The sequence below is a fragment of the Schistocerca gregaria genome, chromosome 3 (genome assembly GCF_023897955.1).
Source record: "Schistocerca gregaria isolate iqSchGreg1 chromosome 3, iqSchGreg1.2, whole genome shotgun sequence".
NCBI classification, from domain to species: domain Eukaryota; kingdom Metazoa; phylum Arthropoda; class Insecta; order Orthoptera; family Acrididae; genus Schistocerca; species Schistocerca gregaria.
The window spans coordinates 434046792-435200224 of record NC_064922.1 but is presented as its reverse complement, the minus strand read 5'-3'; the positions used below and the strand labels follow the sequence as shown (position 1 = coordinate 435200224).

General features: G+C 42.3%; 2 protein-coding genes and 2 non-coding genes across 5 annotated transcripts; 2 read left to right on the top strand and 2 right to left on the bottom strand.

Annotated features, from left to right (window-relative positions):
- Positions 1 to 256753: 256753 nt before the first annotated feature.
- Positions 256754 to 930177, bottom strand: LOC126356006 (diuretic hormone receptor-like). Of its 2 annotated transcripts, XM_050006649.1 has the most exons (13): positions 930025 to 930156; positions 732205 to 732258; positions 722749 to 722856; positions 473244 to 473479; positions 454404 to 454593; positions 435226 to 435319; positions 415818 to 415911; positions 401525 to 401605; positions 352122 to 352192; positions 341161 to 341289; positions 311758 to 311943; positions 308915 to 309093; positions 256760 to 260341 (listed from the first exon to the last, which is right to left on the bottom strand). In XM_050006649.1, the coding sequence occupies exons 4-13, from the start codon at positions 473452 to 473454 to the stop codon at positions 260284 to 260286; spliced, it is 1293 nt and encodes a 430-aa protein (XP_049862606.1). In that variant the 5' UTR covers positions 473455 to 473479; positions 722749 to 722856; positions 732205 to 732258; positions 930025 to 930156; the 3' UTR covers positions 256760 to 260283. The 2 variants fall into 2 exon arrangements, with proteins under 2 accessions (XP_049862605.1, XP_049862606.1); XM_050006648.1 differs by lacking the exon at positions 722749 to 722856 and having other exon boundaries at positions 256754 to 260341; positions 930025 to 930177.
- On the top strand, positions 514082 to 514156 carry Trnal-caa (transfer RNA leucine (anticodon CAA)). Its single transcript has one exon. It is a non-coding gene; the product is annotated as a tRNA-Leu (tRNA).
- A 70196-nt stretch (positions 930178 to 1000373) lies between the features above and the next one.
- On the bottom strand, positions 1000374 to 1000479 carry LOC126357181 (U6 spliceosomal RNA). Its single transcript, XR_007566153.1, has one exon. It is a non-coding gene; the product is annotated as a U6 spliceosomal RNA (small nuclear RNA).
- Positions 1000480 to 1050480: 50001 nt separating this feature from the next.
- LOC126354979 (uncharacterized) lies at positions 1050481 to 1062215 on the top strand. Its single transcript, XM_050005063.1, has 2 exons — positions 1050481 to 1050516; positions 1061514 to 1062215. The coding sequence occupies exons 1-2, from the start codon at positions 1050496 to 1050498 to the stop codon at positions 1061928 to 1061930; spliced, it is 438 nt and encodes a 145-aa protein (XP_049861020.1). The 5' UTR covers positions 1050481 to 1050495; the 3' UTR covers positions 1061931 to 1062215.
- The last annotated feature ends 91218 nt before the right edge of the window (positions 1062216 to 1153433 follow it).

Here is a 1153433-nt window from a genome sequence, read left to right as displayed (position 1 = left end):
AGGCACAAGTGAGTAGTAGTTCCCGAATACAGAGACCGAATTATCCTAACTCTTTAGCCTCAGAGGAAGAAGATGAATTATTTCGTCAATTCTGAATACCTGCTGTATCTAATGAACACACTTCACCACCACATATTCCAGTTAGTAACCGAAACCAAGAATTTGACTCAGTAGTAAAAATGATGAAGGAAGAAAGCATGATAAAGCATCGAGTTTTTCAAACCTTTAACCCGGAAAAACGAAATATCCACCCAATTATTTTTCTTCGTGGATTCTCTGGCATTTTTCCAAATTCGCGGACTGATAGACAGCGTATCCAATTTGTTACCGGATATATAGGTGGCGAATCGGAAATATGGGGAACCGAAATGGTTGATAAGTGTCGAACGTATGAGGAATTGAGCACTGTTCCCTCAGCAAATTTTGGATCGAAGGTGTTCAGAAGCGCCTTCGTAAAGAAGTCTATAATGCAGAACAATTTGACCCCAGGAATAGTAGCCTGAGAAAGTACTTCGAAAAATATCTTGGCAAAACCAGGTATTGGGACAACCCTATCAATAGTAAAGATGTAATTATGATTCTCAAGTCTAAATTACTCATTTCGATTCGTGAAAAGCTGATAGCCAAACCAGATCATGATCCAGATACTTTTCTGTCCATATTAGATTCCCTAGACCTGATCTATGAGGACATGATAGCTAACAAACCGCGGAATACCCCGCACAATTCTTGGCCACAACATTACGAGAGTAACGGCTATGAAAAGCCAGGAAACGGTTACAAAAGTAGTACCAATTGGAAAAAAGGGAATAAAGGCAATGGGTATCCGCACAAAAGGAATAGACATAATCAATACAACCGATTCAATCCCATGTATAACACGACTGGTAACTAGTACGGCAATCAACCGTACAAGCAGAAGTTTGAAAATGGTTTCAGTCAAAAAGGTTGGCAATAGCAGAGCGGATCGCAATGGAATGCACCGTACTCGCGCAGCCAAATAGCAGAGCGGATCGCAATGGAATGCACCGTACTCGCGCAGCCAACACTCAAATTACGGGCAGCAACAAACAGCTGATTACGCCCACTCATACCAACACAACTCCGCGCCTAGTAAAAATCAAGCGCAGGGACTGCACAGAAACACACAGTTTAACGGCAAACTACAGTGTGAACGTGGATTTCACAGTAACAATTCCGGAAATCATAAAAGTAATAAAAATCATCAGACCCCGCGAAGGCAGTACAATCGTCCTGTATTTCTCGCAAACGCGGAAGACAGTAACACGTATTGGACACCAGAACAAAGGCAGCAACATTTTGACACAAGGTTTGTGCATAACAGTAATTTTTTTCCTCAGTGTTCTCATAATGTCAGATTGGTCGAACTTTCTAATGATGAAGGCCAATCAAAACCACACAAGCAGGAAAACTAAGTTCAGCATCTGAAAGCTCCCTAAGTGATGCTGTGAGACAGAATGGGGGCGACCACTTCGACGGAGAGGCTAACCATGACGTACTTGTACTGAGATACAATGACGGGATTGACATGAGACAAAAATTATTACAAGAGGAAGAGACGACTGACGGTGATGAACCGATAGATGACCAAGTGCAAGCTATGACAAAAGTTCCTATAGCTGGAATTTTGACGACTGTAATCATAGATACAGGTGCAAATATTAATGCTATGTTCTTATGTTTCTATAAGCAAATAAGTACATAAATTAAAATTTCAGCATTACCCGTCCTAGGATGTTCAATAACAGGAGCCATCGGCTCCCAGACACAAAAGGTCAGTATACAAGCTTGGGTACCACTGGAGATTCAATCAATACCCATAAAATGTATTTTCCTCGTTGTCAAGAATTTGGCAGTGCCATGTCTTTTGGGAATGCATTTTCTATGACGATATAGAGCCCCAATGGATGTTTATACAGGCATTTGCACACTGATAGTTGCTAAAAACACACTTTAAACCATCGTTGCTCTTAAGCAAAAATCGAAAATGGCAAAGTCTTTTTGAGGGACCTTACGAGATCCTTCGTATACCGCACACAGGTTATTATCTGATTTCTGATCCCGCAAATGGAAAAATAAAAGGGTTATACCATCACTCTGATCATAAAAAATATCATGCTACATAATAAGTCAAAAGCAAAGCTTTATAATGGCAAGAGATGGTTAGCCGCTAGTGAATAAGCGACAACTGATCTGACTCCATAAAAAAAAATTGCTTAGAATAAATTACACGACAGTGAGTCTATCTTGCTATACAGCAGAGAATTTAAAATATGTTATCTTGAGCCATAATTTAAGTACAGACAATCTGATAAAAAATTTAAAAAATTCTTGTTTAACAAAGAAAGTGCTCAACTTCAAGAACTCTAGCTTTAAGATTTAGTTTTAAGGAGATAATATTTAAGACCCCCCCATGAACCATGGACCTTGCCGTTGGTGGGGAGGCTTGCGTGCCTCAGCGATACAGATGGCCGTACCGTAGGTGCAACCACAACGGAGGGGTATCTGTTGAGAGGCCAGACAAACGTGTGGTTCCTGAAGAGGGGCAGCAGCCTTTTCAGTAGTTGCAGGGGCAACAGTCTGGATGATTGACTGATCTGGCCTTGCAACATTAACCAAAACGGCCTTGCTGTGCTGGTACTGCGAACGGCTGAAAGCAAGGGGAAACTACAGCCGTAATTTTTCCCGAGGACATGCAGCTTTACTGTATGATTAAATGATTGGGTAAAATATTCCAGAGGTAAAATAGTCCCCCTTTCGGATCTCCGGGTGGGGACTACTCAGGAGGATGTCGTTATCAGGAGAAAGAAAACTGGCGTTCTACGGATCGGAGCGTGGAATGTCAGATCCCTTAATCGGGCAGGTAGGTTAGAAAATTTAAAAAGGGAAATGGATAGGTTAAAGTTAGATATAGTGGGAATTAGTGAAGTTCGGTGGCAGGAGGAACAAGACTTCTGGTCAGGTGACTACAGGGTTATAAACACAAAATCAAATAGGGGTAATGCAGGAGTAGGTTTAATAATGAATAGGAAAATAGCAATGCGGGTAAGCTACTACAAACAGCATAGTGAACGCATTATTGTGGCCAAGATAGATACGAAGCCCACACCTACTACAGTAGTACAAGTTTATATGCCAACTAGCTCTGCAGATGATGAAGAAATTGAAGAAATGTACGATGAAATAAAAGAAATTATTCAGATAGTGAAGGGAGACGAAAATTTAATAGTAATGGGTGACTGGAATTCGAGTGTAGGAAAAGGGAGAGAAGGAAACATAGTAGGTGAATATGGATTGGGACTAAGAAATGAAAGAGGAAGCCGCCTACTAGAATTTTGCACAGAGCACAACTTAATCATAGCTAACACTTGGTTTAAGAATCATGAAAGAAGGTTGTATACGTGGAAGAACCCTGGAGATACTAAAAGGTATCAGATAGATTATATAATGGTAAGACAGAGATTTAGGAACCAGGTTTAAAATTGTTGTAAGACATTTCCAGGGGCAGATGTGGACTCTGACCACAATCTATTGGTTATGACCTGTAGATTAAAACTGAAGAAACTGCAAAAATGTGGGAAATTAAGGAGATGGGACCTGGATAAACTGAAAGAACCAGAGGTTGTACAGAGTTTCAGAGAGAGCATAAGGGAACAATTGACAGGAATAGGGGAAAGAAATACAGTAGAAGAAGAATGGGTAGCTCTGAGGGATGTAGTAGTGAAGGCAGCAGAGGATAAAGTAGGTACAAAGACGAGGGCTGCTAGAAATCCTTGGGTAACAGAAGAAATATTGAATTTAATTGATGAAAGGAGAAAATATAAAAATGCAGTAAATGAAGCAGGCAAAAAGGAATACAAACGTCTCAAAAATGAGATCGACAGGAAGTGCAAAATGGCTAAACAGGGATGGCTAGAGGACAAATGTAAGGATGTAGAGGCTTATCTCACTAGGGGTAAGATAGATACTGCCTACAGGAAAATTAAAGAGACCTTTGGAGAGAAGAGAACCACGTGTATGAATATCAAGAGCTCAGATGGCAGCCCAGTTCTAAGCAAAGAAGGGAAGGCAGAAAGTTGGAAGGAGTATATAGAAGGTTTATACAAGGGCGATGTACTTGAGGACAATATTATGGAAATAGAAGAGGATGTAGATGAAGACGAAATAGGAGATACGATACTGCGTGAAGAGTTTGACTGAGCACTGAAAGACCTGAGTCGAAACAAGGCCCCCGGAGTAGACAACATTCCATTAGAACTACTGACGGCCTTGGGAGAGCCAGTCATGACAAAACTCTACCAGCTGGTGAGCAAGATGTATGAGACAGGCGAAATACCCTCAGACTTCAAGAAGAATATAATGATTCCAATCCCAAAGAAAGCAGGTGCTGACAGATATGAAAATTACCGAACTATCAGTTTAATAAGCCACGGCTGCAAAATACTAACGCGAATTCTTTACAGACGAATGGAAAAACCGGTAGATGCAGACCTCGGGGAGGATCAGTTTGGATTCCGTCGAAATGTTGGAACACGTGAGGCAATACTGACCTTACGACTTATCTTAGAAGAAAGATTAAGAAAAGGCAGACCTACGTTTCTAGCATTTGTAGACTTAGAGAAAGCTTTTGACAATGTTGACTGGAATACTCTTTTTCAAATTCTAAAGGTGGCAGGGGTAAAATACAGGGAGCGAAAGGCTATTTATAATTTGTACAGAAACCAGATGGCAGTAATAAGAGTCGAGGGGCATGAAAGGGAAGCAGTGGTTGGGAAAGGAGTGAGACAGGGTTGTAGCCTCCCCCCGATGTTATTCAATCTGTATATTGAGCAAGCAGTAAAGGAAACAAAAGAAAAATTTGGAGTAGGTATTAAAATTCATGGAGAAGAAGTAAAAACTTTGAGGTTCGCCGATGACATTGTAATTCTGTCAGAGACGGCAAAGGACTTGGAAGAGCAGTTGAACGGAATGGACAGTGTCTTGAAAGGAGGATATAAGATGAACATTAACAAAAGCAAAACGAGGATAATGGAATGTAGTCAAATTAAATCGGGTGATGCTGAGGGAATTAGATTAGGAAATGAGACACTTAAAGTAGTAAAGGAGTTTTGCTATTTAGGAAGTAAAATAACTGATGATGGTCGAAGTAGAGAGGATATAAAATGTAGACTGGCAATGGCAAGGAAAGCGTTTCTGAAGAAGAGAAATTTGTTAACATCGAATATAGATTTATGTATCAGGAAGTCGTTTCTGAAAGTATTTGTTTGGAGTGTAGCCATGTATGGAAGTGAAACATGGACGATAACTAGTTTGGACAAGAAGAGAATAGAAGCTTTCGAAATGTGGTGCTACAGAAGAATACTGAAGATAAGGTGGATAGATCACGTAACTAATGAGGAGGTATTGAATAGGATTGGGGAGAAGAGAAGTTTGTGGCACAACTTGACTAGAAGAAGGGATCGGTTGGTAGGACATGTTTTGAGGCACCAAGGGATCACAAATTTAGCATTGGAGGGCAGCGTGGAGGGTAAAAATCGTAGAGGGAGACCGAGAGATGAGTACACTAAGCAGATTCAGAAGGATGTAGGTTGCAGTAGGTACTGGGAGATGAAGCAGCTTGCACAGGATAGAGTAGCATGGAGAGCTGCATCAAACCAGTCTCAGGACTGAAGACAACAACAACAGCAACAATATTTAAGAGATGGAAATGAAATATAAAGCGAAGGATGTGTCTAACACGCCGGCTTCTGCGATATGAAATGCTAAAGAAGTGAAAATAAAACATAGAATGTAAGAAATTTTTTTTAAGTTCAAGGAGCAATGATCGAGAAATGAAATTTATTTTCGTCAAGGACAAGGGTCGCTTGACAATTATTGGTTCCTGATTCCACTAAAAAGAAAACAAGTAACTAGTTCCTAAGTCAGCTATGTCTAGATTAAGTTCTAATGTACATAGAAATCTCTGCATTAAAATAACGTAATGTTTACGAAGCATGTGAGTTACTTGTAAGTACCAACATGAACACGAAAGCGCTATCCTTCAGCTAGATAAACAAAGTAGCATTAATTGTAATTGCAATACGCAGGTCAGATACATTGAAAGCCATAAGTGAAATAAATACCAAGTATAAGATGATGACTTAAGGTCATATATAGAGGTCAATGCAGTCTAGCGCAAGCAGGCGTCAGGGCGAGAATAATATGACAATGAAACAGCCGGCAAAACAACGCAACTAGTTATTAATTGGAGAGCGTACGCAGACGTACGGCGCAAAGGAAAATTAATTTCTAAGTCATAAGGAACAAGGAGTTGTTTGCTATATTTCTTCTTCTATGTACTATTATATCTATGTCTTTCTTCGGAATTTGTGTAAATATCCTAACCCGCCTAAACCCGTCCCGTACGCTTGACGTCACAGATTGAGAAATGCGGTTGACGTGGAAGGCTGGTTTGGCATACGATTTTCAAAAGGAAACGTGTGAACGAAATCGGGAAAAGCTAGTTTTGAAATGTCTTTATTTTTCATTTTAAAGTCAATCCGAGACGCAAACAGAGATCGCGATAAGGAATTTGAATATTTTCCTGAATGGTGTTCTGTTCTCATGTGAGAGGACTATCAGATGTGACTGATTGATCCTCACATCTAGTAAAAAGAGAATTTTTGTTGAAATGACAGTGATAACTTTAATGAATCTAATGAATAGAAAGAACGATTCAAATGAATTAAAATAATAATAATAATAATAATTGCTAACAGATCGGAGAAACTAATGTATTGTGACTGTGAACTAAAAGCATAATTAGTCTTCGAGAAAGATGATGAACAATGTAAATCGAAATGTTAAGATAGTTACCAACAAAGCAACAGAAATTGAAATGGAAATGACAATCAGAGCTCTGAATTAGCAAACTTCAAAGTGAGACTAACTATTTGATTATAAACTATAAATAAAAAATTGTGTACATAGTAGTGTATAAGTGAAGGCTTAAAATGCTGTGGACGTCTGCCACAGACACGAAGCAATGCGTCGTTGTTATAAGTAAGTGGTAATTTCATTCACGATGAAGATAAAAAGTGTTAAACGTGCAAATAGGCCGACGGACAGTGATAGTCCGGTGGTGTAACCGATGGCGGTGATGTGATTACCTGCAGTGCATCGCAAACCAAGTGTGTTAGCTGTGCAAAGTGCGAGCGCTAGCCTACCTTAAAATCTTCAAAATCGGCTGGAAAATGTGGAAGCTGGGGTGGTTTCAATGGAGTCTCTGTCCCTGATAATCCTCGTCCTTCCGCACCAGCTCAGCAAACCACAAAATACCACAACACCATCGACGCAACGTGTTCACTGAGCCGTGCGCGGAAAAGCTGAAATACCGCGTGGAGGCTAGTGAGCGCCTCGAGTTGCGATTCAATTCTAACAATCAGCCTGTGCCAACGTCCATCGACACAACAAACGCGTTAAATTTAAAGTGATGTACTAGCACAGCACTAGCGCAGCAGTTCGACGAAACGGACTTTCCATGAAAGCCGCTCCCAAAATAAACGACTCTTATATGAGTTCAAAACATATCACACACTATGCTAATATTATATCCCGTGAATGAAATGCGAACAGCCAAACCACAAGCGAATAGTGACAAAGCCATATTCCTACGAATCCCAAGTCCTAAAATTAGATTTAAGCTTAGTTCTTAGACTAATGGATATCTACATTTTTTGTTACATGTAACGTGTGTACGTAACGTGCGAGTGAGACTCGCCCGCCAGAGCTGATGAAAAGTTTTCTACTCGGAGAACGCAAAGTAGCGATCCAACTTCTCAAGGGATAAGCTTCACCTGGAGAAGAATCAAATTTTAACTTACCTGTCAAATAAACAAACAATGAAAGCGTAAAAATCATAGCAACTAGTGAGCAATGCAAAATGGACACGTATGAGAAATTCAATGTGTGAGAATTATGTGTGTATAAAAAGATGAATCCTATGTGTTTTGTTTCAGGAGCAAAGAGCCTATGAGCTCTGGACAATAACTTGAGGCCACAAAGATGGTCGTTATGAACTCTGCAAAAAAAAAGGATTGTAATTAGTATAATGTATAATCTCCATTGTAAATTTCGTAGATTTACTGTCTTAGTTTTTAAATTTTTTGAGTATCTTTACCTTAAGAACTGTCTTTGTCTATGAATGAGAGATCACCATATTTGTGTAATCCTAATAATCAAATGGCAGGAAAACTGTGTTTTATCAATGGAAATTTGTAAAGTACTTAATCCCATAATGTTAACGGCGACATGTGAATCTTGGTAATCACCTTGATTTCCAAGATTCCAATGGAAGGCAATGTAACATTATGTGATTGCCTTATCATTTTAAATCGTTCACTAATCGAGCAGTCGCGAGAATGTTAAAAGGTGAAAGACCTGTGACGTAACTTGTTTATTGTCGAAGCGCCGTCACAGATGCAGTGAGTTATTGATTTTGAAAACCGCGGCGCGAAAACCGGACAGAAGAAGAACACTTTTACACATTCTTTTGAAGTACGAGATATTTTAGAGGAACAGTTACTCAATACTTCTCTTGTCTCTTGTAACTTGTGTCGGATGCGCATGTCTTGCCGCCGTATTATTATCGTTAAAAATACTATTATTTTAGCGTAAAGTAAAAGTGCAATACTAAAAGTTTAAAACTGCATAGCAGGAAATTTATTGTGCGACGTGTATGTGAAAACGTCAAAGGAATTTATTTTTATTATGGGAAGAGAAGTACCAGTCAAAACGGCATCCATGTTAAAATTCTTCATTGTAACGTAAGTTCATCTACTAATTGCCATAAATTCAGATTTAAATGGAATTGGTGTATGGACTATTTATTTAGTGTAGAATCTATGTCTTACTCCTTCAAGAAGTTATTTAATTTTCGGTATGTTTCTGCCAAATAGAGAGTTCACAGTCACGAATTCTTCCGTGGAAATCGGACGGGAGTTGTATGCGGCGAAATATTTTCTCCGTGACACATTCTACTGGCAAGTGCATGATAAACTACGGTCCCTTAGGAAATTCATGTTGAGCTATCCAAAAATAATTATATTTTGAATAGGCATTTACTATCCTCTGCAATGCAACTTCCGACTGATCAGACGATCCAACAAGAAACAGCCGCACACGGTCGGTGTTCGCAAATATACTTCCAACGCTGATCATAGCTATATGTTACAGCACAAAAGTAAACATATTGTTATAATTAGCGACTACGAACGGGGACATTTATAACTGTATGTTTATGTATACACATAACGTAAACATATCGTTATAAAATACAAATGAAATTGATACGATTTCATTGGCTCCCCTGTTACATTCCACCTTATTTCACATACACATTGTTGCATCACCAGTCTCATGCATGTGTACACCGAAATCTTTACATGAGGGTTGTCTCGAGTAGAACATATATGAATGTGTAAGGATAGGTACGAACTTAAACTGTTGGAGATCTATGGCAAACGTGTAATTATCACTGTTTGATAACGTTGCAAAAAAATGGTTGAAATGGCTCTGAGCACTATGGGACTTAACATCGATGGTCATCAGTCCCCTGGAACGTAGAACTACTTAAACCTAAATAACCTAAGGACATCACGCAACACCCAGTCATCACGAGGCAGAAAAAAATCCCAGACCCCGCCGGGAATCGAACCCGGGACCCTGTGATTCAGAGGCAGCAATGCTATACACTAGACCGTCACAGTATAATTTTGCAATATTTTATTATTTGTTTTCAATCATAAGAACCTCATGCAGTTACTCTTATCATGGAGCATTAACGTTTGGTACGCTGATCCCATACCTGGGTATTTGGCTGTTGCTTGGAAGGTATTTCTTTTCTTTCCCTGTCTTGTATGATAAACCAGGCACTCTTCTTTTTTTCTCCGCCACTCTCTTCCACTTTCACAATGTCTCTTCATTGCTTTTGGCTTATCACAGTATTCAGGCTCCTCACAACGCGTCATAACTTACTTCATCTTTATTAATAAATGCAAACTGATGAACAGCAGAGCGATAGCGGTAGTACGCGGACTTACCGCATATCGCCATTCCTCATGGATTGAACACCATCTACGAGGGACATGGAAAACTAAGGGGAGCACGCAAGGATATAGCACTTCTCCACAGGTACTCGCCTTGTCCCGTACCTCCTATCGAGAGAAAAATTTAGTTTTTCACAAAAATTGTGCTTAGCGCCTTTTCAGTTTCTAGTTTTCAGTTATTTTCTATACTATTTGGTGGTAATTTATAGAACTATACAGTACAGAGTATACACAAACAAACCACATACACTGCTGCCTTCATTGGCAAGTACGCTACGTAATGCAAACTTCTGTAGCGATTATTTTCATGTGTATTAAATGCAGTGAATTTAGGTACTTATGGTGAGTAATATCTCACAGACCATTGTGTGAGTCATTATATCGAACGCAACGGTAATAATTAATTAAATCTAGTTAATGTGGATTAATTATTTGTTTACCAGTAGCGTAACCTATTTTGCGAATTGTAGTGACGTATCTCATGACAAGGCAGTTAACACTATTCCGGTATTACACGATGAGACTTAATAGCGATCCTGCTGTGGCATTATATATAAATTTCTCTGATTACAAATAATGTAGTTTTTGTGTATTACTATATTTAAAATTTCCATACAATGTGCTTATTTATTTTCACTTTTAGCGTACATTTTACTTCCTTGAATTGTAATGCATATTAAAACCACACATTTTGACAAGTGAGTATTAGTACAGAGAGTCCAAAGAAACAAGCGGCCACAGAGGTGTCTAAGAGACGACATGAAATTGCTCTGATTTGCATTAATTGTCAGACGAATATAGGGAAATATCAATTGCAGCAGGAAGTATAATGATGCGAGTGGTGCTCTTTATGAATAGAAAAGTAGGGCAGAGAGTGAGCTATCATGAACAGCTCTGTATTAGGGTTATTCTGGTCAGATTCGACAGCAAAATAACACCGACGACGATAGTTCAGGTTTATATGCCCAAGTCGCAAGTAGAAGATGAAGGGATAAAGTATGGGAGCATATTGAACGGGGTCATTTAGTACGTAACGGAAGATGAAAATCTAATAACCGTGGAGGATTGGATCGCGGCTGTAGGGCTAGGAATAGAAGAAGTGATTACGGGAGAATATGGACTTAGCAGAAGGACTGAGAATGTAGGTAACGAATACACTGTTCAAGAAAAACAAGAGGAAGAGGTATACTTGGAAAAGACATGGAGACATGCGAAGGCTGCAGCAGTAATACACCCTGGTCAGACAGAGATTCCAAGATAAAAATTGGATTGTAAGGCGTATCCAGGAGCAAATATAGACTCAGATCAAAATTTAGTAATGATGAAGACCAGATAGGAGTTTCATACAATCGTTCAGAAGAATCAGTATGAAAGGCAGTGGTATATTGAAGCAATGAGGATGTGAACAGTGGAATAAGGAATAGGTCAGTAGGCAGTTCAGCTGAAGAGAAGTGGACATCTCTGAAAATGGCAATTACAGATGCACAGATGCTGGAGAGACGAATGTAGACACGAGGAACGTAACTGCGAGGGAAATATGGATTTAAAGAAAATCAAATACTTCAACCAGTCAACAAAAGAAGTACAAAAATATACGGGAGCAGACAGGATTTTTTTCTTGTGTCATCAGCTTTCTGACTTGTCTGGTGTGACCCACCACTAATACCGCTCCTGTGCCAACATTTTCATCTCAGAGTAGCTATTTCAGCCTACGTCCTCAATAAATTGCTGGATGTATCCCAATCTCTGTCTTATTCTGCAGTATTCCCTTCTACAGCTCTGTCTGCTACGTAGTAGTTATTCTATGATGTCTAACACAAGTCTTATGATTATGTCCCTTCTTCGTGTCAGTGTTTTACATAAATCTGCGAAGAACCTGCTCATTCCTTGCCTTATCAGTTCACCTAATTTCCAACATTTTTCTGTAGCACGACATCTCAAATGTTTCAACTATCTTCTTTTCCGTGTAACCTGCAGTCCATGTTTCACTACTATAAAATGCTGAACTCTGAAATTTCTTCTTCAAATTCAGTCCTTTGATATTAGTAGACCTCTCTTTCCCAGAAATGCCTTTTCTTCCTAGTGTCAGTCTGCTTGTTATGCCCTCTTTGCTCCGTCCATCGATGATTATTTTGATGCCTAGGTTGAAGAACTACTTAACTTCGTCCAATCCATTATCCCCGATTCCGTTGTCAAGATACTCTCTGTTCTCATTTCTGATACTTCTCATTGCTTACGTCTTTCTTCTATTTACTCTCAGTCCAAACCCTGCACTCATTAGACTGTTCATTCCATGCAATAGATCCTATAATTCTTATTCACTATCACTGAGGATAGCAGTGCCACCATTGAATTTCGTCATTGATATCCCTTCAGCCTGAATTTTATTCTCACTCTTGGAACTTTGATTTACTTCCATCATTGCTTCTTCGTCGTGTAGATTGAACATTAGGGATGAGAAAATACATGTCTGTCTTATACCCTTTCACAGAAACCCAGCAATATAAATCACGTAGGACTGAGATAAATAAAATTGAATGGCAGCCAAAGTGTTCTGACTGCGGAAAATAAGAAATAATTGATAAAAGAATGTTCTTCAGTCGGACTACCTCAGCCCATAGGAAAGTAAAACCAGCCTCCAGTGAAATAAAAGCAAAAGTGGGAACATAAGAGTGCAGTGGGAATTCTACTGCTAATCGCAGAGGAAAAAGAAAACGGATAAATAGAAAGGGTACGTCGAAGGCCTCTATGAGAGGCGAGATTTGTCTGAAGACTTAATAGTAGAAGAAATTGGAGTCCATAAGAAAGACTTAGGTAATCCAGACCTGGAGTTAATTTTAAAAGATCTCAGGAAGACTTAGGATCAAATAAGGCAGATAGGGTAGATAACATTCCATCGGAATTTCTAAAACCAATGACGGCAATGGCAACCATACAACCATTCACGTTCGTGTATAAAATGCATGAGTCCGAAGACGTACTACCAGTCAGAAAAATACTATCCACAAAATTCCAAAATTAGCAAGGGCAGATAAATCCGAATACTATCGCTCGGTCAGGTTAACAGCTCGTGCAGCCAGGCTGCTGACAATTATTATATGCAGAATATTGGAAAAGAAAATTGAAGGTGTGATAGGTGAGGATGAGATTGGCTTTAGGAGTGGTAAAGGCACAAGTGAGATAGTTCTTACGTTGTGGTTGATAATTCACTCATGACTGAAGAAAACTCAAGACAGGCTCATAGGATTCGTCGATCTAAAAGAAGCATTTGACAATGAAAGACAGTGCAAGATATTAGATATTTGATATAAACTGCACTACATTCCAGAGAATGACGGGTGATATACAATATTTACAAGAAAGAAAAAGGAACATTAAGTTTGAGAGACCAAGAACGAACTACTTCTATAAAATGAGTGTAGGACAAGAATGCGGACTTGCGCTAGTTCAGTCTATACGTCGAAGAAGCAATGACAGATTTAAAAAAAAAGGGGTCAAGAGTGGAATCAAATTTTAGTTTTGAAGGGTGACAATGATAAGATTTGCTTACGACATTGCTATCGTTAGTAAAGGTGAAGAGGAATTACAGGATCTATTGAGTGGAATGAAGAGTCTAATGAGTACGGAGTATGTATTGAGATTAAAAAGGAAAAAGATGAAAGTAATGAGAATGAGTAGAAATGAGAATAGTAGAAAACTAAACACAAAAATTGGTGGTTACGAAAGACGAAGAGACCCTGCTACTATGGAAGCAAAATTACTCATGATGGACGAAGCAAAGAGGACATACCTGTAAGACGCGGCATAGCACCAGCGACGACGGCACTTCTGGCCAAGAGAAGGCTACTAGCATCAAACATAGGTTTTAATTCTTGGAAGAAGTTTCTGGTAATGTACTTTTGGTGCGCAGCATTGTATAGTAATAAGTCATGGACAATGGGAAAACCGGAACAGAAGAGAATGGATGAGTTTGTTATGTGATGCTACAGAAGAATGTTGAATATCAGATGGACTGACAAAGAATGAGTAGGTTCTCCGTCGAATCGGGAAAAAAGGAACTTATGGAAAGACTGACAAGAAGAAGGGATAGGTTGGTAGGACATGTATTAGACTTTTAGACGCGTAGCATCTACCCACATTTAAACATGAATGGTGATAAGCATTTAATGAAGTACACCATCCATGGCCTTGCGCCAACGGTTTTTAGAAATAAAGTTATAAGCTAGCATACACTTAATACGTCTATGTCGCTCGGCGTTTTATGGCAAAGGGGTACTCATTTACCATAATTTTTCCTCTTTGCATTGATATTACTTGGGAGTAAAGGCTGAGGTGCGAATTTTCGCGTCCTAACACACATAACAATAACAATAACGTGAGAAAGTTCACATTGTAATTTGAAGAAGAGTTTTAAAACATTGGCAAAACGTTTTCATATCGATTATTCGTTCTAGTTTTTAATTCAAGATTGGGTGCCAAGTTGACTTTCTCTGACCGAAGCATCGCTCCAGTAAGGGCGTAAATTTCCTGTAGTTGAGACCGCAGCAGGAAATTCCAGAACCAGTTTGATCTAAGGATGCTCTTAATAACAAGTAGGGGGGATCGTTGTACTTTCGGACGCTTTCCTGAAGTTCACCTCCTATTATCCCTGTAATAGAAGTGTAACACATTTTCTTATTTCAGTTTTAAATGAGGTCAGTTACGTTCTTTGTGCTGCTACCTTTTTCAGTAATTCCAAAAGATAAACCAAAAATTTAGGTTTACCAAATGCAACAACAAGTTAAAAGATACAATATCGTCATTTACCTGGGAACAAATGTTACATTTAAATTGAAATACATTATAACAGAAAAAATGTTTCAGTACTGTATTAAGTCGTCTCTCTGTACCATTATTACTCTGCTTCAAACCAATAATCATGAATTGAAATCAAATTAAGCAGAAGTATAATCAAAAGCCGGTTACAAGTTAAATATATTCGGATACCGAAGCTTTCGGATACTAACACAAATTTGTGTTTGCAGGACATTGACGAAACTCATTTATTTTGCAAATACTCCATGTTCCATGATATAAGACCTCCTTCTGTTACATTGTACAAGATGGTGCACGACCGTTCAAGTATGGCTTTATCGTCCACACGTTTCGTAGCTAGTTTTAAAAATATGTAACTGTAGACATAAATAATATTCCCAATACCACTAAAGTGAGAAGAACTCGAACTACTTGCAAATACTGCACAAAAAGCAACTTCATGTCAAACTCTAGGAAGTGGCGAGACTATTTATGGCGTTCTCTAGCGGACATTACTTGGTGTGATTATAAAGCTAGTCGGTAGAGTAAAGTCTCCCCCATTCCTAATGAAAGGGAGAACTTCTACAGTCTAAGTGCACGTACCCTGTTCTTATGCCTCGTAAGGTACTCGCGATACAGTTTATACTTAAATGGTTGGAAGGTACCCCATGACGACAGAGTAAGTATACTGATCGTTACCGCGAACTAGAGTAACAAATTGTCCTGCCAGGGTATTAATTTCACAGAAAATTTTGCAGTTAGTGTAAAAGGCTACAGAAACCATGAAAATTACGAAGACTACAGCCAAAATCAACCAACTCTACAGTCACAACAATGCTGCTTGCTGTTCAACTGTTTTGACGCTGCTTTCGCGAGACTGCGGAATCATTCGTGAATTCACATGCAGATCCCGTGGACACACGTCTTGGCTTATCGGATTCCGAACGGACGCGGATTTACTAAGCAACTCTATGTAAGAAAGACGAGTACTGTATTTGGCAGCGACCTTGTCTAGAGTTACCAGTTTTCTGGAAGACATGACTGTCAAATGGACGGACTCTGAGGTAATAGTTCAAGGGGAAATTAAAGTTCTTATGTGACTTGCGTAACTCTCTAATTAGTATTCCAAGATTTTTTCATTAGACTTCCAAGGTGTTCCATTTAAACAGTAAAGAATTTGATGGCGTATCCTTTGTGATCTGATAGTCATATCTTGGATACTATCTGATTGTAATTTTGTGGTTACAGGTCCCTAATTATTCGTGTGAAGAATAAGAGTATTTTAACTTACCTCGCAGATGAAAACAGTACTGACGAGACTAATTCACAAGTGCGGAAATGATGAAAGCTGTCACGCGTGAATCGGTTCTTTAGTGAGTGTTTGTCGCACGTTTGTGGGTTAAGAAAAATGATGATTACAGGTTTTTAGAGGAATCTTTCATCTTTGGCATATTTCAAGTTTATGCATCGTATGTATTGCTTACTAAATAAATAAAATTACGTTCTTGATCTTTTCTTTTTTCATTATGTATTTCACATCTCTAGCAGAGTGTTGTGTACAGATTTTCCAGTTCTTTGCATACCTGTCTATAAAATTCTGTTACAATGCATGATCCAGAACACAACCAAGAAATTTTCAGGCCTGGTAGTATAGATCACAGCAAGAAATAAGTGTAGTAAACACAGACTCTAAAATGCGTTTCTTAAGAGTAATGAGCACTTAATCGTCTTAGTTACTGTGAAACATCTCTTCTACTGCACGGTCTTTGCACTACATATTTTGGGAGGTTGTACGTAGACCAAAACAAGAAAAACTCATTCTTTGAGACCTGTGACCACTCATTTAGTAGAAACGTTTTACAATAACTAAACTGAACAAATGCTTATAACTCTTAAGGTGTTAGTTCAGCTCCAATGTTTGCTGTATATGTTTTGCTGCTTTGTTCCATACTTCTACTTCTCGGAATGTCGAATGCAAATAATTTTTAGCTAATGAGATGTGTCTAACAGTAGCGAAGATGAACAAGGTCTCTAGTGCTGCTACCAATTTATGGACACAACAGTGGGAATTGGTGATGGAGTACTGCAGCAGCTGCTGGTTGCTGACGAGTGCAGTGTTTTGTTATTTTGCTTATAGCAACAGAGGAGTTGAATTATTGCAATACAGGCGAGGCTCACTTGGTGAAACCCACCACTGCAGTGATAATGCACGGTACAGGATAGGGGATTTCTCCACCATTGGGTTCCAGTGGTGTTGTCGAGAACGTGACTAGAAGTGGCACCTTACCTCAACAGGTCCGCTGCTGTCTTGTATAAACAGCAAGCAGACAACATGGCCCCACCAGCAGTCCGTCAGCAAGCCGGTCTCCTACCCAGGATGGTGTGGGCCGTATCTCGCACTCAGCAGCCATCCTCTGCCATCACAGTGGGCGCGTCTCTGTGCCACACGCCAATGGCCGCTGGTACGCAGCCATCCATCACAGAGCTGGCTGCTTCAGAAAGATCACTGGCCGTCCTCGTGTGCCCTATGTTATGTAACTCACACAACAGATATTCTGGTTCGCCACATACAATGCGCAAATAAAAGATTTTCTTTCACATCTTGCGACAACTTTACACTGATGGAAATGAAAACTGTTATATCATGAACAGCTTGACCTAAGGCCACCAAACTGGTAGTCTGGTATTTACATGTCTCTGAGATGTTTCGATAAAAATTTCATACTTAGAAAAGATCATTTTCGGTACAGATGTAGAATGGTGTGAGTACGTGACGGCTGTTACGTGTGACAAACCTTACTGAAAACTTCAGCTTGAGATTGCAATACCGCCAGCCTGGAGGACGTACACTTACAGCTTATTGCTATCTTTCGGACTTTGATGGAGATCGAATAATTGACATGAAGAAGATTGGAGAACCATACATATTGTTGGCTTCAGTGTAATCATTGCAGACTGAGTGGTGACAAGATGGACTCAGAACAACATTGTGGCCAGAACATTAGTACCACATTAAAAGATGATCACGTAACTGTTTGATGGACTCTGACGAGCAAAAGAAAGACTTCTAGCATTAGCAGGATGAATACCACCACAAAGCGTCGGGAACAGATGACTGTATATTGGGTTGATATCTCTAGTCGCCATTCGTCCTTCACTGCTTACATCTACCATAGACAATAGATCCTTGCATGGTGCCAGTGAATTTCATTCTGTGATGCTCAGCGATGAGTTTAGATTCTGTTTGAGGTGGTCAGTTCCATCCCTACGTGCCTTCAGACGACTTAGTGAAAGGTCACAGGTAGCAGCGTTTCTTGCTGGGATCATCGTGTAGGGAGGTACTGGATATGGTAACAGTACTAATTTGATAAGTGTTGAACGGAGGTTGCATTCTCGCCAAGATGTGACAAGAATGGTAAACCCTGCTGACGTATCCTTCATGACCAGGAAATCAAACGGCATATTCCAGCAAGGACACATGCAACATTTGGCACAAAAGCCTTCAGGAATGTATGGATTCCTCTCTGACCAGGCCGATCATTTGGTGTATCACTCACAGAAAATGTGTGGGATGCAATGAGACGCCATATTCTTTTATAACAGCCTTCAGGCAGCAAACTTCTTTAGTTCACAAAACATGTGCACTTGTGACCACAGGGGTAGTATCTCATACCGATGAGCTATGTATGTTCTACAGTATAGAATCTTTATGTGCTTCATATTTTTAACCTAGCAATGTCCGACATGTAATTTAATCGTTTTCTTGGTATTTAGTCAGGTAAGATACCCAGAATAAAGATATCTGGAAAGGTAGTAACATTAAGGCATCACAGTAAGCAATGCCCGCGGGAAGTGTCACTTTTCGTTGTTGCACTGGTGTTCTGTTGCGAGATGGAATTTTGCCTGTTGGAGCTAATGCTAATCTAAGAGTGGTCTCGTTTATAGGCAAAATTTGGTCCTGTGCGCTATAGCTCATTACCTGCATATCATCGTAAACAAGGGCTGTATTGCAAACATTTATTTCATCATTTGTTGAATACTGTAGCCAAGTGTAAGGCCGCGATTGAAACCCAGCTGTCAATTCTATCTCTTTCGAGAAACAGACAAACCAGGAGTAGGACTTGGGAACAAATTCAGAGAAAGATCACCAGTTTGGTTTAGGCTTATTGGGGTTTGTTCTTTTTTCTTCATTTAGATCATATGACGATAATTAAGGATCTAAAGTGATGGAACAATGACAATTTGTTTGATATCGCTGACTGGAATTAAATAAACAAATTCTGTACTTCGTGGAACACTGTCTTCCTTAGCGACGTTGTCACAGCTTATAGAGCCGTAGAACCTCTTAGCGAATAATCTCAGTCACACCCTATCGCACCCATAACAGCATTCCCGTTACTGTACTTCATTGTGTATTTTTTGGTAACGACAGAATATTCTATTTTCAAGCAAAACTAGGGAGAAAAAGAAAATGGTACACCTGCCTAATATCGTGTTGGTCACCTGCCAGCACACAGAAGTGCCACAACACTACGTGGCGTGAGCTCGACTGAAGTCTGAAGTAGTGCTGGAAGGAACTGACACCATGAATTCTGCAGGGCTGTCCGTAAATCCGTGGAGGTCTCTTCTGAACATAACGTGCATCCCAGATATTCTCAATAATGTTAGTGTCCGGGGAATTTGGTGACGAGCGGAAGTGTTTAAACTCAGAAGAATGTTCCTGGAGCCACTCTGTAGCAATTAAAGAAGTGTGAAGTGTCGCATTGTCCTGCTGGAATTGCCTCAAGTCCGTGCAAATACACAATGGATATGAATGGACGCAGGTTCTCAGAAAGGATGCTTACATACGTGTCACCTGTCAAAGTCGTGTCTAGACGTATGAGGAGCTTCCAACTGCATACACTCCACACCATTACAGAGCGTCCACCAACTTCAACAGTTCCCTGCTGACGTCTAGGTCCGGCCGTTGTGGCAGAGCGATTCTAGGCGCTATAGTCAGTCCGGTGGCAGGTTCGAATCCTGCCTAGGGACGTGGATGTGTGTGATGTTCTAGGGTTAGTTAGGTTTAAGTACTTCTAAGTCTAGAGGACTGATGACCTCAGATGTTAAGTCCCATAGTGCTTAGAGACATCTGAACCATTTTTGACATGTAGGGTTCATGGCTTCAAATGGTTCAAATGGCTCTCAGTACTATGGGACTTAACTGCTGAGGTCATCAGTCCCCTAGAACTTAGAACTACTTAACTCTAAATAACCTAAGTACATCACACACATCCATGCCCGAGGCAGGATTCGAACCTGCGACCGTAGCGGTCGCGCGGTTCCAGACTGTAGCGCCTAGAACCCCTCGGCCACTAAGGCCGGCTAGGGTTCATGGATTCATGAGGTAGTCTCCATATTCGTACACGCCTATCTGCTCGATACAATTTCAAACGAGACTCATCCGACGAGGCAACATGTTTCCAGTCATCAACCGTTCTATGTAGGCGCTGGCGAGCCCATGCGAGGCGTAAAGCTTTGTATTGTGCAGTCATCACGGGTACACAAGTGGGCCTTCGGCTCCGAAAGCCCATATCGATGATGTTTCGTTGAATAGATCACACGCTAACACTTGTTGATGTTCCAGCAGCAATTTCCGGAAAGGTTGATCTCCTGTCACGTTGAATGATTCTCTTTAGTAGTCTTTGGTCCCGTTCTTGCAGCATTCTTTTCGGCCGAAGCGATGTCGGAGTTTTTACGTTTTACCGACCTTCCGATATTCACGGTACGCTCGTGGAAGGGTCGTATGGGGAAATCCCCCGTTCATCGGTACTGCGGAGATTCTGTGTCCCATCTCTCATGCGCTAACTATAACGCCACGTTCAAACTCAATTAAATCTTGATAACCTGCCATTGTAGCAGCAGTAACTAATCTAACAATTCCGCCAAACATATGTCTTATATAGGCGTTGCCGACCGCAGCGCCGTATTCTGCCTGTTTACATATCTCTGTGTTTGAAAACGGCTCTTAGGCGAGGAAGTGACGTGTGTCAAATAGCGAACGTGGTCACATATATTGGACTGAAGCTTCCATTTCTTATTTAAAACTGAATTTTCCAGTTTAGCCAATTTCCTCGAAGGTGAATTGCCTCAGTGTATACTGTTTTTATGCCAGCACCTTCCACTGTCGTTGTCTAAGGAGCACAACAATGTCTATGGCTCTTTCCACGTTTTACTGATATTCGTAAGAATTTGCTAAACGATTCTCATACGATATTGCAAATTGATACTCCCAAAATCGTTTTCTGACTTCCCACAAATATTCTTTGCAGACTATGCGATGCCAGCCTCTCTATAAACAGGTAGTGAAGGGTAAACATCATGTGACAAATAAACGATGCAGCACTTATTATACGAACCATATACGTACAATATTACATCCCCTTGGTAAGTCATTTAGCACAACAGTGACGTCGTAGAGTCAGAGTGGAATAGAGAACGATTGGTGTCAGACTTTATTGGCACGTAATATCTTGTTTTGTCTCAGAAGATGTAGACGATGAAGAGCAATTTTTAACGCACTGTCCCATCAACATTGCCCTTGAAATAGGAGCTGGGGTTTTACAAGGTTGTGAACGGAATTCAGTGCATTCATTTTCGAAGACCCACGTCGGTATTGGTCCTCGTGAAGTTAAGAAACGACAGAAAAACCGAAACATGAATGGCAAGACGGAGATTTCAGTCCCACTGCTACCAAATTTGATTCCAGTGTCGTAACCGATGTGCTACATTCCACGGTAAAAATACAAAATGCTTATAACGCTCCTGCGTTTGGAAATTCAAGAAAATCTAAATAAAATATCCTCCAGTTCATAATTTGGTAACATCTCACAACCTAATAATGGAAAGTGATGTCATATGAAAGGAACGACGCTCAAAGTTCAGAAAATGTACTACACGCAGGACAGTCGTATTCTAAAACAGCTTATCGGTATATCCACTGCAAAAAGTATTATAATAACGTAATAACATCATGGAAGTCAGGAGAAAATGCTTGGACGCCTGTTTCGTCCAGAGTTTTAAATGTTCCCTCAGTTCTACCATTTCACAATTCTTATGTTGCCATTATTCAAAAATGGCTCTGACCACTATGGGACTTGACTTCTTAGGTAATCAATCCCCTAGAACTTAGAACTACTTAAACCTAACTAACCTAAGGACATCATACACATCAGGATTCGAACCTGCGACCGAAGCGGTCGCGCGGTTCCAGACTGTAGTGCCTAGAGCCGCTCAGCCACCCCCGTCGGCTGTTGCCATTATTATTCAGCTCCATATCACAGTATAGAACCCTTCTAAAATCTTTAGTATATTTATATCGCTCATTTAGTAACACATAAAACTAATCATCCACTTATATTGCTGTAGCAATCTTGTAGTTCCATTATGATCATCTATAAAAGTGGCGGTCGACAGCGTTCCACACGGAGAATAATACTGTGTACCTTCCTTCGTAAAGAACTTTACACAAGGCCGAAAGTGCTAGTATGGATTGACGTTTAGGAAACAGACGAGAGATATCGGAAGGTGTTAGAAATGGTTCAAATGGCTCTGAGCACTACGGGACTCAACTGCTGTGGTCATTAGTCCCCTAGAACTAAGAACTACTTAAACCTAACTAACCTAAGGACATCACACACATCCATGCCCGAGGCAGGATTCGAACCTGCGACCGTACCAGTCGCACGGTTCCGGACTGCGCGCCTAGAACCGCGAGACCACCGCGGTCGGCGAAGGTGTTAGACAGGGGTGTTTGCTACCACGACTGCTATTTAGTATAATTGCTTAGAAACATACAAAGCATCACAGAAAACAGGACAGAAAATCCGAAATATTGATGGCCAGACGAAGATTTAAGTCACACTACTGCCAAATGTGATTACAATGTCGTAACTGATGTGCTACATTCCCCGGTAAAAGTACAAAATGCCGATAACGCTCCTGCGTTTGGATTTTCAAGAAAAGCAAAATAAAATGACCTCCATTTCAAAATTTGGTAATAGTTTCACATCTAACTGTCTAATAATAGAAAGTGATGTCATATGAAAGGAACGGCGCTCAAAGGTCTGTTGCATTCTAAAACAGCGACTGCAAAAGTATTATAAGAACGTATCAGATAATGGATGTCCAGAGGAAACACTTGCACGTCTGTACGTAGAAGATCAAGCAGTGTTGGCTCAGTCAAAGGAAGGGCAATAATTTGGAAAAGTGTGTGGAATGATGGTACACACCGAGAACACTAAAGTGATGAGAATCAGCAAGCAGCAAGATTCCGTCAAATATCACTGAAATGGATGGATTTAGCACAGGTGAAATATTGTAGATACTACTTAAGTCTACTTACCGGAAAATGAAAACATAAGTTAAATCTATCGTCAAATAAAATCCAGTTCATGGCACCCCAAGGCTCAGAACCTTTAACATATAAATTCATATTAGAAAACACAGTAATTGAACTAATTAACATCTTAACATTCCTGGATTGTGACGTATCATATTTCGGAGAGGTACATAGTGAAAATAAGGATTTAAATATTCAGTATGATGCTACATCTGTGAATATTTGTTGTTCAATCGTTCACAGTTGGATGTAATATTATGTTGTTATTTAATGCTTTAGATCCCTATATCACAGCTAACCATATGATTTTGTCTTATATTATTAGCCAGACATCTTCAGTGGCAGTTTTTGTAGATACTGGTCTACATGTTTTCTTTCTCCCGATTTAGTGATGTTGAAATTTCGTTTCATGGAACTAGGAGAAAAATATTTGTTTACTTGAAATTATATTATGGACGGTGTTTCCAACTGAAATGGCTAGCAAATAATATAGGCAAAGCGCGTACGACCAGAAAAATTATTTTTAATCAGTTGTGACGGATACATCTCACGTAATAATTATCAACGTCAATGCGATTTGTAGTACTATCAGAAGAACGGTCAGGGGAAAAGTGCGAAAGGACACAGAGCCAAGATTTAAAAAAGTCATGGCATTTCCCAGTGGGCTATATTGAAGTAAAATTGGCTTACCGTCTCTAGAAAACGTAGTAAATTCCAAGTAACCGAGATTAGATTTTTAAGAACCATGTAGAGAGTAAGAAGAAGAGTCAAATTAAAAGATAAAACCATCCAGAGAACTGGAGATATTTACAATTTAAATGAATAAATTAAAGATTACAGAAAAAATGAGAAGAACAATTAGATAGTATGGCCGATTAACGTATTTCAAAACAACTGCTGCATTACATTTCAAAAGTGAAGAAGGAACATTGGTGGACCAGAAGAAGATAGATGTATCTAGAAAACACTAACGAAGAACTGGTCTAACACTTCAGGGAGGAGAAGAAGAAAATGGAAACATTATGCAGGAAATAAGAAGATATTGTGGGTAGAATAGCTTTTGGCAAGATTAAAGTTTTGTTGGTGTGAAAATGAATTGATTGAATTAAGAAAGAGTCGTGGGGTGTTTTACCTGGAGTGTAATACTGTATGCTAGCGAACCATGATGAGTAAAAAAGGGAGATCTAAAGAACACTTCAGTAATTTTGGTACGAGGCTGTGGAGAAAAGTTAAATGGGCTGACTGATGAATAAATTAATATTTCAGAGAATAAGAGAGGAGTGAAATGTAATGGAATTGACAGAATGAGGGAAACGTCTTGTCTGAGACGTACATTGTGAAGATATTGCAAGCAGCGAAGAGTTGTAGAAAAAAATATTGTAAAGAAAACAGGAAGACGAAGCTGAACACTTGGAACGCTGGAGGACATTAAAAAAGCTCGCAGTTCTGCAACAGGCTTAGGAGGATCAAGGACGATGGAGAGCGTATGGTCGAAAACTGTCGTAAGCCAGATAAACCAAAGAGGATGAGGAAGAAGAACTGATTTCAAACGCCATCTGTAGTTTCTTTCATGCAAACGAAGCGGTGCTGGCTGTTTGGACTGATGCATGATACGTATTGCAGTGCAGGCGGTAACTGCTGGCAGCGATACCGTGATGATGCACGCGCCTGGCCCCTGCAGACGCCCAGGCAGCCGATAAAATGAATACTGGCCACGGAGTGCTTGACCCAGAAGGCGGCCAGGCCGCCCCGGGGCTCGGCGTGAGTTATCGCCGCATCTTCCTCCGCCGCCGAGCTGCACACGGTATCTCTCGTCTGCATAGGGCGACCAACATTCTGTCGTGGTTTTCATGGACATGGCCAACATATGACCTGATGATGAGGGAGACGTAAGGGACATTCTGTCGCAATAGATTTCAGCTGCACAGATTCATAGAATTTTCTCGCAATGGATAACAATGGAGATAGAAATACAAGAAGAACTATTGTACTCTGCGTACATTTGCTACGTTATACCGTACGAGAGGAAGAAAGTAGTGGACTAAAAGCATAGTAAACGTTTGGGGCTGTGGTGGGTTTTAACCAAGAATAACGTCTTATTCGTCCCACTACATAAAAAATAATTTTTTTAAAAAAACGGATCATTTCTATCTGACTGTCCGTTTTGTACTGCTGTCGACTTAAGAAGTCTATCAGTATTGGCTCTTGCGAAGCGTTACGAAATATTCTTGTGTTACGTGAGTAAGCTGAAAAATAACGAGCGTGTGTAAACGATTCTTTGCTACGTGTAATTTATACCATAACTGTTGATCGGCACGAGGCGAGTTCAGCGGTGGTTTGCCAGTACTGACCGACAAACAAGAAGACATTTCCCCTATTAAGGTCCCTCTAGACGCGTAGGCTACGCACTCTTTCTCCATTGCTTCAATTCCCTTGAGCCAAGCTGTTATTTCCGCAGAAACACGGAACAGAAAAGAAGGCTATGTGTCGACAGTAAATCTGATTTTTCCATAGGTTTATTTAACCTTATAAACTGAAACTAGAATAAAACGAACTACTAGTCTTCATGCTTGCGTATCCATGTTGTTGTCCTGAGTACTACAAGTATTGTACTAGCGGAAACGTTCTCTGATAAAAGAGTCGTCAAAACTGAAACTGTACAACTGTATTTTTAAGTAACAAAGTAATTTTAAAACCATAATTATAAACTAAATAAGCCATCCTTTGAAACTGCATACTGTGCAGGAGTGACCAGTGCTAAACTACGCGACGTCACAGTACGTTACTTGTAGTTACAATATACAGAGCTTACGGAATGAAAAAGCTGTATAAAATTAAAATCGACTGTCGAAAGAATAACGTAATGTAAAATCTCTTTATATTCCATAAGTTATTCTGATACAATTCTACCCTTGAATGAAGTTTACTAATATTCTATCTTCATACTCGCAGAATCCCTGCACAAAGTAGTTTCATACAATAGCTATGCCATGAGCGCATAATTATTCTATGTAGTACTCTCCCTGGTGGTTGTTAAAAAAATGATAATAAAAGCCTCCGAGATTATCTTCGTGCCGTTTAGCCTGAGCTTTTATTTGTACAGATTAGCAGACTGCCGCAAAGCACGAGCCTGCAGCGAAAAAGAATCATCGCCTGATTTCACTGTAACAAGTAAAATTTCCAATCATTTTGAGTGACTGAGCTATGATTGTGTTTCCTATTATGAATGATTGATTGCTCGAACGAATTGAGAACTACATAATTACATTATTACCTAGATAGGAGGAAAAATTACAGTGGAGCCAGTGTGACAGGACTCTCTTGGATTGTTATATAATATATGTATCTTTGGTTCATGAAAACCAAGGTGCCCATAGTAAATGATTGCTGATACCAAGGAACGATTTCAACTTTTGGACAAGACCTATACTACACAACAAGGCCAGATAGTTACAATAGTTTAAAATTAATTTAGAAAGAACTTTTTTCCAGATAGTAGTTAGATTGTAGGACTTTATATTGTGTGATTTTCGTATCTGGACATTGAACTTTATATCATCTGTGAAGTAATTTGAAAGTTAAGTGTGTTTACGACGGTAAATTTGAAACTGTATTTAGAGATTAGAACCTGATATTGACAGTTATTTAATGGTATGGACTACAGCAGCATTTAAAATGTCATTGAATCAGCAACGAGACGTGCAACAGCCTTCAGCTGTTTGCTGAGAAGCAGAGGCCACGTGTAGCAATTCTGAGACTGTTGTGGTTAGCGGTAGCAATATAAATAATCCCGCTGGTTCAGAAAACATTCATACAACAGCTGATCAGAGTGTTGTTGACACATTAGTTGTTATTATGCAACAGTTGTCTCTATTAGCAGAAGGCCAAGCGGAGGTAAAACGAGACTTATCCGTTATACAATCTGACGTAAAGCGAGAATTATCAGCCAGACAAAATAAACTTCAAAATCAGTTAGCCGAAAATCAAACAGAATTACAAAATCAATTAAGAGCAACCTTTACCGAATTAGATCAGAGATTTAATACCCAGACACAGGAATTAAAAGAACAGGCAGAAAGGACCGAACAGAATCTTATTGCTCAAATTGAGCAGGTCCGCCAACAATTCCAAGAAAACTATAGTAAATTAAAAGCGGAACTACCCGAAAATGTATCCCACAAAATTGACACGATACAAAAACAAGCAGAACTCTTTCCTCAAGTAATACAAGCTCAAGAGGACATACACTGTTCCGTAGCCATGACACCAGAAATTATAGAATCCCAAGATAATCTAAAGAATCAATTTGACGAACTGAAGGAAAAACAGACGACAGTGGAACATAGAATGAATGTACTTGCGGGAAAGTTTTCAGAAATGACATTAGAGCGGCAAAATTTTCCTTCGGGAACGATAGAAGAAACTGTGAAAGTAGCTTTACAGACAATTTCAGAGAGTTCCGAAGAGAATGTTTTCAACAAAGGGTTAAAGGAACTTCGTGAACAACTTGCGTTGGAAAGAAAATATCGAAAGATCACTAAATCTCTCGCAGGAGGATTTAGAAACAGCGAGAAGTAGGAAATAAAATTCTCAATTTGCGCGTGATATGCCGTCCACGTCAAGATCCGATGTAGACAGAAATGGAACGTCAAAAGTTAGATTCGATATAATGGATAGCCACAGGGAAAAGAACGAACAGGATGATTTTTGGAATCGTAGTACCGTTGAGGAAAAGATGATTAAAGAGAGACAATTTCAAATCTTTAGCCCTGACAAAAAGAATGTTCATCCTGTAGTCTTTATTCGAAGTTTCAGAGGTCTATTTACACAATCTTGGACAGAATGGCAAAAGATTAGTTTTATATCTGCATATATACACTCCTGGAAATGGAAAAAAGAACACATTGACACCGGTGTGTCAGACGCACCATACCTGCTCCGGAAACTGCGAGAGGGCTGTACAAGCAATGATCACACGCACGGCACAGCGGACACACCAGGAACCGCGGTGTTGGCCGTCGAATGGCGCTAGCTGCGCAGCATTTGTGCACCGCCGCCGTCAGTGTCAGCCAGTTTGCCGTGGCATACGGAGCTCCATCGCAGTCTTTAACACTGGTAGCATGCCGCGACAGGGTGGACGTGAACCCTATGTGCAGTTGACGGACTTTGAGCGAGGGCGTATAGTGGGCATACGGGAGGCCGGGTGGACGTACCGCCGAATTGCTCAACACGTGGGGCGTGAGTTCTCCACAGTACATCGATGTTGTCGCCAGTGGTCGGCGGAAGGTGCACGTGCCCGTCGACCTGGGACCGGACCGCAGCGACACACGGATGCACGCCAAGACCGTAGGATCCTACGCAGTGCCGTAGGGGACCGCACCGCCACTTCCCAGCAAATTAGGGACACTGTTGCTCCTGGGGTATCGGCGAGGACCATTCGCAACCGTCTCCGTGAAGCTGGGCTACGGTCCCGCACACCGTTAGGGCGTCTTCTGCTCACGCCCCAACATCGTGCAGCCCGCCTCCAGTGGTGTCACGACAGGCGTGAATGGAGGGACGAATGGAGACGTGTCGTCTTCAGCGATGAGAGTCGCTTCTGCCTTGGTGCCAATGATGGTCGTATGCGTGTTTGGCACCGTGCATGTGAGCGCCACAATCAGGAGTGCATACGACCGAGGCACACAGGGCCAACACCCGGCATCATGGTGTGGGGAGCGATCTCCTACACTGGCCATACAGGTGATCGTTGAGGGGACACTGAATAGTGCACGGTACATCCAAACCGTCATCGAACCCATCGCTCTACCATTCCTAGACCGGAAAGGGAACTTGCTGTTCCAACAGGACAATGCATGTCCGCATGTATCCCGTGCCATCCAACGTGCTCTAGAAGGTGTAAGTCAACTACCCTGGCCAGCAAGATCTCCGGATCTGTCCCCCATTGAGCATATTTGGGACTGGATGAAGCGTCGTCTCACGCGGTCTGCACGTCCAGCACGAACGCTGGTCCAACTGAGGCGCCAGGTGGAAATGGCATGGCAAGCCGTTCCACAGGACTACATCCAGCATCTCTACGATCGTCTCCATAGGAGAATAGCAGCCTGCATTGCTGCGAAAGGGGGATATACACTGTACTAGTACCGAAATTGTGCATGCTCTGTTGCCTGTGTCTATGTGCCTGTGGTTCTGTCAGTGTGATCATGTGATGTATCTGACCCCAGGAATGTGTCAATAAAGTTTCCCCTTCCTGGGACAATGAATTTACGGTGTTCTTATTTCCATTTCCAGGAGTGTACAAGGATCAGGAGCATTGTGGGCATCCGAACAAACATCTTCTTGTAAATGTTATAATGGATTTGAGCAGGCTTTTCTAGCAAAATATTGGTCTGCTGGAATACAAGAAAGACTTAGGAAGGAAGTATTATATCCTGAGCCTTTCTCATTTTCTAGAGGATCTGTAAAGATATATTTCGAGAAATACACGAATAAATCTTTGTATATGGATGTACCGATTCCTTTGCTGGATATACTTAGGATACTCAAGTCCAGACTACCCATCAGTATAAGGAATCAGCTGTTATATATAAATGATAAGGATATAGATTCATTTATGACTACGCTTGATCATCTTGATATAATTGAGGAGGACAATAAAAGGGCAAGATAAATGTCGTATCAAAGAAGAGCAACAGAAGCGAATCCGAGCTGCAACTCGAATGGCAGTAATGGTAGCAGTAACAATAATCATAACCAACTACAATCTCCGAGGATACTTAGAAAAGAACAAAATGCCAACAATAATTATTACCATAATGGATATGTTAGTAATGGTGCAGCGAGGGGCTATTTTAGGAACAATAGGAATTTTAATCGATATAATCCAATGTATGGCAACACAAGACAGTTCTAACAACACCAGCAGAACAACAACAATAATTACAGGAATCAAGCAAGACAATATAGACCGAATTCACCATAACAACCGATAATCACTGAAGTAGCTGAAGAGACAAATACCAATCGGACCGACAATCAGTCAAACGAAACATGACCGCATCGTGCCCCGGAGGAGCGGTCAGGGGATCTGTTAGGGGCGAAACAGTAAAGTTACAATTGTTAAGATATAATGATGGTTAGCTGTTGACTGAAGAGTTAACAAAGAATTTAACAACGTGTCATAATGACGGATCGAGTGTTCCGGTATCGGAAGTATTTGTTTAAATAGAGGAAGTTCCAACGAATGTCATATTAGACACCGCCAGTTCCACCAATCTCATCTCAGGCGCTCTTTTTAGGAGAATTATTAAGAAGAAGAAGGTACCAATTTTGCCGGTACAGAACTGCAAAATCATCGGAGCCGTTGGAGCACGCTCTCCCAATGTCAAAATACAAACACAATTAGAGATGAAAATGAGAAATGTAGCAATAAAATGCACGTTCCTTGTAGTGAAGAAGTTATTAGTGGACTGTATTCTTGGTATTGGGAGTATAGAGGAGTACGATTGTCAGATTGATTTTTTTGGAAGGAATAGTTAAATTTAGATTAAATGGAGAAGAGATAGCACTGGATTTAAGTAGAAAGGAAACGGTGCATGAGAAATATTGTCGAGGTGCCATAATTCAATTAATTGACACTACAAATGGTCAGAAGGAGCTTTCAAAGGATTTGATACAACAGGAGGACTTTAACCAAACAACGATAAAAGCTAGTGAATCAAATCAGCTTACCGGAGAACAAAGGCAGCAGCTTCATTATTTGTTAGAGGCATATAAAGAAATTTTTGTTGAGATACCAAGAATTATTAAAGGGTATATTTGTCACCTACAAGTGAAGCCACATCAGACTTACTGTTACACGCACTATCCGCTCCTCTGGCGTTTAAAGCAATCTGTTCAAAGGGAGATAAATAGAATGTTAGAATGGAACTTGATTGAGCCATCAACTAGTCCACATTATTCTCCGCTCTTAGTCGTTCCAAAACTTGGAGGCAACGTTAGGTTAGTTCTGGATGCGAGGGAGATTAATAAAATAATAGTACCTGCAAGAACTCATCCGGAAAATAAAGATGAATTAATTCAAAATATCCAGATGTTGCGTACTTGGCTGGTGTTGATTTGAGAGGTTCGTACTGGTAGGTACAAATGGATGAAGAATCTAGGAAATATACCTCATTTATCTATGCTGGGAGAAGTTATCAATTTCGAATTGCCCCGTTCGGACTTAATGTTAGTGCCGGAATATTTATTGTAGCGTTGGATTATGTTCTTGGACGAGAACTGCGTAGTCGTATAACTGTGTTTGTTGACGAGTTATTAATAGCCACGAAAACATGGGAAGAGCATTTGCATATTTTGGAAAGGATTTTTGCTGTTTTCAAGAAAAGCGGAATTACAGTAAACCTACAGAAGTCTCATTTTGCTTTTCCACCAATTAAGTTCTTAGGACATATGATAGATGCGGAAGGTATCCTGCCTACCGAGAAGAAGATAAGAGCAATTCTAAATTTTCAGTCACCAAGGAATGAAAGACAGCTGAAGGGATTTATAGGTATGGCATCGTCCTTCCGTCGTTTCATAAAGAATCAAGCCATGAATTCTGAGGCATTAAACCGGATTCTACGGAAGGATGTGCCATGGCAATGGACTGAAGAATGTGAACTAGCTTTTAGAGACATTTAAGACCAACTCGTTAACGCATCCTTATTATATCACCCTGATATGAATTGTGAGTTCTATCTGTCCACGGATTCATTAGATCTCGGATTAGGTGCTTGTCTGTTCCAAATAAGGAAAATGAAAGGGGTACCAACATCCTGCCCGATAGCACTTGCTAGTCGAATGTTATCGCCCTGTGAAAAAGCCTATACGACCACAAAACTTGAAGCACTTGCAGTTATCTGGGCATTCAAGTAGTTTAACTATTATTTATATGGTTCGAAAACGATTGTGTATTGTGACCATCAATCACTAACCTTTTTGCGAACATGTAAATTATTACATATCAGACTCTCACGTTGGAAAATGACACTACAGCAGTACCAATTCAATGTTATTCATGTGTCTGGCAAGGAAAATATTATTGCTGATGCACTGTCAAGATCCCCAGAAGGTTTAACGCCGGAAATAGAATCAGTAAATACTTCGTATTTTCCAGTATTACTGTTGCAGGACAATATCTACAAAACTTATTATGTACATCTTTTTAGAGATATGGGAAATTTACAACGAAAAGACCCTCCATGGAAGAAGATAATTCAGCTAAATGAACAACAAAATTCAAGGGCTAGTTTAGATCATTATAAATTAGTAAATGGAGTATTATTCTTCAGATGTGGAAAGGACAACAATCCATAGTGGTGTGTATGTATACCTAAGGAATATGAGGAAAGATTGATTTGGTTTACCCATTTATCATGGGGACATTTTAGTGTGATCAAATGTGCCAATAAAACAGGAGCATACTATTATTTTCCGAATATTCGGAGAAAAGTGCACCAAACAATACAAAACTGTTTACTCTGTCAAAAGGCAAAACCGGATAATAGAGGTAGTAAGCATGTTCTGCATTCAATTATTCCACGAGAGCCAAGGGTATTAATTTCGTGTGATATCTGCGGCTCTCTCCCACGATCAAGAGGAGGAGTCAAATACATTGTAGGATTTTTGACGTATTTACTAAATATGTGAAACTATATCCATTAAAGTGTGATATTGCCAGAGCTGTTCTAGTGAGATTGGTGCATGACTATCTACCGCATGTAGGTTTACCGAAATCCATAATTACAGATAATGCCAGATTTTTTACCGGATTTAAATGGAAGCAGTCATTAACACAGCTTGGTATTCGACAAATTCTGACATCATGTTATCATCCACAAGGTAATCCAATAGACGGGTTTTCCAAGAATTAAACTGATTCATATGTACATACTGTCACAGAAAACAAACGTCATAGGCTGATTATTTGTCAGAATTTGAACAAATATTTAATAATCTGACACATGCCTCAACTAACGTTTCTCCAACAGAGCTTATGTTTAGTCAGATTGAAAAGAACTTCTGGATAAACCATCTGCCAAAGTATGAAGACCAGAATTTAAAATGGGAGGAAAAGATTCGACTCGCACTTGTCAATTTAACTAGAAAGGCGATACAACGGAAATTGACATATGATAAACGCATTCACCGGATTCAGACGTTTCATCTTGGAGAAAAGGTTTTATTGAGGCGACACATCATTCCTAGAAACTGAAGAAGAACATAAAGAAATGGAATCTTATTTATACTGAACCATATGTTATTGTAAATATACCAAATCCTGGGTCATACATGTTGGCATATCCCGAATCGAAAGGAATAAAGGGATTATTCCCACATAGTGATATTAAGAAATTTTTTGAAGGATTGTAGATCTGTGATATCAAATATGGAGAAGAATATCAAGATGTTTATGTTGTTTATAGGTTAAGAGACAGTGAGATTACTCCTGTGATAATTTAGCACAAAATTTTAAGATAGGTAGAAGAATTTGTTAATTACTAGTGTTTGTAAGTGTGGACTATGAGCAGAATCCACAGTGATATAGATTGAAAGTGCATCTAAATTTCCTGCAATACACGGCACTTATGTGAGAATTGCTTGTGAAACTTGAACAGTGCGGGATATGTAGGTAAATATGCTGTGTGTATGATGTGCGCTGTTAGCGCGAGAAAACATATGAACTGTGAAATGGGGCAACAGTCGATAATGTCACTGCTGCAAACAATTGAAGAGACTTTCTGGTTGCGTGAGAGAAAATTATTATAATTTTTAGATTTTTTATTATGCCTTCTCTACCAGGAGAATTAATTTAAGAATATTAACTAACATTTTAAGAATAGCAGTTTGTGTGTTTCATATTATGGACATCATTGTTGAAATATATTTCCATAAATGTTCATGAGAGAATGAAGAAGATTCTGCGAGTGGCTGATTTGTCAAGTGAACATACGTCATCATCAATGATATTTATTTGCAGGTGTATATATAAATCAATTAATTATAAGAATAATGAAAATGCCTATGTCTAAAATTTTTCATCGGGTGTAAACTTAAATTTTATCCATAATTTCGTAATTAAGAGCAAACCTTGGACAGATTCAATGCTCTACTTCCACCTGCACTATAACAAAACAAAGATTAGAAAAAAAATTTGAGATGAATACATTCGATATGAGCTACAACAAAATTTAAATGTCCACAGTCTATTTGGCAAGGTTTTGGACAGTCAGCAGTTGTAATGAAAACAGCTTTGGTATTGAGGACTACAAAAAAATAATCGTGATTGTCAGGACCGATGGATGTTCGAGTCTAGTACAGATGGAATAATATATGAATCCACTCCGATTTTGAGTTCACAGATAAAATATGTACTTCGATGCCTCAGTACACTCTCTTCCAGAGATTTATTCAGTCAGAACCTTTTCTTATTCCACTTTATAGCTGTTCCATGTTCACGTCCCTGACCATCTGTTCCTGATATCATCTTGCTGTTTGTACGGCACATTACCAGCTTCTGTCCTGTACCATAGGCCATCGCAGTGCCTCCATACCACGTCCACCAAACGCTGTACGTCGCCTACCCGCTGTCTGTACCCAGTGTTCCTGTTCCATCGACTTCACAACGAGATCGCCGGCTACATCGTCGAAAGAAAAATTTTGAAAATTTTTTTTGACCACTAATGTAAATTTTTTTTGGCTATGAGGCACTTTTCCTTCGATCTAATCTATGGAGCTTCTATATATTTCAAAATTACTGGATTTAGGCTTACCTGAGATTGGGTCTATTCTTCCGCGTTTTCCAGGGTTTCCCTGTGAAGACCAGTTCCCAAATGGGTAGACCTTTTTCGTAATTACAAAAATCTACATCTTCCCTGGTTATGTACTCGTGATGCGGGTATACCCCAGTACATGTAAAAATTACAGCTTATGTGTTCTCTTAACTTACTGTCTTAACATGTTACCCATACTCTCTATGGTAAAATTCTATTAATTCAAAATATTCCTCTTTTTAATAAACAACCCAACAATTTTTTTCTGTTAGCTCGCAAAGTGTATTATCATTAACTTTGCTCGCTGCGAGGGGCAATTGTAATATCTCTTTATATTCGAGGAATTATTCTGATACAATTCTAGGTCTATGCCATGAGCGCATAGTTATTCTTTGTAATACACTCTCTGGTGGTTGTTATAAAAAATTAAAAAAAAAGCTTCCGAGATTATCTTCGTGCTGATTAGCCTGAGCTTTGTTTGAAGAATTGTAATCTGAATATTGCGATTTATGACAAAAGATAACTGATACGAAATTTTACGATTAAAAGGGGACGAATATATATATTTCTCTTTCATTCAAAAGGTGTGTATTTGGCATTTGAGAATTAATTATATTCATCGATATATTGAGTAGTTGTTAATCAGAAGGGAACTTCTGGAAGACTGGATACGAACCTGCATTTAATAATCCAAGAGCTCCATTACTTGTTCGGAAGGTTAAACTTCATCAAAGCCAAATATCCGATTGATCTTAGGTTTCCCGACTGATTATACAACGCTCCCAACAATACGAGGCATTTTATTTGTACAGATTAGCAGACTGCTACAAGGCACAAGACTGCAGAGAAGAACAATCATCGCTTTATTTCATTCTAACAAGTAAAATTTCTGAATCATTTTGAGTGACTGAGCTATGACTGTCTTTCCTATTATAAATGATAGATTGCTCAAACGAATTGAGAACTACATAATTACATAGATAGGAGGAAAAACTACAGTAGACAAATGTTGACACAAAAATGCCCTGTACATTTAGGCATTCAGTTCGCTTAAACGAAATTCCAAACACAGAATAACGCACACGCAAATGTAACACTGAACTGCGAAAATAACTGTCTAGATATGAAATGAAATCTGCAATAAACTTTGCCCAAACTAATCTAACAATGAATTCTGACGCTAAAGTGACGGGCCTTATCCATGGCCTGAGGATGGTGGAGTTCTGGGCTGTTACGACCTTGCCTCCTGTTCCTTGCTGGGTGTGTGATGGTGTTTCCTCTGTTGATGGTTTGTGCTGGCGCGGTTTGTCGGTGTCTCCTGGCTGCTGGCATGCGAACATGCTAGCGGTAGATTTCGTTCTTTTGGGTCTTCTTCCCCTCGCACGTGACTTGCTGGATTGCTGCTTCGAGGTCCGCTGTCAGCTGCCTCTCGCCGTCGCGTACCTCCTTCCTCAGTCGTACGACTGCGTCTTCCAGGATGTAGTCCCAGTCGCACGGCGTGAATACGGGGTTCGCGTTGATGACGTTGAGATCCTTTCTCGTGGCGAACTCAAGCATTATTGCTCGATGTCCGCCACGGAAGTCTACCGGCCTGTGTGGTAGCGAGGGCTTCTGTGCTCCTTCTACCTGGGCGAAGAGGTATGGGTTTTTCTGCGCACTGAAGCGCCCATCCCGCAGCTTGGTGGCGATCTTCCTCAGTATCACCGGCATGTTGCTGCTGTCGGGGAAGGGTATGACATCTGTGCGCAGCTTGCCACCCTCTTCTTCGTGTTTCCCCTTTTGTTTGGGGAAGGGAAGGGAAGGACGGTGACACGTCCATGGGCGTCTCCCCGGTCTCCTGTATTGCTACAGGTTCCGGGGCGACGTCCGTTTGTTTTGCTGCGTCCGTCCGCGGGGGAACACCCCTCTGGGTCGCCGCGTCCACCCCTGCTTGTCGAATCACCGTTGGGGTGGCATCGGGGAGGAGTGCCTTCTTCGTCGCCATCCTTAGTTCCTCCCGCAGTAGTTGGAGCTGCCGGTGAACGGCGACGAGCTCCTTCTGAGTGGCTGCCCTCACTGCCTCCATTGCGACTTTGAGAGCAGCCACTGCGTGTTCGGTGGCGGTGCTGGGCGGGACTCCCGCCTCGCCGACATCTTGTTGGCGGGGTCCTTGTGGGGCCACAATCTCTTCCTTATTTGCAGCTTTTCTTGCGGCGGCCTGTGTCTCTTCTTTAGGTACGCGCAGCTACGCGAGTTTGCAGCATGTGCGCCACCACAATTGGTGCACGTGGGCGCCACGTGTTGTGTGGTTTGTCGCAGTCGCGCGTGTCATGCTCCTTAGCGCACTTCAGGCACGCGACTTCCTCCTTGCACGTTCTGGCGACATGCCCGACCTTCTGGCAGCGGTAACACTGCCTTTTGTGCTGCGGTCTTCTTCGCCTCTTCCTCTTGCTGCCCCGGCTATCCCCCGCCAGCGTGAGCAGGAGCTTGGCAACGGCAGCCAGCTTGCCTCCCTTACCGCATCTCGACATGGCGTTGGGCTAGTGGCGTTAGCGTGCTTGAGCGACGGTAACGAAGTGAGCCACAGCAAGTCGAGCAGCGGAGTGCGTGGGTGTGCGTGTCAACGAATTCTGAAAATCAAAGCTAACTGAGTGACCTAACTTGACCTACGTGTTCTGTAAAACTGACCCAAAAAAATTTTCTTGGCTTACTTGTGGTGACAGAAACTTGTTAATGCTAGACGTGATGAACATTAAATATGTATCGCTGCAGCAAGCAGACTAAACACGAAAGAGAAAGGCTTGTGGCGTGCAATGCCAGGACATGCAACTGTTATAATCCGTTCATGCTTCAATCTTACTGTGTTTCGCAGAGTGCAATGCGGCGACACATACAATAAGAAAATAAATTTCTTTTGTGTGGAAATGGTGCTGGAATTAGAAGTTGTTGAATGGTTGAAGGAAAACTGACCTTTTAAAAACTGTACTGCAGAAACAAATTCGTTTGTTGACAATAAAAATCATCTTTACAAAATTTGTTCCTTATAACAAACTTTACTGTACCTAAATTATTTACTGTAATGATAAAGGGGTGGTAAATCTATAACCACTGGGTGATACCCACCCATATAAAATAAAAAACTTCACTCATTCCTTATTCAATGAAACCTGTTACCGCAAACCGATAAAAAGAGGTTTCACGAAGCCTTCCATTAAAGACACATATCAACAAAGGAATCACACAGACAACAGGTTGCAAACAAGTGTTTGGTACATTGACCTAGGTGTCGACACCTCTAACGATGTCTTCACTAGAAAAAAATTTTGAGAATATGTGATTCAGGTATTGTACACTGTCAAATGTGTTTAAAATAACGACATGTAATATGTAAATTTCTGAACATACCATAGCATTATCCTTTAATGAAGAAGATATAAAAAAACTACAAAAACACAAATGCCACGAAGCAGCTCTTTATAAATAATGAGAAACCTCCAACCTACAAATTTCTCATGTCTGGAGTATATAAAATAAAATATAACAATTGTCCGAGTTTTTATGTAGGACAGTCAGGGAGGACATTTAAGACCTGCTTCCCTGAGCATTTTCTGAACACAGATGGCCAGCATTCACATAAGACAACTTTTGCAGAACACCTCAAAACAGAGAAACACATTTCCTCTCCCATCCTTGCTTAACATCGAAATTTTCGTATAATTGACGAGGGCTACAAAATGAACCTTTTAGAAGAATCTGAAATGAATGAACATTCTCACCTAAATTCAAAATAGTTGTTGAATGATGTGAAAACCAGCTCATCCGTTTTATATATTAGAATTATGTGCCACATTTTTCAAATGTATTATATATAACTTCTTTATCTACCTTGGTTGTATTTCTTATACATGCTTTTATGTATGTTCCTTGATTCTAGCACAACAGTTATACTTGATTTGGGAACTGCAAATTGTCAAACAGTGTTTAAAATACTTACATGCTTTATGTAATTTTCTGCACATACCATGAAATTATACTTCTATGAAGATTACATCGACTGTCTGCTAAACTAACTGCATTAAATGTTGTAAATATAGGGAATGTAATTCATATACGAAATAAGTAGCTTACAAAACGTTCAATGGGTTTCTTAGAAGTATTGACCAGTACGGGACCCTTATCCTGTAGGATAAGTGGAAAAGGTAGAGAGCAGTGGCCGAGCTGTTCTAGGCACTTCAGTCCGGAACCGCGCTGCTGCTACCGTGCCAGATTCGAATCCTGCTTCGGGCATAGATGTGTGTGATGTCCTTAGGTTAGTTAGGTTTAAGTAGTTCTAAGTCTAGGGGACTGATGACCTCAGATGTTAAGTCCCATAGTGCTTGGAGCCATTTGAATATCCAACGAAGGGCAACATGTTTCGGCAAGAGGTCGCTTACTCGGTCGGAGACTGTAATGGATACACTCAACACCAGTGACACCCTCCGCCACACACCGTGGGGTGGATAGTCGGGTACCGATGTAGACGTAGACATAGCCTGTTACCTCGTATATACTGCACTCGTATATATTGTGTGTCATGTCTCTGCTAGTAGCTTACTCTTATTTCTTCTCAGAATTTCGAGAGAACGCTTCTTATAGGTCGTCAAAACCTATGAATGTGCCTTAATTTTCTTTAACCCTTTTAATATCGAGTATTTTTTGTTACACTGAGTACCATTGGGGTCTTTAGTGACCCCAACGGAATTTATTTTTTATTAAGGATAGTTTTAATAATGGTAGAATAAAATCACGTTCCTTATTTTTTCCACAACCTAAAACATTATGTCAGTGACATTACATTAAATTAAAATGCATACTTCTTTAAATTATTTATTTCTGTAAAATTTACAAACAGTTCTCATGAAACTACAATCATTTTTGATTAAATTCCGAATTGACATTTATGACACATTACACTTACAGCAATAAATAGCAGAGTGGTTTCGACAAACAGAACTTCCACATTTTGAACATATATCGGTAAATTTTCTATTCTCAGACCTTTTACAAAACGGACACCTTCCTCTTTTCTTTTGTCTGTACTGTTGATGGAAGTACAGGGGAATTAATTTTGTGTGGCTTTCTTCTGACGAGCTGTTTTCCTAATTCTATGAGAAATACCTGTCTCTTGTAGTTGGTCCTTTCTGCTCAGTCTGGTGTAAGATTTAGCCTTATGATAAATGCATTCAGTGCACTGATATCGATCATGTTGTAAAATAATACCATTGGCCACCTTCTGCTCATCCTCTTTGTAGCGTATGTTCTAATCAGCTTCTCCATGGTATCTACTCCTGATTCTGTTTTATTATAATCCAGAATGATTAGTGGCTTGCATTCTTCACGATCTTCCACTTCCGTCCTTGAATGCAGTGTACTGAGCAAAGTTACAACTTGGAATCCAAAAACAGATGAATATTTGACTCTACCTTTGCTCTGAGTGAAAGCTTGTGGTAGTTCTTCATTTTTTCTAATTGTTCCTAAGAGTGTGAGATTGATTTTCAGAAGTTCTCTTGCCAAACTAATGCTAGTGAAAAAATTGTCAGTTTCTGCCACTGTTTTCTAAGCCTTTCACACATCTAAAGCAACTCTCTTGCCTTGAACAACTTCACTATATTAATTATCTTGTTGACCAGTGTAAACTTGGAGACTGAGAACGTATGACGTTGCACTATCACATACAGCCCATAATTGCAACCTGTATTTTCCTGGTTTTGAAGGAATATATTGCCGAAATGGACATCTACCACGAAATGCCACAAGTTGTTCATCAATTGTTACGTTGCTGTGAGGATCATATGCTTCTTGAAATGTGGTTAGCCACATTTAAAATATTTCTCTAACGCTAGCCAGCTTGTCAGGAGCACGGTTGTGATGTCTCACACCTACGTCATCAAATCGGATGCACCCTGAAATTTGCGTAAAGTGATTTCTAGCCATTGCTGCACTAAAATGGGTCTACCATCCTCTTTCTTCCACAGATGTGTAACTGCTTCATTATGGGCTTTGTAAGCACCAGCTGGGATCAAGACACCGACACAGCACTTCAGTTCAATGGCAGGCCGGCCAGAGTGGCCGTGCGGTTCTAGGGGCTACAGTCTGGAGCAGCGTGGCCGCTACGGTCGCTGGTTCGAAACCTGCCTTGGGCATGGTTGTGTGTGATGTCCTTAGGTTAGTTAGGTTTAAGAATTTCTATGTTCTAGGGGACTGATGACCACAGCAGTTAAGTCCCGTAGTGCTCAGAGCCATTTGAACCATTTAGCCACTTCAATGGCATCTATTGATTTCCATGTACTACCGTGAACAAGACTACCCTCTTTGTTATTCAACTTTAGAATTAGATCAACAACTGAAAAGCTGATTCTATGGAGTCTACATTTTTCACTGCGAATTTTGTTGGACCTGGCTTTACTCGCATTATGTTCCATCTCTCTTCTCTTCCACAAGCTCTTCTCAACTCGTGTTTGTGCCACAATTCTTATTTGTTTTTTGACCTACACAAAATAAAATAAATAAAAAATACAAAGGGTATATCTTGGTGCGAGACCCTAACGCACGTATACAAAAATACAATGTGTACTTACATATAACAGTCAGAAATATGTGTTACTTCCTGTTCAGGCTGGACATCAGCGCTGTCCAAATCTTGTTCTGAACTTCTGTCTGATTGAGGAATATTCTCTTCTTAGACGTCAATTTCCCCCCTCTCCGCATGAGACATCAGAAACTATATCGCGGATATCACTATTTCATTCTCCAGATAGAGGATTATCCTGCAGTAATATTTCAAGCACTTCGTCTTCGGAAAGGTGACGAGACATTTTCCATTAAATGCAACACACACAATAGTAGTCTCCACTTATATGGAACAAATAACTGGCGGCTTATAAAGTTTTGGCAACAAATACACATTACAACAATATTAACAAGAATAAAACAAAGGAAATACAGCAACAGCTACTGATTCAATGCAGCATAATTGGGTAATAATACCACAGGAGAGAAATGGGGTCGCATTTAACCCCAATGGTATTTAGTCGTTCTCTCTTGATATTCTGTAAAACTAAATATTTTCAAAAAGTTATATTAATATATTTCCAACACACAACTTAATTCAGGAAAACTTCGAATTTTTCGTAATTTTTAGGACTAGGAAATAAGGTATATTTTACAGCACATTAAGGCCTGGGGTCGTTATAGACCCCACGGTATTAGGAGGGTTCTTACTTACTTCTATTATCAAACACAACCTAAGAGTAGCTTTCGGCGTCCTTACCGTTCCGAATGCGAAACTGATCCTACCTGAAGGCGCCTCGATTTTTGTTTCGATTGGCTTACACATTATTCTTGACAGTAAATTGGTTAGAGCCAGTAAGCTAACCGATGACAGTTATCGTATTTATCAGCCTTTACAAACTTCGAGATTCAGTGGCTAACACCTTTCGGAAAAATATCTGACGGCAAGTCTCATAGATTTCACACACCAACTCGAAAGGTGGTTCGGTGGCGATATCTACAATGATTTTAGAAATTCCGGTGGGACGTCGTTTATCCCTTCTGCCTTATCTGATCATAACTCTGTCTTAGATCTGTTGAACTATGACCCTAACACGTCATCCATCTCGACTCCCATGTCATCATCCATCACATCGACATACAGTTCCTGTATCTCATAGGTGTCTTCAATGCACTCTTTACACGATTTTGGTCTCTCCACCGCGTCCATAAGTGAGATTACCATCCCACTCTTAAAGCTGACGGTCTTGCCATTGATTTCACTGAAGGTGCTTTTGGCCATCTCATACGCTGCATAAATCCGTCTGACTACCATTTTTTTCCAGTTTTAAAATTCGAATGAGTACCTGTCACTGATATTCAAGGCGATAGGTAGGTGTAAGTGTAAATATCTCGCACTTTAGTTGACGTCGATCAGCTGAAAGCCCGAAATTCCTCTGAAGGACCACTTCTTTTTCTAGATCATCACAGTTTTCCTCCAGCCATTTCTCCTTGGCTCCCAAGCACTTTCCATTTATTTATTTCTGAGGTAATGAAGTGTATTTCTTTCATCCCATGAACATTTTTGTATGTCCTTGTTTCTTCGATTAACCGCCGAATTTCTTCTGCATTTCTTAGCAGTTTCCTTCCTTGCATCTACTGTATGTCTGTCAGTCCAACTTGTATGACTGCCCTTTCAGAGATGTCCTTTCCCCTTTCGTCTTCATCTCAAATGCCTACTGTTGTATTCATTATCACCGTATCTATAGCCTTAAAGACCTTCAAACTCGACCCATCGTTCCTTAATACTTCAACATTTCACATGTTACGACAGCAATTTCTCCGAACGGTATCTCATAAACTACAGTCAGTTCTTCATAACAACTGAATCGTAATTCAAGTCTAAGGCTCTCTGCTCCTATTCGTCTTATAGTACAGCTGCTTATTTCGGAAACTCTCTGACTATGATGTAATCCAAGTGGAATCTTCCCTTTACTCCTGTCTTTTTACAAATATATCTCCATATTTCGTGATTTCTGAACAGCGAAATCATATTTAAATGTCGCTAATGTCTATGACCTGAAATCTTTGTGAATTTGATCTTCTTTGCTTAATATGCTGTTAGGAGTTTTTTTCATAAAGTGAGGAAGAAGTGAACTGTCTTACAGTGGTGCTAGTTCCTGTAGTGCCTATTACGTGACCCCTATGTAACCATATTTATCAGCGACAAATCGCAAACATTGACGAAACGTTCTCTTCCAGCAATTTGAGATACAGCGTTAAACGTTGTTATTTGATGTCAAATATTATTCATTTGATATTAAACGTCGTTACTTTAGAGTTTTTGACAGTAAAAATTAGATTCATTGATCCCTATCGTCAAACCACAAAACAGACTTCTTGTTAACTATTTGATATGGGGCTCCAATAGATCACTAGGATGACTCTCTTTTGCCCGTTGCTGTTTGCACTTTCCAGCTGTAGTGGCAGCTTTTCATACTGCTGATTTCACTGCCTTCGATTTCTTTTGTTTCCCGTCCTATGAGCACATGGTCGTCTCATTTCACGCTAAGAACGTAACAGACTATTATCGGTACAATGCGGCCCACCGCAACGAATTACTTTCCATTGCCAACCGCTTCATGTCAGCGTAGCACTTGCAATCTACACACATCAAAAAACGTTTTGCATCAACCTGGTTCCCAGGACTCTTCAAGATAGATGTTGACTGTTGATAATGGATCACAAAAATGGTTCAAATGGCTCTGAGCACTATGGGACTTAACATCTGTGGTCATCAGTCCCCTAGAACTTAGAACTACTTAAACCTAACTAACCTAAGGACATCACACACATCCTTAAGCGAGGCAGGATTCGAGCCTTTGACTGTTCAGAGATGTCATTAAACCCGCCCAAAGGTGTAAATAACAATGCATGAGTAACGCCTTTTAGACGGAGGGGGTCCGGTAGCGGATCAGTTCCAGCCAATCCACCAGGAAGAAGTTACACGCCTTGTGTTTGTAGTTCAACCAAGTCTAGACCGTCAATAAAACGGCTCGATCGCGCCTGCATTGTTACTTTGTACCAGGAAGGGCTCTCAACAATGGAAGTCTCCAGGCGTCTCGGAGTGAACTAAAACGATGTCGTTTGGACATGAAGTAGATACAGACAGACAGGAACCGTCGATGACGTGGCTCGCTCAGGTAGCCCAAGGGACACTACTAGAGTCGATGACCTATTCCTACGGATTAAGGCTCGGAGGAACCCTGAATGCAACGCAATCATGTTGAATAATGCTTTTTGTGGAGTCACAGGACGTCGTTATGACTCAAACTGGGCGCAATAGGCTGTATGATGCGCAACTTTACTCCCGACGTCTATGGCGAGGTCCACCTTTGCAACCACGACACAATGCAGTGCGGTACAGTTGGGTCCAACAACACGCCGAAAGGACCGCTCAGGATTGGCATCGCGTTCTCTTCACCGATGAGTGTCGCATATGCCTTCAACCAGACAATCGTCATAGACGAGTTTGGAGGAAACCCGGTCAGGCTGAACGCCTTAGACAAACTGTCCAGCTAGTGCAGCAAGGTGGAGGTTCCCTGTTGTTTTGGAGTGGCATTATGTGGGGCCGACGTTCGCCGCTCGTGGTCATGGAAGGCGCCGTAACGGCTGTAAGATACGTGAATACCATTCTCAGACCGTTAGTGCAACTACATCGACAGGACATTGGCGAGGCATTCGTCTTCAAGGACGAGAATTCGCACCCCCATCGTACACATCTTGTGAAGGACTTCTTTCAGGGTACACGACATCGCTCGACCCTATAGAACATGCCTGGGATAGCCTGAAAATTGTTGTTTATGGACGACGTGGACACTCTGGACCAACAGTGCCATGATGAACCTGTGTTCAGTATGTTACAACGAATACAGGCACGCATCAATGCAAGAGGACGTGCTACTGGGTATTAGAGGTATCTGTGTGTACAGAAATTAACCCTTCTAATCTTCAGCAGTCTTCTGTAACACCACATTTTGAAAGCTTCTATTCTCTTCCTGTCCAAACTATTTGTCGTCCATGTTTTACTTCCATACATGACTACACTCCATACAAATACTTTCAGAAACGACTTCCTGATACTTAAATCCATACTCTATGTTAACAACTTTCTCTTGTTCAGAAACGCTTTCCTTGCCATTGCTAGTCTACATTTTATACCCTCTCTACTTTGGAGCACCACCTCTCAAGGTCTCTCTGTATGCTGGTACAACATGAAATGTGTGGTTTTCATGAGCAATATAAACGGCGGAAGTGATGTTTACGTTGATCTCTATTCCATTTTTCTGTACAGGTTCTGGAACTCTTGGAACCGCGGTGACGCAAAACTTTTTTTTCATGTTTGTATGTCTTAAATTATGTACTCGTATTCGAGTCTCTGTCTCCCTCCGTGGGGTCTTAACAGACATCCTACCATCCTCTCCCTTCTTCTTGCCGGTTTTTTTTCCATACGTTCCTTTCCTAGCCAGATCTCCATAAGACTTCCTCTCTCCTTACTCAACAGTCCACCTAATTTTCAACATTCTTCTGCAGCAGCATATCACAGTTGCTTCGCTTCTCTTCTGTTCTGATTTTCCCATAGTCCACGTTTCAGTACCATAGAGTGCTGTACTCCAAACAAACATTCTCAGAAATTTCTTCATCAGATTAAAGCCTATGATAGTAGTGGACTTCTCCTGGCCAGGAATGCCCTTTTTCCACTGCTAGTCTGCATTTTCCACCCTCCTTGCTCCATACATTATGGTTTATTTCTCTGTCTATGTATTAGAAATTCTTAATTTTGTCTAGTTCTTTATTACCAATCCTTATGCTGAGTTTGTCGCTCTTCTCATTTTTGCTACTTCTTATTACCTTCGTCTTTCTTGTACTTACTTTCAAACCATATTTTGTACTCATTAGATTGTTCATTCTATTCAGCAGAACTTGTACTTCTTCACTTCCACCGAGGTTATCACTATCTTCAGAGAAACTTATCATTAATATCATTTCACCTTGAATTGTAATTCTATTTTAGATTCTTCCTTTTAATTCGGTTATTGCTTCTCACATGTGTAGATGGAATGGTAGGGGCGAAAGGTGACGTCCCTATCTTACACACATTTTAATTCGAGCACTTTTTTCTTGGTCTTCCACTATCCGTATTCCATCTTGGCTCTTGCACATATTGTATATTATTTGTGTTTTCTTATAGTTTAGCCCTATTTTTCTCAGTGATCGGTCCGGACTAAGAGTACTCGTAGTCCACAACATGGCCCCTGGTAGCTTCGGATTCGACAGCCTCCTGTAGTGTTCGTAGAGGTGGTGAAGTCACCCCTCCTTGGTGAAATAACCCCAGAGTAAAATTAAACAGCTGCTGCCTTGCAGTTAGATCATAGTCTTACCAAAGGTTACAGGAAGTAAATCTTGATCAAAAATTACTGGCAAGGCATCAGCCTAAAAGTTGGCAGCCCCACCACATGTCCAGTCCGGCTACAGAGGGGTATCTCATACGAGGGACTTTAAATTTATTCATGATCTTCAAAGAAACCAGACAGATGAATTAAACAGGAAACGACCCAAGAAAGAAATGGATAAATGATTTGGAATAGTGGAAAAGATAGGTATTACCAATTGTAGTGTGAGAAACCAGCACATAATAGAAACGAAGCTATGTAAACAACTGAAACGAAGAACCATTAACATTGAAACAGTTAAAGAAACGAAGAAAAACAGCAAGAAACTACAGATTTAGGTGAATACATAATGAAATACAATGCTTTAGTTACTGACGAAATAGCTTATATTGGATTTACTATATCAGTGGATAATAAGTAGAAATCTAAAATCGACGCGACAATGATACTCATGTAAATGGACAGAATTATAACATTTAACAATGATTAGGGTGTACACTCCTTGAGATGAAAAAAAAGAAGAGACTAAGGCTCTTTATGAAACCCTAAAATGAGAAGTAGATACATACAACAAAACGGAACACCTATAAACTGCGGAGAATTGAACGTCAGGATAGGAAATAATCCAGTGAGAACTTTTGGAGAACGACACTTAAATGATAATGAACATTCTCTTAAACATTATGCCTCAAGAATGGACAGAAAATCACCAACTATTCTATTAAGAAGAAAGACATATATAAATATATTTGGAACGCAATGTGACAGAGATCAATAATAGATTATGTGATCGCCAAGAGTAAAATATGCAAAAAAGTTGTGTGCTCCTGGTTTCAACGGTAGTGACACGTATTCGGATCAATACCTAGTAGTTGCAAAAAGAGCTATGCTCGCTTGATATCAGAAGACGAAAAGGACTGAGACAAGAGAGGAAAAAGGTATAAAGGCCTACCTGTTTCCGAATGAGAGCATAAAACATCTATACCAAAACCGATTGAATCTTTGCCTAAACCAGACAAACAAAAGTGTTATTTTATAAGCCTAATGGCGAAATACAAAGTAATATATTGAACAGGCAGTAAATGAGTCAGAAACATAGATATCACAAAAGCAGTTAAGGAAAAAGTAAAGGACCATATCAGATATATTTACAGGCGAAAATAAAATCTGCAAAACAAGAATATAAACAGGAAAGGAAAATAGTGGGAAAACCACGGTCCGAAAAACCAATGAAGAATCGTGGAGTAACTTTTTGAGCAAAATTCAACATGACAGCCATGAAAGACAGTCCATAGCTAAAAATTTGACAAATAATTTAAATAAAACTAAGAAAGTGATAATAAACCTAAACCTAATACCAAAATATAAATGGATTTCTCATTACAAACAACTCTGGTGTAATAAAAACCAGGCTTTAGAGGAGGACCCACCTGAAATGTATTAACCATTTGACGGCGATCTCATAACGATTGAAGAACTAAACGAGGTCCTGAATAAAAGTAAAATCCGTAAAGCAACAATCCACGACGGCATAAAGACTGATTTAATAAAATACAGGGGATTGTTTTTAAAATTTAATCTTCTACATTTTTACAATAGACTCCAAATCCCAAAACCACGAATAGTTCCAGATGTCATCGCAATCTTTAAAAAGGTAAACAAAACGTAATAATTATCGAGGTAAAACATTGAAAGACACAGCGTATAAGATTTAAGACAAGATAATAAATTAAAGTCTACAGTTTACCGTCGAAAATCCTCTGCCTGAAGAACAAATTGGTTTCAGAAAAGTAAGATCCGATACTGATAATGTTTTCACATTTAAATTATAGAAAAACAAAGGAAGTTCAACAGGGAAACACACATCGCATTTATATACTTAGAAAAAGCCTTCGACCAAGTAGATAGGAAAATCTAATGGAACATTTGCACAGAATAGGATATCCTCAGCAAATACGAAAGGTTATAGAAAGCGTATGTAAAGGTACAAAAACTAGAATAAAGACTAACCATGTGATATAGAAAGACATGCCGATAAACCAATGGATTGGACAAGAGCCTAGCTTATCTCCCACACTTTTCAATACATATATTGACGATATGACTGGAACATAGGAACAACAAATTGATCCCAGCTTGAGATTATCACATAACATATTTTGAATATGATACTTTTCACAGATGGCCTTCAAATTTTACAAGATAGTGAGACCTCGCTGCAAAGATTCATCTACAAACTGAACAAAATTTCTAAGGAATACAAAATAAAAATATTCATTCCAAACGCAGAAGTGATGGCTTTCAAAATGACAAAGCGGAGAACTAAGATCTTAATAGGAAACCAAAACCAATGAGCAAGTTAGTTCCTCCAGTTACCCTGCAAATATAAGTCACAAGCTAGCAGAGTAATCTCGACACTGACTGCAAACTGCAGAAATATCGAACTATATGTGGAATAATCAATAGAAAATTGCGAAATAAAGTGAAAAAAGACACAAAAATTAGGTTTTATAAGATAATGGGAACACCACAGTCCTATTTGGAAGGGAAACCTACAAAACTACTAAAAAGCAAGAACGTAGAATCCAAGTGGCAGGAATGAAATTTCTAAGAGGAATTAACGCTGTACAAGATTAGACAGGCTACGAAGCGAAGACATACAAGCAGAGCTTGGAATATATGCTGTAAATGAGAAGATCAAGTCTAACCGACAAAGATGAGTAGAAGGAATGCCAGATACATGTCCACAAAAGCCAGGCTTAAACTAAAAACCTTTAGCTAAAGGAATCGTAGGAAGGCAAAGAAAACGATGACTGGATACCTAGAATAGGTAACAGGTCTATTGCCTAGTCCATGAGGAAAGAGGAAGATGAATTTCTAACACATTTCACCATTTCACATTGTCGAACGCTTTTTCCAGGTTGGCAAATCCTATGATCCTATGAACCATCTTGATTATTCTTTAGTTTTGCTTCCATGACAAAAAAAAAGTCAGACCTGCTTTTCGGAAACCTTTACCTTTCCTAAAGCCAAACTGCTCGTCACCTGACACATTCTCAATTTTCTTTTCCATTCCTGTGTATATTATTCTTGTCAGCAACCAGGGATCATCAGAAATTACGCTGATAGCGCAATAATTTTCACACTTATCAGCTCTAATAGCTTTCGGAATTGTGTGGACGATATCTTTCCGAAAGTCAGATGGTATATCGCCAGACTCACACATTCTACACACCATCTCTCCTCGTATGTCTTCGGCTCGTAGTCTATCTAATCATGTACAGTCATTGATTCCTCTTGGAAATTTCATTTCTGACACTTGGGTTCTACTTTCTTCCTTTTGAGTAGTTGTCTAGGATTATAGTTTTGTTGCTACTTCCCCCAGTGATTCTAGAAATTCTAATGGAATGTTACCTATCACTTCTGCCTTATTTGATCTTTAGTCTTCTTAAGCCCTTTTAAATTCTGATTCTAGTACTTGATTCCCTGTCTCTTCTACATCGGCTTCTTTTTCTTCTCGTGTCTTGTGATCAGACAAGGCTTTCCTCTCCTAGAGATCTTGAGCGTACTCTTTCCATCCATCTGCCCTCTTCTCTGCATTTAACAGTGTAATTATCATTCAATTCTTTATTTTACCATCCCTGCTGTTAATTTTATCCTAGGCCTTATGATGTTTCTATATCCTGAGTCAGTTCTTCCTAGAATCACTTCTTCTTCGATATCTTCACATTTTTCATGCAGATGTTTTGTCTTAGCTTCCCTACTCTTCGTATTTATTTTATTCGTAAGGGGCTTGTAATTCTCTATGTCCCTGAACATTTTTCCCCACGGTTTCCTCGCAGTTACGTTCTTTGTAACTAGGTTTTTCTTTCCACTTCTGAGACTGATCTTTTTAGAGATGTCCATTCACCTTCACCTTAACTGCCTACTCACGTATTCATTACCGCAGTATCTACAGCGTCACAGAATTTCAAATGTATCTCTTCATCCTTAGTACTTCCGTATCATGCTTCTTTGCGCATTGATTCTTCCTAACTACTCTCGAAAACTTGAACCTACTTTTCATCACCACTAAGTTATGATCTAAGTCTATATCTGTAGCTGGAATTTATTGCAGAATCCTATTAGTCTTTCTGCTCTCCCTTTCCTAGTACGAAGTCCATATTCTGCCGCAACCTTTTCTTCTACCTCTTCTTGTACAGTCGCCCCTATGACTAAAATATGTTTATATCCCTTTACGTACTGATCTTGACGTACTAAATTATCCGTTAAGTATTCTCATATACTTTCTCTATGTTTTCATCTTCGGCTTGCAACGTCGGCTTGTGCACTTGAACTGTCACTGTCGGTGTTGATTTGTTCTTGATTCTGATAAGAGTATCCCAATCACTGAACCTTTCACAGTAATTCACTCTGTGTTCTGCCTTCGTACTGAAACGAATCCTACTCCCGTTTTACCGTTTTCTGATGCTGCTGATATTACATTATACTCATCTGACCAGAAGTTCTTGTCTTCTTTCCATTTCACTTCATTGTTTGACAATATATGTAGACTGAGCCTTAGCAGTTCCCTTTTCTAATTTTCTGGCTTCTTTAGCACGTTCCGACTTCTAACATTCCACGCCCGGCTCATAGAACATTATCCTTTCGTCGGTTATTCAGTCTTTTTACTCGTGGGCCCCTCATTCTTGGCAGCCCCCTCAAGGAGAGCTGAATAAGGTACTACTCCGGAACATTTTGCCGAGAGAGATATCATCATCACACTTTTTCAATTACATTGTGTGTCTTTAAAGCCTTCAGCTTCCTCTTACCGTTGATCATTGCTGATTATTCCTCCATTTAGGGGCAACTTCCCACCCCAAGCGCAAGATAGTGCTCTGAACCTCTTTCCATTCCTCCGCCCTCTTTGACAAGGCCGTTGGCAGAACGAGGCTCACTTCTTACATCGAAAGTCTTCGGCTGCCACTGCTATTGACTTTTATTTAAAGTTTAAGCGGTGGCGTGGTTCGAATACGATACCGAGGACGTTCTTCTTACTAGTCAAAGACACTACCCATAAACCAGGGGAAATCCCCTTTCGTAAAATTTCAGATGACCGTGTGTGAATTCAAGTGTTTCCCTCTTGTACGTGGTGACGACACACAAGAGAGATTGTGACGTAACGGTTGTTTTTCTGTCACTCCATACTCGAATGGAACGTGAAAGATAATTGCTACTATACCGTACGAAATGCCATGTGCTATAAACTGTACGAGTGTACTGTCTTGTGGAGAATTTACATACATGTAGACAGAGCTGATTTGCTCCATATTACGCTGCTCAGTTACATTAATGTGAGCACCACCTTTATTCGACGTCAACATTCGATAACGATACGCAAACGGAAGGTGGCGGCGTGACTAGTGGAGAGTATATAACGCATATCGGACGCTGAAAACAGTTCAAACGTTGTAATGTACAAACGGAGCAATTTGTCTGACGTCTAAACGGGCGCGATTACTAATATTCGGGAGAGATACGGCTGAGTTTGTAAAATGTTTACGTACTGTCGTGCTTAGAGTACACCATGCATGGCAAAATGTTTGTATCCAGAGCTGGTGACGAGGCCACTGTTGTGCACTAAAGAGCCACAGATGACGGATGAACGACGCTCGCGGAGATGTGTACGGGCGAATAGATGTGCAACGGTTCAGCAAACGACCGTGCAGATGATCTATGGGATGAACAACAGTGTCTCCTCAACGACTATTCAGCGGTTGTTGCTGCGTATGGTCTCTCCAGTGGAAGCCTGATTCATGGAACCGTGTTGACTTCTGTTCACTGATTACGAAAGCTGCAATTTTCACATCAGTGCCAGAACTAGACGTCCACGTCCACTGAGTGGTGACAGATAGTTTTTCATATGAACCACGCTTTATTGTCGATCTAGGTAGCAAGACTTGAAACGTCCGCAAGCAGAAAGCGAGGGAGGTCCATGGTGAGGGGAATGTTGGCGTAGCATTACCTGGGCGGTGTCCTCAGTCTGGATGGGACATTGGATCAGTACAACTACGGATCAATCATTCGGACCATGTACACCCCCAGAAGCATCCTGTTCTTCGTCGGCAAGATACGTCTACCAGCAGGACAATGCAACGTGACACACAGATTGAAGTGTACGTGCGTGGTCCGAAAGGCACCGGAATGAGTTGGTCACCAGACTTAACGCATTTAAACCCAATCGAGAATCTGTGGGACCACTTCGCTCGGGCTGTTTGCGCCATGGAATGGCTTCACATACGTGTCGGTACCATTCAGAACCTCACTGTCCTCTTTTTGCCAGCGATCCGTCGTGCGAAAGGTACTTATTCAGGCTTTTGATAGGTGGTCACATTATTGTGGTTGGGCAGTGAATCTTCCACTGATATATACTGCAATCTTTGCAACAAAAGGTTCTACCACCTTAGTGTGCGACGCAATAGCGTTTCCTTTACCACAAAAGGGATCTGTCCTACCGCAGCTACTCGAAACACGGTACACATGTGCTTGACCCTCTTTTCGTGCTGTGCATGATGGAAATTGGTCGAGTAGCAGCAATCAAGTGCCGACATTTCTCGTTGCAGCAATGGCTATAGAAGCTAACGTTACAATTAGTTCGAACGAAGAGAACTATGGTGAAACAGCCGCAGACGGAATTTACGCCACAGACTGGTTATATAGCTCAAGCCGCACTGCAAAACGCGGTGCCCGCCCCTACACAGAGCGCTCTGAAGCGGGCGTTCATCCTCGGTTCCACCCTCTTCCCTCACCGCCATCTTTCTTCATTCGTCTTATCTCCCGGACACACCCTGCTTCTTGTTAGCGTTTTTCTTCCGTCCGGAGGCTCCTCTTCTTTCTGTCCTCCGCTTTCGCTTGCTTCCTAGTACAGTACTAAAATCGGCGCCAGCTGTGCGGGGATGAGGGACTGTGGGATTAAATTGAAGATAAGGCGACGAATAGCGCCACCATCGCTCTTGCTGGATGGAGCGGGCTCCCATTTTCTGGACGCTGCTGCAGTCAGGGGGTGGGGATGGACGGCCGGCGCTGTGTGTGGATCCGCCTCGGTCTGCTTGCTGACTGTTTTCGGGCCGCCGGCGTCTCGCGAGCGCCGCTGCCGGCGCTCGTAAACTCTCGTGAGGGTCTTGTTTGTTTTCCAGCGAGTAAGGATGTAGCGAAAACATGGCCCCAGGAAAAGTGCATCTGCTGTACGAGGTACACAGAGTGGCTTCGGTCCGCAGCGGAACCACCTTTCGATGCTCTCAGCCGTAATATCGGAATACAGGGGTTGCATTTGCGGATTATATGTAGTTAGAAGCAACCACCTCTCTCTTTTTATGAGAACTTCTTATTATCTCTCGCAATATAAAGGAGGGCGGGGGTAATTTATGTCCACCGTTTGAAAATGTTGTTACCTGTTCTTCAAAATGATGAAAAAATATTTATTGCTCTTAATGACTGCTTCCAGTAGATTCCATAATGGTTTTAAAACTTAACTAAAAAATTTAAATAATTAATTGTGGATGCAATTTTTGGCAACAAATGTCATATTCGGATTTGGAAGTTCAGGAACCTTCTATATGCATTAAAAAGAATGTTTCGAATAAAAGTCAACGGCAACTAACGACATCCACATCTTCGTAAATTTTTTTGCTGTGATCGTAAAGTACCGGTCAACTTCCTGTACACGTTACGGGAAATGCGTTGGTATTTCTAATATTGTACTTCAAAGGTAGTTGGAATTTTTGGAATGTGCGATGTTCTGGAACAACGATTCGATGTACAATTCTGTGTGAAACTGAAGAAAATTTTTTATAAACGCTAACTGAGACGATGTTCAGAGACGTGCGCAATGTCTTAAATGATTTTCACGATTTGAAAGTGGTCGTCAGTCAATTGAAGGTGATCCTCGACCACGACGACTTTCCACTTCAGAAACTCGACGATATGGTGCGTCCTATAGCTCATCCCGTAAAACAAAGACCGACAGACGAATGAGCTAAACTGTTTCTAAATTATTTAAGAACTGAGAAAATTGCTGATTCTACAGAAACTGAAATGTTCGGAAGTTGGGGCGAGTCACAGTGTCCACGGCAGGATTTGAATATGAAAAAACATAACTTAGAATATTAATATTAATAACTTCTTCTACGAATAGTATGATATAATTTATTGGGCTGACAGCTTTTCTGGTTGTTCGGTTTCGTTGTTTCGGAGTAGGTAAGTTTTCATGACAGATCGTGTTTGTGTTAAACACAATTCAACACATAATTTTCATTACATTGAATAATATGCATCGGAATTCGTACAATAAATTTAGACTGCAAAGGTTCTACTTTTTCGTAGTATGCAAGTCTTCACGCAATGGCGCATGTATTTGCCGCGTGGTGTACCCGTTCGGTCTGAGGTGCTTTGTCACGGTCCGCGCGTCTCCCCCCTCTCCCCTTCCCCCGTCGGAGGTTAGAGTCCTCCTTCTCGCATGGGTGTGTGTGTTGTTCTTAGCGCACGTTAGTTTAAGTTAGATTAAGTAATGGGTAAGCGTAGGGACCGATGAGCTCAGCAGTTTGTACCCATAAGACCTTATCACAAAATTCCAAACAATGGCTCGTTTTTGGCAAAGGAATCGACATGTACCAAATTGATCTCCTTCTAATTTCATTTACTCTGAAATACAGCAATTTTTTCATATCAAAAGTAAAAAAAAAGGTAACAACAGTGATCTACAAATGAAACATGGACAGGATTAGTAATTACTATTATCATTACCGAACCTCTTAGGTGTAATTACAAGCACGCTTACATTATTAGTTGCTGCAAGACAGGGAACCAGAAAAGAAGTGGCAAAAATAGAAGGCGAACCCTGCCTCTCTGGTTTACATAGGAATGTCGTAATTCTCATCAGCGGCTTCGGTAGGAACGTAATAGTAATTTCTTAGAATCACTCTGACATCGAAATATTTACTTACAACGCAGACAGCTGATTGACTACTAGAGCAATTTGCAGAAGAACTTAACATCTTTACTAAGTTATGTCATAAATTTTTTACGGAAGAACTGAACATGCGTCGAGTTGGAGCCAACGAAAAAACAAATTTAGTGGGCGTTTCTCGACAACTCCTTCAGCAAGTCAGTACGGTGAAACATTAGTGCGAAGCACCATAAGAGAAGATGGGATTCACGGCTACGACATCGAGACAGACGTCCAGTCATAACAATGTTTGGCCGAAGAATCTCCGCTCACGAAGAGAGCTCGTCAGTGTCGAACCAATGTCAAAGAGATTGTCACCTTTATGGGCCTGAACATTTTGAATTCTTGCCTCGAGGTGAAACAATGAACAGTGAGTGTTATATAGGCGTTTTACAACGGTTATATACTAAAACACCCAAGAAGAGACCAGAGTAGTGACACCCATGCACTCAGTTTTGTCAATTCGTCAATTTTTTGCTAAAAACCAGATTACTGTCCATCCGCAGTCTCCTTACTCGCAAGACCCAACAGTGCTGAAACGACAACATTTTCAGAGTACTGACCACATATTAGCGTACTCGCCACAGACATTACATGCCGACTCAAGGAAGCTATCGGAGAGTGCTTCACGAAATGGAAAAATTGCTGGAAAAGTGTGTGAATAACGGAGGATGCACTTTGCAGGAGACAGTGATCAATTATCTGCAATTTTTTTAAGAATAAAGTTTGGTTGATTTCTGAACAGATCTCTAATCTTGAAACCCCATGATCTACGTCAAAAAATCAGAAGAAAAACGGTGTACCTGTACCCTTTGTATAGAAGGTGAACCCGAACTTCACCGTCGAAACTTGCGAGGTTGTTCAGGGGTATTTTCTGAGTTTTTTGATAAAATGGGCCGCTGGTCTCAGTCGGCTCGATACAGAGCATTAGTATTTAGTTCCAGTTCTTTTTTCATTGTACCTGGATTGTACTGAAAATATGTGTACAACAGAGTAAATGTCAACGGTACGCACTCTGCGTGTTCTTTGGGAACAAACTTGTTTCGTTTACCCATGTTATTTGCTGTTGACCGCAGCAGCGCGCAGTTTACTATCCTCAGTGTTTGTTGTACGATGCTGGTGATACACATCTGTATGAACAGTTTTAGTGATGAAGAATTAGTGGATGTACATCGTTTTTATCAGCTTATTCACACAATTGGAGAGCGGTATCACGGCACGATAATGAGCTGCTTCTGCAACAACGGCAACCACGTCACGTACTATTGGATCTCCCTGAAGCTTCTTGCTGTGCTCCGTGTTCTGTGTATTGCACGTTTCGATGATCGATGATTGCACGCTCCGTGCTTTTTCACTAATGTGGAGGCTATTTCATTGAAACATGGGTAATTGAGGTAACACACCGAATAAAACACAATTACACAATTATTCTGTATAGGTTCACAGGAAACCACAGGCTGCTAATAGCTGGAACTAAATATCGCTCAAATACAGTCGAAAATTTGTCTCAGTGCATTCAGCGCTTCTTTGTGGCAACATTATCGACCAAGCATAGTTGTTAACACTGAAACATCGTGACTGCGTTGATACTATCTGCTCATCTTCGTAAATGGTTGTTTGGAAATATACACTCCTGGAAATTGAAATAAGAACACCGTGAATTCATTGTCCCAGGAAGGGAAAACTTTATTGACACATTCCTGGGGTCAGAAACATCACATGATCACACTGACAGAGCCACAGGCACATAGACAGAGGCAACAGAGCATGCACAATGTCGGCACTAGTACAGTGTATATCCACCTTTCGCAGCAATGCAGGCTGCTATTCTCCCTTGGAGACGATCGTAGAGATGCTGGATGTAGGCCTGTGGAACGGCTTGCCATGCCATTTCCACCTGGCGCGTCAGTTGGACCAGCGTTCGTGCTGGACGTGCAGACCGCGTGAGACGACGCTTCATCCAGTCCCAAACATGCTCAATGGGGGACAGATCCGGAGATCTTGCTGGCCAGGGTAGTTGACTTACACCTTCTAGAGCACGTTGGGTGGCACGGGATACATGCGGACGTGCATTGTCCTGTTGGAACATCAAGTTCCCTTTCCGGTCTAGGAATGGTAGAACGATGGGTTCGATGACGGTTTGGATTACCGTGCACTATTCAGTGTCCCCTCGACGATCACCAGAGGTGTACGGCCAGTGTAGGAGATCGCTCCCCACACCATGATGCCGGGTGTTGGCCCTGTGTGCCTCGGTCGTATGCAGTCCTGATTGTGGCGCTCACCTGCACGGCGCCAAACACGCATACGACCATCATTGGCATCAAGGCAGAAGCGACTCTCATCGCTGAAGACGACACGTCTCCATTCGTCCCTCCATTCACGCCTGTCGCGACACCACTGGAGGCGGGCTGCACGATGTTGGGGCGTGAGCGGAAGACGGCCTAACGGCGTGCGGGACCGTAGCCCAGCTTCATGGAGACGGTTGCGAATGGTCCTCGCCGATACCCCAGGAGCAACAGTGTCCCTAATTTGCTGGAAGTGGCGGTGCGGTCCCCTACGGCACTGCGTAGGATCCTACGGTCTTGGCGTGCATCCGTGCGTCGCTGCGGTCCGGTGCCAGGTCGACGGGCACGTGCACCTTCCGCCGACCACTAGCGACAACATCGATGTACTGTGGAGACCTCACGCCCCACGTGTTGAGCAATTCGGCGGTACGTCCACCAGGCCTCCCGCATGCCCACTATACGCCCTCGCTCAAAGTCCGTCAACTGCACATACGGTTCACGTCCACGATGTCGCGGCATGCTACGTGTTAAAGACTGCGATGGAGCTCCGTATGCCACGGCAAACTGGCTGACACTGACGGCGGCGGTGCACAAATGCTGCGCAACTAGCGCCATTCGACGACCAACACCGCGGTTCCTGGTGTGTCCGCTGTGCCGTGCGTGTGATCATTGCTTGTACAGCCCTCTCGCAGTGTCCGGATCAAGTATGGTGGGTCTGACACACCGGTGTCAATGTGTTCTTTTTTCCATTTCCAGGAGTGTACATTCTTTTACTAAACAGAACAATCAAGATCAGTTTATTTTAAGGGACATTTGCGTAGTAAGACCTCTTATAAAAGTAATGAATATAAAGAGATTCTCGGTTCTATTAGTCACGGGTCCTTTATTTATTACTTTCGCATAGATATTGCTCTTATTTTGAAAGTATTTGTTTATCGTCTTGAGCTAAGAGAGGTAATATTAATATGATTGTAATGCCTCTATCAGCATGAACGTCGGCAGAAATTTTTCCGGAGAGAGGGGGGAAAATGGTCTAAAATTGTCATTTTTTAATCTAAATATATTTTATATAAATGTGCTGGTCAGTTTCGAGACGTAACATGTTATAGGGAACAAAAAAAACTATCGTTTCTCTTGCACTTGCCGCCCCCCCCCCCCCCTACCTGTATTATGGACACCTACGTAGATCACTTGGTTTGGTACAACAGCATAAAGCTTGAACAGCTAGCCTACTCAACCCTACCACGTAACTAATGTTTCACTCTTCAAAATTCTTCTATTAACTGTTTTGTGGCTCTTCTCCCCAGGGCAATATACGAAGAGCATTCAATAAATAATGCAACACATTTTGGATCGCCCTATTTTCGTAGACAAATTCTGAATTTTTGTGGACAACCTGGAATATTTCAGCTTCAATCCCTACAGTTTCATGAAGTTAAGGTGGGCTGCTGCACTACAAGTAGTATTCAGAATGGTGTCCGTAAAGGAGTTGGATTCCAAGCAGAGAGCTGTCACTGAGTTTCCTTTGACGGAAAACAAGAGCAACGGCGATATTCATAGGCGCTTGCAGAATGTCTGCGTAGAACCGTCAGTGAATACAAAGACGGTCAGTCGTTAGCGAGGCGTCTGTCGTCAGCACAGCAAGGTCGCGTAAACTTGTTACATCGCCCGCGTGCCAGCCCGTCGCGAAAAGCTGTTACCCCTGGAATCTTGAAACGTGCGGACACTCTCATTCGAGGTGATCGACGGATCACAATGAAGCACCTCGCTGCTCAACTGGACGTGTCTGTTGGTAGTGCCGTTAGGAGTACTCAAATGTGTGTGCCTGGTAGGTTCCTTCACAGCCAACTGAAGACCATAAAGGCCAAAGGCGGACAATATGTGCGGAATTTCTTGCACGTTACGAGGCTGATCGTGATACATTTTGATCTATCATGGTCACAGGAGACGAAACATTGGTTCATCACATGAAACAGGAGTCAAAATGGCCAACCACGGAGTAGGGCCACATTCCTCTCATCCAAAAAAACGTTCAATGTCACACACTGACGTTGCCGCAAAGTTGCAAACAAACTTAACTGTATCTATGTGAAAGTGAAGCCTCTCACAACACTAGAGGAGAGCTCGCGAAACTTCATTGGACTGTTGTTCCTCATTCACCTCGCAGCCCAGATGTGGCATCTTCCGGCTTATACCTGTTGAACCCAATGAGGCATGCACTCCGCGGAAGCAGTAGGGGGATGTTGGGTAGGTTATCGATGCAGCAAGACTCTGACCCCGACGTCGACCACTACAATGGTGCCATTCAGGCCCTCCCAGAACGTAGTGGAATGCCGTCACATTGAACGGAATTTATGTATAAAAAAATGGGTGAGGAGTGAATTAGTGTACTGGAATCCTGAATAAAACCTACTTGCTTTTAGAAAAAGAAAGTGTTGCATTACTTACTGAACGCCCCATGTATGTCAGTTTTACTTACATAACCGAAACATATTAGGAAATTACATCTACGACTATCGTGATTAGTATTTTTGTGTGTGATTATGGCAAAATGATGTAACTCTGAACGTTAATACTGCCATATTCAATTATTTACCCGAAGAAATTATCGAGATAAATACAATAGAGCTGGTTACGCTACAATTAAAAATGCAGACATAAAAATATCCCCTGAGCCATAAATGTTTCCAAACCAGATTAATCTCGTCAAAGATTTGACGCTTCACGTGAAATTCTGCACTTCGTATTTTGATGGTAGGGTCATATTGATAGCAACAACTCTCGGCACCCACGATGATTTTTTTTAGGAAAGTATCGTCCGCCTTTCTCATTCCACTCAGGTGGCGGCACACATTGCATATACTATTCTCAAAAATATTCCGCAGAACCGGCCGTTGTGACCGAGCGGTTCTAGGCGCTTCAGTCCCGAACTGTGCTGCTCCTACGGTCGCAGGTTCGAATCCTGCCTTGGGCATGGGTGTGTGTAATGTCCTTAGGTTAGTTAGGCTTAAGTAGTTCTATGTCTGGGGGACTGATGACCGCATATGTTAAGTCCCATAGTGCTTAGAGCCACTTGAACCGTTTGAACCATGCCGGAGAATGCCTTCAACATTTGATTTAGAGATGTGGAGTTCGTTGCTCCATTGCGATTTGTGATAACAACGTTGACACATTACGACAGCACGTTCACTACTTAACACCGCCTGCTGACAACTGACTAGTCGAATGTAAATCTGTTGTTTGCAGCTGCTAGTTTAAGCTCCCACCGTACTTACGGTGCTAACATCGCTTTCACACCACGGATAAAATCTGTCTCGGAACTTTTAGGATGGAAAGCGGAGCACAGAGTTGTGCACTACAAAGGGTGAAGAAAATGTCGTAGCACCATTTTGAAATTTAAAATGACTTTATGACACTAATCGAAAGTTTTCCATGAATTGCAGTGTTTTAACCTTTACCTACAACTGCGCATTGGAGACCCATCCGTCATGAGTAAATTCTTTTCTATTAGGGATTATACTTTTCATTTTAATCAAATTTTAAGACTCTTCATAAATAGTGAAGCTATTCGTAGTATTGGAAAATAATTACAAAAATTGTCCTACGGCTTTGTGTTAAAGTGCTGGTACACGGTCCTTCCCTTAGGGACGTCGCAGGCCCGTGCGGTCAGAAGCAAATTTTCAACAACCAGATATCTGTCTGTGAAACGTCTGTTACGTTATTGTCGTATATCCAGTTGAATTATGCAATAGCCATTCCGGAATTGCTCTTCAACAGTGGGAAGCAAGAAGGTGCTTAAAACATCAATGTAGGCTTGTGCTGTCACAGCGTCACGCAAATCAGCAAGGCGTACAAGCCCCCTCCATGAAAATCACGACCACACCATAACACCACCGCCTCCGAATTTTACTGTTGGCACTACACACACTGGCAGAGGACATTCACTCGGCAGCCATCTGATCTACTCATCATGTACGTGGTTCGTTACTCAGCAAAACGTTCCTACACTGTTCAATCGTCCAATGTTTATGCTCCTTACACCAATCGAGCCGTCGTTTGGCATTTACCGAGGTGAAGTGTGGCTTATGAGCAGCCGCTCGACCATGAAATCCAAGTTTTACCACCTCCCGCCTAACTGTCATAGTACTTGCAGTGGATCGTAATGCAGTTTCGAATTCATGTGTGATGGTCGCGATAGATGTCTGCCTATTACACATTACGACCCTCTTCAATTGTTGGCGGTATCTTGTCAGTCAATAGACGAGGTCGTCCTGCACATTTTTGTGCTTTACATGTCCCTTCTCGTTTCCATTTCACTATCACATCGGAAACAATGGAGCTAAGGACTTCCCGGAGTGTGCAAATCTCGGTACTGAAGTATGACACAAGTGACACCCAATCACCTGACAACATTCGAAGTCCTTCAGTTCCGCGGAGCGCCCCATTCTGCTCTCTCACGATGTCTAATGACTATTGAGGTCGCTGATACGGAGTACCTGGCAGTAGGTGGCAGCACAATGCACCTAATATGAAAAATGTATGTTTTTGGGGGTGTCCGGATATTTTGATCAGATAGTGTAGATACCCATGAAACGAAAAAAATTGTTGTTGTTTTGGTCCTGATGGGAGTTTATACTTCAATAAATGAAGATATAAGTTAGCTTTGGAGTGTTGAGAATGGCCGACCACTGTTCGACGAAATAATGTCTACTAACCGCGTCAATGATATTCTGAGGGTGTTGCACTTCGACAGTGCAGCAGCTCGACGTGAACACCGATCGTGTGACTAACTGGAACCATTCGCAGATGTCTTTTAGACGTGGGAAATCACCTTTAGGGATGCCTTCATTCGAGGTTGGTTCATGAAATTGAATTAACAGTTAATCACATCTCTAGGTCGCTGTCCATTGCGACAGTACATTCCATCAAAACCTTGTAGATACGGAATAAAGTTCGGGCAGTATGTCACAGTGCAACTAGCTACCGCATAAAGACGAAAATGTGTTTGGGGAAGAAACCACAGCCGTGCGACTTGGAGAGAATGTTGTGAAAACGCTGGTCATTGAACTTAAAAACTATGGACTTAAAATCTCTTGTAATTTTATTTTTTATTGTATTTTATTTATTTATTTACTTTTGAGTCATCAGTCATCTGACGGGTTTTCAGTGGCCCGCTCTGAATCCCTCTCCTGTGCCAAAATCTTCATCTCAGAGTAGCACTAGCAACCTACATTCTCAGTTATTCGCTGGATAGATCCTAATCTCTCTCTTCCTCTACAAATTTTACCCTATGTGGTTTCCTCTAGCAACATGGGAGTTATTTCCTCATGTCTTAACAAATGTCCTATCATCCTGTCCCTTCTTTTTGTCAGTGTTTTCCACAGATTCCTTTCCTCTCCTATTCTGCACAGATCCTCCTCAATCCGTATCTTATCAGTGCATCTAATTTTCAACATTCGTCTGTAACACCACTTATGATAGTTTACGATTCTCTTCTGTTCCGGTACCCCAGCCCATGTTTCACTACCATACAATGCTATGCTCCAAACATACATACTTGGAAATTTCTCCCTCAAACATATGTCCTAGGTTTGATATCAGTAGACTTTACTTGGCAAGGAATGCCCTTTTTTTTCAGTCTTAGTCTGCATTTTTGTCCTCCTTACTCATTCAGTCATTGGTTAGTTTTCTGCCTGGGTTGTAGAATTCCTTAATTTCATCAACTTCGTGACCATCAGTCCTGATGTTAAGTTTCTTGCTGTTCTCATTCCTGCTACCTCTTATTTCGTCTTTCTTCGATTTACTCCAAATCCATTTTCGGTACTCATTGGAATGTACATTCCATACAGCAGGTCACGTAATTCCTCTTCACTTTCGTTTAGAATAGCCATGTCGTTAGCGAATAATATCATTGCTATCCTTTCACTTTGAATGTTATTTCCGCTCCAGACTCTTTATTTTAAATCATTGCTTCTTCTGATAGTATGTCCGAAAGATCATATCCCTGTGTTACAGCCTTTTTAATCTGAGCATTTCGTTCTTGGTCTTCCAATCCTATTATACCCTCATGGCTCTTGTACATGTTGTATATTACATGTCTCTCTCTACAACTTACCCCTGTTTTCCTCAGGATTACGAATATGTAGCACCATTTTGCATTGCCGAATGCCTGTTCTTTATCAACAAATTCTATTAACGTGTCTTCGCTTTTCTTTACTCTTGTTTCCATGAAGAACAGCCAAGTCAGAATTGCCTCTGTTTCCTTTACCATTCCCAAAACCAATCTGATAGTCATCTAACAGATCAAAAATTTTATTTTCCATTCTTCTCTATATTATTCTTGTCAGCTCTTACAGTCTTCAGAATTGTGTGGATGATATTTTTTTGAAATTCTGCACCAACGTGGATAGTCGTTTCGTTATAAAATTCCTCAATGATATTTAAATTCTGATGAAGTGTTACCTATCTCTTCTCCTTATTTGATCTTACGTCTGCCAAAGTTCTTTTAAGTTAAGATTCTAATATTGGATACTCTGTCTCTTCTAAATCGACTCGTGTTTCGGCCTCACATCACACATATTTTCCATTTCATAGGGTCCTTCATTGTACTCTTTCTACCTACCCGCTCTTTCCTCTGCATTTAACAGTGGAATTACTACTGCACTGTTAATGTTACCTCTCTTGCTCTAATTTCACCGAAGGTTGTTTTGAGATTTTTATACGCTCAGTGAGTCATTTCGAGAATCTTTTGCTTTTCGATTTCTTCACATTTTTTATGCTAGCAATTCGTATTACTTTCTATTTGCTTCATTTCGCTGCGACTTTCATGTATGTGTTCCTGAATTCTCCTGAACATTTTTGTACTTTCCTTTTTCATCGATCAACTGAAGTATTTCGTCTGTTAGGTATCTTTTCTTCGCAACTATACATTATTTGTACCTACCTTTATCTTTCTAACTTCTGTGAGTGTCCTTCTTAAAGATGTCCAGTACTCTTCAACTGTACTGCCTACTGAGCTATTCTTTATCGGCGTATCTATAGACTCAGAGAATTTCAAGAGTATCTCTTCCATTCCTTAGTACTTCCGTATCTCACTTCTTTGCGTAATGATTCCTGCTGGCTAATATCTTGCCACACTGAGTGGCGGCGCAGTTTGAGACGTCCTGTCACGGACTGCGCGGCCCCTCCCGCCGGAGGTTCGAGTCCTCCCTCGGGCATGGTTGTGTGTGTTGTTCTCAGCGTATGTTACTTTAAGTAGTGTGTAAGGATAGGGACCGATGACGTTAGCAATTTGCTCCATTAGGAATTCACACATATATCAACATTTTCTCTTAAACATCAGCCTACTCTTAATCACTAGTGCCTTGTTAACTGTATCTATAACTGATCCTGGGTAAGCCTTAAAATCCAGTATTTTCTTTCAAAATCTACCTAACCAGGATGTTATTTAACTGATATCTCCCTTTACCTCCCGGTCTTTTCCAAGTATAGCTCCTCCTCTTGTGATTCTTGAACAGAGTATCCCCTATCAGTAGCTGATATTTGTTGTAGAACTCAATTAGTCTGTCTCGTCTCTCATTCCAACTACCAAGCACAAAATGTCGCGTAACTCTTTATCCTATTCCTTCCCTGCAACGGCGTTCTAGTTACTTATGACTACAAGATCTCCCTTTGCGTACTGCATTACGCGTTCAATATCCTCATATACTTTCTCTATCTCTTCATCTTCACCTTGAGACGTCGGCATGTATACCTGAACTATCGCTGTTGGTGCTGGTTTGCTGTCGATTGTCATGAGAACAACCTTGTCCTGAACTGTTCACATTAACACACTGTCTGTCGTACCTTCCTATTCATAATGAATCCTACTTCTGTTATATCGTTTTCTGCTGCTGTCGATGTTACCCTATACTCATCTGACCAGATATCCCCCACTTTATCCAGATTGAGCATTCGCATTTCCCTTTTTAGATTTTCTAGTACGCCTATCATGTTAAAACTTCGGTCACCCCACGCCCCGACTCATAGAGCGTTATTCTTTTCAGAATGAGATTTTCACTCTGCAGCGGAGTGTGCGCTGATATGAAACTTCCTGGCAGATTAAAACTGTGTGCCCGACCGAGACTCGAACTCGGGACCTTTGCCTTTCGCGGGCAAGTGCTCTACCATCTGAGCTACCGAAGCACGACTCACGCCCGGTACTCACAGCTTTACTTCTGCCAGTATCCGTCTCCTACCTTCCAAACTTTACAGAAGCTCTCCTGCGAAACTTGCAGAACTAGCACTCCTGAAAGAAAGGATATTGCGGAGACATGGCTTAGCCACAGCCTGGGGGATGTTTCCAGAATGAGATTTTCACTCTGCAGCGGAGTGTGCGCTGATATGAAACTTGCCCGCGAAAGGCAAAGGTCCCGAGTTCGAGTCTCGGTCGGGCACACAGTTTTAATCTGCCAGGAAGTTTCATATCAGCGCACACTCCGCTGCAGAGTGAAAATCTCATTCTGGAAACATCCCCCAGGCTGTGGCTAAGCCATGTCTCCGCAATATCCTTTCTTTCAGGAGTGCTAGTTCTGCAAGTTTCGCAGGAGAGCTTCTGTAAAGTTTGGAAGGTAGGAGACGGATACTGGCAGAAGTAAAGCTGTGAGTACCGGGCGTGAGTCGTGCTTCGGTAGCTCAGATGGTAGAGCACTTGCCCGCGAAAGGCAAAGGTCCCGAGTTCGAGTCTCGGTCGGGCACACAGTTTTAATCTGCCAGGAAGTTTCATATCAGCGCACACTCCGCTGCAGAGTGAAAATCTCATTCTGGAAACATCCCCCAGGCTGTGGCTAAGCCATGTCTCCGCAATATCCTTTCTTTCAGGAGTGCTAGTTCTGCAAGTTTCGCAGGAGAGCTTCTGTAAAGTTTGGAAGGTAGGAGACGGATACTGGCAGAAGTAAAGCTGTGAGTACCGGGCGTGAGTCGTGCTTCGGTAGCTCAGATGGTAGAGCACTTGCCCGCGAAAGGCAAAGGTCCCGAGTTCGAGTCTCGGTCGGGCACACAGTTTTAATCTGCCAGGAAGTTTCATATCAGCGCACACTCCGCTGCAGAGTGAAAATCTCATTCTGGAAACATCCCCCAGGCTGTGGCTAAGCCATGTCTCCGCAATATCCTTTCTTTCAGGAGTGCTAGTTCTGCAAGTTTCGCAGGAGAGCTTCTGTAAAGTTTGGAAGGTAGGAGACGGATACTGGCAGAAGTAAAGCTGTGAGTAGCGGGCGTGAGTCGTGCTTCGGTAGCTCAGATGGTAGAGCACTTGCCCGCGAAAGGCAAAGGTCCCGAGTTCGAGTCTCGGTCGGGCACACAGTTTTAATCTGCCAGGAAGTTTCGTTATTCTTCTCTTGGTAGTCCCCTTCCGGGGATCCGAATGGGGAACTATTCCCGTATCGTTTGCCAGTTGATAGATCATGATGACACTTCTCCAATTATACACCACATTTTCTGTGGACATATGTTACGTGTCTTTAATGCAGTGGTTTCTATTGCCTTTTGCACCCTTGTGTCGTTGATCATTGCCGATTCTTCCGCTTTTGGGGGCAGTTTCCCACGCCAAGGGCAAGATAGTGCCCTGAACCTATATCTGCTCGTCCGCTCCTTCTGACAACTTCGGGTTTAACACATTATTTGCTGTAGGTACTATCCGAAACATCAAAGGTGAACTGCCTGCCACTTTTATTACACGTAATGGAGGTGAATTACACTCTACATTATTTGGTTTTCAACCATATGTGTTAACAGTCTCTTACGTTTCTAAGATAATCAAAGTTGTTGCCGTGAAGTTGTAATGACATAAAATGCCACAAAGGGTGGCGTTGACACCAATGGACCAGAAGGCGCAATGCTACGGTGAGCAGAGGAGAACAAGCCGCTGGGCAGAGGTGGTTTCCTTCAACATAATCGATGTAAATGTAATAAATGCCAACATAATTTGAAAGATGTTGGCTACCAATAAAGAAATGAGACGTACAACTTTCGTCATCAATTTTGGAAAGCAAGTAGCGTTGGAAAGAAATTAGTGGATTGATTAGTAGCACCTGGAACAGAAACCGCAATGGAACGACCATCTACGAAAAGGAGATGGATATATTGTGTAGAGAAGAAAGACAGAAAAAGTCGTATTACATGATATAAGTTCATCAAACCAGTATGCTCGGAACAATCTGCTGCTGCAAATTTGCACTAAGGATAAAAGCCAACAGAAAATGTATAAAATTGTGCTTTTTAAAATGTAAGCTTTAAATAAATAAAATTACTTTAAAAGTATTTTAACTTAAAAGTAACTCACGTCGTAAGTAGCCAGAACAGGGTTAATTTATGTCAATTCAAACGACACGAGGCCTAAGAGGCCCGACTGGTAGAGAACACTATGCAGATATTCTGGCAAACAGAGGGCAAAGACTTAGAGTTCCGCTTGCAGTCCTCAGTACTTGAGTCGGTATTTCAGACTGAAGGTGTTCCATTTAGCTTCATTTTCACCGTCTATCAGTAGAACTTTGTATCTACACAAAATTGTGGAATATCGCAGTTTTCACCATGCACAAGATATTACTCTAGTTAGCGTTATGGCCGTCCACAAACCTGGAAAAGATTCATGAAGACTGGGGGGGGGGGGGGGGGGGGTTGTAGTTCTACACTACCCTTTACTTTATGAACCTATACATCCGTAATCACCGCGCAGAATTAGAGCGGTCTAAGGCGCTGCAGTCATGGACTGTGCGGCTGATCCCGGCGGAGGTTCGAATCTTCCCCCGGGCGTGGGTGTGTGTGTTTGTCCTTGGGATAATATAGGTTAAGTAGTGTGTAAGCTTAGAGACTGATGACCTTAGCAGTTAAGTCCCATAACATTTCACACACACACACACACACACACACACACACACACACACACACACACACACACACACGCACACATCCTTAATCATTGATAAAGTAATACCACTGGCGGTTACTTTAAAGTAACCTTCTTACTATAAACGTTCTGTCAACGTCGTGTTTCACTACAACAGTTATAAAGTTTGGGCATGGAAGAAGCTTACACGTAGAGTGATAAGAAAGCATCGGGCAATGGCGTAATACTGTCTGTTTTGCTGTTGTGGTCTTCAGTTCAAAGACTGATTTGATGCAGCTCTCCATGCTGTCGTGTGCAATCCTCTTCATGTCCGAATAACTACTGCGACCTACATCCTTCTGAATCTGCTTAGTATATTCATCTCTTGATGTCCCTCAACGATTATTACCCTCCACACTTCCATGCAGAACTAAACTGGTGATCCCTTGATGCCTCAGAACGTGTCCTGTAAACCGAACCCTTCTTCTAGTCAAGTTGCGTCACAAATTACTCGTCTCCCCAATTCTCTTCAGTACCTAGTTACTAGTTACGTGATCTACCCATCTAATCTTCAGTATTCATCTTTAGCACCACATTTCGAAAGCTTCTATTCTCTTCTTGTCTAAACAGTTTATCGTCCATGTTTCACATCCATACATGGCTACACTCCACACACATATTTTCAAAAAAGACTTCCAGATACTTAAATCTGTGCTCGATGTTAACAAATTTGTTTCTTCAGAGATGCTTACCTTGTGATCGCCAGTATACATTTTATATCCTCTTTACTTCGAGTGATCTCAGTTATTTTGCTTCCCAAAATAGTACAAGTCATCTACTCATTTAAGTGCCTCATTTCCTAATTCAATACCCTCAGCATCACCTGATTTAATTCGACTACATTCTATTACCCTCGTTTGGCTTTTGTTAATGCTCATCTTATATCTTCCTTTCAAGAAATTATCCATTCCGTTCAGTTGTTCTTCCAAGGCCTTTGTAGTCTCTGACAGAATTACAATATCATCGGCAAACCTCAAGGTTTTTATTTCTTCTCCCTGGAGTTTAATTCCTGGTCCAAAGTTTTATGTGCTTTCCTTTGCCGTTGTTCAATATAGAGATCGAATAACACCGTAGATAGGCTAAAACCTCGTCTCAGACGCTTCTCAGCCGTTGCTTCCCTTTCGTGCCCCTCGACTCCTTAACTGCCATTTTGTTTCTATACATGTTGTAAATAGTCTTTCGCTCCCTATATTTTACCTCTAAGCTTCAGAATTTGAGAAAGAGTATTCTAGTCAAGTGTCTAGAGCTTTCTCTAAGTCAACAAATTCTATAAATGTAGATTTGCTTTTCCTTAACCTAGTCTCTAACATAAGTCGTAGAGTCAGTATTGACTCGCGTGTTCCTGCATTTCTACGGAATCCAAACTGATCTTCCTCGAGATCGGCTTCTACCAGTTTTTCGATTCGTCTCTAAAGAACTCGTGGTAGTATTTGGCCACCGTGACTAACTGAACTGGAAGTTCGGTAATTCTCACACATGTCATCACTTGCTTAATTTGTAGTTGGAATTGTTATACAGTATTCTTCTTGATGTCTGAGTGGATTTCGCCTCTCTGATTCATCTTGCGCACCAAATGGAAGAGCTTGGTCATGGCTGGCTCTCCCAACGCTATCAGTAGTTCTAATGGAATGTTGTCTACTCCCGGGGCCTTGTTCCTAAATAGGTCTTTCAGTGCTCTGTCAAATTCTTCACGCAGTATCACATCTCGTATCTCATCTTCATCTATGTCCTCTTCCATTGCCCTCAAGTACATCACCCTTGTACAGACCCCATATATACTCCTTTCATTTTTCGGCCCTCCCTTCTTAGCTTAGGCGCGGTACCTTCTGAGCTCTTGTTACTGGTTTAGGTGGTTCTCTTTTCTCCAAAGGACTCTTTAATTTTTCTGTAGGCGGCATCTATCTTACCGCGAGTCATTATGTTTTACATCTTTATATTTGTCCTCCAACCATTCCGGCTTAGCCGTTTGGCACTTCCTGTCGATTTCATGTTTGAGACGTTAGTGTTTCTTTTCATCTGCTCCATTTACTCCGTTTTTATATTTACTTCTTTCATCATTTGTGTAACCCAAGGGTTTCTACCAGCCCTAATCTTTTTACCTACTTGATACTCTGCTGCCTTCACTGTATCATCTCGTCAAGCTACCCATTCCTGTTCTAATGTATTCCTTTCCCCAGTTCCTGTCAACCGTTCCCTAATGCTCCCTCTGAAACTCTCTAAAACCTGTAGTTCTTTCAGTTTATTCAGGTCCCATCTCCTTAAATTGTCATCTTTCTTAAGTTTCTTCGTTTTCTACCTATAGTTCATAACCAATGAAATGTGGACAGAGTCCACATCCGCCATTGGGTATGTCTTTCAATTTAAAATCTGGCTCCTAAATCTCTGTCTTATCATTATACTACAGTATATTCAATCTGAACCCTTCCGGTGTCTACAGGTCTCTTCCACGTACACATCCTTCTTTCGTGAATCTTAATCCAAGTGTTAATATGATTTAGCTCTGTGCAAAATTCTCCAGGTGGCTTCCTCTTTCATTTCTTACCCCCAGTCCATGTTCACCCATTACTTTTCCTTCTCTGCCTTTTCCTAATATCGAATTCTAGTTCCCCATGACTTAATGATTTGGGTAATTTCTTTTATGTCACGGTACATTTCTTCCGTTTCTTCATCATATGCGGAGCTATTTGGCATATAAGCTTGACCTACGGTGGTAGGCGTGGGCTTAGTGTCTATCTTGCCTTCAATAATGCGTTCACTATGCTGTTCATAGTCGCTTACCTGCATTCCTATTTGTTTTATTTATTATTAAACCTACTCCTGCATTGCCCCTATTTTATTTTGTATTTATAACTCTGTATTTACCTGACCAGAAGTGCTTTCCTCTTGTCACCGAACTTCACAAATTCTCACTATATCTTACTTTAATCGATCCCTACCTGCCCTATTACGGGATCTGACATTCCACGCTCCTAACCGTAGAATTTTAGTTTTGTTTTTCCTGATAACGACGTCCTCCTGAGAAGTCCCCGCTCGGAGATCCGAGTAAGGCACTAATTTTATCTCTGGAATGTTTTACCCAAGATGACGCCATCATCATTTAACCATACAGTAAAACTGCATGCTCTCGGGAAAAATTACAGCTGCAGACTCCCCTTGTTTTCAGCTGTTTGCAGTACCAGCATAGCAATGTTGTTCTGGTTGATGTCATAAGACCAGTTCAGTTAATCATGCATACTGTTGCCCCTGCGACTACTGAAAAGGCTGCTGCCCCTCTTCAGGAACCACACGTTTGTCTGCCCTCTCAACAGATAGCTTACCCCTCTGTTGTGATTGCACCTACGGTACGGCTATCCACATCTCGGAGGCACGCAAGTACCTTCACCTATACTGGTTAACGCTTTCAACTGCAGGCTGCTATCCAGCAGTAGAGGATATGCAACGAAACAAATGCACAGGTTGTCCTTTTCAGGACCAACGAGACACAGCACGATCGTGATTAACACATTAATATCGATGATGTTTTACTACACTCTTACTTAAACGTTGAACCAATCTCATCACCAAAGAGGGAATACCGCTCATGACTGATGCTGAAGAATATTGTAAATCTAATAGAAATTCAGATGCACAATATTAAGGATAATGAAGACCTGCCTGTGCAGGATAAGAAAGCTATATGACTATGCTATTGCTGACGTAATTAACCCATGTAGTACCAGGGAGGGCGTACTTTATGACCACCTATGAAAATATTGTAATGTAGATGGTAATTTAGTGTTTGAAATTTGGAAAACATATTCATTGTCTTCTATCAGTTCCTTAACCAGATTTCATTAATGTTTCACATTTTTCATTGAAATGTAAGACAAAAATGTATGCCACTTTCCCCAATGAGTGTCATATTCAACAATATCAAATTGAGGACCTTAGTTTCACATCAGTATCTGTTTAAAAAGTATGTTGTGCTTAAAAGCCAACAGCAATGAACGAAATCGTAGGTAGGACATGTTACTGAAAGTGTGTTGATATTGCTAAGTGTGTGCTGAAAGATATTTTCATGTTCTGAATCCTACGAACTCATCGTTATTTCTTTAAAAGATATGTTCTTATTATAAATTAAAACTATTAACGATTTTTTTTCTCGGAGGACGTTAAGTACGTGCCACTCCCCTCCCCCTATTGGTAATGGGTGATATAGAATATTCGTTGCTATTGCTAGGGTTTATGATGGTCAGTATGGGAAAACCACATTTGTCAAGTCACAACATAAACAGATTTCGAGATAATTCATGACCACAAATCAGAAAATATTCAGGGTGTTCGGAAATTCCAGCCACAAACTTCCAGCAATTTTAGTGGGGAGTGGGGAGATAATATTTTGAATTGGCACCCACTTCCGGACGTCTATCGTTTCCGTGCTACAACTACTTGAAAACATGTTGGTAACGTGACCAGTTTTACAGGTAGTTGTTTTACAATTCCACTCATTATTAGCCAAAGATACTGCTCGTGCACTCGATAACACGTTCCCTTCAACGTGATGCAGTACGGCGTCTTCGAGTTCGGGTGTGCGGAGTCTCCATGGAGCACCAAACTCACTGTTGCTGATGGTAAAGGTGCCCTTTCTCGAAGACATTGCGTAAAGGACTCGAAAAGGGTATGTAATGGAGTCGGACGTAACGGATAATGATCTCGTTAAGGACGACGAACAGCTCTTTCATAGCGTGAGTTTCGCCATTCAGAAGAATCACGTCGGTCTATTCTGCAAATGCATATTCGACCATATAACTCTAACACTCACAGACACATGAATGAGGCACGAACCATTTCAGAGAGGTAGGATAGATGTTAATTGACATCAGCTGATCTGATGTAACCATCTCACACCATGACCACCCCATTACATACCTACCTAGCAAACCTATTTTCAAACGGCTGTAGCACGGAAACGGCATGTTTCGAAACATGGGTTCCTATTCAAAATATTATTACTCACTTCCCCATAAGTTCTCGAAGTTTGTCACGGGACCACCTCTTACTACGATGCTACCGCCAATCTTCAGACTTCGTACCTCTCGGTCGGTCTAGCGAACCCAGTATATACACTCCTGGAAATTGAAATAAGAACACCGTGAATTCATTGTCCCACGAAGGGGAAACTTTATTGACACATTCCTGGGGTCCGATACATCACATGATCACACTGACAGAATCACAGGCACATAGACACAGGCTACAGAGCATGCACAATGTCGACACTAGTACAGTGTATATCCACCTATCGCAGCAATGCAGGCTGCTATTCTCCCATGGAGACGATCGTAGAGATGCTGGATGTAGTCCTGTGGAACGGCTTGCCATGCCATTTCCACCTGGCGCCTCAGTTGGACCAGCGTTCGTGCTGGACGTGCAGACCGCGTGAGACGACGCTTCATCCAGTCCCAAACATGCTCAATGGGGGACAGATCCGGAGATCTTGCTGGCCAGGGTAGTTGACTTACACCTTGTAGAGCACATTGGGTGGCACGGGGTACATGCGGACGTGCATTGTCCTGTTGGAACAGCAAGTTCCCTTGCCGGTCTAGGAATGTTAGAACGATGGGTTCGATGACGGTTTGGATGTACCGTGCACTATTCAGTGTCCCCTCGACGATCACCAAGGGTGTACGGCCAGTGTAGGAGATCGCTCCCCACAACATGATGCCGGGTGTTGGTCCTGTGTGCCTCGGTCGTATGCAGTCCTGATTGTGGCGCTCACCTGCACGGCGCCAAACACGCATACGACCATCATTGGCACCAACGCAGAAGCGACTCTCATCGCTGAAGACGACACGTCTCCATTCGTCCCTCCATTTACGCCTGTCGCGACACCACTGGAGGCGGGCTGCACGATGTTGGGGCGTGAGCGGAAGACGGCCTAACGGTGTGCGGGACCGTAGCCCAGCTTCATGGAGACGGTTTCGAATGTTCCTAGCCGATACCCCAGGAGCAACAGTGTCCCTAATTTGCTGGGAAGTGGCGGTGCGGTCCCCTACGGCACTGCGTAGGATCCTACGGTCTTGGCGTGCATCCGTGCGTCGCTGCGGTCCGTTCCCAGGTCGACGGGCACGTGCACCTTCCGCCGACCACTGGCGACAACATCGATGTACTGTGGAGACCTCACGCCCCACGTGTTGAGCAATTCGGCGGTACATTCAACCGGCCTCCTTCATGCCCACTATACGCCCTCGCTCAAAGTCCGTCTACTGCACATACGGTTCACGTCCACGCTGTCGCGGCATGCTACCAGTGTTAAAGACTGCGATGGAGCTCCGTATGCCACGGCAAACTGGCTGACACTGACGGCAGAGGTGCACAAATGCTGCGCAGCTAGCGCCATTCGACGGCCAACACCGCGGTTCCTGGTGTGTCCGCTGTGCCGTGCGTGTGATCATTGCTTGTACAGCCCTCTCGCAGTGTCCGGAGCAAGTATGGTGGGTCTGATACACCGGTGTCAATGTGTTCTTTTTTCCATTTCCAGGAGTGTATATCGGCAAGTAAAGACCTTCTAAGGGCACCACTTACAGATACCAACTCTTCCTCACAGATATTAACAATGGGGCCGCAAGTGGGATAGTCGATACTGCACCTGAGCCAGTGGTGCCAGACAGAACAGTCAATTACTGAATGGCGCCGCAGCTCAACCTCCCCCTCTCAAACCTGAACAAGCCTCCCCCGGGCTATGAACCCTTCGCCTTTCCCGTGTCGAAAGAAACATATCGCTGACGTCAGGCAGTTAGCTTGGACCTTGGTCAGTATAACTTCGTTCAAACACTAGTCGATTAAAGTCTGCATCATAAATTTGTTCTTGATTGAAAATGTCAGTTTACGAGCCTAATTCTCGTCATTTGGGGGGAGGTGTTACTGTTTCGTTTGAATATGAAGAAAAAAAAAGGCTAAGTGTCATCGAATGCTCTCAGGTATGTGTGGTATGGACGCTATTAGTGAAAGAAGGTGTCGTGAGTGGTTTCAACGCTTCAAGACCGATGATTTTAACGTCGTAGACCGGCGTAGTGATGGAAGAGAGAATGTTTTCGCAGATGCAGAATTGGATACATTGCTGAGTGAAGACTCGCGTCAAACTCTAGAAGAATTGGCACGATTAGTGGAAGTGACGCAGCAAGCCATTTCAAAGCGTCTCAAGGCTATGGGCATGATTCAGAAATAAGGACCATGGTCCCGTGTGAGCTGAAACCAAGAGACGTTGAACGGTGTTTGTGTGTTTGTGAACAGTTGCTTCAGAGGCAAAAACTGAAGGAATTTCTGCATCGTATTGTGACTGGGAATGAAAAATGGGTTCATTACGATAACCATAAACGCAAAAAATCATGCGGATATTCCGGCCATGCTTCCACGTCGACGCCAAACCGAATATTCACGACTCCAATTTTGCAAATTCAAACTGCAGCTTTGGAATTAGAGAGTGGGGCTGACACAAATAATATAGAATGCGTTTCTGGCAATCCAATAGCCGAATGCGGATCCATTGCTCGAGATCCAAGTGATCGGTTCTAGAAGTTTAAGATCCTTTAGTGTATTGCCCAGGTGGACTAACTGCGCATGAATACGCTTCAACTGCCTCAAGGTTAGTTGATTATTTTGGAGAAAGAAGAAATTTTCTTGTAAGTGATTCAATGCTACCATAAATTCTGTCAATTCTGGCCCACCTCGCCAACCGTGCTGACAGAAACGGAGAGTGGTGTCGACAACGCTGTCCGTAGCCTGGCTGCCAGCTCCCCCACCGTACCGTGAACATTTTGTTGCCTAATGCTCAGATCATACTCGAGGTGAGGTTTCAGGTACAGGACACCGGGGCACTGACGTGGACTCATTCTGCAGCTGTGGGCAAAAGAGAATAATTAGACAATGTCCCAAAAGGATAAAAAACAAATTTTAAACTGAAGCAGGTTGCGTGAAATGAAACTCGTGACAATCCCCCGCTAACGAGTCGAAAACCACGCTGTGCTACCAATGACACGTGGTACTTACTGGAATTAAGGAAAACAAGGGAGGGGCCACCAATAGGACTTCCTTTTCACACAACCTGTTTATTTAACAACATATAATCATAAAATTTTCTTCAACAAAATTAACAAATTTGCAAAATTATTTTGACCTTAAACCTTAAGTTGAATAAGCTTTTACAAAAGAAATCAGAACAGCAAACAATATGACAATGATTACAAGACGGCCGGACCTGCAGCCCGCCCGTTATCTGGTGAAACAGTGGTGTTTACCACCACGCTGGACACAGTCTGTTTTATTAAATGCCCTTCTGCAGCACATGAATACTATATAAGCACCATTGATGACAAGAGTGATTCAATTACTCAAAACAGATGACGTAAGTTTTAATTTGAATGCTATATGTCAAAGGCTTAGGGTTTAGATGCGTACCTGTGCTTAAAGGTTAAACAGATTAGTCTCTTGTCGCTACGCTACCGACAATCGCCAGACTTCGTGCCTCTCTCTCGGACAAGCGAACCCCGTATATAAATCGGCAAGCAAAGATTTTCTAAGGGTACTGCCCACAGAGACCAGCTCTTCCTCATAGGCTTTGGTAATAGGGCCGCAATAGAGATAGTCGATACTACACCTGAGCCAGTGGCGCCTTACAGAGCACTCTAGTAACGCAATGGCACCACGGCTCACGCAAGCCTAAAGCAGTTTCTTTGGCGCTTCATTGTGTTTTTTGCGGGTTTGTAGTGATCCAGGGTTAAAGGAATGGCTGTAGGTGAATTACTCTCTTAGGTGTGTTCTATTTTCAGATATGACGAGCTTTTTCATTTAACCGTGTAAAATTGGTCAAATTTACTATCACTGTAGTGAAACCTTCGTTTGGCATACCTAACAATAGCTTTCTCCAATTACGGTTTTTAGGAACTGCGGAAGTCGGTTACACAGGTTAGCTCCATATTTCGGAGTATATGTGTCCGAACCAGTCTATGATGTTCAGAAGCTGCAAGGTCGAATGACCCAGTTTTGTCACCCACACTTTATAATAATGAACTGCATGTTATTTCAGGCAACTGTTTTCTATACTTGTTGATAACAAACTAAATTTTAAGTTCCTGGGTATTAGGTACCTCTGTATTGCATAGTTTTATTCGGCTCTCTGCACACAGTTTAAAGTTTTCTTTGTTTCATGTTGGGTAAATCATTGGAAAACATGAAAGATGTCCGTAATTTGACGCAGAACCGATCGGTTGAGTTACGAAAGCATGAACTAGTACTATTTTTTGGACACAATCAACTGTCAAATTTCAGTATCGTCTTTATCAAAGTCTTTGTCAGAGTTGAAATTGAGAAAGAGTGTCAAACCGTTAATTTGTTATTTTTTGCAACTGTCACCTGCTGCATTTGAACTTACTAGACTGGGGAGGCTAGTAAACATCTCTCCGTGGATTATTAATTCACGAAAATTTAGCTGATTACCCGAGAGCTTCGAAAGTACTGCTCGTTACACAACGACACTAGTAAACTTTGTGGTCTCTAGGGCACGACTCACATAGGTGACACTACCGACGTGAGGGGAAAGTCTTATGTTGTGTGTTTCTTTCTTCCTTTTTTGTGACGCAAATTGAGTGCCATAATCAATTACTCAGTTTCGCAGCTTTCTGTAATAGTGAAAAGTGGGTAAAGGTAACTTTAGTAATCTGAGTACTCCGTGTTTGCCTAAAAAACGTAATCTTACTCGTGAAGTGGAAGAAAATACATAGTAAATATATAGCACCAAAAATGCGCTTAAATTGTTGATACTACAGTAGAAAAGACAAAACGATTACACAAATATAAAAATCAACTGGAAATCGAACATGCTGCGTGATTAAATAATGATCCACGAAACCAATGTAGTGAAAAATGCAAATTACGTGGAGTTGCATTTTCAGTTTCTTCGTCTGAAACATGACGGGCGAGGGCAAATATCTTTTGATCTTTTGTGCAGGCAGGCCTTGTGTGTATGTGTGTGCATGTTTTGATATGATTGTGATGGTTCGCTGGATTGTTGATTCGTGGAGAGTGAAGTGAACGGTTTTTAATGTTATTTTCAGATTAAGAACCACCTTGAAACAAAATACCATAAATTTAAATCAGAAATGAAAAAAATGTCTGGAGTGCTGGAGAAATTTCTGGACTCTGCTTGTGCTTCCACATCTCAAAGTTTATTCAGCAGTGATCAAGAAAACATTGTTGCATCGGAACTAGACACATCACACAGTGAATCATATCTTGCCTACAACATTATAAAATTTATTCTAAAACTGAATAAAATTATTTCTGTTAATTGAAGTACAGCTTCAGACTAGGCTAGAACCAAAATGTAAGTTCTGGTTAGTGAGGTGTTGGGGCTGTACACTGTTCAAAATGCAATAGATGATCTAAATGCAAACAATTTATTTTACTGCTTAGAAACTGATACTCCTAATAAGAAAAAAATGAAGCGTTTTCTATTATTGGTACAATATTTTACGCTGGAAATGGCATTCTAAACAAGTTTACTGATTTTTACGAAAATCCTGATGAGTCTGCTGATGGCTTGTTCTGTGCAGTATAAAACTCTGTGGGAAAACACAAATTACTTCTTCGTAGTGTATCTCCGCTATCTGAACAACACAAATGCTGATTTTGGAGTTAACGATTCTTCATTCAGAAATACTGAGGGATTTGGTATCACTTTTGACTAATGAAGAAACTCACGAACGAATAGTGCATAATTTGATGACACATGCCATGAGGTTTCTACCATATGATTCTAATTTTGAAAATTTGTGCTCCTTTCCCTACTCTGCTGTAAAAAAGCAGAATTGAAGAAAACTATAGAATCAGTGGATGGAGACTTTCTTGTAGTGAAACGCTATGTGGAACAAGGTTGCTTTGTCTTTTATTTTTCAGGAATAGATTATTGATAAATTCAGAAAAAAACGGAATTGACCTGTTGCCGTCACACGATGCCACATCTCGATTGCAATTTGAAAAGCTGTACGAACAGAGGTGCAGGTACACCAGCTCTACAGTTTGAGGGCGCTGCCCGCAGGAGCTCCTCTATGCCAACGTCATCTGATGCACAACTTGTGAAGCCGCCTGTGATGGAAGAACAGAACGCTGGATACCGCAGAGAAGAAAGTTTGGCACCAGATGGCAGAGTGTTGAGGAGCGGTCACATAGGAAGAACTGGAAGACGGACTTGTGTAGCCGTTCCCTGGAGGGCAGTTAGCAATATGAGCGTGGTGTTTGATGGATCCTAATACCGAACGTCTAATGTGGTTCCACTAAGGAGTCTGTTTTGCCCACTTAATGGACTGTGCGAACTGTTAATCTTTGAGTTATTTGAGTACGTGTTTCGTATGCCCCTCTCTGCTGGATGTGATGTATGTTGCAAGTCCACCATTTGTACCGCCAGTATTGTATTTATAGGAAGAAGCGGAATGTGTTGTGTTGTGTGTCTACACAATCGACCTGTGTGAGGGGGATTTTTTTAATTTGCTCTACTGTCGAACAGCTTTATGACCGACCGTCCACACCTGATTTTCAGTTCAAGGTTTAAAGAGAAACGCCAATACACGTAATGATTCCCAGTGAATAAAATCGTTTGTCTTGGTAATATCTATGCATCTGTGTAAGTACTGTTAGGCATTTATTAGGCAATACGGTAATTCTAATTCCTCAGCAATATGTAATGGAGCAGAGCCATGGGCGCCATTAACTAAAGATGAAGTTCCTGTGTATTAGGTACCTCTCTATAGTGTAGTTTTACTCGGCTCCCTGTTTTTATTTGCATTGAGTGTCACTATGTATGTTTATGCTTGTATATTTTTGGTTACTACTGCTCTTATTCTTTGGGATCTGCTCAACTACTGTGCGCTTAGGTATCTGCTAGTGGCTCTTGCATTTGGTTTTTAATGAAGAAGATTTATGTTGTTAATAAATCGTTCTTGTTATTTCAACTCAACGCTGCCTCTCACACTCCGAGCAGTACAGATTTTGTAAGCTCAGAAGAAAACTCTCCACTGATTTTGCAAGACGTAGTGATGGTTAAAATTGACAATGACTTGACTGATATAAACTTGCATGTTTGTAGTCATCTTTTAAATTTGTTTAATGATACTAAAGCATCTGGAGCGCAATCGTAAAACTGTTGAACGTGTGTTTAATATCATGGATAGGCTTACAAATAGGCTAAAACAAGGTCTATTTGTTTGATATGAAACAGGCAAAAAAAAAAATTAAATGTTGTCTACAACTGAATTATATAGTAAAATTTATTTTTATTATTTGTTGATAAAGCTTTATAGTACATAAATAAATAGTTTGATTCTAATGATACAAACAACACAGATTTGAAAGGCAGTGCTGGAGTTGAAAATTTTGTTAACGTAGCTGAAAATGTGAACCTCCAAAAACTCAATGTAAACATGACCCTTATGGAGAAATCGACTTATTAAACAACTGACATGATCAAATATATATTTCTGAAGCTTACCGCATTTCACAAGTATGGCAACAAGTGTTTAATAAGACAAATGATTTTACAGATGTGTATAAATAATTTTTTTCTGTTTGCCTTGGCCTACACTTCAACGACACAGAGTGTTTTCTCTAAGATGAATATTAAGTGCTTCAAAAAAGAAATAAAGTAGATCTCAATTTGGTTGAAAACGAATTATCAGTTTATCTTAATTTAAATTTATATTGTAAAAATGCTGAGAAACAGTTTATCAGTGACAAGTATTTGTTAAATAATGGTAAAAGCAATAAAAATATCTTTAAAGAAAGTAATTGAGCGAAGTAAGTAATACATTGTTTTGAAGCAGTATCCTTTTTTCCCTACCTTTATTATTATCTTCTATTTTTTACAACCGATATACTTCATTTTCTTGAAAACAGTGTGGCAGCTGTACGCAGAACATAGATTTAGGGTGAGCAGTACACGTCCTCAACCTCATCAGGTTCGCTGAGCTGTCCTCTAAAGACACTGGCGAACAATCCTTATCTTTCCCGTTGCAAGGCTCAAAAATGGAACATTTGAAACTGGACTATCTATGAAAGGAACGAAGCATGGAAACACAGGTGGCCCTCGTTGCTGTCAGGTAACTGAGACACTCATTTGCAAGTTATTATCATTTCAAGGTAACACATCCAAGTCATTATTGTCTCGATCATTATCAGTCCCTAGTCAACAACCAATGTGCCTTATAGATCAGTGCATGGACAGTTAAGCCATATCCTGGCGGCAATATTAAAGTAAGTGCAAACAGACTTTTGCGGCTAATGAAACATTATGCACAAGGTGACGTGGAAACTGGGAGGGTGACTTTTATTTCTGAGGTGGATTTCTCACCATGGTTATACCTTTTAATGGGACCTTCTACAGGTCTGGAAATTTTGTGACTCATTTGACTAGCAGTCTCATTCGATTTGTTACAGCATATTAGTCACACTCGGGGTTTGTTGATGTATAGTCTTTCTTTCTGAATGAGCTACCCATAATTCTTCTATATTTTGGCTATAAAAATGTAAATTATAGTCTTGAATTTTTCAACATATAGGTACCGTTCTGTACTTTACTTAGATTTTTATATTGAACGTCCATCTAGATTAAATCACCTCATTCTTTCAATATTAACAAAAACGAACACAGTACGTGCCTCTAAGAAAACGCATTAATGTTACTCAATAGTCGAAAATAATTCGAAGGTAGATTTGCGTTTTATTATTGTTGCTTCACTTGCTGATGTTAAATTTTCTTTATTACAAATCCTAAGCCAATATAACAACAAAAATTTTGTTCACGACTAGCTTCGGCTCATTAACGAACTATCTTCATATCTAAAATACATAAAATTGCATATACGAGGTGGACAACCACGAGCTATATTTAATAACTGAACTTCAATTATATGATATATACAATATAAAATTATCATTTTGTTTAGCTTGTATCAGCAACCGCGCATTACACATCTTTATAATCTGTTCAGCTGAACTGCTCTAATCAAATTGAAGGATTGTATAGACAAATATAAACTGAAAATATATTCTATTATGACAAAAATAAAGGCAATCAAATGTATATTTCGTAAGTGGTATCAAACCACTATCTTACCTAAAGTAAAAGATTGTTATTTTTATGACGATGACTATTTATCAGGTGGAGATACAGTATTAATACCGCCACTTTTGTGTGTTAATGAAATGTGATTGACAGTGGTAACTGTTACATAGTCTATATGTGGACGTAAACAAGGTATATCACTCGCAGCGCTACAGGAAGAGGCCGTAAGAAACATGTACTATAACTGTCAGACAATGGACGATATGTAGCGTCAGTCTTATACGATAGCTAATGGCCAGGTGCCGCTAACAGCCACCTAATTTTATAAGGTCTTAATTCTATAGAAAAATGAGTAATGACTACATAGCAAAACTACATTTTATAAGACGCAAAAAATTTTATTCGATTTCACTAAATCTATAAGCATACACTGAATGTCACCACTTCGCTACGTAACACAGAACCAGGAAACAGTGAATGAGAAGGAAAATAGTGCCAAGTCACAATTGACCAATATAGCATTTTAGATAGAGAAATGTAAGAATAGTAGAAATGATCAAAAAGGATATATCTATAATACTCCATATTAAGCCGAAGTAGTACTGTAATCCCTGTTCTAGTAGCCGAACACAACAAGTGTTACGTGCGGCTATGATTACTGTAACCTCCCCACAAAATGAAATAATGTAACTACCCAACAGTGAAAATATAATACAATGTGACAAACCTATAACCTTTCATTAATTGACAGTCAAGTTAACCTGGTAAATTTTGGATGTCAGCAATGCTGCGTCATGGCCCTGATACATCATTCTGAATAAGCTGAAAAATCTTACCTTAATTAGGTCGCCAGATAACGCGTATATATCTGCTCCTATAAGAGATTTTTCCTGGCGCAGCTAAGTGCAATGCTGGTCGATAGATTTGTCTTATATAAAAGGGAAGAACTGATTTTTCTTTTCAATAATCGGGATGGCCAAGGATTGGAGAAATTATTGAATTCTGTAAATTGAGATAAATGTCAAAAGTTACTTTTTATGAGAAAGATTATTATTAACAGATTTTTCTTTTAAACATTTACATGGGACTTGATTAACAATACTATATATGCGCGAGGCTACTTTTACCTTATCCTACAACGCTCAGGCTCCGCCATCGCTGCACACGACCGGCCCAGCCAACACGATACACCAGACACGACTGCTCGCTAGCAACAACATACTGCTACTGCTACACAGTTCCTACTGCAGTCAATACTACTCTTTGGTCTCAGATTCTCCTCTAGCTTACATATCGCAGGCAGCGAGTGAGCAATACATCGAAATTACATCAGCTCGAGTGCGCTAGCAACCAGTTCTCTAATTATGGACCTCTTACATTACAAACTAGTAAATAAGTCGATAGAAGCTAGAGTAGGTTGCACTGAGCCAATAATTGTTAATTAAAGTAAGTTAAAAAAATTCAAAACTCATGAATATAGTCATAGTACCTAACTCAAAATGAAATTTTCCCTCTGCAGCGGAGTGTGCGCAGATATGAAACTTCCTAGCTGATTAAAAACGTATGCCGGGCCGAGATTCATAATTCGGGACCTCTGCCATCCTCAGACAAGCGCTCTACCATCTGATCTACCCAAGCACGACCCACGACCCATCCCGGGTCCAAGTCGTGGTACGGCACACAGTTTTAATCTGCCATGAGGTTTCATGTCAGCGCACACTCCTGTGCAGAGTGAAAATTTCATTCTGGAGACAATGCCCAGACTGTGCCAAAGCCATGTCTGCGCAATATCCTTTCTTCCAGGAGTGCTAGTCTTGCAAGTTTGGCAGAAGAGCTTCTGAGATATCTGATAGACAGGACACGAGGTACTGGTGGAAGTAGTGGCGGAACTAAAACTTTGAGGATGGCTCGTGAGTCGTGCTTGGATAGCTCAGATTGTAGACCACTTACCCGCAAAAGGCGGAAGTCCCGAGTTAGAGTCTTAGTCTGGCACACAGTTTTAATCTGTCAGGAAGTTTATAGAACCTAGTGCATACGTATTTGTCATGGAATATAGCATACAAACTGATAACGCATACATGGCAAGATAGAAGTTAACTGATTATCAATAACCTGTTCGTGAAGTCTGTCATATTCTAAGACGAACTTCCGGAAGACGCAGAAATATACATAATCCAAATGTAGATTGAGGTATAAGTGTTACATACATAAGGACATACTGATAACGGTAATTCAAAGTTGCAGTGTTTCATATAAGAACTGGAACCATTACGTGTTAACTGAAACCACAAGGAGCCTTATGTATTCGAAACTGAATAATGTATCAAATATCCTTAGTGTAAAGACACAAATAGATTGATACAACCTCCTGAAGTCAAATTTATTCTACTACGAAGTCTGGAAAGACCTAAAGAAAACATAGAAAAACGCAATACGAGGTCTAGGTGCTATACAAGCAATGAAGCATCGAGTAAGATAGCTCACAGTTTAAGTGCTTCACATAAGGGAAACACTTATTAAGTGTTACTGTTATTAACTAGTGACAGGTATGCGTACTGAAAGAAAAAAGAACTAAAAAACAAAGAACAAACGCAATACAAGATATAAGTGCTATGTACATGATGAAGCATCGAGTGAGATAGCGCACAATGTGCTTCATGTAAGAGAAATAACTATTAAGGGTTATATTGTTAACTTGTACCAGGTATGCGTACTGAAAGAAAATATCGACATTTTGTTTCGATATGATACCAATCACATCCATTTGTGAAATAACGATATTTTTGAGTCCATTTTTAGATTTATTTTTGAAACTAGAAGCAAGTATCTATATACACGCGCCTCTTGTTACAGAAAATATTGAAAGATTTTCCTGCTACAAGCACGTGTAGTCCTAAAACAGAAATTCCCTCACTTTCAAGAACCTGTGCATGCTATCGTACACTGAAACAGCTCTACGATGGATGCAGCAGAATTTTTGCACATTTCAGAGAATAAGATTTCTTAATGAAAACCATAGATATTTTACGTTAATTACCCTTATTGCAATTTGTTCGAACCTCCTATTAAACTTGTCATTACTCTAGTTCGTTTTATAATTGATTTTACATATGTTTCACATAATTTTTTCATAATTTTATCGATACTTTCAGGTTAATTTTAGTAATAATTTTCCTGGTAGTTTAGGTTAACTAATCTGGGCCATGCGGTGACATGTCCTTTTTCAAAAGAGTAAGCCAAACAAATTGTCAGTGGGGGCAATTTTCCCCCTCCCTCTCCCTCAGCCACGCTTTCGTTCAGCGTCCGTCACTGCGCCACTACACGCTACTGTTGACCTAAAATTGTAGTCACTATCCTTATGGGAGCTATCCGTCGGGGAGTGTTGTATATTCCTAGAGTCATCATTTAAAGCCAGTACTTGAATGTAAGTAGGCTCTTTCGGAATGGCTTACATATATCTTCAAGTACCTGCCAGTTTAGTCCCTTCAGCCTCTCTGTCATCTTTGTAACATTCCTCCATGGGTCAAACAAACTTGTGACCTTTCGTGCTGTCCTCTTCTGTATACGTTGAATATCCTCTGCAGCCTTATTTGGTACAGGTTCCATACAACAGTGCAGAACTGTAGGATGACTGACACGAGTTATTTGTAAACAGTCTCTTTTGTAGACTGAATACATTTCCCTCGTATTTTATCAATAAAACGGATTCTACCACCTGCTTTACAGAAGATAGAGGTTATGTGATCATATCATTTGATATCGCTACAAAGTGCAACGACAAGGTACTTGTATCAGGTTTCTTATTCTTTGTTTCGTTGGTACTGTAATCATAGGAATTTAATCATAGGATACTACGTTTTATTCTGCTTGGGAAGCGCACAATGTTAGATTTTTTAACATTTAGAGCAAGTTGTCAAATTTTGCACCACTTTGAAACCTTATCAGATGTGACCCATTAACTTTGCAGTTTATGGACAGTACTTCATTAGAGATGCCCGCATCATCTACGAAAATTCTGAGGTAACTATTAATATTGTCCGCAAGATCATTAATTTACAACATGAACGTTAATGTACACTTTCCTGGCGCACACCCGATATTACTCTAGATCGGTCTATGACCCTCCATTCAATATAACATGCTGCATCGTGCCTATCAAAAAATCCTCTATCCATTCATAAAAATTAATTTGGAAACGTCCCATTGGAAAAGTTATAAATGACTGTGCTTAAACTGACACACAATATTTTTTATCGCAACGCTATCTGACTTTCAAAAATCCCTACAAGGGCCCTGGCTAACAATAACCTATACCTTTCACAAATCACTTACCTCACAAAAATCTTCGTTACTCGAACTACTGCAATACAGCGAGCGCCACTACTGCCAGCTAAATAAAAGATTCAAACTACTGAAGGCACTGACTACTGATAGGCATAGTTAGCAAATGAAAGATTTTGATAGAGAATAAACAAGTGTTCAAAAGTCATGATATATATAGCAGTTCATGACATCCAGTCTTACAAATGTACTGTCTCTGATGAACACACATCCAATCATCCGCTCTCAAAACTCCGCCATTTCTCTCCCTACATCCACCACTGCTGGCGGCTCACCTCCAAATGCACAACGCTACGCGCTGTAACATCCAGCTGCCCAACACTACAATAGCCACCAACAATGCAAATCAGCCACAGACCGCACACAGCACAGCCAGTGATTTTCATACAGAGCGCTACGTGACGTTACCAATAAAAAAACCTAAACAGCCTACTTACAATTGCTATGGCCGGCCGGTGTGGCCGAGCGCTTCTAGGAGCTTCAGTCTGCAACCACGCGACCGCTACGGTCGCAGGTTCGAATCCTGCCTCGGGTACGGATGTATGTGAAGTCCTTAGGTTGGTTAGGTTTAAGTAGTTCTAAGTTCAAGGGGACTGATGACCTCAGATGTTCAGTCCCATAGTGCTCAGAGTCATTTGAACCATTTTTCCGATTGCTAGGAAATACGTTCGTACCTTCGATAATAAGTGGAGGCGTGATACGCAGCTGAGTGATCGACTCTCCAGGCTGCCGTGTAGAACACACGGTTTGATTCATGTGCTGGTATGGATCTTTCTTAGGTGTGAGGACTGTAACGTGCTGAACTCAGCCTCGTGACGCCAATTGTTGGGCTACTTGACCGAGTAGTAGCGGATCCACGTCAAGAGAACTGACAACAGGCTGTGGGGCGGTGTGCAGACCCCAGGACTCTCCATACCTCCTCCAGTGCCGACACAGCAAGAGGACGGCGAGGCGTTAAATGGTTGCCAATGGCACCGTCAGAGCCAGTGGACGGAGTCTACGTAGATGTGGTACTGTGACAGCGATTTTCCAGAAATCGAGATATACCGCATAAAATTTAATTTCCTGATCCGTTGTTTTCCGCTTGGTACGTGAGAGATAAGTGCGAAATGCGTTTTACATGATCGATTTTTTTCCAAACTCATACCTGCTGACAAGCAGGTACTTCAATACGTTTCAGCTCATTCTATGTCATTGGATTCTACATCAAGTGGATGTCACGGGTACTGAACAGTTGTTTCTTAGATCGTTTGCTACCAATCTCCTAGATGAGCAGGACTTTCCTTTCTTTCAAGTTATAGGCACGGTTTTTTGTTCTAAAGAGCTACTGTATTTCATAATCAAAAGAGGGCTAACTCATATGTACAGTTGGTAAAGAATCTGTCATGGATTCCATCCTGCCTTGGAGGTTTGTTCAGTTTTAGCGAATTCAGCTGTTTCCCAACATCACTGACATTAATATTGATGTCACTCACCTTTTCAATGGCGAGAGAATTAAATTGGGGTAATATTTCTGGATTTTCATTTGTAAAGGTACATTTGGAACCCAAGGCGTGCATTTCTTCTTTTACTTTGCTCTACCCTCAATCTGAGTCCCTGCCTCCCCATGAGTGCTTGATAACTAACTGCAGTACCATTAACAGGCTTTACGCGTACGTTCAACATCACCATACGGTGTTTTTTGTGTTTTAACTGTTACGTAGTAGTCACCGTTATTGTATACCATGGAGGGACCCTTACACCTGAACTGTTCCATTAGGTGTATATTTATCAAGTGCAAGGCAACTATTCTTCTAAACCCGAGTCACAAATCTTGCACGTTTTCCTATCCAGCGCTAAATGTTTCGAGTTCTTTACTCTGAAATCACACTGCCGTCTATTTAAATCGCTGAAAATATAATTTTTTCTACATGGTTTAATTGGTTTGTACTTTTGCCGTCATTGTAGTTTCAGCTGCTTCACGGTCACAAACACCAGTTTCTATGTACACAAATTGAACTGCCTCGTCATCACCGAGACGTATTACAATGTGGACAAACTTAAAGAAGTCATATCTAGTAGTTCCCACTTGATCCAGTGTATTTCCAGCGTAAGTCAGCTTTCGCGCAATAGGCCCTAGATAATTCTCCGGTAAAATATTAGTAATGTTTTCTAGTACATATGGTCATACCCATTCCCTAGTTTATTGTTGGATGATTAATATCTCCTTCAATGATTACACTACGATTGGGGAACTCAAATAACACAGAACTTAGATTTTCTCTAAAGTTTTCGGTTACATCTGGAGGTAATTCTGCAGGTCGATAGAAGGTTCTGATCGCAAGTTTATTTCCACCCTTGATACTGAGTCTTACCGAGACAATCTCGCATACATTTTCACTTTTTGTCTCAGTAGATTTACGTTTCTTGTCTACTGCGACAAATACACCTTTTACCGTTAGGCTATCATTATGATATATGCTTAAGTTTCCCACAGTCATCGAATTACTGCCAAATAACGTTAGCTTCTCAGATATTTAGGAGTGCTTTAAACTTTGGCACTTGCTGCGAAATCTTTGGCAATTAATTACATAGGTTCTTAAACTGACACGTTAGAGTCCCCTAGAGGTATCATTACCTTGACTGTATGGAGAGATTTTCAAGTAAAAAAATGAATAACGCTGTGGCCACTCCACACATACCCAGGTACCTGGGTAACAGCCTCTGAAGTGTAGCGCACATTGACTAATTCAGGAGACCCTACAATTCTCAACTCTCTGTCGCAAGTAAAGGAAGTCAAAGAGCCTCAATGTGTCTAGTTCACCAGAGCCAGCTATCTAGGAGCAGTTATGGAGACAATAACGGATATTAAAAGATTCGTGGAAGCCCGTTTAGTAAGACTAGACTGTCTTCTCAATGTTCACTGCCTGCGTTGGAATGTTCCAATTATGACCCTCGAGCCCAGATGACTAGCACCTTTCGTTCAAATTCTGCTGTTGGCTGCACGCTGTTCCCTCAATGGCTTCCAGAAAAGCTCTTCAACATGCCTAATACGATCCCCACATATGCCCACTTAATGCGCCTCGTGTTCCTTCCCTTCCTTTCATTTCACTTTCCTAAGAGGTAATTTCATTCACCGAAGATTCTAACATACACCACGATACACACGAGTATTGAAGCATCAACGAAAGGTATTGCAAAAGCGAAGTGAACATGAAATATTAGAATCTTGAATTCTGAAATGGCACACTATCTGACGCACGTGGTCTCACGCAAACTAAAATCCGGAAGTCGCCTTGTATCTAAATAGACGTTGAAATTACACGTAGATTTTTACTTAGCTGTATGTGTAACACCTCTTACGCTGACGTAGCAAAGATTAACACTGCAGCGTCACTTTATCACAGTCCAAATAGCGAAAATCGTGGAGCACCTACAAGCGACGTCCTCCGCTTGGGGCGGCTAACAATGTGGAGTTACGGCACGCTAGTTGTGATTTGTGTGTTCAGCTGCTGAATATTGTGTTCCTGGTGGCAAACAGCGCACATAACAACTGAGAGAGATAAATGTCAGAATGAGGCCATGAAGGTTATTACTGGCACTCTAATATCTACTCCCGTTCAGTGGTTGCCTGTTCCAACCAATGTTGCTTTTCCGGTCTTCAGAAAGAAAGCTGCGAAAGTGCAGATTTCTAAGAAGTCCTATAACAGTTTTAAATACCATTTTCGGAGACACCATCAGCTATAAGTCATACAACCCACCTTCGTTAGATCCTCAGGTCACAGACGTTTTCGATGTCACTGAAAAGTGGAAGGAAACCTGGAATGAACGGCCCCTTAAATCAAAACCCAAAGCAAATGTTGCAAAGAGAAACCTTTCCCGTCGTGACTGCCCGACACTCAACTGTGTCCGAACGGGACAAACGACGGGCGACCACATCTTGAAGAAATATGGTTAGTGAAACAGTGCTGCATGCGACTGTGGTGCGGAGGTGCAGTAGAACATATTGAACAAGAGAGCCCACTCGACGCTTTCAAGGAAAGTGTGAAAGACCTACATGAAGTGACACACAGTACTGCGATGTTGCCGCCCACTTTTAAACTTAACTTTTAATTTAACCGTTAAGTCGTAATAAAAGCTGGGTGGAGACTTCTTAAACAAACATTAGATCTACTGGTTTCTTCTTTACATTGATATATCATTTTCAGTCTGACACAACGAAACGGTGTCCAGATAATAAATAGCTTGTTTCTTCAGCTCTGAAGACTTCTATACAGCGAGGACAGGGTATGCATGGCCACCCTGTTCGAGCTATGGTCGTCGATTTTACAAGGGCTCCGCCCGTGGGACATTTTGCCTCGCTCTGACGGAGAGAGAGTGACATTTGGAATTCCCCAGGGGCCGCAAGGCTGCCGCCTCGGCATTGATTGCGAGATGGGTAATCCCGACCCTCTGGCTCGCAGCGGCTTGCCGTAATTCAATCTGCTTTCCTCGGGACATATTTCGAATTAGCTCCAGAAGGCACAGCCCTCTCATTCCGCACAAGTGGCTTTCTTTTTATTCCGGAATCCTGCTCGCCGGCTGGAGGAGATCGAGATCTCAAGACATGACGTTCTAAAACTGATTCATAACCTAGGAATGTCGCTGGTAATATTTCACGCGATAATATTGTGACCAAATCCGCAGTCCAAGATTTTCTGAAAAAGGTAAGTTTAATTTTTGGTACGCGTCATTTGTTTAATTTGAAAGGGTAAGAACTGAGGGTTTTGCGTTTTTGCTGTCAAAATTTATTGTAAGATTATAACAGTGTTTGACGTGCAGAATTATTCCATGAATCTTGCCTTTTCCAAGCGACTGTCTCGCAGGAATCGCTTGTTTACTGTTTTTACTGACATAGTCAAGATGAAGATGTTGATAGTGTAAATTATTTCTTGTAATGAATCCATTAATCTCATGATATGTAATAAGACGCAATTAAATAAGGGGAGCATAGTATAATTGTATGATTTTTAAGCGTGACACACTAAGAAAATATATTACGTACTTTTTTGACCATAATGGGGAATTTTTGCCGTGACAGCTTCTCGATTTCTCAATAAATTAGCTCAAAATTACTTTATTTTAGTAGATTTCCTGTGTGTTTGTTGGAGTTGTTTGGTGGAAGATTAGTGACTAGACTGTATGAACAATTACTCACAATTGTCCACTGTGCCACAGACTTTACGCTATGTATGTTATATTTTTTTAAGTTTGGGTTAACCACAAGTTTATTTAAAGAGTTAACTGATTCCATCCGGGCTAACTTACGCTGCTAATATTGGTTATGCTACAGTTATTACTGTTTATTAAGTCTGAGCTCTGTTGATAATTTATGAATGTTATTTGTGATGGTTTTGTGTAATTAATTTCATACTTGAGATTAGTGAAAGTCTCATTTTCCTACCTGCTTTACTTTAAGCCATATAGGTCTTGTTGTATAAATAATATTTATACATTCCTTTACGGAATTGGGCTGAATCACACAGAACTAAAAAAGAAGCTACTCACACGTGCACATTTTCTCTTGGCCGAGGTTTGCTTCATACATAATTCAATGTTTGTATAACCGTTCTTAGTTTTACAGTTGCTTATTTCCTGATGAGATTTTGCGTGTTCACAGGTGTTAACTGAAGTGTATACTAAATGTTTATTGATGCTTGATGTTTTATTCAGGATACTAAATGTTTATTGATGCTTGATGTTTTATTCAGGAGCTTTCGCCAGTTAAAATGGTTAACTGTCTGTTCAATAGAACCCGAATTCGATCGTTCCTTTATTGAATTACATTTGAGACAGAACCACCTGAGTGGGGAGAACCTCTACATAATGTCATGATTTCAAACTTCAACTATAAACTGTTCATATTTAAAATAGTAAACATTTATTGGTGATTTTCTTCCATTCATTTGGGTTGTCAGATCTGATGTGTTATAAGAAATACACAAATATTGGTTGCTTAAATTAATTTACCTTTTCTTGATGAAGTGTAGTTTTTGTGGCCTTCGCGCACAAATTTATTTCACTACCTGTATGAGATGACAAAATGTTAACAAGATGGACATATATCGCAGCAAATAAGACGAGAATAGAATTAAGTTCACCCTAATGCGACACTTTACAAAGTTCTGCTGCCCAATGTTTATTCCACCTATGCACTGTTCTCATATCCTAAACTACACAGAAGTTCTCTTATATGAGTCTGAGGATAGATACCCCATGATAAATGAATATTGAAATCTGCTTTGAAGATTACTATGCTAGTATCTTCCTTAGCAGCTGCGGCTATTAAGTGAATTGCTGAGTGCTACAACACTGAATTTGTCTTTGGGATAGCAGAGGATTTCTTGGTTCACTCTATATTTAATGTTGGGATAGTTTCAAAAACGACATGTCAAATTTAAAGGTTTAATCTATGTAGAAGAAAAAATCCACATGCTGATGGTTACAAGATTGTATCAAACAGAACGGTTTGCAACAAGAAAAGAAACAACTGAAATTTGGTGCATGGGCTATTCATCAACGAAACAGTATTTTAGTCCATATCGGTAGTATGACTCTTAACTCTTTATCCACTCTCCAATACGAGGGATATAGTCACTTTGGAATGCAAGGAATGCCATGACGTGACATCACTATCTAATATGGAAGCAGCTGCACTGCCATATCATGGGACAGGTCATACCCTTCCTTATCAATGATGTGATGAACACACCCCTTCCCATATCCTACCCCTCTCCTCCCCCTCCCCTTCCACTCTCAAACCAATCAAAGCCTAGTATTAAAATTACATCTGCTACTGATACTGAAGAGCAAATGTTAATAGTCTTAAAAGGGAACAGCCAATCAAACTTCAATATGGTGGAACCAACACAATTGTTATATGGCGAAATTTTTAAAAATGTCAAAGCTTGTAGGCCTATATAAGTTGTGATTTCTACCCCATTTTACCACTCTGTCTACAATCAGTCACACATTAATATTAAAATGATGTATAAAAATTGCACCAAAGTCAATGATATGCACATTTTCCATGAAAGTCATACATTTGTATTTCATCAAAATAACATAATTATGGTATATCACTTAGTTCAAATGTATGTGTCATTTACTTGAAGGTCAAATATATTTTTCAACATGTATATATCTCTGTATTTAGTTGGTGTAATAATAAATCGATGTTTGCAAATGATGCCAAGTTACATAATTCAGTTATCTTCACTTGAAAGTCAAAGTCTAAAATAAACTGCCCCAAAAGTGTGTGAAAGTGCCCCTAAACGGCACTACCTTGACTCTAATTTTTCACAAACTTGCCACAAAATTGAAGCCTCCTTGTTATAGTGAAGTTATAAAAAACTGTCCCAAAATTGGAAAAAATTCTCCTCCATGTAACAGTGAAATTGTAACAAATTGTTCACGTTGCCGCGATACAGTAACAAAATTCTGTCACCCTTATTGTACTTTTGTTGACTCTCATCTTACGACCTGTCTGTGCCCTGCTGAGGGGTCAGTGTAGATGGATTTCAAGAGAGGTCTGAGAATCGATTCCTGGTACTACCAACGATTTTTCCTTGATAGGAGAACTAGATTGGATTTCCTTCAGTCTCATGATGCCAACAGAGGCGAAACGTGATTAGGAAGTAGTAGCTGCTAAGCCTGCAAAGTTGACAATGGTTAGAACAAACGATGTAGACAGAAAGGAACATATGATTTTTTTTTTTTACCTTTCTTTACACCCGACCTTCCTGAAAGACACGGAAGATGGATTCCTTAAAATTTTTATTTTGTGGGTGAATTTCTGCCGAATCAGAGACTGCACACTACACTCTAATCTCAGTTGCAGTACCAATAATCCACCAAGTAACAACAGGCTGAGAAAATGTGTTACTATATGCATGAAGTTCTCTAAGGGTATAGGCATTGCGTTAATGGATATATCAGTAGGCACTCACAGAAGGTAGAAAGAAAAACATAGGGGCAATAAAGGTAATTGCGAAAAAACCATGGGTAACAAGAGAACTGTGGTTAACAACAGAAATACTTCAGTTCGTCGATGAAAGAATGAAGTACAAAGATGTTCAGGGAAATTCGGAAATACAGAAATAAGTCACATATGCATAAAATACATCGATACTACAGGGAAGCTAAGGCGAAATGGCTGAATGAAAAATGTGAGGTAATCGAGAAATAAATGACAAGGAAGAGTGACTCAGGATACAGAAAAGTCAAAACAACTTTCAGTGAAATTAAAAGCAGGGGCGGTAAGATTAATAGTGCAATGGCAATTCCACTGTTAAATGTGGAGGGGAGTGCAGATAGGTGGAAAGAGTACATTGAAGGCCTCTATGAGGAGAAGACTTGTCTGATGAAGTGGCAGCAGAAGAAACCAGTGTTGGTGTAGAAAAGATAGGGGACTCAGTATTACAATCATAATTTGAAAGGGATATGGGAGACTTAAAATCAAATAAGGCAGCATCGGAAGATAACATCCCATCGGAATTTTAAAATAATTGAGGGCAACATCATGGAAACAATTCGAAGGTTGCAAAAGACAACAAATTAGAGATTTATCGTACAACCAGCTTAATATTTCATGCGTCCAAGTTACCGGCGAGAATAATACATAGAAGATTGGAAAAGAAAATTAAGGCTATGTTAGATAACGATCAGTTTAGCTTTAGGAAATGTAGAGTCACCAGAGAAGCAGTTCTGCCGTTGCAGTTCATAATGGAAACAATACTAAAAAAATTAATACACGTTCCTAGTATTTGTCGATTTAAGAAGAAGTTCTACAGTGTAAAATGGTGCAAGATGTTCGAAACTCTAAGGAAAATAGGGTTAATCTATGGGGAAAGGTGGGTAGTATGTACGAGAGCCAAGAGGGAACAATAAGAGGTGAAGATCAAGAACGAAGACTTCGGATTAAAAAGGGTGTAAGACAGGGGTGTAGTCTTTCACCCCTGTTGTTGAATCTATACATTGAAGAAGCAATGTCGGAATTAAAAGAAAGGTTGAAGACTGCAATTAAAACTCATGGTGGAAAGATGTCAACGATACGATTCGCTGATGACTTCGGTATTCTCAGTGAAATCGAAGAATAATTACAGGACATGTTGAATGAAATGAACAGTCCAATGATTACATGATATAGATCGAGAGTAGATTGTAGAAGGATGAAAATAATGAGAAGTAGCAGAATTCAGAACGGCGAGAAACATCCGGCCGGGAGACCACGAAACAGATGATGTCATGGAATTCAGCTGCCGAAGTAGCAATATAACTGAAGATGGACGAAGCAACGAGGACATAAAAAGCCATTAGCACTGGAAAAAAAAGGCATTCCTGGCCAAGAGAAGTGTACTAACATGAAACAAAGTACTTACTTAGAGGAAGAAATTCCTGAGAATGTATCATTGGAGCACACGGTTGTCGGGTAGTGAGTGTGGACTATGAGAAAACCGGAACAGAGAAAACCGAAAGATTTGAGGTGTGGTGCTACAGAGGAATTTGTAAAATCATGTGGACTGATGAAGTTATTATACACAGAATCGGCCACGAGAATAATACATGGGAAGCACAGACAAGAAGAAGACGCAGGATGATAGAAATTCTGTTAAAATATCAGAGGGTACCAGGGGGACCTGTAGAGGGAGAAAGAGATTAGAAAACATCCAGCAAATAATTTAGTTGCTACGACAGGTAATGAAAACAAAAAGAGGTAATATTTCTGCAGACATTTCACCAGGGTTTTCACAACAATGCCTTGTTCCCTGTTGATATATACATCATACAGCACTTCCGCGTTTTAACGTACACATAATCCTTCCGCCTCTCTGCTGGCGTGTTCGACTTTCAACATTTCAAGCAACAGGAAACAGTCGAATCTTGCTCCCCTCACAGTTACACTGGCACGCAATAATTATAACCTGGCAATGAAATAAACTGTTCAAGGCACCATGTGAGAACACACTGTAGTAAGCACCTCAGTCGAGCTCTGATGAGTGTCCTGTAGATCGCTGGGTGTGTAAGTGGGCCACGATCACAACTGCCAGCTGGCCACCACCTGCTAGAGGAGACCTCATTGTTGTTTGGCTTCTCCCCTAACTCTAGTGACCTTTTATGCCTACTACTTTATGAATTGTTTTCCAGGCCGAACTATATAATCGAGTTCTAGTTTCTCACATCATTTCAGCCCCCTTCCTCCCCCCCCCCCCTCACATGGATGGGAGTCAAAATAAATGTACGTTTCATTAAAATCGTCAAGACACCCTGCATTACACAAAGCACCAGCTCCTATAGGATATCTTGAGTAATCTAACATTAAAGGCCATCATTTCTTAGCTTGAGAATATAATGTGCTACAAGTAACCCTGGATAATACCACACGTCATCTCTATTTTCAATGGATGTATCCTCACCAATATTAGTGATATGCATCTTGTGTAGAATTCTAGAGCACTTTAGTTCCAAAATTGTGGAGAAAACACCACAAATACATTTTTCACATTTGATGCATGGTGAATAACAAATTCAATGTGAAATGTATGTTACGTCCTCCTACGTTTATGAAAGCCATACAAATTTATTAGAGATTCAAGAGACTGTGTCTACATATTATAGGTGCTGCCTACAGGACGATCACACGGAAATACAAAAAGACTTTGAGTTGATGTAAGAAGTGGAACAGTGAAATATTGTAGCCGATAAAATCAGCTTATGATGTTGGAGGGAAGTATACAGATGATATTCAATTAGTAATACGTTTTGTAACTTGTTCTACAGAGGGGCCGAGCGGATGACGCCTCTGCTCGATATCAGGAATCGTCTAGAAGTGCTCGAGGTGCCGAGAAAACACGATTATTCAGTGGATCGTTTATTCTGACAACTTTTACAAAGAGTAGTGCAGTGTTGGCCGTCGTTGCCTCCTGCCCTGGTCACAGACAGACTGTCTGTGTCGGATGCTCCGCCAGTCCTTCCGTCTGCGTCCAAGCGAGACGTCGTTCCTCTTGCTAAGCTCAGCCTGGTACAGCATGGATAGCTGCTACCGGCTGAGGGAGTGTACTCGATCCCACTCCGTACCTCTTCTTCCCTGGACCACCCCATCCACTGTGTGGTGAAGGCGTCAAGCGTTGAACCCAGTGCTGCCAGCGAGGTAGGCCCCGCACCCAGATGCGCTTAGGCGTACCGGACGGTGGTCTGCCAAGAACCCTGGTCGTCGTCTGCCGTCCCACACTGAGAGAGTTCAACACCGGCTACTAAGCTGCTGCTGGTAGTTCATCAGCTCTCCCAGCAGTAGTGGTTGGTGTGACACAGTATGAAGTTCGTCAGTGGAGTTCAGTTCTGCGGCACTCCACGGCTGGCTGGTATTGCACTGGTTGATATGAGACAAGACTTACTATAAAAACGTGGTCATGGAACGGAATGTCGTCAACAGCGACTCTATCGTTCCCATTGACCTGAACCGTTCTCCCCAGTATGGAGCTGGGGCTATGGTATTTAAAGAGTCCTCCGTAGTTCTGTGGCGTGCAGTTTGCCAGCGATCACCACATGCCGCCTCGTTAATCTGCTACTCTTGCTTCAATTCTCTGTTAGCAGCTAGTCGAATTGGCGTATGAGTGTTAACCCTAGCCGTGCCTATTGCTTCTTGCCGCATCCCGTAGCACGTTCGAGCATGCGTGATGGCTGAGTGGAGTGACCGTGACGTTTGAGGCACCATTTCACGATTTGCGGGGCACCTCCTGCCGGAGGTTCGAGTCCTCCCTAGGGCATGGGAGTGTGTGTTGTTCTTAGCATAATAGTTTAAGTGGCGTGTAAGTCAATGGACCGATGACCTCGGCAGTTTGTCCCCTTAGGAATTCACACACATTTTCGTGAATATAATTTTCCGTAGTCGCTGTCCTTTTCTTTTTTGCCACTGGGTGTGCTCTCTCTCACTGAGCTACTTCAGAGTTACAGGCTGTGCTTCCCGTGTGTCTTGCATCACCGTGCTTCCTGGTCAGCATCTAATCCTGTCGTAACCAGTCTGTTTTACGACAAGGTGGTTGAACCCTGCTTTACAAATTTTATAACTTGGAACCCGTATTACTCTTCGCCGTAACAATACTTATACAGTGATGACTTTACTAGATGGTAAATGACAAGTGTTTTATCAATTTCTTTTTAACTCGTTTACCATTTGCCACTGCCTGTTACCTGTTTAGCGTTTTACCTATTTACTATTTACCGTCTACCCATGAATGGAGTTATATATGTGACGTTTGCTTATGATCGATTCAGTTGTTGACTCATCACTGCGGTTGTCAACGTGCCTTTAATGCCAGTGGATGGAAGAGCAGTCTTAAGAGCTGGATGTGAGAATCTCGACAAAATATCCACAGGAAGTTGGCGTTTCTACAAAAAAGGCAAGTTGACTCGGAGGGGTAAACATGTTTTAACCTATTTATGAACAGCAAGACAGACTGCGACAGCTATTCCAAGAGAAAAAAGAACAAGACCAACTGTATAAAACTCAAAACAACAATGTTATTTATTTGTGAAAGCTGAAGAAAAAGAAGATGTGCAAGATTGTGGTGATGATGATGGAATGTCACAGAGGAAATTTAAGGTAGAGACGAGGGTAGGCTGGCAGCATCATTTTTTGTTTAATCGACAGACAAAACGTACGACACTGTATACAGGTAATTCAAAATCAGTGCATTATCAAAATTACAGTAATACAGCGGTAAATGTCAATGAGATGATTCAATAATTCATGACGTAAGATACGACATTATTACGTAACCTATGGTTTAAAACTAAACGTCATGAAAAGAATTACACAACAACAGTCTTCAGCATTATGGTGAAACTCTCATGGCAAGCGATGCTCATAAGCAAAGCTATTTCGCCTACATGTAATAAAATTCCAACATAGGCTATAAATGTATCCTTATTGTAAGGTTTCTAGTTTCTTTTTGGTATTCAGTGAAAGCGATATGAGCTTTTCATTGGATGTGTCATATTTCGTATTTCTACCCGAAATATTTTTCAAACGTAGTTTTAGAAAGTTGATATGTTAAGCCAGAGAGGTTCTGCACACAAGCACTGTGGTCTTGGCTTGCCATTGGTACTATCATTGCAGTAGATACTCTAAGAGAAGCTAGCGAGACAGTCAAATACTTTCTATGATACCGAGCAAGAAATTTCTGAGAATGTACGTTTGGAGCACAGCACTGTATGGTAGTGAAACATGGACTCTGGACAAACCGGAACAGAAGAGAGTCGAAGCGTTTGAGATGTGGTGCTACTGACGAATGTTGAAAATCAGGTCGACTGACAAGATAAGAAATGAGGAGATTCTGCGCAGATTCGGAGAGGAAAGGAATACGTGGAAAACACTGACCAGGAGAAGGAACAGGATGATTTGATATCTGTTATTAGATCAGGGAATGAATTTCATGATACTAGAGGTAGCTGTAGAGGGCAAAAACTCAAAAACTGAGACTGTAATACATCCAAAAAATAAGTGAGGATGTTAATTGGTTACTGTAGTGCTTGTTTGTGCGTAGTTAGGATGATTTTGATTCATGGAGACTTTTAATGGAATTTTTTTTATTATTTTGCGTTAGTTGGTTCACCGTTCAGATGTGAGTAGAGATAGTTAGAAATTCACATGGATTACACTCAGAGGTTATAGTCTTACCACTCCTATACCATTTTCAGTAATTAATTTCATAGCAAAGAAATTTTTATTATAAAGGATAATGTTGTAAAGACCATTGTGACTGTTGAAGAATGAATAGAGATTTCGTAACAGAGTTTTTTAAAAGGTAACTTAAATCATTTAGGAAGTTCAGACTCCACAACCGTGTCCTCAAAAACGCATTTTCATATTTTGCGGTTAACTGTGCCACCGCACTGCACAGAGCAGAAACGTTTCGTGAAAGGTGCATTATCTGTTTAGAACTGCGCTGTGCTGGGCTTTTTATTTCCTTTTATCTTGTTTCCTGTTGTGCCGCGTGTTTTATGTTCATCACTTCGACAGTACTAGGTTTGCATTGCCACATGAGAGCCATATGGAATTCTTCTGGACCAGTTTTACAGTACAGTCAGGTTACAGTTAGATCATTCACAGCCAGCTTTGTTTTTCAAAATTCATTGTCAGATTCAGTTTACGTAAAGATTATTTCAGATTTTATTTCCTACGCAGACAGTATTATTCTCGTACTGCAGTGTTACATTTGAGTGTGCACCATTAAGTGGTTGAAACTTGTTTAATCAGGTTGAGTGTATGAATTACACAGGGGATTTTTGTAGAAATAGTCTGGTGATTTATTCTTTCAAAATTCGTTTGGAAAATTTATGTAGGATTCTATCCTGTTAGCTTGTGGGTTGGAATTAAAAATAACGTATCGTGACGTAACACATAGTAGTATTGCATGAAACAACACAAAATTCTGCAGGATCGCTTATTTACTTAACAGATTTGCCTTTCTAATTAATTTGTTGAAGTTAATTAAGATAATGTTACACAGTTTGAGTTTTGGAGGCTCATTTTATCAGACAACGTTCTCGTAATCACACCACTTGATTCAAGCAGATTTCTTTCTCAGATACTGATTAAACAAAAAAAGTTAATCCAAAAGGGGCAGACCATGAAAAAGATGCTAAAAGACATATATGTGAAACCAGAATGACTCGCATTTTGAAGGACGACGGTTCAAACCCTCGTCCGGCCATCCTGATTTAGGTTTTCCGTGATTTCCCTAAATCGCTCCAGCCAAATGCCGGGATGGTTCCTTTGAAAGGGGACGTCCGACTTCCTTCCCCGTCCTTCCCTAATCCAATGAGACCGATGACCTCGCTGTCTGGTCTCCTCTCCCAAAAACAACCCCACCCCCCTCAAATCAGAATGTGGAGAAGGAGAGGAAGAAGAATATACTTATGATGTCATTCTTGTTTGGAAGAAAGTCTTCAACAAATTATCCGCAGATATTGACTTGAATAAATTAGTAGAGCGATTAATATTGTTGACAACTCTTGCTCTTGAGTGTTCTGTTGGTCTGGTACCAATCCAAACACAGCACATGATTTACCACGTGGGAGAGAGTCCGTCATACTCCTAATCTCTCTTATCTAGAGAAAGACGATTTTAGACTAGGGAGGCGTCGTTCTCACGGTAAGCAAGGCCATGTTTTGAGAAAAAAATCTACCTAGATGGGGCCACACTCCCTCATTTTTGCAGAGATCTAATCTTTCTAGGCTAAATATTTAAATTTCTGAAACGAGTGTGTTAAGTTTCGCAAGTAGTCCTACCTGTGAAACATATGTTTTTGTCGCTCGCTGAAAGAACCAGGCGACTTCCTGCCGTCAGGGGACTTACAATCTGGCCTCCAGTAAACACGTATACTAGCCGCTGTGTCCGTATCGTCACAGCTTATAAAACGATAATGCAAAGTCTTATCACCTTCCTACTGTTTGCAGAATAACTCAGTTTACAGCAGTCTCTCTTAAATGGCTTCCTCCACTCACTTTCCACCATCCAGCCACCATTGCGAGACAATTGTTCCTGGGCCAGGTAAAAGATTTTGCATATGGGCGCCCTTCTGTTCGATCCCATGTGTAAGGAGGAGAGCCTATCGGCGAAAAGACTCTCTGCATGTGAGATCCATTGAGCGCTGCTTCTCAGAACCACTGGCACGGCCAGGTCGCTGCATTCAGCATTTATGGCCCCCGGTTTATCTGTCTTCCTGTTCTTCGTCGCCTCCACTACTGCCTCTCGTGTACAAGTTCTCCACAGGCTGCACTTGCAACTATAAGAACATTCTGCTCACAATTTTCCCATGTAAGAAAGTCATACATCACACATATCAAATGAAGTATCGGGGAACATCTATATCATGACGTAAAATTTTTCAATGTGGCTTGTAAGCTCTCACAACCTCACCGTTTCCCAATAATTTCTGCGTGGGAAGTGTCACAGTTCAACAAAAACGTTAGTGCGACAAAGGTCAGAAGAAAGCATGACACTTTAAATGGCTCTCTGAGAATGCCACGCCAGGCCATAACAGCTTCGAAGATAAAAATCAAAAAATACCACATCCTGCCTTGTCCCCATTCAACCAGGGGTCATACAGATACTGACTGCTGCGTTCTTGCTAAATATTTTTGATTTGCTTGGTAACTGTAGTGTCCCTGTGGATCCTCCGGCCTTTAACATATACCCCTGACTTTAAATAGAACGACTGAACTCTTGTAAGGTCATGCAGACGTTTAACCAACCCATTCACACCGAAGACAATGTCAGAGATGTTCGGTTTTCCTAACCACAACACAATATCGTTGACCATTGAGCTTTCTCAGCCTTAGCGATTTTGTTACTCTGCACAAGCATTCACAGTATTTCAATCTCCTGTAGAGATAAATAACATGATAAATTCTATTCACGCATTCAGCAAATCTACGCAAGTCAGGTGTTCTTGTGACATGTGTCCGTCTGTTAACTACATTTCATAGTAAGGTACCTTTCAGTTCTCTTCGTACAACGTCGTAAATGTTGTTATCACAAAATAAACAACAATTAAAAGGTATGTGAAACATAGTTAGACTTTACACAACAGACGAAGACAAAATGAAAACACGAATCAGTTTCAATAAGTTATTCCAATGTTTCAGTATTTATTGAGTGCGACCTTTTGGTAATCTTGGACTTAAGATGATAGGTACCTAGTACCCCACTACAGATCTGAAAATGGCGCTGTCCTTCATGACAAAAATAGTAGGAGAATAAAGTCAAAAGTTACATATAACCTAATAAAATAAATACAGCAATGCACACAAAAATAAGAAGTAAAACACACACACACACACACACACACACACACACACAAACACACACAAACACATACACTAAACCATATTTTAAGTCTCCTACTGCTTCCTTCTCAATGGTCTTTAGGGAGTTATATGAATAAACACAGTACTACACTGTGTAACAGGTTGGACATGACAGACCAGAGATGAGACAGTAATTGACAAACTGTAGCTGTTGTTGAAGACAGACCTCCACAAGCAGTTGCCAGTGTTGCAACCAGTGTCCAGAGACAAACAGCGCTCCCTAGCCCCTCCTTTCAGGTCGTTACGGCGTTACATTGAGTTCCAGTCCCTTGAGGCTCTTGCTTCAAACATTGGTGGTCCCAGGTGGTCGCGCGATATCAGAGGCGGGCCTCCGTTACCTGCTGGTGACAGGCGAGGCACCACTACTGATACTTTCAGTCGCAGCACCTGAAATTCCCCTCACTCTGTTGGCACGAAGGATTAGTGGAACTCTGCGAGTACCTCTGTTAGCCTTGAGCTATACCTGTGGCATCAATCAAGTCAGTTGGCTGCCTGCCCTGTTGCCTCAGGGGCTGGAATGAGGTGGAGGCGGGAGGGGGGAGGTGGGGGTTGTGGCTGTAGCTGACAGCTGCCGCTGTGATCATGCAGTGAGATCGCGTCAGACGGTCGCTCATCTGGGGTGGTCGCCCTGCTGTGACGTCACACCGGCAGCTGCGCCTGAGGACGCAATACGTTGCACCAGCCCCGCCTACAGCGTGGCGATATATGCTTTCTACCTCGCACCCAGCGACGAGCTCCTTCTCGTTCACCTCCAAGAACGCCATAGTCCTCTGCATAATCCCTGGAGCATATTTTACTGCCGTGTTTTTACTACGAATGTTTAAGAGCAGATACATAGAAAACAGCAACAAAAATATGGACTGTTTCAAGTATAAACTTTACAATATGATTAATGCAAAAAAGTGACATATTGCTTTCTTTCATTTAAACACTCTTGTTACTAAGGCTCATTTGAAAAAAAAAAAAAAAACTACAGTAACATCGACAATTAATCGCTTATTTAAAATATATAAAGCAATCATTTTACAGTGGTGAAGTCGTATTGCTGTAGTGTTATGTCAGTGTTTCGTTAGTTTCGCAAGACCACTCATCCTTCCCAATGCAGTAATCCGGCAGAGGCTGCAAATTCATGCTTCAAGCGCTCTCACATCAAGCAAGACCTACTTCTGATTTCTGTACCCATTACCAAACCTATTTACCTCTAACCCTTTTCACCTTACCCCAATCTGGGCTTTGATACTTCTCCTGAGTCAGTTTATTGGATGGTGACGCTGATGATGATATCTGGCAAAGAATCTGGGTCGAATACCGCTCGCAGCTGTCTGTACAATTCTTAATTGTGCTTTGAGGATGGATCAGACATCGGCGCGATTTCATCTTTCCCTCTGAAACTGACCAATAACTGTCAACAATTGACGTACAGATATCAAACAACAGCTGCTGCAAAGTTATAAAATAACAGTTTCGTTTTATAATTTGTAGTGCTTAAGGATTTGGGGTTAATTTCCTTTTTTTGTCTGGTCCCATTCGCCATTTCCTTCCTTCTCTGAAACTGACCAATAACTGTCAACAATTGACGTACAGATATCAAACAACAGCTGCTGCAAAGTTATAAAATAACAGTTTCGTTTTATAATTTGTAGTGCTTAAAGATTTGGGGTTAATTTCCTTTTTTTGTCTGGTCCCATTCGCCATTTCCTTCCTTCTCTGAAACTGACCAATAACTGTCAACAATTGACGTACAGATATCAAACAACAGATGCTGCAAAGTTATAAAATAACAGTTTCGTTTCGTAATTTGTAGTGCTTACGGATTTGGGGTTAATTTCCTTTTTTTTGTCTTGTCCCATTCGCCATTTGCTTCCTACTCATCTACTAAAAACGTAGTAACGTGACTCGCACTCCACATGCTCATGGCATACAAAACTTCGCCAATGAAGCGCTTCTCTCGTTGGCGTTCCATAGCCGAAATATCACAAGGCAAGCATCATCGAACTATTGGTGATAATTCGTTAGCGATAACCACAGTCGCAAAAGTACCACCAGCGAGAAAATAGCGCGCAATAGACGATTATCCATAAGCGTAACCACACTCGAAAAATAACGAGAACACATAGCTCAACTGGCGATAACCCTAATCGACCAAAGCGAGAAAAAATACCGTACTTGACCATCTACACACCTCTGGAGTGGACAGTTCTTGTCCACTTCACCAGATAACGCCTTCGGTACAAATGGCTTGATCCAAAGCACGCTACAGCCCACTATCGGATCGCAAATCCACTTCTTGGCACCACTGTCGCCTTCTTGCTCCGAATGCTGGAACAGACTGCGCATACGCCCCACCGCCAACGCACACAATATCAACGGAAGAAGTCAAACCATTACTACATTCCAAGATGAATTCTGCGAATAATTGTTTCTCCAAATCTTGTCTAACTATTTCTGAACAAAAAATGCAAGCTTCACGTTGTTCTAACACACACCTTTGCTGTGGCACGACGAGCTACAAATATGACAAAGCTCCATTATTAAACCCCTCACTTTTATCATATGCCCAAGAGGTTTCCACCGAGAAATCGGCATATTCCTATCCACGTAATTAATTTCTATCTGAAAAATATGTGCAGGTACCAGTACGTCTCAAATTTGTGGTAAATTATCAAAGTTCAATTGCTGTACAGAAAAACTACAAAAAAACGACCTTATCCCCTAATTATATTAATAAATCATCCAAAAAGTGTAAGTGCAAACAAGTGAAGAACAATACTCTAAATGACTAAATGAATTAATCGGAAACAAATGATTCTCAACTCTAAGTTAATGCTATAATTATTGAGGTCTTATTCTATGAAGGGTTTCACATGGAAGATGTGATGAATCTCCAAGGACTTTGATTTCGATGTTTCGAGTTGTACCATGTTTCGATGAGCTATCCTCAGTTATGTCCGATACCGATTAAATAAAATTTGTAGCACGGATGTTTATACTTATTAGATACTCCGAAGCTTTTCACGGGGACTTTTTGTCCAATCTAAAACTCTCGTTTTAGAGCTTTCCTGCCGCATCCATCCTTTCTCTCTGCACCTGCCAGCCGCAAACGTCTGTGAGCCGGTTTTAAAACATTTTAAAGTTGTTTCCGGATTTCTCGGTGGAAAGTCACCTACTCCACGAATCACGTCTTTGGGCTGCGATTTTTAGCACGGTCACTGGCGTCATTCTGATGACTCCATATGGCAGCTCATTCAGTACGTCCTGGAAATCACATAAGAAGGATACCAAGTGGCTTGCATTTCCGCGCAGTAGATGCAGCAGAGATTCCCGAGGCTCTTCATTATTCTCTCCGCCGGCGGCGATTGGAGATATTTTATAGTTCCATAGATTGATCTTATCCTGTGCCGTCTCAACATGGCCTTCCATTTGTTTGAGCTAAACTGCGGTCGATTGGGGGAGATGACTCTATGGTTCAAATGGCTCTGAGCACAATGGGACTCAACTTCTGAGGTCATTAGTCCCCTAGAACTTAGAATTAGTTAGTCCTAACTAACCTAAGGACATCACAAACATCCATGCCCGGGGCAGGATTCGAACCTGCGACCGTAGCGGTCTCGTGGCTCCAGATTGCAGCGCCTAGAACTACACGGCCACTTCGGCCGGCGATGACTATGACCTACTTGTGACAGAAAATCTTTGCAAAACACATAGCGCGGTAGCCTTCTTCAGGAGTGTCAGAGAGACGTATTCAGACGTTAGCTCCACGACAACTAGTATGTAGCAGTACCCCCTAGTCATGCGTGGGAGAGGTCCCATCGTATCTGTGGCGACCATATGCTTTAATTTCGTCGGAATGATAGGGTACTGTGGCGCCTGCGTCGTGCTGTTGTGTGTTTCTATTTCTGGCATGCCTTACATACCGCCAGTATTCTCCTTTTCCTACTTTTCATATCTTTAAAACAGCACTGTGTAGGTAGCTTCAAATGACACTTTCTGGCACCGAAGTGCGTACAACTCAAGTTTGTGTGCTATATAACCTTATTTTCGAGTTCATTATGGATGCAAACGCTTCACAATGCATCCTCCCTTTCGTCACGGTAAGAAAGCACCACTTTACGTAACAAATAAAACTGCCTAATCTTTGTTTCTGCGAAGTCCTTGAGTGTCCCCATCAAGACTGACAGAACTGGGTATTTCTCATTTTCACTCAAGCTCGCAGTCATATAAATTTAAAATTGTACAGTTTTGTATAGTTTAGTATAGACTGAAGTGCTCCTCCAGCAATGGGTTCACACTATTCCTCTCCAACCTTACAAGTGATCGTGACAACGCATCAGCGATGATATTCTCTTTACCAGATATGTGCGTGATTGTAAACTCATATTCTTATAATGCGAGAACCCATGTTGCCAGTGTTTTATTGCGGAGTTTTGCTGTGAGAAGAAACTCTAACGCTAGTGGTCGGTGTATACTCTCGTTTTTTGAGCACACAAGAATAATCTGAATTTCACGAAGTCCCACACGACCGCCAGTGTTTGCGACTCCTTGACTGTTAATTTTTTTCGCATTTTCTCAGGAAACGGCTTATGATTTTGTGTACCATATCACCACCTGGTATGTTATCTGTCCTCTCCTCCTACGTCTCTAACAAGGCCGTTGGCAGAGAGAGGGTGACTTTTGATGCAGGAAGTCTTCGGCTGCAAGTGCTGATTATTATAAACGGTACATAATTGACAACACATGATCTACGGATCGCAGGAAAAGTGTATGTATTAGCGGCTGTTGCGTCGAGCTCAGGAGGTGAGACTGGTAGGGCGGTAGTCAATCATACGAAGGGTCTCGGGTACGAGCCGTAATTTTTCCAGTTTTTGTACCGTAGTATGTGTAAAGCTGTTGTATGGGACAATATGGTCCCGACATGAAAAAGGACTATTCGGATTTTATAGAACTGTTCTACTCGGAGTCCACTTTCGCTTCGTTTATTTGAAAGAGGCAAACCTTTAAGGTACGTCTATTGTTTAGCAGAATAAACAGAAACTCTGTGATTAGAAGAATAAAGAAACAATTGCATCACTCATGCGGAAGTGTTAATAGTAACAATAATAATAGCAATAAGAATAACACATGACTACTAGATGGCAGCACCGTCGCACATCTCTAAACTCCTTATAGTAATTTTACATGTCATGAGGTTCTTGTCCATATAACAGTTTCACACGAACTGCAGTACAAAAACTGACATAATCAACGGCTACTGCCTGAGCCCGTTGATACTGCGAACTAACGTTTTACTGACTTGCCCACGGTAGCTCCACACAACAGTTGCTTACAGTTACTCCTTTCCCGTGAGCCGTATTCATGTCGCATGTCTTACTTACCATCTACGCGCTTTCTCTTGGAAGACAGCGCGTAGCATAAATTGTAGCGTTGGTTTGGTTAACAATATATCGATATACAACGTTTGGTACCCAACTGACTGTATGACATGTGGAGATATGGATGTTAGAAGTAGATATCTTCGGAGTAGAAAAGTAGCTTAAGGTCGCGTGGTCCATACTTTATACCAGTAAGATTCCTTCCAAAATATGGTGATATAATAGCACCGTATTTAATAACATATACAACCCCTCGATCGATGAAATATCCATACCTATCCTAAGCTGCACAGGTCACACAAGTACTCAAGAAACGAAGTAGGATCGGCACGGTAGCTCAGCGTGTTCGATCAGAGAGCTGGTTGGCCTCTGTAATAAAAAAAACTGAGTGGAAGGATAAACAAAACGAACTTTAACGGATGTTGTATGACATCCGCAACGACCAAACACAACGATCAACAAAAACAACAAAAAGTAGGAGTAATACGATGAATTACAGACACATATCACTGGCTTCGATTTTCAGTAGGATTTTGCAACATATACTGTGTTAAAATAGTATGAATTACCGCGAGAAATACTATCTGTTAACACACGGTCAGTACGGATTCAGAAAATCTCATTCTTGTGAAACACACTACCTCTTCATTCTCACGAAGCAAAGAGGGCTCTCGTCTGGGGATCTCAAATTGATTGCATATTTTTAGATTTTCAAAAAGATTTTGATACTGCTCCTCACAAGCGGCTCATAATCCAGTTTGCCGACTATGGAGTGTTGTTTCAACTGTGCGACTGGATCTGTGATTTCCTTTCGGAAAGGTCACAGTTCGTATTAACTGACGCAGAACTGATATCCGGCGTTCCGCACGGAAGTAAACTCGGCCGTCTTCTGTTCCTAGTCTAGGTAAACGGTTTAGGAGAAAATTTGAGACGGCATCTTAGATTGTTTGCAGACGACACTGTCATTTGACATCCAGTACAGTGATAAAAAGATCAAAACCAATTCATAAATGTTATAGAGAAGATATATGTAGTGGTAATTGACCCTAAATGAAGAAAAGTGTAATGTCACTCACATTAGTACCAAAAGGAACCCGTTAAATTTCGGTTACTTGATAAATCACTCAAATTTAAAGTCTGTCAATTCAACGAAACATCTATGAATTAAAAATACGAACAACTTAAACTGGAACAATGTTGTGTGAAAGGCAAAGCAAAGGTGGCGTTTTGTTGGCAGGACGCTTAGAAGACGCAAAAGATCTGATAGAGTATTTATGAGCAGTATGTGATGCATAGCAGATCGGATTGACGAGAGACATCCAAAAAGTACCAAGTAGGGTAGCACGTCTTCTATTATCGTGAAACAGAGGAGCGTCATGGATATCATAAGCAACTTGGGATGGCACTCATTAAAACAAAGGTGTTTTCTGTTGCGGTAAGATTTCCAACATTGTCCAGCGAATAGGAATATATTTTTTTACACCCAGCCACATCGGGAGAAACGAACGTTGTAACAAAGTAAGAGAGATCAGGGGGCGCACAAAATAGTACGTGTTTGTTTTTCCCACACGCTGTTAGACAGAGGAAGCGTAAACAAATACGAGGCGGGTTCAATAAGTAATGCAACACTTTTTCTCTTAAAGCAAGTTGCTTTTATTTAGGATTCCAATGCACGATATTATTTCTCGCTCATCTGGATACAAAAGCTCTATTTTTTCGACATAATCTCCGTTCAACGTGACGGCTCTACGCCACCTCACTTTGTAGGGCCTGTATTCCCGGCTGGTACCACTCTGCTGGTAGACGTCGGAGCCTAGGTCTTGCTGCATCAATAACCTCCCTATCATCCACGTATTGCTTCTCGTGGCGTGTATTCTTCATTGGGCCAAGTAAATGGAAGTCGGGTGGTGCTACTATGAAAAAAGAAGACCAATGAGGTTTTGTGAGATTTTTTGGCGTGCAGACTTGTGTAAGGCCTTGCGTTGTCATGTAGAAAGAGAAAATCGTTTGCATTTTAGTGGCGTCGAATACGCTGAAGTCGTTTCTTTAGTCTCCTGATGGTATCACGATACACTTAAGAGTTGGCTGTTGCACAATGAGGGATGACATAAAACATAATAATCATCTCAGAGTCTCATAACAAGGTCACCGTGACTTTGCGAGCTGAGGGTCTGGCTTTGGTTTCTTTCTTCTGAGGAGGTGTGGTTTGCTGTTTTGTTTCCAGATCGAAGTAATGAACCTATGTATCACAGCAGGTGACGGTGTTCTAGAAATAATTGTCACCATCAGCCACGTGATGTAAGCAATTTCCCACCGATGGCTCTTAGTCACTCTTCATGGTGTTCTTTTAGGCAGCGAGGCACACCATTGAGTACCCCAGCTGGTGAACGAATGCTTCAGCACTACCAACAGTTTTGAAACGACCTGTTTGATTGTGGTCCATCGATCATTTCGAACGAGAGTGTCCACACGTTCTATCATTAAAGGATTCACAGCAGTGCGTGGCAGGAGATCGGACAGGTTTGTGCGACCGTTAAGTGACTACGACAGACCCTACGACTCACCATGCTTTTGTTCACTAAAATGTCTCCGAAGACATTCTGCAAGCGCCTAACAATATGTACGATGCTCTGGTTTTCTGCCAAAGGAAACTCAATGACAGCTCTCTGATTGGAACGCACCTCCATTACAGACGCCATTTTGAATGATACGTACAGCGCAGTCACCTATCGGAACTTCATTAAGCTGTTCGAGCTCAAGCGACGTTCCACAAAAGTTACGCATTTCTTGAATAGAAACTGGCCGACCGAAAAAAATATAATGTATCGTATTACTTATCGAACGCTGCACTTATTTTGAAGGTGGTTCGATGAAGCCTCTGCCAGGCACTTAAGAGTGAAATGCAGACTATTCATACACAGGCAGATCTACATGTAGAGCCGGAGGGTACAACGTACTTTCGGTGACGATGGCCACTGTCTTGAGGTGAGCCTATTGCTGATGCATGAGCCGGCCAGCCTCCGGGCGCCGTCTCCTTCTTTTGCTCCTGCCTTCCTCCTCTTCCAGGCGCCACCCCTTCTCGCCGGCCAGCGCGGTGACTGCCCCCCGGGGAACAATCTGCCGGCCCGGTTCGCCGCGCGCCCACTAGATTGGAGCGGCGCAGACACCCACGACGGCCGCTGCCGCCCCCGCCGCCACGCGCGTACGGCGGAGTACGGCACGGCACAGATTGCCACCGCCGCCCTCCGCTGCGGCTTCTCACGCCGACACATCCGGAAGCGAGGCGGCGGCCGCCATCACGGGCGGCGCGATCTCGTCTACGGGAAGGAGCAGACACACGATTACCCGAGGAAATGAGCCCGCAGAGCGCTCTGCTCCAGTACCACGATCGAGAACACCGCACTCGGCCTAAATATCGTACTAAAGAGGTCCATGACATTAAAGTTTTTCACCTCGTGAACTCTAAGAGTAAAGGACTTTTTTCTTTTTTTAACATATTTCAAGTTTTCTTTGTATGGAGAACAGCGTATATCTATGGTTTCTTGGGTATTATTCTGGGTCTTTGGGATCCAGCTGAAGCGGGAGGGGGGTATTCAGGAGAGCGAGGCTGTGAAGCAAAGATGTGCCAATCATTGCTGCTATGGCTGTTGTGTGACACAGGCGTGTGACGAGGGCCCCCCGTCAGGTAGACCGCTCGCACTGGTACAAGTTTTCGATTTGACGCCACTTTGGCGACCTGTGCTTCGATGGGGATGAAATGATGATGATGAGGACAACACAACACCCAGTGCCTGAGCGGAGAGAATCTCCGACCTAGCCGGGAATCGAACCCGGGCCCTTAGGATTGACAGTCTGTCGAGCTGACCACTCAGCTACCGGCGGCGGACGCTGTTGTGTTAAACTGTGCCGACGTGTACTGCCGGCGACAGCCGATACTGGACGGTACCGAGTGGAGGAACACATAGTTCGTGAATATTGACAGACCCTGAGCAAATCCGGGCTGCTTACTACTGCCCTTGTAGAATTGCAGCCGTCTGAAAAGTGTGCTCATTTGGAAATAAGTATGTGTCAGGCCAGTGGCTTTCGTTTGGCTTCCTGTTCACTACGAGTGTCATAGTAGTGAGTACTGCCTAGTCTGATGTCTGTTTAATTTCTATCTCTGTTGATCCGTCATGGACAAGGGGACATCAGCTGGTTAAGTAATTGTCAATACCAAGTCATGCAGCGCCTTATATCTCCGGATTCTCGTGAATTCTAACAGATTCATAAGCGCTTCATTCGAAGAGTTACTACCAACTGTTTGAATTGATGAAATCCAGGGATATATGGTATGTATGGCATTCTCGTCTACCTTGAGAGAAGCATAAGGGGCCTGAATATGGCACAGTGGAATGCTGAATTTGGCTGTCGTGAAAATAAAATAACATCTTAGTTAGACGACTTGTAGCGTTGCTCTTGGGGGGACGAAAAGAAAAAGAATTGTTATTATTATTTTTTTTAAATGTCTAAAAAGTGATTATTTTGGTGTGCCACTTGGCAACAGAATCAGGGATTGATTACACTATTATAATAACATACGCTGAGCATTAAATACCCGCATAAGAGCAGCTTATATATATATATATATATAAATATATATTTGAGATTGTTCGGAAGAAACATTATCATTTCTGTGCATTTTTATAGTCGCGATGTAGTCATACCCGGATCAATACTAAGGGTCCAGAAGATTTATAGACTTCAAAAGAAATGCAACACTACACAAAAAAGTTGGTTCTGAAATAATAGTAGAACGATAAAGTTCCTTCTGCCTCATGCTGCGTTCGGCCAATCAGCGTGATCGTAATTTCTGGTGATGAAGTAACATAAAATAATTATCATTCAGGTAAATAAGGAGATGGAATCATCAAGGTTAATTTACTAAAATAAGCACACTTATCTTTAACACACGTTTTTTAATGCTACGTACCTTTTCATATTAAATTACAATAAATGACCATTGTGGTTAAATACTTTATACATAACAGTCAAAATGTCCTCTTGACGCTGTCTGTTCGAAATCAGTTACAAGAAACTACATGTTTTCTGATTGAAAAAAAAAATAACAATTAGCATATTCACTCAATATTTTCACATAAAATATAAAATATAGTTGTGGAACGCAGCAAGTCCGAGTCCGCCTTTCATAGAATACAAACAGTAAAAGGTGAGGCGCCAAAAGCCTCATTTGTCTTGAAACAACAGAATTCTATTTTATACCGTTAATCGATACATGTACATAGAGATTTACAGGCACCGCCCAAGAACGGCAAAGATAAAGAATAATAGATTCTGTCGCTGCTATGCGATGGTTCATTTCTTTTACTTTACAATTGTTCGATAACTTTAGGCCAACAGGCGTTTACTATTGAGCGTATATTAATGTTTGTGAGGCGAAAATTACTAATATTACAAACTGTTGGAGAATTTCATTAATACTGACAATTTCTTTAATTTGGTCTGAAAGAGCATGAGTCGCTGATGTGTACTAGATTGATGGATCTGTTATTCGCACGAAATTTTTATTAAAGTTCACTCGCACTTGCCGTGGCTGTATTAACAAAGAACTGTGTCCACTGATCTCAATACTTCGAGCTAAGTGATGGTATTCTTCTTTGTATTTTAGTTAATTACTGTAATTGGCTGTGTACTTCCGTTCGGGTGCAAACGCACAGTTGTAAGTTAACAATGTAGCATTCTCATATGTTTTCTGTTATTGTAAATAATTCACATTTACTGTACTGGGACAAAGACGATGAGCACATTGCATGCGTAACGAATAAGGTCCTTGAATCAGTGTTTCGTTTTATCTGTAATTGACTTGCTAGTCAGTCATTCTTGTTTGAGACATTGTAGCGAACAGTAGACTATTTAGTGAAGGATATTTGATACATGCGTATCTGAAAGAAATTATCTGGAATATTAACGAGACAGAAACTTGTTTGTGAACATACTTGATTATTATTTTGAGTAATTTTTGAGGTAACCAGTGGAAGTGCAAGAATGAAATGTTTATTTGTCAGAACTATTAATTGAAGGAAATCTTTCTCCACCAGATAACTAATAACTTCCATGATTACTGTTAATTTGGTCTAACTTTTTTTCATTATGTCACAAATAACTTAATTGACTGTAACGCTTGTAGTTTTTTGTAATGAGAGAACTTTGTGTGTTTTTCAGTTCTTATTGTCTTATTCAGTGTTTTATTTCTCAAAACAAATTTTTTTTACGTGAATCCCATCTCCTTGAATAACAATAAAGTTTTGAATAATTTTTCTTGTATGCACTGCACAATGCACCACATGTGTCTGAGAAGCAAATAGAAAGCTGCTACATCTGCTGATTCGTTCAAAATGGTTCAAATGGCTCTGAGCACTATGGGACTTAAGTTTGGAGGCCATCAGTCTCCTAGAACGTAGAACTATTTAAACCTAACTAACCTAAGGACATCACACGCTTCCATGTCCGAGGCAGGACTCGAACCTGCGATGGTAGCGGTCGTGCGGTTCCAGACTGTAGCATCTAGATTCGCTCGGCCACCCCGACAGGCTGCTGATTCGTATTTGCTTTCATGAAAGTCAGTACACCAGACGCAAAAAAGCATGCTGAGCAAGAGGTAAGTCACTTTTATTTCAGGACAGATTTCATCTTTCAAGCTTGTGAGCATACGGTATGTAGTCGAAATTATCAGTTGTTGTGCCTGCAAACAGATTAATCTACAATGTTCAGTGTAGGTAATGTCAAACAGTTGTTTTCTTCGTGTTGAGAAATAATTTATTTTTGTCGATATTCAAAGTCGGACATTGCACTTCATATCACGGAAAGTTCATAATGTACTTCGGCACTGTATTTCAGGTGTCTAATTCTCGCTTAGCAAACAGTTAGATTTTGTGTATTTAAAATTATGCGTTTGATGAGGTTTAAAGGTTTTTTAACGGCACTGTTCATATGCGCATCACAGGACCAACCAACAGTTAAGCTTTCCTCAGTCATTAAGTTTCATATCTTAAGTGGACATTAAATGAGGAAAAGGTTTTTAAATCAATATATTCAGTTTTCTCAGATACAGACAATTTTAATAGAAAGTGTACAACAAGTGCTAGTTGGGGGCAGACGAGTGTTGTCGTTAGCTCCGTTCAAATTTGTGTATCGTTTGCGCTATTCTGCCTTGCAGTGTGACGTGTTCGCATGTCTCTCATACTAATAACCGGAATTAAGGTGCTTGTGTATAGGCTTGTTGAGGCTCCGGTTCATATTCCTTGATTAGCATTGTCTTGAGGTTTGAACGTCTGGTCTTAAGGCTAACTAGTATCTTTTCAGCAGACGGCATTGTACCATCTCAGTTAAAATTTACGCTTTAATCAAAACCCGTTATGATTTATTATTTCGCCACTGAAGTAACTGGCATTAACCCTTTACTGTGGAATAGTGATGACTCCAAAATTTTGACAGATTGTCTTAATGTTCAACCTTTATTTGACATTTGGCGTTGCATTCTCAAAGATAGCCTTGGCCATAAACGTGTATTGTGTCCTATGAAGGAACGGACGGTGTTATATTAATTTCCGTGCTTGGCAAGGAGAAAAATCGTTCAAATAAGAATAAGGAGTGAGGATTTACCCCCTTTAATAGTGCCGCACGTCACGGACAGTTAATGAACAATTTGATATCATATTAATTAAAGGCGCTGTGCCTTTTTGAACCCTGAGGTGACTTAATTATCGTCTAAGCCTTGTTATACCTTTTAATTCTACACTCCTGGAAATTGAAATAAGAACACCGTGAATTCATTGTCCCAGGAAGGGGAAACTTTATTGACACATTCCTGGGGTCAGATACATCACATGATCACACTGACAGAACCACAGGCACATAGACACAGGCAACATAGCATGCACAATGTCGGCACTAGTACAGTGTATATCCACCTTTCGCAGCAATGCAGGCTGCTATTCTCCCATGGAGACGATCGTAGAGATGCTGGATGTAGTCCTGTGGAACGGCTTGCCATGCCATTTCCACCTGGCGCCTCAGTTGGACCAGCGTTCGTGCTGGACGTGCAGACCGCGTGAGACGACGCTTCATCCAGTCCCAAACATGCTCAATGGGGGACAGATCCGGAGATCTTGCTGGCCAGGGTAGTTGACTTACACCTTCTAGAGCATGTTGGGTGGCACGGGATACATGCGGATGTGCATTGTCCTGTTGAAACAGCAAGTTCCCTTTCCGGTCTAGGAATGGTAGAACGATGGGTTCGATGACGGTTTGGATGTACTATTCAGTGTCGCCTCGACGATCACCAGAGGTGTACGGCCAGTGTAGGAGATCGCTCCCCACACCATGATGCCTGGTGTTGGCCCTGTGTGCCTCGGTCGTATGTAGTCCTGATTGTGGCGCTCACCTGCACGGCGCCAAACACGCATACGACCATCATTGGCACCAAGGCAGAAGCGACTCTCATCGCTGAAGACGACACGTCTCCATTCGTCCCTCCATTCACGCCTGTCGCGACACCACTGCAGGCGGGCTGCACGATGTTGGGGCGTGAGCGGAAGACGGCCTAACGGTGTGCGGGACCGTAGCCCAGCTTCATGGAGACGGTTGCGAATGGTCCTCACCGATACCCCAGGAGCAACAGTGTCCCTAATTTGCTGGGAAGTGGCGGTGCGGTCCCCTACGGCACTGCGTAGGATCCTACGGTCTTGGCGTGCATCCGTGCGTCGCTGCGGTCCGGTCCCAGGTCGACGGGCACGTGCACCTTCCGCCGACCACTAGCGACAACATCGATGTTCTGTGGAGACCTCACGCCCCACGTGTTGAGCAATTCGGCGGTACGTCCACCCGGCCTCCCGCATGCCCACTATACGCCCTCGCTCAAAGTCCGTCAACTGCACATACGGTTCACGTCCACGTTGTCGCGGCATGCTACCAGTGTTAAAGACTGCAATGGAGCTCCGTATGCCACGGCAAACTGGCTGACACTGACGGCGGCGGTGCACAAATGCTGCGCAGCTAGCGCCATTCGACGGCCAACACCGCGGTTCCTGGTGTGTCCGCTGTGCCGTGCGTGTGATCATTGCTCGCAGTGTCCGGAGCAAGTATGGTGGGTCTGACACACCGGTGTCAATGTGTTCTTTTTTCCATTTCCAGGAGTGTATTTAAGTAAACTTATATTTTCTTAAAAGTGACATGCATATGCATCGCGCTTAATCAGGCTGTTTCTGTTTGTTCTGTTCAAGCATTTCTTGTGTCTTAAGAGTTACACGTATCTTGTGTGGCTATTTGGTATCTTTAATTCAGTTTACCGAAGATCTTGTCTTTCTACAACAAGAGCTATATAAAGTTTTGATAACTTATGCTTTATGCTATTAAAGGAAACGCAAATTTTGTTTAAGGCTTTTGATACAGTTAGACTAAATGTTCATTTTTCTTAAGAGAAACTCGTGCCCGTCTCTGCTTTGGAATGTTGGTATAATAATCTTTGGTAGATTTAGACAAATCGTATCCGCTAGCATGATTAATTTTTGAATAAAGAGATCTTTTAATGGTTTTTCAAAAACTTTTAGTACCAAAGAAAAAAATTGTACCAAAGCTAATTTTTTAGAAGATTTTCGAAGTCATTCAAATAAAATTTTTATTATTATGTTGTTAATTGTTTCCTTGCAGCAGCACGTACCCACTCCTTCACCGGCTGCCCTGCCATTTCACCTAGCTTAGTTTATATCTTTGCTCATTACGAAATGAATTATATCTTAGCTTAGTCGATACAGTTTGCATCGCAAATCAAAATATCAAATGTAAAGTACCTGTGCAAATCCCCAACTGGTATGACATATATTATGCAATTTTGGTGTATCATAGTGATTTATGTACAATATGTTTAGCAGCTTGTGGTCTTGTGGCAAGCGTTGCAAACTTTTGACAACTGGGCCCTGGGTTCCGTTCCCGACCCGATCGAGGATTTTCTCTTCTCTGAACTGAGCATGTGTGTTATCGTCACTATCATTTCAACATTATCAACGACGAGAAAGTCACCAACCAGGAGTCAGGTAAAGATACTTACACCAGCCGGCCGAATTCCCCAGAAGGGGACTTCATATGAACACTACATGTACAGTATATGTGTTGTGCTGCAACTGCTTATACAGGGTGGCGCAGGGAACGAGAAATTTTGAACGTTACAGTTGGCAGCACTGTAGCGCCGGCAGATGTTCGAATCTTTGCACAATTGATGTGAACGCATTGCCATTTAGTAGTCATGGAGAATTGGACTGATGCGGAACGTGCAGTAGCTGTGAGAGCGTTTTACATAAATGGTGATAGTGCGATTGCCGCCCAGAAAACATTTGACAGCATTACTAACTTGGACGTCAAGGACGTGTCCCATCTGCACATGCGATTACAACGTGGGTGCGTAATTTTGAAGAAACAGAATCTGCCTTGAAAACGAAACCTCCAGGTGGCACTCCAACGATACGTACCCCAGAGAACATAGCTGCTGCTAGAGCTGCAATCGAGAGAAGTCCTCGCCGCTCCATTCGACAGCATCCATCTTCGCTAGGGATTAAGGGACGAAGCTTACAAAGAATACTGCACGAATTAGACTTCCATCCTTATAAGGAGCAGATTGTGCAACACTTACATGAACGAGATCCAGCGTCACGTATGGAGTTTAGTAGCCAGATATTAGCTAAAATCAACGAGGACGCGAATTTCCTTCGTAACTTATGGATATTAGACGAAGCCCATTTCCACGTGAACGGATTCGTGAACAAACAGAATTTTCGTTATTGGGCACACAATCCTTGTGAGTTTCACCAGTGACCACTACATAGCGCCAAGGTCACAATATGGTGTGCTGTATCATGTCACGGTGTTATCAGCCCTTATTTTTTTAACGTGCGATGGTAGTGCAGTGGCAGTAACATGCGCTCGATATGTTGAAATGTTTCAAACTTTCTTTACACAGAGACTGTACGAGCGTAATCTGAACGTCCAAAAACATGTAGTTTCAGCAGGACGGAGCCACGTCACACACTGCTCGACAATCGATGGCAGCAATTCGTCAATTGCTTGAAAGACGCATTATTTCACGTAACGGTTACATTGCATGGCCTGCGAGATCCCCTGATCTTAGTGTGTGTGACTTCTTCCTGTGGGGATATCTTAAAGGCAAGGTGTACCGCACACGTCCTGCAACAATCCGTGAACTGAAGGAGAACATTGTAAACGAAATCACTGCCATTCCCCAAGATTTGCTACACCGCGCATTCCGGAGTTTTCATAACAGGCTGTTAGAGTGTAAACGCCGAATGGGAGCACAGCTTTCCGATGTCATCTTTAAAAAGTAAAGAGACACTTTTGGACATTTTGATTGTAAAGACCTACCGAATAATGGTATACTGAATACATTCGATTTCGTTAATAAATTACTTGTTTTATGAATTTACTCATGGAAGTGACGTTATTTCGAAATTTCCCGTTTCCCTGCGCCACCCTGCATTAGGTTGGTGCATAAGTTCGTAGCATTTTTGTTTCGCATGGTCGTATTGCAGTTTCTGAGGGTATATTTATCGCTGGACATATTTTATTTGTAGTTCACTGCTGTTAGATTTTTCTTATTGTCGTTTTGTCATTTTGAGAGGCTAGGAAAAGGAGTGTGAAGTGTAGAAATCAGAACATATCGGATATATTATTCTGAGTGAGTTCAGTAGGCGCGTGACAGCAGCCACGAACATTTGCGCCCTGTATGGGGATAAATCCATTGCACGTTACACGGAAGAAAATGGTTTTCTCATTTTAAGGAATTTCGTTTCGACATTAGTCACTCTCCACCTACAGGAAGACCTGTGGGATTTGATAAAGATTACTTAATCGCATTAACCCACGTCAGTGTACACAAGACTGGCAAATGTGTTTACCTGAGATCGTTCAACCATCGTGCGCCATTTGCATGTAATGGGAAGGTTAAAATTTCTGGTCTACAGATACCGCATACTATAAGTCAAAATCAGAAAAATCAGAGGGTGGCCATATGTGCATCTCTGTTGACTCGAGAATAACACCGAGCACTCCTATCTGCGCCATTACTGGTGAAAAGATGTTGCGCTTTTATGCTCACATAAGCTAGAGGAAGGAATGGATGGGCCCAAGCAAAGCAGCAACTACCTAGGTGCATCTACCAGATGCTGTAAAGGCAACTTCCAACAGAGAATGTAACAGCAACACAAAATGTGGTGGGAAGAGGTAGAAGGCACCGTATTAAGACTTGTCGAAGCTTACCAAGTGATTTATTGTTTGCAGCTAGTGCCACCATTCCTCTCGGTCTGCGTCACCAATTCCTGCAATGCTGAGGACACCACTTTGCTTTTTGCAAAATGGCTTGGTGCAGAATGGCTGCCGCAGCGACCCATGCAACGCCCTGTGGTGTGTCGGCCTTGTACAGCCGGAGAGTTGTGGCGACGTCAGATTGCATTGGCAGCTGAATCAGCAGCCTCCATCTCCAATTGCCTCAGCGCCGCTCGCCGGGAAGCCGCAATGTGGCCCAGCGGCTTGCTTCCTCACCGGCGTGACTAAGATCATGGCGACAACAAGCGGCTGTGATCCGGAGTCCGAATCCGTGCCCCTCACCTCGGGATGCCTCCAGTGTGTGCTGGGAGCCAACATGATTGCCTGCAGCAGTGAGCCATGGCGTAGCCCGCCGCTGGCTGGCTGCGGACCCTGCGGTCACCTCAGGGGATCGAACCAGCGACCTGCCGTGGACTGGAACGCTGGTGCCCCATCAGTTGTGTGACACGCCCCACCGTCCAGGAGAACTGTCACACTTGAATGCCTTGTTAGTGAACCGGCACCTATTTATATGCGGCTGTGCGCCTGTGTTTTGCTAAACGCGCTGCTCCGTGTCACATACTCATAATACTTACTTTGGCCAGTGGGCACCTTCTGCCTGTGACTTGCGCCATGAAAACCGATGCGTGTACTTTTTCTGGCGGTTCTACGCCTCTGTAGCCTCTATTTTACTTCGCAACTGCTGGTAAGCGTAACTCACAGTAAACAGGCCCACGTCTAGCTATAGCTAGCGTGCTCAGAAATATAGCACCAAAACTGGTATTTCCCATTCCAAACGGTAGTGCCTCTACAATATAATTATATGCGTCTGGTGGAACGACGACGATTTAGCGTACTGTGAATTGCTTCCCATAGGTGTAATCATGGTCTCATTTAGGCTCAACAACACTGATGTCTTGCAGGCGCAGTCTTAGAACAAATAGCAGGAAGAGCAAAGCGACACTACTCTATGACGACATCTGTCCGCATTCTGCTGCACTGACAAACTGTATAGCAGTTAGTTTGGAAGGGGCGTTAACTGTTCAAATATTGTTCTACAGTGGGAGAGCGGCCGAAAAGCTGATGATGAGATCATTAACGTAATCGTAAACGTTAGCGAAGATGGACACGCTAGATCAAACCCTTTGTGGCACTAAAATAATGCATTTTAAATGTATTTTGTGCAGACTACATTATTCACCGACCACAAAATTTTATTTGATAAAAATGAGTAGTTTTAGTAGTTCTAATGATACAAAATGGTTATCTCACAGTGCCTCTTCGTTTTTATGTGCTTGTTTCATCACTAAGTAATCAGAATTCAGCAGATCTCAAATCAGAGGTATGAAGTATAATCATATAAATCTCTATTATCAAAACTGCCCATCCGCAGAAGAACAATAGAAACTAGTACACTTGCCTAATATCGTGTAGGGCCACCGCAAGCACATAGAAGTCCCGCAACACGACGTGGCAGGGACTCGACTAAGGTCTGAAGTAGAGCTGGAGGGAACTCATACCATGAATCCTGCAGGGCTGACCATAAATCCGTAAGAGTACAAGCGGGTGAACATCTCTTCTGAACAGCACGTTGCAGGTCATCACAGATCTGCCCAATAATTTCCATGTCTGTGGTGTTTGGTGGACAGCGGAACTGTTTAAACTCCGAAGAGTGTTTCTGCGGCCACTCTGTAGCTTTCTGGATGTCTGGGGAGTCACATTGTTCTCCTGGAATTGCCCAATGCACAGCGTATACGTGTGTATCGCCTGTAAGAGTTATATCTAGACGTATCAGGGGTACCATATTGGTCCAACTGCACACGCCCCACAACATTAGAGTGCCTCTACCAGCTTGAACTCTCATGCATTCATGACGTCCATCGGCTCGATACAATTTGAAACGAGACTCGCCCAACAGTCAACATGTTTCCATCTACCAACTGTCCAATGTCGGTGTTGACGGGCCTGGGCGGGGTGTAGAACTTTGTGTTGTGCTGTCATTAAGGGTACACGAGCGGGCCTTCGGCACCGAAAGCCAAAATCGATTATATTTCGTTAAACGGTTCGCATGCTGATACTTGATGGCCCAACATTTAAATGTGCAGCAATTTGCGGGAGGGTTGCACTTCTGTCACGTTGAACGATTCGCCTCAGTTGTTGTTGGTCCCAATCTTGTATGATGTTTTTCCGGCAGTGGCAGTGTCGGAGATTTGGGTTTAAACCACCTCCTGATATTCACGGTACGGTCGTGGAATGGACGTATGGTAAAATGGCCACTTCATCGCTGTCTGAAAGGTGCTGTGACCCGTCGCTCGTGCGCCGACTATAACAGCAAATTCAAACTCACTCAAATCTTGGTAACCCGCCACTGTAGCAGCAGTAACCGATCTAACAACTGCGTCTTACATAGGTGTTGCCGACTGTACCGGCGTATTCTGTCCGTTTACATCTCTCTGTATTTGAATACGCCTGTGTAAATCAGTTTCTTTGGCGCTTCTGTGTGTATGTCAGTAAAGAAGGTTTTAACTATTGTGGCCGCGCGGGGTAGCCGAGCAGTCTAGGGCGTCTTTTCACGGTCCGCGCCGCTCCCCCCCGTCGGGGTTCGTGTCTTCCCTTGGGCATGGGCGTGTTTGTTTGTTGTCCTTAGCGTAAATAAGTGTAAGTTAGATTAAGAAGTGCACAAGCTTAGGGGTCGATGACCTCAGCAGTTTGATTCCATAAGATCTTACCACAAATTTCCAATTTCAGGTACCGTGAAAACCACACATACTTGTCAGTAGAATCCCATCCACGATCTTTATTTCTATGAAGCTTGTTTTCGATGGCAATGTGTTTCCGGTTTCGGACTGCATCGATCTTAGTCAGATCGTTCAACATCTATATATCATATAAACACTCCGCAAAGCACCCTACGGTGCGTAGTTGACAGAACCTTATTTTACTGTTATTCCCTTACTAATTGAACCCTTGATTCTTCGCAGTTCTCACGCGTGATATAATTTATGTTTTTTTGGAAAAAAAATCGTGCAGTCTACCGCAAATGCCAGTTCTCGATGCATACTACTTTCTACGTCTTGCCTCCAGGGACCTCCATTTCAGTTCACAAGACATCTACGTAACTGGAATGTTGGTCGATCCTACCGGTAACACATATAGCACCACGCCTCTGAATTCTTTCGATGTGTTCTCTTAATCCGACCTGTCTGGTACACGAAACACTCGAGCATTACTGAAGAATGAGTCGCACAATCTTTCTGTATGCGGTCACTTTTATAGATGAGGTACACTTTCGTCGAATTGTCACCTTAAATTCGAAGCTGACTAGTCGCTTTCCCCATAACCGACGTCATGCTCGTTCCATTTCATTTCGCTTTGCGCTAGGCTTAAATGTTTAATCGATGTCAGTATGCACACAAATGCTGTATACAATAAATTCGTGAGTGTTTTTCGTACTAATCTGCATTAACTCACATTTCCCGCATTTAGAGCAAGCTGCCATAGATGTTCCATAAAATCGTGCCCTCCTACAATCACTGAAAAACGACACTTACCGTACACTAAAGCGTCATCAGCAAACAGTCACAGACTTTTGTTCACCCTATGCCTCACATCGTTTATCTGTAAAGAGAACAAGACTGACCCTACCACACTTCACACTCCTGACGACAGCTTTGCCTCAGATCAATACTTGTCGCAGTTACAGAGCAACCACTCTTAACGGAATGACGGTATTGCAATGAAGTTGTATTTCCGTTAAGACTGAGTACGCTGTAAGCGAAGAGTGATACTGCCCGACACCGCTAATTTTGAGGTAATAAAACCGAGCGACAGCTTGAAAATAAATTCATTTTACCTGACTGCTGTTGCATTACGAGAGCAGCACAACCTTCATGTCCCGAGAAGATGCGAGGGGTCGACATATGAGAGGCAATGAAATGAAAACCGAACACCTGCCACAGCGGGTCTATAGAACGGCTCCATTCAGAAGTAATCACCACACGCGTTGAGTCATGGATCCCACTGGGAGGCGAGAGGATCAGATGCTGTTTCGTGCTACGCGTTCGTAGCTGACGGATCAACAACCGCAGCCAGTGTTCCATTCCTTCGCCCGCCTGCATCCGAATTCCACGCATGTCTTTCTTCAGAGCATCAAGGGCGTCAAAATTACACAGTGAATAATTTGGGCTGCCCGGAGGGTGTCTCTGTGTTTCTTAAGCAGATCGATGAAGCACAGCGTTTTTCTGATTGTGCTTCCACGCCTGAGGAAACTGCTTCCTTGTGATCGCCGGAGTCCATGTAGGGGGCGGGCAAGAGATGGAGGCCATGTCTGCTACACGGTTGTCTGAAGGGTAGTCGAAACTTAGGCGCTAGCCTTAAGATACTATGACAGTTGGACGACAACGCTATACCAGTTCGCTAACAGACAATGCCATAACCCAATAGCTGCGTGCAGCTGTGATGTGCCAATACGCCGGTCTCTTACCACAGCGGTAGCAGTATTGAAACGTAACAAGAATGGGGCCGCCTATCACACGGACTGTTTGTTACTGCGACTGTTAGGTTTTCATGTGCTGCCCTTTGCAGAGTTGGAGATCCTGACATCAACCCTCTTTTGAACGACGGGATACGCGCTGCCTGAAAGAGAAAGGAATCATGTGTGAAGTGGACCGCTACGTTTCGATCATCGAAGCCATGGTGGTAGCGAGCGGTGTTAACATCAGGGGCATGGGGAGACAATACTGCGATCCCCTACGTCAGCTGTGTGGAAACCGTAAGATGGTCTTCTATGGCCAGAAGTTGCTTGTGTTTTTATTGCACCAGAGTGTTTCATCAATACGGAAGGTAAAGCACTGGCATACAGCAGTTCAAGTTACGGTTTATAAAATAATTTTACATCGCTCCTTCCACTCACTTTACTACAGTTCTGGACCGACCGGTTCAATGGTCTCCTTCAATAAGCATAATGCTCTTTTAACTTATATCATGTATTTTGTATTTAATTTTTTTGATTTTCTCTTCATTTTAAATGTAAACCACTAAATTCAAACGAATTGTGCACGGCTGGGCTAGTGGCCCCGTATTTCCTCTCCGTCAATACATGGCAGCACTTTTGCCACTCTGGTTTACCAGTTTGCCTCCTCGTTCGCATCCGCTACTTCCTGTCCTGCGCTCATAGGGAGCACACCGCGCCTGGTACACGCGGCGCTCGGGGACGACAGCACAGCGTACGTGTCGTGATATCATTTGTATATATTCCCTACCCAGGCACTCGTCCGTAGTACTGTCTGGTGCCTCGTGTGCGTTGACATAGGTTTCATAGCACCTAACCCGGCCGGCGGTTTCGAAATGATTTTCAAAAGTTTTAAAACTTTTAGAAGAAATTTGTTTTTTGTTTTTTATGTGTGTTGTGGCGTGTGAAAATTATCTCCCGTCTTTTGCTATTTCCAGTAAGACACCTCAGGATGGGCTTATAACAGCCCGAAAGCGGTCGTGCGAAAACAAGGTAAATTACAACTAAAGCGGTATTTTCAACCTCTGTCATAGTGCTCGGTTGCGGATGTTCTGCCAACAGGATTGTAAACTGGACAAATCGTTACCGAGATGACTGATCTCCATGGAAGAGGTAAGTATTTAGTGTTACGAGATTGAAACCAATTAAATTGGCCTAAGCTTAGTAAATAGCAACACTTTTGTGTGAATAGTACCACGCGTTACATAGTCAGCCCAGCTAGACACTAGAGTATGAAAGTTACTTGTCGTCGTTTCTTATTTGTATATTCACAGCTTTAACCGCTGGCGTCCAACCGTGCACGTCGCCGCTAGGAATGCTAGATTTAGACTGTCACATAACCGTAGTGTATGTGTGCAGATACGCGGTACTTTCGTAATTGTAGTTTCAGATCAGTGGATAATTGTATGTTAGGATAAAATTAATGTCGCTCAGTAGTGGAGAGAATAGTCAAAACATAATATAAAGGTCATTGGTCATAAAATATGCAACTCGGGACTCATGGTAGTTCTATAAGCTCATACTGTTCCATAGGCAGCAAAACACACACTGCACACTATACCCTAATTTCATAGTTGTGACCCATCATGCATGTACTTCAGGTAGTAGATAAGCTAGTGTAGGCTTCATTTTGTTACTAATGCCACGGAAGTCAATTTTTGAATTCACATTTTCAGTGTGTTGCTTACATTCTGAAATTGTGGCTATAAATGGATTGACAATGGTCGATGACTAAAGGCATGTATGGGATGTGTGTGGATTTGAACTTGGGGTGTGGTGGGGCATATATGCGATGCACAGTGTCAGCGCGGTGGGACTGTGGAGGCGTCTGAGCAACCGAGTATCGGGGCCTGCACAAGACCCAGCTGGTGTGTACACACCTGACTGACATCCTGAGTGGCACTTCAGAAAGCGGGGATTCCGAGGCACGTGGCCTCGCCTAATTGGGTGGACGCAGTGAGGGATATCAAAGGTAGCAGCCGGCGTCCCAGGAGGATGGGCTATAAAGCAACCACGTACTGAGAACTGATCGAAGGCACTTTAAAAGAATATTTGTTCATTAACGAATCCAAAACTCATTTACAAAGTCCTTGGATGAATATCGATAACAATAAATACAACGTAAATGTTCCTCCTATGATGTTATCTGTGATGTGCCTGCAAGACAAACCCTAGAGTCGTGATAGGAAGCAGCGTGAAGAATTTGGACGTTAGTGGGCCAGTGCTACTGGCGTGTGATGATTGGCGTACTGCTGGTGAAGACCAGGATGAAACTGAGCCCGTGCAGCTGTCGTGGAGTACTGAGACGAAATTGCTGGTACTATCAATCTGCAGTGCTCGGAATGAGCTGCTGATGTGACCAGAGGGAACTGCTGGCACCACCGACATTAGGCTTAGGGTGTAACTGACTTCAAATGCTTCACCGATGGCCAAAGCGGTCTGTACGGATGGATACATGCGTGCCACTGTGATCACACGTGACCGGACGTAGTAAAATAGTGCCCTGCTGAAAGCGGTTACTGCTGCAACAGGCACGCTGCCTTACTGCAAGGTTGGCGCCCCCAAACGCTGTGGAGGCAACGTGTAACTCCATGGTAAACAGCTCAACCCAGGGAAGAAAATATCTCGATGTTGATACACTACTAGCCATTAAAATTGCTACACCACGAAGATGACGTGCTACAGACGCGAAATTTAACAGACAGGAAGAAGATGCTGTGATATGCAAATTATTAGCTTTTCAGAGCATTCACACAAAGTTGGCGCCGGAAGCGACACCTACAACGTGTTGACATGAGGACTGTTTCCAACCGATTTCTCATACACAAACAGCAGTTGACCGGCGTCTCCTGGTGAAACGTTGTTGTGATGCCTCGTGTAAGGGGGAGAAATGCGTACCATCACGTTTACGACTTTGATAAAGGTCGGATTGTAGCCTGTCGCGATGCGGTTTATCACATCGTGACCTTGCTGCTCGCGTTGGTCGAGATCCAATGACTGTTAGCAGAATATGGAATCGGTGGGTTCAGGAGGGTAATACGGAACGCCTTGCTGGATCCCAACGGCCTCGTATGACTAGCAGGCGACATGACAGGCATCTTATGCGCATGGCTGTAACGGTCGTGCAGCTACGTCTCGATCAGTTGGGAACGTTTGCAAGACAACAACCATCTGCACGAACAGTTCGACGACGTTTGCAGCGGCATGGATTATCAGCTCGGAGACCAAGGCTGCGGGTACCCTTGACGCTGGATCACAGACGGGAGCGCCTGATATGGTGTACTCAACAACGAACCTGGGTGCACGAATGGCAGATCGTCATTTTTTCCGATGAATCCACATTCTGTTTACAGCATCATGATGGTCCCATCCCTGGCTGGCAACATCGCGGTGAACGCACATTTGGAGCATGTACTCGTCATTGCCATACTGGCGTATCACCCGGCGTGTTGGTATCGGGTGCCATTGGTTACACGTCTCGGTCACCTCTTGTTCCCATTGACGGCACTTTGAACAGTGGACGTTACATTTCAGATATGTTACGACCCGTGGCTCTATCCTTTATTCGATCTCTGCGATACCCTACATTTCAGCAGGATAATGCACGACCGCATGTTTCAGGTCCTATACGGGCCTTTATGGCTACAGATAATGCTCGACTGCTGCCCTGGCCAGCACATTCTCCAGATCTCACACCAATTCGTCTGGTCAATGGTGGTCGAGCAACTGGCTCGTCACAATACGCCAGTCACTACTCTTGATGAACTGTGGCATCGTGTTGAAACTGCATGGGCAGCTGTACCTGTACACGCTATCCAAGCTCTATTTGACTAAATGTCCAGGCGGGAAGGCCGTTATTACGGCCAGAGGTGGTTGTTCTGGGTACCTATTTTTCAAGATCTCTGCACCCAATTTACGTGAAAATGTAATCACATAGTTATAGTATAATATATTTGTTCACTGAATACCCGTTAATCATCTGCATTTCTTCTTGGTGTAGCAATTTTAATGGCCAGTAGTGTAAAAGCAGTTTTTCTACGTTCTCCTGGATGGCCAGCTGCCCTCGCGACACGCTTGGTGTGCAGAGGAAATGACTACCAGACGAAAGCAACAAGTATGGTATTGACAAACTAAAAAGGTAGCAGAGAGCATTGCGCTGGAGGACAGTGTAGCGACAAAGTACTTTACCGGTGCGAAACCACGCCTGTATAAGTCCTGAAAAGCTGAACACCTCCTTGGCAGCATATAATCCCATCACATGTCAGCAACATTCTACATGGCCTGCCCTGTCAGTAAGAGACATATATCGATATCAGTTGGGATCCCTGATAATGTTGTGTGTTGATTGATGATTCATCTGTCTTCTTGATTGACGGTTGACTGACATGAAATATATCGTTTAAAGCTCAAATTTTTGCTTGTACATACGCCAGTATCCTCTTTTAAGTGTAACCAGTATTTTGCAAAAATTTATTGCGAGTTTAGGGTTTGAAAGAGGGCAGGTCTTTTCGACTAGCCTTTTCTCTACTTTATTTACACAGTCGAAACGATAATTACATGCTCTATGGACAATGAGACTATTAGAGAATGTTGTAATGCTGAATTCAATAGTAGGTAGATGAATGTAGTTATCTGAGGTGGAGAGAAAGAGCGGACAACCACGGCTGTGGCGGTTAGGATTAATGGTGCCATTTCACAGAATACGTCGCAGTTTATACAGGGTGAAACACAACATTCACTGCCCGGGAGGAGATTTCGTCCTACCCAACGCCGATGCCCATTGAGCACTGCGTCTCGAGTTTTCATGTGCGTGGTTTGCATTTAGCAGCACCAGTAATAGAAATGTATACTGTGAATTTCTCTTACTTTACTGCACACCCACTGCAGAAGCACTTGTCCGATTCAAGGGCATTGCGGTAGTTTCTTTCATGGTTCAGCTCACAATCACTGCCATTCATGTTGATCGCAGTGAAGTTGCGTTATCCATTTTTTAAAGTCACAATTAAATCCAAGTCGCCACCCTAGGTTCCACTTCGTCAGCTGTCTGCTTTACGATCACGAGATATAATCCATGTCATATGTTGACCTATGTTTCACTTTACTCGTATTCCTTTATGAATGACTCAGTGGTGATGCTCAATTCTATTTATTATTCAAGTAGGCATGATCCCTTGATCACCCTTAGTAGTTTAACTTACATATGTGGGGAATAACAAGAATAGTCTCGGAGGAAAAGTTTCACTTCACAGGGCCACATTTACAGTCATTTGCATAGATTTTTGACAGCAGTGTCACTGAAGCAGTGGTTCTGTGTTTTAGAGATATTTAGAGGCAGAAGTTCATTGCAGGTACCTAAATTTCTGCAAGAATAGTCTTGGAGGAAAAGTTTTTCTTCACAGGGCCACATTTACAGTCATTTGCATACATTTTTGACAGCAGTGTCACTGAAGCAGTGGTTCTGCGTTTTAGAGATATTTAGAGGCAGAAGTTCATTGCAGGTACCTAAATTTCTGCCAATCAGAGAGAGGTGTTGTACAGTTAAGAGATTATATATATATATATCACACTTTCCACAAAATAATGCACTTCAAAAGTGGCTGATCATACGTATGTATGAATAAACAATTTGTACATGATCAATACTAATAGTACTTGTTAGTCATTCACTTTCTATGTAAAGTTTACTAGCCAGAGATATACTCTAAACAATGTTAGGGAACTGGAAACGATTTTGAAACTGTTTGTTGCTGAATATAGATTACTTCGTTAAACACTGGCTGGAAAATGGTGTGGATAGTCTTTATTTCTTGAACAATATGTTGAAGAATAGATCCTGCTTAATTCAGGTATCGCTACAGAACGTTATGACTGTGGTTTGAAGAACACACTGAGGTGTGAAGAGTCATGGGGCAGTGACATTGACATACCCAGATGGAGGTAGTATCGTGTACACAACATACAGAAGAGTAATGTACTAGCGAAGCTGTCATTTGTACTCAGGTGATTCGGGTGAAAAGGTTTCCGGTATTATTACGGCCATACGGTCAGAATTAACAGACTTTGAACGCAGAATGGTCTTTGGAGCTAGACGCAAAGGACATTCAGCTTCTAAAATAGTTGGGAAATTCAGTATTCCGAGATCCACAGTGTCAAGTTGTGGCGAGAACACCAAATTGCAGGCATTACCCCTCACCACGGACAACGCAGTGGCTGACGGCCTTCATTTAACGATCGAGGGCAGCAGCGCTTGTGTAGAGTGGTCAGCGCTAAGAGCCAAGCGACACTCCTTGAAATAACCGCAGAACTCAGTGTGCGACAGTAGAGCGACATTTGGCGTTAATGGGCTATAGCAGCACATTGTCGAAGCGAGTGCCTTTGCTAACAGCATTACATCACCAGCAGCGCCTCTCCTGGACTCGTGACGATATCGATTGGGCATGATAATATCGGTGTTGTGGGCTCTGTTTACATAGAATCAAATGGGTCCTCTGGTTCTGTCAGTTCTGTGTAAACTTTGGGTCCTCTGGTACACCTGAAAATGGTATTGTTCGGCGGCTAGGAGACTATTTTAAGCCATTTATATTTCATCTTGCCAAGCATCTCTTAAGGCCACAATCATTCGCTATCGGTTCGATGAACATTCTGGACAATTCGAGTGGGCACCCATATTACCGACGTCAATCCCATCGAACATTTGTAGAACATAATCGAGAGGTCAGTTCGTCCCAAAATTACTGCACTGGTAACACTTTCGCAATTACAGAAGACTATAGAGGCAGCATGTCTTAATATTTTTGCAGAGATCTTCCAACGACGTTCGAGTCCATGCCACGTCGATTTGGTGCACCACGCCAGGCAAAAGGAGGTCCGACACTATATTAGGGGGTGTCCCATGACTTTTGTCTCATTTGTGTGTACATAGTAAGGAAGGATACGATATCTAGTCCTGCTTCAACTCGAAAAAGGTATTGCTCATACTACGTTTCTATTACTTATAGCTTGTAACAAAAAGGTAATGCCAAAGTATCATGAAACATTCTTCACACATAGAGTAAGAAAGTATGGCCCATTAAATCTTTAATGTGTTATGTACCCCTGGAGAGTTGCGTATTATTTCAAAGACGTCAAAAGTAAAAGCACGAAGACTCTGTCCATCTTGTTCCGGACACTAGAGCTTTCACATGCCCCCACAAATAAAATTGTAGTCTTTTTAGGACCGAAAAGCGTAGAAAACGAGGAACTGGTCCACCTACAGCGATCCATGTGTCACGGAGTCTGTTACTTGGTAGCCTCAAATTCTGAAATGAGGAGCTCCGTGGTGCATGAAGTACATGTGTTTTTTTTTGCATTCGTAAAGGCACGTGTCCAATCAGAACAAGTAGAATATTTTGTAAGAAAGCAAGTTCCGCCAAGGAGTGTGGCTGGAGGATCATGAGGTCCCAACAAACATTCACCGTCGAAGTCGACCCAAAAATTGACAGGAAATCTTTGCTGATAACGTAATCGTACAATCATCTACATCCCGAATGTGCTGGTTGTGAAAATTTACATTCTGATCACGTGGAAACGAAGTCTCTTTCGTGAATAGCACATATGCACTAAAGTGAGGACTCACATATTATTAATTGAACCATACACATCAATGTACCCATGAGGGAAAATCAGCTGCTGATGGAGTCTGTATACGCTCTACATGGTACGTAAACACATGAGTCCCTTTCAGCATTCTCCAGAAAGTCATGTGATCAGCGCTACTTGGTGCAGCTGTCTTACTCTGACGTAGATCTACCCAGTCGCGAGTAGTAGGCTTGAAGATCTCATGCTCCCAAAAACGACGAACAACTGATTCCAACATACTCCTGTCGCAGCATTGTCGTTCTGGAGGTTTCCCCAGATACTAATATTGAGCTTAACAGTAATTTCCATCTGCTAATTTGAACGGAAACGATCATCTGGCATCACTGCAATTGAGTAAACTTTCATTGCGCTGTACCGGAAACCAAGTCCACAATGAACACTACACAGATGATGCTACGTACTTGCACAGTCTGTGATTAATACTAAACAGTTGATGCTACGCACTTGATGCTAATAAGGCAATTAAATTACTCGCTTGGGAACTTAAACAATGACTTGAGGCTCATATTAATGTTGCCTTCCTTGTGTTGTAACGCAAAACAAACTCAGCTAACCTAAGAATTACAACGCACTGTGTAAGTAGGCTGTTTAGGTTTTTATGTTAGTAAAGCCACGTAGCGCTCGATATGAAAATCACTGGATGTGCTGTGTGTGGTCTGTGGATGGTTGGACTCATTGTTGAAATATTCGCTTGTGTAGTGTAGAGCAGTTGGATGTGAAAAGTGCATAGCGTTGCGCAGTTGGAGGTGAGGATCCGGCAGTGGTGGATGTGGGAAGAGAGATGGCAGAGTGTTGAAAGCGGACGATCTGGACGTGTGTCCATCAGAAAAAGGAATTTGTAAGACTGGATGTCATGAATTGATAGGTATATATATGATGACTTTTGAACACTATTAAGGTAAATACATTTTTTGTTCTCTATCAAAATCTTTCATTTGCTATCTATACCTATCAGTAGTTAGTGCATTCCGTAGTTAGACTCTTTCATTTATCTGACTGTATTGCAGTAGTTCGAGTAACGAAGATTTTTGTGAGATAAGTGGTTCATGAAAGGTATAGGTTATTGTTGGTCAGGGCCATTTTTGTAGGCATTACTGAAAGTCAGACTGCGTTGTGTCAGTTTAGTGATGATCAGAATCAGTAAACAGAGAAATGTCTGAGTATATTCAGTTTTACTTAGCTGCTTGAAAAGCAAATAATAAGAGATTTATCAGCACAGTCATTTCATAATTTTTCTAAGGGGACATTACAACTGCACATTCCAAACGAACGTAACCAAGAGAGTATTTGGAACGCAATGATTCCGTGTGTTTTCCATGATTGTTGTGATTATGAAGAGAAGTGGAAAAAGACCTCGAACATAGAAATCAAGTGTTTACGATCCTATGTCCATATAGCACAATTTATTCCTGTGTGTGTGAGTAATGCTTTCTGGAAGTTTCGCCGCAACTTCTTGTCACATCCTTTATTATCCTGTGGTAGTCATCTATACACACCTATTGTTATTTAGCTCATACAGTCATTTAAATTATGTCTGATAGCTGTTATTATATCGTTTAACTACTTCTTCCTCTTGAAATAGAATGCTCCCCTGTGCTCCAATATCAACCTACCCATCTCTTACGTGGTCTTAGAGGATTCGTTTATCCTTGTCGTTTGTGTTTGAATATTTCTGTTGTTATTCTACCTTAACGCATCCTATCGATATATTCTACTTTTGTACACTCTCTGGTTTCCTTAAATCGTTAATCAAATAAATTCTAGCTCATCTCTGATGTCTTCATTCGTATCTGATGCTTGAGACTATACTTTCAAGACTGTCATTAGTTCATGTCTTTTTATATTTTACTTTATGTTTCTTTTTTATCGTAGATTATCACGCTTGTGTTGTGCGCGTTTTCTTTCATAATGAATAAAATATTTCGTCAAGAACTTACAGAACATTCCGTTAATGGAATCTTGTCAGTTTGCTTCAGTGGCTTTTATAATCGTTTTCTGTTCCGTTCTCATTGTTCATTATGCACTGTAGGGTGAAATTATTTGATCGCCAGCGAACATGTACTTGTCCAGTCAACTGACCTTTGTTTTTCATTGTATAACAATATCGTCAGTATACAGGCTGAACATTAATAAAACCAATAAACTGCAGGGACGGATTTAGGAAAAAAAAAAACTCCTATTGACATGTGCCCGGTAATGCACAGTTGCCACGGTAGATGGGGCTGACGAATGAAAATTCCTCTGACCACGTGCTGTCTGTTTCTTAAGTGTTGCAGACTGTGCAATTGACGTTACGTATTGTGAACCGCAGAATGATCCGGAACTTAGGTTGGGAACAAGACAAGATGGTGTTTGTGTACCGCCTTACAGATGGAAACAGTCAAGAAAAAGCATAACTATACAAAAGCAAGTACCCTCATAGACACCAACCAGATCACACAACATTTCGAACCTTGTTTAGGCTTTTGTGTGTCATATCCTCTCAGACAGACGATCGTGCAGGGAGACGGCGGACTATGCATACACCACATTTGGAGGACTGTGTTTTACAGGATACTGAGACGAACCCTAGTAGAAGCTCCAGGCAAATGGACCAGCAAAATAGTGTAACCCTAAGTACGATTATGTGTATCCCTTATGGCAGCCGTTACTATCCTTATCACCTGCAATGCCACCAGAGATTATCAGCAGCGGATTTCCCTTTAAGGGAAGGCTTTGTCGAAAGTTTTTCCATCACAGTTCATGGGATTTCTGTCATTAGTCTTCTTTAGAGACAAAGCAACCCTTATCAGAACTGGCATCATCAGTCCGCATAATCGGCATCTTTGGTCTACAGACTATCCTCGGGGAATGGTTGAGACGTCTCACCAGCATTGGTTCAGAATCAGTATGTGGGCAAGGTTTCTTGGCGGCCGCTTACATGCACCACTTATTGTTCCACAACGCCTCGGTTGTACCTGGGTTTCATGCAGAATACTCTGCCTGGGCTGCTTGAGAATGTACCTTTGGCAATACGATAGGTTATGTGGTTTCTGCGTAACGGTGCACCACCCCACTCCCCTATTATAGTACGCCGACACCTCAACAATAACTTCCCCGGATGTTTCACAGGATGCAGAGGTCCTTTGGCATAGTCTGCTGGATCTACATCTACATCTCCATCTACATGATTACTCGGCTACTCACAATAAAGCACCTGGCAGAGGGTTAAATGAACCACCTTCGAGCTGTCTCGCTACCGTTCCACTCTCGGACGACACGCTGGAAAAACGAGCACTTAAATTTTTCTGTGTGAGCCCTGATTTCTCTTATTTTATCGTGATGATCATTTCTCCCTATGTAGGTGGGTGCCAACAGAATGTTTTCGCAATCGGAGAAGAACGAAAAACGCCTTTGTTTTAATGATTGCCACTCCAATTCTCGTATCACACTGTGACACTATTTCCCCTATTTCGCAATAATACAAAACGTTCTGCTCTTCTTTGTACTTTTTAGATGTCATCCGACTGTCCCACCTGATGCGGATCCCACACCGCACAGCAATACATCAGAATAGACCTGTTGCACCTTCTAAGTGTTCCGCCAATGAATCGCAGTCTTGGGTTTGCTCTACCTACAGTATTATCTATGTGATCGTTCCAGTTTAGGTCGGCCGGTGTGGTCGTGCGGTTCTAGGCGCTTCAGTCTGGAACCGCGTGACCGCTACGGTCGCAGGTTCGAATCCTGCCTCGGGCATGGATGTGTGTTATGTCCTTAGGTTAGTTAGGTTTAAGTAGTTCTAAGTTCTAGGGGACTGATGACCACAGATGTTAAGTCCCATAGTGCTCAGAGCCATTTGAACCATTTTTTTGTTCGAATTTAGGTTATTTGTAATTGTAATCCCTAAGTATTTAGTTGAATTTACAGCCTTCAGATTTGTGTGACTTATCGAGTATTCGAAATTTAGCTGATTTCATTTAGTACCCATGTCAATTGCCACTTTTCGCACCATACAGGTATCTTATCTGAATCATTTTCCAAGTAGTTTTGATTATCTCATAAATTTACAAGACGGTAAATGACAGCATCATCTGCAAATAATCTAAGACGGCTAGTCAGGTTGTCTCCTAAGTCGCTAATATAGATAAGGAACAATAGAGGGCCTATAACACTTCTTTGGGGAACGTCGGATATTAGTTCTCTGTTGGTTTTTTTTACTCGAGGACTCTCCATCTATTACTACGAACTGTGATCTTTCTGATAGTAAATCACGAATCCAGTCGCACAACTGAGGCGATACCCTGTAGGCATGAAATTTGGGTAGAAGACGCGTGTGAGGAACGGTGTCGGAAGCTTTCTGGAAATCTAAAAAATATGCAATCAATTTTACATCCCCTGTCGATAGCACTTATTACTTCATGAGTATAAAGAGCTAGTTTTGTTTCACAAGAACGATATTTTCTGAAACCGTGCTATGTGTCAATAAATCGTTTTCTTGGAGGTACTTCATAATGTTCGAATACAGTATATGTTCCAAAACCCTACTGAATATCGATGTTAGTGATATAGGCCTGTAATTCAGCGGATTAGTCCTACTTCCCTTTTGGGTTTTGGTGTGACTTGAGCAATTTTCCAGTCTTTAGGTACGGATCTTTCTGTAAGCGAGTGGTTGTATATCATATGGAGCTATTTTATCAGCATACTCTGAGAGGAACCTGACTGGTATACAATGTGGACCGGAGGCCTTGCCTTTAGTAAGTGATTTAAGCTGCTTCGTTACTCCGAAGATATCTACTTGTATGTTTCTCATCTTGGCAGTTGTTCTTGATTGGAATTCAGGAATATTTACTTCGTCTTCTTTGGTGAAGGAATTTCAGAAAACTGTGTTTAATAACTTTTCTTTAGTGGCACTGTCATCGGTGACTTCACCGTTGTTATCGCGCAGTGACGGTATTGATTGCGTCTTGCCACTGGTGTGCTTTATGTATGACCTGAATGTCTTTGGGTTTCCTGCCAGAAAATTATTAAAAGCATGTAGCAATGAAGTATCTGCCATATTTCGAACTTCTGTGAAACTTTGCCGATCTTGGGGATTTTTCATTCTTTTAAATTCGGCATGCCTTTTTCGTTGCTTCTGTAACAACGATCTGACCCGTTTTGTGTACCATGGGGGATCAGTACCATCACTTATTAATTTACGTGGTACATATCTCTCAATTGCTTTCGATACTATCTCTTTCAAAACATTCCACAACTTTTCTACACTTACATGATCAAATCGGACGGAGTTAAGACTGTCACTTAAAAAGGCGTTAGGAGCATTTTTATCAGCTTTTAAAAAAATATATATACTTTGAGTTTCTTTTTGATGGTCGTAGGTGTTATTGTATTCAGCCTAGCAGCAACTGACTTATGGTAGCCAATCTCTGTATTCGTCACAATACTCACCATTTGCCAGGATTATTTGTAGCTGAAAGGTCAAGTATTCTTTCGGTGCCATTTACGCTTCGAGTGGGCTCATGAACTAATTGTTCAAAATAATTTTCTGAGAAAGCATTCAGTACAATTTCGGATGACGTCTCATGCCTGCCGCCGGCTTTCAACGTATAATTTTTCAAGCATATCGAGGGTAGATTAAAGTCACCACCGACTATAATTGTTTGAGTAGGGTACTTATTTGAAGTGAGACTCAAGTTTCTTTTGAACTGTTCAGCAACTGTATCTTCTGAGTCGGGGGGTAGGTAAAACGATCCGAATAATAGTTTAATCCTATTGTCAGGTATAACCTCATTCCATACTATTTCACACGAACTATCTACTTCAATTTCGCTACAAGGCAAATTACCTCTGGCAGCAGTAAATGCTCCACCATTAACTGTATTTAATCTATCCTTTCTGAACACTGTTAGATCCTTTGAAAAAATTTCGGCTCAATTTGTTTCCGGCTTTACCCAGCTCTCTGTACCTACAACTATTTGAACTTCAGTGCTTTCTATTAGGGCTTGAAGCTCTGGTTCTTTCCCAACACAGCTCCGACAATTTACAACTACAATACCAATCGTTTCTACAACTACCTTACTGTGTTTTACCTGCCCACTTTCAGACGGAGGACACTTCTGTGGTTCCCTGAGACCCTCTAAGCTAAAAACAACAGCCCAGTTCCCTCCACACAGCCTCCACTACACTTGTAGCCGCCTCCTGTGTGTAATGGACTCCTGATCTATTAAGCGGAACCTGGAAAATCACCACCCGGTGGCGCACGTCAAGGAATCTGCAGCCTACACGGTCACAGAACCACCTGAGCTTCTGATTCAGATCCTGCACTCGGCTCTGCACCAAAGGTCACCAGACTTAAAACCTCTGGAATACCTTTGGCGCATCTGAAAATGTTGTGTGTGCTGAAAAAAGTTCCCCATTTGCAGACTCTTAAACCTCAGGTTCACGACGCCTGTGACGCTATTCGGAGAGAGACCGTAACGTGTGAAAGAGTGTGGCAGTTTATGATGTGACATATGAAAACTTGCATTGGATCCAACGAAATTCAATTAAAAATCAGTTGTGATGTGGATGCGATGCAGCTCTGTACTGTGATCTGGGACGATTTGTTGTCATTGAAAGCACACCGTAAATAACCGAATATATGTTCATAAGGCCATTCCTCCTCCGTTTATGTCAGGAATTCGTCCTTGCAATTTGACGGTTTTATTGATATTGAGAGATTGCAGGACACTCTCACTTCTGATTCAGTGTTACACTGCTTCAAGTTCTTAGGGAAGATGATCTTTATCACGATTGAACTTCATACATCATGATGAAATGTTGGGTAGTAGTTAATGCTGTTGCTTGCATTCTCTAGGGTAGGAATAACTGTACGGTTTACCTGCATTCAAAGGAACAGGGTGCCGATTTAAACAAGTGGAGTAAAAGCACAGCGACTGTGGGCCAAGGAATCCTTGATTTTTCTGTGGAACCTGGGTGGAAACGTTTCCGAATGGCGAAGTTCTGCGATCTCATTGTGCAGACACGTTTGTTGGCGCCGGTCGGTATGTATTCACATTCAGGTGGAGTGGCTAGAGCCGAGAAGTCGCCGCTGCAATGGCCAGCGCATTGAAGACCAGCAATAAAGTAGAGGATGGGCCCTTTTTAGGCAGGAAGCCGACGAGACAACTGTGAGCGCTCTGTGAATTTCTGGCGCCCAGACGTCCAGACTCTGTTACAAAATGTATTTGTAAATGCCGGAGGCTTTTAGCGAGTTCGACTACAATTGTCTGCATTTCACTTTATGTTGTCGTATTGTCTCCTAGCTCATGCGGTCACTACCGTGGCACTCTAGAATAGAGTCAGAACTGTTTAGTTTTATACTTTTTATGAGATCATCGACTTTATTCTACTTTTTTTCTATTTACCCATTACATTGAGCTGCCCTACGATAATTACTCAGTCACATTCCTTTCTACTTTACTGTTGGAGATGCTAGGTATTGCGAATTCCATTAGGCCGTAGAAAAAAGTACCACATCAATGAAAACTCTATAACGGAACTAAACCACGCAATCAAAGACAAAGAGTCAATAAACCGTACAGTGAATGCAAGAAAAAAAGATTTTATGGTGCGACCGTAAAGAGGGAACAGTTACACTCAGATTCCCTTTTTGCCTGCGCTATTCCGTCGTGGCCGTTGCTGCCTGGAATCGCAATTTTCGTTCCCGTCGGACAGAAACCTCTGGCGCAACAAGCGGTCGACGAAATTGCCGTCCGCCCACAAAGAGGGACTGCTGTGGTAGAGGAGGTTGGCCGAGGGGTGGGGGCGGCGAGGTGAGTCGTGGGGCAGTCCGCCTCCACCTTTGCGCGTGCCCCTGGAAATACGTTCACAGCCCCCGCTGCCAACTTACATTAACGTTCTCCTTTGTGCTCTCCTCAGGTGAGTGAATAACGTCAAATCCACGTAGCACCGTTCAGCGTTGCTGGAAGAGAGTACTTGTCTTTTTATAAGAGCTTTCGCACTGTTTCTGAAATGTTCCTCGTGGCGATCCTTATGATCTCTCATTTTCAGTTTTTTTCGTATGAAATGACGTAGTGGATACTGTAATTGTTGAGATAAAGTCAGTTATGAATTAACGTGTTACATTTTCGCAGTGCAATAAGCCAACAAACTAGCTTTTGTAGCAGTTTAAACCTACCTATATCGGTTCTGTTACGCGCAGCTAGAGGTGTAGAAAAGGACCTAGCTGTTGATCCTCAAGGAACCTGTAGCGCATTCACACATGTTCCTTACTTCTTGTCTACAAGACTATCTTCCACAGGAAACAGTTCTCAAGAATGAAAGCAATGCTCAGTGTGCTTATCAATTTATTTTTAACCGAAAATTTTTGTGGCGTTTTCCTCGAAAGAGTTATTAGTCATTTGTCAACAGGCTGTGGGTAATACGCTGCAATATATTCCTGTATTGTTTTGGTGACGACAGGCGACGATAGTCGAATATTATATGTATAGCCGTTTGTTTCAACCTTGGATTTTTCACTCATTTTCAGGTATGTTCGTGAGGAATACTAAAATGGTTGGGAACCCTCCCCTTTCGTAAGTACAGTGTATCAATCAGTTTCTACATCGTGTTGATGAATCTGAATATGGAAGGAATATCTATGGATGGATGGATTTAGGATTGTTGAGGGCTAAACAGCGTGGTCATCATCGCCGTTTTTTATGATTGTATTGCTAGTATATGAGTAGTTACTCTTACTAAAACGAAACTCGCTGCTAAGCGGGGCGTTCCCAAATGGTAGTGGTCCCCAAACTTACAAAGCTAATGAGATGCCGCATATTATGTTTTTAAAAATTCGGGTGTGAGCTATCGAAGAAAATAGGACAAAATAATAACCTTAAAAATATTGCCTCAGAATTTCTAGTAAAAATGATATGAATTTTAAGTAAACTGTTCGTAAGAAAAAGAAATGGAAGTTGAATTTTACACATACAGGAAATGAAGTGCAGTTAGCAATAAATTGCAAATGTAAGAACACATTTTTATCAAGCTTGTAAACTTTGATGAGAAAGACGGCACGGATTTTTGTCATCAGGAACCTGGAACACAAAATTCTCCATGACAAAAGAGCACAATTAATCTGCATCAATCTGTATAAAGGTAGGTTTAAGAAATTGTGCTGAAATTATCTTGAAGCAGTGCTTTTGGGTTATTTAACTTTTCAGCTGATGAAAGTCCATTACCCTTGTGGACGTGAGACAGCAGCCCACAGTATGGGCAATGGAGGTGGAAGTAATTATTTTCCAGATTACTAGTTTCAACGCTGTATTTGCGTCATTTTCAGGTTCTACTATAAACGCAATTAGTACTTCCACTCATTGGCTCACGGATCATAGGGCCTATATAATAGTTAGGTGCCGTGGACATGTGTCAAGAGTGTGTATTCCGAACTTGTAGTCACCACTGTGACGATATATGGACATCATGTGATACGAAGGAAACCCGGTAGCCGAAAGTGGATCTTCTAGCTCACACAAGGAATCGCCTTGTTCTTTCAAAAATCGTAATATGGCAGGAAGTAAGTCTTTAAGACGTTGTAGTACCGTCGCACTTCCATATGAAACAGTAGATAACCGTACTAGTAATATAGTTCATCATTTGCCGCTCTGAACGAACTTGTGTCTTAACTTATGATTGTGTTTACTACATTTTTCATACTTACAAACTTTTCAAACAGTGACCATAGGTGTATTACACAACGCTTAGAAAAAATTTGCGGCAACAGATTATGAATCCCTTCTCTCCGCCTACCATCCGTTGAACCCCACCAGTTGGTAAGTTCATCAACTTCTTTACAGGAATATTTCCAGAGCTGATAACGGTCCTGTTGAGCGTCCTGCTAGTGGTATAATATTTCCTATCTCCTCCCATTCTTGCAACAATTGGCAAACTATAAATAGTTGCACCGATCAATCAGTTATACGTTGTGACGTAACGTCAGAACTCATAATCACAATGTCCATCATTATTACAAGATTCTTCATCTCCCAGAACCCACTGCAACTCACATCCTTGTGAATCTGCTTAGTGTAGTCATCTCTTGGTCTCCCTCTACGATTTTTACCCTCTACGCTGCCCTCCAATATTAAATTGGTGATCCCTTGATGCCTCAGAACATGTCCTACCAACCGATCCCTTCTTCTGGTCAAGTTGTGCCACAAACGTCTCCCCAATCCTATTCAATACTTCCTCATTAGTTATGTGATCAACCCATCTAATCTTTAGCATTCTTCTGTAGCACCACATTTCAAAAGCTTCTATTCTCTTCTTGTTCAAACTATTTATCGTCCATGTTTCACTTCCATACATGGCTACACTCCATACAAATACTTTCAGAAACGACTTACTGACACTTAAATCTATATTCGATGTTATCAAATTTCTCTTCTTTAGAAACGCTTTCCTTGCCATTGCCAGTCTACATTTTATATCCTCTCTACTTCGACCATAATCGGTTATTTTGCTCCCCAAATAGCAAAACTCCTTTACTACTTTAAGTGTCTCATTTCCTAATCTAATTCCCTCAGCATCACCAGACTTAATTCGACTACATTCCATTATCCTCGTTTTGCTTTTGTTGATGTTAATCTTACATCCTCCTTTCAAGACACTATCCGTTCCGTTCAACTGCTCTTCCAAGTCCTTTGCTGTCTCTGACAGAATTACGATGTCATCTGCGAACCTCAAAGTTTTTATTTCTTCTCCATGGATTTTATTACCTACTCCAAATTTTTCTTTTGTTTCCTTTACTGCTTGCTCAATATACAGATTGAATAACATCGGGGAGAGACTACAACCCTGTCTCACTCCCTTTCCAACCACTGCTTCCCTTTCATGTCCCTCGACTCTTATAACTGCCATCTGGTTTCTGTACAAATTTTAAATAGCCTGTGTTTTACCCCTGCCACCTTCAGAATTTGAAAGAAAGTATTCCAATCAACATTGTCAAAAATTTTCTCTAAGTCTACAATGCTAGAAACGTAGGTTTGCCCTTCCTTAATCTACCTTCTAAGATAAGTCGTAGAGTCAGTATTGCCTCACGTGTACCAACATTTCTATGGAATCCAAACTGATCTTCCCCGAGGTCGGCTTCTACTAGTTTTTCCATTCGTCTGTAAAGAATTCGCGTAAGTAATTTGCAGCTGTGACTTATTAAACTGATAGTTCGGTAATTTTCACATCTGTCAACACCTGATATCTTTGGGATTGGAATTATTATATTCTTCTTGAAGTCTGAGGGTATTTTGCCTGTCTCATACATCTTGCTCACCAGATGGTAGAGTTTTGTCAGGACTGGCTCTCCCAAGGCCGTCAGTAGTTCCAATTGAATGTTGTCTACTCCGTGGGCCCTGTTTCGACTCAGGTCTTTCAGTGCTCTGTCAAACTCTACACGCAGTATTATATCTCCCATTTCGTCTTCATCTACATCCTCCTCCATTTCCATAATATTGTCCTCAAGTACATCGCCCTTGTATAGACCCTCTATATACTCCCTCCACCTTTCTGCTTTCCCTTCTTTGCTTAGAACTGGGTTTCCTCCTGAGCCCTTGATGTTCATACAAGTGGTTCTCTTATCTCCAAAGGTCTCTCTAATTTTCCTGTAGGCAGTATCTACCTTACCCCTAGTGAGACAAGCCTCTACATCCTTACATTTGTCCTCTAGCCATCCCTGCTTAGCCATTTTGCACATCCTGTCGATCTCATTTTCTAGACGTCTGTATTCCATTTTGCTTGCTTCATTTACTGCATGGGGCCTCGCGAACGACCCTCAGTGCGAATGTGGACTCAATCAATCAATGGCCCACTTGATCGAGTGTACTGTGCATGGTTTTAATGGTGAACTGGAGGATATACATAATCTCACGGACAATGCCATTTAATGGCTAAAAAAAATGTCATATAGTATAAAATTTTGTATTTTGTATTATGTAATTAGGTAAAGCTGAATGTCTCATTTTTAATGCTGTAAAGTTCAAATTTAATATTTCGCCTTGTAAATGCCGATCGAGTAAATAATAAAAATTCACTGCATTTTTATATTTTCTCCTTTCATCAATTAAATTCAATATTTCTTCTGTTACCCAAGGGTTTCTACTAGCCCTCGTCTTTTTACCTACTTGATCCTCTGCTGCCTTCAATACTTCATCCGTCAAAGCTACCCTTTCTTCTTCTACTGTATTTCTTTAGCCCATTCTTGTCAATTGCTCCCTTATGCTCTCCCTGGAACTCTGTACAACCTCTGGTTCTTTTAGTTTATCCATGTCCCATGTCCTTAAATTCCCACCTTTTTGCAGTTTCTTCAGTTTTAATCTACAGGTCATAACCAATAGATTGTGGTCAGAATCCACATCTGCCCCAGGAAATGTCTTACAATTAAAAACCTGGTTCCTAAATCTCTGTCTTACCATTATATAATCTATCTGATACCTTTTAGTATCTCCAGGGTTCTTCCATGTATACAGCCTTCTTTTATGATTCTTGAACCAAGTGTTACCTATGATTAAGTTGTGCTCTATGCAAAATTCTACCAAGCGGCTTCCTCTTTCATTTCTTTGCCCCAGTCCATAATCACCTACTACGTTTCCTTCTCTCCCTTTTCCTACTACCGAATTCTAGTCACCCATGACTATTAAATTTTCATCTCCCTTCACTATCTGAATAATTTCTTTTATTTGATCATACATTTCTTCAATTTCTTCGTCATCTGCAGAGCTAGTTGGCATATAAACTTGTACTACTGTAGCATATGTGGGCTTCTATCTATCTTGGCCACAATAATTCGTTCACTATGCTGTTTGTAGTAGCTTACCCGCATTCCTATTTTCCTATTCATTATTAAACCTACTCCTGCATTACCCCTATTTGATTTTGTGTTTGTAACCGTGCAGACACCTGACCAGAAGTCTTGTTCCTCCTGCCACCGAGCTTCACTAATTGCCACTATATCTAACTTTAACCTATCCATTTCACTTTTTAAATTTTCTAACCTACCTGCCCGATTAAGGGATCTGACATTCCACGCTCCGATCCGTAGAACGCCAGTTTTCTTTCTCCTGATAACGACATCCTCTTGAGTAGTCCCCGCCCGGAGATCCGAATGGGGGACTATTTTACCTCCGCGATATTTTACCCAAGAGGATGCCATCATCATTTAATCATACAGTAAAGCTGCATGCCCTCGGGAAAAATTACGGCCGTAGTTTCTCCTTGCTTTGAGCCGTTCGCAGTACCAGCACAGCAAGGCCGTTTCGGTTAATGTTACAAGGCCAGATCAGTCAATCATCCAGACTGTTGCCCCTGCAACTACTGAAAAGGCTGCTGCCCCTCTTCTGGAACCACACGTTTGTCTGGCCTCTCAACAGATACCCCTCCGTTGTGGTTGCACCTACGGTACGGCTATCTGTATCGCTGAGGCACGCAAGCCTCCCCACCAACGGAAGGTCCATGGTTCATAGGGCATCTCATTATACACTGTAAATTTCATCAATAATTTATACTGCATCATTATATATTTTGGAAATTGCCTTGCCACGTATGAAAAATTATTGTTATCACGTTGTTGAATTTATCTCTAGAATTTTGTGGTGTTCCTTTAAATCAGGTATATGAAACTGTCACATAAACGGCGAGAAAACATGCCTTTTTTGTTGCTAATAGAATAATGTGACAACCGAGAACACAGATGGGTTTGATTTGGAATGGTTAGGAAAACGTGACTAATATGAGACACCTAGATTGTTTTTGACGTTAAAGAACATGTTTTCTATAAACTGAAAGTGTTCTTCTTGAGTTAATAATGACGAACAGTAAATACCGAAAGCACATCAAAAAATAAACACATCAAAGTAAGTTTTCCATCACTTCGGTTCCAAGAGTTCCGGAAACTGTACAGAAAATTGGAATAGAGAGCAACGTAAACGCCATTTCCGCACATTATATCACTCATGAAAACCACTCATTGCTTGTTGTACCATCATATAGCGAGGACCACAGAAGTGGTGCTCCAGATTGCTGAACACACCGGCACCTCTAATACCCAGTAGCACGTCCTCTTACATTGATGCATGCCTGTATTCGTCGTGACATACTATCCACAAGTTCGTCAAGGCACTGTTGGTCCAGATTGTCCCACTCCTCATCGGTGATTCGGCGTAGATCCTTCAGAGTGGTTGGTGGGTCACGTCGTCCATAAACAGCCCTTTCGATAGGGTTCATGTCTGGAGAGCATGCTTGTTATTCTAGTCGAGCGATGTCTTTATACTGAAGGAAGTCATTCACAACCTGCGTGCGTTGGGGGCGCTAATTGTCGTCCATGAAGATGAATTCCTCTGCAATATGCTGCCGATATGGCTGCACTATCAGTCGTAGGTTGGCATTCACGTGTCGTAGAGCCGTTACGATGCCTTCTATGACTAGCAGCGGCGTACGTCGGTCCCACATAATGCCACCCCAAAACATCAGGGAACTTCCACCTTGCTGCACTCACTGGACAGTGTGTCTAAGGCATTCAGCTTGACCGGCTTGTCTCCAAATACGTCTCCGATGATTGTGTAGTTGAAGGCGTATACGACTCATTTGCGAAGAGATCGCGATGCCAGTTCTGAGCGGTCCATTCGGCATGTTGTTGGACCTACCTATACTGCTCTTCTTGGTGTCTTGGCAGCAAAAATAGGCCTCGCCATGGACGTCGAGAGTGAAGTTATGAATCAAGCAGCCTGCTGAGCACAGCTTGAGTCATAACACGTCGTCCTGTGGCTGCACGAAAAGCATTATTCAACATGGCGGTGGTGCTGTCAGGGTTCCTCTGAGTCATAATCCGTAGGTAGCGATCATGCACTGCAGTGGAACGTGAGCGCCCTGAGCGAGGCATCTTATCGACTGTTCATATCTCTCTTATCTCATTCATGTCCGAACAGCATCACTTCGTTTCACTTCGAGACACCTGGACATTTCCCGTGTTGAGAGCCCTTGTTGGCACAAAGTAACAATGTGAACGCGAACGAACCGCGGTATTGACGGTCTAGGCATAGTTGAACTGCAGACAACACGAACCGTGTACCTCATTCCTGGTGGAATGACTAAAACTGATCATCTGCCTGATCCCCTCCTTCTGATAGGCGCTGCTCATGCATGACATTTTACGTTTTTGGGCGGGGTTAGTGACATCTCTGAACAGTGAAAAGGGCTGTGTCTGTGATACAATATCCACAGTCTACGCCTATCTTCAGGAGTTCTGGGAACTGGGGTGATACAAAACTTTTTTTGATGTGTGTCACGTCACATTTAAAGAAAGTAGCTACAAACGACTTGTAGGTAGAAACGATTGAATGGGCATATGATGAATATGTGCTGCACACACGTCGCTAGTTACAACATTTCTCTAAATTCGACTTAAGACCTGTGTGTAGGAACAACTAGAGGCAAATAATTAGTAAAAAATGTGACGTAAAAATGCTTAAAATGGCTTTTAGAACATTTGACGACTGGAAACACTTCGAGGTTCGATTTAACCTAGAAAAATAAGCGATCTTACTCAGAATTTATTTGTTACTTTCTAAATAAAACTTGAATTTCACACTGTGGCATTCTGTTTAATGTTGATAACCGTGAAAACCACAATCAGTTTCTGAATAACCTATTAAATTTTTCTAGGGTTAATTTCTGTTCCTGAATAATTTTAAGATATGTCTTATTAGATTGATAGTTCTTGTTTTCTGATCTGAATAGAATTTACTGTATGGAAGAAGTCAGCATTAAACAAACACAATTCAACGTTTCTGCTGTCATATGTATTGCACAAAGGGGAATTCAGTAGAAGAAACTGATGTAACATTTTTAGCGCTTAGCTAGATCCATCTGGTTTAGGAACACCTGGTCCAGTCACTACTAAAATATTTAAATAACCTTTAAGACTACCAGCTCTGTTAAATTAGGATTAAAAAATTTGTAACATTTAAAAAGCAGATTCAATAACACGATTACATGAACACATATGATTAAACTGTCGTTACAGTGGTCGTCGCCAAAATAGGTATCTAAAGGCCATACGAGCTGCTTGATGTAGCCAGACACGAAACACTGTGATTTGTCTGCTTCACATATTTGTTGCCACATACAGGGCTCAGCAGGGATGGAGGTCAGCGGTAGGCATATTGTCGTTTTTCCCGCCTGATGTCGTATGTTTAAGTGGGGTTTCAGTCTTGCGTTGACAGGTGCATTGACTTGTGTTTTGTAATGAGCGTAATGGAGTACCAAGGGCTTCATCTAGTCAGTGTAGTTATATGGCAATAAGACATTCAAAAACAGAAAGTGTCGTATAGAAAGCATGGTAGGTTATATATATTTCGAAACAGTGGATCAGCCAGGAACAGGAATAATACAAATTTTGCGCATATTCATAAACTAATAGCAAACCGTTGTATTTCCAAATCGACTCCATTCCGTATTAATACTGCAGAAAATCAGGAGAATAGCCTCATACAAGCAATAGTTTCTGTTCTCCAAGAAAGGGTCGTAAAGGAAAACGGAGATCTACGGAATTAGAAGAGTTTTAACAAACATTTAGTGCAGAGAATTCTACTTGGGTACTATGAGAAAGGAGAGTATCCAAAGCCTTGAAAAATACGGTGTTATCTCCAAAAAAGATAATAATTAGTTATTGTGGCTCAGAGACCTCCTTTCTTCGTCTTCTCCGATCAGCTGGTTTTCGGTTCAGAGGATGTAGTGATGGACGAAGCTTCGGAATGGAATGCAGAGACGTTGCAGCAGCGAAAGCGAAGTAGTTGTGTACAATGCACTTACTGCTTACTGAGAACAATAGTCTTGTGGTATTCTTCTATAAAACTTGGGTTCCACAAAGCTATACGAACAAAGTGAAAATGTGGCCCGAAAGTACCTACATTTACTTTTATATGGCGTATATCAGCGTTTAGTATGTTGTGTGTAATGATGAACGGTCGGCAACTTGCTAATAATATATATCGGGAGAAATCCTGTATTCTCAATCCTATTAAGGCGAGCCGACGATACGGAAAATATTGAAGGTGTACCACGAAGGAGCTATGAAAAAGGTCACAAATCGATAATCATACATGTATCGACTGAAAACTCACAACTGCAAACTTTGCCGTTCGATGGATGAATGGGTGATGCTACATCGCAATATTGCCTCGCGCCTGGAAGGATAGTAAATAGGCGACATGTCGATACCAGGACATAAAGTCTTTGCGAATTTCATTCCATGTACTCAGCTGGATAGTAATCATGCCTCGAAGATAGGCGCATTACTAAAACCCGCAAATGTCACTATTTGACAGAAGACGTGCAGCTGGGTTCCAAAAATCCGGTATGAGTAATCGGCGAATGGCTCGACATTTGAACAGAGGCGATCCCACTGTTCCACGATGTTCGCAGAAATGGGTGATCCATAGCCAGGCACAGCGTCAAGAAGAAATCGGCGACATAGAGAGACGACAGAATGTGAGGACCGAGCTGTCGTAAGAGAGGCACTTAGGTACCCTGATTCATCAAAATCATCGATCTGAAGGGCAACTGGTGCTTCAGTGACCACAGTGATCATTAATAGCCGTCTCACAGAAAGAAGGCTGAGCTGATGGCACCCCCTGCACGTTATATATCTTATATCATTGACCTCTACACACCAACAAGCCTGTTTGCAGTGTCGTTGAGCATTTTCGGCCTGGAACCTCATTGACAGGAGTGGAATTGTCTTCATTGATGAGTACCGCTTCGAACTGAGGTCCGACGATCAGCGAAGACTTATCTGGCGACACCACAGAGAGTAGTGGGATACTAGCCTGACTGTCGCCCACCATACGACCCAACAACCAGTACAGATGGTTACGTGAGGCATTTCATTTCACAGTAGGACCCCTTTGGTTGCAGATGCAGCGCCCTTACAGCACATCAGTACGTCGACGACACTCTATATCATGTTTAGTTGCCCTTCACGGCAAGATCCTGGGTTTACATTTCAGCATGATAATGTCTGCTCGCGCATCGCGAGAATTTCCACTGCTTGCACCGCTTGCCTTCACGTTTGCCAAACGCTACCTTGACCAGCAAGGTTGCCGGATTTCTCCTCAAGTGAGAAATTTTGGAGCATTATGGGAAGGCTCCTCAAACTAGCTCGTGAATTTGACGATCTAAAGCGCCGATTGGGCAGAATTTGACACTATGTCCCTGAGGACATCCAACAACACCATCAATCAGTGCCAAGCCAAATAACAGCTTGCCTAAGGACCAGAGGTGGACCAACAAGTTACTGATTAGCTGAGTCTGTGAAGCTCATTCTTCTGAATAAATCGACTATTTTTTCTGAAACTGTAATAATTTGTTTGCCTGTACAAGTTCATCAAGTCTACCGATTTCCATGTCATAAATGGTTCAAATGGCTCTGAGCACTATGGGACTTAACTTTGGAGGTCATCAGTCCCCTAGAACTTAGAACTACTGGAGGTTATCAGTTCCCTAGGACTTAGAACTACTTAAACCGAACCAACCTAAGGACACCACACATATCCATGCCCGAGGCAGGATTCGAACCTGCGACCGTAGCATTCGCGCTGTTCTGGACGGATGCGCTTAGAACCGCATGGCCATGGCGGCCGGCGATTTCCGTGTCATTCGGATGCTTCCTTCTTGGTGCGTTGTCTTTTATCTTTCTTAGAGTGTAAATTGCGCAGATGTCGCCAGAATGAATTTTATAGTTTTCTTAACAACTTTCTCATTAAAAGTTTCAGCAAGGTGCAACAAAACGCCATTTTTCACCACGGGGGTTAAGCAGTTGCACACCTATTTCGCTATTTTAGTTTTTATCTCTGGCTACTTTTTATCCTTTTGTGATAAAATATGCATCATACGCATCTAAAAACTTTGAGAATGATCATGTATTTCTTTAAGTCCACATGATTTCTTCTAGAAAATTTCCTGTAACGTTAGCTTTTACTTCTCTTTAACTAATGGAAGTATTTTCTTCTTGGCAAATACCCCATCTCTTTCTAGACTAGAATTACAGATGCGTAAAATGTTCTTCATAATTTTTACTAGTATCTTAAATTACCATTAACTGGAAATACTCTCAGGGCTCAATGTGCTGTTTGATCAACCTTTCCTACAGATTAGCACTTGAGATAGGAAATGTGTCGTACTGAATATTTTTGTATTGGTATAAAAACCACTGCTTCCCGCCATCTCGGAGGTTATCCCATAAAACACCTTCTTTTAACGCTATCGTCGGGTGACGTCGTAAGCTCACGGGACCAAGCATTTGGCACTCCTCTTAAGGAAGCATGTTGATCACTTTGGAGCGCTGCACGTGGGGTGGCACTGGTTCCAGACGGTAAAGTTACCCTCCACCACTGACGTAGGTCATGGTAGCTAAGCGGTGTTTACGTTCCAGTCGGTTCTGTGGCATCAGTGCAGTGAGATGAGTCGACGTGGAGATTTACAGAATGTCAGGAAAGAGTTATCGTGTTCTGACATGCCCATAACCACATTGTGGATGAAGTTCCCTAAGCTGTTGGTGGACCTAGGCGAAATGTAAAATGTGTAACGTAACACGAAGTAGAAACTTAACTTATCAAAATAACATAATGGAGAATGGATTCGTCTGTCATTCCTTGTCACTGACACTTGGTTTTGAAACCGATAGGAATTGCTGCTGTCAGCGAATGTATGAGCATCTCAGTAAGTCTCCGAGCAGACACAGCGGAGGGAACTGCGTGCAGTGAACATTCGGAAGCCGTTACCTCATAGCGACAAACACGGTTGACGGCTGCACAGCTTGTTCGGACCTTTTCTAATGATACAAGGTATCAAGTGAACTGAGGTGCTTAAACCGTAGTATGAGGTAGATGCAGTTCCGACTGAGGGTGTTTCTGTGATCTTTACAGGTTTTATCCGTATCGTGACTTGGGAAAATTCATTCAGGCTACTGGGTGAACATGAGCCACGATGCATGTTCCAACATTGTCGGTGACCCAATCCCGTCCTTTCTTCTATACATTCCTGTATACGTGGTTGCTCTCTGTGTTGAAATATGGTTCTCCAGTTGGAATGCAGAACACTTTATTAACTTCAAAAATTCACAATGACTTGTCTCAAAAACCAAGAAGGAAAGATCTTTCTTGATCCCTTGAAACAATAAACATAAATCTTACTGGCGTGAAAACAGGGCCATGGGAAGCATCATCCCGTATGGCTGCAGGGCGGCGTCCGTTGAGGGACTGTAGTGCGCTGAAACTGCAACTCAAGCTGGAACTCGAGCTAGAACTGGCCCCCTCGAGACAGTGCCTGGCGTTGTGTACACAGCAAGCGGAAGTACGTTTCCGCCCACGTGATGTGCAAACGGTGTTTGCTGTTCGCTAGCAGTGTCGTCGGTTTCCCCTACGCTAGGGTCCCGCAAGCGTAGCTCGTGCCCTCTGGTGAAGCCTGGAACAAACGGCATATAAACATGCTGCTCGTATGCAGCACGATCTCGTGGCACATGACGCACGTCGTGTATCAGTCGACCACAATATTACTGCACCTGGTAGTGACGGTGATTCGGTCTGTTCGTCTGTTTACCTGTTCACTCCAAGCCAATCAGAATACGATCTGCTGTTTTAAAGACTCGAAAACTTGCTCCTGCAGCCATTCGGACTTTCACAGCGTATACGACAATCGAAAAATTTGATGCGGTTTTCGATTACTCCAATGTCACCGGGAGTTTTAGATAGCAGCCACAGGAGGCCTACTGCTGTAATATCCTGGTGGGTCAGTACTACCCCACCACGATAATACTGCACTTGAAACACATGGTGACTTAACAATAGACATTACTGTGGTGACTGAGGAAAACGCATCGCACTGTGAATGATTTCAAGACAGTTCTGTATATACTATCAAGTGCTCCGCCATGTGCGCATGAAATATCTCGATGGCCAACTGAAGCGAATGCAAATCCCCGGAGGAGAGGCTCTAGCTGGCGAAGGGTACGCATCTGCGCAAGGTATAAACGTTGGGCTGGCAGCGAACTCATGCGGCCTACTACCGATAAACTACACTTTCTCTATACGTTCATGATAAGCAGGCTGTGAACACTATCATCATCCTAGATACCAATATCCCTGCTTTTGGCGCTGCACGTAGATGTTTCCGGCTAGACAAACACTGAGGCACTATCGACTGGCCGGCCACTGTGGCCGAGCGGTACAGCCGACACGGTAGCTCAGTGTGCTCGGTCAGAGGGTTAGCTGCCCTCTGTAATAAAAAAAAAAACTGAGTTCATCGATCAACAACGAACATAAACGGGTGTCTCGCGACGTTCGCACCGAGCAAATACAACGAACGAAAACGATATAAATGATATTTTTTAAAAAAAGCGGTTCTAGGCGCTTGAGTGCGGAATCGCGCTGCTGCTACGGTTACAGTTTCGAATCCTTCCTCGGGCATGGATTTGTGTGATCTCCTTAGGTTAGTTAGGTTTAAGTAGTTCCAAGTCTTGGGGACTGATGACCTCAGATGTTAAGTCCCATAGTGCTGCTAGCCATTTTGAACTATCGAATGTCCCGCTAAATCGTACGACATTAATCCCAAAGGAAACATCTAGAACTATTGGAAACGGCAGAAGAAAAGTAGAGATTTTCGAAATTTTGTATGATTGAAGTATTACGTGGAGGACGAAATAGTATTCCTATTTCAGTACGACTTACTTGCAACCATTAAAAAGTGCCTGGATGCCCGGACACAGGAATCAATGAATAGTCGGGAATATATTTGAAGGGGTTATTCGAGTAGACAGAACAGTACTGATTCCATGTGTAACGTTAGGCGATTTGAAAAAAAAGGCTCAAATAATAATATAATGATAATATATTCAACACCGCATTATTGACGTATTTCCAAAAATTCTTAGCCTCCAGTTCCTTGAGAAATAAATATTTATAGATACTAATGACATCTGAAAAAGACATTTGCATTTCCTTCCATAGAATGTACTGATTATTGCCACAGATATTACTACAACGCCGCACCAAGATAGGGTTGGGAGCCCGTCGTCTGCGGAGCACAGCGCCCTCTAGCGGGCTGTGCAGCTCGGCGGAACTGGAGTGTGCCTCGTTCACTTCTTGTCTACATTTCAACCTAGGCAGACGCACTTTCATAGTCGGTCTCAGCCAGTTCTGTTTGCATTGATTCTCTGAAGAGGGCCCATCAGACTTAGTCCCTGAGAATATGTTGTGTTACTTCATTGTATTATGTGTTTCTTGAATAATAATCCTTCTCTCTAACAGTGTGTCGTAGCGCATATCATTGCAACCAGGACTCTTTCAGCTCCTATCAACCCGGCCTCCTACTTATTTGCATTTAGAAACGAGCTGAAAACACCCACGCGTTTTGTGCCTCTAAACAGTGAGATACAATAGATTAGTGGAGCATGTTTGCAGGAAAGTGAAAATATTGTTTCTTCCAAAGAGCTCGGAAAATTTTTGACGTTATGCGCAAAACATTTTATTGGAGAAAATTAATTATCTCAAATACAACTGTACATCATGTTTATTTATTTTCTCGATTTTACTATTGATTATAGATATCGTTTACCTTATCTTGCCGGCTTGACGCCGCATATATGCAAATGGTTCAAATGGTTCAAATGGCTCTGAGCACTATGGGACTTAACATCTATGGTCATCAGTCCCCTAGAACTTAGAACTACTTAAACCTAACTAACCTAAAGACATCACACAACACCCAGCCTTCACGAGGCAGAGAAAATCCCTGACCCCGCCGGGAATCGAACCTGGGGACCCGGGCGTGGGAAGCGAGAACGCTACCGCACGACCACGAGATGCAGGCGCAAATGTATATGGCATACATTGCGATGCTGATAGGACTGAAGATACTTAGATCGCTGAAATAGTAAAAATACTAGGTATTAGTGTATTCCCCAGAGAATGTTTTGCAAGTCATTCCACGCAGTAGTTGACTTTAAACAATTGTTTGAAGAGGTCGCATTGTGAGAATGCTAAGAAATTGAGAAAATTAAGATTAATCCAGTGACAATTTCTCTCTCAAAAGAAAAAAAAAGTTTTACAACCGAAATTAGTTGGACGTTCAGAAATTTGTATGGTGCTTTGAAGTAATGAAAGGACATGAAACTGTCCGATATGATTCATGTGAAGGACGACAGAAACAAGCTACCACAACAGCAGTCATTGGAAAAGCACACGGTGTGATCTTGTATGATCAGCGCACAAAGGTACGTGAAGTTACCATGACTGTAGTGTAATATATCGGCTATACTAGAGCCTCAGCCTGCCTTTGACATGAAGGAGCCGCCCGGCGCAGAGGCCGGCTAACACGTGTACAGTTTGCAACCAGAGGCTGAAGGGCAATCAATGGAAGCTGCTAACCCAGTCACTAGCGTATGTCTGAACAGGTATCGGACAGGTCGTTGACTTAACCGATGTTGTCAGACTGAACTTGAAAAACACATAGGATGACAGACACGAGATGCTGACACTTAGCGAATGAGACACAATTGTAAAGTGAGGGAATTTGTAGTAGGAGAACTTCCTTCGTGGATGTGCGTGGGAATCGCGTGCCACACTGCCAGGTTGTAAAATAATATGACTTGCCAGAAAATAAGCATGAGCTGGCCAATCGGGTATACGGCCACGCCCAGGGACAGATCTCTGAAGAAAGATGGGAGACAAATTGCTCTATATGGGGACTTGAAGACAAAGAAAGAGGCAATTCCCAGAGAGTTTCGGTAGTAGAGACAACGTTCGAAAACGCCAGAGTAGGGCCTTGCAACATGACCGTGACTGCACTTAGTTTAACAGTGTCACTGCCGGTAACACCTAATATCTAACTCTGGTCGCAGCTGAAGGACACACGCCGCTCACTACATCCATGACGCCAGTGGAAGATGCAGCCAGTCGACTTACACTAGAGCACTCCAGTCCAATTCCTGCTGTCACTTCCATTTCTTATGAAGTACATTTTAAACCCTTGATAACGATTCTCAGTTTTCTTGTTTATGTTGTTGTTGTCGTCTTCAGTCCAGAGACTGGTTTGATGCAGATCTCCATGCTTCTCTATCCTGTGCAAGATTCTTCATCTCCCAGTACCTACTGCAACATACATCCTACTGAATCTGTTTAGTGTATTCATCTCTTAGTCTCACTCTACGACCTTTAACCTCCCTGCCGGCCTCCAACACGAAATTGGTGATCCCTTTATGCCTCAGAATATGTCCTACCAACCGATCCTTTCTTCTAGTCAAGTTGTGCCACAAATTTTTCCTCTGCCCAATTATATTCAGTACCTCCTCATTATTTAAATGACCTACCCATCTAATCTTCATCATCCTTATGTAGCACCACATTTCGAAAGCTTCTATTCTGTTTTTGTCTAAACTATTTATCGTCCACGTTTCACTTCCGTACATGAATACAGTCCATAAAAATACTATCAGGAAAGGTTTCCTGACTCTTAAATCTATACGCGATGTTAACAAATTTCTCTTCTTCAGAAACGCTTTCGTTCCCATTGACAGTCTACATTTGAGATACTCTCTACTTCGACCATTATCAGTTATTTTTCTCCCCAAATAACCAAACTCGCTTGTTTCTTTCACTGCCTGCTCAATATACAGATTGAACGTCATCTGGGAAAGGCTACAACCCTGTCTCTCTCCATTCACAACCACTGCTTCCCTTTCATGCTCCTCGACTCTTATGACTGCCATCTCTACAAATTGTAAATAGCCTTTTGATCCTTGTATTTTACCACTGCCACCTTCAGAATTTGAAAGAGACTATTCCAGTCAACATTGTCAAAAGCTTTCTCTAAGTCTACTAATGCTAGGAACATAGGTTTGCCTTTCCCAATCTATTTTCTAAGATAATTCATATGGTCATTATTGCCTCATATTTTCCAACATTTCTACGGAATCCAAACTGATCTTCCCCGAGGTCTGATTCTACCAGTTTTTCCATTCGTCTGTAAAGAATTCGCGTTAGTATTTTGCAGCCGTGGCTTATTAAACTGATAGTTCGGTAATTTTCACATCTGTCAACACCCGCTTTCTTTGGGATTGGAATTATTATATTCTCCTTGAAGTCTGAGGGTATTTCGCCTATCTCATACATCTTGCTCACCAGGTGGTAGAGTTTTGTCAGGGCAGGTTCTCCCAAGGCTATCAGTAGTTCTAACGGAATGTTGTGTACACTCTGGGCCTTGTTTCGAATCACGTCTTTCAGTGTTCTGGCAAACTGTTCACGCAGTATCATACCTCCCATTTCATCTTCATCTACGTCCTCTTCCATTTCTTCAAGAACATGGCCCTTGTATAGACCCTCTATATACTCCTTCCACCTTTCTGCTTTCCCTTCTTTGCTTAGAAGTGGGCTTCCATCTGAGCTCCTTATATTCATGCAAGTGGTTCTCTTTTCTCCAAAGGTCTGTTTAATTTTCCTGTAGGCAGTATCTATCTTACCCCTAGTGATATACGCCTCTGCATTCCTACATTTGTCCTCTAGCCCTCCCTCCTTAGTCATTTTGCCCTTCCTGTCGATCTCATTTTTGAGATGTTTGTATTCCTTTTTGCTTGCTTCATTTATTGAATTTTTGTATTTTCTCCTTTCATCAATTCAGTATCTCTTCAGTTACCCAAGGATCTCTATTAGCTCTCGTCCTTTTACCTACTTGATCCTCTGCCGCCTTCACTATTTCATCTCTCAAAGCTACCCATTCTTTTTCTACTCTACTCCTTTCCCTCATTCTTGTCAATCGTTCCCTAATGCTCTCTCTGAAACTCTCTACAACCTCTGGTTCTGCCAGTTTATCCAGGTCCAAACTCCTTAAATTCCCACCTTTTTTGCAGTTTCTTTAATCTACAGTTCATAACCAATAGATTGTGGTCAGAGTACACATCTGCCTCTGGAAATGTCTTACAATTTAAAACCTGGTTCCTACATCTCTGCCTTACCATTACATAATCTATCTGAAACCTGCCAGTATCTCCAGGCTTCTTCCATGTATACAACTGATGGTTTATATCGGCACATTATTATTATTATTATTATTATTATTATTATTATTGTTATTATTATTTTTGCCGTTGTGGAAAGAGGTTCAATATTTTGTGACTGTGATTTGGGAAGTACTTATAGCAGTGGTTCAAAAGACTTTTGTTTGCCAAAATAAAAGTTTGTGACCGTTTACTTATATTCTAACGACTAGCGCTCCCAATCTCTCAATTTGTCACGTAAATTCAGGAGCAAATTAAAATAAAGTGACAAGTGTCAACTTAGAATTGAAGCAACTAGAGAAATGATTAAAAGAAAGGTTTCGGCTTCATTATGTATGAGTATTTGCACATGGGAACCTCTGATCAAGTTGTGTGCCACCCAGTCTCAAGGCGAATGAGAAACGAATTCACATGACAATTTCCCACCAGCGGCTAGTGCGTTTTCGAAAATGTAAAAACAATTTTCTTGGACAGTACTTGAAAACGGATGAAAAATCACTACACTCGTGATACAAACAACAACTGAAACAGAAGACAGAAACTGGTTCTTTAGTTCCAGAAATAATGAGGAAATGTCATGGCTTCGGTGCTTTGGGGTGTGAAACAAATTCTCTAGAATATCTTCAAGAAGGTACAAAATAAATGTTGGATATTATTCCAACTTTGTAACGGAGCTGAGTGAAAAATTTCGAGTAAAACAACAGGTTTGCAAAAAAAAAAAAAAATCCATGTTCCATCACAATCTTCCTCCAAAACGTTTATTGGCAGTTGAAAAAGTTACGAATCTGCGATATAGAGTATTTTAACATTCGGCACGCCACCCATATATTGTTCCCTCACGTTCTCATCCCTTCAGAAAATGCAGTGGGCCAGTGTTTATCATCCATTCAGGAAGGGAACCCAGATATAAACGAGTATTTTGGAACATTTCCAGAGGAACTCAGCTGAGATGGAGTGATGGTGCTGAAACACCTCTGTGCGAAATGTGTTAACGTTAGAAGGCCGCGCGGAGCGGCAACGTGGTTCGAGACGCAATGTCACGGATAGCGCGGTGCCTCCCGCCGGAGGTTCAAGTCCTCCCTCAGGCATGAGTGTGTGTGCTGTTCTTAGCATAAGTTAGTTTACGTTTGTGTAAGTAGTGTGTAAATCTAGACCTCAGCAGTTTGGTCCCTTAGGAATTCACATACCTTTGAATATTTTTTGAAGGTAAAGGAAAATGATAAGTAATAAAGGGTACAATAATCAGTGTCAAATTGTTTATCCAAATTTCGGTCACTGTATGGCCATCTTCTGGGCAGTAAATGTAAGTTGAAACATTAAAATTACATCCATGCACGTAGTTCCATCTGGACTCTTCATGTCAGAGTCATACCATTGACATGAATAGTCCAGTTGGGACTATGTCCTTACATGAAGCATTGAAAATGGCGACACAGCAGCCGACTGGATATGCGATAAATATTATTTGCGACTGATTGCTCTCTCATTTACTATTTGAAATAAGTGTAGTCGCCAGGTGCATCTAGTTCCCAATAGAATGAAAGTTGATAAAGAAAAATTAAAATTTTATTTGCCACTATCAGTCTGAGTTTTCAGGCAGCCCTCATTTAACATGAAGTTAAAAAAGGGAACGGAAACATCTGGAGATAAAGTAATAGTAGCTCCATAAATAATTTTTATTCCCCAAAATAAGCGAAACGAAGTTTCGTTTTTGATGTGAATTGTTATTAATACTTGATTCTATGATACCGTGGAGGGTGGGAGATCATAAAGTAGTAAAATGGTGTTTCATATGTATCAGTAGCAATATAATATGTGGTGACAGTGTAACAAATGATATTCTAGGGATGATATACGGCTCCTCCCAACGCCCGCTACATCACCTACCGTTTACGACACGCCCACGACTATCAGACTAGCTGGAGCACGTGTCACTCGGCTGATGCGAAGGAGCTTCCGGACCGGCGGGCAGCCCTTAAAGCCGTCGCGTAGGGCCGGCGCCGTCCTTGAGGGCGGGCGAGCGGGTCGTACAGCGGCCCATAACTCAGCTCCGCACGACCGACCAATAACGCCGCTTAATAAAAATATGGCGCCATTTTGTAACCGGCCGCGCGTGTCAACCCCATTTTGCTGCGGCAACAGCGGCTTTGGAGACCTCGAGAATACTATGTCTGCTGCCTGCCTGCACAGCACCACGTCACAGCACCACGGACCCGATACTTAAGACGCTGTCTAAACTTATTCGACTACATGTTTTGTATCCTTATCGTATGATCAAAATAAATATGCTATTCGCAGAACATATGTCAGTTAGTAAGTTTCACCTTTATGAGATTCTATAGTGGGGCATTGGCTACTAACTGTAAATGTTCAAAATATCTCGGAGTGAAAATTTGCAGGAATGTGATGGAGTGATCACAGAGTCTCCACCGTAGGATAGCTGCTGGCAGAGTTCAATTCATTGATAAGATACTGGGAAAATGCGATTCCTCGAGGACCCATCTCATTTATCAGGGAGGAACAACAAGTAATATTGAAATTGTACAAAGAAGAACAATGCAAACTGTAGGACGTTTGTTTGACCCACAAAAGAACATCACCGAAAAGTAAAAACATGAACTTCCAGACGATTGCTGATTGACGTCAGCCACCTTGCCAATGTTTATCTAAGAAACAGAAATCCAATTTCAAGTGGGAATCAAGGAATTTACTACAGCACCACACTTAAGGCTCCTGTAAGTGAAGATACTATCACCCTTCTTTCAGTACGCATTGAAGCATTTAGACAATCATTATTCCGCACTCCACAAGCACAGTGAACGATTCAAATGGCTCTGAGCATTATGGGACTTAACATCTTAGGGCATCAAACCCCTAGACTTCAGAACTACTTAAACCTAACTAACCTAAGGACATCACACACATCCATGCCCGAGGCAGGGTTCGAACCTGCGACCGTAGCAGTCCCGAGGTTCCGGACTGAAGCTCCTAGAACCGCACGGCCACCGCGGCCGGCACACTGAACGGGAGTAAACCTCAACACATATTCAGATGGAAAGTACCCTTCACTATGCACATCACATTGGTTTATATAGCAACATATTAGACTTTTACGTAGATGTAGCTGGTTCAACATTTCTTAAATGTTCGGATACTAAGTTAGCGCCTCTTTATCTAAGAATAGATGATGAATGCAGGTAGCCGCTATCTTTGTGTAATGGCTTGTCTGTATAGACGTGTATCTGTTGCCTTTAAGATCCCTTCACCTTCACACATAAATCTATACAGTAAAGTAAGGGCCTCCCATTTCTTGGCTGATCCGTGATAAGACAGCCGAAAAATTAGACTAATGGAAGATTATTAGTATTATCTCTATTTTCATTCGCTCTCTCTTTCTCTCCTTTATCTATGTACAGTTTTTAATATAATATCTCATTACGTGAAACCAGCCAAATATAATCTTTGATGGAGTTCTTCGTCTTGGTAATCAGCGGCTGGTTTGCTGTAAGAGATCATTACATTTATTATTACTGTTAAACAGTGCATTCAGTCGGGAGAATCAATCGTTTGGACAATTTGTTCCTTTTACGAAAGATTGCGAATTCCAGATGTGTACGAAGCCTTTTTGGACGATTTAAAACAGACTCAGTGATTGCAGGCTCTCTTCGACACAGATGAAACTTCCGCACTAATTACAGGGCCAACGCGATCATCAAATGATTCAGAAAAACCTCATTCGTTGATTCACTCCAGAACAAAAAAGTCACAAACCTTATTTATGGAGGAAATCGTGTATTAAATCCATTTCCATTACATGTCCTGATCTCCGGTGATTCCACGCCTTAATTATTTTCTTTTTACAGTCTCTTTCTCTTCAAACAAACCGCTAGCGTCACAAATGTTAATTGGCTCGCTTTAGCCAGAAGAAAAGCAGAATATGTATCTCTCAGAAACACGTCAATCCCTCAACAGATACTCCAGAAGCTGTCCTAGTTACCACTCAAACAACCATGGAGAATGCATTTATGAATCTCTGTTATTGCAAAGAATAAACTCACTAGAAAATACTTTGGCGTCGACGAACTGTCGCCGCATATATTAGAGAAAATCAGATCAGATAACTTTTCCAAAGTGAATGAATGTGGATGGTTTGATTGAAAATGATTAATTGTTGCGTTGTAGAGGGTATTTTCTGTGGGAACATTACACTGGGTAGGAGGAAAAACAGCGTTCGAACACAGTATTTACATTAGAGCTAACTATAGGGAGAGGTAGTTGTATAGAATGAGAATGGAACTTAATCAATGGAAGTATGCGGATTAGAGAAGGTGTAAAACAGAGGTACCATTTACCCCCGCCCCCACCCCCATCTCCCCGCCCTGCTGTTCAATCTACAAATCGAAAACCAAGAGAGAAATAAAGTAAATGTTCACGAGTTGAATTAGAACAGATTGTGGGAGGATATCAACGATACGTTGCAGTTCTCGGTGAAAAAGAAGAAGAATTACAGGATCTTCTGACTGGAATGCTCTAATGAGTGTAGAATATCAGTTGAGAGTAAACCAAGGAAAGACGAAAGGAATGAGGAGTAACAGAAATGCGATTAGCGATAATCCTTACATCAAAATAGATGACTCAAAAGTAGGTAAAGCGAAGGTGTTCCGATACCTTAGAGGCAAATTAATACCTGGCAGACGAACCAAGAAGTTGTAATTGAAGGAGTCGCAGTCACAGCCAAGTATTGAATTTTAAGGCTTTATTTTTCTGGGGTTCACAGTTCCAACAGGTTTTGAGAATGAAATCATGGTCCAAGTAGGCTGTATTCTTTTTAATGTGTGTTCGATCGGACCTTGACTCATTTTTACGCATGTTTCTTAAGCTTTCATCTTCAGTTTACATTTCCTGTCCACTTGTACGAGCGATGTATTGCAATGTGAAATGAAGCTGGCAGCTTTAGATATGTGCATGAAAATGACCCAAGGTTGAAACTGCCCGATCGCATAGATAACAAAAAGAATGGAGCCTTCTGGGACCACGTTTTCATTCTCAAGTACTGAATCTACGACATTCGCAAGTGGTTGCATTCTCTGACCTGCTAACACAGCACGTAACAGAGAAAAAGCACTTCCACCGATCCACTCACCATGGCAAAGCAACAGCCAAGAGTAGGTCACTGGCTCGTATTAGAGACACTTCTAGATAGCACAGAAACACATGTATTTGTTCTACTTCCATACGCTTTGCCGAATCGTTAGAACTATTGTTACGTTCAGATCAACATGGACGGTGGCGACTGTAGTCACCCTGCTCCACAAACTTCGCACTGTCAGCGACACAGTGTTGCAATGGATACTGAAGCACTTCATGTGAAGTGATTAACGTTATAATCAACGCGTTCCACTAGGAAGAGACATTACAACCCGATACATCTGTCAATTCAACGAGAGCAAGAGACGTGCATCTCTCACAGGAATGCTAACGAGACCAAATGCCAAGGAGACGCCGACGACGAACGAGACGAAATGGAGAAAGTGCTACGCGTAGACATCCTCCAGGAAGATACCGTCATCCACCACCCTATAAGATGCACTGCTAATTTCAAAGTAACTAAAACAGAGACTGCCAATGACTCGGTTCAACGCACTTCCTTAGACAAAGCAAAATAGGAGGCCTACATTCCGATGTTCTTCAATACCAAAAAAGGCGTCTTCAGTAATTTCTAAAATGTGCTAAGGTCATCAGTCCCAAAGCTTACACACGACGTAACCTAACTACATAACCTAAAGACAAACACACGCACCCATGCCCGAGGGAGGACTCGAACCTCCGCCGCGACTAGCTGCACAGTCCGTGACTGGAGCGCCTAAGGCCCATCGGCTAAACCCGAGCGGTGTCTTCAGTAATGTTCGAAGTTCCACTACGTAGGATGAATTACTAAGGGAAATGACGTTTTGCTCCGACGTTACTGCCGTCAGGTGATTTAATAAATTTGGATATGCGATCGGGAAAAAGGCTTTCTTCAGTTTGTCTTGTGACATTTAGATCGAAGCGGCTCCCACAGTTTGTGTATACTCACGGGTTTTGCTGTCCAGTGGACGTTTATGTATCCTCCTCCTCAAAATGCTGTAATTGTTTACGATGTGGACATGGAAATACCGTGTGGTGACGGCCTCCAGTGGCGAAGACTTACATGTTTAGGTTTCTTCATTGGTAACGCCACGTAGCGTTCTATATGGAAAATCACTGACTGTGCTGTGTGCAGTCTGAGGCTGGTCGGCATTATTGCAATAGTCGCTGTTGTAGTGTTGGGCAGTTGGCTGTTAACAGTGCGTAGCGTTGCGCAGTTGGAGGTCAGGCGCCAGCAGTGGTGGACGTGGGGAAGTGAGATGGCGGATTTTTGAGAGCGGATGATCTGGACGTGTGTCCACCAGAGACAGTACATTTGTAAGACTGGATGTCATGAACTGATATATATATATATATATATATATATATATATTATGACTATTAAGGTAAATACATTGTTCGTTCTCTATTAAAATCTTTCATTTTCTAACTGTGCCTATCAGTAGTTAGTGACTTCCTTAGTTCGAATCTTTTATTTAGCTGGCAGTAGTGGTGCTCGCTGTATTGCAGTAGTTCGAGTAACGAAATTTTTGTGAGGTAAGTGATTTGTGAAAGGTATAGGTTAATGTTAGTCAGGGCCATTCTTTTGCAGGGATTATTGAAAGTCAGATTGCGTTGCGCTAAAAATATTGTGTGTCAGTTTAAGCACAGTCACGTAACATTTTTCAAAGGGTACGTTTCATATGTCGACCCTTAGCTGAGGATACTTCACTGGAATCTTCTGATTTTTTCTTGTAGTTTGTGTAATTAGTGTAGCTTTTGTTTATTGCTAGTGCGTAATTGTAGAGAGAATTTCTACAATTGAAATGTGACATCTTCGGTGACATATTCGGTGAAATATGGCCCACATTGACTGGGGGCAGCAGTGAAGTGGGCGCTAGTACATCGGCCAACGCACCCGAGATATTGCGAAATTGACCGCGCCACTGTCGTAAAATCGTACTGGCGAATAACGCCCGTGTCTTTTCATATACGTTCACTAGACCAAGTCCACCCTCTCCAGGTGGTAGCGTAAGCGTTGTGTATTGGACCTTAAACAGGTGTTCCACACTCACGTAGGCTCCGAAAGTTGCTTGTATCTGTGATGCCATTGTGGTACGTGAGTGAGTCTCGGTGCTAGGTACACGTTAACATAGGTCACCCTCTGAATCATATCCAACGCTCTTAATTTCTGTAACAGCACAATTGTCCGCATCAGCTTCAACATGCGTCGGTATTTATCCGCTGCTGTCCGCTGCTCATCAGTGTGGAACGGAACACCTAGACATTTTATGGACTTAACTAACATGAACGGGCCTTCCTCCCCCGGTTGTAATCCTCGACCGACATTCATGCAGCGCGATGTCTGTAGATTGAGCACGCTTCCTGCCGCCATCCCGTATTGCTGTATCCATGCCAATGCCATACGTACTTCGTCGCCTGTCCGTGTCTCCAGCATCACATCGTCAGCATAAGCGCGGCAATGAAAGGTCAGTTGTGGCAACGGCACTCCCTCCAGTCTCCTTCGGATACCATATAGACAGGGTTTCAAAGCCATTGCATACAAAAATATGGAAAGGGGGCAACATTGACGTTGACCTTAAAATCACAAGGTAGTCAGTGCCCCGCCTATTCACCGAGACCTTTGATCGCACGCCGTGTAACAGTCGCATGATCACTAGGATGAAGGCCTGTGGGATTACCAATCTGCCCATCACTGCGTGCAAAAAAGCTATGATCCACTTTGTCGAACGCATGATCGAAGTCAATATCGACTAGTGACCCAAGCACTCGGCATGCCGCTGCTAATGCGATGACATCTCGGTAGTCACCGAGCGCCGTATGTACGTTACTATTACCGCCGAGGCATGTTTGATATATGAGGAGTCTATCAGAAATTGAAGACCGTAGGCGTGCCCCAAGGATGCGCGCGAAACTCTTGTAGTCGCAGTTCAAGAGAGTGAGTGGTCTATAATCTTCTGGCCTTCTGCCACCGCGTGGTTTAGGTATTGGGATGATGATACCCTCCGTGAATTCGTCAGGTATCTCAGTCTGCGGTAACAGGAGTTCGCTGTACATATGAATCCAGGTCCGTCCCATGAGGTATGCAAAGGCGCGTTGAAATTCAATTGGGAAGCCGTCCTGTCCTGGGGATTTGTTCGGAGCCCCCCTGGGAATTACATCTGTCAGCTCGTCCTCCGTTATCGCTTTGATGAAAGTCTCTCCATCCAGTGGTGATTCTCTATCTGGCATTTCCGAGATGACATAATGTAGTGTCTCCTTCAGTAAACACATGCGCAATATCACGCTGGTTCACAACTTGCTGGCCAGTTTCAGAGATTAGTTCCCTGATCAATGTCTTTCGTCGTCGTTGGAGTTCACGTACTATGTGGTGCATGGAGGGGGCTTCGGCAGCAACTGTATCCACCAATCTCGCCCGGACCATTATCCCTTCCATTCTTAGTCTCGTCAGCTGTAATAACTTGGCATTTATCCTGCGCTTGGCAGTGTGCCCTTCCTTGGGACATCAGCTCCCTCAGGGCTCTAAAATAAAAGTCCGCCTTCGTGCGGTTCCACCGCGATTTGTCATGCCCGTATCATATCAACGTTCTGCGTAACGTTGATTTTCCGCATTTGATCCACCACTGGAGAACCGAGGTGTATGCTCTTCGGCGGCGAAGGCAGGTCTCCCAGACCGCCTCTATCGACCGGCGACGTGCAGCGTCACGTAAAAGTGCACTATTCATTTTCCAGTGACCCTTACTCCGCCATATCTTCTGACGCCTTAGTGAAATCGTACAGACGTACGCCATATGATCCGTAAAAGCCGCTGGCCAGATTTCGCCGTCTAGTATCGCCGTCCGTAGAGCTCGTGTCACATACATGCTATCAAGTCTACTCGCTAAGTGTCCCGTTACAAACGTATAACCTGGTCTGTCGCCATGCTGCAGTTCCCAGGTATCCAGAAGCGCCATTTCAGTAATCAAAGCACGCAGTTCCATGCATGGCACATAATGAGGTACTTGGTCCTTTTGGTCGACGACACAATTAAAGTCGCCGTCCACTACATAGTCATCATAGCGTCCAGAGAACAACGGTGCTATCTCTTCGGTGTAAAAAGGCGCCCTTTCTCTTCGTTTTGTGCAGCCAGAGGGCGCGTATAAATTGATGAAACGAACGCCGTCGACAGTGATCGCTACGCCACATGCCGAAGGGAGAGACATGACTTCCTCCAATCCTATTCCTTCCCTGGTGAGGATCGTCACACTGCATCCACTCTCATCGTGCACTGAATAATATGCATCGTAGCTGTAGAACTCCGGCGGCGATGTGAAACGCACTTCTTGGAGGAGTACAATATCCACGTCCGCAGCGTGTAACATATCTTTCAGCATTTGAATTTTAAGCGGTGTCCGAATGCCATTAATGTTTATCGTTGCAATGCGGTACGCCTGGCATGTGTTCATCAGTTGTAGGGGGGGGGGGGGTGTCATCAAGCGATTTTGTTGAAAACCGGACTGCTGTCGTCTATCTGCACCCCCGGCGCTCCTCACCACACTAAGTTGTTCAACATTCCCCGACCCTTCCCGGCGTCTGGCCAGGACTATCCTCAATCGTCGCGTTCGTATCTTCATTCTGTTCCTGTTGGTCCATTTCTTGGGCCCAGTCCCCCAGCATATTTCTGGAACTTGCCGAAGGATGGTAGGCAACGTTGTCACCGTTCTGATGTTGGACAATTGTCATCTCCACTTCTGCCTTCCGGTCACCAGAAGGAGAATTCAAATTATTGTCGCTGTGCAATTCCTGCACCGTCATATCGGTATCTGTTGAATACACTGGTCTCAGGTCGATACTGTTGTCGTCGTCCACTGTCCCCTCGGGATTATGGCTGTCGTCAGCAGAAGTCAGTCGACGCTTCTTTCTTCTCTTCGGCGAACGCTGTTTCCGTTGCCTTGCTTCCGCATCTGTTGTTTGGGATGCACATCCTCCGTCTTGGGCCTGCCCTATCACGCTCTCGGTGGAAGCACTGGCAGCCACCACAAATGAGCCTGGAGCGGCCGTCAGCTGCACCTCTTGTGTGGTGTCCTGTGCCTGCAGTGGTGGAACCGGTGGTCGGAGTTCCAGTCCGTTGTTGTCCATGTTCTCTATAGGGCACAGCTGCTGGTGCCCATCGGAAATCTCCCTCACGTCCCCTCTCAGGGCTTCCACAAAGGTCAGTGGTAATACAGTCATCTGTTGTGGCGCCTGAACGTCATCCCGTGGGGTTTGCACTAAACGTCGCTGGAGGCATTCCGAGCAGACGTGACCTCCTTTCCCGCACACCGAGCAAGTGCGAGGTTGTCCATCATAGATTATAATCGCTCGACAACCTCCCGTATACAAATAAGAGTGGACGTGCTTTCGCAGTTCTATCCGTATTTGTCCCACCCCATTTAAGGCGGGGTATGTGGTAAAACACTTCCATTTTTCGGCCACATGGGACAGAAAGGCGTTGGTCACAAGTTCAGACGGGACCTCAAACGGAAGTTCGAAGACCCATATAGTGCGGATCCCCATTCCCGCGTGATCGACCGTAACCGCACCAGCATGACACCCGTTCGGTGATCGTTGTAGAAGTCTTTCGCAAGCAGCCTCGTCAATAAGCTTGACATAGACGACGCTTGAAACGATCGATAAATGGATTCCCACGATTTTCTGTGGATCGATTTTGACCTCGTCTCTTAAAAAACGTTCAATCTCGTGTGCCTTTGGTCGTGTACAGTCGTCGCAAAACTGAACTTCAAAGTCGTTTTTCTGTACGAGTGCGAGATCTCGTTCTAGACTCACAACACCGCAAAAGCGAAGCTGCTCCTGCGTCAACACACAGCGTGGCCGGCAGGCAACACTGCCCGCACTGTGTCACTGCCGAAGGCAGATGTTGAAAGAACTGAACTGACAGACACTTGAAGGTAGATGCAAATTATCCCATAAAAATCTACCTATAAATTTTGAGAACTAACTTTAAGTCATGAATTTATGCATCGTTACAGCCTCCTGCACATCGCTCCACAGAGATCGCTGAATGTGAACGGAATGGAAAAAAAACTCCTAATAACTGGTACAGTGTGACGCATCCTCCGCCAGCTACTTCTCAGTAGCTAACGATTAGGTGCAGCAGGTGTCGATTTACAGTTCCTAACTAAGAAATTATTGCCAGACTCCATATCTGCCCCAGGAAATACCTTACAGTTTAAAAACTGGTTTCGAAATTTCTATCTTACTGTTATATTACCTATGTGCAACCTCCCAGACTCTTCAAGTCTTTCTTACGTATGCATCCCTTCTGTCATGATTCTTCCGCCAAGAAACAGCAATGAATATGTTATGCTCTGTACAAAATGCTATCAGGCAGCTTTCTTTTTCATTCCTGCTCCAAAGTCGTTATTCCTCAACAACATTTACCTTCTTTTCGTTTTCCTACTACCGAATTCCAGTCAATATCACAATAAAATTTATGTCTCCCTAAACCATCTGAATAATTTTCTTTCTCTAATCTTCTTTCGTTCAATCTTTATATGATCTGTGCCAATAGTTGGCATACAAACTACATTGTGATAGGTGTTGGCTTCATGTCTATTGTGCCTACGAAAATGTTTTCTTATACTGCCTATAATTTCTTATGCGCATTCATATTTTCTTATTCGTTATTAGTTTTACTCCTGCATTACTCATCTTTCATTTTGCGTTGATAATCCTACAATGGTGCGACCAGAAGTTCTTTTTGCATCCAAACTTCACTGATTCCCACTATATCCAACTTAAAATATCTATTTCACTTTTTAAATTCTTTAGGCTACCTACCCTGTTAAACTACCTGGTCTCCCTGATTCATAGAACACCAGTACTGTTTCTCCTGATGACGGCCGCGTACGGAGATATGACTGATGGCCTGTTTTAGCACGCGTATTTCACCCAGGGTAATACCAACATCATTTAGCCGTACTGCATGCTCTTGAGAGATATTAACGGCTGTAGTTTTCTCCTTGCTTTCAACTGTGGGTATCAGCATAGCAAGGCTAATGTTACGTGGCTGAATCTATCATCTACACTGCTGCACCTGCTACTACTGAAAACACAGGTGCCCCCTTTTGCAACCATGGCTTGCACTGGCCTCTCCACAGACACCCTTCCATCGTGCTTGCACCTACGGTATGGCTATCTGTATGGTAGGGGCATACAAGACACCCCACCTCCCCGAAGTCTAAAATTCAGGGGGAGGAAGGTCTTCAAGATTTTATTATGGAAATGGAAAATGAAGAGACTGGAGGTATGATACCACCAGGAGAATTTTACGGGGAATGAAAGGCTTAAGCCGAAAAAGGGTGCCCTTCGTAATCGATACTCCCTCAGCATTAACGAGATCCGTTGTAGAACAAATCTTAGCGAAACTAGTTCAGTTAGTATGCAAGATATGTGGCACATGCGACATACCTTCACACTTCAAAATAAATGTAATAATCCCAGTTCCAAGGCAAGTGCTAACATTTATAAGTATTACAGAACAACCTGCTCTATAAGAAATTATTACAAAATACTAACAAGAGTTACTCATAGAAGTTTGTAATAACTCTTAGAAGTAGACCTTGGAGAAGAATAGCAACCCAACGACTCGACTTAGAAGGCAGACCAAAGAAAGGCAAACTCATATGTATCGTATCTGCAGATTTTGAGAAATCTTTTAAGAATGTCGACTGGAAGTTGTTCCAGATGTAAGCTGGAAGTTGCAATGATGAAGGTGATTATGATGAAATACAGGGAGCGAGGGTCTGCTAGGATATTGTGGTACGCGAGTTTCACTATGTACCAGGGCTGCAGCGATGTATATGATAACAAGAGAATATTCAGGAAGAATCAATGCTCAGAGAAACGAAACACGGAAATACTAAGGAATGAAGAGATACCCTTGATGCTCTCTGAGGCTATAGATATTACGGTAATGAACAGCTCAGTAGGTAGTTCAGTTGGAGAGGAATGGATATCTCTGAAAAGAACGATCAGAGAAGAAAAACATAAGTACAAGGAACGTAACCGCGAGGAAATGGGTACAATAGAAGAAGATCGGCTACACAAGGAAGTATAAAAATGTGGCGGGAATTTCAGGAATACCGAAATACAAGTCAATTAGGAACGAAATAAATAGTAAGTGCAGGGAAACTAAGGCAAAATGATTGAATGAAAAATGTCAGGAGGACGGACTCAGCATATAGAAAAGTCGAATCAAGAGGAACGGCCATAACATTCAGAATGAGATTTTCACTCTGCAGCGGAGTGTGCGCTGATATGAAACTTCCTGGCAGATTAAAACTGTGTGCCCGATCGAGACTCGAACTCGGGACCTTTGCCTTTCGCGGGCAAGTGCTCTATAACATTAATAGCCAAACGGGAGTTCCACTGTTAAAGCCAGATGAGATAGCGGATGGGCGAAAAGAGTATTTTGATGGCCTCTATAAAGGGAGGATCTGTCTCTTGATGTGAAAAATGTGTAAATTGTATGAGGATTTCAGCAAAATATTATACACAGAATATCGGAAATTGCAAGAAGCCGACAACTGAGAGGATTATCTCACAATCACCTTAACCTCTCATGTATCCGAGTCGGTGAGAAGAGTAATATGCTTGAGAATGGAAAAGAAGTTTGACGCTCTGTTAGACGACGATCAATTTGGTTTCAGGTACGGTAAAGGCACCCTAGTATGTAGACGAACCAAAAGGGAACAATAAGATTGGACGACCAAGAAAGACGTGCCTGGGTTAAATAATCAGTCGAGATATTGAACAAGCAATTATGAAAATAAAAGAAAGGGTGAAACGTGGTATTAAAATTCAAGGATAATTTATATCAACGGTAAGATTCTCTGATGAGGCTGATATCCTCAGTGGAACTGAAGAAGAAATACAGCATATTGAATAGGATTAACAGTCTAATGAGCAGAGAAAACGGACTGTGAGTAAATACAACACTGTGCTTAATTAACTTCGAAAAAGGAACTACTCATGATAGAAATAGAAAACACACAATTTATAAAATGAACTTAACTTATTTGTCTTTTTATCACCTATGAAGCAAGTATTCTAGACAATAATATTTACTCAATCTTGCACTGTAATCCTAGAAAACTATATTTTGCAACAAACTAAGGATAATTTAGCAAAAACTTATCCAACTTCACTTTTGTGGTTTTAACTTTTACTTTTACTACTCCTCTTATATTAGACAAAAACTCACTTTTAAACACTTGAATTCAAGAAGTGTTCATTTAAATCAAGATATTCTGTTTTATTAGCCCTTATACATATACATCTACATACAAACTCCGCAATCCACCATACGGTGCATGGCGGAGGGTACCTCGTGGGTGAGAACACTGCATAGATTCGTGACCAGGATAGAAAATATGGTTCCGGACACGGATTTATAATGTAGTGATTATTATTAAAACAACGCACAAATTAACTGATCCTTGCCCATATACATAACTGAATGCATGAAATTAGTGAAGCAGTGGCGAAGATTAGTGGCAAACGACATGGCGGCTAGCTGTACTCGCGGCTCTTGATGTTCGAATGCTCTGTAAATTCTCTTCTTGGCGTCGGATTTACAACATATTAGAGCCATTCCTTTACGCCGAGAATACCAAATAGTAGCCAGATTCACATCCGAGGCAAATCTTTTGTAAAGCAGCTTCCAATTGCCTCTATTAACACCGTCGAAGTGTACCGTGCTACAACAATCCACATACTGCGTATCGTTCACACCAAGGATCCGCTCAGTTCGACCGCCAAAATCACTTTTTACATCGTTTCATTCCACTTCCGTTACGGGGGAACATCCCTACAGCTTTTCCATGTCACAAATAAAACTGCCCCAAAAGTGAACCAGCTTTCAATAAACATCTTGTTTTGTGAACATACATATTATTATAATAATTTATCATTTTAAAATATCTTTTTGCTTTTTCTATACATAAATAAGAAAACTAATTTTATTGTGACATACCGTAGAGTTTAAATTAATCAGAATACACACTCCGTAATTGCAGATACACAGATAATATAAACCTACTTTTAATCGATGTAAGTGTTACAAGCTCTCCTATTTAGTCCACTTTATCCACACTGCTGTTGAAGCACAAAGTCCGCTATGAACACTATTATGTTCCCTATGTGCTGCCTGCCTGATTCTAAGCCGCGCGTGCTAGCCTCATGGTGTGAGGCGCCTTGTCACGGTCCGCAAACACAAAGATTATTAATGTTCCAGCATTTCACATTCGCAAAGTTCTATCTCATGTTTAAAGTAACATGCGATCGTACAACGTTGATCTCTAGTATATATTACCTAGAAAAATGTACTCCCGGGATTTCATTACTCCACATTCATTATTGCTTGGTGTAAAAATTTTTTCCCGTGAGTGTATATACACCCACGTCATAGTGAGAAGTATTTATGGTTCATTTTTCCTCCAGCGTGTTATTACCCAAAATACACGACGGAGCGGCTTGGAGAAGTGATTAGCACGCTTTATTCACATTGGGAAGGTTCAAATGGCTCTTAGCACTATAGGACTTAACATCTAATGTCATTAGTCCCGTAGACCTAGAGCTACTTAAACCTAACTAACCTAAGGACTTCACACACATCCATGCCCGAGGCAGGATTCGAACCAGCGACCGCAGAAGCAGTGCCATTGGGAAGGAAACGGTTCAGATCTACATCCGGTCATCCAGACTGAAGTTTCCCGTAATTTCCCCTAACAACTCCAGGCAAATGCCGGGATGGCTCATTTGAAATGGCACGGCCGATTACCTTCCCCATTCTTAAAGCAATCTGAGCTTGCGTTCGATCTCTAAGGAACTCATTGCCGTGGGACATTACACTGTATTCTTCCTTTTGCCAAAGCACATTAAATAAAAAAATATATGTATATACTTTCTTAGAACACAACGTAACGTATCAGTGAGCACCACTGTGGTGTATTTTTCACGATCACCTCTTTGCGACACATTTTGGCAGTTTCTCTCACAGACATGATGTCAAGTTATCTTCACAGTACCGCAGCAAAATGTTCAAATGTATGTGAAATCTTACGGGACTTAACTGCTAAGGTCATCAGTCCCTAAGCTTACACACTACTTAACCTAAATTATCGTAAGGACAAACACAAACACCCATGCCCGAAGGAGGACTCGAACCTCCGCCGGGACCTGCCGTACCACAGCAAGAGGGAGAGTTACTTGAAATATTTGGTGTAGATTTCGATCACTATGTGTGTGGTTACATGACTATCCATTTGGCTTTAGGAATCTTGAAGGCGCCAGACAGGCAGTTCTGGCGTTGCTGTTGATAATGGAGGCCAGACTGAAGGAAAATCAAGATACGTTCAGAGGATTTGTCGGCCTGGAAAAAGCGTTCGAGGTGGTCGAAATTCTGCGAAACAGAAGGGTAAGCTACAGGGAAAATGGGCTGATACACAATATGGCCGGCCGTTGTGGCGGAGCGGTTTTAGGCGCTTCAGTCTCGAACCACTACGGTGGCAGGTTCGAATCCTGCCTCGGGCATGGATGTTTGTGATGACCTGAGGCTAGATTTAAGTAGTTCTCAGTTCTAGGAGACTGATGACCTCAGCTGCTAGGTCCCATAGTGATTAGAGCCATTTGAACCATTTGAAACAATATGAACGAGAACCAAGAGGGTACGATAAGAGTAGAAGACCACGAACGAAGAGCTCGGATTAAATAGGGTGCAAGACAGAGATGTAGTATTTTGCCCGTATTGTTAAGTCTATACATCGACGAAGCAATGACAGAAAGAAAATAAAGTTTCAAGGTTGATATTAATGTTGAACGTGAAAGGATATCAAATATATCATTAGCTATGACATTGCTATCCTCAGTGAAAGTGAACAACGATTGCAGGATATGTTGAGTAGACAATACTGACTGAGGGCAATCGAAGAAAGACGAAAGCAACGAAAAGTAGCAAAAATGAGAACCCAGAGAAAATGAATATCAAATTTGATGAACACCGAGTGGATCAAATTAAGGGCATCAAATAAATCAAATGTTCAAATGTGTGTGAATTCTTAAGGGACCAAACACGTAAGGCCATGGTTCCTAGACTTACGCGCTACTTAAACTAACTCATGCTAAGAACAACACACACACCCATGCCCGATGTAGGACACGAACCTCCGGCCTGAGGGGTCGCGCAGTCTGTGACACGGCGCCTCAAACCGCGCGGCCACTCAGCGCGGCAGAAAATAAATCCATGATGGACGGAGAAAGGGGGCTATAAAAAGCAGTCTAGTTCAGGCAAAGATGGCATATCCGGACAAGAGAATTCTATTATTGTCCTATTAAAATTAGTTTATACTTGACAACCTCATGCGTTGCAGAATCCTGCAGTCAAAGCGCTCAACGCCACTCTCGAACTGTTTGCCATTGCCGAATTGCCACAACACTCAGTTCCTTGTGGAGCTTCCTTAATTGATGAGTTAGGATTCTGAATGAATATAATCATTACACACGATAAACACACACGTAACGATGCTAAAGAAACACACATATTTCACAGCACCAACCAAACACTACTGGATTCTTTTGCACGAGACGCGTTTCAGTGTCACGTATAAAATTATTATATCAGAGAACGGCTTATATTAGATAAGCTTCGCACGATATTGCATGAAGCCGAATTATTGGAGGGTGGAGTTAATCGTTGCTACTGCATAAGAATAACTGTTAATACGATAATATTAGGCAATGTAATGGCATAGCGTGGTGGTTAGCATGTAAGACGAACGTGAGGAAAGTCGTAGTTTCAAATCTTGGCGAAGGCAACCAAATTCTTTATTTTTCAAAATCTAATCAAAATACTATAATTAGTAATTAATATGTTTAAATGTACTTTTCCTATTTTGCCACATCATTATTATTGCACTGACTTTTTCGTTCGCTCTTATTTTTCTTCTTTTGGGATCTGTTTGTATTGCCTATAATCTGCAACCAAGTGTGAACGAGAAATGATCAGATGGTAATGCGACAGCCAGTATAGTTAGACAGTGGGATACTTACTAGTAAACAATGACAGCCAGAAATTGTAGTTTGTTTTTACCGCTGATATTTTTCTGTCTTGAATCTGCTCGTAGATGTTAGCCTTATCAAATAGTAACCAAATGAATGTTCAAACCTTTGAGTGGAATCTCTGCTCTGGAGACATACCATCTGAGTTTTCTGATTTTCTTAAGTTTGTCGTCCATGCAGTACGAAAGGTAGCAAGGAGAGATCACTGCAGAAAGACCCAACAGAAAACTAAGGATCAGTTAGACGACCAGCTTAATTTTAAGAAAGATTAAATTTTGACGTTGCGGTTGATAACGGACGGAAGATTTAAGAAGAATCGAAACACTTGGCTTACCATTTATCGACACAGTAAAAGCCTCCGACAGAAAACGTGGTGCAAAATGTTTGAGATCCTCAGAAACACATGCAAGTTTAAGGTAATCAGGCAGTCTCTCCCCTCTGCTGTTCGACCTGTGCATCAATCAAGCAGTTAAGGATTTAAAGAAAAGTTTCATCAGTATAGCCAAAATTCTGCTGATATTGCTACCAGTGACATTGAGGACCTCTAGAATGGAATGAACATAGAATATTGATTACGAGTAAACCAAAGAAAGTCGGATGTATTGAGGAGTAGCATAAACGAGATTAGAAAGAACTAAACATGAACATTGAAGTCCACATAGTAGATCAAGTGACGAAGTTCAGTTCAGTTAGAGGAAATAACTTTAGTCGGATGAAGCAAGGACGATACAAAAAGCAGACTGGCACAGATAAAGAGAACAGTCTTCACCAAAAGGAGCCGACAAGTATTACACATGGGTCAATTTCAGGAAGAAATTTCTGGGAGTTAACATATCGAGAACGTCACTGTATGGAATTGTGGCTCTGGTGTTACGCTGTTCCAGAAGGATTCAGATAACTGATGATAAAAAAGAGGTTTGGCCCAAAATTGGAGAGAATAAGAATAGATGGAAAACACTGACCATAAGGAGACGGTAAGAGAACATGTGGTTAGGCGTGAGAAGGTAAATTCCATGGAGTTAGAAGAAGTGATAGAGCTCAAACGCTGTAAGGTTAGATAGATTTTGGAGAATATCCGACAAGCACTTAACCGCGTTGGATGCCAGTGCTAATATGATCTCAAGAATTTGGCACAGGAGAATAGTTACGTTGAGGTCAAAATATGAAGGACTGAGAGCTGTTTTCTGGTCTATTCAGGTAGCAAAATGTTGTTGAGTCTTTTGTGTTAGCTTCTGTATCGGGATATTCGGCCGACATTTGTTTAATGATTTTTCTGACGTTTCGCCAACACGAGTGGCTGGCATTTCACCTTTCACTGCAACAGCAATGGATGATGAAATTTTGAGTAGCAACTCGGCTGGTGAAGTATCAGACTAGTCGTTAAACAAATGTCGTCTGAAGTTCACAAATCGAAAGCTAACAGTCAGTAGGTATGCAGATAGTGCAGCTGGTAATGGAGTCAAAACTTATCAAAGATCATGCAGAATTATGTAATAACAAGGCGAGAGACTACACAGCTGTCAGTTACCACTTGAAAATGTGGGAGAAGTACTCACTGTCAGCCAAATGCTCGTGAGAATTTAACCGCTTGACGATAATATTTCATTAACGGATAAAATTGTCCAGTGCTTTCATCAGTGTCCAGTGATTTAAGATGCACGAGCTTTCGGGCGAGTACTTCTCGGCTATTGTCAAGTGGTGTGTGTCTTTTGGTAGCTGCTACTGTCCTTATATGGCTGCGCTGCTTCTGTGTCGTCATTGGTGCTCGCTACAGCGCCATATAAGTTGACGTTTCCGTCGCTCGCCCGCCGCGCCCGCTTCAGCTTGCCGAGTCCTGAGCAGTGCTTAGTTGCGGCCGCATCTCTTTATTGAGAGTGTTGTCTCCAAGTTTTATCTCGAGCGGTTCTTTTATTACACCCTTTCAAACTTTTATTTCGTTGTAACAACAGATGTCTCGAAGAATTAAATACTAAATCCTTTACTAGAGCATGCTCTGCCACGACAGATTTTTCAGGGTACCGACGGGAAAAATACCTCTCGTGTTCGAATGAGCCACTTATGAACAGTATTCAAAGAAAACGGCTACAACAACCGCCGGATTCCCCAAGCCATATTTCGCATAAAATCTATTCTGTCTTCAGAGCTCCAGCAAAAGTGTGACAACTCATGAGGCCTGTGAAAGACGATGCAGGCCTCCAACGCCAGAAGTATATAAAATACCGCTTGCATGTGGACAGGATTAATTCTGGCACATCGTGAGTACTATTGAACATCGGTGTGTAGAATATGAGAGATGCTTTCACTTTCGATACCGTGAGAAATCAACAGTTGTGGAACGTGCTGTAGAAAACGTGCATCGTATTCTTTCGAGAAGACATCTGCTATTAGGTAAACTTTCTGTAAAAGTGTAATATAAAGCTACCGAGACAAGACCTTCTGATAACACTCTAAACAATGATGGCGGCCTGCAAGCGAAGCACTGGTTCAAAGCCGGCCCTTGAAATTTGAAGCTAGCACGGTGGGCGCGTACCGAAAACATTAACTTATACGGCGCTGGAGCGAGGACCAGTGATGTTACTAGAGGCACCGCAGCTATATAAGGACGGTACCAGCAACCAAAAGACAGTAGCGACTTGGCAATAGCCAAGCGATCCTTGGCCGAAAGCTTGTGGATTTTAAACCACTTACTGAATCTGGAAGTTCGAGAGAATTTTTTTAGTACATAGAGAAGCAAAACTTGTATTCGTAAACTGTGTAACGCATTTTATAATACAGTGTCCACCTCCGTAGTGCAGCGGTAGCGTTACCGCCTACTGCCCAAGGGATCCCGGGTTCGATTCCCGGCAGGGGACTGGGTGTTGTGAGTGATTCATCATCATTTCATCATCATTGACATGCAAGTCGCCGAAGTGGCGTCAACTATAAAGACTCGCAATGCGGTGGCCGAACCCCGAAGGGGATATCCCGCCTAATAAATGTTATACCATTATTTCCTTTTTGTAATACAGCAGCAGTTCTCTGAGAAAAAGGCTTCATTTTGTCCAACACTTTGTCTATAATTTGATCAGTGTTAAAACATACACAGGAGGAATGGTCGATATTCGGGCGTATGACGGGACCCATCATTTGAAGGAAAAAGTCTAATAAACATGAGCTCAAAAATGTGCAGCTTAAGAGTTATTAGCATCTAATCTTCGACACTGTGCAACAAAACTCTTCTGTTGCAAGCTCATTTTTCCCCACGAAAGGAGATGGTATGGACCACAACAGTAAAACATTGTGTGAGAAACATGGGATCTAAAATGCATACTTTAAGTGCTATGAAAGATTGTTAAGGTCCGCATATTTGAGCCCATGTTTACTACCCATTTTGCTTAGAATGATCGTTCCCTTCATATCACTGAAAATTGTCATATCCCGTTGATATTGATCGTTCCTCCAGGAACACCCTCTACACGATGTTGAAAAAGTACTTCATTTCTATAACTAATTTTCTTTTTGCCATTCTTCCCTCAGGAATGTATCTCGAAATGGAGCAAATATGAATTCTGTGTCTCAAAGAATGAAGGCATTCAATTAACATGCATATCATGGAAGCTAGCAGGCATGTGGACACAAATACAAGTACTTTCGTAGAAACAATAGATGCTGTCTCCGAGGAAATGCTTTCTCAGTGGACGTTTTGATGTGTGTTATCCTTGCTGCGTGAGGAAACTTCCAGGTTCTGTGATAAAACGTGAACAGACACAGGCTGCGCTGGTAGTTCCGGCGGTTGCCGCTCGTGGCAGCTGTGTTCAACAAGTAGGGCACACCTGTTGCTGGCAAATAATTGCTCGCGAACCGGGCTGCCCTCTGAGGACGTGCTAAATGCTTAGAGCACACCACACGCGAGCGCGTGTGTTCTGTCACCTAGAATATACAGGTCATCTGTTTAGCTGATGCGTCGCCGACGAGCGGCTTTATTGTATACATGAGAGAGCTTGCACTCTGTTGTATACTCGCCAGGACCGACACATTCCCTTGCTCTCCAGAGTACCTACGTGTAACATTATGTTTTCCACCGACAAACAAGTCTAGTCAATGACTAGTGCTAATCTAACAGTGATAGTATACCCAACCGATTGTTTCCACTCTATCGATTTCCCTACTCGCCTTCATTTATTTGCAAAAAGTAAGGCAAAATGAAATACACATTGTCAAAGGCACATTTTAACACGTTCCTACGACTGAAAGTCCAGAGGCCGACCACTATCCAGCTTTTCGGTTCCAAATATGCATAGTCACTTCCACTGTCTTCCATAATAATTGGAAGGAAATTAATGTAATCCATTAATAAATTAATACAATCAGCAAACAAAGTTATGCTAAACTGCTTCGCTTGTGCTAGCAACTCATCACTTTGTGAAAAGATCTGTGTGTCGGAGGGAACAAATCTAGCATAAACACGTGAAAGCTACAACTAATGTCTTGTCAGATTAGCTTTAAAAAAAAAGCATAAATATCATAAGATTAAATCTGTACGAAATTAAATTAAACTTATCACTATCAGGGAAAGAGCTAAAATGTTATTCAGTATTAATTCTTTATCATCATCTTAATTCGCAGGAATACATGGCTTTGAGGGCATGTGACGTTTCTCTGTATTATACACAGCTGTGTATAACTAATGTGGTTTCTACGAGACACAATCCTGAAGAAGTGAAATACTTGGCAATGATATCCAACAAGTTAACTGTTAGTGTATCTTAACACGCTGCATTAGTTTCCTAGACCAAAACTTGAAGCAGAATTCGATACAATGCTTGCGTCTTATTATTATTATTATTATTATTATTATTATTATTATTATTGATGTACCGTGTTGCCTGATACCGCGATCTTATCCTGTTTTACGTTGAAAAATTCGACCTATACAACAAATTACATAAGTAACTTTGTCTGAACACGTTAAGGCGTCTTTCAGTTTGTGTAGCATACCAGTGGTCATCAGCAAGTAGTATTTTAAATAAAAGTTGAGATTAAGCTACCAGAAAAATATAGAAATATTTATTAATGGGTTACATTGGCACAAATTCAAAATTCCGTTCTCTGAACCTGTCTGAATTTCTTTAAATATGTGTGAATTGTTTTTATTCGCTATCAGAAGACTCTGAATGTCCTTGAATGAGAATTATCTATCGAAATGGCTCTCGTTAGCTGGATTAAAATATGTTTTGTTGGTCGCTGGCTTGCCATCGACGAAGAGGCTTCTTTTTCATAGATCAGCACACTCTTGTGATAGCTAAACCACCACATTACACAACGTATAAGTTCAAATGGCTCAGAGCACTATGGGACTCAACTGCTGTGGTCATCAGTCCCCTAGAACTTAGAACTACTTAAACCTAACTAACCTAAGGACATCACACACATGCCCGAGGCAGGATTCGAACCTGCGACCGTAGCGGTCGTGCGGTTCCGGACTGCGCGCCTAGACCCGCGAGACCACCGCGGCTGGCACGTATAAGTAGGTGAACTTTTATATTGTAACCTAAATATGCTTGAAGTGCTGTACTATACTCACGCGAAAGTAAGAACACGCTCGAAATTGTATTAGTGATGAATTCAACATAATAGGATATTTCTACCGAATTAACGGCAGCCAGAATAACGTAGAAAATTAGCTTCGACTGTGTACCCCACACAACTAAGTAACTGAGTAGTAGCCTGAAAGTGTGGTGTTGAATTCCTATGGGACCAAACTGCATCGGTCCATAGGCTTACACACAACTTAATCTAACTTAAACTAACTTACGCTAAGGACAACACACACACCCATGCCCGAGGGAGGACTCGAACCTGCGACGGGGGAGCCGCGCGAACCGTGGCAAGGCGTCTGAGACTGCGCCGCTACCCCTCGAGGCAGCCTGAAAGCGTATTCAGTTCTCTGTTTTTAAGTTTTACGAGGGGACTAATAAAAGTAAGTTACACTTTATCATGGTAGGCCAAAAACATTTTCTAAGAGTTTTCGGGACTGCAACCTGCCGTCGTAATCTTCACTCCACGATACTTCGAATGGACACTTACCAGTCGAAATGTCGTGGAGTGAAGTTTACGACGTCCGACTGCAACCCTGAAATCTCTTCGGATATTTAATTCGCGGGAAAATTTTAAATTTCACTTGTAACATTTATCGAATGCTGCACTACCCAGACATATGACAACATTTTTCAACATAGGCCCCTAGTCCCTGTAACCAACAGTGGGAACGTCCTACCAATGGTTCACTCTGTCGACGACAGTACTCAGCTCCATGGTCACGGAGCCATTCGAAGACTGCCTTGTGATTGTCCTCGTATTTGGAAAATGTCTCGCTCCCCAGAAGTTCTTGTAGCTTATTGCTCAACTTGCGGAAAACGTGGAGCTCTCATGGTGAAAGATCTCTACTGTATGGCGAGTGCCTCCAAACTTTCCATTGAAAACGATGAAGCCCAGATTTTGGTGAGACCCATATTTAATGCGTCATCGCCTTACAGGAGAACAATGTATTTGCTTTTTTCGTTCTTTATGGAGTTGCGCAGCGATGTCATTGTAGTGAAATGCGAATCGGCATTAATGGTTGTGCCACTTGCCATACACTGTTTAATCAACTCCTTCACACTGAGGCAAAGCGGTGGTTGTGGCCTTCCCTGCTTATGGCGCTACCTTATTTGTATTCCTTGACCACTATATAGACGCTCTCCCTGTTGCAGTGTGTAATGATGGACCCATGTTTCATGAGCCGTAATGATCTGGTTCGGGAAAATACTGCCTTCCACGGAGTAACTCTCAAGAAACTGCAGAGGCGTCGTAAACCATGAGCCTTTGTTGGCAGGTGACAGTGATCGCGTATCCCATTGACAGTACTTTCCGTAGAACTGAAGACGATCTCGGACGATGGAATGGACGCTACCTGCTGAGATGCACATCTGCTGGGCAATGTCCCGATACGCACTCCGTGACAGCTCCAAATTAGTTCCTCGATTTCTTGCGATTTCATGACAGTCGTCTGAGCTCGATGTCAGTGAACTTCCTTCCCTATCAGCATCACACACCTCACACTACCTTGGTCAAAACAATGGCTCTGACCTTCTTTGCTAATGGCAAACTGTTTGTACTGTTTCATTACGGCTGGACGCGACAGTGAATTTGGTCCATGGCTGGACGCGACAGTGAATTTGGTCCATACACCGCCAGAACTTAACTTTCAATCTGTGTGCGGTTTAGACGTTTCGTCCACAAGAATTGTACTCTCTCACCTATTGCAGCTTTGGAAAGCGTTTATAAGGGCCATGCCATTTCACTCGCAACTCTCGTTGCTGGCGCAACTTTCGTTGCGCAACGGCCTCAGCTTGCGATGACATGTATAACTTATTTTCTGAAGATTCTACATTGATTTTACTTGCTGTCGTGGAAGTCGCATTCTGGCAAGCGGCTGTCACTCTGGTTTAAGCAGTGGCGATTTCGGAACCTGCCGTGGGTAAATACCACACCGATGTTACTTCCACTTACGATTTATATGGTGGGTTGTCGATGTTCTACTCAACCAGTCCTAAAAGAATGTTTTGTAGGACTGACGCGTAAAACTGCTGTTTCTATTTACTTAACGCTTTTTAGTTTTCATTTTTAATATTGTTGTGCTGTGTGTAAGGCAACTTGGTGCTGAAGGGCTTCCCCATTTGCGGCAGACGTCCTTGCCAACCTGTAATCTACATCACAGTAGTAGAGTCGAATGAACTTTCACACAGGCCAAATATTTGCTTGAGATGTTTAGCAAATTCTGTATTCTGAAATTATATAGCTATCATACATACATTAAACGTTTACCACAAGTTCACTCGACTGGAGTACACTTCTTGGATCTGATACAGTATCAGTATAGTTTCTTCCGCCAGTGCCATGGGGGAGGCAAAGGATTTTACCATACAAGTTCGAAATCCTCCAAGTGTCTCGTTGTAACACAGTTATATACACAGCCCTGAACATCTTCTGATTCTTATTCTGAATCAACTGATACAAATACGTAGCCTACCGCTTCCGACCAATATTATCCAAAATTCTGATGTTGAAGTTACGGCACCCATAATGAATACTGCACCTTGGCAGGGTGGGACGGCTCATGTACCACTGTGGAAGGTATCGCTGGAGAGGTCAGGTAACCCGTGGTACCTGATTAGGGGCAGCAGCCTTTTCCTATATTACATTCTGAATGACTGACTGATCTGGCCAGCATGACCTTGATGCTATGGTACTCCGAACGGCTGGAAGCAAGGGGAAACTACATCTGTGATTTTTGTCTTCGACGGCATGCAGCTCTACTATATGGTTAAATGATGGTGGCATCCCCTTTAATAAAATATTCCCGAAGTAAAATAGTCCCTCATTTGGCTCTCCAGTCCGGTACTACTCGGGAAGCTATTAGCAAAATCAGTTAATTCTACGGGTCGCAACATAGAAAGATCCAGTGCCGTTTATTCAATGGGCGCAAGGTAAGCATTCCTTGGCCAGCATAAAGTGGACTCGTGGCTACCTGCGATCCGCAGCCACCAGCTGACCAACCAGTTTGCAGGCCATGGTGTGAGGTTAGGAAGACTAAATACTGTAATTTCTGTTTAAGTTCTACCGAATAATTACTCGTGTTAAAGGCTAACTATTAATTGCACATGTCATACATAGTTCTTGTGGTAAAACTATGTATGACATTTGCACCACAAAGCCTTAAGTAGGTGTAACAATTTATAACAACAAATGTATAGGCATAAAGTTTTTGGCGGGAAGCTGAGCAACCACGCTCGTTGCATATCGTGCCGCTGAGCTGCGAAATCATGCGAATCCAAGCATAACAGAGCTGGTGTGAATGTGGGTCTCTGCGGCACAACTTTTCTGCCTGCAGTTCCCAAGAAAGACGATCGTAATGCAACTGAGTAGACCTACAACTTAATCACAGATCATAACTAAAGATCTTGCATATGATGTCCCAGTACGCATCTGTACACTAGCAACAACTTGCTGTCGGGATGCGCTAATATGCAAAAGTTGAACAAACGTAGTTTTGTTGTATTATTTGAAAACAGTCTTGTGTGAAATTTTAGTTTTATTTATTTATCAACTACGCGTTTCACCTTATTTAGGTATCTTCAGATTGATCTACATAGAAAACAGAGAACAAATCTATTTAAGGATGCATTATGGTAACTGCCGAAGCCCCATATTATTCTATTATTTGCTCCTGAGAACGTGTACGCGTTATGCTGGAGTCACTCACGTTCATCTAGAAAGGTAATGCTTCGGGAATATGATTGCATGCTGAGTGTCCGATCATTGGCCAATTCTCATATCCGTTGTTACTATTTTAGCTTTCTAGTATTTATTGAGGTTAACGAAGGCGATGTTGGCGTGATGTACTCGACGACGCCATTTAGCTACACTTTCTAAAGGATCGTCCTAAGAAATACCAAATTAGGTATTTGATCTTTTAGGATTTGATCTGTTAATACATGATTTTAGGTTCTCCAAGTCTGCACAACGCGATCGCTATCCTTAAATAGATGTATTTGTTCTCTGTTTTCTATGCAGATCAGCCTGAAGATGCCTAAATAAGGTGAAACGCGTAGTTTATAAATAAAAAAACTAAAATGGTAACCGAGACTGCTTTCAATTAGTACTATTAACACTGGTTTGCTGATTCATGCCACAGATTGACTGAAAGAATTTCTATAGTTTTGTTGTACTTGTACATCTCGCTGTATACTACGAACAGAGGAAGCGTCATTTAGAACATTGCTCCAAGTTAGCAATAGACTAAAATCTAATGTAGAAATGCTTCTATTTTAAACACGCTCATCAATTAAGCAAGATTAGAGATAAGTGAATCTAATTTTGTATCAGTCATTCTGAATGAAGTAACTGATGTATGCATTTTCTCGTAGGTTTCCTCAGTTTTTGCTATGTCACAGCTGCTGTTCAATTCGTTGGTGTTATAGCACTTCATCTGAAGGGATTGCAAGCAGGTGTGGTACTGCGATGATACTGCAATGTTACTAAACCTTTTCATTTGTTATCCCAAGTCCTATCTAAAACAAAAAGTTCATATTTGCTGCTAGACTTTGAATGGTGTTGTTATTTTTTTTCCAAATCAACAAAATACTCTAGATGAAGAAGTAAATAAATGACTTCCTAAAATGGGAAGAATAGTTCTTGGGAAACATATAAATCAATAACTAAAAGTCCTAGGCATGATGTTATGGTCAATTTGCAAACAAGCGTTGTTACAATGTACTGCATTATCTGAGAAATAATGATTGGGCCGTTATAAGATAGACTGAGTATGCTGATCTCGGTTATACTTGGAACATTCAGATGTGTATAATTTTCTTTCAGATGTATGTGATTTTTTTCAACATAACCCCTGTTACCCTGAACATTCAGAGTTTCACTAATAGATTTCTGTGTATCCTTTTTTTGTTACGTTCTATATTTTTGGAGAAATGTGTCACAAAAATATTGCTGATTGACTACTAAATGGACTTTAGAACAAATTGTAAAACTCTTTGAACTTATGGCGATAATCACTGCATCCAATGCGTGAGTTGCGAGAATTTGAGCCTTAAAAAAGAAAAAAAAGCTATGAATGTAGTTCACAAACTCAGTAGCTCTGACAGACTTTATTATCATCTGAAGAGGGTCTCGTGTTGCAGCTGAGACCTCTTTCTCAATGCCCATGTTTCTTGTCTTTGGCCACTCTTTTCCAGCCTAGTGATGCAGTACGTTTCCTCTCTGCTCTCGTGAAGGTAAATAAACGAACGATATTTTGTGTGGTCACTTTGCTGTACAAGGAGAGAATTTACCGTTTCAAGTTCACAGAAATCATTTCTGTGAGACCAATGCTGTGGTGTCATGTTCTTTTTCCATTTTCATTGAATGAGCAGTTAGTTCAAATGGCTCTGAGCACTATGGAACTTAACATCGGAGTCATCAGTCCCCTAGAACTTAGAACTACTTAAACCTAACTAACCAATGGACATCACATACATCCATGCCCGAGGCAGGATTCGAACCTGGAACCATAGCAGTCACGCGGTTCCGGACTGCAGCGCCTAGAGCCGCGTGGCCACCTCGGTGGGCAATGAGCAGTTAGTATTGGACCGTATTTGATACCACTGTTCGAAGGAACACGTTCATAGTTTTTCTTTGTATTGTCTGCAGATAGGCACCAATTATGTGGTAATTATTGAGGAATACACTTTTTTCCCAGAATTCCTCAAATTTCGTGGCAGAATACAAGCATTTTTCCTTGACAGGAGTAGTATAGCAGATCCATTTCTCCTTTACGATGAAAACTTTTCCCTCTTCCAGTACACGCCTGTCTTTCAACCTGGACGCAAGTATTCGACAGCTTAAGATCTCGGGTGAGGTAGTTTAACTCATCGGGTTGAAGTGTATAGCAACTAATCACATCCCCTCACAATCACTGTGAACTGTACAGTACCAGAGGAGACTGGCTGAGGATAACCCCCCCTGCAGCAGATGTGTTTTTCATTAATTTCAGTTACATTTACTAGGCAGAAATAACAACCAAGCGGTTTGAGGGTCTACTCCAAAACGTCGGAACGCCAAATTAAATTCTTTTCCAAGTAGTTCACTGTCGTAAAAGTGAGAGGTGCTCAGGCTTTATCTTCATCACCACGTCTAACAAGCTAACCAAGATAAGCCGTCTTTACAATGCCAGTTTTTATCTGTTTTCTTTCAACGTGCATTCTCTACATTAACAGTAAAACACATAGGGATGATTTATACAACTTTTTCTACTTGAACACATTTTATTTCTATTCAGCAAAACAAATAAAACAATTTGAAACATTGTACGTTTTTGATCAGATTTATAACATCACTTAACTAAACACAAATGCCACGAGACGCCAACTTTGTTCTGCCCTGTACGGTGAGAACTCAAACACTAACCTCAGCTTAAGCTCACCGAAGATATCAGATGCTTACTCCATCTGGTGGAGTTTCATGGAAATAAATGGACGGTAGTCTAACAATAGAGCAAATATACACGAATCAGATCTTGTATACGTGCTTCAGAACTGCTCAAAATGAAATAGTAAATGTACATTCATGAAGAATTCCAATTTAAAAATCTGATTTAAAATAGCTGAGGAAAAATAGAACCCCTTTTTGCATACTTGGACTCACAGCCTCAAATAAAGCTAAGATCAGCTCGAGAATCCTAGGCATCAAAGAAAGACTCGTTTCTTGTAGGCCTCCGTAATGTATTACAAACGAATTGCGGTTTAAACCTGAATATATTGCAAAAAGCAAGGAATTTAAAGACGTGGGTAGTGGATAAAGTGTTGGTAGTCGAGGCTGTTGAGCAGTATAGAGGGACCATTAGCAACGTTCGATGAAACAGGGGACAGGAATATATTAGACGTCGAATGGGCACGAATATGTAGCTTAGATGAAATAGGGAAGGAAGAAGGTCACATAGTTGAAAATACAGGGCCCAACACAAATACGTGGATAATACAAGAGATATTTAATTAAACTGGCGAAAGGAGGAAGTATAAAAATACGGTGAAATAAGAAGGCGGAATACTGACGTCTAAAGTGTCGCCTATAAAAAAAGGAATCAGCTGTACGCATATCAATACCAAACATAGCATGGCAGTGACTTGATTAGGAAATGTGAAAATATAAGCAGGAACTGAAGATTGCTGTTTAAACAACAAAATTATGATGACGACCGCTGTAGGTAGGATGTAAAATTCAGACTGTCATTATTAGACCGGAAAACATTTCTGAAAATAGATTATATTTTTCCCGTTCGTATTTGTGTGGAGTGTAGCACTGCAGGAAAGTGAAACGTGAATGATGAGCAGTTCATACAAGAAGAGAACCAAAACTTTTGGCCGGTGGTGCTATAGAGGAATGCTCAAGGTTAGGTACATAGTGCGAACAACCTTAGAGTAGGTACTGAACCGAACTGGGAAAGAATGAAACTTATCGCACAACTTAAGTAAAATAAATCTGTAGTTCAGAGAATAAGTGGAGAGCTGCATCAAATCAGTCTTCAGACCAATGTGAAAAAGAAAAAAGAAAATACAATTAATTAATAACATTCTTGACAGTAATGCTTTGGTGTCAAGTACTGCTAAGACGATCACAATGTACCCACAGACTATTTATTCGGTTACACTAATGATGTATAGTATTATAAAGTTAATGTGTCTTCACTAAATTTCTTATTTAGAAATGAATAGCCGAATTAAGCCGGGTGATGCTGAGGGAATTAGATTAGGAAATGAGACACTTAAAGTAGTAAAGGAGTTTTGCTATCCGGGGAGCAAAATAACTGATGATCGTCGAAGCAGAGAGGATATAAAATGTAGACTGCCAATCGCAAGGAAAGCGTTTCTGAAGAAGAGAAATTTGTTAACATCGAGTTTAGATTTAAGTGTCAGGAAGTCATTTCTGAAAGTATTTGTATGGAGTGTAGCCATGTATGGAAGTGAAACACGGACGATAAATAGTTTGGACAAGAAGAGAAGAATGCTGAAGATTAGATGGGTAGATCACATAACTAATGAGGAAGTATTGAGTAGGATTGGGGAAAAGAGATGTTTGTGGCACAAGTTGAACAGAAGAAGGGATCGGTTGGTAGGACATGTTCTGAGGCATGAAGCGGTCACCAATTTAGCATTGGAGGGTAGCGTGGAGGGTAAAAATAATAGAGGGAGACCAAGAGATGAATACACTAAACAGATTCAGAAGGATGTGTGTTGCAGTGGGTTCTGGGAGATGAAGAAGCTTGCACAGGATAGAGTAGCATGGAGAGCTGCATCAAACCAGTCTCAGAGACCTCAACAACAACAACAACAACAACGTTTTCTTCGGTTTGTGAGGCTGTAGTGATCTAGTAATGAGCTGAAAACGGTTGGTAATGAATAAGTGCTGCTGGAGCAAAGCTAAATTTGTTTTGTTTTCAACTTCAAAATAGTCTGATACAACTTGCGGACTGCTTTGCGAATACAGTAAAATAAGAGTTTGGTAGTCCTAAATAGGTATCTACGCACTTTTTCAGCTGTCGTCGAGAAGGCAGCACAAGCAAATTGTAACGAGACACAAAACGTACACAAACCAATGTGAAGATCATACTGAATTATGAGGCCAATAAAGCTGAATGGCGTTTGTCACGAAGACTGTGGGGATGATACACAGTAAAGGCAACCTCATAACTATGGCGGCGGCTACAGTCGATGTCTGCGGCAGAAAGTGAAGATGATCAAGATGATGATCACTCGGGCCAGGCCATGGCGACGGCGCAGGACCCCTCCCGCGCTATGAATGAATACCTGACTGTAGCTCAGACGCTTACTTTCCCAATGGAAAGAGGAGTTTCAAACTTATTGGCGGGCCGAATCAAACAAATCAGAAGCCTGCCAAATCCAAGAGGTGTATTTTTGTAAGTTATTATGTTTGTTACCAACGTGATATCAATCACAAACCGAATAAGTAGCAGGCCCTACATGGTACAATCCAGAGGACAGTATCTAAGAAACAAGATCGAAACTTTATAAACTGATGGCCGCGCTGGTTTTGCTATACCACTCAGAGACTGGGCGACGAATAGTAACAAGAATTAAAAATGAGATATCTGAGATCCCGGCAGTCTGCAACAGACAGGACAGATTTAAAAATGGTGATGTACCAGGAGAACTGACTTCTTTAAAAGTAGAAGATGCAATCAAAGAAAGAAAGTAAAGAATCACGCCCAGAAGAACACAAGAAGGAAATATACCAAACACACTTTTATCGCGTCGGAAGACGAAGCGAAAATGGCATCAACTCTCACTGCTAGTCCAACTGGAAAGTCGGTTGCTCTTTGAAAGACGAAGAAGAGGATTACGCATGCAGATGCATTGAAAGTGAAATTAACTGCGAAACTAGCCATTAGTGCAAAATATTCATTGTAAGCAAACAGCCTCTTAGTAACGGCTTATGTGATGTATATTGTTATTGTGACTTAGTTCATACATTTGTCTACCAGACCGATGAATCCATTTATGATAAATTTTGACAAGATATAATTTAAAATTGCTGTATGTATCAAAAACATAGGTTCTGTCATATAATTATAATTTATAATTCCAAGCATGCTGTCAAAGCTGATCGCTTTTATTCTACAGCAGTCCTATTTCGCCTGAGCTGTCATCAACGGGTTACCTGTAAGTATATGGTACATACTTTCTATACATTATTTCTAATTTTAAAGGTAATTATTAAATGGATTTAATTGTTATACATTTTAGAGTGATTCTGGAAAACCTGCCAACAAGCAGACAAAAAAACACCCCCATGGAAATGGCTCAAATGGCTCTGAGCACTATCGGACTTAACATCTATGGTTATCAGTCCCCTAGAACTTAGAACTACTTAAACCTAACTAACTTAAGGACATCACGCACATCCATGCCCGAGGCAGGATTCGAACCTGCGACAGTAGCAGTCACGCGGTTCCGGACTGAGCGCCTAGAACCACGAGACCACCGCGGCCCCCATGGAAATCAAAAAGAACTTACAGCCCATAAATAACAAGAAAGAAATGTTTAATTCCCTTTATAATTGAATACAAACGCAAATACTGAGCTAGACACAGGCCATACCGATATCTTTATACAAAAATAACTACAATTACAGCATCCAGCGATGCGATATGGACAATCTAAGATCAATACTTACACAACAGCAACGATAAACAGTTCTGCCTGTAAGAATGCAATATCGCTTGATTTGCAGCATAGTCGACAGGACCGACTGCGTACCTCTGGTACAAAGCCGAGTGGAGGGTCTGAATCAGAGGCTCAGACAGTTCTGCGACCGTGTGGGCTGCAGATTCCTCGACTTGTGCCGTGGGGTGGTTGGGTTTCGGTTTCCGATAAACAGGCGAGGAGTCCACTACACGCAGGAGGTGGTACACGCAGCAGGGGCGTGTAGCGTGGTCTTGGCGGTTTTTTAGGTTAGAGAGCCTCGGCGAAACACAGAAAGTGTTTCAGTCTCAAGGGGTGCAGGTCGAAGAGGAGAAGAACATAGATCCAGGAACCATCGGTGTAACAGCTGTAAACTGTCATAGCTGTGGAGGGAAAGGGTCAGAGCGCAAGGAGTTAATAGAAAACGCTGTTGCTCAAATCGTTAAGGCGATGAAATCTGGATAAAGCTGGCAGATATGTTCAGTCGAAATTATTTCGAAGGACGTAACCGTGTTCAGAAAGGATAAGCTAAACACAGCTCGCGGTGGCGTATTTGTTGCTGACTGGAATAGTTTATCTTGAAACGAAATTGAAGTAGGTAGTTATTGTGAGTTAGTATGGGTAGAGGTCATTATTGGCAACCGGAATAATTTAATCATTGTATCGTTTCACCAACCTCCCAACTCACACGATACAGTTGATGAAAGATTAAAAGAAAACGTGAGTCTAATTTCAGACCTGTACCCGGAAAATTATTTCGAGCAGTTAGTTCATGGCCCCTCGTGAATAGTAAACGGTTGTGAAAACACGCTTGATCTCTTAGCAACACATAATCCTGAGCTAATAACGAGCATCAAAAGGTATACGGGATTAGTTGACACAGGGTTGTCGCAGCGAGAGTGAGTACTGTAACCCACAAAATCCTCCAGAAATAAACGAATAATATATATATTCAAAAAATCTGTTAAATGTTCACTCGACGTCTTCCTGAGAAACACTTCCCAAAGTAACATTGTAAGTGTAGACCATATGTGGCTGAATTCAAAGAAACAGTATCGACAGCAATTGAAAGATTTATACCAAAAAATCAAACGACGGAGCTAGTCCTATCGGTACATAACACGGATCAGAACACTATTGCAGAAACATTCCAAATTCAAACGAACTCAAAATCTCCAAGATTAGCCATCACTTACAGATGCTCGAAATTTGGCACGGACATCAATGCGAGATGTACTTTGAAGGAGAGACAGCATTGGTCGATTTTGCGGTTAATAAAACAACAAAATACGACCAATGCTGTCTCTCCTTCCAAGTATATCCATTATCTGGTCGTGGTGCACAGGACACTCCATGGAGTTGCCAATCAATCAATGCAAGAGGCTTATAATAGTTTCCACAGCGAAATTTTGTCTCTAAACCTGGCAGAAAATCGAAAGAGATCCTGGTCGGTGTAAAATATGATAGTGGCAAGACATAGTTGCAAGTCTTCCCTGCGCGATGGCAATGGAAATACCATCGATGACAGTGCTGCCAAAAGCAGAGTTACTAAACACAGCATTCCGAAATTCAATCGCAAAAGAAGACGAAGTATTCTAGGATATCACAGGACAGCTGCCAACATGAGTAAAAGCAGATATGGCCTGAGAAGTGAAGCAACTTAAATAACTTATTAAAAGCAAATCTTCCGCTCCAAACTGTATATCAATTAGGTTTCTTTCAGAGTATGCTGATGCAACAGCGCCATACTTAACGATCATATACAACTACTCGCTTGACGAAAGATCGGTACCCAACGACTGGAGAGTTGCACAGTTCACACCAATATTCAAGAAAGGCTGTAAGAGTAATACACTAAATTACAGGCCCTTATCATTATCATCGATATGCAGCACTATTTTAGAACACATATTGTGATGGAACATTATGAATTACCTCGATCTATTGACACACAGTTAACACGGATTTAGAAAATATCGTTCTCCGAAAACACAACTAGCTCTTTACTCAGACGAAGAATGCTGATGAAAAGGGATTTCAAATTGCTTCATTATTTCTAGACTCCCTGAGTGTTATTGACACTGTACCTCACAAGCGGCTTGTAGACAAATTGCTTTTTTATGAACTATCGTCTCAGTTAAGTGACTGGATTCGTGATTTCCTTTCCTTTCAGAGAGGTCACAATTCGTAGTAGTTGAAGGAAAGTCATCGAGTAAAACAGAAGTGATTTCTGGCGTTCTACAATGTAGTGTTATAGGTCTTCTACTGTTTCTTATCTACATAAACGATTGAAGAGACAATCTGGCAGCCGCGTTAGTTTGTTTGCAGATACTGCTGTCGTTTATCGTCCAGTAGAGTCATCAGAAGACGAAAACAAATTGCAGTAATAGAGAATTGTTTTGCAGGTGGTTCGATGAAGCCTCTTACAGGCACTTATGTGTGGTTTGCAGAGTATCCAAGTAGATTTAGATGTATATGTGAAATAAACTGTCACTAAAATACCGAGACCAAGAATATAATCTGACAACTACATAAATTAATAAGGTAGAAAACGTAGTAGCCAGGCATTATCACCCCAATAACACCAACGGAACGTAACTAACAAACAAATAAGTAGTGATAAAACCACCGACATCGCCTAAATGCCAAAGCCATCAGACATATGTAAAAACGTATTATAACGAACTTCATTTATTCATTATCTTAACATTAGCAAAAGAGTGCCAAAATTATGCACCGCTTACTTACAGATTCCCCCCATGAACCATGGACCTTGCCGTTGGTGGGGAGGCTTGCGTGCCTCAGCGATACAGATGGCCGTACCGTAGGTGCAACCACAACGGAGGGGTATCTGTTGAGAGGCCAGACAAACGTGTGGTTCCTGAAGAGGGGCAGCAGCCTTTTCAGTAGTTGCAGGGGCAACAGTCTGGATGATTGACTGATCTGGCCTTGCAACATTAACCAAAACGGCGTTGCTGTGCTGGTACTGCGAACGGCTGAAAGCAAGGGGAAACTACAGCCGTAATTTTTCCCGAGGACATGCAGCTTTACTGTATGATTAAATGATGATGGCATCCTCTTGGGTAAAATATTCCGGAGGTAAAATAGTCCCCCATTCGGATCTCCGGGCGGGGACTACTCAGGAGGATGTCGTTATCAGGAGAAAGAAAACTGGCGTTCTACGGATCGGAGCGTGGAATGTCAGATCCCTTAATCGGGCAGGTAGGTTAGAAAATTTAAAAAGGGAAATGGATAGGTTAAAGTTAGATATAGTGGGAATTAGTGAAGTTCGGTGGCAGGAGGAACAAGACTTCTGGTCAGGTGATTACAGGGTTATAAACACAAAATCAAATAGGGGTAATGCAGGAGTAGGTTTAATAATGAATAGGAAAATAGGAATGCGGGTAAGCTACTACAAACAGCATAGTGAACGCATTATTGTGGCCAAGATAGATACGAAGCCCACACCTACTACAGTAGTACAAGTTTATATGCCAACTAGCTCTGCAGATGACGAAGAAATTGAAGAAATGTACGATGAAATAAAAGAAATTATTCAGATAGTGAAGGGAGACGAAAATTTAATAGTAATGGGTGACTGGAATTCGAGTGTAGGAAAAGGGAGAGAAGGAAACATAGTAGGTGAATATGGATTGGGGCTAAGAAATGAAAGAGGAAGCCGCCTAGTAGAATTTTGTACAAAGCACAACTTAGTCATAGGTAACACTTGGTTTAAGAATCATGAAAGAAGGTTGTATACGTGGAAGAACCCTGGAGATACTAAAAGGTATCAGATAGATTATATAATGGTAAGACAGAGATTTAGGAACCAGGTTTTAAGTTGTAAGACATTTCCAGGGGCAGATGTGGACTCTGACCACAATCTATTGGTTATGACCTGTAGATTAAAACTGAAGAAACTGCAAAAATGTGGGAAATTAAGGAGATGGGACCTGGATAAACTGAAAGAACTAGAGGTTGTACAGAGTTTCAGGGAGAGCATAAGGGAACAATTGACAGGAATGGGGGAAAGAAATACAGTAGAAGAAGAATGGGTAGCTCTGAGGGATGAAGTAGTGAAGGCAGCAGAGGATAAAGTAGGTAAAAAGACGAGGGCTGCTAGAAATCCTTGGGTAACAGAAGAAATATTGAATTTAATTGATGAAAGGAGAAAATATAAAAATGCAGTAAATGAAGCAGGCAAAAAGGAATACAAACGTCTCAAAAATGAGATCGACAGGAAGTGCAAAATGGCTAAACAGGGATGGCTAGAGGACAAATGTAAGGATGTAGAGGCTTATCTCACTAGGGGTAAGATAGATACTGCCTACAGGAAAATTAAAGAGACCTTTGGAGAGAAGAGAACCACGTGTATGAATATCAAGAGCTCAGATGGCAACCCAGTTCTAAGCAAAGAAGGGAAGGCAGAAAGGTGGAAGGAGTATATAGAAGGTTTATACAAGGGTGATGTACTTGAGGACAATATTATGGAAATGGAAGAGGATGTAGATGAAGACGAAATGGGTGATACGATACTGCGTGAAGAGTTTGACAGAGCACTGAAAGACCTGAGTCGAAACAAGGCCCCCGGAGTAGACAACATTCCATTAGAACTACTGACGGCCTTGGGAGAGCCAGTCATGACAAAACTCTACCAGCTGGTGAGCAAGATGTATGAGACAGGCGAAATACCCTCAGACTTCAAGAAGAATATAATAATTCCAATCCCAAAGAAAGCAGGTGCTGACAGATGTGAAAATTACCGAACAATAAGTTTAATAAGTCACAGCTGCAAAATACTAACGCGAATTCTTTACAGACGAATGGAAAAACTGGTTGATGCGGACCTCGGGGAGGATCAGTTTGGATTCCGTCGAAATGTTGGAACACGTGAGGCAATACTGACCTTACGACTTATCTTAGAAGAAAGATTAAGAAAAGGGAAACCTACGTTTCTAGCATTTGTAGACTTAGAGAAAGCTTTTGACAATGTTGACTGGAATACTCTTTTTCAAATTCTAAAGGTGGCAGGGGTAAAACACAGGGAGCGAAAGGCTATTTACAATTTGTACAGAAACCAGATGGCAGTCATAAGAGTCGAGGGGCATGAAAGGGAAGCAGTGGTTGGGAAAGGAGTGAGACAGGGTTGTAGCCTCTCCCCGATGTTATTCAATCTGTATATTGAGCAAGCAGTAAAGGAAACAAAAGAAAAATTTGGAGTAGGTATTAAAATTCATGGAGACGAAGTAAAAACTTTGAGGTTCGCCGATGACATTGTAATTCTGTCAGAGACGGCAAAGGACTTGGAAGAGCAGTTGAACGGAATGGACAGTGTCTTGAAAGGAGGATATAAGATGAACATCAACAAAAGCAAAACGAGGATAATGGAATGTAGTCCAATTAAATCGGGTGATGCTGAGGGAATTAGATTAGGAAATGAGACACTTAAAGTAGTAAAGGAGTTTTGCTATTTAGGAAGTAAAATAACTGATGATGGTCGAAGTAGAGAGGATATAAAATGTAGACTGGCAATGGCAAGGAAAGCGTTTCTGAAGAAGAGAAATTTGTTAACATCGAATATAGATTTAAGTGTCAGGAAGTCATTTCTGAAAATATTTGTTTGGAGTGTAGCCATGTATGGAAGTGAAACATGGACGATAACTAGTTTGGACAAGAAGAGAATAGAAGCTTTCGAAATGTGGTGCTACAGAAGAATACTGAAGATAAGGTGGATAGATCACGTAACTAATGAGGAGGTATTGAATAGGATTGGGGAGAAGAGAAGTTTGTGGCACAACTTGACCAGAAGAAGGGATCGGTTGGTAGGACATGTTTTGAGGCATCAAGGGATCACAAATTTAGCATTGGAGGGCAGTGTGGAGTGTAAAAATCGTAGAGGGAGACCGAGAGATGAGTACACTAAGCAGATTCAGAAGGATGTAGGTTGCAGTAGGTACTGGGAGATGAAGAAGCTTGCACAGGATAGAGTAGCATGGAGAGCTGCATCAAACCAGTCTCAGGACTGAAGACCACAACAACAACAACAACTTACAGATTAGCTTATGATAATACGTCAGCTGAAATAGGCCTATTGTAAAATAAAAGCAATCAAATTTTGTAGAGTACTTGGAATTATAAATCACAAGATACAATGTCCTGGAAACATATCCACTGTGCAGTGGGTTCTGAAGTATACAATGTGTTTCTAATTGTTCGCTTGACAGAAATATAAAGTGAACGTGAATAAAAATTGCAGTGACATGTAATTTAGGACCTGCACCTTGCGACACACTGGTTTAGAAGATACCAGGACAATGTGGGCATCTGGCGGATACCTGCAAGTCCACAGGGTATGGATGCTCGCGTTTGGGCGAGAGTTGAAGGACTGGTGTTTTCCCAATCCTCATAAAGACTGGTGTCAGAGTTTCCCAATGCCAGCTGAATGTTACGGTCAGTGTCTGAGAGACTCGTTTAGCCTTAAAGATATGCTTATGACGTCATGTATTATCCGAGCAAAATTTAATGGAAAATAACAGGGCCAGAATGCAATACTTACTATAGGCAGTTTCTTTACGGGATAAGTAATAAGATCACATGCGTTCAAATGCCAATTGCTATGCAGCTCTATGCTGATTGCGTGAAAGTTACACTGTTTAAATAATGCTGTTATTTGCTAGATGCTTTCAAAATCTGGGAGTTAGTCGGGCAGACATCAGTGGTGTAGGACGTCCATCATCATATGCGTTACACCCTAGGACAGTTTAGGGTAGTATCCCCGGCGTACTTTTAAAATTAGCCCAAGCTCTACCTTGGCACCTTCCGGAAGCCGAATCGCATGTGTCTGTAACCACTAGACAGCCAACTAGGAGAAAATGCTTAGCGAATTACGTCAGACAAGGAAGGTGCTGTAGCACAGAGGAACGACCGAGTGACCAAGTCTGCAAGGGAAGCATAATGACATCATGGAAGCCTAGAGATACCGGCATACTAGTGACAAGCAGAGAGTCGTAAGAGGAGCTACGTACAACGCAATAATTATTCTGGGGCCGAACCAGCAGAAAAGAGCCTCTGAAAGGTGAAACTGCGAAAGTCTGGGGTCACTACGAGAGCTAACAGCGAGGGAAAACCACGGCACATGATGTCATTGCCGGCCCCAACATTGCAGAGTGCACGGGAAACACTAACAAAGATACCCCACATGTCTCATTGCTGAGTGGTGATTGACCATTACCCTGTGTCAGTTCCATTATCCATTAAGGGGAGGACTAACTCTCTTCGATCGTGTATGGAACCACGAGTCAGCTGGAAGGAAGTTGCTGCTGTCAGATGCGTTGTCAATTCCTGGGGCAACGCTATTGAGGCGCGGATGCCTGCAGGCCAGCTGGAAGCTTCAGCTGCGTGACCTGGAAAGCGAAGGCCATCGCTTCACTCCATTCCTGAAGCCGACACCGTGCTACCAAAACCTGTCTCCTAAACGGGGGCTGGTAGCCGACCCCTTACAAAACTGGAAATTTGTGGTAATGTCTGATGGGACAAAACTGCTGAGGTCATCGGTCCCTAAGCTTACACACTATTTAATCTAACTTAGACTAACTTACGGTAAGGATGACAAACACACGCCCATGCCCGAGTGAGAACTCGAACCTTCCAAGTGGGGAGCCACGCTGACCGTGACAAGACGCCTCAGATCCCACGGCTACCTCGCAAGGTACCTCTTAAAAGTGTGATGAAATGTCGTACGGTACAAGGCAGCAAGCAAGGTGAGTGTTAGTGGTAAATATAAATTTTTAAGTTTTGAACTAAAAATGAAAATTGTTGATAACATCCAAGCTAGATCCTCCGTGTACAGTGGTACGGCAGATTTTAGCCTTAAAGGAATAGAAGATGCGGATTTAAATCTCGTATTTGGGCCTGCAACTGTGGAGGATATTTTAGAATGAGTGGATAAAGATGAAGCGGATTTCGTAACCACATCCTGACAGAGGGTAAAAGAATAAAACTTCTACAGTACATGTAGCATATTAATTCCAACACTGCACCGACTTTCATTACCGAATACATATAATATATATGAACTCTAGCGCATATATAAAGTTTGTCTTACGTAACAATTGAATGCGCGTTGCAAAGTTAATGTGTTTCAGCCTACTGTTCATTGCTGTGATATCACTACATTACCTGCTTTTAAATTAAATATACTTACAGTATCTCACATAATATTGTAGGTCATCTAATTTTTATATAACCACTGCATTGTGAGTTAACGAGCATTTCACTCTCATTTCAGTATATGGCGGAAAGAGGCAGCGTTCAGGAATTGTGAAACAAACCCTGTCGTCCAGGACCGGATGCCGCAAAGGACGCAGATTCATCACGAGATGGAGAAATTCACAGGCGTCAATTGTCTATTGACGCCTAAGCGCTGTAGTGTGCGAGTGAGACAGATGAGAACTTACGCCATGGATAAACCCAGTAGAAAGATTGTGACAAAGGAGACATAGCAGTGTTAAATATGGCGGACCTAACGTTGCCCATGAAGGGAAACGTCCATGAAAACTATTTAATTCTGTAATAGCGCAGGGCATCAGGCCACAGTAATTTTAATCTGCTGTCCTCCATAAATATTCATGATCCCAATAAAACTTGAATACTGATGATATCTATAACAGTTTAGGATTTACTGTTAAAGTGAAATTCACAAGTTTTGTAACAAAGACCGGAATACTAAAATCTGAACGCTTTGGTCGATCTTAACGATCGACATTTCATATAAAAGGGCATCATTAAAATGACAAACTTCGTAAATATCAACTCTGTAACTTTATTTGTTTAAAAGATGTAGCAAATTTTAATTATCAGTATTTTCAGTTAAGCGTCAGATCATTATATCCTCCACACAAAACACTTTGAACGATGACAGCATGACACATTATTGAATCATTAGATAATAGAATATTGTTGTAAAGTTTAGTGCTTAATAGTTACGTTTGTTCTTTATCTATTTTTCAGAAAGCACATTGGTGTAAGGTTAGTGGGCATGACATTAAAAGTTAAGAAGGAAACTGTCTGGTTTTATGCAAAAGAATTTAACGTTTACTACGTAATGGGTATTATTGTTACTTTATTTAGAATCTGAAAGTAGTCGAGCTTTGTACAGTTTTGGTAAACATTTTTGGAAACAGTGATCAATAGCGTATTATGTTTTAATTAAAGTTCAGTCTTAATCACAACACTTATGTCTCAATTACATAGGTGACCGGTTTTGGTTATATTTATATAACCATCTTCAGACCTATGGCTTCCTTGGAGGATGGTAGGCGGAGCTCTCCTCAGCTGCTACGAAGTCAACATCCAGTCGTTAATTAATTGCTATAGTAGTTGTACAGAGCTGTCATTCACACAGTGTTGTTATATTTGATTTTGATCTTTTCTTGTATCATCTAGGTGCTATGTTCTCTTAGATTTCTTTCTTGAGCTAATTACATTTATCGCCACCACATATTTTGATAATATTAAACATTGACTGACTTTATTGAAGCCGGTCTATTCCAGGGCAGCTCTTTCTCTTTCTTTCTTCCTTCCTTTTTTTTTTTTTTTAGCGAAGGCAGTTTTTAATTGCTTCTTTTTGTACAATGTGGTCAGAAGCACTCTTTAAGGCTTGTGAGGGTATCGCAGAGTATACTGAGCTGAGACACAATTAAGAAAAAAGTTCTATAGGTGCGTTGAGCGAACGAACTCAAGCGGCATGCCAGACACAAATAGTGCCAGTTGTTCTTACAGCGCAGATGAGAGCTCCCGAGAGAGTTGACCCTTTGGCTGGGGTTAAGTTTTCACTACCGTCTCAGGTCCTATTTTTGTGTCGCTCTCACATTCAGTTTTAGGAAGCGGAACGAAGAACTTTTTAGCAACATCATAGTTAGCTGGTCGTTGCAATGTGCACACTCAACAGCCGGATTGGCTAACTTCAGTGCTTATTAACTAGGAAACGGTGCAACGTATCCGATTTTTTGCTTAACAACTATTTCTCAGCACAATATATCCTGCAACACCCTTGCATGGCTTTCAAACTGTTTCTGACCACCTTATATACGCAAAAGTTTCAACTAAGCAAACACTGTTTTTTGATTGTTTCACAAATTTTATTATTGTCACTGCACAACCTTGGCTTCGGGTTATCAGCCTATATTAAAATATGTTGCTGATGCTCAAAGACGATGATGCAAAGATAAACATGATGATAAGGCAAAGATAAGAAGTTGAGATGACTATGTATCGATCCGTGGCTTAAAGTAAGGCAAAGGAGTTCCCTGTGTTTTTCTATTCCTTGAGACCTTTTAAATGCAAAACACAATCATCCAGCCATCACAAAAAGTAGTATTTATAAAACCCCATGGCTTGATTGTCAGTCTTGCTACTATAGACGGACGAGGAGGTCAATCCGCACCAGGCTTAAAGAACATCATAGAAGCTGGAGATTGAAGAAGCCTGATTCAGCCTTTGCGGAACATTGCCTTAAGAATAACCACAGATACATAATAGATGTGCAAGTCTTACACAGAGAGGAAAAGGGGACTAAACTGAATCAGTGAGAAAATTTAGAAATTAAAGAAACATATGTGCACATCCCCACACCTATTATTAAACGAAAAAGCCCAATTGAATTATTCACCTCTTTTATATCGTGCCACAACTTCAGGACAGAAGTAAAACTTTGGGCCTCAGTCCATCACTAGGTAAAAACTTCTTGGCTGATGAGTAACTTTATTCCTAGTCACGTACGTGTAGTTACTGAATTCTGTAATTCCATATGTAATTTGTTAGAAAATTGTCAATAAAGTACTTTTACATAAAGGCATAGATCGATATATTAAGAAGTTGAGATGATCTTTGCCTTATCATCATGATAATCTTTGAATTTTCATAATTGGGACTGTATTTGGAAGTGGGCTTATAAACGAAAACATAGGATGTGCAGTAATAATAATAAAATGTGTGAAACAAGACCAAAAAGAATATTTGTTTAGTTCATTTACAATCTTTCACGAAGAGCCCACAGTTGATTCAGTTAGAATAATATAAATGTTTAATTTCAAATGATTGCAATTTTGACAGCGTTACTTGCAAGTATTTTCTTGTAAATAAAGTTGACAATAGATTCACTAAATGCTCTTGAACACAATCAAACCCAGCATTTCATGCCCCTTCGTCACTAATTGCCCTGTTGAATATGGTAAATTTTTAGGGTGGCTTTATATGCCTGTATCTAAGTTACTTTCGACGCAACATTTGAAGGTCCCCCGCGTAGCTACGTTTATTAAAAATAAAATTACTGCAGTTGAGTGTAATAATCCCAGTTAACAACAAATAAACCGATTCGGTATACAAGCTGTGTGATCATACCTAAGTTTGTTGCAGCTTTTCAATTACACATTACATTACCCAGCATGTTAATTTCTTTATTGGCTAATAGATTTCTGGGTTACCAATCACATCTTTAGGTGCATATTGTAATGTAAACACTGCCCAGTCACATTAATGTCAAAAGCCTGTACAGCCAAGTCCTGCAGCAGGGACCGCTGTGAGGTGTGCAAAAAGGGAGTCAGTCAGGTTCTGGAAGATACGGACAATGCTACGGAACCGTCCTGACTCCAGTGTGTGGCCATTTGCATAAGGTTTCTCGGTTGAGGACCCATGGCACGAACAGCTTTATCCAGATTCCCGTCTCGATTTAAATCCGGGGCGTTTTGTGGGCAGGGCAGCAAAGAAAACTCATCAGGATCCGAACCAAGCACGTTGACTGCAAGCTGTCTGACACGTTGCAATGGCCTGCTATAGATGTATCCGTACCGAGGAAAAATAAACTGCATGCAAGGGTGCACATTGCCAAAAATTCAAATGGCTCTGAGCACTATGGGATTTAACATCTGTGTTTATCAGTCCTCTAGAACTTAGAACCACTTAAACCTAACTAACCTAAGGACATCACACACATCCATGCCCGAGGCAGGATTCGAACCTGCGACAGTAGCAGTCGCGTGGTTCCGGACTGCGCGCCTAGAACCGCTAGACCACCGCGGCCGGCGTGCCTTCCTGAACGATCAGCTCAGCCAGGGAAGTCCACGAAAACATTCCCCACACCATAAAGCTCCCTTCTGCAGCCTGGATCCTTTGTTTTCAGGCGTATCACGCCGTACATGCCAATGGCCATTGTCCATTGCAGCATAGAACGTGGTTCATTTGTGAAGGTTACCTGGCGTCAGTCAGTGGACAGCCAGCTGCGGTACTGGCACGCAGATTCCAGTCTTTCTCGCCGATGAACAGCAGTCAGCTTGAGTGCATAAACCTGGTGCCTGCTGCGGAGGCACACACGCAGAGACGTTCCCTGACGGTCGTTGTGGAGACACATTGGTAGTTTTCGGTTCATCTGAGCGATCAGTTGCTCAACTGTTGCATATATATTCTCCTGTGCACATGGCCGCAACCGTAGTTCACCCCTGTCCTCTGTGGCACGTCGTGAACCACAGTTGCGTCGGCGCCGATTTTCGACAGCGCCATTTTGCTGCGCTCGACATACTTTAACTACAGCGGAACGCGAACAGTTCACAAATTTAACAGTGTCCGAAATGCTTGCTCTGGTATCACCGCCAGACACCACACTTGCTAGGTGGTAGCCTTTAAATTGGACGCGGTCCGTTAAGTATACGTCGGACCCGCGTGTCGCCACCATCAGTAATTGGAGATCGAGCGCCGCCACACGGCAGGTCCAGTCTAGAGACACTTCCTAGCACTCACCCCAGTTGTACAGCCGACTTTGCTAGCGATGGTTCACTGACTACAGACGCTATCATTTGCAGAGGCGACAGTTTAGCATAGCCTTCAGCTACGTCATTTGCTACGACCTAGCAAGGTGCCATATTCCGTTACTATTGATATTGATATTGTGAATCATGTACCGTCAAGAGCGACGTTCATCATTAATGGATTAAAGTTAAGTATCAAAGTACTTACGTCCGCTTTCTGAATTCTAATTCCTTGTCATGTTCCAGACCTCACGTCAGTATAGTTCCTCCCTCCTCATGCCAGCCTGCGTGAGCTAAAACGCGTGCATTTCGGCCTCCTCTAGTAACACAGTGTTGGCTCTTCTGCCAACACAACACTTCCACCCATGCTCCGAAAGCAAATTATCGAGTCCTTTGGAACTTGAGATAAATCGCTCCGTTTCCTCATGACGACAACGACTGCATTGTTTTGTGCGTCCCCGCGAAACGCTTTATATGCGTTCCTCTGCTAGTGCTGCCACCTGGCGTCTGTGAGTCGTTATTGCTTGCTGACGTTGAACGTAGGTGGTTTCCACATTAATGTGACTCGACCGTGTATATCTAATCGATGGTAGTGTACTCACAGGTTAGCAAACGTCCACTGTGAAAACATGAAAATCAGTAACACTTTTAGGGTCCGCTACCCACCTGTTATGTGTCACTTTCTGCGTGATGTTGCGAACACGAGTTTTACACGTATTACTGATCGATGGTAACAGCCAGCGCAGATACCGGAATTAAAGAAATAATACCTAAAATCGATTGTGTGTGTATTGCAAGGTGCGTCTGAAGATAAAGCTGGTAGTGCCGAAATTGATTAAGTGATACAGAAATTCAGAAACAATTTAGCATCGGGAGGCTAATTTGTTTGTAACTGCAAATAATCACATGGCTGAGTTCTTACTGTACGATGGAAAACCAAAATATATTCATTAGGGTTGTTCTAATTCCACAAAAATACAGCTGTATTTTGATATCGAATACTAGCTTCCGTATACAAAATCACAATTTCGACACAATCGATATGTATTTAATATTCACTACGATCAAAATGGAAACCTTCATATGCCTACAGACTTATCGATTACGTCAACGTTGCTTGTCCAAGGCTTTAGTCTATACTCTCAGACAGTAGAACACTGGTAGGCGAACTTTCAGTGCAATGCTTCGTTGCACGTTATTGTTATGTGCTGAACAAGGAGCTCTATGCAGCTGCTGTTCACCGTACAGAAAACGTCCACTCGCCTTTCAGTCCTTTCTTCTTCTGCAGTCTAGTCAACACGCCTTCCCTGGTAGAAACGAGTGAATGTTGCTAGATTGGACAAGACGTACATCTACTAGATACTTAACAAGCCACTGCTAGTCATTTCGTTCCCTGTTCCGCTAGCAAACAGAGCGACGCAAAAACGACTATATATACATCTACGTATGAGCCCTAATTTCTCGTATCTTCTCTTCGTGGCAGTAGTAGAATTGTTCTGCATTCTGCTTCTAACGCTGGTTCTCTAAATTTTCTCAGTAGGCTACCTCGAAAATAACGTTGCTCTCCCTCCAGAGATTCCCATTTCAGTTCCCGAAGCGTCTCCGATACACTTGCGTGTTATTCGAACCCATCGATAACGAATCTAGAAGCACTCGTCTGAACTGCTTCAATGTCATCCTTTAATCTGATTTAATACGGATCCTAAACAATCGAGCAGTACTCAACAGCACGTCGCACTGTTATCATATACTGGGTCTCCTTTACAGGTGAAGCTCACTGTCCTAAAGGTTTTCGAACAGACCATTCTCCTTCCTTACCACAGCCCTCACTTGCACAATCCACTTCACATCGGTTTATTTAACCGACGTGGCTGTGCCAAGTAGGTCGTTAGTAATGCTGTACCCGAACATTACGGCCTTGTCTTTCCAACCCATCCACATTGAATTACATTTTTCTACATTTGGAGCTAGCTGCCGTTCATTGCACCAACCAGAAATTTTGTCTAAGTCATTTTATATCCTCCTACAGTCACTCAGCTTCGACACGTTACCGTACACCAGAGAATTATCAGCAAACAACCGCAGATTGCTGCCCGCCCTGTCCACCAAATCAATATCACACATTTAAAGCCGACCTCGGAACTGCACTTAGAGTTCACAAAACAATCCTTAGATCCCAAACTAAAATAAATAAATGTCGTGTGAATAGGGCCTCCCGTAGGGTAGACCGTTCGCAGGCTGCAAGTCTTTCGATTTGACGCCACTTCGGCTACTTGCGCGTCGATGGGGATGAAATGATGATTATTAGGACAACACAACACCCAGTCGCTAAGCAGAGAAAATCTCCGACTCAGCCGGGAATCGAACCCGGGCCCTTTGGATTGACATTCTGTCGCAGTGACTACTTTTTTTAAAAAAAACATTTATTAAAAAAAACAATGTTACACATTCCAAATACATACTAAGTTATACATACATGTAGTTATTTAAACAAAACGGTTTAATCATTTCAGTTACACTGACGTTAAGGAAAGACAACAGAAGATTGTGTTACTGAATAAATTACCAGAAAGAATTAAGTTAAACATGAAGAAAATTTTTTTAAAGACATTTAAACTTCAGCCTGAAGAAGTAAAGTCAGCACTTTGAATTACATGAGCTGCAATCTTTACAGAAGTATAATTAGTTCTTTATGATGGATATCAGCAAGTTGGTGGAATGATTTTAAATATAAAACAATTTAATAATCATATTAGACAATGTCTGAAATACTTGAGAATGGCGGAAAGGAAATAAATAATGAAGTTGACTAGCCTTAAATCTACACTTTCTGGACATTAATTGAATCTTAAGTATCTGAAGTGATCAGATCTATATAATCAGTCTTTCATGCGAAGCTGACCTACACACCACAGTGCAAAAATGAACAGGGCAATGTGCCAGCCATTGAATATTACATTTATCAGATAGAATCTTATAGTTTTAACCAATCGGTAAGGACATTTCTATAAAAACTGTCTATTTTCAAATTTCTAGTATAAGCCAATAATGCACCTTTAATGTCTTGTGTTTTGTCACTATTAGACACACAAACTCAATGTCACATAAGTTCTGTACATTAGCTTATAAATTTCAAAAAAACTACTCTCTGAACTAGAAAAAGCACACATCATAAATATATCTTAAATATATCTTAAATAGTATCCTTAAGGTAACTACAATACATCACTGTCAATACAGTCTTCTTATTTATATTAACCAATATCCATTCTTTCAGATACAATTTTTATCATATTACCGAACTTTTTCTTGTGATTCGAATAGCTTCTAATTTTGTGGAACTCACACAGCGTGTGTACCTTGAACTCTAAGATGCTATCGGATCCTAATTTGTTAAGGACGTAGTTAACAAAATTTCCCGGCAACCAGTACACAGCGTTATTTTTTGCTTCTGGGAAATAGCGTGCTTCAGGCCTGTGTATCAATGACAGCGATATATGCTCAGGGGATATTCTTGTAATCAGAGCTTTTTTCCCCCGGATCCACTTCCAACTATTCATGTGACCACTGCAAGGATATCTATGAATTACTATGTCAACTAGATGGCATTGTTGACATAAATTTGTTTCACAGAGTCCGACTGCGTGCAGTCTTTCATTGGTGCTAACTATGTTGTTAACTGCCTTGTGCCATGACGTTTTTATATTAGACGTGAGCACATTATAACCAATGTTTTTTCCAAATCTCAGTCCACTCAATGTTTGGAAACTGTCGTTCTATATTGTTTCTTCCTTCGCCTTTTTTTCGTTCCCGCATTATGGCTCTCGATGTTAAGTGGCGGGACTGCCTGAGCTCGACACTGACATATCTAAACTCAACATAGAAAATCCTCATGTGCTGTAAGCGACTGTTGATATTCTGCACGTCAATCGGGGGAAGCAGGCTTGGAGGTTTAATGATCTAGAAAAGTTGGCTGGTTATGCTTCCTCGCGAGTCTCTTATTAAATTAACTTGCCTTTTGACAAAAAGAGCAGAGGCTTTATCCGTTATATCAGTTAATCTTAGTCCACCATTTTTAGGATCTAAAGTGGCTACTTTAGCAGGTACTGTGAACACTTCACCTCTCCACAAAAAGTTTGTGATTTTGGACATTATTCTCCTCGCTATCATTCTCGGTATTGGGAACAGATGGGCAGTATAATAAGCCTTAGCAAGGATGCATGAGTTGATATACTGTGTTCTTTGAACTTGGTTCATATATCGAGCTAAATTCTCTACAATGGCTCCTTGCACTTTATCAGCTGCAACTTTCCAATTAAAAGCCGTCATTTTCATAGGGCATGCTGTCAGGGTGATCCCAAGTCTTTTATGTTGTCGGACTAATTTTGCCCACTCGACGTTTATATTATGAAAACCTCTCAGAATTAACATCTTACTTTTTTTTCCGTTTGCATTGGCTCCAGATGTTCTACAGTACGAATCAATCACTGTTGCTAGCGTGTTACCTCGTCATTATTCCTTATAATGACCCCTATATTGTCAGCATAGGCTCTTATAACTGTTTTATTTCCTGATAATGTTAAGCCTTTTAATGTAGCATGGACATGTCGGAGGAAAGGCTCCAGCGTAATGGTGAAGAGCGACATGGACAGAGGACTTCCTTGAGGAACACCTCGTTGTATTTGCATCGCCCTGGATTGTTGACAATTTACCGCTATTTTAGCATTTATTCCAGTTGCTATCTTCTTAATCAACTGTATGAGCCTATCGTTGAAAGCTATTTTCTTCAATGACTGTAGAAGATATTCATGATTTACTACATCGAACGCTTTGTAAAAATCTAAAAACAATAAATTATACTTTATGTTTGTTATAGAAGTAGATTTTGAAAAATGGTTCTGCCTTGCGCACAGTTCTGATGTTGACTAATAATTTTATCTGTAAGGCATGAAATTCCCTTGTTTATTATTCTAGATATTAATTTACGATCAGAATTCAGCAGTGAAATTGGACGAAAATTATTTAAATCTTTGTTTCCATTATTTTTTGGCACCAGAACAATTTTACTCTCCTTAAACTCAGCCGGAATCATTTTACCCTGAATAACCTCATTTACAATGTCCGTGATTTTCGCACCTACTATTCGCCAGTAACGGAAGACCATTCGGTCCTGGGGATTTTTTTGGTGGTGAGGCGCACAGAGTCTCATACACGTCTTCTTCACTGACAACTTCGAGAAAATTTTCGTTGTCATCTTCTGTCAGCTGTGGGCTAGCATGTCAAGGAATTCTTCCATGGAAACATCACTACTTTGGTGTACAGAATATAGCTCGCAACAATAGCGATAAATCTCGTCCATGATATCCTGCTGGTTTCTGAGAATCGTACCGTGTTTTGTTCGAATTTCATCAATAAAAGTCCTCCCGTTTTTCGTATGCTTCACTAAATTATATAGGGAAGTAGTTTCATCTTCTGACACCGAATTTGCCTTCGGTTTTATTTTCAACCCTTCCATTTGACTTCTCTTGATATTGAGTAACTTGGCTTTGACTTTTTTGATGTCTGCTATCCGAAGTGAGGAACCTGCTGAGACTTGATCATATGGATCTCTCAAAACGGAATAGTAATACTCTACAGCGCATTTCATTTCCCTTGCGCTCTGGGCACTGTATTGAATAAGAACTTTCCTCAACTTTGGCTTCGCCATTTTAACCCACCAGTCAATAGCAGTGGCATATCTACTACGGGCTCGCAGGCGTATTGCCCATGTTTCTTTAATCAGATCTTATAAATCATGATTTAGTAACAAGGAAGTGTTCAAATTTCACTGATGCTTGAATCGACGAACCGGCTGTCTTGTTAGATTTATGCAAGTTAAGACACTTGAATTGTCTGAAGAGTACGTAGGAATGGTTTCTACTTTTGTCATGGAAGTTTCAATATTTTTAGAAATATATGGTCTACCAATCCTGCTACGAGATGTTGCCTGATTTAAGTGAACTCAACAGTGGAGGGGTATTTGATTTCCCATATATCCTTTAATTCTAAACCAGTAATTAATTGTTTTAGTTCACTTGAGAAATTAAAATTACTAACTGATCTTTTCGATTTAAAACACAGTTGAAATCAGCTCCAAGTAATAACTGTCTTGGCGATAGCCTTAACAAGTATATCAGGTCATCTTTGAAAGAAACGTGCCCTGTCAGCTCGATGAGAACTTCCTGAAGGGGCTTACAAGTTGATGATGGTCACATCATAGATATTTAGTCCTATTCCCCTTCCGGATTCCAGTCGTTCCACCTCGCTTACTGTAATCCCTTCCCTCACAAAATAGCTGTTCCAACACTTGTTTCGGGAGAGACATTTATGTAACTGACAAAACCGGGAATTACCAAATCCGAAATTAGAACTTCTTGTGACAGGGCAATATCAGTCGCGGATTCGTACACAAATTCCTTAAGGGTCGATAATTTCAAATAGGTCATGATTTTATTTATGTGTGTAGTGGTCACAGAATAAGATTGCGTCATTGTGCTGTCACTATGTAGTTGTTTTGATGGACTAATTTAGTTTCCTGTGGTTCAGGGTTCAGTTAATCTGTAACAGTTTTCTCGGAAGGCTGAACATGGAATAATACCTCAATCAGTTTATTAGTTACTGTCCCGTTTTTTTCTACTTCTGATGTTTTCTCTTGTACCGCAAGCAGACTGATTTCCCGGTAAACTTTCTTATTTTTACGCCAGTGATTCGTGTACGGCCGTTTTGGGAATGAACATTCTTTGGACTTGGGTCGCCACTACCGGATTCTCCCTTCCCTTGGTTACGAGCTACATTCTCATTTGGTTGCGTCGGTATTTTACTTCGCGGCTTATCTGGAGCAACAACAGACGCTTTAGCAATTTCGGTTGCCGGCGCCTGCCCTGAGGTGTTGAACATGATTTCAGTTTGGCCACCACTTCCTCGTTCTTTATTAATTTCACTCACTTTCTGATCGAGGGAAACAAATGGAGACTGCAGTTTTGCAACTTCTCCCTGAATTTGTTTATTAACAGATAGATTCCGATCTTTGCAATCGGCACCTGTTGTTTCTTGCAAATTATTGCTGCTTACACTCCCTTCATTTTTTGGTACCGTATGTGTATTATCTTTCTGTTCATTAGTTGCCATTCGCATTTTGCCTTTAGGTTCGTCTGCCTCCTCATCGCACTGTTTTTGCTTGCGAAGTGAGGGAGTGGGACAAGACAGCTCGTCCTCTGAACAACTATCAGTTATCTCCAGAGGTCGTTTTTTCGGTTGCGTTTCAGTTTCACGAGTAGTAGCAACAGGGTTTCCTTTTGTTGTTAACGGGGCAAATTGACTGTTATCGTGAAGGGAGACATCAGCTTGCCCCGCTGCTTTAACAACCTCAACCAGTAGTTCCGGGCTATTCTTTGGTAACAGGTCATTTAAGGTAAGCTTCTGACGCTGTATCAAATTACTTTCAACAACAACAGTTCGCCGCGGACATTCCTGTCTGAAGTGGCCGGTTTCGTTACATATATGACATGTAGCTTCCTGACCTGTATAAAAAATTTGTGCCTCATACCCACAAACAGTTATGTGAGACGGAATATTCGTCTTCACGTCCATCTCTACACAGCGGACCCCATTAAAACACTGCAGTTTAAAGCGAGGCGACCATCATTCATTTGCAATTGATTTAACTGTTGTGGTTGGCAGGAGAGCCAACCGCATGGTTAAAGCAGGCCGAAATGCACGCATCTCAGCTCACGCAGGCTGGCGTGAGGTCTGGAACATGACAAGGGAATTAGAATTGAGATAAACGGACGTAGCTGGTGGAATACTTAACTTAAATCCATTAATGACGAACGTCGCTCTTTATGGTACATGATTCACAATATCAATAGTACGGATACTGGCGTCTTGCTAGGTCGTAGCAAGTAACGTACCTGAAGGCTATGCTAACTATCGTCGCGGCAAATGAGAACGTAGAAGTCAGTGAACCATCGCTAGCAAAGTCGGCTGTACAACTGGGGCAAGTGCTAGGAAGTCTCTCTAGACCTGCCGTGTGGCGGCGTTCGGTCTGCAAATCACTGATAGTGGCGACACGCGGGTCCGACGTATACTACCGGACCGCGGCCGATTTAAAGGCTACTACCTAGCATGTGTGGTGTCTGGCGGTGACACCACAGTCCTCCCCCGCAAATCGGCGACCGCATGTTGACGTATGCGACAAGGTGGGGAGCCTAACAACAGGCGAGGCTGTGCCACCCGCATCCTGCCATTCGGACCGCGGGGAGCTAGGAAACGCCTGAAAACCTGCTCCAGGGTGCACGCCAACTTGCGGTGTATGGGCACGTAGAGAGACAGGAGGGGCCGAAGGGTCGACCTCCATCGGGTCGGGGCACCCGACGGGCGAAGACGACATATGGTCCGGAGAGGGCAAGAGTTCCATGTCGGAGGACAGCTGGTCACGGGAAGCGATTGGCGGCGCGTGACCCAGGGAGGCGCCCGGCGGTTGCAGGGAGGCGTCCACTGCGGGCGTCGCCGGCGGGAGAACAGGCGTCGGCGGCGGCGGTGGCGGCGCGTCGCCATGGGTCAAAATGGAAGGCAGCGTCGGTAACACCTGGGGCTGAGGCGAGCCAGTAGATGGGTCCCCAGGGCGCTGACCGGACGGCACCATCGCTGAAAGCAGACGGCGAGCGGCAGATCCCGTGCGACGACAGAGGCGCAGCTGATTGAGATGCCGACGCACCTCACCAGAGGCCCCCCAAAACCAGATACATAGCGCATCCGAGGCAGCGAAGAATGCGCCCTTCGAGCCAAAGCCGTGAATCTCGGTAGTGGCGATAGTAGACAACGTCCCCTGGAGCAAAAGCAGGTGTCTGCCTCTGCACAGGAACCTGATGCGGCGGATGTCGCAAAGACATCAACGTTCGATGAGGGCGACCGTGGAGCAACTCAGCCGGCGAGCGACCATCGTTGGGCTGAGAGCGATACGAGGACGAAAAGAGCAATAGCTTGTCCTCCCGAGAATGCGACTCTTTCAACTTCAACATCTGTGACTTGAAAGTCCTGACCAATCGTTCAGCGGCACCGTTGGACCGCGGTGAAAACGGCGCGGACGTCAGATGTTGAATACCATTGGCCTCGCAGAATGACTGAAATTCTGCGGACATGAATTGTGGGCCATTGTCGAAAACAATAGTCTGTGGAAGACCTTAAATGCAAAAGATAGCGGATAACGCTTGGATGGTGGCAGATGACGTCGTGGAAGGCATCCGGACAACAAAAGGAAAATTACCGAATGAATCTATCACAACCAACCATCGAGCATTTCAGAATGGACCAGCAAAATCGATGTGTAAGCGTTGCCAAGGGGAAGTGGCTTTTGGCCATTTAAAGAACTTCCGCGGTGGTGCTGACTGTTGTTCGGCACACACCATGCAAGAAGAGCACATATTCGTAATCGCGGCATCGATTCCGAACCTAGTACAGTGCTGACGAGCAAGTTGTTTCGTTCTCACTATACCCCAATGTCTATGGTGGAGAAGCTGTAAGACAGAGGACTGTAACGAACGTGATACCACGACCCTGGACTGATCATTATCAGAACTCAACAGCAAAACACCACGTCGTACAAAAAGTCTCTCCTTGTGAGCAAAAAATCGGCGAACCAACGGGACCCCGATCCGTGACTTTGACAAGGGCCATTGCGTAGCAACAAAACGCAGAACGGGAGCAAGGACAGGGTCGGCAGCAGTGGCTGTAGCTACATGGCGAAAATCAATCGGAAACGATTCGACCACGTCATCGGTTTCCGCATCAATGAACATGCAAGCAATTTCGGAGGAATCGAATGCCCTATCCTCAGCAACAGGCAAGCGGGACAACGCATCGGCGTTTCCGTGTTCAGCAGCGAACCGAACAAGATATCGTAGCGGTACTGCGAGAGGAAAATAGACCAGCGAATGAATTTCTGCGCTGTACGTGGTGGTACAGGCTTGGTCGGATGAAAAAGCGATGTCAAAGGTTTGTGGTCTGTGATTATGGTAAAGTGACGACCATACAAGAAATCATGAAACTTTGTAACACCAAATACGAGAGCCAATGCTTCTTTCCGATCTGTGAATAAGCTCTTTTCGCAGACGAGAGCAATTTGGACGCAAAGGCAATAGGGCGATCGTGCGATCCATCTTTGTGAGCAAGCACAGCACCGATCCCGAAATCAGATGCATCCACCATCAACAAAAGGGGCTTCTGGGGATCGAATGGCGTAAGGCAAGTATTGGAAAGCAACGCCGATTTCAACTGGCGAAAGGCGCCTTCGCATTCCGTCGTCCAGACGAACGGAACACCCTTACGGCGTAAGCGATGAAGCGGAGCTGAAATGGAAGAGGCGTGTGGTATATAACGTTGATAATAATTAATTTTTCCCAGCACACTCTGTAGCTGCTTCAAATTCTGCGGCGAAGGCAAGTCTTGAATGGCACGAAGGCGCGTGGAACTGGGATGTATGCCTTGGGAATAGATTACATGTCCCAGGTATGGTAAGTCCCGAGCAAAAAACACACATTTGTCCTTTCGCAAGCGAAGACCATTTTGTCGCAAGACCTGAAATAATCTGAGATTGGCCAAATGTTCTTCTTGCGTCTATCCAGAGATCACAATATCGTCCAGATAATTTGCTGCAGTAGGGACCGACGCACAAACAGTTTGTAGATATTGCTGAAACAATGCGGGAGCGGATGCACACCCGAATGGCAGTCGTTTGAACCGATACAAACGAAGATGCGTGTTAACCACCAAATCGCGCTGGGATTCTTCGTCCACCGGTATTTGAAAGTACGCATCTGCGAGGTCCAACTTCGAAAAATATTTACCCGGGCGGGGTAAAGGAAAAGTTGGAATCACTAGTTGTGGATTCACTGTTGCCTTGAAGTCCACACAAAGTCTCAACTTTCCGGAAGGTTTTGGCAAAATTACTAAGGGTGATGCCCAGAGAGAAGCCTGCACTCGTTCAATTAGTTCAATTACACCTTATGATTCCAAATCGTGTAATATTTTTGCCACCTCATCACGCAATGCGTGGGGAACATTGCGCGATCTGAAAAATTTCGGTTGCGGGTTTACTTTCAGTTCCAAATGTGCTTTATAGCTCTTAGCGCAACCGAGGCCCGGTGCAAAAATGTCTGCAAATTCTTCACATAGACGAGAAACACTGTCTGAAGGCACAGTCTGGTTCACTGATAGGACCCGATTTACTATAGACAAGTTAAACAACTGAAATAAATCTAAACCAAACAAGTTCACTGCAGAAGAAGAACGAAGGACGTAAAATGACACAAGTTTTGTTTGTCCTTTGTATGTTGCAAGAAGGCTACACTGTCCTAACACAGGGATGTTTTGACCGGAATAGCTACGTAGCTTAACATTTGCGGCACGCAACGGAGGTGTGCCCAGCAGTTTGTAAGTGTCGTGATTGATCAGTGAAACTGCAGCTCCGGTATCGAGCTGGAATGGTATCACTTTGCCGTTAATGTCCAAGTCTACAAAAAGTTTATTGTCCTGCTGGCGACAAGAGCGACTGTCTCGTGCAGCGTGAACTGACACTGGTACAGAATCACTTGCGACTTGACGGGAGTTCCGGCGATGTCGACGCACACTATTTTTGGGACGAACACAGTCACTGTTAGAGAGAGTGGCACTGGGCGGAGTGGAATGAACTACATGAATTTCCATGGGCGAAGTTTCGCGAGCCTGAGTATCCATGGTTCGATTTCGATTCCGGCGCGAAACAAAGGGCCTGGAACGGTTTTGAGCTTCCAATCTGAGCTGTTTCTGGCACGCACTCTGAACATGTCCTTTTTTATTGCAATAAAAGCAAATAGCTTGGCGTGATGGGCAATTCTCACGCGAATGTTTAGTAGCACACCGCGGGCATGATTTGATCACTGCATTAGCTTGCCGACAAGGTACACGTGGCCTAGAGCCTGACAGCAGCTGCGCGGCCGGGCGCGAGGACTGTTTACTACTCCGTGCAGCTCGCCCGGCGGGCCGGTTAACCTGACACACTGCTGGCGAAGTTTCAAATGATTCCAGAGCAAAGTCAAGTGTGTCCTGCCGATCCAATATGTCCATCACTTGTTGAAGGGAGGGATTTACTAGTTTCCAAATCTGTTCCCTTATACGAACATCAGAAACGTTCTGTGCAATTGCATCACGTACCATAGTATCTGAATAAGGGAGTCCACATTGACACTCAAAAGCACAATCCCTAGTAAGGCCTTGCAAGGTTGCAACCCACTCCCGATTAGTCTGACCTGCCGTACCTTTTGTACGAAAGAAGGTATACCTTTTCGCAACTACATGACTGATTCTTTGAAATATACATCTAATGCAGACAAAATTTCTTCGTAGGACAGAGTTGCTACGTCGCGTCGGGGAAATAATTTGACTATCACACGGTACTTTTGTACCCCGACGGAGGAAGGGAGAAAAGGCTGCCGCTCGTTACCTTTAATTCTGTAGGTGGCGAGATGGAATCAAAATTGGCGTGACCACTCCGTCCTGCTTTCCAGTGCAGCATCAAAAGGTCGAAAAGTGGGTGCAACAGCGTGTTGTGGCTGCGTTAGCGGTGAAGCGGCTGCTGCCGCATCGTTTTGCATCGCACGTTGACCCTGGATGAGCTGTCCAAGGGCATCCAGTAAGGCCTGCGTCTGCTGATTCTGTAAGCGATAAAATTCGGACAGTATATCTGGAGATTGTAGAGAAGCCATTACAAAAATAAATCAGGGCAATTTAGAAAAGAACGCGGTATTGCCTCGTCGCCAATGTTGTGGTTGGCAGGAGAGCCAACCGTATGGTTAAAGGAGGTCGAAATGCACGCGTCTCAGCTCACGCAGGATGGCGTGAGGTCTGGAACATGACAAGGGAATTAGAATTGAGATAAACGGACGTAGCTGGTGGAATACTTAACTTTAATCCATTAATGACGAACGTCGCTCTTTATGGTACATGATTCACAATATCAATATTACGGATACTGGCGCCTTGCTAGGTCGTAGCAAATAACGTAGCTGAAGGCTATGCTAACTATCGTCTCGGCAAATGAGAGCGTAGAAGTCAGTGAGCCATCGCTAGCAAAGTCGGCTGTACAACTGGGGCGAGTGCTAGGAAGTCTCTCTAGACCTGCCGTGTGGCGGCGCTCGGTCTGCAAATCACTGATAGTGGCGACACGCGGGTCCGACGTATATTACCGGACCGTGGCCGATTTAAAGGCTACCACCTGGCAAGTGTGGTGTCTGGCGGTGACACCACATTAACGTCTCCGTATTTTGAAAGAGCTTCCTTAATCTTATCATTTTCAATTTCAATGGGAAGGTTTAAGACATGAACGGTTTTGTAAAGAATGTCCGCTCTATAGATGGAAACCTTACTTTTATAACCATTTCTATGCTCAAAATCTACTTCATAGCCCCACTTTCGTAGCACTTTATCGACAGTCGAAGCACTGATTAACTTGACGAAAACACAGTATTTTTCCTGATCCAGTTGCCAGGTATGAACGGTTTCAGAATTTAGACCAATTACCTGTGTGATCCAGTCATGTATTTCCAGGGATGTCCGCTGAACAGGACGGGATTGCTTGTCAAAAGCAAATACCAGAGTATTCTTCCTGAGGTTTGCAGCCATGGTTAATCCAGCGAAGCAATTTCGGCTAAACAACCGAAATTCCAAGTAGCAGCAGCAAGACCAGTAAGAGCGATCAGATCACAAGGAACAGGAACGAACGCGGAGATTAACGGACGGACGGCACTCGGCGAAGCACAAGTACAGCGATGTATACACCGAAGTGCAGTGCAACAGTTAACAGCGGCCACTCTGCGGGCGCGGCTGAAACGGAACTGACCACTCAGCTACCGGGGGCGGACAGATCCTTAACTACTCATGAAAGTACTGTGCTTCGGCTGCAGAGCAACATTGCCAATCCGCTATCGGAACTGTCAGCTTATAAAACCCACAAATACGGAAATTACACCTTGCTCAAATAACTGACTCATCGTAAAGTGTTTCCCAGTACCATATACAGGTGAAATACACTTTACAAATTTCTCTCGGATTATGATCCACTCTCTAGTTACTCGTACAGTTACCACGCTACCATTTATTCGGTTAACAGACTTAACAATATTCATGTATTATATTACTTTTCACTCACATCAATATTCACGCTAATAATTAAAATACTAAATCTATAATAATTAATAGAAGACGTAATATTCACATAGTCTAAGATACAGTTTGGTTTCCAAAATATACTGTTTTCACTGCGTATGATTTAAATCTGCTAGATGCTGACACCTCTAAGCTGCAGCCGTAACTATTGGGAGGAACTGCTACACCGTAAGCGCACATCCGTTGTGATAGGACTGTGAGTATCGTATGCTGTTGCCTGCTCTCTGCCATCTGACTTCCACAGGCGCAACACAAGGTGCTACAACCCAACTGGTGATGACAACTCTTCTTGGGGATGCACGCTCAGTACTACAGTGTAACACATACTTACGTGTGAAACAACCAGTGGTGGCTGTCGTTCGTCTATCGTTGCAGCACGGTGTAGGACTGGATCTTCGATGTTAGCAGCAATGACCCACACGGCAAGTCATGCGCGATCTCTCCGCAATACTTTACTCGAGCCTAGTAGTGAAATCTCTGCACTGTTCCACTCTAGATTATCTGCCCTATTGTTATGAATAAATTACTGTAGTCGTTTCCCTTCAGACGGCTCAAAGTTCGACTAATAAATTATTTGGTAAATGTAAACCATTTCTGTAAAACACCCACTTTCCTCGCGATAAGAGGAATAACTTTGCCAGGAAGTTCCCGAGTTCTTACACTCAATTTTCCCAATATCAGCATGCTCCATGTCCTGTCGAGCTACATAGTGGTCGGGTTCGCTAGAAGAATGTGTTTTGACAGCGAACTAGAACATGCACATACATCATCTACGAACGAAAGGAAAATGCAGCTACAACTGATACTGTGCCCTTTGACCATTACAGTCAATAATTGCTTCGCCTCTCCGAGGCATGCTTGAAATCAAGTTTCCCGCTTGTTTACATGGAAGACACCTCCAAATGCATCGAATATGCGTTTACAGCCGTTTCAGGATGATGACCCATTGCCCTTGCAAATTCGTTTTGATGATAGACCATTCATTTTCAATTGGAATAGTGCCAGGCAACTGCGAAGGCCAATCCAGTACCTGCACACCATTCTCATTTATCCAGTCGCTGCAAAGCCTGCTGCGGTGCTTCGGACCATTGTCCACCTGCAGCATCTGGTATTAAATTTTGTCGGTGAACCAAAGTTTGTCAGGTAGCGTCAAACACCTTTGATAAATGTAAAGCGTAACGGTATCTTAGTCAAGAATTCAAAGAAAGCTAATGCCTTACGGACACTGCAGGAAGGATAAATTATCCCTCTGTTTAGATGCGAAAGAAATAGGACGGTACCTTTTACCAACTGTGTGTAACGCAGACCACGGTCTTACTTAACAGCTGGCCGGAGTGGCTAAACGGTTCTAGGCGCTACAGTCTGGAACCGCGCGACAGCTAAGGTCGCAGGTTCGAATCCTGTCTCAGGCATGGATAAGTGTGATGTCTTTAGGTTAGTTAGGTTTAAGTGGTTCTAAGTTCTAGGGGATTGATGACCTCAGCAGTTAAGTCCCATAGTGCTCAGAGCCTTCTGAACCATCTTACATAACAGAATGTATTTATTATCGAGCTATGAGTATTTCTGTTACCAACTAACGCCTTTATTGTGCAAATATGTCTTCAGCCATACCGTATAATTGTCGCGCATATGGCCTGTCTCGACTCTGTAGTAAAGCTTGGTGCCCATCGTACGGCTTCTTTGTTTACCTTGTAACCTCCCCACAAAATAAAATAATATGAATAATACTCTCATTTAGCGTAACTACCCAACAGTGAAAATATAATACAATGTGGGAAACCTATAACCTTTCAATAATTGACAGTCAATTTACCCTGGTAAATTTTGGATGTCAGCAATGCTGCGTCATGGCCCTGATACATCATTCTGAATAAACTGAAAAATCTTACCTTAATTAGATCGCCGGATAACGCGTATATATCTGCTCCTATAAGACATTTTCCTGGCGCAGCTAAGTGCAATGCTGGCCGATAGATTTGTCTTATAAAAAAGGAAAGAACTGACTTTTCTTTTCAATAATCGGGATTGCCAAGGATTGGAGAAATTAGTGAATTCTTTAAATTGAGATAAATGTCAAAAGTTAGTTTTTATGAGAAAGATTATTATTAACAGATTTTTTTAAAAACATTTACATGGGACTTGATGTAACAATACTATATATGCGCGAGGCTGCTTTTACCTTATCCTACAACGCACAGGCTGCGCCATCGCTGCACACGACCGGCCCAGCCAACACGATACACCAGACACGACTGCTCGCTAGCAACAACTTACTCCTAAGGCCACACAGTTCCTACTGCAGTCAATACTGCTCTTTGGTCTCAGATTCTCTTCTAGCTTACATATCGCACGCAGCGCGTGAGCAATACATCGAAATTACATCAGCTCGATTGCGCTAGCAACAAATTCGTTAATTATGGACCTCTTACAACCTATTCGTCTTTATGTCCATACAAAAATGAAACTCATCCTGACACACGTTACGTTGTAGTCACAAACAATATACTGTGTAAAGAATCTTTAGCCTTACAGTTAGTGGTATGACTTTGCATGTATTTTCACTTTTTCCTAGTGCAGCAGAGGAGGTCAATGTCATTTATACACGCCCTGCAGACTATCGCGGAAAGGTGAAAACCTTTCGGTTTGGTAGCTGAAAAGAAAAGACAGTTTAACAGCTAAAAGTGAAATCTCTTTCGATCTTGTCAACACTTAGGCTAATGTATTTCTTGGAAAGCAGACTCCATCTTCAGCAATTAGATTCTATCGTTAACATGTGATTTTGGTTTTTCTGTAAATTACCATTACAGTGTCACAACTGGTACCAAAACGATTTACACTCATGCGTTTCTCTCCAAGTGTTGGAGAAAATGGGCGTTAGAGTGTGCTAAACCTAGTTTAATATGTGGATTTTCCAGTAATTAGTGCTTGCAGCGTATCAGCCTTTAATTGGGAAAGCACCGTTCAGGGCAGCTGTGTAATTATGATGGATAATGACTAGTTTGTTTTGGTTTTTGTGTTGTCTCATTCGCTTATTTAGTAATTTCTGAAGGCTTACGCTGTACCCGACGTTTACAGTGCACGATATAGCCTATTATAGTTCACCCATTTGAACGATACACACAAGGGCGTAACATGATTTGAATGCTTCAGTAAAATAAGTGGTTGATATCGGTTTCTGCCGATGTCTAAGCTGCTCATTCTGCCATATAGAACAGCTGCGATCCACCACTCAACAACTGCTATTATTCGAGGCTGCGACTCGACTCGATTATTATCTGCTTGTTCGCATGCTCTCTACAAAGTAACACGTGCAACCTTGGAAACCAAAGACGGTATATCGCTCACGTACTTAGCATTTAAAGATGTTTAAGGTGGCAACATTCGAATAAACAGATAACTTCCATCGTATTTGCATTCAAAGTTGCACCAAGTGGTAACATACTAAACAAACTACGATGTATTACCATTTCGCTTAAGGCACGAAGGGCGTTCAGTAAGTAATGCCACAAATTTTTATCCGGTCAATTTACATTGGGAATATGGTGAATATTATGTGAGATTTCGTAGAATGTTTCCGTATCATACCGTATCATTGAACGGAGTTGATGTTACAAAATATTATTTAATAGCCAAAGGCGGGCGAGTAATATAAGGTATTGGAATTCTGAATGAAACAAACCGGTTTTCAGGAAGAAAGTGTCACATTACTTATTGAACTCCCTTCCTACAAATCTTTCGATCCATAACGTGGTGCCGGCCGCTGTGGCCGAGCGGTTCTATGTGCTTCAGTGTGGAACCGCGCGACCACTAGGGTCGCAGGTTCGAATCCTGTTTTAGGTATGGATGTCTGTGATGTCCTTAGGCTAGTCAGGTTTAAGTAGTTCGAAGTTCTAGGAGACTGATGACCTCTGATGTCAAGTCCCATAGTGCTCAGAGCCATTTGAACCATAATGTGGTCATGGTTCACTTTTCTTCAAAATCCCAGCTGCTCGACTATAGGAGTCTAAGTTGTTCTGACAGACACAGCAAGTAGACAGATATCATCGTGACCATAATTTTTAATGCTAACGATGTGCTAAAGAATATGTGGAATCTGTATTATCTGCAATAAAAGAATAATAAGTAATTATGTTTTCCTCTAAAGTCAGAGTATGAGTGTTATTTAGTAACAGGTGCCCGCGTGACGTAAACAGAGAATAATTTCACCAGCACCATGTTCATGCCGGATCGAAATATTTTCGCCTTTGCTCTGTGTTAATCTGCGGAAGAAAGATTCGAGGTTGTAAATAGCGCGTAGGTACCTTACGACTGCGCGATTTCCGTCTCCTGGAAGTCACATAAAGTGCTGTAGTGCTGACGCAGGTGTGGGGCCGTAACGTTCTAGCTCAGAGTCGAGATGGCGAGGCCGGGCAAGCCCTAAACGGGTGAACGGCGTCCACTGCGACGATAGCGAGGCGGTGGACGTCGCGAGCAGGCAGCGAGGTTACTGCCGGCCAGCATAAACCTGGTGGCCAGACCGTACTTAAAGCCCGCCGGACTTCCTGCGTCGTTTATACGTCTCTCAGGTGGCAAGTCGTGGCGACACTGCTTAACGTGAGCTCCGCCCTGCTCCGAAACCGACGTTCGGTTTGTCGAAGCCAAAAGACGAACGAAACTAGGCTGTAATACCAGTTTAATTGATGTTATCCATTAAAATTATAAAAACGAATGTGCGAATGTATGTATGGATATATGCTCCACAACTCCTCCGAAGCCACTGGACCGACTTCAACCAAACTTGATTCAGGTGTCGTTTACTGTGAGGAAAACATTTCTTTTGGGGTAAGAACCAGCCAGCTATCAGAGGGGTGGCGGTGGAGGTGAAAAAGCAGCGTACCCGAAAACGCGAGAATACCCACACTTTAGACATCCAGCATTTGTGAATGAGAGAACTAAGGTACTTGCAACGAGCTTTACACATATTTTCAAACCTTTAAGAAACTTTGTATCGCTGAAAATCACCACAAAACAAGGAGAGGAAAAAAAAAAATTATCGCTTGCTACATTTTCGCTGTCCATGAAGTAAAACTGTTGCTTGAAGCATGACGTTTTAATTTATTACTTCTTTACCACTAACTCTCTTCACCACAAATTTCGCATACAATAGCCAAATACACCATTGGATGTCCATGGAAAATTATATCATTATAAGACCCATAGTTCAGGAGATAGGACGTCAAAAACATTGAGCTGCACGAAAATGAAACTGCAGGGCGAATTTCGCTCAAAATACAAGTGAACTATGTGTACAAATACGTGTTAAATATGTTAAATATATGTGAAATATATTTGGTAAGTGCTTAAGCGGGCAAAACAAAGCGTAGAAAGCTCATACTTAATCTAGAAATCGATTTCAACCAAATTTGGTACACACTCGTATATTAGTGACAATATGGAAAGAAATGATTTTAGGCTAAGAATCACCAGCACTCTGTTGGTGTGAGCGTGAAAACGTGGAGGAGGTGGACAGACGGGAGAGGGGAGGAGGAGATGGAAAGAGAGAGAGGGGGGATGAACAGAGAAACAGGGAGAGGGGAAGATTGACAGAGAAAGGTAGGAGGCAGAGATGAATGGGTAGAGGGGTTGGAGGAGATACACACAGAGAGGTTTGAGAACATCTACATCTACATGACTACTCTGCAATTCACATTTAAGTGCTTGGCAGAGGGTTCATCGAACCACAATCATACTATCTATCTACTATTCCATTCCCGAACAGCGAGCGGGAAAAACGAACACCTAAACCTTTCTGTTCGAGCTCTGATTTCTCTTATTTTATTTTGATGATCATTCCTACCTATGTAGGTTGGGCTCAACAAAATATTTTCGCATTCGGAAGAGAAAGTTGGTGACTGAAATTTCGTAAAAAGTTCTCGCCGCGACGAAAAACGTCTATGCTGTAATGACTTCCATCCCAACTCGTGTATCATATCTGCCACACTCTCTCCCCTATAAGGCGATAATACAAAACGAGCTGCCCTTCTTTGCACCCTCTCGATGTCCTCCGTCAATCCCACCTGGTAAGGATCCCACACCGCGCAGCAATATTCTAACAGAGGACGAACGAGTGTAGTGTAAGCTGTCTCTTTAGTGGACTTTTTGCATCCTCTAAGTGTCCTGCCAATGAAACGCAACCTTTGGCTCGCCTTCCCGACAATATTATCTATGTGGTCCTTCCAACTGAAGTTGTTTGTAATTTTAACACCCAGGTACTTAGTTGAATTGACAGCCTTGAGAATTGTACTATTTATCGAGTAATCGAATTCCAACGGATTTCTTTTGGAACTCATGTGGATCATCTCACACTTTTCGTTATTTAGCGTCAACTGCCACCTGACACACCATACAGCAATCTTTTCTAAATCGCTTTGCAGCTGATACTGGTCTTCGGATGACCTTACTAGACGGTAAATTACAGCATCATCTGCGAACAACCTAAGAGAACTGCTCAGATTGTCACCCAGGTCATTTATATAGATCAGGAACAGTAGAGGTCCCAGGACGCTTCCCTGGGGAACACCTGATATCACTTCAGTTTTACTCGATGATTTGCCGTCTATTACTACGAACTGCGACCTTCCTGACAGGAAATCACGAATCCAGTCGCACAACTGAGACGATACCCCATAGCTCCGCAGCTTGATTAGAAGTCGCCTGTGAGGAACGGTGTCAAAAGCTTTCCGGAAATCTAGAAATACGGAATCAACTTGAGATCCCCTGTCGATAGCGGCCATTACTTCGAGCGAATAAAGAGCTAGCTGCGTTGCACAAGAGCGATGTTTTCTGAAGCCATGCTGATTACGTGTCAATAGATCGTTCCCTTCGAGGTGATTCATAATGTTTGAATACAGTATATGCTCCAAAACCCTACTGCAAACCGACGTCAATGATATAGGTCTGTAGTTAAATGGATTACTCCTACTACCCTTCTTGAACACTGGTGCGACCTGCGCAATTTTCCAATCTGTAGGTACAGATCTATCGGTGAGCGAGCGGTTGTATGTGAGTGCTAAGTAGGAAGCTATAGCATCAGCGTAATCTGAAAGGAACCTAATCGGTATACAATCTGGACCTGAAGACTTGCCCGTATCAAGCGATTTAAGTTGCTTCGCAACCCCTAAGGTATCTACTTCTAAGAAACTCATGCTAGCAGATGTTCGTGTTTCAAATTCTGGAATATTCCATTCGTCTTCCCTGGTGAAGGGGTTTCGGAAAACTGCGTTCAATAACTCCGCTTTAGCGGCGCAGTCGTCGATAACAGTACCATCGGCACTGCGCAGCGAAGGTATTGACTGCGTCTTGCCGCTTGTGTACTTTACATACGACCAGAATTTCTTTGGATTTTCTACCAAATTTCGAGACAATGTTTCGTTGTGGAACCTATTAAAGGCATCTCGCATCGAAGTACGTGCCAAATTCCGCGCGTCTGTAAATTTTAGCCCATCTTCAGGATTTCGCGTTCTTCTGAACTTCGCATGCTTTTTCCGTTGCCTCTGCAACAGCGTTCGGACCTTTTTTGTGTACCACGGGGGATCCGTTCCATCTCTTACCAATTTATGAGGTATGAATATCTCAATTGCTGTTGCTACTATATCTTTGAATTTGAGCCACATGTCGTCTGCATTCGCATAGTCAGTTCGGAAGGAATGGAAATTGTCTTTTAGGAAGGCTTCTAGTGGCACTTTATCCGGTTTTTTTAAATAAAATTATTTTGCGTTTGTTTCTGATGGATTTGTAAGAAATGGTATTCAGCCTAGCTACAATGACCTTGTGATCACTAATCCCTGTATCAGTCATGATGCTCTCTATCAGCTCTGGATTGTTTGTGGCCAAGAGGTCAAGTGTGTTTTCACAACCATTTACAATTCGCGTGGGTTCGTGGACTAACTGCTCTAAATAATTTTCGGAGAATGCATTTAGGACAATCTCGGAAGACGTTTTGTGCCTACCACCGGTTTTGAACAAGTATTTTTGCCAACATACCGAGGGTAGGTTGAAGTCCCCACCAACTATAACCGTATGAGTGGGGTATTTATTTGTTACGAGACTCAAACTTTCTCTGAACTGTTCCGCAACTGTATCATCGGAGTCTGGGGGTCGGTAGAAGGAGCCAATTATTAACTTAATTCGGCTGTTAAGTATAACCTCCACCCACACCAATTCGCACAGAGTATCTACTTCGACTTCACTACAAGATACAGACACCAACACTCCACCACCAATTCTGCCTAATCTATCTTTCCTGAACACCGTCTGAGACTTCGTAAAAATTTCTGCAGAACTTATTTCAGGCTTTAGCCAGCTTTCTGTACCTATAACGATATCAGCTTCTGTGCTTTCTATTAGCGCTTGAAGCTCAGGGACTTTTCCAGCGCAACTACAACAGTTTACAACTATAATTCCGACTGTTCCTTGATCCAAGCACGTCCTGTAATTGCCAAGCACCCTTTGACATTGCAGCCCATCCCGCACTTTCCCGAGGCCTTCTAACCTAAAAAACCGCCCAGTCCACGCCACACAGCCTCCGCTACCGTGTAGCCGCCAGCTGAGTGTAGTGAACTCCTGACCTATTCAGCGGAACCCGAAACCCCACCACCCTATGGCGCAAGTCAAGGAATCTGCAGCCAATACGGTCGCAAAACCGTCTGAGCCTCTGATTCAGACCCTCCACCCGGCTCTGCACCAAAGGTCCGCAGTCGGTTCTGTCAACGATGCTGCAGATGGTGAGCTCTGCCTTAATCTCGTAAGCAAGACCGGCAGCCTTCACCAAATCAGATAGCCGCTGGAATCCAGAGAGAATTTCCTCAGATCCAAAGCGACACACGTCATTAGTGCCGACATGTGCCACCACCTGCAGCTGGCTGCACCCTGTGCTCTTCATGGCATCCGAAAGGACCCTTTCCACATCAGGAATGACTCCTCCCGGAATGCACACGGAGTGCACACTGGATTTCTTCCCCTCCTTAGCCGCCATATCCCTAAGGGGCCCCATTACGCGCCTAACATTGGAGCTCCCAACTACCAGTAAGCCCAACCTCTGCGATTGCCCGGACCTTGAAGGCTGAGAATGATCCTCTGAAACAGGGCAGGCAGCTGCATCTGGCTCAGCCAGAGACAGTGCCTGAAACCGGTTTGTCAGACGCACCGGGGAGGCTTTCTGATCAGCTTCCGGGGACGCCTTACGCTGCCTGCCACGCCTTGGAACGACCTCCCAATCAACCACAGGCGAGGGCTCAGCCCCACTGCGGGCAGCAACCGGGGCAACCACAGCGGCAGACCGATCTGGGGACAGACGGGATGAGGTTGACATCCCCGTGAGGGAGAAGATGGAGAAGGCGATGGGCAGAGAAATGATGAAGAAGAAGATGGACATAAGGGGCACGTAGCTCATGGTCAGTGGGGGGGGGGGGGGAGAACAGATTAACAGAGAGAGGGAAAAAGGAACTGGACAAAGAGAAGAGCAAGAGCAGATGGATTGAGAATGGAGATGGACAAGGTCGACTGAGGCAAAGGAGATGAACATTGAGGGGTTGAAGGGCGACATGGACAGAGAGAGGGGGAACGAATAAAAGGACTAGCAGAAGAGTGGAAAAAATATACGTACCGTGGGAACGCTGATCTTCAGCTAGAAATATTTACAAATCCCCAAGAGCTTGCTCATTAGGAATGCCGTTTGTATTACATTTCAGGAATACAGCAGGTTTATGCTAGCTATTCCACATTCGTGTGTGTATTGGAAATCAACCACAATTTTGCACTTAGTCTGAGTAACAGATCATAGTTTATGGTAGCTGACCTGTCTCGTCAGTCACATGTCTCGCGGCTGAACGCAGTTCTAAGCACACTCTCGACGCTAGTGGCGCAACTTCTGATTTAAGAATAATTCCCTCCATTGGGCTTATGCAAGATGCTTTGGATTATTTAGTCTGACTTGTGTCTTACAGCCGTTTTTTAACACAGGATTATGATTCCGTCTTTCGTTGTTCCGATAAAGTGGCAAAACTTTTTTTTCATATTTCAATACCTAGCAACAAAGTTCATAATTGCTAATATTTCGAGTTTTCCTGGCTTGTAATGATTTCTTTTCCATCACATGTGAGTAATCTTCCACAAAGAGCAGGGTTCTTCATGTGCTCTTCGTTTGCTTAATCCAGTACACTCCATACATCTGGTCGATAAAATGTACTCTCTAATTTATTTTCATTTTTGTGAATTCGCATTTCCAATAAGTTAGTTTCTCTGTAGTGATTTGTAGTCCACCATCAGTACATTTCATCTGTAGGTGGGCTATGCTGGTGCTATTCTCACGCTCCATGGAAATTCATACCCTTAGTTTACGCATGAAGTAAAGTGTGACACTGTGTTCGCTGTGAAAAATAATGTCGACTCTGGCAGTATACATGCGCTTAGTGTGCAAGCAAGTGCTAGTTGTTCGCTGAATACCACGCGAATATTAGCTTACAGTGTATCTTAATATCCAATCCCATTTAATGAAGGACTTTGTATATATCCTTTCCAGCAATTTCATGGAATTATCTGATTTGGTTCGTACGTGTATTATTGATTGGATTTTATACCTTTTTTAAGTTTATCGACATGTGGACTGATTATTGAGGCCACAAGCCATTAGGCAGGATAGGGATATCCTTAAGATCCGTTGCTTTGATAAAGTCCTGAGACTGGTTTGATGCAGCTCTCCATGCTACTCTAACCCGCGCAAGCTTCTTCATGTCCCAGTACCTACTGCAACCTACATCCTTCTGAATCTGCTTAGTGTATTCATCTCTTGGTCTCCCTCTACGATTTTTACCCTCCACACTGCTCTCCAATGCTAAATTGGTGATCCCTTGATGCCTCAGAACATGTCCTACCAACCGATCCCTTCTTCTGGTCAAGTTGTGCCACAAACTTCTCTTCTCCCCAATCCTATTCAATACTCCCTCATTATTTATGTGATCTACCGATCTAATCTTCAGCATTCTTCTGTAGCACCACATTTCGAAAGCTTCTATTCTCTTCTTGTCCAAACTATTTATCGTCCATGTTTCACTTCCATACATGGCTACACTCCATACAAATACTTTCAGAAATAACTTCCTGACACTTAAATCTATACTCGATGTTAACAAATTTCTCTTCTTCAGAAACGCTTTCCTTGCCATTGCCAGTCTACATTTTATATCCTCTCTACTTCGACCATCATCAGTTATTTTGCTCCCCAAATAACAAAACTCCTTTACTACTTTCAGTGTCTCATTTCCTAATCTAATGCCCTCAGCATCACCCGACTTAATTCGACTACATTCCATTATCCTCGTTTTGCTTTTGTTGATGTTCATCTTATATCCTCCTTTCAAGACACTGTCCATTCCATTCAACTGCTCTTCCAAGTCCTTTGCTGTCTCTGACAGAATTACAATGTGATCGGCGAACCTCAAAGTTTTTATTTCTTCTCCATGGTTTTTAATACCTACTCCGAAATTTTCTTTTGTTTCCTTTACTGCCTGCTCAATATACAGATTGAATAACATCGGGGAGAGGCTACAACCCTATCTTACTCCCTTCCCAACCACTGCTTCCCTTTCATGTCCCTCGAGTCTTATAACTGCCATCTGGTTTCTGTACAAATTGTAAATAGCCTTACTCTCCCTGTATTTTACCCCTGCCACCTTTAGAATTTGATAGAGAGTATTCCAGCCAAAATCGTCAAAAACTTCTCTAAGTCTACAAATGCTAGAACCGTAGGTTTGCCTTTCCTTAATTTTTCTTCTAAGATAAGTCGTAAGGTCAGTATTGCCTCATGTGTTCCAGTGTTTCTACGGAATCCAAACTGATCTTCCCCGAGGTCGGCTTCTACTAGTTTTTCCATTCGTCTGTAAAGAAGTCGTGTTAGTATTTTGCAGCTGTGGCTTATTAAATTGATTGTTCGGTAATTTTCACATCTGTCACTTGCCGGCCGCGGTGGTCTCGCGGTTCTAGGCGCGCAGTCCGGAACTGTGCGACTGCTACGGTCGCAGCTTCGAATCCTGCCTCGGGCATCGATGTGTGTGATGTCCTTAGGTTCGTTAGGTTTAAGTAGTTCTAAGTTCTAGGGGACTGATGACCACAGCAGTTGCGTCCCATAGTGCTCAGAGCCAGAGCCACATCTGTCAACACCTGCTTTCTTTGGGATTGGAATTATTATATTCTTCTTGAAGTCTGAGGGTATTTCGCCTGTTTCATACATCTTGGTCACCAGGTGGTAGAGTTTTGTCAGGAATGGCTATCCCAAGGCCGTCAGTAGTTCCAATGGAATGTTGTCTACTCCGGGGGCCTTGTTTCGACCCAGGTCTTTCAGTGCTAAAAACTCCTTCTAGGTTATGAATATAGGGAATTTTTCTCTTATTTTTTATGTCACACTGTGTAGTCGCCATATTTGAATGTTGCCTCCTCTGAATGTGCCTGACCATGAGCAAGTGTTCACTCCCGCATTCCCTTAGGTAGCCTCTAAACTATTTAATATGCTTCTTGTATGCAATTACGGTCATATGAGACGAATTCTCATGAAAAGATGGCAGGTTCCTGTAAAGACCACGAGAGAACAACCAAGCTCCATCGTATAATTCACCGCCGGCCGCTGTGGTCGAGCGGATCTAGGCGCTTCAGTCCGGAACCGCGCTCCTGCTACGGTCGCACGTTCGAATCCTGTTTTGTGTATGGATGTCTGTGATGTCCTTAGGTTAGTTAAGGGTTCAGTAGTTATAAGTCTAGGCGACTGATGACCTCAGATGATAAGCCCCATAGTGCTCAGAGAGATTTGTATCATCCACTTCAATGACTGTTAATTGTATTCCTGTCAGCTTGTCCTATCACTAAGGGTGAACAGGATAATATACTTTCATTACAGATGATTCAGTCTATGATCGTTATCCTCAGTTCCTCACCAAATCTTGGTCCTGTACGTTTCATATTTAAATATCCTCAAGGGAAAATTAATTCCATTCCGGAATCTGGTATGGATTAGCGACGTTTTGGCGGTGCTGGTCTCAATATGATTCTTTCTTACCTATTGTTGTGCAATAGTTTTCTGTTGCGCGGTGGTTAGGCAAACTTCCTGGCGATATTTTGGTACAGCCTACCTTTGTCTCACGGCAGTCAGCAGGCTTCCATTTAACAATTCATTTTGTGTTAAAGGCAAAGAGTTCGGCTATGAACCATGTTTTTGTTGTTGTTGTGGACTTCAGTGCACAGACTGGTCTGATGCAACTCTCCATGCTACTCTATCCTGTGCAGGCTTCTCCCTCTTCAAGTACCTAATGCAGCCTACATCCGTCTGAATCTGTTTAGTGTATTGTTGGCCTCCCTATACGATTTTTACCCTCCACGCTGCCTATCAATACTAAATTAGTGATCCCTTGATGCCCCAGAAATGTCCTACCAACCGATCCCTTCTTCCGGTCAAGTTGTGCCACAAATTTCTCTTCTCCCCAATTCTATTCAATACCTCCTCATTAGTCACGTAATCTACCCATATAATCTTCAGCATTCTTCTGTAGCACCACATTTTTAAAGCTTCTGTTCTCTTCTTGTCTAAGCTATTTATCGTCCATGTTTCACTTCCTTACGTGACTACACTCCACACAAATACTTTCAGAAACGACATACTGACGGTTATATGTATTCCCGATATTAGCAAATTTCTTCAGAAACATGTTCCCTGCCATAGCCAGCCTACGTCATATATACTCTACACATCGACCACCATCAGTTATTTTTCGCCCCAAACAGCAAAACACATCTACTACGTTAAGCCTCTCATGTCCTAATGTAAGTCCTTCAGCATCACCCGATTTAATTCGACTACTTTCCATTGTCCTCGTTTTGCTTTTGTTGATGTTCATCTTATATCCTTTCAAGACACTCTCCATTCCGTTCAACTGCTCTTCTAGGTCCTTTGCTGTCTCTAACAGAATTACAATGTCATTGGCAAACCTTAAATTTTTTATATCTTCTCCATGGATATTAATTACTACTCCGAATTTTTCTTTCGTTTCCTTCACTGCTTGGTCAATATACAGATTGAATAACATCGGGGATAGACTACAACCCTGTCTCACTCCCTTCCCAACCACTGCTTCCCTTTCATACCCCTCGACTATTATAACTGCCAACTGGTTTCTGTACAAATTTTAAATAGCCTGTCTCTCCCTGTATTGGACCCCTGCCACCTCCGAAATTGGAAAGAGAGTATTCCAGTCAACATTGTCAAAAGCTTTCTCTAAGTCTACAAATGCTAGAAACGTAAGTTTACCTTTCCATAATCTATCTTCTAAGATAAGTCGTACGGTCGTATTGCCTCGCGTGTTCCAGCATTTCTACGGAATCAAAACTGATTCTTCTCCAGTTCGGCTTCTACGTGTTTTTCTATTCGTCTATAAAGAATTCGTATTAGTATTTTGCAGCCATAACTTAATAAACTGACAGTTCAGTTATTATCACACCTGTCAACACCTGCTTTTTTGGGATTTGGATCATTATATTCTTCTTGATGACTGAGGGTATTTCATACCTCTCTCTCACCACATGGTAGAGTTTTGTCAGGGCTGGCTCTCCCACGGTTATCACTAGTTCTACCTGAATGTTATCTACTTCCGGGGCCTTGTTTCGACTTACGTCCTTTAGTGCTCTGTCAAACTCATCACGCAGTATCGTATCTCCCATTTCATCCTCATCTACGTCCTCTTCCATTTCCATAATATTACCCTCAAGTACTTCGCCATTGTACAGACCTTCTAATATACTTCTTCCACCTTTCTGCTGTGCCTTCTTTGCTTAGAACTGGGTTTCCATCTGAGCTCTTGATATTCATTCAAGTTATTCTCTTTTCTACGAAGGTGCCTTTAATTTTCCTGTAGGCAGTATCTATCTTACCCACAGAGAATTATGCCTCTACATCCTTACATTTACCATCTATCCATAGCATCTTAGACATTTTGCACTTACTGTCAATCTCATTTTGAGGTTTGTATTCCTTTTCGCCTGCTTCATTTACTGCATTTTTTTATTTTCTCCTTTCATCAATTAAATTCAATTTTCTTCTGTTACTCAAGGATTTCTACTGACCCTCATCTTTTTACCTACTTGTTGCTCTGCTGCCTTTACTGTTTCATCTCTCAAAGCTACCCGTTCTTCTTCTACTGTATTTCTTTGCTCCATTCTTGTCAATATTCCCTAAAACTCTCTTTGAAATTCTCTACAACCACTGGTTGTTTCAGTTTATCCTGGTCCCATCTCCTTAAATTCCCATCTTTTTGCAGTTTCTTCAGTTTTAATCTTTAGTTCATAACCAAAGAATTGTGGTCAGAGTCCACATCTTCCACTGGATATATCTTACAATTTAAAACCTGGTTCCTAAATCTCTGTCTGACCATTATATATTCTATCTGATACCTTTTAGTATCTCCAGGGTTCTTCCATGTATACAACCTTCTTTCACGATTCTTAAACCAAGTGTTAGCTATGATTAAGTTATGCTGTGTGCAAAATTTACCAGGCAGATTCCTCTTTCATTCGTTACTCCCATTCCATATTACCCTACTACTTCTCCTTGTCTTACTTTTCCTAGAGTCGATTTCCAGTCTCCAGTGACTATTAAACTCTCGTCTCCCTTCACTATCTGAATAATTTATTTTATATCAAACACCATTTCATCAATGTCTTCGTCGTCTGCGGAGCTAGTTTGTATATAAAATTGTACTACTGTAGTTGGCGTGGGCTTCTTGTCTATCTTGCCTACAATAGTGCGTTCACTATGCTGTTCGTGGTAGCTTACCCACTCTCTTATCTTTTTATTTATTACTAAACTTACGCCTCTATTACCCCTGTTTGGTATTCTGTTTATAACCCCGTATTCACATGACCAGAAGTCTTGTTCCTCCTGCCGCCGAACTAATTCCCACTGTATCGAAATTTAACCAGTGCATTTCCCTTTCTGAATTTTCTAACCTACCTGTCTGATTAAGGGATCTGACAAATTACGCTCGGATCCGTAGAACGCCACTTTTCTTTCTCCTGATACCGACGTCCTCCTGAGTATCGCCCGCCCGGAGATATGAACCATATGTTGAAGAATAACTGGCTGACAGACCTCTCAGACTGTCGGAGAGTGAAATTCAAGGTTAAGTAGTATGGCACAGAAATAAATAATGATTAAGCAGCCTCGCTTGAGTACCACTATTACCACTCTCTTAATGTTTATGTGATGCACATTATGAGTGCAACTCTTACTAGAGGCAGTGCACATCAGGTTATAGTTACGAAGCACATTCAGCAATCTGATGTTACGTTGAACTCTGCACTCGGGCGTTTATGTAGATCTTATGTTAACACACAACCTGGAAGATTCTATTTGTGTCGAAAAGCCATGATAAAAAGAGTGATGAGAAGACGTATTTGGTTGTTCGTAAGTCATACTTACTGCTCGAAAATACATAGTAGCGAAGTTATCTTATTAGGGTGATATTACACGATAAAATTTTATTCACAAACTTACCTGAATGACTCTTGCAACACGAGTGGTATTTGAAGTCTGCAACCAATGACTGTACATCAGATTCTGCATATCGTAAGCAGAATGGAATTAAAATTACACTTATTGTCAACAGCTCCAAACAACTATCCGTAAGGTGCCAAAACAATTTTTTTCGTTAGTTCTGAAAACTCTAGAAACAGTTTAGTTAAACGTTTGTTTAATATAATCGCTTATTTTGTTATTTTAAAAGTTACTAGAAGTTAAGTAATCCAAAGCCGATTAATCGGTTTCAGTTTATATCGAACTGCTGTCCATGTATGCTATGATCGTGACTTCTGAACATTCATCTTTACTGGCATACCTTGGATAACTATCCAATAACTCACACACTACGTTGGGATCTTAACACGAAGGCAGATATTCAGAGATGTGAAATTAGTCAAAATATTTGGACACATGAAAAATTACTTAGGAATAACAACAAGAAGATACGATCTTACCGAAAGAGAAAAAGTTCTCAATACATAATATGTTGGAGAGTCATTCACATTTTAATAAAAGCCAAACTAAACCCTGTACAGAGTATTATGTTACCTATGACATTATTTCATGGGCAACACTCATAGTGAGGGGATCAATCTCACAAGTAATGTCCTGTGAACACAAGTATTGTGGTTCAAATGGTTCAAATGCCTCTGAGCACTGTGGGACTCACTACTGTGGTCATCAGTCCCCTAGAACTTACAACTACTTAAACCTAACTAACCTAAGGACATCACACACACCCATGCCCGAGGCAGGATTCGAACCTGCGACTGTAGCAGCAGCGCGGCTCCGGTCTGGAGCGCCTAGAACCGCACGACCACCGCGGTGATACTGGCACAGTGAAGGTTAGCTGCAAGACCACATGAGATCATTAGCAATGGCTGACGAAAATTTCCTCCACAAGTAGCCACCATCATTCTGCCAAGGGTCTTGCCAGGGAAGGAGAAAGAGTGGAAAGAGATTCAGGACAATTTCTTGCCACTGGCGCAAGGAACTGCCCCTAAAAGCAAAAATGAGCATTTATCAGCGGCACAGGGAATCAGAAGGCAACAGAAACCACAGAAATTAAGAAATCGTTTATCCACTGGACACATGAACTATAAGGGAATAAAGTGTCATGATGATCTCTCCATTAGCAAATTATTCCGAATGGGTTCACCTTTCGGATCTCGGGGAAGGTAATCACGAGGAAAAGATTAAACAGCCCAAGAATGGGTAATTAACATTCCGCGAGCCGGAGAGTGAAATGTCAGATATCTAAATTAGGTAGATGACTGAAAAGGGAAATGCGAAGGTTCAATCTAAATGTAGTAGGGGCCAGTAAAGTGAAACTGAAAGAAGATAAGGCTTTTGATCAGACGAATATATTTCAATACGAACAGCTGCAGCAAATAGTTCTCGGTTGTAGCACTCATTGTGAATGGGTTGATAGGTGATAAGACTGTTCACATGCGAATCAACAGGAAACCAAGGCCAACAACATCCAAAGAAGGGCAATCATTACATGAAGATGAAGAGATACGCTAGAAATGACATACAAGTGGCGTTCAATAAGTAATGCAATTTATTTTTTTCTGAAAGCAGTTTGGCTTTAGTCAGCGTTCCAATACACCTTATTACTTCCTACAAAATACTATTGTTCGAAGTAGTCTCTGTTCATTGCGACATTACTGGTACGGTCTGTATGCCTGCAAGTTACCACTCTGCTTACCGACGTAGGAGCCTATGCCTTGCTGCAACAACAGCTTCCCCCAGATCCACGTACTGCTTAGCGCTGAGTGCCTCTTTCATTGAGGCAAGCAGGTAAAAGTCGGGAGGTGCGAGTTGCACACTGTAGGCTGGATGAGGAGAAACAGCCCATGAAGTTCTGTGGCATCCTCTCGACCGCGCAGCCTTGTGTGTGGCCTTTCGTTGTCATGAAGAAGGAGAAATTATTTTGCCTTTTTTGGCGACGAACACGCTTAAGTCGTTTCTTCAATGTCGTGAGGGTAGCACAATATGCCAGAGTTGATGGTTGCACCTTGAGGGAGGACATGAGGCACAATAACCCATTCAGATACCCAGAAGACCGTCGCCTTGACTTTTCCGCTTGAGGCTGCCACTTTGAACTTTTTCTTCGGAGAGGTGATGTGCAGCCACTCCATTGACTGTGGTTTTGTTTGTGGCGCGAAGTGATGAACTTATGTTCCACCGTCTCTGACAATGTTAGACAGTAAATGTTCACGATCAGCCTCGTAACGAGCAGGTAATGCCGCACATATGATCCTTCGTTGGTCCTAATGGTCTTCTGGTAGGCGGCGAGGACGTCAGCGGGCATACATCTTTGAGCACCCCGTCTGGTGGACGAGTGTCTCAGTATTCCCAGCAGAGACGTCTAGTTGTGCAGGGATGTGTTTGACTGTGATTTGTCGATGAAGTTGAATCAGAGTGTCCGCACGTTCCAACATAGCAGGAGTCACAGCTGCGTGCGGCCAGCTGATACAGGGGAGATCGGACAGGTTTGGGCGGCCTTGCTGTAATAATGACAGACACCTCGCCCAACGGTTCATCGTGCCTTTGTTCACTGCCAGGACTCCGCACACACACTGCAAGTGCCTATGAATGTCTGTGATGTTCTGGTTTTCCGCAAAAAGAAACTTATCAGTGACAGCTCTCTGCCTGGAACACACGCCCATTACGAGTGCGACTTTGAAGACGACATGTAGCGCTAGTACCTATGAGAACTTCATGAAACTAAAGGGGTGAAGCTGGAATATTCCAAGATGTCCCACAACAAAATCCGCATTTTGAACAGTAATCGCTGAGAAAATTAATGAAACGCAGTTGTATGCAAAGGAACTGAGAATAGTCTAACGGAAGATTATACCTTTTCTTTGAGGTATCAGTCTCCTGAAGGGGTTTGGTGCGCCCCACCAACACGAATTCCTCTCTTATGCCAATTACCTCGGTGTAGTACTTACAACCTACGTCCTCAAAGTTTTAGCTGAGTGTGCTCCAATCTCTGTCTTCATCTACACTTCTACTTTCTACAGCTCAATCTAGTACCACGGAAGTTATTCACTGATGTGTTAACAGAAGTCCTATCGTCGTGTGGCTTCTTATTATCAGTGTTTCCCACATATTCCTTTTCTCCCCGATTCTATGCAGAACCTCCTCATTCGTTATCATATCATTCCACCTAATTTTTAACATTCGTCTGTAGCACCACATCGCAAATGCTTCGATTATCTTCTACACCGGTTGTATCACAGTTCACGATTCACTACCATACAGTGATGCGCTCGAAACGTACATTCTTAGAAATTTCTTCCTAAAGTTACGGGCCTACGTTTGATGCTAGCAGACCTTTGTTGGCCAGGAATGTCCCTTTTGGTAGCGATAGTCTGCTTTTGAATTTCTCCTTGCTACGTCCTTCATTGGTTATTTTGCTGCCTAGATAGTAGAATTCCTTAATTTCGTCTACTTCAAGACCATCAACCTTGATGTTAATTTTCTCCCTGTTATCACTTCTGTTACTTCTCACTGCTTTCGTATTTCTTCGATTTACTCCCAATCTATATTCTGTAGTCATCAGCTTGTTCATTCCCTTCAGCAGACCATGTAATTATTTCAATGAAGACAGCAATTTAATCAGCTAAACTTATCAGTGATATCCTTTCACCTACAATTTTAACCCCACGTTGGAGCCTTTCTTCTGTTTCTGTCACTGCTTTACCGATATATAGACTGAACAGTAGGGATGAAAGACTACATTCTTTTCTTACACCCTTTCTAATCCGAGTACTTCGTTCTAGGTCGTCCACTCTTATTATTTCCTGTTGGCTCTTGTACATGGTGTATATTATCCGACTCTTCCTACACTTACCTATAGTTTCGAACATCTTGAACACTTCGATATAGTCGAATGCTCTTTTTAGATCGACAGATTTTATGAATATGTCTTGGTTTTTTCTTTAAACTTGCTTCCATTATCAACAACAACGTCTGAATTGCCTCTCTCGTGCCTTTATCTTTCCTACGGCCCAAATGATCGTCATCTAACACTTCTTAAATTTTCTTTTCCGTTCTTCTGTGTGATTCTAGTCAACATCTTGGATGCATGAGCTGTTAGACTGATTGTTCGATAATACTCGCAGTGGTCAGCTAGTGCAGTCTTCGGAATTTTATGGATGATATTTTACCTTAAGGCAGATGGTATAGCCGAACGCTGTGGCCGAGCGGTTCTAGGCTCTTCAGTCCGGAACCGCGCTGCTGCTACGGTCGCCGGTTCGAATTCTGCCTCGGGCATGGATGTGTGTAATGCCCTTGGGTTAGTTTCTTTAAAGTAGTTCTAAGTCTAGGGGACTGATGACCTCAGATTTTAAGTCCAATATAGCTTAGAGCCATTTGAATCATTTCAGCAGGTAGTATATATAGTTCTAAGTCTAGGGGACTGATGACCTCAGATTTTAAGTCCCATATAGCTTAGAGCCATTTGAATCATTTCAGCAGGTAGTATATAGGTGGACTCATAATTCTAAAATCAGCGTGAATAGTCGTTTTGTCGCCATTTCCCACAATGACTTTAGAAACTCTGATGGAATGTTATCGATTCCTTCTGTCCCATTTGATCTTAGGTCTTCTAAAGCTCTTTTAAAATCTGATTCCAATATTGGATCCCATGTCTCTTCAAAATCGACTATTGCTCCTTCACCTATCACATCACACAAATCTTGAAACCAACACATCGAAAATTAATTTTAAAATTTTACTACATGCTGGAAATTCATACAAGATTTTTAGTAATTCTGATATTAGTTAATAATTTCTAGTCACCAACTTTTACAAATTACACTAGTAGAAGTTCTTATACGTAATACACACATCAAGAAAAAGTTCTGTGTCACCCCAGTGTCCAGAAGATACCCGTGGACTGTGGATATTGTATCACAGACATAGTCCCTTTGAGTGTTCAGAGATGTCACTAAACCCATTCAAAGATGTAAACAACTATGGGCTGCACGTATTAGACGAAGAGGGTCCGAGAGCCGATTATTTCCAGTCATTCCACCTGGAAGGAGGTACACGGCTCGTGTTGTCTGTAGTTCAACCGTGCCTAGACGGTCAATACCGCGGTTCGATCGCGTCCACATTGTTATTATTTTCCCACAAGGGCTCTTAACAAGGGAAGTGTCCAGGCGTCTCGGACTGAACCAAAGTGTGTTGTTCGGACACGGAGGAGATACAGAGAGACAGAGAGACATGGAGGAGATACAGAGAGACAGGAACTGTCGATGACATGCCTCGCTCAGGCCGCCCAAGGGCTACTACTGCAGTGGGTGACCGCTACCTACAGATTATGGCTCGGAGGAATCCAGACAGCAACGCCACCATGTTGAATAATACTTTTCGTGCAGCCACAGATCGTCGTGTTACGACTCAATCTGTGGGCAATAGCCTGCATGATGCGCAACTTTACTCCCGACGTCCATTTCGAGGCCCATCTTTGCAACCACGACACCATGCAACGCGATACAGATGGGCCCAACAATATGTCAAATAGACCGCTCAGGATTGGCGTCACGTTCTCTTCACGTATGAGCGTCGCACATGACTTCAACTCGTCAGAGACGTAGTTGGAGGCAGCCCGGTCAGGATGAACGCCTGAGACATACTGTCCGACGAGTGCAGCAAAGTGGAGGTAACCTGCTGTTTCGGGGTGCCATTATGTGAGGCCGACGTACGCCGCTGGTGGTCATGGAAAGCGCCGTAACGGCTGTACGATACGTAAATGCCATCCTCCGACCGATAGTGCAATCATATCGACAGCACATTGGCGAGGCATTCGTCGTCATGGACGACAATTCGCGCCCCATCGAGCACCTCTTGTGAGTGACTTCTTTCAGATTAACGACACCGCTCGACTAGAGTGGTCAGCACGTTCTCCAGACATGAACCCTATCGGACATGCCTGGGATAGATTAAAAAGGGCTGTTTATGGACGACATGAACCACCAACCACTCTGAGGGATGTACGCCTAATCGCCGTTGAGGAGTGGGGCAATCTGGACCAACAGTGCCGCGACGAACTTGTGGATAGTATGCCACGACGAATACAGGCATGCATCAATGCAAGAGGATGTGGTACTGCGTATTAGACGTACCGGTGTGTACAGCGATCTGGACCGCCACCTGTGAAGGACTCACTGTATGGTGGTATAACATGCAAAGTGAGGGTTTCATGAACAATAAAAAGGGCGGGTATGTTGTCCATATTGACCTCTTTTCCAGTTTTCTGTACAGGTTCCAGATCTCTCGGAACCGTGGTGATTCAAAACTGTTTTTCGGTGAGTGTAGAAAGAGTTGTCGAGAAGAACCTTTTTCAGTTGGTTTTTTAATTTTGTCTTGTTATCTATAAAACATTTAATTCCAACTGGGTGAGCTATCAAAATTTTTAATTTGTGCACTGCACACCACTTTTTGTGCTAATAACAACCTTATTTTGGAGTCATGAGAGTAAGCAAATGGAGTTATTCGAATAAATACGTACGCTGATCGACGACAGGAGGAAGTACAATAAAATATTCAGGTAAAGCTTGGAATGCAGCTTTATTCGTCCCTTAGTGAGAAAATAAATATTAAGTACTGGTGAACTAAAGCAAATGGCTCCAGGATAACTGTAAAGATATCGAAAAAGGAATGGATGTCAGAAGGACAGATTCAGCACACACAAAAGTAAACATTACCTTCGATAAAATGTTGAAGCAGAGTGGTCAACATTAAGAATTCAGCAGGAGTTCTTCTCTTCAGTGCAGAAGAGTGCATACAAATGAACAGAATACATCGAAGTACTCTTAGAGGGGTATATTGTCTGAGGATATCCTAGAAGAATTGAAGGTCTGTTTGGAAGACATACGGGATAGAATATTGCAATCGGAGCTCTGGAAGACTTGCAGTGAAGTAAGACGGAAGGTATAGATAACACTCCTTCGACGGTTCTAAAACCATTTGGTGGAATGGCAACGAAACGACGATTCAGGTAGAATCTATAAACCGTCTTCGGAACGGTGTGGATGATGTTTTGCCGAAATTCTGATACTTTGACTTTCGGAATAACATCATCCACAGAGTTTCGAAGATCGCAACTGCAGTAAGCTGCAAGAATTATCACACTGTCAACTTAACAGCACAAGGCGAAAGTTCCCTGTCAGGTTGATCTTTCATTTCCAACAGAATTTCTTTATAAAATCGCGAACTTATCTTGAACATATGCAGCGAAGACGTCCTATGGTCAGTTGCAGTCTGATGAGTCAAACTCTTTGCACTGTCTCTCTGCAACACCATTGAAGCGTGTGTGCATCTTTGTCGAGATTTCGCTCCCGTAGCCAATGAGGAGCACGTCCAATTCAAATATACCATTTGACAGTAGGAATTCTAATAAGGATTAGAATGCATTGTTGTTTGTTTGCGAATCCATCTTGAGGTCAGCTGAGTGTGACAAATGAAAGTTTGTGGCGGACAGGGATTCGAATCCGGATTTCCCTCTTAACGCGAGCGGTCGCCTTCACCACTTCGGGTATCCGCGCACACCTCCAGGATCGAGCCAATCTTCTATACGCCAGGGAGTCCATAACGCTTATGCGTGTTTCCCGCACAGGGAGAGACTAATAATTTATCCTCATTTTAGCCCTTTGAGCCTTGAAGAGACCGCTGGTGGTTAACATGCATGTATTTATACAATGTCTATGTCTGGACGTTACAATGTCCTTCAGACATGCATCCACCAATTAGTTTTAAGCTGTTGATAATGGGACAACGTAGTGTTGACACATTTGTTGGTGGAAACACCACACGTTTGACGACTTGTGCATAACATTCTCAGTACCGATCCACGAGACAGCTGTACGATGGCTCAGATAAATTTAAGGGTTTGTTTTATGGGGACCACAAAGACGGATGAAAGATGTGTCTATATACCTTGAAGTATAGGTTCAGCTAGAAACGCATACGTACTGAGCCGGTCTAAAGCAGCCTGAAAACCTGATACCAAGCCTGCTTCAACCGCACTCCTATGTATTCTAACAGCAGAATGTTTAGTAGGACACGTCAATCTTTTTATTAACAATGATCAAAGTGTTTGAATTTCTTTACGAATTTGTTCATAACGTGCTACCATTATTTTTGAAATTCTTTGCTGAAGTCTTTTGTAGAATTAATCTTCACCTCGATACAAATGTGGCCTAGAACTTCTTTTAAACAAATAACGTAATTTTAGAATGTGTCAAAATGATGCTGGTACTATTACTGTCTCTTAATTTCATCCATTGTGGGACTTGTTAAAGTATCACTAGATCTTCTACTGTATCGGTGAAAGGGGAGCTTAAGTTCAGTGCAGTACGTACCAGGCTGTCTATACGTAATTTATAAGAAGGTAGTTCAGGTAAACATTTTAAGGTTCAATCGTAATCATCAAACATTCGATCATAGTATAACGTGCTTTCTTCTTCTCGTCATCATTTTATAATGATGATACATTAGTAACTGAGTATAAAAAGAAAAGGAAAGAATTGTACAGCTTCCCATGAAAGCCCCAGAAGCTGTAAATCAAATGTTTGTTTCAACATTTATTTTTATCTACCACTTATATAAATCTGAGGCATTTCTATTTAAATGCCTTTGCCACCTATAAAAGAGCCATAGTGGTTAACGATTTAAATGAAGCACTATCTTAACTACGGAAATACTACAGTATTGTTGACATGTTTACCAGAACATTTCAAAATACCTATACACTCTCTGCTTGGATACATCTCACGTCAGTAAACGATCACATTAGTAATTCCAGTCTGGAAACGAAGCACATCAGTTGTTAAGAGAAACACAGAAATAAATGATGTACTTCATCGAAAGCAAACGCGATTATGTTGAATAGACTCAGTATGAAAGTAGAGTTTCAAAACGACGTTGAACATCACAAATCGTAATGTATGTCACTATTCTCGTATTGTATTTACAGATTTACGGTCAACGATTGAAAAATGACGTCTACTGTGCCCACGTTATGTTGGGCCATGCTCCGCCTTTCCTTCGCAGCTACATGTCTGTTTCCTCGAGAATCAAGGTTTATGTCACTTTTATTCCAGCCGTAAAAGGAACGCGAAATAAAAATTTATGGTACACTACCCAGTTGTCTTCATGAATTATTAAGAAGTATCATCACAGCATTTATGTAATAACCTATTTCTGAAACAGTGGCAACTCCTCAGAGCCAGAAAACCAACAAAGGAGGAATTATGTATGTAGATATTTCTGTATTACTCTTACTTGATACCACCGTGAAGTTTACGCAATATGGAGTGAAAGTCCATCGTAACTGTGTGATTAATTTTATCTTTTTTGCAGAGCACAAGATTTTCTACGTCATAGCATTCTGGTTTCTGTAACGTAACTGATGATGAAGTTTGTCAGATCACATCTGTCGTGCCGGCCGCGGTGGTCTCGCGGTTAACGCGCTCAGTCCGGAACCGCGTGACTGCTACGGTCGCAGGTTAGAATCCTGCCTCGGGCATGGATGTGTCTGATGTCCTTAGGTTAGTTAGGTTTAAGTAGTTCTAAGTTCCTGGGGACTGATGACCACAGATGTTAAGTCCCATAGTGCTCAGAGCCATTTGAACCATTTTTGAACATCTGTCGTACAGCATGAAGATTCGCTTTCAGTGTCATATAAAAAGAGAGAGGAAAAAGGCTACGGTGAAGTTTGACAGATAATGAAAGTAACTTTTCTGTGGAATAGGCAGATAAGCATCTACTTGAAAATCTGCTTCTAGTCTGTCTCATGATAACTATTAGTTACCGTATTTGACAGTCTTTATAACATCTCACCGAACCCCGTGAGGATGTTCGTCAAAATCCTGCAGATTAATTTTTGTATTACATTTTCGGCGCTTTTAGGGTTCCTGCTCCAACCGGTAAAAACGGAAAGCTTATACGAGAGCTTTGTTGTCAGTCTATCGGTCTGCCTGCCTGTTTAAAACATTTTTTCAGAAACCAGTAGACGTATCAACTTAAAATCTGTGTCACTTACTGAAGTCTATGTTCCCTTAGCCGTGTAAAAATTGAAAACTTTTAACTCAATGCCGTCGATAGATACGACCATTAATGTCACTTATTTTAACACCTGCAAACTCACTCATCATAAACTATTGGATACTTACCGTTGGCATACGGTAATGAAATCTGGTAAAAATAAACTTTCATATTACAAGTAAAGACTAGTCTGTGAATGTCTGTTCCACTTATAATTAGAAATGCCATATCTGCGTACAGTACTCGCTCCTGGTATCTAATGAAAATGAATAAATTCCGAAACGAGTCATACACTCCTGGAAATTGAAATAAGAACACCGTGAATTCATTGTCCCAGGAAGGGGAAACTTTATTGACACATTCCTGGGGTCAGATACATCACATGATCACACTGACAGAACCACAGGCACATAGACACAGGCAACAGAGCATGCACAATGTCGGCACTAGTACAGTGTATATCCACCTTTCGCAGCAATGCAGGCTGCTAGTCTCCCATGGAGACGATCGTAGAGAAGATGGATGTAGTCCTGTGGAACGGCTTGCCATGCCATTTCCACCTGGCGCCTCAGTTGGACCAGCGTTCGTGCTGGACATGCAGACCGCGTGAGACGACGCTTCATCCAGTCCAAGACATGCTCAATGGGGGACAGATCCGGAGATCTTGCTGGCCAGGGTAGTAGTTGACTTACACCTTCTAGAGCACGTTGAGTGGCACGGGATACATGCGGACGTGCATTGTCCTGTTGGAACAGCAAGTTCACTTGCCGGTCTAGGAATGGTAGAACGATGGGTTCGATGACGGTTTGGATGTACCGTGCACTATTCAATGTCCCCTCGACGATCACCAGAGGTGTACGGCCAGTGTAGGAGATCGCTCCCCACACCATGATGCCGGGTGTTGGCCCTGTGTGCCTCGGTCGTATGCAGTCCTGATTGTGGCGCTCACCTGCATGGCGCCAAACACGCATACGACCATCATTGGCACCAAGGCAGAAGCGACTCTCATCGCTGAAGACGATACGTCTCCATTCGTGCCTCCATTCACGCCTGTCGCGACACCACTGGAGGCGGGCTCCACGATGTTGGGGCGTGAGCGGAAGACGGCCTAACGGTGTGCAGGACGGTAGCCCAGCTTCATGGAGACGGTTGCGAATGGTCCTCGCCGATACCCCAGGAGCAACAGTATCCCTAATTTGCTGGTAAGTGGCGGTGCGGTCCCCTACGGCACTGCGTAGGATCCTACGGTCTTGGCGTGCATCCGTGCGTCGCTGCGGTCCGGTCCCAGGTCGACGGGCACGTGCACCTTCCGCCGACCACTGGCGACAACATCGATGTACTGTGGAGACCTCATGCCCCACGTGTTGAGCAATTCGGCGGTACGTCCACCCGGCCTCCCGCATGCCCACTATACGCCCTCGCTCAAAGTCCGTCAACTGCACATACGGTTCACGTCCACGCTGTCGCGGCATGCTACCAGTGTTAAAGACTGCGATGGAGCTCCGTATGCCACGGCAAACTGGCTGACACTGACGGCGGTGGTGCACAAATGCTGCGCAGCTAGCGCCATTCGACGGCCAACACCGCGGTTCCTGGTGTGTCCGCTGTGCCGTGCGTGTGATCATTGCTTGTACAGCCCTCTCGCAGTGTCCGGAGCAAGTATGGTAGGTCTGACACACCGGTGTCAATGTGTTCTTTTTTCCATTTCCAGGAGTGTATGAGCAATAAAGCCATTTGTTTCCTGATGCCCGACTTTTACCATTGCTACCCAATCGGCCTGAATGGAGAAGTATAGAAATTTATCACATTTATTTTCTTGAGATTAAAACATTCTAGAAAATCTTGCAAAACGTCGGACCGAGATCTTGCTAGTAGCAGTGTCAATAACAGGCTACTATGGTCGAGATTCCTGATTCTCGGAGTGGATCAAATGTTTATAGATATGATTAAATTTGTACGGAACTTTTCGTGCGCGAGTTCTACTTGAATCTGGTCAATTTTTCTTTTCTTCTGTGCATTTTACACGCAGACTTAATGTATTTTTATTAATAAAGCTTTCACGTTAATACGGATTCGCGGTGGACAAGGTACTCTGATAAAATATGCCACTGAGTCGTTTACATAAGTTCAAGTATCTTATCGAAACAATTTTCTGTTTGTTATATTCTGATACAATCATTAATAAATTAGTTCTGGACAGTAATTACAGTCTAGCATAAATATCTGTGCAGCGTTTCAGAAATGTTACTGGAAAATAAATATAGAACTGGAATTTATCGCCTTTAGCCAGTTACAATATAAATCCAGTATATGCAAAACTACAGTCACTATAAGTTTAGTTAACATTGTCCATAGCAGAACAGTGATGCGGTGCTTTAATTTGGTTAAAGTAATAGTCCAGATCTACATTTAAAGTACAATCTAGATCTAGATTTAGACTGTTATTTTAACGAAATTAAGGCATCATAACCTGTGTGCAGTATTATCTAAATTTACGAACAATTTGCCGAGGTAGTTACTAGAAGGTCTAAAAACTTTCAGGGAAATCAGACTGCGACCTAGACCTGTTTTAACCAAAATATAGCACCACATCGTTGTTTTCCAATGGACACTGTTGTCCCAGTTTCTGAACATTTTAGCGACTCAGCCACCAGGAGATCAAAGGACTTTCAAGAAGATCGTATGGTGGTCTAGACTGTTACTTTAACAGTGTGGACAGTGTTGTGTAAAATTATGAACATGTTACCGAGACAGTACAAGGAGCTCTAAAGACTTTCGGGCGGACTCAGATCTCGACTGTTATTTTACCCACTACAGTCCTGGTTGAGGTCCTTAGTTAGAAGAATGGTTTGATGCAGCTACCGACGCTGGAATACCTTGTAAAAGCCTCTTTATCTCTACCGAGCGAGGTGGCGCAGTGGTTAGCACACTGGACTCGCATTCGGGAGGACGACGGTTCAATCCCGTCTCCGGCCATCCTGATTTAGGTTTTCCGTGATTTCACTAAAGCGCTTCAGGCAAATGCCGGGATGGTTCACTTTGAAAGGGCACGGCCGATTTCCTTCCCAATCCTTCCCTAACCCGGGCTTGCGCTTCGTCTCTAATGACCTCTTTGTCGACGGGGCGTTAAACACTAACCACCACCACCACTTTATCTCTGATAACTACTAAAAACCTACATTTATTTAATCAAAATATCCACGGGTGTACTGACGGTCTGTAGTGTCCAACGGGCACAATATTTCGGCGATCAAACATGTCGCCATCATCAGGTGAACTGACGGACTGAGCTCCTGTGAACGCGCCGGCACGGAGATCCGTACGCTATGGCTGCTCAGGGGGAACTGGGTTCGGTCGCGGCGGCGGCCGATTTAAATACCCTCCGCCCGCGGCGCGCTCCCTCCGCCATCCGCGCCCCGCGCCACGGTAGCGCGGTGGAACAGATTGCGACGGCGTCTGAGATGACGTCGGTGTGATGGCTCTGTCCGCCGTGGTCGTCACAACTATGCGTTTGCTCGATTTACTCTTGATTAACCCAATCGCTGGTTCCCAAGCCTTGCTAAGTTCCCCCTGAGCAGCCATAGCCTACGGATCTCCGTGCCGGCGCGTTCACAGGAGCTCAGTCCCTCAGTTCGCCTGATGATGGCGACATGTTTGATCGCCGAAATATTGTGCCCGTTGGACACTACAGACCGGCAGTACACCCGTGGATATTTTGATTATCAAATACGCCGGGAGAAACTCAAGAATCACATCATACACCTTTACGGGGAGGAGATGTATCGCAGCATGGAGAAATTTGAAAAGTTGCGCCACCGTAGATGTCGTTTGCTAAGTACTCTTGCCTTTCTAAAGAGATGTCGTTCCGGGAATATTGTTCCAAATTTTGCTAAGGTTATGCATCACATCGATTCTGCAGCAGCTAAGAGAATCAAGAAACGAGCCAGCCTCGCATTGGTACGTGAAAGAGTGCAATTCACCCGCCGGAGCCTTGAGTTTATCTCACAGGAATTACTCAAATTACATTTGCAACTGGCTACTACGTTCACTTCTTTTTCCTGGGATTGGATTGATGGTGTCACCTGGGTGTCAGCTGATTCCTGATTGGTACGTGAAAGAGTGCAATTCATCCGCCGGAGCCTTGAGTTTATCTCACAGGAATTACTCAAATTACATTTGCAACTGGCTACTACGTTCACTTCTTTTTCCTGGGATTGGATTGATGGTGTCACCTGGGTGTCAGCTGATTCCGCCCATAAGAAGGCTGTGGGACGTCAAACAGCTAAGTTCTCACGTCTCCTTTACAAACCATCTCTGCAGGTTCCGTGCAAGACTGTCATCAATTTGAGTGGCATGGTGTTGAGTGATGATGCGGTCTCGGTTTTGCAGAAAGGCCTCAACTTCGCTCCCACCCCCAAGTTCACTCCGGTCGCAGAAATTGTTAGTGCTATTGAACAGGTTGCAGCTCGACTTCCGCCAGAATCAGCCGAGGAAATACGTCGTGAAAGTTGTCGTGCGTTGACGAAATCCAAGCCGATGAAGTCAAATATCAGCAGTAAAGAGAGGGCGGCCATTCGTGATCTGAGGGAACGCTCTGAAATTGTTGTCTTACCGGCTGACAAAGGCAATGCTACAGTTGTTGTCTCCCATAAGGACTACACTGATAAGATGCAGAGCCTGCTAAATGATGATTCCTACCGGAAGATCAGCGTTGACCCTACAAAGAAGGTGGAGAACAATACGAGGGTTCTTCTCAAGGACGCAGATTTACCGGAGGGTGACGCTAAGAAATTGTTACTCCATGGTCCGGTGCCGCCTAGACTATATGGACTCCCGAAGGTTCACAAAGAGGGGGTACCATTACGCCCCATTGTCAGCAACATCAGGGCACCTACATATTTGTTGGCCAAATACCTGACGAGAATATTAAGTCCTTATGTGGGTAAATGCCCTCATCATATCCGTAATTCCGTGGATTTTGTTAAACGCCTTGATAGCTTCAGGTTGGATGAGTCAGATATCATGGTGAGTTTTGACGTCGTTTCCTTGTTTACGAGGGTACCCCTGCGAGAGTCGCTGGAGTTGATTGGTCAGAGGTTTGACGAGAATACCACTGAACTTTTTAGGCATGTCTTGACTTCCACGTATTTTCTTTTTAATGGAGAATACTACGAACAAACGGAAGGAGTCGCCATGGGTAGCCCACTCTCACCGGTGGTAGCGAATTTGTACATGGAGAACTTCGAGGAGGAAGCCCTGTCATCATCCGAATGGAAACCTACTTGCATTTTCCGTGACGTGGATGACACGTTCGTCGTCTGGTCACATGGTATGGATAAACTCCTTGACTTCCTTACACATCTAAACTCCATACACCCCAACATCAAATTCACTATGGAGACTGAAACGGAGGGTAAATTACCTTTCCTTGACGTCTTGGTCAGGAGAAGGGCTGACGGCACCCTAGGTCATGGGGTGTACAGAAAGACAACACACACTGATCTGTATTTGCACTCAGACAGCTGCCACCACCCTTCACAGAGGAATGGGGTACTTAAAACTCTAGTACATAGGGCGCGCACTATCTCTGACACAGAGAGTCTACCGCAGGAATTGGAACATCTGAGAACTGTATTTCGAAAAAATGGGTACTCAGAGTGGCAGATCCAACGTGCTCTCCGCCCAACCACTGCATCACAACCTGTTGAGATGGATGAAGTTCGAGGGAGGAGGTACGCACTGCATTTATCCCATACACAGGCGCACTCTCGGGGAAAATCGCCCGCATTCTGAAGAGACACCGGGTCGGAACTGTGTTTTCTCCTCCGAATAAAACTCGTGCACTGGTGGGGAGCGCCAAAGATGACCTCGGTTTGAGGATGGCCGGCGTGTACCAGATTCCGTGTCAATGTGGCAAGTCGTATATTGGTCAGACGATGCGTACCGTCGAGAATCGATGCCGTGAACACCAGAGGCACACTCGACTGATGTATCCAAGCAAGTCGGCGGTCGCTGAACATTGTTTGTCGGAAAATCACGCTATGGAGTATGACCGCACGAGGATTCTGGTACAGACGTCGAGATGCTGGGACAGCGTTGTTAGAGAGGCCATCGAAATTCGCACCAATGACGACCTCATAAACCGTGACTGTGGCTATAGACTTAGCAAGGCTTGGGAACCAGCGATTGGGTTAATCAAGAGTAAATCGAGCAAACGCATAGTTGTGACGACCACGGCGGACAGAGCCATCACACCGACGTCATCTCAGACGCCGTCGCAATCTGTTCCACCGCGCTACCGTGGCGCGGGGCGCGGACGGCGGAGGGAGCGCGCCGCGGGCGGAGGGTATTTAAATCGGCCGCCGCCGCGACCGAACCCAGTTCCCCCTGAGCAGCCATAGCGTACGGATCTCCGTGCCGGCGCGTTCACAGGAGCTCAGTCCGTCAGTTCGCCTGATGATGGCGATATTGTGCCCGTTGGACACTACAGACCGGCAGTACACCCGTGGATATTTTGATTATCAAATACGCCGGGAGAAACTCAAGATTCACTACACTTATTTGTTTGCTGTAGATAACCCTTTCTCTCCCTCTACGAATTTACTCACCCCCCCCATCTCCTCACCTCCTCTTACGCACACACACTTCATGCCATTACTCAATCGACGGCTCCCTAGTGCCTAAGGAAGTGTATCATTCACCGAAGTCTTCTTTTATTTGTGGCTAAAATTTCTCTTCTCCCAAATTCAACTTAGGACATCCTTATTAATTACACGATCTCTACAAACAGTCGCAATCATTCTTCTGTAGCAACAGGTTCCAAAACTTTAAACATTCTCGTTCCATAAACCGGTTGTCGTCGACGTCTCAGTTCGATACGTGGATTCACTCTAGACAAGCAACTTCACAAATTACTTCCCAAAACATAAATTTGTGTTCGATATTAGTAGAGAAACACTTTCTACTATTAGTAATCTAATTTATCTGCCCTTTCTACATCGAACGTCATCATTTATTACGCTGCCCAAATTGAAACACTTGCCTATCGCTTTTAGTGTATCGTTTCCTACTGTAATTCCCTCATCATCACTTGCTTTAATTTGATAACATTCTATTTCTTTTGATGTATTCTAGTTGACATTGACCCTATAACCTTTTTTAAAGATACTATACATTCCATTTAACTTATCACCCAGGACCTTTGCCATATCTAACAGAACTTACTACAGACTGAAAAACTTTGGATACAACCCTGTATCGTTCCCCCCTCGACAACTGCTTCCCTTTCATAGCCTTCATTTTTCTATTTCTGCAGTCTGTTTTCGGTACACATCGCAAATTACCTCTCAATTCCTGTGTTTTATCAATGTTATCTTCGGTTTCCTACAGCGCTTTGTAGTCAACACTGCGAACGGATTTTCTAGATCTACAAATGCTTTAAACGTAGATTAATCTTTCTTTAGTATATATGCGTCTTAACGTCAGTATTGCCACATTTTTCCAAAATCAAGATTTTTTTCGGGGTCAGCTTCTGCCTCTTAGAAAGAATTAGTTCAAATACTTATATTATACAGTTACGTACATCGAATGCTAATTACATAATTTCCTGCTGGTATACCTAATTTACTACTGAAAATATCGGGGAATATTACATGTCATTTACGGAAAAAAGAACTTACAGAGAAGAAGTTTTCGACAAAGATCAGATGTGTTACTAAGCATTTCATATGTTACTCAGAGAAAAATTAAAATGTGTTCTCAGTTCTTGTACTCTGATCGTGTATTTACCATTAATAGCAGTTGCAGCATGTCAAAGCAGTTCACGAAGGATCCACACCCTGTTGTGAAATCTTCGTTGCGCTTTGTGCAGATCAAGTTCAAATCCATTTGCAACCATATTTGTGCTACCTTCGAGCAACGGAAAAAGAGACCACTCTTTGTTGGTTACTAAGGAAACGGCTTTTATCTTTGAAATATAAGCACAACATGACACATTAATCCTAAAATACTGTGACACTATATCGTTTGTGAAAAGTGAAAAGCAACAAAAGCGGTAAGGAAAAGTTCTAAAATTGACTGCACTTTTGATGTTGGATAACACGTACGCTTGCTTGGACTTACAAGGCAGTATAACTTGACAATGAAGTACGATTCACAGATAGATTGCTAATAGACATATATACAATGGGAAGTGGACGTGCTTTCGACTTGTACTCCATTGTTTCACTTCTTGTGGTAAACATGTGCGTCGTACTTCCTCGGTAGTGGTTCTAAGAATTTCTCTCAACCTAATCATTTTAATGTAGTAACAGGGAATAATTTCAATATCCTCTATAGAACGGCACATATACATTATTTAAATTTTGTAATGCAGTTTTAAATAGATGGTAACACCATCGATAACAAATTTATTCCGTAAGAAGCTTCCAATAATTGATTATTCACCTGACTGGCCAATGGCCCCATTCCAATGTCGGATGATCCGCCCAAAACGTCTCCATTACTGAAATGTAGAAGTTCTGCAATTGAAAATTACATTGTATCGTCTTCAGTTAGGAAATGTTACTTGAAATAAGTCATTTATTAAAGGTTAATTGAGTTACAGTTATTTATCTTAGAACAGTATTAAACATAACATTTATTTTCATATTTGGAATATGTGGCACTTGATAAATTACAACGTGTATGACAGCGAATTACTTTCTTTATAACTTAAGTTTTACTCCTGACGTGCTTCATAGAGAGGTTCACCAATATTTTATGAGGGATTAGTCTAATGTCTCATTGTAACTGCTTTACTTTCTCTGGTCCCATTTTCTGATAGGTATGCAAACAACAATTTTGTTACCATTTCGATGCCAAAATCAAAATGTTCATTAATTCGTAACATTGAATTCACAGAGTTTTTGCGATGCACAACATATTTAAGCATTTTTTCCCCATTTACACCTTCTAATAGATATTAAATGGACATGTGATTTGTTCTCGTTTTAAGGCTGTCACGCTTCTCTCATAAAAACCACAAAAATTTAACTATTAACGTAATCTTACTTCATACTCAACCAGTCGTATTTTACAGCTACTACCCCATCGTTGCATGCCCTTTTACGGCCCTGTTACGGCCATTGATATTCACTAAACGATGTTACTGATTAACCAGATTTACTAAGCCATCACTTGCAGCCTGATTCATTTTTGTTTTACCTTAACGTCTAACTTTCGGTTATGTGTCAATATCACATACGAAACATTTGAGATTGAGATTCAGTCTCGACACACATCATACGAACAAAAATATTATAACAGCGGCTGTGGAAAGATCAAAGACCATTCACTGTCAGACCGAATAATTTTCGCTGTTGCTCTTCAGAATCAAAGTTAGGATTAACCAAATCTTGAATTCGTAAAATTGTTCCCCAGCTGTATTTCGTGTACGTAAATATCATATCGAGTTCTTCTAGTTAATACTTTCTTCGACAATACAAAATAACGCTGCCGCACGATGACGTCATTTAGCGAAGCCTTCTGGTGGAAAACATAAATTATGCAGTACACTGTTGTATATTATGGATGAAAACGGATCAGACTTTAGTAGTGAAGCATACTTCACGCTTAACATTATGGGGCAATGAAGCAGTAAATGGTGACAACATTAACCAGCAATGAGTGAATTTTATTAATAATCTTCATCAATATTTGTAGTCAAAAAATTTTGTGTGTAGCTCTTCCTTGGTTCTTTAGTATTTCGGGTTCTCAAGATGATTGTCGTAGCTCTCTTTTTATTGATAATTTTCGTATCACTTGTGGTACTGAAATATTTAACAAGTAGTATCTGTATGTATAGCATTCGACAAATAAATGACATTTCAGTAAGTTTTCCAACTGAGATCTTCCTGCCAGCCCATCTTTTTCATGAGGTGTTAATACGAAATAATACACACCTTAGCATACTGTAATAAGTAATGTTACAGTAATAGAGGAAACAGTAAAACAATACAGTCGTAACATCACATTTATGGCCAACAAAAGAGAGGAAGGTTAATATCGGTAAAAGAGGTGTAGAAAGGCATTAAAAATCGTCCCTAGTTATTACGCTGTATAAAATATCCATTCTGCTGTAAATAAGTCTCATATTTTAGTAGAATTAAGAAAAAATACTATAATGCGTCAGTACTAGTTGCTATATTACACTAACTTTGCTTTCTTCCTGAATGATTGTCATTCAACGAAGAGAAATTAGAATTTTAAAACGAAGCTTACATCCGCTTTGGTTATGCTCCCATAATGCGAATGTTCATCATTCGGCGAGAGGATTAATATTTCCCTATCATATGTTTGGCTACATTTCTGTGCAGTGTTTTAGAAACTTTTAATGCCATATTGACCTGTCTTCATCATACATAACTACTACATAATGCATCTAACTCGCAAATTACTTCTTCAGCTGATATAACAATATTCGTTATAAGAATATACACTGTGACAAATAATTGTCATAAAATTGTGCCATCCGGGGGCTGGCGTGCACCACATCGCCAATTGAAACTGAGTTCCTGAGAATTACTTGGATAGCTCATGTCTCCAGAGTAAGAAATGAAATGTAGCAAGTTGAAGCTTTGTGTCAGGACGTGAGGCGTGATCATCTACGGCCCACAGTAAGTCCGGTATTCGCATTGTAATCGCAGTGTGACACATCGTCTTCACGTTTCACGGTTCTCTAATCATTTGCTTTATAACGAGTAATTTTCGGTGACTTTTACCCTCCACCAATTTTAGTGGTAGCTAAACAGCAGTTGGCCCAATCAGTTATCACTGATGGGAGCCTTGTCCGAAAAACAGAAGTTTCAGAAGACAAAGATAAACGGTTCAATGGCATACAACGTTAGCATTTACTAATTGTATTACTCTAAAGTGATCCTAAGCTGAGGCAAATTTTCTTACCCATGACCTGCCAGTGACATTCGAGAAATGAGTTTGATTGATGAACATGTCAATATAAAATTAACCAAAAGAAAAATATTAAAAAATTCGTTTGAATTGACTAATGTTCTAGGTAGCTAATTGGTCGTTTTAATGAAAGTGAACAGCAACTGTTGCGTCGTGCCGACCAAACAGAAATTCCTCTTGAGATATGAAATACACTCGGTTGTTTATTAAATACCTGACACTAAGAAGAGATGACTGTGTTACATGCGGAATTCATCTTGTGTAGCATAGGAGAATGTGAAATTTATCGGTGCTGTTCTTAATCCCTGTTAAGAGTAGATTGTTTAATTTATTCTCTAAACAGTTCACTAGGGTATGCAATACAACCGGTACACATTTATCGCCTTTGCTTTGTCAGACGTATTCAGATAACAGTCCATAAGTGCTTTCGATACACTTCGGTTAAATAATAAACAAGAAGTTTTATTAGTAATTTGTTAATTACTTGCAGAAAGACAATCTTAATGGTCTTGGCCTTCGCAATATGAAAGAAGAAGGCATCAGTGTTTTACGACGAACGTTTCTCAGACACTGTAGCTATTCATTATCTTCATGGATTTCATCACATTCCTGTGCTGTCACAAATGTAAAATTGTAATGGTTTAACTTCCTTATTATTCTTGAAATTTTCCCAACAGAAAGTGTCACTAAAACACACACACTTTGAATCCATAGCTTATACAGATCTTATTTTACTTACCTGTACTTGTTGTACAACGGAAATATTAAAGTAAATCGAAACGATATTGATATCTATTCAAAAAAGGGCACAATGACGGAATGACTTATTTGTTCTCTACTGAGATTGTCAAGTGGTTGTTCGCTAACGAGACTGTCATAGACACTTGGGAAACTGTTCGTTACTGTTGAACTGTATTCAGAATCAGTGGATTAGACTACTTTCTAAGAGTTCTCCTCATGAAGTCTTCGGGGAGCATGTATCACAATGAGCCAAGTATAGTCTTAGAGTTTGTTATGTATGTGCGGTGGGTAGCAGGTGTGGTCACACGCTGATGGCATGGCGGCGGTCCCCTTGGCCTGCGCTCCACTACGCGTGTCCCGCTCGCTGGTTGTGGAGGGCTGGCGCCTGCAGTGCCGGCTGCCTCAGAGCTGACTGTCCGACACCTCCCGGGGGCCTCCAGCCGGCATCACGTCGCCTACCCTGCAACACAGCACGCATACAGTCGTCACAGCGTCAGGAACGCAAACTGCCAGAGCAGGTACGGGTCCATTGTTTCATAAATGTGTTGGTCGCTATGCAAACCAAAGACAACGTAGGTTTAGAACTGACAGAAAATATGAGTTTTGATGTGAAAAAGTCTTAAACCCTTTAACTGCTAGAGCTATCATTTGAGCGACAAACTGGAATCTTCACCCACGACAATGCGCATCTACGAAGGATCTATGGAACCGTGCACCAACTGCAAGGCGTATTATACCAAAAATAAATAAAACTGTGTTCTGGTTCAAGCCCCTCCACATGACATACTTATGAAAGTACACTCCTGCTGCAAGGCTCATCATATGAAGGACTAATGAAAGCTTGCGCTTACTCCGAGCATCGTCACACGAGGCACCAATGAAACTAAGGCCTAACTACAAGGCTCAACATAAGATAAACTAAGTGAAACCTAGCCCTCATACTGAGGTCCATCACATGACACACCAACGAAATTGATTCCTAACTATGAGGCCCATCGTATGACAAAGCAAAGCAATCTGAGTCCTCATTATGGGGTCTATGACATGATACACCAATGGAAATTACCCCTGGTTATGAGGTGCCTCGTATGAGAAACCACTGAAACTGAGTCTTTACTATGAGATCTATCGCATAATGTATCAATGAAAATAACATGTTACTATGAAGTGTATCAGGTGAAAGACCAGGAAACCGAATGCCTACTATGGGTTCCATCACACAATGTATCAATGAAACTAACCCTAAGTTCAAAAATGGTTCAAAGGGCTCTGAGCATTATGCAACTTAACTTCTAAGGTCATCAGTCGCCTGACTAACCTAAGGACATCACATACATCCATGCCCAAGGCAGGATTCGAACCTGCGACCGTAGCGGCCGCTCGGTTCCAGACTGTAGCGCTTAGAAACGCACAGCCACTTGGGCCGGCTAACCCTAACTACAAGGCCTGTCATATGGCAATATATCAATGAAAGTATACCTTCCCTAGAAGACCCAACACATGTCAGAGCAAAGAAAATGTGCTCTGCTTACTGACTGGTCATATGACAGACCAATGAGAGTGTGCCCACACAAGCCACTCAATACTGCATCCCATAATATGGAACAGTATTTTTCAATGTTGAGAAAAGCTGGTTGTTCTATTTCAGTAGTAAGATGTTGCATTTATACAAAAAGAAAAAAAATAGTGATATATTACTTGTGAAATTTAATAACATGATATAATTCATAAGATATAGGACAATAATCGACAGACATATGCACAGCTTAGCCAGTGCATATCAAAAATCAAATTCAAAGAGAAATGTGGGAAATGTGTAATTGATTTTGTGTATCTAGCATCGTGTCGTGCATTCGTTCTCAGACACACTATTTTCGTGAACAAATATGCTGAGTCGCGCGAACGATTCGGTACCACGTATGGCAACATCGCGCTCTTATCTCAGTTCTTAAAGGGTTCGATATAATTCGATGTTGGTTCTACGAAGGCAGTCGCGACCAGGTGAAAGACAATTTCTATTAAAGTAATGTAAACAGTCGGTAATTCACCCACGTATAGCGTGCTTGTAGAATTTCGATCTCGTTTGAAGAGAAAGGACATTCACTACCGAGCTACCCCTTCATAGGACACTTACCAGATAAGCAAAAACGAAACCGACATTGTTAACAGGCATGGTGGTACATATAGAGATTCCACGTCACCCTTTCTTTTTCAGCTAGGAGCTAACGAGAAAATAAATCTTTAGTGTTGATAAAGTAAGAACGGTTCTGATGAATATCAATAATGGGAGAAGTTTTTATTAAATTAATAGGCTTCTCAAAGTGAGAGTCTCATCAGCCTCACGACGACATTGTGCATTTATTAATAAAAAGTGAGAAAGCAATTGTTCTAGGAAATTTAGACTGTACAGTGCTTTAAAATTTATGGATTACGTATCTCTTAAAGTAGCAGCTACCTACAAAAATAGGTCAGTTTCTAAATGTATTGCCATTTCATTCATATCTGTAAAATTGAACTTCCCATATTTACGAATTTTTATTGTGTATTATACATGTATACAGAATATATCCGCTATGTGTTTTCAGGAGCATTTTTTCCGTCGTTTCGGCAAATACTTTCAGTTTGGTTTTTGCAGTGTGTTGATGGAATCGGCTCATGCCACCCTGGCCCGTACTGTGAGCTATCGCCAAGCAAGAGCGCTAGTCGATCTCTGCTGGAGTACTGGTTATTCTCCGTGTTTCACTATTCGTGTTAGTTCAAAAATGGTTCAAATGGTTCTGAGCACTATGGGACTTAACTGCTGTGGTCATCAGTCCCCTAGAACTTATAACTACTTAATCCTAACTAACCTAACGACATCACACACACCCATGCCCGAGGCAGAATTCGAACCTACGACCGTAGCAGTCGCGCGGTTCCGGACGATTCGTGTTAGTAACTACTGTTAAAACAGGTGTCGCCCAAGACTAATGTGGGACGTCCCTATCCAGTGGGCACATAGAATCCCGCTTTAATAATCATCTTGTTTGTAACAAGAACAAACCGAGGTCTTCTGTTGACAGCGAGCTTCGCATGAAATGTATGATGAAGTGTATTTGTATGGGCCATTCCATCTACACAATACAAAAGCGAAATAGCAAGTATCTGCTGAAATACAAGGGAAAAAGTGCGTGACGACTCTTAGGAGAGACATTTAGTTACATTTCATAGTTATAACATGACATAAAGCATTCGAATACGAATAACTGGAACTTATCCTATGTTTTTGATCCAATTTTGGGGACGCAGAGTGGTATCGGCCCCTTCGGACGATGTTTAAATGACACTGATGGCGAAACAGAAAACTTTCCACGTCCTGGCCAGTTTCATTCATGTTAGATCTCAGTTACTTCCATCAAATGAATCTTAACACTGTCAAACACTGTCCTGTGCATTGTCCCTGCAGGAGCTATCAGAACTTTTTTTTTATTGCAGAGTACTTCATAACAAGAGCTTCCTCTTCAATTCTCGACATACTAAAGAGTTAACTGCGATAAACGTTCAGTAAAATAACTGCTCAATTTTGATGTCGTCGTTTTTATATCTCGAGCAGCTCGCGTAATACTAAGGCCATTGACGTTACGTAGGGCACCACATACCGTGTGCAATTCTCGTAATTAAACACGAATTAGAGGAATGTAGCAACATGTTTGACAGTTCCCAAAAAACAGAACACTGGAACACCAGGTCAGTTGGAGACCAAATGGAAAAATGGGTAACTTTTATCTTGGGTATTAATAAACCACTTCAGCTGTATTTAATCCATTATTTTTAGATCACTACCGGTTTCTTGGTACTTTCATATCTTCAGGCGAACATACACCTAAAACACTAGAGCTAAAAAGCTCGGAACTTTCTACTCAATATTTGTTGTCCACCAGTGGTGACGCAGTTGAAGCGTTTATTAATGCCCAAGGTGATTACCCGTAGCTACGGTTGTCTTATCTGCAAGGATGTCTGGCGAGAAGCTTTTAGATTTAGGAAAGAGTAGTTCAGAGACAGATGTAACACGTTAATTAGTGTGTTTCAGACAAGAACTTTTTTCCCTTTTTTAAAAATAATCAAGCTGAAACGCTTTAGTAATCATTCAGGACCTTTTATTGGAAGAAATTATTACAATTATTAATCCTGTGTGCAGCAAGGACAATTCCCAAGCTCGGGTGATTTAGTGGTGCTGTCCAGGAGGGACACAGTAAGCCCTTTGACACCCATGCGTATTCGCTCCCTCCCACTGGGCTGCGGTTGCCCACCCAGTGCTGTGACATTTCCGTTAGTACGCTAATGACCATATCACCCCTCCCGCCACCCCCCCCCCCCTCCCCCCACCACCTATCCACCCTAGACTGATGCACGCTGGCATTCCCGATGACCCCATCACCGTCCTTTGATATTAGCTCCGTTCACAGCCGCAACAGTTATTTAGTATTCCTCTTGGAAAAGGAAACGCGTTCAACCAGCAAGCGGTTAGGTGATGACACTTCTGTAGAAGGAAATAGATTGTTCTCACACACGATATCTTGCAAATAGCACACGCAGGAGAACCGTAAAATTTTTATTCTTTCAAATTACATAACCCGATCCCAAGGAAACACATTGCCGACTAATAAAAAGTTACGAGCGTACATAGTATTGCAGCAGATACTTGGAAGTGGTCGTGGAATCATTCGCTGACAGAACCCAACGTTCAATATTATACGGCGATTATTCAGCAGCAACGAAAGTAACTTAGTGAGAGTAAAAGCATAGCAACATTCTGAAGTAGCGTTTAGTGATGGAAGCAATACTTAAGAAAAACCAACATCATATTATACTAAATTAGATGCACTTTTCGTTTCGTAGACCCTTTGGGAGAAGGTTCTCCAGGCGCAAAACATGTCAGAAAACACGAATACACAATCAATATTTACAGAGAAAGAGAAGGCGTTCCATTGTAACTCCCACATATCGCAAGTGAAATTTCGTCATGCATGCGAAATTAGTCAAAAAAATCAAAACAATATTTTTCTTTAAAGGTAATACCAAATTTATCACAAGAAATTTAAATGTTTAGGACATTAACGTACATATGAGGATTTTTGAGATATTGCAGCCATGCGTGATAATATAGAAAAATCGTCCTACAACGTTTGTTTAGATTGATCTCATGACTCCTCTGAAGTTGTACGGACGTACTACTCACATTGTTTGATATTATTAATAATATAAACGCATCAGTCAGTTTAGTTAAGAAATTCTGAAGTGGAGTAAGAGTTGGCTACCAGTAAATCCTTTAAGCTCCTGTTTAACTGAACTTAATTAGTAGTTAAACTAGTTATGGCTGCTCGTAAGTTACTGTTCCTTAATTGGTCTCCAGCCAAAGTTCTTGAGTTCATACCAAAAGTAATTCTTCTTAAAACTTTGTGGATCCAGAAAACCTTTTGATTTTCTTGATGGATACCCCAAGTAAACGATCTTGAATGAAAGGAAGCAAAGCTTTGTTCTTTTCATATGGCCTACATCTGCCAGTATCCGCGTTTCAAACAGAGATATGTTGAGGCGTTTCACCAGTTCTGTGTTACGCTCCTCACTGTCGAAGTTATCATCAAGCTGTAATCCTAGGAATTTAACACTTCATTAGGAATATACTTGGAGGAAAACCACTTCTGACTTTTAAACTGCATATAGAATGCCTTTTCAAAGTTTAGTGTCAAAGATCCATCTAGGTACCAATTATTCGTATTAATGTTCATGAGCATTTCATTAGCCGATTTTTCTAAAACTATATTTGATTTGCTACCTTTTCCAATGTTTGTATCACCTGCAAACAAAACAAACTTGACATCTGGTAATGTTACCGATGAAAGGAAACTGATACCCACAGTAAAAAGTAGAGGTCTAAGCTGTAACCTCGTCGGAGATGAGTTATAATTAATTCACAGTAGGAATGTATCAGATAGTTTCATACAGGTCTTTTTCGTAATGACACTGTTTCCTGTCACACAGATACGATAGCTAATGATATGGTGTCTAAATTGTAAAAGAAGATACTGTAATTTACACAGTACCTTTCATCTGTAACAACCAGCAAGTTAATTGTCTACTGAATTAAGTACGTTCTAGATGTATGTGTAGATAGTCTCCTCAGTGCTGGAACCTTCTACTAGTCCCAACAGCATCTTTGACTACATATTATTTAAGATGGTTAAGAAGATGATTCGCATAGACTGTTCTACTATTTTTGACAGTTCCAGTAAAAGTCAAATTGGATGGAAATTTGATAGAATTCATTTTGCTTTTTTCTTACTCAAATGGTTAACTTCAGCATGTTCCTACCCTTCAGGAAATATTCCACTGAGAAATGACTAGTTACACAAATAACTTTATACGTTACTCAATTTAGAAGCATTCTCACAAAGTAGATTACTTGGCATTTTATTATGGCTAATAGCATTTTGTGATTTAAAAAAAATATAGTGGTCATTACACCTGTTGGTATAGTTAGCGTCGTATTCACACTGCTGAAGTTGTTTGTAACGACTGGTTTGAGTTACTTCATAGCAGCATCTACTGAGACTGACAACCCCTCACTTAATAAAACATTTTACAAGGCTGCACACATCTGTAAATCAATATATAATTTACTATTGTTGCTATCTTCTCCTACTCATATGTGGTTCTTTCACTCTCTTCCTTCATTTTTATCCCATATTTTCTACATCTTTTTATATGATGTGACTATATTCTTCTCGTAATGCGTTTGCTTTCATGTCTATATTACTATCTTCAATATTTTGTGGTATGCGTTTTGTTATGACTTGTAGTGTCAGCCAACACTGAGAAAATTACGCACTAAGTTAGTGTAATGTAAATGTTTAATTTGCTAGCAACATTTTTCGGACGCCACTGTCAGGTTCTTGTATTAACTGAGAGAGTGTGGTTCCGCCGGCCGTTGTGGCCGAGCGGTTCTAGGCGCTTCATTCTGGAACCGCGCGACCGCTACGGTCGTAGATTCGAATCCTGCCTCGGGCATGGATGTGTGTGATGTACTTAGGTTAGTTAGGTTTAAGTAGTTCTCAGTTCTAGGGGACTGATGACCTCAGCACCCATAGTGCTCAGAGCCATTTGAACCATAGTGTGGTTCCGAAACATGTTGTGATAAGTAATTGAATATATTTGACAGTTGGTGCGTAACTTTCTCGGTGATTTTTGCTGATACAGTTGTACTATTGTTGCACTGCTGATCACCTGTAACATTAAATACAGAACTGTTTATGACTCATAAACAGTTACCTTTTTGTCTTACAAGTCACTTTTATTCCATAAGTGAAATTAAATTGGTTTAATTTGGATTAGTTTAGCAGGGAAACAGTTTTAAAATATGGTAAAGTGTTGCATGTTTCATCTACCCACTTAAACCGAAATTTAACAAAAGGAACTGCATGTCATGGTCTGAGCGGCTGTTGACTGTTGGTTCTGTAACATAATTTTCTCGCATTCGGCAGGTTGACGGTTCAATCCCGTCTCCAACCATCCTGATTTAGGTTTTCCGTGATTTCCATAAATCGTTTCAGGCAAATGCCGGGACGGTTCCTTTGAAAGGGCACGGCCGATTTCCTTCCCCATCCTTCCCTAACCCGACTTGCACTCCGTGTCTAATGACCTCGTTGTCGACGGGACATTAAACACCACTAACCTAACCTAACCTAATATAATTTTCTTCATAAAACCTATCTGTAAACATGTTTTCTGCAGCTAATAGCCTTAGATGGAAAATTTACAGTAGTAATTGAGTGACAAGGTATCCGTCTGTATCTATTCTTGTTGGAAGAGTTTTTAAGAAAATGAAAATTAAAATCTCCAGCGACCTCTATTTCTGTGTTTTTTGCTCTTAAATAGGTCAATACAGATTCAAAATGCAGACATTAAAAATACCTGCAGCGGCTCGATGTACATCTGCTACCATGAGGGATCTGTTGCGAAAGCCTAGTTCTACCACATTTGATTCCATTTGCTGCTCTAAACAAAATTCATGAAAATCTATGTTCTGAAAATCATAACACTTTCTACTTTCTGTGTTTCTGTTCTACACAAATTAGGTTCTAAACTAAGCCTTGTAACTCTTAACATACCTATAGTACAGGTCATATGCTGTCCAGATATAATGTAAATGATTCATTCATTAATTTTACATCTTAGTACTCTAATAAAGTTAGCTAGCTGCATTTCACTCTGACCGAGATAAAATTTCTTCTGATTGCTGATGGTAGTTTGTACTGAAGCAGTGAGCCAGGATTATATTATCGAGCTACTTTCTCACACTGGAGGTATCTGTCAATCTAAATGTCTCTTAAAACTTTATTTCTTTCTGTCTTCGCTGTCTTAAAAAAGGTACCACTCTGACACCTATAAGCACTGGCACTGTACCAATCATGACAGTGATTCCTCCCACCGATTTTCTTTTACTGAAAACACATTCATATGATTTATCGGCCTAGAAAACGCGTTACAAAATTTTAAATTCACTGGTAAATAGGCATAAGTTATAGGTAAGACTGATAACACAAAAGAACTAAGAGGGAGAAAATAAGAATGGGACATAAAGAACGAAGTACTCGCAATAAAAAGAGCATAGGATAGGGATGTAGTCTTCCGCCGTTTCCGTTCACTCCACACATCGAAGAAGAAATGATGGATATAACAAAACAGTTAAAGAGTGAGTTTAAAATTAACGGCGGTGACGTTGATATCCTCAGTTGAAGTGGTAAAGAACTACAAAGCTTTTTGGAACTCGTCTTATTCTGCTTTTAAGAGTGGCGAATGGTGTTAACTGTATTTGTACGCCTTTCTTGATACTCTAAGGGGCAAGATGCATTTTGCACTCCAAGGAAAAATAATACACCCGTTAGAGTTCTCACTAAACACAAAAGATTTCTCGTGCATATTGGGAGCTGGACCCAGGTTGTTCACTAAGATTCTGTTGTCTGCAGTGGGGTATCAATATTGGAAATTCTGCAGCATTTACACAGAATCACTGCTAATTGCAGTCAAAGACCGGTTCCTTTGAAGGTGGAGAAATTCAAGATAATGCCCTTAGCAATGAGTATGAACCCGCTAATACCAGGCTGCGAGATGTAGTGAAGTGTAAGATGTTTTGTTGTGGTCTTCAGTCCAGAGACTGGTTTGATGCAGCTCTCCATGCTACTCTGCCCTGTGCAAGCCTCTTCATCTCAGAATAACTACTGCAACGTACATCCTTCTGAATCAGCTTAGGGTATTCACTTCTTGATCTCCTAGTGAGTTAACGAGCTTTGTGCTCTCATTTAAATATATGGTCGAAAGAGTCAGCCTACAGGAATTGTGAAACGAACTCTGTTGTCCGGCACTACGTACCACAAAGGGCGCAGATTCAGCACAAGGTGGGGAAACTTACAGAAATCTATTGTCTATTGAGGTGTAAGTGCTGTAGTGTGCAAGTAAGACAGACAAGAACCTGCTTCATTGGGAAACCCAATAGCAGACCTTTGTGGCCGAAGAGATGTAGCAGTGCTAGATATGTCGAACATAAAATCGGCTATAAAGGGAAACATTGTTGGAAAATATTGAATTCTGTAGTGACGCAGGGAAAGAAGCCACAGTAATTTTAACCTTCCATCCTCCATAAATTGTCTTGGTGATCCCAATAAAACTTGAATACCGATCGTATCTACAATACTTTAGGATTTACTGTTAAAGTGAAATTAACAAGTTTTGTAACAAAGACCTGAGTGATAAATTCTGAACGCTTTGGTCGATCTTAATGATAGACATTTCATATAGAAACGGAAAATTAAAATGGCCTACTTTGAAAATATCAACTCTGTAACTTTATTTGTTTAAAAGGTATAGTAAATTTCAATTCTCAGTATTTTCAGTTAAGTATCAAATTATCATTTGCTCCATACAAAACACATTGAACGATGACAGCATGACACCTTACTGAATCATTTGGTAACAGAATATTTGTTGTAAAGTTTAGTGCATATTAGTTACTTTTGTTCTTTATTATTTATCAGAAAGCTCATTGGTGCAAGGTTACTGGCCGTGACAATCAAAGTTAAGAAGGAAATTGTATTGTTTTTATGTAAAAGAATTTAACGTTTGTTACGGCATGGGTATAATCGTTACTTTATCTAGAACGTGAAAGTGGTCAAGATTAGATTATTTAAATTTGTTATCATTTGAATTAATGTCGAATAAGCCGCATCCAATCAGATGTACAGCTCCAGGAAAGGGAAGTACACTAGTCAGTTGAGTGAAGATGTTCGGCGCGCGGTTAACGCTGCCAGAGACGGGCAGAGGGACAGTTCCTGTCTAGACACCAAAGGGGACAGTTCGGGTGGAGACGCGAAAGTGGACGGTCGGTCCTTAGGTAGCTAGGAAGTGAAACGGCATACAAAGTTTCGCGTTGTGTGGTATCACGGGACTTAGTCTCAGAGCGTTGAGCAGCCGCGCGCCTGTTGTGAACTCTAACTGTTCGTGTACTTAAGGAGGCGGGGTGTTGGACTTGTGTTTCACGATGAGATTGTAAATGATCGAACTGTATCAAATAGATATGCGCTCGAGTGTAACAGTAACTCTAAATGCGACCGCTTTCGCTATTATTTTGCTTTCTGAATAAACATGTTCCTAACCAAATCGCAACGGTGTGGTCTACATCATTTATGGGTCGTTATTTAGTTCCCGATACTATTATTACTGTTACTAAATGTTACATTATCTCCGCATTTCGCAAACTTGGCATCTGGCAGACATTTAACCAAAGGGTCACAAGCGTCTAATTTAGGGTGTGTAGTGCGACACGTGCGGTTCACCCCCTAGACGAGTTTTTACCAAGATATTTCAACGAAGAGGAAATGAATTTGAGCCCGAACATCTTTGGGAATGTTTGCTCCCATCCCTCTGTGATTTTTACAATCCACGATTCCCTTCAGTACTAAACCGATGATCCCTTGATGTCTCAGAACGTGTTCTACCAACCGATTCCTTCGTTTAGTCAAGCTGTACCACAAATTCCTCCACTCCCCAATTCTTTTCAGTACCTCCTCTTTAGGTATGTGCTCTAGCCATGTAATACTCAGCATTCTGCTGTAGCACCACATTTCGAAAGCTTCTATTCTCTTCTTGTGTCAACTGTTTATCGCCCATGTTTCACTTCCATACATGGTTGCACTAAATACAAATACTTTTAGGAAAAACATCCCCACATTAAATCTATACTCGATGTTAAAAAATTTCTCTTCTTCAGAAACCCTTTCCTTGCCATAGCCAGTCTACATTTTATATCCTCTCTACTTCGACCATCATCAGTTACATTGCTACCCAAACAGCTAACTCGTTTACAACTTTAAGTCTCTTATTTCCTAATCTAATACCCTCAGCATCACCTGACTTAATTCGACTACATTCCATTATTCTCATTTTGCTTTTGTCGTTGTTCATCTTATATCCTCCTTTCAAGACACTGTCCATTCAGTTCAACTGCTCTTCCAAGTTCTTTGCTGTCTCTGACAGAGTTACAATGTCGTCGGAAAACCTCAAAGTTTTTATTTCTTCTCCATGGATTTTAATTGCTACTCGAAATTTTTCTGTTGTTTCCTTTACTGCTTGGTCGATATACTGATTGAATAACATCGGGGATAAGCTAGAACCATGTCTCACTCGCTTCTCAACCACTCCTTCCCTTTCATGCACCTCGACTCTTATAACTGCCATATGTTTTCTGTATTTTACCCGTGTCTCCAACAGAATTTTAAAAATGATTATTTGAGTCAACACTATCAAAAGCTTTTTCTAGGTCTGCAAATGCTGGAAACGTATGTTTGCCTTTTCTTAATCTATCACCTAAGATAAGTCGTGGGGTCGGTATTGCCTCGCGCGTTCCAACCTTCCTACGGAATCTAAACTGACCTTCACAGAGGTTAGCTTCTACCAGTTTTTCCATTTCTCTGTAAAGAATTCGTTTTAGGATTTTACAACAGTGACTTATTAAAATGATAGTTCGGTAATTTTACACCTATCGGCACTGTTTTCTTCGGGACTGAAATTATTATGTTCTTCTTGGGGTCCGACGGTGTTCCACCTGTCTCATACATCATGCTCAACAGATGCAAGAGTTTCGTCATGGCTGACTCTCCCAATACTACCAGTGGTTTTAATGGAATGTAGCTTTCTCCCGGGGCCTTGTTTAGACTTAGGTCTCTTAGTGCTATGTCAAATTCTTCACGCAGTATCATATCTCCCATTTCATCTTCATCAACGTCCTTATCAATTTCCATAATATTGTGCTCAAGTAAACCACGGTTGTATAGACCCTCTATATACCCATTCAACCTTTCTGCTTTCCCTTCTTTGCTTAGGACGGGCTTTCCGTCTGAGCTCTTGATATTCATACAAGTGGTTCTCTTTTCTCCAAAGGTCTCTTTAATTTTCCTGTAGGCAATATCTATCTTACTCCTAGTGATACATGCTTGCACATCCATACATTTGTCATCTAGCCATCGCTGCTTATTAATTTTGTACTTCCTGTCGATCTCATTTTTGAGACGTTTGTATTCCTTTTCATCTGCTTCATTTACTGAATTTTTATGTTTTCTCCTTTTATCAGTTAAATTCAAGATCTCTTCTGTTACTCAAAGATTTCTGCTAGCCCTCGTCTTCCTATCTACTTGGTCCTCCTGCTGCCTTCACTATTTCATCTCACAAGGCTACCAATTCTTGTTCTGCTATAATTCTTTCCTCTGTTCTTGTCAATTGTTCCCGAAGGCTCTCTCTATAACTCTCTACAACTTCTGATTGTTTCAGTTTATCCAGGTCCCATCTCCTTAAGTTCCTATCTTTTTGCATTTTTTTTCAGTTTTAATCTACAGTTCATAACCAATAAATTGTGTCCAGATTCCGCATCCGCCCCTGGAAATGTCTTACAATTTAAAATCTGATTCCTAAATCTCTGTCTTAACATTATATAATCTACGTGAAACAATCCCGCGTCTCCAGGTCTCTTCCAAGTATACAGCCTTCTGTCATGATTCTTAAACCATGTGTTAGCTATGATTAAGTTATGCTCTGTGCAAAATTCTACCACGCGGCTTCCCCTTTCCTTTCTTACCCCCAGTCCGTATTCACCTACTACTTTTCATTTTCTTCCTTTTCCTACAGTCGATTTCCAGTCTCCCATTACTATTAATTTTTCGTCTCTCTTCACTATCTGAGTAATTTTCTTTCATCGTATCGTACTTGCTCAATCTATTCGTCATCTGCGGAGCTAGTGGGCATATAAACCTCTACTACTGTGGTAGGCGTGGACTTCGTGTATATCTTAAAAAGTTCAGTAGCAAAGTATTGAGTTTAAGTTAGTAAGAAAACTGAGAAATCAATTCTTGGTAGCGTGACGTGTGACGTGTTAGATGTAGCCACCGAAGCGCCGGACAGGGAAGGGACGACCGACACGCCACAATAAGAGGAGAGAATGTGATTGGCATCTATCCCCTATACACGGGTACGAGGGAACTGAGAGAACTTATGATAGCATGAAACAGTATTGTACTACGTCTGGAATGAAGACGGATACAGAGAAATTTATAAAATCATGCGAGAGTTCGCAGAAAAACGAAATAACACTGGCGAAGAGAAAGCAATTATTAGAAATAACTCCACCCCGGAATTCTTATTTGAAAGATACGATATTGATATCCTAGATCCATTACCACTAGCTAAATCCTGGAACAGATGTATCCTGACGTTTCAGGACTCACTCACAAAGTTTGTCTTGGCCCAGCCAATTAACCGACAGAACGCCGACATGGTTGGGGGTAAGTTAGTGGAAAATGTGATTCTGAAATTTTGAGTCCCTACGTCATGGGTAGTAATTTTATAAGTGATAGTATAAACCAGGCTTGTAAGCGATCCGTAACAGAGAAATTGCAGACAGCTACTTACCATCGTCTATCACACGGCGCCCTAGAAGGTATACATCGTACACTAATCGAATTTCTACGGCACTATGTTAGCCGAAGGCAAGACGATTAGGACTAATGGGTGCCTTCACGAGATTCGTGTACAGCACGACCCATCACAGTACCACAGTGTACACTCCAGTCGAATTGTTTTTCTGGAGAAAGAGCAACTTATCCGGATGGCCTCAGACAAACCCTGCGAACGTAGAGTATAGCTACCAGGATTACGTGACCGAGATCCGACAACGAATGTAGATGCTACATCAGGATGCCTACCTAGTGACACAGGCAAGCAAGAAGAGAAGTAAGGTCAATTACGACAAAACTCAAAACCCAAAGAAATATAGGACGCATGACCGCGTCTTATTGTATGAGGAGTGGGTGCGCGGAGTACGCAGTAAGAAGCTGGGTAGCGAATGACGAGTATTGTTCACTGTGGTTGATGTACAGGGACCAAATGTAATAATTAGAATTAAAGGACAGAAGTGTGTGAAAGTGCGTGAAAATCACTTGAGTTTTCTTGAGTCCTGGGGACAGTTACAAAAGTATACGGACGACAGTCACATATGGGTAGGCAGTAAAAATTGTAATGCATGGCCGGGTGAATTAGTGTCCAGGAAACAGGGTTTGCGAGAATGGAACTGGGAGGTTGAGGACATCTTTTTGTTAAAGGTGCCAGAAGTGAAGCCACTGTGGGTGACAATCATTATGGGGAGTACCTTGCCGGCCTGCCTCGCGGAAGGAGACACGCCGCCGCAGGACGTACGTGCAACAATTTAAATCGGCACTGGGGATGTATTACGACGTCCATGGTATAATTAGTCTGTGTAGTACGACTTCGAGAACTGTGAGTTATTTTAATCTACGAGTACTGCACGAAAAATTTGCGCAGACGCAAGTGTTGGCCAATTGAGCAGTAGCGCACTGTGTGAACAAGTTGCTTCAGGGAAGAGTGAACACTGGAGAATGTGAGAATGTTCAGAAAATGGTAAAATGGCATGAGGGTAAAAGAGCGAAAGGTTTAATTGAGCAGTTGGCTAGGCAAGAGCCCACGAGGCCTAAACGAGGAATACTAAACTTTTTTGGTGAGACGAGCAAGGTACTGTTCGGTACATTAGATGAAGACGATGCAGCATTCTTTCAAAATAAAATACATGTTTTAGAGGAGCAACAGAGGGAGCTGATGGGGTTATCCAAAGAGAAAGTGACGATAACAAGGGCGTCATTGACGGGGGTAAATCAAACGCTGAACACAGTAACCAAGATTGCTCAAATTATCGTTGATAGGATCAGAAAGTTAAGAAAGAATGTGGAAGATTACAAAAACAGTACTAGCAAGAAGGTACAACAGACCCTAATTCTAATAACCATCGAGGAATAGTTAGTGCAAATCATGGCCATTTGTAATAAATTGGAACGAGAATACGAATCATTGGTTTCTGTCTCTCTTAGGACCACACTTAATAATTGGTGTGCAGGTAGTTAAGTATCTGGAACTAATAAAAGGAGGATTAAGAGACACAAAGTTCCCAGTTGAACTCAAGGGTGTCTGTTACTTCGTCTGATATATTTAGACGTATTTTTAACTGGAAATACGTTAATGTATGCATTAAATACACATCTAGTTCACAGTAATGTATATGCACTATGTAAGGTATGGCCGCTACAAATTTAGTACGGTAAGACAAAGGAATTGTTCGTTTATATAGCACCAGAGCCAATGGCCTTGCCGGAGTGGTAACACCGGTTACCGTCAGATCATCGGGCTAGCAGCTGGATGGGTGACCGTCGGGTCTGCCGAACGCTGTTAAAAAGCGGGGTGCATTCAGCCCTTGAGAGGCAAACTGAGGAGATACTTGATTGAGAAGTAGCGGCTCCGGTCTCGTAAACTGACATGCGGCCGGGAGATCGGTGTGCTGACCACGTGCCCCTCGATAGCCGTATCCAGTGACGTTTGTGGGCTGAGGATGACACGGTGGCGGGTCGGTACCGTTGGGCTTCAAAGGCCTGTTCGGGCGGAGACGTAGCACCAGAAAGGGAATTCCTAATTACAGACGAAGCGAAACGACAACTGGCCAGTGACCAGCCACGCTGTAAAACGGTCATTTTGAGAAATCAGATCTGAAATAACATTTCGTCCCAACGTCCAATTACTATCGCGGCCGAAATGAGGCTCGTACGTTACAACCAGTAAGAGAAATTCCCAAAGATTGCAATCTTAAATACATTGCATTAAATGAAAGTATCTGGACGCAGATGCGAGGCAGCGAATGTTTGTACTTTGCCCACCCAATTGACGAAGCCTTAATAATATTATGTAATGATTCGCCACCCACCGACTTTGTTGTGCAGGGCACTGGTAACCTAAGTTTCGTCAGTAAATGTAAGGGATATGCTACACAGATTATGTTTCAGGCCGACTATAACGTTCGTAAAAATGTCGGTAAGATGTTAACCACAGTAAGAGACTGTTGTATAATAAACGACGAAAAACAAAACGTGAATCAAATCCCCGTACTCTTACCATTAGCGCATATAGTTAGGCATTTAGATGATATAAAAGTAGCAGGTCGTAAAACAGAAGACTTACTAGATGAAATAGACTACTAACAACGGACGACCTTCAGGGGATGGTCGAGGAGTGTGTATTCCATGTGGGGATACGCGGGTTCGGTACTGATCTGTCTGGTAACTGTAACTGGGTATTTGTGTGTTTATTGTGTCGTAAAAGGTGTGGAAAACGGCTTTGTGAAGTCGGAGGGAACCGTCGTACCAGAGTGTGTGTGACGAATACAGTAGTACCAAATAGTAACCCTAAAGGTAGTGTGGGGTACATTCACTAGCACAGTGCGGAGACGAGGAAGATATAGCAGAGTACGAATTGAGGTCCGTACAACGCACCTCTCCCTCAGACTGTGTGTAGTGGAAGGAACGTAGACGCCACCACTCACCACAAAGATGGAGGCAAATAATCATATGTTGGAGTCGCCAGTGCTAGGGTCTGACAAGAAATAAATTACCACTAACCCCTTAGCTATAAGTGCAATGTGCAATTCTCTAGGTCATTAGGTAACTATATTTGTGCCAGTCGATGTGTAAATATGTAATGCCTTGAATACTCATGTGGTGAAGTGAAAAGAATGACCTACAGCCGACCTAAGGTGAAATGTGAGGAGTGTACTCACCCAAAGCAAGGAAACGAGGTCAGAGACCTCGAATAGCAGAGTTTTGTTGCATTGTACCATATACTACAACCAATACGTAATCCTGTTTATAAACTGGGTACTCTCATAAGAATTGGTGTGAAGTAAAGAACCTATAAACTTTGAAATTATTGTTGTTGTTGTGGTCGTCAGTCCTGAGACTGGTTTGATGCAGCTCTCCATGCTACTCTGTCCTGTGCAAGCTTCTTCATCCCCCAGTACCTACCGCAACCTACACCCTTTTGAATCTGCTTAGTGTATTCAATTCTTGGTCTCCCTCTACGATTTTTACCCTCCACACTGCCCTCCAATACTAATTTGGAGATACCTTGATGCCTCAGGACATGTCCTACCAACCGATCCCTTCTTCTAGTCAAGTTGTGCCACAAACTTCTCTTCTCCAAAATCCTATTCAATACCTCCTCATTAGTTATGGGATCTACCCATCTAATTTTCAGCAATCTTCTGTAGCACCACATTTCAAAAGCTTCTATTCTCTTCTTGTCCGAACTATTTATCGTCCATGTTTCACTTCCATACATGGCCACACTCCATACAAATACTTTCAGAAATGACTTCCTGACACTTAAATCTTTATTCGATGTTAACAAATTTCTCTTCTTCAGAAACGCTTTCCTTGCCATTGCCAGTCTACATTTTATATCCTCTCTACTTCAAACGTCGTCAGTTATTTTCCTCCCAAGATAGCAAAACTCCTTTACTACTTTAAGTGTCGTATTTCCTAATCTAATTCTCTCAGCATCACCTGACTTAATTCGACTACATTCCCTTATCCTCGATTTGCTTCTGTTGATGTTCATCTTATATCCTCCTTTCAAGACACTATCCATTCCGTTCAACTGCTCTTCCAAGTCCTTTGCTGTCTCTGACAGAATTACAATGTCATCGGAAAACCTCAAAGTTATTATTACTTCTCCATGGATTTTAATACCTACACCGATATTTTCTTTTGTTTATTTCACTGCTTGCTCAATATAAAGATTAAATAACATCGAGGAGAGGCTACAACCATGTCTCACTCCCTTCCCCACCACTGCTTTCCTTTCATGTCCCTCAACTCTTATAACTGCCATCTGGTGTCTGTACAAATTGTAAATAGCCTTTCGCTCCCTGTATTTTAGCCTTGCCACCTTTCGAATTTGAAAGAGAGTATTCCAGTCAACATTGTCAAAAGCTTTCTCTAAGTCTACAAATGCTAGAAACGTAGGTTTGTCTTTTCTTAATCTTTCTTCTAATATAAGTCGTAGGGTCAGTATTGCCTCACATGTTCCAATATTTCCACGGAATCCAAACTGATCTTCCCCGAGGACGGCTTCTACTATTTTTTCCATTCGTCTGTAAAGAATTCGCGTCAGTATTTTGCAGCTGTGGCTTATTAAACTGATTGTTCGGTAATTTTTACATCTGTCAACACGTGTCTTCTTTGGGATTGGAATTATTATATTCTCCTTGAAGTCTGAAGGTATTTCACCTGTCTCATATATCTTGCTCACCAGATGGTAGAGTTTTGTCAGGACTAGCTCTCCCAAGGCCGTCAGTAGTTCTAATGGAATGTTGTCTACTCCCGGGGCCTTGTTTCGACTCAGGTTTTTCAATGCTCTGTCAAACTCTTCACGCAGTATCTTATCTCCCATTTCGTCTTCATCTACATCCTCTTCTATTTCCATAATATTGTCTTCAAGTACATCGCCCTTGTATAAACCCTCTACATACTCCTTCCACCTTTCGGCCTTCCCTTCTTTGCTTAGAACTGGGTTTCCATCTGAGCTCTTGATATTCATAAAAGTGGTTCTCTTTTCTCCAAAGGTCTCTTTAACTTTTCTGTAGGTAGTATCTATCTTACCCCTAGTGAGATAAGCCTCTACATCCTTACATTTGTCCTCTAGCCATCCTTGCTTTGCACTTCCTGTCAATCTCATTTTTGAGATGTTTGTATTCCTTTTTGCCTGCTTCATTTACTGCATTTTTATATTTCCTCCTTTCATAAATTAAATTCAATATTTCTTCTGTTACCCAAGCATTTCTACTTGCCCTTGTCTTTTTACCTACTTGATCCTCTGCTGCCTTCACTACTTCATCCCTCAAAGCTACCCATTCCTCTTCTACTCTATTTCTTTCCCCCATTCCTGTCAATTGTTCCCTTATGCTTTACCTGAAACACTGTACAACCTCTGGTTCTTTCAGTTTATCCAGGTCCCATCTCCTTAAATTCCCACCTTTTTGTAGTTTCTTCAGTTTTAATCTACAGTTCATAACCAATAGACTGTGGTCAGAGTCCACATCTGCCCCTGGAAACGTCTTACAATTTAAAACCTGGTTCCTAAATCTCTGTCTTACCATTATACAATCTATCTGAAACCTGTCAGTATCTCCAGGGTTCTTCCATGTATACAATCTTCTTTCATGATTCTTGAACCAAGTGTTAGCTATGATTAAGTTGTGCTCTGTGCAACATTCTACCAGACGGCTTCCTTTTTCATTTCTTAGCCCCAATCCATATTCACTTACTACGTTTCTTTCTCTCCCTTTTCCTACTACCGAATTCCAGTCACCCATCACTATTAAATTTTGGTAACACTTCACTATCTGAATAATTTCTTTGATTTCATCATACATTTCTTCAATTTGTTCGTCATCTGCAGAGCTAGTTGGCATATAAACGTGTACTACTGTAGTAGACTTGGGCTTCGTGTCTATCTTGGCCACAATAATGCGTTCAGTATGCTGTTTGTTGTAGCTTACCCGCACTCCTATTTTCCATTCATTATTAAAGCTACTCCTGCATTACATCTATTTGATTTTGTATTTATGATCCTGTATTCGCCTGACCAGAAGTCTTGTTCCTCCTGCCACCGAACTTCACTAATTCCCACTATGTCTAACTTTAACCTATCCATTTCCCTTTTTTAATTTTCTAACCTACCTGCCCGACTAAGGGATCTGACATCCCACGCTCCGATCCGTAGAACGCCAGTTTTCTCTCTCCTGATAACGACGTCCTCTTGAGTAGTCCCCGCCCGGAGATCCGAATGGGGGACCATTTTACCGCCGTGATATTTTACCCAAGAGGACGCCATCATCATTTAACCATACAGTAAAGCTGCATGCCCTCGGGAAAAATTACGGCTGTAGTTTCCCCTTGCTTTCAGCCGTTCACAGTACCAGCACAGCAAGGCCGTTTGGTTAGTGTTACAAGGCCAGATCAGTCAATCATCAGACTGTTGCCCCTGCAACTACTGAAAAGACTGCTGCCCCTCTTCGGGAAACACGCGTTTGTCTGGCCTCTTAACAGATACCCCTCCGTTGTGGTTGCACCTACAGTACGGCTATATATTTCGCTGAGGCACTCAAGCCTCTCCACCCACGGCAAGGTCCGTGGTTTACGGGGGGAAGAAAGTTTGGAATGTGGAACGTAATTATGATAATAAAAGATGGGAAAGTCCACTGGCATACGGTAGTAGATGACGAAAATTTTATAACGTTCGAGGTACGAGCTTACAAAATTTTCCCATACGGAAGTTAGGTCTCCCGAAGAGTAAGATATTCAGGTACCAATCTTTAGTTAGTAAGAAATTTAGGAAATCGTTTCTTGGTGACAGGAAGTGAAATAGTTGTCTGACGAGTTAGATGCCGTTAAAGATTCCGGAAAAATCTCCCATTCGGATCTCCGGGAAGGGACTGCCAAGGGGTAGGTGACCATGAGAAAAAGAGTCAATAAGCTGTAAAAGGAAATGCAAAGGCTCAATCTAGATACAGTCGGGGGTCAGTGAAGTGAAATGGAAAGAAGACAAGGATTTGTGTCAGATGGGTGAAGGTTAATATCGACAGTAGCAGAAAATTGTATAACTGTGTAAGATTCGTTATTAATAGGAAAGTAGGGCTGAGAGTAAATTACTGTGTTTCAGTGATGCAGTTGTTCTCGGCAGAATTGACAGCAGACCAACACCAACAACGACATTTCACCAATACATTCCTACGTCGCAGGCTGAAGATGATCAAATAGAGAAATTATATGAGGAGATTGAACGGGTAAAACAGTATGAAAAGGAAAATGAAAATCTAATAATCTTAGAGCATTAGAATTCGACAGTACGTGAAGAAAGGTACTGGAGAATACAGGCATGGTACTAGGAATGAGAGAAGAGAAAGACTAATTGAATTCTCTGATAAATTTCAGCTAGCTCAGCTAATACTCTCTTCAAGAATCACAAGGAGGAGGTATAGGGTGGAGGTATACATGGAAAGGGCCCGATAACACTGAAAGGTTTCAGATAGATTACATCATCGTCAGACAGAAATTCCGAAGTCAGATACTGAATTGTAGTGCGTCCCCAGGGGCAGATATAGACACGGATCACAATGTGGTAGTGATGAAGAGTAGGTTGAAGCTTGAGAGATCGATCAGGAAGAATAAAAGCGCAAAATAGTGGGATACGGAACGACTAAGTAATGACGCGATTCGCTTGATGTTGTCTAATGCTATAGATACAGCAAAAGGAATAGCTCAGCATGATGTACATTTGAAAAGGACTGGACGTCTCTAGAAAGGGCAGTCACAAAAGTTTGAAAGGAAAGCACAGGTACAAAGAAGGTAACTGCGAGAAATCTTGGATAACCGAAGAAATAATTCAGGTGATTACTGAAAGAAGGAAATACAAAAATGTTCAGGGAAATTCAGGAATACAGATATACAAGTCGCTGACGAATGAAACAAATAGGAATTGCAGAGAAGCTAAGAAGAAATGGCTGCATAAGAAATGTGAAGAAATAAAAAGAAGACTGTCGGAAGAGAAAGTAAAAACAACCATTGCTGAAATTAAAAGCAAGAGTGGTAACATTAAGAATGCAACGGAAATTCCACTGTTACATGCAGGGTAGAGAGAAGGAAAGAATACATTGAAAGCTTCTGTGAGGGGAGAATTTGATTAATGTGTTAGAAGAAGAAACTGGAATCGATTTAAAAGAGATAGGGGATCCAGTAGTAAAATCAGAATTCAAAAGAGCTTTGGAAGGCTTAAGATCAAATAAAGTAGAAGGGATAGGTAACATTGAACTTCCAAATTCGTTGGAGGAAGTGGGAAAAAAACGACTATTCACGTTGGTATGTAGAATTTATTGGTCTCGATATGTACTTTGACTTTCGAAAGAATATTATCCACACAATTCCAAAGAGTGGAAGCTAAAAATACGAAAATGACCGTACAGTCAGCTTGCAAGTTGCTCACAAGAATAATATACAGAAGAATGGAAACGAAGATTGAGGATGTTTTAGACTACGATCCGTTTTTCTTCAGGAAAGATAGAGACACCAGAGAGGCAGATATGACGTTGCGGTTGATAATGGAAGCAACAAAAAACATCAAGACTAATTAATATGGTTTGTCGACCTAGAAAAAGCGTTCGACAATGTCAAATAGTGCAAGGTGTTCGAAGTTCTGAGAAAAACTGCGCTAGGCTCTAGGGAGAGACGGGTAATATACAACATGTACAAGAGCCAAGAGGGAATGACAAGCGCTAAGAAATTCTACTACCTAGGCAGCAAGGTCATCAGAAGCAGACTAGCACTAGCACTGTTAATGATGGCGTCCTGGCCAAGAGAAGTCTATTAGAATCACATGTAGGAGTTATTTTCAGGATGAAATTTCTGTGAATGTACATTTGGAGCACAGCACACTGTGGTAGGGAAGCAATGACTGTAGGAAAACCGAAACAGAAAATCGAAGCGTTTGCGATGTGGTGCTACACACTAATGATGAGAAATAGGCGGCCCGATAACGTAAGGGGTGTGAAGGTCCTCCCCACAATCGTAGAGGAAAGGAATGTAGGGAAAGCACAGACAAGAAGAAGAAGGGGCTGGACGGTAGAACGTTGTTAAGACGTCAGGGAATAACTTCCATAGTACTAGAGGGGGCTGTAGAGGGTGAAAACGTTGAAGAAGACAGAGACTGGAATACACTTAACAAATAATTGAGGACGTAGGTTGCAAGTGCTACTCTGAGATGAAGAGGTTGACACAGGAGAGGAATTCGTGGTGGGCCGCACGAAACCAATCAGAAGTCTGAACTAATGACTGAAAATAAATGAAATGTCTTTTTAAGGGGGGAAGGTTGTGGGGGGGGGGGGGGAGACTCGATAGCGCCCTTCACCTCATGTATCCGCTCCGGCCCTCTACAATTTCCTTTAGCGTTATGTTAAATATTCCTGTGTTTCTTCAGAAATGTTTCACCAATTTGACTATTCTAGACAGCGCATCTAGTTGTGCAATTCCTCGCCTGTATTTCCATCCTTCGTGGTTTGCTGTAGTTAAGGCACCTTTGATGCATTCTTACCCTGCATCTAATGATTAACCGGTTATTTTTGGCTTACTGTTACCCCTTACAGATTCATTGCATGCCTGAGGAATGTGGAGCCATTCTTTCCGTTTACCTGACGAATCGAAAATGGTGTGATTTATTGATACAAAAGGAATGTTCGGTCTCGTCCATGTCACAAGTTTGATTTCATGATTTATCATATCGAACCTGATATTGTGACCTCTAACCTAAGTCACCTGTCATTAAATAAATTATTTTCAACAGCAGCCAAGATTTCTATTTATGGCAGCGGTTGTCCCTCAAACAAGATAGTGTGCTTCACATACTGTTAAGGGCGCAGCAACAACGTCACACGCCAAAGTGATCGTGGTGATTAGAATGCTCTGTTTTCGAAACAACCCCTGTCTTCAGTTCACTTGCTTCTGAGTGTATACTTCAGTCTAAAATACCCCCAAAAAATACGGCTTAGGTATAATAGTTCGACAGATAATTTGTATTTTAAATGTTTATTGGTTCGATGCTGATCGCCTTCTCTTCTTATAGTGTTTTTCTTTCTTCAACGTCAGGACGTATACCACATCTAATATCTACGATAATCAGTCCCACACATTCCATTAATTGTCTTTCAGTTCCAGAGTCTGTCTTGACAATATCATAGGAATAGGGCATATGCAAGTTCATTCGACAGGCAAGGGTTCAACATGTTACTGATGTTTCTGTGCGTTACTTCAGTTGGTGCTATCTCTCGCGGCAGGAACAGCTTCATATTTCTAAAAGCACCGCCCCCGTAGCCGAGGACTGACGTCAATGACCGCTGGCCGCTGATGGATCACCTCTGCCGGTCAGCCTCCCACATCTATCGCAACCCCATCGTTGCGGATTATCGTGGACACGTCTGGATGGACAAGTTTGACGACGTGTCGCGTCTATCTCCGTCAGCAACACAGGCTGTAAAGGCGATGGTAGATGGTGCCACCTCGTGGCCGCGGAATCATTTTGGCTACAGAGCGGAAAGAGAAGAAAAATATTGGTAAAGTGCGAGAAGGACTCGTGGGCTGATGGTTCTGTACGGATGTAACAATTTAGTAGGGAGGACATTGCGCTCATGTGGAAGCGATATAGATGCTTGTAACATATTAAATTGGTAGCCAACATGGCAGGAATTCTTTTTATTCCATGATTACCAGTTTCTGCGAAACTAAAGCACCCATCATCGGATCTAGGGAGGACAGAAAACAGTATAGCAATGGGCTTGGATTCCACTTATATAACATGTATACGTATAAATTTAGTAACATACCTTAGGACTCATAGAGGTTACAACATCAAGGCAAACGATGATATTAATAGTTGCCTATAACACGCAGGCCTTACAAAATTGTCGTGAGTAGCACATAGGCGTCCAAGAGAGATGCCATAAATATTAAGTGCCTCCATCCCATACAAGCGCACGCTAGGTACTACGGCAACTCCGGCTCTGTTCTTACATTATAAGCCACGTCTCTAGTTGGCCCTAGCAGAAGGGGTGCCAATGAATGTCAGAGCTCTCGTCACAACAGACTTTGCGTGTGTGATAACACTACGTAATTAGAGTTTATATATAATTCTAGAGATTACTGTATCACGTAAGCCGAAAAATCTGCTCTCATATGCGAGGTGTGTTTTATTGTTATTTTTATATATGACCAGACGTATCTGCATTGTGTAACCCTGTAACGTTCTTAAAATTTATATATACTCTCGGCAGATTTTATACATCGCCAGTCTGATGTGCTGTGTATAACCCTGCAGACCCCATAAAATATCTATGTATGACCTTATCTTATTATGTATAGGCCCAGACAGATGTACATATTTGTAATTCCGCAGTTCTCATGACATTTGCAATTGCTTTTCGATATGTCGCATATGTGACCAGGAAGATGCGTAATTGTGTAAGTCTGCAGCTTTCATAAGTTTTGTGTATGTTTACGTGATACAGTAATCTCTAGAATTATGTATAAGTCCTAATGACGTAGTGTTACCACACACGCAGAGCTTGTTATGACGCGAGCTGTGGCATTCATTGGCGCCTTCTCTACTAGCTCCTTCTCGCGACGCGGCCTGTAGTGTAAGATCAGAGCCGGAGTTGAGGTAGTACCTAGCGTGCGCTTGTATTTGATAGAGACACTTAACATTTATGGCATCTCTCTTGGCCGCCTATGTGCTACTCACCACAATTTTGTAAGGCCTGCGTGTTATAGGCAACTATTAATATCATCATTGTTTGCCTTGATGTTGTAACCTATATGTGTCCCAAGGCATATTACTAAATTTATACGTATACGTGTTATATAAGTGGAATCAAAGCCCACTTTTATAGTGCTTTCTGTCCTCTCTAGATCAGATGATGGCGGCTTTAGTTTAGCCAAAACCGGTAATCATGGAATAAAAGAATTTCTGCGATCTTGGCTACCAGTTTATTGTGTTACATGTAACAATTTATACAGACTGATTCCGTTCCGGGAATCGAGAATGTTGACCGTTTCTGATTGTTATCGACATTGATACTGGGCATTCCAAGACTTTCGACTATGTTATTGTTGTAAGTTTTAAGTCGGATAATATACGAAAAAAATATTTTGTTATCTTATATAATTACAGATTAACACTTCCCGTATTTCTCCTTATCTGTACTATTAAACATTGGGTGTTGCCAAATTCCATAATTCTAGGTCAACGGTAAGTATCTTACAGCCGGCCGCGGTGGTCTAGCGGTTCTAGGCGCTCAGTCCGGAACCGCGCGACTGCTACGGTCGCAGGTTCGAATCCTGCCTCGGGCATGGATGTGTGTGATGTCGTAGGCTACTTCGGTTTAAGTAGTTCTAAGTTCTAGGGGACTTATGATCACAGCAGTTGAGTCCCATAGTGCTCAGAGCCATTTGAACCATTTTTGAAGTATCTTACAGGTTTTGATGAGTGAGTTTTCGAGTGTCAAAGTATGTGACGTAAATTTTCTTATGTTTTGACTGCACTGACCTCGAAGCTTACGTTTTCTACATCCTCAAGGGACCATAGACCTTGGTATGTGACATAAATTTCAACTTAATATGTCTACTCGTTTATGAGGGAAAAGGGGTCTTAGCAAACGAAAAGGACACACAGACAACTGGATAGAAAGTGACAAAAAATGGTTCAAATGGCTCTGAGCACTATGGGACTTAACTTCTGAGGTTAACAGTCCCCTAGAACTTAGTACTACTTAAACCTAACTAACCTGAGGGCATTATACACATCCATTCCCAAGGCAGGATTCGAACGTGCGACCGTAGCGGTCGCCGCAGTTCCAGACTGTAGCACCTTGAACCGCTCGGTCACCCAGCCGGCAGAAAATGACATTTTTTTACGTGTGAGATAAGTACAAAGTAACAGTTTTCGTGATTTTTCCTTTACCTGTACTGTGAAATGTTGTTTTTTGCCAAATTTTATGATTCTAGGCTGAAGAGGCATTCTATAGTTTTTGATGTGCGAGTTTGCGACTATGAAAATATGTGACATAAATGGCCGTATCTTTTGACTTCGTTGACGTGTAAGAGTACATTTATTACACCGCCAGAGAGCCGTACACATCAGCATATGACATAAAATTCAACATGATACGTTCACCCGTTCCTGATGAAAAGGAGTCTTGACCGAGCGATGGAGAGAGAGAGAGAAAGAGAGAGAGAGAGAGAGAGAGAGAGAGAGAGAGAGAGACGGATAACAAATCAGAAAAAATTATCGTTTTACGTAGTTACAAAATAACATTTCCGGATCTTTTTTTTTATTTTAATGTGAAAAGTTGCTTCTTACCAAATCTCACGACTCTTGGGCAAGGGGGAGTACCCTCTAGCTTTTGATGAGAGAGTTTGCTAATATCAAAGTATTTGACATAAACTGCCCCATATTTTGTTTGCATTGACTTAGAAGCTGTAATTCTTTACTCCGACAAATGGTCCAAATGGCTCTGAGCACTATGGGACTTAACTTCTGAGGTCATCAGTCCTCTAGAACTTAGAGCTACTTAAACCTAACTATCCTAAGGACATCACACACATCCATGCCCGAGGCAGGATTCGAACCTGCGACCGTAGGGGTCGCGTGGTTCCAGACTGTAGCGCCTAGAACCGCTCGGCCACCATGGACGGCTTGCGCCGACAAGGGCGTCTGTCCGTCTGTGAGAAAAAAATGTTTTCAACAGTCAGACCGACAGACAACAGACAGGCGGACAACAAATTGATCCTATGACTGTTCCGTTATGTCAACTGACCTGCGGAACGCAAAAAAAAAAAAGAGTGGAACAGAACGTCTCAATAAAGAATGGAATATGTACCAGTGACAAATAATACAATCAGCTCCATCGGCATACTGTCTCAGAAGATTGTAAAAATTACTGAATGCCAGACTCGGTAGCCACACAGTAACTGATTCGTTAAGCGAGGGTCTCAAGCATGACTACGATTTTAGATGTGTGTGATCTATATAATTCGAATGAAATTAGCGTCCTACTCAAGTATTACTATGAGCAGAAATGAAATTAAAATGGCGTCAAGAAGGATGAAGTCAATGAACATGCAGTAACAAACAATGATAACAAACAGAAATAACTTAATTGCATACTAAAATCCAGTCAGCGAGTTCAGTACATAAGCATACCTAGTGAAAAGATAAATCACTATCGTCTACCACACATGTTCCCTGTGTAGTTCCCACGTTCTCCGTAAAAGAACTTCTGGTGCTAGAGTACGGAAATCATAGGAGAAGGCATCGGTAGCAATGAAAGTTTGGGTCAGGTTTGGAGGAGTACTCAGTTAGCCTAATTATTTACGCGACTGCTCCAGAAAGGCGGGTCTTAATCTTGATCTCGATTGCATTTTCAATTGTCTGAACATAATCAATATGTACGCTGATGAGGCTAAACGTTAAAGGCCATTACCCTCTTTGAGATTCAGTGCCACCTATTCGAAAGCCGGGCACGTGACCAGGTAAGAGTAGTACATAAGCGGCGATAAAACTAATGGCGAATCATTCCAACGACGATAAGGACAGTAAAAGGGCGTAAGCTGCTTTTATATTAGGCATGCGGTACAGATATCAGCTGCCAACAAGCATCTCAGAAACGCCGAAGCTGAAAGGGCTTTCTGCCTCCTACTGTCGTAGGATGGTATAAACGACTGTCGATAAGGCACGGGACCAGAGAATGTGGAACCAGCGAACCTGGTAGCCAGTAAACTGGCCACAATGGTCGGCGAAAGGACTTGCTCGCACCGTCTTTACTGGAGGTAGCATCTGGTTTCCGAGGCGAGGAATTACGGTGACTGCCGAAGCACGTCAGATGTGTCTTTGCTAACTTAGAAGTCTGACCTGCCGATATTCTGCCACATTTAGACGTTTGTATGTTTAGGGGTGTTCTCTTTTGAGGTTTACTCTCTTGTCACGTTACGTGTCCCTTTGACCATCTGGCTTGTTTTCGGTTTCGATTGGTTTAGCTCTGCGGACTTTAAAATTCTAGCGACTGCCAACTAAGCGCAACGGCCTTGCCTCAGTGGATACACCGGTTCTCGTGAGATCACCAAAGTTCAGCGCATTCGGGCGAGGCTGGCAGTTGGATGGGTCATCATCCCGGCCGCCATCTGCTGTTGCCATTTTTTGTGGTGCACTCAGACTCGTGATGCCAATTGATGAGCTACTCGACCGAATAGTCGGCTTTGGTCAAGAATACCGTCATAACAGCTCCTATCTGCGTCCTATCTGCGGATGACGCGGCGGTCGGATGTCCCCATTGGGCCACTTGGGGACTGTAGACGGAGTGGTGGCAAATTAGAACGGCAGTAGTAATCATCTACGAAAAGTGGTTAAAGGACGATTAGTGAAAGGTGTCAAGCGTCCGAGTGATGTTCGGAGGATTGGCCGCTTTCTGAAGCAGGATAGACGACTATCTATGGTACATCTGACCACATACTATGATCGCGCGGACACAAGTATTTCGCAGCAAACCGTTTAGTGCGCAGTTTTGAACTATGAGCTCAGCAGCAGACGACCTGATCCCATGTCAACCCAACGACATCGTCAATTGAAAGTTCAGTGAGCACGGTATGGTATCCTAGAGATAGGACATGGATCAGTGGAAACGTTTCCCCTGGGGAGATGATCTACGTCCCTTATTACATCATATATCATCAGTGTAAGCTGTCACCTGGACAAAACTTCTCGTTAAATGCGCCATGTCATGGACGCAGGCCGAAGTGGGCAGTATTACGCTACGGTGGACATTCAACTGGTTTTCCGTGAGACCAGCGGTAGTAATCTAAGGCATCCTTACATATGTAGAAAACGTTAACATCATTGTGAACCACATGCATTTCTTCAAGCTTGATATATTCCCCGATGGCGATGACATGTTCCAGCAGGGTAAATATCCGTGTCACATTGCCAGAATACTGCTGAAGTTGTTCGAGGAGGAAAAAACAAGACAAGTTCATATCTCTACTGGAAATTCGCCGTACCTGAACTTAATGTAACAAATATCAGACGGCATCAGGAGGTACACTATGTGATCAAAAGTATCCGGACACCAGGCTGAAAATGACTTATAAAGTTCGTGGCGCCCTCGATCGGTAATGCTGGAATTCACTATGGTGTTGGCACACCTTTAACCTTCATGATAGTTTCCACTCTAGCAGGCATACGTTCAATGAAGGTGGTGGAATGTTTCTTGGGTAATGGCAGCCCGTTCTTCACGGAGTCCTACACTGAGGAGAGGTATCGATGTCGGTCGGTGAGGCCTAGCAGGAAGTCGGCGTTCCAAAACATCCCAGAGGTGTTCTGTAGGATCCAGGTCAAAACTCTGTGCAGGCCAGTCCATTACAGGGATGTTATAGTCGCGTTACCACTCCGCTGTATGCCGTGCAATATGAACATGTGCTCGATCGTGATGAAAGATGCAGTCGCAATCCAGGAATTGCTCTTCAACATTGGGAAGCAAAAATGTGCTTAAAACATCAATGAAGGCCTGTGCTATGACATTGCCTCTCAAAACAAAGGGTACAACCCCCGTCCATGAAAAGAAAAACCACACCATAACACCACCGCCTCTGATTTTTACTGTTGGCACTACACATGCTGGCAGATTACGTTCACCGCGCATTCGCCATACCCACACCTTGGCATCGGATCGCCACTGTGATTCCTCACTGCACACAACATTTTTCCACTGTTCAATCGTCCAATGTTTACACTTCTTACACCAAGTGAGGCGGCGTTTGGCATTTACCTGCATGATTGTGACTTATGAGCAGCCACTCGACCATGAAATGCAAGTTTCCTCACCTCCCGCCTACCTGTCATAGTACGTGCAGTGGATCCTGATGTAGTTTGGAATTCCTGTGTGATGGTCTAGATAGATGTCTGCTTATTACACATTACGACCCTCTTCAACTGTCGTCGGTCTCTTCTCAGTCAACAGCCAAGGTGCCGAGCGGTCAAGGGCCCTGCAGTGATGGACTGTGTGGCTGGTCCCGGCGGAGGTTCGAATCCTCCCTCGGGCATGGGTGTGCGTGTTTGTCCTTTGGATAATTTATGCTAAGTAGTGTGTAAGCTTAGGGACTGATGACCTTAGCAGTTAAGTCCCATAATATTTCACACACATTGAACATTTTTTGAACAGACGAGGTCGACCTGTACGCTTTAGTGTTGTACGTGTCCCTTCACTTTTCCACTTCACTAACACATCGGAAACAGTGAACCCAGGGACGTTTCGGAGTGTAAAAATCTCTCGTACAGACGTATGACACAAGTGACACGCTATCATCTGACCACGTTCGAAGTTCGTGAGTTCCGTGGAGTGCCCCATTCTACTCTCTCACGATGTCTAATAACAACTGAGGTCGCTGATATGGAGTACCTGGCAGTAAGTGGCAGCACAATGCACCTAATATGAAAGACGGGAAGTTTTGGGGGTGTCCGGATACTTTTGAGCACATGGTGTAGCTTCGCGTCCACTAACCATCGGCTTCACCGGCTTTACCTGTGCCTAGACATACAGTGATACATATCTTCCGAAACACACCAAGGGTCTGTCAGTTTCATACAGCACAGTAACTTTCCTGTATGCATTCCAAAAGTGGTTCATCACACTGCTACACAGAATAAAGTTTTGGCTCATCATTAGACACACGTGTACGAACATTTAAAAAGGAAATTAATACATATCACACTTCAAAGAATAATAATGTTAATGTGTGTCGCTTGAATATTAAAAGTAATGATCTGATGTTGTGATCTGGACAGAGGGGCAAAAGTTAGTGGTCGGGTTGCTCCACTCCACTGTGTGTCACATATGACTCCCGAATGCTGCTGTTAGATGTTCCGCATGGCACGATAATAGACCCCATATCGGAGTAGTCTCTTACAGACAAGTACGAAATTAACAAGGTAGTTCACAGACTTGGAACATGGGATGATAACCAAGGTGAGATGTATGTAAAGTGTTATTTCAGAGATTGCATAAGAATTTCTGTTACTGAAGTCAACAATGTCTGGGGTGGAATGCGGTAGAGACAATGTTTGTACAAGTGTAAACTGCTTCACATAATGAAAACAAGTGTTTGAGGAACGGACATCACGTCACCTTCGCAGATTCATACGGTGTGATCGACGGTGTACTAGGAGTAACATTGCATATGCGATGTCTGTAAAAAATGTCTGCCAGGACTGTTCGAAGGCAAATTCGGGAATGAACTTTAGGAGCCAGAAACTGACACGTATCCCATTGCTATCCCATGACTTTTTCTAAACCTATGGATAAGACAAGTGCTTATTAGGAAAGAAATGGCAACAACCTTTGTCTAAATTATTTTGCAATGAATAGTCTCAAAATATACAACTACTATACTGGATGTCATTCTCTTAATGCCCTAGCACACTGGACTCGCATTCGGGAGGACGACGGTTCAATCCCGTCTCCAGCCACCCTGATTTAGGTTTTCCGTGATTTCCCTAAATCGTTTTAGGCAAATGCCGGGATGGTTCCTCTGAAAGGGCACGGCCGATTTCCTTCCCAATCCTTCCCTAACCCGAGCTTGCGCTCCGTCTCTAATGACCTCGTTGTCAACGGGACGTTAAACACTAATCAGCACCACCATCTTAATGCCCCTGTTATGGACAAGATCTTTCTATTTTATGAAAAAAAAAAATCTTGTAGTGGTGTAGTGGTTTGTGTAAACTCCCCTGTGTCACGAAAACAAATTTCAAAATCGATTATTATACATTCCAAGACAAAAGAAATCGTCGCCCCATGATGGAATTGTCCGAATGGGACGTAAGTCGTGTGATTTCATGTACATGCACATACATACAAATCGTTACAATTTCAGGTGTGCCGCAGGGGAGTGTCATAGGACCGTTGCTGTTCACAATATACATAAATGACCTGGTGGATGACATCGGAAGTTCACTGAGGCTTTTTGCAGATGATGCTGTGGTGTATCGAGAGGTTGCAACAATGGAAAATTGTACTGAAATGCAGGAGGATCTGCAGCGAATTGACGCATGGTGCACGGAATGGCAATTGAATCTCAATGTAGCGAAGTGTAATGTGATGCGAATACATAGAAAGATAGGTCCCTTATCATTTAGCTACAAAATAGCAGGTCAGCAACTGGAAGCAGTTAATTCCATAAATTATCTGGGAGTACGCATTAGGAGTGATTTAAAATGGAATGATCATATAAAGATGATCGTCGGTAAAGCAGATGCCAGACTGAGATTCATTGGAAGAATCCTAAGGAAATGCAATCCGACAACAAAGGAAGTAGGTTACAGTACACTTGTTCGCCCAATGCTTGAATACTGCTCAGCAGTGTGGGATCCGCACCAGGTAGGGTTGATAGAAGAGATAGAGAAGATCCAACGGAGAGCAGCGCGCTTCGTTACAGGATCATTTAGTAATTGCGAAAGCGTTACGGAGATGATAGATAAACTCCAGTGGAAGACTCTGCAGGAGAGACGCTCAGTAGCTCGGTACGGGCTTTTGTTAAAGTTTCGAGAACATACCTTCACCGAAGAGTCAAGCAGTATATTGCTCCCTCCTACGTATATCTCGCGAAGAGACCATGAGGATAAAATCAGAGAGATTAGAGCCCACACAGAAGCATACCGACAATCCTTCTTTCCACGTACAATACGAGACTGGAATAGAAGGGAGAACCGATAGAGGTACTCAGGGTACCCTCCGCCACACACCGTCAGGTGGCTTGCGGAGTACGGATGTAGATGTAGATGTAGAAAGGGCACGGCCGATTTCCTTCCCAATCCTTCCCTAACCCGAGCTTGCGCTCCGTCTCTAATGACCTCGTTGTCAACGGGACGTTAAACACTAATCACCACCACCATCTTAATGCCCCTGTTATGGACAAGATCTTTCTATTTTATGAAAAAAAACCATCTTGTAGTGGTGTAGTGGTTTGTGTAAACTCCCCTGTGTCACGAAAACAAATTTCAAAATCGATTATTATACATTCCAAGACAAAAGAAATCGTCGCCCCATGATGGAATTGTCCGAATGGGACGTAAGTCGTGTGATGTCATGTACATGCACATACATACAAATCGTTACAATTTCAGAAAGATTGGATGGTTTATGCAAGAGAAAGTTCTTCACAAATTGAGCACGTCAATAACTAATTGGCCCACCTCTGGGCCTAATGCAATTGTAATCTTTTCTTTCTCTGTAAGTGTCCGCCAAATCTACTAACTCCGGTCCAGTTCGAAAATGTTCAAATGTGCGTGGATTCCTAAGGGACCACATTGCTGAGGTCATCGGTCCCTGCACTCACACACTACTTAAATTAATTTAAATAATGAATGCTAAGAACAACACACACATCCAAGATCGAGGGAGGACTCGAAACTCCGGCGGAGGGGCCGCGCAATCCGTGACATGGCGCCCCTAACCGCGCGGCCGCTCAACGCGACTTGTCTAGTTGGAGTAATTCCATTGTGGTGCATGGTTTTTTGTCTTAGAGTGTATTTCTGACGACAGTAATGTCAGTAATTATGTTAAGAACATAGTTTCTATAACTACAATGATTAAAATTTACAAGGGTTGAAGTAAACAGAAATTTAGTAGCAGAGCTGGAAATAAATGATAGTGTGAGGGTATTCCACTTGTTCTGACCTAAGGATGCAAGAGGCAGATAATTGTAGAAGGAGTTGTAAGTCATACAACCCGTGGATGGCAATTAGCAGCGGGTCGTAAGGGTTTACAGGAGACGAGTGAAGAGGAATAGAGATACTGCGTTAATGACAGTATTTTATAAGCAATAATAAGGGTACAGAATGAGATTTTCAGTCTGCAGCGGACTGTGCGCTGATATTAAACTTCCAGGCAGATTAAAACTGCGTGCCGGAGAGTTTCCACATTAATACTTTGTCATCTGCGCGTCTGTACCAATTGATTCGCTTGGTGTCGGTAGCGCTAATTCGGATTATTTGGCTTGTCGCCGGCCGTTCTTGACACTATCGGGAGATTATACATTGTTAAGTGTTACTAATCTCGTCATTAGTTCTCATACGTTCTCAACCCTGTTCCCCTACTGTCATGAAATTTCGAATATACACATAAGCAAATGAATTCAAAATTTGTTTGTTTCAAATATTTGTGTATTTATTCTTTTTGGAAAAATAATCAGTTACGAATTGCACTTTGAAAAGCCTGTCGCCATTATCCGATATATTGTTATTGCCGAAAAAATGGATAAACGATATGTTTGTCTGAATCGGTTGCAGGACATTGTTTTGCGAAATTTTCTTTGTGTCTGTCAACTGATTCGTTGACCAATAGTTATCGATCCTTGCTCTTCTTACAATTCCCCTAAGGATAGCAAGGGCCCCATAACGTCAGCAAATTTGGCATTTTTTATACCATTTCCTTCTATTGCAGTTCTTACTGCAGTACTTGTTGTTTTCATTGCTAATGTATTCAAATAGATCGTTCCCAGTATATAAATCGACGATATCCTTGACGCTCTGTGTATCTTTGGGAAATATGTTTGGACCCGGAGATGCTTAAAATTTACTATTGGTCCTCGGTAAATCAAAGTCTGACCACTGTGCACTGTGTTCTTCGTCTGATTCATCCGAATCAGTTGGTAACCATAGCGTTCGCCGATTTCTTCTTGGACGTAACTCACTTTCTTCTGCTTCACTTTCATTTCATCAATATCCAATGTCCGCTTATCAGTCGGCCAAGTCGTCCGGAACGTCAGACAAGGCGTCCGCCCATTCATCGTAAATAATCGTCTCTTTCGTCTGCCATGATGAAAGGGCACTAGTACTTATAAAAACTAAAAAAACTTGTTGAATTGTGTAACTTACTATTACCTAAACAAAACACCAACAAATGCCAGCCACTGCGCGATACTATGCTCACGACAGCACTGTGGTGTCGCCGGCCACTGAGCGACACCATGGACACGACAGCTCTATGGTGTCGCCGGCCACTGAGCGACACCATGGACACGACAGCACTGTGGTGTCGCCGGCCACTGAGCGACACCATGGACACGACAGCTCTGTGATGTCGCCGGCCACTGAGCGACACCATGGACACGACAGCTCTGTGGTGTCGCCGGCCACTGAGCGACACCATGGACACGACAGCTCTGTGGTGTCGCCGGCCACCGAGCGACACCATGGACACGACAGCTCTGTGGTGTCGCCGGCCACTGAGCGACACCATGGACATGACAGCTCTGTGGTGTCGCCGGCCACCGAGCGACACCATGGACACGACAGCTCTGTGGTGTCGCCGGCCACTGAGTGACACCATGGACACGACAGCACTGTGGTGTCGCCGGCCACTGAGCGACACCATGGACATGACAGCTCTGTGATGTCGCCGGCCACTGAGCGACACCATGGACACGACAGCTCTGTGGTGTCGCCGGCCACTGAGCGACACCATGGACACGACAGCTCTGTGGTGTCGCCGGCCACCGAGCGACACCATGGACACGACAGCTCTGTGGTGTCGCCGGCCATTGACCGCTATTTCGCTCATGACACCACTGTAGTGTTGCCAGACGGCAGAGGTCTAAGAGTATGTTACGTGAATTTCAGCAGCTGCAAAGCGCTGGCGATGTTGTTGCCTGGGGTGCAATGTTACGTCAATTTGGAGAGTACTCTCCTACCTGGATTTCAAATGGCGTATTCCAGAGAAAACTTGTTGAATCGGAAGAACTAACTGGCCGTATCAATGGACCCTTGCACTCACTGTTTCTCACCAATTTGAACAGCTCCTTCCTATCTCATACTTTTGAAGGTCCCCTTTCCCTTATACATTCTATTATCTTCACCAAAGGGAACACCGCGTAGTTTCAGATGGAAACCACAGTAGAGGTGAAATGTTTTCGGTGAGGTATCTGATGAGTTGTTGATGAGGAAGAGAAAATTCCGTTGCAAATATCTAGGAGGGTATATACAGTTTTGACAAATACCTCACAACTAAGGAGAACCTTCGGAAAACCTAGAATCGAGTGATACGATGTATTGTTATTTATTTATTGGACAATATGTCTTAGAGAATAATATGTGTATTTTCTAGGGAACGAAAGTAAATGACTTGCTCCTACCTGTTTATACTGCAAATCCGTTAAATTGTTAACAGAATTGTTGTATACCTGCGAATAGAATGACGGCTGTGTGTAAATTTCATTTTTTTTGACGAACTGGTGTCTTTTTGTTTCAGGGAGGGCGGTATTGACATACTGTCATAAGTGCACAATTTCCTTGCGTTACTTAGCGGTAATGTTAACAATATAGTAGATTTGGTCGCTAATTGAGGTGGCACATTGGTAAAACACTGGGTTCATACTCGGGAGGATGGGGGTTGCAATATCCTTTCAACATGACAGACCTTCTGTATTTTCCCTAAATCGCTTATAGTAAATGCTGGGATACTTCGTTTAACTGCCCATATATTGCCAAAGTTTTGAGTATGCTGCAGAACTTTTGCTGCGACACTCTTCCACAGCCTCCACACGACCCGAAACCTCACCATGCAATTTCCATATCTTTGTGCTGTGAATGAAGAAATTCGTAACTGTCGATTTGCTTCGGACGAAGAGGTGCATATCTGGGTATAAGGATGATTCCGCAGGCAACCGCAAAAATTTTTCCTTGAATGCAGTGACATTCATGTCTCACAGAGGGATAAATGTTTTAACAGATAAGGCGAACACTTTTGAAATAATAACCTCCTCGTAGTATCACGTATCGATACCACGCCTCGTGCGTCGTTACGCTGGTAACAGAATTGCAAGTTTCTGTCTGGCGCGGACCCAGCTGTGTACTCCAAGCGCTCCCTGACGCAGCAGTCTAGGACGGACGGTGGCCGCGACTCACCACACTCCCGCTCGGCGCCACAACGCTACAGGAAACTACGCAGTGGCCGCCTAGTACCGTCTCCGTCGCCATCGTTGTTGCTCTTGTAACAGCTCGATTCTATTTCTTGCTGCACTAATTGTAATGAGTCTTCGTATGTATGGAGACATACAAGCAAATTTTCTGTTTACTGTCTTCACTTGTTCGCTAATCATTTCTGCTCCTATTCAGCTTTCGTATGACGACAGTTGCCACGCCGCTCTGTATCACATCTGTTCTTACCGTTGTGTAGGAAGTCCTGCAAAACATATTTTAGTTAGGTTTTTTCGATCTATCTCCGTTTCGTTTGACTACCGTTTGTACACAATCGCTTTTGGTTGGCTGTTTATTATTGGATGTGACTGCGAGTAAACCTAGTTTCAAGTGCACATTTTTTGTCATCATTCTTCTGGCTCATTTGATGCGGCCCGCTACTAATTCCTCTCTTATGCCAACGCCTTCATCTTGAACTTGTATCCTAAGTCCTCCATTGTTTGTTTGCATGTGTTCCAATCACCGTGTTCCGCTATAGGTTCTACCCTCTATATGCAACATCACTTAAAACTTCTGGGATGCTAGGCCCCTCACGTTTCGTCCCCAGCTGCGAGACATATCCTTCGAGATGCAGCAGCTAACTGCCAAGTATCTGCCAACTACACGAATCAGACTCAAACTACGAGTGTTTGATTCTTATTTGTATGCAGAGCCTATGTATATCGTGATACAGATCTCCTGCATCTGTGTGAGCCCGCCGGAGTGGCCGTGCGGTTCTAGGCGCTACAGTCTGGGGCCGACCGACTGCTACGGTAGCTGGTTCAAATCCTGCCTGGCGCATGGATGTGTGTGTTGTCCTCAGGTTACTTAGGTTTAATTAGTTCTAAGTTCTAGGAGACTGATGACATCAGAAGATAAGCCGCATAGTGCTCAGAGCCATTTGAACCATTTGAGATGCCTCTGCGTGATGCCCGTATTGCCAATTTTAGATTGTTGACACTAGGATCAGGCAACTCCATTGTAGCTTCAATAGTTCATGTTTGAAAACGAGTCAGTCAGTTCGAAACTAAAAGCTAAAATACAGGGTGCACATTAACAAGACTAACAAACTGCTGGGATAGATTCCTGACTGACAATGGGGAGAAAAAGGCCCCGTGTATACGTCTACAGAAATGCGTCGTTGTCACGGTAGATGGGGCTCATGAATGACAGTTCTTCTGACCACGCGCCCTGTTTTCTTGGTGTGCTGCAGGCTGTATGATGGACGCAGTGTACTGTAAGCAGTAGAATGGTCCAGTTTTCACGTTGGGAATAAGTCGAGGTGTTGTTTGTGTAAGGCCAAACGGAAACAGTCGGCACATAGAACGGCTATACCAAAACAAGTATCATCACAGATACCAATCACGTGACACAACATTTCAAGCCCTCTTTTGGTGTATGTGGTATCATGGGCCCTTTTAGACAGATGAACGTGTAGGCAGACACGGACTGTGCGCACAGCAGATTTCCAGAACCGGGTTCTACAAGATATTGACACGAACCCTAGGACAAGATCGGGGAAAGTGGCCTGCCAATGTAGTGTAAACGAAATATGATCAAGTGTATCCTCCAAGAGGAGAGTTACTATTCTTATCACCGGCTTGAAATGTTGTGTGGTGTAGCTGGGGCCTGTGGGAGTCCTTGTTTAGGTATAGCCGTGCTGCCTCTCCACCGTTTCCATCTGTTTAACAGTACACGACCACCATCTCGGCTTGATCCTCCATAAATACTGGACCATTCTGGTGCTTACAGTACGCTCCGTGAATCATACAGCCTACAACACACAAGGATCACATGGCACGTGACCACAGGAACTGTAATTCGCCAGCATCATCTACCGTGACAACGGTGCGTTTCCGGATACATCTTCATAGGACCTTCTTTCCACCATTTCCATTCAGGAATCCATCCCTGTAGTTTCTCGGTTTTACTAATGTTCACCCTGCATATGTGCCACTACTGTGACAGATTCGTGATGACCATTTAATGAAATAAAAGGGTTGCTGGTCTTACATCAAGAGCATGTTGAAATTTTATTACTCTCGGATATCTTAATACGTGTCCTTTCATCCCGGCCCTTCTTCTTCTCAATGTTTTCAACAAGTCGTCCAGCTCAGCTTGCCGATTCTGGGGAGAATCTCCTAATTTCATCCTCTTCACCTAGTTTTTAACATTCTTTTATAGCCACGCATCTCAAACTCTTCGATTCTCTTCTATTCCACTTTACCCACAGTCCATGAACCGCTTCCAAAGCTACCTTGTTATAAAGTACTTCCTCGTATTATGGCCGATTTTTTATACTAATAATTCTTGTGGTTCATGGTGTGGGTTCCTGTAGTCATGACCTAGTTCATGAACCACGGGCAACGTATGAGTGGCCAAATAAGTGGTCCCGACAGTCGGGATACCAGTTACTTTGGAATAAGGCTGGGCATCTCGGACATACTCTGAGTCGTGGTCATCTTTGTGCTCATATGGCAAAGACTACCAAATCCACCGGTTAGTCCCTCAGCCGTTAGGGGTAAAACCCAATGGGACTCGGGGAAAGTAAGGCTAGCAACCTGCCTCCCTCGTACTTTAAATATGATGCTGGCAACAATCAGAGCAAAATGCCTCGGACCTTTGGAGGTGACGGAGTCCCACCTCTAACTGACAAACCAGGGACTCCTAAGATACGACTTGGCAAACAAATGGTAATGAGATGGGGAGCTATTACTATCAATGGGGGTACTCTGGGAAGAAGGTAGAGCTGGCAGAGGCTGCAAGTAAGATGGGGCTGGACGTTTTAGCTGTTAGTGACATTCGGGTAAGGGGTGAGAAAGAAGAGGACGTGGGAGAATACAAGGTCTACCTGTCAGGAGTCAAAGCAGGAATAGCACAATGTGGTGTAGGGCTTTACATCAGGAAAGAAATGGAACCCAGCGTAGCTGCAATAAGGTATGTAAACGAACGACTGATGTGGATAGATTTGACAGTGGCCAGCAAGAAAATTAGGATTGTGTCAGTGTATTCGCATTGTGAAGGGACAGATCAAAATAAGATGGATAGTTTTTATGAAGCAGTCAGTGATGTAGTTGTTAGAGTAAAGGACAAGGACAGTGTTCTGCTCATGGGTGATTTTAACGCCAGGATTGGAAATCGAACAGAAGGGTATGAAAAGGTTATGGGTAAATTTGGAGAGGATATGGAGGCCAACAGGAATGGGAAACAACTCATGCATTTCTGTGCCAGTATGGGCTTAGTAATCACGAACCCCTTTTTTTTAAACATTAGAACATTCACCGGTATACTTGGGAAGGCAGGGGAACTAGATCTGTCATTGACTATATAATAACAGATCAGGAATTCAGGAAGGCTGTGAGGGACACACGTGTATTCAGGGGATTCTTTGATGACACTCATCATTATTTAATCTGCAGTGAAATTGGGATTTTGAGGCCGAAAGTGCAGGAGGTCAGGTCCATATGTAGGAGGATAAGAGTGGAGAAACTTCAGAATAAGGATATCAGGCACAAGTACATAACAGCGATCTCAGAAAGGTACCAGTTACTTAAATGTAGTCAATTACAGTCATTGGAAAAGGAATGGACAAGGTACAGGGACACAGTACTAGAAGTGGCTAAAGAATGTCTTGGAACAGTAGTGTGTAAAGGTAGGATGAAGCAAACAGCTTGGTGGAATGACACAGCCAAGGACCTCTGTAAAAGGAAAAAGAAGGCCTATCAAAAATGGCTACATACTAGAACTCAGGTAGACAGAGAAAGTTATGTTTGAAGAAAGAAACAAAGCCAAACAGATAATTGCAGCATCCAAGAAGAAATCTTGGGAAGACTTTGTAAACAGGTTGGAGACTACGGGTCAAGCTGCTGGAAAACCATTCTGGAGTGTAATTAGCAGTCTTCGAAAAGGAGTTAAGAAGGAAATGACAAGTATTTTGGACAGGTCAGGAAAACTGCTGGTGAATCCTGTGGATGCTTTGGGCAGATGGAGGGATTATTTTGAAGAGTTGCTCAACGTAGGTGAAAATGCGATCGGTAATGTTTCAGATTTAGAGGTAGAATGGGATAGGAATGATGATGGAAATAGGATCGCATTTCAGGAAGTGGAGAGAATGGTCAGTAGATTGCAGTGCAATAAAGCTTCTGGGGTGGATGAAATTAGGTCAGAATTCATCAAATACAGTGGAATGTCGGGTCTTAAATGGCTACACAGGATAATTGAAATGGCCTGGGAGTCGGGACAGGTTCCATCAGGCTGGACAAAAGCAGTAATCACACCAATATTTAAACATGGAGACAGAAAAGATTGTAACAACTACAGAGGTATCTCTTTAATCAGCGTTATGGGTAAAATCTTCTCAGGTATTGTTGAGAGGAAAGTGCGAGTTTAGTTGAGGACCAATTGGATGAAAATCAGTGTGGGTTTAGGCCTCTTAGAGGTTGTCAGGACCAGATCTTTAGCTTACGGCAAATAATGGAGAAGTGTTATGAGTGGAACAGGGTAAAATCTTCTCAGGTATTGTTGAGAGGAAAGTGCGAGTTTAGTTGAGGACCAATTGGATGAAAATCAGTGTGGGTTTAGGCCTCTTAGAGGTTGTCAGGACCAGATCTTTAGCTTACGGCAAATAATGGAGAAGTGTTATGAGTGGAACAGGGAATTGTATATATGCTTTATAGATCTAGAAAAGGCATATGACCGGGTTCCTAGGAGGACGTTATGGTCTGTTCTACGAGATTAAGGAATAGGAGGCAAACTTTTGCAAGCAATTAAAGGTCTTTACATGGATAGTCAGGCAGCAGTTAGAGTTGACGGTAAATTGAGTTCATGGTTCAAAGTAGTTTCAGGGATAAGACAAGGCTGCAACCTGTCTCCACTGTTGTTCGTATTATTTATGGATCATATGTTGAAAACAATAGACCGGCTGGGTGAGATTAAGATATGTGAACACAAAATAAGCAGTTTTGCATATGCGGATGACTTAGTTGTGATGGCAGATTCGATAGAAACTATGCAAAGTAATATTTCAGAGCTAGATCAGAAATGTAAGGACTATGGTATGAAGATTAGCATCTCCAAAACGAAAGTAATGTCAGTGGGAAAGAAATATAAACGGATTAAGTGCCAGAAATAGGAGGAACAAAGTTAGCACTGATGGATGGTTTCAAGTACTTAGGATGCATATTCTCACAGGATGGCAACATAGTAAAAGAACTGGAAGCGAGGTGTAGCAAAGCTAATGCAGTGAGCGATAAGCTACAATCTACTCTCTTCTGCAAGAAGGAAGTCAGTACCAAGACTAAGTTATCTGTGCACCGTTCAATCTTTCGACCAACTTCGTTGTATGGGACCGAAAGCTGGGTGGATTCAGGTTACCTTATCAACAAACTTGAGGTTACGGATATGAAAGTAGCTAGGATGATTGCAGGTACTAGTAGATGGGAACAATGACAGGAGAGTGTCCACAATGGGGAAATCAAAGAAAAACTGCGAATGAACTCTATAGATGTAGCAGTCAGGGCGAACAGGCTTAGATGGTGCGGTCATGTTACACACATGGGAGAAGCAAGGTTACCTAAGAGACTCACGGTCTTCAGCAGTAGAGGGTAGGAGGAGTCGGGGCAGACAAGGAGAAGGTACCTGGATTCGGTTAAGAATCATTTTGAAGTAATAGGTTTAACATCAGAAGAGGCACCAATGTTAGCACTGAATAGGGGATCATGGAGGAATTTTATAAGGGGGGCTATGCTCCAGACTGAACGCTGAACGGCATAATCAGTCTTAAATGATGATGATGATGATGATGATAATCCTCTTTTGATCTGAAACCCTCTTTGCTTGTAACAGACTGCTTTCACGTCCTCCGTGCTTCGTTTTTCAAATGTTAGTTTCTTCGAACTTAGCAGTTTTCTATCAATTCTCCTACCTCTTGGACCATCAGTTTTGATAAATTTGCTGCTGCTTACTTTTAGTTTGATATACTCTTAATTCATATTCGGCCATATCGCCGAACAGTGAACAGGCAAACGTCTGTAGAAATGCTTGGGTCTACGAAGAGGTCGATGTGCAAAGCACACACCAACTTCCAGCGTCGCAGGTTACCAGTAGATTTTGCCGAGGATCCCAGAAAATTCTGACCTTATGCAACTCACTGAGCCGATCGAAGACTTCTGTTGAGTCGCTCGTAGTCCAGTCTGATGTGGCAGTCTGGCAATACTGGTGTTGAAAAGGAGTTGAAACAGTAGTAGAGAACAGCACTAAGGGATTAGACGTTACACCTATTCCGACTAGTGGCTACTCCGTACAAGGACATAAAAGACGTGATAGACGTTCTTACGACAAGTGATCAGCATGTCACCGATACCTCTATACTATAGTACCAATAAATGAACTTTGATGATGGTGCTGTTTCTTTATTCAAGCAACTCGTTATTTGGCCTTACGAGGGTACCAGACCCCATTGCAGACCTTACTAAAATCAGAAAAATACGAGGAGGTACCGGGGGGTGGAGCTCGGATACTTTCGCACCATAGGATGCGACACTAACCATTCGTCTACTGATGCGGTCGCTGAAAGAGTTGAAAGCAAACAAGAAGTGAGGTCCAGAATGAATTCCCAATTTGTTTTATAGAAAGTGTTCTGACTCTTAGTTACATTTATCGTCAATCTCTCGCCCACTTCAGGTTGACTGCCGTATATGAGAAAAGTACAAAAGACACGTATTTGCAGGTCGATATCCTTAACGTCGGTCCTGCAGAAGTTTTGATCATGCTGTATGTTCAAATACAATATAGCTCCTTCAGAGGATAAAGCTTCTATCCACAAATCAAGACGGACTTGCAAAGCAATGCTGGTACAAAACTCATCTTCCCCTTCTCCCTCAAGATATTCTGGGAACCAAGGATTAAGAACAAGACTGAATGAGTTTGTATATGTATGTAATGGTAGAATAAGTCTGAAGTCCATGTGTAGAAAAATGTGGTTCTTCAGTGGGTGGTTGTCAAATACGTCCTTGAGTTGTATTGTGCATGGGTCTCCGACGGGTATTATAGACTTTCTGCCTTCATATTCAGGACAGACCAGGTTAATGTTTACGTGTGGGTAGCTGCGGCATGTTGGGTAGAGATAGTCTGTATGTTGCTTGATTATAGCTGTACAGTCGAAATTGACCCGAAGCCAGTCTAAAACGGACAATGTTATCGTTTGAAAAGTACATCGAGGACGTTGACCCTTTATGTACACGCAGTGGCAGCGGAAGAACGCCACGACGTCCTGTTACTATAACGTTGCTTATCACTTTGAATTTCCAGGAGTTCCTTGAAGGGTGGGCGAAAAAATCTTCAAATGTATGTGAAATCTTGTGGGACTTAACTGCTAAGGTCTTCAGTCGCTAAGCTTACACACTACTTAACCTAAATTACCCTCAGGACAAACAAACACACACGCATGCCCGAGGGAGTACTCGAACCTCCGCCGGGACCAGCCACCCAGACTATGACTACAGCGCCTCAGACCGCTCGTCTGTGTGGGCGAGTGGCCATGTACGTAAAAAACAGTATTCCGTTGGAGTCCATGGTCGTATCACGGCACTGCATTGAACAGATATTTGAACAATGAGCAGGAGCAGTTGAATTTAGTGAAACTAAACTTCTAATTGTTGTTGTATATCGGTCCCCTAATTCTGACTTCAGAACATTTCAGCTCAATCTGGAGAGGATGCTTGGTTCACTTTATAGGAAGTACCAGAAATTAGTTATATGTGATGACTTCATCATTAATTTTGTATATGATAGTGCAAGAAAAAGGATGTTGGTAGATTTCCTAACCTCATATAATCTGATGCAGACTGTGGTTTTTCCAACTAGGGGGCAGGGGAGCAGTAGCAAAGCCATAGACAATATTTTTATTCATTTTTCATTAGCAGATTGGCATTCAGTTAGTAAAGGGATGAACATGGTGCACAAATTTTGACAGTAAAAGGCTTCCGCACTGAAACAAATGTTTAATATAACTACAAACTATGCAGGAAAGCTACTACCATAACGAATCTTTTAAACCTCGTTAACGTACTAAAGTGGCAGGACGTTCGTAGCGCCGATAATATAGGTGGCAAATATAATGCTTTACCTAACACATTTCTCATGCTCTTTGCGAATTGCTTTCTATTAGAACGTTCTAAACCGATTACTAGCAGTAAAAGGCAGCCTGAGTGGCTGACAAGTGGGCTAAGGATATCGTATAAAACAAAGCGGGAATTATATCAAAATATTAGAAGTAGTCACAATCAAGCTACACTGAGTTCATTACAAATAGTACTGTAAGGTGCTTAAAATGTTATTAGGAAGGCAAAATGTATTGGTACACAAATAGAGTAGCTAATTCACAGGATAAAATTAAAACCATTTGGTCAGTTGTGAAGGAAGTGCCTGGCCAGCAGCACAAGTCCAACGATAAGGTCAGCTCGTAGTAAAAATATTTCTGTTACTATCAGTTCGTAGCAGCTGAGGAGAGCTCCGCCTACCATCCTCCAAAGAAGCCATGGGTCTCTAGATGGTTATATAAATATAACCGAAACCTGTCACCTATGCTATTGAGACATAAGTGTTGTGACCAAGACCGAACTTAAGTTAAAATATAATACACTACTGATCACTGTTCTCAAAAATGTGTACCAAAATTATTTCTGTTACTGATATGTACAGTACTAAACAATAATTTTCTGAGAATTGCTGGTGAATTAAATGAACTTCGTTTCTACAGGGAATCACATAACTCTCTTTCCGAGACTGGTGTCTGAAATACTCCTCTGCGATATTGACAAGGGGGCGATTGAGTCAATAATTAAATCACTGAAGACTAAGGACTCTCCTGGATATGTTGGAGGGCTTAGCAGAATATTATCCATGTACTTAGCCATATCTGTAATTTTTCTTTTGAGAATGGTCAGTTTCCTGAACGATTAAAGTACTCAGTAGTAAAGCCGCTTTATAAAAAGGGAGAGAGGGATATTGTAGACAATTTTAGACCTATTCCTATGCCATCAGTGTTTGCTAAAGTTATTGAAAAGGCTATATATATAACGACAATTGATCATTTTATATCACATAATTTGCTTTCAAATGTACAGTTCGGCTTTAGAAGTCGTTTAACAATTGGATGTTCTATATTCCCTTTCCTTTGTGAGGTACTGGATGGATTAAACAAAATGTTTCGAGCGCTAGGTATACTTTTTGCTTTAACTAAGGCGTTTAAACGTGTTAATCACAAAATAATACTCCAGAAGTTGGACCACTACAGAATACCGGGAGTAGCTCACAATTTTTTCACCTCTTACTTTAACGACAGACAGCAAAAGGTAATTATCCACAGTGTTCAGAATGGCTGTAATGTGGGCTCTGAGTGGGGTACAGTCCAATGGGTGAGGCGCCTCACGGATCAATGTTGGGGCACTGATGTTCCTTATTTATGTGAATTATATAAATGATGTGCCCTCTAGTACTACGGGTAATTCTAAAATATTTCTGTTTGCTGATGACACTATCTTGGTAGTAAAGAATGTTGTGTGCTACACTGGATCTGTTTCAAATAGTGCAGTTCATCACATAAGTTCATGGCTTGTAGAAAATAATCTAATGCTAAATCATAGTGAGATTCTGTTTTACAGTTTCTAACACACAATTCAACAAAACCGGGCGTTTTAATTTCACAGAATGGGCATATAATTACTGAAATTGTACAGTTCAAAATTCGATATGTTGAGATAGACAGTAAACAGTCCTGGAAAGTCCACGTTCAGGATCTTGTTCAGAGAATTAATGCTGTCATTTTTACTATTCGAACGGTATCAGAAGCAAGTGGTCGTTCGACAGGAAAATTAGTCTACTTTGCTTAGTTTCATTCGCTTATGTCTTTTGTATTGTATTTTAGGTTAACTCTTGCCATTCCAAGCGGATATTTTTAGCTCAGTAGTGTAATTTCACGAACCTCTTGTCGACTCCTGTTCACTAGTATGAGTATTTTGACATTGCCTTATCAGTTTATATATTCTTTAGTATCGTTTCTTGTTAAAAAATATCAGTCCATTCACAAGATTAGCAGCTTTCACCCAGGTAATACTCGGCAGAAATACAATCTTAATTTTGATCGCACTTCCTTAACTCTCGTGCAAAAAATGGTTCAAATGGCTCTGATCACTATGGGACTTAACATCTATGGTAATCAGTCCCCTAGAACTTAGAACTACTTAAACCTAACTAACCTAAGGACAACACACCACACTCAGCCATCACGAGGCAGAGAAAATCCCTGACCCCGCCGGGAATCAAACTCGGGAACCCGGGCGCGGGAAGCGAGAACGCTACCGCACAACCACGAGTTGCGGGCAACTCTCGTGTGGAAAGCTCTGCAGTATACTGCTGCATCCATTTTCAGAAGGGAACTCAAGTATCTTAGCAGTTCACGCGCTTCCAAATCTAAACTGAAAAGTTCCTCATGGCTCACTCCAGCTGAGGAGTTCTTTGAAAAATTAAGCTGATTCTTATGTTATGTTGTTGATTGCGTTTACTTAAACGTATTGCTCTATTTTTTGGGGTTCATAAACATTTCATTTTATCCGTTGTTACTTTTACGTTGTAATTTCATGTACTGACGCGTCCCATTGCCTTGGAGATTTGCTCCTCAATTTGGTCCTACGGAACCAGACGTGTGAATAAAAAAATAAATATACAGTAACGTTAGTTAAATGTGGAACGAGTTCTGTCAAGCTTTGCTAAGAATAATACGTTACTCATAATTCGAAGCTAAACTCTAGTTCTGGCCTTCAGGCACTGAACAGGCACCCCTTAAGCCTTTAAGACTTCAGACGCAGCTTTATTGGAGAGCGCATGGTTGTAATAGAGAACATAGAAACACTCAGCAGCTTGCAAGTCGTTAGGTAATAAAGCGCCAATAGAAGAAAGATGCTCCACGCGCGCACCAGCGTGCTTGCCCCTAGCGACGCGTGCGGGCCATACAGACCGTATGCTCTCGGTGCGGGACCTGGGCGAGCCGTCGCGGCTGTTGGACCTCTTGAGCCTGCGGGCGCCGGAGCCCGCGCCGCCGAGACTGCGAGCCGTCTGCCAGCTGTCCAGCCGGTGCCGCACCGCCGTCTGCACCTCCGAGTTGAGGAAGCAGTAGAACAGCGCCACCGTGAAGCCCTGCCCAACACACACAAACCACCACATTCTGACACCGCGTTTAAAATGAGTCAGTCGGGTTTCTGCGTATGGACTGGCACCGAGCCTCAAGTGTGTTGAAACCCCAAAGATGGTCAGTGTGTAGATCCATTCACTCCATAACTGAATAGCTGAAATCACACCATGCAGACATGCCCAAATAAACACCCCCTGTTGTAGCACAGAGAATTGTGGACTGTGATTCGTGTCACAACCACAAACTTCCTCTTCCACACACAGGTACGATAAATCCGACGTTGACAGCTAATATAATGATATGACCTTCTGCACACTGTTCTGTTTGAGATACGAAACCCTGTTGCCCGGGAGAAGCTATTTCCAATATTGCTGGCAGCTGATTTTGGGCTCCTGCGAGCTGACACTTGGAGGAAACGATCCTGCTCTGGTGTTGTCGTACGAGAACGACCACTAAAAGGTCTGTCGTTCACATTTACCGTCTCTCTATAATTTCTCCAAACGTCAGCCACAATACTCTAAGTGCCACGTAACTGATCGACAGTATCTTGGTATGTATGACCTTCTGAAAGTAATGCCACTACCCTAACACCATTAAAGTGTTGTGTGCCTCAACGTGGCATGTTACTGCAGTGCTGAATGCAAACTGAGTGAAGCTGTTGTTGATACTGTGTGGCTCATGGTGTTTCGCTGCGGCAGCGATGTGTTTAGGTCTACATGACTAGAAAATAGTCACAAGGCATGACAGTAGCAAACAACGTCCAATATATGGATAATACAGGACAGTATATTTATTCCTTAATTAAGTTCGTAGTAAATAATACATCTCAATTAACTGCTTGGTACACAGTATCAATACTAGGAATAAGAACAGTATACATAAAGATTTAAAATCGCTTACTTTTGCCCAGAAAGATGTCGACCATTCAGCAACGCATATTTTCAGTAAGTTACCAGCAACCATTAAGAGTTTAGTTTCATACAAGGCAGAATTTAAACATAATTTAAAAGAATTTTTGGTGGCCAGCTCCTTCTATTCCATCCATGAGTTTCACAACTAGTGCAGTAGACCATTTTAATGAACATTTATTATACTTTAATTTTTGACAATACTTGGTTGTAACAGCCAAGAAACTAGCAAATGTCTGAATGATGCATTTAATGAAAGCAGATGTAAGTATTAAACGTGTAAATATTAGAAGTTTAACTTTAATTCATATACATAATTTTACTGACTGAGGATCATTAAAATTAATGATACTCAAGTTTTTCTAATTACATTTTTGTACTGTGTTTACCTGACATGTTCCACACCCAGGAGGATTCCCTCTTTTATGGGTCTATGGAATGAATAATTAATCTAATCTAAAAAACTGCTTAAGCTGTACATTTGTTTTATTAACACGACTGGTTTCGGGCTTCCATAAACCCATCCTCAGGGGTCGCAACTGTGCTGTGGCCCCCGAGCGCCCCAGTGGACGTGTACCAGGCGCGGTTTGCTACCGGTAGTGATAATAAAACAAATTTACAACTGAAACGGTATTTTCAACGTCTAGTATATTGCTGAGTTGCGGATGTTCGTGCAACAGGATTGTTTGTGATAATACAGGAGTTAGTAAGTTACATAGTACAATGATCAGTCTCACGGTAACCGTTATGATGTGGAACGTGTCAAGTGCATAAGAAATGCACACATGAATGAAGTTTTTTTTTTTAAGCTATAAAATTGTGTTACCTACCCCATGTCCTTAAAGGGGACATAATACACACATTATACGTATATATTTATTTATTCCTATTCAAAAGTTCATCTGTAGTATTGAAGGAGCTGTCAAGGAGATTTCATTTTATTTTTAGAACTGTTACTGCTGTCGGTCAGACATTTTATTTCATCTGGTAATGCCTAGGTATTGCCTAGGTCAGTGAGACCTCTAGTATCGTAGACTACATTTTACGATAGTATTCCAAATCATTTATAAATCGATACGATATTACAGTGCCTGTGTTTGTAAGAAGTAACATGCAACACTCTTTCATAAATGCATGCGTGACCAAGAAACATTCCATAGTACTGCAAACACATGGACTGTAGTAACGTATTTATCCGCGACACCAGGGTAATGACTGTCGATCTGATGTCTCTCCTGTACGGAGATTACAATATTTCTACTAGGCCAGTTTAATGACACATGGACTACGACATACAAAAATTTGGGCCTGCACGAATAACCGAAATTGTGAAGTCGATCGCTAGTAACAGGCGTGAAATCCTGTTTCGAATCTCGATCAGGCACAAATTTTCAATGTCGTCATTTCTTTCTACAGCTGGAGGTTTTCCGTATTAGCAACTGAATATACATTTCCTGTATATATAAATCATTCGTATATACATCTTCAGATTTCGTTCAAATTGTGGGACAAGGACCAAACAGATCAAGACCTATCATCACGCTGACTTTCTCCTTTTTGTCTCATTCTCGCCTCTCTTCTATACCACCCAGTAGGTATTAGAATGTTCATACAATATTACAAAGCTCAACTAGGTGACGTCATTCGACCTCGTCTGAGTAAGTTTTGCAAAGCAAATGCCAGTAACTATGAATATGTAGCAGGCACCACGGGGGTCCTCCGTCGTTTGCAAGAGGCTCTTACTGCCCATAACCTCTCTACCTGTGTAGACAGGAGTACGGCGCGGATGTTGCCGTAGACCTCAGCGGAGAAGCCCTCCGTGGGCCCTGCGATCATGAGGATGTAGGTGATGCCGAGCAGCGGGATCAGCACCAGCAGCGCCTTGCTGGCCTTCCGGTACTGCTGCGTCTCCACCGTGTTCGCAGACCGCAGCTTCGTGATCAGCACCTGGGTGAAAACGTCACGGGCGTGTCAAAGGTTTTTAAAGATAGAGCACAAATTTCAAAAGCAAGTTAGTGTAAGACAACACTTACATTTTTGTAGACTGCAATGTGACTTTATTTTTGTTTTTATTTGGTGATTACTGTACTTAGTCATTAAAAATTATAACAAATTGCCTTTTTTAAACGTATAAATGAAGTGAGCAGAATCTGACCTACCTATTTTCAATCTATTATCTCTAACAAACCTCTAATATAACTGCGTATCAAAGTACATTCATATTTAATATTGAAACACTAAGGTTCGGCATCTGCTTTACAATGGAACACCGTCACAGTAAGAAAAACAAATTAGGAATGGATGGGTTATATTTGTTTTTAGAAGTTTGTCTAATCATGAGCAGTTGTAGGATAGTATCTTGATTTAGATATCAAAATCAACTCTGAATTTTCTACGTCATTTATTTACTCTTACTTTCGTTTATATGTGGCAAGGGCCTTATCGACTGTACGAATACTCTGCAAGGTTCTTCCATTTCTTTCTGAGAGTGCACCGTTTGACCATTCGGTTGTGATGTTCATCCCAGCCATGTCCTCCTGGATGTTATGACGCCACGTAATTCGGGATCTTCCTCTTCCTCTCGTTCTATCCACTATACTGCCAAATGCTGATTTAGGTAGTCTACTTTCCGCCAGCCTTGCTATACGGCATTCTCAGTTCACCTTTCTCTTCTTTAGGACTTTGACAGTATTACCATGTTTGTACAGCCCCCTTAATTCTTCGTTTTTTACTTATATTCTATGTCAGTTCCTCACATACCGGCCTGAAAAGTTTTATTAGTATTTTTCTTTCGAATTTTAGCAGTTATTTTTTTAACTTGGTTTCCAAATATTAATGCCTGACATTTATGTGACGTTACCGGTATAACAGGAGATTCATGAAAGAGAACTTTTAAGTTAGAGCTATGTGATATTTTCTTTTAGGTTTTGATAAGGTTATACACACATTAAAAAAAGTTTTGCATCACCTCGGTTCACACAACTCCTGAAAATAGACGTTGACTGTGGGTACTGTATCAGAGCCACAGTCCCTTTGACTGTAGAGATGTCACTAAACCCACGCAAAGATGTAAACAACCATGCATGAGCAGCGCCTATTAGACGGAGGAGGGGGGGGGGGGCGACATCCGATCAGTTCCAATCATTCCACCAGGAAGGAGGTACACAGCTCATGTTGTCTGTAGTTCAGCCACGCCTAGACGGTCAATACTGCGGTTAGATCGCGTCCGCATTGTTACTTTGCTCCAGGAAGGATTCCCAACAAGGCAAGTATCCATGCGTCTCTGAGTGAACCAAAGCGATCTTGTTCAGGCATGGAGGAGATAGAAAGAGACAGGAACTGTCGACATACCTCGCTCAGGCCGCGCAAGAACTACTACTGTAGTCGATGACTCCTACCTCCGGATTATGGCTCGGAGGAACCCTGACAGCAACGCCACCATGTTGTATAATGCTTTTCGTGCCGGCACAGGACGTCGTGTTCCGAATCAAACTGTGCGCAATAGGCTGAATGATGCGCAACTTCACTCCCGACGTCCATGGCGATGTCCATTTCTGTAACCACGACACAATTCAGCGTGGTACAGACGAGCCCAACAACATGTTGAATGGACCTCTAAGAATTGACATCACATTCTCTTCACTGATGAGTGTCGCATGCGTCTTCACCCACACAATCGTCGGAGATGTATATGGAATCAACCCGGTCAGGCTGAACGCTTTAGACACACTGTCCAGAGAGTACAGCAAGGTGAAGGTTATCAGCTGTTTTGGGGTGGCATTATGTGGGGATGACGTACGCCACCGCTGATCGTGAGAGGCGCCGTAACAGATCTACTATACTTGAATGACATCCTCCGACCTGTGGTAAAACCATATCGGCAGCATATTGACGAGGCATTCGTCTTCATTGACGACAATTCGTGCCCGCATCGTGCACATCTTCTGAAGGAGTTCCTTCAGGGTAGCGACATCGCTCGACTAGAGTGGCCAGCATGTTCTGCATACAAGAACCCTATCGCCCATGCCTGGGATAGGTTGAAAAGGGCTGTTTATGGATGACGTGACACACAAACTCTGAGGGTTCTACACCGAATCGCTGTTGAGGAGTGTGGCAATGCTGACCAACAGTGCCTTGGTGAAATTGTTGATAGTAGGATAGTATGCCACGACGAGTATAGGCATACATCAACACAAGAGGATGTGCTACTGGGTATTAGAGGTACCAGCGTGTACAGCAGTTTGGACCACCATCACTGAAGGTCTTGCTCTATGGTTGTACGGCAATATGTGGCTTTCATTAGCAATAAAAAGGGCGGAAATGATGATTATGTTGATCTCTGTTCCAATTTTCTGTACAGGTTCCGGAACTCTCGGAACCGAGGTGATGTATAGCATTTTTTGATTTGTATATATCCGTCCTATTGTTACTATAAAAACACTCCCAAAATATTTCCTGAATTACCGAGTGTATCTTAACATGCGAGAGGATTGTATCAGCTGCTCTCAATGTTCCTCTCATTGCTCGAGTCCTTCGCTCATTTCCTTGGATAACAAGAACTGAAGGGAAAGGTAATGAATATTGTGATAGTGTCCAAACAGGCCCGTGGGTACAGCGAGGCCAGTTTGTTATGCGCAGTTATACTCTAAATACTTGCAGTTGCTTATTATCAGTTGCCTTCAAAGGAGAAAAAGACATTTGCGGCCAAGCGTGAAGCGGAGTTACCGCCACTGTTGCCACGAACTGCAGTGGTCTGGGGACCCACTCCCCATCTTTAGAGCCCGTGTGACGGGCCTCCTGTGGTCACGCCAGACCACGAATCGAAAACCTGGGCCTACTGGTTTCTGAACTATAAAATTTTTAGCTTTCTGACTCAAGTATTACGCCTTGTGGCCTCCTCAAAAACAGCTAAGGGAGAGACGAGAACTAACACTGAAGTAATATTAAATTGCGCTTCCGATGTGAAATCGTAAATGACGTGTGCGCGTAGCTAATACTAGACAGGAAAATCGGAATAGCTATTTGGAAGCTACAAGCCGCAGTTCATCAAAAAGAATAGTCACAAAATACCTGCGACTATTTTGCTATTATCATGTTGTTGTTGTCGTGGTCTTCAGTCCTGAGACTGGTTTGATGCATCTCTCCATGCTACTCTATCCTGTTCAAGCTTCTTCATGTCCCAGTACCTACTGCAACCTACATCCTTCTGAATCAGCTTACTGTATTCATCTCTTGGTCTCCCTCTACGATTTTTACCCTCCACACTGCTTTCCAATGCTAAATTGGTGATCCCTTGATGCCTCAGAACATGTCCTACCAACCGATCCCTTCTTCTGGTCAAGTTGTGGCACAAACTTCTATTCTCCCCAATCCTATTCAATACTCCCTCATTATTTATGTGATCTACCCATCTAATCTTCAGCATTCTTCTGTAGCACCACATTTCGAAAGCTTCTATTCTCTTCTTGTCCAAACTATGTATTGTCCATGTTTCACTTCCATACATGGTTACACTCCATACAAATACTTTGAGAAACGACTTCCTGACACTTAAATCTATACTCGATGTTAACAAATTTCTCTTCTTCAGAAACGCTTTCCTTGCTATTACCAGTCTACATTTTATATCCTCTCTACTTCGACCATCATCAGTTATTTTATTCCCTAAATAACAAAACTCTTTTACTACTTTAAGTGTCTCATTTCCTAATCTAATTTCCTCAGCATCACCCGACTTAACTACATTCCATTATCCTCGTTTTGCTTTTGTTGATGTTCATCTTACATCCTCCTTTCAAGACACTGTCCATTCCGTTCAACTGCTCTTCCAAGTCCTTTGCTGTCTCTGACAGAACTACAATGTCATCGGCGAACCTCAAAGTTTTTGTTTCTTCTCCATGAATTTTAATACATACTCCGAATTTTTCTATTGTTCCCTTTACTGATTGCTCAATATACAGATTGAATAACGTCGGGGAGAGACTACAACCCCGTCTCACTCCCTTCCCAACCACTGCTTCCCTTTCATGTCCCTCGACTCTTATAACTGCCATCTGGTTTCTGTACAAATTGTAAATAGCCTTACACTCCCCGTATTTTACCCCTGTCAGCTTCAGAATTTTAAAGAGTATTCCAGTTAACATTGTCAAAAGCTTTTTCCCAGTCTACAAATGTTAGAAACGTAGGTTAGTGTTTTCTTAATCTTTCTTCTAAGGTAAGTCGTAAGGTTAGTATTGCCTCACGTGTTCCAACATTTCTACGGAATCCAAACTGATCTTCCCCGAGATCCGCTTCTACCAGTTTTTCCATTCGGCTGTAAAGAATTAGCGTCAGTATTTTGCAGCTGTGTCTTATTAAACTGATAGTTCGGTAGTTTTCACATCTGTGAACACCTGCTTTCTTTGGGATTGGTATTATTACATTCTTCTTGAAGTCTGAGGGTATTTCGCCTGTCTCATATATCTTGCTCACCAGATGGCAGAGTTTTGTCATGACTGGCTCTCCCAAGGCTGTCAGTAGTTCTAATGGAATATTGTCTACTCCCGGGGCCTTGATTCGACTCAGGTCTTTCAATGCTCTGTCAAACTCTTCACGCAGTATCTTATCTCCCATTTCGTTTTCATCTACATCCTCTTCTATTTCCATAATATTGTCTTCAAGTACATCCCCCTTGTATAAACTCTCTACATACTCCTTCCACCTTTCGGCCTTCCCTTCTTTGCTTACAACTGGGTTTCCATCTGAGCTCTTGATATTCATACAAGTGGTTCTCTTCTTTCAAAAGGCCTCTTTAATTTTCCTGTAGGCAGTATCTATCTTACCCCTAGTGAGATAATTCTCTACACCTTACATTTGTCCCCTAGCCATCTCTGCTTAGCTATTTTGCACTTCCTGTCGATCTCTTTTTTGAGACGTTTGTATTCCTTTTTGCCTGCCTCATTTACCGCATTTTTATATTTTCTCCTTTCATCAATTAAATTCAATATTTCTTCTGTTACCCAAGGATTTCTATTAGCCCTCGTCTTTTTACCTACTTGATCCTCTGCTGCCTTCACTACTTCATCCCTCAGAGCTACCCATTCTTCTTCTACAGTATTTCTTCCCCTTTCCTGTCAATTGTTCCGTTATGCTCTCCCTGAAACTCTCTACAACTTCTGGTTCTTTTTTTATCCAGGTCCCATCTCCCTAAATTAGCACCTTTTTGTAGTTTCTTCAGTTTTAATCTACAGTTTATAACCAATAGATTGTGGTCAGAGTCCACATCTTCCCCTGGAAATGTCTTACAATTTAACACCTGATTCCTAAATCTCTATCTTACCATTATATAATCTATCTGATACCTTTTAGTATCTCCAGGATTCTTCCACGTGTACAACCTTCTTTTATGATTCTTGAACCAAGCATTAGTTATGACTTAGTTATGCTCTGTGCAGACGGCTCCTACCAGACGGCTTCCTCTTTCATTTCTTCCCCTCCAATCCATATTCACCTACTATGTTTCCTTCTCTCCCTTTTCTTCTGACGAATTCCAGTCACCCATGACTATTAAATTTTCGTTTCCGTTCACTACCTGAATAATTTCTTTTATCTCATCATACATTTCATCAATTTCTTCATCATCTGCAGAGCTAGTTGGCATATAAGCTTGTACTACTGTAGTAGGCGTGGGCTTTGTGTCTATCTTGGCCACAATAATGCGTTCACTATGCTGTTTGTAGTAGCTTCCCCGCACTCCTATTTTTTCATTTATTCATTATGATTAAATGATGATGGCGTCCTCTTGGGTAAAATATTCCGGAGGTAAAATAGTCCTCTTGAGTTCTCCCCACCCGGAGATCCGAATGGGGGACTATTTTACCTCCGGAATATTTTACCCAAGAGGACGCCATCATCATTTAATCATACAGGAAAGCTGCATGCCCTCGGGAAAAATTACGGCTGTAGTTTCCCCTTGCTTTCAGCCTTTCGCAGTACCAGCACAGCAAGGCCGTTTTAGTTAATGTTACAAGGCTAGATCAGTCTATCATCCAGACTGTATCCCCTGCAACTACTGAAAAGGCTGCTGCCCCTCTTCAGGAACCACACGTTTGTGTGGCCTCTCAACAGATACCCCTGCGTTGTTGTTGCACCTACGGTACCGCCATCTGTATCACTGAGACACGCAAGCGTCCCCACCAACGGCAAGGTCCAAGGTTCATGGGGGGGGGGGGGGGGGGGCTATTATCATAGCGGCCATAATGGCTATTCACAGATTCCTATCTCGTATGTCAAATTTTTCTTTGCATAAAATATTTACAAACAGGTCTTTAAAGTCATCAAACTTTACGCTACAACCAGTTTTATAATTAACCACTAAATGCTGATCTATATATGTTTGCATAATATATGAAATTTTCTAACTCAAATTAATAATATAAGTCTAGTGTCTCATTATTCTTTATTTGACCAGTATCGCTCATAGGGCATGGAACCCTAAGCCCTGTCAGTTCTGAGTGTACGGATTTCCATGTTGCCACTTCATCGAATTGACTAGGGAAATATTGGCCGTAGGGTTATGTTTGGTTCGTGTTGTTTCAGGACTTTTTGGCTTAGGACTTTGCTGTATTCAGACGTAATAATCAAAAATATTTTGTAGTGACGTCACTGCATAGTGCAAGTTCATGATCCCAGCCCACACGAACAGAATAAACCTCCAGTTGTCAAATCATACCAAAATTTCTGCAACACATACTGTTCAATTATATTATATCTTCAGGAGTTTATTAATATAAATAAAAGATTCCTTTCTCTCTCTACCTGTCTCTCTCTCTCTCTCTCTCTCCCTCTCTCTCTCTCTCTCTCTTTCTCTCTCTTTCCGACTGTGACACTATCAGTGAAATCTGTTTAAACTGATCCGATCCATTAAACAGCCCAGATCGTTTCAGTTCAATATTTGGTGAACTGGTACCCAAGGTCAGAGAGGCTCACTTGTGGAAGTTGGGGAGATTGCATCTAATTTCAGCATCTGCCTTGGAATGATACCGTGATCAGAACTAGGGATCTGGAAATATTTAAAACTGAAAATTTATTTTTTAATTTTTCCTAGGGCAGAGGGTTCCAAACAAAAGTATGAAGGTTTAGTGTTTAATAGAGAATACGACTCTGTGAACAACAGGGTAAATTCGTTGACTCATTCAACATGTGCTGTGTGTCTGCCTGCTGTTTCTACCACTTCCCAACTCAAAACAAATCTCTCTCTTTAGATTTTTTTCTCTGTTCTGAGGGAAAAAGCAGATTGTGTAAGATCTGGCTGATTGTTAATCCTTTTGAGCCAGAAACCAGACTTAGGGATTTCCAAATGGTAATAAATAAGAGACGCTTATCAGTTCCGGTACTTACCTGTACTTCGCCTGGTACCAAGAAATATGATCTTGGTATAGCATGAAAACTAACACACTAACTTCCATGGAAAACCAAAGTAGTGAGTATTCGATAGAGAATACACCAGTGCGGCACAGAGAAGGGAATGAGTCATATACTTGCGAAATGTTGTGCATCATCTAGCAACGTTATACGTCTTACGATATGAGAATCTGACTGGGTCCTACTTCAGTTGGTCTTTAATTCTGTCCATAAATGCATTGGTATGTGAGCAAGATGTGAAGAATGCAATGCTTATATCTTCGCAATCTGTACTGGAAGTTAACAGCATTAGTATTAGTAGTGGATTACTTTTACAAGGATACTGGACATGTCTTGTTATTACAGTTTAAGAAATAAATAATGTAGTACGTATTAAATACGTTTTCCACATTGAAGATAATGGGGAACCCAGGAAAAATTACGAAGCGTGACGGAAAAATAAACTGTGATGCAAAATGGAAAAAAAAACGAGAGCCATCGAAACCATTAACAAGAAAGAAAATAGAATAACGAATCACTAATGACACTGTAGGTGCATCAAAACATGTCATTCCCGTTGTTAAGGAGGGTCTTTGGACAGATGTACACAACTACAGGCATATATCGTTGACGTCAATCTGTTGTAGAACAATGGAACATGTTTTATGCTCAAGACATAAGACGTTCTTGAAGAAGGAAAATATCCTCTGTAAAAATCAACATGGATTCCGCAAACACATATCCTGCGAATCTCAGCTCACTCTGTGCCTCCATGAGATCCACAGTGCCGCAGGCAAAGGCGTTCAGGTTAATGCCGTGTTCCTTGACTTCAGGAAGGCATCTGCCGTTTAATAGAAAAACATATGAGCTTACCGAGTATCGGAGCAGATTTGCGATTGGATTCAAGACATCCTTGCAGACAGAACTCAACACGTCGCTCTTATCAGAACAAGCCGGCCGTTGTGACCGAGCGGTTCTAGGCGCTACAGTCTGGAACCGTGCGACCGCTACGGTCGCAGGTTCGAATCCTGCCTTGGGCATGGATGTGTGTGATGTCCTTAGGTTAGTTACGTTTAAGTAGTTCGAAGTTCTAGGGGACTGGTGACCTCAGCAGTTAAGTCCCATACTGCTCAGAGCCATTTGAACCTTTTTTTTTTTTTCAGAACGAAATCGGAAGACGTGAGGGTAATTTCCTGTGTGCCCCAAGGAAGTATGATAGAACAGTTACTGTTTACAGTACACACAAATCATTCAGTAGAAAGTGTCGGAAGTTGTCTCAGGCTATTCTCAGATGATTCGGTCGTCTATAAAGAAGTAGCAATGTCAGAAGATAGTAACGATTTGCGGAATGACCTCTTGAGAACTGATGAATGGTGCAGGTTCTGGCAGTTGACCCTGAATGTAAATAAATGTCACCTAATGCGCATACATAGGAAAAGAAATCCACTACTGTATAACTACACTATTTAAGGCAAAACGCTGGGAACAGTCTCTACAGTAAAATATTGAGGAGTAACTATCTGGAGCGATCATAAGAGAAATGACCACATGAAACAACTAGTGGGAAAAGCAAATGCCAGAATCAGATTCATAGGAAGAATCGTAAGGAAATATAAATCATCCAAGAAGGAAGTGGCTTATAAGGCGCTTGTCCGACCCATTCCTGAGTGTTGTTCATCTATCTGGGATCCCTGCCAAATAGGAACGATAGAAGAGATAGAGAAGATCCAACAAAGAGCAGTCTCGTCACGGAAACGTTTAGTCTGCACGAGAGCGTTATGGAGATGCTCTACAAACTGCATTGGCAGACGTTGCAAGAGAGGCGTTGCGCATCACGGAGATATTCAGTATTGAAATTTCGAGAGAGCACTTTACGAGAAGTGTCGGACAACGTATTACTTCCCCTTCATACGTCTCGCGTAATGACCATGAGGATAAAATTCAAGAAATTAGAGACAATACAGAGGGTTACGGACAATCATATTTCACTCCCGCTGTTTTCGAGTGGAACAGGGTTGGAGGCCTCAGTTACTAGTACAAAAAGTACCTTCCTGCACATACCATTAGGTAGCTTGCGAATATGCTGTAGATGTAGAAGTGTTATCTTCACTCTTTGTACCCTACCTGCGAGGTATGACAGGAACCAGTCATTAGCTATGCCTCTTATTACTAAAGCTTCTAGCTGATTTAGTAGAACCCTATGATAAACAGTATCCAAAGCCTTAGAATAATCTAAAAATTAGTCTTTGACACTCTCATCCTTGTCAAGAGCATCAAGTACCAATTTTCTGAAATCTACTGTGGCTGATTCTGTACATCTACCGCTTCAGGAACCAAACTGTGATCCACTTAAGAGAGTGTATTAATTCAAGCAATTCATTAATTCGTCATTCATAATTCAGTGGCATTTTGGAGACTGATGAGAACAAGGAAATGGGCCGGTAATTTTTATATTTTCTGTTTACGAATGTTTAGCAGTGGTACTATGATTGCCTATTTTAAATACTCTGGAAATTTCATTGATTTGAATGATTAATGTATTATTATTTTTTTGAGATGGTTCGTCTATTCTGTATTCACTGTTGCAGTACACTCACTGGTACTTCATCTGAGCATTTTCATTTTTTTTATTTTTGGTTTTACAGCTTTCAGACGTCTTGACAACACTTTTCATTTTTCTAAAATAGCCGTAAGCGTTTCGATATTTTCAAAGGCTGTGAAATACAATACAAAAAGGGGATCAAAAGTTGCGAAATATGTTAGAATAAATTTCTTCACATCCGTCTATGATTACCGACGTTTTAGGTCCTAAGACTATTGGTTTCCGTCAGCAATGACTATCTTCAGATCTGCAGCGAAACATAGGAAAAACACAAATACAACCAATGGATTGTCTAGAGCTTAAAACTATAAAATACGTAATAATGAAAAGTATTACTGACATACATGTCAAAATCATGTGATTAAAGTGAGGAGGCATAGCTGTTTCAAAAACATATCCTAATGGAGCCGTAGTGACATCCTCAACAAATATACACAAGATCAGATCAGCATAGTCACACATAAATAAAGTACGTTAGACACTAGAGTACTTTCGTTAACAACGCTACTGTTCAAAACAAAGTGCTGTACAGTATCGAAAAATATTTCCGTCACAAGCACGCCAAATGTCACCTGCTGTAGGTGTATACATATTGTTTAATTATAATATTTGTACTATCTGGCGTAAAAAGCAAAACACAATCGATATAGCCTGTAGTAAGATTATAAGGTGCGGACGTCATTACCGTAATAATCAGTTTATACGTTTGATACTAATTTTGTGGTTAAAATCAATTCTGAGGTTGCAAATGCAGTCAAGGATAAGCATATATCAAATAACGCAACATTAGCTTCCTTGGATGTAATAAAAAACCTCTACGGTGATGCTCCGATGAAAGAAACTATTGAAGATATTAGATGTAATTTCCTGTCGCATAACAAGATCAGTGTTGTAAGGTGTACGGAAATAATTGAATTTCTAGATTTTGTTTTAGCTTACAGTTTTTTTTAAATTTCAATGACAAAATATATTATCAGAAATATGGGCTTGGAATGGGCAATAGTGCTGATGATACTTTAGAATATGTTTTTGTGAACGATTTAGAATTAAAAGTTTCGCCAAGTTTCCAGAGGTAAAACAGAAAACAATTAACTATAAAAGTTATGTTGAAGACTTTTTGTTAGTGATGTAGTGTGAGGTTGACGCATTTACTCAAGCAATAGGCAACCACCTCAGAAAAGCAGCTTTTACTACGGAAGCTAAAAAAGTGAGCTCCGTTAATTATTTTGAGCTCGCTAATAACAAAGTTGACAGCAAACATAAATTGTCGATTTTCAGGAAACCTACATGTGCAATCGTCAGTGCCAGTTCATGCTATCCTTCACGATATAAGAAAGCCTTCTCCATCTCAATGATTGACCGTCTTCTTCGTCTGGCTCTGGCCTAAAGCGAGATACATAAAGAACCCAGCATTACGAAGCAAACTGCAATAGCTAATGGTGTTTCTGTGTATGATGTGATCCGTCCTTGCAATAGGCTAAAGACAGGTATATTAAGCAACAAGGAAACGCAAACTCGCCCAGAAAATAGCACCAATAAAGAACGTAAGAAATGAATTCAATTGAAATTTTAAGCAATATGTCTCAGACAATAGAGAAATGATTTAGAAAATCTAAGGTTTGATGTGGCTTTCAAGTTAACAACACCTTAAAATTAATAGTAAAACATTAACAGAATGAGACGTGTGACAATTTTGATTGCTCTGGAGTATGCAGAACTGATTACAATAAGTATGATAAACACTATAGCGGTCAAACCGGCCGCTCCTTTGACGAAACGTTTAAGGAGAATTCGCAGGCGAGTAGAAAAATTGCTTTGTGGTTGTGTTTCCCGGAAACTATTAATTCTATAGGGAGCATTGAGAGTAACATGTGTACTCTCAACTTGTTAGAAGAATCTGAAATTGATAAAGAAAAAAAACCGAGCCAGACAAGTGATCACTGGACACAGCGATTTTGTACGCAATGCCTACTTCGCTTCGTTTAACAATGCTCAGAAATGAATGCAATGGAAGAAACTTCTAGGCCGAGCTAGGGTCCGAGAGGAATATTGAGTGTTGACTATTATAATTTTGTAACTAATTACAACGCCTAAAGCAATTGCGTCACTAAAATTATATAAATTCATTGTGCAGGGTATTTGTTTTAACTTTAAATAACTAAATATCTCCAAAATTATGCATGAAACAAGAAGAGTGTTCGAGGTGAAAAGACAATAGCAGTAAACGGAACAGCTGGCTGTGCTACAACGGGCCACCTCCAAACCGCCCCTCTAGAATGGATGGGGCAACTGTCTGTTTTCAAATGGAAACGCTAATCTTTATTGCATTTTCGGATTCTACACCAAAAGATGTATCTCATTTATTGACACCATTGTTTCCAGTTCGTAGTAGATGTTGCTGAAATCGACAAATATCAAATGTGCCTGTTCTTGCAATTAACGGCCTATGCATTGGATTATATATTTCGTGTAAACTTTTGCGGCTCTGACGGCTGATACTTATCTTTGAAACTTACTTTAGTGTTGCAAATTTGATTTTACAATATAAGATGGTTAGCATTGTAGCTATAAACTACGAAGTAGATGTAATACTTTTCTGTTCAATCGGGAAGCTTGATATCGTGAGTCCCCTTGCCCCTAATCAGTGGAGCGCTTGATTTTGGTTAGTATCCATGGCGCGCGAGAGTGGCTGTTGTGGGATGGAACAACGGCCGAATCAGTCGCCCTGATGAAGGATTTCGAAGGTGGCCACCGAAGTCAATCATCCTGGTGGTGTGGTGTCTCATCACAGTCAAGCCCCTTGGGAACCGAAACCTGCGTTACTATATAAGTACCTTATAGGTCACAGATGATACTTTATTTAGTAAACATAGTCATGGTCGCATATGAGTTGTTACGTCATTATTTTGATGATCGCTTGTGGTCTGCTACAGAGACCATCTTCAGATCTACATTCCTTGAACAGAAATAAAACATATTGCTTTAGTTACAGTCGAGATAGACATTAGTATACAACAACGTAGGAGAAACGTACAGCATGATACGAGGGCCATTCGGAAAGTGAGGAACGATCGGTCGCGAAATGGAAACCACTGTGAAAATCCGACGTGGCTTTTCACAGACGTTCTGGGCAGGTTCTCTAGTATGCCCGTCGATCGCATCAAGACGATCTTTTCAGATGTGCGCGTACTGCGAGCGGGTAAAGGTTCCTAGAGCATCAATGTCACCTGAGAAGTAGGAGGGCCCACTGAGAGCTTCGGGTTAATGAATACAGCCCACCAAACACAACTGCCACGCACTTACTTCTTCATGGCAATTCTCAGCTGCACTCTGCAGGGGCAATGAAGACGCTCCTTCAGCCTTTTCGATGGGAAGAGTTCGATCACCCACAACACAGCCCTAATTTGCTCGTCCTGAGTATCATCTCTGTTCACATGAAACGCTGGATACGAAGACAATCTGAGGCGCAGGCTACGCGCTATAGACCGGCATAGAAAATTATCGAGAAGCACAGGCGGCTGCCTTCTACACTCCTGGAAATTGAAATAAGAACACCGTGAATTCATTGTCCCAGGAAGGGGAAACTTTATTGACACATTCCTGGGGTCAGATACATCACATGATCACACTGACAGAACCACAGGCACATAGACACAGGCAACAGAGCATGCACAATGTCGGCACTAGTACAGTGTATATCCACCTTTCGAAGCAATGCAGGCTGCTATTCTCCCATGGATACGATCGTAGAGATGCTGGATGAAGTCCTGTGGAACGGCTTGCCATGCCATTTCCACCTGGCGCCTCAGTTGGACCAGCGTTCGTGCTGGACGTGCAGACCGCGTGAGACGACGCTTCATCCAGTCCTAAACATGCTCAATGGGGGACAGATCCGGAGATCTTGCTGGCCAGGGTAGTTGACTTACACCTTCTAGAGCACGTTGGGTGGTACGGGATACATGCGGACGTGCATTGTCCTGTTGGAACAGCAAGTTCCCTTGCCGGTCTAGGAATGGTAGAACGATGGGTTCGATGGCGGTTTGGATGTACCGTGCACTATTCAGTGTCCCCTCGACGATCACCAGAGGTGTACGGCCAGTGTAGGAGATCGCTACCCACACCATGATGCCGGGTGTTGGCCCTGTGTGCCTCGGTCGTATGCAGTCCTGATTGTGGCGCTCACCAGCACGGCGCCAAACACGCATACGACCATCATTGGCACCAAGGCAGAAGCGACTCTCATCGCTGAAGACGACACGTCTCCATTTGTCCCTCCATTCACGCCTGTCGCGACACCACTGGAGGCGGGCTGCACGATGTTGGGGCGTGAGCGGAAGACGGCCTAACGGTGTGCGGGACCGTAGCCCAGCTTCATGGAGACGGTTGCGAATGGTCGTCGCCGATACTCCAGGAGCAACAGTGTCCCTAATTTGCTGGGAAGATGCGGTGCGGCCCCCTACAGCACTGCGTAGGATCCTACGGTCTTGGGTGCATCCGTGCGTCGCAGCGGTCCGGTCCCAGGTCGACGGGCACGTGCACCTTCCGCCGACCACTGGCGACAACATCGATGTACTGTGGAGAACTCACGCCCCACGTGTTGAGCAATTCGGCGGTACGTCCACCCGGCCTCCCACATGCCCACTATACGCCCTCGCTCAAAGTCCGTCAACTGCACATACGGTTCACGTCCACGCTGTCGCGGCATGCTACCAGTGTTAAAGACTGCGATGGAGCTCCGTATGCCACGGCAAACTGGCTGACACTGACGGCGGCGGTGCACAAATGCTGCGCAGCTAGTGCCATTCGACGGCCAACGTCGCGGTTCCTGGTGTGTCCGCTGTGCCGTGCGTGTGATCATTGCTTGTACAGCCTTCTCGAAGTGTCCGGAGCAAGTATGGTGGGTCTGACACACCGGTGTCAATGTGTTCTTTTTTCCATTTCCAGGAGTGTATGACGATGGTTTTGGAAACTTGGTATTACGCTCCGATAAATGTCTAAGTCGGAGCGGCGACTATGTGCAGAAGTACCTGGAATATGAAGCTAAATGTGCAAAGAAAACAGTTTTGATTTTCACTGTGATTTCCATTGTCGACAGATGTTTCCTTACCTTCCGAACAACCCTCGTATATCCCTAATGATAGCAGCAATCGCTGGTGCAGACGAGGCCCGTCCGTTCCGGCCTAGAGAACACTGCTGAATACAGCTGGCTGCCGATAGTTAAATACATCGAATATTTAGCAAACATTGCTATAATTCCCCCATTACAGCATTGTGGCCTGTAATAACTGAAATACACCGTATGTTACGCACCACAGCTTTTACTATACAGCGTCATCATTGTTATTAATTTTATCGTTCTATGTAGCTACGACTTATCGACGATCTAAAGTCATTCGCGTTCTTGATATACGCATCTATTGTAGGTTGTGAAAAAGTCACAGGTATATGTTGCCATCCGTACTGCAAGATTGAATTATTATAACTTCAAACTTTGACGTGGTTATTTAAATTATAAATGTTATGTCTATGTAAACCTACTACTATTATACATAAATATGTAGATATTTATCAATTGGCCATACTGGATAGCTCTTGCCATGACGCCTTGTCGGTGTTACTGGTTTTGTTACTCTTCGCGACTAAAACTTATTTCGATTCCGAATATGATGCTCTCTTGATGTATAAATGTATCTTGGACCAGTATAAAGTCGCTGTATGTCTTGTAATCAATGATTTAGGTTTCTATTTTCCTTGTAAACATTGATTCGGGTATTTGAAAAAAAATATTAATTATATTTGGATAAAGATAACGACATAACAAGAAACTTATTTACGTAACAAACAGCTAATTCACGGAAAATACGCATTATATAACTGTATTACACTAGCTGCTGATGGTTATGTACGTATGTGACTTATTGTTTACGCCTCTTTTCTGTGGTTACCAGTGGTCGCCCTTGCCAATCAGATTCCACAACACCTTTGATTAAAGGCGGAATTCATATCGTCTCCTTGGTTACCAAGATGTCCACCTACCAACTGCCTTTGCTATGTTTAGGTTAACCAGAATGCCCTGGGAGGGCAGCACACCTTTAAAAGAGCCCGGTCATTGGGTAATGACTGTTTTCTATTAGTCGCTTTTATCATGGATTTCCTTGTTTACAAAATGGAAATAGCGTTCGTTCTTTTTTCTCATAGACCGAACTCCTAACAATTATGCATCTAATACATGTTCTCCACACAACGTAATCCATTCTGACGGCCATTGGCTACCAATGACTTTATGACGGAGACAATTGGATGGGCTTCCACTATTCAACTACCGAGAGCCGAGCCGTATTTAGCAGGGTTCTCCATGCCAGCACGGACGCGCTTGCTCCACACCAGCGATTCGTATTGTTACCAAGGTTAAAACATTATGCGCTTTTTAACTACATTATTGTATATTAATGTTCACTTAGATTGTAACTAAGGCATTATTCTTTATTCCTCATCACAGAATGTAGATCTGATGATGTTCTCTCTCGTAAAACGAAACCAGTCATCAAAAGAAAAAAGTAACAACTCATTTGCGGCCACCACTGTGTTTACTAAATAAATTTTAATATTAGTTGAACACTGTTTTCCTGGAACAATGTCCCAAAACGTTTTGTCTAGCCACATTATTTATACTGTACAACCACATTTACACATTTACATCCCTCAATATAGCGTACAGGCATCAATATCAACCGTTAGAACACAAATGTATAGCCGGTCGGTGTGGCTGAGCGGTTCTAGGCGCTACAGTCTGGAACCGCGCCACCACTATGGTCTCAGGTTGGAATCGTGCCTCGGGCATGGATGTGTGTGAAGTCCTTAGGTTAGTTAGGTTTAACAAGTTCTAAGTTCTAGGGGACTGATAACCTCAGAGTTTAAGTCCCATAGTCCTCAGAGACATTTTTGAACAAAGGTATATATTTTCATAATAAATGAAGTACAAAATCAAATTCGTTGTTTCTTAATTTCAAACATAAGCACGCCTGATATTTCTCGATTACAGCTCCATCTTCCACGAATGGGAAACAAATGTCTGAGTAAACTGCACGTATTTCCTTGGCGCAGAATACGAATATGCAACAAAAATGAGGAGTTCCCATTCGAAAATACGTAGTTGATCACGACCACCCAAGAGGGATGGTTAGGAGGTGGTCATTTACAGTATGGCATACCATTCACTAAATTTCACAGAAAATTGTTACGTACCATTCGTCATTGTTGAGGTATTCAGTTGTCTCAAGTTAAAGCTAACCCTCTGTATAATGCACTGACGAAACGAATAGCTAGACCAAAAAACAGTTAGTGTAGAGTAATGACATTTAGAGAATACAATTATCTAGATAATTTTAACAGATTTACATTGTAAGATCACAAGTTAATGTAAGTGCAAGGTAAGCCATTGCAAATGTGTAATAATGATACATTAAAAATCGGTGTAACAGCAAGAATGTTGGATTCAAGGTCACAAATATGAAAGCATTGTATTGAACAGGTGCCGGGTGTCAGTTTGTGGGATGGAGTTCCACCTCTGTTACCCTTGGTCTGTCAGTACAAGCTTTCATTGAAAACATACAGACCTCCACACTTCGTTCGCATGAGCTCTTCCCTCTGTGTAGTGCCACGCGCCATCAGGAGACCGATCTTCTTGCGGCCGTACAATATCGTGACCACCCTTTCCAACAGTCATGCACAGTGGTTACATTCCTGTGAAGTACTTCTGCAATATCGCGGAAGAAAAATTCAGCTTCTTGTAGCTCTGTTTCACGACCTCGTTCAAACTCAGTGAGATGTTCATCAAGGTATCTTTGTCGATTCAAAGGCATTCTTCACTAACATCAGCTCATCACCTCACATCTCAAAGGTAACCAACGTTCTCGACCGTTCCAGAGTGTATTTGAAGTAAAACTGATTTGCATCCCCATAGTGGCCCTTCTAGCACCACTGTTATGCGATTTGCGTGAAATTTCAACAGTCACCATGCTTCAGATGTAAAAACACATCTACCAACTTCCGTTTATGTCGCACTATTACTTCGCTATGTTGCAATTTTTCTTCGGTCAGTGTATTTTACAAAATACTGAAATATCTGCCGTGGAATGCAGTAGTTACTTTCTAAGAAGAGGCAGCACTCATAAATTATCACTCCGCCAATAATAGTAAAACTTAGGATCTGATTGATAAGTTACACACACGTAAGAAAATGAAAAATGCCATACATCAATATCACCGTAGTATATAGTAACCATTCAGATTTCTTACCTCACTTAAGCTGTCGCACCGCCAAATATCAGTTTAATCATCTGAAATTACAGTTACAGAAAACCAGTGAAAATTAATGAGAGGAAAGAGAAACTGATAATTGTACAACATGACGTAATTGCTTTCCATTTCATATATTAGATATTCCAGTGTTTCATAGGAATCCGAGATAGTCCTACATAATTAGATATAACGAATCATATGCAGGAATTATACACACGATAAATTTGGAAAATTAAAAGTAAACAAAGGGGGTGGAAAACGGAAGGGTGGGTGAAGGCGAATGGGATTAAAGGTAACATTTTAAAAATAAATATAAGACCAGTGTGTAGTTCTACGACTGGGATATTGTTTCCATGAAAATAACAATCCTTTCTGGCTAAAATATAAGAGGAACTAAAAGAAGGAGACGGGTTTTAAGAGGTGACGAGAGATATGAGGCAGGGAGGGGGAGCAGAGTGGGAGGAGGAGTAAACTGCATTAAAAGTACAAACAATGAAGATAGAGGAACATCCACAACTGCGCATAATAGCAGAGGTTGAAAACTCCACTGCAGTTGTAAAGTTCTTTTATTATCACACGACCGGTTTCGGACTTTTAAAAGGCAGTCTTCAGGTGTCGTAACTTGGTGTTGTGACCCCCGAGCGCCGGGAAAGACGTTTAAAAGGCGCGTTATGGTACCTACGAGCGCAGAACAGGGACAATACTTGTCAATTTGTTGTGAAAAGTGCCCACAATGTCACTGGGTGATCGACATACACCCGATACCATTAATTCCTTGGCGATGTAAATCCTATTTAATTTAATGGCTGATATCTCAAAGTGTTTGTCTTCACTTACTGTACTAAGGTCATGCCTTCATTTAAACGGTGTTCCTTTTCTGATACAGTATCAGCCCTGCTACACAGCGATAATATGTCATCTTGTATTTGCGTCTCTACACGAATGTTCAGTGACAGATACCACTGTGTAATTCTTAGAGTGTAGCTAAGCTTAAGATTGCTGTTCAAATGGCTCTGAGCACTATGGGACTTAACATCTGTGGTCATCAGTCCCCTAGAACTTAGAACTACTTAAACCTAACTAACCTAAGGACATCACACACATCTATGTCCGAGGCAGGATTCGAACCTGCGACTGTAGCAGTCCCGCGGTTCCGGACTGAGCGACTAGAACCACGAGACCACTGCGGCCGGCTAAGATTGCTGTAATTCACTTTTTATTGACTTGCATCTTCTGATGAAAGGTCGTTACGTCTGTCTAATATCCGATGTTAATTTTTACGGTACTTTCCTTTTCCCGATGACACTTGGAGCAGTGGCTTGGCAGTACTATTTACCTTTGCGCGAATATCCTATTTGCCTCCTATATCGATAGAGGCCAACTCTTTGTTTGCGGCTAGAGCTGATTTTTCTCATTGTAAGGACTTTATGGAGTTCAAAGTTAACTGAACGTTTAAAGATTTAAATAAGAAGTTGCAATTAAGCTTTCATCTGCAGTGCATGCTTGTTTAAGTTCATCGTGGACATGCTCAATTAACGTTATAATTAACAGACCGTTTATCATGTGGGCAATTTCATTTGCAATAAATGTGTTTCGCAGTGTTATGTGTTCATTAGCTGATCCATCCCCACACCACTCCTCAAACTAGCTTCTGTCCGCTGCACTATTACAGACAAGTAATATGTGATACAATGTAACTTGTGAGTTATTATTTGAGAATTTTTTGGGCTACTGAAGATAGTCTTGAGGTAGGGGAACCTTCTGTTTGGAGTTATAATTAAAAGAGTTCTACTTCGGCTATTTATGGCAACGAGAAACTATCACTAAGAGCTTAAAATCCTGATAAGATGCAGATATTTGCAAATCTCAAATGAAAGAAAGTCGGAAATGAAGAAAGTATTTTTTCCAGACGAAAAGCAGTATTACTGAAAAGTATTTTTGCGAATAAAGTCGTCTAAAACGGATAGTATATTTCTTCACATATAACTAAGCTTTGGCTGTTGTCATCGTCTGATCAAAATTCGAAACTTGTAAAACAACGTTCAGTGCCAGATTCGATAAAAGGTAATAATCTAACTTGCTAATTTACTGCTGGCATAGTTTCTTTCTGTGTTACAGGACCTAATATCAACCAAATTTCAATTTCGTGTGGAACGCTTGCGGTGCTTTTGCGACACAGTGAGTTAGTCCCTAATAAAGCGCCTGTTGTAGCCACCTAAACGGGGACATCCTGCCTGAATACCAAACAGACTGCGTACTCCTGAATACAGAGCACGTCCCACTCAGATTCTGCAACTAATTTCTCCCTTCATCACGACGATGTGCAGTCGACATTGTAATCTCAACATCACTGGCACGCCATTCTGCTGAATTACAAACTACACTTCTGCAGTATTGGAATGTCGATTATTTTTACTAAGTTGTTTACTAAGTCCATAATGATTTCCATTATGGAAGTGTTATACCACGAAAGGCAAACCTTTCGCGTAATTAATCAAGTAGTTTCCTAATCACTGATGCCGCAAAGCCTCATAGATCTTTCTTTGTTCTTGCTGTGCTGACAAAACTGACTGATCCCCCAAACTTATTCACAACTACTACAGAGAGGCCAATGGTCGAATGAGATTTTCGTCTGCTAAATTTAGTTATCCTTGAATGACGGTGGCCGTTATAGCACTCCTGATGGAGGCACTGAGTGTTCCCACCTTGGGCCAACAATACACTGAGTTGACGAAATTCATGGGATAGCGATATACACATACACAAAAGGTGCTAGTATCGCAAACACTACAAAATGACAGTGCATTTGTGGAATTGTCATTTGTACTCTGTTGATTCATGTGGAAATGTTTCAGACGACTGGAATTAACATACATTGAACACAGTTTGGTAGTTGGACCTAGACGCATGGTACATTCCATTTCGGAAATCGGTGGGGAATTCAATATTCTGAGAGCCACGGTGCTAAGAGTGTGCCGCGAATACAAAATTTCAGACAAGGTTTTAATCATGGCTGCTTGGTTCAGTGACCGTTTCTAAATTAAAATTGAAACAAATGAGCCCTCGGTCACTATTGATTTTTAGTGTTATTGAGCAGTTTGCAATACTTCTAAGAGTGCCTTCATCAGGCTATTTTAATTGTTTTAATTCTGATGAATGCAACCTTAGAAGCGTTGAATCCTGGTCAGTAAGACTACAAATAATAGTGACCGAGGGCTCATTTGCTTCAGTTTTAAATTTCTGACGTTACCTCTCAGGCGGACAAGGCAGTGGCCAACGCGGTTCACTTAATGACCGAGGGTACCAGTGTTTGTGTAGAGTTGTCAGTGCTATCAGAAAAGCAACAATGCGTGAAATAACCGCAAAAATCAATGTGGGACGTAACGATGAACGTAACTGTTAGGACGGTACGGTGAAATCTGGCGGTAATCGGGTATGGCAGACCAAAGTGCCGTTGTTAACAGCACGACATCGCCTGGAGTCGTGACCATATCCGTCGAAACGTAGAAGACTGGAAAACAGTGACCTGGTCAGCTAAATCGTGATTTCAGTTGATAAGGTTCGAGTGTGACGCAGATCCGACGAAGCCGTGGACCCAAGTTGGCAACAGGCACTGTGCAAGCAGGCGGTGGTTCCACAACAGTGCGGACTGAGTTTGCATGGAATGGGCAGGGTCATCTTGTGCAGCTCAACAGATTGTTGACAGGAACTGCTTATGTTCGGCTACCAGCAGGCTATCTACAGCCAATCATGGACATCATGTTGCCAAACAGCGAAGTCATGTCACCAGGCCATAACTATCCGTGATTGGATTGAAGAGTATTCTAGACAAATAGAGCGAATGATATGGCAACCCACATTGCCCCACATGAATCCCACGGTACATAACTGAGAGGTGAGTTTGTGCACCACATCCTGCACCGGCAACACTTTCGCAGTTACGGGCGGTTAAAGAGGCAGCACGGCAATATTTTTCCAGGAGACTTCCAGCGATTGTTGAGTCCATGCCACGTCGATTTCTTGTACTACGCCGTTTAAGGAGAGGTCCAACACGATTTTAGGGGGTGTCCCATGAGTTTTGTCGCCTCAATACATGTCGCTACCAATGGCAATTCCGAGTCGTAGGGCAGCAGGCGATCATTTTGGAGAGCAATACACGTCCCTGAACATAGCTGTAGGGACACATTTACAAGATCTATGACAATGAACAAGCTTCACAGGATGAAACCCGGAAGTACACACAGTACAACAAGTAACCCAAGTAAAACACTAGTCATTAAAATTTATGGAGGCTGCATGGAACGAACAACAAACTTACATAGTACATGTTTGGATAGGCAAGTAATTATTATTAGAGTTCGAACACAAAAAATTGGTAAGAAGTAGCAACATATACATTATGTATAAAGGAAGCTTATGCTAGGGATTTATCATTTATAAATCACTTTCGAAGCTAATTAATTGCTGCGCAGCACTGCTAGAGGGGGGGGGGGGGGACACACTGAACGCCATGTAGGATCCAAACGGCCGCATATGACAGGCGCCAGAGAGGACAGACATCGTTCACTCGTCCGTGCACATTAGGCCAGCCAATGACTTAGTACAAGTCAGTAAAAGGATATATGGGAATGCAGGTCTTCTTGGCGAATTCCATTGATGATAACTTCCTTGTTATCAGCCGAGTCGAGGTATCGTGTTGTTGCAGTCCTTCGACGATCTTCCTGCTCGTTATCTTGTGGTTAAATGTCGGGTTAATGTCCAGTTCTATTCCTTCACAGCCACTGAATCACAAACTACTTTGTAGAGAGACAAATGGCAGGGCCTGTCGCTAGCCACCGGAGGAGATTTCGCGGCCAGTGCCAGTCTGGTCAGCCAGCATCGCTTCCAACCAGTAGCGATATTTCTTCCAGGGACACTCGACTGGCCCACCAGTTACACCCTTGACAGAGGAATCTGCGACCCAGGTGCTATAAAGCTACAGACCTGGAAATGAACCGGACATTTCGCCTGAAGATCACTAGTAGGAAGTTAGTCGAAAAGTTGCAACTGCGCTACAGGGAGACGAGCCGAGAGACCTGTGCATGAAATCAGGATAAGTGTTGGGAACCTGCGAAGCGTCAGCGACGCTGGTAAAAACATAGCAAGAGTTCAGTGTTGTATTCTCATGTTTGCAACAAATTGTTCTCCCGCGACATGCTCGGCTGTTGCTCATTCTGATGTGTGTTGGGTTCTAGTTGACGTCCGTCCAGTCAGCTGAACGCTTGCACACCCAAAGGTGGATGTCAGTGAACATGAGGTCACTGCGGGCTCCCTGCGAGCAGGTGCAGCCGTTGCCCAGAGGAAATTGGTTCTTGCTGACTGCTGGAGAGTATTCAGTACCCCTCCGAATTGTACGATGCGTCATGTACCAGGTGTCGTTAGTCATGTGGTCGATTGATCTCCTCCCTAACCCTAGTAGGTTTCAGCACCAGAAGGTGCATGGCTACTGAACAGCAATGTGGACTCAAAGAGGCCCTGTTGCTAGTTCCTGCGTTCAAGTCCTGTACTTGCAGCGCTCTGTGATGTGGTGTTGTCGGAAGACACTTAGTTTCTCCGTCAGTAGATTGTAGGTGACGAGCAGCAGAAGGCCACTGTATTGAATACATTTTCGGTTAGTTCATAGTGTGTGCTGCACCAACTAGGATATAGTTTCACTGCACTATTGTAATATTGAAATTGAGCACCATCGATTCCAATAGTCAACTCATGACGACAGCTGGAGAGGTGGAAAGTGAAAAATGGAGATGACGTGAGGCTACGACGCAAGCGTCGGTTCGTAATGACTGCATGTGCTCTTCTTGGTCTGTTATCTTTTCTTAAGACGCTGTTGATTACTGCATCAGCTTTTCACTGTGTGCTCTTGTGAAAGAGTTACAGTTCCTTCCAATATGTCTTATGAGCTAAAAAATATGCTTGTCCCACGTCCTTAGGTTCTCTGTTGCTGCTCACTTTCTGCTGAATGCGTCTCCTCATTCGGCAGACGGTGTCGTAATGTGTCGCCGACCTGACCCACTTGTGACTGACTGGGTCGCTTCCTGCTTCCGCCTCCGTCTCTGGTGTGACTGAATTTGCTAGTGGTAAAGTAAATGAGTGTTAATAAAATTTCCTGATTTCTACTCCTTTACTATTCTGTGCTATAAGATAAGCCTGGAAGGTATTGTCAAGAATATGTCTCTGTTTGCAACAAGATGGATGTACGTATGGGCACTGCGTTGATATCTGGGGTACAATAAAATATGCACACGGCGATCTTTGTTGCAGTGTGGAGGCTCGGAGGAGAAGGAAAGAAAAAATGGTTCAAATGGCTCTAAGCACTAGGGGACTTAACATCAGAGGTCATCAGACTTATAACTAGTTAAAACTAAGTAACCTAAGGACGTTACACATATCCATGCCCGAGGCAGGATTCGAACCTGCGACCGTAGCAGCAGCACGAGTCCGGACTGCAGCGCCTAGAACCGCTTTGCCGGCGGAGAATGAAAGTTGCCAGACTGCATTCACAATCGTCGCAGGTATCACGTATAGACGCTACTGGTTCCAGAACAAAACTGCTTCTTCTTTTCAGAACCGGTAATTTGGAAAGCAGTCGTTAACTTTCAGACGTGTTAAGGCTAGCACCTGTGCCCAGTCCTTCAGGACTTTGTGATGTTATCTCGAAAGAAGTGAGTGAAAGATGGAGTTATGGCCATGGTATCCTGACCTACGTTGATAGAGAAGATGTTAGACCATATTCTCACATATTCTCCAGAACTCTCATCCACTTGGTCATGGGTTTATGAGGAACTGGTTTGCACTATCGGCATGACACTACTTTTGATGAACTCTGGCACGAAGTCGAAACATCATGCAATGATGTACACATCATTTGAGACTGTAGAGCCACCTTAGCTGCCGGAGGTGCCATCTCTGCATACTAATTTCTCACCTTATGTATCCCTGTACCGTGCGCATGTAACTGCCAATAGATTTGGACTTACATCAGGAGAGGGCAGTGATGGCCCGTGAGAAGACAAGTATTTAGTGACATACTGTGCGGAGTCGAGAAAAGTCAACTTAAAAAAATAATAACTGGCGTCGCTCGCAGATTGAGTGTGTTGCAGGGTGGTGCTGTCGAGGAGCAGGCCGGGTTTGGCGAGGAACCCGGCGACGCTGCTGTGTGGTTTCTCTGCTGCCGGGGCCAGTGGCCAGGTGACTTTCATATGTGAGGCCGTAATTGCAGTGACAACCGCTGAGGAACCTGCACTACGTTCAGTATCGGGAACACAGTGAGAATAGCGGTGATTCAAGATACATATTTTCATTTAAGAGCGTCCCTTCGTTTTTTGAAACTGACTGTGTGCCACTCGATTAGGTTACGGCTTTAATAGTCGGGGCGTGTGCCCAGCATACGTTGATTAAGACTGAGCTTGTAAGCCTATTGTCATATCACTGGCTTAGTTGTGGAGTATCTTTGCGGGCAGCCGCGTCTCTAGAGAGTCGAGCGCGGGACACGGATCTGTTATGTTGTGTTGTGGGTAGCTCTACATGTGAGAGACATTGTTGGTATCGAGGTTGAAGTGTCGCTACAAGTGTTATTACAGTAAAGTAATGAAGTATGTAAATGACTCAGAGGAAAATGCGCCAAGAAGTAATTAAAAATGAGCACTGACGTCGATAACGTATTTGTGTATCCTCTCGTTGTGTGCCGCACCGTACAGTATCAATCATCCGCGCCCTGTTCGGTCTCCCGGAATCAACTAATGTGAATCAGCAGAAATTAGTTACCATAAAAGAGTGCAGTCAAATGCCGGTGTCTTACAGCGAGCGTGAGAACGTGCGTTGGATCATGACGTTTCCGCATTATCAACAATCAGCCGCGCAAGCTCGTACAAGTGAGAACTGAGAACTGAAAAATTAACTTTACGGGCAGTGTCTAGGAGGACTGGTACCAAAATAAATCTGTGTATGCGTGGTGAGCGTAAGAACTTTCGATTATTCGGCTTTCGCATCGTCAACAATCATCCGTGGCGTGTTCGGTACGCGAACGCTCGTCCAAGTGATATTGTGGACAGATAATCATCAAGACTATCAGTTGACATCGAAACTTATGACTTAGACTGTAAGCAGTGCCACCTGTGATTTCTCTTATTGTCTCAGAATGCAGATGTTCATATAAGACGTAAGGCAGTGTTGTGCTTGACGTTGCGTGGCTACCCTAAGCCCGCTTGCATATTTAGATAGATAATTTCAGGCAAGCCAGCAGCAGTGTGGAGGAGAACAGTAGGACCGCCGCGGGATTACCAGGTACGAGGTGTGGACAGGGCGCACTGCCAAGGAAAGCAGAACCGTCAACCAGTTTAAGGGTCCCCCATCCCCATTAGTACTCCCGGGCGTGTTACAAGCTGAAGTCATTTGTGCCACTTTACGGACCTTTGTATGTTTAAGCGAAGCGGTGCTGGTAACTCAGTCAGGATTGTTAATTTAGCTGGTGTTTTTCAGCTTTACTTCTCTTGCTAAGGCTGGCAAGTGAATGTCAGCGGCGTTAAGATCCCAGCAGTTAGCATTGCGTACACGAGTGGAACGTCTAGTAGTCATGTCCGTTGAACAGTGTAGTGCCTTTCGCGCCGGATATCATTTCTTTAGTTTTATATAAGAGTACACGATTTGAACCTTAGGTTCAATTACAAGGCGAATGGTGGACTAATTGTTTGCCATCTTGTGTATGCAGTTAGTAGGTTCCTTACTGGTTAGTGTGGCCTAGTCGTGAAGTGTCCATGAATTATTAAGTGCTACGCCGTTTAGTTACGTAAATATTACGCGTGGCACTAGCCATAATATGAGCTCACCATAACTGCCTGTTATTTGTATTACAGGTTTTATGGTTGCAGTACGAGGAAGATTATTATAATTAAAAGGGGGCATTTATTCCTGTTTGACGGCGTTGCGACATCTGCTCGTGGTGGTGTTGTTTGTTCATCAAGGATTTGGGTACGTTTGTGTTAAATTATCATTTGCTTCTCTGTGTGCCTCTCTTGACAGTACTAACAGTTTTGTTCAGCTCGGTGGTGTTGTACAATCAATGCTCCCGGAAGCATGCTTTGAGGTACTGCGTTCAAAGTTACTAAAAGCGTAATTATTAACAAATGTGAATTGCAAGAAGTGGGCTATAATTGGTAATTATTTAAGGCTATTGCGGAGAATGTTTTGGTTTGGGCCACTTATTTTGTTATTGAAGTGATTAACCAAATTATGTTGTGTACTGATGTGTAATGGTCGCCTTCTCTGTTTAAGATTGGATCTTACTTTCGCTCATCAGAGCTTCTGAATTTATTTGGTTACTATTCTCTGAAGGAACTGGGCAAGGGATGTGAGCTTCGAGAAGCAAACGACTTGGTTCACGGCTAACCAGACCAGATGCTCATGAAACGACTTATATTGTAAATGTGTGTAAATCACATACTGTGCATTCATTGTTTGGTCGCTAGGATAAATAAAGAAGATTAAGACTTAGTGCTGGCGGAACAAATTTTAGCGTACACCTGATTAAGTTTTGTGATTTCCTCTGGCGAAGTAACTGCAGGTTATCTGACAATTTAGTACGCGGTCTCTAATGTGTGTTTAAATGCTTTCATGTGGAATGAATCCAGGTAATAGTTGTATGTGAATACAAGACCTTCCCTTTATGATGAGATTGGCCTCTGAGTTAATCTATCAAGTTCCATCTGCTGAGCCTAGTGTAGTACTTAACATGTAAATTTGGAGTCACTGTGTTCTTTTGATGTTGTTAATACGAAAGGATAAATACAAATTGGCTCATGTTAAAATTAAATAAAATGTTATTTAACATTTACGACCACCTTACGGTTCCCAAACCAATCACTGCAGTACTACCTCTACCTCTAAACCACCTACAAATTTAATCATGAATACAATAGGTGAAATTTCATTGTTTGATATCCTTCGTGATCTTTCAGTATTAATGTCCAGCGGTGTAGGTCCATATGAGACGTTTCTTGGACGTAACATAAAGACGGAATTCGTAGCACAGTAGCAGTACTAGTCAGATATCAGTGTTCTTGGTTTTACGTAATTTAGGTGACTGTGTAGTATGCACCGGTTACATACGCTGCAAACGGATACATTGATTCTTGTACAAAATATACTTGTGACAGAAGCCATAGATTTATATTCATAATCGATTCTTCAAACGATGATCTGTGCCAAAGCGAGTGAGGTGACACAATGAAAACATACAATAATTTGGGTGCTTCAGGACGGTGGTTAAAATCCCCTTTCACCAATCAAGCTTTAGGAATGAAAGTTTCACTCTGCAACGGAATATGCGCTGGTGTGATACTTCCTGGTAGATTAAAAGTGTGTACCGGACCGAGATTAAAATTCGAGAGCTTTGCATTTCTCGGGCAAGAGCTGTATAACTGAGCTACCCAAGCAGTACTCTCAACCTGTACTCACAGCTTTACTTTCAACAGTACTTAGTTTCCTACGTTCCTAAATTACCAGAAGTTGTCCTGCCAACTTGCAAGACAAGCACTCCTGGAAGAGCACTTGCCTGTGACAGGCAAACGCCCGACGTTCGAGTTTCGGTCCGCCACACAATTTGAATCTATCATGAAGATTCAGTAAAGCTTTAGGTTTTCTAAAGTATTCCAAAATCGCTGAAGGAAAACACCACGACGGTTGCATCAAAAATGTCATATTCGGTATTCTTCCCCGTCATTACCAAATTAAAGCTTGTACTCCGTCTCTTACGATTTCGTTGACAGAACTTTGAATCATAATCTCTCTTCCTTTTTTTTCTAAAATCTGTGGCCAGTTTACCTCTACACGTGCGGCATACTCACCCACATGATCATGACTAGGAAGATGAGGTTGAGAGCCAGTACGGCGATGGCTGGAGCCTGGAACAGCCAGTCGTAGCTGTCGGGGCTCATCCAAGGGCAATGTCGCATGAGCGGTTCCGTCGTCTGCACCTGTGTAACGCGATACATAATATAAGGTTTTATGTTGTATCAAATTTTTATGGAGAGCATCGTTGTGTCTAAAAAGTTTATATAGTCTATAATCATATATTTATCTTTGTATATATTACTGAATAGCAGCAAAGGAGGACGTTCACTAAAATAATACCATATCCACCTACCAGCTGAAAACTGTACGTGCCTTTTACTATCAAACGTCCCACACAGACTTGCCTCTGAGATCTTGGGAAACAGAGCAGGCACATTCATGACCAGATCGTCAATGCCCACCTTGAGACACAATGACGCCTGTTGAAACTGTGGGCACCTAATGAGGTAATGGAGGTGTATAAATGAGGCAGAGACAAATGGGGAATTGTTGTGACGATGATTCGTTCCGCAAATGTAGAATCTTATGACACAAGTGACTCTGAGAAAGAGCAGAGTGTTATGATGAACCGCTAGCAACAAGCTTCTCCGAGAAGTGCGAACCTGGTCGGCTGATCAAGTGGCACAGTCATGAACATCTGTGGAAGGTAATTAAAGGACGGTGAACCCCACAAATTGTTGGACGTCCACGTCTCAACACAGAACCTGAAGCTTGGATGCCAGCCTGCTTTCTGAAATACATCGCTATCTGTAGCGGAGTTCACAGCAGACAACGTCGGCGGTGCAGGAGTAAGACGAAGTGTTTCCTAGTACACCTCTCATCTCATATATTTTGACCATGATTCCGGAGAATAACCCACCTACGTGTTATAATGTCGATCTAAAGACATCATCAATTACGACGGCAATGGTCATGAAATCATCGCCACTGTACCCTAGATCAAAGCGAAATTGTTACAGTATTGGATGAATCACGTTGGTTGTTGCATAAGGGCCTCGCGGTATTAGCCGAGCGGTCTAGGGCGCTGGAGTCATGGAATGTACGGCTGGTCCCGGCGGAGGTTCGAGTCCTCCCTCGGGCTTGGGTGTGTGTGTTTGTCGTTAGGCTAATTTAGGTTAAGAGGTGTGTAAGCTTAGGGACTGATGACCTTAACAGTGAAGTCCCATAAGATTTCACATACATTTGAACAATTTGAACATTTGTTGTATCAGGTCGATGATCATCCAGGCGAACTGCTGCTCCAAACATGAACCAGGTCAAGTACGTAGGCCTGTGGAGTCAGTAATTATGCAATAGTAGACCTTCATCTGGGTTTTAAAAATGGTTCAAATGGCTCTGAGGTCATCAGTCCCCTAGAAATTAGAACTACTTAAACCTAACTAACCTAAGGACATCACACACATTCATGCCCAAGGCAGGATTCGAACCTGCGACCGTAGCGGCCTCGCGGTTCCAGACTGTAGCGCCTAGAACATCTCGGCCATCCCGGCCTGCCTTACCTGGGTTTCCATGGGACCCTTGGTAGTAAACGAAGGTGCAGGTACGTACATCATTTTGAACCACCTGCATTCCTCTGTCCTTGATGCCACCCCTGATGGTGATGCCATCTTTCAGTGCGATACAGTTACTTTTCAGCACGCCATCGTAATCTACGTGTCAGGCTAAAGGAGCGCAATTTTCAGACGTAGTACCTGTATCTTCCTTCGAGGCAGAAATCCACTTTTAAACAAGGCACACAGTATGTTTGTGATTTCGACTGAATGAGTGAAATCTCTGCAGAATGTGACTGGAATCAAAAACCTATTGTGGTAGGACCTGATGATCTGGCCACAACACTTAAGGAACTTGCATTTATATTTTTAACGTACTACAGCCACTTTCCGAAACGTCAGTCGAAAGATATTTTGCTATTGAGAGAAGGAGAATAATTAGCGATTATAATAGTAAAATTTGTTGCCACCATCACAAAAACGAAGACAAGGATTTTTTCATCTTAAAGATCTAGTTGCAGTTTTTAGTTGCAACTAAACAAAGCAAAAGAGTAACTCGGTTGATCAAGACCAGTTACGAACAGACACACCGCAACGCAAAAGTCTAATACTAGTAGTCACCCGAGGGACACTTTTAGTGAATCGGTCGTCGCAGGCTTGGAGGGTATCTCTTTATGATATAATTCATAGAATCGTCGATTATTTCTCTATAATGCTCGAATTACGAATAGAAGTTAGCACAATGGAACTATTTCACATTGTTTAAGCATACTACTAACATTATCTTTTTTGTAGGGGGGGGGGGGGGAGGGTGGATTCATTTCTGTGTATCAAACTAAAGCAACAGACATCCCAAAGTATCGAGCTTTCGTACACTAGTCACAAACTACTTATGTAACTGTATTTGTCTGCCTTAGGGCGGATGGATAGGAATTTCATATTTAATTTATGGTTATTATTACTCTAAATCGTGAGGTAAAAGTCAGGAAGAGGTTGTACAGGACGCAGGGCGGGTAGTTGATAAAAGGGGAAGGATTAGTTTTTGGTTGATGCATACGTTCGTAGCATTTATTAACAAATTTAATAAACACAACAGTTACACATAGCAGAGACGTTAGCAATCAACAATAAATTCTCCTTCGCTATTTGCAAGTCTTCCAACACTGGAGTAAGTGTTTCATTCCGCGACTGTAGAAATCATGTGGTTTTTTAGGCGAAGAATTCGTCCAGCAATGTTCGAATCTGATTTTAATCCATAAAGGTTGTTCGATAGAGAGCGGGAAAGCTGAAAATCTAAGGGTGCAAGGTCAGGTGTATACGGTGGGTGTGGAATGACTACCCAACCAAACTCCTGTGTAATGTTTTAGTCAAACGAGAAAAATCCAGGAGTACGTTGTCGTTGAGGAACATCACAATACCCACTTTTCCTGATAGTCGTTCTTGGACTGCGTCTACAAGACGTCTTAGTTGTTGACCATAAATGACAGCAGTAATGGCTACACTTCAGAAAGCAATTCCTAATACACCACACCGTCGCTGGTTCACCAAATCTTTTATGGAGGCAGTAAAATACAGGTTAGAAATGGTCGGTGGTGTTCACGACCGAACTGAGGACGAGGAAAGCAGACACGCCCAAATGGCCATCCACTGACTTATATAAATATATGCACGCGAATGTCGCACGAAGGTCCAGTTACCACAGTTCATCACATTTGCCATTTCGCGAATACTCTGAATTCGATCATTGTTGATTAATGTCATGAAATGATCTTCATCAAAGCCTGAGGTCTTCCAGAACGCAGACTGTAATAATATCAAAAAAATCCTTAAAACGAGAGTCTGCAGCTCGTGGTCCCACGGTCGGGTCCCGTGTTCGATTCCCGGCGAGATCAGGGGTTTTCACTTGCCTTGAGATTACTAGGTGTTGTTGTGTCGTCTTCATCTTCATGATTCATCCCCATTACGGTCGGAGGAAGGCAACGGCAAACCACCTCCATTAGGATCTTGCCTAGTACAACGGTGCGGGTCTCCCCCATCGTTCCCCTACGCTGTGTCAAGAAACATGGTACTTCATTTCCATTTCCATTAAAACGAGAAAATCATTTTTTTGCCGTTCTCTGTCGGATGGCATTGCCCCCATACTTAGCACAAATGTTCTTGGCTGCTACCTTTGCTGCCTTCCCTTTACTGAAGTCCACGTCTCACTCCATTTCCTAAAGCACATAGCTTCACTCATTCTCTCCAGATGATAAACTGACAATATGTAAAATCAAATAGCAACAGTGGACTATAAATAAGAAATTAAAATCGATGAAGGAACCATGTTGTTGTTGTTGTTGTCTTCAGTCGTGAGACTGGTTTGATGCAGATCTCCATGCTACTCTATCCTGTGCAAGCTGCTTCATCTCCCAGTACCTACTGCAACCTACATCCTTCTGAATCTGCTTAGTGTACTCATACCTCGGTCTCCCTCTACGATTTTTACCCTCCACGCTGCCCTCCAATGCTAAATTTGTGATCCCTTGATGCCTCAAAACAAGTCCCACCAACCGATCCCTTCTTCTAGTCAAGTTGTGCCACAAACTTCTCTTCTCCCCAATCCTATTCAATACCTCCTCATTAGTTACGTGATCTATCCACCTTATCTTCAGTATTCTTCTGTAGCACCACATTTCGAAAGCTTCTATTCTCTTCTTGTCCAAACTAGTTATCGTCCATGTTTCACTTCCATACATGGCTACACTCCAAACAAATACTTTCAGAAACGACTTCCTGATACCTAAATCTATATTCGATGTTAACAAATTTCTCTTCTTCAGAAACGCTTTCCTTGCCATTGCCAGTCTACATTTTATATCCTCTCTACTTCGACCATCATCAGTTATTTTACTTCCTAAATAGCAAAACTCTTTCACTACTTTAAGTGTCTCATTTCCTAATCTAATTCCCTCAGCATCACCCGATTTAATTTGACTACATTCCATTATCCTCGTTTTGCTTTTGTTAATGTTCATCTTATATCCTCCTTTCAAGACACTGTCCATTCCGTTCAACTGCTCTTCCAAGTCCTTTGCTGTCTCTGACAGAATTACAATGTCATCGGCGAACCTCAAAGTTTTTACTTCGTCTCCATGAATTTTAATACCTACTCCAAATTTTTCTTTTGTTTCCTTTACTGCTTGCTCAATATACAGATTGAATAACATCGGGGAGAGGCTACAACCCTGTCTCACTCCTTTCCCAACCACTGCTTCCCTTTCATGCCCCTCGACTCTTATGACTGCCATCTGGTTTCTGTACAAATTATAAATAGCCTTTCGCTCCCTGTATTTTACCCCTGCCACCTTTAGAATTTGAAAAAGGTTATTCCAGTCAACATTGTCAAAAGCTTTCTCTATGTCTACAAATGCTAGAAACGTAGGTTTGCCTTTTCTTAATCTTTCTTCTAAGATAAGTCGTAAGGTCAGTATTGCCTCACGTGTTCCAACATTTCGACGGAATCCAAACTGATCCTCCCCGAGGTCTGCATCTACCAGTTTTTCCATTCGTCTGTAAAGAATTCGCGTTAGTATTTTGCAGCCGTGGCTTATTAAACTGATAGTTCGGTAATTTTCACATCTGTCAGCACCTGCTTTCTTTGGGATTGGAATTATTATATTCTTCCTGAAGTCTGAGGGTATTTCGCCTGTCTCATACATCTTGCTCACCAGCTGGTAGAGTTTTGTCAGGACTGGTTGTCCCAAGGCCGTCAGTAGTTCTAATGGAATGTTGTCTACTCCGGGGGCCTAGTTTCGACTCAGGTCTTTCAGTGCTCTGTCAAACTCTTCACGCAGTATCGTATCTCCCATTTCGTCTTCATCTACATCCTCTTCCATTTCCATAATATTGTCCTCAAGTACATCGCCCTTGTATAAACCTTCTATATACTCCTTCCACCTTTCTGCCTTCCCTTCCTTGTTTAGAACTGGGCTGCCATCTAAGCTCTTGATATTCATACACGTGGTTCTCTTCTCTCCAAAGGTCTCTTTAATTTTCCTGTAGGCAGTATCTATCTTACCCCTAGTGAGATAAGCTTCTACATCCTTACATTTGTCCTCTAGCCATCTCTGCTTAGCCATTTTGCACTTCCTGTCGATCTCATTTTTGAGACGTTTGTATTCCTTTTTGCCTGCTTCATTTACTGCATTTTTATATTTTCTCCTTTCATCAATTAAATTCAATATTTCTTCTGTTACCCAAGGATTTCTAGCAGCCCTCGTCTTTGTACCTACTTTATCCTCTGCTGCCTTCACTACTACATCCCTCAGAGCTACCCATTCTTCTTCTACTGTATTTCTTTCCCCTATTCCTGTCAATTGTTCCCTTATGCTCTCTCTGAAACTCTGTACAACCTCTGGTTCTTTCAGTTTATCCAGGTCCCATCTCCTTAATTTCCCACATTTTTGCAGATTCTTCAGTTTTAATCTACAGGTCATAACCAATAGATTGTGGTCAGAGTCCACATCTGCCCCTGGAAATGTCTTACAACTTAAAACCTGGTTCCTAAATCTCTGTCTTACCATTATATAATCTATCTGATACCTTTTAGTATCTCCAGGGTTCTTCCACGTATACAACCTTCTTTCATGATTCTTAAACCAAGTGTTAGCTATGATTAAGTTGTGCTCTGTGCAAAATTCTACTAGGCGGCTTCCTCTTTCATTTCTTAGCCCCAATCCATATTCACCTACTATGTTTCCTTCTCTCCCTTTTCCTACACTCGAATTCCAGTCACCCATTACTATTAAATTTTCGTCTCCCTTCACTATCTGAATAATTTCTTTTATTTCATCGTACATTTCTTCAATTTCTTCATCATCTGCAGAGCTAGTTGGCATATAAACTTGTACTACTGTAGTAGGTGTGGGCTTCGTATCTATCTTGGCCACAATAATGCGTTCACTATGCTGTTTGTAGTAGCTTACCCGCATTCCTATTTTCCTATTCATTATTAAACCTACTCCTGCATTACCCCTATTTGATCTTGTGTTTGTAACCCTGTAGTCACCTGACCAGAAGTCTTGTTCCTCCTGCCACCGAACTTCACTAATTCCCACTATATCTAACTTTAACCTATCCATTTCCCTTTTTAAATTTTCTAACCTACCTGCCCGACTAAGGGATCTGACATTCCACGCTCCGATCCGTAGAACGCCAGTTTTCTTTCTCCTGATAACGACATCCTCCTGAGTAGTCCCCGCCCGGAGATCCGAATGGGGGACTATTTTACCTCCGGAATATTTTACCCAAGAGGATGCCATCATCATTTAATCATACAGTAAAGCTTCATGTCCTCGGGAAAAATTACGGCTGTAGTTTCCCCTTGCTTTCAGCCGTTCGCAGTACCAGCACAGCAAGGCCGTTTTGGTTAATGTTGCAAGGCCAGATCAGTCAATCATCCAGACTGTTGCCCCTGCAACTACTGAAAAGGCTGCTGCCCCTCTTCAGGAACCACACGTTTGTCTGGCCTCTCAACAGATACCCCTCCGTTGTGGTTGCACCAACGGTACGGCCATCTGTATCGCTGAGGCACACAAGCCTCCCCACCAACGGCAAGGTCCATGGTTCATGGGGGGAGGGAAGGAACCATAGAAACCAGAAAACAACCTTGGTCATTCGTTCGAAACCCACCACCGCTTAAATTTTGATTAATATTCAGCTTTGGCGGCTGAAGTCTCTCGGCAAAAGAAGTCACCCTCATTCTGCCAAAGGCCTGGTCAAAGAGGGCGGAGGAGCGGACAGAGGTTCAGGGCACTCTCCTACTCTTTGGGTGCGAAACTGCCCATGAAGGCGGCAGAATAAGCAATGATCAGAGGCATCATGCAGAAGGCAATGGAAACCACTGCCTTAAAGACACGTAACGTGTACCCACAGGACACGTGGCCTGTAATTGAAAAAGTGTCATCATAATCTCTCCATCAGCAAAAGATTCTGGAATAGTCCACCTTTCGGTTCTCCAGGAGGGGACTGCCAAGCGGGAGGTGACCATGAGAAAAAGACTGAATAACCGACGAAAGGACGACGCTCTGCGAGTCGGGGCGTGGCTGTCAGAAACTTGAATGTGGTAGGAAAGATAGAAAATCTGAAGAGAAAAATGAAAATGCTCAATGTAAATATACTCAGAGTCAGTGAAATGAGTATAGGGTAATATCAGCAACAGCAGAAAATTGGATAACGGGAGTAGGATTTGTTATGAATACGATGGAGGGGCAGAGAGTCTGTTACTGTGAAGGCGAGTATCATACAGTTTGTGCAGGAGCAACCAAGAGGGAATATTAAGAGTTGCCAATCAAGAACGAAGTGCTCTGATTAAAAAGTATGTAGGACAGGCAGTAGTCTTTCACCCCTCCTTTTGAGTCTGTACATCGAAGATGCAATGACAGAATTTAAAAAATGTTTGTGGAGTGGAATTAAAATTAGAGGTGGAAGTTTATCAATGATTCGATTCACGGATGACATTGCTGTCGTAAGTTAAGGTGAAGAAGAATTACATGGTCTGCTGAATGGAATGAACAATCCAATGAGAACAGAATGTGGACTGAGAGTAAGTCGAAGAAAGACTAAAGTAATGTGAAATAGCAGAAATGAGAAAAGCCAGAAACTTAACTTCAGGATTGATGGTCACGAAGTAGATGAAGTTAAGGAATTCTACTGCCTAGACAGTAAAGTAACTAATGACAGACAGAGCAAGCAGGACATCTGAAGGCAACAAGCACCGCATAAAAGGTTATTTATAGCCAAGTGAAGTCTACTCGTATCAAACATAGGTCTTAATTTGAGGAAGAAATTTCTGAGTATGTATGCTTGGAGGACAGCATTGTAAGGACTGTGGGAAAACCAGAACAGAATACAATAGAAGCATTTGAGATGTGGTGCTACAGGCGAATGTTGAAAATTAGGTGTAGTGATAATACACTACTTGCCATTAAAATTGCTACACCACGAAGATGACGTGCCACGGACGCAAAATTTTACCGACAGGAAGATGATTCTGTGATATGCAAATGATTAGCTTTTCAGAGCATTTACACAAGGATGGCGTCGGGGGCGACACCTACAACGTGCAGACACAGAGAAGAAGTGAAAACTTTGAGTTTTACCGATGACATTATAATTCTATCAGAGACAGCAAAGCACCTGGAAGAGCAGTTGAATGGTATCGACAATGTCTTGAACGGAGAATATAAGATGAACATCAACAAAAGGAAAAGGGGGATAATGCAGCGTAGTCGAATTAAATCGGATGATGTTGAAGGAGTTAGATTATGGAGACAAGGTAGTAAATGAGTTTTGCTGTTTGGGGAGAAAAATATCTGATGGTCGAAGTAGAGACAATATAAAATGTAGACTGTCAATGGCAAGGAATGCGTTTCTGAAGAGGAGATTGTTTCTGAAAGTATTTTTATGCAGTGTAGCCACGTAAGGAAGTGAAATATGGACGATAAATACACTACTGGCTATTAAAATTGCTACACCAGGGAGATAACGTGCTACAGACGCGAAATTTAACCGACAGGAAGAGGATGCTGTGATATGCAAATGAATAGCTTTTCAGGTCATTCACACAAGATTGGCGCCGGTGGCGACACTTACAACGTGCTGACATGAGGAAAGTTTTCAACCGATTTATCATACACAAACAGCAGTTGACCGGCGTTGCCTGGTGAAACGTTGTTGTGATGCCTCGGGTAAGGAGGAGAAATGCGTAGCATCACGTTTCCGACTTTGGCAAATGTCAGACTGTAGACTATCGCGATTGCGGTTTACCGTATCGCGACATTGCTACTCGCGTTGTCGAGATCCAATGACTGTTAGCAGAATATGGAATCGGTGGGTTCAGGAGGGTAATACGGAACGCCGTGCTGGATCCCAACGGCCTCGTATCACTAGCAGTCGAGATGACAGGTATCTTATCCGCATGGCTGTAACGGATCGTGCAGCCACGTCTCCATCCCTGAGTCAACAGATGGGGTCGTTTGCTAGACAACTACCATCTGCACGAACAGTTCGGCGACGTTTGCTGCAGCATGGACTATCAGATCGGAGACCATGGCTGCGGTTACCCTTGACGCTGCATCATAGAGGGGAGCGCCTGTGATGGTGTACTCAACGAGGAACCTGGGTGTACGAAAGGCAAAACATCATTTTTTCGGATAAATCCAGGTTCTGTTTACAGAATCATGATGGTCGCATCCGTGTTTGGCGACATCGCGGTGAACGCACACTGGAAGTGTGTATTCGTCATCGCCATACTGGGGTGTCACCCGGCGTGATGGCATGGGGTGCCATTGGTTACACGTCTCTGTCACGTCTTGTTCGCACTGACGGCACTTTGAACATTGGACGTTACATTTCAGATGTGTACGACCCGTGGCTCTATACGTCATTCAATCCCTGCGAAACCCTACATTTCAGCAGAATAATGCACGACCGCATGTTGCAGGTCCTGTGCGAGCCTTCCTGGATACAGAAAATGTTCTACTGCTGCCCTGACCATCACATTCTCCACATCACTCACCAATTGAAAACGTCTGGTCAATGGTGGCCGAGCAAATGCTCGTCACAATACGCGAGTCACTACTCTTGATGAAGTGTGGTATCGTGTTGAAGCTGCATGGGCAGCTGTACCTGTACACGCCATCCAAGCTCTGTTTGACTCAATGCCAAGGCGTATCAAGGCCGTTATTACGGCCAGAGGTGGTTGTTCTGGGTACTGATTTCTCAGGATCTATGCACCCAAATTGCGTGAAAATGTAACCACATGTCAGTTCTAGTATAATATATTAGTCCAATGAATAGCTGTTTATCATCTGCATTCCTTCTTGGTATAGCAATTTTAATGGCCAGTAGTGTATAAGGAATGGGAAGGTTTAGCGCAGAATCGGAGAGGAAAGGAATATGTGGAAAACACTGACTCGGGGAGGGTTAGGATGTTAATTCATCTGTTAAGGGATGAGGGAATGACTTTCATGGTACTAGAGGGGGCTGTAGAGGGCAAAAACTGTAGAGTAACGGAGAGATTGGAATACATACAGCAAGTAATTGAAGACGTAGGTCGTAAGTGCTACTCTGAGATGAAGAGGTTGGCACTGGAGAGGAATTCGTGGCAAGACGGATGAAACCAGTCACAAGACTGATGGCTTGGGAAAAAAAAAAGTAACTGATCTACCAACATTCAAAACAAACAGCTGCGAAGTTACACGGTGACCTGACGATACTCTCTGTAACGCCTGCAGACACTTAATGAAAACCTATACAACTACTGCATACTATAATCGTGTAATCTTTTCAGGTAAACCAAATTGTGGTGGTCTGTGTACAAAAGATATATTACTAATGTATGAATCTCAAATAGTGGTGCCATAGACATTTCTCTCGAGTATATTTCTGCTTATTTTCTTTTCTCTTCTTTTCTTTTTGCTCACCTGAGTGTCCCTTTCTCTTGGCGCGAAAGTCTTCACGAGACCCCACATCGCCACGAAGAGAGCAGGGCAGCCTGAAACACAGTAGCAAGAATGAATGGCAATGATGTATATAACGTATACTTCTTACAAAAGAAATTAAATCGTTCCTCTTAAGAGTTTGCTGCAAAGGGGCGGAAACAACGTGAACCTTTGCGTAATCATAAACTAAAATAATCGAGGGGTTTTACGTATTGTATAAAAACTGCAGGACAACATATATCGTTCTTACAGCTTTATTTACGTTACCAGTCAGAGAGATATAATACAAAGATTAATACACAGAAAACAGAGTATTTATTTAACCCTCAACGAGTGGTACTGCACAACATCCCTTTAATATTTTCTAAGTTAATTTCTACATCTTCATCTACATGGATACTCTGCAAATCACATTTAAGTACCTGGCAGAGAGTTCTCCGAACCACATTCACAATTCGTTATTGTTCCAATCTTATACAGAACACCTATATCTTTCCGTATTAGCTCTGATTTCACTTATTTTATCGTGCTGAACCTTCCGCGCTATGTAGGTTGATGTCAACAAAATATTTTAGCATTCGGAGGAGAGAGTTGGTGATTGGCATTTCGTGAGAAGATTCCGTCGCAACGAAAAACGCCTTTCTTTTAATGATTTCCTGCCCAAATCCAGTATCATTTCTGCCACACCCTCTCCCATATTTCGCGATAATACAAAACGTGCTGCCTTTCTTTGAACTTTACCAGTGTACTCCCTCAGTCCTACATGGTAAGGATCCCACACCACGCAGCAGTATTCTAAAAGAGGACGGACAAGTGTAGTATAGGCAATCTCGTTCGTAGGTCTGATACATTTTCTAAGTGTCCTGAAATTAAAACGCATCCGTTGGTTAGCCTTCTCCACATCATTTTCTATGTGTTCTTTCCAATTCAGATTGTTCGTAATTGTAATACGTACGTATTTAGTTCAATTTACGACTTTTAGATTAGGCTGATTTATCGTGTAACCGAAGTTTAACGAGTTCCTTTTAGCACTCATGTGAATGACCTCACACTTTCCATTATTTAGGGTCAACTGCCACTTCTCGCACCATTCAGATATCTTTTCAAATCGTTTTGAAGTTTGTTTTGGTCTTTGATGACTTTATTAGTCGATAAACGTCAGAGTCATCTGCAAACAACAGAAGATGACTGCTCAAATTGTCTTCAAAATCGTTAATATAGATAAGGAACAGCAAAGAGCCTATAACACTACCCTGGGGAACGCCAGAAATCACTTCGTTTTACTCGATGACTTTCCATCAATTACTACGAACTGTAACCTCTCTAACTGGAAATCACAAATCGACTCACATAACTGAGACGATGTTCAATAAAGACGCAATTTCACAACGAGCCGCTTGTGTGGTACAGTGTAAAAAGCCTTCCGGAAATCCGCGAACATGGAATCGATCTGAAATACCTTGTCAATAACACTCAACACTTCATCTGAATAAAGAGCTAGTTGTGTTTCACAGGAACGATATTTTCTAAACCCACATTGTCTGTGTTTAAATAGACCGTTTCCTTCGAGGTAATTCATAATGGTAGAACACAACATATGTTCTAAAATCCTGCTACATATCGACGTTAACGATATGGGCCTGTAATTTAGTGGGTTACTCCTACTACCTTTCTTGAATATTTGTGTGACCTGTGCAACTTTCCAGTCTTTCGGTACGGATCTTTCGTCGAGCGAAGTGTTGTATATGATTGTTAAGTATGGATCTAATGCATCAGCGTACTCGGAATGAAACCTAATTGGTATACAGTCTGGACTAGAAAACTTGCTTTTATCAAGTGTTTTAAGTTGCTTCACTACTCCGAGGATATTTACTTTTACGTTTGTCATGTTGGCATCTGTTCTCGATTCGAATTCTGGAATATTAACTTCGTCTTACTATGTGCAGGTTTTTCGGAAGGCTGTGTTCAGTAACTCTGCTTTGGCAGCATTGTCTTCGATAGTATCTCAATTGCTATCATGCAGAGAAGGCATTGATTCTTTCTTGCCGCTAACATACTTCACATACGACCAGAATCTCTTTGGATTTTCTACCAGGTTTCGAGACAAAGTTTCGTTGTGCAAACTGTTATAGGCGCCTCGCATTGAACTCCACGCTAAGTTTCGAGTTTCTGTAAAGGATCGCTAATCTTGGGGATTTTGCGTCTGTTTAAATTTGACATGTTTGTGTCGTTGTTTCTGCAACAGTGTTCTAACCCGTTTTGTGTTCCAAGAAGGATCAGCTCCGTCGTTTGTTAGTTTATTTGGTATAAACCTTTCAATTGCTGCCGATACTATTTCTTTGAATTTGGGCCACATCTAGTCTACACTTACATTATGAATTTGGAATGAGTGGAGATTGTCTCTCAGGAAGGCGTCACGTGAATTTTTTTCTGCTCTTTTGAATAGGTATATTTTACGTTTCTTCTTCGAGGATTTGGGGTAAAATATTCAGTCTCGCTATGACAACTCTGTGTTCACTAATCCCTATATCGGTTTTGATGCTGGTTATTAACTTAGGATTATTTGCGTCTAAGAAGACAAGTGTGTTTTCGCGTAGGGTCATGAGCTAACTGCTCGACATAATTTTCAGAGAATGCGTTTAGCAAAATTTCGGACAATATTTTATGCGTATCCCCGGAATTAAATATGTATTTTCGCCAACATATTGAGGGTAAATTAAAGTCACCACCAACTATTATCGTATGAGTCGGGTACGTGTTTGAAATCAAATTCAAGTTTTCTTTGAACTTTTCAGCAACTGTATCATCTGAACTGGGAGTTAGATAAAAAGATCCTATTATTATTTTATTCCGATTGCCAACAATGACCTATGCCTATACTAACTCACAGGAAGTATCTACTTCAATTTTGCTACAAGTTAAACTACTTCTAACAGCAACAAACACGCCACCGACAAACGTGTTTAGCCTATCTTTTCGGAACACCGTTAGGTTCTTCGCAAAAATTTCGGCTGAGCTTATATCCAGCTTTAGCCAGCTTTCAGTGCCTATAAGGATTTGAGCATCAGTACTTTCTATTATCACTTGGAGCTCTGGTACTTTCCCAACACAGCTACGACAATGTACAACTGTTATACCAATGGTTCCTGTATCTATGTTCTTCGTGTGTTCAGCCTGCACCCTTTGTGACTGAAGCCCAGTTCAATTTCTATTTAACAGTTTAAAACTCCAGCCTAATACATCTGTTAAAGTTAAGCACAGCACGCATACATTTTTGGATGTCGGACTAAGTGTGCTGCAAACAGTTGTGCATAACTGTTGACGTCGTTACTCCGGATAGAATTGGAAGCACTATTTCCAGCAACTTACACCGTGTTACTTTCTGCTCTGATGTCCGTTCGTGTTAGTGAAAGTCCATAATATGATTCCAGATATGTAATTATTTATGAATGATGTCACCAGCTCCGTTCCAAAAACCCATAATTACATCGATATAAGTCTCAGCGACAGATGTCGGTTTTGTGTCAGCATCTGTGTCAGTTGCTCGATGACGTCTCTTGTATTGTTATGCATCTCCCAACATCGACAGTTTCTGTCCGACAACCATCTGAGCTGATCTTTAAAACGTTTCACCGTTTTTATATCACACACCCCTAGGAAACTGTAAGAGTCTTCTTCGCCACTTTCCTTAAACCTTGAGGAATATTGCTGTTTAACTGTAGCTCATAACAATAATATGAATAATTATGGTCATCACTTATCTACCAGATGATATACACAGCTGGGCATAGGCCTCTCCGACAAAAATTCGCAAGTTAGTTGTAAGCTACATCCGTCCACGCTGCCTCTGGCTGTTTTCTGATGCAGTCTATTCATACTCCATTGAAGTTCGTACCTCTCTTATCAGCTGGAATGGAGCAAAGAAGTACCTTGGTTCATGTAACCTCCAATAACGTATCTACAAATTCGGCACAAATTATTTTCAGGAAATATACTCGCAGCTGCAAATAAGTGCAATCTCCAGTTGTAGAAAACAATCACGGCATTGAAAAAAAATTGCGGATTGGGAATCGAAAGTGCATTTCCTGAAAATCGCGAGCGGTCGACCTTTTTGCAGGCCTCACGGCTAGACCCTAACTTCTACGTGCCGTCCATGTGTCATTAACCTGCACTCGTACACTAACTGTAATTCCCACAGAGGAAAATACATCACTCTGCTGTCGGCGATGAAATGCGTTATTGCTCCGTTCATTCATTCCTAGCGCTTAAAGAGCTACGTCGAACTGACGCATGCAGTATTATTGACATACTTTGGAAAACCAGTAATGAAAAACCATTTTAATTGGCACCCAAAGTACGTGACAGGTAATTACTATCAGAGAGTTATTATAATGCTTCTAAATCCTTACATTTGTCCTCTAGCCATTCCCGCTTAGCTATTTTGCACTTTCTGTCACTAATTTTTAGACGCCTGTGTTCCTTTACACTAGCTGTATTTTCTGAGTCTTCATATTTTCTCCTTTGGTCAATTAAATTCAGTATCTGTTGTGTTATCCAGAGATTTCCACTAGGCTCTGCCTTTTTACGTCTCTAATCCTCAGCTGCCTTCCATATTTCATTTCTCAAAGCTACTCCCTTCGTGTTCTAAAATATTCCTTTCTCCTGTTTCTGTCGATCATTGGCTGATCCTCCCACCTACACTCTCACTTTGCTATGCTTCCTTAGATTCAGATGGATCTTATCATTTTCATTTCCTACATGTTTGCAACTTCTTCATTTTTTATCTGCAGTTAATAACCAAAAATTTACGATCAGAGACAACAGCGGCTCCTGGATATTAATTACAGCTTAAAATCTGCTTTTGAAATCTCTCTCTTAAGAGGGCATAGCGGCGGAAAAGAGGTAATAATTTTCATACTTGTGAATTTGTTCAATTTTTGTATATTTTTAATGACAGATCTTTTTTACAATCTAAAATAAAAACAATTTATATAGGAAGGAAAGGAGGTAAAACCGAGAGTATCTAAAGTATAGTACAGCTGCGACCCTGGACATTCACTGAGGTTCGCCTTGTGATATATATCAACATATTTTAGCTTTCGTTAATGATGACCTTCAGATTTGCGTGAAGTCTCGGGCATTTATTTGAATGATAGTATTTTTGATTGTTTGCGATCATATTCTGACACATCTGGCGTACAGAAAAGATGTTATGAACACAGAAGTAAAACCCGATTCTTCCTGCAATACAACAACCTACTCAATCTTTTCCAATCTGTTTTTCACTATGCAACATAAAATAAGAAGCAGAGGAAGAAAATAAAGTAAGACTTGAATATTCCGAAAACGAGGCCACCCTTTTGGACAAAGCGCCACGTACCTCAGTCTCTAGAGAGCACTAGCACATAGTTTGTTGCCAAGCTACCCATATCAACTGGTAACTGCATGGGACGAATTGGTACTCGGGACACCAAAGTAATGGAAGTCTTACGACGTTAGCACGAGGAGCGTACCCTCAATTTATCTCTTATTCTGTCTGCTGTTTCTAAACAGAAAGGATATTAGGCTGAGAAAATTAGTCGAGCGTCAGAGGCAGGCCTACTCCACAGCCCCATGGAGATTAATGTGCGGAGAGTAGTATCTAACCTTATGCTCCAAGCATTAAAATATTACCAAATTATTTTAGATGTACTCATAGTAATTCCTTTTTTTGTACACTGTACTGAGCGTCATGTGATGACCGCTGGTACAAAATGATAACTGCAGTCGCTAACTGAGAAACCGAAAATCACAGTGATCAGCTATAGCATACGGTGACAGAAAAAATTAAATTACTGGGTTGGTGCATAAGTCCGTAGCGTATTTTAATAAACACAATGCCTCCACATGACAGAGACTTTAGTCGTCGATAAGATATTCTCCCCCACTAAGTCCAACAGTCTGCCAACGCTGGGCCAATTTTTCGATTCCGCGACTCTAGAAATCACGTGATGTTGAGACGAAGAAGTCTTCGGGCCATTTTGGAGTACATTTTCATCTTTACATCAGGAAAGGAAGTCACTTGAAAGTTTCTCGATGGAGGGGCTTGCAGATTAAATTCTTAGTGCGCAAAATCAGAAGAAATAGCTGAGTGCGGATGACTTGCCAACCCAACTCTTGTGTAGTGCTTCTTTTCAGTCTAGCAGAACGGGGTTGGGCATTATCGTGGAGTTGCATGACTGTGCGCTGTCTTCCTTGTTGTTCTTCTGGGACTGCGTCTTCAAGACGTCTCAGTTGTTGACAATAAACGTCAGCAGTAATAGTTACACCTGGGGGAAGCAATCCGTAGTACATGACACCGTTGCTACTCCACCAGATGCACAACGATACCTTTTATGGATGCGCGCAGATATTTGTACAGGGAGTTAGTGCATTGTTTGGTTCAAATGGCTCTGAGCACTGTGGGACTTAACTTCTGAGGTCATCAGTCCCCTAGAACTTAGAACTACTTAAACATAACTAACCTAAGGACATCACACACATCCATGCCCGAGGCAGGATTCGAACCTGCGACCGTAGCAGTCGCGCGGTTCCGGACTGCGCGCCTAGGCATTGTTTGGACTCAACCATTTCTCCTTTCCTTATGTTAGCATAAAGACACTATTTCTCGTCCTTAATGGCGATACTGGACTGTGTTGTGGTTGTTTACAAGCCAACTGACGACGAGTAAGCAGAGAGGCGCATATGGCCACCCGCGGATGTTTGTCATTTCGGCTTAGAGCATGCTGTACACACACATCCTATTTTTGAACCTTCCCCATTGCATGGAAATGCTGCACGATTGTGGAATGACTACACTTCATACCATTTTCCAGTTCTCGAGTACACCGACTTCCATCATTGTAGATTAACGCGCTTAAACGATTTTCATTAAAGAAGGTCTTCCTGAGCGGAGATTGTCACTAAAATCAAAACGATCCTCCTTAAAACGAGAAAACCATTTTCTTGCCGTTCTTTGTCCATTGGCATTATCCCCATACACGGCTCAAATGTTTCTTGCTGCCTTCTCTGTGGTCACGTCTCTGTTGAACACAGACAGCAAAATATGTCGGAAACGTCAGATTGATACACTTGGCACTACATTTTCTAGGCTCTACATCTCCACTCACTATGTCCAAACTAAAACACGAAAATATGTAAACTCAAATACCAATACTGAACTACAAATAGAAAATGACAATTGATAAATAACCCACCGCAACCGGAATATCAACACACAAATGAAAGACCCTACAAACTTACGCACCAATCTAGTCTACGCCAATATGCAAATATAAGAAGACAACAACCAACATGTCACTTCAATGACTAGATCTCATTTGAGAAATTATCATTCAGAATGTTCCCAAGGTATTTAACAATACTCTAAAGTAACACAACATTGTAAAATGTTTCTGATTATGTACAGCATTACAGAAACCATATGGTACACGGAATTGTGGAGGAAGTGTAACCTTACTTACACAGTCCGACAGCAACGAAAGGGCTTATCGCAGACGGCCATCAGTGCGGCTTGAAAGTGTGGATGGTGAATGCTGCCCGAAAAGGGTGTGCTGCACAGCCTTGTATCCTTTCAGGTTCCCACACGTTCCCACTATTCAGTAGGCCCCTGCGCCAATGCAGAATAATCTCATTCTCCCGGCGTCTGCAAGTTGCGACACCCAGAGTAAACCCGTCCCTCGAAATGTACGCCATCTAATCTTTTATAGAGACAGTATCTTGTCCAAGAGATGTGACGGACTGAAATACTATCGAAAAACAAAAAAATGTAATTCAAATTGAAAAAAAATTGAATTACTGCATTAACGAGATTCTGACGAAGAACTGGATTTTCAGTTCCATAATCTGTTCGTATTGGAGGTATCTGTTAACAGTCCCCCAACGAAAATTTATTGTGTGTGTTTTACTGTCTCAGATAACACACATTCAAAAGTTATTACTAGTCTGTAAATGCAGTCATAGCCGATGTGTGATATGATCGCATCAGATCATAAAGTAACTACTCATACAACAGTCCCATACATGTACCAGATGTTTAGCAACAGGATACCAATAAATCTGCTACGTTATCGCATTGCTTTAAGAAAATGAAGCACTTGAAAAATATTCTGCTCTGGAACTTAAGATCATCGTCAAGCGGTAGATGCTTTACATTACTGGCCACTTAGATGCAGAACCAATAGCGTTAGCACAGCCTTTCTCGAGAGAGGTAGAGACGAATCACCAAATAATTATCAAAAGGTTTTCGGTCAGTTAGATGGCTATCAGTTTGGCCTTAAGATACGTAAAGCGACGAGAGAGACAGTTCTAAGATTACGGTTGGTACTGGAAGCAAGGTTGAGGAAAAATCGAGACGGGTTCATAGGATTTGTCGATGTGGAAAAACCGTAGAACGGTATCAAATGGTGCAAGATGTTCGAGATTCTAAGAAAAATAGGGGTAAGCGGTAAGGATAGACTGGTAACATACAATTTGTATAAGAACCAACAGGGAACAGTAAGACTGGAAGAATAAGAATGATGTTCTCGGATTAAAAACGGTGTGAGAGAGGGATTCAGTGTTTCACCCTTACTGTCCAATCTGTACGTGTAAGACGTAATGATGAAAATAAGGGAAAGGTTCAAGAGTGGGATTAAAATTCTTGGTGTAACGATGTCAGTAATATATAATATTTGTTCATGACAATGTTGTCCTAAGTGAAAGTGGAAAAGACTTACAGAATCTGTTAAATAGAATGATCGGTCTAATGAGTATAGAATATGGTTTGAGTAAACTGAAGAAAGACGAAAGTGATCTGAAGTAACATAAATGAGAACAGCGAGAAAAATAACATAGGAAATGAGGACCAGGAAGCAGATGTCGTTATGGTCTCTGCTACCTAGGCAGCGAGCTAACCCGTGACGGACAGAACAAGCACATGAGAAGGAGACTGTCAGTGGCAAAAAGGGCATTCCTGTCCAAGACAAATCTACTAATATCAAATTTAATTTGAGCAAGAAATTTCTGGAAATATACGTTTGGAGCACAGTAATGTATGGCAGTGAAACATGGACTGCTGGAAAACCAGAATAGAAGAGAATTGACGCATGCGAGATGTAGTGTTGCAGACGAATGTTGACAATCAGGTGGACTGATTAAGTAAGGAATGAGCAGATTATTTGCAAAATCGGCGACGAGCGTAAGATATCGAAAATACTAAACAGAAGAAGGGACAGGTTGAGTGGACATCTGTTAAGACATAAAGCAATAACCTCCACTGTATTCAGGAAGTTGCAGAGGGCGAGAACTGTAGAGAAATTCGTCGAGCAAGTAATTGAGGACTCAGGTTGCAATTGCTACTCTGAGATGAAAAGGTGGCATAGGAGAGGAGTTCGTCGCTGGTGCATCAAAATGGTCAGAAGATTGATAGCTAAAAAAAGATACCTTGTGTTATAAACAAGAAGATCCTTCCAGCACACTCAATTTCTAGTAGGCAATCACCAGGGTTAAACACCCTCGCATAAAGCGCCTGTAGAAAGCATGATACGAGGGACGTTCAATAAGTAATGCTACATTTTTTTTCTCTTGGCTAATTTCGGTTGGAAAAATGCGGAATTTGTTGTGGGACGTCGTGGAATATTCCCGCTTCAGCCTCTGTAGTTCTGATGGGTGGCGGTGCTGTAATAGCCTTCAAATTTGCGTCTGTAACCGAAGTGCGTTATAAGTCAATAGCTGTAATTAAGTTTCCTTTGGCGAAAAACCAGAGCATCGCATTTAACTATAGGCGCCTGCAGAATCTACACGGAGACATGGCAGTGAACTAAAGCACGGTAAGTCGTTGAGCGAGACGTATGTCATCAGCGCAACCAGGTCGTACAAACATTTGGGATCACCTGCGAGTAGACTGGCCGCACACTGCTGCGATGTTGGAACTGCCGATACTCTCATACGAGGTGCTCACGATCAGACATCTCGCTACTCAACTGGACGTCTCCGTTGATAGTGCCGGAACACTGGTCTACCGGGTGGAGTACTCAAAGGTGTGTAACATCTGGGTTTCTCGTCGTCTTACAGAAGACCGTAAAGAGCAACGAAGGACCATCTGTGCTCAATTTCTTGCACGTTACAAGACTTATCGTGACAAACATTTGTGGATCATCGTCACAGGCGATGGAATGTGGACTCATCACTTCGAACCGGGAAGAAAACAGCAGTCAATGGAGCGGTACCACACCACCTCCCTTCCGAAGAGAAAGTTCAGAACCGCATCCTCAGCCACTAAAGTCATGGCGGCGGTTTTCTGGTACTCTGAATGGGTCACTCTGTTTGATGTTCTACCGCATGATCAGTTTGGAAGTGTATTGTGCTACCCCGAGGAAATTACAGAACCGACTTGAGCGTGTTGGTCGTCACAAACATACAGACGAACTTCTCCTCCTCCGTGACAAGGCCTCATAAAGTCCTGCACATCCGAGAGAAGCTCGAAAAACTTCATTCAAATGTTCTTCCTTATCCATCTTACAGCCCGCATCTCGCTGCTTCCGACTTCCATCTGTTTGCCCCAATGAAGGGGGCATTCCGCGGGAGGCAGTACGTGGATGATGGTGAGATTATTGATGCATCAACACATTGGCTCCGACATGGACCAGTAAAGTGGTACATTGCCGGGGTACAGTCTGATGGCGCAAGGCAGTCGCATTGAACGGAGATTATGTTAAAAAATTTAGTTTTGTAGCCAAAAGCGTGGAGAATAATACGGTGTATTGGAATTCCGAATAAAGCGAACCAGCTCTCTGAAGTAAATGAGTTGCATTACTTATTAAACGCCCCTCGTATTTAGAGTACAACAAGTAAACTGAATGTTTTCCTAGTCGGGACTCAAGTCCGAAAATTCGGAGCTTGGGTATCGCCTTTCTCAACCTCTGGCTCTCCACTGAAATCAGTACGAGTTCATTTCAGACTATGTACTTGGAGTTTCAAAGTGGTTGCATCAAACGTCTGGTGGAGATAGATCACTTCATGCGAAATAACTTTTCTGAGAGCCAGCAAGTTCCCAGCGAAGCTAGGCGCCCTTCAGCATACGCCTGCACTGCGGCAACGAGATTTCAACGAGCTAGCAGTGTCTGCTACATCTTACCAACACCACTAAAACGATCGTTTTTCAACAAGATCTATCAGTTAGTGTCTCTAAGCTGAGAATGATATTTCAGAAACGCATGACATACTTTAATTTTTGTGGGCCTACCCACTTTCACACGGTGCATATGAGTAGATTATAGGCAACACACATGGCATACACACGATGCAGAGAGCCTACTCCCTGCCACGTCTCAGGGATATAACCAGAATAAAAGGACACGTAATGTTGACGGAAAACGTCAGCAAACATTCTATCTCTAACAAACATTGATCCTCACGACGATATCTGTCACCCTTAGAGGTTAATCGTAAAGACTTTGAAACACCATGTAGATACACCGTAAGATTATTTCTACATCTCTGGTTGAATACGCCATTAAATCTTAATGAGTTCAAACAGGTATGAATCATATACTTAATGTCGATTTACACACTTTATTTATTTGTTTACCCTTCAGCGTCATCAGTCCCTTAAATCCTAACACCTTCGTTTCATACAGCGTGAAACAGACGTAACTACAATGTAAATCGGGAAGGATAAGTAGTTGCTACAGCAGAAAAAAAAAACGAAGTTTGGGCTGGGCCATCTCAACAGTAGAGTAGTACAGGTTGGTCACAGTCAGGCAGACTTAAGCAAAGTACATCGGCAGCGACGGACGTGAGGAAGGGTGGAAAAAGAAAGAAAGAGGTACGAACAAAGGAAATTAAGAGTGCGAAAAGAAGTGGAGAAGATGTGGATATCTGCTTTATTCCCTGTCACAGGTAAAACTAGCCATATGTGGTAATTTGTAGGCATAAGATATGACGTTGACGAAATAGTTTTTTCGTGTATGCAATAGAACACTGAATTATGCGAGGACTGCAGGTTAGCTTGTTCCATAGGCGGGTGTTTATGCTTTATGGATACTCTCAGCTAGGACGATAGACAAGCGAGACTTTCTGTTGTGGTTATGATGTAAAGGAAGTTATCGAGTACCCTGTGTGTGGTACTGGAGTGCACTCAAGCCAGAGAGTTACGTAACTTGTCTGGCCCAAATCATCGTAACTGGGCCTGCGCCCAGATCATTAATTCTTACATGAAAATACGGATGTTGCAGATGTATGGACAAAACCATTCATGGCCAGCTATAACCCTATAGTGTTTTCAGTACTCATGCCGTGTTCAATTTTATCGCTGTAGTGCAGGTTCCGTGAAACGAATAATTGCAGAACAGAGTATTCAGATGTGTTCTCCTGATACATACACTACAGGTTGCTGACATAATTACACAGATATGATGATGATGCACCGACATCGAAACCAGTCACGCTATAAAAGAGATGTGCAACTGGGACTGAACAATAAACCATGTATTAAAATAATTTTTACTACCAGTTAAGTTGATGATTTATCTCGCAACGTACAGGCTTATTCAAAAAGAGAGGATTTCGATTGTACATTACATCGAAACTATGAAAGATAGAAGTACATTGCGATACCAATTGGCAGAAAAAGATATTTTTCGTAGATACTCTACACCATACACTCAACATGAGTAACAAGCGTCGCTCTAGAAATATCGAAGCGGTGGTCCATATCATACCACACACGGATCAATAAGTCCATGTCTGTTGAATCTACAAGTTCAGTAAGTCAGTTTCTCAGCTCTTGAAGAATTGTTGCCATTGACAGGACCAAACCTCTGTCTTTTATGTACCCACACTGAAAAAAATCGCAAGGCTGTGTGGTCTGGTGACCTGGGAGGCCGAAAACAGTGATCAAGATGTTGTCTCCTTTCCAGTCCAACGCTGTGGGATAGTATTGTTAACAGTGTTTTTAGGATAACGCCGCACCAAGTAGTAAAACTGAGTCAGGGCTACGACTTAATAAAAATGGAAACATTGGAACCTTCGTAAAGATGTGGAAGCTACCAACTTGGCAGCAAGTCCAGATATCACATTACCATCACAGATTTGTCCACAAAAACAGAAAGTCCATGAACTTTGTGATCAGAAACGGCATAAAACACATTCAGTGACAGTGAGTCTGTTGCCTGTTGGGCAACGACACCAGGATTTTGTGAACCCCAATTTCTATATTACGGCCATTTACTTGAGTCGATAGAAGAATCGTCGATTCGCCAGTAAAGATGAGTCATTCAGTGAAAGTGTCCTTTGTCATACCCTGGAGGAATTGAAATGCAACATTCATGCCTTATGTTATGGTCGCCGGGCCGCAATTACTGCAGTAACTGCAACTTGTAGGGCTTCATAAGCTGACTTCATTCCAGAACAGGCTACACGGCCGATTTAGGAGGCTGAAGCCCCTTGCCGCCCGTCTTGTGGACTTCCGAGGGCTCTGTGTGAACGCGTCTGGGATACGCTGGACATTTTCATCGGACTTGCGTGGCCGACCGGTCCTCTTCTCTTCACATACGCAACCATTTCAAGAACTTTGCATGTCGATCACAAATCTGCTTTTGCAGAGCTTGACTTCTTGCTAAATAGACAGCGAAATGCTCATTAAACACTGGATTGAGTTCGAGCAAATCCCAACGCACAAAATGATTTCTCTTTGGTGTGGTCGCCGCCACGTTGCTACAAAGAAATTAACAGTGCAGATGTGTCAAAACATTTACTCTTCTTCAGTCCAGTGACATGCGAAATGTGTTTCAATCTTTTATACGACGGCCTTTCGCAAAATAATGTTCGATCGGTCACGATATAGAAACCATTATAAAAATAAAAAAAGTTTTATGTGGAACAGTTAGCTACACTTTCCAGCGACTTCTCTACAAAGTTATCGCACCGACTTAGACAGTTGTCGTAGAGTTGTAGCAACTTTCCAGTACCCTCGTCATAGAAGCCAGCCACCTGTGCTTTGCACCACCTCTATGTGACCGTTTGCAGCAAGTTGTCTGTGCCAAAGTCTCGTTCTCATAGCCAGCGATTCGCGTGAGCAGAGCTGAACCTCAGAGGGTTCCAAGTCAGGGTTGTTCGGTGAAACCGCGCGACTGCTACGGTCGCAGGTTCGAATCCTGCCTTGGGCGCTGATAGGTGTTATGTCCTTAGGTTAGTTAGGTTTAAATACACTCCTGCAAATGGAAAAAAGAACACATTGACACCGGTGTGTCAGACCCACCATACTTGCTCCGGACACTGCGAGAGGGCTGTACAAGCAATGATCACACGCACGGCACAGCGGACACACCAGGAACCGCGGTGTTGGCCGTCGAATGGCGCTAGCTGCGCAGCATTTGTGCACCGCCGCCGTCAGTGTCAGCCAGTTTGCCGTGGCATACGGAGCTCCATCGCGGTCTTTAACACTGGTAGCATGCCGCGACAGCGTGAACGTGAACCGTATGTGCAGTTGACGGACTTTGAGCGAGGGCGTATAGTGGGCATGCGGGAGGCCGGGTGGACGTACCGCCGAATTGCTCAACACGTGGGGCGTGAGGTCTCCACAGTACATCGATATTGTCGCCAGTGGTCGGCGGAAGGTGCACGTGCCCGTCGACCTGGGACCGGACAGCAGCGACGCACGGATGCACGCCAAGACCGTAGGATCCTACGCAGTGCCGTAGGGGACCGCACCGCCACTTCCCAGCAAATTAGGGACACTGTTGCTCCTGGGGTATCGGCGAGGACCATTCGCAACTGTCTCCAAGAAGCTGGGCTACGGTCCCGCACACCGTTAGGCCGTCTTCCGCTCACGCCCCAACATCGTGCAGCCCGCCTGCAGTGGTGTCGCGACAGGCGTGAATGGAGGGAGGTGTCGTCTTCAGCGATGAGAGTCGCTTCTGCCTTGGTGCCAATGATGGTCGTATGCGTGTTTGGCGCCGTGCAGGTGAGCGCCACAATCAGGACTGCGTACGACCGAGGCACACAGGGCCAACACCCGGCATCATGGTGTGGGGAGCGATCTCCTACACTGGCCGTTCACCTCTGGTGATCGTCGAGGGGACACTGAATAGTGCACGATACAATCAAACCGTCATCGAACCCATCGTTCTACCATTCCTAGACCGGCAAGGGAACTTGCTGTTCCAACAGGACAATGCACGTCCGCATGTATCCCGTACCACCCAACGTGCTCTAGAAGGTGTAAGTCAACTACCCTGGTCAGCGAGATCTCCGGATCTGTCCCCCATTGAGCATGTTTGGGACTGGATGAAGCGTCGTCTCACGCGGTCTGCACGTCCAGCACGAACGCTGGTCCAACTGAGGCGCCAGGTGGAAATGGCATGGCAAGCCGTTCCACAGGACTACATCCAGCATCTCTACGATCGTCTCCATGGGAGAATAGCAGCCTGCATTGCTGCGAAAGGTGGATATACACTGTACTAGTGCCGACATTGTGCATGCTCTGTTGCCTGTGTCTATGTGCCTGTGGTTCTGTGAGTGTGATCATGTGATGTATCTGACCCCAGGAATGTGTCAATAAAGTTTCCCCTTCCTTGGACAATGAATTCACGGTGTTCTTATTTCAATTTCCAGGAGTGTAGTTATAAATTCTAGGGGACTGATGACTTCAGATGTTCCATAGCGCTCAGAGCCATTTGAGCCAAAAAAAAAAAAAAAAAAAACCGTCCCTGCAGTGTTCGACCTACAACTGCCATGAGAAGGAAACGCATGACAGTTGTGCTACTTCTGCTCCATAGGTTGAGGTGAAACCTCTCAACGGGTACCCATACTTGGCAGGAGACTCAATTTTTTGTGCATCTGTACGTGCTCACTGTGCGCTCAGAACTGAAAGGAGCGACTTGATGCCATCGACAGGCATACTGGTAATACTGCCAAACAAAACTGTGGAAAAATTCATCGGATATTCAGAGTGTTTTCTGTTTCACGCCAGATCGGACCTTACTTTCGGGATAGTCCTCGTAGTTTGTCATGGACAGCTGAACTCTGTTCCTTATTTTTGACTCGTATGTGGGCTACTGGTGTCTGTTATGACTGGAAATAAGGTATCTGCAATGTTATTGGCCAAGGTAATGCTAATATCGTCATTGCTACAGTAGACAAACAGAAAGAGAGAGAAAGGGAGAAATTTATTTCTCTGACGTAATTTTTCAAGACTGGAATGTTACTGCAGAACAACATAATACACAAGCACAACATCGGGTCCAACGTGAAATACAGCGACTGCCACCGGACGGAACGCAAAGTGGCTGCAGCCTCGCGTATCGGCTTTATAAGGGCGGCGCGTTTCCGGCCGGGACGGCGCGCGATCTGATTAATTCCAGCCGGCCAAGCGGAAAGCGTCACGAGTGTCAGGGGGCCAAGTCCAGCCAATTTGTTTCCGAGGAGGGAGGGAGACTGGAAAAAATTGTCGCCTGTCGGCCTGCAGACGGCACGACGTCCGCGTTCCGCCGTCAGCAGCGCTCTCAGTTGCAGGGTGAACGCACCACGCAGCGAACTCGGTTTCGTTTGAGGATCACTGTACGTTGAAAATAGAGACAGCTGGTGGCCGAAAGACTTAAGTTTTTGCGACAACGTTTTGATGCACACCGACATGAAGTGGATGGACCTATGCGTTGCTCTGGTCGAACCCTGCTTCCCTCGATTCTCCTTTCGTGGCCGTTATTGCGTAATTTTTTTGTGAAATATGTATTTCTACCTGAGGTTGCTCAGATGGTATCATTAGGGCTTCAGAACTATTACTAAGTGAGCATCAGAGGATCTATTGCAATGTACGTACGTAGAATCACATTAAGTTAGGTATTCGATTTTCTAATGCATCTGTTTGGAATGAAACAGTATTTGCATCATAATGCTACGACCTTCAACAGTGGCATTATTTTACAGTTGTGTCATTCTCGATGTGTAGTCTATATTCAGAGGTGATTCAGTCATTTTTGACTAACTTTTTATTTTTGAGAAGGCTTACTCACACAGTCAGTTTTATTCCGAGAATATCTTGTGTTGTACTTACGATAAATTAGGGAACGTATTCAAGTGTGCATGGTTTTGTATACAAGTCAGTATAATTTGTAATTTAATTTCATTGTTTTGCTATTCCTTTCCTTGGGAAACTGGTCATCTCACGATGACTTGGTAGCGGATCAAAACCCGTAATGATACCGTTAGAGTGACCTAAGGCCAAAATACATGAACTTTTAATTTTAAAAACGCGATTTCTCTCCAAGGATATTTTGTGTAAATGGGATATTCATGGTAAAAATTCTAGTTTGCTATATGTCAATGACTATCAGTCTCTTCTCAGTGAGACAGCGGTTAGAATTCTGTGGTGAAAAGAATTTTGGCGTCAAACGTTTGAAATGATACTGTGTAGAGTATCTGTCCGAGATGTCTTTTTATATGTCACATTACTCCTACTTACATTGTGAAATGAGGGAATGAGACTGTCTTAATAGTCGATTACGCTGTTCTCTATTTAACTCGTTTTTCATCAGCATTAGCCCTGTCTCTTTCTGCCATTTCCATCGCCATTCACACCAAAAACTTGACGCAGCGCGAGGGATGCATAGTGGCAGAGACATAAAGGGGGCGGGGGACGGCTGTATATATGCTAGGTCCATTCAGCTGCAATATGGCTTTGGATTGCTACAAAGATCGAGAAAACCTATGACAGGTACCTTGCGTTAAGGAGGCTCTATGAGCGCAACCTCGGTACACTTCGCAGTTATTACAATCAGTCAAGTAACTGAAACGTTAGAGAATGAGAAGATGTTGATTCGATGTCAGTCCTGTTCAGTGTTCTAAGATCCATTCTTTAGGATTCTTTCGGTGAAAATTCTAGGCTTATTGCTCTCTTAAGAGTATCTAAATCTACTTACATACTCCGAAAGGCACCACCTAATGAACGGTGGAGGGGTACCTTGATCTACTTTACGTCATTCCCTTTGCTTCTCCACAAGCAAATGTGGGCACGGAAAAGTGGCAATATGCTTCCGAACTAGTTACCATTCCTTCTATCTTGTCTTCGCTGTCATTAAGTGACATGTGCGTTGGAGGCAGCAGAATCATTCTCAAGTCTGTTGTAAAAGAACGTTTTCTACATTTTTAAGTCATATTTAATGAAAACACCGTCGTCTTCCGTGAAAAACCTTCGATTTGAGTTCACGAGTTTTAGGAATACGTGTTAATCGAAGCTATCGGGAACAGATCTGCACGCACCTCAACTGCTTCCATGCCTTCGCTTAGTGCGGTCAGCGAAGGTCCTAAACCATGGACTGGTACTCATTAATGAGTGGCGAAAGTGTTGTCCACGTGGTCTCCTTTATACTCGTTGATCTTAATTTTGAAAGAATTCTCCCAATAAGCCAAAGTTCACCATTCGCCTTCCCTAAAGGCAACAGTAGGTGCTCGTTTTATTTTTTGTCGCTTTGCAACGTTATGTCTAGATAATATTCGACGCGACAGTGTCACCCAGCACACCACTAATACTGTAATCGAAAATTACATGATTGATTTTGCTACTCGTGAACATTAACTTACAGTTTTGCACATTTAGAACGAGCTCCTGCAGTCACACAAAGACGTCACTGCATTATCAGACAAACAGTTGCTGGTTGCTCATCTTCTTACCCTTTAAGTGTGTGTGGACGACAACAGCCACCTCATCACATTTTCCTGGGATATCTCTGACGATAGCCTTCCTCTGACGAACACTCGCGGTCCTGGACAACATATTGGTTTCCATTTCTCGAACAGCCTTCGAGTCACTCACTTAACGGAGAACCCATGCCGTTTCCTCGGACTTCCGTTAAAAAACTGCCGTTTGGCACTAAGTCAACAGTTGTCAAGAAATCTAATAGAATGGAATTTGTCTCTTACTTTTCATTCGTTATTTACAAGACATCACGTGACCGAAGGGCAAGTCGACTTTCGGACGAGCGATGTTTTCTAAATTCACGCAGATTTTTTAAGAACAGCCCTTCTCTTTAGAAGAAATTCACTGTATTCGAAAGGAGATAACGCTCAGAATTTGTTATATATTTCGCAGAAAGTTTTTGGGAACGTGCATAAATACAAATTGAAATTTTAACTCAGCAGCTGAGTGTCCGCTAATATTAAATTTCCTATCAGATTATAACTATGTGCCGGACGGAGATTGGAACTCGGTCCCGAGTTCAAGTCTCGGTCCGGCACACGGTTTTAATCGGCCAGGACGTTTCATACATAAGTACAGTACTGTTTCGATCACACTTTACATAAGTTTATAGCCATTAGGTTCACATGGTGTTACCGTTTTATATTTTTATACAGTCTGACTTCGCTCATTAGGATTTGGTACATATTCTTCCTCATAATTCATAATAATTAGGTTATTTAACGAAAGACGTAATTGAATGAAGAAATATTGTTTCGACAGGGCGCTGCTACTTTCATTATCTGAGCTCTCCTGAAGGACTGAAAAAAACTTCAACTCGTTTGCTGTTACCTTCCCAGTTCTGTCTACGCGAATTCAGGGCCCGAGTTTTAGTCTTCGCACGTGACATAACATAAAGTTCTAAGCAGTGTCGGCTGCTTCGTAAACGCAGGTTAAACAAGTGAAAATTACCGTCCTCGTTGGAAGATAACCTCTTACCTTATCTAGTACTTTCTGTAGCATAAGCAATTGTAGAAGTTTTGGTGTAAAGAGTACGTGAGATTAGAGATTAAATGATGCACAATGATGTGTTATTTGGCCCAATGCTTGCCAAACGCAACGGTGTCAGGTCAAGATCTGCTCTGTAGATATTTCAAAATTACAAAATGGGGAGGCTCAGTCTTTGATGTCGTGTTAATCTCTAAAAAGCGCGAGTGGTTACTTCAAATATGTGAAATGATACTCCAGGAGAATAGCAGCAAGGACCATGGCCTGCTTTCATCTTTTTAGATAGACATAAATTCACATTTACGAAACATTAACTTTTCATGGGTTCAGATCATATCATTAGCCAAACGAATGAAATCCGATAATGATTCAGAATCCTCGTACACCCTGGGTACCGACTCAAAAGAAAAGTCAGAGAAACCTGGATAACACTGTTGCAGCTCCTTTCCGTGGACGGCTGTGCTGCCGTGGACATGTCGCGTGCGTCCGACCACTGCTATTAAGTAACGCAAGTCCCAACTTACCCCTCAGTTCCTCGCAATTGTCTGACAAGAGCTATTTGTAGTAGATTGATTGACCTTGTCTGTGTTTACGTTTCTCAATTTGTGTAGCCCTGTGGACCGTTTGTGCACGCTTACGACGACTTTTGGTTCACTCTGTACATTGCTTCTGGTTAGCCGTTCGCTTCATGAGCTTCACCTTCGTTGACCACAGGAACAGCCAGTCCGCCTTTTTGTCTCACCGGTGTATGCGTCAGCATCAGGGCGAACTATCATAAACTGTTTTCTACCTGAAAAGAGTAGGAAAAGAAGATTTGATTGTAAAATACGAGGGTGGTCCAGAAAGTAAATTCTGATCGGTCGCGAAATGAAAACCATAGTGAAAACCAGAAACGTTTATTTGCAACAGTTAGGTACACCTTCCACCTACTTCTCTACGTTGTCGCCGCTCCTACTTCGAGGTTTTTCGTAGTGTTGTATCAACTTTCCAATATCCTCGTTGTATAAAGCAGCCGCCTGTGCTTTCGGCCAGTTATCTGCATTGGTCTGCAGCTCGGTGTCTGTAGAAAAAATTTGTCTTCGTAGACAGCTGTTCTTGTGAGCAGTGATGAGACACAGTGGGAACCAGTTACGGACTGTGTTGTAGGTGATCAAACACTTCTCATCGGAAACGCTGCAGGAGCGTCTTCATTGCCTCTGCAGTGTGCGACTGACAAGGGAACCTCCCCTTCGCACCCCCCTCAGATTTAGGTATAAGTTGGCACAGTGGATAGGCCTTGAAAAACTGAACACAGATGAATCGAGAAAACAGGAAGAAATAAGCAAAATATACAAACTGAGTAGTCCATGCACAAGACAGGCAACATCAAGGATAATGTGAGCTCAGGAGCGCCGTCGTCCCGTGGTTAGCGTGAGCAGCTACGGAACGAAAGGTTCTTAGTTCAAGTCCTCCCCCGAGCAAAAAGTTTATTTTCGCAAAGTTATGATCTGTCCGTTCGTTCATTGATGTCTCTGTTCACTGTAATAAGTTTAGTGTCTGTGTTTTGCTGGATTCATATTGCGCACGTAATACATTTCACGTATTTAATGCACTCTCGTCCAAAGTAGCGAACAGTCAACTGACAGCCAGGGAGCCTCTTTAGCAGGAATACTCTCTCTTCCGTGCGCTGTAGTCGACTGGCGTCGTGCGTTTCGATGTTTGTTTAGGTGTAGCGTCCCCATGCTACGGCGCACTTACTTCGCATCGGACGGACGGATAATAATTGTCTGAAAATAAAAATGAAATAGCTTTTCACTCGAGGGAAGACTTGAACCAGGGACCTTTTGTTCAGCACCTGCTTAAGCTAGGCACGGGACCACGGTGCTTCTGAGCTCACACTAACCTACGCACACACAATCTTACGCATGGACTACTCCGTTTGTATATTTTGCTAATTTTTTTCATAGTTCCACACAACTTCTTGCTGTCCTCTCGATTGATCTGTGTGCACTTTTTCAAGGCCTAACCACTGTGACAACTTATAACCAAATCTAAGGGGGGGGGGTGGGTAGGGGGGCGCGATGTGGTGGTTCCCTTGTGAGAAATGGTATGAAAAAGGAACTGCTCGACAGTTGTGTTATGTGGGCTGCATGACACAGGCGGATTTGCTAACCAGGCTCTCATACTTGGCGGGAGACGCTATTCCATACACATCTTTACGTCTTCAATGTTCACTCAAAACTAAAAAGAGCCACGCGGCACGGTCGACGGGGATGCTAGAGACCCTGCCCAACACATCTGTGCTACGCTTTACCGGATTTTCCCAGTGGTTTCCATTTCGCGACCGATCGGAACTTACTTTCTGGACAACCCTCGTAACTTAATCGTATATTGTGTAATTCAAACATACATTAAAACCACCACAAGACATCGAATTAGAGATCGGTTTTTTATTAAATCCTAAAGTCTTCAAGTCCAGAATGTCCTTCTGTTTGCGTTTGTTGCAGCGGTTCGCGCGACTCCACCCTTCGGAGGTTCGAGTCGTCCCTCGGGTATGGATGTGTGCGTTGTCCTTAGCGTAAGATAGTTTAAGATTAAGTAGCTCGTAAGCCTAGGGACCGATGAACTCAGCAGTCTGGTCCCATAGGAACTTACCAAAAATTTCCAAACTTCCAAAATTGCGTTTGTATCTGTCAACATTACTTTCCTTATGTTAGTCTCTGGCCGAATACCTGGTCCGTCAACTCTTCCCCCCACCCCCACCCCCCTACACACACACATATTCACACACGCATCAATCTATGCCTATGTTAGCCAGAATTTAGAGTTTTACCGAAACTTTTATGAGAACTAGATTCCTTAGAAATCGCAGCCAGGGAAAAACAAGCGTAGTGTTCCATGTTTTCCTTTCAGTTTATTTGTAACTGAAAACAATATTCATCTACAGTCTACAAAATGGTAATGGACTGTCATAATGAGTTTAAATCAAAATTAATTAGAGGTACAAAACTGCAAAACGAAATTACAGTAGCGCAAGTATAGTCGCTAAGTTTCACAATAATTTGGTACCCTTCATTTGTACTGTATAAACATTCAGCTGTACGTGCTAGGCTTGGCCAGAAGTGAAAGGTACGGAAGTGCCGCTCCAGGAGATCAAGCGTTTATAAATAATTACATTTTTCGACGCGGGTCGGGAGAGGCAGGAGTCAGTTACGTTAGTGTAGAATCTACGCAGCAGTTGGAGCAACGGAAAGACTGCTGAACGGTAATCTGAAGGTTGTGAGGTCGAGTCCCTAGCCGAAGACTTTATTTTCCTTGTTTGCTTTCAATTTTTACGTTACTCACACCGCAAATAAATCTAAATAATGCTCAGTAACACTGCGATATCCGATTTTATCATAATGTCGCTTTTACGTGGGCCACAGGCTTGAAAAACTGTGTAAAGGTAAACATGGTCTATATTGGGCCGTAATATTCTTTATTAATTGTGGGATCGGTCAATTTCACCGTTTATGTCATGTTCCAACACACGTGGATAACCATCGTCAAATCTTCAAAACTACTCTAATCTCATCGAGAGATAAAAAGAAATCACTTTCCGGCGAGATTGCATCAAAACACGTCCCACTGTACATCTCCAACTACCCTCGCCGATATTTGGCGACATAATGCGTTATGCGTGTTTTGCTGTCAAACTGTATAAAGACAGTGAATCTTTTATGAATTTAATACAAGTTTGTTATTCTGTAGAAACTTAACAATGTAATTGTAAAAAGGCGGCGGTGGAAGACACCCAAAACATTACTGAAAAATCTGGTTGTCGGATATCGCCTCAATAAAATAATAAAAGTACCTAATATTTATTTGTAGCTACAAACTTTTCTATGGCTTCTCTTTTCGTACCTTTTATGAAAATATTAAAGAATTCAGCATTATTTACCTGCAGTGTTAGTAATGTAAAAATCTAAACTACAAGAAACAAAAAGTTTCTGTTTAGTGATTCGATTCCACGAGCCTCTGATTATCGTTCTGTATTCTTCCCACTCCGCCAATCGCTACCAGAAAGCCATGCAAGCATGCATGGCTCATGCTTCGCCAATCGGCGCTGAAATGCATTTTTTTCCCCAAGCGCTTGGCCCACTGGAGCTCGCACCACTGTGCATTTATTTCTGACCATGAAGCCCTACACAGGGTGTTACAAAAAGGTACGGCCAAACTTTCAGGAAACATTCCTCACACACAAACAAAGAAAATATGTTCTGTGGACATGTGTCCGGAAACGCTTACTTTCCATGTTAGAGCTCATTTTATTACTTCTCTTCAAATCACATTAATCATGGAATGGAAACACACAGCAACAGAACGTACCAGCGTGACTTCAAACACTTTGTTACAGGAAATGTGCAAAATGTCCTCCGTTAGCGAGGATACATGCATCCACTCTCCGTAACACGCGATCTAGTGTGCGCTGATGTAGCCCTGGAGAATGGCGTATTGTATCACAGGCGTCCACAGTACGAGCACGAAGAGTCTCTACATTTGGTACCGGGTTGCGTAGACAAGAGCTTTCAAATGCCCTCATAAATGAAAGTTAAGAGGGTTGAGGTCAGGAGAGCGTGGAGGCCATGGACTTGGTCCGCCTCTACCAATCCATCGGTCACCGGATTTGTTGTTGAGAAGCGTACGAACACTTCGACTGAAATGTGCAGGAGCTCCATCGTGCATGAACCACATGTTGTGTCGTACTTGTAAAGGCACATGTTCTAGCAGCACAGGTAGAGTATGCCGTATGAAATCATGATTACGTGCACCGTTTAGCGTAGGTATAAGAACATGGGGCCCAATCAAGACATCACTAACAATGATAGAACTGTAGAGCAATGAGTCGCATGTCAACACAAGCACCGAAGTCAACATTACCTTCCTTCAATTGGGCCATTTGGCGGTGAATCGAGGAAGTACAATACATACTGACGAAACTAAAATGAGCTCTAACATTGAAATTAAGCGTTTCCGGACACATTTCCACATAACATCTTTTCTTTATTTGTGTGTGAGGAACGTTTCCTGAAAGTTTGGCCGTACCTTTTTGTAACACCCTGTATATACTATAAATTTGGACGATATTGGTGACTTCGAACAGGCACGGTCCCCTTGATAGCATATTTAATGTTTGTTTCTATATATATTCCTCCACTCTTCATTTCCGTTTAAAAATTTATCTTAATCATATAAGATATTCATTTAATTTCTAGCCATAAGTCTGTGTGTTCGGACGCCACGAATTTTGAGCTATCTTCTACTTTATTAGAGAAGCACGAGGTCTAAGACTATACTGGTACTGAGGAGCGGATCTTCTTTTCAGAAACTGCACGCATAACATTCTTCTTCCCACAGGGCACCTTCAAGATCACCCCGGAGTGGCGGAGTGCTTGCGCGTTTTCACGAGGTCGATGGCTATGCAAGCGACAGCGCATCAGTGACCCCTGAGCTAAAAAGTCTCTAAGGATAGAAACGGGGACGGAGTCTGACTTCGCAACACCAGATCGTCTCTAAAGACATCACAGACATGCGCGGGGTCTCCCGCACCCAGGCTTCCACACAAACTTAATCATGTTTACAGATAGTTCATCCATCCCGGAAATCAAGAACTTCGACGAATTTTGCCTGTTTCGAGATCGATACTGGCAAGGTATCAAAATATGTAACGTAAATGGCTGTATCCTTCCAGTTCATTGACACAGAAGCTTAAAATTTTAACACGGCCACATGCCATAGACCATCGTATATGACTTAAATTAGAAATCGATACGTCTATCGGTTAATGAGAAAAAAGGAGTCTTAACGGACGGAGCTGCAGGCAGTCGGATACGAAATGAAAAAAAAAATTGTGTTATATGGTTAGATATTAATAGTTTTCCGATTTTTTGTCTTACTTGTGCTGTGAATTCTTACTTATTGCCAAATTTCATGTTCCCAGGTCAACAGGAAGTACGCTACAGGTTCTGATGAATGAATTGGCTGTATCTAATGATTGCAATGTCTTTAGGAGCTTCAGTTTCTTACACCACCAAGGAGCCGTAGACCTTAGTAAGTGGAATAAATTTCAATATTATACCTTTATCGTTTCCTCAGAATAAACGGTTTTAACAGTAGGCCGGACAGATGGACAACAAAGGGATCCTATGAGGGATCCGTTTTCACCAACTGAGACACGGAACAGTAAATATTTTTTATTCTCCGGCACGACCGCTCCAAATTTCATCACAAAATTAGCAGATTTGGCCGTCATCCGTCACATCAGCATCAAAAGAGTAGTTTCCTCACAAACACGTTGAGAGCACCTCAGTGATACAGTGAGTGAACTACTGCGCCCTCTTATTACCTGAATCCGACCGGTGATGATGGGAAGATAACTTGTTGAAATTGAACAATAAATCACTTTCCTCCAAGGCCAACGGCGCTGAATTCCGGTAAAGGGCAGTAATGTGGGACTTGTAAAATACCATAATTGAAACTTATGTATTTTATTGACACCAGCTTCGGATATCGAAACAATGCTTGCACAGTCGCTGTGTGAAGAAACTTTCAGGAAAGAATATTTAAGAAAATGAAGTGCAATGAAGAAAGGAAACTTTTAGAGATCCTGTACTGTCTGTCAGTGCCGTGCTTCTTCCCCACAATAAGTTTCACAGTCTCTTTCTTCCGAAAGATCTTTCAGAAATTCACGGTAAATATGCCCTTCAAATAAATAAATGTGATTGTTTGAAGTAAAGCATCTCTAGTCTTCGTCTGTACATGTGCACCTTTATTTCTCAATCGGTTTCTCTTATTACAAGCATCATCACTTCATCTACACATCGAAAAATCGAAACGTCGTTAACATCAATTTTTTGCTGGACAGTTATTCCTATAGTGGTGACGCTTGCAATAAGTGAAACCGGCTGAGACATTAAGTTGCATATATACAGACGAAGGCTAAAGATACTTTACATCAGTTTTCTGACAGGTGTAGGCAATTACCCATCTTATAAATACGGTTAACCGATCGAAGACACAATCTTACTCTGTTGGATCAAAGCTTTTTTAAATTCAAGACAATGAAGAGAAAGCCTACATATGAAATTTTACTTTTGAAGGTGCATTTGTATATAAGACTTCTGCTACACGATGAGCGGCGGAACCTCGTACAAAGTCACAATTATCAGATACAGATACTAGTACTCGTACTAGTAAAGAAAAACGCAAATTACTCTATGGGAATAAGGGATTCGGCTGAAATTAGATACACAGTAAATTTTATATGGAATGTACTGAGGAATTCACCCCTTTCGTCGCTCATAGTTACGAGTCTTACCCAAGGCATAGTGTTGCGTAACTTGAAAGGAATGCAGGTCGTTCCTGGTGACTAGATTAAGCTCGCAGGTTCACAGACCGATGTATGAAAACTCCTGAGGTCTACGCATTTGAAAGTCATGGATCAAATTTTCTCACACTGTTAACGCACTGTGCTTCTACCTAACGGAAGGAATCGTCGCTGGTTGGTTTCAATTAGACAGTGCAGAATAACTTTGACATCGTTTCCACTTTATGAACTGAATGTCAGCTAACTATAAATGTCGGTATTTGATCTCATCACGGATAAATAACTTAAGAGTGTTCGATTACAATATTGTGACAAGCATCTGGATCACCTTCACATCGGATGAATGTCTATAAGTTGTGAGGTGGAACTCATGATATCAGTAGCAGCAGAGAAAGGAAACGCAAAACTACATCTCTTGAGAAGAACATTCAGAGTATCTTTTAACGAAAGCGGCTAGCATGACCTATTCTGTGGTCCTATTCCAGTGTTTCGAGTCGTTACCAAGAAGGCAGGATGATTATGGGTCACCAAGAAATTCCGTGCTAGAGGCTTTGCTATACAGGCCTCGATCATTGTTTGACAAAGAAATTCTCTCCGAAGAACTTTAACACCTACGAAGAGTGTTCCGAAGGAAAGGGTACTCAATTCAACTACTGAGGAAGAGGTTGAGACTGAGAAACAAAGAAAAAAATGCAAAGTCCTTTTTTTCTTTTTCCTCTTTTTTAGTTATTTGGCCCTGTATCCAGAAAGATCTGTAGGCTCCTACGGAAGCATGACATTCAATGTATTTAGCTCCCGTTGACAATGACAAAAAGTCTTCTTTGTCATTTCAAAGAACAACAACGTCTCCGAAAGCCGGCTCCGTACTGCTTTCCATGCGAAAATGAGATGTCGCATGTGGGACAGTCTTTCAGAGCTGTCGAGGAGAGGTGTAAGGAACAACAGCGACACACCCGACTAAAGCAGCGAAGGAGAACAGCGGTCTCTGAGCACGGACTTGATTATAATCATGAAACGATATGTGACGACTCCAGAGCTTTGATAGAAATGTCACATACCTTGGATAAGGTAATTAACACCACAGAAATAAAGTTGTCGAAAACATAATAAACCTGGACAGACATTTCAATTAACGCAAATCTTGGGATAAGGAACTACATTTGTTAATATCTCGTCAGCCCTCTCATCTATCACAGCTGGAAATCCCTGAAATAACATGCGTTTCACGCATTAACACTGCGGGTTCAGAGGAACATACGAACATCAAAGGCCGTAGCCTTTGCCGGAGGTCGAACTCCACTGAAAGTAGTTTGGTGACGCTAACAACACTTCAAATGCTGGTTTGAGTCACGGCAAGAAGAACACATATTGCTGTCAGTACCTCAGGTCAAAATATCGTGTACAAAAATAAAAACGACAACTCCGCTGAAATCTGGAAAATAGGCCATTCATAGATTTACATTTATTTCCGTAACTACTATATTTTTTTATTTGTAGTGAAAGCTTAGCAAGTGAAACCTATCAACTTAAAAAGACGTTTGCTTACAAATCATCAGGATTTCTATTCCAATAAACATGTAAAAGTTTTTGAACGGCTATCGGAATCAAGTAAAATAAAAAATAAGTGTGGGCAATTTATAACGAATCAACTGGTACTATAAATTTCACGCTTCTTGTGATATGTGTCAGGTATCGTCATTCGGATAGAACGAACGAAGATTTAGTATTTTGTGGGCCATTATCGTAAATTGTTACGGATGGTGACGCATTTCAAAACGTCTGAAGCTTTCGCATAAGGAGCTTGCTACTGAATAAATGTATAGGAGTACATACCAACGGCGCTGTGGCAGTAACAGTAAAACAACAGGGTCTCACGTTAAAGTTAATCTACAACCAGTGGTCCTACTTTTGTTCCTTGGATGGTTCGTCGTAAGCCCTTAGATCTGATGCTGTATTACAAACTGTAATTAATGTTACCAGCTTAGAAGGCGCGTACTTAGCATTCTTCTTTTCGCAAACTTATATGATGAGATGGAACAGCCGACCACTATGGCCGAGCGGTGCTAGGCGCTTCAGTCCGGAACCGCACTACTGCTACGGTCGAAGGTTCGAATCCGGCTTCGGGCATGGCTGTGTGTGATGTCCTTATGTCCTTAGATTAGTTAGTCTTAAGTAGTTCTAAAGAGGACTGATTGCCTCAGATGTTAAGTCACATAGTGCTTAGGGCCATTTGAACCATTTTGAAATTGAACAGAATTTCAACACAAACTTTTTAGATTCAAAATTGCAATGACTGTCTAGGAAAAAAGCTCTGAACTGGTTCTTATAGTTAAAAAATGGAAATATTATTTTTGTCAGATCACTTAGGAATTTGTCCGTTTCTTCCACAGTAGAAATTGGCTGCTGAAATTATGCAACCTGTTAGGTATATTTGAGAAAGTCGAGAAGCAAAATGTTTAGGTACAAACACATATTGACGAAACAAAAGATTATGGCCACCTGTTTAATTGTGTGTTGGAACGCAGTACAGCGGAAGTTCTGCACCGCATGGGACCGACAAATCCTTGGTAGATTTCCGAAGGTAGTCTATGTGGCATCAGATATCTACACACAGGTTACGAAATTCCCGTATGTTGCCTGTCGCCTGATAGCTTGTTCCATCGGTTTGAGATCAGACAAATTTATTGGCCGAGACTTCATTATGAGTTCACATCATGCACCTCGAACCACTGTAGCACGATTCTGACCTTGTGACACGAACAGTTATCCTGCTGGAAGATGCTATCGCCGTCGGGTTAGACGTCAATCATGAAATAATGTAGGTGGTCTGCAATAATACAAGGTGTTCCAAAAAGAATGACCCGATTTTAAATAGAATTATTTTTTAGGAAGAAGGGCTTAAAACCAACAAATTGCATACTAAATTACGCAGAAAAGACAGAAGTTTATAAAAATCCATCATAAATGTTCAATAGGTGTTCCACTGGCTGCACGGGCGACATCTAGCCGATAGCCGAATTCATCCCAAACTGAGCGTAAGGTGTCTTCTGTCACTGAAGAAGCTACAGCAGGTGTTATTCTGGTTTTTAGTTCACCAATGTTACAAGGTAACGGAGGATCGTAAACACATTGTTTAACATATCCCCACAGGAAGAAATCACATGGTGTTAAGTCAGGGGGCCTAGGAGGCCAAGAGTATAAAGCCTGGTCTCACGGCCCTGTACGCCCTATCCAACTTTGAGGAAACTGCGCACATCGTTATGCCACTGCGGTGGTGCTCCATCTTGCTGATATGTGAAATTATCAGAGCGGAGTTGTTCCGTAGCGTTGCAAGATATGATTGCCCTGTTACGGTGTCTTTCTAACAAAAGTGGGGTTGATAAACCTTGCTTTGCAAAACAGAAAGATTCACTTTTGGTGAATCACGTTCGTGTTCAACTGCTTCATGAGGATTTTCGAGCCCCCATATATGCACATTATGACGGTGAACCATACCGCTAATAAGGAAAGTTGCCTCATCGCTGAACATCAGCTGTGACATAAAAGTGCCATCTTTCATGTCCTCTAGGACAGAATTGTTGAAGTCCACTCGCTTCACTTTGTCAGTATCTAGAAGACCTTGTACCAGTTGTAATCGGTATGGTTTTAAGACTAAACGACGCCGTAACACACGCCACACTATCATGCACGGAAAAGCAAGTTCTCAGCTAGAACGGCGCGTAGACTAGCGGGGGCTCCAATCAAATAATCGCCGGATTTGATTCACTGTTCGTTCAGGAGCGCGTGGCCGTCCAGGACTTTTGCCACTACAGAGGCACCCTGTTTCTTCAAACTGTTTATACCACCGTCGAATGCTCTTTGGTGAAGGTGGTTCAGCACGAAATCGAATATGAAACGCCCGTTGAACTGATATCACTGATTGAGTACGACTAAATTTAATAACACAATACGCCTTTTGTTGAGCGGATGCCATATTGCGCGAGACTGGCTGCACGCTCCAGGTCAGCGCTCGTAGCGACATCTAACGGATTTTTCTGACACTCTAGAACATGCTGATTACATCTAGAGCTGTTTCAGTTACCGAGTGACATTTGCCTCAGTATTATTACAACATAAAATCGGGTCATTCGTTTTGGGACACCCTGTATTCACATAAACCGTAACAGTAATTTTGAATGAGATTATTGTCTCAGTTCTCATGAGGACCCAGCTGAATACTCGCACAGTATTATCTGCAAATACTGGCCTACGTACCTGGCACGATGCGTGCGTGTTTCGAGCTGTCATGCACCTGTATGACAGCGTGTTCAAACCAGACCGTTTGCTTGGCGTAACAAGAAAGGTGATTTTCTGTGTCCACTGCAGTCTTAATTGACGGAATCGTTCAACCAATATGGGAGCATGTAGTGATTATCTGCTGCGGACCCCCACATTCAACAACGTCGTCCTCTTATGCACTTGTGGCTGCAGTAGCTTTCTAATCAACCGTCAGCTCTGCTACAGATCGGCATCTGTCTTGCTCTACAGAGCAAGCCTCCGATCTCTGTGATGGGTAGTGGAAGACCATTACTTTTTCTCCAGCTTGTAGTTTCATGGTCCTTTAGCCACTTACCATAGATGCTCACGACTGTAGTACGTAAACAGCTGCCCAGTTTCTCCGTTTCCAAGATGTTTCCAGGCGATTGGCCATAACAATTTGCCGTTTTTTTAAATTTTGCTCGTGTCAGTGGATTTCCCCATTTACCGTCCGTATCGTCGCTCCTATGATTCCCCATTCGTCTTTGCTACGCTCTTATAATTTCCTTACACACTTCCTGAGCACAGTGTCACCAGGGGCATTCTATCACACATTGAGCAGTCGTCGCAATGTTTTGGCTCATCAGGGTAAAATTCAGGCTCTTAAGAAGAAACGAAGTGTTTTCATATGTAGACGACTTGACTGCTAATAATAGCGTCGATTTTAAATTTGTCGGGCGACGCGGAATGGCCGTGCGGCTAGACGTGCCATGTCACGGATTGCGCGTCCTCTCCCGCCGGAGGTTTGAGTCCTCCCTCGGGCATGGGTTGTGTGTGTTGTTCTTAGCATACGTTAGATAAAGAAGTTTATTGACCGATGGCCTAGAAGTTTAGTTCCTTAGGAATTCACACACATTTCATCAGTTTTGAAAAATTTTGACTCCCTCAGTTTCAAGATAATAGAATGAAAACATTAAATTAAATATGAATACAAGAAATTTCAATCTCTCCACCATTCTCCGCTTTTCTTGATATATGGATGAATATTACAAAAAACCACTAGTATTCTCCAACTGATACTAATTTTTGAAACTCTGCTGGAAATGTGAGTTGTAATCGGGCATCATACGAACATTTGGGCATTACGAATTGGCAGTGCTAAAGAGAGAAAACTGAAGTTGAAGAACCTGTTCTGCATGTTAATTTGTCTGTTTTCAAGGGCTATGAGCAGATAAAAGCGTATTATGTATACACAGCCAGCAGATTAGCTGCTTTCTAATTCTATTGTCTACTATACTGAAGAGCCAAAGAAACTGGTTCACCTGCCAGATATCGTGTAGGGCTCCTGCGAGCACGCAGAAGTGCCGCAGGATGACGTGACAGGGACTCGACTAATATATGAAATAGTGCTGGAGGGAAGTAACACCTTGCATCCGGCAGGGCTGTCCATAAATCAGCAAGAGTACGGAGGAATGGAAATCTCTTCTGAACAGCACGTTGTAAGGTAACACAGATATGCTCTATAATGTTCATGTCTTGGGAGTTTGCTGTCCAGTGGAAATATTTATACTCAGACGAGTGTTCCTGGAGCCACTCTGTAGCAATTCTGCACGTGTTGGGTGTCGCGTTGTCCTCCTGGAATAGCCCAAGTCCGTCGGAATGAACAGTGGACATGAATGGATACAGATGATCAGATGGGATGCTTAACACTTCACCTGTAAGAGTCGTATCTAGACGTGTTAGGGGTCCCATATCACTCCAGCCGCACATTCCCCACACCATTACAGAGCCTCCACCAGCTTCACCAATCCCCTGCTGACATGCGGGGTCCATGGATTCATGAGGTTGTCTTCTTACTCGTACAAGTCCGTCCGCTCCATACAATTTTAATCGAAACTCGTCTGACCATCGCCGGTGGCGGTGGCCGAGCTTTACTAGACACTTGAGTCCGGAACCGCGTGACTGCTACGGTCGCAGGTTCGAATCCTGCCTCGGACTTGGGTGTGTGTGATGTCCTTAGGTTAGTTAGGTTCAAGTAGTTCTAAGTTCTAGCGGACTGATGACCACAGATGTTAAGTCCCGTAGTGCTCAGTACGCTGAAATTTGTTGATAGTCCAGCATTAAAATCTGTAGCAATTTGCGGAAGGGCTACACTTCTGTCACTCTGAACGATTCAATTCAGTCGTCGTTGGTCCCATTCTTGCAGGATCAATTTCCGGCTACAGCGATGTCGCAGATTTGCTGTTTTACCAGGTTGGTGACATTTGCGGTACACTTATGAAATGGTCGTACGGGATAGTACCCACTTCATCGCTACGTCTGACATGCTGTACCCCTTTGCTGGTGCGCCAACTATAAGATGTTCAGTTAAATATTGGTAACCTGCCACTGTAGCAGCAGTAACCAATCTAACAACTGCGCCAGACGCTTGTTGTCTTGTATAGGCACTGTTAACCGCAGTTCCGTATTCTGCCCGTTTACATATTTCTGTATTTCACTGCGCATGCCTAAATCAGTTTCTTTGGCGCTTCAGTGTATTAATGAGTTTTTCTTAAGTTTTTAGTTTATTACTGTTACCATAATTTCCTTCCTCTTTTATTATTTCAGATAAATACTAGACAAATCTTTAATCTTTTAAATTACAAGAAGCACTGTACTTCATTGCTACGTCACTTCGTAAAGGTATTTCCAGACTAGGGTAGGTGCCATTCTGCAATACAATGGATGTCAGAGAGGACAACGAAAAACTCCTGTGTAGACTAGATGGGAGTAAGTCTTGAACACTGAAACATACGCGCCACCGTAAGCTGCGAAATAAGGCAACAGGGACACAATTGTCTCAGCGATGCTGTGGCAGTTCTTATGTCATGTGTTAATTCCTAGAATCTACCAGCATTGTCATTAAAAAATCACTGAACGCCTTTCCCATTTATACTTCAAACCAATCCAGATTTTACGAATAAAACTTACTTACCTTTTGAAATAGGTTCATTGAAATACGAAAAATTTTAGCCATGTTTCTATGGGTACCAGATATTTTGTTTTTTTATAATCAAAGAAAATAGCCGAAACCAATCAAAAACCGGAAAAACAACAAGTATCGATATCGGTTTTATCTGACCAATTTTTCTCATCCCCACGTCAAACACTATGTAAAATGCTCAAACAGTTTAAGGAAATGAAGAATCCTTTTGCCACAGGAGTACAGTACCTGAAAAACCTCACACTAAACGCTGAAGAATAATTTGCAGATTTGTCCTGTGGCTCCCACAAGAGATTTGAATTTTCAGTTGAAAATGTGTTGCCGGCCGCGGTGGTCTCGCGGTTCTAGGCGCGCAGTCCGGAACCGTGCAACTGCTACGGTCGCAGGTTCGAATCCTGCCTCGGGCATGGATGTTTGTGATGTCCTTAGGTTAGTTAGGTTTAAGTAGTTCTAAGTTCTAGGGGACTAATGACCACAGCAGTTGAGTCCCATAGTGCTCAGAGCCATTTGAACCATTTTTTTTGAAAATGTGTTGGGGTTGACTTCAAGATTTGGCTTTAGCAACGAAGAATCGTACGCTGTTCACTACCTCTTATTCGTTTCAGTTGTTATTTTCAACAATGGTCATTAAATGAAAATATCTCCAGTCTTCAGAGCTCTGGGAATGTCGTGAGAAAACTGTTGACAGAAATTAAGCGATGTTGCAGCCTATTGTGCTGCAACATCCACCTTATTGCAAGATAATTTTTCTTTCTCCATCCTTCGGTAATATATCCTTTGTTACATTCAGATTGAGTTTCATAGTGAAGTTTTTGTGTTCCAATTCTTCATCCTTCTTTCCCTTCTTGGTGTTTCAATCGCCATTTTAATCTTGTTCTTTAATATTTTATATATCTTGTTTAATTATTATTTTTGCGAGAGTATCAACGTGATCAAGGAATCAGCATAAGGTTGTGGTCATAGAGCCTACACAAGCAAATATACTTAATATATATCCCTTTAGTACCAATTCCATTTACAGCGGCAAGTGACACGTGGGAAGAAAGGCACCTTCACGAAAGCTCTGATCTAGACTGTGCTTTGTTTACGAAAATAACAAATCAAGAGCACTTATTTTGTCTTCCTTTAGATGTGATTTAATACCTGATGATGGTAGTTCGCAAGATCTCTCCACTGAAATCACAAACGAGATGTACAAAGAATAGTCACAGGTGCTAGTGCTTTCATCTTCCAAGTAAGTCACTTTGCGTCTTAGTCGATCAAAGTGAACCAATAACAGCCACGACAGAATGACTTGGGATGCACGGAATGGCTTATCAGCCGGTAATGTTGGGCAACAACAACGCTTGTCTCTCTGGAAATACGTGTCTAAATGGTTCAAATGGCTCTGAGCACTATGGGACTTAACAGCTGCGGTCATCAGTCCCCTAGAACTTAGAACGACTTAAACCTAACTAACCTAAGGACATCACATACACATCCATGCACGAGGCAGGATTCGAACCTGCGACCGTAACAGTCGCGCGGTTTCGGAGTGAGCGCCTAGAACCGGAAATATGTGTCTCACTGGATTCAGTGGTAAACTTTGATGCGTATCACAGTAAAATTACAGTCGCTATGATCGACATGTTGTCAAACATGCAACATCACACGTCAAAAATTCAGCCTTAAATACACAGACGCATACGTCATCCTGTGTACAGGGGATGCGGTGGACCGAAGCTGATGACCGCAGAGGATCGATACTGGTGGCGGACAACAGGTCAAAACAGCCACGACCACTTCCCATTTTCTGTGTAAAATCTGTTTATAGTACAGTGCCAGTTTTCTACATATATCTGTTTACAACCACTGCACAACACCACTAGCACTAAAAATTGTTATATTGATGAAAACTGTACAAATAATGTCATATAGAGATTCTGTTTACTTAGAGTAGTTGCTTTCAAATAAAGTAAAGCAATCAACTATGTCGTCCGCAGCTAGCGGTCGTGCGGTAGCGTTCTTGCTTCCCGCGCCCATGTTCCCGGGTTCGATTCCCGGCGGGATCAGGGATTTTCTCTGCCTCGTCATGACTGGATGTTGTGTGATGTCCTTAGGTTAGTTATGTTTAAGTAGTTCTAAGTTCTAGGGGACTGATGACCATAAATGTTAAGTCCCATAGTGCTCAGAGCCATTTTGAACCAATCATCTAACTCAAAGTAATTTTAAGGACGTTGCAGCGCTCCTCGTTCCCCTTGTAAATACGTTCAAACCATCGTTAATGAGGGAATGTACTGATGAAAGTGGAACTAGTGGAGTACAGCTGCATTTTCGCATACGCAAAGGTTTATGTGTAGGCATTCAAGATACAAAAAAGTTTCATGTCCCATGGTGTATCAAATATCTGAAAAATTCGAATAAGATTTTCAGAAAAGTAACTAACTTTTTAGCGACCAGAGTTGTAAGGTGTCAGGCAAATCCAACACCACCCATGAAAACCCTGACATGATAAGCAAATCCAGTAGTATGTCACATAGCTCCAAATAAATCGTGACATTAAATTAACCAAAGTAATACGAGTAACGAGTGAGCAAATGGAATACCACACACTAACACAAGAATGCCTAAATGCATGTCATACCTTCCCACCGTGAGACGCAGTTCTGAAGGAAGAAACGGGAAGCCGAGAGCAGAACCGTGTTAAGCTGGAAGACCCTACGATAAGGGACAGACGGACACCCACGTCCCCAGCTAACTGCTAGGACCACTCAACCTGCAAGTTTTAGCGTGAGACTTTTTCGCGTCTCTGTTACGTTAGGACAACCCCACAGACCATGTTAAAAATAGAGCCCTCAGGAGAACAGTATAGATCTTACGATAACGCTAAAAGGACCACACGAGTTGCAAGTTTTAGCGTGAGCCTTTTCCGAGTCTCTGTTTCGTTGCAAACATTAAAAACATTGCCCCACTACGAAAAGTATAACGTTTCTCATTGGATAGACAGAATTTTTGTAGGCGGAGCTTAAGGTTAACATTGAGACCCTGATTGGTCAGATGAAAACACAGCCAGATAGTTTTTTTAAACCAACTTTGGTAAATTGTAGTAAGGAGAAGTTAGGAGAGAGTTGCTTTCGAGGCAGCGAGTGAGCGTAACTGTGCTGCCTGCCGCCCCTGACGAACACAGACAAGGTAATGAACGCACGCGATGCCGCATAAAAGCGCATAAAGCTTCAATCAAAACTGCAGAAGTCTCATCTGTTACACCCCCATTTTGCGTAACACTAGTGTCGATCGTCAATTAAAGCTCATGGTGTTCACATTTGCCACTTGAAGCAAAAATCTGAAACGCGAGGATTTTTCTGTTATATAGTTATTGAGAAGCCACATCAGCCACTGCAATTTACTACAAGTTAGGTAAGTAATTAAAGATAATTGAGGGTCACTGTAGACCATTTTGATAGTTTTCTCTTTTGTGAAACTTAATTTAAACCTAGATTATAGATGTGATATGGCATAGGTCATCCTTCGATCCATTGTAGAACTTGGAAACCCATTCAGGGAATATTCGTTCACATTTTTGTTGAACGCAGTTGGGTTTTACCATCCTGTATTAAAACATCTCCTTTTGTCAATAGTGCAATTTATAAACAATGTTTTGTCAGTAGAATAAAATTTCCAATGGTAAACTTAACTGCTTTTTCGACGTTACTTTACCAGCTAACTAAAAACAGGAAAGCCTTGAACCCCTTCAACTAAATTTAGTTAGTATTAAGATTCTTTTACAGGGAGGGAGTGCATTAGAGCTGACGCTGAAAACATTAAGTATTTGGTTATATCATCGCTATTCTCACTGAACTCTTCTAAATTCTACATATCATGTGTGGTCTGGCGTCACTTTATCAGCAATATGTCCCACGTTCAAACTAGTCAATTCCCTAAAAAACAAACTCAGAGCGTCGTTGCGCGAAAGTGGTAGGGAGACACGATATAGAACAAAGAGACACCACGCAGAATGTTAGAGAGTGTTTATTCATTGTTTCAGTTTGAAGAAAGTGCTCTTACGAAGAGAGCTGTACTGTCAATACTCACATAATTTTAGCTACACATGGGATGAAACAAATTGTTTTGTTCTAAATGATGTGGTGTCCTTCCCTTATGAGAGGTCTCGAAACGAGAATTACGCTCATGTAAGAGTTTGAAAAGGTTCTAAAGGAACAGAGATTGAGGAAGCGAAGGATAAAATGAGAGAGTGTGTGGAAAAGAGACGCGGAGAGAGAGAAAATGAAAGAGGGGGAATGTGCTAAACGCCAAATCTAGTCCTGTCAAAGTAATATACTTTCTATTCAGTTATGAGATTCAGTGACACCAAGGTTTAGTGATCTAACCGATCCTAGGTTTGCTTTTAGCTACTGCTTAATTTCTGAACAAAAATAATGGACGATGAAGGCCAAACTCTTGGCGATTTGTACTAGAAATCACTCTCAGTCCACCAAAGGCCAATGTAAAGACGGCGGTTAGAGGTTAATCTTCTGGCAGAAACTGTGGATAACGGTGGAAAATAACAAAGCTATGAAACGACCGGGAAACTAGTAAATCATACAGGCTGATATTATATTAAACAGGTATTAGTGGAAATAAGAGGAAGATTCCAGAGAGTAATTAAAAGTCAAGATATAAGAATACCAATGATAACATTCACCGACCGCCTTGCTGTCTTCAGTGAAAGTGAAGATGTATCACAGGATCTGCCGCATGGAATGAACAATCTAATGAGTACAGAGTATGGATTGAGAGTAAATCGAAGAAAGACGAATAAAATGAGAAGTAGCAGAAATGAGAACAATGAAAAGTAAATGATTCTTCTTCCTAGGCAGTGTCATAGTGATCCCTCCATTGGCAAAATATTCCGCAATATTTCCCCATTCGGATCTCCGGGAGAGGGCTATAAATGGGGAGGTGACTGTGAGAAAAAGACTCAATAATCAACGAAAAGATAATGTTCTACGATTCGAGGCGTGGAATGTTAGAAGATTGAACGTGGTAGGGAAACTGAAAAATATCAAAATGGAAATGCAAAGGCTCAATCTAGATATTGTAGGGGTCGGTGAAGTGAATTGAGAAACAAGACAAAGATTTCTGGTCACATGAGTATAGAGTAATATCAACAGGTGCAGAAAATGGTGTAACGGGTGTAGAATTCGTTACGAATAGGAAGGTACGGCAAAGAGTGTGCTACTGTCAACAGTTCAGTGATGCGGTTGTCCTTATCAGAATCGACAGCAAACAAAAACCGACGACGATAGTTCAGGTATACATACCGGCGTCACAAGCTGAAGATGAACAGATAGAGAAGGTATATTGAAAGGGTAATACAGTACGTAGACGGAAATGAATATCTAGTAGTCATTGGGGATTGGAATGCAATTGTTAGAGGGGGGGGGGGGGGAGTAGAAGAATACGTTGGAAGAGAATATCGGCTAGGGACAAGAAACCAGAAGGGAGAAAGACTGATCGAGTTCTGTGATAAATTTCAGTTAGTAAAAACGAACACTCTGTTAAAGAATCACAAGAGGAGGAGGTATACTTGAAAAAGGCCAAGTGATACGGGAAGATTTCAGTTAGATTACATCTCTGTCAGACAGAGATTCCGAAATTACATACTGGTTTGTAAGGCGTACTCAGGAGCAGATGTAGACTCAGATCACATCATACGAGTAGTAGGGATGAAGAGTACGCTGGCGGTTAATGCATTAATAAGGAAGAATCCATATGCAAAGAACTGGGATACGGAAGTGCTAAGGAATGACTAGATTCGCTTGAAGTTCTCTAGGGCTTAAGATACGGCAATAAGGAACAGCTCAGAATATAGCACAGTTGAAGAGGACTGGATGGCCATCACAGAAGTAGGAAAGAAAAACATAGGTACAATGAAGGTAACTCCGAAAGAAACATAGGTAACAGAAGATATACTTCAGTTCATGTATTAAAGGAGACAGTACAAATATAATCCGGGAAACTGAGGAATACGGAAATACAAATAGCTGTAGAATAAAATGTACAGTAAGTGTAGGGAAGCCAAGACGAAATGGCAACATAAAAGATGTGAAGAAATCGAAAAAGAAGTTATTGTCGGAAGGACGGACTCGGCATTCAGGGAGGTCAAAACAACTTTCGGTGAAGTAACAAGCAAGGGTGGTAACATTAAGAGTGCAATGGAAATTCTACTATGAAATGCTGAGGAGAGAGCGAATAGGTGGAAAGAGTAGATTGAAAGCGTGCATGAAGGGGAAGATTTGTCTTCTGTGATAGAAGAAGAAACAGGAGTCGATTTAGAAGATATAGGGGAGCCATTATTAGAATAAAAATTTTAAAGATCTTTGGAGACTTAAGATCATATAAAGTAGAAGTCATAGATTACATTGCATCGAAATTTCTAAAATAATTGGGGATAGTGACCACAAAACGACTATTCACGTTGGTGTGTACAATAGATGATTCTGGCGACATCCATCTGACTTTCGGAAAAGCATCATCCTCACAATACGGAAGACTGGAAGAGCTGACAAAGGCGAGAATTTCGCACAATCAGCTTTATAGCCCATGCATCCAAGCTGCTGACAAGAATAATATACAGAAGGATAGAAAAGAAGACTGGGGATGGGCTAGATGACGATCAGTTTGGCTTTAGGAAAGGTAAAGGCCCCTGAGAGGCAATTCGGCGTTGCGGTTGATAATGCAAGCAAGACTAAAGAGAAAATGAAGACACTTTCATAGGATTTATCGACCTGGAAAAAGAATTCGACAATGTACAATGGAGCAAGATGTTCGAAATTCTGAGAACAGTTCAGGTAAGCTATAGGGAGAGACCTGTAATATACGATATGTGTGAGAGCCAAGAGTAAATAATAAGAGTGGACGACGAAGAACGATGTGCTTGGATTGAAAAGGATGTAAGACAGGGCTGCAGTCTTTCGCCTCTACTGTTAAATCTGTACATCCAAGAAGCAATGATGGAAATAAATGAAAGTTTCAGGAGTAGAATTGAAATTCAAGGTGAAATGATATGAATGCTACGATTCGCTATTAACATTGCCATCCTGAGAGAAAATGAAGAAAGAATTATATAATCTGCTGAGTAGAATGAATATTCTAGTGAGTACGGAATATGGATTGAGATTAAATCGATGGAAGACGAAACAATCAGCAAAATAACCAATGACCGACGGAGCAAGTAGGATATCAAAAGGCGACTAACACTGGCAGAAATGGCATTCCTTGACAAGAGAAGTCCAAACATACGCCTGACTTTCAGGAAGAAATTTCTGAGAACGTACATTTGGAGCTCAGGATTGTATGGTACTGAAACATGGACTTTGTGAAAAACGGAACACAAGAGAATCGAAGCATTTGAGATGTGGTTCTACCGACGAATATTGAAAATTATGTGAACTGATAAGGTGAGGACTGAGGAGGTTCTGCGCAGAATCGGAGAGGAAAGGAATATGAGGAAAACACTGACAAGGAAAAGAGATAGGATGACAGGACATCTGTTAAGATATAAGGGAATGACTTCCATGGTAGCAGACGGAGCTGAAGAGGAAGGCAGAGACTGCAATACATCCAGAAAATAACTGAGCACGTAGGTTGCAAGCGCTACTATGTAATGGAAGGGTTGGGGCAGGAGAAGATTTCGTGGCGGGCCGCTTCAAGCAAATCAGAAGACTGATGATAAAAAAAAGGAGGGTTACGGTAAGGAACCCCGTCGATGTGCACTCGTATTACTGATGTATATAATATTAGCTGATGAGATGGAAGCAATATATTTGAGAAAATTAAGTGAACTTAAGTGATAGGGAAGGGCAGTAAGGAAGACAAAAGAAGGCAGAATTATGAGAGGGCGCTGGTTGCGGGGAAAAGAACGAGAGGCACTTAAAGATTTCCAGCAGGTGACAACTGGTTGCGGAAAACAGCCAACACCCAAAGCTACAGCGAAATGCACAAACATGAGATAAAGTGAGGGGTACGAAGATGACAATTACAGTAGAACAGGGAGGAATAATTATCTAGAAGGCACGTACCGGAAGGAAAATCCTGTGACAAAATAAATTCTTATCATAGATTCATAATTATGAAGAATGCAACGGAATTACAAATAATAGAAAAAGGGAATTTTGTGAATGATGATAAGGTCCCATTCTCCGAGGAGCGTAGAGGACGCTGCGGGAAACCCGCACCGCCGACTGGGCGAGGTCCTAGCGGAGGTGGTTTGCCTTTTGAGACTAATGGCAGTTCTATAACTCAGTGATTAATATTGTTGCGGATACTTCAGAGGTATACTTACAAATTAGAGTTCTTGAAGAAAATTACATAAAAGGGGACTACAACTCTGGATTATTCGATAATACTTCTAAAAAAGAAAACTTATTTTTAAATTATATTTTAATACACAGAAATAACGGTTTAAATTTCAGTTCTCGCTCACAGCAGACTAAAATTTTCACCTTCCCTTTACGGACATAACTGTCCCATTTTATATGTACAACGCATGAGCACGGATTGCTGCTCATTTTTAAGTGAGCATCATGTATGCCGGAAGGCCGCTTGATGTGTTGCTTTCGTAACAAGATTCTGGATCCGTTTTTATTTTTCCTGTCTTACAGTTTAATACTTTAACTATTTTTATATTTAACTGCAGTTTTTCACTTTGTCTGTTCTGGACTTTTAGTTATGATGACGAGTCATAGTAATGTAAACAAGTAAACTGTTAAAGTCTTCCAAGAGTTATCAACGCAATTGTGCATAAATGCTTTTTACAGATTAGAATACCAGTGTCACTTTGGCAACGATAACTATCATTCTGCCGACAGAGAAAATTGAAAATTGTTGATTGGTTTGAAGTTGTGAACCAGTGTTGGAATTTCCGTTTCAGCTCTATGTTTGTGGTGACTTGGTCACTGAAAGGGTATCTTAAGTTTGTTGGCTCATTTGGATGCTTCGAAACAAGACTATAAAGTGTGCCACTATCGAGTTTCTCTCTGAATATTTCACATTCTCTGACACTCGTGACATTGCAGGTGGAAAACTTAATTTTCTATAATCATAGTCGTTTAAAGTATCTAGTTGCTATTGTTTCAGATCCCATGCCTGCCCAGGGCGGCCGGGTGGGCAGGTGTACAGGTGGACATGGGTGGGCAAATGGTTGACAAGTGGATGGACATGCTGCTAGGCTGTATTATATGCGATTGTATTCCACAGAGCGAGCACATTCGGTCAATGGTGGCCAAACAGCTCGATCATGTGCATAATGCGCGTAATAGGGCCTTATGCGGTTAGGCTACGCTAGCTGCACCTGCCTACGCGGGCGACGAAGCCCTTGCCCCACGTGCAGCGTTGGAACAGCCTAATCTAGATGGACACGTGACACTCCACTCCCTACAGGGATACTGTCCGACTGATAAAGACCATGTTGTGGAAACTCGAGAAACAAATCCCTATCCTTCCCAACCCCATCCTCTTTTTTAATAACCTTGACAGGAACGGGTTCTCACCACATACGCAAATATTGGTTCCACAATGAGGAGATACTCATTACATATGCAGAAAGCAACATGAATAGATGAACATTAAAAAAAGCAAAACAATGATAATGGAATGTAGTCTAATGAAGTCGGGCTACGCTGAGGGAATTAGATTAGGGAATGAGAGGTTTAAAGTAGTAAAGGAGTTTTGCTATTCGGGGAGCAATATAACTGATGATGGTCGAAGTAGAGAGGATATAAAATGTAGACTGGCAAGGGGAAGGAAAGCGTTTCTGGAGAAGAGAAAATTGTTAACACAGAGTATAGATTTAAGTGTCAGGAAGTCGTTTCTGAAAATATTTGTATGGAGTGTAGCCATGTATGGAAGTGAAACAATGACGATAAATAGTTTCGACAAGAAGAAAATAGAAGCTCTGAAAATGTGGTACTACAGAAGAATGCTGAAGATTAAATGGGTGGATCACATAACTAATGAGGAGGTATTGAATAGAATTGAGGAGAAGAGGAGTTTGTGGCACAACTCGACAAGAAGAAGGGACCGGTTGGAAGGACATGTTCTGAGGCATCAAGGGATCACAAATTTAGCATTGGAGGGCAGCGTGGACGGTAAAAATCGTAGAGGGAGGCCAAGAGATGAATACACTAAGCATATTCAGAAGGATGTAGGTTGCAATAAGTACTGGGAGATGAAGAAGCTTGCACAGGATAGAGTAGCATGGATAGCTGCATCAAACCAGTCTCAGGACTGAAGACAACAACAACAACAACAACAACCAAAACAACAACAACAACATGAATAGAATACTGAAGATGTTCCACTGCTGTTTTGCAGTCCAAACTGGGAGTATGCCTTTGCAAAGAGTGGATTTACATGTAGGTAAGCCACAGCGGCAGTTCCACATCCTGGCGCTGATAATTCTGGCAGATAATTCAGTATGCCGGAAAATCAGTTGTGCTGCGTTCTACCGTTGGTGGCATACCATATAGGTGCAAGTGTAGCGCAGCGTGACATTTCCACAGCCGAATACGTAATAGGAACCCGCCTCCTGAGCAAACAAAAGCAACCAGATGAAGTATAAAGACTCCTGTTTCAGAGGGCAAAACTATTTGGCATCTTGTGTTCTGCCGACGCAGTTTTCCCATGTGTCATCTGTCGAACGTACTGCTAGAGTGGGCGTCATGAAATTAGATACGTCACGGTCGCACCCGCTGCCTGCAGTTCAGAGGGGTAAGTGCTGGGATTCGCCCACCTCATAGCTTCGTTGCCATAATGTCAGCAGTAACGTACATCACCATCTTGGTTTGCATCCGATATTGGGTGTTCACGTGTGGTTTCAGTGTTCCGGGGAATAGCGCATTGGCGTATTTTGTTGGGGAACGAAATACAGAAGAAAGGGCCTGCGTAGGAGGCGCGAAGACATGCGAAAACAATCTAAAATTGTCGTATTGGATGTACTGAAGATTAATTATCTGACTAAGTGTGAAGAAAATAGAAATAAAATAAATTTTGCGCAAGCGGAACCGACTATAATGCCTATTAACCGTTCAGTAACGTCGCAGAATCGCTACATATGAACATGTGTCTTGATTCTACAAACAAGGAATATAGATGAAAACGGAAATTTACGTAATTTGACGCTTTTGACAAAATGTTAGTGCGTATAAATGTACTTAGTTACCACGACCGATAAGAGTATCCGATCGCTAGAAAAATACAAGTTGATCTCGGTGAAAAAAGTCAATTATTCTCGCTCAGAAACATCCGTTCTTTCTCTTCTCTGTTCACTTGGTTTCTGATTCAGAAAGTGTAACGATGGACGAAAATTTTAACTGGATGCAGTGCCTTTGTAACTGCAAGAACGAAGTTTTCTGTGCAACGTTCTTCTTACTTGTCGAGGACAATAATTTTGTGGTGTACTTCGATAAAATTTGGCTTTCACAAAACTACACGCACGAATGTATATTGCTCGACTTCAACGGAGGTAGTGGCCTGAAAGTACCTGCAGTTATTTTTCTATCGCGTATATCGCCGATTTGTATGATGAGTGCAGTGACAAAGTATCAGTAAGAACTGCAAATAAAAATTTTTCTTGAGATAGAAAATATTCTCGGCCATATTAATGCGAATAGTCGGAACAAAAATCTTGGCGGCGGCACGCTTGTAGTCGCGCACTGGCACACACAGAGTCTCAAGCAAATAAAATGTGTTCATAGATGACACGAGACAATAATGATATCTCAGATGTTACCAAAGTTAATGTTGTAATTTTCTTTAGAATTTTCTGGCTCGAATTTTCCACAAGGCCAAAATAACGCAAATACATCAGCGACGGCATATTTCGCTACACAGACGGGACAGATACATACCTCGTACGGTATTTTATCCCGTTATCTCGGAATACTTCCAATTTTCTCACTATACAATTGACTGAAGCACCAAAAAAGTGGTATAGGCATGCGTAGTCAAATAGAGAGATATGTAAACAACCAGAATACGACGCTGAGGTCGGCAGTTTCTGTATAAGACGACAAGTGTGTGACGCAGTTGTTAGATCGGTTACTGTTGCTACAATGGCAGTATATTTAGATTTAAGCAAGTTTGAACATGGTGCTATAGTCGGCGCACGAGCGATGGGACACAGTATCTCCAAGGTAGAGATGAAATGGGGATACTCCCGTACGTCCATATCACGAATGTATCGTGCATTCCAGGAATCCGGTAAAAGATCAAATCTCCGACATCGCTGCTGCCGTAAAAGGACCCTGCTAGAACTGGACCAACGACGTCTTAAGAGAATCGTTCAACGTGACAGAAGTACAACTGCTCTGCAAATTGCTGCAGATTTCAGTGCTGGGCCGTCAACAAGTGTCAGTGTGTGAACCGTTCAACGAATCATCATTGATATGGGCTTTCGGAGCCGAACGCCCACTCGTATACCCTTGATGACAAAGCAACACAAAGCTTTATTCCTCGCCTGGACTCGTCGACACCAACATTGAACTGTTGATGACTGGAAACATGTTGCTTGGTAGGACGAGTTAAGTTTCAAATCGTAACGAGCGGATGGACATGTACGGGTATGGAGGCAACCTCATGAATCCCTGAATGTCGGCAGGGGACTGCTCAAGCTGATAGAGGCTCTGTAATGGTGTGGGGCATGTGCAGTTGGAGTGATATGCGACCACTGATACGTCTAGATGCGATTCTGGCAGGTGACGCGAAAGTAAGCATCGTGTCTGATCACCTGCGTCCATTCATGGTCATTGTGCATTCCGACGGTTTTTGGCTATTCCAGCAGGGCAATGCGACACTCCAAACCTCCAGAATCTGAGTTAAAACACTATCCGTGGTGACCAGACTCTCCAGAAATGAACATTACTGAACATATCTGGGATGCCTTGCAACGTGCTGTTCAGAAGAAATCTCCACCCCCTCGTACTGTTACGGATTTATGGACAGCCCTGGAGGATGCATGGTGTCAGTTCCCCCCAGCACTACTTCAGACATTAGTCCAGTCCATGTCACGTCGTGTTGCGGCACTTCTGGGTGCTCGCGTAGGCTCTACACGACATTAGGTACTTGCATCAGTTTCTTTCGCTCTTCAGTGTATGTACATATGCATTTAAAAACTTTCGTTATGATAATGCATTTTTTCAGCGCAAATGTTCCAGTAGTTCTGTTTAATTAAGAGGTGTAATTAAGAAATTGCTTCTCTTCAACATTGTTCGTATCGAAAATTTTTATTTTTCTCATAGCAGCTGGGGAGAATTTACTTTTAGAAAGTACAGCGTAATATTCTAGATTAAAAATATAGCTGTCTACTACTTTTTTCGGAATTTTTACTTAATACTTGAAATTTTCATTAACTGGAAACGCTGTAAGTCGGTAAAATGACATTGTGATGCCCGTTTTAGTGACGGCTGCTATAGTACACACATGACCTCACCAAGCAGCTGCGTCTACTAGTCGGAGCCGCTGGTTTCGTTCCCGGGCTTCGAACGGGATTCGCTGCTTAGAGACAGCCCAGCGGTCGCCTATGCCTCACACAGCAGATCTTCGGTGATTGATCATAGTTTAGGTTGGACGTTTTCAGGCTTTCTGCCAACCGCTACGGCTAGAGGATGTGCACACCAGGCAAGCCGCCTCAAGCAATGCGACTAGAGCAGACCCTCTACTTGTCCGACAAGTAGCTGGTGCACTGCCTCTGCAGTCCATCGTATGGACGTCACATACTGCCTATGGGACACAGCTCACGCCACGGCAGCAAATCTGTGTACCTGTTTAGTGTCACATTTCAATAAATAAGTAAAATTGCTCTAGCATTTCTAGTTTCGCAACCGCGGCTTTAATAGAGAGTACGGACGGAGTCTGTCGCTGGAACAACAGGTTTTTGTTTATATCCCTTTTTCCACGCCACATTAACCTGACTGTTAAACCTACTCAGAATATCGGGGTTCTGAAATAATCGATCATAGGTATTTTGTTCCTATTATCTCCTGCAATAAATGTACAAAAAATTAACAAAAGAAAGTCGTAAGTGGTTGAATACTAGGAAAAAAATCACCAGCATTCTCGTTCCGGTTTTCATGTTTTGAAACTCTGCTCAAAAATCATTTTGTAATCAGGGATTATATCAGTGTTAGGGCATGACGAATTTTCAGTGATAGAGAGTGAAAACTGAGGTTGAAGAAGTCTGTTTTCCTGTTAATTTGTCCGTTTACAAGTGCTACAAGCAGATAAAGGCATATTATGTAGACTGCCAGCACATTAGCTTCTTTCTATTTTTATTGTGCATTATGAATGAATAGTTGTCAACTTCTTAATTTGTTACTGTTGCCACAATTTTCTTCTTCTTATTATTTCACAGAAACGGCAGCCAAATCTTTAATCTTTTTAAGTAAACAAAGCGTTGTAATTCGTAGTTCGTCATTTAGTAAAAATATTTTCAGTTTAGGGCTGGTTCCATTTTACACTACAGCGGATTTCCGACAACGACAACGAGAAACTACCGTACAGATTAGGTGTGAACCTGTCTTATACATTGCACGTACACACGTACTTTAAGTTAGGGCACACGGCAACGGGGTCACTATTGTCTCAGTAACAATGTACCAAACCTTCTGCCATGTGATTGTTGATCGTTTCTGCCTGTATTGTTATTAAAGTAGCACTGATAGCTTTCCAATTTTCTGTTACGACACAATGTCTCAAAATAGCACAAATTTCACATATAAAAATTACTTCTTCTTTAAGAGAGGTTTATTTAAAAACCATGCCATGGCTAACTCATATTCCGATATTTTTATTTTGTTATTAGTAAAAAATAATGGACATTTATTATAACCGAGACAAAATAAATACCAGAAAATGTCGAGTTTTCGGAATTAAAAAATCTGTATAGGCTTTAATGGGTCGGTTTCCTAATCTTGCTGGAGATCCCACACCACATACAACACTCAAGGCATAAATGGCCATCCTGCAACATTTTCAATAGTCTACGTGAACGATATCAGCAACCTTACAAAATTTCGAATTTGTTTAATAGATCAATTCAGATGCACTTCGGTAATGTGACTGACTGCAGTCCAGTACTTACTTACCCCATCCGATGGCCACGTAGGCACTAAGCTCAATGTTCTTCACTGTGAAGGTCTCCACCACGAGGATGTATAGGTAGAGGCCTGCAAATAACGTGCATAATGTGAGAGATACCCAAATTAGAAGTAGGTGGCAAAATTTGCAAAGTGACATTGTTCAATGAAACAGATGTCTGCACCGAAAAGATCTACGCTTCATAAGTTAACATAACAATACGTTATTACAAAAGAACATAATAATATATATATATATTTGGGCAATCTACAATGTCATTAGAGAATAAAGGTGTTTTCAAATAATATGTTGAGATGCCATACTGCAACTCTCTCATGATACCAGCAGATGGTGAGACGTACCAGTTGTCTATATGTCTGAATTATTTAAAACATTTTTCAGGACGACTTGATGCCATTCTCAAGTTATTAAAACTGGTATTCCATTACGAACAGTAAAAAATAATAAGCAAGCAGCAAATATGCGTTGTCAGGTATTGTGTTGTATGTTTGATATTGTATGTTTGAAGCTTGTGTATTTTTTTCGTGTCTGATGGAATATTAATTTTAAGAGCTTGGTATTGGGATCACGTTGTCCTGAAACAAATTGTGTTAAATAAATAAAACATTTGGGCACCTTTTGCGTCTTTCTCTATACTAAATTCATTTCAAATATGTTAAACGTCATTCTTCATATTGTTAGATTAAATGAATTACTCTGTGAACGGAGATAGTTACATTTTGCGGAATATTCTGTTGGTTATTGGTGGAACATAGAAGTATTAGAATTTGAAAACCATTATATTAAAGTTTCGTTAAGAATATGCCATACTCAGACAATTTCAGAGTAAACAGGTTGAATACACATCAGTGAGAAAATATAGTTGTACAAAGACAGATTATATAAGAATGTGCGACCAGCGTACGCCTATATATCTTCATGAGAGACTCAAACACATTGACATACATAAAGAATCTATAAACAAATCAACCTTATATTACATTGCACTAAAAGATTAAAAGTATAAGAATGTGTAATCCGAAACAGTACCAAAATGTATACTGAAATAGATACTGTGTTACGTGGAAAAAATAACTGCTGAGGAGAGGAAGTAGCTGACTACAAGATAATACGCTTGTTGTAAATAGTATACCTGTTCCCTACTCTCCACATTCCACAACGGAACTGTATCGAATTCTTTCTGGATTTCCAGGATCGTAGCATAAATCAGGGCTCTGTTTTTCACTGGCGAAGACATCGAGTTGATTTTCGTAAGGTCTATGAATGATCAAAGCTGATTATTATACAGGGGGTTTTCGGTTTCTTTGAATATTACAAGGCGTGAGCATAAAACTTGTTCCACAATTCTACACCAGTTTGACACCACCATAACAGATCTATAATTGTGGACACTTGTCTGACAATTCTTGGAAACGAGACTGACGCTTTATTCAGTCGCTTCTTTTCCTTCGGTGTTCCAATGTTCTACAATAAACTGCTCCTATTAAGAAAGCAAGCTGATACGCATAATATCTGTGCATTCTCATCAAGGTTATATACCTTTCAGTGTTGAGTGATTTCGGCTGATTTTCTATTCAGCCATCTCTGATTTCAGTATCTGACAATTCGGCTTACGCAAGGACTGATTGGGATTACTACGATCTCCTGCATAGCAACAATTTCGGAAAACCAATATCGGAATTTGAGCCATCCTTCTCCCACTCTGAGGTACTGTGCCAGTAATGTTAGTGAGAGGCTATGTAGATGATTTCCATGCGATTAGTGACGTTCGTCTGATTCTTAGTCGCAATAGTCGCAATATAGTACTTTTGAATTCACGGGCCGGCCATGCGGTTCTAGGCGCTACAGTCTGGGACCGCGTGACCGCTACTGTCGCAGGTTCGAATCCTGCCTTGGGCGTGGACGTGTGTGATGTCCTTAGGTTAGTTAGATTTAAGTAGTTCTAAGTTCTAGGGGACTGATGATCAAAGAAATTAAGTCCCATAGTGCTCAGAGCCATCTGAACCATCTGAATTCACGGAACGGTCCTCATATTTCTCTCCTTAGACTCATTTTGGATTTCAGTGTGCTTCCGTTTATCACCAACGCCTTTACTTTGCTAAGTTTTTGGATGCATCACTGTTTTCTTGCGTACCAAGATTCTGACATGGCTATTGAACAGCGATCGATGTTTCTGATTGTACAAAATTTTTTCGGTAAATTGGAAATTTCGTGGTAAGGTCTTATAGGACCAAACTGCAGAGGACATCGATCCATAAGCCTACACACTACTTAACCTGTCTTAAACTAACTTCCACTATGGACAAAACACACACACACACACACACACACACACACACACACACACACACATGCCTGAGGGAGGACTGGAACCTCCGACGGGGGAGCCGCGCGAACCGTGACAAGGCGCCTCAGACCACGCTGCCTGTTTTTTTCTTTTACTTTTTTGATTCGACACATACGGGTCTTATATTTGAAATTTTATCCATTGGTAATGCTCAGGAACACTACAGTTAGTTACTTGTCTCTTTCCTTTCGTAAAATCCACTTGACTACGGATGATTTAACAGCCTTATACTAACTGTTTTCTTTATCTGCGTTAACCAATTCGAAAAGCTCAGGTCTATTAGTTTTTGGAAGTCTAAAAAGTTCTCCTTTCGAGTCGGTTTCCTGACTACTCTAAGTCTTTTTCAGAGAAAGTGTTCAGACTAATTTCATTCAAGTCCTTGATGACCCTTCCATTCTGTTGTGGTTCCTTCGGCAGGTGGCCTATAAAAGCATCTGATTATTATCTTTGACGCACCTTTGATGCTTACCTTCATTAGTATTATTTCACGTTCATAATGTGTAATAACCTTACTGTATGTTATAGACCGCTTTACAGGAAAAATAAGCAGCGACCACAGGCATGTAATGCATCCTTTCCGTACTAATTCCAGTCTGACTTTAGGATTTCACAGTTATTCACTTCGGGTTTCTGTTACAGTGATTTTTATAATCTCTAAGAGCCAAGGCTAATTCTGATCCCTTACGACTGATACCCCTACACGTCATTAATACCACATTAATGTTTTATTCTTCCACGGAGGATCAATGATTGGGGCAGGGGTTGGCATTTGTCTCTGAACATAAATAAATGTAACACATTGCGTGTAGATATTCGAATATATCCACTACTATTCCATTACAGGCTATTTGGCGAAGTCAACTTAGTTGTGAGCCCAAAATCGTGCAGATTAGTCGAAATATTCAAATCTGGGTTTAAAAAAGAAAAAGCAGATAAATTGAAGGTTTTATTAATAGAAAAATATTTCAATTGATGAGTTTATTTTAACCAGTAATTATTCTGTATTTACATTTGTTTACAATTTATTGTTTTGACGTTTTTCTCTAAATTTTGGGGAAGATGGTCCAAGGAGGGAATGTCGTCGTCCAATTCAAGGTCTTCTTCTGTCACAGGATCTAAACTGATTTTCTCCTCGATGTCAGTCTCATCGACGATTTAGGTCGAATCGAGGAAGATGACCTCTTCTGTTAGAGGCGTAAAGCATGTATGCACTCTTGTAATAGCTAAATACAACCCAGCACTTCATAGACACTTTCCTGCTGGAACAAGCTGCTTGTCATGCCTTCCTGCACGTGCAGCATACTGCGCTGAGCGTTTCCAGGACCGTTGTACTTTAGCGGTTGCAATGGAGGACAGATAGTATTTGGTGGTCTTCCATCCGCATTTCAGTGGATACAGCTGATCGTTCCTCCGTATCTGAACCTGCAAGTAGATCCTGAGGGAGTGCCGACGAGCGGCAGCTGCGGTGGGAGGCAAAGATTCCTAGCTTATGTTATTATTTTTAGATAGAGCTATCTGGAACGGTAGCAGACGAATTTAATTTAAGTGCTTCGAGACACCACCCGTGTGGAACAGACAATAAAGTTCACTCCCGCATCAGCAACCTTAACCGGATTACTGCTGTAATCCACGAATTATGAGGCGGCTTGTTGGATGTTTGCATTTTTTAAAAATACGTTTACAGATTTGATTTTTCCCTGCCGGAAAAATATATAGGTGGGATCACAGCCACTGAAGACATAACAGTTGTTTTCTGGCTTGCTCGGATTGGCGGTTTAGATGAATGTGAGTTGTTTCCAGGTTTAATAAGGAAGATACTGGATACAGGCTAATCCTGCGCAGTATTATCACCTACGTGATCAGTCAGCAGGACCAACAAATGAGTATCTTCCCCGTCAATGAAGAAGCTGACTCCCTGTACAGAGTTTAAGGAGTCTGTGCGCTTAATGGCCTGCTGGACCTGGTAGTATTAAGCGAATAAGTTTTTCTGCCACCTTCGAGATAACACGTTTCCTATTAAGTTCGGTTAGTAAGTAACGTGCTTTTGACGTAGTAGGTAACTTTGTCTCATTCACTAAAACAGAAGTGGATGGCACAGCGTGGGCTCTTTCGGCGTGTTCGCAGATTTAATCATTCGGTGCTCTTGTAAGGGATCCATCAAGCACTATGATGTAACTGAAGCCAAAGTGTTTTCTGAGGTAATAATTTCGTGTGACTCAGTAGCCAGGTGTAGGTATTTCTATTGGACCCCACTTCGGGGACTTGTGTGTCTCTAATATACACCAGTTATCCAACCGCGTAAGGCGGATCTATAGTTTAACTAGGTATCCGAATCATGTATCGTTTTTGGTGACTCCTAACATAATCGAGAAGTGATAGTTAGGTTAAGACGAAAACCGAAAAACTCATCGTCCGATCGATATACGATCTCGCGACGTCACGGTTCCCAGGTACACGGTGCCTACCGTCAGATCACCAATATCGACTTTTTGATGTTGTTCATGTAATTTTCATGGATGGGGAAAAACACATCGTCAGTTTCCACACAACTCGGTGTAAGAGGAACCCACCGTTAAGGACGAAATATGTGTTTCTTCTTATTTTAACACTGGCTGGATTGAACATTTAGAGTGGTCTGATTTTCTTGTCTCGCACCTTACTCTGTCGCATCAGAAAGAGTTAATGGTTTTGGGGCTAACTCAAAGGCGAAGTGTGACTCGAATGTTGTGGCGAGAAGGCTTCAAAATGGCTCTAAGTACTATCAGACTTAATATCTGAGGTCATCAGTCCCCTATAACTTAGAACTACTTAAACCTAACTAACGTAAGGACTTCACACACATCCATACCCAAGGCAGAATTTGAACCTGCGACCGTAGAGGTCACGCGGTTCCAGACTGAAGCGCCTATAACCGCACGGCCACACCGGCCGGCTGCGTGGTGAAAAGGGATTCGACGAAAAATTCTTTCTGAACTGACAGGATCTGGTTCACCATTCACCTCTGCCCTACGCTTCACGTCTCGTAGGGGCACTGCACGTCTCCAAAGTTTTTCCCGTGAATATTTTTCGTGCTTTTCCCCATTTTTTAGACACTACTTCTATGATTAATTCAAGCACAAGTAGTTAACACAAAAATTATAAATTAACTACTTGACTAATTAAATTAACAAATAGAGCTAACTACACAGATAGGTACGTACAGAACAACATTGCTCATAAATGTGAATGTGGACTATTTTGGGTTCAAAAGTAATCTGACTTCACATAAAAGTCCTACCAGAAATTACGGCTACGATTACTTTCACGTATTTATTTGTATCATTAGAAAGGAGTCACTGAATTACGAGATCTATTTACACAGAATTTGATACTCTTCAACCTTACTTCACGACATTTTTCATGTAGAGTAGCCATTTTTAAGTTAGAGGCGCTGGAACGTGAGCATGACTCACTTTTCCGCCAAGTTGGTAAATATTACCCATCTTTGTTGTGACTAAACGTCTGACCCAATTTTAACTTTGAAGCAGTTAATTTTACTCGTAAGTTAATGGTCACTCATTTTGGTGTCTTAGGAATTGTCTGTAGGATGTATCGTTGTCGAGTAATAATTGAAAAACCGAAAAACTTCCTAAAATTCAGTTGTTTCTTGACCTTCAAAAGTTTAGCATTAGCCAGAAACTGTTGTAGACTCATTTAACTGTTATTTAGGGTACCTAACGTCGTTTAAAATTACTTCCAAATTGTGCATATTTATTGGGCAGCGCGGCCTTATTTCGGGCTAATTTTCCATGACTATTTACAGGCAGAAAATAATTACCGCTCACAATGCGGGCCGATCGCTTCTCATAGAACCCCGATATCTTTATCTATCACTGACTGCCGCTGGCATAGCATTCCAGGAAGGTGACTTTTCGACTTTTCGTCAAAAGACAAGATTCCTTTGAAGCGTGTTTTGGTCTGATGGTTCTGCTTCTAAAAACGGAGGCTCTCCACGAGTGCAGGCGTTTCGCCACACTATGTTAACATAGCTTCACCTAAACTGTAGAGGAAATTACGTGCAATATAGCCGTCAGGGCAGAGACGTAATTAATATGGTTGCAGACAGATTATTCGTGGCAATCACTGACATTATTAATTACAAGACGTTAACTATTTAATGAACTGACAGTAATAAAGTGCAGATAGTGATGATTTTATATCATTTGTTAATAGGATGTGACACAGGGCAGTCTGGAAATGGAGTGATGCGATCATGAGCAAGATCTCTATCTCTGGTAACAAAAGTTTAATTCTAAGGAACTATGCCAGATAGACCTCTGATCTGTGTTACCAATGGCACCTTAACTCATAAAGTTTTTTATGAGCACACTTCCACATGTCTTTCCGCCTTTTCAACAAAATGTAGCTTAATTCATTAAGTTGTTGTGGATACATTCCTAAATGTGCTACGAAAGTGCCAGTTTTTTTCTATCTCGCCCCTTACAAGCAATGTAATTTACGAGTGCTGACGTCACAATGTCTTCCAGGCAGAAGAAACCTCAATGTCTATGTTTCATGAAAGACAGTCGCCTATTGTAATTCATCCTACCCGTGGTCTAGGGGTAGCGTCTTTAATTAACAATCGAAACGTCTTCGGTGTCTGGTTCGATCCCCGCCACTGCGTAAATTTTGATAAATAATCAGCATTGGCGGGCGAAGACTTCCGGCATAAGAAGTAAGCCTCATTCTGCCAACGGCCTTGTCAAAGAGGGCGGAGGAGCGGATAGAGGTTCAGGGCACTCTCTTGTCCTAGGGGTGGGAAGTTGCCCCTAAAGGCGGAAGAATCAGCAATTATCAACGACATGAGGATGCAGAAGGCAATGGAAACCACTGCATCAGAGACACGTAACGTGTATCCAGTGTATCCACAGGACATATGGCCTGTAGTTCAAGAAGTGTCATGATGATCTCTCCATTGGTAAAAGATTCCGGAATAATCCCCCCCTCAGATCTCCGGTAGGGGACTGCCAAAGGGGAGGTTACCATGAGAAAAAGAGTGAATAAACATCTTAAGGATAATGTTCTACGAGTCGGGGAGTGGAATGTCAGAGGATTGAACGTGATAGGGAAACTAGAAAATCTGAAAAGGGAAATGCAAAGGCTCAATCTAGATATAGTAGGGGTCAGTGAAGTGAAGTGGAAGGAAGATAAGGATTTCTGGTCAGATGATTATCGGGTAATATCAACAGTAGCAGAAAATGTTATAACAGGTGTAAGATTCGTTATGAATAGGAAGGTACGGCAGAGGGTGTGTTACTGTGAACAGTTCAGTAACCGGGTTGTTCTAATCAGAGTCGACAGAAGACCAACACCGACAACGATAGTTCAGGTATACATGCCGACGTTGCAAACTGAAGATGAACAGATAGAGAAAGTGTATGAGTCTATTGAAAGGGTAATGCAGTACGTAAAGGGGGACGAAAATCAAATAGTCATGCGCGACTGGAATGCAGTTGTAGGGGAAGGAGTAGAAGAAAAGGTTACAGGAGAATATGGGCTTGGGCAAGGAATGAAAGAGGAGAAAGACTAATTGAGTTCTGTAACAAGTTTCAGCTAGTAATAGCGAATACCCCGTTCAAGACTCACAAGAGGAGGAGGTATACTTGGAAAAGGCCGGGAGATACGGGAAGATTTCAATTAGATTACATCATGGTCAGACAGAGATTCCGAAATCAGATACTGGATTGTAAGACGTACCCAGGAGCAGATATAGACCCAGATCACAATATGGTAGTGATGAAGAGTAGGCTGAAGTTCAAGACATTAGTGAGGAGGAATCATTACGCTAAGAAGTGGGATACGGAAGTTCTAAGGAATGACGAGATACGTTTGAAGTTCTCTAACGCTATAGATACAGCAATAAGGAATAGCGCAGTAAGTATAAGAGGAATTGGAAGTCTCTAAAAAGGGACATCACAGAAGTTGGGAAGGAAAACATAGGTACAAAGAAGGTAGCTGCGAAGAACCCATGGGTAACAGAAGAAATACTTCAGTTGATTGATGAAAGGAGGAAGTACAAACATGTTCCCGGAAAATCAGGATTACAGAAATACAAGTCGCTGAGGAATGAAATAAATAGGAAGTGCAGGGAAGCTAAGACGAAATGACTGCAGGAAAAATGTGAAGACATCGAAAAAGATATGATTGTCGGAAGGACAGACTCAGCATACAGGAAGTCAAAACAACCTTTGGTGGCATTAAAAGCAACGGTGGTAACATTAGGAGTGCAACGGTAATTCCACTGTTAAATGCAGAGGAGAGAGCAGATAGGTGGAAAGAATACATTGAAAGCCTCTATGAGGGTGAAGATTTGTCTGATGTGATAGAAGAAGAAACAGGAGTCGATTTAGAAGAGATAGGGGATCCAGTATTAGAATCGGAATTTAAAAGAGCTTTGGAGGACTTACGGTCAAATAAGGCAGAAGGGATAGATAACATTCCATCAGAATTTCTAAAATCTTTAGGGGAAGTGGCAACAAAACGACTATTCACGTTGGTGTGTAGAATATATGAGTCTGGCGACATACCATATGACTTTCGGAAAAGCATCATCCACACAATTCCGAAGACGGCCAGAGCTGACAAGTGCGAGAATTATCGCACAATCAGCTTAACAGCTCATGCATCGAAGCTGCTTACAAGAATAATATACAGAAGAATGGAAAAGAAAATTGAGAATGCGCTAGGTGACGATCAGTTTGGCTTTAGGAAAAGTAAAGGCACGAGAGAGGCAATTCTGACGTTACGGCTAATAATGGAAGCAAGGCTAAAGAAAAATCAAGACACGTTCATAGGATTTGTCTACGTGGAAAAAGCGTTCGACAATATAAAATGGTGCAAGATTCTGAAAAAGTAGGGGTAAGCTATAGGGGAGAGACGGGTCATATACAATATGTACAACAACCAAGAGGGAATAATAAGAGTGGACGATCAAGAACAAAGTGCTCGTATTAAGAAGGGTGTAAGACAAGGCTGTAGACTTTCGCCCCTACTCTTCAATCTGTACATCGAGGAAGCAATGATGGAAATAAAAGAAAGGTTCAACAGTGGAATTAAAATACAAGGTGAAAGGATATCAACGATACGATTCGCTGATGACATTGCTATTTTGAGTGAAAGTGAAGAAGAATTAAATGATCTGCTGAACGGAATGAACAGTCTAATGAGTACACAGTATGGTTTGAGAGTAAATTGGAGAAAGACGAAGGTAATGAGAAGTAGTAGAAATGAGAACAGCGAGAAACTTAACATCAGGATTGATGGTCACGAAGTCAATGAAGTTAAAGAATTCTGCTACCTAGGCAGTAAAATAACCAATGACGGACGGAGCAAAGAGGACATCAAAAGCAGACTCGCTATGACAAAAAAGGCATTTCTGGCCAAGAGAAGTCTACTACTATCAAATACCGGTCATAATTTGAGGAGTACTGCATTGTATGTTAGTGATACATGGACTGTGGAAAAACCGGAATAGAAGAGAATAGAAGCATTTGACATGTGGTGCTATAGACGAATGTTGAAAAATAGGTCGACTGATAAGGTGAGGAATGAGGAGGTTCTACGCAGAATCGGAGAGGAAAGGAAAATGTGGAAAACACTGATAAGGGGAAGGGACAGGATGATAGGACATATGCTAAGACATGAGGGAATGACTTTCATGGTACTAGAGGGAGCTGTAGAGGACAGAAACTGTAGAGGAAGACAGAGATTGGAATACGTCAAGCAAATAATTGAGGCCGTAGGTTGCAAGTGCTACTCTGAGATGAAGAGGTTAGCACAGGAAAGGAACTCGTGGCGGGCCGCATCAAACCAGTCAGTAGACTGATGGAAAAAAAATAATAAAAAAATATATAATTCAGCAAATGTTCCGATGTGCGTATGGTCAAAATCCGCCAGATGTGAAAAAACTCAAAAGACAGTACGAAAAGTTTCAAAATACCGTCTTTTTGGTACCAAGTCAAGATGTGGTAGTCCTGAACTGAGCGATGACACCGTTGACATGGTAAGTACGCCATTTCAACGAAGTCTGCGGAGGTCAGCGGGTCTTGCTTCCAGAGGTAGGCGTACCTCAGAGCATTGTGGTGAATATTTCCACAACCGGCTGCATTTTGAGGCGTACAAAATGCAGCTCCTAGAACCTTTGCAGCTATATCCTAGGAACATACTGGAACCAGATGTAGACAGTGATTACCTTAATATAGTTTCATTTTCCGATGAAGTGACTCTTCATATCTTCGGAGAGAGGCATGGTAACCGGCTGTGAATGGATTAGGGAGAGGGGGGGGGGGGGGGGATGGCGGTCGAAGAACGGGGAACCCGCATATCGTGATAAAGCAGATAAGGGATCGCTTGAAAGTGAATGTTTGCTGTGGCGTAAAACAGAACTCAGTTTCAGGAATATGCTCTTTCGTTGAGCCTATCATTACGGTGACAATTTACCTAACATTATGGGAACATAACGTTGCACCTCAGTTACAGAATTTAACTACGGGCATGTTCGCCAGTTCTTGTATGAATCCTTTCCGGACGGAAGGATCCGTAGAAACGGTCCAACGTCATGAACACCTCGTTTCACAGACATAAACCCGCTTGACGCTTTTTGTTGGGATACATTCAGAATAAAGTGTCATTTTACCAGTTCCTAATATGGAGACTTCTACAGTACAAGTACGAGATTCTTTAGAGGCGGTTCCGAAAGAGAAGCTAGGTAAAGACATGTAAAGAAACAGAGTGTCACCATAATATTCTACGAACAACGAGGAGAATACAGTGAACTGTATCCACAAAAAACTTCATCAGTTAAGCTAGCATCTCCAATAAATCGCATAGCCCTATGCAACACAGTTCCTTATAAGTAAAGTTTTGTATTCGTGAAAAACTTCATATTCACGCAGTAAAGGAAGCTTAGAGTGTAACTATCCGTCGATGGCTTGGTCATAAGAGGCAAGACTCTCGCTCGTTGTCTGCACAAAGCGACGACGCCATATTAAATTGTTTTGAGAAGTCACGAAGCATGAAACATCTCTATCAGCATGCCACATGGTAGTATTAATCCCACACTTTGTGAGTATAACTCTGTTATCTCAACTATTTCGCCACTTTACTTGGTCGAGTAACGTTTAGTCCCAACATATTGTTAAACATATCATTATTATTAAAAATCGCCTTCTCGAATGTTGTTTACTTGGAAATAAACCCCGTAATCTACGTTGCGCTACGACTGTTGATATTGGTTATTAAGTTACATCACTTAACTGTCCGATTCAGTGTCACCAACGGTTAGCAGTGAAAACTGACGTGAACAATTTATCACGTAGCAATTTCACATTACATGGAGAAAATGTTTGCTCAATTAAGAAGGAAAGTTTGTTACGCTAATAACATGCATGTACATGTCCCACATCTCTCGAATATCTATTGTGTCTGTAGTGATATAAGTAATTATTGATGTCAACTGTAATTGCGAAGATTCTAGTTCCATTAATACTACACGCTTTCCTTTCGCTTTAGTCTGGTGATTAATGCTTTTCTGGTGTTTCCGGTTTCAGAACTGATTTGCAGCACACTCATTCAACATCTATTTCCAACCGCCATTCATCTGTCATCAGCACGCTGTGAATCTGATGCCCCGTCAAAGTATTACCAGACGTGACACGAAATTTAAAACGAGCCTGGATTTACGAAATGCAGCAGGATAACGGTTTCAGATCATATCAGATGCTGAAATTTAATTTCCTCTGTGCGTCAGCTGGCATGTATTGTCCTTATTCCAGGTTTTTGCTTAGTTTCTTGTTTCTGTCGTCACTTTTGCAAATTCAATGGCCAGATATTTCCGAATTCTTAACGTTTCCTTCACTGTCACTTCTTCGAACGACGTTACTTATTTCATATTATTGGTGACAGACTATTACGATGGTCAGGATTGATTTGTTCTAAGATCACAATTCGTCCAAAATTTTTCACGAAAGTTCTTATAATCTGACTATGTAGTTACACACGATATTACTTTCCTCCCACTTATTACCGCGTGCGCAGATAATATTACACAATTACAGCGTTAACAAACATGGAGATAACTGAGATTGTAATACTATGAGTTCAGATTCAGATACACCCAAAATTAGGACCAGCCGTCGTTCGAGTGGAGGGGCGTACCAATGTTATCTACTGTAGCGAATGAGAAACTGGACATACTTCTCAGAGAAGAAGGGAATGCGATCACCATTTTAGAAAAGCTTATGGTTGCGGTTTAGTAAGTGCATAAATGTCTGAGGGATATCACTTTATCCTTGACATTTAATCCTAACATTATGACAACGCCAAGAATGTTGGATACTGTTACAGAATAATCATCTTGACCTTGAAGCTCTTTTGTCTGTGTTTCCTTTAACAATAACATATGTTTCTGGGTGGGGTCCGTCTTCACCAGAACACAGTTATGTTTCTTGTCCCAGACAGGATTACAGCTGGTAAACAGTAACAGTGAAAACTCAATACACAGAACTTGACTATGAAGATGATGACGAAAAAACAAACCTTGCAGATGACTAACTGTAAAGGAAAAACAAAACAGACACTGTAAAAACGTAATACAGCAGGAAAAGCCCACCGTGTGGTAAGAAGCCACGGTACGGTGCGTGACGGAGGGTACGCTGAACCACTTCTTGTCATTTATTCCGGCGGCAATAGAAACATTTGGAAGACAGCTTCAGACACAGATTCTCTGAATTTTCTTAACAGTTTTTCTCGCAAAGAGAGTCGCGTTCCCTCCATGGCTTCCCATTTGAGTTCCCGATACGGGTCCGTAACACTTAACATGTTGTTCCAATCAACCGGTAACGATTCTAGCAGCCCGCCTTTAAATTGCTTCGATGTCTTCGTTCAATCCGATCAGGCACGGATCCCGAACACTCGAACAGTACTCAAAAACAGATCGCACCAGCCACCTATATGCGGTCTCCTTTACAGTTGAACCACTCTATCCTAAAATTCTCCCAATAAACCGTAATTGACCATTTGCCTTCCCTACTACAGCATCGCCCAAACTAGAGTATCAGGTTTGTGACATGAACATCACTCCTACAAGTAGCATCTGAGTAATGGAGATTAACGAATTCAGAAAATGATTTACGTTTGTCGGTGTATCATATCGACGTTGGTAACAAGATTCCATTCATAGTATCTAACCTGCTCTACAAAAAACCGCATAAAGCATATAGTCATCTGTGGACAGTATTATGGTACGTGAGTAATTGAAGACATTAAATGCTCAAAAATGCTTTTGTACCATATTCATAACACTCATAGTTTGTGGCTTTTTTTTTTATCGTGAAACTTTTGCTCAATTAGTTTCTTGATCACAGGCAATCACCACGTACAGGAACCTGTGTAATGGAGGTAGAAGTAAATTTGCATTCTCTGTAGAGTGCGCTGTCTCTCAAAGGGTGAACACCGACTCACAAAAATAGCCAGACCCATCACTGGTACTAGTGCAAGGTTCCCATACTGAATTAGCCATTCGCAGGGCAACGCTGTATTTGCACATACAAGGAGACCACATGGCAATCGGTTTCTTGCATATTTTTTATATTTATGGTAGGTGATGTTCAGAACTCAAATATCAATAAGTCAAAGAAGTTTAACGCGACTCTAAAAAAATTCACGAGAAAATCGACTTTGAACGTTTCTTAGGTACCTTAATACAGTATAGCAATGCCATCTTTCCGATAAGCCGTGTGATTATGTGGCAAAAGGTTCATCTATAACGAACCCACTATTCTGATCCATAGTAAAATTTTAAGACTATGTGCATGTTCCATGAACATTACTATGACGCGTAAGACACGGAATGGAGAAGAAACACAACTTGAAATGTTATTTTTTAATTTACTCACCCTCCACGAACATCCAGAAGAAGTTGGTGAGATGGAAATAGTGGAGCAGCAAGATGAGCGCGACACATGATGTGGCATCCGTCTGCACAGCGATCTGAGAAGAACGGAAATATTAGTTACCATTGTGTTGTTTGTTGTGATAATATTTCAAGCTGACACTTTAATGAGGAATGGTACCAGTATGACGATGGAAGAACTCAGCAGCTATGGTTTGCTATCGCCAAAAAAGAATTTAGGACCACATAAACTCGTTTTTACATTTTCTAATTTTGATTTGGCTCCACAAAAATGACACAAGACGAAATATGCCTGATTTTCGACAGCCGATTGTTCGACGATTACTAGTTGGAACAACAGCACCAACAAAGTACTTCAGCTTTAGATCTATAGAGGGAAATAGTCTCCAAATTTTCGACTGCTTACGTGACTCGTGGCAACAGACTGGAGAAAATACAATGTGTTATAAAACAAACCATTCGATCAGAAGACATGCTGTTGATGAAAACATCTGTGTAACGAAAATATTAGCTATCTGAAGATGGGCATGGTAGCCCGAAACCGGTTATGACACTAAAATAAACTTTAAAAGGTATTTGTGGTTGGTCGTGTCATTCGCCAGCTATCATTAACGGCCGCGGATTACACCAGATTCAACTTGGATAAAATAACCAATATGCAGTTCTTGCCTAATATTCGAGAGGCTAGTTCGGTAAAACGTAATGATCCAAGACAACACAGAATTAGATGCGTATAACGTGTTTCTACAGCCACTGTCAGATGTGATCTTAATAGAGTATCTGTAGAGCTACAAAACTCTGTAGAAGTGGAATCAGTATCAAAAGTATATTAATACGTTAGACATTTAGTCTAGGCGATGCAACACTGGCAGATGATAATATTAGAATAACATACCAGATGAATTTATCTTTAACTTGACAGTAAAGGTCTTCTTTTCAATACACAAAACATGCAGTCTTAGACGTAAACCTGGCCACCGACCTACCACCGTAGGGACTAATTCCAAGACATTCGGTTTAGATTGCCGATAAAGTTGCGCCAAGTCCAAAGATCAAAGGGTGGCTACTAGTGTATTTTGTATGAATGTCATCAGCTCACTCACTGAGCATTCCCTCACAATACTGTTACTGGCGACGAGTGTAATATATTAATGGCTGAGCCCTAAGAAAAGACATACACTCCAGCAACCGTTAGTTTGAACGTAATTGTTTGCATTTAATGGCTCCAAAGGGAAAGTGTCCATTGCAGCTGGTATCTTTTGCAAACAAATGAGATACCTTACAGTTGCAATGTAACGACCAACAAAACTGCATCAAGTACACGATATTCTGCTGAATTCACAAAAACGTCATCCGGAGTTTGCCTGGGAAGTCATCCCTCTCACACCTTTTACACTACTCTTAAGCCATCAAAGGTTTATCTTTGGGGATCCATACCTAGAAACCTGTAAGAAAATTGTTTCCCGGATAAAATGCAATCAAACTTTGTTTGAATATGTATTTAACTAAGTACCAGTAGGTTTCTACACTCGTGGAATCGCTTAACTGCTTGAACATTGTAAGAATGTTTTAAATAATGTGAGAGAATGTACTTTTTATTATTAATTTCGCTTTTAGGGGTACTGCTGTGCTCAATAAACAAATAGGAAAACACTATTAATACATACAACACACTAATGGAAATGAAATGCAATTTAAGATGATAACTTCACAACAAAAACTATTTGTATATAACATAAGGCATCTGTAATATGATCATTCCTAAATGGTATGGATTAGTAAGATACTAATCATGCTGAACTTCGAAAGTGTCTGTGTTTGCTTTGTATCTTGTGTTATATTCAAGTAGTGTGGGGTTGTGGCAATTTATAACTAAAACTGTGTATAGACAAAAACGAATCATTATGTCAGCAGGTGTGGGTAGAGGCGTTATCAGTCGGGCAGTATACTTTTTTCGCCTTTACAGTATGAGATACTGCGTATAGCAAGAAGGCTTATTATGGAGAGGTTTTCTTAAAAATAGTTTATTGGTTTTCTATGTGGCTGCTTGTTGTTTTGCTATAGAACAGCTAAATCTCTAGCTTTAAATGACACTAATATTGGGAGCCCAAGCAGCCTTCGATTTGCAGGCTACCGGGTCACCTCAAAGCTAAAGATAAGCTGCCATATTTGTCTCTCACCCGTCGTGGCAAGGACAGATGGACCGCAACGTTAAAGACGAGATCAGTTACAGCTTCTGTGTGGAACGGCTTTCCTGGACTCAGAACCATAAACTGATAAATTTATGTCACACATTAAGAAGATTATTCAATGGAAACGACACGAAAAAGGAGATGGATTTAGCAAGCTAATTCAGTGGCATCCAGGTAGCAACTCATCACGGACTGAGCAACCAAGTTTATTATACATTGATGCATTGTTGCCAAGATTCAGTTAAACAAAACAGAATAGACAGAAAGTAAATAGGGAAAACCAGAAAAAAAACTTTGTGTGCTACAGAATATAATATTCAACCATAAAACTTGAAGAACATCTCGCTTGTTTAGAATACGAACTGCAGAACATCAAATGAGACATACTTGAAGTGGAGGCCGAAAGGCAAAGTGACTACCATCCTCAGGTCTAAGCACTTTCTGTTACAGAATCACTAGGACATACATTTGCATACTGTCGGTCTAAACTGTCAATTCACAACAGCAGCGAATATCTTATCACCAAGACCATGTCTGTTTCAGACAGAGTGTTCTACATGGTCCTTAAGTGCAATACCAATGCTGGTTTTAAATCATATGTAGCTATGCAACTATTTCCATTTCAATTGCTGAAGACCTCGAACAGATCCATAAAGATCTGAAAGAAGCAAAAAATTCAGTAACCACGACATTTTCTTCATTAATTGGAGATTTTAAGACAAAGATACAAAAGTGTCCGGACACCCCAAAGGGTCGTAATGTGTAATAGGCAGACATCTATACAGACCATCGCACAGGAGTTCCAGACTGCTTCAGGATCCACTGCAAGTAGTATGACAGTTAAGCGGTGGGTGAGATAACTGGGATTTGATGGTCGAGCTGCCGCTCATAAGCCACACATCACGCCGGTAAATGCCAAAAGACGACTCGCGTGGTGTAAGGAGTGTAAACATTGGACGATTGAACAATGGAAAAACGTTGTGTGGAGTGACGAATCATGGTACACAATGTGGCGATCCGATGGCATGGTATGGGTATGTCGAATGCCCGGTGAACATTATCTACAGCGTGTGTAGTGCCAACAGTATAATTCGGAGGCGGTGAAGTTATGGCGTTGTCATGTTTTTCATGGAGAGGGCTTGCATCCCTTGTTGCTTTGCGTGGCACTATTACAGCACCGGGCTACGTTGATGTTTTATACACCTTCTTGCTTCCCACTGTTGAAGAGTAATTCGGGTATGGCGATTACGTCTTTCAGCACGATCGAGCTCTCTTCATATTGCACTGCCTGTGGCGGAGTGGTTACACGACAATAACATCCCTGTAATGGACTGGCCTGCACAGATTTCCGACCTAAATCGTACAAATACATTTGGAACACAGACTTCATGCCAGGCCTCACCGAGCAACATCGATACCTCTCCTCAGTGCAGCACTCTGTGAAGAACGGGTTGCCATTCCACAAGAAAAGTTCGAGCACCTTATTGAACGTATGCCTGCGAGAGTGGAAGCTGTCATCAAGGCCAAGGATGGGCCAAGACCATACTGAATTCCAGAATTACCGATGGAGGGCGCCATGACCTGGTAAGTCATTTTCAGCCACGTGTCCGGATACTTTTGATCACATAGTGTAGGAGTGAACTCCACATAACATAATTCACTCACTGGAAATATTGGACTTTCAATGCAAAACCAAAGAAGGGAAATGATGATTAATTTTCGTAAAATACAACATTTAGTCTGCAAAAAGAATCCGGAAAGAAAGTGGGCTTCAAGAAGCTGACAACACAGATTAGTAGAAGAAAATGGATATAAATGTGGTTGGCCAGAGACACCATGGAGGTGCAAAGCCGCTTGTGAGATTGGCCAATGGTTGTCAGGTGCCGGTGATTGGTGATCAGACAGCAGGTTGAGAGAAACAGCGCGCCGCCAAAATCCCTCAATACCTCCAGATTTTTGGTACTGAGAAGAGTTCTCAGCCAGAACGTTAGGATGCCGAGTAAGCGTCTCTGAATGTCAGCCAGGCGTAAGTTCCCATTCAAGCCTGTTTTCTCTCTGGGAGTACTGCTCTCAAATGTTTGTGCCTGCTTCTTCTGTTAGCGCTCACCCCACGGACTCAGTCACTGACTTCTGCTGTGCAAATAGTCGAGTCCTTTGATTTTTCTATAGTTTAGAACAAGCCTTCGGTGTAGCAGTTAGCCTGAATGCAACAAACAATTGTTATGCAGGTGCTTGAGTTCCTAGACTATCCTGCAACTACAGTTATCGACTCCCAAAATCCCCAGCTCTCGTAGGTGTCCTGTGACACAGTTTGGAGCGGATCAAAAAAATCGCCTGCCATCACTGGAAATCTACCTTTCTGTATTTGCTCCTAACAACCATTCGTCATTGCAGAGCGAGTTAGTAGGCACTTTTGAGCTAAATTTCGAACTTCCGCGTCGTAATGGGAGAAAATGACAGTTTCAAAAAGCCGACCTTCTAATTTTCTTGCGCAGTATAGACATGCTTTAAGCTGTTCCGTGTTTATGCATCTGATTATGCATTTCCGCCAGTGAGAAATTGATCGGGCTGTGAGGATCAACATGGCTGGACAAGAATGTCAACGAAATCTGGACAGATGACATGTGATTACACAATATCTCACTTATTTCTCTAGAGTCTAAATTCGTACTTTCATCAACACTCGCGATATGGGAGACAAGAAAGAAAACTCCCCGAAGATTGCAGAAACCTCGGCCAATCCTTGGGCAACGGCATATACTGACAAATGAAGCCAAATAGGTGCTGCTGCACAACAGCACAAAATATACAACAGAACACAGGTGCAAGATCCTTCTCGGAGCTAGTCAGACAGACGATACAACTCGATAACATTTAGTGACAGCTTAAATATATGTCAATTAAACAAGGAGTCGACCTCACCACCAAAAAGCGAATACCTCTAACGTCTCTTAAGGGGTATGGTGTAGATGTAAGAGCAATACAGGAGAATCATGCTAATGACGATGCAGATCTGTACAGGAGACGAAAGATATATGAGTATACCTTACGGAGGAGGTTCATGACGATTACGTTGATTAGCTATTAAGTCACGATATACAAACCATTTCAAGAGGGCAGATCAGCAGATGCAATTGTCTCAGTGATTGAACTTACCAACGTCAAGGTGGCTAATATCTGAGCTGCTGAGAGGCAAAGCTCCCCAGTAAGGTCTCCTGGTGGTCCGGTATTGTACCAATACATTGGGGATTTTAACAGCCATAGCCATGAGGGGAGGCGCGCACGAGAAGAAATAAATAGAGCTATCCTCAGGAAGTGAGAAGTCACAACCACGTTTACATTTCTAAACATTCAGGAGCGTTTTGAAGCAATATGGTAAAAGGAAACCAGTGATAATACAATATGGTATAGAAATCCCATTTGCTACCTATGTTGTGCAACCTCGATGAAACCTTCAACATGCAACAGAGACCAGATTAAGAAGGAAGTTAATGATACCGTCCAGTGGATCCCTCCCATTCCATCGGATTATGAGGGATTTGTGTGTGCTAGGAAATTTGATCCCAATAACTCCATACCAGTGGGTTTCGACGTTTTTACATATCTGGATGGGCGCAAGAATGCGACGAATTGTACATACTGTATCAGCAATCACACAGATATAATAGCTGAACTTATACTTCAGGCTCTCAATCGAGATAGAAAAGATAAAGGACACAAGACAACAACTGGACTGAATATTACACGTTCCAGCAGTAAAGCTTGGAATCTTATAAGGAAACTTGTAACATAATCAAAAAAGAAACGCATTCAAAACTACTAATACAATTGCTTCCAGTAGTTTTTTTTTTAAATTTTATTTATACGTCAAGTTCCGTAGGATCAAATTGAGGAGCAAATCTCCAAGGTCATGGAACATGTTAGTATATGAAATTACAACATACAAGTAATAACAGATGAGAATAAAAAGTACATGAACCGGAAGAAAGTCAGTTCATAAGTTAAAGTAAACCGAATCAACAATACAACCAGAATCAGCTACATTTTTCAAGGAACTCATAGACAGAATAGAGGGAGTGACCCATGAGGAAACTCTTCAGTTTCGATTTGAAAGTGCGTGGACGACTGCTAAGAATTTTGAATTCGAGGGCTCGCTCATTGAAAATGGATGCAGCAGTATACTGCACACATTTCTGCACAAGAATTAAGGAAGTCCGATCCAAATGCAGGTCTGATTTCTGTCGAGTATTAACTGAGTAAAAGCTGCATGTTCTTGGGAATAAGCTAATATTGTTAACAAGAAATGACACACTCTCAAAAGTTAAATTGAATTAGACACATAAAAGAACTGTGAAGAAACAGCTATACGCAAAGTGATCTTGCTTGGAACCACAACCTCAGTATGAACGCGACTCTGACGTTCAACAGCTCTGCACACTAAAGAAAAATAAGCTGCTGGGTTTAATTGAGAGTTCCTTAAAGCTGTAAGCCCCAGAATAAAACAATGGCACCTATAGTTCTTCAAGCTCTTCAACGAAACATTAGGAACACGAAAAAAATCAAAGATTTTAAAAAAAATGTGTGCGCAGTTTTGAAACCAGTCAAGGAAGGGTATAATGTTACTAACTATCGACCAGTCTCCCCACTCAGAATTACGTGGAAATTACTTCATGGTCTAATTCTTAACCACATCCAAGAGGTTACTGGTGAAAAAGAACGTTAGTCGAGCAGGGTGACTTTAGGATACACCACATTCGTAATGATCAAGTGCTAACGCTCATAAATTTGACTGTATCTGGATTTCGGAGAAAATATGCAGTTGAAGCTGCTTATACATTGTCAGAAACTCAAAAGAATAAAATGACCTATATGTCTGAATCATATGTATTATTAGCAGTAACAATCCTTAGTGATACGTTGTCAATAGTACGCAATAGGTATGATAAATGTTACACAAAGAGGTAAACAGACTGCTTTAACCATAACGATTGTGACCGTGGTGTATAGTATTAAGTACGCATATACCTTATACCTAATGCATCCTATTGACTTAACAGTGCATCACTACGAGGGTTGTCACTATTAATAACACATACGGTTCAGACATTTAGATAATTTCATTCTTTCCAATTTCTGACAGTGTTTCTACATTGTTTTTCTGACAGCGAATAAGCAGCGTGAATTGCATATTTGTAATCATATGACGTTTCCACTTAACCTTTTGTTGGCATAATTAGAACATACACATCGTTGATGTTTGGCATAATTAAAACATACACTTTATCAACGGTTTAACCACTTATAGAGGCTTCTCATATTTTATATCTACGTAAGAAACATAGCTTGTGGAGTCTTCGTGTATGGTGACATCATATTGAAACGTACTCATATCTTAACGATTACCTATTTGTACAGTTTGCAGCCTTATTCCATGTAGTTATTGTTGTTAATACTGCTCTAAATTCGTTATTTGAAGCCTGATGATGCCGTATTATATCACCGAAGCCGGTAGTCAATACAATAAACTGGAGGTGAACTTACAGCTGGTGGCTTTTTTTATACCTAGAGAGCGCGTTTCCTACTGTCGTGAAAGGGTGACACGGATATTTACGTATTTGTGTTCATGGAGTTACCGTGATAGTTACTTATAGAAATGTTTCCGAATTCAGTCTCCAGAACGCTTTCCTTTATTTCCATAGACCGGTTTCGGGGAAAATCCCCATCTCCAGACCATTTGTTTCAGTTACAGAGTAACCTGTCGAATGAGGAACTGAAAGTTTATTGCAGTGATATAATCTAAAGATGGGCAGCCGGCTGGAAACCAGTGATATGGAAATTAAGGAAAGTGATCTGGAAACTGAATTTGCATACCTTTCTAAAGACATTTTTCGCTGCTACGAGATATTTTGACGAAATTTCGTTCACAGACTTTTTCCTGAGAATGCGAAAATATTTTGTTGGCACATACCTACATCGTAAGAAGCAAAATTTTTTTAGTAAAATAAGAGAAATAACAGCTCGCACGGAAAAATTAAAAAGGTCCCTTTCTTCCACGCTGTTCGAGAGCGGAACGTAGAGGAATATAGTCAAAGTGATTAGGTAAACTCTTTGTCAGGCACTTAAATATAAAGGGCAGACTAGTCACGTAGATGTAAACGTATCGGATTACAGTTAGGTGGTATACGTAGCGGGGCATATGAGATGCAACAGGCGGTCAGTTCGTCAGATCAAGAACACACGGATGCATATATGTGGGCACAACTGTTGTCACGCTGAAAGATGGAACCGTCCACATACACTATGTGACCAAAAATATCCGGACACGATGTCGTCGGTAAGCCCTGGCAAGAAGTCGGCGTTCCAAAGCATCCCAAAGGTATTCTGTAGGATTCAAGTCGGAACTCTGTGCAGGCCAGTCCATTACAAGAATATTATTGTCGTGTGACCACTCCGAAATAGGTCGTGCACTATGAACAGGTGCTCGATCGTGCTGAAAGATGCAATCACCATTCCCGAATTGCTCTTCAATAGTGGTAAGGTAGAAGGTGCTTGAAACATCAATGTAGGCTTGTATTGTGATATTGCCACCCAAAACAACAGGGGGTGCAAGCCTCCTCCATGAAAATCACGACCACACCATAGCACCATCGCCTCGGAATTAAACTGTTGGCACTACACACGCTGGCAGATGACGTTCACAGGACATTCGTCATACACACACCCCGCCATCGGATCGCCACATTGTGTACCGTGATTTGCCACTCCACACAACGTTTTCCCACTGTTAAATCGTACAATTTTTACGTTCCTTACACCAAGCGAAGCGTCGTTTGGCATTTACCGGCGTTATGTGTGGCTTATGAGCAGCCGCTCGACCATGGAAGACAAGTTTTCTCACCTCCGGCCTAACTGTCATAGTACTTGCAGTGGGTCGTCAAGCAGTTTGGAAATCCTGTGTGATGGTCTGGATAGACGTCCGCCTATTACATGATACGACCCTCTTCAATTGTCGGCGGTCTCTGTCAGTCAACAGACGAGGTCGCCTGTACACTTTTGTGCTGTATATGTCCCTTAACGTTTGTACTTCACTATCACATCGGAAACAGTGGACCTAGGGATGATTAAGAGTGGGGAAATCTCGCGTACAGACGTATGACGGAAGCGATACCCAGTCACGTGACCACGTTCGAAGTCCGTGAGTTCCGCGGGACACCCCTTTCTGCTCTTTTACGATGTCTAATGACTGCTGGGGTCGCTGATATGGTGTACCTGGCAGTAGGTTGCAGCAAAATGCACCTAATATGAAAAGGTATGTTTCTGGTGATGTTCGGATACTTTTGATCCCGTAGTGTATTACTGAGCATGACTATGTATAAAACGGAGTGATGGAGACTGTTGAAAGAAACGTCCTGGTCCATGTTCACAGTAACATCGTTGAGGAGACATAGTCATGGTACGAAAAACAACATCAAAACATCAAAAGCCAGTCGTACACTGTGGGTTAAACACCATTTTTTGGCTGCCGGTGTATCAGTTGAAAAAGAAAACGTTTTTTATTGGCTGGACCCTGTCTACACAGCGCCAGTCAGTATTTGTGTAGCTTGGGGCATTATAAACGTGCACCTCGTTGCGCTGCTCCGAGAAATGAACATTTGCGAGCCACTAAACTCCCTCATCAACGATCACTGGGAAAGAGGTTAAGATGGACCTTCACTGCCTGACAACAGCAGATGCACCACATATGAAACAGACTACCACCAACATTCCTCCGGTCTCTGTCGGTTAACATCTTTTCATGGCCACTCTTCTTACGTCGTGTTACATCGTTACGAGTCGTACACCATTCCTTGTAGATCAGCTGGACAATCTGCGCGCTGATAACGGTCAGTGTAGGCTGCTTCATTCACTGCGTGGTCATGGGCAACTCCAAAAATAAAAGATCCTGTCTGCCTTTCTGTCATCCAAAAAGATCGACCCATATTACTGTGCTGTTTCCATCCCTTGTTTTCAAGTGTAGTTGCTTGAGTAGGACTAAAAATAATCGTTCCACACCATTTCGATAAAAGGATCTTTCAAATTGTCTATGAAACATGTAACTTACTAAGGTTGCATAACATCCTCGTACCAGTTGCACAGCGCTCCAAATCGAACAGTATGCTCTGTTAATGAGGTGTCTTAACATTTGGCTCGATGAGCGTAGTTCTTATCTATACTGACGGAAAAAAATTGCAACACCAAGAAAATAACAATTCTAGAGTAATGAAATCATGGGAAAACATTTGCCTGCATGATTTACATTGCAAGATAACAGGTTAAAGTAAGCATAAGATAAGCCATTGCACATGTGAAATGCTGTTACATTAATAACTGGTGTAACTGCCAGAATGTTGAATGGAAGCATGAAAACGTGCATGCAATTTGTTGTACAGGTGCCGGATTTCAGTTTATGGGATGGGCCTCCGTGCCTGTTACACTTGGTCGGTCAATTCAGGGAATGCGGGTTGTGAATGACGCTGGAGCTGTCATCCGTTGACCCATTATGTGCACAATTGGAGACAGATCTAGTGAAGGCAACATTTCGACGCTCTGTGGAGCCTGACGGGTAACAACAGTGATACGTGCACGAGCTTTATCCTGTTGGAAAGCACCCCCTGGAAAACTGTTCATGAATGACAGCACAAGAGATCAAGTTACTAGACTGATGTACAAATTTTCAGTCAGGTTATGTGGGATAACCATGAGAGTGCACCTGTTGTCATACGAAATCGCACTCCAGACCATAACTCAAAGTGTAGGTCCAGTATATCGTGCACGGAGACAGGTTGTCTGCAGACCCTCAGCTAAGCTCCTTCTAACCAAGACAGGATTGGCACTGGCACTGAGACAGGATCAGGTTTCATCAGAAAACACAACGGACATCCACTCAGTCCACCAATGAGCTATCGCTTGACACCTCTGAAATCGCAAACGGCGTTGGTGTGGGGTCAGTGGAATGTATGCTGCATAGCGTCTGACTCGGAGGTGTCCTCAAAGTAACAGGTTTTTAATAGTTCGTAGTGTTACGGCGGCGCCAACTACTGCTCAGATTCAACTGCAGATGTAGTACGATGCGCCAGAGCCTTTCGCCAAAACGATGGCGTTTTTTCTCGGTAGTGGCCGGCTAGAGCACTATCTTTCTACGCCTGTGCATTCTCGTCACCATCGTTGTCAACAATTATATACAGTGACTACATACCTGCCAAGTTTTTCTGCCTTATCGCAGAAGGAACCTCCAGCTGGTAGTATCCCTATTACATAACTTCGTTCAAATTCAGTTAGGTGTTAACGGCTTCTTTGTCGCCTTAAAGGAATTCCTGGCTAACATCAACTCAGCACGTCCCATCTCAAAGGTATCCAACGCTCACCAGATCTACAGGGTTTATTTAAGGCAAACCTGATCTTCATTCTCGTAGTGGCGCTACCAGCGCCATTCTTGCGCGACTGTCGCAAAATCTGAACAGCCGAAAATTTTTCAGATGTACAAATCCACATATCAACTTTTTTTGTCGCACAACTCTTTCTCAGTGCTGCAATTACTTTTTGTCGGTGTGTTATCGTATAGCAGCTCTGCGTTCTGCCCCTGCCAATCTGTCGGCGTGTCGTCGTCTACAATAGCGTCATTCGGGTGTATTATGAAACGCCATGTGGTCAGTACGCCACTTTTCCGGCTGTTGTCATCTTTCCAAACATTTCAGCTGCTACTTAGCACTCGAGTAGCTCCTAAACGGACATCACAAGTTTGAATGGATCCCCTGCCAGCCCTTCCAGCAAAAGAAGAACGCCTAGCAGTACCTGGAACTGAAATGAGTTCTCCTAACAGTAGTGTCACTCTCGTCTTTCAGTTGCGGAGAAGGTCGCCAGTTATAATTTGGCCGCATTAATACATTTAGTGACTAATAAACACAGTTTTCACCAGTTTATTGTTTTTATTTTTGTAAAACATTGTGCTTCATTTTCTCAAACTCTGCTCTTTGCACGAAAACTCTACGATTCCCGTCTCCACTATCTTCAGTTCAGATCCATTGTACGTGTTTGGCTGTATCAATATTCGTAAACAGTGCTCGGATAGATTCTCGCTCTTAAAAATCTTCACCTGAGCAGTTACTATAACGCCCACATTGGTACAGTAACGTGCACAGTTACAGTGTGTCGTTTTTTTTGTTGTGGTCTTTAGTCCGAAGACCTGTTTGATGCTACTCTATACTGTGCAATCCCCTTCATCTCCGAATAGCTACTGCAACCCATATCCTTCTGAATCTGCTTAATCTGTTCATGTCTTGGTCTCCCGTGCGATTTTTACCGCCCCCCCCTGCCCCCCATACTTACCTCCTTCCATCCTTTGATGTCTCAGAATGTGTCATACCAACCGATCCCTTCTCTTATGCTGCGACGCAATCTTCTGTCATCCCGAGTTCTGTTTAACACCTCTTCGCTGATTACGTGATCCACCCATCTGATCTTCAGCGTTCTTCTGTATCACGAAATTTCAAAATCTTCTGTTATCGTCCATGTTTCAGATTCATACACCGTTACTTTCCATATAAAAACTTTCAGACAAGACTTCCTAAAACTTAAATCTATACTCGGTGCTACCAAACTTTCTTCTTAAGAAACGCTTTTCTGGCCATTCTCAGTCTACATTTTATTTCCTCTCTACCTCATCCACCATCATCTACTTTGCTGCCCAAATATCAAAACCCTTCTGTTACTTCAAGTGTCTCGTTTCCTAATCTGATTCCCTCAGCATCATTTGATTTAATTCGACTATATCCGACTATACTATATTGCTTTTTTTGATGTCCGTCTGACATCCTCCTTTCAAGAAACTGTGCACTCCATTCAACTGCTCTTCCAAGCCTTTTGCTGGCTCTGACAGAATCAGAATGTCATCATCAAACCTCAAAGTTTTTACTTCTTCTCCCTGAACTTTAATTTCTACTCTAAATTTTACTTTGGTAGCCTTTACTGTTTGATCAATGCACAGATTGTATATCATCATAGATAGGCTACAACTCTGTCTCACTCCCTTGTCAATTCCTATTTCCCTTTCATATCTTACAGTATAAGAAATACAATAAAATGGATATGAACGTGGGTGCGAAGGCCTTTGAAAATCGTACCCCTCTCGCGGCGAATGAAAATGAGCCATGTGCAGGGTCCGGTTGGCACCTGTTTGCCCGCGGGACGGATTGCGCTGTAATTAGGGCAGCGAGGTGGCCATTCGCAGCGCCCCGGGTAAACCAATTAGGGCGACGCCAGCGCCGACCAGATTACGTCTCCGGTCGCCCCTGACAAATGGCTGTGTGCTCGAATCCCGAAACCGGCCGCAGACAAAACGTCAGCACTGCAGAGGATAAAAAAAACTAAAAATGCCACCGGGTCGCACGCGCATACGGACGCCATTGCAGGAGGCCGGCGCTCTGTGCGTGGCAAATTGATTGCTGCAGACTGAAAATCTCATCATTTCGCACGAAGCGGGTTATTTATAACAGCTTTTGCCTGCCGCGCTGCTCGATTTCGATTAGTCAGATCCATTAGTTTTAAATGATTAAAACTGAATTATGTAGTAGCGGAAGAGGAATTCTGCGAAGGCTGAAAACGTTAACTCTGTTCAGCGCTGCAGCGCGACATCGAAATTGACGTCCGCTACATCTAGATTGACAATGTTACATTTCATATGTACAGCTAAATAAGGAAGTATATTTGGGGCATAAATTCATCATCTTTCGTCAAATGTTCGTCCTCTACATCTAGACTGACAATGTACATTTCACATATATAGATAAATAAGGAAGTTTATTTAGGGCAAAAATTCATCAGCTTTCCTGTCGACTTCCATTGCCTTCATAGCGTAACATTGCCTCAGTAGGAATATACCCTGTCTAGGCCGTTACGAGTACCTCCTTGGCGTGATATCTAGAGCACGTAGAAGAGAACTGGACCAAATGGCCAACCTAATGGATCCTCATTTTTTACCTGATAATTAGTAGGCAGAAATTCATAGAAGTCAGGATTATAATGTATAAATACTATACTATATAGGGAGGTTACAAAAGTCATGGGATAGCGATATGTACATATGGAGATGGCAGTAGAATCAATTGTATACACACGCACAAAAGGGCACAGCATCGGAGGATTTGTCTTTTGTACTCAGGTGAGTCATGTGAAAAGGTCTGCGACGTGCTTATACCCGCACGACGGGAATTAACAGTCTATGAACACGGAATGGTAATTGGAGCTAAACGCGTGCGACATTCATTCCGGAGATCGATAGGGAATTCGACATTCAGACACCCACAGTCTCATGAGTGTTTCGAGAATACCAGATCTCATACATTATCTCTCACTACTGACAACGCAGTGGCCGAAGGCCTTCACTTAACTACAGAGGGCAGCAGCGTTTGCGGAAAGTTGTCATTGCTAACAGACGAGCAACGCTACGTGAAATAACAGCGGAAATCAGTGTCGGACGAATGACGGACGTATCCGTTTGGACAGTGGGGTGAAATTTGACGTTAATGGGCTATGATAGCAGTCAACCGACGCGAGAGGCTTTGCTAACACACGCCATGGCCTGCAGTCCCCTGCTGGGCTCGTAACCATATCGACCGAAAAACCGTTGCTTGGTAAGATGAGTCCCGACTTCAGTTGGTGAGAGTTGATGGTTGGAGCTCGAGTGCTGCGCAGACCACACAAAGCCATGCACCCATGTTGTCGATAAGGCACTGTGCGAGCTAGTGGTAGCTCCATAGTAATGTGTAGTGTGTTTACATGGAATGGACTGGGTCCTCTGGTCTTACTGACCGGATAATTGAATGGAAATGGTAATGTTCGGCTACTTGGAGGGCATTTGCACCCTTTCTTGGACTTCATGTTACCAAACAAGTAAGTAATTTTTATGGATGACAATGCGCCATTCCACCGGACCACAAGTGTTCGCGATTCGTTTTAAGAACAGTCTGGACAATTAGAGCGAAAGTTTTGGTCATCCAGATTGCCCTATATGAATTCGTTGAGCGTTTATGGGGCATAATCGAGAGATCAATTCGCCCAAAAAACCCTGCAATACACTTATGCAATTATGAATGCCTCTAGAGGCAGCTTGGCTCAGTATTTCTTCAGGGTCTTCCATCGACTTGATGAGTCCATTCCACGTCGAGTTGTTACAGTACGCCGGGGAAAAGGAGGCCCGACACTATTTTACGAGGCATCATATGACTTCTGTCGCCTCACTGTAGCATAGTTTAAGCTCCTTAGGATCATGCTATTTTGTCAATAACTGACATTTTGAGCCCGTGGCGGTGTATAGAATATGGGTTGACTCCTACACAGAAGATTACAGCAACGACCCACTTTTTACAATGCTATTTACATATTTAAACAGTGCTGTTACCGGTTCCGAACCGCCAGGTTCATTTTGAGATGGCTAGTTCATGTTTTACATTAGATTTTGCCTTTTGTTTCCCCACCTGACGAAATTTCCTTCAGGTGGTGGTGCCCTACAACCAAAACAAGATGTGAGACAACGTCTTTTTAACTGCAGCAGTACAGTCTACACTAGCAACTTGTAAATTGCCTCTCCACCCTTCAATTCTCCAACATCTTACAAAACACAGAAAGCTTTACTGAAAAAGAACAGCAGAAAAAAATTGTGTACGTATAAGAAAGAATTAGATATTTGGAAAATGAAGAATGATAACCTCCCTTGCAACATCAGTTTCATAAAAGAACTATTAACTCAACTAACATCAGTTTTATAGACAATGAACTTGCTCTCATAAACAAAAGTCAAAGCATAACATAGAGCGCAGACTTAATGCCAATAACTTGAGGAGCCTTATTGCATCTACTAACTTGCATGTGATGCTCCTAAATTAAATTCCATGGAAACCAATGCTTTAGCCTTCAAAGCCAATAAAATAATAACAAGACGCCACCAAAGCAACACTTCACTCAGAAACAGTGACCTACACATCTTATCAATAAATGCCAAATTGTGTCCCTGAACTCCTGCACAGAGATCATGAGCGCAGAGAGAGCATAATTTGTAATTGATCCATTGCACTTCTAGCCTTAAATCTGAAAATTTTTCTTCGTAGTGCATTCACTCGTGTCTTCATCGTTGTCATCAAAAAGAATTCGAAGCTTGGTTTCCTGCTCTTCGCACTCTTCTTTTTACTGCGTTTCTGCTCTTCGGCCGCTTTCCGTTCTTCCATACTTTTTCTTTACTTTTCTTCTCTTTCTTTATTTTCTACTTCTAGGTCACTATTGTAATAGCTAGATCTAACGTTTTTCCCTACACCAAGTATCCAGAAGCCAATGGCAAGATGGTTACTTTGCACGGATTGACGTTGCTACACAAAAGCTGTATACCCTCTTAAAGCATGACCGAAATGTCAGTAACTAAAGCAATTCTTCAGGCTCTCGCGGAGGTCTGTTGAAATCAATGAGCTGTCCCTTCCGATTATTCTAAATTTCGTTTCTGCACTTCATTCTACTTCATAAATTCAACAATAGTGGTCTTAAATCAAATAATTATTCCAGGCACTCCCACTGTCTTAAGCAGCGAACTTTTCAGTAATATAAAGTCTTCAAACTCTTCGCTCAGTTCCTACGAAAGGTGTTGTAACTGATACTTCAATAATGCGTATCACTTCAGATATTTTGCTGTTCACGATCTCCCTGCATGCTAATTTAACACAAAGTGTTTCTTCATGTACACAACAATGATTATCTTCTGATCGTTTTAATTTACTGTTCTTACATTGTTAAATTCTTTCTGCATTGTTAAATTCTGTCTGCATGTCAAGTTTGAAGTAACCGTCGACCATGCAACTGCATAATAGACTTTGAGACTTCTCAACACTCTCTTCTGTCATTCCCATTTAATTTTAAAGATATGTGACGATAAATCGGTATACTGCCTCATTTTGTGCAAACAGGCACTGGGCCTGTTGACGCCCACATCACGAACAAACCACGAAGTGTAAACTGCGCTGACACCACAATTCTGCCGTACTGAGGAGAGTTGTGCCCAGCGAAAACTGCCACAAAACGATACTATATCCTGATTAAAATTACTTTGTGACTCACTTTATAGCTACTCGATTAGTAGGGGTCAGATGCCATCCAATCGTAGCTCTTTCTCGACAGCCATGTGCTCACTTTGTTTCTCCTGACGTACCTCAGTTTCGTTATATTTCTAAGTTGCCGATAATTCCATCACTTCTTTGCATCTTCTGCTTATGTGTTCGTGCAGTTTTTTTATACTTGATGGGCAATGCAATTTTCCAGGACCTGATATGCTGTCTTTCAAATAGTTCCAATTGAATTCTACTTCTGTATGTCGAGTCTCTTCTATTGATTTCATATTTTCCTCAAGAACATCACCAACATTTGTTTTCACTTCAGAACTTCCTAATTCCTTAAGTTTATATGCCCCTTCTAGTGTTCCCAAAATCATTCATTTAATTCAATTACTATAGGGTTATAGTCATTACTGATATTGGCGTCAGGATAGATTTAAATGGATTTCACATATTTGCTTAGTTCTTGTTTCACCGGTAGAAAATCATTAAAGAAATTCCTTTTGTAGCTCAGTTCTCTTTCATAACAATTTATTGACCGATTCCTACAGACACAACTGTCATCTTCATATATTCAAAAACTTTTATATTTCACATTCCACACGAGATTATCGAAAATGGGAAATGCACTCTCTATAAAAATTTTAATACGGCTTAAGTAATGAACGCACAGTTGAAGATGGCGTACAAACAGAAAAGGTTTTCAAGATCAGAAAATCACATTGTATTTGTGGAACCAGTCAATAAAAAGCAGTTTCGAACTCGATCTTAGCTATAAAAAATTAATTTAACGAACATACAGACCGCTCCTCAATTATCAATACGAGAAATTTCATGGAATAAAATCATTCTGGTTTCTGATGCTCTTCTCCTCACTATCAGGGGTAATGTCCATGTGTAAAGCCTTCTAGGACGAAGTTTAAATAGTTATTAGAAACAAAACGTAATGTTTTGTACATAAGTTCACTCATCTATCTCCTCTTGGGATCGCCTTTTGGACCTTTCTCTGCGTACCCCAAGGGCAACAGTGTGCCCTAACATCTACTCCCTGGCATTTGTATAGGATATCTTCTTATCCTTGAAGGTATTTGGTCAGAACTTGTATCAGGTTTATTTCTGTAGGGAAACTGGCTTGACCACGCATCCGAAGACCCCCCTCTTTGTGTTGTGGGACACTATCTGGCTCCTAAGTTAAGACCATTCCAGCTTGGGTGGTCGGGGGGGGGGGGGGGGGTAACTATGCTACCGTCGGCTCAGCCCTTGGCTTCAACGGAGCACATAAACCCTCCCGGCAGGCACTGAAGAAATCTCCGACAAGGCGGTGTCCCTTTCATGCAGTTTACAAAAATAATATTAATCGTTTCTATTTCCGATCTGCGAAGAACACTGTGTCAGATGTATCTTCGATCTTGCAGGCAAGTGATGATTCTTCTGAGCTAAAGAACTCCCATGTGCTCGCCGCATTGATGTAGAAGAAACATTGACTACTGATATCGATATAAGCCATTACTATGGTAAGCTCATGTCCAGCCAATGGATGGATCCAGGTTACCTAAGGCGACTAAGCTGCAGAAAACTTGGAAGGTCAAGAAAGAAACACTTGGGTAGAGGGATCTGTAAAAGCAGAGATCAAGAGATTTAAGATGCTATTGATTGGACGATAGGGAATCTTGGAAACTGGACATTTGAAAATGCCGGAGAGTCTTCTCAAACCGGTAAATAATAGTAACAAATTATTCCTAACCTAATACCTTTAGAAATAGTTAACAGAAGAGACAGTACAAAACATAAATACAATAAGTATTGAAATTTACATTAACCTGCAACAATCACAGAAGCCATCAAGATCTTTGTACGGCAATCAGGTATCAGAATTTCTGTTATTTTGCAGCGCTCACACGGTAAACCTAGAAGGATAATGTGAACTGTTAGATGTGAACCAGTTTTCTTCGAACCCACAATAGTGAAACGTAAAATTAATTCCATTGACTTCGCTAATCATATTTCACGACGAGGCTCTATTCTTAGAACTACACATATCTGCTTGCGTACAAGTGAATGTCTGTCGTACCTGTAGCGTGGTCGTGAGTATCCACATGAAGTCCGCTAGGATGTAGGTGCACATGAGGTTCGTGTGGATGGTATTTCGTAAACACCTCAGCTCCCTGTAACACACATAAATGAAGAGTCATCATATGTCCCATCAGAGCTTGAACGGATGCTTACAGGTTGTAATGGGCCAGAACAAGTGTGTATGCAGAAGCACAAACGTCCTAAGTAAAACAACGAAAAAAAGGCGACTCGACCAAATTCCACAGCCAGATTAGGCGCAAATAAAAGCCGGTGGCTTCCCACGATACTAGGTGTAATGGCCGCAACATTTCATGCTACCTTGCCCACCTAAAAAGCTGGTGTCCATCGGGAAACGAAATCATCGAATCACAGACCTGAATTTAAACTGTGTATGTGCTGTTTACTATAAACAATAAATAAGGCATTGAAAGCATATAGGTAAAGGTGACGTGATTCTCACAAAGTTATCTGTGGAGTTTATTACTTTTCAAAGTCTCAGTTACTATGAAAATAATACTTAAACCTAGGGTAGTACGGAGGGAAGTTCCAACTGTTAATTGGCTGGCTTTAAGACGCATTCATCTAGCCAGTTTTGAGACGATACCGTTGGAAAAACATTTTTTCCTAGGCCTTCATAATCATCAGACGCGCCAGACTTCGTTTTTGACACTCGTGACTCATATGAGTATAGTGACGCAAAACATTCATGCGATGTCTTGTATCGGTTATCTTGCTGTATTTGCATTGGGTTTTCCTTTCCAAAATCGGTTCGTAGCATAGCGAATTTAGTGTCAGATGTTAAATCATTAACATAACACATTGTGTTTAAATGGGCTCTGAGTATCGTAATAAAGTGCCTTTTTTACTTATTTTGGCTTAACTTTGTTTATTTCGGATCGCGGCCCTATGGCGATCTTCGTGTTTCATCATCTACAATTACATCTAGTTCTACATGACTACTCTGGAATTCACATTTAAGTGCTTGCGCGAGGGTTCATCGAACGACAATCATACTATCTCTCTGCCATTCCACTCCTGAACAGCGCGCGGGAAAAACGAACACCTAAACCTTTCTGTTCGAGCTCTGATTTCTCTTATTTTATTTTGATGATCATTCTTACCTATGTAGGTTGGGTTCATCATAATATTTTCGCATTCGGAAGAGAAAATTGGTGACTGAAATTTCGTAAATAGATCTCGCCTCGACGAAAAACGTCTTCTCTTTAATGACTTCCATCCCAATTCGCGTATCATATCTGCCACACTCTCTCCCCTATTACGTGATAATACAAAACGAGCTGCCCTTTTTTGCACCCTTTCGATGTCCTCCGTCAATCCCACCTGGTAAGGGTCCCATACCGCGCAGCAGTTTTCTAACAGAGGACGAACGAGTGTAGTGTAAGCTGTCTCTTTAGTGGACTTGTTGCATCTTCTAAGTGTCCTGCCACTGAAACGCAACCTTTGGCTCGCCTTCCCCACAATATTATCTATGTGGTCTTTCTAACTGAAGTTGTTCGTAATTTTAATACCCAGGTACTTAGTTGAATTGACAGCCTTGAGAGTTGTACTAATCGAGTAATCGAATTCCAACGGATTTCGTTTGGAACTCATGTGAATCACCTCACACTTTTCGTTATTTAGCGTCAACTGCCACCTCCCACACCATACAGCAATCTTTTCTAAATCGCTTTGCAACTGATACTGGTCTTCAGATGACCTTACTAGACGGTAAATTACAGCATCATCTGCGAACGACCTAAGAGAACTGCTCAGATTGTCACCCAGGTCATTTATATAGATCAGGAACAGCAGAGGTCCCAGGACGCTTCCCTGGGGAACACCTGATATCACTTCAGTTTTAGTCGATGATTTGTCGTCTATTACTACGAACTGCGACCTTCCTGACAGGAAATCACGAATCCAGTAGCACAACTGAGACGATACCCCATAGGCCTGCAGCTTGATTAGAAGTCGCTTGTGAGGAACGGTGTCAAAAGCTTTTCGGAAATCCATAAATACGGAATCAACCTGAGATCCCCTGTTGATAGCGGCCATTACTTCGTGCCAATAAAGAGCTAGCTGTTTTCTGAAACCATGCTGATTACATAGCAATAGATTGTTCCCTTCGAGGTGGTTCATAATGTTTGAATACAGTATATGCTCCAATACCCTACTGCAAACCGACGTCATTGATATAGGTCTGTAGTTCGATGGATTACTCCTACTACCCTTCTTAAACAATGGTGTGACCTGCGAAATTTTCCGATCTGTAGGTACAGATCTATCGGTGAGCGAGCGGTTGTATGTGACTGCTAAGTAGGGAGCTATTTTATCAGCGTAATTTGAAAGGAACCTAATCGTATACAATCTGGACCTGAAGAAAAGCATGGTGTCGCCGCAATTTATGTGTTTACCACTCCTGGCACCGTCTGACTGCGCTGTCCTCTGAATTCTGAGAATACTTGTGGACAGTGGTCTGGTGGGTGTGACTGTCTGGGGCTGGATGGCCGGGGGTCTAGCCATGTTGTTTTCGTAGCCGGTCAAACGGCAAGTTGAGTGCCCTCAGCTGAATAGCAGAGGCATGATTGGTCAACTTAAACTGAGGCTAGTTGGTGTCATAAAGCCCTGCTCGAAATTGGAGGGAACGGTCGATATTGGCGCGAATGATGTTCTGAGACAGGTGGGGGAATTCTGGAATCAGCACTGAATGCTGATTCGCGGTTTTCTAGTGGAGTAAGGAGCTGAGCAATGTTGGCTTCGCTCTTGTGTTGCGCGGGCAATGGCGATTCTGGATATGATCTTCGTCGGAGTCCGACAGTGTTGTGGCTTGATCACCCTTTTTCGGGTGAACTTAGAATTCTCCGACAGCCTTCGAGGCCAGGGGATGAAACAGAGTTGCTGCACAGCAGGAGTCGGTGCCTACATCATCAGGACGCTGCCTACCGATGACGTGCTACAGATTTCAGTACTGGTACAGTATTTTGCGGCTCCAGAATTGTAGGACCTTATCAACTTTGTATTGAATCGCTCAGAAGCACGTGCACTCGCTTTGCTACAAGTCCGCCTTGCTTGTTTCTCCATGTGATTCCATTTGAGCTCTCACTACTAACTGCGATACTGCTATATAGTCGGGAGATTAATGTTTGATTCATTACGACCACCAGTCATTATCGTCAATCTATTGCGTCACAGAGAATAGGAGCCCCTTGTTCTGAAGCCAACTCTTATTCTCATAATAGTTCACTATATCCTATCCTTTAAAATACTATTTATGTCGATAATAATGTGCCTTTATAATCTGATGTATAATAAATCTCATTGTAATATATAAGCCGCATATCATTTCGTAGAGATATGCAGAATCCCATTTCCTGTTGTTTATTATGGTAAAGTTCCCTTTTTTCTCTCTGAGTAGATTACGATTTTTATTAAATTATTGTGAGTGTGCAATCCTTATTTTACCAACTATCATGGTCCACCATCATATCCCTACCGTTGTGCACATAATTAGTTAGGTGGCAGGTAAGGAGGGGGTCGAGTGCATGTCTCGTTTTCATGCAAAATTCGTCAGAATTAAAGAGGTACAAACTCTTCTCCACCACAGCACCTCGCAAGCGTTTATCACTTTAGACACTTATGAGTCACCGTCAGGTGAAGTTTCTTGTTATGAAAGTAACACGAGAACTAGGAACCCAGCGCAATTCCTAGTCACTTGAAATCAAGTCAGCTATGTCACTTTTTGACCTGTTATTTCCTAAGAAAATAGTAGTTATGATAATAATTACGTTCACTCCAAACCAGTGAACTGTTATAGTTCCTAAACTGAGACCAAAATAATTTATGAATGTGGAATTTCGTGAAAGAGGAAGATTACTGAGTTTAATTTCAAACTTCTGTGCAGTTTTCCGACGAGAGAGGGCATGTGACACTGTTTGCGTTCGTCTAAAATTAAGACTATGCAATCTCGTGTCTACTTTAATTGCCACGAGACTTCTGTCGTAACGGATAAGCTGGTTCAGTGCACTGTGTTATTCAGATTACCACCTAAGGGAGCGTCCTAATTAGTGAAGTTCCCAAAGATGAGAATCACAGAGGAGCAACAAAGACGCACCCGAGGGTGAATTTCGCATGGCGGTTAAGATGTGGGGTCTTCGGCGGTCCGCTCTGCCCTTCTGCTGCTCTTAATGGGCAACCGCGCGGCTGCGGCTTGGCTAGAAGGGCCTTTGCGGGGTCCAACCTCTGCCTCCGACCTCCGCCTCCACCCCCACTCCGTGCACACACCGCCCACTGCCACCGGCCTCCCTGGCACATCCCTGCCGTAATCAGCGCGGTCGCGCAGGAGGGCAAGGTCGGGAAATCAATCGGAACCTAATTTCCCAACAACTCGCGCCGGCCGCGTCGCCAGATAAGGAGCGCTGATTAGCGCTGCTCACCGGAGTAATTGCCCGAGTTTTCGGCGCCGCCGCCCGCCGCCGCCTTAATGAGAAAACCCCTTCCGCGTCTCTTGCAGGTGCTGCTCGCCTCTGCCCGACCACGCCTGTAGCCTCCTCCGCGCTTCCTTCTGGCCTGCAAAAGGGCGCACCCCTGGTGAGAATGGCCCCCTAGGGCCAGCGCTGACGATATGATCTCGCAGACTCCATGCCCAAAGGGTATCAGCTGAAAGCGCCGCCCGGTAAGCAGGTGGAGGGTGAATGAAAGGGAATGGGGTAATGAACGGCGCGTCGAGGAAACTGCTGGGTCATTAAGGTACCTACAACGCAAGTCCCGATTAATTAACAAAGTTTCCTGCTAAATGATTATGGCTAGCATCGCAGGAACGCTTCTGGTAATAACAAGTTCTCTTTTTGGCGGGGATGCAGTGGGTGTGGATGGGAGGAGAGGACCGTTCTACGTAAATAAATGCTGTTGCTTGTTGTCAGTAACTTCCACATTGGATGTTTAATAAATCGCTTCTTTTATTCGAATTATTCTTCTCTTCCTTCATTATACAATGTGTCGGAAGTCATGAAATACCTTGTCATATCGTGTTGGACCTCCGATTACCCGGAGTTGTGCAACATCTGGAGGGGCATAGACACAACATGTCGATGGAAGTCCCTTGCAAAAATATTGAGTTATGATGCCTCTACAGTCGCTCAAAACTGCGAAAGTGTTGCCGGTGCAGGATTTTATCCGCCAACTGACCTCTCGATAGGTCCAATAAATGTTCCATATATTACACGTCGGGCGATCTGGATGGCCAAATCAGTCATTGTCAACAATGATTCTTCAAACCGATCATGGACCGGTGACATGGTTCACTGTCATCTATAAAATATCCATCGTTTTGTAAATGATAGATTTCAGCTGGAATATTTATTGGCAGATCTAGATTTCGGTTAGCAACTAGCCGTTCTCAATGCACTATCCTTTTTTGGTCAATGCATGTAATGCCTGTTGGTCTCGCTTTGTACCTAGTTCATGGAGTACTATTCAATGAACTGTGTACAAAGCCAGACCAACAGGCATTGCCTGCATTGACAAAAAGAAGGATAGTGCATTGAGAATGGCTAGTTGCTAACCGAAATCTAGATCTGCTAATAACTATTCTAAATGACCACCGATAGCTGAAATATATTATTTACAAATCAAAATAACGGTCGCCGCGTGCAACAGCATTTGAATGGAGGGTAACCTGATGAAAATTCATCGTTGTTTGGGAACATGGAGTCCTTGAATGGCCGCAGATTGTCTCTAAGTAGCCGGACTTAATGGAGGACCCCACAGCCCTCACCATTACGTAGCCACAACCAGTGTACAGAATTTCTCATTCAAAACCTGAATCCATGACTTCGTGAGGTCTGCACCATACAAGTACCGTACCATCTGCTTTGACCAACTGAGATCGGGACTCATCTGAGTAGACCACGGTTTTCCAGTCATGTAGGGTGAAACCAACATGCTAATGATCCCAGGAGAGACGCTGCAAACGATCTCCCGCTTAAAGTAAAGGCACTCGAAATGGTCGTCTGCTACCTCAAATTTCGCTCCTTTGTCCTAACGGATACGTTTGTCGTACGTACCACATAGCTTTCTGCAGGAGTTTCACGCAGTACTGTTTGTCTGTTAGCACTGACACTCTACGCAAACGCCGCTACTGTCGATCATTAGCGCGGAGTGGCCGCGCGGTTCGAGGCGCCTTGCCAAGGATTGCGCAGCTCTTCCCGCCGCAGGTTTCAGTCCTTACTCGGACATGGGTGTGTGTCTGTTGTTCTTAGCGTAAGTTAAAGCAGTGTGTATGTCCAGGGACCGATGACCTCAGCAGTTTGATCCCTTAGGAATTCACACACATTTGAACATTTTTTGTCGATCGTTAAGTGACGGCGGTCGGCTACTATGTTGGTGTGGCGAAACATAATTCCAGAAATTTGGTATTCTCGGGACACTTGACACTGTGGATCTCGGAATATTGAATTCCCCAACGATTTCCGAAATGGAATTCCCTATTCGTGTAGCGCCTCGTTCAAAGTCTGTTAATTCTCGGTTAATTCCCGTCGAGAGGCCATAATGACGTCAGACACCTTTTCACGTGAATGACCTGAGTACAAATTACAGCTCCACCAATGCACTGTTTTATACCTTGTGTGCGCGATACTGCTGCCAGCTGTATACGTCAGATAGTAATCGATGAATTTTGTCACTTAAGTGTAAGTTACAGTACTACTTTTCAGTTTAGTCACAGAAATCGTCAGAAACTGGCATTTTAGTGTTAATAGTTTTTGAGCAGTGGTAGTGTCATTCTTGCAGGGCGTTCTGATCCATCGCTTCTGATTTCATGTGGAGGCCTTCATTTCTGGATTGTCAGCCGATAGTAATGCATTGTTAAATTTTGTCTAGTTAAAGAACATGCTTTCCCGTGGCTATTACTCTACATTTAGTTTATTGGATGTTGAATAATTTTAACGTATTGTTCATCAAAGGTTTAAACTTAAATAAGAGAAGAAATACCTGGCAGTGAAATATAAGAAAAAGCGGTAGCTGATCACCAGGTCTCACTGGTTAACATTAATGCCAATGAGAAAATGAATAATTTGTGATGTTCATGATGTGGTGCCACAAAAGGCATGACTGAATAATGTAACGACGCTGCCAGCTAATACAAGAAGTTGAGGAAGCATGTGAGATCGGGGACGAACAAATGCTGTTACAGAAGGGGCTAGCTGCTGATACAACAGGAACTGCTTCTATTATGCAGAACAATTACCACGTCGCTGCCCAGCCAAAAGGGCAGATTTGTAAAATCAGCAAACAGGCAGAGCCATTACATCGCTGCTTCACATCTGAGTTGCGGGCTTTGTTGAGACATACGATGTGGATCGATGCCCTTACAAAACAAGTACGCACAATACCGTACAAATACCCTCCATTTTTCCACAGATGGATGCACTGTGACAGCCAAAAGCTTCGAGGGGAGATCTATGCGAGGCCACGAGTCGACATGAATCTACAAGCTGCCACCACGAGACATGGCATTCCTTATGCTGCAGGTCTACTGTTGACTCTGAGTCCGAAGTTGGTTCAAATGGCTCTGAGCACTATGGGACTTAACATCTGTGGTCATCAGTCCCCTACAGCTTAGAACTACTTAAACCTAACCAACCTAAGGACAACACACACATCCATGCCCGAGGCGGGATTCGAACCTGCGACCCTTCTACCCTGAAGAATTGCTGTTTGAGGTCGGGTGTTGGCAGAAGCTCGGCGCAACCACTGCAGTGCGGCCACACTGTGGTGTCCGCCTCTATTTCCATTACAGCCACTACAAATCAGAGCTGTCTTCCCCCGCGAGATAAACGGCGGCACTCCCCACTTCAGGTGCAGCCTGCCATGAACTGTCAAGCTGCTTCCAGTTATGGCGTACGTCGCCCAGGCAGCTGTACTTAACGCGCTGACGTCATTGTTCTTCTGTGACACCAAAAGCTGACAGAGGTTGCAGGGCGCCTACTTCCCTCAGCACCACCATAACCACCATCTACGGCAAACATCCTACTCAGCGCTGCCATTGCCAAGTGCCGCTAAGTCTGTTGTACTTTAATTACTAATAAAATTAATATGATGCTCCACGATACGTCGAAATGCATCCCTACATCCACCCATCGCTCCACTGCTGTTCCGACTATAGTGGTGAACTATCAGCTTCCTGAAACCGACTCTAAAGTTACACCATCCACCATAGGGCCATCCAGTCCCACCGTTTGCTATCAAGACACTGTGAGGCTGAAAATATTATTAGAGAGAAAAACGACAATGGAATGTTACGGTTTGCTACCTTGCTCGTAAGGGGTAGGTAGGTGGGTCATTTTCCGTTCGTGTAAACGGTGAGGGTAATTTATGCCTTTCAGGTAATAATTTATTACGATCTTTATTAGAGGCGTCAATCTGTAAAGGTTTTTCTCCGATGAGGTCATTAAAATTGGAGCACATGCTCTGACTAGGAAAGCCTAGACGACGTAACCGGGTGAGTTCTTTGCAAAAAAAAAAAAAAAAAAAAAAAAAAAAAAAAAAAAAAAAAAACCGCATTCCAGTCTTCCTGAAGCGATTAACGTGAATCGTTGGAAATCTATACGTGGGTCTGAACCACGACCACCCAGGATGAGCGCCCAGTGCCATACTACAGCACACTATCAGTTTGTTCCCTGTACTTTTGTGAACGCCGGCCGGGGTTGCCGAGCGGTTCTAGGCTCTACGGTCGCAGATTCGAATCCTGCCTCGGGCATGGATGTGTGTGTTGTCCTTAGGTTAGTTAGGTTTAAGTAGTTCTAAGTTCTAAGGGACTGATGATCTCAGAAGTTATGTCCGATAGTGGTCAGAGCCATTTGAACCATTTTGAAGAGCTTTTCTTCTGCGGAACCTGGATGAAAACGTTTCCGGAATGCCGAGTTCTGCGGTTATTATACATTGTGGTAATAAAATTCCAAGGATAACTAGCGGTTTCTCCCTTGATTTACGTTTTTTTTAAGTTCATGCATTCGTGCTGAGTATGAAACAGTGCTTTTCTTTTTGGAATATTGTTGCGCACACCTCTCAACAATGCACCACCAGTTCGACTTACAGTCATAGTTAGTAATATGAAAACTTAGCATGCAACATCACAAGCTAGCGACCTCACGAGTCGTACTTTAGATATGGTGGATCTTTCGCTTCATTTTCGAAAGAACGGCTTTGTGTTATCAATTGTAAGCTAGGCTACTATCCAAGCGTACCTTCTGTGTAGTATGATGATTATAATTACTGTCAGTATGATTATAACTGTCACTGATAAGGATTTGTCTCTTGCTTTAATTTTTCAGTTCTTCAATTGAATAGATCAACTTATACCGACGATCTCTAATCTATTATAAACATAGTTCCAGGTCATCTTTCTTTCAACTATACTTTAGCTCTAAATCATGTAGGTTCCTAAAGTTACTCTATGTTCGGCATTTCGTAATGCCACACTTCGTATATGGATAGACGCAGAACGAAACACAATGCTTCAACGGACCTCTTCTTTCAGGTAATCTCTTGACACTTGTTTATGCGTCAAAGCACTCTCTTGAGATCCCTTCCAATACAGGTCTTGTTTAGATCCAATGGGAATGCGATTACAACACATACAGAGACGCCAGATGCTCATGACTAGGCAGACTGCTCCCGTAATAGAATGTCAGTGTCATTTCTCTTGCTAAACTGTTTTCATCACGAACATGACGTAGGGAGAAGGACTGCTATCCCTAAATCGCTTCTTTATAATTGAAACTGACACGGAAGATGTCAAAATATCTTCTGTGGGTGATCTTCTTTCGCAATATATGTCCTGTTGCGACAATCATTTTCGTCTGTTGGTGCACACAATAGTCACTTATTGCTCCTGGATCAGGACAAATATAACCATGTAGAACGCCAATCTCACAAAGCCTGGTTCAAATAATGCTGGAGTCAGGTGGCGGACTGTAACTCAAACAAAGATAATACGACTCCAAATACAGAATACTTAGCTATTTAACAGGTCACTAACCGATTTTATTTATTATAGTTCACAAATGCAGCCTATTATCAGAAAAACGTACACAGTTCAAATTTTTGTATAATAAAATGGGTATAGATTAATTACTTTTACCTGGTACTTAGAAGTATTACAGAAAAATTCCTAAAACTGCAAAACACACAATACTACTAAAAAACTAATTGATAGCAATGCAGACTACTACTATTGACCCTTTAAATAACTAGCCAATACTACAAGAGTCACTCCAAAAAAATGCACACTTTTTTTAATCCATCTTTTATTTACATGTTTGAAAGTTTTACAGTGTGTAGATACTTCCTTTAGGAACACAATTTTCATTTCTCCACATAATTTCCGTCCCTCTCAACTGCGTCGGCAGCTCGTGGTGGTGCGGTAGCGTTCTCGCTTCCCACTCCCGGGTTCCCGGGTTCGATTCCCGGCGGGGTCAGGGATTTTCTCTGCCTCGTGATGACTGGGTGTTGTGTGATGTCCTTAGGTTAGTTAGGTTTAAGTAGTTCTAAGTTCTCCATTTGAACCTCTCAACTGTCTTACACCATCTTGGAACCAGCGCCTGTATATCCGCACGCTAAAATTCTGGACCAACCTGCTGGAGCCACTGTTTGGCAGCGTGCACAAGGAAGTCATCATCTTCAAACCTTGTTCCCCATAGAGAGTTTTCAGTTTCCCAAAGAGATGATAGTCACGTGGAGCCAGGTCAGGACTGTAAGCCGGGTGTTTCAGTGTTGTCCATCCGAGTTTTGTGAGCCACTGCAACATCCTGGGAACCCACCTGGCATAACCCTTTTTTAACGCCAACACTTTCAGCATTCTGCAAACATTTCCTTCCCCTATCCCAACGTAGCGTGACAATTCGTTCACTGTGATGCGTCTGCCAGCAGTCACCAATTCGTTAATTCTCTGCACGTTGTCTGGAGTATGTGCAGTACGAGATCTGCCGCTGCGAGGACAATCCTCAATATTGCCTTGCCCGCTTTCATCACGTAACCTGTTTGCCCACTGAGTAACTGTACTGCGATCGACAGCAGCATCTCCGTACACCTTTTCCAAACTCTTGTGGCAGTTTCCAACTGTGTCGTTTTCACAGCACAAGAATTCTATGACAGCACGTTGCTTCTGGCGAACGTCAAGTGTAGCAGCCATCTTGAAGACATGCTGTGACGGCTCCACTCACGGGAACAGGTTGAACTAAGTTTGAAAACAACCGGAAAGTTTGTATCTACACACTGCAAAACATTCACACATGCAGAATGAAAACTGTATTTTTACGAAAATTGTGTGCATTTCTTTTGGAGTGACCCTCGTAATACTCTTGTTGGTACTACAAATCTTCGGTAAAATTCTGTTTTTGTTCATGCCTTAGGTTAGGCATAAAGTATGGAAGATATAATTGCGTGTTCTTTCCTGGCCATAGTAACTGCGTGTTCTTTCCCGGCCAGAGTCAGATGACACTTTTTTTCTGAGTAGTGTAACGCGTCGTAATGTAAAATTTCTGGAGAAATCAACGTTTCGGTCACGGTTACAGTGGCCTAATTCTTGGTCTTGTGGACTCAATGCAACCACAAGAAGGCCACTGTATCCCTGGCCGAAAAGTTGGTTTCTCCAGTAAGGTTTTCTACATTATGATGTGGAAGATAGCTTCGACTGCTGGATCCTCTATCAAACTACATCGAACTGCAGCCATTGTCTGTTGGATCGGAAGTCGTAGGATAGCGAGTCAGCAGTGTTACTACCTCGACAATGTTTTCCACGATAGGCTACCAGAACGGTGACGGAAAAAAATCCCAACAACAACGAGTTGTGCAACAGAAACGAAAGCTTGAATGTGTTTCTACATCTGAAAGATGATATCTGTTCAAATTTCACGTCATTCGCATAAGAGTAGCGTTAGTGACAGCACTATGAGTTAGTAAATCACGTTTGCTTTAAGCAGACGCTGTGATGGTCGTGAGCGTTAGTTACCTTTGAGAGATAGGGCATAATGAGCTGGTTTTTCGTGCAAAATACCATTAAGGCGACAAAGACGCCGTTATCTGCACCGCACTGTTTGCACGAGGTCGTGTGCTATGGCTATGAGATGGTGCATGTTCCTTCAGCGACACTGCAGGAAAATTTTTCATGAACTGTACATAATTTCTGGTAGCGGTGGTTGCGGCAGTATACGTTCACAACAAAACCTGGCTCCAGACGGTCACGTGGAACTATCGAGAGGGAAGAGTACCGTATTCGGAATATGACTGTGGATCATCGTACTGCACCTGCAGTAGCAATTAAGTGACACCATAGTGACACAACGAACTGTCGCAAATCGTTTATTCAAGAACAGCTTAGAGTTGGAAGCCCTGCAGCGTGCTTTCCATTGACCTCAAACCACCAACATTTGCGGCTTCAATGGTGATGACCGAGAGTTCTCTGGAGGGCAGGGTGGACGTGTCTTGTCTTTTCTGATGAAAGCTGATCCTGCCTCGGTGCCAGTGGCGGTCGTGTGTTGGTTAGGAGGCCAGTTGATGGCCTGCAACCAACCTGTCAGCGAGCTACACATAGTGGACATGTCCGTGGAGTTATGGTTTGGCTTGCGAGGGATGCGATTTCGTATGACAGGAGGAGTACTCTCACTGTTAACCCACCCACAGTGACTGCAAATTTGGATGTCAGTGTGGTGGTTCGACGTTTAATGAACAGCATTCCAGGAGGTGTTTTGCTAACGCTCGCTCACATACAGCTTCGAAACCCAGCTTGCTCTAGAGAGTGTCGGCATGTTGCCTTGGCCTGCTACATCACCAAATCTGTCTCTAATGGAGCACATATGGGACATCACTGGACGACAACTCCAACGTCATCCACGAACAGCATTAACCGTCACTGTCCTGACCGACGAAGTGGATCAGCCATTGAAATTCATCCCATGAACTGGCAGCTGGCAGCTGTACAACACAATGCACGCACCTCGCGTTTGAATTAATCTGTGATTCTGCAATGTTAATCACTTAAATATGTTACATAAACAAATGTATTCCAGAAATTTCCGCAGTCTACATTAATAATTTTTTTGTTTCCATCACTGAGCTCACCTAGCTGTAATCATGGACATCAACGCAATGGAAAGTCCTGAAAACTCTTTTCTTCAGTGGTCGCCGACCTCATATACTTTTCTCCATCCGTTGAGAATACAGCCTTTCCGGGATGGCAGCAAGGTAGCTTAGAAGATCTTTCATGACAAGTATCGAGGCCTCCATTTCTCTATGCCTTGTCACTGTTAGTCACTGCGCTTGAAAGCCTGCATTATCAGCTAGCGGTGGAGTTCGTAGACACTGAAAAATGCGTCTCAATATTCTTCACACGTAGATTACTTGATGTTGCATTTCGCTATTATACTCTCGTTTGCTGTGGCGCTTTGGATTTCCCTCTTAGTGACTGTATAGTGTATGATACTGCAATCACTCGATGTCATTCCGCTCTTAATCGTCCCGCCTTTCACACGCCCTCCATGGGTAGGCGGATTGGGAGATGTTTTCAGTATCTCTACTTGAAGTTCCATTACAGTCTCTTCTAGTTGCCTTCCACGGTACCAGTCAGACGGCTATGCGGCATCAATGATATCGTGTTTTGCATCGATGGCGTTTGCTACAGACATCACCAATAAATTGAAAGTCTGTGGAAACAAGATTATGTTTTCATACAAATTACGTATTGTTAACAACACTGTTATGTTTGTGTCACTGTAATTTCCGTGTAAAATATCATTACTGCTGTCATAGGAAGTAATTCCAAGGCCACCATTTGGGCAGCTATTGGCATATTGGGGGTCTTTATTGTTTTAGTTACGGTTCTTGAGGTCTCATGCACTACGCTGGCTTTTCTCGTGGCATTTGGCTATCCTATTTTATATCTATTAGGGATGTTGAGTAAATTTTACACAATCTGGCCATCCTCGTGCATAAATCCATGCTATATGATCAGTCACAAAATGCTTACATACATATCCAAGGACTGTAATTCGTTTCTTCTGGCAGTTTCAACTGATTTCCCAGATTATCCACATCCGATCGCAGACGATTCACGTTTAGATGAATTCAGCCTACGGAATAACATGCAGGAAAAGTGATTGACATTTTTGTGCTTATTCTTTTTAGGCCCCTTAATGCTGTAATAAGCGTTGTCGTCTGTTTCAGCCTAATGAGTTGCTTCACATTGTGCACTTTTCATAAATCTGTCGCAGATATGTTCTGTTCTATGTTCTGTTGACTACTTCTCTGTGGTATGTGTCACACACCACGTACGGTTCCACAGTTTCTGTGCCGGCCGATGTGGCCGAGCGGTTCTACACGATTCAGTCTGGAACCGCGCGACAGCTGCGGTCGCAGGTTAGAATGCTGCCTCGGGCGTGGATGTATGTGATATCCTTAGGTTGGTTAGGTTTAAGTAGTTGTAAGTTCCAGGGGACTGATGAACTCAGCTGTCAAGTCCCATAGTGCTTAGAGCCATTTGAACCATTTGAACAGTCTCCGTCATTAAATGCACCTTTCTTGAATGAAATGTCAATTCTCCGCTGTAAGATTTCTATTCCGATATTTGATATATGATACGGTAATAGGTTGTGGCACCTACACTTATTAAGGCAGATTATATTGCAGCTTCCCAGTTAACCTCTGACACCGTCGCCACTTCATTTATTGGCATGAACTGGAGTCTCTATATTCGGTTATCCTCTCCCTGTGTAAAGTACACTTACTGAAAGTTTCTGTACTCTCGTTACTCCACTTCCGCCCCATCACCAGCCTTGGTATCTTCTTCTCATTGTACAAAGAGGCCTTTTCTTTACCTTCGATTGAACAAGAGGCCAGCACGTACACATCAGGGAAGTTGTAATCCTTGACACTCCTTAGCAACACATTTTAAATACTAGTACTAGTAGTAGTAGGGTAGCAATAGTAGTAGCAGTTGCTTTATTTATCCGTAGATGTCTTTTATAAAGGTACTGGGTATGTCTTGCTATTACCTGTGTACCCGGCTTGTGTGGCCGAGCGGTTCTAGGCGCTACAGTCTGGAACCGTGCGACCGCTACGGTCGCAGTTTCGAATCCTGCCTCGGGTATGGATATGCGTAATGTCCTTAGGTTAGTTAGGTTTCAGTAGTTCTAAGTTCTAGGGGACTGATGACCTCAGAAGTTAAGTCCCAAAGTGCCGAGAGCCATTTGAACCATTTTTTTTACCTGTCTAGAATGACAGGGTTGGGACAGGTAGTCGGTAGGCCTTGTAGTGGAACCCATCCCGGAATTTCCCTGAAATAATTTAGGGAAACCAAGGAAAACCGAAATCAAATTGGCGGATAAAGATTGGAGCCACCACCATAACGAATGCAAAGCCACTCTATGTAAAACAGTGCTGTCACATACGGTTTAGACCTAGTGTACAATACCGTTTTACAAATAAGTTATTTAACAGTGATGAATGGATAATCTACGCTGTTTATTCATTTCTCACTCCCAGTCACTGTAAACGCTAATACACTATACAGACATCGTTTCATAACTTTACGCCCGCAACACTCACAATTAGGTGATATTAGGACCATTTTGTGCACAACATCTCTCTATAACGAAAGAGATGTTGAGCCCAGAAGACGATAATGTACATAACTTTGAGACAAATTTTCTTCAGGAAAGGAATGAAATGAAGGATAAATATTAGCTTGAAATCGGTATGTGCAATATTAGGCGTTTCGTGTTCGCTAGTGTTATTTTTGGTGCCGAATACATAGTAAGGAGTAGGAGATGCGCTACATGACACTCGTCGTGTTTCAAACAATTTATGTCGATCTTTCTTCATAATCTTTCTTTCGTGTGCAACATCTTCAGTTATTTGTTTGGATGTATTTCCATCTCTGTCTTCCCCTATATTTCTTACATCCCTCTCAAGTACCATGGAAGTTGTTCCTTAGTTCTTTAATCCATGTTCTCAAGTCCTGTCTCTTCTTCTTGACCACATTTTTCCATTTGTTCCGCCCTCGCCGCTTCTGGAGAGACCCTCCACGTTTCTAATCATATCAGTCTACCTAATTCTTAACCAATGCTTCGATTCTCTTCTTTTCCCGGTTCGACAATATTCATGTTTTACTTCCACGCACAGCTTTGCTTCGTACGAACACTCTCAGACATTCATTACTCAAATTAAGTCCTACGTTTGATACCAGTAGATTTCGTTTTGCGTGGAGTTCCCTCTTTGTTGCTCTTGTCTGTTTCTCCTCATTTCATTCGTTGTGTGTTATTTTGCCTCCAAAGTAACATAATTTCTTTATAACGTCTTCTCTGTGGTCCCTAATTTTCACTTTAAGCTTATTTCATTTCTGCTACATCTCTTTACTTGCGTCTTTCATCTGTTTGTTCCCAATGCTCGGAGTGTGCTCATAGGACTGTTCATTCCATTCAACAGACCTGAAATTCTTCCTCGCCGTCCCTGAAGAAAGTATTATTACCAGAAAACATTATCACTGGTATCGAAGCTTCCTGGTACATTAAAACTGTAGTCTGCACCGGGACTCGAATCCGTGTCTCTCTAAAACATAGGAAGAATGGGACTCCTCCTGAGGTCACCACTATACCGAAGACAGCTATGTGCAGAACCGCGATTCATCACTTACCACAATATGACTTTATTCACCAGCAGTCCGGGGTTCCCGATAATGGCATCACTCCAAGCGCATCCGTTTGTGTTGTGGTGTAAACGGAAACCTACACATGGAACAGTGATTCACTCATCCAGCTGCTGCTGCTAGCCTCCGATTAGAGGTGCGGAGACAGAGAATGTCTGACGTCCGACGCTTATGTCAGGCGGTTATCGCGTGCTTGGGGAGCTGAACTGCAGTCCTACCTTGCGGTGGTCGGATGTTGTAGATCTAAACCTCCACTTCAAGAGTGCCTGAACTCATGTTCCCATTCAGTCCAACAACTGTCACATACGAAAGCCCGTGGAATCTGGATACTGCACGATGCGATCAGGTGGCCAAATGCAGACCCAAAATAAGTCCCCTTTTAGCTGCACATAATGGCGTGTCAGACGAGTGCGATGTTCTCCACGTCCTTCACACTAATCACTCAACACGTTACGCTATTCACACACTTTGCAAACCTGCAATAACGTTAAACACTAACAACACTAATGAACTCTGCTGGCCATTCGACCATCTACAGAGAAGTTCATCTTTAATCAATTAATTACTCACCGTGTTGTATTGACACCTGACATGTGCTCACTTTTTTGTCAGGCTGTGTAAGAGTAGTATTGTCAAGGACTTGCTTCTAAATTGTGATCTACAGAAAACCTACTTGTTACAATAATTTTGACTTTATGTTCAAGTTTTACATATGTTGCCACTTCTAATTTTTCCATATAAATTCTAGATGAAAATCATGCTACTGTATAATCTCAGGTATTAAACTCTCTATACCTGTGGTTATATTGTAACCGCAAAGGCGCAGAACACATATCGCTTCAAAACTTCCCACATATTTAACAAATACAAGCTCACCTACCTTGTTTTTCAGCCCCCTCATGTTGGAATGACACAAATTAGTTCTACGTTTCTGGACAGTGGTACACACAAGTGTCGATCAAAGAATTCCGTTAGAAGGTTGTACAGTCCAGAATAGGTACGCGAATATGGCAAAATGGCCGTGAACATTGAGACAATCTTCCCACGGACGCACCAGGTTGAAGATACCTGTCTGGAAACTCGCCATGTCTTGCTGTCCTGAAGAAGTCTGCAACTGCATGCTGCACATGCATGTCCTACAGGATTCGGTGACCTTTCAATCCTTTTCTAAGCGCCGAAGGCGTGAAAATAGCTCAGGGAGGGATAATAGTACAGGATAGGTCTGGAATGCCTCGCACTAGAGTTGGCGTAACTTCTGGATTACGACATTTGCGAAGCAGGGACGTGCTTTATCATGAAGCAGCAGCACCCGTTGTCTCAGTTTCTCTGGGCGGTGGTTTCCGACAGTTATACAGTTATACACATTCTACAGTCTCCGTAGGATGTTTAACGGTGTTTGTCCTTCGGCAGCCAGGAAAAGAATAACATCACGTTGGTTCTGTTTGGACGCGTTTGATAATGATATCTCCATAGTTCACGTTTCCGCATTTACCGCAAGCGAGTCGGAAAGACAAAAGTGCCATACTAATCCCCTGACGACATGTTGTGCTTATGTAGCAGTATCGAAGTTCGAATGTTTCAAATGGCTCTGAGCACTATGGGACTCAACATCTGAGGTCATCAGTCCCCTAGAACTTAGAACTACTTAAACCTAACTAACCTAAGGACATCACAAATATCCGTGCCCGAGGCAGGATTCGAGCCTGAGATCGTAGCGGTCGCACGGTTCCAGATTGAAGTGCCTGGAACCGCGCATCGAAGTCGCGTTATGTTGCATATACAGGGCGGGACAAATAAAAGTGGCCAGGAGAGCAGGATTCCAGGGTACAAAGAAACATAGCAGAGGAAATGAAGTACAGTACTAAGCTTAATACACCAAACGTAGATAGTGACTACCATTCATCTCTTGGCACTTTTGGGCCTGGTTAGCAATTTGCTGAAGGCAGATCGAAGCTAGACTGTTGTAACTGCTGCAGTCTCATCCGAAACGTTGTGTTGCGGTTCTTCAAGACTGTGAGGGTTGTTGCGATATACCTTAGAATTGAGGACTCCCCAGACAAAGTAGTCGCACACTGACAGATCAAGCGAGCTGGGTGATCAGCTAGCCCGCGACTAGACTGACCTCTGCTAATAGCTCTGCCGTGCGTGGAGATTCGGTAGACGTGCTCCAGGGTTCGTTCTGTCTCTATGGGCATTTGCTCCATCCTGTTGGAAGTAACTGTAGGTCTTTCACTCCTCCGCTAATGCTGCCACAAATTAACGTCCAGTCGTATCCATTCGTCCTGGCCGCTTTTATTTGCCCCACCCTGTAAGTTGGAGCAACGCCTTAAAACGGTAACTGTTTTGGTCGGCCCTTGTAGAGTATGGTATTGTTCATTTGTAATTTCTTTCAGCACTTCCTGTCTGTAGGCTGACTCTAAACTATGAAACCTGCCCCATGACTCCATTTGTCACAGTTATCGTGCATGTAGCTGGCTTACTTGAAGTGCAGGAAGACGGCGACGGCGACGGCGAGCGCTGCCAGCGAGAGGGCGTAGCCGCTGAAGTAGAGCGTCGTCGTCACCTCGACGCCGGGCTCGTCGGCCGCCAGCGGGCTGAGGTCTCGGCACAGCGAGTAGTTACTGTAGCTGGACCACGTGCCGTTCGCGTGGCACCACCGCGACGCGTTCTCTGCAACACACCAGCCACGGGTACAGGTTCGATTACGCTACTGGCGATAAATCGCTGGAAACAGTACCTGCAGTAACATACATTGCGTCAGATCGGATGAGTCGAGCATGGGCGCAGGCTCGCAGTACCTCGGTCACTTGTACGGTGCACTTGGTACGGGCCCGCCCACCGCTGGCGAGACGTAAGGTACAGAAACTCGCACCAGGGCGTATCGCTTCTAGGACGGGCGTGCCGGCAACATGCCTCACATGGGGTGTGATGCGTCACATACAGCCTCTCCTTTCCAAATGGCTATTTCTGTCATCCTGTGGTGCCTGAAGTCATGGTCGTCATTTCCCGGGCCCGCCCTGATGTTGCTTTGCGTAAGAAGGGAGAGCTGCAGCTCAGGTTGATGTGAAAGCGAGAGGTGCATCGCACAGGGGAGCTGTGTCCAAGGACTGAAGATCTTTCCCTTGGGGCAGGCGAGGAGGGGGGAACGGCTGTGAGGGGCTGCTAGGTTGGAGGGTTTCCTCACCCAGTGAGCGACTCCTCTGTGCTGGGCGGCTGCTGCTGCATGCCCTCCTTGCGCACAGCACCGAGCACCAAGTGCCCTGCATGCCGTCGACCTCGTTTGTGGGAGTGGAATCTTGACGCTAGTCGGCAAGGATGCTTCACCGCGCTTGTGGGTAACTGAGGCGTGATCCGCCAAACCCAGGAGGTGGTAACGCCGCCCGGGCCGGGTTAGCCATATTCAGACTGCTGATCGACCGAGTGACTGGTCCACCACCTGAGTAGGAGTGGGTCTTTGACCTTGAGGTGGAAACTCGGGCTAGTAGACGGCGAAGGGCGAGAGGTGCATCAGCTTCTCAGGAGTGTGGGGTGTAGTTGCCGAGGAGCAATGAGTGAAATCATCGATGACGGGGCCAACTAAGGGGACCAGGACCTTGGAGACAGAGTACTGAACCCGAAAGCACAGGAATTCCCCTCTCTCCCCCCCTCCCCCATGTCAGAGGAGCCGGTCCAAGGCACGAGAGGGGCTGCCATCTTTTCACTCGTCTACGCTTCAGAATGAGAATGACTGACCAAGAGGCGAGTGACACGAGTGCGTTTTCGAGGTCTTCGATACTTACCGTTTCTACCTCAGAAGAAGGCCTGGGACAGAATGAGGAAACTGTTACTGAAAGGCGTACTAGAATTAATCAAATACTACATTCTAATGTGAAGAATCGCACCCAAATTAGTAAGCAGCAGTTATGGCAATCAAAAATGAACTCTCCGTCTGGGCCATCGCTAGTGCAAAGTTCAAGGGGCGAGTGGAGGAATTAGAGAAAGAGAACGAGCGGCTACGTAAGCAACCAATAAAAACATGGGTTGGAGTGAACGTGAAAGCGGCTACCAAGATACAGATTACAAAAGGAACAATCGCTAAAGTATCGAAAAGACCTGACACGGCGGTCTTCTTGAGGCCCTGCCCGGTCAAGGCATTAAAAAGGTGGAGGAGATTTTTACAACCACTGTAAACACTGCAAAAGACAGTCAACAAAAATGAAGTAAAGGCGACAAAAATGCAGCTATAGTAGATATCAACAAGAAGGAAAATCGGAATAAAATCTTAAATCATTTAAAATTAAACAAGGCAATAAAGTGTGAATCGTCCAAGAAGCGGAATCCTTTGGTAATCCTTTATGCTGTACCATTCACACTAAAAAGAAAATGACATTTACGAAACAATCTGTCAACAGAATTTTGAGGACATGAACCAGGAAACACCCAAAACCGATTTAAGATGCTTCTCTGGGAATGAGTTGTCGTACAACACGTTTCCGGAGTCTCTGGAAAAATGTGACGCATGCTCACCACTATGGGCACGATATACATGGGCTTTCATGTCATCAGTATGAGGGATTACAATCGTGGCGACTCAGACAATATTCACAAGCACTGCGAGCGGAAGCTGCCATGCTCCAGGTGTGGGGCTGAAGACCATGTAAGGAAAAACTGCTGCAGAACTGGGATATGCATCCCTTGCACGCGAAGAGGGAAGAAAACCTGCCACACCACCGGAAGAATATGCCCTACCTAAAGGATGCTAGAGTAAATGCTCATTGACAGAACTGATTATGGCTGAGGCTACACCAGTACACAGGAAACCTAAGAGAAAGTCCCCGAGCGAAAGGTGAGGGATGCTCTGAGAGCCAGCAGATTTAGGGAATTTATGCGGAAGTTCACCAAGAAGCAAACTCAAAGAGTGGTAATGAAGGATTTATGTATACAAACAGACCCTTGTGTTCAGAAAGATGCTCCCTCTCCGTAAATCCAGGGACTAAGGTCGCCTGAAGATCATGAACTACCGAAAGCGTATCCTGTAGTAGGGAGTCTTCCGATGACAAGGCACAATGATATGGTCACTAAAGACCGAGTGCAGGTTAACGTTGTGAGTAGCACAAATTCGCCAATAGACCCACCTTTCCAGAGAGGTTTGGGTGGGGCCCCACTAGGGTGTACCCAAACCTAGAACACGCTAAGCAGTTAGCGCACCCGGAGGAGGCGGATGTCCTCACTACTGCTCTGAGGCATGTGGCGGCTGTCGGCCATGAGTATGGTAGGGACGTCTCATTCTCGGTGATGATAGCTGTGGGTAGGATACATCTCAAGACGATGAATCTGCCCACTGACTTGGGTGCCCTGCGAGACTTAGTCATAAAAGGCTCATTGCCAGAACTGATTATGGCTGAGGCTATACCCATACACAGGAAACCTAAGAGGAAGTCTCCGAGCGAAAGGTTGAGGATTTGGACGAGTTATACAATCATCTGTTATTACAAATGAGGTTAGCGCCTGAATGGAGGAAGAACTGGCAGGAATCTCACATCCGAACATACTTTCCATGCGCGTGTTAAACGTAGGACAAATAAATGTGCACAACAGTAAACTAGTAACGCAGGAACTCTGAAGTCTGGTGGAGGAGAGGAGTCTGGACGTGCTCTGTCTGCAAGAGTCATAGTCCCAAGCTGGACAGGTCACCTTCCTGACAGCCAACTGGAAAGTAATCCACAGTGAAGTGGAACCAAGAGCTGCAGTCATAGTCGTAAGTAGGGCGCTGAGAGCTACGGTTTTCGCACAGCTTTCCGATGACCACTGCAACGTCGTGGAACTTCAGTCGCCTAATGGAACGCTGTACCTCATCAATAAGTACTTCCACTATGGTAGAGGAATTGATGAATCCCTAGACAGACTAACTGCGGTGGCCACGGCGTTGCGGGGGCGCATATTTGTCGTGACAGCGGACATAAACGTGAAGTCCCCCCCCCCCCCCACCCCAGCCCACCCTTATTGTTCAGTGGCACTCCAGATGAGAGAGGAGAGGAAGCGGAAGAAACTATCATGGCGTTGCAGTTAATGGTTGGCAATAAACAAGGGCACCCCCCCCCCCGTACCTACACTGGTGATGGACGTGAGGGCACAAATATTGACGTTACTTTGGTAACGGGGGGTTGGGTTGTTTGGGGAAGGAGACCATACAGCGAGGTCATCGGTATCATCGGATTAGGGAAGGACAGGGAAGGAAGTCGGCAGTGCCCTTTGAAAGGGACCATCCCGGCATTTGCCTGGAGCGAGTTAGGGAAATCACGGAAAACGTAAATCAGGATGGCCGGACGCGGGATTGAACCGTCGTCCTCCCGAAAGCGAGTCCAGTGTCTAACCACTGCGCCACCTCGGTCGGTACTGTGGTAAAGTCTCACCTCGTAACCAAGGTAAAAGATTGGACTGTCTGGGATCAAATTAATACTAGCGACCACAATCTAATAACATTCTCAATGGGTGATAGGGAGTGCCACTGGGACATGGGGTGGGAAATACAATTAAACTACAACAGGACCGATAGGGACCGCCTGGCAAGGGATTGTGAGGTACCGACATTACCAGAAGGTGATGAGAACGTAGAGGAATATGCCGAGGAACTGGTGAAAGAAGGCATCAGGGCAGTGGAGGCAGCTGTTCCAACCACGAGGAGAGCCTTGCGCTTTCTCCATCACCATGGTCATGCGAACTGAGACCGATGCACCAGTCTATAAAGATGGCGAGGAGATACTACCAGCGAAGTGTCCTCTGGGAAGAAAAGCAACGTTGGTTCCTTGTTTACAAAGAAGCAAAACAACAATTTCAACAAGAGCTAAGGGCAATCAGGATGAAGAGTTGGGAAAATTGCGTACAAAGCCATTGACTACAGACCCATGGGGTATCCAATACAAGTTAGTAAGGGAAACGATAAGATCACCAATGGTGTTGTCCAGTGTCAGGGATGGGGGCTGGATTACAGAAACTTGGCGGCAGACGGCCAGGGTCCTCCTCCAGGTCCTGCTGCCTTACGACATAGAAGAAAGTGATTCAGAGGACCAATGACGAATCATGACAGAAAACCAACAGGCTTTCGAAAATAATAGCATGGTTTACCCCCTTAAGAAGAGCAAAGCTCCTGGCCCAGACAGCATCACAGCAGAGGTGGTGGGATTCATGGCACTCCATCTGGCGCCGCCTTTCACTAAGTTATACAATGAGTGCCTACAACTCAGAAAATTCCCCTCCATCTAGAATAAAAGTCAGATGTAATAATTAAGAAAGGTCAAGATAAAGACCAAAAAGAAGCCAAAACATATAGGCCCATCTGCTTACTGGACCTGCTGGGGAAATTTTTGAGAGGCTGCTAACAGACAGATTGACAGCACACTGTGTATCGTGTGAGATGAGTGACATGCAATTCGGCTTTCGGTCGGCGCGATGGGCGTCTGACGGAATTGCCCTGGCTGCGGAGGTCTGTGACTCAGCTCGACGCAGGTACATTTTAGGCATCATGGTGGACGCCAGTGGCCCCTTTAACAACCTGTTGTGGTCTTCACTCTTCTCCTGCTTGCGGGAGAAAGAGTGTCCAGGACCGCTAAATATGGCTTAGGAGCTATTGTGAAGAAAGGGGGGGGGGGTGGCTGTCGTCCCCAAGCGGGAAAATCAGTAAAAAGAAAACAAAGGGGTGTCCACAGGGCTCTGTCTTGAGGCCACTCCTTTGGGACATTAATATGGAACCCCTCCTGGACAACTTAAAGGACAGTAATGATGTGCTAGAGGTCACAGTCTACGCAGACATTCTCCTGCTGGTTGGCGGTCGTATCCGCGAAGACTTAGAGCCGAAAATCGGAAGGGCTATATCTTTGACTACATGGTGCTGCACATCAAAAAGATGGTTGCACCAAGGAAGTCCACGTATTTACTATTAGAAGGTGAACTTGCAAGAAACCAAACAGTTAGAATAGACGGGTCGCCAGTTGTGTTGCACCGTGAGGCCCGACATCTACGTGTAGTCGTCGACGAGAGGTGGAACTATACATCACATATTGACACTGTAAAGCAAAGATCCCTGGAAACAATTAATAAGTTAATTGGGATCGGACACAAAGGTTTCCACCTGCCACCGACTAAATAAAATTATTTCATAATAGTATAATAAATTCGATTGTGAGATACCGTTCTGGAGTCTGGGCACAGAGGCTCAAGAGAGTTACGCCAACATGGCCGTAAGAGGAGTGCAGCGAAATATGCTTCTGTGTTCGATAGGGGAATACAGAACAAATTCGGTGGGAGCACTACAAGTATTAATGGGACTTCGTCTTCTTGATATAAACATTAGAGAACGGGCAGCCTGGTACTAGGTGAGAAAAGTGAAAAAATAATTGAACTAATGGGGATTTACGTAGGGGACAAATATGGAACTAAAAGAAGGTGAGAGGAATCATGGCAGGAACAGTGGGATACTGAAGCAACGGGGCGAAGAACACACGAGACTCTGCCCAAAATCAAGAAGCGTCTGCAGCTTAGTTACGTCAAACCGACAAAAGGACTGCTGCACGTTCTTACTCGACATGGATCCTACCCGGCATACCTATACCGGTATGGGTAGCGGGCTACACCATCGTGTGAGTCTGGTGCCGTACGGGGCACCCCAGACCATGTGGTGTATGGGTGCCTCCTCTTCGACGAAGTAGCAGCACAACTTAGACAAAAACTTCAGAATCACGATACGTATCACTTGCTCAGGCAAGAGGACACCTTTAACATTCCAAAAAAACTAGCAAACGAAATATGCAGTAAAGTTTTGAAAGAATTTCAAAGAAACAAACAACAGTGAATAAAATCCAATTTAGACTCCTTGCACCTGTCCAGTTCCGTCGGAACTTGGTCAGCCGCTTCACGGGTGGGATCCGCCACGTCTCGGATTAAGGGAAGGGTGTACATTCCAACCTATCATGACACGCACCATAAATGACAGTATGGTTAAGAATTAGGTTTACATGGAGGACAGGATAGGATAACCCACTAGGACAGAACTGCAGCCCGGTGCCACTGTGATTAGCTCGGTGGGCACGGCCGACAACGTAGGTGTGTAACATGCTGGCACACCTGTAACGCTGCATGTAGTGTAGATTAGTTTAAGCATAGATAAAGTAGCATATAAATAAAAAACAGCAGTAGTGAACTAATCCCAAGTAGCACAGTAACAAAAGGAACATGTTGCATAAGATAGTAGTAAAACTTAGCAATGTCCATAGTAGAAATACACTCCTGGATATTGAAATAGGAACACCGTGAATTCATTGTCCTATGAAGGGGAAACTTCATTGACACATTCCTGGGGTCAGATACATCACATGATCACACTGACAGAACCACAGGCACATAGACACAGGCAACAGAGCATGCACAATGTCGGCATTAGTACAGTGTATATCCACCTTTCGCAGCAATGCAGGCTGTTATTTTCCCATGGAGACGATCGTAGAGATGCTGGATGTAGTCCTGTGGAACGGCTTGCATGCCACTTCCACCTGGCGCCTCAGTTGGACCAGCGCTCGTGCTGGACGTGCAGACCGCGTGAGACGACGCTTCATCCAGTCCTAAACATGCTCAATGGGGGTCAGATCTGGAGATCTTGCTGGTCAGGGTTGTTGACTTACACCTTCTAGAGCACGTTGGGTGGCACGGGATACATGCGGACGTGCATTGTCCTGTTGGAACAGCAAGTTCCCTTGCCGGTCTAGGAATGGTAGAACGATGGGTTCGATGACGGATTGGATGTACCGTGCACTATTCAGTGTCCCCTCGACGATCACCAGAGGTGTACGGCCAGTGTAGGAGATCGCTCCCCACACCATGATGCCGGGTGTTGGCCCTGTGTGCCTCGGTCGTATGCAGTCCTGATTGTGGCGGTCACCTGCACGGTGCCAAACACGCATACGACCATCATTGGCACCAAGGCAGAAGCGACTCTCATTGCTGAAGACGACACGTCTCCATTCGTCCCTCCATTCACGCCTGTCGCGACACCACTGGAGGCGAGCTGCACGATGTTGGGGCGTGAGCGGAAGACGGCCTAACGGTGTGTGGGACCGTAGCCCAGCTTCATGGAGACGGTTGCGAATGGTCCTCGCCGATACCCCAGGAGCAACAGTGTCCCTAATTTGCTGGGAAGTGGCGGTGCGGTCCCCTATGGCACTGCGTAGGATCCTACGGTCTTGGCATGCATCCGTGAGTCGCTGCGGTCCGGTCCCAGGTCAACGGGCACGTGCACCTTCCGCTGTCCACTGGCGACAACATCGATGTACTGTGGAGACCTCACGCCCCACGTCTTGAGCAATTCGGCGGTACGTCCACCCGGCCTCCCGCATGCCCACTATACGCCCTCGCTCAAAGTCCGTCAACTGCACATACGGTTCACGTCCACGCTGTCGCGGCATGCTACCAGTGTTAAAGACTGCGATGGAGCTCCGTATGCCACGGCAAACTGGCTGACACTGACGGTGGCGGTGCACAAATGCTGCGCAGCTAGCGCCATTCGACGGCCAACACCGCGGTTCCTGGTGTGTCCGCTGTGCCGTGCGTGTGATCATTGCTTGTACATCCCTCTCGCAGTGTCCGGAGCAAGTATGGTGAGTCTGACACACCGGTGTCAATGTGTTCTTTTTTCCATTTCCAGGAGTGTAGTAGTAGCACTGACACACCGTAGTAAATAACAAGATAAGCTGCAGTATTTGTAATACAAATATAAATTAAGAGCCACTAATGTATTTAGCTAGTGGCTTATATATGTATCATGTAGTTTCCTGAATAAAAAATTAAAAAAATACATGCAAATAATCGTCCGAAGTGACTTCCATTTCTACGGTGCTATCCCAATAGCTTATTACAGAGTAGTGACGAACTTGAGTACAACTTCGGTTGAGCACCGGGCAGCAGCTTCTGTCGCCATATGCAGTAATAATTGTGTTTGCCACTGTGCCCTCCAGAACCCCAGAGAATGTTTCCAATAGATGGACTTGCGTAACCAATCATTCTATCTAATATCTGTTATTAACAGTATGATTCGTGAAAAGTCTAGACGCTCAGAACTAGCTAGGAATGTTTGTATGACATGCATCAGCAACAGCTGTCTATTTGATGTTGTCAATGCTTCATACGCCAGGTACGATACGCACCAGAAAGAACGTGGCAATATGCAGAAAAAAAAAACGCGAAGGAATTATCCAAATGGGACGAGGGACGGAAATCGGTATATGTGATGTACATTTACAGACAAACAAACGATCACAATTTCAGAAAAGTTGGAAGATTTATTCATGAGAAAGTGCTTCACAAATAAAATGAAATGTGCTTATGACTTTTGCGGCCGTATTCCCCCTTCCGGAGAATTCAGCCGCCTGATGCAAGTCTTTTTTTAGATGAAACCATTTCGGTGACTTGCGTTTTGATGACGATGAAATGGTAATGAGAACTACACACACACCCAATCCCGAGCCGAGAAAATCCCCGACTATGCCTGGAATCGAACCTGGGGCCTCAAAGTCAAGAGTCAGCAACGTTAACCGCATGAGCTGCTGGAAACAGCTAGCTTCACAATCGGAGCAAGTCAGTAATGCGTTGGTCCACCTCTGTCCCCTACGCAAGCATTTATTTGGCTTGGCATTGATTAATAGAGTTGTTGGATGTGCTCCTGAGAGATATCGTGCCAAATTCTGTCCAAATGGCATGTTAGAGCGTCTAAATCCCGAGCTGGCGGCAGAGCCTTGATCATCATGTTCCAAAAATACTCACTCTGGGAGAGATCCGGAGACCCTGAGGATCAAGGTAGCCTTTGGTACACACGAAGACAAGCAATAGTCGGACATTAAGTTGCTCTAACGTAAACTTTTGGAGTATCATGGGCAGGCCCTCAAACCATCTCGGAATTCGATCTCAAGGCCAGTTGGACGGAGCCTGGCACAATGTTCTCCAGAAAGAGGTAACAATTCTGTCAATCTGCCAAATAATTTCTTGGGTAAAAACCAGAGGTGGACCAACGAGTTATTGAAATGCTGAGATTATAATCGTTTGTTTGCTGTTTGCTTGTACACGTACATAACGTCTACCGATTTCCCTTTCCAATAATTCCCCTCGTGGAGCTTTTTCATTTTTATTATTATTATTAATTTTTTTTTTTTTTTTTTTTTTGAGATTACTACTTCCTTCTACATTATTATGTCTCTCGCAATACTGACGGCAGCCAAGTTACAAGACTATGCAGTGCCCACTCCACAGGTTTCTCGGCGTACACACGCCCCAAGATCCAGTATACGAAGTAAGTGCCATAGTATCATAATCGAAACACAATATCTCATTTGTCTTGTAAACTATCTGCTCCCAACCAAATACAAAAACGTTTCACAAGTACTTCTCTGACACTACTGTCATCCTCATTCATTGTGAGCGTGTATTATGCACACAGTTCTATGCCCTGCCGCTTTTATGAAAAAACGGAATCACTTCCTTTCGCCAATTTCATAATATTTACTCAGAAATTTAGTTATATGCTCAGTTACTCCTCTGTCGAACGCTACCACCTACACCGTTGATTACTGAAACTTCCGGGGTCTCAGCTCCATCTTCAGGCCCAACGAAAACAAGTGCTAAGTGTACATGCCCCAGTTAACTTAAAAGGCAGCACATCTGCTTTCCGTGGCCCATCAGAAGTAGTGCGAGTCATGAGTGCAGATATGTCACCTTTTAACATAAATCGGACGTTTACACATTGTGCTAGTTTTGCGTTGGGCCTGAAGATAGAGCTGATACCACAGAAACCGCGTTATGCAAGACTTCAGTAACAAAAATATTGTCAACTGTAGAGGGAGTTTCAATTACGAACGTTCTATGTAGCACTTATGGATGTCCGACTAACAGAAATTTATACTACCATCTACTTCCAGTAACACTCATTATTGTTACCACTTCTCAATCAGTCACGCCAAGTTCTTTCTTGCTTCTACATTCATTACGTTTTATCACGTTCCTCCTCGTCTTCCGCCCCCTGTCTTGTGTCAATTCCTATTAACTCTTACAGTTTAAATCTACTTGACAGTAATCAAATGGTTCAAATGGCTCTGAGCACTATGGGACCTAACTTCTGAGGTCATCAGTCCCCTAGAACTTAGAACTACTTAAACCTAACTAAGGACATCACACACATCCATGCCCGAGGCAGGATTCGAACTTGCGACCGTAGCGGTCGCGCGGTTCCAGACTGTAGCGCCTAGAACAGGTCGGCCACTGCAGCCGGCGACAGTAATCCGTCGTTATTTGTGTACTATTTATGAACGAATAGAAAATCTGATTTCTCTGCTCTATTTATGTTAGAGTAACTTCCAAACGATGAATTCTATTAGAAGAAACGAATAACACGCTAATTATATTATATTAAAGCAGAATATACTATCTGATCAAAAGTATTCTGATACCTATTAGTAGACATTCATATGAGGTGTGTTCTTTACAAAGGGTTGAACTCTGCAGGGAACAATTTGAGTGAGGTGTCTGAATGTCTGTGTAGGAATGCCAGCCCAGTCTTCCTGTAGAGCCGAAACCAGAGGTGGTAATGATTTTAGGCGCTAGAGTCTGGAACGAAGTCGGCGTCTTGACTCCTGCCAAAGGCGCCCCACTTTACTTTTGTTCCGGTTAACAGCCTAAACATGTTTATATCCATGTACACGACAATGAGAAACTTCGAAATCGCCCGACTGCACAATTAATTAACAATATTACAGCCTACTGTCTTTTACATTTCGGAAATGTTATTGTCCACAAACCATTGTCTCACAGACAGGGTGCATTGTCATGCTGATACAAATAAACATCGTCTCCGAACTGCTCCTGTAGTGAAAGCAGACCACGAAAAACATCCCCCATACAATTAGCAGCAGCTATTCGATACTTCAGTGTTGGGACTACATGTCATGGCAGATGACATTCCCAGGCATTCACCAAACCCAAACCATTACATTGGAATGTCATTGTGTATTGCGGGATTCATCACTCTAAATCATTCGTTTCCAGTTATCCAATGTCCATCGTCGTTTCTCTTTAAGCCACCTCAAGCGTCGCTTACCACTGACTACAGAAGTAAGTTCGTTATGAATAGATGCTCGAGTATTGTAACCCACTCTTTTTTAACTTCCTGCCTGATGACACTGTGGTATCCGGAATGCTACTCAAGGGAGATTCCTTCCACTGACCTCATGCGATTTTTTACAGTCACTCACCGAATTCTTCGGTGGTCTCTGCCCCTCAGTACTTGATATATGCCTATTATTGACTGAGTTATCGCTACTCCATTGCTTTTCCATTTCACAATCACATCACCTGCAGTCGTGTAGGCTGGCTTTACGTGGGTTAATATCTCTCTGATGGATTTTTTACTCAGGTCACATCCAATGACTAGTCCACGTTCGGAATCACTGTGTTTTCCTGGCCGATCCATTCTGCTGTTACTGCCTCCCTACTCGCAGCACAACACTTTCCATCTCCTTTTACACTGGAAGGTCCTCCTCTGGTGACATGCAGTGACCAGTTCCGCCTTACGTACGGGAGTTCGGATGCACCTTGTCAGGTGATACGTGTAGAACAACGGCCAAGATGTAAGAGAGGATCTGATGGCCCTAATCTTGCCATGTTAAACAAATAAATAGTGTGGAACGATCACATCAAATTGTGGTAACAGCATAAGGGCGGCTTAGATTCATTGGCAGAATGCTGAGGAGTACACTGCCTAATAAAAAGTGAAGCGGAAGATGCGAACGTAACTTTACAGATCTACACACTATGGGTGTGTTAGAGCTGCAGAATGGCCACAAGAGTGCATTAGTATTTACAGAACGCAGGCTTTCACGGTCAGTATTTGCGTAATTGCTGATATTTATTTTATGGACACAAGGCCGTTGTCCAATGCATAATTTTCTGCCTAACGATTCGCCTTGGAATGCTCGAGACATCTCAGTGGCTTTAACGACTCAGAAAGAGGCTGCAGAACTGTTTATATCTACCCACGAAACGGTCGGTGCGTGACATCATCAGACCGCTGCGTAAGATCGCAGAGTCGCGCGTATGAGTGCAGTACGGAGCTTGTAGTGACGAAGAGTTGGAGCTGTTTGTTTTATTTAGCACTAAAGCCCACAAACTGTCTAGCTTCAATCCTTCTTTTCTATTAAAATTGTCTTCATATTTTTTTAATTTCTGTAACCTCCCTGTGCATCCCAGCATGATAATTATTAGAGCTTGCTGAAACCATAGTGAAACGAATTTGGTAGTTTCCGGGTCCTATCGCATGATCTACTACTGCTTGTTATTCATCTTGCCCAGGCGAGAATTGCTCTTATTCCGCCACTTTATATGTCTGCTGCAAATGCAGTTTTGCCACCAAAGTAAAGACAAGTAAAAGTAAGGAAGTAATAATGTCTCGAAGCTTAATTTGATAATATGATGTAATTTAACGATTGTCATCTTGACAAAGTATATAACGGGTGGCTGTAATTAAACTTACCCCATGTAATACGTTATAACACGGAAACTACCTACCGTACGACTACCAAACTTGGTAACATTAATGTCCAGAATAGGGGGCACATGATTTACAAACGCACAGCGCCACTGTCCAGTACCAACTACGGCCACCAGGTACAGTTATCAGTTCATGGTGATTCATAGTATTGCACAACTCACCAGTCGCAATGCAATTGTTAACGTATCAACGAGAGCTTGGACAAAAGGGCATTATTGATGAAGCTCCATTATCCAAACAACAGTAATGCTGCAGCTGTACTTCTAAAATATCGCCTTCTGAAAGGATCACGGAAAGGTCCTCTTTCTCCACCTGCTGTGAAGAGCATAAAGAAGAAATATCAAATCAACTGGACAACTGGCCGTTGCTCCACGAAGAGACAGACGGCTGGTTGCACCAGAGGTGCTGGCTGAATTCGCTGCAGCTATGACAGACATCGCTGCGCGCAATTCCCGCTCGTTAGGTAGTGCGCGTGCTGTGTCACGACAGTCGAACAACCCATTGTCCACTGTATGAAACGTGCTTCGAACCACTCCCAGGTGGTATTCGCACAAGATCCATATCGTACAGCAGCCTGCACCACAGGACGTACAACGACGCGTTGACTTCGCTCTCCACTTTCTCGCAAAGAATGAAGTTGACGAGATCTGGCCGTGGACCATCCTATGGACAGACGATGCTCATTAATCTCTGGCGGGTGAGGTGAACACGCAGAACTGTCGACTGTAGGGATCTTCATCTCCATTCACTGTGCATGAAGTTCCTGTGTGTGGAGAACGTGTCACCGTATGATGTGGCTTCACACCTATGTTCATCGTTGGCCCAGTCTTTTTTGAATAGGCTGGCGCTCAAGGATCCAAGACGTGCAGTGTGACTGGGCAGCGTTGCTGTGACATGCTTTGTCAGCATGTCATACCCACCCTACAGCAGAGAGAAGCATTGGACTCACCGTCCCACTTCAAATGGTTCAAATGGCTCTAAGCACTATGGGACTTAACATCTGAGGTCATCGGGCCCATACACATAGAACTGCTACTTAAACCTAACTAACCTAAGGACATCACATACATCCATGCCCGAGGTAGGATTCGAAACTGCGACCGTAGCAGCAGTGCGGTTCCTGGCTGAAGTGCCTAGAACCGCTCGGCCACAAAAGCCGGCAACTCTCACTCCCCGTGAATTCTGGTTGTGGGGCTACCTGATGGACAGGGTTTACCAGGGAAACATTCACACATGTGCTGATCTGAAGCGCAGCATATCAAGAGAGGTAGCCAGCGTACCTACGGACTTGATTCGTTCTGCTGTTCAGAATACTATACTGCACTTTGAGACTCTTCTGGACACAGTTGAGCGCCTTATTGAGCCCCTTTTCTTAACAGTGATGGCACCGGTATGTAATGATATGATGTACCATAGCAGCACATTAAACGAGTTTCTTTTGAATGGATTCTGCATTGTTTCTCTTCCTCACGTCCTTGACATTAATGCTACTAAATTTGGTATGGCGGGCGGCGGTGGTCTAGAGGGTCTAGGCGCTCAGTCCGGAACCGCGCGACTGCTACGGTCGCTAACTCGAATCCTGCCTTGGGCATGGATGTGTGTGATGTCGTTAGGTTAGTTAGGTTGAACTATTTCTAAGTTCTAGGGGACTAATGACCACAGACGTTGAGTTCCATAGTGCTCAGAGCCAAATTTGGTACTCTTATGGTAGTTAGTTTCCGTGTTATAACGTGTTAAATAGGGAAAGTTTAATTATAACCTTCTGGCCCAAAGGAAAGTCAAAAGAAATCGAGGCAGATGGAAAAGAAGTGTTACACTGTTTGTTATTTGAAAAGTAATCACTTTATCTGTTATTAAAATTATCTCAATGTGAGAAAAATGGTCACTGCCCTCATGAAACAATATTTGTTGTTGCCTGTGGAAACATGAGTGTACGTGTATGAAACGCCCCTTAGAAAAAAATTCATGAATTATTGTGCTGGTAAACTCCTTATGTTATTTGGATTTCAAACAGCTGAGGAAATCTGAACGTACTCAGTCATTTCTGATCATTATTAAACAGACACACAAACTTTTTAGTGCAACGCAATCTGACTTTTAATAATCCCTACAAAAGAATGGCCCCGACTAACAATAACTTATACCTTTCATGAATCACTTACACCACAAAAATCTTCGTTACTCGAACTACTGCAATACAGCGAGCTCCAATACTGGCAGCTACTACTGATAGGCACAGTTATCAAATGGAAGATTTTGATAGAGAGCAAACAATTTATTTACCTTAATAGTGTTCAAAAGTCATTATATCAGTTCATGACATCCAGTCTTACAAATTTCCTTATTCTGACGGACACACGTCCAGATTGTCCGCTCTCAAAACTCTCGCATCCCTCTCCCCACATCCACCACTGCTGGCGACTCACCTCCAACCGCGCAACGCTACGCGCTGTTCACATCCAACTTCCCAACACTACAATAGCGAATATTCCAACAATGCCATCCAGCCACAGACTGCACACAACACAGCCAGTGATTTTCATACAGAGCGCTACGTGGTGTTACCAACATAAAAACCTAAACAGCCTACTTACAAAGTATGCGAATCTTTGTCCGAAGCATATCGACGGCCACGTTTCTTTCTCTTCAGGGTCCCAAAACCGTTGGAATCGCATGGGGATAGGATGCGTAAGGGCAGGCAGGCCCACATGTAGTCAAGGTTGCCTCGACTAAGCTGTAGCAGTTTCGCTGGGAAGCCCTTATACATCCTCCATACAATTCCGATGTCATGGATTTGCGCGGTCACTCCCGCCAAAGGCTCGAGTCCTCCCTCGGGCATGGGTGTGTTTCTTGTTCTTAGCATATGTTAATTTAAGACCGATGACCTGAGTAATTTCGTCCCTTAAGAATTCACACATTACAATTCCGAACTCTCCCCCCTGGGATTTACGCATTTTTGGAGCCCTGAAGAAAGATATTCGTGGCCGTACATTTTCATGGGAGGGGGAGGTGCTCGGCTACAATCATGGTTCTGTAGTCAACTGCAACTGACCGTCTTGTCTCAGAGTGGGATAGGTGATTTAAAAGTTGTTGCGATTACTCTTCTTTTTTAACCATCTGTCTCATTTTTACTAAATTCTTCATTATATATATGTTTTTGTTCATGAGTGCCTCAAGGATTACGAAAGACGACTGCACAAAAACTGCACTTATCAGTTGACAGAGCATCCGTCCAAGTATTTTACTCAAGTTACAACTCCTCAAAATGAGCACCATTTGTAACGCATCAAACTTCAATATGCGTGGGCGGTTCATTGAAGTCACTGACTCGCTTTACTTAGGATGGCTCAACAGCAGCATGCTCTGCTAATCAGTACAGAGAGTTTGCCTATCTGCAGGCGTGAACTAATTCGAAGCCACAGAAGGAAGTAGACAATATGTCTACTTGTTCCATTGTTCCGACGCTTTTGTCCCCTAGTGGAACTTCGCCATGGCACACATTACGAGGCGAAACTTGGAGAGAGGTTCTGTCCACTGCCATGTGTCATTTTACGTTTGTCTTTTAGTTTCCACGCATTTGTCTTCTGAAACTCTATAGGTAATTATGAATAATCCTGTATTCACTGCGACTGGTTTCTACGTCGCAATGGTTGTCTTCAGAAGTTAAAATGTTATAGCATTTTAATCGAGTTTATATTCCAGTTCACAACGCATGTGGCCTGATGAGGCCGTTTCACAGTGTAAGTAGGTAATAATGTGACTGTGTTTGTGATGAGTGAATTTGTTCGCAGATAAGCAGGGAGGGAACAATAAGAGTGAGAGATAAAGAACTAAGGGCTCAGATTAAAGAAGGGTGTAAGATAAGGATCTAGTCTTTCGACTCTACTGTTCAACCTATACAACGAAGAAATACTGACAAAAATAACGGAAAGATACAAGCGCGGGATTGAAATTCAGGGTGGAAGGATATCAATGGTAATAATCGCTGCAGACATTGTTATCCCCAGGAAAAGTGAAGAAGAATTACAGGACGTGTAGAATGTAATAAACAACCTATTGGGAGCAGAATATGGACTGAGAGTAAATCAAAGAAAGTTGAAAGTAATGACAAGTAGCTCAAAGGAGAATATCGAGAAACATAACATCACAATTGGGGATTATGATGTAGATGAAGTGACGGAATTCTGCTGCCAAAGTAGCTAAATAACCCATGACGGACGGAGCAAGGAGAAAATAAAAAGCATATTATCATTCATAAATAGCACTCCTGGCCAAGACAAGCCTACTAACATCAAATATAGGTCTTAATTTGAGGAAGAAATTTCCGAGGATACGTTTGAAGCACAGCACTGTACGTTAGCGAAACATGGATAATAGGAAAACCAGAGCACAAGATAATCAAAGCGTTTGAAGTGTGGTGTTTACACAAGAATGTCTAAAATTAGCTAGACTGATAAAGTGAGGAAAGAGGAGATTCTCCAGAGAATCGATGAGGAAAGGAATATGTGGAAAATATTGACAAGCACAAGGAAATGGATGATACGACACCTGTTAAAATATAGGGGAAGGTGGTCGTGGTTTGCAAGTGTTGCTCTGACACCCAAACCTCCAAATGTCAGACATTCAGATAGGTACCAAATGTTGTATGTCAACAATCAACCAAATATCCGATTCAGTTCGTACTATGTGTTGTCGCCCAGCAGAACAGGCGTAAACGGTGATTCAAAGTAACACCTTAACTACGGAATGCGTCAAAAGCATAACTGTGAGTAAATAATACTTCCTGCTTCCGTGATGAAGGTGGTAGATCCTTGTATCATTATACCAAGCGTCCGTGGTTCAAACTCAAATGACAACAATTCCTTTTATTGTATATTTGTTGAAAGTTTTATATAGGACAAACTTCACGACATGTAAAATGGTTGTTTGCAGTTTACAGTAATGTTGTCCTTTGCTTAGTTTCTTTGAAAGTAATGAACTTATAGAACACATATGTAGTTTCACAGAATATACAATCAGAACATAAAGAAACAATTTCGTCACACGTGCGGAGGTAATACTATTAACAAATGGTTCAAAGGGCTCAGAGCGTTTTGGGACTTACCTTCTGAGGTCATCAGTCCCCTAGAAATTAGAACTACTTAAACCTAACTAACTTTAGGACATCGCACACATCGGTGTCCGGGGCAAGATTCGAACCTGCGACCGTAGCAGTCGCGCGGTTCCAAACTGTAGCGCCTAGAACCGCTCGGCCACAACGGCCACCAATAGTAATAACAATAACGAACAAGAAACAAAAGAATAATGCCAATAATAATTACATAAGTTTCAAAGAACATTGCTACAAACTTCTAAAATTCCTTTTACGTGACAGGAGAACGGTCTTCAATACAACAGTTTCACGCGTAAACAATTAACGCTCTACCTTCTCATCGACCCGAGATCTACATTACTGCCACTACAGATGCATGTTTTCTGTGTTTCGTAGCTCTAGCGTTACTTTTAATTATCGTTTACACACGGTCTATTGCGCACAGCACACAGTACGAACTAAATCGGTATTTTGGTTGATGGTCTCCCGACATACGTTTGGCACCGATCTGAATGCCTGACAACTGGAGGCGTGAGTGTGAGATGAAAGGGTTAGCGCAGGAGGGAAATTCGTGGCGGGTAGCGTGAAACCAGTCAGAAGACTGATGAGTGACTAGAACAGAGAGGGACCGTGTGAGTGAGTTGGCGCAGCATTGCTTGTTCGACTTACGGGTGGTGTCGTAGGGGATGCCGTTAAGCTCGGAGAAGCAGGGCTGGGTGGCGAGCGTGGCGGGCTCGGTGTCCGGCCAGCAGAGCAGGCGGTCCCAGGAGCGCGCGCACCGCGGCCCGTCTACGGCCGCGTCTCCAGCGCCGGCGCCGCCCAGCAGGCACTCCAGCTCGCGCAGCATGCTGCTGTTGTCGCTGTCCGCGCGCAGATGCATCGCTGCGCCGCTCCTCCTGCGCACACTGTCCGCACAAACTCATCTTACTCTCACACACTAATATCACTACGTCCATCCTTATACACTACTGGCCATTAAAATTGCTACACCAAGAAGAAATACAGATGATAAACGGGTATTCATTGGACAAATATATTATACCAGAACTGACTGATTACATTTTCAGGCAATTTGCGTGCATAGATCCTGAGAAATCAGCACCTAGAACAACCACCTCTGGCAGTAATAACGGCCTTGATACCGCTGGCATTGAGTCAAACTGAACTTGGATGGCGTGTACAGGTACAGCTGCCCATGAAGCTTCAACACGATACCACAGTTCCCCAAGAGTATTGACGTATTGTGACGAGCCAGTTGCTCGGCCACCATTGACCACACGTTTTCAGTTGGTGAGAGATCTGGAGAATGTGCTGGCAAGGGCTGCAGTCGAACACTTTCTGTATCCAGAAAGGCCCGTACAGGACCTGCAATATGCGGTCGTGCATTATCCTGCTGAAATGTAGGGCTTCGCAGGGATCGGATGAAGGCTACAGCCACGGGTCGTAACACATCTGAAATGTAACGTCCACTGTGAAAGTGCCGTCAGTGCGAACAAGAGGTGACCGAGACGTGTAACCAATGGCACCCCATACCATCACGCCAGTTGACACGTCAGTATGGCGATGACGAATACACGCTTCCAATGTGCGTTCACCGCGATATCGCCAAACACGGATGCGACCATTGTGATGCTGTAACGAGAACCTGGATTCATGGGAAAAAATGACGTTTTGCCATTCTTGCACCCAGGTTCGTCGTTGAGTACACCATCGCAGAGGCTCGTGTCTATGGTGCAGCGTCAAGGGTAACCGCAGCCACGGTCTCCGAGCTGATAGTCCATGCTGCTGCAAACGTCGTCGAACTGTTCTTGCAGATGGCTGTTGTCTTGCAAACGTCCCTATCTGTTGACTCAGGGATCGAGACGTGGCTGCACGGTCCGTTACAGTCATGGAGATAAGATGCCTGCCATTTCGACTGCTAGTGATACGAGGCCGTTGGGATCCAGCACGGCTTTCCGTATTACCCTCCTGAACCCACCGATTCCATATTCTGCTAACAGTCATTGGATCTCGACCAACGCGAGCAGCAATGTCGTGATACGATAAACCGCAATTGCGATAGGCTACAATCCGACCTTTATCAAAGTCGGAAACGTGATGGTACGCATTTCTCCTCCTTACACGAGGCATCACAACAACGTTTCACCAGGCAACGCCGGTCAACTGCTGTTTGTGTATGGCAAACCGGTTCGAAACTTTCCTCACGTGAGCACGCTCTAGTTGTCGCCACCGGCGCGAACCTTGTGCGAATGTTCTGAAAAGCTATTCATTTGCATATCACAGCATCTTCTAACTGTCTGTTAAATTTCGCGTCTGTTGCACGTCATCTTCGTGTTGTAGCAATTTTAATGGCCACAGTATGCCAAATAATAATGATTCTAGAAAAACGTCGAAGAAAGAAGCCAAATGTTGTGGCCATTTAATCCGCTAGATATTTATGAGCACGTAAAAGCTTCGATCCTGTCGACTACTCAGTTAGCGCACGCACAGCTGCCGTTAAAGTAACTTCGGGCAAGTAGCAGCGACCAAAGGTAAGCATCATGACTCACAGAGCTGTGATAAAATTTTAGTGCAAATTATGGAAAACTGAATCGGAAATTTACGAAGACATGCTACGTGTTTACAGGGTTGTCAGTGTATACGAATGGATCCTTGGCAGGTGAACCATCCGTCGGACGTCCTGCGTGTGATGGGGAGGATGAAAACGCTGTAAAAGGCGAGGAACTGGTGTCAGTTGAAGACTAATACCAGAATGCTTGTAGTGAACTTGATGTTAGTAAGGAATGAGTACAGACATTTTAGAGAAAGATTTGTTCCCGGTAAATGGGGATGAAGGTTGGTGTTCTCACTTCGACTCAGAGACAAAACGTCGGAGAATGGAATGGTGTGGAATATCATCACAGAGGAAACACAGGTTGCGAAAAACGCCTATCAAACAAACATATTTTTTTGTGCGTTTCTGGTGTGATTCATTGTTAATTTCTTCATGAGGGCACAACAGTGATCGGAAACCACTACTTAGGAGTTATGCAATGCCACTTTGCTCGCATGTGTCGTATCGGGACGCATCTGTTCTAAAGTAAGAGTTTGTCTCTTCTCCATGACAGTGGCGCCTGTAAAACAGCATTTATCAGCAAAATGGATCTGCGTACTCGAATACCCACACTATTTTCCTCATTTGGCACCTTCGGGGTATTTTCTATATTCGAAAAGTAACCGCGTTTTCAAAGGGGAACTTTTCAGTGGTTTTTATTGCTTATATGTCACAACGTGTGTGTGTGTGTGTGTGTGTGTGTTTGTGTGTATGTGTGTGTGTGTATGTGTGTGTGTGTGTGTGCGCTCGCGCGCAACTTGCAACAAAATTATACTGTCATACACAGAGTTACTCGGCACATGTTGAGCAAGTCATCGATTTTTCCACGTATAGGGGAACTTGCGCAGTACTGCAGAAGCTGCAGATCAAGACCAGTTGTTTTGTTTACCAATTTGCAAGCTAGATTGCAGAAGCTGACACGCAGCTATAGAGGAACACACTTGCGCAATGTTTCTCGTTGAGCTTTACTTTTGTCCTTCTCACTGGTAAGAAATCCACTGCTAACTGAACTTCAGTAGTTACTTGTGCGGTGGAGAAAAGCTTCAAAGGAATTCTGTACCCTATTGTGGTGACTAAACTACACTGTTCAGCGAAGCTTAAGAACGAAATAGATAAAGTAACGTAACATAATAACTAATAGTTGGAAAAGAATTAAAATGAGGGAGCATGTTGACAGTCATGTATAGATAGCTGGACGCCACATTCCTGAGGTCACAATGCTTATAAAGCCAAATGAGGCTCCCCCGCAATACGAGGCAGTTGCAGGAAAGGGAAAAGGGAGAAGACAGTCTATGCCAATCAGCGACCAATTCTGGCGCACTATGGCGATGTTTTCATTATAACGAAGACCGTAGACAACATTTAGATGAAATCGCAAGGGAGGAATCATCGGGAAACTGGATAAAAGACGAAGTAGGAGGAATGTAGCGCAAGAATTTGGGTTGCTGACAGCATTGTTTCTTTTACATTGGGAGCGTTCAGAATCAAATACATTACTGCCCCAAGGAGATGGTCGACCACGTTCCGCTACAGCATCAGATGGCGGCTAAACTGTAAAACATGCATGGAGAGAGTCACCTCGAACTGCAGTCGTGGTTGTACCTAGATGTGAACAGGACAGAAAGGTACGCCATTTCGCGCTCCACCGTTGCACGGCGCCTGTACGGAGGAACAGTGTAGTGCACTCCATTGGCAAACTCACTTCGTGATTCTGTACGAACTCATACTACGGGAGATGAGAACACGTAACGCACCTAGGAACATTACTGAACGTCATCGTTTTGGTTGCGTTGGGTTGATTTGGGGGAACAAAACCAAACTGCGAGGTCATCGGTCTCATCTGATAAGGAAGGATGGGGAAGGACGTCGGCCGTGCCCTTTAAAAGGAACCATCCTGGCATTTGCCTGAGGTGATTTAAGGATTGAACCGTCGTCCTCCCGAATGCGAGTCCAGTGTGCTAACCACTGCGCCACCTCTCTCGGTCATCGTTTTGGTGACGCATTTGCTATGGTCTGGTGAGGCATGGACGTACTGCATCCAAATCTTAGAACATTTTACTCTCACCGGTCAACGTTGTTTTGACGATGCGCTTCTTCCCCATTTGTACGTTTCCATGAGTGCTTTCGACTTTGAGTTCGTTATTATGGATGACAATGCGACCTCACTGAACAGCGCAGGTGGAGGAGCTTTTGGAACGAGAGCATATTCGGTGAATCGACTTGCCTGACCGTTTCTCCTATATTAAACCCATCGAGCACGTGTGGATCCGCTGGGGAGCAGGACACTCTTTAGAAAATACAGAGCAACTAGAACGACTACAGATAGGACGTCCATATTCACAGGACACATACATTAGCATGTTCTGCAGAAATGATTAGCATTTGGTCACCTGGATTCAGCAAGTGTCATGTTTCCTAGCAGGGACATGATCCGCCATGGGCCCTCATAACATGTTCCATTTGTGAAGACATCGACGAGGATAAGGAGCGAATGGCGTCCTGTGATGCAGCCGTCAATTTTGCATTTACCTGGTTCCAAACTTCATCTGTGGCGGTTGACATTTGTTCACGCCGTTTCACCATATGCCGTACATTTTCTGGTGATCTGGTGTGCCAGGGCAAAAGGCTGACATCGTGTGACACCAAGAAGGCACATGTGGCACAGCAACAGGTGATCGTGGGTTGTCTTGCTGAAGAATTGCATCTGGGATGTTGTGTACAGAGAGTACAGCTACGGGTCGCAGAATCCCTTTCATGTAGATCTAAAAGAACTAAAATACCATTATCATCGTTGTTGTGTATGCAAACAGCTCAAATACATAGTACTGACGCTGATCTTTAAAAATATCCACGAAACTGTTGGAGAAAGCATTTTCCGTCTCTCCCGTTCGTAAATTAAGTACGCTATCAGAGCTACATTATTAAATTTCGGCCGCCCGCGGTGGCCGAGCGCTTCTAGGCGCTTCAGTCCGGAACCGCGCTACTGCTACGGTCGCAGGTTCGAATCCTGCCTCGGGCATGGATGTGTGTGGTGTCCTTAGGTTAGTTAGGTTTAAGTAGTTCTAAGTTCTAGGAGACTGATGACCTCAGGTGTTAAGTCCCATAGTGCTTAGAGCCATTTGAACCATTAAATTGAGTTTGAATATTCAATGTAGGTCAAGTTTTGTTTCTTTCCTCTCTACGTGCATCACCTCTAAATGCTAACTTTATTTTAATGTTGGTTAAAACGGCATAGATTAAGAGTAGGGAGTCCTTTTTTAATGAACCTTACCTGTAATGCAACAGCAGTAAGTAATTATTAAACCCATCATATTTGCCCATGCCTCTGACAAAACGTCTGTGACCCACACGGCACAGAGAAAAAGTTATACATACTGAACCTTTACTTTTCGCGGGATTATTATCGGAATGACAGTTTCAAGGAAATCAAAATCGGAGGATGAGGCAACGAATACAACTGTCGATGGTGTACTAGCTGGAAAGTTTGGCGTCAAAGAAAGAGTAGGATATTTTACTGTCACCAAGCACCCTTAAAAGATTAGATATATAACAACGGTACCTTCATATGGCACAATTAAAAACATTTTCACTGACAAATTGGAAGACGGTCTAATCCAAAATATTAAACATTTAGACATCTCTTTTTGCCTGTAACCAAAACGAAGTATTTAAACGTAGTTTTATGGTTTAGCGGTTCATTTTTCATTTTTCTGGAAAATGCGTTAAGAATTTTCTTTACTGTATGCACGGTTATTGTCGTTCTAAGAACAGAGGAGATCAGTTACTTGTTATTTTGAAAGCCTGCATCGACATCGATGTTACTGGTCCATTAAATTTTATTCTTGTGTTCAAATTTTCAATGTGTTTCTCATACAATGTGACTGGCGTTGGGAACAGTTGGTTAGAACAAATCACTTTAAAACGCTTCTAAAATTTTAGCATTAATATCGTACAAAGTTTCGTTCGGACTATACCAAGAAAGAGTTCAAAAAGGCTTAATTGTCCACGATTGGGGCCTCTTTCGCTACAGATAAACAAATAAATCATCACATATGCTAGGCTTTCACATTATTCACCTTTGACTACAAAAGATCGCATGCCCCAGTTCTGATGAAATTCTATTTGAATTACGTATTTCTAATTGAAACTATATGTTCCCCACAACCAGTTCGTCTGTGATACATGTAGACCGCCATATTGTTCGTAGTAACAGACGGCAAATCATCGAGTAAAACTGAAGTGATATCAGGTGTTCCCCAGGGAAGCGTCCTGGGACCTCTACTGTTCCTGATCTATATAAATGACCTGGGTGACAATCTGAGCAGTTCCCTTAGATTGTTCGCAGATGATGCTGTAATTTACCGTCTAGTAAGGTCATCCGAAGACCAGTATCAGCTGCAAAGCGATTTAGAAAATGTTGCTGTATGGTGTGTCAGGTGGCAGTTGACGCTAAATAACGAAAAGTGTGAGATGATCCACATGAGTTCCAAAAGAAATCCGTTGGAATTCGATTACTCGATAAATAGTACAATTCTCAAGGCTGTCAATTCAACTAAGTACCTGGGTGTTAAAATTACGAACAACTTCAGTTGGAAGGACCACATAGATAATATTGTCGGGAAGGCGAGCCAAAGGTTGCGTTTGATTGGCAGGATACTTAGAAGATGCAACAAGTCCACTAAATACACAGCTTACGCTACACTCGTTCGTCCTCTGTTAGAATATTGCTGCGCGGTGTGGGATCCTTACCAGGTGGGATTGACGGAGGATATCGAAAGGGTGCAAAAAAGGGCAGCTCGTTTTGTATTATCGCGTTATAGGGGAGAGAGTGTGGCAGATATGATACACGAGTTGGGATGGAAGTCATTACAGCATAGACGTTTTTCGTCGCGGCGAGACCTTTTTACGAAATTTAAGTCACCAACTTTCTCTTCCGAATGCGAAAATATTTTGTTGAGCCCAACCTACATAGGTAGGAATGATCATCAAAATAAACTAAGAGAAATCAGAGCTCGAACAGAAAGGTTTAGGTGTTCGTTTTTCCCGCTCGCTGTTCGGGAGTGGAATAGTAGAGAGATAGTATGATTGTGGTTCGATGAACCCTCTGCCAAGCACTTAAATGTGAATTGCAGAGTGGTCATGTAGATATAGATGTAGTCGACATGCCAAGGTGTAATCGATTACTATCACAGGTCCCACGGTAGCCCAGACGAATGTCCGGATAGCATAATATTGACTTCAATGGGCTGCGTCCGTGGCGCAGTGCTTGTCTCGGGTAGACCCACCACAGGTCGCAGCCTATTCTGCTTCACAGAGCGGGCAAGCCGCCGACTTCGAGGTTCTGTGCAGAGCCGTGGACTTTCATTTCATCGTCACCTACTCTCTTAGATTTACACTCGCTCAACTACTTTTCACAGACGCTCGCTACAGTTACATCATGTTTGTTACTAGGTGACGGCCATTAACAATCTGCCTTTAGTCAAATATCATTCTATGTTCCTATTTTCGGGCCATATCACCACTCGTTTCTGCTCCACTTAATACAGGGTGACTCAAAATTCCTATTGAAGCATTCCGGGGGTTGGAAAGGGATAATGAACTCGTGTGCGTAAATGTACCATTTGGATGTAAAATCAGTTAAAGGATCTGATCACTTTCAGATCTCCTGCTTCATGGTAGGCACCTAGTGGCGACATTGAGCTGTGGTCTGTGTGCTGTAGGAGAACATGGCATGGGCAGTGTTCCCAGTATTTGTCCCATGGTTCTCTTCTGTTTCACGAAGAACGACATCTTCAAAGCCGAGTGAGCTACGCATCCGTGGAGCACCACGACAAACCTTCCTAGTTCCGAAGGTACCAGTTTCACCCCGCCGTTTTTGTAGTCGGTCGAACGCGTTATGCAATGTCATAACTACAACAGGGCTGACGAAGGCGCCCTCTTCCGAGCTCGTGTACGTACCGAGAAATGGAAGATTTGAGTGCGTTCTGATATTCAAACTTATTTTACATCCAAACGGTACACTTCCGAACCTAGGTTCGTTACGAAAACTTACTCACTAAAGCCCCTTGAAGACCGTAACAGGAATTTTAAATCCCCCTGTGTACTTTGCTTACGCTTCACGTTTCTGCAACGCAACTAGGCAGCATTAAATTTTGCACTGGGTAGTGGTCATGAAATTTTTGGCTTATCAGCGTGTAATTATGCAACGGATAGAAATAAGCAATTCTTGGATTTCTCAGAAACAGTTTGGTTGCGGGCACCATACACTTTTTTTTTTTTTTTTTTTTTTTTTTTTTTTTTTTTTTTTTAACGGTATCGTAGTTGGTCTGAACCATACCACGGCAGTTACTTTCAGTGGTCCCGGTTAGTTTGCATAGCCCTTCGTAATATGTGTGTGCCGCATGGTCGGACGTGTTGTTATAAGGTTATGTTATGTTATGTTAACCGGGGACCTACAAACGACGGAGAGGCTCCGTCCCCGCCACAGCCGCAGTGGTCCACAACTCCACGACGACTACCGCAGTCCACTTCACCCCACCACCGCCCTACACCGAACCCAGGATTATTGTGCGCTTCTGCCCGCGGTGGACCCCCCAGGGAACGTCTCACACCAGACGAGTGTAACCCCTATGTTTGCGTGGTACAGTAATGGTGGTGTACGTGTACGTGGAGAACTTGTTTGCGCAGGAATCACCGACATAGTGTATCCGAGACGGAATAAGGGGAACCAGCCCGCATTTGAGGAGGCATATGGAAATACGCCTAAAAACCATCCACAGACTGGCCGGCTCACCGGACCTCGACACAAATCCGCCGGGCGGATTTGTGCCGGGGACCGACGCTCTTTCCCGCCCGGAAAGCCGTGTGTTAGACAGCACGGCCAACCGGGCGGGCTTCTTGTAAAGTTACTGAAATGTGTAAACCTCAGCATTATATAACCTCTGTTGGCAATCTAAATTTGGATCGCTGGAAATTAATAGTTTTCATCGTTTTAGGTAAACGTGTCGGTACATGTGTATTCGACTGACTGAAAAAAATCATTGAGTACAGACAGTGTACCAAGATAAAAGAAAGCCCGGCGTTACTTCACTACACAGTCACCAAGCGCGAGAGAGGGACCACCTGCTGCCACCCGTGTATGTCTACCGAACTACGCACGTATGGCTCTCTTGTATTTTAGATATTGTCCAGGATATATAATTTAGGACATTAGCTACGATTCACTTGTGCTTTAGCTCTGCGGGACAGCAGCCGGCATTTGACCATCTGCCTCTTCCTTTCTATAGTAGTTTGGGGTCTCCCTCCATCCTGATCTTCATCTTTGATTCTGACATAGAGGAGAGAGACCATCAGCCTTTGTTGTTTCATTCAGCATTCAGACTGGAAATATCACTGCTCGCTGTAAACTTCTGCAGCCATCCAATATTGTTGCTCATGAGACAGGTACTCGATATAACTCCACATTTCTTGGAGGCTCCCAGTGTAGACCGTATCAATGAAATGAATGCAGATTTTTTTTCTTGTATCTGTGTCTCCCCATCGCTGTTCTGCCCGTCACTTTTTCGGCGTCCTGTAAAGGACTGTTCTCTTATGTGCTATTAAGATAGTTTTTATACCATCCTCATTCACGCTAAACTAGGTATGTACATAAAAGTAAGAGCCTGTGATGTTAGACTATGTTAACAAGAGCATATGAATACACAGAGCATTTGAATAGGTTGCGCCGTTATAAAACCCTAAGGAAAGCATCGATCTGTCGTGTCCCACACATTTCAGTCTTGGATCCCTCATTGTTCTTAATTTATGTTAATGACTTAACACTCTGTATTCATGAATAAATAAATCTAGTTCTTTTTGCAGATTACTAGTAGTCACATCCAGCAAACAAGACTTAGCTGACGAGGACATCGTAAATAGCGTCTTTCAGAAAATTATTAAGTGGTGCTTTGCAAATGGACTCTCACAAAGCTTTGGGAAATAAGAGTGTACACAAATCTGTAAGATAAATGGCATAACACCACTTATAAACACAAACTTCGAGCAGAAGTCTGTTGCTAAAGCAGAGTATTCCAAATGTCTGTGTGCACTGATGACATATTGAACTGGAAGAATCATTTTGATGATCTGATGAAACCCTTGACTTCATCTTGTTATACTATTAGGATTATTGAAAATTTTGGTGTTAAACATATCAGTAAATTAGGCTGTATGCATGTAGTATGTAGTGCATCTACTACGTTTCAGCATCAGTTACTTTTCCATCTTTTTCCTACGACCGCTGTCTTCTTCTCTCTCAGCATAAAAAGGCGCGAATACGTTCGCATGCCATAAATTTTGGGAAAAATTTTAAAGGTTCTGATGAAGCCAGAAGAAACAGCTGGCACTTCACTTTTTAGTCAGAGTCTTTTAATCAGCAGCATATTAGCCTTCTTGTGGAGCAGTTTATCTCTGATTCTTACAACATTACTCTGTAACAAGGCGCCGGGGACCATGAGTCGTTGCTACTAAGAAGCTCAGAAGATATCTCTCAACAAGGTCTCTCTCTCGGTACCCCTTGAGAGGGTGTCACCACTGGAAGCGGTAAATAAAATATAGAAAATATGTTAGAAACAACTCCGCTTAAAGATGGAAAAACTGTTGTTTGGTAAAACACGATAAGTTTCCCGGCTTTAAGCCGCATCATTAGTTAAAAAAATTACTATTAAGAGAATATCGTGAATACTGTGGCGAGCGAAACGTAAAGAAGACGTGACCTATCCTTTAAAATTTGCCTGCATCAGTATGACAGCAGGGCAGCAGGAGCGATGGTTATGCCTATGATATTTTAACGTCGTTCATTTGATGATGCGGCTTAAAGCCTCAAAACCGGTCGTGTTTTGCTAAACAAAATTTTTACCAGCTTTAAGCGGAGTTCTTCCTAACATCCTGCCTTTTAACAGCTACAGCTGCCCAGAATATAAGTAAAGTTTTAAATACAGAAAAAGGAACTCTGGCAATCTTAGCATTAGTTAATATTATTTCACCCTCAATATTAAACCTACTCCTGAACATTTATTTTCGACATTACCACTACGATGGAACGAAAGAAAGGCCGTAACGCTATCTTACACCCTTTATAATCCGAGCGTTTAGTTCGTCACCTTCCATTCTCAATGTTACTTCTCCGTCTTTACATATTTTGGATAAACCGTCCTTTCGCTTAGGTTACGTCTATTTGACTGAAAACTGAAAATATCTTGCACAGTTTTAGACTGTCGAACGCTTTTCCAGGATCGACAGATCCTCTGAAGCAGTCTTGTTTTTTCGTATGTCTTGATTCCATTACCAATCGCCACGTCAGAGCTGCGACTCTTGTCCCTTTATCTTTCCTGAAGTCCAACTGATCGTATGTGAGAGGTCATCAATTTTCTTTCCAATATTTCTGTAGGCGAATATTATTCTAGTCGTTAAGTTGGATGTATGACCTGTTAAATCGAATGTGTATAGATTCTTCCACTTATCTCCCCTTCCTGTCTTCGAAACTGGGATGTTATTTTTCCGAATGACCGAAGGTATGTCTCCAATATCTCATAGTCCGCACACAAATTCGAATAGTTGATTGGTAGTTATTTCTCCCAATCATTTTAGAAATTCCGAAGTAGTGCCTTATACGATCGCAGATCTTCCATAGCTCTGTCACACACTACAGATCGATCCCCCACGTTTTCCAAATCAGTTTAAATTTCCTCTTCTATCTAACCTCTCTCATAGTGCCCCTGAATGGTTCTTTTTTTTTACTTACTTTATTTTAGTTTTTTAATTTTAATTTTTTTTCCAGCGGAATTAAGTCTTGGACTCTTAATGTAGGTACCTTTGTTTCATTTCAGGAAAGGTTCTTCGGTCATTTCTGTACGCCGAAACTGTCTTTCCGACGAGCATTTCAATTTACAAGAAAGCGTCAGCATCTCTTCTGCCCCATAAAAAAATAAAAGGCTCTTCCATCCTTAATTGAGAAAGGAAGTTGTACAAACTCCTAAACTTCCAGTTATTGATTACAGCAACGTTATCCTGCAAGAACTTTGGAGCAAAGCTCGCGGCGCTTCGAACTGTTTATAAGCCCCACGTTCCATACTTCTGTGATGTTCGACTATTTGACCACATTTCCTCTGTTCTCTTATCGGCTTATAGTGTCCCTCGTATTTCTCCTCTAAGTTAAGAGTCACGTGTGGGCAACATGGTAGAAACACCCATTACCACCTGAGCAAAATGCTTTCTGTCCTACTTCATGTCCAAATGTGCAAATGTGTGTGAATTCCTAAGGGACCAAACTGCTCAGGTCATCGGTCCCTAGACTTACACATTACTTAAACTAACCTACGCTAATGACAACACACACACAGTCTATGCCCTTGGGAGGATTCGAATGCGGCCGAGCGGTTCTAGGCGCTTGAGCCCTGAACCGCGATGAGGCTACGGTGGCAGGTTCGAATCCTGCCTCGGGCATGGATGTGTGTGATGTCCTTAGGTTAGTTAGGTTTAAGTAGTTCTAAGTGAACGGGACTGATGACCTCAGATGTTAACTCCCGTTGTGCTCAGAGCCATTTGAACCATTTTGAGGATTCGAACCTTCGGCGGGAGGGGCCGCACAATTCGTTACACGGCGCATCCAACACGCGGCCGCTCCGTGCGGCCATACTTCATGGATCAGACACTTTCTAGAAGTATTCTTCAGTAGCAGCAACCTGACTATCGAATAAGAGAACTAAGCAACAACTCTAGCTTCAAAACACTTTTAATGGCCTATCTACCCCAGTGACAATAAAGATTGCCATTGTCATTCTACAGTCCTTTATATCCTTCGTTTCAAGCACTTGTTCGTTTCCCAGCCTTCATAGCCTGTGCTGCGTTCTTAAATTACCCTCCCTCATAAGTCGCTATATCATCAAATATATATATATATATATACCACTATCATTATTATAATCATTATTATTAGAAGCAGTTATAGTTGAATTACGGCCAGTATTAACTTTATTAGCTCGTAATCAAAGATAGTTATTCCCTCTTTAAAGACACTCCAATTATTTTATTACTACACTCCTGGAAATTGAAATAAGAACACCGTGAATTCATTGTCCCAGGAAGGGGAAACTTTATTGACACATGCCTGGGGTCAGATACATCACATGATCACACTGACAGAACCACAGGCACATAGACACAGGCAACAGAGCATGCACAATGTCGGCACTAGTACAGTGTATATCCACCTTTCGCAGCAATGCAGGCTGCTATTCTCCCATGGAGACGATCGTAGAGATGCTGGATGTATTCCTGTGGAACGGCTTGCATTGCCATTTCCACCTGGCGCCTCAGTTGGACCAGCGTTCGTGCTGGACGCGCAGACCGCGTGAGACGACGCTTCATCCAGTCCCAAACATGCTGAATGGGGGACAGATCCGGAGATCTTGCTGGCCAGGGTAGTTGACTTACACCTTCTAGAGCACGTTGGGTGGCATGGGATACATGCGGACGTGCATTGTCCTGTTGGAACAGCAAGTTCCCTTGCCGGTCTAGGAATGGTAGAACGATGGGTTTGATGACGGTTTGGATGTACCGTGCACTATTCAGTGTCCCCTCGACGATCACCAGAGGTGTACGGCCAGTGTAGGAGATCGCTCCCCACACCATGATGCCGGGTGTTGGCCCTGTGTGCCTCGGTCGTATGCAGTCCTTATTGTGGCGCTCACCTGCTCGGCGCCAAACACGCATACGACCATCATTGGCACCAAGGCACAAGCGACTCTCATCGCTGAAGACGACACGTCTCCATTCGTCCCTCCATTCACGCCTGTCGCGACCGGTCCCAGGTCGACGGGCACGTGCACCTTCCGCCGACCACTGGCGACAACATCGATGTACTGTGGAGACCTCACGCCCCACGTGTTGAGCAATTCGGCGGTACGTCCACCCGGCCTCCCGCATGCCCACTATACGCCCTCGCTCAAAGTCCGTCAACTGCACATACAGTTCACGTCCACGCTGTCGCGGCATGCTACCAGTGTTAAAGACTGCGATGGAGCTCCGTATGCCACGGCAAACTGGCTGACACTGACGGCGGCGGTGCACAAATGCTGCGCAGCTAGCGCCATTCGACGGCCAACACCGCGGTTCCTGGTGTGTCCGCTGTGCCGTGCGTGTGATCATTGCTTGTACAGCCCTCTCGCAGTGTCCGGAGCAAGTATGGTGAGTCTGACACACCGGTGTCAATGTGTTCTTTTTTCCATTTCCAGGAGTGTATTAATCACATTAAAACTGTTGCTATGTCTTAGGTAATTATGATGTTGGAAGGTGCTGCTTGTATGAAACCCACGACCGATTAAGGTGCTAATCTTATCAGACTGAATAAATAAATAAACAATTTCTTCAGATTTTTTCTGCAGGTATGTCGCTTCAGCTTCCCTGCATTTCAGATTCATACTATTTGTGACTTGCATTGCTGTATTTCTGTATTTTTCTGATAATTTTCGTACGTCCTTCTTTCGTCGATTAATTGTTGTATTTCTCTTGTTACCCAGGGTTTTTTGCAGGTACGTCCGCAGCTCGTGGTCGTGCGGTAGCGTGTTCGCTTCCTCCGCCCGGGTTCCCGGGTTCGATTCCCGGCGGGGTCAGGGATTTTCTCTGCCTCGTGATGCCTAGGTGTTGTGCGATGTCCTTAGGTTAGTTAGGTTTAAGTAGTTCTAAGTTCTAGGCGACTGACGACCATAGCTGTTAAGTCCCATAGTGCTCAGAGCCATTTGAACATTTTTCTTTTTTTTTCAGGTAACTTCCTTCTACCTCTGTTGGTCTATCGAACTTCTGTGATTCCCCCTTTCAGAGACGTCCATTACTCTTCAGATTAACTTCATTAAGGCTGTTTCTATACCCTCAGATAATAAATACGTGAAAGGTGTGTAGTGTGTATATTTGGAGAGTGTAGGTGAGTGTAATGGATGCGTGCACAGTGTATTCTTAGGTTTGTGTCTTATGATGACGGAAGAAGGGAGAATTTGCATCCCCGCACACAGCTAACTCCTCCCGAATAAACCCATCAGATCTTGTGACATTCCCTCACTTTGTGAGACATTGCGCAAAGCCGTAGAATTAGTCTAGGACCCTGACATTGAGACAGGAATTCACGCCACTACCTTTCCTCCCTTTTCGGCTAAATACAGGAGGAGAAAACCAGCAGCACCCATCTACCTGCTGCATGCGTGCCTTGGCGACCTGGACTAGGAGGCGGGTAGAACAGACATTACAATGTCATGGGAACACTGGAGGGCAAACAAAATTAATAAATGAAATGTATTCGCTGTTGCGAATGTAAAGAGGGATACCTACATAGTGGAATAAGGTCAACAAAAATTGGTGGCGGACCGGGACTCGAACCTGAATTTCCCCCCTTATGCGAGCTGTCGCCTTAATCGCTCGGACTGTCCTCGAACGAGAGACTGGGGAACGACGACGTATGGCAGTATGGGCCCGGTCATGAGTTGTGCACTTATAACCAAAACGGTTAAGGCGACTGCTGGCGTAAAGCAGCGAAACTGAGGTTCGAGTCCCGGTCCGACACACGTTTTCGTTGACACCATTCCATTATACAATTGATGGTCTTCCGATTTCACCATTGCGAATACGTTCATGTATTTCACAACACACATAGACGCCGTAGTGCATGCATCGTTCTCCTTATCAACAGAAGCACTGTAATATCGATAATTAATTAAGCTACGCAATCTCGAAAAGAAAATTTGTGGTAAGTTTTATGGGAACAAAGTGCTGAGGTCATCGGTCCCTAGGCTTACACACTACTTAATCTAACTTAAACTAACTTACACTAATGACAACACACACACACACACACACACACACACACACACACACACACACACAGACACCAGTGCCCAAGGGAGGACTCGAACCTCTGACGGGGGGAGGCGCGTGAACCGTGGCAAGGCGTCAAAGGTCGGGCGGCTAACCCGTTAGCAATCTCAGTAGCTTGCTCTCGTAAGGCCAGTCGATCTCTTCCAAATCGAGTGCTTCAGATGAAACGTCCTTTCTAAATTGTGATCTGAAATTCTACGCAATAAATATACGTTCCGATGTAACATAAGACATTTTCGGCCGCTACATAAAACTGCTTGTATTATCTGTTCCTGCCGTATCGATATTTTTACTTGAACTTACTTCACCACCTTTATTCGCGTGGTTCAAGTTTTCGTATTTCGTTTCAGTTTAAATATTGTCCCCCAGCTTTTCTAGCAAGTGTTTTGAATCAGAACCACTATTGTTAGCTGTAACATCACAGGATTAGTGGACATCCCCCAATTAGTTTTTCCTGTCAGGTTTGATATTAAAGCACAATTCATGTTAATTTTGACATTTTTTTAGAAAAATCTTTTGAAGCAATTAAGATATATCAGTCGAAGTAAGAGGTTAAAATATTTCTATTCTGGTAACTAGTTTTACATAATGTTCCAAAAATAGAAAACAGTCCGTGTTTCAAATATTTTATTAATAATGATGCGTTTCGTGCAATTAGCGGCTCTTCGGGCTCTCTTGAACCCGGATACCGCATTGGTCATATTTAAACGGCACCGATATGATGGCGTTAAGCGAGGACCTCAGTCGTTAAAGATGGATATAGGAAAGCCAGACCATGGCAGTAGCCACTCGGTGCTAAGTTTCATTCTCACGTCGATATACTGTGCGTTATCTACAACAGTGTTTACTACCGTGTTACAGGGCTGTGACTGCTAACCTATTACTGCATCGCATATTACCGTGATTTGGGTTTCCTATGTTTATATTTGACGACTTCGGACTTCGCTTGAATGCCGTCATATCGATGGCTTTTAAAGGTGTGACTACTGCAGTCTCTGCTGTTCAAGATAATCTGAAAATGCGCTACTCGCATGAAACACCTCGTTATTAATAAAACACATGCAACAAAGACTCCTTTGTAACATTCCACAACTGTTGCCGAAATTGGAATGGAGTAATGTGTTTTACTTAATGGACAATGATTAATCAATATTAATTAATTAATACAATGATAAAAATTCTTCGATAACGCTCGTAATATTTCGCCTGGATAAAATCCAGTTTCAGTTCTGTGATTCTCTGAGAAAACGGAATTATTTTACATACGTCACAATATTTTGTCGTTTTTCTAGCGATTTTTTATGGTTCATTCTTGCCACCCTCTTGCATCCCGGATATCAGTGTATTGTAAATACAATTAGAACGCGATCTGTTAGGATCTCTCAATACTATTTCGCTACACTGAATTATCTACATAACTGACCATGAGCCTCATTTAAAATCATACGAAACTTGATTCGTATGACGCGACTTAAATGTAACGTAGGCCTTGTCTAACGCCGAAGGAACGACGTGAAAAGCCACTAGAATAAAAGAAGTAGCCACAGCTAAGGACGGGTAGTTGTGGATTGAGTCTTAGAGCGGCATCAACGGGTGCAGCAAGCAAATGCTTTACCAGCTCCAGAAGTGCGTATTTTTCAAGACATTGTTTCCACCTAGTATCCACTTAGAAACACTTTATTATTCACTTGTGTTTTTCTTTCGTATATAACTATAATAGTCCAACTTTATTTAAAGTGTAAGTTTGTTATTTATGAAATTAAGATGACGTCAGACAAAGCGTGAAACCGTGGACTTGGGATCATGGAGAATCAAATACCAGAAGACAAGTACATCCAAAGGAGTTGTGGAACTGGGATTCCACGTTACTGTTTGGACCTCGAATCAATTCCATTTCAAAAAAACACAGCTAGATTCCACATGGGCTTAGAGAGTACGAAATGGAACTAGCAACAGCAACTTTGGAGCCATACGCGATATCGACGTGGCCTGCCACGGTGTCCTGGTGAGAGCATCCGCCACACAGGGCAGTCTTCGAAGCATGCCGCGTGTCGTCACGGCCTGGGCCCGGTTGTACGCATGCGCCGCGACCCACCGCGGCCAACCGCCGCCTCTGGTCCTCTGGCCATTGTAGCTGCGTGGGAGCAGGTTATACGCCACCTGCGGCCTCGCTCCTCACAATAATCAATGCCTCTCGCATCCTCCGCCAGCAAGGCGAGAGTCGCGTCTCTTCCTTCGTGTGGATATCGGGAATGGATTGCGGCAGGTACTTTTTTTATAATAATCTCCTTCGATACAAAAGTATTTCCCACTTTGCTGTCAATAGCTTGGTGCTATCGCGATCCAGAAACTCATTCTATTAATATCGAGAGATTTACAGTGGTCAACTACACTGGGCCGTGCAGGATTAGCCGAGCGGTCTAGCCGGCCGGTGTGGCCGTGCGGTTCTAGGCTCTTCAGTCTGGAACCGCGTGACCGCTACGGTCGCAGGTTCGAATCCTGCCTCGGGCATGGATGTGTGTGATGTCCTTAGGTTAGTTACGTTTAAGTAGTTCTAGGTTCTAAGGGACTGATGACCACATATTTTAAGTCCCATAGTGCTCAGAGCCATTTGAACAATTTTTTTCGAGCGGTCTAGGATGCTGCAGTCATGGACTGTGCGGATGGTCGTGGCAGAGGATCGAGGTTCTCCCTCGGACATGGATGTGTGTCTTCGTCCGTAGGATAATTTAGGTTAAGTAGTGTGTAAGCTTAGGGGCTGATGAACTTAGCAGTTAAATCCCACAAGATTTCACACACATTTGAACATTTGAACTACACTGGTGTGCAGAACTTTCGCTACCAACTAACATAGCTCGAAGAAACTTGGACCACACGTAAAAAGTATTGCTACAGTGTAGCACAGTAGGTAACTGTAAGAAATACGCAATGAAGCGAGGAGAAATTATACTTTTATTCGAAGACAATAATTACGCTCACGCGATGATCCACAGGGCATTAGAAAAGTTTGGTCTGGACATAACTGCAACAACATAATATTGTGTTTTGTACTAATTTTGAACGAAATTTTGGTGGTATGGGCACGGTTTATCTCGCCGTTGACATCGCAGTTGCTAGGAGGGACAGACTAACTCTCAATAGTACGATCCTGCGACCGTAGTGGTCGCGCGGTTCCAGACTGTAGCGCCTAGAACCGCTCGGCCACATCGGCAGGCGCAGACAAACTTCCTCTAACCTAAAACGTGCCTATCGTCTATACAACGCGCCACTTCACTAGGCACAAAATAAGAGCCGAGTGATGCTACAGTGATGAGGGGAGGGGGTCGGAGGCGAAACCGTTATATGGTGACGATTGCCACCAACGCTTGGACGTGATCCGTGGCAATGGATAACAATAGTTCAATCAGTCGTATTCATGTTACTGTATTTTGCTATTCAACAGTCACGTGCATAATATGTCAGATCACTAGTGGCTCCCTTGAAAGACGCAATGTCCTTTTTTGTGTTATTTGATTTCCTTTATTTGCCTGGTCACTCCTATATTTTACTGAAGAGACAAATGAATCAAATACTTTTATACTGTGAAATCTATTTTCCAAAGATGTTGAGGGCATTTGTGCAGCTTTTTTAATACACTGTAGTACTCTGCTAGTTGTTCACAATAACGAGTTCCAGTTTTGAGCTTACGTCCCTTTAACTTAGCTAAACTTCTCAACATAGTTTATTTCTACCTTAGTAATTGTCTTCTAACGGACTGTAACACTGGCCTATAGTTATTCGCTCATAAGGATTATACAGTGTGTTCAAACCTTTTGGGTCAAATTGAAGAAGGAGATCGTGGATCCGCAACCAATTATACTGAGATATGGAACCAGTGTTCAGAAATGAATATTTAGTGCGTTATGGTCATACACAGCGCACACTGCTTAACGACAATATATGTCAATTTAATTGTTCAAAGTGACGACCGCCATTCTCAATGCACGTATTGCAACGCTGCATACAGCAGTTCTGTCACACACCCACAAAAATTCCAGGTGTCTGTTGTGCACTGGAATAGGCAGCAGGTGACACAAAGCGTGCACTCATGACCACCAAACAGACATCGTACATAAATTCGCTCATAGCACGTGTGTCATGTGCTGACTGCTTGCATCACACCGGCACATGAACCTGTGCCGCATTAGCACCACTATCCCTGACGTCAGTTGTCCATTACATCAGACAGTTTGAGATGTGTCCATTGTGAGATGTGTTGCTGTGTACAGCGTATGACACATAGTGGATGACGGAACGTTACTTGTCAAGAGAGTTTGTAGATATGTGTTTAACGTACTGTGCGGCAGGATGTAGTGTCCGTAAAGCAGTAAGAGTTTACAGAGACCGTATTCCCAGCAGGCACCATCATAATTGGAAGAAATTTGCCTTTGTGGGTACTAAATTAAAAAAGACGAGGTCGTTCTTGCCACAGAGAGCCGGTCAAGTTTCCTGCCAAAGATATGTTCTCACACCAGACAGTGAGGAGATAGGTGATGGATCGTGTGACCGACCCCCCAGCAATGAGCACCTGTCCACGTGCCCGTGAAATTCACTCTTCTAAGGATACAGTGTGGAGAGTACAGGTACAGGTATTACACCGTATAATAAAGAAGGTGTACCAGCAATGGGACCAACGGATTTTCAGCCCCACTTTCTGTTCTGTCAACGGATTTTCCACCATAGTGTTGACGTCCCGAATTTCGTGCAGTTCTTATTGTACACAGATGAGGCCTCAATAATTCGTGACGGTGTTTTCAACAGCCGCAATATCCATGCCTGGAGAGAGGACAATCCTCATGCCGCACACACCAGTGGCCACCAACAACGATTCTCTGTCAACATGTGGGCGGAAATCGCCTAATAGGACCTTATTTGTCGCCTCCCCGTTTGACTGGTCTACGTTACCTGGTGTTCCTGCAGATCGCCGGATCTACATTTACATCTACATCAATAGTCCGGAAGCCACCTGACGGTGTGTGGCGGAGGATAACTTGAGTACCTCTGTCGGTTCTCCCCTCTATTCCAGTCTCGTATTGTTCGTGGAAAGAAAGATTGTCGGTATGCCTCTGTCTGGGCTCTAATCTCTCTGATTTTATTCGCATGGTCTCTTCGCGAGATATACGTAGGAGGGAGCAATATACTGATTGACTCCTTGGTGAAGGTATGTTCACACCTCTGGCTTCTCTTCTGGGTTTACGTCAAGATTTCAGTGTATGAAGTCCCAGTATAAACGGACCAAGACCTGCTTCCTAGCATCCATGCTGCCTGTCTCCTGTGCAACAGACAACAGGGTTCTGTGAAACAGTGCTCCAGAGCTACATGCGCCGTTGCCATACATGCATTGAGACTGTCGGTCGGCACTCTGAACAATTACAATGATTTACACTGTTGTTATGCGGTGTATTTCCATGACACAATAAGTATGCATTTCCGACCATTGTTCTTTACCTCAGTATAATCAGTAGCGGACCCACTATCACCTGTTTCATTGTGACCCAGAAGGTTTGAGACACCCTGTATAAGGTGTTTGTATTACCTTGAGACAAGTAAACATCTCGAAATCGACGCATCATAGAAAAGGTCCTGTGTCGAAAGTTATTTTTGTCGCAGACGAATCTAAGGAACTGAGTATTATAGTGGTGCAGTGGATACGGTATTGGGATACTATGCAAAGGTTCATGAATTCGAGACCCATTTCAATTTCTATATATAGTTCTATTACCTTCTAGACTTGTCAAGAAGCAACGTTCTAGACGCTTCTGTATATGTATATACAGGGTGTTACAAAAAGGTACGGCCAAACTTTCAGGAAACATTCCTCACACACAAATAAAGAAAAGTTGTTATGTGGACATGTGACCGGAAACTCTTAATTTCCATGTTAGAGCTGATTTTAGTTTCGTTCTTCTACTTACGCTCAATGGAGCACGTTATCATGATTTCATACGGGATACTCTACCTGTGCTGCTAGAACATGTGCCTTTACAAGTACGACACAACATGTGGTTCATGCATGATGGAGCTCCTGCACATTTCAGTCGAAGTGTTCGTACGCTTCTCAACAACAGATTCGGTGACCGATGGATTGGTAGGCGCGGACCAATTCCATGGCCTCCACGCTCTCCTGACCTCAACCCTCTTGACTTTCATTTATGGGGGCATTTGAAAGTTCTTCTCTACGCAACCCCGGTACCAAATGTAGAGACTCTTCGTGCTCGTATTGTGGACGGCTGTGATACAATACGCCATTCTCCAGGGCTGCATCAGCGCATCAGGGATTCCATGCGACGGAGGGTGGATGCATGTATCCTCGCTAACGGACGACATTTTGAACATTTCCTGTAACAAAGTGTTTGAAGTCACGCTGGTACGTTCTGTTGCTGTGTTTCCATTCCATGATTAATGTGATTTGAAGAGAAGTAATAAAATGAGCTCTAACATGGAAAGTAAGCGTTTCAAGACACATGTCCACATAACATATTTTCTTTCATTGTGTGTGAGGAATGTTACCTGAAAGTTTGGCAGTATCTTTTTGTAACACCCTGTATACTGTGGTACCTTCCGTCCGGAGGTAGTTCGCTCCGTGCTCTTGTGTGAATGTGTTACTTCATTTTTCAATAAATATTCGTTGAGTTGAAGCTAGCGCGTGTTATTCACTTAGCTAAGTCAAAGAGCAGAAACGTGACAATATAACTAAGTTGGCAGTGTGCTACAACTGGCTCCCTCCCTCTATTTTTACTGCATATTCAGATGCGCGCCAAAAAATACGTGCGGTTTTCTCAAATAATTGTGTCCGATTTGGGCAGATGGCTATATAACCGACAACTATCAATGTGCCTGTTTTTTCAACGATGATACACGCCTTTGTGTTTGTATTTCTTTTAGGGATGTAAATGTAAACATTTGTTTCACTAGTGGTTGGTGCTCAGACGTTGGTTGAATGCTGGCAAAGTGCTACAAATTATATGGTTCGACTTTAACATTTTTGGTAAACAAGCTACTTGTATGGAAACGTAGTTTTCTGCCCCCTATGCGGTTGATTGTAGTGAGTCCCAAAACCGCCGTGATGCTTCCTTTCTGTGATGGCCATGAGCCTCACCATGCGGGGACTGACGTCGGTAGGTGTTTCCATCCAACCGCCCTAACTCACGCGCTGACCGCTACGCCGCTACATAAAATGTCTGTGAAGCGACAGTGACAGGCGCAGCTGCCATCGATATTCATCGAAATCTAGCACTACAGTGATGAGAAACAAGAGGACTCACCGAAATCAAGTACCCTAGTCGTGAGAGGCAAGGGGACTCACTGAAATCAGGCGGCCCAACAGTGAAATGCAAGGCGTCTCGACGATCTCAAGATTCCCGATGGGAACAGAAAACTACTACAGCCACGCTAAATGTGACATTGAAACAGTTAACCATATTGTACAGTACAACCAAATTTCCAACACTAAAGTAAATTTCGTACATAAATACCAATCGTTGAAACTCAAAAGTGTACACATACTTCGTAAACGAAGAATGGAATCGAATCTGTCGGTTCTTAACTGCAGAAACAGGCATACCTGAAATTTGTTGATTACAGCACAGTCTACCACGAGTGGGAAACAATGGTTTAAGTAACTCCTACGTATATCTTTACTTAGATTCCGGATATGCAATAAAAATGGGGGCAAGGGTGGGTTGACCCCATACACACAGGAGGGTGGTTAGGAGGTGGCCAGTTGTAGCGTAGACGAATGTCTCCTGTGCTAATATTTACTCTTAACAAAGAACTTCCTTTTTCGTAAGATGCGTCGTTTACGAGATATTTAATTGTTTTATATACCCTGATGGGTAACAATCGCACACCGGGAAGGAGATGTCAGACATAAACGAAAGTCGGTAGGCGTGTTTCTACAATGGTTCAAATGGCTCTGAGCACTATGCGACTTAACTTCTGAGGTCATCAGTCGTCTAGAACTTAGAACTACTTAAACCTAACTAACCTAAGGACATCACACACATCTATGCCCGAGGCAGGATTCGAACCTGCGACCGAGTGGCCGCTCGGCTCCAGACTGTAGCGCCTAGAACCGCACGGCCACTCCGGTCGGTGTGTTTCTACACATCATAAACGATGTCTGTAGAAATTTGGCCCCAGTCGCATAAGAATGGTTCTAGAAGCGTCAATATAAGGATACAAATAAGCATTGCTTTAAATATACTCTGTAACGTTCTTGAATGTTAACAACCTATGATATTGGACTTGGTGAGTTGATGTTAGTCACCGTTGCCTTTAAGGTGCCAAAGAGACCACTATGAACACCGCACTGTTTCTGAGGGAGGTTCTGTAACAGGGTTGGATGTTTCATCAGTAGTAATGTGGAAAGAATATAGCCACTGTACATGATTGCTGGTAGCGGTCGTCACGAGAAGGCACTGATGACAAAGGACTGTGCTTCAGGTGGTGACATGGTACTAACCAGAAGGAAGATAATCGTGTTTGGCGTACGGCTCTGTTGCATCGTACTACATCTGCTACATCAATCTGAGCAGCAGCTGGCAACACAGTGATACAACTAACTACTACAAATCGGTTACTTCAATTGCAGTTAGGAGACACACGGCCTTTAGCCCTCATTCCACTGACATCAAACTACCGCCATTTGTGACTTCAGTGGTGTCAAACGATATTTAATTGGAAGGCTGGATGGAGGTCTGTTGTGTTTTCTGATGACAGCTGGTTCTGCCTCGGTGCTAGTGATGGTCGTATGTTGGTTAGAAGCAGGCCTGCAGCAAACCTGTCTGTGTGGTAGACACACTGGACTTATACTTGGAGTTAAGGTCTGGGATGCGGTTTCGTTTGACGGCTGGAGCACTCTCGTGGTTATCCCATGCACACTGACTGCAAATCTGTACGTCATTGTGATGATTCGACCCGTCGTGCTGCCATTCAAGAACAGTATTTCCCAACAGGCCCTTATATCCTTGTTGTAACCCAACATGCTCTACAGAGTGTCGACGTGTTGCCTTGGCCTACTTATTCATTAGATCTGTCTACAATCTGGCACATATTGGATATTATCGGACGACAATTCGATCGTCATCCACAACGTACATCTAATCTACATACATACTCCGCAATCCACCATACGGTGCGTGACCGAGGGTACCTCGTACGACAACTAGCATCTTCTCTCCCCTTTCCACTTCCAAACAGAACGTCGTTGAGTGACTGTAGGAGGATACAAAATGGCTTGGACAGGATTTGTGATTGGTGTAAAGAATGACAGCTAACTCTAATTATAGATAAATGTAAATTAATGCAGATTTATAGGAAAAAGAATCCCGTAAAGTTTGAATGCTCCATTAGTAGTGCAGCGCTTGACACAGTCACGTCGATTAAATATTTGACTGCCTATATGCCTCTGTACGAGCTCTAATCTCTCTTATCTTATCTTTGTGGTCTTTCCGCAAAATATAAGTTGGCGGCAGTAAAATTCCACTGCATTCAGCCTCCAACGCTGGTTCTCTAAATTTCCTCAATAGCGATTCACGAAAAGAGCGCCTCCTTTTCTCCAGAGACTCCCACCCGAGTTCCTGAAGCATTTCCGTAACATTCGCGTTATCATCAATCCTACCAGTAACAAATCCAGTAGCCCTCCTCTGAATTGCTTCTATGTCCTCCCTCAATCCTACCAGATAGGGATCCCAAACGCTCGAGCAGTACTCAAGAATAGGTCGTATTAGTGTTTTATAAGCGGTCTCCTTTGCAGATGAACCACATCTTCCCAAAATTTTACCAATGAACCAAACACGACTATGCGCCTTCCTCACAACTGCCACTACATGCTCGTCCCACTTCATATCGCTCTGCAACTTTACGCCCAAATATTTAATCGACGTGACTGTGTCAAGCGCTGCACTACTAATGGAGCATTCAAACATTACGGGATTCTTTTTCCTATAAATCTGCATTAATTTACATTTATCTATAATTAGAGTTAGCTGTCATTCTTTACACCAATCACAAATCCTGTCCAAGCAATTTTGTATCCTCCTACAGTCACTCAACGACGTCACCTTCCCTTACACCATAGCATTATCAGCAAACAGCCGCACATTGCTATCCTCCCTATCTAAAAGAACATTTATGTCGTAATAGAAAACAACAGCGGACCTACCACACTTCCCTGGAGCACTCCAGATGATACCCTCACCTCCGATGAACACTCACCATCTAGGACAACGTACTGGGTTCTATTACTTAAGAAGTCTTCGAGCCACTCACATATGTGAGAACCAATCCCATATGTTCGTACCTTAGTTAGGAGCCTGCAGTGGGGCACCGAGTCAAACGCTTTCCGGAAGTCAAGGAATATGGCATCCGTCTGATACCCGTCAGCCATGGTTCGCAAGATATCACGTGAAAAAAAAGAGCGAGTAGCGTTTCGCAGGACCGATGCTTTCTAAAGCCGTGCTGATGAATGGACAGCAACTTCTCTGTCTCAAGGAAGTTCATTATATTCGAACTGAGAATACGTTCGAGAATCCTGCAACAAACCGATGTTAAGGATATTGGTCTGTAATTTTGAGAATCCGTCCTTCTAACCTTCTTATATACAGGCGTCACCTGCGCTTTTTTCCAGTCGCTCTGGACTTTAAGTTGGGCAAGAGATTCATGATAAATGCAAGCTAAGTAAGGAGCCAATGCAGTAGAGTACTCTCTGTAAAACCAAACCGGAATCCCATCAAGACCTGGCGATTTATTTTTTTTTCAACCCATTCAGGTGCTTCACAACCCCTAGGGATGTCTATCACTATGTCCTCCATCCGGTAATCTACGAGACTCAAACGGCGGTATGTTTGTACGATCCTCCTGCGTGAAAGATTTCTTAAATGCTAAATTTAAAATTTCAGCTTTCGTTTTGATGTGTTCCGTTGCCAGGCCAGACTGATCAGTGAGTGACTGGATGGAAGCCTTCGACGTTACCGACGTTACGTATGACCAGAATTTCCTTAGGTTTTCTGCAAGATCTTTTGCTAAGGTATGACGGTAGTAGTGGTTGTATGCTTCGCGCATCGATAATTTTACACCAGCAATAATCTCTACTAACTTTTGCCTGACCAACCAAGTACAACTGACATGGAACTCCATCGTAGAAACTGTAGTCCGTCACATGTACAACACAATGCATGCCTGTTTGCATGATTCCATTCACACCGGTTCTAAATGTACAGGAATTTCAGATTTGCAACGACTTATACCGCTCTTACATTAACCTGTGATCTTTGCTATGTTAATAACTTAAACCTGTTAGCTATATAAATGTGTTCCTGAAATTTCATTACTCTAAATTAATAATTCTTTGGTGCTGGGACTTTTTCTTTCGGTATATGGAGCAGCAAACATGTATGTATGTCTGAGTGCTCCTCTAAAATACTTGGATTCATTTCAACCAAATGTTGGACAGAGACAGCAAGTTTAACCAGTGTAACCATTCTGGGGTTTATTACTTCTAGCTCCAACAAGAGCAGAACATATGCACATATTTGGTTTTTCAGTCACTTCTGTACCACAACATCGACTTGCTTTACAGGGCAGTCTACATTTCAGAGGCAGGAAAAAATTTCATCACAACACACTGGTTCCCTTGCAGCACATGTATGTTGTGTTTGAGTGGTATTGGTCTCATGAATTTTTGCAGGTGTGACATACAAAAACTGTTGTATGTGATATTAACCATAACACATCCACTGTAGTTGTAGAGTTATTTATTTATTGAATGTGGTCTACAATACAAGGTTTCAAGGACTCATTGCTATCTTCAGGTTTATGTATAAATATTAGTCAATGGCCATGCCGCAGTTTTAACACGTGTTCTTGTCAGATTACTGAAGTTAAGTTCTGTCAGATTTAGCTAGCACTTCGATGGGTAACTGTCAGTGTCTACTGAGTGTTGTTGGTAAGCAGGGTGCACTCAGCCCTTGTGAGGTCAATTGAGTAGCTACTTGGCTAAGAACCAGCAGCGCCATAAGCAAAAACGGACATCAGTTTAGAAAGTGGTGTCCTGACCATATACCCCTATGTACCCACATCCAGTGGTGCCTATCAGCTGAATACGACATGGTGGTCGTTTGGTACCACTGGGTCTTCTCAGAGCTGTTTGGGTGGAGTATATGGAGCATAAATATTAAGATGGGTAGGACGTCTTGGAGCAGGAGAGACGCCACAGGATATTTTAATTTCCACTGTCTATACTTTTAGGAATAAATTCATAAAACTTTGTCAGCATGACCAGGAAGGATTCAGGATTCATAATCATAGCAGTGGAAGTTCAAAAAAAGTATAAAATAATGTTTTTTTACATGTGAAAGTTCATCATTTTTTCACTTCTATTGGCTGCATTTGTTGCCATAGGTGCACATTTCTTCATAAGTAAGAGAGATTCTTCGATGAATTTACACAGCATTCAAACCATACTTACAGGTGTATGAAACTCTGGAAACTATTTCATTTATGAAAAATGAATGTGCTGTTACATTTTAAACTTCATGCTTAGAAAAAACTCAAATTACATAATTAATTATCTCAATTTTTACCACAGTTTTTAATAGATGTGGAAAGTTCTAGAGTTTCATATACCTGTAAGTATGGTTTGTATGCTGTGCAAAATTAATCGAAGAATCTCCCTTACTTATGGATAAAAGTGTACCTATAGCAACAAATGCAGCCAATGGTAAGTGAACAAAAGGTGAAATATAAATGTAAAAAAATTATTATTTTCTTATATTTTTCAACATCAAACACTAAAAGGGTAAATCCTGAATCGTTTCTGGTCATTCTGCCAAGTTTTGTGAATTTCTTTTTCAAAGTATAGACAGTGGAAATTGAAAATTGCTGTGGTGTCTCTCCTGCTCCAATTCGTCCTGTTTGATGTCCTATCCTCCTTAAGTCAAAGAGTCCATGTCAAAGCTAACTTACAAAACAACACTTCAGGCATTCTCAACACATAAAATTAATTAGCCAAATGTGCTCATACAATACAAATGTTTCAAATATAACTGACATAAGGTTAATTACAGCAGTTTTATTATGTACATTAGTAATGATCTGCCCTATCAACCATCTTCACAAGGCAACTTATACATAAGAGGTAAAAAACAATTTCCAAGGCCCTTGGAATGTAGGCTACATTGCACAATAGGAATGTTGTGGAAGTAGTGTTGGCCTTCTTTATCAACCAGCAGGGGCTACATGTATGGATGGGCATGACTATTGGTATGTAGAGATGGATAAAGAAGACGATGGATACGAAGAGGAGTGCAAGAGGCGACTGTTACAGAGAGAGATGAGCCAGGAGGGGACAGACAGACAGAAATGGGCGGGGGGTAGGGCATGAGAGAGGGGAACGAGGGGGTGACAGAAACATGGGTAGGGAAAGTGAGAGCAGGAAATGAAAAGTGAGAGAGAGGAACAGGAGATGGAGAAAGCTAATGGGAGATGAGGAGTGGGTGAGAAGCAAGAGGAAGCAGACACAAAGAAGGAAGGAGGGCAGAGATGGGGAGAGGGATGTGGATAGACAAGAGGGGGAGGAGGAGAGAAACAGATAGAGCTTAGAAGAAAGGATGGACATAGGGAGAGAAGAAGGTTGAGATGGACAGAAAGAGTAGGGAGGAGGATATTGATGGAGAATGAAGGACAAGAAGTATTGGCATGCCTTGCTGGGGCTACACATGCTGTTGGGTGTGGCTAAACAGAGAGAGAGGAGGAGGGGGAGAGGGAGTGGATAGAGAAAAAGAGTGGGGTAGAGGGAGGGGGGTAGACAGAGACAGACAGAGAGAGAGAGAGAGAGAGAGAGAGAGAGAGAGAGAGAGAGGGAGAGAGAGAGAGAGAGAGAGAGAGCGAGAGGGGTGGAGGAAGGTAATGGACAAAGACAAGAAAGAGATGGAAACTATGGAGAAGGAGATGCACAAGTATTTTGTTATGGATTGATTTGGTGGAAGAGACCAAACAGCAAGATCGTCGGTGTCGTCGGATTAGGGAAGGATGGGGAAGGAAGTCAGCTGTGCCCTTTGAAAGGAACCGTCCCGCCATTTGCCTTAAGTGATGTAGGGAAATCTTCGAAAACCTAGATCAGGATGGCCGGACGTGGGATTGAGCCGTCTTCCTTCCGAATGCGAGTCCAGTGTGCTAACCACTATGTCGCCTCGCTCGGTGCACAGTTAGAGATAGGAGGACAAAGTGGACAGAGAGCACATGTTTTCTTAAGTCATGCCACTTTCTTGTAAATGCACCCCTGAGCCATCAACTTTCTTTGCTAGACTGATATCCGATCACCATATTTGTGCTTGTAGATCTCTGACCCCCTCCTCCTGCTCTGCCATCTTGTCTTCTTAGTTCGATCTGTGGTCGTCTGATTTCTGACTTCTGCTGTGGAATTCTCTGGTAGTTCATTTTATGTACCAATGAATTTACACTGTATAAATTGGTGAGCAGCTTTCGTCTAGCGTTAGAGACCCAAGCAGGTACAAAATGTAGCCTGCCAAGACTTCAGCCATCCACTTCCAGCAACGTTTGGACGTCACGATCCCAAGAACACACAACAGTACCGATCTATTACAATAAGATGTACTGATTGAAATGCTATTTATAATTAATGTCGGATATCTTTGTGCCAGCGCCATGCAGGTTCGTGCCCTAAAGCCTGGCGTTGTACAACGGTGAGAAATTATGCTATGAACAGTTTGAAAATATATTATTGGTTGATTTTATTAGATTTTCAGTTTTTGGTAATACTATTGTAAGCAGCATACCCTTAAACATATTGAAGTTCAGAAGAAAAAAGATTTCAAGTTCCAGCCATTTTCAAGCCGAAATCAAAAGATTAGTTTTGTTTTGCTGTGTTTTTAAGTGATTGTGAGTCTAGCAGTGGTCTAGCAGTTCTAGGCGCTCAGTCCGCAACCGTACGACTGCTGCGGTCGCAGGTTCGAATCCTACCTCTGGCATGGATGTGTGTGATGTCCTTAGTTTAGTTAGGTTTAAGTAGTTCTGAGTTGTAGGGGACTGATGACCACAGATGTTAAGTCTCATAGTGCTCAGAGCCATTTTTTTTAGAACGGTTTGTTTGCTTACATTTTACAATAGTTTTGCGCTACTGTAATAAACACAAGTTGAATTTTGATAACATTTTTGTGTGCAATGTTGGGATAGCATCTGCTATTGCAAAAGCTGGCTACAGTAAACGAATTTTCATCACCTGACTTTTTTTAGATTTCAGTAATGGTTCCCTTCACCAAGCATCATTTTAGGAGAGAAGAAAGTGCAGCACGTTCTAGATTGACTCTCTTGATTGGATAGTAATGCTTTTCACTATTTTTGATTTTAGGCCTGCCTGAGGTTATGTTGAGATGGCACAATAAGCGAACTATCATAACCTGACTATTTATAGAAATTTTTTCAGTAATGACTTTTCTCATCAAACTCCATTATAGAGGAAATAATAATATATCATCTAATACAAGAGAAAAATGTAACTGGCCTTACTGATTGGATGAAATTAACGTGACTCTGTTTTGTGAGGTAGGAAATGAAAGGTATTTTAAAAATTATATAGGAAATTAACTGCGTTCCCCAGACATCTGTGTGCGCCTTAAGAATTTTTCTGGTCGTGCTACCTGTAAGTAACAAAGCAGAACCACCTGCGACTCTAATCAAATCCTGAAACCTAAGGTTTCAGATACATCAAAAAGTCTTTGAGACTGCTATTTCTGGATAAATTGGAATACCTTATGCTCCAACATTCTGGAGGTACAAAATATATTTGATGTGAAGAGCCAGTTCGTTGCACCTCCTCAATTCTTCTCGGCATTTGTGTTACTTGTAGAATACTATGGGAGATTTTACGAATGAGCTGTTTCAGGTCTGTATCTATTTATCGGTATTCTGTTGTCGCGCCAGCCAACACTAGTCGATCTCGATACAGCTGGTGTTAGGATTAAAAAATAGAAACTGCTGATGTACTGCTTGTCAACTATGCATGTGTAGTATGTTGTCGTTAAAGCAATTACTTTCCCACAGGTATACTTATTATGAAAGTGCCGGGCACACAATATTGTATACAGCTTGCCTGCTAATTCACATTTCCTGCATCTGACAGTAACTTTCATCTTTAGGAGATACCTCTTGTATTTCCGTATCCTTCAGGACGTGAGTTGATTTTCCATGACAAACCCTTATCCTCCATCCTTGAGGCACTGTATGGAAACATTTTAGTCGACATAAGGTCTTCCTGGAAGTTTCTCTCTCTAGACCATTGGACTGTTGACCTATACATGTTGTGGTAAATGTTCGCAATTTTCTTCATGAGTCCATTTTGAGCTTCCACAGATATCCTTTCCAGATTACATTAGGGCGTTCTTCTGGGGCTGGGGGAAACCAATGTTTCGGCCATGGTTACAATAGCAATTCTCTGGGTTTACATTATGACACAGTACCGACAAGTGGGTCTGGGCCATGGACTCTTGAAAAATTTCGAAACTTGTCGTAAAGTCTTATGGGACCAAACTGCTGAGTCCAATGTGTACATTATGGAACAAATTTAATAACTCTTTAATATCGTTTATGTTCAAGAAGGAAAAATAGATGTTCGATTTCCAACTGCATCCTCTTAGGGTAGAGTTTCTTTTTTTCTTTATAAAGTAGCCTCTGTCCTTCTCTCCATACCAAATTTCATCTAAATTGGTTCAGCGGTGTAGTTTCGAAAACTAACAGAGCTACATTTGCATTTTATAACATAAGTATGGATGTATGGGTTAGAAATACGGAAGAGTCTATAAGCGTTATATTCATTGCGTTGAGTGGTATCATACAGCATATATTAACCAATAAACCATTTTCAAAAATATGATAAAGTTCAAAAGTCGAAGATTAAATAGTGTAATACGGTTTTTTTCTCAAAATGTGCTTTAAATTTCAAGTAGTTGTTGGTTACATTGTTTTTTAATTGCAGTTGTGGATTAGCACTGCCAGTAGCTGTTATCACTTCACTGATTTTTTCCCCCTGCTTTTGATGAAAGTTTCGTATGCCTGAAGGCTCACTGGTTGAACGGGTGGAAGGAAGTTGCCATTATAAAGCTGTCTGGCGGAAGCCCCTGCCTGCAGGTAGGGAAGTTGGCCTTGACGTTCCCCCAGACCACAATGCAGGAGGATTATGAGAAATGCATTCTTTTCTGGATTGAAACATAAAATCCTTTGTACAAGCCCTTTCAGATCTCTAGGAAGGTGTGACTTCTCTCACGGCTTGTGACTGTTCGTTACAGTGGCTTGGAGTAATCCAGTTTAAACTTCAGAATAGAGTCTCCTGATTGGCTCGCACTCTCATATTCGGCAGACACCGAGCCGAGTGGAGGCGTGAGCGGCGATAGTGTCAGCAGCAGTAGACTGATACAAGGTAATCTAGTTTAGCTTCTGGATTTTTTTCCACGCGATTCTGTAAAGAAGCGAACTATACCTGTGTATTTTATTGTCTAGACTTGTTGTGTACATAGTTCCGCGTAGTCAGCGCGCACACAACTTTCCCACTAGAGCGCGCCCCGCTAAGCACAACAGCGCAGGCGCAGCGCTCGTCTGCCCTCGCACTACGAGATGGCGCTGGCTTAGAGACGGACCAAATTCTGCTTCCGCCGATCCGTTTATTAATATGTAACGCAGCCATTGAGATTGCTGCTAATATAGAACCTTTTCTCCTTGCAGATCACACTCGCTCAGTGATACCTGAATGCGTGAGGCATTATAATGAGTGTACAGACCTCCGATTAGTCAGTCTGCATTACTCTGCATTTGTCTGCACCAGTCTGTACCAGTCTGCATTAGTCTGTACCAGTCTATAGTCAAGTATCAGTGCGCTTAATAAGATTACCATATTCCTGTACGTAGCCATGAAGATAAATATATAGACACTTTTGTCAAGTATCAGAGATATGTGAGAATAAGATTAACGTACCAAGACCAAAGGAACTTCAGATTGTCAATTTTGGTCACCGTCAATCTGCTACTCTAAGCGTGAAAGTGGCATTTCTATCGTCTGACCTAGCGGCAGAAGATAAACACGCCACGATAAGACCACGAGACATATTGCTGACACTCGCCTTCTTCGTTAGAGCGACAAGTCAAATAATCTCATGGTGTGTGTACCGAAGGTCTTACAGTACGCACACCACAAGACTAGTGGTTAGCAAATTACTCTAAGTCTTTGTTTTTGCCTAAATCATTGTGCATAACCTTCAGTAAGGCGGCTTCCTAGTGTAATTTTCTCGCCACCAGAATCTCCACGCCACGCTACTGAGTTTAAATCTCATGCTGGTACACAGCCTATAGTTTAGGTCAATGCTCTCTAGTTTGCATCCTTATCTCTTACTGTAGTTTTTTTGAGTAAGAAGAATTTCTACTATCAGGTAATTGTAGAAACATCCACTTCAGTAGAGAAACTTATTTCTGTTTAAGAGCTTGTCGTGTCAGGGTACTGTATACTAATAAATCTAGAGAGCAGTTTGTAATGTTTCTTTATTCTCCTCGTCGTTTTTTGCGTAGATTTCCTACTCATTAGCGCCATTTGAGATCTTATATCTATTTTTACACAGTACATTACGGCTAGGGATTGTGCTTGTTGTAAGCGGACACAGAGAGAATTGGCTGCCGTCTGTAAACAGCTGATAGGTTTGTTGGCTATCGTTGATATGCTTGCGGCTAATACTCGAAGCTGCGGCGCTGGTGACGAGACCTGCAGCACTTTTAGTAATTCTGCAATCCTCTTGTGACCCGACTGTCGCTGCATCTTCTGACACGCAACATCTGATCGGTCTGTGCACAATGGAACGTATGTGGTAGTCAAGATTCGCATGTAACTGGGCGGAAGGCGAAAGAGGGACAAGGCGCGCGGCTGGCTCCCCACGCCTTAGCAACAGGTCCGAGATGTTAGCGATAACTCTGAGCCAGCAAGGGATGCGTTTCCTGTTGGGCCAGTGGCCGATTTTCCTGCACAATCTGGGCTAGAGCAGAGGGTGGGTATACTTGTCACTGGGAGCTCCAGTGTTAGGCGGTGACAGAGAGCCCCAGCAGGCAAAGTGGGAAAGAATGTCAGAGTGTACTCGGTATGTTTGCCGGGGGGGGGGGGGGGGGGGGGGGTGCCGCCCACACTAGGTGCGACGGGCTCCATATAGTGGGACATGTCGGCACGAGTGACACATGCCGCTTGGGTTCTAAGCGCATCCGCATCCTCGGCTCCTATCGGCGCATGGCTGATTTGGTGAAGGCAACTAGCATAGCACAGCGGGTGTAGGCTCAGCTAGACATCGTACCCAGCATCGTACCCAGGTTTGATCGCGGTCCTCTGTTTTGGAGCAGAGTGGACGGTCTAAACCAGAGGCTCAGACGACTCTGCGACGGTATCGGATGCGAATTTTAGGACCTCAGCTATAGGGTGCAGAATTGTAGGTTCCCCTTAACAGATTAAGCGTGCAATACACGCAGAAAGTAGGTACTAGCGTAGTGGAGCACGTGTGGCTTACACATGGGGCGTTTTTTGGGTTAGAGAAACCCTCCCTTGGGATCAAAGATGATTTACCTGATAAATTGGCCATAATGTTCTCAGAGAATGTTCATCGTTGCCGATCAGAGATAGCAAACGTTAACGTGATTTTAGTAAACTGCAGGATCATCCAAAGAAAGGTCCCAGAATTAGTATCGTGTGCTGAAGGTACACAGATATTATAAGGGACAGAAAGTTGGTTGAAACTAGACGTTAATGACAACGAAATCGTAGGCCAGAAGCTCTAGATGTAGAGCGCTCCAGATAGAATTTGCTGAGTATCGTTAGAAATTTTCCTGATCATCCCGTTGTAATAGGGGATGACTTCAACTTGCCAGTTGTAGATTGGGAGTGTCATGATATCGAAACTGGTGCCAGGGACAGGGATTCGTGTGGCATTCTTCTGGATCTTTTGTCCGAAAATTACTTTGAGGAAATAACTAGAGTACCATCTTGTAAGTGTATCGTCTTAGACCGCCTGGCACCAACCAGACTTGAACTGATCGAATCATTTGACTTAGAGGAAGGGATCAGTGATCATAAGGCTGCGATAGCGTCTACGACAATGGGTCTTACAGAGAATGTTAAGAAATGTAGGAAGATATTTTTTCTTCCCAAAACTGACAGGACACAAATTTCAGAGTATCCGAGCAGCCAGCAACAAATATTTGGTGATGAGAACGAAGATGTGGAGAACGAATGATAAAAATTTAAAGGCGTCTTGCAATATGCCCTAGAGAAGTAAGTTCCGATAGAGATCTTCCGGGATGGGAAAGACCTACAATGGTTTAATGGCCGTGTTAGGAAACTGCTACATATACAAAGAGAACTTCACGTCAGATGCAAGAGAAGAAAAAACCTAGCTGACAAACAAAGGCTGAATGAAGCGAAAATGAGCATTAGGAAGGCAATGAGAGAAGCGTTCAATGGCTTGAGGGTAAAACTTTTTCAACCGATCTGAGTAAAATTTTTAAATGATTTGGTCGTACGTAAAATCATTAAGAAGGTCACAATCATCTATTCACTCACTGAGTGACCATACTGGCATCGAAACTGATGGTAACAGAGGGAAGGGCGAAATACTGAATTTGGCGTTCCGAAACTGTTTCACCACGGAAGATCGTAACACGGTGACTCATTTATATCGTCGTAAGAACGTCTAAATGGCAGATATTGCGATTGCTGATCACGGAACAGAAAAACAACTACAATCGCTTAGTAGAGGAAAGGAGTCAGGACCAGATGAGATACCTGTAAGATTCTACAAGGATTATGCGAAAGAACTTGTCCCCCTTCTAGCAGGAATTTATCGTAGTTCGTTAGAACAACGAAGGTTACGTAGCGACTGAAAGAAAGCTCAGATCATTCCTCGTTTTTAAGAAGGGCCGTAGTACAGATGCATACAATTATAGAAGAATATTGTTGACGTCAATCTGTTGCAGATTAACGGAGTATGTTCTATGATCAACAGTTATGACGTTTTTGGAGAAAGAAACTCTCTGCTACAAAAATCAACATGAACTTCGCAAACAGAGATCCTGCGAAACTTAGCTCCCTCTGTTCCTACATAAGATTGTTTGCTTCCTAAGGCTGTTCGCAGAGGATAATTGTCTATAGCAAAGCAGCAACGTCAGAAGATAAGAAAGATTTGTAGAACTGATGAATGGTGCAAACTCTGACAATTGAACCTGAACATAAATGAATGTAACATATTGCGCATACCCGGGAAAAGAAACCCGATATTGTACAGCTATACTACAGATGACTAACAGCTGGAAACTGTATCTACAGTAAAACATCTTGGAGTAAGTATCCACAGCGACCTCAAGGAGAATAACAAATAAACCAAACAGTGAAAAAGCAGATGCCAGACTGAGATTCATAGGAAGAATCTTAAGGAAATGTAACTCATCCAGGAAGGAAGTGGCCTATAAGGAACTTGTTCGACCGATTCATCTACCTGGCATCCCCACCAGGTAGGACTACTAGAAGAGATAGAGACGTTCCAACGAATAGAGGTGGGTTTTGTTACGGTATCGTTTACCCGGCGCGAGAGCGTTATGCAGATGCTCAACAAACTCCACTGGCAGACGTTACAAGAGAGGTGTTGTGCATCAACGAGAGACTTATTATTGAAATTTCGAGAGAGCACTTTCCGAGAAGAGTCGGACAACACATTACTTTCTCCACATACCTCTCGTGTCGTAACCACGAGGAGAAAATTCGAGAAATTAGATCCAATACAGAGGCTTTCCGACAATCATTCATCCCACTCGCTTTTCGCTTGAGGAACAAGGCTGCAATGCTCACTTAGTGGTATAAAAGTAAACTCCGTCACACACCATTAGGTGGCTTGCGGAGTATGGTGTAGATGGAGATGTAGGTGAACGCCGCGATTTTGCGCTGTCCCTACATACGGAGCCGTTTATTCGACGTTTTCTTAATCATTTCATGGAGTAAAGGTAGTCTCCTGGCTCTAACTGCACGCATCTGGGTGACTGCCTGAAGTGTAATGACATAGAAACCAGTAAGAGATTGCTTAACGCTCTTACGTATTCTTCATTCGTCTGAACTCGAGGAATTTCTGCGCTCATTGGTGGCGGTTTCTAAATCTGGCACCAACGTAGCCGAATTTCGACGGCTCTTAGAGAACTATCTCTACTTTAGGGTTTGTGAAGTACTCTTCTACTCAACGTCTGATGGGGATAAACCCCTCAGGTTAAGGACGGGGTAGGTGACTCACGCGGCGACTATTGCTGCCACTAAAGGTATGTCTGTACTTAAGCATTCAGTACAAAAGAAGGGCTGCAAGCACTTCTCCCAGCCACTGCCTCCGCCAGCCTCTTTATTTATTCACTGCCCGAGTTCTAAGACGGCACATCGTACGCGGCCTCTGAAGCAGATCAGAACTGAATCTAACGCGCTTTCTTCAGGATCCGAGTACGTGGTCACGATGTCATGCATCCAGCTTGTTGCTTTCAGTGCACATTTTTGGCAATCTAATGGTGCTCACTCCTATTTTTCCGTGTGCTTTCCACATCTAATTAACACCTTCCCGGTCACTGGCCGTGTTCGCTAATATTAAAGTGACTATGTTTTATCGTCCCTGTGCCAAAGCTACATTGTGAACTGTATTCCCTTGTCCAATTATTAATATTCTTTTTAAAGCGTCAATAAGTAATAACGTACATGTTCAAAGTCAATAAATATACTGGATAAAATGTCACTCTTTTCCATTCATGACTACAAGATTCCCTCGCGCCGTTAATCTCTGTGAGTGGTGTGATACCCTTTTTTGTACTTATTTGGGCCACTTCCGTTAATATTCATTAAATAAGAAGTTTTCCGTTGCGTGACAGTATCTTGTTTGCAATTAGCATGCTTTGCATGACCGTTTCGCGTCATTGTTCATTCAGTTGGGCATCGTAAATTGGTTTTGTACAGCATAGGGGTTTGCTCCGACCTCAACCGACAGCAGAAAATTGCTCTTTAGCTTTTTCAAAGAGTAAATATTTTTGCCTTATTCGCATAATATTCTTCAGATCAGTAAACATCTTGTACTACCAGTAGCCTTGTAAAGTTGCCTTTTTTCTTCCTCGACGGTCAAAATAACTCCATACCAACTGTAATCGAAATCGGCTAAGTGGTGAAAACGCAAGAAATAGAGTTAGTTTACTTTTATAATATTAGAATGAATAATATTTTTAATTACCGTATCTTTTCACCGTCATCCGACTTTGATGGAAAAAGCCCATAAGCTACTCTAAACTACATTAAAGTTATCTATGAAAATCCCATGAAAATACGTCTAGTAGTTTAGGAGGTAAGTGTGTTCAAATAAGAAAACACACACGCCATGGTTTTAAATAGAACTTTAAATAGATATACAGTCCACGTTCATAGATGTACTCTTCTGATTTTCGTCAATGTTCTCTCTCTCTCTCTCTCTCTCTTTTTTTTTTTTTTTTTAATACTACTAAAGCCGTTTATATCACCTCTAAGTAATTTCGCTATCGGTATCGTATTGCAACTGTTCCTGATTTTCTCCGAGTAGATTTCTACATAACCACGTATTAAACGGACACCCTCCTTTGGTCACTACGTTATATTTTAACCCATTTTGCTTTTTTTCTAAAATCACAGAAGGCTAAGCAGAAATACATAGTAAGTCTACCTGGAAAACTTCCATTTCAGTGATAACCGTTACGATAATGATTCGTATTGGATATAGCATATTATTGACAGCCCATTTCGTAAAAACTGACAGTTGTAAGGACCAAATCACGAGGAAGTGAATCAAAACAATTGGTTTAATCAGAGTAAAATCTTCGCAAATTCCGTTATTTACTTCCACCTATTCCACAACGTTGGACTTGACAATGACTTAATTTTTACCATATACAGATCCCTTAATACATTATATCTGTGCTCACTGCAACTGGACTTGACAATGACTTAATTTTTACCATATACAGATCCCTTAATACATTATATCTGTGCTCACTGCAATGTGTTCATTCATTCGCTGTAACTATAAATACGTCACTTTGCATATATGAGTGCACCTAAGGAAATTATTATCAGTACAACTATTGTGGTAACTGTTATGTTACATACTCCCGCTTCCTAATTTAACTTTTTATGACTAACATTTTCCACTTGGAATACTATGCATTTGAACACGTCTACTACGATCTTCTGTTACTAATACCAGCATTCACTGTGGCAAAAATTAATAAAGATACATTATCTTTTTAACAAATTCCGTTTATCTAGAACGTTCAACATATTAACCAGGTGTTTATAAATAACGCCTTCCAATGGCTGTACAGATGTGATGAATTTATCTTGATTAAAGATTCAACACCCTAAGGCAGATCAGTTATTATAGTAACAGGGGCTCAAAACAGTGTTCAGACTCTACTGCTTTTGAAGGAACGGCGATTGTACTTGGATATTATACTTGCTGCTAACGCTCCCATTGAAATGTACTTCTCTCAGAAAATCTCTGTGTCATATCGAGCTGGTATTCTTCGCCAGAATTAAGTATGTGGGAGGCAACGTTTGATTAATCTGCCAGGAAGTTTCATATCAGCGCACACTCCGCTGCAGAGTGAAAATCTCATTCTGGAAACATCCCCCAGGCTGTGGCTAAGCCATGTCTCCGCAATATCCTTTCTTCGTTTAATCTGCCAGGAAGTTTCATATCAGCGCACACTCCGCTGCAGAGTGAAAATCTCATTCTGGAAACATCCCCCAGGCTGTGGCTAAGCCATGTCTCCGCAATATCCTTTCTTTCAGGAGTGCTAGTTCTGCAAGTTTCGCAGAAGAGCTTCTGTAAAGTTTGGAAGGTAGGAGACGGATACTGTCAGAAGTAAAGCTGTGAGTACCGGACGTGAGTCGTGCTTCGGTAGCTCAGTTGGTAGAGCACTTGCCCGCAAAAGGCAAAGGTCCCGAGTTCGAGTCTCGGTCGGGCACACAGTTTTAATCTGCCAGGAAGTTTCATATCAGCGCACACTCCGCTGCAGAGTGAAAATCTCATTCTGGATACTTCCTCGCACTTTGCGAACCACAAGTGTTTCAAATGATACAGAATTACGCCCCTTAGAAGGTGCCTTCCGTCTTCATCCTGGGCGAGCTCGTGGATAAAGTACACTCACGCTCTGATTGCCGAATGCATATCACTGCGCTTCTATTCGTGTGCTAAACAACTGGTGCAGACACACCTCTGAATTCCAACACATTAATCGACACCGTAAATTCACTAGCAAAGAAGATAGTACTGATAAATTTTATGAACACAGCCTCATAGACGATAGACTGATCCAAGATGCACTGACAGTCGATGCCCAGAAGTTACCACATTCTATTTTGGAAAAAGTAGCACGCATCGTACGGTCATTTACAATGAAAGAGGAAGCCTACAGTCCGCCGCCGCATTTGAACGCGACCTTCACAGCTTCAACAGACAGCCATTCTCGCCATCTACGAAGAGCCATACCACCTCTCCAGCATCAAGACAGGCTACCTGCTGCCCTGAGTTCCATGGCCACAGCCGCGGCGCCTGCTCCCTCCAAGAAACCTTTTGTCCACATAGCCGTCGTCTGTCACAATACCAGAAGACAGACTGTAAAGCTGTGACCACCTTTGAAGGTTGCTATAACCACGTTAGACCTCTGTCCCCCTACTGTCATGTCCCAGCCCACTCCTTCGGTTTCGTCAAGCAGTAACTCGACATTTAGGCGGTTGGTGCGCCTATAGCTTATGGTGGGCAATCATAAGGATGGCCAAAATATATCTGGCGATGTACAGTTTCAGTCATAAGTAGCAGAAGTATTTCTTATCTGAGAATCCAGAAACGGTTGTAACAATTTGAGATACCTGTTTCTTTAATGATGAAGACGTGCAAAAAGTGATTTTAACACATCTCACTCTCCGTACCTACTTTATTTCACGGTTCACATATGCTAGTGTATACCGTTCGATTTGAAAGAGTCTGAGCAGAATGAATTAGATGCTCTCATGGCCTAGGAGTTCTTGACTATAATACATGAAGTCTCTGGTCATATCTCAGCATAGTCGTCTGTCAAACAGAAGAGTTTCTTTCCATCTGTGATAACTTCAAGGCCACAGTAAATAACCAAGTTGTAACAGGTACATATGCATCACTGTGAATAGAAGAATTGGTTCATCTCCTTGCAGGTGGACTTTGATTATGTACAATGAATAGGCAAAGAAACTGGTACACCTGTCCAATATCGTGTAGGGGTCCTGTGAGCACGCAGAAGTGCCGCAACACGACGTTGCATGGGCTCGACTAATGTCTGAAGTAGGGGGAATCGACACTATGAATCATGCAGGGCTGTCCATAAATTCGTAAGAGTACGAAGGAGTGGAGAACTCTTCTTAACAGCACGTTCAAGGCATCCCAAGTATGCTCAATTACGGAGAGTTTAGTGGCCATCGGAAGTGTTGAACCACAGAAATGTATTCCTGGGGATAGTGTGTAGCAATTCTGGATGTGTGGGGTGTCGCATTTTCCTGGTGGAGTTGCCCAACTGTCGGAATGTACAATGGACGTAATGGTTGGGGAGGTGACCAGACAGAATGCTCACTTACGTATCAGCTGCCAGAGTCGTATCTAGACGTATCAGGAGTCCTATAGCACTGCAACATCACACGCCCCCACCATTACAGAGCACATATCGATGACGTTCCATTGAATGGTTCGCACTCTGACACTTGTTGATGGTCCAGCATTGAAATCTGCAGCAATTTGCGGAAGGGCTGCACATCTGTCACGTTGAATGATTCTCTTCAGTCGTCGTTGGTCCCGATCTAAATGGATCCTTTTTCCGGCAGCAGCGATGTCGGAGATTTGATGTTTTATCGGATTCCTGATACTCACGGTACATTCGTGAGTTGGTCGTACGGGAAAATCCCCACTTCATCGCTAACTCAGAGATGCTGTGTACCATCGCTCGTGCGCCAACTATAATACCATGTTCAAACTCACTAAAATGTTGATAACCTGCCACTGTTGCAGCAGTAACCGATGTAACAACTGCGACAGACAAATGTTGTCTTACATAGGCACTGCCGACCGCGGCGCCGTATTCTACCTGTTTACTTATCTCTGTATTTGAATACGCCTTACTTTTGCAGTTTCTTTGGCGCTTCAGTGTAAGATTGACTTCTCACAAGTACGCTTGCAGCTTCCCCCCCCCCCCCCCCCCCGCCCCGTGCATAGTTTTAAGGATCAATGGTAATCAGTATACCTCCGTAGCTGAGTGGTCAGCGTGGCTGCGTTCGCATATCAATAACATTTTTAACGCCGAATATGGTGAATAAGCAAGCTAGAATTTTATAAATATGTGGGTATGAAGTGGTTCAAACGTGTGTGAATTCCTGAGGGACCAACATCCTGTAGTCATCGGTCCCTAGACTTACACACTACTTACACTAAGTAAAACGAACTTACGCGAAGAACGTCACACACACCCATGCCCGAGGGAGGACTCGAACCTCTGGCAGGAAGGGCCACGGAATCTGTGACATGGCGCCTCAAATCTCGCGGCTACTCCGCACCGGTATGGAGTGTTACGTCCGCCAGCATAGCTGAGTGAAGCCGGCACAGTAGCTCAGAGTATCAAAATCTCTATAGCAGTTCTCAGACTATCCCGGACATACAAAAAGAAGCGAGCAGGAGACTACAATGTATACACGCTACGACGTACCACGAAGGTATTATCTGAATGGGAAAGAAATCGGTAGATGCGATGAATATGTAAGGACAAGCAAGTGGTTAAATTTCAGAAACATTGTATGATTTTCTTGAGAGTAATAGCTTCACAAATTGAGACAGTCAATAACGCGTTGTTCCACCAATGGCCCTTCAGCAAGCAGTTACTCAGCTTGGCACTAATTGACGGAGGTGTTGGATGTCCTGTTGAGGGATATAGTGCCAAATTCTGACCAACTGGCTCATCCGATTGTCAGTATTTTCGGTGAGCAGCCTATGAGTGGTCCTTGTGATAACTGGAGCACCTATTGGTTACATGTCAGATCGATGACCATCGTGAGTTCAGGACTTTCAGTGCCTCTCTCACGACTGCTTCGTCTTCTTATTCTGTTGTCTCTTTAGGTCGAACGCCTCCTTCTTAACGCTGCGTTCGACATGGTTCACCCATTCCTGCCAACGTCGTCAAAGAGTGACGTCACTTTCATTCAGATGACAGATTACTACTACTGGCTACTTTAAGCCCAACTAAAAGTTCTCTCTCAAATGTTCACATCTGCTTATTTGATCATATGAGTATCTGCGAGGCATAGTTACTGCCCGACTTAGTACACGAAGTGAAATTAAAAATGTCTTTGTGCTTTGGGATCGTTATGTCCCCGGTTAACTATGCTTGACACATTCATGGTGCAACAGCGCTGCAGCGTCACACGTTCATCCATGGACAGCCAGAGTTCACAATTTTGCGTTTTCTGTCCACATATATATGAATTACAAATTGTAACCAGTTTGTGTAATTCCTTTGCTGTTTGTGATTATTTCTCTTAGAGTGTATATGTATCAAGAGAAAATTTAGTAAAATATTTTTATATAGATACTAAAACATGGTAACGGCTTACGTTTCATGTTTAAAAGCAGTAATACTTTTCTATTATGCTTTTGACCGTTGGTGAATGAACAGTAATTTATAATAGCAAAAAGATATTTTTATGCCACGTAGCTACAGTTTCACATTATTGAGATTTACTTGTTCCCAAATCTATTATTGATTCTAGGTCAACTGGAAGTTCCGTACAGGTTTCCATAGGTGAGTCTGCGAGCAACTATTTTTTTTTCTTTCAAAATTCTCTTCTGTTCCAACCTCTTCATCAGAAAGTAGCACTTGCAACTTATGTCTTCAGTTATTTCCTGGATGTATTCCAATGTCTATTTTCCTTTATAGTTTTTACCCTATACACCTCCCTCTAGTACCATGGAAGTTATTTTCCGACGTCTTAACAGGTGTCTCACCAGACTGTCCCTTCTTCTTGCCAGTGATTTCCATTTACTCCATTCCTCACCTATTCTGCGAAGAATCTTCTCGTTCTTTATCTTACCAGTCCACCTGATTATTGTCATTCTGCAGGACCACATATCAAATGCTTCGACTCTCTTCTTTTCCGGTTTCCCATAGACCAAATTTCACGACCATATAATGTAGTGCTCCGAATGTACATTCTCTGATATTTCTTCCTCAAATTAAGTCCTGTGTTTGATGTAGCAGACTTCTCTCGGTGAGAAATGCCCTATTTGCCAGTTCTAGTTTGCTTTCGATGCTCGCTCCGTCCAACGTATGATACTTTACTTCCTAACTAGCAGATTTCCTTCAGTTCATGAACATGAATACTGATGTTAATTTTCTCACTGCTCTCATTTCTGCTACTTCTCATTACTTTCGTCTTTCTCAGACCGTATTCTGTGCTCATTATACTGTTCATTCAAGTCAGCTGATCGCGTAATTCTTCTTCACTTCTACTGGGGATTATCATTGCTTCTTCGATGTAGAAATCGAACGGTAGCGGTGAAGCAGTGCATCCTTGTCTTACACCCATTTTAATCACGGCACTTCACTCTTGTTCTTCCACTATCATTATTCCGTCTTGGCTCTGGTACATGTTGTATTTTATCCTTCTCTCCCGGTTGCTTATCCATATATATCCCTGAATTTCAAATATCTTGCACGATTTGGCATTGTCTAACGCTTTTTCCAAGTCCTCAAATTCTATGAACGTCTCTTGATTTTCCTTTAGTCTTGTTTCCCTTATCAACTGCAAAGTCAGAACCTCCTCTCTGGTGCCTTTACTTTTCCTAAAGCTAAACTGATCGTCGTCTAACACAGCCTCAGTTTTCCTTTCCATTCTTCTGTATGCTATTCTTGTCATCAACTTGGTTACATGATATCTTAAACTGATTATGCGATAATTCTCGCACTTTTCAGCTTTTGCAGTCTTCAGAATTGTGTGGATAATACTTCTTTTCCGAAACTCCGATGATATATCGCCATACTCGATCATTGTATACACCATCGTGAGTAGTTGTTTTGTTGCCACGTCCCCCAATGATTTCATAAATTCAGATGGAATGTTATCTATCTCTCCTGTCTTATTTAATCTTGAGTATTCCAAAGCTCTTTTTAACTCTAATTCTAGTACTGGGTCCTCTCTCTCTTCTGCATTGAATCCGGTTTCTTCTTCTATTACATTAGACAAATCCTCCCTCTCAGACAGGTTTTCAATGTACTCTTTCCACTTATCAGCTATCTATTCTGCATTTCACAGTGGAATCCCATTGCATTCTTAATATTATAACACTTTGCTTTCAATTTCACGGAAGGTGGTTTTGCCTGTTCTGTATGCTCAGTTAGTCTTTCCGACAGTTATTTCTTTCTCTCTTTCTTCACAAATTTCTTGTAGCCATTTCATACAGATTTCATTTCTCAGCGACTTGTATTTCTGTATTCCTGAATTTTTCTCCTTTATTTGTAATGTAAAGCCTAGCTCCTTACCAAATTTCATGTTTCTAGCTCTACACAAAGTCCCATATAATTTGTAATGAGTGAATGAGTATTAAAGTGTAAGACATAAATGACCATTCCTTTTGATTCCATTTACTTGGAAGCTTAAACGTATTACGTCGCGAAGGGATCACAGAAAGTAGTATGTGACATGAATTTGGGCTTTATACGCCCATCAGTTCCTGAGAAAATGGGTCTTTATTGACAGGCAGAGAGACACAAGTATAAAAAAATTAAGAAAAAATTTTAATCTGATATAATTACAAATTAACGATTTCTGGAGTTTATCCTATACTTTTAATGTGAAATCTAGCTCCTTCGCAAATTTCATGAATCTAGGAGGTTGATACCATATAGGTTTTGATGATTGACTTTGCAAGTATGAATATGTGTGAAAAATATCGCAGTATCTTTTGAGTGGATTGACTAAGAAGCTTAAATTTTGTTTACTGCTAAGGGCCAGTGGGCCTTAGTATGTGACATACATTTCAGCTTTTTACGTCCTCTCATTCCTGAGAACATGGGTTCTTAACAGTCGGACGGAGATAGAGTGGTAGACGGACGGGAGGACAACGAAACGATCCTAAAAGGGTTTCGATTTATCGATTGTGGTACGGAGCCCGGACAAAAGCATGCACATAACCTCTCGTCAATTTTCGCACTTCTAGAACGAACAGGCCTCTGGTGCAATATATCAAAATGCCCATTTATTAAGTCAGAGCGGTTCAGGCGCTCAGTCCGGAACCACGCGACTGCTACGGTCGCAGGTTTGATTCCTGCCTCGGGCATGGATGTGTGTGATGTCCTTAGTTAGGTTTAAGTAGTTCTAAGTTCTAGTGGACTGATGACCACAGATGTTAAGTACCATAGTGCACAGAGCCATTTGAACCATTAAGTCAGTGGTACACTGAAGGCAAGTTACGGCAAAACATGGAGGGAAACTAGCAGAGTCGAATCTGTAAGCCTCACATAAGCTGCTAGGACTCCAGTCAGTAATTTGTAAAATAAATCATACTGGACAGTTCAATCCAAATGGTGCATAACAGAACAGGCTTTGCAAAAGTGGCAGCCCATCTGAGCGCAGTTTCACATATAAGCAAGCGTTCGTTGCTGTCAGATGCCATACCTCACCAGTGGCTATTTTACGGCACAGCTTCTACAATTTAATGGCCAACCCCTAGGAAATGTAATAAAATTTAGAAAGAGTAATTATTCTCAAAAATAACCTTATTTGACTGATCCAGTTACATCACGAATTTCACAAAACAGGAATGAAAGTGTCTTTAATTGGTAAGATAATGACAATGAACTTCATCATTTTTTTTAAGTGAGTTCAAAATGACAAAACATTTTGCGCTTTGATGGGCACAGAGCTGTTCAGTGTATAACATGATGTGCAAGGCACAGTTCAACTTCAGTACCCTTCCAACGTTGTTGGGCGAGACCACTCGGTGATATAAAGGGCGCTGTTTTCCTCGCCTTGGCAAAGCTGAACTGAGACCTAGACTTCATGGGTTTTTCTTTATGGAAATTCGACTGGACAGCAGCCAGAAGATCGTCTTGCCACGACGGAAGTGAGTGCGTTTTTGTGAAGGCCTCTGATTTCAATATGTCGGCGATAAGATCTCTAATCTGTTGCTGTAACTGATCTTGTGCATAAGGATATTCTGCTGCCATGAGAGGCAAGAGCTCATAGTTAAGACAACAAAGTAATTACTTTTTGTCCTGCATTTCGTATCTAAAGTTTCAGTGTTAAGTTTTTTTTCTTTTCCTTTTTTTTAGTAGTCTTGTCAAAGAATTCATTATTGTTAAAAGAATTCATGATTTTGGTTAGGGTTACATATTTTGTTTAACTCTCAATTTGAAGCTAATAAGTTGGGGTATTAAAAATATTTTGCTATGCTTTATGTAGTATACATTCAATGAATCAGAAGCGAGTTATTATAATATATATTGCACGCAGTAAGTCCTTTTATCCACTACACTACTGCCCGGCATCGTGTTTCTGTACGACATAAGCTAAAGCTCTGCCTGCTAGTCCTGTAGGGCAATTAACGACCGGCCACCGTGTCATCCTATGGCAAGAGCGTCACCCGGATACTGTACGGGGGACACTGGGTCAGCACACAATCTTCAGGCCGTAGTCAGTTCCCAGAATTTGCAGCCGCTAATGGTCATGCGTGTAGCTCCTCAACTGGCATTACGAGGTTGAACAGTTTTTCTAACAATCAAACAAACAAGCAAAAATCAGTTACACTAGCGGGAACTGAACATGAGCCCTCCTCATAGAAGTCAGACTCACTGATCACTTAGCTACGGAGGCGGACTACGTAATATAACGCTTACGTACAATACTGAGTTTCACGAGATGGCGGATGGATCATCTTGCAACATTTCACGATAACTTCACAACCAGCTGTGAGATTAGTCTCTTATATGCATGAGGAACCGATTTGTGAAACATGAGTCTGTTCTAATAGGTGTCGAAAACTAGTCTGCATTCGCCAACCAGTTAGTGAAACTTCATTCTGTAATTCATGAAGATACACTCTATAATCACTCTCAGAACAGGAAATAACAAAGAGCAGGAAACTACTACTTACAGGGTTTCAACAATGACTCTATAACCGGGAAAGTATCACAAGATATACATGCTTACGGGAGTGTACAGACTGAGAGAGAGGCTTAGGTCTTTCTTCAAACGCCCCAGATACATTTTTAGCTACTGTTCATTGAGAACAAGAAGCTGCGGCTGCTCTGTTATCTTCTGTTACTTATAAAGGACACTGTGATCTACCGGAACAGTCTTTCGATAAGGGTATTATACATTTTTTATTCTGTATAAAAATGAACATTGCAGCCTACGTGCTTTGCAAATATCATGGAGTGGGAAAAAAATATTACCGTAATTTCTAATACTGTAAGCAACAACTCCTAGCAAATACTTTGTAAGTAGGCTGTTTAGGTTTTTTTATTGGTAACGCTAACGCCACGTAGCGCTCTGTAAGAAAATCACTGGCTGTGCTGTGTGCAGTCTGTTGCTGGTTTGCATTGTTGTCTGCCATTGTAGTGTTGGGCAGCGGCAGCTGGATGCTAACAGCGCGTAGCGTTGCGCAGTTGGAGGTGAGCCGCCAGCAGTGGTGGACGTGGGGAGAGAGATGGAGGAGTTTTGAAATTTGTACGAATTGGTGTCATGAACTGCTATATATATTATGACTAGTGAGGTAAATACATTGTTTGTTCTCTATTAAAATCATTCATTTGCTAACTGTGCCTATCAGTAGTTAGTGACTTCCGTAGTTTGAATCTTTTAGTTAGCTGGCAGTAGTGGCGCTCGCTGTATTGCAGTAGCTTGAGTAACGAAGATTTTTGTGAGGTAAGTGATTTGTGAAACGTATAGGTTATTGTTAGTCAGGGCCATTCTTTCGTAGGGATTTTTGAAAGTCAGATTCCGTTGCGCTAAAAATATTGTGTGTCAGTTTAAGCACAGTCTTGTATAATTGTTCAAAGGGGACGTTTCAACTTAAAGGTTGAAAACGAAATCTGTTCCTTAGTGTAGTAATGCAATGAATATGTGAAGACAAGACATTATTTTTTCTTGAAACTTTTCAATATCAAAATTCTGCTTTTGCTATATATACTGTTTATTGAAACATAGGCTCTTACACTAAGAATAATATAGTACAAAGTAATAGGATAGAAACTGATGCTAGTCGGAGACTTTCTGTCCTAGCTTTCAATCTGTATATGTAACTGGCGAAGATGAATACGAAACAAATTTTCAGCAAATGGGATTAATACTGAGGGCGAAATGATATCAGTAATGACATTGCTATTATGACTATAAATGGAGTTGAATTGCGGGATATTCTAAATGGAATGATCAGCTTAATGAGTGCTGATTGTGGACTGAGAGCAAACCGAACAAAAACAACACTGATGACGACTAGTGAAATAAGATTAACGAGTAGCAGAAATAAGATTGGCGACCAACTATGAAATTAAAATTGGGGACCACTAAGAGCAAGAAGCAAAACGATGCATGACGGACGAGGATATATCCAGCCAGTGTGACCGTGCGTGACCGCTACGGTCGCAGGTTCGAATCCTGCCTCGGGCATGGATGTGTGTAATGTCCTTACGTTAGTTGGGTTTAAGAAGTTCTAAGTTGTAAGGAACTGATGACTTCAGATGTTGAGTCCCATAGTGCTCAGAGCCATTTGAATCATTTTGAACGAGGATATAAGTAGCAGGCTAGCCTACGCAAAGAAGTTATTCCTCACTCAAAGGTGTGTAAGGCCTACATTTAGGTCACAGCTTTGTATGACAGTGATTCATGGACCATTGAAAACCAGAAAGAGAAACGAATCGATTCGTTCGAATTTAATGCTGTGAAAAGACATCGATAATCACATGGACTGGTAAGACAAGAAATTAAAATCTTCACATAATCAGCGACAACATATGTTTGTGTACACAATGACACGAAGATGTGACAAAATGATACGTTACGTATTGCAGCATGGAATAGCTGTGGTCTAGAGGGATACGTAGGGGGTAAAAATTGCAGAGATGGCAGAGGCTGTAATTTACCTAACAAGTAACACGAGCGTTGTGTGTAAGTATTACTCAGATGAAGAATTGGCAGCGGAAAGAAGAAAGGTCGGTTGCATCAAATAAGCCAGAAGGGTGATTAATGAAAAGAAAAATACAACATTTCCTTAGAATTTTGCGTTGTAGTTCATCTATTCTCTCTGAAGACATCGTTTGGATGTCTGTTAATGTAGGTAAAATATCTTTCTAGAGCCATCTTTGGTAATTTCTGCGTACAGAAGCGTATTCTTCTTTGTTCGTAACTTCCATATGCAGACCCACCTTTACACAACATTGACTCTTATGAATGGGTCATTTTAGTCCCATCTGTTTAAAAGATGCCGTATTTTACGCCGTTTTCTGAAGCACACACCAACACACGTATTTTTGAAACCAAATCTATCAAAAACGAAACCAGAAGGCCGGCATTTCAGTCCACCTCTTTTCAGTTGCCGTGCTTTTTGTCCAACATGGATAAGTCATAGGCCCCGAATGCAGTTGACTCGAATCCCCTAGCTTTCCTCTAGCTTCGGAAAATCTGCTGTGTGACCTACACTATGGTAAAGCACCGACAGTTGGAGCTTTACACAGATGCCATAAAACTTTCTGAGACGAGGAGCCGCCCTTCATCAGCAAGCGATTCCATCAATTCCACTCCGAGAAGTCTTCTGCAGAGGAGGTTCTATGTTCACGCCTACATTAAATTCGGCTTCGTGTAGGATGCGCTACGGGTCTGACCGCGCCTACGCAACTGAAGAAGGTCACTGGGGCCTGCCCCATGACCCAGAGCAATAGCGTCCCGAGCGTGCGGCTGTCACTAATTCAAAAGCCACTTTCCGCTCTGATTAGGGATACTATTCATGTTTTAGCAGTGCTCAAGCATGATAGCTGGTACAGGAGGACTGTATTCCTTTTCTACTTACTACTTCCTTGCTTCCTAGGACGGTGCCTTAATGGTTTTCTTTGCTTTCATGAAATTAAACTGTGGAAAAAAATATATCTTTGGTTAACGAAATTGTTAGGGCTACAGCCGGCAGAGTTGGCCGAGCAGTTCTAGGCGCTACAGTCTGCAAACGCGCGAACGCTACGGTCGCAGGTTTGAATCCTGCCTCGGGCATGGACGTGTGTAATGTCCTTAGGTTAGTTAGGTTTAAGTAGTTCTAAATTCTAGGAGACTGATGACCTTAGAAGTTAAGTCCCACAGTGCTCAGAGACATTTTTTTGCTATAGATACATTACGTCAATTGTGACGTTACAAGAGGGATTGTGGTGACAGCTTACACCCTGTATACTGATACTAATGAAAATTCTATTAAATTGAATTATAAAGAATTTTTGTTAATAACGAAAACTGATACTGAAGAAAACATACGACGATAAAGCAAAAATATTGTAGTAAACATTCGTCTACCAAGAAGCCATTTCCGAAATAATTGTAAATATTGGTTAACGGCAGCCTTGAGTTCAGAATAGATTCAACTGATGTGTTAAAGTATTATAATCACTGCTGCCAAAATATCGTATACTGCATGGAGGCGTTCCCCGCTCTTGAGGCGGTAATAGAAGTGTATATGCGGAGAACAGGCCAATGATGAATCATTATAATGAAATTATTTTTTGCGTCGTCATTATTACGACTGGTTTGATGCGGCTCGCCACGAATTTCTCTTCTGACGCAGTTCCTTCATTTCAGAGTAGCACTTGAAACGTACGTACTCAATTATTTGCTAGATGTATTCCAATCTCTGTCCTCCTCTATGGTTTTTACCCTTTGTAGCTCCATCAGGTACCATGGAAGTTATTCCGTGACGTCTTAACAGATGTACGAGCCCTGTCCCATCTCCCTTGTCAGTGTTTTCCAAAAAATATTCCTTTCCTCGTCGACTCTGCGGAGAATGTCCTCATTGCATACTTTATTAGATTACCTAATTTTCAAAAATTTTTTTTCGCCTTGTATCAAATACATAAATTTGTTTCTTTTCCTGTTTTCCCACAATGCACGTTTCACTATGGTACAACTCTGTGCTCCAAACGTACACACTTAAGAATTTCTTCCTCAGATTGGAGCCTGTGTTTCACACTAGTAGGCTTTTCTTGGCCAGGAATACATTTTACGCCAGTGTTGCTTTGCTTTTTATGTCGTCCGTTCATTTTGCTGCCTGCATAGCAGAGTTTTTAACTTCATCTGCTTCGTGATCTCTACTCCTGATGTTAAGTTTCTCGATGTTTTCATTTCTACTACTTCTCATTACTTCTTACTTTCTTCTATTTACTCTGAATCCATATTCTGTACTCATTAGCCTTTTCATTCCATTCAGCAGATGCTATAATTCCTCTTCACTTTGACTGAGGACAGCAATGTTATCAGCGAAACTTTTATTAAATCCATTCACCTTGAATTTTAGTTTCACTTCTGAAACTTACTTTTGTTTTCATCATTGCTTCTTCGACATATAAATTGAACGCTAGGGTCGAAACCAGACATCCCTTTCTTACGCCCCATTTTTAATCCGAGCAATTCGTTCTTGGTTTTCAGGTCACATTACCTCCCCTTGGTTCTTCTTTCGCGTCTCTCCCTACAGCTTACCCCATTTTTCTCAGATTTTTTAACATCTTGTTCGATTTGACATTGTCGAAAGCTTTTTCCATGTCGACAAATCCTATGATAGTGTCTTGATTTTTCTGTAGTCTTGCTTCCCTTATGAACCGCAACGTCGAAAATGCCTCTCCAGTGGATTTACCTTTCGTAAAGCCAAACTGGCCGTCGTGTAACACACCCTCAATATTCTTTTCCTTTCTTCTGTATATTATTCTTGTCAGTAACTTGGATGGATGAGTGGTTACATTGACTGTGTGATAATTCTCGCAATAGGGCTCTTTCAGTGACAATACGGACCGAAAATTCAACAATTGTCTGACATGAGAGATTTTGCGAAGCGCAGATTGTTATGGTTCTGAAAGAGTTTTAAAGAACTCGACATTCAGCGCCGTCTTCAGTGGAAGCTGAGTTTAATTTTTTCCGCAAAGAATCTCTATTTCGAGATCTAGGAGAAAACCCAAAGAGATTCTGGTCGTATTTAAAGTATATCATCGGCAACACGCATTTAATACCTGCACTGCGCGACACAAGGGCTATGTCACTGATGACGACGCCTCTAAAGCAAAGTTACTTCGTTAGATCGTTCACCAGAGAAGACGAAGTAAATATTCCAGAATTCCAATCAAAAACAACTGCCAACTTGAGTAAGTCGATAACCGTGGTGTAGCGAAACAGTTTAAATCACTTAACGAATGGCTAGTCTTCCAGTCCAGATACGTAGTACATTAGTTAAGTTCCTTCGAAAGGAAGCTGATACAATAGCTCCATACTCGCCAATATTATACATGCACTCGCTCGTGCAATGATCCGAAACTAAAGACTGGGAAGTTGTGCTGGTCACATCAAAGCCCAAGAAAGGAAATGGGAGTAAGCCTCTAAATTACAGGCCCATACCACTAACGTCGATTTGCAAATAGGATTTTGAAAAATATTTTGTGTTCAGAGATTATGATTAACGTCGAAGAAAACGATGTGTTTTGAATCCAGAAAATATCGTTTTTGTGAAACACAACTAGGTCTGGCTTCTCGTGAAGTAATGAGTGCTATCGATATATTGATCCCATAATTTGGGATTTCCAGAACCCTTTTAACACAGTTCCTCAGAAACGACGTGTAATTAAATTGTGTGCCTACAGAGTATCCTCTCAGCTGTCAGACCGGATTCCTAATTTGCTGTGAGAAAGGTCACAGTTCATTATAACTGACGGAGTCATCGAGTAAACCAGAAGTGAATATGGCTTTCCGCAAGGAAATGATATAGACCCACTGCTGTTCCTGATCAACAAAAACAATTTAGGAGACAATCTTAGCAAAATCAAATGGCTCTGTGCACTATGGGACTTAACACCTGACGTCATCAGTCCCCTAGAACGTAGAACTACTGAAACCTAACGACATCACACACATCCATGCCCATGGCAGGATTCGAACCTGCGACCGTAACGGTCGGGCGGTTCCAGACTCGGCCACTCCGGACGGCACAAACTTAGCAATCCTGTTAAAGTGTTTGCTGATCATTCTGTCATTTAGCGTCATGTAAAGTCAACACATGATGCAAACCAGTTGAAAACTGATTTAGACAAAAGATCGGTATGGTGCGAAAAGTGTCAATCGTCTCTAACTAATGAAAAGTGTGAAGTCGTCCACGTGAGTAGTGAAAGTAATACGTTAAATTGCGTTTACAGAATGAGTTGCACATTTCTGACGGCCACGAATTCGGCAAAACAGTTAGTGATTTCAATTGCGAGTAACTCAAATTGGAACGATCACACAGATAACATTGTGGGGAAAAAGAAGCATAGGCTGCGATGTTGGGATAAAACTTAGAAAATGCAACAGTCTGCTAAAGATACTACCTACACTACGCTTCTCCGTCTTCTACTGGAGTACAGGTGTGCGGCGTGGGAGGCCCAACAGATAGGACTGACGGCGGACATCGAAAAAGATCAAGCAAGGGCAGGACGCTTTGTACTATCACGAAACAGGGAGAGGGTTCCACGTACATAATGTGCGAGTTGAAGTGGTAATCATTAAAGCTAAGGCGGTTTCCTTTGCGGTAGAATCATCGAACGAAATTTCAGTCACCAGTGTCTTCCTCCAAATAAGAAAATAATTTCTTGGCATACACCTGCATACGGGAAAATGATCATCGTAAGAAAACAAACAAAATCAGGCCTCGCGCAGAAATATTTAAGTGTTCAAATGATTTCCCAGTTGCGAATAAGGACTACCATCACTTTTAGAATGAAATGACGACAATGAAAACGTGCCAGACCGGGACTCGAACCTGAATTCCCCGCTTCTCGCGAGCGGCTATCCGAGCACGACTCACGGCCACATCCAAAGTCCCATACGTCGTCAACCATGTGTCAACAATCTGTGCTCTTACATCCATTATGTATATTACCGCATGCATGTCCAAAGGACTTTGCATCGTGATCACAATACAACAAGGACTGGAATATCGTATTTATCTGACAATACAGTGCAAGCTACTTTCAAGTACAACGCCTGACCTGTATGTGAATATACAGAATGGATGCGAGTACCGGCTGTAGACGCATGGGTGACAACATATGGAACCTAGGTTCTGGCCCTGAGCCGTGCACAGATAATCAAATGGTAAGAGACCACTCGCGATAAGCGGGAAACCTAGGTTCGAGTCCAGGTCTGGCACGTTTTCATTGTCGTCATTCAATTCCACACCTGATCCCAGTTCTAATTCGCAACTGCGATTTCATTTTATGTTTTCGTAACGGCTCTGATCGTCGTAGTGCCTGTTCCTTTGGACATGCATGTCTAAAGGAACTTTGCATCGTAACCAGAATGACACAAACACTGCAATACCGTATTTAAGTGTTCATTATTCTTGCTTTCCCTGTTTAGGAGTGCAACGGTACAGAAACAGCCTGAAGGTGGTTCGAAGAGCACTCAACAAGGCACTTGATTGTGAATTGCAGAGTAATCGTGTGGAATGGTAACGAGCAATCCGGAAACGAAGAAACTGGTCGACTGTTCACGTAACTGTCATGAAGATGTGTTTAATTGGATGGAAGGACAATGAAGCCGAGTGAGTGACGAAGTATTGGACATGCACGCCTCATCGCAGAATGTGGAGGCTGGACGCTTGCCTCTCTGTGAAGCAGGAGAGGCGTCGGTCTGTGGCAGATCTGACGTCAGACTACAGTTCTGGTAAGAAGAGAAGTGCCTCGGACCACACAGCGAGCGCACACTTTTGAAGGTGGGGCTCCGCAGCTGACGACAGCGACGTGTTACCAAAGTGGTTCAGTGACGTCGTCAGTATCGGTATCACTGGAGCAATGGAATCGAATCTCCTTATCGGGAGAATCACGTTTCATTTTTACACCAACTTGCTGGTCGTGTTCGTAACTCAGGCAAGCGGTTGTGGAAATACGCACCATGCCAGGACGGTGGGAGCAGTAATTTATTATGGGGAATATTCACTTGGGTTTCCGTACAATTTGTGACAGTAATCGAAGGCACCTGACAGTAGTGAACACATGAACAATAGTGCGGACCATTTTCATCACGTGGATGATCGAGATCGTACCGTTGGTAAAGGGAAACCTTGCCTGGTGGGATAAATCACGTTTCTTTTGGACCAGATTGACAGTCGTGTCCAGATAAGCCATGACACAGGCGAAATGCTGTTTGGAGCATAAACCACGCAACGGGCACAGGCTGATGGAGTCAGTAATTATGCAATGGCAGGCCTTTTCCTGGGCTTCCATCGGACCTGTTGTACTAAACGAAGTACCCATGACAGATATAGACTACGTGAACCATCTGTATTCTGTCATGGTTTATCTTCTCCACGATGACGATGGCATCTTGCAGCAGGTTAACTGTTAGCGCCATACGGCCAGAATACGACTATGGTGATTCTAGGACCACGATAATGAACTTACTTGGTTATCACATTCACCTTATCTGAACCTGAGGGAACACATCTCTGAAACTATTTCGTTCAGTTCCTGGCCCACAAACCACCGGCGCCGAATTTCCGGGAACTGCGTACACATCTGATGCCACATACCTCTGGAAACGTACCAAGAACTTCTCGAACACATCACAATGAAACTACTGTTGTACTGAGTTCTGAAGGTATATCACAAAGCTATTAAGCAATCGGTTCTAATGTTTAGGCTCTTCAGTCTATTGTCCTATTAACAAATGTGTTTTAACTTTAAAAGTTTTCATTGAGTTCGCGGGCTTTCGAATAAAAATGTAATCCTCAACTACGTATCCTTATACTCAGAGTTAAAATATTAAAAGCTTTGGCTAGTTCCGTTGTCTAGGGGCTGGGATACGTAGTTGCCACATTACAAGCTAAATACTGCTGAGTCTACAGTATACAATATGAATATACACATGAATCGAAAGGTCTAAGGTTGCTATCACTAGGCAATTGCGAATTGTGAATGTAACATCGAAATTTATAAATGAAAGACTGCAATTAAATAAAATCTGAAGGTCTTATTTCTAACGACTTTAAATGATGAATACAATAGCAGAAGTACCTTTAAGAATGCCGTTTATTACTGCAAAATACTTATTGCTGTCTATGGCTTATTATTACGTACTGCAGCGAAGATCAGTCCAGTTTCTACTCGCCACATCCTGCTCTTGTAGATAAAACATCGTTGTCGAATCCTACAACAAGTTTCGGAGGAACACTCTTCAAACCACAGAACCGGAATCGTGTAACTTCCTCAGCGCGCGAGAGTGCTGTGAAACCATCAAGGTAAGTAAACTGTTCAAACAACAATGTGTGTGAACTCCTAAGGAACCAAACTTCTGAGGTCATCGGTCCTTATACACTCCTGGAAATTGAAATAAGAACACCGTGAATTCATTGTCCCAGGAAGGGGAAACTTTATTGACACATTCATGGGGTCAGATACATCACATGATCACACTGACAGAACCACAGGCACATAGACACAGGCAACAGAGCATGCACAATGTCGGCACTAGTACAGTGAACATCCACCTTTCGCAGCAATGCAGGCTGCTATTCTCCCATGGAGACGATCGTAGAGATGTTGGATGTAGTATTGTGGAACGGCTTGCCATGCCATTTCCACCTGGCGCCTCAGTTGGACCAGCGTTCGTGCTGGACGTGCAGACCGCGTGAGACGACGTGCTGGACGTGCAAACCGCGTGAGACGACGCTTCATCCAGTCCCAAACATGCTCAATGGGGGACAGATCCGGAGATCTTGCTGGCCAGGGTAGTTGACTTACACCTTCTAGAGCACGTTGGATGGCACAGGATACATGCGGACGTGCATTGTCCTGTTGGAACAGCAAGTTCCCTTGCCGGTCTAGGAATGGTAGAACGATGGGTTCGATGACGGTTTGGATGTACCGTGCACTATTCAGTGTCCCCTCGACGATCACGAGAGGTGTACAGCCAGTGTAGGAGATCGCTCCCCACACCATGACGCCGGGTGTTGGCCCTGTGTGCCTCGGTCGTATGCAGTCCTGACTGTGGCGCTCACCTGCACGGCGCCAAACACGCATACGACCATCATTGGCACCAAGGCAGAAGCGACTCTCATCGCTGAAGACGACACGTCTCCATTCGTCCCTCCATTCACGCCTGTCACGACACCACTGGAGGCGGGCTGCACGATGTTGGGGCGTGAGCGGAAGACGGCCTAACGGTGTGCGGGACCGTAGCCCAGCTTCATGAGGACAGTTGCAAATGGTCCTCGCCGATACCCCAGGAGCAACTGTGTCCCTAATTTGCTGGGAAGTGGCGGTGCAGTCCCCTACGGCACTGCGTAGGATCCTACGGTCTTGGCGTGCATCCGTGCGTCGCTGCGGTCCGGTCCCAGGTCGACGGGCACGTGCACCTTCCACCGACCACTGGCGACAACATCGATGTACTGTGGAGACCTCACGCCCCACGTGTTGAGCAATTCGGCGGTACGTCCACCTGGCCTCCCGCATGCCCACTATACGCCCTCGCTCAAAGTCCGTCAACTGCATATACGGTTCACGTCCACGCTGTCGCGGCATGCTACCAGTGTTAAAGACTGCGATGGAGCTCCGTATGCCACGGCAAACTGGCTGATACTGACGGCGGCGGTGCACAAATGCTGCGCAGCTAGCGCCATTCGACGGCCAACACCGCGGTTCCTGGTGTGTCCGCTGTGCCGTGCGTGTGATCATTGCTTGTACAGCTCTCTCGCAGTGTCCGGAGCAAGTATGGTGGGTCTGACACACCGGTGTCAATGTGTTATTTTTTCCATTTCCAGGAGTGTATTTACACACTGTTTAAACTGAATTATGCTAAGAGCAACACATACACCCATGGTCGAGGTAGGACTCGAACCTCCGGAGGGAGGGGCTGCAAAATCCTTGACGTAACGCCTCTACCCGCGCGTCCACTCTACGTGTCAGTACAAACAACACACATGGGGTCCGGGTTGAGACAGTGAACGTTGCCCTCACGACAACTGCCTTCCCACATTGCAGGAAGTTTGTGTTATGTATGAAGTCGCAACACACATTCGCAATTAGATTGCCTTATTACAAGGGACAGACCCGAGGAGCGGAGACGCAGCAGGGAGCTGTATAACGGCGCTTGTCTAGGGGACAATGGCGTCTCGCTATGGCTGTCTGTGCGTCTCTCGAACAATGCCGGGTAAAGAATCTCTCGGCCATACATGTTTTGCCCATGTGCCATAGAGCAGCCAGCGTCCTTGAATGTGATTTCTCTGTCGCTAAAATCTGCAGACCAGCGATAAACGAATGTATTTTTCCAACTTCCGTTCCAGCTGCTGAGAGTTGGACGGGCTGTTCCATAACAAATTTTGTTCTTCTTAGCTTCTTCCCAATAGGCTCGACGTGTGGCAGAGGGGCTCCCAGTTGTGAATCGTCGGGAGAAGGTTTTAATTTCCGGCACTGTCCTGCCAAAAACAGTTCCCATCCATAGAATATCATCAACATTTAAAAAATTCTAGGATTATATCCAGTTCCGGCAGTTACACAGTAAGCAAGAAAAACCACCCAAAAACAATGTTCGGAACCAGAGAATTGGACCTATTTTTTCCACAGAAATTGTAATCGCGCTACTTTGGCTGTTACTTCATTAACAACTATTTACTTTCTCACGTTTCGTACAATTCGCCAGTTGTTGGGTAGGTGCAAACAATATGCCGTAATTTATCTGCCAATTAGAGAGGATATGCGTATTTTAAGCGTGACGCATGCACGTGTATATTCTCACTTTGGGAATTGGTTCAAATGGCTCTGAGCACTATGGTACTTAACATCTGATGTCATCAGTCCCCCAGAACTTAGAACTACTTAAACCTAACTAACCTAAGGACATCACACACATCCATGATCGAGGCAGGATTCGAACCTGCGACCGTAGCGGTCGCACGGTTCCTGCCTGAAGCGCCTAGATCCGCTCGACCACACAGGCAGGCTTTGGGAATTGCCATGTCCGTTGCTAATAGATGGATATATTCCGCCTTTTTTTTTGCATCCCTTGAGATTGATCTGTAAGCGTTTGGGTTCATTTTCCTTTTTGTCCAAGCCTCATCATCTCTGACTGTAGATGAAAATTATTCGAATTATAAATGAGAACGATTGTAATTGTTCCAAAAATCTCTTTCCCCCCTTTCTCTCTCTCTCTCTCTCTCTCTCTCTCTCTCTCTCTCTCTCTCTCTCTCTCTCTGCCTTTCCCTTCATCTCATTTTTCACCATCTTTTTCACCATCATGTTAGTTGAATCTAGCGTGATGTTGTAATAATGACAAATAGTTTCAGAGATGAAGGGATGATGGATGATGGGGAAGGGTAAATACATCAGTCTCAGAAACGAACACTGGCCTGGAATTTACTAATCAAAACATTTGGTATCCTGCCGTTGAAATATGACTGCCGAAGGACCGTTGTTGGAATGATACAACAAATGGTTCAAATGGCTCTGAGCACTATGGGACTTAACAGCTGAGGTCATCAGTCCCCTGGAACTTAGAACTACTTAAACCGAACTAACATAAGGACATCACACACATCCATGCCCGAGGCAGGATTCGAACTTGCGACCGTAGCACTCACGCAGGAACGATACCAGAAACATAATTATTTTTACGTTGTTGGCAACATTATGGGATACTCAAATCTAGCCGTCATGTATATCATGACGAATGAGTATATGAAACGCTGTTAATACACTGGGAATTGTGTTTCGATTTCAGAATCTTGAAAACTCTCCGTTTAGATGTGTAATGTAGTAGTCCTATTGAAACGGCGTTACAGCTAATTGTGGAATTAGCAGACACAATCTTCTTCACGCGTAACGTCATGTCTCTTTTCTTTCCGCCTGTAGCGTGGTTATGAAGCGAATGAGTAATTTTGAAATAAATAAGATTAGTAGCATTGAGTAGACACTATATGGAATCACATAGACCATAAATCATTAGAATAACAATTCGTCTCAAGTTCTTTTCCCTCTTTTCGAAGAAGGTGGCAATTGACAAAGACAATCCAAACATACAAGACGCAATATACTACTCGTCCACCATTAGCGTTAATTTGAGGACTGTAAACTATAGTCCTCCATTATGTGCAACGTTATGGATAAGACGACGTCTAAAATGTTGGTATATTGATTAAATAATTCTTATCAATTTCATACATGTGAGGACAGACATATCACGAACAAATTCATTATCTTCCACGATGTAAATTTGTTTATAGTATTTACTGCCACAAACTAGACAAAGAAAGGCTATTGGGTCATTAAAAACTAAAAGGTAATATATTTTAAGGGCCACAATTGAAAGAACAAAATAGAAAGGGATGAAAGAAGAAATACATTAATAAGTATAAGTAAACCAGAGAGTAGTTGAGATTGTGTTGGGTGAGGCAACCCCGTGGAAGTCATCTGACACACAACATGTTCCCAAAGTTATTGAAATGGGTTAGTTGACGACTTCAGATGAAAGAAGTACAGAGACACATGCCCTCGCGCTAGTAACACATACGATCAGTTCATTATTTTTTATACGAAACAATTTTCCCGACACATTGATCAGATAAAAGAGTAAAGAGAAAATTATATACTGACCTGCTGTTTACACAGCTGATCAACCACTTGTATTAAAATAAAACGTATGCAGCAAATTGGTTTGTGAATGTTCGAAAGCAAATGAAACAGTCTGGAGGTAAAAATACAAGTTTTTCTTCGGAAAATCAGTATATGAAAACTTAAAGGGAACTCAGAATACGTTGTTGATATTCAGTTAACGAACGGCTGCCGTCTCTCACGACCAGTGTTACTGGTGCTAATTGACAATTGGTGTTCGGAATGTATCCCAGTATTATTCAGGAAAGAAATAACATCATCTGGTGAAATTGGTAATAAAGACGATTCTTAAACTTTAGCTAAGAATATATCCCCGATTAATAGTATCAATTGAAGAAAAGACCAATTATTAAATCGCTCCGGAACAACACCAATACCTTCTGGTAAGAGTAAGATGTATACAGCAAAGCTGTTTTGATGTTATTAGATTGGTTCAAATGGCTCTGAGCACTATGGGACTTAACATTTGTGGTCATCAGTCCCCTAGAACTTAGAACTACTTAAACCTAACTAACCTAAGGACATCACACACATCCATGCCCGAGGCAGGATCCGAACCTGCGACCGTAGCAGTCACGCGGTTTCGGACTGAGCACCTTAACCGCGAGACCACCGCGGCCGGCTATTAGATTGGATGAAAGGCAAACAGCATGGTATAAAAAGAGTACGAAATGAGTATCAGACTTTAAATTTCAATTACAAACGGTTGAGGACGAAATCTAACATGTAGTCTAGAGTACCAAAGGAACACGCTAATTCTAAACGAAAATGATCTAGAAAGCAGTGCTTACATTGAAAAGAAAAAGAAATTATTTGCGTTTGCAGTAATATTTAGACGCTACAGGAACGTAGTTTCACAAACTAAATGAAGCGGGAGTAGATGCGTTCAAAGAAATTGATCAGCCAGTTAAACGACACATCTGTGAACGATGTTTCCAGAGTTCAGTATGGAAGAAAACGTATCTTCCGTATTATTATCTATACACAGGGTGTTTCAAAAATGACCGGTATATTTGAAACGGCAATAAAAACTAAACGAGCAGCGATAGAAATACACCGTTTGTTGAAATATGCTTGGGACAACAGTACATTTTCAGGCGGACAAACTTTCTGAAATTATAGTAGTTACCATTTTCAACAACAGATGGCGCTGCAAGTGATATGAAAGATATAGAAGACAACGCAGTCTGTGGGTGCGCCATTCTGTACGTCGTCTTTCTGCTGTAAGCGTGTGCTGTTCACAACGTGCAAGTGTGCTGTGGACAACATGGTTTATTCCTTAGAACAGAGGATTTTTCTGGTGTTGGAGTTCCACCGCCTAGAACACAGTGTTGTTGCAACAAGACGAAGTTTTCAACGGAGGTTTAATGTAACCAAAGGACCGAAAAGCGATACAATAAAGGATCTGTTTGAAAAATTTCAACGGACTAGGAACGTGACGGATGAACGTGCTGGAAAGGTAGGGCGACCGCGTACGGCAACCACAGAGGGCAACGCACAGCTAGTGCAGCAGGTGATCCAACAGCACCCTCGGGTTTCCGTTCGCCGTGTTGCAGCTGCGGTCCAAATGACGCCAACGTCCACATATCGTCTCATGCGCCAGAGTTTACACCTCTATCCATACAAAATTCAAACGCGGCAACCCCTGAGCGCCGCTACCATTGCTGCACGAGAGACATTCGCTAAAGATATAGTGCACAGGATTGATGACGGCAATATGCATGTGGGCACCATTTGGTTTACTGACAAAGCTTATTTTTACCTGGACGGCTTCGTCAATAAACAGAACTGGCGCATATGGGGAACCGAAAAGCCCCATGTTGCAGTCCCATCGTCCCTGCATCCTCAAAAAGTACTGGTCTGGGCCGCCATTTCTTCCAAAGGAATCATTGTCCATTTTTCAGATCCGAAACGATTACTGCATCACGTTATCTGGACATTCTTCGTGAATTTGTGGCGGTACAAACTGCCTTAGACGACACTGCGAACACCTCGTGGTTTATGCAAGATGGTGCCCGGCCACATCGCACGGCCGACGTCTTTAATTTCCTGAATGAATGTTTCGATGATCGTGTGATTGCTTTGGACTATCCGAAACATTCAGGAGGCGGCGTGGATTGGCCTCCCTATTCGCCAGACATGAACCCCTTTGACTTCTTTCTGTGGGGACACTTGAAAGACCAGGTGTACCGCCAGAATCCAGAAACAATTGTACAGCTGAAGCAGTACATCTCATCTGCATGTGAAGCCATTCCGCCAGACACGTTGTCAACAGCTTCGGGTAATTTCATTCAGAGACTACGCCATATTATTGCTACGCATGGTGGATATGTGGAAAATATCATAGTATAGAGTTTCCCAGACCGCAGCGCCATCTGTTGTTGACAATTGTAACTACTGTAATTTCGAAAGTTTGTCTGCCTGAAAATGTACTGTTGTCCCAAGCATATTGCAACAAACGGTGTATTTCTATCGCTGCTCGTTTAGTTTGTATTGCCGTTTCAAGTATACCGGTCATTTTTGAAACACCCTGTAGATACCACATTATCAAGTTACTCCGGTCTTCCAGGTTACAGAACTTGTCGCTAGTAGACCTTGTTCCTGCTTCAGACAGACAAGGTCGATGAATGGAGGGATCCCATGCTTTAGAGAGCCCAAACGTCACTTGCAGCCAGCGAGATAGAACAGATTTGGCGGTGTCCTTGCTCTGTTTCAGAGGGCAGTGGACTGAATCTAACACTGCATCGTTTAATGGAGCCTCGTGAAATCTTAGACGAACGGCAAATTTTTGTTTTCAAATAGCGCACGGACTCGGGAAGATAAAATCATTGGCTACAATAATAATTTAATGAAACTAATTATATTGTGATCGAATGCGTCCAAGTGATCACCATTCCTTTTTGGATATAGGAAGTTTCACTTTGAAAGGTATAGTATATGTACGTGTATTTGTCTATGAAAATAACACTAAATTTAATGCAAGGAAGATGAAATTTAAGATTATACAGAATTACTTTAATATATGGTGTTGCCGCCTATTGCAGTCTTCAGTTAAGAATAAGTAATAAACTGTATCCTCAGTGTTAAAGCAAAAGTTATATTATTTACATGTTTATGAAAATAACGAGTACCGTATAGAAACTATGAAATAAAATCATTAAAATATTCATTGTAATTTTAACGGAAAAAATTTGATTGCAATCAGTATTTTCAGTTTCCTCGTAAAGAGCAAAAGTAAATAAATTCTTGGGTGAATTATATCGTACGTGTGTATGTGTCTGCACCCAATCATAGCTTTGCTATTCCTTGACTTCCTAACTACGCACCCTCCCCAGTAAATGTTCATGTGGTTACCTATATGGTCAAATTTCCTAATTTATAAATAAATGTCAGAACTAGACCAAAATTTATAATTTATTAATTTGGGGCTCTGAGAGCAGCGAGGACATTAGACGCGAATCCGTTAACAGTAAGTGCGGCAGTAGATTGCTTCGGACAACATATCTATTACCGGTGTAATCATTAAACTTCTATAACTTTCAGACGTTAAGTAGCTATAGCTTCTTGACCCGGACCTTTTCCCTCTCCTGGCCGCTGAACTTGCCTCGCAAGCTTAGTTCATTAATCCAACTTACGCCCATGAAAGCTACATAGTATTTCTCTCCGTCCGCCTATTATCCGTCTTTTAGGCTCCATCCCGGCTGCTCATTCAGCGATAGCCTTTCACTGACAGGAAAAAGTTCACACGTTCCAGTTCTAACATATGGGCTGCCATACAACAGTCATAATGAACATCAGTAAAAAATGAAGGCAGTTTCAGAATTGCCTGTGTTGACTAACGTTGGCACCTGCGAACTAAGTTCAATAAAAAAAATAGATTATCTAAATGATTTAGTCATTTTAAAACAAACAAAACCAAAATTTCTTGATTTAGCGCGTATCAGAATTAAGGAATAATCTTTACTTAATCTTCAATTCTACTGTTGTTCAGTGGTGAGTGTATGATGACAGAAATAGTGTTTGACGTGTATTCAGAACCGAAGAAGGCTGTAGGCGATAAAGATATGTTTAGTTGGATGCATTTAGGGAAGTTAAGTGAAGCTGGGAATAAGATACTTGTAGAAAGGAAACCAGTCTGTTGCGTTGTTTTGGCATTGTGTTTAAAAACTATGGACGATAATGAAGATGGTATTGAAATAAAGTACACTGAAGCGCGAAAGAAACTGATATAGGCATGCGTACTCAAATACACAGACATGTAAACTGGCATAATACGGTGCTGCGGTCTGCACCGCCCATTTGACACATATGTGGCTGGCGCAGTTATTAAGTCGGTTACTGCTGTTACAACGGCAGGTTATCAAGATTTAGGTGAGTTCGAACGTGGTGTTACAGTTGGCGCACGAGCGATGGGACACAGCATCTCCGAGTTAGCGATGAACTAGTGATATCCCGTACGAAGATTTCACGAGTACGCCGAATCAGGAATCCGGTGAAACATCAAATCTCCGACATCGCTGCGGCCGGAAAAAGATCCTTCAACAACGGGACTATCGACGACTGAAGAGAACCATTCAACGTGGCAGAAGTGCAACCCTTCCGCAAATTGCTTCAGATTTCAGTGCTGGACCATCAACAAGTGTCAGCGTGCTAACCATTGAATGAAACATCACCTATATGGGACTTCGGTGCCGGAGGCCCACTCATGTATCATTGATGACTGCATGACATAATGCTTTACGTCTCGCCTGGACCCAACAACATCGACATTGGACTGTTGATGACTGAAAACATGATGCCAAGTCGGAAGAGACTCGTTTCAAATTGTAGCGAGTGGATGGACGTGTACGTGTATGGAGACATTCTCATGAATCCAAGGACCCTGTATATCAGCAGCTGACTGTTCAAGCTGATGGAGGCTCTGTAATGGTGTGGGGCGTGCGCAGTTGGAATGATATGCGCCCCGAATACGACTTTAACACGTGACACGTTCGTAAGCACGCTGTCTGATAACCTGCGTTCATTCATTTCCATTGTGCATTCCACTGGACTTGGGCAGTTCCAACAGGACAATGCGACCCCTACCTTTAGGAACAAGGAACAGACTGTGGTATCAACACCATGGATGTTCGACACATTTTTCGCTGATCGCTCCAAATGAGTTGCAAAGACAATTCCCAAATCGTTGGATTGGACGCGGAAGCAGTGTGTCATAGCCCGGCTCGTTCCGCAGACTTGACGCCTTTGGATTTTTTCTTGTAGGGATTCGTAAAAGACATTGTTTGTAAAGACGTTCCAACTACACCTAAAGATATACTAGAGAGAATTGTCAGAATATGTATTTCGATAAGTGCCGAGGTGATAAGGAATATTACTGAATCCATGATAAGAAGATTACAGTACAGCAATGATACGAATGGTCATCACTTCGGACCTTCTGTAAATGGACGTTCATGCCACCTTTGTGACCTTCGTTGACCTTCAAAGACCATACTGTTTCACATCATTGGATTCGTCTCGATGGACGCTGTCAGAAAATAAGCACCAAACTATAGCATTCCATTCAATAAAACAAAGTTGACCATATCTCTGAAGCGACCTCACCTAGCAATTAAAAAAAAAGTGATATTATGGCCCCTTTGTTCCTTGCAACTTCTGTCCCATAAACTTTTCAGCTCCTATAATTCTTTTCTAGTTATTCATGGTGGCAATAGTTAGTGACTCACCCTGTATATGTGTCAGTGTACCTTTGGACATCGGTTAGAGCGCATCAGGAAAAAGTGAACCTGACAGAAAGATGTGAAAATCATACCGTGAGTGACAGTCTGTACGGAGGATGTTGCATTGTTCCAGAACAAATAGCTGAAGTGTAGTTCTAGTGTGAGGGCTATCGTTATCGTGTAAAAGGGTGATTCTGTCCACTGCATTCCTGGATGTCTTGGCGTTATGGAGCGGACAGTTTCTTCAAAGTGCCATCATAGAACTTCCCAGAAGAAAGTCATCATGACCTTGTCGGAACTTGTGTGAACAGCTCTGGATTTCCTTTGCAGGGGAAATGTGGCTTGTTTCCACTGTTAGCTTGGCTCTTTGTTCTCGGGTTGTCGGAATACTGTCGGACGGAATCATCCTGTTGCACATAACACCAGCCCCCACACTGCCAATAGGACGTAGGCTACACTTCAGTGATTTGGTTGGAAAACACTGCAACATTCCCTTTATAGCCCGGATCTTTCATCGCGTGATTGTCACGTCTTTGATGACCTGAAGAAAGACACGTGTGGATGTTGGTTTCAGTATGTCGAAGGAGTGAAAGAACGGGGATGAATGTGGATCCGTTAGCGGCCGACCGCGTTCTACGAAATAGGGTTTCATACTCTCCTCTCCCAGTGGGATCAGTGGGATTAATGTCTTAACACACGTAGTAAATACTTTTGAATGGGACCATTCCACGGTCCCGTTGTGACGGGTATCCGCTTTCATGTGACTATCCAATACATAACAACACCAAGTACACAAGCTAATATCAGTTAGGACGAAGATGCGCTCGTCCACAGTGTTACACTCGTTCGGTTACGAGAGAACGTTGTGAGGTATTTAGATGTTACTAGAATCGAGTGGGGCCTTACACCTTATATGATTTGTGTCGTCTATGTGTGAATAGTTGTGCTACGCAGGGAAGTCAAAATGTAAAGATAGTGTGGCTCTGAGCACTATTGGACTTAACATCTAAGGTCATCAGTCCGCTAGAACTTAGAACTACTTAAACCTAACTAAACTAAGGACAGCACACAACACCCAGTCATCACGAGGCAGAGAAAATCCCTGGCCCCGCCGGGAATCGAACCCGGGAACCCGGGCGCGGGAAGCGAGAACGCTACCGCACGACCACGAGCTAGGGACGTAAAGATAGTATTATTAAACAAATTTCTTATAGCGAGATTAAGATTGCAAGTAACATTATATCTGTACATAAACTTCCTAAATCTCTGTGTACTTGCCCAGCTCTTGGCAAGCTTCTGAACTCAATTCTAGAAGAAGCCATGTGGCATAGTCAACAATCACTTTTGCATCCTTATATCCTCCAAAAACTGGTTTCAGGCAAACATTCCTTCATCAGATTAGTAAGGTGAATATCACTTAGTGTTACGTCAAGACAATACTCTGGATTCCCGGCCGGTCAAAAACTAACATTCTGAATACACTGGACTTACTTTTCCACAATGTGAGGGCGGGAATTATCTTGAAGTAGTAACACTCCTTCCGGAAGCTTCATTCTTCGTGCTTATTTTGAGTTCCAGACATTGGAGTGTTATGAATCCGTGTGGTCTGTACTGATGGGTCCACATTTCATTAACATTTTTGTGCGAGTGATAATGTCCACTCATTCCTTCTGAGGAAAATGCATTCAGTGTGATTTCGACATTTTCAAGCATTCCTGTTTGTGTTTGTCAGTTCAGTTGGTTCCCAACAAGCGCGAGCTTTGCGATAGTTTAGAGATTCGTGGATGACTGCCAAAGCTGAAATGTGGCTAATATTCAACTAATGCACGTTATCATGAATTCTGGAGAGATAACAGGTCGCTATGTTCGTCTATAAAATCCGTAACCCCAAGGATGATATCATGTTCCTTGATATCCTGAAGCCTTTCGATACTGTTCGATACTATTGTTTAGTAAACAAAATTCGATTTACTGAGTGTCGGACGAGATTTGTGAATGTTTACAATATACATAGTGGATAACGTTGGAATTTCATGAAGTTGTCCGCAGACGATGCTGTTGTGTTTTAGTAGGTTATTTGCCGAATGGCTGTCACAAAATTCGGGAACACATGCGGAGGGTCAATAATTGGTGCTGTGACTGACAGCTGACTCTGAACTAAAATATCTGTAACGTACTGCACACAAAAAAGACCCTTAACTGTAGTTTTATGAAAATGGCGGCGAACCACTGAATCACTGAAACCATAAGATAGCTCGGAATAAAAGGCAGAAGCGACGGAAGGATCACATAAAACTAACCGTAGGAACGTAGATGCCAGACTGAGTGTCACTGAAGGAATGTTATTAATAAATGAAAGAAGAAGCTTACAGACCACGATATCGATACGTACCGAGGTCGGATTAAGAGAAGAGACAGAAAAGGTCCAACAAACAGCGGCTTGATCGTCTAGTAAGTGCAGGAGCGTAACAGAGGGACTCAACACATTCCAGCGGCAGACGTTAAGAGAGAGGCGTTGTTCATTGTAGAGAGGTTTACTGCTGGCATTTCCTGAGAGAGTTTGTTTCAACGGGTAAATAGCGAATTCATGGTGGCACCAGAAGTACCTTCCGCCACACACCGTAAGGTGATTTGCGGAGTGTAGGTGTAGATGACTGGACGAGTGTCACGAAACATTCCCTCTTATATCTTTGTGTTACTGATTGGTTTCGAAATGGATGCCGTACCCTAGTACTCTCACACAAGTAGGCTACTCACACACTTCTGAAGCGATTTATTCCAACGCAGATTTTTTGCTCACTACGTCAGCTATCATCACACTGTAGGTACATCTTGCGAACAATCTTCACAGCTTTTAGACCCTTCAGAGTACGGAAGACAAATTACTTCTCACAAACATTCCTTGGTGCATACGGAAAACACGGCACTGAAAATAATGCGTTCATGAGTGACACTGTTGTACACACAGGTAAGATTACTTGCAGTATTGTTTATTTTTATTTAGACTGGACTAATATCGAGCTACATCTCCATCTTCAGCGGCGCTACAAAAGTTACATAATAATATACACAATACATAGTACTATATTTCACAGGAAGCGTTAATTTGCTCAGTACTCACGTATTTGTTATTGTGATCTCATAGAATGTCTGTAGTTCTTTTAAAATTTGCTCTTTTAATTCTTAACTGGCATTCAGCACGTCCTCGTTTAGTTACAGGAAAGGTAGCGTGCTTTACTTTACCTGTGATGTATTTTATCGTCAAAGATGTCGCTGCTGTAAGTACATAGCATTTTTTTGTGACCGGTGCTTTTTTCTTTTACTTTGATTGTTTTGATTGTTAACAGTAAGACATTTAAAACATAATTATTTTAAAAATAAACTATATAAAATAATATTAATATAAAACTGTTGTATATAGTTCATAAGTTTATTTGTTGGTGGGTATGTTTATTGATTTAGAATATTATTCGATTCCTTTTTCATGTGAATGATGATTTCCATTTCTTCGAAGACAGTTAGATATCGACAGTGATTTGTTCTCTGAAATGTGAGATGTGCTGATAACTTGTTTTCACTATTATTCATACGTGCACGCAATCTCGTTTTACAATTTTTCCCAAAAAATTGTGAACGCATCCCGTATAATACAGTATTATGCACTGTTAATCTTATTGTGTATCTTCCGTAGGACCGGTGAAGATGGGTATGAAGTCGGATACAGGATCTGTCAAAATAAACAATAAAACAAACAGGTTTGTCTAAATACACAATAATGTCGTCATTCCAGTCTATAAAGGCTTCAGGGGACCGTGAACTCGAATGGCGATATTCACTGAACCAACAAGTATAGCCACAGTGATGTCGTTGAATCAGTTCTGTCTAATCATTGAATCAGTTCTGTCACCCTAGACACGTGAAAAATTGGCGTTTAGTTGTAAAATGCTCACATGGAACGCGTCTGTAACGGGATCACATATTGTCAAGTTACACGCATGAAATACTTACCTGAGCAGGAACCACATTCAAGTAAATGTTAGCAACGAAGCAACAGCGAAGCTGTATCAATAAGGGGACATACAAAACGACTGGCTATTTGAGCGTCTGACACTTGCTACACCCTTGATTGCTGTTGTGACACATTATTAACGAAGCTAAAGCTTCGGCGAAGGATTTGCACCGCCCACTGGCACCGTGCAGGCATCGCGGCGCGGGCCTTGTTCATCCGGCGCGCCCTGAATTATTGCCGAGGCCGTCCCACTCCACTGCAGTCTCCATGAATGAGTAAGGCCGCCAGGGCACGTCACTGCGTTCGAAAACTCAGCGAGCCAGGCGCCGGCGGAACAAGGGCACAAATCAGGTGCAGCGGCGCTCGCTTCCTCATGATGCTGACAGACTCTGAGATTGCATTACCTGAGAACCGAACGGGGAAAGGCCTCTGAGAGGATGAATACAGTAAGCCTGCTAGAAATGGAGCTGCACTACACGCGCATTGCGACTCCAAATTTTCACAAGTTGTATAGCAGAAACAAAGGCGAGAATAATTAGCCGTTACTTACGTAAGTTGCGCAAGTTTGGCGGAAGGGTGTTCTCTGTTTCTAGTAGTATGTACACTGATGGAAAAGAATGGCAACACCTAAAATTACAAAAAATAATTAATGTGGAATAATGACCTTCGGGAATACATTCGTCTAGGTAATATATTTAAGTGATTAATATTGGAAGATCACAGGTTAATGTAAGTGCTGGTACGCTGGTACGCTAATAACCGGTGTAACCACCAGGCTGTTCAGTGCAAGCATGCAAGCATACTTGCGTTACGCAGTACAGGTGCCGGATATCTGTTTGTGGGATGGAATTTCAATCCTGCTGCTCTTGGTCCGTCAGTAAAGGGACCTTTAATGCTGGTAGTGAATGACACTGGAGTTGTCGTCCGATTATGTCCCACATGTGTACGACTCGAGATAGATCTGGTGATCGAGCAAGACAAGGCAACATTACACGCTCTGTAGAGTATGTTGGGTTACAACAGCGGTATCTGGGAAAGCGTTATCCTTTTGGAAAACAACCCGCAGTATGCGTGAATGCTAGCGCGACTTATCGAATCACCAGACTGACGTACATTGTGAAGTTAGGGGGTATGGGATAACCATGAAAGGGCTCCTGCTGTCATACGAAATCGCATCTCAGACCATGACTCCAGATGTTGCTCCAGCGTGTCTAGCATGTGGACAGTTCGGTTGTAATCCTTCACCTGTCCTCCTGACAAACACACAATCATCATTGGCATCGAGGCAGAATCAGATTTGCTCAGAAAATATAACAACACTCCACCCAGCCTCCAATGAGTGCTCGCTTGACACCATTGAAGTCACAAATGATCGTGTTTGTGGTTGCTGGAACGCCCGCTGTCCTTGAAGTAACCCATTTGTAACAATTAGTTGTGCCGCCGTGGTACGAACTGCCGCTCAAATTGCAGCTGCGGATGAAGTACGATGTGACAATGGTCTTCCATCCCTGCAGTGCCACGTGACCGCATGAAGCCCTGTCTTCTTGCGACTGTACATTGCCGCGACCACCGTTGCCAGCAATCATGGACAGTGGCTACATTGCTCCCACGTTTTTCTGCAATATCGCAGAGGGAAGATCTTGCTTCTCGTAGTCGTATTGAAAGACCTCGTTCAAACTCAGTGAGGTGTTGATAATGACTTGTTTGTCACCTTAAAGGCATTCTTGACTAACACCAGGTCATCATGTCCGATCTCAAACTAACGCTCACTGCCATTAGAGAGTGCTTTTAAAGTAAACGTGATTTGCATTCTTATAGTGGCGCTACTAGCGTCACTGCTATGTGAATGGCGAGAAATTTCAATGTACATAATCTTTCAGATGTAGAAAGACGGCTACAAACCTTCGTTTATGTTCCAAAATTGCTTCTTGGTGTGTCGATATTTTTTCCGGCGGTGTATTTTACTGCTGCTTGTACACAGTCCGCCCTTGTGCGGCCAACTGAGGATCTACTTGATTGAGAAGCAGCGGCTCCGCTCTCCTAAAGTGACATACGGTCGGGAGAGTGGTGTGCTGACCCTCCATATATGCATCCAGTGACGCCTGTGGGCTGAGGATGACACAGCGGCCGGTCGGAACTGTTGGGCCTTCATGGTCAGTTCGGGCTGAGTTTAGATTTATATACACGGTCCAGTCGCATCAACGAGACAATCGCCTTTTTTCTACATCAATGTGTAACCATCGTTTAAAGACTATAGGTGGCTCAGTACAATTGGAGGTATGTAAAGCGAGTATGGGGGACACAGGAAATAGTGCGCTCGTTTTTATAGTGTGATAACCGAGCGATTCAGCTGACGTCCACAAGCTCTTGGTCACTGATTTTTGCGCCAATGGTAGAAGCATTTCAGAACCGACCATGTTTGTAAACTGTTTGCGTGTCGCCGTGGTTAAAATATGCCGTACCTGGCAAAACGTTGCTGTTTCAAACTGAACTGAGGCAACAGCAGTGCTCCATGGGCCTTAGATGTCAGAGATGAGCAAAAGCTGTGGCTATATCTACAGGCGAAGGGTCGTACATCTGTTGACCAACTGATCGCCGAACTACCGTTCAGAGAACCTCGCTGCGCAAGGGAGCTCCATAGCAGGCGTCTGGTTCATGCTCCCTTGCCGACTGCTGTTCGTCGGCGACGAAAGTTGGAATTTGCACCGCAGTATGGTAACAGGCTCTCCACTAGCAGTAACAGGTATCTTTTCAGATGAATCGAGTTTAAAGCTCCATTACAGTGAAACATTTGAAATCAGAAGCCTTGCAACAGTCATTGGAAGGGCCTAAGCCAGAGAAGGTACCATTTTGATCTGGGGAATGCTTTCTTGGCATTCCCTGGGTGATCTGGTCATTCTGGAATGCACAATGGCTCAACACACTTATGAATGTATCCTTGTGGATCTTGTCGGCCGTCACATGCAGTTTGTTTTTCCACAGCACGATGGCATCTACAAACAGAACAACGCAACGTGTCCCACAAAGCGGCGTACACACAGCAGTGGACGTTTGTAGTTCGAAGATCACCGGTGTAAATTTACTGTATTCCACTAGCCACCAAACTTTCTCAATTTCAACCCATTCGAGAATATATAGGACCAAGTCCATCAGGCTGTTCCACTATGGATTCCCTAACTCAGAAACTCAGCACAGCTGGCCATGGTGAAGGAGTTGGCTTAGAAGGAGAGTAGCAGTGTGATAGTGAAAATGGTGAAGTGGCTTTGATGGGTTTCATGCTTGCGGTATGGCCAGAAGTTGCATACTCAGTTCCTCGTATGTGTTTCGGCATGTAATCTGATTGATTATTGTAGGATAATAAAGAGTAATTTGAAAATAGTTGTAGAGTCTGAATGTCATAGCGTCCAAAAGCAAATAAAAGAACAGTCAAATAGTGCTCTTATCATGAGTTACACAATTCAGCACGACCGTGAACACAAAAATAGTTAATTTATGGAATATTATCATTTACGCAAAATGAACTTACTACTCAGCTGTAAAAGGAGGACAGACTTCTAGAGCACAAGTGACTCATTAAAAAAGTCAAACAACAGAAGTTGTGGCTGGTTATGCTTTTGGTCTCCTTCTTCACCTTCAGTTTGTATTCCGTATTAGCAAATCTCAAGAAACAAATATCTTACTGATAGCTATGTAGGAAATGCGAACGACAGGCAAACGACCCAAAGAATATTGCAGCGTAAACGGTTTGCACACAGCATCTGGTTGTTTACAATGAAATTCATATTCATACCACTTTTTCGTTATTGTGGACAAAATCTAAGACCTACGAGGACAAAAAACTAACACGGTTGCTGAATTATTCTTTTTCTTCCGCAGGTTGTTCACTGCCTGAATGTGAGTAGTTCTGCTAATAATGCTGCACAGATTCACTGAATGGATGACACACTGACTTAAGGCTTATTTCCTAGATTATTTTGTGACGTAAGTGACCATTAGATTAACAAGACGTCTTCAGTGTCTAATCGCAAGACACTAGTGATATGAAAAGGAATTAATCTTGTACTTGCTTATCTGGAACTACGAAGCACTAAGACATATTAACGGGAAATGCTGTTAAACAACGAACCTGAATTTCGGAATCGGTAGGCCATCGAGACTTATCTAATTCGATCATACATTAAAAGTGCTGGTGGGAAGCCGAAGGAAAGAGTGCTTAAACAAATAAAGAACGATGTCTGCGGAAACACCTTACTAAATGAAGTCACTAGCTGGATCAAAAGGCAATATTGATGAGACATGCAAAATTAGTCTATTTGTTTATAGACCAACAGTCACCAGTAATAAACAGTGAAGACAGAGAGAGAAAAAAAATACAAGTGTGAAGGTGGTAATGACGCTGTCGTAGTCGATTCGCATAGATGGAGAGAACGTCAGAGTGTAGCAATAAATGAACGTTCGCGTCAATGTAATCGAGGAGTCGAGCACTATCAAGTATAAATTGAAACCGGCAGAGCATTTAAGGGCTGCACATGGCGTGTAATTAAAAATTCCATACATTCCTTCACTCGGCAAGCGGAAACTTCTCCCTTTCATTCTGTTATGCTGATACGCAGAAGCGAACTTTGTAAATCGAGACAAAAATGTGCTTCTATAGCCAGAGAACATGGCTGTTTCATATTTTCATGAACCGTATTTAAGAGATTTTCAAATGTAACATTTTTAGAATATAAGCACAAAAATTTAATGCCAGAAAGCTAGCATGGCAGACAGTCCGATAAGTGCAGTGTTATGAAGGCAGGAATTCGCTTTGACACACACACACACACACACACACACACACACACACACACACACACACAGGTTTTATTAACTCCCCGAGAACAAAATTAAGTTTAATGTTTCCACATTACTGCCACAGAAGCAGTTACAGCTACACTGTGTTCCTCGCAAGAATAAACCAGATGTAAACATTATACGAGGGTCGGTCAAAAAGTAATGCCTCCCATTTTTTTTCTACTTAAAAAAATTAAGTTAAGTGAAAAATCTGAATTTGGCGCCATTCCTCAAACCTTTTTCTGCAATCCACTGCAGTAGTAACTTTCTGTGTCAACAGGTGGCAGCACAGCAGAAGTTTGTAAGATGGCCGACATCTATGTTCGTTTGAGACAGCGTTGTGTGATTGAATTCTTGAATGCAGAAGGTGAAACGCCCATACGCATTCATGAAAGACTGAAGAAGGTGTATGGTGTTGTGACAGTGGATGTCAGCACTGTTAGACGATGGGTTCGTCGTTGTAAGGAAGCTGAAGGGCAAACACCGTTGACTGACGAAAAGCGGAGCGGCAGGCCGGTGAGTGCAGTGACTCCACACAACATTCAGCAAGTTGATGACATCATTCGTGGTGACCGTCGGGTGACTGCAGATGAAGTGTGTCGCATTATTTCTCTTAGTAATGGCAGTGTGATCACGATTATTAAACAATTGGGGTACTCAAAAGTTTGTGCACGGTGGGTTCCAAGAATGTTAACCGATCAGAATAAAGAGGCAAGGAAAACAATAGCCTCCCAACACTTGCAGCGCTTCCGTTTGGAGGGAGATGAGTTTCTGAAAAAAATTGTGACCGGGGACGAAACATGGGTGCATTTTTTTGAACCCGAACCAAAGAGGCAGTCAATGGAGTGGCGTCACACAAGCTCGCCGAGGAAGAAAAAATTCAAAACTGTGCGATCGGCAGGGAAAGTTATGGCAACAGTTTTCTGGGATACAGAGGGTGTGATTCTGGTTGATTTTTTGGAGCAGGGATGCACAATAAATTCTGTTCAATACGTCACAACCCTCAAAAAACTTAAAGCACGTCTTCAGCGAGTTCGCCCAACAAAATCAATGGCAGATGTTCTTCTTTTGCATGACAATGCAAGACCACACACCAGTCGTCACACCTCTGACGAGATTGTCAAAATTGGATGGGAAGTTTTGCCTCATCCCCCATACAGCCCTGACCTGGCACCATCAGACTTCCATCTGTTCGGGCCACTAAAAGAAGCTCATCGTGGGATTCATTTTGAAGATGAGGAGGCCGTCAAAACATCCGTGCGTCAATGGCTTAGGAAGCAGAGCTGTGATTTTTACCGTGCTGGGATACATGCCCTTGTTCAAAGATGGACCAAAACTGTAGAGATGGGCGGAGATTACATTGAAAAATGACAAAATGATCCTCAATGTTGTGGTTTTCAACCTATGTAATTGCATTTAAATTTCCTGACAATTAAACGTAGAAAAAAATAGGAGGCATTACTTTTTGACTGACCCTCGTACTATGTATTCTTGCACCGTCGCTGGAACCTCATTGGATTTCGTTTCACGTGGAGCTGAAACAAGCTGTCTCGAGTGCAGTGAAATACGATAAGAAGGACAAGTTTTATGATGTGCATTACGCGAAAATTACTCAGCGATGATAGGGATATTGCAGCTTTAGCGGCGCATTTCACTCAGACAGCACTGACCGGCCAAGTGGTCCAACTAACTGGCAGTGATGTGAACAGCTGCAGTTAGGGCGTAAAAAGAGACGAGCAGGGAAACAGTATAGCTTCGAACGTCATTTAGTTTTTAAACACAGTAAAGTAATATATGGAAAAATTCTGGTAATGCTTCTTAGGTGACCAGTTGGGAAGCAAGCTCTCGTTCTTAGGTAACATAACACTGTAAATAATAACAAGAGCGATGAAAATTTCTAACTTAAAACACATGATAATATCTCTGTATGAGCTATGTGTCACGTAAAAGTCTATTGCAGCGATTTCACCATGTAGTTAAATACTGAAGCCACTGAAGGTAGCACTCACAGTCAGCCGTCTGAAAATCTCTGAACTCCTTCTGTATCCCAATGCGAGGAATACTTTTCATTACTGGAACTGTAATCTGCTACGATGATAACGGGGCGATCAACAACAGAATCCACGAAGCTATAGAAAACCACATTTTCTCCTCTCCTTTTATAATTGGCTCTTCTGCATTGCGTCAGCATTCAGCAATGACGTGTGACAAAATGTCGTGCATTAGTTCCAGTACGTCTGACAGGTTAAATGTTGTGCTATTTCTCCCTACAAATCCCTTCACTCAGCTACAGATCAATTCTGTTTGGTTCAGACTGTAATGGTACGGCGACAACTGTAAATATCCATTTGTACGGTGTTCTCAAAACAGTGAAAATTAATGTTTTCCAGGTGTCTACAATGCTTACAACTTTTTGCTCGTGTGAGACCACATCTGTGCCGGCCGCGGTGGTCTAGCGGTTGTAGTCACTCAGTCCGGAACCGCGCGACTGCTACGGTCGCAGGTTCGAATCCTGCCTCGGGCAAGGATGTGTGTGATGTCCTTAGGTTAGTTAGGTTTAAGTAGTTCTAAGTTCTAGGGGACTGATGACCACAGATGTTAAGTCACATAGTGCTCAGAGCCATTTTCAACCACATCTGTGGTATGAAACAATGGACATAGTCTAAATAAAGAGTAGGTTACAGTATTATTCTCATCTTTCTCCCAAAAATTTAGACATGTAATGTTTTATTAACATAAACAACATTTATTAACAATCTTTTAAAAGTTATTGAATGTATACATGCAATGAGAACGTAATTTTGTTTCCAACGTGTAGTTAAAAACAACAAAACGTGCATTTGATATAACAATTGATGGTTAATTATGTATTAATAATCATATATTTGATTAATTTCGTATTTAAATTTGCCGGCATTCGAACTGAACGAATAAAAGTAATGCTACAGCGATATTTGAGTCAGCGATCCATAGAATACTGGATTACCACATTCCAACGCTGCAGATTCCGCCTCGTATCTTATGTAAGTGAATGCCTTATATTTAGTAAATACTGCTTCTCGAAAAACTCCGAAGCCGAATTTCATTGTAATGTTGTGAAGTACATTAAGGAAAACTTGTTTCTCGCCATTTTGAACGGTTTTCCGCGAGCGTGTTTCGCTACGATATAGTAATCCGTGTCAACCATTTTCACAGTCTGTATTAACAGTGCAACAATCAGAGCGTAGCTGTCTTTTACATGGACTGCAACTGTATACGATTTTTGAAATAAAAACTACGTAGCTAAAGTGCGATTAACAAAAACGTTGATGCATGACAATACATTAGAATATCTTACGGTTTCATTTATAGTAAAATAATAACAAGATATCTAATGCGTGAGCTGGACATTCTTCCAACACCAGTGTACGTGCAGCTGACGAATCATCGTATTTGTTTTTGTTTACTTCCTGTTTATTCTTATGATGGAGGAAGTAAACTGAATATTACTTCCATTGTCACAGAAATCAAAGAGGAATTTATTTTTTCCTATTAAATGTGAATTAATATTATTCACACTGTTAGCGATGGATGTCACTGAATTCCGAATCGTTAATTAAGGTAAAGGCAAGGTATTGGAAGAAATTTTTCAAGGAAACAGGAGTATGATTTGCTGGATAAATTTCAAGTGATTTAAAGGCACAAATGGACCTTATTTCCTTTTCCACCTCTTATGTGGATATATCGTCGAAGAGTTTATGTGACTTTGTTGCTGAAGTGACTCCTGTTCGCATTGTGTGTAGGTAATGGAGAAAACCAGATATTTATTCCTACATATACTCGATATCAACTTATGAACATGAATGCATGCACAATGTAAAGCATGTTATAACTAACAGAAACGTAAACCAAAGATGAACTATGTCAATACAGCTTGAAACTGTCACCGTACTGAACTTTTATACGTCCCTGTATAATTGCAAAGACAAAACATCAAAACAGTTCGCTACATGACTCCCCGCTTTAGTGTTAACGTTACCGCATATACAGTTTAACAAGCCGAACACCCATCGTGATTACTTCTTTCTCGAAAGCGGGCGTTGCACCACCTGAGTCAGTGGTTGTAACAGGGAGCGAGGTAGTAATCCTCGACGTCGGTCTGTGTTGTAGTGCCTTGTTCACCGCGGTACTCGTGGTTCATACGAGCACTTCTTGTTACTGAGTCCTGTCTTCACTGGTTTGTGTTCCGTGGTGGTTGTAAATGTCTGTTGCATCCAAAAACGCTGGCTTCACCCGATACAATGCGTCTATGGTGCGGGTACCATACTGATCATTTGTGCTGCCTCTATTGACTACCCAATACTGCCCTCCGTACTGTAGTTTTGATGGATTAATTACTGCATCGTTGTGTACGAACACATGAGTGCATTTCCTTAGCCCCGCAAACACGAACGAGTCTGTCCAACTAGTTTCTTGACATTGTCGGTCACTGCTGGGGTATACGTTCTCTTAACTGGGTGGCGAAGACTGAGGCGGTGATTGCGTAATCTGCCATGCTGTGCAAAATCTCTCCATGAAGGCGTATACCAGCTGCGCTACTGGTCCCTTTAAATCACTCTTAAATGCCGTTCGTACACCAAATGCACGACAGGCAATGTCACTGTCCACTGCGGTGTTGCGTGGCATCCCAATGCTGCCTTTAATGGTCGATAAAGAAGCTCAACTGTACCGTTTGAGGCGGAGTGGTACGCCGTCTTGCGTATGCGCTTTGTATCTAATAACGTGTCTATTGCTCTGAAGACGCAAGCTTCAAATTTCAGCCACTGATTTTCATCGGGACTCCGAATCGGGCTATCTAGCCAGGAAAAATGTTTGCGCTACAGTTAGTGCCGTGATGTCTTTCATTGGAGATGCCCCAGGCCACTTGTTGAACCTGTCTAGCACCGTGAGACAATAACTATTGTCTTACGAAGATGTGAGTGGGCCCACATATCAGAATGTACATGTTCAAAACCTAACGACGTTCTGACATGCCACGTGATTTTATGCCTCTGGTACGTCACCCATCAAGCATCGCTTTACAAATGTTCTGCCTTTCTGGCCACACAAAGTTCTGTTAGACTAATCTGACAGTGCCTCTTACTCCCGGCCGTGCCGTATTGTGCATTGATGCTATTGCTCATGCACTGAATGTCTGTGACACAAACGGGCGTGTTTTTCCTCCTGCTACGTCACACTATAACTCTGCATTTGCTTCAGTCGATGTCACGAACTGTAACGTAAATACTTGCGATTGTTAAAATAAATCACGCAACCACCTTTAGCATTTCAGAAGTCAAACGTCTAGCCCGAGCGAGGGTTTGCGGTCCTGATGTCAAGAAAATGTGGTGAAAGGTTTCAGTAACCATATGTACGGTGTAATGTCTGTGACTGTGCGTGTCGCTAGTGGGATGACACAGCAGACTTTCATTGGTATATGCAGATTAGTGTTCAAATCTATTACATGCTGATGTCGCAGATATGGCAGCAAGTCGCAGAATGACAAAAAATGTGCTCCGATAATAGGGCGTCACGTATATGTCACAGTAAATTGGCATTCAAACATGCGGTGTAGCCCCAGGTTAAGGAACGATGTTACCGAAAAACCGTTCTGATCTTGAAGTCATTAGTGGCGAATAAACAGCAATTGATACAGCCAGGAGTGGCAAGTGGTTTGCTCGGTATACTGACACTTCTAACCCTGTATCGACCAGGTATTGTACTTCTGTATTGCAGTTCATCACAAAAAGTCACCACGTGTTTGCAATTGAAGTCGTTGTCGCTGCTACGGTGTCTGAGACTTAGGCTTGCACCTGCAAGGCTGTGCACATTTTCGCGCGTCATTACCAAACTTCCTGTGGTACCAACATACGTTCTGTGCAGCCGGCGATCGATTACAATCTCATTACTGCCGGTAGAGCGGCCGTTGACGGTTGTGCGTTGTTTGTAATACAGTCACGTGTGTTATCACATCTGCCAGTTTCAACTGTAGGGAAGCTAACGTCTCGGTTGGCACATTTTCTTGCCGTTGCGCCAATGTTGAGACACAAGGTGCAGGATACTTTTCAACTATCCGTTTGTGCAAGTACGTTTAAATCGCCCGCACTCACACCGGAAGTTTTTTCGGCGTCTGTCTGTAATCGGGTCAACCATATATGCTGTAGCACATCATCACTTTCACTGTTACTTGCCAATGTGCGTAAACGTCTTAGAAGTTACGGCGGAGCGCAGTCTCCGCGCTCGTCAATGCGAAAAAGCTTCTCTAGTCGGTTTGCTTCTGATTGCGACAAGCATGGATTTAATCGATACATACCGTTCGGTTTCCGGTGGCGTGGCTGTAATTCTAATACTGAACTAAACTAAACTCCTCCCGAACAGGCCATGAAGGCCCAACGGTACCGACCGGTCACCGTGACATGGTGAGCCCACAGGCGCCACTGGATGCGAATATGAAGGGACATGTGCTCAGCACACCGCACTCACGGCCATATGTCAGTTTCCTAGACCACAGCCGCTACTTCTCAATCAAGTAGCTCCACAGTTTGCCTCGGAAGTGCACCTTACTTGCCAACAGCGCTCGGCAGACCGGATGGTCATTCAGCCAGGTTGTAAGTAGGATGTTTAGGTTATTTTTATATTTGTAACACCACCTCTGTATGAAAATCACTGGCTGTGCTGTGTGCAGTCTGTGACTGGTTGGCATTGTTGTAATACTCGCCATTGTAGCGTTGGGCAGTTGGCTGTTAGCGGCGCGTGGCGTTGCGCAGTTGGAGGTGAGTCGCCAGCAGTGGTCGATGTGGGGAGAGAGATGGCGGAGTTTTGAAATTTGTAAGACTGGATGTTATGAACTGCTATATATATTATTACTATTAACGTAAATACATTGTTTGTTCTCTATCAGAATCTTTCATTTGCTAACTATGCCTATCAGTAGTTGGTGCCTTCAGTAGTTTGAATCTTTTATTTAGTTGGCAGTAGTGGCGCTCGCTGTATTGCAGTAGTTCGAGTAACGAAGTTTTTCGGAGAGGTAAGTGATTTGTGAAAGGTATAGGTTAATGTTAGTCAGGGCCATTCTTTTGTAGGGATTATTGAAAGTCAGATTCCGTTGCGCTAAGAATATTGTGTGTCAGTTTAACCACAGTCTTGTATAGTTTTTCCAAGGGGCGTTTCAAAGTTCTAGCCCAGCCCGACAGCGCGTAACTTCGGTGATCTGATGGGTACCGGTGTTACCACTGCGGCAAGGCTGATAGCTATATTTAGTCTCGTCCGCCGACATTTGTGCAAGGAAGAACTTGGTTCCTAGCTGGGGAAACTGTAATAGAGGATTATGTTGCCAGAACTGTTGGATTTTTATCGTCACCCTGTTAACTGCACTGCTGGTTGCTGGTTCAGTTCTGACTGGTTGGCGTTCATTCTCGTGTAGGAACGAGCGCGGCGCGGCTGGCGCTGAAGTTACAACCGAAACTGCGCGAAACGCTGAAGCCAGCGTGGACGTGTCTAGTCGTTCGGGGACACCAAATATGTGAGCAACAAACTAGATATTCATTCCCACATATACTCGATAACAGCTTGAAGTTGTACAGATATGAATGCATACACAATGAAAGGCATGTAGTAACTAACAGATACGTAAACCAAAGAGCAACTATATCAATACGGGTTGGAATTGCCACTACACGGAACGTTTGTGCGTCACTGTACAATTGCGAAGACTAAATGTAAGAACATGTCGCTACTCGTGCATACACGGTTAGGACATTGATTCTTAATTTTAACTGATGATATGCATTGTACCTACGTTAATAATTAGATCATTTTAGGAATATTTTAAGGACAAATTGTAGCACTAGGATTCGCTTTCTCTCCGGCAGTATAAGTTTTCTTACGGGCGATCGTGAAGTTGGAGTACTGCGGCAGACAGAGCCATGAGATCAACACAGACAACGCTCCTGTAACCATGAGCGTAAGGTTCATAGAGCAAAAACTTTATTCTGTAAAACTTCAGAAAAAATTAAGTCAGATGTTCAATCATACGAAAGGTTCAAATGGCTCTGAGCATTACGGGACTTAACTGCTGTGGTCATTAGTCCCCTAGAACTTAGAACTATTTAAACCTAGCTAAACTAAGGACATCACACACATCCATGCCCGAGGCAGGATTCGAACCTTCGACTGTAGCGGTCACGCGGTTACAGATTGTAGCGCCTAGAACCGCACAGCCACTCCGGCCGGCAATCATACGAAAGATTTCGAAATAAATTTACCAATCATAATAATTAAATCTAGCTGTCTTCAAGAGATGAATACACTGTGCAGATTCAGAAGGATGTAGGTTGCAGCAGTTACTCAGAGATGAAGAGCTGCATCAAACCAGTCTCAGGACTGAAGACCACAACAACAACTCCCTTATTTTGCGGAACATTTCCGTTTTTCTTCCTTTCAGCGGAATTATTTGTTTGTTGATCAGTTGAAGCATTTTCTCCGTTATCTTTAACGTCTTCGCTATTACATTCTTATACCAACAGTTCTCTCTGCGACATCCGGGACTACCATTTTTAGAGTGGTCCATTCCTCCTCAACTGAACTACGGTAGCCAGCTGAGAGTACCCCTGCGACGCGGGGAATGGTGGAACAGTGCTTCAAATCGCTCCCTCTTGCCCATCTGCCGTGTTATTGGCCATCCGAAAAATATTCCCTTAGCATCAGACTTCATAGTCAGACTTTTGTTTTCATTGTTCACCGGTCATTGTCTTCCACTTTCTTTCATATTTTATATACAGCACTGGTGCCCAAGAGGAAAATTCTATAGGAACGTGCACATAGACATCACAAACGGACGAGAAACCCTTCCAGGGGCGGTTTTACATGAATAAAATGTAAGATGTATCTTAACGAAAATATGTATTTCCATGATTTGCAGTAAGTATTTGCTGTTGCTGCAGCTATGATCTTGCGAAATTTCAGAGGCACATAATTGTTACAGAACAGGTCACTTCTACATTGGTGTCCCCTGTGACTCTGTTGAATTTCGATCTACTCTTCATTTATACTTAATTATCCTTTCCTGAGTAATCATTACGGTCAGATATGGGGAAGACAATGGTTGGATATCAAACAACAAAATATCGTGGACATTGATTGTTAAGTGGCAGTTTGTCACAGAAGACCGACGTAGGAGAGAATCTCATCACGAATGTAGATGCTGCAAGAAATGCGTTCCGCTCCAAAAAGATGATTGTTGTTATAATTCCAAGATCCATGTGTATCAACATTGTTTCTTTCACATATATCTCACAAAATGATCAATATGATAAACTGAAGAATTTCGAAGTCGCACAGAGGCTTTCAGAGAGCCGTTTAGTGATCATAGATATGCAGACATTCATTTTTTATTTATTTCTTTATATACTTATTTTTTCTTGATTACAAAAATGGACAAACATAAATACACTTATATGATTACTCATCGTTTTCCTACGGCATCTCTGTGCACCCACACTCTGGGCCTTTCTTTATTGTGATAGAAATACTGCCAGAGGTTTTCGTAATGTCAGATCTCATTTTCAGTTACACCTTCAGCTATTACTACCGTTACAACACCATATACAACTGCCCCAAAAACAAACAATTAACACTTACAGTTACATAAACTCGCTAATACTACGACTACCACTTACATTTTTATTTATATATGTCGAGTAAATCTTACTACTACTGTAACTTAAGTTACTATTACTAACACTAACACTAATACTTCAGTATTTATGCTATTATTACAAATTATCACTGTCTGTCTATCGTAGACTCAAATGCGCACAAATATACACAGTGCAACAGAATCAAAATGTATCTAGTTTCTCTCTACGTTCCGTATCATCGGCCACCCCGTCACGTCCAGTACTATTTTGCTGCCTCCAGACGGCATAGCGATGGATCAGAGCGTCTCTTTATATTCCAATGATTCTTCTTCTTCTATGGTACGCGTGTGACCACCTCCATTTCACTCGTTCCGTGAAAGGACAATGTAACCGTAGAGCTATGAGGACAATGAGACTCCGAAGATTGGCGGTCACAACTTGTTTATGGAAATGTCTGCCTGGTTCAGAGCTGTGGATACTGGGTACCCCGTCCTATATTCCGGGTCTTAGCTGCCAGTGAATCAGCTACTCGTTTACTATGATTGTGTTTTCACTGTCCATATTGCTCTGGTCACTCTTGGAATTGTGATCGTTTATTTAATTTACGTGTGACACTTTGCAAAATGAACCCAAAAATAACGCCTAAATTTACTGGGTGATACAGAAATAAACCATCGCCGGAGAAGGGGGGGGGGGGGGGACACGATCTAAATAGAAAGCGGATGTTCCGTTTCCGATACCAGTAATTTCCCAGAGCGGGTGAAGAGTTTCAAAGATATTGTGATACAATTTATATTTTTTTTAATAACTGCGTTTTCTGTTTACTGTATCTATTGCCTTCAATCGCTCTATCTTTTAAACCGTTTTTTAATATATGCATAGTAAATGTTTATATTCTTGTGTACAGTTTCTTGGCCTCTGTTTTACTTGAATTATGCTTGTTACTTATGCTTTTGGCAAATATCTGAAATTGCAGTCTTATGTGCCAAGATATACAAGTAGAGACATCATACCACCACGAAGCTACTACCAAAAATGATATGATGGTGTTGAAAATGGAAAGCTCAATTTTTTCTGATAACATTCGATGTTTCCTAGTCGACAAAAAACGGAAAGCTTTATTTGGCCTTATAATATGCCTGAAATAGCAGTTTATGCTTCTACGCACGCCTTCGTACTACACATTTAAAGCAGAACAGAAACCTCGTTCCCCAGAGTGAATTTTTTTAGTAGTATATTAATACATAATCTTAGACAGTGTCTATGCAGTAATTATATTTGAAACTTCAGAATGTGGTTAATAAATGATTTCCTAGGACACTGCTTTCACATTAAATATTGAAACACGGTTTTCGCTTATCGAATTCAAGCACAGCAACAATCCACATTGTAAATCAAGAAAGCTGCTTTCATTTCAAACGGAACATCGAATTTATACAACGTTATTCTGACATAATCATCGCCAATATTTAAGAAATCTGGACAAACGGACAAAGCTCTCTACTCCCAGTACGGTTCCAATTCGTAAGCTTCCAACAAGGAACAGCACACAGATTCGAATGTAAGTCTCTATCAAACAAGGGAGACCACATAGGTCGCCACTCACGAACTTTTCTCATTGGCCCAAAGCCAACTAACTCGCCAAAGTCGTAAAACTGCATAAGCGACCAAGCAAAGAGGTTACTACAGTGCAAGTATCGACTAATCCAAAGTGTGTACAGACAAATCGCGTAAAGTATTTCAAAGATAAATATCGCGATCTAGTACATAAAATATACTGGCTGTCCCAAAAACGCACCAACAATCTATAGACGCATTCCTCATACCGAAACAAGAAAAAATGCCTGTTAAACAAAATTTTTTTTTGGGCCACACTTTATATTGGAAAGTGGAGGAGGAGGTGATTAGTGCTCAACGTCGCGTTGATATCGAGGTCATTAGAGACGGAACACAAACTCGTATTAGGTAAGGATGGGGAAGGAAAGCAGTCGTGTCCTTTCAAAGGAACCATCCTGGCATTTGCCTTAGGCGGTTTGGTGGAATCATGGGAAACCTAAATCAGGACGGCCGGACACGGGTTTCAGCCGTCGTCCTCCTGAATGCTAGTCCGGTGTGCTAACCACTGAGCCACATTGTTCAGTGAAATGAAAGCGTCGGGTAAACAAGGAACTGTCAATATATTATTTCTTCCAGCAGGTATCTGTCTTACTGACAGTAGCGATATCGTTACAGGAATTTGGGTGCGCAAAGGGTGTCGCCAGCAGTTCTTTGCACGTACAATCCACCAGTGGAATAGAACTGCGACATCTCGATTTGGTACATTTTGTGCATGCTGCAGCTACAGATATATTTTCTGTCGCAGTATGTGTAAGGTCACTCTGAGGGCCGTTAATCTCATGGAAGAAGGGTGCGCTTATTTTTTGTTAAATTAAAGATATTGTGATATTTCATAATCTCCAAATGACCAGTTTGTAACCATCCACATAAACTAATAATGTACACGTAGACTGTAATTTGACTCGCGGTGCATTGTTTCCGTAGGAATCTAGCAAATTAGGTAATCAGCTAATTAATTCCATACCTATTAATCTTGGGTGGTCGTAACGTTGAGCGAAATTAATTCCGGTAGTCATCACAGCGACTTAATTGAAATCGTCCTAATTTACCATTGAGCGCAGTCTGCAGTGAACATCGATGCGCGTAGTAACTGACAGTGAAATTAGAGCACAGAGTTACTATCGCGTTAATTACTGAAAGAGTTTACAAGAGGTATTATTTATGTAGTAAAGAATGGCCACAGGGTCATGTAAAGTCACCTGTACTAAATAACTTCTCTGAGACTTAACTACTTGCCGTAGGGCGTCGCTCCACCATAAACCGATCATTGTACAAATCGAAAAGTTCACACTCCGTAGGTCACGTTACGGTATGTGGCAGAGGGTACTTTGCGTACCGCCACCACTTCCCACCTTCCATGTTCCAGTCGCGAGTGTTTCACGGGAGAACGATTGTCTGGTGCCTCCGTGTGGACCTGAATCTCTCTAATTTTACCTTCGTGGTCTTTTCGTGAGTTATAGTTTGGAGGACGCAAAATATTGGTTGACACTTCTAGGAACGTAGACTGACGGAGCCTTAACAGTCGAGCACACTGTAATGCAAAACACCTCTCCTGCAGCGTCTACCCTGGAGTTGACTGAGCGTCTACGTGACACTTTCGTGCTAACAAAATGGACATTTAACAAAAAGTGCAACTCTTCTGCGGATATTCCTATTTCCTCTATAAATACTGTGTAGTACAGATCCCAAGCTGAAAAGAAGTATCAAGAGGTTACTTCTTGAGTAACTGAAGCTTGTAACGGTTCTAAGTTCTTCTCTCTTTTGGGCAATATCTTCTCGCCGTCTGACATCTTTTCTGAGTTCGGTGTCTCATGCAAATTTTTGGCGTAACAACGAATTCTTTTTTATTGATTTTTTATGGAAATTGTTCTTGATACGCTCGTGTTGATTCACCGTGAAAATCCGAGCTTTCGCCAATAACTACAGTTGTATTAATCGGGAAGGTATCTTTATTTCCACCATGACGTACAGTACGGGACATAATCTCATTCAGTTTCTTACAAAAAATCGGTGTCAACTACCAAGCACTTTTCAGAGAAAATACTGGATCTGTATTACATCGATGATAAACATCCTGACTTCCACTGTGTTCGATGACTGAGTCGCAATAGCTTGAAGTGAAAAATGGAATCCGTGATATGCTCATTCCTCGATCACAGCCTCTTTCACAATTCTGTGGCTGTGATCAGCGACGATGCACAAAATCTTGCATTTGTAGACATGGGTTGTAGCCCATATTACAAGTTTCCGGGACACCTTCGTTAAAAGAGGCTGCAAAAATTAGAAGAGATGTCAGTAAATTTTGGTAGAGATACACGATTCGCGCAAGAACAGTGCTTGGAAGAGGGCACTTAACCATCAAGAATAAACTTTTGCTATGAAACTATCAACTTCTAACAACTTTTACTTCGCGAAGTGTGTATGTTATATTGAAGATTGAATAATCGATGCCAATTAGAACTCACAGACAGTATGCATATGGCGTAATAAGCAACCCGTGTATTAAATTAATTTTTTTATAAAACAAACGACGCTTTAGGAAGCGAGAAGTTCCTCTTCTGGCGAGTTACTGTCGTTTCTGATTCCGAGACATTAGGAGGCATGTGTCGTTATCTTTGTAATATCTCATTTACTGAATAATAATCGTTTTATCCTCGATTGGATGTGGCTCCATTCATTGTGGAATCCTTTTCCATTACCATATTTATTTTATTCTGATCGTTTCTTGTGCTCCAGGATATGCATCAGGATATTTTGTACACATTGTTTGAAGGATGACCGATTGCTTATCGCACCTGTAGATATATTTGAACGAAGAACGGAGTAATGTTCATTACCGCTTTCCACGTCGAAGTCAGTACAGCGTTTTCACTGTCAACGAACCTTCAAACAATGATCATGTTCAATATTCACCAGAGCCTACTACATCAAAACATCATGATATGCGGCGATGCTACAAATATTTAATAACAGTAATTCAGTACAATAGGAAATTTTGTGTACATGTTGATGTGTGTCATATTGTTCACCAGATCGTGCCACCACACTTGTGGCGTATCTTTTCGGAGGCAAACCTTTATTCATGCATTGCGTTAATTCAGCGATTTAATATTTCTCTTACTTTTATCTGGCAGAAAGGAAAGATACGTTACAAACAGACTGCAGCGTTTTTAGTACTTTTCCTACCCTTCTCCAAAGCATAGAGGGGGTTGTTCTGCGACGACTCATTGAAGAGCGTGGGAATTTACAGAGAAATATCAGGTATGTTGCTAATGGAAAAAGAGGATATACATCGTGGAAATTCGAGAGGGATCAAATAATTCCAAAACTTGCTGTACAACAAAGGGAAACTTCGCGAAATTATTGGTCAGAACTGGGGTATGGAGGATAGGTAAATTTTTATTTTATTCTAGCTATACATCCTAGACAAAAAATACGAAATCCTGGTGTATGTATACCGGGTATTACGCAATTCCTATTAAATGATTTTCGGGTTGTAGAGAGGGTTTAGCCGATAAATTTTTGATAATTTGTCTCGAACGAATTTACAGAAAATATTAGGTAAAAATTTCAGTCTTACTTTACTTATTGCTTTATATGTCAGGTTTATTATGGTGTGCAAATCATATCTTTAATGGTCATTGTTACTGTGATATCTGCGTGGAAGTAAGACACTGTCAAATTCAGAAAAGTTTTCAGTGAAAAACAGACACTGCTTTGGTTTTTCGTTTGGTGCATATTGCATAATATGTTGCTGCTTACGAAATTTAGCTAACATATTGCATTTTTCTTCAGATTTGAGTAGACGTTTCTATGTGTCACCAATCTCTAGAAAACTGATCTGACGTAGCACATTCATTTGCGATTGCGCCACACCAACGATACGGCCAAAGTGAAATATCCACAATATTCCTCATATTTCATAAACAATGTCAGATATCGAAATGAGGGGAAGAGGAGAGCATTTTGGAATATAATTATCAGGCAAAGTTCATTGTCTAGCGTGATATTCTAGTAACTTTTTCGACGAAAGAATGTAATTTTTAAGGGCCATCGATACCTGGTGAAACGGGAAATGCTACGGGTTTGGAACAACATTAAACTTTTATGTGTACTGAGAATGAGCTTTCTATAAGCTATTAACGTTACTTTTTCTCACTATCGCACTTAATAAACCACTGCTTCAGAATTGTATCGCAATTGCGTCTGCACAGCATGTTAGTGAGGTGAGACTGTGTAAACTCCACTGTGTTTTGGAAAAAGAAGCAAGTTTTAACATGGCAATCAGAGATATGTGTAGATTTTGAATAAAATTCGCCACCCAAGATGCTCTCTGAAAGTTACAAATGGCTTACAAGTCAGATGAAAACAAATTGGTGCGTTCTCAGCGGTATTCTTTTAATACACTGGCCGGCCGGGGTGGCCGTGCGGTTCTAGGCGCTACAGTCTAGAACCGTGCGACCGCTACAGTCGCAGGTTCGAATCCTGCCTCGGGCATGGGTGTGTGTGATGTCCATAGGTTACTTAGGTTTAAGTAGTTCTAAGTTCTACGGGACTGATGGCCTCAGAAGTTAAGTCCCACAGTGCTCAGAGTCATTTGAGCCCTTTTTTTTATACACTGATAAAAGCAGAGGTGAAAGACCTTTTTCTACAGACACATGCAAGTGTGCGCTTCAGTTTAGACAGGCACTCTTCCCCGGCGCTCCGCATTTCCCCTATTACGCCTTCCCGTAACCCCCACCACTAACGCTCTCCCCACGCGTTCCTCCGTGAAGTCTGCGCAGCTACCGGCGACGGTGTTCTGCACGGACTCTACCGCAGAGCACACAGGTCGAAGCTCATCGTCTCCACCGTGTACGCACCGTGCAGCATGAGATTTGGAAAAGATCCGATCTTCGAGTTTATCTACACCAAAATAGTACATTTGCGAACATGGGTTCCTTATCAGAAATTTATCTACTATGCCATCTCTACAACACATATAAGCCATTAACAGGAACTATAAAACACCCTGTACATACGCTTAGCAGATGGGTCTTCACTTCGAAACTACTTTAGTCTCTCCCTGGGTTTAAAGGGAGGATGTGATCGCAATCGATGAAAAGAAAGATTTCTTACATAGTATCCATCCCTTAAGTGTCCGGATTATGCCTGCAATAGGACTTTTTAATTGTGAAAGTGTTTTACAAGTTTCAGCGCAATGAATGGAATTTGTCCAAGAAAATATTCTTAAAGTATAAGCATTTCTGTACAATGAAGATTTCTTTAAAGGATTCACCGATACCAATACGGAAAATAACGACGAGAGCTACAACACGTCTACTTGGAAACTGATATCGAAAGATTGATTGCGGGGAAACACTGTTGGAATAGCAGTTTATATAACTGCTGGTATATTCAGTGAAGCTTATCCATCTGTTATGAAGACCATGAACGTGCTAGGCATTGTTATACGAACGATCAGCAAGAACTTCGCGAAGTTACCCGACAGGAAACAAGCGGCTTCCGCGGAACAAGGAATGTCTCAGCCTGTGAAAAGATCCCGGACTGAAAAATGCACCATTAAATTCCCAACAAGAGCATGTTAGTGGGAGAGGAAGGACGGCTCTCTCGCCCTGGATTCCAAGATTAACAGTAAGTTTTGAAACAAAGAGTTCTGTTTGCTCCAAACTTTAAACGCGTTTTTCTCGGAAAATTTCTCAGTGAGTGCAGCGCTTAAGACCCTCGACAAATCAACAAAATCATTTTATTTGTTGAACGAAATGTAATTAACGTTTGCTGGCCCTAGCGAGAGATTTCTTCATTCGAATTTTAAACATTTTACTAAACATTTGAAGTGAGAACTTGACAAGAAACTGACCTATTTCTAAAGTACATGCCATTCTTTCGATGTATTTTTCATAACCACATCGTGATGCTCCCTGAATTAATTCTGATTTAAAATTTTTGTATTTTTACGGTTTTGAGAAATAGCCACAAGTCTGTACAATGCTCCGCACAAACCAGTACACATCGCGAGGTACATACTTAGACAAAGGTTGCAACTGACATGTTTAATTTGTTATAACATAAAAAAGTGTTTATCATGCACGCATGTACGTACAGGTCGTTCATAATTAGAGCTACACCTTCGGAACGCTGTAGAAAGAGAACCACTGCTTAGAATGACATCAAACGTGAACAGCACATTACAGACGCAAGGGTAAATGTCATGGAAAAAAATAATACAAATTTGACCAATAGATGACTCTGTGAACATTAGCATATACACACCAATAGACGCGTAGCACACGGCTGTTCTTCAGTTTGCGTCCGAGACACCCAAAATAACTACATTCCTATGAAGGACTGCGCTGCTGGTTCAGGTCTTTTACAAGATCGGTGACTGTGCGCCAGCAGCCCTGTAGAAGTTATGAACACACAAGGGTATGAAAAAGGGCGTTGGTCCATTGTCTGCTAAGGATCTGGAGAAAATGATTGTAAAATTCTAAAAGATACCTTCTTTTGATGTGCAATGTGGCAGAGGAAGGACAGCGGTTGATCCAACGTATGTAAAAGACGTGGCCACTGCACTGCAAGAGGAGTCGACCGGTGGTGTGCAAACACACAGTATACGGGGAATTGTGGGATGTTGGGACATTCCTGCAAGCACGATGCATAAAATCCTACGAAGCATCTTGCACTGTTACCCATACAAAATCACCCATTTTCAGGAGCTGCTTCGTGCTGACCTGCCAGCAAGACCAACGTTCACTCTGGAATTTCTTGCTCCAATGGAAGTGGACAGTGAATGGCCGTAGAACATTCTGTGGACAGACGAAGCCAATTTGTATCTCCAAGGACATGTCAATACGCAGAACTGCAGAAGGAGGGCAAAGGAAAATCCGCACGCACATCAAATGGTAGTTCTCCATTCTGAGAAAGTGACTGTGTGGTGTGGGTTGATACATCGTTTATTGTAGAGCTGTGCTGTTTCGAGGAGATGAGCCTTACAGGTTACTTGTACAATAGTTGGTAAAGGCAATGAGGGTCTTTCGCGCACAAAACGTTATTCAAACCGTTACGTTGCTTGGATGTATGGCTAAGACAATTTTTATGCAGATGGTGCTCCTCCGCGCATTGCACAGCTAGTGAAGCCGCTACTGCCAAGTCATTTCGGACCTTGCTTTCCCTACAGCCTGACCGTCCGGATCACTTGATACTAAAACGTTTGATTTCTGGCTGTGGGGTTATACGAAAGATGTGTCCAGCGCTCCAGTTACGAACACAGCTGAACCGAGGCACATACTGTGCGAAGCTTTCTGAAGGTAATCTACGGGACACTCCGGTTTGTTGGGGATCAAGTGTTTCCAGATTTAAACTCGTGGCAGAAAGTGGTGGACAGCATACTGAACATGTCTTGCTCTAGTTGATGACGAATAGAAAGCTATCCCATTTTGCTTTTTTGCGATTTTTGGCCCTAGGATGGTTAAGCACGATCGATACTTTGCTTTTTATGCTGTGTTTGGCCTAAGGACAATTGAAAACCGATTTTCTCCCGTGGTATGTGGTACGACCTTGCCTTGGTGGATGGACTTACCTAACAATGCCATAATTGTTGACTGCCGAACTTGTGTAGTCGTGCACATTATGAAGTACGGATGGCTTAATCTCCAACTGAAACCATCGCAGTTGTATTGAGATCCATCTGTCATTTATAGCAGACTGCATTTGCATTAAGACTCTTACAGTGCCATCTATTGGTAAAATTTTCGTTGCAGCCATTTTGTTCCATGACGTTTCCCCCTGCATCAATAATATGCTGTTCATGTTCTGTTCTTAATAGAAAAATATTATAATAAATGAAAAGCGCTAGTTTGCTTTTCTTCTACAGTATTCAGCGCTGTTCAAATTTCACGTGATACTGAGAAGTCGTTCTCTTTCTCCAGCTTTTTGAATCTGGAAATTTAATTATGGACACCTTGTATAATAAAACGGTAAAAACCACATATTAATAAAAAAAACATTGCTGGTATAAAAAATTCTAATGTTTAACAGTTTTTCATGCCTTTCGTACACAACCTCCCCCTGAACGTAACTATTTCCGCCTGGGTAATAGGCAACTTGGCACTCTTCTGTATAAGTTGTGCCGTATCTTCTGCAGGACGCAGCAAGTCCATCTCATCTGCCAACGACTTTCGAGCAGCAAGTTTGCTCGAGTGCCTCTCTGTTTTTCCTCAGGTTGCACCTGTGTCTTCGGTATATAACTCTCGATTTGTCACCTCGGTGTTGTCGGTCGTTATTTGGCCTCCTTCAACAGGATTTTGAACTAGGTGTTCCGGTGATCTTTACTTTTTTTCTGAGGTGATTCGACGCCAATGTAACGTCAGGATGGTGTTCACTGCTACATTAGTATGACTGAGGCAGAGCCTAAACCGTTTCCATCCAAAATCCAAATCCACCGTGTCGTAAGTCTACGAACTGTGAGATAGAGGGCTGACGTTGCGAACCAAATTCCACAATGATTGATAATGAATGATTTGACGTTGGCCCCACAGATAAAACACCTCCCACCTGAACTGAATCGTGAATGAACAAAAGTGGCGATACTAGGTTTCGAAAATCCCCATTTGTGTTTAAGCAAAACCACTGTATTTTTCTAAAGTTACTGGTTGGGCAACAGTGTGTATCGGAAGCACTCTGGGCCATTTTTACATGCCTTTGAACTAGTGAATCTTACGTTACAGCTTTGGAACAGTTTCTCGCCGCTCAGCTAGCATTGGAGGATCACCAGTTGATATAGAATGGGGCCAGGTTACATAATACAGAACAGGTTTTTCGTTTTCTTGATGAATATTTAGGAATTATGTTGGATTATTTGCTAATTTACTGGTTCAGGCATGGACTGATCTCCACATTAGCCCGATCTGACTAATGCGGCTACTTTTCGTGTGGCACACGGAAATAAACTATCTACCGGAACCATCCCACCACGATGTACGAGCTTTAGTTGGCGATCTGTATAGCATCTGAATCCATTTTCGTTGAGACAGTACAGCATGTAATGGCAAATTGCATTTATCGTTTCCGCCACCTCCGTACATTTCGCCCAGAGTGTGACGGATTGCAAAGACTGCTTGCAGACGACGAGGTTAAATGTGCACACTTATACCGTGTGAACTGCACTGTGTGTAGCACCTTCTGTTACCAGATTTTTGAGCTATCTGGAACTCCTGTATGACTTCGGTATGAAATTCTTACAGCTTTCATAATAAACATATCTTTTGTTATGTTAACAGAATCTTCCGTCGGTTCTTGGTAGAACAACACTATGATAAATGAATAGCGCCAGTTTGCTTTTGTTCTACACTGTTCTTTAATGAAAACTGTTACACAGCCACTGCTTTGATTATAATGTTAATGTTAAAATGCAGTACCATCAAACTGTCAAACTGTTGGTTCCCTCAAACACCTCAATTTTCCTTCATTTATTTATCTCTGTTTATCTTCTTGATATTGCTTAAGTTCCTTATGTATTCTGTATTTACATTTATAACTGTCTCTTCTTTTAATTGGTTGTGTGTCACTCTCCATGTGTCATACCTCCGGATGCAGCCTTGTATAGTACTAATTTGATGTTATTTTATTAGTTTTGTTTATTAATAGAAACTGTTATGTAGGCATGCTATTCTTATTTTGTGCTACAGGTTTTCCTGTCTACTCGACTGTTATTTATGAACTGTTGAGTTTTTACTTTTTCATTGCATAGATGTTACTTACTGTATATTTGAACTTTGGTCTAGATGTGATACTTCTCTTCCAGTGTTGTCTGCTAACATTTAACTTCTTAGGTGATAATGCTCAGTAAATGTCTGAAGATGGTGTTGTAAGCCGAAAACCGGTTAACAATAAAAGTAATATTGTAGAACAAAAGCAAACTGGTGCTTTTGATTTATTATATATTTTGTTGTCTATCGATCTTAGTTTTCGAGATACTTAATTTTAAAATGAAGGACTTCGCTGAATACCCTGTGCTGTGCAGCTGAATGATCTAGTTAGTTCCTCGTGTGGCGTGGAATGTAGGCAGGCCCTTTAGAATGATCAGCATGCCGCGATCACAACATCGGAGTACAATACAGTCAATGGCTGTTCCCCCCGGATGGGAACTGTGTTTCGGAGCGCGCCGCCGCCCCGCCTGCAGAGGCGCAAGAAGTGTCTGCAAGTTGGGGAGCAGTTCGGCAGTTTGGCGGAACGACCCGCCGCCGACATTACTGGCTGCGACTCCGCCAGCCTATTGTCTCCTCTGGCAGCGGCCGAGATGGGGACGGCGCGGCGTGGCGCGGCGTTGAGGCGAGAAACAAACCCCGCCCTGCTCCTCAGCGGCGCCTGCTGGGTCGAACCGCCGCTTTTAGCCCGGGGCGGAGCGCAACACACTAGCGGGGTCCGCTAATGCTGGCGAAGGCTCTCGAGAGAAATGAATCATCCGGCACGTTTGGTGGTCAGAAACAACCTCCTGATCACATGGAGGGCACCTATAGGAAATTATTTTCTCGAATACAGCAATCAGATACATTTTTGTGTACTTTTATTTACGCCAATACGCATTTCGGGCTTTTATCCAACTACGCTTGGCCTAATACATACACTACTGGCCATTAAAAATGCTACACGAAGAAGTTTGCTGATGATAAACAGATATTCATTGGACAGATATATTATACTAGAACTGACATGTGATTACGTTTTCACGCAGTCTGGGTGCATAGATCCGGAGAAATCAGTACCCAGAACAACCACCCCTGGCCGTAATAACGGCCTTGATACGCCTGGGCATTGAGTCTAACAGAGATTGGATGGCGTGTACAGGTACAGCTGCCCATGCAGCTTCAACACGATACCACAGTTCATCAAGAGTAGCGACTGGCGTATTGTGACGAGCCAGTTGCTCAGCCACCATTGACCAGACGTGAGAGACCTTTATCAAAGTCGGAAACGTGATGGTACGCATTTCTCCTCCTTACACGAAGCATCACAACAACATTTCACCAGGCAACGCCAGTCAGCTGTTGTTTGTGTATGAGAAATCCGTTGGAAACTTTCCTCATGTCAGCACGTTGTATGTGTCGCCACCGGCTCAAACCTTGTGTGAATGCTCTGAAAAGCTAACCATTTGCATATTACAGCATCTTCTTCCTGTCGGTTAAATTCCGCGTCTGTAGCACGTCATCTTCGTGGTGTAGCAATTTTAATGGCCAGTAGTGTATCCAAACTCCAGTTAGCAGACTTAAAAATAACAATAGCAGTTAGTATGCTACAAATTCCGTGTGGCAATTAACAATCTGTTTAGCCCTTCCTGTCACACCATAAAAAAATCATGAAATGGACCTTTAACATCGTAGCAAGCAACGAATGTAAGAGGAAATCGGCAAAAAGTAAAGAGTTATTTTAAGGCTGTAATTTCTCTTCAGAATATAAATTTACAATTATTCACAAAGTTAACCTTTATTATCATAAAGTTCAACGAATCCATGTAGAAATTCAGCTACGTTTCATGTCTCCATTCACTACAGAAAGGCATTTGATAAAGTCTGTCGAAACAAACTGTAGGAAATTGTACTAAACATAGAAATTTCATCTCATAAGAGCTGTACGAGGTTTATACGTGAATAACAAAACACAAATAAAAATAGCAAGGAACAGACATAATATAGTTGAAATAAACCAAGTAGTTAGAAAATGATGTCCCCTCTCACCCACTCTTTATAATATACACTCCCGGAAATGGAAAAAAGAACACATTGACACCGGTTTGCTGTACAAGCAATGATCACACGCACAGCACAGCGGACACACCAGGAACCGCGGTGTTGGCCGTCGAATGGCACTAGGTGCGCAGCATTTGTGCACCGCCGCCGTCAGTGTCAGCCAGTTTGCCGTGGCATACGGAGCTCCATCGCAGTCTTTAACACTGGTAGCATGCCGCGACAGCGTGGACGTGAACCGTATGTGCAGTTGACAGACTTTGAGCGAGGGCGTATAGTGGGCATGCGGGAGGCCGGGTGGACGTACCGCCGAATTGCTCAACACGTGGGGCGTGAGGTCTCCACAGTACATCGATGTTGTCGCCAGTGGTCGGCGGAAGGTGCACGCCCCTCCTCCAGTGGTGTCGCGACAGGCGTGAATGGAGGGACGAATGGAGACGTGTCGTCTTCAGCGATGAGAGTCGCTTCTGCCTTGGTGCCAATGATGGTCGTATGCGTGTTTGGCGCCGTGCAGGTGAGCGCCACAATCAGGACTGCATACGAACGAGGCACACAGGGCCAACACCCAGCATCATGGTGTGGGGAGCGATCTCTTACACTGGCCGTACACCTCTGGTGATCGTCGAGGGGACACTGAATAGTGCACGGTACATCCAAACCGTCATCTAACCCATCGTTCTACCATTCCTAGACCGGTAAGGGAACTTGCTGTTCCAACAGAACAATGCACGTCCGCATGTATCCCGTGCCACCCAACGTGCTCTAGAAGGTGTAAGTCAACTACCCTGGCCTGCAAGATCTCCGGATCTGTCCCCCATTGAACATGTTTGGGACTGGATGAAGCGTCGTCTCACGCGGTCTGCACGTCCAGAACGAACGCTGGTCCAACTGAGGCGCCAGGTGGAAATGGCATGGCAAGCCGTTCCACAGGACTACATCCAGCATCTCTACGATCGTCTCCAAGGGAGAATAGCAGCCTGCGTTGCTGCCAAAGGTGAATATACACTGTACTAGTGCCGACATTGTGCATGCTCTGTTGCCTGTGTCTATGTGCCTGTGGTTCTGTCAGTGTGATCATGTGATGTATCTGACCCCAGGAATGTGTCAATAAAGTTTCCCCTTCCTGGGACAGTGAATTCACGGTGTTCTTATTTCAATTTCAAGGAGTGTATTTATCGACGATGTGACAAAAATATAGGTTCAGAAAATAAACCATTTTCTAATTAACAATATGAATTATGAAACTCTTTTGCTGAAGACCATTTTTTTAGTCGAATGAAAATGACTAACAAGAATCTCGCCTTAAGAAAAATAGCCAGAGGATACAGTCTGAACATCTCTGTTACAAAGACAAGATCAGTGGAATTTTTATGAACAAGCTCATGCGAGTTAAGATTAAAATTGACACGCAAGTTAATACATTCAAATATTTATGGTACTGCATTACATACAAACAATGAAAAACAAATAAAGTTAGGCCTATTTAATTACGTCTGTGGAACGTTCAGCAGAACATTCGGAAAGAAAGTCCGCAGATGTCCTCTGCTTAAGTTCTATAAGGCTATGGCTATATCAGCACTATTCTATGAATATTAAAACTGAATTCTTAAGAATAGAGATCATAAGAGAATATGTTGTTGTTGTTGTCTTCAGTCCTGAGACTGGTTTGATGCAGCTCTCCATGCTACTCTATCCTGTGCAAGCTGCTTCATCTCCCAGTACCCACTGCAACCTACATCCTTCTGAATCTGCTTAGTGTACTCATCTCTCGGTCTCCCTCTACGATTTTTACCCTCCACGCTGCCCTCCAATGCTAAATTTGTGATCCCTTGATGCCTCAAAACATGTCCTACCAACCGATCCCTTCTTCTAGTCAAGTTGTGCCACAAACTTCTCTTCTCCCCAATCCTATTCAATACCTCCTCATTAGTTACGTGCTCTATCCACCTTATCTTCAGTATTCTTCTGTAGCACCACATTTCGAAAGCTTCTATTCTCTTCTTGTCCAATCTAGTTATCGTCCATGTTTCACTTCCATACATGGCTACACTCCAAACAAATACTTTCAGAAACGACTTCCTGATACATAAATCTATATTCGATGTTAACAAATTTCTCTTCTTCAGAAACGCTTTCCTTGCCATTGCCAGTCTACATTTTATATCCTCTCTACTTCGACCATCATCAGTTATTTTACTTCCTAAATAGCAAAACTCCTTTACTACTTTAAGTGTCTCATTTCCTAGTCTAATTCCCTCAGCATCACCCGATTTAATTTGACTACATTCCATTATCCTCGTTTTGCTTTTGTTAATGTTCATCTTATATCCTGCTTTCAAGACACTGTCCATTCCGTTCAACTGCTCTTCCAAGTCCTTTGCCGTCTCTGACAGAATTACAATGTCATCGGCGAACCTCAAAGTTTTTACTTCGTCTCCATGAATTTTAATACCTATTCCAAATTTTTCTTTTGTTTCCTTTACTGCTTGCTCAATATACAGATTGAGTAACATCGGGGAGAGGCTACAACCCTGTCTCACTCCTTTCCCAACCACTGCTTCCCTTTCATGCCCCTCGACTCTTATGACTGCCATCTGGTTTCTGTACAAATTATAAATAGTCTTTCGCTCCCTGTATTTTACCCCTGCCACCTTTAGAATTTGAAAAAGTGTATTCCAGTCAACATTGTCAAAAGCTTTCTCTAAGTCTACAAATGCTAGAAACGTAGGTTTGCCTTTTCTTAATCTTTCTTCTAAGATAAGTCGTAAGGTCAGTATTGCCTCACGTTTTCCAACATTTCGACGGAATCCAAACTGATCCTCCCCGAGGTCCGCATCTACCAGTTTTTCCATTCGTCTGTAAAGAATTCGCGTTAGTATTTTGCAGCCGTGGCTTATTAAACTGATAGTTCGGTAATTTTCACATCTGTCAGCACCTGCTTTCTTTGGGATTGGAATTATTATATTCTTCTTGAAGTCTGAGGGTATTTCGCCTGTCTCATACATCTTGCTCACCAGCTGGTAGAGTTTTGTCAGGACTGGTTGTCCCAAGGCCGTCAGTAGTTCTAATGGAATGTTGTCTACTCCGGGGGCCTTGTTTCGACTCAGGTCTTTCAGTGCTCTGTCAAACTCTTCACGCAGTATCGTATCTCCCATTTCGTATTCATCTACATCCTCTTCCATTTCCATAATATTGTCCACAAGTACATCGCCCTTGTATAAACCTTCTATATACTCCTTCCACCTTTCTGCCTTCCCTTCTTTGCTTAGAACTGGGCTGCCATCTGAGCTCTTGATATTCATACACATGGTTCTCCTTTCTCCAAAGGTCTCTTTAATTTTCCTGTAGGCAGTATCTATCTTACCCCTAGTGAGATAAGCTTCTACATCCTTACATTTGTCCTCTAGCCATCCCTGTTTAGCCATTTTGCACTTCCTGTCGATCTCATTTTTGAGAAGTTTGTATTCCTTTTTGCCTGCTTCATTTACTGCATTTTTATATTTTCTCCTTTCATCAATTAAATTCAATATTTCTTCTGTTACCCAAGGATTTCTAGCAGCCCTCGTCTTTGTACCTACTTTATCCTCTGCTGCCTTCACTACTACATCCCTCAGAGCTACCCATTCTTCTTCTACTGTATTTCTTTCCCCTATTCCTGTCAATTGTTCCCTTATGCTCTCCCTGAAACTCTGTACAATCTCTGGTTCTTTCAGTTTATCCAGGTCCCATCTCCTTAATTTCCCACATTTTTGCAGTTTCTTCAGTTTTAATCTACAGGTCATAACCAATAGATTGTGGTCAGAGTCCACATCTGCCCCTGGAAATGTCTTACAACTTAAAACCTGGTTCCTAAATCTCTGTCTTACCATTATATAATCTATCTGATGCCTTTTAGTATCTCCAGGGTTCTTCTACGTATACAACCTTCTTTCATGATTCTTAAACCAAGTGTTAGCTATGATTAAGTTGTGCTCTGTGCAAAATTCTACTAGGCGGCTTCCTCTTTCATTTCTTAGCCCCAATCCATATTCACCTATTATGTTTCCTTCTCTCCCTTTTCCTACACTCGAATTCCAGTCACCCATTACTATTAAATTTTCGTCTCCCTTCACTATCTGAATAATTTCTTTTATTTCATCGTACATTTCTTCAATTTCTTCATCATCTGCAGAGCTAGTTGGCATATAAACTTGTACTACTGTAGTAGGTGTGGGCTTCGTATCTATCTTGGCCACAATAATGCGTTCACTATGCTGTTTGTAGTAGCTTACCCGCATTCCTATTTTCCTATTCATTATTAAACCTACTCCTGCATTACCCCTATTTGATTTTGTGTTTATAACCCTGTAGTCACCTGACCAGAAGTCTTGTTCCTCCTGCCACCGAACTTCACTAATTCCCACTATATCTAACTTTAACCTATCCATTTCCCTTTTTAAATTTTCTAACCTTCCTGCCCGATTAAGGGATCTGACATTCCACGCTCCGATCCGTAGAACGCCAGTTTTCTTTCTCCTGATAACGACATCCTCCTGAGTAGTCCCCGCCCGGAGATCCGAATGGGGGACTATTTTACCTCCGGAATATTTTACCCAAGAGGATGCCATCACCATTTAATCATACATTAAAGCTGCATGTCCTCGGGAAAAATTACGGCTGTAGTTTCCCCTTGCTTTCAGCCGTTCGCAGTACCAGCACAGCAAGGCCGTTTTGGTTAATGTTGCAAGGCCAGATCAGTCAATCATCCAGACTGTTGCCCCTGCAACTACTGAAAAGGCTGCTGCCCCTCTTCATGAACCACACGTTTGTCTGGCCTCTCAACAGATACCCCTCCGTTGTGGTTGCACCTACGGTACGGCCATCTGTATCGCTGAGGCACGCAAGCCTCCCCACCAACGGCAAGGTCCATGGTTCATGGGGGAGAATATAACCATGTGAAAACAATTTCTTTAGATACCTGGCTGGATATATTTCGATGGATAAACAGAGAGATTATGACATGTGAGCTGAACTGAATATGCAAAGTATAGTCGACATTATAAAACAATATCAGGTAAGATGGAAAGAACATATTCAAGATTCACTAAAACCATAAAACAATATAAACCAAGAGACAAAAGATCTTTGGGAACGTGAGTGAAGAGATGGCTTGACAAATTTTGAAGGAGACGGAACGGACCAAACGGACCACTCCTTGATATAGATGATATGATAAACTGGCAATTGTTTTGAAGTTGACGTTTGGAGCCGCTGGTTGCAAAGATGGACCTCGCGTTGGGCGTCGGAAGTGAAGCAGCGCATCATGGAGCCAATTGCGCACAGTTTGAGTCGTAACACAAAGTCCTATGGCTGCACGAAAAACATTATTCAACATGGTGACGCTGTTGTCAGGGTTCCTCTGAGCCATAATCCTTAGGTAGCGGTCAACCGCTGCAGTAGTAACCCTTGGGCGACCTGAGCGAGGCATGTCATCGACAGTTCCTGTCTCTCTGTATCTTCTCTGTGTCCGAACAACATCGCTTTCTTTCACTCCGAGACGCCTCGACACTTCTTGCTGAGAGCACTTCCTGGAACAAAGTAACAATGCGGACGTGATAGAACCGCGGTATTGACCTTCCAGGCATGGTTGAACTACAGACAACAAGAGCCGTATACCTCCTTTTTGATGGAATGGCTGGAATTGATCAGCTGTTGGACCCCCTCCGTCTAACAGGCGTTGCCCATGCATGATTGTTTACATCTTTGGGCGGGCTTAGTGACATCTCTGAACATTAAAAGAAAATGTGCCTGTGATAAAATATCGAACAGGCAACGTCTATGTTCAGGAGTTTTGGGTAACGGAGTGATGCAAAACATTTTTTAATTCGTGTATTTTTAATTTAAATTTCTTCGTATGAATGTACTGAGTACTGAGTATGTTTATTTACTAATTGTAGTACTCTTTGTTCATGTACTGAATATATACAGTTGATTCCACGTAAAAATAATTAATATTACATATCTTCTCTGACGTCAGTCTCCAGATATTACGCTAACGCCACCTTCACGAGAAAAGCTCCACAGACAACAGACGTCGACCACTGGAATAATAATACCATCGCTTCGGCCCCCGAGCCGCGCTAAACCTTAGGGATTAGGACAGCCGGCACGGAAGATGGAACTACTTAAGTCAACCAGAGTATCGGCCCCAAGCCGCAGAACGCAGGAAAGTTGCCTGTTCTTCTCCTGCGGCCCCTTATATCACGAGGGATTGTCGAAGCGTTGTGCCGACATCGTATTTACCGCGCAGACTTTTATTTACAACTAACGTCGTTAAGGAATGAGATGAAGTAGTTGATTTCACGTCACCCTCTCCCTCAGTTTGCCTAATTATTTAGTCGCTAATACTCTCGATCCTAAATTATGGTGATCCTATTCTTCAAAGACTTCCGTAGAAGAGCTCGTTTCGTACGAACTCGCAATGAATGCTTGTATGCGATAAATTTGTGACGGACGCTACTTCGACCGTATCAGTCCTGCCTATGAACGACTACCGTGACTTCGTACTGATTAGCGTGACGATCATCACACTCCGTGTTTGCTGCCTCATCCTTTCAGTCCTTGTGCTACTTCTATCTCACACCCTCACGCTACTATCCGCACAACACAGCAAAATTACCGGTTCGCAACAAAAAAGATTCTCTCTGTACTACTACACAACACTGTTGTTGTTGTTGTGGTTTTCAGTCCAGAGACTGATTTGATACAGCTCTCCATGCTACTCTATCCTTTGCAAGCTTCTTCATCTCCCAGTACCTACTGCAATCTACATTCTTCTGAATCTGTTTAGTGTATTCATCTCTTGGTCACCCTCTACAATTGTTACCCTCCACGCTGCCCTCCAATACTAAATTGGTGATCCCTTGATGCCTCAGAATATGCCCTACCAATCTATCCCTTCTCCTAGTCAAGTTGTGGCACCAATTTCTCTTCTCTCCAATTCTATTCAATACCTGCTCGTTAGTTATGTGATCTACCCATCTACTCTTCAGCATTCTTCTGTGGCACCACATTTGAAAGCTTCTATGGTCTTCTTGTCCAAACTATTTATCATCCACGTTGCACTTCCATACAAATACTTTCAGAAACGACTTCCTGACACTTAAATCTGTACTCAACGTTTACAAATTTCTCTTCTTCAGAAATGCTTTCCTTGCTATTGACAGTCTACATTTTATATCCTCTCTACTTCGACCATCATCAGTTATTTTGCTCCCCAAATAGCAAAACTCATTTACTACATTTAGTGTCCCACTTCCTAATCGAATTCCCGCAGCATCACCCGATTTAATTCGACTACATTCCATTATCCTCGTTTTGCTTTTATTGACGTTCATCTTATATCCTCCTTTCAATACACTGTCCATTCCGTTCAACTGCTCTTCTAAGTCCTTTGCTGTCTCTGACAGAATTACAGTGTCATCGGCGAACCTCAAAATTTTTATTTCTTCTCCATGGTCTTTAATTCGTACTCTGAATTTTTCTTTTGTTTCCCTTACTGCTTGCTCAATATACAGATTGAATAACATCGGGGAGAGGCTACAACCCTGTCTCAGTCCCTTCCCAACCATTGCTTTCCTTTCATGCCGTTCGACTCTTAGAACTGCCATCTGGTTTCTGTACAAATTGTAAATAGCCTTTCGCTCCTTGTCTTTTACCCCTGCCACCTTCAGAATTTGAAAGAGAATATTCCAGTCAAGATTGTCAAAAGACTTCTCTAAGTCTACAAATGCTAGATACGTAGGTTTGCCTTTCTTAATCTATTTTCTAAGATAAGTCGTAGGGTCAGCACTGCCTCACGTGTTCCAACATTTCTGCGAAATCCAAACTGATCATCCCCTTGTCAAATTCTACCAGTTATGCTCTCTAAATCATCTTCTGTATAAGAAACACGACTTTGGAACAATCCTCCCCAAAATTTTAGAGAAATTAAAATTATTGCAAACTTCAGAAGACAGTTAATGGTCCATCTTCTATCAAAACAACTATCTCTTCTTGCAGCTAACTCTCATCAACCTCTCTCCCCAACCACTTTTCCCTCCCCTTGACTACATAGTTCTCTATTGAAATTCTCTTCCTTCCTAGCACCCATTCTCACTTTTATTTCAGTCCTCTCCCGTTTCATTGTACCTTGCTCTTGTTGTAATACCAAATAATTATTTTATCATCATTATTATTGTTACTATTATTGTTATTACCCCTAAAAATAATTTTTTAATTCTGCAAATTATTATTGTGGCTGTTGCGTAATATTTATTATTTGTGTTGTCCATAGTCAGATTTAAGAGAGAACCTCTAAGCCGTAATATGTCCAAGCTAAATAAACAATAAGTAAAAAATAAATTAATAATAAAGCCAGGTAAAACTGTCCTGAGGATGTATTTGTATTTGTGATCCAATAACGAACGAAAGAGTTTCCGTGTATTAAGCATTTAATCAAATTTTTTCACAATGTTCTGACTTGCCTAGATTAATTTTCTCCGTTGCCAACAAATTTCATCCCTTTTCGCAGCTGTGGAGCGATCTTATTTTCACATCAATGTCACTTGACCGTTATAATCATAGCAGAGTTACTCATTCTTAGTTAGGCATCCGTGTATGTTAAAATTCCAAGTAAATGCAGCTGATGTTTAAGTCTCTTCTTAAAACCCCCAACATTTCTTTTCCCTTGAGCCGTGTATTTCTATACTGATTTGGGTATTCGTTCATTGGGCGTCGTTTGAAGGTGTTCAAGCCATTTCTTTGTGTACTACTCTATTTTGGGAGACCAAGTACGAAGTGTTCGGATTAAAAACGATGTAAGACAGGGATGTGGTCATTCGTCCCTTTTGTTCAGTCTTTACACCGAAGAAGCAATGACAAAAATAAAAAAAGCTTCCAGAGTAGGACTAAATTCAAGGTGAAAAGATATCAATGATAAGATTTGCTGATGGCATTACTATCCTTAGTGAAAGTGAAGAAGAATTACAGGATCTATTGAATGGAATGAACAGTCTAATGAGTCCAGTGTATTGATTGACAGTAGATCTAAGAAAGACGAAAGTAATGAGAGGTAGGAGAAATGGGAATATCGAGAAAGTTAACATCAGATTTGGTGATCAAGAAATAGATGAATTTAAGGGATTTCGCTACCTCGGTAGCAAAATAGCTCATGATGCTCGGAGCAAGGAGAATACAGCAAGCAAACTAGTACAGTCAAAAAACATTCCTGGCCAAGAGAGGTCTGTTAGTATCAAACATAGGGCTTACTGTGAGAAAGAAATTTCTGAGAATGTACGTTTGGAGCACAGCATTGAATGCACTGAAACATCGACTGTGAGAAAACAGGAATTGAGGAGAGTCGAAGCATATGAGATGTGGTGCTACAGACGAATGTTGACAATTAAGTCGACTGACAAGGTAAGAAATTAGGTTTTCTGCAGAATCTGCGAGGAAAAGTATATATGGAAAACACTGATGAGAAGAATGGGCAGGCTGATAGGACAAGTGTTAAGACACAATGATATAACTTCCATGGTATTACAGAGAGTTGGTAGAAATTACAATACTTCCAGCAAACTATTGAAGCGTAGGTTGCAAATGCTAATCTAAGATGAGATGTTGGCCACTGGAGAGAAAGTCTTGGTGGATCGCATAAAAACCAGTCAGATGACCCAAAAAATAAAAGCTACTCTCTTTACTGAAGTATGCTTTGAACTTCCCAGAACATTTATGATTTCAATAATCTGTATTCGATATATGAGTAGAGAACCAGTTGGTGATCTTACAATCAGCATCTCTGCTGATTCAGTCGTCCCCGTTGACCGGTGGGTAGAGTTCAAGACTCTGAGCTATACCTTAGGATTGGCATTGCCATCAATTATAAAGGTTTTGTACTGTCTCTTTGTTAACTTTCTTCAGGAGAGTGTTGTATATAGTACCTACCAACTGTTGAGATTTGGCACTTTCTATTCTTTGCTATTTGATGTAATGTGTGATATCCCAAACCCCGGTTATTTAAAAGCATTTGTTTGTCGTAGCAAATTATGATCGATTATTGTCTTTTGTCTCATCAATGATCCTTTCCCTGGAATGACGTTATTTTAGTTTTATACTTAGATATTTTCATGTCGTAATCATTTGCTACCTTGTACAACCACCAAACTGCCATCTGTCATTTATCTTCCGATGCCTGTAAGATACTTTCCAAGCAGTAGTATATTTACAACTTCTTTATTACGTTTATAATGATACTCTACGTTATTCTATCTTGTCTTTACGATATCTTCTATGTGTATATTAAATAATACGAGTCATGAAGGACACCCTTCTCTCATACCTTCTGACATGGTTCTCTTAAACAGACTTCCCTTCTGTATTTGGCTTTTGCTGCATATGGACGTACTTTCAGTTAAACTTATTGCATACCTAAGTATACCATTATTTTCTAAAATTTCCTGTAACTTAACTTCGTTAACGTTATCTATTTAATCGGTTATATGCTCCACAGGAGAGAAAGAGAGGAATGTATGGAACTTAGCAATGTATGCGGAGCAGAATTAATGTTGTACCTAAAAGGGAATATTCAATAATTTTTGGTGAATTTCAGATTGTGTTTATCGGTCTTTAAATTATGAATTCACAAAATTTTGCGGATTAACGTTGGACGTTCTAATTTTAGTTCCCAATATTAATCCAATTTAATTCACTAGATAAATTTTCATTTTGGAAGTTAGCAGACATGTGTAAAATATAAAGAAATTCAGCTCTCTTCAATTTCTTTCGTGCCACAGTGCACTGCTGTCCCCTTTCTTGGACTACCTAATGAAGATTTATTCAGATTTTAGAACTACGAAAGGAATAATTTGTGATGTGACTTCAAGAACGCCTTGACGAGGCCTGTTGGCGGAACTATTGCCTGATAATGCAAGGGAAAGTTAGAAAACAAGTTACACTTTATTGAAGGAGGCAAAGACACTTTAACTAAATGCTGCATTACGGGAACCTAGAAACGATGGAGAAGCTTCGCCCCGCCATAGCTCTCAGTGGTTAGTGGTTCACAACCCCACAACACGCCACAACAGTCCACTCACCCCACTGCCGCTCTACACCGAACCCAGAGTTATTGTGCTGCTCGGCCTCCACCCCCCCCCCCCCCCCCCCCCCCCACCATCCCAGGGAACGTCTCATAACAGACGACCATAACTTCAAATGTTTGCGTGGTAGAGTGATTATGGTGTATGTATGCGTGGTGCAGTGTTCGCGCAGCAGCCGCCGACATATTATAACTGAGGCGGATTAAGAGAAACCTGCCGGAATTCACCGTGGGGCAGATGGAAAACCACCTTAAAAACCATCCACAGGCTGGCCGGCACACCGGACCTCCACACAAATCCGCCGGGCGGATTCGTGCAGCTAGCCGGCACGCCATCCCCATCGGCAAGCAGCGCGCTAGATCGCGCGGCTAGCCTGGCGGCCGTATTTTTCAACATATTAAACAAGTTTCTGTAAAGAAAGCTCTACCAATAGTTCATTCCTCGACAACAGAAATTCAGTTCTTGGTGACAGAGCCTTTCGAGAACCACAACGTGAAAGCCCTCACTCCACATGTTCCTTCATCTTGACGAAACTACGGAAATCGCATGGTGCAAGACACGGACATTCCGATGAGCGTAATCCTCGTCTCTGCGGCCGTGATCTAATTGCTGACACCATTTCATTATGTCAGGAAAAGACACTGATGTTGGTACTTATATCGGCAGAGTTTCGCCCTATAATAACGAGCAGCGTAGATATCTTGCCCAAACGAAGCAATACTGTCACGTTTTCCACTTCAGCTGTGGAGTATTTTTCCAGTTGCCTTGTCATCTCGTTCTCACCGTGTGGTACACCTTCTGTCCGAACCCCAACAAAACTGTGCGTACAGGATGTCCACAACATGTACCGTCTTCTGACAATGCGCCACTTTTCGTTATGCAATGGTATTAGCAAGGATCCACATGTGTAACTTAATTTCTGACGTACCTCCGGGTTTGATACTCGTCGTAAATTAAAGGGTGGTCCATTGATCGTGACCGGGCCAAATATCTCATGAAATAAGCATGAAACGAAAAAACTACAAAGAAAGAAACTTATCTAGCTTGAAGGGGGAAATCAGAGGGCGCTATTGTTGGCCCGCTAGATGACGCTGCCATAGGTCAAACGGATATCAACTGCGTTTTTTTTTAAAAAAATAGGAATCCCCATTTTTATTATATATTCGTATAGTACATAAAGAAATATCAATGTTTTAGTTGGACCACTTTTTTCGCTTTGTGATAGATGGCGCTGTGATAGTCACAAACATATGGCTCACAATTTTAGACGAATAGTTGGTAACAGGTAGTTTTTTTTAAATTAAAATACAGAACGTAGGTACGTTTGAACATTTTATTTCGGCTGTTCCAATGTGATACATGTACCTTTGCGAACATATCATTTCTGAGAACGCATGCTGTTACAGCGTGATTACCTGTAAATACCACATAATTGTAATAAATGCTGAAAATTATGTCCGTCAAACATCAATGCATTTGGCAATACGTGTAACGACATTCCTCTCAACAGCGAGTAGTTCACCTTCTGTAATGTTCGCACATGCATTGACAATGCGCTGACGCATGTTGTCAGGCGTTGTCGGTGGGTCACGATCGCAAATATCCTTCAACTTTCCCCACAGAAGGAAATTCGGGGACGTCAGATCCGGTGAATGTGCGGGCCACCAATGTGCTTCGACCACCAATCCACCTCTCATGAAATATGCTATTATATACCGCTTCAACCGCATGCGAGCTATGTGCCGGACATCCATCATGTTGGAAGTACATCGCCACTCTGTCACGCAATGAAACATCTTGTAGTAACATCGGTAGAACATAACGTAGGAAATCAGCATACATTGCACCATTTAGATTGCCATCGATGAAAAGGGGGCCAATTATCCTTCCTCGCATAATGTCACACCGTACGTTAACCCGCCAAGGTCACTGATGTTCCACTTATCGCAGCCATCGTGGATTTTCCGTTGCCTAATAGTGCATATTATGCCGGTTTGCGTTACCGCTGTTGGTGAAAGACGCTTCGTCGCTAAATAGAAAGGGTGCAAAAAATCTGTCATCGTCCCGTAGAACTCTACACGACATTCAGAGTCGTCGCCATGAAAGTCCTGGTCCATAGAAATATGGTACGGGTGCAATCGATGTTAATGTAGCATTCCCAACACACACGTTTTTGGATTCCCGATTATCGCGCGATTTCTCTACTACTGATGTGCGGATTAGTCGTGAGAACAGCTAAAACACATACTTGGGCATCATCATTTGTTGCAGATCGTGGTTGACGTTTCATATGTGGCTGAACACTTCCTGTTTCCTTTAATAACATAACTATCCGGCGAACGGTCCGGATACTTGGATGATGTCGTCCAGGATATCGAGCAGCATGCATACGACACGCGCGTTGGGCATTTTGATCACAATAGCCATACAGAAACACGATATCGACCTTTTCCGCAATTAGTAAACGGTCCATTTTAACACGGGTAATGTATCACGAAGCAAATATCGTCCGCATTGGCGGAATGTTACGTGATACCAGGTACTTATACATCTGTGACTATTACAGCGCCATCTATCACAAAGCGAAAAAAGTGGTCCAACTAAAACATTCATATTTCTTTACATACTACACGGATATGTATTAAAAAACGGGGGTTCCTATTTTTAAAAAACGCATTTCATATCCGTTTGACCCATGGCAGCGCCATGTAGTGAGCCAACCATAGCCCCATCTGGCGAGCCAACCATAGCGCCATCTGGTTTCCCCCTTCAAGCTAGACAAGTTTCGTCATTTGTAGTTTTTTCGTTTATACCGACAATTCAGTTGATAAACTGCAGTTGGCATTTGTGGAGAAACGTTAGCATTCCTATGTATTCCGTAAATACGTATTTTGTGCTCTTGTTTTATGACATATTCTGTATTCATCAGAAACTCCTCAGTGTGGATCTCTTGAATAAAAAGTATATATAGGATGATTCACGAAGATATGCAGTATTTTAATATGTTATGCTACAAGTAAAACTAAAGAAAAAAACTTCTATAAACATAGGCCCCCAAATGTTTAGTTAGAGAGCTACGGCTAATAAAAGATTTGGCCTGAAATTTAGCAACTTCGGTAATATGAAGCAATCGCAAAACTGTACAAGGTTAAAGCAAAGCTCGATTTCCATCTTTGTTGTTGTTATTTATCTGGTGAATTTAATAAAACATGTCCCAGACGTGTTCTGTTGTACTTTTCCAGCACATCCTCAACATTTCCGGTTTAACATGAATTCACGTATGCTATGGTATTAATAAATGCAGATTATCTGATACATTCATAGAGTTTCAGTTAACATTATTACCATCGTTTTTTCAGAATTAAATTTTCTACAACTTCTGTTGAAAACTTTGTGCAATTGTTTAGAATTTAAGAAACAATTTGGCAAAGTATTTAATAAATTGAAAAATTTACGGAATTACGTCTTTGCTTCTCTGGATGTTCTGGGAAACTACTGCAGAGACGCGTCTGGGACATGTTTTATTAGGTTCACCCGATAAATAAGAACAAAATAAATGGAAATCGTGCTTTACTTTAACTTTATACAGTATTGCGATGGCTTCATATAAGCGAAGTTGTTAAATTTCAGGCAAAATCTGTTATTAGCCGTAACCCCGTAACTAAACATTTGCGGACCTATGTTTATATGAAGGTTTTTCTTTATTTTTATTTGTAGCATAACATATTAAAAATATTTGATATCTTCGTGAATCATCCTGTATAATAGAATTTAAATTGTTCCATGAACAGTTTATGTACCTGCAAATGTAATTCTGACATGCACGATTCTTGTCAGTCTTGTAAATGTTGCTGTGAGCACAAGAAACTGGAAATGAGCGCGAACGTTGCACATAGTCTCTCCATGGAACACAAGGAGGCGTTTAACCAATTAGCGAGAACAATCGAACCCATAAGATGAGGAGAAATGGAGACTTGTGTTTCAACAATACAGTTATACTGGAATGAAATATTCCATTTCACACGGTCAGGTCTTTATTCTCACCATGTAATGAGTGGTATCGACTGGGGATCAAACTGACTCCAAATTCTTTTATTTACACAATGCTTTTGGCAGCATTTCTCAAAAGAGACTTCTTATCAAACTGCGCGCCTGTGGGATATCGCTTCTCTTCCAATTCTTGATTTCCCGACAAACACGTCGCAGTACGCAGTAATCGACGGAAAATGATCGAGTAAAATAGAAGTGACACCAGGCGTTCGCCCGAGGTGGTGTTACGGGCCCTCGGTTGCCCTTAATCTATTTAAACGATTTAGGAGAGAATCTGTGCAGGCCTCTTAGATTGTTTGCTGATGATGCTGTCATTTACCATCCAGTAACGTCATCACAAGATTAACAAAAACTGCAAAATGAGTTACACACGATATCTGCATGGTACGACAAGTGTCAATTGTCTTTCAGTAAGGAGGAATGTGAGCTGATCCAAATCACCAAATTACGATTGTACGGTAAATCACACAAATTTAACGGCCGTCAATCCGAATACTTAGGAATTGCAGTTACGACCAACTTAAATTGAAACGGCCACATAAAATATTTGATTGATAGGAAAACCAGACACCACGTTTTATTGGCAGAACACTTAGAAGGCTCAACAGGTCCACTAAAGAGACTGCCTCCACTACACTGGAAAAATCCGCAGAAGAGCTTCTGGTATCGTATTATTGCGAAAAAGTGGAGGCCGAGCTACGGATATTATAAGCGAATTGGGGTGGAAATGGTTCAAATAAATTCGTTTTTTCGCTACAGCCAGATATTTTCACGAAACTTCGATCACAAATTTTCTCCTCTGAGTGCCAAAATATTTTGCTGTCGCCGTGCTACAAGCAGTGAAATTATCATCGAATGAAAGAGAGAAATCGGAGCTCGTACGAAAAGATTGAAGTGTTCATTTTTCCCAGGTGCTGTTAGAGGTTGGAACGGTAGACACATAGTCTGATGGTGTTTCGACGAACACTGTGCCACACACTGTGCCTTCCAGAGGAATCATGTAGATGTAGACCAATGTATCTGGTAAGTCACAATACTAGAATCAGGAAAATTAACCCCCTAAATTCTTAAGGTTTTTGTTAAATCAATCTGCAGCTACAGCTCCCCAATCATTTGGCCTACAAAATCTTCAGATGAATCTACATTTTATGAACTTCACCTGATACGGCAGAAATAAATATGACACCAAACTGGAATTCAGCCTAAGTTTGGGATATACATTTTAGTCCGAGTTTGTCACTGTCATTCACTTCTCTAGCGACATCATTGTTCCCAGTAATAGACCTAATCCGTCGGCATTACCACGTTTGACAAGAAGAGGTACCCTAGCATGGGCGCTCCTACTGTTAACTAACACTTACTCTTTCCGATCTATAAGGACAAATATTGTGTGATTAGCGTGACTGATCTACTGCTTTCTCCTATTAAGGCAATATTTCTCACTGACAAGAAAAAACACACGGCAATCGGATTTTAGTAATGCTTCTATATTTATGGTACTTGAAGTTTAATATTCAGAAATATCAATTTTCCAAAGCAGTTAGGTCCAACTCTGAAAAGTTGTCCAGAAAATCGATATCGAATTTTTTCAAACGTGTTTAATATCCTAAAGTGTGGATGATATTTTTATGACACTCATTTTGTATCTGTGGTAGAATACTTGTCTGCGCGAAAATGGAAAAAAAAAATGTTGTGCTCGAGACCACAAATAGATGAATCGCTGGTTCAGAGTCTCTTTTCAGTCGTTATTATATTTACAATATTGAAGAGCGTGTGTTACTCAGAACTATAATTCAAAGTACCTTCGGAGATGTATCAAAGAACTCTGTGCCGTATTTCTGAGTTACACAGGCACTGCAATATAGTATTTATCCTCCGACACCGGGCAAGCGACTTTTAAGCGAAATGGCTCCCGTGTATGGGAATATATAAACTGGATGTACGAGTAGAGGATGTAGACATGTGGTTGGCGACATGTGGAAGTTTGATGAGTCTAGCCATGAGTCTTGCTCGGATAGCCAAAGGCTGAGGCGACTGCTCGCAATAATCGGGAAATCCGTGTTCTAGACTCTATCTCCCATAAATTTTCATTGTTGTCCTTCCATTGCACAGCTGATGGTGTTCCAAATTCGGAACTTCGAATACATTTAATGTATATTATTATATTAGTTATTCTTCGTTCAGATTAAATATCTAAGTCACTCAAGTAGAAAATTAATCAAATGCATGCTAATTAACACGTAAGTAATTGTTATTTTTATGAAAAATGCATATCTTATTTCCAATTAAGTACTGCACACAGAAATCCATTACATTGTAAACATAAATTTTTTAACTGCTCACCTTTAGTGAAAGATTGTCAATAATGATTGTTTAAATTAAAAAAAAATACAAATAATATTTTCATCCTTATGTATCCTAAGCTCCACAGAATGCTCGCCGAACATGCACCAATGCTGAAGAATTTTCCACTGCCAGGAATCGAACCGAAGACGAATATTCAGAGACACAGGGCCTTTCTAAGAAAACGGTATTGTGTTAGCGTTTTATTGGTAGTCGGAAAACTTCCAAGTCGGTATTCTCGAGAATTATTGAAAATTGCAAAGTACTGATTTTTGTGACTGCTATTTAAGTTTAGAGCGTCACACACCATAAATGTAAAAAATTGTCGAAATGCCAATAAGAATCATGCAATGAAGGTTCCGAATAAACTTAATTACATAAGGACAGTTCAAGCATCCCGTGAATCTAGAATCTTGAAGATTTTTCCCTGTCATCGGTATCGATACTGGCAAGATATCGGTCTCGGGGAATTCCAGTGCACTATCAGAAGCTTTACACTAGTTTCTGAGGCTAGCACAGACATACAAAAAAGCGAGCAAGAAATTTCACTTTACATATGCAGAGAGCGAAGATTTAATAAAATAGTTTTATTTACTAAGTAAAACATGAGTACAACCTACACTGTATGTTTTACATGCAGAAATATTATTAAGCTTTAGACGGATGATGAACGCAGCGTAAGTTATAATACAAAAAAGATATCATCTATCTGATATAATTACAAGTTAACAATTTACGTACTTTTTTTTCATTTGCTGGTACTATAAACCTTGCTTCTTGCCCAGTTTCATGGTTCTAGGTCAAGGGGAAGTACATTAAAAGTTTTGATGAGTTAGTTTGCGAGTATCAAGATATGTGATAAGAATGGGCATAGCTTTTAATTGCACTGACGTAGAAGTTTAAATCTTTCAATCTCCAGTGGACTGTATACCTAAGTACATGACAAATTTGAACGTGATACCTGTTCCCATTTTTTGAATAATTTCAGCAAAAAATAACAAAGCGACGCTGCGATGTCCGCTGAAAGTTGCGTGTATAGTTCTCCAATTGCGTGCAGTGTAGCCATTGCGATATTCTTCTGAAATCGAAAAGGTTTTGATTTTATATTAATAACTTATTTTCTAAGAATATGAACCTCAATGTAGGTGAAAATAATGAAAATAAAGAATTTTGCAGGCGTTCTAACAGTTTACTTCGATTTTCACAATTTTTTTTCTCTAATCATGCAAAGAAAAATACCCTTAAAATCGTGACATCATCTCACAAGTTGGTCAGATAATTTTTAATTTTATAATAAATCATACCATCAGTTTTCATAATGATCGATTCTATGCGTTTTGAGTAATACTGCACGCAAATGTGAAATACATCGTTTCGAGATAAACGCGTTTGAACAATAAATTTCCCGAAAACTAGAAATTCAAGGAAGTTAACAGTAATGTAAAATGGTTACCGATTAACCTGCGATTCCAGCACCATATAGTAATCCTTCTTCTTCCTCATAGGCTTCGTTTCAAGCTTGCGGCAGTACTTTCCGAGCTTTCCGACCTTCTTTCGATTCCAATGAACTATGTCGATTACACAGGCTCACGCGCTGGTTATCCATTTTTTTGGCATAATTGAAGCTTTGCGTACCTACCAAAATTCCCGCCTCGTTCATGACCATCAGAAGGAAAAAATTTCCTTAACTGAATAAGCCTGATGCTAAATACGATGCCAATTCAGCGATTTTAGGGAGTGCAGGTGTTTAGGAGGTAATCGCCAAATAGTGTAATTACAAAGTTCAGTGGCATCTTGTGTGTGACCACCTAAACATCTCTCCAGTAATTCTTCATACCTGAGGTAGTGGTCCACACTATCTGCGCCCGAGCCTGTACCCGATGTGCACTCGGTTCTGTGCTAATAAAATCTAAACGAATGCCAATTTCGCTTTGAAATTATGACAGCGTACCTTCGATAGTTCAGCTAACGAATTACGCAATAAAAAGTAAGAGGATTTCTTGAACTTCCTAATGTGGTTTGCCCCCTTAACAAACTGACAAACAGAGAGTATCGGTTTTCATGAGTAAGATTACGAATATAAGAATACGTGACAGAAATTTTTGATTGCATTGATTTAGAAGCTAAAACTTTTTCCACCACGAAGAGACGGTAGATAGTAGTATGTGTTATAAATAGCTTGGTAAGGTTACTCGTTCCAGGGACAAATGGTTCTTAACCGTCGGACAGAGAGACAGACAGCCATACCGAAAGATGAACATCAAACCGATCCTATTAGTGTTCCTTATTTGCCGACTGAGGTGCGGAACCCTAAAAAAGTACAACAGTCTAATTGGGATGTAGTCTCCTTGTGGCCATATGGAGTACTTTCCACTGAAAATAGAAAGAAGCCAACAGTAACGATGATAGTACTCAGCACTTCACAGTAGCCAAACCGCCTTCCGCTGTGCAAGCAATGAGAGTAGGGACTGGGTCATTGCTCACAGGTACATAACAACGCGGATTGGCGCGTAACTCTAAAACTTTCAAGTGTTATGACTGAAGTGGATGTCCTAAAGCTACACGACAAAAAATAGACGAACGCTGTTGTCTTTTAGATGAAAGTAATGATGATATTACTAAATAGTTAAAAAAACGCAGAAGTTGCTGAACGAGAACTTATTACACAAGACAGCCACACGGGCAAACCGTCTTGTTGACCCTCTAAACGCCATTATAGCCCATGAAGCTCATCCACATCGGACTGCTGCTCCTCCGAATACCCGTCCACATCGGCACGCAAAATATACATTCCTGGAAATTGAAATAAGAACACCGTGAATTCATTGTCCCAGGAAGGAGAAACTTCATTGACACATTCCTGGGGTCAGATACATCACATGATCACACTGACAGAACCACAGGCACATAGACACAGGCAACAGAGCATGCACAATGTCGGCACTAGTACAGTGTATATCCACCTTTCGCAGCAATGCAGGCTGCTATTCTCCCATGGAGACGATCGTAGAGATGCTGGATGTAGTCCTGTGGAACGGCTTGGCATGCCATTTCCACCTGGCGCCTCAGTTGGACCAGCGTTCGTTCTGGACGTGCAGACCCCGTGAGACGACGCTTCATCCAGTCCCAAACATGCTCAATGGGGGGCAGATCCGGAGATCTTGCAGGCCAGGGTAGTTGACTTACACCTTCTAGAGCACGTTGGGTGGCACGGGATACATGCGGACGTGCATTGTCCTGTTGGAACAGCAAGTTCCCTTACCGGTCTAGGAATGGTAGAACGATGGGTTCGGTGACGGTTTGGATGTACCATGCACTATTCAGTGTCCCCTCGACGATCACCAGAAGTGTACGGCCAGTGTAGGAGATCGCTCCCCACACCATGATGCCGGGTGTTGGATCTGTGTGCCTCGGTCGTATGCAGTCCTGATTGTGGCACTCACCTGCACGGCGCCAAACACGCATACGACCATCATTGGCACCAAGACAGGAGCGACTCTCATCGCTGAAGACGACACGTCTCCATTCGTCCCTCCATTCACGCCTGTCGCGACACCACTGGAGGCGGGTTGCACGATGTTGGGGCGTGAGCGGAAGACGGCCTAACGGTGTGCGGGACCGTAGCCCAGCTTCATGGAGACGGTTGCGAATGGTCCTCGCCGATACCCCAGGAGCAACAGTGTCCCTAATTTGCTGGGAAGTGGCGGTGCGGTCCCCTACGGCATTGCGTAGGATCCTACGGTCTTGGCGTGCATCCGTGCGTCGCTGCGGTCCGGTCTCAGGTCGACGGGCACGTGCACCTTCCGCCGACCACTGGCGACAACATCGATGTACTGTGGAGACCTCACGCCCCACGTGTTGAGCAATTCGGCGGTACGTCCACCCGGCCTCCCGCATGCCCACTATACGCCCTCGCTCAAAGTCCGTCAACTGCACATACGGTTCACGTCCACGCTGTCGCGGCATGCTACCAGTGTTAAAGACTGCGATGGAGCTCCGTATGCCACGGCAAACTGGCTGACACTGACGGCGGCGGTGCTCAAATGCTGCGCAGCTAGCGCCATTCGACGGCCAACACCGCGGTTCCTGGTGTGTCCGCTGCGCCGTGCGTGTGATCATTGCTTGTACAGCCCTCTCGCAGTGTCCGGAGAAGTATGGTGGGTCTGACACACCGGTGTCAATGTGTTCTTTTTTCCATTTGCAGGAGTGTACATTAAAACCTCTTTGTCGCAGGCTAAAGTTTCGTCATCAGCTGAATACTATACTAAAGAATTACTCTGCCTATCCCCTACGAATGATCTGCCAGGTTCCGTAAATTGGTTCCGCTGGTGTATACACAATGACACCGATACCAACATCATATTCTCATCCGCTGCGCTGGCTCGATCCAGGGCGGGTTCGTATTCTGGTCTCGAAAATAGCAATTGCGCGTTACGCTATACGAGCAGGTAAGCCCAACTCATATTCAGGATAAGATGTTAGAAACGAAGCGGGTTTAATACGCTACTTGTAGAATTACTTCCGGTGTTTGTAAGCGTATGAATATGAGACACTATAAAATCTAAAAATACTGGGTAAAAAGCTGACTTTTATCTTCTTGAATTGCACTACCACCGCAGGGTCAAGGGTGGCATTTACTGTAGGTGGGGCCTCGGTCTAATTCTTTACAAACATTGTAACCTCTTTGGCGACAATAGTCATATGGTTCAAATGGCTCTGAGCCCTATGTGACTTAACTTCTAATGTCAACTGTCACCTAGAACTTAGAACTATTTAAACCTAACTAACCTAAGGACAACACACACATCCATGCCCGATTCAGGATTCGAACCTGCGAATGTAGCGGTCGCTCAGTTCCAGATTGTAGCGCCCAGAACCGCACGGCCACTTAGGCCGGCTGACAATATTCAGTTAACGTCTCATGATGGCCTTATAAGCCGAAAACCGGTAAACCTGAACACACTAATTCTGTGGAGTATTAGTAGTATACTTCTTTTCATTTTCATCATGTTTCCCTGCCAAGAACTGACGGAAGAATCAGTTTCTATCTAAAACAGCCCACTGTTCGTGATACCCACACTCGCGATGCAATAGCGATCCTGCTGGAAGCCATTAACCAGTGCTCTGTTGCTGCTGCCACTGTCTTCCGTAGTTGGGTCTTCTGAACTTGCTAGTCACACAGCTTCCCACATTTGGTATTTATTTTTCCAGTTATTTCACTGCACAACCCGTTCCTATTTTATTGCTCTTTCCTTTGTATTCGATGGGTCTACTATATGTGATCAAAAGTATCCGGACACCACCAAAAACGAACGTTTTTCATATTAGGTGCACTTTGCTGCCAGATACTCCATGTCGGCGACGTCAGTAGGCATTAGACATCGTGAGAGAGCTGAATGGGGCACTCAGCGGAACTCAAGAAACTTAGAATTTGGTCAGGTGACTGGGTGTCACTTCTGTCATGAGTCTGTATGCGAGGTTTCCACACTCCTAAACATCACTAGGTCCATTTTACTGAAGTGGGAACGTGAAGGGGCACGTACAGCAAAAAGCGTACAGGCCGACCTCGTCTGTTGACTGACAGAGATGGCCCACAGTTGAAGAGGGTCGTAATGTGTAATAGGGAGGCATCTATCCAGACCAACACAGGAATTCCAAAGTGCATCAGGATCCACTGCAAATACTATGACGGTTAGGTGGGAGGTCAGAAAACTTGGATTTCATGGTCGAACGGCCGCTCATAAGCCACACATCAGGCCGGTAAATGGCAGACGACGCCCTCGCTTGGTAGAAGGAGTGCAAACATTGGACGATTGAACAGTGGAAAAACGTTATGTGGAGTTACGAATCACGGCACACAATGTGGCGATCCGATGCCACGGTATGGGTATGGCGGATGCCCGGTGAACGTCATCCTATAGCGTGTGTAGTGCCAACTGTAAAATTCGGAGGCGGTGGCCTTATGGTGTGGTCGTGTTTTTCATGGAGGGTGTTTTGCGAGGCCCTATCACAACACAGTCCTAAATTGATGTTTCAAGCACCTTCTTGCTTCCCACTGTTTAAGAGCAATTCGGGGAAGGCGGTTGCATTCTTCAATACGATCGATCACCTGTTCATAATGCTTGGCTTGGGGCGGAGTAGTTTCACGACAATAACATCCCTGTAATGGACTGGCTGCACAGAGTCCTCACCTGCATTCTATAGAACACCTTTCAGATATTTTCGAACGCCGACGTCTTGCCAGGCCTCACCGGCGACATGGTTACCTCTCCTTAGTGCAGGACTCCGTGAAGAACGGGCTGCCATTTCCCATGAAACCTTCCAGCACCTAACTGAATGTATGCCTGCGAGATTGGAAGCTGTCATCAAGACTAAGGGTGGGCCAACCTCATACTGAATTCCATCTTTGCCGCGCGGAGTGGCCGCACAGTTAGAGGCGTCATGTGACTGATTGCGCAGCTTTTCAAAAATTTTTCAAATGTGTGTGAAATCTTATGGGACTTAACTGCTAATGTCATCAGTCCCTAAGCTTACACACTACTGAACCTAAGTTATCCTAAGGACAAACACACACTCCCATGCCCAAGGGAGGACTCGAACTTCCTCCGGGATCAGCCGCACAGTCTATGACTGCAGCGCCTAAGACCGCTCGGCTTATTCCGCGCAGCCGCAGCTTCTCCCCCGCAGGTTCGTGTTCTCCCTCGGGCATGGCTGTGTGTGTTGTTCTTAGCATAAGTTAGTTGGAAATTTGGACAGTTCCAGCTTTACCGATGGAGGGCACCACGAACTTGTAAGGCTTTTTCAGCCAGGTGTCCGGATACTTTTTATCATGTAGTGTATGCTGTTCATATTTCTAATGAACACGTACGACGACTTCGAATTTCCTAAGTTCCGTTGAAATCTCGTGTCCAATTTACAGCCATGTCTTCAGCTCCACAAGTTTGGAAGACAGAATTCCGGAAAATTCTTTTCCAAACATCATTACTTCAAATCGAAATCGCCTTGTTCACCTCCCTACATTGAAAGACACCTCTGCTGCTGAACAAGTGCTTTTAGCACTTAAGGTATAGATTTCAGCGTCCATGTTTATTAGACAGTTTGTTATTGTTTTGACCCATACTACCGCCTCCCAAAATATGGCAAGAAAAGGGTTTACATTGCAAGAGATATGTTTTACGATATCGAAGATCAAGAAGTGCTCATGGTATGCATTTTGGAGCCCATGTTTACTGGGCCCTTTTGCTTCGAATTATCTTTCTGTCATACTCGTAAATATTGTCTTTTCCTCTTGGGACACTTTGAGCGAAAAGTAAAGGAAAGATAGTTTCTGTTTCACACTACGCTGATAGTTAAAAAATCTGCACTACACATAAATAAGACCATGAGTAGATAAAATAAATTTAACTACAGACATTTCTTCAGCAGCGAAAGTAAGTTCTGTTGGCGGTGAAATATACCGTTGTTTTTGTACGTTATTCAGTATAAAAAAAAGCTAAATGAACACAATGGATAAATAATGAAGGATGTGTGTTTTCCATTCTAAATATTGTTTCATCTGTTTTTGTTTACTATGAGAGACCACAAAGTGTTAACTATAACCTCGAAAAAATAGAGTAAGTTAAACTAGTTTTTTTATTTATTCGCACGTAAATTTCTGTTGTCCTGGTACACATTGAAATACACGTACTGTAGTGTAATAGCACAGCGCTATAGTGACCAAAACCAACTATCATATCCCAATGCAATCGCGGATTATCGTACGTTGATTGGTTTTCTACACTTAAAGAGGAACAACAGTACAACAGTCGATTCAGATTTTGAGTGATATAATCCGGAGTGACTGTAAAATACGTTTATTGTAAGCCACGATCAGTTTCGCGTCAAATAAAGACGCATTCTCCGGTAATCTGTACCAAAATTAATGAAGTAAAAATTATGAATTCTTAACTATTGTCTGAAGAATAAATATTACTGAAAAATAGTACCGAACAGCAATACCTAAAAAGAACACACAGAGTACTTATTTGTTATATCTTCTTCACTAGGTTTTGTATATATCACTTGAGGATGCGTCTTCATTTTATGCGAAATCAGACGCGACATTGAATAAAAGTCATCTACTACGGGGCGGATTATTTCATTCAAAACGTGGAAAACTGACTGCAGTTGACATCAGTTTAAAATAAAATTCATCCAGAGTCAGTGAAGGTGAATGACAGCAAAGCACTGCCACACGAAACACTGCTTAGCAGACGCTGACGCTTCCTGTGCCTTCAAACAAGTACTGAGGAGGAATAATGACATAATAGACCGCCTCTTCGTAAAGAACTGAGAATTGCAAAACTAATCTGAGGCCCTGGTGCTCTATGATCGAAGCATCATAATCGAAGCGATTATGGTAAAGGTGGAAAACTGTAACGTGCGAGCTTTCGCCATTTCCACATTTTTTTTGAAAATGATACGGGCCGGCGCCGAATCAGGGCAGCCCCAGAAATGTTGCAGCTTTATTAGTTCAATACATAGTCTCTTTAGGCACCTACTCATCATGGACGGGTGTAGGTGTCTCACTAGAAACGCGACAAAAAAGGAGCAAAGCAAACAATGAAAACACGTGGTTTCGCCACCAGCGGAAAGAGTGAGGAGCTAACTATTATTGGGTGGAAGCGCAAGCAGCAAGCAATACTGATGGTCATTTGTACAGACAAATCAGTCCACCAGCATGACATTAGGAGTCCCTCAAAAATGTATGGTTCTTTTCGCATGCAGAAGTGTTTTCACATTATGCTAACCGTTACTCAAGGTTTCTCACGAATATTAGTAGTTTTGAGTATGATACGTAAGCTGGTCATTAATAAACATCGAGTAATATAGTGGTGTACCGTAGTTAAGAGCGTGTGTATGTATAAATATATGTAGTGCCCGTATAGAAGTGAATGATGAAAGTGAGATTTTACCTCGAGAGCAACACATGCTAACTATTTCTTCCTTCCATTTCAACGCACTAGAGTGCCTATATTTTTCATCTATTCACCCCAAGATGACTAATCGATGATTAACATAGTCAATTAATTGATCGTGATAAATGCAGCTTCAATAAATGTCTCTCATGCCTCATATGCAAAGGTACAATGTCTCTCTGTTTGTCGCACAGCGTTTAAGTGGCGCAATCGTTTAACTCTTCAGGAGGCTGGTAGGCTACAAGAGAGGCGAGACGCTCAGCGTGTAACATGCCACTGGTTTCTGACTGTCCCAGTGTCTCACTAGCTCTTAAGGCCGCATGGCATTTTGCATCTAAGCTAAGGCCGATCAAAGATTGCTCCGAGGTTTTATTAGCTTGGAGGAGCTTTCGCACTCCGAGCTCTCTTACACCTATGAACTAAATAAGACATACGTTTACAAGGGATATAACAAAACAAATAATATTTATAATATATTTCAAAAAGCTTTTCCGAGGTAATACTTCAACATTTCAAATGAAACTATCTTTTTCGAGAGATCTTCTCGAGTCTGAAATAACTATGATGCTTATATGTAAACTGAAGTGACGAAGGAAAATCCGTAGCAAGACCGAGATTCAAACCCAGGTCTCTTGGTCACAAGGCAGATGCGCTAACCACCAGGCCACACTGGCACAGCTGCTTTTCACAACTGCACGTAATACACTAGCATGCCTACCTCCTAAACGAAATGCCCGCCGCGGTGGTCTCGCGGTTCTAGGCGCGCAGTCCGGAACCGTGCGACTGCTACGGTCGCAGGTTCGAATCCTGCCTCGGGCATGGATGTGGGTGATGTCCTTAGGTTAGTTAGGTTTAAGTAGTTCTAAGTTCTAGGGGACTGATTACCACAGCAGTTGAGTCCCATAGTGCTCAGAGCCATTTGAACCATTTGAACCTAAACGAAATTCCACTTCACGCCTCAGCCCCCCTAAACTCGAAGCGAACTGTAGAGTCTCTCCAACTGTATAGGAAGAGCTCCTCAACATCGAACGAAACGAGTGCTCCTGCCTGAAAGCTAAGCGTAAGTGCTTTAATGGAATGAAACTGGGCCGTGCTGTTCTAGGCGCTACAGTTTGGAATCGAGCGACCGCTCCGGTCGCAGGTTCGAATCCTGCCTCGGGCATGGATGTGTGTGATGTCCTTAGGTTAGTTAGGTTTAATTAGTTCTAAGTTCTAGGCGTCTGATGGCCTCAGAAGTTGAGTCGCATAGTGCTCAGAGCCATTTGAACCACCATTTGAAATGAAACTATATTGTTCCAGAGACCTTTTCAGATTTCAAACATCCATAATGTATACATGCATAATGAAATGACGAATGAAGATTTGTACCAAGGCTGGGATTGGGTTGAGGAAGCATATGTGCTAGGAAAGTCTGTGAATTTGTGAAAATCTCCTGTGCTACAGTAGCCTAGTGCTTAGTACCTCTATCTTGAGCAGTAGACAGGAGCCCGATTCCCGGCCTTAATACAAATTTTCATTCGTCGCTTCAGTCTGCATTTGTACTGTACTATATATTCCTCCACGTTTTTGCTGCAACTGTCATTTTATTAACTAGTTATATTTACATCACGATGGGCTCATTTAGGCAGTTTTTGGCATTTGGAAGTTATCGTATATGTATGTTAACAGAAGTGTACTTTAGGTCTGAGTCATTACGAAATATATTCCTTAATGCATCCTGGAGCGTCCTTCTGATGAACTCTCAGTTTTTGTGCTACAGGTAATTTTCGTTTTTGATCACATTAAGATCAGCACTTATATATATTTGAAATTTTTCTTGGGTGCTGCTTATCTGTTTTCAATAAACATTCGTTATAATGTCTGACACGTAAAGTAAGCAACTGCTGACATACACGATCTCCTAAAACGGGCAAAAATTGCGGAACGAGCTCTTCGTGGTGTAAATAAAGCGAGTTAATGGTGTGTCAACTGCAGCGAAAGCGTGGAAGTATATAACACGGCGTTCTTTGTCCTAACACGCGGTACGGACCCATCAGATGCAAAACTTTGGATGCAACAGTGTGGCAACTCCTTTTTAAATTCGTAAACCATGCCGAAGAGTAAAACTGGATTCGCTCTGTCACTGAATAAACTTTCCATCTCCGACCTCTGCGCAAGAGTATTCTGCTCCCTACTTCACCCTCTTTGCGGTCTGTTTTAACTTTCTTTCATTACCTGTCCTTTGTTGTTCAAGGTATCTTCATACCAAATTTCGTCCGAGTGGGTAGAGTGATTTAGTCGTGAAGATGTAGCAGACAGAACTACTTTCTATTTTCCAAAGTTAGTGTCGATTGGTGGAAGTAGATTGAGAGAGAAGTGGACAGGCTAAAAACACAGTCACTATACGAATTGCGTAATAGAAATAGATCAGAAAGCTACTGTGCTCTATATCATAGGATTTCGTTTTTATCGTAGAATTATGGAACTGAAATGGAATTTTGTCAAACCGAAGTATTACAAGAGTATCGATGTATCTTTATCGATTTCTCAATTAATTAATAGTAATTGGAGCTCCTTCTTTTAACTAAAACTTTTAAAAATCGGAGTATTTTCTCATGTACTTCGGTTATAGTATATCAGTACCTTCAGAAGCTTTTCTACAAAGTGAGAAAATTACGATGCACTGTGTTGTGATATTGAGCCTTACAGTGTTAGTTTGTGGGAGCTATTGCAGCCAAAAAACGTATGATATCATTGTAAATTAGAGGTGGTTGTGACTTACCCCACATCTCAGTGTAGCTGGGGAGAACTTCTTGTACGAGAACCTGAACCAACCGAAGATAGCAAGTAAGAAGATCGATATGGGAAAGGACGTCCACGGCTCGTGGTCTTGCAAAAGCGTTCTCGCCTCCCGCGCACGGGGTCCCGGATTCGATTCCCGGCGGGGTCAGCGATTTTCTCTGCCTCGAGATGACTGAGTGTTGTGTGTCTTTCATCCTCATTCACTCGCAAGTCGCCGTAGTAGATCTTGTGGAGCGGCGGCCGAACCGCCCTCGAAGAGTCTCCCTGCCACCAATACCACACGCTTCATCATGGAAAAGGACAAAAATTTTTCAGCAATTTTAGATAGTGGCCGAAAATATCTGTCATATTATGTCGGAACTAACTTTTACTGCGTAGACTTTTATGTTATAATTGAAGGGTCCTATACCAGAGTGAACCACCTAAAAATTTGGACATTTTCTGTTTACTATGGAAAGTGATGTAGAATATGATTTAGATTCGCAACAAATCGAGGTTATGGTTTGAAAGTGAGGGATGTATTTCACATTATAACTTCTCGTGTATTGGTATCTGTAGCGCGAAAGTGACAATATGATGGACTATCTTGTAGATGAAAGTTCAAAAGAGTGAAATGACAGTGATGTTGATGTTTAGTGTAGTTCCAGCGACGAATATGTGTCATTATCAGTTCAGTCAAGTAGTGAATTTACGTTTTATATTAAAAATTATGGAAACATGGTTGAAAATTTAATTTTGTGGTGTACGTTTATGTGAGTCTATGGTCGCATGTTACAAAACTAAACCAACTACATGAGGGTATTTTGTGCTGACATCTAGGGAATAATGTGTGAACCATGTTGTAGTATACAAGCATCATTAGAAACATGATTTTTTATCTATTGTATGCGTTGAATGTCTTGGACCTCAGGATCGTAGTTGTTTCACTTTAATATATGAAACGTAAGACAGTTCATCGTTTTTAACGTACATCTCTTGCCTAAGTTTAACTTCTATACATCCTATGCACGTTTCGTGGAGATACAAATGAAAAAGACGTATGCTGTAGGTCTACTTGAAGAAAAAAATATCTTATGCAGAGTGCAGTGAGACTATGAAGGCGAAGCACAAGAAAGACAATCGAAACATGCAGAGACAAGAAACAAAAGTTCTATGTTATGGAAAGCGGTTCTAGGCACTACAGTCGCAGTATCGAATCCTGCCTCGGACACGGATGTGTGTAATGTCCTTATTTTAGTTAGGTCCTATAGGACCTCAGCAGTGAAGTCCTATAGTGCTCAGTGCCATTTATGTTATGGAAAACAAAAGTGAATGTTTATTCAGCTGTTGTAGTTTAACAATATTTTAAAAAATACGAAAAAGTTTTATGGACTAACTGTAGGCTGGATGAAAATAAGAAGCCTCTGAATAACCAAAGAAAAGTCTAATACAGTTCCCTTTAAGTACACTCGCATTAATGATGAGCAATGCTATGAAGCGAGCTTCTATAACGAGTTGGAATTCGGCTAACTCAGCTTCACAACATCGTTCTGAATGTCAAGTATCTCCGAAGGCTATCACTCAGGAGTCCAAAGAAGGTAATCTTCGAGTCTTTCACCTACACATCGTGATCTTTACAAGTAATTACCAAGTACTACAAAGATAAGAGAATATTCAAGTGAAAATATGTTGTCAGAAGATGAATTAGATTCCCGAAAATTCTGTTTAAGGGGGGTAGGACGCCAAACAGGCCGACTTAGAGGAGGAGAGGCACCACAGGACATTTTAATTTCCACTGTGCATATTTTTACAAATAAATTCATAAAACTTTAACAGCATGACCTGGAAGGATTCGGGATTCATACTCAAAAACGTAAGAAAACACATTTTTTTACATGTGAAATTTCATCATTTTTTCACTTCCTACTGGCTGTATTTGTTGCTATAGGTAAACTGTACTTCCTAGGAATGGGAGATTCTTCGATGACTTTTCCACATCATACAAACCATAGTTAGAGGTGTATGAATCTCTAAAAGTAATTTAATTCATAGAAAAAATTAAATGAACTGTTACATTTTAAACTTCATGTTTAGAAAAAACTCAAGTTTTATAGTTAATTATTTCAAAGTTGTCCAAAGTTTTTTAATAGATTTGGAAACTTCTAGAGTTTTATTCACCTGTATCTACTGTTTGTATGCTATGAAAATTTCATCGAAGAATCTCTCTTACTTAGGAAGAAAAGTGTACCTACAGCAACACATGCAGCCAGTAATAAGTGAAAAAATTATGAAATTGCACATGTAAAAAAAAGGTACTTTGCCGTGTTTTTGAACTTCTACTGCGATAAATGTGAGTCCTCAATCCTTCCTGGTCATGGTGACAGAGATTTATGAATTTATTTGTGAAAGTATAGACAGTAGAATTTAAATGTCCTGTGGTGACTCTCCTGCTCCAAGTCGCCCGTTTGACGTCCTACCCCCCCTCCTCCCCCCCTCCCCAAAACTGTACGAAGCTCTCTGTCTCAACAACACTTAAAATTTTGCGTGGACAAAATGAAAGAAGACGGGTGTAAAGGTAGCAACAGAGATCAGAAATAAGTTGTCAAATTTTTGTTGCATACTTTCGTAATGAAAATTTTTTTTTTCAGAACTTTAATGTGTGTTTTATTTGGAAAGTAAATAAACATTTCATTTATGTTAGGAGTCTGCTAATGTGATTTACTACCCTGAGTATCACAAGTCGTTTTTTTCCCCCTGTGCTTCAACTGTAGAGATAAATATCTCGAAATCTGTAGTGTGTTGTTGGTTCTCTCTGGCATATGACTCTCCAACTTATACAGCAGCTTTTATCCGAAGCAATCTATTTGGAATCGAGTGGTCGGAATGGATCTTTTATTTATGAAAAGAGTGAAGAATATGACAGAGTTTCCTGCCGTTCCACTGAAGTGCGGTGTGAATCGAACTTCAGGCGGCTCCGTGGCACGTGGCAGGTGCGGGGCGGCCCTGCTCTGTGCGACGTGCAGAGCCTTCTGGCGCCGTGCGGCTGGTGGGCGGCGGCCGCCGCCGCGCTCCCGGTAAGAGGCGTTTATCAGCCGCGCCGTCCTCCACGGGCCCCACGGCGCCTCTATGGTTTCCTCGCCCACGCCGCCTCCCACCCTCCGCCGCCGCCCTCCTTTCCATGCTCCTTGGGCGTATCGGCCCGGCCGCTCGGCTGCAGACACGCCACTCTCACGTCGACCCTCCCAGGACCACAGGAGATCAGCTTCCGCTCTCTCTCCCTCTCTCCCTCTCTCTCTCTCTCCAATGGAATTCACGCCCCGCTGCACCTCCGCTACTATTCTCAGGAGATACCACCATTCAGGTGTAGCAACAGCATCTGGCTAGAATGCTTTGGTTAGTTCGTGGGGTGTTTTGTAAGTCGCGAAGGCTTGCAGAGTGATACAGTATCTCCAAAAAAGTACTCGTCCGACCACTGCGCATGGAATATGACCAGCACAGTCAGAAAAAATAGCTAATATTTTTTTACCTACATCGGTTAGCACGTATATTTAGAAATTATACACTAATTCGATTCTTAAGTTGCTTGCTCTCACCTTCAAGGATCAATGTTTAGGCACGAAGATGAAAGTGAGTGCCAAGACATGATCCGCAAACTTACAAATAGTACACTACTGGCCATTATAATTGCTACACCACGAAGGTGACGTGCTACAGATGCGAAATTTAACCGACCGGAAGAAGATGCCGTTATAGATGCAAATGATTAGCTTTTAAGAGAATTCACACAATGTTGGCACCGGTGGCGACACCTACAACGTGCTGACGTACACAAACTGCAGTTGACCTGCGTTGCTGGTGAAACGTTGTGATGCCTCGTGTAATGAGGAGAAATGCATTCCATCACGTTTCCGACTTTGATAAAGGTCGTATTGTAGCCTATCCCGATTGCAGTTAATCGTATCGCAACATTGCTGCTCGCATTGGTCGAGATCCAATGACTGTTAGCAGAATATGGAATCGGTGGGTTCAGGAGGGTAATATGGAACGCCGTGCTGGATCCCAACGCCCTCGTATCACTAGCAGTCGAGGTGGCAGGCATCTTATCCGCATGGCTGTAACGGATCGTGCAGCCACGTCTCGATCCCTGAGTCAACAGATGGGGACGTTTGCAAGACAGCAACCATCTGCACGAACTGTTCGACGACGTTGCAGCAGCGTGGACTATCAGGTCGGAGACCATGGCTGTGGTTATCCTTGACGCTCCATCACCGACAGGAGCGCCTGCAATGGTGTACTCAATGACGAAGCAGGGTGCACGAATGGCAAAACCGTCATTTTTTCGAATGAATCCAGGTTCTGTCTGCAGAATTATGATGGTCGCATCCGTGTTTGGCGTCATGGCGGACAACGCACATTGGAAGCGTGTATTCGGCATCGCAATACTACCGTATGACCTGGCATGAGGGTATGAGGTGCTACTGATTACACGTCTCGGTCACCTCTTGTTCGCATTGACGGCACTTTGAACAGTGGACGTTAAATTTCAGATGTGTTACGACCCGTGGCTCTACCCTTCGTTCGATCCCTGCGAAACCCAACATTTCAGCAGGATAATGCACGACCGCATGTTGCAGGTCCTGTACGGGCCTTTCTAGATACAGAAAATGTTCGACTGCTGCCCTGGCCACTACATAAAACGCCTGGTCAATGGTGGCCGAGCAACTGGCTCGTCACAATACGCCAGTCACTACTCTTCATGGACTGTGGTATCGTGTTGAAGCTGCATGGGCAGCTGTGCCTGTACACGCTATCCAGGCTCTGTTTGACTTAGTGCCCAGGAGTATCAAGGCAGTTATTACGACCAGACGTGGTTGTTCTGGGTACTGATTTCTCTTGATCTATGCACCCAAATTGCGTGAAAATGTAATCACATGTCAGTTCTAGTATCATATATTTATGCAATGAATACCCGTTTGTCGTCTGCATTTCTTTTTGGTGTGGCAATTTTAATGGCAGGTGTGTAGATGGGGTGCATAACCACCGTTCTCTGTACGTCAGCTCTAGCGTTATGTTTCTCCGCTGCGGAGTACTGGGCACCTGTAGGGCAAAAATCCACCCATGGAAAACAAATAAATATAGGTGTGAATGAGATAGGACCCATCATAACAGGCTGTCTCCACCCATCTCCCACAAACCAGCTGTACCAAATTATGGCCACAGTCTCTCCAGACATCAGAAGGAGAACAGCTGCAGAAATCGAGAAACAACAACAAGAAACAGATCCCAAGACATCCAGTGTTTAGACACTATTTTAAACCTAAAAGACTTAAATCAAAGAAAAGTTTTCCACAAACAGCTGATCCAACCCCTTTACCGCCTCAAGCGCGACGAGAACTGTAACGAAACTCGGATCCAGGAAGACCAGGGAAGAAGCTACAGCCGGCATCGGACTTCCATACACGATCTGTCTTGAATAGATTAAGTTCGGGTGTATGACGATGCAAAGTAAACATGAAGAAATGGGGCTAAGTCAGTACAGACGAGCTCTGCGAATGTGGAGAACTGCAGGACCCAAAACAGTAGTCTGCAGGAATCTGGACGAACCTTGCGCCATACAGGACTTATTAACAGCAAATGACAAGACCGTACAAGTTGCCACGTACTAGGCATGCATGCGATATAAAGATTGACTGAATCATATCAGCTCTTTTAAATGAACATTGTTGTCTGTGTTTTTGTATTTTACTTTATTTAATCTTCACTTTTCTCAGTACCACGTATTCTATTGCTTTAGGTTTTACGCATTCTCTTTACTCTAATCTTAAAGATTTTGTGAAAGTGGTATTGTGGATATGATAAATAAAAGTAAATAAATAATATGTTCCTTAAATTATGATCAAGTCCACGTTATTTAAAATGACGCTCAAATTGATGTCAAACAATTATTCGTCTAGCAAGAAAGAACCCAGTTACCGTGCCGCACTGGCATACAGCCCTCTCCCTGTCCCTACGCAGCTGTATTTCATACCCTGAAGTGAATATTTCTCCCTCTGTTTTAAAATCCATTGGGTGATATGTAAGTAATATCGATCGAAAACGTCGCGAAACTACAAAAGAAAAGAGATAAATCTGCATCATGTTGTTTCGAAAAGGAAAATCTTTTGACAGGAAGAAACCATTGACAAACGTACCAGTACAGTGAAGACTATTATAAGCAACAGTAATTGGAACAAAACGTATGTAAACAGATTACGAAACTCGTCCTGTAGCTGTTGTGTAGGCTAGGAAGCTTTTGTCTTGCCTGGCATGAATGGGGTTAAGGGGTAGTGGTCTGGGATGACTATGCTGTTTTCGGGGATATGTTATTTCCACAGTATAGCCAGCCTTTTCCAACACCTGCTGGAGAATAACTGGTGATCTCAGGTAATAAGTATCTCTTCGATGGAGCTCGAAATGGCCACTGGAAAGATTGGATTCTGATCGTACAATGCAGTGTATCATGGCCGGTATTCGAGTCCTTTGGCGGTTGCTGTTATACCAGTAAACAGCCGATTCCTTCAAGATTCGAATTTCAATTTATAAAACAGCTACAAACACAAGATAACTTTGCAACTCAGTTAATTTGGTAAAAAGAGGACTTTAATAATGTAAGCGGGAAAACGCTTGGAGAAGTTTGAAATTACACACATAAAAAAAGTTTTGCATCATCCCGGTCCCAGAACTCATGAAGATAGACGTTGACTGTGGATATTTTATCACATACATAGTCTTTTTGACTGTTCAGAGATGTCCCTAAACCCGCCCAAAGATGTAAACAACCAAGCATCAGCAGCTCCTATAAGAAGGAAGGGGTCCGACAGCCGATCAGTTTCAGTCATTCCACCAGGAAGGAGGTACACGGCTCGTGTCATCTGTAGTTCAACCATGCCTAGAATGGTCAATAATGGCGTTCGGTCGCGACCGCATTGTTACTTTCTGCCAGTAAGTGCTCTCAAAAGGGAAGTGTCCAGGCGTTTCAGAGCGAACCAAAGCGATGTTGATCCGACTTGGAGGAGATACAGAGAGACAGGAACTGTCGATGACATGCCTCGCTCAGGCCGCCCAAGGGTTACTACTGCAGTGAGATGTACCCAACAATATGCCGAATCGACCGGTGAGGGCTGGCATCACGTCCTCTTCACCGATGAGTGACGCATATGCCTTTAACCAGATAATCGTCAGAGACGTGTTTGGAGGCAACCCGATCGGGCTGAACGCCTTACACACACTGCCAAGGGAGTGCAGCAAGGTGGAGGTACGCTGCTGTTTTGGGGTGGCATTATGTGGGGCCTACGTACGCCACTGGTGGTCATAGAAGGCGACGTAACGGGTGTGCGACACGTGAATCCCATGCTCCGAGCGATAGTGTAACAATATCGGCAGCATATTGGCGAGGCATTCGCCTTCATGGACGACAATTCGCGCACCCATCGCACACATCTTGTGAATGACTTCCTTCAAGAAAAGACATCGCTCGACATGAGTGGCCAGCGTGTTCTCCAGACTTGAGCCCTCTCGAACATGCTTGGGATATACTGAAAAGGACTGTGTATGGATGACGTGTCCCACAAACTACTCTGTGGGATCTACGCTTAATCGCCGTTGAGGAGTGTAACAGCCTTTACCAACATTGCCTTGATGGACTTGTGAGCTGTATTCCACGACGAATACAGGAATGCATCAATGCAAGAGGACGTGCTACTCGGTATTAGAGGTACCGATGTGTACAGCAATCTGGATCACCGATTCTGAAAGTCTCGCTGTATGGTGGTACAAGATGCAATATGTGGCTTTTACAAGCAATAAAAAGGATGGAAATGATGTTCATCTTGATTTTTCTGTATATATTCCGGTACTCTCGGAACCGAGGTGACGCAAAACATTTTTGATGAGTGCATGCATCATGACGAATACAGGCATGGATCAATGCAAGAGGACGTGCTAGTCTGTATTAGAGATACCGATGTGTACAGCAATCTGGATCAGTACCTCTGAAGGTCTCGGTGTATGGCGGTACAACATGCAATGTGTGGTTTTTATGAGCAATAAAAAGGGCGGAATTGACGTTTATATTGATTTCGCTGTACATATTCCGGAATTCTCGGAAACGAGGTGACGCAGAACTTTTTTTGATGTGTGAATGTTTAAAGTTTGTTGTAAGCCGATAAGTGCTCTCATTCTCAAACACTGTTGAACTGGTCTATTGGAAGTTTTTTATTTGCATTTAGAATTTTAATAAACTCGAAAAATGGCTTACAGTTAAAATAACTCTCTCTGTAATGATAATTCTAAAGTTCCCTGATACGCGTGTCCCATTCAGGAACTAGGCGGCTGCATTGCCAGTAAAATATTATCTTCATTCCACTTAATACTATTTTGTTTCTGAATCACTAATCAAATCCTTCTAGTCTGTTTCACAGTATTCATGTACAAATCGTTTTACTTAAACACAGATGCACTTAACTTTACGTCTATATTGCCACGAATCCTCTGCTCAGAGTCTGTCACACTACTACCCTAACCATAGAACTCGCACGCTCCTCGCTGTCCAGCAGCGATGAGAAAAACAAGCACATCTCCCAGCGACACACGTACTATGACCAAAGGCTGCGTGCGAATAGTAAGCCAGTTAGTATTGTTGCTAAGCGGCTGAATCACCCGTAGCAGGTACGAATTCCAGAAATGCAAATAACGAACTCCCAATAGACCTGTTTCAGCTGGATGAATTTAGTGTGGGTACTTTACGCGCGTGAGCTACACAGCCTCTAAACGAGCACACAATTCCTGGCTTTAATACTTGTCTTATTGCGTGAAACCTATTAATAAGTAGATTACGACAGCATTTAATTTTTTCAATTCAGTCAGTAATTGTTTTAAATACTAAAAATCTAATTTTTGTTGATCGTGGAAGTCGTTAGATGGGCACCCTGGAACTGTGACCATGAACCATCGACAGAGTTAGCCACTTACCAATATACATGGGCATTATGTTTTGGTCCAAGCCTAATTTTGTGCTTCAAGTTTCTTCACCTAACGTTGAAGACGTCATCCGAGTCTATAGACACGCAGATAGCTGCACTTGCTAAGTCTGACAATGCTGTGTGTATCTCATAGCCCATAATACAAAATTTATGAGGCATGTTTCAGTTCTGTCCTTGGGGATGGCTGTTTACACGAATGTTGTAAGAATTATGTGGAGCAGTTTAGGGGATTTCGAAGTGGAGAACGTCTCTTGGCAGTCTTGGTGTGGTGCAGGAGGCAAGTTTTGTGTCCTCTGTGGCGGAGGTGGCGGTGTACTTCGGGAGTCAGCAAACATTGGTCCTCAGCGTTCGATTAGGTTGGTCTGCCAGTGTAGAAAGCTTTGAAAGAGTTCGCAAGTGAGTTCCCGATCGCCGGAGGGACAATGTTGGCTTTGTTATTTGCTGGATTTCTAGGCCAGTGCTACAGCCCACAGTGCCTGCAAGTAATCTTTAATAACACTTCGCGTATCCGAGCGTGGAGTCATTAACTAACTGGTGCGCCTAACAGACAGACTTCACGGGATCCACCAGCAGACAATAATGTCCGCTTGTTCCGGTGTAAAATTGAAGTGTGGCTTTTTTTTGTGCGTCCTACCTCTTCGTGAGTTACGACTTTTACCTTGTTTAGCTTAAAGAGGAGAGAGCTGCGTTTAGGCAGTTGGAGAGCGTCTAGCGACAGTTTTCGGTACCCGTTTTCCTATCCAGTCATCGGATCCGAGGAATTTTGAAGTAATTTGGATCACTACAGGGCACTATTAGTGACACAAGGGTAATGCTTATTTTAAGTGCGTAGTGGAAATCAAAGAGGGCTAGGTGAATCGTCTTTAGACTAATAAAAGGGACGATCAAAAAGTTTCCCTTCGATAGCGTTGCTGCGGCGTATATGCAACGTAGTACGACTCCGATGCAGGTATATGAGCACCGACATGTAGGCAAGCGATTAATGTGGTGTTCGGGTCTTTCCGACGTATGTGCGGTAAATGTGGAAATCTGAACAACGGTGACATTTTCACTGTAAATGATAACAGTCAAACAGTTGCGGGATAAAGATTTATTGAAATTGCTGGATGTGATTTTAGTGTATTTTTGCTTCTGATGAAGGTATATTTAGATACACCGAAACCGTGGTCAAGGATTTCAATAGATCTTAATCCTGCAACTGTTTGGATTTTATCATTTACAGTGAAGATTTTCAACAGTTTCTGTTTCAGCCATGTTTAAACTATTGAACTATTGTAACATTATTATCAAATGTGTCCAAACATTCCAACGTGCTGTTATTCTTTTCTTGATAGTCTTCAGAGACACACATATCGTGGAGTCAAGAATGTGTATAGGGCAGCATGATCAGGGGTGCTGCAGTTTCATGATAATGCACGTCCGCAAATCGCAAGTTTCCTAACGCAGAATTTACACAAATTCATGGGAGAGACACTCGTGCACCCGCTTTATAGTCCTAATCTCTCCTCATGGGAGTATCACGCCTGCGGTCCTTTAAAAAGCCTTGACCGGTCGACGATTCCAGTTGGGCGAGAATGTGAAGCAGGCAGTTATGGACAACTTCGCTCGGCAGCACACGGTATTTTATCAAATGGGTATTTTCAACCTGTTGGGTCGATGGGATGTTGGCCTCTATGCTCACGGCGCTTTTTTCTGATTGGCATACCGATTCTGGACTGTACGACCTTCAAAAGGAAGCTTCTTGATAGCCCGTTATAGTAAAGGGTGTCTATAATTCAACTTACCCTTTTTAACTCGTTATGCCACGGAAAATAATCACTCGGTAGCATTAATGTCCAGAGTATGAAGTGCATGACTTCCATGCGTCACATCACCACCATCCAGTATCAATTATGTTCACAAGGTGCTGTGATCACTCATCATGATTCATAGTCTCACACACCTGACCAGTCGCAGTGCACTTGTTGACGTGTCAACATGAACTTGGACAAAAGGAGCAGGCCATTATTCGTGAAGCTGTATGATCAAAATAAGAGTTATGCTGGAGCTGCACTTAGAGAATATCGGCGGCTGAAAGGATTATGGATGAGTTGTGCAGAGGGTGATGAAGAAATCTGAATCAACTGGAGAACTGGGCTTCCCAGACCGGTTGCACTACAGGTGATTGATGAAATCGCAGTTGCTACGGCAGACAACGCTGCGGGCAATTCCCCATCGTCAGGCAGTGCACATGTTGTGTCACGACAGCTGAACATTCCGTGGTCCATTGTGCGGATGCTGATTCGAACCATTCTCAAATGGTATCCGTACAACATCCATATCGTACAGCAGCTAGCACCACAGGACGCACCACGCTCTCTCGAAAGGATTGAAGTTGACAAAGACTGGGCCGCGACCATCCTATATACAGACGAAGCTCATTTCTCTCTGGCGGGCGAGATGAACACGCAGAATTGCCGAGTGTGGGGATCTTCGCTTCCAGTCACTGTGCATGAAGTTGCTCTGTATGGTGAACGTGTCACCATACGGTGTGGCTTCACGGCTACGTTCATCATTGGCCATTCTTTTTTGAACAGGTTCGCCTTCACGGACCAAAGACGTGCGGCGTGACTGGCCAGCGCTACTGCGATATGATTCGCCAGCATGTCATACCCGGCCTATAGGAGAGAGACGCACTAAGCTCAACAGTTTTCATGCAAGATGGAGAGCCACAGCGCATCAGTCGTGAAGTTCACCTGCTTCTCCGAAACATCTTTGGAAACGATCGAATTATCAGCCGATCGTTTCCAAATGCTTGGGTGACACGATCTCCTGATTGCACTACCTGTGATTTCTGGATGTGGGGCTACCTGAATTATGATGTACCGTAGAAGCAGTCTTTCAACTGACTTAATTCTACATTATTTCTCTTTCTCACGTCCTTGACATTAATGCTACCGAGTTTGATCCTCGTACGGTAAATAGTTTCCGTGTTATAACGAGTTAAATAGAAAAGTTTAATTGTAACCACCCAGTGCACACGTAACGGTGCGGTGCACTAATGCGACTCCGTCAATAGATGTTTACAATGAAACCAACAGAGCAGTAGCAAGTGTAACTTTTCACGCACGCCACACATGACAATGTTGGGATTCTCGCGGCATCTGACAGTGCAACTGTGAGTGACAACGAAACAGCTGTGAGGCACGCATGGAAGCAATGTTCCAAGGGACGTCTAATCTCACCACGGAATTACTTATTATTTCATATATAGCCACGATGGCTGTCGGTGGAAGTTACCCAATAACAGGTCAAATAGTATCGAGCTATTGAAAGAATAAAATAGCAACTATCTCGTATAAAGTATCCAGATATCCCTAACTAAAGAACTGATGAAAGTGGATCGTCAGTATAAACGCAAGCGGAGAGTATTGCGTTGTCAATAGAGAAGCGGTAACAACCGATAAAGTCGGTAAACAGTGCTCAGTGACTTTCAGCTCGGACTAGTCATTGCATGTCACCTGCGTAACAAATTTTTCAGGGACATCCAACGCTCCTAAAAACGGCCAAGTCGACTCTTGGTACAGTGGAAACGCGAAGGAGCAATCGGAAGACCTCATTTACTGATGGACAGTGGATTTAGAGCATTCCAGAGGGTGGTTGTATGAAATTGCACGAAATCAAAAAAAAAAAAAAGAAAGAATCTAGTTCTGTAGGTTTAATACCGCCTTTTACACCTCTGATGAAAGTCTTACTAAGACCAAACGTCTCTACAAATGTTGAAGGGCTAATTGCTGGAAAACTCTTTCTTCTATTTTGTTCTTGAATGTATTTGCTAACTTTCCCAAATTGGGATCCCATTATCAATCATTCTTCTTGCAGGTTGAACTCTTTTTTTCAGTTCGAAATAAGGTGGAACTCTTTGTTCAATTCAAAATAATTTTGGTCACTAACAAGGTGTAAGAGTGTCCTTATCTCTGTATCTGTCTACCTCTTGTTCTTTTATCTTGATTGTTTCTTTGACTGTGATTGTGGAGTACATGTTTTCTGCATCAAATGAGTTCAACATAATTGTATCTGGAATTTTTCAGAAAATAATACTAGGATACTACGATATACTGTATTGCTAAAGATGCTTGCATGACATCCTCTGCTTGGCAGAGGAACAAGAAAATAAAATAAAGTTACTACATGCAGAGACAAACACGTTAAACAAAAACATAAAATTCAAATTAGGGACAGAACAAGCAGGTCAAATAAACTTCCTAGATATACGTATGATAAAGGAAGATAACAATTATTCAGCTGATATTCTTCACGGGTTTGCAGCCGGATCATTTCGTCCTCCAGACACAATATTTCGGCGGACCAGCTGGCCGCCATCCTCAGGTGAGTTTATGCTGGTGCACTGCCTCGCCGGAACTGAGTTCCAGCCACAACGACGGAAACCTTTATACACCACAAACCATTCACCGCGCCTGCGCGAGAAGATAGCGCCTCCTGGCGGTAAGAAGACACGCAGCGCGCCGGTGGAGAAAGACGGCGGAAACGATAAATCGCATCAGGAAGGATCCAAAGATCGAAAAGAAGAACGTTTTTGTTTAATGTCCGACAACATCGGATTCCATATTTTGCTTAGAGGAAAACCTCTATCCCTGTTAATAATATTGCTTGCTAATCTGATTTCAATAGATTCTTTAAGAATACATTCCCAATAGCGAGAAGCAGGAGAGATCAATTGTGTCCTGTCGTACATCATTCTGTGTCCCTCGTTAAGGCAATGTTCCGCCACTGCAGATTTCTCGGGCTGGAGCAACCGAGTGTGCCGATGATGTTCCACACACCGGTCCTTAATCGTTCGAATAGTCTGACCAATGTACTTCTTTCCACAGTGACACGGGATTTCATATACACCGGGTTTCCTCAAACCCAAATTGTCCTTAACTGAGCCGAGAAGGGCTCTAGTCTTGGCCACCGGCGTAAAAACACTTTTAATATCATATCTCCTTAGAATTCTTGAAATTTTAGATGATATACTTCCCGCAAAGGGTAAATAAGCAACAGCTACAAAAGTATCCTCTATAGGCTCGCGTGACGGACCAAACTGAAGAGCACGGCATATTTGTTGTTCCGTATATCCATTCTGTTTGAAAACAGTTTTCAAATGGTCAAGTTCTTCTTTCAAATGTTCCTCGTCAGAAATGGCATAAGCTCTTTTTACCAAAGTCCGCAAAACTCCACTACGTTGGTGTGGTGGATGACAGCTGGTCGCATGAAGATAACGGTCAGTATGAGTAGGCTTCCGATACACACTGTGTCCGAAAGTCCCATCGTCCTTTCTTTCAACCAAAACATCAAGAAATGGAAGTTTGCCATCACTTTCAATTTCCATGGTAAACTGAATGCTCGGATGTAGACAATTAAAGTGATCCAAAAAACGATTCAAGGCATCAATTCCATGCGGCCAAACCATAAAAATGTCATCAACATATCTGAAAAAACACTTAGGTTTAAGAAACGAAGTTTTGAGTGCCATGTCCTCAAAGTCTTCCATAAAAAGGTTAGCGACTATGGGGGAGAGAGGACTCCCCATAGCCACTCCGTCAGTTTGCTCAAAATATACATCATTAAAAAGGAAATACGTCGAAGTCAACACATGACGACATAACTTGGTGGTTTCTTCATCTAATTTCTCACTGATTAGTGACAGGGACTCTTCAAGAGGAACCCGAGTAAAAAGAGAAATAACATCAAAGCTGACAAGCAAGTCAGAAGGACCAGAGTATAATGATTTTAATCGTCGAATGAAGTCAGACGAATTAGATATGTGATGTTCACATTTTCCCACATATGGCCTTAGGACCGAAGCTAAATATTTGGCCAAATTGTAGGTAGGGGCGCCCAAGTTGCTGACAATGGGACGCAGAGGAATACCACTCTTATGTATTTTGGGTAAACCATACAATCTCGGAGGAACCGCCGCACCAGGATGAAGTTTCTTGATGACATCACTAGGTAAAGAGCTCTTCTTTAAAAGTGAGAGAGTCTTTCGTTTTATATAATCCGTGGGATCATTTTTGATTTTCCGATAGGCCGATTCCTGTAGCAAAAGATCCATTTTGGCAACATAATCCTCACGTGCGAGAATAACCGTGGCATTGCCTTTATCAGCCGGAAGAATGATTAGATCCCGAGGACAGGGCAGAAGAGATCAGGCAGGAGGTTGCCTATAAACTTCGTCGAACTCCACCTCCAAGGAATAATATTCCATCTTGTGAAAGGGCTGCTATTCGGTCTCTGAGAGAAAATCGGGATCTAATCATTCTTCCGGCTGATAAAGGCAATGCCACGGTTATTCTCGCACGTGAGGATTATGTTGCCAAAATGGATCTTTTGCTACAGGAATCGGCCTATCGGAAAATCAAAAATGATCCCACGGATTGTATAAAACGAAAGACTCTCTCACTTTTAAAGAAGAGCTCTTTACCTAGTGATGTCATCAAGAAACTTCATCCTGGTGCGGCGGTTCCTCCGAGATTGTATGGTTTACCCAAAATACATAAGAGTGGTATTCCTCTGCGTCCCATTGTCAGCAACTTGGGCGCCCCTACCTACAATTTGGCCAAATATTTAGCTTCGGTCCTAAGGCCATATGTGGGAAAATGTGAACATCACATATCTAATTCGTCTGACTTCATTCGACGATTAAAATCATTATACTCTGGTCCTTCTGACTTGCTTGTCAGCTTTGATGTTATTTCTCTTTTTACTCGGGTTCCTCTTGAAGAGTCCCTGTCACTAATCAGTGAGAAATTAGATGAAGAAACCACCAAGTTATGTCGTCATGTGTTGACTTCGACGTATTTCCTTTTTAATGATGTATATTTTGAGCAAACTGACGGAGTGGCTATGGGGAGTCCCCTCTCCCCCATAGTCGCTAACCTTTTTATGGAAGACTTTGAGGACATGGCACTCAAAACTTCGTTTCTTAAACCTAAGTGTTTTTTCAGATATGTTGATGACATTTTTATGGTTTGGCCGCATGGAATTGATGCCTTGAATCGTTTTTTGGATCACTTTAATTGTCTACATCCGAGCATTCAGTTTACCATGGAAATTGAAAGTGATGGCAAACTTCCATTTCTTGATGTTTTGGTTGAAAGAAAGGACGATGGGACTTTCGGACACAGTGTGTATCGGAAGCCTACTCATACTGACCGTTATCTTCATGCGACCAGCTGTCATCCACCACACCAACGTAGTGGAGTTTTGCGGACTTTGGTAAAAAGAGCTTATGCCATTTCTGACGAGGAACATTTGAAAGAAGAACTTGACCATTTGAAAACTGTTTTCAAACAGAATGGATATACGGAACAACAAATATGCCGTGCTCTTCAGTTTGGTCCGTCACGCGAGCCTATAGAGGATACTTTTGTAGCTGTTGCTTATTTACCCTTTGCGGGAAGTATATCATCTAAAATTTCAAGAATTCTAAGGAGATATGATATTAAAAGTGTTTTTACGCCGGTGGCCAAGACTAGAGCCCTTCTCGGCTCAGTTAAGGACAATTTGGGTTTGAGGAAACCCGGTGTATATGAAATCCCGTGTCACTGTGGAAAGAAGTACATTGGTCAGACTATTCGAACGATTAAGGACCGGTGTGTGGAACATCATCGGCACACTCGGTTGCTCCAGCCCGAGAAATCTGCAGTGGCGGAACATTGCCTTAACGAGGGACACAGAATGATGTACGACAGGACACAATTGATCTCTCCTGCTTCTCGCTATTGGGAATGTATTCTTAAAGAATCTATTGAAATCAGATTAGCAAGCAATATTATTAACAGGGATAGAGGTTTTCCTCTAAGCAAAATATGGAATCCGATGTTGTCGGACATTAAACAAAAACGTTCTTCTTTTCGATCTTTGGATCCTTCCTGATGCGATTTATCGTTTCCGCCGTCTTTCTCCACCGGCGCGCTGCGTGTCTTCTTACCGCCAGGAGGCGCTATCTTCTCGCGCAGGCGCGGTGAATGGTTTGTGGTGTATAAAGGTTTCCGTCGTTGTGGCTGGAACTCAGTTCCGGCGAGGCAGTGCACCAGCATTAACTCACCTGAGGATGGCGGCCAGCTGGTCCGCCGAAATATTGTGTCTGGAGGACGAAATGATCCGGCTGCAAACCCGTGAAGAATATCAGCAGTTATTACGCCGGGAAAGTCTACGAAATCAACAATTATTCAGCATTTACAGGAAAAACGCCATAACAGACACTATAGTACATCAAATATCTGATCACCCACAGTCCCAAAAAAAAAAAAAAAAAAATCTGCCCTCAGATATACCACTCACATATTAAATACAGTACTACTTGATAAGCATAATTATAATAAGGAGCTGTACACAATTGTTCAGATAGCAAAAAGGCAGCGGATACCAAGAATTCCTAGTCACAAAACCGAACAAAGAAATTGAGAAAAACATGAAAATAAAACAACACATTGATCCACAACACTCACCACAAACACACCAACATTACCACCAATACACAGTTAGGGCACAACACATAAACTCAACAGACGAGCCGATACACATCCACATACGGAAACAAACTGACACGCAGATTAGGGAATATAAGAAGCGAGAAATAAAACAGCATACAAGTAATAACTCTATACAGAATTGGCTAAAAAATGAAGATCACACTGACATGTACAAAAAATCTGGCATTTACCAACTCCGGTGTCACGACTGTGATGATCTATAATTAGGACATACAGGCAGAACTGTTGAAATAAGGTACAAGGAAAACAAAATACCGTGAATATATAGCACCAGCCATTCAATATCTGCAGACGCATCTGGTCTTAATAAGACTTTCATTAAAGTGTAAAAGACGGCTGCAGATCAACTCAGAAAATTTGCTCTTCAGAAATAAATTATTGCTGATGATTATAACATATAATGTAACCTGTTTACAACACTTATCATTCTTTTTCTTTATACGCTGTATACTGTGAAAAAACTATGATATTTCGTCTATAACTGTTACTCACATTTTAATGTTTAAGCAGTACCAACAGTAAAAAACGTAAGTTTCCTAGTAGTGGCCAAATGATGTTGAACACTGACTGTCACAATTGGTGAGCTACTTGACAAAATAGCCTCAACAGCCCACAGTTTTTAGCAGGACTAAGTGATGTTTCATATACGATGGTTGAATACTGTGTTTGTTTATTCTCTCAGTAGACATGGTATAAGTTCTGGAGGCGTATGGCATGATTACTATAGCTATTTCATATTGCCTAAGAGTCATACAAAAAGTAGCTGAAAATGGCAACAGCACTCACTGCTTTCAGTTGCTCCCCCATGAACCATGGACCTTGCCGTTGGTGGGGAGGCTTGCGTGCCTCAACGATACAGATAGCCGTACGGTAGGTGCAACGGAGGGGTATCTGTCGAGAGGCCAGACAAACGTGCGGTTCCTGAAGAGGGGCAGCCTTTTCCGTAGTTGCAGGGGCAACAGTCTGGATGATTGACTGACCTGGCCTTGTAACATTAACCAAGACAGCCTTGCAGTTGTGGTACTACGAATGGCTGAAAGCAAGGGGAAACTACAGCCGTAATTCTTCCCGACGGCATGCAGCTTTACTGTATGGTTAAATGATGATGGCGTCCTCGTGGGTAAAATATTCCGGAGGTAAAATAGTCCCCCATTCGGATCTCCGGGCGGGGTTACTCAAGAGAACGTCGTCATCAGGCGAAAGAAAACTGGCATTCTACTGATCGGAGCGTGGAATGTCAGATCCCTTAATCGGACAGGTAGGTTAGAAAATTTAAAAAGGGAAATGGATAGGTTAAAGTTAGATATAGTGGGAATTAGTGAAGTTCGGTGGCAGGAGGAACAAGACTTTTGGTCAGGTGAATACAGGATTATAAATACAAAATTAAATAAGGGTAATGGAGGAGTAGGTTTAATAATGAATAAAAAGTAGGAGTACGGGTAAGCTACTACAAACAGCATAGTGAACGTATTATAGTGGCCAAGATAGACACGAAGCCCACACCTACTACAGTAGTACAAGTTTATATGCCAACTAGCTCTGCAGATGACCAACAAATTGAAGATATGTGTGATGAAATAAAAGAAATTATTCAGGTAGTGAAGAGAGACGATAATTTAATAGTCATGGGTGACTAGAACTCTACAGTAGGAAAAGGGAGAGAAGGAAACATAGTAGGTGAATATGGATTGGGGCTAAGAAATGAAAGAGGAAGCTGTCTGTTAGAATTTTGCGCAGAGCATAACTTAATCATAGCAAACACTTGGTTCAAGAACTATAAAAGTATACATGGCAGAATTCTGGAGATACTAAAAGAGATAGATTATATAATGGTAAAACAGAGACTTAGGAACCTGGTTTTAAATTGTAAGACATTTCCAGGGGCAGATGTGGACTCTGACCACAATCTATTGGTTATGAACTGTAGATTAAAACTGAAGAAATTGCAAAAAAGTGGGAATTTAAGGAGATGGGACCTGGATAAACTGACTAAACCAGAGGTTGTACAGAGTTTCAGGGACAGCATAAGGGAACAATTGACAGGAATGGGGGAAAGAAATACAGTAGAAGAAGAATGGGTAGCTCTGAGGGATGAAGTAGTGAAGGCAGCAGAGGATCATGTAGGTAAAAAGACGAAGGCTAGTAGAAATCCTTGGATAAAAGAAGAAATATTGAAGTTAATTGATGAAAGGAGAAAATATAAAAATGCAGTAAATAAAGCAGGAAAAAAAGGAATACAAACCTCTCAAAAATGAGATCGACAGGAAGTGCAAAATAGCTAAACAGGCATGGCTAGAGGACAAATGTAAGGATGTAGAGGCTTATCTCACTAGGTGTAAGATAGATACAGCCTAAAGGAAAATTAAAGAGACCTTTGGAGAAAAGAGAGCCACTTGTATGAATATCAAGAGCCTAGATGGAAACCCAGTTCTAAGCAAACAGGGGAAAGCAGAAAGGTGGAAGGAGTATCTAGAGGGTCTATACAAGGGCGATGTACTTGAGGACAATATTATGAAAATGGAAGAGGAAGTAGATGAGGACGAAATGGGAGATAACATACTGCGTGAAAAGTTTGACAGAGCACTGAAAGACCTGAGTCGAAAAAAGGTGGCGGGAGTAGACCACATTCCATTAGAACTACTGGCGGCCTTGGGAGAGCTAATCCTGACAAAACTCTACCATCTGGTGAGCAAGATGTACGACACAGGCAGAATTCTCTCAGACTTCAAGAAGAATATAATAATTCCAATCCCAAAGAAAGCAGGTCTTGACAGATGTGAAAATTACCGAACTATCAGTTTAATAAGTCACAGCTGCAAAACGCTAACGCTAATTATTTACAGACGAATGGAAGAACTGGTAGAAGCCGACCTCGGGGAAGATCAGTTCGGATTCCGTAGACATGTTGGAACTCGTGAGGCGATACTGACCCTACGTCTTATCTTAGAAAAAAGATTAAGGAAAGACAAACCTACGTTCCTAGCATTTGTAGACTTAGAGAAAGCTTTTAACAATGTTGACTGGAATACTCTTTCAAATTCTAAAGGTGGCAGGGGTAAAATACAGTGAGCGTAAGGCTATTTACAATTAGTACAGAAACCAGATGGCAGTTATAATAGTCGTGGGGCATGAAAGGGAAGCAGTGGTTGGGAAGGGAGTGAGACAGGGTTGTAGCCTTTCCCCGATGTTATTCAATCTGTATATTGAGCAAGCAGTAAAGGAAGCAAAAGAAACTTTGGAGTAGGTTTTAAAATCCAGGGAGACTGCATAGAACTTGGAAGAGCAGTTGAACGGAATTGACAGTGTCTTGAATGGAGGATATAAGATGAACTTCAACAAAAGCAAAACGAGGATAATGGAATGTTGTCGAATTAAGTCGGATCATGCTGAGGGAATTAGATTAGGAAATGAGACACTTCAAGTAGTAAAGGAGTTTTGCTATTTGGGGAGCAAAATAACTGATGATGTTCGAAGTAGAGAGGATATAAAATGTAGACTGGCAATGGCAAAGAAAGCGTTTCTGAAGAAGAGAAATTTCTTAACATCGAGTATAGGTGTAAGTGTCAGAAAGTCATTTCTGAAAGTATTTGTATGGAGTGTAGTCATGTATGGAAGTGAAACATGGACAATAAATAGTTTGGACAAGAAGGGAATAGAAGCTTTCGAAATGTGGTGCTACAGAAGAATGCTGAAGATTAGGTGGGTAGATCACGTAACTAATGAGGAGGTACTGAATAGGATTGGGGAGAAGAGAAGTTTGTGGCACAACGTGACTAGAAGAAGGGATCGGTTGATAGGACATCTCCTGAAGCATCAAGGGATCTCAAATTTAGCACTGGAGGGCAGCATGGAGGGTAAAAATCGTAGAGGGAGACCAAGAGATGAATACACTAGCAGACTGAGAAGGATGTAGGTTGCAGTAGGTACTGGGAGATGAAGGAGCTTTCACAGGATATATTAGCATAGAGAGTGCATCAAACCAGTCTCAGGACTGAAGACCACAACAACAACAACAAAATGCTGGTAAATATGACTTGCATGTCATTGTTTTTTCACAGTATACAACGTATGAAGAAAAATAATGACGTGTTATAACAGGTCAGTACATTATAATCATGAGAAATTATTTATTTCTGAAGAGCAAAAGTTTCTGTGCTGATCTACAGCATGAATTCCAGCAACATTCGGAGTTACCTTTGGGACCACATTAATTTCTCAGTTTAACATTTCTGCCCAGAAAAATTATGTACAGTCCATTGGCTTTTATAGAAACTACCAAATATTTTAATTTCTCTCTCTCTTTCAACTTTCTATCCACATGATTAACGCACAATTCATCTGATTTTTTTTATAAACGACTAGGTGCTAATTTGACTTTTGTTATTGTTATGGTTCCTTCTTTTAGACATTCATTACATCAAGAAACACACAATAACATCCAAAATTGTTGAGATTACAGCTTAATAAGTAATATTTGTGACCGAGGGCTTATTTGTTCTAATATAATTCAACTGGGATGAGGATACCACACAACTGCTGTCACTTGTTTTCTATATACATTTAGTTTTCACGTCATCGGTGCAACCTCTGTGGTACAACTGCAAAGATCGATACACGTACTCAGGTAGTCGATTTAGGTTTATTTACGTCACGATGACGTAGCGTTACGTCACTATGACGTAGGGTTCTCCTCGCCTAGCGTGAGATGAAAGATATCGCTAACACGATGGCTATGAGTAAGGCGTACAGTGGTCGCACAGCTCATCATAAACATTTCTGTAGTCACTGCGAAGCAACGCTTCGGTGGTGAGAAGCGCGACGTCACTAAAATCCTTAAGAAACCGCTAAATGCGAAAAGATACAAACAAATTTCGCGGTATAATGTACTGAGTATAGTAGAGGAACAGTACGGAGACGATTACTGTCTGTATCAGCATGAGAATGTGTCCTGTCGTACAGCAGTATCTATGACGGAATGGTTAATGGACAGTAACATTCCTGAAATAGACTTGCCTGCATGGAGTCTCGAATTGATCCCAAAGGAGTATCTACGGAATGAATTATAACCTCAGCTTAGCTCCAGATCTCAGCGTCTAACATCATTACCTTTTCCGGGTTAACCTCTTGCGAAACAATAGACTGCCATTCATCCAGAGACATTTGGACAGCTCACTGAAAACGCTCCCAGCACAGCTCAATTTGTTGTAAAGGCGAAGACTGGACGCACCCCACAGACTTAATGATTCGATTAAAAACTGAATAGAGCATCGTATAATGGAACGCAAAAATAAATTCGTGCTCCTGTGGTAGGAACAGACACGCGAATTAGAACTTCAGTGTGAAAAGATTTTGTGTTCATAGTCAAAAGTTTACTGTACCCTACGTGAATCCTTGCCAAGCGTTGGATGACAAACGAAAAGGTAAAATAATCATCGTGATCTTCACTACTATTAGCATTGTCATCATTCAGTTCAATAGGCATAACTGAATTGTCAACCCCAGTGTTCTCGATTTCGGGAATGTTGCGTCGAAGCAAGGTGGATTTGGACAGGAAAATGCTGGAAAACCGAGGATAAGAAAAAGCAGTAGAATCGGAAGGCGATTTAAAATGTAGTACTCCAAAACACCACTGAGGCGACAGATGTCAGGGCATAGCGATATGCACATATACCGGCGGTAGCATGGCGTACGATAGGTATAAAATGACAGTGCTTTAGTGGAGCTGCTATTTGTACTCATGTGATTCACGTGAAAACTTTCCCGATGTGATTGTTGCCGCGCGACGGCGACTAACAGAGTTTCAACGCCAAATGATACTTGGAGCTAGACGCATGAAACATACCATTCTGGTAAATCCTTAGTATATTCCATGTTCCGAGATCTACAGTGTGCGAAAATTATCAAATTTCTGGCATTACCTGCGTGAAATAACAGCAGAAATCAATGTTGGACGTACGACGAACATATCAGTTATGACAGAGCGACAAAAGTTTCCGTTAATGGCCTATGGCAGCAGACGACCTAAGCGAGTGCCTTCGCTAGTAGCACGCCATCGCCTGCACCGCATTTGTCAACAAGACACTGCGCAAGCTAAGCGTGCCATTGACTGGAAATGGTCATGCTCGGGTAGTTGTCGTCCATTCGCTGCATTTCATGGACTTCATGTTCACAAACAATGATGGAATTTGTATGGATGACTGCGGCATATCGCCTGACCACAGAAGTTCGCGATTGATTTGAAGAACTTCGTGGACAAATCGAGCTCATCATTTGGCCACCCATATCGTGCGGCACGTAACCCATCACACATTTACGGTACATAATCGAGAGGTCAGTTCGTACATAAAATCGTGCACCGACAACACTTCCGCAGTTGTGGCCAGCATAGCTCAAAATTTTCGCAGGGACCTCCAACCAATTGTTGAGTCCATGCCATATTAAGCTGTTGCACTACAACGGGCCAAAGGAGGTCCACATTGCGAGGTATCGGATGACTCTTGCCACCTCAGTGTATATGGCCTTTCTCGCAAATAATTATAGGGCCCCCTGTAAGAATTTCTACTTCTGTTGATAATGATGACGAGAGGAAAAATTATGACTGTGAAATCCACGTCACTTACCCTTCCCTTAGTCAAATAGTAACCAGGTGCGTGCCGAAGACAGCACTTTCGTCGGAAGAATGGATTAGCACCACTGTCACATGACATCATACGATGAGCAGTGTGGAAAGGCTCAATATTTAACTAAGATCAATACCAATCGAAAAAGAGATCACGAATTGCGTGCTACTACACGTCTTACTGTTGAATGACTTTTTTTTTCTACCATAAACGTTTAGCACCAGATCAAGTGGTGCCAGCTTGGCATGTAGAGTAAAAGTAAGAACTGTGGTTGCATTTCTTCTTGTTGCATTCTCATCCTATAGCGGCAAGAATAAAATAAAGTAACATTTTTACATCCCCTCAGCACCATACAATTTAGACGGAAGACCAGTTCCGACGAGCGACATTCACTAACAGACAAATAGCATGTTTTCCGCAAGTTCACCATTCCATTGTCTCTGGCTATCAAATATGCAATATAAGATGGCATTCAACGAAAGTCAAACTGAGTAACTTGGATATCTAAATGGCTAGCATTTCAGTGCCACTGTATTCACACGAAAAGGTTAGCCTTGGGCTTTCCTTTCATGTGTCGCAATAGTGTTAGTTGTTTTTAAGAAGATCGTGTTCTATCTGGCGTAAGAAGGAAATCGTCCACTAGCTCTTGTCGGAATGAACAGAGGCAAGACCGTGGCTTATCATACAGCGGTTTATAGTTTCGCGATACTGCTGATTGCGTTGTCTGACACACAGCGATTCTCATGCGAAAACGACAAGGTCTCGACGTCAACGCGTGTCGTCACGTGACTAGCGCCAGAGAGGATGAAAATTGTCCACTTGCCCGTCTAGCCACTCATGTAGTTTGGGTCAGGAAATGGACTACCTAGCCTGCAGAATGAAAAGTATTCACACGGACGGTGCGATGACGATGGCTGCCATTGTTCGTCCATTCCTTGATGCAGCAGCAGAAAAAGGAACGTCGACAGCGCTGCAGCCAGTGATAACACTGGCCCAAAGAGTGGCAACAAATCGTCTTTTCAGAAGAATCACGATTCGGGGTGCGGCATCATTATTAATTTGTGATTGTGTAGAGGCTTGGAATAAAAGTTACCAGGCAGCTTTCAGCATAGCCTTAAAGGAGTCAGGACATGGCGTAATCGTCTGTGGTTGAATGAACAAGCTGTTTCCCGTTTTACACTTTCGAAGAACCAAAGAAAGAATGTCAAATAAAAACTTTCCAGCTGTTTAAATTTCCATTTCATTAATATTTTTACTATGAGTTTCAGTGTTACATTACGCTCATTCCGGCCCGCTAAAGCACGTATAGGAAGAATCCCACCTTTTCTACATTCGAAATAAGCATCAGTATACAGTCACTGGTATCTGTACACTGCTTTCTAACACAGCGATCCCTTCCATCATCATTTGCAGGTTCTTTTTTCCTTTTTTGAACACCTCGAAAGTGGTGATCGAAGGGATCGCTGTGCTAAGAAGTAGTCTACGGATGCCAGGGACTATTAGCTGATGCCTGTTAGCAAGAGGTGGGATTCTCGATACCTGTCCATAAGGGGGCCTGAAGATGGCGCAATGTAACGCTGAAACTGGTAGCACAAATAAAGTAAACTGGAAATTTAGATGGCTGAACGAGTTTTGATTTGACATTTTATGTTGAAGAGCCGAGGTCACGCAACCATCTTCCATAATTATGAACGTGCAGGGACTTGCAAAGAGCACTTGAGACGCAAGACCACTGATACCGTGAATTTCTTTAAGATATTACAGCAGTAAGTTTGAGGCTAACTCTGACTGCCGTTTCCTAGAATGCCAGCCATTGTTATGGGTTTTAAATATCTTTCATTAAGAACACTAGTCAACATTTAACTGTGATTGTAACCTTTTATGAAAGCCTGTAACTTAGTTTTCTGGATTAACTATATAAATCGTTACTTTTTTCCCACTTAGTGTAATCTCTTGTTAGATACATGTTACACACGATTGTTTCGCACCTGTTCCACTCGTATGTAGTGACTCTTTTACAGCCTTTCTAGTTTGCCTGTAACAAATAGATAAAGTGTTTTAATGTTCAGAAACTGATGCTACATCAGAAAAGAATTCAAAGTTTCAAACAACATTTCGTGAAATCAAAGTAAGTAATACGTGAATTTCGATACAATTCTTCTTGCAAAACGTCAGGATCTGCATCTGAGTCGTCGATACCATCTTCATTATCCCTGTCCACAAAATCTTACTGTAACTCAGGCAAAACTTCGTCGTCCGCAAGACAACGTGAAGCGATGTGTTTCGTTTCTTTAGGCCCTCCAGCATCTTGACTTCATACAACAAGCGGCCCTTTATAGAAATTACGTGTCCCACACAACACAATGACGATCGATGGTACCCGTCAATATACGCATTTCATATCTAAAAGCGAAAAAAACTTTCCCCGTCTCTTGTCGGAATCGGTAGTCTACCGCAATTTTGCAATCAAAGTGTTCACGACAGTAATCCTACTGTATTTAAATGTGTTATAGATATGAGACACGATCATCAATTTTTATTAAATATTTTGAATGTCAGTTTTCTTCAACGCATTGCATATTACAAACCCTTAATTTGCTTTTCTATTTCTTGATACAAGTTTATCGTCCTCGTTATGCTCATTCTAGAAACCATATAATTTTCTTTTGAAATTTATGCCATGGCGGCTGCTCGGCACGAGGCACACACGCCAATTAGTTGTCAGCACCCGCAGGCAACTACAAAACAGTTCTTCTCGAACATCCTCTAACGCCGCAGTGGCTGCACTATTTACCCATCAGCCCCTGAGGCAAGAAGCCAACTTTCTTTACTCCGAGTCGACTGCAGCAACGTTATTTAATATTAAGAACACGTCGAAATATTACTTTCTCTGTAAACATTTTTGTTTGTTGGTGAGTAGAAAAACTGCATCCTTAAGATATTCATAATGTTGTAGGCATATTTTGGATTGGACTGTTGGTGGTTAGATTCGTATTATTATAAAATACGCCTGAGAACCGCGGGCAACAAAAACATTTCATTGGAACCGTATCCAGCCCTTGGTCCACAGTCTGACGAAAGAGAAACGTGGATGATAAGATGTTCAGCTAAGAATAAAACAGATGCTATCGAAATGCTTGAAGAATAGATGGATACATTCAGTAACTAACGGGGAAGTACTATATCAGATCCAGGAGGAAAGAACTTGATGAATCAATTTGAGTAAAAGAAGGAATAGTTTGGTATAATACTTCTTTGGAAATCGAGAAGTTTATTCGGAAACGGAGGCCAAAGCGGGCAGTTCCGGGCTATAGTGGGAGACCACAACTTGTTAGTTGTATGAAGGTCCGAGTAGATACATGAACTTGAAACGTCTCTGTTGGATATGTTTCAAACTATTTAACTCTTAATATACTGGTCACGTTGAATCATTTGAAATTTAGTTTAGTGCTTCGTATTTGTGGTACACAATTACATTAAAGTATCAATTTCTCCAGTAAGCCCCTAATCCTGTTACCTACATTTTGTGCTCCCAAATTTAATTTCTTTCTTTATCCTCCGCATGAATGAGGAAGTGAGCGTGTATGTTCAATTTGTCTTTCATATGTCAGCAGTACAGCATCTGGCTGTCTTCTGTGGTAGCAACAGTGTGCCAACATAGCTTTCTCGCCAACATAGCTTTCTCGGTCAAGGTAAAGACATTTGTACCCTTCCGGTAGTCATTCGACAGTAGGCTGGTCTCTTCCGGCTACCTGGGGGAAGTTCGTTGCAGGGAGAGCATCCTGTCGGCATTCAGGAATGGACCTGTGATGAGTGAAGATGGTGCTCTTAAGAGCGACTAGGCGCTGGTGAGTGTGTTAATGTGTGATGGTGTGTAGCTACTCCAACTGTTGTACACGTTTGATCTGCTTGTTCATTTTGAACTTCGGTAGTAGAATTCTAATACTTTTCAGAGTGTACTCACCGGTATATTTTTCTGTATGCAGTAAGTCTTTCCGGATCTCGCTTCATGCGAGCAGAACACGTGGTGTAAGAAGTTCGCTCTTCAGCACAAGCTTAAAATTAAGTTTTAGTGTGAACTTTTCTGATGGGCATGTATTTTGTTTATTCTACTTTTCATTCCATTTCAATTTTAATTTTAATTTTTGTACCACGTGGTGGTAATTTCACGGCGAGTAGTTTCAGTACCATCTTGAATAAGTTTTGTTCTTAATTCCGCGAGATATTTTATTGCTATTTGTGTCTATTCAGTTTACATTTGCGTGCTTGAAATTTTCTCAAGTCTTAATAATTTTGTTTTGTTTATGAATATTCACGGCATGTGCAGGCGTTTCATGCCAGTGTATTTTAATTTTATGCGCAAAGTGATGCAGATAAATTTCTTTTTTAGAAAGTGTTCCATAATATTTTTATTCACAGTGATTCAATCATAGCGACATGAATGAACCTCCGAGGCTCTGACAGCTTGATATCCTGTGACGGGCAAAATTCTTTTTATCTCTATTCTTGTTTGTAAACCGTGATGTTTGCGTGAACTATACTATACGTGCGTAGGATTTCCTTTTTATTTATGACCGCAATCTACCGCAGTATTCAATACAATAGTAGTAAAAGTGAGTTAACTAAATACATAACGGGAAACGACAGATCATAGTTCCGAGTTGTGAATTTTTAACATGATTTATTTTAATAACTATGTTAAACTGCGTCCCGGACAAACCCCTCCTCTTTTGTAGGATTGTTTTTGATACATGCCACCTGGCTTTTATGAAGCGCTAAAGGCATGCCTCATATCTGTAGACTTGTGTCTGATTATATTATTCTTATTTGGAGGCTTAAGCTCCTATTTACTCTGATTTACTTGATTTAACGTTTGTACTTAAACTGTTCCCATATGCTCATTCCATAGATTCACTTGCATCTGTTGCTTAATGGAAATGAGCGCATGGCATCGTTGGCCGGTAACACTTTAGTTACGCTTACCAACTCAGCGATTAATTCAGTTTTTCTATCACATTTTCTCATTTTTAATTAAATTGGCTGGTTATCAGGAAAAATTTTGTGGGAGACAAACTTACTGTAGACTGCAGAGATCCACAAGGGCTAACTGCCAACACCCCCCCCCCCCCCTTTCACACACACACCTCCCACCTACACCCCACCCCACCCCTCCAGTCCTCAGTTCCTGTGTGAAAATAACCCTCCAGATAACCAGTCATCCATTACTTAGCATTTAAAGTAAGCAACACATGCTTATAGAAAGTGAACGAAATGACCTTGAAAAACGCGCCAGGTAGCATGTGGAAGGTAACTTCTACCTCTATACTGCTAGTCAGATTCTGAGTGTTTAAAGGCTGTTTATGGCTACGAAGCTTTTGATAGGTCTACTGTAAATAAATGAGTACAAAATTTTGTGGTTTCCAGCCTGAAAAAGTCGCAACTGCTGGTGAAAGAAGCAACGGACGCCCGATCTCTACCACAGATGATAAATATCGAAAATTTGTCAACGATCTGGTTTAGAATGACGGTGAATCACTGAAAAGTTCATCGGAAACCTTACTGGAATATCCAAGGAAAGGGCTTCATCATTTATCAGTAATCTTGCAACATGACAACTCTCGTCCACACACATAGCGCGGAACTGAAAAATCGCTGCGGAACCTGATGTCTGAACCGATTCTATATCCTCCTTCCTCTCCCGACTTTGTGTCTTTCGATTTTTACTTTGTCCTCTCTAGTAAGAAAGACCTGAAGAGTAGTCATGACACCACAGATGACGAGGCGAAGGCAGCGTTCACGTCCTGTATTCGAGAAAAGTCAAAAGAATTTTTCACTGATGTAGTGAAATAAACTTGTGACAGCTGGAAGAAATATTTTAGACTTAACAGTAACAATGTTGAAAAACACATGATTTGGAAGTGTACCCTTTCGCGATCTTCCTAATTGTGTTTCTTCGTGTTCTGCAAGCATGTGTGCATAGCTTTGCAGCCTACCCGCTTAGGTTACAGTAGTTAATGAAGAGATTTACACAGGACACACTAGCGTGGAGTACAGCTTGAAACAAATATTCAGACTGAAGACCATAAAAACATTAAACATTACATCTCTCTGTGTGCGGGACCGAGACTCGAACTCGAGACTTCTGCCTTTCGCGGGCAGGTGCTCTACCAACTGAGCTACCCAAGCACGACTCACGCTGTATCCTCACAGCTCTACTTCTGCCAGCACCTCGTCTCCTACCTTCCAAACATTACAGAAGTTCTCCTGCGAACCATGCAGGACTAGCACTCCAGAAAGAAAGGTTAATGCGGAGACATTGTTTAGCCACAGCCTAGGGGATGTTTCCAGAATGAGATTTTCACTCTGCAGCGGAGTGTGCGCTGATACGAAACTTCCTGGCTGATTAAAACTGTGCGCTGGACTGAGGCTCGAACTCGGGACCTTTGCCTTTCGCGGGCAAGTGCTCTACCAACTGCGCTCCCCAAGCACGACTCACGCCCCGTCCTCACAGCTTTACTTCCGCCAGTACCTCGTCTCCTACCTTCTCGGGAGAGCTTCTGTAAAGTTTGGAAGGTAGGAGACGAGGTACTGGCGGAAGTAAAGCCGTGAGGACGGGGCGTGAGTCGTGCCTGGGTAGCGCAGATGGTAGGTCACTTGCCCATGAAAGGTAAAGGTCCCGAGTTAGAGTCTCGGTCCGACAAACAGTTTTGATCTGCCAGGAAGTTTCATATCAGCGCACACTCCGCTGCAGAGTGAAAATCTCATTCTGGATTACATCTCTCAGTCACACTTACACTATAACCTACTCCACAATTCTTACATCCCATTCTAGACTTTCCTACAAGTCTTATATCTTGGAGAGCAACAAAGAAAAAAATCACAGAGCATATCTTTCTGATTTCAAAATGAATGAGTGGGGCACAGAAAAACTTGTCCGCTGTCTAAATCGCGTTGCTACCTGGCGTGGCCCACGTCAGCAGTTTTCTCTCCACCGCGGCACCTGAGCGTGGAGCTGCTGTCGCCTAATGAGACAGCTGTCTCCGGAGTGAATGGGGAGTCGTTGTCGGCTTCATACTCCTTCACAAAGGGGCTGTAGCACTGGGCGGCTTTCGACCTGCAGTCCGCCATCCTTTGTTAGGAGTCGGGTGCACTGCAACGTCGCCGCCGGCCACGCGCAAAGTGCTCGCGATGCGCTGTCCGCGTTCCAGTCCGCGTCTGCTGTGTGTGCGTGTGTGTGTGTGCGTGCGTGTGTGTGTGTGGCGTGAGATAGTGCACGGACGCCGGCGCCAGGCGGAACGTGGAGTGCGGTGAAGCGGCGCTTTGCCGGTGATGGATGAAGGCAGCGGCGGTTGGGTGCGGTCGCTGTGGTGGTCGTTAATGGCTGCCCGGTGTTTCCACCACAGCTCCAACGTTCGCTTTCTGCTCGTTGCGATATCTATGACCGCTCGTTAAGTCATGGTTCCCTCCACAGTGCTGCAGCATTGCGGTCACAGAATAGATGAAAACTCTGTGTAGTTGCCAACCAGATGATGTAAGATCGAAAAGAGGGAAACAGGCACCTAAACTGGAACCTAAAAGCGAACAGTTAATACGATGTACAATTAAATCACAATATCTGCACATTCCGCTCCTCTGCGTGGACAGTTACTTTTGTCAAAATCCGATTGAGCTCGAATTAGTAACAGCGTGTTTGGCTTTCAAGTTGTGTTATAGAAGTTCTTGCTAATTCGCGGTTTTTAAATCACTGGTTGTAACATTTAGTTACTGATATTCCAAAATTAGCAGACACTTCACGACCTAAGCAAACAAAACCATGTTGAATGTTTGAGTGAACCACAAGTGTGAGAGGATGTGAGGTTTCAAATCGCTTTTTGTAAATTTGAGAGGAAATTCATGACAAAAGTGCAAAAATTTATAAACAAAGACCAAAGAAATTTTATGAATTTTCGAACTGCCCTGGCTGTATATTTCCTTTACATCATTTGTTTGTTAGTTGTATCAATTAGTTCTGCGTCGGTTGAGGAAAGTCGTTTGAAATACACTCCTGGAAATGGAAAAAAGAACACATTGACACCGGTGTGTCAGACCCACCATACTTGCTCCGGACACTGCGAGAGGGCTGTACAAGCAATGATCACACGCACGGCACAGCGGACACACCAGGAACCGCGGTGTTGGCCGTCTAATGGCGCTAGCTGCGCAGAATTTGTGCACCACCGCCGTCAGGGTCAGCCAGTTTGCCGTGGCATACGGAGTTCCATCGCAGTCTTTAACACTGGTAGCATGCCGCGACAGCGTGACCGTGAACCGTATGTGCAGTTGTTCGACTTTGAGCGAGGCATGCGGGAGGCCGGGTGGACGTACCGCCGAATTGCTCGACACGTGGGCCGTGATGTCTCCACAGTACATAGATGTTGTCGCCAGTGGTCGGCGGAAGGTGCACGTGCCCGTCGACCTGGGACCGGACCGCAGCGACGCACGGATGCACGCCAAGACCGTAGGATCCTACGCAGTGCCGTAGGGGACCGCACCGCCACTTCCCAGCAAATTAGGGACACTGTTGCTCCTGGGGTATCGGCGAGGACCATTCGCAACCGTCTCCATGAAGCTGGGCTACGGTCCCGCACACCGTTAGGCCGTCTTCCGCTCACGCCCCAACATCGTGCAGTCCGCCTCCAGTGGTGTCGCGACAGGCGTGAATGGAGGGACGAATGGAGACGTGTCGTCTTCAGCGATGAGAGACTCTTCTGCCTGCCAATGATGGTCGTATGCGTGTTTGGCGCCGTGCAGGTGAGCGCCACAATCAGGACGGCATACGGCCGAGGCACACAGGGCCCAACACCCGGCATCATGGTGTGGGGACAGATCTCCTACACTGGCCGTACACCTCTGGTGATCGTCGAGGGGACACTGAATAGTGCACGGTACATCCAAACCGTCATCGAACCCATCGTTCTACCATTCCTAGACAGGCAAGGGAACTTGCTGTTCCAACAGGACAATGCACGTCCGCATGTATCCCGTGCCACCCAACGTGCTCTAGAAGCTGTAAGTCAACTACCCTGGCGTGCAAGATCTCCGGATCTGTCCCCCATTGAACATGTTTGGGACTGGATGAAGCGTCGTCTCACGCGGTCTGCACGTCCAGAACGAACGCTGGTCCAACTGAGGCGCCAGGTGGAAATGGCATGGCAAGCCGTTCCACAGGATTACATCCAGCATCTCTACGATCGTCTCTTCATTGCTGCGAAAGGTGGATATACACTGTACTAGTGCCGACATTGTGCATGCTCTGTTGCCTGTGTCTATGTGCCTGTGGTTCTGTCAGTGTGATCATGTGATGTATCTGACCCCAGGAATGTGTCAATAATGTTTCTCCTTCCTGGGATAATGAATTCACGGTGTTCTTATTTCAATTTCCAGGAGTGTAGTTTTGCAAGATATACGTTACGTCGTACTGAACCACACTCTCTAGGTTAACTCATGGTTTTGATCCCAGTGCGAGGGATTTGAGCTTTGCATTAGTATCTCCCATTATTAATAGAAAAACAGTCCAGTTTTCAACAAAAGTTTTTACATTTAATTCCGGTAATCACTTTCGGTTAGCATACCTCACGTCTTCTGCAACTTTCATTTGAGGATTGATTTATAGACCGAAATCGGTTACCAGAATCAGAAATAAATGCATTTGTTGCGTTGTGGATTTGCCGTTTAGGGTTCCGTGCCTCAGTCGGCGAAAAGGGAACCATCATAGGAATATTTTGTTTCCGTGTGTCTGTCCGTTTCAAAAGACCCTTTTTCTCAGAATTGGATAGAGGTATCAAGTTGAAATTTGTGTCAAATACTAAGGTCTTCGGTGGCTTGGCGGTGAGGAAAATTTACGCTTCTAAATCAATGCAAAAGAAAAGATACGACCATTTATATCACATATTACTACCCGCAAATTCACTCATGAAAATCTATCTATCAGCTATGTATATACATCATTAAGTTGGTGCAGAAACCTCAGACAGCGAGTCCTACTCGCACGTTTCAATTTCCATTTTTATTAAAATATTAATTACATATTATTATACCTTGTCGTGACTTCTGCCACAGACAGCCAACTGTTTTACAGAGCACACAAATTTACAACAAAGACGTACTGTGATGAGGTCTGGGCAAATCTCTGGCTCATGCTCGTGCTTGCATCATCCTCGCCGGCCGCGGTGGCCAAGCGGCTCCAGGCGCTTCAGTCCGGAAAAGCGTGACCGCTACGGTCGCAGGTTCAAATCCTGCCTCGGGCATGGCTCTGTGTGATGTCATTAGATTAGTTAGGTTTAAGTAGTTCTAAGTTCTAGGGGACTGATGACCTCAGATGTTAATTCCCATAGTGAGGGCCATTTTACATCATCCTCCAAACAATTTACACACATGCTCACGAAAGCAGCTTGCGAACAACCGAACAGGTTATTTTATCAGACCACCATGGTGAAAACAAAGCATTCGGAAATTTCTGAAGACGCAAAGGACTGTGCACTCTCGGTTCAAAAAAGAACGTGCATACGACGACAAATACAGGTTAGTAAAGATTCGTGCACCTGAAAAGAAATCGTTGCCCAAAGCATACAAGAAGTACCACCGACATTTCTTAGCAAAGGAGTTAACTGAGAACCCAAAACAATTCTGGCCCTATGTAAAATCGCTAAGCGAATCGAAGGCTCCTATCCAGCCACTCGTTGACCAATCTGGCATGGCAATAGAATTCAGCAAAAGGAAAAATGAAAATTTAAGTTTTGCGTTTAAAAATTCGTTGTCGCAGGAGCATTGTACAAACATACCGACGTTTGACCATCGCACAGGCTTTCGTATGGAGGACATAGTAACAGGTATAGTAATAGGTATATCTGAAAGAGCTGAAGACAAGTAAGTCGCCGTGTCCGGTTTAGAATCCCAGTTTCATTCCACTAAGAGTACTCTACGGCTTTGACGCCTCACTTAGCATGTATTTATCACGAATCTCCCGCCCAGTGCAAAGTTCCAAAGGAGTGGAAAAAAGCGAAAGGATCCCTCTCGCGAATCTAAGACTGCCTTTTTTTCACATGATATCAAATGGTTCAAATGGCTCTGAGCACTATGAGACTTAACATCTGAGGTCATGAGGCCCCTAGAACTTAGAACTACTTAAACCTAACTAACCTAAGGACAACACACACATCCATGCCCGAGGCAGCATACGAACCTGCGATCGTAGCAGCAGCGCGGTTCCAGACTGAAGCGCCTAGAACCGGCGGCCACACAGGCCGGCTCACATGATATCCTCCGAACTATGCATGAAGGGTAATAAGCAGATTCCTTATTACTATATTTCCAAAAAGCGTTTCACACGGTGTCCCACAGCAGAGTGTTAACGAAGGTGCGATCGTACGGAATAGATTCCCAAATATGTGAGCGGTTCGAACACTTCTTAAGAAATATGGCCCAATATGTTGTCCTCGATCCCGAGTGTTCGTCAACGACTAGGATATCGTCAGGAGTGCCCCACAGAAGTGTAATAGGACCGCTCTTATTCCCAAGGCACATAAAAGTTCTGACTGACAGGGTGAGCAGGAATCTGAGTCCTCATTGAATGACTGTAGGAGGATACAAGTTGATTCAGACAAAATTTCTAGTTAGTGTGATGAATGGTAGCTAGTTCTAAATGTAGAGAAATGTAAGTAATTTCCTGCTTGACGCAGTCGCGTCGGTTAATATTTGGTTGTGACGTTGTAAAGCGATATGAAATGGACCGAGCCAGGACTGTAGTACGGAAGTCGAATGGTGGACTTCGGTTTATTGGGAGAGTTTTAGGAAAGTGTAGGGCATTTCATGTAGAGCGCTAGTGTGACCCATTCTTGAGTACTGCTTCAGTGTTCGGGATCCGCACCAAGTCGGCTTAATGGAAGATATCGAAGCAGTTCAGAACCGGGTTCGAATCCTGCCTCGGGCATGGGTGTGTGTGATGTCCTTAGGTTAGTTAGGTCTAAGTAGTTCTAAGTTCTAGGGGACTGATGACCCCAGATGGTAAGTCCCATAGTGCTCAGAGTCATTTTTTCAGAAGCGCGCAGTTACATTTGTTATCGGTAGGTCCAGTCAACTTGCATGTATTACGGGGATGCTTGGGCAACTCAGATCCCCTGGAGAGAGGACGAGGTTCTCTTCGAAGAACTGTGTTGAATAAATTTAGAGAACCGGTATTTGAAGCTGAACGCAGAATGATCCTAATGTCACAATGTACATTTCGAGTAAGGACTACGAACATAAAGGGCGAGGAATCAGGACTCGAAAGGTGACATACTGACAGTCGTTTCTCCCTCTCTCTATTTGTGAGTGTAACAGAAAGGGAAATGAGTTGGGGTGCAACGCACCACATCCTCCCCCCATCACGGTGCCTTACGGGGTACATAGTAGATATAGAGGTAGACGTAGCTTCGTCATTTTCGAGACTCTCCCTCCCAAGCGCCAACCACTACCACCTATCCTTTGTCAATATCTCTCCTTTCTTAGGTTTCAGTAGATTTCCCAATTTATGGCCCATATCATCACTAGAATGACTCTCCATTCCTGTCCGATTCTTTTACGTACTTTAATTCCCGGCAGCACAGAATTGGGACAAAGAACCTAGGTGCAAAATAGGTAACTGCGAAGAAACCATGGGTAACACAAGAAACACTTGAGGTGATGGAGCAAGAAGGAAGTACGAAAATGTATAGGTAAATTCAGGAAAACACAACCCCAAGTCACTTGGGAATGAGATAAATAGGAAATTTCAGGAAGCTAAGGTGAAATGGCTGCATGAAAAATGTGAATATATGGAGAAATAAGGACTGAATCAGCCTGTACTAAAGTCGAAACATCCGTCTGTGAAATTAAAAGCAGGTTTGGTAACATTAAGAGTACAATGGGATTCACTATTAAATGCAGGCCGGCCGATGTCGCCGAGCAGCGCTAGGCGCTTCAGTCTGGAACCGCGCGACCGCTACGGTTGCAGGTTCGAATCCTGCCTCGGACATGGATGTGTGTGATGTCCTTAGGTTAGTTAGGTTTAGGTAGTTCTAACTTCTAGGGGACTGATAACTTCAGAAGTTAAGTCCCTTAGTGCTCAGAGCCATTTGAACCATTTTTATGTTAATGCGGAGGAGAGAATTGGTAAGTAGACTACATCGCAGTCTCTATGAGGGCGGAACATCTTATAATGTGTTAGACGAAGAGGCAGGAGTCGATATAAAGGAGATAGGGATCCAATATTAGACTGAGAGTTTAAAGGAGCTTTTAAGACTTAAGATCGAATAAGGAAGAAGTGATGGATAACATTCCATCAGAATTTCTAAAAATCGTTGGGGGGAAGGTGCAATAAAACTTCTATTCACATTGGTGTGTGAAATGTATGAGTCTGGCGATATACCATTTGACTTTTGGAAAAACAATATCGACTCAATTCCGGATACTGCAGGAGGCAACAAGTACGACAATTATCGCACAATTAGCTTAACAGCTTATGCATCCAAGTTGCTGGCAAGAATAATATACAGAAGAAAGGAAAAGAAAATTGAGGGTGTTCTCGCTATCAGTTTGACTTTAGAAAAGAGAAAGGCACGAGAGAGGCAATTTTCACGTTGCGGTTGATAATGTAAGCAAGAAAAATCAAGACACGTTCACAGTATTTGTTGACCTGGGAGAAGCGTTTGACAATGTCATATCGTGTGCAATGATCGAATTTCTGAGAAGTTATGAGAAAAATAGGGCTAAACTATAGGAAAAGACGGTTAGTAAACAATATCTTCAATAACCAAGTCGGAACAATACGAGTGGAGGCCCAAGTACGAAGTATTAAAAATGGTGTATGTCGGTAGTCTTTCGTCCCGTTTAATGCAACTACTTGCTCGTGACGGAAATAAAAGAAGATTCAACAGTGCATCTTCCGATGAGTACAGAATATTAATTTACAGTAAATGGAAGAAAGACAAAAGTAATAAGAAGCAAAAGAAATGAGAATGCCGTGAAAATTAACACCAGGATTGGTGATCACGAAGTAGACGAAGTTAAGAAATTCTGCTACCTCGGCAGCAAAATAGCCCATGACGGACGTAGCAGGGAGGACATAAATAGCAGAACATCTCTGGCAAAAATGGCGTTCGTGGCCATAGAAGTCTGTTAGCCTCAGACATAGGCCTTAATTTTAGGAACAAATTTCTTAGAATGTACGCTTGGAGAATAGCATTGTATAGTACTGAAACATGGACTGTGAGATAATCGGAACAAGAGAGAATCGAAGCATTTGGTGTGTGATGCTATGGACGAATGTTGAAAATTAGGTGGACCGGTAAGAACAGGAATGAGGAGGTCCTCTTAAGAACCTGCGACAAAAGGAATACATGGAAAACACCGACAAGAAGGAGGGACGGGAGGTAGAACACCTGTTAAGACATTAGGGAACAATTTCCACTGTACTAGAGGGAGCTGTATATGGGTCAAAATTGTAGAGGAAGACAACGATTGGAATACATCCAGCAAATAACTCAGGACGTCGGTTGCAAGTGCGACTCCGAGATGAAGAAATTGTCACAGGAGAGTCATTCGTGGCGGCCGCATCAAACGAGTCAGAAGACTGACGACACACAAAAAAAGTTGCCGCTTCACTCGCCTGAATTATCACCAGATGGCGCTCAATCTGTCGGTGAAATGTGGTCATAATGTTTTTACTCATCGGTGTGTTTTGAGGATCTTAGTCAACTTAAGGCAATAAACCCTTTAGAATTAGCTACCATTCGGAGGAACGTAAGAATTAGTAATTTTTGAGAACACTTCTCATTGAGAAAAACAATGGTCTGTCTAAGATACTTAAACATGGATTACAAACAGTCTTCACCGCAATATAATGTTTATTTGCAATAGTTACCTGTTTCGGCCAGAGTGTGACCATTATCACACAATACATATAATGACAGTAGGCGGTGGCGGTGATCAGAGCAGCGTCTGCGACTCCACGAACCTAAGCTGCTCATTCAGTTCGCAGTCATGAGCAGCTTTGGTATTATTGTATATGCTATGCACCAATATTTTAGCAGTTGACGTTCGCGTAATCACAGCTGTGCCGTGGCACCATTGAGTTAGTAGACTGATCTGTCTGGCGCCACTGGTGTATTATCGACTATCCCTCTTGCGGCCCCATTCCCAATATCTATGAAGAAGAGTTGGTATCTGTGGGTTGTGCCCTTAGAAGGTCTCTGATTATTTTCGGATACCGGCGTACTTCACCGGGGTCGGCGTTGACGTCCCGTCGGTTGGTTGGCAACATTCGTGTGGCACGACCACCCGCTAGCTCTTCTACCTCGCTTTCGTCGGCACCACTCAGTAACTCTCTACGACCCACCGTGGATCCATGGAACTGCTTGCTGATAAAGGGGAGTAACATTCTCTGATCATCGTGGTGATTTGTGTCGTTGTCTATCTGCCCTCCTTATTATATTCTGGTTTTCACCCGTCCCTCAAAGTTTTACCTGGTCGGCTTTTTGGTCGTAATATAAGCCGTAGTATTGTACTAAGACACTAATTGTCGCTTGAAAATTTTTTGTATTATTATATAGCCTTTAATTTCTGGTTTGTACCCGATCATGATGAATCATGTCCTGGTCGTCAGTACAGCCGGAACTATTGCACTAAGGAGAAGGTTGCCGTTAAACAAATGAGGGACCTTGTGGTTAGCCTGAGATGTTAATCGGTTCAGTTCTTTGATTTCAATTGCATTTCTCAGTCGTTGGTTATAATCTGGACAATCTCTTGTACTAAGCTGTTCGTTGCTGTGTTTGAAAGACTGCTGTATTTTAACCTGATCTTGTGGTTCAGCCGAGTGAGTTCTTTTGTAATAAGTGTTCACAAGTTATGTTGTAATACGTTCCTTCAGAGCAGTCTTAATAACTGACAGTTGGTTTAACTTTGGAATTATTAACAGCCAACTGTCACCAGGGCTTTAGTCAAAATGAAATTGTCACAAGGGACGGGCTGGTATCCAGTCGCACCTTGGTTGCCGATTGAAATAAAGAGGTTGGTGGCTTTGGAGTAAGACTTATCATTGTCATATAGGTTCCTCATCGGTTTAATCTTTAAGCACAGGTGCGCATCTTAACTCTGAACCTTTCGACACACAGCCGTTTGAAGCAAATCAATCACTGTTGCTATCAATGGTGCTTATATAGTTTTCATATGTTGCACAAGGGCATTTAATAAGACAGACTGTGTCCAGCGCGGTAGTAAACACCGCTGTTTCACGCGATAACGGGCGGGCTGTACGTCCGGCCATCTTGTAGTCATTGTCATATTGTTTACTGTTTTGCAATACAGTTCTTCAGATTTCTTTTGCAAAAGCTTATTTAACTTAAGGTTTAAGGTCAAAAGAATTTTGGAAATTAGTTCATTTTGTTAATGAAAATTTTATCGTTGTACATCGTTAAATAAACAAGTTGTGTGGAAATAAAGTTATATTGGTGGGTCCTTCCTTCCACGTTTTCCGCAATTCCAATTAACTACCACGTATCAACAGCACCTGCTCCGTTCACCGCTACCGCCTACCATCATGGTGAGAAAAGGTATCACTTTCTGATTGAAACAGGTAACCATTGCCAATAAATATTTTATTTCGGTGAAAACGGTTTGTAAGCCACCTTTAAAACGTGATAATTTCTCAGTAAGCACTGGGCATGGTAGCTCATTCAGGTTTCCCATAACAGCTGTTTCCTTTCTCTATTTGAGCCCTTTGTTGAATAATGCACCTCTTTTACTTGACGACCTCAACTGTGTACAGCTAAACATAACAACGCGTCACCCTGTTAATGATGACGCGGAGGAGAATAGGGAAGTTTAGTGCTTAACTTACCGCCATCGACGATGGAGACGTAATACACGTGCCTTCTGGAAGAAATACGTGTTTGCCTTAAGTGATCCAGGGAATTTGAGGATGTGAACCGATACCGTCTTGAAAGATAACTGCTTGACGTCACTAGACCCAGTGTTGACAGGAGGGACGTTTAATGTGTGAAAAAGTTATGCTACAGTCCTGTGACCATTATGTAAGTAGCTGAGCACTTATTTACAATCGTTTTCGGTCGCCAGTAGCAACGAGTTACTCTTTTGTTTTTAACGAGTTCGGACGTGGCTTATCAACAGCGTATCACACAAATCTTCGCACGAAACAACTTGCCAAGGGGTATTGTGACAGAGGTTTTGCATATCATCTAATTTCTTAATGTCAATTTGCCGGTAGTCTATTTTGGTAGTTGTCTTGGGTTGTAATTTAGAGTAAATGGATAGCTGCTTACCGGTTTTTGTTAATACAAAAGTAAAATCGGAGTGAATGTATTCGAATGTTGGAATCCTTATTTGTAAATGTATTCCTTTTATTGTGCTTTTGTGTAATGTTCATGTACTGGATAAACACCAATTGGATGGAAGAGCCATACAAGTCAGAGAACTCGAATTTGTGACGTAAGCTAGAAGCGCAGAAGACAAAAAGCTTTCCTGGGTAGTATCAAAAACGTACTGGGTATTAAAAAAATGTCGTTATGGTATGTGATCGTTAAGAAATTGTTACTCAAGTACACAGAAATTCTGTAACGTTTCCTAAGTTATATTCGCGTGAGTTTATCACAACAGAATATATATACATTTATTCACTTTCATTTTTATTACGGTTATTAAGTGCTGCGTACCGAAGGGTAATGGAAATTACACAACATAAAACATAATTCATGTTAATGAGGTTTCCTAAAGACGATGTAATGAGACAGAAATGGCTCCATTCAGTTCCGCGGCAAGATTTACTAATTGCTCAGCAGTAACTTTAACACGTACTTCCGTTTGGAATGTAATTTAATATTGCAGTTTTTAGATTATGGTATATTGTTGGTCAAACAGCTTGGCATGAATGTATTGATTGCAATACTTAACTACTGATTTTTCGTGTTTGTCACAGGTATTCCAAAAAGTAAATACATTTTCTGCTAGGTATCCGCCACCGACGTAAAAATACACTCCTGGAAATGGAAAAAAGAACACATTGACACCGGTGTGTCAGACCCACCATACTTGCTCCGGACACTGCGAGAGGGCTGTACAAGCAATGATCACACGCACGGCACAGCAGACACACCAGGAACCGCGGTGTTGGCCGTCGAATGGCGCTAGCTGCGAAGCATTTGTGCACCGCCGCCGTCAGTGTCAGCCAGTTTGCCGTGGCATACGGAGCTCCATCGCAGTCTTTAACACTGGTAGCATTCCGCGACAGCGTGGACGTGAACCGTATGTGCAGTTGACGGACTTTGAGCGAGGGCGTATAGTGGGCATGCGGGAGGCCGGGTGGACGTACCGCCGAATTGCTCAACACGTGGGGCGTGAGGTCTCCACAGTACATCGATGTTGTCGCCAGTGGTCGGCGGAAGGTGCACGTGCCCCTCGACCTGGGACCGGACCGCAGCGACGCACGGGTGCACGCCAAGACCGTAGGATTCTACGCAGTGCCGTAGGGGACCGCACCGCCACTTCCCAGCAAATTAGGGACACTTGCTCCTGGGGTATCGGCGAGGACCATTCGCAACCGTCTCCATGATGCTGGGCTACGGTCCCGCACACCGTTACGCCGTCTTCCGCTCACGCCCCAACATCGTGCAGCCCGCCTCCAGTGGTGTCGCGACAGGCGTGAATGGAGGGACGAATGGAGACGTGTCGTCTTCAGCGATGAGAGTCGCTTCTGCCTTGGTGCCAATGATGGTCGTATGCGTGTTTGGCGCCGTGAAAGTGAGCGCCACAATCAGGACTGCATACGACCGAGGCACACAGGGCCAACACCTGGCATCATGGTGTGGGGAGCGATCTCCTACACTGGCCATACACCTCTGGTGATCGTCGAGGGGACACTGAATAGTGCACGGTACATCCAAACCGTCATCGAACCCATCGTTCTACCATTCCTAGACCGGCAAGGGAACTTGCTGTTCCAACAGGACAATGCACGTCCGCATGTATCCGTGCCACCCAACGTGCTCTAGAAGGTGTAAGTCAACTACCCTGGCCAGCAAGATCTCCGGATCTGTCCCCCATTGAGCATGTTTGGGGCTTGATGATGCGTCGTCTCACGCGGTCTGCACGTCCAGCACGAACGCTGGTCCAACTGAGGCGCCAGGTGGAAATGGCATGGCAAGCCGTTCCACAGGACTACATCCAGCATCTCTACGATCGTCTCCATGGGAGAATAGCAGCCTGCATTGCTGTGAAAGGTGGATATACACTGTTCTAGTGCCGACATTGTGCATGCTCTGTTGCCTGTGTCTATGTGCCTGTGGTTCTGTCAGTGTGATCATGTGATGTATCTGACCCCAGGGATGTGTCAATAATGTTTCCCCTTCCAGTGACAATGAATTCACGGTGTTCTTATTTTAATTTCCAGGAGGGTACATTAGTTTTCCCTCTTCACTAACCTAATGCAAGAACCAACTCAAAAATTGCTATTTTACAAGCCCCATAGTTTTGGCAATGGTTGTTTTGTATTACTATGGGCTACGACGTAACGATACGTTTCTTCAGCCATGTCTCTAGGTTGTGTTGACTGAATGTATGCAGATCAGAGCTGTTCCCGTAAAGTCTAAGTTAATACTTGTATTTTGTATTCGAGGTAATGAAAGGGGAATCAGTTGAGAGAGGGGAGTTAGAATGTGATGATGGATGATAATGGAGGAACGGTTTATGTAAAGGAGAAACATTTTGAAGAACTGTTTCGACTGTGAGAACACGAAAGAAAATAATGCAACGATAATGTGGTGAAGTGACGTTGTTGTGGAGAATTTGTCAGTGTAACGAAGACTGGTAATGACGACATTGAAGAACGTGCTGGAGCACTATGGGACTTAACTTCTGAGGTCATCAGTCCCCTAGAACTTAGAACTACTTAAACCTAACTAATCTTTGGACATCACAAACATCCATGCCCGAGGCCGGATTCGAACCTGCAATCGTAGCGGTCGCGCGGTTGCAGACTGTAGCTCGGCCACTCCGGCCGACGGAGCAATTTTTCGTTTAATATTACAGTATAATTTTATTCATAGACTGTGGAAGCCGAGCAAGAAATAAAAGAGGCTTATGGTTGTATGGTAGAGGAAGATAAGTTAATTTCAGGTAGAAGACGTAGAGAATGAGGAGAAGGACAGAAAAGGTCGAGAATTGTTTAATGGCGTACGATAACTGCATCAAGGTGAAGAAGAGTACTCACTGCTTGCAGTATTATTGAAGATGCGTTGCAGAAGATGTGATAAAAAACTGTAACGTCGGAACTAACCGAGAATATTTATATTTGTCAGCATAGTGGAAGGTTTACGTAGACTGTAACGCAGACGGAATGTGTCAAATGATCGAACTGTTTATCCTTGTCACTGGATGAGAATTTTCTGCTGTTTTAGCATTTGTGAGGGAATATCATTTAACTTGTGCTTGAAAAATGGAAGTTTTAAACAAGTGGACACTACGCATGAGCAAATATAATAGTAATGTTGTGTTCATTGTTGTGTTTTTTACGACCTACCACATCTAAATCAATTCCGAAGTTCTGTCAAGTTTATTCAAGACGTTTACTGTAAACCCAACTATGACTTGGAGCGTGGTTTTGGTCTAACTAATTTCAGCGTAATTTTCTTAATATGAACTGGAGAGACCGTCAGTCTTGCTCGTACTTCTGCTCAGGGTCGGCAGAGCTGTCCAGTGATACACCTCTGAGAAAGACCACAATCTACAGCCAGAGGTAGGAGGAACCCGGAAACACATATTTCACTACGGCTGCTAAACCACGACAAAGGCCTGTTTGCAATGGCTGAGCTATGACTCCCATCGTCGCGATCGTCACTAAAATATGTTGGACAAGTGAATCCACTGAACATGAAAACATTAACCTGCAGTAGGAAACGAAACGATAGAAATAAATTAAACTTGTAGTGCAAAGCGTTTAAACCGTACTCAAGAGTAGCCAGTCCCACTTCAATATCGTAAGCAGTAGACTTAATTTCTCTTGCAGTCTAGTACCACAAACAAATTGTTTATGTAGAATCCGTTTAATTCACGCTCATTTTACAAAGTTTCGGAAGAAATTTATGTTAGAGTATAAGCAGTAATGCTAATGTTAACTCTGACATCAGGTTATTTATGTATGTATGTATTGAACTAGGGACCTAGAAACGACCGAGAGGCTTCGTTCCCGCCGTAGCCCGCAGTGGTGCACAACTCTACAAAAGGTTACAGCAGTCCACTCACCCCGCCGCCGCCCCACACCGAATGCAGGTTTATTTTGCAGTTCGGTACCCAGTAGACCCCCTCGGGAAAATCTCATCCCAGACAATTGTAACACCACCAAAGTTTGCATGGTAGAGTAATTATGGTGTAGGCCTAAGTGGAGACAGTGCTTGCGCAGCAATCTCGGACATAGTGTAACTAAGGCGGGATAAGGAGAACAAGCCCGCATTCGCAGAGGCAGATGGAAAACCGCCTTAAAAACAATCCACAGGCCGGCCGGCACACCGGACTTCAACACTGATCCGCCGGGCGGAGTCGTGCCGGGGACCGGCACGCCTTCCCCCTCGGGAAGCAGTGCGTTAGACCGCACAGCTAGCCAGGTGGGAGACAGCAGGTTAACTTATATTTGGTACACAGTTTACGAAATGCTAACAAATATGTACATAAGAAAATTTCTTATGTGATATTAATACATTATATTCAGATACTCTTCAGTAAATACTTGTGTTACCTATGTGGAAAGTGTGAGGCAGTGCTGTATCATAGAAGTTATGTTTAGCATAGAAGTTATGTTTAGCACTGTATACATTTACCGATTAGAATCACATGAGGAAAGTAGTAACGCCATGCTGTCAGCGTTCACATGAATTCTGAAGAGACAGTAACCCTGTCTAGCTAAAATACAGTTTTGTGGCCATTGGGTTGTGTAGAGAGCAACCTCAGTATCAGGTAAAGAGTACATTGATACTAATTCAGTGAACGCAGTATCAAGACAGCACAGAGAACAAATGGCACTTTCTGTCCCTTCTATGAAATAGCGTATATTCAAAATAACATAGTTTTAGTATCTATCATAATAATGGGTAATGTGAGGATTGTCTGGACCCGCGCGACCACTACGGTCGCAGGTTCGAATCCTGTCTCGGGCATGGATGTGTGTGATGTCTTTAGGTTACTTAGGTTTAAGTAGTTCTAACTTGTAGGGGACTGATGACCTCAGATGTTGAGTCCCATAGTGCTCAGAGCCATTTGAACCATTTGTGAGGATTGGTGGAGTTTGGCGTTGTACTTTTTTCTTGTGAGTCCCCCCTTTCCATGTTTTGCAGCCAAGCGAGATAGTGCGAAATAATGTGGAAAGCTGTGAAAGAAATAAATGCACGGTTACATAGTCGTTGACCGTTATTAGCCGCTGGAAACACCGGTAACATGTCGAGTGGCGCATCGCACCGCTCAGCGGTAAAACTACGATCACTCGGTGGGCCGCTCTCCCCCACTCTTTTCCGGACGGTGAATTTGCTGCGGCAGTTGTTCGTATATGGGTAGCTGCGGCTAATGAAACCGCCCGCTGCTGAACGCGGGCAAAGTTCAGCCGGCGGTTCAGCCAACTAAACCCGGCAGGCGTACCGCTGCGGTTCCACAAAACCGGCGCCACGAACCTGTTAACCGCTCTGCTCCAGTCATTATGCCCAGCGACCTCGCTATTATTTGACCATTTGCCAAGACTGAAAACGCATTCAGCGCGATAACGAAAATTAATACGGGGCTCATCCGTGCCTCCCGCGTAGTACTGTTCATATCGATGCGCTTAGTCCCGGCGGCTTTGTATGCTTGCAGATTACGGTTCTTTAATTTCTCTCGGCCTTCACAAACTTCTGACAAAAACCTGCATTTGATAAAAAACAGAAATTCATTCGAAATTTACTGTTCCATAACTTCATTTTGCTTCTATTACACTTAAACTAAAGCTTCACAAAATTGATCATTGATGTATGATAGATGTGGGTGTTGCCATAAACAGGGAGTATTTCGGAAAAAAATTGGAAGCTATGATTTGACTGGGACGACTGCAGTGAGGAAGAGTATAGGTTGCTCGATGAGGCTCCTCCATGACATTGTAGACTACGCCAGAAAGACCGGTAAATTGAGAAACATGGGGTTAAGATTTGTGCCCATCAGACACAGTTAGAAAATATGATACCTGAATTACAAAACTTAGATTAAGACGTTTGAAGGGGAAACCACAATGAGTCATAGGAGAAGGTAGTGAGCAAAATCAGAACACGAAAAAAGATGTTATTAGAAGATTCGGAATTAAGTTAAAATGGTTCAAATGGCTCTAAGCACTAAGGAACCTCACATCTGAGGTCATCAATCCCCTAGACTTAGAACTACTTAAACCTAACTCACCTAAGGACATCACACACATCCATGCGACCGTAGCAGCAGCGCGGTTAAGGACTGAAGCGCCTAGAGCCGCTCGAGCACATCGGCCGGCGAAATTAAGCATTGTATTTCACTGTTTGCCAGCATTAGGTAAGGAAGAGCATCATACAGATACAGAGGGATGTAGGGTGCAACAGAAAAGTGCTAGAAATCATACACGTAAGTCGACTGAAAAACAGAACAGGAAAAGAATTCTCCCGCTACCTATCAGTCATATGAGCCAGAAAAAATTAGGTGCAGAATATTGTGTCACCTTTTTGGTGAAACCAAGAGTTAGTCTTCGGTAACAGAAAACTTTGGACAACAGTGTAAAGGGTTCAGCAAAGAAGCTCAGGCGTAGATCGTTGTGGGAAATGGAAAACAGTCTGGCTCAAAAACAAAAAGCACAATATTATGGGTCACATGGACAAAATAAGAGGAGCAATTGAACACATACAAGTAGGTACTGTCAAGAGTCTGTGGCCATGACGAGCTTTGAGTTAGCTCTGCTATTAAGCGAGTAAAGATAAAGCTTAGTGGGCCACTTCAAATGGATGCCAAATCTCTTTAATACTGTCCGAGTAGTTGCTGTAGGCAGATGGTGATCTAGTTCTCGTGAACTGCACATGACTACAAGAGTTAAGGACATACGCACTAAGAGAAAAGAGAAACTTTCAGAAAAATTCATGATCTATTCAAGACAAAGAGCATCACAAACTCAGTACTCAGCAACACGTTGGTCCACCTCTGGCCCTTATGCAAGCAGTCATTCGCCATGGCATTGATTGACAGGCTTGTAGGATGTCCTCGTGAAAGATTTCGTGCTAAATTCTGTCCAACTGGCCTGTTAGATCGTCTGAATCCCAAGGTGGTTGGAGGGATTTGGACTTGAGCTCTAAACTTTTTCATTTGCAGAGAGATCTGGCATTGTTGCTGACCAAGGTAGGGTTCGCCACGCATGAACATTAGCAGTAGAAACTCCCTTAGTGCTCGGGTGGGCATTACGTTGCTGAAATGCTGAAATGTGAAACCAGGATAGCTCGTCAAGAAGGGCAATAAAACGGAGCGTGGAAATGGTCGACTCAATGCTGTAAGGGTGCCACGAATGAAAACAAAAGGGGGCATGCTATGAAAAAAAATTACACCCCTGACTGTCATGTTGTTAACCTGGGCATCTCCAGATACATCTTCGCTGGTCAACGGGGCTCAGTTCGGTGCGGAACTCGCCAATGAAGACAATTCTGCTCCAGTCAATAAGATTCGACGTCGAGGACAGGTCTGTTATTCATGGCAAGCGCTGACTGGGCTCCCATTTCAGCGAGATAATGCTCGCCCACACTCTACGAGAGCTGCTACTGTTTGTCTTCGTGCTTGCTAAACCCAACCTTGGCCAGCAAGATCACGGATCTGTCCCCAACTGAGAGCGTTTGGAGCATTATGCGCAGGACCGTCCAACCACCTCTGTATTTTGGCTATCTAACTCACCAGTTGGATAAGATCTGGTACGATCTCCCTCAGGAGTACATCTAATTACTCTGTAGATTACTGATTCATCCCCCCACATCAATCGTTTCCAGTCATTCACGGTCCAGCGACTTCGCTCTTTACACCACCTCAAGCGTCGCGTAGCATTGACTACAGAAATCGGTGTCTCCCATTCCTATTACGCGTAATGTGCAGTGCAGAAGACATAAACAAGACTACGGTATGCAGACTTCTTTTATTTCTATCGACCGAGTAAGTACAATCCAGTGTCAGATATTCATATTTTTGGCGTCTAAAGTGCATTTTTATTATTAGAAAAACAAGCAAAATAAGCTACGCTGCCCATGGTCTGCGGCCGTGGAGAGACGTCTGTGCTCGTCACCAACACCAGCCACATAAATAAAAAAAATCTCTACATCAAGATGATGGTGTGAACCATCGAATCGCGTAGTGGAAAAATAAACCAGCGATTGAAGCAGAAGCTGTTTTCAGAATGAGATTTTCCCTCTGCAGTGGAGTGTGCACTGATATGAAATTCCTGCCAGATTAGAACTGTGTGCCGGACCGAGACTCGAACTCATGAACTTTGCCTTTCGGGGGCAAGTGTGCTACCATCTGAGCTACCCAAGCCTGCGAATCTGGCAGGAGAGCTTCTGTGAAGTTTGGAAAGCAGGAGACGAGGTACTGGCGGAAGTAAAGCTGTGAGGGCGGGGCGTGAGTTGTGCTTGGGTAGATCATATAGTTGACGGCACTGTAGCTCAGCGTGTTCGGTCAGAGGGTTAGCTGCCATCCGTCATAAAAAAAAAACTGGGTCAATGTATCTACGACGAACTTGAACAAGCGTCATGGGACGTTCGCCAAGAACAAATAAACGACCAATATCGAACAAAATGATGTTAAAAAGAAGAAAGATGGTAAAGCATGTGCCCGTGAAAGGCAAAGGTCCCGAGTTCGAGTCTCGGCCCGACACACAGTTTTAATCTGCCACGAAGTCTGAAAAGCTGTTTTATTTGTTTACTTTCACATTTTTATTAATTTACTTTGTAAGCTGTTATGCAAAAATGAATTAATTAAATTATGAGATTCTCGGTTATCTTGCCCTTTTCCCCCTTAACAATAGCTTCTACGTCCTGTGTATCTGTTCTTGTACATTATAGAGACAGCATGTGGTTGAAACTGCGGCCAGATAGCGAGTTTTTTCAGGCGCGCCTTCTTCCTTTTCATTGCAGAGAACAGTTGTTCACAATCATTCCTGTGAAACCGAACATTGATTATTATTTTAGCCATCTGTTTGGGGAAGCGAGAAAATCTGTCCTGTGGGACATGTCTGTATAATTCCAAGATTTATTTCTGCTACTGGATTTGTATTCTTTGTCACATTGCAGGTCAATAATTTTTAGCTGTAGTTCAGGACGAATCTCTTTAATATTCGCTGAATATGGAGATGAGAACAGCGTAAAATCAGTTACCAGTGCCGTCAGATCTTGAAAACGTTGCTCAAATTCTTCATTAAGGCATACTAAAATATGTGAATAATGTTGAAGGTTTTTGTCGAAAACAGCACCTTGCGCGGATGATAATTTGGGAAAATCAGCTGGAGTTCCTTTCACCAGCTGCCACTTTGCGTTCTTGTCGTTTTGCGTGAAAACGGAAGATTCCTCGCACAGGGGACTGAGACGTGATGGCATAGGTGATGTTATGCAATGATGACACGCCACTGCTGCTATTAGAGGGCACCGCTGTGAAAATTGATCTCTCGTAGTCCACAGCAGATGCTTCTCCCGTATTGTCGCGACCGCACCGTACGTACGCATTTCCCTCATTCCCAACCACGCCACAGCAGCCCTGCTCGCCAGTATGAGCGTGGGCATGTGCTCACGCTCACCCTCAAAATCTGTGAGTTGTTAACCCCTGCCGTCTTCTGTGGCCAAGCAGTTCTAGGCGCTTCAGTACGGAGCCGCGCTGCTGCTGCTGCGGTCGCAGGTTCGAATGACCTCAGATGTTAAGTCCCTTAGTGCTTAGAGCCATTTGAACCATTTGTTAACTCATGTACTCAGTAGACTGTTGGTAGTACTTTGGAACTGGCGAGCCATTCCTTCCGCTGATTTTATGCGATTTCTAACAACCACGCCATGTCATACTCGACGGTCCATCTCTGTACGTACATGAGGTTTTCAGGATGTTGGTTCAGGCGAGGTTGCTCCTTCGAGTTTCTAGTTCACAATCACATCACCAGCATTCGACTTCGGCCACTTTAGAAGGGTTGAATTTGTTACTCAGGTAGCACGCAATGACTAGACCTCTTTCGAATTCACTCAACTCTCCTGATCAACACTTCCTAGTGTTACTCTTTCACCCATGACAACACAGTGCTCCCTGATTCCTTTGTACTAGCGGGTCCGTCTCTCGTACGTCTAGTAGTAGGGATCATCGGATACTTTTGATCAGGTAATGCAGCAGTACCCGTACAGATAATGGACTGAACCAGTGGAAGTTAAAAAGACGCCTGCCTGTTATTTGGTAAACAGACTGTCAGATAACTATGCACAGTTTCTTTCCTTATTTCACTTAACTCCATGCACAGTTCATGAACACTATAAGAAAACAGAGCGGCTGCTTAACGACAAAACTAATGAAGATATTAAAAGAAATCCTAAAATCGTTCACTGGAGTGACGTGTACAATGAGTGCAATGCTAGGTCTAAATTTAATATATTTATTAATGAGATGGTCTCCGTTTCTGAAAGTATTAAGTGTTTCACTTAGAAGTCATGAATAAAATCCATGGATCACTACAAATATCAGAGTCTCTTCACAACGACAAATGGACTTGCGTAAAATGGCCAGAACTAGTAATGATCCAGAAATATTTTCATATCATAAACAGTACTGTAACATATGAGATAAGTTGGAAAAATATCTAGGAACGTGCGCATCATGTCTGAAACTGACAGATCAGACAGTAAAAGCAAATAATTATGGAATATTGTTAAGAGAGGGATAAGAGATGAGCTCATAGAAGGTGAAAGAATTTTTGCTAAAGAGAGCGGTAGTAATGTGAAAACAGTTCACGTTTACTAGATATTTTTAGTAATTATTTTCATAAAACACGTGAGAAAGTAGGTGCAAATATTGCAAAACAGGAAGCTAAACAGAACACCGAAGTAGCAATTCAGAGGACATATACTGAAATAAAAATTAATTTCACAACTTCATCAAGTCGCTGGAACGTTCTGGACCTACAATCTGTAACGGTCTTAGTTATTTATCTAGTACATAATTAATCTGTAACGATGATTAAATCGACAGATACCATTGATGACCGTGCAGCTTCTCTAGAATGAAATGATGATTAAACCGACACCCTAGCTGCAAACAGGCGTTGATATACATCATTGAGGGCATGTTGAAAATGTGCATCTGGCCTTCTTGTGCGAACGCACACGCTACACCACAACTCATACGGGGCTTGGTAGATTAATCTGCCACGAGTAATGAGTTTGATGGGCAGACATCTATTAGGCGCACTACCAATGTAGTGGTGTGGGCATGTTGGGAATGTGGGTCTCACGGTGGCGTGCAAGGGATAAGTCCCTGCAGGCGCACTATCCTGTGTGCCCTCGGTGGCTCAGATGGATAGAGCGCCTACCATACAAGCAGGAGATCCCAGGTTCGAGTTCCGGCCGGTGCACACATTTTCAGCATGTCTCCAATGATGTATATCAACGCCTGTTTGCAGCCAGGGTGCCGATTTAATCATTTCATTCTAGAGAAGCTGCATCGTCATCAATGGTATCTGTTCCTACGGGAACAGGTACTATCTTCATGTATCTTTAATTTGTGGTGTTTTGACAGATTTATAAAAGTATGCCGTTGTTAAGCTGCTCTATAAGGCCTACAACTACCATACAATGTCACTCCTTACGTCATTTTCAAAAATTTTCAAGGGGATTGTGTAGTTCAAGGTTGTCGTCCATACGTGTAATAAGGGAAATAACGGGATACTTAACCAATCACACTTTAGATTTCAAATGGATCACTGTTCTCAAATTGGCTGAACACATATAAAATCATTAAATTATAAAGTCTCAAGAGTTGGATTCTTCTGGGACTTAGCGAAGGAATTTGACTCTGTCAGTCACAATATCCAATTAGAGAACTTAAGTTTTTGTAGAGTATGTAATTCAGTACATGTCTAGGTAAGTTCTTATTTAATAAACACAATGCAGAAAATTACGCTAAGCTGAATGTCTAATACAGTAAGAGACGCGACGTCATCAGTACGGGGAGAAATTACGACTGGAGTCCCGTGAGGGTCGCTCCTTGAAACTTTACTCTTATTGCCTTATCTTAATGATATACCATTTAATTTGATGGAAGCGTTGTTGTAAGGCTGAACAAAGAAGTATCGACAAAAAACATAATAAATGATGTTTTTGAAGAACTTATTGATTGGTTTCGCATAAATGGTCGTGGTTCAAATTGAGAAAAACACAGATTATCCAGTTTTGTAAAGTCAGAAATATCCTACTTCCAGTTAACCTAGTACACCAACAAGATATAAGGAACAGGATAGAAAAATTTTAAGTTCTTAGTGCAAATACTGATCATATCTTAAAATGGAGAAAGAATATAGCATACCTCCTGAAACGTTGAGGTTCAGTTACTTTTGCCATCTGAATAGTTGCTAAGTATGGTGATTTTAATATATTATGCATATTTGCATTCTCTGATATTTCATGGGTTAATAATCTGGGGTAACTTTGCGATTAGGCAAAAATTATCCATTGTACAAAAAGAAAGTAATTACAATTATGTGCCTGTTGTTCACTCCGTAATTCTTCCAGACATCTGTCTGAGCAACTGGGAATATTATTCGAAGGAAAACAGTACATTTATTCAGTTATCGAATATTTTGTCAACAATTTATCTGAGTTGGAGAATAACAGATATATTCAGTACAGCACTAGAAGGAAAAATCATTTGCATTACCCTTTAAGTATCTAACTTTCGCACAAAAAAGGGTCAAACATGCAGCTACAAAACGGTTTGTCAGACTCACTGCTGAGCTGTTCTAAAATATACCTTAAAGGTGTTATATACATATTCTGTAGAAATAAAATTGAATGTGCAGACATATTGATCTTCCGACAGTATAGTTTTCAGTTTATTTACGTCTCCATGCCATTGATGCAGAAGTTGTATCTTCTCACAGTTCGTTGATTTTATATACCGATGCCATCTTTATGTTCTTATAATGTCCCATCTTATTTGTGGTGTCACCGCCAGACACTACACTTGCTAGGTGGTAGCCTTTAAATTGGCCGCGGTCCGGTAGTATACATCGGACCCGCGTGTCGCCACTATCAGTGATTGCAGACCGAGCGCCGCCACACGGCACGTCTAGAGAGACTTATTAGCACTCGCCCCAGTTGTACAGCCGACTTTGCCAGCGATGGTTCACTGACTTCTACGCTCTCATTTGCCGAGACGATAGTTAGCATAGCCTTCAGCAACGTTATTTGCTATGACCTAGCAAGGCGCCAGTATCCGTACTATTGATATTGTGAATCATGTACCATAAAGAGCGACGTTCGTCATTAATGGATTAAAGTTAAGTATTCCACCAGCTACGTCCGTTTTTCTCAATTCTAATTCCCTTGTCATGTTCCAGACCTCACGTCAGCCTGCGTGAGTTACAACGCGTGCATTTCGGCTTCCTTTACTAACATGGTTGACTCTCCAGCCAACCACAACATTATTATTTAAATTCGTACACTTTTTTTTGAGTGACAGCTATGAAGTTATCGAAGGCTATTTAGATCCAGTCTTTTTTATACCAGTGATGCAATGATAGTTTGTATCATTATTCTGTTAAATGCTGCACCCAATGGGTCATTTCACTTCCTCGTATTGTACCGTTTCTTGACTTCCTTGAACTTCTGTGTAGTACTCGATGCAGTTTGGTTTTGACCTTCGCGTAAGCATATTCTTCAGTGAACGTTTAAACGATAAACTCTTTTCCTTTCGTCTGGGGTGGCCGAGCGGTTTTAGGCGCTACAGTCTGGAACCGCGCGACCGCTACGGTCGCAGGTTCGAATTCTGCCTCGGGTATGGATGTGTGTGATGACCTTATGTTAGTTAGGTTTGAGTAGTTCTACGGGGCTGCTGACCTCAGAATTTAAGTCCCATAGTGCTCAGAGCCATTTGAACCATTTTGAACCCTAAAGTATCCTGCTTTCCCCCTCCTGTACGTACTATAATCTTTTCATCTTCTTTTCATCCAATTTGATGTGTGCGTATAAACCTAGACTAGAAAACCCAGTGACCAGCTTCTAAACTACCATGACCTTTCATATGAAGGTCGTAAGGTTATTACTTACAATGGCCTCGTTACAAGCATGTGCATGTAACTATTGACATTTGTTTCTTTTTTACGTCAGTTCTGTATAACTGCATGGGACATTTTGGAGATTTTAAGTCGTGAAATTGCACAACCACTGTGATACTAAATGGAAATGGTGGAAACCTATTTGCTTTAAGGCAGGCTACGAGCGTGAATACATCGCTGTGGTATTCTTCCTGCGGGTATCACGTCGCCACATAGTGACGTCAACCACGTGGTAACGAGTTTAGAGCGCCGTCGCAGGATCGTACGTTGAGGCAGCGCTGACAGCCTAGGGGCGTCTTGAAAAGTGGGAGGAGTAAACAGGAAAGAGGTGATGACGCGCCCACCGACCCTGTGCATCTAATTACCAGCGCGAGGCAGCAACAAGCTTATGCCCAACTAATTTCATCATCGCAACACTATTTTCGTGCTCTGAAAATTTTCCGGTAGCACTAACAAATAAGTAAATTGTTTGTCATTTCAAAAGTATTCAACATAATTATTAATATATTTATCCACCTGTGAGACAAGTAAGCCAATGCCTTCATGGAAAAATATTTTCGGTTGCCTCTCTTCGTCTGAAACAATCCTACGGATTCGAGTGCCTCTCTCCTGGACTCGAAAAACATTAAAATCGCATAAGGAGACAGCGGAACTGTATGGAGGACGCACAGGGCCTTCACAGCGAAACTTCTGCAGCGAAGACGAAACAACAGGTAGGCAAGCTCCGGGAAGGTCATGATGACTGACTGCAAGGACCCACTGCTTACTGACTTGCTGGCGGACGGCGCCACAGTTAACGAGCAGCGATATGTGGACACTTCGTAAAATCTGAGGCTCGACATCAACTGCAAACGTCCTGCGTTGTTGACGCACGGTGCAATTACGGCCGCCAACATGTTTCCAAGGTGTTTTCGACTGGGTTAAGGAAGTTTCATCCTGAAGCCCTTGCACATTCTCCATAGTGGTCCGACCTTTCCATATGTTATTTACATTTTTTTGGATACCTGAAGACAAACATTTGTTTCCTTCGATTTTCTTCGGTCGAAGGCGTGCGCGTGCGCCTGCTTACAATCATTGTTTAGTAGGCAATAGCAAACATTTTTCCATGAAGGCGTTGGGCTTCTTATCTCATATGGTAACGAAGGTATTCACACGTATGTAGATAAGATATTATGTAACAAATTTTCTTACCTTTTTCCATCTGTCTCGTTATCATTAAATTCCCCTTTGATAGGATGTACTTTTTCAGAGCTGACACAATCTTTCACATTGTCAGCAAACTTTTAATGACCATAGTTTTGTTATCAACAGGCTATCTACCTTTCGGACGGCAATACCACCATATCTACATTTTGTCACTAAGATGGTAAGTAATTACTGAACTGCTGGACTGAAATGAACTCACGAACCACCGGAGAAGAAGTGGGTACTGATGGTTACAGTATAAAGGGCATCGCTACAAAAACAGTGACAAATATTCAGGATATCTTTTGAAATCCTGAATGAGGCTGCAGGAAAAGTGACACCACAAACGGGCGGGAACAGATTTCTTGAAGATGGGTTGAGACCGCGAAATGCCACGACTCTTTTACTGCTGGCAGCATACCACATGCCACACACACATTGGGTGGCAGTGGTAACTCCCGTTTCTGTTTGTGGCGAATACGCTGCCGCGAACGCCACAAGATCACAGGAAGGAGAGTGCTTTCGAGATTCAAATTCTCCAAGTAGTTTAGTAAATGTTGATAGCAGGTTGAATACTCATCGCTATGCGGCAAGAATGGTAAACTATTTTCAAACCCATGACGAAATACTGTAATCCAGAAGGATAATGCACGATCCTCCACTTCGTTTCACAGCGAAAAGGTTTTGATTTATGTACATATCCTTTATTGGTCCAATCTGAACCCTCATTCACAGAACGTAATTGCAGTGGGATGGTAAAATTTATATGCTTTCATAATAATAAGAAGTTCCTCATTGTGACAATCTGAGCCTGCCTCCGAGTCAAAACCATTACAACTGTGTATTGGTGCACGTAGAAGTCGCACTTCATATTAACGTTGACCATGGACTTCTGTTCTGAATGTGACGAAACTGTATCATTTTATACTTGCGTGACAAACTCCATGAAAACTGATAAATATCGGTCTAGAACTTCATGATCTAATAATTTAGATAGTCGATAGTGTATACAAAGCAGCAGTAATGACAAGTATTCTAGATGGATCCCTGCGTGGAACACTATGTATGCAATACACATTAAGTCACTTCAAACCTTCCAGAACACATGCCTGTAAAGATCGCTGCGAGCACCATAACCGGAGATGATCGCAACTAGGCCAACGAAACGTATATAACGCACAAGATAGAAGACCATGCCATCAACATATTTTGTTCAATATGTTGGTGGCACGGTCTTCTATCTTGTGCGAATATACTTTATACTGGAAAATGAAATCCCGCTTCAGAATGTCGGAAATGTACACTATAAACCTTGGCACAAATATGGGATATCTAGAACAATTATTGTGTTATGATCACTAGGTCTAGTGAAGAATTGGCACAAACCTAGACAACACAACTCGCCCGATTTGTACGACCTAACCTGAGAGGAAAACCATGTGAATTCTAACAGATCAGAAATTTCAAGAGAAATAATTAAAACTACCACACCAACTCATTATAACTGCGGAGGAATTATTTAATATGTTACTGTGTTCGACATTATCTCATCATCAGGAATAATTTTTGCCTCTGTGTAATCAGTCTTCTGACTGGTTTGATGCAGCCCGCCTTCTTGCCACCGTTTTCCATATATTCATTTCCTCGGCGATTCTATAAAACACCCTCTCATTCCTTATCATATCAGTCCACGTAATTTTCAACATTCTTCCGTAGCACCACATCTCAAACGCTTCGATTCTCTTCTGTGCTGATTTATCCACAGTCCAATTTAATGTTATGTTCCAGACGTATATTATCAGAAATTTCGTCTTCAAATTCAGGCGTATGTTTGGTATTAGTAGACTTCTCTTCTCCAGGAATGTCCTTTCTATCTATGCTAGACTGCATCCGAAGTCCTTCTTGTTCCGTCCATCATAGGCTGTTACGCGGCTTTGGTCAGAATTTCTTAACTTCGTCTAATTCTGATCGTCAATTCTAATGGTAAGGATCTCACTGTTTCCATTTCGAGATACTTCCTATTATTTTCATTTATCCTCGATTTATTCTCAATCCGTATTCTGTAATTATTAGCTTTTTCATTACATTCAACAAATTCTTCTTCGCTAACACTGGGAATAGCAATGTCGTGGACATTCTTTCACCTTGAATTCTAATCTCTTTCTTGAACCTTTCTTTTATTTCCGTCGTTGCTTCTTTGATGTACCAAATGACCAGTAGGAGCGAAAGACTACGTTGCTGTCTTAAACCCTTTTTTAATCGGACCAATTCGCTCTTGGTCTTCCATTCTTATTGCTTCCTCTTGGCTGTTGTACAGAAGTATATAACCCGCCTTTCCCTGTAGCTTACCCCTATTTTTCTCAGAATTCCGAACATCGTTCACCATTTTACAAACTCGACCGCTTTTTCCAGATCGATAAATCCTGTGAACGTATTTTGAATATTCTTCATCCTTGCTTCCATTCTCAACCGCAACATCGGAACTGCCTCTCTGATACCTTTACCTTCCTAAATTCAAACTCATCGTCATCAAACAGAAACTCAGTTTTCTTTTCCACTATTCTATCTACGATACTTGAGAACAGCTTGAATAATGACCTGTTACCGTAAGCAGATTGTGCGATGATTCTCGAACTTGTGGGCTCTTGGAGTCATAGGAATTGTGTGAATGATCTTTTCCCGAAAGTCTATTGGTATGTTCACAGTATCATACATTCTACACATCGACGTGAATAAACGTTTTCTTACGCCAGTGATTATGAGAATTCCAATGGAATTTTATCCATTCCTTCTGCCTTACTTGATATTAAGCCTTCCAAAGCTCCTCCAAATTCTGATTCCAATACTGGATCCCCCATCGTTTCCCCACCGACTCCTGTTTCTTCTGTCAGGTCGTCAGGAAAGCCCTTCTGCCTCCAGTTGCCTTTAGTGTAACCCTTCCACCTGTCCGTCCTGTCCTCAGCATTTAGTAGGCGGATTTCCTTTGCACTCTTAATGCTAACGCCCTTGCTTTTAATTTCAACGGAAGTTGTTTTGACTTTGCCTCATGCTTTCTCAGTCCTATTAAGAGTCATTTCTTTTTCGACTTCTTCTGACTGTTCATTTAGTACATAAACAGGGAGAACAAATGGCTCTGAACACTATGGGACTCAACTTCCGAGGTCATTAGTCCCCTAGAACTTAGAACTAGTTAAATCTAACTAACCTAAGGACATCACACACATCCATGTCCCAGACAGGATTCGAACCTGCGACAGTAGCGGTCCCGCGGTTTCAGACTGCAGCACCTAGAACCGCACAGCTACTTCGGCCGGCCAGGGAGAACATTAATAGGAAGAAACTACAGGGACAATTCGTGACTGGAAATGGAGGAAGAAAAGTCTTATTAACATGTGTCCGGAGATGCATCGTGGCCACACTAAACAATGCTGACGAATGACAGTTCCTCTGACCACGTGCCTTGTTTGTTGTCTGTTGCAGTCTGTGTGATTCTCGCTGGGTACTGTAAGCAGCAGAGTGGTCCAACATTCATGTCGGGAACACGCCGAGATAGTGTCTGTGTACGGTCAAGTGGATGGAAACTATCGACAGGCTGCAGACCTATACCAAAATAAGTATACTCACAGACACGAATCAAATACCACAACATTTCAAGTGATTTGTGTGATCGTGGATTCTTTCAGGTAGACAAGCAGACGACCGACGCGAGTATCATTGCTAATAGCATGACGTCGCCTGCAGCTACTCTCCTGGGCTGGAAAACCGTGGCCTGCTTGGATGACTACCAATTTCGATAGTAAGAACTGATGGTAGCGTTAGAGTATGGTCCAGACACCACGAAGCCATGGATCCGAGATGTCAAGCTGATGGTGGGCTGTGTTTACATGGAATTCACTGAGTCCTGTCGATTTTCGTCTACTTAGAGAACATTTTCAGCTGTTCATCGAGGTCATGTTCCCAAATAACAATGAATTCTTCTGGATGACAGCGCGCCACTGCACTGGGCCACAGTTGTCCGTGACTGGTTGGAATGGAATTCTGGACATCTTGAGCGGATTATTAGGCCACCCAAATCGTCCGACACGAATCCTAACGAACATTTATGGTACATAATCGAGAGGACAGTTCATGCACAAATTACTGCAACGGCAACATTTTCGCAATTATGGACGGCTCTAGAGGCATCAATATTTCTGATGGGGACTTCCAACGACTTGCTGAGCCCATGACACGTGGAGCTGTTGCACTACGCCGGACAAATGGAGATTCGACACCATATTAGGACGTACCCCATGAATTTTGTCACCTCATACTAATATCGTGAAAAAAAGATACGTCCCGCGGCTGGCGCCAGTACCTCTTTCTTGTAGTGTCATCTTTGCCATCGATTTCACTTTGGCCGGCCCCGAGTCAATTGTTCATCGCGGGTTCGGCTATTTAAGTCTGCAGCGTCGAGGCAGCAATCCTGACTGTGTGGTCTGTCGGTTCTGGTTACAACGTGGTCGGTAGGTTGGCCCTTAATTTGTGCGCTTGATCACTGTGCGTGGTATGCAAATTAATGCAGATGAATAGGAAAAAGAATCCCGTAATGTTTGGATACTCCATTAGTAGTGTAGCGCTTGACACAGTCACGTCGATTAAATATTTGGGCGTAACATTGGAGAGCGATATGAAGTGGGACAAGCACGTAATGGCAGTTGTGGGGAAGGCGGATAGTCGTCTTCGGTACATTGGTAGATTGGGAAGATGTGGTTGATCTGTAAAGGAGACCGCTTACAAAACACTAATACGACCTATTCTTGAGTACTGCTCGAGCGTTTGGGATCCCTATCAAGTCGGATTGAGGGAGGGCATAGAAGCAATTCACAGGCGGGCTGCTACATTTGTTACTAGTAGGTTTGATCATCACGTGAGTGTTACGGAAGTGCTTAAGGAACTCGGGTGGGAGTCTCTAGAGGAAAGGAGGCGCTCTTTTCATGAATCGCTACTGAGGAAATTCAGAGAACCAGCATTTGAGGCTGTCTGCAGTACAATTTTACTGCCGCCAACTTACTTTTCGCGGAAAGACCACAACGATAAGATAAAAGAGATTAGGGCTCGTACAGAGGCATATAGGCAGTCATTTTCCCCTCGTTCTGTTTGGGGGTGGAACAGGGAGAGAAGTTGCTAGTTGTGGTATGAGGTACCCTCCGCCACTGACCGTGTGGTGGATTGCGGAGTATGTATGTAGATGTAGATGTACTGGAGTGGTGCGGCCGGAGATGGCGGAAAGGTTTGGGTTCCGGCACGAGGCATGGTGTATGGCCACGCAGTACATGTTGAGAAGAAAAGCCTGGCACTAATCGTTCGCCTGGGTAAGTGGTGCGTGTTGGTTTTAGACAGGTGCAGTTTTGTGCTTACCTATATTTGTTAATGATTAACTAATGTCGTCTTCAGCGTGAATTTGGTGACGAGGCTGATATGTCAAAGTTATGTCACACTGATTATGATAACGAGGCTGGGGCTTGCCATCAAAGTTTCCTACCACTTGATGAAGGATCTGCAGATATATGTAAGGAAACCCAGTGAGCTGCTAATTATTGAGTGATTATGTATCTAAAGTTGTTGTAACCTTGCTGATTAAGTAGCAAAGTATAAACCTTAATTTACGAGCAACGAAATACTATGCTATCTCGTGAAATTACGGCAGATTCCATGAAAGTGCTGTTCCGATGTGCTTTTTCCCGTTCAAAATAACTCAGCTGCTACTATCACATTTCAAGGAACAATTTATCTACGCGAGTACTGTAATGTTTAGATGAATTCTTAAGCGCTGAGTTAAAAAAATGCGAGTTTTGCTGTTTTAATGTTATGTTTTATTTCTTTTTGGAATACGAAACTTGAAGTGTGCTGTTGTAGTTGATTTATATTTCAGTAGTGCGGAGCGCAGTGTATTTCGCCCTGCACGGTGCAGCGTGGCACCGGGATTTGACGACTTGGCCGCCGCCAGTGGAACTGTGATTCGTGAGACCGGGCTCCGTGTTGCTGGCCTTCTGTCTCCATCTCGTCCTTAAGTTGAGGATTGCTGTTCTCTTTGTTCCTGGCTGTGCTACGTCGTTAAGCTTTGCAGCTCGTTCGTTCGCCGCCTTGGCAAATGCACCTTTCGTTCGAAATATGAATTTAAACCTCTAAAATTGGCTACTCTCTGAGACTACTGCCCGATCAGGTTCCTGGAGGCTCCTCCTTATTAATCCTATACTCCCTTATCAGCCATTTGTATATTATATTTGTATCTTGTGTACTAGTCGTGAAATTTAGTTTTTGTAATGGAGGATTTCATGTGCGTTTGTTCTCATTGAACGTTTTGACGTTGAGGCGCTGTTTTATACTACTTCTTTGTTATTTTAATTAGTGCTTCCCTGTACTGGCATTTACCGGATTATTCCTTAATTAGAAGTTAATGTGCCCAGTGTCTTCATTGCCTAGCGTTGAGATTTTAGAATTTGCTATATTACTTCTGTGCCTTATGTTATTCCTTAATGTTATGCCTTGGTATGAATTTATATTGCAAAAGAGAAGTCATTGTACAGGATAGTCTTGCAGGTTCAGAGTTTGAAGAGTTTTTACAGGACGTTTCAAAAATGACCGGTATATTTGAAACGGCAATACAAACAAAACGAGCAGCGACAGAAATACCCCGTTTGTTGCAATGTGCTTGGGACAACAGAACATTTTCAGGCAGACAAACTTTCGAAATTACAGTAGTTACAATTGTCAACAACAGATGGCGCTGCGGTCTGGGAAACTCTATAGTACGATATTTTCCACATATCCACCATGCGTAGCAATAATATGGCGTAGTCTCTGAATGAAATTACCCGAAACCTTTGACAACGTGTCTGGCGGAATGGCTTCACATGCAGATGAGATGTACTGCGTCAGCTGTTCAATTGTTTCTCGATTCTGGCGGTACACCTGGTCTTTCAAGTGTCCCCACAGAAAGAAGTCACAGGGGTTCATGTCTGGCGAACATGGAGGCCAATCCACGCCGCCTCCTGTATGTTTCGGATAGCCGAAAGTAATCACACGATCATCGAAATATTCATTCAGGAAATTAAAGACGTCGGCCGTGCGATGTGGCCGGGCACCATCTTGCATAAACCACGAGGTGTTCGCAGTTTGTACCGCCACAAATTCACGAAGAATGTCCAGATAGCGTGATGCAGTAATCGTTTCGGATCTGAAAAATGGACCAATGATTCCTTTGGAAAAAATGGCGGCCCGGACCAGTACATTTTGAGGATTCAGGGACGATGGGACTGCAACATGGGGCTTTTCGGTTCCCCATATGCGCCAGTTTTGTTTATTGACAAAGCCGTCCAGGAAAAATAAGCTTTGTCAGTAAACCAAATGCTGCCCACATGCATATCGCCGTCATCATTCCTGTGCACTATATCGTTAGCGAATGTCTCTTGTGCAGCAATGGTAGCGGCGCTGAGGGGTTGCCGCGTTTGAATTTTGTATGGATAGAGGTGTAAACTCAGGCCCATGAGACGATACATGGACGTTGGCGTCATTTGGACCGCAGCTGCAACATGGCGAACGGAAACCCGAGGACGCTGTTGGATCACCTGCTGCACTAGCTGTGCGTTGCCCTCTGTGGTTGCCGTATGCGGTCGCCCTACCTTTCCAGCACGTTCATCCGTCACGCTCCCAGTCCGTTGAAATTTTTCAAACAGATCCTTTATTGTATCACTTTTCGGTCCTTTGGTTACATTAAACCTCCGTTGAAAACTTCGTCTTGTTGCAACAACACTGTGTTCTAGGCGGTGGCATTCCAACACCAGAAAAATCCTCTGTTCTAAGGAATAAACCATGTTGTCTACAGCACACTTGCACGTTGTGAACAGCACACGCTTACAGCAGAAAGACGACGTACAGAATGGCGCACCCACAGACTGCGTTGTCTTCTATATCTTTCACATCACTTGCAGCGCCATCTGTTGTTGAAAATTGTAACTACTGTAATTTCGAAAGTTTGTCCGCCTGAAAATTTACTGTTGTCCCAAGCATATTGCAGAAAACGGTGTATTTATGTCGCTGCTCGTTTATTTGTTATTGCCGTGTCAAATATACCGGTCATTTTTGAAACACCCTGTATCTGATTAAGTACATACACCAACAAAAACTTTGTTCATGTGTCATGCATTTATTATGCAGATTTTCAGCGGGGTTTAAGTAAAAATTTTGTTGTGATCCAGTGAGGTTGTTAAATTTATCTGTTTTATTGAATTAAATTGTGCAAGGTAATAAACATTGTTTAACACTAGCTGTGTTCATTTGATAATTATAGCCCTGCTCCTCCCTGTCTTATTATTGGACGCAAATAGCACGTTTCACCAAAATGACGCTTTCGGATGCAACAGCGCGTTTCCTTACATAATAATGGTACAGAAACGTCTAACAAAATTTCATTCTGTGCCTATTTGCAGTAGAATATAGACGTCAAATAAACACTGTTTTGGCACACTGTTCTCATCTGTACGACGAGAAACTTTACTCGCTATAGTGAATCTGTGCTGCCTAGTTTGTTCGGTGGATAGTTTGGCATCAGAATGCTTGAGTCTTGTTCTAGGTATAATCAATTTTTTTTTTAAATATATAGTGCTGCAGTACAAACTTTCTTAAAAGACACATACTCTATAACTGCAGTTTTTTAACAAGAGTCATAGTAGTAACTGGTTATAAATGTCAGAAAAGTTCATGACATGTAATGATTAGTTAAAATCAACTATCTCGTAAGATGGAAGTCACTTATCAATCTGCACATGCACTATACATTCCATTTAGTACGAGCGACTGGTTGCAGATTGCAAATACACAATCAGTGATAGCATCTCTTTCAAAAACCAGTATTCTGAGCAGGTGGTCATAGCGATCACTGCACCACCAAATATTTAGCGACTCACTGGATCATGCTTCTCTGACCTCTTCACAACACAGCTGCTTTCACAGTTACAAGAACGGCATGGAAGGACGTTGCCAGTTCTTCCACGCTTATGGGCAGAGTACAACAAACGCGCTACGTAGGTTACCGCTACATAAAAAAATGTAGACGATTTAAGCCAGAGAACGTGGAATAAAACAGAGCCTACACGATGATTCGTCTTTAGTTTTAACTATTTTCTGATTTTTATATTTACGTACATTATATATTAACTGGAGGTGGAAAAGGGAGAAAAGAAAGGAAAGTGAATGGGTTACTGATGTCAGTTGCGTCTGTACATTAAGCAGAAACAGCGGCAAGGAATGTTAATGTGTACCTGACAGGGATTCAAAACCGAGATCTCCTGCTTACTTTTTCTTCTTTTCTTCTGCCGGATCGACACTCGAGCTCGGGGTCCTGGATATCCTGAGCAAGTGGTCTAAAGACTTTCTTTTTTAAGCAAATAAACATTTATAATGTGTGAAAATAAGACGACGTTCTTTATAAAACAAAATATTTCAGGGAAACGTAAGTGGACTTTTTCAGCATTACCTTTTTTTCGTAAATGGTGTAACAATATTAAACTTTTTGTGCAGTAAAAAACAAAAACGGATAACGTCCCTCGTCTTGGGCGCGTTCCTCGGCAATCCGGTTATACCTCACCTTGGTGCCACGTACGTCTTCACGTATGGTGGTGGATCCTTTTCACTGTTGTGGTTCTTTCTTGTTAAGAATAATTATATGCAATAATTACCTACGTCAAGATGCGATATATATCAGGTGCCGTTGTCATCCTGGCAGTTGGCAGTTCCCTATGCCATACGTACGTAACTGTGTCCCACAAAGAAAATTCGTATATGGGCAAGCAATAGTGACATGTGAGCCAGCGCTGCCGGTGCCAGGCGAGAAGATGGTGCCAATTTGTCTATCAAGGTGCCCATCAGACTTGTCTGGTGACATGTCATCTTTATCATACCGCATACGTAAATAGCCACTGCTCGGTCGCGTACGTGGACTAGATCCTCGATTACTAGAACGAGTGAAGGTTACGTATAAGTCCTTAAAAAGCAGCAATGTGCTCACAAAATATTATAATGCCGCTGGGATTTGGCGTGCTAACACCACCGGCGTAGCAACAACTTGGGCCAGGTGAGGGATGCGAAACCTAGGCAAGTGTTGGCAAAGGTGATCCTTTGTACCATGTTCTGAGCCCTTAACTCATAACTTTGAACACTCGCACGAATTGTTTACAGTAGATGTCTGTAGCTGAGTGCCGCGGCGCGTCGACCGTCTGTAGTGAAGATAATTCCCAGGTATTTCATCCTGTCTATCAGCTGTAAGGCTCCTAAGCTTCCCGTCAGGAATCCTCTGCCGATGTTCATCGCTCTCGACTTTGCGGTGCTAAAAACTCCAGGTCGTCCACGTATGTTCTGCATATAAACTTGTGGTGCATTCCTTGGAGTCGGTCCGGAGCCCGCAGAACAGCAGCTCAAGAGCGTTGGCATAAAATATAGTCGACAGCGGGCACCCTTGTCTGATCGATCGCGAGACGCTTATGGGCCATACGAAGCGTCCATCGATGAGCACCCTGTATGAGGCGCCGTGGAGTAGTCGTATAAGGACGGTGACAAAACTCTGTGGAAACTTCATTTGCGTCATCTCTCCCACAAGACAGGCGTGACTCACCTATCGAAGGCGCGATCGAAATATGCCGATACCAACGCAGCCCGGAGTCGACATGTTATTTCCAGTGCCATAACATCGCGATAGCCGCTGAATGCCATTTGTGTCTTGCTGTCCACTCCTACTTGGGTTTCCTCAAGTGATATCACTTGAAGTACTACGCTTTTAAAACGCGCAGCAAGTAACCTGGTGTACGGCTTGTAATTAAGAAGGGTCAGTGGCCGGTAGGCCTTTATCCCTGCACCCCAGGATGTTTTGTGGTTAAGGATGATCATTCCTTCCACAGATTCAATTCTCAGCAACTGGCAGTCCATCGCACAGTCATAAGATCTTTAAATGTATGGTAACTCTAAGGGAAACTCGTCGGGCTCCGGCGACTTGTTCGACGCTCTCTTATCGACATCATCTGTGACTTCCCCGTTAGCTCTCGCTCAGCCGTCGCGTCGAGGCACACGGATGGCGTTTGTGCGACATAATGTAGGGCTGTCTCATTGTGTTCATAGAGGTGACCGGCAATGTCTTCTTGATGGCAACCATCCGCCAGTACGGCCGTCTATATTAAGGTTCTGCGGCTACGTTGTTTTTCTCTGATAATGTGATACATCGACGACGATTCTCCGCGGATTCGTTCGAAGGCCCTTGCGCGGACTGCGACACTCTCAAGACGAGGTTGCGTTATGGAAATTATTTTGGCATGCGCTCGTTTTATAGCAGCACTCCGACCCAGTGAAGGCAGTTGTAGAGAAAGTTCGCGGAGCATCGTGAAATAAAATTCCGTCGTGTGGCGCCTCCACAACATCTACTCCTTTCCGTATGCAACCAACGGGCGGCGCAGTGCACGCTCATCGCGTTCCAGCCACCATTGCAAGGCCGTCCGATATGTTGGGAGGTGTCGTTCACATATGTGGCTAGCGTCTTAGATTAAAAGTTTGCACTCAGTTTCCCTGAGATGTGCTGTATTCAATTTTCAAACACCACAACTCCTCCACAATCGCTGACGAGGTAGGAAAGCAGTGCATATGTATGAAATGTGATCTGGAAAGGCTACGGGCCACAATTCCGTATCGAGGACCGAAGATTCGAGATGACGAAAATTCTATCGCTAATAGGCAGTTGCGCTAACCACTGAGGCACCCGGAACATAGTGTTTGCCGCCACTGTGCTGACCATCTGGGCACGCCTTCCGGTCGACCAACCATCTTGTGCCACCTATCCTCAGCCCCTGCCATTGTCTACGCTCGCTGCTCAGAGATTCCCGTAGGAAGTCAGACGTATTTGTGCGTCCGCACTGAAGAAAGTCGATTCGTTGCCCATCCAGGGGAATCAATTATACGAATGCTTCATGTCTATTCTTTCGATTTGTTTTGGTGCTGACACAATCCGTTCTGCTGTGACTTTTTCAGCTGTCGTCCTCTTATTTTTCGTGCCAGTCTTTTTCAGTGACCCTCTGTCATTATCACACTGTAAGGCACGGCAGTGGAATGAGGGTGCGGGCCAGTTGGTTACACATGAGTCACTTGGTAATATGGAATCAACGCAGTAAGAATGGTGAATGTGGAAATGTGGAATAATGAGAGAAAGGAGTTATTGTTTTTTGACGTGCTGATGTGCACGCCTTGAGTGAAGTTACCCAATTTTTGTTGGTGAATCGATGTGAAGAGACCAATCTGTCCGCAAGCAACCACTCGGGGCGATGTAACAAGGTAGAAGAGTAATGACCGCAAAATGGCCCTAATTAACAAAGATTGCAGACGACTTTCAGCCCTTGTCAATTTAGGCGATTTGAAACTGGCCAAACAGCTTCAGTAAATGCAGGTTCATTTGAACCAGTTACCGAGAGAATATGGAGAAACTAACTGCATGCAATAGACATTTGGAGTAGCGTAACTTGTAAAAAGGCCATTACTCACCGCGGCACATAGGACTGCGTGTCTTCAGTGGGTGAAACAACACAGAGAATGGAATATAGCTGGCTGGAGTTATGCGGTGTAGTCCCACGGGGTGGACTTCTCCTGTTTTGAAATTACAAAATGCGTCATATGTACCGACGGTTCAATGAGACGTCTAATCCACAATGTGTGGTGCGTTAGCTTTGGCAAGAGGCGGTTCTGTGGTGTTATGACAGTGATTTAATATCGTGGTTTGGCGCCACTCACTCAGGTAGTTATACATGAACCGGAATGTTTATTTCAACTTGCTCACTCATCAAGTGCTGTTCTTTCTTTCACATCCACATGGTGATGTATTCTGTAGATAGTCTCAATATTTTAATAGCTGTGTTCAAAGGACTGTGGGTGCATGGGTACTCAATTTGACGAACACACAGCTATCCGTTACCCTGTCGCACTTCAAGTGCCGGCAAAGTCACCCGACCTTAATGTATCACAAAACGTTACAGATAGCGCAGCAATCTATATTCGTGCATTATAGCTTCTTTGCGGTATCTAATCATCTAAAAATTTAGCTCGTTATCGAGTCTACATGCAATGTTACACCTTATTATCGCGATAGTTGGAAAGGATGACGAATATTTTGTCCTGTGTGCTTGGAAATGCAAATAGGATGTAGACATTATTGTCGCTTAATTAAAAGACTGATATTGACAGTGTGACAAAACTGTGATATTCTATTTCACTTTCTAAAGCAGTTTAGTTAATGAAATGTAATATTAATGAACTTCTTGACAAAGCGAATGACAAAGCTTACAAAACAGAAGTATGCAACGCCATTCGCTCTTTAGGGGGCTCTTTCGTGTTTCCCACTGCTCAACAGAATAAATATGTATTACCTCCTAGAGTAATACGTTTTTTTCTTCCCTCGTTGATGTATAGGGGAGCATCTTTCTTTCCGACGCAACATCTGCCGTGGGCTACATCGCTGGGCCACGGTATCGGCTGGGCGCTGCGCCTGACGTTCCATATTTATGTGACCTGCTCAACTCGGGAGCCAGGTGGGCTGCAGCCCCGCCGCCTCGCGAACCACGTATCACCGCTCGCCAGGAGCATCGACGTTTCGGTAGAAAAAAGAAAGGAGACTGTGGACACACTCATGCAATTATGGGGAAACTCACAGTAGAGTTCTCGTGTTATGACGCAGACGCTTTGAAAATGGTGTACTCAGAATTAACACTGTACTATCGCAAAACACTGACCCTTCTAAACATTTTCATTTCAGATTGTGAAGGCAACTGCAGAAGTTGTTTCAGTCGAATACTGTTCCAATTTATTGTGAGTTGTTGCCTATCTGCAGATATTACTAATTTCGAAGAAAATAAATGTGGAAAACCAACGCTGCTATTTATGTAGGTATGTATGATCCACATCTCCTCCGAAACTACTGGACCAATTTCATCCAAACTTGATACACTGTTTCTAAATAATCATATTGAGGGTAAGAACCTATCTAACGAACAGGTGGGGGTAATCGTGAAAAGGCAGTGTAGACCACGACGCTGCGAATACATGTACTTCACTCATCCATAATATGATAGGGAAAACAAAAACAATTTGGCAACAAACTATACACACAGATTCAAAATTTACGAAACTTTTTCTCGCTGACAGCACCTAAAAATTGGAGAAGGGAAAAAAGTAGTATTTATTACGTTTTCTCTGTTGATGCGATAAAACTGTCACGTGAAGTATGACGTTTTAATTTATGACTTCTTTACCACATTTTGCAGACAACATTCTCGTATACTACTTAGCGTAACACAAAGGTAACATCATTGTACGAACTTAATTCAGGAGATATGACATCATAAACACTGAGTGCGTCAAAACCATAGCATCACACAAAGCGTTTAAATTTCCTAGTTCTTTGCTGCTAACTCTATTCGATATACATTTCACAGACAGTAGGCGCATATACTACTGAATGTACTTGCAGAAGTATGCAGGGTGAGTCACAAACTATTGCCACCAAGAAAAGTTGGTGGGACAAAAGTTGCATGGGACAACGGGGGCCATAAAATGACGTTGGGTTCTTGTTGCTAGGTGGGATCACTTCAGAAATATTTAGCTCAACTTTGTTTTTGTAAATGAGATGTCATAGTTTGGTACTTATTTTTGATAGCGTCTGTCGTGACAGAAGGAGTTCGAAGTGATGACCATTGGTATCAGTGCAGTACGTCAATCTTCTTATCATGGATTGTGTGGTATTCCTCATCACATCGGCACTTACCGAAGCACGTGCTCTGACAATTCTCTCTAAGTGGACGTTCATGCCACCTTTTTGACCTTCGTTGAACTTCAAACACCTTACTGTTACACGTCATTGGACTCATCACAACAGCCGCTATCAGAAAATAAGTGCCTAACTACAACTTCCCATAAATAAAAAAAACAAAGTTGACCTTCATATCTCTGACGAGATCCACCTAGCAACAAAAAACCAACGTCGGGTTATGGCCCACGTAGTCTCATGCAACGTTTGTCCCACAAACGTTTCCGTTACTATCATTTTTTCGGGATTATTCTAAGTGGCAATAGTGACTCACACTGTAGATTGTACTGCAAATAGTTCACGAGTTTCGTCTTCAAGACTGAGATGCGTACAAATAAAAGTGCACGGCGGAATTCAATAGACATACAGTGAAATAAATGTTCAAATACAAGTGAAATATGTTAAATATGTATGAAATATATTTGACATGTATGTATGCAAGCAAAGCCACGCATAAGAAGCTCATTCTCAAACTATGGAACAATTTCAATCAAATTTGGTACATATGTTAGTTACAATCTGGAAAGGAATTACGTAGGGATAAGACCCACTAGCCCGTTGGGTGTGAGGATGAGAAGATGGGCAGACAGCAAAGGAGTAGGAGGAGACAGGTAAAAACAGGAGGAGGAGGAGGAGATGGACAGAAATAGGGAAGAGAAAATAGGCAGAGACAGGGGAGAGGAGGAGCCGGACAGAGAAAGGAAAGAGGAACAAATGGACAGACGGAGAGAGAGGAAGAGATAGGTAGACAGATGAGGCAGCAGTAGATGAACAGACAAAGGGGGAAGAGGAAATGGACATAGAAAGGGAAGACGAGGAGATGGGCACAGAAAGGTGAGGAGGAGATGGGCAGAGAGGAAAGGGACCAGAGGGGGAAGTACAGGTGACGCAATATATACGCACCAAAGCAGTGCCGAGTACTCAGGTACCATGTATAATAGTGGTATCACTGATATAATGGTTCTTATGGTAACTAATTATGTATTTTTTTATGTAGGATATATTTTGTACGGACATTTGTGTTTGTCATGACACCTTAACGTATCTCAGTTAATGAAGGTGCCACAATTAAGAAAAATGTATATTAGGCTAATACATTCTCATATTATAGAAAAGTGTAATTACAGTTGTGACGTACTTAACGCATGTCTTAGATAAAATTAAGTGTGAATCCGTAAGCTGCACTGTCTCCACAAAATACATTCTACATACAAAATATGCAGGTAGTTACCATATGAACTACATAGTCAGTGATCCCTTTATTATAAACATTTAGCTCATACATTTATAACAAATTTGGTTCTCTGCAATAAGTAGCTTGTAAAAACGGCAAAAGTGCAAAATAGTCAGAAGGGAAATAAATACTAGCTTTGGTGTTAGACATTTAAAACCAATGGCTTTCCTTCCATATTTCAGAGCTCCAAGACACGCCGTAGTACAAACATTTATAAATATCTTGAATGTTAGGAACAACAGCAAATTGACTATACTTTAAAAATAACTGTGGATTAAAATTATACTGATAGAGTTAATAAATTTATAGCTGATTGATTGTTGACCGGCTTCTACATAATTGCCGTCCGGTGTGACTGAGCGGTTCTAGGCGCTACAGTCTGGAATCACGCGACCGGTAATGTCGCAGGTTCGAATCCTGCCTCGGGCATGGATGTGTGTCATGTCCTTAGGTTAGTTAGGTTTAAGAAGTTTTAAGTTCTAGGGGACTGATGACCTCAGATGTTAAGTCCCATAGTGCTCAGAGCCATTTGGACCAGTCTACATAATTCTCAATATTCATTTCATAAACTGATGAATTATCCCTTCTCCGATGCCAGGTATATAACACGACATCCTGATACAAGTGGTTGAAAATTTAAAATTTTTGAATTACGGGTTTATAAAATAAAAGCAATTATGTGGAGCTTGCCACACCGCTGCAAAATCACTTAACAAACTGTCTATATGCGAAGTACAGAAATATATTAACTTTCTTGTGACATTCATAACAGAATAGCAAAATATTTAAATTTCTGGTGTATATCATCAGCTCAAGCTACCGAGTTTAAAACACGTATTACAGAGTTACTTACAGTTTGGATTCAAGAACGATTCTTATAACATTGCTGGTAAGCTGGGTGTAGGGAATCCTGCCTCTCAGAATACCTTGGAGTTTGTCATAAATAATAAAGAGAACGATCTACACCATGACTTATTGTAACTTACACTGTGTCAGAAAATCGTCCCTCATTCTGGAATAAAAATGTTCATAAATTCATCACTAACCATAAGAAGTTAAGATGGTAATGAAATACATTTTATTAGGCGTCTAAGGATTCTGTATATGTTTAACATTATCTACCCTATCTGTTAAGAATATCTATTGATATTTACGATATGAAAAATATCAAGTAGGGCTCGTGCGATCGTTAGGGAATATCCCAATACTGCACATTTTTATTTCAAGATCGCCTAGTCAGTAGCTGCTGAAAATCTTTTACGATTCTTCAACGCAGAAATTATCCTAAGCATTATGTATACACATATAAAGTTAGTTATTGGTGATAAATCTTTCAGTAGTTTCCAAGCGAAAATACGGTGAAAGCTTTTAACTTATTCCACATTCTTGGGTGTCATTTTAATTGGATTTGCGAATGGAAAATCAGCGTCTTTAGGTTTCCCCCGTCGATGGAGCTACTTGGAAAGATGTACGCTTATTAATTAAGAAATGGAAACTGCTTCAGATCACAGTTTGTTCTTTGGTGATCACTTCTGAGGTTTGTAGCTATATCATCAGAAAAAAATGCAGCTGTGAACAATTCTCATGATATACAGTCTTTGCATTGTACGTATATAAAGTTCTCAATGCTTACGTGGCTATTGATAATACTGTATTTGGTTATCAGACAAATTTGTTTCTTCTAATGAACATTAGCACATAGTTTCTCTTGTAACCATATAATTTTTATGTATGATATGTTCCACTTACTGAAGGTTCGTTTAATAGATCTGCAAAACGAGCGGAGTGTGTATTCTAAATCAACCTCATCTTATGTAATTTAATCTAACCTTTAAACTACTCTGAAGAAGGTCCTGAAAGAAAATTAGTCATGAACTTCAAAGTTACTTGAAATAAAGATCCTTGTGTGAGCCTCTACCTTACTCTATATCAACTGGGCCTACTTACTGGCAAATCGCTCCCTGGAATCTAATCTAAAGTAATTCATTTTATTGTACTGTGGCTCTGGAACTAATTTTTATCTTCAATAATTTCATAAGGAAGATCTACTAATTAAGGAATTACAGAAATGACCAAGGTAAATCCAATATTTGCTGCAAATTCTTAGTGAGAACTGATTGGCAAGAGCGTTACAAGGTTTTGTAAGCGAACACACGAGAAGAAGATCAAAATAGGAGGCACAGTTAAGTTTACAGTGGAGAATGGTACAGTTAGCAAAAACAATTTAACAAGAAACAGAAAAGTGCCAGAATCCTAGTGTGTAAATACCGAACAGCATAGACAAGAGAAGGAGCTAGTTACTGCATTCTTGCATCGAAAAGAGGTGACGAGATTACAAGCAACAGCGCCAGTCATGTAGTGCTATCTTCCATTTAATGTAATATTAACGAATATTTAACTCGATTCTGCCATAACCAACCGATTCCACCACATATACTCAGCATAAAAATGTGTAGTTGTATGAGTAGGCCTGAAAATAATAATACATTCGTTAACGTTACCACCAACCATGTAGACATATCCTGTGAACTGACTCGTTTCATATCATTTCGATAAAAGAATCGTTCAAATGATCTACGGGACATGTAACTAACTAATCGAAGTCTCGCCCCAGAGTCGTAGTGCAACAGAATCAAGTGATAATATTTCGTTAAAATTCTATTGAAGAAGTATTGAGAAGAGCTGAGCATGGCTCTCGGTGCTGTGTCTGCCAGAAGTCGAACCAAGAGTTGACATGTCTCGCCCACATCTGGAGAAGAAGTGTAACACAGCACGTCTGGAGACGTAGTTTACCACCCCATATCTCGAGAAGAAATGTGTAGAATTAGTGATTGCTACACCACACCTGGAGAAGAAATTTTTACTACTCCACGTCTGGAGAAGTGTCTACCGAACCGCACCTAGAAAACAAGTGTGTACCGCACATCATCAGGAGAAGAAGTAGTCGTCCCTAACGTATTGTCTCTACCAGAAGTGGCCAAATAGTCTCTCGAAAAGAAATCACCCACCAACCAGCAAAATTTTCCTTCGCTGTAGTCGATCCTCGTGCTTCCTCGTCACAGTCTCGTTTCCTTGCAACCAATCGCTAGTCTGCTCTAAAAAACTTGGAAAACTGTCACTGGCCTCTTTTTGTGCATGTATTTTTATGATTCCCAACTCGTGGTTTACGCGGCTGTGGGGTCGTAAACATCTTCCCTACAACTGAAAAAAAAAGCAAATACCGAATTATTCTGTTTGACTATCAGTATCGTTGCCTCACTGTCACCATCTTTAAACTCCTTTATAAATCGACAATATCAAGCTTTAAGCAGACGTCAGTTGTCGCTATTTAAAATAAATTGATCATGAATCCACATTAGTAAAAAAACTGTAAGAAGAGAGGTCAAAGATATTAAGATGGTAAACTAAAATGCATGAGATACAAACACTGGTCACAGAACTGTCATTAACCCATTAACTGTATTAGTAGAAACACAAAAACATTTCATTCAAACACAATATTATGAAATAAAGTAAAAGTTCTCATGTTGTAGAAAAGCCTTCATTGGAAGCATACATTAACTGTTGTAGAAAGAATGATATCACATACAGTGGTTGAACCCTAATGAAATACAGAGAATCTGTATTGTTATACCAAAACTAAAAACAGGGGAACCGAAATATTGAATGCATAATCATGATAAAGGACTAACACGGACTAACCCTAGTATTGTAACTTAATAGTAAATGAGTACAAAAACCGTTAAAGGAATGGAAAACCAGGAATGAACCGTGCATTTAGGTCAAAGTGAGAATCTAAGGGAGAAAAAGTATTTTTTTCTCCAATTCCAGAGGCCTGACACCAACTCGCCGGCTAGCATAAAATACACTCCTGTAAATTGAAATAAGAACACCGTGAATTCATTGTCCCAGGAAGGGGAAACTTTATTGACACATTCCTGGGGTCAGATACATCACATGATCACACTGACAGAACCACAGGCACATAGACACAGGCAACAGAGCATGCACAATGTCGGCACTAGTACAGTGTATATCCACCTTTCGCAGCAATGCAGGCTGCTATTCTCCCAAGGAGACGATCGTAGAGATGCTGGATGTAGTCCTGTGGAACGGCTTGCCATGCCATTTCCACCTGGCGCCTCAGTTGGACCAGCGTTCGTGCTGGACGTGCAGACCGCGTGAGACGACGCTTCATCCAGTCCCAAACATGCTCAATGGGGGACAGATCCGGAGATCTTGCTGGCCAGGGTAGTTGACTTACACCTTCTAGAGCACGTTGGGTGGCACAGGATACGTGCGGACGTGCATTGTCCTGTTGGAACAGCAAGTTCCCTTGCCGGTCTAGGAATGGTAGAACGATGGGTTCGATGACTGTTTGGATGTACTGTGCACTATTCAGTGTCCCCTCGACGATCACCAGAGGTATACGGCCGGTGTAGGAGATCGCTCCCCACACCATGATGCCGGGAGTTGGCCCTGTGTGCCTCGGTCGTATGCAGTCCTGATTGTGGCGCTCACCTGCACGGCGCCAAACACGCATACGACCATCATTGGCAACAAGGCAGAAGCGACTCTCATCGCTGAAGACGACATGTCTCCATTCGTCCCTCCATTCACGCCTGTCGCGACACCACTGGAGGCGGGCTGCACGATGTTGGGGCGTGAGCGGAAGACGGCCTAACGGTGTGCGGGACCATAGCCCAGCTTCATGGAGACGGTTGCGAATGGTCCTCGCCGATACCCCAGGAGCAACAGTGTCCCTAATTTGCTGGGAAGTGGCGGTGCGGTCCCCTACGGCAGTGCGTAGGATCCTACGGTCTTGGCGTGCATCCGTGCGTCGCTGCGGTCCGGTCCCAGGTCGACGGGCACGTGCACGTTCCGCCGACCACTGGCGACAACATCGATGTACTGTGGAGACCTCACGCCCCACGTGTTGAGCAATTCGGCGGTACGTCCACCCTGCCTCCCGCATGCCCACTATACGCCCTCGCTCAAGGTCCGTCAACTGCACATACAGTTCACGTCCACGCTGTCGCGGCATGCTACCAGTGTTAAAGACTGCGATGGAGCTCCGTATGCCACGGCAAATTGGCTGACACTGACGGCGGCGGTGCACAAATGCTGCGCAGCTAGCGCCATTCGACGGCCAACACCGCGGTTCCTGGTGTGTCCGCTGTGCCGTGCGTGTGATCATTGCTTGTACAGCCCTCTCGCAGTGTCCGGAGCAAGTATGGTGGGTCTGACACACCGGTGTCAATGTGTTCTTTTTTCCATTTCCAGGAGTGTACCTTCTGCAGAAAGCGCCATGCTCGACCGTTGTAAAATGTCCTTTATCGTGATAGGCGAGTCCACAGGTAGTCTACCGCACCGCGTCTGGAGAAGAAAAGCCCACCGCACCGCATTTGGAGAAGTGTCTACCACATCGTGTCGGGAGAAGTATTACCAGTGTCTATGCAGTCTCTCTGCCAGACGTCGCTCCAAGAGTCTCTCGAAAACCATCGCCCAACAATCAACATAAATTTGTTTAGTGCTAGCTAATCACATAATTTTTACATTGTTAGTGCCTCGCACTAGCGGCTTCAAAAAAATCGGCACCTCATGTTCTCGTTTCTTTGCTTCTATTCCTCGACAGCTGTCAATAAACTTGGAAAACAGTCAGTGATCTCCGTTTCTTAACTGTGTATTTCAAGACAGCCAAGTCACGGCTTTCGTGACTGTGGGAACGAAAACATGTTCCTTATTCCAACTGCCTTCTACGATCTCACTGGCTGGTAGAGAACGCCTTCTGCAGAGAGCGCGCAGCCGGACGTTCACCGTTGTAAAATGTCCATAATCGCGGGAGGCGAATCCACGGACTATCTTTTTAGTATGCAAACTGAATGTACGTTAATCATTTTGTTGACATCTCCGGAAACGCCATTTTCGAGTTTATGGTGATCTGAAAATGGAATCTCGGCCAGAAACTATTTGTGGAATGAAAAATAAAATATTTACACCATAGACTGGCTTTTCGTTCTATATCTTCTACATCTGTATCTACATGGATACTCTGCAAATCACATTTAAGTGCCTGGTAGAGGGTATTATTCCAATCTCGTATAGCGCTCGGAAGGAACGAAAACCTATTTCTTTTCATACGAGCTCTGATTTCCCTTATATTACAGTGTTGATCGTTTGTCCCTATGCAGGTCGGTGTCAACAAAATATTTTCGTATTTGGAGGAGAAAGTTGGTGATTTGAATTTCGTGAGAAGATTCCGTCGCAACTAGAAACGCCTTTCTTTTAATGGTGTACACCCCAAACCCTGTAACATTTCAGTGACACTCTCTGCCATATCTCCCGATGATACAAAACGTGCTGCCCTTCTCTGAACGTTTTCGATGTACTCCGTCAGTCATACCTGGTAAAGATCCCACACCGCGCAGCACTTTTCTAGAACAGGACGGACAAGTGTAGTGTAGGCAGTCTCGTTAGTAGATCTGTTACATTTTGTTAGTGTCCTGCCAATGAAATGCAGTCTTTGATTAGAGTTCCCCACAACATTTTCTATGTATTACTTCCAATTTGCGTTGTTCTTAATTGTAATTCCTAGGTGTTTTGTTGAATTTACGGCCTTTAGATTTCACTGATTTATAGTGTAACCAAAGTTTAACGATTTCCTATTACAACTTATGTGGATGACCTCACAATTTTCGTTACTTAGGGTCAACTGCCAATTTTGGTACCATTCATATATCTTTACTAAATCGTTTTGCTATTTATTTTGATCTTTTCATGACTTTATTAGTCGATAAACGACAGCGTCATCTGCGAGCAACCTACGACGGCTGCTCAAATAGTCTGCCAAATCGATTATATAGATAAGGAACAGCAAAGGTCCTATAACACACTACCTTGGGGAATGCCAGAAATTACTTCTGTTTTACTCGATGACTTTCCGTCATTTACTACAAACTGCGAACTGTCTGACAGGAAATCACAAATCCAGTCACATAACTGAGACCATATTCCATAAGCACGCAATTTCACTACAAGCTGCTTGTGTGGTACAGTGTCAAAAGCTTTCCGGAAATACGGAAATACGGAATCAATCCGAAATCCCTTGTCAATGGAACTCAACACTTCACACGAGGAAAGAGCTAGTTGTGTTTCAAAAGAACGAGATTTTCTAATACGATGTTGACTGTGTGTCTATAGGCCGTTTTCTTCGAGGTAATTCATAATGTTCGAACACAGTATACGTTCTACAATCCTGCTGCATATCGACGTGAATGGCATGGGCCTATAACTAAGTGGGTTACTCCTACTACCTTCCTTGAATAGTGGTGTGACTTGCGCAACTTTCCTGTGTGTGAATGCGGATCTTTCGTCGCGCGAACGGTTGTATACGATTGTTAAGTACTTAGCTATTGCATCAGCGTTCTCTGAAAGGAACCTAATTGGTACACAGTCTGGACCAGAAGACTTGAATTTATTAAGTAATTTAAGTTGCTTCACTGCTCCGTGGATATTTACTCCTACGTTACTCATGTTGGCAGCTGTTCTTTCCTTTTAGTAACGATAACAACCCTCGATAAACATTCAAATTATCGTAAAAATTACAACACTTTAAAGTCAGGAATGATTATGCATTACCAAAAGCGCATATGCCGTGTGAAAGTTCTTTTTCGCACTACCGGTTTCAGGTCAGTGTAGACGCCGTTCAGATTTATAATGGTTATATTTCCATAACATAGATGGACAATTACCGAGTCCCACCATTTTCCAAAAAAATGTCCAAATGTGTATGAAATCTTATGGGACATAACTGCTAAGGTCATCAGTCCCTAAGCTTACACACTGCTTAACCTAAATTATCCTAAGGACAAACACACACACACACTCATGCCCGAGGGAGGACTCGAGCCTCCGCCGGGACCAGCCGCACAGTCCATGCATGACTGCAGCGTCTAGACCGTTAGGTGTGATTGCATATTTCATTTTTTCGCCTGTTACATTAAGTTTCCTCTATCCACTGAGACGTTCGCCTGCTTTATTTCTTCGTTGATAGTCCTCGGTGTCGACGTACTGCGTTGTTATTCCGGCTGTAAAACGTCGGGATAAGGGGGGGGGGGGGGGGGGTGGAAGTTCAATACTGACTACTGCAAATGATGTAACCAACAGTTGCACAGTTACATTTCACAGTTCTTTACTTGCACTGTTTAACCCCCCCTCCCCCCTATGATCTATGTTACATAGTTAATATGACCAGTTCACTACTGGTTAACTTTTTATAAGCCTCATTAATAGTTTGCAAACAAACGTCAGCATACTGCTACAATAGCCTACCGTTGAACCTCTATGAACAGTAAAAACCTAACTACAGAGTTCTTGCAGAACCATATGCTACGTGTGACACTACTGAACAGACACTGTCATTATTTTAACATACGGTCTATTTATGTTACACTGATTTCACGGTTAAGTTGATGCTACACAACACTAAGCACTTGGTGCTATATTCTTTAATACTGGGGGCCAACGTTTCTCTTTTATGGAAATACAGATTATACTTATGTATGTTAACAGTAATTGGTCAAAAATGAAAAAAGTTAGTTTAAGTAAGCAGATGGAAAAACAAGAAAGGAAGTTAAGAGGTCCCAAATTGCTTCGCCACAACACGATTGAAGGAGATTACAATAGTACAACGACCTTAGTTTATTAAGACATTTTTAGGTACACCCATCTTCTTTGTAGTTATTTTTAATGTAATGATTCCTTTCGTAAGAGATTTTCGTCTGTGTCGACATTCAGATGGCACCTGGTGACGAGAAGCCTGAAAGCGGTTTGTGATTTGCAGAACATGAAGGAAGCTGCACCGCCAAGCATCGAGGAATAATTCATTCAGTTAATGTAGTGCATTTCAAACATGCAATTCATTTAGAGATTATAACAGCGTGACGTACGCCCTACCACCATCTGGAAGGAAGGATTAAATGAATTATTTTGCAACTTGCCATCGCTGATGGTTCTACGACTAACGGAACTGTGAGATTAATTACCGGATCACAAATTGCCTTAGAAAGCAGTTAAACGCTCTTCGTTTCGTTATACCATAACCTAATCCGGAGACACCGGATGATAATGTTGAAAAACTCGAAATAGATCACTATACAATTAAATAAATAGCATTTAATTGCAGTGTTTCACAAGGTTAATTTAGAGGTTATCATACTGGTAAATCAGGCATGATTTCCGCTCCATCGTGGCATGTCTCTCATAACTGTACTGAACGACCTTAGTTTATTAAGACATTTTTAGGTACACCCATCTTCTTTGTAGTTATTTTTAATGTAATGATTCCTTTCGTAAGAGATTTTCGTCTGTGTCGACATTCAGATGGCACCTGGTGACGAGAAGCCTGAAAGCGGTTTGTTATTTGCAGAACATGAAGGAAGCTGCACCGCCAAGCATCGAGGAATAATTCATTCAGTTAATGTAGTGCATTTCAAACATGCAATTCATTTAGAGATTATAACTGCGTGACGTACGCCCTACCACCTTCTGGAAGGAAGGATTAAATGAATTATTTTGCAACTTTCCATCGCTGATGGTTCTAAGACTAACGGAACTGTGAGATTAATTACCGGATCACAAATTGCCTTAGAAAGCAGTTAAACGCTCTTCGTTTCGTTATACCATAACCTAATCCGGAGACATCGGATGATAATGTTGAGAAACTCGAAATAGATCACTACACAATTAAATAAATAGGATTTAATTGCAGTATTTCACAAGGTTAATTTAGAGGTTATCATACTGGTAAATCAGGCATGATATCCGCTCCATCGTGGCATGTCTCTCATAACTGTACTGAACGACATCGATATCGAGTACAAGTGAAATTCAAACACTTCTGCCTCGTCATCGAACGGCAAGAGAACAACTGTAAAGATGATGAAGCCAAGTTCATTGTAATCGAACGCCTCCGATAGAATGTCACCGGCACAACGGCCACTTTTTCTACACCGAGCAATAATTATATGCCTCTAAAAGGCGCCTTTTACGGCACCCCGTGTAGTGGCAGTGGGTTGTAACCAGGAGCTCACTATGTAGCCTAACAAACACAGCTCTCAGTGCTTGCGGTTCTGGTAACGTAATGAAGCGTCTTTTCGAAGTCACTAGAAGCTAACCTCTGCTGCTTTGGCGTCCTACAGAGCGCATGAGCGTGCGAGACTTCGCATCAGGGAACTCGTTCAGTGGAGCCGTTCTCTCGCTTTATGGGAACTTCAAAGGTACCGCTGGCGCCAGTCTGTTGCCCTTCATACCGGCAGCTAACTCTGTTCACCTGCTTCTCTTATTACATCGCCTACCATACGTCGCGTCCTCTTTGACTACAGTAACGGTAGCTCTCTCTCTCTCTCTCTCTCTCTCTCTCTCTCTCTCTCTTTCTCTCCAGAAAGTGGGAAAAGGAAGGACATCACAGCACAGGCATAATGAGGGACGAACAAGGGAAGCTGGAAGTCTTGTTACGTTCCTCTGACACTCGGAACAGGATAGGACGAGAATAGGAGCTGTTGAGTTACAATACTTACTGATTTTTATTCTTCTTCTTATCTTTCAAGGTATGGGTGTTTCTTTGTTCCTAAAGGAATTTAAGAAAACTTCTCTCCATCTCTTCATCGGACCTTCCACATCCCGTTTTCCAGCTTGGCTGAAATGTAATCCTTGTCACGGTAGGCGCTCAAATATCGTGCTTTTAGTGTGGTCATGCCACATGTTTTGTAGTGTCTAATTACTCCTGTGGTTGTTGTTATCACGTATAGTTGTTGTCTTATATCTTTAATCCACACTCTCTCTTAGCGTTAGTCCAAGAAGTGACTTCAGAAATCTCATCTAAGCTCCTATTTTTAGGATACAGCTTGAAAGGTCTCTGTTGGATTCCTTTCATGTTAATTTCTTAAATCTGTTGTCATTTACGGCATAAATTCCTCTTCTAAATTTACTGTGGTGTTTCTGACTATCTGGGAGGAGACTGAGCAGTGAAACGTGTTACTTTTATATATAAACAAGAACGATCTGTCACACTACTACACTTTAAAACACAGTTTATATGTAATTCATGTCACACAGTCTCATACGGAACCTACATCCGCTTTATTTTATATATTGTATATGATAAGATACTGTCATCCCCCTTCCCTTCTGTGTAAGAGGATGAATGAGCAAATGTATTTGTAGTTGCATGCTTGAGGGTAGCAGACCAGCCTGTTTGCTAGAGAACAATAGGACCAACGTCGGAACAGGTAGCTAAGCTTTCTAGAAGCAAAGAGGTTTCTATTCTTAGTATGGTCCTGCCCGTCCCTTGTCATCTTGGTATAGGGAGTTGCCTCTCTGTTCACTTCCGTTTTGTATTTGGAAAGCACTCTCGGTAGGAGCCCCTCAGGGCAGTCTGGCCGTGGCGAGCGTCTGAAGTGGTAAGATCTCCGGCTAAGCGCGTGTCTGCTAAGTTCGTAGGACAATCGATTTCTTAAGTTCAGCATAACTGAAAATTTAAGCACCTTTATTTCAGGTTTTGCTCTAAAATATCTAATGTCATCTTAAATTGCAACGCAGTGTAATTCGAGTGTGAAGTTCAGAATATATTCCGGTAGTTGCTTTGTCACTACTTTGTGAGTAAAGTGGAACCACGTGTTGATCAGTAACTCTAACTAAGATCATCAATCTTAAATGCGAATGTGCGTGAGATTACAATGTCTCGCCTTGACAATATTATTCAATATAGCAACTTTTCTTTATGTTCAAACCACGTGGGGTGTACTTTTTGAGACCAGTACCACGTGCTTATACAGTTGTTTGACCCATCAGATTAATAGTAAGACGATAGTAACCAGTTCAAGGTTTTTATTTTGTAAATTGCTTTTCGATATAATTTATTTTAATTATCAGAATTATTGTGGAGTTACACTCTTTGTGTAAGCCAAGTTGACCACGTGAAGCATGTGGTGTAATCATCAAAGTAGCCGTCAGCTATTCTTTTCGGGAAGATTTCACAGAGAGTTTGTATGAATTTATATACCAGTGTGTGGTAAATACATGGCGGACAGGATTGCGCTACGAACGTAACTTCTTTGCGTGAATATTGAATCGGTTGGTTGTGGTTAATTTCCTTTTGCATATGTTCCAACGTTCTTCGTGTGTTACTTTATGAATGCAGTGTTGTATGCAGTCTCCCGATCTTGGCTCCATATTTGATGTGTTCCGTAAGATTACAATCTCACATTTTCACAATCCTAAATAAGGCACCAGTTTAGTTAAGAATCAAGTTTAATATGCTGAAATTTCAATGATCAATGTTAAAATAAATTTCCAAATATAAACTGATTTATTTCTTTTTATTTAAATTCTCTTTTATATGTATATATATCACCGATTGTCGTATGACTATTAAAAGATTATAATTAATGTTAGTCTGGTTGAGAATTTGGTAAACTAGACTGGATACATGGTGAAACAGTTGCGCAGTAATGAAAGGTTAACTGACTCCAGACAGCTCACATCTTTTATCCCACTTCTATGGTCATGATTAGCAGCACCGCTTGCAGAGCAAATTAATGTAACAACATTACAAGCTTTTCACTTCCATACATAAGAGAAAGTTTAGGTACTGCGTTGTGTAGTCTTAATGTTGTCTCTTTCCTCATATTTCTACCAAGATACTTTCTTCCATCATTCGAAGCATTACATTTTTTTATCATTTGAACCACATATGAATTCGTTTTGTATATTAATCTCTCTCTCTCTCTCGAGATATCTCAACAAATTTCCCTGTTTCATTGTTTTATTAAATATCGCTGTTTTTACTCTCCGTTGTGTTTCCCTTTCATTGCCATTAATTTTGTTTTATTTACAGATTTACCATCTGGCAAGTTTGTTAAATGTTATTCAGTTTAAACATGCTTTCATGTAGAGGACCTTCACTGTCTGCAAGAAAAACTCTGTCGTCCGCAAATAAAATAGTGTTAATAAATGTTTCCTTCTCACGTATACTTCCTCAGGGATTTTAAAATTCCATTCTTCTAGAACATCGCTGATATATACACCGACGTCTGACGCAACGCCAAGATGAGACATAAACGAAAGTTAGCAGGCGTGTTTCTACATCTGAATCATGATAACCATTCAAATTTCACGCCAGTCGCTTAAGAGTGGCGTTAGTATCGCCACTATGGAGATGTAAATCGGGTTTGCTTTCAATACAAGCTGTAACGGACGTGCGCATTAGTTTGAGACAGGAGGCGGTGAGGTGACATCATTCCACTGACCCCAAATCACCGCCATTTGCGATCTGGTTTTCATCGTTTTCAACCGACAACTCATTGGGGAGCAGAGTGGAGGTCTGGTTTCTGATGAAAGCCAATTCCGCCTCGGTGCCAGTGATGGCCGGGTGTTGGTTAGAAGGGGACCAATTGAGGGCCTGCAGCCAACCTCTGCACATGCTAGACACACTGAACCTAAACCTGGAGTTATAAATGGTTCAAATGGCTCTGAGCACTATGGGACTTACCTTCTGAGGGCATCAGTCCCCTAGAACTTAGAACTGCTTAAACCTAACTAACCTAAGGACATCACATACATCCATGCCCGAGGCAGGATTCGAACCTGCGACCGTAGCGGTCGCGCGGTTCCAGACTGTAGCATCTAGAAACGCTCGGCCACTCCGGTCGGCCTGGAGTTATAGTCTCGGGTAAGATTTCGTACGACAGCAGGAGCACTCTCATGTTTATCCCACGCACCCTTACTGCAAATTTGTACGTCAGTCAGTTGATTCGTCCTGCTGAGCCGTCATCTATGAACTCCATTCCAGATGTTTTCTAACAGAATAACGCTCGTCCACTTACCGCTGTTGTGAGCAGTTCAGATCCAAGTAGTAGCGTCAGCAACCCGTCTTGTCTACTCAGAACCACATATCAGAGTGCTGACATGTAACCTAATTCAGAATGTGCAAATGAGACGCAATAATAAATGAGAATCATTGTAGAATATATGCACTTTTGCATGCTTGTATTCAAGATTCTGGAGGCTACACTAGTTAATAATGTATCAGTATTTCACATTTGCAAAGACTTACCTCGCGCTTACATTAACTTGTGATATTGCAATGTTAATCACTCAAATTTGTTACCCAGACAAATATATTCCAGAAGTTTCATTACTCTAAGCCAACGATTTTCTGGTATTGTGATTTCTTTCCTGTCAGTTTACACTGATGAGCCAGAACATTATGACCACCGACCTGCTACCGCTACAAACCCGTCCAGGCGATAACAGCGTCACCTGTCGGGGAATGCATGCTAGTCAGACGTACGAACGGTGTAAGTAGTGTCAGTGAGTGTACAGTCTGTGTGTAGAATGAGGAAAGCGCGCGATCTATTTGTGTTTGACGGAGGACAAATTGGGATGGCGCGGAGGTTCTGCACTGGAATTTCGGGAACTGCGTGACTTGTCGGGTGTTCCAGACGTCCAGTGGTGAGTATCTTCACACGTGGCAAAACCAAGGTGAAGCAACGTGCAGGCGTCTTGGGGTTGTGCGGCTATCCCTTATTAGAGATATCGGACGTCGTAGGCTGGGCAGACTGGTAAATCAGGACAGGCGGCGAATTGTGACGGAACTAGCATCAGACCGTAATGCAGGACACAGTAAAAGTGTGTCTTACACAGTGCACCGAACACTCCCAACGATGGGCCTCCGCAGCGTGTGCCAATGTCAACACCGCGACTTCGGCAGCTACAACTGAAATAGGCATGTGACAGTCGGCATTGAACTTGGACGCAGTTGCATGTTCTGATGAATTCTAATGCCTTCTTTATCACACTCTAGAGAAGGCGCAAATTCCCCGTCTGCCAGGGGAAGAGCTCCTTGACATCTATACTGGGGGACGGTGACAAGCTGGCGGCTGCTGCATTGTGGCCTATGAAACGTTCACTTGTGCATCCATGGGTACATTTGAGATGGTGCAAGGCACAATGACGGCCAAGGAGTATCGTACGAAGGTTGCAGATCATGTATATCTCTTTATGACGGTCATGTTTCCAGACGGCAGTGGCAGTTTTCAACAAGGTAATGCGCATGTCAGGGCCAGGAATGTGATGGCGTGTTTGAGCATCACAGTGGCGAGTTTTAATAGATATGCAACCCCTGAAAACACCAGTTCTGATCCCCATCGAATACACCCATGGAATGCTATTGAATGTGGCGTCTGAGCTCATGCCCCCTCTTCGGAATTTACGGGAATCAGGTGACCCTTGTGTGCAGATGTGGAGCCACCTCCCTCCATCAACCTACCAAGGCCTCATTACTTCCATGCCACGGCGCGTCGCCGCTGTTATGGGTGCCAAAGGTGGACATACCGACTATTAGGTAGGTGGTCATAATGTCCTGGAAGATCAGTGCATATCAGAAAGGACTGTTGAGAGACTACACGCTTGTTTTAGTCCCAGGTTTGCAAACTCTTCGCTTACATTAATTTTAGTATTATTGTATAGTGTATGGTGGTCAAGAAATTTAGGGGACATTGTAATTAGTGTGTATTTCTCATAATTTCAGTCTACCTACTTACCAAAATCATCCTTGTACTCTAGGAAGAAAAGAAATAAAAATAAATAATTGTTTGTTGATTTCTCTTCTTTTTTACATTAATTGTTTTAAAAAAGCTGTTGCATCTGCACAGCACCTGCCTTTACGAAAGCTGCATTGCTCCTTTCGTAACCATATTTCTGCTATTGGCTGATGTTTTCTTTTAACAATAGACTTCGTAAGCAGCATTTAAAGTGAACATACCTTTATAATTTAGCCATTCTTTTTTATCTCCTTTCTTGCATACAGCGTTAATTTTTGCTACCTTTGATCTTACCACAAATTTCTGCCAGCCTCCATATGCCATTCGGCCACTGTACGAATAACTTTTTTCATTTAATATTCGCATATTTTAAAAGTGTGACATTTATTCCATTTCTAACTGTAACCTTTCTGTGGCTGGCCTCATATAAGCTGGAGTCTGTCGTTGAGATTGTACTGTACTTTCCAACATTCACAGTACTGGTACAATAGGGATCATCTTCACTGACTAGTAGTTGCTTGTAATAACGTAACTATGCCTTTCCTCGTTTTATATCTCTCATTCCTTGACTTCTGATTTCAATACACAAATTTCTGAATATTTTGGATCCACACTTTTGAGGTCCAATTAAATCATACTCTAATTTATTAACAGTTCTTAATTGTTATTTGTGTTTGCTTGTCTAACAAGTTTGTTAAGTACTTCTCTTTCCTTTTTACTGTATATTACGTCTTCCCGTCTCTTGCCGTTAATGCAAACCAGGCATAGTCTCTTCTTTCCATTACAACACACGATCCTGCAATAAACTACTTAACTACCGATCGAGGAATCTTACACCACTTGTCTTAGTGAATTTATTAGATCCTGAACTAGTATTACTATTCCGTAAGCCAAATGCCTAATTCTGCCAACGGCTTAATTCTGCCAATGACCTTGTCAAAGAGGGCAGAGGGGCGGACAGGTGTTCAGGGCACTCTCTTGTCGAGGTGGGAAGCTGCCCCTAAAGGCGGAAGAATCAGGGATGATCAACGGCATGGCGATACTAAAGACATGGAAACCACTGCATTAAAGACACATAATGAGTATCCACAGGACACGTGGCCTGTAACTGTAAATATCTCACGATGATCTCTCCATTTGCAAAAGATTCCGGAGTATTCCCCCCATTCTGATATCCAGGAGGGGTCTTCCAAAAAAGAGGTGGCCATGAGAAAAAAAATTGAATGATTAACGAAAGGATAACGTTCTATAAGTCGGGGCGCGTTATGTCAGAAGCTTGAACGTCGTAGGGAATCTAGAAAATCTGTAAAGGGAAGTGCAAATGCTCAATCTTGTTGTAGTAAGAGTTAGCGAAGTGAAATGGAAAGAAGACAAGCATTTGTGATCAGATGAGTATAGGGTAATATCAACAGCAGCAGAAAATGGTATAACAGGAGTAAAATTTGTTATGAATAGGAAGGTAGGGCAGAGAGTGTGCAACTATGAATAGTTGAGTGATAGGATTGTTCTTATCGGAATCGTCAGCAAGCCTGCGCCGACAACGATAGGTCAAACATACATCCCGAGGTCACAAGCTGAAGCAGAAGATATGGAGAAAGTGTTTGATGATATTGAAGGGGTAATATTGTACGTAAAGGGAGGTGAAAATCTACTAGTTACGGGCGACTGGAATGCAATTGTAGGGGAAGGAGTAAAAGAAAAGGTTACAGGAGAATATGGGCTAGGGTCCAGGAAAGAGAGAGGAGAAAGACTGACTTCTTTTATAAATTTCAGCTAATAATAGGGAATACTCTGTTCAAGAATCACAAGACGTGGAGATATACTTGCAAAAAGGGAGGGTGTTACGGGAAGATTTCAGTTAGATTACATCATAGTCAGACAGGGATTCCAAAAACAGATACTCGATTGTAAGTGTCATGATGATCCGCAAGAGCGGATGTAGACTCAGATCACAATGTAATAGTGACGAAGAGTAGGCTGAAGTTTAAAAGATAAGTCAGTAAAAATCAATACGCAAAGAAGTGGGATACGAAATTACTAAGGAATGACGAGATACGCTTCAAGTTCTCTAATGCAGTAGATACAGTTACAAGGAGTAGCTCAACAGGCAGTACAGTTGAAAATTAATGGACATCTCTAAAAAGGGTAAACTCAGAAACTGGAAAGAAAACGTAGGTACAAAGAAGGTATCTGTGAAGAAACCATGGGTAGCATAAGAAATGCGTCAGGTGGTCGATGAAAGAGGGAAATACATAAATGTTCAGGGAAATTCAGAATACAGAAGTACAAGACGCCGAGGAATGAAATAGTCCACTGCTAAATGCAGAGGGGAGAGCGGATAGGTGGAAAGAGTACATTGAAGGTCTCTACGCAGGAGAAGATTACTCCGATGGGATAGAAGAAGAAACATTAGTCGATTTAGAAGAGGTAGGAGATCCACTATTAGAATTTAAGAGAGCTCTGGGGGACTTAACATCAAATAAAGCAGAAGAAACAGATAAGATTCCATCAGAATTTCTAAAATCGTTGGAGGGAAGTGGCAACAAAACGACCATTCCCGTTGGAGTGTAGAATGTATGAGTCTGGAGACATGCCTTCGGACTCGGAAAAATATCATTCACACAATTCCGAAGACTCCAAGACCTGAAAAGTGCGAGATTATCGCACAATCAGCTTAACACCACGCAACCAAGTTGCTGACAAGAGTAATACACAGAAGAATGGAAAAAAATATTGAGAATGTGTGAAATAACGGTTAGTTTGGATTTAGGAAAGGTAAAGGCACCAGAGAGGCAATTCTGACTATGTGGTTGATAATGGAAGCAAGACTAAAGAAAAATCAAGACATAGTCAAAGGATTTGTCGACCTGGTAAAAGCGTTTGACAGTATAAAATGGTGCAAGGGTCTGAGAAATTCTGAGAAAAATTTGGTAAGCTATAGGGAGAGACGGGTAATACACGACATGTACAACAGCCAAGAAGGAAAAATAAGCGTGGGCTACCAAGAACGTAATCCACAGATTGAAAACGGTGTAAGACAGGGATATAGTCTCTCGCTCCTTCTTTTCAATATTTACATCGAAGAAGCAATGTTGGAAATAAAACAAAGGTACAGGAGTGGAATTAAAATTCAAGGTGAAAGGACATCAATGACACGATTTGCTGATGACATTGCTATCTTGAGTGAAAGTGAAGACGAATTACGTGATCTGCTGAATGGAATAAACAGGCTAATAAGTACAAAATATTGATTGAGAGTTAATCGAAGAAAGACGAGAGTAATGAGAAGTAGTAGAAATGAGAACAGCGAGAACTCAACATCAGAACTGATGGTCACGAAGTAGATTAAGTTAAGGAATTCTACTACCCAGACAGCAAAATAATCTATTACGGATGGAGCAAGAAGGACATCAAAAGCAGAGGAGCACTGCCCAAGAGGAGTAATAAATTTATGAGAATCTACGTTTGGAACACAGCATTGTATGGTAATGGAACATGGACTGAGGGAAAACCGAAAGAGAATCAAAGCGTTTGAGATGTGGTGCTACAGACGAATGTTGAAAATTAGGTAAGGAATGAGGAGGAGTATGAAGAAAACACGGACAAGGAGAAGGGACAGGACGACAGGACATCTGTTAAGACATTAGGGAAAGACTTCCATGGTACTAGAGGGAGCTGTAGAGGGCAGAAACTGCAGAGAAACACATAGATTGGAATACATTCATCAAATAATTGAGGAAACAGAATGGAAGTGCTACTCTGAGATTAAGAGGTGGCACAGGAGAGGGATTCGTGGCTGGCGACATCAGTCAGAAGACTTGGGTCATTTTCCTTGATTTCAGTTATGAGAACAGGCACATTGTAGGCGTTAGATTACAATGACGCATTAATCAAAAAGTTTGAGAGTAACGAGGTGCGTGGTGTACGGACAAGGATGTGGGGGAACAGACATGTGGGTCGGCGATGTCAGCTGGCCTGCACCGAGATTTGCCCCCGGGGGCTGCGCCGCTACGGCCTCCGCGGTGGGTCGATGTCCCGGAGACGGGAGGCACGGCATAGAGCCGGGGAGCTATCGCCAGCCACTGGACATCCTCTGCCGGATGGAGACGTAACGTATGACTGCATTCACGGGATGGATACTAGGCTGTCAGTCGTTAAACATATTCGTGTGGATGGAGACGCGTTCCGGCCAATACGTCACTTTGGTTACGTTTAATCATTCAAAGACTTACTTCATGGCTGTAAAGGTGGGAACAGAAAATGAATATTGCTGTAGCTTAAATAAATTATATTAATACTTCAGCACACAGCCGCTTTACCGCCTGTCTTGCAATGAAAGGATTTCTGGACAGGTTTGTGAAAGGAGTGACATTATACGTAAATCCGTTAATGATGCAGCTCAGTGTAGTATGACATTCGCAACTTGAAGGTAACCCACGTTGGGGATGGTCAGTTTGTACATAAAAGCGTGTAGTAGTTTTTATGATTCTCGTGACCAGATTACCTTGCTGCAGCCATTCTCGTATTTCTTCACAGTCGTTTGCGTTATATCATACCAATCAGTAGGTTGGCGGGAGTCATTGTTATGAAACAGTAACCGATCAGACATGCGCGACTTTTACTGTATTGCATACATTGTTTTATACAGTCGAGCATATTTTGTTGTTGTTACCATTAGGTCTCTGACAATGTCGCGACTCATTATTCTGCAGCGAAGAGTGGGAATCCCCTGGCTGTGAGTTTTCAGCCTCGATCTCTCGGTACCTGTATTTCCAACCGTAAACTTACACATATAATTTCGCTTTCTTGCCTGTTTGTACGGTGCACAATAGGAGCACTGAATTGTATACACTAAATATGGTCCTAAAATACAAACATGTAATTAAAATAAAATTAATTTTATAATTTATGAATATATTCTACACTCTGGGCTTCGAGTACTGGCTATTGTATGACAACCCTTGCTCCTTGGATATCCCTGTGGATTGCCTGCATCATAACGCTGACTTTCCATCATGCTATAGCCGCACAACCGAAGTACAGAGTTATTATTTAGCTGTGGTGAATGTTTCAGTTTAAAGCTGAGCAACATGATTGATGTATATCAAGGAGGCGTTACTTTTTTGATGCGTGCTTATCAGCGAACTATGCGCTGGAAGCAGAAACATGCGGTAGCCATGCATTCTAAATTTACTACTCAGTTTTTGTTAAAAATGGGTGACACGCAGATTTCTGTTCAGGAATACAGTTCCTTTAAAACTCCTTTCTGGATGTCGAAGACAGGCAACGCTGATCGGCACCTCGGCAGTTTATTTTTGAAATCTTGCCGTGTGGGTGATGCTATATTATATATCAGTATTTGATTTGCTTCTAGATACTGAGTCGACAACATTATGAAAAATTAAAGATGGATTTATCGCTAGTGAGCTGTTTAAATTTTGGAGGAAGCTTGTTGCAAAAAAAATGGTTCAAATGGCTTTGAGCACTATGGGACTCAACATCTTAGGTGATCAGTCGCCTAGAACTTAGAACTACTTAAACCTAACTTACTTAAAGACATCACACACATCCATGCCCGAGGCCGGATTTGAACCTGCGACCGTAGCAGTCACGCGGTTCCGGACTGAAGTGCCTAGAACCGCATGGCCACCGCGGCCGGCGAAGCTTGTTGCAGCCAATGTTATCTAATGTTAATACCTTTATTGCCATGTTGAATTTACATCACCTTAAGTGATGCTAATAGACATAGTATTATTAAGAAGACAACACTCACATTCTTCAGGACTCAGTCTTTCCTACGTAGCAAAAGCTGCTACCTTGTAAACTGTGTAGTTATGGCGAAAAAGCTGCAGACACTGCGAAAGGAACATTATCCTCGTTTATTGCAGAACATTATTCCTGTTCCGGTGTAACATCAAGCGCCGGGACGTGAGCCAGGAACCACACAGTAGAGAAGGCTATGAGACGACGTCAGCCAATAGAACATTGACCAGGGCGACACAATGACAAGAGCGGACAGTAGAGGAACAGAATATAAGCGCTGCTCCAGCTAGCCTCGGTCGCATTAGAAGACGATTCGTGACTTGTGATCTATATTAATTGCTTGCATGGAAATATAATACATAGAAGGACATCGATTATTTGCATGTCGCCAATTGTTGCGACGCTTCTTTGTAAAAGGGCCAAGTATTGTCAATTAAATTTACTATAACAAACTCCATTAATAAGATATTCTTGTACACTATGTGATAAAAGTATCCGGACACTCCCAAAAACATACGTTTTTCGTATTACGTGCATTGTGCTTCCACCTACTGGCAGGTTCTCCATATCAGTACCTCAGTATTCATTAGACATCGTGAGGAAGCAGAATGGGGCACTCCGCCCAACTCGAGGACTTCGAACGTAGTCAGGTGGATTGGGTGTCACTTGTGCCGTACGTCTGTATGCGAGATTTCCACGCTCCTAAACATCCATAGGTTCAGTGTTTTCGATGTCATAGTGAAGTGGAAACTTGAAAGGACATGTGCAGCAGAAAAGGGTGCAGGCCGACATTGACTGTTGACTGACAGAGACCGCCGACAGTTAAAGAGGGTGGTAATGTGTAATAGGTAGACAAGTATCCAGACCATCACACAAGAATTACAAACTGCTTCACGATTCACTGCAAGTACTATGACAGTTAGGCGGAACGTGAGAAAACTTGGATTTCAAGATCGAGCGGCTGCTCATAAGCTACACATCATGCCGAACGACCCATTGCTTGGTGTAAGGAGAGTAAACATTGGACGTTTGGAGAGTGTTAAAACGTTGTGTGGAGTGGCGAATCACGGTACAAAATGTGGCGATACGACGACAGGGTGTGGGTATCGCGAATGCCCGGTTAACGTCATCTGCCAGCGTGCGTAGTGCCTACAATAAAATTCGGAGGCGGTGGTGTTTTGGTGTGGTCGTGTTTTCGTTGAGGGGGCTTGGACCCCTCGTTGTTTTGCGTGGCACTATTACAGCACAGGCCTACATTCATGTTTTAAGCACCTTCTTGCTTCCCACATTTGAAGAGCAATTCGGGGCTGGGGATTGTTTCTTTCAACACGATCGAGCACCTGTTCATAATGCACGGCCTGTGGCGGATTGATTACAGGGACTGGACCACACAGAGTCCTGACCTTAATTCTATAGAACATATTTGGGATGTTTTGGAATGCCAACTCCGTGCCAGGCCTTACCGACCTACATCGATACCTCACCTCACTGCAGCACTCCGCTAAGAATGGGCTGCCATTCCTCAAGAAACCTTCCAGCACCTGATTGAACGTATGCCTGCGACAGAGGAAGCTGTCATCAAGGCCAACACCATATCGAATTCCAGCATACCGATGGAGGCCACCACAAACTTGGAAGTCGTTTTTAGCCAGGTGTCTGCATACTTTTGATCACAATGTGTATGTTATGTAGCTATCCGAGGAAACAGCTTCCTAGGCACCCTATAATAGATGAGCGGTCAAGATCTCAGGATTACATTGTTGCTTAATCATCCCGGTAAACTGCGTCGGCGAATATTTTGTGATTCTAGAAGTACCGTTGATTACAAGTAGTATCGTACAAAGAGCACCTAACTCAGTTAGGTGTAATGCGTAAATATGGTATTGAAAACAGGTTTAGTGTAATTCTGTATGAATCTACAGATATTATTGTTGTTAAACATTTAGAACTGTGGTGCCCTGTTTCAGCAGACAGCTAAATTACATGTTATCAACATTTATTTTATTAACTAATTTCGAAAACGATGGAAGGAAAACTAATAATGTGGCATTTGCACTGATTGTAAGGAAATGACTCTCTTAACCAATACTGTTGGTGTGAGTAAATATAATACTTTGGTAGTGTATGGCATTAAAAACGGTCTTTTTAAAATTCAAAAAGATAAATGTGGGCTATACCATTTGATACTTTTTCTCTCTGTGTGTGTCATCCTCTACAGTTAACCTAGGATGCTCTTCCCCGAAATACTGAATTAAGAGAAACGACTGGTTCAGCCAGTCCTCGAACCGACAAGAGGAGTACCGCAAAATCTAGGAAGCAATTAATTATTTAGAGTCAACTTTAAAAGATTTCCAACTGTGTGCTACAAGGTGACTCGATTCAAAACCTGAATAGGATTCGATAACATTCGGTTGAACTGAAGCTGCATTTCTCGTTCTCAAAATCAAACCATGACTGCTACACTACTGGTCTTCTATATTCAATGTATACTGAGAAGAATATATCTCAAATGTCTCTTAAAAGTGGTACAAGCTGCTGTTAAACAGTTCGAGGACGAAAAGATTGTAAGTTGGCAGACTTTAGCATCTTACATGAGATTTACTCAGAAAATAAATGACAAATACCACGCGAATAGGTACAGCCGTTAGACAGAATAATACTAACAGTAAGACCAAGGTTCATACTGGTACGTAAGATCTTCTGAACTTTGCGTATTATCATTGGGAAGGTGGTTTGGACGGACACAGGAAAGAGCTGTTTTGAGCTGTAGAACAAACGAGGTGGCCGGTGGCTGGCCGCAGCTTCCCACGGCGGGTGCTTTGGTGACAGAATGGTACCAGCGACCGCAGGAGACTCCGGGCGAGCCTCAGACCCCACAGGTGGAAGGAGAGAAAGAGAGAGAGAGAGAGCGGCTACAAAACGGTTGGAACGGGCCACAGATTCGGCGCGCCCATGAAAAGTGGGAAAACAGTCCTGATTGGCCGGAAACGCGTAGGGATACACGTGAGAGGAACTGCAAAGTTTGGTGCCAACAAGAGGTTGGGAGACTCTGGTAGATGGTGTGGTGCTGGGCAGACGCGGTCTGGTCGGTGAGTGGAGTTCTAGCCATAGTTAGGTTTGGAGATATCGCTGGCATTGCGACCAGTGATCTAATTCCAGTTGTTCAGAGTTGGTGCATACGTCTCCACAAAAGCTGAATCTGCTGTTGTTCTGTCCGCCTCCGTAGCGTAGCGTCAACTAAGGAGGACTTGCAACACGGCGGCCGGTCAACAATGCCATACGATCATTTCATTCCATGTGTTGTTCTGCGAAAACATATTTGTGCTCACTTGTGACGTTCGAATGCAACATTAAGTGTTCCTTTGCTGCCACGCTCTTGAGTCTACCAGCTACTCATGGCATTTGTGTAAGTAGAATGTGTATCAACTCGTGACGGCCTCTGCAATTGAGCAACTATTGGTCAGGAGTTTTTCGCACAGTAATCGCGTCCACGTTTTTAGATGAAGTCGAGCTTTGACAGGGGAAAGACGACATCACGCCGGTTCCTAGGACGACCGTCGTAATCTTCACACTGAATTACTGTAATATTAGCGTAATCAGCTGGCAAAGTAGGGCACTGTAATTGTACTTTAGTACGTGTTCCACTTGCTCTTTGCCAGGGCTCTCTGATTCTGTGTCGGTCTAGGTGGACCTTCAGAGAACAACCAGTTGCGTGACCAGTATCAACCAACATAACTTAGGGAAATGGGTGCGATGAGGAACAGAGTTTCCATTGTGCTAATGGCAGGGTAGTTAGTTTAAGAAGTCAATTTGATTGGTGTTGTAATGTCTTTTTTTAGTGACGTAGTTCATTCTAATTTTAATTAATAAATTTGTGATTTGATTACATACCATAATAAATTTTATTATCATTTCCGGAGGTATTAAACCACTTATTGAGAATAAGAGGTTTATTAACAGAAATTATTATTCAAAATTGATGCAAACGGTATTCGTGCTATTATTCGCGCAGTTAAACAGAGCAAAACTCGGATAGCACTGAAGACGTATGGATGTTTTCATACACATTATACCCCTGTACGTTTCAAGGTAAGCTGAATATTGATGCTGAGATTCTAAATAGATATTTACGACTGTAATAACCAAGATCACCGCTGTCCTTAAACTCATCTAAGATACAACTTTGAAAAGATGATAAAGGAACTGAACCTCAATTCAGAAAAAGAGAAGTCTTATTGATTGGCCTATTAAATTTGTCAAACAAATACGTTTAGCACTGGAGATAATATCTTAAGTGAGCGTTCAAGAAACAATGACAGTTCGTATAAGAATAAAAATCACAGAACTAGTAGAGTCTCTTGGTTTTCATTGAAATGAGAAATGCCGTAGGGGTGGGGGAGGGGATGGCAGACAAAAATATAAAATATGAAAACATCACAAACGCGACACACTACCATGCTAACACGGCGTACAACAAGCGATGCAATTTAAAACCGTTTCCAGTCGTCTCGGAATGGATAAACAAAGGTCCTGTATGGTTTCCAAGGGAAGCCTATACTACACCTCTTGCAAAATAGTGGCAAGTTCAGATAAAGATGATGGAGGAGCATACCCAGCTAGCACCCTTCTCTGCGAAACTATACCGCAATGTCTCAATAATACTGATAAATAGTTGCAGCTTCCCTTGCCACTAGAGTCACATTATGACGACCAAAATAGTAGTCGGCATGACCACCTTTGACACGAATAACAGCAGTGACCGTCGTCACATTGAAGCAATGGGATCTTGATAGATCGTTGGATACAGCTGGTACCTCATCTGCACACATAACTCGCCTAATTACCATAAATTCCGGAAAGGGTGCGATGATCTCCGAAGCCACATTCCGTCACATGCCATATGTGTTTTATTGAGTCCAGAGCTGGCGAATTACTGGTCCAGCACGTCAATTGGACTTGGCCATTGTGTTCCTCGAACCACTCCATCACACAAGTGGTCTTATGACACAATTATCTTCTTGAAAAATGCCGCAGTCGTCAGGAAGTGTGTTATTCATGAATGGGCCTACGTGATCTGAGACCGGTGTACGATACTCCTCGACCGTCATGGTACCTTTCACGATCTCCTCTGCACCCATGGATGCCCATAAAACTGTTCCCCAGAGCAAAATGGAACCACCATCCCACAGTACAAATTTAAAGCAACTGATCCTCCAGAAAAACGACTGATTTACGACCTCCAATCAGCATGATGAATAAGGTAACGTGTTCATCAGACCATGCAATGCTCTGCCACTGTGACAACGTGCCGATGGTCACGCGTCTATTTCACTCGTAGTTGCCGATGTCGTGGTGTTAACACTGGCACATGCACGGGTTATCGGCTGCAGAGGCCCATCTTTAGCAGTATTCTGTGCACTGTGCGCTCAGACACACTTGTACTCTGCCCAGTATAATATGCCGCTCTACAGCCTACAGAAGAATTAAGAACACATAATGAGAAGATAACAAACAATAAAAAACAGACGATTAAAAGGTGGTCTTTTAAAAACTGTAAGATGACGAAAAGCTGTGGAAGTTAAAAAAGAAAAACACGGTTTTGGCGATGCTAATGAAGAAACACAGTAATTAGGCAGGCACGATTTAGAAAACACGGCGACAGTCTGCTTTCTGTTCGCAAGAGACAAAAAACACACCTAGCGACAGTATTGTTTCTGTTCGCAACACTCAAAAAAGGGGACGCACAACACTGAACACTCACTTAAACACAGCACTATCGAGTAGACACGAAGATAACACAACACAGCTTAAGGCTGATGGGTGGGAGGGGGCGGGGGGGGGGGGGGTGAAGGGGGGAGGAGAGGAAAAGCAAAACGGGCGGGGAGCCGATGGAGGGAGAGGACACATAAAAAAGAGGGGAGGGCAGCCGACGCCGTCTGAATCTATACTGAAGGGTGACCGCGCAACCCCACGAATCCTAGACGTGATGTCGCCTTGGTTTCGCCACACATGAAGATACTCACTAGAGCACTCCTCAAATACCCAAAAATGACTGCTAGCCAACACAATCTACCCTCGGTGGAACAGAGAGATCGCTCCCCTTCCCTATTCTATACTGGAACAGCACGCTTACTGATACTACACGTACCGTGCGTATTTCTGGGTAGAAGTCATTCCTCGCCAGACGTCGCTGCTAATGTCTGGACGCATTTATATCGATAGTAGATCGGTGGTTATAATATTCTGGCTCAGTGTGTACTCTTCACTGTTAAATGCCTCGTACTGCAGTCTCATTCGTATAGAGCACTACATATCGACAGTTTAAAAATAAAATGCCTAGTACTGATATCGCGTTCATATCGAGCATTACCCATCAACAATTTAAAAATTAAATGGCGTAACTTTCATAGAGCTGGAAATCCAAATGTACACTGCTTATATTTTACGAAGAAACTATCGTTATTTACTGCAAATTTAAAGTAAATATCATTTCAAACTCGTCTTGTATGCGACAAATTAACAATGTTAAATAACGAAGACCAAGCACTTTCTTCAACTACATGAAAGTGTCGTCTTTTTGGTGGAAACTGTGAGTTGGCTTCGACCACTGCCAACCAAAAGATTTCTAAATTTTATCTGTATTAAGTCTATAAGTGTCCCAGATTGGTATTGGAAGCCGCGCAACAGAGGATGTGTACCAATGGAATTTTAAAAAAAGTAAATTGCGTATCGCTCTTTGATAACCACTCTGTGCAGTATGACTGATTTAAAAAATCTCGGACTGCAAGCTCTGATCGTACGAAAAGCAAAAATTAAATCTGCGAATTAGTCAAGAAGTTACGTCAATGGCGGAACGGTACCACATCGGTGTGAAGCGTCTTTCCCGAAAGAGAAGCTGAAAAATAGAATTTGTAAAATGATAAATATTGAGAGATACATGCGATTTGGTGAATGAATAAAGATATAACACGGTGTTAATTCAAAGTCAGTTCGTATAATAGTTATTATTAATAACTACAGCCCACGATGCTTACATTCTGAAGACTGGAAGAGTGAACACAAACGCGAACAGCCAGTCTTCTACTAGCTTCTCTCAAAAAAATTGAAGGCCGCACCTTCTTTTATTTGTACAGGTAACGCAACTATGGACATCGAATCATGGGTCACAAATAATTACACAAAATTTTATGCAAAACTATTTTTTTATAAAGCGGTAATACAAAACTTCGCAAAAAGTTTTTCTAACACATTTATAGCCTTATATAGCGCTAATATAAATGATTTTTCCGTTTTCAAAGTTCAGTACTTTTCAAAGTATTATATGTAAAACATGAGTGAAGCATTAATAGATCCATAAACTCACCGAATTGGCACTATGTCTACCATTTCGCGTTTTAAATGCAGTGCTTTGAACAAACCAAAAATAGAATATTTGTGTGTTGGAATACGCGAGATGTTTATCTGTTACACGACGCAGCTTGCGTTCAGAAGGAATTACTAAAACGAACTGCCACGTAAACAGAGCATTGTGCTCTGGTATATGGAATCTAGCGACACCAATTTTCTCTGTAAACAGAAAAATACCGGCCGACCAAGTGTGCTTGATGCAACCGTGGAGAGGGTGAGAGAAAATCAACGACCCGTGGAAACCACGAACTTAGAATGCCGCAAGAAACTCCGTTAGCGATTTTGCGGGGGTTAAATTTCAAACCGTACCCCCTGCAGCTCGTGCAACCTTTTTTCTTCTGTGGGAAGATTGTGTTACATACACTAATCAGCCAGAACATTATGATTATCGACCTACCATCAGTACAAACCCGTCGAGGCGACAACAGAGTCATCTGGTAGGGAATGACTGCTAGTCAGACACACGCACCGTCCATACTGTCCGTGTGTAGAATAGGGATGGCGCGCGATTTTACTCAGTTTGATCGAGGGCAGTTTGTGATGGCCCGGACGCATGGCACGAGAATTTTGGAAACTTAACGACTCGTCGGCTGTTTGAGGAGTATCGTGGTGAGTGTCTACAAAATATGTGAAAATTCAGATGAAACTACGTCCAGACGTCCTGAGGTTATCGATATATGTAGTACGAGAACAGAAACTTCCATAGACATAGTTGTTTGTGAACTCCTTCATTAAAAGACTAAGCAATCATGCTTCTGATAAAATAGTTTGCAGACAGGATGGCGATTGGAATCAGTGAATAAGCATCAATATAGTTTTTACTATCACTTCCATGTACATAAGATGTGTAATGAATTTATATATCACGTTATGTTGGAGATAAAGTATAATCTCTATTGCAGCAAATGAATCATATCGCTTCTGTAATTTTGTGTTTCATATTTTTGAAAATAATTGGGAAGCATAAACTCTCCTACTTCTTACGTTTTGTCTCGCAACTGTCTTGATGTATGAAAGCATTTCCTAATTTTGTGTAATAATTTTTGCGTCTTACTTTATAGATATCCTTTTGTTTTATGTTATTTTTAAGCAGTTGTCTTTTAGTTATTTGCCTACACTGGGAATCGACTGACTTACGTGTCGACTGAGAGCCATCAACGGGCTGTCGTATACACATTCGCGATTTACAAGTCGAATCGTATAATCTAAATCTTTTATTACAAAGTCCGATTGCTATTTCTGTGTACTGCAAATCATTTGCTGAATTGTACTTCATATTATCACAGTCCGCCTTGACAAATTTTTCCATTCCATAATGACGACTCTGCGCCTGACACTAAAAGAAATCAGAAAATAGCAAGTAATGGAGCCGTCTTTCGCCTAGTTGGATTCGTACGATTCTTTATACAAGTTAGCATTAAAACTCTAATTATCCGTGATTTTAATGTGATGCTGCTGTGGCCACAGTGATGTGTCCCATCTGCGAATAATTAGCTTTCGCAGGATTAAATTTCAATCACCTTATCCAACTTTCATTCTTTGAGAGATCCATTACAGGAGGAATATTGCATGTTACCTAGCTAGCCTCATTTCACAGAAAGTTGAGGCTAACACTCACTTGTCATCCTTGTTTCACGGCCATAAAAAAGTAGATAGCAAGTCTTAAGCGTGCACGCAAGCAATAATTATGGTTATTAAACAATCTCACTCCTTGCTGAGTTTCTCAATGCGATAGAGGAAATAACAGACTAGGTAAGAACCTTCCTCGCAGTCCTGTCAATTTTTGCGTCTTCCTTTGTAGATCCTTTTGTTTTATGTTATTTTTAGCGTTGGCTTTGACAGTATTCCATTTTTCAGTTTGTTAATAAGGAAGTGCTGTACCAGTTTTACCGGGAAAGTACGCATAGTACTTATCTGTATACGCTGCCATTTTACGACATCGCTCTTGTCGAAAAAATTGTTTTCTTCTTAATTAATGTCAAACTACTCTTTTCAGATCGTCGTATTTTGCTGTCTAAGCTGGTTACACAGTATGCAGAATATGCAAATACGTTACACAACGGAAACACAGCAGTTACCTGTCTTTCCGGTACACTTGCTTGCAAGTTATTTGTAATGCGAGAGTGGTTAGCCTAAAATCATCTTGTATGCAAATTTTACGCCAGCTAGAGGCTGTTCTTGACCTCAATGTATACATGTCTGGTCATGGTAAATCCGAATAGCCATTTTACTACATCTTTAGAAAACAGTTCCACCTTGATCATACTACTTGCTGTCAGACCACCTGTTTCCATACTGTTTAACATTTATTAACGAATAGGGAAACATTTACTATACTTCTTGCGAACCTACGGTTTATAAAGGTTATGCAGCTAGAGGACCTCTGAGCAATCAAGTACAAAGGTTGGGAGGCAGAGCCGAAGGAGGTAAGGCACCTTTCCACGTTAGCTGTTCTGAAAACTTCTTGGTAAAATACAGTCAAACCAAACACTTTGATATCACATATGTTAAACGAAATAAGAATAACTTTTTGTGGTATGTCAATGTTTGTGAACAGACGTATAGCGTATCCGTTGAGTGGCGAAACCTCACCAAGATCCATTTCGTAATATACAAGCAATTCTGAGGCGTATATGACTCTGCCGACAGTACCGATTCGTTACCGCCTAAAACTTTTCGTTACTCGCAAGTTTTCTTCTCTGCCTTCAGTTCGTAGGAACTTGGTAGTTTCAGAATTTCTACAATTTCTTAATCTGATCAGGCCAAGTCCGTAGTGACACTAAGTATCGAATGCATTCTGTCACTCGCCATATTACCTTTCACGTCTGTTTTGAGTCCGGCTCGGAGCGAATGATCAGTATACGTAAGCATTCAATTCTTTCGGCCCAGGGACGTATAGTTAGGCCTGGGACTTCTAACCCCTTGCTCCACTAATAAATGGGATCAGTGCGAGAACTCATTAGTTAGAGCGATCTATCTACGCTCGTTGCATAGCGTTCAGTAGCTATGTACAATTAAAATATGAGTTCAATGGAGGGATTACTTCTATTGTATGACTCATAATACAAAACACATCCACGACAATGTTCTACGTTGTACTACGTTTTCTCATTTTTAGTGCAAGCGGAAAAGCATGAAATGAACTTTTTTGCGGTGAATACAATTAATATCTAATACGCCTTTAGTGGTTCTAGAATGATCCTATGACATGCGTGAGCATGATAAATCTGAACAGATCGATACAGCCAGGAAATAAAGTAAAGTGTGATTTGTGTGGACAATCGATGTCAGTCAGACAAGCGATCACAATAAGAAAATAAATAAAAAAACAAACGTTTATAACTGATGACATTCAGTAATGAAATTAAGGAGCCCTATGAAAGACATTTTGTAAGGTGAGTAATACTGTTAACACCTAAATTATTATGTAGATGTACTTTGTGAATTGCGTAACAATTCAACGGGAGAACAAGTTTCAATTCGTAAATATTTAAAAACATGAAGCAACTTGTGGAAAAGGTTCAGCGTAAAATGAACATGTTATACAAGGTTTTAAAATATGAAGAAGACAGCAAAGTCTGTTGAAACCGGTTGTCTTAAATAAAGAAACGTTTTATGCGATCTATGCTGTTGAATGGGTTTTACAATTAGAACAGATCGCCCCTCAGTCCTCTCAAAATGAGAAAATGGTATAAAAATATAACTTAAGAAACAATATCCGGCGTCTAAGGCACAACACAGTTCAACTAAAGCGGCCATGACCGCTAGACGTTCATCCCCGTTATGTAGTGCTTATAAGTGGTAGCCTAATGCAGCCGACACTCACTTGCCAGACTTAACAAGATAAGCAAAGCTTTAAAACAGCACCTGAATTAAAAATCAAATCTGATTTACGAGCAGCAGTTCTCTTAAACACATAACGGCCGATGCAGTTACACATAGGAATTCAGCACAATATTAATCAGAATACACCGGGCACACATACACACCCTCACTACTAAAGATGTAACGTAGTCGAGCAGCACATAGTCAGCGATGTTCTTACACTAACAAACGTATCTTGGATTACCAGAGTTCCTCAACAGTTGCCGCTTCGTTTATGGCCTCACCATCTGCCCATTGGCCCCGGCCGCACAGACACCATACAGCAGTGCCGCCATGTTGCTGCCAAACCCAACTTGCTCCATGTCAACACCATTTTTCAGCACACACTGTCCATGAACCACGCCAGGTACTATAGGAAGCGACAAATCAAAGCGGCCCGGAAAACAGAGTTCGACGGTACAAGGATTGCTGTAACAGACGTTGAAGGTGACATTCATGCATCTCTTGGCTCTTTTGGCCCTGGTCAATAAGTTGTTGAAGGCGGATCGAATCTGGACTGATAGAAGTGCAGCATTTTCACCCGAACAGACTTTGAGGCTTGTTGCTATACATTTTAAACTTGACTCCCCACACAAAGTAATATTGCCCACTGACAGATCAGATGGCCTGGGTATCCATAAGGGTTCCGGTCAGACCGATGTACAAGGACCGTCGAACACTGCCGAAGGTGGTTGAAAAAAATCGCATGACAGAAACGGAAGCAGTCACTCGAGAGTTCCAAAGAGCTATCAGCAGGCCAGCTGATACAATAACGCTGCGTCGAGAGTTAAAATGAATGAGGTGCAATACTCGAGCACCTCCTCATACGCCTACGGTCACAGGTTCGAATCTTGCCTCAGGCATGGATGTGTCTGATGTCCTTAGGTTAGTTAGGTTTAAGTATTTCTAAGTTCTAGGGAACTAATGACCACAGATGTTAAGTCCCATAGTGCTCAGAGCCATTTGAACCATTTTACTCATACGCCAAACATTTCTCTAGGCAACTGAGAGAGACGCTTGCTGTGGTCTAAACAGCGCAACCAGCGGACAGTTCATGACTGGAAAACAATGATTTGGAGTGGCGGCGCTGTTTAGACCACAGCAGGCGCCCCTCTGAATTGCCTAGAGAAATGTTTGGCGGATGAGGAGGTGCTCGAGTATTGCACCCCATTCTTTTTAACTTTCGACGCAACGTTATTGCATTAGATGGGCAGCTGGTAGCTCTTTGGGACTCATGAGTGATTGCTTCCACTTCTTTCATGCGATTTTTTTACAACCACCTTCAGCAATGCTCGACGGTCTCTGCCCCTCAGAACATTGCCTTGCCTTGGTTCGGCTGTGGTTTGTCCTTCGTATTTCCATTCGGCCATCAGTAGCCTTTGAAAGCTTCAGCAGGATTGAAAGTCCCTGACAGATCTGTTACGTAGGAAACATCTACTGCCTACTCGATATTCGAGGTCAGTAGGCTCTTCTGACCGACCGATTCTATTTTTACTGCTTCTCTATTGCCACCACAGTACTCCTCGCCTCGTTTTATTGTGGTGGGTCCGCCTTCCGTGACAGCTAGGGGTCTATTTCCCGGTACATAGTGGTGTCTGGATACTTCTGATCAGATAGTGTAGCTAACTCCAAAAGTGATTCACACGTTTCTGCCCTCATTTTTCGGACTGTACAAGCTGAAAGAGCCTCTGCCAGAGACATCCTAAACTTAAGAAAATGTATAGCCCTCTTTTTCGCAAACTGTCCACCACAGTACTGCTACCTGTAAGTGAGATATATCAACAAACTGAAGTAAACACAACCGAAACGCCAATGAAATCAGAATCTAACAGAGAGCGAATGTGAACTTCTGTTAGACCTACATATAACACACCTAATATTCATCACATCTTTTCCCATTAAAATGTACAAGAAGATGGACACAGCACGAAATCTTCATTTAGTACTAAAGTTATGCAGTAGGCACCTAATCCGTACGATCACGCTAGTACGAATTCAAGAGAAGATTATTATTCATAGACGTGAGATGACTATATATGTCAAAAAAAGGTTCTAATGGCTCTAAGAAATATCGGACTTAGCATCTAAGATCATCAGTCCCCTACAACTTAGAACTACTTAAAACTAACTAGCCTAAGGACATCACACACATCCTTGCCCAAGGCAGGATTCAAATCTGCGACTGTAGCGGTCGAGCGGTTCCGGACTAAAGCACCTAAAACCGCTCGGCCACAGCGCCTATGCCAACAATCATACCCAGCAAATCGTTGAAAATCAATGCAATGCCATTACATGCTGGGGGCGGTATGGTGCTTTCACGTTGACTAAATTGAGTTACAAGTTCCATGGTCTACTGGCGCCGAGTAGCAGCACAAACTGGAGAACTACATATGACAGAACGTACACAATACTTGTCCATCGATCGAAACCTAGGCAAGAGACTGAATGCGGTAGCAGAAAATGCGAACCTATAAGATGCTGTGGATTCGGGTGACAAGAACACCAGAGGTAGTAGAACTGACGCCCCTCTTCCACTTGCCTTCAATAAAGTATATCTTCCTTTTTTCAGGTCTGTTTTTGCACCCTCTATTCGACTGGAGCCTTGGTTGTGGCCTACGTCGCTGCCAGCTCGGTATTGATTTGCTTAAGAGTTTAATCACGAAACGCAGCTGGGTGAGTTGAATATTGAGAAAAGCTTTTGAACGTAAGTTTTTCAGCTTTTTGTGACAGTTAAAAAGTACAACTTTATGAAGTTCACAGAATAACAAAAGAAGTGAAATGTCGAGAACACGTAGCCAGATGGCATTATAACTTCGTGCACATACAAACCATCGGTAAGTATGTAAACGGATACTGTAATCCTCTGTTGCAGGTAGAAAGGCCACCATGGTGTACTAATGTTGTACATTTTTATTGTTGCTGCGAGGCGTGGTGGGATATACGTGGGGCGTGAACAGTGCCAGATGCTGAGTGGTCTATGCGAAGCATACCATTCGTCGGAGTCTATCAGAAGCCAGACTAGCCAATTACGGCCCTATGCGGAAAAAGGCTGGTTCTGCAGTGGTACCGTTACTGAAAAGCATGCACAGATGATGAATGGTGTCGTACTGTATTGGGCTGTGAATTGCCTTTCTGTAGTACCCCGGATGACCATCGTCTGTTACTTCGGGAGAGGTCGCGTTCTTCCAATAATTTGAAGAGGCACATCAGTGTTAATGTCTGGTATCTTGGTGTGGAGAGCGATCGGGTATGACTTGAGGTTACACCTAGTAGTGATTGAGGAAACTCTGAAGGTCCCGTTATACATCACGAACATCCTGCGTTCTCATGTGTTACCTCCCGTGCGAGAGTATTGTGGTGACATTTTTCAGCAGAACAATCCTCGTTCACACATGATACGTGACTCGACGAACTGTTACCGTGATATTGAGGTACTCCCATGGCAAGCAGGATCTACAGACCATACCTCGTCATAAACTGGGTGGGGTAAGATCGGATGTCAACTCCATCCCAGTACCAGTATTCAGTGTATAAATGATCAGTTGTGCCAGCCTGCTTCATTAGAGAAAAAAATTCAACATTGAAAAACTTTTATAGAAGCTCGAAATTTAGGACGAAGTTCAAAGCGGGTTGCTTTTAATAGCTTTCACAACGAAATTATTTCTCGAAACCTGGTAGAAAACCCAAAGAGATTCTAGTACACCAGCGCAAAGACGCAGTCAATACCTTCACTGTGCGACAACAATGGTCAAATTCCTGATGACAGTGCGATAGTGCCTAAAAAGCAGAATAATGAAACACGGTTCACCAAAATTCTTTAACAAAAGAAGACGAATGAAGAACAACTGTCAACATGAGCAACATGCAAGTAGATATTCTCGGTGCAACGAAGCAGCTTAAATCACATATTAAGGCAAGGCCTCCGCTCCAGGTTGTGTATCAATTAGGTTCCTTTCAGAGTATGCTGATAAAATATCTCCTTACTTAGCAATCATATACAACCGCTCATTCGTACAAAGGTTCGTACCCAAAGACTGGAAAGTAGCAGTAGCCACCCCAGATCCCAAGCAAGGAAACAGTATTCCACTGAATTACAGACCCACATCACTAACGTCGATTTGCAGTAGGATTTTTGAACATATACTGTGCTCGAAGATTGTGAATTACAGAGAAGAAAACAATTTATTGAAAAATATCTAACATGTCTTCATTAAATATCGTTATGCTGAAATACATCTAGCTCTTTATTCTCGCAAAGTAGTGCTATTCATAGGGGAAGTCAACTGGTCACGAATTTTTGGATTTCGAGAATCCTTCTGACACCGATCCTCACAAGCGAATTCTAATGCTTCCCCATGGAATGTTGTATCAATTACGTGACAGGATTCATCATTTCCTTGTAGAAAAGTCACAGTTCAAAATAAAGGGCAGAAAGTCCTTGAGTAAAACAGAGGTAATATCTCGCGCTCACCAAGGAAGTGTTATAGGCCCTCTGTTGTTTGTGATTTACATAAGCGATGTAGGGGACAATCTCAGAAGCCCTCTTAGATTGTTTGCAGGTTATACTGTCACTTACCGTCTTGAAATGTCATCTGATGATCAAAACGAATTGCAAAACCATTTAGAAAAGATATCTGTACAATGCTGAGAGTGGCAGTTCCATCTAAATAACGAAAAGTTGGAAATCATCCTCATCAGTACTAAAAGGAATTCACTAAATCTCAGTTACACCATAAATCACACAAACCTAAACGCTGTAAAGTGGACTATATAATTAAGTATTAAAATTACGAATAGTTTAAATTGGACGCATTTTGTCGCCAGTGGTCGGCGGAAGGTGCACGTGCCCGTCGACCTGGGACCGGACCGCAGCGACGCACGGATGCACGCCAAGACCGTAGGATCCTACGCAGTGCCGTAGGGGACCACACCGCCACTTCCCAGCAAATCAGGGACACTGTTGCTCCTAGGGTATCGGCGATGACCATTCGCAACCGTCTCCATGAAGCTGGGCTACGGTCCCGCACACCGTTAGGCCGTCTTCCGCTCACGCCCCAACATCCTGCAGCCCCCCTCCAGTGGTGTCGCGACAGGCGTGAATGGAGGCACGAATGGAGACGTGTCGTCTTCAGCGATGAGAGTCGCTTCTGCCTTGGTGCCAATGATGGTCGTATGCGTGTTTGGCGCCGTGCAGGTGAGCGCCACAATCAGGACTGCATACGACCGAGGCACACAGGGCCAACACCCGGTGTGGGGAGCGATCTCCTACACTGGCCGTACACCTCTGGTGATCGTCGAGGGGACACTGAATAGTGCACGGTACATCCAAACCGTCATCGAACCCATCGTTCTACCATTCCTAGACCGGCAAGGGAACTTGCTGTTCCAACAGGACAATGCACGTCCGCATGTATCCCGTGCCACCCAACGTGCTCTAGAAGGTGTAAGTCAACTACCCTGGCCAGCAAGATCTCCGGATCTGTCCCCCATTGAGCATGTTTGGGACTGGATGGAGCGTCGTCTCACGCGGTCTGCTCGTCCAGCACGAACGCTCGTCCAACTGAGGCGCCAGGTGGAAATGGCATGGCAAGCCGTTCCACAGGACTACATCCAGCATCTCTACGATCGTCTCCATGGGAGAATAGCAGCTTGCATTGCTGCGAAATGTGGATATACACTGTACTAGTGCCGACATTGTGCATGCTCTGTTGCCTGCGTCTATGTGCCTGTGGTTCTGTCAGTGTGATCATGTGATGTATCTGACCCCAGGAATGTGTCAATAAAGTTTCCCCTTCCTGGGACAATGAATTCACGGTGTTCTTATTTCAATTTCCAGGATTGTATTATCAAGAAATACGCATATGATACACGAATTGGGTGGCAACTAGTACAACTAGGAATCTTGATATCTGGAATCCGATGTTTCGATGTTTATAGAAGGTTGTTAGGTTCGATAAATCGAGGAAAATTAACGATATAACGACGGAAAAATTTTCGACGTACCCCAAAATATCGGGCGAACATCGTAAATATACTGTTGGTTTTAGAGCTGATATTTAAGTATTCATTTATTATTAGATATTCTGTACATCAATTATCTAGCAGCCTATTTATCCCCCATACAGCAAGAAGAAGGAAAACGTTCGCACCTGGCGGTAACACTTTGCAAGCAATGATAACTGGCACAACAAACGGTGTCGAATGGGTTCATCGTTAGGTTTCGTCACACATTGGATTTCTTGTAGTGTCAAAATTGCGTGGTGAAGTTGAACGTTGCAGTTTGTCGCTACCGCTGAGAGCCGATTACGTCTTCATTTCCCCTCACACGTCTCCGCCCACCTCCAAGACCGATCTCGTCATTCAGATTTTAGTTCATTATTTTCAGCAGCTGTTTTTGAAGAACGCTGATGATAAGAAATAGCACACTGGATGCGTTAAAAATTGTTTTTAACGCAACTGGTATGCTATTTCTTCACATAGGACATCTTGATATTCCTTTCACACCGTCACCTCCCAGTACAATCGGATTTCTTCTTTTGTGCCACCTATACTTGCTTCATGCATTCAAAGAAAAGATTGGAACTGACAAAGCTCAACAAGTTGTAAGACTCTTTTCATAGAGTGAAAGTAACATTATATTATACTAAAATTTCAAAAGAACAGTTTCAAACTCTTACAGAACATTGTTAAAAATATATAATATAGAATAAAAATATCAGCACTCGATATTGTCGTCTTGATATCGATATATCGGGAGAAAAGTACTGCCGTTTTATACTAAAGCGCCAAAGAAATGGGTATTCAAATACGGAGATGTGTAAACAGGTAGAATACTGCACTGCGATCGGCAACGATTATATCAGACAACAAGTGTCTCGTGCAGTCGTTAGATCAGTTACTGCAATGGCAGGTTATCAAGATTTACGTAAGTCTGAAAATGGTGTTTCAACCAGTGGGGATTTTCCCGTACGACCGTTTCACGAGTGTACCGTGCATATCAGGAAACCGGTAAAACATCAAATCACCGACATCGCTGCGGCAGGAGAGAGATCCTGCAAGAACGGGACCAACGACGAGGGAAGAGAATCGTTCAACGTGACAGAAGTGCAACCCTTCCGCAGATTGCTGCAGATCTCAATGCTTGGCTATGAACACGTGTCAGCGTCCTAACCATTGAACGAAACATCTTCGAAATGGGCTCTCGGAGCCGAAGACGCACTCGTTACCCTTGATGACTGCACGACAAAAAGCTTTACTCCTCGCCTGTGCCCGTCAACACCGACTATTCTACTGTTGATGACTGGAAACATGTAGCCTGTTTGGACGAGCCTCGTTTCAAGTTGTATAGAGAGGATGGATGAATACGGGTATGGAGACAACCTCATGAATCGATGGACCCTGTTTGTTAGCAGGGGACTGTTCAAGCTTTTGGATGCTCTGTAATGGTGTGAGGAGGGTGCAGTTGGAGTGATACAGGTCCTCTGATACGTCTAAGTACGACTTTGACTGGCGACGCGTACGCAAGCATCCTGATCACCTTCATCCATTCATGTCCATTGTGCATTCCGCAGAACTTGGGCAATTTTAGCAGGACAATGCGACACTGCGCACGTCCAGAACTGCTACACAGTGGCTCCGGGAACAGTTTCCTAAGTTGAAACACTTCTTCTGGCCACCAAACTCCCCAACATGAACATAATTGAGAATACCTGCGATGCCTTGGTACGTGCTGTTCATAAGAGATCGCCAAGCCCTCGCGCGCTTCCGGATTTAAGGACAACTCTACAGGATTCATGGGTGTCACTACCCTCGAGCACTGCTTCAGACATTAGTCGAGTCCACGACACGTATTGTTGCGGCACTTTAGCGTGCTCGCGGGGACACTGCATGATATTAGGCAGGTGTATCAGTTTCTTTGGCTCTTCAGTGTATATCGATATTTTTTGTAATATGCATCGATATATCGATATTTTATCAACTGTCCTAATTACAACACAAGCACTATTCGCTGCAGTATGAAATTCTCATGTGATTGCAATCACCAACTTTCTCCTCAGAGAGTGAAAATATTTTGTTGGCGCCCACGTACATAGGGAGAAATGGTCATCATGATAAATTAAGAGAAATGAGAGCTTGTACAGAAAGGTTTAAACGTTCGTTTCTCGGGCGAGCTATTCGAGAATGGAACGGTAGAGACGTTACTTGAAGTTGTTCGATGAACCCCGGTCAAGAAATTACAAATAGCTGAGTAAGCAAGTACATATAGACGTAGATGTAGATGTCGTCCTTCCGAATGGAACCAGTGCATGCATCCTAACAAGAGGATGTTCAATGTCATGCTGATAAGTGGGCTCACACTGCGAAGTTCTTTGTAAATTAGAACCTGGAGACGTGAAATTTAATTTCCTTCTTTTACTGCTCTTCTGGGTGCTTTAACTTTCTTTGTAAGGCTGGGTACATCACATGCATATTAACTCCTCTAGGATACGTTTCTCTGATGCAAATAAATGCAACCTCTCCCTGGCCACCCAGTCCCTCTCCCCACTCCAAAGAATGAAAGACGCGAAGCGCTCTCAGCGAGGCCGCCAGTAGGCCTCTGAGCCCGTCGTTGGGGTGTGATCCCCGGGTGGCATAAAGCGCCGCAGTACAGTCGGTGGCTGGTGCAGGGCTTCGCTGGTCGCCAGCTGGCTCCGCTGCCCGCAGCCAACTGATCCGGCTGCCCTGCCTGCCGCGGTAATTGGACACTGTTAGCCGGTAACGACGTCGCGGCGGTGCTCGCGCTCGTTACGGCCCGCCGGCTGCACCACCACACCACCACCTCACCACTCCGGCGCCGCCTCGAGGGCGACCACACTCTCTCCCACCGACCACGGCGCCCTTCTGCTTTGCGAGCTACCGGGGCCCGCAACAGTGTGAGGGAAGCCTATTGTGTCAACCTCATCAGTTCGTGCTATCACACTATCACACATCTTGGAAAAATGAGCCAACCAAAAAAAATTTCGCATTTACCAGTCTTCATGACTATTCTAGAACAGGTAGTACACAATTGGCTTCATAACCATTTGACAACGAAAGATACACTGAACAGCGCAGGGGAGTGACGTAGGACCGTTACTATTCACAATATACATAAATGACCTTGTGGATGACATCGGAAGTTCACTGAGGCTTTTGGTGGCTGATGCTGTGATATATCGCGAGGTTGTAACAATGGAAAATTGTACTGAAATCCACGACGATCTGCGGCAAATTGACGCATGGTGCAGGGAATGGCAATTGAATCTCAATGCAGACAAGTGTAATGTGCTGCGAATACATAGAAAGAAAGATCCCTTATCATTTAGCTACAATATAGCAGGTCAGCAACTGGAAGCAGTTAATTCCATAGTTTATATGTGAGTACGCATTAGGAGTGATTTAAAATGGAATGATTATACACTCCTGGAAATTGAAATGAGAACACCGTGAATTCATTGTCCCAGGAAGGGGAAACTTTATTGACACATTCCTGGGGTCAGATACATCACATGATCACACTGACAGAACCACAGGCACATAAACACAGGCAACAGAGCATGCACAATGTCGACTCTAGTACAGTGTATATCCACCTTTCGCAGAAATGCAGGCTGCTATTCTCCCATGGAGACGATCGTAGAGATGCTGGATGTAGTCCTGTGGAACGGCTTGCCATGCCATTTCCTCCTGGCGCCTCAGTTGGACCAGCGTTCGTGCTGGACATGCAGACCGCGTGAGAAGACGCTTCATCCAGTCCCAAACATGCTCAATGGGGGACAGATCCGGAGATCTTGCTGGCCAGGGTAGTTGATTTACACCTTCTAGAGCACGTTGGGTGGCACGGGATACATGCGGACGTGCATTGTCCTGTTGGAACAGCAAGTTCCCTTGCCGGTCTAGGGGTGGTAGAACGATGGGTTCGATGACGGTTTCGATGTACCGTGCACTATTCAGTGTCCCCTCGACGATCACCAGAGGTGTACAGCCAGTGTAGGAGATCGCTCCCCACACCATGATGCTGGGTGTTGGCCCTGTGTGCCTCGGTCGTATGCAGTCCTGATTGTGGCGCTCACCTGCACGGCGCCAAACACGCATACGACCATCACTGGCACCAAGGCAGAAGCGACTCTCATCGCTGAAAACGACACGTCTCCATTCGTGCCTCCATTCACGCCTGTCGCGACACCACTGGAGGCGGGTGCACGATGTTGGGGCGTGAGCGGAAGACGGCCTAACGGTGTGCGGGACCGTAGTCCAGCTTCATGGAGACGGTTGCGAATGGTCCTCGCCGATACCCCAGGAGCAACAGTGTCCCTAATTTGCTGGGAAGTGGCGGTGCGGTCCCCTACGGCACTGCGTAGGATCCTACGGCCTTGGCGTGCATCCGTGCGTCGCTGCGGTCGACGGGCACGTGCACCTTCCGCCGACCACTGGCGACAACATCGATGTACTGTGGAGACCTTACGCCCCACGTGTTGAGCAATTCGGCGGTACGTCCACCCGGCCTCCCGCATGCCCAGTATACGTCCTCGCTCAAAGTCCGTCAACTGCACATACGGTTCACGTCCACGCTGTCGCGGCATGCTACCAGTGTTAAAAACTGCGATGGAGCTCCGTATGCCACGGGAAATTGGCTGACACTGACGGCGGCGGTGCACAAATGCTGCGCAACTAGCGCCATTCGACGGCCAACACCGCGGTTCCTTGTGTGTCCGCTGTGCCGTGCGTGTGATCTTTGCTTGTACAACCCTCTCGCAGTGTCCGGAGAAAGTATGGTGTGTCTGACACACCGGTGTCAATGTGTTCTTTTTTCCATTTCCAGGAGTGTATAAAGTTGATCGTCGGTAAGGGAGATGCCACACTGAGATTCATTAGAAGAATCCTAAGGAAATGAAATCCGGAAACAAAGGGAGTAGGTTACAGCACGCTTGTTCGCCCACTGCTTGTATACTGCTCAGCAGTGTGGGATTCGAACCAGATAGGGTTGATAGAAGAGATAGAGAAGATCCAACGGAGAGCAGCGCGCTTCGTTACAAGATCATTTATTAATCGCGAACGCGTTACGGAGATGATGGATAAACTCCAGTGGAAGACTCTGCAGGAGAGACGCTCAGTAGCTCGGTACTGGCTTTTGTTAAAGTTTCGAGAACATACCTTCACCGAAGAGTCAAGCAGTATATTGCTCCCTCTTACGTATATCTCGCGAAGAGACCACGAAGATAAAATCAGAGAGATTAGAGCCCACACAGAGGCATACCGACAATCCTTCTTTCCACGAACAATACGAGACTGGAATAGAAGGGAGAACCGATAGAGGTACTCAAGGTACCCTCCGCCACACACCGTCAGCTGGCTTGCGGGGTATGGATGTAGATGTAGATGTACATGTAGAACATTACGTCCACCTAGCTAATAGCCGTTATGTCCATCTTCGGTACGGATAACAGGAGCGACGGGTCGTGATATGAAAGCAGCGACGCCTTGGTCGTCGTAGGAGAAGGTTGGCACCACATCTGCACACACGAGTCTCCTACTTCCTGTACATTCCGGGGAGGTGGACGATGAGCGCTGACGCCATATAGAATCACATCCCAGATGTGTTCGATCGGGTTAAGATCTGGAGAGGCTGGGGCCCAGCACATCAACTGGAACTTGCCACTGTGTGCCTCAAACCAATCCATTATACTCGTGGCCTTCAGAAACGGCGCATTACCTTGTTGAAAAATCACATTGCCGTCGGGATACACGTGCGTCACGAAGGGTTGTACGAGGTCTGCAACCAGTGTGTGATACTTCTTGGCCATCATGGTGCCTTGCACGAACACCACAGGACCCATGGATGCCCACGTGAATTTTCCAAAGTGCGTAACGGAGCCGCAGCCAGCTTGTCTCCGTCCCGCAGTGTAGATGTCCAGGATCAATTCCCCTAGAAGGCGACGGATTCACACCGTTCTATGGGCATGACGAAGAAAGTATCGTGATTTATAAGACCATGCAACGTTCTGCTTCTGCATCGACGTCCAGTGCCGACGGTCATGTGCACATTTCAGCAGTGGTTGCCGACTTCGTTGTGTTAACATCAGTATATCCACGGGCCCTCGGTTGCGGGGCCCATCGTTAAGAGTTTTCGGTGCACTGCTTGTTCAGACACACTTGTACTCTGCCTAGTATTAAATTCTCATGTTGGTTCCGCAATAGTTTACTGCCTGTCCTATTTTACTAGTCCGCCCAGCCTACGACGTCCTACATGTGTAATGAGGGACAACACGTATAATGAGGGGTCGCCGCCCAGTCACACGACGTGTGGACGTGGTTTCCTCACGGTTTCGCACAGCTGAACTCCCGATAAGTCGTGCAGTCACCGTAATGCTCCTGCCAGCCCCCGAATCATCACAATCTGCTCTCGGTCAGACTACGATAGATCTCTCGCTCAGATAGATTTCGCGCCTCTCAGGTTCTACACATGGACAGCACACCCACTGATACTATACGAATCGTGCTTGTGGCTGCCTACCAGTCACACGGGTTTTTATCGACAGTAGATCGGTGATCACAATGCTCTGCCTTGTTACTCTACATTATCACAGTAACAATTCGGATTTCTACAGTGTTCTAATGTTAAGAAGACTACTTACACTTACAGGCAGAATTTTTATTTGATTAGATTATAAATTAAAAGATACTGGTATATTTGAGACCTGTCAAAAACCATGGTGAATCACAACACACCCCTAAATAAATTAAAATATTGCGGAGTATCAGAAAACGTTAGAAAATGTTTAGAGACCTTCATCTCTGTAAGGAAAAAAAGAACCACGTATTAAGTTATCAGTCAACATCAAAATCGGAACTAATTATATCCCGTGTCCCACAGTGTTCCATCATAGTTTCCTTACTTTTTCTTCTGCATAGCAACGACCATCCATCTGTAATGCTACCATGTGCCGTGCTTGTTTTACTTGGAGATTAAACAAACACTATACTAAATAACGAATGACGTTTAGTCTCAGACAGATCAGTTAATGATTTTTTCATGGACGTTAATGAATGGCTACTAGCCAGTCGTTTTTCAAAAGACTTTGAAAACACTAGATGCAGTTTGGAGCTTGTAACAGGTTTCCCGGTAGTATGTGCCTAAAACATAACAACAGACACATATAAGGAGTTCATTGTGTTATATTTTTGGAATTATTAATTGATAATTAATTCAACTGCAATGCCCCTAGCGAAGTCTCTATTTGCACTATGGATGTTGTCAGACATAGGAGACAGAACAACTAGCCCACTATGCTTACTTTTATTCAACAATCTGGTACTGAACTATTTATTGGGGCAACTTATCAAGCTAAGCTAAAGTTCTCCTGGCCCCAAAAGGTGTAATCATAATTATTTGTGGCGTGAAATCTAAAGTACCCTGCAGGGTCCTTGGGGTACTAACTACTTCTTCCCAATATCTTTACTCCGAAATGAAATTTGTCATTAAAAACATATCTCTTTTTCAATCATACAGCTCAGTTCATGTAATCAGAATAAAATTGACAAAAATATGAAGTCACTTACTTCTATCCAGAAAGGTGTCCTTGTTCAGGAAAACATATTTTCAATGACTTGCTAGCAGACATGAATCCTCTAACTGCTAATGAAATTCAGTTTAAGAGAAGTGTAATTCTTAGTAGAACCAACTGACATTTATATGTTACTAGCAATTTGAAATATTTCGAGTTTTAATGCCACCTGGCTTCTGTAGAAATTCAGTGCAGTAATGTGTTCTTTGTCAATAAAAATTGCACAATAGATTTTCAGTTTGGTAGTGCCAGGCTACAACAGCCTCAGAAATTAAATATGTACCTCAGTCTGTTGAACATCTACGTCTACTGTGACCTTTTTTTTCTCATGATTACCATTTCACTTGAGATTTGTTAACATGTTTCTCTTTGTAAATATTTATTGTGCATTCCTGTTTCTCTGACGTCTTCTACATCCAGAATGATATCGTCTCTATAGATCTATAGGAATGAAAATAAAATTTAATCTAACATAATCTAATCCATTAATCTTATCTGACCTAATCTCGCTCTGTTAGACTCAGAGAATGGCAGCCGTGCCCATATTAATGTCTTGCTCCCCTACAACCACAAGGAATTCGATATAGGTCCACCTTCTGCGGCACTGCACGAAAAGTAAGCTTACGGAATGTCTCCCGGGTTTGTTCACTACACTGATATGTAGCTATGAAGCAAAATTCAGTGCATGTGTAATGTTTCCGATAGCGATAAATATTCAAATCGAGAAGCAGTGTGACGTTTCCATAAAAAAATCTCACGTCTCTATCCTATCAGTTTTTAGGCAAAGTTTTTATTAGAAGTTACAGCACAGGATCAAATTACCTTCACCGTAGGCAAGTCTCGTACAGGACGACTTGTTGATGTCAGTGTAGTGGTCGGCAGCAGGACTGGCGTAGCGGATGTTTTGCCTGCCTCCGAACAGCTAACGACCTGAGTATAATCATATGTAAAGACGTTCACAATTTAGGTTCTCAAAAGTTGGTCAAAATTGCACTGTTCATAATAAACGCCACAGTAACGGAGAAATTCGTAATATATACATTTAGTGATAGTGACATGATTATAATCATATTTTAAACAGTTCACAATTTAGAAATCCAAAATTCGAGCAAAGCCTCCATGCAAATAGAATGTTGCCACAGTGATATATATGGTCAATTAATAATACATATAATTTAGTAGGAATTAATGAATATCGTTATTGTAAACTCGATCATACACGACAGATTACGAACATGCACTAAGTGTAGTTCAGTGTTACAGCTATATTAATGTTAATGCATCGAAGCGGTGACCTCCGGAGATATCGGCCGTTGAATGCAGTGTAGCCGAAATGGGACCCCAACAGATAGAGAAAGTGTTCATTGAATTGTTCAACTTCAGACTGTTAGGTCTGTAATAAAGGTTCGAATAACCGCAGGTGAAAAAATATTCAAGTAATTTTGGTGACGTAATGGTGCCGACTCCTCTTATAATTGTTCATCCAAGCTATAGACGCAAGGCTGAAAAAGAGTGTGATGTGGCATCCAATAAAGAGGGACGTAATACGGGGTAGTCACAATGAAACTTTCTCTACTTGATCGAGTGTAGACGAGTAGCTACTTACCGTATAGTACCTAACTTTATGGGAGTGACGTTCAGACTGTGTTGCAGGATCTGCCTTGTTAGTAGTCTTAGTATTATGACTTGCCACTAGGCGCGGTACTGGCACGCCAACACTGGGTTGAAACGCAAGCATAAGTGTGTACTACAGTTGTAGACAGTCAGCATGCTTGCGGACAAGGTGAGCAGGGCTTTACTCGCAGAGCTGTTTTATCAAAGCAACAGTAACGCTGCTGCTGCTCTTATGGAGTATCGATGCATTAAAGGAATGCGGAGAGGTCGTCTTTCATCGCCGGGGTTCAAGAACATGATTCGGAAATTTGAATTATCTGTCCTCTTGGGCCGGTCGGGGTGGCCGAGCAGTTCTAGGCGCTACAGTCTGGAACCGCGCGACCGCTACGGACGCAGGTTCGAATCCTGCCTCGGGCAAGGATGTGTGTGATGTCCCTAGGTTAGTTAGGTTTAAGAGTTGTAAGTTCTAGGGGACCAATGACCTAAAATGTTAAGCCCCATGGTGCACAGAGACATTTGAACCATTTATCCTCTTGGTTTTGCTCCTGGAAGTGGCCGACGACCAGTTGCACCACACACTGTTCAAGAAGTTACTGTTGAAATGGTTGAGAATGACGTACACGATGTGCGATGTTCAGACAGTGCACGCGCTGTGTCATGACAGTTTAACATTCCGTGGTCCTCCGTTACTGAAGTGCTGCGAACAAATATGAAACGGTATCCCTAGTGCTGTCCCAGGCTGCCGTGGATGCAGATGGCCTTCACACTGAGCAACTTTTGTACCCCGGCACGTAAACATGGCACGCAGTTAACTAACGTTGACCTATTATGTGTAAATTAAAATATGTTTCTTCCAGTCCTTTATTTCTGTTCGGGGTGTTCTTATAAACGATTCCACAAAGTTTCGTTGTCCTACGATCATTCGTTTCTTATAGGGCCACATCAAGTACTGAAAGTTTTATTACCCAACGTGCTTGTCGGTAGCGTTACTGTAACTTGTGGAATACCCCAGAAGTGTTTCCGGTAGCGAGAAGTCACCAAATGAAAAAGAACCCTTTCGAAAAGGTTACTGACTGTAGCGAACGCACGAAACCTTCTTCTACTTATTGTTTTTCATTTTGTCTCATTTTGTGTGTTCTTTATTTGTAATACAATTTAGAGAAGTGCCCGCGGAGTATTTCGAGGCGGCATGTCTGAATCAAATCTCAATTTAGAGAAACGAAGGCTCGTCTTTTATAGACCATCACGTTGATTCGTAGCCACTGTAAGAGAAACGAAGTTTACCCCGTAATATCAATTACAAGAGCGATGGAAATGTTAACATCGTCCAGTATAGCTCTCGAAACAAATTATATCTTCTGACGATAAAATACAGTTCTCGCAACTAATGATTCGATAGTGCTTTAAAAATCCTTCCGGACACTGACGTTCCAACAGCGATTTAGGAAAGAGTCGAAAATTTTGGGGAGCTGCCACACGCTTAAAAATAACACCTTTTTGAATAGCGGAACAAGGATTATTTTAAGTATATATACTTATCGTAACTGAGGCAATAGAAACAAAAACGAATTATGGCGAAAGATGACATTCCCCATTATCGTCATAGTGTGCTTATGAAATTCCTCTTCATGTGTCACAAATACTTTTCAAATGAATTATTTTAATATGATTTCTTGATTGGCTATTCCTGAATTCTTTTCACCTTCATGCATTTATTGGTTTACACTTCTTTTCTTTTGACAGCTGTGGAAGACAAAGTTGTTAATAGTCTATCTTTGCACAAAACCAGGAAGATTTCCAGTCGCTGATTGCAATAAAGATGAACACCTTAGTGTCTGTAAAGACTTTCGGTTTCAGTGCAATAAAATAAGTTTTTTGGACGTTATTTACAGTATGGCATCTTGCTATACGTGACTTGGAAGTTGACATACTTTTTTTCTAATTTGCATACCAGAATGAGCCTTTTTGCTGGAAACTGATGGTGTCAGTTACTAAACGTTTTACTTCTGAGGTTAAAGGCCATTCTCACACAAATTTTTCTTCAAGTAGCTTCTGTCCCTACCTATTTTGAGTTCTGTAATGGATGCGACATGTCACTGCATGCATATACCGATAATGTTCTCCAGTATCCTCTGATGTGGCGGTATTACTACACCACCTTACAAGTGTTTCATAGTGCATAAGGAAGAGGCTTACTGTGAAAAGAGGTGAAACGTTCCTACAAGAGTAAGTCAACATTTAGTACCACCTCCTTCTTCATATACAAAACTTCTGATTGCTTCGGTAAAAAGCGAGAAAGTCAAGCGTGAAAGAGAAAACAATGAAACTCTGAGTGCTAAAGGATTTAATCCTTGTCTTAAGCTATAAGCTGAAGAGAGGTGGCATTGCAAAGTTCCTGAACACCAGCATTTGAGCTAGTTATGTTTCCTTCTGTTCGTTACTTGCACGAGATACAACAGGACTTCACCTGTAGTTATGTCGGGAAATCATGAAACAAAGTAGGAACGGCTATTTATACTTCAATCATCCGTAAGCGAGTCCAGCTTCTTGAATCGTGCGACATCCTTACTGTACTACCTTTCTGTAGGTCTTCAGTCTTCGGGCAAGTATGGTAGTCCCACAACGACTTTCTCTCTATGGCCCACCTCATTCTCTCACTGGACCTCTCGCTCGCCCCCTATGAATTTAATTACTCTCCCCTACGGTTTCTTCCCTGTGTCCTAATACGTACCCCATCATCCTGTCTTTTATTCTAATATGTGTTTGCGACATGTTCCTTTCTTGTCAGTTGTACAGAGAACATCCTTATTTATCTTACTAGTCCACCAAATTTGACCACCATTAATTAACAACATGTCTGAAATGTTTCTATTCTCTTCTTTTGCAGTTTTCTTATCGCCTGTTAATTACTTCCATACAATGTTGTGTTCCAAAGGAATGGAAATTCCATTTTAACAGATGTTCATTAAGTCGCTTTCTTGTCTTTCTGTCTCCATGGTACAGAGTTTCCAGTTGATTTTGAACTAACTTCCCTATGAACTAGACACTTGAAATTTTTAACCTAGTTCAGAGATGGATGACAATGCAATATTGACTATCTTTCCTGTCTGTCTGATCCTCCTATCACCCATGCTGGTGAGGAGGGGACAGAAAGGGTTGCTAATGCCTGACATCTCAACTGTACTCCAGGTCTGGCATGTTGTGTGAGTTGTATCACAATGCATTCCACATTGGAAGCATGGGGCTTGATGACGGCCGCTAGCATCTGTGAACACTAGTATCGCCTCTGCAGGGTTAGCCACATGGTACTTCGAGGCCACTCCCACCTTTACAGCCAATTAGTGCTTGGAGCTACACTATAAAGCTAGCCTCGCTGCAGCTCTGGGCTCAGTTGTGAATGTACTGCTCTCTCATCTCATTCTCGTAACACACTATTGGTTTGGTCTCAGTGTTCCCTGCACCTTAGGTTTTCGGTTTTACATTACCCATACGAACTTTGTTTTTCTGCCATGACATCAGCTCTGTCCATTTTCCTCTCATTGCTGTCCTCTTGCTCACACTCAGCTAACCACTGTGTTTTCCCTTGGCCAGCTGGTCAGTCTCTGCTGGTTCTTTGAGTTGTTCATGATCTTGTCAGTTTCTGGTCACAATAGTTTTCAACAAGTAAAAAAAACTTATAAAATCATACTAAATTAAATTTGCTTCTTTTTTATATTAGAATTTAGGAAATTAGCAATAGAAATGATTGATATATTTTTTCTGAGTCAGGTATGATCAGGTCAAAAGACATTGAAACATACCTGAAATGTAACACATGTTTCTAGATAATCTTTAAAACCCTTAGAGAAAATCTGAACACAAAAAAAAGAAATAAATTAAAATCCATTTTTAATATAACACGTTTTAAAGTTAGACTGAAAAGTATAAAATAATTTCTCCCAGGCTCAACTAGATTCCTGACTCCAAACAGTTAGTTCTCAAAATTTGTGATCGAGAATTTTAGTAGCTCCGAAAATACTAGTAAGATTTAAAAGGAAAAGACTGGGGTACATGCAACACACATGAGATTCGTGAATAGTTCATCTCCTAACTGTTACCTAGTGCAAGCGCCCCACATTCCTTGTTGTAAATCTTGTAATTATTTTCATACATATTAAAAATACATAACCATAAATTTTTAGAATTATCTGTATGCAGTCGATAATCAATGTGGGCCTATGAGAGATTATTTTATAATTTTAATCAGATTTTAAAACTTGTTAAATTAAATACATATTTCTATGTAAATAAAGATACAAATTATGGTAAATTTTTGATACTGGTACACTTATTTTGACCAGGAATGCCTTGGCTGACTGCACTAATCACATTTTTAATCCTTCTTGCTTTGTCCATCATGTGTTAGTGTGCTTCAAAGTAGTAGAAATATTTTACTCTCTATATTTCGTGATCCTAAATTTCGTGTTAAGTGTACCGCTAATATCATTTGTGTTCCTCCTCGTTATTTAGTCTTTCTGCAATTTACTCTCTATCCATACCATGTGCTCATCAGGTAGCTGATTCCATTTGCCTTCACTGGCGACTGCTACAACATCGGCGAATGTTATCATTGATATTTTTCCACTCTGACTTTTAATTCCGATCCTGAACCTAACTTTTATTTCCGCTACTGCTTCTGTTGTGGACAGATTGAACAGTAGGGGAAAAACTGTTTACCCGTGTCTCACTCCTTGTAATCGGAGTAATTTGGTCTTTGTTTTTCATTCTTATTCCTCTTGGCTCTTTTAATTTTCTAACGGTTCTTTAAGTTCTCAAATCCGTTATTTTTCGTAAGCCTTGCTGGATTATACAATATAACGTGAGAGCTGCAAAGTGATCGTCATGTGACATATCTTTATTTGGCTTAGATAGACCAGCAATCAGTCGTAGAATTAAGTTGCTTTAATATGACATTTATAGTCACTACGCAGATCAGATTTCGACCTGTGTTAGGTCATTATTAATGCAGTATGGAATTGTAACAGTTGTTCATGCAAAAGTGAATGCTTACACAGTTCAACCATTACTTTCATTCTTTATTCTATCTTTATTTTCTGTTTCATTATATTGAAAATTATTTTTGCCACGTGCTTGGATGCATGAAATGTTAAGCTTCCTCAATAGTGTACTCCATGTTTTCTAAGGCTGTTTTTTTTACGTTTGAGATAGGACAAGTTACTCTCTCACCTATTTTTCGTATACAGAAAATTATTAAAGATTTCATTACAACCTGAAACACCTTGAACGAGACTCTAGAGAGTTAAGGGCCTGAGCAGACGTTGATGGAGCCTGGTGGGGTGCTAAAAGCATAACGTATTTTTATGGTTCTTAGCTCATAGAAATGCATGTTGGGAATTGAAAGCAGTTGGTGGCGAGCCCATCCCTCAGCAAATCTTTCCAGACAGGCCCACAGCTGTACACGGCAGACAGAGCAGCCCCTCATCAAGACAGGTATCCAGCAGAAGAATGACGCAATACCTGCAATGGCACCAGTGGGAACCTGGGTTGGTGACAATGGTCTGAAGGAATGCGTCTACACAGTGGAGTTGTAAACTCAACATAGTGTGCAGAGCCACACGTAATAAAAATTCTCAAGTTTTTGTGTTCGCCAATACTGCAAATAGGTCTGTAAACCATTTCCATCGGGTGCCTCAGTTGTATAAGAAACTCCAACGTCTGGGATACGTTTACAGGTAGAATCTTTATTACACCTCATAGCCAGGACTAACAAGCTCCATGACACAGGCGATTTAGACAGAAATCTTTAAGATTGTATCTTTTCGTTTGTTGCCATGGGAAGCGACATGACCTCGGAGAAAATCATCTCCTACCTCTCCAAAAACAGAAAAAAGCCAGTAATCGGTGGTTTCTTTTTTTTTCCAGAGACACAGGTACCTTAACTCTTGCCATGGTTCAACATGAGTTTGTGCTGTCGCGTGGGAGGGGAGATTTAGCGCCTCTAGAGCCCTGTGATTGGCTCAAGATGGGGTGAGGCTGGTGTCGTTTGTGCACTTTTCAGGAAAGCGGATTTTTTTTCAGGATAGGTGCGAAGCAGTCGAGTGCGGGACTTTGGTCTGGAAGCACTTCTGGTCGAAGTTCTGGCATTTATGGTTGGTACTTGGGACCTGTCCTAAGACTTCACTTGCGAGTAGTTTAGACTTTCGAATCTGTGGTGAAGTTCTTACTGTACAGGCAGTGTGACTTCAAATGTCGCGGACTACTCGTTTGACAAGGGCACACTTATTCGTTTTTAGTTTACCAGTCTTGACATTTGGTATCCTTGTGCATTCTGTCATGTAAGTGAGCCAAATTGGTCGTTGGTACGACCAGCGAACGGGTATTGGGTTGGTTTGATTTGGGGGAGGAGACGAAACTGTGAGGTCATCGGTCTCATCAGATTAGGGAAGGTTGGGGAAAGAGGTCGGCCGTGCCCTACCAAAGGAACCATCCCGGCATTTGCCAGAGCGATTTAGGGAACTCACGGAAGACCTAAATCAGGATGGCCGGATGCGGGAGTGAATCGTCGTCCTCCCGAATGCGAGTCCAGTGTGCTAACCAGTGGTTAGCACACACTACGTCACCTCGCTCGGTGCCAACTGGAGTGTCCCACAAGGAAATCTACCATGATTTCAGGGGTCTTGTAGAGAATAAATTGCGATCCGTCTGCCTGAACGCTAGACCGTGAGATTTTTGCATTTCTTTCATGGCCGTAATCGATTCACAGGTGTCGCCTTCAAGTCTCACTTCTGCAGCACACATCTCACGAGGTGCAAGTTACATCATCGTACGAAGCAAACAGGGTAACGTCCTGCCGCTCTGGCACTGTCAGGTTGTACAGATCTCAACTTCCACTTGCTCTCAGCTGCACCTACGTAGGGAAACTACAGTATTTGATAAATCAAAGTCTGCTCAGGGTCAGATCAATTCTGACTGCGTTATACACATTTTTAGGGCCAGAATATTTAACTCTCTTCTGCCACCGAGGATCCTTGTCCATTGTAGTGTAAAACCACCTGTTAGCTCTTTACAGTATTCAATCAATAAATTGTTTAGCATAATTTATGTCTGTTTTTTTTTTAAATAAATGTTGTTAGAGCACTAAAATTATTCCAACACAATCAGTCACATAAACAGTCCCCAATAGGGTTACCGTTCAGTTTCACTCTACTTTTTGAGGTATTTGCAGTCTGCTAATGCTCTTGAAATGCCGGAATATCACTTCTGCCGTCTTCTTAAAGTTTCTGTAGACAGTTATTCAAGAAATTAATAATTTTATACGCTATAATGAAAATCCATAGTGTGCCATGCAAATTAGAGTGTATATACCAAATTACGTGTTTTAAGACACAGTACTAGAAAGTAAATATTACAAGAGAGAAAAAGTTTTCAAGGTTCGATTTGAGAGTTGGGTTTTTTCATTGTAAATGATTTTAGGCCCAGAAAGCAATGATAGTAAGTACTAAATTTCATTCATGGCATGGGGCAGGTGACTGAATATTGTGAGTGTCTCGTTCTTTGATTACAACGAAGATATACCTGACATTTTAAACAGTAAAATGACCATTTCGTGCATATGATCCATCCGAAGATTCGCAACGTACTTTTACTATTTTCACAACAGGTACACAATCACAATTATTGAAGCATTTGCTAAAGTAAATAAGTCAGTATATATCAGGACAGCTGGCTCTTTAGCATGAACGTACTTATATTTTTCAGGGGAAACAATTAGAAATTTTTTTTAACATTCCCTATATTTTATGATTAGTCACGAATGTTTTCCTGTATTGTAGAATATACTCAAACGTTCTAGAATACTACTTGGACATAACACATATCGTATTGAATACACTCTTGCAAGACAGTCGTCAACGATGAGCTATGCAACATCGTAAAATAGAGGGACAACTGATCGAAACATCTATCCGCCTACAGAAAGAAACTACCTAAATACCGAACAAGTGCAAGAAGAAATGAAGTAGTACCACAATTGTATCTGGGGAATAAAACGTATTTAAATTTATAGATATACTGTAGAACTAAGAGGAAGGCGTAAACTTCACAGTAGTATTTCTAATTTTATTGAATATTCCTAAAATACCTTCGCAGAAAAACTTGTAAAAAACATCATAGGAATGGAAATCTTAACCGGAAAGAACAAGTATTCATACCACTCATTTCACTTAATTTCCCACCAAGTTTTAAAAGCTTCCTATTTCTGATAATATTAGTGTACATTATGAGTATGAACAAAGCACAAGGGAAAACCTTCCAGTTTTGCAAAGTGAATCGGAAAGATTCCTGTTTATCACAAGTCAAACTGCATATGCGTCTCTGTACTTGAAAAACTAACACTAAATCTAATGTGTAGGAATATACGCCAAATAAGGTAGATGCTACACAGTTCAGCAAACAAATTGAAAATAAGCGAAATGGGTCGTCCTTTTCATCTAGTCATTTTGAAACAGTGCTTATAAATTTACGTAGTAAAACTTCAGATACAAATTCCACACGAGTAATTTTCTCGTCACATGTCACAGTCTCTTGGTACTTTTAAATGTACGTAAACTCCTAAATGGTTTTAAGTGTCTCATATGTGATCTCTACTGTGGTGCATTTACATACCTTAGTAACTCGAACAGTCACACCGAACAGCCCATGGAACAGTGGTTGTGGAGGCTGGAAGAAAGAAAGACTACATTCAATTATGTCACACAAATAGTAAGACACAGGTTAATTTTCTCACCAAAATACGAAACTTACACCGTGGTGATCTACACACACACACACACACACACACACACACACACACACACACGCACAGAGAGAGAGAGAGAGAGAGAGAGAGAGAGAGAGAGAGAGAGAGAGACCAATAGCTATGAATATGCGTCATTAGTACTTTTGAAATCACGCATTTATCACTTCAGTGAAACAGGTAGTAAATAACAACATAAGCAGTGACATATCACTGGTAGTGTCCAAAATGAGGAGAAAGTAGTAAGGTCTTTAAAAACCATGAGCCAATCTCAAACCAAATAGGGTAGTTCAGCGCATACCGGCTCGTTTGTGAGGTGAGAGATCGTGGAATGCAGTTACTGCTATTGCTGTCTTGGTCGACGTTAGATCACGTTCTCTACTATTGGGCAGAACTGTGCGGTGGTCAAACTAGTAGTGGACAGGCAGACAGAGAACTGTCATCAACAAAGTAGACCAGCATTGGAAGACTATCTAAGAAAAGCAATATCATATATAAGGAGCCAGTGACAGAAGATCTAAAACACTTCACTTGAGGAAGACCTCCGCTGCCTAATCATCTGGGTGGGCTACGGCAGCAGCTTAAAGGCCAAAGGTACATATTCAATCATCCTTACGTGTTGCTTTCAGATACTCATTTGTAAAGGTGTTAGAACACCATTGTTATACACTGCCTGACAAAAAGTGAAGCCTACAGATGGGAAAGAAGAAGAAAAGTGAATCTTCAAGGATACTTGACATTATCGCCATGATTACGAATTGAAATTTACATAGAACCTGGCGGCATGAGCCAACTTATAAATATGACGTTGCAACATCTTTGTCCTGGATGCATGTATTGATTCCATTCGCAAAGGTGTCAAAGCCTTCCCGTCCTCACCTGACCCATAACTGTTGTAATTGGTCGTTAAAATCCTGCAAAATGGTACTGGAGCGAAACCGACGTCCGAGCTAATCTCATATATTTTCTATGCAACATCACACAGACAGTTCATAAAGACACTTGCAGCATTTGAACGAGCATTGTCCTGCTGAAAAATGACACCGCAGTACTGTTGTATGAGAGGGATAAATGACGGTGCGGAACGTTTGTGACGTACTGGTAGTGCTGTGACAGATCCCTCAGTCAATAGCTGTCGTAACTTAAGTTATACCAGATGGATCCCCACATTATGATGTCAAGACAGTGCTGTACCTTCCCGAAACATTGGAAGAATGTTACTTATGGGCAGGATTCCACCATAATCCCTGACGATGGTCATCCAGGCTGTTGCAAAATGGTGAGTCATCACTGAACACAACGCGATGGAATTCATCAGCAGTACACGCTTCCTGATCACCCCGGCACTCCAATAACAGCCTTTTGTGTTGTGGTACTGGTAGCTCTCGCTCGGCTGCTGCTAGTCTCCAACCAGTTGTGTGGAATGACGTAGAATACTCGAGGAGTCCATTACTTGTTCTTGGATTGCCGGCGCTGACGTGAAGGTGTTACAATGTGTTTGGTGTACAATACTGTGATCCCCCCTTGTGGTGGTCAGATGTGATCGACCGGAAACTCGACAACGAGTGTAGCTGCGTTATCCCAGGTACGGCTGTTGCCTGCAACTGGGGCTGTTTCCGAAGGCGCTGCTCCAGCCGCATCCACAACCGACAGTCAGCAACGGGGCTGGACAGATACAGGGCCGAACTGGATTCGACTACATGAAGAAGATGATGAAATGATAATCCTATTGTCACTGATCAACACGAGGGAGAAAAAGAAAATAAAAAATGATTTTGCTACATATGACAGAGATATTTGTTATAATATTTTAATAACAGGCACCTTCTAAAAGACGGCACAAAAATGCGACCTCATTTTGAATTAAAATGCAGTCAGTCCGCGCGTATTCAGCAATTGACAGAAAACGGCATGCAGAAAATGGTAATGTGCATACCATTCAAGAAACTCATCAGTGCAGCCGAAAACTTCCTGGGAAGTTAATTTTCTCTTGATCACCAGTTGCAGATATCAGTCTGTTCTGACATACTCTTAAACATTTTTCCAGTTGTATTTCCATCACGAAATTCCGTATGCTTATTTTTGTTTGACTCAAATAAAACAGAGGCGTCGGATGCCCTCATACCGATATCCATATTCAGTGGAGAAATGTGTCCATCATCTGATATTGCAGTTGCCTTTAGATATTGTGGATGCTTTCTCCCTTTCACTTTATTCTCTCTAAGTAACAAATGTACTTATTTGAATTCGTGCTGAACTGTATCCACGAAAACCGAGTTTGGTTTGGCTGAGGCATTTGATTGTGTTTTAAGCTTCCTTTCCCTTCTACTTTTCCGATATATGTCCCAAATATATAATGGAGCAACTCGTCGTTGCCGTTGCAAATCCTCTGGAGAAATACTGAACCATGCGGCTTCTATAGCCGTCCATAATTGTCAAAGTGTTGCTGGTGCAGGATTCAATGGGCGAACGCTTATATCCCATAAATGTTCGACCGGATCTATGTCGGGAGATCTCGTTTGCTAAATTATTTGCTCGAAATGTAGACAATGTTTTTCACACCAGCCACGTAAAATTGTGGCCCGGAGCATGCTGCATTGTCATCCATAAAAATTCCATCATTGCTTCGGGTCACGACGTCCATGTATGAGTGCAAATGGTCTCCAAGTAGATGAACGTCCAGAGGGCTCAGTCTCTTTTTCTTCTGCTGCTGCTAAGGTTGTCATTGTTAGTCTGTCTCATTCCGTGGATTTACTGGACCAACGGATATCCCATACCTCGGGTGGTTGTCCGAGAGGTCGTTTCCCTCTGGATCGTTCATGTTTACAAACTTTAGCCAGTCTTGAAGAGTCCCCTGTCACAACATCCAATTTCTTTCTCTTGTACTCATCGATTAATTTATATTTTGTGTACCACACTGTTCCGTTATCGACACATTTGTTACTTTGTCCCACATGGTTACTCTTTGATTCCGCGTGTACCTTCATTTCCACTGTGTAAATTTTTGTTTAATCTTTTTCGTTCTCTCTCTAGTTTCTGGTGTAAATGTCATATAGGACGCACCATTGTTTTGCAAATTTTTATTTTGCTCTCGGTTGTCTTAAATTTGTTTCTTCATACGGTACCTTGCAGCCATTCAGTTACCCTTACTGCTTTTTTTCACTTTAATTTTCACTTTCACGTTAAGCCTTTATACCTGGCAGTAGCAGCTCTAGATAATTAAAGCTCATCACTTGTTCAATTGACACATCATCTACTTCTACGTTGTGCAGGTGCTTTTGATATTATCATACTCCGTTTCCTAGATAAGATTTACATGTTATATTGATCAGCTGTTTTTTTTTAAATTGGTGAAGTAAACTTTGTAAATTTTCTTAGTTGTTTGCTATTAATACAGTATCACCGTTTTATTTCTCATTATACCGCCCATATTCTTTCTTACATCAGTAATGTGGCCCATTACTAAGTTGAACAATTGGGGGCTAATGAGTCTCCATGTCTAATTATTTTACTACCTGCATATATATTCCTGGAAATGGAAAAAAGGACACATTGACACCGGTGTGTCAGACCCACCATACTTGCTCCGGCCACTGCAAGAGGGCTGTACAAGCAATGATCACACGCACGGCATAGCGGACACACCAGGAACCGCGGTGTTGGCCGTCGAATGGCGCTAGCTGCGCAGCATTTGTGCACCGCCGCCGTCATTGTCAGCCAGTTTGCCGTGGCATACGGAGCTCCATCGCAGTCTTTAACACTGGTAGCATGCCGCGACAGCGTGGACGTGAACCGTATGTGCAGTTGACGGACTTTGAGCGAGGACGTATACTGGGCATGCGGGAGGCCGGGTGGACGTACCGCCGAATTGCTCCACACGTGGGGCGTGAGGTCTCCACAGTACATCGATGTTGTCGCCAGTGGTCGGCGAAAGGTGCACGTGCCCGTCGACCTGGCACCAGACAGCAGCGACGCACGGATGCACGCCAAGACCGTATGATCCTACGCACTGCCGCAGGGGACCGCACCGCCACTTCCCAGCAAATTAGGGACACTGTTGCTCCTGGGGTATCGGCGAGGACCATTCGCAACCGTCTCCATGAAGCTGGGCTACAGTCCCGCACACCGTTAGGCCGTCTTCCGCTCACGCCCCAAAATCGTGCAGCCCGCCTCCAGTGGTGTCGCGACAGGCGTGAATGGAGGGACGAATGGAGACGTGTCGTCTTCAGCGATGAGAGTCGCTTCTGCCTTGGTGCCAATGATGGTCGTATGCGTGTTTGGCGCCGTGCAGGTGAGCGCCACAATCAGGACTGCATACGACCGAGGCATACAGGGCCAACACCCGGCATCATGGTGTGGGGAGCGATCTCCTACACTGGCCGTACAACTCTGGTGATCGTCGAGGGGACACTGAATAGTGCACGGTACATCGAAACCGTCATCGATTCCATCGTTCTACCATTCCTAGACCGGCACGGGAACTTGCTGATCCAACAGGACAATGCACGTACGCATGTATCCCGTGCCACCCAACGTGCTCTTTTGAGCTTGTTTGGGACTGGATGAAGCGTCGTCTCACGCGGTCTGCACGTCCAGCACGAACGCTGGTCCAACTGAGGCGTCAGGTGGAAATGGCATGGCAAGCCGTTCCACAGGACTACATCCAGCATCTCTACGATCGTCTCCATCAGAGAATAGCAGCCTGCATTGCTGCGAAAGGTGGATATACACTGTACTAGTGCCGACATTGTGCATGCTCTGTTGCCTGTGTCTATGTGCCTGTGGTTCTGTCAGTGTGATCATGTGATGTATCTGACCCCAGGAATGTGTCAATAAAGTTTCCCCTTCCTGGGACAATGAATTCACGGTGTTCTTATTTCAATTTCCAGGAGTGTATATAAGAGTCAGAAATAGAGCTGGCCATAACACAGAATAAAAATAGCACAATATAAATTTTCACTTAACCCATTGGTGTTACCTTGTAGATTAAGGTTTCAGTTGTGCTCTACACAATTCTGCATTCTGTCTTTAATTACTCATGTTAGTTTTTCCATTCTCTTGGTATCTTGACTTCCTTCAAAATACTATTAAACAAATGATGATGCTGTTGATATAATGCGTGTAATCTGTGTTTAATTAATTCACTATATATGCCACCTGGCCCTCGCGATCTCGTGTCTTTGTCTTTTCATTGCCAATAGTATGTCCTCCAATTAGAAGTCTATTTGCATTTCATTTTCTGTGCTCTGGTGAATAGTTCAATTTCCAACTTTGCGAAGTCCTTATACTGAAATTTAAAATAATTCTCCCAAGAAATTTTGCTTACATTGTGTATGTGAATGTCTTTTTAATATCCTTCCTTTGCTTTTGGAGCATTCACCATACTTCTTTCTTTTGTGATCCATAAAGATCTTGTTCCCTACCTTTTGCACATATCTCCCAGTGATTCTCGTATTTTCCGACTATCCGAGTTCACCCTGTCCCGAATGATCTTGTAGACCGTATAATCGTCTTCACTTTGACTGGCTTTGCATTTTAGAAATGTTTTCTTTTTCTGACTAGACAATTTTCTAACATTTTGGTTTAACCATGGTGTTCTGTATGTGGTTTTACCTCTTGTCACATTCATCTTTTTCATGTCCTGCAGTTATGTAGACAGGAGTCACACCACCAGCAGTCGACCAATGGTGTAAACGCCCAGAAGATGACCCCTACGTCGGGTTGAAACCACTTGGCGGTATTATAATAATAATAAATGCGATTAAGACTGTTTTTGAATAATTGATTAATCATACTAATCGCTTCTTCATCTCCACAACCATGTTGTCCAAAAATCCAAAGCCCAGTGCCCATAAAACAAGAATCATCATTTAAACAAGTATCTGCCGTGAAAGCCAGCATTGTGTGATCAATACTGACGCTATGACAGTGAGTGGTATTAACGCGTAGACGAGGAGTAGGTCGTCGCATGTTTTCAGCCGCTATTGGTGACTGGGCAAAGAAGCTCGGTGTGTACAGTGAAACGGCTCGTCTGTCGCTCGCGCTTCAGTGGCGGCACATCGTTTGAAGCTGAGAGAGAGAGAGAGAGAGAGAGAGAGAGAGAGAGAGAGAGAGAGAGAGAGGGAGGGAGAGAGACCGCCTCCCCGCTGACGGAGCGGACACGGGGATGACTGCGCCCATCAGCAGCGGCGACAAAACACAGCGGAGGGCCCGCCGGTGACGAGGAAGCGACCGCCCGCGGCCGCAGCGGTGGTGGTGGCGGCGGCCCACATCGATTTCCGAAGCGAGCTGCCAGGAAATGAACATCGCGCGCCGGAGGTCCATCGCCTCTACTTAGCGGGAGACACTCCGGCCGTGTTATTCGGTGGCCGAGGTCCTGACTCGTCGAGACCAAGTAACGAAAAGCTGCGAGTCTGCAACGTTTTTTCCTTCGCGCTATCATGGCGATCTTAGTGCAAAGATTTTGATGTGCCCACGTCAAAAACAACGATCCGCGGTCTAGGGGTAGCGTATTTCACTAGTAATAAAAATATCCTAGGCCTTGGTTTCGAATTCAGCCACTACTCGGCCTTGTCAAAGAGGGCGGAAGAGTGGACAGAGGTTCATGGATCTTACTAGTCCTTACAATGGGAAACTGCCCTCAAAAGGCACAAGAATCAGCAGTGATCAACGGCATGACGATGCAGAGGGCAATGAAAACCAATCCGTGAAACACACATAATGTATATCCACAGCGCATGAGACCTATAATTGAAGAAGTGTCTTGATGATGTCTCCATTAGCCAAAGATTCCGTAATAGTCCCCCAATCGGATTTCTGGGAGGAGACTCTAATGTGCTGGTGCCGACGACAAAACCACTGGAAAACCAACGATGATATAACATTCTGCGAGTAGGAGCATGGAATGTCAGACTGAAAGTAGTAAGAATGCTAGAAAATCTGAAAAAGGAACTGCAAAGACTCAATGAAGATGTAGGGAGGTTCAATGAAATGCAATAGAAAAGAGAGATACGGGTATCTGGTCAGACAAATATAGGGTAAAATCAACAGCTGAAAAAAGTGGCATAACTGGTGAAGGATATGTTCTGAATAGGAAGATGCACCGCAGAGTGAGTTTCTGTGTACAATTCGATGATTGGACTGTTCTCATCAGATTCGACGGTAAATCGACACCAACAACGATGGTATACGTGACGAAGTCGCAAGCAGAGGATGAAGAGATCAAGAAAGCAGGGCGTATACGTGGATACTGAACGAATAATTCAGTATGCAAAGAAAGGTGATAATCTAACAACCATGAGGGACAGGAACGTGGTTGTTCGGTGAGGAGTAGGGGCTATGGAAGACTAGAGGCTTGGCAGTACCAATGGGAGATGAGAAAGACTAAGTAAATTTCTGATGGTAATGACGAATACTCTGTCCAAGAATGACAAGAGGAAGAGTTATTTTTGGAAAAGGCATAGAGACGTGGAAATATACCATGTGGGTTAGTTTATGGTCAGACAGAGATTCCGAAATCGAATATTCGATATTAAGAAGAACGAAGGAGCATGTACAGACTCCGACAACAATTTTGTAATGATGAAGTGTAGGTATGGGTTGACTGAACTTTAAGAAAAAAAATAGGTCAAATGGCTCTGAGACTATGGGACTTAACTTCTTTGGTCATCAGTCCCCTAGAACTTAGGACTACTTAAACCTAACCAACCTAAGGACATCATACACACCCATGCCCAAGGCAGGATTCGAACCTGCGACCGTAGCAGTCGCGCGGTTCCAAACTGTAGCTCCTAGAACCGCTCGGCCACCTCGGCCGGCGTACTTTAAGAGATTAAGTGTCGGGGACATGGAACAACGAAGTACTGAGGAGGAAGAGAGGCTTTCCAAGTTCGCTCACCATATTGATACTGCGACAAGTAATATCAGAGTACCCCCGTCCGGTTGGCCGTCCGGTCCAACGCCCGGCTTTTCGGGGAGAAGGAGCGCCTAGTCCCAGGCACGAATCCGTCCGGTGGGGTTTTGTCGAGGTCCGGTGAACCGGCGAGTCTGTGGATGGTTTTTAAGCGGTTTTCCATCTGCCTCGGCAAATGCGGGCTGGTTCCCTTTATTCCGTCTCAGTTACACTATGTCGGCGATTGCTGCGCAATCAGGTTCTCCACGTACGCGTACACCACCATTACTCTGCCACATAAACATAGGGGTTACACTCGTCTGGTGTGAGACGTTCCCTGGGGGTCCACCAGGGGCCGAACCGCGCAATAACCCTGGGTTCGGAGTGAAGTGGCGGAGGGATGGACTGCGGTGGTCGTCGTGAGGTTGTGGACCACTGCGGCTGCGGCGGGGACGGAGCCTCTCCGTCGTTTCTAGGTCCCCTGTTAACATACAATCCTGGAAATTGAAATAAGAACACCGTGAATTCATTGTCCCAGGAAGGGGAAACTTTATTGACACATTCCTGGGGTCAGATACATCACATGATCACACTGACAGAACCACAGGCACATAGACACAGGCAACAGAGCATGCACAATGTCGGCACTAGTACAGTGTATATCCACCTTTCGCAGCAATGCAGGCTGCTATTCTCTGGTGGAGACGATCGTAGAGATGCTGGATGTAGTCCTGTGGAACGGCTTGCCATGCCATTTCCACCTGGCGCCTCAGTTGGACCAGCGTTCGTGCTGGACGTGCAGACCGCGTGAGACGACGCTTCATCCAGTCCCAAACATGATCAATGGGGGACAGATCCGGAGATCTTGCTGGCCAGGGTAGTTGACTTACACCTTCTAGAGCACGTTGGGTGGCACGGGATACATGCGGACGTGCATTGTCCTGTTGGAACAGCAAGTTCCCTTGCCGGTCTAGGAATGGTAGAACGATGGGTTCCATGACGGTTTGGATGTACCTTGCACTATTCAGTGTCCCCTCGACGATCACCAGAGGTGTATGGCCATTGTAGGAGATCGCTCCCCACACCATGATGCCGGGTGTTGGCCCTGTGTGCCTCGGTCGTATGCAGTCCTGATTGTGGCGCTCACCTGCACGGCGCCAAACACGCATACGGCCATCATTGGCACCAAGGCAGAAGCGACTCTCATCGCTGAAGACGACACGTCTCCATTCGTCCCTCCATTCACGCCTGTCGCGACACCACTGGAGGTGGGCTGCACGATGTTGGGGCGTGAGCGGAAGACGGCCTAACGGTGTGCGGGACTGTAGCCCAGCTTCATGGAGACGGTTGCGAATGGTCCTCGCCGATACCCCAGGAGCAACAGTGTCCCTAATTTGCTTGGAAGTGGCGGTGCGGTCCTCTACGGCACTGCGTAGGATCCTACGGTCTTGGCGTGCATCCGTTCGTCGCTGCGGTCCGGTCCCAGGTCGACGGGCACGTCTACCTTCCGCCGACCACTGGCGACAACATCGATGTACTGTGGAGACCTCACGCCTCACGTGTTGAGCAATTCGGCGGTACGTCCACCCGGCCTCCCACATGCCCACTATACGCCCTCGCTCAAAGTCCGTCAACTGCACATACGGTTCACGTCCACGCTGTCGCGGCATGCTACCAGTGTTATAGACTGCGATGGAGCTCCGTATGCCACGGCAAACTGGCTGACACTGACGGCGGCGGTGCACAAATGCTGCGCAGCTAGCGCCATTCGACGGCCAACACCGCGGTTCCTGGTGTGTCCGCTGTGCCGTGCGTGTGATCATTGCTTGTACAGCCCTCTTGCAGTGTCCGGAGCAAGTATGGTGGGTCTGACACACCGGTGTCAATGTGTTCTTTTTTCCATTTCCAGGAGTGTACAATACATACAAACTCAGAGTAGGCAGTTCATTTGAAGAGGAGTGGACATAACCCCATATCAGGAAAAACAGATCAACTTCAAAGACTAGAGACAGACAATCATATTCACATTACGCGTACATTAGTATCCTCTGCAGAGATGATTTGCAATTCTGTCACCACAGTGCAGCATGCGTTCCGCTACGCAGTAGGCACATGGTCCGCCATTGGCCCTGATAGCTTGTTCCATACGCAATGGTATCGACGCATATAAGGCGCGAATGGCGTTCTGTGGTATAGGAATCCATGCTGCACTCACCTGGATCCAAATTTCATCTGTGGTGGTTGGAGCTGGGTGACAGCTTGCACCCGTCGTTTCACCATATCCCACACATTTCCGATTGGAGGCAAGTGCGGTGATCTGGTGGTCCAGGGCAGAAGGCTGACATCCTGTTCATGTAGCAACATGTGATCGTGCATTGTCTTGCTGAAAAATGACGTCTGGGGAGTTGCGGAGAAAGTTCATGGCTGCAGGTCGCAGGATGTCATACAAGCAGGTCACACTTGTCACAGTGCCCTGGACACAAACAGACTGTGGTTTGCGGTGGTACCCAATAGCGTCCCACACCATAAGGCCTTGTCTTGGCGCTGTGTGTCTTAGTACGAAAGCAGTCACTGTGATGCCGCTCCCCCTGTTTGTGGCGAACCAAAATGCGGCCGTCATTTTCAAACGAACAGAGCCTGGATTCGTCCTGGAATACCTGACGCCATTCCTATCTTGAGTGGCGTCTAGCATGTTTCAACAAATTCATCAAAGGAAGGCAGAGAAGTGAACGACGCGCACTTAAAGCATGCGGTAGTAACAGCGACGGACTGTCACCTTTACTAGCGTTGCACTTTTCCTATGTTGCGCCAGAGCCAATGAGGACAGAGATCTGTGCTGCAATGCCATTTGGATGAGAGATCGATCTTGTGGTGGTCTGGGTTGGGCGATCTGACCCATCTCGTCTGTTCTACGGCCTTCCGTGAATGATTGTGTGAACGCCCGTTGCACTGTCGAAACACTTCGTCCCACACGAGCAGCAATTTCCCGGATGGCTGCATCACATTCTCTCATGCCAGCAATGCACCCTCTTTCAGAATCCCTAATTTGACGATACGGTTCGCTCATACGTCTGCGACGATTCTTGCACGTATGCTCAAGCCACTCTGGTCCATTAACTTCGGTTTATAGCGACATCGAGAGCCGCATGTAGGTTAACCGGAATGTGGTGTTGCGCCGATATCGTTATTGACCTTGGAACCGCGGACCAACTTGGTTCAAATGGTACTCATTCCTACAAAACATACCAGTTTACATGTAAATATGAACTTCCTTTCTCTAGCCATTCAAGATGTTCTGTTTTTTTCTGAAGATGAGTGTATATAAGAAGGGCAATCACCGATAATGGACAGGCAAACATAGGTGCAAGGAAGGTAAATGCGATGAGACTTTGGGCTACAGAAGTACTCCAGTTGATCAACGAAAGAAGGAAGTGCAAAAATGCTCAGGGAAGTACAGGAATAGAGCAATATAAATCCCTTCGGAATGAAATAAATAGGAAGATCAGAGAAGCTACGGCGAAATGGCTGCATGAATAATATGAATAAATAGCAAATGATATGGTTGTGAGAATGACTGACTCAGCATACACAACTCAAAATGACATATGGTAAAATTAGAAGCAAGCTTAGTAACATTAAGACTACAGTCGAAATACCACTGTTAAAAGCAGAGAAGAGACCGCCGTATACATGGAAGAGAGGACTTGTCTGTCTACATGATAGAAGAAGAAACTGTAGTCGATTGGGAAGACATAGATGATCCAACATTAGAGTCAGATTTTAAAAGTGCTCTGTACAACTTGAGGTCAAATGAAGCAGAAGAGATACACTACTGAACATTAAAATTGCTACAGCAAGAAGAAATGGAGATAATAAACTGGTACTCATTGGACAGATATATTATTCTAGAAGTAACATGAGATTACATTTTCACGCAATTTGGATGCATAGATCCTGAGAAATCAGTACCCAAAACAACCACCTCTGGCCATAGTAACGGCCTTAATACGCCTGGGCATTGAGTCAAAAAGAGCTTGGATGGCGTGTGCAGGTGTAGCTGTTCATCAAGAGTAGCGACTGGCGTATTCTGACTAGCCAGTTGCTCGGCCACCATTGACCAGACGTTTTCAATTGTTGAGAGATCTGGAGAATGTGCTGGCCAGGACATGAGTTGAACATTTTCGGTATCCAGAAAGGCCCGTACGGGACCTGGAACATGCCGTCGTGCATTATCCTTCTGAAATGTAGGGTTTTGAAAGGATCGAATGAAAGGTAGAGCCACGGGTCGTAACACGTCTGAAATGTAACGTCCACTGTTTAAAGTGCCGTCAATGCGAACAAGAGGTGACCCAGACGTGTAACCAATGGCACCCCATACCGTCACGCCGGGTGATAATCCAGTATGGCGATGACGAAGACACGCTTCCAATGTGCGTTCACCGCGATGTCGCCAAACACTGTTGCGACCATCTTGATGCTGTAAAGAGAACCTGGATTCATCCGAAATAATGACGTTTTGCCATTCGTAAGCCCAGGTTCTTCGTTGAGTACAACATCGCAGGCGCTCCTGACTGTGATGCAGCGTCAAGGGTAACCGCAGCCATGGTCTCCGAGCTGATAGTCCATGCTGCTGCAAACGTCGTCGAACTGTTCGTGCAGATGGTTGTTGTCTTGCAAACGTCCGCACCTGTTGACTCAGGGATCGAGACGTGGCTGCACGATCCGTTACAGTCATGAGGATAAGATGCCTGTCATCTCGACTGCTAGTGATACGAGGCCGTTGGGATCCAGCACGGCCTTCCATATTACCCTCCTGAACCCACCGATTCCATTTTCTGCTAACAGTCATTGGATCTCGACCAACGTGAGGAGCAATGTCGCGCTATGATAAACCGCAATCGCGATAGGCTACAATTCGACCTTTATCAAAGTCGGAAACGTGATGGTAGGCATTTCTCCTCCTTCAAGAGGCATCACAACAACGTTTCACCAGGCAACGCCGGTCAACTGCTATTTGTGTATGAGAAATCGGTTGGAAACTTTCCTCATGTCGACACGTTGTAGGTGTCGACACCGGTGCCAACCTTGTGTGAATGCTTTGAAAAGCTAATCATTTGCTTATCATTGCATCTTCTTCTTGTCGGTTAAATTTCGCGCCTGAACATCTTCGTGGTGAGGCAATTTTAATGGCCAGTAATGTAGAACATGCCATGCCTAAAATCATTGGGGGATTTGAGACTGACAATGTACCACAAGACTTTCGGGAAAAATCTACACAATTTCAAAGATAGCGAGAATTGTCACATGCATCCAAATTGCTGACAAGTATAATTTACAGAAGACTGTAAAGGAAAACTGGGGATCGGTTAGATGACGATCTGTTTGGCTTTACAAAAGGTAAGGGTACCAGAGAGGCAATTGTGACATTGCGTAGATAATAAAAACTGAAGAAAAATCAAGGCACGTTCATAGATCTGCCGACTTGGAAATAGCTTTTAGCTGTAGGGGAAGACGGGTTATAAACGTATACACAAGAACTAAGAAGGAACGGCAAGACTGGATGACCAAGAAGAAAATGCTAGGGTGTGAATCAGGGATGCAGTCTTTGAGTCTTACAGTGCAATCAGTGCATGGGGGAAGCAATGACGGAAATAAAAGAAAGGTTTAAGTCTGGGATTAATATCTTTTGGTGAAAGGATGTCAGTGATAAGATTCCTAATAGCACTGCTATCCTTAGTGACTGTGGAGAAGAATTACAGGATCTGTTGACTGAAACAATCAGTCTAGTGAGTACAGAATATGGACTGAGAGAAAACCGTGGAAAGACCAAATTAATAAGTAGCAGAAATGATGGTATCGAGAAAATTAATATCAGAAATGATAATGACAAAGTGAACGCAGTGAAATAATTCTGCTACCAGAAGACAAAGCAAGCCGTGACCGAGGAAGCAAAGAGGAGATAAAAAGCAGACTAGCACAGGCAAAGAGGGCAAAGAGGCAGCCGGAAACGAAGCTAACAAAGGGCAAGAATGGCGCCTTCAGCAGCACAGCTGTATATACACGCAACTTCCAATCGGTGCACGATTACAATCCAAAATCAAAAATGGGGGGAGGAGGCGTCCTCAGAGTGGCCTAAGCCTTCCAATATGAGGTAACTGCTGGCAGTATAGTCCTGAAGAAATCCAGTAGTTAGTGTATTGTGATTCCATTCCCAAAGAGATGTTAACATGTTCCGCATGTTGGTCTTCTGGTTGCTATGGGTTTATTTATGAACTATATTACGTTTTAGTCATAGTTCTTTTGTCATTTGGAGGTAGTGAGCGGGACCGTGGACACTAGAAAATAGAATGTCAAATGGAGAAAACGGAACTTTTCGTCCATTTTATTCAGTAGAGGGGTGAGAGCAGCTATCCGTATACGGGGATAATGCCATTGGACAGAGTACTTCAAATAAATGGTTTACTCGTTTTAAGGAGGATCGTTTTGACATTAGTGACCCTCCACAGGAAAACCTTCGAGGTTTGATGAAGTTTGCTTATGTGCATTAATCCACAATGATCCACGTCATCGTACTCAAGAACTGGCAAATGTGATGAACTGTGGTCATTTCATCATCGTGTGACGTTTGCATGCGACGAGGAATGTTCAAAAATCGGGTGTATGCATACCGCATGCACTACACAAAAAAAACAAAAAAAATTGGCGGATGCTCATATGTTCACCTCTGCTTGCTCGTCATCAGTTAGCTCTTGAACAACAGCGACATTACCACCCTGTATCGTTACTGGAGACGAGAAACTGTGTCTTAATATTAACATGACTATAAGAAAGGAATGGATGAGCGCAAAGGAAGATATCCCCATACAAAAATCTACGTGCATCCACAAGAAAATAATGTTATGCATCTGGTAGGACAGGGACGGTATGGTGTACTACGAATTGCTTCCCCGAGGTGTAATCATCACTGATGACATTTATTGTCAACAACTGAGACGTGTTACCGGTATATACCGAGAACAAAGACCAGGAAGACTGTGTGAAGTGATGTTACTCTATGAAAACGCACTCCCGAATTCTGCTGCACTGACTAAAAACGCTATGCAGGAGTTGGGTTGGGAGGTCATTACGGGCCAGCCTTATTCAACTGATCTTGTCCCCTCTTTTTCTAACAGCCTTCAAGGAACCTGAAGTTTTAAACATGATTTCGTGGTCAGCGACCGTTTACAAAGTAAAATTAAAGCAATAACAGCCTTCTGTCGTAAAATTTAAGTCTTTTGATCTGGTTTCGGCACTACTAAGAGTGCCTTCATCGGAAGTAAAACATTCAAACTGGCATGTCACACAGAAAATAAATATCAAGTGATACAGCTTGAGTCACAAAATTTGTAAAACATAATACGTGGAAGGCAATCCACTATTGGCTGCTGTTCACACATGTCAAGCCAAAGGTAACAACAGACTCTTCAAGGAACTTCTTTTCCGGATGAAAATGCTCTCCGAACATGGTTCGATGTTCTTAGCCTTTACAGTCGCGGATTGCTGATAACGTAAGTCTCTGCTGTATACATGTGCTATGTTATGCACCAACCCAGCAATATGCAAAGGTAGTTACGTCCGGCTCACATAACCTATAGGAATCCAACTGTATAACATCCTGACTGATGGCCGACATTTCGACAGATGAACAACCAGTCACTTAAAGCACAAATGAGATCGCGCTTTTCTTGTCCTACACTAAATCCTAGGTGACGAAAAATTGCAGATAACACCCGCATATTAGAAGAGTAAAAGAAAAGACCGCAAAAACTACAGAGCCATGTCTTCATGGCTGGTTCACTCCAGAATTCTTGAGCATATTCTAAGCTGGAACGTAATAAATTGCTTGGAAGAGAAAAGCTTCAATCCACAAATAAACACGAATTTTGATAGCATCGGTCGTGACAAACTTAGAAGGTGAGACTGAAGGGCAACACGTAGATTCCACGTGTCTAGATTTCCGGAATGCGTTTGGCAGTGCCACGCAGGAGAGTTAAGGAAGGTCCGACGATATGGAACAGGTTCCAGTTACGTGAGGGTCTCGATACGCTGCAAGTAATGGCACACAGCACAGTGTTCTGGACGGCGAGCGTTCATCAGAGACAAAGCTACCGATTGGAGGAAAGCATGATAGGACCAACATTGATCTCTGCAGTTACTGCATTAGCAATGTGAAGGATGGAACGAGCAGTAGTCTGTGATCGTTAGCTGACAACACCCTAGTGTACATGAAAGTGCCGTCGTTGAGTGACTGTAGGAAACTATAGGACGACTTCTGCAGAATTTCTAATCTGAAGAATGGCAGCTTGCTCTAAGTGCATAAAAACTGAAGTTAATACGTATGAGTATGAAAAGCAATCCCGTAATTTTGTAATGCAGTACTAGTGGCGTGATGCTTGACACGATCACTTCGATTAAATATCTAGACGTAACATTTCAGTATTATATAAAATGAAACAGGCTTATAAGGTCGGTTATACAGCTGTAGACGAATCGTCCTGAATTCAACAAACGGGTAACCCGATTCCTTCTTGAAGTTACAAACCTTAAGGAACGATGGTGAAGAGGGAATGTATCCATTTGCGGCAAAAGGTACTCATCCGAAAACATCTGAAGTACACGCAGGAGTACTGTTCTTTCTGAGATCGCAGGATAGGCATGTTTCATGGGTGGCAGTATGGATCAAAGAAAGGAAAAAGTGTTTAGTAAACAAAGGCAGTGAAACAAAGAGATATGAGCACTTATTCATCTTCGATAGTGTGAAACACATTTTTAATGCTAGCTCTTTGACTTCCATGTTTTTTTCGAGGCTGTAGTATCGACCCAGATAAGATAAAAAGTATTCAGTAAAATGCATACCTTAGGAGTTTTAGGTGCTTGTTGAGTCAAGAACCTATTACTGGACATTTTCTTCATCATTCGTGAAAGTTTTTAACAGCATCGCGGAATCACTTTATGCCTAGACACGGGATCGAAATGCTAATTGAAGGTTAAGGTATGTAGATCTACAAATATAGACATTGCCAGTTCAGTGGTGGTCTTCGCTCCATTGGGTACCGTTGGAGCACCCAGTATGTGTCGTATCACATTATGGACCGCTTTGGAGGGAGAAGGTCAAACATAATTAGAATGTCAGTGGCAGAATTGACTGATGAGATTGATTTCCTAAGTTGAACTGAGGAAGTGTTTCAGGATATTCTGATTGGAGAGAACAGTACACTGGCCACCAAATATGGGATTCAGAAGAACCAGTAGAAAGACGAATGTAATGAGATTAATGATTAACACTGGCATAAGTATTGGTTACTGCGAGGTATAAGAAGCTAAGAAATGCAGCTGCCTTGGAAGCAAAATAATTCATGGCGGACGTAGCGAGGGTTACATACAAAAGCAGAGTGGCATTCCTGGGCAAAGGAATTACACTATTTCTTTAAAGTCAGTACCGCCATTAGACTGTTGTTTATTTACAGGGTTACATTCACACTTACACAATCATGATTTCGGCTTCAAATTGCCATTATGAAGTGTTTTAAGTATTATAAATTGCCTTATATGGCATACTGCCGTATTAAAATACACTATTAAACACATAATAGTGTATTTTAATACGACAGAATGCCATCTTAGGCAATTTATAACACTTAAAACACTTGATAATGGCACTTTGAAGCCGAAATCATGATAGTGTAAGTGTAAATGTAACACTGTAGATAAACAACAGTCTAATGGCGGTACTGACTATAAAGAAATATGTTACGACTGTGGCCCCGAAATACGAAAAAAATTATTAAAAGAACTACACTAATATCAAATATTGGACATAATCTGAAGAAATATTAACCCGCATCTCGTGGTCGTGCGGCAGCGTTCTCGCTTCTCACGCCCGGATTCCCGGGTTCGATTCCCGGGGAGGGGGGGGGGGGTCAGGGATTTTCTCTACCTCGTGCCTCGTGATGGCTAGGAGTTGTGTGCTGTACTTAGGTTAGTTAGGTTTAAATAGTTCTAAGTTCTAGGGGACTGATGACCATAGATGTTAAGTCCCGTAGTGCGCAGAGCCATTTGAACCATTTTTTTGAAGAAATATTTGAGAATGTACGTTTCAAGCACGGCATTACATGTTAGTGAACGGTGGACTATGGGAAATGCATAAAAGAAGAGACTCGAAGCGTCTCATATGTGGTACTATATAAAAATGTCTAAAATTGAATTGGCTGGACTGATAATAAATGTTGATGGTTCTCCACAGAATCGAAGAGGAAGGAAAAATGTTGAAAATCCTATGAAGGAGAGGGGATAGGGTGACAGAACATGTGTTAAGGCGTAAGGAACAACTACTATGGTTCTAGACAGAGCCGTGGCGTGTAATAACTGCATGAGAAGACGGAAATTAGAATACATCCAGCACATAATTGAAATTGGAAGTAAGTGCAACCGAGAGACGATGAGGTTGGGACAGAATAGAGGAAGCCTTGCGTGGAAAGGCATGGGGGAGGGGGTGTCGTCACATCGGTGCATATGAGCTATGGAAAAAATCCAAATGATCTCACCGTCCACTGGATATTGACCCCCAATCTTCCTCTATCACTTTCCTAAAATACCATTTCGTACCCATTTACCACTTCAACCTCTATTGGAAATATGTCCGATGGAGCGTCAAGAAAACACTTCATAGCATGTTGCTTTTGTATTCCACGTTTCTACAATTACGATTTTATAAAGGGGTCCTACTTTTCAAGACGGATACGGTCTCTCCCTGAAGCCCAGCATGGTCTGGGAGTCTTGTGCAGTGATTAATTACTTCACTGATGCGTGCAATCAACGGGATAACGAAACTGCTCTTCACTCAGGAACTTCTGTTTGACTTTCCAAACAGCCGGAAAGTTGTGAGCTCGTTAGCGCTTCCCTCACCGTCCTTAAGCAAACAGTGTCAACTGCTTTATTTCACCTGGATCGTTCGTCGATCAGGTGCCGTAGCCTTCAGCGACTCGTAGCAAGCAGACATTACATAGAAATCATTTTATTTCTGTAATATTCAATGGACGTTCTTTCGAACTGTGTGGCTTATGTCACTATTAACATCTCGTGACAGTCACAGTTAAATTCAGTTCGGCGCACGAAACATCAGTGTAGCTCGCTACTCTTCTCTCGTATTTCGTACAAATACATAATACTATAATTCGTAAGGATAAATAACGTAACTGTTGCCCCTCTCAAGTACACAGACACATAAGACGTAATATCAGAAATAAGTGTCGTGAAATGGATCCTAATAAATGAATATTAATGAACAGAGGCGGGACAAGGATTTTCATCTGCCTCGAGATGACTGGGTGTTCGTGTTGTCCTCATCATTTCATCATCATTCATGAATGTGCCTTCAGTCTGGAACCGCGCGACTGCTACGGTCGCAGGTTCGAATCCTGCCTCGGGCATGGATGTATGTGACGTCATTAGGTTGGTTAGGTTTAAGTAGCTCTAAGTTCTAGGGGCTGATGACCTCAGAAGCTAAGTCTCATAGTGCTCAGAGCCATTTGAACCATGAAAGTGCCGGGATTGCACTGAGCAAAGATAGGGCGCACCACAAACCAAACATCATCATCATGATCATCATTTAATGAACAGAAGGAGATGTATAACGCAATAGAATCGAACAAGGACATGCTGCTTTATTGTGAAATGTGTGCAGACACATTATGAGAATCCTTGGTTAATCATCAATAGCATATTGTTGATCATTTTAAGTAAAATGGGTAGTATATAACGGCTACAACGCTTCAATAACATAATTGCTGCGGTCGGGCGCGTTAGCCATTTTACGCTTTAAGGCGTCTAGTAGAACGCAATATTGATAGTTGCCGATAAAGAAGTGACCCTCAGATTTCATTTGCAGTTTCCCGCAGTTGCCAGCCCCACCGAAATGGTCGGCAATGTAACATAACATTGTTGCGCCACAGCCCTTTGTCGATGTCGGCTCTCTCCAGGCCTATTTAGTGATGAAAGGACTGTGAATCCGTAAATGTAAACAGAAACTGTCTAACAGTACTTCCATCCATACCACAAAATGTAAGTAAGCGTAAACATACTACTGATCGTTAGAATTGTAAAACTATTGCTGTATCATGTCTCTTAGCCCACAAAAATTACATGCAAGACCAGCAGGTCGCCGAAGTGGGGGCCTGCAGGCAAAGCATCTTTCAGAGCCACTCACGAACATCCCCAGAGGATAAGACCAATTTGTCTTCATAGGCAGCTCCGACAGCCACCACCACGACAAGCGGTGCTCCCTTCGTCTACAGGCAGCAACTGTGTCACAACTAGGTGGTGCAGCAAACATGGCGCTACTTTCTTCTGCTACGTCACGCACCATTCTACCAGAGCAGTATTCAGACCACCCCATTGTCTCAGCAAACCGATCCAGATCGCCACCTCAACCATGACTACATACCTACAGTACAATAATTAGCAGAAATTGGTCAATAATTGATCTCCGCCTCTGTCACTAGACCTCCGTGGACTCAAGCGCAAGGACTTGGTATTTGCATGCTCCTTGAACTTAGTACTTGTAACAGACAGCTGTCCACTTCTGGTCTGTACACATTCTCAATTTGTCCTAATCTCCCGTAACAGTGACAATGGTCCCCCATTAGAAATTTATTTCTTAATCTATCATTTCACGAGACAATTCATATTCTAATATTTTGGTGATAGACATTTCAACAAATTAGATTTGAAGGTACGTGATTCTGGTTATACATCTGACGCTCCAGAGAACCCAAACACCAATATCCTTTCTTGGCTCAGACAATGCTCTGCTAGTGTGTTTTCACACGGACACTGCAATTGCGTCGATAGCCTCTCATCTTTTAATCAGTACCCCAACTCACGACGGGAACAACCGTGGCTCTGCAAGACTCGTTTCATCTTCAAGACGATTTTGGGACGACAGTTCTGCCATGGAATTCAAGTCTGGAGCTCGGTGTGAATCACCAGCCTCCATAACTGGGTAGTCAGCGCGGCAGAACGCTGTACGAAGGGGCTGGGTTCGATTCGTGACTAAATCGGAGATTTTCTCTGCTCTTGGGTTTGGTATTGTATGCTCTTAATCACCATTTCATCTTCACGGAGACGCAATTTGCCGAAGTAGCGTGAGCTAAAGACATCTGCCAGATGAGCGTTGTACCTGACGAGAGTCCCTAGCCACATAGGCATTTCATTTCATACCTTTCTCTTGCATCAGGGCATGATAGAGGTCTGTATCCCAGACCCGTCACGGACCCGCATGCACATTGCTTTTGCAAGGATTAGATTGCGTCTTTATGCGAATCCAAAAGTATTTAGTTCTTCAGATCGTACACCCAGTTTCCGGGCAGATCAATCCACTGCCAGAGCAGAGTCGAATTCAGCATTTGGAGACCACCTGTGAGCACGACGTCGGTCTTAGAAAGCCAGGCCCAGCCAATGACTCAACCAGGACTTCGTCAAGACAACGATCAGTATCAATCAGCTCTACGACATGGCCTCTGAAGCCTCAGATTCAATTAGTTGGTATCCACAGGGTCATTGAACTTAGTGCTTGAGATTAGTGGACAGCTGTCCACTTGTGGTCCGTCTATATTTGGAATTTCTTTTAAGTTTAATCAACAGTGATAGTGGTCTGCGTCAGGAAAGTGTCTTCTAGACTTGTCAGCTAACCATAAACTAAAGAGATGGTTTATTTAATTTCAGAAGATATTTATGTTCTTTATTCAGAAAGCAACAGCAATGAATTTCATGTGAAGAAGACTTGCATGTATGTTAAAATACAGTTGATATTGGTTTATATCTAGCTACTTTTGCTTGTGGAGCCCGCATAACAACACTACACTCAAAAGAGATAGCAAACAAATAAGTTTCACTTATTGTATTTATAGAGTTTTTTGAGTCATCTGTATTTTGATTGGTTTGATGCAGCCCGCAATGAACTCCTCTCCTGTGCCAAAGTTTTCATCTCCGAGCAGCGTTTGCAACCTACGTCCTCAGTTACCTGATAGATATATTCTAATTCTGTCCTTCCTTAAAATTTTACCCTCTACAGCTGTCTCTAGTACTACGACAGTTATTTCATGTCTCAACACACGTCGTATCATCGTGTCTCTCCTCCTTGTCAGTGATATCCATTTATTCCTTTGTTCGCCATTCAGCGAAGAAACTCCTCATTCCTTACCTTATCAGCCCACCTAATTCTCAATATTCTCAAATGTGTCAGTACTCTTCTGGTCTGGTTTTCCCACAGTTCATGTTTCACTACCATGCAATTCTGTGCTGTAAACGTACATTCTCAGAAATTTCAAATTCACATTAAGGCATATGTCTGATACTAGAAGACTTCTCCAAGAATGCTCTTCTTGCCAATGCTTTTAATTTTCCCTTGCTACAACCGTCATGGGTTACTTTGCTACCTAGCTAGCAGAATTCCGTAACTTCATCTACTTCTTATTCATCAGTTCTGATTTTAAGTATTTCTGCTATTTCTCATTACTTTCATGTTGCTTCGTTTATTCCCAATCCATATTCTGCACTTATTTTATTGCTCATTCCACTGAACACATCCTGTAAGTCGTCTTTACTTTCACTGAGGATAGCACTGTTATCAGGGACCCTTAATGTCATATGCCTAGATACTGAATTTTAATCTCGCTCTTGAATCTTTCGTTTCCGTCCTTGCTTCTTCGGTGTATAGCCTGAACAAAAGGGCCGAAATACTACATCATTGTTTAACACACTTCTGAATCCGACCACTTTGTTCTTTGTTTCCCAATCTCATTATTCCCCCTTAGTATTGCACGTATTATACATTCCCCGCCTCTTCCTATACCTTATCTCTATTTTTCTCAGAATTTCGAACGTCTTGCATCATTTACATTGTCTAACGCTTTTTCCAGATTGGTAAATGCTATGAACGTGTCTGGCTTCCATTATCAATCCCAATGTTTGCTCTGCCTCTCTGCCTGTCGTAAACCTAAACTGATCGTCATCTAACAACTCCTCAAGTTTCTTTTCTATTCTTCTGTGTATTTTTCTTGTTAGCAACTTGGATGCATGATCTGCTAAACTGATAGTACAATTATTCTCGTACTTGTCAACTCTTGCAATCTTCGGAATTGTGTGGATGATATTTTACAGAAAGTTAGACGGTATATCGTCAGACTTATACATTCTATACACCAATGTGTACAGTCCATTTTTTGCAAATTCGTCCCAATGGTTTCAGGAATTCTGATGGAATATTATGTGCCTCTTCTGCGTAATTCAATTTTAAGTCTTCCAAAGCTCTTTTCAATTCAGATTGTAACACATCCTCATATACTTTCTCCACCTCCACATCGTCGAGTTGCTACGTCGGCATGTATTCCTGAACTATTGTTGTCGGTGTTGGTTTGTTGTCGATTCTGATGATAGCAACCACGTCACTGAACTGTTCACAGTAACTCACTCTTTCCCCTTCCTATTCATAACGAATTACACTCCCGTTACACCGCCTTTTGCTGCTGCTGATATTTCCGTTTTCTTATCTAACCGGAAGTACTTGTTTTCTTTCCATTTCATGTCACTAACCCCCACCATGTCTAGATTGAGCCAAAGCGTTTCCCTTATCGGACTTTTTAGTGCCCCTGCCAGTTTCAGACTTCTGACAGTCCACGCACGATTCTTAGAACTTTATCTTTTCGGTGATTGTTCGATATCTTTCTCATGGTCACCTGGCTTTTGGTGATCCCCTCCCTGTGATCCTAATGACGGACTACCTGGAATCTTTTGCCAATGGAGAGATCGTCATGACACTTTTTCAGTTACAGGTCACATGTCTTGTGGATAGACGTTATGTGTTTTAGTACAGTGGTTACTACTGCCTTCTGTATCCTCATGCCCTTGATCATTGCTGATTCTTCCGTTTTGTCGGGACATTTTCTCACCCCAATAGCATGAGAGTGCCTTGAACCTCTGTCCGCCCCTCCACTCATTGACAAGGCCGTCCACAAAAAAGGGTTAATTCATATGTCGCAAGCCTTCTTCTGCCATTTCAGAACGTTGTTCAGAATTTAAGCAGTGGGGGGGTTCGAACCGGGGACCGAAGTCATTTTTATTCCAAACGAAAGACGATACCCGTAGACCACCGGCGAGTTCAACTGGTTGCTTACCTGACTACAGGTAGAGTGTTGCGCCGAGAGTAGGGTAACTGATCGCGCCAGTCACACAAATGAGTTTTAGTGGACTTGAGGCTTTCCTGAACGACAAGAAGGAGGAAAATTCCTAGCTCTTATCTGGGTGTCGAATCTTAGGATAAAGCGTCAGCGCTCTCCCAGTCAGAACACCATTGTCACATTATACATCATTGTATGAATTCGTGGTATGCAATCCGCAACAATCAGTACACAGAACTGCCACAACCAGGAGAATGATTGGCTGTATTCCGGCTGGGAACCGAGTCGAACTTATCTTCGATGACAGCTCTATGCCAGAGTTTGTAAACGGTGGTACCTACTGAGCGGTGACAGCCAGTTTCTCGGTAACCCATGACTATGCATTCTCTGTGTGTCAGGCATCTGGAGAATGTGCTAGCATAGTCAAGAGTGGTACATCTTCTTATTAAGGTAGGTCAGAACCGCACTGAGGAACATGCAGTTTTGAGTTGTATTGTTGAAAGAAAACAACTCGGAGACCTAGAACATACGGCACAGCCAGAGGACATGGCACATGCAGCATGAAACGGCTGCTGCCAGAATTAAGGGCAATAAGAACCAGAGGTGAAATAAATTTCTTTTATTTAGTCTATGGTCAGAAACTTGTACGTCTCAGACTAACGATTCCCGTGAGCAATGACCATCTTGAGATCTGTTTTATAAAAACGGCACTGATGACCAAACCCGTTAGTTGGTGATCATAGACGTGAAACAAAAGAAATTTATTCTACATTTTCGAGTCAGTGATCCATTCGCCACCATGTCACAGGTTGTAAAAGAACCAGAGGTGATCACGTTGCTTCCACAATGACATCAGAGGTGATCGCATTGCCTCCTCAATGACATCCTACGCCATGTGCTGGACTCATATAAAGATAACGTTCGTTCTTATCGGAGCTGGCTGTGTAGCACGGGAATAGCAGATTAATGGTAAGTGGAAAGGTTTTAAAGTCATATACACAAAAATCGCACTCAGATATTTACGTGCGTGTCTTTCCGGTTCAAAATGGCTCTGAGCACTATGGGACTTAACAGCTATGGTCATCAGTCCCCTAGAACTTAGAACGACTTAAACCTAACTAACCTAAGGACAGCACAAAACACCCAGTCATCACGAGGCAGAGAAAGTCCCTGACCCCGCCGGGAATCGAACCCGGGAACCCGGGCGTGGGAAGCGAGTACGCTACCGCACGACCACGAGCTGCGGACTGTCTTTCCGGACATCGGTTTTTAAACTGCTTCCAGCGAGTAAGCAGAACTGCTCAGTGAAACCGAATGCCGTTTCAGAGTTAATAAAATATTTACTTGTAAACTTGGCGTGAACCTCAATAGACAATATGTTCTTCAAATATTTACTATTTATTTACACATACAGGCAACAAAAATATACTTTTAGTTGCTTCGTTTTCAGATGGCTGCCATTTTCAAAATCACATCAGGAAATTTGACTTTAGAGTTTCACACCATACAGACTTTAAATCTAGAAAGTACAAATGTTAAAATTTGATTGCAGACCTATACTTCACCCTCCATCGAGCGAACGTCCTCCTCGGTAGCCCCGCTTCGGATTGCTAAGTAAAGGGACCCCGGTTTGGTTCCAGGCTGGGACGGTGATTTACTCTTCTCGGGGACTGAGTGTTCTGTTGTCCTTAACTTCGTACCGTCATAAATAGCATTCCACTGTTGAGATGGTTGCATTGCTACGTTCCGGTAGCCAGTACACTGAATCATGCGATCCGTTTCGTTGGGCAATCCACGCAAATGTAGTTTGGCCGCAATTCCGTACTGCAGAGGCTCATCAGATTCCCCGCAAAAAAGTATTTACGTAGTATTCACGATATGTACTTCTGTTGGTCGATAAAGATTTATATGAAAACATAATTTTTGGCCGGCCGCGGTGGTCTCGCGGTTCTAGGCGCGCAGTCCGGAACCGTTTGACTGCTACGGTCGCAGGTTCGAATCCTGCCTCGGGCAGGGATGTGTGTGATGTCCTTAGGTTAGTTAGGTTTAAGTAGTTCTAAGTTCTAGGGGACTGATAACCACAGCAGTTGAATCCCATAGTGCTCAGAGCCATAGTTTTTGCAGGAAGAAAGAGTTGAAAACGATCATAAAATAAGGCTCTGAGACGGGAAATCTCTGTTAAGGTCGGCTGGATGTATGACTGCATCGTGTTGTAAAAAGTGTCGACCGGGTGACGTAATAGCACTACGTGTGTGCCATGCAGAGCAGAGGCGACTCAAGAATTAGATAGTTACATGTTTCACATAATGTTTGAATAATTTTTATCGAAATAATGTAGGAAGAGGTAGTTTGCAGGATACGCGATTGATGTTATTATTAGTGAACGTATTATTTTTTCGTTATTGCAATGTCAGAGCATCACAGTGTCTTCGCAAGTCAATGCAAGTGTCCTAAGAACAGTCACTGTAGACGATCTACGGCAATTTTAAGTACATTAAATGTATTCGTAATTTGCGAATACGATTATACATCAACTGTACAATTTACTAAAAACACATGAAAATTTCGGCCGGTCCGTAACTCGAACTAAAGTTCCCGCGAAACGAGAGCAGTCGCATTTACTTCGGCTACCTGAATACGCTCCCATGACCCATCCAGATTTCCATATGTCCTAGTGTACGCGTACTATACCGCTCGACATTATGTGATTCCTATACAGGAAGACACAACGAGTCTGCACGTCATTTTACCTTTGCTTTGGTGCGAAATACGTTTATGACCGTGTATTTTACGGCATCTGTGTAGTTCGAAGCAAATGTCCTTGATATGCGCAATCATGACACTGAAATAACTGTTCTTTCATGCAAACACAAAGTCAAATGGCACGGCTGATATACACTGAAGCCAATAGGTCCTGGGATTTCTTCTAATATTAAGTACTACTTCCTTTTGCCAACGTAGTACATCTAGACGTCGCATTGATTCGACATGTCGTTGGAATCCTGTGCATATATATGGAGCCAAGCTTCTTCTGTAGCCGTCCATTATTGAAAAAGTGTTCCGCGCTGCAGGATTTTGTGCACGAACTGACCTCCAGATTATCGATTGGATTCATGTCGGGCGATATAGGTGGCAAAATCATTAGCTCGAAATGTCCAGAATGCTCTCCAAAGAAGTCGCGAGCATCTGTGGTGCGGAGACACGGTGCATTGTCATTCACAGAAATACCATCGTTATCTGGGACACTGAAGTAATGAATGGCTCCAAATGGTCTCCAAGGAGCCGAACATCCAGAGTACTCAGGCAGGTAAGTCTGATGTGGCAGCTAGATATATAAGGGAACCGCAACAACACTATACATACTTTACACTGTATTTTAAAATGGTACCTTATAGGGTATTAAGCCCAATTAGTTGTAATAATGATTACAATAAACGTTCCAAATGTTCTTCACTTGCTTAATGTTCTCTCGGATAAGTCGGACCACAGACTCTGTCAAACTATAGAACACCCCAGGCACGTTGCAAATGGTTTCATAGGCATTCATGATTGGTTCCTAATGAGTTATTGTCATCCGCGCTTGCATTTACTAAGGACCTCAAATGTTCTCATTTGATAGGAATGGTATGTATATAAGTAGTTTAAAATGGCTCTGAGCACTATGCGACTTAGCTTCCGAGGTCGCTCGGTTTCAGACTGTAGCGCCTAGAACAGCACGGCCACACCGGCCGGCTATAAGTAGTTTACACAACAAGATTTGTAAATGGTTCGCCTGTAACTGTCGTACTATGGTAGTTGTTGTCAGTTAGTGTAGATCGAATATTAAGGGTGAAAACAGATGGTGACCTGTCAGGCACCAGTCATATCATTTCCTTGTGTGTTTAGAGTCTCGTGGCTCAGAAGTGCTGGAAGCGTGTGCTACGATATCCTAGCAAGTATAAGATGACGTTATAAAATATACGTCCCCAGAAGGTCCTCACCAGCAACACACGATCAGCTTGCACATGGAACCTCATGGACTCTCTGTTACTCACAGAGGTCTGCTGCCAGAGTTTAAGATACTATACCTCTTTCGTCGGAAGTAGCTTCGTCTGTAATGAACGTGGAAGAGACAATAAGTTTATCTACAGTCTACAAAGTAAACATGGACAAAAACTTAACCGCCGGCCGCGGTGGTCTCGCGGTTCTAGGCGCTCAGTCCGGAACCGAGTGACTGCTACGGTTGCAGGTTCGAATCCTGCTTCGGGCATGGATGTGTGTGATGTCCTTAGGTTTGTTAGGTTTAAGTAGTTCTACGTTCTAGGGGACTGATGACCATAGATGTTAAGTCCCATAGTGCTCAGTGCCAAAAAATTAACCGTTGCAGTTAATCACTAGGTGTGATGTCACGGACACGTTAAAGATTGTGTAAGTAAATATTCTCCAAGCGCTAATTTTACTTTGATCAGACAATTGCCTTATTATATTAGCTGAGTTGTCGCTGACATTCTGCAAAATACGGTTTTGTATCCTATATGTTTGGATGAGTTTTGGTTTCCCTTGGTTTACAGTTCACCGCGTTAGAATTCAAGTTTCCACTTGTCGTGTGTGTACTCGTCAACAACTGTGGGATGACTTGGGTACAGGCCTACCTCGTGCTACACAGCTTCACATACAATAGACCAAACAAGATTTACCAAAAATTTTGTGGCTTGTAGTATACGTCATGGTGTAAAATGAGGTACCAACGATTCATGAAAGCCATTTTCAACAGTGACTGCAATGCACGTTTACAAAATTCGGAAAACATTAGTGAAACTTGACCCTATCTGCGAAAGACTAGGAACAAACATGCTGGTAGTACATTGTAGCTGTGGCACTAACAGAGTGGATTATGATTACATGATTGAATAACGTAATTGCTTGAATCACGTGATTGGAGCAAGTATTGAATATACACATCAGTGCACAGGAAAGAAGAAAATTGGAGATTTCAGAATTTATGCTATTTGCTTGCTATGATGTGTGCAAATAACCTTCAAATGTTTTACACGTATTTTAAACACATTCAGGATGTTCATAGCTTATCTATATGCTATTTTCCACAGCCTTTTATATTTGGAATTATTTGAAATCTGTGAATACAGCGTTACAGTGTTCACAAACTTTTTTCGTTGAAATTTCTCTACAAAGTACAAGTGTTTCTATTAAGAGACTTGGTTCGACGTTAAGGCCTACATGTTTTACTGCGTTACTATCATTATCTGCTGTGCAGTGGAGGACGCTAATGCCGACTAGTGCTATGCAACCCAACGGTGCGGTAGCCGGTTTATGTATCTTGACGATAAGATAAATGTTTGTCAGCAGCATTTCGCAGAAAGGAAGGAAGAGGCCCTGGCGTAAAATTCCACACCACCAGGCTATGTGGAAATGCCTTATTTTAGTTTACCTCAGACGGTTTCTTCACATCCACGACAAGTTCATTAACTGTGGAATGAAAAATATTATATAAAGTTTCATACAAATTATACCTATAAGTCTTTGTTCACAATAATTTCAATAAATGCTATTTAAAAATGTACACAAATTTAAACAGTCTTAGGGTATCTTAAACTGTATTGACAGTTAATAAATTTTCCTATTGGATAAAACAATTTGTCAAACAAAATAAATTTAAGCAGACTTATCTTTAAATTTTTCCTTATGTTTGTCCCCATGCTAGCCTTTCAGTACTGCTTGAATACGTCGTGAATACGACTATTCAGCTGTGCGCTTAACGAAATACTTCTTTTCGTAGGGTGAAAAGAGGTAGTGTAGTCCATTTGTTGCTCTAAATAAATCGAAACATTTATGCTAATTTTTGCGTACAGTTACTGATGTGCTATTTGGTGTTGTATATAATTCCTTCGATAGTGCAGTCACTCGTGTACTGAGTAACATGATACCAGTAACAGCGGTGCATCCGCTACGTTCAACATGCCGTTTTGTCTTATTCAGGGGAAGTAGGACGCGTTCAGCAATCGGGCACCATACTACTTGTGGGCCGACTACCCAGGAAACGAACCCGATGCCTGATGCCTGATGCACGATGCCTATAGAGGGTCGCCCATTTTAATCTCTTCCCTCCGATATCTCTGGAGCTATACAATTCTCCAAGAAAAGTCTCTAATAAAAGTAGCAATGTTTGAAGGGAGCCAAGGTATGGTTACCTCGAAATGACCTTGAACCCTGTTTTCAAGGTCAAACCAAGGTCGAGTTCATTTTTGCAAATGGTAACCCTTACTTTTCATTCCATATTAGTATTCTACGTGAAAAAAACGCATTGTTTGTAGGGAGCCTTTTTTTTTCGAAAACCCATTGTTTTGTCGGTAGGGGGAACTTCATTGTAACTTTCACAGGTTGACAGTATCTTGAGAACGCAGCGCGATCGGGAAAAAAATTTCTAAGTTAACCAACATTTGACCAGTGGACAGAGTTCAGAAACCATACAAGATTTTCGTTGCAAATTTTTCCTGATCACTCTTCACTCTCGAGATACCGGTAACATGGGAAAGTTACAATGAAGTGCCCCTTGGCGACAAACCATAGTTTTTCGAAAAAGATGTTCCCTACAAACAGTGTGTATTTTTCCACGTAGAATACGATATTGAATGAAAAATAGTAGTTACCATTTGCAAAAATGAACTGGACCTTGGCTTGAGCTACAAAACAGAGCTGAACATTATTTCGAGGTAACCACTCCATGACCCTCTTCAAACCTTACAAGCCTCTAGTAAACTAGAGACTTATTTTGCAGAATCGCACCGCTCCAGAGATATCGACCGTTATAGAATAAAATGGGACACCCCACATAATGGCAACAAAAATTAGTCTTTCAATATTTCACGCAGTACTGACCGAATATAAAATGCTCTCCCCATCTAACTATTAGCATGTCATGTTAAAGATGTAACATAGTAAGGCAAGTGTTGCAAACTTTATACATAATCTCGACCTTTCACGAAACTTTTCTTCCTGACACCCTCCACAAAATTCTGAAAGGAATAAAATTTATCGCTAAATACATTTTGCTGCTCATGCAGTAAAACTTCAGTATCATATATAACTTTTTAGTTTATTGCTTATTTACTACTGACTCTAATCGCCACATATTCTCACACAGTACCCATGTATACCATTGAACAAAATTATACTACTGTACGAAACATAGTTCAGGAAATATGGCGCAATAGACATGCAGATGCGTGAAAAACCTGCTTTTGCCTAAAATGGTGCGGAAATTACATAGACTATTCTCATCTATTGTTTCAAAGTGAGAACACTAACGGCTTCCAACAAACTTCAGGCGTAATTGCAAACCTTTTTTTTACTTTTTTTCGCTTACACACTCGTTTTGTTGTTGTTGCGGTCTTCAGTCCTGAGACTGGTTTGATGCAGCTCTCCATGCTACTCTATCCTGTGCAAGCTTCTTCATCTCCCAGTACCTACTGCAACCTACATCCTTCTGAATCTGCTTAGTGTATTCATCTCTTCGTCTCCCTCTACGATTTTTACCCTCCACGCTGGCCTCCAATACCAAGTTGGTGATCCCTTGATGCCTCAGAACATGTCCTACCAACCGATCCCTTCTTCTGGTCAAGTTGTGCCACAAACTTCTCTTCTCCCCAATCCGATTGAATACTTCCTCATTAGTTATGTGATCTACCCATCTAATCTTCAGCATTCTTCTGTAGCACCACATTTCGAAAGCTTCTATTCTCTTCTCGTCCAAACTATTTATCGTCCATGTTTCACTTCCATACATGGCTACACTCCATACAAATACTTTCAGAAATGACCTCCTGACACTGAAATCTATACTCGATGTTAAGAAATTTCTCTTCTTCAGAAACGCTTTCCTTGCCATTGCCAGTCTACATTTTATATCCTCTCTACTTCGACCATCATTAGTTATTTTGCTCCCCAAATAGCAAAACTCCTTTACTACTTTAAGTGTCTCATTTCCTAATCTAATTCCCTCAGCATCACCCGACTTAATTCGACTACATTCCATTATCCTCGTTTTGCTTTTGTTGATGTTCATCTTATATCTTCCATTCAACTGCTCTTCCAAGTCCTTTGCTGTCTCTGACAGAATTACAATGTCATCGGCAAACCTCAGAGTTTTTAATTCTTCTCCGTCGATTTTAATACCTACTCTGCATTTTTCTTTTCTTTCCTTTACTGCTTGCCTAATATACAGTTTGAATAACATCGGGGAGAGGCTACATCCCTGTCTTACTCCCTTCCCGACCACTGTTTCCCTTTCATGTCCCTCGACTCTAATAACTGCCATCTGGTTTCTGTACAAATTGTAAATAGCCTTTCGCTCCCTGTATTTTACCCCTGCCACCTTTAGAATTTGAAAGAGAGCAATCCAGTCAACATTGTCAAAAGCTTTCTCTAAGTCTACAAATGCTAGAAACGTAGGTATTCCTTTCCTTAATCTTTCTTCTAAGATAAGTCGTAGGGTCAGTATTGCCTCAAGTGTTCCAGTATTTGTACGGAATCCAAACTGATCTTCCCCGAGGTCGGCTTCTACTAGTTTTTCCATTCGTCTGTAAAAAATTCACGTTAGTGTTTTGCAGCTGTGGCTTATTAAACTGATTGTTCGGTAATTTTCACATCTGTCAACACCTGCTTTCTTTGGGGTTGGAATTATTGTATTGTTCTTGAAGTCTGAGGGTATTTCGCCTGTTTCATACGTCTTGCTCACCAGATGGTAGAGTTTTGTCAGGACTGGCTCTCCCAAGGCCGCCAGTAGTTCCAATGGAATGTTGTCTACTCCGGTGGCCTTGTTTCGACACAGGTCTTTCAGTGCTCTGTCAAACTCTTCACGCAATATCATATCTCCCATTTCTTCTTTATCTACATCCTCTTCCATTTCCGTAATATTGTCCTCAAGTGCATCGCCCGTGTATAGACCCTCTATATACTCCTTCCACCTTTCTGCTTTCCCTTCTTTGCTCAGAACTGGATTTCCATCTGAGCTCTTGATGTTCATACAAGTGGTTCTCTTGTCTTCAAAGGCCTCTTTAATTTTCCTGTAGGCAGTATCTATCTTACCCTAGGGACATAAGCCTCTACATCCTTACATTTGTCATCTAGCCATCCCTGCTTAGTCATTTTGCACTTCCTGTCGATCTCATTTTTGAGACGTTTGTATTCCTTTTTGCCTGCTTCATTTATTGCATTTTTATATTTTCTCCTTTCATCAATTAAATTCAATATTTCGTCTGTTACCCAAGGATTTCTACTAGCCCTCGTCTTTTTACCTACTTGATCCTCTGCTGCCTTCACTACTTCATCCCTCAAGGCTACCCATTCTTCTTCTACTCTATTTCTGTCCCTCATTCCTGTCAATTGTTCCCTTATGCTCTCCCTGAAACTCTGTATAACCTCTATTTTAGTCAGTTTATCCAGGTCCCATCTCCTTAAATACCCACCTTTTTGCAGTTTCTACAGTTTTAATCTACAGTTCATAACCAATTGATTGTGGTCAGAGTCCACGTCTGCCCCTGGAAATGTCTTACAATTTAGAACCTGGTTCCTAAATCTCTGTCTTACCATTATATAATCTATCTGATACCTTTTAGTATCTCCAGGGTTCTTCCATGTATACAACCTTCTTTCATGATTCTTAAACCAAGTGTTAGCTATCTTACACACTCAGTGTTAAATATTTGACACATGAACTCATTCGTAAAGCGATCAGACGTCTGAAGCTGATGTGTAAATGGCATTTCGATTCCTTAAGGAAGCAGTGGTTTATTGGTCCATTCCCTGCTCATCGACAAACACCCAGACGCAACTCTACATTCCGCCAGAGCTTACCAAAAACCATTAACAGATGCGTTATGCACATACTCAACTAACACGACATAACATATCGGCAAAACATTCATCAAAAGTATTCGGACACTCCGAAAAAGAGTGCAGAATGGGAGCTCTGCGGAACAGACGGACTCTGAACGCGGTCAGTGACTGGGTGTCACTTGTGTCATACGTCTGGACGCGATATTTCCACACTGCTTAACATCCCTAGCTCCACTGTTTCCGATGTGGTAGTGAAGTGCAAACGTGAAGGGACACGTACAGTACAAAAGCGTACAGGCCGACCTCTTCTGTTGACTGGCAGAGACCGCCGACAGTTGAGGAGGGTCGTAATGTATAATAGGCAGACATCTATGCAGACCATTACACAGGAATTCCAAACTGCATCAGGATCCACTGCAAGTACTATGACAGTTAGCCGGGAGATGAGAAAACTTGGATTTCGTGGTCGAGAGGCTGCTCATAAGCCACACATCACGCCGGTAAATGCTAAATTACGCCTCGCTTGGTGTAACAGGACTAAACATTGGACGATTGAACACAGGAATAACTTTGTGTGTAGTGACGAATCACCGTACACAATGTGGAGCTCCGATGGCAGGGTGTAGGTATGGCAGAAGCCCAGTGAACGTCATCTGCAAGCATGTGTAGTGCCAACAGTAAAATTCGGAGGCGGTGGTGTTATGGTGTGGTCGTTTTCTTCATGGAGAGGGTTTGCACCCCTTGTTGATTTGCGTGGCACTATCACAGCACAGTCCTACATTGATGTTTTAAGCACCTTCTTGCTCCCTACTGCTGAAGAGCAATTCGGGGATGGCGATTGCATCTTTCAGCACGATCGGGCACATGTTCATAATGCACGGCCTATGGCGCGGTAGTTACACGAAAATAACATCCCTGTAATATACTGGCCTGCACAGAGTCCTGACGTGAATCCTATAGAATGGGATGTTTCGGAACGCCGACTTCGTGCCAGGCCTCACCGACCGACACCGAGAAGTCTGCTCAGTGCAGCACTCCGTGACGAATGGGTTGCCATTCCCCAATAAACCTTCTAGCACCTTATTGAACGTATGCCTGCGAGAGTGGAAGCTGTCATCAAGATTAAGGGTGGACCAACACCATAATGAATTCCAGCATTACCGATAGAGGGCGCCACGAACTTGTAAGTCATTTTCAGTCAGGTGTCCGGATACTTTGATCACGTCGTGTATCTGGCTTCTCAACGAATTGTTTGGGTTCCACACGGCAATCAGGGAAAAACGGAAGCCTTAACAGAAAAAGTCAAACATTAGACCAGGAATACCCTTATTGCTCATGTAACGCTTTTGGGAATTTATTCGTCATCAGATATCCAGGAGCAATTATTGAACACAAACTAATCTACAAATGAAACTTCCTGGCAGATTAAAACTGTGTGCCCGACCGAGACTCGAACTCGGGACCTTTGCCTTTCGCGGGCAAGTGCTCTACCAACTGAGCTACCGAAGCACGACTCACGTCCGCTACTCACAGCTTTACTTCTGCCAGTAAGTAAAGCTGTGAGTACCGGACGTCAGTCGTGCTTCGGTAGCTCAGTTGGTAGAGCACCTGCCCGCGAAAGGCAAAGGTCTCGAGTTCGAGTCTCGGTCGGGCACACAGTTTTAATCTGCCAGGAAGTTTCATATCAGTGCACACTCCGCTGCAGAGTGGAAATCTCATTCTAATCACGAATGTTTCTTATACATAAGAATTAAACGCCATGTCTAGGGTCAGTAATCACTGCTGGCTATCTGATGATGGATAAATTAGGAAACGCGTCATATAATCAAAAAAGTCATTTATGGCTGATGTCCGACTCATATCATTGCGACCGGGTCACCCAGAATGGAGAGCTACTTATTAATATAAAAATGATGTTCTGCGTCCTGCTTGATTTATATGTTACAGATATTGTTATTGAAATTAAAACATTGCCGAAAATATCTTGTATGCCCTGGGACCGCTACCTCGACATTGTCCATGTGGATAACACTTAAATATAGTCGAGGTTATCGTTTCTCGAAATAGATGAACAGTCTATACACAGAAATAAATTATAACGGAACCCTCAGCGAGAGGTGCAAGTAACAGGTTTGAAATTCCCCTTGAAATGCCTCACTATGATCAGCTACGAGTAAGATTCTTTTTGTGTATACTCTGCAAATTTTAAATTAATTAAGTTTAACCTCTCTTTATTGTATTAAATGTCCGCAGCTCATGGTCTTGCGGTAGCGTTCTCGCTTCCCGCGCACGGGCCCCCGGGTTCGATTCCCTGCAGGGTCACGGATTTTCCCTGCCTCGAGATGACTGGAAGCTGTTCTGTCGTTTTCATTGTCATCATTCATCCCCATTACGGTCGGAGGAAGGCAATGGCCAACCACCTGCGCTAGCACCAGGTCTAGTCGGCGGTGCTGGACTCCCGCATCCTCTCCTACGCTCCTCGGAGTATGGGACCTCATCATCATCGTCATTGTATTAATTAATACAGTTTTTCTCCGCTACGATATAAAATGTCAGCCACCATTACGTCAAGCTTGTGTTCCTAGTTGTCTTCTATCTCAGATATGTGTAGATTGCCTCTCACCCTTACGTCGTGTCCATATTGGTGCATCGGTTGTTATGTTTTGGTCTCGCTTGCTGATTTTATTAAGACAGCGTGACACACTACTCGATTTTACACGAACAAGCAACAAAATTGTTACCAACGCTTCATTGGCAAGGAATTAGCTTGAATCAAGTAACGTTTATAAGAATTAGAAATAAATTTGCAGCAGTCTGAGTGGAGTATCCAGGTGGGAGTAATATTGTCAGTTTAATCAGAATCGCCTATAATGCCAAACTTCATCGAAGTGCTCGATAGGTAACTTCACGGTCCTTTAATATGGTTCAAATGGCTCTAAGCAATATGGGACTTAACATCTGTGGTCATCAGTCCCCTAGAACTTAAATCTAACTTACCTAAGGACATCACACAACACCCAGTCATCACGAGGCAGAGAAAATCCCTGACCCCGCCGGGAATGGCCCTTTAATAAATAGAGAATCCGGAATTGCAGTTTGGTACGTGTTCACCAGAGATTTCTTTGTCATCAGTCTACTGACTGGTTTGATGCGGCCTGCCACGAATTCCTTTCCTGTGCTAACCTCTTCATCTCAGAGTAGCACTTGCAACCTACGTCCTCAATTATTTGCTTGACGTATTCCAATCTCTGTCTTCCTCTACAGTTTTTGCCCTCTACAGCTCCCTCTAGTACCACGGAAGTCATTCCCTCATGTCTTAGCAGATGTCCTATCATCCTGTCCCTTCTCCTTGTCAGTGTTTTCTACATATTGGTATCCTCTCCGATTCCGCGTAAAACCTCCTCATTCCTTATTTTATCAGTCCACCTAATTTTCAACATTCGTCTATAGCACCACATCTCAAATGCTTCGATTCCCTTCTGTTCCGGTTTTCCCACAGTCCATATTTCACTACCATACAATGCTGTACTCCAGACGTACACCCTCAGTAATTTCTTCCTCAAATTAAGGCCGTATTTGATATTAGTAGACTTCTCTTGGCCAGAAATGCCTTCTTTGCCATAGAAAGTCTGCTTTTGAAGTCCTCCTTGCTCCATCCGTCATTGGTTATTTTACTGCCTAGGTAGCAGAATTCCTTAACTTCATTGACTTCGTTACCATCAATCCTGATGTTAAGTTTCTCGATGTTCTCATTTCTACTACTTCTCATTACCTTCCTCTTTCTCCGATTTACTCTCAAACCATACTGTGTACTCATTAGACTGTTCATTCCGTTCAGCAGATCATTTAGTTCTTCTTCACTTTCACTCAGGATATCAATGTCATCAGCGAATCGTATCATTGATATCCTTTCACCTTGTATTTTAATTCCACTCATGAACCTTTCTTTTATTTCCATCATTGCTTCCTCGATGTACAGATTGAAGAGTAGGGGCGAAAGGCTACAGCCTTGTCTTACACCCTTCTTAATACGAGCACTCCGTTCTTGATCGTGCACTCTTATTATTCCCTCTTGGTTGTTGTACATATTGTATATGACCCGTCTCTCCATATAGCTTACCCCTACTTTTTTCAGAATCTCGAACAGCTTGCACCAATTTACATTGTCGAACGCTTTTTCCAGGTCGACAAACCCTATGAACGCGTCTTGATTTTTCTTGAGCCTTGCTTCTATTATTAGCCGTAACGTCATAATTGCCTCTCTCGTGCCTTTACTTTTCCTAAAGCCAAACTGATCGTCACCTAGCGCATTCTCAATTTTCTTTTCCATTTTTTGTATATTAGTCTTCTAAGCAGCTTCGATGCATGAGCTGTTAAGCTGATTGTGCGATAATTTTCGCACTTGTCAGCTCTTGCCGTCTTCGGAATTGTGTGGATGATGCTTCCATTATTAGCCGTAACGTCAAAATTGTCTCTCTCGTGCCTTTAGTTTTCCTAAAGCCAAACTGATCGTCACCTAGCGCATTCTCAATTTTCTTTTCCATTTTTTGTATATTGTTCTTGTAAGCAGCTTCGATGCATGAGCTGTTAAGCTGATTGTGCGATAATTTTCGCTCTTGTCAGCTCTTGCCGTCTTCGGAATTGTGTGGATGATGCTTTTCCGAAAGTCAGATGGTATGTCGCCAGACTCATATATTCTACACACCAACGTGAATAGTCGTTTTGTTGCCACTTCCCCCAATGATTTTAGAAATTCTGATGGAATGTTATCTATCCCTTCTGCATTATTTGGCCGTAAGTCCTCCAAAGCTCTTTTAAATTCCGATTCTAATACTGGATCCCCTATTTCTTCTAAATCGACTCCTGTTTCTTCTTCTATCACATGAGACAAATCTTCAACCTCATAGAGGCTTTCAATTTATTCTTTCCACCTATCTGCTCTCTCCTCTGCATTTAACAGTGGAATCCGCGTTGCACTCTTAATGTTACAACCGTTGCTTTTAATGTCAGCAAAGGTTGTTTTGACTTTCCTGTATGATGAGTCTGTCCTTCCGACAATCACATCTTTTTCGATGTCTTAACATTTTTCCTGCAGCCATTTCGTCTTAGCTTCCCTGCACTTCCTATTTATTTCATTCCTCGGCGACTTGTATTTCTGTATTCCTGATTTTCCCGGAACATGTTTGTACTTCCTCCATTCACCAATCAACTGAAGTATTTCTTCTGTTACCCATGGTTTCTTCGCAGCTACCTTCTTTGTACCTATGTTTTCCTTCCCAACTTCTGTGATGACCCTTTTTAGAGATGTCCATTCCTCTTCAACTGTGCTGCCTACTGCGCTATTCCTTATTGCTGTATCCATAGCGTTAGAGAACTTCAAACCTATCTCGTCATTCCTTAGAACTTCCGTATCCCACTTCTTTGCGTATTGATTCTTCCTGACTAATGTCTTGAACTTCAGCCTACTCTTCATCACTACTATATTGTGATCTGAGTCTATATCTGCTCCTGGGTACGCCTTACAATCCAGTATCTGATTTCGGAATCTCTGACCATTATGTAATCTAATTGAAATCTTCCCGTATCTCCCGGCCTTTTGCATGTATACATCCTCCTCTTGTGATTCGTGAACAAGGTATTCGCTATTACTAGCTGAAACTTGCTACAGAACTCAATTAGTCTTTGTCCTCTTTCATTCCTTGTCCCAAGCCCATTTTCTCCTGTAACCTTTTCTTCTACTCCTTCCCCTACAACTGCATTCCAGTCGCCCATGTCTATTAGATTTTCGTCCCCCTTTACATACTGCATTACCCTTTCAATATCCTCATACACTTTCTCTATCTGTTCATCTTCAGCTAGCGACGTCGGCATGTATACCTGAACTATCGTTGTCGGTGTTGGTCTGCTGTCGATTCTGATTAGAACAACCCGGTCACTGTTCACAGTAACAGACCCTCTGCCCTACCTTCCTATTCATAACGGATCCTACACCTGTTATACCATTTTCTGCTGCTGTTGATATTACCCGATACTCATCTGACCAGAAATCCTTGTCTTCCTTCCACTTCACTTCACTGACCCCTACTATATCTAGATTGAGCCTTTGCATTTCCCTTTTCAGATTTTCTAGTTTCCCTACCACGTTCAAGATTCTGACATTTCACGCCCCGACTCGTAGAACGTTGTCCTTTCGTTGATTATTCAATCTTTTTCTCATGGTAACCTCCCCCTCGGCAGTCCCCTTACGGAGATCCGAGTGGCTGACTATTCCGGAATCTTTCGTCAATGGAGAGATCATCATGAGTACTGACTATCAATTAATCACTCTTTGGCACTGGTAGTAAAAAGTGTCGCCATGAAGTTACTACCTTTCCTCTTTTACAGTATAGACGGTTAAGCCTCTATTCTCAGATTATAAGTAGAATCTCAACAACTTCAGTGTGATGACAACATACAGCCAGTTATTCTTCAGTTTCTCCAGGCGTATTTCATGACGAAATAAATATCGGATGAACAAGGTGGTGTGTGTGTACAAAAGACACAATATTTCAGCATTCGACCTTGTTGCCGTCATCAGGTGTGCTGATGATGGCAAAAAGGTCGATTGCTGAAATATTGTGTCCTTTGTGCTCTCATACGAGGCTGTTCACCCGAGATTTATTTCGTCAACGTACAATCTGCCCTCTTTTATAATAGTTGTCACAGATGGTTAGCTTTTTGGTTGTTCATATCCATCTTTTCATACACTCAGTCCTGCGAACATGCGAGGTAATATTGTGCCAAACCTTTTGTTCTTTTTCCATGCAACTGCCCTACTTGCATAGTCGCGTCGTTCCATCTGTTTACGTTACTTAATATCTCTGAATATAGTACTTCAGAATAAATAACGCACATATTACTTAATACAGAAGTATGTAAATGTTGTATTTTAATTTCATTAAGGAAATTTCTGGTAATACAGATTTACATTTTCATAAGAAATAAAGAAATGAAAAATCCTTCTCAGTGTCACTGACGATTATAGAACTGACGTAGATTGATTTAATTAACACGAATTTTTCCAGTTCATAATCACGTAAAGCTTCCACATTACTTAATCAAATAGCGCTGCAATGTCCGTTTTAATTCACGCGTTTACCATTTTGGGCCGTCTGCTTTGCAGAATAATGAGTGGTTTCTTATAGGCTACACATGATTTCTCGCGAAACTGTCTTCTCTAAGCCGCTAATCTGCGAATTTAGATGAGAGACTCTGCTCAGGCTGACAAGGGCGAGTGTAATTACGAGAGCTGAAGTTATGATCGATTCAGCTAATGGCTCAGTTAACGAATTTGTATGGCCCGCCTTCAGGAATCAATGAGTCGATTACCTGTCCGACGCGGAGTTTATGTTTTCAATCACATTCTGGATTCGATGCCGTGGGCACCGATCGAGGGCAATTACCTCAATTAAAACTCCAGTTTACGAGGGGTTTCATTGTCCATTCCGCCAGTGCCAGGTCAGTTTAGATGCACTTTCTAGGTGGAATTGTCCAGAGAACTATGCTTATTTGAATGAACACAACTCATTTATCATAATGTCGGTGAATTTTAGCATCAAAGTCTATAAATCTTTGGTGTGTTGGGGAAAACAATAAATTATTCCAACGGTTTGTGTATGCGGTATAACAAAGAGCACTGTGAAAACGATCATTTAATTTTACCAGGTATATAAAAATACAGGCATTCGTTCACAGGGAATATTCCGAGAGATTGTATTCAGTCTGTGAATGTGATTGATTATGAAACACTCGGATTGCTTATACTGGAATCAGTTCAAGCGTCTGTTCGCGCATGCGACGTATTTTGTGTACCAAGAAGTAAGATTATGTGATTCATAAGAAGGTGTAAAAGTTGAAATAGTTATTAAAAGGAAGAAATGAAACATCTTGCGAGGTGCGATAGAAATTTATACAAAGCGGGAAAAGAAACTTTATGATAACTTCAACTTGGGGAAAAATAGAACAAGTGACAAGATGAACTTAAAATTACCACAGCAACGCATTACAAACATACGGTTTTAGGGTTATTTTAAGACCGCCACGACTTCCTGTGTCCAATTTTCGTGTTATGAACTTTTACCATACTAAACTAACGCGAGCAGATATGAATGATGGACGTGAGGGTCATACGGAGTACGTGCAGCACATGTTTTCTGCACATGTTCCATTGATCCAGGCTATCGAAGCCTGTTACAGTTTCGACAGTTTTATGTACCAGATTTCGTGCCTATGTCGATGACGCTAGTATTAAATGCTTGTTCGAAGCTGCAACATGTATCAAACAGACTGTAGCGTAATGAATTAAACTTTCACTCTGTAACATATTGTACACTGCCTTACTAAAAGACCATGATAAACGAAACTGTGTTTTAAGTGCAGCAACGTAAGACCTTGGATCGATTTATCTAAATGAGGCAACATAGTTCACCTTCGGTCTGTCAGAACGTCTGTTTTATTTTCCACATTTTGTAAACATTCTCCGTTACGTAGAACGTCGGTCTGTCAGGATTTTTGAAATACTTCTTGGCTCTTAAAGCGGTGTGAGGCATACGCAACATTCTTACTTTATAATAGGGTCGCCTATTTATTCTATCTCACTCTTTATGTAACTACGTGTACCGAAAGGAGATCGGATCCATAATTATCATGTGTCTACGTAACTGAGAAATCTTTGCTAACAGTAATAACACTTCTCCATATAGAATGTTGCTGAAATATCAACGACAAAAAGCTGCAATGTTACCCAGACTTAGATCTTAAGTAGTATTACTTCTCATTCAGGAAGACATCTGACGTAAGTTCAATAATGAAATTTCTTTCTTATGGTGACATCAGTGACGCTTTATCCACTCGCCTAACATTGTAGTACTAACATCTCCATGCCTAGCAAAGGACATTGTATTATCCATTCTTTCATTGTTGAAAGATATATACAGTATCAAACGAGAAACTGAAAAAATTTATACACTGTAACGTGTGACTACTCAGTGTTCTGATAAAGATATCAGCGATAGCTAGTCTCATTTCACTTAAATTAAAATTTACTTGATATTTTCTGCAACGTGTTCAACGAGGACAAGAAAATTATTTTACTTTACGTTGATCTCAAATATACATGTAATTTTATTTGACAATTTTTAAAACCTTATCTTTGAAAGCCATCGTCTTATGAACTCTCCTGTCTCAGAAAATCACTTTTGATTACACGGTGCTAGCGGTACTGATAACATTGCACACTGAAATAAATGAATTCCATTTCAATCACCCTGAATCGCCAAAGGACAACATAATAGATGTTACATCACTATTGCATGAAATAAAGGGAGAAAGAAACATGTTTCTAAAAACATCTTGAAGCTTAAACGACACACTTTGATAATAAAGCTTTGCCTTAAATATATGCGATAAGGTAAAATGACTGGAACGGCACCAAGTTCTGGCAAAGCACCTAGAAGCTTGTTTTTTGTTGAGGCGTTCGGCTAAGAAAGCTTTATTGAAGACAGCGTTAAAATAATAGTTTCCGACAAGTCCTTCCCGTTTTACAGATGTTTTACGAAACTTGAAAATTCTGCATCTAGTGAAAGAATATTGTAGGATTTACAGTGACTGGTGAAAAACGGGGAAGAATGTGAATGGCATTAGTACTGGTAGCAAGAAATACAATGCACCCGACAATAATTTAGCATGTTGTGGACATCATTTACTGATGTGTGAAACAGTTCTGTAGACATTGTCCATTATGTTATACCACTGAAAAGATCAGTGCTACTCGTTAGAAGAGCAAAAAGTTGAGCTCTTGCGTTGCAGAAATCGGGCTGTCGCCCCGTCGTAACAAGAGACAGTGACTACTGCGTGGACTAAGGTCACAGTGTTCTTTCACAGTAACATGTTGTTGGTATCTTATCGAGTGAGGGACAGTGGTATGGCAAATGTAGTGAGACACTGAGACGTAACACAAGTCTCTGATAGAGATAATGAGCTCATTAAGTTTTCGTGAAAAGTCACATATGTACTACACGCCGGAAGCGGCTACAAGGGTAGCGGAGTACGTGTGGAGTGCACATGGGGTTTTTTTAGGTTAGAGAATTCCCTCCCTAGGCCCGACAAGACGCCTCCTGAGACGCGGCAAGGTAGGAGTAGGCAAAATGCAACAGGGAATAACAATATTAACGTGCTAATAGTAAACTGCAGGAGCGTCTATAGAAAGGTCCCAGAACTGCTCTCATTAATAAACGGTCACAACACCCATATAGTGCTAGGGACAGAAAGTTTGCTGAAACCAGACGTAAACAGTAATGAAATCTTAAACTCAGATTGGAATGTATACCGCAGAGAAGGCTGGACAGTGAAAGGGGGGGGGGGGGGGCGTTTATAACGATAAGAAGTGCAATAGTATCGAAGGAAATTCACGGAGATCCGAATTGTGAAATGATTTGGGTGAAGGTCACGGTTAAAGCGGGCTCAGACATGGTAACTGGATGTCTCTATAGGCCCCCGGGCTCAGCAGCTGTTGTGGCTGAGCACCTTAACAATAATTTGGAAAATATTTCGAGTAGATTTCCATCCATGTTATAGTTCTGGGTGGAGATTTTAATATGCCGGATATAGACTGGGAGTCTCAAACGTTCATAACGGGAGTCAGGGACAAAGAATCCCGTGAAATTTTTTTAAGTGCTTTATCTGAAAACTACCTTGAGACGTTAAACAGAGAACCGACTCGTGGCGATAACATATTAGACCTTCTGGTGACAAACGGACCCGAACTATTTGAATCAGTTAATGCAGAACCGGGAATCAGCGAGCATAAAGCGGTTACTACATCGATGATTTCAGCCGTAAATAGAAATATTAAAAAAGGTACGAAGATTTTTCTGTTTAGCAAAAGTGACAAAAGCAGATTTCAGAGTACTTGATGGCTCAACACAAAAGTTTTGTCTCAAGTACAGATAGTGTTGAGGATCAGTAGACAAAGTGCAAAACCATCGTACAATATGCGTTAGATGAGGATGTGCCAAGCAAGATCGTAAGAGATGGAAAAGAGCCACCGTGGTACAACAACCGAGTTAGAAAACTGCTGCGGAAGCAAAGGGAACTTCACACCAAACATAAACATAGCCAAAGCCTTGCAGACAAACAAAAATTACGCGAAGCGAAATGTAGTGTGACGAGGGCTACGCGAGAGGCGTTCAATGAATTCGAAAGTAAAGTTCTATGTACTGACTTGGCAGAAAATCCTAAGAAATTTTGGTCCTATGTCAAAGCGGTAGGTGGATCAAAACAAAATGTCAAGACACTCTGTGACCAAAATGGTACTGAAACAGTTGGTGGCAGACTAAATGCCGAAATACTAAATGCCTTCTTCCAAAGCTGTTTTACAGAGGAAGACTGCACTGTAGTTCCTTCTATAGATTGACGCACAGATGACAAAATCGTAGATATCGAAATAGACTTAGGAGGGATAGAGAAACAATTTAAATCGCTCAAAAGAGGAAAAGCCGCTGGACCTGATGGGATTCCAGCTCGATTTTACACAGAGTACGCGAAGGAACTTGCCCCCTTCTTGCAGCGGTGTACCGTAGGTCTCTAGAAGAGCGAAGCGTTCCAAAGGATTTGAAAAGGGCACAGGTCATCCCCGTTTTCAAGAAGGGACGTCGAACAGATGTGCAGAACTATAGACCTATATCTCTAACGTCAATCAGTTGTAGAATTTTTGAACACGTATTATGTTCGAGTATAATGACTTTTCTGGAGACTAGAAATCTACTCTGTAGAAATCAGCATGGGTTTCGAAAAAGACGGTCGCGTGAAACCCAGCTCGCGCTATTCGTCCACGAGACTCAGAGGGCCATAGACACGGGTTCACAGGTAGATGCCGTGTTTCTTGACTTCCGCAAGGCGTTTGACACAGTTCCTCACAGTCGTTTAATGAACAAAGTAAGAGCAGGCGGACTATCAGACCAATTGTGTGATTGAATTGAGGAGATCCTAGATAACAGAACGCAGCATGTCATTCTCAATGGAGTGAAGTCTTCCGAAGTAAAAGTGATTTCAGGCGTGCCGCAGGGGAGTGTCATAGGACCGTTGCTATTCACAATATACATAAATGACCTGGTGGATGACAACAGAAGTTCACTGAGGCTTCATGCAGATGATGCTGTGGTGTATCGAGAGGTTGCAACAATGAAAAATTGTACTGAAAGGCAGGAGGATCTGCAGGGAATTGACGCATGGTGCAGGGAATGGCAATTGAATCTCAATGTAGACAAGTGTAATGTGCTTCGAATACATAGAAAGATAGATCCCTTATCATTTAGCTACAAAATAGCAGGTCAGCAACTGGAAGCAGATAATTCCATAAATTATCTGGGAGTACGCATTAGGAGTGATTTAAAATGGAATAATCATATAAAGTTGATCGTCGGTAAAGCAGATGCCAGACTGAGACTCACTGGAAGAATCTTAAGGAAATGCATTCCGAAAACAAAGGAAGTAGGTTACAGTACGCTTGTTCGCTCACTGCTTGAATACTGCTCAACAGTGTGGGAACCGTACCAGATAGGGTTGATAGAAGAGATAGAGAAGATCCAACGGAGAGCAGCGCGCTTCGTTACAGGATCATTTAGTAATCGCGAAAGCGTTACGGAGATGATAGATAAACTCCAGTGGAAGACTCTGCAGGAGAGACGCTCTTAGCTCGGTACGGGCTTTTGTTAAAGTTTCGAGAACATACCTTCACCGAAGAGTCAAGCAGTATATTGCTCCCTCCTACGTATATCTCGCGAAGAGACCATGAGGATAAAATCAGAGAGCTTAGAGCCCACACAGAAGCATACCGACAATCCTTCTTTCCACGAACAATACGAGACTGGAATAGAAGGGAGAACCGATAGAGATACTCAGGGTACCCTCCGCCACACACTGTCAGGTGGCTTGCGGAGTATGGATGTAGACGTAGAGATGTAGGCCACGTTTTGTTCCAACGAAATAGTTGAATGTGTTCATGTAATGAACGTTTAGGAAGCAATTGTATGCATGTAGCTGGACAAACCAGTTTATTGTAACATCGCGCGAGAATCCTGTAAACGTTTCAAGCACTCTCAATTGTGTCAAATCTAATTTTAGTCTAGTTATAATTGTTTGCTGAAATTTTGTCTGCATTGCAGTTAGTGACTGTTTATGCTGAGTATTTGTCTAAGTTGTGCTGAGTATTTACAACTTATTGGTCTTTGCAGATGCTACACTACGACATTCTTAATAAAACTGAAATTTTAAGTTTTCGAATGTTTATCGATAGGTTTCCAGTATAACTGAGGCAAATGATGTTTCTAAAGCCGAACTCCATGGCAGATGAAAACGTGACCGCTAGGGTCGCAGGTTGGGATCCTGTCTCGGGCATGAATACGTGTGATGTCCTTAGGTTACTTAGGTTTACGTAGTTCTAAGTTGTAGGTGACTGATTACCTCATGTGTTAAGTCCGATAGTGCTCAGAGCCATTTGAGCCATTTGCACATGAAAAACAAGTTTGCTGCAAGTACCGTCATAAACAGCCCTGCCATTGCACCGCCACACTTCATCTACAGTACAATAACAATACTAGTTCACAGTTCACACACTGTCGGTTTACTGGTACCTCTGGTCTGTTTGAAGGATCAGAGCTGAATTGCCTGGCGGTCGCCCCGACCTGCCTTTTCAACTTTGACACACCGTGAGCACCACCACACAGAGCTCAAAACTACAAGGTTCTCGTCAACGACAATGGGCTGTTTGATTCATTAGTCTCCTATTTAAACAATTTCTTGTTGTTGCCTTCAAATATATGTGACAGTTTGTATGATGTGTAATGTCTTGTGGATATAGGTGTTGCAAGTTGAGCTTCTCAACGAAACCTTACGCATTTATTTCAGAATACTCGATTTTTCGGTAGTGAGTGTGTTGTGCATAAATCGACTCTGCTCAACCAAGTATTGGATGCTAGCAGCCCATTATGACAGTTGTTTACTGTGGAAGACCTTAATTGTAGACTTTGTTTCAGGTAGGTCAACTCCCATCACTTGTGGACTCAGAGCTGACATCCCGTTCCTAGGGTTCGTTTCAAGAGTCCTGGTGTTTTGGTTTCGGCAAGAGAGCTTGATCGGATCGCAGACAGCGCCATTCCGACTTGGTGATAGTCGTTGCGGACGCTACTGACTAGGAACTGAGTGATGAAGCAGCTTGGTGCTGCTGTGGGTGTGGGAGTGTATGGGATGTGGCCCATTAGTAGTAGGGTAATTGGACTTGACCCCAATTTTAATATCAAATTGATGTGCACACATCACCCACCCTCATCCCCACCCACTCCTGTATGGTGTCATGTATTTTTCTGGACGTGGGTCCCCACCTCCTCCCCCCTCCCACCCCTCAATCTTCCCCTCCCCCACCTACCTATTGGTGGGAATTTCTAATTTTGACAGCAAGTTCAAATTTTCGCTGTACAGTTCATTTGTCAACTCAGAGGGCGTAACATTAACGGAAACTGTTGATGGAAATTGTTTATAAAACGGGAATAGGTGGTAGAAATAAAAAAAATTCAAAGAATGAGAAATCTGTGAATTAAGCTCTGAGAAGGACATAATATGCATTTCGTTGGACAGGGATATTCTTGTTTAATTTCGGATCGCTTTATCGTTTCGCACACCACAGCGATAGCAAAGCCATTAAGACGCTCCGCAGTGGGCTGCTGGGCGCAGGTGCACTAGTGGTGTGCCCACGCCTCATCCCATTAATCATAACATACCTTTGTGCAGTCTCCACACTTAGCTCATATTATTGACACAACTCCATTCAGATGAGATGTATTAGCAGCGTCAGCTGGTGCTATGAGCAGTTGTAGTTGGTCTATTAGCTCAATGAGGTGTTTTCTGAAGCCATGCTGATTACGTATCAATAGATCGTTCCCTTCGAGGTGATTCATAATGTTTGAATACAGTATATGCTCCAAAACCCTTCTGCAAAACGACGTCAATGCTATAGGTCTGTAGTTAGATGGATTACTCCTAATACCCTTCTTAAAAACATATAGGAAATAGAGTCTCCTTTTAAGCTCAGAATTCAGCGTATACTTCTCTGAATCTTATTAGCAGTACATTAGTTCTCGTTAGCAGCACAGTTTACCCACTGTTCAAAGTCGTTTATATGCACACTGTTCATACTCAGACATTCTGCAATGTATCTATGCACAGCTTTAACATAAGACAACAATCTGTTCATTCTTTCCAACGCAAAGGATAACAACATCTGCAGACAGACTAAGTTTTTAACAGTGGAGTGCTGTAGATAAATGTATGTGCCACCCGATTTCACATGGAGCGCAAGTTATTGTACACTGTTGTAATAGACAGAACAACACAGCAAACGTCTGGCGGAGGACGGCTCGGATGGTACTCGGTGGTCCATTGCTGATTGATGTAGGCCTTTGTGTGACACAGTTCATCCCACTCCACCTCTGTAAACTGCACTTTAATACTTTTAGCTGCATCTCTATCACAACATGCCGATCTCTGAAACTTCCTGGCAGATTAAAACTGTGTGCCGGACCAAGACTAGAACTCGGAACCTTTGCCTTCCGCGGGCAAGTGCTCTTTCTTTCAGGAGTGCTAATTCGGCAAGGGAGCTTTTGTAAAGTTTGGAAGGTAGGAGACGAGATACTGGCAGAAGTAAAGCTGTGAGGACGGGGCGTGACTTGTGTTTGTGTAGCTTAGTTGGTAGACAACTTGCCCGCGAAAAGCAAAGGTCCCGAGTCTGCGTCTCGGTCCGGCACACAGTTTTAATCTGCCACGAAGTTTCATATCAGCGCACACTCAGCTGCAGAGTGAAAATCTCATTCTGGATGCCAATCTCTATCTGCAGTTGCCTATACACCAACATGCAAATGCTTTGAACCACTAACGGTTAAATTATACACTGAAGTGAAGAGCACTGGCGGACATGACATAACTGGTATCTTCTTATCCACTACATCCTCACTTTTTCCATGCAACATCACTGGAATATGGCGCATATAATGGGGTTCACTATCGACATACATCAGGTTGATTAGGTCCTCTGATGCAATTCAGCGAGACAGAGGCTAGCTAGTTGACTTCAACCGACAATAACAGCTGATTGTCCTGCTCCATCAAGCTGACCTGGTACGTGAAAAAAATCCCAGTGTGCTGCCAGTGCTGAGAGGTCCGTACGGGCTGGGATACATCACTGTTACAGACCACAACAGGCTGGAGGACGTCGCAACCACTGATGAGCAAAAAAGGAACACCGTTACAGGCAATGATGCAAGAGCAAAGACTCCATCTTCCTCACACGACAGTAAACACATACACTAAGCAGGGGTACTTACTCTTTCGTAGCTTCTTCCTACTCTATTGCCGCTGCACCTGGACAGTGCTGGACGATCTCGGCTGGCCCTTCATGCTGACTTACTGACTGACTGCAACTGAGGCTGCAGATCTGGTGGGCCATCCTTATGTCTCCGATGTGATCGGATAATGTGTTCCTATTGGCTACTGCTAATTTCAAGGGCCTTTGGCGTTACAATTCTGTTAGGGGCGTGCACTTGGGTTCTCCTTCCAGGAGGACAGGGTTCAAGTCCCGGAAATGGCACTGCCATTTTTAACTTCCCGCCAGTTGCCGGGTGGGGAGTGCGATGGACAGTCAGCAGAGCCCAGGGACAAAGAAAGTCCCACCAAAATTCTAAATTCCTGCCAGAATTCGTAATTCCTGTCAAAATCCAAAATTACTGTCTATTGGGGGGTGGGGGGGGGAGGGTGGGGGCTGAGGAAATTACGTAATCCGGTGGTGAGGGGTGAGGAATGGGCTTAGGTGGATGGCGGTAATTAAATAATCAATTTAATTAATTTGCATATCAATTTGACATCAAAACTGGGCTCATAGCCTTTTTACCCTACTACTCGCACTCTTATGAAATGGTGTAATGGCCAAACATTTGACTTGGTGCTTCCTGTATTAATGTTATCAAAATTTATAAACCTCATTAATAGATAGGAAGCATTACATTAGTATTCATTCTTTTATTTAAACAAGTAACTGTTGTTGATTTTTAAAGAGGGGGTGCCAGAAGGAATTTTCAGTGTTCAGGGATATTACAGGAACGAGTATTCGATGTCAAAATGTCCTGCAAAAATGGGCTCTGAAACAAATTCTTTTAGAGTAATGAGCATTTCTTCATTATCGCTTCTGTGAAACAGATCTCTTTCAGTACAGGTTGTTTTCTTTCCATATTTTGAGTGAAGGAAGTATGGACAAAAACAAGAATAATATGGTCAGGTAAACATGTGCCGTAAAATGCATATATTAAGAGCTGTCGTCACTTGTTCAGTAGAAAATATGTGTAACGCTGTGGGGAAGAGGAAGCAGTGTCCATAGTTGCTACGATAAGCAGTTTAGAGCCCATATTTGATTGGACATCTTTTGTTCATACTTCCATCTCTCCAAATATGGAAAGCAAAGAGCCTGCAATAAAAGAGATTTGTTTCCGATTATCGAAGCTGAAGGAGTGCTTATAGTTCGTAAGGTATACATTTTATAGCACATGTTTGCTATACCTTTCTTACTAGAAATTTAGAAGTTTTTGCTTGAAGTGACAGTTCTTCTCATATCCCTGATTAGACTGAAGGTTTTTCATGGGAAAACCTGCATATGTGAGAGTTTATATGATTTATGATGTTGTCTTGAGAGTTTGAAAGCTAATCGGAGCTCCACGTACTAGCTATTTTACCGAATGTTACTTTAGATAATTTTCCTTCTCTATGAAAATTAAAATGTAAACTATGAGCTACAAGGATGTTGTTCAAAGCAATTTTCTCCTGTGTATTTTAAATATTTTGTTGGGTATTATTTTGTAGCTTTAATAGCGTGTTGCTTTTCCTTTAAAACTCCGAGCTCTTAGCACCCTATTACGATATGAACCATTTTAATTAAGTAGGTAGTATGAAGCATGTGAAGTGGATGATAGGACGTATTTTAATTCATTTGGGAATAGTTTTGATGGTACTAGAAGAATATATAGAAGTCGAAAATTGTAGTCATGATTGGAAGATATACAACAAATAGTTGGGGACGTTGGATGCAAGGGTTTCTCTCCGACAAGCAGTTTGTCACAGGAGACGAAATCGTGGTTGATTTCACAAAACCAATCAGATTAACGACAGTAAAATAAATAATTAATATCTTTATCTGCCTGTTGTTTCTATATTGAACTTAGACGCTCAACGCAAAACAGCAAATAATCCATACCACCAGTATACATGGGCCGGAGGAGGGAGGGGCTCACTTCTCCATTTTCTCAAGCATGTACTGGGAAAGGAGCATCATAGAGGAGGTCATCAAGAGACAATTATTTATTAATTTTTTACTTTCTGACAAATTATATAGAGGAATGGAATTCAACCGACAATATTTGCGTAATGGCGTTGAGTGAAGAAAAATCCGTGATGTCAGACAACTTGTCAGACCATTAGTCTGGGTGTCAATCGACAACTCAAGTTCCTCATCTTACGTAGCTAGTGGTTTTCAGACTTCAGGCGGCGGCAACGGAGTGTTTCTGATAAGTACTGCTTGCTAATTACTTGCACGATAATGGACTCACCACTCCCTGTAGACATGTACTATCTCCTAATTTAGCGTTCTGTTCATCGGTCACTGTTTTACTGTCCTTCGCGGTTATGAGAACAGCTTGTTGTTGGCTCCCCACCTTCCCCTTTGAGGTGTTGTAACCACACTAACTTTCAGAACGACACATGTCAAATTCTTTGGGATTTTTCCGTGTATTTGGAGCCAACAAACTTGTTGGTGGTTTACTGTCAGCCTTGGCGTATAAGATACGAAAGGTGTAATAAACTGGTAACAATTGTGACTCTTAACAAGCGAACTGATTAGATTTACTTATGAATCGCAGCCAGCTATTCGTCATACATTAGCTAGGACGTACATTAATGGAAAAAATCGCAACACCAAAAAATCAGTAATGGACGGTAGTGAATTTGTGTGGGTAACATGTTTAATTGATTAACATTGCAATATCACAGTCTATTGTAATCGCGATAGAAGTTACTGAAAATACTAAATCCTGGTATATTTATAATAGCCGAAAGCGCCTGATTGTTGAATGGAAGCATGCAGACGGACATGAATGGTGTTGTACAGTTGCCGGATGTAAGTTTATGAGATGGAGTTCTATACCTGTTGCACTTAGACGGTGAATACAGCGACATTTCATGCTGGATATGGGGATTATGCTGGCGTTATCGTCCGATTCGGGGCGAGGAATGTGAGAAGCTTGAACGTGGTAGGGAAACTAGAAAATCTGAAAAGGGAAATGCAAAGGCTCAATCTAGATATAGTAGGGGTCAGTGAAGTGAAGTGGAAGGAAGACAAGGATTTCGGGTCAGATGAGTATCGGGTAATATCAACAGCAGCAGAAAATGGTATAACAGGTGTAGGATTCGTTATGAATAGTAAGGTAGGGCAGAGGGTCTGTTACTGTGAACAGTTCAGTGACCGGGTCGTTCTAATCAGAACCGACAGCAGACCAACACCGACAACGATAGTTCAGGTATACATGCCGACGTCGCTAGCTGAAGATGAACAGTTAGAGAAAGTGTATGAGGATATTGAAAGGGTAATGCAGTATGTAAATGGGGACGAAAATCTAATAGACATGGGCGACTGGAATGCAGTTTTAGGGGAAGGATTAGAAGAAAAGATTACAGGAGAATATGGACTTGGGGCAAGGAATGAAAGAGGAGAAAAACTAATTGAATTCTGTAACAAGTTTCAGCTAGTAATAGCGAATACCCTGTTCAAGAGTCACAAGAGGAGGAGGTATACTTGGAAAAGGCCGGGAGATACGGGAAGATTTCAATTAGATTACATCGTGGTCAGACAGAGATTCCGAAATCAGATACTGGATTGTAAGGCTTACCCAGGAGCAGATATAGACTCAGATCACAATATAGTAGTGATGAAGAGTAGGCTGAAGTTAAAGACATTAGTCAGGAAGAATCAATACGCTAAGAAGTGGGAAACGGAAGTTCTAAGGAATAACGAGATACGTTTGAAGTTCTGTAGCGCTATAGATACAGCAATAAGGAATAGCGCAGTAGGCATTACAGTTGAAGAGGAATGGACGTCTCTAAAAAGGGCCATCACAGAAGTTGGGAAGGAAAACATAGGTACAAAGAAGGTAGCTGCGAAGAAACCATGGGTAACAGAAGAAATACTTCAGGTGATTGATGGAAGGAGGAAGTACAAACATGTTCCGAGAAAATCAGGAATACAGAAATACAAGTCGCTGAGGAATGAAATAAATAGGAAGTGCAGGGAAGCTAAGACCAAATGGCTGCAGGAAAAGCGTGAAGAAATTGAAAAAGATATGATTGTCGGAAGGACAGACTCAGTATAGAGGAAAGTCAAAACAACCTTTGGTGACATTAAAAGCAACGGTGGTAACATTAAGAGTGCAATGGGAATTCCACTGTTAAATGCAGAGGAGAAAACAGATAGGTGGAAAGAATACATTGAAAGCCTCTATGAGGGTGAAGACTTGTCTGATATGATAGAAGTGGAAACGATTTAGAAGAGATAGGGGATCCAGTATTAGAATCGGAATTTAAAAGAGCTTTGGAGGACTTACGGTCAAGTAAGCATAAGGGATAGATAACATTTCATCAGAATTTCTAAAATCATTAGGGGAAGAGGCAAAAAAACGTCTATTCACTTCACTGTGTAGAATATATGAGTCTGGCGTCATACCATCTGTCTTTCGGAAAAGCATCATCCACACAATTCCGAAGACGGCAAGAGCTGACAAGTGCGAAAATTATCGAACCATCAGCTTAACAGCTCATGCATTGAAGCTGCTTACAAGAATTATATACAGAAGAATGGAAAAGAAAATTGAGAATGCGCTAGGTGACGATCAGTTTGGCTTTAGGAAAAGTAAAGGCACGAGAGAGGCAATTCTGACGTTACGGCTAACAATGGAAGCAAGGCTAAAGAAAAATCAAGACACGTTCATAGGATTTGTCGACTTGGAAAAAGCGTTCGACAATATAAAATGGTGCAAGCTGTTCAAGATTCTGAAAAAAGTAGGGGTAAGCTATAGGGAGAGACGGGTCATATACAATATGTACAACAACCAAGAGGGAATAATAAGAGTGGACGATCAAGAACGAAGTGCTCGTATTAAGAAGGGTGTAAGACAAGGCTGTAGCTTTTCGCCCCTACTCTTCAATCTGTACATCGAGGAAGCAATGATGGAAATAAAATAAAGGTTCAGTAGTCGAATTAAAATACAAGGTGAATGGATATCAATGATACGATTCACTGATGACATTGCTATCCTGAGTGAAAGTGAAGAATAATTAAATCATCTGCTGAACGGAATGAACAGTCTAATGAGTACACAGTATGGTTTGAGAGTAAATCGGAGAAAGACCAAGGTAATGAAAAGTAGTAGAAATGAGAACAGCGAGAAACTTAACATCAGGATTGATGGTCACGAAGTCAATGAAGTTAAGGAATTCTGCTACCTAGGCAGTAAAATAAGCAATGACGGACGGAGCAAGGATGACATCAAAAGCAAACTCGATATGGCAAAAAAGGCATTTCTGGCCAAGAGAAGTATACTAATATCAAATACGGCCTTAATCTGAGGAAGAAATTTCTGAGGATGTACGTCTGGAGTACAGCATTGTATGTTAATGATACATGGACTGTTGGAAAACTGGAATAGAAGAGAATAGAAGCATTTGAGATGTGGTGGTATAGACGAATGTTGAAAATTAGGTGGACTGATAAAATAAGGAATGTGGAGGTTCTGCGCAAATTCGGAGAGGAAAGGAATATGTGGGAAACACTGATAAGGAGGAGGGACAGGATGATAGGACATCTGCTAAGACATGAGGGAATGACTTCCATGGTACTAGAGGGAGCTGTAGAGGGCAAAAACTGTAGAGGAAGACAGAGATTGGAATACGTCAAGCAAATAAAAAAAAAGTCCGATTATGTCTCATGTGTGCTCGATGGAAAACAGCTAGCTGACCAAATCAAGATATCGACACTGTGTAAAGCATGTTGATTTACAACAGCGGCATGTGATCGAGCGTTATCCTGTTGGGGAACACCGCCCGGAATGCTGTTCATGAATAGCAGTGCATCGGGTCTAATCACCAGACTGACGTTCAAATTTGCAGTCATTGTGAGCGGGATAGCCACGACAGCTTTCTTGTTGTCACACGAAATCGCACCGCAGGTGATTACTTCAGGAGCAGGTCAAGTGTACATAGCACTTAGACAAGTTGTTTGTAGGCCTTCAATTGTTCTTCTTCTAACCAGCAATGCAATCACTGGAATCGAGAAAAAACAACTTCCATCAGGAAATAGAACAGACCTGAAGCCTGCCCTCCAATGAGCTCTCGCCAGGCACCGTTGAAGTCGCAAATGGTGTCAGTGAAATGCACGCTGCACGGTATCTGTATAGGAGTTGTCCTCGAAGTAATAGATATTGTAGAAGTTCGTTTTGTCACTGTGGTGTCAACTGCTGCCTAAATGGCCGCTGCAGATAAAGTACGGTTCGCCAGAGCCCTACTCCGAACACGACAGTCTTCCATCTTGGTAGTGCCACATGGCGGTCCAGAGTCCCGTGCCTTACATGTGCACAAAGAAAAATTCATATGTTTACTTAGTCGTTAAGTGTGGTAAAAACAAACAGATGCTTTTACATTCAAAACTGTAACTATACCTTTTCTATCACGCATTGAAATCTCCAATAGATGAATATCGAAAACTGATGTACTACCAACTTCAGCCCTATGTACCGATCAGGTGCTGGTAGAAATGACAGAAGATAGTAACGAGGTTTCATGAAATAGCATTCCAGAGACGTTCATGTTTACATGGTTTACTTGCACTATCATAAATATACCGGGCATCTGCAATGTGACAACTGTTATGTCGAGAATGCTGTCAGCCGCGAAACCAAATATCATGGTAACGAAGTTAGTAAATAACGTTGTACATTGGCGTCGTTATTTCATTTCTTTTTCTGTAAGAGTAACTTTGTGGTAATTTGCTGTCGTTGCCCGAAAATTTAAGGAGAGTTGCTTATTTTTACTTTCTTCAGTTTTAATAACTACGACTTCGGACTTCCCTTGTTATACGTAAACTATATTTGTTTTGGGCTATACCTGTAAGGAGAAAGCTAACGGTCATTCTAAAAGATGCGGAGCCACACGGAAGAACTTTTGCGACGTTAAAGTGATAGGACCCTACAAATTCCCAATGAGAATGCAGTTGTTTCAAATGTGCACTGAAGATAATTCCACATAATTCTGACAGTTACAACTGCGATTTGATAGATTTATATTGCAGACTTTGTAGCGCAAACATTTCGCATCAGAGGTTAAGGTACATGATACAACGGCATTCACATTGTAATGTCATACGGGAAAGGTAATTTGCCGAAATTAACGCAAAACTTATTTTTCAACGTACTTTATCAAGGACGCACTTCAAGAGAAATCAAAGAATTATTTCACTAAAATTTGCAGCTACAAACAGCACCTGTTATGGTCAGTTTTGATACAAAAAATTTCAGACACAGTTCTGTGTGAGGTGTGTCATACACATTTTTATCTTACGTCAGGTCCAATGATTTCTGCATATGGTCGTTCATCATGTTATGCGAAATCATCTTTTTATGACATCGACAGTGCTCTTTGCTATAGACTGAGTGAATAATCAGATCAGAAATAACACTAATATAATGAATCAAACTACTACTGAAACAGAACGCGCTAATGTTTTTGTGCTTTCTTTCGCTACGATGAAACATTACTGTGCAGGAGTCAAAAATTAAAATAGAGGAATCTGTGTGATTATACGTTCTATAAAAATTTTAAATCTCTGGCTTAGAATGACGCAACTCTGATTTGGAATCTTCTTGTATCATAGTTGATGCTGAACAATTAATCCGAAGGAATAGGTTGTCTTAAAAACATGTCGGTTCCAGATTATACATTAGCATATCCATTATAATTTTCTAATGGAGATATTGGGTGGCATGTTCATTTCTTTCATAATTCACCAAATGTGTCCACTGCGAGACTAGACATAAAAGTACTATATCGCAATATGTACGCTGTCGTCTTGCATTTAAAGCATAGTGTTCAGGTTAGAATTAAGAAATTCTATATAAATAAATTCTAGTTGATCACATAAAACAATTACTGGTCTTACTTTATAAACGTAGTTGCTCCAATTTGGACCACAGGCGGTACAAGCGTGAATAAAACTGTGGAACGGGAACGGTAGCGATCTTCGCGGGCTCTTGAAAGACTCAAAGTGCTCGACAAAGCTGTGCTGGCTTGCTGCAAATACCGGCCCCAGGATTCAATGGTGCCACGTTAAGGCGATTCCCTTTGTTCTCGCCTTAGGTGCGAAGCCCTCGCGAGAACTGCACTCGCTCACGAGGCAAATGTCACCCACGCCATCTGCTGTACCTGAGCACTTTCATATTGTTGGTGAATTAAACGTCTTCTGCAACAATTCAGCATGAAGCAAACTGTCGTACAAGTGTCGTCGTAAGCCGTTGATATGTGAGCTGTTGGTGCTTCCAGGTTAAAGAATGAATCACATGGGAATAATCTGATATACACTGAAGCGCCAAAGAAACTGGTATAGGCATGCGTAGAGATATGTAAACAGGCAGAGGACGGCGCTCCGGTCAGCAAGTTCTATATAAGACAACAAGTGTGTGGTGGACATGTTACATCTGTTACTGCTGCTACAGTGACAGGTTATCAAGATTTAATTGAGTTTGAACATCGTGTTATCATCGGTGCACGAGCGATGGAACGCAGCATCTCCGAGGGAGCGATGAAATCGGCATTTTCTGGTACGACCATTTCACGAGTCTACCGTAAATATCAGGAAGCCGCTACATCATCAAATTTTCGACATCTCTGTGGCCATAAAAAAAAGAACCCTGCAAGATTGGGACTGACGACGACTGAAGAGAATCGTTCAACGTGACAGAGGGGCAACCCTTTCGCAAATTACTGCAGAGTTCAATACTGGACCATAAACAAGTGTCTGTGCCAAAAAATGGCTCTGAGCGCTATGGGACTTAACATCTATGGTCATCAGTCCCCTAGAACTTAGAACTACTTAAACCTAACTAACCTAAGGACATCCCACAACACCCAGCCGTCATGAGGCAGAGAAAAACCCTGACCCCGCCGGGAATCGAACCAGGGAACCCGGGCGTGGGAAGCGAGAACGCTACCGCACGACCACGAGGTGCGGGCTTCAAACCATTCAACGAAATATCATGGAGATGGGCTTTCGGAGCCGAAGACCCACTCGTGTTCCCTTGATGACATCACGACACAACGCCTTACGCCTCGCCTGAGCCCGTCAACGCCGGCATTGGTGTGCTGACGACTGGAAGCATGGAGCCTGGTCGGACGAGCCTCGTTTTAAATTGGTTCGAGCGGATGGACGTATACAGGTATGGAGAAAACCTCAGAAATCCATGGATCCTGCATGTAAGAATTGATATAGAGTGGCGCCAGGAACACTCTGTAAGTAGGCTGTTTAGGTTTTCTTATTGGTAACGCCACGTAGCGCTCTGTATGAAAATCACTGGCTGTGCTGTGTGCAGTCTGCGGCTGGTTTGCATTGTTGTTGGCTATTGTAGTGTTGGGCAGTTGACTGTGAACAGCGCGTAGCGTTGCGCAGTTGGAGGTGAGCCGCCAGCAGTGGTGGATGTGGGGAGAGAAATGGCGCAGTTTTGAAATTTGTGAGACTGGATGTCATGAACTGCTATATATATTTTGACTTTTGAACACTATTAAGGGAAAGACATTGAGCACTATCAAAATCTTTCATTTGCTAACTATGTCTATCAGTAGTTAGTGCCTTCCGTAGTTTGAATCTTTTATTTAGCTGGCAGTAGTGGCGCTCGCTGTATTGCAGTATTTCGAGCAACGAAGATTTTTGTGAGGTAAGTGATTTGTGAAAGGTATAGGTTAATGTTAGTCAGGGCCATTCTTGTGTAGGGATGTTTGAAAGTTTGATTGCGTTGCACTAAAAATATTGTGTGTCAGTTTAAGCACAGTCATGTATAATTTTTCTTAGAGGACGTTTCAGCTCTTCTGAGTAAAACACTTCCGTTGGCCACCAGACTCCCCAGACATGAACATTCTTGAGCATATCTGGGTGGCCTTTCAACGTGCTGTCCAGAAGAGATCTCCATCCCCTTGTACTCTTACGGACTTATCGGCAGCCCGGCAGGATTCATGGTGTCAGTTCCCGCTAGCACTGCTTCAGATAGTTGTCGAGTCCATGCCACGTCGTGATCCGGCACTTCTGCGCGCTCGCTGTGGCTCTAGACGATATTAGTCTGGTGTACTTGTTTCTTTGGCTCTTCAGTGTAACACAGGCACGTCATGAATATATTAAATTCCTCTAATGTATATGTAGTTGTAGATCTATTGCCACACTGTATATTGCAGAAGATGGTAATTTGACAGGTAGGTATACCGATATTCTTTGGTCACCATCTTTCAAAATCATGTGCTTACTTATGACATCCACTTTATTTCTGCAGGCACAATGTATAACGCCTCAGATTTATCACTGAACGAAGTGCAGCATTCGCGTTCTGGAGGAGTTCATATTACCGTCAAACGAGACATATTTGATTTTGCCGAACTCAGATAAACAGTAGGAGAAGGATGAAGCCAAAACAATGTGTATAAATGTTCAAGTCTACGATCCATCGGGCTAATAGCCACCAGACCGTTGATAGCGTGCGTATAGGTACTTCAGATGCTTTTATTTCCGTTAAATATTTCTCTGATGCGAAGTACTGAGTCATCTGAATTTGTTGCATTATTTACTATTACAAAATGTGACGTGATCGTTGTAACATACGAGTAAACACTATAAGAATTGTTTTCTTAAATTTCAGATTTTCTTATGTGTTTGTTGAAAATAAGACTAAGACAGACATTTTTTAGTAATTTTCTTTTATAAGAGAGCGGCAGTAAGCCTGAAATGCACAAATAAATATTTGAACGTTGCTTGTTTGGACCGTCTACTGCCATATAATAGTTGTGTTTCAAGCAATTTCTGCCAATAACTACTTTTTTCCTTTTGTGAACAAATACTTAGAAGTTGATTTGGTAATTTTATTAGTTGAAATTTATCTTAAAGTGCATCGATCCATCACGTTTTGGTGCGAAAAACCAGATTTTTTATTAAATAATTGAATCGCTGATTAGTAAAAGATGAAAACACCACAAAAATTGAAAGTACCGATTTTATCGGTTTGGGTTTATTTAGACATAGATGCATCGGCTGGAACCAAAATGGGACGCCTTGATGGAGAGCGGATTGAAATTGTAATAAGAAATCATTTAAAAGAAGAAGAAAGATTATGTCGAGGCAGATCCACAGTGTCCTGTCTTTCAACGTGTTCTCCAACACACGTAGATGAAGCTGACTAATAACTGACTAGAACTAATCATATTCTGTAACATGTTTTGTATTTTATGTATGAACTTACGACACTTCTCTAAAGACTTAAAGAGTTGATATTAAATGTATTCAGTGATTTAGGTTCAAAAGCATTAATAATCAGTACCTTAATCAGCTATCATTTAAATGTTCTTCATAACTTATGTACGTTAATAATAAATTTTTCTGTGTAGTAGTACTCTCAGGACTGACATATTTACTTTTATAGCATTTATTGCGTTCATTAATTACAAATTGTAAATTTCAAGCAATTGAAATAAATGGCTTGGATACAGGTGCTTCCTCGGAAATTGCTATAAGAGAACAACTCTAGGTAATGAAAGACGCCACAGCGTCTATAAATATAGTTCATACAGTGTTAATATTAACTTTTCACAGAACGGAAAATGAATTATTTCACTGGACAAGAAGAAGTTTGCAATTAAATTACTAAACAAATGGCGTGGAATTTATTTTCTTTCTCCTGAAAAATTATGCCCTTTTAGAAATAATCAATTCAATTATTGTAGCCAGAGGTCAGCTTAACTTTGTGAATTGTAACTTTTCAATATTTCGCCATAAAAGTGCGATGAGGCGGGGAAACGTAACATGGACAGAAGACAGTATAAACACGCGGCTACCAGAAATTGTTTTATTACTACTATCGTAACACAGGCTATGTTAGTAAGACACACAAACTCAGTTTTTGTTTTTCGTCTCATGATGCAATTAAGATGGAATTATAGGCCACATAAATAGCTATTGCCTTTTCTTGTACTGATTAGTCTTACCTTGTCACCACCTAATCAAGTCAATTAAATGTACATTTATTAGAGATACACTGCAAGCACATTTCACCAATACGATTATGCATTTCAATAAAGTAATTTATTAATCCAAAGTGTTTCAGTCGAATCATCAGTTAGGCAGACTGTTGTACAGAAATACATGAAAATGAATTAGTAGTACGTTAATAATGTAATTTATTCCTCTTCTTATGGTGAAACTCACCCGCTTTACCATTGCATTTTTATTTAGCCACCTCATATTCAATAGCTGCCCTTTCTTCTGTGTCATGTTTAGGTGGACCTAGGGAATTCCAAAGGTCATCATTCATATCCTGACTAATCTCATGTGATAGATCCACAGACAATTCATCATTGACCTCTTCTTCGTAGAAGAGGTGTCACATACACTGATCAACCAGAGCATTATTACCACCCACCTAATTACCGGTATGTCTACCTTTGGCACCAACAACAGCGTCGACACGTTGTGGGGTGGAAGAAATGAAGTATCAGTAGGGAGATGGCATTACATCTGCACACACAAGCCACCTAATTCCCGTAAATCCCGGGGACAGAGTGCGATGAGCTCTGACGCCACGTTCGATTACATCCCAGAGGCGTTCGATCGGGTTCCGATCTTGAGAGTTGGGGGGGGGGGGGGGGGCAGCACGTTAACTGGAATCCGCCACTGTGTTCCTCGAACCAATCCATCATACTTCTGGCCTTGTGATATAGCGCATTATCTTGTTGAAAATGCCACTGCAGTCAGGAAACGTAGTCTTCATGAAAGGCTGTATGCTGTCTGCAATCGGTTTTCGATGCTCCTTGGTCGCCATTGTGACTTGCACGAGCTCTACTCGATTCATAGACGCCAATGTGAATGTTTCCTAGAGCATAATGGAACAGGTGTCAAAGTGCCGTTCCGCTGGAAGACGACGGATTCGCACCCTTCTATCGCCATGACGAAGAAAGTCTAGGGATTAATCAGACCATGCAACACTCCACCACTGCGCCAACGTCCACTTCTGATGGTGACGTGCCCATTTCACTAATAGTCGCCTGTGTCGTGGTGTTGACATTGGTCCATGCATGGGTCATCGGCTGGCGGTGGAGGCACATCGTTGGGAGTGTGTGTGTCCACACATACTTGTACTCTGCCCAGCGTTTCAGTCTGAGTTTAGATCCGCTACAGGTCGCCGCCTGCCCAGCCTACGACATCCGGCATCAGTAAAGAGTTATGGCCACCAAGGTTCTGCCACGTGTTGATCGACCTCACCACAGTGCACCTGGAACACCCGAAGAGTCGTGCAGTTTCCTAAGTGCTCGTGCCGATTCTCCGGGCCATCACAATCTTTCCCTCGGTCACACCCAGACTTTCCCAGTTCTGCGTACGGACTGCACAGTCACTGAAACTACATGCACCGTGCGTGGGTCTGACTAGCAGTCACTCCGAGCCAGGAGACGCTGCTAACGCTTCGACTGATTTAAATTTATGGTTGGTCGTTGGTCGCAACATTCTGGCTGATCAGTGTACAATGTACGAGTATTCAGTGAAAAGGTATCACGTAATTAAAAACCATTTCCATCTAGTTTTACTATTACTGAAATTGCTTTTAAGGTTCAAATAATTTTCAGTTCTCAACAGCTTGAAAGAAGCAATTCCTTACAAGACGTTTGTATTGGCATGTACATAAATGTGTATATCGTCTTATTTTTCAAATCGTAGTCCAACAGAGACAACTTACGGTTACCCATATGTTATATGATTTTATTTAATGCGTACAAGTAAATGATTATTGCATGAGTTGTCTACTTTGTGTGAATATATTAAACCGAAAAAGTTTGATACCTATTCGCAATTTTTTTTCAATTTTGATTCATTGCCGCGCTATATTGTCGAGCTATACGAATACTGGCTGAAGAAGTATACTACAGCCTAGGACAAATTTGTATCAGTACCACATATCCACTTCATAGTGAGTAATATGATTGGAAATGAACTACTGAACAGGTATCAACTATTAACTTTGAAAATTTAATCGCTTTAGTTAACTTCCATTATGAAAGAAATAAGTGATGTTACCAGTATTTATCTCATAGTGAAGGCCTACCTACGTAGATAATGACAAAAAATTATGCATTACTGTGCAACATTATCCCAGTAAATGACTAGACTCAAGCAGTGGAAGTTTGTTATGAGCAGTGTACAGTCGGAAATGTTTTGCACTGTACGTGTTGACCTCGACTTGAATATTAATGTAAGTGATAAACGTCACGGACAGTTAAAATGCGACTCCCATAATGTGTGTCTGAACACACGTATCTGCTTCTCGTCGTACGTTGAACTGCTATCCGTAATGGCGCGAGTAACTGCCTCAGCGCACAACACATAAGGAGTAATCTAGTAGTTCTTGCTTTACGAGTACATCACGGCAGTAAATTTCCCGACGCTGTTCTGCTGACACGTAACTGCATATACAGATGTTTATCTATTTTTTTAAAATTCAGAAACAACACTCACAGCTTTGTCCATTTTCCTCCTTTCTTTAAAGGAAGAGTTCTTTAGATCTGAAATTTCAGACATAGATATGAGAAAGGTTTAGGTCCCTTACTGTTCAAAATACATGCAAACAATGTGGTGTGGGTCTCTTACTATACACGTAAGTGATGTGGTCAATGTATATAGCAAAGAGAAGACAATTAACGCGTTTGATATCGTTTTTACATCTCCGCCAACTCATTTATTCTTCATTCTCAGTTGCACATTATTAAATACAAAACTTTTTCAATCTTCAGATCTATGTAGACAGGTTATTGAGGCAACTACTTAGATCTCAATAAGTGTCAGAGGGATCGAAATAGGACATGTATTTGAAAATGTGCAGCGGAGTCTGCAGAATAATCGAGAATTATTTTAAGTATCAGTACAGCTGCTATTCTCTGGTGACGAATGTGTCGGCTATAGTGAAACTATTATTTCATGGTGACTAGCGCAAATTAATGTCTGCTTTTGGCACCAGTATTTGGCTCTAACACGTCACCGTGTCTTCCAAGGCAAATGGAAATGCCAACGATACACTTCTCTCATACATACGTGACAGCATGGATCGTTATATGATCGTAGACCCTGAAATGCTCTGCTCTCTGATACTTGGTCTCACGTATTGAACGTAATAAATTACGACCGATTGGTCACATATAAATTAGTTTTCTACCACATTATAAATACAGGTAGATACGACAAAATTGGTTAAAATGGCTCTAAGCACTATTGGACTTAACATTTGAGGTCATCAATCCCCTAGACGTAGAACTACTTAAACCTAACTAACCTAAGGACATCACACACATCCATGCTCGAGGCAGGATTCGAACCTGCGACCGCAGCACCAGTGAATACGACAAAAATTACATTTTCGATACGTTTAGGAGGTAGAAGGCTATCTAGTCAAGGTAGCGAGCTTCTTATAGGACTTCATTCTAGTGTTTTTCTGTGAAACTCATTTCATTTACAAATTACTCGTCTGTAATTTCAGCCTTTGAGACATTTGTAACCGAAACTGTTTCGTGTTTTACCTCATCTCAAAATTGAGAAACAACCGTACAATCGTCACACGGTCTATCTCGAATGTCTGCATATAGATGAGTTTTTACATGTGCTAAAACACGAAATTCTTCCATCCTGAAATGCCCTGAAGCTTGAATTATATTTCCGAAATTTGTAAATAATGTTTTCTTAGCAGTGACAACTGACAACGACGGCCTTCAATTTCACATGGCTTTGAATCCGTGTCAATAAGCTAAGGCAGTCCTAAGTATTAACTTCAGGTTTATAAAAGGGCACACATCGAAACTCTTGCAAAGAGAGCCTGTCCAACTAGTCGTCATCCTTCATGTGAGGGAATGTCAGGGGCAAGAACGTTGAAGAGCACCTTCAGTGCACCGGATCTCTGCAATTAGGCACGTGCAGGAACTTACTTACGAGTATGTAGTGATCAGGGCAAGAGAATGTAGGAAAAATAATTCAGGTGACAATCCAGCGGTTATTCACAGCAATCATAATGCGAATGTAACAGAAATTAATAAATGCACCCTTTCTATACTTAAAAATATAGAAAAACGTGCAGACGGACCCTGCGTTAAAGTTGCCTAGATGAAGCGCGTAACTTCACTAGCTAGTCAGCCGGATGGCAGTACTGTATTGGCAGCAAGGCTCACGTGATAACAAGTTTCGTCCATAGGTTGCAAGTAGTGACTATTCGTATCATTCGTTGTTAGCAGCTAAATGAGACTCGTTAGTCATCAGTTGCGCCGGGAAACAAAACGGAACACTCTGCAGCAGCGTTCGGCAAGAGCGCGAGATAAAATAATCAGGCAAAAAACCTACAAATTGTACGAACACATCAACAGATAAATTTAAATGAAAGTGAAAGAAGAAATATCTACCACTGCAATTGTATCATGATGTATGGGTCACCTGTGTAAAATACTATCAGTGTATTACCCTAAGATTCTGTAGATGGTGTGGAGCGCTACCTATCGTACGAATAAGTGATGAAGACAGCTTTATGAATTCTTACTGCATAAACTACGTGTCGGTGGAAGCGTAAACGCATAGATCTAAGCAACGTATTCGTTTAATTATTTCACCATGGGGGAAACCGTCAACATCGTTTACGCAACGAGACGTAATTACGCGTGTGTTGTGTGTGTGTGTCTGTGTGTGTGTGTGTGTATGTGTGTGTGTGTGTGTGTGTGTGTGTGCAGCATTTTTACGACGGTCGTCGTCTTCCACTTCTCAATTTCCATTCCTTATTAGCTCTCCAATGTTCCTCCTGGAAGCTCCTTAAAGTCATCGGATCATTAACGTCTTGCATCAGACATCTCGTTGGTCTTCGAAGTTTTCTGGTGTATATTCACAGATTAAATAAGATCAAATGGGTAGATCACGTAACTAATGACGAGGTAGTGAACGTAATTAAGAAGAAGAGGAATTTGTGGCACAAATCGACTAGAAGAAGGTATTAGTTGGTACGACATGTTCTGATGAATCAAGGGATAACCAATTCAGTATTGAAGGGAAGCATGGAGAGTAAAAATCGTAGAGGGAGACCAAGAAATGAATTCACTAAGCAGATTCAGAAGTTACCCGCAGGTGAAAAATCTTGCACAGCATAAAGTAGCATGGAGAGCTGCATCAAACCAGTCTCTGGACTGAAGACGACAGCAACACATTCATTGATTCTTTTTGGCAGTCGGTTCTCATCTATTTGTTGGAGGTAGAAATACCAATTTAATATCCAGATGACTATGACAACGACAATAGTGTCTTTTTCTCCAATAATGGCCCTTTTTTTTCTTTCCTAACGAGCTGTAGCTTGGCGATGCGACAACTACTTCGCAAAAAATCAATTTATTTCTCTGCTTTTTGGCAAACTCCCGTACTTCAGTGCAATATGTGGTGCTAACCACTATACGTATGTGACAGCGAGACCTTCGTTTCCATCACTCTAAAGCAAGGAGTTAATTTGCCAATATTTTGTGTGCTTCACCCCCACGTATTTAAATGTATATACATATTCTTACTTCTTAATATATTTAAGACTTCTCTTTCATTATTGACCACTACTATGTATTCGAGGTTGTTCTACATCTACATCTACATCCATACTCCGCAAGCCATCTGACAGTGTGTGACGGAGTACCTTGAGTACCTATATCGGCTCTCCCTTCTATTCCAGTTTCGTATTGTTCGTGGAAAGAAGGATTGTCGGTATGCCTCTGTGTGGACTCTAATGTCTCTGATTTTATCCTCATGGTCTCATCGCGAAATATACGTAGGAGGGAGCAATTTACTGGTTGACTCCTCGGTGAAGGTATGTTCTCATAACTTCAACAAATGCCTGTACCGAGCTGTCCTGCAGAGTCTTCCACTGGAGTTTATCTATCATCTCCGTAACACTTGCGCTATTACTAAATGATCCTGTAACGAAGCGCGCTGCTCTCCGTTGGATCTTCTCTACCTCTTCTATCAACCCTATCTGGTACGGATCACAAACTGCTGAGCAGTATTCAAGCAGTGGGCGAACAAGCGTACTGTAAACTACTTCCTTTGTTTTAGGATTGCATTTCCTTAGGATTCTTCCAATGAATCTCTGTCTGGCATCTGCTTTACCGACGATCAACTTTATGTGTTCATTCCATTTAAATCACTCCTAATACGTACTCCCAGATAATTTATGGAATTAACTGCTTCCAGTTGCTGACCTGCTATATTGTAGCTAAATGATAAGGCATTCTTCTTTCTACGTATTCGCAGCCCATTACACTAGTCTACATTGAGATTCAATTGCCATTCCCTGAACCATGCGTCAATTCGCTGCAGATCCTGCTGCAATTCAGTACAAATTTCCATTGTAACAACCTCTCGATATACCACAGCATCATCCGCAAAAAGCCTCAGTGAACCTCCGATGTCATCGACAAGGTCATTTATGTATATTGTGAATAGCAACGGTCCTACGACACTCCCCTGCGGCATACCTGAAATCACTCTTACTTCGACAGACTTCTCTCCATGAGAATGACATGCTGCGTTCCGTTATCTAGGAACTCTTCAATCCAATCACACAATTGGTCTGATAGTCCATATGCTCTTACTTTGTTCATTAAACGACTGTGTGGAACTGTATCGAACGCCTTGGGGAAGTCAAGAAACAAGGCATCTACCTGAGAACCCGTGTCTATGGCCCTCTGAGTCTCGTGGACGAATAGCGCGAGCTGACTTTCACGCGACCGTCTTTTTCGAAACCCATGCTGATTCCTACAGAGTAGATGTCTTGTCTCCAGAAAAGTCATTGTACTCGAACATAATACGTGTTCCTAAATTCTACCTGATCGACGTTAGAGATATAGGTCTACAGTTTTGCACATCTGTTCGTCGTCCCTTCTTGAAAACGGGGATGACCTGTGCTCTTTTCCAATCCTTTGGAACGCTACGGTCTTGTAGAGACCTACGGTAGACCGCTGCAAAAAGGGGGCAAAGTTCCTTCGCGTACTCTGTGTAAAATCGAGCTGGTATACCATCAGGTCCAGTGGCCTTTCCTCGTTTGAGCGATTTTAATTGTTTCTCTATCCATCTGTCGTCTGTTTCGATATCTACCATTTTGTCGTCTGTGCGACAATCTAGAGAAGGAATTACAGTGCAGTCTTCCTCTGTGAAACAGCTTTGGAAGAAGACATTTAGTATTTCGGCCTTTAGTCTGTCATCCTCTGTTTCAGTACCATTTTGGTCACAGAGTGTCTGGACATTTTGTTTTGGTCCACCTATCGCTTTGACATTAGACCTAAATTTCTTAGATTTTCTGCCAAGTCAGTACACAGAACTTTCCTTTCGAATTCATTGAACGCCTCTCGCATAGCCCTCTTCACACTACATTTCGCTTCGCGTAATTTTTGTTTGTCTGCTAGGCTTTGGCTGTGTTTATGTTTGCTGTAAAGTTCCCTTTGCTTCCGCAGCATTTTTCTAACTCGGTTGCTGTACCACGGTGGCTCTTTTCCATCTCTTACGATCTTGCTTAGCACATTTTCATCTAACGCATAGTGTGCAATGGTTTTGTACTTTGTCCATTGATCCTTTACATTATCTGTACTTGAGACAAAACTTTTGTATTGAGCAGTCAGGTACTCTGAAATCTGCTTTTTGTCACTTTCGCTAAACAGAAAAATCTTCCTACCTTTTTTTTATAATCATCGATGCAGTAACCGCTTTATGATCGCTGATTCCCGTTCTGCGTTAAATGTTTCAAGTAGTTCGGATCTGTTTGTCACCAGGTGGTCTAATATGTTATTGTCACGAGTCGGTTCTCTGTTTAACTTCTCAAGGTAGTTTTCAGATGAAGCACTTAAAAAAATTTCACTTGATTCTTTGTCCCTGACTCCCGTTATGAACGTATGATTCCCATTCTATATCCGGCATATTAAAATCTCCACCCAGAACTATAACATGGTGGGGAAATCTACTCCAAATATTGTCCAAATTATCCTTCAGGTGCTCAGCCACAACAGCTGCTGAGCCAGGGGGGACTATAGAGACATCCAATTACCAGACATCCAATTACCATGTCTGAGTCTGCTTTATCCGTGACCTTCAGCCAAATTATTTCGCATTTCAGATCTCCGTCAATTTCCTTCAAAACTATTGCACTTCTTATCGCTATAAACACTCCTCCCTCTTCACTGTCCAGCCTGTTTCTGCAGTACACATAACAATCTGAGTGTAGAATTTCATTACTGTTTACATCTGGTTTCAGCCCTCTTTCTGGCCGTAGTACTATTTGGGCTTTGTGAGCGTTTATTAATGAGAGCAGTTGTGGGTTCTTTCCATAGACGCTTCTGCAGTTACTATTAGCACATTAATATTGCAATTCCCTGTTGCATTTTGCCTACTCTTACCTTGCCGCGTCTCAGGAGGCGTGTTGTCGGGCCTAGGGAGGGAATTCTCTAACCTAAAAAATCCACATGTGTACTCCACACGTACTCCGCTACCCTTGTAGCCGCTTCCGACGTGTAGTGCACGCCTGACCTATTCAGTGGGACCCTACATTTCTCCACCCGATAGCGGAGGTCGAGAAATTTGCACTCCAGATCTCCGCAGAATCGTCTGAGCCTCTGGTTTAAGCCTTCCACTCAGGTCCAAACAAGAGGACCGCTATCGGTTCTGGGAACGATACTACAAATAGTTAGCTCAGATTTCACCCCGCGAGCGAGTTTTTCCGCCTTCACCAACTCTTCCAACTACCTGTATGAACTGAGGATGACCTCTGAACCCAGACGGCAGGAGTCATTGGTGCCGACATGAGCAACAATTTCCAGTCGGGTGCACTCAGTGCTCTCTATCGCCGCCGGCAGGGCCTCCTCCACATCTCGGATGAGACCCCCGGCAAGTAGACAGATTGAACACTGGCCTTCTTCCCCGACCTTTCCGCTTTTTTCTAAAGGGCTCCATCACCCGCCTAACGTTGGAGCTCCCAATCACTAATAACACTATTTGTGTTTGTTAGGCCCCGTTTGGAGTATTCTTCGTGCACGGAAGTCGTCTTTGCCTCCCCTACCAGGACCTGGTCATCGGCGAAGGGTATACAGTATTCATTTTCCTAAAGGAATTCCTATTCCACGTAATTTTTTCTTCCAGGTATGCAAAAATTCAAAGTCCATGATAATGAGCACATTTGTTTTACACCCTTCTTCTTGGCGTGCTAATGAACACTGTTGCCTTAGACCTTTCTTTACAAAGAAACCCTCATATAAGTTTTTATTGCCTGGACAGACCTACTGTCGGTAGAAAAATTTTGCATTGTTACCTACAACGTACTTAATTTGAGTGTATCGTGTGCATCCGGTAGATCAATAAAAATCGTCATTCCACTTTCTAGCTTCTTTTCAATTTTTCAATGGAGGGTTTAAGAGTGAATTTGCCATCTGTGCGTGAGGGTCCCATTCTAAACACGTTTTGCTCCTCAGACTGCCTTATCTGTGCTTCTGTTTTACGGTTTATTACTTAAACGTACAACGAGGTTATCGTACATACCGGTATAATGCCACCTCCTACAAAATACGAATAGACGCACCGGCCCTCTTTTTCCGACACGGATACATTTAAACTTCAATTAAACGCAATGGCGGGAAAAAAATCGTATCAAGAAGGAGTTGTGCGACTTTAATGAAAGTTGGTGAGCGTGTTGTTTCTATATCCGAAAAATGATGTCTATTCACATTTAGCCTCAATGACTCAAGATAAATCAGGTTTGCGTTAAAGACACGTTTTATCGGTGGTGAGTGTTTGTTACCTTTGAGATTGGACGTGATGAGTTGAAGCTAGTCAAGAATGCTTTTAAGGCGACAAAGACACCTCGCTGTGTTTGAACGAGTCGCAAAAGGCCACTCTCTAGACGGCCACGACACACTACCGAGGGGGAAGACCATCCATCGTGTTCCGCGCACCGTATTGCATCTGCATAAGCGATTGGGCAGCCATTGGCACCACACTGACACAACGAACTGCTGTAAATTGGTTGCTTTAAGGACAGCTCCGAGGCAGATACCCTGTAACGTGTATTCCGCTGATCCCAAACTGCAGCCATAGTCAAACCAGAGCTCACTGGAGGACCAGGTAGAAGTCCGTTGCTTTCTGATTAAAACTGGTTCTGCCTCGGGATGAGGCCGTTGAGGGCCTGCGTGCTTGATACACTACGGTCCGATTTCGTAGGACAGCTGGAGCACTCCCGTAGTAACCCCACGCACTATGATTTAAAATCTGTATATAAATCTGGTGATTCGAGCTGTGTGTTTTTCAACAGGATATCGCTCGTCCACATACCTGTTTTGTAACCCGACACACTCTACTGAGTGTCGACAAGATGCGTTGGCCTGCTAGATCACTAGATCTGTCTCCCATCGAACACATACGGGAGTTCATTGGACGACAATTCCAGCGTCATCCACAAACAGCATTAACCGTTCCTGTGTTGACCGACCAACTGCAACAGTCGTGGAACTCAATCCCTCGAACTGACAGTCAGCAGCTGTATAACACAACGCGAGCACGTTTGCACGCTGGCATTCAACATTCTGATAGTCACTCCGGTTTGTTAATATACCAACATTTCACTTTTTCAATGCCTTATCTTGCGCTTAATATTAACCAGAGAACTTGCACTGTTAATCACTTACATATGTTATCTAGACAAATATATTCCCTTTATTTCATTACTCTACATCAATTATTTTTTGGTGTTGCGATTCCTTTTTCCTCTTAGAGTATATGTATCACAATTGCTAATATCGTTAAGTATCTTAGGAGTTCCATACGTACATTTTCCAGGCCTGTAACTATTTATTTTTCACTTGTTGGAAACATTTTCTCACGTTTCCTGAATGTACCTAGTGTTTCTTATAATTTTGTGTTGGTAGCAGGATTGTTTTCGCAATCTGCTATAAATTCTGCCCTAAATTTTCATAATACGTGTTCCACTCCTCCTGACTCGTTCCAGCAACACTTTTATGTTGCATTCGCATTTCTCTGATTGCCAACATGCTTTATTAAGTTTTGTGTTTGCTGCTTTATGCTCAGTATCTGGATACACTGTTTCCCAGTGCTAATTTTTATCCTTTCTTACTTCTTCTTGTACCCTCTTGCCTATGTCGTTATGAATTAATCTGCCTTGAGTGTTTTGTATAGATAACCATTTCTCATAAGTAGCTATCATCTCATCTGCGGTCTGTTCTGTCTCTTCACTTAACCATTTGCATGTGAGACAACCAATTTCTGACGAGAATTTGGACGCGTTAGAGTATAAGATGTTGACGGTAAGACTTATCCGGGCTGAGACGGCGACGGATAGGTCACGAAAAAAGGACGGACATCGGCAGGTAAAGTACGGTTTCTCCCACGGAATGTGGGTGACAACAAGAATGAGACAGTGTAGGAAACGTGTGTAATGGTGATGTTAGCCACTTGTTGGGAGTTAGAGGTCGACAGCAAACGAAAATTATCGCATTAAGCAATCAAAGTTAACGACTCCTGAACACTGCATGATACCTTAATAAACACCACAGCTATCATTACTCGATGCCTCACATTTATACTTATTTTATTTTATTTATGGTGCTGTTACCATTTTTATATCCATATAAAATGTGTCAGGTCACTGAATACGCCACAGTTATACAGCAAGTAAATGCACCTGGGCAAGACTTGTATCGTACTGTACATTATTATCACGTTGTATTTGTGAAGACTGGTAATTAATATGTAATTTATTTAACGAATAGCCAGTTTTCCCAACACTAAAAACAAATTCTGTGATGTCATTACTTTGGATGCATTTCGCCATATATATATATATATATATATATATATATATATATGGTGAAATTCATCCAAAGTAATGACATCATAGAATTAAGAAATGATCCAACAAACCAATACCAAAGTAACTTACAGAAAACCCTGAAAAACACAGAAAAAATTCTCACAAAACCACAGATAAAAAGAATGATACAGAAAAATTGCAAGGCCTCCACCCTAAAATCATTGCCTTAAATTCACCAACATGGAATATCAATACGCCCATTGATAAACTGTACCAAAGCACCAACATACTTAGCCAAACACACAAACACACACACACACACACACACACACACACACACACACACTGCTACAGACGATACAAAAATACACTGAAAGCAGAAGTCTATAGAACGCAAGTAAATTAATAGAAAAAGAATGATAACATAATAAACACAGCAACAGTAATTTAATTTGACATAATTTCCATGTACACACACATACGAAAAGAAGAAACCTGCAACATAATACGAAGAACCTCCAACTACAAGAAAACATACCCATAACAAACGCACAAGAAATATCTGCCATGGGCTAATCACAGGGCAAAACTACTTCATATTCAACAACAAATTTTGCTCTTGACAAGATGGACTACCCATGGGATCCACAATCAGTTGCCTCACAGCTGACAGTTTCCTCAGTCAGATAGAAAACAATTCTTTGACAAAGTGGTAATACCCAAACAGTACAAAATGGTTTATTGGTACAGGTATGTAGATGACATAATTTGCTTAAAATATGAACCACAGCAGCACATAAACGAACTTCATGACAACATAAACTCCATCTACATACGAATACAGTTCAATATCGAAACACAAACAGATGAAAAACTTAATTTCTTAGATCTCATCGTACACAAGAGAAACAACAAACATTAATTCACAGTCTACAGAAAACCCAAAATCACCAACACCATTATTCCAAACCTATCACCCCATCACTCACAAAGAAGCCAGCTTCAGATATTTACTACACAGACTGAACAAAATACCCATGAACAGACACGATTACACACAAGAAATGAACACTACAGAACAAACTGCACAGGAGAATGGACATGATGCAAAGAGAGTAGACAAAATAAACCACAAAATTCATACACAAACAACACATGACCATGAACCACACACACAAACAAACACAACACAACACACAACTAAACAGCAGACAGTAAGCAAGAAATGCTATATAATGACTTACAACAATAAAGTCACACTCGGGGTGGGTAACATACTAAAGAAACATGTGCTCAACATAGCATACAGAACCAACATCATAATACAAACCAGACTTCGTAAATATACCACCAACACTGAAAAATACAGCGAGTCCAGTATATAGCAACTTAGTTGCTACTACTGTCAAACTGTATATGTGGATCAAACATGCAGGAAGTTCAGAACCAGGTACACAGAGCATCTGAGAACACTGAAAAGCAATAGCTCACACTCATCATTTGCAAGTTACCTGATATCACACAATTAGCACCCAGCAAACATTGGAACTGACTTACACATCCTCAAAACTACAAGCAGATTATGCCAAAGATTAACTATAGAAGAAAACTATCACATCAAAAAGTCAATACCCCAAGGAAAGAAAGTACTAAATGAATACACATCACTGTGCAATGAAACCCTCTTTGCCACAATTAAAGAACTATACAAACAACACCCACTCCAAAACTACTCATCAGAAGAAAAAACACCCATTCTCTGTCCTGCACACACACACACACACACACACACACACACACACACACACACACACACACACAGGCACACAGGCACTCTCACACAAATTAAACGCCACAAACGCCAAATACACTTCAAACTTGAGCGCCTCACCCAGCCAAACAAGCTACACTGATACAACAACACGTATTGACGGTGAAAACCCTGTCCATGTTTTGTAAAATCGGAGAAACTGCGTTGTCAAGCGGTCTTAGGTGACGCAATTTGCCCTTTCACCTCTCCAACAAAATATGAGAAAACACTACAACATCAAAGCCGCTAGTTACATACAAAAAACGTGATATATAGTCATTTTCGGTTGTAAATGAATAATAAACAGAAAAATAAAAATTACGTTTCATGTTTGCATAAGTGAAGTTTTAGATTGTGTAGCTGGCCACCTGCCAACATAAATACCCAATAGCATCATGTAAATTAATGCATACATCTACTCGTTTGCCAATTAAGCTACAACTAGAACGTTAGACAGAATGTTATAAACAACACAAAGTGCATTAGGTCGTTAACACATATGTCAACTGTAAACTATGAACAAATGATATATAATATTTTACATACATTATTCATTGTAAATATTATATACCAAAGATTGGGCCAAATATTAATATGTAATAACAATTTTACAGTAAGAAAATATAAAGTAACGCACTGAAGACATCACAAAAAGTGCTGAAACACTGAAAGGGTGTCTTGCATAAGGCGGAATTCCTTGTCCGATTTTCATAGCAAGTGCGGACTTAGGAAGAAGAACTGCAACACCACAAGATGATTATTTTGTTTGTATTTTCGTCTAACAGCAATATAATAAATGATCGATTCTATGTTATGTGTGGGCTACATCCATGTCATTTGCGGAAACCTTTGTGGAAAACACATACATTAGCAGTTTTCAATTTCTGTTGTTCGCATAGTGAATATGTCACCATTATAACTCAGAATATATTCTGCGTGAGAACGACGGTGTATGGGACAGTTTGTTACAATTTTGCAATAACATGTCAACATAAAGGGTAATTTCCCACAGTTTTTCTGTAATATTGCGAGTTATCGATCTATTTGTTACAAGTATGTTATAAAAAGATGAAGTATTTGAGGGAATATATCATGTAGTTCTCACTATGAAACGGCTTAATTTAGCATTAGAAGCAGAAGATGACAAATGTAATATACTGTAAGATGAAGTTAATACCCTACCATAAGAGAGAGAGATAAAGTCAAAACATTTTAGAGACCTTTGGCACCGTACCTCTGACCAGCTTTCCTCGAAAGTTCGTTTCTGTACGTGACTTGAATCAGGCCTAGATCAAGTGTAATAAATAGCAATATTAGCCTGTCAGTATCATCACTTGATTCTGTTGTAGAAAGTAAACCACTTTCTAAATCTCCCGTATCCGGGGCGCGAGGAGGTGTCGTTTTATGGTAAAACGGTAGGTGCTGAAATATGATGTTTGTACCTCAGATAGCGTAGTCTTAAGTAAACCTATAATCGAAATCCCACCACCCTTTACTTCATTTCGACAGTTACTTTAGGTGTTTAGAATCATTGTAACACTTGACACAAACATTGTGTGCTACAGATGTTTTTCTCTTTTGTCAAACATTTTATACAACTAAGTTGAAATAAATTACAACTGTAAAATCTTTAAGACATGATAACCCATCGTGACACCTGACATAAATACTCCATTGCTATTTATTTATGTGTGTTTTTGACTTATAAATACTGTAAATTACACTTTTTACGTATTTCCACATGAAAAGAATAGGGACTTAGCCTTTGTGTGTGTCGGCTTAATTATTTTTGATTAATAAAACATTTTTGTCTTGCCATTAGCACAAACTCTTCAAGGTCTAGGAGGAGGTTGCAGATATTATTATTTAGAGGTGGAAAGAGATAAATAATAAACTCATTTTATGTGTGGAAGTATCTAATATGATGGTCCATTTGGTCTTACACGAAATGGGGTGCAGATATCAAGCTAAGCTAAGCTTGCTGCGTAACCTGTAAATTAGATCATTAGTGCCTTATGACACCAAAGTTACACATTTAACAAATATTTTTCATAAAATTTTTGAGTATGTTCTAAAAAATAGACTCTTAGGCACTTTTGTTCATGACGCCTTACAGACAGGTGAGCTGTTTCTGTCATTTTGGATATTATAAAATTATTTTTAATTTTTCAGCTAACACATCTGGGTTAGTTCCACCAACTTCAATTCTTTTCTGAACACCACCATTTAGAATGTCTGAAGTTTCCACCAATGTATTCTTGAATTCCATGGTTGCCATGTTCTACATCTACATGACTACTCTGCAGTTCACATTTAAGTGCTTGGCAGAGGGTTCATCGAACCACATTCATACTATCTCTCTACTATTCCACTCCCGAACAGCGAGCGGGAAAAACGAACACCTAAACCTTTCTGTTCGAGCTCTGATTTCTTTTATTTTATTTGGATGATCATTCCTACCTATGTAGGTTGGGCTCAACAAAATATTTTCGCATTCGGAAGAGAAAGTTGGTGACTGAAATTTCGTAAAAAGGTCTCGCCACGACGAAAAACGTCTATGCTGTAATGACTTCCATCCCAACTCGTGTATCATATCTGCCACACTCTCTCCCCTATTACTTGGTAATACAAAACGAGCTGCCCTTTTTTGCACCCTTTCGATGTCCTCCGTCAATCCCACCTGGTAAGGATCCCACACCGCGCAGCAATATTCTAACAGAGGACGAACGAGTGTAGTGTAAGCTGTCTCTTTAGTGGACTTGTAGCATCTTCTAAGTGTCCTGCCAATGAAACGCAACCTTTGGCTCGCCTTCCCGACAATATTATCTATGTGGTCCTTCCAACTGAAGTTGTTCGTAATTTTAACACCCAGGTACTTAGTTGAATTGACAGCCTTGAGAATTGTACTATTTATCGAGTAATCGAATTCCAACGGATTTCTTTTGGAACTCATGTGGATCACCTCACACATTTCGTTATTTAGCGTCAACTGCCACTTGACACACCATACAGCAATCTCTTCTAAATCGCTTTGCAGCTAATACTGGTCTTCGGATGACCTTACTAGACGGTAAATTACAGCATCATCTGCGAACAATCTAAGAGAACTGCTCAGATTGTCACCCAGGTCATTTATATAGATCAGGAACAGCAGAGGTCCCAGGACGCATTGTTAGCTACTGGTGGCCACTTTAATTGTGCACCAGGAACATCATAGTTATACTACCCACGTCTCATCAGAGAACATAGAAGTGAAGCTTGGCCGCTGTATAAATCAAGATAGACAGCAGATTTGTGTTTTGGAGCAGACTGACTAATACACATTGTTGAGCATGGAGTTCTGCAGCAGCAGATTTCTATGCTTGAATCACATTTTTTCTTAGATCAGATCACTGGCATTGTCCTGATATGCAGCCACCCAGGTGAACAGCTGCTTGAAATATGTACCACTCCAAGGACGCAGGACGTTGTGGTAGTGTTGTGCTATATGCGACACCCAAGTGGGCTACTGTGCGATGAGTGGTAGTAATGGAAGGCATCATATCAGCCGCGGACTAGGAGTAAACAAATTACTCCATGCTTTATATCTTTCCTGAAGGGTGTGGCATCTGACAGCAGGATAACTGTGTTATCTATCAGAACTGTTTTACAGTGATTTGAGAAGCATGGAGGTGAAATCACCTTGATGTCTTGGCCACCATATTTGTCATATCTGACCCGATGGGACACATCTGGGACGCTATGGAGCTCAGCTGTGCCCCCAAATACCAAAGGCTCATAATTTACTTTATTTGTGTCACCGATATCTCCGGAAATCTACCAAAGATTTGTTGAATAATTGTCACTCTGAATAGCCACTTTATTGGTTTCCAAAGGCTACCAACATGCCAAATAGCAGGTGGTCAAAAGGTTGTAGCTCTTGTTACGGGGAAACTGAAACCAACTGTCTAATTCCAAATTATGGTTCTTCTCGCTCTAATAGCAGTGTACGGATGAAAAAGGTCACTCTCCATAGTTACCTAGCGTACATTTACTATGGCGGATAGCGCTGCTTCAAAATAAGTGCCTGACACGTCAAGTATTAATAGCTGTTGCTATGTATTTAGAGATACTTCGTGCGAAGTTAAGAATCATCTAAAGCACGCTACAGAATATGTACTCGTTGCCATTGAGACCTGGGGAGTCATAGAGGTAATGATTAGTGAAATTGGTAGTTCCACTGTTAGGCTCATAAACGGGCCTATAGGTAAATGGCTGCCAAAGACGGGAAGAAGACCAGTGTACACTATGCGTGCACACCGAGAGGAGTCATCCGATATGTGAAAAAGGTGCCTTCTGATGCCATGAAGAGTACAGGGTGCAGCCAATTGCAGGCAGTGGCTCACGTCTGTACTAACGTTACGTGTAATGGCTCTGAGCACTATGGGACTTAACATCTGTGGTCATCAGTCCCCTAGAACTAAGAACTACTTAAACCTAAATAACGTCGTCACACACATCCATGCCCAAAGCAGGATTCGAACCTGTGACCGTAGCAGCCGCGCGGTTCCGGACTGAGCGCCTAGAACGGCTCGGCCACTCCGGCCGGCCGTTACGTGTCGGTTTTGCTCAGAAGAGATTCCCTCCAGTTTCGGTCGGCTATCGGAAGCGGTAAAGACTGACGGTCTTACTAGCGAGATGAAGGCAGACCTCGCCATGTGCAGTACTCTTGACCGTTGGTACATAGGTGAGTGGAGAGACTGAATCAGAGGCTGAGGGTGTTCTGCGACCACGGAGACCAGATTCTTCGACTTACAGGATAGGGTGACTGGGCTGCGAGATTCACTTAATACGTCAGGTGTCCACTCCACACAGGAAGCGGCTCCAAGAGCAGCGGGCTACAAGAGCAAAGGGGCCTGCGTTGAGTGTACTGGGAGGATTTTTAGGTTACAAAGTTTCAGAGAAATGCAAAAAGGGCGTCGGGTAAAAAGGTGTAGGGGATACACAGGATGAGGGTTGACCTAGCAACAGTCAATATTATAGCTGTACACTCCCGTAGCTGTGTTCCAAAAGAAGCGTACCTCCAAGCAGTAACACCACTGAAACACAAATCGCTAAAGGTGCTGAAACCTGGCTACGACCGGAGTTAGGTTCAGCTGAATTCGTATGGGTAGAGACTGTACTTGACAACGTGAATAAAATAACAGTAATGGGTTCCTGTCACCGACCGCCCAACTCAGGTAATACTGCTGTTGGTGAGCAGGTCAAAGAAAACTTTCATCTCATTTCAAATATGTACCATACTCATAAAACTGTAGTTGGTGCTAACTTCAAGCTGCTCTCGATATATTGGTGAAAAGATAAATATAAAGTCGATCGTTGGCATAAAAGTCGACATAAATCGAAGTGCATGCCATCTTCAAAAATTATTTTGAAGAGTTGGTTCAGGAGCCTACGAAAGTTTCGAAAACATAATTGATCTTTTAACAAAAAATAATCCTGAGCAAATAGGGAGCATCATGATGGGATTACTGACAACAGGGTCGTCGCAGCAAGACTAAAAGCTGCAACAACCAACCATACAAAAAATGAACGCAAAATACATCTTATTCAAGAAGCAATAAATATTTGCTTGGCGCCTTCTTAAGAGACAGTCTCCACTCATTCCAAACTATATTAGCGTAGACTAGACGTGGCTTAGATTCAAAGCAATAGTATCAAAGGCAATTGAGAGATACCTATGTACCGAATAAATTAATAAGAAATAGTACGGATTCCCCATGGTACACAAAAGTGGTCAGGATTCTGTTTCGGAAGCAACGAAAAACTTATGCAAAATTTAAAACAACACAAAATCTCCAAGACTAGTGATGTTTTACAGAAACTTGAAACATAGCAAAGACTTCAATGTAAAATGCTCTTAATAGATTTCACAATGAAAGTCTGTCCCGAAATCTGGCAGAAATTCTATAAAGGTCCTGGTGACATGTAAAGTACACCAGTGGTAAGAGCAAATCAATACTTTTACTGTGTGCTAGGAATGGCCGATAACAGTGTCACTAAAGCAGAGTTACTAAACACGGTTTTCCGAAAGTAAACCGGAGTAAATATCCAGAATTCAGTTGCAATCGGAAAAAAGTTACCAACATGTCTAACTTAGAAGTAGATGTTGTCGGTGGAGAGAAGCCTTAATAAAGGCGGGTCTCCCAGTCCATCTTGTCTACCAGTTACGTTCCATTCAGAGTACGCTGACCCAATACCTCCGTTCTTAGCCATTATATACAACCACTCTCTCGACGAATGATCCATACCCAAACACTGTAAAGTTTCACATGTCACACCAATATTCGAGAAACGAAAGAAGAAGTAACCCGTTGAATTGCAGCCCCACATCACTAACGTCGATTTCAGTGGCATTTTGGAGGATATACTGTTTTCTAACACGATGAATTACCTCGAATTAAGGATTATTGGCAAACAGTCGGCACGGATTCAGAAAATATTGTTCTCTGAAACACAAATAGCTCTTTATTCACGCAAAGTAATGAGAGATAATGTCAGGGGATTTCAAATTGATTCCATATTTCCAGACAGCTTTTGACACCATTCCTCACAAGCACGTCTAATCAAACTGTGTGCCTATGGAGAATCGTCTCAGTGGTTCATTGGATTTGTGGTATTCTCTTCTCATAAAAAAGTTAACGAGCAAAACACAACTGATGTCTGGTGCTCCCCATGGAAGTGTTATAAACCCTCTGCTATTCTTAATCGATATTAACAATTTAGGAGAGAATCTGAAGAGCACTCTTAGATTCTTTGTAAATGATGCAATCATTAACCATCTCGTGTAGTCAACAGATAACCAAAAGAAATTGCAAAATGATTTAGACATCACATTTGTATGGTACGAAAGTGGCAATTGATTTTAAATAATGAAAAGTGTGAATTCATCCACATGAATACTAAAGAAAAATCCACAAAATTTCGCTTCCACTATAAATCACAAATATCAATAAGCTGTGAAGTCAAATAAATGTGAGAAGGAAAGCTAAATGGGACCTATTGTCGAAAATTTTGGATTTCAGTGTAATTTTACGTTCCGTATCAAATTCTGAAGAACTTCTACTAGATATATAGATTTCTGTCTCTAAATTTGAGTGAGTTATGAGAGGTTGAATATTTGTGATGGAAAACAGGTGTTTCGAAATAATGCTTTTTGAAATTTCACTTTGTACCATTGTCTAATTGGAAAAATTTAATAAACAAATTCTGCTTATATATTAGCGTAAAAGGTATACACACTTTGTCTAATTATATATTTCTAAATTAATACTACAAATTATGTGGTTAATACCTTCAGGCTTATGTCACATTACAGTGTACATAAATTTAAAAACAATCAAATTGTCCCCAGATTGAGAGAAATTAGTGACCCTGCACTTTTTTTTGCAGAATATTGTGGTATTTTTATTCTGTGTTATGGCCAGCTCTATTTCTGACTCTTATATACACTACTAAGAGACCATTTCCGTTATGTGGCAATACTGAAATCACAAATAGTTTTTTCATAGAAAGCAACTTTGACCTCCTTAAAATACTTCTAAAATATTATGGAGCCCATTTTCTGAAGCATTACAGACACAGCTGCAACGTTTTGAAGTGGGGCCAGTTGCTGGGCCAATGTTATTTCCCCATATCGATAAGAGTCCTTTTTGAGAAGAATGGCATTGATTGCTTTTAATGCTACTGTTTATTCCTGATGTGTTCGAACAACACACAAATCGATACGAGAATGTACAGAATGAAGTATATTATCACAACACTCAGAAATCGAAAATGGACATTGTAGGCACTATATAACGTTTTAATTTGCACTGGAAATTTTACTTCTCGGACGAGGAGCCCCTTCTCGCTTTCCGACTCACAAATACTTATGGAATTAAGTGGAATTATCACATAGATAGTGTTACGGTGAAAGCTAACCGAAGACTGCTATTTATTGGCAGAACACTTAGATGATGCAAGAGACATGTTGAAGAGACTGCCTACACTACATTTGTCCGTCTTCTTGTAAAGCACTAATGCGCAGTGTGCGCTCCGCACCAGATAAGATTAACGGGGGGTACTGAAAAAGATCAAAGAAGGGCACCTACTTTTATATAATCACGAATTAAGACAGAGAATGTCACGGATGTGAAAAGCGAGTTTGGGTTACAACTATAAAATCAAATGCGTTTCCCGTTGCCGCAAGAACTCTTCACGACATTTCAATCACCAACGTGCTCCTCCTAACGAGAAAGTATTTTGTTGGGACCCACTTATAATGAGCGAAATGGCCATTCTAATAAAATAAGAGAAATCAGAGCTCATACGGCATATTTTTCTTTTTCTCGTGCGCTCTTACATAGAGCAACGGTTGAGAAATAGCCTCTGTGAGGCACTTAGTTGCAGAGTACTCATGTTGACGTAGATGCAGATGTGTCGTAGTGTAGAAATGGCTGTGATGATCGGCTTATTTTACCAGTACCTTCAATAACTGGGGACACGTTACTCCTTGTGTGTGAGCTTGTTGCTGGTGGTTTTGTCTAGTGTTTTTATTAGGCAGTACATTACTTGCTTAGTCAGTGATGTATGAAGAAGTTCGTTACAATTTTTTCGGTACTGTATTGATGTATGGTGTAATTTTCTTATGATTTCGCTGTAACGTAGTGATGTATGGAGCAACCTGTAAGATTTTGCTATAAAATGTATAGGGGGTGAGATATTATGCAGTCTCCACTGTTACCATCAGTTACCATTATCAGCAAAATGACAACCGTTTTGTACTGCACGGAGTCACTATAATTTTCAGGTGACTTTGAAAGAGGGTAGTTGAATGAGCAGTAACTCTCGATTGTTTTCTAGGTGAATATCTATTAATAATGTTCAGTGGGCTACTTCACCAAAGTGTCATGTAGTGCGTGACAGAACAAGTTAGCGTTATCTGCAGAAAGTTAAAAACGTTTTGTACTGGTATCGGGTTCACTAACATGTTTCGCTAACTTTGATGTCTGTTTTAGCCGAACTAAGACGATATATTGATAAATATTACACACAACTTACATTTTGATACAAAATTGTTTATATCAGCACAACGATGAAATTATAGTCGATCACAAGCGCACTTTAACATCTAAGTTAGATTAGCAGTAGTGCAGAGGAATTTTATTTAATTTTGTATAACAAATCTTTCTGAATTTTGAGAAATATTACGGAAAATTTTTCTTTTACTTGTTTATGGTGTTTTACACAGATCGAGGTAAGCTTGCATCTAACGTGTAAGTTATGTCAGCAGTGCAAATAAGCAAACCAAATGTATTCTGGTAAGTAAAGAGACAATTTAGATACGTAAATATTTAATTTAATGGTTCACAGTGTTTTGCAAAGAATGTTACATCAAAGATATCAAAGTTCACTCGTCAACAAGTGCTGCTTATCCTCTGAGTTTTATCAGTAGTGTTATTACGCAAGGCATGTGCATTATTTTTTATGATACAGAACAGTTAGGTTGCAACGGTAGGGCTGTGTGTGTTTTGTACTCTGACTCGTTACCTTTTTTGGTAACTAATTTTATTTTGGTGCAACGCTGACATTTTAGAGATACTGCCATATTGTGTGTTTACATCCCATATTCGTAGAACCGGGAAGCTATATTTGCACCCTACGAAAATATGCAACTTACATGATGCTACGAATTAACCATCCAACCGTGGGTGACGTGAACATTTGCATTCATCTCTTTCCGTACAATCCCATGGGGCAAGCTGTTATTGCAAGGATTATAATATGTCGGAAGTCGCTATATTCCCGTCTAATACTTTTCTGTTGCTCTGGAACATCGGAAGTTGCTATTTTCCTACCGAAACTTTTTCTGTTGCTCTGAAACATTGAGAGCTTTACACCCTTTAGTACACATATATCGAACTATACTTCGCTGTTCTTCACAAGGTGACGAGAGTGTTTCGCAGTTCAGGCTTCTCTCCCCAAAGCTCAACGTGAATAAAATACCACCCGTATCGTCAGCTTCAAACAATTGCCGTGAAATTTCAACATTCTACTTGCAATATAAGACAAAAAAAAAGAAACCTGCGTGCTACTTTACGACCCTCCCTCATACTTTCTTGTGCCACCAGACATGTAACCATTTTCTTAAGCTTCTGTACATAAGCGTGTCTCATGGTATAACAGACTCAGAAACATTATCTCTAAATTTCTGAGGGTTTTATATTGTTAAACGTGACTTTCGTGTTTCGTGCATTTAGTCAACTGAAAATCTCTTCTAAATTCGGTTTCCGGTTTTCTTGTTTCAATCGAGTCCTTGTAAGTATTATAATTAATAAATAAAACTAGTCCGCGATTAGAGAATAAATGGTACATTTCTTCCTGTTGGACGGTTAAACATCTCTTCAAAATTCCTTTTTCCAGCCTAAATCGTACTTGGTCACTTCTTTTTCTGGATAGTTGTGGGTCTACATCTCATACTTAGGTCATTGTGATTTTGGTATTATTTAGAAGCTGATTACGGAAAGAAATTGAAACATTTTAGAAAGACTTGGCACCACAGCTCCATCCGGTAAATGTTAAACCCCTCAGCAAAAGTTCGTTTTTGTACATGACATCAAGGGAGGCTAGGTTAAATGAAAAATAAACCATAATTTCTCTGTCAACATCAAATATATGTTGCCAGCGTAGATCATGGTGCATTATCATCTTCTCCTCTCCTAATATGGTCTTTAGTGAGGTGAAGCATTACGGAAACATTTTTAAAAATGTTAGCTGCTCAAAGTTCAATGTTTGTATCACGATTAACATAGCCCCAGGTAAGACTGAAGTGGCAATCCTGACACACTTTATGAATTTTGACTGATATTTTAGGGGTGGAGGTATAATTGTAACACTTGTCATAAACATGGTATGTGCTACTGGTGTATTTTTTTTCATAAATTTTAGTCAGTGAATTTCTCCAAGTTACACATTTTGGGTATTCTAATGGCCCGTTTAAACATGAAAATAACCTTTTGACACTTGAAATAAACCATCTGTGTGTTAGTATCTCTTTCCCCATACCCTCTGTAATGGCGCTTCCTCAGGTTCCTTTGTGTGCGTAATCTCATTTAGGCCTAACCAAACTGCGTGCCCATGGAATAACGCCTCCGTTATGCGTCTGGATTTGTGATTTACTGTCAGAAAGGTCACAGTTGGTAGTAATAGACGGAAAGTCATCGAGTGAAACAGAAATAATATCCGGCGTTCCCCAAGAAAGTGTTATAGGCCCTCTATTGTTAATGATCTATATTAACGACATAGGAGACAATCTCAGTAGCCGTCTTAGATTGTTTGCAGAAGATGCTGCCATTTACCGTCTTGTAAAGTCATCAGATGACCAAAGATAATTGCAAAATGAGTTAGATAAGATATCTGAATGATGTGAAAAGTGGCAGTTGACCATGAATAAAGAAAAGTGTGAAGTTATTCACATGAGTACTAAAAGAAATCCGCTATATTTCGATTACGCGATAAGTCACACAGGTCTGAAGGCTGTAAATTCAATTAAATACTGAGGGATTACAATTACAAATACCCTAATTTGGAACGATCACAGTGATAACGTTGTTGGTAGAACCAACCACAGAATGCGATTCATGTGCGGAATACATAGAAGGTGCAACAGGTCTACTAAAGGGACTGCTTACACCACACTTGTCCGCCATGTTCTGGAGTATTGCTGTGCGGTGTGGGACCCGCATCAGATGGGACTGACGGATGACATCGAAAAAGTACAAAGAGGGGCAGCTCGTCTTGAAGTATCGCGAAGTAGGGGAGACAGTGCCACAGATATGATACATGAATTGGATTGGCAGTCATTACAACAAAGGCGTTTTTAGTTGCGACAGGATTTCCTCATGAAATGTCAATCACCGGTTTTCTCCTCCGATTTCGAAAACATTCTGTTGGCACCCACCTACATAGGAAGAAATGATCATCACGATAAAATAAGAGAAATAACTGCTCGCCCAGAAAAATTTAAGTGCTCGTTTTTCCCGCTTGCCGTTCGAGAGTGGAACGGTAGAGATTAGATTAGATTAGATTAGATTAATACTTGTTCCATAGATCACGAATACGAGACTTCGTAATGATGTGGAACGTGTCAGGCTAATGAAAGATGTCTGTACAAGATATTACATTACACAAAATATTGCATGACACTAATGCTTACGTTAGTTTTTTTCCCTCCCTTAATTTATATCTAAAAATTCAGCCAATGAGTAGAAGGAGTTGTCATCTAGAAATTCTTTTAATTTATTTTTAAATGTTGGTTGACTATCTGTCAGGCTTTTGATTCTGTTTGGTAGGTGACCAAAGACTTTTGTGGCAGCATAATTTACCCCCTTCTGTGCCAAAGTCAGATTTAACCCTGCATAGTGAAGATCATCCTTTCTCCTGGTGTTATAGCTATGCACACTGCTATTACTTTTGAACTGGGCTGGATTATTAACAACGAATTTCATAAGTGAATATATATACTGTGAGGTTACTGTGAGGACCCCTAGATCCTTAAATAGATGTCTGCAAGATGACCGTGGGTGGGCTCCAGCAATTATTCTGATTAGAGAGAGAGAGCTTGAAGGTGGTTCATTGAACCCTCTGCCACGCACTTTATTGTTAATAGCAGAGTAATAACGGAAATGTAGATGTAGATCTAGATGTAGGCATAGGATGAGATGTCAGCTGCCTGTTTAGCCTGTTATTGTACCACAGCAGATTATTATTTCCTTTTATTACAGAACAGTTGAATATGGAAATAATTAATTTGAGGGTCATTTCACTAATGACATGTTAAACATGTGTTGTCTATAAATTTACATATTTTTGATAAACAATTGCATACTGATGAACACAGCAATAAATTCAAATCATATGGTACTTTTCTTATCATGGTTACACAATTACTGGCTCTTGCGCTTTGATACCCATTAAAATAGTGGTGTGCAACTGGCTATTTAATTTTCATGGCTGGTAAAATGATGTGATATGACCGGTAAATCTAAATGTGTGTGTGTGTGTGTGTGTGTGTGTGTGTGTGTGTGTGTGTGTGTGTGTGCTAGCGTGCGTATGTACTTCCGTGCGTCCGTGCGCATGTGAATTTGCGCTACAACATGCTTAATTTGAGGGTCCACTGGACATACACCATTTGTGGTATACTAACCAAACTAAACTCTTTGACAAGTGCAATTTTGTCATATGATGAGATTGTTGGAGACCGTGGCTGTTATTTGAAGACAAATGTAGATGGTGTTGAGACAGCAACCAGCCACAAATTTATTTTCAGTTCCCTTATTCAAAAAGTACCGTTACCGGTTTCAAAAGATTAAGCTTCATTTTCAGACGGTTTTCATTCTTTCGTTACAACATGTGGTTCTTTTTACTGATTAATTGTACTAAAATATAAATAGTACATAATTATAAGCACACCACACAGATGGTTGCGTTACGGCACTCTGTAAATTAGATCACTAATGCCGGGTTACGCTGGTTTTGTCAACATTTTTTTCATATTTTTGATAAATAATCGTCTGTGTACATGATGGCGATTAATGAAGAATTATATGCAGCTTATGTATTTTTGACAAGGAAACACAGCAGTATTTTCAATATCCTTATTTTTTGATAAAAAATACGAGTCGTTCACATTCTTTCGGACATGGCGCCATAGACCGTCAGCACAAGTGATCTACTTCCGCTATCATGAATTTTGAACTTTTGTGGCTATGTCTTTAATGTTCGACTGGCACAAAGGGGCTAGTTTCACCATATTTCAGCTTTGGAGTTCCCGCCATTGCCATCTTGGATTCATGAAACACAACGCATAACACATAACTTCAACATAACAGAAAAGTTCATTTCCCCACACTAAGCAGCAAATGTTACTTACTTATTTGCACCTGGCAACAGATCCAGAATGTCCAAAAGCATCACATAATTTAATAAAATAAGAGAAAATTGTGACTGAATTCGTTTTTATTAATATCTCTACTGTATTGAATATTGTTATGTTCACAACTGCCAAATATAGTCAGAATTAAATTTACACCATGGTTTTAATTTTACATGATGAAGAAATATTGAGGGCTTCTCCAGAAAAAGACATTCAAAAGCTTGTCATAATCATCTTGTGTTCTTCTCAATGTTAATATGTCATACCAATTTTAGAGCAAGAAAATAAAATAACCCACTGAAGGTAGCAGAAAAAGTGCTGAAACATGTCTGAGTAAAATCATACTGAAAAGGTGGGAATTTAAGGAGATGGGACCTAGATAAACTGAAAGAACCAGAGGCTGTACAGAGTTTCAGGGAGAAGCATAAGGGAACAATTGACAGGAATGGGGCAAAGAAATACAGTAGAAGAAGATTGGGTAGCTTTGAGTGACGAAATAGTGAAGACAGCACAGGATCAAATAGGTAAAAAGACGAGGGCTAGTAGCAATCCTTGGGTAACAGAAGAAATATTTAATTTAATTGATGAAAGGAGAAAATATAAAAATGCAGTAAATGAAGCAGGCAAAAAGGAATACCAACGTCTCAAAAATGATATCGGCAGGAAGTGCAAAATGGCTAAGCAGGGATGGCTAGAGGACAAATGTAAGGATATAGAGGCTTATCTCACTAGGGGTAACATAGATACTGCCTACAGGAAAATTAAAGAGACCTTTGGAGAAAAGACTAAATGAAGATCAAGAGCTTTGATGGAAACCCATTTATAAGCAAAGAAGGGGTAAAATACAGGGAGCGAAAGGCTATTTACAATTTGTACAGAAACCAGATGGCAGTTATAAGAGTCGAGGGACATGAAAGGGAAGCAGTGGTTGGGAAAGGAGTGAGACAGGGTAGTAGCCAATCCCCCATGTTATTCAATCTGTATATTGAGCAAGCAATAAAGGAAACAAAAGAAAATTTCGGAATAGGTATTAAAATCCATGGAGAAGAAATAAAAACTTTGTGGTTTGCCAATGACATTGTAATTCTGTCAGAGACGGCAGTGGATTTGGAAGAGCAGCTGAACGGAATGGACTGTGTCTTCAAAGGAGGGTATAAGATGAACATCAACAAAAGGAAAACGAGGGTAATGGAATGTAGTCGAATTAAAGAGGATAATGCTGCGGAAATTAGATTAGGAAATGAAACACTTAAAGTAGTAAAGGAGTTTTGCTATTTGGGGAGCAAAATAACTGATGATGGTCGAAGTCGAGAGGATATAAAATGTAGACTGGCAATGGCCAGGAAAGCGTTTCTGAAGAAGAGAAATTTGTTAACATCGAGTATAGATGTAAGTGTCAGGAATTAGTTTCCGAAAGTATTTGTACGGAGTGTAGCCATGTATGGAAGTAAGACATTGACGATACATATTTTAGAGAATAAGAGAATAGAGGCTTTCGAAATGTGGTGCTACAGGCGAATGCTGAAGATTAGATGGGTAGATCAAATAACTAATGAGGAGGTATTGAATAGAATTGGGAAGAAGAGAAGCTTGTGGCACAACTTGACTAGAAGAAGGGATTGGCGGGTAGGATATGTTCTGAGGTATCGAGGGATCACCAATTTAGTATTGGAGGACAGCGCGGAGGGTAAAAATCGTAGAGGGAGACCAAGAGATGAATACACTAAGCAGATTCAGAAGGATGTAGGCTGGGAAATGAAGAAAATTGCGCAGGATAGAGTAGCATACAGAGCTGCGTCAAACCAGTCTCAGGACTGAAGACCACAACATTCTTGCGTACGGCGGAATTCCTCGTCCCACGAAAGTATATCACTTTTTTTTTACATGAAGAAGATGGATTATGTTTTCTTCATAAGAAGACGCGTTAAAAGGATATAAATTACATCAAGCATTAATGTAGTTATGGGAAAACATGAGCATTTTTAAGTAATAAATTTTGAAATTCATGTGAAAGTATAATTTTAATTTTTTACATGAGGAAATGTTTTAAGTTCTTTTTGATTCTGAGAATTAAATTTTTTACACCTTGCGAAAGAAACCAAACTTTTGTTTAGTTGGTCTATGGCAGAGAAACGCGCACGACGTAGACCTGGCGAGCGCTGTCTCGCAGAGTGTATTCGTCCAACACACATTAGCCCCAACCCAGGGCTCACGCTTGGGACGCGGTAGGTGGTCTGAGGTGCGACAAGGTACAAGTTTCTTTCACATCTGGTGTTTCTGGCGGCCGACCGCCTAGCCTACACGACTTTGATCTTGGCTTCTGTCCTCGTTTCTTCCCTCGGAAATGCGTCTGTTTCATGGTGGGAAGGTATAACATTCATTTAGGCGTTTTTGTGTTAGTCTGTGGTATTCCATTTGGTCACTCGTTGATCGTATTACTTTGGTTAATTTAATGTCAGGATTTATTCGGAGCTATGTGACATACTGGCGGATTTGATATCACGTCAGTGTTTTCATGGAAGGTGTTGGATTTGCCTGACGCCTTACAGGTTGGAACTTTAATAGTGGCAACTATTTATTTACAGCTCGTACAAAATAGATACGTGTTTCAAAGTTCTACTGAGATATAGGTATTTAAAAAGTGCAAAGAATATCATAATTTATGTAACAATACTCTGGTTAGGACATAAAGAGAAATTGGGAAATGCTGAGATCTTGAGAATAATCAAGGAAACATTTTCCATTAGAAGAAAGACCCGGGCACGGGTAAGTTGCATGGAGTACATGTTGTCTGCCTCAGACTGAAGGAGATAGAAGATGGAAAATAAAAGAAGATAACAGAGATTTGTGGTGTATTGCACCAATGAAACATCATGTTATTTCTTTTAAAATCCAGGATTCCCTCTATGTCCTTTTTCCGTTCACTTCATTACAGAGTATTCAGTGCATTTATTTTGTTTCACTCACTTCAGATTATTGAGTAAGGTTCGCAACGCAGTCCGTCAAACATCAGCAAACAATCGTTCGAACATTTGAAACCTGCTAACGTAGGGAAATGGGTTACCCCTTTACCTGTCGTCACGGCAACCTGGTTTATTCAGTGATAAATGGAAAAGCAGTTTATAACACAATTAAGGACAAAATAATCCAAGTCCATGTTTCTAGCTAACATGCTAGTGCCGTTTTATCATTTTTATTATCATCATTACTATTATTCAGCAAGTGCGAGAGGAAGGATTTTTTGTTCATTCATGGAGTGCACTGGAAATTTTTTCCGTGCCTATACCTGCGGTTTTAAGTCTGATTATACAGGTAAAATTACATATGTTTTCGCCCTTTAATTTATCAGGGTAGTTTGAAATTAAAGGAATTCCATTTTGCAAGGAAGTATAACAATTTACTTCCTGATACAGAGCATACCGTGTAGTTTTCTTTGATATTTCGAATCAGTGTGGGAAGCAATATTAATTAGGCTCGAAATAATGCGTCAGATGTCTATAAACGAAAATATTACTTAAGAAATCGAAAACGTTCGAGAAAGTAATAAAATAAACGAGTATCTCTTATAAGCAGGAATTTCATTAACTTCCAGTGGAACGTCCTCTTTGGCACAGTTCTTCGACGAATCCCGAGCTCTCTTCTTTATGGGTGGCAGAAAATTAATTCGCGCCTTCTCAAAATTAATTACAGGGACCGGCTGCGTTCACTGACTGTAAATTATAGCATGCTTTCTTCAGTTGCTTCGTAACACCAGTGACAAAGAGTCACTTCACTTCACCATTCTGCGTCGTGCCGAGTGTATGGTGCCTACTATATTTAGAACAGTAAGTCCAACGCAAGTGTGTGAGCATAATTTTCATAGAGAATACTTGTGTAACACAGGTGTTGCACACAAACGAAGCTTCCTCCATATATTCTTGAACTAACGCTGCGATTTGGACAGTAAGTATAGAAAACGATGTTGTGATTTGACAAAAAAGGCTTTTGGTACTTGTATCCTCTTGTTATTAAAATTTCAACTATAGTAAAACTCCGCTTCATTTTCTTCTTCTTCTACTACTTCTTCCTACAAGTGCGGACAAATTTTGGAATAGCAATACATAAGCAAAAAGTGTGTTATTCAAAGTGGCATCTTCGGACGTCAGTATCTTGAACACTGAAACGATCACTTATCCTGGCAAGAGACACCACCATGCTGTATGCAGTCATGGTACGAGCCAGTCATTAAGAACTGAGCGTTTGTAAATGTCTCAGAAGGTAAAATCTTAGCTGGATGTGTTATAAGGACAACTGACTCTAAAGCATATGACCAAGAGGTGTGCAAGCATATACACTTTTCAAACGTATAGGTTCTGTGCAAAGAAATATTTACTGGAAGAAATCTATACCATTTGCATTGACGCCTATAGGACCACAAATGGCTGCATGAACGGGACACAAAAATAAATACCACTCAATATGCCTAACATGAGTACATGTCAGTTACTCAAGAATAAATTTGCTTGTCTTTATGACAGTTATATGAATGTGTGTAACTTATTACAGGTATCTTCTCATGCAGATGAGGTAAAGCCATCAAAGTAATCTGTGTAGAAAATAATTCTGTGGTGCTTAAAAGCTTATACAATTTTTGCAGGAGATTTCCACATAATAGTTTATATAACGACAGGAGGGCTCTCACTTGCAAAAGCAAACATGTAAAAATTTAATGTACACCAGTTATGAAATCCAACACGCTCTCGACAGTCGACTAAACTGGCTGCCATGTTTGTACAGATTCTTTGAGAAGATATGAACCAGTCGGATAGAGGTAGTATTGCAGACTCTACATCCAGCGGAAGAAGTCGTCACTCAACATAATGAAACATGTTGTGCAGCAATATGTCGTAATATGTATGAGGGACATAGGCACTAAACTATGTTCTTATTTAAGAATGTTTATATATCCAACTATATTTAAGAGGTTACAAACTGAACAAGTGTAAGGCCCATGTGTGCGTACTTTCTCTCTATAAAATCGCTTGTTTCCTACTGTAAATGTGTAGTTATCTCCATGGCTGTGTGGACAAAACATTCTCATCACAAGGACGCTGCAGTAACTGAACGGTCCCGGCCGCGGTGGCCGAGCGTTTCTAGGCGTTACAGTCTGGAACCGCGCTACCACTACGGTCGTGGGTTTGAATCCTGCCTCGGGCATGGATGTGTGTGATGTCCTTAGGTTAGTTAGGTTTAAGTAGTTCTAAGTTACAGGGGACTGATGACCTCAGAAGTTAAGTCCCATGGTGTTCAGAGACATTTGAACCATTTTTGAACTGAATGGTCCTTCAATACTAATGAAAATCACAAGAAGAATTGAGTGCTCCTTCCTGATAACATACAAACCAAAACTGTTGGTCCATCAGATCGCAGCAAGACGTACATTTTTACGTCACTGCTAACACACTCACAAGGAATTCACTTTTGACGTGTACGATGACACGTATTTGACAACGAGGAAAAGTAGTGAAATCACACCATCAGCAACAGTAAAGGCAAAATCTGTTTATATTTGACGATGTTGCTGGAGGTAATAAGTACTATCGACTTCTGAGATAATACTTCTGTTGAAAGATTAAGAAAGACGCAAAAATTTTTACGAAACAAATAGTAAAAAAAAATTGGAAAGGTGAACCTGCTACACTTCACGTCTCAATTCAGAGTTCACAACGATATAATCTGCCATATAGCTTAGACAAACCAATAGTTCCCCAGTTTATGACATACACTCTATAAATACTGTATCTGAAATATTATCATTTGATACTTAATCTGCGAACTGTACCTGAAAGACGTGCTTTTGATACATTAACGTTGTGCTGTGTCGCTGAGACGGTATACTTGCGTACACACAAGTTATGGCGTAAAAACGGCGAACTACAGGTAGTCTTTTATCTATCGATACGCAGTTTCCTATCATTTTGTTATAACAAATCGTAGCGTTTTCGAGAGATCATCAGTTTGCTGATGCTTTGAAACAGCTTGTAATCATACCACGGAGTCTACGAGAAAGAAAATCCTCAAAATACAATGTTTAACAATATGGCGGCTCCTACGTTGTGATTATGACGGAAAATGTTGTCACATCTCATGGGCCACTTTTCTCTTGACGAGGCAAATGTCTGATACGCCAGATTCTTTATTTCACACTGTTCACTGTAGTGGAACGTGGAATTCTACACTGTGACGCCATCAGCTCTTCGTCCACGTGCGTTTATGTCCTGTTCTCCATCTCGAAGTAGCGCAGTGTTACTGTTGGCAATACTCCCCCACAGCACATCAGTGTATTCCAGCAAGAGCCTGATCGGTGACAAAAACTCAATGACGTCGCAGTGTTAGAACAGATTCGATGTTCGATTTAGCATGGGGTAATGTGGTCTAAGTGCACACAACGAGTTACCCCTCACTTCAAAAACTTCTGGTGTCTATCAATGATTATGCGGCGGTCTACAGCGGCATATTTTCTTCGTCGATAGATCTGGCGTAGTGAACACGAAACTCTGAGCAACTAGTACTCGCAGTGGTCTCTCCTAACCAAATGAGTTCCATTTATTGAAACTGACGCAACAGTCCTTTCCAATTTTGTAGGGAGCACATTATGCTGATGTGGGAGCGACCTAGATCCTTGTAAAACAATAAACTAGTAGCCAAGATCGCAGGAATTCTTTTTATTCCATGATTACCGGTTTCGGCGAAACTAAAGCCACCATCATCGGATCTTATGACACATACGGGTTACAACATTATATTTGCGTTGATGCTGTAACCTGTATGTGTCCTAAGATCCGATGATGGCGGCTTTATTTTCGCCGAAACTGGTAACCTTGCAATAAAAAGGATTCCTGCTATCATAGCTACTAGTTTATTGTTTTACAGTCCTTTCCTAGACGGGGATCTTTTACTGAGTGTAGCCAAGTAAAACGTATCCCTTTAAACTGAAAAATGAAACGAATACAATTTTTGAAAGATGTGAAGCAAATGCTTGTGTTTTCTGAACGGATAATTTAAAATGGATTGTGGCTAAAATATTTATGTTACAATAGACAAGAGGCACACCACATAATTAAATTTTAGGCTCTACAACGTATTATAAGTTCAAAACTGTGAGTCCAAAACTAGCGAGAAATAATGTACAGGGTATCTATTAAACTTTGCATTGCATTTGTTTCTATCGCAATATTTTAAATGCAGAAAAATCAAAGTATTGAAAGCAGATATTGTGCGAAAGTGTATGTATCTACAAGCTATGAACTTTCTACCTTTCTTTCCTGAGGCGTCCCAGATGTGTTTCATAAGGATTAGTTCAAGCGAATTTGTTGGCCAATGCGTCAACGTGAGTTCAATATCATATTGTTCAAAACACTGTAACATGATTCTGGGCTTGTGAGACTTACATTTATCATGCTGCAAGACGTCTTTTGACACAGGCGAAGACACCAACGTTTCCGTGCTCCACGGCTGTAGCGGTGCCTTCGATTACTACAACAGGTCCTGTGAAAGCCCAGGTGAATATCTTCCGTTATTCATAGGCTCAATACTGGACACATCGGCCTGCATACGACGTTTGGTGCTGGTTTCGAGCAACGTGGACGACGGCCTATACTGACACGGCCATCGGCCTGGTACTCGTACAAAAAGAAATGTGATTTATCGGACCAGGCAATACGTTTTCATTGATCCACGGTCGAATCTCGATGGTCCCGTTCCCACTGCAAGTCATAACTAACGACGACGTTGGCTAAATATGCGACCACTTTAGGGTCGGCTGCTATGGCATCCCGTATTCCACAAATCCCTCAGAACGGTGAGCTGCGAAGAATCTGCTACAGAATTGTACTCTGTCCTCAAATCTGCCACAGGTTGTCACTTATTCGCATATCCAGATTAAAACAATGGACAACCGTTACTTAAGCATTTGAGAACCGTTTCGCTATGAGTGGGACGTGTTCTGGCAAGATATTTGCAGACCACTGCTCACAAGCACGATGATGTTCCACTTCTACCAGATGTGTGAATTGTTACAAGGCTTACGAACTTATTGAAGCTGACAGGTCCACAGCGCAGAATTTCGTTTTGTTATTACAGTCCTTTATCGATTACTTCGCTGAGTGGTAGTTCCGGATATTTTAAATTGGGTTTCATGACAGCCGTGACCCATAAAAGGACTGTAAGATTTCCTCGTATAAATTGAAGAAAATATCTCGAGAAGACGCTGCAGAATAACCAACACAAGAAAAACAAAAATAGGGACAAACACCACAGAAGAACTTAAAAATTCATATTATGTACTCTTTGTCCATTGACTTTCTTTTCATTCTCTCACTCCTTTTCTTCACAAAACTCTTCACTGTAAAATACTATCTCTAATCGTGTGAAAGATATGTCTCCCATTGAAAAAATAGTAATCAGCCAAAAATGGTAGTGTAATTACTAACATTCGTTTGGTCACTATTTAGAAGAGTATTTAGTTTTCAGGTACTTTTCCTTCAGAAAAGCTCACGTGTTTGTGAAAATGTTTTATTGTAAAGTGAACGTATGTTGAAAAGTAGTGTTTATCACACTCACACTGGATAATGGAATTAATCCGGCCTTGAAAGGTTTGCTTTCACATGCCTTGTATATGAACTACTTGTATCCTATAAGATGACAAATAATAATCATTGGAACATAAAAGAAGTGCGCTGTTAGTTTCAACAGGATTGTGGGTCAGATTCTTCTTTTACTTGCAGGCTTAGCTCAGAGAAACATTTCACGCATAATGTGTTTACCTCTTTTATGACTCAAGTCACAGTTCATTGCTTCCTTGAGGATAAGCACCTTTGGCCGTTTTCATTTTCAGTAACATCTACTGGAACTAAAACTTCTGAACACAGTCAGTTTTTGACTTGTTTGTAGTGCGTTGAAAATTTCCGTGGTCGGCAACTCGCTCTCTGCTGCAGTGCAATCGAGAGATGGGCGCCTCTGTTTTGCCGTCAGAAGCTATTTCCACTCCCTCTGGCTTCATCTCCGGGTTGCTGTCCTCAGATGTCCCTTTTCCAATCCTCCCGTTCTTCTACAGGACTTCGGCCGTTATCTTCCTTCAGTTGTTACTGTTTTCAGTATTATGATGTTATGTGAAAGAGCAAGTTCCCTTTGATGAAATATTTGCAGTAAAAGTTCTGTTTGCTGAGAGCGTGTTGTTGTTTTCGTAACGTGGGAAGCAATTCGCCTCAAGAGCGGCTGTTGTCTGTGACGAACTCCATTTCCCTAATAGGTAGTGAGGCCAGCGCAGTCCAATGTGCAGGTGTAAGTCATTAAGTAATAAAGTTAACTTCATCTTCCTGCTCCGTCGATTGACAATACTGACTCAACAGTGATATAAACTCACTGTTGTTCTTGTGTATTATCTATATTTTTCCAGTGAACAGCTCTATTAATAGTCATTTCGATGCAATTTATAGTAAGTGCCTCGTTGTCGTTATGCTTCGAGGAAACATATGAGAGAGACCGTCGTTATCTGCAGAAGAGAGCAAAGCTGCGTAGACTATTCGCAGAATACACTTGCAGTGTGGTGATGACAGTGTCATACAGCTAAAAACTTGTGAGTAAATCACATGTATCTGTCTGAGATGAAGACAATTCGGTTAGGACATCTAGTTGGAAAACGCACAGGAACATCAAGGTAGCCGAATGACTGATTCGTGATCATCATAGTGCCAGAATTGACGATACTGAAAATGAGATAAATACTGGTCACTTCAGAGCCGTCCGCTGTGGCAGGGTGGTTCTAGCGGACTGATGAACTCAGATGTTAAGTCCCATAGTGCTTAGAGCCATTTGAACATTCACTTCAGATTTACAGTCATCCAAGATTCTGTAGCCTATTGAAAAATTTGTGCTTTTCGCATAAAACTGATTGACAGACACAAACAGGAAAATTTGATAATGTCGAAATCACATTTTACGCGTTCTCAATATGGAGAACCAAACATTCTCAGTCGCATGGTAAGCGTTGATGAGACGTGGTTCTATCGTTCAAGTAAGCGACAGAGCGTGGTATGGGAACACCCAACTTCTTCTACAGTAATAAAATGTTCAAAAGACAAACTTCTGCAGGGAAGGTGATTATGATGGTTTTTGGAATATCAGAGAGTCACTGCTGATTGATTACACTCCTAACCCTCAAACAGTGACCTGTGACAGCTACTGAGAGCTACTGCCAAATCTGAAACCCAAAATCAAAAACAGATAAAGGAAGGTTCCAAATTGTACGATTCTATTTCAGGATAGTGCTTACCCTCATACAGTTAGGAAATAATCTAAAGTATTTATATTCTTAGTTTTGTGATGCTGGAACACCTACCATGCATTCCTACCTAGTCTCAAGTGGTTTTTACATATTTGCTTTGCTGAAGGAGCACCTCAGCGAATTGGTGTTTCCTTCGGTTAACGGGGTTGTTCAGGCAGCGAATGAGTGGTTAATCACTTTGCTATAAAGCTTTTCCCAGGATGGAATATGGTCCGAGGACATAGTGTTCGAGAGAGATTACATATAGAAAGCGTTTTATTTGCCGTATTACTTACCTAATTTAATGCTTCCATTTAAAAAGTTGCCTTTTCATTTCCACTTGCCCAAATAGTTTACTTTGCAAAGTACAGAATGAATGATTCAATGATTTGGGTTCCTCCAAATTGCTTGGAATCAAGTGTTGAAGATCAAGTGGAATTTTTTGGTTTCGTGCATGGAAAGGACTTTCGATAAGATACACCGCTGTAACTACAGTATTCCAAGCAAATTCCACGAATCTGTAAATATAGTACTGTGGTTAGGAGAATATTCTGGACTCAAGTTCCAACCTTAAACTCCAATTACCGCCTGAATTCTTTATGATCGTGTCTATAACATTATTGCGTAATACTTTGATGGCAATTGTGTTCATAGAAACCTCAAACTGGATAATAGCATTGGATGGATTAGATAATCGCTGTACTTCGTGTTCATTACCTTGCATTCATTTCGGCTGTGACACCGTTTTCAAGTGACTGTATATGTATGGAGCTTATGTGACAGGGTAAGCTAGACAGTTAACTACAAACCTGCACAACAGTGAAAGCAAGTTAAAGAAATATTTTAACCTACCCATGACAAATTGTGTGGAAGTATGTTATAATTAAAACCACTTTGTACATTGTTTCACTATTATTTATTGCCGCAATTTTACGTTGTACTCACGTCCATAAAACATTTTTCTTAGACCAAAGTGTAATAAATTTAATATGTTTCAAATCTTGTGTTAAAATATAGATTCCCCCACTAACTGGCAGGCGAAAGTGTTCTAATGTCGTATGTAGCCCTAAAATATATTACTTTCGACAGTATCGTTTATAGTTGAAGTCCGTTGTGCTCAGAGCAAAACTTGAGTTAAATAATGTATTATGATTTACACACGAAAAGGAAAGGAGTGTCGTTACGAAGCATTAGTATGATATTGAAGTCCAAAAGTGTTGAGTTTCGTTTCTCAAAGTCCAAAAGTAAGGCAAACAGGATTTGTATCAGTTACTAAAAGTTGCACTTTATTATATTTTGTATAACATTTATCCTTCTCTTCTATCAATCAAAGCAACCGAAACAGTAGTATGATTACAGCATGTGATTCCTTCTCTTCAGTGCTATGGCTATCTGGCAATTCTGAATGGTTCTAATGTATACGGTGCCTGATGTAAAACACATCTAACTCGAAATCAAGGCGATCTGCTGGCGCTGCCTTTGGTCTTCCGCATATTCTACATCACTAGGAATAGATTCTAGTCACGACTGCTACCCTCCTATCTACGCAATCATGTTTAAGAAATGAGCCGAGATCGTCAGTTTCTTTTGCTCTGAAAGAATATTTCACTTCCATTAAATGTATTTCGTGGTATCACATTTTGATACTACCCCACGACATGTCAAGGTCAGTAATCGCATGGCTGCTTTCCGTCTGACGCCAAAATCACACGCACGAGATGTGGTGGTCCCAATGGTGCATGTCCGCTGAGGGGCATTGCCCTCTCCCACCACCATTTAGGAGGGCCAGTTGACATCACTTAGCACACTTGCACTTGGGGTCACTACAATACAACACCTCTTTTTTATGAATGTGTGATGTCTGTTCTTAAAGGGACATGACAAAGAACTGACACCACATAGAATCCGCAGCTGTGGTACATTGTATGTAAATGGAAAGTGCTGGCCGGGGCGAGCATGGAGCAGCCAGCATGGAGGAAATATACAGGGACTTTGTGTAGGTGGCACTCGGTGAGAATGTGGATCGATAGTCAGGCGTGCCCAAATAGTGCGTGCAGACGAGACAATACTGTCACTCGAATAGCGCAGTAGTTAACGCTACTGCCTGGTAAGAAGGAGATCCCAGGTTCGAATCCCAGTCCAGTACACATTTTCACTGATAGTCGCTGATTCCATGCAGTGTTCCGATGCAACTGACATCAGTAATCTCTTCCCTTTCCTTTCTCCCCCCCCCCCCCCCCACACACACACACACACTAAATTTTCAATTACATACCTTCCTTTGTGTTCCAACCTGGCTGTCATTGAGATAGCTGGATTCTGATTCTTGCTGCATTATTTGCAATGAACCTTCGTATGGTTGTTGAAATACAAGTCAAGTAAATAATCTGTTTGTTGTGCTGTGTGGTTCGCTAATCATTTTTGCTCCTGTCCAGCTTTCCTGCGACGACAATTGCCTCATCAAGCTGTAGCCCGCCTCTCCTTACCATTGTATACGAAGTCGCACACAACATCTTTAGACTGGTTTTATACCGTCCTCCGTCTAGTTTTATATTGTGCCAATCATGCAATCTGTGTTTGGATGACGTGTATAGGCTAGCGCTAAGTTCGTTAATGGGTCACTGCGTAGAGTGATGCTAAAAATTAAGAGTATAATGTTAGTACCTGGGTGTCATCAGTTTCAGGCATCTTAAAGTATTTAAGTAGCACACGCCAGGAGAGATTTAAGGTAGCATAACTGTTATCTATTCCATATTTAATTGTTTTTTGAAGTGACATCTCACGGCTACGATGCGAGATGAGAGCTACTACGTCATCCAGGTCTCCCGACTGCAGCACCAGTTCAGCTGGACCTGCAAGCATTTGCCAACTGCTCGACTTCAGGGTCATTGTGATGTCAGCCACATTTTCTGTGTGACCTTTTGCCCATTTATCAACGTAAGATCGCTATAGAACACCACCTACAACGCAATACTAGCACTAAGCATCCTCTGTGACGCAACAATGGCACTAAGTACTCTGGACTATGTAGCACTGGCATGGAGCACCCTCTGCCATTTAATACTGGTAAGAAGCACCCTCGGCCACAAAGTATTTTTATCAAACACTTCCTGCCAAGCAACTTCGGGAAAATTAGCCCTCTGCCACACAACACTGCCACTTTACGCCATGCATTGTGGTGAGTCGTGGCGATCATTGGCTGCATGTGTATCTATGCTTCAGTGCCGCTCCGTTTGGCTTGGTGGCGCTCTGGGTCCACAGGGTAAGCTAAGCGAGACGGAGTTGGTGTAGCGAAAATGGTTCAAATGGCTCTGAGCACTGTCGGACATAACATCTGAGGTCATCAGTCGCCAAAACGTACAACTATTTAAACCTAACTTAACTAAGGACACCACACACATCCGTGCCCGAGGCAGGATTCGAACCTCCGACCGTAGTCGCGTGGTTCCGGACTGAAGGACCTAGAACTGCTCGGCCATCACGGCCGGCTATAGCGGCAATGAGGCGAGTGTACTGAGCTTGCCAATACCGTTTACAAGAAGTATGCGCTACATCTACATGACTACTGTGCAATTCACATTTAAGTGCTTGGCAGAGGGTTTATCGAACCACAATCATACTATCTCTCTACTATTCCACTCCAGAAAAGAGAGCGGGAAAAACGAACACCTAAACCTTTCTGTTCGAGCTCTGATTTCGCTTATTTTATTTTGATGATCATTTGTACCTACGTAGGTTGGGCTCAACAAAATATTTTCGCATTCGGAAGAGAAAGTTGGTGACTGAAATTTCGTAAAAAGGTCTCGCCGCGACGAAAAACGTCTATGCTGTAATGACTTCCATCCCAACTCGTGTATCATATCTGCCACACTCTCTCCCCTATAACGCGATAATACAAAACGAGCTGCCCTTTTTTGCACCCTTTCGATGTCCTCCGTCAATCCCACCTGGTAAGGATCCCACACCGCGCAGCAGTATTCTAACGAGGACGAACGAGTGTAGTGTAAGCTGTCTCTTTAGTGGACTTGTTGCATCTTCTAAGTGTCCTGCCAATGAAACGCAACCTTTGGCTCGCCTTCCTCACGATATTATCTATGTGGTCTTTCCAAATGAAGTAGTTCGTAATTTTAAGACCCAGGTATTTAGTTGAATTGACAGCCTTGAGAATTGTACTATTTATCGAGTAATCGAATTCCAACGGATTTCTTTTGGAACTCATATGGATCACCTCACACATTTCGTTATTTAGCGTCAACAGCCACCTGCCACACCACACAGCAATCTTTTCTAAATCGCTTTGCAACTGTTACTGGTCTTCGAATGACCTTACTAGACGGTAAATTACAGCATCATCTGCGAAGAACATACGAGAACTGCTCAGATTGTCACCCAGGTCATTTATATAGATCAGGAACAGCAGAGGTCTCAGGACGCTTCCCTGGGGAGCACCTGATATCACTTCAGTTTCACTCGATGATTTGCCGTCTATTACTACGAACTGCGACCTTCCCGACAGGAAATCACGAATCTAGTCGCACAACTGAGACGATACCCCATAGGCCCGCAGCTTGATTAGCAGTCGCTTGTGAGGAACGGTGTCAAAAGCTTTCCGGAAATCTAGAAATACGGAGTCAACTTGAGATTGGGCGTGTTGTACACGGGTGGCAGCTCCGTGGACTCTGGGTACTGGTAGCATTTCTCACTGGTCACTGTCTCCGTGGTCATGCCGTATTTTGGTTGTACGCTGGTCGATGGGCATAACTGATTCTGATTGCCTTCCGTTTGTCCATTAAAGCCATATTCTTGGAGAACGAAGCCAAACGTCTGAAAGAGAAGGTATTACCACTCCGAGCTCTGGACGCAAGCATTTTAACTACTTTCCTTTGCATCTGCATTGCCAGCGTGGCGGAGAAGTGGCTTGGGACCATCTTAAAAGACTGCCATCATTTACTTTGGTCTGGCTATGTGTAATGAATAATTTGTTTTAAATTCACGCATTGACTTGTATTGTAAATTGACGGAAACCTCGGTGTGTTCTCGTATTGCCCACGTGGGTGTAACTACGCTTACATAACTGGATGACTGTTCCGCTGGGTGTATCTGACCTGTTTATTTAATTGTGGGATCACTGATAGAATTGTGGTAAAGTTATTGAAGCTATTGAAATGTAATTTGCCTTATTTTAAGTTATGGGATAATACGTGTAGCATGCTGCGCAGCATTACACGTCTCGGTGAGCCAAATTAGTGATATAACAAAAATTCCGTAGCAAATTATATATTTAAGACTTTTGCAAATTTCTTGTGTTGTCTAATTAGTATATTAATTACACTTTATCGTGTTTGCAAACTTGAACATGTTATTGAGGTTTCAGGGTAATAAGACCCGGGTATTTGGGCGAACGCTTAAACTGACAAAGAAAATTTAATACTTACGCTCTAGTTCAAATTTGGCCTACCCCTCTTGCAGCTAACCCGAGTTTTCCACATTGTGTCTCGACTAATAAGGTTTGATGTATTAGGTGTGCCTCTCATCCTAATTGTTAATGTATCATTTGCGTGGGGCTACCTTACCTTGCTTGCGGTGATCGTCCGCGCTTGGGTCGCTGAGAGGATCGCGCTGGCCAGATCGTACATCTGTGGTCGAGAACGGACACCTAGACACCGGGCAACACAACTGTTTCTCGAGGGAGTTGCTTGACGTTCCAGGAAGTTAGTTACCGTACTGTTTGATGTTCCTGCGTCTAGTCTTTTATTGTGTTTCTTAGTAGTTTTATGGGCCTAGTCTTCCCTCAATTATATTTTGTTGTGACTCTTATTTCTCTCAGGTAACATTACTGATAAAATTTCCGTCATTCTAGTGATTTCGATCCAAGTAATTTTCAATCAAGGGTGCCATTTTTCGTTCAACTAGGTGTTTTTAAGGATGGTTCAGTATGGTAAATTGATTTGATATATTTTCGCAATAAAAAATAATTAATCTACAGTTTTCTTCTGAGCGTTAGCCGACCAGTGATTACTGATTTTGTTGTTATTAATTAGTCACATAACACAGTCTTGAGATTGGTAAAGCAAATTCTGGATTAATTCGTGGTTTAAAGTAACCTTCGTTTAACTGATAGATTAATTATATCGTTGTTTTCTGAATGCTTATGACAAATATATGTTTGTGTTGGAAATTAAACGACCAATGCTTTGGAAAATCTTGGGGTCAAGTCCTTCCATGTGAGTGTTTTCCCAGAAATTCCTCAGAGAATAATTTGTCCGTTAAACATGGTACAAAGCACCATCTCCCAAGCATCATTTCTACAAATTATCTTTTGCCGTGAAATTCTGATCGTTGGTATGAAACCCTCTTTGCCGCATAAGACTTGTACAGAGAGCCCATTGCCACGAAACATTGGAAACATTGGTGAGAAGCAAGCCCACCCCCTTCCACCAAGCAACACTGGTAAGAAGCACACCCGGCAATGTATCATCACTACGAGGTATCCTCAACCATGTAACGCTGCATGATCCATCCTCTGCACCGCAGCATTTTTATAAAACACTCTCGACCACACAGCTCTGGTAGGGAGAAGGTCCTACGATGTTACATTGGAAAGAAGCATCCTCCACCTCGTGATCTTGGGTCAAAGCACCCTCTCCTATGTAACACTGGTACAAATCACCTTCTGCCAGATAACAAGGTACAGAACATTGCACGAGCTACCACAGCTCCAAGGTCAGTCATTCGCTGCTATACGACAGTGGCATCGTTTTCACAATAAGGGAGAAATTCAACTCATCATAGTTCAGACAGTTTGCAAGAAATACTTGAAAATGATACCCACAAACCATACTTGTTAATCAGTCTATTACAGAATGGTATAGCAAAATCCCTTTTATATTTCCTTAGATTATCCTGAACATATAGACATTCACCGGAGAATAAAGAATGTTTATTTAACAGCAGATCTGTAGAAAACCAGCTTTCTGAAGTGGTGCGCCAAGTTCCATGCTGGTTGCCGTTCTACACAACATGCTAGTCGATCTCAGAGGCCACCAGAAGCTACGCAAACTCAGAGCTCGGGCACCCACTTCCCCGTGCGATTATCAATATTTCAGCCCCTTTTAAAAGTCGCTGAATGGTCGACGATTCCTGTTGGACGTCGATGTACGCCATGCGTTAACAGACTTCTTCGGGCAGCAGGGCATATATATTATCAATTGATTGGTTTCCAAAGCTAAATGACCAAACTATTCCTCCCATAGCCAAATGTTTGAAATCCACACTGATAAATTGGCAATCCACATGTAACACTTATACCGACTAGAAGTAAGTTTATATTATGTAACTGTGTAACTGTAATAGTGAAGTGTGTGTTCTTTGTTAGTTAATGTCATTGATTAGTGACAGGAAATTTAGAGTTCTGTAATGCATATGTAAAAAAACCTAAATGATATTTAAAACAATGACATTTTATAATATGTGTATATTTAAAAGAAAAACAATGTTATTGGAAACTGGTTCATGCTTAGGGCACTTGTAATGTGTAAAAGATGTAGGGAAGTCCCTCCGCAAACGGAAGTGGCTTGGAGCGATGTAAAAGATGGTTTTGGCGGTCGAGCTGGGTGGCTACTTGGTGGGAAGTCAGTGGCTAGCCGTTGCACGGTATACATCGACGGTGCCAAGGAAGGCAATTGGAAGGGATTTGCAAGGGATTTTGCCTCGCGTGGGGATTTGGTTGTTGCATGGCACTCTCGGCAATACGGAATTGCTCTAACACGTTAAAAATCCATCGCCAAGAAGAAATTGTACAGAGTAGCCGTAAATACAGTTAGCTGCCACGTCACTTGCGACAACTTCGCCACTGATCCACCAACTTCATGCATACAGATATGTATCAGAGCATGGACTAGTAGATTTGTGTGAGTGATTTTCATAATAATCCAAGTGCTATAAACTTGTGTTCAAAACCCTAACTTTTGTCCTGATCGTAAACCTACGCAGGATCCCTCCCTAAGTGTTCAGAAAACCGAGTATCCTGTTTCAAATGAACTAGTGATTTATTTATGTTCGTTAAATGTGCAAGGACTAGCAAGAGCTGGAGTTAGTTAGAATGTTCCTAAAGTGATCTCAGTTTACTGCCAAGTATCGTTTTGCAAAAAATCAGAGCCAGACTGGGTAAATGTAAGTGCATTACTCGTAACTGCTGCTACACAGCTCTGATTGCCCTGTGTCCGTTTGTATCCTGTGTAATAGTCAAAGAGAATTTTAATCAGAATAACTTCAAGAACTAATATTTAATTTTGTTAAACATATACAAAAGGGAAATGGATACGTTAACGTTAGATATAGTGGGAATTAGTGAAGTTCGGTAGCAGGAGGAACAAGACTTCTGGTCAGGTGAATACAGGGTTATAAATACAAAATCAAATAGGGGTAATGCGGGAGTAGGTTTAATAATGAATAAAAATAGGAGTGCGGGTAAGCTACTACATACAGCATAGTGAACGCATTATTATGGCCAAGATAGACACAAAGCCCATGCCTACTACAGTAGTACAAGTTTATATGCCAACTAGTTCTGCAGATGATGAAGAAATTGATGAAATGTATGATGAGATAAAAGAAAGTATTCAGGTAGTGAAGGGAGACGAAAATTTAATAGTCATGGGTGACTGGAATTCGTCAGTAGGAAAAGGGAGGGAAGGAAACATAGTGGGTGAATATGGATTGGGGCTAAGTAATGAAAGAGGAAGACGTCTGGTAGAATTTTGCACAGAGAATAACTTAATCATAGCTAACACTTGGTTCAAGATTCATAAAAGAAGGTTGTATACATAGAAGAATCCTGGAGATACTAAAAGGTATCTGATAGATTATATAATGGTAAGACAGAGATTTAGGAATCAGGTTTTAAATTGTAAGACATTTCCAGGGGCAGATGTGGACTCTGACCACAATCTATTGGTTATGACCTGTAGATTAAAACTGAAGAAACTGCAAAAAGGTGGGAATTTAAGGACATGGAATCTGGATAAGCTGAAAGAACCAGAGGTTGTACAGAGTTTTAAGGAGAGGTTAACGGAACAATTGACAGGAATGGGGGAAAGAAACACAGTAGAAGAAGAATGGGTAGCTCTGAGGGATGAAGTAGTGAAGGCAGAAGAGGATAAAGTAGGTAAAAAGACGAGGGCTGCTAGAAATACTTGGGTAACGGAAGAAAAATTGAATTTAATGGATGAAAGGAGAAAATATAAAAATGCAATAAATGAAGCAGGCAAAAAGGAATACAAACGTCTCAAAAATGAGATCGACAGGAAGTGCAAAATGGCTAAGCAGGGATGGCTAGAGGACAAATGTAAGGATGTAGAAGCTTATCTCACTAGGGGTAAGATAGATACTGCCTACAGGAAAATTAAAGAGACCTTTGGAGAGAAGAGAACCACTTGTATGAATATCAAGAGCTCAGATGGCAACCCAGTTCTAAGCAAAGAAGGGATGGCAAAAAGGTGGAAGGAGTATATAGAGGGTTTATACAAGGGTGATGTACTTGAGGACAGTATTATGGAAATGGAAAAGGATGTAGATGAAGACGAAATGGGAGATAAGATACTGCCTGAAGAGTTTGACAGAGCACTGAAAGACCTGATTCGAAACAAGGCCCGGGAGTAGATAACATTCCATTAGAACTACTGACCGCCTTGGGAGAGCCAATCATGACAAAACTCTACCAGCTGGTGAGCATGATGTATGAGACAGGCGAAATACCCTCAGACTTCAAGAAGAATATAATAATTCCAATCCCAAAGAAAGCAGGTGTTGACAGATGTGAAAATTACCGAACTATCAGTTTAATAAGTCACAGCTGCTAAATACTAACGCGAATTCTTTACAGACGAATGGAAAAACTGGTAGATGCGGACCTCGGGGAGGATCAGTTTGGATTCTGTAGAAATGTTGGAACACATGAGGCAATACTGACCTTACGACTTATCTTAGAAGAAAGATTAAGATGAGGCAAACCTACATTTATAACATTTATAGACTTGGCGAAAGCTTTTCACAATGTTGACTGGAATCCTCTCTTTCAAATTCTGAAGGTGGCAGGGGTAAAATACAGAGAGCGAAAGGCTATTTACAATTTGTACAGAAACCAGATGGCAGTTATAAGAGTCGAGGGGCATGAAAGGGAAGCCGTGGTTGGGAGGGGAGTGAGACAGGGTTTTAGCCTCTCCCCGATGTTATTCAATCTGTATATTGAGCAAGCAGTAAAGGAAACAAAAGAAAAATTCGGAGTAGGTATTAAAATTCATAGAGAAGAAGTAAAAACTTTGAGGTTCGCCGATGACATTGTAACTCTGTCAGAGACAGCAAAGGACCTGGAAGAGCAGTTTAACGGAATGGACAGTGTCTTGAAAGGAGGATATAAGATGAACATCAAAAACAGCAAAACGCTGATAATGGAAAGTGGTCAAATTTAATCGGGTGATGCTGAGGTAATTAAAGTAGGAAATGAGACACTTAAAGTAGTATAGGACTTTTGCTATCTAGGAAGTAAAATAACTGATGATGGTCGAAGTAGAGAGGATATAAAATTTAGACTGGCAATGTCAAGGAAAGCGTTTCTGAAGAAGAGAAATTTGTCAACATGGAATATAGATTTATGTATCAGGAAATCGTTTCTGAAAGTCTTTGTTTGGAGTGTAGCCATGTATGGAAGTGAAACATGGACGATAACTAGTTTGGACAAGAAGAGAATAGAAGCTTTCGAAATGTGGTGCTACAGAAGAATGCTGAAGATAAGGTGGATAGATCACGTAACTAATGAGGAGGTATTGAATAGGATTGGGGAGAAGAGAAGTTTGTGGCACAACTTGACTAGAAGAAGGGATCGGTTTGTAGGACATGTCCTGAGACATGAAGGGATCACAAATTTAGCATTGGAGGGCGGCGTGGAGGGTAAAAATCGTAGAGGGAGACGAAAAGATGAATACACTAAGCAGATTCAGATGGATGTAGGTTGCAGTAGGTACTGGGAGATGAAGAAGCTTGGACAGGGCAGAGTAGCATGGAGAGCTGCATCAAACCAGCCTCAGCACTGAAGACAACAACAACAACAACAACAAACATATATTTCCAAATTCATGTGCCGAATTGGGCTGGCGGCCTTTCGACGTTTTATTCGTATATGAACTTTACTAATTTCATTAACCCCAAAGTTAAAGCCTGTTTACTTTTTATATTAGTTACACTATATTCAAAATTACAGCCCGATACCTTTATTCATTAGGCAAACACGCGGTCAAAATTTCCTAAATCCTCTGAGAGGATGACATTAGCTCGAGTAAAGGCTGGCTAGTGTTATACGTGGCTTTTCCCGTGACAGGACTTAATGTTCGGTAGTTAGGGGAGAGTGACGTATAACGAAGCTAGTGTTATACGCAGAAGACGCCATTTAATGATCTTGATTCCTTCACTGGTACCAGGTTCAACTTTTACTACACTCTGCTACATGTCAATAATTCCCGTCATTCCTTATCAAGAACCTCAGTTCTACCTTCTCTAGAAAGGTTAACTAACGGTCGCTCCTTCCGCTTAACTTTTGCGAACATGTATATGAGTATTAATGAACAATCGCTTGACTTCCTAAATCAGTTCTTCCTTCGAACTCAGTCCTTAGCATCCGGTGCAACCCATCGGCAATAGTTACGAGCCGACCAACACTTCAGCTCCAGACATCTACCTCCTTACGTGCCCGCTCCTGGCGCAGTGCAACAATGCCCGTGAGGCTTTACAATGCCCTGCCGCAGAGATTAGAATATCATTCATGACTGCTAGTGCCTGCAAACAAAATAGTAGTAGTGTAGCATAGGAGTCTCCAAAAATTTTAGCCCATGGCCCACAATGCATCTTCCATTAAGTCCCAAGGACTAAGACCTAGCTACAGCCTAATTTTTCTTGAGGGCTGATACCCTAGTACTCCTCGGAAGTCCTCGTTACAATTCAAAAAATTTTGTGGCGTTTATCACTGTTGCCGGTCTTCACGAGCTGACACTGAGTGCCACTGCAGTATTCATTATGTACTGAACTGTTTATTGTTTGACCTTGCGCTGTGGGCTTAATTTCATTTCTTATACATTGCTGCAAATAAATACCACTAGTGAAGGTCCTTGTAACACGCTTTCACGAAACCTTGTTACTTCGGTGCATCATTAACCTCATAGCAAGCGGTCAAAGCGTAATGCAAGTCGAATATGACGTCAGCACTGCATGATATCTTCCCACCGCAACATCCCTCGCCAAGCGATGGAAAGCAGTTCCCAGTAGTATTACTTTTGTGTGGATTTGTGTAAATCTGGAAAAGAAATGGCAGACAGACAGTGAATGGGGAAATTTTAAAGATTAATGGGGAGACGAATATTTCGTGATCGAGTCAAGTAATACAGCAATGTGTGTAATGTGTACACGATACTAGAAACAAAAAAGTTTCGGTAAAATAAATGGGCTATGTGCAATTCTTTCTCTACGTTACAGTGAAGCGCGTTTGTTTTGCTGCATAAGTGCTCGTAGCACTTAACGTATGCATTTTAGTGCCCAAGTTTACTCAGACTTTTTTCTTTCATTATCTTGTACTTTCAACAGTATGCTTTTATGCCATTAATTATGATGCAGTTTATAGAAATCATATTCACACTATACTATTTCACTTTCTATGGTCAGGTATAGTTTGCCATTATTCGTTGCAGCTACAGCACAGAACCATGCCCAAGAGAATTTTGTTGATTGAAACTGATACGATAATAAAAGTCTGTGCAATATTAGGACGTACTGGAACACGTGCCTAAAACGTGTTTGTACTGTGAGTACAGAGTCTACAAAGAGGCAACGTTCCTTTGATCTTGCATGCCATTGATTAATCTGCATTGTGATAGAGCTGTGTTGTTGCGAACAATGGTGCTCTGAACAAGCGTTGCCTCGATCCGTGTGAGGATTAATTGATACTCCGCCGCCATTGCAGAGAGACTGGATTGACCACACTGATTCAAGAGAAGATTTATGTTGTAGCTTCCGGTAATACGATCGTTGCAGTTGTGACTGAGCTGTTACAAATCTCGTTCGTACTAGTATGGTTGGTTTTCAGTTAACAGATCAGGCCTATCACTGCAGTAGGATTCAGATTTATACGTGGTTCTGCTGTGAAATGTCTACTAAATGGAGATGCATGTTCACTGTGCTGTGTGCCGGCTTTGCGAATTACGATGCGCATGCGGTGCCAAATGATCGCGTTTCTGGTACTGTAATGCTCAACTGAGTGAACAATCTAAGTCACTCGCTTTATTCATGCTACTTACCGTGACAGAATTTGATAGAAAAGGATGACTCAGAGTTTGATATAAAATCACGACACCATCCATTAGTAAACAAGTTGAAAAAAAAAGGATCAGCTATAAATTTTCCACGCGTGTTCCGTAACACCAACCAGTCTTTATTGATTCTTTACGTTTTGCTTATTTCGATTTTTTTTCTTGTAAGTTCTCCAACTATAGTTCCATGATGTTATTCTAAGAACTGAAAACAAGAGGTAGGACAATTATATAAAAACAGAGTATCTCTTGTCATAGCCGGTGTGTTCGTGTTCTAAAATCACTATTGTTAACGGTAAGAAAAGTGACTCCAATGAAATCCTATTAAAGAAATCAGATGAACGTCAACTCCCATAGCTCACCTGTAAGTTACAAAAAGTGGTGATTACAGTGAGGCTATGCATTATTTACAGGGAGGACTCAAGGGCCAAACGGCACAAGCCGTCACCGCTTGGGTCGCCAAGTTGAGAGAGCCGTCAGGCGCGCCACAGCCGTGAGACTTCTATACAGGACGTATCCCAATTTCCAGCGACCGCTTGGGACACCGAGCTGTGAGGGGCGCCCAAGTGCTACATTTGTATACAATGCTTATCACAATTACTATCTGAAACTGACATGGGTGAGAGTGTACGTAGAAAACGCTTTTGTGTTCTCAAACCAAGTAGCCAATTTCAACCAAGTAACCCTTGGCATGTACATATGATCGCACAAATTATTAGTAGCTCATCATGCACACAAACATGCCATTCATACATCTGAACATGTATCATTTTATTTCATTTTCGTTGTTGTTGTTGTAATGGGCTTAAAATCTAAAGACTAGGTCAACGCAGATCTCTGTGTAAAAACTGCAAGGCACATCAACTAAGAATCTGCTCACTGTAGTCAAATTGGTTTCCCTCTGTCAATCTATCCCTTCTTTTAGTGAAGTTAACCATAAACATCTTTCCTTTCCGATTGGATTCCGTACTTCTGAATTACTTACCCAATAAATCCTCAGGATTACTCTGCAAGAGCACATTTCAGAAGCTTCGATTTCCTTGACGTGTGTAGTTCGACACCCTTGTCACACTTTCTTATTCGTCCTCATTCCTTTAAGCTTTGGTTCTCACCGAGCGTCCATGACACTTTGGTTATTGTACGTTTGGTCTTCTATTTGTTACACACAACACAGTGGTTATATGCGAGAAGTGGTATAATTTATGTTTGCATTAAGGAGCACAACTGAAATCCGAAGTGTTTATGTTTTGGGTCACTTCATATACCGGTACTGCAATATTTTTCTTGAGTTTGTCACAATAACGGCTGCAGTTGAACCTATACACTTCCTGAATCTAGTGTGTGTGTGTGGGGGGGGGGGGGGGGTTAAGACGGTCAATAAAACATTTTAATGGATTATTTAGTAACAGTACACTAATGAAATACAGCTGAAGGACTTTAAAATGTCATCGAAGAAAATGAATCATATCAAAAACTCCGAAAATCATTTTACGTCAAGTTGTAAAATTGGAGATTGATGATTTTATTGCAAAGTATTTGGCTGAAAATAATAGTGTACAAATAAACAAAACTTAAATGAATAAAAATTAAGAACGGATCATAAAGTTTTTTTTTTTTTTTTTTTTTTTTTTTTTTTTACAAGCATTGATAAATGGTTTTCGACTTCCTGGGCCACAATCATGTGACTCTTCTTAGGCCAAAATCATATGACAGCAGGTAAAATAACATTCAACAGTCAGAGATATTATGTGGTGTGTAGCTTACGTTTGTTCTTATGTCCCTACCTGTCTCCTATTGTTTTAACTGCGGATGCGCGAGCCACTTCTTCCACAAATAAATGAGAGTTACCGCCGAACACAGAAGCAATTTTATTTTGCTAAAAGTGTATTTTTTACAAGAAACCGGAATCTGTTTCTCCACATAATGTCTATTTAGCTCTAGGCACTTATTCCTCCAGAAAAGACTGTTTTGTCAACTCTAAATAGTATATTCGTTATTTTCCAGCTTAAACACCATTCAGATTTTTCAAAAATTTATTTCTTTCAAAAAACTAATGAACTTCATTCGGTATATAATTGCCTACTTCTTCAATACTATTTCGAATATGCATGTGAAGGTCTGCTATACGGATATTACTGCATTTATCGATCATTGATTCAGTTCTAACAGTTTGTCCGGAAGGTCAGCAGCCACACTGTGCAAACGATTGCGCTTGCACGAATTCCCCAACGGCTTTCCACCACTCAGTTTTTTTTTATGTTGAAACGTAGGCATTGTAACTTGATGCTTGGAGAGAATTCATGAAATGTGCCTCAGTAGCTCGGACCGTTGAGCACGAACGTTAAAACCAAAGATCAGAATTCTAATTGCGCCTAGCCGTTCAGCAAGTGAGCGTCACTTTTGTGGTGTCATGTCCATAGCAGTTTATTTTCCGATGTCATGCAACTGCGGTACTTTCACGTTTTCATCGAAACACAGAAGTTAATGACTCGTAACAGTTGCAGTCGGGAGACATTGGTGTATGGAATTCTCGCCTGATGACAGACACGGAAAATGCTCGCTTATTTCGGTCGTTACGAACACCATCACTGGCCGACGAATAGCAACAAACGGGCCGTGAGATTGTTGTCGACAGGGTTGATGGCTTGTAAAAGTTACTGCCGGCGATTGCGTCACTCGCGCTGTAATAAAGTGCTGATCGTGCCCGACGGCTGGTACTGTGAACTGTTTTATACTCGCGGAGGCGAAGACGGCAAATTTATATGGCGATTGAAAACACGGCAGCTGGTGCCTCAGTGCGAGCTGTTTCGTTTGCATCGAGTCTCCATCGGGCAGCTCCGCAGATGTACCTTTTTAACAACAGTGACTGTTAAAGAAAAAAAAAGGAATGAAAACACAATGGAAAATTTATCATCTCCGAATGAATAACAGAGGTTTAATCAAAAATTCTGCACATGATCCTTCCCATCACATGGAGTATGTTTCACTATTAATATTCAGAATATGGAGTGCATGTAAATTGCTGCTGACAAATCACTGATATAATTTTTCTTTATTATTTGCTGTACTTACATGTTACGTACAGCCTAGGAACTAAAACGCTCGTTTTTCTAGAATGTTATAATTCTTTATTCAGTTCTTTTAGTTGTTTTAGATATAGCTTACTGCACAGCCCCAAAACCCAAAAGTCCGTTATACAGTTTAGCTCTCACTAATATTTATGAGGAAAGAAAGTGTAAAACACAAAATGAGGTTATCCCACAAAATTAACTTACTTATCGAACCGCTTTTCGGCTTAGAAAGCCAACTTCAGCCAATAACTGACTATTGTCGTGTACGAGACAATATAGCGCACTAATAATAAAGCACACTCCACAATTCCTTCTCAACGAGAGCATGTACAACCGTTAACTGTTGGGTCTGCTCTGCAACATTATGTGACGACAGTGAGAACTAGGTTTGCCTGCTACTGCACCATGAAAGAATGCAGAATAAGCACAAGCAACAAAGGACTACCACTGTTTTGCTAGTAGAGTGTGAGCATTTGTTGCGTCATGAAATAATGCAACAGCATGAGGTCGTCAGGCAATTTATCGTATGTTTAGCTGGTTCCGTCAACAATATTTTACATTAGTTTTATTTTCATTCTAGAAAAAGAAAATAATCATAAATCCCCAACTTATTCTTTTAGTAGCCAAATTTAGACAGTCACCAGAAAGTTGTACTGGCTACTAATCTTAAACAAAGACAGCGAGGAATGCGAAAAATTACAACCAATGGCAAACCCTGCTGTGAACAACTTAGCAAAAGATATTCCATACAATGCGTGAAGGGAAGTCATTTCATATGTCTTCTTACACAGTGCAGTGGTAACATAGTTTAAATATATAAGTTGGACAAGAAATGTATGCAACAGAATATTAAAACTAAACGTTTTGAAACTGTATTTACGTGTGAGTGTGTGCAGAGATTTTGTTAGGAGACGTCGAGGGGAGCATAATACCAACAATGGAAAACATGTTACACTTAAATATAACTAATTGTAGCTATTACCAGTACCACCACAAAAAGGAAAGGTTTACGCAAGTTATAACACATAATTCAACTTCAGTCCCTCTTATTTTCTTGCTCAACCATACATATATATATATATATATATATATATATATATATATATATATATATATATATATATATATATATATAATATAAATAAATAAATGACAGACAGTTTCAATTTGTCTGTCATTCTAACTTATATTTCTCCACATCCGGAGCTCAATAGTATTACAGCACTTGGAGTGAGGCAAAAACCGTGGCATGATACAAAATGACCACTGCACATTTCCACACCGTATGCTGGCCGACGGTGTTTCGGGCAAATGTGGCTGCAAGGAAAGTACGCCAGTAGAGCAAATGGCAAATCATTCTACTGAAAATAGGGGTCGCTACTGGGGATATCAACTGATAAAAGTGAAAAAGGGCGAATTGTTATCACCTGGTGACGTGCTGGACGTCCACGCCTCGACAAAGAACGTAGGAACATGTGTCTTTTTAAAGCAGGATAAGGGTCTATGTGTGTAAATGTGACTGAGTACAGTACTGATGTAGGCCCAAGTGTTTCGGAGTACACCATTCAACATACATTGTTCAACGAGTGTTCCCATGTTCAACCCAATAACATAGCCAATAACAATTTCAGCTACAATGGGGTCCTTGAATCTGAACCATGGACTTACGGAAACGAGTCGCTATGTCCAAGAAATCGCGTTTCTTTTAACAGCAGGTCGATGGGCCAGGCGAACGACAGCTCCAAACATGGCAAATGCTACGGACAGTGGTTGGTGGGGGCTCTTTTACATTGAAGTGGGCTTTCACTTGGGCTTCCATCGGAACTCTGCCATGCGCCTAACCGAAGGCACCATAACAGGTGTGGACTACGTGAAAGTTATTACGGGACGCCGGCACTCCTTCATGTTTAATGCCTTACCCCACGGCTATGACGTCCTCCAGCAGAATAAATGACCATGTCACAAATCCAGAATCACTCTACACATGTGAGGACCATGATGGTGAGCTCACATAGATTACTTGGTCACCTGATCTGAGCCCGATAGAACGTGTCTGTGGAACTAATGGGCTCCCGCTCTGAGCCCACAAACCACCAGCTCGTAAAAAATTTGTGATCTGTGGGTAGACATTCGGTAGAACATGCCACTGGAAAGCTGTTAAGAAGTTGGTTACAATATTTCGACTCATCAGAGTATATGCTTCCTCCAGTTAGTCTGAATCAACATGTCGCAGGACGATGATTTAGAGCTAACGTAGATTTGTCTTAATCAGATCTCCTCTAAATAGAATATTCGAATTTTCGAAACCCATACTCGTCCCTTTGTAATTGTCTGGTATCCAGATAAGTAAAATGAAACTTTTACTTCGGAACTCAAGCCATTCAACTTAGTGGAAGTAGGAATAATCTTTGACATGAAGTCTTCCACCGACGAAGGGTTCTTTAGTCGTGTCGTCAGAAGCTTACTCTTGCTCGTAAGACCCGAATTTTCGTCATTCCTCTCAGTTTATACCATGTTTCTTTTGGTTTTGCAGTATTCTAGACAAGCACGTAAATCGACAGATGACTAATAAAATTCCAGAACGAGATTTTCACTCTGCAGTGGAGTGTGCGCTGATTTGAAACTTCCTGGCAGATTAAAACTGTGTGCCCGACCGAGACTCGAACTCGGGACCTTTGCCTTTCACGGGAGAGTGCTCTACCATTTTTTAAAAAAATCTCATTTTGTTCGTTATAGTTCGTTGCAATTGTTCGTGGCGGACGTTCCCTAACGCTCGTTGAAGTTCGTTATTGATCCATTCACTCAGTTTTTTTATTACAGAGGGCAGCTAACCCTCTGACCAAGCACGCTGAGCTACCGTGCCGCATAGCCATTTGAGCTACCGAAGCACGACTCACAGCTGTACTTCTGCCAGTATCTCGTCTCCAACTTCCCAAACTTTACAGAAGCTCTCCTGCGAACCTTGCAGAACTAGCTCTCCTGAAAGAAAGGATACTGCGGAGACATGGCTTAGCCACAGCCTGGGGGATGTTTCCAGAATGAGATTTTCATTCTGCAGAGGAGTGTGCGCTGATATGAAACTTCCTGGCAGATTAAAACTGTGTGCCCGACCGAGACTCGATCTCGGTACTTTGCCTTTCGCGGGCAAGTGCTCTACCATCTGTTTTTTTTTATTTTTATATATTTATTTTTAATTTTTTTCTTTTTTCTTTTTTTTCTTTAACAGTGAGGAACTGAAAACTAGTAAGTGCACTCGTTGCGTCAAGTTGGGGACGCACGTAACTAAAACTATGCTAATAGTTGTAGAAAAAGGCATAAAGAAAGAGAGCAAAGTGCGGGGCGAAGGAAACCATGAAACAAAACTGAAGGGTGGAATCCATACCACCATTAACCAGTGCTACATCTAGCACCGGATGGGAAAACTAAAACTGCTAAGACCTTTTCGCGCCGGAGACAAAAAGAGGAAATGGGACAAATACTGCTACAGAGTGTGAGGGTTCACAACGAAACTCTCCATCTGCTGTATCATCCAGGTATGACTTCTCGTAATGATGAAAGTAGATCCCACGTTGTACCGTGTAGTGTTCTATTATCGCTTTGTAATTTTAGCCTCTCTTACCCGTGATGTTCCAGCTACGTGGAGGGTCGTGGAACGCACTCCACAAAAAAATTGGAAAAATATTGTCGATACTTTGGGTTACGGAGGATCTTGCAAAGTCGTTCCTGCAAATAGTTCCAAAAGTCTAAAGTGTCCTTAGTGCCGTCTTGAAACAAATAATGCACTGCTTGTCCACGAAGCCACGTCATTGCATTATTTTAGTGCGTGGGTAATAGGTTTCATTAGGGAATAAGATAGTCTTGGGGTCGATATGATTCGGCGTGACTCGAAGGAAGTATGCTGACATTTGCCTCACTAAGTACCACACTGCTGTAGACTCGCCACAGCTAAGACGGTGTTCATCGTTGTCTTGAACGCCACAGCTCGTGCACGTGGGTGAGTCTACCATGTGGATCGCATGCAGCCTTGATCCGGTCACCTGCTTACCGTTGACAGTGATATACCACATCGCCGTGACGTCAGTGTCCAGTGTTACGTGGTGAATTGTCCTCCACACTACCCGCCAGTTGACGTTCGGGTGCTTCCTCTCCACGACGTTATCGGGTCGTCCACGTTGCAGGACCCTATAAACCGTCTTTGCCGTCACCAGTTGAGTCGCTGGTAAGGCACGTTGAACGTAACTGAGTTCGAGGTAAAAGACACCGATGTAGAAGAGCGAAGAGGGACATGGTGTATAGGCACAGGCGGCAACAGGGAGGGCGGTGCTAGTTCTTCTATTAACAAACTGGTCAGACTGTTCGCACGGTGGTGCCATAGTTTGACTAATGTGCTCACAAATAGGGCGTCCGCTCTGTCATAAACGTGATAAAGGCCAAGCCCTCCCAGATCCGGGGGAAAGGTGAGAGTCTCATATTTGATCTTGAAAAGCATTCCAGAACTCACGAAGGACCCAAAAGCCGCAGCTATACGGCGAGCTAACATCACTGGTATAGATAAAATCTGGGCGATGTGCGGAATGCGTGACGCTAAATGAGTGTTGACATACTGGGTCCGTTGGACGATGTCCAGGGCTCGTAGGCGGTTGTTGGCAATTCCAGTCCAAACATTTCGTAAAAGCCGTCGAAAATTGTGAGCAGCGGTCCGTCGTATATCGTGTGTAAAATCAATGCCGAGACATTTCAAACTATCACTGAGCTGTAAGGGGGTGACACTGTTCTCAGACTATCCGACCCCGATGTTCATCGCCACCTATTTTGCGACGTTGATACGACTACCAGTGGCCATGCCATATTTCGCTATCCAAGTTAGTGCGCTAGCGGTGTCGTCACAGTTGCGGATGCCAATCACCAGGTCGTCAGCGTACGATTTACATCGGAAAGTGTGGCCTCGTAACGTCATAGCCGTTAGTCGTTGGCGCAGGCCGCAGAGGAGAGGTTCCATGGACACAGCGTAAAGTAAAGTGGACAGAGGGCAGCCTTGGCGTATCGATCGAGAAATGGTGAGGGGGTGCGAAGGTCGGCCGTTGACGATCACCTTGGACGTCGCGCCACCGAGTAGTCGAATGACGACAGTGACGAATGGCTGTGGGTACCGCATATGTTGGAGGACCGCTTCCAAATAGTTGTGGTCCACTCGGTCGAAAGCGTGACTAAAATCGATGGCCGCCAGTGCACCCTTCAGACGACATGTCCTCGCCAGTGAGATCAAGTCACGATATGCGCTGAGTGCTGTTTGAATATTATTGTCGCCTCCTAATGACGTCTGATCGGGTGAGACAACATTGCGTAGGGTCTGGCGTATCCGCGCCGCCAACAGTCGAGAAAAAAACTTAAAGTCGCAGATCAATAGCGTCAACGGGCGGTAGTCCTGCAGTCGTGAGCCACCGGACGGTTTGTGAATAGGAATAATCATCCCTTCCACAAGGGCCGCAGAGAGCGGCACGTCCGGGGATAGTAGTTCGTGACAGATGTCCGTCCATCGGGAGGCTAATAAACATTGAAAAGTCCGGTAAAATTCTAAGGGGAGGCCATCAGGACCCGGAGATTCGTTGACAGCTCCTTTTCTAATGGCGTTGATCACTTCTTCTTCCGATTTTCACACGAATGCCACGTATCCTCAACGGATTGGTGGCAATCCGGGTACGACAGGTGAGCGAAGTTTAATTTCCACGGGCTGCGGCTTCTCCACACTTGTTGCGCCGCAGGGTGAAGTGCGTGAATCCCGGTCGGTGGCCGTGAAGATGTTCCCAAGTGTCCACCATCTGCAGGTCTCGAATTATCGTCTCGAGTTCCGGGCACGGATTATGTCGTGGGGGTTGGTCTCTGGGCGACAGTAGGCAATTGTAGTCACCTCCAAACAACAGATGGTCGTGGGGGCCTTGGAAGAGCGGGGCGACGTCTTCCGCAAAGATTCGTGAACGTTCGCGACGTTTGTCCGTCCCGGAAGGTGCGTAGATATTAATAAGGCGGACACCCAGTACTGTGAGTGCCATTCCTCTTGCCCCAGGCAGAAACTGGATGTCGTCCGCCACTATACCTTCCCGAAGAAGTACAGCGACACCGCTGCCTGTTGGGGAACCTGGAGAGACGCAATCATCGTAACCGTACATGCCTGGGAAGTCGTCGACGTACACTTCCTGGAGAAGGACTATGTCGATGGAAGCAGAGTTCAACATATCCTGAAGCAAGGATAACTTAGCGCGCGTCCGTATAGTGTTGATGTTTATAGTTGCAATGCGATAAGTTTGAGGTCTATCCACAGCATCCGTGTTGGCCATCAGTACCCCTGTAAAGCTGTCTCGTCACTGTAACTGATGGCGGGAAAGGATCAACACTGGTGGGGTAAATTTCCCCCGTGTCGTCCGACACGATGGGCAAGGAGTGTGTCTCACATTCGTCCGCCCAGTCGCCATGAAATACCATCGGTTGTTGGTGGCTGTTAGTGGCTACTGCGGCACTCGGCTCTCACTCCATCGGCTCTACTGACTGGGAATCGGCAGCGGCTGTCTGCTTGTGATCCTGCTGTTCTGTGGGGTTGGAGGGGCTGAAGCCGTCACCACGGCGATCTGTTGAGTTTGAAGTTACAGCGGCCTCTGTACCGCCGGTACCGTCGTCGGAATTTCCACAGTCCATGTCAGACGATCGTTGCAAACACTCGTCCGATGGAGCACGCCGACGTCTCTTGTGTTTTCGCGGGGGACGCTCTTTACGGACGTGTGATTCAGTATCTGAATGTGGGTGGATTTCTTCAGCTGCTCCGGTGTCTGGAAGAAAAGCCACTGTCGGCACAACCCGTGGGTCAATGTCCATCCTGGCAACCAGGCCTTCTTGAAAGGTCAGTCGGTGATTATCTTCAGGTGGGGGTGCCGTTGTAGAGGCCGGATCCTGTACTGCAGAAGCCATTATGTTCTCGCCATCGGTGGCGGCTATCGGACTAATGTCGTCAGCATCGGTAAAGGTTGCTGCCCGTGTATATTCGGCGTAATTGAGAGGACGGGTCGTCACCATAGAAGGAGTCATAGATTCACCTGTCGGGATTTGAGTAAGCCGTCGTGGGAAACAATCCGAACGGACGTGCCCTACTTGGCCACAACCAGAGCAAGTGCGTGGCTGACCGTCATATATAATGATCGCCCTACATCCGCTGATGACAAGATATGACGGAACATGTTTGGTCAGTTCAATTTTAATCTGTCGTACCCCGTTAAGAACGGTGTACGTTGTAATGGTGGTCCATTTTTCGGCCATATGGCTGGTCACTCGGCCGTAGGGCTGGAAAGCCGCGGTGACTACGTCCGGTGATACTTCAAAAGGGAGTTCGAAGACGCGTATCGTACGGAGGCCAAGCCCCGCGTGATCGATAGAGACCGCCCCAATATGGCCATAAGAATGTTTGAATTTAAGATCGTTCGCATGTGCGCTCACGATTCTGTTGCACACCTCGTCACTTACTAGTTTGACGTAGACAACACTGCGTGTGATAGAGAGATGGATACCAATTGTGTCTCGCGGGTCAATTTTAACGTCGTCACGTAGGAAAAGTTCCACTTCAAAAGTTCGCGGTCGTGCATGATCGCGTTGAAAACTGATCTTGATGGTGGTTTCTCTGTATGAATGTGCCATGTTGCGTCGGTAGTGATGGACTCTAAATTAGAGATTGAAACTGTGTGCCCGACCGAGACTGAAACTCGGGACCTTTTGCCTATCGCAGGCAAGTGCTCTACCATCATATTTTATTTTGTTCTTTGTTTGTTTGTTATTTTTTTATTTATTTTTTTTATCTGAAGTAGGTCAGGGGGCAGAGTGGGCAGAGGTCTTACTTGCTGGCCTGTCCACGGTGTCCCCGTCTCCTGACAGGATAAGGGAGAGGCAGCGGGAAGGAAACATTGTACATTGTAATTTTTTTGTTAGTAACAATAATATTTTATTTATTCATTTAATTTTAATGTCCCAAAAGAAAAATCAAATATAAAAAAGAAGGGAACGAAATATAGGCCGAAGTGACATCCTCGTCACTTCACTGGGGGTAAATCGTATCCCTCGAAACAACGTAAACCTGGGACTCCCCACCGATTCGGGGGGTTATGAAACTTGCTGCCTAGGAAGTTCGCAAAATGCGTTTTATATTTAGAGTGGCGTCGGATGATCTTGTGTTGTTCTCGTAGATAATGCCAATAGCCCATGCCCGATGTCAAGGTCCGCGAGAGCACGTAGTGCGATGCGTGTCCTCCAATCCATCGGATCGCCGATGTTTTTTGTGAGGGGAAAAAGACAGCGTCAGGGAAAAATAAAGCGTCCGTCGTGATCTTGGATTCGTCTGTGCGTCGGAGGAGGGCCGTGATGTGTTGCGTCAGCCGCCAAACATCCGTTGCCTCACCGCACTGCAGAGAATGACCGCACTGCAGAGAATGTTCGTCAGTGTCCAGCATGCCACATATAAGGCAGAGCGGGGAATCCACCATGCGAATGTCGTACAATCATTGGCGGTTGACGGTCTTGCGGTTGATTAATGTATACCATCACGATCACGCTGCTGTGGTGAGGAGAGGTGTATGGACCACTCGCCAAATCTGTCGCCAGTTTCGTGTTGGGTATTTAAGTTCGACAACATTGCTGCCATGATGACGCCGCAAGTATCGATATAGCTCACGGGCAGTGGGGATTATTGTAGAAGGTATCTGTAAATGAACATAACTAAAATCAACAAAAATACGCGCGACGTGAGAAAACGAGGGCGAGATTGTGCCTACCGCCACCGGTGGTTCAATGGACGTGGGAAGAAGCACATCCAGGATGGCCGACGTGATGGCGTGGTGCCGTTGCTTCCAAGTTCGTAGCGTCGCTCGCAGGTATACAGATAGAGCCTTGTTCCGCACATCCGTGAGGTTAAGTGCTCCAGAATGGTCTGGGAGAGTCAAAGTCTTGTATTTGATCTTAAACAACATTCCTTGGCTGACATAGTATCCAAAGGCCGCCATTAATCTGTCAGCAATTCCATGTGGCATTGGCAGTACCTGTGCCAGGTGCGGCAGTCGCGAGGCCAGGTGAACATTAGTGTAGTCCACCCTTTGGAGTAGGTCGTGCGTTCGGAGTGAATTGTTGCGTATGTGCAGTCGGACGTTCTGGAGGAGACGTCGATAGCTCGCCGCCGCTGATTGCCGTAACGATCGGGTGAACAATACACCTAAGCATCGCAAGATGTCCACCGTCGTAAACGGACTGTGCAGAGCGTCCAGCCCTCGACCGATGTGCATGGTCTTGGTTTTATTCATTTTGATCCTGCTTCCCGCAGCTACACCGTACGTAGTAAGAAGGGTAACCACCTGACTTACTTCGTTCTCCGACCGGACGAGTATCATCAAGTCGTCGGCATATGCACGACACGTGAAGGAGCTCGCACGGAGTCGGACGCCTGTTAGAGTCCGTCTAAGAGTCTGCATTAATGGTTCTAGCGCTATTGTAAACAGTATCATAGATAAGGGACATCCTTGCCGAACTGAGCTGCAAACAGGAATTGGTCCTACCTCCCTGCCATTGGCTCTCACCGTCGAAAAAGCGCCGCGAAGGAGGCGCATGAGGACGGTAATAAAATCCTGTGGTGTCGCCATGCGTCGCATGGACGAGTCAAGGAAATCATGGTTGATCCTGTCAAAGGCACGGCCAAAATCCATCGATACGAACGCCGCTCGCATGCGACAAGCTTCCGTCAGGGAAATTACGTCACGGTATTCGCCGAGGATGGAATGTATGTTGCTCCGAATCCCTAGACAAGCCTGGTCTGGTGGTATTGTCTTGGATATTACAGTCTTGAGCCTTGCAGCCAACATTAGCGCAAAGATCTTATAATCAGTACTGAGCATCGTGAGCGGTCGGAATTGATGGACGCTGACACTCGCTGTCGATTTCGGTATTGGTATAAGCAGTCCCACCATGAACTGCGACGGAACGTCCGTGTCAGGGCTCAGTAACTCATTATACATCAATACCAACAGGGACATCCTTAAGTCCGCAAATGCGCGGTAAAATTCGAGTGTCAACCCATCTAGCCCAGGGGATTTATGCACCGCACCCTTCGCGAGTGCGCCCCGGATGTCATCTTCCGTTAGGGGTTCCAATGGCGCCTCTGCATACGGACCATCCACCTCCGTTTGCATCTGTCGCAAAAATTTTTCTCCTGTCCGATTGTCCGTCGGCGTCCAGTTGAAAAGGAGGCGGTAATGCTCCAGAAACTCAGCAGCAATGTCCTGTCAAGGGCCGACCATCGTCATCATGGAGGACTGTGATTAGGGATAGGCGATTACGCGCATGTCTCTTGGACACATGATGCCTACCAATACGTTCCCCATCGACGTTGTCCAAGCACCGAGCACGGATCGAAAGTTCCTCCAGTCGACGTCTCGTGATCGATAAAATGCAGGCCTGAATGCGATGGTCCTCCGCTTGACGCTCGGGCGATGGGGCCCTGGAGGACAGGTCCCGGAGCACCATGTAGTAATAATCAAGTGTATCTCGGAGCCATTTCGCTTTTTCCTTGCCGTACGTTATGAGAGCTCTTCGTATCGCCGGTTTTGCACACTGCAACCACCACGAAAGAACCGTACGGTGCTGCGGCAGACGGCGAGTGCAAGTCTGCCATGTTTCTTCTATCCGCAGGCGACATTCGAGATCCACCAATAAGGATGAATTAAGTTTCCAGGAACTACGACTCCGCCAGACCCGCTGCCGTGGGAGGGTTAACGTGCAGAAATATGCAAGGTGATCCGTAAAAGCTGTGGGCCAACGTTCAGCAGCCAACACATGATCTCTTAATCTGTCAGAAACATAAATCCTATCCAGCCTGCTCGCCGAGTGGCTAGTAAAATACGCGTAGCCCTCTCGCTGCCCATGGATCTTTTCCCACGTGTCCATTAGGGCCATGTCCCGGCAGATCGTGTTCAATGCGTGGCAGGAGCAGAAATTAGGAGTTTGATCCTTCGGCGTGAGTACACAGTTAAATCCCCCCCCCCTACCAAGATGTGGTCACACCTCCCATGGAATAGGGGGGCAATCTCCTCCGAGTAGAATCGTGCACGCGCCTGGCGATTGTCAGATCCGGAGGGTGCATAGATGTTGACGATACGAATGCCGTTCACGGTCATAGCCAAACCCCGAGCCGAAGAAAGATAACCGAGGTCACACATCGGAATCCCTTCCCGGACTAGTATCGCTGTGCCACGTCCTCCATCTGGAGTCAGCGCTAGATAAGTGTTGTACCAATGCACTTCGGGAAAAGCAGCATTGCAGGTTTCCTGCATCAGCAGAATATCAACGTCTGTGGCGTAAATCATGTCCCGGAGAAGTTGCATCTTTGCAAGCCAACGTGCGGTGTTAATGTTCACTGTGCCCACCTTATATGCTTGGTTCGTTGTTGTTGTCATGCTCGTGTCATGTCATTGAGAATTCCAAGGGCTTTAGTCCACTATTCGTGCTCAGAGGGGTGCCCGCCAACGCGTGGCCCTCCTTTGTTGCCGTTCCGTCGTGTGCATCCTGTATGTGAGTGGTCATCACTTGGGGGTGGCAGTTCCTGTATGTCTTCGACTGGTTCCGCCCAGTCGCAGTGGTCATCCATCCGAGAAACGTCCTCTGATGTATTTCGATGTGTCTGCCGAGACATTGGTGTCCCTGACTCCTTCGTTGGCAGCGCTGGATTAGTCGGTGTCAATGAAGAGGGTTCATCTGAAAGGCAGGACATCCGGTCACCATCTGACGGAATCCTGTCAGTTTCCTCTACAGGCACGTGTTCTGTATCAGACAGTTCTTCGGCTAGGATACCTTCCGTGTCCCCTAGGCTAGGGGGAGACGTGTCACCCGAACTATGGCGACGCTTTTTGCGACGCTTTGGCGATCGCTGTTTGCGTGCCCTGCCCTCTGCTGCCTCATTATGTTCGTCGATCGTTCGTTGGTCTGTTGCCGGCGCCACTGTATCGATCTCTACTTCCACGCCGCGTGCTACATGTCAGTTTTCGGAAGGGTCCTCCCTCGACTGACGTGACGTGGGTGTAGGGACATTCTCCGAGTCACCTCCATGCTCCCGTAACTCGGTCTGCTATTACATAAACACGTCCTTGTGACGCTCCGAACTTGGCAACACCTCCCGGCGGACCACCGACACGTACGTCATCGGCAGTTGCGTGGGAACTTCTCGCTGTGACGCTTCTCCATATGGCAGCTGCACGACGCGGCGTTGGATGCACTCCGAGCGGATATGTCCTCCTCCACCACAGCCAGAACAGGTGCGTGGCTGGCCATCGTAAATGACAATAGCTCGACATCCTCCAATGTATAAATAAGAAGGGATATGTTTAGTAAGGACGATCCGCACCTGTCGGACGCCGTTTAGCACAGGATAAGTGCTAAAACTTGCCCAGAGTTCAGGCGTATGACTGAGTACCGTTCCATATGGTCGCAGCGATTCAGTAACCATGGATTCTGGCACCTCAAACGGCAATTCAATGATCCGAATGGCCCTCACACCCAATCCTGAAGGAGCTACTGTGACATCGCTGATATGGCCATCCGAGTGTCGAAATTTAATTCCTATTTGAGCAGCGGAGAGAGTTCTTTCACACGCGGCTTCATCGGTCATCTTTACGTACATTGTGCTGCTTACAATGGACAGGAGTATTCCAACTACGTCTGTAACAGGTAAAAGAACTTCTTCCCTCAAAAAACGCTCTATTTTGAAAGCTTTTGGTCTGGCAAATTCGTTGTCGAACGTAAATTCTAGCGTAGTCTCCCGAAAATAGTGTGCCATGGCGATCGAGTCAGACAACAACACGCGCGAGTACCGGCGGTGTAAACACTTCCTCGTCCACGCGCGCCCACGGCCGGAAAGCAGGTCCGTGCCGCGCCACCGCCTGAAGCAGATTAACTTCCTGGCAGATTAAAAGTGTGTGCCCGACCGAGACTCAAACTCGGGACCTTTGCCTTTCGCGGGCAAGTGCTCTACCATCTGAGCCACCGAAGCACGATTCACGCCCGGTACTCGCAGCTATACTTCTGCCAGTATCTCGCCTCCTACCTTCCAAACTTCACAGAAGCTCTTACGCGCACCTTGCAGGACGAGAGATACTCCGATCTTTGCAACCACAATGGAGGGTCTGATGAGTTTAATTCATCGTATTTTTATATCAGCTCGTACTTTTTAGTGTAAACATTTTTGCCTGTTCCTAAATCAAGAAATTAAAAGTGATGGCGCTATTTTCTTCGTGGTCGTCCTATGGCAGGCCCTTCCGTCTGTAATCATATGTTATTTTCGGTATCAGTTTTTGGTCCGTAAGTAGCAGAGACTCATTCCATTCATTTCAATAGTGCCCGATCTTTTCTGCTATTCCTAGAACTTCTAAATCTCATTATTCCTCCCTCTTATGATCTACTTTAGATCCTGAAGAAGGTCGTAGAAGTCTCATTTCAGTCACGAAAATTTCCCTTAATTGTTTGATCATTACAGTCCGTACTGCGGGCCCATACAGTAGTAAAGGTACAGTCATTAAAGAATTTAAGTACCGTTTCTTCCTTGGCTTTGTGATTCATTAAGGGTATGTAATGCGAATAGGATCCCTCGGAACTGATACCGTAGCGCGGAAAAGTATTATCTGATTACAATATGGCCACAGATCGGCAAAGCCACTAAGACACTATACAGAATCAGCCAACAGTCGTTAGTCGGCTCAAACACAACTCAGGTATTTACCAGGTATTTATCAGGCAAGAGAAATGACCCTCCAGAATCAAACTATCCCACCAATAGAAATAAATTCAGAGCAGTCAAGAAATAAGATTTAATAACATGAAGATATGCAAATACCCCTTTAAATTCATTCACGCCATTACTTGCCCGAGCGAAAATTACTTCACGACAGCACGTAGGTATTTCAAATGAATTACGAAACCCAGCTATAACAACTATTTTAAGCGAACTGTGAAAGTTATCGCCAGACCGGTCACACAAGACCACTATTTGAGAATGTGCTGCTTGCACACTCAACTAACTTCACTTGCTTCGGATGTCTATCCTTTTGATTGGAGGTTTGAGGGATTTCGGCCGTTCATTTATGTAATAAAAATGGACCACTTTCAGCCGTCCTTTTATTATATCGCTACCAGTTTCGGAGCTTCTGTGCACCATCTTCAGGCTTTAACTGACGCTGATGGGGTTAACTTGAATCATATACACGATCATCAGTGGCCAACATCTATGAACTGGTTTTCGCCAAAATGGAATGAAATAATCGTGTAGCATTGACGGCCGGGACGCCCACAAGTTTGACCGCCAGACTGCAAGTCTTATTTCAGGTGACGCCATATTGGACGACTTGCGTGTCGATGAGACGATGATGACATCAAACACCCTGTGCTCAAGCGGAGAAAATCCCCAACCTGGCCGGGAATGAAACGAAGGCCCGCTACGAGGGTGGCAAACACGTTATCACCCAGCTAATATAGCGGATCTGGTTTCCGTAGACTACTTGTAACAACGATGATGTGTACATTTTATTACGTAACATCACTTGCTGTCCCAGTCAAAGTTCATAACACTAGCATCCACTGCCCCACCGCCACGTTGCAGTAGCCGCAGAATCAGTCACATACCGGGTGATCAAAAAGCCAGTATAAATTTGAAAACTTAATAAACCACGGAATAATGTAGATAGAGAGGTAAAAATTGACACACATGCTTGGAATGACATGGGGTTTTATTAGAACTAAAAAAAAAGTATTTGCTAGACGCGTAAAAGATCTCTTGCGCGCGTCGTTTGGTGATGATCGTATGCCCAGCCGCCTCTTTCGTCATGCTTGGCCTCCCAGGTCCCCAGACCTCAGTCCGTGCGATTATTGGCTTTGGGGTACCTAAAGTCGCAAGTGTATCGTGATCGACCGACATCTCTAGGGATGCTGAAAGACAACATCCGACGCCAATGCGTCACCATACCTCTGGACATGCTTTACAGTGCTGTTCACAACATTATTCCTCGACTACAGCTATTGTTGAGGAATGATGGTGGATGTATTGAGCGTTTCCTGTAAAGAACATCAACTTTGCTTTGTCTTACTTTGTTATGCTAATTATTGCTATTCTGATAAGATGAAGCGCCATCTGTCGGACATTTTTTGAACATTTGTGGTTTTTTTTTAGTTCTAGTAAAACCCCTTGTCATTCCAAGCAAGTGTGTCAAGTTGTACTTCTCTATCTACACTATTCTGTGATTTATTCAGTTTGCAAATTTATTCAGATTTTTTGATCACCCAGTATTTCGTACAGTATCTTCCGCCAAGGTCCGGACTCGGCGTTCGCTACCGTCTCGACGCCACTCCAGAACACCCATATTCAAACCACGGCGACCAAGATACCAGACGGAGCCCGACCACACTGTCCCACTGGCGAGCTGCAGACGTCACCCACTTCAGCAACCTGCTCGCTCTGGAGGAAGACCGGAATCGCGTTGCGAAGGTGCGATCCTCGCAGCTGCCGCCACAGGAAGTGCCGCACTCGTGGTGACGTTCGTAACGCCACAGTAAGTTTACTCCGTATGGCATGCTGATGTCAGACTACGTTCCGTAGACCGACGACTCCTTTAGTGTCTTCCTCCAATTGAACTAATCTATACTGACCTCAATTTGTTTGCATGTCCCCCATTAGGTTTTAGCGTTCATCTTCTCTAAATTATTCTATACGTCTATTTAAGTTTTTTTCTTCTTCTTCAGATCAGTTATTTAACTCAACCCCTTGTCTGAAACTCTAATAGTTTTGGAAGATTGGATAAAGGTTTTAGGGGAAAGCGTAGAGGGGGAGGTTTGGGAGAATATGCGCTTGGTATTAGAAATGAGAGAGGAGAAAGAGTAATTGAGTTCTGCAATAAATTTAACCTAGTGAGAGCCAATACTCTGTTCAAGAATCAGAAGAGGAGGAAGTGTACTTTAAAAAAGGCCGGAAAATACGGGAAGATTTAAGTTAGATTGCAACATTGTCAGGTCGAGATTCCGAAACAGGTAATGGACTGCAAGGAGTACCCAGGAGCACATGTAGACTCAGATGACAATGTACTAGTGATGAAGATTAGGCTGAAGTTTTAAGATATTAATCAGAAAGTATCGATACGCAAAGAAGTGGACACGAAAGTACTAAGGAATGAAGAGGTACGCTTAATGTTCTCTGAGGCTACAGATACTGCGATAAGGAACTACTTAGTAGGAAGTTCAGCTGAAGAGGAATGGATGACTTTAGAAAGGGAAACCACAGAATTTGCAAGGAAAACTTAGGTACAAAGAAGGTAAACCACAAGAAACCGTGGATAACAGAAGAAACTTCAGCTGATAAACGAAAGAAGGGAGTACGAAACTGTTTGGAGAAATTTAGTACTATAGAAATTCAAGTGACTTAGAAACGAAATAAATGGGAAGTGCAAGGAACTTAGCGTGAAATGGTTCCATGAAATAAGTGGACTCAGCAGACAGAGAACTCAAGACAACTTTCGGCGAAATTGAAAAAAAGGGCGATAACATTAAGAGTTCTATGGTCATTTCACTGAGAAATGCAGAGGAGAGAGTAGGTAGATGGAATGAGAAGATTTTGACAGCCTCTGAAGGGGGACGACTCTTCTGATGAAGTGGTATAAGAAGAAACAAGAGTCGATATGAAACAGATAGCGGATCAATTATTAGAATCAGAAAGTAAAAGAGCTTTGGAAGACGTAAGATCGAATAAGGGAGGAGGGATACATAACATTTCATAAGAATTTCTAAAATCATTGAGGGAAATGGCAAAAAAACGACTATTCGCATTAATGTGTAGAATAAGGATCTTCTCTGCAGAAACGGTGAATAAAGGAACCTATGGAAAATTCTGACAACAACAAGAGAGATAGGACACATTTAAAGACAGCATGGAATAACTTCCATGGTACTAGAGGAAGCCGTAGAGGGTAAAAATTGTAGAGGAAGACAAAGACTGCAATACATTCAACAAATAAATGAATTGGGTGTAAAATCTAAACTGAGATTAAAAGGTTGGACCAAGAGAGTATTTCGTGATGGTCTGCGTCAAACCAGTCAGAAGACGGGTGACTAAAATAATAAAAAATGGCCAAAAATGGTGTGTTAAATGGCGATCAGTTCAAAAGATATAGGCACCTGGGAACAACGCTGATACTGTGCTTCACAATGATACAAGACCAAGACTTAAGAGGCTAGAGGGTTGAGCAGTAATATACGAAGTGGACAAGAATGTAGAGTGAAAAATAAGAATAGAAAACGAAGAAGAAAGGTCAGGACAGGATGATAGGACAAGCGCTAAGACATAGAGGAATAACTTCCTAGGGACTTGCGGGAGGTGTAGAAGGTAAAACGATAGGGAAAGACAGAGATTGGAATATATCCAACAAACAAGATAGGACGGTTCGTGCTACAAAAGGATGAAGAGGCTGGCACAGTAGAGGAATTTTTGCCATGTAACGAAGACTGAAAAAACGAGTAGTGGCTCAACTGACTCCCCTGTTTGACGTGACGCCTGAAATCCGAGGCCGCCTGACGTGGAACCACCTGCTGCATAAATACTACGCAGCCGTTGTCTGAATCGTTCTCCACGTCTTTGGAGTGGCGTGCCCTTAGAATATTCAAGTCACTACTTAAATATCCCACATGAATCGAAGGTACTAAGGTAAGATTAACGGAAAGGCCATGCTACTACATTTTTCGACCAATTCATTTATCTTCAAGGAATGATACGAAAAATTTCTACACTGAAAATGCTCACAAAGAAACCTCTACGGACATAGAAGAATTGGTGTCACTTAGGGCACTAGTACAGCGCGAAAAATGCACCTAAAACGCGCAGAAACCTTTATCAAGAAATGTCAAAAGAAGACATAGGAACTATAATTTCATTATAACTGCACTGAGTAAATGCCCTTTTTCGAGTAATTGGCACACATTTTAGTTTCATTTACGCCGTGTAATGATAATGGTGCCCGCGTGCTGTATAATCAGAACTGAAGAAGAGTTCTGGACGGTTAAACTCTTCATACGCATAAAATTTAAAATGATAATTTATGTCAACTTTGGAACTAGTCATCAGTAAACACGGTATCCACAGTGCAGTTGATTGGTGTCTGAAGAATGAATATCTCTCGTTAAATTACTATGCCTGCCTGATTAAAGGGGTAATCCTCTTACACGTGAAAAATATGTGATTTTTGTATTTTTTGCGAGTAATATGAACAGAGTACTAAATCTGATGATATAGTTTCCTTCCCTACACTTTTATCTTTAAGAAACAATTTCGTGTCCAAATCGGACGCTTCCTTTTACCACTCCACCAGGAGGAAGGCCCCGTTGCAGCAGGAACAAGGGTCATAGGCAGGAAAACACGACGTCCTCCTGCTTCACTTGCCACAAAATAATTTTGGATAAGTCATTTGTGAGATGCTGTCATCATAAACACGACAATTCAAATTTATTAAGGTCTAACAAAATCATAACGTACTGAAAAGGTCACTTATTTCCTCTAAAAGCTCGAAACAAAGCGTGCACCGAAAATGGACTTTCGAAGATATCGCCAGACGGCTACGTACGCTGACACAGAATTCAGTTTAGAATGCCAACCTCAGATCTCAGGAAAATCATATATACCGTCCTAAAGCTAGGTTCCCGCCAATTAAAAAAAACTGTTTCAATAATAAAAGGCAGTTAAAATTTGCGGTTTCATTTTTGATAGTTAATTGAAACAATCCTGTACTCAGTGATTCCTTCACGATACACCAATCCCACAGATCCAGAAGGAGGTCCTTCTCCATCTTCTATGAGGCCGTGGTAGTTCTGCAGGTCCGTTTGGTAGTTTCCGTTTTCCGCTGCTCTGCGCGCTCGATCTCTTTTCGTTCCCTTTTGTGCAAAAGTTGTAACGGGGTGGTGCGATCCCAAGTTCGAGCACTTTCATAATTTCCATAACCCCTGGCAGGCCGTCGTTAAAATGACATGCTACCACATTGGCCGTGATGTCGACTATTTCTCCTTCGCTGTGAATGGTTTCCGGAGATATCGAGCAGACGCAAGCTTTAAAACTTCCGTTGCATTTTGAGTGTAATCCCATAAACACAGTTCTAGCAACTCAACCGATAACTTATCGAACTAAACGGATAGCCGTTGGTAACTGATGTATCTGTCGAATGAGCTCGTACGCGCTCTCAGTGTGCCGGGATACTTTTTCACAAAGCGCTTTATAACTCGGTAATGGATTTTCTAACGAACTTGGGATGGACACTATAATAAACAAGAAGGACATTCTAAGCGAAACAATAAGTTTTTTGACGTTTCCGAAGTGGATTGTCCGCTTCAGCAATGTAGCCATGCATTCTTCCCCATAAATCCCCCGAAAGACAGCTAAGAAAACCGACATCTAACGACGGTCCTTTCTCGATAACGTCTCATCACCACAATTTTCTGGATTCATGATCTCTTCCAAAATCTTCTTGTATTGCTCGTCTGTTTTCTATTTGTTTTAGTACGATCAGATATAAGAAGAGCAACGCTGGAAGTTAACAACGTTCACAATGTGAAAAGACGTGTGACACTTAGGAAACAATGGACACGCGGAAAAGATGCGTCACTTCACATGTGCCGATGTGCTGTTACGGGTAACGCAAAGCAGTGTTGGAAGCGGCTGTCGTTAAATGAGTCGACAACGCCAGATTCTCTGTTCACAGCCGATATCGTGTGACCAATGACTGAACTGCGTCAGACGAAGCGTTTTGCAGCCATGAATTTAGACTTATGTCCTAACCGAGCCACAACCTCGTGATGTGCAATGTATCCGAGAAAATGGCAGTCGACAGCTTACGACGGAACTGCACTCATGCTCATAAATTAAGGATAATTGCAGAATGTGGTACCACACAACGTGGTACTACACAAAACTGGCACTAATAGCATAGGCACATAAGGAACATACACGACACATATATGTAAGTCCACGGTATTGGTGATAAGTTGAGAAAACCGTCCCGAAACACATGTGCTACAAAACGCCACTGTTTCCTGCGCACTTACCCCAACATCAATATGGGATATGATCACCATGCACTCGTACATAGGTCACAGAACAGGTTGGAATACTCTGGATCCGGTGGTTTAGCAGTTGCTGGGGTATAGCTTCCCATTCTTGCACCAGTGCCTGTCAGAGCACCTGAAGATCCTAGGGGTTTGAAGGCGTGCAGCGATACGTCGACCGAGAGCATCCCAGACGTGCTCGATGGGGTTTAGGTCTGGAGAACAGGCAGGTCATTCCATTCTCCTGATATCTTCTGTTTCAAGGTACTCTCCTCCACGATGGCAGCTCGGTGGGGCCGTGCGTTATCATCTATCAGGTGGAAGGTGGGACCCACTGCACTCCTGAAAGGGCAGACATACTGGTGCAAAATGACGTCGCGGTACACCTGAACTGTTACAGTTCCTCTGTCAAAGACATGCAGGGGTGTCCGTGTACCAGACATGAACCCACCCCACAGCATCAAACCACGACCTCCATACAAGTTCCTTTCAAGGAAATTAAGGGGTTGGTGTCTGGTTCCTGGTTCACGTCAGATGAAAACACAGCGAGAATCACTGTTCAGAATATACCTGGAGACGTGCTTAAACATAACCTGGGACCGCAGTTCCAATGACCATGTTCTGTGTTCTTGACACCAGGTTTTACGAGCTCTCCTGTGACCAGGGATCAGTGAAATGCACCTTGCACGTCCATATCTGTTCATTCGTCTGTAGGCTGTGTGTCAGGAGATAACTGTTCCAGTGGCTGCGGTAAGGTCCCGAACAAGGCTACCTGCGGTACTCCGTGGCGGTTGCTGGCACTGATGGTGAGATATCGGTCTTCTTGTGTTGTTGTACTTTGTGGACGTCCCGTACTGTAGCGCCTGGACACGTTTCCTGTCTGCTGGAATCGTTGCAATAATCATTAGAACACACTTTGTGGCACACGTAGGGCCCGTGCTTCGACCTGCTGTGTTTGATCAGCCTCCAGTGGCACTAGTATTCTACCCCGCATAACGTCATCAGTGTGTTCTTTGATACATTTTCAACACACGGTCATTATTAGCACGTCTGAAAACGTCTGCACACTTACTCGCTGCACCGTACTCTGACACGCACAACACACCTCTGCGTATGTGAACTGCTGCCAGCGCCACCGTGCGACGACCGCAGGTCAAATGCACCGCATAATCACACCCCTAGGTGATTTAAACGCGCAAACCGCCCACCAGAGCGTTGTTTCACCACGTATCAGCATTATCCTTAATTTATGACCATGAGTGTATTACTCACGCTCGCTTTATTAACAGTGATTAAAGCTGACATATGCGCGCAAACCCAAACAGCGAAATTTTAGTTTCAGCACTATAATCGAACTGTATTTCTCACTTTCATTGGTTACCTGAAGCTATCCTCAACTGGGTACTCACATTGACGCAGTACCAGTTGATGAGCAGTCCTGGTTTGCACGCAGGCAGATTCGAAACGAAAAAGAATGACAGGAAGAAAAAAATGGTAGCTAATAAAAAAATCAGTACGATTAAGAAAAATGAAACGACAAAGGAGGAAATTTTTTTTAAAAGTCAGATTTATACCTACTAACCGAAAAAGTAATAATCATTGTCCTTCTGATAAATATTTAAGAACAGAAAATGTTTGTGCCTATTGAGACTCGAACCGACGTCCTTGTGTATATCAGGACTTAAGAACTGTAACTTACCCGCCTTTTTCTTTTATCGTAACGGACATCACATGACATTCGTTAAAGTTCGTGTTTGACCCCTTCACACAGTTTTTTTTCTTTTTTTCATTACAGAGACCAGCCAGCTCTCTGATCGAAAACGCTGAGCTACCATGCCGGCGACAGCACTAGAAGTCGGCAGACCTCTTTATTTAGTAATCTGCACGTCCAGTGGCAAGGATGATTTACTACCTTCCAAGCGTTCGGCTTCATGCAGTGTTGTATAAAGGTTACCTACCATAGGTCGATATTTTTAATGATAGTAATTGAAGAAGTAATGCCTAATCACATCTTGTGCTAAATGATTCTGCAGTGCTAGACTAGTTCTGTGTATGGAACATGGGTATTTCATTATTATCTTGGCGTGTCTGATGAAATGCGATATAAAAGAGCCAGAACAAGCACTTGGGATCCATACACACCAAGAAAGAAAGCCGGAGAAGGAAGTAATACGACCATTTATTGTGGCAGTTCAGAAACGGTGAACAGTTCGGAAATGACGTTGAGCGCTCTGATTGGAGGAGAACGGCTCCAACGCATAAAGTGTCTACTGGCAACTTTATAATCAGGATAGTGTATCCGGCATTGGGATTTAGGGGCTCATATGAAACTGTAGACTTAGAGACAGCTTTTGACAATGTTGACTGGAATACTCTCTTTCAAATTCCAAAGGTGGCAGGGGTAAAATACAGGGAGCGAAAGGCTATTTACAATTTGTACAGAAACCAGATGGCAGTTACAAGAGTCGAGGGACGTGAAAGGGAAGCAGTGGTCGGGAAGGGAGTGAGACAGGGTTGTAGCCTCTCCCCGATGTTATTCAATCTGTATATTGAGCAAGCAGTGAAGAAAACAAAAGATAAATTCGGAGTAGGTATTAAAATCCATGGAGAAGAAATAAAAACTTTGAGGTTCGCCGATTACATTGTAATTCTGTCAGAGACAGCAAAGGACTTGGAAGGGCAGTTGAACAGAACGGATAGTGTCTTGAAAGGAGGATATAAGATGAACACCAACAAAAGAAAAACGAGGATAATGGAATGTAGTCGAATTAAGTCGGGTGATGCTGAGGGAATTAGATTAGGAAATGAGACACTTAAAGTAGTAAAGGAGTTTTGCTATTTGGGGTGCAAAATAACTGATGATGGTCGAAGTAGAGAGGATATAAACTGTAGACTGGCAATGGCAAGGAAAGCGTTTCTGAAGAAGAGAAATTTGTTAACATCGAGTATAGATTTAAGTGTCAGGAAGTCGTTTCTCAAAGTATTTGTATGGAATGTAACCATGTATGGAAGTGAAACATGGACAATACATAGTTTGGACAAGAAGAGAATAGAAGCTTTTGAAATGTGGTGCCACAGAAGTATGTTGAAGATTGGGTGGGTAGATCACGTAACTAATGAGGAGGTATTGAACAGGATTGGGGAGAAGAGAAGTTTGTGACACAAGTTGACTAGAAGAAGGGATCGGTTGGTAAGACATGTCCTGAGGCATCAAGGGATCACAAATTTAGTATTAGAGGGCAGTGTGGAGGGTATAAATCGTATACCAAGAGATGAATACACTAAGCAGATTCAGAAGGATGTAGGTTGCAGTAGGTACTGGAGATGAAGGAGCTTGCACAGGATAGATTAGCATGGAGAGCTGCAACAAACCAGTCTCAGGACTGAAGACCACAACAACAACAACATGAAATAATCATTGTACAATGCTTGACAATGTCATTAGCGACACCAGGAAGTATAATAAGTAACCAAATTTTACTTGTTCGTGTTCAGCATAGCAGCAAGAATCAGCGACTAAACTTGTAGGTGATTTGGAGGAACACTCGAAGCGAAATTTAACACAAAGAACTTCTACTTTGGCAGTAACAATGGCACTAACCCAGGTAAGTTTGTGACGGATATACTATAGCCATCGGTTTGGTAATCTTGTTAGATTGTTTTACTAAGTAGATATCTCAAAAGTATCAACACAAAACTGTATTTATTCTGTTTATTTTATTTCTTTTCAATACCTTCAGTTGTATTATGATTTATGTGTGCTAACACGTAAGGAGGAAGAGTTTGTAAATTGATGTTATCATTTTGAGCTGTAAAATTATTTACAATGTGTATATATGTGTGTATATTGTCTATGAATTTCTGGAAGCTTTGACCCAGTAGAAAATGTAGTATCTGTGTAAAAATTTTGCCAACGAAAAGAAGACAGTTGATGAGCTAATATCTTTAGGGCTGGACTGTGCTGCGTAAGACGTCACGTAGCGAGTGTGGTGCAGTTTTGAAAAAAGTCTGTTAGTTTTCAAAAAGAAGATTTGTTTTAGTAGTAGTGTAGAAATAGCGAACAGTGTAGAGAAAACTACTTCATACGATGTAGACCGAGCAGCCACGCGAGCTTCGTTTTCGTGATGTGATAGGTCAGCTACAGATTGTCATCTTCGTAGTTCCTTCCCCGTTACTGACGAGTGGAACGCCAACCTCGTATTACATTGTACAAAACAGTGTTTAGAAATGCGAGGGCAGGCTGCCGTCCTTTCATTTTGAGTGAAATAATGACCCGACCGTTAGAAACCTTAATATGTAAATAAGTTGCCGCCATTGTTAAAGTGCACTATCTGAGTATCCGTGGTCTAAAGGCAGTCTGCCGCCGGCAGTGCTGCGAGGCGGTCACGCGCCAGAGGGCTGCGGGCGAGGCGCGCACGGTGTGTTTGTGTTTACTTCGGCCGCTGTAAGTGCCGTTTTCCCTTCTAGACCACCATGGCGCACAACTATCGGAAGAAGACATTACGTTTCAACTTTTGATCCGACTTCGCCCGGCCCAAGGCCCTGGAGGTAGAACGATTTATTCGCGATGAAGTTAAAATACCACCAACGGATTTAACTGGTATCCACTTGCCGATAGTTAGCAGTACCGTCTACGTCAAAATGATCAACGATGCGGCGTGCGACAAGGTGCTTCAAGAGGCAAAAAGTGGACTGCTCTTCTGTCATTCCGACGGCAACGTCGGACCCGTTACCGTCGATCACGCAGGTCTAGGCGCACGGACGATAAGGATCTTCGAACTGCCGTTCGAACTACCTGCAGACGTCGTCATCGAGGCGCTCCGTCCCTATGGCAACGTTCTGGAACATGTTGCCGAACGATGGGTACAATTTCAGACCTATCCCGTTTTAAATGGTGTTAGACAGGTCCGCATCGACTTGCAGAAACACGTGCATTCCTATCTACGTATCGGAGGCCCCCGTGCCATTATAATCTACGACGGCCAGCCTCGAACCTGTTCCGGTGGCGGGAAAGAAGGTCACCTACGGTCGGAATGCATTCAACGACGTGTCGCGCAGCTCCCGTTGTCGGAAGCGTCCGTCACACCCACGATGACCGCCCTACCGGTCACTTACGCAGCGGCTCTTGCCACGTCTACAGTTTCGTCCAGTCCGTCGTCCGGTCCTTCCGATCGGCACGTCCCACCGTCCCAGTCACCTATGGACGGTGCGGACGTCCAACCTGACGACCTTGCCGCCGACCACGCTCCCGCACCGGACGCTGAGGAGAACAGTACTTCTCCACAACACCTGTTTGACAATTTCATTGTACCCACCGACGCCTTCGAACCAGGTCGACGCTCTTCCTTGCCGTCGTCCGACACTGAGGAATACGTGCGCAAACAACGCTCGCCACGTAGGCGCAAACGCCGTCGCCGTTCACCCACGGGCTCAAAGCGTCGCCACCCGCGACGACGAAGACGACACCCAACCAGCCGACATTTCCACGCAGAGGTCGGCGGACAATTTTGACGATGAACGTTTCGCAGGACGGGACCACTATGGAGGTCGCCACGCACAATGTAACGATCGGTGCGCAGGTTGAGACATCTGTCTCCCCGCCGACAACTCCAGATCTCTCTCACCACGACGCAATTCCCATGGACATTGGACGGACCCACGGCACAGGAGCAAGGGCCGACGAGATTGAGGAAGAGACGGCCTCTCCTCCGGATGAGTTGCCTCCGCCGGACAAGGCTGCTTGTTAACATCAAAAGCAAGGCACTGCAGCTGATGGGACGGCACTTCCTGTCGGTGCCCTCCTCTTGGTGATGGTAGATGCGCGTCCACCACCGCTGAAACAAACGTATCGGTTTGCCACACTGAACATCAACATGATCGGCACTGCACCCAAGCTGCAACTCCTATGTGACATGCTTCGGGCCTTTGACGTCGACGTCGCCCTTCTTCAGGAAGTACGCGTTGCCACACTACCACCAGTCTACGGCTACGACTCATACACGTCCACATGTGATCAATCAGGGCGTGGAGTGGCTTTCTACATACGCGAAGGAATCCCACTCAAGGACACGACAATCCTTCCCTGTGGAAGAGGCATGGCTGTTACCATCTTCGACACGCGCGTCATCAATATCTACGCTCCGTCTGGCTCCTCGAACCGTCGGCAGCGGTCCACTTTCTTCGGACATGACGTGGCGCCCCTGTTTTCTGGACGCTATGATCGCCTTATCATGGGAGGCGATAACTGTGTCCTCCATCCGCAGGACCAAATGCCTGGTTATTCGCCGTGCCCGGCGCTTCTCACCATAACCGAAGATTTCCATCTAGTGGACGTTTAGGAGAAAATTCACGGCAATACCCCCGGTTTTACCCACTATACAACACATTCTGCGAGCAGACTGGACCGGTTTTATGTCTCTGCCCACCTTGGCAATGACGTCGCCCAAGCTGAACGGTGGCCTCTTGCATTTTCGGACCACTGCGCCGTCATTTGCTCCCTGGCTCTGCCACCTCAGTCAGTATGGCGCAGCAAAGGTTACTGGAAGCTTAATACCTCCCTCCTTAATGATCCACACTGCCGACAATGTATTGTCACTACATGGGAGTCTTGCGAAAGGCGCCTTCTGCAGTACACATCCACGTTCCATTGGTGGCTCAAATGTGCCAAACCTGCGATCAGAAAGGCCTTCATACAATGTGGCAAGGAAGCAGCAGCATGGGATAGAGACACCACAAATTTTCATTACGCCGTCCTCCATGAGCTCGATGCTCTCCCTCCATCACCTGACACCCATAGGTAACGACAACGTACCAAAGCTCGTCTCCTCTCTCTTGAACGTGCACGACTGCAGGGTGTCGTGGGTCGTGGAGCGTTCCCGACGACAAGACCTCCTCCACGACGAAACCCCTTCCACAATCCATGCCGCATCCGACCATAGTCGTCGACGTCGACTTGTCGTCCCGAACATCACGACTTCCGATGGTGTTCACCGCACAATACAGGCGGCGGTAGTGTCTGCCTTTGCTGAACATTATCGCCAATTTTATGATGATGAACCGATGGCGACGCCCATTCCTGATGATCTCCGTATTTCCCCGGATCGGACCCTCACCGTAGCGGAGTCAACGTCCATGATGTCTGCGATCACCGCAGAAGAGGTGGTAGATGCGATGAACAAAGGGGCCAAGAACAAATCACCCGGACCAGATGGTCTCCCAGTGGAGTTTTACCGGGCGTTCACCACGTTAATGCTTCCTCGCTGGACGGAAATGATTCAGGAACTCTTTACTCCGTCCTTCCCAATTCCACCTGAATTCGTCACTGACATCCTTCTACCTGTGCCAAACCGAAGGGAGGGACTCATGTCTCTGCATATCGCCCCCTTACACTACTGAATGCAGATTATAAAATCTATGCACGCCTCTTAGCAGCGCGCATACGCACCGTCTTACCTATGGTCCTTTCACCTGAGCAGACTGCACGTGGTTGTGGGGCCACCTTACAAACAGCCCTAGGAGAATGCTGTGACCTCATTGCACTGGCGTCGGTTTGTCGCCTTCGTGCAGCACTGGTATCCGTCTATTTCACGAGTGCCTTTGATCGCGTTCGACGCCCGTTCCTCCTCATGGTGGCGACACGTATGGGGTTCCCATTACTTTTTGTCTATGCCATTCGCCGGTTACTACTTCCCGCGGTCTCGATGGTACAAGTCAATGGGAGGATTGTAGGACCGATCCCTATACGCCGCTCTGTGCGTCAAGGATGCCCTATGTCTACTTTACTATATGTTATTGCACTTGAGCCCCTCATCACTGGATTTACCTCTAGACTGCAGGGCCTCACTTTGCGTGACTACACCTTTCACTGTAGGGCTTATGAGGACGATCTCCTCTTTCTCACCTGCTCCTCCACGGAACTCAATGACGCCATCCAATGGATCCACCAGTATGGACGTCCTTCTGGTAGCATTCTTAATGTCCGTAAATCGACTATGATGCACATTGGGCGCGGCCTCCCGGCTGTGGTGCAGAGTCCACTCCCAGTCAGTACCACCCTTCGTTACTTGGGTATCGAATTTACGAGCTCCACACACCGCACGGTGGCCCTGGCGTACCGTCGGCTTTTGCAGTCGATTCGGCACCATGTCCGCGGTCAAGTGCATCGTAACTTAAACCAACTCCAACGTGTGTCCTATGTCAACATGTACGTAGCCCCTAAACTGGTACACGTCGCCCAGATCCTCCCAATGCCGTTACTCCTTGGCCGCCGCATCCTATCTGCCTTTGGATATTTCGTGTCAGCAGGGGCACTTTTCAAAGTCGGCTACAACACTGTAACATTGCCTCCTGCAAAAGGTGGCCTCGGACTCGTCAACGTGCGGGCACGATATTCTGCACTCTTTGTCCACCCTCTGTTGCGGCACTGGCAGGGGACGGTTCCGTCCTTAACACGCAATCTCTTAGATATCCTCCGACCAGCTTCTCTCGATCCACCGATCAATGTGGCACCTATTTCTCCATTATTGCACCATGTCGCCAATTGTTTCATAGAAAGCTACGTTCGAGCCGATCTTCCAGTCACCCGTCCTCCCCGTACAAAAGATTATTATCGTTTGTTTATGCTGTCCAACCCTTGCGACCCCATGGTGCTACAGCATCCTGACATTAACTGGTGCACGGTTTGGGGGCGTGTACATGCACCCTTTTTACCGTCGTCTGTGTCCGCACTCTGGTATGTTTTAGTCTATGGAAAATTCCCGACTAATAGTCGACTTTATCGCATAGGAATGGCCACCTCCCCTCTCTGCCCTGACTGTCAGCTCGAAGACACGGACGAGCACCGTCTTACGTGCCCCCTGGAACAAAACGTATGGCTCCTCATCCAACGAATCGTGGGCTTTTACCTCCGTGCCCCGCCAACGACGGAAGCCCCGGATTTCCTGTTGTTGCCCTAGACATTTCACTACCCTCTTGCTAAGCACCATACCCTCATCTGCTTTCGAGGACAGGCTTTAGAATACCTCTTTCAAAGTGGTCCGCATACAGTCGTTGACTTCTGGTACAAAGTTGTGACCGCGTATAGCACCCTCACCCGAAAACCATATTACCGACAAACTTTTGCCGGTTATCTCCGCAGCGTCTTCCTTGACCCCCCTCAAAGTTGGGGTGTACCATGCCTATGTTTTTCTTTTTAATTTATTTTTTTGCTTAACTAACGGTCATTTGTATATGTTTAAATGGTATGTTACCTTGAAGAACTCTTGCATAGTGACTATATATGTACTTTTAGTTTGTTCAATATAAATTATTAAAAAAAAGAAACATAAAAAAGACAACAAGATATGTTATATTTTGTTGTATTTAACGTTATTCTAATAATTTGTTTACCTAACACTCATTTGTATATGTTTAACTGGTACCTTGAAGAACTGTTGCTTTGTGTATAAAAAAAAGTAGTAGCGTCTTTGATTCATAATCAAAACGTCTTAGGTCTCGCGTTCGTTCCCCGCCACTGCTTAAAGTTTGATAAATAATCAGCATTGGCGGCCGAAGACTTCCGGTATAAGAAGTCAGCCTCATTCGGCCAACGGCCTTGTCAAAGAGGGCGGAGGAGCGGATAGAGGTTCAGGGCACTCTCTTGTACTAGGGGTGGGAAATTACCCCTAAAGGCGGAAGTATCAGCAATGATCAACGACATGGGGATGCAGAAGGCAATGGAAACCACTGCATTAAAGACACGTTACGTGTATCCTCAGGACATGTGGCCTGTAGTTGAAGAAGTGTCATGATGATCTCTCCATTGGCAAAAGATTCCGGAAAAGTCCCCCATTCGGATCTCCGGGAGGGGACTGCCAAGGGGGAGGTTACCATGAGAAAAAGATTGAATAATCAACGAAAGGATAATGTTCTACGAGTCGCGGCGTGGAATGTCAGAAGCTTGAACGTGGTAGGGAAACTAGAAAATCTGAAAAGGGAAATGCAATGGCTCAATCTAGATATCTGCCCCTGGGTACGCCTTACAATCCAGTATCTGATTTCGGAATGTCTGACTGACCATGATGTAATCTAATTGAAATCTTCCCGTATCTCCCGGCCTTTTCCAAGTATACCTCCTCCTTTTGTGATTCTTGAACAGGGTATTCGCTATTGCAAGCTGAAACTTGTTACAGAACTCAATTGGTCTTTCACCTCTTTCATTCCTTGTCCCAAGCCCATATTCTCCTGTAACCTTTTCTTCTACTCCTTCCCCTACAACTGCATTCCAGTCGCCCATGACCATTAGATTTTCGTCCCCCTTTACATATAGCATTACCCTTTTCAGATTTTCTAGTTTCCCTACCATGTTCAAGCTTCTGACATTCCACGCCCCGACTCGTAGAACATTATCCTTTCGTTAATTATTCAATCTTTTTCTCATGGTAACCTCCCCTTTGGCAGTCCCCTCCCGGAGATCCGAATGGGGGACTATTCCGGAATCTTTTGCCAATGGAGAGATCATCTGGACACTTCTTCAACTACAGGCCACATGTCCTGTGGATAGACATTACGTGTCTTTAATGCAGTGGTTTCCATTGCCTTCTGCATCCTCATGTCGTTGATCATTGCTGATTCTTCCGCCTTTAGGGGCAATTTCCCACCCCTAGGACAAGAGAGTGCCCTCAACCTCTATCCGCTCCTCCGCCCTCTTTGACAAGGCCGTTGGCAGAATGAGGCTGACTTCTTATGCCGGAAGTCTTCGGCCGCCAATGCTGATTATTTATCAAAATTTAGGCAGTGGCGGGAATCGAACCCGGGACCTAAGACGTTCTGATTATGAATCAAAGACGCTACCCCTAGACCACGGGTAATGGCCATTATGTGTGGTGGTGGCATGTTCACCGTGTGGGGATGTTTCTCTAGACGTGAGGTTGATCCCGTAGTCCAAATAGGAAGCCAAATGGATCGTTTAGTGCCGAGTGACGTTTTAGAAAAGAGTATTATGCCACATGAGAGAAGCGCTATGCGACACAAATATATATGTTCGCAGCAATATGATTCAAAACACACTTCCGTTCATTTATAAAGATTCTTTTCAGATAGAAAAAATCATTTGGAGTGTCCAAGTCAGAGCTAGGACCTATATCTACTTAACAGCTGCTGGTATACTGTTTTTACAATTCATCGACCAGCTGCTGTCCCACACTTCACAATCGCAATAAGGAATTAAATTTACTAAATCCAGCTGAACACACGTGGAATGCACAGGATCGACATGTTCGTCTTAGAAGCTACTCAAACAACGATTTGCTGCTCCGTTATCGGACGAATCGTCAAAACTACCACCACTGGATCTTTTACAAAAGCACTTGGATTCAATGTCAGACATATGTGCAGCTACGATCAAACGCCATGGGTTTACAAGGAAATACAGATTTGTTCTTCAGATTTCAAAATAGTTTTGTTTTATTTTTACATGCTTAGAAGTACAAATTACGTTTGAGACAGAAGACCTGCTATTTCCGTTTTGAAGTAACATAACTTTGTTTATAGTTTTATAGTAACAGGAATATGATTACGTACAAGTCAACTATCCACTGGCAGGATTTTCTGTTACACACTTATCTTTATGTAATTGTAACTAATGCTTTCTACAAAATACTTTCGAGTTTTGCCGTAGCTCTTGCAATTTTCTCGTACATCGGACATATCGTAGGTATCATGCTCCGCTATTGATGCAATCACAACAAAATTATTAACTCCGTGGAATTCTGTAAATTATGTATATCCTTTGGATGCCAGATCTGGAAGGTGGATACTTCTGGAGAGTTGAATAAGAGTCCATAACAGTTCCTTCCATCATCCCGTAGTCTTCTAAAGTTGTGTCCCCAGCGCAGAAGACAGCTCGTCAGTGGTGGGATCTTCTTCGGCGGAGGCTGCTATACTGTCTCCTTGAACCTGTGATTGTGCTTTTTATAGGATGCCACTTGAAAGGTCTCCGTATCTTCAGAGAGAAAGATCTGTAGTACTAACAATAATAGTAGGCGACACTTTTCAGTTCTGTATCCTGTTTTGTTTCATTTTAAGCAATCACACATTTTATACTGTCTTTTAAAACACTGTACATAGCTTTCTTAATTGTACTGTAACATTTCTGACAATTTTCGGTATAGTGTACGACATGTCCGTTCCTACTGAACGACCGAAACGTTGTAACACGTCCTTTCTTCTAGAACAACAGAAACCGAGTTGAGTGAGCGGACCTTCAGTAGGCCCGAAATGGAGTTACGTGTCCGGCCCTCCGAAACGCCCGAAACAGAGTGAGTAACGTAGCCGAAGGACTCTGTCTACCAGGAGCGCCAAAGCGACCCGAATACGTTTGCAGCACGTCGGTTGCAATATCGTTACTCTTATTTTTCTCGTAACTAGTGAAATTTAATAAACAAAAACTATAAACTCGTAGGGCAACCATGAGAGATCGTCATACTAAAAACTGGGTTAAATACAACGAAAAGTAAATAAATAATTAATATGGGAAGTTAGGCGCTTTGGCACCTGACACCCGAATGTGCCGACGAATCAGAAGCAAGTTCACTACAATTGTCGGACTCTCCCAAGGGACTGGTACATGCTGTACCATCTGTCGCTTGTACCTCACTCGATTTTTGTTCCACATGCTTCTTAGTGTGTGTTAAGCAGCTTCTATCAAAATAAAATACTGGTGGCCACAGGCTGGAATACCACAACCTGTGACATGGAGTCCTATTATTCCACGGAACAGAGAATAATGAATTGTGTCCGCTACCAGAACCAAACCTTCGATCCGTGCCTGCACACTCTCTTTCTCTCTCTCACAGACACACACACACTCACACACACACACATATGGATGCACCAACGGACCGACGGATCGACGGACACGGACACATTCGTGTGTAACAGTGGTAGTTCCTGAGCTGCTGCGGAATGCTATTATAATCATTCACGTGAACCCGTGGAGCGCGCTGGGGGTAGCTTCCAGGCGTATCACAGCCGGATCGCGTAATGGAACCAGCGGCGCCGGAACTCGGTGCGCGCACACCTGTTGGCGCCCTCTCCACGCCTCGCGGCGAGGCGGGCTTTGGCGCTCAGCCCCGCAGACGAATGAGCCTTCCGATTGAAATGGCGCCTGCTGCACCGCGTCACAGCTGGGGATTTATAGAGCTCGCTGCCTCCAGCCATCGATCAAAGGCTCCGCGGAGAGGTCGTACGTTCACGGACCTCGCCACCAGTGGAATCCGTCCCACTGCAGCGATGTGCGAAAGCATGTTATCCGTATCTTCCTACCCGACCCCTAACTTTCCTTTCCCTGATTTTCATTACATGGAAGGAACGCCAGTAGCACAGAAATGTATCCCAAATGACTGAAGAATCTGTTAACTTTGTAAAGGATTATAACAATAGATGGCGCAGTCTCTGGAAGCAAGTACTTTACTCGAAAATAGCGATAAATAGTAGGTAAAACTAATAAACAAACATAGGACCCATAACCAACTATATCTGATTGTAAATCGTATTTACACTATGTGATCAAAAGTATTCGGAGACCTGGCTGAAAATGACTTACAATTCCGTAGCGCCGTCCAACGTAATTGCTGAAATTCAATATGGTGTCGGCCCACCCTTAGCCTTGATGACAGCTTCGACTCTCGCAGGTATACGTTCAATCAGGTTCTCGAAGGTTTCGTGGAGAATGGCAGGCCATTACACACTGAGTGTTGCACTGAGGTGAGGTATTGATGTCGGTCGATAAGGCCTGGCACGAAGTCGGCGTTCTAAAACATTCCAAACATGTTTTATAGAAGGTGAGGGCTCTGTGTAGTTCAATCCATTAGAGGGATGTTACTGTCGTACAACCACTCCGCCACAGGTCGTGCATTATGAAAAGGTGCTCGATCGTGTTGAAGGTTGCAGTCGCCATCCCCGAATCGCTCTTCAAAAATGGGAAACAAGTAGTTGCTTAAAACATCAATGTAGGCCTGTGCTGTGATAGTGCCACGCAAAACAACAAAGGGTGCAAGCCCCCTCAATGAAAAACACGACCACACCATAACACCACCGCCTCCGATCTTTACTGTTGGCACTATACACGCTGGCAGATGATCTTCTCCGGGCATTCGCCAATCCCACACCCCGCCATCGGATCGCCACATTACGTACCATGATTCGTTACTCCACACTACGTTTTTCCACTATTCAGTCGTCTAATGTTTACGCTCCTTACACGAAGCGAGGCGTCGTTTGACATTTACCGGCGTGACATGTGGCTTATGAGCAGCCCCTCGACCTTGAAATCCAAGTTTTCTCACCTTCTACCTATCTGTCACAGAACTTGAAGTGCATAATGATGGAGCTTGGAATTCCTGTGTGATGGTCTGGATAGATGTCTACCTATTACACGTTAGACCCTCTTCAACGTAACTGTCACAGTACTTGCAGTGCATAGTGATGGAGTTTGGAATCCCTGTGTGATGGTCTGGATAGATGTCTACCTGCTACACGTTACGACCCTCTTCAACTGTCAGCGTGTACGATTTTGTGCTGTATGTGTCGCTCCACATTTCCAATTCACTATCACATCGGAAAAAGTGGACCTAGGGATATTTAGGAGTGTGGAAATCTCGCGTACAGACGTATGACACAAGTGACGCCCAATTACATGACCACGTTTGAAGTCCGTGAGTTCCGCAGAGCCCAATTCTGCTCTCTCACGAAGCCTAATGACTACTGAAGTCGCTGATATGGAGTACCTGGCAGTAGGTTGCGGCACAATGAATCTGATATGATAAACGTATGTCTTTGTGGGCGTTCGGGTACTTATGATCACATAGTGTATATTAATAGTATTTATCCAATAACGGCCGCTCACCAGCAGGAGCCAGTAACTCCATTTCTCCGAAAAGCAGGGGAGCACTTTTATAAGTAGAAGAGACAATATCTTTCGACAGAGCTCAGCCATAGAATGATGCCAGTGAAAACCTGAAGACGGCCCCAGCAGGGGCACTGAAGTTGTTTAAAAAGTAGGATGACTCGATCTAATGACTCAGAAAATTGAACTATCAATGAAAACGACCAAGAAAACCGGTAGACCAGCACTGGGTGGTTATAAATGAAGTGCAGCTACTCACGGAGGTCCAGTGTGGGCTGTAATTATAGTCCGGCATCGAAACTTTGTAGATACGCTAATAGGTTAATGTGGAAGCAGGAAAAAAATAGTTTCAGTTTTAGCCACCAGGTGCAAATCTGGTGCTGTACTGTGTTTATTTGACGATATAACACTCACGCTGCAAACTGACAAGGCATAATTTGAGTGGACAATATGGCTATCGAGAAGAGGACCATGAACTGTTAGTGAAACTGTTTTATGCAAGCAGCAGCAGTAATAGTGGTACACTGAAAGTGGCAGCAATAACTGTGCTACACTGAATGAGTATCGTCGACTGAAAAGTACGAGGAGAGGTTCGATGTCATTTAAGAGGACGGTAATGAAATGCGAAGAAACGGGTGAGCTTGGTGTGGCATCTGGACGCGGAAGGCTTTCTATCGTGGTGAAAGTTATTAACCAGATTGCTGAGGCTGTAACTGATCGTGCAGCATGTGCCCCGTGTTGTGAAAGTTATGTGGTCTATTTCAATCTGGTACCCGTACATGATACGGATGGTGCAGCAACTGAAACGTCATGATCCGCAGCAATGTTCTGAATTTGCTCTTCGGTTTCTAGCACGAATCAAAGTTCATCATCAGGGGCTGGGCAGTCTTCTATGGCCAGAGGCACATTTTACACTACAGAGTGCAATAAGTACACAGAAAAGCAGAATTTGCCTAGAGGCCTTGTCAGATCTATTGTGACGACTGCACATAATCGAGATATATTTCTACAGCATGTGATACCAGTTTTGCAAATGTACAACTGTGTGGAAACCACTATTTTTATGCGAGATGAACCAATACCTCATGTCGCTTGCCCAGTTAATGTTCTCCTTAAGGCAACGTTCCGCGAACGTGTCATGTCAGGAGGCTCTCCAGTTTCTTAGCCTACACTATCAGCTGACATGAATCCGTGTGACTTTTGACCTTGAGGATGTCTAAAAGAACGCGTGTACCACGTATACGTTCCGTCTGTATATTATTTCGAATGTAGTCCCCTTAACAGTTAACACATTTACCCCACTGCGAGGCAAGGAAGTCAATGCCTTGTGTTGCGAAGACTGATTCGACTACGCTGCACAAGAATTGCTGGGAAAACATTACGCGTCTTCCATACGGTTCTGATAACTTCCTATGTGATTTCCATAATTTTGGAGCCCTGAACAAAGACATTCGTGGCCGTTGATGAGCTTCGGATTAAGAGGTACAGTCATTGCTAGCGATTTTGGAAGAAATAATGTTGGGTGTTAGGCCGCGTTATAGTAAAACACTAAAGCAATTAAACTGCCGGCGTTTCGACCGACTTACTAAATTTTCATAAGAGCAGGACCGAAAATTATTTTATTTACAATAATACCGACCGTGAAACCGTACGAACTTATCATTAGGGATGTTCCGATACAATTAAGTTCAAGAGAGTATTCGACCTTCTTGATTCGATACCGAGTATTTATAGCATCGAATCATTCTTTCGGTACTTAACCGTTATCGAAACCAAACTATATGTACAGAACTGAATTTATTCATAGGCACAGCTATACGAAATGCACACTCACTAAGTACAGATGTTGCAACTACAATAAGATATTTTAGAGCATATTTGTACAAATACGGAAAAATGGTTTTCATGTCTTCCCATTCTTCAAATGGTTGGCTTCTTAAAGATATGTCGGGGTTTGACAAATAAAGAGATACTTCGTCACTCCAGTTCCTTTTTCTTGTCGAGACCGTGCGCTAGCTGTCTTATGATTTTTCCCAAAATTGTATACCTATGTTACTATAGTTAAAGTAGTTGAGGCAGCGCTTCTTCCGATTCACTTGGGCTACATTTTGCCCACAAACCATACTTTCGAGTTTTTGTGTGGCTGGCCAGGAGGCTGCTGGCTACATCGAGCAGTTAACACATACCTTTTATTCACCTCTCTCGATAAAGCGTCCTAGCTTTCTTTGACAAATGGCGAGAGTGGTGTGATACTATGTGTTTACGTACAATTAATAATCGGTATAATTTTGCAGCATACCTTTGTCCAGACTCTTTTATTGTTCAAAATGCTTTAGTGAAGTGTTTCCATCTCTGCAGGAATGTAGAAATATGTTGCTTCCTAAATATTAGCAGCGTTTGGTGTTTTCGAAAACAACTCAAATGTGATTTTTTCGTTTAACGATTATCATTAATCAATTTACTATTTGAGATTTTCAAAGCAGGTAGTGTTTCTTGAATACTACGTTTTCAAATTATGTTTAGGAGATTTGTCAGTCTGAGCTGAGCGATAGATTTCTTTACATCGTGAAAGTTTTCAGTATTTTTATGGATTGACATTATTCATTTTAAATGGTAAACAAACTAAATCTTAATTAATCGCCTTTCCACATTGAATATTTTTCGTAAATAGTCCCATAAAGTCAAAGATTAGTTTAAAAAATAATTTTGTATATTTTTAATAGTATCCTTCATATAGCTGTTTAAAGTCCTACTTTTATTTCCTTAATGCTACTAGTCCCTTCCTTTTATTTACGTAAGAAGCCAGTTAAATAATAAAATATCACACAGTGATAAACAAGAGATATGTTTATATTTATTATTTTCCTTTCATCTATTGTAGCTGTCACCGCTCAAGATGTATGGAGAACACTTTTCGTCTCCACAGTGCTGAGTAGCGTCACGTCTAGGCAATTAAATTCAGAATATTAAATATGCTCCTTCATTGTAACGCTATCCGGCGCTGGTTCATTATTCTGAGGCAAAAAAAGATCTAAAAGGTCCACTCTCTCTCTTTCTCCCTTATCGCCATTCTAGGTATCAGGACCTTTCTCCACCGAAATAGAGTTATGTCATAATGCTCTTTTCTTTTTATAATTCTGTGATAACTACAGCACCACTTGTGAAGCTCTAGGTGCCGGCTTAAGAAGGAAGAATATAACATTCCACATAATACAGTCGATTGCACTACTTAAAGACACTGTATTTAATTATAATTACTGCACCGCAATAATGATATTTACATAGTTACGTTATAAGCAGAAAGAAGTTGGAAAACGCTCATGTAAATGAGGAGGCGTAATTATTTATGTGTTTATTTTTCATGTGAAACTAAAATAGAAGTTTGGCTGCCAATAAGACATATACACTAGTGTCCTAAATTAAAGAAAGAAACCGAAATTTGGAAATGTTGCGTTTATTTTGCCCAAAACAGTAAATTCAGGCTATAGTAAAGTAGAAACGAAAGAAAAAATAAAGATCGTAAACGACTGCAACATTCATAACAGTAGACAAACATGTTATCAGTTTTTTCCACCTTAAAGGATTTACACACACATTCCAGCAGCTAGTTAATGCGCTCAATATGGGGTGTGACTACCTCTGGCAGCAGTACAGGGCTGTCAAACGACGGGACTTGCTGTGAATGTTCTCATCAATCTCATGTTGAGGCAATAACTCCCATTCTTCCTGAAGAGCTGCTCGCAGTCTTGGAGAGTGGTTGGTGGATGGTGACGTGGTGCAAGCCATCTCCCTAGTGCACCCCACACATGCTCTATGGGATTCAAATCAGGAGAGCGAGCAGTGCACGTCATGCGTGCAACACTTTCCGTTTCCGAAAAAAACATCAACTACCCGTGGTCTATGGCAACGAGAATTATCTTCCATCAGTACTAATTCTGGGTCCACAGCAGTTCGCAACAACGGCAAATGAAGTCCCAAGGTGTCGTCACGATACCTGACAGCAGTTAAACACTGCCGATTTAGCCGAATAATTTCATGAAGAGGTGTTCGAGTGGTCAACATGATCCCTGCCCTCGTCCTTAGAGATCATCCCCGATATGAGTCTCTTTCCGCGATGTTAGGGTCTCGAAGACGCGTCAGAGGTACACACACAGCAGGTCTCCGACACAAAAGGCCACTCTTCCAAAGCCTTCTGTACACCGTCTGCTTCGCTTGAACACGTCCACTGGAAGCTGCGGTAACAGATGCAGTTGCCGTGCAGTAGTAAGGTGGTACCGTCGTGCCCTTACAGCCAAACAACGGTTCTTTCTCTCTCATGTTACACGTGGTCGGCCCTGTCAAGGTGTTTGGGATAGTTTCGATCTCAATAAACTATCGCCACATCCGAAAAACCAGAGAACGATTCACATTAAGCCATCAGTTTGCGATTGTCCTGCTTCCATTCTTCCCTTGGCCCTCCACCGTATACAGCCTCTGTGACTATGTACACAACGACTGTGGATGTGGAACCACCCGGAAAACACTATCCCGCTTGATAGGTGCCGCGACATCATCGGTGGCGTCGATACCCTTTGACCAGAATGCCATCTTCTACATAGGACACGATCGTACGGACATCTGTTGATAGTTTGTATGATATCGTGAATTAGACACAGCACGGATAAATAGTGGTTTGTTGGTTTAATTTTGACACCAGTGTAGTACATTTCGTTAATTACTGTTAAACACTCGATGTACTGCGTGAGGGATTATCAGTCACTACTAAGTTTATCCGAAGACATGAAATAGGTGTAAAAGGCACATGTATACACACCGATATGATATAAATACGATCAGCTGTTGGCTGCACTGCAAGAAACCAAACGTGATATGGTTGAAAAGTCTGTAACCAGTATATTTAACCTTTGGAGTCAGAATAATAGCTTCAGCTGCACCAAAATAAGCACGTATGTCGTGCACACTATGAATAGCAAGACATACATTGAGCAAGAAACTACATGAGCCAGTACTGTTTGTAATATTTTCGAACGGTTTGATTTGTCGAAAGCTTCTGGCTATAAAAACAATAAATGATACAAAATACACTACTGGCCATTAAGATCGCTACACCACGAAGATGACGTGCTACAGACCCGAAGTTTAACCGACAGGAAGAAGATGCTGTGATATGCAAATGATTACATTTTCAGAGCATTCACACAAGATTGGCGCCTATGGCAACACCAACAACGTGCTGACATGAGGAAAATTTCTAACCGATTTCTCATACACAAACACCAGTTGACTGGCGCTGCCTGGTGAAACGTTGTTGTGACGCCTCGTGTAAGGAGGAGATATGCGTACCATCAGGTTTCCGACTTTAATAAAGGTCGGATTGTAGCCTTTAGCGTTTGCGGTTTATCGTATCGCGATATTACTACTCGCGTTGGTCGAGATCCAATGACTGTTAGCAGAATTAGGAATCGGTGGGTTCAGGGGGCTAATACGGAACGGCGTGCTGGTTCCCAACGGCTTCTTATCACTAGCAGTCTAGATGACAGGCATCTTATCCGCATGGCTGTAACGGATCGTGCAGCCACGTCTCGATCCCTGGGTCAACACATGGGGACGTTTGCAAGACAACAACCATCTGCACGAACAGTTCGGCGACATTTGCAGCAGCATGGACTATCAGTTCGGAGACCGTTGCTGCGGTTAGCTTGAAGCTGCATTACAGACAGGAACGTCTGCGATGGTGTACTCAACGACGAACCTGGGAGCACGAATGGCAAAACGTCATTTTTCGGATGAATCCAGGTTCTGTTTACAGCATCATGATGGTCGCAACCGTGTTCGGCGACATCGCGGTGAACGGACATTGGAAAGGTGTATTCGTCATCGCCATACTGGCGTATCACCCGGCGTGATAGTGTGGGGTGCCATTGGTTACACGTCTTGGTCACTTCTTGTTCACATTCACGGCACTTTGAACAGTGGATGTTACATTTCAGATGTGTTATGACCCGTGGCTCTACCCTTCATTCGATCCCTGCTAAAGCCTACATTTCAGCAGGATAATGCATGACCGCATGTTGCAGGTCCTGTACGGGCTTTTTTGGATACAGAAAATGTTCGACTGCTGCCCTGGCCAGCACATTCTCCAGATCTCTCACCAATTGAAAACGTCTGGTCAATGGTGGCCGAGCAACTGGCTCGTCACAATACGCCAGTCACTGCTCTTGATAAACTGTGGTATCGTGTTGAAGTTGCATGGGCAGCTGTACCTGTACACGCCATCCAAGCTCTCTTTGACTGTATGCTCAGGCGTATCAAGGCCGATATTACGGCCAGAGGTGGTTGTTCTGGGTACTGATTTCTCAGCATCTATGCACCCAAATTGCGTGAAAATGTAATCACATGTCAGTTCTAGTATAATATATTAGTCCATTGAATCTATAGTCTGCATTTCTTCTTGGTGTAGAAATTTTAATGGGCAGTAGTTAAGCATTTCTGCTGCCAGTCACGTTTTATTTTATTTATCTCCTGAATGTCATATATCTTGAAATAACACCCATTATCAAGCACCTTTTCTTTGTACTAAGCCAGTATTAGGCGAAATGTTTGCGAAATGTGAGGTACTGTTCTATTCTGCCGTCTTTATCATAGTATAAGCGCGCTCAGTTTCGTAAACGCATTTTTCAGAAATTAAATTGCATTTATTCAGCTACACTAAGACATAAACTGAAAATATTACTAGAGATGGGAAGTTTAACGGCGTTTAAAAAATACCAGATCTCTTTCGATAGGATATGGTAATCATATTGCATCTATTGTATCAAAGCACTGCAGGCTCATTTAATTCCCTGTTGTAGTGACAAACAGTAGTGACGCATTTTCCAGTTTAATGACTCTTTCGATTTAGCCAACAGGAAAACGCGGCAGTAGTAATCAATGAAATCCCGGCTCAAGTATTTAGGTTACATTCCGGGTGATTTTTCAGAATCAAACCAGGTAAAGGCTTATTGTCTAGTACGATAATCTAATCTTTGTTTCATCTTCTGCTCCTTTAAGATAACATTAAACTTTGGTTTGATTTCAGAATGAATTTTTGTCGAGGTTTTCGTTCTACACCTATTTTTGAAATAACGGATTGAAAATGTATGTCTCTAAATACATTACGTATCATTTCTGGCTACATGTACATAGCAGTTGACAATGGCCATTGCTTTGATCTTTAGATTTGTACTGGGATCTGACGATGGTGCCACTGAACTACCGAAACTGACAGCGTAATGATATTATTCCATAAATTTCCAACTGCTGGATATTTGTTTTCTGCAAGTCATTTCAGAAGAGGCATCCTACAAGACGTATTTATAGTCACTCACTTCCAAGTTTCGTCTTCACCAACAGCAACGATTACATGGTAGCAGATACAATTTTCGCCACAAACAAAAGTTGTAAACAGTGTACAACGCATACTAATTGATAGACAAAAGTGATATATTTTGCTTTCTGCGGAAAGTAAAAGAAGTGGACGCAAAACATTTTTTGTAATCTATCCTTAGATTACATTCAGGAAAATTTAACGATATCTCTCAAATTAAAAAAGTTGGCGATCGGAGGAATCGTGTTCCAAGGAAGTAGAATTTGAGGTAATCACTGACGCCAGCAACAGCAACCTCATACATACGTCCATCCGGTCCAAATCTACAACGTCTCAAAAAGTTTAAGAAAGATTCATCAGAAAAAATAAACTATAACGTCTAAGAATAATACTGAAATAAATACGTCGGCCCCTGAAGTTATTAATCAGGTTTCAAAATGCTAAGGAACAGCTTTACACAGAGTCTCTCGCTCTTTCTCTCTCTCTCTCTCTCTCTCTCTCTTTCTTTCTCTCTGCACTAGGTAAGCTGCAGTTCAGAGCACCCTTTGTTGTATTTCATTGGGCTTTTGGCGAATGCCTATGGATTCGCCTGTACTAGGTGCTCTTTTGTAGATCTTTAGTTTTCTACGACTCATTCCAGTCTCTTTCGGTCGAGCCACTAAACACAGAATGAGATCTTCCGTCGAAATGCATTGCTCTTGAATGCCAGTCGTGCTCGCGGCCTTAGCCAATAGATCGGCTTTTTGTCGTTCCCCACAATCTCGGCATTACCCTTGATCCACACAAATCTGAAACCTTTTATCTTATAAATCCGATACAGCAACAGCTACTCGATGTTTACGTTATCACCTCTCTTTGTCCTTAACAATTGAACTAAAGGCTTTTTTCATCTGAAGGTGACGTAACGTGAGCGTAACTGGTAGTTATAGTTAAATAAACAATGCAATCCAGATTGTTTTCTCTGTAAAATAATGAAACAGTATCAGTACAAACTATCTCTTGAGACAAATTGCCACCTTTGTATGAATTGAAGTTGGTTTCGTAGCAATGCCGTATGATCGAATGTTACAGAAAAAAACATTTCCATTGCATACCTGGAGTTTCTAATGATCTTTTATGTCATTATACACTCCTCTGAATATGTCAAATTACGAAAATTGCGGTTTTAGTACTTCTGTGTCTACACCAACATTTCTGATTTAATCTCCAAATACCTTGTGAGCAAACTTACAGCCTTTTTTCTGGTTCTTACTGCAACCCTATAAGCTTTTATTGGTTAAAAGCAGTCTTGGTTGCAATTTTATTTTTTGAAATTTCAACGACGCGTTTCGCCTTATTTAGGCATCTTCAGGTTTTTTACATAGAAAACAGAGAGGAAATACATGTATTTAAGAATCGCGATCGCGCTGTGCAGACTTGGACAACCTATAAGCGTGTATAAACAGATCAACTAAGGAAAGAGCAAATATCGTAATTTGGTACTTCTTAGAGGAATCCTGTAGTCAGTGTGGCCAAAGGGCATCGTCGAATATATCAGGTCAACATCGCCTTCGTTAAACTCAGTAAAAACTAGAAATATAAAATAGTTAAATCAGTACCTTTTCTAGATGGACGCCAGAGGCACCAAGATATGCATACCGCGTTCCCATTCACAGGAGCGAGTAACAGAGTAAGATGGGGGCTCAGGTGGTAAGCACAATTATGCATCTTACTCTGTTACTCGCTCCTGTGAATGGGAACGCGGTATGCGTATCTTGGTGCCTCCAGCGTCCATCTAGCAAAGGTAATGATTTTACTGTTTCATACTTCTAGTTTTTACTGACTTCAACGAAAGCGATGTTGGCCTGATATATTCGACGGTGCCCTTTGGCCACACTGACTAAAGGATTCCTCTAAGAAGTACCAAATTAAGGTATTTGCTCTTTCATTAGTTGATCTGTTTATACATGCTTATAGGTTATCCAAGTCTGCACAAAGCGATCGCGATTCTTAAATACATGTATTTGTTCTCTGTATTCTATGTAGATAACCTGAAGATGCCTAAATAAGGCGAAACGCGTCGTTGAAAATTAAAAAAAACTAAAATTGCAACCAAGACTGTTTTTAACCAAAACTATTAAGCACTGGTGTTCTGTATGCCACATATGGATTGGAAGAATTCTTATAAGCTTTTATTGTTAATGCTAGTGAGTATCGTGTCTTGAGTATTAGCAATCCATCCCGAAGTCGAGGTCTTTGTACACTACACCAACATTTCTTACTTGCCGATATTAACTCGCACCCTTTTTAACATATAATTACAGATACCATAATTTCATCAGTACAAGTGCATTATTTACGACAAAAGAATGTAACTTCGTATATTATACAGCGTCTCATGTCTAACATTTTGAACTTCAGCTCCTACTTTACAACCACCAAGCAGCTTTTCATTATTTTGTGAATGTAAACAACGCACTCATCTAACGAGTGGAATTATGGTAGGTAATGTAACCACAGCCTCATATATGAGGCTTCCTGATAATCTAGAGATTCAGCACCGAGTTATGAAAAAAATTTAATAGTTTTAAAAAATAAAAATATTTAGAGGTTCAACGAAGGCTGTTTTACTAGTTCTTATTCTGCAGCAGTCTGTCTGCTACTAAGGTGCAGACGTAACACCTCATGCGCAGGCGATACAAGTCACTCGGTTTATCCAGATGCAATATGCTTTAGTATGATCGAGGCAAAGGTGAATGTCTTTCATGGTATAAGCTTGAATTTGTAGGCCGATCGTCTAGCTTCGCTCGTAACAAAACGTGTAACGTACTACGACCAGCGGAAGCTCTCCCACATGGAACACAATGGTGTGACACAAATTTAGCTGGAGGCTGCTACTACAGGTCACCTCAAATATATCGATAACGAGCAAATATATCGAGATGTCTATTTCGATAACGTAGAGCGGAAGATGTGGCGCATTTTCTGACAACCGTAAGAAATTTTAACGTTCCGAACTGTGAGAGTATTTTGGAGCGAACTTTATATTTATTCTGTGAAACTGAAAAGATCCTTCGTAGACCGCTTCAACGGAATGACACGTGTGAAGTACACCATCTGATACAAAACATCCGGCCACCTCTATGTAATGCGAAACTGACCACTAGATGCCACGAGAGGTGGCGCCGCCAGTGTAAAAAAGAGACACTGAGTACTGCGTTCTGAACTGAAAAGCAATAACAGCAGAATAGGCCTGTCAGAAGAGCTCAGTGATTTCGAACGTGGCTACTCACTGAATACCAGCTGAATAACAAACCAATCGGGGACTTTTCAAACATTCTAAAGCTGCGCAGGTAGTGATGTGATAGTGACCATGTGAGGGTGGTTGTAAGAAAATCGCTTGATACAGCACAAGGAATCACTCGTGCGTTCCAAAACGCTACGTGAAGTCTAGCTTATACATGGACTGTGTATAGGGGTTCGGGCAGGTCTTCATAAGCCAAATATTATTGTAAGTATTAATTAGCTGCGCTTGAGGTGGCGTAAAGAGAGACGCCAATGGACAGTGGATGACTGGAAACGATTCGGATTAATGAATCACTTAATATCCTACGGCATTCCAATAGGAGGAATTACGTTTGGCTACGCCTTGTAAACGTTACCTGCCAACACGGTTAGAGTCAACAGGGAGGTACGGAGGAGGTGGAGTTACCAGATGGTTTGAGTGTGGGTCTCTTATTGCGCTGAACGAAACGCTAGATGCCGAAGGATATCAAAACATTTTACAGCATTATGTACTGTCCACAGCAGAGGTACATTGCGAAGACCATGACTGTCGTTGTAAGTACGACAATGCACCCTGTTATAAACCAGCACCTGTGAGGTACTGGTTTGTTGACAATACTCGTAACATCACTGAAATTGACTGCTCTGCCCGCAGTGACGACCTGAATCTAGTAGAATACCTTTTGGATGAGAATGTCAGCCTCGCTCCAGATGCAATCGTCCACCGTTACGACCCTCTCTGGGTTAGGCTCTTCAAGAAGAATGGGCTGTCATTCCTCTACAAACATTGAGACGCCCCATAGAAAGTGTTCCCAGGATAGCTCAAGCGGTCATAAAGGCGAATGGTGGACACACCCTACATTAACGTCCACTAAGAGATGTACGGATACTTTTGATCTGTTATTGTAATAATTCAACGTGACTGCGTCGTAAATCTCTGTCCGCCGTCAGGAAGTGACGGCTCACAGTCACCTGCTCTTCTGTATCAAATGTAAACAAGCACGTAACTCGGGCACTTTGAACTGCTGCTTGTTGCGAAATCTATGCACGATTAAGATTTATTCCTCAGGGAGCTCCTTTATTTATGCTTACAAACACGCACGGAGCTAGCTCTTGAAGCCTTTCTTGTTTTTTTAAATGTCTGGAGTGTAACACACGACACCGAGGCTCCTTGCCAAGTTGTTTCTCTTGGGAAATTTCAAAGAGTGCAGGGACGTCGCTTCTGTCACGTTATCGATCTTAGGAGACCCTTATGAAGACATACACCACTGGAAGTATGCCACGCAAGAAGGCTTTGTTTCTATAAATAATGCTCTCTGTCTTCTAAAGGTCCTTTCTCTGTAGATGCTTTCCTTCGCTGAGACTGCCTCCTTGTTCTTGAATATTTTGCTTTCACTACTGCAGAATGCTTCAGTGCCGTACCCTTGCTTGTAACCTAACCTCCGACTTTCGACGCTGAGCGAGTGAAAAGATCAATTGTCTGAGAAGCTGATCAGCAGCAATAAATTCCGTTACAGTGGGATTTCGCTTGATAGCACCATGACGCAAGTCAGTCTTTTCCGTAGAAAGAAATTTGTGCATTTCATTGCATAGATTAGTCTCACAGAAATAAACTGCAAGATATGTAAAGAACACATTTCATATGACGAATCTCTAAGCACTGTTCTGGACTACAATTATTCAGTGCAACTTGATTGTAGCGGTTATTCCAAATTGGCTGTTAGTCATTACACATGTTCCCCACCCACTTCACTGGGCATTTCTATTATGTTTCTATTATGAGCAACAAATAATCCTGGAAAAATAGTGAGTGTTGTGACGAATACAGGGATTAGCGTCCACAATGTTGTTGCTGCTAGGCTGAATACCGCAACACCTACAACCATAAAAAAGAAACGCAAGTATATCTGTTTAAAAAGCTGATAAAAATGCTCTTAACGCCTTTTTAAGAGACAGTTTTCACTCCTTCCGATTTGATCATATAAGTGTAGAAAAGTTGTGGAATGTTTTCAAAGAGATAGTATCAACACCAATTGAGAGAGATATACCACATAAATTAACAAGTGATGGTACTGATCCCCCATGGTAACCAAAACGGGTCAGATCGTTGTTGCAGAAGCTACGAAAAACGTATGCTAAATTTAAAAGAACGCAAAATCCCCAAGATTGGCAAAGTCTTACAAAAGTTGTAACTATAGCACGTACTTCAATGTGAGATGCTTTTAATAATTTCCACGACGAAATTCTGTCTCAAAATCTGGCAGAAAACCGAAAGAGATCTGGTCATACATAAAGCACACCAGTGGCAAGACGCAATCAATACTTTCACTGCGCGATAACAACGGTGAAGTCACTGATGACAGTGCCACTAAAGCAGAGTTATTAAACACGGTTTTCCGAAACACCTTCATCAAAGAAGACGAAGTAAATATTCCTGAATTCCAATCAAGAACAACTGCAAAGACGAGAAACATAGAAGTAGATACCCTCGGTGAAACAAAGCAGCTTAAATCACTTAATAAATGCAAGGCCTCCGGTCCAGATTGTATACCAGTCAGGTTCCTCTCAGAGTATGCTGATAAAAAGCTCCATATTTAGTAATTATATACAACCACTCGCTCACAGAAAGATCCGTACCTAATGACTGCAAATTTGCTCAAGTCACACCATTACCCAAAAAGGGAAGTAGGAGTAATCCGCTGAATTACAGGCCTATATCACTAACATCGGTTTGCAGTAGAGTTTTAGAACATACACTGTATTCGAACATTATGAATTACCTCGAAGAAAACGGTCTATTGACACATAGTCAGCAGGGATTCAGGAAACATCGTTCTTGTGGAAAACAACTTGCTTTTTATACTCATGAAGTAACGGGGATGTCAAATTAATTCCCGAAGGCTTTCGACACCAATCCTCACAAGTGTCTTCGAACCAAACTGCGTGCCTATGGAATATCGGCTCTGTTGTGCGACTGGATTCGTAATTCCCTGTCATAAAGGTCACAGTTCGTAGTAATAGACGGAAAGTCATCGAGTAAAACAGAAGTAATATCCGGCGCTCCCCAAGAAAGTGTTATAAGCCCTCTATTGTACCTGATCCATATTAACGACATAGGAGACAATCTGAGTAGCCGTCTTAGATTGTTTGGAGATGATGCTGTTATTTACCGTCTTTTAAGGTCATCAGATGATCAAAACGACTTGCAAAATGATTTAGATAAGATATCTGTATGGTGAGAAAAGTGGAAATCGACCGTGAATAAAGAAAAGTGTGAAGTTATTCACATGAGTACTAAAAGAAATCCGATAAATTTCGATTACGCAATAAGTCACACAAATTCGAAGGCTGTAAATTCAACTAAATACTTAGGGATTACAATTTCAAATTATTTAAGTTGGAACGATGACAGATAATGTTGTGGGTAGAGCGAACCAAAGACTGCGATTCTTTGGCAGAACACTTAAATGGTGCAACAGATCTACCAAAGAGACTGATTGAACTATGTTTGTCCGTCCTATTCTGGAGTATTGCTGTGCGGTGTGGGATCCGCATGAGGTAGACTGACGGATGACATCGAAAAAGTACAAAAATGGGCAGCTCGTTTTGTATTATCGCGAAACAGGGAGGATAGTGTCACAGATATGATACGTGAATTGGAGTGGCAATGATTAAAACAAAGGCGTTTTTCGTTGTGATGGGATCTTCTCATGAAATCTGAGACACCAGTTTTCTTCTCCGATTGCGAAAACGTTCTTTTGATACCCACCCACATAGGGAGAAATGATCTTCACAATAAAATAAGAGAAATCAGGGCTCGCACTGCTAAATTTAAGTGCTCGTTATTCCCACGCGTCGTTGGAGAATGGAACGGTAGTGAGACAGCATGGAGGTGGTTCACTGAATCCTCTGCCAGGCACTTTATTGTGAGTAGCAGAGTAATCACGTAGATGTAGATGTAGATGTAGCTAACTGTAAATGAGCTGCCAATGATACCTATGTGTAACACTGTATGAAAGCAGATCCGATTTGAGTTTACGGACATCACTCTTTAGATCACAGTTAATCGTTCACTACATCAGATCATACTTCGAGAATCTGAAGAATATTTCCCTTGATCAGCATTAGTGACGTTTATGAAACATTTTACGTTTTTCCGATGAGTAATAATGTTTCGAAATATTGTGTCCCTATTTTGTATTCAAATATGGCGAAAAACCTTACCATTGAGCAGTTTTGGCTCATACATTCAGTACATTTCATTTGAAACACTAAGGAAAGTTTCTGAAAACTGGAGAAATAAAGTAACAGGTTTAAGGTGCGTTTGTAATTTTTCTTTTGTTCAAGGCTCTGGTGTAATTTTTCTTTTGTTCAAGGCTCTGGTACGTTGTTGGTGTAGAACGTGTAAAATATAGGGTATCAAATCGAGTATTAACAAACTCAGGCCACCGCTCTCCTCATTGTACTGACATTTTTGCCGCATCTTACAGAACACGATCTCTGTGTTAGGAACGAGTCAATTATATGTCCTGGAATGTCGACAGCGGACAGTTTAAAAAAATTCGGCCGCCATATGAGACTTCGTCGAAGAATTCCTCACTCTTGAGAAAGACTGCTCCTGAGCTACATTTCATCAGACGCAGGGATTGACGGACTGTGCTTTGATTTGGACTGATGTCAAAATGCTCAATAGTGACTATGGGATTGTGGGCAAAAAGTTTGGTAAGTATATTTTTAGCATGGTGCAGCCGAGTCAGGAGCTGAAACATGTAATTATTACATCAAATGCAAATGGAGGCTGAAATTTAATATAATTTGGTAAGGGTTTTGAGCATCTTCATCTACATACAAACTCCGCAAGCCACCTTATGGTATGTAGCGGAGGGTACCTTGTCATTGGTTTCCTTTCCCCTCGCTAACAGAGCGATGGTGAAACGACTCTCTATATGCCTCCATGCTATCCGTGACCCCTCTAGTCTTATCTTTATGGTACTTAAGCAAAATTTACGTTAGCGGCAGTAAAATCGTTCCGCAGGCAGCTTCAAATGCCGGTCTTCTAAATCTTCTCATTAGTGTTTCTCATAAATAACGTCGTCTTCCCTCCAGGGATTAAGATTTGAGTTCACGAAGCATCTTCGAAATAGCTACGTGTTGATCGAACCTCCTGATAGCTAACAAATCTAGTAGGTCACCTATGAACTGCTTCAATGTCTTTCTGCAATCTGATCTGGTGCGGACCGAGCGAGGTGGCGCAGTGGTTAGCACACTGGACTCGCATTCCGGAGGACGACGGTTCAATCCTGTCTCCAGCCATCTTGATTTAAGTTTTCCGTGATTTCCCTAAATCGCTCCAGGCAAATGCCGGAATGGTTCCTTTTAAAGGGCACGGCCGACTTCCTTCCCCGTCCTTCCCTAATGCGATGAGACTGATGACCTCGCTGTCTGGTCTCCTTCCCCAAAACAACCCAACCCAACCACACATTCCTAAAATAGTGAAATTAACCGAATAACAAACATTTCCCTTCCCTTCTACAATCCTTACATTCTCATTGCATTTCATATCACATTGCAACGCTGAGTCTATATAAGTAATCTACATTATTGTATCAAGCACCACACGAGTAACGCCGTGTTCGAACACTACGGTACTGTTTTTCTGACTCACCTGTATTAAACATTTTTCTACATTTAGAGCTAGCTGCCAACCATTACCTTCACTAGAAATTTTATTAAAGCCACTTTGAACCGTTCTTCGGTCACTCAACGATGACACCTTCCCGCACACCGCAGCATCGTTAGCAAACAGTCGCAGATTGGTAATCACCCCGTTCACAAAATCACGTATGTATACAGAGAATAACAGCGTTCCCATCACACTTACCTGGGGCTCTCCTTACGCTATCCTTGTCTGTGGTAAATACTCTCAAGCAAGGGCAACTTATTTTAGTCTATTACTTAAGAAGTCTTCGATCCACTCACGCATCAAGGAAACTATCCCCTATGCTCGGACCTTCATTAACAGTATGCAGTGGGACACCGTGCCCAGCGCGTTTCAGGAATCTAGGAATATGTAATCCGTCTTGTACCCTCATCCATGACTAGCAGGGTATCATGGAGAATAGGTGAGATGAGTTCTAAATCAATGCCAATTTGTGAACAGAAGTTTTTCCGTCCCAAGAATGTTTATTAAATCCGAACTGAGAATAACTTCGAGAATTCTGCATCAAACCGATGTTAAGGATATTGGTGTATAATTTTCTTGGTCCTGGAATTTTTTTACAGTCGCTTCGAACTTTGGGTTTGGAGTGATTCACGATAGTCGCAAAACAAGTAAGGAGCCACTGTCGTAGAGAACTCTTTGTAAAACAGAAATGGGATTATATCCGTACCGGGCGACTTAATCGTTTCATTCTCTTTCAGATGAAACCACTCTTCCCTAGAAAGCACAGGAGTGAGATGATCCAGGGAAGAATCGGTTACTTACAGGTAGGGTTATAGTCTGAGTGATATTTTCAATCATCCGGGAAGTGGTTTAAGAAAAGGCATTGGTTACAGGTGGTGGCGAGATGTTTGCAGAGGCTTCCTCGTCTACTAGCGTGGTATTACACTGCGAATATGCCTTCCGCTTTATTGCCTCTTCTTAAATTTTCCTTCTGTTTCTTTGCATACAAGAGACTCGAAGAACTAATAATCTACAGTCAATTTATACATAGATATATCAGCGAGAACGGCTATGGGTACGTTCAGTGTGGATGCACCTTTTCTTCCGACTCCCGGCGGGACTCTGCTAATGCTACGAGCTGTGGGATTGATGGACAGGTGCGCTACTGCGTGTGAGAGGTTGAGAGTTTTGGATGTTCGAGAAGCGCGTCCGGATGGCTGAAGCGGTTAATGCAACCATCCCAACGAGTGGAGCATCAGGGCTCGAGTCGCAGTGCGGCACAAATTTTCAACGACCACACTTGACAACCACCACCCTCCATTTGTATTATGTCTGTAAGCAGCTCATTTTCTCTCTTTCACACACGCAACCGCTCACACAAACATACACGTGCGCACACATTTGCCAAGTTCTATCTTTGTCTCTCTGTAGAAGATGCTTTTATTGCCCCTTCAGGTTTTGCCCAACCTGGCTTCGGTAAGTGACTGCCTTTCGTGTTCCACGTGAAAGGCATTAACGAACAGGATGTGCGCGCTGGCCCCTATTACTCGCTAACTATTTCAGAGGGAGTCTGCGCCGGTAATGGGCGACCGCCACCCGTGAAGAGCGCCGCTGACCTCAGCTTCCGCTTCTGCGGCGGATACCGCGTGCTCCCGCTGCCTGCTACCTGCGTAATCGATAGTCGCGGCAGCACACAATTGCGCACACCACACTGCAGCAGGCATGTACTGTCGCCGAATTTCCACTAAGCGATTGTGGCGTGTCTGGATATTGCACAGGCTGTACTCCCACCCATACGCGACCGTAACGTGATTTTACCTTGTGACTTGAACGAGGGTATTTCCGTCTACGACCTACTGTACCTCAAATACAGGACATCAAGCCAGAAAGTATAGACTGGAGAGTAGTTCATTAGTTGAACTAGTTGTCAACAGAGATATTGTTAACTACGAATTTGGCTATAAAATTTTATATGCACTCCATGTTATTGATGTTAAATGCTATCAGTATTCACTGATTTTATTAGCAAGTGAGGTTGTGGATAGTTCATCATCATAGCAGTATGTGATGACAAATGCAGACTGCACGAAACACGCTTGCCAAACTAGTGCGACCAAACAGTGGCATTAATACACAGCGTATCACTTTCCTGGCGGTCACGCAGCGGTGTACTCTTGTACGGAGGCGATCATAAAGCGGCAGAATGGAGTCCTGCGCTGCATTTCCCCAAGCACCTCTCACCTCTTGTTGCAATTCGGCAGCTGTTCTTGCAGCTCCTGCAGAACGAATGAGTTGCCACTTCACCGTGTCTCATACGTGCTCAGTGGACGGGAGATCTGGTGATCTTCATGTCCAGGGCAGTTGTACACCACGAGCCGCACGCTGTGTCGCAGCAGCCTTACGTGAATGTGCAGATTTGAGATTAGATTAGATAAGATTAGTACTTGTTCCATAGATTATGAATACGACACTTCGTAAAGATGTGGAACATGTCAGGTTAATAAAAGTTGTCTATACAAGATATTACATTAGCCAAAATATTACATGACACTCAATATTTTTTATTTTTTTTAAATTTTTTGTGGGGTTGGGAAATTACCCACTTACTATGTTCAAAAATTCATCTAATGAGTGGAAGGAGTTGCCACTAAGAAAATCTTTTAATTTCCTTCTAATGCTATGTGGCTATCTCTCAGACTCTTGATGCTATTAGGTAAGTGACCAAAGACTTTTGTGGCAGCATAATTTACCCCCTTCTGAGCCAAAGCTAGATTTAACCTTGAGTAGTGAAGATCATCCTTTCTTCTAGTGTTGTAGCTATGTACACTGCTATTACTTTTGAATCCCTTCGGATTCTTAATAACAAATTTCATAAGTGAATATGTATATTGTGAGGCTACAGTGAAGATTTCTAGCTCTTTAAATAAGTGTCTGCAGAATGATCTTGTATGAGCTCCAGCAATTATTCTTATTACACGCTTTTGTGCAATGAACACTCTTTTACTCAATGATGAGTTACCCCAGAATATGATTCCCTACGACAGCAGAGAATGAAAATCGGCATGGTAAGCTAATTTACTCAGATGTATATCGCCAAAATTTGCAATGACCCTAGTAGCATAAGTAGCTGAACTCAAACATTTCAGCAGATCCTCCTGAAAAAGCACATCGCCTCCCTTTCTGAGAGTTGTAACTCGTGGGCCACCACACTCTGAAGCCTGTGATGCGGCCGGCGTTTCACGGGTGAATGTACTCTGAATAGGCAGCTCACAACGTCTGCACCATCAACGTGCACATCCATTATTCGCATACAGACAAAACTTACTAAAGACGACAGAGCACCATTCCACTGTCCAGTCAACATTTTCAAGGCACGAGGGTAGCCATGCTTGGCTGTGTCGAGGTGTCAGTGGTAGTCTGGCCAGAGGCACACATGATCTTAGTCGTACTGCAAGTAGAAAGTTCCCAATGGTCACTGATGACGATGGTGGTGCAACATGTGACCGAATTTCGTTACTGGGTCATGTATGGTCGGCTGCAACTGCACCCAGAATGCGTTGATATTAGGCCTCTGTACTACGCAGACCTCCAGAGCCTGATCTGAAGTGGTGGGAGTCCACTATAGGCCACTGTTGAAGGTGCATCACCGATACATTGTGTCCAACCTTTGCAGCATACAATCGATACATACATCCAGTTTACCACAGGTCCAAAAATGTTCAGAAGTGTGTGAATTCCGAAGGGATCAAAAAGCTTAGTTCATCAAAAAAAGAATGGTTCAAATGGCTCTAAGCACTATGGGACATCTGAGGTCATCAGTCCCCTACAACTTAGAACTACTTAAATCTAACTAACCTAAGGACATCACACACATCCCTGCCCGAGGAAGGATTCGAACCTGTGACCGTAGCGGTCGCACGGTTCCATACTGAAGCGCCTGGAACCACTTGACCACCCCGGCCGGCTGGCTGTAACAGCTTCTAGGGATATCAAATTGAATGATCAGATTGGTTCTGTCGTAGATACGGCATGTGGCTGACTTTGATTCACTGAATGAATTATGGGAAAATGGAATTTGTCAATAAACGCTAGTTTCCAGTCATTAGGCGTGTGACTGGTTTGATGCTGCTGCCCGCCACGAATTCCTGTCCAGCACCAAACACTTCATCTCATAGTAGCACTTGGACCCTATGTCTTCATTAATTTTCGGGATTCGTTCCAATCTCTGCCTTTAACAACAGTTTTTACCATCTACATTTTCCTCTACTACCATAAAAGTTATTTCCTGATGCCTTAGCACATTGTCCCATCATCCTGTCCCTTCTACTTGTCAATGCTTTACCTATGTTTACTCCTTCGCCGTTCCGTCAGAGAACCTCCTCATTCCTTATTTTACCTGTCCAGCTGACTACATAACAAGCGCGACAGATGTATAGATTCAATACTATGTAGCTGTGCTGCCAGTTAGAGGGCTAGGTACGTCTTGTGTTAGAATACTCCACTTTCAGAGTTTAGGTTTTGATTCATTCTTTAATTTTGATTTGCGCAATAAACTGTAGAACACACTATTCCTTAAACGATATAGCCAACAATCACAGTTTTTGTTAAATTTAAACAAACATTTATTGGTCAGACATGTAGTAAATATTAGTGAACAGCAACACTCAGTTAAAGATACATTGATCGTCACCTGGAAGAAATAAATGAAACTCCTAAGCAAACAAAAGGGGAGGAGGAAGCTTCAAGGGTTGAGGGGTATGTGTTATTATTCCAGTCACTCTAAAATCGAATCAAATTTACAAGGAACTTCACAGTACGAGCCCATTTGCCAGTGTGACGATGCACAACTCGGCGTGGAAGCATGCGCTGATTAGATTGCGAAAGGTGACAAAAAGCTTTTGTATCCACTAGTAAGGCAAACAGGCTCACAACTGTAGTATGTGGTAGTCGTCATCTTGGATAATGGTACTGAGACGCAGTTGACTTCAGAGCTGGCCCACACATGTTCTATCGGGGGCAGACCTGGGGATCTTGCTGGTCACAGGAGTTCCTCAACATCATGTAGAGACACGTGCCATGTGTGGCCGAGCATTGTTCTTTAAAAAAATGGCGCCGTCATAAAACCGCATGGGAGGTAACACAAGAGGAAGTTCCCGGGTTCCATTCCCGGCGGGGTCAGGGATTTTCTCTGCCTCGTGATGACCGGGAGTTGTGTGATGTCCTTCGGTTGGTTAGGTTTAAATAGTTCTAAGTTCTAGGGGACTGATGACCATAGATGTTAAGTCCCATAGTGCTCAGAGCCATTTGAACCATTTTTGTACAAGAGGAAACAAGATGTCCGTGACACACGGTTGTGCCATCGGATTTCCCTCAATCACTACTGAAGTCATATCCGTTAGCTCTCCATACGCTTACAGCAGGACTAACATTGCTGTGTATCGCAAAAACGTTGAAAGAATGGGTTGTACGGCCAGACAGTCACCATACTTGTAGACTACGGTCATCTGTGGTAGAGCAGAAGCGCAGTTCATCGGTGAACACAGTACGAAGCCATTAGTCTGCAGTCGAAGCTTCGCAGTCACTGCACCACTCCAAACGAAGCCATTCTTGTTGTGGAGAGTTAGGGGGTGAATGCGCATGGAATGCTATTTCCCTAGATCGGCTGCTTCTAGTCCCCGACCAATGCTGCGGGATGATACAGAATGTTGTAGGGAATCAGATATTTTTTTCTGGAATAGCAGGCCCAGATGTGAAGGTGTTGACATGTGCTTGGGGCACAACAAGGCTATCCTCTGTTGTGTCGGTTAGACGTGGTGAAACGGAAACTTCACGACTGGTGTGTCTGCCCTCACGTTATCATGCCATCTAGACTGGGCCACTGTCACATCCTATGGCCCCACAAAGCTGGTTCAAATGGCTCTGAGCACTATGGGGCGTAACATCTGAGGTCATCAGTCCCCTAGACTTAGAACTACTTAAACCTAACTAACCTAAGGACAGCACACCCATCCATGCCCGAGGCAGGATTCGAACCTGCGACCGTAGCAGCAGGGCGGTTCCGGACTGAAGGGCATAGAACCGCTCGGCCTTAACAGCCGGCTACAAATCTGGAAATTGCAAGATTTGACCAGCTGGCCAAATGTGAATCCACCATGAGGTCCCGTTCAAACTGTGGTACGTACTGATAACACTGTCTCACACGTGCACGCGACTTCTCCCTGTCATCCACAGTGATCGCTGAAGACCCGACGCTGTTTACGCCCTTTACGTACTCCACCAGGCCTGGTAACAACACTAAACGAAAACGACACGTATGCAGCATGGCAGTCGTTATCATTTATACACCTGCCTACAGTGTGTACATGGACGATGCTACACTTAGATCTGACAAAATCTTCTGGATTCTTCAATTCCTGTTTCTTTTAAAATCACTTGACAGCATGTCTTTCACTAAACATACAACGGCCGCATAACAGACACCCGAACAGACCTCCATGCAACTCAAAACATGTAGCGACTCTCCTGGTCGTGCTTCTCCGAACACTTCGGAGCATACCTGCTTCCACAGCTAAAAGAGCAGCGTGGATGCGCACTATCGTACTTTCACATTCACTGGCGAAACAGACAACAGAGCTGTAATTAATTGTGAAGTGTTCGGTACGTGATTTGGTAAAATAGTGTCCTCCATAAATGAACAGGATACAAAAGTGTTAAGCATGATAGCTGGTAGCGCTCTATAGAACCAATGGAGGGTATACCGAAAACAAGATTCGAAAGTAGTTGGTGAAGTAACGCGAAACAATATAATTAGACGATGTACTGCGCTATCTGCATAGTTACAGGAGAGCTGCTTAATGTAAAAGAAGCAGGTAATAGAGTGGTTGGGAGAAGGGAAAGGGGTATGACTGCAGAAAAGAGAACCAGTGCTGACAATGACCCTGAAAGTTCTGTCGACAAGGGGTCTCAGTTGGATCCCATATTCCTAGATTTCCAGAAGGCTTTTCATACCGTTCCTCCAAAGCGACTATTAATCAAATTGAGTGCATAAGGAGTATCGTCTCAGTTGTGTGACTGGATTCGACATTTCCTCTCAGAGATGTCACAGGTCGTAGTGGTAGCCGGTAAATCATCGAGTAGAACAGAAGTGATACCTGGCGTTCCGCAAGGTATTGTTATAGGCCATCTGCTGTTTCCGATGTACGTTAATGATTTAGGTGATAGTCTGAGCAGCCCCCTTAGATTGTTTGCAAATGACGCTGTAATTTACCGTCTAGTAAAATCATCAGACGATCAATTCCAATTACAAAATTATCTAGAGAGAGTTTCTGTATGGGGCGAAGAGTGGCAACTGGCACTAAACAAAGAAAAGTGCGAGGTCATCCACATGGGTACTAAAAGAAATCGAATAAATTTTGAGTATACGATAAATCGCACAAATCTAAGGGCTCTCAATTCGACTAAATACCTAGGAATTATAATTATGAACAATTTATATTGGAAACACCACACAGATAATATTGTGGGGAAGACGAAACAAAGACTGCGCTTTGTTGGAAGAACACTTAGAAGATGAGACAAACCCACTAAAGAGACAGTCTACATTACACTTGTCCGTCCTCTGCTGGAATATTGCTGTGCGGTATGGTATCCTTACCAGATAGGATTGACGGGGGACATCGAAAAAGTGCAAAGAAGGACAGCTCGTTTCGTGTTATTTCGCAATAGGGGCGAGAGTGTTACTGATGTGATACGCGAGTTGGGGTGGATGTCACTGAAACAAAGGTGGCTTTATTCGCTGCTAGATGTATTTACGAAATTTCAATCACCAACTTTCTCTTCCGAATGCGAAAATATTTTGTTGACACCCACCTACGTAGTGAGAAATGATCATCATAATAAAATAAGAGAGAAATTTTTAGGTGTTCCTTCTTCCAACGCACCATTCGAGAGTGGAATGGTAGAGAAGTAGTATGAAAATGGTTCGATGAGCCCTCTTCCAGGCACTTAAGTGTGAATTGCAGAGTAACCATGTAGATGTACATGTAGATGTAGAAGAGGACAGCGGAATCTTTCAAGTGCAGCCTGCCGGAGTGGCCGAGCGGTTCTAGGCGCTACAGTCTGGAACCGCGCGGCCGCTGCGGTCGCAGGTTCGAATCCTGCCTCGTTCATTGATGTGTGTGTTGTCCTTAGGTTAGTTCGGTTTAAGTAGTTCTAAGTTCTAGGGGACTGATGACCTCAGAAGTTAGGTCCCATAGTGCTCAGAGCCATTTGAACCATATTTTTAAGTGCGAAGTATGTCTTTGAAAGCGAAATTATGCAAATGGTTGTACTCTCATTTCTGTACAGGTTTTAAACAGTCGCTCATGCTCACAGTTGGTATACGAACTGTTGCAATTGATGTGTAACGATTAAGAACGTAGGTACCATATATCTACACCCAGAATCGAAATCTCCAAATGAAGTATTTTAAAGCATAACTCTGCCCACTGCACAAACTGTGCGGTACAGTTACAGAAACGAGAATCACGATTCCTGTCGTAAACTACATGTCATTGCAATGTGGATAAGTTGCCATTTTGGCGTATTAGCGTCGGAAAAACGTGTAAGGCTAATACAGTGTAGGTTATGCTGAGAAATAAATGCTATGACGAAATTCGATACGTTAGCTGCTTCCGATCTAACTATCATTGAAGTTCACCAGTCAGGCCGTTGGGTACATAAATTCAAACGGCCGGCCAGAGGTGGTGTCGCCAAACGTGTGCAACGTTTGATTTCCTTAAACGGAACAAGCGAGCGGTACGATAATAGGACACGGAAAGGTAGTAAGGAACGAACCCGAGCCGAAGGTTGAGCCGACTCTTGCTCTACCATCTACGCTAGGAGAGCAACTGACCCTATTTGTATCTGGTGGGTCGCTGAAGTCTTTTAAAAAATACTTTTTAAAACTTTGCAGAGAGGTTCCTTTCACCAAAAGAAGACAAAAGGCCGTATAAACATCTGTCTATAAATCATCTGTTTACGAGCTATTGAAGAAAGTGAACTTTCAACGGCCATCAACGTGGTTTCAACATGTTTTGCTTAGATCTTTTAGTAATCTGTCAAATTTTTGGCGCAGTGTCATACATTCCAGCTCAGCTTCTTCTTCTTCTTCTCGTACTCTTTCTTCTTCTTCTTCTTCTTACGTTTCTACAGTAATCTCCTTAAGTTAGTATCTCTTGTATAGCCTTCACTTGTTTGCTGGATACTGACTTGAGATCTGAACTCTTAAATGATCATAGAGGTGCTGCTCTTGTGCCCTTGCGTTTCTTCAACTTTCCTGAATACATGAATGTTTGTAAGGCTTTGTAGTTTTCCGTTAGCCATTCCTTCATTGCCATTATCCGTTTTCATGAATCACGCCTGCAATCCTCCTTGCCCGCTTCATTTTCTGCAATTTTTGCAATTCCTCATTTCGTCAATATGATTCGTTATTACGTGTTGTCCAAGAACTTCTGCTGCTTCTTGTCCTTTTACTTACTGGGTCATTGGTTGCCTTCATTATTTCATCTGTCAAAGGTATTCATTCGTGTATATTGTATTCCCATCTCCTGTTTCGGTGAACTATTTCCTAACATTCTTATGAAACTATTAAACTCCGGTTATTCCAGTTTATTCAGATCTCGTCTCTTTAATTTCTGAAAGTAAGAGTGTGCTTCATGAATTATCGTTCTCTCTAACGTTTCTGTAATTAGTGACGCCTGGAAAAACTTTTGGGCTGGAAAAACTTTTGGGCACACATTTATCCTTTCCTTGAACTTTCAAAAGCGATCGAATGCATGCTCCGTAGGTGGTCATCCCGCAGTTATCTTCGAATAAATGTATGTCTGGCATCGTAGGAAGATAACCTCACACATCTGACATTTGTGATTTATTCCACAGATTGCTCGGTGATGGGATAAACAGCCAGGGTGGGAACATCCTACACTTCTGCAGTCCCGTTGTCCTCCGTTGCGTGTAATATTACGGTGTGTTGATAATTTTTACTTTTGGACAGAGTGACTATAAGTGAATGAACATTATTTTCATGCGGTACGCGTTTTGCCAATATTCTCTGCAAGATATCTTAGGTGTCTGGAGTTTGTACATATTTCTTTTTGTACTGTTCAGTATACGTTTTGTGTCCATGCATGTATAGTTTGTAAACTGTTCTGGTGGTTAGCTTTTCTATGATGTAGTAATAATTTTAAATTCTATTTACAGGTTCTATGGATGTTGTGCTACATGTTGCGTTTTTGTTCCATTTCATATACCTGATATTTGAAATTTTGATTTTCAGACTTCACACCACTAGGAAAAGAACACTTGTTTTTGGTGCTGTGTTTTGGTTTGTGTTGCCGACTGCTGTGTGTTGTTGCCCAATATTGAGTGTAATTTTGTGATATCTGTGATCAGTTTGGGTGTGTGTGAGCGCGCGCGCGCGCGCTCGTGTGTGTGTGTGTGTGTGTGTGTGTGTGTGTGTTTGTGTGAGAGAGAGAGACAGAGAGAAAGACACAGAAAGATAGGGAGGGGGAGAGAGAGGGAGAGAGAGAGAGAGAGGGAGAGAGGGCATGCATTTGATTTAATGTTGCTGCATGTGCAAGTGGAATAATTTTTATCTTATTACTTTTATTAAGTGTGGCAGAGAGTCTGTATTGATGTGTGTTTGCTTATTTATCACATGCTTTCTTTCATCAATGGTTTTCTGAATGTGGAAGTTTTATTGAATTTGTGTAAGGGAAACATAGCATCAAGACAAGTCTTCAGCTCCTAGTGTTATTGAAGACTGAAAAATAAAATTTCAGGTGCCAATTATAAGAGGAAGAACAGCTCAAAATATGGAAATAAACACAACATGTAGAACAACATCCATGAAACTTGTGAGCAGAGTTCTAAATCATTACTAAATCTAGAAAAGCCAGCCACAAGAACTGTTTATAACATATTTTGCATCGACTCAAAATGTAAGATAAATAATATATGTACATATTTCAGGACAATGAAGATGCCTTGCAGAGAATATAAGCCGAACGCTTAAGATACGAAAACTGTGTTTCGTTTGGTTGTAATTAGACGTTAAAAAAGTAAAAATTATCAGCCTTCCCTAATATGCAGTGGTGGGTTCTTGCATCTAATGGAGATACAATTCACAAGCAAAAATATGTAGATATTTATCTGGAGAAAATAAGGCCAAAATTGTAAAATAATGGACTCAATCTAGGGTTTGTGACACCAGATGTATGCACACAGGTCACCCAATTCCCGTTAATTAAGGCCGGTGATTTAGAGGCGCGGACCTAGCACTCGACAGAGTTTCAGAAGTCTCCATCGTTTCACATATGTCGAATTTGATGATCAAGACATCAAATTCAGTTCACAATCATCCCCCTGAAAGCACTGTAACACGATACTGGCCTTCTGACATGGACAGATATCGTGTCGGAAGACACCATCGCCGTAGGAGGTGACATCAAGCAGATTTTCCTCAATAAAGGTCACATACTCCACAGCTCTTGTGTGCCGTTGCTGTCTACCACTGGTCCCGTTGCAGCCTGGGTGAGTGTTATTCATAGCGTAATTCTGCTCCCAGCGGTATGCATCAGTGGAGCATTGCATGTTGCGAGCAACTGTTCGCGCAGATAACGGTGTATCTGGAGTCGCTCATCGACCTGTTATATCAAGAAAAGTGATCCATACGCCCAGACGACGTGTTTCCACCTATCGAAGGTCCAGTCTCGATGATTCTGAGTCAACTGATATCGTAATTCTATGCAAGTCCACCTTTATACAGGATGATTGTGGAACATAGTCTGTTCAAGATAAAATGTCGAATCAAACATCCAGCTCTCTGTATTCCCCCCCCCCCCTTTTTTTTACTTTGACCATCCGTTTCGACGTTTCACTATGCCATCTTCAGGCCCCATGATCGACATGTAGGAAGAATCCAGACTCATGTAAAATTGAAACAGGGGCCAGCATATAGTCATTGGTATCCGCAGACTTCCTTTTTAACAACGCGATCCCTTCATGCATCACTTGCAGACTGATCAAATCGTAGTTGATGATGTCGCATCAACAAGAGGACACGTAAATGTACCCTTCGGCAGAGGACGGTATTCAACAGTGGATGCAAGTGTGTTCCGAAACAAATGTTCCCGTCGCAGCAATACACTCTTTCGTCAAATACTTGTATGTCACAAATCGGCACTTACCCTGCTTTACATAGCGGGCAATCCTCAGACATCTACATTCCGAGACTAGACAGGGATCTCCAACACATTGTCGCGTATTCGTAGTTTCACAGTCCTTCAACCACTTCCGATACATGTTCATGACATTAGCAGGCTAGTGGTCACGAGCTTCGCCGTTTCCGACAGGACCTTGCGCAGGTTACTGGTCTTAACAATCTGTCCTTTATAAAGTAAGTTCTGTTAGTGTAGTTCCCAGTCTGCCATCAGTATCGTCGTTAGAACGATTCCCCAATTGTCTCTTCTCCACTTGCACAACTTCCCCACAGGGTCACTTGCCCAAAACGCGCCCATATTCAACCTCTCATAATGCTGTGGTTCATCACTGTAGGTAGACGAACATATAGATACATAATTTCTTATGGGAACGAATTTACCATTGACGTTGTATGTGATCCAGCCTATTTCGTATTGGCTTTCCGCTTGGGAAGAACAGCGATTAACTTGGATCGGTGACTCCATGCATGTACTGGCAGGGGACAGGGAATGCCTTGCAGCGTAGCTCGCTGCGTCAACAGCGAAGCCCTGTTGCTCTAACGAGGAAACTCGGCAGAAGGCGAGGGCCGTTCGCGCAACATGCGGAGCTTTCGCCGCGCCAAGTTTCACCAGCATTCTGGCGAACACTCAACTTTGCAAAACCTGGAACGCAGCGGTCGAGTGCTCGTGAATAATACACCGTACACTGTACCTCTAGGAAGAAATACTGAAACAGAACAGGTTTAAAATATGTTAAATGTGCTCAAGTAGCAAGTCTCTTCATTTAGTAATTTGTTTGTATTAGCTGGACACTATTGTCTTCCACTTTCTACCCTGAACCGGTATATTCATTATTTTTTATAAACTTTTAGCGCGATATTGTCTTCTGTTTGTGCAGTATAGTAGAATTTTTAAGTGATAACAGTGAGTGTTTGATTACGACTTGACGTGTACATTCGCAACACCATTCAAGATCTTTCGTTCTGATTATGATCTAGAGTCGAAACTGATTTACACTGAGGCGACAAAAGTCATGAGATACCTATTAATATCGTGTCGGGCCTCCTTTTCATTTCTGTAATGCAGCAATTCCACCTGATATGGACTCAAGAAGTCGTTGGAAGTCCCTGGAAAAAATAATGGATAGGCCTCTGTAGCCGTCCAAAATTTCTAAAGTGTTGTCGGTGCAGGACTCTGCGCACAAACTGTATTCTCTACCACGTCCCATAACTCTTCGATGGGCTTTATGTCGGGGGATCAGGGTGGCCATATCATCCACTCGAATTGTCCAGAATGTTCTTCAAACAAACTGCGAACAACTGTGGCCTGGTGACATGACGATTTGTCATCCATAAAAATTCCATGGTTATTTGGGAACATGAAACCTACGAATGGCTGCCAATGCTCTCCAAGTTGTACACTACTGGTTATTAGAAATGCTACACCAAGAAGAAATGCAGATGATAAACTGGTATTCATTTGAGCAATGTATTATACTAGAACTGACAAGTGATTACATTTCCACGCAATTTGGGTGCAAAGTACCCGAGAACTGAGTACACAGAACAACCACCTCTGCCCGTAATAACAGCCTTGATATGCCTGGGCATTGAGTCACGTACGCCGCGATGCCGCCAAACACTGATGTGACCATCACGATGTTGTAAACAGGACCTGAATTCATCCGAAAAAATGCACCCAGGTTCGTCGTTTTAGAACACCATCGCAGGCGCTCCTGTCCGTGATGGAGCGTCAAGGGTAACAGCAACCACTGTCAGCGAGCAATTTTAATGGCCAGTAGTGTATTTCCAGTAATGATCAGTTCCGTTGGACCAGAGCACCTAATCCACTCAATGTAAACACAGACTACACCATTCTGGAGCCACCACCAGCTTCCATTGTGCCATCTTGAGAGGTTGGGTCATGGCTTCATGAGGTCTGCATCACACTCGAACCCTACGGTCAGCTATTACTAACTGAAATCGGGACTTATGTTACCAGATTACGGTTTTCCATTCATCTCCTGTCCAACGGAAGCGCTCACGAAACCATTAGAGCGCCGTAGCCTATTTTGTGTTGTTACCAAAGGCACTCGCGTTGGTTGTCTGCTGCCGTATCCCATAAACGCCGAATTTGGCTCCACAGGCTAAACGGACTGGTTTATCATATGTCCCACTTTGATTTCTATGGTCATTTCACGCAGTGATGCTTGTCTATTAGCACTGGCAACTCTGCGCAAACACCACCGGTCTCGGTCATTAAGTGAAGACCGTCGGCCACTGTGTTGTCCGTGGTAAGAAGGAATGCATGAAATTTCGGGCTGTCGGCCCATTCGTGACACTGTGGATCTCGGAATACTGAATTCCCTAACGATTTCCGAAGCGGAATGTCCAATGCGCCTAGCTTCAAGTACCATTCCACGTTCGAAGTCTGTTAATTCCCGTTGTTCGGCCATAATAGCAGTGGGAAGCCTTTCCACATGAATCACCTCAGTACAAATGGCAGCTCCACAAATGCAATGCATTTTTACGCTTTGTGCATATCGTCATCCCATGACTTTTACCGCCCCAGCGTATTACCTATCAAATGAGGTAAAGACATTATGAATGAAATATTGTATTTACTAACTGAATTTGGTACGTCATACTGGACTGAGAACGTTGAACGAAAAGGAGAGCACCATTGGGTGCGTCGTAGTGAATCCTAGTCCCACCGCCACTGTTGTCAATAGATGTAAAAGATTCATCAGAAAAGTTCCGAACCACTATCATGTTGGTCACTGGTGATAATGTGGTCTACACGAAAGTATCATCGTTTGGTCAACATTTGTAAAACTCCAATTCCCCTCTCTCAAACCTCCCCTATAGGGAGACAGGGAGAATTTTAGTTTTAGCGAATCAAAATTTACTAAGTAAATAAATACTTTTTGTTTATCAGTAATAATTTTCCACGCAGAAATGAGAACATGGATTTTCTTTCATTACAGCACCAACTACCAAGAGTCAAAACAAACCTTTAAGACAAGATTAACGTAGGTAGTTTTTTTATGTATATCTGATTCTGCAATAAAAAAGGGGGGGTACTCATTTGAAATTTTGAAATTGCCCCCCGCCCCACCCCCAGGGGCCTCGGATATCGGGCTAATTTTATCACCAGCAGATGTCCCCCTTCGAAAATAATCAACTTTGGTTTCTACACTTTTTTTCGTGTGAAGCTTATTTTACGAGGCATTCTCGCTTGTCAACTCAAAATTTACACACTGTATATTGCGAGATTGATTCCAAGGGCTCTAATCTCTCTGATTTTATCCTCGCGGTCTCTTCACGACATATACGTAGGAGGGAGCAATATACTGCTTGACTCTTCAGTGAAGGTATGTTCTCGAAACTTTAACAAGAGCCCATACCGAGCTACTGAACGTCTCTCCTGCAGAGTCTTCCACTGGAGTTTATCCATCATCTCCGTAACGCTTTCGCGATTACTAAATGATCCTGTAACGATGCGCGCTGCTCTCCGTTGGATCTTCTCTATCTCTTCTATCAACCCTATCTGGTACGGATCCCACCCTGCTGAGCAGTATTCAAGCAATGGGCGAACAAGCGTACTGTAACCTACTTCCTTTGTTTTCAGATTGCATTTGCTTAGGATTCTTCCAATGAATCTCAGTCTGGCATCTGCTTTACCGACGATCAACTTTATATGAACATTCCATTTTATCACTCCTAATGCATACTCCCAGATAATTTATGGAATTAACTGCTTCCAGTTGCTGACCTGCTATTTTGTAGCTAAATGATAAGGGATCTATTTTCCTATGTATTCGCAGCATATTATACCTGCCTACATTGAGATTGAATTGCCATTCCCTGCACCACGCGTCAATTCGCTGCAGATCCTCGTGCATTTCAGTTCAGTTTTCCATTGCTACAACCTCTCGATACACCACAGCATCATCTGCAAAAAGCCTCAATGAACTTCCGATGTCATCCACAAGGTCATTTATGTATATTGTGAATAGCAACGGTCCTATGACACTCCCCTGCGGCACACCTGAAATCGCTCTTACTTCGGAAGACTTCTCTCCATTGAGACTGACATACTGTTTTCTGTTATCTAGGAACTCTTCAATCCAATCACACAATTGGTATGATAGTCCATATGCTATTACTTTGTTCATTAAACGACTGTGGGGGAACTGTACCGAACGCCTTGCGGAAGTCAAGAAACACGGCATCTACCTGTGAACCCGTATCTGTGGCCCACCTGAGCCTCGTGGACGAATAGCGAGAGGTGGGTTTCACACGACCGTCGTTTTAGCAACCCATGCTGATTCCTACAGAGTAGATTTCTGGTCTCCAGGAAAGTCATTATACTCGAACATAATACGTGTTCCAAAATTCTACAACTGATCGACGTTAGATATATAGGTCTATAGTTCTGCTCATCTGTTCGACGTCCCTTCTTGAAAACGAGGATGACCTGTGCCCTTTTCCAATCCTTTGGAACGCTACGTTCTTTTAGAGACCTACGGAAGAACCGCTGCAAGAAGGGGGGCAAGTTCCTCCGCGTACTCTGTGTAAAATCGAATTGGTATCCCATCGGGTCCAGCGGCCATTCCTCTTTTGAGCGATTTTAATTCTTTCTCTACCCCTCTGTCGTCTATTTCGATATCTACCATTTTGTCATCTGTACGACAATATAGAGAAGGTACAGCAGTGCAGTCTTCCCCTGTGAAACAGCTTTGCAAGAAGACATTTAGTATTTCGGCCTTTAGTCTGTCATCCTCTGTTTCAGTACCATTTTGGTCACAGAGTGTCTGGACATTTTGTTTTGATCCACCTACCGCTTTGACATAAGACCAAAATTTCTTAGGATTTTCTGCCAAGTCAGTACATAGAAGTTTACTTCCGAATTCATTGAACGCCTCTCGCATAGCCCTCCTCACACTACATTTCGCTTCGCGTAATTTTTGTTTGTCTGCAACTACCAATGCAAGGCTTTGGCTATGTTTATGTTTGCTGTGAAGTTCCCTTTGCTTCCGCAGCAGTTTTCTAACTCGGTTGTTGTACCACTGTGACTGTTTTCCATCTCTTACGATCTTACTTGGCACATACTAATCTAACGCATATTGTACGATCGTTTTTAACTTTGTCCACTGATCCTCAAAACTATCTGTACTTGAGACAAAACCTTTGTGTTGAGCCGTCAGGTACTCTGTAATCTGCTTTTTGTTACTTTTGCTAAACAGAAGAAACTTCCTACCTTTCTTAATATTTCTCTTTACGGCTGAAATCATCGATGCAGTAACCGCTTTATGATTGCTGATTCCCTGTTCTGCGTTAACTGTTTCAAATAGTTCGGGGCTGTTTGTCACCAGAAGGTCTAATATGTTATCGCCACGAGTCGGTTCTCTGTTTAGCTGCTCAAGGTAGTTTTCAGATAAAGCACTTAAAAAATTCTTAGATCAGCTCAGAAAAATATTTCTTCCTTCAGTTTAAGTTTTCATTAGTATACTTACTTCTATCCCAAAAAACTGAAAAATTCTTTTCTGGTTCCATCCTTGTTCCATCTAACGGATAAATTTACAGAGCCTGGAATGATTTCGCAGGCGCTAGCATATAAAATTCCACAGCGGAAGGAATCAGCAGCACCAGATACTTGGTTTCGTGCTGTCGTATCGTTTACACTTCCCCTCCGCCTCTCCAGCTCGCTTCGCTGCTGTAACCGATATTTACTGCCTGACTTCATAAAATAACGTTTCTCAGCCGAAACGTGCATCCTCTTGTGAACCACATACGTACAGCCATACCGACGCTCGTCTCTGCTTTGATGTCAGGAAGCTCGTATATTCAGAGGTGTAACATGCGCCAGCTTTAATGCTAGCAGTAGTTAATTCACTTCCGTCACATCATGAGAGGGGAACATAACGCTCTCAATGCGTGGCCATTGGACACAGATTATTGTTGTAATTGTTTCACATACAATATATGTAATAGAAAAAGTGCTATGGCATTAACATATTTGTAGGGCCACTAGGAATGAGGGCAGTGATGGTAACTCCTAACGTACAGAGAAATCTCAGTCTAGTTGTGAAAACATATGGCTTACTACAAGTGTGAACTAAACATGTTTAAAAGTGGAGTGGGAGGAACTTTAAATCTAAAAATTATCCGAAAGACAAGTGAAGTGAGAAATAACATTCGATTTTATACTTTTAAAAACATACTTATAATATTACGTTGATTTCGCAATGCCGATAAACATTATTCTCTTTTCTGTGTAATAAGATAGGACGGTAGCTAAAAAACGGTACAAGTAACCAATAAATAAGGGTACTGATCTCGTCTAGGAAACGGCACCACTATTCGCATTACGATCGTACTTGATCTCAAACGTAAATTAACTGCTGCAATATCTTTCGCTTTACCTTCTCTAACGCAGAAAATAAATGAATAATGAAAATAAACTCATAGTGAACACTGTAGTATCATCTCCGAATTTCAGGACCATAATAATATCGAAATGATAGCAATAATATTGGCGAACAGCTTCCGAAGGGCCGCGCAGGATTAGCCGAGCGGTCTAGCCGCTACTGTCATAGACTGTGCGACTGGTCCCGGCGGAGTGTACGAGACCTCCCTCGCGAATGGGTGTGTGTGTGTGTGTGTGTGTGTGTGTGTGTGTGTGTGTGTGTGTGTGTATGTGTGTGTGTGTGTGTGTGTGTGTGTGTGTGTGTGTGTGTGTGTTTGTCCTTAGGATAATGTAGGTTAAGTAGTGTGTAAGCTTAGAGACTGATGACCTTAGCAGTCCCATACTATTTCACACACAGTTGAACATTTGAAGATTCCGAAGGTTTTATTTGCAAGCCATTTTCCTATGCATAAGATTTACCAGAAGTTGTATAAGCAAACCACGCTATGTTCTGTAGTTTTACTTACGCGTTTTCAGTACAACATAAAAAACGTTTTGAACTACTTTATTAATACGGCACGATATTTCAGTGCCTATGGTATCAGGAATTACGAAGCATAGATTCTTTGGACATGCATGCATGTCCAAATGAACAGGCATTGCGGTGGCTACAGCCGTTATGAATTACATTAAATATATTCGCAACTGCGAAAATGGATAACTGTCAGCTGCAGAATGGAATGACGACAGCGAAAATTTGTGCTGGGCTGGGACTCGAACCCGGATTTCGACCTTATCGCGTGAGCTCGCCTTACCATTTCGTTTTGTTTTTTATATCTCATTTTGGTCTATATTGTTCGTTGAATTTGTTCGTGGTGGAAGTCCGGTGACAACCGTTCAGGTTGTTCGTTAACTCAGTTTTTTATTACAGAGGGTAGCTAAGCCTCTCACCGAGCACGCTTAGCTACCGTGTCGTCTTACGATTTGGCAACTCGTCCTCCACATTGCAGGCCGAAGTGGCCGAGCGGTTATAGGCGCTACTGTCGCTGGTTCGATTCCTGCCTCGGGCATGGATGTGTGTGATGTCCTTAGGTTAGTTAGGTTTAAGTAGTTCTAAGTCCTAGGGTACTGATGACCTTGAAAGTTAAGTCCCGTAGTGCTCAGAGCCATTTGAACCTTTTTTTTTGTTCACATTGGTAGTTGCGAATACAATTAATGTATTTCATAACGGCTGTAGTTGTCGCAGTGTCTGTTCCTTTGGACATGCCGGCCGCAGTGGCCGTGCGGTTCTAGGCGCTGCAGTCTGCGACCGCGAGACCGCTACGGTCCCAGGTTCGAATCCTGCCTCGGGCATGGAAGTGTGTGATGTCCTTAGGTTAGTTAGGTTTAACTAGTTCTAATTTCTAGGGGACTAATGACCTCAGAAGTTGAGTCCCACAGTGCTCAGAGCCATTTGAACCATTTGACCCTTTGGACATGTGTGCTATAATTTTAAATAGGTGGGCTTTACTTTTGTGTACAGCTGTCTTCATATGTCTCATACTCTTTATATTTTTATATGATTTGCGAACAATGTAGTTATATAATAAAACGTCTGATTCATCCAAAAGACATTACGACCACTGACTAGCGCCTCGTTGGATGTCACCTGGTGGCGTTACGGGCACGTGATGTGGTAACAAAAATATGTAAGCGGAGCAGACACGGAAGGGGGATCACCGTAGCGAAGATATGATCTGAAAATAGGGAAATCCATTGAGACAATTGACTTTGACAAAGGGTGGATTATTATTACGCAGAGCCTGTGAAAGAGTATCTCGAAAACGGCGCAGCTGGTCGAATATTCACGTGGTATTGTCCTGGTGGTGGTGGTAAGTTCCCATGGGACCAAACTGCTGAGGTCATCGGTCCCTAGGCTTTCACATTACTTAACCTAACGTAACTTACGCGAAGGACAACAAACCCACCCATGCCCCTGGGAGGACTCGAACCTCGGACGTGGGAGTCGCGCGAACCGTGGCAAAGCGCCCAAGACCATGCGGCTACCTCTTGCGGTATGCTAATGTCGTGAGCACCTACAGAAATAAGTAGGACAGTAAAACTACCAATATGCGGTAAATAATTCGTTATTCGCGACTTTCCACAGAACGTGGGGGTCGGAAGCTTGTCTGCACTATCACGAAGGACAGATCTGTGGCATCTCTGCAGGAAGAACGCTTTGGTAGTGCAAGCACAAGCGTTGCGGAGCACACCTTATATCGTACACTGTTGATCAAGCAGCTCTACAGCACACCACCCCTACGTGTTCATATGTTGACCCAACGTCATCAACAATTAACGATTACAGTAGGCATGGGACCATCGGGATTCGACCGTCGATCAATGGAAATATGTCGGCTCTTCGGGTGAACAACATTTTGGCTACAGTGGATCTATGGTCGTCTCCACATATGCCCTCATTGAAGTGAACGGAGGCTCGATACGTGCAGCGCGCCACTGACAGGGGGGAGCAGTGTTATGCTAATGGACACTTTTCATGCACTTGTGTTGGACCTGTGGTAGGAATCGCTGACAACTGCAAGCCAGCTACATCCCTTCATGCTTGATGTCTTTGCCGACGGCGATGTCGTCTTTCAGCGGTATAATTGTCGGTGTCTCGGAGTCAGAACCGTGCTACACTGGTTTCAGGAGAATTATAGTGAACTCACGTTGATGTCTTGGTAACGCAATTCGCCTAATGTAACACCTGTGGAACCCATTCGGCTCTTTATCGGGCGCCATCACCACGTACGCAAATAAGAGCCTCGTTATTTCCGATTTTTACATGTTCTATGTGTAGACATCTAATGCCACATACCTGATACGCAGAATCAATGGCGTGTTTCGATCCAAAGACAGACGAACACGCTATTAAGCAGGTGGCCATAATGTTTCTGCTATCCGCTAGTTTGCTTGTATTATTGTAAAATGTACACGTATTATTTTTGTAAATGGAAACTGTGTACTGGTTACGAGAAAGTGCCGACACTGTTTGGTAGTACCATCTGTTGGAGCTTTTTTCTTTCCATTTCAAATGGTTATGAGCACTTTGGGACTCAACTTCTGAGGTCGTTAGTCTCCTTGAACTTAGAACTACTTAAACCTAAGTAACCTAAGGACAGCACACACACCCATGCCCAAGACAGGATCGAACCTGCGCCCGTCGCGGTCACGCGGTTTCAGACTTTAGCGCCTAGAACCGCTCTGCAACCCGGCCGGCTTTCCATTTCATGGCCACATGTAAGCCAGTGGGCACTTACGCTTCTACGCTTTTTGTGATTGAGTGTGACCAGCACTTCGTATCGAAAGGTTTTTGGTAGGTGCAAGTTTTGCTGTGACCGTATCGTGTTCAATTGATACTGTTTGTATGTTTCTCAACGTATGTTTTTTCGTTTAGTTCCTTTGAAAAATGGCTTAATCCTGAAACGTCGAAGAATTAATAAATTGTAATAAATACTTGTGATCAAGACGAGAGTGTTATTATAAGTATCAAAAACTGCCTGTCTCCAAAGCGATTTGCAGTAGATTTGGAAGACATGTAATGTCATATAGAGACAAAAAACCCATATCCAACTTCTCTTCAGTTGCAAAGCACAGTTTGGGATACAGTTAGGAAAGGGAAGGAATAAAAGAAGGTGAGCAGGATGTTGGTAGATAGGAAAGACATTACAGTTTCATCCATTTCAGGGTCGTCAGAGGCAGAGTGCAAACTGACATCGAGCGAGAATGGGGTAGGTGCGATTTATTTTAAGAAAGGTTCTCTGGATTTACCACAAGTGACTATAAAATCCAGCGGAATTCTGCCCACACGAACCCACTGCGTCGTTTGTCTGGGATACATTTTATATCTACTGCACATTAGGAAAAGCAGAAAGTGTTTTGTTAGTCATCGGTTTTCGAACTTCCTGTGGAAATGAATACTGAGCGCAGCAATTTGCGAAATCTTCCTAAACATTTGTAATGGTTGTAATGGCTATCGTACGATCATCACTAGAATGAAAACAAATAACGTTCATATCATAATTCCCTAAGAAACACTTCGATGACAAAGTAACAGATCTGTTCCTACGCTGGTACTATACTACCCTACCACAACGTACCATAAAAAATCACTTGTTGTGGAGACCTCTGTACTGCCTCAAATGCTGCACGATATAAACGTACCTCTCTACATGTTCCACAGATGGTCATTCAGATCAGCAGCAGGCTTTGTATTGAAGGGCGGGGACAGCTGTTACCCTGTGGAAGGGAGTAATGGACACCGCAACAGGGCAGGCAGGCGTTCATGTGTGAAACGTGGTGTGTTATGGAAAACAAGGACATAGCAACATGTTAATCATTTGCATTGGCCCAAATTGTAATAGACGTGAAGTCGGACATCAGTATCGCATGCATATTCTGCTCAGAAATCAGCCATCACATAGGATATGTATGACAGGCTTAGAAACGTCCATACTTGTGGATGTGAGTCGACAACTCCGTCCACGAACACCTGCTATGGTGTGTTTAGTGCGATCAGTGATTCCAGCTCAAGAAAAAATTGGAACTGTGAAACGCATGTACGCCGTTTTTCTGTAACGCGAATGTCACAAGGTTACGCTTTACATCAAAATGTCAAGGATACAAGGAAAAGGGAGACCGAGCCACACGGGGGATCAAAATATTGTAGGTGCTTTCGCAAGGTCACTGTAACTTTAACGTTTCAACGAAGAGCCTATGTTTGAATGAAAGTAATACTAAGAATACATAATACTCACATGTAGGCAGGCATTACTCTCCACGATGCGATTGTCACTAATCATCAATTCCAATCCCGGTACAATGAGTGGTTCAAATGGCTCTGAGCACTATGGGACTTAACATCTGAGGTCATCAGTGCCCTAGAACTTAGAACTACTTAAGCCTAAATAACCTCAGGACATCACACACATCCATGCCCGAGGCAGGATTCGAATCTACGACCGTAGCGGTCGCGCGGTTCCAGACTGAAGCGCCTAGAACCGCTCGGCCACAACGGCCGGCGACAATGAGTGGTTTAATATCTTCCATGATACTATTGGAATCAGGCAAGCTGTCCAGAAAACAGAATTATCTACATAACTTAGTAGTAGATATGCTCGGTGTAGCGAAGCAGCTTAAATAATTTAATGAAGGCAAGCCATCCGGTCCAGGTACTATATCAGTTAAGCTGTTTTCAGAGTATGCTGATATAATAGCTCATTGCTTAGCAAGTATAAAACCTCTTACTCGCTGAAAGATGTGTGCCTAAAGAGTAGTCGTGTAGATGTAAATGTATTTGGTCCTCTTGCGGGCAAATCTGCGTGTACCACTGTGAAAGTTTACCTCTAATAGCTCGGTACCAAAGGTGGAGTAGAATTGGTACTTAACACGCTACATGTTTTTATCTACAGCACCTTCCAAAGATGGCGGCTTGGCGTGAAGTTCCAGTCCTATCGCGTTCGCTCATTGGGTTTTTGGTTGCAGAATCATATGAAGTGTGGTGTATGTTACTGAGAAGAAAGATCCCTATGGCCTGGAACACCGTGTCCATAACGCTTGTCTATCTGTTCGACACGACATCTAACGTTGTAGTACGTGACTCTAGGACAACGCTAATTTTGGCAGCTGTTCGTAGTCACACTTTATCGTCTATTTATCTTAATGATCACCTTTCGATAGTTGTTACAAACGTTTAGAAATACACAAGACAGACTCAGGACTTAAAAAAAAGGAATCTGTATGCAAAGAAATCTCGCCCATTAACATTTTCGTTCTGAAATAGTGCACTCCAGTGGCCAAAACCCACAAGAACGGTATAGTATTTGAGAGACACACTAAATAATCCTCTCGGAATTAATCTTTCATGGTTTTTTTAGTCACTTCTGGCAAATGGGTGGATGCATTTCTCAAGAAAATTTGTGGAACGGTGATACTGCTCCCCACACAATCTCCAAGCCAACGTACTAGATCAAACAGAATTACACTACACTTCTTAAGTAAGGGGACTCGTACGCCACTTTAATATATCTTATACCTGAAATACTATAAAGAACGTGACAGGAAAGAGTGAGCCAACTGTTCGTAAAAATCACCTGTGTACGGGTTAGCTACCCTAACAACCACTAATATTTCTTCTGTTCACAATATGGCTTTAAGAGATGCAGTGTTATACAGTGACTCTGCACAAAAGTTAAATTATCGTAACTATCCCGAAGGAAACGAGATCGTCGAAGAAGCGTTCTATAATTTCAAGAAGTGATCTGGAAGTTACTGTAACCTTCGGAGAACCATATTTAAATTTTTAAACGGTAACAAAAATTTAATTTTCAAGTTTTGTACTTAGTCTTGAGTTAACTTGTTTCCGTAAATCTTCCAGCAAGCTTTAATATTACTTGTAACGTAAACTGAAATATAGTGTAGTGAAATTCTTTCATCAATAGCTCTGAAGGGGAGCTGTATGTCTAGAAAATATAAGCGAAGCTGTAAACGAAGATTTAGAATCATTAGTGCCTGTAATGATACAATGAAAACTCTGCGTCGCCTCAAGGTGTACGGGGGTGTTACGCGAGTGGGAATACAGATATAAATAAGTGATGTTAGTTTGGGGTCGTCCATATAACTCAGTAAGTTGGCGCCAGTCGGAGTTAAGTAGTTTGATTGCGGTGCTCAGTTGTTTGCCTTCCTGCTTCAACTCTTTGTCGATTAATGACATGACAGGCAAAAAGGAGAAAGGAATCAGGCTGAAATTTTGTTTTCTGTTACGGAAAACTGCAGCAGAGGCTATTGCGATGCATCAGCAAATCTTTAATGAGAATGATTTGGGAAATCACTGGTCTAAAAGTGATTTTCTGGTTTCATATTTTGCAGGAACAAATGACAAATACGTTGCCACAATCAAACGTGCAGTTAATGAAGATCGTCGAAGGACCAATGACCAAATTTCTGAGGAAACGGAAGTGTCATGGAGTACGGTCCAGCGAATTTTAACCTAAGATTTTTGCATTTGCACATGACATGAGTGTCTGCAAATCTTGTCCCTCTCTTGCTCACAGACAACCAAAGAGAAAACCGCTTGAATGTTTGCCGCAGCCTGAAGAGTGAAATGCTGAACAATCCAAATATTAGTAAAAAAATTGGGAGTGGAGATGAGAGTTGGTGCTGCGGGTACGATCCAAGCCAAAGCAAGTGTCGAGCCACCGGAAAACTCAAACGTCACCGCGACCCAAGAAAACACGTCAAGTGCGATCCCTTGTGGAAACAATGTCGATTTTTTTTACGTCACTGGCAATGTCCATAAGGAGTTCGTTCCTCCAGCACAAACAGTGAACGAACCTTTTTATCTCGATATGTTACGAAGATTACGACAGACTGTGCGACGAAAACGGCCAGAAGTGTGGAGAAGTGGGAGCTGGTTGCTCCACCATGACAATGCGCCAGCTAACACAGCTCTAGGGGTACGACAGTTCATGGCAAGAAACTTGGTGCTATTGTCTCATAAACCCTGTTCACCTGTTCTCGTTCCGTCCGACTTGGTTTTGTTTTCACGTATGAAACAACCTAAAAGGAAAGAGATTCAGTTATGTAGATGACGTCAAAGAAAACACGTTAACCGATTTGAAGAATATCTTGCCTCAAGAGTTCGAGACTCGTTTTCAGCAGTGGCAAAAGCGTTTTTACAAGAGAGTTAAAGCACTTCAAAAATTCTTTATAGGAGGTAAAGTACTGTGAATGAAAAGTTCAATAAATTGCAAAATAACAAAAATTGAGGTTGTTTCTGGGTCCACCCCCCTCGTATGTGACAGAAAAAAAAAAGAAAAACAGGTCATAATATCCTTTCGTTGGCCACATTTGCGCAGGGAATGAAGGAAGATTTCGGTTCAACGTCCCGTCTATGTCGATGCATGCAGCAATAGCAAGGAATGGGAAAGGATGGAGAGCGAAATTGAACGAGTCAGTTTCGAGGAAGCTGTTCCAAAATTAGCATTAACCCACTCAGTCCTTTGTTTATATTTTATGGATGAAAAAGTTTTCATCGGTGATCATAATCATTTATTCGACAGTGCAGAGTATATCAGCATATTACAGGATATTCTGAACAGACTCCAAATCAAAGTTACTAAAAGCAAAAACAAGTACAGTTTATCTCTCAAGGGCATGCTGACTTTCTTGAAGCGTGTACCACCAGGTGCTGGGAACTTGCAGAAACTAAACCAGTCGGTACACAGAACGCACGTCTTCTAATGTGTGTGCACAGAACGCGCGTGTTGTAATGTGTATGCTGCAATAAGGTACAGGGAGTTTATTCTCTGAGCTAGAGAAAAATAAAACTTAGATGCAGCATATATGCATCATAAAGACTGAGGAGGTTAAGCAGCTTATGCATATCATGGAAAACTTAAATGAAAGTGTCCAGACTGGATTCGAATCACCGTCCCCACCAAATTCAAGTCCACTGTCTTAATACCGCGCCATCTTGCCCTGTTTGAGGTGATGCATGTTTGTGTTTACGGTTTAAAGAAATTTGTTCCATATGAGGGAAGGAAGGAAAGATCAGGAGGCTGACATTCAGTAACAATTCCGGGATTCAATAAAAGAGCACATTAGGAATTTTTAGATGCGAATATGATGATAACTATCTATCATTTTGAGATTTACTTCTCCGGAAACAAACTAACAACATCTTTTGTTTGTTTTTCATATCAATGGTTTTCGTGTAGTTTACAAACCCTATATTATTTGCAGAAGCTTGTTCTTCTCTTGCGTAGATATATACGAATCGAGTAACAATAATTTTTTCTTCATTAAAAAAATTTCCGTTTCACATTTACAAACGTATCACGTACCTGCTGTTAATAAACGATAATTTGAATTTCACTTCGATTAATATTGTGACGACTGCCAATGAGCAAATCTCATTCGCAGGTGGCGCAATGGAACGAGAGCTCCATCCTAATTATGACATTTTAGCGTAGAACGTGCTGCTTTTAATTTCATAAATATGGGAAAATCTTCAGAGAAGTAAATATGGACAATAACATCGTAACGTGGCAGCAAAAACGTTGGTACTGTCAAACGACAGAGATCATTTAGGAACAATTCTACTATTTCTGTATCTAGAAAGAAGCGGCAGCGGTTAAGGGGTAACACCACTGTAAAATTTTCAGAAAAAAATCATTTCAACTGGCTTAAAGGACGCTTCGAACCTTCTAATCCATGGAAAGAAATTTATTCTAGAAATTCCGAACTACTCCTCTAGCGCCTACCTGCGCCAACTGGATACCCCCCTGAAGAGTCTGGTTATAGTTAGAAGCATTTCAAAATAATAATACACTAGCTTGGCGTAAGCAAGACAATTTCTCACTTCGAATCTTGATTTTTGTGTGCTGCATTAACGTTTGATAGTTTATTTTCGATGTTATAGTATACAATTTTGTCTTTCTCGTAAGAATGAGTGGTAAGACATTGTATTTGGGCAGAAAAGGTATGAAAGCATCGTACCCAACGCTGCGTCTGTCGTGAAAGCTTCTAACGGGCAGGTGTGAGGCTGACAGCAATTCGGAAGGAGTCACTGCCTTTGCTAAGAAATTGAGAGACGGTGGGCGGGATTTTGATGTGAATTACAGATTGAGCTATAGAATTATAAATTTTATGCTTTTTTCTCCGTTGCTTGTTAACAATGAAATATAAAACGTTCGATACAGACATTACACTGCAAGAATAAATTCCTGGAGGTTTAAGCTTCACAATAGGTTTTCCTTGTTCAAAAGGCCCAAAAGTTTTTACACCAAGCAGTAAGTCTATACGGAACGCATATGAAATCAACCATCGACTCGTCCTGCCAATCCGCGTGCTTCTAACAATGCTGAATCGAATTTCAAAATTTTATGCATTCATCGAATTGGGGGCACTACTGTTATTTCAATGGTTCAGTGATAAACTAGCGGATACGATTTCTATCTAAGAAGTAACAGTATGGCAGGCTAGTCCTGGGATAGCAGATGAATGGTAAGAGTTTTCTAAAAGCATAATTTTTCTCATTTGTTCGTGTCTATAACACATTTCAAAACGCGTTTTTCTTGGTGAGTGATTTTTCATCATGGCGCGGAGCATACCTCCAACAGTTTTCAGTCTCCAGACAGTCTTTACCTAAAAAACATTAATACAACGTTAAGGGCCACTGAGAACGGAGAGATCAACAACGCTGATGATAATTCTCTGAAAGTATTTGGAGTGTAACCTGTATTAGTAATAATACTTTCAGTCATAGTAACAGTTAGTTTACTGTTACTGTTGTAAGGACAGGTATGCAGCTGCTGCTAGATTGGAGGGTATAAATTCTCGTAATGCTTATTGCACTTTCCATGCAGGAAAGGTAGCAAATAAATATTTCTGTAAGAAACGGTAGTACTGCTCCTACTGCCCAAGCATTGGAGAGTTTTGATTCTCGTAATGTGATTGCTTATTGTACATATCATATATATGAGGTAGCGCATAAAGACTGCTAGAAAGTATTATTGTTCTGATAGTATTCTACATCATGGAAAAATGGCTCTGAGCACTACGGGACTTAACTTCTAAGGTCATCAGTCCCCTAGAACTTAGAACTACTTAAACCTAACTGACCTAAGGACATCACACACATCCAAGCCCGAGGCGGGATTCTAACCTGCGACCGTAGCGGTCACGCGGTTCCAGACTGTAGCGCCTAGAACCGCTCGGTGTCTTTCATAGCACAGACTAACGTGGAGATTCGCATCAAACCAGTCCTCGGACTGAAGACCACAACATTAGGCATAAAATGCTTCGAAATCGAATGCACATGCAGTAAATAATAAACACAGCTGAGGGAAATGTCAGTATAGGCTGTGTGCTCCAAAGCTAGAAAAAAAAGATACTCTTCAGTAGGGTGCAAAACTGTGGAAAAACCAACAAGTGATTGCAGTAATCGTCTGACATCAGACAAGACGGGAAGCCTTGACCTACCTGAGCCACGCGAGGTCCCCGCGCCGCCTGGGCGTCGCCGCCGCTGCCACAGCGTGGATTGGCGAGCTGTCGCGTGCTGTAGCAGCAGCAGCAGCGGCGGCGGCGGCGGCAGCAGCGCTGGACTGGCACTGCGCGCCGGCCGCGGCCGCCTCCGCCGCCGCCGCCGTGGGGCCGCGTGGTCCGCCACACCTCAGGAGGCTGCGCGCCTGCGCCGTGACGCCCGCCCCTCTGGCATCCGACGACTCCGCGTGGCGGCAGCCACGCACACTGCGACACAGCGAGTACTACGGCTCGATAACACCTACCGAAAATAAACTAAGTAGCCAGAACGGCACTCACATTTACGGCCCACACACACCGAGCTTTTACGGAACCGAAAGCTTCGTCACCGACAAATTACACTTCACGAAACGTCAAACCGTCACTTCTCTCGATCTATAAGCGAATGTGAGGCTGCGAGATTAGATCATATGAGTCAGTAGACAGTTTACAGATTTCAGATTTGAACACGTATTATAAAAATTCCAAGACCGTGTAGCATACTTGTAAAACCCCTCTAAATGTAAATGGAAGGGGGATCACTGCTGTCAGCTGCAGCGGGATAGTCAGCGGAATCAGCAGCCGTGAGGCATACCCAGATAGTCCGTGAAAGTGGGGTAACACTGTCCCGGATAGCGCACTGGCTACCGCATCTGCCTACTACACTACTGGCCACTAAAATTGCTACACCAAGAAGAAATCCAAATGATAAACGGGTATTCATTGGACAAATATATTATACTTCAACTGACATGTGATAACATTTTCACGCAATGTGGGTGCATAGATCCTGAGAAATCAGTACCCAGAACAACCACCTCTGGCCGTAATAACGGCCTTGGTACGCCTGGGCACTGAGTCAAACAGAGCTTGGATGGCGTGTACAGGTACAGCAGCCCATGCAGTTCACCAAGAGTGGTTCAAAAATGGCTCTGAGCACTATGGGACTTAACATCTTAGGTCATCAGTCGTCTATAACTTAGAACTACTTAAACCTAACTAACCTAAGGACAGCACACACATCCATGCCCGTGGCAGGATTCGAACCTGCGACCGTAGTGGTCACGCGGTTCCAGACTGAAGCTCCTAGAATCGATCGGTCACCCCGGCCGGATCAAGTGTAGCGTATTGTGACGAGACAGTTGCACGTCCACCATTGACTAGACGTTTTATATTGGTGAGAGATCTGGAGAATGTGCCGTCTAGGGCGGCAGTCGAAAATTTTCTGTATCCAGAAAGGCCCGTGCAGGATCTGCAACATGCGGTCGCGCAGTATTCTGCTGAAAAGTATGGTTTCGTAGGGATCGAATGAAGGGAAGAGCCACAGGTCGTAACACATCTGAAATGTAACGTCCACTGTTCAAAGTGCCGTCAATGCGAACGTGAGGTGACCGAGACGTGTAACCAATGGCACCCCATACCATCACTCCGGGTGATACGCCAGTTTGGCGATGACGAATTCACGCTTCCAATGTGCGTTCACCGCGATGTCGGCAAACGCGGATGTGACCATCATGATGCTGTAAACTGAACCTGGATTCATCAGAAAAAATGACGTTTTGCCATTCGTGCACCCACGTTCGTCGTTGAGTACACCATCGCAGGCGCTCCCGTCTGTGATACAGCGTCAAGGGTAACGGCAGCCGTGGTCTCCGAGCTGATAGTCCATGCTGCTGCAAGCGTCGTCGAACTGTTCGTGCAGATGGTTGTTGTCTTGCAAACGTCCCCATCTGTTGACTCAGGGATCGAGACGTGGCTGCACGATCCGTTATAGCCATGCGGATGTCATCTCGACTGCTAGTGATATGAGGCCTTTGGAATCCAGCCCCGAGTTCCGTATTACCCTACTGAACCTACCGATTCCATTTTCTGCTAACAGCAGCAGTGTCGCAATACGATAAACCGCAATCGCGATAGGCTACAATCCGACCTTTATCAAGTCGGAAACGTGATGGTACGCCATTCTCCTCCTTACACAAGGCATCACAACAACGTTTCACCAGGCAACACCGCTCATCTGCTGTTTGTGTATGAGAAATCTGTTGGAAACTTTCCTCATGTCAGCACGTTGTGTCAATGTTCAGAAAAGCTAATCAATTGCATATCACAGTATCGTCTTTCTGTCGGTCAAATTTCGCGTCTGTAGGACGTCATCTTCGTGGTGGAGCAATTTTAATGGCCAATAATGTAAATAGGTTGGACTTGAGGAGCCGTGTGACGCGGGCGTGTTGTTTACGTCCTATCCGCGGCAAACAGCGAACAGGAAGCGGCGAATGTTGTGACAGCAGCGATGCGTCCAGCGTACACAGACGACGTTCATGCGGCTAGCTCTTTACGAAAATCGACAGTGAAGTTCACATTCGAAACCCACTTCGCCCGACCAAATGAGCTTGAAGTTGAACGTTTCTTTACGAGAGTAGGTGAATCTAGAGTATCATGAACTGATTGGTATTCATCTCTCGATAGTGGCTAGTGTTCCTGGTATTCGTCTTTCGATAGTGGCTAATGTTGTATATGTAAAACTTAACTGCACTCAATATCCTCATACACTTTCTATATCTGTTAATCTTCAGCTTGCGACGTCGGCATGTATACCTGAACTATCGTTTTCGGTGTTGGTCTGCTGTCGATTCTGATTAGAAGAACCCGGTCTCTGAACTGTTCACAGTAACACACCCTCTGCCCTAATTTCCTATTCATAACGAATCCTACACGTATTATACCATTTTCTGCTGCTGTTGATATTACCCGATACTCATCTGCCCTGAAATCCTTGTCTTCCTTCCACTTCACTTCACTGACCCAAACTATATCTAGATTGAGCCATTGCATTTCCCTTTTCAGATTTTCTAGTTTCCCTACAACGTTCAAGCTTCTGACATTCCACGCCCCGACTCGTAGAACATTATCCTTTCGTTGATTATTCAATCTTTTTCTCATGGTAACCTCCCCCTTGGCACTCCCCTCCCGGAGATCCGAACTATTCCGGAATCTTTTGCCAATGGAGAGATCATCATGACACTTCTTCGACTACAGGCCACATGTCCTGTGGATACACGTTACGTGTCTTTGATGCAGTGGTTTCCATTGTCTTCTGCATCCTCATGTCGAGGATCATTGCTGATTCTTCCGCCTTTAGGAAAAATTTCCCACCCCTATGACAAGAGAGTGCCCTGAACCTTTATCCGCTCCTCCGCCCTCTTTGACAAGGCCGTTGGCAGGAATGAGGCTGACTTCTTATGCCGGAAGTCTTCGGCCGCCAATGCTGATTATTTATCAAAATTTAGGCAGTGGCGGGGGTCGATCCCGGGCCGAAGACGTTTTTCGTTATGAATCAAAGACGCTACCCCTAGACCACGGGTCTCGTTCGGAACTGTAACTTAGAACTATTTAAATCTAACTAACCTAAGGACATAACACACATCCATGCCGGAGGCAAGATTCGAACCTGCGACCGTGGTGGTCGCGCAGATCCAGACTGTTGCGCCTAGAACCACTCGGCCACCCCGGCGGCGAACCTATACGAACGGAAGAGATGGATGTGGTCACTGACGTGATGCACGAGACAGGAGAGGATTCAGAAACTCTAGATGTGGGGCAGTCTCAAACATCAGAAGTGGAGGGAGGACACACGTCTCGTCACCACCAAAAGAAGTGCAAGAATCAACGTATCGCGGCCCCTGAAGACGACGAGACAGCCCACCCATTTCGAGAAGAAGCCAAACAGATAGTAGAAACGCCTTCAGTCCGGAACCGCGTGACTGCTGCGGTCGCAGGTTCGAATCCTGCTTCGGGCATGGATGTGTGTGATGTCCTTAGGTTAGTTAGGTTTAAGTAGTTATAAGTTCTAGGGCACTGATGACCTCAGATGTTGAGTCCCATAGTGCTCAGAGCCATTTGAACCAAATAGAAACGCTGCGCAGCACTTCGACGACGGGTCCTGCAAAAGATCAGGAACCCATACAGCAAGAGATAACCATGGTCACCATGGCGGTGGTGCGACACCCGTGGGTAGGACGCGACAACCCTAACCACAAGGTGGTTCAGGTCAACAAATTGCGACCTTGCACCGAGCCGCCCCGATACACAGTCCTGTGAATTGGACGGATGATGTTAAGGTAGACAATCAGGATGCAGGAACGACGGATAAATTGACAGTATCACAGGACGTGGCCGATAACCAGGGTACTATAGACAGCGCGATACGAGGAGGTGCTAATGAGACAGCCGCCATCTTGGTGGATATGTAGCGGAGTTGTGCAGAATGAACTCTCAACAGGCATATCGAACAGCGAAGATAAACATCAACAAAAACAGCAATGAGCGTAAATTACAGCTTCTAAGTCACATACTAAGAGCAGCAGAAGTCGACATTGATTTTTGCAGGAGGTAAGGGAGTCAGGTCTCCACTCCATACGTGCATATAAAGTTAATAACCATCCTGGTACCGTGCACGAACTGGCCACTCCAATTCTAGCTAAAGAGGGTATCAAAGTTCCCTATGTCAAGTTTCTACCTTCGGCGAGAGGAACACCGCTTACGCTCACCGACGTCCGACTTATCAATGTATACGCCCCATCTGGTTCTAGCAACAGGCGCACTCACTCCGAATTCTATCGGACTGAGATGATGGCCCCGTTTAAGGCCAGGTACAATCATGTCGTTCTCGGTGGTGACTTAACTGCGTGCTGGCAACCAGCGATCACACAGAATTACAACACATACACATTGCTCTCCTCCATCACACGTGACATAGCCTTGCTGGAAACATGGAGCTGCCTACATGAAGACCCATTGGGTTCACGTACTTTACGGCTGCGTCAGAAAGCCACCTGAACAGTATATATACGTCGTGCGAGATTCGTATCAATCTTCAACAGTCGGAGCTCTGGCTGACGATCTTTTCAGACGACTTGGCATATATCTGCACCATTTTTGGCGATCCAGGCCACCTATCGAGGCAGAGGGTTGTGGAAATTGAATGCAACTGTTCTGAAGGATAGAGATTGCCGTTCAGTAGTCGCCGAAATCTGGACGAGCCGTTTACGTCACAAACATGAATATTAGTCGGTGCTCCTGAGGTGGACACTGATGAACTACTTCAGAGATAGAATGCGATGGTATAACGACACAGTGGAATTTTACTTTAATGTCCTCCGTGAACTGTACGACAGTCCAGAACAGCATCCGGTTCGCCTTGTAGATATCAATAATGTCAAAGCCAAACTGTTGCACCTCATGCGCCAAAAGATGGATCGCACAGTCATTAGAGCACTACAGGGACATGTGGTCACGCACGAACCACCCTCCATGCACCACATAGTAGGAGAACAGAAGCAGTCCAAAAGGAAACTTGTCACGACACTTCAGACAGAGGGCGACCAGCAGTTAAAAACTCAAGCAGAGATGCAAAACAGGACTTACAGATTACTATTCCCGTTTGTACTCGCAGAAGAACCTGGATGGAGCGGTACTCGACGACATATTCACGGTACTGCCACGCCGAATGGACGGCGAGACTGCTGATGAGATGCAACTAGATGTGACGGAAGGAAAGTGGCGACGGCCTTGGCGAAGGTTCACAACAATAAATCCACTGGACCCGAAGGATTGCCCATAGAATTCTACTGGGCATTTCAAGATATACCAACGGCGACGTTGCAACAGTTGTACCTCGAAGTGTCCACACCTCGCAACTTTAAGTAAGGTCTGATGATCCCCGTTCCGAAGACATCGTCAGAATATTCCATGCATCAATTCCGGCCGATAAAACTTCCTAACAGCGACTACAAACACGTTGCAAGACTTCTCACACTGCGTTTAAAACCTGCCCTTACAGTGACGACGGGAAAAGACACAGGAGTCGTTGTCAACAGCGCTGTTCAAACGGCATTATGTGACTACCGCGATTTGATTGGCTACCTCACATGAATGCAGAATTCAAGGCGCCATGCTTGTGGTCGACTTGGAGAAAGCCTTTAATGTAGTCGCTATGACTTTCTTGGCGCAACAATGAATATTCCACAACGGTTCATCACGACTGTAATGCGGCTTCTTCACGGATCACAGTCAATGGTCTTAGTCAACGGACCACCAGCAGGGCTAATACAGATACAGTGCTATGTGAGACAGGGGTGTCCCCTGTGCCTGTTTGCGCTAGCGACTGAGTCGCTGTTGATTCAACTCCACAAAACGCTATGGGACGTCACTGTGCGAGGAGATAAATTCGTGTACCGGCCTTATGCGGATGATTAGTCATTTTAGTACGCTCCAGCAAAGAGATTGAGATGGCACTTGTCCTGGTTCAGAGATATGGCAAAGCGACTGGTGCACAAATGAACAGGCGAAAATCGAGGATTATGCACATTGGTCGCTCGTTACCCGCGCAACAACAAGGCAGCATTAAAGTGATTACTGAGATGAAATGTTTGTGCGTGGTGTACACTAAGACGATGCACCGCTCCATCGCTTTCAGCTACAAACGCCTCATCAACAATATTCGCGCCTGTGTCCGCCTATACTCCATACGGTCCCTAGATGCGCTGCAAATGTTCGAATTAGTTAACGCCTACTTGCTGTCGAAGATTATATATTTGGCAAGAATTTCTCATACCGCGAACGGCAGCGAACAGACTCCAGGCAGCCTACGGACGTTAAGTGCATCAAGGACATCTCTTCAAAGTCGGTTACACGAAGCTCACTCTCCCTCAGATCGCTGACGGCCTCGGACTAACCTATGTGTACGTGAAGGCTTTGCTGTTATTCGTGCGACTGACGCTGTGGCAATGGAAACGTGATCACAGCCGTCTGATCTCATTCCTCATCACAGAAATTGTGTCATCCAAACTGGACCCGCCGACAGATATTCACCACACTCCTACAGCACTGTCCCACTGCAGTACTTTGCTAGACTACAGTTACCTGTGGAGGATGCTGTGCATTGGCGATGTGTCCGCAGTCCGTACGGCACCCTCTTGTTGCGACAGCAACGGAACGTGCTCCCCCCCCCCCCCCCCAAACTTACCACTGTCTAACGGGAGTCACCGTGTACTACATATTAAGCACAACGGAACCTGCCATTGGTGCTTGTATAACTTTCCTGGAGAACCAACATTCGATGCTGAAGCGAACTCCAACTTACCACAAGAATTATGTTACTTTTTTCTGGAGGTGTTTGAAGACATTCTGGTGTTCCGTTAACGATGAATTTGAGGAGTTTATATACAGGGTAAGTCACTAACTATTGCCACTTACAATAACTCCGCAAGTATGATACGATCTGAAAAGTTTGTAGTACAAAAGTTGCATTGCACAGCGGGGGCCATTATATGACGTTGGTTTTTTATTGCTAGGTGGGGTCGCGTCTGAGATTTTTTCAAATGGGATGCTATAGTCTGGTACTTACTTTCTGATAGTGGCTATCGGGACGAATCCAATGATGTGCAACAGTAGGGTCTTTGAATGTGAACAAAGGTCTCAAAAGTGGCATGAACGCCCATTCACAGCAGGTGTTCGAAGTGATGACCACTGGTATCAATGCAGTGCTACAATCTCCTTACCATGGAGTGAGTGGTATTTCTTATCACTTCAGCACTTATCAAAGCACAAGCTCTGACAATTCTCTCTCGTATATCGTGCAAATAGTAAAATTCGGCGATTACGGCGTTCCATCTAACGTGCCATTGACATGTAAACACCATTCGACGGTTTCGCAATACAACACTAATAGGAACGTAAGACAAGTATCGTCGAATCAAGCGAACGTGAATGATGTATTCCATCGAAGAAAAAGTCGATATTCTTCTCATTTACGGTGAATTCCAACGAAATTTAGTGAGAGCTAGAGACTTATACGCTGAAAGATATCCTCAACGTACTCACCCTACACGTCATATATTTAAATATATTTATGATAGACTGAGAACAACTGGATCTTTAACGCCTCGGAAACATATGCGGCGAAGGAAAATTACTAACGAAGAAACGGAAATTGGTACTCTTCCCACCGTGGTTCGAGACCCTTGTGTTTGTTCGCGTCAAATCGCAAATGAATCTGGCATGACCCAGAGTGGTGTTGTTCGTGTTCTGCATCGCAGTAAATATCATCTTTACCACATCAGTCTCCACCAACAATTAACTGGTACGGACTGTATGCGTAGTACTAATTGTGCTTTTGACCCAATTTCACATTCAGAGGGATGACACATTTATTAATTTGATGTTATTTAATGACGAGACTACATTGATGAACCATGGAAATGTTAATTTGCATAACATGCATTAACGGGCAACTGAAAACCATGTTGCATACCAAAAACCGTGGCCGGTGAACGTATAGCGTGGGATTCTGCAGGACAGAATTATAGGCCCCAATTTCATCGAAGGAAATCTTAATAGTAGCAAGTACACAACATTCCTGCAAGAAACATTTGGTCTGTTATTGGAAGGAATACCTTTAAGAACAAGGAACAGAATGTGGTATCAACAGGATGGGTGCCAGGCACATTTTTCGCTGATAGCTAGAAATGATTTGCAGAGACAATTCACAAATCGTTGGATTGGACACGGACGAGGTGTGTCGTGGCCGGCTGCTTTGCCAGAATTGGCACCTCTGGATTCTTTCTTCAGGGGATTATTATTTACAAAGACGTTGCAAGTACACCAGAAGAAATGCAAAAGAGAATTGTCAGAGCACGTGCTTCGATAAGTGCCGATGTGATAAGGAATATCACTCACTCCATGATAAAAAGATAGCAGCACTGCATTGATACCAATGGTCATCACTTCGAACACCATCTGTAAATGGACGTTCATGCCACCTTTATGACCTTCGTTGACCTTAAAGACCTTACTGTTACACATGAGAAAGTAAGTACCAAACTATAGCTGAGCGTGACCGGGCCAAATATCTCACGAAATAAGCGTCAAAAGAAAAAACTACAACGAACGAAACTTGTCTAGCTTAAAGGCGCTATGGTTGGCCCGCTAGATGGCGCTGCCATAGGTCAAACAAACATTAATTGCGGTTTTTTCTTAAAACAGGAACCCCCATTTTTTACCACATATTCGTGTAGTAAATGAAGAAATGTGAATGTTTTAGTTGGACCACTTTTTACGCTTTGTGATAGACGGCACTGTAATAGTCACAAACGTATAAGTAGGTGGTATCACGCAACATTCCACCAGTGTGGACGGTATTTGCTTCGTGATACATTATCCGTGTTAAAATGGACCGTTTACCAACTGCGGAAAAGGTATGACCTGTGACAGCGCCATCTAGCGGGCCAACCATAGCGCCATCTGGCTTCCCCCTTCAGACGAGTTTCGTTCTTGGTAGTTTTTCGTTTCATGCTTATTTCGTGAGATATTTGGCCTGGTCACTATCAATGGACCACCATATATATATATATATATATATATATATATATATATATATATATATATATATGTGTGTGTGTGTGTGTGTGTACACCAAATAAAGAAAAAAAAAACCTAACAGAATTCATCGGTCCCAAATAAGCGTCTAGAAGAAGACTGAGAGTCGGGAAAGTCCGAAAGTCTCCACACTTTCTGTCTCCACATTAAAAAATGTGTTCCAGAAGGGAACCGTACGACTTATGGCCCGGCGGGCGGGGGTCCTTTCATTGTCTTGTTTGTTTTTTCTCACGATTTGCGTATGGGAAGTAAAAGTATGTTTAGATTTTCAGGTTACCTTCCATTCGGGAAGTGGATGCACTTAGGCACTGTATGTGACTTATAAATTATAGAGTGCAGCAATCGGTCGTCCTTATTAGATTTTGTTATGCAAATCCAGATTTCTAGTAGCTAGCCGTTCTCAATGCATTATTTTTTATTCTCAGTGCATGTAAGTCCATGTTGTTCGGGTGTCAGTCACAGTTCTTTGAATAACTAATAAATACATATAATTAGTGGCTTTTCCCTTTTATTTGGCGATCGTGTACAGCAACGTGTACACCACAGATTATAAGTACTTACAAGTATTACTTTACAGGTTCGTCTGCTTCTGAAAGAATAATGGCGAGAAGGTATAAAGACTTCTTGTTAGAACCTTTGTATTAAAGTTGTCGTATTACAGTTTTTGTAGTTATGGACAGCCACATTGCTCAAACTACCAGCGATTATGTTCAGTACAGCTTGACCTCAATACACTGTTCCTTTGGATTTTGCGCTATTTTAAATAGAGTCATTTCAACTTGATGTTCATTTCCCATCGCATAAAACATCTTTCATCCGCATCTCATTTCCAACTCACTGTATCCTTAGAAATATCAAATATTGTTTTAGGAATATACCTCCGAACTTTTCATGATCAATTAACTTGTTGCTGGTTGAAAGGTGACTACACTGAGTCACAGAGCCAGAGATTGCGCCAAAGATTATTATTCCGCCGCCTCCACTTGTGCAGGAGTAGTTCAGAGGTTGCCGTGGGCAGTGCTTGTTGAGAGGATGTCGACAGCAGTACTAGTTGAGAGGATGTCGTGTGCAGTTGTTGTTCTGTTGGGCGAGACAGTAAATGCTGTTCGGTTGGTGTAATGTATAGATGGAAGATGTTGCAATCATCACAGTGTATTTTTCGTCAATACATATGTAGGTAAAAAAAAAAATTTCACATTTCCTCAATGACAATGCCTCTTGGTCAAAGGTTCAGTCAACAAAGCGTCTGGCTCGTTTTAATGTATTAGACTTGTAGTTCTGGTTTCTGTGTGCCATTATAGTATTTCTGGTTTTTTCAATTAGTTCATTGTAAATGGTGTTTAAACTATCTTGTCGTATTGAGGAAGAACCGTGCCAGATACATGTACGTTGAATCACACTTCCACACACAGAACAGTTACACTTGTGCTTTGTTGTTTCGTAGCTTTTATAGTTGCAGGGGACTTAATTAATCAATTGTGTTAACGGAAATTTCCTTTCATTCTTTATTGTTATTTTATGCAGTCAGATTGCGTACTAATACTACTCTGGGCCAACCGTTTACGAGGTTTCGTAACCGGATACACAACCACTAAAATTATTATTGCATTCATTTTATAATTAAGCCCCCATGCATGGGGCGACCCTGCCAGGATCGTCTCTTGGAATTATTTTGACAGTAAAAATAGCAGACAGCAGTATTGTTGTAGTAATTTGTAGTTTAGTAATTGTAGTCTATATTGCATGTGTAGATTTGGTAACTGAACACTGTAGTTGCCTTTTCATTCATCTAATGGTATTTCTGCAGAATTTAATTTTTGATGTCTCATATGTGGGTTTGACAATTTTGTGCAATTATGAAGATTTTAATTGTTCGTTAATCGTGTTTGTCATGAAGCATTTCGTGTGAATGGTATTGTTAGTAATAAAGTGTTACATTGTGTGTAATTTTCGTATATTGATGAGTTTTGTAAATGATTACGCGATCGATGCAAAAGACAAAAATAAGGATAGTCAGAATAACGAAATTGTTAATATGGCGAACTCGCCAACACAGGAGAACAGTATGATCAATAATGAAGTAGAAAACAATTTAAAAGCCGGAAAAGTAGTTTGGAACCAGTTCAAAATTTTTCACAATCAAAAAACTCACACAAAACGAGATTAACGACAGAGGATTCTGGATTAGTATCGAACGCAGATAGCTTTACAGCTACGCCGAAGGAAGTTAGTTTTACGGGAAATGTTTGGGGCGAAAAGAATTTCGAACCAGTTAATATGGAGCAGTTGATGAGTGCAATATTAAATTTGGGATCACAGTTAGGATCTCAATTAAAAACAGAGATGGGAACAATGGAAACACCGTTAGACTCACGAATAGAGACATGTTTTAAAAACATGAAAGATGAACTGAAGAAATAAATTAGAGAAGTAGTACAACCGATTTTGAATGCTCACAATAATAGATTAATTTAAAAAGAAATTAGACAAAAGGAACAGGATAGAGAACAGGAAGAAAGAGTTCGCGTGATAGTACAAAAAGTTTCAGAGTTAAATCTTCAATGTGCACGCAATAAGGAAAAACATTTGAAAGAATCGAGGAATCCGTACCAAATGACAGGATAAATAACCTAACACAACAATATGAACAGTTAACTACTAAATGTGTCAATACTGGAACCTGAGTCGCGACACTTACGGAAGGCGTAAATAAACAGAAAGAACAAATACGTGACTTATCGGAAAGAGTCGAGGAGATTTCAGATAAATTGACTAATCTTAGTTTAAATGGAAACAGAGATTCAGATGATAGAGCTCCATTGAAATTTGCAGAAACAGAAGAGTACCAGAATACAAATAAACATGTTGAAAATCAGGGAAAATTTGATGAACGCGTTAAAAGGGAATTTGAGGCGTTACGAAAGCAAGCTAAACAAATTGAAAGCGAAATCGAAGGGAAAGACACTGGAAGAAATTTGGAATCACCGAATGGAGCGGGTTTTGAAGAAAATAATTTATTTCATTTACGAGATGCAAGAAGAGAGCGCGAGCGCGCGAACTTGACAATAATCGACATTCGGACTGGGACAGACGCGGTAGGTCTTTGTCGCCACGAGGCGAAAACTTTGACTATAAACACTTTTTAAGATTTAAGATCTTTCGTAATTCTAACAATGACATAAATCTATGTTCATGGTTAGATCAATTTATGTACGCACTTCCACCAAATTGGCCACTAAGTCACAAGCTGGAATTTATGTGTAGATATTTAGAAAACGAACCGGCGACGCTCATGCGCGCACTTATTAGAGATTTTAATAATTTAAATGATTTTTATCATGCATTTCTATCGACATATTGGTCGGACAACATGCAAGACGGAATCAAACATAGTCTTATTATGCAGCGTAATTTTAAACAGTCTGAATTCCGCACGCCTGGCAGAATACTTTGAAGACATGATTCGAAAGAATCACTTCCTTTCCAACTCTTATAGCTCGACTGAATTAATTCGCATTCGTTTAACTAAGCTGCCACAATCGATAAGACGCATTGCCTTAGCCGGAAGATGTAAATATGACATTGAAACTTTTAAGACTTTGCTACAAGAACTTGAGTATGACAACGACGACGGAAGTTCTTGTATTTTTTTCAGTAACGGTAATCACAATAGATTTTCAGAGAAAAAGGATAATGATTGGAAAGGACGTTATAGCGGTAATTTTGAAAATGACAGACGAAACAGACAGGACAGTAGACACCAGCCTTATGACAAAGGAAAGCGTAGCAATTAGACAGTATTATTTAGTTCGCAATGATATTCTTTTTTAACGAAAATCGGTTGACAACTCTGTTTGGTTAGTTTGCATTCCTGATAAGTGGGTTAATAAATTTATTTGGTATACACATTTCAGTTACGCACACTTTGGTCCCAGAAAATGCTTTCATAAATTACGAGAAAATTGCTACTTCAGTAATATGGAAAAACGTATTCGATTTGTTCTTGTCAAATGCAAATTATGTCAAAAGGCAAAGCCGCCAACTATTTCTCACAGAGCACAGTTGTTTCCTAGCATTCCAGCAAAATTAAAGGAGATGGCTGCAGTCGAATTGTTCGGTCCAGTGGTTCGTTCTTCGAATGGATTTGCGTACAATTTGGTAGCAGTGGAACTGACATAAAAATACACTCCTGGAAATGGAAAAAAGAACACATTGACACCGGTGTGTCAGACCCACCATACTTGCTCCGGAAACTGCGAGAGGGGTGTACAAGCAATGATCACACGTATGGCACAGCGGACACACCAGGAACCGCGGTGTTGGCCGTCCGATGGCGCTAGCTGCGCAACATTTGTGCACCGCCGCCGTCAGTGTCAGCCAGTTTGCCGTGGCATACGGAGCTAGATCGCAGTCTTTAGCACTGGTAGCATGCCGCGACAGAGACAGCGTGGACGTGAACCGTATGTGCAGTTGACAGACTTTAAGCGAGGGCGTATAGTGGGCATGCGGGAGGCCGGGTGGACGTACCGCCGAATTGCTCAACACGTGGGGCGTGAGGTCACAACAGTACATCGATGTTGTCGCCAGTGGTCGGCGGTAGGTGCACGTGCCCGTCGACCTGGGACCGGACCGCAGCGACGCACGGATGCACGCCAAGACCGTAGTATCCTACGCAGTGCAGTAGCGGACCGCACCGCCACTTCCCAGCAAATTAGGGACACTGTTGCTCCCGGGGTATCGGCGAGGACCATTCGCAACCGTCTCCATGAAGCTGGGCTACGGTCCCGCACACCGTTAGGCCGTCTTCCGCTCACGCCCCAACATCGTGCAGCCCGCCTCCAATGGTGTCGCGACAGGCGTGAATGGAGGGACGAATGGAGACGTGTCGTCTTGAGCGATGAGAGTCGCTTCTGCCTTGGTGCCGATAATGGTCGTATGCGTGTTTGGCGCCGTGCAGGTGAGCGCCACAATCAGGACTGTATACGACCGAGGCACACAGGGCCAACACCCGGCATCATGGTGTGGGGAGCGATCTCCTACACTGGCCGTACACCTCTGGTTATCGTCGAGGGGACACTGAATAGTGCACGGTACATCCAAACCGTCATCGAACCCATCGTTCTACCATTCCTAGACCGGCAAGGGAACTTGCTGTTCCAACAGGACAATGCACGTCCGCATGTATCCCGTGCCACCCAACGTGCTCTAGAAGGTGTAAGTCAACTACCCTGGCTAGCAAGATCTCCGGATCTGTCCCCCATTGAGCATGTTTGGGACTGGATGAAGCGTCGTCTCACGCGGTCTGCACGTCCAGCACGAACGCTGGTCCAACTGAGGCGCCAGGTGGAAATGGCATGGCAAGCCGTTCCACAGGACTACATCCAGCATCTCTACGATCGTCTCCATGGGAGAATAGCAGCCTGCATTGCTGCGAAAGGTGGATGTACACTGTACTAGTGCCGACATTGTGCATGCTCTGTTGCCTGTGTCTATGGGCATGTGGTTCTGTCAGTGTGATCATGTGATGTATCTGACCCCAGGAATGTGTCAATAAAGTTTCCCCTTCCTGGGACAATGAATTCACGGTGTTCGTATTTCAACTTCCAGGAGGGTATTATTGACTGTTATACACTGCTGCCACTTCTACTTGATACACAATTTGAACATCAAATTTTGACAGAACTGCATTTACACAGTTAACACCATTCAATTACAAAGATGAGTGAGTGTGTTTTGTGTGTTGTCGTTTCCTAATCCCAAATAATTGGTACTGACCTACCTCATAAATATTATTTTACTTGTCTGTTGTGGCTTGCACTGACACTCATAAATAGTATAGGTTTACTGATATCTGTGTACTTGTAATACTTAATATGACAACTATCTGATATCATTTGTGTGTTTATTATAATTTGTATGTTTAGTGTAAGAGCATTGATAATAATTTTATAAAAGCTATTGTGTGTGCATTCAAACTGCTGTTCGTGTTTGCACCTCTTATAACTGATGGGTGCCACTTGGAAATGTACAATTTCTGCTGATGAGCTCTGATGAACTGTTTAATTATTGATAGTGAGTATTATGGACTGTTACCTACACTTGTTCAACATTGATGGGTGCCACTTGCAAATGTTTAATTTGTGCTGATGAACTCTGATGAACTGGTTAATTATTGATAGTGAATATTATGGACTGTTACCTGCACTTGTTCAACATTAATAGGTGCCACTTGGAAATGTTTAATTTCTGCTGATTAACTCTGATGAACTGTTTAATTATTGACAGTGAATATTATGGACTGTTACCTGCACCTGTTCAACATTGCTGGGCGCCACTGATGGAACTGCTTCTACTGAGATAATGTCACTGGTTGCTGTCTGCACCAGTCAACATTGCTGGGTGCCACTTATGGAACTGCTTCTACTGATATAATGTCACTTGTTGCTGTCTGCACCTGTCAACATTGCTGGGTGCCAGTGATGGAACTGCTTCTACTGAGATAATGTTACTTGTTGCCGTCTACACCTGTTCAACATTACTGGGTGACACTGATGGAGCTGCTTCTACAATGATGTCACTTGTTGCTCTCTGCACTTGTTCAACATGCTGCGTGCCACTGATGGAACTGCTGCTACTGAGATAATGTCACTTGTTGGTGTCTGCGTCTGCTCGCCATTGCTGGGTGCCACTGTTGGAGCTGTTTAAACACTGCTGATGAAATGTTATGGGCCTGCTATTTGCACCTATTGACCATTGCTGGGTGCTACTGTTAGAACTGTCAACTACTCTGAGGAGTGCTACTTGTTTATTAAACTATTGAAAAGATTTTATGTGAATATTTGTGTGAACTGATTTATTGTGAATTTACTGTTTGTGAAATGTTATAGGACTGCTATTTGCACCTGTTAACCATTACTGGGTGCTACTGTAGGAACTGTCAACTACTCTGAGGAGTGGTACTTGTTTATTGAACTATTGAAAAGATTTTATGTGAATATTTCTATAAACTGATTTTTTGTGTATTTACTGTTTATGAAACATTATGAGACTCTTACCTGCTTCTATTAGTCATTGCTGGTGCCATTGATTGAATTGTTTAACCACTCTAACAAATGATACTTGTGTCAACTACTATGTAAAATCACATGCATGCAGGCATTTGTATTCCTTAATGTATTTTATTTGTTAGGTTATTGAAGGGTCAGTGCAAAGCCTAAATTTATTTAGTTATGTGATATTTACCTATTAATATCATCTTTTATTTTTATCTGTATTTTTTGGACGAATTTGGTGGTATTTTCACCACCAATGCTGGCAAAAATACCATCAAATTCTAGCCCGTGGAGGAGGGGCATATGAAAGGTGGCTACACTTAGTCACAGCGCCAGAGATTGCGCCAAAGATTACTATTCCGCCACCTCCACTGGTGCAGGAGTAGTTTAGAGGTTGCCGTGGGCAGTGCTTGTTGAGAGGATATCGAGAGCAGTACTAGTTGAGAGGATGTCATGTGCAGTTGTTGTTCTGTTGGGCGAGACAGTAGATGCTGTTCCGTTAGTGTAATGTATAGATGGAAGAGGTTGCAATGATCACAGTGTATTTTTCGTCAATGTATATGAAGGTAACAAAAAATATTTTATTTCAAATTTCCTAAATAACAATGACTCTTGTTCACAGGTTCAGTCAACAAAACATCTAGCTTGTGTTCATGTATTAGACTGTAATTCTGGTTTCTATGTGCAATTATAGTATTTCTGGTTTTTAATTACTTCATTGTAAATTGTGTTTAAAATATGTTGTCGTATTGAGGAAGAACCGTGCCAGATACGTGTACGTTGAATCACACTTCCACACACAGAACATTTACACTTGTGCTTTGTTGTTTCGCAGCTTTTATAGTTGTTGAGGACTTAATTAATCAATTATGTTAACGGAAATTTTCTTTAATTCTTTATTGTTATTCTATGCAGTCAGATTGCGTACTAAAACTAGTCAGGGTCAACCGGTTACGAGACTTCGTAACTGGACACTCAGATACTAAAATTATTGCATAGTAATTGAGCCCCCATTCATGGTCAAGAACTTGATTTGGCTTGTGATTTCGTACGAAGTATGGATTTGATGTTGGGTTGTCGGGATAGGGTTGTTTACGTTTCGTCCTACTGAGAGGTTGGCCTTATGCTCCTACCGAAGTTCGTTCGGAATTTGTAATGTTTTACCAGCGTCTGGAAGTCCTAGTCGCTTCCTGTGGGTGCTGACAGACAAGGTTGGTGTTACCAGTAAAATTTATTAGAAGATCTGCCTTACTGATGAGATATCAGCGGGACAAGCACCACATAGGCAATCTCCGCCGAAGATTAGGAGTTTAAGTAGTTTAATTGATGATATGCTGCGCAATGAGGTCATCAGGCCTTCCACGTCAATGTACGCTGCACCCATATTTCTGGTACCAAAGGGCAGGAGTGAAGAATTTTGTCCCGTGGTAGATTATAGGTTAGTCAATGAAAAGCAGTTTGTATAGTCTGGACTGCTTCCAGTTTTACATAACTGTTTCACGCTGTTTACTGAGTCCCAATTTTTTACAGCTCTTTATATCAACCAAGCTTATCATCATATTCTTTTAACCATTTGTACTGATTGGAATCTATACGAATATAAAAAGTTTCCATTTGGTTCATCAACGGGAGCTGCCATCTTGTCCCGTGTTCTACATTATGTTTCAGAAAAAATGGTTCAAATGGCTCTGAGCACTATGGGACTTAACATCTCAGGTCATCAGTCCCCTAGATCTTAGCACTACTAAAACCTAACTAACCTAAGGACATCACACACGTCCATGCCCGAGGCAGGATTCGAACCTGCGGCCGTAGAGGTCCCGCGGTTCCAGACTGAAGCAATTAGAACAGCTCGGCCACCAGCGGCCGGCTATGTTTTAGAGATCTTAAGTTCAAGCCTTCTGTAATAATTTGGAAGATGTGGTGATTTATAGAGCGACCTTTTCGGAACGTCACCAACATCTGATCGCAGTTCTGGTCCGCCTCAAAGACGCTATCTAACCACGTTACCATGGTGTTAAATTTCGTTCTTCGGGCATCTAGTTTCTGCCGACGGCATTACGACCAGGAGCGGAATAATGAATTTCGCAAATTCCTCACGCCTAACAATAATAAATGTATCGCCAGATTCATCGGCATGTCAAATGTTTTCGCAAATTTGTGCTGTATTTTGCACAGTTACCTGGTCCTCTTGATGACCTGCGGAAGAAGGGCGACATTTTTAGGTAGGACGAAAGTCATCAGGCATCCTTTCAAACCATTAATGCTAAACTTAGCAATTCACTCGTTTTGGCTAGTTCCGACTTTGAGCTTCCGTTTGTGGTTGAAACGGATGCGTCTAATTCTGGGGTAGTAGCAGTCCTCTTGCAGGTGCAAAATGGTAACTTATAGTAGCCTATAAACTAAACTAAAGTACGCCCGAATAGGCCATGAAGGCCTAACGTTACCAACCAATCGCCGTGTCATCATCAGGCCACAGGCGTCACTGAATGCGAATATGGAGAGGCATGTGGTCAGCACAACGCTCTTCAGTTCGTATGTCTGTTCACGAGACAGAAGCCGCTACTTCTGGAACTAGTAGCTCCTCAATTTGCGTCATTGCCGGCCGATGTGGCCATGCGGTTCTAGGCGCTTCAGTCCGGAACCGCGCAGTCACTGCGGTCGCAGGTTCGAATCCTGCCTCGGGCATGGGTGTGTGTGATGTCCTTAGGTTAGTTAAGTTGAAGTAGTTCTAAGTCATAGGGGACGGATGACCTCCGATGTTAAGTCCCATATTAGTCAGAGCCATTTGAACCATTTTTGGACCTCATTACGGCCGAGTAAACTCCGTTTGCCAACAACGCTCGGCAGACCGGATGGTCACCCACCCCGACAGCACTTAACTTCGGTGATCTGTTGGGAACCCCTGAGGCAAACCCGGTGGCGTACAGTAGGCTACGCGGCGAGAAAATTGTTTCTGCTGAGATGTAATACTCTATGAAGCCTTGACGGTCCCCTTTCATTTTGAAAATTTTAAGTTTTGACTTGAGCATAGAGATTTTCTTTTAGAGACGGAATATCAGGCTCTTAGCTGCGTCCTGGTGCATCTCAAAAAAACTGGTGGGTGATTCACATTTCCGCCTTTCACTAATCTGAGGGCGAGTCTGAGCCGCTGCCCAGGTTGTTAAATTCCCTTAAAAACTGGTGGGTGATTCACATTTACGCCTTTCACTAATCTGAGGGCGGGTAAGAGCCGCTGCCCAGGTTGTTAAATTCCCTTAAATTCTATTATCTGGCGCTGGCTAGATTTGTGACGAGCCGTTTCATTATCTAGCACTGACCAGGTTTTCTGAATGAAAGGGAGTTTTAGATGTAAAGAAAATCTGTTCATGCACTGCATTATAAGTCATTGTCCTCATTACCAATGATGTGATAGGTTTCATATTAACTGCGATTACATTTGTAGATTTGAATTATGAATACCAAAAGATGTGCAGCTGGTCCTCTTCATCAGAATAATTACGTGTTATATCAGCCTTGATAGATGTTTTTTTTTAAATTTATTTTTTGCTAAATGTGTAACTCAGAATAAGAGTAGAATGAAATTTTGACTCTACAGTGGAGTGTGCGCTGATATGAAACTTCCTGGAAGATTAAAACTGTGTGCCGGACCGAGACTCTGACTCGGGACCTTTGCCTTTTGCGGGCTAGTAGTCTACCAGCTGAGCTATCCAAGCACGACTCACGGCACGTCCTCACAGCTTTAATTCCTCCAGTACCTCGTCTCCTAACTTCCAAACTTCACAGAAGCTCTCCTGTGAACCCGAGTTCTAGTCTCAGTCCGGCACACAGTTTTAATCTGCCAGGAAGTTTCAAAATAAGAGTAAATTTCGTTATTTCTCGTTCAAGGTTTATTTAAGTGCCCTGCGGGCTTGTTCTTCAATTGATAATGAATTTTTTTTTTCGATTCAGTCCATTTACAATCTATTCAGCGGCAGTAGCCTTTGGGTATATTTAGAAAGTTTGCTTATTGTAAAATTCAATATACTACAAACAGTGAGCGATGTTCACTCGAACCCCGGTCGAGTCCTTCCACGTATTTTATGCTGAGTACCTGGGAGAAATTTGAGACGGTGAAGCTAGTTTTGGAATCGTTCGAAACATAGGCTTCATTTGTATGTAGTTGATCCTCGAAGTATTCTGTATTCAGCCAAACCACTGCTTAAATGATGGTGGCCTGCCCTACCCTAGCAAAATTCCGGTCCGTTCTGATGATTCACGAAACTAATGTATCTCGTTCATATGTGTCAGTCAAGTCTTGTATGTTTGTCAGCCAGTCTGTGGTACCAAAGTGGATGATACATGTTCCATGTAACTTGTTTTTTGTCAAGAGAATTATGACACCAACAATGACAAGGTAATTTTCTCTTTCACCAATGCCGCACAGATTCGTTAGCTCATTGACAGCACCTGTATGCGCTAGCTAGATGTCGTAAGCAATGATTTCATTTTGTCTCAGATTTTGTTCAAATAAATCATAAAATGATATTCTGCTCAATATTATGATTTATTGACTTACACCCACATAGCTTATGTCTCTATAGTTTCATGCAGTTAGTAACGAAATGTTAATGTTTTGCTGTACTAGTTCGGTCATCATCCTATCTCCATTCCTTCACAAAATAGTAGACAAGCAATTGTCGGAAATAGTCTGTCTACTAGTGCCATCCATAGTTGCATTACAGCTCCTGCGTCGTCATCATTATATGTCTCTTCAGATAGGCAATGGCTTTATCCTCGCTACCTACCTCTTACCTGTGGTCATGAACCGTCTTCGCCTACTCTCTCATACATATTCCCGAACTAGAAAGCATGAGCACGTCATTCATTGTTCCTCCGACGAGAACTACTGTAAGAGCCTCCGACTTCCTACTTCCCACATTAAAAACCTGCAGGTACACAAATCTTCTCCTGCAGTCGCCTCCTCTCTATCTCTCCCACTTTTTTTTTGTTTGATGTTAGGGTTTTCACAGCTACAGTCATCAGGATCGCCATTATAACGATCGCAACCGACCGCAGTTACAGCTTCTATAATGGGAGCACTATTTTAAAGTTCACTGCACATGGTAATGATCGGTACCTGGAGAGCATCTGCCAACAATATCAATGTCCAGTGTAAATATAAATTGGTGGTCATGGGTACTGTGTAACATATTCAATGAAATTATTACTTACTGCGTAGAAATAATATGAAAGTATTATGAAGCAAAAGGGAATAAAACTGGCATCGGAAATGGTTATAAAAGAGTGGATACTTTGAAAGCTGTGACTGCAATTATAGAACTGAGGAATGAGGAGTAATTACCGCTCTGGATAGGATTATCAAACTTGGATGAAGCTTTTTTCTACATCAAATGTGTAAATGTACCTTGATAAACAAAGCATTTATTCGTCCAATGATAATATTTGATGAACATGTACATCGGTGCTACACATTCATTAGATTTCATGTGGGTAATGGAAAATTTAGAACTAAATAGCTACTTGATTCCATTCCACTACAGATGTTCATAGCAGCATTCAATGAAGTTTTCATGTCGATAAAGAGGGAAAAACACTTGTACCAACTACGTTTTGATGGCAAATTTCAACCATATAACAACTAGTCTTAGAAGCTGTAGGTCGGTAGCTGCATTTAGGTCTGGATGGGCGACAAAGGCATAGAAAAAACTGTAAACACAATAGTGAAATTGGTCTGCTGTGGTTCTGGTGAACTAAATAACACAGAATAAATTGCGAACTGTATCTACGACCGATTTTAAGTCACAACATTCACATGGACGTATAACTCGAAAATATATAAGCAAAACTCAGCACCTCTCTGCGTGCAAAGCAGAGCTTTTTATTAAGAACTACGGGGAGAGTCGGGATGATAAACGAACGAATCATGGAACAAACTGGGGAGAAAGTAATTATGAAAACGTAGATGAGATCGACAAGCGATGGAGCCAGGTTATTGGATGAGAGATTCACAATGGAAGCTCTTTGCTGGATATTAAGAAATAAGAAGAAATCGAAACGACGAGCTGATGGAAATCAGGTAGCTGACGTTGGAAAACATGTAAAATCAGCATGGATGCGTACCAGAAAGACCATCATGTATTGAGAAGTTTGGCGGAGGTCTTTATCCAGTAGCAGATGTCAACTGGCTGATGATGGTGATAACGATGGCATGGATCAACCGATCAGTCAGTTTTGTCGTCTGCTGACATGATCACTGTCAATGGAAGTTTGAAGTTTACTATAAGCCGACGTGATATATATACCGAGAAGTTTGTGTTAATTACCTCTGAATGTGTCCAGTCAATACATTATCGACGGTATATTAAAGGTGATGTACTATGTCTTATGGCATTGAACTCCGCTTACAAATACTCATAGCTGGCCGCTGTGACCGAGCGTTTCTAGGATCTGTTACACGACAACAGTTTGAAATTACGAAAGGGAAGGCATGAGACAGTAAGTTCTCACGTTGCAGTTGATAATGGAAATAAGATTGAGAAGAGATCAAGACACGTTCATAGGATTTGTGAAACTGAAAGAAGCGTTTGACTATGTAAAATGATGTGAAATGTTGGAAATTATGAGTAAAATAGGGTTCAGCTATAGGGAAGGACGGGTAAAGGAGAATTAGGGTTATGGTTTCCAGCAGCACGCTTTTTAGCGCCGTACTGAAAAGCAGGTTGGAGAATGAAACTGAAGGGTATATTCGAGAGGAACAGTCATGTTTTACAGTTGAAATATCTTGTATGAATCCTTTCTAACCTTAGACAAATAGGGGTCAGGAAGTACATCTAATATTTGTTTATTTACAAAAAGCGTATTACTCTGTACCCTTCAATGGACTTTGGGAAGCGAGGGTGTATACAGGTAACAATTATCCCTAATTCAAAGATGTGCCAATCTACCTCTTTTCAATATTAAAATTGTGTGTAGCTTCACGTAACTGGTGTTCTGTCTCCTTCTAGTCGGCCAACTCTGCGTTCTATTATACCTAGTCATCTGTCTACTTCATTCCGTTCTTTCTGCTTCTCCTCGATTGCATTTATTTACTGATAGTTGTGCCAACAGCTGCTTCCTGTTCTTCCAGATCCTTTGCCGACGTTTCCTCCGGTATTTCGCTTCACTTCTCTCGTTCGGCTGCTTATGGTTCTCTTTTCTTTTGTCACTTGTTTCAATAATTCCTCAATTTATTATAGGTTCCTTTACTCATATCTTCTATTTTTCCCACATGAAAAGCCGTGAAGTTGGGCAACGTAGGTTCATTACTCTCATCTGTCCTCTTTGTTGATGCACTCGTTTCACCCCACCGAGCCCCCCCTTCATTCCTTAACTTGTGAAATCAACAATCGTTTCGCCAAAATTAATCTCCTCTTCCTTCTCATTAACATCTTGTTGATCAAGTCTATACTCTGCTTCTACACTCCTGGAAATTGAAATGAGAACACCGTGAATTCATTGTCCCAGGAAGGGGAAACTTTATTGACACATTCCTGGGGTCAGATACATCACATGATCACACTGACAGAACCACAGGCACATAGACACACGCAACAGAGCATGCACAATGTCGGCACTAGTACAGTGTATATCCACCTTTCGCAGCAATGCAGGCTGCTATTCTCCCATGGAGACGATCGTAGAGATGCTGGATGTAGTCCTGTGGAACGGCTTGCCATGCCATTTCCACCTGGCGCCTCAGTTGGACCAGCGTTCGTGCTGGACGTGCAGACCGCGTGAGACGACGCTTCATCCAGTCCCAAACATGCTCAATGGGGGACAGATCCGGAGATCTTGCTGGCCAGGGTAGTTGACTTACACCTTCTAGAGCACGTTGGGTGGCACGGGATACATGCGGACGTGCATTGTCCTGTTGGAACAGCAAGTTCCCTTGCCGGTCTAGGAGTGGTAGAACGATGGGTTCGATGACGGTTTGGATGTACCGTGCACTATTCAGTGTCCCCTCGACGATAACCAGAGGTGTACGGCCAGTGTAGGAGATCGCTCCCCACACCATGATGCCGGGTGTTGGCCCTGTGTGCCTCGGTCGTATGCAGTCCTGATTGTGGCGCTCACCTGCACGGCGCCAAACACGCATACGACCATCATTGGCACCAAGGCAGAAGCGACTCTCATCGCTCAAGACGACACGTCTCCATTCGTCCCTCCATTCACGCCTGTCGCGACACCACTGGAGGCGGGCTGCACGATGTTGGGGCGTGAGCGGAAGACGGCCTAACGGTGTGCGGGACCGTAGCCCAGCTTCATGGAGACGGTTGCGAATGATTCTCGCCGATACCCCAGGAGCAACAGTGTCCCTAATTTGCTGCGAAGTGGCGGTGCGGTGCCCTACGGCACTGCGTAGAATCCTACGGTCTTGGCGTGCATCCGTGCGTCGCTGCGGTCCGGTCCCAGGTCGACGGGCATGTGCACCTTCCGCCGACCACTGGCGACAACATCGATGTACTGTGGAGACCTCACGCCCCACGTGTTGAGCAATTCGGCGGTACGTCCACCCGGCCTCCCGCATGCCCACTATACGCCCTCGCTCAAAGTCCGTCAACTGCACATACGGTTCACGTCCACGCTGTCTCTGTCGCGGCATGCTACCAGTGTTAAAGACTGCGATGGAACTCCGTATGCCACGGCAAACTGGCTGACACTGACGGCGGCGGTGCACAAATGCTGCGCAGCTAGCGCCATTCGACGGCCAACACCGCGGTTCCTGGTGTGTCCGCTGTGCCGTGCGTGTGATCATTGCTTGTACAGCCCTCTCGCAGTGTCCGGAGCAAGTATGGTGGGTCTGAGACACCGGTGTCAATGTGTTCTTTTTTCCATTTCCAGGAGTGTATAAGCTGACCCGTAATAACCTCCCTATTTTCTTCATATTCTGTTTTCTCAACAAGCTAAGACATCGCATTGTCTAACTCCAGTGCCGCTCCTGCGTCTCGTGGTGCATTCATCTGCTCTACTCTAACACCCACAATTATACCTTCAGGCATAACCGCCTACTGCATGTATGCATTCATTGGATAATTCACCCGAATTTCGTTACCTGCTTCTAATGCCACAGACTAGATTTTGAGATATTCAGAGTGTCCTATTCTCCTTGCAAATTGTTTGAATACACCCTTCCAGAATGAAACAGCGCTCGTCGTGAAATGGTACGCAGATTTTGGTGCTTTTGTGTTTGCTGTTTTACAGCAATAGGAAAAAAAATCTTTACGCTTGTTCTTACTTCTGGTGATCAAAACGTTTTCACCATAAATCCATCATACTACTTCCCAAAATTTTCTGACTGCGAACAAAATATCACATTGTATCAAATCGTGGGCAGGGTATGGCAAATGAGAGACTGCCTGTGAAAATTAAGATGATCCTCCTACTGGGGCAGAACCGCCATACTGGGCGCTGCCACTTCTATTCGAATAGAACAATCATTGTGCCTATGTGTCTATAGCATCTTGCTGCAACTTTGTATTCTTATGGGTCTTGTAACACCAAAATCGATTGTGATCAATCTGTACAGTACAACTTAATTTAAGAAGTGTTTACTCGTTATTAGTTAAGCTCTTTGGCTCATTGGAGGAATGTGATACATTATGATGTAGAAATTGTTTAACGTAATAATGTGCTAAAATAACGGAATTTTATTAAATATGTTTGTTTACCTATTAGAAACTGGAACGTAAAATCTGGTTCATGTATGGGTATTTTATATTGTATAATAAAAAGACATAGTGATTCCCCTCTGCTATGGAAGTGGTTTGGCACGCAAAGAAAAGCTGAAAGTGGCGGTCAGGCTGAGCGGGATGCGAGAGAGCACAATAGTTAGCAGTGGCCAGTAGTTATGGAGCCAACGCCGCAGGTCCCGAGTGAGGCGTTCGGTATCCTCATCTATGTTGGAACTGCCACGGATGTCGTTACTGCTATAAAAGGGTGCTCTCGCACTGGGAATTGCTCTAAAATTAATATTTGTGTCAAAAGGACACAAATATTTGTGTTGCCAAGTAGAAATGTAATAGAGCAAAAATCCGCCAGATGAGAGACCAGCTAGCCGCCACGTGCTCGCCACCGCTATTGCTCCACTGATCCAACACCTTCAGGAGGTTAGAATTGTATATTAGTTTGAACCAGTGTGTTTGTGTGTGTATAATTTTGCAGTAATCAGCCAAGTGTTGCAAAAACTGGTGTTTGAACCACGAAATTTTCTCCTTCAATCAACCAGGCAGGGTCCTTTCCTCAAAGTATTTATGTCCGATTATCCTGTTTGTGAAAGACTGATATTAATCTATTTTATTTTCGTTGAATTTATGCAAAACTCTAGTTTACTTTGAATAGCTTATAATTTACTGGTGTCATTGTTCTAAGTGTAGGAACATTAAGATAGTCATTGAAAACTACTCGCTTCACAAGTAATATAAGGGGCACATAATATTTATCAGATGGAAAGGTTTTAATTTACTACGAAATATTTCAATCTGAAAGTGCCAAATGGTTAGTACTAATAAATCTAAATGTGATTGGTTAAAATCATTTGCTTCACAGATGATGAAAGAGACTGAAAAATTTTAAACCATTTGAATATTTGCTTTAATTTTAACTTACTTACCAATCCAGATAAAAATATTGTCAGTGTATATTGTTTTCAAGCTTTGAGGGCTAAATGATCTTAAGTGGGGTTGTAGTTCAGCATTTATTATAATGCGAGGATTTTCTGTACAGAGTGCTTATTTGTGGATAAAGGAGCGTTCTGTTTGTAGGATTCCATCATAATATTTAATAACGGAATAAGTCAAACTGAGAGTAGGTTTCTGTGAATGGACCTGGAACACTGGCAAAGTGAAATGCATATGAAATGTGAGTATTGTAAATTTTATTGCATTTCTGATATGTATATGTGTGTTAACCTAAATTGAACTCTGGTCAGATGCCAGTTATCTCGTTTTAGTCTTAGAGAACATTTTTTGTGCTGAATTATTCAAAGACTGATGTAGTGATGGTAGCAGGGATAAAGCCTCTATTTTGTTTCTGAGAATGCAAGTCTTTGGAATTGACTGCTTCTATTATCCACTGTGTATTTTCGTCTGGTTATTGTAGGTGTTCATTGCGCTCTTCTGAGAAAGAATCAATGAAAGTCACTTTTTGCAAGAGTATAAGCAAATCCACTGAAAATAATGTATTCACAATATTATGCCTAAGTAGACTGGCGACCGTTTAATTGTTTCATTTATAATAAATCTGTTACTGTGATATCTTAAGAAATTTTAGACTTTCTGTTGTCTACCAATTGCCACCCTTACGAATTTCATGTTCGATACCCGCTTTCTAGTATGTGACAAACGGTCAAATTCAAAAATCCTTCAAGAGGGGAACACTATACTCTGCAGTTTTAAACTATTTTTGGTAATTATTAATCCGCAGAAGTGTTATAAGCTGTGCTAGCTCACGTCGAACTATGGTACACGAATGCCCCTTCATCACTTCCAGAGACGTGCGCCCCTGTTGAGGTCTTCGACCATCCTCTGGACTTTACGTGTCTGCTCTGTTCCATGCGTACCTTCCAAATGTTTAAAGTCCTGTCTTTCCTGCGTCCCTACTCCAAATAGTAATAGCCAACTCTTCTCTAAGTCCCAGGTGCGGTGAATCCTATTTCTCTCCATTCTACTAAGAGTCCGCCATTCGAATATCCAATTTATAGAAGACTGCAAATTTTTTAACCAGTCTCTCGCTTTCCAAACATCATTGGCCAGTCATACTAATTTCAAAAGTCTCCCTTAGATTCTTTTTCCTTCATTCTTTATTTAATTCTTTTTTCTATTTTTAGTCATTAGTTTCCTGTGCCAATTTTTCATCTTACAGTAGGATTTACAACCTAAGTACTCAATTATTTGCTAGATGTATCAAATTTCTGTCTACTTCTACAGTCATTACCCTCTACTGCTCCCCATAGAGCAATACAGGCTAGTCCCTGGTATGTTAACAAAGTCCTATCATCCTGTCCCTTTTCCATACGTTCCTTCCCTTGTCGATCCTGCGAGGAACCTCCTTACTCCTTATCTTATAAGTCCACCTAATTTTCAACATTCTTCGGTAGCATCAGATCCTAAATGCTTCGATTCCCTGTTGTTCCAGGTTTCTTACATTTCATCTATTACTACCACACAATGTTATCCTCCAAACACACATTCTTAGAAATTTCTTCCATAAACTAAGGCCTATGTTTAACACTAGTACACTTCTTTTGGGCCAAGTATACCCATTTTGCTAGTGTAGTCTACCTGAATGTCCTCCTTGTTCTGCCAAATAAATGTAATTAGTCTGTGTAGGTATCAGAATTCCATAACTTCGTCTACTACGTAATCCCCTGTTGTGAAGGAAAGTTTCTATCTTTCATCATATTCGCTATTTCTCATTACTTTCGTCTTTCTTTGATTTGCACTCAGTCCACATTCTACACTCATTACACTGTTCATTGCGTCGAACAGATTCTATAATTCTGCTTCATTTTCACTGAGAATAGCAATGCCATCACTGAATCTTACTACTGATATCTTAACACCCTGAATTTTATTCCAACTCTCGAGCTGTCTTACATTTCCGTCATTGCTTCTTCCACACTACTGTCCATTAAAATTGCTACACCACGAAAATGACGTGCTACAGACGCGAAATTTAACCGACAGGAAGAAGATGCTGTGATATGCAAATGATCAGTTTTTAGAGCATTCACACAACGTTGGCACCGGTGGCGACACATTCAACGTGCTTACATGAGGAAAGTTTCCAACCGATTTCTCATACACAAACAGCCGTTGACCGGCGTTGCCTGTTGAAACCTTGGTGTGATGCCTCATGTAAGGAGGAGAAATGCATACCATCACGTATCCGACTTTGATAAATGTCGGATTGTAGGCTAGCGCGATTGCGGTTTATCGTATCGCGACAGTGTTACTCGCGTTGGTCGAGATCCAGTGACTGTTAGCAGAATACGGAATCGGCGGGTTCAGGAGGGTAATATGGAACTCCGTGCTGGATCCCAGCGGCCCCGTATCATTAGCAGTCGAGATGACAGGCATCTTATCCGATGACTGTAACGGATCTTGCTGCCACGTCTCGATCCCTGAGCAACAGGTGGGGGCGTTTGCAAGACAACAACCATCTGCACGAACAGTTCGACGACGTTTGCAGTAGCATGGACTATCTGCTCGGAGACCATGGCTGCGGTTACCCTTGACGCTGCATCACAGACAGGAGCGCCTGCGATGGTGTACTTCACAGTTATCCACGCTCACTCCCTCCCCTCCATCCGCCCCCCTCCCCCCACGCAGACACGCTTTATATATCCTCCACTGTTAGCGCTGTCACGTTCCGTTTGTGAGTTGTTATTGCACGTTGACGTCTACAGTGATCAGATTAATATGACTGGGCCGTGTATAAGCTTATGTTACTGACTACACATAGGAATTTCCATCATGGCTTATAAAATGTGTGACGTCCCTTCTCCCCTTTTGTTGTCGCTGTTGATGTTGAGCCGCTACTGCTACAGCTCGGTAGGTGGAATGGGGACCCGACGCTCAGTGATGGTTGTCCCCGTCGGATAACGTGGAACAGTACCTGGAAATCTATAAAGAAAACTGTTCCTCGCGTAATGTATGAAAGTCCGTTTGCGAGTCCGCACAGTCTTCTCAGCGATGCGAACTGCAGATTTTAATTGTCTACCATGGTTTTATGATGATTTGCTATACCCGGTTAGTTATTTATTGCGGTATTGAGTGAATCGTTCATCACTGGCGTCGTTTCTCACCACTGAAGAGAGGAAAAATTCATTTGCGGTTCAGTATCAGTAGTTGCTGTTACGTTGCTAGGCAGAATTGTTCACTACGGCACGACGCATATCCAGAGATAGTCTATAATGCTATCTTGCTTTCGTGCGTCGTGATGTTACTTCGGCAAAACACTCCTTTCAATGCTCGATGTTCATCAAGTCACTCTTTCAATGAAAATGTTCATAGTTAATTAATTTTGATCATCAACTGTCAGACAGTTCAATTAATGTCGGAACCAACACGTGAGATTTCCATTACTGACGAACAAATTTATTGTTCCTTCTTAGCAATTAGTTTATTATCATCACACCACACGCACACCGATGGATCAAATCAATTACGATTCTTTTCAATTTGGTGATCGTGACAATTACGACCACTTTTAGAATCCGCCTATTTGTATTATCCTTTCTTTTGTGGTCGTATTAATGTTTCCTACTTTAGGCTAATCAGGTATTGCAGTGTTCGACACTGTGTCCATTCTTCGTTGTAACTGTTCACTTTGATGAAGATTGAGTCCAACAATAACATCTCCAATAATTAAAGTTCATTAACTCGTCGTACATTATCAGAATATCACCTCAGTTAAAGTTCTCAAGCCAGAATAACGGCGAACAAAGTCCGCGCATTTCTATCACACAATACTACTATTTTTGAATAGAAACAATCTCCTAGCCTTCCGTTTGTAGTGCTATAACAAACGGTGCTCTCTCTCGACTTGATAGCAAGCAAGCTAGCAAGCGACTAACTTTTCCATGATCGAGCACTGTAGACGCACTGAATTTCCTTTTCTCGCGTCGTTTACAACCTCTCTTTCACAATAAATGTTATCTCTGACTTTGGACTTAATTTTCGTCGTACTTCTTTGCAGTTATTACTAAGATGTTTGATAGCTAATTTAAAATAAGCTTTCTTTCTTTCTAGCTTTATATCATGACATACTCAGTAAGTGTTGAAATTGGTGTTCATCATAACTTTAAGGTGTTATGTTATTGTCACAGTAGTTGTACCTGTCAGGATGACACTGTTCCCTACTTTAAATTATCATGACATTCTCATTTGGGTTTTCGTGTTCCTTAGGGTGTTACACATGCCCACGATCATTGAAGTTCCTATTTACTTGTACTGCAGAGAGCAAAAAAAAAAAAAAAAAAAAAGGCTCTGAGTACTATGGAACTTAACATCTATGGTCATCAGTCCCCTAGAACTTAGAACTACTTAAACCTAACTAACCTAAGTACGTCACACACCACTTAGCCATCACGAGGCAGAGAAAATCCCTGACCCCACCGGGAACCGAACCTGGGAACCCGAGCGTGAGAAGCGAGATCGCTACCGCACGACTACGAGATGCGGGCAGAGAGCGAAACATGACAAGCACATAGAGCTGGGAGTACATGTGAGTTTTACCAGAGCTAATGTAGGAATTCTACGCTCAACCATTTAATAAAGAGACAGTGTGACTTCCAAGCCCGATTTAGTGACAGAGGTGCGCTGGGATTCCGTATATCACCCAGTAGGGTCCTTTCTCAGCTTTCATCAGCATGGTGGATATAAAGTCAGCAGGCGCCACGCTGAATGTGACGGTTAGTGTGTCGCCATTCGTTACATTTTTAATCATCTACAGCGCCATCTACTACCATGGAAATTTTCCATGATGGCGTAACAAATGTTTTATTCTACTGTCCCTTCTTCTCGTCAACGTTTCCCATATGTTCCTTTTTTGCCGAGAATGCGGAGAAACTTCTCGTTCCTTAGCTTATCAGGCCGCCTAATTTACAACACCCTTGTACAGCAACACATCTTTTTTGAAACTTCTTCCATAGTCCATGGAGCATTCCCTCACAACGCTGTGCTCGAACAAGAAGTACCCAGGAATTTATTCCATCACCTCAATACCTACGCACAAATTTACGTTGCGTGAGCGGATCAGTTGTTCTTTTTTTTTTTTGGGGGGGGGGGGGGCATTAGGCTCCTAACTGGTTTTACGTGACCGTACAAAAATTCCTTTGCTTCGCCAAATTGTTCATCTCAGAGCAACCCTAAACAATTCTGACACAGAAATAACCTCTATCCATAAATGACGACTGTGGATTCAGGGAGCAGATCTAGAAGTGCCATGAACTAGAGAGCTTTTTGGAAAGTTGGTTTTGGTCGGTATGTTTTTGAACCTTGAAATATAAGCTTAAAAGTGCGGAGGGATTTTCTGTTGACGCAAATAATATCACATTTCATCGTCACAAAGGAAAACCGAAATCAGACTTTGGAAGACTGTTAAAACGAAAAAGGGGAAACATTGCTGCTGCTTTCAAACGATTCGTACCATTCAGCCTCTGCCGTCGTCTCGGATGTAGTCTCGCCTTTCTGCCTAATTTATCCGATTACCGGCGAATCAGTCGCCATTTGTCGGTAGCAGACGCGCTTGAAAGGAGCGGCATCAAATTCGAATTGTATGAAGCGACAAGAGAATTCTACGAAGCGGCAAGAGCCTACTTGTTAAGTACTGATACATTTCAACAGAGACTGTGGATTATTCAGCGTACTCATACAATGGACACACAATGAGGCCTAAAAACCTATTTACCTTTTGTTACAGAATTAGTGCCACCATTAAAGAACATTTCATATCTGGTGGTGATCCAGATTAAACAGAAATTTACATACCTCCAGTGTAGTTGTGAATGTGGCCAGTTAGTAGAGAGGGTAATATTTAAGCCTGTACTATCAGTAGAATTTTTGAAAAAAAAGTGGGACATGCTTAAAAGAAATGTAGCCAACATTTTGAAGGAACTAATATATTAGGAAAACATTTCACGTATTGTCTGCAATTAGCTTAAAGAGTTGTACTGGGGTATCTACAGTGTACAGTTTAGTAACTCCGAAGGATGTTTCAGTCTAGTTGTAACTAGCATAATTCAGCAGCTCCTGGCGTAAGACTGATGCCGCCGTTGAGAACATGAAATCAATAAATGAACATATAATCAGTGACTAATATACTATGGGGCAGTCTTTTGTGTTAACTCATAGCTCAGACGCAAAATCTACATTGTTCAGACGGAAGTAAGAAGAACAAGCTGTCTAATTGGGAAATGTATGCCTTGTAAGTGAGTATTCAAAGAAACTATAGCATTCGCATGTTTGGTAAATTCACTAATAATTTAAAAGGTAAGCAGTTGCAGCTACTCACCTATCGCCAGATTTAGAAAATACCGACAACCCGCACGTACTGTAGTCCTAAACAGCAGACGAAACTGATTGTGGTTACTTCTTCAAGTATATAAAAATGCGATCAAAGATGCGTATTTCGCAATTCATTCGAATATCTCGGTCACCGATCTTCTAAGAACGGACCTCAGTTCATGGTATGTTCAATCAGTTATTATTTTCATTCCCAACGTAATTTTGGCCATTAATTTTTATAGCTGTGTCCGAAACTTTGTACACGCGAAATTCATTTTTGACTGACAAGGCTTGTTTTGTATCGAAAATTTTGAAGTAGGTTAGGACATGAACGAAGGGCTTGTCTGCTTCACAATCATGGGACAGAGACACGTAGAGCTGGCTGTGCTAAAAGCATTTGACGCCAATGTCCATGCCCACATCCGACATAGTATGGCCTTCAGCTTTGTTTATGGTCATGGAATAATATAATCTCACTTGGAACTGTACACTTCCTAAGTTGAAATGGGAAATCGTTGCGAATAAGGTGGGATTTGTGGTAATAAAAGTCGCTAACCAGTGCCTCCTTCCACAAAAATTTCCGTTTCTATGATCTTACGATCAACAAAAGTAACTTTAAGCCTCAGTGTGTGAAAGGGTCTGTGGAACGAGATGATGCATGAAACTGTTGATCATAGTTAGGTCTCACCGCGCTTTTCGAAGGCGTTTGCAAACAGCAACATAAAGCCTAATATTCTCGATCCGCAGCAAAACTCACTTCACAATCTTCATTAGGTTCTTGAGACCACATACTCTCCAGTTTTTTAGCCGTTCTGCGTTCTGGTGTTTTCGAAGAGACTCTTCTGTTTCCTAGGCATTTTTATTCGTAACTAAAACGCAGTGAAAATGTAAAAAGTAGGAAACCAAGTCAAATAGGCAACTTAATAAACTCTTCTTCCTAGCAAATACTATAATAAAATCTATGGAAAGAAGCAGAGCAACGTCAAAAGTGAAATCAGTTAATCCATATATGCTAGCCGAGTAAATTTAATGTTAGTTTGTATTTAAAGATGAGATAGATGCGCTTCATTCTGTCGCTAAAGTAAACTTCCGAAAATTCATCTGTCAGTGACTTAAAAAACTAATGGGGCCATCCAGATTCCATGGTGTACCACAAAACTAGCAGCATCGCCTATTGTTTGGTGCAGTATGCCGTGATTATCCATACTGCTAAGCTGATCACGCCATATTAGATAAAATTTTAAATTACGCCATCTTTTTCCATTGTGTTAAAATATTTTGAATTAAAGCCTTTATGCTGCCCCAAGCTGAGCTTAAGCTAGCTGTGAACGCCTCAATCAAATTCGTCTCCTAATTTTATAGATTAGCGTGTTCAGACAAACACGACGGATTTAGATTATACTGTAATCGATTTTGAGGAACGTTGCCAAAGGCTATAATAAGGCTATCTGTAAAACACCGAGGATATTGGCCTAGTAGTTTTGGAGATTAGAGTGTTCAAACAGACGGACACAACGGTCTTACATGAAAATTTGAAAAAGCTATGCCGGCCGGAGTGGACGAGCGGTTCTAGGCGCTACAGTATGGAACCGCGCGACCGGTACGGTCGCAGGTCCGAATCCTGCCTTGAGCATGGGTGTGTGTGATGTCCTTAGGTTGGTTAGGTGTAAGTAGTTCTAAGTTCCTGGGGGCCGATGACCTCAAAAGTTAAGTCTCATAGTGCTCTGAGCCATTCCAACGAGTTTTTTGAAAAAGCTATATCCTTTTCCGTGATCCATTTTTGACTCTTGCAGTTTTGGAGATTATCGGGTTCAAACAGACATAACGGTTTTACAGTTTTATTGTTAATATGGATACAGATGTGGATACAGAACGTACATAGAGGGTAGTCTAAGGATGATGTTGCAGACTATGTTGTGCCAGAGATAACTGTTAAGAAAACAATTCGATACGTGGCGCAGCTTCCGAGTTAATTAGCCTTGAAGTTAGCCAATGAGACTATTGCGATCAAATTAAAGCGGCCAGGAGACGGAGTCGCCAAATCTATACTTCATTTGGTTTCCTAAAACCGAACATGACAGCGATACAAAAATTGGACATGGAACTGTGGTAAGTATCGAACCCGAACCAAAGGCTGGGCAGTCTCATGCCCTACCGTCTACCCTATGAGAAGAGGTGACAGTAACTGTCTGTGGCGGGCCGCTTGAATTTGGCGGGCAGCAGTCTGATTGGCTAACCTAGATGATAGTTAACTCGGAAACATCGCATTGTATTGAATATTTTTCTAAAGAATTATTTTCCGGCACAACTGACCCTGCACCACACTTACATTGTTTTCAGACTGTTTCTGACTATCCTGTGTATACAGATTTTTTTTATCAGGTGTTCAGTGAATGTATATATTGCTGTTTCAGCAGCGCTGCACTTCTAAAAAACGAAGCAATGTTTGGGTAAGTATTCCAGTGCTGCACAGATTAGTAATCATTCTTGAGTATACCACCGCTCTAAATACTTTTGATAATCGACGTGACGTGGGAAACTGTTTGGTAGTAAAGCTATTATAGCACACAAATGAGTACAATACACAGATCCAAAACTGACTGACATGCATTAAATATGGTATAAATAGCCACAGTATCACCTAATACTGATAAAATTAGTTTTTCCTCGACAACTGTTAGTGCTCTTTGTGCAGCATTAAGGAATTTTTTAATGGAATAAGAATTCGTTGAAACTTCGCAATTGCTAACGAGTACATATACAAACACAATGTTTTATGAAATGTGTGCGTTATAATTACCACATGGACGGCGAAACTGAACAGTGGAAACGGTGAAATTAAATCTTGAGCCACATGGGACATATGATTAACTAACAATTATGCTAAGTAGTGGTCATATTTTAAACTTTAGTAATTTGCAACAGCAGTAGAAGTTTTTATAGTTTTGGAAGATCCCGCTTATCTTCGACTGTGAAGCCGAAAATAAAAATGGAGAAAGATAGATGCTTATGGCAATAATTCATGGATTAGTCCCGGGATTTGTATAGCATAGATTTCCTTTGGAGTTTCAGAAGACACCTTAAATGCATTTCAGTGCTTCGGCGCTACTATAAAATCCGTTATACTTAGTTTGCAGCAGCGACTGCTTTTCGGCACCTAGGGATTTAGACGATACATCTTCGCAGAGCCGCGTGACGATTTTAATTTACTCTTACCGTATACTACAGACAATGTGTAGTATTTGTAGAAACTTGACAGCTGACAGCTACAAACACATACCAAGTAAGTAACAGCAGTATAAAAATGCTGGCGTTTTACGCATCTGTCTAATTACGTGTTACATCGTCTGCCTTTTCTCTTTATAGATGGTAATGGCATCTCTATTCCCTTGAGCAGCTGTGCCAAAATGCTGAGCACAGAACAGCTTCTAAATTTAACTTATACTAAAATAATACACAGTTTTTGATGTTACTGAGCAACAGTCATACAATAATAGCTGCTGTCTGACTGCTACCCACGTTTTGGCCTTTTATGCCATTTTCAGGTGACTGCGTTTACGTGATTAATGCGTATTGCCAGAGCAACGCTCAAAATTGGCCATAAGTTGAGAAAAATATTCGCTCACCGCAAAATGCCAGATGTAAAATCATCATCTTGTAAAAAGATCAGTAAATAATAGTGGAAGCACGTCATACTTATTAAAAACAGGTTTACTTTGGTATATAAAAGATTAGTACATGTTTTTGAGTCGTAGTGATAGTCCCTATTATAGATACTATCATTACGACTCAAAAACATGTACTAATCTTTTATATATCAAAGTAAACCTGTTTTTAATAAGTATGACGTGCTTCCACTATTATTTACTGATCTTTTTACAAGATGATGATTTTACATCTGGTATTTAGAGGGGAGCGGATCGTTTTCTTAATTTATGCCCAATTTTAAGCTTGATGTCCTGCAATATGTGTTTGACATACACTCAGTCACTTGAAAATGGCATGAAATGCCCAAACCTGGGTCGTAATAATAAACAATACAGTCAAATGGTGGTGTGTCCATTAAAAAAATTGTATAACGTACTCACTAAGAATCAAATTGTATGTCTGAACTCAGTTGCTGTTGTAAATTCAAGACAGAAAAATGTGATTATACTGACCCATTGGTGACTAGCTGCCGACAAAACAAAATACTGGGTGACCCAAAAGTCAGTTCCCATTTGAAAATTCAGTACTTCGCTGAATAATGTCGGTAGAGAGGTAAAAATCGACAAACATACTTGAAATGATATGGGGTTTCATTGAAACAAAAGAGAGAAAAAATTTACCAACAGAGTAGCGCTTCATGTAATACGAAGGCAAAAATTAGCACAAGAACTGGTAAAGACGATGTTCTCTATAATAAATGCACAGCATGTCGGCCACCACTCATCAACAATACCTGTAGTCAAGAGACAACATCGTGAGCAGCACTGTGCAGAATATCACGTGGTATGGTGAGAATTTGCCCTCGGATGTTGTCGTTTAGCATCCCTAATGAGGTTGGACGATCGAGGTTGACTTACGATTTCAGATAACCACAAGTCCAATAATCTAACGGACTGAGGTCTGTGGACCTGGGAGGACAAGTATGACGGAAGTGATGACTCAGCACACAACCCTGACCAAACGATGTTCTCAAGAGATCTTCCCCGCATCGAACAATATGGAGCACCATCATTCATAAGAGTCGTACCTTCCAGTTGGTGTTTGTCACCCAGACTATTGATGATGAGATTCTTAATGTGTCGGTGTACGAGGGTCACTCCAAAAGAAATGCACACTATTTTATTGTTTAAATCCATCTTTTATTCTACATCTTTGAAAATTTTACAGTGTGTAGATACTTCCTTTAGGAACAATATTTTCATTTCTCCATATAATTTCCATCCCTCTCAACTGCCTTACGCCATCTTGGAACCAGTGCCTGTATACCCGCACGGTAAAATTCTGGACCAACCTGTTGGAGCCACTGTTTGGCAGCGTGCACAAGGGAGTCATCATCTTCAAACCCTGTTCCACGAAGAGGGTCAGTTTCCTAAAGAGATGATAGTTACATGGAGCCAGGTCAGGACTGTGAGGTGGGTGTTTCAGTGTTGTCCATCCGAGTTTTGTGATCGCTTCCATGGTTTTTTGACTGAAATGTGGCCGTGCATTGTCGTGCAACAGCAAAACGTCCTGCTTTAGCCGATGTGGTCGAGCACGACCTAGTCGAGCTTGAAGTTTCTTCAGTGTCGTCACATACGCATCGGAATTTATGGTGGTTCCACTTGCCATGATGTCCACAAGCAAGAATCCTTCGGAATCGAAAAACCCACCGTAGCCATAACCTTTCCGCATAAGGTGTGGTTTTGAATTCTTTTTCTTGGGTGAATTTGCATGATGCCACTCCATTGATTGCCTCTTCGCATCTGGTGAAAAATGATGGAACCATGATTCATCACCTGTCACAGTTCTTCCAAGAAATTCATCCTCACCATTGTCGTACTGTTCCAATAGATCCCTGTATACCGTTTTTCTTGTTTCTTTGTGAGCCACTGTCAGCATCCTGGGAACTCATCTGGCACAAACCTATTTTAACGGCAATACTTTTAGTATTCTGCAAACACTTCCTTACCCTATGTCAACGTAGCGTGACAATTCGTTCACTGTGATGCTTCTGTCAGCAGACACAAATTTGTCAACTCTCTGCACATTGTCTGGTGTCTGTGCACTACGAGGCCTGCCGCTGCGAGGACAATCCTCAAAATTGCCGTGCCCGCTCTCATCACGTAACCTGCTGGCCCACCGACTAACTGTACTGCGATCGACAACAGCATCTCCATATACTTTTATCAACCTCTTGTGGATGTTTCCCACTGTCTCGTTTTCACAGCACAGGAATTCTATGACCTCAGGTTGCTTCTGAGGAACGTCAAGTGTAGCAGCCAACTTGAAGACATGCTGTGATGGCGCTACTCACAGGAACGGGTTGAACTAAGTTTGAAAACAAGTGGGAAGGATGTATCAACACACTGTAAAATTTTCATACATGCAGAATGAAAACTGTATTTTTTAAAAAAATAGTGTGCATTTCTTTGGGAGTGACCCTCGTACCTAGCACATATAACGATTCTCATGCAGCGTTACTGAAATATTGCTGTCCAGCGCGATCTGTTGGGCAGTATTTGCATTTATTTTTGCTTTCAATAAAACCTCATGTCGTTTCAGGCACGTGTGTCAAGCTTTACGTCCCTACCTACAAGATTCCGTGAGTTAGTACCTCTCCAGACATTAACTGGCTTTTAGATCATCCTGTATCATCGCACTCCAAAACGAAATATTATCTTCAGGTTCTACACCTTTTTAAATAACGATATAGACACTGTTTGATAAAAAATTATGTCGTTAGGCTCTGTTGAAAACCTTAAGAATGTGTTTCCTTCTTATTATTATCATACTGTGTAAAACTGTCGCAATGAAATCATTTCAGTTAAGATACAATAGCTTAAATATGATTAAAAGTACCAAAAACCAGGGGAATACAGAAAGAGATGCTCACTGCTCTTTTCAAGTCTGATACATATATTGATCACCTACAGAGGTTGCAAAATAGACCTCTCAAACTCACTTTGTACGAGGGTTGTTTTGAAAGTAATACCTCCTCTTTTTTTGTGGATGTCTGCGTCAGATGTCGTTGGCGTAGCGCAAATGCACGAACCTTCCTCTTTCATTTGCAGGTGGTTCCGTTGTTCTGCGGTAGTTCGAGCCAGCAGAGGAGTGTTTCAAAATGGAGTCTCATATGAATACGCGTACAAAACAGCGATGTGTGATTGAATTCCTCACTGCCGAATAAATATCTCCGATTGAAATCAATCGACGCTTGCTAAAGGTGTATGGAGACAATACAATAGATGTGAGCAACGTGAGGCGATCGGTACCGCATTTTCAAGGTAGTGAAAGGCCTGTGCATGACAAGCCACTGCCCGGTCGAATTTTCACGGCTTTCATCCCTCACAGTGAACGGCGCCTTGGTCAACTCATCCGGCTGATTGGCGGAAAACGCCAGGAGAACTATGTGCAAAGCTGAATGTCGGTTGTAATGCCTTGGAAACAATGTTGTAATATCTTCGTTATCGCAATGTCTGTGCGAGATGGGTATCAAGGATGCTTACAGACGAACAAAAAACTCATCGAATGAAAATCTATCGGGGCCTGCTGAACCACTATGAAGTTGAAGGTGACAATTTTCTGAATAGCTTCGTCGCTCTCGATGAGACGCGACGTCACCAATATGAGCTTGAATCCGAAAGACAGTCCGTGGAATGGCTACAGGAGAATTCTCCGTCAAACAAGAAATTTAAGAAACAGCCGTCTGCAGGCAAGTGACATGCAGTGTTGTGGGATAGCCAGAGTCTTGTTCTTTCGGATGTCCTAGAAATTGTCAATTCGGCACGCTACAACGCCGAATTTCCACGGTAAGGTGAAGGTCAAGATAAGGAGACCAATTTTCACCTCAAACATGATAATTCCAGGCCCCCCCCCCCCCCCCAAGTTTTGCGACCGCGCAACTCATTGCACTGCAAGATTCGGCTGGATTGGAAGTTGCCTACCCTATAGTCTTAGAAACAATAGTCAGAAGTAATAGAACGATTTAAGACAACAATTTTCGGCCCGATCGTTTTTAGATCAAGGTTCCTTATCTCACTGTGACATATTTACCGTTTTCAAACATCCCTATATGTTTGTAAGATCATCACAAAATCACGCTGTGTAATATACAGTTTGCATGTTATCATTGATATTGGATAAGGACGATCTGTTCAGAGTTTCAAGATAACAGTTATAAAATTCGTAGCAGTAAATTTAATTGAATTCAGTCTTCTACAGACAAGCCGGCAAATTCCAGTTTGATTACTATGGTGAATATTTCAATCATTACACTTAATTTTATATGTTCCACATCACAAAATTTGTTTCCATCAACACCAGATTTATGATGAATTTCTAACTGTTAACTAAAACACAATATTCAACTCGGTTTTTTTAAGTATTGTCTAATTTCCTAAGAGGTTCAACTTGGTTTTTGTAAAGTATTGTCTAATTTCGTCAGAGATGGTGCTGTTATTTCATCGCAGTGTGTGTCTTACTGCAAACGTTTTCGTGTCTTCTGAAACTTTGTTTTCACGTTCAACTTTCTCTGCTATTTAATGACATCGTTTTCGTCACAGACATTAACGTTAGTTTTACAGTAATGAGTTCTTACCTAATTAACTTCGTCTTGTGGTATCTTCATCAATGTATTCATCGCCGTTTAAAGCAGTCGGCGTCTGACTTCCTGGGTGTCATCAACATCCACTTCAAATCATACATGCACCAGTTAGCTTCATAACTATTCTGTATGCATATTTCACATTTTGTATGTTAAGACTATCATTTAATTTTTATTAAGCTTTTACTGAATCTTCTTTTATTTCTTATATTTTGCTTCTCTGTCCTTAACATATAGAATTAAAGAGCTTATTCTGGTCGACAGAATAGAAGGTAATGGAAATTATTGCTAGAGTTACTATCAAGCACCCACTCATCATCCTTGATGAAAAAGTTTACCAATGCATCTGTAATAACTGACACTATTTTAACATAATCAATTATTTCCTCTTAGGTGATTTTTTATTGTATATTCTCAATAACCTCTGATGTTTCAGTTCTTGAGATGTTCTTCAGTAAATTATTTAAGGCCAGAGGTCCTTCTGATGGAATGTCTGTCATGTTATTAGTAAGTTATCATGAAGGAACTGGTAATATTTTCGTACATTTTCTACTTGATACGAGTGTAGACACTTTCATTTCGTGTTAGTCTCTTCATACAAACTGAAAAGATTACTCTTATCAGTTTCTCTTCTCCTTTGCAGTAGAGGCCTTTTAAACCCATTTTCCTAACAAAATGCATTTTCTGCGGAATCCGTGTTGCGTAATATCATGACTGTTTTTCTTCTTCTTCTTCTTCTTCTTCTTCTCTCCATCTTTCTTGCTTCTCCTACTTTGACTCTTCCCACTAAAAGTTCATCGTTTTCTCCTCTAACAGTCTCAGTTATTCTAAAAAATACCCCTTCTCATCCAATGCGTGATGAATATACAACTCATATAACAAAGGTGGATGTCGCCTTTTAGTGACCACATTAACACCTTCTTGTGCTCCTTGTCATTACTCACACAACTCAAGATTTATAACCCACTCTGCTCTTTATGGACTATGTCACTTCAATTTGTTCCCTTATTTTTGATGTTGTGATGTTGCGTTGACAGATGACCTGCACGTAACTTCTCATAAAATACAATTCCACTGTCCTGATCTGGTCCATTTTTGTATTCGCAAGAGGTCACATTTTTGCTCCATAAGTAACCATATTGTCAAGAATACTTTTAAATATCCTTTTTATAGGTCTCTTGAATATTGCACCCGTGTCCTAGGGGCCACGTCCTCGTTCCCGAGTGCCAAGCTTGCTGCCGCTTAATTTTTGATTAATCACACTGTTCAACAATGAAAATGTAAATCGACTGAAAATAGCCAATTACTATCGATTTTAATGTGCTGATCACGAATATCACAGAGACAATTCAAAATTAGCTCCAGTTTTATTTTACACTGTTGTATTAAGGTGAGATAATTATATACGGATTCTTAGGTTAAGTTTAAAATCAAATATAATGGTTTGTCAGAGTCGTAATAACTAGTAACAATGGATTATATTATTGTCCCTGGTCTTGCTTGTGTGCAATATTTTGGATATAAACATTTTGATACGAATTTTAGTGGTCTTTTTGTCTCCCTCCTCTTCAACTTCGCTGACTTCATTAACGCATGTAGTAATTTTTGCACGCTACTTTCCAGATGAACTAACAACTGTTCAAGATGACTGCTACTGAAATGAACAAAAATGCCATGAGCTTGTGTTAACAGAGCTGACACATTTTGCTATGTGTGTGGAGAATTGACATTTGCTTCACAAAAACAGCAAATAACTCCATTGATTAATAAAGCTTAAGTTGCTATTTTGGGTGCAAAATAGGTGATCAGGATAAACCCTGGGCTCCAAATGTGATGTGCAACACCTGTGCCAGGAACCTCACGAACAGGGTGCATGGGAAAGGCCGTTCAACGCTCTTTACAGTGACCACGATCCGGCGTGAGCTATCTAACCATGTCAGTGACTGCTAGTTTTGTACGGTTCCTTCTATAAAGAAGGGAATATCAAAGACGAAGCGGACAGTGATCTATCCTAAAATTCCATCTGCCATATGTCCAGTTCTACATGCCTGAACCACCGACAGAGTACGAGATTGCTTCTGATTGGGATTCTGACTGTTCTGAACCATGTACATCACAAGATCCAGAGTTTTCTCCAAATATACAATATTAAAAGTGCTACACCAAGAAGAAATGCAGATGATAACGGGTATTCATTGGAGAAATATATTATACTAGAACTGACATGTGATTACATTTTCCTGCAGTTTGGGTGCATAGATCCTGAGAAATCAGTACCCAGAACCACCATCTCTGGTCGTAATAACGGCCTTGATACGACTGGGCCTTGAGGCAAACAGAGCTTCGATGACGGGTATAGGTACAGCAGCCAATGCAGCTTCAACGCCATACCACAGTTCATCAAGAGTAGTGACTGGCGTATTGTGACGAGGCAGTTGCTCGGCCACCATTGACTAGACGTTTTCAGTTGGTGAGAGATCTGCAGAATGCGCTTGCCAGGGCAGCAGTCTAACATTTTCTGTATCTAGAAAGGCCTGTACAGGACCTGCAACAATAGGTCGTGCATTATCCTGCTGAAATGTAGGGTTTCGCAGGAATCGAATGAAGGGTAGAGAGACGGGTAGTAACACATCTGAAATGTAACGTCCACTGTTCAAAGTGCCATCAATGCGAACAAGAGAAAATGTACATCGTCCTATTTCCATCTATTGTACTATGAATATTTTTCCTTATTTTGTTACCTGACGGTATGACATTTCTGTATCTTTATATATTGTAATTGTTTTACTATTTATATATCTATATATATATTTATGCATTTATGTCGATGTATAATTGCTTTGTTTGGTAAATATAATTTGTATTTTTACGCTGGGTCTTGCCTAGGGAAAACTATGCTATCGAACGATTACATCGATAGGTCCTGTGGAGAACTTAAGTGTTTAGGATCTTTGGTAGTGTTAACTCCGCCGTGTGGAGCGCGGGCAGAGCAGAAGGAGTCTGGCTGGAGTAGGGAGGTGGAGCAGGTGTGTTGTGTGACGCTTCCGCGAGTTGCCGCGCTTCCGGGTTCTGGCAACAGGTAATTGCCCTCGACTTGCTAAGATAGTTTCTGACACGGAGTCGCGGACGGGAAGCATTAGCTGCTCCACATCAAGAACCCGTGTCGCCTGGTGACCGTGTCGAGAAGGAGGTGCGCCAACATCCAGCTTCTGTAACAGCGACGGCCGACAATGAGTGACTGTCGCCACCTCCTCGATCAACGGCTTCAAACCTTCAATCAACCAACAAGGAGGACTGGAAGCACGTAAAGTTTTAGAACGGTCCCTTCCTTTTCTGGAATGAACCCGAGTGTCGTTGAAATTCAAACGCCAGCATTAAAGTAATATCATTCCATTTCACTGCTTTAATTGCAAAGTTCAGTTAAAGTATTCATAGCTGGCTACAATATTTAGATTACACACGCACAAATTAAGGGTGCGAGTTTTGTTACCATATTTTAGCTTACCTGTGACTGCAGCTCAGCTTGGTACGTACTAAATTTTACTATTGTTAATTGTTCAGAATCATTTAATTCAAGTTCAAAGTTAAATCTCTTATTTCTAAATTGCGTAGATTCAAGTAGCTTTTGAAATGATTGTCGAGGTAGCCCAAGACTAACTGTATTTTACTGAATTTCGATGTGCTTCAGAAACAAAGCTCACTATTAATTTCAGTCACTAAATTAAGTTTCAATTTTCCGGTTTTATTAATTCTTTTTCTAAATTAAGTCAGAGTGTAGCGAAATTTATTACTTCTGTTAAACATTCAGTTTTCACACTACACGTGTCAACCTTCAGTTGCCAAGCTTCTATTGCTAATTATATGTGCAATAACCTTTATTTTCAGTTACTATAGTAATTGTACATAGGACTGGCGACCGTAATTTTCCCCATATCCCAAATATCTAACTACTGCTAGTTAATTGTTAACGTAACGGCCGCACATGTGCTTTCTTTATTAACTTTACTCCTTTTCAAAATTAATTTCCACCAGTTTCATTTGCATTTTTCCTTTCATTTAGATGTAACCCCATTCCTCCCTCTTTACCGACAGATAAACTTCGGTGACGATTGCTTTTCCCAAATTCCCATTAGGTACACGCGGTTTAATTTTTTTCTGTCATTAAGGTCGATAAGTGAGGGGTAGGTTACAAGGTGACCGAGACGTGTAACCAATGGCACCCCATACCATCACGCCAGGTGATACGTCAGTATGGTGATGACGAATACACGCTTCCAATGTGCGTTCAACTCGATGTCGCCAAACGTGGATGCGACCATCATGATGCTGTAAACAGAACCAGGATTCATCCGAAAAAATTGACGTTTTGCCATTCGTGCACCCAGGTTCGTCGTTGAGTACACCATCGCAGGCACTCCTGCCTGTGATGCAGCGGCAAGGGTAACCGCAGCCATGGTCTCCGAGATAATAGTCCATGCTGCTGCAAACGTCGTCGAACTGTTCGTGCAGATGGTTGTTGTCTTGCAAACGTTGTCGCAATACGATAAACTTCAGTCGCGATAGGCTACAATCCGACCTATATCAAAGTCGGAAACGAGGTGGCTCCCATTTCTCCTCCTTACATGAGGCATCACAACAAAGTTTCACCAGGCAACGCCGGTCAACTGCTATTTGTGTATGAGAAATCGGTTGGAAACTTTCCTTATGTCAGCACGTTCTAGGTGTCGCCACCGGCGCCAACCTTGTGTGAATGCTCTGAAAAGCTAATCATTTGCATATCACAGCATCTTCATCCTGTCGATTAAATTTCGCGTCTGTAGCACGTCATCTTGGTGATGTAGCAATTTTTATTGCCAGTAGTGTATCGTCAACTGACGATCCACAAGATTTGTCTCAAAATAGTTTTAGTGATCTCATTAGAGATTTTGAGCTCTCTAAAGCTAAGGCTGGGAGTTTAGCATCAAGATTCCAGCGGAGCAATTTTCTGGAAAGCAATGTAAATGTTTCATTCTACCGCAGAAGAGAGCACTTATTCACACTTTCTTTTAACATGCAAGATGGTCTTGTGGCATGTGTGGACATAAATGGCCTAATGAAGGCTCTCAGAATTAATTACATCCCAGATGAATGGAGACTCTTTATTGATTCGTCGAAGTTGGGCTTAAAAGCTGTGCTTCTACATATTGCTAATGAGTTACCTTCAATTCGAGTTGGGCATAGTGTGCATATGAAAGAGTCATACTAAAACATGGAAATCATAGTAGAAGCCATCAAGTTTAATGGATCTCAATGACAGTTGAAAGAGGTTGCCCTGCTATTAGGAATGCAGTTAAGATACACTACATATTGCTGCTTTCTCTGTGAATGCGATAGCCGAGCTCGTGCATCTCATTACAGTAAACATGAATGGCCAACCAGAAAATCTCTTCAACCAGGTATAAAGAACATTAAGAGTGACTCTCTAGTAGACCCTAAAAAGGTTCTGCTCCCGCCATAGCACATCAAGTTGGGTCTCATGAAAATCTCTGTTAAGGGAGTGAACAAAGATGGTGACGCATTTAAGTACTTAATGCAAAAATTCCCTTACTTAAGTGACACCAAAGTAAAGGAGGGCATCTTTATAGGCCCACAGATTCGAGAGCTTTTTGGAGACCACACCTTTGATGTAGATATACAAGGTGATGAGAAGCATGCATGGGAATATTTTAAGACAGTCAGTTTACAGTTCATAGGGAACAAATGTGCAATAAATTACAAGGAGATAGTGGATAACCTGTTGTCATCTTATGAAAAACTTGGTAGCAACGTGTCATTACAAATGCTTATCTTACATGGTAATCTTGACTTCTTCCCCAAAGATTGTGGTGCAGTAAGTGATGAACATGGGGAGCGATTTCATGAATATACCGACACATTTGAGAAGAGTTACGCCAGAAAGTGGAGTCCTACTACTGTAGCAGATGTTGGACCGTCATAAGGGATGCTTCCGAGTATGTGTATAAACGTCAAACCACACGAAAGCGGACCTCTTCTGAATTTATCTCTCAACAAAATATGTAATTGTATATACTGTACATATGGATATTTAACATTTGTAATACTTTATATAAATTTGTGACCAGTTAATTTTTATGTTTTCTTTTCTGCTTTACATCGCTCTGGTACAAAGTAGACTTACAAAGTATTTTCATTCATACATCATCTCCATTTTTTCTCAATATTTTACTTTTGTACTTCCAGAACGACACTGAAATTTATCAATGTATAACACATAACATAATTCAAGTAATTATTCACTTAAAATTTGTTATGCTGAATCTTGGAATGTGAATACATATTTATCTAGTGAGTTATTTATACAAAAATGTAGATTACTTTTAAAAAAAGAAAAACTACAGCGAGATATTTATGTAGATGATTATTTTGTATCATTCTATACTGAACTAAACATAACTAACTCAAAATCATCCTATTTGCACATTTTCAATTCAAATTTGTTGTTCAGTGTCATCAACATTGGCAGCCGAAGACTTCCGGCGTAAGAAGTCAGCTTCATTCTGCCAGTGGCCTTGTCAAAGAGAGCTGAGGAGCGGACAGACTCTCAAGGCACTCTGTTGTATTTGCGATGGGAAATTGCCACTAAAGTCGGAAAAAACAGCAATGATCAATAACATGAGGCCGCAGAAGGTAATGGGATCCACTGCATTAAAGACACGTAATGTACATCCCCTGGAATTCACTGCATTAAAGACACATAACGTACATCCTCACGATACGTGGCCTGTAACTGAAAAAGTGTCATGAAGATCTCTCCATTGGCAAACGATTCCGAAATAGTCCCTCATCAGGATCGCCGGGAGGGGACTGCAAATGGGAGGTGATCATGGTAAAAAGACTGGATAACCAAAAAAACAATAACGCTCTACTGAGTAGGGGAGTGGAATGTCAGAAGCTTGAACGTGATAGGGAAGCTACAAAATCTGAAAACAGAAATGCAAAGGCTCAGGTTAGATACAGTAGTGGTGAGTGAAGTGAAATGGAAAGAGGACAAGAATTTTTGGTCAGATGAGTGTACTGTAATATCAACAGCAGCAGAGAATGGTATAACGTTAGTGGGATTCTTTATGAAGAGGAGGGGAGGGCAGAGAGCGTTTTTCTGTGAACGGTTCAGTAATATCGTTGTTCTCGTCAGAATCGACAGCAAACCACCACTGACAACAATAGTTCAGGTATACATGCAAGCTGAAGATGAAGAGATAGAAGAAGTATGTTAGGGTATTGATAGGCTAGGAGAGTATGTAAACAGAGATGAAAACCTAATAGGCGTGGGGGACTAGAATAGAGTTGTAGGGGGTGGAGTAGAAGAAAAGGTTACAGGAGAATACGGGCTTGAAACAAGGAATGAGAGAGGAGAGACGCTAACTGAGGTCTGTAATACATTTTAGCTGGTAATAATAAATACTCTATTCAAGAATCACACAAGGAGGAGGAATACTTGGAAAAGACAAGCTGATACAGGAAGATACCAGTTACATTACATTGTGGTCATACAGTGATTCTGGAATCAAATATTGGATTGCATGGCGTACCCACGACCAGATATAGAGTTAGGTAACAATTTAGTAATGATGAAGAGTAGGCTTAAGTACATCGTGCTCAGACAGAGATTCCGAAATCAGATACTGGACTGTTAGGCGTACCCAGGAGAGGATGTAGACCCAGATCATAATGGAGTAGTGATGAAGAATAGGCTGGAGTTTGAGAGATTAATCAGGAAGAATCAATACGCAAAGAAGTGGGATACAGAACTACGCAGGAATGACGAGGTACACATGAAGATCCTTAAGGTTATAGATACAGCAATAAGGAATAGCTTTGTAGGCAGTACAGTTGAAGAGGAATGGGCATCTCGAAAATGGGCAATCACAGATGCACGAAAGAAAACATAGGTACAAAGAAGGTCAACGAAACCATGGGTAACAGAAGAAATACACGAATGTGCTTAAACTGACACACAATATTTTTAGCGCAACGCAATCTGACTCTCAAAAATCCCTACAATAGAATGGCCCTGACTGACATTAACCTATACCTTGCACAAATCACTTACCTCACAAAAATCTTCGTTACTCGAACTACTGCAATACAGCGAGCGCCACTACTGCCAGCTAAATAAAAGATTCAAACTACTGATGGCACTAACTACTGATATGCATAGTTAGCAAATGAAAGATTTTGATAGAGAACAAACAATGTATTTACCTTAACAGTGTTCAAAAGTCCTAATGTATATAGCAGTTCATGACATCCAGTCTTACAAATTTCAAAACTCCGCCATCTCTCTCCCCACATCCACCACTGCTGGCGGCTCACCTCCAACTGCAGAACGCTACGCGCTGTTAACATCCAGCTGCCCAACACTACAATGGAGAGAATTAGAACAATGCCAACCAGCCACTGACTGCACACAGCACAGCCAGCGATTTTCATCTAGAGCGCTACGTGGCGTTACCAATATAAAAAACCTAAACAGCCTATTTAAAGGTGTTCTATAGGATTCACGTCAGGACTCTGTGCAAGCTACTCCATTACAGGGATGTTATTGTCGTGTAACCACTCCGCCACAGGCCGTGCAATCTGAACAGGTGCCCGATTGTGTTGAAACATTCAGTCGCCGTCCCCGAATTGACCTTCAACAATGGGAAACGAAATGGTGGTTAAAACATCGATGTAGGTCCTTGATAGTGCCACTCAAAACAAGAAACGTTTTACCACTGTTCAATTGTTAATTGTTTACGCTCCTTTCACCAAGCGAGGCTTCGTTTGGCATTTACCAGCGTGATGTGTGTCTTATGAGCAGCCACTCGACCATGAAATCCAAGTTTTCCCACCTCCTGCTAGCTGCCATAGTACTTGCAGTGCATCCTGATTCACTTTGGAATTTCTGTGTGATGGTGTGGATAGATGTGTGCCTATTACTCATTACGACCCTCTTCAACTGTCGGCAGTCTCTGTCAGTCAACAGACGACTTTGGCCCGTACGCTTTTGTGCTGTACGTGTCCCTTCACGTTCCAACTTCACTATCACATCGGAAACAGTGGATGTTTAGCAGTGTGGAATTCTCGCCTACAGACGTATGACATAAGTGACACCCGAACACCTGACCACGTTGAAAGTCCGTGAGTTCCGCGGAGCGCCCCATTCTGCTCTCACGCGATGTCTAATGACTACTGAGGTGGCTGATATGAAGTACGTGGCAGTAGGTGACAGCACAGTGCACATAATATGGAAAAGATATGTTTTTGGGAGTATCCGGATTTTTTTGGTCACATGCCGTAACTGAGTGAATGTGAAAAATAATTACATGATCTGTTGAATGGAATGAACTGTCTAACGAGTATCGAATATGGGTTCAGAGTCAATAGAAGAATGACGAAAGTAAAGAGAAGTAGCAGAAATGAGAGCATCGAGAAACTTAACAACAGGATTGATCGTCACGAAGTAGATCAAGTTATGGAACTCTGCAACCTAGGTTGCAAAATAACCAATGACAGACCGAGCAAGTAGGATATCAAACGCTGACTAGAACTGGCAAAAAGAACATTCCTGGCCAAGAGAAGTCTACTAGTATCAAACATAGGCCTTACTTTGAGGAAGTAATTTCTGAGAATGTACGCTTTGAACACCGCAGTAGCGAAACATTGAGTGTGAGAAAACAGGGAAAACAGAGAATAGAAGCGTTTGAGATGTGGGACTAGGGTACAGACGAATGCTGAAAATTTGGTGAACTGATAAAGTAAGGAATGAGGAGGTTCTTCGCAGAATCTGAAAGGAATATATGAAAAACACTGACAAGAAGGAGTGACAAAATTATAGGATATCTGTTAGACATCAGAGAATGACTTCTATGGTACTAGAGGGAGCTGCAGAGGGCAAAAAGTGTAGAGGAAAACGGAATACATCTGGTAAACAGTAGAAGACGTAGGTGCAAGTGCTGGTATGAGATGCAGAGGTTGGCACAGGAGAGGAATTCGTGGCGGGCCGCACCAATCAAGTCAGAAGATTGATGACAAAGAAAAAATACCACTATTCTAAATTGGTCCATGTAGGACTTCATACCTCGTTGTTTACGCTTCGCTACTTTGCCCCCAACATCTTTGTCACAGGTGCCATCACTGGATAAATAAATCTTAAATACTTAAAACTTTCACATTTTTAAATTTATTGCGTCTTCGAGACCTAGATACATTCATTGTCTACCAATGTACTCTATCTTTCATAATTAACTGTTATACCCTACTTAGTGTATCCCGTCTGTGACTTATCCAAATTGGGCCTCGTATCTTGGCCACTGTTTACGAAAAATGTTTGATCATGTGGAAAAGATGGCATATGCATACAACCCTGACCATCTAGGACATTCATTCCTGAACATTATTTCTACCACGCCACCAACGGTTGGTCTGTGTGTATGTTACGAAGTAACGAAGAGGGACTACTACTTTGCTTAAGGCGCTTGGTGATTTTAAAGCTTCCTCTTATTCTAATTGCCATGTTTACTTTTCCTTCTGCCTCTTTGTATACTCTCGCAACTATATTAAACCGCCTACCGTTTAGTCTTAGACTTTTTTCATATCCACAAACGTCGTACATTTATCTCTTTATAAGTGCGTTGTTTTGTACTGCTTATCTAAGACAGTGCGTGATATCTGATCATCTTCACCAGCCCTAAAGTAGCTTTGGTCTTCTGAGAAATTTGTCATACTCTTTTAATCTTTCCCTTAAGAATCCCACAAAAAAAGGTCTCGTACTGACGATATTACACTGACTACCACGTAATTTGAGCAAGACTTCTTGGCTCCCTTTTTATAGATGTTACTAATGATATACGTATTCTGCTTTCTGGTTGCATCCTCCCCTTATTCTACTTCGTTATAAATTACACAAAAATACTCCACAATCGTTTCACTACATTTATTTCTAACATTTCCTTGAGCAGGTGCCTTGGTCTTTTTTCTCTACTCAGACATTTCTTTACAACTTGCCATGTTATTTTTCCCTCTAACCTTTCCCGTTCTAAAACCAGCTCTTTTATCATATACTAGTGTCTGCAATATTGTAAAAGTATCTGATGATACTCCTTGAATCGAATTTCGGTCTCTTGTTCTACAGTGAGGTGAACAAAGTCATGGGATACTTTCTACTATCGTGTCGGACTTCCTTTTGTTAATGCAGCAACTCGAAGTGGCATGGACTCAGCTAGTGGTTGGAGTTCTCCTTCATTAATGTTGAGCCATGTTGCCTCTATAGTCGTCCATAACTGCGAAAGTGCTGCTGGTGCAGGGTTTCTTTCACGAAGTGACATCTCGATTATGTACTATAAATGTCCGATGGGATTCATTTCTGGCGATCTTTGTGAACAATTCATTCGCTGGATTTGTCCAGAGTGTTGTTCAAACCAACGACGAGCAATTGTGGGTCGGTGACGTGGCGCATTCTCATTCATCAATTTTCTATCGTTGTTTGGGAACATGAAATCCGTGATTGGATGCAAATGGCCTTTAAGCAGCCCGTCAATTATAGGCTGTGTTGGCCCAGAGGATCCAGTCCGTTCCAAGTAAACATAGCGCATGTCATTAAAGAGTCACCACTAGCTTGCACAGTTCCTTGTTGACAACTTGGTTCCATGACCTTGTGGGGTCTGCAGCATACTGAAAGCCAAGCACAAACTCTTACCAACTGAAATCGGGACTCATCTGACTGGGTCACAGTTTTCCATTCATCTGGTATCCAAACCAAGTGGTCAAGAGAGCAGGAGACGCGTGGGCTGCCATAGCCAATTAACGCCCAGTTTCGCCCCCCTACCCTAAAGTATACGTTGGTCGTCCGTCCCACACCGATTTATGCGCTTGCCTGTTAGCACTATCAATTCTATACAAACGCTGCTGCTTCCGTTCTTCAAAGGAAGACCGTTGGTCACTGCTTTGTCCGTATTCTAAGATAACGCCTCGATTTGTTACTCGCGGCTCATTTCTGACACTATGGATCTAGGAATATCGAATACTCTATCGATTTCCGAAATGCTATCATTCTGGGGTCAGAGTTCTTCTACATCTACATCTACATACATACTTCGCAATCCACCAAACGGCGCGTGGCGTAGGGTACCTCGTACCACAACTAGCATCTTCTCTCCCTGTTCCACTCGCAAACAGAACGAGGGAAAAATGACTGCCTATATGCCTCTGTACGAGCCCTAATCTCTCTTATCTTATCTATGTGGTCTTTCCGAGAAATGTAAGTTGGCGCAGGAAAATTGTACTGCAGTCAGCCTCAAATGCTGGTTCTCTAAATTTCCTCAGTAGCGATTCACGAAAAGAACGCCTCCTTTGCTCTAGAGACGCCCACCCGAGTTCCTGAAGCATTTCCGTAACACTCGTGTGAAGATCAAACATACCAGTAACAAATCTAGCAGCCCGCCTCTGAATTGCTTCTATGTCCTTACTCAATCCGACCTGATAGGGATACCAAACGCTTGAGCAGTACTCAAGAATAGGTCGTATTAGTGTTTTATAAGCGGTCTCCTTTACAGATGAACCCCATCTTCCCAAAATTCTATCAATGAATCGAAGACGGCTATCCACCTTCCCCACAACTGCCATTACATGCTTGTCCCACTTCATATCGCTCTGCAATGTTACGCGCAACTATTTAATCGACGTGACCGTGTCAAGCGCTACACTACTAATGGAGTATTCAAACATTGCGGGATTCTTTTTCCTACTCATCTGCATTAATTTACATTCATATATATGTAGAGTTAGCTGGCATTCTTTACACCAATCACAAATCCTGTCCAAGTCATCTTGTATCCTCCTACAGTCACTCAACGACGACACCTTCCCGTACACAACAGCATCATCAGCAAACAGCCGCACATTGCTATCCACCCTATCCAAAATATCATTTATGTAGATAGCAAACAAAAGCGGACCTACCACACTTCCCTGGGGCACTTCAGGTGATACCCTCACCTCCGATGAACACTCACCATCGAGGACAACGTACTGGCTTCTATTACGTAAGAAGTCTTCGAGCCACTCACATACTTGGGAACCAATCCCATACCTTAGTAGTCTGCAGGGGGGCACCGAGTGAAAAGCTTTCCGGAAGTCAAGGAATATGGTATCGGTCTGATAACCTTCATCCATGGTTCGCAAGATATCATGTGAAAAAAGAGCGAGTTGCGTTTCGCAGGAGCGATGCTGTCTAAAGCCGTGCCGATGCATGGACAGCAACTTCTTTGTCTCAAGGAAATTAATTATATTTGTACTGAGAGTATGTTCGAGAATCCTGCAACAAACCGATGTTAAGGTTATTGATCTGTAATTTTGAGGATCCGTCCTTCTACCCTTCTTGTACACAGGCGTCACCTGCGCTTTCTTCCAGTCGGTCGTTGGGAAAGAGATTCGCTATAAATGCAAGCTAAGTAAGGAGCCAATGCAGTAGTGTTCTTAATGCCCGTCGTGCCATCATCAAGCTGGATACTTTTTTACATGAATGCCCAGAGTGCAAATGACCACTCCGTCAGTGCACTGGCCTTTTACACATTGCATAAGCGATATTCCGCTATGTGTATACATGTATACTATCCCATGGTTACTGTCACCTCGAAGTAGTTCTCACATTGTATATGCTCTTCCATGCCTCAGGTCATTTGTTGTATCTAGTGGTATCACACTTTTTGCCAATGGCACCTTTCTTCTTTTGATCATTACTTTGAAGCTACCCCTTGTACCTACGTTTTCTTTGTTAGACTGAACGTTGTTCTCCGACAACCATTAGACTTAGGGATTTCCTCTTCTCCTTAATGCAATGCTCCACATTCTCCCTGAGTTTTTACAAATATGTATTCCTTCTTGCTTCAGCCCCTAAGGGTTCCACTCTTCTCACTCTCATTATCAGAGGTTTCAGTTGTAGCTTCACTGTGGTAGCGCCTGTAGCGCGTTTTACATCAACGCATGTGTTACTAGTGAGGCGTCGGTGTGAAGCTGCTACCCTTAAATTTCTTATTCGATTTACAAATCTGCAATGTTAGGTTTCGTCTCAACCAACGGGTATTTATGTTTCCGTTGGTGTTAGTTTTGTAACCTGATAAAAGGAAACGGAGGCCTCCAGTTAGTATTTCTTTCCATGCATCATCGATGAATGGTACAGATTGAAAGAGGGAGACCTTAAGTATCCCTCACCAAACTGCAAGGTGGCTTGGGAGATTAATGTAGGTGAAATTTACTGTCTTGTATGTGCAATATCTTTTAGGGTTGAGATCTGGTAGATCCCTGGTGACGCGAGATACACTAGGTCTACGGGCAGATGTGATGGAGAGCAGGCGCGCCAGGTAGGACTGACTGCTACGTGGGCCCCGTGGTTGAAGAATGGCGAGGTGTTTGCGAGGCGGCAGGCGCGTTCGGGAAGCAGGCGGCGGCTCACAGCTCACCACTCGCGACCCAATTGAATTTTCACACCGCTAACAAAGTAACGCGGGACCTCGTCAGGCGCCAGGCTGGAGTGGGAGCCTGGTGTGGGCGGAGGTGCGAGGGGGGGGGGGAGGGGGAGGGGGAGGGGGCCGGGGCTGCCACAGCCGCGCCGATTGTTTGCGCCCAGCGCCAGCCACTGCTTTCGAAAACACGCCAGCCGGACGCTCTGCATCCATCGGACAACATTTTTGTCTGATCTTCACCGTTTGTCCTATTCACCGACACAGAGTTCTTTTTTTTTTAACTTTTCTCAAAAAGTATTATTATTTGTTGGCTAAGAGCATCGCGAAGAGCAAGGAAAAAAAGAAAGTTAACAGTCGAGATCACGGGCGGGTACCCCCTCCGAAGCACATTTTCTAGAAGCAAGTCTAATGTTACATACCAGTTTCCAACCTTCACAATGGACTTCCAGAGAATGAAAAATAATCAAAAGTAAGTGTCTTGCTTACAGCAGCGAATTATTTTAAATTGCAAGCTACATTGAAAACAGGATAGTTTTCAGCTGCATGGATGAGGGCCTGCCCACATGGATGGACTTACGATCTGACGAGTAACATTCTAGTCACATAGTTGCGCGCATTGACAAACTGACCGTATCTGCTATCAATGACAAGTCTGACACCGTCTGTAAATCATCAGGAAGTTGGGAGTTGAGTAAGGGCTCACCTAATTTTCAACATTCCTCTGTTAAAAAAAAAAAAAGTTCAAATGTGTGTGAAATCTCGTGTGACTTAACTGCTAAGGTCATCAGTCTCTAAGCTTACACACTATTTAACCTAAATTATCCCAAGGACAAACACATACAACCATTCCCAAGGGAGGACTCGAACCTCCGCCGGGATTATCCGCACAGTCCATGACTTCAGCGCCCTGGACAGCTGGGCTAATCCCGTGTGGCATTCCTCTGTAGCACCATATCTCAAATACTTGGATTCTCCTCTGTACCAGTTATCCCATACACCATGTTTCACCACCATACAATGCTGTGCTCCAAACGTACATTCTCAGACTTTCAACCTCAAATTAAGGCCTATGTTAGATACAAGCAGAGTTGTCTTTGCCAGAAATGCTCTTTATGCCAGTGCTCGTCTGCTTTTGATGTCCTCCTTCTTCCGTCAGACATTAGACAATTTGCTGCCTAGGTACCAGAATTCCTTAACTTCATCCACTTCGTGACCATCAGTCCTTATGTAAAGGTTTCTCGCTGATATCATTTCTGCTACTTCTTATTACTTTAGTCTTCTTTCGTTTTACTCTCAGTCCATATTCATTCCATTCAGCAGATCATATAATTCTTCTTCACTTTCACCCATGATAGCAATGTCATCAGCGAATCGTATCATTGATATCATTTCACCTTGAATTTTAATTCCACTTCAGAAAGTTCCTTTTTATCCCTCATTGCTTCTTTGATGTACAGATTGAACAGTAGGGGCGAAAGACTACATCCCAATCTTACACCCTTTTAAATCCCATCATTTCGTTCTTGCTCGTCCACTCTTATTATTTTCTCTTGGCCCTTATGCAAGTTGTGTATTATCCGTTTTTCCGTATAGCTTGCCTCTATTTTTCTCAGAATTTCGAGCATCTTGCACATTTTAATCTGTCGAACGCTTTTTCCAGCTCGACATATCTATAGACGTGTCTTCATTTTTTCTTTATTCTTGCTTCCATTATCAACCGTAACGTCAGAGTCGCCTTTCTGATACCTTTACCTTTCCTAATGTCAAACTAATCGACATCTAATACATCCTCAAATTTCTTTACCATTCTTCTATATATTGCTATGCGAGGAACTTGGATGCATCAGCTGTTAAGATGATTGTGCGATAATTCCCGCACTTGTCAGCACTTGCAGTGTTCGGAATTGTGGGGATGATATTAATGCGTCTGATGGTATGTCGCCAGGCTCAAATGGTTCAAATGGTTCTAAGCACTATGAGACTTAACATCTGAGGTCATCAGTCCCCTAGACTTACAGCTACTTAAACCTAATTAACCTGCGGACATCACAAACATCGATGCCCGAAGCAGGATCGAACCTGCTACCGTAGCAGCAGCGCTGTTCCGGACTGAAGCGCCTAGAGCAGATCGATCACAGCGGCCGGCATGCATTGCTTATGTAAACCACCTCTTCAGATGTGATGGTCCAGACTGATGTACACACCGGTACCTATAATACCCAGTAGCACGTCCTCCTCCATTGATGTGTGCCTACATTCGTCGTGGAATACTCTCCACATGTTCATGAAGGCACTGTTGGTCCAGATTGTCCCACTCCTCAACGGCGATTCGGCGTACATCCCTCAGAGTTCTTGGTGGTCTGTGAAAAAATATCCACAGTCAACTACTATCTTCAGGAGTTCTGGGAACCAGGGTGATGCAAAACTTCTTTCATGTGTGTATCTAGATCAAGCCTTTGCATTTCCATTTCCAGGATTTCTAGCTTCCCTCCCACATTCAAGCTTCTGACATTCCACGCCCGACTCGTAGATCGTTATCCTTCCGTTGGTTGTTCAATCTTTTTTTCATGGCACCTAGCCTTTTTAGTCCCCTCTCCGCGATCCGAATGGGGAATATTTCGTAATACACTCCTGGAAATTGAAATAAGAATACCGTGAATTCATTGTCCAAGGAAGGGGAAACTTTATTGACACATTCCTGGGGTCAGATACATCACATGATCACACTGACAGAACCACAGGCACATAGACACAGGCAACAGAGCATGCACAATGTCGGCACTAGTACAGTGTATATCCACCTTTCGCAGCAATGCAGGCTGCTATTCTCCCATGGAGACGATCGTAGAGATGCTGGATGTAGTCCTGTGGAACGGCTTGCCATGCCATTTCCACATGGCGCCTCAGTTGGACCAGCGTTCGTGCTGGACGTGCAAACCGCGTGAGACGACGCTTCATCCAGTCCCAACCATGCTCAATGGGGGACAGATCCGTAGATCTTCCTGGCCAGGGTAGTTGACTTAACCTTCTACAGCACGTTGGGTAGCACGGGATACATGCGGACGTGCATTGTCCTGTTGGAATAGCAAGTTCCCTTGCCGGTCTAGGAATGGTAGAAAGATGGCTTCGATGACGGTTTGGATGTACCGTGCACTATTCAGTGTCCCCTCGACGATCACCAGAGGTGTACGGCCAGTGAAGGAGATCGCTCCCCACATCATGATGCCGGGTGTTGGTCCTGTGTGCCTCGGTCGTATGCAGTCCTGATTGTGGCGCTCACCTGCACGGCGCCAAACACGCATACGACCATCATTGGCACCAAGGCAGAAGCGACTCTCATCGCTGAAGACGACACGTCTTCATTCGTCCCTCCATTCACGCCTGTCGCGACACCACTGGAGGCGGGCTGCACGATGTTGGGGCGTGAGCGGAAGATGGCCTAACGGTGTGCGGGACCGTAGCCCAGCTTCATGGAGACGGTTGCGAATGGTCCTCGCCGATACCCCAGGAGCAACAGTGTCCCTAATTTGCTGGGAAGTGGCGGTGCGGTCCCCTACGGCACTGCGTAGGATCCTACGGTCTCGGCGTACATCCGTCCGTCGCTGCGGTCCGGTCCCGGGTCGACAGGCACGTGCACCTTCCGCCGACCACTGGCGACAACATCGATGTACTGTGGAGACCTCACGCCCCACGTGTTGAGCAATTCGGCGGTACGTCCACCCGGCCTCCCGCATGCCCACTATACGCCCTCGCTCAAAGTCCGTCAACTGCACATACGGTTCACGTCCACGCTGTCGCGGCATGCTACCAGTGCTAAAGACTGCGATGGAGCTCCGTATGCCACGGCAAACTGGCTGACACTGACGGCGGCGATGCACAAATCCTGCGAAGCTAGCGCCATTCGACGGCCAACACCGCGGTTCCTGGTGTGTCTGCTGTGCCGTGCGTGTGATCATTGCTTGTACAGCCCTCTCGCAGTGTCCGGAGCAAGTATGGTGGGTCTGACACACCGGTGTCAATGTGTTCTTTTTTCCATTTCCAGGAGTGTATTTTGCCAATGGAGAGATAATCATGACACTTTTCCAATTGCAGGAATATGTCCTGTGGATACACGTTATGTGTATTTAATGCAGTGAATTCCAATGCATCCTCATTCCGTTGATCATTGCTGATTCTACTGCCTTTGGAGGTAATTTCCAACCTCAACGAGAAGACAGTGCCCTGAACCTCTGTTCGCTCCTCGGCCCTGTCTGAAAAGACCGTTGGCAGAATCAGGATGACTTCTTATGCTGGATGAAATTGCAATTAAATTAATACCATTAGCTGTTTACGGGCGTTGATATATATCAAAGGGGACAGTTGAAAATGTGTGCCCCGACCGGGACTCGAACCCGGAATCTCGTGCTGACATGGCAGATGCTCTATCCATCTGAGCCACCGAGGGCACGGAGGATAGCGCGAATTCAAGGATTTATCGCCGGCACGCTCCCCGTGAGACCCACATTCTCAACTTATAGTCCACACACTAGGTTCGTGGTGTACCTGCCCTTATACCCATTACTCGCGGTAAAGAATCCACCTAGTCCCTTAAGAGTCCAGGCAAATCGTGTGCATCAGCACTGAAGGTCATCAGCCGGTTATCCTCACCGATATGAACATGGTATCTGTTCTTTCGGACACGTCCGAAAGAACAGATGCTATCATCGTATCTCAGTCCGGAAGTCTTCGGCCACGAACGCTGAATATTAATCAAAATTTATACGGTGGCGGGTCTGAAGACGGTTGGATTAGGAATCGAAAACGCTACCCCCCCTCCCCATCACCCACTCCCGCTTTTATTTTTCGATCTCATTTTCTTCGTTAATGTTGGTTATATTTGTTGGGGGCGTACGTCCAAATGACACCTGTTCAAGTTTACTATTAATCATTCACTCAGTTTTTTTGTTACAGAGGGCAGTTAACCCTCCGACCCAACATGCTGAGCTACCGTGCCGGCTATCCAAATACCATATGTACCTGCCCGTTATATATACATCCAGAAATTAATTGTCTGATGTCAATAAACCTGGGGAGCTGAGAGGTTTGTTGTTTCACATAATAAAAAACATGGTTCAAATGTACTTTTCACGTTATTATTGGCAAAAAGATACGTCTAGTACAATTCACATCTGTATCCTATTCATGCCAGGACAAGAAAAAAAAGCTAGTGTCACATATTTTCAGAGAGAACAGTCATTATAAAGATCAGTGTGATATCAATGTCTCTGCTTTGTCATAAGTATAAGCAAAAGAAATATCGTTTTATTATTCATTCATTCGAACTGACAAAACTCTCAGACATTTTAACTTCAATGATATTAGTAGTTATATAGCATCCCACAAGCAGGAGTGTAATTTAACATCGTCACTGTGGTGTACCCTAAGGTTATTTAGTTAGCCATAACACTTCATCTTTGTCTGCCCCACTGATTGGTGAAAGTAGTGTTCAATAGTGTAACCCGGCTTCCGCCATTAGCTTACATGTTATTAACTTTTATTATTACCAAAAACTTCAAACATGTGTAGCAAATTCAATCACTTAGCTATTGTAATCGATTACTTAGTGTCCGTGATGAGGGAATTATTTGACTGATTCTTAGTGTATGTCTTTCGAATGTAATTTTACTAAGCAAATATTGTCATCAGAGACTTCTTTGGCTTTCTGATCCCTTCTTTAATTAGTTATAGATGTCATCAAGTTTACACTAGGCAGTTGAAGATCATGAAGTATTGTTAAAGTCTGGATTTCTTTATCAACGGTTAGAGCCACATTTGACACATTTGACCACCTACTCAGACGAAGTCCGTGCGAAACTTCACCTGAAAACCTGGAAAGGACCTTCAGACTTTAATAACACTGATGATAGTAAGCATTATGGATTATGGTCTGTAGGAGATGCATGTTACACAAAGTTTGGAGTTTATTTTATAAGGGGAGATCAAAATATTTCATTTTGAGGGCGTTGCTGCAACATGTAAGTACTGTTGCCCAACTCCTATGTGGATATACTGTATTAGCACCGACACACAGGCAAATTATCAGCGTGGTACTGGTACCTTTCCGAAGTGAGTGCGGTAAATGCGGAAACGTGAAATATGGCGACGTTGTTACCAAATGCGTCCAAAGAGAACCAGCGTCCTATTTTTTCCTGTCTGCCGAAGCACAAACACCAGTGAACATCCGTGAATGAAGAATGTGAGTGGGGCAGTACGTCTGTCGAAAACCACCGTTGTGGGATGGTGCGCTAAGTTTCGAGCTGGATGCAATTCGGTCCAAATGTCGAAACTTAGAAGTTACTCCAACTCAAATGGGAGGCCCTCGAGAACCCGCGCTATAGTTCTGATCTCTTCCCATGTGACTATCATGCATCTGTTACCTTACAAATGGCCTTAAGGGGTCAATGATTCTTGTCGAATCAGAATGTGCAACAGTCAGTTACAGAATTGTTCATCAAGCAAGACACGGTGATTTACCAACAGGCTATCTATAGCCTAGGCATCAACGGGGTGATCGGCTCAACGCTCACGCGATTTTTCCTTTTTAGCCTATTGCTTCTGGACTATAAGGTCTACAAACGGATACTTTTTGATCTCCCCTTGTACTCCGACCAAAAACAAAAAAAATCTCAGCACAAAGAAGGACTTGTGCGACATAAACAAAAGTTGGCAGGCGTGCTTTTATATCGCAAAGACGAGCGCTTCTACGTCTGAATGGTGAACCCTAGTAGAGCCCCAATGATGATACAAAAAAGGTTTGCTTTAAACACAAGGTATACATGAAATGAGTGTTAAGTGCCTTTGAGATTAGACTTGGTGAGTTCATGTTAGTCAAGAATGCCTACAAGGCGACAAAGACCCAGTTATTCAGATTGTTTCTTATCACCATATATACAGGGTGTTTCCATAAGGGCGTGCATAAATTTAACAGAACATGGAGTGTGCTCCACTAAACAATTTGAGGTAGGGAACCTCGGTTCGGAGAAGCTAGCTTAAGGAGATAATAGGAATAAAATCACGTTACTGTGTACTATTTTATTTACATTAGGTAACTGCAAATACCATTACTGACACGATCAACGTACCATTTGTACTGTATGTTTAAAAAAAAAAAGTGCTTAAACTGACGGCCACAGCCTCAAAGCAGGCATGACATCGGCGAACAATAATCTGACGCACCCTGACAAATACCCGTGGTGTGTTTCGAATCACATCACATGCAGCTACAATTGTTGCAGCTAATTCTATCACCATATCCACCGCGGTCCATACACAAGCGACTTTAGATATCCTCACAGGAAATACTTAAGGTGATTCACGTCAGATAACCTCACAGGCTATGCAATATGGCCTCCCCTTCCAATCCAGCGATTAGGATATACAGCACTGAGATGGTCGAGGACATCCACACTGAATTCTGGCGGCGCACCGTAATGTTGTACCCACATTCTCTCACGAACAGCTAAGGATACGAACAACTCATATAGAAATCTATGCACGAACCTAAAGTACATGTGGCCATTCATACCGCCACGCAGACGTCCTATTAATAAGGCTCCTCCTCCATGTTTCCGAGGAGAAAATAAAGAATGTGTAGGTAAATAAAAAACACAGCACATGTAAACTTTTATGCATGTTAACAGTAAATAAGTTGGAAATGCTAAATAAAGCGGTAGACTAGTTTACTTCCGCATCTCCTTAAGCTGGCTTCTCCAATCCCAGGTTCCCTATCACAGATTGTTCAGAGTAGCATTCTCTACGTTCTGTTACATTTATGCACGCTCTTACAGAAACACCCTATACAGGGTGTTACAATAAGGTACGGCCAAACTTTCAGGAATCATTCCTCACACACAAATAAAGAAAAGATGTTATGTGGACATGTGTCCGGAAAAGGTTAATTTCCCTGTTAGAGCTCAATTTAGTTTCGTCAGTATGTACTGTACTTCCTCGATTCACCGCCAGTTGGCCCAATTGAAGGAAGGTGATGTTGACTTCAGTGCTTGTGTTGACATGCGACTCATTGCTCTACAGTACTAGCATCAAGCATATCAGTACGTAGCATCAACAGGTTAGTATTCACCACGAACATGGTTTTGCAGTTAGTGCAATGTTTACAAATGTGGAGGTGGCAGATGCCCATTTGATGTATGGATTAGCAGGGACAATAGCCGTGGCGCGGTACGTTTCTAACGAGACAGATTTCCAGAACGAAGGTGTCCCGAAAGGAAGAGGTTCGAAGCAATTCATCGGCGTCTTACGGAGCACGGAACATTCCAACGTATGACTCGCGACTGGGAAGACCTAAAACGACGAGGACACCTGCAATGGACGAGGCAATTCTTCGTGCAGTTGATGATAACCATAATGTCAGCGTCAGAGAAGTTGCTGCTGTACAAGGTAACGTTGACCACGTCACTGTATGGAGAGTGCTACGGAAGAACCAGTTGTTTCCGTATCATGTACAGCGTGTTCAGGCACTATCAGCAGCTGATTGGCCTCCACGGGTAAACTTCTGCGAATGGTTCATTCAACAATGTGCCAATCCTCATTTCAGTGCAAATGTTCTCTTTACGGATGAGGCTTCATTCCAACGTGATCAAATTGTAAATTTTCACAATCAACATGTGTGGGCTGACGAGAATCCGCACGCAGTTGTGCAATCACGTCATGAGCACAGGTTTTCTGTGAAAGTTTGGGCAGGCATTGTTGGTGATGTCTTGATTGGGCCCCTTGTTCTTCCACCTACGCTCAATGGAGCACGTTATCATGATTTCATACGGGATACTCTACCTGTGCTGCTAGAACATGTGCCTTTACAAGTAGGACACAACATGTGGTTCATGCACGATGGAGATCCTGCACATTTCAGTCGAAGTATTCGTACCCTTCTCAACAACAGATTCGGTGACCGATGGTTTGGTAGAGGTGGACCAATTCCATGGCCCCCACGCTCTCCTGACCTCAACCCTCTTGACTTTCATTTATGGGGGCATTTAAAAGCTCTTGTCTACGCAACCCCGGTACCAAATGTAGAGACTCTTCGTGCTGGTATTGTGGACGGCTGTGATACAATACGCCATTTCCCGGGGCTGCATCAGCGCAACAGGGATTCCATGTGACGGAGGATGGATGCATGTATCCTCGCTAACGGAGGACATTTTGAACATTTCCTGGAACAAAGTGTTTGAAGTCACGCTCGTAAGTTCTGTTGCTGTGTGTTTCCATTCCATAATTAATGTCATTTGAAGATAAGTAATAAAATGAACTGTAACATGGAAAGTAAGCGTTTCCTGACACATGTCCACATAACATATTTTCTTTCTTTGTGTGTGAGGAATGTTTTCTGAAAGTTTGGCTGTACCTATTTGTAACACCCTGTATAAAAATGGTTCAAATGGCTCTGAGCACTATGGGACTTAATATCTGTGGTCATCTGTCCCCTAGAACTTAGAACTACTTAAACCTAACTAACCTAAGGTCATCACACACGTCCATGCCCGAGGCAGGATTCGAACCTGAGACCGTAGCAGTCGCGCGGTTCCGGACTGAGCGCCTAGAACCGCTAGACCACCGCTGCCGGCCACCCTGTATATTAAGCAACGATATCATAACGTGAAAACTTACATCATTTGCAATAAGACTGATACGAGATTGATCGTTGTTAATGAACAAAAAACAGGGTGATGGAAATGTCCAACGTTGACGCCGATGCAGGGCTATGCTCGATTTAGCACACTGTGAGACACATACAGCAGCGGTGCCTGAGAGACAGCAGCAGTAGAATTTCCATGTTATTCTGTAGCACTTCAGGCGTTTGACGATTTTATTAGCAGAACTGTCCGTTCAATTTTTCCCATAGGTAATAGTCCCAGGCAGGCAGACAAGGCAGTCGAGATGGTCATGACATTGCACTGCCTGTGCTGATAGTGTTTTCCTCACAGAAGGTCTTATACAATCATGGCAATGTCGACAAGGCTGTGTGTGTTGTTGCTCCGTCTTGCTGAAACTATCTATACAATGATTCATCTGTGAGTTGATCCACTCACGGATCGAACTGTCTCTGGCTATAGGGCCTACTGGGTAACGTTAACACCAGATGTTGCTCATCAATCTAGACATTATGGAACGAATCTTCAAAGTACTGGTGGTAATTTTGTGATCCATCATGGCGCATGTTCTGTGAGAAACAGGCTAAACGAGGTCTCGTCGGAAAAATGAATGACTGGGGATAGAAGTTCTGTTTCCAGTTCACTGAAATACCCCCGGCAGAACTCAACCCATGAAAGGTCGTCTGAACGCTTTAACTGATGCGCAACAGTAAATTTGTAAGGGTACAGAGGAAGATTCTCTTAGAATTCCTCATCTTTTTTTCGTCATTCTTCCGGCTGGTTTGATGCCATGGAAGTCTTTCCCACATGTCCTAAGAGATGTCCTTATTAGTGTTTTCCACTTATTCCTTTCCTCTCCGATTCTGCACAGAACGACCTCTTTCCTTACCTTATCAGTCCACCAAATTTTTTTCAACATTCGTCTGTATCACCACATCTTAAATGCATAGATTCTATTCTGTTCCGGTTTTCCCACACGGCATGTTTCACTACCACACAGTGCTGTACTCCGGACGTACATTCTTAGAAATTTCTTCGTCAAACTGAGGCCGGTATTTGATATCAGTATACTTCTCTAGCCAGGAATGCCCTTTTCACATTGCTGGTCTGTTTTTGATGTCCTCATTGCCCCGTCCGTCACTCGTTATCTTCTGCCTAGGTAGCCGAATTCCTTACCTACATCTACTTCGTGGCCATCGATCCTGGTGTTAAGTTTCTCACTGATCTCATCTTTCCTACTACCCATTACCTTCGTCTTTCTTCGTGTTTCAATTCATGCCCTTTACTCATTGGACTGTTCATTCCATTCAGCAGATCATTTAATTCTTCTTCGCTTTCACTCAGAATAGCAATGTCATCAGTGAAACGTATGATTGATATACTTTCACCTTAAATTATATTTCCACTTCCGAAACTTTCTTTTATTTCCATCATTACTTCCTTGACGTACAGTTGTAGCAAAAGACTACATCCTTGTGTTATACCCTTTTTAAATCGAGCACTTCGTTCTTGGTCGTCCACTCTTACAATTCCCTCTTGGCTGTTGTACACATTGTTTATGACCTGTCTCTCCCTATAGCATACATTTTTCAAAATTTCGAACATCTTGCACCATTTTACATTGTCGAACGCTTTCAACAGCTCGACAAATCCTATGCACGTGTCTTGATTTTTCCTAAGTCTTGCTTTCATTATTAATGACAACGTCACACTTAAAAAAAAAAAAGGTTCAAATGGCTCTTCTCTGCCTCGTGATGACTGGGTGTTGTGTGATGTCCTTATGTTAGTTAGGTTTAAGTAGTTCTAAGTTCTAGGGGACTGATGACCATAGATGTTAACTAACATAGTGCTCAGAGCCATTTGAACAAATGGATCTGAGCACTGTGGGACTTAACTTCTGAGGTCATCAGTCCCCTAGAACTTAGAACTACTTAAACCTAACCAAGCAAAGGACATCACGCACACCCATGCCCGAGGCAGGATTCGAACCTGCGACCGTAGCTGTCACACCGGCGGCCACACCGGCCGGCCGTCACAGTTTCCTCTCTCGTGCATTTACATTTGCTAAAGCAAAATTGATCGTCGTTTAAACCATCCTCAATTTTCTTTTCCATTATTGTGTCTATTATTCTTGGCAGCAACTGGGATGCATGAGCTGTTAAACTGGGAGTGTGATAATTCTCGCACTTGTCAGCTCTTGCAGTCTTCGGAATTATGTGGGTGATGTTTTTCCTAAAGTCAGATGGTTTGTCACCAGACTCATACATTCTACACACAAACGTCAATAGTCGTATTGTTCCCTTTCCCCCCAACGATTTTGGAAATTCTGTGGGATTGCTGTTTATCCCTTCGGCCTTATTTAATCTTAAGTCGTACAAAGCTCTCAAATTCTAATACTAATACCAGATCCGCCATCTCTTCTAAATTGACTCCTCTTTCTTCTTCTATCACATCAAACAAATCATCCCTGTCCCATTCTTTCCACCTACCCGCTCTCTTGTCTGCGTTTAGCAGTGGAATGCTCATTGCACTCTTAATGTTATCACCCTTGCTTTCAATGTCACCGAAGGTTGTTGTGACGTTCCTGTATGATGAGTCGGTCCTACGTAAAATCATTTATTTTTCAATTTATTCACATTTTTCATGAAGCCATTTCGTCTTAGGTTCCCTGAACTTCATGTTTATTTCATTCCTCAGCGACTTGTATTTCTGTATTCCTGAGTCTCCTGGAATTTTTTTGTATTTTCGTCATTCATCGATGAATTGAAGTATTTCTTCTGTTACCCATGGTTTCTTTGCAGTTACCTCCTTTGTACCTGTGTTTTGTTTCCCAACTTCTGTCGTCGCCCTTTTAAGGGATGTCCATTGCTCTTCAACTGTACTGCCTACTGAGCTATTCCCTATTGCTGTATCTACAGCCTTAGAGAACTTCAACCGTATCTCGTGATTTATTAGTAGTTTCGTATCCCACTTCTTCGCGTATTGATTCTTCCTGACTAATGTCTTAAATTTTAGCTTACTCTTCATCACTACTATGTTGTGATGTGAGTCTATATCTGCTCTTGGGTACGCCTTACAATCCAGTATATCATTTGGGAATCTCTATCTGACCGTGATGTAATGTAACTGAAATCTTCCCGTCTCACCCGGCCTTGCCAACGATACCTCCTCCTCTTGTGATTCTTGAACAGAGTATTCGCTATTACTAGCTGAAACTTGTTACACAACTCAATTACTCTTTCTCCTCTCTCATTTCTGGTCCCAAGCCCATATTCTCCTGTAACTTTCACTTCTACTCCTTCCCCTACAACTGCATTCCACTCCCCCATGACCATTACATTTTCATCTCCGTTTACTTACTGCATTACCCTTTCAATATCCTCATGTACTTTCTGCAACTCTTTATCTTCAGCTTGCGACGTAGGCATGTATATATGAATTATCGTTGACGGCGTTCGTTTGCTGTCGATTCTGATAAGAATAATCCTATGACTGAACTATTCACAGTAGCACACTCTCGGTCCTACCTTCCTAGTCATAATGAATCCTACTCCCGTTATACCGTTTTAAGCTGCTGTTGATATTACACTATACTCATATGACCAGAAATCCTTATCTTCTTTCCACATCACTGACCACTACTGTATCTAGATTGAGCCTTCGCATTTTTCTTTTCAGATTTTCTAGTTTCCCTACCATGTTCAAGCTTCTGACATTCTACGCCCTGACTCGTATAACGTTGTCCTTTCGTTGATTATTCAATCTTTTTCTCATGGTAACCTCCCCTTTGGCAGTCTCCTCCCGGAGATCCGAATGGGAGAATATTGCGGAATCTTTTGCCGATGGAGAGATCATCATGACACTTCTTCAATTACGTGCCATATGTCCTATGGCTACATGTGTCTTTAATTCAGCGGTTTCCATGCCTACTGCATCCTCATGGCGTTGATCATTGCTAACTGTTCCGCCTGCAGGGGCAGTTCCCCACCCCTAGGACAAGAGAGTGCCCTGAACCTCTATCCGCTCCTCCGCCCCATTTGACATGTCCGTTAGCAGAATTAGGGGTGACATCTTATGGCGGCAATCTCCGACGGCCAATGCTGACAATTAATCAAAATTTAACCAGCGGCCGGTTTCGAACCCGGGACCGAAGACGTTGGCTAATGAATCAAAGAAGCTACTCAGTTTTTTTTTTCCTTTCTTTATTTTTCAGAACAGTTCGTTGCGTTTGGTCTGGACGGACGTCACATGGTATCCGCTCAAATTGATCGTTGATTCCGTTAGTCAGTTGTTTTATTAGAGAGGACTACCGGCCCTCTGACTGAACACGCTGAGCTATCGTGCCGGCTAGCTTCACGATTCTGCGTGTCATCCAACACAGGCGCCATGCTAAACTTGTCTGTATCGTTCCAATTTTAGTACATGTTCCGCCGAAACGAGTACGCCCTAGACCACGGTTGCAATTACTGAACCCTTGCAGGATCACTTTGTTGTCTGTCCATGTGTCTGTCTGGTTGAATGTCCGACTGTTAAATCCCTTTTTCTCAGAAACCGGTAGACTTAACAAGTTGAAATCTATGTCACGTACTAAGGTTTACGGTCCCTTGACGGTGTAAATTTTTTAAGCTTTTAATTCAACTTAATGAAAAAATACGGCCATTTATGTCACATATTTTGATATTCGTAAAACTCGTAAAACCGTAGGGTACTTCCCGTTAAAGCAGAATAACGAAAATTGCGAAGAAGCAAGATCACACAGTACAAGTAAAGGGACAAATTCGAAAACTGTTCTATTGTAGTTATATGTCATAACAAATATATTTTAGCACTACAAAGTTATATAGCATTTCTAATCTGTCAAAAAACTCAGGATCTACGGGAAATATTTTTAAAGATGTTTAAATGTGTATGAGTTCCTAAGGGACCAAACTGCTGAGGTCATCGGTCCCTAGACATACACACAACTTAAAATAATTTACTCTAAGGACAACACACACACGCGCACACACACACACACACACACACACACACACACACACACACACACACATGCCCGAGGGAGGACTCTGACCTCCGGCGGGAGGGGCCACGCGATTCGTGAAATGGTGCCAGAAAGATTTTAATATTCTTTTTAGTAATACGTAGAGTGATCCACGTGGAAGGTTCGTGTTTATATTCAACATCTATTTCGTCCTATGTTGCTTAGCTATGGTGGAATGAAGTTCCCTGCCGCTGTGAAAACCATGTCTTAGACGTGCCACATGACTACTGCGCTCACAATCTATACCTACAGCACATACAGCGTCTATAGTATTTCAAAGCAAAGTAATGCTTGTAACTGATGCAGGACTGTCCTTCCAGCTTTTCAGTATAACGTTCCTAACATCCCATAAAATATTCATTGAAGCATTCCACTGTTTAACTCGGCACCCTCGTAACGAAAGTAGCCCTGTGTCTAGCTGTAGTGGCTGTAGTGTCTTCCCCACCGTCAAATATTACCTCCATCGTAACCGGGTAGACAGCAGACGAAGTCAAGGCATTTACATTTTCCAATTAGCACAATAAATGAGAAATTGCATTATCAGATTTGAAACTTTCACAAAAAGTTTTAACTTAAAACGTTCTCGAATGACTTGGAATTACAAGGACCGATATCATGCCAGTAGCGATATCGATACAGCCGAAAACCGTCCTGATTCTCGATTCCCAATATGGATAAACTATCAAAACACTCAAATTTTTACGGAACACCGAATGCGCGAGCCCAGCTGGCACTTAGCAGGATTTTTTAAATATTGTTTCGACACAACAATCTCTCAGTCTCTCCAACATGCTCAGATAAACGGTGTAGAGATTCCGTCGGACGTCGTGTTGTATAGGAACTCTTTTCGCGTAGTTACGGTTTTTATTCGCTACAGAACATGTTTCGCGTTATTTTGCTACATTGGTTTGCACTGAAGAAATTGCTGAAACTTTTGCCAAAACACTTCAGGTCGTAAACTCTACATGTTCCCACGAACTGTGCTTCTCATGGCACTCGACAATGATTAGGCGCTGTTTTATCGTGTGCACCACTTTGTGTTTCATTCAGTTGGTCACTGAACACGTCTGGTCCTCCCACCCACTCAGATGTAACGACTGACCGAGGTATTCGGGACAGAGCATGCCGGAGATGTGACAGACCTGTGAATCGAAATCACGGTTTCCAGCATTTCTTTTTCGGACAGATGGTTTTCCGAGGGGAAGGGAAGGGGGCGTGCGTGAAACGCATACCGCCATGTTATGACACAGCATGCCTAAAATATTAAAGGTGCTTCACTACGGAGTAACGCAATTTTCAATTCACTTTATTAATGTTCCTTTTCCTCATACCTTATTACACCAATCATTACCAAAGTTTACATGAGTTATGTCTGCTTCAGTGTACACAATTGAATGTAAGCAATTCTGAATATCATTAATAGAAAGACGTTTTACACTGTTGTACGTGTCTTTGGTAGGAATCGCTACAGGAATTTCAGCACCTTTATCTACATATCTCATCTTTTAAAAAATTAAAATTTAACTGTGAATTTTTCGTGCATTCGTGCACTGTGAGAAACGTATAGGCCAAATATCAAGGCATTACATGACATATGTTCTGAGAAGAATGGACATAACTGTCAAAAAATGTATCTTCCCGAAAAGGGAATTCGAAAACTTACTTGTTCAGGATGTTCGGAAATTTCCACGACAGACTTCTAGAGCTTGTAGAGGGGTATGTGTAGATAATATTTTTAACTGGAACCTATGTCCGACAGGAAATGTATCGTTTACTTGCTACCACCATTTGAAAACATGTTTTGCACTCCCACTCACTAACCGCCATTTACTGATCGCGTACTCGTAGACGGATTCTCTTCAACGTGATGCAGTAAGACGTCCTCCCATTGGGGTGCGCGGAACCTCCTTAGGGCACCACAGTCACACCTGCTGACGGTGTAGGTATCCTCTTTCGAAGCCTTGGAGTCATTGTGGCGAAAAGGGTATGCGATGGAGTCGGAAGTTGTGGAGAACAATCTTGGTAAAGGCGACGAGCAGCTCTTCCATTGCCGTAAATTTCGGGTCATGTTAGAGTACTCTGAAAAAGTGTGCTCAGCCACGTTGCTCTAACACTCACAAACACTTGAATGACGCTCGAACCATGTCAGAGAGGTGGAACAGACGTCAATGACATCAGCCCATCCAAGGGAACAACCTCCACTATGATTACCCTGTTGCACATCCATCCAGCACACACGTTTTCAAACGCTGTAGCACGGACATGTGTTCCTATTCAAATTATTTTGTACTCACTCCAGTCTACGAGTCATAGAAGTTTCTAACGGGAATTTCCGAACTTGTAATATATTTCTTTTATTTTGTTTAACCTGTAGACACATAACTACGATCAGTTTCCTCAAGAACGTATAGGGTGAATGCCCCGGCACTGAAGAGCAAATGCTGTAACACTTCCTCTCTCCCTGTGTTTCAATGAGTAAAAACCATTATACGAGACTTGGAACTTACATAGTGGCAACTATTTATCCACATTATTCACAACCGGTACAAAGGAGTTAGATGTTTGAACATGTTACTGTAGATCAAAGTTGTCACCAGCGTTGTGTAGAACCCGTTGTCAGCGATGTGGAAGGCGTAGTATACGATTAGCAGAAACTGTTCTGTTGATGGTACGAATGGAGCGGTCTAAAGTTATGGTGATTCTCTTGTACGACTGTGATGGTGTTATCCTAACGCATTACGTTCCTCCACGGGAGACCGTCAATGAACAGTATTACTGTTCGTTTTTGGAGCACCACTTGCAACCAGCTTTGCAAAAGAAGCTGCGACACTTTCTTCGCAAATCATTTTGCACAACAATGCGCTGGCGCATGCAGCACTAACTGTGGCTGCTCTGTTCGGTCGATGAGACTGGGAAGTACTCCTACCATCCCCGGACTTAAGTCCTCCTGACTTCGATTTGATTCCGAAGATGAAGGAACCACTTCGTTTCATACGTTTCAGAACTGTTCCAGAGATTCGACAGGCATTAGACCGCTCCATTCGCACCATCAACAGAACTTGCTCTGCTACCGGTATTCTACGCCTTCCCCATCGCTGGCAACGGATTCTACACAACACTGTTGACTACTTTGAAGGGTAGTAACATGTATAAACATGTATTTCTTTTGTGTCGGTTGTGAATAAATCATTGCCATTATATAAGTTCCAACCCTTGCAGTATCTCATGTTGGAAGTTCTACAGGCGTAGATGATGAAAATGTGTTGCGGCAACGCTTCCAGATAAGCGCATTTAGAGACTCAATTGGATCTTGCGTTTACTATTCTGCCATGAACACAGTTCCTTACGTCGCCACGATTTTCCAGGAACATATATGTAGGCTTTACAGCATTCATTACTCATTCAGCAATGCATTTCATGTCGGCGTACGTATTGTTATTACGCAGACCATTGAGAAATGAGCGAAAACATCGAACAATGAAGACTTTTTTTGTCATCATTTCCTACGCACTTTCGAAAATGAATCTTTGAGAAATCCTTGACAATAACTTTTGCTACTGAGTGATAAAAAATAAGGTTTCTGGTCATATTGGCACATGTTTCCCCTCAACAAGGCTCATTTACGCGTCAGCCTTACAATATTTTCCGGGCAAGTTTTGTTTTGGCCATCCCGTATCAGTTCTACTTTGTTGACATTCACTGGCGTTAGTAGACAAGGGTTCCTGCAAATTCTCAAAAACAGAAGTTAGTACCTGATCATGTGAGTTGCTTCAAAATAAACAAGACACTGATTAATGTTCTTAATGCGCTGTGACTGCTACAATTGTAGACACCATCAAACCCATATCATAAAGTAAGACCCTTGGCATTGCTCTGATATCATATATGTGGAGTACCTCCATCTATAGTAATCTATAAATGTCTTCATTAAATAATACTATGCTGCTCCACAACCATTGCATACAAATGAACTAGAAAACAATGGTAAAACTGCTCCCAACTTCGTAGGAGATATAAAGGTCGAGAGCGCAAAGCGCCTACACATCTCCTACCTTCTCTCCCCTTCGGCAGGCAGAATGTCACCCGGAAACTCTTCTGGCCGGGAGAACACGTGAATCTTCGGCCGCTGATTGGCTGCAGCCTCCCAGAGGGGAGCAACGTATAAAAGGAGCAGCCTGATGCACCGCGAGGGCCTTTGTAACGGCGGATTTTAATTTAGCAAGAAGTAAATTGGAAACTCCTCTTATAGGGGCATAGAAATGTTTTAACCATTTCAATAGACATCACAGTCTCCTCGTATGAGATAATAAACCTGCTCCGATATTCCTAATCGATATGCAGTTTCGCTACAACGTCGTTCTTGCAAAAACTTAATCAAGGTCCAGCAAAATATCGCAGGTACTGGTACAAGAGAAATAGCGGCCGTCAGCTCTTCAGCAGCACTCCAATGGGAACAACAACAAATGATCTGAATATTTCCAAAAATATTCGTTATTCCCACTACAGCAGACTTTCGCGAAAGGCCTCCTAACGTCTATCGTTAGTATTGACTCTCTATTACCTCGTACACTGCCTGACAAAAAGAATGAAGCACCCGGAAAGATAAGACGAAGTACTGATTCTCTATTACCTCATACACTGCCTGACAAAAGAAGAACAAAGAACCCGGAAGGGGACGACGATACTTTGTAGATCTGAGAGGGTATGTGATGTAATTTCAGAGATTACAAAATCGAGACAAATTTGCAAAGAAATTGTAGTATCAGCCTTCTAATGGGTATGGCGTCTGCCCTGGCTCACACAGACCGCTCACAGAGACATATGTCGTGTGTGGAGGAGCCTTGTTCTGCAGAAAAATGACTCGCTGGAGAGGTAACACATGAGCACGCAGTATGTCTGTGAAGTATAGTCTGTTAGGTAAGACCGGGGTCAGCGTTAAATTACAGATGGTAAAATATATCGCCTCAGTTCTTTGAAACCCATTAGACGGAACAGCGTCCTTCATGAAATGTTCATATATTGTTTTACATTGAATTGTTAACTGAGAGACACAAGAAGGAAAATTATTGCAGCTTACACGTCGCTTTCTGAGGCTGTGTCAAACAATTATCGACGCTGTGGGTGATTCGAAGTATTGTTAATTGTAAATGCATTTTTCTTTTGTTCATATATGATGAATGTATACGTTTAACTTACTTGTCAAAATTTTCTACCGATTTACCGTAACACAATCTTACTTAGCAGACTGTACGCTTGTATCATTAAATTCCCTCAATAGCTGCCAGCCAGGAGCTGCTGTCATACTCCACGTCGCCCCACGCCATGGTGCCAGTTGCGACACTGCTGTGTCAGTCCAAATCATTGCAATAATTTGGCCTCTACCAAGGTCGCGCTCATAATCACCAATGACGGTCCTCTGGGTCACTGTAAAGCACCATTCATCGCTGAATACCGTGGGACGTCTTCCATCAGTAGTTCATGTTTCCAGATCGCAGCACCATTCGAATCGCAGCCGTTTGTGCTGTTGTCCTGCTGAAAAATGACACCACGATACTGTCACATGAGAGGTAACAGATGAAGACACAGGATACCTGTCACGTATCTCTCTGCACTCAGAGACATCCTGAGCGTCTGACTGTAATTCCCTAGTCCAGCTGTTACTAGTCTTCGATCAGTGGTGTGGGATGTCAGAGAATGTTCCAGAGATCCCATTACTTCTTCTCGGATTGCAAGGGCAGACACGAACTGGTTACGATGCGCTTCGTGGACAACGCGGCTATCCTTGCTTCTGGTGCTCAGATGTGGTTGACCGGTACCTTGATAGCAAGGCTGTCAGCCCTCAGGTTCCCATGCAGGCCAACATTGGGCAACAGCTACACCCGGAACGTCTTTCAAACTCTATGGGCTGCTGATAAAGCAGTCTCACACGAGTACGCAGCATCTCAGTGTACTTCACAGTGACCACTCAACATCTGATGGTCTTCATTTCGACTAACAACACTAAATGTGAACAACATCAATGTACTCTGCTGGCCGTTCCGCTTGTTATAAAGCACTGTGTAATTTACATTTACATACGAGTTACACTGACATCCGACCGTGTCTTCTTGGTGCCCCACTGTCCTATCAGACAATGTAGTATGATCTTAAGTGTGGAATTAAGCCGCATAGTGTTATGGTACAGAGAGAAAATTAATGTGATAAGACGTTAGGAAAAACTTAAAGACTAGGCAGCAAAATCCTCGGATGAGGGGATACTTCTCTTCAGTCATTAGTCAGAAGGAATTTCACTTTCGTAGCAACGAAATACCTTTGCCAATTGTGGCTGGAATAAACTAACTCTAAGTGGTGAAATGGAGTAATGGAGGAATTCAACGTCATTCGATACAGTTCCGCACTCTCGCCTGATAAACTAAGTAAGAGCCTAAGGAATATCAGACCAGCAGTGTGGCTGGATTGAAGAGTTTTTAGCAAACAGAACAGAGCATGTTCTTAATGGAGAGACGTCTACAGACGTTAAAGTAACCTCTGGCGTGCCACAGGGGAGTGTTATGGGACCATTGCTTTCCACAGTATATATAAATGACCTAGTAGATAGTGTCAGAAGTTCCATGCGGCTTTTCGCGGATGATGCTGTAGTATACACAAAAGTTGCGGCATTAGAAAATTGTAGCGAAATGCAGGAAGATCTGCAGCTTATAGGCACTTGGTGCAGGGAGTGGCAACTGACCCTTAACATAGACAAATGTAATCTATTGCGAATACATAGAAAGAAGGATCCTTTATTGTATCAGTATATGATAGCGGAACAAACACTGGTAGCATTTACTTCTGTAAAATATCTGAGAGTATGCGTGCGGAAATATTTGAAGTGGAATGATCATATAAAATTAATTGTTGGTAAGGCGGGTGCTAGGTTGAGATTCATTGGGTGAGTTCTTAGAAAATGTAGTCGATCAACAAAGGAGGTGGCTTACAAAACACTCGTTCGGCTTGCACTTGAGTATTGCTCATCAGTGTGGGATCCGTACCAGATCGGGTTGACAGAGGAGGTAGAGAAGATCCAAAGAAAAGCTGCGCGTTTCATCACAGGGTTATTTGGTAAGCATGAGGGCGTTAAGGAGATGTTTAGGAAACTCAAGTGGCAGACTCTGCAAGAGAGGCACTCTGCATCGCGGTGTAGCTTGCTGTCCAGGTTTCGAGAGGGTGCGTTTCTGGATGAGGTATAGAATATATTGCTCCCCCCTACTTGTACCTCCCGAGGAGATCACAAATGTAAAATTACAGAGATTCGAGCGCGCATGGAGGCTTTCCGGCAGTCGTTCTTCCCGTGAACCATACGCGAGTGGAACAGAAAAGGGAGGTGATGACAGTGGCACGTAAAGTGCCCTCCGCCACACACCGTTGTGTGGCTTGCGGAGTATAAATGTAAATGTAGAGGTAAATGTAGATGTCGGAGAATGTTCCAGAGATTCCATTACTTCTTCTCGGATTGTAAGCGCAGACACGAACTGGTTACGATATCCTTCGTGGGCAACACGGCGATCCTTGCTTGTGCTGCTCAGACGTGGTTGACCGGAAAAGTGATGGCGAGGATGTCCGCCCTCAGGTTCCCATGTAGGCCACCATCGGCCCACCGCTACACCCGAGGCGTCTTTCAGACTCTGTGGGCTGCTGATAAAGCAGTCTCACACGATAACGCATCATCTCAGTGTACTTCACAGTGATCACTCAACATCTGACGGTCTTCATTCCGACTAACAACACTAAATATGAACAACATGAATGTACGCGCTGGTGGCCGTTCCACCGGTCACAAAGTATTGTGTAATTTACATTTACATACCCGCCAATGATATGTAAGTGTAGGTGTTATACTGACATCCGACCATGTCTTCTTGGTGCTCCACTTTTCTGTCAGGCAATGTAGTATGATCTTAAGTTTAGTATCAATGTGGAATGAAGCCACATAGCGTTACGGTACAGAGAGCAAGTTAATGTACAAGACGTTGGGAAATACTTAAACACAAGGCAGGAAATCCTCGGATAAAGGGATACTTCTGTTCAGTCATTATTCAGAATAAATTTCACCTCCGTAGCAACGTAATATCTTTGACAATGTTGGCTGGAATAAACTAACTCTAAATGGTGAAATTGAGTAATGGAGGAATTCAACGTAAAGGCCTCTGGGCAATACATCTTAACTGTATATATATATACCTTATATATATATATATATACCTTATAACGGAAAGAATGTGCGATATGTCACTGTGCGGCATTTGAAGGCTGTAAAAATCTTTGTTGGCATATTGGAAACTACATACAGTAAGGATTAATATTCTTCGAAAGGTCTATCATACCGTATAAAAATGAACGAACTGTGCTTAATGTATTACAGAAATATTTAGTGTAATAAACTATCTTATGAATATTATGTTGTTAGATACAAAGAGAACTTATTCTGCTCAGTAACGCTTCGCTAACTGTGTGTATTACCTACGACAATATGGTAACTAATATGCGGAAATGTTAGTGAGGTACTGGATGACTTAATGTCCTTGTCACACTATCTTAGGCCAAAGACTCTATAATATTTACCATACAGGTCTGTTTCTAATGTGTTTTTTTTTCTTTCGAGATAAAAACTGAGTAAATTTTCGAACCGAGGCTAGAACTTTAAAGTAGGAAGAGTAATAAAATAACATTAAATGAAAAATAATAGGGTTAACAGACTTACGGTAAGTGCATGAAGACCAAATACGAAACATAACGTGCTTTGTTACATTGATGCTGAGCCGGGAGAAAATTCTTGCATGTATTATATTCAGAACGAGAAAACTGAAGATAGTACTACAAATATTAATGCAACCTCAGGCAGAATAGCAGAACTGGTTTCAAAAATAAACAAATGATATATCGTAGCTTGGGTCCAAGCACTGGTGAACTGACATTCTGATGAAGTGCTCTTTTACGAAGAGTTGTTAAATCTGAAAATGGTTGAAAATCCACTGCAAGTTGGCAACACAAGAATTTTCTGCGAAAATGGGCTGAAAATTAAATAATGATATTTCTTTGGAAAATTTGGGCTTTGATGTGTAAAATAATAAAGGTCCAGCATTAAAATAATGCCAGGGAGAAGCACTTTCTGCTCACTAATACCTTATGTCAGAAGAAGAATGGTGACGATCCTAAAATATTTCAAAATTCCAAGAGTATATACACTTAAGAGATGCAGATTGATCAGTCTTCTGTCGGGTTTGATGAGTCCCGCCAAGAACTGCTCTTCTGTGCCGACGTTTCCAACCCCCAGTAACAGTTGCAGCCGACGTCCTCAATTATTAGCCGGATGCATTCCAGTCCCTGTCTTCCTCTACAGTTTTGACCCTCTACACCTCCCTCAACTGCCATTGAAAACATTCCCCGTTGTCTCAGCAGATGTCCTATTATCCTGCATCTTCTTCTCCTTGTCAGGGTTTTCCATACATTACTTTCTTCGCTGATTATGCTAATACCAAAACTGAAATGTCTGAGAGCGCAGCATTCTCTTCAATGACAGTTTTTCCACAGTCCATGTGTCACTACCATACAAGGCTGCGCTCACAGAAATTTCAGAATACTAGCAAACTTTTTTTCTCCTGGAATGCCCTTTTTCTCAGTGCTAGTCTACTTTTTATGTCCTCCTTGCTCCAACCATCGCGGGTGATTTTGCTGCCTTGGTAGAAGAAATCCTTAACTTCGTCTGCTTTGAGTTCACCAACTTTTAATTTTAACTTTCTCGCTCTTCTCATTTGTACTACTTCTCATTACTTTCGTCCTTCTGCGATTTACTCTCAATCCATATTCTGTACTCATTAGACTGGCAATTCCATTCAACAGATTGCGTAATTCCTCTACATTTCCGCTGATGACAGTAATGTCATCAGCGAATGTCACCGATGAATATCATATATTATTCTTTTTCCCTGTTTTTAATCATATCTTTCTCAGAATTTCGAACATCTTGCTCCATTTAAATGGACCAATGCTTTTTCCAGGTCGACAAAGCCTATGCAAGTGTCTTGCTTTTTATTCAGTCTTGCTGGCATTATCAACCGCAACTGCCTCTATGGCGTCTTTATGTTTCTTAAAACGAAAATTACCGTCATGTAACAGATTCCCAATTTTCTACTCCATTCTTCTGTATACTATTCTTGTCAGCAACTTGGATTCTGCGATATTTCTCGCACTTGTCACTCTTACAATCTTGGGAATTGAATGGATGGTGTTTTTCTGAGAGTCTGATGGTATATCGCACAGTCTCATACATTCTACACACCAACGTGAATAGTCAATTTGTTGGCACTTCATCCAATGACTTTAGAAATTCTGATGGAATGTTATGTATCCTTTTTGCCTTATTTCATTTTAATTCTTACAAACTCTTCCAGGTACTGATTCTAATACTAGGTCCCCTATCTCTTCTATACCGAGTCCTGTTTCCTCTTCCATCATGTCATCAGGTAAGTCCTCCCCCTCACGTAAGCCCTCAGTGGACTCTTTCCACCTATCGGCTCTCTATATTTGACAGTGGATTTCCTACTGTATTCTTGATATTACCGCCCTTGCTTTTAATTTAAACGAAGGTTGCTTGGAATTTTCTACATGCTGAGTCAGTCCGTCTGACAACCGGTTATTTTGAAATCTTCGTTTTTTTCATATTTTTCATGCATCCATTTGCTTTAACTTCCCCCCACTTGCTACTTATTTCACTTCTAAGTGACTTGTTGTTTTCTTTTTTTTTTCATTTGTATTCCTGAGGTTTCCTGAACGTTTTTGTGCTCTCTTCTTTCATCAATAAACGGAATCATTTCTCCTGTTACCTATGGTTTCTTCGCAGTTACCTTTTTCCTTTCCATCTTCTGTGATTGCCCTTTTTATAAATTTCCATTCGTCTTCAACTGTACTGCCTACTGTGCTATTCCTTATCGCAGTAAAGAAAACCACCCGAAAGAAGGTCGTGAGCAACACTGACCGAAACGTCGATAGTTTTACATATTGAAAATGCGGTCCAAACCCCAGAAAAAAATTGTTGACTGTGACAATGGCCGCGGAAGCCTACGTTTATATATCACAGATGCTATTAAGAAACAAGTGCAGCATCTTAGCAAATGAGGACTCTACGCCGCAGATGAAATGGACTGTTATTTAACAAGGATACTTACGCAAACTGAAAAGGAGGCTGTAGGTAGTAAGAAACAAAATGTAAACAATATAACAAAAGAACAGAGAAAAACTGCAATCTAAATATAATAGGATATAGAGAACTGACGTGAGAGCGTTTAATGCGTTTGAGTTCAAAAAGATATCAGTGAATGAGGTGGGGTCTTTTGATATCAGCAATACTTTTGCACTTTGTGATTTTTGGACAACAGAGGTTTTCTTGTAAAAGTAATACAATTTCGATAGATAAATATATAGGGTGCTTCTTACTAACATTTGTCCGCCTCTGGTAGCTGAGTGGTCAGCGCGACGGAATGTCATACTTAACGGCTCGGGTTCGATTCCCGGGTCGATCGGAGATTTTCTCCGCTGGGGAACTGGGTGTTGTGTTGTCCTTATCATCACCATTTCATCTCCATCGACACGCAAGTCACCGAAGTGGCGCCAACTCGAAAGACTTGCACCAGGCGACCGGCCTAGCCAATGGGAGGCTCTCGTCACCCGGCATTTCAATTTTTACTAAAGTTTAAGAAAGAAACCTCGAAGTGGACTAGACGACTCTGAGATAAGTGATTTAGTACTAAATACACAGGGCCACATGTGTCTGGAAATATCCCAAAAGGAGATGACAACTGTTGAAAATGTGGTGTCACTAGATGATGTACCTCGCCGCATGTAACACGATTTGGCTTGTCGATACTACCGGTAGGAGGCCTTGCTACACATCGCTCCACTGGGCTATTCTGTTTACGAATACGTATTGTAAATGTGACATGTAGTAGATGTTACAGAATTATCATCCTAGCTTTAACCAAGCAAAGGCTGTTATTATTTAATTTTCTTTGCTTTAGTCTATTTTTCTGTTTACAGGCTTTATTTAGTATAGAACATGTAGGTCATTTACTTGTAGCAGTGCAATTCGGAAATTTATACTTAGTTCCTTATGACTCTATGAAATAGGTTCTTGTTGCACTGTACTTCACAGTTAACCAGCCTAGACGACAGGACCGATAAATAAAATAATAAATCTTATCTTAATGTAAACACATAGTTGTCTAACGCAATGCAAGAAAAAATTGCCTGTCTGATGCAAGACTCGAATCCTGAGTACCAAGCGCGAAGTCTCGCACGTAGGCCAGGAACCACACCGATATGAATACTTGAAAGGAGTCAGAATGTTCAGATGTGACACACGGATGGGCCCCACCGCTGCGTGTGCAGCGAGATACGTCATCTGTTAATGTCACATGTTCAACGTCTGTCATCCACTTTCGGGTTATTTCCCGCCATTCGCGGCCCCGTGTGCTGTGTCGCTTCGTGGGTTTATAAACGTTAATAACAATCATCCTGTATATGACATATGAGGTGAGAAATTGCAAGACACCGTGTTTTAACTGCTTTGGTCATCAGCGTACATGTGAAAGTATAATCTGGCACCTTTTCTGAGATCATTCCGTCAGACGAGGTTAGGAACCGAAGACTTCGACGATAAAGTAAAGGCCACCCGACGGTTTGGTAATATCAATAGGCTCATGTTCATATTAGACTAAAAAATCGTATGTACATGAAAGAGATACCTTGCAAACTAAATTGACAGCGAATTAAAAGTCAATTTTTTAAAGTAATTACAAAAAAACTGAAGAAAACGCCAACTTTCATATTAAGATAAGTGTCGATTCTTGCAAATTAATTTGCGAAATGCAAACCCGTTCCAAAACAGTCAATAGTGCTACAAAATTACACAACATTATCGATGTAAGCAGCACAAAACAAATTCACTTATAAGGTTGTTTTCGATGTTTTAGCACATCTGCGAGACATCTGCCCCCTCCCGCCCCCTCGCCAAGGCTTTACATCTGAACTGACCGTTCTAATTTTGGCAGTAGATCACTCCTCGGGAGCCAGTGGTGATCAATAATGCGATCACGTATGAGGGGCCTAATCATTGTGTTCTAAATAAGTCTCGTGGAATTTTCAATTAATCGTTTCAGTGACGTTGGATTAACTGATTCTGAAAGTAAAACCGCGGAGTATATCAAATTCAGAATTTTTTCCACAATCAGCATGTTAAAGTTTACAACGGTTCAACATTCATTAGTCGAATTCTCACTCGCAACAGTGCGTGGGTGGTCAGATAGCGGCAATACGTAGTTATGCGCAAGGCTCGGAGGTACACGAGGATGTCAATTTGGCTATTAAGATTCACCATGATGACTGCAGTCTTACGAAGTCATACGATAGGTATGCAATGACTGCAAGATATGAAGTTGAAAGCTAATGTCGGCAAATACCGTACTTCCGCAGAGCACCCGTCAGAGAAGTCACTGCTTCCGTCGGAATTTTCACGTTGTTTTGCCTGTCAGCCATGCCGGTGCTGCAGTGTAATCTTAGCCTGAGTTCTGATCATCGCCGTCCAACCGACGTAACTCGTGTTGCCCCTCCGTCAGAGATAGTCAAATACGCTCTCCTCTGAGTCCAGCAGGCTCCGAATCTCCAGTACCCAAACCGGATGCAAACACCAGAATGTGAATCTGAATCCTTCCTATTTCAGAGCCAGAGCCCCAAAAAGTCATTGCTCAAAAAATGGAACCTGAATCATTACTTTCCATAGACTGAACCTGAGTGCCTAAAAGTCTAAAGAGCACACTCCTCCATGGCTGGCGACCTTTTTAGCACTCCTGAAACGTCTTAGCCAATTTCCTATTTTGTCACCACCATTGGCCAATAGTTAATTTTGTAGCGTTTTTCATACTCCCTACAGCTGCTTTGTAAAAACTTCCCCAATAAACTTCCTTACCACTCTTCTCTGTCCAAAAGATGGACTTCAGGACAAGTTACAGGCTGCCTACCAGTGATAGCGCGCCTTTTTCCCGCTGGAGCGATTTCACCTCCGTGGAAAAAAGAATTTCATCCTACTTGTAACATTATGTGATCGCCTTAGCAGTTTAAATCATTCACTAATCGAGCAGTCGCTCGGCAACAGCCACAGTTAGCAAATAGTGTTGTGGGAATGTAAAAGGTGAACGTGTTTATTGTCGAAGCGCTGTCAGAGATGCACTGAGTTACTACTGACTTTGAAAACCGCGGCGCGAAAAATGGACAGAAGAAGAACGCTTTTACACATTCTTTTGATGTACGAGATATTCTGGATGAACAGTTACTCATTTTTCTCTTGTCTCTTGTAACTTGTGTCGGACGCGCATGTCTTGCCGCCGTATGATTATTGTTAAAAACAATATTATTTTAGTGTAAAGTAAAAGTGCAATACTAAAAGTGCAATACTGCACAGCAGTAGATTTATTGTGCGACGTGTATGTGAAAACGTCAAAGGAATTATTTTCATTACGAGAAGTGCCAGTCAAAACGGCAAATGTTAAATCCTTCATTTCAGTGTAAGTTCATCTATTAATTGCCATGAATTCAGTGTTAAATGGAACTGGTGTATGGGCTATCTATTTATTATAGAATCTATGTCTCACTCTGTCATGAATTTATTCAATTTTCTTTATGTTTTTGCCAAATAGAGAGTTCACAGTCACGAATTCTTTCGTCGAGATCAGACAGAAGTTGCATGCGGCGAAATATTTTCTCCACGCCATGTTCTATTGGTAAATGCATGATAAACTACGGTCCCATAGGAAATTCATGTTGAGCTATCCAAAAATAATTATATTTTGAATAGGCATTTACTCTCCTCTGTAATGCAACTTCCGACTGATCAGACGATCCAACAAGAAACAGCCGAACACGGTCGGCGTTCGCAAGTATATTTCCACCGCTGATTATAGCTATATGTTACAGCGCAAAAGTAAACATATTGTTATACTTACAGACTACGAACGGGGACTTTTATAACTGTATGTTTATGTATACACATTAGGTAAACATGTCGTTGTACACTCTCACAGCATAGGCTTGCAGGGCTACCAGCCAAGCAATAAAGTCACAAAAATGGTTCAAACGGCTCTGAGCACTATGGGACTTAACATCTGTGGTCATCAGTCCCCAAGACCTTAGAACTACTTAAACCTAACTAACCTAAGGGCATCACACACATATCCATGCCCGAGGCATTCGAACTGCGACCGTAGCAGTTGCGCGGTTCCAGACTGAGCGCCTAGAACCGGTCGGCCACACCGGGTGGTTTATCATCCTGCGGACTCGCTATTCTGTCCTCAGGCTCGACTGAAGCATGCAGTAGGGGTTGCATTTTTAGCACCACAAGTGCATGTGCCGTATTGCTCCAAACGATGTCAGTTTGTGCCATGGTACCTATCAGCCTTTCCCACAAAGCCCGTTTCTCGCACTTTCTCCCTACTGTAAGTTCATTGCCCAGCTTATGAAGAGACACTGCCGCCTGTGTCCCAAGGGAACGACCTCTGAAGCTGTCCCTCACTACCCGCACTCCCCAGTCCCAGAGGGCAAAGCTTCCCCCTCTGCACTTCATGGTATGAGACCTCAACAGAGGAAGAAAAATCAAAGAATGTTGGTACTCCCCGTGCTATTATTTCCCTGTTACTCCGTACAATCGTAATGTTCTACTTGTCATTAGCATTCAACGCAATGAAAAATCATACAATCTTACATTCAGAGCACAGTGTTTCTCATGTATCAACGTAGTTAACATAAAAATCGCCATGTTATATGCTACAGTTTGGAGTGGAAAAGGGCTGCAAGTATATTGACATGAAGAACAAAGAAGTAGAATTTTAATAACGTTTGTTTTTGTTTAAAAAGCTTTAAGTGTTTTCAAATTAAAAACTCGGAGTCATTAATTTTCAGCACGGCGTTGTAGAAACTGTTATCGGAAGATTAAATTTTGTACGCAGGGAGATGAATACAATTTCTCGCTAACGAGAAGGAAATGTAATGCACATGGAAATCACTGTTAAGTAAAGTCTGGAAGGAAGTATTGTCTAGCTACATAACAGGTGCCAAAGGAATTGATACGAAACAGAGATTCGGCATTGTCCCCGGCCTTTGCAAGAGAAAGAGAGAGTTAGAAGAAGTTAACAGGTTCCAATAAGGTGACATAAAATTTACCAGCTTACTTACGACCCTACCCACTACTTATAAGACAGGAGAGGTCCCATACTTTTTTCCAGTAACTTGTTATCCTCGACGGTACGTAAAGACACTATTGAGAATTGTCACACATTCTGCGTAATGTATTGATGTTGTAACTTACTCAGCAGACAGTGAAATGTGTCCTACATTCGTCATTCACACCATTGGAACATACAGGAGGCTTGTTGAACGTGAAATTTGAGAAGGATTTCTTATTCGGTGACGTAACACATACAAGCTACAAGGTCAAACCTGTGAACCAATAGATCCTATTCTCACGTGTATTCCGGGTAAAAGAGCGACAGTAAATTACTATACTTGCGATCATTTACTTGATGTGACAATGGTGTCTAGTTCTAAGATTCTCATGAATAGCGTAGTACCAACTTGTTATACTAAACGCTCGATGTCACTTATTTCGCTGGTAAACTCATTCATGAAGTACACAACGCATCTCAGTAATAACTAACAAATACCACAGTAACAGTAGGTAACCGTCCGCCCCCGGTAGCTGAGTGGTCAGCGCGACAGACTGTCAATCCATATATTCGACTACCTGGGCTGTGATATCTGTTACTCTACTACAGCGATCCTGAAAAAATATATAGGTAATTATGCATGCTCCTGAAGGAGATCAGGAAAGAGACAGCACTTAAATATTGTAATAATATGACTGTACCCTTGCTGCTCTATGGATCTGAAGTATGAACTTAAATATAAAAATACTTACAGGAAATTGAAATTGCAGAAATGAGACGTCTAAAACCTTCAGATTGTACGACCTTAAGAGGAACAATGAGAGAAGAGAGGAGCTCCATTTTCTAGGAGTAGTAGAAACTATCCAACAATTCAGAAAGGAGTGGGATGACCATTTACTACACATAGATCAAAGCTGGATACCAAAGAAACCTTACAAGTAAAGGCTCAGTGGTAGAAGAGGATGGGAGGACCACGAAGAAGATGGTGCGACCAGCTTAAAATAGCTTGGTTTCGGAACAGCAAAGTTGTCTAACCCAACAATGTACTTGATGGTGTTCCTACTCACACCACTGTACAGTATGTGGCCCCCTGCATTAAGTGGTAGCATTGGGACGCAGCAGGTATCAACCTGTTCAAGCCCTGTTTGAAAACTGTACTTTCAGAGAGTCATAACTGTATACTGTCAGTATTGCCCACGTTTTCGCACAGAATCGACTGTTGGAGCCAATTGCTTGCTGTTGTCCTTCTTTCTCCTTAAAAATTTAAGTCTAGTTGGTGATGTTTCCTTGTAAATCATGGTAGGCCACGGCATGCTAAATTTCACACGTGCACGGTGTGCTGCACGCTTCCATTCAGAGGCTTCGTCCCTCTCACGACGTCACGGCTTTGCTCGGTTTTTCCCTGTACTGCTTGCTACAGCTCGACATCTCATTTAGCCGTTGCGGTGCGGCACTGTTTCTTCCGGCATCTAATGCGGCCTTTTGCGGTCGGCACCAATTTCCTCAGTTCTGTAGAATCTTGGTATCAGTGCTGCGTATCCTTCGCTATTTATTCGTGATACTGCGGGTAAGCTACTACAAACAGGATAGTGAACGCATTATTGTGGCCAAAATAGATACGAAGCCCACACCTACTACAGTAGTACAAGTTTATATGCCAACTAGCTCTGCAGATGACGAAGAAATTGATGAAATGTATGATGAAATAAAAGAAATTATTCAGATAGTGAAGGGAGATGAAAATTTAATAATCATGGGTGACTGGAATTCGGTAGTAGGAAAAGGGAGAGAAGGAAAACTTTTGACAATGTTGACTGGAATACTCTCTTTCAAATTCTGAAGATGGCAGGGGTAAAATACAGAGAGCGAAAGGCTATTTACAATTTGTACAGAAACCAGATGGTAGTTATAAGAGTCGAGGAAAATGAAAGGGAAGCAGTGGTTCAAATGGGTCTGAGCACTATGGGACTTAACATCTATGGTCATCAGTCCCCTAGAACTTAGAACTACTTAAACTTAACTAACCGAAGGACAGCACACAACACCCAGTCATCACGAGACAGATAAAATCCCTGACCCCGCCGAGAATCAAACCCGGGAACCCGGGCGTGGGAAGCGAGAACGCTACCGCACGACCACGAGATGCGGACGGGAAGCAGTGGTTGGGAAGGGAGTGAGACAGGGTTGTAGTCTCTCCCCGATATTATTTAATTTGTATATAGAGCAAGCAGTAAAGGAAACAAAAGAAAAATTTGGAGTAGGTACTAAAATCCATGGGGAAGAAATAAAAACTTTGAGGTTCGCCGATGACATTGTAATTCTGCAGAGACAGCAAAGGACTTGGAAGAGCAGTTGAACGGAATGGACAGTGTTTTGAAAGGAGGATATAAGATGTACCTCAACAAAAGCAAAACGAGAATAATGGAATGTAGTCGAATTAAGTCGGGTGATGCTGAGGGAATTAGATTAGGAAATGAGACACTTAAAGTAGTGAAGGAGTTTTGCTATTTGAGGAGCAAAATAACTGATGATGGTCGAAGTAGAGAAGATATAAAATGTAGACTGGCAATGACAAGGAACGCGTTTCTGAAGAAGAGAAATTTGTTAACATCGAGTATAAATTTGTCAGGAAGTCATTTCTGAAAGTATTTGTATGGAGTGTAGCCATGTATGGAACTAATGAGAAAGTCTTGAATAGGATTGGGGAGAACAGAAGTTTGTGGCAAAACTTGACCAGAAGAAGGGATCGTGTGGTAGGACATGTTCTGAGGCATCAAGGGATCACCAATTTATTATTGGAGGGCAGCGTAGAGGGTAAAAATCGTAAAGGGAGACCAAGAGATTACTACAATAAGCGGATTCAGAAGGATGTGTGTTGCAGTGGGTACTGGGAGATGAAGAAGCTTGCACAGGATAGAGTAGCATGGAGAGTTGCATCAAACCAGTCTCATGACTGAAGACCACAACATCAACAGAGGAAGTTCACAGATCTAATGGTTGTTTCCACAAAAACAGGTAGTCAACTGATTTATATTTAAAAATGGATGTAAAACACAGAAGGAAGGGATGAGAAACTTTAGTATCTATTAAGCACTTGGTAATCGATAGGTACTGCAGATTTGTTATGGGCGGCATTGCAAAACAATGCAGAGAATATTTATTGATTTACTTTATGATGAAAAAGCAAAAAATGGAAATAATGGACATACGATTTTGTTGTTCTGTATATCAGTGACATGGAGCATATAATGAACTTTGTTAGTCGTAGAAACAGTAAATTTTCTGAAGTTCACGCATTATTTCATCCAACACAAAACAGAAGGACGCACTACGAAGGAATTCTCCAAGTGAAACGGAAATAGGTAGATGTGATGTACTTGTGTAGACGAACAGATGGTTATAATATCAGAGAACTGGATGATTTATTGAAGAGAAAGAGCTACACAAATCGGGCAACGTACTAATGTGTTGGTCCACTTCTGGCTCTCATGCGAACTGTTATTCGGATGGCACTGATCGGCAGAGTTGTTGGATGTTCTCCTGATGAACATCGTGTCAAATTCTGTCCAACTGGTGCTGTAAAAAGGTCAAAATCCCGAGCTTGTCGACTGGCTTTGCCCATAATGCTCCAAAAGTTCTCAATTGGGTACAGACCCGGCTACCTTGTTGACCTAGGCAATGTGTGGCAAGCACGAGGACAAGCAGTAGTAACTATCGCCCTGTGTGGTCGAGCATTATCTTGCTGAAATGTAAGCCTTGGATGGTTTGCCATGAAGGGCAACAAAGCAGGGCGTGGAATACCCTCGAAATACTGCTTTCCTGTAAGGATACCACGGGTGACAACCAAAGGAATCGAGTTATAAAAAGAAACGCGGATCTGGCTGTCAGGCTGAATGGCGGACGACACTCAGGTTCGTATCCCAACACTGTCACAAGGCATGTCATCGCTGGTCGTCGGGCCTCAGGTCGAAACGAGAATCCAAATTGATGACAATTCTTCTCAACTCTGTGATATTTCAGGCCGAAGACGTGTCTAAAGACGCCCCGGACAATGGTGGGATACCAATCTGACTGTTGCCCGCCATACGGCCCGACAACCAGGACTGTCGTTCTGGGGTGTGATTTCTTTTGATAGCAGAATCCCTTTGGCTGACGCATGGCGAGAGTTTCTACAGTTTGTCTTCCTGCTTGACAAACCCTGTCTTTGCCAGCAGGTTCGCCGGATCTCTCCTCAAACAAGAACGTTAGAAGCATTATGGACAGGACCCTGCAACTAGCTCGTCATTTTGACGATGAAACGCACCAGTTCAACAGAACTTGCTACACTATCCTCCGGAGGACATTCAGTAGCTCGGTCAATCAGTGTGAAGCCAAGTAACTACCTGAGAGGCCAGTGGTGGATCAATGCATTTGTGACTTGTCCAATTTGTGAAGCTCTCCTTTTACAATAAATCATCAAATTTTTCTGAAACTGTAGCAATTTATTTGCCTGTACATTTACATCACATCTAACAATTTGCGGTGTTTTTTTTTTTTTTCTTAGAGTGTATAGCTCCTTAGTTGCAACAGCTGTTTCCACAATCAAGCGAATGGTAAGGAGGAGTTATTTATTATTGCAAAGAACTTTAATTAAGTCAAGGGGCATGCTTGGAACAATTGTCCCATTTAACGCTCGCTACTGTAGAGTTTCTGAAGGATAAAGGAAAGCACGGACGAAAATCATAACTTCAAAATGGATTGCAGATCTCTCACTTCAAGCGGAAGTCCCTATCCATAGAAAGACATTGTAACGTGAAAAACAACTTATTTCGGATTTGGGGGCGATGTGCTTAAAAAGGAAATCGCTTTTTCAAAGGAGAAACTTCTGACAAACAGTCCATTTCCCTGAGCTCAATGGAGTTGAAGAAATGGCGAATTTTGAAGGGAGGACGCCTGCCTTTGAGCTCTTTTCGACATCGTGCGCCGTTTTTGTTGAAGCCGCCCCTGCACTTGCACAGACGGTACCGATCGATCTACAATGTGATCCCGTTTAAAATGTTCTTTCATGATGAAACTATCCTGGTGTTCTACGTTATTTTCCACGTCTCGATAATAAGGTTGCCAACGAGATACAATTGTTCGATCCACATATGTATGTGAAAGGTTTATTTCGATTATGAAACTAGTTGATTCACGATTATGTGGCAACACGAATGAAAAAAGTCTGCGAAATTTATTTTGTCTGCTCGTCGGCCGATAGTTTGTACCAGATAAAAATTTTGTTATGTCTTCAGTGCGCAGAAACTAATGAAATGGTTCAAATGGCTCTGAGCACTATGGGCCTCAACTGCTGTGGTCATCAGTCCCCTAGAACTTAGAACTAATTAAACCTAACTAACCTAAGGACATCACACACATCCATGCCCGAGGCAGGATTCGAACCTGCGACCGCAACAGTCTCACGGTTCCGGACTGCGCGCCTAGAACCGCGAGACCACCGCGGCCGGCACTAATGAAATAATACAGGTTGTTTTTATTTGTGATCTTGGTGGTTATGAAATATGAAATCAAGCTGCATGCAAGGCGTTCAGTGTTCCTTGCGTGACTGCAGCGCCATCTACATCTGCCATGCTCGCTGTTTCCCCCTCATCGCACTCAGAAAGGGTGGCTTTATAGTGGGGGAAGTGTGCAGCCAGGCGACAGAACTCTCCACGCGACTGAGAGCACTGCATGCATGCAGATTTCTGCTACGTGCATGCAGAGTTCTGGCAATACCTATTGCAAATGAAATACTGACAGTTGGGAGCGCACCTTCTTATTTCATATTGTGTAAATCACGACATCATCAAATTTTTGAGACTTTATTGTTATTACAGCTCTTAAATTAACTGCATGACGCTCGAAATTGTTAAATTTTTGGTCACGTGCTCATAAAACGACGTATTTGCTTGAACTACAGTTTCTATTAGCTTGTACTAGACTGACGTACTAAGTGCTAATGTAAAAACCTTATTATTATTGAACCAAACTATTCTGGATGTAGTGACTGGTTATCACAATTCACGTTTGAGTCCTGGTGTGCTACGCCATGTACAACACACGACATTTTCATAGTTTTATTTTAGCTCCTAATTGCACCCTTATTACTATCGTTTTCTCAGAATGGACTTCTTTCATCTTATCAGACCAAGTTGCGTATCAGGTGGCGTTGTCCCTGCGTCCTTTATATCTTCTTTTACAGCTTCGAGTCATTTTAATGTTTCAGCTTTAGCTTTACGCCGATTTTTTTAGAATTCCATTTGTCCTCATCATTTCATCGTCATCATCATCGTCATCATTCGTGGTAGTTTCTCGATTTGATTGTGTAAAACTTGGACTGTGTAAATCGTCAAACATCCTGAGTGCTTTCGCACAAATATATGACCTGAGACACTCTCTTTAGTTTCCATAATTTTGAGTGTCAGGTTGTTGCTGCTCATATTCCTTTTGTACTGATACCTGGAGACAAAATATATTTGCTACTTTTTTAAGAATTCATGTGGAGCTATGCTCTTTTTGAAAGTCCTGACATAAAATCGCCAGGCAGGCTAAGTATTCTATCCAAATACTTGTTCTTTCTACTTTACTATTATTATTACTAAAGTGAAATATAGGTAAATACAATACATACAAGAGACAAGAGGGATGAATAAAAATGAAAGACGAAGAACGAAGTGCTCGAATTGAAGAGGGTGTAATCTACATATCGAAGAATGAGTGTTGGAAATAAAATAAAGTTCAAGAGTGCAGTTCAAATTAAGGGTGAAAGGATATCAATGAAAAGTTTCCTGATGACATTGCTATCCTCAGTGAACGCGAGGAAGAATTGTAGTATATGGTTCAGTGCAATGAACGGCCTAATGAATAAATAATAAGGATTGAGAGTAAATAGAGGAAAGGCGAAATTAATGAGAAGTAGCAGAAATGAGAGCGGAGAGATTTGGGATCACGAAGTGCATAAAGTTAAGGAACTCTGCTATCTAGGCAACAAAATAACTTATAATAGACGGAGCAAAGAGAACACAAAAAAACAGACTAACATATGTAAAAACGGCATTTTTAGCCAAGGAGAATGTACGTTTGGAGCACAGGGTTGTGTCATACTGGAACGTGAACTGTGAGAATACCAGAAAAGAAGAGAAGCGAAGCATTTGAGATTTGGTGCGAGAGATGGACATTGAAAATTAGATGGGTTGATAAGGTAAGGAATGAGGTGGTTCTCTGGAGAAGCGCGAGGCAAATATGGAAGACACTGACAAGACGAAGGGACAGATGGAATGACATTTGTTCAGATATCACAGAGTAACTTCCATGGTACTAGAGAAAGTTGTAGAGGTTAAAAACTGTAGAGGAAAACAGAGATGGAATACAACCAGCAAGTAACTGAGGATATAGGTTGTAAGTTCTTCTCTGATATGAAGAGGTTGGCACAGGAGAGGTAAACGTGACGAACAGCATCAAACCAGTCAGAAGACCGACGACAACAAAAAAATTAAAATCCTTGGAATCTGTGATACATTAAAGGTTAGACTGACTTCTAATTGTATTACAGGATGGGGAAAAGGAGGCGAGAAGAGAAAGTAGCGCATTGTGATCCTATTCACGAAGAAAGGAAACCAACCCTGATTTCGCATCTCCTTCTACTCCGTAAGCCATCAACGGTGGCATAAGGCTACATGGAGTACCATAGCCTTCTCTTTTCTTATAGTTGCACCAGTAACTCCTCATCCTGCGAATCTTTCAGGAATCTAACTCACCTGTATGAAACAGCTGCAGATGTCTGATTACGCCGATGATGACGGCTCTGTTAGTTTCGGAGTAGCAATCCACAGAGTAACGAAAAAGTTAAGAAAAGTTTTGAAATTATGTTCAAAGTTCGTCGCAATGAGCTAACTGCCCCCATTACTAAACAACCGAAGAAAACACTCTGGATCATTTTAGGCTTTGTTTAAAGACAACCAAGTTCTTCACGTATCTTAATATTTATGACTTTATGTCTCTTAAACTAAGTTTCGCACGTAGATATAATACTGGAGATACATTCAGAGGCACGTGTGAATATTGTCTAAAGAATGTGTTGTGGATAGATTCAGTAGTAAAACGTCGTGACTGATGCTTAAATTTTACTGCATGAACTGTGAAAACGTAGTAAGCGATAAACTATTTTCGCCTCACTGTTTTTATGGCTGAGTTGGGGGTGGGGGATGGCGGGCGGGTTGTCAGCAACAAAAAACGCCCAAACGATTTGAAATTGTACGTAAAGTTTGTTGGAAACCGCTAAGTGCTCTCAGTTCCCAATACTGGATTGTTATACTGGGGGTAATCTGAGTGCCATTAGTTATGGTGCCTCAAGACATACACTGAGGTGATCTCCTAATACCGTGCCGGACCACCAACTCGAAGTGGCATGGACTCCACAAGTTGTTGGAAGTTCCCTGCAGAAATATTGAGCCATACTGCCTCTATCGTTGTCCATAATTGTGAAACTGTTGGAGGTGCATGATTTTATGCACGAAATGACCTCTCGATTATCTTCCATAAATGTTCGATGGGATTCATGCCAGGCGATCTAGGTGGCCAAATCATTCGCTCAAATTGTCCAGAATGTTCTTCAAAACATTGGCGACGAATTGTTGTTCAGTGACATGACATCGTAGTTTGGAAACATGAAGTCCATGAATGACTGCAAATGGTCTCCAAGTAGCCGAACATAATCATTTACAGTCAATTATCGTTTCAGTTGGGCCAAAGGACTCAGTCAATTCCATGTATACACTACTCGCAATGTTAAGGTACCATCAACAGCTTGCCCAGTGTCCTGTTCACAGCTTGGATCCATGGCTCGACTCGAACCCTACCTTCAGCTCTTATCAGCTAAAATCGGACTCATCTGACTACCTACGGTTCTCCAATCGTCTAGTGTCCAACCGAAATGGTCACCAGCCCAGGTGAGGTGCTGTTAACAAAGGCACTGGCGTCGGTCGTCTGCTGTCATACCCCATTAACGCCAAATTACGCTGCACTGTCTTAACGAACACGTTTTTCGTACGCCCCACATTGATTTCTGTGATTAAAAATGGTTCAAATGGCTCTGAGCACTATGGGACTTAACATCTGTGGTCATCCGTCCCCTAGAACTTAGAACTACTTAAACCTAACTAACTTAAGGACATCACACACATCCATGCCCGAGGCAGGATTCGAACCTGCGACCGTAGCAGTCGCGCTGTTCCGGACTGAGCGCCTGAACCGCTAGACCACCGCGGCCGGCTTCTGTGATGATTTCAAGCAGTGTTGCTTGTTTAATAGTACTGACAGTTCTACGCAAACATCGATGCTCTCAGTCATTAAGGGGAGGCCGTCAGCCAGTGCGTTGTGAGTGGTGAGAAGGAATGCATGAAATCTGGTATTCTCGGCTCTCTCTTGACACTGTCAGTCTCAGAATACCCTAACGATTTCTGAAATGGAACTTTACAACTATCATTCGGCGTTAAAATTCTGCTAATACGCGTCGTGTGATAACAAACACGTTGGGAACCTCTTCACACGAATCACGTGAGTACAGATGATAGCTCCACCAATGTGCTGATCTTATATAGCTTGTGTGGGCGGTACTACCGCCATCTGTGTATGTGCATACCACTATCCCAGGACTTCTCTCACCTCAGTGTATACACACTATCTAACTTTAGATACTGCCTTACAGTGTTGCACCTTTAATATAAGATAATACCACTTAATGATTACGCTATAGCAGGATTTTAAAATTTTAAATTCGGTCCTAATTATGTGACACACTGAAAACCAAATTTTTCTTTCCACTGGAAGCCATTAGAGATGCAACCTGCAGCTGTTTTTGTTCTTCATTTTACACTTTTAGCAATACAGATTAGCGATTGTGTAATTTTTGAAAACATTTCTCTTCGAGAAAATTAACGGTCTAGCTACATTAGTTTACAATGGATTGAAAATAGTCATCCTAAATATTTGTAATGGTTTCCAGAATGAGATTTTCACTCTGCAGTGAAGTGTGCGCTGATATGAGACTTCCTGGAAGATTAAACTGTGTGCCGGACCGAGACTCGGGACCTTTGCCTTTCGCGGGCAAGTGCTCTACCAACAGAGCTACCCAAGCACGACTCACGCCCGGTCATCACAGTTTTACTTCTGCCAGACTAGATAATGGCAGAAGCACAGCTGTGAGGACGGGGCGTGAGCTGTGCTTGGGTAGCTCAGTTGGTAGAGCACTGCCGCGAGAAAGGCAGAGGTTCCGAGTTCAAGTGTCGGTCCGGCACACAGTTTTAATCTGCCAGGAAGTTTCATTTGTAATGGTATCCGGTTTCGGTCAGAATGTGACCATCTTCAGTCCATTTATACCGTAATGGAAGGCAATGGCGGTGAACAGAGCAGGTGCTGTCGTTCCAAAAACGTCAACTGCCTCGAGGTTGACCTTCCTGGAATCCCAACACTTGCTGCGTTCAACCCCACCGCCTACTATCAAGGTATAAATGGGCTGAGGATGGTCACATTCTGACCGAAACCGGATACCATTACAAATAAGTATCTCACTGCGGTCAAGGAGTACTTTTAATCCATTTTAAAGATTCATGAACGGTGCGTACTGTGGGATTTGCTTGGTTTTACTCTCACAGCCGTCACGCGCTTCGCCAGACGTGCGAGGTGTAGACTCTAGCAGGCAGAACGGCGTGACGCACGTGCGATTGTGGGCCGTGGAGGCGGAAGCGCTCTTCCGGCGCGTAATGCGGGGTCGCTGTCGGCCACGGCTGACCGCCCTACCCTGCCCTCTTACCCGTCAGCAAACGTCTCGCCGGCTAAAACGCCTTTCCTCGCTGCTTTAGGTGTAACCTTTTTGAACGCAAGCCATCTTGCAGAGCACAACACTGTCGCCTGAGCGCCATCATAAAATTCTGCAATAAGTGAAAAAAACATAGTCCATCGACGATATACGTAGACTTTTCTTTTTATAAATGTGGCACATCCTTGTGAGTTTACTGTACAGTCCACGAGAATAAATGATTTTATCCCTTTCGTTGACAGTTTTACTCATATTTTTTCCTTGACACACACACACTTCCTGCAAATCCTCAAATGTACGACTTAGTGTGTAGAGTCATAGTTACATTGATAGCTTACATTTCAGTCTTCCTATGCAAATATCACGGTACAAGTTAGTGCAGTTCTGTAGTCTCAATAATGAATGTGTTGACATAATAGTATTACGTTTATTTTAGTAAGATGTATTGTTTCTGTATTGCCGTTTTCACAAACGTTAGCGTGTCTTGCTAAAATTACAGCGTTCTGCAATTATGCAATAATTTTCAGTCGCAGAGGAATAGTTTACTCCATGGATTAAAAAACAAAGAAAGATGAAGTTTCAACGGCCCGTCGACAACGAGGCCGTTAAGAGACGGAATATAAGCTTTACTGTTTAATGATGGGGAAGGAAATCGGCCGCGCCCTTTTCAAAGGAACCATCCCAGCGCGTTCTTTAAGCGACTTAGGGAAATAACGGAATAAGTAAATCTACTTGGCTGGATGTGGGTTTGAATCGTCATCCTCCCGAATCCAAATCCACTTTGCTGACCGCATGGCCACCTAGCTCGCTACTATTTGTGGAGCAATCTCGTGTCGCAAACAGAGGCTGCAAGCTTCGTGGCCTTCAATCGAGGAGAGCGTGCATGTGTTCCTGAGGGATCTTGCAACGTAATGATTCTAGTCTGAAGAGAAGTACAATGTCTCTCTGCGGTACAAATGTGTGACTCCGAATACAATTTTAACATGAATGAGTACACTCCCTAGCACAGTTTTATAGACTACCGATGTAATTTATATTACGATATGATAACAGCGTGTTTTTCATGGTTTTATTAACTGACGATAACGATTTCATATTTCGCTTAACATGATGATGGTCAGACGACTGAAACTGGTCGTATAAAAGAATTATTTTATTAGCAGCTCAAGCGAGTAATATGACACTTTTCATATCTTGCAATTTATTTACCTTTTTATTCTCCATTACTTTACAGCGTTAGTAACGTCATGTACACCTCTTATAATCTCAGTACCATTAATCTGCATCACCAGCAAATGTAAAACAAACATATATTGGCGATAACATTTATTTCTTATTAATTGTTTTAACAAATGAATAATTACAAAACCAAAAACTGTTAAATGTCTCCTAACTGATTTCTTCTGTATTTCAGGTTCCCACAATGCCACGGGGCACGACTTGTAAACCGAGAACAGGACATCCAACCAGAGGATGTTCCACAATACTGGAACGTGCTACAGACCGCAGAAAGAAGAAATGTCGGACAAAGTGACGAACAAAGATAAGCTACAAGGAGGAGCTCAACGGCAGCAATTAGTTCAAGAGAAAGACTCTGTGTCGCCAATTTACCTGCTTCACCTCCATCAAGACATCAGTGCAAGTAGATAAAAATAATTACTCTGTCCGAACGCAAACGCAAAGTGTTGATAACATCGAACAAATGTGCGTACATTGCCGTGCAAGGTCATTTGCAGGGGAGTGCAGTGACAATTCAGCTACCATATGTTGCGACAAAGGAAAGGTTAACGTGCAGCCCACTAAAGTTTCTCCTGAGCTTCAAAACGTCATACATCATAGTTGCAACTATACTAGGAACGATCTAAAAATATTAGACAATTTACTAATGCATTGATGTCTGCTTCAGTTCAACTAGACTGATATTGCTGCCGACGGGCCATATTGTTTTAAAGTACCTGGGCAGGTGTATCACAGGATAGGAAGTCTCCTGCAGGAGTTTCACCAACCTAAGCAGGCTTCTTCATTATAGATTTTGATACTGAATTGCAGCATTGTATGTAGAATGAAGCCAATAGAACGTGTTGCGGAGAAATAATAGTTACATTGTAAGAAACACTTAATTCACATAATCTTAACGATAATCAGAGATTAATTAATGTTGTCAGATTGTTGGTAATGCAGGCGAGTGAATCACCACTTCTAAATTCATTGGCTGCAATAAAACTGTGTTCACACCCCCGCATTAGCGTCACACGTTCCGGTCTAACCAAGAATTGTCAAATGATAAGAAAATTACCAACAAAAGTAGCCTTTGGTGTGACCGTTAATAAAGCACAAGTTCAGACGCTTCATAGAGAATGATCGTATTTACCTGAACCTGATTTCTGCTTGGTTTCTCGCTTACGTCAGGAAATGTTTCTGCTAGCACGTCTTTAGTGTCTCTTCATTAGACATCATACCTGTAGTCTAAACATACTTTGCTCTACAGAACTATGCATGTCTTACGTTTTACACTTTTCCTGTACAAAGTACAGGTTAACAAACTAGTGACAATATTATGTCTGCAATACTACAAAACACAGTACAATCATAGAAGTGTAAAAATTAACAGTAAACAGTGGTACAAGGAAAAGTGTGCTCTGCAAAAGGTAAAAGATGCAAAGTTCTGCAGAAAAAAATTTGGCCACACGTCTCTGTGGTATACAGAGAAGTTGCAGCATTAGAAAATTGCAGCAAAATGGAGAAAGATCTGCAGCGGATAGGCACCTGCTGCAGGGAGTGGCAACTGACCCTTAACATAGACAAATGTAATTTTTTGCGAATACATAGAAAGAGGGATCCTTTACTGTATGACTATATGATAGCGGAACAAACACTAGTAGCAGTTACTTCTGTAAAATATCTGGGAGTATGCGCACGGAATGATTTCAAGTGGAATGATCATATAAAATTAATTGTTGGTAAGGCGGGTGCCAGGTTGAGATTCATTGGGAGAGTCCTTAGAAAATGTAGTCCATCAACAAAGGAGGTGGTTTACAAAACACTCGTTCGACCTATACTTGAGTATTGCTCATCAGTGTGGAATCCGTACCAGGTCGGGTTTACGGAAGAGATAGAGAAGATCCAAAGAAGGGCGGCGCGTTTCGTCGCAGGGTTATTTGGTAAGCGTGATAGTGTCACGGAGATGTTTACCAAACTCAAGTGACCGACTCGGCAAGAGAGGCGCTCTGCATCGCGGTGTAGCTTGCTGTCCAGGTTTCGAGAAGGTGCGTTTCTGGATGAGGTATCGAATATATTACTTCCCCCTACTTATTCGTCCCGAGGAGATCACGAATGTAAAATTAGAGAGATTCGAGCGCGCACAGAAGCTTTCCGGAAGTAATTCTTCCCGCGAGCCATACGCGACTGGAACAGGAAAGGGAGGTAATGACTGTAGCACATAAAGTGCCCTCCGCCACACACCGTTGTGTGGCTTGCGGAGTATAAATGTAGATGTAGATGTAGAACCAAGCAGAGATCACAGTAATTAAAAACCAACAATTTGTAAACGGTTTTTCGATTCTAAAAGAATCACGAAGTAAACATCTGTAATTACAGACCAGTGATGATGCTTTACCTCAATAAAGCGAACCGCGTCTGGTGAGAAAACACGTATTTTCTTGTAGTGGACGGAACGTAAATACCCTCAGGATCTGTAAAACAACTACGGACAATATGGCCAAACAAATGAATTTAAAGACGTGCAACTGTTGATCAGTTGACCGCCCAGCTTAACCAAGGATCCTTTATCAGCGTCTCCTCGCCGACCGTTCGGCAAACGTTGCTGCATGTGGACCTCTATAGGAGACACCTGGTTCGTGTACTCATGCTGACTGCTGCCAATCGGCGACGAAGGCTGGAATTTTCACGCCAGCACCGCAACTGGATGGAAACAGGTGGCCATTCCTGATGAATCACTTTCTATACTCCACTGGTCAGATGGCCGCTGTCATGGACGGCGTGGTACGTCTGAAAGCAAACAGCCTGCATCACTCATCGGAAGGATCCAGGCAGGGGGATGAAGCGCTACGATCTGGGAAATGTTTCCGGGGCGTTAACTAGGTGATCTGGTCTTTCTGTAAGACATAATGGATCAACACAAGTATTCATCTATCCTTGGGAACTAGGTCCACCCCTTCATGCAGTTTGGTTTTCCTCGGCACAATGGCATATACCAGTAAGACAATGTAATGTTCCACACGGCTCTCAGTGTATGTGTATGGTTCGAAGAGCACCAGGATGAAAATACCGCATTTCCCTGGTCAGTAAACTCCTTAGATTTAAATCCAAGCCGGCCGCTGTGGCAGAGCGGTTCAAGGCGCTTCAGTCTGGAACCGCGCGACCGCTACGGTCGCAAGTTCGAATCCTGCCTCGGGCATGGATGTGTGTGATGTCCTTAGGTTAGTTAGGTTTAAGTAGTTCTGAGTTCTAGGGGACTGATGACCTCAGATGCTAAGTCCCATAGTTCCCAGAGCCATTTTTAAATCCAATCGAGAAGTTGTGAGACCACCTCGTTTATGCTGTACACGTCATGGATCCTCAACCGAGAAATTGTCCGCTCCAGTGGAGTCGACATGGCTCAACATCCCTATCTTGTTGCGTCTAGGAATCATCCATACTCGGTTCGCTAAACAATCAAGCAACTCGTATTAATGAGTTTTATTACAAAAAGACAATTACACACACTTGTGGCAATTACGCAGATGTGTCGCAAGCAAAGGGCGATGTTCGAAATAATCAGTCTTTGCAGTGACTACTGATCTCTAACTGACAATAGTCTGTCCTGAACTGCTATCGAAACCGCTGTCGTTGGCGCTGCTGTCCAATTGGCTGATCCAGCTGCTATCGAACTGGGCCGTCACCATTCGGTCCCTGCGCTGATGTCCTCTTCACGTAGGGTCCGCTGCTGTCCGGTCGTCGTCCTGGAAGGGAGGCCGGTCAGCATGTGACTGGCTGACTTCTTCTCACAGCCTTCTCTTCCTTGTCGTTCCCGAGTGACGTGCCAGCGCTTGACTCTACGCAGTGACACTATCGATACCTTCCAGAACCACGCTGACTCTCTTCCTGGACGTCTCATTGCGGTTCGCTCTGCAAAGGTTGTTATTTAGGCTTTCGACAAGTGGTCACATTAATACATTGGTGTGAATGGACAGTGTAGTATTAAAAGAAAGAGACAGCTCAACAGAGATTGAGGAGCATACACTTGGAAATTTTACTGTTTATACAACCATAGGCAGAACACAAAACTTTTACATATACACGTCACAATATTCTATAAAAACAGAAAGAGCTTTGCATATTTTAGGACCTTCATAACATAATAAAACAGAAGCACTTGTTGGACGCCATCAGGTTCATAAAGTTTTTCAGTAAGTGGTTTGTCTGTGGTTCGAATAAAGTCCTCGGAAACATAAAGTGCTAAACATCTCAATCTTCTTTCTTCCGGCAGTCACAGAGATGGTACCCTTGACGACTGTGCCTTATAACTGGAAAGAAGTTGAACTATGGTTGGTACCCATTCTACCACGGTAGTTAGTAGCTTCCCGCTTGCCCTAAATTTTCAGAATTGCTGGATGCTTCTAATTACTGGCTGGATCACGGCGTAGAGTTCACCCTTATGGCAGATCGAAAGGCATAAATCCTTTATCAATTCTTCCTCAGTCATTTACTGTATCCATAACATGAAATAAGGATAAGGCAGACTAATGTTAATTTGCAATCCAAAAACACTGTCCTTATTCGCCAGTTGGTTCGTGTCACTGTAGGAAAATCCTACATGCGATGGCACCCATAGAATGGAGATTCTCATATGACCTTTTTTGTCAATGATTGACATATGGGTTCTAGTATTTCAATATACATCTCTCCGTTTCACTTTGGATTTTCAATGTACTACAGTATGCTTTTTCAGTGATACTACAAGCAGGTTCTGTTGCCGTACATGACGACCGAATTTGAGAGTCCCACGAATAGCAGTCACTCCCGCAGAAAAAATTGAACAACACAGGGAGCAGACAAAATTGCTTGGAATATTTTAGCTTGGGGACGAGAAACGCACATCCTACTGTTGAGTTCTCTTGATATCGAGAACCACCAGTAAATACTCCAATAAATTTCGTGCTAGAAATGCATTTCGTCAGGATACTTTCCGATTGAAGCTGTGCAACAGTCTGAGAAGCTCAGACTGGAACTTTCCTAAATGCTGGTTAGAGCATCATCTACTAAAATAAACATCCATCACAACGTATTAATCTAATACTGAGTTCCTTTTGAACATGGACATGTGGAACAATAGATGACACGTTTGACCTCACTCCAAAGGACATACTGAAACTTTACGTTTAAGCGAAAATACATACGACAAAGCACGTGAATGTTTCTTTCCCTTTCCTTTCTTTCTCTCTCTCTCTCTCTCTCTCTCTCTCTCTCTCTCTCTCTCTCTCTCTCTCATTCACACAAACACAAGCGCATGCATACACATACACGTGCACTTTGACGCACGTTGAAAATTACCTACAGTCACCAGATACGTAACTCCTACATTTCGTGAACGAAAGGTGCCGTTGTGCGCGGAGAAAGAATTAGGCTGATGATCCTTCCCCTAGACACCTTGTAATGAACAAAGCATACGATTATCTCTTTTGCTTTTTACTGAAAACCAAAGGGTTTATTATATACCTTCTCACAATGAAAAAGATGATAATATTTGGATTTATATGATAAAGTTTTTGTGAAATGTAATCTTGGAAACTTAATGTTCCTAATTATCTGTTTGGTAAACGTATACGGTAATCTAAAGCCCAATTTACCATTTATTACTTGTAGCCCATAGGTCCTCCTAAATAATCCTGATTCCACACTCACCGCTAGAAACTCCGATTTATAATGGAGAGTAATGTCTCGTAAATACGTTGGTCAAAATAAATGTTGCATATTGCTGAAACTTCAATATTGACCATCGTGATCCAGAAAAACATTACGATTTCAATACACTGATTTGTGTGTAATGCATTTTTAGTAGAAGCAGGCCATGTTTCTACCATAAAAGAGCAGTATGTGCAGACTGTGGTAACCGCACCACCTGTAAATGTTTCTGTTATTGTTCTTTATGTCATTAGGAGTTGTCTTGCTTCAGGATGGTTTGGAAAACAGTAACATAAGACCAGAGGTTCTGTCACTCTAATAGAACAGGGAATGAGACAGGTGCACGTGCAGCGAATCTCGCTGCGAGTCAAAGTGATGTTTGTAGAATCTGGAGCAAGTTTCTAGCCAATCAGTTGAGGATCGTCGCATATGTCGCCGCAGATGAAAAACAGCAGGTCCGCAGGGCCAGTGTCTGCGTATAAACCAAGCAGAAACACACAACACAAAACTATACGTCTACAGTGGCAGTTCCAAAAAGCTGCAGGTATGCAGATATCATCACAAACGATACGAATTGCGGTGCCAGAAAACTTCTCAAGGCCCCTTCCCTGAATCGCGTTTGGAGAGGAGCTCGTTTTGCATGGCACGTAACCACGCTTTGTGGACTAGGCAGTAGCAAGACACAACGCTCTTTTCTGACGAGACTTGTATCTGTCTCCTTCATGAAACTACTGGTACTGGTGTGGGTAGGCAAGTGTATCGCAGACCACAACCCCTGTCGAGACATGTTTCGGGGTGGATCATGCATGACTGCAGGACACCCCTTGTACCATTACATGGGAAGATGACTGCTGTGAAGTATTGGAACTACACCTTTGCAAGCACTGTCGATCCGTTTGGTGAACGTATTGGAGCAGGCTTTGCGCTGATGGACGAAAATGCACGCTCCCATTGTCACAATATTGTGAACACCTCCCTAGTGGAACATAGAGTCAGATGGAATGGTCTCCATATTCTCCAGGTCTCATCTGCATTAACAATGCATGTACCATCCTAAGGCGAGTGCTTTGCCATCATTCTGTCCCACTGGAGACATCACGGGGCATCATACAGGTTGCTGTGGATGAATGGGGCAATATTCCACAGGCTTCTGTGAACAACTTGGTAAGGATTATGCATAACCGCATTAAAAAGTGTCTCCAATTACGAGTTAGGCTAGCTGCTTCATAAACAATGTGTTATGCAAGGTGAGATTGTGACGAAAATTTGTTGGAGGCTTCAGTTTTTGTTTGTTTATGAAGTGTATATATGTTTATTTTCTTTATTTTTGTTTTTTTATTACGGTACCTGACAGGAAAAAATTAGTTTTTCTTTCTGTTAAGTTCAGTATTGATAATAAAACAATATGCAACATTTATATTGACCACTGCAATACCACTTCCAGCATTTTTCTGATTTCTTTGAAATGTAATACACGTTATCCACATCTAATAGTAACATTATGTAGCCCATTGTCTGAAACACACGCCAATATCTCCTACAATTTAAAAGACGTAACCCAGTTGTTGGAGAGGTGTAAAATGGTACAATTTGTAAACAGGTCTTTTAAATTTTACCACTAAAATAATTTCAACTACAACAAGATGTACAGAAACGTGTTTTGAGTAAGCAATATTTATTTTTTAAAACATTGGCGAACAAATCTAAACTCTTAGTACTTACTCGTTTTCTAAGATAGTGGGCTAGTTTTGGACCTGCACTGAACAGTTTCGACATTAGTTACACATTCAGGTTTGCAGATACCACAGTAAAATATTTATTTCCTCTCACTTACTTTCGAGCTATGGAACCATACACAACGCTTGAGGAACTTAATCAGATCTTGTTCCAAGCTAACTTCGCAGATTTTGCTGAATCAGTTTCAATACGTACTGCCAGTTTTTGGTTTGCCACTTTTGGTTTTGTTTGTCTTACTTTTGTTTTCTTCAGATTCTTTGTCAAAGAGGAGCTTCTTGTAAGGACTACCAGTGATCTCAACAGCAGATGATATGGCTCTGCTGCTTAGTTTTTTTTGTAGAGACGTGATGAGGGATATGGCTTGTAGGGTTTTGGGGTCAGAACAACAACTAGGTGAGCTGTAAACAATTTCGGCTTAATGTTGCAATCTTATCACAGAAATAAACCCATTTACAAACCTTACCATGTGACAATGTTACGACAGTTGTCAAACTAACGCATCTCGTCTTCAGAAAGTGAAATAATCCTAAACACAATAATGGTAAATTTTCACTAGAAGTCTCTTTACGAAATTATTCTAACAACTACGTGGTGATGTTGGCCAGTATTACGATAAATCATCCGATTCCGCTTCAAAGTTCGGTACTATTTAGGGTGACAATGAAGTCTACGGAGGATAGTTAGTTTTGTGACAAGTTGAGCAAAAGATTACACAAGGTCACTTGAGTTTACAGTGGACGTAAGCTGGTGAACCAACAAGTTTGCACCTCTGATCGCAGTATTTACCTTACCTGCGCGTGGTCGTGCGGTAGCGTTCTCGCTTCCCGCACCCGGGTTCCCGGGTTCGATTCCCGGTGGGGTCAGGGATTTTTTCTGCTTCGTGAAGACTGGGTGTTGTGTGATGTCCTTAGGTTAGTTAAGTTTAAGTAGTTCTAAGGGATTTTCTCTGCTTCGTGAAGACTGGGTGTTGTGTGATGTCCTTAGGTTAGTTAAGTTTAAGTAGTTCTAGGGGACTGGTGACCGTAGATGTTAAGTCCCATGGTGCTCACAGCCATTTGAACCTTAGCTGCGATGAACTCTCGTCTGCATCGCTGCTCTCGCCCACTGATATTCCTATAAAAGTTAATGAAGCCTTTGCTGACTTTTCCATCAGAAACTCTCTCTATGTTTCTCGTTATGCGAGAAAACGTGTACTCATCCCTAGTCTGGGAATGTGGCGATATGCACGGGCATGGCTGGAGCAGCGTGCATATTAAACTGTTCTCTCAGTCCTCGCAAGGATAATTAAGTAATTGGTTGGTTCGTTTCTCCCCAGTTGGATCTCACCGACGCTTCAGCTAATAAATAGCTGAATTTCAGCTGCAGTGAAAGAAGTGTTCATACAAATTTCTCATCCACATCGTACAGAGCTTCATGTGCCCCATTCTGCACTTGACACCAGTTCAGAGAAGAGTCCCTGGAACTTTCGCTCTGGCCTTTCTCGTAGCCGAACTGTCCCCTCACGTGGGTTCTTTCGTTCTCCACATCACGGCTTTTTTCGGCCAATGGGAGAGTTGCTCTTATTTTGTGGGAACTCTCTGCCAATGGCAAGGGCCCTTCCATTGAACTGTGTCAGAATTCCGCACTTCACTCCTTCCTAGTTCGTTTACGTCAAGCGGACACTTTGTGCCCGCTCCAGACAACTAAAAGTTACTTGCGTACATCACATGTGTACCATTTGCTGTTCACGTGATCAACTGCATCACTGGTTTTGCCCATATCCATTTGCAATTCTGAAATGCAGCTTTCTAAAGCTTATTTCTGTCCTATTTCTGATGGCCCGTTTCTTGCACTCCAGTATGCGACACCTGTCCGCTCGCTGACCGCCAGTTGGACTCCCCCTAAAGAGCTTTCCGTGGTGCCTCCCGTTGTGTGGCCGCTCCTTCGACCGTGTCCATTTCCACAAAAAACGATTCCTCTCACTGCTTATTTCACCTTCTGCTCATTGACCTGCATTCTGTAGGAGCAATGTGTTAGTACCGTCGATTGAGTGTCATCCTTTTGGCATTACACGTTGTTGTTGTTGTAGTTTTCAGTCCCGAGACTGGTTTGATGCAGCTCTCCACGCTACTCTATCCTGTGCTTCTTCATCTCCCAGTACGTACTGCAGCCTACATCCTTCTTAGTGTATTGGTCTCCCTCTACGATTTTTTCCCTCCAAGCTGCCCTCCAATTCTAAATTGGTGAACCATCGATGTCTCAGAACATGTCTTACCAACCGATCTCTTCTTCTAGTCAAGTTGTGCCACATGCTCTTCTTCTCCCAAATTCTATTCAATACCTACTCATTAGCTATGTGATCTACTCATCTAATCTTCAGTATTCTTCTGTAGCGCCACATTTCGAAAGCTTCCATTCTCTTCCAGCCCAAACTATTTATCGTCCACGTTTCACTTCCATACATGGCTACACTCCATACAAATACTTTCAGAAACGACTTTCTGACATTTAAATCTATACTCGATGTTAACAAATTTCTCTTCTTCAGAAACGCTTTCCTTGCCATTGCCAGTCTACATTTTATATCCACTCTACTTCGACCATCATCAGTTTTTTGCTACCCAAATAGTAAAACTCCTTTACTACTTTAAGTGTCTCATTTCCTAATCTAATTCCCTCAGCATCACCCGACTTAATTCGTCTACATCCCATTCTCCTCATTTTGCTTTTGTTGGTGTTCATCTTATACCCTCGTTTCAAGACACTGTTCATTCCGATCAACTGAAGCTCTTTGCCGCCTCTGGGAGAATTACAATGTCATCGCTGAAGCTCAAAGTTTTTATTTCTTCTCCATGGATTTTAATACCTACGCCGAGCTTTTCTTTTGTTTCCTTTATTGCTTGCTCAATATACAGATTGAGTAGCATCGTGGATAGGCTACAACCCTGTCTCACTCCCTTCCCAACCACTGCTTCCCTTTGATACCCCTCAACTCTTAGAACTGCCATCTGCTTTCTGTACAAATTATAAATAGCCTTTCCTCCCCTGTATTTAACCCCAGCCACCTTCAGACTTTGAAAGAGAGTATTCCAACAACATTGTCAAAAACTTCCTCTAAGTCTACAAATGGTAGAAACGCAGGTTTGCCTTTCCTTAATCTTTCTTTTAAGGTAAGTCGTAGGCTCATTATTGCCTCACGTGTTCCAACATTTCTGTGGAATCCAAACTAATCTTCCCCGAGGTCGGCTTCTATCAGTTTTTCCATTCGCCTGTAAAGAATTCGAGTTAGCGTTTTGCAGCTGTGACTTATTAAACTGATAGTTCGGTAATTTTCACATTTGTCAACATTTGCTTTCTTTGTGATTCGAATTGTTATATTCTTCTTGAAGAAGTCTGAGGGTATTTCGCCTGTCTCATACAACTTGCTCACCAGATGGCAGAGTTTTGTAAGGACTGGATCTCCCAAGGCTGTCAATAGTTGTAATGGAATGTTGTCTACTCCGGGGCATTACATACTTAAAGGCAAATCTGCTGGTGACCTCCGAAGTAAGTTAGGTGTCATATCACCTTCCCATTAAGATATATAAAACTCTTACACAAGTTGCGATATTGACCTTCATTTATTCTGGCACCTTACTGGCTTACCGGACTGCTCTCACTCTCTTACAGCAGTTTTGTTTTGTGTGAGTTGAAAGATTCAGGAGTGCATAACTGCACGTAGTTTTTTCCTTATTTTCTAAGGAGTTAGTTACTTAGATTCATGTTTCATAGATCATCTGCACGATAAACCTTAATGATGTAGAATGAGTTGTTTTAAATATACATCTGTAATTATTTTATATATTCCTGTCATTGTCAGTATGGGAACTATCTGCAGTGTATTGCAACTGAAGAAAACACAAGCATGATCGCTAGAAAAGCATGTTATTCTATGATTAGTTTCGCAGAGCTATGCTGTCACCATCAGATCATACGCTTTAAGGAGATGTACCAGTAAAATTTCGACCCGGTCGCAAAAAAAAAAAAAAAAAAAAAAAAAAAAAATCGCTTTGGATTCAAAATTTGTAGCACAACATGTTAAATTCAGTGAGTAAATCTAGTTTCCTAAATAAATGTTTTCATATTATTTGATTCTTGAGCTTTTTTTAAAAAATCCATATTTTTTCAAACTTATATGTGAAGTTGTTGCTCATCACGTAATGTGTTAACAAAAACGTTTAGCGCAAAAAATGTTTAGAATTGGAGGAAGAGAACTACTATCACCTTACACAATATTTGGCCCAGTATGAAGGAAAAATAAATAAAAGACAACTTGATACGTTCGAAAATTATATTCCTTATTTTCAGTTTACTTATTACATCACAAATTCTTGTCTCCGCAGCCTCCACACTGGTGATTCGTCGGCCGTTGGTGTAGCTGTCCACGCGGGATAAAAGTGAGCCTTTTCTGGACGCCATGCACTGTGCTGTCATTAATCGTCAGACTTCTGCATTGTTTTAGAGTACGTAGATGGCAGGGGCATTTACCGCTAAAGTTTATGTGTGTATCGTAGCATGATAAAGCTATGTAAACTAACTATACTGTGCTCTAGTGTTGATAATCCTCTTGCCCTAAGTACTTCACACCCCGCCACCACCCATTCTGAACCAGAGACCTTTCTAAATATTTACTTTGCAATTCGCAGCTGAGTCCACTGGAAACGTATACCCACATGACTGCAAATTGCAGAAAAACGTAAATTAGTGCTACATTTATTTACATTTATTTCGGATGTGCATCTACATTAGACACATGTACACACACGATAACGGATGTTCGTAGAGATTATTCACATACACAGATATATTCTATTAAATTTCTGCACCGTATGTATCTGTGTACTAATAGAAAACTAACTGTAATACAAATGTTTTGAAAAAATTCAAAATTTTCACATTTAAAAAATGCGAGTCCTTTATCAATTTTAAACATTTTTCGCTCAGTCTATTTTTGTGACCATATTCTGTGACAATAAACAACTCCACATCCGGATTTTAAAAAAGATATTGCTTTTTTCCAAAAATCAAAAAGTATGAAAAACAATTTATTTAGCAGATTGAATTTACCTACTGAAATCACCATGCCAAGATATGTCATGAAAAATTTTCATCCCATAGCGAATTTTTTACGACAGGTTGAAATTTCACCAGCACCTCCACTTAAAATATTATAACGTATTGTCCATCAGTTATGTTTGTAAATAGAAATTATACATATGACATGGCAATCAGTAATGATCTCCAGCAGTTTAAAAAATACTGAAACAATCACTCACAAGACAGATTTTAACATTTCAAACACCACACATACTAGATGTCACAAAGAAAAACAGACCATTGGAAAGAGTAAGATGGGGCATTTCATAGACTTTACAATCCTCCACCAACACATGCAATCAATAAAAAATAAAATACAACTATTAGAAGTTGAGCTCCAATCTTTGAACTTCACAGTAATTTGTATTACTAGGCACTGGTCTAGAGATACAGAAATCCAACATGTAGTATTATCATTGTATGAAATAGCAAACTCATACTGCAGAGCTGCTTCGAGGGGTGGAGGATCACACATTTATATTAGAAAAGGTTCAAATGGTTCAAATGGCTCTGAGCACTATGGGACTTAACTTTTGAGTTCATCATTCCCCTAGACCTTAGAATTACTTAAACCTAACTAACCTAAGGACATCACACACACCCATGCCCGAGGCAGGATTCGAACCTGCGACCGTAGCGATCGCGCGGTTCCAGACTGTAGCGCCTAGAACCGCTCGGCCACCCCAGCCGGCTATCAGTTCAAATCAAGATATGACCTCAGTACGTAAGTGAAGACAAACACTTTCAAAAATCAGCTATTTAATTAAAACCGCTTGGTATTACCAAGAAATTAATCATTTTGTGTGTGTACAGATCTCCCAGTGGTAATGTGGACACTTTTTTCAGTACATTAACAGAAGTTCTTGATAAAGTCTCAAGTATAAGGGTCGACACAAATCCTTCAAAGTTTTGGCATGTCCCTGTTCGTCAATAGTGCAACAAGTGTTACTAAAACAACTGCATCAGTAATTGATCATGTGGCCACAAATATGGACAGGGAAAAACGTATTGTGGCTATAAAAGATCTCAGACGGTCAGTAAAATCAGGCATCAAATCATTCCCTAAACTACAAGACTTCATACAACATCTATCAGAAATCAAAATAAAAGATTTTTCAAAAGAACTAAAAAACAAAGCAGTTATGGGGTGAATAAGGAAACAAATGTGAGTATGAAATTCTATAAATTCTCCACACTGTTGAAACTGAATTTTGAAAAGGCATTTTCCAAAGTATGCTTGTTGAGTCAACATCTCACAAAAACAGATGTATAACAGCAGGTATTAAGAAGTCCTACCAAAAAATCAGGTATGTCAGTTCCATGAAAAAATTCACGATGATCCACAATTCTTAAATTTCTATCATAGGTACAAAAAGATCTGTCGGAAGGTGCTGGCTCCTGCAAAAAAAGTCATTTAGTGACAAAATATTATAAAATGCAGAGAATAAAAGGAAAGCAGTCAGGGATGTTATAAAAAAGGAATCAGGGAGAGGGAAAGATATGCAGTACAACATACTGGCAAGGGATAAGGTAATAAGTGATCCACAACACGTAGCAAACTATGTAAACGAGCATTTTTCAAGTAATGCAGCAAAAATTCCCCCAAAAAATGGCTCAGAGTACTATTCAACTTAACTTCTGAAGTCATCAATCGCCTAGAACTTAGAACTAATTAAACCTAACTAACCAAAGGACATCACACATATCCGTGCCTGAGGCAGGATTAGAACCTGCGACCATAGCGGTCACTCGGTTCCATGCTGTAGCGCCTAGAACCGCACAGCCACTCTGGCCGGAAAATTCCCGTTATAGATATGACACCCGAAAATAATGTTGCGCTAAACACAGTGATGTTACTTCCAACCACAGAGAATGAAGACAATAAAACATTTCAAAAATTAAAAAATAAAAATTCAGTAGGCTTAGATGAAGTACAAATGTGTGTTCTGAAACAATGACTAGGGATTACACAAGGTCCCTTAAAAAATATAATAAATGAATCCTTCACATCAGAACCATTTCCAGAGCAATTAAAACAGGCAATAGTTTTACCTTTGCTTAAGGAAGGTAACGTAGAAGACATAGGAAATTACTGGGCATCTCCCTGCTGCCAGCATTCTCAAAATAATGGAAGCTATTATGAAAGATAGATTAATAAATTACCTGAATAAATACAATATTTTAAGCGAATCACAGTTTGGATTCTGAAGTGGCAAAAGCATGGAGTCAGCCATAGTAGAATTCACGAAACTTGTACTTGATGCTCTTGTTAAGGATGAGTGTGTTACAGGCATATTTTTGGATCTTTATACGGCGTTTGATACAGTCGACCACAAGATTCTATTAAATACACTCCTGGAAATGGAAAAAAGAACAAATTGACACCGGTGTGTCAGACCCACCATACTTGCTCCGGACACTGCGAGAGTGCTGTACAAGCAATGATCACACGCACGGCACAGCGGACACACCAGGAACCGCGGTGTTGGCCGTCGAATGGCGCTAGCTGCGCAGCATTTGTGCACCGCCACCGACAGTGTCAGCCAGTTTGCCATGGCATACGGAGCTCTATCGCAGTCTTTAACACTGGTAGCATGCCGCGACAGCGTGGACGTGAACCGTATGTGCAGTTGACGGACTTTGAGCGAGGGCATATAGTGGGCATGTTGGAGGCCGGGTGGACGTACCGCCGAATTGCTCAACACGTGTTGCGTGAGGTCTCCACAGTACATCGATGTTGTCGCCAGTGGTTGGCGGAAGGTGCACGTGCCCTTCGACCTGGGACCAGACCGCAGCGACGCACGGATGCACGCCAAGGCCGTAGGATCCTACGCAGTGACGTAGGGGACCGCACCGCCACTTCCCAGCAAATTAGGGACACTGTTGCTCCTGGGATATCGGCGAGGACCATTCGCAACCGTCTCCAAGAAGCTGGGCTACGGTCCCGCACACCGTTAGGCCGTCTTCGGCTCACGCTCCAACATCGTGCAGCCCGCCTCCAGTGGTGTCGCGACAGGCTTGAATGAAGGGACAAATGGAGACTTGTCGTCTTCAGCGATGAGAGTCGCTTCTGCCTTGGTATCAATGATGGCCGTATGCGTGTTTGGCGCCGTGCAGGTGAGCGCCACACTCAGGACTGCATACGACCGAGTCACACAGGGCCAACACCCGGCATCATGCTGTGGGGAGCGATCTCCTACACTGGCCGTACACCTCTGGTGATCGTCGAGGGGACACTGAATAGTGCACGGTACATCCAAACTGTCATCGAACCCATCGTTCTACCATTCCTAGACCGGCAAGGGAATTTGCTGTTCCAACAGGACAATGCACGTCCGCATGTATCCCGTGCCACCCAACGTGCTCTAGAAGGTGTAAGTCAACTACCCTGGCCAGCAAGATCTCCGGATCTGTCCCCCATTGAGCATGTTTGGGACTGGATGAAGCGTCGTCTCACGCGGTCTGCACGTCCAGCACGAACGCTGGTCCAGCTGAGGCGCCAGGTGGAAATGGCATGGCAAGCCGTTCCACAGGACTACATCCAGCATCTCTACGATCGTCTCCATGGGAGAATAGCAGCCTGCATTGCTGCGAAAGGTGGATATACACTGTACTAGTCGGCCTGTGTCTATGTGCCTGTGGTTCTGTCAGTGTGATCATGTGATGTATCTGAGCCCAGGAGTGTGTCAATAAAGTTTCCCCTTCCTGGGACAATGAATTCACGGTGTTCTTATTTCAATTTCCAGGAGTGTAAATTGGAAGCGTTAGGAATTAGATAGGTAGCTAATGACTGGTTTTCATCATACCTAGCAGATAGTGTACAAACACTAGAGATAACACATACTTCAAATAAATCTAAACATTTAGCAAAACACTTATCAGAACCAAAATGCATTAATATAGGGATTCTGCATGGTAGCATATTAGGACCAATACTATTCCCGATATACATCAATAACTTTCCCAGTAGTGTTACTCATGGTGAAAAAATTCTCTTCGCTAATGATAGCAATATTATGGTCACTGAGAAAACAAGAGAACTCCTCGCTGAGAAAGCAAATGAAACTCCCAAGGAAGTTTAACATTGTTCAATAAGCAATAAAGTGACACTGAAAATATTGAAAACTAATGCAATGAATTTCAGTTTTAAGAGGAAATATGATAATGTTAAATTAAATGTTGATAGTACCTCTATAGTATGAGTACCAAATGCAAAATTTCTAGGAATGAATTTTAAGTTAAATGTAGATGGCACCTCTATAGACTGTGTAACAAATGCAAAATTTCTAGGCATGAATATTGATTCTCAGATAAAGTGGTGTGAACACACAGAGGTACTTGCAAACAGAATGTCATCTGCATGTTGTGTGCTTAGAATCCTATCATCTGTGTGTAACATGCAATGTCTGTTAGTTACATATTATTCATATGTACACTCAATTCTTAGCTATGGCATTCTTTTTTGGGGAACAAATGAACAAAATATGAACACAATTTTCAAACTCCAGAAAAGAGCCATAAGAATACTAACCAAAAGTACTAGTTGAGCTCATTGTAAAGATCTGTTCAAAACACTGGGGATTTTAACTACTCCATGTGAACACATTAACCATTCAGTTGTACACATAAAAAATAACATTGGTAATTACTGCGCAAACAGCTCTCTCCATGACGTTGCAACAAGAGATAGACTCAACCCAAATTTACCAAGACAAAATAAACACAAAACTCAAAACAGCAGTTTCTATCAAGAAATGAAACTTACAATAAATTACATAACTAGAATAAAGAAATTGCAAAGATACACTTATTTAAAAAGGCAGCTTAAAAGTAACTATTATCCAATACATTTTATACATTGAAGGATTACTTAGATCAATTAGAGAAGGGGTTTGATAAAAAATGTTATACAAATAAATAATATTAATAATGATTATAAAACATCTTACATTCCACGTAACACCTTCACTTTATGTTTGTTTCCTTCTTTTTACTTTCTAGAAATACTTACCCCCAAGCTATGCACAATACTGACACCTCTTCCTCTTTCTGCGCTCAACATCGCACTTGTTATGGATGGATATCAAATGGGAAGTTGCAGGTACAGAAAATGGCCCAGAAATCACCTGTGTGTGTGTGTGTGTGTGTGTGTGTGTGTGTATGTGTGTGTGTGTGTGTGTGTGTGTGTGTGTGTGTGTGTGTGTGTGTGTGTAGTGAGTGAAGTGTTATGAAACAATGTGAGTATAATGTGTGCAGTGACTGATAGTGAGACATGAGTGAACAGTGTGGCATTACATTATTTAATATGTTGTTAGTAAAGAAAAGTATTGTATAGCAGCAGGAAATCTAATGATTGCCTCTAACTAGAAGTCTGTAAATATATGTGTATGAATTAGCTTATTTTAAATTGGTCTAATTTTGCAAATACATTGACATGTCCTATATCCTTGTAAAAAGGGATCTACAGATGAATAAAGCCACCACTACTACTACTACATCATGTTAGTGGGAAGTGTATATCCAGTGTGAAACCACTTGCAATGGTTGTGGAGAATATATTGTAGCATTTTATGGTATAAGATCCAATGAAGACAGTATATGTCTATCGAAACTGATCATCCAATAAGATTCTTTTTTACGATCTTGACTTGGGAAGTTTTCCTTAATTAAATGAAATTAGTTTGTAAATATGGCTACCTGCTGCTCATTTATAAGCTCGTTTATTTTAAGAGTGTAATTATCATTAGACATGCAGCTCTGAACTGGTAATTCCTAACCACCACCTTTTACATATTACAACAATAGAAATTCTTCTACAGAATAGGAGTTGTCAAGAAGCAACTGTTTCAGTTTGTTTTCTAATTTTACCTTGCTGTCTGTGAGACATTTCATTTCACTGGGTAAGAGATCCAAAACTTTACTCGTCTGTTCATTCATTTCTTCTTCCTCATTCCTAGCTTCCGATTATGGGCTGAGTTTAGTCGCCACGATGTGCGTATAAAGAAAAAAAAGTTTGGATCCAATGGCCAGATTCTAGTTTTGAAGAAGGCACTGGAAACATTTTGTAATGTCGCTGCCCCGCTGTTTGGCGCTCCTAACAACTCAGCAATCCTTGTCGGACCACGTTAGCTACGAACCCATTTGTCAGCTGCTTGGTAGGAATAAGCAAGAAGTGGCTTAAAAAATGTAATTTCTTGTGGCTGTACCCTTTTAGTGGCGTGCGACGGCAAGCAATGCATTATTACATCACTGTCTCTAGCTAACATTATAGCATGCAACACATACAACAGAACAATTTTTAAATCAAATCTATTGTTTAAACATGTGTAGCGATAGCTGCTTTAAAATCCACCGCTAAAATATTAAGAAGAGTGGTACAATCTATAATACTATGCCATATTTTTAAGCGTATTTTTCTGCACAGAAGCTTGGGTGAAAAAGTGTAATTATATGCTGTATAAGTTATAAATAGATTCTACATGACTGTAAAATTGTAGATGCGTAGTTTCCAGAACAAATGTTTATTTCCTGGTAGAACAAAGTAAACACCCTGCATCAGTATTCAACCGCCTGTCGTGCAAGTCACGTACAAAAGCTACAGTAATTCTCAAAAGTATTTTTTAGATAGCATTAACTGCAATTACAAAATGATAAATGTCTCTGACAATGCTAACATTGGGTAATTAAAAATATGTAGTTATAACAACTTTAACACAAAGCCACATTTTATTCAACTGAAGCTATCTTACAACAAAACAGAACTGACAATTCTTCTGGCTGACAAGTAATTTGTAGGTCTAAGTGAGTAAGACTAAGAGAAAACTGTTTTGGAATCTGAAGAATATATCAATATTTCATTGCACACCTGTGAGCTTTGATCACAGCGGTAAATCTCTTTGACAAGGAACCTAGAAGCTGTAGTAATAGGTCAAGTGGGAGTTGTGACCATTCGTCCAATAAGGCAGCAACAAATTGATCCTTGTTTGAGTATCTTCTACGACGAACATGTCAATCAAATTAATTCCAGAGGTATTTGATTGGATTTCAGACTGGACCCTGGATTGAACACTCCAAAAGTTTCATTTATTAACGGGAAAAGAAATTTTTTAAATTGTCGGAAAGGTGTTTTGAATCAGTGTTTAGCTGAAACATCCAATTACGTGGCATATTCTTTCTCCCGTGTGGAATAACATTCTTTTCCAAAATGTCACTGTAGAAGAAACGATCCATTTCGCCTTCTGGTTGGACTAAAAGACCAACCCCACGTCTATAAAAACGTCCCCATATCATGTCGCAGCCAGCATCATGCTGAATGATCGGTGTCTCATACTTTTGATGTCTCTTTCGTCTTTTGGACGACGTATACACAGCACACAATCATAAGAGAACGTCTTAAGCTTCATCTTCCATTAAATCTTACCCTAATCTGTGGTATTCCACGTTTGATGTTTCTTTGCAGACCCTATCCTGGCCTTAATATTTTCAACTTAAGAATTGTTTACATGATGGTAGACAGACCTTTTTTTTTAATCGCTTGCCACTAGGTTACGTTTTACGGCAGAGACATGTAAGTTCAGTCCATGCTGCTACTCCAGACTATCCCTAACTTCTCGAGCCGATTTTCTTGCATCAGCAGCCGACTTCTTATAAATCTTTGTGTCCTTCCTACTTGTTGTTTTTCGAGGACGACCTGGTAACCTTGGCTAATTGACTACTGTTCCTTCCTGTTTTACCGTCGAGTCCAGAAAGTTATTAATTGTTATGCCATAGTTCCTAGCGACGTTAGAAAAAGACTTTCTTTTCTTCAGGGCCTTAAAAACAGTTTGTCTGACATCAACCGAGTATTCGTTGTGTTTTGTCATGCTTCTAATTGTCTCTATAAACAAACATACTCTGTCTGAATACTTGAGTAACAATAGTTAATTAGTACCAGAATAACCAATTACAAAATACTTTTAAGCTAAAGGAACATATACTTAAGTGTTGTTGTATGACATTATTGTTTACTAGATATGTAAATATGTGACCACAGTGGAAAGAAACTCGTGTTGGATGGACACAGTGATATGTGTTGTTCTGCTTTCACAGCATACAAACAATACCGACAACGTAATACCGCAACTAAAACATATTTTTGAGCGCTATTATAGTTACAACCTAGAACACATTCTACCCAACATTCGGCATCACGTGCAGATAGTCTGTTAGATATGTTAGTAGTACAGTTTAAAAGTCGGTACGTCTTATAAGACTTTACCCTAATGTCTAGACTCTCATAATGTCGCCAGGACTCCCTGCTCGGTACTATTTTGGACCGCGAGATAACGCAAGCGGCGACTACCAGCATGGGCCATTACGCCCAACAGCTCCCGGGACGCACAGTGGATACGGTACTCCTCTTCCGCTGGCGGCTCACTCATTTCCCCGTACTCCGTGCCCGGAGAAAAGACTTTCCCCGCCCCGAGCTTATCTCGTCGATAATGCACGAGTTTCTTTTACTTTCTTTTCCCGGACGGAGCTCCACGTATAAAGAACGAAGCTCTGCAACTCTCAGCGTTCAGAGCAACTGCGGAGAGGAGGACATGGAACTTGTCGGAGGAGTGGTAAGTGCCACATCACTTACGTCCAATAGCTAAACGTTTTACTTTTCTACGTAAACTACGGAATAGGGGTGATGGGAGAGAGAGGAATATAACTCTGCCTAAAGTAAGAGTTTTCTTTCACACATCATCACCGTTGTTTTCCTTCTCCTCTACTAGCTTTGCATTTTTACATGTATTTTCATTTATTAAGAGTGAAATGATTCCAGTGACATTTTCTTCTTTTCGTCGTTTATTTCGTCTGCTCAGTATACCCTTCAATTAGTGTTTGTTGTCTTTGTTGAACACGTATGAGTTTTCTGTCGTCAATTTAAAGGCCTAGAGCATGTGAGACGCCTTTTGCTAAAATGTTATCTGTAAGGAAAGTGTTGTACCTGGAAGATAGTTTACGTAGGAACACAACATGTTGTTTGATCGATACTTCAGTCTAGTGAATGAATTTAAAATCACATGAAGGAATGGACACTAGAAACGGCCGTAAGCAGTTTCGCTATTATCTGTAGTTTCTGTTGCTATACAATAGGTTGAGTTGGCCGCACCGTTTTGAGATATCTTGCTTTGTAGCCACTTAAGTGTTGCGTAATATCTTATAATTATTTCGAATATATTCTTAATTCAACAGACACAGAATTTTATGGTGAGGAAAATGCTACAAATTTTTAGAACTATTTACGTAAAACGTGGATAGTTAAGTCCGTCGTACACAATCTTGCACCTTAAAACAGAAAGTCTTTTACAACGGGAAAATGTGATACTTGCAAATGATCTAACATTCTTTAACGTCTTAAAGATTTTACCTGTCTTGAAAATGGAAATTTTCCAACAGCTTTCAATTCAAAACCTTCTAGCATGTAAGGTATTTAGGGTAATACCTGAAATCATTTGATTTCATTTACTTATTATTGTTGTGTGGTAACGTAATAATGCAACAGATAGACTTTTAAATACAGTACTGGCATGATTTTCTCGGTTACACGCTTTTAAATTTCTATCGAACGTTTTTTCCTAGGTACATGACCATCTTGTAAATTGTAACATGTTTCCACATTTGGAAAAATCTTAATTTCCCGGTGTGGTTTTCGTTCGTAATGGTATTTTTGGTCGGTTGTCACAGCTACAAGAAAATAAGTGTTTTTCACTTTATTGCGGTAAAGAGTCGTCTCTTGTGGTTATTTATGCTTGGTTGCTTTACATGCATTTCATACATTTTACACAGCACCCGTTTACTGTTTATGAATAACCTTGTGTTCTCTGTATTGTAAGCTTGCTATCGTCAAAATTACTAAGAGCGTAGTTCATTCAACTAACATATTGTCAAAAGCTGTTTTTCTAAATCAACAATTGCTGTAAATGTAGCCTTGCCTTTCTTCAGCCTGCCTTCTAGGATAAGTCGTTGGGCCAGAAATAGCTTGCGTATTCCAATACGCTTTATGGAGATAAAATTTCAATTATACCGGGTGTCTGATGAATATCAAATTATTGACTCATTAGTGGCCTAAATCACTGAACTTTCGCTGGGATGTTGTTTTACTCCTCGAATCGCAAAACTCTCTTTAATCTGGTCACCAACGATATGGTGTTTTAAGATCTGGTGAATTTTGAGAGTGATATCACCAACACTGAATCATTACGTCCATGAGACATAACTAAGTTCACAGTTCTATTGAGATAAACGTTTAACGTCCATCGTCTTGAGAAATGTGGCAGTGCGTGTCGTTTTATAATAAGGAATCGCTTCAGAGTTACTGTAACTGTGTAACTGCTTGTGCCATCGTTTTTTAACAGACAGTGCATCTCAGCTCAACATGAACCCTGGTAACGTAGAATACCTAAGAGAATATGTTGAGTTCAACGCTAAAACTATTCTCTCGTACGTAGATATGAGTTTTCAACAGTGCGATATCCGAATCAGATCACATTTCTTGTGCATTATGTCATGAAAAGTTTGCCAGGTCCTAAGCAGCGCACTGTTTTATCACTTAACGGGCTGTTTTGCAGAAAACGGAGCCTATTTGCAAACCATGTGATCTCACTTTATCGATTATGGTGTTCAGGACCTTCACCATTTTATGACTTAAGTCGACATCGGTTGCATAAAACTTATGTGTTAAATTATTCGTTGCCGGATCGGTGTCGTGCCGGATACTCAACATCGCAGTCAGAATGTTAAAATATACATTGCGACAGACCTATATAACCTAGTCGACAGTTCTGAAAAGTTCATTGTTGAAGGTTACATTTCTTTGAGGAGTTAGTAATTCTGAACAGAAAAAGCTTCACATGGACATATGCCCTATTCTGAATGGTTCCCACAGGGAACAGAAGTACCAAGCTAGTACGTTTTTCTTGAATTGCTCGAAAACCGCACCGGCAAATGAAAACGTGCCGTAGTACAAAATTACACTACATTAAATTTCCTACAGAAAAGGTCCTACTCATTTTTTTTCTCTTGCGCTAATACCATTGGCGAAGAGAACACGAGAATACTGAAAATTTCGAGCGAAACGCATGATCTGCAGCTTAGGTAGTTGTTGTAGGCGAATATGAGGTAATTTCCCGACTCAATAGACCACAAATGGTCTATATCAAAAGTCTCACCTTCCTCTACACTACTGTAGTTCGTTGTAAACATTGACAATGTTTCAAGAGTACGCAAAATAGTAATAATCTACGTTAAATCTGTTCTGCCTCGGGAACCATTCGGAATAGGGCATGTGTCGATATGAATTTATTTGTTCAGAATCCAAAAACTCCATCACCCCTCAAAGCACAGACCTTTCCTCCTGAATTTCACCCTGTATACAACGTACAAACAATATCTTTTTTGATACCCCAGTCAAAATCAAATCACGTGTCTAGCCCAAGATAGGTACGAAATGGTTAAAATCTTGATAAACATAAACAATTCAACAGCAAAACAATGCGTAGTACAAAAATGGGTAATCAGTCGGACCGCAACTTTTTTTCTTTTATTTATTGGCTTTCGCTAAGTGCCTAAACAGCAATCCCAACGGTGGAAATACGATACTACTGTTGATTCAACAGTGCAGAACATTCGTTAAGAGTCAAGCCGTACCTTCTACGAAGGCACAGGGGGCGAGGCTTGTCATGTGACACCATGTAGGCGATTGTCGTATCAGTTATAAAGGACCGAAGATCAGGAAAACACAACACCCAGTCCACAACACCCAGTTCCCGATCCATAATAGAATCGAGTCCCGGCCTATGCAGTTAGCGATTTGCGACAACGCAACTTTACCAACAATATAGAATCTATTAATTGCTATTGTACCCGCACTATTTATCGTTACAGCACTCGCATTTTCGAAGGAATATGAGCATACCGATTACATCATAAATTGTCTTACTCTTAGAAACACGAATGAATCATGTGGATAGTCACATCAAAAAGACAATAAATCTGAGCACCTCTTGTAAAGTAGAGGGGAACATTGAAACCAGCAAAACATGTATCGAAGAGCTTCAAAATGATCCTCAACGTTATACAGACAAGGCAACTTCCAGGAAGTAATAAGTCAAATGTAGCAGAATAACCAACACAATTAGCTGCTCCAGCCAGCGAAATAACTGGAAACTGACTCCCGAGCACATACGGGGTCAGAAACCGTCTGAAAAGTTTGTAACCTTGTTGCAAGGCTGTGCTGAGAATTAACTGTCAAGAAATAAATTCAATTCTTTGGTTTTTGTAAGGTGTTTGTAAGGCGTGTAGGAGTTTCTCAGTATTGGTTCTGCTGAGAAACAATTGTTAAGAAATAGTTCGGTTCGTTGCGCCGTTGCCGAGTTAATTAACATTCAAGTTAGCCAGTCAAGCCGTTGTGAGCGGAAATGCAGGCGGATCGTCAGATAGCATTAGTGTCAGTTGTTCTCACAGCGTAAAAGCATAGAAGCTTTTGAAGCTCTTCGATACATGTTTTGCTGGTTTCAATGTTCCCATCCACTTTACAAGAGGTGCGCAGATTTATTGTCTCTTTGATGTGACTATCCACATGAGACTGCTGACTTGGGTTCGATCCTCACGACTGTGCCATATCCAATTTTTATATCGCTCTCTTCTTCGGTTTTAGCAAACCAAACGAAGAACACATTTGGCGACACACCTCTGACGGGCCGCATGAATTTGCGCATTCAACGATCTCACTGCCTAATTTAACTCGGAAATGGACCAAAGAATAGAATTCATTTGTTGACAGTTATTTCTCAGCACAGCCTTGCAACAAGCTTACAAACTTTTCAGACTGTTTCTGACCACCATGTGTGTCTAGCGCTGCGTTTCTCCACTGTTGAGTCACGACACATTCGCGTGTCGTGAATATATCTCAGGTGTGAGATGTTTTAATGTCTTCTCTTCTTCCGCAGATTAAAATCCGGGAATTTATCACCAATTTATTTCTTGGAGTAGCCAAATTTACAGGTAATTTCCCATTATTATGCTCAATTTAACAAATATAATTAAAAATTTATTATATGTAATTTTCGTGAGTGCCTTTTTGCATCTAGGGAAGAAAATCAAATGTAGGGGTGTCTAGATTTTTGAAACGTACTTAGGTGTGCCCCAATGGCCAAAAGGCTCAAACATGTGGGCGTCGGAGCGTAGCGAAATGCTAATGTGCGACCGGTACAGAAACAATATATTGTGTAGCTGCAGCCTATCTGGTATCTACCTCTGAATGGATTAACTCAATGAAGACGGTAATGGCATGAATAATCTTTAAGACTTGAAGTACAGAGAATCATATGTGCATAAATGCCATTATATATCTCACGGTGGAAACACAAACGGGGGCTAATTAAAAGAACATCAACTTGTGACTAGGACCAAGCAGATGTCCTGATCAGAGTGCTTTCATCCAAAGAGTTCAACTGAACTTTGGTCACATGTGGTAAAAGTAGTAGTGGAGCTAATACCAAGGAGCCTGTAAACAAACATACATGTAAACATGGCTAGGTGTGAGGTGCACAGGATCGTAAAACTAGGTTTGAACAAGAACTGACGCTAATGAGATACGCAGTCAGTCCAAAAGACTTTGAGACTTGATTAAGAGAAATAGGGAAAAGTTAACATGTTGGTTTCAATGCTTTAGGTATCCTACATTGTCTCTCTCCCACTTCAGTTCAACGCAAAGAACATTCATACATGTATGTGAAATAGTCAGAAAAGCCCTTCATTAGGATGTTGTTCAACTTATGCGTCACATAGCCTTCTTTGTCAGCTATGTCGTCAAAGCATTGATCTTTCACGTGAGTTCCTGCACTCTCTATTTTTGTGGTAGGTTCGTATTGATGACACCAAGTGTGGTCACATATGACGATTTTTGACCGTAAAGAGTTGTCCGCGTTTTGATTTTCAATCAAGTTTTCCTGTGCGTCCATGTGTCGTTGTTTTTGTTCTGGAGTCAAGGTGTCAGAACAAAAGTTTCACACACTTTTATTTTCTTCAAAACATTCTAGATAAGGCTTGAACACTTTATTCATCTACATTGTTCCTCTGCAATTTGAGACATAACTACTTTGACACACGTCGAATACGTAACACTACGTGCTCGCAACTGATAGGACGAATGCATATCTGTTATTTACAATTGTTAGTTCAAGCTGCCACCGTACTTTATTTTACTGCGCTGACGTCGCTTGTGCCCCAGGAATAAAGTCAATCTCGGAACTTTTTGGAGCGACGATATATCGTAGAATTGGGTGTCTATATGGACCAAGGATCACCAAACTCAACACAGAACGATTTGCAGCAATTAAAAACATAGCTTGGAAGTACGTAGAGGAGTTATGTACATTGAAGGTCAACTCTATTTGCATACCTTAGGAAAGATCTAGTGATGTAATTTTATAGTATCATGTCTAATGCCCGTAGCAAAGGTGAATTTTAAACACGTGGGCATCCATATTTATCTTCATGTACTAGACCTGTAGCATGAGAGACGTCAATAACTAAATGTGTTACTTTAAAACTTGTTCTTGTTGTGGTCTTTAGTACGAAGTCTGGTGGTCTTCCCCACGGTAGTCTATCACCTGTATGAATCTACACCTCTGTGTAGCTACTTCAAACTATATCCATGTGAACGTGGTGGTTGCATTCAAGCCTTCGTCTCCTTCCACAGTTTTTACCTGTCAATGTCCGCCCATTACCTAACTGACAATTCCCTGAAGCCGCAGGATGTGTTCTACCAATTGAAAAAGTTGTACGATGTATTTCTTTCCTTCCAAAAGCTATTCTATCTCGTCGTTACAGTATTTATTTCTTCTCACCACCTAATATTCATTATTCTTCTATAGGACTACGTTTCAAAAACTTACAATCTCTTCTTGGCTGAATTGTTTGCCGTCTGCGCTTTGTTTCCGTACAACATTCCAGTATCGAAAAACATCTACAGAAAAGTCTTTCCAATACTTAAATTTGTGTTCAATGTTGATAAATTTCTGTTAATCAGAAACTGTTTTCTTGGTTTTACCAATCTGTTAGTCTTTTTTTTTTTTTGTTATGATGTTAGGGCGAAAAACTACTACAGTCATTAGCACCCGAATCTGTCAGTCTGTAGGCCATCTGGGCCACATCAAGCAGAAAAACTCATGTATTGCATTTAGTGCGTCATCCTGAATGTAATTCCCTCGGAATCATCTGATCTGATTCGGTTGCCTTCAATTGTTGTTATTTTACTTCTGTGCAAGTTCAAGACACCTTTCTGCTAAACTGTTCCCGCTCTTCCTAGTTCTTTGCCGTCTCTGTCAGAATTACAATGTCATCGGCAGACGTCAAGGTTTCCATTTCTTCTCTGTGAACTTCAGTTTCGTTTCCAAATTTATTTTCGGTCTCCTTTATTACTTTCGCAGCGTATAGATGTGATAACAACGAGGAGAGGCTCCAAACACGTCTTATGCCCTTCGCGACTACTGCTTCCTTTCATGTCTTTCGACTGATAATTGCAGATTCATTTCTACTCAATTTATTAATAACTCTTCGCTCCATGTATTTTACCTCTGCTGTTGCTGAAGAAGAGAAATTTGTTAACATCGAGTATAGATTTAAGTGTCAGGAAGTCATTTCTGAAAGTATTTGTATGGAGTGTTGCCATGTATGGATGTGAGATATGGACGATAAATACTTTAAACAAGAAGAGAATAGAAGCTTTCGAAATGTGGTGCTACAGAAGAATGCTGAAGATTAGATGGATAGATCACATAACTAATGGGGAAGTAATGAATAGGATTGGGGAGAAGAGAAGTTTGTGGCACAACTTGACCAGAAGAAGGGATCGGTTGGTAGGACATGTTCTGAGGCACCAAGGGATCACCAATTTAGTATTGGAGGGCAGTGTCGAGGGTAAAAATCGTAGAGGGAGACCAAGAGATGAATACACTAAGCAGATTCAGAAGGATGTAGGTTGCAGTAGATACTGGTAGATGAAGAAGCTTGCACAGGATAGAGTAGCATGGAGAGCTGCATCAAACCAGTCTCAGGACTGAAGACCACAACAACAACAACATCATCAGAATTTATAGTAAACTACGTCAAAAGCTTTCTGTAAAGTCATAAATGCAATAAATTTATGTTTGACTTTCACCAGCCTATCTTGAAAGATAAATCTTAATATCATTATTGCTTCTTCCATTCCTACATTTCTCCAAAACCCTAAATGATCGTCCTGTGGTCGGTTTCTACGAGTCTTTCCAATGTTCTGCAAGTAAATGATGTCTGTATTTTGCAACCATGAAATTTTAGTCTTATGGACAGTCCTATTCACATCTTTCAGCACTTGCATTCTGTGAAATGGTAAGTATTAAATTCTTCTTGAGGTCTGATGGTAATTCACCTTTCCCATATGTTGCATCCAAGCAAAATAACTTTGACGTGATACGTTCTGCCAAGGATTTTAATAATTATGATAGTGTATTGCCTAGTCCAGGTGCCTTGTTTCGACTTTGGTCTTGCAATTCCCTGTCAAAACCTTCTCTGGAGATCATATCTCCCTTCTCATTATCGTTTATTTATGTGTACGATGTCATAAAACTACTGAACTTAACTAACCGGGTAGAGTTATCTAGCTTACATACCTGACGTATTCTCAGTAACATCTACAAAATGATACGCTCAACCTGCATACCACTCACCTTATTAATTTTATGCCCGTACGCGTAAATATAGTCATTTACCAGCAGAAAAACCTCAACGATTCTTTCGTTATGCTTGGAAGGACACAGGAGGGTGTAGATACAATTTTGATTTCAATTCAATGATGCGAATGCAATCTTTTTATTACTGAAGATGAGACAAATCACAAATTTCTTTCTTCAGGGCTCCAAAAATCGTGTGGGGTGAAATAGACCCTGTGTAATGCGTAAGGCCTTCCCAGCAAAACTTCAGTGTTCTTTAAGCAACCTTGGGAAGTGGGCGAGCCCAGATGTTCCGACAAAGCTGTAAAAGTTTCACTGAAAAGCCCTTTCACATTCTCCATACAGCTTTGAAGAACAGCTTTCTTGTTCTTCGGCCGAAGAGGTGCACTTTTGAGCACAGTAGTGGTTCCGTAGACGAATGGAATCTTTTCTTCACAAAGGCATTGACTGTCTTGTCTCACTGTGAGATATATGTATTAACAGTTACGGTAATGAATTTGGAAATTATAAACGCTTTAACTAGTTTTTTCCATCTTTGTCTTTTATCAGTTCATTGCCGTTTATACACGGGCCAGACGGTCAGGAGATTTAAAATAAGCTTTAGAGAATAGGTTAACCTGAGGGTTAGTACACAATTTGTAGTGAGACAGTGTCGTAAAGAACTCAAACATGTTGCAAAGTGGCATCTCAAGCTCTATGTCAGCTCTTAACAAATTAGAAATAGGCAGATATCTAATACTGTATACATACAAAGATGCAATTGCAGAGTACCTGACTTCGTGCCTAGTATCTCATTTGTCTCAATGTAGAACTGCAACCAACCGATGTTAGAAGGTTACTGGGTCGCTGTAACGTTTCTACGAACGAGCAATAGTGTCATTCTCGCCTCCTTCCCCCTCACCCTTCCCTCTCTCTTTCTCTTTCTCTCTTTCTCTCCCGGAAGCCCTAGCCCACCCCAATTTTTTTCTTGTCCCCAAATAGTTAACTATCCCATTTTATGACTTAGTGTGGATAGTATTTTCTCTCGTCAAAATTTAAAAAGAGACTGTTACAGGCGTCACTGGAAGCAATGTATTTTGGTGACTTTTAGCCAATACACCACTTAACGTCTTCGTTATTCCGGTACCTCCTCGTTTCATATTTCACCTACACTCATAAAAATTTGAATTTGTTCTTTACATTCCTCGTATTGTACATTTATCTTGCAAGTGACATGGTGTTCCGTTCGACGTTACAACAAAATTTTTCCTCAGTTTCGGATAAATATTTCACTATAGAGAACTTTCTTACGGTAGAACAACTTCTCCTCATGTGACGCGTATTTTCGGTATCTCCCTCACTGTGACAGTTTCATGTAATCTTGCTTCCTAAATACAGCACAGTTAAAGGTCTTATGCTGCGTCTTCACCTAAAGGCATCTTTCATGTATTGACGTGTCCTTAGCCTCGTTTGTGAGGGAACTGCGTCGAGGGAGTGGAGGGGGGTTATAGCATTAAATGATTTCTCCTGGGGGTCCACGTATAACATCAAGCAGTGTCTCAGGGCAGCTACAACGTGGCCACTAATGTTCTCGATGGCTTGCCTGAGTCACGTAAGGAGACATCTCGCGGCTGCAGTTATGTCATGCCAAGAGAAACACAGGCCATTCGATTGAGGAACAGAAGATTTGTTGTCTACCCTACATGTTCCTTATCATCTATTTTCCTGTGAGACCTTCGAATAAGTTAAATAATTACAGAATTATGACTATAATAAACACAAAAATCTTTCCCTCTTGTCACATGTGCATTACACGATTACACCTCGTCTAATAACCATCAGAAGGTTGCTGATACATCAGATATCGAGCGAGGACTGCGTGACAGAAACGTGAACTGACACTTACAAGTTTTTATTAAAACTAAACATTCCTACAATTTATTAAATTTTTAATCATGATACTGCTTTCTGGGTGCATCTTCTGTGGATTATAAATTCCTGTGGATATGTAGCAAGGAACTTCCAATTAAGTAATTCTCGGAAACTCGTAATTACATAGAACTACTTCCTTCTAGAACTTCAGGACACTCTCTGGTCCTACCCCTAATCAGCAATGATCAACGATAGGAGGCTGCAGAAGTCTATTGAAACCACTGCATTAAAGACACATAATGTGTACACACGGGACATGTGGCCTGTTATTGAGAGAGTGTAATGATGATCTCTCCATTGGAAAAAAAGACTGCAGAATAGTCCTTCATTCGTATCTCCGGGAGGGGACTAGCAAGGTGACCATGAGAAAAATACTGAATAATCAACGAAAGGATAACGTTCTACGAGTTCGGGCGTGGAATGTCAGAAACTTGAACGTGCTAGGGAAGCTAGAAAATCTGAAAAGGGAAATACAAAGGCTCAATCTAGATTTAGTAAGGGTCAGAGAGATAAAATGTAAAGAAGACAAGGATTTCTGGTCACATGGTCGTAGGGTAATGTCAGTAGCAGTAGAAAATGGTATAACGGGAATAGAATTAGTTCTGAATAGAAAGGTAGGCGCAAGCGTTTGTTACTGTGAACAGTATCAGGATCGACAGGAAACCAAAAGCGACAAAGACAATCCATGTATACATGTCAACATCGCAAGCTGAAGGTGAAGAGATGGAGCTCAAAGGATCAAAATCGACTTTTCTTTCGATGAACGCTCTGCCAAACACTTAACTGTGAATTCCAAAGTAGTCATATAGTTCTGGATGTAGATCTTTGTGTTCTTTGCGAGACGTTGCAGACTACTATTGAAACAAATCACACAGAAGGGATGGGAGGTGTTTTCTTTGTTTTGCCGAAATAACGGTCGGCTCGCAACCTGTTGCCTGTGTTGTCAGATGACGGTGGCGCTTCTGGTTTCGGCTGGCGCCGCAGACACGGAGATGCGACCGACTGCGGTGCTGCCACCTGTGAGAGCGGGCGAGAACACGGCACAGGACCACGCGGCGGCCGGCTCTGTGGTGTCGCCGCTGGGGCTGCTGGGAACCGCAGGCTCACTGGGCTTGCTGGGGCCCGCCAGCCCCCTGCTGTCGTCGGTGGTGCTGAGCTCTCTGCTGGGCCCCGCTGCGGCCGGCTACTACCCGCTGCTGCACGGCGCGGGGGCAGGCGGGCTGCTGCCGCTGCTGCTGGCGCAGGCGTACGGCCGCTACCTGCCGTACGGCCTCGGCGCGTACGGGCTGTACGGCTACAGCGCCTCCAACGCGGTGCAAAACAGCAAGCCCTTCGGTGCCTATAAGTACGAGGACCGCATCTGAGGACGCACGTGGCGCCGGTGCGGGCCGGGCAGAAATGCTCGCGTCCTAACAAGGCACCGCATCTACCTAAACAGTAGTTCCTCAGTCTGTGCTCGAACGGCTCAACTGTTCGTGCCATACGAATACGTAATTTTAAGAGCGAATCGTTTGTGTGGAAGTTGTCGTGTATGGTAAGCCAAAATAAACTGTCAGCAAAAGAAATCGATGAATGAAGGTAGTACGTGTGTTACAATTGCCAACAAAAAAATAAATAATGTAATTCTCTGAATTAATAAATTCATTTAATCCAAATAAAATTGTTCTTTTTCTTTCTAGGGTTATGTATTCCAAACAGTAAAATGTGCACATTATGGGTTTACTTTGTTGTCCGTCCTTCTGTCTACCTGTTCGACTGTTCAGAACCGCTTTACTCTGAAACCGGTAAACGTATCAAGTTGAAATTTATGTCAAATAGTAAGGTCTACTGTCCCTTAATAGTGCAACAAGGTGAAGCCTCGAAGTCAATACAATCGAAAGATACGCCCGTTTACACTGAACAACTAAGACATTACGATTATCGATGTAAATCAGTCCAGGCGATACCATAGTCACCTGACGAGGAATGATATTCGTAAATTCACTCATTGAAAACTATAGGGTGCTACCCTTGACATAGTGTCAAGAATTTTGGCAAGATCAAAGCTTTCGCAGTACAAATAAAGCCAAAAACTAAAAAAAATTAAATTTGTAATTATATCACAAGAAAAAATATTTCTTTTGAGACTTTTATTCTACTCCAAACTTGAAATGGAAAGACTCGCGGAAGTCTGGGAATCCCTGGGACTGATACTTTACCAGTGCTAATATCGACAACAAGCAAAAGTAATTGAGAACCTCGATCCACGAAATGCACGAACTGCCTTAAACATACACTACTGGCCATTAAAATTGCTACACCAAGAAGAAATCCAGATGATAAACGGGTATTCATTGGACAAATATATTTTACTAGAACTGACGTGTGATTACATTTTCACGCAATTTGGGTGCATAGATCCTGAGAAATCACTACCCAGAATAACCATCTCTGGCCGTAATAACGACCTTGATACGCCTGGGCACTGAGTCAAACAGAACTTGGATGGCATGTACAGGTACAGCTGCCCATGCCGTTTCAACACGATACCACAGTTCATCAAGAGTAGTGACTGGCGTATTGTGATGAACCAGTTGCTCGGCCACCATTTACCAGACGATTTCTATTGGTAAGAGATCTTGGTAATGTGCTGTCCATGGCAGCATTTTCTGTACACAGAAAGGTTCGTACAGACCTGCAACATGAGCTCGTGCATTATCCAGGTGAAATGGAGGGTTTCGCAGGGATCGAATGAAGGGTAGAGCCACGGGTGGTAACACGTCTAAAATGTAACGTCCACTCTTCAAAGTGCCGTCAATGCGAACAAGAGATGACCGAGACGTGTAACCAATGGCACCCCATACCATTACGCCGGGTGATACGCCGGTATGGCGATGACGAATGCTCGCTTCCAATGTGCGTTCACCGCGATGTCGCCAAACACGGATGCGACCATCATGATGCTGCAAACAGAACCTGGATTCATCCGAAAAAATGACGTTTTGCTATTCGTGCACCCAGGTTCGTCATTGAGTACACCATCGCAGGCGCTCCTGTCTGTGATGCAGCGTCAAGGGTATCTGCAGCCATGGTCTCCGAGCTGATAGTCAATGCTGTTGCAAACGTCGTCGAACTGCTCGTGCAGATGGTTGTTGTCTTGCAAACGTCCCCTTCTGTTGACTCAGGGATCGAGACGTGGGTGCACGATCCGTTACAGCCATGCGGATAACATGCCTGTCATCTCGACTGAAAGCGATACGAGGCCTTTGGGATACGGCATGGGCGTTCCGTATTACCTTCCTGAACCCACCGATTCCGTATTCTGCTAACAGTCATTGGATATCGACCAACGCGAGCAGCAGTGTAACGATACGATAAACCGCAATCGCGGTAGGCTACAATCCGACCCTTATCAACGTCGAAAACGTGATTGTACGCATTTCGTCTCCTTACACGAGGCATCACAGCAACGTTTCACCAGGTAACGCCAGTCAACTGCTGTTTGTGTATGAGAAATCGGTTGGAAACTTTCCTCATGTCAGCACGCTGTAAGTGTCGCCACCGGCACCAACCTTATGTGAATGCTCTGAAAAACTTATCATTTGCATATCAGAGCATCTTCTTCCTGTCGGTTAAATCTCGCGTCTGTAGCACGTCATCTTCGTGGTGCAGTAATTTTAATGACCAGTTGTGTAATTAAGTTTGCACTCAACCCTGAGTGCAGGAGTCCTACTAGCACCTGACCACTTTTTACGATAAAGCAGGCATGTATTAAACCGAAGACAACGTACAGTGAAATACAGGTACTTCAAGAGGAGATGTGGCATCGCATTGGGAAATTACGCAATAAAACTGTTCAGTGGGAATCATCCACTACAAAAAGGCACAGATAATAATTTACGCACTGATGAACCGCCGCATGAGGAAGTCCGGGTATTTTTCGCGGTTTGCACCTGTAACATGTCACATGGTGTTCGAGCTGTACATCTGCTAGTACTGTAATTCTTACAAAGGATGAGCTCTAAATGAGGCTATTTTCCTCAAAGCTATAGCTACTACCTCCATTTCGCAATGAGTTGTACAGTTAGTTAAATGTACTGACATGATTTAATCCAACCACAGTTTTGCAATGTTACCTTAACACCACCCAAAGGATGAAGTGGAACTTCACCTGTCATATATATACAGGGTCAGTCGTATATGGATGTTCATGCCACCTTTGTGACCTTCGTGGACCTTCAAAGCCTCTACTATTACACATCATTGGATTCTTCTCGATAGCCGTTATCAGAAAATAAGTACCAAACTATAGCATCAAAAAAAAAATTGATCATATATCTGACGCGACCCCACCAAGGAACAAAAAAACCAACGTCATATTATGGCCAACATTGTCCCAAGAAACATTTGTCCCACAAACGTTTCAGCTGCTGTACGCTTTCAGAGTCATTCTAGGTGGCACTAGTTAATGACTCACCATATATATATATATATATATATATATATATATATATATATATATATATATATATATATATATATGCGTTACTGGTTCTAATGTACCAAATGACGTATTTGTTACTACATCACTATTATTTTATTTTTCAGACTGACTGGCACTCCACCTAAAAGGCCAGATGTAATATTTTGTGATTCAGACTTTGTAATGTAATTTTTACTATTACACATGACATGACATATGATGTACGAATTTTGGTCCTCTACTTTTAATAAGATGGTACATGTGAGAATAACGAAAGTAATATGCCGCTGAATATTGTGCCGGTAGGTTACTTTATGTTATTGACCATCCACAGATAGGATTCTTAATATCTTTTGTCTGGTATAACCTATGAGCCTATACTGCACTTTCTGGGAAAAAGAAGTTTACTTTTTGTGGTGCCTAATGGATGTAATTATGTACACTAATATATTTACGCACAGAAATACGATGTATACCTGTCCATACGTATCAGGGATGTATTATGAAATTAAATGAAGCTTTAGCTTAAAATGAACTTTTGGCGCTGTATCGCGCTAGTGGCTTGTAGTGAAATTGCGTACCTGTGTAGTATCGTTACTGGCATATGTCTGGATTCATGATTTCCTGTCGGTGAGATCACAGTTCGTGGTAGTTAACTGAAAGTCATCAATTAAAACAGAGGCGATTTCTGGCTTTCCCCAAGGCAGTCTAGTAGGAGACAATCTGGGCAGTCATCTTAGGATTTTTTGCAGATGATGCTGTCGTCTGTCGTCTAGTAAACTCATCAGCAGACCAAAACAAATTGAAAAACGATATAGAAAAAAATATCTGTTAGGTGCGAAAATTGGCTATTGATCTTAAATAACGAGAAAGGGGAGGTCATCAACATGAGTGTTAAACGGATTCTGTTAAACTTCGGTTACACGATAAATGAGTCAAATTTAAAGACCATAAATTCAACTAAATACCTATGAATTACGTCACGAACAACCCGAAATGGAAAGAGCGCATAGAAAATTTTGTGGGAAAGCCTAAACAAAGACTGCGTTTTATTGGCAGAACACCTAGAAAATGTAACAGATCTACTAAAGCGACTGCCTACACTACGCTTGTCCGTCCTCTTTTCGAGTACTGCTGCGCGATCTGATAAGATTAACGGAGCACATCGGCAAAGTTCTAAGAAGGGAAGTTCAATTTGTATTATCGTAAAATAGGGCTGTTGAGGTATAGGTCACATGGGCTGCTGGAGTGGAATGCTGACCCCATTTGAGGATACAAAAATTTACTTTCACTGGGTTAATTGAAACAGAGCACTGGCAATAACACAATGATTAAATAGAATTAGCAGAATGCGGTGATCTACATCGATTATCAAATTGTACAAAAGCAATGACAGTAATAGAAATATCTAAAAGAAAAACAGCCATATGGCCCCAAATTTAATAGAAAATTACTTGACACAAATATAATTTTAACGTAACTGCAGATCTGAGCTCACTAGTTGTGAACTTCAGTCAATTATCAGGTCTTGTGAATATCAAAAATAACAATTTGTAAAATCTATTCGGTTTAAAAAATACTGAAATAGCAATATCTCATAACTACTTGAAGTAACTATTATGGAAAACCTTCGGCAATATGAGCTACACAGCGATCAGCACATTCTCGACGTTTGGCGTTAATATCGACCTCACATCTGAATTCCGTGCTCGAGAGCTCAAGTGACAACAAGAGGCAGGAGCACACCAATAACGCCTTCTAGAACACGCAAACCCAGTATTAATAAACAATTCAATGGAATACTAAAACCAACAGCAAAGCATTGGATAGCGCCAAATATAATACTATTAGAGCAATAGTTCATTAAACAGTCTCCAATGATGTGAAATTTCACTTGAGAAATTTATAAACCAAAATTAGCTCTGGGTGATAATGACCAGACAATCCGCACACAACCTTAAATACCAAAGTACCGTTTGATGGAGCCAAATTTTTACTGTAATGGTTGCTAACAAGGAAAAGGTTTGCAATTCCAGTTTAAATTAGCGGACGAAGTTTCATACATAGAATAGACTGATTCATAAAATTGACCACTTAGCATATTAACACTAAAAAAAGGAATCGCCGAATATCGCCCACACTTGTAACTCAAGATAAATGCAACGGAATCAGGGCACAGTGCAGTTACATGGACTTGCAATACCAAGTATCCCGGACCTACGTCCTAGTGCTTTAAGGAAAGACTAGCGAAAATCAAAGTGGTTTTACGGAGCAGTCACATCCAAAAGTTCCGCCACAAATGGCTCACCATTTAAAATTAGTCCCGGAGCTCGGCTGTTAACATCCACGCAAGAATAAACTGTCGCCCTCTCCACAAGATTCGAGATACACACGACTCTTAAACAGCGCTTATGTTGCCAGTGACTGCTTTCGCACCCCACTTTCTCTCGCCACTAGACCCAGACGCCGGAATGTAAAAACCATGCGTCCTCGCAGTACACCAAGCTGCGACACACTACTCGCGATGCTCCCTGCCCTGTCTTCCCTCTGTCACTGCCCTGGACAGAGTCAAACGTCGTGCGCCGCGGCCGTCTTAAATAGAGGGGGCTAACCAACCAGGACGCCGCAAAGCGCGTAACTTCGACAGAGAAACTATCCCTCCAAGAGCATCACAGGAAGTCACGGCTCAACGGGAGAGAATATCACGGACGTGAAAGAGGATTTGGGATGGACACTCTTACAACAAAGGCGTTTTCGTTGCAGTGGAATCTTATCACAAAATTTTAGTCACTTTCCCCTCCGAATGACAAAATACTTTGCTGACGACGAGCTACATAGGAAGAAACTATCAGAGCTCACACGGAAAGATATACAGGTTTGTTTTCCAGCGCGCTATTTGAGAGTGCAATAACAGAGAATTATTATGAATGTGGTTCGATGAACCCTCTACAAGGCACTTCAGTGTGATTTGCAGAGTATCCATGGTGATGTAGACGTAGATGAGAAAAAAAGGTAGTAAGCCATTTTCGAGGATTACAATTCAAAGCATATGTATTGCTGCAATAGTTCATACAGAATACAAGCAAGGATTACATTTAAAAATCAGGAAGCTGAGACGAACAATTTGATACGAGACACTTGTGGTCTATTAAGTGCGGAAATTACTAGAAATTGACCTACAAAAACTACCTAAGCAACAGCGCATGCGTGTCGCGCGAGATGTTCACTATTTTCACGGTATCTTACTGTAAATTATTACTCTTAGAGAAAAAAATGAATAGGACTTTCTGCGTAGGAACTTTTATATACTTCAGTTTTGTACCACAACACGATTTCTCTGGATATTGCGCTTTTCCAATATTCGATTAAAAAAGTACAAAAGCGATATTAAATGTGTTTTATCTCATGAAGCATTCGGAAACGGGGATAGTTCATCTACATCTACGTGAATACTCAGCAAATTACATTCAAGTGCCTGGCAGAGTGTTCATCGAAGCAGATTCACAATAATTCTCTATTATTCCACTCTCGCACAGCGCGCAAAATAAAATAATAAAAAAAAGATCACCTATATCTTCCCGTGCGAGCTCTAATTTCTACTATTCTACCATGATGATCATTTCTCCCTTTGAATGTCGGCGTCAACAAAGATTTTTGCATTCGGAGGAGAAAACTGGTGACTCGTATCTCATGAGAAGATTCTGCCGCAACGAAAAAAGCCTTCATTTTAATGATGTCCACACCAAATCCTGTATCATTTCAGTGACACTCTCTCACATATTTCGCAATATTACAAAACGTGCTGCCCTTCTTTGAACTTGCCCTATGTATTCCGTCAATCCTATCTGGTTAGGATCTCACACCGCGCAGCAGTATTCTAAAAGAGGATCGTAGTGCTGGCAGTCTCTGTGGCAGATATGTTACATTTTCTAAGCGTCCCGCTCATAAAACACAGTTTTGGATTAACCTTCCTCATAACATTTTCTATGTGTTCCTTGAAATTTAAGTTGTTCAGACTTATAATTCCTATGTATTTAGATGAAGTTACCGTCTTTATATTTGACTGATTTACCGTGTAACCGACGATTGACGGATTCCTTTTAGCACTAATGTGGATGGTATCACGATTTTCGTTATTTACGCCCAATTGCCAATTTTTGCACCACACAGATATTTTTTTCTAAATCGTTTTGCAATTTTTTTGTCTTGTCTCTTGTTCTATCGTCTCGTATAGGGTGCCTAAGGGAGGCTGCGTTCTCTGAATGCTATACAACAATTGAAGCAAATAACATTAGTAGTTTTATTTCTGTAAAGAAGAGTGACAATATTTAACTTTAATGTACAATATGTTGTCGCAATCGATGAGCGACATGCAATATGCTTGGAGCTCTTGGCTATATCTAAAGCTCCTGCAAGTTGACACACGGTATGTGGTTCACTACCAACTGTTCTTGTAACACTCTCTGCTGGGTCGTGCTATGCTCCGCGAATACTTTCCACTAATGTCTGGCCAAGGCTGGCAGGAGCGGCGCTTATATTCACTGCTTGCAGGTGTCGCTCCTGTCGTGGCGCGATCCTAATCAGCCCACCATTGACCGACGTCGTTTCACCGCCTTCTCTGGTCTTGCGTTCTTCGTCTTCGTTCCGGCGCTTGCGGTTACGCCAGAACATTCCTCTCCTCCTAAGCTAATGATCGTCGTCCTGGATGGAGTGCGACCACGGCGGGGGATGCAGGTATGTGGGCGCAACGTTGGGCTGGAAGCTGTGGCTGCTGGGGACGTCAAGGTGCCGGCCGTACCCCGCCATTCGGCCTGTGCTCTGGCGGACACGTCCCTCGGAAAACGACCAGAAGGGTACGTGTCCACCTCGTGGTGCCATGAACCACATTAAGAAGGCGGCGACAGCTGCGGTGTGGGCGGGTCCAGCTCCATCCGTAGGACGAGAGGAGGCAAAAGAGGCTAAGGCTCCGTCTCCATGGGGTCGTCTCGCGGTGTCGTCATGACACGCTTCGACCGCGCTGCCGTCTGGAAGAGGGAGAAGAGAGACTAAAGGATCGTAGTGTACAAGACGGAGGCGACGTTGATTTTGGTGGCTCCGCAAGCCATCTGGACCTGCAAGGAAACACATGCAAGCGCCAAGTCGACGGACGATCTCTCCTCGCGCCCACTGTCTGGTGCGGCTAAAAACCCTGTATAAGACAGTATCATGCGGCGCGTGCCCGATGTCTGCGGCAGTGAAGCAATTCTGCCAGAGATGGTGCATCTCGTGTGTGTGAGCTATATGAGACGAGAAACAGTTGCAATGCTTGATCCCTGGTGTGTGCGGGGCCAAGTTTGGCCATGTGCCGCTTGAAGGTACTAACAAGTCGTCCACTTCGCCGTTTGACTGTGAATGGAACGGTGCACTGGTTAGGTGCTGTATGCCATTGTGTTCACAGAATGTTTCAAATTCATTTGACGAGAACTCATGGCTGTTGTCTGACACTATTACAAGCAGGTAAATCTTCAAGGCAAAACATCGATGACATCACCTGAATTGTGCTACATGACGTAGTCGAGTTCATTGGGACAGCAAAAGGAAACTTGCTATATGTTGTTTGTTGTCGTCTTCAGTCCTGAGACTGATTTGATGCAGCTCTCCATGCTACTCTATCCTGTGCAAGCTTCTTCATCTCCCAGTACCTACTGCAACCTACATCCTTCTGAATCTGCTTAGTGTATTCATCTCTTGGTCTCCCTCTACGATTTTTACCCTCCACGCTGCTCTCCAATGCTAAATTTGTGATCCCTTGATGCCTCAAAACATGTCCTACCAACCGATCCCTTCTTCTAGTCAACTTGTGCCACAAACTTCTCTTCTCCCCAATCCTATTCAATACCTTCTCATTAGTTACGTGATCTATCCACCTTATCTTCAGCATTCTTCTGTAGCACCACATTTCGAAAGCTTCTTTCTCTTCTTGTCCAAACTAGTTATCGTCCATGTTTCACTTCCATACATGGCTACACTCCATACAAATACTTTCAGAAACGACTTCCTGATACATAAATCTATATTCGATATTAACAAATTTCTCCTCTTCAGAAACGCTTTCCTTGCCATTGCCAGCCTACATTTTATATCCTCTCTACTTCGACCATCATCGGTTACTTTGCTCCCCAAATAGCAAAACTCTTTTACTACTTTAAGTGTCTCATTTCCTAATCTAATTCCCTCAGCATCACCCGATTTAATTTGACTACATTCCATTATCCTCGTTTTGCTTTTGTTGATGTTCATCTTATATCCTCCTTTCAAGACACTGTCCATTCCGTTCAACTGCTCTTCCAAGTCCTTTGCCGTCTCTGACAGAATTACAATGTCATCGGCGAACCTCAAAGTTTTTACTTCTTCTCCATGAATTTTAATACCTACTCCAAATTTTTCTTTTGTTTCCTTTACTGCTTGCTCAATATACAGATTGAATAACGTCGGGGAGAGGCTACAACCCTGTCTCACTACTTTCCCAACCACTGCTTCCCTTTCATGTCCCGCGACTCTTATGACTGCCATCTGGTTTCTGTACAAATTGTAAATAGCATTTCGCTCCCTGTATTTTACCCCTGCCACCATTAGAATTTGAAAGAGAGTATTCCAGTCAACATTGTCAAAAGCTTTCTCTAAGTCTACAAATGCTAGAAACGTAGGTTTGCCTTTTCTTAATCTTTCTTCTAAGATAAGTCGTAAGGTAAATTGCCTCACGTGTTCCAACATTTCTACGGAACCCATACTGATCCTCCCCTAGGTCCGCATCTACCAGTTTTTCCATTCGTCTGTAAAGAATTCGCGTTAGTATTTTGCAGCTGTGACTTATTAAACTGATAGTTCGGTAATTTTCACATCTGTCAACACCTGCTTTCTTTGGGATTGAAATAATTATATTCTTCTTGAAGTCTGAGGGTATTTCGCCTGACTCATACATCTTGATCACCAGCTAGTAGAGTTTTGACATGACAGGCTCTCCCAAGGCAGTCAGTAGTTCTAATGGAATGTTGTCTACTCCGGGGGCCTTGTTTCGACTCAGGTCTTTCAGTGCTCTGTCAAACTCTTCACGCAGTATCGTATCTCCCATTTCATCTTCATCTACATCCTCTTCCATTTCCATAATATTGTCCTCATGTACACCGCCCTTGTATAAACCTTCTATATACTCCTTCCACCTTTCTGCCTTCCCTTCTTTGCTTAGATCTGGGTTGCCATCTGAGCTCTTCATATTCATACACGTGGTTCTCTTCTCTCCAAAGGTCTCTTTAATGTTCCTGTAGGCAGTATCTATCTTACCCCTAGTGAGATAAGCTTCTAAATCCTTACATTTGTCCTGTTGCTGTATGAGACGACCAAAATCAACCAACGAGTGTTTCAAAAAGGTCCCGAAAAGCCAACGTGCACACGTACCCATGGTGATTCCAACTTAGGCCAGTGAGAGAATTTTTGTAGTGAAGCAGATTGATTTTCCGCACATGCATGAGACTGTGAAGTCAGCAGTTCTATTTGAGAGCCCATACCCTGCCAAGTAGAGTGCCGACGCGCTAACAGTTTCGTATGAATAATCCCCCGATGTCCTTAGTGAAGTAACTGCAACACTTCTTTTTGAAAAGCAACACACGTGACTGCCCACTGTCATTCTGAACAAGACTTACACCTTTCTGTACAGCGAGGCGATGCCGACGTTCAGCGTATCGGCTACAACGATACTGAGCATGACACACTCTAAAAATTCGCTGAAAATGATGATAATATTTATATATATTTGGAGTTGCTGTTCGCCGATTTTTGATAAAAAAGTCAGATTAGGCTGAATAGTTAGCTCGAGCCCCCACGTGCTATGACACGAAACTATACATATTTCTCACACTCAACACTCAGCTTAATTGAGCTACCCCACAGATGTAGTTGGCCTCAATGTTTTGCTGCGTTGTTCGTCATAGGGTGCCAGCTCACATTCTCAACATTTTGATCTCTTTTATTTAACAAGCCCCTACATTTATTTCTCCCTCCTGGTTCCTACATTTCCTATTTCTTTACTTCTAAAGGCCCTCCTCTTACCATACTGATTAAACCAGCCCCAAACATCTCATCATTACACACAATAGCCTCCATTCCACAAATCCTTTCTTCCCTAACTTGTTTATTTTCATCATGATCAACAAAACCCCTATTAGGTTGCCTATATTTTTTTTCCATACTTTCTCTTCCCTTGTTACACTGCTTTTGTTTTCATTAAAATGCTTCCCATTATTTTGACTAAAACTATTGAAAGATCCACCAATATTTCTCCCACAACTATTTTCTCACCTCATGGTCCTATTTCCTGCTTGGTGTACTTTCGCGATTTCGATCTTTTTTGAAACAAATCTCAAATTAAAGAATTTTTTCATTGTGGGCCCCTTGTGGTTTGCATTAATTTCTCCTCGCTCATCTCTCTGTTCCTGCATTGACCTTTGATCACTCGTTTCAATTTCCCCATGCACCTCTTTGGTACCTGACATCATCATTAAATCTGTTCGTGTTATCCCCCCAAGATTCATATTTGATTCTGTTTTCTCTCTAATCGCCATTCTGAGTACCTTCCCTGCTTGAATTGTCGTGGTTATTACCCCAACATAAATTATTTCTTCTCTCTCCATTATTCGTCTGATTATTTTCTGAATTACTACTCCTGAGTCTGGTTTATAGCACATTTCCTAGTCCATCCTCTCAATAAAATCCAAGAAATTTTCTAGAGAATCGGTTGGACAATGTATCAGTTCCCACTACGCATTATCGGGTAACCTTCTCAGAGTAGAAATCTCAGTCGAAATTCCCAATGGCATATCCAGATGTACCAGCTTTCTTAATTCCTCCTGACAAAATTCTCTCACTGTTTGCCTGCCTCCTCTCTAAACTGGCGCATCCAAAAAATTATTCTGATATCTGCATTGTTTTGCTTGGCTCCAATACCTATTTAGAAACAGATGCTCAAATATACTTGTAAGGTGTCCGGCAAATCCAACACCTTCCATAAAAACCCTGACATGATAAGCAAATCCAGTAGTATGTCACATTGCTCCGAATAAATCATGACATTAAATTAACCAAAGTAAAACGGGTAACGAGTGAGCAAATGGAATAGCACAGACTAACACAAGAATGCCTAAATGCATTTCGTACCTTCCCACCATGAGACCGACGCAGTTCCGAGGGGAGAAACGAGAACAGAAACCGAGAGCAGAACCGTGTTAAGCTAGAAGGCCCTACGATAAGGGACGGACTGGACACCCACGTCGCCAGCTAACCACTAGGGCCACACAACCCTAACGTTTTAGCGTGAGACTGTTCGTGTCTCTGTTACATCAAGGACCACCCCTCAGTCCATGATAAAAGCTAGAGCCCTCCAGAAAAACAGTATAGATCTTACGATAACACAACAGGGCCACTACCACCCGCAAGTTTTAGCCTGAGACTTTTTCTCGTCTCTGTTACGTTGCAAACTTTAAAAAAATTGCCCCACCACGAAAAGTATAACGTTTCTCATTGGATAGAATTTTTGTAGGCGGAGCTTAAGGTTAACATTGAGACCCTGACTGGTCATATGAAAGCACAGCCAGTTCGGTTTTTTTAACCAACTTCGGTAAATGGTAGTAAGGAGAAGTTAGAAGAAGAGTTAGTTCCGAGACAGCGAGCTGGATGGCTGCTGCGCCTGCCGCCGCCCCCCTGACGAACACCGACAAGGTAATGAACGTACGCGATGCCGCATAACAGCACATAAAGCTTCACCCAGAACTGCAGAAGTCTTATCTGTTACACCCCCTTTTTGCGTAATACTAGTGTCGATCGTAAATTAAAGCTCATGGTGTTCACATTTGCCACTTGAAGTAAAAATCTGAAACGCGATGATTTCTCTGTTATATAATTATTGAGAAGCCACATCAGCCACTGTAATTTACGACAAGTTAGATAAGTAATTAAAGATAATTGAGGGTCACTGTAAACCATTTTGATAGTTTTCTCTTTTGTGAAACTTAATTTAAACCTAGATTATAGATGTGATATGGCATAGTTCATCCTTCGATCCATTGTAGAACCTGGAAACCCACTCAGGGAATATTCGTTCACATTATTGTTGAACACAGTTGGTTTTTACCATCCTGTATTAATACATTTCCTTTTTATCAATAGTTCAATTTATAAACTATGTTTTATGAGTAGAATAAAATTTCCAATGGTAAACGTAACTGCTTTTTCTACGTTATTTTACCAGCTAACTAAAAATATGGAAGCCTTAAACCCCTTCCACTAAATTTAGTTAGTATTAAGATTCTTTTACAGGGAGTGCAGTGGATCTGACGCTCAGATCATTTAGTATTTGGTTATATCATCGCTAGTGTCACTGAACTCTTCTGAATTCTACATGTCATGTTTGGTCGGGCGTCTCCTTGGCAGCAACAGGTCCCAGGTTCAAACTAGTCAATTCCTTAAAAAAACACGCTCAGACCGTCGTTGCGCGAAAGTGGTAGGGAGACACGATATAGAACAAATAGACACTACCATGAATGTTTAGAAAATGGCGACCCTGCCAGGATGGTAAAATACCATGATTTGAGGTCGACCACATGCCTAACTAGGTCAGAAAGATACCTGCTGAAAAATTTCTGTAGTTAAAATTTTTTTTCTACAGTTATACATAGTCGAAAACAGTAGCTGCAGCGATAGATACTAAGAAAGTATTCAACAAATAGTGAGACATTGTAGCAGAGGCAATAGCATAATTAAGTTATGAATTTTAATATTGTTAGAATTAAGTTTTCTCTCCAATGCAAGCACGCAGGTGGCAGATACATCGTTGATAAGTTGGTTCTGACCCAACAAGTAAGTGAATGGTTTGTCAAGTCGTTTTGAACAAAAAATTTATGAAACCCGTGAGATCGTATGAGCACATGTTGACTCGAAGTAGGGCACGTGAATTGCTTTTAAAACAGAAAATAAGGGATTCGAAAAGATTAGCAATGGCAGATCGCGACCTTGACCGAATTGAGGTAGAGACCCAGCATGAAAATGGACAGAGAATAGAGGTCAGTACAACAGACCATGCAGTATCGCGAGAAATAGGACAGATAACGCACCATAACTAGGATAATGTACGCCAAGGTACAGAAAACCTAGGTCAGCATACGACAGAGTAGCAGGAAAGCAGAGAGACAGGCGATAAGGATTCTAACTTGCTTCCTAAATTCGTAGAACCCATAGTACAAGTAATCAGAGTTCCCTCACCAAAGAGTACAAGGAATGCGAGCAGAAACGTGTCACAGCAGAGGTCACTGTAATCGGTTGCGAACCAACACTTGGGCGAAAACACAGAGCGTAGGACGTCGGAAGAAAACGCAATAGGACCCACCATTCTGGCAGAATTATTACAACAAAATACCGAAACCATCACAAGGCAAAATAAAGACATAGCGAACCAAATTCAAATTCAGAATGCAGAAACCACGAGACAAATGCGTGAAATTAAAGAACAAAACAAAAAAATTCAGTTACACCTAAGTCATATTGAAGACGAGGCAAAAGAATCTCGAGAAGTGATAGGAAACTTAATAACAGGTCACAATCAATTGAGAACAGACGTTGACAAGGTACAAGAGGACGTAGAAACATTGCGTAACGACATTCACGACGAGATCAAAACATTACGTAACAACACCCAAGGAAAAGTCAAGAAACTAGAGAAACAGATAAACTTAATTGCTAGACAAGCAGCAGGTACAGCGCGTGTAATTGTTGAAAACTGTGTTACACAAATGTATCAGAAAAGCACGCTGAAAAGATATGATAACCGCAGAGTCAAAATAGAACCGCAAACGAAGCGACAATTTCAGAAATTGCGAACAGAGTTGTTGCAAACCATTGAAGAGCGTAGTGAACAGGATCGAACAAACACATGTGAAATCAGACAGCCTGCACCGCGGCTATGCGAAAGTTACAGTGGACAATATCCAATTGATCTACCACAACAGGGAAGAACGACGGGAGAAAGGATCAGAAACAAAATTGGCGAAGAATCGCGAATTCCATATGGAACTATAAGGAAGTACGACAACGATCCTCACAGTCAGAAAATTTCAGCACTTTCGAGAAGGAAACTCATTACATCCACGAACTTTTATTGATCAATTCCGAGTAGGATTATCAGAACGCTGGGCGCTAGCACACAAATTAGACTTTATATGTGCACACATGTCAGGAACAGTCGCAGAAACCATGCATAATGTTGCAGCGACATGCCGATCGTACGAAGCTTTCAGAGAGAAGATTCTCTCACGATATTGGTCCAGCGAAGCACAGAACAGAGTAAAGTACAAATTATTACAGAACCCATACTTTGAAAATTTAGGAGAGAAGAGTCCCGTGAAATTTCTCTAATTAATGGCAAAGAAAAATCAATGCTTAGATGTTCCATACAGAGACGGAGCGTTGATTAAATTATGCGCGATCAAGCTACCATTGAAATACCAGCAATCACTAGTAGGTCGCGGAGGCAATGACTTCGAAGCATTTAAAGGTATTCTAAGGGAACTAGAGTTCAAATTTTCGGAAGATGACGCAAGAAAAAGACGAAGAGCAAGTGAAAATGAAAGCAAAAAGCAGTGGAATCCACAAGACACTGTACGAAGAAATAATAATTACGAACCACGTCATAACTTAGCACCAAGAAACGACAATAGACTTCAACAAAGAACCGGTTATGGATTTAGAAAAGAATATGGCAATAACTATAACTCACCCAGGAACGGCAACAACTATTACAGAGGGAATAACGACAACAGGAACGGGTACTGGAGAACCAATCTACCGACAAATTATCAACAAAGAAATCACTATCAACAAGCTGAACAAGAAAAACGAATACAGATAGAAGAGATGGAAGTAAGACCACCAAACCCCGATAAACGTTCGAATTGACAGCTAAGTGCCCATGCCAAAGCGAATGACGAACCGACCCAGGACAATTGCAGCACCTGGAAGAGAGAAGTAAAAATTTTATCACGAGAAGAGAAGAAGGAAGAAACAAATCCGCAGGGACCAGATGAAAACGAAGACAAGAAAATAACAGTATCGTGTTGGGACGAAATTAATTGGAAGAATATTGACGAGGAAGATGAATTACCAGAGGCATGCACAACGAATGTAGGAGGAAAGGACGAAGTAATGAATATTGCAGAGATATTTGAGATGGAAAGCAGGCAAAGCGAATTCAATGAGGATAATATGCAGCCAACAGAAGTTGAAAATAACTTACAAGTGGGCAGAGAACCCAAGGTATATCATGAAAGAAATTATGAAGCGATAATTAGAGCATTTAGATGCGATTATGTGGAAGTAGCGACGAAGAAGGAGAAGATAGACGGGGATGAGGAAAAAGTAGAGGATATAGAAGAAAGCGTAAATGAAGGAAGAAATAGAGAAGAGGAAATAAAAGAGAGAGAAGGAGCAGTCGAAGCTTATCCTACAGAAACTTCGAATTCACAAGGGAAATTCCTAAAAAGACTCATGTATGATTCAGTGGAGGATTCGTTGATGTAAGAGGAAGAAGAACGGAACCAACCATTTCAAATTCAACCAATTGTGAATAACATGGTAAAGCATATCCCAGTCAATATTGTAATTGATAGCGGAAGTGAACTGACTGCGATCTCAAAAAATTTATTCATGCAGTGTAATGCCAATGAGGAATTGCCAGTTCTAAAAACACGTCAGATTAAAGTAAGAGTTCCTATTAGAAACAATGCTGCGGAAGTTACGAGACAAACAATGTTAACTCTTTCGTGCCAAAGTCAAAAGTTCGAAGCCTACTTCGTGATTATACCCAAACTAACTGTAGATTTGGTTATAGGTGTAGAGATTTTAAATGAGAGATGAGCGAAAATAGATATGGGGAAAGGTAGCGTAACATTCGGGAATGTCACACTTCTCTTTGAGCAGAAGCTAAAATTAGAAGAAATACCAGTTATAAACAAACAATTAAGAATGATGCGAGATAAAGAGGATGAAGAATTAGAATGGTATGCACAAAAGGGGGAATTGCCTCAACTCATGTTAGAAGTCCATAAAGAAATCGAAGAAAAATTGCAAGAAGTTCACAGTATTTTGGAACACAGTAAAAGAGAATTGGAGGGTATTTTACGAGGTAAAGCAGAGGTATTTCTACTTAAGACTGGCAGTATTAAACACTTTCAGTACAAGTTTGAAGATTAATTTTATTACTGCTAAATAATCAGCACAATATTGCAAGATTATGTTGCAGATAAGATCGTCAGGAGGAAGAAGCATGAAGAGAGAGGAAGGTGGGAAAAAGAAAGTAGTTTCAATAATAACACCAATAGCACCATAGATTAAGGTGAAGGGATAAAGCATAGATAGTCTAACAGCATGGAATACTAAAATGCTATGCACCATGACACTACACAAAAATAAAAAACGAATTTGAGGATTCTTGAGTAGAGGTTAAGACTCCAAATATCTGAGAATTGTAACATGGAAAGGGCGCCGAAATTTGTAAAGCTTTTTAAGAAGGCGCAAAGCAATGTAGGTACTAGACATATGATAGATGATTATAAGTAAAACTTTTTCTAAGAACCATTGTAAAAACTACAGCAAGGAAGAGATGCAACGACCCACAAGTTGCAACGCGAGAAATATCAAGAAAGAACAGGATGTAATTAGCAAGACATGAGGACAGCGAGACCAACAGAAGGCCCTTGTAGCTGAAATGGGCTGCTGTATATCTGCCAAGCGGAACCATAGAGTGCTGGAGCCCTGCTGCGACGGGACGCCGAACTACGTGACGCCGAATGTCAGTATGGACTGGTGCATGGACAGACAAGCAGACACCCGATTTTCGCCGCTCGTAAACCCCGGGGCGCCCCCGACTCAGCGGAGCGAGCAAAAAACGGCCCGACAAGGAGGCCGCTTGGGCAAGCCATCGCTGGCAAAAAAATGTGTAAAAGTCATATTACTGCTATTAAACGGCACACTGATGCACGAAACTGAAGAAAACTTCCACAAAGTAAAAAAAAAAAATGACGCACCCAAACAATTTATCAAGTTGTTACTAGGAGGAGAACTTGAAAGCGACTAGTTATCAATAGATATTTCCATATCCTGCCCAGAGAAGAACCAAGAAGCAAGTAAGAAGCAGAGAAAAAGCAGGAAGAACAGATGTTGAAGATTCGCAAGATTGGGACCAAGAAAGAAGATGAGTGAAGAATAGACGACATACCTTCCCAAATCAGTATCCTATTGTAAACTAGTAGTCTGCGAAGTATTACAACAAAAACGACCACTTTCAGCGACACATAACGATGACTTTCACGCATACAAAGTCAGTAAACCACGAGATTCTGCACTCACAACACCATTCCATTAAGGGACCTCCACAACAGCAACACACACTTGCAGAGCCAACAAGGAACGGCGAGCGAAGCTGTACATCAAATACTTGCCCACATCCATCTCGCCCAAGTCCATCACCTTCGTGCAAAAACATTCGCCAACCTAATGCTTGAATATCCATAGGATTGTGTGAATGTGTGAAAGCAAATTATGTGATGTAGGAATTGTGCAAAAGAAACATGTGAAAAACTAAATAAGTTAAGCGCACCAGACAGTTAATAAACTACAAAATAACAGTCATTGACTATGGACTTAAGTAAAAAATAGACTATCGATAAAAGTAAGTCATTAGTTCTGAAGTGGACAGTATATAAAGACACAATATACCACATATTTTCTCCTCATAAAAATAAAAGAACAACTATATTTTACTTATTTTCTCCTTATAAAAATAAGGAATAAAAAATTATCTTCTTGGATGTTTTTCCTGTTTTTTAAACATTTGTACCATTTGTTAGGATGATATCTCAATACTTGTGTATGTATACTTCTTTGTCAAAGCAATTCTTGGAAATAATTCTTATTTGTTAGTGTAACAATGTTGAAATGAGTGTCTAGAAACAAAAACATTTTACTTGTACATGATATTAAGAAAATGTGTTAGGAATAGATACTTAATTACTACATTTATAAAAACAATATTTCTAAGAAAATCGACGTGAAAGACTCCTCACTTTCATAAACAAACTTTTTAAAAAACAAACTTCACACTTAAATAAAGAAAGAAAATAATTAAATAATAATAATAGCATAAAAATATTCTTCTCTTGTCATTTTTAATTATAATGTGGAAGAATATAAAAATATAAATTAGTAATACAAACTAGCATAGAACAGAATAACGTGGCTGAACAGTAGGCAACAAAATTTAGACACTGGAATAATTTTTGACTGACTTAGACAACGATTCAATCATTGCCAAAATTCAGTGCAAAAATTAAGTTCGAAGGGTGATGATATGTAAGGTGTCAGGCAAATGACACATTCCATGAAAACCCTGACATGATAAGCAAATCCAGTAGTATGTCACATAGCTCCGAATAAATCATGACATTAAATTAACCAAAGTAAAACGGGTAACGAGTGAGCAAATGGAATAGCACAGACTAACACAAGAATGCCTAAATGCATGTCGTACCTTCCCACCATGAGACCGACGCAGTTCCGAGGGGAGAAACGAGAACAGAAGCCGAGAGCACAACCGTGTTAAGCTAGAAGGCCCTACGATAAGGGACGGACTGGACACCCACGTCGCCAGCTAACCACTAGGGCCACACAACCCAAACGTTTTAGCGTGAGACTGTTTCGTGTCTCTGTTACGTCAAGGACCACCCCTCAGTCCATGATAAAAGCTAGAGCCCTCCAGAAAAACAGTATAGATCTTACTATAACACAAAAAGGGCCACTGCCACCAGCAAGTTGTAGCGTGAGACTTTTTCTCGTCTCTGTTACGTTGCAAACTTTAAAAAAATTGCCCCACCACGAAAAGTATAACGTTTCTCATTGGATAGAATTTTTGTAGGCGGAGCTTAAGGTTAACATTGAGACCCTGACTGGTCATATGAAAGCACAGCCAGTTCGGTTTTTTTAACCAACTTCGGTAAATGGTAGTAAGGAGAAGTTAGAAGAAGAGTTAGTTCCGAGACAGCGAGCTGGATGGCTGCTGCGCCTGCCGCCGCCCCCCTGACGAACACCGACAAGGTAATGAACGTACGCGATGCCGCATAACAGCACATAAAGCTTCACCCAGAACTGCAGAAGTCTTATCTGTTACACCCCCTTTTTGCGTAATACTAGTGTCGATCGTCAATTAAAGCTCATGGTGTTCACATTTGCCACTTGAAGTAAAAATCTGAAACGCGATGATTTCTCTGTTATATAATTATTGAGAAGCCACATCAGCCACTGTAATTTACGACAAGTTAGATAAGTAATTAAAGATAATTGAGGGTCACTGTAGACCATTTTGATAGTTTTCTCTTTTGTGAAACTTAATTTAAACCTAGATTATAGATGTGATATGGCATAGGTCATCCTTCGATCCATTGTAGAACTTGGAAACCCACTCAGGGAATATTCGTTCACATTATTGTTGAACACAGTTGGTTTTTACCATCCTGTATTAAAACATTTCCTTTTTATCAATAGTTCAATTTATAAACTATGTTTTATGAGTAGAATAAAATTTCCAATGGTAAACGTAACTGCTTTTTCGACGTTATTTTACAAGCTAACTAAAAATACGGAAGCCTTGAACCCCTTCCACTAAATTTAGTTAGTATTAAGATTCTTTTACAGGGAGTGCAGTGGATCTGACGCTCAGATCATTTAGTATTTGGTTATATCATCGCTAGTGTCACTGAACTCTTCTGAAATCTACATGTCATGTGTGGTCTGGCGTCTCCTTAGCAGCAACAGGTCTCAGGTTCAAACTAGTCAATTCCCTAAAAAAATAAGCTCAGACCGTCGTTGCGCGAAAGTGATAGGAAGACACGATATAGAACAAACAGACACCACCATGAATGTTTGGATACTATATGATTTAAATCGTTCACTACATTGATTTCCCATGTCTGAGCTGAAACCTCCAACAATATTTTTACCAGTTTAATTTTGCTGTTGGCACTCATACCATCAATAAAACAATCCTTGCATGTTGTTAGAAAATCTACAGCGTTGTACTTGCTTTCCTCTGAAAAAGTCTTACCACTGGGTACTTGTACCATTGTTTTTGTTGTTGTAGTGTTCAATCCTGAGACTGGTTTGATGCAGTTCTCCATGCTACTCTAACTGTGCAAGTTTCTTCATCTCCCAGTACTTTCTGCAACCTACATCCTTCTGAATCTGCTTAGTGTATTCATCTCTTGCTCTCTCTCTACGATTTCTACCCTCCACGCTGCCCTCCAATGCTAAATTTGTGATCCCTTGATGCCTCAGAACATGTCCTACCAACCGGTCCCTTCTTTTTGTCAAGTTATGCCACAAACTCCTCTTCTCCCATTTCTATTCAATACCTCCTCATTAGTTATGTGATCTTCCCATCTACATTACTGTTTGCAGTAACAGCAGCCACGCTTTCAGTTTCCTTTCTTAGGTCGCGCGCTGTCCCTGCCGCTTGAGCTAGTAATAAAGTTCTGGCTTTATCACAACTAGCCACAATCATCAGATCCGCATCAATCAGAGCTTGCCTTGTCTCATCATTCCTTGTGTCACACAACTACCTGCCTGAATCAGTTCTATTCCTAAATTCAACAGCGACTGCATCATTCTTAGCATTTAAATTATCTTCTACCTCCTTAGGTTTTCTGATAAATCACCCTACTGATCATTTAATTCTGTGATTTTTGTCCCCAAAGAACTTTCCATATCCCCCACATCAGTTTTAATTCAGTCTTGAATTTCGCCATTTGGCTCATTAATTATCTGAGCATAGCCACTACACTAGCTTCTGGTTCTTGTCGCTGTCCGTGTGGGCTTTGAGGTTCACTCCCACTCCCTGTAGACTCAACATCTGAAACCAAAACTAAACTGGCTGTGAGATAGAGAACTGAGAAATTAATCCGCAGGCTGCCAACACTTAGCTTTGTTGAGACCGCTGCTGCGTGACGACTGTTGCCTTATGGTGTAGGCTTCCGTGCGTTGAGATGTGGTGTGGAACGGCTTGCAGGTTGGTGACGGAAGTGACCCCAACTCCAGAATGCTGCGGCAAAGTCGGTGCGTTGATGTTTGGCGGCCAGCGGCGCTTCAACTCCCGCTTTGGTGGTCGACATCGAACTCAGCGTGTTGCTTGGCTATCGGCAACGCGTTTCTTCCAGTCTTCTTCACTTTCAAATGCAATCCTGTTCCGTTAAGACGAGAAACCTCGTATTACGACGGTACTGGCCACTTTTTTTTTCTTTTTTGGTCATCAGTCTACTGACTGGTTTGATGCGGCCCGCCACGAATTCCTTTCCTGTGCTAACCTCTTCATCTCAGAGTAGCACTTGCAACCTACGTCCTCAATTATTTGCTTGACGTATTCCAATCTCTGTCTTCCTCTTTTGCCCTCTACAGCTCCTTCTAGTACCATGGAAGACATTCCCTCATGTCTTAGCAGATGTCCCATCATCCTGTCCCTTCTCGTTATCAGTGTTTTCCACATCTTTCCTCTCCGATTCTGCGTAGAACCTCCTCATTCCTTACCTTAACGGACCACCTAATTTTCAACATTCGTCTATAGCACCACATCTCAAATGCTTCGATTCTCTTCTGTTCCGGTTTTCCCACAGTCCATGTATCACTACCATACAATGCTGTACTCCAGACGTACATCCTCAGAAATTTATTTCTCAAATTAAAGTCGGTATTTGATATTAGTAGACCTCTTGGCCAGAAATGCTTTTTTTGCCAAAGCGAGTCTGCTATTGATGTCCTCCTTGTTCCGTCCGTCATTGGTTATTTTACTGCCTAGGTAGCAGAATTCCTTAACTTCATTGACTTCGTGACCATCAATCCTGATGTTAAGTTTCTCGCTGTTCTCATTTCTACTACTTCTCATTACCTTCATCTTTCTCCGATTTCCCCTCAAACCATATTGTGTACTCATTAGACTGTTCATTCCGTTCAGCAGATCATTTAATTTTTCTTCACTTTCACTCAGGATAGCAATGTCATCAGCGAATCGAATCATTGATATCCTTTCACCTTGTATTTTAATTCCACTCCTGAACCTTTCTCTTATTTCCACCATTGCTTCCTCGATGTACAGATTGAAGAGTAGGGGCAAAAGGCTACAGCCTTGTCTTACTCCCTTCTTAATACGAGAACTTCGTTCTTGATCGTCCACTCTTATTATTCCCTCTTGGTTGTTGTACATATTGTATATGACCCGTCTCTCCCTATAGCTTACCCCTACTTTTTTCAGAATCTTGAACAGCTTGCAGCAGGCTTGTCTTACTCCCTTCTTAATAGGAGAACTTCGTTCTTGATCGTCCACTCTTATTATTCCCTTTTGGTTGTTGTACATATTGTATATGACCCGTCTCCCCCTATAGCTTACCCCTACTCTTTTCAGAATCTTGAAGAGCTTACATCATTTTATATTGTCGAACGCTTTTTCCAAGTCGACAAATCCTATGAACGTGTCTTGATTTTTCTTTAGCCTTGCTTCCATTATTAGCCGTAACGTCAGAATTGCCGCTCTCGTGCCTTTACTTTTCCTAAAGCCAAACTGATCGTCACCTAGCGCATTCTCAATTTCCTTTTCCATTCTTCTGTATATTATTCTTGTAAGCAGCTTCGATGAATGACCTGTTAAGCTGATTGTGCGATAATTCTCGCACTTGTCAGCTCTTGCCGTCTTCGGAATTGTGTGGATGATGCTGTTCCGAACGTCAGACTCAAATATTCTACACACCAACGTGAATAGTCGTTTTGTTGCCACTTCCCCTAATGATTTTAGAAATTCTAATGGAATGTTTTCTATCCCTTCTGCCTTACTTGACCGTAAGTCCTCCAAAGCTGTTTTAAATTCCGATTCTAATACTGGATCCTCTATCTCTTCTAAATAGACTCCTGTTTCTTCTTCTATCACATCAGACAAATCTTCACCCTCATAGCGGCTTTCAATGTATTCTTTCCACCTATCTGCTCTCTCCTCTGCATTTAACAGTGGAATTCCCGTTGCACTCTTAATGTGACCACCGCTGCTTTTAATGTCACCAAAGGTTGTTTTGACTTTCCTCTATGCTGAGACTGTCCTTCCGACAATCAAATCTTTTTCGATGGCTTCACATTTCTTCTGCAGCTGTTTCATATAAGCTTCCCTGCTCTTCCTATTTATTTCATTCCTCAGCGACTTGTATTTCTGTATTCCTGATTTTCCCGGAACATGTTTGTACTTCCTCCTTTCATCAATCAACTGAAGTATTTCTTCTGTTACCAATGGTCTCTTCGCAGCTACCTTCGTTGTATCTATGTTTTCCTTCCCAACTTCTGTGATGGCCCTTTTTAGAGACATCCATTCCTCTTCAACTGTGTTGCCTTCTGCGCTATTCCTTATTGCTGTATCTATAGCGTTAGAGAACTTCAAACGTATCTCGTCATTCCTTAGAACTTCCGTATCCCACTTCTTAGCGTATTGATTCTTCCTGACTAATGTCTTGAACTTCAGCCTACTCTTCATCACTACTATATTGTGATCTGAGTCTATGTCTGCTCCTGGGCACGCCTTACAATCCAGTATCTGATTTCGGAATCTCTGTCTGACCATGATGTAATCTAATTGAAATCTTCCCGTATCTCCCGGCCTTTTCCAAGTATACCTCCTCCTCTTGTGATTCTTGAACAGGGTATTCGCTATTATTAGCTGAAACTTGTTATAGAACTCAATTACTCTTTCTCCTCTTTCATTCCTTGTCCCAAGCCCATATTCTCCTGTAACCGTTTCTTCTACTCCTTCCCCTGCAACTGCCTTCCAGTCGCCCATGACTATTAGATTTTTGTCTCCCTTTACATACTGCATTACCCTTTCAATATCGTCATACACTTTCTCTATCTGTTCATCTTCAGCTTGCGACGTCGGCATGTATACCTGAACTATCGTTGTCGGTGTTGGTCTGCTGTCGATTCTGATTAGAACAACCCGGTCACTGAAGTGTTCACAGTAACACACCCTGTGCCCTACCTTCCTATTCATAACGAATCCTACACCTGTTATACCATTTTCTGCTGCTGTTGATATTAGCCGATACTCATCTGACCAGAAATCCTTGTCTTCCTTCCACTTCACTTCACTGACCCCTACTATATCTAGATTCAGCCTTTGCATTTCCCTTTTCAGATTTTCTAGTTTCCCTACCACGTTCAAGCTTCTGACATTCCACGCCCCAACTCGTAGAACATTATCCTTTCGTTGATTATTCAATCTTTTTCTCATGGTAACCTCCCACTTGGCAGTCCCCTCCCGGAGATCCGAATGGGGGACTATTCCGGAATCTTTTGCCAATGGAGAGATCATTATGACACTTCTTCAAGTACAGGGCACATGTACTGTGGATACACGTTACGTGTCTTTAATGCAGTGGTTTCCATTGCCTTCTGCATCCTCATGTCGTTGATCATTGCTGATTCTTCCGCCTTTAGGGGCAATTTCCCACCCCTAGGACAAGAGAGTGCCCTGAACCTCTATCCGCTCCTCCACCCTCTTTGACAAGGCCGTTGGCAGAATGAGGCTGACTTCTTATGCCGGAAGTCTTCGGCCGCCAATGCTGATTATTTATCAAAATTTAGGCAGTGGCGGGGTTCGAAACCTGGACCTAAGATGTTTTGATTATGAATCAAAGACGCTACCCCCCCTTTTTTTAATTTTTTTTAATCTCATTTTGTTCGTGTTTGTTCGTTGCTTCTGCTCGTGGCGGACGTCGCAAGACGCCAGTTTCAGTTCGTCGTTGATCAATTAACTCAGTTTTTTATTACAGAGGGCAGCTAACCCTCTGACCAAACACACTGAGTTAACCGTGCCGGCAATCGTAGACCACTACGCACTCTAAAAATTCGCTGGAAATGATGAAAATACTTATATAGTTGGTGTTGGTGCTGTTAGAAGATTATTGATAAAAACGTCAGTTTAGATTCAATAGTTAGCTCGAGCCCCCACGTGATATGACACAAAATATATATATATTTGCTACACTCAACACTCAGCTTAATTGAGTGACGCCAGAGATGTAGCTGATCTCAATGTTTGGCTGCGATGTTCGTCATAGGGTGCCAGCTCACATCTGTCGTAAACTCAATTTTCAAGACGAAATGAAATATAAAGAAAAACAATGCAGGCATGTATTGCGGTGAAATTTAAAATACTGAGTCACTCACGTTCAAATGTGTATGAAATGTTATGGGACTTAATTGCTAAGGTCATCAGTCCCTAAGCTTACACACCACTTAACCTAAATTATTCAAAGGACAAACACTCACACACACACACACACACACACACACATACACACACACACGCACGCACACACACCCATGCCCGACAGAGGACTCGAACCTCCGCCGGGACCAGCCGCACAGTCCATGACTGCAGCGCCATAGACCGCTGGGCTAAACCCGAGCGGCAGTCACTCACGTTGATTTATAATTTTAACAAGTAGTTTATTTCTGTTTTTTCACGAGTAGTCTTCCATATATTGGGTAAACAATTAAAATGCAGTCTGAGGGGATTTGACGTAAGTATGACAGCTCATAACTGATGCTACAACAATTCACTAAAAAATTCATATGTCACTATCACGGCCCTCGACAGTCTGTTCACAGTGCATAAAATACACTTCTGCTGTCCTAAATCATTGTACTGTGCTCAACTTGATCATTTTAGAGCGTCGCTACATACATACTTTTCTCCGATCGTGGGTACCAACCCAATACTACCACCCAGATGGGCGGTACGGCAGGCTCTTGGTGTCGCTCGAACTCAGCTCCGCCCTAAAGATGGCCGCCCTATGGTCCTCGAAACGACTTCCTAACTCAAAACAATCTTTGACAAATAAAATAACTAATATTCTAAAACTAAACATAAAAACACATTTGACACATTGCGAAATATGGAAATTTTCCGGGCAATAACAATCTAAAGTTCAAAGTTTGGTATCTGCCACCGTTTTCTCACAAATAATGTTGTTGCGGCGTGATTATGCTTGTCCCGGGATTTTTATACTAAACGTAATATTCAAATAAAAATAATTACTCACTTATCTCTTTAACCTTCGGAATGCTGCCGCTTGTTTCATCTTTTTGAATTTATTTGTTACCAAAAACACAGTTTCAGTCGAATCCCACATTTCGACCTCTCATTCAAAAATGGTACTTATTCTGTTAAATCTGCTATGATTGCCGATGCAGCTTTGCTAGCCGTATCCGTAGCCACTTCGTTTATATTATTCGGCTGAAGAATTGCCGAGATATTGTCTTTTCAACTTCCACAAATTTACAATTTTTAAGACAACAATAACTTTTAAAAAATTATATATTTTTGTAGCGCGTCCTGATGATTTATGTTTGCATATTTTTCTGTCCATGAGTGCCAACTCGCACCTGCGTGTCACTCTTAGTACTGTTTTTATCAATTTTTCTTTAGCATATAAATTCCTCCAAGCGCGCAAAACGGCCATACGCTCCCCTGCCAAGCTTCCGCTGGGGTTTTTCGAAGGCTGCGTGCGGCCCCTCCCGCCGGAGGTTCGAGTCCTCCCTCAGGCATGGGTGTGTGTGTTGTTCCAACCATAGTTCAGTTTTAGTTTAAGTAGTGTGTAAGTCTAGGGACCGATGACCTCTGCATTTTGGTCCCTTAAGAACTCACACTCTTTTGAACATTGTAGCAACCTCCAGCCACGTACTCTGCGCCGGAAAACTGCCTCTCTTATCTCCCCCAACAGCTTGTACGCTCACGCGACGCCCGATAGACAGTGTTCTTTATGCTATTCAATGAGTGAGACCGAGATGTGCGAATGTAGTTGAGCAAAATGTTCGAATCTGGATCAGCTTCCATGGCCTCTGCAATTTTATTATTGTCCAGTGGAAGAGACGAAAACAATTCAGAATCCTGAGCATCGGTGTGACAACAAGATGCAGCAGAAGCGACAAAGTGTGCATCAGGGCCAATCAGAAGGCGTGAAAGTGCGTCCACATTTCCATGTTGAGCTGTCGGACGATAGACTGGTATTTTGGTATTGAGACGACGACAAAGCCCGTTGTTGCAATTTTTGGTCAGTTCGAACAGGAGAGAGTATTGAACTAAACATTGTCAAATACCTTCTCTAAATCTACATATACTATAAGGGTCATATTGATTCCTGTGCTTGCAGAAACTCTTTGAATAACGTTGCTTAGCTGTAGTTTCCTTGGCGTTCCGGGTGGCGGTGCCTTGGCGGCTCGGCAAAGCTTATAAGCGCGCGCCCTGTTCATGCGAGCTCTGCTAGGGTGTGGCTGTTTTCGTGGAGCCTCGCTTGGAATAGCAGCTTTCTCCTGGGAGCCGTGGTGATAGCCCATCGTGTATGTACAGTTGATATATCGTAGGCCGAGCCTTCGCCTACGGAGGAGTTGCAACTTTGTCCTGTCTGTGCGCTGACGGTTATGCCGCAGTTGTACTTCGGGCGTTTTCTTGCTGCCTTGGCACGTGGATGTGACAAGTACACTGTCCATGATTTCCTACGGCCTGACATTACTTTTCTTAACCTTTTTAGAGCATTTGATTTAATGGGCAGGAAAGGACGCTTCAGGGTGATGCAGAAGACTGGATACTCACCTAAACTTCTTCAAATAACTGACCATTTCCATGAGAAAACGCAAGTACCATTCTGCTTAAACCGTGAAACATAGAAAGCTTTCCCTGTTAATTGGGGTGGAAAGCAGAGGTGTGTGTTAGTTCCTACTGCATCTGGGATCTTGCCTTTCAAGACTGTATATTTGCATACTAGGTCTGACGGAATTATTTTCAAAATCGCCCGCCTCAAGGCCAAAACCAAAATAAATACAGACGATGTAGTTCTGGTGGCAAACACAGAAGATGAGCTACGGTATTTAATTAAAAAATTATCACATACATCTGAAAATTTGTGCTTACCATCAACCCCGACAAGACTAAGATCACAGCGAAGAGCGCCACTAATATTCCATCCATCAGCATTGATGGCAGTTCTCTCCAGCTAGTTGATGACTTTACGTACATGGGTTGTACAATATGTACGAACTTCTCGGTGGACTCTTATTAACGGTCGTAAAAGCTAGACTGATAAACAGAGTGTGAAACAATGGACTTCTCACAATAAAAACTAAGTCACAGATATACAACGCTTGTGTTATCAGGCTCCTGGACAAATCTTGCTAACAACCAGTCTCTCCTCAACAGCTTTCATCTCTGCTGTCTCCAGATTATCTTCCAGATCTCTTGGGAAGATAGAGAACCCAGCACCCAAGAAATAGTGCTCGCAAGCACAACCAGCATTCATGCACTCCTGAGCCACCGGCATCAAAGGTGGCTGCAAAATGTTAGGCACATGGGTCCTGAGCAAATATCGAAGAAAATTGCTATCCGGAGATCTCCAGGAGGGTGTGAAGCCAGTGGGAAGCGCCACCTACGCCGCAAGGCGTTGCTAGGGCCAGTTTTAATCCAAGTCGTTGGGAAAGTAGTACTAATGGCAGTGTCAGGTGGCAACCAACTGTGCAAAAGTGGTCAGTGTTCCAGAGGAAGAGGAAGAGGAAGAAGACAAGACGGAAAGGGAGACGGGCTTCTGTTCGATGTCCCTCTCGTTTCAAGTACCCAAGAAGCAGCAGGGACTGTCTCCCTGACACTTTTCAGCCGTAGCACACGTCGGAGACACTGAACAGGGTATATTACGCCATCATCCTTCGAGGATGTACGGATCCACTACACCAAAACGACATTGAGCACCGTTTTTGTGGACGTTTACTCCACAGTAAACTAATTTGAATTATTCTACTGGCAGTGTTCGAGCGAAGCTTTTATGTGTCTCAGCATTCATGCAATGAGAACCTGTCTAAATCAAATAACTATTTAATTGTAAGAGGGTATCAGTTTCAGAAGGCGTGTTCTAAATTAAAGCTTCAGTGTCTCCCATTTCCTGTATTTCAGTGCCGATCACATGTATTTTCTTATTTTTGTACTAGTGCCCAAATGGACTCAGTTGTATCTTCTCATGTCCCAGTTGTGGTTGGGAGTCTGTGTACTGTTTGCCACTCAGTTGCTGGATAACTTTAATTTGTACTCTGTGTGTTTTAGAATTTGTAGAGGAACTGTCTTGGAGGTCGGCCGAAATTATGTCGTTACTGCACTTGCCTAATTCATGTGCTCTAGGCCCTTTGGCTGCCTGGGACTTTGTTGCTCATTAAAGTGGTTGGTAACGCTCTCATTGTGCTTCATCGACCTGTACATTATTTTCAGCTTTCTGTTTCTACGATTACGCATGTTAGTGACATATTAATTCCCTTTGGCTGCCCCATAGCCATGTCTGCAAAGTTTTAACTATTTTTTCAGCTAATTTTGTCGTCCATGCGACTGACATTTGTCGATGCAAAAGTTTGCTTCACAAACGTCGCCATTTCAGATTTTTTGCTTTCCATGATTGTACAAACCAGTCACACAACAATCCCCTCTGGTCGGTTTACAGCCGTGCACGCAGTTTCTTAAAAATGTATGCTAGTAGTTCTATTTAAGGGTTTTGGGAATGGCTGATGTTACGATCTTTCCTGTCTGCTTCACGGATGTGTACATTATTTCAGGTTTCGGGCAACTGTTAAAAAAAAAAAATGTGGGAAATCTTATGGGACTTAACTGCTAAGGTCATCAGTCCCTAAGCTTACACACTACTTAACCTAAATTATCCTAAGGACAAATACACACACACACACACACACACACACACACACACACACACACACGCCCGAGGGAGGACTCGAACCTCCGCCGGGACCAGCCACCGGCAACTGTTAATGTATATTACAGAAATTGTTGTTAAAATGAGTACATAATTCGTTTATATTTTCTATTGCTTATATTAGCGGCATAATATTCCCCATGGCTGCTTCACGACCATGTATGTAAATTTACTACTAGTAATTCTTTCCCTCAAGTGTTTTGAAATTATTCATGCTACAGTCTATTCTGTATGTCACAGACATTTCAAGCTGCCTGCTAATGTGTTTAATAGAAACTGTTGTTTGAGAAACTGTTTGGTAAAATGTGAGTACGAACAAGTATCACTTACCTTTGCAAAATAAAAGGCAGGCCTCTGTCGTAAATAAATAAGTAATTTTCTTCCACGCATTATTTTGTTTTCGCTCACCACCTTACCACTCCCACCCAGATCCTTGCTCCCCACCAGTTCCATAAGCGAAGAGATCTGCAACTGTTCGATTTCACTTTCAGTAACAAATTACTAGAACGTACTGTAGAGTACCTAGGAAAGCAGCGCAAATCAGTGAAAAGTACCGTAAAATACCGAAGAGTACCATACGGAACGATCTACAGCGGAATGATAACATGAAACAAACAGCAGAAAAATAACATGATAGATTAAGATACATTGTGAAAATCTTAAGGAAATGTTGCCCATCCGTGAAAGAATTGGCTTATAAAACATTCATTCTACCTGTACTTGAGCATTATCCGTCAATCTGGAACCCGTATCAACACGGATTAACCAAAGATCCCATCATTTTGAAACGGTGTTGTGTAGTTGTCGGGACAGCATTATGGGCTTGTTCAACTAACTCCACTGGCAGACGTTAAAAGTCAGGGGTTATCCATCACAGAAGCATTTGCTGTAGAAATGTCGTGAGGTTTTTTTGTTGTTTTTTGATTCGTCTGTCTTCTGACTGGTATCATGAAGCCCGCCATGGATTTCCCTCCTACCCCAACTTCTTCATCCCAGAGTAGCACTTGCAACCTATGTTCTCAATTACCTGTGGGATGTGTTTCAATCTCTGCCTTCCTCTACAGTTTTTGCCCTCTACAGTTCCCTCTAATATCATGGAAGACATTCCCTGATGTCTTAACAGATGTCCTGTCACCCTGTCCCTACTCCTTGTCAATTTTTTCCACAAATTCCTTTCCCCTCCGATACTGTGCAGAGTTTCCTCATTCCTTTACCTTAACAGTCCATCTGACTATCAACTTTCCTCTGGAGCACCACATCTCAAATGTTTCGATTCCAGTTTTCCTACAGTCCATGTTTCAGTACCATACAATGTGGTGCTCCAAACACGTACTTTCTCAGAAATTTCTTCCTCGAATTAAAGTCTATAGTTGATACTAGTAAAATTCTCTAGTCCTCGTCTGCTTTTGATATCCTCTTTGATCCGTCCATCATTTGTTATTTTGCTGCTTTAGTAGCAGTATTACTTATCTTCATCTACTTCGTGACCATCACTCCTGATATTAAGTTTCTCGCTTATCTTATTTCTGCTACTTCTCATTACTTTCGTCTTTCTTCTATATCTCATCCGTATTCTGTATTCATTAGGCAGTTAATTCCATTGAGCACATCATGTAATTCACTTCCACTCAAGAAGCAATGACGACAGGGATTCGCATCATTGATATCCTTTCGCCATGAATTTTAATTGCACTCCTGACTCTTTCTTTTATGTCCACCATTGCTTCTTCAATGTACAGATTGCACAGTAGGGTTGAAAGACTGCATTCATTCTTACAACATTTTTAATTCGAGTTCTTCATTCTTCTCCTTTCTTAGTATTTCCTCTTGGCTACTGTACATTGTATTTTACCCGTCTATCCCTATAGCGTATCCCCGCTTTTCTCAGGATTTCTACATCTTGCACCATTTTACACTATCCAACACTTTTTGCTGGTCGACGAATCCTATGAACGTGTCATGATTTTTCTTTCGTCTGGCCTCCATTATCAACCGCAACGTCAGAATGCCTCTCTCGTGCCTTTACCATTCCTAAAGCCAATCTGATAGTCATCTAACACATCCTCAATTTTCCTTCACATTATTTTGTATATTATTCTTGTTAGTGACTTTAATACATGATCCGTTAAGCTCATTTTGCGATAATTCTCGCACTTGTCAGCTCTTACACCCTTCGGAATTGTGTTGATGATATTTTGCGAAAATCAGATGGTATGTTGTCAGACTCATACATTATACACACCAACGTGAATAGTCGTTTTGTTGCCACTTCCCCCAGTGATTTTAGAATTCCTGATGTAATGGTATCTGTCCAGTCTGCCTAATTTCATCTGAAGTGCTCCAAAGCTCTCTTAAATTCTGATTCTAATACGGATCCCCTATATCTTCTAAACCGACTCCTGTTTCTTCTTCTGTCACAATGGTTAATAATCCCCCTGGCAGATGCCTTCAATGTACTCTTTACACCCATCCGCTCTCTCTATTGCAATTAACAGCGCAGTTCCCGCTGTATTCTTAACATTACCACCCTTACTTTTAATTTCCCGAACTTTGTTTTGACTTTCCTGTATGCTGAGTCAATCCTTCCAATAATCATTTCTTTTTCAATTTCTTCACATTTTTCCTGGCCGTTTTCCTTCCCTGCCCTCTATATTTATTTTATTCCTCAGCGACTTGTATTTCTGTATTCCTGAATTTCCCTGATCATCTTTGTGATTAATTCTTTCACCGAACAATTGGAGCATTTCTTCTGTTAGCCATGGTTTCTTCGCGTCTACCTTCTTTGCACCTATGATTTTCTTTCCAACTTCTGTGAGTGCCGTTCTTAGAGACGTCCATTCCTCTTCAACTATACTGCCTACTGAGCTATTCCTTACTGCTGTATCTATAGCCTTAGAGAATTTCAAGCATATCACGTCATTCCTTAGCAAGTTGCGTATTGATTCTTCCCGACTAATCTCTTAAACTCCAGCCCGCTCTTCATCACTAGAAAATTGTGTCTATATCTGCTCCTGGGTACGCCTTATAATCCTGTACCTGATTCTGGAATCTCTGTCTGACCACGATGTAATGTAACTGAAATCTCCCCGTATCACCGGCCCTTTTCCAAGTACAGCTCCTCCTCTTGCTGTTTTTGAACAAAGTATTCGCTACTACTATCTGAAATTGATGAGAGAACTCCATTAGTCTGTCTCCCCTCTTACGCCTTGTCCCAAGCTCATATGCTCCTGTAACCGTTTCTTCTACTCCTTCCTCTACAATTGCATTCCACTCCCCATGACTAATAGATTTTCATCTCCCTTTACGTACTGCATCAACCTTTCAGCATCCTCATTTACTTTCACTATCCCTTCATCTTCAGTTTGACATCGGTATGCATAACTGGGCTGTCATTGTTGGTGTTGGTCTGCTGTTGATTGTGATAAGAACAACAATATCACTGAACTTGTCACAGTAACTCACTCTCTCCCCTACGTTGCTATTCATAACGCATCCCACTACCTTTATGTCATTTTATGCTGCTGTTGATATTATCCTATACTCATCTGACCAGAAATCCTGGTCTGCTTTCTATTTCACAGACCTCTACTACATCTCGATCGAGCCCTTGCATTTCCCTTTTCAGATATTCTAATTTCCCTCAGACACCTCACACATGCAAATTCTGAAATTCCGCGCCCCGACTCGTGAATGTTATCCTTTCGTTGGTTATTCGATCTCTTTCTCATGTTCAATCTTTTTCTCATGGTAACCTCCCCCTTGGCATTCCCCTCCCGCAGATCCGAATGTGGAACTATTCCGGAATCTTTTGCCAACTACAGGCCACCTGTTCTATAGATACAATTAATATGTCTTTAACGCAGTGGTTGCCATTGCGTTCTGCATTCTCATGCCGTAGATCATTGCTGATTCTTCCGTCTCTAGGAGCTGTTTCCGACACCAAGGCCAAGAGAGTGCCCTGAACCTCTGTCCGCTCCTCCGCCCTCTTTGACAAGGCCGTTGGCAGAATGAGGGTGACATTTTATTCCGCCAGTGCTGATTATTAATCAAAACGTAAGCGATGACGGATTCGAACTCGCGACCGAAGACTTTTTGACCATTAATCAAAGACGCTACTCCTACAACACGGGTGTAAACGCGCTCAGAGTTTGCGAAGAGTCACACAAAATATTACTATCGCCCCCATACGCTTCGCGAAATAAGCACGACGAGAAAACGGGAGAAATTAGATATCATACAGAGTTTCACCTACAGTACGCCATTCGAGAATAAGACATGGAAGTAAGAAAAATAGGCAATGGTGCCAGAAGTAACCTCCACCACACTACATAAGTGAGCATGTGGGGTGTATAAGGCGAAAAGGAGACTGTAGTCACAAAAAAAAATTTAATAGCATTGTTATAATTACAGTTCATGTGGAACAATACAACCATACATAACTACCATGGACACTGCTACACTGATCCCGAAGTGCAGGAAGCGAACAGATGCTTTCGGCGTATAAAGTCCTGGTCTGCTGCCGAATACTGTTGTCCACAGTGTCTTGCATATCCATGTCACAGGTGAACCTGTGATCTTTCAGAGATTGTTTGAAGCGTCCAAAAATATACTCGTCTCATGGGAAGATACGGGGGCCGTAAGAAGGATGTTTCCGTACTTACCAGCTAAATTTCTGAAGGAGTTCGAGGGTCTTCTGAACGCACATCCCCCCTCATAGCACTGACATCATCGGAATAATGTGCACAGCGCGAGACACTGACATTTGTACACTTCTTTCATCTTGCTATAAATATGTGAAACACGTTCCCCTTCGGCACAATGAAATTGGATAATCACTATTTTTGCTCATTAGGAGGCATCCGTCATCGAACGAACTACCGAAACAATTCTCCAAAAATGAGGAAAATGCTGCCAAGTTTTTGAATCTGGGAATATTACTACATGAGCTCTCGGTAAACACCTTCACCCACAGGGATTACGTACAAGGTCGCTACAGCCAATGTCTCCAGTCCACTAGAACGAGATAAGATTTAGGTATTTCAGATAATATCACCAGTGCAATAGATAAAGACAGCAAATAAAGAAAAGTAGATTCCTAACTTTGTAAGGGATGAAAGCAAATCTCTTAAAAGAAACCACAAATCCCTTAAAAGACAGAGCATCAAAGGATTCATGAAGTGTATTACATAAAACTACGGTAGTTTCAGAACTGCTGTGCAGTACAGAAAAGTTGAATACTTCATAAACTGAAGGATATCAAATTTAGCCTGCAGAAACGACTTATCAAAGGATTGCCAAATAATAGCATAGTAAAAAAAACTAAGGGTGATATAATTACTACATCAATTCTCAGCAGCTAAATACACTAGTAGCCATTAAAATTGCTACACCACGATGAAGCGAAATTTAACCGACAGGAAGAAGATGCTGTAATATGCAAATGATTAGCTTTTCAGACAACTCACACAAGGTTGGCGCCGGTGGCAACACACACAACGTGCTGACATGAGGAAAGTTTCCAACCGATTTCTCATACACAAACAGCAGTTGACCGGCGTTGCCTGATGACACGTTGTTGTGATGCCTCGTGTAAGGAGGAGAAGTGCGTACCATCACGTTTCCGACTTTAATAAAGGTCGGATTGTAGTCTATCGCGATTGCGGTTTATCGTATCGCGACATTGCTGCTCGCGTTGGTCGAGATCCAATGACTGTAAGTAGAATATGGAATCGGTGGGTTCAGGAGGGTAATACGGAACGCCTTACTGGATTCTAACGGCCTCGAATCACTAGCAGTCGAGATGACAGACATCTAATCCGCATGGCTGTAACGGATCGTGCCGCCACGTCTCGATTCCTGGTCAACATATGGGGACGTTTGCAAGACAACAACCATCTGCACGGACAGTTCGATGATGTTTACAGCAGAATGGACAATCAGCTTGCACTTGACGCTGCGTCACAGTCAGGAGCGCCTGCGATGTTGTACTTAACGACGAACGTGGGTGCATGAATGGCAAAACGCCATTTTTTCGGATGAGTCCAGGTTCTGTTTACACCATCATGATGGTCGCATCAGTGTTTGGCGACATCGCGGTGAACGCACATTGGAAGCGTGTATTCGTCACCGCCTTACTGGCGTATCACCCGGCGTGATGGTATGGAGTGCCATTGGTTACACGTCTCGGTCATCTCTTGTTCGCATTGACGGCACTTTGAACAGTAGACGTTACATTTCAGATGAGTTACGACCCGTGGCTCTACCCTTCATTCAATCCCTGCGAAACCCTCCATTCACCAGGATAATGCAAGATCTAATGTTGTAGGTCCTGTACCGGCCTTTCTGGGTACATAAAATGTTCGACTGCTGCTCTGGCCAGCACATTCTTCATATCTCTCACCCATTTAAAAATTCTGGTCAATGGCGGCCGAGCAACTAGATCCTCACAATACGCCAATCACTACTCTTGATGAACTGTGGTATCGCACTGAAGCTGCATGGGCTGAGCAGTCTGTTGTGCTATCATATACGCTATGAGGAAAACTGACACTAATTGTATCTGATAGATCGCTTGAATTTGCGCATGCAACGGCCTAATTGGCTAACTTCAATGCAATTTAACTCACAAAAGGCACAAAAGTAGATTTTTTTTCTATTTCGCGGTATAGCCTACCCTACAACACCCTTAGAAACTTATCAGAGTGCTTCTGACAACAATGTATCTGGTTTCTTCTACACATTTAAGGTAACATAGTTACACATAATAAATTAAGTACCAGGGCTATCCTAAGTACACGACTAGATATATAATACGACGACAATATCTCCATATGAACATACTGGCTGAGAAAATACATTTTGCTGTTCATCCATACACTTACCTCCAACTCCCACACATTTTGTAAGCCCATGTATGACAATTTTTGTTCTGTTTTATAAACCTCGTTGTCATCTGTAGACATATTTCAGCGCCAGCACACCTTGAACTTCTGTAACAAGTGAGTGTTACTTGGCCCATGATGAGGACTGTAAGGTGGATGGCATTAATTACTCGCTACGGAACTGCAATCCTTTCGGGGTTACACGCAACTATGCGGACGCGTTGTATAGTAAGCGAAACTCCCTGTGGCAGCATTCCGTAGCCCAGTGCAGATTTATTTCTGTCTTAGTGTAGACATAAACATCAACAGCCCGCTGACGAGGAAAGAACTTACACTTCTCTTCCCTGAAAACAAAAAGGATAATAAGAAGGCGAAAACGTATAGCGGTATGGCATGATTTATTGGAAGACGTCGAAGAGGTAAGTGCAGCGACCTAGCTGGAAAGGTTCTTCCTATCCTTCGTACGCAATGGCGCCCTTCGATCGCTAAGTGTGCGAGTTGTGTGTTTAAGTATATTGGTAAGTGTAGGTGACTGTGTGTGTAGTTTAGGGTCATATTTGTGTCGGATGATGAAGGGAGAAGAGACAGACTGATATCCAGTGCCGGCAGATTGCCCTCTCCTCTCGTATAACACGAATGGACCCACCGAGCTTAACCGTCCCGTCTGACGGACTAATGTCGGCCGGTGTGGCCGAGCGGTTCTAGGCGCTTCAGTCTGGAAGCGCGCGACCGCTACGGTCGCAGGTTCGAATCCTGTCTCGGGCACTCACTATATGAGACACTGCGGAGAGACTTAGAATTAAATTCAGGGCATTTTATGCGAAGACTGTTGATCAGAGTCCTTACGCCAATATCACTCCTGCCCTCTGCCGCCAAGGCAAAGGGAAAGCAGTCAACATCATGTGGTATAGCCATGCGGTTATCAATTTCCAAGTGGTGTCCAGGACTGACATTGCTTAACCGATGTGACGAGAACTGGTGTACTCAACGAGGCAAGGCCGTTGGCTGATTAGAGGGTCATAGCACGACAGAAAGTGACGAAGCGAGTTAAATTTTCCAGGTGACTGTAGGTCTAAAATACACTGTTGTGCAGATACGGCGATAAAATGGTAGCCAATAAGTAAAGAGCGTGCATATATATGAGCCTTTAACCCACCTTGCCCTATCCAGGACTTGTTATGCAAAAGAGTGTTTTTTTATTTGATTAAAATTGCTTCAAGGTCTTTGTTCAAATAGGACAAAAAATGTTACACGAACTTTAAATATGAGCCAAAGGTGATTTCGTTAAATGTGGATTCCCAGGTTTTTAACGAGTATGGCTTGACTACTAAATCAACTTCGCTAGGCGTAACATAATTCCAACAACTTACTGTCACGTGAGCAGCGCAGTTTCCACAGCCAGTCCGGTGCACGCAGCACTTGGTGGGGTATTAAACAGACACAGCTCATATGATGTCACATTCCGAACTTAACTTTTACGAAAATATGATGCGGTGAATGGTGATACATCATACAAGCAGCAGTGTGTGTCATCTATGACAAATAGTTTCTATACCACTGAATTAAACCACCTTAGCGTACACTATGTGGCCTGCAGAGATTTGTTCTTTTATTTTATTTTCCCCTATTTCGCCCCCTTGGGAGTGGAATTTCGAACAATCCCTTCTTAGTCGATACCGACAATATAAGATCCACACCCTCTCCATTTTTCTATCCTTAGCAATTTGGGTTGGACGATGATGAATCAGTGAATCAGTCTGACCCTATTCACAGCCATAGTGACTGAATTTCCAAAAACATGGAAACACGTTATTTTTTATCTCCAACCAAGAAGCCAAACACGAGTTTCAAATACATAGGTTTAAAAATGCTTTCACAATTAAATATTTTCGTAAAACGTTGACCCCTGTTTCACCTCTTAGGGGATAAATTTCAAAAAGCAGTGAGATCTACGTTTCATTCATAACAGAGAAGTGAAATTGAAATTGTCATATATTTGGCTTCAAACTGTTTGCACCATGAAATATTTCCATTAAAACCTTCATCCCCCGTCTGACCCCCCGAGATTTTGAATTTGCAAAAACAGTGAACTAGTGATTATTTATTTCTAATTGAGAAGCCAAATTTAAATTTTCATACATTTAGCTTTAAAAATGCGTTGATAATAAAATATTTTCATGAAAAATTTCATCCCTGCTTCACTCCCACAAGGGTTCAATTTCAGAAAACACTCATACGTATTTTCTATTTATAACCGGGAAGTAAACACCTATGCTTATTGATGTAGTTTTAAAAATGCTTTAGTAGTTCTTTAACAATGATATATTCTACAAAACAGGATTCATCGACTACTTCACCTCATTACATTTCCAAAAATTCTAAAACACGGATTTGTTTCTTTCTGATGCAGAAGCATACCTATTTTCGTAGGTCTACCTTCAAAATTGCCTTTATAGCGAATTTTGTCAAAAAACAATTCATCCCCTACTTCACCCCCATAGGGTTTGAATTTAGAAAAATCTCTTCTTAAATGACGGCTGCAGTATAAGATCCTCACCTTCTCCTTAGCGGTCTGGGCTTGGCGATGAGGAGTTAGTCAGTTGCCTTTTATATATAGAAAAGACTTGCATTCCTACATTTCAGATAATCTTCTTAGTCAAGAAACATGTTATAGATGAACAGATCGCTATTTTGTTACTGTTAGGTAATTCTGACTGCAATATGCACCTGTGAAGGTGAATTCATAAACGTATGTATGCCCATTTACGATTTCCTACTGAAGCCTATGTGTAATATGACAACCTATATAACAGTGACACCAATGTGAGTTCACTATCACGCTCTTCAAACCACTATTGCACGATTCTGGACTTAAGAGGTGGACCATTATCCTTCCTGAAGAAGCCAGTACAGGCAGGGAAGGCACCAGCATAAAGGCATGCTGGTGGTCCGCATCTACATCTGCATCTATACACTGCCAACCACCGTTAGGTGCATGACAGAGTGTACGTCCCATTGTACCAGTTATTAGGGTTCCTTCCTGTTCCATTCATGTATGGGGCGCGGGAAGAATGATTGAGACTCTGTGAGTGCGGTAATTATTTTAATCTTACAATTACGAGAACTATGTGAGCGATACCTAGGAGATTATAGTATATTCCTAGAATCATCATTTAAAGTCGTTTCTTGAAGATCTGTTAGTGTGCTGTCTTGAGAGTTTCTACGTCTATTGAAATGTCCCCCTTTTGAACAATTATACATGACAGTGCTTAAACTGACACACAATATTTTTTTAGCGCAGCGCAATCTGACTTTCAGTAATCCCTACAAGGGAATGTCTCTGACTAAATTAACCTATACGTTTCACAAATCACTTACCTCACAAAAATCTTCGTTACTCGAACTACTGCAATACAGCGAGCGCCACTACTGCCAACTAAATAAAAGATTCAAACTACTGAAGGCACTAACTACAGATAGGCATAGTTAGCAAATGAAAGATTTTGATAGAGAACACACAATGTATTTACCTTAATAGTGTTCAAAATTCATAATATATATATCAGCCCATGATATCCAATATTACAAATTTACTGTCTCTGATGGACACACGTCCAGATCGTCCGCTCTCAAGATTCCACAATCTCTCTCCCCACATCCACCACTGCTGGCGGCTCACCTCCAACTGCGCAACGCTACACGTTGTTAACAGCCAACTCCCCAACGCTGCAATAGGCAACAACAATGCAAACCAGCCACAGACTGCACACAGCACAGCCAGTGATTTACATACAAAGTGCTACGTGGCGTTACCAATAAGAAAACCTAAACAGCCTACTTACATAGCCCCCATGCTCCGCACAAAAACTTTAAATTTTTTTTTGGGTAGTGGCCAATACAGATTTGAAAAAAAACATTCTTAATTACAATGACAAAGATATCAAATGCACACACTTATTGATTCAATGTTGGTCAAAAGCTAAAATTTTCTTACAGTCCGTAAAGACAGTCGTGATCATTCATCACAGTAGTAATTACAGTTTTTTTCACAATGTCTCATTAGTAAAAGAAAGTGCACATGGATGTAGTGGATTTCCATGCAGTCTTGAAGAAGGAGTGTTGTTCTTCCGACGGACGGACAGGGCTGACTCTTGACATGCAGGCAGGTAATGGGCCAGGGCCACCAGAGGTGCAGACCCACTGCACTCCTTGTAGAAATAATGGTGTGGGTGGGCCATCGAAGGTGCAGAACCACTTCAGTCCTTGTAGAGACGGCCAGCAGCCATCTGTTGCGACTGTCCAGGTGCACAATCACCATCGAAGAGTCTTGTACTATATAGCAAGTCCATAAACCACCACTTGCGCACACACAAAGTTTTTGGAATTGTCTTTAGAACCAGCAATGGTGTTAATCAGTCCCTTGCTGAATTAATAACACATGTCCAAATACTAACAGTCCTCTTTTTTTCACATATTGTGCATATACTATAATCAACAGAAATATGTGCAGTGAAATGAATGCTTACAAGTTACTTAATTTGATGTACTGGTGTCAATTACAATTTTATAACATGAGAATACAATAACAAAGGTACAAAATGCATCATTAAAGAACATAACAATACAGATAACATTTGTAGTAATACAGGCTTTACAAAAGAATAGAAATAAACATGTTCATCAGTGTTACAGGAATTATGACATAAGTAAATATATAAAATAATGAGAATAGTTTTCGAAACATTAATTTCACATATGAGCATTGAAACAGAACAGAATTAATAATGTCTAAATATCTTTATAAAGTAAATAACATATTATTAATGCAAATTATATTTGAGGATAACACAATTCCTCATCATATTGAATGTAGCTGAGTCTTAGAAAAATTCTACAACATTAGACTTATCAGGTAAACATATAAAGACAGAAAGAACACAAATACTCAACTGTACACAAAAACATAGTGGCATACCACAAGGAAAGGACAGGGTTTGTTTTACTGCAGTGTTTTGCAAATAAAACTTTCTTTACTTCTCGGAAATCTCCCTTCATTCTTCATTATTTCCAGAAAGTCCTATCTATACCTGCTTTCTGTACTTTTTTCGCATAACTTCTCAATTCATTTCTTCCAGTTCATCACAACTCATTCTCTTACATAGTCTACCCCCTCTTAAGCTAACTTAAGTCTACTGAGCTCAGATGCCTAAACTAAAGGACAAGGCAATGCAGCAACACATAACATATTAACACAAACAGCAATGACAAAAAATGCAAATTGGCAAAGCAAGCTCCAATAAATATAAGTTACCAAACCAAATGCAACATTACAACTAATATGAGCCTATGTGCAGCAACAAGAAAAATAAATCAGTAGTAAAACTAGCTTAATACAATGTAAAATTCAGTAGAACTATGACTGGCAAACAGCAGCAGAAAAAGCAATAACTTATACCTAAACATGACAAACCCACAAGCAGAAAAAGTAGTACAGTAATGATAGCCATGTCTAATACCTATGTCACATCACTGTAACTTACTCTAGCAGTAAGTCACTGACAAAAATTATGTATGCAATCCCTGTGAAGAGAAATGTCTTTTTGTGCTCCTTCGTTTTTTTAAGTAGATCATAAAGTAATTATTTACTGGATCTCTAGGCATAAAATATCTATATTAGTACATGAATAAAACGTTATTTTAACCAATGCTGCAGTGTTGTTAGAAACTAGATATTAAACAAAATAAGCAAACTGTCAACTAGAAAGAAAATAGATGTAAAATGTTTCTCATCATTTCATTAGGCATTTTGGTAAATATCATAAATTAAGAACTCCATAGTGTAATCATATGTTTTTAAGTTTGAGCGTGTCGTATTGGCGATGTTTTCTACAAACAGTTGTCAATAGCGAGGATAATGGCCTCTTTTTTTTCACCTAATGGCTTTCTTTTTTCAGGCGACTATCTCTCAGCTGGGCGCACAAAACGCATTACGTCAAGGTCACTTACCTTTCTTAACAAAATATTTAAGACAGCTGTTTCCACTACAGTGACAGTGTAATACAAAAAAATTTCACAGGTTGAGAATTTGAGATACAAATGTGTACAAATAAAATCCTATAAATATAACAGTGTCCAATTTCGCCGTCATTGTGATACATTTACGCATTTACACACATTTCATAACTCTTAAAGTACGATTCTTGGTTTCCAACATCCTTTTTCACAAGTCAGAGTTCCTAACCACTACTCATTATTCTTTATCCTATTACACATATACATATTCGTCGACACTTCTTCAATATTTCATCATAATAAATATGTAGCATAATCAAATTCCTCTTATAGCATCAGCTTATTGATCATAAACATACCTCAACAAATACACATTGTCATCATAATAATATCATAAAAACTCAGCCAAATCTCAAAAACGTCATAGCTTTCTGCAATAATTTCAAACCCTAAAGAAAATTCTCTGCTCATTTCAATAGTGTCATCTACCTCAAACGTACTTTAAAAATCGTGATCCCATACCCAATACATTAAAAGCCCTCATAGTATCACAATGGTTCCGAAAAAATATGAACAGTTCACAAAGTACATACAAAATACAATTTCATAAGTGTGAAGTTATACAGCTGTATAATTACATAAACATCTGTAGTAAACAAAAAAGTTTGTCTCTCTCAGTTAAATGATAAGATAGGTGTGTAATTCTGTGTTATAGGAATATGGTTCCGGTGTGTAAAGTTGTATAAGGAAATACCATATTAGCTAGGGCTCCTTGTACTTGCCAAACACATGGTACACAAAGTAGGCGTGTACCCCCCTGAGGATTAATGTAATTATAACCCCAGGTGTTACAGATTACAGCAATGGAATGTAATGTATCACGGAAAACCTTTGTATTTTTGTAATTCAAAAATCTTTAAACATAAATGTTTTATGTACAAAATTAATCACTAAAATGAGTGTCCTGCAGCGCTAAAAGTACGTCTTGCTTTGAGATAATTCTGTGGAAGTGTCGTAGTTATCGTCCACTGTAAGCAAAGTTCTGCTGAAGTCAATGTACTCACCTCCTCATAAACAAAAGTGAAATGCTTTGCGTATAGATATCTTAGTTATTACGCTTATTTTCGTGATGAAGAGAGTACTGTGCTGTAACGTATTGTTGTGCTACGAAAAAGGCTGTCTCATTGTAGCTATACCACAAAAGTTACTACTAAAACATGTTTTACTTTCCAGAATAATACAGAAAAACTGTGCAGATATAAAACAGATACAGTGCAAAAGCAATAATATAAATTGTGTCACTCATTAGTAGCGTAGTGATATAATCGTGTAGCTGTCAAATAAACTAACCACGTGTCATCTGGTATATCTCAGAAATTACTTTAAATCCAGAATGTATTTTCAAGTAAACCATTGTTGCATTAAAATCTCATTAGCAGTACCAGTATATGTTCTGAGTATGTGAGCCTTATAGTCGTTACGTAATCGTGCAACTAACAAGCAAGAATGTACACACAAAATAACACTGTGTCGTCTGTTCACTATAACAATGCACTCGTAAATATTGTCTAAATAAGTTCCCTAGGTTCTAACCTGGATATTTAACTTCAAAACATTGTTGCATGTTAACAGTTTCTCAGTGTGACAAATTTTACTAGTAGCGTGAAGTGAAAAATTTTATGGCAAAGACTAAATTAAAAAGCAGATTATGTTTCAATAAACGGTTTTACATGTGAAATGCGGTGCAATCCTTTACTTTTCCTAGTACGCAGAGTTTCAACTTCAACGCAATTATCATGTCGTGTACTTCGGATTCTGTAAGGTCCATTGTAAATCAGAAAGAATTTATGACTCAAGTGTTTCTTTTTATGTGACAATGAATGAGCTTTAATGAGAGCTTTCTGACCAATATATAATTTTATTTGCATTTTCTTTACCGTTTAGTTTTCTCCTTTTGTCTGCTGCAGATTTTATATTTTTAATATCCAAATCAATTATGTCTTTGCGTCGAAGTTTACGTGTATTCGGGAGAGGTACAAGCTCTCTGATTCTGTTCGGTGGTTCTTCATTCTTCAGTACAAGAGCAGGTGGTAAAACAGTGGAGTCATGTTCTGTTCTGTGGTTCTTCATTCTTCAGTACAAGAGCAGGTGGTAAAACAGTGGAGTCATGAGGCATTTCATTCAGCACGTTTTGAAATAAGTGTAGATATCTGTCCCAATGCTGATGCTTTCTGTGACAATAAAATCTGCAAAGCTTGTTGATTTCTACCATAATCCGTTCAGACGGAATACAATGTGGTGAATACAATGAAATAAAAACAGGTTTGATTTTATGGTTCCGAAGTATGCGTGACAAAACAGCAGACCTGAATTGTTGTCCATTATCTGAAATGACTTTACTAACGTGTCCAACTTCACATAAGAAATTTTTAATAAAGGAATTGGATACAGGCAATCCAGTGGCTTTACGTAACGGAGTGAAAGAAACAAATTTTGAAGTAAGTTCAACGGGACTAGAACGTACGAAAATCCATTCGATGTTCTCACAAGGGATCCCAAGAGATCAACAGCAGCAAATTCTTTTAATTTAGAAGGAATGATAGGAAACGATGGAGCATGATGTGAGATAGTAGATGGTTTCGCCTTTTGACAAAGTTTGCAAATAGACAAGACTCTTCGAATTCTCTTTTCCATATTGTTAAAATAACAAGTCGTTCGAAGAATATGATAACATTTTCGTGGACCAAAATGTGCGTAGCTGAAATGAATGTACCAAATGAGCTTATTAACAAAATCATCTGGAATGCAAAGTACCCATAGCTTGTCATCAACAGTGCAGCGTTTAAAGAGTATGTTGTTTCTAACCAGATAACAGTGCCGAATCTGAGTGTGTGTCTTTTCATGCCATTTACTTTTGATGTCTTTCCAAATCGGATCTTTATCTTGTTCATGAGCAATGTCCTTTAAAGATGTAGTGATGAAGTTTTCAAAGGCGACATTCTGAATATAAAGAATACTGAAATTTTTCTCGAGGTTGCCTTCTGTGTTACTTTTCTCAAGCCCAGCCGGTGCGCGTGACAGTGCGACCGCAACAATGTTCTCCTTGCCGGGAATGTAGACTTTCGTGAAGTGGAATTCTTGCAGAAACAATGCCCAACGTTTTAACCTGTCATGATTTAATTTGGAAGACATAAGAAATTGTAATGCATGATGATCACTGTATACTTTTACGTGCTTACCAGGAAGAAAGAAACGGAATTTGTTAAATGCCCGAACGATAGCTAAAGTTTCTAATTCAGCAACGGAATATTTTTTTTTTCAGATTTTGTTAGCACTCGGCTACCAAAAGCAATGGTTTTCTGAACAGTAGTGTCATTTGCTGTGGCTTCTTGAAAGAAATGCGCACCAAGATCGACTTTAGAAGAATCCGTGCTAAGGCAGAAATATTGTGACAGATCTGGATGAGCTAGTATAGGCGCGTTAAGTAGCGATTCTTTCAAAGAATTGAATTCCGACTGTGCTTCTTCGTCCCAGTTCCAAATAGTATTTTTTCCAGTGAGAGAACAAAGGTTTGGTGTAACTAGAATTTGCATATTCAGAAAACGACGGTAAAACTTTACGAGACCCAGAAAACTGCGGACGTGTTGTTTTGTGGATGGAACTGGAATGGCTCTGATTGCTTCTAACTTTCCAGGATCCGACTGAATGCCTTCAGAAGAAATAATGTGTCCCACAAACATCACCTTTGTCCCACCCAATTGAGACTTTTCCAAGTTAACTGTACTTCCAGATTCTGCAAAAATATGTAACACGCTGTTGATGATGCGATTGTGTTGTTCCCATGAGGCTTCTGCTATCAGAATATCGTCCACATATAAAGTGATGTGACGTTTTAAGAACTCAGGTAATATGGAATTTAGCCAGCGAATGAATGCTGCCGAAGAAATGTTCAAACCAAAAGGAAGTTTCCGAAACTGATAACAAACGCCGAAACAAAGGCAAGCTGTGTATTTTCTACATTGTGGATGAAGTTCGATCTGATAAAAGCTGGATCTGAGCTCAATAGAAGACAACACTTTTACACCATTAAAATATTGAAGAAGCTCTTCCAACATTTGCGGCCTGTCTGTTTAAGGAATGATGATAGTATTGATTTGTCTCGAATCTAAGACAAGCCTGATCGATCCATTTTTCTTCTCAACAACATATAATGGATTGTTGTATGAGCTTACTGCAGGCCCAATAATGCCCTCATCAAGCATAGATTGTATTTCTATTCTAACACGGTCCCTATAATGTGCCGGAATTACGTATGGTCTAACACAAAATTTGGTATGCACACGAACACGAAATTGGTATTGAAATCCCTTGATTGTTCCTGTTTTGTGAGTAAAACCTGTGGAATATACTTGTAAAATCTCAAAAAGGTCCTGCCTATCAGAGTCATTACAGTTCTCAATTGTTTGAATTTTATTCTGAATTAACTCATTAGTATCAAATGCGCCGTCGATATCATCCCTGTCAGTACTCGCAGAGTGGTTGTTAGTGTCAAGTTCTGTCGAAGATTCCGAACTGTTGTCTAACAGGAGGTAAAGCCGATTAATTTCTTCGTCTTGGTTTGAGAGCCAATCTTCAAATTTCTAAGCTATTATTCTTATTTCAGCATCGTGAATGTTTAAGATTGCTTTGTATTCATTAAAAAAGTCTACTCCCAATATCATTTCCGTCGACAATAATGGAACAATAAGAAAGTTCATTGAGAAGCTGTGGCTTTGAAAAAAGAATTCTAAGTTGGTTTGTTGGCGTACATCTACACTTTTTCCAAAGATTGCACCTTGTAATTTAACCTTACGTAACGGAGGTATGGGGCAATAGTTTGATTTGTTGCATTTGCTAAAGGCTGTTTCACTAATTACTGAAATGGGACTGCCAGAGTCAAGTACTGCCGTAAATTTTACGTCATTTACTGTAATGTGAATCACAGGATATGCAATATTGTTATGTTTTACGTCGTGTTCCTGGAGTGAGGTGTCCCTAATGTCTTCCATTTTTACGAAATTACTAGCTACGGTGGCTGCATCGTCAGTTTCATAAGTAGGTTTTGTGGCTGCCAGTGGTGTGAGTCATTGCCTATTGTGTCTTTGTTGGCGCTCGTCATTATTGGGATTTGGAGACCTAACTTCTACAAATTCACCTTGTCGAGAGGGTCCTGCCCTGTTTGAATCCCGCCAGTTCTGATGCAATTCAGGTCTGTCACGACGATCATATCGTCTGTGGTCATGTCGGTAGATTCCATAGTTTCTTTCTTGTTGGTCACGTGGTGGAGAATTTCTCCCTGAATCGTAAGTGCGCGCTGGACCGTTACGTCTAAAGTTATTCTGTCTCCCTTGATAATAATTATTTTGGCTCCCATATTATCTGTTTCTCTGATTGTCTCTGTGATAGTCACTACCGCGGAGAGGTGATCTTTCCCTGTAATTATTACTACTCTGTCAATGGTTGTCATACGGGTGGTGTCTGTTTTGGTCACGATTTGTGTTGTGTGAATAGCCTTGTCGTGTCCAGTTATTATTTCTTTCATCGCGGAATTGCGACGGATGTGACCTGTAAATGTTGTGTCCCTGTTTTCGCGTCTAATTCTTGTAAGATTCCCTGAAAAGCTTCAATGTCATCTTTGCAACGTCCTGCGAAAATAATATGTCTTAAATGTTCAGGTAATTTGATTAAGCAAATGGGGATGAGTTCTGAGGGGCTGTATTGGTTTGACAGGTACTGATTCTTGTGCAACATGTCTTCAAAATATTTCACAAGACTGGAAAATTCAGATTGTTCGAAATGTTTCATCATTATGATGCTATGTTTTACTCGATCTTGTGTAGCTTGAGGCCAATATGCTGAGAGGAAGGCATGAGAAAATTCTCCTTCACTGTGGCCATCGTGAATGACCGATCGCATTCTTACAGCTGGTTCATTCTCTAAATAGCCACACATAAATTCTAATCTGTTCTCTAATGACCAGTTGGGAGAAAAACAATGAGAGAATTGAATAAGCCACGTTTGTGCATGAATGTCGTTGCCGGAATTCTTAAACGTTTTAAATTTACGTGTAGTAATAAACAGCTTATAGTCATAATGTCGGCGAGTCGCATATCGGTCATTGTTACTTCGTTTCGGCCGTTCCATCTCAAAATTCGGTGTACCTTGCTAATTCCTTTCATAATTTCTGAAGTACGCCGTGTTATTATTTTGTGGCTGTTCCGTATTTCTATGTCCCTCTTCCCGTATTGGAGCGCGAGTGTCCTCTGAAATACGTAATTCTTGTATTACCTGTGTCAGCTGATCTTGACTTCCCGGATTTCTCTTTGGTGTTGCGTATTAATTTGATTCCGATTTTGTTTGAATATCCTAATTTATTCGCACTCTTCTATGTCATTAAAGACTACCGGTTTTGTGTCATTCAGATTATCATCTACCTTCGTAGATAAACTATTTAGATGATCCGAAAGTCCAAATACTTTCTCTGATAATGAACTAATTTCCTCCATGTGTCTTTCTGAACCAATTTCCAGAGTATCTACTGTATTTTTTAAGTTTTCCTGAGTTTTTGCAAGTTGCGTAACCGAATCGGTAGACGCAACTGAGTCAATTTTTGCTTGCAAAGTCTCATGATTTTCACGAACAATAGTTTGCAGTTCTTTTATGGCTGCTTCGTGATTCTGTAATGCATTTTCATGCCACGAAAAAAATAGGTTGCAATGCTCACAAATTTTTGTTTTTTACGTCATTACAGACTTTTTGAGATTTCGATTCAATGTTATGTAACTCAGTAGTTAAATCTTCACGAGTTTGTTCAAGCGTGGTGTCTAACATCCGAATATTTTCTTCCATTGTGTCTAACGTTTGAAGCTTTTGCTGTGTTTGTCTCTGATTTTTTTTTCCATTGTGTCTAACTTTTGAAGCTTTTGCTGTGTTTGTTTCTGATTTTGTTCCATTAATTGCAATAATAATGTATCAGTGTCTGGAATCTGTTTCTCTATGCTTTTTGTCAGGGCATTTTCACCGGCAACATTCACCTTTTGACAAGCAGAAAATGTGTCTTGACTCATTTGAGAAAACGGTGAGGACCCAAAACCTGAGTCTACAGTATTTGCAATATTGTATTCTGTCATTTCGGATTCCTAAGGCGAGCTGTTGCTGACCGATCGATCAATAATGCTTCCCTGTTCACTACTTGTTTCATTGTCCACACCATTATTTGCCGCCCGCTCCATTTCCCTATGTACAACTACCAAATAACTACTTTAAATGCCTGTTAATTCATTACAGAGTGTTGCTGATAAGCTACGCTCGTCGTCACTATTATTTCTCAGTTTACTTTGAAGCCTAGTGTTATGTATTTCACACGCCATTATTGTCACAATATTTCACACGATAACACAGAAAAGCACCATTTGAAGAGCAAAAATAAGAGAACACATTAACATAGCACTGAAAAAAAATCTAGTTAATTGCAAGCGCACCTGCGAAATACTTCGTGCAAATCTACATGCATGCCACAACTGTTTTACTGTACAACAACCAAAGACTTCAACTACAAAGGAGATTCTCTCTACACTTACGCGCTAGCAATAAACAAAAGCTACACTAATTACACAAACTACAAGAAAAAATCAAAAGATTCCAGTGAGGTATGCTCGGCTAAGGGTCGATATATGAAACGTTCCATTTTTCAACAATTATACATGACTTTGCTTAAACTGGTACACAATATTTTTTTGCGCAACGCAATCTGACTTTCATTAATCCCTACAAGAGAATGGACCTGACTAAATTAACCAATACGTTTCACAAATCACTTACCTCACAAAAATCTTCGTTACTCGAGCTACAGCAATACAGCGAGCGCCATTACTGCCAGCTAAATAAAGGATTCAATCTACTGAAGGCACTAACTACTGATAGGCATAGTTAACAAATGAAAGATTTTGATAGAGAACAAACAATGTATTTACCTTAATAGTGGTCAAAGGTCTTAATATGTATATCAGTCCATGATATCCAATATTACAAATTTACTGTCTCTGATGGACACAGCCCAGATCGTCCGCTCTCAAGATTCCACTGTCTCTCTCCTCACATTACCCCTGCTGGCAGCTCACCTCCAACTGCGCAACGCTACACGTTGTTAACAGCCAACTCCCCAACGCTACAATAGGCAGCAACAATGCAAACCAGCTACAGACTGCACACAGCACAGCCAGTGATTTTCATACAAAGCGCTACATGGCGTTACCAATAAAAAAAAACCTAAACAGCCTACCTACACTATCTTCATGAGTCTTCCAGTTCAGTTTCTTCAGTATCTCTGTGAGTCTCTCCCATGTTTCACACAAACCTGCGACCGTTTGTGCTGCTCGTTTCTGTACACTTTCAGTATCACCTGTGGGTCCTACCTGGTATGGGTCCCACACACTTTAGCAGTATACTGGAACCGGTCGAACGAGTGATTTGTAAGAAATTTTTTGCTAACTGATTGCACTTCCCCAGTGTTCTCCCAATAAACCGAAGTCTACCAACTGCTTAACCCACAAATGAGCATGTGTCATCATTCCATCTCATATTCCTACAAAGTGTTACACCAAGGTATTTTTACGAGTTGGCCGATCCTAACAGTGACAAATTGATACTGTAGTCATAGAATTCTACTTTTGTATCCCGCCTGGAAGGTGGCACGTCGGTAGGAGCAGTAAAAGGTACTGCAGGGTGAATTAAAATCACCTTTACTTTAGCAAAAAGAGTAATACATAACGTTGTCAAGCTGAAGCCAAGTGTCCCGGCCGTCTGCTCTTGATCAAATCTACAGAATCAGGAGCAGAGCTCGTAAATCTCTCCCGCTCCGGCTAGAGTGCGCTGTCGCCCGTGTCTCATAGTCCCAACTTATGAAACTATGCCATGGCATCGTTGCTATCTATACCACAACTACGTCTTTCTTTATTTTGTGAAGTGCACTATTTCACATTTCCCAGTATTTGAAGCAAGTTGCCAATCACTGCACAACTCTGAAATCTTATCAACGTCTGACTGAATATTTATGCAGCTTCTTCCAGATAGCACTTTGTTATAGATAACTACATCATCTGCAAAAAAGCTTTATTTTACTTTTAATATTGTCTGAAAGGTGATTAATGTACAACGCGAGCAGTGAGGGTCCCCACATTCTTCACTGGGGCACAACCGAAATTACTTCTATATCTGATGATGACTCTCTATCCGAGATAACATGCTGCTTCCTCCCCATAACAAAGTGCTCAATCGAGTCACAAATTCACAAATTTCACTTCATACCCCATACGATCGTACTTTTCACAATAAGCATAGGTGTGGTTCTGAGTAAAATGCTTTTCGGAAATCTAGAAATACAGCACCTAAAAGAATGCCTTGATCCAAAGCTTTCGGAATGTCAGGTAACAAAAGTGCTAGGTGGATTTCACTGGTCAATGTTTTCGTAATTCATACTGCTTCACAGTTAAAGATACCTCATCATATTTGAGGTCAGAATAACTCCCAAGATTCTACCACAAATCAATGTCAAGGATATTGGACGGTAGTTTTATGGATCACTTCTATTATCCTTCTTGTACTTTTGTGTGACCTGTTCTTTTCTCCAACAGCTGGGCACAGGTATTTTTTTCGAGGAATCTGATATAGATTATAGTTAGAAGAAGAGCTAACCCGTCCGCAAATTCAGTATATAATGTGACGGATTCGATCGGGCCCTGGATCTTTCCTCAGTTTTAACGATTTAAGCTGTTTATCTACAGCAGTGACACTACTATTTATTTCATTCATCTTTTCAGTGATACGAGGATTGAATTGGGGCAATTCTCCTGGGTTTCCCCTTGTAAAGGAACAGTTGAAAACAGAGTTAAGCATTTCAGCTTTTGCTTTTCTTCCCGTAGTTTCTGTTCCTGTCTCACTGACTAGGGGCTACTCTAACTTTGGTGCCACTAACAGCCTTTACATACGACCAGAATTTATTTGAATTCTGTGAAAGATTACTTGACAATATTCTGCTAGAGTAGTCATTGAAGGCAAAGTCTCTTGACATTCAAATCTGTTTCATTCATCATCTCTGGCTACAAATCTATCAAGTGCATGGTCAACTATTCTTTTAAACTTGAGCCAGAGTTCCTTTACATCCTCCTGCTCTGTACTGAAAATTTCTACATTGCGATATAACACTACTCATTTTTTATCTAGTTTACTGAAAATATATATCTTTCTACTCGTTTTAGTTGTCCTTTGTACTTTGGTAATGATTGTTACCACAACCGCATGTTATTCACTGATGCCAATTTCGATGTGGACATTCTCAAAGAGGTCAGGTCTATTTGCTGGCATTAATCCAATGTATTTCCATCATGAGTATGGTTCCTAACTGTCAACTCTAGGGAGCTTTCTGAGAAATCATTTTGTAAACTTTCACAGCACGGCTTATCTCGCCACCACTGACTAAGCTGTAATTTTCCTAATTAATTGTTGGATGATTAAAGTCTCCGCTAATGATTGCAGCGTGACTGTGGATCTTACGTGCAACTGAACTAATGTTTTCTGTAAAGTTTTTCATTATGTCAGGAGATGTGCCTGGTGGGAGATGTGTCTGGTGGGAGATGGGAACATTATTATTTTATGCCCATCCCCGATACTGAGTCTTGCCCAAGAAATCTCACATCCAGCTTCAATTTCTACCTCGGTGGATTTGATTCTCTTGTCTACTGCAACAAATACAACGCCTCAATTTCTCATTTACCTATCCTTTCCATATATATTCTTAAATTTTTCCCAAAAATCTCACTGCAATCAATTTCAGATTTCAACCAGCTCTCTTACGAGTGTTATGTGAGCTTCACTGCTTTTATGAGCCCTCCGACCTCTTGCATTTTGTCGTAAATGCTTTGGCAGTTTACCATCAGCATTCTAATGCTCATACCTGTGTTGGGCATTTCTTTCGATTTTACGCTGATACTTCTAGTTTTCCTACAGCCGTTATCTGAATTGGGAGGAGAGTCACCTAATCTAAGAAACCCTTGTGTGAGTCCCCACACAGTCAGCTACCTAAGTAGTCGCCTCTGATGTGTAGTGCACACCTGAATTAGTTAGGGTAAACTAAACTTCTCAACCCTCTTTCGGAAGTCCAGGAAATCGCAGCCTAGTCTGTCACAGAATCTTTGTAGTCTCGGTTCTAATACTTCCACTCGACTCAGAACCAAAGAGCTACAATCAGTTCTGGGGACAACGCTGCAAGTTGTGGGGTTCGTTGAAACTGCATGCGCAAGGCTGGTCTTCTCAACTTTGTCCTTCAGTCGCTGGAATGACCCAAGAATGACCTCAGAGCCCAGATGTCAGGTATCATTTATTCCAACGTGCCCAAAAATCTGCAGTTGGTTGCACTGTTCTCTCAATGGCTGCTACAATAGCCTCTTCAACACGTTAAATGAAGCCCCTCAGGCATACTCACTGAGTGTACCTCGTGTCCTTTCCTGTCCATTGCGGCCATTTCCCTAAGGTATATCATCATTTGCCGTACTTTTGAACTGCTGAGAACTGATAGACCCCTACCTTTTGGCTACTTGCCTCATCCTGACACCAGACAAAATAGGTTTCCCGAGAACAGGTGAAGTGAGTCCCACTAACTCAGTCTCAGTTTCAGTGAAAGACAGCACCTCAAACTTGTTCGTTACAGACATCGGTAAAGCATACTGACTGCTCCGTGGCCCCCATCCACACTGTACAGTATGCCTACATCTACCACTGACACGACACTCGCAATCAAGTGGACGAGTAATGAGAGATCCTTTATTTTCTGCCGAGGACTCAGGATCCACAGGAGAGGATAGTACTTGAGGTACCTCTGGTGCAGTACCAGAATTACACGACTCTTGGGAGCTCTTCCCACACACCAATTCACAACAGCTGCCAATCATTTGACAGTAGTGAGGGCGATTTCCAGCTGCTTACCAACGCAAATGAACTCCTCATGTGTTCGGTAACAGCATTCGCATTGGGGCTCCATTTTTCCTGGAGCAACGTATCACAAGGAAGGGATGAAATAATTTTAAATTAAGTCTGATGATTATCTTTTAATCTGTTTAGCTAAAAATTTGCTGATTCCCTACAAGACTTGAAGCAAATACACAAAAAGAGGATCCTATTAAGGCAACACAGAAACTTGTGGTGGAAACTACTAGTTTCCAAAAACGTTTGGCGGTTAATTATAGTTGCAAGCAGAGTTAATTTACCATAAAAGCAGATAATACATAGGGCTACTCCTCTTTAAGGAAAAATGTGTAATATGTTAGTTAGAAAATCAGCTACAGTAACTGAATCACAAACGCAGGTTTGCTACAAATTTGCTCGTAGATTATGCAAAGGACAATGGTAGCTTCCGAAAACTCCCAAAAACGAATTTTTATTTGCTTTGATATTCAATACAGTTCAAGGGTGATATCTTCTTTGGTAGGACTGTGAACCAGAAACTCGTACTGGCTACTAAATCAATTACATATCCAAACTCGTATCGATAACCTACCTAAAATATAGTTTTGTATGGGTCTGAATATTTTACAAATAACCTGTTTCCCACATAATTGCACAATGAAATTAGAGAACAACTTTTTGAATTAGGATAGGCCTACTGCTCTCAAAAATTTTAAAAGAGCACGATTAAGCTCAAGCCTACAATTAACGGTAGCACTTCGAGTTTATCGCGGCACTTACGAACGATCGAAATTTCACAATATACACTCCTGGAAATGGAAAAAAGAACACAATGACACCGGTGTGTCAGACCCACCATACTTGCTCCGGACACTGCGAGAGGGCTGTACAAGCAATGATCACACGCACGGCACAGCGGACACACCAGGAACCGCGGTGTTGGCCGTCGAATGGCGCTAGCTGCGCAGCATTTGTGCACCGCCGCCGTCAGTGTCAGCCAGTTTGCCGTGGCATACGGAGCTCCATCGCAGTCTTTAACACTGGTAGCATGCCGCGACAGCGTGGACGTGAACCGTATGTGCAGTTGACGGACTTTGAGCGAGGGCGTATAGTGAGTACGCGGGAGGCCGGTTGGACGTACCGCCGAATTGCTCAACACGTGGGGCGTGAGGTCTCCACAGTACATCGATGTTGTCGCCAGTGGTCGGCGGAAGGTGCACGTGCCCGTCGACCTGGGACCGGACCGCAGCGACGCACGGATGTACGTCAAGACTGTAGGATCCTACGCAGTGCCGTAGGGGACCGCACCGCCACTTCCCATCAAATTAGGGACACTGTTGCTCCTGGGGTATCGGCGAGGACCATTCGCAACCGTCTCCATGAAGCTGGGCTACGGTCCCGCACACCGTTAGGCTGTCTTCCGCTCACGCCCCAACATCATGCAGCCCGCCTCCAGTGGTGTCGCGACAGGCGTGAATGGAGGGACGAATGGAGACGTGTCGTCTTCAGCGATGAGAGTCGCTTCTGCCTTGGTGCCAATGATGGTCGTATACGTGTTTGGCGCCGTGCAGGTGAGCGCCACAATCAGGACTGCATACGACCGAGGCACACAGGGCCAACACCCGGCATCATGGTGTGGGGAGCGATCTCCTACACTGGCCGTACACCTTGGTGATCGTCGAGGGGGACACTGAATAGTGCACGGTACATCCAAACCGTCATCGAACCCATCGTTCTACCAATCCTAGACCGGCAAAGGAACTTGCTGTTCCAAAAGGACAATGCACGTCCGCATGTATCCCGTGCCACCCAACGTGCTCTAGAAGGTGTAAGTCAACTACCCTGGCCAGCAAGATCTCCGGATCTGTCCCCCATTGAGCATGTTTGGGACTGGATGAAGCGTCGTCTCACGCGGTCTGCACGTCCAGCACGAACGCTGGTCCAACTGAGGCGCCAGGTGGAAATGGCATGGCAAGCCGTTCCACAGGACTATATCTAGCGTCTCTTAATCGTCTCCATGGGAGAATAGCAGCCTGCATTGCTGCGAAAGGTGGATATACACTGTACTAGTGCCGACATTGTGCATGCTCTGTTGCCTGTGTCTATGTGCCTGTGGTTCTGTCAGTGTGATCATGTGATGTATCTGACCCCAGGAATGTGTCAATAAAGTTTCCCATTCCTGGGACAATGAATTCACGGTGTACTTATTTCAATTTCCAGGAGTGTACCACAATACAAACGGGTATTGATACAATCAGTGAAAGATGACGCAGAATCGACGCGAACAGTAAAATATGGGAATCTAGAGCTTTAAATCGGCACATGATCTTGTACACGCGGTCTCACACAAGAGATTCGGTGCACACTTCTACACTCGTGTGCCGACGATAAACACAGCGTCGTAAGCTTATTTCCATCAAAAACGCTAAAATGTGCAGCACCAACAGAGCACGTCTTCTGCCTGTTGCAGCTAAAAATACATCTGTCACGATGCCTTCCATTACTACCGTAGATCCCATGGAAACCAAACTTAATGTCCCACGTACCGTAACGTTGACCCCACGAGACTAAATTCGTGCCACGGTGCATGTTTCCAGCAGCCGTTCGCCTGGATAACAGCGCATCCAGACAAGATCATCGACATGGAGTAATAAGAAACATAAGTCATCCGCCTAGGCGACAAGTTTCCAGAGATTATAGGTGCAAACACCATGAACATGTGCCTAATGGAAACGTAATTGACAAAATCGTTGGGTGAACATGAGAACACATGTGTGTCGTCTTCCGAGTAGGTATCGAATAATCTTATTTCTAAGACAATACGAAACTGATTCAGGAAGACAACGAGGCTGTACTGACACTACTGGTGAGGATTAATACTTAGAGTGAAATACAATTAGTAGAAGGCCTGAAAATAACGAAGGTACGAGCCTGAGGTCGAGCATAACTACAAAACGCCAAAAACCATAAAATAGGTACTGTACCAAAAACAAATTCAAATGTCATGTTGTAAGGGAGGGAAGCTAATAGGGTGTGGCAGGTAAAGGTGGAAGGGACCAGCCTGTCCGTCGGCAGGAGGAATAATTTTTTTTATTACAAAACACTTGTGATTAAAATAGTTATGCTAAAAACACACATACATTAACAGCCTGTATACAGTAACTGGCACAAGAACCTTTTTTATGTCCATTGCTGGAAAAGTAACCTAAAGTTACAAACATTCCAGCAACATGATCGTAACTTCATGTACAGAAAGTAAACTCGTGGCGTACAGACCATTGGGTTAAATAATTACATACAAATAAGAAAATGTTTCAAATGGCTCTGAGCACTATGAGACTCAACTGCTGTGGTCATCAGTCCCCTAGAACTTGGAACTACTTAAACCTAACCAAGCAAAGGACATCACACACACCCATACCCGAGGTAGGATTCGAACCTGCGACCGTAGCAGTCACGCGCTTCCAGAGTGAACGCCCTAGAGCCGCACGGCCGCACCGGCCGGCGGAGATGGGGGACAGCGACATCTGTTGGTGGAGGACATCTGCTTAATAAAACCCAAATGCTGTTACGGAACACATTCAGGGTAGATCCACTAGCATCTTATCGAAAACTGAGCCACATGGACACATATTGACACCCAAGATATTCGCACAAAACACATGCCAAGTTTTTATCTGTCTTTAAGGTTTCCATTCAAACCTGCACCCACAGCGTAAAACAGTATGGACTGCTGTTAATTGAGCTTCTTCGAATATACGTGGCATAGCCTTACTGGGAATCGCCCTACCCCGCAGTATCCTCTCCTCCTTGATGATTGTCCCTTTCCTGACAACCTCAGTAAGGCCAACTACTTTGCCTCCCACCTACCCAATGTCATTTCCATTCCGAATTCTATAAGTCCCTCCAGATCCTCGAACACCATGCGTTCCATCTAGCCTTCCATACATGCCTCCCATCCCCCACGTGGATCCTCTATGACCTGATTCATTTTCCCATCTGCTCCTTTTTCTTGAACATATCTGGGTCATCTATACCTCCTGCCGACTTGATCACCCCTGTCACCTGATTGCTCTAATCCTCTCCAACCCCTGTCCACTGCCACCCCTTCACTATTGTGTCCCCCCTATCTCTACCCCCTTTCATCTCCTTTCCTAAGGTGTCTTCTGTCAACTACCCCTCCCAGATGATGCCATCTCTCCATTTATCCCTCCTATCAACTCTGATCCTCACTTACCTCTCCCTCCCGCTGACCTCTTCCTGGGATCCCTCTCCCTCCCTTCCATCCCGTTTCTTTTTCCCCGCCTACCCTCTCTTTGACCCCTTTCTCTCCCCAAGTCCTTTTGCTTTTCCCTCCTCTGCCTTCCCCACTCCTCCTGGCCTCCACCCAACCCCCCTTTTTTTGTGCGTCCTCTTCCTCCATCGGCTCTCCCTGTTTCTACTTTTACTATCCTCCCCCCTTTTTCCCAATCCTCTGTCTGCGTCCTCCCTCCACCTTATGCATTTGTACTCTATAATGCAGTGTTTTTCATGAGTGCTCAGTGTTGTGCGTCCCCCTTTTTATGTGTTGCGAACAGAAACTAGACTCCCGTCATGTTCTTGAATTGTGCCTAAGTGTTTTAATCAGCATCACCCACCATTTGTCTTTATGATTTCTATGCAATTTTTTTACCGCGTTCGTTTTAAGAAGTCACCATTTTATCACCTGTTTTTCTTGTTATGATGTCTCCTAACTATGTCTTTTAACTTTCCTGTAGGCTGTGGAACAACGTATTATGCTGCTAACAGCCCTCCCCGTCCCCCTTCTGGGTGGGGAAATCGAAATTCAATAAAGAAAAAAAATGTACATGGCACTTCACATGAACAGAACGGACTGTACTACAGAGCGATTACCTCAAACGCCAACTGCCATACCATTCACCAAATACTGCTGGCAATCAGATATTTCACTAATTAAAATTGCCAGCACTCGTGACCTGCAATATGCGATGCACATCTACAGTGGGATGGTCAAAAACACGTAAACACCTCGAGAAATGCAGGCTTGAACATGTAAGAAGATACTAGCCAGTCCTGCAGGCTGCACTGTTTTATTTGGTCACGAACGACACCTCTGAAGTGTTGTCAGTAAGTTACAAGTGCCAGCCGTGGTCAGAACAGTGTTATGTGAGTCGTGAAGAAGACAGAGTGGATTTAAAACTCTTCCTAATAAATAATTGCTATTTAAATGATGTCTCATTAGCATTCTGGTACTTTCACAGGACTCACCTCCGCCTCTTTATCACACACAGACACACGAGGCGGCACCTGCCAGGCTGCTACAAAATACAGTCAAAATACAGTAATAACACTGTAGTCGCAGTGGTTTATAATGGTCCCCCAGACGTCATAAAAGCAGGACATGGTTCTCAACAGGGTGTGTGGCCACCATGGACGGCATTGCATGCTCTAATGCTCTGCAACGTTCCCCCATTTGTCCACGGGATTGGTTGGGAATTTTTGTAGTAGGTCGTTCTGTTGCTCCAACACCGCGTCTGCCAACTCCTGAATGGTCATCGGTGCATGTGGAGGCGCTGTAAAAAGTGCCAAATAAATTGGTTCAAATGGCTCTGAGCAATATGGGACTTAACTTCTCTGGTCATCAGTCCCCTAGAACTTAGAACTACTTAAACCTAACAAACCTAAGGACATCACACACATCCATGCCCAAGGCAGGATTCTAACCTGCGACCGTAGCAGTCGCGCGGTTCCTGACTGCGCGCCTAGAACCGCTAGACCCCGCGGCCGGCAAAAAGTTTCCCCATCGCATCTCACACGTGCTCAATGGGATGTAAGTCGGGATAACGGGTAGGTTAGCCCATTCACCTAATATCTTCTCGTTCCAAGAGCTCTTTTACCTGTCACGCATTGTCATCCATAAAAATTAAATCAGTGCCGAATGCATCCCTGAAAAGTTACAAATGGGGAGGGAGGATAGTTGTACAATAGCACTGACGCGTTAGTGTAGAATTTTAAACTTTCATAGTCGGCGTAGCCTTGGAACATTATACCTCCCAACACCATAACGCGCGGACCACTAAAACATGTTCGACAGAATTCCTTGGTGCGTTACACGTTCCTAACTCTCAGGTGAGGCTACGTGCAGAATCACTATTTAGACAGAATCTGCCGTGATTAGAAGTAGGCTGAAGCTTAAGACATTAGTCAGGAAGAATCAATACGCAAAGAAGTGGGATTCGGAAGTACTAAGGCATGTCGAGATACGGTTGAAGTTCTCTAAGTCTATAGATACAGCAGTAAGGCAGTACAGTTAAAGACGAATGGGAACCTCTAAAAAGGGCAACCACAAAAGTTGGGTAGGAAAACATAGGTACAAAGAAGGTAACTACGAAGAAACCGTGAGTAACACAAGAAATACTTCAATTGATCGATGAAACGAGGAAGTACAAAAATGTACCAGGAAACTCAGGATTAGAGAAACATAAGTTGCTCAGAAATAAAATAGCAAGTGGAGTGAAGCTAAGACGAAATGGCTGCTGGAAAAATATGAAGACAAAGGAAAAGAAATGATTGTAAGAAGGACAGACTCAGCATACAGGAAAGTCAGAACAACCTTCGGTGCCATTAAGAGCAGAGGTTATAGCATTAAGAGTGCAACGGGAATTCCACTGTTAAATGCAGAGGAGAGAGTGGATAGGTGGTAAGAATACATTAAAGCCTTTATGAGAGGGAAGATTTGTCTAATGTGATAGAAGAAGAAACAGGAGTCGATTTGGAAGAGGTAGGAGATCCAGTATTAGAATCAGAATTTAAGAAAGTTTTGGAGGACGTAAGATCAAATAAGGCAGAAGGGATTGAAAACACCCCATCAGAACTTTTAAAATCGTTGGGAGAAGTGGCAACAAAACGTTTGCGTGTAGAATGTATGAGTCTGGAGACATACCATCTAACTTTCGGAAAACATCATCCACACAATTCCGAAGACGGGTATATCTGACATATCACACAGTCAACTTAATAGATCAAGCATCCAAGTGTACAAGAGAATGGAAAAGAAAACTGAGGATGCGCTAGATGACGATCAGACTGCCTTTAGGAATGGTAAAGGCACGAGAGGGACAATTCTGACGTCTCACTTGATAATGGAGGCAAGACAAAAGAAAAATCAAGGCACGTTCAGAGAATTTTTCGACCTGCAAAAAGCGTTCGACAGTGTAAAATGGTGCAAGATTTTCGAAATACTGAAACTAAGTAGGAGTAAGCTATAGGGAGAGACGGGTCATATACAGTATGTACAACACCCAAGAGGGAATAATAAGAGTGGACGACCAAGAACGAAGTGCTCGTATTAAAAAGGGTTCTTCAGTGAACTTCAAGACTTCTGAGCATAATATTACGGAGTTTCGTGGCAGGGAATTCAGCTGATCACCGATCTCAAGAATTTAGCACACAATATTATTCAGCCAGGACAAGCTGTGAGAGTTAATGGAAGCTGATATCGGAATATGTAAGAGACTTTTTGTGGCCTCATTTCAGTGGAATTTCCGTTCCGAAGTTGTGGTTTTGTAATATTTTTGGCTTTGTAGCCACCATATTCAGGTACAAGAAGCTCTTCTTGGAGCAGTTGAGAAGCAGCAGTAGGAATATGACGTAAGGGATTGTGAGGTACCGATGAGAGATGCTTTGTTAGGTACGGGTACCGTGAGGAAGCCCGCCTAAATTGTGGTCAATCGCGATTGGCTGCTGCGTTCGGAAGTTGCGCGACAAAACGGTAATCTAATGTTATTAATATTAGACAGACTAAACTGTGTTTCTACTTGCATTTGGTATTAAAGCATCTCTCAATAGCGTGCTATCATTCCATAATTTCATGATTATTAACAACCAGCAGAATAACAAACAACTGCTAAACGAAAATGCCGACGAAGCATTTCGGTGATCTTCGGATCTCGACTAAATTGGATGGCGACGTGGTTCGGCTGTAAGATCAGAGTTGGTTCGGCAGTGTTGTAGGAGAGACTTGTTGCCTGCCGCGGTCGGGATTAAGTTAAGACTTTACTAGCAGTTTATAACTATTTGGCCATGTAGTCGAGAACAGTGTGACAGTATTTACGGAAACACGCAGTTCATTATTTTGTTGGAGAATGGAAATTATTTGTAACTCTAAAATCGGATGTAATTGCGCATTTTCTCGTAGTCTGTTAATAAAAAAAGCGAGTGGCATCCAGTATAAAATAACTAATTGGAAATTGAATTGTTTCCAAAATATTTGTTCCTCTGCAAGAGTATATTACAGACTCAAGATAATGGATTCAAGACCTACGTGATGTTTTCTGAGCAGGGGATGACAATAAAAGACTGCAGGTTGGTGAACACTAATTAGAACTTATGCATTCTAGGCAGGGTGGTGGAAGCAAGTAGTCAAATCGTGTGTACTGCAATCTTAGTACAAATGGGACCAGTGACAGTCACCTGTGGCAAAACAGAGGAGGTGCGAACGAGATAATTTGTAGAGGGTTTATCATACGCAAGTATGTATGTCCCTTCCATCCATCTGTCTCTCTGTCCCTCTCTCTCTCTCTCTCTCTCTCTCTCTCTCTCTCTCTCTCTTAAATTGCCTTAGTTTCAGCAGCATGGCGCCACCTGTCGCACCTCAGCGAAACAATTGGGTTGCGCCATTAGCTGTTTCCAGACCATATCTTGCCATCTCAACAATGTCTATCAAAGTCATGTGATTAACCCCTTTCTTGGGGAGTTTATCTTAAATCATTGACGTATGCCAATAAACCATCCTCAAAATAAAGGAAGAAATTCGACCTGTTGTTCGCGAAATGAAAGTATTGTCAAGCGCTCACAGCGAATTTCATGGGCAGAGTTCCTTGCAAGCCAGCGCGGTGGATGAGGTCATAAAATAGATATCATTTTTCATACTTGTAATGAGAAGATGGTATGAACATGATCATGTATTTTGTTAATTTTGAAAAAAATGAGATTCTTGTTTGATAGAACGTAACTGGCACACTTTTTGAAGGATCATGTAACAGGAAATGGTATAATTCTTTGGTTTATTTACGAAGAAAAACAGAAATTTAAAACGACAGAAATATGGGAACAGTAAGGCATTAAACTCCGCTCGCTGTGAGTGTACCTGCAGTAAGGAGCAATCGCGGTTAACGTTCTGTTACCACATCTACACCGTGTATGATGTCAACGTTACTAAGTGCTAAAATCAGTGTAACAGGTGTGTCTGGCCTCCCACGTCTGCGTCAGAAGAGCCTTTATCCTATTTCCTCGTTCAGGTCGTTAGCGTTATCATTTCTCTTTTGCGTGACTGCCTATCTGCGAACTGAAATCTCGCATGACGAAAGAAGATATTGGCTCATGTGATGCTACAATATGGTGACCAAACGTCCCGGATAACAGGGACAATCGCTATTTTTCATCATAACATACGTGACGCTCAGAATTCCGGAACTCAGTTTTTAAATATATTTAATTAAATTCTAAAAGTTTTTAGAGATTTCGCTCTAGTAAACGGAGTACGACACGGTAAATTAATATATTTTAGCTTATTTCTCTAAAATGCGTAGTCCTGCAGGAATCACAGTATCAATGATACGCTACAACAATAATTTGTTTGAGCGAAACTGTGACTGAAGGGTAGATGTGTTATTATAACAGTTCCAGGCGTTGCACCTTGGCTTTTGAGAACTGTCCGACTGTCGCACATATTACCACTGTTGTCAGATTAGTGTAGTTGTTCATGTTATATTAGACAAGAAGGCCTCCCGTATCAGACGTATTGTTGTCACTGAGTTGCAAAACGAAATGCCAAAACGAGTAAATTCGTTCTAAGGAGTGGAATTTTATCCAGGAAGGTCGATGTGATTTCGAAACAGAGCGTGCGGTATATAAAAGTTTTATTAGTATCAATCATTGTGGGAGTTCTGACATAAGAGTCAAAGAAACAGATTAACAGATCTGCGCCGAGCTGTAGTGAAACCATACAAAATTATCACAGGCAAGTGAAAATACATACATTCGAACTTGCACCAGCCTACCACACGGCTAAACATCGCCAGACCTGTAGATTTAGTGACCGTAGCAATAAGCTTAACAGCGTTATCTTTGATGATTCTTCCACGGCATAAAAGTTAAGTTCGTCAAGAACTAGATTATCAACCATAGCTAATGGAGTTATTGCTTCCCAGAGTTTAAAGGAAAACCTAGAGAACATCAAAAAGTCTTCTTACCGCGGTATATCCACAGATGCCAGCAGTCATTAAGCTGCTAAAATATATCCTTCGTTGTTCAGTTTTTCGATGTTAATGAAGGAATTCAGTCCAATCTTTTTAAGACGAGTTCCCTGCCTAATAAACATCTGACGAAATTTGAACATGTTATACGAGTACTACTGAAATGTGTGATGTAGCAAAAATATACGTCTGGTATTTTGTGACGACAATACGAACAGCTTTCGTGGTTTAAGAAGACAAGGCAAATGTAACGTATTGAACAAATGAAAAACAAAATCTCATGAAAACGCTGAAGCGGTAGGGTCCTCTACACTTGTTTTACACAACTGCGTGCAGTCATCTGCTGATTGAACTGTGATGTTGAACTTATCATTTTAAAGGTATTCTCGTACTTTTCCCTACACACAGTTACAACACAGAGGCTAAAGGACTCCAGCAATGGATATATGAAAGTAATGTGTCACTCGAAAACCCGCTAGTTATCATTATTTTCAGCAGTTCAGTCATCATACTTTTCTTAATGAACACACCGCCATTTGACTGTATCGTTGTTTATTTAATTACAACCCAGGTTTAGGCCTTTTATGACATTTTCAAGTGATTGAGTTTATGTCATTGGCATACATCGCAGGGCATCAAGCTCAGAATTGGACATAATTTAAGAAACATTTTCGCTCACCACGAAACGCCAGACGTAAAATTCATCATCTTGTAAAAAGACCAGTAAATAATAGTAAATGATGGTATTATTAAGGCATCAAACTATTTGAACAGCTTTTTTACTAAATGAAGTAATGGCTCAGTTTCACAGCAATCCATTACGTGAAGCCTACTTATGGTTCATTCACAGCCAGATTGGCACTCTGCAGTATGAAACAAAGAAAATTGTGGGACTACTACAAGTGTAATAAAGGTAAAAGGTGTCCTGAAAAATACTCTTGAATCTGTTACTAAGAGGAAAGAGAGACAGTTCATTTTACTGTTTACTCTTGTTCTTAAATGAGCGAAGTAACAAAATCAGTAGACAGGACTTTAAACGAAGAAGTTGACACAGTTTATGACACTGACATAGAATATATGAGGAAGAGGAGACCTCATATTAATCATTATTTTAGGTGTTACAATAGATGCTATCAAGAGAGTGCCAGAATGGGAAATTATTGAACAGAGAGTTTCTTTTTTGATGTGGAAAAACATGCATTCGACGATTCCATTCCGTTTGATCAGTTCAGGATCTTGATAAATTTTGTTGAAGAAAATCTTCACAAGTGGAATGATAAAATCAAAGCAGTATTGTAGAGTTATGAGAAGTGGGTGATTTTTTTATACGAGCCGTGAGCAAATTCAGCAGTACTCTGAGATGGTAATAGCTGAAACGCCAGCCCATAAAGCCAATGTAGAAGGAATATTTAATTTTGTGAATATAATTGACAGATAAAAAGAACCGAATGGAGTGGACCTTTCTAAGCAAATTTACAGGTCCTGTATAACTACAAATCGACTTTGTAGAATTTTATCATACCGTCTCAAGAACAGAGACATGATTACGAAGGATTGAAGCAGTAAAAAAGACCATTTTCTCCAAGGAAAGTCAAACCCAGCCACAAGAACTCAGTAATATTTAAGGCTTCGTTAATTTTATTTTATTAAAAATTCCATGGCTATAATATTTTCTAAAATTAAAATAAATTCGTCTTTTTACAGCACTCGCCGTAATGTCATCTCTTTCTTATTTCATCGTAGAGGTAGATTTTAAGTGACAGAGTCGTTATCATCAGTGCTGTAAATGGAAATCATACAAGGATCAGACATCGAAACTGCACTGATCAAACGCCATGTCACAATTCTACATAGTTATGTCATGGTCGTGGGGCACAATCATTCCCATGGAATCGAACATATAACTTCCTTTTTGTTATGTATATTAAATAGCATTAATTAAATCAGAGTCACTTTGTGTTTATCCTTTTACTAGTAGTAATGGGGCTGTCGTAGGGGTAATGTACAAACGAAACATTAACATTAAAAACTAAAAAAGAAAAAAAAAGAAAAGAAACTTGTGTCCATATTGGGATGTGTCGGTAGAGGGGAAGAGCCCATCGGTGCACTGCTGGGTGCATCCGGGTTTTCCTGGAAATGATTTATTCAGACGATGCTAAAATGGGAAGGCTGATTATATCGACAATGACAACTCATTGCTGGACGTCCAGTGCCTTTGGAACAATCGTCTCCGATACTCACCAATAAAAAGGCCCTAGCGAACGACACTTACTGTCATACTGTTATTATATTTCTGTTACCAAATATGGCTCTGAGTACTATGGGACTTAACATCTATGGTCATCAGTCCCCTAGAACTTAGAACTACTTAAACCAAACCATCCTAATGACAGCATACAACACCCAGCCATCACGAACCAGAGAAAATCCCTAACCCCGCCGGGAATCGAACCCGGGAACCCGGGCGTGGGAAGCGAGAACGCTTCCGCACGACCACGCGATGCGGGCATTTTCGGTTACCTTTTTTTTCAAAATTATCTTGCACAAATAACAATAAAGAAAAAATACTTGCGGTAATTAGTTCAATAACCTTAATTTAGTTGTTGATTGCATCATATATATCTGATTCCATAAAACTATATACCTATGAGTGACGTCTTCCTTTCTTTTATTTTCGCATAGAGCGAGCTGCCTCCGAGACTTCCAATAATTGATTCTTTCATTTTTGCATACTTTAAATCTTTTATGCTTATGTTTTCCCCAGACAAGAGGGATAATAACATCCTATAAAAATATTTTGGTATTTTTGTCCAAATTTGAATAATAATCTGTTTCGTACTTTGTGCTCTGTGAGAAGCAGCACCAACGTCATCTGTCAGCCGTGAACTAAATCAAGGTGAGAACGTTTGTGTTGCTGAGACAGCGATGATACTCGGCAATGAACATGTCTGTAATTGCCATGGATGAAAGATAATGGGAGTTGTCCAAGGAGATAGAAAAAGAAGGTAGTTGTAGTTACGTCACAAATTTGAAGCCGACGTCCGCCAACCGAAAACATTAGGTTCACAGAATTCATACCACCATGTTTCAACGCAGTGCTACTTCCCCTTGATGTCACTTTCACGTGCTCATTCTCGGTCGTTGAGTATCTGTATTGACTTTTTGGTCGTGTACCAAGTAGCACATTGTGGTTTCATTGTGTGGAGACGTAGTCGTTTCATCGAAAACGCAAGCTTACGTCGTTTGAAGGTGTACTAATCGACCCGATCACAATCTAAAGTTTAGAGGAATCACATTTCATTCGTAAGTGGAGCTGTTCAAAAAACTATTTTCTTTTTTATACAAGAATTATGATTGGAGTCTTTACTATTATTCTTTACTGTGGTTTTCATTGCCTTCCAAACCGCAAACGCTCCAACATCCGAATCACTATGAAACAACGATCTCGTATCACAACACATGGCTACGTGACCACGCTAATAGATGGTGCAGCATCGCTTGCCCTAAACTCTTCCTGCCGTTGATTATTCATTGTTCGCAGTCCCTCCCTCTAAGGATTCTGGCTAGAAAAGATGGAGACAGCAGTTACGTGTGTGTGTGAGTTTTGTGTGTACGATTCTATGAATTAATGGTGCGCTATACTTCCTTTCTGAAGTGGGCTTTGGCTGAAAACTTAAGAGAACATTCTTTTCGTCATGCCTGCCGCTGTTCGATGTATGAGTAGCAATCAATGCGCTTCACAGCATACTTTTTCCGTCATGAAGTGTGCTTAAATTAACCCACAGCACTTCGAAAGGAACAATGATGTACACTACTCGCCATTAAAATTCCTAAACAAAGAAGAAATGCAGATGACAAACGGGTATTCTTGGACAAATATATTATACTAGAACTGACATGTGATTATATTTTCACACAATTTTGGTGCATATATCCTGAGAAATCAGACCCCGAACAACCACCTCTGGCCGTAATAACGGCCTTGATACGCCTGGGCATTGAGTCAAACAGAGTTTGGATGGTGTGTGCAGGTACTGCTGTCCATGCAGCTTCACCACCATACCACAGTTCACCAAGAGTAGTGACTGGCATATTGTGACGAGCCAGTTGGTCCGCCACCATTGAACAGATGTTTACAATTGGTAAGAGAGCTCGAGAATGTGCTGGACAGGGCAGCAGTCGAACATTTACTGTATCCAGAAAGACCCGTACAGAATCTGCAACATGCGGTCGTACATTATCCTGCTGAAATGTAGGGTTTCGCAGGGATTGAATGAAGGGTAGAGCCACCGGTAGTAATGTAACGTCCACTGCTGAAAGAGCCGTCTATGCGAACAAGAGGTGACCCAGACGTGTAACCAATGGCACCCCATACCATCACGCCGGGTGATACGCCAGTATGGCGATGACGACTACACGCTTCCAATGTGCGTTCACCGCGATGTCGCCAAACACGGATGCGACCATCATGATGCTGTAAACAGAAACTGGATTCATCCGAAAAAATGACGATTCGCCATTCGTGCACCCAGGTTCGTCGTTGAGTACACCATCGCAGGCGCCCCATTAGTTGACTCAGGGATCGGGAAGTGGCTGCACGATCCGTTAAAGCCATGCGGAAAAGATGCCTGCAATCTTGACTGCTAGTGATACGAGGCCGTTGGGATCCGGCACTGCGTTTCGTATTACCCTCCTGAACCCACCGATTCCATATTCTGCTAATAGTCATTGGATCTCGACCAACGCGAGCAGCAATGTCGCGATACGATTAACCGCAATCGCGATAGGCTACAATCCGACCTTTATCAAAGTCGGAAACGTGATGGTACGCATTTCTCCTCCTTACACGACGCATCACAACAAAGTTTCACCAGGGAACGCCGGTCAACTGCTGTTTGTGCATGAGAAATCGTTTGGAAACTTTCCTCATGTCAGCACATTGTAGGTGTCACCACCGGCGCCAACCGTGTGTGAATGCACTGAAAAGCTAATCATTTGCATATCACGGCATCTTCTTCCTCTCTGTTAAATTTGGCGTCTCTCCCACGTCACCTTCGTGGTGTAGCAATTTTAATGGCCAGTAGTGTACATTATCACATTACCAGGAGAAAGAAACGACATTCATTATGCCAATTTAAGGTTGTCTATAGCACAAACGGGGGTTCACAACGCTTACTCAGTGATATGAAATGCCTGTCAGACAGAAAAGTAAAATTTTAAACTAAATTCAAAACGTTTCCCTTTGACAACTCCTTTTATTCCTTAGAAGACTACCTGTAATTGTAAATGGTGATGGTTTGGAATTACTAACATCTGTCTATAGTTAAAAAACTGATGATATATGGAACATGATATATGGAACATGAAACTGGCTGTTGATTATCAGAAAGTATGATATAGACAGATACTTTAAATGCCTGAAAATGAAATTCAAAAGTAAACTGATCAAAGTAGACGTACATTCGAGTTGTGCTATGTTTGGTTATCCCTCAAAAATTGACGAGAGTTACTAGCTAAAAATATTCCGGAAAAAGAAGTAAATAGGCTACTGTTATGCAGGCCATATGTTGCTCAGATTACTAAAAAAAATTAGTTACACACACATGAAAGTATAATATCCATTTTACGGGGTCTAAGCTTTTGAAACCATTCTATTAATCACGTTAGCACTGTTGCACAGTGCTGGCATATGTCTAGAAATTATATCTCTTTTTTTGCCCTGTAAACTGTTGTTATTAGTCGCACACTGACTAACATATCATAAATAAGATTTCAAAGTGAGAAGATGTGTAAACTACTGCGAAACTAATGCTATGAAAACCTATTCTGCATGGAGGTGTATCTCTATGTAGTTCTGCTTATTTGGCATTTCCATAAATGATCATTTTGATGAGATGCAAAATATACTATATCATGCGTTGCTTGTTTCCTTATTGCACATGTTTACGGTAAATCAAACAACATTTAGCTAAGTTTCTTTTGCAAACGTGAACATTAAAAGTGTTGTGCTTACGAGCTGAGAACTGAAAATGTAACGAACAACAAGTAATACCAATAAGCAAAGAAGCATTGCTTTCGGAGTTTCAGCTTCATCTGCTGTCGGTAAAAATGTAGTGACAATGGATTTAAACGGATTACGAAAGCATGCTTTTCACAACACTTCCTTCCCTTCTTGGTTATTCTAAATATACCAGCAAAAAGCAAAACATATTATCGAGGCCAAATGTGTCGAATTACATGAACAAATACGCATTCAAGAACAGAAAAACATACGAAATTGTATTCCTGACGCTATACTATTCACGTAAGCACTATAATTTTTAGTATCTAAAATAATTGTTGCGTACGCGCGACAGAAATAATTAACAAGAAGCAATGGTAAACAGTAGGATGCTAATGTTTTGTGCTATTGAAGATGTTGGTAGGCCCAGCGAAAACTGTCTTGAAAACAGAGTAACAGCTTAAGTCTATATTGCCATCTCCCTTGTTTTTTGACCTCCATGGAACTGTCATGACTACAAAAACGTGAAGTCGATGTCCACCATCTTAGCTGCACCACAGCATTACGTTCAGGAAGTTTTATTCAGTCCAGAACAGGATTCACAGAATACGTTCAGTTTACGCACAGAGTAAAGCAAAATTTCCGAACAGAAATAGGATAACATTGAACTTACTAACGAGATTCTCTGTTGGAAAGTGTTTCTCCATATGCTTACAGATATCCCAGAAGAAAATAAATGAATACTGAAGGAATAAAATATAGCTGCCTGTGGTAATATGCTTCATTCGTTGAAACATTATTAAGTGGAATATTATTCTGGTAACCCATACTAATTATTTTCGTAATCATCGGTTTCCTGTATTTAAAACTTTCGGAACGTTTACTCTTGTACAACGTTTCCGGTTTCCTCTGATGAAGTTCATTTTAAATCGTTAAACGTTGTTTCTGCTTATTCTTTCCCGGTATTTACCTGTAAATCAAGTTTAGAACAATCGGCTCTAAATTTATTATACATGCAAAATGGGTCGGTTCCGGGTTACACAAAACTTACGTCGTAGTTACACACAAAAATAAGTCGGAACGGTCCGCATGACACAAGGTTGGAGGAGTTTTCTCTGAATATAAGTTTATTCTGGTAAAAATAACCGTTTTCTATCATGAATGCAGTAATCTGATTTTCGGCCTCCCAGCGACCGTATATGTTGATGCACTCGGATAAGTTTGTTTAGCCTAGTCTTATATTTTCCTCTGGTCTCCACATATGCTTTCCCTGTAGTAGAAAATGCCTTTTTAAGAGTAATAACACGTCTGTTGGGGGTACAACGGAATGCCACTGATTCGGGTTGATGTACCTGAACATCCTGTATTTGTCTGTCTACTAATATGCATCTTATAGACATACGAAAACTCATGACATGCAGTTATATCTGATATTTTCTTTGGTCTTTTTTGTATCACAGGATCTACACTGATAATTCCGGTCAATTGAGTTTTGTGTATCGTAGGAAGCTATTTGAAGAAATTTCTTCATTATTCTATTCCTTTCTGTAAATGGGACATTCTGTAAACATCTCATCCGTAATCAATTACAATCGTCACCTTTTACGTGACATCTTTTTGAAGAATCATAGATACGCCTCAACACTTTTCTTTTCCTTGTACCTGTGTTCTGCACAGCACTCGAATGTTCCTGTTCGTTATGTGGCATTGCTGATGTCTTTAGTGGTGAATGTAGCGTATGGGACATTTGTAATTCATACGTAGGCCTACATTATAGGACGGTATCATAATACGCCCTCCGCTTCGCCCAGGATTACAAGATATTGAAAAACGTTTCAGAGCTTTTCCAACTAAACATCGCCAACGACACTGATAAACAAGTCACTGATTAGTCACATATTAGTGTACTGCAGAGTATGTAAATCTATGCTACACCTTTCACAACACGTCATCAGGATAGACGGACATTAAAACTTGAATGATATGTGAGGTGAGAAGTTTCCGTAGCACCAAACCTATTCCCAGCAGCCTGCAGGAAGATCGCAGATTCTGAAGTTGGCGAAACGAAGAATTACTATATATTAAAGTAAGTTATCAGAATCATCTTCATTTTGCATCTGCCGTTGTAACCTTGATTTAGAGCAGGTAGGCACAAAAAATGAATGCCAGAATTTAACAGAGGAAGTTTGAAAGCAGACATGAAAAACAATTATAACAAAACTATACTATTAAAACGACGTAAAGGAAACCATCAAAGTTCGAAACGAATATACAGAAGCAGTTAATGACTTTTTGTCATCTAGACACGGATTCTTTGAAATTATGCGTCCAGTGAGTCTTAAATTTAAATTTATTTTTACAGTCAGTTTGCATTACCAGTTTAGACTTTTTCTACGAGACTGACATGTGAAAACATTTGAAATACTGAGGGTCCTAGAATGCACAATTGAGGCGTTCAAGTTGGCAGTTGCTGGGAGAGACAGGAAAACAAACAAAATAACTGAGCAAGAGGCAGAAGGGGGCATCAGAAGTATGAATGTAATCAAAGTGAATTGGCGGTGATTGTGACATGTTCGTAAGAGAATAGGTGGTAGATGGGAGAAGGAATGCCTTCACTGGATCGTAATAGACAAACAGAGACCACGACGATGACGTAAAGGCAGCAAGGCAGATACCAGAAAAATTGCAGGAGCTACATGTATGCGTATGCTGTAAGATTATAATTCAAGGAAGTATTTAAAGGAAGAATTGAACCACGGCGTCGCCTCTTTCGGCTTAGTGCATGAAATGCAGCTGTCGCCGACGAAAATGGCATTGCAAGTATTATTTCTAATTCCCGAGAACAGTTACAAGAATCCCAATCAATCGATTACGTTAGTAGGGAAGACAGTGTGTTGTATCGTGGTAAACTTCATAAACTGTTGTCTCTTGCTAGGCCCTTAATAGAAATTCAGTATATTTTCTTAGTCCATTTGTATACGACGGCATTAAATTTTTATGTGCTGCAGTCTTTTCCCAAAATATAAAAATTACTCTCAAAAACGTGAAAACATGGTCGGGTACCTACGAAAAAGTGTTGTTGTTGTTGTTGTTGTCTTCAGTCCGAAGATTGATTTGATGCAGCTCTCCATGCTATTCTATCCTGCGCTGGTCTTTGAATAACTACTGCAAGCTACGTCCTTCTGAATCTACTTACTCTATTGATCTCTTATTCTCCCTCTACAATTTTTACCCCACACGATTCCAATACTAAACTGGTATGTCAGAATGTGTCCTACCAATCGGTCCTATATTCTACTCAGGTTGTGCCATAAATTTTGTTTCTCACCAATTCCAGTCACTGCGTCTTCATTAGTTCCTTGATCCACCCATCTAATTTTCTCCATTATTCAGTAGCATCACATTTCAAAAGCCTCTATCTTTTTCTTGTGTAAACTGTTTACCGTCCATGTTTCACTGTATAAAAAAATGTTCATAAAACACTTCCTAACCCTTAAATTTATATTCGATATCAATAAATTTCTTTTAAATCTTTATTCGATGTCAATAAATTTCTCTTCCTCAGAAACGAGTTTTTTCCATCGTCAGTCTACATTTAATATCGTCTATGCTTTGGTCATCATCAAATATTTTGCTGCTCAAAATGCAAAGCTCATCTACTGCTTTCAAAGTCCCGTTTGTTAACCTAATTCTCTCAGCACCACCTGATTTAATTAAACTGTATAACATTACTCTCGTGTTGTTGTCGTTGACGTTCACCTTATATCCTCCTATCATGACGCTGTTCATTCTTTTAACTCTTCCCCCAAGTCCTCTGAAGTCTCTGACAGAATTACATCATCGGCAAACCGCATTCTTTCCCTCGCTGAGCTTAAATTCCTACGCCATATATTTCTTTGCATTCCTTTACTGTTTGCTCAAAGTACAACTTGAATAACATCGCCGATATAGGATACAACCCTGTCTCACTCCCTTCTCAACCATTGCTTCTCTTTTATGCCCCTCGACTCTTATAATTGCCGCCTGTTTCCTGTAGTCTGGTTTCTGTTCAAGTTTTAAATAGTCTTCCGTTCCCTGTATTTTACCTTTTTCAGCTGAAATTGCAATCGAGAAAATCTTGCTAATATTGTATTTCGCACTGTTACACTGTTACAATATTACAGATCAATGATTATCTTCACACTATGTGACGCATAGTGTGTGTACAACATGTAGGTGGGTCCGGAATTCCACGTCTCAACCAATAAAACGGAAGTGTAATCAGATTAGGCGGAAGTATTATCAAAAGGCACTTAGAAATTAAACAGTTCAGAATCTCAAGGAAATGAAAACCTACACAAATTTGCATTTTGAAAACACAAAAATTTTTTGAGACATTAAGGAAACTCAGTTCATTTGTAAGAATCACGTGCTCCATGGTAGGACCTTCATTTGTTCAAACGTACAAGACGGTGCACGGCCGACGAAATATGGCTCTGCTCTCCGTACGTTATACAAACAGTTCTAAAAACTTATAGCAAACTGTTCACCAGAAAGTTCTATGCCTGAATATTTTACAAAACATTCCAAGCAGATTTAACATATTATATATTCAATGCGTAAAAATCGAAGTATTTATAAATGCTGCGGAAAACACCTCATATCAAACAACAATAAAACCTCTATAAAAATGGCGGTTTCTTGTGCGAATTCCTTCGCTGGATTCCAAAACCAGTCACTAAACTGAAGTATCGATCAAAAAACAACATGTGTTCCTTTATGCACTGTTCTCTGAACACAACACTGTCAACTGCTGCGAATGACTTACTCTCTGACCGAAATCACATTGACAACTGTAACCTCTTACAAAATTGAAACGAACTTATATTATAGGCGGAAGGTATACTGAAATCACGTGTGACTGCTACTCTACTGTGTACCTATTGGTAGGGCGAAAACGGAGTTTTTGCATGGAATCCTGTACCTCGTGTAGAGTGTTCTGGTTGACAGGCAGTTCTATCTATTTGAAAACGGTTTAATCAGTGAATCTGGTGAAGATGCGAAGCTGAAAGAAACATACAGTGAAAATCAAATAGTCAAAAATGTTTTGATACAATTGACAATCCTATCACCAGTGAAAATTTGTACCTAAGTACAGTGGAGACCAGCGCTAGTTAGCGTGTTCGTCGTAAATATATGGAATTGTAAATATTAGTTTGGAAATGAACCTTATCAGAAGTTCTGTGCAACTACGTTTACTCGCTTTCGACACACAGTCTTTGACTTATCGTTATTTTAGTGCTTTTTCTGTAATTAATAGAAACTAGTATACTCGGAACGGGGAATTCCGGGCCTTCCTGTATGTTGTACAACTGTGTGTGACATAGAGTGAAGATAAACCTCCAAATGTGAAACATGTCCGACGAGTCAAATTACCACAGAGAACAGATAGTCTATTGCAACGCTGACGTGAAGTCGTTAATAACGTACAAGCCACTTTTCTAGAAAACCGAAGGCCATCCTTCGTCATCTACGCTATCCATGTTTCCTCCTTCTCGCACTGTTGTACTCTTCTTACAAATGATTAGCTTAACTGACAATTCTCACTGCGCCCAGAACTCTTAAAAGTAATGGGAGGAAACGCTTCAGATAGTAAATAAGCTTCCTTCTAACCACTACGTCGTGCTTTCATTCCCATTATTTTGAGAAAGCGATAATTTAAAGCTTGCAAAAACTGTTGTACATTCACAGATGCACACAGCTGCATTAATCAGCTGGCCCCTGTGCCCGAGCGGTTCTAGGCGCTTCAGTCTGGAACCGCACTGCTGCTACGGTCGCAGGTTCGAATCCTGCCTCGGGCATGGATGTGTGTGATGTCCTTAGGATAGTTAGGTTAAAGTAGTTCTAAGTCTAGGGGACTGATGACGTCAGATGTTAAGTCCCATGGTGCTTAGAGCCATTTGAACCATCTGAGCTGCATTAATCAATTGATTACACGATCAGTTCTCATTAAAAGACCACATTCAGGTGTAATTGGATGTGAGACAGCTCGTAATCACTATCAGCTGTCGTAGGACAGACCAACATCTCTATTCGACTATAAGGAGAGTTCAAATAAAAGAGTACCAAACGTGGCAAGTACCAACACGGTTGAAACATGTGAATTCCGCTCCGGGATAACGCACTGAGATGGGACGTCAATGCAGTGTGCGGCGTGGTTGTGTGTTTGCCCCAAAAAATTCATAACTGCGTCCTCAGCAAGCGTGATGCTCCCTGTCTTTTGACGACGTTTCAGGTCCGACCCACAGCGATTTCCGCGAGGACGGAAAAACCATTAATACTTACTTATACCGTGAGTCACTCCGTGGCTTACCAAACCGCTGCAACGCTCGATATTTGACTGTTTGTGGCTCACCACTGCTAACGGGAGATCGAGACGCTCTTGCCCGAACCCACGGGGCCCGGCTCCGTCAGGTACTCGCACGATGTCTGTTGTCCGGAGTCCGGTTACGTGAATAATAGAGCATAAGCGCTCTTCGCTGACACGTCGCCTTGTCTCCCTACACTGCACAAGCCAAACGCCACCTTCTCTACTTCTCATTCGTTCTCTCAGTGCCTTTTTGAACACAAAAGTAATGTTTCCAAGAACGTTTACGTGACAGACTTAACTTCATACAATACTTGGAAAATAATTTGGCATTCAGTACAGGCACAGAAAAAGGAGCTCATTCCAAACAGAAGATTTATTTTGCTAGTCAATAATAGGACACTACATACACTTTAAATAAATACTGTCCTTGAATCTAGGAGAAGACTACTTGTATAAAGAAAACTTACTAAAAGCATTATACAGGGTGTATCAAAGAGAATCATCCGATTTGGCACGACTATATTTCTGAAACTAATGTCACGTGCAATGAATTTTGTTTTTTGACGAAAGGGAAACTCAAAAAGTTTTTTTTTTCATACCTTTCCGTAGGTGTTCAATATGTCTACCCCCCCCCCCCCCCCCCCCCTCCCATGAGATGCACAGCATATGTCAATGCGGTTTTCAAATCGTTCCCAAACTGCAGCAATCATGTCTTGAGTTACTGTTACAGCTTCCACATCTACTGTTATGCGATGTCTCAGTTCGTCTACTGTTGTTGGTAACGGAGGCACATAAAAAGAGTCCTTTATAAATCCCCGCAACAGGCAATAATCACACACAGTCAGGTGCGGTAATTTTGGAAGTCAGTAATGTAAGGTTGAATCATTTGGTTCAGTGCGTTCAGTAATCCGTTGATTAAAACATTCTTGCACCTCCAGATGTCAGTGTAGCGGTGACCCATCCTGTTGGTAAATGGCGTCGTTCGAATCAATCTCCAACAGTGGGAAAAAAAAAGTTCTCAAGCATTTCGGGATATGTGTTTCCTATAAAAATGCTCTCGGCATTGTGAAATTGCACAAAACACATTATACACTATTGGCCATTAAAATTGCTACACCACGAAGATGACGTGCTACAGATGCGACATTTAACCGACAGGAAGAAGATACTGTGATATGCAAATGATTAGCTTTTCAGAGCATTAACACAAGGTTGGCACCGGTGCTGACACCTACAACGAGCTGACATGAGGAAAATTTCCTACCGATTCCTCATACACAAACAGCAGTTGACCGGCGTTTCCTGGTGAAACTTTGTTGTGATGTCTCGTGTAAGGACGAGAGACGCGTGCCATCACGTTTCCGACGTTGATAAAGGTCGGATTGTAGCCTATCGCGACAGTGCTGCTCGCGTTGGTCGAGATACAATGACTGTTAGCAGAATATGGAATCGGTGGGTTCAGGAGGGTAATACGGAACGCCGTGCTGGATCCCAACGGCGTCGTATCACTAGCAGTCGAGATCTCAGGCATCTTATCCTCATGGCTGTGACGGATCATGCAGCCACGTCTCCATCCCTGAGTCAACAGATAGGGACGTTTGCAAGACGACAACTATTTGCACGAACAGTTCGACGACGTTTGCAGCAGCATGGCCTATCAGCTCGGAGACTATGGCTGTGGTTAACCTGGACGCTGCATCACAGACAGGAGCGCTTGCGATGGTGTACTCAACGACGAACCTGGGTGCACGAATGGCAAAACGTCATTTTTTCGGATGAATCCAGTTTCTGTTTACAGCATCATGATGGCCGCATCCGTGTTTGGTGACATTGCGGTGAACGCGTGTATTTGGCATCCCCATACTGGCGTATCACCCGGCTTGATGGTATGGGGTGCCATTGGTTACACGTCTCGGTCACCTCTTGTTCGCATTGATGGTACTTTGAACAGTGGACGTTACATTTCAGATGTGTTACGACCCAAGCTCTACCCTTCATTCGATCCCTTCGAAACCCAACATCTGAGCAGGGTAATGCACGACCGCATGTTGCAGGTCCTGTACGGGCCCTTCTGGATACAGAAAATGTTCGCCTGCTGCCCTGGCCAGCACATTCTCCAGATCTCACACCAACTGAAATCGTCTGGTCAATGGTGGCCGAGCAACTGGCTCATCACAATACGCCAGTCACTACTCTTGATGAACTGTGCTGAATCTGCTGGGGCAGCTGTACCAGTACACGCCATCCAAGCTCTGACACAATGCCCAGGCGTATCAAGGCCATTATTACGGCCAGAGGTAGTTGTTCTGGGTACTGATTTCTCAGGATGTATGCACCCAAATTGCGTAAAAATGTTATCACATGTCAGTTCTAGTATAATATATTTGTCAAATGAATACCCGTTAATCACCTGCATTTCTTCTTGTTGTAGCAGTTTTAATGGCAAATAGTGTATTCTGGAGGGTCCCTCTCATGTTGTACCAATTCATGTGGTTTTTCCGTACCCCACATTCACTCATTATAATGGTTTACCTTCCCATTTAAATAGAATGTTGCTTGGTTACTAAACACTAAGCGTGGAAGAAAATTGTCATCATCTTGACAAGAAAGAAATTACAGAACTCAATCCGTTGTTGTTCGCCTCCTTCACGAAGAGCTTGCAGTAGCTGAATTTTGTATGGTTTCGTGTGTAAACGTTGACGCAACACGCGCCAGACGGACATTGGGGGCACGTCGAGCTGTCGAGCTGCAGGTCGAACGCATTGCTGCGGACAGCTTGTTAAACTGTGGGGGGAGGAGGGGGGGGGATGCGTTCGACGTCTGTGTCAGACATTCGGGAACGATTTGACTTTACACAAACAGTTTCTCAGAATTGTTCATGCCATAATCTATTGCTCTATGCTGCAGCAGGATCCACACCATACCTAATACAAAAGTCAAGCTGAACAGTTATTACTTGTAACACCATAGATCTAATGCCGTACGGATTTATTTTGCCTTTTGTTTTGCTTTGATGTTATAACATTGAGTATCGGTAAATGTTGTTGGATTGAATCGAAAACATAAAATTGTATACTCCTTTCTTCGTAAAAACTTTGGATGCCATGGTTTGATTCTATGCAATGTAGTATATCTGTCATTTAAATTATTTGTCCCATTTGAAGGGATACAAAACTTACTGTATATAACTGTAATTTTTGTGTGAATTATTTTTGGTAGAAATGTCAACATGTGAAAATGTTCTGTTTCATTTAATGTGTTTCCTTGCCGTTATGTAAACTGCTGACCTTTACTTAGGGTTCTTAGCGAGTTTGTATGTAAAAGGTGTAGTGGCTCCCCTCGGGAACGGAACTGTGTAGTGCGCGCAAATTGTGGTTGGCCTAGGTAGAAAAGCTGGAACAAGAGTCAGTTGGGGACGAGCTACCAAACTGTGCACTGCCATGTAAAAGTTGTATATTGTGTTGGTTCCGAGAGAGGCTTTTTCTGCCACTTTCCATGGATGGATAAATAGATGGAACGATTCTGGAATTGGTATCCATTATCGCCACCAAGAAGGGGAGAGTCCAGCAATTCTGCCTGCAAATCAACCTATCAACAGGCAGTTGTCACCACACTGCGCAATCACTGTAACGGAATACTATAATAATGTACAGTGAAGGATCAGCTTATTAGTTGTTTTAGGTAACTTGCAACTGAATCTATGTACCTACTTTGATTTTTTCCCTATCACAACACCCCTCAGGTTCCTCTCCATTTAAACTATGATTACCGAGTGTCCTAGTTTGTGGAAAAAGTGAAAGCCTCAGAACATTAAATAATGTTGTTTGATCTTTGGTAAGAAGGGAGTGTTCAGATTTACTGTGGATTTAGTGAAATTGTGTGATGTAGTAAATATAGTCTTGCGAAAGCCTCCCAGGAATGGAAACAGTCTAATTTAAAGTTTTGTGGAGTTTCAAAGTCACCTATTTAATCATTTACTTGAAAGTAGAAGATTGTGGTAATACAGACAATTTGCAGTTTCTTTTAAAGATTAAAAGCTCTTAAAACTGAGGCTCATAAAGTGTTGCTTAGTTAATGATCATAGTGCTGCCTGTAGTCAATTTTAAAAGGTGAGTCAGTTTCTAGTAAATTTGTCAACGTTGTGTCCCACTGCAGCAAAAGTCGTGAATTGCAGTTGTGGAAAGTTATATTTGCTTGCTAAGCACTTGTTTCTTTCGGGTATTGAAAGTGCATATTAATAGTGTAGTAAGATCCACAGGTTATTCTTTACCACTATTTATGAAAACAATAATTTCTTTATTCAAAAGGCAGTGAGAAGTAACCTGTTAGTGAATTCCAATTAACTTTCGTTTTAAATAGTAAAGTATTTAACTGAGAGAGACTTAACCTGTGACCAGCTGATAATTTTTCAGTGAACTACATTTATAATCTTATGTGAACTAGGAAAGTGTTTGAAAAATAATACTTAACCTGTGCCCAATTTATGATTTTGCAGTGAATATTAATAGTAATGTTATAAAGTCCATTCAGTTTGAATAAGCCCTGAAAGTAATAGTGTGTTTCGTTATCTGTTATATTTTGCAAAGAGTTTGTGCTGCTCTAGCTGCTAGTTCCAACCTTAACGTTAACATATGCAGGAGTCAGAGTTCATTTCACTCGCGTGTGGTAAAGTATAGGTTGTGTTTATCCGTATTGTTACTTATATCAACTTTTTTTAAACAAGAATGTTAATCATTATCATGCCTAATTAGACTGGCGACCGTTTTTCTTCTTTGAACACTGTGGATAAGTAAATTATTCTTTATTACTGTTTAAATATTTTCGTAATTCTGATTTTCACTTAAGATAAGCCACCTCCGTTAGGTACAATACGGTCGACATAACAAAATTCCTCTCAGAGGATAACACTGCTATGTTGCTTTATACCATAATTACTTTAACAAGATAGTTGTATTTCACAACCTGCCTCCAACTTTTAGATTATGGTATAGCAGCAGCAGACAGGTAGTGTTGTTACACGTGGGTTTTCCGTGACAGGACTATTTGTTCTGTTGGAGCATAGTACGTAATAAACCAAATTTGGCATTTGATTGTACAAGCTACGTAAATGCTGTTGCAGTGTTATATACTGACCAGCACTGCGCAAAACGTAGAACGCAAAACGCTTTCCGTAGTCCGGACACAATTGTTACTAGAACTGAAGTGGGCGCATGCTGCCAAAACCTAGCGGGAACCGTGTAGAACTCGATAGTTTCTCTTTCCAACAGGGCTTTGTTCAAGGACATATCTCAAATAACATATTTTTTTTAAACATCGGATTATTGTTTTTGACACACCCTGTAAATTCACTTCGGAAACTTCTGATACTTTTCACTTCAAGAAAATTTGCACTAATTTTTAATGAGCAGTAGATCACCTACACCGCCTGAATTTCATTAGTTGTACCGAATTTGTTTAATAAAACGGCAGCTTTCCGCAAATCTAAAGCACCGTTCACCAGGTGCGCTTGCTGCAAGGACATTTTATACGTTACGTAACTGCAGTCATCACAGCTATATTCTTTTCTTTTCTGCAAAGCCAATTTAGCATTACCTCCTGCGTGCATTAAAATACAGGACTCTCTTCACATGCATTGAAGACTAAGTTATTTTCCAATTCTTGAAACGCTATCTCTGTGTGCGTGGCGATGACTTTGTACGTGAAGTTTGTATCTTTATAAACAACAGCGAGAGAAGTGATAGAGAACAGTATGATTGCGGCTGAAGGAAAAATGTGTTTTATATTGATAAAGTGTTACACGAACTATACAAACTTCCGTTTGGTTGTGAGACACTATGCACTAACTATACAAAAACGATTACCTGCCAAAGTAGCATACTTTTATTATGCACTGCAAAGAATTTCCGCTTTTCATTTATGTCAAACATACTGACATCAGGGGAACACGGTCAAAGGAACAGAGGAGCTTCATGTTTTGAAGTAATTACAACCTTCTCACTTAGAAAAGTCAGGACTCTCTTTCAATCCCTTGTACCTACTGTTAACAAATACATTTCTCTCAGTATACATAGTTACACTCATTAATTAGAAATCTGTCCTTTCGTCATATCATACTGAGACAGGACTTGTAGCTGCAATAAGGCTATTTGTATAAAGAAAACCTATGAAGAACATTATATATTCATAGCATTAACTTCTAACACTTTTCACTTCAATAATGTTTGTAGTTACTGTTAATCAGCAGTGGACCACTGACGCAGCCTGGATGTAATTATTTGTACCCCAAAGCCGTTTTCATTGACCCTGCAGATTTTTTGTCAAAAGAAGGAAGAGTTAACGATTGTAGGTTCTTTTCCCCTTGTAATTCACCTGTGGCCTCTTTAAAGGGATTCAGGAAATGCATAATTCTTCCTCGAAGCTAACTATCATAGGTATGTAAGTGTAAGCAGAATTCTTTACCACCCGCATCTCGTGGTCGTGCGGTAGCGTTTTCGCTTCCCACGCCCGGGTTCCCGGGTTCGATTTTGTCTGCCTCTTGAAGGCTAGGTGTTGTGTGATGTCTTTAGGTTAGTTAGGTTCAAGTAGTTCTAGGGGACTGATGACCATAGATGTTAACTTCCTTAGTGCGCAGAGCCATTTATCCTTCTTTTTAATTCTTTACCATCACTAAACCAACAACTTCGTTATATTTAGTGTGTAATGACTCCAACATAATGTAAGACCTGTTGCAACGTGTACTGATCAATTGGTTGAAAGATAGTTTCAAAGTTAAGTAGATACCGTATTTCTTCATGTACCATTCAGTGAATTTTGGAGTATTTTTTCAGTTACATGATAAATCACACAAATCTATAGACCATAAATTCAACTACATACATAGCGATTACAATCACGAATAACTTAAATGGGGACGATCACATACACTCCTGGAAATTGAAATAAGAACACCGTGAATACATTGTCCCAGGAAGGGGAAACTTTATTGACACATTCCTGGGGTCAGATACATCACATGATCACACTGACAGAACCACAGGCACATAGACACAGGCAACAGAGCATGCACAATGTCGGCACTAGTACAGTGTATATCCACCTTTCGCAGCAATGCAGGCTGCTATTCTCCCATGGAGACGATCGTAGAGATGCTGGATGTAGTTCTGTGGAACGGCTTGCCATGCCATTTCCACCTGGCGCCTCAGTTGGACCAGCGTTCGTGCTGGACGTGCAGACCGCGTGAGACGACGCTTCATCCAGTCCCAAACATGCTCAATGGGGAACAGATCCGGAGATCTTGCTGGCCAGGGTAGTTGACTTACACCTTCTAGAGCACGTTGGGTGGCACGGGATACATGCGGACGTGCATTGTCCTTGCCGGTCTAGGAATGGTAGAACGATGGGTTCGATGACGGTTTGGATGTACCGTGCACTATTCAGTGTCCCCTCGACGATCACCAGAGGTGTACGGCCAGTGTAGGAGATCGCTCCCCACACCATGATGCCGGGTGTTGGCCCTGTGTGCCTCGGTCGTATGAAGTCCTGATTGTGGCGCTCACCTGCACGGCGCCAAACACGCATACGACCATCATTGGCACCAAGGCAGAAGCGACTCTCATCGCTGAAGACGACACGTCTCCATTCGTCCCTCCATTCACGCCTGTCGCGACACCACTGGAGGCGGGCTGCACAATGTTGGGGCGTGAGCGGAAGACGGCCTAACGGTGTGCGGGACCGTAGCCCAGCTTCATGGAGACGGTTGCGAATGGTCCTCGCCGATACCCCAGGAGCAACAGTGTCCCTAATTTGCTGGGAGTGGCGGTGCGGTCCCCTACGGCACTGCGTAGGATCCTACGGTCTTGGCGTGCATCCGTGCGTCGCTGCGGTCCGGTCCCAGGTCGACGGGCACGTGCACCTTTCGCCGACCACTGGCGACAACATCGATGTACTGTGGAGACCTCACGCCCCACGTGTTGAGCAATTCGGCGGTACGTCCACCCGGCCTCCCGCATACCCACTATACGCCCTCGCTCAAAGTCCGTCAACTGCACATACGGTTCACGTACACGCTGTCGCGGCATGCTACCAGTGTTAAAGACTGCGATGGAGCTCCGTATGCCACGGCAAACTGGCTGACACTGACGGCGGAGGTGCACAAATGCTGCGCAGCTAGCGCCATTCGACGGCCAACACCGCGGTTCCTGGTGTGTCCGCTGTGCCGTGCGTGTGATCATTGCTTGTACAGCCCTCTCGCAGTGTCCGGAGCAAGTATGGTGGGTCTGACACACCGGTGTCAATGTGTTCTTTTTTCCATTTCCAGGAGTGTAGATAACGTTGGGAGAAAGCAAACTAAACACCATGATTTATTGGCAGTACACTTAAAAAATGTAACAGGTATACTAAAGAGACTGCTAACACTATGCTCGTCGGTCTACTTATGAAGTTATGCTGTGTGATTTGGGACCCGTATTTCACGACTGACGGGAGACAGAAAAAGTCCAGAGAAGGGCAGTTCCTTTTGTATTATCGCGAAATAAGGGATACAGTGCTACGGACATGATACGAGAAAAGGTGTGGCAATCATTAAAGTAAGGATGTTTTTCGTCGCGGCAGGATCTTCTCGTGCTGATCAGCAACTTTTTATTCAGAGTGTGAAAGTTTTTTGCTGGCACCCACCTACATAAGGAAAATAAGAGGACTGAAGCTAGCACGGAGAGATTTTTGCATTCGTTTCTACCGAGCACTGCTCGACACTAGAATGGAAGAGAAATAGCTCGAAGGTGGACCGGTGAGCCTCTACCAGGCACTCATTTGTGAATTACAGAGTATTCACGTAGATGCAGACGTAGATTTGTTGTCATAATGTGCGGTACATTTTTTAATAAGGATCTGTCTTCACGGAAAAAATGGTTAAGGAAAGAATGGTTAAGGACTGTGTTTATACAATTATCAGTACAAAGAAGCCTCTCGCTATTTTCCATAGCTTTTATTATATTGGCACCCCAGTCGGAGACAAAAACAGAATTATGGAACACGCCCTATGCAATGTTCCAGTCGACCATAGCATCTCCTGTTTCATTCCTTATATTTGCTTTCATCTTTTTAATATCGAGGAAATTAGTTGTAAATGAAACACTATTCACAAGAGACCAATCTGTGTTTATGTAATGTGCTGTAAGTATCAAATAATGCATCCGATTACGTAAATCAGCCCACATATCAGATGCTGCACAACACGTTGTATTAATAATAGCCGCAATGATGGAGGGCATTATGCTGTTTCAAACTGCATCAACCTGTTCCTTGAAATGACCCCTAAAATTAGAGTTATCTGGAATCGAAAGATCACGCTGGCTCTGCAGCTGTGATACATATTCTGTAACTGATGGTGGAAGAGGCAAAACGACAGGGAAGAAACTGATGGTAATGGCTGAATCGATACTTCATGTGGAATAAGTGGCAACGACAGAAAATGTGTGCTGGGCGAAGTCTCAAACCTGGGATCTCCAGGTTACTGGGCGGTTGTGTTTACCACTGCAGCATCCGGATGCAATGTCTACAGCAAGTGCACGGACTGCCACGGCATGCTGCCCAACCGACTCATATTCCCACCTAGCACTGCCTACCAGCAGTTCCCGTCGATGACCTCCGTGCTCTCGAATTTTAGATTGCCGCTGGAGGTCAAATGAAATCTGCATCCGCACTGAAGGCTGATTATTCGTTGCCCATTGAGGTGAATGAGTTATATGAATCGAGGAGTATTCTGAGATGTTTTGCGCACTGGAGGTAAACATTGTGTCCGCATGGTAGAGTGGTTAACGCAACTGCCTAGTAAACTGAAGATCCCGCGCTAGATTCTGTGTCCGCTGATTCCGGATGCAGCTTATATTATCAATTCCATTCCTTTTCTGTCTCTCTCTCCACAATTTTTTTTAATTGGTCATCAGTCTACTGACTGGTTTGATGCGGCCAGCCACGAATTCCTTTCCTGTGCTTACCTCTTCATCTCAGAGTAGTACTTGCAACCTACGTCCTCAATTATTTGCTTGACGTATTCCAATCTCTGTCTTCCTCTACAGTTTTTGCCCTCTACAGCTCCCTCTAGTACCATGGAAGTAATTTCTTCATGTCTTAGCAGATGTCCTATCATCCTGTCCTTTCTCCATATCAGTGTTTTCCACATATTCCTTTCCTCTCCGATTCTGCGTAGAACCTCCTCATTCCTTACCTTGTCAGTCCACCTAATTTTCAACATTCGTCTATAGCACCACATCTCAAATGCTTCTATTCTCTTCTGTTCCGGTTGTGCCACAGTCCATGTTTCACTACCATAGAATGCTGTACTCCAGACGTACATCCTCAGAAATTTCTTCCTCAAATCAAGGCCGGTATTTGATATTAGTAGACTTCTCTTGGCCAGAAATGCCTATTTTGCCATAGAGAGTCTGCTTTTCATGTCCTCCTTGCTCCGTCCGTCATTGGTTATTTTACTGCCTAGGTAGCAGAATTCCTTAACTTCATTGACTTCGTGACCAACAATCCTGATGTTAAGATTCCCGTTGTTCTCATTTCTACTACTTCTCATTACCTTCGTCTTTCTCCGATTTACTCTCAAACCATACTGTGTACTCATTAGACTGATCATTCAGCAGATCATTTAATTCTTCTTCACTTTCACTCAGGATAGCAATGTCATCAGCGAATCGTATCATTGATATCCTTTCATCTTGTATTTTAATTCCACTCCTGAACCTTTCTTTTATTTCCATCATTGCTTCCTCGATGTACAGACTGAAGAGTAGGGGCGAAAGGCTACAGCCTTGTCTTACACCTTTCTTAATATGAGCACTTCGTTCTTGATCGTCCACTCTTATTATTCCCTCTTGTTGTTGTACATATTGTATATGACCCGTCTCTCCCTATAGCTTACCCCTACTTTTTTCAGAATCTCGAACAGCTTGCACCACTTTATATTGTCGAACGCTTTTTCCAGGTCGACAAATCCTATGAACGTGTCTTGATTTTTCTTTAGCCTTGCTTCCATTATTAGCCGTAACGTCAGAAATGCCTCTCTCGTGCCTTTACTTTTCCTAAAGCCAAACTGATCGTCTCCTAGCGCATTATTAATTTTCTTTTCCATTCTTCTGGATATTATTCTTGTAAGCAGCTTCTATGAATGAGCTGTTAAGCTGATTGTGCGATAATTCTCGCACTTGTCAGCTCTTGCCGTCTTCGGAATTGTGTGGATGATACTTTTCCGAAAGTCAGATGGTATGTCGGCAGACTCATATATTCTACACACCAACGTGAATACCCGTTTTGTTGCCACTTCCCCTAATGATTTTAGAAATTCTGATGGAATGTTATCTATCCCTTCTTCCTTATTTGACCGTAAGTCCTCCAAAGCTCTTTTAAATTCCGATTCTAATACTGGATCCTCTATCTCTTCTAAATAGACTCCTGTTTCTTCTTCTATCACATCAGACAAATCTTCACCATCGTAGAGGCTTTCAATGTATTCTTTCCACCTATCTGCTCTCTCCTCTGCATTTAACAGTGGAATTCCCGTTGCACTCTTAATGTTACCACCGTTGCTTTTAATGTCACCAAAGGTTGTTTTGACTTTCCTGTATGTTGAGTCTGTCCTTCCGACAATCATATCTTTTTCGATGTCTTCACATTTTTGCTGCAACCATTTCGTCTTAGCTTCCCTGCACTTCCTATTTATTTCATTCCTCACCAACTTGTGTTTCTGTATTCCTGATTTTCCCGGAACATGTTTGTACTTCCTCCTTTCATCAATCAACTGAAGTATTTCTTCTGTTACCCATGGTTTCTTCGCAGCTACCTTCTTTGTACCTATGTTTTCCTTCCCAACTTCTGTGATGGCCCTTTTTAGAGATGTCCATTCCTCTTCCAGTGTGCTGCGTACTGCGCTATTCCTCATTGCTGTATCTGTAGCGTTAGAGAACTTCAAACGTATCTTGTCATTCCTTACACCTTCTGTATCCCACTTCTTAGCGTATTGATTCTTCCTGACTAATGTCTTGAACTCCAGCCTACTCTTCATCACTGCTATATTGTTATCTGAGTCTATATCTGCTCCTGGGTACGCCTTACAACCCAGTATCTGATTTCGGAATCTCTGTCTGACCATGATGTAATCTAATTGAAATCTTCCCGTGTCTCCCGGCCTTTTCCAAGTATACCTCCTCCTCTTGTGATTCTTGAACTGGGTATTCGCTATTACTAGCTGAAACTTGTTACAGAACTCAATTAGTCTTTCTCCTCTTTCATTCCTTGTCCCAAGCCCATACTCTCCTGTAACCTTTTCTTCTACTCCTTCCCCTACAACTGCATTCCAGTCGCCCATGACTATTAGATTTTCGTCCCCCTTTACATACTGCATTACCCCGTCAATATCCTCATACACTTTCTATATCTCTTCACCTTCAGCTTGCGACGTTGGCATGTATACCTGAACTATCGTTGTCGGTGTTGGCCTGCTGTCGATTCTGATTAGAACAACCCGGTCACTGAACTGTTCACAGTAACACACCCTCTGCCCTACCTTCCTATTCATAACGAATCCTACACCTGTTATACCATTTTCTGCTGCTGTTGATATTACCCGATACTCATCTGACCAGAAATCCTTGTCTTCCTTCCACTTCACTTCACTGACCCCTACTATATCTAGATTCAGCATTTGCATTTCCCTTTTCAGATTTTCTAGTTTCCTTACCACGTTCAAGCTTCTGACATTCCACGCCCCGACTCGTAGAACATTATCCTTTCGTTGATTATTCAATCTTTTTCTCATGGTAACCTCCCCCTTGGCAGTCCCCTCCAGGAGATCCGAATGGGGGAATATTAGGGAATATTTTGCCAATGGAGAGATCATCATGACACTTCTTCAACTACAGGCCACATGTCCTGTGGATACACGTTACGTGTCTTTAATGCAGTGGTTTCCATTGCTTTCTGCATCATTGCTGATTCTTCCACCTTTA

Bases quoted from the DNA above. Each gene is read 5' to 3' on its own strand.
- LOC126356006 (XM_050006648.1), bottom strand. From the start codon at position 473,454: ATGCATCTGCGCGCGGACAGCGACAACAGCAGCATGCTGCGCGAGCTG. The intron at 435,320-454,403 runs GTAAGCCAGCTA...TGTGTGTTACAG, and splicing joins GCCGTCTTCCTGCACTTCAA to GGAGCTGAGGTGTTTACGAA. The intron at 260,342-308,914 runs GTCTGTATGGCC...GCTGTGTTGCAG, and splicing joins TCCCGCACCGAGAGCATACG to GGTAGGCGACGTGATGCCGG.
- LOC126354979 (XM_050005063.1), top strand. From the start codon at position 1,050,496: ATGGAACTTGTCGGAGGAGTG. The intron at 1,050,517-1,061,513 runs GTAAGTGCCACA...CTGTGTTGTCAG, and splicing joins TGGAACTTGTCGGAGGAGTG to ATGACGGTGGCGCTTCTGGT.